General features: G+C 39.0%; 6 protein-coding genes, 1 long non-coding RNA gene, 2 other non-coding genes and 4 pseudogenes across 20 annotated transcripts; 5 read left to right on the top strand and 8 right to left on the bottom strand.

The window, feature by feature from the left end:
* Window positions 1-87,692: 87,692 nt before the first annotated feature.
* LOC115851173 (large ribosomal subunit protein mL48 pseudogene) lies at window positions 87,693-88,427 on the bottom strand (annotated as a pseudogene).
* A 242,521-nt stretch (window positions 88,428-330,948) lies between these two features.
* Window positions 330,949-331,537, top strand: LOC115851362 (ferritin heavy chain pseudogene; annotated as a pseudogene).
* A 439-nt stretch (window positions 331,538-331,976) lies between these two features.
* UTRN (utrophin) lies at window positions 331,977-822,784 on the bottom strand. 4 transcript variants are annotated; one of them, XM_060283969.2, is made up of 74 exons: window positions 822,690-822,784; window positions 732,601-732,662; window positions 717,790-717,882; window positions 716,469-716,546; window positions 716,033-716,125; window positions 713,400-713,572; window positions 710,683-710,798; window positions 709,827-709,987; window positions 704,611-704,814; window positions 703,520-703,701; window positions 702,397-702,547; window positions 701,115-701,234; window positions 698,869-698,970; window positions 695,167-695,274; window positions 694,703-694,882; window positions 692,021-692,190; window positions 687,332-687,455; window positions 675,683-675,770; window positions 670,792-671,033; window positions 670,448-670,628; window positions 668,353-668,498; window positions 667,478-667,690; window positions 658,095-658,208; window positions 656,949-657,104; window positions 653,089-653,259; window positions 651,157-651,336; window positions 647,172-647,306; window positions 645,117-645,266; window positions 643,813-643,974; window positions 643,231-643,359; window positions 642,388-642,561; window positions 640,534-640,689; window positions 635,719-635,889; window positions 631,431-631,610; window positions 629,122-629,250; window positions 626,749-626,919; window positions 624,279-624,440; window positions 623,704-623,841; window positions 617,804-617,992; window positions 616,756-616,928; window positions 608,744-608,894; window positions 607,347-607,522; window positions 603,301-603,436; window positions 601,458-601,607; window positions 598,087-598,162; window positions 591,907-592,121; window positions 589,806-589,923; window positions 586,203-586,408; window positions 583,329-583,483; window positions 567,333-567,522; window positions 484,082-484,254; window positions 471,029-471,185; window positions 448,950-449,079; window positions 434,348-434,616; window positions 427,895-428,041; window positions 425,367-425,445; window positions 421,712-421,772; window positions 406,635-406,696; window positions 404,893-404,967; window positions 396,805-397,006; window positions 390,666-390,751; window positions 386,065-386,222; window positions 384,095-384,261; window positions 383,056-383,167; window positions 366,584-366,720; window positions 361,430-361,468; window positions 361,139-361,204; window positions 359,986-360,051; window positions 353,156-353,314; window positions 352,531-352,771; window positions 349,253-349,361; window positions 347,830-347,922; window positions 336,322-336,344; window positions 331,977-333,978 (listed from the first exon to the last, which is right to left on the bottom strand). In XM_060283969.2, the coding sequence occupies exons 1-74, from the start codon at window positions 822,766-822,768 to the stop codon at window positions 333,970-333,972; spliced, it is 10,299 nt and encodes a 3,432-aa protein (XP_060139952.1). In that variant the 5' UTR covers window positions 822,769-822,784; the 3' UTR covers window positions 331,977-333,969. The 4 variants fall into 4 exon arrangements, with proteins under 4 accessions (XP_060139952.1, XP_060139953.1, XP_060139954.1 ...); XM_060283970.2 differs by lacking the exons at window positions 709,827-709,987; window positions 710,683-710,798; window positions 713,400-713,572; ... (3 more) ...; window positions 732,601-732,662; window positions 822,690-822,784 and adding an exon at window positions 706,386-706,485; XM_060283971.2 differs by lacking the exons at window positions 567,333-567,522; window positions 583,329-583,483; window positions 586,203-586,408; ... (45 more) ...; window positions 732,601-732,662; window positions 822,690-822,784 and adding an exon at window positions 561,566-562,168.
* LOC115851562 (U6 spliceosomal RNA) lies at window positions 744,108-744,214 on the bottom strand. The gene has a single exon (XR_004038840.1). It is a non-coding gene; the product is annotated as a U6 spliceosomal RNA (small nuclear RNA).
* A 25,805-nt stretch (window positions 822,785-848,589) lies between the features above and the next one.
* LOC115850373 (single-stranded DNA-binding protein, mitochondrial pseudogene) lies at window positions 848,590-864,346 on the top strand (annotated as a pseudogene).
* Window positions 864,347-878,499: 14,153 nt separating this feature from the next.
* TRNAL-UAA (transfer RNA leucine (anticodon UAA)) lies at window positions 878,500-878,582 on the bottom strand. The gene has a single exon. It is a non-coding gene; the product is annotated as a tRNA-Leu (tRNA).
* A 52-nt stretch (window positions 878,583-878,634) lies between these two features.
* Window positions 878,635-897,322, top strand: LOC138842313 (uncharacterized). Its single transcript, XR_011376696.1, has 3 exons — window positions 878,635-878,916; window positions 879,061-881,011; window positions 896,460-897,322. It is a non-coding gene; the product is annotated as an uncharacterized lncRNA (long non-coding RNA).
* STX11 (syntaxin 11) lies at window positions 890,070-929,662 on the bottom strand. 2 transcript variants are annotated; one of them, XM_030853269.3, is made up of 2 exons: window positions 929,470-929,662; window positions 890,070-892,382 (listed from the first exon to the last, which is right to left on the bottom strand). In XM_030853269.3, exon 2 carries the CDS (start codon window positions 892,375-892,377, stop codon window positions 891,514-891,516), a length of 864 nt encoding a protein of 287 aa, XP_030709129.1. In that variant the 5' UTR covers window positions 892,378-892,382; window positions 929,470-929,662; the 3' UTR covers window positions 890,070-891,513. The 2 variants fall into 2 exon arrangements, 1 of the variants encoding a protein (XP_030709129.1); XR_011376695.1 differs by lacking the exon at window positions 890,070-892,382 and adding an exon at window positions 894,641-894,773.
* An 8,563-nt stretch (window positions 929,663-938,225) lies between these two features.
* PLAGL1 (PLAG1 like zinc finger 1) lies at window positions 938,226-1,102,863 on the top strand. Of its 8 annotated transcripts, none has more exons than XM_060283274.2 (8): window positions 938,226-938,244; window positions 1,041,392-1,041,461; window positions 1,057,128-1,057,169; window positions 1,072,056-1,072,120; window positions 1,076,210-1,076,241; window positions 1,080,680-1,080,749; window positions 1,096,178-1,096,657; window positions 1,100,445-1,102,862. In XM_060283274.2, exons 7-8 carry the CDS (start codon window positions 1,096,506-1,096,508, stop codon window positions 1,101,682-1,101,684), a joined length of 1,392 nt encoding a protein of 463 aa, XP_060139257.1. In that variant the 5' UTR covers window positions 938,226-938,244; window positions 1,041,392-1,041,461; window positions 1,057,128-1,057,169; window positions 1,072,056-1,072,120; window positions 1,076,210-1,076,241; window positions 1,080,680-1,080,749; window positions 1,096,178-1,096,505; the 3' UTR covers window positions 1,101,685-1,102,862. The 8 variants fall into 8 exon arrangements, with proteins under 8 accessions (XP_060139257.1, XP_060139256.1, XP_060139260.1 ...); XM_060283273.2 differs by lacking the exon at window positions 938,226-938,244 and adding an exon at window positions 1,002,803-1,002,933; XM_070043525.1 differs by lacking the exon at window positions 938,226-938,244 and adding an exon at window positions 1,036,800-1,037,112 and having other exon boundaries at window positions 1,080,680-1,080,745.
* Window positions 961,505-963,062, bottom strand: LOC115851370 (large ribosomal subunit protein uL4-like; annotated as a pseudogene).
* Window positions 971,436-972,195, top strand: SF3B5 (splicing factor 3b subunit 5). Its single transcript, XM_030853276.3, has 2 exons — window positions 971,436-971,849; window positions 971,961-972,195. The coding sequence occupies exon 1, from the start codon at window positions 971,569-971,571 to the stop codon at window positions 971,827-971,829; it is 261 nt and encodes an 86-aa protein (XP_030709136.1). The 5' UTR covers window positions 971,436-971,568; the 3' UTR covers window positions 971,830-971,849; window positions 971,961-972,195.
* ZC2HC1B (zinc finger C2HC-type containing 1B) lies at window positions 1,092,709-1,139,435 on the bottom strand. The gene is given in 11 exon segments (XM_060283525.1): window positions 1,092,709-1,094,112; window positions 1,103,596-1,103,754; window positions 1,104,553-1,104,674; window positions 1,105,127-1,105,209; window positions 1,112,511-1,112,616; window positions 1,116,076-1,116,215; window positions 1,126,512-1,126,650; window positions 1,127,178-1,127,297; window positions 1,129,582-1,129,643; window positions 1,138,829-1,138,931; window positions 1,139,340-1,139,435. Coding segments are annotated over 9 exon segments (906 nt in total). The 3' UTR covers window positions 1,092,709-1,094,112; window positions 1,103,596-1,103,754; window positions 1,104,553-1,104,617.
* LTV1 (LTV1 ribosome biogenesis factor) lies at window positions 1,138,726-1,152,634 on the bottom strand. The gene is made up of 11 exons (XM_030853277.3): window positions 1,152,473-1,152,634; window positions 1,151,340-1,151,471; window positions 1,149,983-1,150,156; window positions 1,145,993-1,146,080; window positions 1,144,366-1,144,507; window positions 1,143,745-1,144,000; window positions 1,141,515-1,141,642; window positions 1,140,461-1,140,600; window positions 1,140,120-1,140,172; window positions 1,139,728-1,139,928; window positions 1,138,726-1,139,605 (listed from the first exon to the last, which is right to left on the bottom strand). The coding sequence occupies exons 1-11, from the start codon at window positions 1,152,473-1,152,475 to the stop codon at window positions 1,139,495-1,139,497; spliced, it is 1,428 nt and encodes a 475-aa protein (XP_030709137.1). The 5' UTR covers window positions 1,152,476-1,152,634; the 3' UTR covers window positions 1,138,726-1,139,494.
* Window positions 1,152,635-1,153,433: the final 799 nt, after the last annotated feature.

The following is a 1,153,433-nucleotide window of genomic DNA, read 5'->3' as shown; positions in this document are numbered from 1 at the left end:
GTGTCTGAGTCTGGGTCTCTTTTCCTTTTTTCATAAGGACACTAGTCATACTGGATTAGGGTCCGCCCTAATGACCTTATCTTAACTTGATTACATCTGCAAAGACTATTTCCAAATAAGGTCACATTCACAGATCCCTGGGGTTAGGATTTCAATGTATCTTTTTAGGGAACACAACCTCTAACAGATAGCAATGATATCAAAGAGCATATTTCATTTAGAATGAAAAAGTAGCAATGGCCTTGTGGCCTCTAGAGCAGACTTTTCAATCCTTACTATAATTGTCGTTTCTTGAACCAATGGACCTTAGAGAGGCCGGGGACAGGTTACTGAAAGAGGGCACTGGAGAGCTGCCAAGCACAGAGGAGGTTATTTCAATGCAAGGTTCAAATCTATCTGGAGCAAATAGTCTTTAGGAATATAATGTACCTTCTTTATGGCATATCCTTTTATTGAAGCATGTTCCCCCTTGAGATAAAGCCCATGAATTCAGGCAACACAAACTTTTGATTATTTTTTAGTTACTACGTTAGGTAAAAAATTACCACATCTGTTTTAAAATAGCTCTTGGGAAGGCTAGTGATCGAATGCTGGTGGCTGTGAGCTCCAGTGATGCAAGAGGAACACGTGGCTGAGCACTCACCTTCACAGCACACAGCTAAATATATCTGCTGATGCAGTCAATAAATTATTCATGCTATTTCTGCCTAAAAGCAACACTGCCATTCAATGCCTATGAGATTCGCTTCCTCCTTACTATATTCTTTTTTCCGCAAACACCTGGGAGAAATCATTATCATGTCTTCCTGAGGTATTGTTAGCAGCTCCATGCTGTCATTTCTCAGGTTACATGACCCAGAAATAAGTTAATTATTAGCTGGAGTGATATAAAATCAGAGATGAATTGTTATCTAGAAAAGCAAAAGTAAACAAGGGAGAAATATATTCATGCCTCCAAGCTTTGGTTTATGTTTATAGAGTATTTCACATTTTATTGTTCAAGCTTATTCCACTAAAGATGCTTTAGGTTTTTATTCCTATAACTCACGGAATAATGCATTTTGAGACTCTTTGTTTATTCACTAACAGTGAGACACAGACCCCTTTCTCTCAAATGCCAGAATCAAAATATCAGAGTATGAAATCACTGCAGACTTATCACACTCTATTGGGAGAAGCCAGTTATTGTTATAAGTTTCATGGTATATCACTATTATTCCATAGACTTTTTCAGACCTCATTAAAGTGAATCCTCTTTCTTTTGTCCAGAAAACACACATGCATTTCTAAAGGACTGGTTTACTTAATGTACATGAACATTGCATACTATACGGTAAAGTTTCAGTCATGCATGCCTTCAACATTAATAGTCACTTTGTGTTCTGTGCATTGGGGAGATTATTTTATCTTGTATTTTCATGTGTCTCTGCGTAGACATCCAAGAGATAGATTAAGAATGTTTTCAATTAAGGAGTAGAGGGAGACATTTTAATCATGTTGAGTTTGAAAAAGGGGGAATAGAGGGGAATCTAATCAATAATAGAGACAATGATACAGTTTCTGGTACTGCCATGACAGGTAAAGATGACAGCATTGACCTTATTCTAGAATGAAATGCCCAACAGACCTCAATTTTTAGACACCATCAAATGTCATATACTGTACTTAACCCATATTACAACTCCTAAATATCTTGGGAATTGTGGTAAAGCATATTTTCTTTTACATTTTACGTCACTTTCCTCTCACAACCTTTTTGTTTTAATATAAACTAATGTGTGAAGAACTGGCTAATTGGTCAGAGTGTCTAGTTAATGTAGTATCAGTGCTTTTCCTTTCTATTGATTTATATTCATATACTTATTCCCCCAAAAGTCTCTTTAACTCCTAGAAACCTTTATGCCAAATAAAATCACCTTAGAAGAACTCTTTGAGAACACCTGTATTGTTCATTTGCCAGCGTAGCAAGTCAGTAATGACCTTGGAAATTTGTTCCAAATGAAGTCACTAAAAAGTAACCTTTTGTGCATTCTGCCAATTCTCTTTAATACTTTATTATGCCCTCTACTAAGGGCTCAATCCCTTGAGCTCTTATTGTATTGACGTCTACTGATAGAGAAGATGAGAGAAGGAATGGGAGGTCTGCAACAGATTACAAAATCATGGGACTTGGTAAGGTGGTGTGATGGATTGAATGTGTCCTCCCAAATTCATATGCTGAAACACTATCCCCAATGTATTTTTCCACCCTCCTTAACCTTATGGAAGAGATTTCATTTGGACATGCTTCATAATGCTACACAGATAATCTTAAGCTTTGTCATCTCTTTATTTTGGTTAAAGTTCTCCTTGCCTGAACCAGAGAAAAATTTTTTCTTTTAAAGCTCAGCTTTTTTTTTTTTGAGATTTTTTTTTTGATGTGGACCATTTTTAAAGTCTGTATTGAGTTTGTCACAACATCGTTTCTGCTTTATGTTTTGGTTTTTTGGCCACGAGGCATGTGGGATCCTAGCTCTCCAATCAGGGATCAAACCTGCACGCCCCATGCTGGAAGGCGAAGTCCCAACTACTGGACCATCAGGGAGGTCCCCCTGAAGCAGAGGACGACTGCTCCATAAGCTGGTGACCCATAAGAGGCCAGATCTCCGTGGAACCTGGTTAGGATACCTATCGTGTGAGTAATAACAATAATAATAATAATAATAATAAATATTAGCAGCCAACATTTTTCCAGGCATTATCCTAAGTAGGTTACACTTATTCTCTCACCTGACCCTTATAACCCCCTGAGTCAGGTATTATAATTGCCCTATTTTAGAGATGAGTAAACTGAGCCATAAGAGGTTAAAACCTAATAAGTAGCAAAACCAGAATTTGAATGTAGACAGTCTGATTCTAGAACATGTTATCTTAAAGCTATTCTGAACTGAGATAACATTCACAGAGGGGCAAAGAAGAGAGGCAGTGAATACAGAAGTACTAGTCCATTTAGTGATGAGGGCCTCAGAGTGTGATGGCCGAACCACTAGGACCACGTAACAGTCCTTGAAGCTGGTGTCTACAGCTGACACGTTTGTCTAACCCATTTCCAGCCACAAGTATCACAAGTATTTACTCCACAGTCATTAATATGTCTACCTTACTTTAACTCAAAAGTACACAAAGCAAGAACAGGTGCCAAGGATGGGAAATTTGGAGAATTGCAAAAATACAGATAAAAATCTAGGAGAGGCAGTAAAAAGAACTAATGTTGGTCCCAACCCAAATTTAGGCTAGAGAATGGTTCTACAGTTTAAGAAATAATTGGACTTTCTTTAGTATAAAACCCACAGAGTAGTGGCTCCTTCCAAGGTGGAGCTAACATCTCCCAAGGCAGGTGGAGGTTCCTTCATGTCTAGGGCTTCACATCATGGCCTTTGGGAACTTAAAGGGCACCTTGCCAATTGTGCAGAAACCAAAGCTATTGCCAAGAAACATAATTTGGTCCAACATTAACCCTTGAGAGTGGTGTCATCATTTGGAAGTCACTGTGAACCAGCATAGCCCAAACCCTTCGCCCCCACTCTGCGAGCTACTCACACCACAGAACTCCCCATCAATAAAAAACAGGAGTATAAGAGACTACGCTGTCCCAGCTTACCCTTCCCCCTCCCCATGACATATGCACGCTACCAAATGTGAAATAGATAGCTAGTGGGAAGGAGCTGCATAGCACAAGGAGATCAGCTCGGTGCTTTGTGACCACCTAGAGGGGTGGGATAGGGAGGGTGGGAGGGAGGGAGCCGCAAGAGGGAGGGGATATGGGGATATATGCATACATATAGCTGATTCACTTTGTTATAAAGCAGAAACTAACACAACAATGTAGAGCAATTATACTACAATAAAGATGTTAAAAAAAAAAGAAAGAGACTACACTGGGAATGACAAAGGTGTGACTTTCACAAAGGAAAAAGAGTCAAAGCCAGTAAGTGTCAAAACATGAAATGCATTTAAGAGAAAAATGAGTCTTCTCTTGAACATTGCTAGAGTGAAAGGTAAGAGATGACCAGGATGATGTCGATGTCACGTGCCATTTGTTGAATATTTAGTGTACTAAACACTACAATAGACACTGATACCTATTGTTAGGGATTATTATCCTCATTCTTAAGATAAGAAAATTAAATTTTAGAGACGCAAAGCAATTTGCCTAAAGTTCCACAGCCATTCTTTCAGTAGCAAGATTTAAACCCATTTTTCTGTTACAACAAGAATTGTACTCTTTGCTGCTGAACTCCACTACCTTTGAGTAGAAAATAAGGATCTAATTCCATGTTTCAGATGATTGTAGACAGAATTCGTCCACAATGCTGCATTTCCTGCTTAACTAGAATGATTTCACAATGCACTAAGGCGCTATCACAGAGAACCACAGGGGCCGTGGTCCTCCTGCAAATGGTCCGGAGTCTAACGGTCTCCCGTCCACCACTCATGAGGCTCCACAGCAGTCCACTCTCCTGGCCAAAGGGATCTGGAAAACATTTACCCAAATTTACTGAAAATCCTTTTTGGTGTATCTTTCCTCAGGGATTAATGAAGTCCCTACTGAGCTCAGACTAAAGAATGAAGACAAGAAGCCCGGCACCTGAGAAATTTCAACAGTTATTAGGACTGGGACAACCATTTTAAGTAAACTGAATTTGAGTCACTTTATAAAATAAACATCAAATCAATGATTAGCTTTCTCTTCTAAAATGTCTTGCAGGCTATTGAAACTAGGCCTTTTATAAATTATGAAGTGGTCGCCTGAGCGGTTTTGGAAAGTGGATTCCCAGGAGCTCTGTGCACAAATGCTGTTGTTGGCTGGCAGGTTGTTAGCAGAATCTCCAGGTACTGCCTCACACAAAGGCCTGACGATTGACACATTTAAAATTACTCCTTTCCCACTTTATTTGTACTTTCTTTATTTCTCTCTTCTCGTTTGTGATAATAAAACCTCGACTTTAACCTAGGAATCTAAGAACCTGAAATTATGCATGCAGCAGGCTTCCAGAACGCCCTGTTTGTGCACAGATTTGTTGATAAGGAATCTCAGAGAGTACATTATTTCTAAATATAGGCAATGCGAGGAATAACCACCTCACGTCAGCTAGGTACATGTCAGACCTGTGCACTTGACCCCTGCAAACCAGAGGAGTGACACAGAAACAAAAACTGTGGTAGGTACAGAGAGGACTGCCCAGATGCCCCATCATGACAGAACTTGCCACACAGAACAGCTTAGGAGTGTGGTCAGTGACCAGCTGCCAGCCGCTGGCTTCTTCACAGTGGCCTCCTACTGTGTACACAGCCACTGCACCCAACGCCACGAGCTTTCCGAGGCAGCCCACGGCTGGTGACTGACAGGTGAAGGTCACACAGAACAAGTCTGTCACGCAGTTATTCACTTGAAAACTCGTCAAGGCCAACGTCTCAGTTGAACTACTTCCTCTGCCAAACCCTGTTCCCTGCTTCCTTTCATAGGTCTTGAACCCCAATAAATGCATTTGAGCCAAATTCCAACTCAGCTTATGTGGCAAACACCCAACAGTTTCTGAGCACTTATGTGCCAGAAAATCCTCTAAGATTCATATGCATTACCTTGTTTTCTTCTGCCAACAATCTTACAAGTTAGATATTATTATTACTCCATTTGCAGGTGAAGAAACAAACTTGGAAGGTACAGATTGAGGATTTAGGCCTGAGCTGCCCAACTCCAAAGCTGGGTATTTAGCCACATTTTATTACCTATACTTGGGGCATATTTCGCGTTTTCTGGTAAGTTGGTATACAGGGTATAGCTAGAGGGCTGAGAATACGAAGGGAAATGATGAGGAAGAAGGTTTGAAATTCAAAAAAGAAATTAATCTGGGGGGTAAAGATTAAATCAGCAAAAGGATCAGAATGAAAAAGTAATCTACTGGAGATGTGTAGAGGGAGAGCAGAGTCGTTGTTAGGACTTCCGAGTGGAAAGTCAGAGGAGAGAGCCACCAGCTCTGTCTCAAGAGCCTACTTGGGAGAGAAGGTTCACAAGGTGCTGTTGGAGACCAAAGGAGAATCTAACTGACTTGGAGTTGAAATTAGATGGAACTAAGAACTGAACGCTTCCCGGACATGGAACTCTACTTATCCTATGCAGAGTCAAGTCGCCTCCCTGTGTCCACTTCGTTAGTCCCAGGATTTCCCCATACTTTTTGGTTGTCAGCGGGATGAGTTGGCGTTCTACTGAGAATCAGAGAAAGGAACTCAGCTTTTGCTGCTGAACTGCTAGAGCAGGTTAATTAAAATATGCAGTCGAGGACTTCCCTGGTGGCGCAGTGGTTGACAGTCCACCTGCCGATGCAGGGGACATGGGTTCGTGCCCCGGTCCGGGAAGATCCCACATGCAGTAGAGCGGCTGGGCCTGTGAGCCATGGCCGCTGAGCCTGCGCATCCGGAGCCTGTGCTCCACAACAGGAGAGGCCACAACAGTGAGAGGCCCGCATACCGAAAAAAAAAAAAAAAATGCAGTCGAGGCTCAAGGAAACCAAAATGGAACTCAGAGAACAGTCTCAACTGAAGCCCGGTTACCACCTGGGAACAGAAGGACAGAGATCCTTAGAGACAGAAATTGAAATCAGGAATAGAATCAGATAAAAGAAAACAGAGACAGAGCACAGAAGACAGGGTTAGGTCAGAGAGCCTATCAGCCAGAGCAGTAGTTCTGCAACCCTAACTGCACATTAGGGTCACTTGGAGAACTTTTAAGTGAAAACATGGAGGCCTGGGTCCCACCTCCGATCAACATAGGACACGGCATCAGTATTTTTCAGGCGATCCTGCTGCATAGTGAGTATTAGGATCTAATGAGCTGGAGCCATGACATGTCAAAAAATAACAGGGTTCATACTTAGGCTAAAAGAAAATTGCCAGGAGAGGCAAATCCCAAGTTGTACCTAATCAAGGGGGAGTCTCAGCTTAACTTTGATTCTATGAATCACCCAATCAGCCTGCTTCATGACAAAGAGCATGAGAGTAGAAAATGGAGCATGGAAGCATTCTCCTCGTTATAGCCCCGAGGCAACTAAGCAGAAGAAAATCACCGCCCCTGGATCCTTTTGTTGATAATGAGGAAAGTAGTGATCCTTGAACATAGGGTACAAGAATTTTATCATAATCGCCATACTCACATATTTCAAAAACAATTTGATAGATCACATAAATTCATACAACTAATTTTTTTTTTTTTTTTTTTTTTTTTTTGCGATAAGCAGGCCTCTCACTGTTGTGGCCTCTCCCGTCGCGGAGCACAGGCTCCGGACGTGCAGGCTCAGAGGCCATGGCTCACGGGCCCAGCCACTCCGCGGCATGTGGGATCTTCCCCGACCGCGGCACGAACCCGCGTCCCCTGCATTGAGAGGCAGGCGGACTCTCAACCACTGCGCCATCAGGAAAGCCCCATACAACTAATTTTTAAAAGAAAAATCAGAGAGGCATAGGAAAGCAAAACTAATTCAGAATAAAGTTACCAAATAAAGGCATATAAAATAAGTTCCTGTATAATAACTAGCAATTCTGTCCCCAAACTACTGTCCTTTGCCCATCCAACAACTTGCTTCTTCCTTAACACCAAATTTTGGGTTTGGTAGCAGACAGAGCTCTCTGATCTCTGAAAAGTTATGTCCTTCCCCAGTTTTCCTTAGAGGAGGAAGAAGAGGAGGTAAGCTGGATTGACTCTGAAACTTTTTTTTTTTCTAGCTAAGAAGACAGAGCCTGTGAAAGGAGTGAATTTTGCCTGTTTCTCCCTTCCGCTAGAGCAGTGGTTCTCAAGCTTTGGTCAATATTAGAATCACCTGAGGAATTTAGTGACCACATAAAAGGCCTAGGCTCCATTCTTCAAGGAGCCTGGGCCTCTGTCTGCTTTATCAGCCCTTTAGATGATTCCAATGCACAGCAACGTTTGAGAACTACAGCTAGAGATGTAGTTCATCCAGTGTCTGAAGGAAATTCAGAGACACTGGTTCCCAGATGAGATGCTGAGCCAATCCCAGCGGTTACTTATTTTCAGGCTTCTTGCTATGTAAAAAGAAAAAGAAAAACCTGTTTAAGCTATTGTAAGTAATTGTGGCTAAAAACATTCTAAGTTGATTCACAGCCAAAGCAAAAAAGGAATCACAACCCATTATAAAATCTCCAATAGGCCATAGAATCAAAATGTTCCAGGTGCTCAGAAAAAATTCAACTTAGGCCCTGAAGCCAAAGAAAAATTACTCCCCTAGGCCTGCATGAAGGAGACACTGCTTGCTGTGGTAAATAATACCTTCAGCAATATTCCTCCTAGAGATAAAAAGAGAACATTTTATACAATCTCACCATGGTGTCTCATTGCAAAATACCAAATCATATTCCAGTAACACTGATTCTGGAATAAGATATAGATTGCAGGGGATCTGAGTTAATCCAAGAGTGAAATTTAAAATATTTGGATGATTAACTGTTGCATAATATGAAAAGGTAAAAATCAAGACGCAAACCTAAGAATTGGTTGGTTTATAAGCATGGGCCTGTAATTTAGTTTGACAATCTTTTCTGACTTCTGATACAAACACAAGCTTCTAATTTATTCACAGATACCCAATATTTACCAAATAGAACATAGTAGCTCTACCTTCCTCAACTTTATCATTAAAGCACAAATTAATTTCAACTCAGCTTGTTCCAGTTGTATTTTATTTTTTCTTTACATTTCTAGGTATGTTCTCAAGCTAAATACTTACCTATCCCTGCAGCCTCTAAAAAGTGTTCAAATACTGCTGCCTTTAAAGAAAAGCAATAGTTGCCTTAGAAGACCATGGTCAGAACTACTCACAGAAAGTCAAAGGAGGACAGGCATAAATGGAGAATGCTGAGCCCGGCCATGCAAGTGCAGGTCAGGGTGGACTTCCCCAGTGCTATCCCAGAAGTACTTCCCAGCTGGTCATTAGGTCTCAGTAGCAAAACTACTGCCTTATGTAGTAATAGAAATTACAGCCTCATGCTGACATGACTTAATTATAATTCACAACAAACTCACAGTTCTACAAGCCAATAATATCTCCTTCTGCCTAGACTGGAGACAACCAAACCCTGAGTGCACTTCCATGAGATTCAGGGGAACGGCCACTTTAATTATCTTCCTCTTTGCCTCTGATTTTCTCTGGGTCAGTTCCTATACTTTCCTCCTTTAGTCCTGTCTCAGAGGAGGAATTACTTTGTCTTTTTATAAAATAATTGTTCCACTTGTTATCTTGATGCCTTTCATCCTTCCGTCCTCTGGGACTTCACTCCATCAATCATCCCTGTTCCTTCATCTTCAATCCTTCACTTTCCTCTTGTTTCTTCCCTTCTAATTACAAACATGTTTCTATATCTCCTACTCTAAAATAAATCCCTCCCTTGATCCTGCTTCTGCATTAAACTACTATCTAATCTCTTCCCTTTAAGAGGGAACTTCTAAAAATAATAGGCTATGCTCAGAGACTTCACTTATAACACTCTCCACCCCCCACTTGAGTTTATTTTCCAGCGCTTTGAAAATAGGACCTTCCCCTAACACTCTACTACATTTTGTTTTTCAGAATGATTTCAACAAGCTAATTATCCAAGTCATTTGCTTTTTTACATTCTTATTTTTCTCTCGATACCATCTGACATGACTGATCACTCTCTGCTTTTGAAATTTTCTTCACCCTTGGTGTCAATAACGACACTGTACTTTTCTGGTTCTTACTGTATAACTTCTACTTTCCTGACAAATTTTAAGTTTTCTTCCTAGGAAAACTTACCGCTTTCCCATCTACTAATATGCACACACACACACACACATACATTCATATACACGTGTGCACAAAGGCTGCCGGGGAAGAATGATGCCACATCCACTCTCATCCTCAACCAAAAATGACTAGTCACCAGTGTCAGGCTAAGTTAGGGGAGCAGAGCGGGGTAAGCAGGACTTGGAGATTTAGCTCCCCTTAGAATATGGATTCTATATTGAGGCAACCTCAATACCCTAACTCTGTTCCTGGACCCTTTTCCATCTCATTGTAACGATTACATTAATCATAACTTCTACCTAAATGACATCCACATTTATTCACATTCAGCCCCAATCCTTCTATTCCAATTCAGGTCAGAATATCTAATTGCCTGCTATTATCATGACTATCCTGACAACCCCTCAAATGCTTTGCATTCAAAGCTAAGCCAAAACACCCAGCACTTAGCACAACACTTTGTTAAATAATAGAACAAACGTCTGTTTAATTGTTTATCTATATTTTAGAAAGTTTACACAATTATATACTATTTTAATAATACTAATTTTTAAAGCATATTGCACATGAAAGTTATGTCCAATGACCAGTGCAATTTTTAAAGCCATGGGGAGGTTTTACCATTGAGACACCTTGAATGACAAAGACTTAGTGTCTTCATGGTTCCTTCCATTATTTTTCAAATACATAATTTTCAGACCCTTTAACAGCAGGGTTAAAGGTTAGAGGTTGTTCCTCTGTGGTCAAAGTCTGTCTTATTAATATGCTTTTTAAAAATATGACTTCTGGAATTGTCAAAATGAATTCAAGACTACTGTATAACTACATAAGTTTTGGAGACACAGCTAAACCTATAACCACTTCGGCTCGCTATGGGCCTGCTTGCTTCACTTTTAAGTAGTAACTAGGGAGCATGGACTTTGTGTGTGTAAGTATATGGATGAAAGAGAAAGTGATGGTGAACAAGGGTTGGGATTTGCTACTTGTATGTAGCTTATCCCACAGTGCCCTTCCATCAGCAAACATAACATTTAAAAATGGATCCATTGTGGGCTCCCCTGGTGGTGCAGTGGTTGAGAGTTCGCCTGCCAATGCAGGGGACACGGGTTCGTGCCCCGGTCTGGGAAGATCCCACATGCCGCGGAGCGGCTGGGCCCGTGAGCCATGGCCGCTGAGCCTGCGCGTCCGGAGCCTGTGCTCCGCAACGGGAGAGGCCACAACAGTGAGAGGCCCGCGTACCGCAAAAAAAAAAAAAAAAAAAAAAAAAATGGATCCATTGTTTTGTGAAACAGATCTAGAATAGAAATAAGTCTTTCTTTTAGCTGTATGGATGCTCCACTATGATCCAATGATTATACTACAGATGGACAAGCACATAAACACTAAGAAATACACGCCAAATTCATGCCCCAGGATTTATTCATGAGCTTATGCAAACTTGAAGACTTATGTGCAGCTATGCATATTTATGAAGCTGAAAAACAAGGTATATTATTATTTCCTAACCTACAGGGCTCTTGATTTTATGTGTGCATAAAATGACTATAATTTTGAGATGAAACATTTTTCACCTGCATCTGTCTTCTTATATGATGTGTGAAAAAGAAGGGCCCCGATATCATATCGATTTATCTAGAGTCATAAAGTTAAAATTGAATTCAAGACCTAGTCTGACTATTAGATACACTCAATTCTTTGCTGTTTGCTTTATTAAATAGTTTAATGACTTTGAGTGGTCCGTTAAGTTCCCACTAAAGGCAGTCAAAGCCAGCATTAGCCATATAAAGAGCCGAGTCCAAGTTTATGCTGCAAAAATTGGGTCTTGTATTATTCGTTACTCGGTGGGGTGAGATAAAAGTGGAACTGATTTCTCATGCTGAACATCCGAAAAAAAAAGCAAGAGTAATTAACAGTTTTGAGTGTTCCTATGCGCCAGGCATGGTGAAAAGCAATTTACCTGTATATTAATTCATTTTAATCTCATCATTAACTGGGTAATGCTATTGTTCCATTATACGAATAGTAAACATGAGCAGAGGAGCGATTTCATTGCTCGTAAATAATGCAGTCAGACTTCAAATTAGGCAAAAAATTTCTAGAGTCAACATTTCACTTTTCTGTTATGTTAGCTGTTTCCCAAATAAATTCAAGTAACATTTTAATTTAGTGGTAATGCTATGCATATTTAATTCTCCCATTATTCACTCAATTATCTATAGAACTCTGTTGAAAACTTCAACAACTAGGCATTCGCTATCCGAAAGTTGAAAGTACAAGATGCCAGTATTTTGGGTTTGCCTGAGACTCCTCTGCCTTATAAAATTTTTCAAGGAAAATACCTCGGAGTTTTTGGGAGCTGCCTCAGTCATCTCAATCTGTAGATCTGAAACTTTGTAGCACGACTCAGTCATCTCAGCCACAGTTTATCCATGGGATGGGTACATGACTTACACTGAGCAAAATGACCCCTGCCTTGGGAATCTGGGGAGGGTCCCTGGGTGCCTCAGTTACGACATATAAAACATGAACACTTTTTGAAAGTAACACTCCCCTATGTGGACTTGGGAGCAGTAAAAGGTTAAAAAAAAAAGTACATTCATGGGGAAAAGCCAGGACAAAAGACACAAAATGAAGGTTTCCCAAGTTTCCCACAAGAGCTCCAATCCTGTGGCCCATTTCTAAAGCCTGGTGGACTTCATGCTTTCCATTGCCATCACATTCTGGGTTTCCATATAAACTTTGGGATATCTTTCTGGTATCCTTTCTCTTTTGGCTTTAGCTGGTTCTAATGATGTTTCTATTACTTGCAACCAAAAGAATTCTAACTAATTTACAGAGAGATACCATTACATTTAGAAAAGTTGTACATATTTTATATATATTTATTATATTTAATTAAATACATTTAGAAAGCACTTCTTAAATTTTTGCTGAAACATTTGCCAAATATTTTTACCAGCTACCTCAATCTGAAGGTTAACCCTTTGACGGGAAAGATGAGAAAGGATAGTTGAATTTTGCTAGGCAAGACTCATCAATAAAACTGAGTCATTTACAGCTCTGCTTCCTCAAGGGCATAGAGTTTTCTTCATGTCTATTATGTAGGGTCATGAAATAAAGCCTCCAGCATGTCAAAAGAATGCTAAATGCACCATATTTCTTTTGACCTCTATTTCAAGGTCCTGAGTCAAAATGTTGCCTGACTTGGGCATCTTTCCAGCCAGGATGTGGGCCTCTCAAGAGCCAGAGGCTCTGGGACATTGGCTATGAGCCAGGTGTTCATGTGGGCAGAGTAATGGAACTTGAAGAATAATGAAAGGCCCTGCCCACCTCCAAGTATTTTCTTCAGATGCCTTTCCCAGTGAGAGTGCTTTAGTGAGGAAAAGGAAAAGAATAAAACCTCAAAACCATTCCACCACTGTCGAATTATTTTGGTCAAATGCCAAGTCAGGAGTAGAGATAGTCATAGAATGAAAGTGCTGTCAATCAAATGAGCAGTGACCAAGATGGTCCATTGACTGGGTAGTAAAAAACTAAGTCAGAGCCAGCTCCGTGGCATTAGTACAGCCTGTATTTTATTTAGCTGAAGAATTCTCAAGTCAGACGGTACAGGAATTATTATTATTATTATTATTATTATTATTATCAGGAATCAGGTGGCTGGGATGTAATACTGGTGTTTCATTTAGTGAGAGTATTTACTCTGTAATAGTTAATGAGTGCTCAGTATTTGAGACAGAAAAAGAATAGGAAAAAATTATCACAGGTAATCTGAGTTAATGTTCAAAAGAAATCACTGCAGTTATAGTTTGGCTGAACAGTAAATGGTTCTCTCAAATATTTGGGAAAAGTCATTGCTGCTTAATTTAATAGGTCCTTCTTATTTTGCTCAGGGCTCCTGGTAGCCATGTCCATACTTGGCTGTACATACAGATTCAGCATATGTAGTCAAAACGACGGCATAAAGGGCAGAGGAATAAAAGTAGCCAGAACCTGGAGGCAAAGGACAAATTCCTGGAGCTGAGGAGTGGTAAGTATTTGCCAAAACAGAGTCACCTAGGTCGAGAGAGCTGTAGGTCAGGGTACCCAGCCGATTCTCTAAAAGCCCAGGAGAGTACTCCCAAGAGAATCAGCTGTCCACTGGCCCCAAGAGCCCCAGGTCTGTCTAAACCAAGTTCAAGCAAGACCTTTTCTATGTACTTACCACTTCTTTCTCCTCAGTTCCCAACAGAGAAGCAACAGAAACTGGGTGGCAGGCCAGGGGAAGGAGGACAATAGCAAAATTAAAAAATAGAAAAGGTATCATTAGAATTACATTTTCCACTGAAGCTTTCAGCCTAAAGCAAGGGCTGGGGAGAAAGTGACATCATGTCAAGTTAAGAACTGTGATTACAATCTGAGACAAGCAATCTAGTTTCTGAATGAGAATACACTCATTTGCAACTTAAAGTGACCCAGGACTCAGTTACCTAAAAACGAACAGAAAAGCCAAGGAGTCTTTGAGAAATTTTAGGCAGGGACCAATGACAAATACATTTTATGAGGCAGCAATGGGAGACAAAAACAAAAAGTTCACTTTAATTATATTTTGAGTTTATCTTGTTCATTAATTTGGTAGAATAACTAAGCCATTATTATTTTTCAGGCAGTGTGCTAAGTGCTTTTCATGTATTATCTCATTTCATTTTAATTCTCACATCAAATATACAAATTAGATATAATTATCTCTATTATGAGGAAAATGTGCCCAAGGTCACACATCTAGTAAATGGAAGAGCTAGGATAATAAATAGGTCTGTCTGATTAATAAGTTCATGTTCTTAACTACTGTACTTTCAACCACTACCATGTACTATTGGCACAAAGAAATCATTCATAATTCAGTAAAAAGGTTTGAGGGAAAGATCTTTTATGAAACAGCAAGTAAAACATCCCAGTTTTATAAGTTAAAAAGTATTCTTCACATGTATTTTTCTGTGCGTATGACTGTGTGAAATATTTTTAAAGTCTGGATAAATACTATGATTTTTCTTTAGTTTGTTGGGGGATTTTCCTTCTATTTGCTTACCTTTGTTTCTAAATTTTTTTTTTACTACTATTGCTTTTGTAAAAGGAAAAAAATCACTTTTTTAAAATTAATTAAAGTATGTCTCTTCTCTGTCTTGTGTTTTATTTCCTTGAGTTTAATTGTGTGACTGGTGTTCATTTATTTTTTAAATTTTATTGGAGTATAGTTGATTTACAATGTTGTGTTAGTTTCAGGTGTACAACAAAATGAATCTGTTATGCATATACATATATCCACTCTTTTTTAGATTCTTTTCCCATATAGGCTATTACAGACTATTGAGTAGAGTTCCCTGTGCTATACAGTAGGTTCTTATTAGTTATCTATTTTATATATAGTAGTGTGTATATGTCAATCCCAGTCTTCCAATTTATCCCTCCCCCCCACTCACCCCCTGGTAACCGTAAGTTTGTTTTCTACATCTGTAACTCTATTTCTATTTTATAGATAAGTTCATTCGTACCCTTTCTTTAGATTCCACATATAAGTGATATCATATATGTCTTTCTCTGTCTGACTTACTTCACTCTGACTGTTTCTTTAAATTGATTTCTATCACTGTTTTAAATTGGTCAATTCTGCCCTCCCGAGTGGCTCAGCTTCTCCTGGTCCCTGTGTTGATTGACAGTGCCTGAAGCTCCCCAAAAGTGCTTCACAGTTAGGGAGACAGCTCGCTTCCTCCTTCAGTCAAAAAGGATTGATCATTTCAGAGCTTATTGCACAAAATCCACACAATAATTATTTTTTATCAAAATATAACTATAAAAAATACGATGAAACTGTAAAGCACCATTTATATAACATTCAGAAAAGGAAAAATGAGAGGAATAGAAAACACATCAGTGGTTTCCAGAGTCTGGGGGAAGAAGGAGGGGTGGACTACACATAGGCAGAGGGTAATTTGGGGGGGTAATAAAACTGTTCTATAAAGTGGTTACACAACTGTATATACCTGTCAAAACTTGTAGAACTGTACACTAAAAATAGTGAGTTTTCAGTAGGTATAGTCTATATTAATTTTTAAAAGTGAGAAGAAATACAGCATAAATCCTGATGTTCCATTGTCGATTTTGCTTTTTAGTCATATGAGAAAAATAATATTCAATAAAAGAGCTTATTGCTCAAGCTCCCTTCTTTTTGCCAACACCACTATGCTTAATTTTTCTTCTCCTCCGGGTCTCTCTTCTCTTCTCATGGTTAACAAGTTCACTAAAGAAAACCCTTACAGCTACACATCATAAAGATATTGTCTCCCACCCTAGCCTCCATATATCCTAGATCAAAGATTAATTTATTTTAATTCTATGTTTTAAATAATTAACTCAATCTTTAAATTCCATTATGAGGAAAAGCCTTTTTCTTTAAGAACAAATGCTTAAGATCATTATTTTATTCATTCTGGAAAGCATCTAGAGCAGTGGCTTTTGATTATGGCCGCACAATGGAATCATTCAGGGAGTTTTGTAAAAATCCCTGGACCTGGGGTCCTACCTCCAGGGATTCAGACATATTGCTGGGATACAGATCAAACACAAGGATTTTAAAATCTTCCCAGATTATTCTAATGTGCAGCCAAAGTTCAGAGCCACAATCTAAAGTTTTCAAAACAGACTTTTTTCTTACAGAAACTACTTCTTTCATAGCTATTCCTAAAGAAGGAAATGCTTAGTTTTAGTAAGAAAAGTGTGTGTATATACAGAAAGCCATCACACTGTGATTTCCTCACCTGATGAACTGATTTGAGATTGTGTTAATGACTAATGATGAGTCATTACATTTCCTTTCCAGGTGACAACTGCAGCTGCACAAAGGTCACAGTAGCACCTCACCTTGGCATTCTGGCTGGTCAATGGAGGCGACAGGGGTGGGGCAGTAGGAGAATCATATCACCTAGTTTCTCAAATTGTACTTGGGTGGCAGCTATCTGCTCCACCTGGGCATAAGAAGTAACATTACGTCACATGAAGATAATTACAACATTGATCATAAAAGGAAAAAACAGAATCAATTCACAAGTGGGAATAAAAATGAAATGTGAACAGCCAAGTCAGCTCAGATTCACAAGAAAAGGGGAAAAGATAGATGATTTCATATGTTTTGTTGATGGTGTCCAGTCCAGAATCATGGCTGGCTTTCCCTGACCAAACCTCCTGAGGGTACAGCAAGCACCCAATCAAAATAGACAAAGATTCTTCTGGAGAAGTAAAGCTGGTAAGAACATGTATACTTTTGATACTTATTGTAAGACCCTACTAGAGATGGTAAAATTCTGTGCTGGCCATCAAAAGGCCTATGTAATCCTTCCACTACAGCTTTCTGGGTGAATTCAATGAGTAGACCATCTTTACCCTCAGTTTTCACATTTAGTAAATGACTGTAAGAAGTACAACCCATGTAGGTGAAAGGATTGATTAGATAATAGAACATTATACAAGTACCATAAGTCAAGGCATTGTCACCTAAATAATAACCTCTTATTTCAATTCACAGAGAGGCTAATAAAGCCTAGGGTCTTCTACATGACTGTATAACCTTCCTGTCTCCTTGCCCCGAAGCCCTCTTGTTCATCACTGGAGCTACTTAGCTTGGTCGATTCTTATCAGACAAGGCTTAAGGAGACTTGGACCAGTGATCCACTATAGAATTAGACTTATTTTAGGTTCTGCACACTGCCCCCAGAACCTCAGCTCTCTAACTGAGCTCTGGCCTTTTCTTCCCATTCCTTAGTCCTTGTTCTCATGTTTTGAACTCTCACCTGGTTCCTTTCAAATGTCTCTACTATCTTGCTCTGTCCAGTTCTCCTGGGTTCTAAAGTCTTGGCCCTAAAAATGTGTGACCAGATTGCCTTGATTTTTGTCTGTCCTACAACTGGAGGTTCCCAGGCTTCCAAGCCAAGTCTTCCTTCACTCTGGGCTGACCTACTTAAGATTTCCCATCTTACCGCCTAGACACTAAGGACAGCTATAGCTCATTAAGATTTTCTGTCAGCCAAGACCTATGCTAAGCACTTTTGAAGGGAGATATTATCATTGGATAGAAGGAAACTGAGGCTTGGAGACCAGTGTTTGTATATGACAATGGCTTGTTGGATGACAATGGCTTGTTGGATGAATATAACTCAAAGGAGCCCAAGAGTTTTATGATATTCCTAACTTACTCCAGTATAATGTCAAATAAAGCATTAAATATGGAATCCAGAATTCAGGTCCCTCCATCAAAGTGAAATCAGCTCTTTCTATTAGTCACACAAAATTATAAGGCAGAATTAAAGAAAACTTTGGGTTATCACAGGATAGTCATCCAACCTCTCTGAATTATTACTGAAGAAGAAATAGTCAAACAAAGCTCAAGAACTCCTGAAACTGACCTCAATATTTTTTAAAGTGTCTTTTATGGAAGACTTTGATGGTATTTAATTATTTTCCATCGTAAAATGGTCTTTCATTTTGACTGAGTTACGGTTGTATTTAGGATGAATGAACTAGCCTTAGTCATTCCTGTGATCCCATGACCCATTCAATTATTCATGTATTTCGTATATATTTATGGAGTGCCTACAACGTGCCATGAATGGTGTTAGGGCTGGATATGCAATAGTGAAGAAAACAGACATGGCTATAACCCTCTTGGCACTTAAATCTAGTAGAGGAGGGAGATAATAAATAAAATAATTTTAGATAATGAAAAATCACTATTAAATAAACAAGGTTCTTTAACAGAGAGAATGTATTGGAGTGTTGCTACACTAGATATGATTAGCAAGGGAGGCATCTCCAAGGAAGAGGCATTTAAACTGAGACCAGAAAAATGGGAATACCCAGTCATGACATGTGAAATGTAGGGGGTGGAGGAAGAGTGATCCCAGCCTGAAGCTCAACAAGTGTAAGAATAATACAGCAGCAAAAAGATCGGTGTGTTTCAGCAACAGTCAGCGCTATGTTTAGAATAGAACAAACAAGTGGGAATTTGGCCCGAGATGAGGCTGGGAAAGTGGAAAGTTCCAGCACCTGTGGAACCTTGTAGGTCATGGAGAGGAGCTGGGGTTTCATTTTAAGCCTGTTGGGAATCTGAAAATGTATTTGTGATGGCTAATTTTATATGTCAGCTTAACTGGGACATGGAGTGTCCAGATATTTGGTTAAACATTATTCTGAGCATTTCTATGTGAGTGTCTTTGGATGATGTTAATATTTAAATCAGTACACTGAGTAAAGTAGATTGCTCTCCCCAATGTGGGTGGGCCTCATCCAATCAGTTGAAGGTCTGCATAGAACTAAAAGGCTGACACTTCCCAAAGTAAGAGAGGATTCTTCCTGCCTGATTGCCTTTGAACTGGGACATCAGCTTTCTTCCCCTGAAACATCAGCTCTTCCTGGGGCTCAAGCCCACTGGCCTCTGATGGGAGCTTCATCATCTGCTCTCCTGGGTCTCCAGCTTGCTGACTCATCCTGCAGATCCTGGCACTTGCCAGCTTCCGTAATCATGTGAGACAGTGCCTTATAGTAAATCTCTTTTACACACACACACACACACACACACACAGACACACACATAGTTGGTTCTGTTTTCCTGGAGAAACATCTCAGTGTTCCTGGAGAACCCTGACCAGTACAGCACTAAAGGTTTTTTGTAAAGCAAATGATTGATACAATCCAATTTTATTTCAAGAACATCTCTGATTAAAGCATGGAGAATAGTGGATTCAAGGGAGGTTGTAGTCAGTCTATTATTGCTTCTAAATATTCTTTGGCCCTCCCTGTGAAAGGATATACCACCTGCCCCTTTGGAATCAGCCTTGGCCCTGTTACTTGTTTTGGCCAATAAAGTATGAGAAGAACTTATGCCACATCAGAGCAGAAGTTCTAAGAGCCACTGTGAAATTTTGTGTTTATTCTTTTTCTCTCAGCCAGGAGGGCAGCATGTCCCATATAAGGGCTTCTCCTTCAGCCTAGATCCTTGAGTAAAGAAGACCCATGAAGCAGAGGCACAATCAATACATAATGTGAGCCAAAAACAAACACCAATGTAGACCACTGAGATTTGAGGATTGCTTGTTACCACAGCATTAGGTGGAGTAAGCTGACTGATACAGAGAAGTCACAAGACTGCTGCATTTGTCCACGGAAGGGAAGCTCGTGACTTAAAAAGAATAGGAGCAATAAAGATAAAGATGAGCAGAGAGGCTTGAGATACACTGCATATTGTGATGATTAATTTTATGTGTCAAATGACTTGGCTGTGGTGGCCAGTTGTTTGGTCCAATACTTGTCTAGCTGTTGCTGTGAAGGTATTGATATCTGTGAATGAGATTAACATCTATAGTCAGTTGACTTTAAGTAAAGCAGGTAAACCTCCAAAGTGTGGGTGAGCCTCATGCAGCTGAAGGTCTGAAGAGCAAATATCTGAGTTTCCCGGAGAAGAAGGAATTCTGCTTTGAGACTTTAAAGTAGAAATTCTGCCTGAGTTTTCAGCCTGCTGATTTAGCCTATGGATTTTGGACTTGCCAGGCTCCATAGTCATGGAAGCCAATTCCTTAAAATAAATCTTAATCTCCCTTTCTTTTTATATATATATAATATTCTCTGTGACTCCATATATATAAATATATATTCCATCTCTTTCCATATATACATATATTTTATATATTATATAATCTCTTTCCACATATATAGAAAATGTTATTACAATAATATATTTATTATATATTTAATATATTATAATAATACATTATTAAATAATAATATACTTCTTGCCTGTGCACCTTGGTGGATGTCTATGAATGGTGGTTGTGTTGGGTAGAAAAAAATTAACCGCTAATCCAAAAAACTCTTGAACATTTTTGTTGCTTAAATTCTTAAACCATGGTTAAGAAAAGTTCAGACAGCCATTGGAATGTCATTGATAAAAATTTAAAAGGCAGCAAAGTATTATTGGTTTATCTGGGCTTTATGGAGAATAAAAAAATCTCTACTGGAACTATGCGCAGCCGTCAAGAAAGCCTAGTGAAATAAAATACTCCCTGAAGCGGGATATTGATCATCCACATGACTTAGTAATGCACAAGGAGAGATATTCACTAGCATCCTAGTCACCTTAAAATGCTACTTTGAAAATCATCAAGGTGGAAGCAAGCTCCCAAGATGTACTGAGTTTCAAAAATCTCATGCAAAACAGTTACGTCCTTCCTTCTTGAGCTCCCCCTCCCCTCACACCATCAGCCAGGCGGGGCCACAGACAGAGAAAGCCAAGACCTGTAATGATGACTTACAGCCAGTGGTGGCTGCAGGAATAAAACATTAAGAATTCCTCCCAGCTCTCCCACTGGGGTGATCCTCCATCACAAACAGAGAGGGTGTAAACCGGCAGCATCTGGGCCACCAGAGTGCACAACGCCACAGGTCTGGTCAGGAGGCCAGACTAAGAGAACACCTGGGGGTTCCTAACAGAAAATGATGGGGCTCAAGAATTGCATCTACCCATGCGCTCCTAGCTAGGAATCTCATTTCTTCTACAATGGAAGACAGAAATTCACATGCACCACCAAGTTGGGTAGTTAGTTCCTTACAGTCTAATGATCACAGGCAAAGGGACCAACACAAATGTTTTCTTGAAAGGTCTACCTATGTTTACAACTCTAATGATAATTAGAGTCTAATTTTCAACTTCACTCCAGGGTTTCCTGCTAATTTCTCCTTTTTGCTTATTGCCTTAAATCTTTTTAAAAGGTAAAGTCCCTTTAGCATCCACCTGAATTTTTTTTTTTAATTGAGCTTCAGTTATGTGTTCTTGTTTGGACTCTTCAGCAGCTACTGGAAACCTTCTCAGTAGAAGAGTGCTAGGATCCTTTTCTTAGAAGTGTATTTGTTTCTGCCAGTGAAAAATGTTATTTATGATTTTAATGAGCAGAGATTTTCATTTTTGACTTCTTTAAAAAATGGAATGTCCAAGGATACAAGGCTTGTTGAAAAAAAAGATAATGTTTCTAGTGGGGACTAGCTGTAGGTTACCGTGGCCTCTCCTTGATCCCCATCTTTCCTCTTTTTTCCCCCATTTTAATTTTGCAGGCACTTTTTTCCCTTCCCCTTGACCTTCATAGTTGGTCCCATAGGACCAGAACTGTGTGCTGACCAATCTCAAAATACTAAAGTCTAAACAGAACAACGATGGCAAGGACAAACCCAAACAGCACCAATTTATCTTTTCCTTCCCCACAGCTTTAAGATTCAATGGAGAACATATATTTAAATCAGCACTTAAACTCCCTACCATCACCCTAACTGCTGAAAATAACTACGAAAGTTCAAAAGCAGAAGCTGTGAATCACTAAGAAAGGACCACATCGGGGACTTTATATTGTGAGGATACAACTTTCCTTGCCTCTGCTGCACCCAGATCCTTCCAGCAATCTCTCTTAGATTCCTGCAAGACTGGACTCAGGCAAATCGCCAGCCAAAGGGACACATTTAAGCTACGCTCGTGCCACTCCACAAAAATCTTCCAGTGTTTTTAGCAGAAAAGCAGAATCCTCAAAACTCTCTATTCTCCAGTGCTTCACCCCCTCCCATGTACCACAGGCACCAGACCCCCAATGCTTACTAAGCTAAGGAGCCCCTTTCCCCTCAGGGGCAGGAACCCCACTGAGAAAGAAGAGGCATAGGTGGAAAGAGAAGGCAACTCCACTGCTCTCATGACCTCCCCTCACCCAGCTGAAGAGTATTCTTACGTTTTCCCTGATCGTTCCCCCACTGAAGGGGTCCTGTATGGGGGAAAATTGTCTTCCAACAGTCCCTATGCCTAACATCATAGGATTAAAGCCCAGCCAAGTAGTTTGGGGTGGGTCAGTTTATATTCCCGTCACGTGACAATCATCTATCTATATTGCCACAGAGACGGTGCTGGCAGGAATAGGTCCTTTCTTTATCTTGCCTCTTTGTCTTGATGTAGGCATGAATTTTGAGAATAAATTTTAAGCAGGAAGCTCAGCCTTCATGAACTTAGAGGTTTCAATCCATTTCCTCTGTTCTAGGGGAAATATTAAATGGATACTATTCTAACCCAGGGCGAGCAGGAAAATAAAATGAGGGTGGGAAGAAAATTACTGAGCATAGATTTACTTTCAATTTTGCCATTCACCTTCCAATATGGTATCTCATTAATCGAAAAACTATCCTGTAAATCAGGTACTATTCTTCCCATTTTTAAAAAATTTGAGTAAATAAGCTAAATGGTTAAGTAACTGTCTAAATGTAACTCAGAGCCATGTAAGTTAGAGAATTTACTCACAGATATCCATTTTTTCCTAATCAAACACACTATCTTTCAAAAACAAGACAAAACGAAGAAGGGTGGGAAATTCACAAAAGAAGGGGAAATTAACAGAATCATTTTCTTGGTAAGTAGGCAACTCTGCAAGCGCTTTCGCTGGCTCTGGCAACGTCCAGATCACAGCCACTGACAAAATCCCTCCATTTTGATATAATCTCTTTAGCTCAAAAATGATTCCTGTTAAAGAAATAACACAGAAAATAGTACATTTTTAACAATTCTTTATCATTTATACTTTTAGCAAAGGAGCTCTCAATCCTTTGGGGAAGAAGAGCCACTTTTAATTTCCCCCACAGCATTGAAAACCCTGAGCATTTGGAACTCCTCTGCCGGAACTGTGTTCAGGGCCAGTTTATCAACCACATAAGGATAACTGTTACATTGCACACATTCACATTTTTTTAACCCAGCTTGTTTATCTGCTTTTTTGGGGGGGGCTCTAAATAACTTACTTATCTCCAAAATGAAATTCAGTATTAAAGGATAAAGTTTGCTACTGCCGAAGACTGTCCAAAAAAATGTACGTTGGATTCTGAAAAGAATTCCAAGGACATTTTGAGCAAAAGCAGAAAAACAAGGGTAAATATATGAATTCCAAGGAGTTAATTTTGCTGGGGCTCAAACTCCTCTGAATGCAAAACTTAGGGTATGTTTGTCATCATTTTCATTACCTTCAGAGCAGCATTTCTACTTACAGCATAAAAATTAAAAAATTTAAACCCCTCCTATTTCCTAGATTTAGGAATCCAGGCAGAGCATTTGACATGAACCTGTATGATTCACCGAGGTTCTCAGAGCCTTGCTTTTTGGCAGTATGATTTTCTGTTGGTGTGAAACTGTTGTAATATAAAGGAATATATATACTCAGGAATCTTGAAGGAGTAGGAGGGAGCAATGCATAATGTGTAAAAAGTCCAAGCATAAAGCACTCAGATGCTGCTAGAATCCCCAATTCCTGAGATCGTCTCAAAAGCACGAGAGTTTGACTCATCAGTTGCAATGGACATTGGCAACAAATAAAAACCGGAGCTAGAATGTTCAGCCAAGTAGTATAGGACTAAGAAAGAAAAAAAGATAGAAAGAGAAAAAGATAGAAAGATTGTCCAGATGTGGCACAGGTTGGAAAACCTGTTCATGATGTTAAGGACAAAACACAGAAGCACAAGATTAAGGCCTCTTTGCCAGGACTGATAAGGAAGGAAGGAAGGAAGGAAGGTAGGAAGGAAGGGAGGGAGGGAGGAAGGAAAGAAGGAAGGAAGGGAGGGAGGCAGGGAGGAAGGAAGGAAAGAAGGAAGGAAGGAAGGGAGGAAGGGAGGAAGGAAGGAAGGAAGGGAGGAAGGAAGGGAGGGAGGGAGGGAGGGAGGGAGGGAGGGAGGGAGGGAAAGAAAGAGAGAAAAGAGAAAGAAAAATAGAGCTTATTGTCTGACAAGAGAACTTTGTGGAAACTGACAGGCAAACAATCTCTTGGGCCAATAATAATCTGAACATTAGAAGCATGTGTACTCAGAACTATTGAAGCAAGTCTCTACCGGGAGACGATTCTCAATAGGTCTCTCATGTTTCTGCTGAAGGCACTGACAGCCTTTTCTTCTGGACTATCTTTTCAAGGGTCTTTGTTAAGCAAATAACTCTGGAAGATAGAAGGAGTGTCTCCCTCGGGGGCAGGGCAGATTTTTTAATTTTTTTTGTTTTTTTTTGTCTACGACAATAAAGATAATCTCTCTCTCTGGGGCAAATGTTGAACATTATTTGCTGACAGTCCCTTTAAAAGAATGTTTCCTCAGCTTTGATTCATTACCTGGGACACAAGACCCCTGTGTGTGTAACATCTACCTGGGCTGCCCTGTAATGTCCCACTTGGGACTAGGGGGCAAGGGAGATAAATGTGAACATGACACCTATAAGGCCCGCTGTGCCAGAAGTAATAAAGTCCTTTGTCTCAGACGCAAGCATCTTGTGTCTTCTGCTAGCATCGTCCAGGAAATTGTGTCAGGCTACCTTTTTTTAATTGCAAGAAGGGTAATACTTTGGATCTTTCACAGTTCTTAGCATTCTGCAAATTCCAGAGAGAGAATCACATATGATGCTTTTTATAATATCTCTCAAAGCAACAACTTTTTATCCTCTAGGAGACAATTAAAGTGACATAGATGTCAATGAGAAAAATACAGGTACAAGTATGAGGAGACAAAAAAAAAACAACCCACCATCAAGCACAGGATGAAAACAATATTTTAAGTGACTTATAAATAAAGATAATGGATAGATATAGATAGATGGATAGATATATAGAGAGATAGGTATAGAGATAGATGATAGATACATAGATAGATAATAGATAGATAGATGATAGATGACAGAGGCAGACAAAGACAGGGACACAGAGACAGAGAATAAAGTGCATATTTGGGGGTGTGAGTGTACATGTGTATCTGTGTTTTCATGTGTGTATACGGATACTTAGCATTAATATGCAAGCTAAGAACACATGCACATAAGAATAAAATGTTTTCAGATTTTGCAGTTTAGAATTTGTATTTTAAAAAATATTTCTCAGACAAGATTTTGAGCCCCCCCATCAATGAGATGAGTAGAGGATGAAGTCAGTTGGTTTTCTCTTTATTTTTCTCTTTGATTTCTATCTCTGGTGAACCTTCAGGAGAAATGATGCTGTATGAAAATTAGGTCTAAAATTGGATCATTCATTTCAATTCTATTGCTTGTTCCCTGAAAGAAAAGTGGAAGAGCAATAAATGATCTCTCACCTCAGTGTTATCAATTTGTATTCACTGTGCTTTATATCTCCCATTCAGACATGGCTGTGTCCTGACCTTCCTTTTCATTTCGTTCCAGCGTATCTTTAGCATTTCTTCTCATGGTCAGTCTCAAAAACTTCTGGAGCATTTCGCAGCTTTCTGAGGTTACATTTCGAAAAGATCTCGACCTGTTACCTTATTTTTTACAATCGTTACTTAAACACAATGAACTCTTTTGTTTCAGAGACCTCAGATAGCCTTGGACTTTGTTTCTTCAGGAAAGTTGGTATATCAGCACTAATCTGGGCAAGAAACATAACTTGAGGCAAAATGTAGCTTTTCTCTAACCCCTGGAAGCCATTTCGGCAGCACACACTAAGTTAGAAAACCTTTAATCTCCCCTAAACCAGAGAACGTGAAAAAGACTTCACTTCATGGAGCAGCTGACATGAGGTCAGAGCCTCAGAGGTGAGCCTCCCAAGTTATAGTCCCCCAAACCTCCAAAATCTATGTCGTGCTCACTTGGGTTTCTGATGCAACTCCTTTTGCTTGCCGTTATTCATTTTTTTCCTATGAACACTAAGTCTAACAACTAGTAAGGGGATTGGGAATCTCTTTATCCTCAAGGTAGTGAGACTCATCCAGTGAGGACCTAATAGCTCCCATCACTTCCTGTCTCACTCTTCCTGCTTAAGGAACACCAAGCTATTTACATTTATTGTTATACCTCCCCTTCCTGACTATAATTTACCTGCACAATAGAGGTTTAATTTCTAAATTATTATTATTATTAATTTTTTTTTTTTGAAGTACGTGAGCCTCTCACTGTTGTGGTCTCTCCCGTTGTGGAGCACAGGCTCTGGACATGCAGGCTCAGCGGCCATGGCTCACAGGCCCAGCCGCTCCGCGGCACGTGGGATCTTCCCGGACCGGGGCACGAACCCGTGTCCCCTGCATCGGCAGGCGGACTCTCAACCACTGCGCCACCAGGGAAGCCCCTCTAAAGTACTTTTTAACCTTGCTTCCATTTCAAATGGATACTTCATCATTCTTAATGTGAGGTCTCTTCAAAGAAGGTTTTTGTCTCTCACTTTTGACCTCATTACTTTTGCTGTAACAGTGGGTATAGTTCTGTTTTCCAGAAGAATATATTTCTATGAAAGTTACTGAAAGAAGAACTCTTTTTGCTGACTTGCTTAATAAGAAATGAAGTTAAAATAAAAACTGTGCACAACAAAGACTCAGCTGGGAGGTTTATTACCCCTGCTGGTCCTGACTCTCTCCCAAGAGTTTGTTATTTCTGTTCCTTAGAGTTGTCAGCTTTGGATGCAAAACAAAACCACGGAGTATCTTTTCCAGACCTCGTTAAGGTCTAGCCAACTGTCACCAGCATCATATCTCCATTTAGAAAGTTTCTAGTCCTCTGCAGCCTTTCTTTGCTTTTAACCCAAACTTTTCTCACTTTGGAATCTCTACTTCTTTTCCCAAGTCCTCGGGATTTGTTTCTGTTCACAGAACATTTGTGGAGCAGTTACACCTAAAGATCCCTGATATTCCTAAAAGATAAAAACTTTCCTTGATCCAGCTGCCAGCTCTGTCACCCTCCTGAGCCCCTCTTAGATGACTTGTCCCTACGTCAGTTTCTTGGGATCTTGTCATTGCAATTCTATGTAGCAGAACTATTTTAAACATACATTAAGAACATGCTTTTGATTCACCACCAAACTGTCTTCTTTAGTTATTCAACAAACGTATCGAGTGTCTATTATGTGCTGGATAAGTTGCTAGGCACATGAGATTCATTAGATATGGTTCCTGCTTTCTTTGAGGTTACAACCTCTCAGAAATATTAACAGGTGTTTTCTTTTGTTGTACATAATCGATCACTAACACTCCAGCTTGGAAATATCAAAGGTATTCATCTCTTTGAATCCCTTTTCAACGCTGTACCAGAACTTTCACTGGGTAATTTACATAAATAAGCAACTCTCCATGGGTAAAACTTTTTTTAAAAGCCTAGATAGAAGGACACAGCCTTTTTACATAGATTTTTACACTATAAGCTATTTAAGGAAGAATTATCTTAAAGTGAAAATGAAAAAGCTCTGAACCAACATTGAGAATGTCTGGGCTCTGTCACAAAAAAAGCTAGATGGCTACAGAAAAGCCACTTAACCTTTTGAATTTCAGTGTCTGCATGTGTTAAATGATGGGTAGGAGTAAATGTTCCCTTAGCTCTCAGATCTAAAATTCAATGAATCTAAATGTAAAAGTATTTCAGTTACGAAACACTGTTCTAAACACATTTCTCATGGAGATTCAGTGAAATGTAAAAATTCAGCCAGCAGACATAGGAGAATTCACTGGATAAACAGATGAGAAGTTGCACTGAAATTCTCTACCACGAGCAGTCTAGGACGATGGTCAGGCCTGCCCAGGGGTCTGAGAGATATTCGGCTCTCAGCCTGCTCCATAGCTCAACTTCCTCTCTCAGCAAAGTCAGGTCCAGCGCCATCAGAAGATTTGGGGTTGGCTATGACTTTTCTTCTATACCTGGTGATGATCTTTCCAAATTTATCAGCACAATTAGATTGAAAAAAAAAGCTATTTGTTATTGGATATGCAGGATGATCAGGTCTTGGTAATCAGATCAAGACAGAGAGAAACCCATATAATAATTATGTATATGTGTTGAAAATGGATCTTTTCTGTGCTGTAGGGATCTGCCAATTCCAATACTGGAGTCTGAAGAGAACCAGAAGATTAAATGTAGTATTGCCTTTCCCGAGGACAACAAAATAGTGGAAACAGCAGACGTTTTCTTCATGCAATTTTAAATATATATAGAGTTAAAGAAAAAAATGTTCATAAAATTTTTATGCAAAATAGTCTCAGAGACGAATACCCACTACTCACTTAATGATTAATTGAAACTCATTTATTGGTTCTGAGGAAAAAGTGTGATTTCTTTTTCCCTTTAAATAATCATTTTTGTTTCTGCTATGGTTTTTGTTAGAGATGTATTTTTCAGACTAGCTCTTCTTAGCCTTTTGTACTGTGTCTGCATACTATGAAACTGTTATTTGGCGTTTTCCTTATTCTATAATGGATGTCATAACTGATATAAGCCCTAGTCTCTACTGGCTTAAGGGACATAAAGTCAATGATGGATCTCCAGTTTTCTGTTTTCATTGACAACAAAAGCCATTCTAAATCAATAAGTTTACCTTCATTAGACCTTGGCCAAATGTGAAATTACATAGCAAATTATCCATAGACATATAAATACTATTATAAAACAATGTCAGTGCAAGAATTACATTCATTTTCTACATTTCCCATGTTATAGTTTGGAAACATACACTATCCATCATTAGAGAAACATGCTTTAGCTCACAGCATCCCAAAACCTGTGCTACCAGAAGGAGATTTCCAATGGCTTTACTATAGATGTATATATAAACACTACTTGTATTTAATATGTGTGTTATCACCCTTTATTGTTGATCAGCCTCTCAGGGGCTGATCGTAATACTTTAAAATGTCTAGAGATGTACAGATTCTATACAATCTGAACAGTAACAGCAATTTTCCTTGATGCTATATAAACTAAGTTAGAGAGTATATTGGATAGAAACAAATTATTTTGTTTTCTTTTTAGTGTTCAAATTTAAAGAGTAGTATCATATATATGTGCAACTGAATCACTTTACTGTACACTTGAAACTAACATAACATAAATTAACTACACTTCAATTAAAAAAAAAAAGAATTGTAAAAAAAAAAAGTAGTATCAGGCCATAGTTATTAGGTGTCTAGAAACCTAGTGTGCCACAGTAAAGTAATCTTAAAAGGTGATAAATGTTTACTGGTGTGTGGGTTAATGGATACGTTTGCATGTTTCCAAATTTTATGTGTTATGCAAACTAACTACAATATTAATTTAGAGTCACTAAAAGTTATCTCAAAATTTTGTTATCTATGATTCTTTTTTCCAAAGCTATCATTTTTCACTCCAAATCTCACCTTCTCATAAACATTCTACCAGAAATTGCTGTGTGCTCACATAACTCATTTTATGGATTGAGGCCGTAAGTATTAACAAATTAACTGCAAGAGAATGTGGCAATTTAAAATTGTATCTATCCTCTTCAGAGCTTGCTGAGTCAGAGTCTATCAAGTGATAAAGATCAGTTCAGTGGATATAAACTAAACTGTAATTCTCATTAAGGGAGAAGCATGTATGAATGTGCAATGTATGTTTGAAGCCAGCGGCTTCTGACACGTATACTTTTCATTCCCACCCATCTCCTCCATCAAAAATGGGGGTACCACTAGCATGTACCTCTCTTTTATAAGCCAACCAAAATGGGAACTCATTTGGAACTTTGAGTGATTTTCTGATAGTGCTGACAAAGTGTCAAAGCACAAAGCATATTTTGTGGTATCAAGTATGCTATAACATAATATGTCCTATAACGTCATATATGTATGTTGTAACGTATAATATGTCAATAACATCTTTTCCAAGAATGTTATTGAATTATTCTGGAGCACACTGGCAGGATAAACCTGGAAGAAGAGTCCATCTTTCTCCATTAGAAAGGAAGATCACTGGAGTAACTTGTTGGCGGGCTTTGTCAGAAATTTGTCTAGATGGTCCTGTTTGAAGACATTCTCTTACTAATCTTTGTCCTTCTATAACTTCAAAAATGCACTGTAGGGCTTCCCTCGTGGCGCAGTGGTTGAGAGTCATCCTGCCGATGCAGGGGACACGGGTTCGTGCCCCGGTCCGGGAGGATCCCACGTGCCGCAGAGCAGCTGGGCCCATGAGCCATGGCCGCTGAGCCTGTGCATCCGGAGCCTGTGCTCCACAACGGGAGAAGCCACAGCAGTGAGAGGCCTGCGTACGGCAAAAAAAAAAAAAAAAAAAAATGCACTGTAATTTTCCCCCTCAGCAAGGCTGGTGAATTTAAGATTTTTTGATTTGGTTACGTGTGTCAAATGAAATAATACATTTTTTAAAAATACAAACAAACACAAGATGTTAATCTAAATTTACTAAATCATTTGATTGAAAGAAAAATTTTATTTAAGTGGAGAAGTCAGAATACCTGAGTTGTTATAAGTTACCTATGAATTACATAAAGTCTATAGATGGAGAAAATTCAAGAAATTATAGGAGTATTATTATTAAACTGAAAAATGGAATTATAGGGGATTAAAGCATGAGATAAAGAGAATCCACAAATGGCACTTTGCATATATTTTAGTGATTCTTCCCCAAGTACCCAACTTCAAATAATTTGACCTATATCAGTAATCTACTTAAATTAAGCTTTCCACTGAAAAGTATCATACCAATTATAAAAGTTCTCTGGGGATTTCTATATATAAAGTATATTAAAATGTGAGCAACATAAATTCAAGCATAATGCTGAAATGACATGTTTTAAAACAGTTTCAATCATTTTTATCCATTCTTCTTTGTGCTTAAAACTTTGATGGGCATTACATTTGTTTTCACATTCTCAGGAACTAAGCTTGACATGTACATTTTCCCTATGCTTTCACATTTCTCAAGCAAGGAACTATGCTTGACATGTACATTATGAAGAAGTGAGTTCTTCATAAACATAGCTGTACTGAAGTTATTTTCCATTGGAGTAATGAGCAACAAGGGAAGTAAGAAGGCAGGTGGGAATGAACTTCTGCTTCACTCTCAAGGGAGATATCTACATATAAATGTATAACATACAATTGTGTCCTTTGTTGAGGGATTCAGACTTATCTTTGGAATTAATATTCATTCTGATTATAAAGATAAGGATGGCAGAGAATTAGCTCTGAAAAAACTGTGAACTTGATTATGCTTTTTTTGTAGGACTCACACTTGTTATTGCATGTATACAATATCTATCCTTTCAAAGACATAAAAGACTTCAGATCACACCCATTTGGGGTAAATTAAACTAGGAATTTTGAACTTATATAATCAATAGGGCAGACTAGAGCTTTTGAATAAAACCTTGTACTTGAAGGATTTTCAACCCAATTGTAGTTGGTGCCTACAGACATGTCTTTTAGATTCTCTGTTAAGCAAGAAGAAGTGCAAAATTATGAATGACAGAAACTTAGAGTAAGTGGGTTCCTAGGCAGGGGACAAATTTCTCTGATTGAGAGAGATAGTTGAGATGTCCAGAACCAAAGGAAAGAATTGAAATGCTCTATAAAAAAGGAACTCCTTGGGTTTTAATTCAAACATCCAACAGGTGTGTTCAGGTGGGTGCACAGTCACTTTTCTATGGAGTTGATCAGCATCTTAAGCCCTTAGTGGTTGAAGTGTTCATTTCACTCAGAGTGATTTTCTGTCATGGGCATCTCTCCAATGGGACAATGAAAAGTTTGTGGAAAACAGACTTCTCTTTTAAAAAATTGCTTCTTGTGTCTATTTTGCAATTCAAGTGATATGGAAATTAATACCAGTGTCGAGGGTTTTCATCAGGCTTGAGTGGATGCAGGACAGAGTGTCTTCCTACAGCACTGCTTTCTTGGAAACTGCAGTGTTAAGATAAATGTGGAATGTTGTATTGGCTTCGTTGTGTTTATGCTTGATCTGCAGAACCACACTTGGGCTGTGGAGCTGAAAGCAGGCCTTGGACCTGTGTGACTAGAAGGGTACAAAAGAGTTGTGGGAAATTTAGCTACTGTCTGCAGCAGCTGCATTGGCTCTGAAGGGGAAGGAGGCAAGAGGATCTGTGTACTTGAGTAGTTGCTGGGTCCCCATGAGGTGATGCTGAAACACCTGCCCTGTAACCTTCTATAAAGCTAAGAAAACGTGGCCCCCAAGCTTACTTACACCTTGTGAGTCTCATTGCCGATTTGCCCCTCCAGCTATGACTATGCTGCTACAATGTCACACGAGGCTTTCCTTCCTGTCTTCATCGCCCCTTCCACTCTGCTTCCCAATCCTGCAGATGTGGGCAATACCAACATATAACACAAAATAAGAATGTGACTCAATGAATATTCATTGAGCACCTGCTATTTGGGAGGAGGAATGGGATTTTCAACAAAATCTCTGGAGAAAGTTATTTTTCTTCATCAAAAGATGCACACACAGCTGCATTCTCACAGACATACACACAGTCTGCGTGTCATCTCTCTGCACCCAGGCATAGTAACATATGGGAGGAAAAGTCATCTATTACTACAGGCTGTGACAATCACTGAGAAAATTTACTGCAGAAAATTAGTCAACAGTATTTCAGCAGAAGGTCCAGAAATGATCTATCAAAGATTCAGAGACTTGAGGCAACCTTTCACCTCATTTATTCAAATGCTTTGGGCAAATAAAATTATGATAAAGCACCTAAGAACCTGTGTGTCCTGTGCATTTTGACAAGCTTACTGTTAACTGATTATTTGGGTCCAGTTCCCACTCCAAGAGAAATCGATTACTATTAATTTTAGTTGATATTTCATATAAAGGCATGTATTTATTTTTATTTTTATGAAACTGAAATTCAATTCTGTAAATCCTCAGGAGGAAACGGAGGGATCACGATTTGGCTCCATCCTGTGGCCTTTAAAAATGCAGCTCAATAACAAAAAACAAACAACCCAATCCAAAAATGGGTAGAAGACCTAAATAGACATTTCTCTAAAGAAGATATACAGACTGCCAACAAACACATGAAAGAATGCTCAACATCATTAATCATTAGAGAAATGCAATCAAAACTACAATGAGATATCATCTCACACCAGTCAGAATGGCCATCATCAAAAAATCTAGAAACAATAAATGCTGGAGAGGGTGTGGAGAAAAGGGAACACTCTTGCACTGCTGGTGGGAATGTGAATTGGTACAGCCACTATGGAGAACAGTATGGAGATTCCTTAAAAAACTACAAATAGAACTACCATATGACCCAGCAATCCTACTACTGGGCATATACCCTGAGAAAACCATAATTCAAAAAGAGTCATGTACCAAAATGTTCATTGCAGCTCTATTTACAATAGCCCGGAGATGGAAACAACCTAAGTGCCCATCATCGGATGAATGGATAAAGAAGATGTGGCACATATATACAATGGAATATTACTCAGCCATCAAAAGAAAGGAAATTGAGCTATTTGTAATGAGGTGGATAGACCTAGAGTCTGTCATACAGCGTGAAGTAAATCAGAAAGAGAAAGACAAATACTGTATGCTAACACATATATATGCTAACACATATATATGGAAAAAAAATGTCATGAAGAACCTAGGGGTAAGACAGGAATAAAGACACAGACCTACTAGAGAATGGACTTGAGGATATGGGGAGGGGGAAGGGTGAGCTGTGACAAAGCGAGAGAGAGGCATGGACACATATACACTACCAAACGTAAGGTAGATCGCTAGTGGGAAGCAGCCGCATAGCACAGGGAGATCAGCTTGGTGCTTTGTGACTGCCTGGAGGGCTGGGATAGGGAGGGTGGGAGGGAGGGAGACGCAAGAGGGAAGAGATATGGGAACATATGTATATGTATAACTGATTCACTTTGTTATAAAGCAGAAACTAACACACCACTGTAAAGCAATTATACCCCAATAAAGATGTTAAAAAAAAAAAAAAAAGCAAGCGACAAAGTAGCCAGCCAATTAACAACACTGGAGAAACGATTGGTCAAGCATTTGTAAAGCACGGATGTTAATACTACACCACTTAAGCAAGCCAATCTAACTTGGCATGGGGAGCATGTTATACAAATAAGAACACAAACCAATTTCCAAATGTGTTCCTCAAGCTTAGTCACTTTCAATTAACCCCCCTTCAGCATCTTAACCCTTCTTGGTCCTAGTAAAACTTGAATACATTTTAGGAGATGTGACAGCCATATGAGCAAAGGGTTTAAAAACCTTCCTACTTGGGATCTGCTTTTAATGCATTGATAAAGCTGTAATTTGGACAACATAAGTACATCAGCTTTAGTCACTAACCAACTGTTGGATTCACCAAACATGTGTTGAAGGTCCTTTGTTAACCCCTGTGCTAGGCTATGTGCAAACAACTCTAAAAAAGAAACAGACTCATCCTCAAGAAATTCAAGTCTACTGAAGGATGCCACATGGCTGAAGAGCTAAGAGCAGTAAAATGTGGTGAGGCCACAACAGAAGTGTGCATAGGCTATGTGGCAGCTCCTAAAACATACGCTAAGCCAGCCTGGTCAGACCAGGTTTCCTAAGCATGGTGACTAGACAGCAGTGTCACTGAACTGCTGAGAATCAGCAAGGCAAGTGAATTTGGAGGTCTTCTAGTTCTAGTACCATGAGTCTCAGTGACAAACTAGGAGTGGGCAGGAACTGTATGAGGAGGCATGTGTACTTTTAGAAAGTGTATAACGGGCTTTCTTAGGCTAGAGAACAGGGGTGGAATTGCACTAGAACTAGAAAAGGCAAAGTACTCCTGATCAGAAGGCCTGCTATCTTTGCAGCCACTTGTGAGCTAAGAAGCTGAGAAACACTGATCTAGTTGGTTGGTTTGGAGGAGAATTAAGGCCTTGTCAGAAGGCATTGTCAGTGAAAATTTATTAAGAGCCTACTATGCACAAAGTGGTGTTTTAAGATTGAAATTAAAATATGTGGTAAAATCGATTCTGTCCAAGGTCAGGAAAAGAAAAAAAAAAGAGCCTTCCTTTTTAAAGGAGGTTAGTGTGGGTGATAATACGAGAAATTAGACAGAGGGAAAGGAAGTTAGGACAGAAAAGTTGATCGGGTCATTTTGTGCAAAGGAGGGAGTCAAAGAAGAGGGAATGTGAAATGATGTCTAAACTGCACCACAGAGAATGTGTGTTCCAGCCATGTGTTTTTGTGCAAGATGGGCTTGGGGACAAACACTGCAAAACTCAACAGACATAAACAGCTGAGACCCAAAGAAGAGAAGTGCTCGTGTTCACATCCTCTACCCAGTCAAGGCCTTCCACCCACCAACTGATTTTTTGTGTCATCAGTTACCTTTGCATATTTTAAGTTTACTTTCAACTGAAGAGTTTTCACCTCATTTAGCATTTATTCCAATAAGAATTTTTTACCTAGCTTCTTGAAAAAAAGGCAAACACTTTAACATCATGAAACGCATCACATTTTCCTTGTAAATGTTTTGTAATAAATGGGAAACTGTACTGCAGTTAGTCCAGTATTACCCAAGCAAGATGAAGCCTCTGAGCAATTACCTTTTTTCCATGGCAACAGCATATCTGCCCATCCTTCAGTGTGATATGGGAAAGCCACTAAATTGGGTCTGTTCAGTAAAACTAAGGAAAGTTCACTGAACTAGGGCAGGCGGAAGGGGGGTTGTAAATCTGATAATAACTGGGTTAACAAACAAATTGCTATTGATATTATTTATCAAGTGGTTCATTTAAGCAGCTCAAAATAATCTGCAAGGAAATTTCCAACTGCAATGTTAGAAAATGGAAATAAAAAGCAAATTTGTTAAAAAAAAAAAAAGAGAAGAGGAAAATGACAACTAGACTTTCTAGTACACTTGCCCACACCTAATCCCTTAGGAGGAGGCCTCTGAAGAATTCCAGGACGTTGAGTGCAGAATGGAAACAAATTTTCATGGACAGTCACCTCAGGACATCTGCCTGGACCTCACTCCACCCAGAGTCTGCCTGGGCCAGAGAGTAAACCTTTTATTTTCAAGCATATTCTGGAAAAGGAGGCCAGCAAGTGCACCTCTGACATTCATGAGAAACCATACTATTATTCTGGCTGTTACAATCCAAGGAACTGCAAGAAAAGAACAAATCAGAAAAATTGTATCGGACACTGAGTTATAACGCAAATAAAAAACAGAGGAAGCTCCTTCAGAACAAGACTCTGCAGTCGACGGCAGCTACCTTTCCTGAGGGGGTTTTATTTTATTTACTTATTTATTTTTAAATTTTATTTATTTTATTTATTTATTTTTGGCTGTTTTGGGTCTTCGTTGCTGCGTGTGGGCTCTCTGTAGTTGCGGCGAGCGGGGTCTACTCTTTGTTGCGGTTCATGGGCTTCTCATTGTGGTGGTTTCTCTTGTTGCGGAGCACGGGCTCTAGGCGCGCGGGCTCAGTAGTTGTGGCTCGCAGGCTCTAGAGCACAGGCTCAGTAGTTGTGGCACATGGGCTTAGTTGCTCTGAGGCATGTGGGATCTTCCCGGCCCAGGGCTCGAACCCGTGTCCCCTGCGTTGGCAGGCTGATTCTTAACCACTGAGCCACCAGGGAAGCCCTTGAGGGGGCTTTAAATAGAGATCTAAGGTTGGAAATTAAAGACATGTTCCTCAGGGGAAAATGGACATTATAACAATGTTGTGTCCCTGTTATCACACTTGATTACAGGTTCTCAAGGGAGCTGCTTCCCAGACAGTTTTAGAAATAAGATGTAATTTAGAGACATTTTCTTGGTGGGGATGATAAGGGAGGCTCTAAGTGGGAGGTGGGAAGAGAATGTGGAAGAGGTACAGGGAGGATGGTAGCAGAACTGTAACCTGATATGCCACACAGTTTGATCAATATGACATGTAATTACATCTAATTACAGACATCTCCTGGAACTTGGACCACAGGGTTGCAGATAAATTTAAATACCTTGGAGAAATACCCTGGCTAATATACTAAAGGACTTTCTTCTATTTAGATGAACAAACCTATTAATGCAGAATCTCTAAATCAAATGATTATACATCTGGGAACTTTGCTTATGGTAAGGAATAAAGAAATATTTTTCTGGGAGACTAAGGGCATAGAGAAACCAAAAAGTGGACCGTAAGAATGTTCAAGGGGGCTTCCCTGGTGGCGCAGTGGTTGAGAGTCCGCCTGCCGATGCAGGGGACACGGGTTTGTGCCCCGGTCCGGGAGGATTCCACGTGCCGCGGAGCAGCTGGGCCCGTGGGCCATGGCCACTGAGCCTGCGCGTCCGAAGCCTGTGCTCCGCAATGGGAGAGACCGCGACAGTGAGAGGCCCACGTACAACAAAAAAAAAAAAAAAAAGAAAAGAAAAAGAATTTTGAAATAACAACTCTGCTGATCTCTTTTCTACATAGGGACTTGGGAACACATTATTTGTATTTTAGGAATTATATGTTTGCATTGCCATATCAAAATTCCTCAAGACTGTCAGCAAAAGTATCCCGGAAGGTAATGTTCAAAGGAAATGTTTTGACAATACCATTTTTTTTTTACTTTTAAAAGCATATATATTGTCATGTTTGGTAATTGAAAATTTTATTGCTTAACTTAATGATACAAGATTTAATTTAATATGTACAATTTAATGTGTACAAAAAACAAATATATTAGCCTATATTAATTAAATATTTAACGTGTTAAATATTTAATATAGAAAAATAAAATTTAAGATCTTTGCCTCAACTCACTACGTTAAAATCACCCACAGATATAGCTGGACCAAACATCAATATTCAGTCTTTCCAAAATTAAGATACTCAGTCCAGATATTTTACCAATATCTAGTACCAGCCTAAGACATAATATCAGCAATAGTAAACGGTAAATAAATGTTTGTTGAATGCATTAGTTAATGGGGAGTCCAAAGAGTCAGTTTTAATTCACCACTGTGTTCATGACATAGTTTGGGATTATAGGCATAACCACAGGTATCTCTAAATTATCCATCATTATTTAAAGTACTCTTTCTCCATCTTATAATGGCATTTTCTCCTCTTCACCCCAAGTTCCTTCTGCAGGTTTCCTTAACTTCCTTGTAATCGTGGAATCCATTTTCATTGTCCTTTTTGTTACCTGCACCTCCATCGTTTTGCCAGTCAAGATAATTACACAAACACAACAGACTTGCTGGACATCACCTCTGTATCCATTGCTACTTGTCACTATGAGGTTTGAGCATGGTCTCTACCCTAATCTATTGGGAGAGGTAAGACATAACACACATAAAGAACAAACCTACAGTGAATTATTAGATTAGGAAACATGGGTGGTACAGAAACAAAATTCTTTAGTGACTTAAAAAGAGCAATGGAATAGAATGGTAGAAACTCAATAGATGGAAAGATACAGGAAAACTAACTATTGAGCAGCTGGTTTCCATCAGGCCCCATGCGAGGGGATTTTACATATAGTATTTCATTTATTTCTCACATTGAAAGTTTGAGATGTACCTTTTCATAATTTTATAAGATATGAAGTGCAGCAGGGTTTCAAACCTTGCCCAGGATTGTATTGCTTGCAGGTCTCTGAGCAGACATTCTAATTCAAGTTGATACTATTTCCATTCCTGGCAGGAGGAACATGAGTTTGCACTAAGGCACCACGGTAACATTATGCACAGGTGTGTTGGACAGATAATGATGGCAGCCATCATCTAGAGCAGAGCATCTAGCGGGGAAGGCACAAGCTTGGAAATAGGTCTGGAGACACTCAGACTTCTATCTCTAGCATTTCTTTCTATTTTTGTTTTCCTTAGGATTTCCATTAGATAACTATTGAAGTAATTAAAGAATGAATGAATGAATGTCTTTTTTTTTATTCCTACATCACCCATCTGTTCTTGCATGTTGTCTACTTTATCCATTAGAGTCCTTAGTATCAATATATTAATCATAGTTGTTTTAAATTCTTGGTCTGCTAATTCCAACATCCCTGCCATATCTGGTTCTGATGCTTGCTCCTTCTTCAAATAGGGTTCATGGTGGAAGTTGGTTGTGGGTTTTTTTGTTTGTTTGTTCTTTGTCTTTTTTTGTAAATTTTTCTTGATAGCCAGATATGATGTACTGAGTAAAAGCAACTGCTATAAATAGACCTTTAGTAATATAGTGGTGAGTTTGGAGGGAGAGGAAGCATTCTATAGTCCTATGATTAAGTCTTAGTCTTCTAGTGAGCCTGTGCCTCTGAACTGTGAACTTCACAAGTGCTTCTGGTTTTTTTCCTCTCCCCATAAGTGGGACAGGATGGTTAAAACTGGCTGGAGGGTTTCCTTTCCCCAGGTCAGTTAGACTCTGTTAATACCCCAGCAGGTTAGGATCCAGTTACACTCAAACTCTTCAACACAGCCTACAAGGCCCTGTGTGACCAGGCCTGGCCTGTCTGTCCTCGTCTGGGCTTCTCACTTCTTTGCTCACATCCCACTCCAGCCACACTGGTCTTCTTTCAGTGCCCCAGGAAGCAAGGAAGCAAGCTCTTCCTAGCTACCAGGCCAGAAGGCCCTTGTCCTCATTTGCTGCCTGGTTGGCCCTTATATCCCGTTTGGTCTCAACTAAAATATTGCCTCCTCAGGGAGGTTCTTCCCTTACTACTAGAAAGTAACCCCCCACCCCATTCTCTCCAACCCTAATATTCAGTTTCAGTGATGCGTACTCTTCCTTTCAATGCGCTTATCATAATCCTAAATTTTATATTTATTTGATTGTCTCCTTGTTTACTATCACTACCTTGCTTGTGCCAGAGCACCTTAAAGACATTAAACATGTCAGTTGCGTTTATCTCAGCTTAACTACAGCCAAGGACTATGCCTGGAATATAAAAGTCAGGCAATAGATAACTGTTGAATTAATTGAAGACTGAATAAATGAATGACTTTTTTTTTCAATTTTAGTCTTAGCATGAATCAATAAAATAACATCTATCACTATTGTTTAATATCTGCTGTTAAATAAATGGTGACTTTTGACAAGTCTATTTAAGGTGATATGTGTTCACTGCCAGAGGGCAACAATAAATGGCTGTTGATAAAACAATAACTGTAATGTGGTGAGAAATCATAATATAAGGAAACAAAGTATTTTGCACGTTAGATGTTGCTGAAATCCTTATTAGCTGAGCAAGTACAGTAGTCCCGGCTTAACCATGGTTTCATTTTCCAATGTTTCAGTTACCTGCAGTCAACTGTGGTCTGAAAATACTAAATGGAAAGTTTCAGAAATTAACAATTCCTAAGTTTTAAACTGAGCACCATTCTGAGTAGTGTGATAAAATCTCTCACCATCCTGCTCCATTCAGCCTGGGAGGTGAATCATCCCTTTGTCCAGCTTATCCCTCCAGTTAGTCACTTAGTAGCAGCCCAGTTATCTGATCCACTGTGGTGGTATCACAGTGCCTGTGTTCAAGTAACCCTTATTTTACTTAATAATGGCCCCAAAATGCAAAAGCGATGATGCTGGCAATAAAGTGCTTCATTTAAGTGAAAAGGTGAAAGTTCTCCGAAGTGAGGGAGTGACATCGACATATATACACTACCAAATGTAAAACAGATAGCTAGGGCTTCCCTGGTGGCGCAGTGGTTGAGAGTCCGCCTGCCGATGCAGGGGACACGGGTTCGGGCCCCGCTCCGGGAAGATCCCACATGCCGCGGAGCGGCTGGGCCTGTGAGCCATGGCCGCTGAGCCTGCGCGTCTGGAGCCTGTGCTCCGCAACGGGAGAGACCACAACAGTGAGAGACCCCAGTACTGAAAAAAAACAAAACAAAACAAAACAAAACAGATAGCTAGTGGGAAGCAGCCGCATAGCACAGGGAGATCAGCTCCGTGTTTTGTGACCACCTAGAGGGAGGGGTGGGATAGGGAGGGTGGGAGGGAGACGCAAGAGGGAGGGGATATGAGGATATATGTATACATATAGCAGATTCACTTTGTTATACAGCAGCAACTAACACAGCATTGTAAAGCAATTATACTCCAATAAAGATGTAAAAAATAAATAATAATAAAATAAAATTAGTGAAAGAAAAAAATAAGGAAAGAAAAAACTCCGATGCTGAGGTTGCTAAGATTTATGGTAAGAACGAATCTTCTATCCATGAAATTGTGAAGAAGGAAAAGAAATCTGTACTAGTTTTGCTGTCGCACCTCACACTGCAAAAGTTATGGTCACGGTTCATGATAATTGCTTAGTTAAGATGGAAAAGGCATTACATTTTTACAATAAGATATTTTGAGACAGAGGACCACATTCACATAACTTTTATTACATGATATTTTATTATTGTTGTTGTTAATCTCCTACTGTGCCTAATATGTAAATTAAACTTTATTATAGGTATGTATATATAGGAAAAACATAGTATGCATAGGGTTTGGTACTATCCATGGTTTCAGGCATCCACTGGGGGTCTTGGAACATACCCCCTCGGATCAGGGGAGTCAACAAAGTTATCATTTGCATTTATAGGCATCATCAACCCTAAGTCTTGGAGTTTTTCAATAGATAAAAAAATGTTTCTGTGTCCCCTTCAGGATTTGACACTAATAGAGGGTCTTACTTTTGTCTTCATCTGGGGCTTTTGTTCAGCCCCAGACTCAGGTTAAACCTTGCAGAACTTTTACATCTGCACTTCTTTCGCACCTATGCTCCTTGCAGACCTAGCGTCAGGGACGCCTCCATTGCTAACAACAACCCTCAACCGTGTGTGCCTAGGAAAGGCTCTCAGGAGAACACTACATACGTCCACAGCGGTTGTCGTTGGATAGTGGGGCTAACAAGCCATTTTTAGATGTTCCTTGCATTTTGTTTTCCAATTGGAAAATAAAGTAAAATAGCTTTGTAATTAAAAAATAGTAATAAATCCAGCATGACCCTTGAGCTCATTTATTGAGAAAATGAGCCACCGTAAGGTCAATTTCTTCACTGTTAAAGCTAATAATAGTGGTGGTGTAAAGGACAGATTTCACACAGTGCTCTCCTGATGATGTTTAAACAACAGTAATAGTAGAAATAATAGAGCTGATTGTCAGTATTATATTGAAACATTTAGTGAGCAATTACTATGTCAGGCACTATGCCAAGTGCTTTACAAAATATTATCTCATTTAATCCTCACAAAAATCATATAAGATACTATTATTAGCCCCATTCTACATTAAGGAGAATAAGGAAGTGAAAAGATTATACTGGCCCAGTGTTCAGTTCAACTCTGAGATATCCATTTCATGTTTTATTTTAAACCATTCTTTCATATTTGTTCAACTACGTGATTAAGGGTAAACTATGTGCCAAGGCCTGTCCTAGTCATTAGAAATACACAGGTATGTACAGAAGTTTCTGCCCTCAAGTACTCAAATCTAGTGGGAGAGATGGCTGTGTAAACAGACAACCGTAATAAAGTGTGCTAAGAGGCAAGTTCAGGGTTCCAGGAGGATACAGGAATGGAGTGCCTAAACTAGACATGGGTAGAAAGGATATATCAGACAGAGTGTCTTGGAGATGGTGACACCAGATCTGAATTTTAAAAAACAGGAAGCACTTAAAAAAAAAAAAATCAGAAAGAAGTGATGTGACTTTTCCTGGGTGACTCGCTAACCGGGAAATGATGGGTGAGAAAGCATTTAATATCAGCAAGCCTGAGGCAAGAGACATCACGGCATAGAAGAGGAGGTGCTGTGAGGAAAGGGGTGATAAGACATGAGATGGAGAGACAGCGAGGATTAAAAGGTAAATTAAATGTCATGCTTATATTATAGAAACATGACTTCAGCACGTACTGAATAATTTGAGAAAGAAAGACTGGAAAGGCTAGAAATCTTGTTGAGAAACTGCTGAAATATAATAGGCAAGTGAGAAAAAGGGCCTTACTTAACTGGGGGTGGTGGTGGCAGAGATGCCGGGAAAAGAGAACATTTATGATTTGTGAAATGTTTAGGAAATAAAACTTGCAACATTGATTTGCAATGAAGAGGTACAGAAAAAATTTAAAAGTAACTCTCAGAATATTAGCATGAAATATTAGGGGAATGGATCCTTGTTCCCTGTGGAGACAGAAAAAGCAAGAGTAGAAGCAGATCTGGGAAGAACTGAATGCAGTTTCAGACAGGCCAAATGGAAGTGACAGTGGGACTCTGGCATGAAATATCCAATATGTTGCTATCCTTAAGATTTTGGAGCTTGTAGAGAGATTTGAGCTGGACAGAGATGTGAGGGTCTTCAGCATATTAGTAGTAGGTGAAAACCAAACGTTTGGGGAGATATCTCTGGGAGAGTAGGAAAGAGAGAATCTTGTACATAAAATATAGGGTTGGACTTTTGAAGGGTAGAAGTAGCAGGATTACGAGGGCAGTGGGCAATGACAGAGCCTTTCCCCAGGGAAAGGGTCAAGGCAGAGGAGCACACCAAACCCATACAGGTCAGGATTGATATTGGAAGTTCACAGAAAACTAAAAGAGGGTGGTCATATGGAAGCCAAGATGAAAGAGATTTAATTAGGTAGGGATCAGCAACAACAGAGGCAGATGAATGGCCCAATTAGATAAAATTATAAAAAACACTCCATCGCATTTGTTAATTGTGTCATCGTTGGCAACTCGGTGAAGTTAGTAGATTGGTGGGGACAGAATGCAAGTTGCAATTGTTAGCTGAGTGAACGGAAGGGAAAGAAGTGAAATCATCAGATGGAGTTACTTTCTAAAAATTTGATAAGAAATGGACAAAAAGATTGGCAAATTGCTAGATGTGGTTCAAAGTCAAGAGTTTTGGAAGGAGATTGTGGTTTTGGTTGGGAAAAGATTACCTGGATCTGAGCAGGTTTATGGTTTAATGCATAGAATCAAGTTGAAAGGAAATGAGGTATAACTGGAGTAGTGAAGCATCAGAAGGAGATGCTTGTGGGTGGAGTTAAGGATGCAGAGGAATGGGTTGACCTTGAAAAGGAAGAGGAGCATCTAATCCACTAAGACTGTTGGAAATGAGGGAAGAATGAATGGGTGTAGATAGATTTGTTAATAGAATCAGTAAGTTGAATAAGATACATTATGCCCAATGACTTCAATATTCTCAGGAAGGTAGAAAGAAAGGTCATCTACTCAATGGCTCATAAACATATCAGGGAATAACAGCCCAGTGGGAACTCTGATAAAAGTTAAAAAAAAAAAAAAAAAGAGTTGCTAGTGCCAGGACTTCTTTTCCAAAGGATGTGGATCTTTAAAGAAACTTGAACAGAATCTGAGGGTTGATATGCCATACAGAATCTTATATTGATATCATGAGTGTGTAGCACCATCAGAATTGGGGCATGAATGCCTATAAATGACCATTCCAAACAAATTCAGGTAAGAGAAAGGAAAGCATCATGTGACATTTAATTCAACATCAAAGCACTTACATCCATCCCTTTATGTCAAACATTAGTAGATGAGATACATATCAAAGTCACAGAGATTTCCATATATACATGTATGAAAGGAACTTTGTTCACCACAATTCCTCTTAGTAGAAGTACTGCAGAGAAATAAGAACTGAAGAAGGAGAAATAAAAGATCAATGGGCAGGTTTAATGATCCACTCAAGTTGAGGGACCACAAATTTGGAGGGGTATTCCTTGGCATGGTTAGGTGTGCTGTTCTGTTTTCCAGAAAAACAGGAATTCTGCTATACAGAATGAGGAAGGTGGATTTACAGCATTTAACACAGGATTGGAATTTCGAAGGATAGAGACAGCAGAAGGATGGAGTGCCAATAAACTGAGAATGGAAATACGAAAAGAACTGAGATGATCGCGTTTGGGTCTGGCCTGAACAGAACTTAAACACATTCCAGAGGAACAGCTGGAATGAGAGAAAGTGGCAGCACCAGCAGCTTGGAGGTCTGTAAGATACCGAAGACAGCTCCGGTAGAGATGAGGCTAGAAAGGTGGCATACTGGACAGGAAGAATGCCTAATGAGGCAGTTTCCCAGTGACGATATGGTCCAGGTTGAGAGTAGCTGATTGGAGAAGAGGTAAAGATCACCTGGGGCAAGTGGACCAGGAATTGTGTTGCTGCATCATTGGATGTTTTGTCTACCTGGGTGTTGAAAACATCTAGAACTAATGTTCAAAAGGTGGGGAGGAGATGCAGACTATGAACTGGGCCCCAAAGGTTTTATTCTTGATGGAGAGGAAGACTGATGTTGAGGGTAGCCTGTGATGGGGTGAGGATGGGGGAGAGAGTCATACAGTCAAACAGCATGAACCCCACAGGTTCTATAAGCTCCAGCTCCAGTCACCTCTGACCTGACCCCTACCACTCCTTCCTGGGGTCACACTTTTCCAGCCATATGGGTCTCATTCTGGGTCCATAAACTCCCCAGGCAAGCTTCACCTCATAGCCTTGGCACTGCCCCTTCCCTCTGCCTCGGAAGCTCTTCCCCTGGTGCTGCAAGTTTCTCTCGGGTCTTTGCTCAAATGTCACCCTCTCAATAAAGTCTACCTGGACCACCCACATGTAAAATAACAATCCTTCATCTATCTTTCTTCTCTGCTTTCTTTTTACCCATAGCACTTACCATCTTCTTAATCTTGTTTCTTAACTGTTTCCATCCACTAGAATAGAAGCCCCTTGAGGACAGGAATATTTTAAATTGTTTTTTAAACTAGTTTTTAAATTGCTGTCTCCCCAGTGCCTAGAACAGTGACTGGTCATAGTAAATACTCAATAAATATTTGTCAAATGGATGATATTAGTTTTTACATACGGTAAATAAGTAGTAGTCTCAAATCAGATGATTTTCCTGGATGTGTACACTCAGACATAAAGTACTTTCAATGTCTCACAGATAAGTGTCTTCTGTTTTGCCAGCTGTTTAATGAGCATCTTCCAGATGCTAAGCACTCTGCTGGCACAGCGGATGGGAAGATGTTCATAAAAGGTTCGTGCTCTCAAGGATTTCATCATCTGGTGGGGATACGAAGATAGCAAAACACCTCACTGCAACTCAAGGCACAAGAAAGTAAGGACAACCAAAGTGCTGCAGGAATCCAGAAAAATCATCGGTTCTTGTTGTTGGTTTCCAAAGTGGTAAGTAAAGAAACAGCTGGCAGCAGGGTGAGTGTGATCCCAGTGGGAACCGAGAGATCACCAGCAACAACATGGAAGTTGACAATGGTGACCAACATGCTCTGTTCTAAGCACATCACACGTGTCCTCCCATGTTAAACTCTCGATGACTGTGCAAGGCAGGTTCTATCATTACTTGTTTCACAGATGAGGAAACTGAGATCCAGAGAAGTAAGATGTAATTTACTCAAGGTCACCAAGTTCATGGCAGAGCTGGCTTTTGAACCCAGGCAGTGTGCCTCCAGAGCTCCTGGAGTTTTTTTGGTGGTTGTTGTTATAGTAACATTTATTCTTTAAATTAATTATTTTTATTGAGGTGTAGTTGATGTACAACACTGTAGAAGTTTTAGGTGTACAACATAGTGATTCACAATTTTTAAAGGTATATTCCATTTATTAGAGCTCCTGTTCCTAACAGCTGCATGTTACTATCTTTCTTGTTTATCATCTGAAGAGGGACCTTGGGTAGCTGAGCATGGCTGCAGCTGGAACAGGGCTGGAACAGGGTTTGCGTGGAGGTAGGTAGTGAGAGATGAGTCTGGATGGAATAGTTCAGAACAAGGCTGTAGAGGACCCCAAACACTTTGCTCTCAGGTTAGGACGTTACTCTGTACAGTCGAGAGCTATTTTAGGGTTTGGGGAAAGGACATAACCTGTCTTGTGTTGCAAAATGAGAGCTAACAGTAGTGTGAAAGAGAGGAAGGGAGATGGTGAGCATGTAAATTTGGCCAAAGGAAATGGAAAAGAGGAACAGAGTTGGGAGACATTTCAGAGGTGTAACCGATAGAACTAGATGATGCCCTGAGAGCTTGAGGCCTGAGTGGTCTGTAAATAGAGAGACAGCACGTAGGAGATAAACAGAGAATTATTAGAACTACACCCATTTTTATATTCACTAGTGTCAAACAATCCTTATTATCCAGCCATAAGGATAAACATTCTAAGTTTAAATAGTTTCCAGAGCAAATATGGAAATTATTCCTCCTTCCAGTCTAACAGATTTTACCACCTATGGATGAATTCAATGTAACAAGTTAATTAAACCATCTGTAGTAAAAGGTGTACATGTGTTTCCCTGAAACACCTTTAATGGGGTTTGGAGTCTTTATGAGAATCTTTACCTGAGTGTAGGATTATAAATTAACTTTTCTATCAACTTTTCCCCTTACATTTGTCCCTCAGACGGGGGAAAAATGACCTTCCAAATAAATTATTTTTAATTTCAACTTATATTAAAACATTTACTATTCTGAATAGGGCTCACTTTTCCTTGAACTCATCAAATCTCAACTTCAGTAACGAGAGCAAGCGTCTGTATATACTTATCAATAAAGGTCAGCAGGGTTCTGACATGGGGGAGTATGGTGAAGACCGCCCTGCAAGGCAAGACAGGTTCTCACATGCTTGTGTAGCAAGAAAACCTCAAAGACATCACCACACTCCCCTGAGCCTGCTTCCTTGATACTCTGTAATACTCATTCATGCTTTCATTCTATCATGCACATATTCAACAAATATACATCCGGGGTCCACCTAGTGCGAGTCCTGGAGAGAGAGGGAGAGAGCTGGATTAGCCACTTCCTGTTCTCAAGGAGTTTTCAGTTTAAGTATGGCAAACTAAACACTTGTGATTTGAAAGATTAATATAATATTAAAATCCACAATGCTATCTCAAGGAAATGATCTATATTTTGGAGCCAAAGTGACCAATCCAGTTAAACACATTCAACACTTTTGATATTTGTTCCCTGGATAATAATTGGACTTTCTAGGCTTTGTAAAAATGACTAGACTCAAAAAAACTAAGGAGAAAATAAAATGGGCTAGATCAAGAGTGCCCTTCTGCCGTCAGTATCATTGCACCACATTTGTACAAAGAGGTCTGACTCCCAAGAACGCCAACAGGGTGCTACCAGGAGATTCCCAATTCTCCTCCTGCCCTGGCTTTTACACTTAAAAAATGAGTTATTTGTCTTCAGGTGTAATATGGGGCAGCCTCTATAACTTTAGAAATATTTGTGCTTCTGACCCCTCATGCCCTCTATTACCCACTGTCTGCAGACACAGAGAAGGCCAGGCCTCCTGTGGGGCGGCCGGCATGTTTTCTAGGGAACAGTGCAGGAAGGTGGCACGGGGGCAGCTCTTGACAGCCTGTCTCGCATGCCTTTTATCTCCACTGGCCACGCACCATTTCTAGAAAAAGTGTGTCGGGGTCCTGCTGCCAAGCACAGGGGTGACCCTGGGAAGCCTTGCTGCTTGTGACAGGAAAGTGTTCACTGTGCCCTCTGGGCCAGCAGGACCACAGCCGTCAGCACTGTTCAGAGAAAAGCCTCCCTCTCCGAGCTTCAGGCATCCGAGCAGAACATCATTCCCGCAAGATAACACACAAACCAGCTCTGCTGTGCTCTGTTTTGCTTACCCAGAAAGAACCAGCATTTTCTCAGCCCTCTTCAGAGGATGAAGGACAGCAGAGAAGCCTGAGCACTCTGGGCTCCTGATTCATTGGAAGCTGAGACCTATCTCTTATTAGCAGCTAGCCCACGGCCTGGATAATGGTAGATGCCCCCCAAAACATGTGTTGAATTAATTAATTACTGATTTAATAATCTAATTAATTTATAGTCCTGTGGCTGGCATGGTATCTGGCACATGGCAAATATCAAATAATAAATATTTGATAAATATTTGATGAGTGAATGAACCAGCTGCACAGTCTGCAACTCAGGTAAGCTCCGGCTCAAGTACCAGGTCCAAGGCCATGACATTATGAGGCAGACGAAGTTGTTCCAGCCTCTCGCATCCTCACTTCCTGCTCCTGTGTACTCTTTCTAGGGCCTCCCTGGTTCACTCCAGACAACCTGTCTGCGTGCAGTGTGGTCCCGGGACCAGCAGCAACAGCATCACCTGGGAATAGGCTAGAAATGCACATCCTCAGGCTCCACCCAGACCTACTAAATCAGAAGCTCTGGGGGTGCGGTGTTGTAACAAGTCCTCCACGCGATTCTGTTGCATACTAACGTTTGAGAACTACTGCTTAGGTTTTTGGTTTTGTTTAGTTCTTAGAAAAAAAAAAAAACCCACATGAGGCTCACCCAGGAGTGTTTGCTGGACAGGTGGTTTGGCCTCTCCCCCAGATCCTAAGAATTTGAATCTCTAGGGCTGCAGCCAGGTGGATCTGCATTTTGAACAAACGATTTTTTTATACAGTAGAACCACTTCCCCAAAGCTTTGCTTTCTTCCCTTCATCTATTAGTTAATCAGTTTCAGCAAAATATTCTAGTCAATTAGATCTATTATATTACCTCAGTAAGGTGATAACCAGAGATATTTTAATACTTAACAGGGAACTAAAGGTCCCTCTGTCCTAAAAGAATAATGTGCCACTAACAATGGAAATTCAGATCCTGTTATAGGCAGTAAAGGATGCTCTGGGTAGGGTGGGAGTTTTCCCCTCAAATTAAAAGGCATCATTGGATTCCTATCTGACACAACGACAGGGGCAAGGGACACATTGGATTATATTGAAGGGTCCTTGACATATTGACTTTCTTTCTAGAATTCTACTTAGCATTTTAATGCGTTTTGTCAAGTTGTAATATTTTTTTCCAAAAAAATTAAATAAGTATTTTATTAGAAACATTTTTCATGTGTTATAATTGAATCACAACATTCACTTCATCTGGTATTCATTCGATTATGAGAATGGCCATTTTTAACCAAGCATATAATAAGACAATACAAATGATAGCTGGTCCACTTAATAGCATTTCCCCACATACCTATCAGAAATATCATACTGTTTACACTATTATTGTATTGTGCATAATGCATTAATAACTAACCTTATAAATTTACGTTATCTATTCCCACTGCAAATAATTTCCCCACCATATATTTCTGGAAGTCCCTAAGCACATGAATTAAATAAGTAAATGTAGCCTCTGCCATTTCCCCCTCTTTTCCTGCTCTGGTGTCTATTTATTGCTTTATATTTATTTCATTAGAAACCTTGGAGTGAGAGGGTTTAAATTTATGGCTCCAATAGCCACTCTGAAGTAGAGGTTAAGGAATAAGGCTTGCTCATGATAGAGTAGGTCGGTTGAAAGATATCATAGCCCTTTCCCACTGCTGACTTCCACAATTCTGTGCTAAGGTAACCATTATTTCCCCAGTGCTCCTATGACGGATCTCCTTTTGCTAAAACAGAAGAAGGCTGTAAAGCAAGAAGAGCACAGAGCCCTGAAACCATCCCCATCCAGGCAGGTCACCATCCACTTTTAACAGGACCTAACTATTCCACTGTCTTCATCACCAGAACTTTACCATTCCAGGAAACCCCTGCCCAGGAACATAAAAGTTGCAGATAACTTCATTGTTTACTTTGGAAACTTCTCCAAAGTCCCATTTCACCTAATATCAGACTGTCCGGCTTTTCGAGAGGTAGCATCAAATGACCGTTTACTCTCCAAGGCTCTTGGAAGCCTCTCCATAAAGCCCTTGCCTTGCTGTACCCACCAATTTTATTTTATTTTCATTTTTAACTTTACTTAGGTACAATTGACAAATAAACTAGTGAGCTACTTAGTGTACAATGTGATGATCTGATATGCATATACGTTTTGAAATGATTCCTTCATCGAGTTGATTAACACATCCATCACCTCACATACTTACCCGCCACTTTTTTTGGTGAGAATATATTTAAGGTCTACTCTCTTAGTAAATTTCAGCTATAGAATACAGTGTTATCAACTACAGTCACCATGTTGTAAGTTAGATCCTCAGAGCTTATTCATCCTATAACTGAAAGCTTGTATCCTTGTATCAACCGTTCCTATCTTTCCCTCTCCCTAGTTCCATCCTGGCAACTAATTTTCTACTCTGTTTCTATCAGTTCAGCTTTTCAAAAAAATTCCATACATCTGATTCCCTGCAGTATTTGTCTTTCTCTGTCTGGCTTGTTTCACTTAGTATAATGCCCTCAAGGTTCCTCCCTATTGTCACAAATGGCAAGATTTTCTTCTTTTTAAGGGCTGAATGATAATCCATTATATATATATACACACATATATATAATAACCCATTTTATACACCCACACACGCACACACACACACACACACACACCACATCTTCTTGATCCATTCATCCACTGACAGACAATTAGATTGTTTCCATACCTTGGATATCTGTACTTTCATGTTCATTACAGCATTATTCACCATCATGTCATGGTTCTTACCCAATCTGAACCCTTATACCAGATGCCAAAGCCTCAAAAATGTCCTGAGTTTTGCCCTCCCTTCTCCTTGACTTTGTGAATAGTAAACTTAGATTTGCCTGATCCTCCAGGCTTTTCAGTGGCATTTTAAGAGAGCCAGCATTCAACACTCCAAAAGACCAGACTCATCAGCCACTCAGTTGGTATGTTTACCAACAATCTGTTTTCCAAACACCCTTCACAAAAGTTTCTGACTCTATTTTAATTCATGAGGTTCTGCCTAGCTGAGACTGGAAATGATCAGTATTGGATTCCAGCTCTGGAGCTGCCTGTGCTGCTCAGCTCCTGGTGAGTTCCATCTCCCGCTCTCATCTGCATGTGAGACAGCATTTTATTTTCCTCGGCTTTGAACTTCTGCTAGAAAAAAGAATTAGCTTAGTCACGGAGTAAGCCTAATTGTGGCCTCATCACACAAATACTTTATCTACACATTACTCACTGTTTTTATTTCCAGAATATAATTGCAAATACAAAGGAACACATCCCTGGGCCCTTGACAGAATCCAATGCTGTGATGTACTGAGCCAGCTTTGGTACATTTACCCCAAGCCAGTTCCCTTCAGAGGGAGCAATCCCTTTATCCTTATGCAAATGTTAAGTGCTTTAAATACATTAAAGATGACTGTAAAAATCATAACTCATTAATTCAAAGTGTTTTTTCAACAAGTACTGTATACATAGCAGAGTATATGTTCAGCCCTGGGTGTACAGTGGGGAAGAGAACCAATGCAGTGTCTCCATCATGGAGATTAGTCTAATTTTGAGCAGTCATGAAACAAATATTTGCAAAATAATTACCTACATTGCAATTGTACAGAGTTCTATGAGGGAAATAAAGAGGGCTGCAAAAGTACATGTCAGGGGAACCTAGCCCAACCTGGGAACTTGTCCTAAGAAAGTGATCTTTAAACTGAGACTTAAAACTATGTGATCTGATCTGCCTTCACTGGGAGATCCTGAATATTATGACACTAATTATAAGAACAAATCTTAAAAAGATGAATATTATTTTTTGCTTAAGATATATTTTATGGTAAAATTTTACAGGATATCTAAGAAAAAAGAAAAGATTTGGCACATTGTAAGTTCACAGGGGAGTTCTTGACACAGATTTCTCTAGTTGAATGTGCCCAGTTATTACTGATGGGTGTCTTTTGGTTTTTGTTTGTTGTTTATCAATATAGGTATTCCCTTGCGCATGAAAGACATATTGTGATAATTCTCAAATTTCAGGTCAAAATTTTGTTCCATCTTTTCGGTATATAAAGTTAAATTAGGAACTAAAACCTCGGTTAGTAATTTCTTCTAATTTTCATTATTTGAAAAATATTTGATTCAATTTTATTTGTAATATTTTTACCCTTCATATACTATTTTTTCTCCTGCTTATATGGGACTGAAAATGTCACAAAATGACAGAGCTATACAAAGTCCTGGAGAGGTTAGACGGATTGTATTATATCTGTTTAGAAAGCATAAATGAGAACTTCATGAATATAAATTAGTGTTTTATTTTTTCTAGTGTCACATACGATAAATCAGTTCTCTGGAAAGTGACAGTGATATGAACAGTAAAACATCTTCTCATCTCTATGCAAAATAGAGGACTTACTAAGATAAATAAAAGGAGAAACTGGGAATGAAAAGAAAAGCATTCTTGTCTTAAAGAGATAAAAATGAGAGATGGGTAACAGAGAAGGAGGAGGGTTTCATAACCAGGTGATTCCCACCTCACCATGGAAATCAGGCAACAATCCTATTCAAGCCTGGCTTAAAGATTTCACAAATATTTTGAAAACCAATATATTAAAATAGTGCATTTTTACAGTCAATCCTCCTATAATTTCCACATACATCCAGAAAGCAATATGATAAGAAGGAAGAAGAGAAGGAAGGGAAAAGGAAGGGAGGGAAGGAGGAAGGAGAAAGTGGACTTCTTTCCTTTGCTACATAGACACACAGACTCGGTGTTTTGTTTTAATAAAGAAAATTGCCCCAAATTAACATTTTAGAGGAGCTAATTCATATCTAATGAAAATGAGGATTTTATTTACAAGTATCCTAAAGAAATTGGGGAAATAATAGAAAAGTCGCTATGTAAATACATAGACATGCAACATCATACATGCTGGAGATTACTGGTTCTTTGAGGGAGAATTCAGAAAGAAAAGACTGAGGCTTTTGTGCTTATATAAGTGTATTTTCAATTGCATTAAGGTACTGGAGTCTTAATGTTATTAAATTATTTCTCAGCTCATCCATTTCCTTCCTCCTGTCGGCTCCGTACATCTATAGCTCTAGAGCCATCCCATGAGATAGGAAGGTAAATTACACTAATTCCAGATTGAGCTATCTTTAATTAAAATTTTTCTGTGCAAGGATTTCCTGATGACGACAGAAACATATGGAACTCAGAAGCCCTAACACCTTAAAGTTGAATCAAATTGATTAAATTCTCCATAAAGTTGTTCATCTTTGTGCAGCATAAGAAAATACTGTTCCCCAGGCCTTATGATGGAAGCACTTCCTAGAGTCAATAGCATGTCTCTCTGCTTAGCCGCTCTCCTTTTCTTTGCTTTCTTTCGATTTCCAGCTCAGGAGCAAGATAATCTCCCCATCAGATACATTACTTCAACTTTGACATCTTCTAGTTTTAATGTCTGAATAACATTTTGCACGTGAATGCTAATAAGGTAATTTATCTGAAGAAAACACTAAATTGGACTCAGAAACTAAAGCGACAATTTCAAAACGCCAAGATAATTCCTTAATCTATCTCTTAAGCTGCAATAGCTTAAAATGAGAGTCAAGCAATTCGATCAAGTGGCAGAGATACTCAACAGGAAAGGCTGAGATACTCAGCTTCTCCAGGATCTCATCAGGCTTCTGGAAAACTTAGCTGAGTATGCTTCAAAATTTTTCACCCTTTGTCAGATTTGCCATAGCTCTTAACGTATGCTTGGAGCTAGAAAGATGGGCATATCAATCTCCTACACTACATAAATGATAATGAACCCCAGCCATATTGCCCTGGAGTTATTTGGTTAGACTCTGATATCCAAGTTCATCACCATTTTTTTTTCTTTTTGCTTTTCTCCTTAAGATCCTACAAAGTTTTTACCATAACAAATGAATTCAATTCGATCATTTGCTCCTGAATGTTTAACTGTGGCTCTGCCACAGAATATAAAGGAATAGAGTTGATCTGTGCTGTCCAATCCAGTAATCACTATCCACATATTGCTATTTAAATTTAAATGCACATTAATTGAAATTAAATACAATTAGAAACTTGGCTCTTCAGCCCATACCTACATTTCAAGTACTCCATAATCATATGTGGCTAGTAGCTATTGAATTGGCCAGTACAGAAATAGAAGTCCCATCTTCACAGAAAGTTATATTGGACAGTGCTGAACTAAATGATTAAGGAAATTAATTAATTCTTTAATTCAACTGGGTTAAGATTTTTTCAGCATGTTTTTTCACTCTCAGCTCCTTCAGAATATAGACATGCTTCTCACAAGCCTATAGTTAGGCTAGTATCCAACTTGATAGGTTAATTCAGGATCCACAGAAGAGTTTATCAGGCTGCATGAGCAGGTACAGAAGGTGCCATGCCAAAAAGAGCCATTTGAACTGGGCTGTCTGTCTGGAGGATGCAGGACTTCAGGAGGTCAATGAAATTCTTTTTTGTGGAGCTGAAGTCATGGAGCAAATCAGAGGACAGAGCATTAGAGCAGGATGCAGATGAGAAGGAAAGCTAAAGCCCAAATGCAGTTGCTGGCAGAAGAGCACAGAAGGGCAAGGGGTTCCCAAGTGGGAGTCAAAGCTTGACGTCAGAGGGAGGTAGGTCCTGTTTAAACAGTGGCAGGTTGTGGTGTCCAGACCATATCAGAGGGCTTACCTCCCTTTGAAATAGCCACTAGGATTGCCAGGTGTGCCACTTCTTGGTTCAAACAGTTGTGCTCATGCAAACCTGAGAATAGCCTACACTTAGTGTGTATATATATATACACACACACATATATATCCCACTCTTCATGAAGAGAAGGGCTCTCTTTCACTTTATCTCTCCTTTAGCTTCTTCCCACTCTCTCCTCACAGACTCTGCTTCTAATCACTAGTTGTGATATTCAGTGTTTCAATTTGTACCTGAGAAAAGCATCAGGGGGAACAAAAAGTGTGTGTGTGTGTGTGTGTGTGTGTGTGTGTGTGTGTGTATAGATTCAATGACCCAGGTAACTGGAGAGTGAGCCTGAACCCACACCATTGGTGAGTGTAGTACTCCACATAGAGAGGAAAAAAACCCAAATTATCCAGTGCTAGAAGGGTTAAGATTTTGGAGATGTTGGGATGGGATGAACGTATTTTGCTCGTGGGAAGGACATGAATTTGGGGGGACCAGAGGTTAGACTGTTATGGATTGAATTGTGTCTCCCCAAAAGATGTGTTGAGTCCTAATACCTGGTACCTGTAAATTTGATCTAATTTGGAAAAAGGGTCTTTGCAGATATAATCAAGTTAATGCGAATGAATTTGGATTACAGTGGGCCCTAATTCAAATACCAATGTTCCTATAAGATAAAGGAAATCTGAACACAGATACACCGACAGGAGAACACCATGTGATGACTGAGGCAGAGATTGGAGTGATGCGTCTACAAGCCCAAAAATGCCAAGGACTGTCAGCAGCACCAGAAGCTAAGAAAAGACAAGGAATGGTGCTTCCCTAGAGGCTTCAGAGGGCATGGCTCTGCCAGTACAGTAAGTCCCCGACATACGAACCTTCAAGGTGCGAACTTACAAAGATGCGAACGTGCATTCACATGTCCAATCATGTAAGTTAGTTCACGTGTCTGGCGTACATTGTCACATGTGTGCATCCTCTACAAGTGGTTGTGCTTTTTGTGCACTTTACTGTACAGTACTGTATAGAGTACAGTAGTACAGTATCTTTATTTCAAGCCCAGGATGTCCAGAAGCAAGAGTAGAAGCAGCAGTGATGTAGTTGGTACTGCTAAGAGGCTCCAAGTGATAACGATGGAAACAATAGTGAAAATAATTGAGAGAGTGGAGCGAGGCGAAAAGATGGTAGACATCACTTGTTTTTATAACATGAATCATTCAACCATAGCACGATTCTAAAGAACAAGGACAAGACTGTGGAACATGTGAGGTCTGCTGCGCTGATGATGTCGACAATAATATCAAAGAAGCGTGGAAAAGTGATGGAGGAGATGGAGAAACTTCTCAGTGTACAGATGCAGGATCAACGTCAGCGCTGAGTCCTGCTCAGCTTAATGCTGATTCAAGAGAAAGCTAAAAGGCTTTGTGAAGACTTGAAGAAGAAACACAGCGAAGAATCAGAGGGCACATCTTTTAATGCCAGCCATGGCTGGTTTCATTAGTTCAAGGTTAGAGCCAACCTTCACAACGTAAAAGTAAGTAGTGAAACAGCAAGTGAAAACACTCCTGGGGATTCAGAAAGGAATTTTATTCTATGGGCATCAGTCTACACCTCCCCATCTACCCACTTCATATACAGAACCAACCTCAATGGTCCTTCTACTGAGATACTTTGTTTTCTCTGACTATCTAGCTCTCTGCAAGATTAGAGACCAGCCCTGAGGGTTCACCTCGCTGGCTTGAAGAGCTGAGGCCTTTAGGTCTTTCTTCTTCCTGCCCACCTCTATCAGAACTCTTCTCACAGTTCTCAGTATCAGCTTGTACCATCCTTACTTATTAAGAACCCGGCAGGCTCCATGTGACCCTGAGAAGACCTCTTCCCCAAAGGATTGGGGACTGTGCAACACCTATGGTCATGATGCCCGAGCAGGGATTCCAGATTGTCACACACTCATTGACTTAGGCTTCTGGTCTTCCCTCTTGGGAATGGAGGAAGCAAGTAGCCTTGCTCTCTACTAGTCGGGTTTCTCCTATCCTGCCCCAACCCACAATTTGGTCCTGTTGTGCTCAGTTCTTCTCTAGAGAATAGTCCATAATGCAGCCCAGGTGGGGCCCCATCATTAGCATAAATAGCAGGGGATCTATTTTATACATGGAAACTATTGTTTATATTAAGCTACAAATTTTGAAGCTATTTTATTACTACAGATATTTCTTTATTGTTTTAGGAACTGAAGTGGCAAAGGCATGCATGATGAAGCATGTCAATCTTCCAGTAGAATAATGTACCACCAAGTAATTAATAGCTTCTTCTATTTAATGTGCTGGAATCTTTAAAAAAAAAAAATAGAGCCACAGTTTTGGCCAGTGAATGTGCCATTCAAACTACAGTGATGACAAAAAAGGATTGCTTGTGCCCTGGTTCACTGGTAGCAGCAAATTATTGGGACATGCTTGAGCAGTTTTTAGTTTTATATTTATTTTTTCTTTTGTGATGTTGTATTAACTTTCTCTATACAAGTCTCCCAACTTCAGGGAGTACTAGTGTAAAACTAGATGCAAATTATTTGAGACATTTGAAATTACCAAAAAGATCTCTGGGTAGGTACCAGAAGAGAACTTCTACAGAAATTCAGTCTTATGCTTAAACTTTGAAGTACAATACACTTTACTTTTGTTCTAACCTACTAGCCAGTTTCCTTAACTCCTTACCTTTTTTTCCTTAGTTTCCAATAGCCAGATACTAATTAAGTTATAAAATATTTCTGTTGTTAGTGTGGTCAAATAGGTAACTTTTATCCTAACAAATACACGTGGCCACCATCACAATAGGGCATATCAAAACTGAACTTATCTGTTGCACAGAGACAGACTATTTATGGCAGAGTCACACCAGAAATTTTGGTTAAACTTAACCACTGTTTCCTGCACAACAAAATCGTAAGTAACACTTCTGAATTCCTATCAACTGTGCTTCCATTTAGACTGACAACAATAATTAATTTGTTCAAAAGTTATTGTCAAAACACTTCCTGGAAGCAATGGCCAGGGAATAGGGAATCACCAATTTTATGTAAGGACCATCTTCAGAATCACGGGAGAAGGTTAAAAGGTTATGCTCAGAAATTGAATCCAACAAAGAACAAGATGAAAGATATGCTATAAATTTCTTCTTAAAAAAATCTTATTTTAACAGGTATTTTATTAAAAGTATTGCTTATGAGAGAGCAGGATGTCATCTAAAATCTACATGCTAGGGGCTTCCCTGGTGGGGCAGTGGTTCAGAGTCCGCCTGCCGATGCAGGGGACACGGGTTCGTGCCCCAGTCCAGGAAGATCCCACATGCCGCGGAGCGGCTGGGCCCGTGAGCCATGGCCGCTGAGCCTGTGCGTCCGGAGCCTGTGCTCCACAACAGGAGAGGCCACAACAGTGAGAGGCCCCCGTACCAAAAATAAATAAATAAATAAATAAGTAAAATCTACATGCTAGGACTTTCATCTAAAATGCAATGGATATAAGGAAAACTAAACTTGACTAGTATTTGAAAGTTGACTGTCATTAGGTAACATTAGACTAGAAAAGTCTTTTGCTAGAATGATGAAAAGAAGGGAAATGGCTTTTTACAAAATTAGTAAATATTTGCTTAGCATCATTCAGTAAAGACTATGAATCATTTAAGCACCAGTAACATGGTGCCCAGTACATAAGGTCAAATTAATTTTACTATCTTTAATGGTCACATAAGAATTCCTCTTAGGGAGGAAATGATCCTCAAAACACTACCTTATATTCTGTTAAGAAAGATGAGAACTTAGCAGAGGGCATAAATCTCAGCAAAGGACATTATAATTGATGTGGCAGAGAGCTATTTTGCCTGAGAAAAGAGTAATTTGTGGGGTTTGTGCCTAAAAGGAAATGGGAAAGACAAATAAAGAGGAATGAGAAGGAAACAGGAAGAGAGGAGTAATGAAATCTCCAGAAATGGGGTAAGTTTACATTATCCTTATTTTCCCCAATGTTATTATGTGAACCTCTTTTCTCACTCATTTCCAAAAACCACTAGTAAAATCTCCCAGGATCATGATCGTGCTCACTTTGTTTGAGAGTATGTGTGTGTGCACGTGCACCCGTGTACAACCTGAAGAGAATGAATGTCATATCTTGGCTGTCACGATGCATAACCAAGGTTACTGATGCAAAGGAAAGAGACAGAGAAACAGAGAGAGGGAGAAGGAGGAAGTGAGGAAGGGAAGGAGGGAAGAAAGAAGAAAGAAAGAAAGAAAGGAAGGAAGGAAGGAAGGAAGGAAGGAAGGAAGGAAGGAAGGATGGAAGGATGGAAGGAAGGAAAGAAAGAAAGAAAGAAAGAAAGGGAAAAAAGGGAGAGAGAGAGAGAGGGAGGGAGGAGACATGGAAGGAGGGAGGGAGGAAGAGAGGAAAGAAGGAGGGAAGAAAGAAGAAAGAAAGAAAGAAAGAAAGAAAGAAAGAAAGAAAGAAAGAAAGAAAGAAAGAAAGAAGGAAGGAAGGAAGGAAAGAAAGAAAGAAAGAAAGAAAGAAAGAAAGAAAGAAGGAAAGAAAGAAGGAAAGAAAGAAAGAGAAAAAAAGGGAGAGAGAGAGAGAGGGAGGGAGGAGACACGGAAGGAGGGAGGGAGGAAGAGAGGAAAGAAGGAGGAAGTATTCCCTTGAAAGTAGAGAAAGGAATTCAGGAAAATCTTGGCGTGCAACTTCCATAGGCCGAGAAATTGGGGAGGGTTCTGGACTAATGTTATTTAGATCTCAACATACAGGTGGCTCCAGCTGATTCCTTACTGGCACTAGGAAGAGATGCTCTTTGTGAGGTTGAGGTACTTTCTAAAACTCCTCTAGGGCCTTATTACTATTCAATCTTTTTATTCTGATAGACCCTACGCTGCCTCCCTGAGTTGATCTTTGACAACTGTGCAAAGTTAGCCATACCAATAGCAGGAAGGATAACAACCGTGTTTCCATTACACAGCAGGAATTGGGATGCAATGTTAGGACTTGGATGGGATGCACCAGGGACTCTCCTCCCCTAATAAGGGATGGCTCAGTGCACAGAATTCCACCTGAAAGTGCCCTGGCTATCCTGCATCATGTTGCCACTCTTCTTCTTTAGTGGGGTCAGACCCTAAAACCAATGCCATTTGATCAGAGCCATGATTTAGTATCTTGACAATTCCATACTCCAGGGTTTTCTACAATGGAGAGGTCCTTCAAAACTGTTTTGGTCCAACCTCCAGATTAAGACTCTTGGTAATGCACCAACCTAACCCACACCTGGACAGCTTTTTTTTGCGGGGGGACCCTGTGTGTTGGATCATCCAGCTGTGATTGCTGGGGTCAGCCTTAGCAGCCTGTTGTGTTTCTCCCCACCAGTGCCCTTTGCCTTTGAGCTGAGTATTCCAGAGCCCAACTAACCATACGATGTAACATCTTTTCTATTATATTTCTGGGAGGAAACTGCAGCTCAGAGCTGTTAAGATGTTGCTCAAGGTCATATAACTAAACTAGGTTCTCAGAAACAGTTTTGTCTAAATCTAGACCATCTGTTCTCTCCACGTTACCACCCAGCCTCCCATTATTTATATTCTGAATCTCTCCAAGAATGATTTAAAGCTTTAAAATTAATAACTGAATTCTGGTTTATAAATCAGCCTCCTGTGCATTTGGGTAGCACGAATAAATTCCAGTGAAATTTAACCTAATGATAAACTGGTCCTCAGTATTGTAGATCCAGAAACTGGACCGACGGTGAGTTTACCAAAGTGAAGACCCCCCATAAGGTGACCTGAAACAAATGCTCTGATCTTCTGCAAGTATTAGAACTACAATGGGAATAGTTTGGCTTCCATGAGTCTCCATGTAACCATAGACACTCTGGATAATGCCACTTAAGAGACTATTATACACTGAGACTAGAGATCAGTTGCAATTATCGTCACCTCTCAATAAGTAGCCTTAACAGCAAATTGAGTTCAACGATTAAACCTTATCTGTAAGCTCAGAATAGCTGCACTGGGGAGTAGAATGAGTCAGTGCTTCCAATACATTCTCGCCTTATCTTGCCACATTGCAGCACCACCCAGCTGCTGGCACAGAGATTCCCTCCATAATTCTCAGCTCTTTCAGCTGTATCTTAATTTTGGAAGCACGATGGGTATTTGATGTGCTTCACTAACACATTTGGACCCACTTCTTTTCAAAGTGATTCTTACTGGATCTCCTTTGAATAGAACTTTGAAGTTTTCTTCCTTCTTAGTGGGCCCATCTCATTGGCTATCTACCTAAAGAGCCAGCAGTCTGACTAATATTACAAATGCTTTTAACATTATGTTAACTCATTTACTATCCAAGCCTCAAAAGCCAATTTTTCAACCTCTAAAAAGAAACGAAGTTTTTCTCAGAATGACAGGGCATTTCTTTTCTTGGTCTGTTCTTTAGCACCACATTGGTTAGGAACAAAATTTCTGGGTTCACAGCTGAGTACAAATGCCAGCACCAGCCCCAGTTATGTGGTCTCGGGCACGTGCCTTAATCTGCCTAAACCTCAGTTTCTGTTTCTGTCAAATAAGACTAACTAACTACCTTTATATACATTGAAAAATGTATATAAGGCACTTAGATGGGACATAATTAGCACACATTAAGTCTTGCTTTATCTTCCTTCCCTTGCCCAACTCAGCTACAGCTCCCTCTGCACTTCTGTGGGTAGGGACTGCTCAATGTCTCCTGAACATAACCAATATTCCCAACTGCCTCCATACCTCACCCTATCGGTCAACCTTCCTTTTCCTTCAAGCTCAACTCAAATGTTAACCCATCTATAATTCTCTGCCTAGTATTCCCATTTGAGGGAGCTCTGTGATTTTTCTAAACAACTCTCTACTCTTGTACAGTTTATTAGACACTTCTGGAATTCTCCAAAAGTTTCATACTTCTTTGGAAATGCTAAGGAGTCCTATTTTAGCCAAAGGTAGTGCCACACGGGAAACGGCCTATTAGGAACCCAACACCCCTCCAAACTTAGGAATTGACTGACGCTTGAACATGTGAAAAAGACTTTGAAGTCTGCCAGACCTGGGTTTGAGTCTCATCTCTGGAATTTAACAATTACTTGGCCACGGGCAATCACTTTACCTTTATGGGAATTGTTTTCCTCTAATAACACTACTAATACCCACTTCTGAGGTTTTGTTCTGAAGATTTGAGGTAATATATGAAAACCCAGAGCCCAGCCAAAAAGGATCTGCTAAGTAAACAGCAAATATAATTATTATTTAGTCAACTGGCAAAACTATTGGCTCTAGTGGTCAATTAGTCAAGCCTGGATCATACCGAAGCCTCATAGGAGTTCACTGAGTTTTTCTAGGGTATAGGAGAGCTGTGTCAGTCAAAGAGTTCAGTTCAGCTATGGCTCAGTGCAAACTCAAGTGATTCCTTGCTTTGAGAGGCCCAGTCAGATTCCTCCTGAAGAATATGAATCATTTTCATGAGTATATTAAACAACAAAGGAAGTCATTTTGACTCAGTGTTACATCCATGTTTCCCTTTGAGAAAGTAGACACTGGAAAACACACTGAGCCTACAGCTTTTAGTGCAGGTATCAGTATTACATCTCCATGTGTAACTAAGAAATATGAGGCCCAGGCATAGATGTGTGCTTGTCCAACATTTCAAACTTATCTAATAATAGAACTAGGTCTGAAACTAGGTTTTCTGACTCCTAAATCAGCATTCCCTATATGAGGTACATGAAAGGGCCTAGCATATCACTAGCATACTCAATAAGTATTCATTTTATTTTCCTTTGTTCTTCTTTTCACCTATTCCAAGTTAAACCTCTATTAATTACAACTGCTCCAAGCTTGTTTCAGTTGGGAAGTTGCTTTTGTTTTGAACAGGAAGAGAAGGAGTCTAAAATGATGGCAATGAAATCCTTTTTCCCATGGTGAAGTTGTATATTGTTCATGCCATGGAATCAATTTGGCTAAAGAATTCAAACTTTAAAGGAAAATCTCCTCTTCACAGTGGGTAAGAAACAAGCATTTCTTTTCTCAGTATGAAGAAAACTGAAGTGCAGATAGATGACAGTTCTGTCTAAAAGATATCAAGACCTGTTTCATTTTGCATCTGGATGTTTTTGACAGTATAGAGAGTCAAAGCAAATTTCTGCAAGTCTTAGAAAATCAGTGTAGAGGAATAAAATCGAAATTTTCTAGGCCTCTCTTTTATCATCACTTTACACATTTGGCAGCAATGCTTCTGTATTCCTCATTGTTTCTAAATATATCTATAGTTTTTCTCAAAATCACAGTTGCTTTTGAAAATGTTTATCATGCTTAAAGTAAATGAATTACTTCACAACCCATTGACTGACAAATTAATTCTTTTTGGAGACAAAGTAAACAATCATGTTAGATTAAAATTCCTCATTGATGAACATTCCAGGATGCCATTTACCAAATATTCATATGTTTGTTTAAAAAAAAAGATAATATTTGATAAATTGGTGTTTATGCAATTTTTTGATGAATTAGCATTTTAAGTAGGCATAACTCAGACATATATTTAAAAGCCTTCAGGAGGGGTAACCTGATCTATGTGTTTCTTAGGAAAAAGAAAACCTTTTTCTTTAGTGTTTTATAGGTCAAGATAAAGAGTATCTGAAGGAATACAATCTTTATACTAGACACAGAGGGGCCGCAGCCATTCCACCACTCAGGAAAACATTCTCTCACTTTTTCTTCAAAATTTACACCAAAGGAAAGCAGAAGTCACCATATAAATAGTTGGATTATTTTCCAGATCTATAAAGATCCAAAACCTAATTAGGTTAAAATTTTGTATACAGGTATAATGTCTTCAGTATGAGACAGGCAGTCAATAAGAGCAGTCCATTAATTGCAAGGAAGAGAACCTGTAACAGACACTTTGTTGCCTATTAACTATCCATTTCCCTTTATTCTACACCATCAGAATCCCAGTTGCTTCTGTGATATCAATGTTTCCTCATTAAAAAAAAAAAAACATTTCCCAGCCTCCCTTGCAGGTATGTATGGCCAGTGACATTCTCCTGGCTAATGAAATGTAAGCAGAAGTCATTATGTGTGGCCTCTCAAAAGGCTCTTTAAAAGCACGTTGACGAAGACCTTTGACTCTGCCCTTTCCATTCTTCCCTCATGGAGCACTGATGTGATGCTAGAGGCATTGCAGCCATGGGTCAACCCTTAGGAGACATGCATGAAGAATCTGAACACAGGCTGAGTGGAAAGAGAAAAAGCCAGGGCCTCAGGCGGCATCATGGAACCATTTTATCAGTCTGGGAGTTCCAACTTCATGCATTCCTTACTCTAGGGGACAAAAAAAAACAAAAACAATTTAAAGAGCTCTAACCGGATAATTCATAATATAGTGAGTTTTCTGTTATGTGCATCAAGTATTTCTTTTTCTCTTAAATATCAGGCTTATTTATCCTTTGAAAAGGAAATTTTTAAATTAACATTTTTTCTTCCTTGTGGAGTCATTTTGTGGTAGAATGGACATTTTATCAGCAGCATAAGGATTTCTATATTGATCATGCTCACCCTGGAAATGTCCACAACTCCAATTATACAGAATGGATTAAAGCATCAAGGAAGATAGGAGGACATATTTTATATGGACCCAAAGCACTCTCTCTTTACTATTTGTACTGCTACTACCACTACTTCTACTCTACTACTATTACTATTAATAATGCATAGAAACACTGAAATGGGAAGAGTAAAAGTTCTCTTTGCAGATATGAATGACTAAAGCAGCTTTTCCCAACTTAATATTTTATTAATTATGAAAATTTTTTAAGAAGCCACTTTTAAATTAAGACATAATTTTCAATAAAATGCACATCTCAAAATTTCAATTCAATGACTTTCATCAAATTTTTTTTTTTTTTTTTTTTTTTCGGTACGCGGGCCTCTCACTGTTGTGGCCTCTCTCGTTGCGGAGCACAGGCTCCGGACGCGCAGGCTCAGTGGCCATGGCTCACGGGCCCAGCCGCTCCAAGGTATATGGGATCTTCCCGGACCGGAGCACGAACCCGTGTCCCCTGCATCGGCAGGTGGACTCTCAACCACTGCGCCACCAGGGAAGCCTGACTTTCATCAATTTTTATCACCCATTTATTGTCAGTCTTTTTAATTTTAGCAATATTAGTGCTATATCATTATGGCTGAAAACTGTTTAATAACTAATGATGTTGAAAATATTTTCATTTGTGTATTTTTGGTGAAGTGTTTGTTTCAACCCTTATTTTTTACTTGGTTATTTACTTTCTTATTGAGTAGTAAGAATTCTTTACATATTCTGAATGCAAAGCTTTCACGTAATATGAGCTTTATAAATATTTTCTCCCAGTCTCTGGTTTTTCTTTTCATTGCTGTAACAGTGTCTTTTGAAGAGTCAAACTTCAAAAATCAGTCTGAAATCAATTTTGTGTTAATTTTTGTAGATGTGAGGTAAGAGCTAAGAACTGAGGTTTAATTTCTTTCCCTTTATTCCTTATTAATTTTTATATATAGTTGTCTGATTGTTTCCACATCATTTGTTGTTATTCATGAACCAAGAAGAGAAATAATGAAGAATACTTGGGAAGAAAGGGACTAGAGGGTGAGGACACACCAATATAAAATTTACATGATTTTGATTTGTTGGAATGTTAAATAGAGCAACCTATAAAACTCAGATGAGCGTAAAAAAACAAAACCCCAAAACCCCAAAAACCTAAATAAGGCCAATCCACAAAGGAATACAAACATTAATACAAAGTGTCAAAAACTAAGAAAATCTAAGATAGAAATTTTTGAGTTTAGGTTTTCCTGACTTTTACCTCCATGTCTAAGCAACCCAATGTGAATTATAATTTTAAGAAATGCCCCCAGTTTGGACAGTAAATTAATAACTTGAAGAAGAGTATAATTAAATACCACTTCTTTTTCTTTGGTTCAGATTAATTTAAGTTTCATGTGGGCTTGGATTAATTTTACACGGCTTCAGTTAAATGAGTATACTGATTCAATGAAGAAATTTTACCTTGTTCAGTATTTTTAATGTTTTAACTAATCTAGTTGCTGTATTTCTTGCCCGTAAAGCGCTCCACCAGATGGCAGTAACTGTACCACCTATTCTTTTAAAAATGGAAACAACCTGCTGAATTAAACCAAATTTATCTTCAAGTATTTGGTAGAGTTCAATTTTCATTGGCGGGAGGAAAAATTTGCAGAAAAAAGTAGGTTGAATTTTTGTATGTTAAATTAGAGGTATTGTCACAAGGCCAGTGACAATGAAAAATTAAGAAGAAGAATCAAAATGAAAAACACTGACCTTTGTAAAAAATGTATAAATTGAGCCAGTAAAAGTGAAAAGGCCAAATCGGCCACATATTGAATACATTTCAGTGAAGTTTTGGTTTTTTATACTTGGTAAATTATGGTGTCTTTGAATTAATTTCATAGATTTCACTTGTAAATATTTTTGTTTGACCATAATCCAACTAAAGTACTTCAAATAGATAACAGAAATCACTGAGTTCTCCAAAAATCAATGTAATTAACATTTATCTTCAATCTCTTTAAATTTACTGAAACCAATCAAGAGAATTAAACTTTAGTTCTATCCAGTATTACAGCAGGACATAGAAGAGCTTTCTTTGACTAAACTTAATCTGGGTCAACAGATTGCAGGACTGGCAAAATGAACCAGTATATACAATCATAGATTGAATTAACAGAAGAACAGCGTTCAGAACAAAGGAGAGGTAGTCTAGTCTACTTACATTGGTTAAAACATAACCTGAGGCATTGGGCTTTGGGGCTGTGTCTTTAAGGTAAATTGAAAAAGTAAAGAGTATCTAAAGAACATGGACCAAAATCTGAGTAAACTGAGTAACAGGGAATGCTAAATCTATGGAAGGAAATAGAATGCCATATCTGCAACTATGTAAAGGACTGTTATGTGGAAACGAAACAAGACTTTTTGGGTGATGTCAGCAGACAGCTGGAAATTGCAGTGAGAAATCTTACAAGAAAGGAAAATCTCCATAGGACAGAAGGAAGAAGAAAATATGGGATTGAAGAAAATATGGGATTAAGACGGGATGAGAAAGAGGACTGTTGTTAGACCCAGAAATTCACCCTAATGGACAATGGCTCTAACACTGAGACAATGATGGAATTTAAGATCTTGGGTTCCAAAAAGGCAGGCAGTTGGAACAGAAACCCCTGCAAAAAGGAGAAACCTGAAAGGGTGTACCCTTGATACAAAGGTGGCTGCAGAAAACTCTGCTTACCAATTCAGAGAGAAGTTTGTCTGTACTATGGTGGAAGGAAACTCTTCCAGAGCCCAGGTTTCCCAGGTTTCCCACTGTAAGAGAGACTTTTCTGCTAACTGACATTTCCCAGAAATTGGATTTACTGCCTCAGGGGCTGGTGAGCTCCGAGCCATTCGTACCATGGAAATAATCAAGCAAACGCTGACTATGGCAGAATCCTGAAGCTCTGCCCAGCATCTGGCAAAGGGGCTCTTTAGGTGAGATCCTTGAAACACACTCATAAATACAAGTTTTAGCTTTTGTGAAATGACACATCCCATAAGATACAGACGTATTCCAAATTATACTGAACCTATACCATTGCCAGAGTCAAAGCCTAGCTTCTAAGAAAAGGAAACAAAGCCTTGAGTCAACTTTCTGGAACATCTGACTGTTTCCTATTCTGAGCCACAGATATTGAAGGAGGAGATACACGGCTTTCAGGAGACTCATCTGCTTTTAACTAAAAGCATTTTGAAGTTATGTCAAACAATGTTTCCTCTTCAGCTATATTTAATTAATTTAAACATACTTATGAAAATAATAATCACAAGAGCTACCAGATATTGTGTCAGAACTCAGTACGTGCCATGAAACAAAGCAGGCACTGTGCTTTTTCTCCAGTTTATCCTCAGAAAAACATCATGAGGAAGGTCTTATGAAGGAGATGAAGAAATCAAAATTTAGGAAGGTTGGAAAGTTCATCCAAGGCCACAAACCATGTAACAGTCACCATGGGACTTAGGTCTTTGCGAAGCCTCAGCTCCTAACTAGGCTCAGTTGCTCACTGTGTATTATTTAGGGATAGGTCAGATGATCTATTCGGGGTCTTGTGGACGTGATGGCAGTGACAGAATGGTCGAAGAGAAGACACCTGGAAACTTCAACATGCAGACTCCATGTCACCATACGGGAGATTCTGATACCGAGCTAGGGTCCAGATGCCTTATTTTATTGACTGGCTCCCTTGGTGATTCTGAAGGACATCTACCTTTGATAACAACTATCAAAGGGAATGTGAATTCATATTTCCCATAATGAGTTGGCATATAATAATCCTGTCTCCTTTCAATTCGAGATTATTTTAATTACGTGAGAAATTATTATGAACCCTTAAACTCAGAGAAGCTGGCCATCCAAAAGGAGGATGAGTTAACAGACCCAAGTTGCCTGCAAAAAGAAAGGATTCCAGGTTTAAAGATCTTTTAAAACATTGCATTTTACACCTTCCTGTGGGAGAATGACAATCTACTGCAGTATGTTAAAGCCTGACAAGTCCTGCAATAAAGAAACCTGTTTAATTCTATTTAATCCAGGATTTCCCCAACATAGTTTACCACTAAGTTTTCTCTTGCAGCACCTCTGAATTCCACAGCAGCACTTAAGGTTCAAGCACAAACATTCAGGGAGCTGTACCAGCAACTACTGTCAGGACGTCCCAGCTCTCTGTCATGTAAATCCTTTGCTTCCCAGACCCTCTCTTCTTTTAGTCTCCTACCCTTCTGCCCTTGCCTGGCTATCTGACTTCACAGTTACCAAGCAGGTCTGCACAGCACACCGCACTCCTGCCTTCCACTTTGCCCTTAACTCGTTGTAAAGTGGATTGGAAACCTCTGAGGTGTTTAAACTTTCTGAGCCAGCATTTCTCAATAGCTGGTGCAAATACTGGAGAAGTCCAGCTGGACGGAGTAATAGGCCAGGAGGTCGATTCTACCCCGATATTATCTTCATGTATTTAAGAAACAGTCCTGTCTTCAAATATTTAAGAAGCAGTCCTGAGACAGAGGAAGACTTGTCCTCCGTTTTTTCGGCGGCCATAACTAGCACTTTTGGGAAAGGACTTTGCACTATACAACACTGGAGTGGAATGCCCCGTCATTCATTAGTGAGTTACCCTTGACATGTTCAAGTGGTGGTTGGATACCACTTTCCAAAGTTATCTTAAAAAGGATACTTGTAGAAGGCTGGGCTAGATAATCTAATTCTAGAAGTCTAGTCTTTTTTAAAAGAGAGTGCACATCCTTTATAGAACATTTGCTATGGGTGAACTGATTAAATCATGGCTCCAGTGGTTTTATTGTAATTAGCAGGGCCGGGCAAACAACTGAAACAATGACATAACCAGCACGGCTGTTTACATTTTCAAAGCCAGACTCAGAGAGGACCCCTGAGGATGGAATAATTGTGTGCTCCACTTAAATATATGCCCCATACTAAAATGAGTTTGCAAGTTTTGATAGTTTAGCCATTTGACTAACTTAGTGAAAAGGCATTATAGGAGAATAACATGCACAAGTTTATACATGGAAAAATGTAAAATATTTAAATTGTTTTAAAAGCAAGTAAAATAAAATGATTGCTAACAGATTACATATTGTGTGGTGGGAGTGGCACTGTCCTGTTTTCTTTCCTTCTGGGAACATATTCCTGTGTATGACAATGGGAATAGGTGATTTGCTATAGGAAATATATCTCATTACATACAAATCAGAGAGATCCCCTGATGTAAAAATGAGGATATCTGATGTTGAGATCTTTTTGCCCATTATCTGCAAATGAATTAGTGCTTGATTAGATTTTTGCAAAATGAAGTTTCTGTATCAGACAATTTAAAAGCAGATAAAAACCATAATAAACCTAGTTGTGCTACTTTGTCAAAAGTGGAAATTTTTTATGGCTGATCTTAGTTTTGGCAAATCTTCAAAGAGCTCTCAGCAGACTTATTAATAGAATTTTGCAGTGGAGGAAACTGATGAGGTTACACAAAGAATTGGTAACAGAATGAGGGGGAAAAAACTTTAAGACTCCAGAGCCTTATTTCTGGTGAAGCACTGCCTATCAGATCCTTGGTAAGTGGTGTCTAAACTCTTTTTTAAAATTCTAGTTAATCTTCAGTTAAGTAGCAAGAAGGCACCAAAATGTCACCAGCAAGAGTCAAGTGTCTTAGTGATGAAAACCAAAGAAAATCAACTGTCATAGCTTGAATCTGTGACTATCTGGGACATTCTAAATGTGCTGGGTAAGTTTCTCTGGAACGACTTGGACAAGGACAGATGACAAACGTAAATGAGCTCTTTGAGGTAGGTCTTACTCAAGTTAATATCTTCATAACCTAGGGAAACAGCAAGCACTAGATAAATGCTATTGAATAAATATTGTTAGATGGATGATTTATTATGCTTTAGAATTTAATTTTAAATATAAGAATAAAAATTTGGACAATATGATTAGTCAACAGTGTAATTCAAGGGTTTATTAATAGAACAGAAACTGAAGGGAAATAGTATAAAACCTGAAAGAGCATTTTTCAACATTGGGAGATCTTAAAAGAGAAAGAGGGTCCATCGTACGGGAAGAGAAGAAAGAGAGAAATCAGTATCCTTATTTTTTCAGGCTATTTAAAGAGCTAGTTCAAAGCTATCACTCCTTTTTTCCTCTCAAATTAGAATAAGCTTAAAAGAACTTAGTCATCTTCTGAGGTAATACAAGTCTATGACTCTTATTACATTAAAATTGGCTTAATTAAAATATATTTCCATTTCCAAATTATTTTCAGAAAAATGAATTCAGTTTCTTCAATAAAGTCTGGTTATTTTGTTCTGTTTTGTTTTAAAATAATTATGCCTACCATTTTTTGAGTCACATAAAACAGATATGAATAAAATAAAATTAGAAAAGGCAATTTATTAAAACTTGATAGATAATGAAAATTTGCAGCATGTCTAGCTTGTTTTTTTCCCTAATTATCTATTCTAATTAGCTATGCTTTTATATAGTATTGATACTGTATCTTAGGCTATATAATAAGAGAAGCGGAGTCTTTGTATAGAAAAGTATACTTTTTCTTTGTGCCATTATCTGATGCCAGTGCTACACTGAGCCAGACCATTCAAGAATTTAGTTAGTGGGCTTCCCTGATGGCACAGTGGTTGAGAGTCCGCCTGCCGATGCAGGGGACAAGGGTTCGTGCCCCGGTCCGGGAAGATCCCACATGCAGCGGAGCGGCTGGGCCCGTGAGCCATGGCCGCTGAGCCTGTGCGTCCGGAGCCTGTGCTCTGCAATGGGAGAGGCCACGGCAGTGAGAGGCCCGCGTACCGCAAAAAAAAAAAAAAAGAATTCAGCTGGTGATAATTCAGCAATGAGAACTTTAACTACTCCAGGGACTGGGGTTAGAAGCATTTGGAATCAGGCAGTGTTACCTATAATAGATTTAAATACGGTTTAGGAAGTACTTCAACTAATCAAACTGAACATTTACTGAATCAAAACCATTTTTAATAGTCACCTATAAAACATGATCTATATGGTTAGCTTGCTTTCTAAATGGAATAGCTCAGATATCTCAAGCTAACACCCTACAGAGTTAGAGATGGACCAGTGAGCTGAACTGGAGCCTGACTCATTCTCTGTGTCTCCTGATCTAAGTAGTTAACACAACACAAACTCACATCTGTACCCTGTCCAATATAACCTACAAATATCACTTCCTCTTTGGTGCAAAAGGAGATTTTTTCCTTTCTCAAATTTTGTTTTAAAAAAAATTAGTCTTCCTTTTTCAGTACTTACTATATGCCAGGCACTGTGCTAAGTGCACTAAATTTATTACCTCTTTGGAGCCTCCTTTCAGCTCTGCTAATAGGTTATTATCCCTGTTTTACAGAGGAAATTGAGGCCTGTTAAGATTGTTATTTAGTCAAGTTATTTTCCAACAGCAGTTTTCCCTCTAAAATAAGTTCTGGGGATTGGTTTGCATCTTGGGAAATGTTCTGTATCTTTTAAAGAGAATTGATTTGGTTACAACAGGAGGGACTCCATTCTTACTACTAAACATGTCAACTATTTGACTTCAATCTAGAATTTTATTTGGCCCTCATTTTACTGCCTGTCTACCCTAGTTTGTCAATTCAAATATGAGTGTATTGTAATAAACTGGGTTCAAGATCTTCAGAATGAATATCAGAAATCTGACTCTGAATGTCACAGGAGATTTCCCACCAGACAGGAGAAGAAAGAAAAGATTCCAGTATTCCTTGCCATCCACAGAATCATAAATGTATCCGAGGTGATCACAGAAAGACAGAGGCAGAGGTCAGAGAAGCAAGAAGAGCTAAACCAACTCTTGTTGTTAGGGCTCAGGGGAAGGTAGGAGCCGAACAAAAATGATGGGCACTGTACAAGTCGATTGTAATGTTTTGTTCACGTGGCAAATATACCTTGGGTTCTAGGTTATCCCTCACTTCTAATTGGTAACACTTCATACTTACCCAGTGTGCCTGCGTCTAGAGTTTAAGGAGACCATATTACAATGGCAGTGTGCACACAATGGGGAATGGGATGGGATGGCTGAGGGGTCAGGTCAGGAGACTTAGGGCCAGCCCAGGTCTGTAACTAGCTAAGGAGATTTTGAACAGATCCCATAATATCTATGGAACTTACTTTCCCATAAATCCAAACACATTACATCATCTTTCGGGTGATTTACAGATTTATGTTTCTAAAACTCCATCGATTTTTTTTTTAATTTCAGTTTCTTTTTCTCAGTTATTAGTTAGTCCACTCCATGCTCACGTGGCTTATATTGTTTCTATCTATACCTGTCACACTGCTAGTATTAGAAATGGTCACATACACGGTACTCACAGACCCTGGACCCATACCAATATAAAATACCAAATTCTGCCTCCTATATGTGTGACTAAATTAGACCATATGGATGTATAAGTTAGTAGTAAGCTAACAACTATTAGCTTTGGAATATTTATTGGTTTGTAAACCATTTCTGATGATTTCCATAATCCTGTGGAATACATATTTTACCATTACCTAAGCTAAGAAACTGAGACTCAGATTACATAAGCATGGCAAGATTAATCAACGGATGACTGTTGCATTAGTTGACCCATGTTATTCTAACTTAACAAATTAATTTTCTTTCACCATATCATGTTTTAAGTGGCACAAACATATTGCACTTGTTGCAATTTAGATTCAAGAGTGAGAGATAGAAGAGTTATGAAAGTTCTATTTCCAGATTAAATGAGGCCAGAAATTTTGTCTGCAGCCAGTGATCAATGAAGGAAGTCTATAGGCTGACATGGTCATCAAGGGGGTTTCCAAAAAAATATTTTCTGAAATAATACACAACCACTACTGGGGAAATTTGGGCTTATTTCCAGCAGAGTCTAAATGATAGATATTTCTTTTTCCTGCTAGAATCCCTAAGCACATAGTGAAAATTAGAAGATCTAAAGCATGTGACGTTAATGACACATTTATTAGGACCTCTTAGATCTCATCATGGCAGTCAGACAAGATGCCAAGGAAGCAGAGGCTCAATGAGGAGTCGACCGGATGAAGAAGATGCTGCCTGCTCAACAACAGAAAAAAACTGGTGCTCAGGGAGAAGCTCATGCTGGGAGGTCAGAAATTCTCATTGCCACGCCAAGGATCTCCCTCCCAGGAGAGACACAAACCAGGCCCGCAGCCTTAAGCCATTTAATATGAAAGCATTTGCTTTCTCCTGCTAATGGCTACAAAGAAAAGTGCCTTGCCAATCTTCCTTAGAACTTTCTTTAAGGGCTACAAAACTTAAAGAGAGAGAGTATCCCTGTGAAATTTCTTTTCTAATGATGGAGTGTGGTTTGAAGCTGTCCAGGAAAGTCTTGTAAAATATTCGAAAAAAGGACGCCCCAAAATGAAGGTGGCCTGGCTACAGCAGACATGTCTATTGGCATCAGCTCAGCACAACCGCACTCTTTTTTCTCGCTGTTTCAGAAAGAATTTTGGCCAGAAGATTAATTTGCCCAGGAAGAGGCAGAAAGACAACAAACTAAGTTAAGATGATACAAGAAAAGCCCTTAAAGGGCTTCATTTATACTAAATTGGTCCTGAGGAAGACGATGTTGCTTTAAAAACCTTGCAAAGAGCCTCTTACCCCCAGGCAAGCTCATGGATGGAGATAATCACCCCCAGCTGACCTATAATTACCTAGTTTGGACTGAATCCACTCCGATTATGTACGGCCAAATGGATTTAACTGAAATTCAGATTTGCTAAAAATAAAACGGCTAACGACCCAGAGCAAGTAACAGTCTCTAGATGATTCATCATAAAGACTAAACTTAGCTGGATTATCATGTCTGCTTGCCAGAGCAGTTGCTGTCTTGTTTTTGTGGATATGAAATTTCATCTTCCTCTAAAATGCTTGAAAATCAGCAATTCTGTTGAAAGCTACATGTATCTGGGAGACTGAGGATGGCTTTCTGAACAAATACTGGCCCTCTAGCCAGAGGCTACTGCCTTGATTACAGCAAGCCCTGCAGGGAGCAGATGTGATAGCTCAGCCATGCTGCACTGAGAAGGAAAAGCACCATTGCACTAATGCACAAACTTTTATTACCCATCAGATGCATGACAGCACTTACTGACTTGCCACTGTGTGCAAAGACTCAATATGCTGGGACGGGAGGTCATACTATTGAAGACACAGCCCGTGCACTGAGGGAGCTCCTCCCATAATTAAAGGGACAAAAGAGTGGCTGTGAAAAGAGAACTATGTGTACCTGGAGGCTCTCTCCTACAATTTACCTGCTGGGTGAATTAGAACAAGCAGTAGAAATGGAATACTATTAGGATAATAATATTATTTTTTTATTAAAAAATTTATTGAGGTATAAGTGAGGTATAACATCCTATTAGTTTCAGGTATACAACATGATTCAGTATTTGTGTGTATTGCAAAATGATCACCACAATAAGTACGGTCAACATCCAACACAGTTATAAATTTTTTTGTAACTATGATGTGATGAAAGAACTTCTATGAATATTTTTCTGTTTAAGAAATTATTCTTAAATGAGATGCTGTTTTGTAAATGGAAAAGCAAACAAATATTAGTTTCCACATATCAGAAAAGATGACAGATATACTTAATTGAGAGCTTTAAGTCTCATGTGTTTGAGTTCCTCTTTACCTCCTTCTTCCTGCCCAATTTGCTTTGCCGGCTCTCCCTCAGCCCAAACAGGGTAGCAGCATCTATCAGGGTGCTCAGCAGAGCGTAGTCACTAAAATAATGTTCATGCTGGAGCTTGATGATAGAAACCTTAGGCAAGCAACATTTTAAAACACTATCACTCACAGAAGTGTTCTTCAAAACCATATACTGTTGATCTTTTGTTACTGGTCCCTCTTGTTAACCTCCCAAAGTAAGGGGAAATGAACAGATTTGATGAGCAGGTGCTTCTACTAGAGATGAGAGGAGACTTCTCAGTTTGGTAGGCTGCCATCCTGTTAAATGAACATAGTACACCCTACCTGTACTCACTGACCCAGACCCTTCTTTCCAAGGATGACCATCCTCCATGGAAAAGTTCTGCTCTGCTGTTCAACCAAGGTTGAGATTGGCCAGCCCCCCAACTAACTTTTACAAGTAGTGAGCTGACATCTACAAAGTGGGGTGAAATACCTCTCTAAGATTCATGAGACAGAAGCCTGGCATGATGGGAAAAACAAAGCAAATGTTTTCTGAAGTTGTTTGTAAAAAAGCCAGGACTATTCATATATTATCACTTCATTGTCAATTTCCATATGTGAAAGATGATGGATACCATTTCAAAAATGCATTGAAATGGCTTTCCAAAGGAAGGGTCCACCTCCTGCTTGGCTTCGGCTGAGAATGTCTGGGGAGATACGTTCTGAATCAGGGCCAATTCTCTTCCATTTTAGACAGACTTGTGTTTGGGATCCTATATAATCAGACTTTTACAAATTAACATTTCAAACCTAGTCATTTAGCAGGTAGTGGAAACCTAACTTAGTGGGGAAACACAGAGCTAGAAGATCAAATTGTATTTTCAGCTCTGCCAGTTACTCTATGACTAACCAATATTTATTGAGCTGACAAATAAAACTAGGACTGACCTTGGGCGAGACTAAGCTCATCTTTCTGAGCCTCAGTTGCCACAGCTGTATGAAGGGGAGAGTAATATTTGCTTCACTATTTTTTGTCTGCTGTGAAGACAAATAGGGGGATATAGGAGAACACAGTGTCCTTCAGAGTAAATGTTCCAACTAAGTTTTTCAGTATTTTTAGTACTGAAAAATGTGCTGCTTAACACAGGTAAAGGAAGCACTTTAGTCCATCCTAGCCCGATTTTTCCAATCTGACATGCTTCTAATGTAGTGAGGGGAAAATGCTGTTCAAAGAGACTGAACCCTTCCCTGAGAGTTCTGAATGATAAACCGAAGGCTATATGACCTTTCAGCCCTTACAAAGCACGAGGAAAGCCCATTTTATAAGGCAGAAGAGACAGTGTCACAAGTATATAAGTAATGATAGAATCCAAGGCCATTTTATTTTCAGTGGCACTGTGTGTTCTCTCTGCTTTAGCAAAGGCTTACCACTTATCAGTCTAATAGAGGAAGTGAATTATTCCCCAAAACTGAACTTTACATTGACATTTCCAGGAGGCTACAAAATGCACAAAGCAGAAAAACAAAAGAAGGAGCCTATTGTCTGAGGTGTTATGTCAACATAATTTACTGGAGGACTTACACCTTACACTCTCGCCATCACCTCGACAATAACCAAGGTACAGAACTATGCATCGGCCCTCTGTAGCTACCACTGTTCCCCGTCCTGTTTGGAAATGCCCGGCACAGTGCTGGGACATAGTAGGTGTTTGATTAAAACTCGTCGATACTGAATCTAATGTGTCATACCGCCCTCATCGACACTCTTCTTGTGTTGAATGTCCATTCTGAAAGATCAAATTTCATTGCTCATTCAAAGACATTTTCACATACTGAAAATCTTCTGAGAATTTAATATGTCCAAAGGGCATGAAACCGATAGACTTGAACATAGACCTTATCTGTGTTATGGAAAGGAGAGCTACAAACTGGATCATACCATCACTCCTATGCATCAACCTCACACGAAGAACTCCTCCCCTGGTCATTCTGAATGACCAGGAAACAATGCAGCTGTCGTCCCTTCTTAGAGCCCAGAGGTCACAGTCCCTGACCATGCAGTACTCAGTGACGACTGAGGATCTACTGTGCTGACAGCCCCAAATAGAGGAGGCAACACCGATATTTACAGCAGCACTACTTACAATAGCCAAGACATGGAAACAACTCAAGTGCCCACCAACAGACCATTGGTTTAAGAAAATGTGGTGTGTGTGTATATATATATATGTATATACCATATATTCATACAACAGAATATTACTCAGCCATAAAAAAGAATGAAATATGCCATTTGCAGCAACATGGATGGACCTAAAGGTTATCATACTAATATGTGATATAAGTCAGAGAAAGACAAATATCAGATGATATCACTTATATGTATATCACTTACATTTCTCACTTAACTGTTCTTTTCCCAAGAAATGCCCATGTCTTTCATTTAGTTTAAAATGTTGGGTTTTTAAACATATACCTTGATTTTATTTTGAGGTTTAGTTGTCTTGATTAGTTGTATTTTAATTAGGTGACTTCTCTTATATTGATGATTTATGAAATGTCCATTCCTGTTTATACTATTGCCTTTTTTATTGGCATATACAGATTTTATTATTTTGAGTTTTGAGACTGATAATTAATATCATAACTAGATCTTCATAGAAAATTCCATGATAAATATCAAGATCTTGATCTTGATGTAAACAGAAGGGAGTGATCCCCCCAAATCCATCAAAACATCATAGATTTTGTGGAGTGAAGTCTGAGAAAACTATTCGAATATTGATAAATAAAGCACCAAGATGCCACTGCACTGCAGCCAACATTCATCTGCAGGGCACTGCGGGCCGAGCTGACATCAGATGGCCTTTCTGACTGGCCATCTACAGCCCATAAGCATTCCTCAAGGTGTCAAATGAAGATTAATAAAAATCACTGAGAAAACAAGAAACAAAACTGACTACCACTTCGCAGTGTTTGCTAGCCTAAATAAATAAGACAATGACACAGGACAATTTTGTTGGTTGTGGATCAGTGCGGGTAAGTGGCACTGAAACTGTAGTTCTCATGAATGTGTGGGCTGAGATGGGAATATGAACAAACCACCGTCAGCGTTTGACAGGGCCGGGTAGTGGGGTCTGGCTTACAAACTCACGCCTTACCTCCAGTACTAGCACTATGTACTTCTATCCTGTTTCTGCAGTTTAGATTTTGATGGGCTTTAGAAAAAGACCACAGAAGATCCCCTCCCCAGGAGACGTGAGAAGAGAGGATGGTGGCTCTGGGGATACTTCACAATTTTAACCTGGAGTCCTGACCAGCCCTCCATGCTTCACCGACCCTTTTTTGTTTTTTCCATTTTTCCCCTTTTGCTTTCCTGCTTATCGTCCTGATCCACTTATCTTATACCCTACTCTTGGGCTCCCTGTCCTTCCCTCCGTTTTGACTAACTGTTTCCTGAGCACCTGCTAGGTGCCAAACCCAGTATTACATTCTGGGGCACAGAAAGGTACAAAAGTCTCTGCCCTCAAAGGAGGCATAGTCAAGGGTAAATGTTATCTCCTTTAATCCTCACAAAACCCTGGGAAGCACTTATTATTTTCCCTTTCATGAAGGAAGGAACTGGAAGTCAGAAAGGTTAGGGGATGTGCCCAGAGTAACTCAGCCAGGGCAAGGCCCCCATGACGCTGATCCAAGGGTCAGCTCCTGTGCTTCTCCACCAGCCCTCAGCCTCCTGGATTTCCCTCCTTACTGCACCCTCGTTCTTCACTTAGTACTTCCCCAGTTCTTCTATTCTAACTTCTAACAATTTCCCTTCTCTGTTCCCTTTGGAGAAGGCAGACAATTATTTTTAATTGATAAAAGTCCACTGGTTTTCAACCCAGTTTTTAAAAGCCCTGTGAAAAGAACAAGACTTGATGTTGGTCCAGCCTTCCACAGATGATCATGAAAACCAGACTTCAAAGGGACTTGGAGAAAATTTTATTGACTCCTTACAGAACTCCTGCCTAGTTCTCCTTTGGCCTGTCTGATCTTTTTGAGGTTTATGGGTATGAGGACTGGACCCTGATTCATAATCCAGTGCCTTCAGGTAGTTTTCCCAACCATTATTAAGAACTGAAATATGTTTCCCAAAGCAGACCTGGCATATAATAGGCCAGGAAAAGAAGCCAGGCAAAGAAAGGAAGGAGGGAGGGAAGGAGAAAGAGAGAGAGAGAGAGAGAGAGAGAGAGAAAGGAGGGAGGGAGACAGGAAGGAAGGGAAGAGGAAAAAAGAAAGAAGGAAAGAAAGTCTACCTTCCAAGTAGAAAGAAGAATAGAATGCCTTCATTCGTATATTGTGAAAGTTTGCTGTTAACCAACCACAAGGTATCATTATTAAAATAACTTTCTAGAATAAAGCAAAGGGAAACAAAAGGAAGACCATGAATTCTTTGATACCAAATTAAAGCAAATAAATAAATATAAATAATAAAGTAAAATAAGATCAAGCTACCATTCCAGAGGAAGAAGATGAGAAATAAATAAATCTCTTCAAACCAAACTGTAGGAAAACAGTCTCGTTGGAAACAAACACGCCTACAACAGAATTGATCACTTAGGACAAGAGAAAAGAGCAGAAACCAGTAAATCAAACAAAGTATGAAACTGAAGTGTAGGGTTAGCATTCACCTAATCAATACCTAACACCGCAGATTAACGAGGCCCTGGCAAGAGAGTCTAACTTTTTCATATCGCCAACATCCAATGCGGGAGGATGTGAATATCAATCAAGACATGATAACAAGGGAAAGGAATCAATCACCTGCTTCTCAGTATTAAATAAAGGTAGCTCACAGAAAGAGCTGGTGCCTGCCTACCACCTTCCTCAGTAAGAAAACAAGAAGGCATTAGTAAGAGTTCATCTGTGAAAACTTTCTGTCAACAGTCACAAACCACACTATAAACAAGACTTTCTACCAGGATGGGAGTCTAGAGGTGTATTAAAAACAAACAACAAAGCTTTACCTCTGATTCAGTCTGCAACTAAATAACGTCATAAATGGGATGCTTTTAATAGCAAACTGCAAAGTTTTCCCCTAATGCATAGTTTTTTAAAAATCATTACTTTTCTGGCAAGCACTCTAATCTGATTACAAATCTTTTAATTTACTTCTATCTGGACTTGTAATTACATATATGAACAAATGCAAATCACTTCATTTCATAGCCATAATTAAACTATTTAAGACTTCAAAATTTTTAATAATTTTGGTTCTGAAATATATACTTGGTTAATAGAATTTGCAGCAAATTATATATAGAGAGGAAGAAAGTACTTTATCTCCATCAAACAATAGAATTACATCCATCTGTTATTTTTTAAATGGTGACAGCAAAATCAATTCTAAGGGCGTGAAAAGAAAATGAGATTCTGAATTTCTCACCATACCTTCTAGTTCCCCTTGACACACTAATTAGTCTCCCACCCTCTTCTCTTATGCCTTACAGCATGTTTGCCTGGAGGAAAAATAAAACTGGCAAAACAGAAGAGAAGCAGTGGCTAATGAAAAGGACAAGAGAGAAGTGACAATTCCTTTGAATGGAGCCATTAGCTACACGCTGCTTTCAGGGCTCCCGGCCTCAATATTCTAACACTTCCAGTTGTTTTCAGAAATTCCTGTGGAGAGTTACAGACTGTACAAAGCTCCATCCTGGATAGTTTGCTATTTGTACAATTAAGAATGGCATGCCCTTTCTGTATCATTTTTCAAGATTATTATTGTTCTTCTCTGAGACTCAAGAGAGGAAGCATAATGAATACTGTCTCGTTACTACCATCATCCGGTCATGAAGTTCAGAAGAAAATCCTTTCAAAGTTTTCAATATCAAATGACAGCAAAAATCTCTGATAGCTTTGAAAAGCAATTATGTACACAGTTTGTGATCAAATTTGATATTTTAAAACTTATATATGCTTTTCAATAAGGGGAACTATTTGAGCACATATTTTTCGGGGATCCTTGATACAGAACAAAATTAGAATAGAGATTTCACTAAAAATTACCCAACCCTGGAAAGCATGTGACTGAATCCAGTGTCATCAACATCTGGCAAGGTACTAACACATAAGCAATGTCTCTGCCATTGTAGTGTTTCAGGCACATTCCTACCCTACCATAACTTTTTATTCAAGTGTCCTGTTATATGCCTGAGGAAAAATAAAGCATATTTAAAAGGAAAAAGCAAAAAACAAACAAGGAAATGTCTTTCAGCTCTTTACTTTTATCTTTAGCTATATCTTCCCAAATTGATATGAGCTAATTGATTATGTTTTTCACTACAGCGTGGTCTAGGGTTATTTATGCCTATTAGAATTCTGAAAAGTTACAAATGGAATTAGCATTACCTAAGATATGATTTTAAAATTTAGAGTAAAATAGCAAATTGACATTTGGGGCCAGTGCTTGGGGAAAATCATCCTGTTGCTGTGGAAATGAGTATAGATGCAGACCTTAAATTTCTCTGTATTCAAAGGCTAATTGTGACTTGAGGTGAATCTTACACACACACACACACACACACACACACACACACACACACACACACACACACACACACACACACACACACACACACACACACACACACACACACACACACACACACACACACACCACTGAACTTGAGGAGACAAAGCACCAGGCTTTACCAAAAGAAAGTAACTTCCTGGCAGTAGACCCTTACCTATTGTTATATTCAAAGATGGTTCCTACTAGTTGGCAAGGTTGGATCTTAGCATCCGATTCATTTGGATCTTAGTTGGAAAGGTTGGATCTTAGCATCCAATTCATTTCCTTAGGGAACACCTGCCTGGGGATAGTTCTGTCCAATTCATGGGCTTCTCCTGGGGTCTCCCCTCTATGGCTTGGTACCTTCTAATATCTGAGTGAATTCGGTGGTTCCAGGGCAAGCAGAGGAAACACCAAGAAAAGACTTGAACTTCTACAAAGACAGCTGATCATGCAACTCTCCTTGTCAGCTTCTGATATTAATGGGCACTTCATCTCTCTCTGCATCTCTGATTTCTGTCTACAAAATTTGAGGAGCATTCTTTCCCTATCAGAATGATGAGTACTTAAAATAAATTTCTGTCATATCTTAGAAACTGTTTGCTAAAATTAATGTCAGTAATAGATATTCAGCAGTTCAGTGAAGGCACCTGAGGCATATGAGCCCTTCAGGTAAAGGGCCCATAAAAGTGTCTTTCAAAGATGCATACATAGAGAATAGACTTGAGGACAAGGCAAGGGGGAAGGGTAAGCTGGGACGAAGTGAGAGAGTGGCATGGACATATATACACTACCAAACGTAAAATAGATAGCTAGTGGGAAGCAGCCGCATAGCACAGGGAGATCAGCTCGGTGCTTTGTGACCACCTGGAGGGGTGGGATAGGGAGGGTGGGAGAGAGACACAAGAGGGAGGAGATATGGAGATATATGTATATGTATAGCTGATTCACTTGGTTATAAAGCAGAAACTAACACACCATGGTAAAGCAATTATACTCCAATACAGATGTTAAAAAAAAGTGTCTTTCAAATGTCCACATGGACTAATTATTATGAATGTGTGGATTTTATTCTGACTTGGAGTGTATAACAGCTATTTGTAGTGACCAAGGGCTCTGGTGTTTAGTGTAAATTACTTCTCTAGAACAAAAGAATTTGGGTTTCGTCTTAACCAGCAAAATCAATCCACAAGTACTACCTTCTTGATAGCTGAAACACCCTGGCTTTCCAAAATGGTAGAAGTAGAAAATCCAATATCAAACTATTTTGATTTAGTTTTATTCTGCTTTTATTCAGTCCTTTCCTCTTTTGAGTCTTGATTAGCCTTTAGTTCCTGTTCTGCCTATCTCTGTCAGGAGAAGAGATAAACAACTAGAATAAAAATTGCTACTAGACTATATATTTAATTTTAACTCAGTATTTTCTTTCTTCATTTACTGACCAGGACTGTGAGAGCAAACGATGGATTAGGATCTTTGTTTTGAGGTTATTTTGTCAAGTGGATGGAGATTTACTTTTTTCTAATTGTCCTTATGACTTGGAAAGCTGTACAGTGAGCAAGAGGTACAGGTTTCAAAGGGAACCATATTTTAATATCCCATTTCCTATTTAATACTAGTTCAGAATATTTCAGATCAAAGGAACAGAACTGATCCAAAGTGCTTTAAGAAAGAAAGAAAATTAAAAAAGATTTGGTCAGAAAAAAATTTTGGTCCCAAGCCAGGTTGTCCAGAGGTTCACCATGTCATCTGAACTTTTGCATTCTTTTTCTGCAATTTTCTCCCATTGGCTCCCCCAGGTAGCTATAGCAGTTGTTAAAGAAAAAAATTATCCTGACACTTGTTACAACAGTAAGGCAGACATAGGACTATTGCAATAGGCTATTGTTATTATAGGGACTATAACAATGAGGTTCTGCAGTAGGGGAGAGAGATTGAGCTCAACTCTGAATACAACAAGGAAAACTAAGGATTGATAGCCAAGAAGCAAGGTGAGGGGGTCAGTGGATGGAAAATTACTAAGAGGAAACATCAGCGGAAAAGGGGATTCTGCCTAAACCTACCTGAGAGTATTCTTGCTTAAGGCAGACCAGGGTGATCACATATCACCTGCGGGATGGTGACAGATGAGAAATTTGGTTAGATATTGAGGGTGATCAAATAGTGAGGGTGAGGGAGTCTCTCTTGATAACCTGAATTTGCAGGATTCTTGCTAAAACTGGGTCTTGAGGAGATGTTCAAGACAGGGTCTAGTTGGGCTCAGAGGAGTCTGTCTAGAGTCTGGTCAAGAAAAGAGTCTTTGTCCCAGTTCCAAACTCCCTGTCCTCAAGGGACACCCAGTCATGGAAGAGAAGGAGCCCAAGTCCCAGCCTTCCCTGTGATGGTCCAGGGCACACTGACTGGACCATCCCAGGGTAAGTACTGCCCCCAGAAAATGAGGACACTCAAGTTAACTGAAAGCAATCAGAGCCCACCTCAAGAACTGGAGTGGGGCCGTTGTCACTCAAACTACACAGGGGATAGGTAAAGAAATTCAGGTAGTATTACAAGAAAGGAAGAGAAAAGATGCTGCTGGTCAGTAAACAACAGAAGTACTTGGCATCTCTCTGAGCACTGATGGCCTCGTAGCTCTCCGTAGGACAGTCAGTAGGACAGTCAGTGGTTAAACACCTATGCATATAAAGTCCCTAACACAGCATTTGGGTTATTTCACAGACACAGGCAAATATTCAATTCCTTTCTATGCCCTTCCGGCAACTCATAAATAATTGTGCATTTTTTAGAACTTTGGTCAAACTTAAACATACTGCCTATAATTTATGGAGCACAGGTTTCTCTGACCCCCAAATGTCCCCAAACTGGTATATTAGCATAATATTAACTGACTGCACTAAGGGACAATGTAAGGCAGAGCACATTCATTCCTTAGGTCTTCCTGACAACCAAATTCCCCTTTTCTCTGTAGCAGTCATGAATGTCTGTAGATGATCATGCTAGGGATGAAACATACCCAAAGGCTGCCCCTCCACAATAGGATCCTGTCGCTTCTGCTTTTCTCAGTCACCTTTCACAAGTCTGCATTGCCCCTGGTCACAGAAAACTTTACTCCTAGAAACTCCCCTAAAGGCTCATAAGCACTAAGGGAACATTGGAAACATAATGGAGGTCATTGCATACTTTTAGCTGCAGCTTGTGACATTGTGAGAAACCCAATACCTGTATTTTGCAGACGGACTAGTTAGTATACAGTGGAGTACCTTAATCTGTTTGCAGTTCACTGGGTTTCCTACCTGTAAGGATTGGTGTCTTTCAACAATTCGGATAAATTTTCATTCACTATCCCTTAGCTATTGCCTCTTCCATTTTGTTTCTCTTACTTATCCCTGAAATTATATATAAGGTATACATTATATGTGTATATGTGTGTGTGTATATATATATATATATATATATATATCTTACCACTCCTATAATCCATAAGCACACATTATATATGTATATATATCACTCTTATCCTCCATAAGCATAGTAGTTATTTTGCTTTTCATAATTTGCTTCATTTTGTCTTTTTGGATCTATATTCTCTCTATTTTTTTTAATTTTATTTATTGATTGATTGATTTTTGGCTGCATTGGGTCTTTGTTTCTGTGTGCAGGCTTTCTCTAGTTGCAGCCAGCGGGGGCCACACTTCACTGCGGTGCGTGGGCTTCTCATTGCTGTGGCTTCCCTTGTTGCGGAGCACAGGCTCTAGGTGCGGGGGCTTCAGTAGTTGCAGCACGTGGGCTCAGTAGTTGTGGCTCACAGGCTCTAGAGCACAGGCTCAGCTGTTGTGGACCACGGGCCCAGATGCTCCACGGCATGTGGGATCTTCCTGGACTAGGGATCGAACCCGTGACCCCTGCATTGGCAGGCAGATTCCTAACCACTGCGCCACCAGGGAAGTCCCTATATTCTCTATTTTTTCAGTTTTTATTTTTTTGTAAATGAATGAGCAGGGCTCTCTTCCAATAAACCTTTATTTACAAAAACAGGCAATGGGGTTTTGGAACTGGATAGAGGTTGCACAACACTGCATATGCATTAAATACCACTGAATTATTCACTTTAAAATGGTTCGTTTTGTGACATGTGAATTTCACCTCAATAAATTCTTTTTAAAAAGCAAATAGGCAGTTATTGGGATTTGGCTCACAAGCAGTAGTTTTCTGACACGTGACCAAGATCAACCTTTAATTCTTTGCTTCAACTCGTTCCAGGCAACCCTAATTTGCAGTTATGTAACATCTACCTGCATACTTATGACAGGTCACTCACTACCCCACAAGGTAATTTTTTTTCACTTATGGACAGACCCTGATCCTACCTGGAGGGTTTTTTCATATACAAAATCTCCCTCCCTATGCCTTCTATCCACAGAGAGTTTACTTATGATTGTCTGCTTCACTAAAGGGACTCCATGCCAGGTTGATTTAAAGGATGAGTTCACTCTAACTGGAGAAATACTGAAGGGGGACATGCTTATATGCTAAAGCACCAGGCAAAGAGAAGTTGAATCCCTTAGTTAAATACACTTGACAGGATGGACTGACTTCTCACATACACACACATCTATCCATCATCAGCAGATTTTTATTAGATGGAAGATACCTAGGGTTGGCTCAAAGGAAAGTGGTGACAGTCGGCAAGCACTCCTCCACAGAGGAGAGGAGGCACCCCTGGCTGTGGAGATGGGTACTTACGATATTGAGAGTCAGGGTCTCCTCCTTAACTTTGGCCACCCAGGAAGCTCTTCCCCTTGCCACTCAGTATCACCAGTGCTGGCCTGAAAGGGTCTGCAGGGAGCTAGTTCAACTTGGCTAGCAGTTCTTCCAGTTCTGGCTGGGCTTTGAACCTTCCCTTGAAGTCCTTCAGTGTGCTCCCTCACTGACAGTTTGACTCCTTCAGGAAGATTGCTTTGGATTATTTCCAGGAAAATCTCTGCAAATGTAGCGCTCCAACCGCTGATCTGAACCACTCGCCCATGGGTGGTAAGAACTGAGTCCAGGAGCATTTTGCTGCCTTGGACCTGCAACTGCAACGCCTCCACGGTTTTGGTGGGCATCACATAACTTTCCTCGACTTTAATGGAGAGATGGTAGCAGAGGTTGTGAACATACCGGGCATAACTCTCTGCCAGGGCCATACATTTGCAGTCAGGTGAATGTTTCAAACCCCATATTCATAATCTGTCCCAGATTAATGGGTCTCACTTCCACTTTTCCCCTCTTCTTCCTGGGCTGAGCAGGAAGCAAAAGAGAAAGAAACTCCTGTGCTTTAACTAGGTGCTTGTATCTTCCAATGCCATGCGTGGGTTGTGACCTATAGTGCCGACTGATGCTCAGGAATGCCACCTGCAGAACAGAGGGGATTCTCTCCTGAGGTTCTGAACCTCAAGAGGGAAAAGGCTTGCTTAAAAATGGTGTCATTCCTCAGACACAGCGCCTTTCCCAGAGCTCCATTCATCCTTTGCTGCTGCGCGGCCTGCAATTGTGCCAGCGGAAGATCGGCCCAAGTTGCCGCGACTGCTGGGCGTCCGAAAACACTCTATTTTTTCAGTTTTATCTTCCAGTTCACAGAGTTTCTTTCTCTTCAGCTCTATCTAACATGACATTTAATCCGTCCATAGGATTTTTAATTTTTTTTGTACATTTTAAATTTCTAAAAGTTCTATTTGATTCTTTTTCCTATTTGTTAGGGAGGTTTTTTTAATAGTCCTGTCTGCTCGAATTTTCAAGCTTATTTTGAATTGATTTAGACATATTCCATTTCATATTCAATTTATGATAATCCCAAAGTCCCTGTGGGTCTGTTAGAGTGTCTCTTGTCCCACCTGTTCTTGTGGGACTGACTTCACATGCTTTGTGATTTTCGACTATCGGCAGCTCACTTTCCTTGGAATTTTTTTCTGTAAAAATGCTTCAAGGGCTGGGTTGAAGTGAAGTTTCTCCGAAGGTAAATTATATTTGCTTGCGTCCCTAGCTTGGGATCACTTCCAAACAAGGAACACTTTAAACATGCTGCTTGAGGTTTTTCAGACCACAGAGATAGAATCAGTCCCGCCCACACATATTCACAAGGGCTGAATTTAGTTACACAGTCTCAGATGAGATTAGTTTTTTTCCTCTACCCCACATCACGGTAAGCATAGTTAAGTTTCTTTGCTTTCCCCTTCTTCACAATGAGGTTTCTTTCCTACTTACCTTATACTAAGAATGTAAAGGATATACTTCTCCAGGGTTCCAGCTTTATTCATAAGTCTCTTGTTAGGTTCTCTGCTTTATCCAGTTCTGAGGACTTGTATCCATCTCCTTTGCCCCCCAACATTCCCATGTAACTTTGGTTTTGCCTCTGCATATTCCTTCCTTTTTATCAGTGTGTTTTAAAAGGTTTTCAAAGTACATTTTATCCCGAATTTTAATTGTTTCAATCACAAGAGTCATTTACGGTATCTAATTTACTACGTTGATAGAAATAGGCATCCCTGGGAATAAAAAGTTTTAGACTTATTTTTGATTCTGTTTTTGTTTTGTTTAATTTCTTAATTTCTGTTATTCAGTTTGGAATAATATAATTTATGAACGTCCTACTCTGGTTTCATTTATGTTGGGTAATGTTTATAAACTTATGCTTGATAAATAATCGCATACAAAGTTAAATATAGCTAACTTGTCTAGGATCCCAGTGTCTACCTTTTAGACAACTGGGGAAAACTGTGTCACTGCTTCTCCATCAATCACAGTGTACCACCAGGGATAAAATAGATTCTATGCATGTCACTTGTTTGTCAGCCACAAATCATGTACAAATTGCTATAGCACTGACTGGCACAAAATAATGTGGGGTAGAGTAATGCACAGCAACAGAAAGTCAAACAATGTTGAGTAGAAAATCAACTATCAATAAATAGTGAGCCTATTTACTTTGGTTTACATTATGTCCTTATATCTTTGGGCATTTATTTTTTATCATTATTTGTGAAATCACACAAATAAATAATCATTCATTTTCACAGGTTTTCTTAATCAATGATCAGTTTGAACTTCAAATTTTTAAGTCTAAGACTTTTCTCATTCTATTCCTAAATATTATTGGTTAAGTAGTTTGCTATTTTTTGTCAGAACTGTTCTTTTTTAATTCATTCTTTAAAGCTAAACTCACTTTGCTCAATGGCTGACAATTGTTAAAAGCTTTCTTTCAAATGTAGATGATAAACTAAAATCAAGAAAGATGTTGCTCTTTTGACATGAAAGAAAATTAACACTCTCTTGATAGAGACAGTGTTACTTGTATGTTTGCTCATAATTTTTGGATGCATCAGTAATCCTAGAAACATATGAACTATTCTGAATAGTCATGAAAATAAAACTCTGGTCTTGTTGACCACCGATTTTATCATCTACAACAAGCCACTGTCAACATTCTAATATTTGCTCTCCACAAGCTTTATTTTGCCTTAAGAAAATCAGTTACCAAATGACACTGGACATCTGGATTTCTTTTAGAAATTAAGCACTAGCTTATATAAATTGACCACAGGTTTCCCACACTGAACTTCAAAACATCAAATAATTTAAAAAAGAAAATAAGCCTATTTATTGGGTGTTATAGGCAAAAAAAAGAAAAATGTGGAAGTGACACCAATCACCAAACTCTTATTCACATACTCTTGGTCTAAGACATTTTGTTCTCAAGGTTTCTTCTACAAATTCCATGTAACCTTTAGCAGATTTGAGGCTGGTGGCTCCTACTAAATCATACTTTGGTAACTGTTGGACCATTTTACTCAGGAATTTTTGCTCTTAGAGCAAACAAGATATGCCACTCAGTTGCCCCATACCTGAGTTAACTATTCATCAGAAACAGGCATGGTCCTGGGTTGTGTATCTTACCTAAGCTGTTGAAAAGTTTATTTCTCACTGATTTATTTTTTTTCTAAAACCCATTCAGAGAATTTGAGTTTTATTAATCATTGATTGAACTGATTTATCATACTTAGGAAAAATCAAAATATTCTTCCAGTTTGTATTATTGACCAGTAAATACTACATTTGATTTATTGTAGTTTTAAACCAAAACACATTCGAAATCTAATCCTAAATGAGGCTGGATTTTGTGACTTTTTCTATAATCTTTATATTCTGTGGAATTCTCCCCTACCAGGTAAGAAAATCACAAACAGAATTAAGAAATCTATTCAGAAGTGAAAAGGGAAGGCAAGAAATCAAGAATGACTTGGAGATCTGGGGCTCAAATGACAAAGAGATTTTTGGGAGCCATTAATAGAAATAAGGAAGTCAAGAGAAGAAAGTGAGTCTAGTGAGAGGTGGAAGAGGACAAATCAATTTTTTTACATATTGATTTTGAGTTAAAAATGTAAAAGTGAAAGGACTCACAAATATAAAAAATGAAACAAGGATTGTAAATAGCACAGGTAATTCAAAATGTAGGAGCAACCTAAAATATTAATAAATATGACAACATAACCGTGAAAACTTTTGAATGACAAGAAACATCAGCAAAGTCCGAAGACAAGTGACAAACTGGATATAACATTTTGGCAACTGATAAATAAAAGGCTAATATTCTTAATGCATGAAGGACTCCTAAAAACTGAGAATTTAAAAACCACGTACAGCAACACAGGAAAAATTAGCAAAAAAATGAATGAGCAGTTCACACAAAAATTAATTCAACTGGACTTTAAGCATGGGAAACAATGATTAGTCTCACTCACATTAAGAGAGATACAAATTTTAACTCACTAAGAAACCACTTTGCACCCATCAAGTAGGCAAAATCCATAGTCTCTTTTGATAAGACTGTGGGGAAACAAGTACTGTAATGCATTGTTGGTGGGACTGCAAAATTATATAACCCACATGGAGAAAATCTGACAAAACACAACCAAATTACATGTATATTTATTTTCCATTGATCTAGCAATCCCACGTCTGCGACTCTATCTCAAAGATACAGTGGGAAAAAATGATATATATGTTTATATGTATCACATGTAATACGAGAGAGAGACTGAAACAGGAAGAAGCTACATTTTAGACTCCATCAGTACACAGAGCTGATGATGATCCTATGACTGAAAAGATAACAAAACGATGCCTAACTTGAGAAGGGACAAAAGAAAGGATGGATATCAATATTAAAACGGGCAAATCTCAGCATCTCCTGAGGCTGGGTCCCTGGGAGGAACTGTTCTAACTCAGCAAAAAAAAAAAAAAAAAAAAATTCATTTTTCCTCTATTTGCAACCAAGAAATAGGCAGCTTCTCAGGCACAGATGCCTGGGTATTGAGAAAATGAAACTAGTTGCATTTGACATGACAAGAAAGGCTGTATCATTGGCATAGAATCCCCTTAATAGAGTGTTTCTCTCTGATGAGCAGATACAGAGTCTATAAAGTCTGCCAGAAGAGAAAGGGTTGATGGTTCTAAGATATCTTGATGAGATGATAATATCCTGCACTGAGAAAACACCATTTCACATTATTCTCTACTATGAGGTCTACAATTAATACCTACTATGCACCCTAATTCTGAGTCTTAAAAACAGTCTTCAGAAACATTGAATTCAATGTTTTTCTTCCAATTCTTGAAGGATTTGGCTTTGGGTACTCCTGGGTATAGGTACTAGAGATATGGAACTGTGGAAGGAATTTTTAAAAATATTTTCTCCTTGATTCATCTAGGTTCTTTCACAGGCAGGCAGCATTTCTCCCAACACATTCCAGTTTTACAATGTCCTTTGTCCAACCTACCAGGAATAAAATTCAGGCTTCTTATTGCTGAAACCTATAAGAAAAATTAATTCCCAGCATATCGTCATGTATAATACATCTGGGAAAGCAAGTTACTCATGGCCTCAGTGAAATTTTGGCAGGATTTTTACTGCCACACTGTTAGGGCCTACAAATGGGGAGAACATATGTATTAACAATTGGAGAAATCTCATATGGGATGACATCATCTGCATACGAGCTGAAGCGTATACTCGTATAAAATAAAACCAAATATTTCTCTGGCAGCAATCTAGCTCATTAAGAATTCTAAATCATGTACCCTGAAAACCTGAAACAAAATTCTGAAAAGTTGGCATACACAGGTGAGCTTCATCAGTTCCCAGGTTTACTCACATCTCCTGTGACACAATATGGTGATGTTTTGATATGCTACGAGGGAGCATGAGTGCCCCTAAAATGTGATTCTTTTCTATATTTTGGGATGTGTTTGGTGGATTAAGTTTAGGGATATTTGGTCAGCCAGCAAAGGTGAAGAAAATCCTACTGATAAAATGTGTCTCAGTAGGTGATAATAATGAACTCAATCAGACGGCTGTTCCAGGGTAGATATTAGACAGGACAAGTTGGTATAACAGAGTGACATGTTTGAATGTTACCAGTCTTCCTAAGTGTTGATCATACACCAAATCTTTGGGTACCACCAACCAGGTAAAAAGAGGATACCCTCAGATCGTACGAGTTCCTCGATTAAAATTCAGTTAATTGATCCAGACCATCACTCAACCAACAAGCAACCTGAGATGTCTGTGCTCCCATGGAGAGGTGGCTAAAGCATATGGGAACACTCAGTTACTCAAAGACCTGAGTGCATGTCCTGGCTCTGCACATAGTAGCTAAATGACCTTGAGCAAGTTAGTGAACTTCTCCTACACCCTTTCCTCCTGCTATAAAATGGGAAAAATAATAACTATCTCATAAGATGAGATTAGTGAATATATGTAAACATTTTCCTCTATTTTAAACTGGCTCTTGAACATCAGGCCTGGAGAGTCCTTGTTTTCCCCCCAAGACGTTGGCATATTTCTGTTCCATTTTATTTCTATTGATTAGCTAATTAACTTGGAAATAGTTTTCTTACCTGCATTTCATATTTTATTAACTCTGCTTGCTTCTGACATTTGCTTAAAAGTTGGTTCTAACTTTTAAAAGGGCCATATTCTTTCTTAGCTTTTTACATATTTAAAAATTTATTTTTAAAGCATCTTTATGATGGTTTTTCATGCCTCTTTTAGAGGATTGGGAATTTAATTAGATCTGTATAGGGCTTAAGCCCAAGCAATGGAAACTAATGGTAGGAATTTAATAGGCTGATGAGTGAATGATTTGAGAACAGGTGGACTTTTCTAGTGACCACACAGTAATTTTATCAAAGTTATAACTGAAAATGCCTCTGAGTATGAAAGGCATGGATACTGAGGTAGCATCTCAAAAGGAAGTTCTCCACAAGGCAGCACTCTAGTGCTGTCAGTAGAACTCTGTGGTGATGGATATTCTCTGTCTGTACTATCCAATACTACAGCCACTAGTCACATCAGGACTACTGAGCACTTGGAATATGGCTAGTGTTACTGAGGAACTGAATTTTTTACTTAATTTTAATTTTAAAATAAACTGGATGAGATTTTTATATACTTCCTTAAAACCAGAAGCCCTCCAACCTTCACTAGTTGTCTTTTTCTGTCTCCTGTGTTTATTGTCAACAAGTCCTACTGATATTTTTTTTCTGATATATATCTGGTAGTCATCTTTCTTTTTCTTTTTCTACCTTGTTTAAGGACCTCCTCAATCCATGCCAGTGAAACCCAACAGCTTCCAATCTTCTTGCTTCTAGGCTCTCCCCTCTCCAATTCAGTTGCCAGAGTATCTTGATAAATTACCAAATTCATTATTGCTTAAAATCCTTCTTTGCCAATAGTATGAAAATTCATGTTCTCAGCCTGGTCTTCAAGACTATAGTATGATCCAACCTTAAGGTCTCTAAATACATTGGCTTCAGAGTTCACTTCCAAACAGGTGATTCATTTATCTTTCAAAAGATGTCATGTCTGGTATCCTCTTATCGCCTGTTCGTTCTGTTCCTATACAACCTTCCCCCTGTCCTATCTATTCACATATTGCTGTATTCCAGGATCCTCTGTGACAGTGGCTTTTAAACTATTGTTTTTACTATAACCTATAAAAAGAAATTATTTAACATGGTTCTATAGCATACACACTGATATTTTCTATTCTGTTGTACTTTTCTATTCTATTTCTTTTTTATGCTTATCTTAAACCACTAAATTGACTTCATGATGATACTATGTCATGGGCTGAATTCTGTTCCCTAAAATTTATATGTTGAAGTTCTAACCCTCATTACCTCAGAATGTGACTGTATTTGGAAACAGGGTTTTTAATGAGGTAACTAAGGTATGATCAGATCATATGGTGGGCCCTAATCCAATGTGACTGTTGTCCTTATAAGAAGAGGAGATTAGGACACAGACCCACATAAAGGGGAGACCATGTGAAGCCACCAAGGGTAGATGGTCATCTATAAGCCAAGAAGAAAGACTTCAGGAGAAAGCAAACTGCTGACACCTTGACGTTGGACTTCTAGCTTCCAGAACTATGAGAAAGTAAATTCTGTTGTTTAAGTTTGCTAGGGTGGCAACACTGGCAAATTAATACAATGCTTTAATGGGCTGAGAGTCACAATTCAAAAACCACTGCTCTATGAGCCTTTCCTCAATTCCCACAGCACATTTTAATCATCTTATCTTGTAGAACTTACTCTCTCTACCAGTCACTTAGGCATGAAATTACATACTACTCTTTAGCTTTGTGTATATGCCTTGCCTCCCTGCCTTTATTTTAAGATCCTTGATAGTACAATATAATCTTGTTTTGTTTTCTGCAAAAAAAATAAGCACATAGTTATTAAATATATTTTTGTTCAGTATGAGATTGTTCTTTTTCTTAAGGCAACTGAGCAAAATCTAACCACTAAACTGTCATCTCTCTTTAAAATCATTTTTTCATACCTGTCTTCCAACATCTCAATCTAAGTCAAGGATAGCAACGTGCTGTCAAACACAGCCTTACAGTCCTTCTCAGCACTGCTCCAAGCAGCTATTTCCAGTCCGTCCATGCTGCCATCTTTGGTCTAAACCAAGAAACCAACATCAGAGCTAGAATTAATGGAGTGGAGATGCAAATACATTCTACATTCTCTTGTCCATAAAAATTATTTTACTTAACTTATTATTTAAAATGAAACTACCTAGTACCATTCTGCCCCCTTCAGCTCCTCCACAGTCAAACATTCCAAAAGATTCTATATTCACCCTGTCTCCACTTTCTCATCTGCCATTCTCTCATCTACCCACACTAATATGGCTTCTTTCCCACTATCCACTCAAAGGACTCTTGCCAAGGTCACCAGGAATCTCCAGCGAACCAAATCCAATAGATGGAGTTCTTCCCTCATCTGTCCTACCTCCCAGCATTACTAAACACAGTTGCTCATTCTCTAATACTTGAAACCTTCTCTCTGGAATTCTGTGACCCCTCTATTTCCAGTTTTCCTTACACTAACACCAGCTACTTCACCGTTCCTCATTTGTAAGACCTCTGAGCGTTGTTGTCCCTCAGTACTTAACCCTGGGTCCTCTTCTCTTCTTTACTCTCACCTTAATGACATGTATTTCAAATATATATATACACATATGTGTGGGTGTGTGTATCTATCTATCTATCTAACTATCTATCTATCTATCTATCTATATACACACACATATACATAAACACATAGTTTACTGGAATTATCAGTTTCACAAAACAAATAGTTTATGAGAATATGATTCTCTCTCATACTTCCTACTCCACTATATATCCTATTCTATTTAATTTTTTAAAAATATTGGTCTTAACCCGCTAAACTGATGTGATAACACTAATGGGTCGTGACTCACAGTTCTAAAAACACTGCTTTCCCGTGACTTTAAATAACATCCATATGCTAAAAATTCCTAAATTTATCTCTCTCGTCTCACTTCCAGGCTTGTAAATCCAACTGCTTATCCATTTGGCCATCTAGTAAGAAAATCGAATGTAACCTCATGAAAACTGACGTCTTTATTTCCCCCACATATCTTTACTTTTCCCAATTAGCAAATGATACTACACTGAACCCTGTTGAGCAAGCCTGAAAACTCCAGGTTGGCCTTGTTTTGCCCTCTCCTTGGCTCCCTTCACGCACACAGAAAGAATGGACGATCAGGTCTTGTCAATGCTACACAGGGTCAGAGAGGATGATCAGGATCATTGCAACAACTGCGTTCTGATGTCAAACTGTGACTTTTTACCTGAAGTTACTCAAGGCCCTCCTCACTTCACTGCTTTGAGACAGCTGTTTAGTACCAGGTCTAGCAGGGCAGGCCAACTCCCTCAAGGGTCATGGGCTCCTTTTTCCATGAAGCCCCGAGTCTGTTTCTGCCTCATCATCTCTGGATGGATGAAGAAGTACAGCTGAGGACTGTACTGACCCACAGTTCTGCAAGCCTGTGAGTTTCACCCATCCCTCCCTTCCCGGTCCCAAAGCCGGCCTGTAAACAGCATCGCAGCTTGGCTGTTATAAGAAAGAGAGGCTACAGTGGACTCCGAGTGTCTCATCCTGAGTCTGCAGCCAAGGAATAGTTCACTGAGAGGCCGCACATTAAAAGATCAAGTCATCAAATGATTAATTTTCCACATTTATGTATTTATCAAAAATAAATTATTTAAATTGTTCATAATGCCTTTAATACTTAATATTGGCTGGATTGGCAGGGTCTACAAGAGTCGTGGGAAGCCAAGGCTCCAGGGTTCTGGATCTTCACACTCCCTCCCTCAGTCTCTTCTCCTCTGCCTCAGTCCCCCCCTTGCCTGGGACTGGCAGCCTCTGTCTTTCTTCCACTAGCAGTAAGTTCCCACCCTTGGCCTGCCAGCAGCTGAGGCAGCAGGGAGTAGGGACAGATGAAAATTAAACATTCTTTTTAAAAGCTGTTATGAAAAGACTGAACCATCCTATGGTATTAGAGGTCATAATAGAAGTCAGATAGAGGCCTGGAGGGTTACGAACTGGAAAGGGGGTGCAGGGAGAGGGCTTTCTGGTACTGGACATGTTCTATATCTGGACCTGGTTATACAGACATATACATATGTTAACATTCATTGAGCTGGGCTTCCCTGGTGGTGCAGTGGTTGAGAGTCCGCCTGCCGATGCAGGGGACACGGGTTCGTGCCCCGGTCCTGGAGGATCCCAAGTGCCGCCGAGTGGCTGGGCCCGTGAGCCATGGCCGCTGGGCCTGCACGTCCGGAGCCTGTGCTCCGCAACGGGAGAGGCCACAACAGTAAGAGGCCCGCGTACCGCAAAAAATAAAAGAAAAAAAAATTCATTGAGCTATATATCCTTACCACTTGTGCATTTTGCTATTTCCGTGTTATACTTCAACACAGAGTAAAAATACTGAAATCCATGAAAATTGTTACAAATATTCCACGCCATACCAATTGTTATGAACCTTCTACATAGAAGAATTATTTTTTTTTCAAAAAAGAAATATTTTTTGATAATTTGGTAAGTTTTGTCATTATTCACACAGCAAAACCTAAATCCTAAAACTGCCAAAACATTTATAGGACAGCAAGTGAATTCAAAAGGATCTGCAAAAGAGGAAAGGTTAAAACTGAAAAATTCAAAGTGAAATGCTGAAATTTGGGAAGTATTCATAAAAATAATGTATTTAATATACTCAAATATATATTGGAACACAGTATAGTGTTTCCTTAAAAATATTAAAAATAGAACTACCCTATGATCCAGCAATCTCATTTCTGGGTATATATCGACAGGAAATGAAAACAGGATATCAAAGAAATTCCTGCACCCCCATGTTCACTGTAGCATTATTTACAATGAAAACAACTTGTGTCCATCAATGGATGAATGGAAAAAGAAGATGTGAAAATGTATATATATATATGCAAAAAGGAATATAATTTAGCCATGAGAAAAAAGGAAATCCTGCTGTTTGTGACAACATGGATAGATCTACAGGGCATTATGTTAAGTGAAATAAGCCAGACTGAAAAGGCAAATACGTACTACATGGTACCACTTATATGTGGAATCTTTTTGAAAAAAAAGTCAAACTCAAAGAAACAGGGAGTAGAAAAGTGCCAGGGGCCAGGGAATGGGGAAATAGGGAGAACAAACTTTTAGTTATAAGATGAATAAGGTCTAAGGATCTAATGAATAACATGGTGACTACAGTTGATAACACTGGGTTCTGTAATTAAAATTTGCTAGGAGAGTAGAAGTTAAATGTTCTCACCAGAAACAAAAAACAAAAAATTAAATCTATGTGGCGCTAGGTGTGTTAATTAACTAGATGAGAGGTTGCAGAGAAAAACAGAAGAAATAAAAGTGAAATATGTGACGAATGTTGGGGGTGGGGGTCACAAGGAGGAGGAGACTCCCACAGAAGCCGGCCTGGACCAAATGGCAGCCTTGCAAGAGACTCCTCAAGACTGAAATTTGGGCTGTAAATGTCAGGTCTCTCCCCTCCCCCACTGTCCTAGGGCTTCAGCTTCTAGCAAATACCTTTTATCAACAGAGAAACTCCTACTGCGGCCAGGCACCCACATGTTCCTACTGCTGCAGGCCTAGGGTTTGGTCTGGTTCTTCCCGCCACAGAGGGGTAAGGAGCCAGGGCCTTCTGAGATTGAAGACCTCTCTCTGTCCCCCAGCCCCACCCCTGCACATCCGTGTCCAATTTCCACTTGTTTTGGCAGTCCCTTGACTTATTTTGTAGTTCGGGTTTCATCTGGAATTTACATTCCTGTTCCAAGTTCTCCTTGTGAGGTTTGTGTGATTTCCAAGAAAAGAAGGGAAAATGACGACTTTTACAATCATTTTCCAATCAGGCGTGGCTATTTGGGAATTTTAATGAATGCATAAAGATCAAGGGAATTGTTTTTATCTAAAATACTTCTTAATTACAATAAAATAGATTTCTGTGAAGAAAAAGCATCCCATTTTAAAGTAGTCAAACACGGTAACAAACAGACTTGTGGTTGCCAAGGGGGCGGAGGGGTGGGGGAGGGATGGAGTGGGAGTTTGGGGTTAGCAGATGCAACTATTATATATAGGATGGATAAACAACAAGGTCCTACGGTAGAGCACAGGGAACTATATTCAATATCCTGTGATAAACCATAATGGAAAAGAATATGAAAAATAATATATATATGTATTACTGAATCACTTTGCTATATAGCAGAAATTAACACAACATTGTAAATCAACTATACTTCAATACAATACAATACAAAAAAATAAAGTGTCAAACAAACAAAAGCCTTTTAAATTTGGAGTGAAGAAGAGCTCCAGGAAGAAAGTCTCTGGATGGAAGGCGAGGTCCCACCAAATCTCTTTAGGAGCCTCTCACTGATACTTCCTCTTCCACCATCAAATCAGGTCCCAAGAGAGCACACTATCTCCCTTTAAAACTCTGCTTCGAAGTGTCCTTCTCTGTTTTCAAACTGGAAGATGGAAGAAGTATAAAGGAGGCTCAGGGAGGAAAGGCTATCTCATCAACCGAGACTGAAGTCCCCCGAAGGATAAACTCTGCACCGGCATACTAAAAAAGGACCCCGCGAGTGAGAACGGGAGGAAAGAGGAGGCCAGAACACGGCACTCTGTGCTATGCCAGAGATTCAACGCAACGTAACTAGACTCATTCAGCCAGTTGTCAGGGCCAGTAGGCTAGAGAGGAGTAGGCTGATGGGTTCAAGCACTCTGGAGATGTGCAGGGATCCATGACCCCAGAAATTTTTCCAAAACCTTTTATGGATTCAGAGCAGGAGTAGACTGATGAAAGTGACATATCATCCCTACAAGGGGACTGGCCTGTGTGTTCAGTGGAAGGTGGGGAGTCTGAAGGCTGGCCAACCTGGAATAAAATCTCACTCTGGGAACACAGGCAGTTTTCTGGAATCCCACACCCCCGTAGCTCAATATTGACTTATCTTACTTTCAACCAGACTTTGTTATGTCCCTTTTTAAAGTTGTGAGGCCCAGCAACTTATCCAATCATCAATCAATCAATAGATAACACTAGTTGAAAAATCAACAACTCAAAATTCTATCTCCTTGTTTCCCTTAGCATAATTGAGACAAGAGTTTTTCCTGTTGTAGCTTTCTTTTAGAAACTAAAGGACCCATAAATAAATTAAATGTATAGAAAAAGAACAAAAAACATAAAACACCATGCTTTTCAGAGTGCAAATTTCAAGTCCTACAGTAGTTAACATCTGTTAAAAATGATTAAAGAAAATAATGTAGGGGATACAAACAAACATTATTTAACACTTCAAGAAGCAGGCAGTCTCTATTCCCAAGGGTCCAGGAGACTCCAAAATGGGGTAGAAGGCGGAGAGCTTTCACAGGGTAAAGAATAAGAGACAAGGAAGAGAATAGAAAATAAAGAAAGAACAAGGAAATAAGTATAGAGCCCAGAGCTGATGTGGCATTTGGGGATTGGCTATAGGATGTACTACATTTCTGGCCAAATGGAGAACTCCCAGGGACTGTAAGTTTCAGTTTGCTGATGTGGCACTGTGGCTCCATCTTGGGCCTAGAAATTTCTTTAAACAGCAGGTAAAGCTGAAATGAGGTTTCAAAATAGACAAACAGGAGAAGGGATTTCCAGGAAGGGGAAATAGCGTGTGCAAAGGACAAACGTGTGAAAGAGTACAATGTTTTGGAAAATTTATATGGCTTTTTTTTTTCTTGGTTTTTTTTTTAACATCTTCATTAGAGTATAATTGCTTTATAATGGTGTGCTAGTTTCTACTTTATAAAAAAGTGAATCAGTTATACATATAAATATGCTCCCACATCTCTTCCCTCTTGCGTCTCCCTCCCTCCCACCCTTCCTATCCCACCCCTCTAGGTGGTCACAAAGCACCGAGCTGATCTCCCTGTGCTATGCGGCTGCTTCCCACTAGCTATCTATTTTACATTTGGTAGTGTATATATGTCCATGCCACTCTCTCACTTCGCCCCAGCTTACCCTTCCCCCTCCCCATATCCTCAAGTCCATTCTCTAGTAGGTCTGTGTCTTTATTCCCATCTTACCCTTAGGTTCTTCATGACCTTTTTTTTTTTTCTTAGATTCCATATATATGTGTTAGCATACGGTATTTTTCTCTTTCTGACCTACTTCACTCTGTATGACAGACTCTAGGTCCATCCACCTCACTATAAATAACTCAATTTCATTTCTTTTTATGGCTGAGTAATACTCCATTGTATATATGCGCCACATCTTCTTTATTCATTCATCTGTTGATGGACACTTAGGTTGCTTCCATGTCCTGGCTATTGTAAATAGAGCTGCAATGAATATATTGGTACATGACTCTTTTTGAATTATGGTTTTCTCGGGGTATATGCCCAGTAGTGGGACTGCTGGGTCGTATGGTAGTTCTATTTGCAGTTTTTTAAGGAACCTCCATACTGTTCTCCATAGTGGCTGTATCAATTTACATTCCCACCAACAGTGCAAGAGGGTTCCCTTCTTTTTTTCTTTCCCCTTTTGCTGAGCTTAAAGTACAAGATTAAGAAAAGAGGCAATGTCATGAGAAGATGGGTCAGTCAATAAGAGGTGAGTTAGAAAAAGGATCTAATAGAATCACAGTAGGAGAGGTTGCTTGACTGTGCCAAATTCTCTTGTGGGATCAAATGAGATAATGACTAAAAAGAGTCCCGTGGATTTAGCCATTTGGAGGTTGCTGATATCCTCAGCAAGGGAAATGGGGAAGGGTTAATGTAGTGTTGAGTGCCTGACAATTAGCTTTTTTGATTGTAATGTAAGTGCCTGCCATTAGGCTTTTGATTGCCGAGGCATCTGTCTCAAAGACATGCATCTCGAATAAGCATATTTCCAGCTACACAGCTTAGAGAGTCACCTCACCCATGAAGTTCCCCCTTATAAAGCTCTGGATAACCTAGATAACTGATCCCTTGTATGACCCCCCTTTTCCCTTCCTGTGCTTTAATTCCTGCTCTTAAAATCACCAGTAAAAGTAAATGTCAAACTCTTTTCCACAGTGTTTTTACCATCAGGACAGGAAGAGAATTCTTATTATTCTACATCCTTGCCAATACTTGCTATTGTGAAACTTATAAAAAGTTCCTAACCTAGTGGGTTGGAAATTATAAACCATTACGGTTTTCACTGACATATTGTTGATTACTAATGAGGTTGACAGATCTGCATATACTAATTGGCTATTTGGATTTCCTCTTCTAGAAAGAACTTGTTTACCTGACTTTTTTTTCAATTAGATTATTTCTTTCCCTTATTGACAGGAAGGAGTTCATTATATATACTAATTACTAGTCCTCTGTCAATTATATATGTTGTAAAGTCTTCTCCTCGTTTATTACTCATCTTTCACTATTTTTCATTAATGAAAAAGAACTGCTTAATTTTAATGTAGGCACATTTATCAGTGTTTTCCATTAGTTTTGTGTTTTGTTTAGAAATTCTTCCCAACCCTGGTTCATAAAGACATTCTCAAATATGCTCTTCCAAAAGTTGAAAATGTTGCCTTTCACATTTAAATCTATACTCCAACTGGAATTGAATTTTGTGCTATTTAAGACGTAAGATCTCAGTTTAATTTTTTTCCATACTGACATCAATTGTTCCCATACAATTTATTGGAAAACATCATTTTTTCCCACCTCTCTTCAATAAAACCTCTGTCATATACCAAAAAAAAAAAAAACCAATCACCAGTAAGGTGTGAACCCATGAAATCCTAGGTACCCCACCCTGGACCCCAGTAAGGGCAGAAGCCCAGGTCTGTGGGGTTCTCCCTCATTGTCTCCCTCTTTCTCTCTTTCTCAATCTCTCTTTCTCTCTCTCTCTACCTACAACCTCACGATATAGCCCTGGGTGTGCCATGTACCCTCCAGGACTTGTGAGTAATAAAGCTTGTTTCTTCAAAGTTCCCTGATGGTTGTTGCTGAGGTGCACCTTGTAATCATAATAAGAACCACAAAAGCTGGCCCAGACACCCCTGACTCCCTCCACGTCTGTGGGGCCCACCACAAGTATGGGCCCCAATGAGTACCCCCAGGCAGTCCTAGTCAATAGCATCACTAAGGATAGGCTGAAGCCAACACAAAACAGTTCATTTCATTGCAAAAATAAAGTCTAAATCCAGTGCCAACTAAAAATTGTCACTTGCCATCTGCTTCTACAAGGATTAAGTCACTAGCCACCATAGTCACTGACCTTCATCACACCCTGGAAGGAGTTCAGGGTGGAGATCAGGAATGAGGCACTCCGTGCTCTGGGAAAAACTGGCAGAACAGCCCTTCAGATAATTAGATATTTTCAGGAGAAGATTTTATGAGCCCAAATTCTTGCATCTTCTCATATCTAGAAAAGCACTAAAATCATAAGGGAGACATCTGCTCCTCGTGACTAGCAGCACCCTTCTCGTGACTAGCGGTAACCTTCTGCCAAAATGTGTGCTTGACTGCACGTATCCGCCTTCGCCAGAGTCACATATATACTGATCTCTCCCCCCAACCTCTTCAGAGCAGCTCCTCAGAGCTCTCTGAGAGGCTGTCTCCTGGGCTATCGATCTCATTTTGCCCCAAATAAAACTTAACTCGCAACTCTCACATTGTACATTTTTTTTCACTCGACGTCAGATTGCAGTGAGTTGAAGCATGGGTGGGAGAAGAGAATACGGAGAAATACAATATAGTTCTTTTTTTACTTCGCTGTAAAAGGAATAAAAATATGACTAAGAATACAAATGTAAAATTAATTCAAATATCAGAAATGCCATAAAGTCATTTTCTACCCCAGAACCTCAAAACTTAACATTGAGTAAAAATTGAAGTAGGCCCAGTTTGGATCCCTAAAGCAACCAAAGTAGCTTGCTAGAAAAGTTTTGTTTATAAGGCAGGTTCCCTGAAGAAGCCCAGATCACTCACTCTCTTACAGACTCCACACATACACTCAGGAACAAGGAGGCACTCTTCATTCATTCAACATTATATGAGTGTACACTGAAGGTCCACAAAAGACCAGGCCCTACACCTGGTGCTGGGGATACAACAGCAAGAAAAATGGACCCAGTCCATGTCCTCTGATTACTTATACAGATTCACAAAAATACAATTCTAAGGGCTGTGAGGGTGAGATCTCTTAATAGAGGGATGTGAGTTAGTCTGAGCAATGGGGGCTGGGTGGGAAAGACATCACCAGGGAAGCAGTGTTGGACGTGAAATCAGAAGGATGAATAGGAGTTAATTAGACTAAAGGGGGAGTGGTTGCTTTGGGGGAGGGGAAGCATTTTCGGTGTAGGCAGGAGAAGGTGAATGAAAGATGAACTGTGGTGGGAGTGCTGAGGCCGATGGGATGGGTGATAATAAATGAGTGAAGAGTCAGGTAGGAGTAAGAGTGTGAAGGGTCTCGTGGCATGTTTCCATGACTTTGGAAAACCATGGAAAGCTTTTAGGCCAAGGAATAACATAACCAGATTTTAATTTTAAAACATTCTAGCTGAAAGAAGACAAATGAATTGAAGGAATGTGGTGGTGATGGTGGAGGTAAAAAAAAAAAAAAAGACAAATTAAATAAATAAAGTTTTAGTGACATTAACAGGGCTTGATAGATTAGTGAAAGAAAAGTCGTAAGGGCTGTGGACTATAACAAGCATAGAAGTCAAGAATATTAGGAATATTGGTTCCATTGGTCCCTTGAAATTCTGAAGAACAGGAAACAGCAAAATGAGACACCAAGGACATACTAAATTTGCAGATTCCCATTTCTGTCCATTTATATGTCATAAGATGATATAAAACCAAGTGCAGCAGCTTGACTGAGTATCTGGCTGGAAGGCAATCGCACAAAGGTACATCTGCAGGGTCTTGGCCAGACTTGATTAGAAATCCTGAAGAAAGTCAGGTCATCACTTGAAAACTATGCTCTAGACTCTTTGTCCTGTGTAGAACTGCTAGCTGCAAATAGCAAGGGAATCTTCTCATATGCTATCTGTAAAACAGAGCTGGGTGTTGTTTGCAGCTAAATTAGAGTAATACATCTAGCAGACCCAAGAACATGAGGGCACATAGCTTTTTCCCCTCCTTGACTGGGTGTACTTACTCTTTAAGACTGTGCCTGTAGGTCAAGTTGTGAGCTGTCTGTCTTCCTTACGTTTAAGGTACACATCCCGAACAAACGGCCTGCTTGACTTGGCTTGACTAGATACTGTAGAGCAATCTAGTCACATGTTGGCAAGATGTGTTAATTCTTTTAGGCAGGTGTAGCACCAATTAGCACTTGGGAGGGGTTATTTGGCCAATTAAGTTCCATTCAATCAACATTTATTGAACATCAGGTACTAATGTACCAGGATATAAAGATCCATAAGAAATAGACATTGTCTTGAGGAATTCATAGTGTAGTGAGGAAGGAAGCATAAGTAATTAATTTAGTTCAAATCACTTCTCTTTATAGAGGACCTACTACATGCCTACTACTCTCATTACCATGTTGACACCCAATAAACCACTGACTCATGAGTTTAAGCACATGAGAATGTATATCTTCCTGAAGGGTGTTTGAACAAGAGAGAACTGAATTGATACCATGTCAGTTTCTAATCAGCCTTATGATGACCAAAGTTCCAAATTTTGGCTCACACCTAAAATTAGCCTTTGATTTCTAGGCCTGCCCTTCATTATTGCTACCCATTTTTATATGAAAAGTTTGCTCTACTCTATTTAAGCCTGACAACAGTAAAAATATATACCACCTCAGTCTTTTACACATAAAATGCAAAAAAAATGACTACAGACTTACAGGGCACAAAGTCATAAACAAGGGCACATGGTAAAGAGACCATTCCATTTCTGTCCTTCAAAGGACACACATGAAGGATGGGTCTTGCTTGAATGTATTGGTACTTATGTGCTTTGGTGCCCATTAACCCGAAACATCATTGGGGAATGAGGCCAGGCCAGAGGGGATATAACTCTCTGAATCTATCTGACACTTGCTGCTGTAAATATTTACTCTGCTAGATTGTTCAGCCACTTTCAGATAGATACAGAAATCTGTGTTGGCTGAGAGGTGTCACAATGTAGTGGTTCTCTATTAACATAGGATACCTTTTTAAAAGCCCATAGCTGATCATGTATCCCTCATGCTTATAAACTTCTGTTGGTTCCATGACAATAAATTCCAAAATCATTTGATAATAAACTTAATTATTTGGCTCCTGTTAACCTCACTAATACTATCTCCTACCACTTCCCTACTCACACTCTGGGTTCCTCAAAGTTCCTGAACTTTGAATCTCTGAACATGTGAGGCCATGTCACATCTCTGTGCCTTTACACAAATTCTTTTGCCTTCCAAGAATGCCTTTCCCCTAATCATGGTTCTAGGCTCACTTTAAATATCCCTTCCTTCTGGAAATCTATATTCAGCAGTATTTCTGATTCTTTTCTCTTTCCAGACACATACAAGACTGCATTTTCCCCACCTGCTTGAACTTAGGTGTGGCCATATGATCTGCTTTGGCCAATGCACTGTGAGAAGTTCATTTGTCCCTTCTATGTGAAAACAATTAAGAGCTTATGCACAACATTCTATATTCTCTCTTCCTTTGACAAACCAACTGAGGAGACCCACTGTTCAAGATTATAGAGCTACTGGATGGTGAATATTACCACAATCCTGGACCATGTCACCACATAAAGACCAGTTGCCTGGGTGAGTGACCTGATCACAGCAGAATTTTTTAAATGTGAGAAACATCTCAAAAAACAAAAACACTAACTCAAAAAGATACATGCACCCTAATGGTCATAGCAGCGTTATTTACAACTGCCAAGATATGGAAGCAACCTAAGTATCCATCAACAGATGAATGGATAAAGAAGATGTGGTATATATATGCAATGGAATATTACTCAGCCATAAAAAATGAAATTTTGCCATTTGCAGCAACATGGATGGACTTGGAGGGCTTTATGCTAAGTGAAATAAGTCAGACAAAGAAGGACAAATATTGTATGATATCACTTATATGTGGAATCTAAAAAATACAACAAACTAGTGAATAAAACAAAAAAGAAGCCGACTCACAGATACAGAGAACAAACCAGTGGTTACCAGTGGGGAGAGGGAAGGGGGAGAGTCAATAGAGGGGTGGGGGGGAAATGAGTTATTATGGGATTATATGAAATCATGTAAAACTTTTGAAAATTGCAAAGCACTATAGAATTTTTTAAAAATACATAATAAAAACAAAAAAGTGAGAAGTAACTCCCTGTTGCATTAAGGTCCTAAGAGTTGTTTGTTCCCAGTTAAAACCTCTCCATCTTGACCAATAACACCCACCTACCTCCTCCAGGAAGATTCACCTGCTAATTCTTCTGTACGCCCACATGTTTCGTTGAAATCTGTTTTCGTGAATACCACATCGTATTACTATTGAATTCTTATACATCTGTTTCTCTCAGTAGCCAGTGACTTCCTGAAGGATGAGGGCCATGTCTAATTAATCTTTATATCCCCTAAACTGAGTGCAGTATCTGGAATACAGATGTTCAATACATATTTATTGAGACCTAGGTTTTATCCCTGGCTCTATTGAGCAATTCATTTAATAACTATGTGCTTTTAGCCTCTTCTTGTGAAAATGTAGATGAGAATGGCCTGTCTCTGCAAGGTCAAACAAGTTAATAAGAGTGAGAACACTTTGAAAACGAACAGGACAGAAACCACCAAATTATTATTGTTATGAGCTATGGCCAGACTGTCAGGAAAGCAGCAGAACTGGAAGTTGTCTACAGAAAATATGGGGAGACTGCTTTTGTATTCCTCTTATTTACATGCAATTCTTCAAGGTTTTTTCATTTCTTTTTGGAAAACACTTTTAAAAATCACTAAGGAAGATGGAAGACAAGAGGAGGAGCAAGTTCCCAGGCCCCAGAATGCTCTGACCAAATTCTCACCCTACATTTCCTGTACTGTTTAGTTAGTGATTCCCCCCACACAGGAAGTGGATCAGGTGCACTGCAGCAGATGCTACTGCTGTCCTGCCCATCTCTCCCCAGCACTCCCCACTTCCAGGAACACTCACAGCTTCTTACTGACAACTTCTAACTTTTTGTTCAAGGGCTTTCTCTGGCTACAAGAGTGTGCTCTGTCTATACGAAACCCAGGCTCAAATTTCTTGGTGCTAATGCCCCTGGCAGCAGCCCTCAACCAATGATGAAGTAGATGTTGGTGGATAAATACTTCAGCTTCCTTCCCTTTTGGATGCGAGGACTCTGAGCCATGCTTTACAAAGTGGCTTAGAGGCCACTGAGGCACTGAGCCCTAGATGCCCAGAGCAGTCCCTGCTCATTGCACGTCTGCAATGGCTTCCTTTTTAAGTCAGTTCTTTTTTCTCCACTTCTTTGTCAGTATTTCCTAGGATCCCCCTGCAAGGAAAATATTTGTATCCAAATCCTTGTCTCTGGCTCTGCCTCTAGAGAATCTAAGGCAAAATAACCCATCTTCCACAAAGTTTTATGTTTTAATATACAATAATTAATAAATATATAGATTTATGAAACAATAAATATAAAAGATATAAAATAAATAATGTGAACATATAAATAAAAACATAGAAACATATATAGGCACACCTCAGAGATATTTCAGGCTCAGTTCCAGACCACCTCAACAAAGCAAATATCACAATAAAGCGAGTCACGTGAAGTTTTTGGTTTCCCAGTGCATATAAAAGTTAGGTTTACACTACACTGTAGTCTACTGAGTGTACAATAGCATTATGTCTAAAAAAGCACATACCTCAATTTAAAAATACTGCTAAAAAATGCCAAAACAATTACAATAGTAACATCAATGATCACTTTATCAAAAATCACAGATCACCATAACAAGTATAATGAAGAAGTGTGAAATATTATGAGAATTACTAAAATGTGACACAGAGACACAAAGTGAGCAAATGTTCCCTGGTGGTGCAGTGGTTGAGAGTCCACCTGCCGATGCAGGGGACACGGGTTCGTGTCCCGGTCCGGGAAGATTCCACATGCTGCGGAGCGGCTGGGCCCGTGAGCCATGGCCGCTGAGCCTGCGCGTCCAGAGCCTGTGATCCACAACGGGAGAGGCCACAACAGTGAGAGGCCCGCGTACCGCAAAAAAAAAAAAAAAAAAAAAAGAAAACAAAAACAAAAACAGAGTGAGCAAATGTTGTTGGAAAATTGGCACCAATAGACTCAGTCTACTCAGAGTTGCCACAAAACTTTGATTTGTAAAAAATGCAGCATCTGCAAAGCACAATAAAGTGAAGTGCAATAAAACGAGGTATGCTTGTAAAATAAATAAAACGATATGAAATTAAAAGTTACTACTTACTCTTGCACAAACAGACCTTCTTTGGATTCATAAACAGTCTTTAGTGCAATGTTGTTTTATCAAAAGAACCAAAGTGCAAAATACGTTACTCCAGACACCGTCATCACAGGAAATTATTTCAAGAGCATCCTTCCAGGGGGGCAGGTGGGCATGAGGTCAATCTACTGTCCCTGGGAGGGTGCGTGATGGTGGCGACCCAGGCTCAGATGTTCAAGAAGACATCAGTCCTTCAGACGTAAGATGAGATTGATCGCAAATGGCCCAACAACCTTCACCCTTAGCACTGGAGCCTCAATCTGTCTCTTTCCTGAGTTTCCTTCCAGTCACTGGGAAGCAAAGTACAGGACAAGTCCCTTGTCTTTTCCTTTCTCCCGATGTTGAAATGGCTGATTAAAATGGAGAGAAACTGTCTTTTATCAGCATTCCGACAGCCATGGCAGAATTATTCCTCAAACCTTATTACCTTTTGATTTCTAGCTTCTTCCCCAATATTGTTTTCAACATTTCAGAATAAATTAGATACAATTTTTACTGTGGCTTGAATATACAGCATGGACGTCAGAGCTGAAGCTTGCCTCTTTACCAGTAAAGCAGGCCCCAGAGAAATAAAAGTCAACCACAGAAATGATTTAGTCCTAGAACTGTGGCAAAGGGAGAAAAAAATGCCATAGAGAGTATGTTAGAAATTCAAAAAAGCATGCTCATTTTACCAAATGGCATGAAATCTTTTACTTTTTTTAAAATTCACATGAAATCTCTCAGGTTATAATAAAGGCCAATTATTAATAACAAAGAAGCTTTGAGAGGCAGGTGGAGAGGGAAAATATACGCAAACTTGGGCTGAACATATGTGTGTGCTCTGGCCATTTCGACCACTTTCCCAATCAGCCCTGATGGCAGAGAGTAAGTCACACTGATTACTGAACAGCTGAAGTGATTATGTCACCTGCTGTGTAACAGTTCAGGCATTTGCGGGTAAGAGTGCATTTGCTGTGCAAAGTGACCCCTGGCAGCCTTTCAGAAACCCTATAGCTAAATTTGAAAATGGGTTTGAGAACAATATCAATTTATGCCAAACCAATTTAATAATTGACCGTACGTGGAGAAACTAGAAGGGAGCCTGTTCTGGAAGCAGAACATTTTCAAATTAGAGGGTTGACTTTCTCAGATCATTTTCATTCTGGGATTCTTTTCCATTTGTGAGTTGTTTATTTTACTGTGTTTCTGCACAATTAATATAGTAAATTGTTCACCAGGCACTTCACATTTCATGTGCTCATTCATTCATTCTATAAATATTTATTGAAGACTTACCATGCTTAGGGCACTATCTAAAATCTACCTAAAGAGAATAACATTATTGAGGATGTGGACTGTGTCATCTATGTGGTCATGGTAAGCGCCAGGCTGACTGAGCTGAAGGTGCTGGCAGGATCTGGCATGCTGTGTGGTCTCTCTTCTCTCTCTCCCTCTCTCTCTCCCTCCCTCCCTCCTTCTCTCTCTCCCTCTCCCTCTCTCTCTCTCTCTCTCTCCCTCTCACACACGCGCACACACACACACACACACACACGCACATTCAGAATCCTGAGCATTTGAGGTCAACATATAAAACTGTAACAGTAGCAAAATACCTCCATGATTTCTGGGAGTTAAGAGAACTGAGGGCTAAGCTAGATTTTGCCAGTGACTTTCAATTTGGCCTTCAGCAAATGAATTCACCTCTCTCCACCTCAATTTCCTATAAAGGTGAAAACTTTCTCTGTTAGTTTTTACTACTTTATCCTCAGCTCCTAGAATAGAGCCTAGTGCTGGTAAAGCTCAATAAATATCTCTTGAATGAATGAATAAAATAGTTTGGTTTCAGATGGCTAGGGTCTGGGCTAGACCACAGAGGAACTAGAAATACTTACTGACTGTCTCTGGCCTGTGGCCTTCACTAAAAGCAGACTTAGTGACCTCTTTGGCCCTTCATTTTAGACCCAAAAACTAATCGGAGTGTTAGTATCTAGTCACTCTGACGATGAGGGCTGCTGAGGCCGAGAAAAGAAAGGGCAAGAGGAGAAATTCACCCCGATGCCTCACACAGAACTGGTCCAGGTGTTGGATGTAGGAAGGGTGGAGTGGGGTAGATGTGGGGAGATGGCTTTGGTGGTGACAGAACACATATGAGTTCAGGTCCATCTAAGCTGTTAAGATGTCATAGGAAAAAAGCACTGAGTCAAAAAGTCCAGTGACATCTTTTCTGATTACTCTGGGCAAACTTCAGTGCTAATTTCTCTGTGATTTCATTGCATCTTGTATGTACCTCTTTTATTGCCAGCACTGTAGGTCACTGTCTGTATCTGTTTGCATAACCACAAGGGTATGCGTTCACGGGGACTAAAATGCTTAGAACACAGCAGATGCTTAATAAATGTTTGTGGGAAGAACACAGTCTTTCTTGGCATGGACATTCACAAATATCAGGTTACTGCCTAAACATTTTAAAAGTTTAGTTTTATACTTGATAAACTTTCTTGCCCATCAGGAAACAAAGATGTTAATGCACCTTCACAAAGTGAAAGACGGAAGCTACTTCTTCACGGCTCTCCTCTGAAACATTTCTCAGCTCACTCCTTCTTCCATGGAAATGATTAATCACTTCCAACAATTGGTGCTTTAGGTTACCCACAAAACTCACATTACAACCTTTTGAAAACCCAAATATAGATGTATCACAAAGGTAAACTGGAGAGCATCTTTTTTCTGTTGTGACAGTATTGTGTTTGCAATACGTAAAATCAGAAGGAAAGAAAACATTGTCTTCATTACAGAGAGTGATTCCCACACAGCCAGGAAGTGGTTTTTACATGGGTTCATCAGGAACTGTCATTAAACAAACTTACTGTAGGCAAGGAAACAAATCTGTAAAGCACTGTTACAATCGTTCATCTGCCTGTTACCACAGAAATAGCCTCTTTGCAGAGTCCTTAAATTCATTCTAAAATAAGTTTCACTTAAATACACTTTAATATGTGACATGGCATTGTAAGTAGGGAAGGGACCCCTGAGAACAACCTGTTTGTTCATTTAGTTGGCAGGGGGCACTGTTGCCAGTTAATAATTGGCTCCAATGTTATAAAACTTGATGCATTCGCTCAAAATTTGATTTCCTACACAGGGATTCTACTTGTTGAGGACCATGGATCTGAGTAAGAAGGCAGAGGCTCTGCTTCCTTGCCAAGCAGGTGGGGTCTCCTAACTCTGTCTGGTTTACTTCAGGTCACTAGGGATTCTCTAACCTAATTTTCTACCTAAGTTCTCTTAACTAGTTCACTCAGGAATTGCTGACTTTCCCGTCTTCACTCCCTGGCATCACCAGAGTAGCTCAGTGGACATGCTTCCTTCACAGGCAGTGACCTCTGTAGAAGGAATGCTGCCAATCTTTGGTCCTAAGGCTTTGCACCGGACTAAAGTGACAGTAAATGAGATTTCTTTCAGGCTGGCATGGTGAGATGACCACTTTCTTACTTTGTTTATGTGAAGCATTTTAGGCTTAGAATGAATGTCTTATTTCACCTTTTTATATGAGTGGGATTCATCAGTTTAATTTGAACGGCCAACTGTTCCAGATCTTAGGTTAAAATATGATAAGAGTCAGGGTGATTTTATTCATTATAAAATTAAATTTCATTTATTGTAAAAAGTTTCTTAGTAAAATTAGTAAAGAAACTTTAATTAAAACATTGGCAGGAAAAAAAAAACAAAAAACATTGGCAGGGGCTTCCCTGGTGGCGCAGTGGTTAAGAATCCACCTGCCAATGCAGGGGACATGGGTTCAAGCCCTGGTCTGGGAAGATCCCACATGCTGCAGAGCAACTAAGCCTGTGCGCCACAACTACTGAGCCTGCGTTCTAGAGCCCGCGAGCCACAACTACTGAAGCCTGTGAGCCACAACTACTGAAGCCCACGCGCCTACAGCCTGTGCTCTGCAGCAAGAGAAGCCACCACAATGAGAAGCCCATGCACCACAACGAAGAGTAGCCCCCGCTTGCCACAACTAGAGAAAGCCCGCGCACAGCAACAAAGACCCAGCACAGCCATAAACAAATAAAGTAAATAAATTAAAAAAAAAAACATTGGCAAACTATTCATTCAACAAATTTGTACTGAAAGCCTATTATGAGCTGAACTGTGGGTTGGTTTCTTTAAATGCAAAGAATCTGCCCTAGATGAACTCACAATCTATTAAAGGAGATTAAGCCAAAAATATATTATAGAATAATAACTACTATGTAAAGTAAAAGTGACAACATTGAGTAAGGACCTTAACGCAATTTCACCTGAGTTTCTATCCTGTATCATGCTCTCCTGGGCATTTTACATTTATTATCTCACTGCTAAAAGACACTGACATAATCAAAGAATCATTGAGGATTAGTAGCTATTTTCAAAACAGTTAAGGCCTTAAAAAAGACATTTTTAAGCACTCATATGAAATATGCATAAATAATTTAGGAATGAGTGACCCGTATAAGAATATATGTTTGATATTTTTCCAAATGCAGAAGGTGGCTAGAGGGAAACAGAAAGCTAGAGACAAAGAATTTGAGAAGTGGGTTCACTGAGAACTCCAGCTAATGTAATAGCTGGAACATTTTCATTTATCCATTTGTTCACTAACCAAGTACAAGTACCTCCCTATACAGAAGTGTTCATTTAAAAATAAAGAGAGACCAGGGCAAGAAGGGACTGGTTAGAAAGAAGAAACCAGGTAAATGTGTCAGGGGAAATAATCTGTTTCCCCTTGTCCTGCCACAGGCTACTATTAATGGGCATCGACTCTGCGCGAGGCACTAAAGCCAGGTGCGCTGAGAACGTCAACTCAACTCCACATCACTGGTACCAACCAGGCATTACTATCCAATCGAACAGATGAGGATGCTGGGCCTCTGAGCATTAAAGGATTTATCTAGACTGACTCTTAGTGGCAGAGCTGGAGTATGAACCCAGATCTGTTGGATTCCACTAGCTATATTCCACCACCACCCCACTTTAGTATTAGATAGTGAGTGCAAAAGAATTTGCAAAAGCCAAGATTAAATACGGAAAATATTTAAGGATGCCCTTGGAAAAAAACAGAACAAAAACATATTCACCTGCATCACAGAGGAGACAGACAATAAATTCCAAGCTGCTCATTTCTGCCTGGCTTGCTTTTGCCTGCTCATTTCTGGGCCTATATTTGGTATTGTAAAAACTGTTAATCCTATAACATAGAATTAATGAGACTGAAACAACAACATTAAAGAGACAGGTTTCATTCAATACTAGCAAGTGAAAATGTATAAAAAAGAAAATAAAGTGGCAGGTTTTGTAAAGCTGAACTTCTGCAATCAGCAAAAGAAAAATATGTTTCGTGTTCTACTGATAGTAGCAAATGTATCCTTTATGGGTCGTCGTGTAAATTTAAAAATCATTCCATTTTTCCCTTCCTTTTCTTATTTTACAATTGCTTATATTGATTTTATTCATAATATCTTCCTAATTGCTGGTTTTCTTTAATTGGCTAGTGAAATAATTAGCAAACTCAGGCTTGCAGTGAAATTCTTTAAAATTAGGAACTCTTGGCAATGATACTATGTCAATTCAGACTTCTGAATTTTTCAGAATTGTTGGCCCAGTAATAATGTTTGCTTTGTAATCTTTGTTAGGAGAGAGTTCTTAACTTTCAATTAAAAAAAAAAAATCTTTGACATACTTCAAAGCATCTCTATAGACCAATTATTTTCTCTGTGGGTTATTTCTAAGATCCCAGCATGGTATACAAATTTTGCTTTCTGTTGTATGTTTTCCCGTTTTTCCATTCAAAATGTAATTTCCTTATAGACAATCAAAAGTCTTGATCTTCAATACTGTAATAACTTGAAGTTATAGTTACACTAACTGTGATGATACGGTGTTAGAAAACAAAACAAAACAAAACAGGAATAGAAATTTGGCTTCTTGTTTCCCAGACTGGGAATTTTCATAACCTCAAGAAAACCCTTTTACTTGTTTGCTAGAATTAATGGCCAGACATTATTTTCAAATACCCATGCCTTCAGATAATATGAACTATCAAGAAGACTTCTAGGACAGGTCCTTCCAGCCTAAATCTGACCTCTCTGTTCTCTCTTGGCTGGACTGATTTCAAGAAGCCTCCTCTTCCCACTGTTCACTCTTAGGAATACTGAGTACACTGTTTGCCAGGTGTGTACCCTTACGAGATTGTTCAATATTCAGCTAAAATTGGGACAGGCTTTGTGCTGTTACTGCTCATGAAAGTCTTAGGTAATAATATCAATGGCTTTTTGGTGCCTGATATTGGGAGAATGGGGCACAAGCAAGACCTCACATCAACCTCCAAGTAATGAGGGCAGAGATCTTTGAAGAAGAAATACCCAACTTCATCGCACCTGGCGGAAAGAACACTAGCTCTACAGTTGCAATTCAGATACAGTGAATGGCTGAACTCACCTACAACGCAGAAGAGCACTGCAGCTCCAAAGGTGATGTGATGTGATATGATGTGATGTGATGTGATGTGATGTGATGTGATGTGATGTGATGTGAAGATGTGACGTGATGTGATACAATATGGACAAACAGTTGGCACACCATGAGATAAACTTCAGGGTACACAAAAATGGTTGAATAGCGAATATTTGGACCATCTTTTTGAGTGAGCATTTCTTGAACCAGTATCTTATTTCAGGAATATCAGGTGCCACTCTTGTGTTCAGGCAGGTGCTTTGTTCTCTAAGAAGAGACTGTGATAATAGCTACACAGGACTGCATAGTGTGATCAACCCCCAGTGACTCTAGTGTAGACCATCATGGCAGCCATGACCACACCTGTCCGGGAAACATCCGGGATGAATAGATCTTCCATTCAAAAGGGGAGAGAGGATTCATCAAGGACTTCGCAATCACTGTGGAAATTTAGGGCCTGTATGTGTATCAGGAATTAACTGGGACAGTATCTCTTGAGATACTAGAACTTTGTAAAAAATTTCTAACCACATGCTTTTATAACACGAAGAATACACACTAAGCAAAGAAGGGATACTTAATCAAAGAACCTAGTCCAAGGTCAGTATGAAGGATAGTATTTGTTGGGAATAAAGGCAACACTTAGCTCTAATTCTCCTGGGAATTAGGAGAAAAAAGATCCATACAGGGTGTCATAACCTTTATGTTAACCACAAAGTAAGGACAATAATAAAGGAAGCTAACAGTTTATCAAACATGCGTGTTTTTCTAACATGTATATCCAGGTATACTTTACTGCATGGCAACTCAAGTAAAATGCTTTGATTTTCATGAATGGCCTTCTAAGATATTAGAGAAATAACTAATTTTTGAGAAACTTCAGTTGATGGGAACAGACGGATTAAGAGACATTTCGTTGAAAATTGGGGGACAGACTATATATTCTTTATCTAATTTCCAGCCACTTAACTTTGCAATTCTAATAAACAAATATAATCAATATATGCTTAATGGCACGATAAAATGAATAATATTCTGATTAATCAACAGTATGTCAGAGACCTGAATTTTAATAATTCAGAGCTCATAATTTCTATGTGAATATTTGTCAATAAATCATATGGAATGTCATTAACCCAAACTTTATATATTGTGATGCTAGGTGTGTGTGTGTGTGTGTGTGTGTGTGTGTTTACTTATATTGGTATGAATCTTGAAAGATGGATAAATGAATTTTTCAAAAGGCAGGTAGGAATAGATAAAGAAAGAGAAGTGATTGAATGAAACAGCACTGCACAACAGCCTGGTTTAACTCCTGATGCTAGTAAATAATATATACTTGAAATACCTGGGAAGCCTGACAGATGAAAAATATTGAACATATTTTTAAGTTTTTTTTTTCTTTTTTTAAAGTTTAGATTGAGACTTACAACAAAACATCCCGATAGAATGGGAAAAAATTCAATCAATCGTATGAATGTTGTATCTCAAGATGCAAAGCATCCAGCCATGGCCGAATGACCAATTTTCACATCTTCTCCCTCTGCAAACATTTCACTCAACATTTGGACTTATGCAGATAAAGCTGAAGTAATAAATCCCATAGGATTGAAACATAATCAGATGAAAGAAGAGATAACATCCCCAAAACCATTTTATAAATTGCAAACAACCACATAAATAGAAGGTATTATTTTTAATTAGTGATCCCCTTAACAGCATTAACTATAAATATTAATAGAAGACAGACGGCAGATTTCTTGAGAGCTTTCAAATAGATTCTGTTCCTTTGTGCTGTCCTTACCTGCTGGCTCCATGAAAATACACATGAGGAAGAAGGCTGAAGACACGCTTGTGAGATTGAGAGGCTATTCCTGCCTTAGAGAACCCCTGAATGTCTTTAACAGCAATTTTGGGGAACGTGTTTCCTCTGTGCTACATTTATTGAACAATTTTTGAGCACAGTGGTTCAAAGCCTGAGGTCTGGCATCAAGCAGAACAGAATTTGCCTCTTATCAGAAGTGAGACCTAGGGCAAGCTGTTTAGCCCCTATAAGCTTATCTCCTCACCTGTAAAATGGGAGGATCAGTCGTTATCGTTTATTCTCTGTAGGGTGCTGTGCTTTCTTACACTAATGCTTACTCTTCAGCATTTAAGCTGTGCTCTACAAAGCCCTTAGCACCTTGACAGCACACAGAGTCCCTTATCCACACAATAATGATCACATTGTTTTTAAAAATAGAGGCAATAACTCTGTTCAACACATCTGCCATTCCTTAAAATATAGCAAATCAAGCAATGTATAACCAATATGCAAGAAAAAGATTCTTGTTCTGTTTTCATGTCCATCTCTCCAACCCATCAGAGCAAATCACGGCACAGTAAAAGGAGTGTGAAGTAAAATGAGCAAATCCACATGTCCGGTCCTTTGAATGCGTTCACCTACAAGACAGAAGACCTCAGTGTCCTGGGGATTCCCTAAGTCTGTCACTGTGCCATGCCTCCCCTCTGCCAGCTGTCTGTTCCATTCCCCAGTGCTCAGGCGCTTGACCTCTCAAACAGTCATCACTCAGGCTGTGCTCTTACCTCGTGCAGATTTACATCAGCTTAAAAACCACACCTCCCCCAACTTTGGTTACTCTCTGGATACCCTTGACGTGCTCTTGGTCCTTGCCTGACTTCTGAAGGTTTCCAGTGGGAGAGAGAGGACCACCTCACTCTACACTCTGTCCTTCACTGTCCCCCCTTCTCTCTGAGAGAAGTTCGTGAGACATAAGGAACAATTCATGATACAGTCTGAGGCATTTACAGTTGAATAACTTCACCCATATCCCAGCTTCTCCAACACTAGTAAGTGACTATTCTCTTGGTAATTATATGACTAGGATGACTGGGCCCCTTCTAAAGAAAGAAGGCATGCTCCAAGATACCTTGCCGTCTTGATCGGCAGCTAAGTTTTGCCGTCAATTTTAATGCAAGTGTTTCAGAAAAGAAAATAGGTAGGTAGGTAGATAGATAGATAGATAGATAGATAGATAGATAGACAGACTAATAGTTATAGACCTAGGTCTATTAGCTGTACAGGTGTACATATAGATCCTAAATATAGTTATGGCTAAAGAAAGAGTTCTAGATTACATCCTGCCTCACCAGTCATGGGCTAGATCAGGGTGAAGAAGGCTTCTGTGCAGATCAAGCAAGGGCCATAAGGGCCTCTTCAACATGGTGTTGGGGTCGTCCTCCACATGTAGCCACAGAAACTTAATTTTTGCAGCCCAAGTACTTCTCTAGACTCACAAGAAACTGGTTTTACTGCTCAGAATGTTAACATATTGCTCTAATTGTAGATAAACTTAGGAATGAGGATAGATTGGCCACATGCAGAGGGCAAATGATCATATAAAAGGTGCATCGTGAGGAAACCACCCAAAGAATACTTGCCACAAAAATTTTTGCCCCAAGCCAAGACAGCCTGGTAATTCACCTCTGTACTCTAAGGATATTTATATCTCAAGAACATCTTGGCCCAATACAGGACAACTCTAATGGGTCATTTCAGCTCCGGACACCCTGTGTGATGAGGTAAGGCTGTGACTGAGGCTTCATCACAGTTCCATATTTTCCTCTACTCCATCTGACTTTTATGTACACTAGAACTAACCCCTATATATTCCATTTGGTTTTAGTGTATACCCATCTGTGATGCTCTATTCAATAACTATCCATTCTTTTCCTCTTTTCTTTAAAGTTTTGTTCACTTTGAAGACTGTCTCTGTTAAAACAAGGAACATCTAAATTCATCATTAAAAAAGTGGATATTTCCACAGGTTTCATCATGGAGTTTTGGAATCGATACTGATTGCACTAGTCATCCTAATTAGTGGAACTATTTTCATTTTACAGATTTGGACTTAGAGCCTCTGGAACTTGGTATATACATCTGAGCAAAAGCATTCGTGTATTCTTCATTTTCGTTAGGAAATGAGAGCACTTGAAGAAAGGCCCATGGTAATGGCTACCATAAAGAAAATAATCCCAATGTTGATGGAACAGAGAGATTCTGAAAACAAAAGGAAGTTAAGATATTTACCCAAGGTCAGGAAGCACATTTGTTGCAGCTCTGAGAATAGAATGCCACCTAACTCCTTGGCCAGCATCTTATTCAATAGCTTCCTCTAGTCAATATTTCTTACCTTGCCATGAAGGGCAGTAAACAAATCTCTTTAATGTAACAAATGTGAGTCCTGGCACCTTGGCTGCCTACTTGAATTTACTTCCATCCTTAAAATCTCCTTTTCAATCCGTTCTCAGGAGTACTTCAGTCCGTTTTTGCTGTTTTTTAAAGGTTATATAAATTTATTGAGTTTAAGGAAATGACAGGTAGCCCTCATTTTACAAATGAGTTACATGTATGAAATTTCATGCAATTTCTATCATAAATCTAAGGCACAGTTCAAATACTGAACAGTTCTTGATATTCTTTCTCCAAAATATCCAAATTAATTATGCTGCCCTCCATAATCCCATAATTCTTATCATATTTATTTGAATTATCTGTGTATTTATCGGGCTTCTTTAAATGCAGGTGATTTTTCTTATTTATATTTGAATCTCTAGTTTTTAGTAGTTTCCTGGTATAAGTGTGATTTAATAAATGCTGAGAGAAAAAATATTTATTTACACTTTTTAATGATATTTCTGTTCTAGCTTCCATTATATTTCCAAGAACTACATACAAGAAAGAAATGGAAACCCAATGATGCAACCCATGAAAAGTATCACACTTAGGGTTTTCCCAGTGTTCACTTTACATGGCATTTTGCTCTTGTAATTGTGCAGCAGGGAAGGAAAAATCTCTTGGCTCTGCCAGTGGTAGGGGAAAGTGGTGGATACAGGGGCAGAGTAGAGGAAGGAAGAAACCTCTATGCCTTGACTATTTCTTTATAACAGATGGGGTAGAATCATTTATTCATTTGCTACCCACTGTCTTCCCTGGGAATGCAAAAAATATTGTAGGGTTCAAAGGAAAAGACGAAAATGGAGAGAGTGCAAAGGCCTTCAGGTGGTTACCAAAATTTCAGGACTGAGACTCTCCAGTAGAGGCAGAATGTGTTTTAACTTTCTGAGATTTAAATGTCTGAACCTTGCAGGGCAAATCCAGAGCCATTTGGACACCACTCACTGGGTGTGTGGTATCTTCTACTTCTGCAGATCTGAGAGGGCTGTTATATGAAGATAAATTGCAACTCATGTCTGATGAGGGAGCTGGAATGGATAGTTTATATCTAGCAGATCTGAGGGGTGAATGCAGAACTGAGGCAGGGGACAAATCAAGAAGTCAAAAGGTTGCCAGCCTGGGTTGTACAGAAGAGAATAATTTGGAACAAAGAACATGAAGGTACATAAAGCTGGATGCATAGCTTATTAAAAATGTGTGGTCTGTGTATCTGTGTGTGTGCAGGTGGGGGTGCAAGTCAGCAGACTTAACATATACACAAGTATCTATGTATATGTGAGTATATACATATATATGCATAATGTGTGTATGTGTTAGGACATGTTGAAAATGATCAAAGAAAATTTAGGTGATACAAACAAACTTAACACTTCATGAAGTGGGGAGTCTTCATTCCCAAGGATTTAGAGAACTGCAAGATGGTGCCAAAGGCAGGAAGCTTTTAGAGGATGCAGAACAAGGAACAAAGAAAAGAAAGATAGAAAATGAATAAGGAGCAAGGAAGTAAGTGTAGAGCCCACTGGCGTTTCGCGATTGCTACTGGATAGACTGCCTTTCTAGTCAAGCGGAGCATCTACAGGTACACGACAGTTATCTAAATTTCTGTTTGCTGATGTGCCCAGCCCCACCCCCGCTGGCAGGAGCAGGTCCATCTCTCGAGCCTAGACAGTTCTTTCAACAGTCTTTAGTGAAGCCTTTCATGACTCCCCAAGCATGTCTTTGCTTCTTCAGCAGGGCTCCCATTGTACTTGTGTATATTCCCCATGACCGTAATTTTCTTACTGTTTGTCTCCCTCTTTCCCATATTCGTCTGTGAGCTGCTTGAGGAAAAACTTGTGTTTTTCATCTTTGTATTTCTAGCTCTAGAAAAATTCCTAATATGTGGTACACGCAGGAACAATGCTTTATAAAATATCAACTGTCAACAGAAGTTTGGCAGTCTGGGTACAGTTGGAGGCTCTATTTTTTCCTTGTATTCAAAATTATGATTCATATAGTTGGGGCATTTGGGAGATCTTATGGGATGAAAATGGTTGTCCCTAAATCTGAAACTGTGGAAAGGAATGAGTAGTCCCAGCTGCCTTGTGTGTATATCTGTGCCCCAGAGCCATATTCTCATGCCGTTTGTACTTTTAAAGGAATCAAGAATTACAGATTCTAGTGCTGGCTCTGCCACTTTGTAATCTGTAGCATTCGACCAGTTACAAAACCTGAATCTCTAAAGTTTTTCCCAGCTCCAAAGTTATTTGTTGAGGAGACTTGTGCCTCTGCTATGACAAAATATCTGGTTCAGATCAGCTTTCCCACTGAGAAGATCTATAAAAACTGAATAACACATTTTGAAAAACAGCTGTTTGAAAAAAATGGGAGAACAACTAAGGCAGCCAGGACCTGAGGGCAAAAGATCCTGGAAAGAAGGAAGGTACATTGTATTGTGAATATTCACCATTTTCCTTCCTAAGTATTTGCTGATCCATAAGTAGTACAACACTCAGGCTGAGCAGAAACTGGTTATTGAAGTTTTTGGCAGCCAGAAGTTCAGAGATAAACATTCAGGACTTGAGAGATCAAGATCCTCAAGAAAAGATAACCTCAAAGAAGTGAGCTTAACATTCTACACCACATTTTTCCTCAAGGTATTTACTTATTTTTGAGCTACAGGGGGCAAGAGTGGATATTAGACAATATGTTAACTGGATGATAATGAAAAATATGACATAACATAGTTCATGTGATGCAGCTAAAGCTATACTTAGAGGAAAACGTATATCCTTAAATGCATATATTAGAAAAGAAGAAAATCTGAAAATTATATAAATATCCATCTCAAGCAGTTAGGAAGGGAATGGCAAATTAACTCTGAAGAAAGTAGGAGAAAATAGTAAGGATAAGAACAGAGTTAACTGAAATAGAAACAACTGTATAATATAATAAAAAAAAATTAACCAAACCTAGAGTTTGTCCTTTAAAAGAATAATAAAATTAGTAAACCCTAGTAAGAAAGATTAAGAAACAAATGAGAAAGTAGCAACAAATCATAAATACTAGTAATAATTACATAATTATTATTTATATTATATAAGTATGTAACATAATTATGACATAATAATTACATAATATATAAATAATATAATTACAAATCTTATATACATTAAAATATGAGAACATACTATTATGACAATACATTTGAAAATGTAGATAAAATTCCTTGAAAAACATAAACACCAAAACTGACACAAGAAGTATATATACTTACAACATATACACATAAAGCCCTTAATTTAAAACATTCCAACAAAGAAAATTCCAGGTTCAGACGGTATAAGTAGTAATTTATTTATCACACAGACAAATAAACCAATTTAGCAGAACTGAATACCGTATATGGAAATTCATTTGTGACAAAGTTGACAGTAAAGTGCAATGGGGGTTGAATGGCCTTTACAATAAATAGTATAGGTTAATTGGATGTCCATAGTGTAAAATTGGAATTTTGAACTCCACCTCATATCACACAAAATGTCGTTTCCAAGTGGCTTGAAGAATGAAATGTGAAAGGTAAAGCAATAAAATTTCTAGAAAATAAACATAGAATATCTTTTTATTTTGAGATAAGCAAATTTTTCTTAAACAGAGCACAAAAAAGTACTAACTATGAAGGAAAAGATTGAAAGTTGATTGTTATTGAAATCAAGGTCTTCTGTTCATCAGAAGATATCATCAATAGGGTGAAATGGCAAGTCACAGAAAGGGAGTAGGTATTTGCAACATGTACACCCTAAAAAGACTTTGTGGGCTTCCCTGGTGGCGCAGTGGTTGAGAGTCCGCTTGCCTATGCAGGGGACAGCGGTTTGTGCCCCGGTCCGGGAGGATCCCGCGTGCCGCGGAGCGGCTGGGCCCGTGAGCCATGGCCGCTGAGCCTGCGCGTCCAGAGCCTGTGCTCTGCAATAGGAGAGGCCACAACAGTGAGAGGCCCGCGTACCGCAAAAAAAAAAAAAAAAGACTTTGTGTCTGAAAATATGTAAGAACTCCTATAGGTAGACAACCTAATTTCAAAAGGGCTGCTGGAACTCTCATACAGTTAATGGAGGTAGAAACTGGGGTAATTACTTTGGAAAACTGGCAATATCTATTAAAGCTGAATAAATAAATATACGTATATGTGTGTATGTGTGTGTGTGTGTGTGTGTGTGTGTGTATATATGTATATAGATATGACTTGGCAATCAACTTTCTCATACTATGTGCTCCAAAAGACCAAAGAGACAAGAACAAGCAGGTTCATAGCAGCATTGGTTGTATCAGCCAACATCTAGAAACTACTCCATTTCCTTCAACAGCAGAATAAATAAATAAAATGTGAAATATTCATATAACGGAATGTTCTACAGCAATGATAATGAATAAATTACTGCCATACAACAATGAATCACCAATACAGCATTAAGTAAATGAAGTCAGACACCAAAAAGTACATACTGTATAATTCCAATTATATAATTTATGGAATGAAGTCAGAGTTGTGGTTTTTCTGGTGGGGACAGGATTACTGGGGATCCAGGGATGATGAGGGAGGCTTCTGGGTATCTGTGATGCTTTATTTATTGATCTGAGTAGTGGTTACATGGGTGTATTTACTTCAAAAAATTCACCGAGGTAGTAAACTTATGATTTTTGCATTTTTATATAACTGTTAAATTTCAATTAAAAATTATATTTAAAAAATGATTTCATACTGTTTTTCTATTTAGTACACGCAATCAAACTCAGAAGTTCTGGACAGAAGGACAAGGGAAGTAAATTGACATTCAACTTCTGAAAGTACCAGAAGGCTCTGGACCTCATTACCTGGCAATACACTTTATGCACGGTTTACACCAATGTGTATTTAAGCAAGTGGAAAGAGAGCAGCCCAGCAGGCCAGCCAGACCAGTCTCCAGTGTGGACAGAGTATGAGGTCATATTGGGGGGTAATTAGAGTTTCACTAACCCCCAGGTCCCACCCTGACAAAACTTACTTCCCAGTAAGCAGTTACAGTCCCTAAAGCTCATACCAGCAGGTCGAGACAGCACTTATAAAAAGCGCGTCTGAGGTTCCCAATAGAATTTTCTAATTTTGTTTGCTCTTTTATTTACATGAAAATCTTTGAACACTCTGTCATTATAAAGATTGATTTCTCTTTTGCAGTGAGAATCCACAATTGAAAAATACTTTCAGAGACTAAGGTTTAATAATTTCTTAAAGTGGTGTATGCGGATCTCTTGAAGTCAGGCTACTTACTCTCCAAGGTCCAGAAGAAATCTTTTTACCCAGGAAAGGACTGTTTCCAGAATGCTGCAGCCAATGTAAAATTAAGCTACCCAAGAAGGCTAATTTTTTAACTATTACTACCTATTATCACATTAGCCTAGATAAAGGGTCAGCAAACTATCGTACATAGACCAAATCCTGGCCAATGCCTGTGGTGGCAAATAGTTTCATTGGAAACCAACCACACCCATTCATTTACATATCATCTGTGGCTACTTTCAAGCCACAGTGACAGAGTTGAGCCGTTGCAGCAGAGACCACTTTAGGCCCACAAAGCCGAATATATTTACCATCTGGTCCTATACAGAACAGATTTGCCAGCCACTGGCCTAGATTTTTGTATTACCTTCCTTATCTCAGGAGAAAGCATGGTCCTATGAGAATAAAACTCAAAATATGTACTTTTTAAAATGCCAGAGTCAGAAAGATCTAGACAGAGCAAACAGCACAGCAAGGGGCACTGCTCATGTGGAGAGTAAGCAAACCCAGCAGCCATTCTTGATTTGGAAGGATGCTGATTCCTTTGTCGATTAAAAAAAGTACTATTAGATAGAATTATTTCCAAAGAGCATGGTTTTATTCTAATGCCTTAAATGATATAGTAAATACGACAACTAAGACTAATGTATGAGCCCCAAGTGGATCTTGGATTAAAGATAAAACATAAAGGATATTACTGTGATTAATGTGGAAATGTTAATATGTGCTATAAATTAGATAATAACATAAAATCAATGTTAAATTTACTAAGTTGATAATTGTAGTTTTATAAGAGAAAGTTCTTGTTCTTAGAGGACTGAAGGTTCATGATTATCTGCAACTGAGATTAAAATGGAACATCAAATAATCAGAGAGAGATTGCAAAGGAAAAAGCAAATGTGGCAAAATGTTAACAATTGGTGAATCTGAGAAATGATATATGGGTGTTGATTGTACTATTCTTGCAAATTTTCTGTAGGTTTGACAGTTTTCAAAATAGACTGTCAGAGGAAAATCTTTTAAAAATAGATATTGAACGTTTTTTTCCTCCAATACTTGCGGAAAGAATGAAAAAGATAAAACCCCATTTTTTTTTTTACTGAGAAGTTAAATTTGTCATTACCAAATTTATTTAGATAGTCACATAAGATTATATTTCCTTCTCTTTTTACCAAGTTTTATCTCAGGCCTCACTGCATCCCTAAACTCTTCATTTGATTTCCTACACACAAGAAAAATTGTGTTAAATATTTTCTCCAGGAACACATTATACATATTACACGAGTATACCTACAGCACACGTTATAAACATATCCCTCAAATAAACATTCCCTCTAGTTAAACCTCTGTTTTAAAATCTTTTAAGGAATTTCTCACATTATGACACAAACAGAAGATAAACAAACCAGATCCAAAGGGATCTCCAACACATGTCCCTCGTCGCTTCTCAGAAATACGGTAGCATGTAACCTCGCAAGACTGACACATTCACAGATGACAGTAGAGAATCACCAAGGGGAATACAACTATGTCTGGCATCATAATTTTATGTTGTTGCCAACTGCTGACAGATATTCCACATGGCGCTTAGCTCCTGTGGCTTCAATATGAATTCTGAATTGTATTTGAGAGCCTACATCTCTGAGAAATAGAGGAGTATTTTTCCCCGTGTCCTTCATGGCAATCCCTAAATGTAAATGTGTCTACCTGCAAAGAGAAGTGTGATTAGCAGTCTCTTGGATGCCAATCATCTTGTTAAAGAAGGGGGCCACTGCCCAGGTAGCTCACACTCGAGTTGTTAAAGATAAAACAGTACGGGTCTCTGGTTCCCAAACCTACATCTGATGTAAAAAATTAGGTTCCTCTGTCTAGGTTCTTAATTTGAATTCAGTCCTTCTTTGCAGAAGACAATTTACTTAACTGACTTGGAGACTGGCTCTTCCTATATTCTAGTTCTTTCACTTTTTAAAAAAATTCCAGGGCTTTTCAGTAGACACCACTAGTCCTCAGAGTCAACAGTTGGAGCAGAGGTACACCACAGCATTATACAGGTGGTCAAGATAAACTGTTAAGTGAGGAAGCAGAGGAACAAGGGCAGAAGAAGCTTTAAGTGGAACTGAGTGCACAGTAAAAGCTCTACATGTATCTAATGAGGCTAAGACTGATAGGTGCTTAAATACGTCAAGTCAGCCAACACATCCAAATGACAAATTCTGCCCTGTCCCATGGTATGCCTGCAACATGGGCAAATGGGGCCACAGAGCTGTAACATTAAACTATCACAATACATACATAACATCAAGAATGCTGTGTTACTTCACAATCCCTGTTCATGTTCTGAATGTGAAATGAGCAACAAACCTAAGGATCCATTTTGATGAGGGGGCCAGCAATGTGTATCCTCTCTGGGTTCAAATACTGAGAGCAGCTGAAGGCAATTTACTTCTTTTCTAAGACAAAGGAAATAATCCTTTATCTTAAACAGGAAGTTTGTGGATTTTTTTTTTTGCGGTACGCGGGCCTCTCACTGTTGTGGCCTCTCCCGTTGCGGAGCACAGGCTCCGGACGTGCAGGTTCAGCGGCCGTGGCTCACGGGCCCAGCCGCTCCGCGGCGTGTGGGATCTTCCCGGACCGGGGCACGAACCCGTGTCCCCTGCATCGGCAGGCGGACTCCCAACCACTGCGCCACCAGGGAAGCCCTGTGGATTTTTTTTACCTCCCAAAATTATCTAGGTAAGATCTAAGTGCTTGTTGTGTTGACAGAGGCAGATAGTCAGGATAACGATAAAAGATGCCATCTAAACTCCTGCTTATTTACCAGTTACACTGTGGGAAGAATAAAACACAATGTTGTTTTCTGGGGGCCCAGAGCTAATTCAAATAAGCCGAAAAGTTACGTGGCTTCTACAAAGTCAACATATATGTCAGAATAGTAGAATATCGCTCTTTTAAAATAAAAGAGAAGACTCAGTAAGTAAGGTCATGGGCACTAATTAGGAGAGAACCATAGATTACAACATTTAAGTTTTCTTCTCGACTTTAGCCATAACGTCTAAGATCAAAACAATCTCTATGTTCCCCACTGCCTACCCCCTTTTTAAGAGCTTCAGTAGATACTGTTTATGACTTATAAGGACAAGAAATGAGATTAGGAAATTAGTCTGAAGGCCTTGGGAAAGCAAAAGAGGCAAGATATAAGTGAAGTCATTATTTGTTTATCTAAAATGAATCCTTGGGAGCAATTACCACCTCATTCAAAGAAATAAATATGAAACAGTAAAACCAGTAAAACCTGCATCAGAAGCCATCCACATCTGATGGAAGACTTTGTCAGCCTCCAATGGAAGAATATACAGACCAAAGTCTCCTTAGAATTGCTTGCAGTGGATAAATCTCTACCACAAGCCAATTGTTCTCATAATTGGAGAGGAAATGAGAACTACTAAACAAAGAAGGTAAGACTCCAGGGTTGGGCTGACTGACTTACTTAACAAAACAGTCTATATTTTGTTTAAAACTGGAGCTTATGACAAAGGTTTGATTTTGATGATATACCACATCAATAGCACTGACCACAGAATTCACCCCATCCACAGTATTCACATCCCATTCACAAGACCCTGTCCTACCTACCTTGGAGCCCTGTACATAGTAGGCGCTCATGAAATATTTAGTGAAATTAAGGAAGGTAAGAGAGAGAGAGTAAATATGTGAGTGAGTGAATGTGTGAGTAAATAGAGAAATAAATGTTGAAGTGATACGAAGTACAAGAAAAATTATTCACATTAACAAATATTAGAACTTCATTATAAGAATCTGTGGACTGTACAGCCTTTTATAGCAGGGAGATTAATTGCTCATGGTATATTAAAAAATACATATATTGTGTCTAGACTTTAGAAGAACAAACTTAGAAAGCTGTGTCTATCATTGCTGTCAGTTCAGAAAGTGCTGAGAGCAAAATTGAATGAGAATTTTCACAAACTCTCATCATGAAAGATTGGGTTTGCATGACTAACTTTGTCTCACCATGTCAGATCGTTGCCTTTGACTTCCAAAGGAGATGCTATGGGCACCAAGCTCTGTATGGGGCAAGGGGGTTGGGGAACGGGTGCTACCGAGATGAGAGAATAACCAGCCACCCTTCCTAAACATTCCTGTTCATTTCGGGTTTTTGTTTTGGGGCTGTTTGTTTGTTTGTTTGTTTTACAGAGCCGTTAGCTCTTTGGGTAGCCTGCCTTCTCATCAGATATGGTACTGATGTTTTTGTCCAAAATATTTTATAACAGTCTCCCATGATACTTTTGTGTAGCAATTTGCATTTCTTAGCCTGAGAGCTGTCTGATTTCTTCTTCTGTGCTTGGTGTTTGCGTTTCTTTTGTTTTACTATCAAAGAAAGAAACTGTACAATCTGGTAAGCCTCTTAAGAAAAGCCACAGAAGCATCGGCAATCTACTTTAGGGAACATATGAGTGATCGAATATGGTTTTCTATACAATTAGGAGTAGCACTGAGAAGATTGAGGAATCCATACCTGAAGCTGCCACCTAATAGCTTTTCAGCATGGATTGATGCCTTAACCTCTCTGATCTCCTTTTCCTTCACTCTAAATGATTGGGGGAGGGAAGGGGAAAGGAGAAGGGTGAAGAATGAGTGGCAGCTTGTTTCCTGTCGTACTCAATTTCAGGGACTACTGTGAAGATCAAATAAACTGAAAGGATTTTGAAACAGAAAAGGGCCTTACCAGCTCACTGGGTTGTTTTAAGTTGTCAGACCTTACTTGCTGCCTCTCATATTCTCCCTAATTATGGTGCCTACTGCTACTCATCCTTTTGATTCTTGGCCTATACAAAAAGGTGAAATTCCTCCAAATCCACACAGTGTCAGGCAGAAGGTCTGTAGCTTCTGAACTGGTCTAGATTCTTACTTGGGAGGATGAATGGGACTAGGGAGAGAGGTGATTTAAATTGGGGCATTTCTGGTAGCCCTTGATTGAGGGTGGTAAGCAGAAACTGGCCTGGATGTTTAGGTGATACCTCTGTGGTAACTTTCCTTCAAGGATGCTCTTGACCTAGGCAGGATGAAGAAATTTCCTTCCTTTCTAGGTATAAGTGGTTAAGAATCTTACCTCATAAATGCCCACAACCATGGGGAAATTATTCTGAGAGAAAGAAGATGACGACAGAGAGAAATCAATGAGAGAAAAGAGTGTCCTGAGATCAGCATTTCCCCTGCTCTTTTTAGTTTGGTTTCATGATTTTTTTTAACTTAATCTAGTTTGAATTGGGTTTCTCTCACTTGCAACCAAGAAAGCTGGCTGATGGGACAAAATTCAAGTTTGCGGCATTTCCGAATAAGAGCGTTTACTGACCCCTCTCCTTCTCCCCCACTCCAGGATGCAGTCCATCAGCAAATTCCATTGGCTCCTTCTTCAGCAGCTATCCAGGATCCCACCACTTCTCACCTCTTCAAGAACTACCATGTTTCTAGTCACCATCACCTTTCCTCTGGATTCTTGCCTTCTATCAGGTCTCCTGTTTCCACCCATTCCCTGCCATACTCTTCTCACATCAGCCAGAGTGATCCTTTGAAAATAATCACTTCTCCGATCAAAACACTTCAATGACTTTTCATCTCACCCAGAGTAAAACCCAAAATTCTTATCACGGCCTCTAAGACCCTCCATGATTTAGTCCCTTCTGCACCCTTTGACCTCATCTCTATTACTCTGGCCCTTGCCCACTGCACTATATCCATACTGGCCTCTTTGATGTCCCTGGAACGTGCCAAACACCCTCCCACCTTAGGGCCTGAGCTAGCTCTGCCGGGAAGGTTCTTCTCCCAGATAGGGCATGTCACCCCCTACTTTTCACACAGGTCTCTGCTCAGATGTCAGCAGAGAGACATTCACTGCCCAACCCAACTAAAATAACATCATTCCAACAGTCCCAGCCCCATTTCAATCTCTATCATCCTTACCCTGCCTCATTTTTTATAACACTTAGCACTATTGTATTAAACATGTACTTATTTATTTTCTTTCTCCCACTGAAAAATTCCTGAGGACTGGAACCTCAGCCGTTTTTCTTACTGCCATCGACACCTAGAACAGCTCCTGGCATCCAGGAGGACCCTGCAACTATGAGTTGCATAATGATGCATGCATGGCTGAGCAAATCCTGTGGTCATTCCAGAAAGAAATCAAACTAAAGGTAACTGGCCTACGAAAGCAAGCAGGTGCAATCAGAACTTCATCAGTTACTGCACACTAATCCCTGGGAGGAGCCCTGGGAAACATGCCACTTTGTGGATAACATGAGTGATGCTGGTCTCAGGACACACTCCTCTCAGTCTCTCCCAGGAGGACAGTGGGCAGTAAGTCATCCAGCCTACCCAGGTGACAGTAATGACAGGAATAACAACAATCATAATCCAAGATCACCTACTTAATGCCAGGCTTTGCTTTTGTTAATTTCTTTTAGGGACCGCAACAACCCCGTGAGAAAGGCCCTGTTATTACACTTATTTAAGATTAGGAAATTATGTCACAAGTGGTCTGAATAATTTGCCCAAAGTCACAAAACTACTTAATTGCATAGCTGAGGTTTGAACCAGTGCACGCTGGTGCACAAATCCAGATTAGCCACACTACCGCTGGACTGCAGATGGACTGCCACACTACCGCTGGACCTACAGTTTGAAATATAGTCCTCGTTGTCTCTTAGCGCGCGCGCGCGCGCGCACACACACACACACACACACACACACACACACACAAACGTATAAATAAAGTAAAAGCTTCACAGAACAATGCTTGCCCGCTAATGGATTATGACCAGCGAGACAAAAAATAAAGCAGAGGGCCCTGTTTGAGGTCCTCTCTACTCTCCATCACACACACCTCCATCTCTAATTCTGCTTTTAAACAGGTTCCAGGGGTGAACTACACTTAAATACCCACTGGCTCAGTGAAGGGACCTTACTGGACAGCTCACTCTATAAGGAAAAGGACACATCTAGGAGGACCCACCTAGAGAGAGAGGGAGAAAATATGACAAAAAGAGCAAGAAGGAGATATTAACTTCTCCTACTACACAATGTTGCCTAAGGCTAGCCCCATCCTGCTTGTTGGAGAATTTCTACAGATCGGAGAGGTGAACCACGGTTGTGTAAATTAAACAGTTGCTTCAACTGAGGCTTATCCATATTCCTCCAGGTCTGAGGAATGTTAGCTCAGCTCCCCTTCTGCCATTCAGAAGGCAGTGTCATTCGTTATACACTGAGGTACCTGCTGGGAGAGGACAGTACGGTCAGCTATTTTGTCTAACTTCAGTTATCTAATTGAGGTTTTATTCTGTTGTTCTTAGCATTACTATTAGATCTTTTAAATACTTTAATTAATTGCCTTTTTATCTTTCATATATGTGCCTTAAAACAGTTTATAGATAAACACTTTCAAAATAGCTAAATAAATGATCAACCTCTGAATAGAATGATTATCAGTCTTTAGAAAACAACCCCTGGTTTTCACTTGTACAGTCACTGTGTTCCCCCGAGGTAGTTTTAAAGTTCTTTTCTAGATGTTCTGGAAAGCACAATATACTTTATTTGAATGGCAGATGTTCGTGAAAATATTGGGATACATTAATAGGCTTTATAACTCACCATCCTAAAGCTTAATCCAAAAAAATCAGCTATGGATGAATTTACTTGGAAAAGTTTTATCTAGTTGTATTCATGGCTCGTTGTATTCATGGCTTTTGACCCATTTTCAGCTGATTTCCTAAACATGGCACAGGGTCTTCAAAGACCTCAAATCCTGATTTGAGGATATAGCCCCTACTATATAGAAATGTCTTTTGTGTTGTTTCTGCTCCTTTTTTTCCCTAATATTTCACCACCCACTTTTAAATTCCCAGGGGCTCCTCTTAGAAAATCAGTTCAGGCTGACCCCCAACTCACAGCTTGCCTCTGAGTTACAATTCCCAATTACAATCACCCCAAGAACCTAGTCCTAAATTTAATTTTTAATCTCCTCTGTGAATATGCAAAGTCCCTTAGAAAGTTTTTTCGGAAGCTCTAGAGTTAGCTGTTAAATTATCCCTCCTTCCAAAATAGATTTTAGAGTACACAGTGAAAACTTTAACCATCTTAGTGGCACTGAACTGAGTAAAAGTGTGTGGTCTTGGAAAGAACACAACTCAAAAGATCAGAGTTCACATCCCAGATCTACTCCTTATGAGCCATGTGAGCTCTGACCAGTTCTTTGGTCTTGGTAAGCTTCTCATTTCTCATCTAGAAAATGGAAGGCAATAATACTTCCTTCACCGCTATGGCAGGTATCAGCAATATTACAGGTGAGGCACCTGGCACACGTACTCAACTAGATGACAGGGCACAAGATAGCCTGGTGCTAAGAGCACAGGTTCTGGAGCAAGTCCGAGTTTGAACACTCCCTCTACTGCCTAATGGTGGTAGAGCCTTGAGCAAGTTATTTAATTTCTTTGTGCCTCCATTTCTTCATCTGTAAAATAAGCATGATAACAATAAAAGCAAATAGATCACATAAGGGTTAAAAACATTTTCAAACATTCAAAACATATCTAACAAATCTTGTCACATAGTAAACAAAATGTTAGCTTTTAGACCCCAAAATGTTAGCTTTTAGACCCTTTTTTCATACATATCCCTTGACGCATTCCAGGGATAACTTGAGGGACTTGGATATTTTCTTCAAAACATAGAAATTGTATATATTTTTCTCCCCAGATAGGCATTAATAAGAGAAACGCTGAAGGAAAATTTTCTCTGCAACTCATTTATATGTTTGTTTCCTGAACATAAGGCCATTAAAATCATTTAAGTTTATAGAACATTAAAACATACATTAGGCCAAGGGAAATGCTGATGCTGAAGACATTTGCTTCCATTTTATTCCTGGTTAAACAAAAGAAGCATTTAATTTGGCCAGTGAAATAGTGCTTCCTCGGGGAACTCGGGGAAGATGAATTACCCAAATGCCCCCGAAAGTTGCTTCTGCATAAATCCAATCTATCCTAGAGCTATAAATGACAGCAGAAAAAAAAAAAAATCTTAGCAAAAGCTGAGCTTAATGTGTACTCTACCTGGTGACGAATAATTTAGCTAGTCTCCCAATTTTTGAGAATCAGGAGAGGAAAAGCTTTATTGTGCATATGACAAGGTGTAAAGAGGAGTGAACGCAAAGAATATTTTCCCTTTTGGAAATAATGGAAATGTCTTAGGTTAACTGATTTAGGACACCTACGGAAAAGTTTCTGGAATTGTACTAGTTCAGCTTCACTTCCATCATCATAGTATACATTCAGGAATTAAAAAAATATTGTCTACTGGTATGTCTTTGAGTCGCAATACATAGTAGAAGGATCAAGCCAAGCTGAGAAGAAAAGCTAATCTCATTAAAAGTATAATTTAAAATGTTGTGTGTTTTCAAATTACATGCTTAATGCCATCAGAGCACAATTACCATAAACTGAAAATGACTAGAAGCAGTATTATAGGCCAATATGTTGTTTCACCTCTGGGTGGGTTTGATATTGCATTTGCTTGGGGTCTATCTGGAGCCTGTTGAATGAACTATAAGATGTTGGAAGTCCCCATCTGGCCTAAGTAGCCATGGCTCTTTTTATATTGAAAGGTTAGAACCTGAAGAAGGACCTCTACATGGATGGTAGTCACTGGACTATCGAGGCCCACGGATATCCTAAGCCCCACTTACCTTAGAAAGCTCTCATCATTTCCCACTGTCTCCACACTGATCTCAGAGAGCCCTGCACTCTTTCAAATAAGCAGCAGAAGCATAGCTCCAACGTGACCTTGTGCACCTGATGGTATAGCTGATGCAAGGCTGAAACATTTGGGTAAGCCTTTCTCAAACTCTCAGCCATAACAAAAGGAAAAAAATACATTCCTAGAGCGAAGAGACTGCAGATACTTCTACTTAACAGATCTCACTTGCTTTCTGGGGCTCACAGTATCTAACTCATCCTCTTTCTGGGTTCATCTCCCCAAGTGGGTACCAGCATAACCTCCAAGTCTGCTGGGAACATGGGACTAGATATATACACTCTTCTGTTTAGAAAAACGAGAAAAGACTGAGCCAGACGAAGACTGTGTTCTCTCCCCTCTACCTAAGACCTACCTTCATAGTCTTTATTTCTTACTTAAGAACCTCCTCTTGCCCTTGTAATTGACATCAGAACAACCATTCCCTTAAGAGAGGCCATAAACTCTCTACAAAAAGAAGTTGCCTATGGACCTCAACTGAACAACCATATCTCAGTACATAATGGCTCCTGAAGAACAAGCATACATATTTTATTTCATCCTTACAGCACCCCCTTGATGTGAATAATTGGCCTCTTCTAACTAGTAGATTTTACCTTCTAGAGGGTAAAGTCTGTATCACTTTGGAAGAACTGAAAAAGTTAGGTGATACCAACCTGGGAAATGAATTTCAAAATCAACTTACTATCAAATAAAACTTTTTACATCATAAATTAACACCATTAAGTCATAGCATTATACATAGAACATTTAATATAAACTAAAAAGGTCAACAGAAAAAATCACCTTATTTTCCCAGGCACATGACAGTATTGCACGTTGATAGGACCTGGCGGGGAGATAACAAATTTCTGCTTTGCCTGTCTCTTCAGTGACTCTATGAAGGCCATATAAGGCAATATCAAAAGAATGAAAGATTGAGCTTCACTATTTACAGTCTAGGTTCCTACAGTATTCAGATTTAAAGGACAAATTAAAGTAATATGGAAGTAAGTTATTTATAACTTATAAATTATGACATGAAAATAAAAATAGTATTCTAATTTTTGTCATTTTTCTGGATTCTATTTCTTAGATTTATTACCCACCACTAAAAATACTTGGGGGTTAAGCTCCAATAGTTAGAGAAACATAACTCAGAGAGATACACTTAACATTAGCTCATGAAACTTGGTATTTTTTCTTTTTAAGATAAAGAAGTTTTCACTCCACGTCTTGGATGTGATGAAATGAAATTACACTGAAAATGCCATATGATTACTTACACCAGAGGGGAAACCTGGAAACAATTCATAAGAAAGAAAGAGAAAGAGAAAGAAAAAAAAAAAGAAATGAATTCGTGAAGTTTCTAAATGTACTTAATTGAGATATATCATTAACTAAATTGTAGTTTGCAGTTGTTCCTTGTTACGGTTTCTGATTCATTTACTTCTGGTTCATTTGCTTGTCATAAATTGTAGAGCCCCAGAGTCACTGCAAATGCATTGCTGAATTGCTTTTTGCCACAGTAACCTTTTCTCTCGCCATCTGAGACATACATTTTTATGATGTGGGTTTATCTGGGATAACACCAAGTAATTCAGACATAGTGCAAGAGGCTCAAATGCAGCCAACAAACTTTGTAGAATTCAGACAACTTCCTACTGCCTTTGGCCCCAATTTTTCCCTAAATCTACCATCTAGTCATTTTCCTTACCACCCTCACTGACCTTCTTTTATCAACACTTATCCCTTGACACCCAAACTCTTTAGAGACAATGAAACTTTACTTAAAATGTTCAACCAGAGAGAGAATCCTTTCTTCCTTCCTCTTCCCCTTCTTTCCATCGATACTTCCTTCTTCTACTTTCAATGAACATGGAGAACCAACAATATGACAGATACTGCCTAACGGATACATATGTAACTGTGACATTGTCTTCATCATAAAAGATTTTACAGTCTGATGGAAAAGACAGACCTTCCAACATATTGGGTTGGCCAAAAAGTTCATATGGGTTTTCCTGTAACATCTTACTGAAAAACCCGAATGAACTTTTTGGCCAACCCAATATTATTACATGGAAGTGGGAAGATGTCTGAACATGTTGCTTTGGGAGCATGGACACAGGTGGTCACGTAACTCTGTTTGGAAACAAGATGGACTGTTTGCAGGGTGCGGGCCATTTGAGCCAGTAGAAGAGTGAAGCTGAAGAGGTAGATAGCAGCAGGATCATGGGGAGATCAACTGTACCAAGGAGAGTAAACTTCATCCTGTGGGCTAGAGGTTGGCAAACATGGCCCTTGGGCCAAATCCCCATCCCACCACCTATTTTTGTAAATAGTTTGGTTGTAATACAGCCACACCCAGTCTATTCAGCATTATCTGTAGCTGCTTTCATGCCACAATGGCAGAGTTTAGTTGAGACAGAGGCCATTTGGCCCCCAAAACCTAATTATTCACTACCTGACCCTTTACAGAAAAAGTCTGCTGACCTCTGCAATAGAGCAATGCCTTCCAACTCTTTCCCCCACCCTGCATCATGGTATGCAAGGAAAATGGTAACATGTGAGCAGGAAGCTGGGTTAAACAGAGATGCTGCTCACACCAGAGGCAACCAGACTGGGGCCCTGAGCTATGCAGAGCCCTGTGTGAACCATCTTAAGCTGGCATGAGTGTTAGTATTTCATCAGGCCAGGACCTATTATTCGTGATGCTGAAAGCTCAGCCTCCGTACACTGGCGCCAAATCCAATCTCAGAGTTTTGGGTGAAGTAGAAAAGCATAGCTTTATTGCTTTGCCTGGCAAACGGGGACACAGTGGGCTCCTGCCTCTCAAAATTGTGCATCCCAACCCGGGAGGATCTGATGAGGAGCTTTACAGCCATAGTTCAAGGGTGGGGCTGTGGCAAGGGTGTGCCAGGGCCTGTACTTCCTTAATCTCATCTCAGGTGGTCTCTTCTCATCTCCTCTGGTCCCTTTAATCTCGCCTCAGGGGGTTTCTTGGCTGCTCCTCCCTTGATTAGCAGCTGTTTGAATCTGCCCTTTGGAACTCAGGGAAGGTCGTGGAGGCTGGAGTCTTGCCTACAAGAAATGGGGGACCGGGCTTCCCTGGTGGTGCAGTGGTTGAGAGTCCGCCTGCCGATGCAGGGGACGCGGGTTCGTGCCCCGGTCCGGGAAGATCCCACATGCCGTGGAGCGGCTGGGCCCGTGAGCCATGGCCGCTGAGCCTGCGCATCTGGAGCCTGTGCCCCTCAACGGGAGAGGCCACAACAGTGAGAGGCCTGCTTACCGGAAAAAAAAAAAAAAAAAAAAGAAATGGGGGACCAAAAGGCTTTCGCGCCCAGGAGCCCCACAGGGTCCTTTTCAGTTTCATTAGCACATGAGTTGGGGGGAAAAAAACACTCTTTGTAATCAGAAGTCACTGGAGAATATTTTAAGCAAGAATGTACGTATGTAATGTTTAGCCAGGAGAAAAAAATGCAATGAAAAATTCAAAAGTAACTTTCCTTAGGGAAATCAGAAGTTCAAGGGTTTATAGTTCTAACCAGCAAGTTGAAATCAATCACGCCAAAAAAAAGTATGTATTTAATAACTTTTATCTGAAAAATATTCTGTTAGGTTCCAACGGGAGACAAAGACATATGCCTGACATCACAGAGCTTGAGTTTTAGACCATGCTTTCCTCAGAGGACTGGAAGAAAGGACACCCCCCGTCTGCCAGTTTACTCAGGAGCTGAGGAATGATGGAAGCCACTTCTTGGCAGCCTTCTGTGACTAGAAGCTCCTGCCTGAGACAGAACCCAGAAGTCTGAGCAATGCCAGGAGTTGCCTTCTGCTCACAAATGACAAGCAGATTTGAGTGTGACTTTATCACCGCTCTGGAAAGCTAGCTGCTCACGTTTGTGGCCCTTGACTGTCACGTTGCCAGAAATTCTGTCGTCAGAAATTCGAAGCTGAAGAATTTCTTATTAAATTGTACACCCTCTCAGCCCCAGAAGTGGCTGAGCTACTTTCATCTAACAGCTTATTGAAGCTTCATTCACTCATGAAAAATTTACTGGGCACCTTCAGTAGTCCAGGGGCTTTGCTAAGCCCCTGGACACAAGTTAAAGTCAATGGCCCCAGCTTAGTTGAGAAATAGCTAGATCAGGCTCTGAAGGAATAAGACCCAGGACAGCTGCAGGAGGGGAGAGAGAGAGAGAGAGAGAGAGAGAGAGAGTGCGCGCGCGCGCGCGTGTGTGTGTGTGTGTGTGTGTGTGTGTGTGTGTGTGCGCGCGCGCGCGCGCGTGTGTGTGTGTGTGTGCGCGCGCGCGCGCGTGTGTGTGTGTGTGTGTGTGTGTGCGCGCGCGTATTGAGGGCATGTTGGAGAAATGGCAAGGTCTTTAGACAAGAGGCAGAAGCAGGTACAGAAAATAAATGTTCCAGAGACAACTTTCAGCTACTTCACACTTTTGCCTCAGGCTGTCTCTGTAAGATAATTTCTTTTTATAACGTGTCACAAGAAGCAGCACCACCCATGGCTCACATGCCTGCATGAGGAGGTATTTACACAGTTTCCTCAGTTTTGTTCTCTGATGCCTGATTACTAATTTCCCACTTAAAAAACCTGACCATTCTGATGGCAAACCAGGAAAGCAACAGAAACAAGAGAAAGATTCTTATCAGAACCAACTGACACACAAAGCCAAACGTGTTTTGATCCATAGCTGCTGAGCAGCTTGGTAACACGACAGCCTTGGAGATGCCATTCTGCATCCCCATGGCCTTCATCATTCCTTTCCATCTTTACACCTGCCCTGCTCCTGGTTTTAGGATGATGAAAATGAACTGGCCAAAAGACTGATTTCTCAACAGGTAATATTTCAATAGCTTTTGAACAATCATTTCAGGGACTTTGAAAATAATGTCATAAATGCTAGGGTGTACTTTACACCCTAGGTCTTTTCAACTTTATCCATTTGTATTCTATCTTCATTGTCCTGAGACACATAAGTTGCATTCTGATTCCCATTTCTTTGCTGGGAGTAAATCCAGTGTCACATTCCTTGCAGGAGTGGACCATTAAGACTAGATTGTCTTCGAGATTATTTACCTGATAAATGACTTCTATCATACTCCAGCAATATAGCCAATCCTTCATATAATTGCATGGTTACAAAGGGAGCAGTTTAGAGTCTTTGCCAGCATAGGTGATCATCCAGTTCAGTGACTAAATTTATTCTATTAATAAGGCACAGAGTGAAGCTTGGAAATGTCATCTGTTGTTAAACCTTAGAAGATATGATCACATCTGATTAATCTGATGTGGTGCTTTGCCCTACACTCAAAAGATAACAGAAAACTGTTGTGGTATTTACCTTTTTCTTGCAAATTGCTCTTGAGATATTGCTACTCCCCAGGGCCACCTCACTAAATACTTGTTTTTCAGAACTTGCTTCTATAACATTCAAGCCAGTATAATCAGTATTCTTGGAGAATCTCCTTTACTGTGTGTGAGGTATTGGGTTAGGTACCAGGAACCCAGCAATGTACAAAATGCTCCTACTTTCTACCCTCAGGAAGCCTGGCAGGAAAGAATGGGAAATCGGTGAAACTGCTATCTACCTGGGCTGCCAAATATTCTCTGTTTGTATCCCCCACTTCAGATCCTATCTCTGCTTTTCCCAGTCCTCTGTGCCCCTGAAGCCTAACCCACACAGATACTGTGATGGTTAATTTCATGGATCAACTTGGGTAAGACATGGTGGCCAGTCTAGATGTTCCTGTGAAGGTATTTTTAAGATGTGATGAGCACTTAAATTAATAGACTTTGAGTAAAGCAGATTATTCTCCATAATGTGGGTGGGCCTCATGCAATAAGTTGAAGACCTAAGAGCAAAGACTGAGGTCCCCTGAGAAGGAAGGAATTCCACCTTTAGACTGTGTTCCTACTCAAGATTGCAGTAGCAACTCTTTTCTTGTTCTCCAGCCAGCCAGGCTGCTCTGCAAATTTCAGACTTTCCAGGCTCTACAGTCAATAATGCGAACTAACTCCTTAAAATAAATCTATCTCTTTCTCTCCCTCTCTCTCTCTTTTTTTATATATATATACATATATATATGGTCCTGTTTCTCTAGAAAACCCTGACTAATATATCCATAGGCTCCCTATTCTCTGGCTTTGGATTTGGATTTGATTTTGTCAATAGGAGGCACAGACAGAAGATCGGAGGGAAGGGGGCTCCCTGGCTCCCTTCCTGTGGGTCCATGTGTGAGCAATGACTATGTCCATCCGGCTGATGGCTGTGGCACCTGTCCAGTGGTCCTTTCCTATCTTAATGTTCTAGGTCTCTCTTTCTCTGGGTTATGATAACCACTCTGTCCTCTCACTTCTTCAGGCCTAGGGGAAGCTACAGTTTCCTATCGCTGTTTACTTGGGGTGTTCACCATACCTTGTTGGTGTCCTTCAATCCCACTTATATCTACGTAAATAGTTATTTCACCTAAATTCTCCTAAATGTGTCCATTCGAGTGTGCCAGCTATTTCCTATTGAGACTGTGACTCTGAGTCACAAACTTTCAACAAAATCTCCTCTCTTCTCATACTTTAATAAAAGATAGTTTTGTAATACATAGTATACTGGGCTCCAATGAGTGGATTACTATTTCATGGTGTTTATGAATTTCTTACAGGTAAATTCTCTTCAGTGTCAGCCTGTTTACAAACAAAGAATTTTGTCCAAAAAGTGTTAGAGCAAGAAGAAAATTGATTAATTGTCCAGTTCAACCATGATCCAACACAATTTTCACACTGAAGAAATTAAATGCAGAGAGCTGAAAAGACCACACAAAATTACACAGTTAGTGTTAGGACTGATTCTAAAAACCATGTTAAACTTTAAATTGTTAAGGAAAATTTTATGTCTTAAAATCTATGATTTCAAAAATATCTTAGATGACAAGATTTGTCCTTAACAGACTGTAGAAGAGCTGATATAAAGTCATTCTGCAGATAAAAGGCGATCTCACTGATGAACTGCTCATCGGATAAGCCAACATTGTGTTTTATTCTCAGTTTGCTCTAGTTACAAGTATTTCATCCCAAAGTATTGGCAGCACACCGTCTTAGCCTAAGTATATATTTGCACAAAGACCTATAACTGCCCAAACACAGAGACCTCCTTCCACTGTGATAAAGTACAGTTAACAGATAATGACATCCATGCCTTGGGTGGCGGTCAAGGTTTGGTGAATTAATAAAATTGCACAACTGGTTTCCATCTTTGCTTATTTCTAATCTTGTTTATCAGTATCAGAGTCCATGGCTCCCTTCTGATAAATTATAATTTATCAGAAATTTATAATTTTTGATAAATTGGGTAAGCTTATCTGTTATGGGCTGAATGTTTGTGTCCCTCCCCCAAAATTCATATGTTGAAATCCTAACTCCAAATGTGATGGTATTAGGAAGTGGGGCCTTTGGGAGGTCATTAGGGTCATAAGGGTGGAGCCCTCATGAATGGGATTAGTGCCTTACAAGGCGCTGAAGAGACCAGAGTTCTCCCCTTCTGACACGTGAGGACACAGGCAAGAACCAGGAAGCAGGACCTCATCAGACACCAAATCTGTTGGTGCCTTGATCTTGGATTTCCCAACCACCAGAACTGTGAGAAATCAATGTCTGTTATTAAACCACCTAGTCTATGGTATTTTTGTCATAGTATCTTGAATGAACTAAGACACCTATCTAAAATAGAAATTGTTTCTGAATATGGATCTTAATACAGCTGTAATAGTTCACATCTGGGCAATTCTCTCTTGTTAATGTTTTCAGGAATTTGGAGTAGACATATGTGAAACTATATCACATATAGTCAGGATCCCAAGGTAGACTTTTTTGGAGGCCTATAGAATATCATTCCAAAAGAACAAAGCAGCTACCCACAATTCTCATTGTCAATTCTCATAACCACTGAACAACTGACAGGCCTCACTGAGATACTCTTAACTGTCTTGCCTGGATCAAAACCACTGAAGCTGAAGCTGTTGTACTACACTTGCTAATCCCTGAACCAGGCAGCCCTCCCTCACTGTAAAAGAGATCTTTTTCTGGCTTCCTGCAGGCTCAAGAGGAAAAGAGTTCATTTAGATTTAGATAAGGCTGAGAATCCGCCTGAGCCCCAAAGCCACAGGAGGCTCTCCCCAGCTGAGGGCTCAGGCGCCTGCATCTCAGTGCCCCTGAGAAAAGGGGTCACAGCTCCAGCTGAGCAGGTAATATTGGCTCCTCTCCTTCTCTCCCTCCTCCAGGGCCTTGCCATTCCTGCCACATACTTTTTCAATATAGATCAAACACTTGTAATTCCATTTTTAGTTAAACTGTATTTTGTCAGCTCCCAGGTGTTTCCTCCCAGACACCAGTGTGGAAGTGAGCTTGTGATTCATCATCCGAGTCCTACACAGGATAACAGGAAAAAAGAGTTTCAGGAGCTGATCTTCTTTAGCGTGGTGCATTAAGGTGTTTTGAGGAAGAAATGCATGATCATTTAATATAAAGGAAATGGCCATTGGCCTTTGCATCTTTAACCTCAGGCTGTGCAGAAATCTGCCTCCACAGGCATGTGATGCCTACATTGTATGAAGCCCAACACATGCTCCAAAAGGCCAAGAACCACACCTGTTTAGTTTCAAATGCTCTAATCAGCTAGGAAGAAAGGAAGGAAGAAAAGAAGATGGGAGAAAGGAAGGAAAAAAGAAAGGAAGGGAAGGAAGGAAAGAGGGAGGAAGGAATGAAAAAGGGAAAGGAGCTCACATTTTCATACAGTTCATTTATCTGACCTTTGTGAAAATAATGGACCACTATGATAGGACCAAGCCAACTTGATACCTCTCCACCCCACTGAAGGGGAAGGAAGCTGACACGCTCTGAGTGCTTGCTGTGTGCTGGATGTCTCACATATTCTCTAATAAAAAGAATAGCTTACATTTATTAAACTCTATGTCAGGCATTACTGGGATGCAATTTATGTACATTCTTTCATTTAATGCTTACAATCTTTCAGGTACTATTTTTATCCCCGTTTATCCCCAAACTAAAATTTGAACACAGAACACTACAAAATCAATCACCTTTAAGTTTAAAAACTCCTCACTGTCTTAAGAATATTTAGTCCTGTTTTAAAACAGAGCTAAACAAGAAAACTGAGATTGGATTTAGTTATCTAACTCAACGAAACTCAGGCTTCCACTGAGTGGTGGGAACAGGATCTGAACCCAGTTCTATATGATGCCCAAAGCCCAAGTTCCATCCGCTGCACCATCTTAACTTCTTGAATTCCGACTGAAATCCATGTGTTTATAATCATCTAAAAAGTGCTGGGTGATGGAGCCTTTGAATTGCAGTGTTCTCATCCCACCCCTCCCCTCCTCTCCCCTCCCATATGGGAGTCTTACAAGGAGTTGAATTTTACCCTCACCTACATGGCCCCCTCATTGCCACCACTCACCCTGCCTGTGTTCTGGCTCTCTGCCTCAAGACCACGACATCCAGGATCCAAGGAAGGAAGGTTCCAACAGTCATTCAGCAGTTTTGCCCTACACTAGATTCCAGACATGTATCAATCCTGGCATTCCTCATGCATTCATTCCATAAACATTTAATGATTATCTCAATATGAACTATGAAAGGTCTTAAGGCTACAGAAATGTGTGTAGTGGAGTGAGAGCTCCTGCCCACAAGAAAACTCAATGTCCACTATAGAAATAGACATGCTAACCAAACATTTATGAATAAATAAATGCCCTGGGGGGTTTAAATCAAGTCTAGATTCTATAAATTAGACCTAAATGGAAGTAGACCAAGAAGAAGTACTGAAGTTGTCTTACGGGAGTCCCAGAGAAGTTAGCAATTGGCCTGTCTTGAAGGAAAAACAAGGGTTTACCAGACCTAAAAGCAGAAGTAGCAGGCAGAAGCCCTAGCATGCACAAAGGCAGAAGTAAAAGAACACATACAATTCTGGAAACGACCATGGTTCCATGATGGGGGTGGGGTGTAGGGAGAGTGGCAGGATCTTGTGCTGTAAACAGGCTTTGACTATATTTTACAGGTCACAGAGTCATTAAACAATCTTAATTCCTGGTTGCAGCTCGAGAGGAATGATTCCATTGCTAGTCCTGCTTGAAGGTGCAACATAGGCTCCAAGAGACTGGGTGTTCCATTGCTGTGTCTGCTTCATTTCCCTCAGATCTGAGCGGATGGAATGGAACCAGCCTTCCCAAGGCCTCTTGTCCCTCCAATATGCTAGAACATCCCAGCCAAAGTGCTTACTGGCCATCACAGTTTCCCTGTCTCAGCTCTCCTCTCTCTCCCTCCTCCTGGCAACATTTTGAATCTAAAATAAAATCAGCTTCTGCCTATAGTGAATAATTACAATAATAATGGTATTTCTAAGAGCTTTTTGTCTCCCTCCCCGCTTCTGTCCTATGGAGACAGAAGCAAACTCAGCAAATTTACGTGATGTGAAAACCAAATCATTTATCCAAAAGCTGCCTAATGAGGTTACTTTGGAAAGGAACACTACTCATAAAACAGAAATCAAAATGCCAAAAGGCAGAGAAAGAAATGTTTCAATAGTTGCATTCCTGACACCCACAGGCAAAGGAAATACAGGACAAGTGATACTTAAAGTTATCAAAAGCCATGATGTTATTTAAGGCAGATCATCACACAGGTGAGAATATAAATAAGAATAACTCTTTACATTTCCAGAGGAGCATAGTTCTTAGCTTTTCCCAAAATGTTTTCACAAATACCATCTCAGTTGAGACACACAGCTGTTTTGTAGAGGTTGCATGCTCAGAGAAACTAGGAGCCAGGTGTTTGAATAATTACCCAACGTCATGTGACCCATAAGTGATAAAGCCCGGATAGAACACACACCTTCTGCCTCATGGTCAGCATTCTTGTGATAAGCTGACTTTGATATCCCCCCCCACCCCGCCCCCTGGAAGAAGCTTCTATTATTCCACAAACATATGTTAGTGCTGATGATGTGCCAGTCAATATTCTAAGTGTTTAGGGATATTGACACATTTTACCCTGATAATAACCCTGAGGCCCAGAGAGATTCAGTAACTTGTCCAAGCTGCCATAGCAGAGCCAGGACTTGAACCCCTGTGGTTGGATCCCAGAAACCATGAGGTTATGCTGCTTCTCTGAGCTCATATTCATAATTTTTAAACAAAGAAAATGGTTCATCTCTAACTTATTATCTAACTTTCTAAAGGCTGACTGACTTTTTAGAGGTTCACTCTTTTATTTTTTTTTAAGTTTATTTATTTTATCTTTGACCACATTGGGTCTTCATTGCTGTGCATGGTCTTTCTCTAGTTGCAGCGAGCGGAGGCTACTCTTCGTTGCAGTACGTGAGCTTCTCATTGCGGTGACTTCTGGTTGTGGAGCATGGACTCTAGGCACGCGGGCTCAGTAGTTGTGGCTAGCAGGCTCAGTTGCTCCGCAGCATGTGGGATCTCCCCAGACCAGGGCTGGAACCTGTGTCCCCTGCACTAGCAGGCGGATTCTTACAGAGCTTCACTCTTGAAAGTTCTTCAAAGTCAGTGCATTTTAATGTCTTAGACCAGGGGTCTCAAAGCCCTTTCATGGGATCTGTGAGGTTAAAATTATTTTTATAATAATACCAAACATTATTTGCCTTTTCACTCTCAATTCTGTAGACAAGTGTACAGTGGAGTGTTCCAGAGGTTACCTAATGTGTGACATTGCAGTAAGTGGCATGCAGAAGCAGATATGATAATGTAACTCTCATCTATTAAGCCAGACATTAAAGTAATCGGTAAAAATGTAAAACAATTCCACTCTTCTCACTAAATTGTCTTACTTAGGAAAACAATGATTTTTCATTAAAAAAAAAATATGGTAACGTGATGGATTTATTATTTTTCAAATAAGTTTATTTAAAATTTTTCATTTTTAATTTTTAATAAGGTAAATATTAAAAGATAACTCACATAAACAAGAACTTTTTGGGGTCCTCAATGATTGAAAAAGTATAAATGGCTCCTGAGACCAAAAAGTGAGAATTCCTGTCCTAGATTATTTAAAATCTACCATCATAGAACCTAGTAATGAAGAGCTTTAAGGTAAAGTTCAAGAGATGTTAAATACTGTAACATTTGGAAGTGACATCTTCAATGTCATATTTACTTCTACTCATTCCTTTATTAATAAGTAAGGAAACCAAGGCCCAAATTGATTAAGGGCTTGTACATTTAGTACAAAACTGGTACTACAAACCACATTTTCATCATAAACTAATTCTTTTGAAACTTTTGTTGAATAATAAGTTTGAAGGCAGAGTGGGAAATTGGAAGATAATAGTAGGTAAAATGAAGCATATGGATAGTATTTTAGAGTTTTCAAAGTGCTTCCATTCTCATACACTCCAGCATACACTCACAATGTGGTTCCTAGGCAGGACAGATAGCCCTAGTTTTGGGTTGATTTTTAATTTTATTTTATTTTTCTCAGATAAAAAAACTTATTTAGGTTTAAAAGTGAAACAGCACTATAAGACCTTCAACTATTAACAGTGGTCCCTGTCTCACCTATTCCTACCCTTCATATCTTGTTCTCTAGAAGCAAATACTTTTATTTCTTTGGGTAGTTTCTTGTCATATTTACAACCATGTGTCTAAACTCTATACTTACACTTCTATTTCTTGGCTAGTTTATACTCTGTTATTTGACTTCCAACTAGAAAATTGAGGATTTAGCCCTTGTTTGGCTCACCTACTGCTTTATTAAAATCTACCCTCAAAACATAAAACCTTAATGCAGTCATCTATTATAATCTCTTCTCACAGTTGTGTGGTTCCACTAGACTCAGGTGGGCTCGTCAGGTGTCTCAGGGTCCTTCATGTGGCTGCAGTCAGACGGTGGCTGAGGCTGGATTCATCCTGAGGGAGTCGTCTTGTGCACTCACGTATCTAATTGTTGCTGCAGTGGCTAACATGGCTGAGGACTGCTCCAGCTGAGGCTTGTGGGCCTCTACATGGTCTCTTCAGCATTGTGGTCTCAGGGTAAGCAGACTTCTTAGATGGCAGATGAAGGTTCTAAAAGCAGGAATTCCAAGAGAACAAGATCAAAGTCATGATCTTTTCTGACCTGGTTTTGGAAGTCACTCAGCATCACTTCCACTGCATTTTGATGGTAACAAATGGGTCATGCGGCCAGAGGGGAATAAAACTCCATCTCTGCATGGGAGATTGGCAAGACCACATAGTAGCAGAGCACATGGATGGCAAGCATTGACAGGGGCTTCTTTGGAAAATGCAATCGGCCACAGCACTCTCATTACAACTTCCACATCCCTCCTTCCCTCCTCCATCTTTTCAACATTCAGTGTTTACATTATTATTTAATCCATGTAAGTATTTTCCACAGCTGAGCCACATAGTATATAATGATTATGTCACTTTTCTTTTACATGATTTTATTTTTCTGGACGTTAACAATTTGTAATTTTTCCTTTTTAAAATTTTTTCTTAATTTCTGTGTTCCTATGACTAATTCTTTCCCAAATCTTCAACAGAACTAAAATTCACCACTCAGTGCAGTCATACACCTCAAGGAATCTAACACGTCCAGTTTTTTTCCTTTTAGAGATTCTTCCTAGAGGCTTGGCCCTTCTGATCCAAGATGTGCTATGTGAGCCAGTCACTCTCTCTCTCCCTGATATGCAGTAGGCTACAAGGGGACTTCCACTAATCACTAACCCCTTTCCTTTCTCCTGTGTTGAATCATCTGTTTCATGGATGATGTGTCTTCTTTGTTGATTTATCGAGTAATTGTTCTATTAACTTGACAAGAAGGGCTGTATGAGAGGTAAAATTTTTGAGAACTTGCCTATATGACAATGAATTTATGTGACATTTACACTAGTTTTTCTGAATATAAAATTCTAGGTCAGAATTTTCACTTGGTGTCTATAAAGTCATTGTTCCATTACCATCTAGCTTCAATGTATTGTTGAAAAGTCCGGTGTCAATCTGCTGCTCAATCCTTTTTGTGAGACCTAGTTTCCTCCTTCTCTTAAGCTGTATTCAGATATCGTATGATGATGGAAGTCCTTTGTTATTCATTGTGCTGGGCGCACAGTGGGTCCTTCCAATGTGAAATCATATTCTGTATTATTTCTTTGACAATCACCCCCAACCACCACTATCATTTTATTTATGATTTATTTTTGAAATTTCTGCTAATCAGATATTGTGCCTTCTTGACAGCTCCTGTAAATTTTTTCTTTCCTTAATTTCCATCTCTATATTTTAGCTCTACTTTCTGGAAGATCTCATCAACTTTTGCATTCCATTTTTCTATGGATCTCTTTGAAATTTCTACCATCATGTTTTTATTTTCTAAAAGCGCTTTCTTGTTTCCATTTTTTTTTAAACAGTATTCTCTTTTCAATTAATGAAAGCAATATCTTCTGTGAAGATTATCAAATACAGGTTTTTAGGTGACAGTAGTTTCCTATTCTTCTGAAATTTCTTTTTGTTTATTTTAGTTTCTTTCATGTTGGAAGCTTTCCTCAAGAGTCTGGTGCACTTGGTGTTTCATTCATATTTAAGAATGGGGTACTACAGATTTAACAACTGCTTTTCTGATTGAGAAGGAATGAGGTGCTTTTCCAGGGGTGCTACCAAAGTGACCATATCTATTGGTCTTTTCTCCACAGCTAGTAAAGAAAAGCTGAAGGTCATAAGTCTGGTAGTCAGCACTTTGGGAACAGGGTAGACAGAAGATAAGATAGAGGAATTAACATCTCTATTGTAGACTTTAATTTTTTTAATTTATTTTTTAAAAAAGGGCTTGTAAATGAACCTTTAATTTGTTAAATAATAAAAATATAATCATCAGTAATGAAACAATTATGAAATTACTATCAAAGTACAAATTCAGCAAGTGAAAAATGTGTTTTAATATCAATCAATAGTTTGATTTTCTTTTACGTTTGAATCAAGATGTATGTCTAGGAGTAATCATTCTTTTTTTTTTTTTAACACTGATACAATAGAGTTTAATATAGAATCCACATTCAAATTTCCACATTTGCCCCCAAATATTCTTTATTTTTTTTTAACATCTTTATTGGAGTATAATTGCTTTACAATGGTGTGTTAGTTTCTGCTTTACAATAAAATGAATCAGTTATATATATACATATGTTCCCATATCTCTTCCCTCTTGCATCTCCCTCCCTCCCACCCTCCCTATCCCACCCCTCCAGGCCGTCACAAAGCACCTGAGCTGATCTCCCTGTGCTATGCGGCTGCTTCCCACTAGCTATCTACCTTACGTTTGGTAGTGTATATATGTCCATGCCTCTCTTGCTTTGTCACACCTTACCCTTCCCCCTCCCCATATCCTCAAGTCCATTCGCTAGTAGGTCTGTGTCTTTATTCCTGTCTTACCCCTAGGTTCTTCATGACCTTTTTTTTTTCCTTAGATTCCATATATATGTGTTAGCATACAGTATTTGTTTTTCTCTTTCTGAATTACTTCACTCTGTATGACAGACTCTAGGTCCATCCACCTCAATACAAATAACTCAATTTCATTTCTTTTTATGGCTGAGTAATATTCCATTGTATATATGTGCCACATGTTCTTTAGCCATTCATCTGTTGATGGACACTTAGGTTGCTTCCATGTCCTGGCTATTGTAAATAGAGCTGCAATGAACATTTTGGTACATGACTCTTTTCAAATTATGGTTTTCTCAGGGTATATGCCCTAGTGGGATTGCTGGCTCTTGTGGGAGTTATATTTTTAGTTTTTTAAGGAACCTCCATACTGTTCCCCATAGTGGCTGTATCAGTTTACATTCCCACCAACAGTGCAAGAGGGTTCCCTTTTCTCTACACCCTCTCCAGCCTTTATTGTTTGTAGATTTTTTGATGATGGCCATTCTGACCGGTGTGAGATGATATCTCATTGTAGTTTTGATTTGCATTTCTCTAATGATTAATGATGTTGAACGTTCATGTAAAAGAATGGAATTAGAACACTCCCTAACACCATACACAAAAATAAACTCAAAATGGATTAAAGACCTAAATATAAGGCCAGACACTATCAAACTCTTAGAGGAAAACATAGGCAGAACACTCTATGACGTAAATCACAGTAAAATCCTTTTTGACCCACCTCCTAGAGAAATGGAAATAAAGACAAAAATAAACAAATGGGACCTAATGAAACTTAAAAGCTTTTGCACAGCAAAGGAAACCATAAACAAGACCAAAAGACAACCCTCAGAATGGGAAAAAATATTTGCAAATGAAGCAACTGACAAAGGACTAATCTCCAAAATTTACAAGCAGCTCACAACAGCTCAATATCAAAAAAACAAACAACCCAATCCAAAGATGGGCAGAAGACGTAAATAGACATTTCTCCAAAGAAGATATACAGATTGCCAACAAACACATGTAGACTTTTATTTAGTCCCTTGTTTTTTAACACTTTACTCCTGATTTTCAGTTTTCCAGGAGCTACATGCTATTGTTTTGTTTAGTTTGGAGTCTTTTTTCTCCTTTGTTTTTATTTGTTTGGTTTTTGGTTTTGCTTTATTTTTTAGATCAAATACATAGCTTGTTTTTTAATGCAACTGGAAAACATTTAAAGTTATGCCAGCTCAATGCACAGTAGTTGTAGAGACAAGAATATGGTTGAATGGACAAATCCACTGATCCTGCACCTGAGTGACGCTCTCATGAATCTATGATGATATCAAATCAAACTAATAAGAAAAATATTTTTCTTGGAAAAAGGTACTTATTGTTTTTCACTATGATTAATGCCACAGAGGAGGAGGTGGATGATATAACATGAAAGGCTTCTGATGGCACTCGTTTTAAGAAATGAGAAATATAGTAGTCACAAGGGATTTTCCCAACAAAGACTTACAACAATCCAGCAGCTGAACTGTGGCTAAAGAGCCAGTTGGCCTTTGGCTCTATTTAATAATGTCTATTTGATAATGCAATTATTTCCTCACTAAGCTGAAAGTATCTAGTTGAGAAGTGGGAGAAAAAAAGAGAGGTACAATCAAATATTATTTTCTCCTCTGAATACTGACTTTATGATGAATTTTTTTTTTATTGTTTGGTTTTGTTTTTGTTTTGGCCACGCCCGGGGTCTTGTGGGAATTTATTTCCCTGACCAAGGATCGAACCGGAGCCCTCAGCAGTGAAAGCGCCAAGCCCTAACCACTGGACCAAGGAATTCCCTTTAAATTTGTTTTATTGCACTAATTAGATTAGACTTAGATTACACTAAGTGTACAACTCAACGAACTTTTCATGTGTGTATACCTGTGCAACCACTATCTAGTCAAGAGAGAGAATATTCCCAGAGCCCAGCAATTTGCCATGTGCCCCTTCCTAGTCACATCTTCACTTAGAGGTAATCACTATGCTGACTTCTAAATCTATAGCTTAGCTTTGCTTACTCTTGGACTTCATAAAAATATAATCACACAGTTTGGACTCTTCTGTTTCTGGCTTCTTTCACTCTTACATTATATCTATGAAATTTATCTATGTTATTATGTGCATCTGGAGTTGCTTATTTTTTTTTTCTTTCTGTCTAGTGTTCCATTATATGAATATTCCACAATTTATTTCCATTCCCATTGAAGGAGATTTTGGTTGTTGTTTCCAGTTAGGTTATTAAGAAAAAAGCAGCTATGAACATTGTTGCACATGTGTTTTTGTGGGTACATGCATTCATTCTCTTGAGCATATCTATAAGAGTAGCATTGCTGAGTCATAGGTTAGGCATATGTTAATTTTGGTAGGTACTGCCAAATCATATTCCAAATGCAACTGCTGTGTCCTTTACTCTCAGCAGCAATGTAAGAGAGTTTCAGGTACTCCACATTTTCTCTAATACCTTTAAAAAATATTTATTTATTCATATGTTCCAAAATTAGTCTATCAATTGATTTTGTCCCATCAAATTTAAATTAAGACCAGTTGACTGAAATGTCCTGCTTTTAATGATTATTATAGGACAAGTCTGCCATAATGGTACCTACCATCCACACTCTGATAGCTAGAGTTGTTTACAATACTTCCTACATGACTTCTGGGGCTTTCCTAGGTCTGGCACTTTCTGCCTCCTCCCATTTTCAATGTTACTGTTAATTCCCTGAAGTGTCCTTGAACACTTTCACTTTGTGCTTTTCATAGAAGAACCTTTTGAGACTGAATCACCATCATTAAATCTAAATCACTATTGCTCAACAAGCAGCTTATTTCTTGGCCACAAGCCAATTTTTTAAGTTGATTCGATACTTGAAAGAATATGGAAGAAATTGTGATCTATTGACCAAATGAGAGAATGTAGTTTGAGTACAAAGAGCCTCATAACATTCAATAGGCTTTTTTTTTTTTTTACAGGAATTATTATTTTTTTTTACAGGAATTATTTTTTTTTTTACAGGAATTATTCCTGTAAAAAGAGTTCAGCAGAGTGAGGATCTGTCCCATTATCTGGGGGAGATTATCTATTCCATGTTCAAATTGACTTCTTTCCATTGTTCCTCTTTTCCACTTTACATGTAAAACTGTAAACCTGAATTTAATTCCAATAAAGAGTCTCTTTATTTTTTTATTTAGGTTGAATGAGCTCATGAAGAAGGGGAAGCTAATTGGATCAAAGTAAATTAAAACATTATTTAGAAAAAACTCTGTTATAGGTGAGCTGCTCTATCTTATAAAAGTATATTTTATTAATATATTTGACATGTCCAAAAAGGGTCACACAGGTTATTCTTGAACCTATATGAATAACTGTAAATATTAAAAGGAAAATCTCATGGCAATATCAAAGTGTCACCAAGAAATGTGCTTGGTTATGTCTTTACAAGAGGTCAACTAACTCAAAAATTATGTAACAATACCCAGTTTGTGATCCTAGCTTTTAAGTTTAGCAATTTGATTTTGTCAGCACAGAGAGAGTAAATTCATCTCTTAGGACTAATTCATACTAAAGCAAGCTCGCAAAAGACTTGTGCAAAAAACAGAATTATAGTTTATGAATTAAAAATGAGAAGCATAACTGTTTTAGTGCTTAGAACACATCAGCATTTTCAGTGCATTTTCTCCCAGTAGACACAAATGATAATCATGAAGCTGTCTCATGAGCAAGGGAGTTATAGTTAAACGTTTCAATGGCATCAGACTCTGGTAAGTCAATGCATACATTTCCACGGGGCGAAGAGTGAAGGATACTTTGTCCAGGGCATCCCCTACTCTAGTTGTGCAAATAAAAATATCTACTCTAGCTAGCGTAGGCAGAAAAGCTATTTATTAAAGAGCATTAGTTAGTTTATGGAATCTTGAAAGGGCCAGAGACTTGGAGGCTATGAGCCAGGGGCAATACCAATCACACCACGCAAAAGCTCTGATGATGTCATGGCTTCTGGCCTCGCTGAGCACAGACACCACTGCTCACACTGCGGACGCTGGGTGTGAGAATCTCACCCACTGATTCCCAAGAAAACAAAACAACTCCACTGCTTCTCACAGCAGAAAATGGAACCTGCTTTTAGCACCTGCTTCGTCATGTTACATTCTTCGGATGCAAACTTTCACGCAGATGCATTTAATTGGTGAAGCCAAGGTCACGTGACTGCTGCAAGGAAGGCTAGGAAAGTGAAACATGGCTTATATCTCAGGTAGATGGGAATCATAATGTGGGACATTCCCAAAGATCAGCAGGTGTTCAAAAGAAGTTGAGTAGCCATAAAGCATGACAAGTAGGGACTTCCCTGGCAGTCCAGTGGTTAAGACTCCATGCTTCCAGTGCAGGGGGCACGGGTTCAATCCCTGGTGGGGCAACTAAGATCCTGCATGCCACACAGTGAGGCCAAAAAATAAATAAAATAAAAAACCATGACAAGTGCCCTGTAGAGGACACAGCCAAAGTCTGTTTAATCCTGTGACTCTTTCCTCTGATATGCCAGAAATGCACCTACTATTGCAGTCAGGGAGGGGGCTATGGATGTGGCTGTATAAACATAAAATTTGCTGAATTTTTGGATTAAGATTGGTGCACTTTATATATGTTATAGCTCAATTTCAAATTATAAATGATAAGCAAGGAAAAATATGCTTTAATATTTAAGGACTGGATATCATTTCACCATGACCCTTTATTAATTTATTCCTTAAGCATTTAATGTTTATTTGCCCATATTTTTCTAATATTATATGAGGAAAGTAAGTTCTGGTACACCTTTGGGCACAAGGCTTATTCCATGGGAGACATTATTAGAAGTGAAATTACTGGTGAGACATAATGAACGTTTTTAAATCTCTTAGTGTATATTGCTGAATTACCAGAAAAGTTGTACTGATATATATGCCCACCATCAGTACCTGGGTGTGATTTGTTCATCCCCCTCAGCAGCTTTATGAGTTACCATCTATCCTATCTTTATAAAATTGATTGACCAAAAAAGTTCTCTCCTTGTTTTAATCTGCACTTCTTTGATAACCAGTGCTGTAAACATCTGTGAATGAATATGAAATATGAATATGAATGTGAAAGTGCTTTCTTTACTGTCAATACATGCCACCCAGAGATACAGCCACACTTAGGTCACTCATTCTATTCTTGTGAGATGGTTTATATAAATCTTAATAAGAGAAAGAGAAGAATGGTATAATCTGTTCTTTAGGCTTCATTGTGTCGTAAAAATTTTCAAGTATGTGCAATTTCATATCACTGTTGGAGGACTGAGGAAACCTAACTCTAGTGCCAAAAAAACCCAACCAACCAAACAAACAAACAAAAAAAGGAAAGTTGTATTTGATGACATCGTTGTTTTTTTTGGTCCCTAAAGAGGGAAGCAGGTTCCTTTGGAAGAGAAGCTGAGACCACAGTTTCACATGAGATGGAGGAATAAATCCCTAGATTTCCTTAGACATTTAATAGAATTCCAGGAAAAAGTTGCCATCAGCAGAGGGCTCTGAAATCGATTCAGGTGATAGTTTATTTTAACTTAATATCATATTGGGGAGAAAATCAAATAACTATCGAATAACCCTTCAAACTGATGTCTGTCTCGTAGCTCTTACACTTTCATCTACTTCCCTGTAAAAAGACTCTATTAATTAGGGGCTTGGCAAGGAAAAGAGACACTCTTTGCTATTTAAACAAAAATAAAAATTCCCGAAACAGTTATTCTCACCTATAAATTTTTCCTAAAACGTTACTTTCATTTGTCAAGTTCAAAAAAAAAAGCTATACGAATTTAAATTGTAGTAGTAATTATAACATTAATTCAAGGATTTATACCTTTAAAATAGTGAGTCCTTCCATCTAGCTAAAAAGCCAATCTTCTTTCATATCTTTCTTCAGCTTTTGTAATTTTCTTCATATGAGGCCTACACATTTCTATTAGTTAATGGGTTTGGGGTGCTAGAGTAAATGGAATTTGTTTTTCCATTATGTTTGCTTACCAGTTGTTGCTGGTATAGAGAAGTATTGACTTTTGTGCATTTCTCCTGATTCAGACGCTTTCTGAACTCCCATTAATTTAAAATCTTTCAGTTGATTCACTTGGATTTTCCAAGAAATTTTCGATGTATTGATGCTGAAGGCAGGCCATTCTACTGCTATAAGATGACTTTGCCTCACCCTGTTCTGAGCCTTTCCATGCTCATTTTTACAACAGTCTCATTTCAAACTTGGTTGCCCCTCGTGCCTACTCACAATGAATGCACATGTGCGTGTACACACACACACACACACACACACACACACGCACACACAATCTTGCCCAAACAATACTGAAGAGATTTATAACATGACATCGTCAGGAATATTCTTTATCCCCATAGGGCCCAGCTTTAGGTAAAGCTTGATCCAATAGCCCTGACACTTTCACCAAGGCCCTAGTTTCTCTGTCTCCCCGCTCTGCATAGTGTCTGGTTTACCCCCCGCACCGAGACACCCACTCCACCTTCCAAGAGCTCCAAGTTTTCTTCCTTCGGCCAAAGCCGAAAGCAAAGTGAAACAAATTAAAATTTAAAAACAAAAAAATACCAATAATAAAAGACACAGTATCAGTTCTGGAACTTACTTTCTTACATTATCCAAAGGAGAGAGAAAGAGAAGGAGTTTCTTTCTTATAGAAACTTCTCCCTCGTGGCTGCCTCAACAAACATCTCACATCTAATTCTGTCCACGGGTATGACATGAACACCCCTGATCCAGTCACTCTACTGAGGGAAAGAGACACACTGGTAGATTCAAGACAGTCAAGACCCATCCCTGGAGTCAGCAGTGAGGTCAAAACCAACCCCTGATGGCTAAGAATGGGGAGTGGCGGCCAATGGAAAAATAAGAGCGAGGACGAATGCTGGGCAGCAGACAACAGATATTCACCACAGATGGTAGGTGCTAGCTACAGGTTCTTTTGGTTCCTATACCCTACAAATCTATACTTACCTAGTGCGTGCTGTCTTAAGGCAGCGTCCCTCGCAAAAATTAAAGCTCCCAGTCAGTGCCCAACCAGCATTGATCCATAGCTCCTATGATTTTACCCTGAACAGAACCACAGTGTCAGGATGTGTGCATGACTTCCCAACTCCTGTCTCCCCTCTTCTGAGGAAGTGAAGACAGGCTTAATAACCAGAGGGTCTTTGTTTTTTTTTGTTTTTGTTTTTGTTTTTGCGGTACGTGGGCCTCTCACTGTTGTGGCCTCTCCTGTTGCGGAGCACAGGCTCCGGACGCGCAGGCTCAGCGGCCATGGTTCACGGGCCCAGCCACTCCGCAGCATGTGGGATACTCCTGGACCGGGGCACGAACCCGTGTCCCCTGCATGGGCAGGCGGATTCTCAACCACTGCGCCACCAGGGAAGCCCACCAGAGGGTCTTTGGATTAGCTCCCTACTAAAGCCTCAGTCTGAAGCACTATCCCTGGTTTGCCACAGTTCCCAAAGAACCCAGGAGGGACAGCACCAATAACTCAATGAAAAGTCACCACCTGCCACTGAAAACCCAACTCACAAACAAATAATCACCCTCTTCCCTGCTCCCCATGGAATACCTTTCATTGTAAAGAATAAATTTGCTCTTAAATAAGAGTGCGGTCTTGCTCATCATACTCATGCTCAATTGCTACCTTTGCCCTGGAAGATGCCACCCATTCATTCCAGAAGCAGCTATTTCCCCTGTGATACAGGACTCCACTCCTCTAGACTCTGCACCTTGCTTTCAGATCTGATCATTTCCCACCAAGTTGCGCAGCTGATTCTAGACAGGCCTTATCTCAGGATGCTTGCCTGATTCGTCTGTCTTCTCTATAATACTTTTGACAATGCTATAAACATTCTATGCACTCAATAAATATCTTTAATGACTTGAGAATTTTATTCCCTTGGAAGAACTATATATCCCTTGAAGTGGAACAAAGCAAGCTGAGACTGTACACATTTCCATGGAATAAAACCCATATTAGTCATTTCTCAGTAAACTTCCTCTTAGATTTTAACATGCAAACTTCATAAAACACATGTATCTTTAAATACCATGTTCTCCTGTCAATAACAATAAAGGAAAAAATGTATGTCACCAAACTTCAGTGCAACATTATTACGAACATATCATGCAGGTAAAAGTCTTAAGTTACATACAAAATACAACATCACACAGAGTATAAAGAGTGTGGGAATATCCCAGCTGTTGCTGGTATAAGAAAGTGGATCCTAAGAGAGGATCATAGCGCCAGGGGTCATGAAGATGCGATGACAAAGATTATGCTGGAACACACTGGCGATATGACAAGAATCTGGTGAAAACCTTTTTAAGAAAAAATTAAGCAAAGTTGCTTGTTTTTAGTGTTTCTGCATCCTAAAGCCTCAACCAGCTCCTTGAAGACTAATCACAGTCTTCTGCTTAGGAGCCTTTAGAAAAGCCTCAGAAATGAGGCGCCCCTCTACAGTTCCTCTCATTCTGATAGTCTGCCTGAGGTTGCCCTTCTTTCACCCAGTCAACGCCAACTCCTTACAGCACCTCCTTTCATCACCCTTGACAAACAATAGCTTCAACCCTTCTCCCCAATTCCATTCTCAACTTTTTTCAACCTGCAGATGACAAAGAATTCATTACAAGAAATGAACTTTTTCTTGTAACTTTTTATTAGCTTTTTCCCTAACAACTATATTTATTGCTGTGTATCCATTTCTATGCCCTATCACAAACATAATATTTAGGACATGGAGTAAAAACTGTACATGTTACTGCATAAAAAGCATGATTAATAGTCTTACTAAGTGTTTGCTGATCAGAAAGGGATGGTTAATTTTTTACTTCCTAACATGGTAGTTACTTCTACCTAGACCTTTTACTGGGTTTTAGTTACATTTAGGAAATTGGCTGGTTGCTTTGTGTTGACATGTAACGGATTATAATTTTTCTCCTTTTAAATGATGAGCAATAGGATTTGGTTAGCGTTTTCATGCAAAATGCCTGATTTTCAAGAACAGATTCTTATAATTACCATTTTGTTATATTAGCCTGGACAAAATAATTTTTCAGCACTTTTGAAGTTTCTACTATACTCAAAGCACTGGGCTGGGTGATACAGAGAAATCAAGGCGATCACTACATGATTCCCCCACCGTCAAACAGCCTCAGAATAGTAGGGGAGATAAACATCTATTCATCAAACTACAATACAGGTCTAATTGTGGAAAGCAACAAAACTGAAGCAGAAACAAAGCTCTGTGTGAGCAGAGAGATGCATTAATTCCAACTGGAACAAAGGATGGAGATTTGACAATGAAGCTTAAAACTATCAAGTTAAAAATGAGAGTTTACAAGCATTAACAAATGTGTTTGTGCATATTAATCACGGCATTAGGGCTCTAAAGAGAATGGCAAATATGTCAAATTCTGACTTATCCCCTCAGTAGTAGGGAGGAGGTACAATTTTGCATTGTTGGTGAAAAGGAAAGTCTATTAAGAAAACAAATAGGGTAAGCAAGAATATGAACAAAACATCTACTTCCTAAGCAAATAAGTGCTTGGATTATTTTAAAATTATACATTAGTCATATGACCTTGAGCAAGAACTTAACTCTGTTGGCTTCATTTTTCTCATATGTAAAACTGGGACATGAATTAAATGATTTCTGAATGTCTCATAAAGTCAAAAATGCTATAATTATATAATTTGCATACAATTCAAATTATTCAGTGCCTGCCATGTATACGATGCCATATGCACTGGAAAGTATTAAATAAACATAATGCACAACCTCTGACTTCAGAAACATCATCTTTTTGGAGAGGTCCATCAGTGTCAGGACCTGTGTGCCCAAGTGCCAAAAGGCAAGCCCCAAATAATAAGCAACTTGGGAACTGAGAGAGCAAGAGGGTCTTGGAGCCAAGGGAAGCAGCCGGCGGGGACAGGGAAGGACTTAAAATATGCCACAAAAGAAGTTTGGATTTGAGGAGAAAATTAAGAGGAAGAAGCCACCAAACTTCTCTACCTACCTCCCACCCCTGACTAAAGGCAACCCCAAAGGGGGTGTACAGGAATCATTAGAGCTCCAGATCACTGTTTGGAAAATACTACTTTATCATTCAGCAGTTAGCTACTAAATGCAAATATCTAGGCCATGCATTAGAGCAATTGGTATCGGCTGGTTTTCAAGGCTTCTATAGTATGTTAACTTACATTTTGTTATTTCTGTGAGTACTGTTCTTAGTTTTATGTGGTCATCAATTCAAACTGTGAAAATAAATCTACAGTCTGAGCAATAGCAGTAATGATGAAAACCGTAATACCTTATTCCTAGTGTTTATTATTAATAACGGTTGGGTCTGGACCTAAATGTAAGGCCAGACACTATAAAACTCTTAGAGAAAAACATGGGCAAAATACTCTATGACATAAGTCACAGAAAAATCCTTTTTGACCCACCTCCTAGAGACATGGAAATAAAAACAAAAATAAACAAATGGGACCTAATGAAACTTAAAAGTTTTTACACAGCAAAGGAAACCATAAACAAGATGAAAAGACAACCCTCAGAATGGGAGAAAATATTTGCAAATGAAGCAACTGACAAAGGATTAATCTCCAAAATTTACAAGCAGCTCATGCAGGTCAATATCAAAAAAACAAAAAACCCAATCCAAAAATGGGCAGAAGACCTAAATAGACATTTCTCCAAAGAAGGCATACAGATTGCCAACAAACACATGAAAGGATGCTCAACATCACTAATCATTAGAGAAATGCAAATCAAAACTACAATGAGGTATCACCTCACACCAGTCAGAATGGCCATCACCAAAAAATCTACAAACAGTAAATGCTGGAGAGGGTGTGGAGAGAAGAGAACCCTCTTGCACTGTTGGTGGGAATGTAAACTGATGCAGCCACTATGGAGAACAGTATGGAGGTTCCTTAAAAAACTAAAAATAGAACTCCCACACGACCCAGCAATCCCACTACTGGACATATACCCTGAGAAAACCATAATTCAAAAAGAGTCATGTACCACAACGTTCATTGCAGCTCTATTTACAATAGTCAGTACATGGAAGTGTTCATCGACAGATGAATGGATAAAGATGTGGCACATATATACAACGGAGTATTACTCAGCCATAAAATGAAACGAAATTGAGTTATTTGTATTGAGGTGGATGGACCTAGAGTCTGTCATACAGAGTGAAGTAAGTCAGAAAGAGAAAAACAAATACCGTATGCTAACACATATATATGGAATCTAAAAAAAAAAAAATGGTTATGAAGAACCTAGGGGCAGGACAGGAATAAAGACGTAGAGAATGGACTTGAGGACAAAGGGAGGTGGAAGGGTAAGGTGTGACAAAGCAAGTGAGAGGCATGGACATATATACACTACCAAACGTAAGGTAGATAGCTAGTGGGAAGCAGCCGCATAGCACAGGGAGATCAGCTCGGTGCTTTGTGACCACCTAGAGGGGTGGGATAGGGAGGGTGGGAGGGAGGGAGACGCAAGAGGGAAGGGATATGGGGATATATGTATATGTATAGCTGATTCAATTTGTTATAAAGCATAAAGTAACACACCATTGTAAAGCAATTATACTCCAATAAAGATGTTTAAAAAAAAAGAAGGAAAATTAGGCACATAGAAAAATATAAGGTGATAATTAACTCAAGGAAAAACCAAAAGCTGTACCACAAAGTAAACTTTATTATAGTATATCTAGCTCTAAAGTGATTGGTATTTAAACAATCATAATGATATAAACACTGATTACTGATTTATCTAAGATCATGATACAACTATTTGAAAGGATGGGAAAGAGGAATCAGGTGGCGGGTGTCCATTAAATCCTTATCTATCATAAAGGGAAGGCAATTAGGACTCAAAGTCACTCATGTGGAATATAAAAAAACTGATAAACAATAAATAAATGAACAAACCAAACAAAACAAACACATAGATACAGAGAACAGAGAAGTGTTTACCAGATGGGGAGGAGCTGGGGTGGAGGAGGAAGAAATGGGTAAAAGGGATCGACTGTATGGTAACAAACAGAAACTAAATCTTTGGTGGCAGCATGTTGTAGGGTATACAGAAGTAGAAATATAATGTTGTACACATGAAACTTATATAATGTTATAAATCAGTGTAACCTCAATAAAATAATTTTTAAACTAAAAAAAATAAAAAATAAAAAAATAATGGTTGCGTCTGTTCAATGATTCATACACCTTCCTCCCTGAGCGCTCAAGGCTGCTATTAGCTCATTATCACAGGTATTGTCACTGGGCATAGTATTCTATGAAGTGTAACGGTGTTCTGATTATTACATTGTGGCATGTGAATAATGCACTCCATCATTTCATAGGCTATCTTGTATAAGGGTAACTTACTATTACTTTAAGCTATCTTAGGAAATGAGAATGAAATTTTAACATCAGAGATGCTTTCAGTTAAACACAGTGACTTGTTCCCAACACAGTAATCATACACATTCATTGTACTTAACAAGTTGGGAAAACTGAAAAAAAAAAGTAAAGTACCTGCATTATTTTTTTCTGTAAAAATGCATTTTAAACCTTCACCAAAAAAAGGAAATCAAATTATGCAAAGGTTCTGTAGCCTTTATACAGTTACAAAGGTAGTCTATTTCATAACATACATACTCAATACTATATTTTTTTAACTAACTGCCTTCATCGCCAGACCCTCTGTCAATCTTCCTCATGTACCATGTGAACTTATGACTAATTAGTTCCTGTCAGTCTGTCTTTTCTTCTAACTTCATAAATCAGCATCATGACAAACACCTCTGGACACTGTAAAATAGGGTAGGTTTTTACCCGTTTAAAAGGGGTCTGAGAGCACTCAGCTGTTCATATCATCAGGCACTGTGTAGATGCAGTGATCAAATTCTACCTTGAGGGAATATGTACCATGAGGACAGGTCTGGCTAATGGCTGGATCACACTAAATATCATGAGTTTCCCTTCGAGCTCTGAATTTTAATCAAGATTTGCTCCTGATTTTTAATCTCCAAACCATAAATCCACCTTCGAAAAGCCAAGTGGAAACGGAAGACCAAGATTTCAAAGGGAGCAACGGCTACGGTCCTATCTGTGACAAAGACATTTAAAACCTCAATACAGCAAGTCCTTGATATCATCCTTTGCCATCACGTCTGAGGAATCTTTGTCTCATAATTTCTAATTTGACAGAAAGCACCAAAATCCCTTTCCCTGGACAAAGGGACAAGCTCAAGGATAGAAAGAAATTTGGGAACAAGGTACCATTTACCTGAAGAGTAGCATTGTCAATTAATGTGTAGCTCCACTGAGGTGCAAGGTGGAGGGACGCCTGAAAATCAAGGGGACCGTGTGCTTTTGTACATTAAAAAGGCCAGGTTCTTTATTTCATGAAAAGTATGACTAAGGTTTGTTGAAAGGAGGAATATGCATGTCTCATGAAAACTAGACTTGGGTGATTTTTGAAAGAAAACAAATTAATTCTCATGGTCACCATATTGTTTATGTCAAAAACTTGACGAGAAAATCAAATCACAGCTCTGCTGTTGGGCAAAGATAGAACAAGAGTTGAAGCACCTTCCATTCTCTCAACCCCAACTCCCTAGGACCAGGGCGCCCCCTTCAGCCATGAGGAGACTTTTAGAGCAGACGAAACTCCACTGACATCCAGCCAAGATAACTGAGGACACAACTGGAAAGGCACATGGTACCGAACAAGGTCTCCCAACACTTTGGTGTGTCCCGAGAGAGAATGTGGAGACCCTGAGTAGGAAAGGGTTAAAGAGAGTTGCATGGGAGGGGTTAGAACATAATAAGTACTGTCAAGGAGAAGGCTTAGCATTATGGAAGTAAGGAGCGTCTCTATGAGTCACCCTCTGATGGAAGACTTACCAAAGGAGCCCCTATGTTATACCAGGACGTAATTCCAAATACTCACACTCTGCTCTGGTTCAGGACACTTACAAAGGAATCAATGAATGGGCAACTCAAACCTCCTTTGGAAACCAGTGTGTATTCATTTGAGGAAAACAGGCAAGGAGGTAGCACCTGGAGGGCTCTGGCCAACTCCAAGAAGTGTGCAAACCTGTATTCATCTACCCAGCCTGGGGGATTTTACCTATGATTTCCCAGACTCTTCACCATTCCCCTGCACAGAGGATCCCTAGGAACCATTTTCCAAATCTCAAAAGCCCTCTGCAGGAACATAAATTTCAGTCTATCTGGTGGTGCTTAAGCAAATCATGTCTTTTAGAATAAATTCACACATGGTAGGAGTTTGAACTGGATAACATCTTTGTTTGCATAACTATTCTATAACTTTACTGGTAGCTATTCCATAACTCACTGGGTAAAATCAGGGTCCTCAAGATCTTATTTTCTATAGGCACAGAGAAGAAGTGGGAGGAGGGAGAGGAACAGAATGACGGGGAGGAGAAGCGAGAGGAAAACACAGCACAACCACATCAGAGTACTTTATTTAGCCTTAAAAATCCCAGTGTTCCAAAGTCTATAAAAATTAGGTTGCTTTCCTTCTCTAGGCAAGATGGTACTTCGACCCTTACTTATCGCACTGGGCTTGAAAACTCAGACCACCATGAGACAGCCAAGAGGGTTCCACTGAACATTTATATCCTAGCAAATGTAGAACCAAGTAATATCCAGAGGGCTTCCCTGGTGGCGCAATGGTTGAGAGTCCGCCTGCCGACGCAGGGGACACGGGTTCGTGCCCCAGTCCAGGAAGATCCCACATGCCACAGAGCGGCTAGGCCCGTGAGCCATGGCCGCTCAGCCTGCGCGTCCGGAGCCTGTGCTCCGCAACGGGAGAGGCCACAACAGTGAGCGGCCCGCGTACCGCAAAAAAAAAAAAAAAAAAAAAAAAAAAAAAAAAAAAAGTTATATCCAGAAATAACTCACTGCTTCCCCCTGCCTGAAGATTGAATTTTCTAATTGTCCAAACCATCTTGAACCCACATAGAGAGATTTTCCAATGAACTACTTGATTCCAGGGATAGCAAAACTGTCAGTAGTTTCTTTCCAGAAACCTTTGCTAAATCCAGCTTGTCCTCTCTCAACTGGCTTTGGTGGCTGGGAGGGGACTGTAGTGGTTCTTTTTTCTTCTCTCAGCCACCCTTCACTGAGGTCCCGGACATTGATGAGTCACTTTTGAAAGAACTGCCACATCTGGGTGCTGATAGGCTTCCAGAAAATGGGAACGATAAGATGTGGAACTGTCTACACCATTGCACCCCCGTCCCATGCATTTGGAAATAATGTCTTTCTTAAGGTAAGTAGCACTGCTACTCAGCTTCCTGTGCATCCCATTGTCTAACACTCTTACATCAATGAATTAAGTGCATGTTTTCGTACTCAAGTCTCCATGCAGTTTTCCTGTGCTGCCTCCCTTTAGGGTCATGATTCTTAACCTTGTTATGAATTTGATTAAATGATCAATCTCTCTGTATAGAAAAAAAAAAACAGATGCACAAATACACAACATTTCAGAGGGTTTCTGGGTTCCCTGAAGCCCATGAGCTGATTACCTAGGGGCCCATGGACATTTAGTTACTAAATCCTATGCAACCACATTGCTTCTGGAAATACTTACATTAAGTTTTCTGCGGTTGTATTTTGAAAAATCAGCAGCTCTAACTCATTTTAAAAGGCTCAGTCACTTACTTTCATTCAAATGTATCTTTAAGATGAGGAGATGACGTTCTCCCAGAGGATGGAGGGAAATTGTCCTAAATGCCAGTAACCAGACTTTAAGCATTACACATAATATCACAAGAAATTGGGCAATAGGACTGCAAAAGGACAGGACACATGTCACAGATACTTGGGAATACATTTAGACAAAGTCTATTGCCTACATTTGGACTGAGACTTTCCATACACTTGACATCATTGGAATACTCAAGAATTACAAATATTTGTCATATTTTATACGTTGCAAATCTGTCTTATTATATAGCCAATGTAGATAAGATCTTGCTAGAACTTTTTCACTTTAGTACTAAATCTCACTTTATAATAAAAACATGCAGCTCAACCCCAATGGCAGAGTTTTAACTAAAATGTTGTGTTAGGTTGACATGAAGCAGCAAAGTCAGTAACAATAGCTTCAGACACCAAAGAGCAAAAATACACACAGTCAGCAGGAAAAGAAAGGACAGTGAGCCCAGAAAGAGCAAAACCCTGGAGGCAGGGAAATGTGAGACTCTAATCCTTTAGACATAAACTCTAATCCTAGAAAAATACAGAAAATAAGACATGAAGGAAGATTTAATATATAGATTTACATAATATAAAAGATAGAAACATTTTAAAGGGAGCATGGACTTATTGCAAAGCTAGGAAGGTATGACATACATACAAGGACAACACCAGCTTAATCCCCTAAAACAAACCTCAAAATCATCATAAAGCACTTAGAATTTTCTTGGAGAATCAATTTAACTTGTAATTTAAGGTGAAGTTTAGAACTGAAGAAAAGCTGACAAACAAAATTCTCTCTGCGTGTTGGTATCAGATTTCACATCTTTCTAATGAAGAAGACCATCTGGCTTTCTTTATTCATGTACGCAGTCTTCTCAGATGTGGCACTATTTGCTTCTGCTTAATTTTGTAATATTCTCTTTTCTTCCTTTACAGCTTTCTTCTCGAGCATGCCTTAGAGAACAACATTCTCTAGAATTCTGCTGAATTGCGTGACTTCTGAGATTCTTAGGGAAACCTTTCATTGTTTTTGCTATGGGAAAAATCTTTGAGGAAAGTTATTAGTATAGTACATTAAAAACAAGAAATATTTATTAGCCCAAGCGAGTAGGAAGCTGGACTAGATTTTTATACAAGAATATTTTATACAAGAATCTATGAGACACAAGAGGGAAGAGATATGGGAACATATGTATATGTATAACTGATTCACTTTGTTATAAAGCAGAAACTAGCACACCATTGTAAAGCAATTATACCCCAATAAAGATGTTAACAAAAAAAAGAATCTATGGCTCTATCGCATGTAGGTTACAAAAGACTGTTCCTGTGCTCAGAGCGCTTGCAATCTAGCTTGCAGACAGAATAAATAGGTATGAAATTTCAGGCACTGGATGATCAGTGTCAAATAAGTGGTACACACAAGTGTGCAGAGAAAGCAGGGGATCATGCAGGGTTGGGGTAATCATGAAGTTTCACGGACCAGTTTCAAGGAACTGGCTGCTCTCCACATGGATGCCTGAACAAGATGGAGCTGCATGAAATATACTGATTACGATTTCAGAGACCTGGAACCTCATTTCTTACTTATTTCCCTAGTCAAACCAGCTTGTACTCTTGGTGGCAAGTTCTACGTATCTACCCAGAGAACCAAATGCTAATAAAATTCCAGGAATTGAGAAATCAAATTTAGATTCAAATCAATCTTACACTTGTTCACTCACTTGGTATAATAAACACCACATGAAAGAAGAAAAAAAATAAAGTGGGAAAAACATAAAGTAGTAAATGGTGTATATTTAACTGTATTCCATTAGCCATTTTTCCCTTCTCAGGTGAAGCCGAAAGTGGTTCTGGGAAGAGAAGATTATAGTGACTTCGGTTTTTTTAAAAGCTTAGTAAATTTGGTGATTTATTAACATGCTATCTTACTATTAGTGTACTAGTATTTTCAGACTCAATGAAAAATGGTTTCACAACTTATTTTATGATAACAGATGCTAGCATTTCAATGCCAATCTTTCTCACACAGTGTTGGATCATCATCTAATAGATGTGTAATAACTAGAAATGACTCTGGATAGAGGAATTTAAGAAAAACCAAAAATGCTCGTGAATACTTGAAGAAGATGATGAATAAATATACACAACTTCTGTGTCCTGCTACTCCCTTTTGAATTTAAGTTCAGTTTGGCGATTTTTGTTTTTGACCCAGATTGAATGGAGCTGGTCTAATGAGTAGAAGAAAATGGATTCAGTAATCTCAGTAAGTCAGGAAGATACATGTAGACTCCTTGTACTGGGTGTATATTCTAGTTAATTTCTAATAGGAAAGTGTTTCGAAAATAAATTTGGTTAAAAGAACATGTAGTTATATACTTAAAATATTTGTCCTAGAAAGGTCTTTTACTATCATCAAGTAAAATTTACCAGGTTTCAAGGGGATGCACAGATAAACTAGAAGCAATAGTGTAAAGTTTAGAGTCTCACTCAGGTTTTCAATGCTGTATCTCCTTTCCTCCTTCTCATCTCCTACCATCTGGCCCTCGGGCAGTAACCCGGCAGTGTAAACCTCAGTTGCCACCATAAACTACAAACTACCTGCTGCTGAGGCATTGAGGCTCCAGTGTCCTGGAATCCACAGGCACCGAATTTATAATCTCTATTCCTAAAATCTGAGGCAAACAGTAGCTCTTCTCACAAAGCTACATCAGTCTGGGAAAAGAACCAAATCACCTTGGCGTCTGATATCCAAAGTCAGTGGGATTCACAGGATACTATTTTCAGCAGGTTAGGATTTAGGGCATTCCCCCAGAGTAGGGATGGGGTGGTGGGCGTTTCCAGCAAGTTCCCAGGTGATGCTACTGCTGCTGCTCCGGAGACCTCACTTTGAAAACCACCGGTCCATCCGTAGACTCCGTTCCTCCCGTCATCCCTACCCACATGGCCGTTTGTTTCCAGGCATGCTGAAATTATGCAGAATGCCAGGGCTTCATGTCTGCAGGGACAGACTCTTAACACGGTGGCACAGCACCTAAAATAACTTGCCATATTTATTTTGATAATATTACAGTATCATTCCTCAAATGTCACTAATTTTTTTCTATGAAGCTTAATTTTTGAAATTAGAGGTGACAAACTGAACAGAATTATAAATTTATTCTTATTAATGATGATATTTCACTCTTGTTTTCTCTCTGCCCCTCACTCCTAATTCTGCCCCTTTGTAAAATGTCTCAGTGGGAATAATGGAGCAGCTTTTCCATTCTCATGGACTTCCCCTTGCTCCAAAGACATCTGAATAAAGAAGAGCAACGTGAATGGTAATTCTGTCCTAGTTCTATCTCATATGCTTGGCCAAGAATTCACACACCGCAATATTGGAATATTCTCTATAGGGCACTGTCTGACTAATACAAATTTCCATTCGTTTCCATTCTGTGCATCTGAAACATTAGCTCAGATTCCTAATTTTGATATTAATTCAAGAACATATGTAAAAACAGTTTTGAAAATTAATGATATTATGTAATGGTTCTGGTCAAGACTCTTGGTTGCAAGGAGAGCAACCAACTCAAGCTAACTCAGGTAGAGCCATTTGTATACATCTGGAGTTTCAGGAGAAGTGGGTCTCTGATTCAGGGGAATGTCAAGGAAGCACAGTTGGGCGCTAATTAACTACAGCTGGGAAATGGTACATAGAGCGGCCAGGGACTCTCTCCACCCTCTTTCTCCCCGCCCCCAACATGACTTCTCTCATAAATGATGCCTTTTCCCTCAATTCTCTAACTCCACAAACTTGATCCCCTCCCCCGTCCCACCCCATTCCAGCCAAACACACACTCTACACGGCCTTTCGTCTTGACTCCCCACACCTTAACTGTTCCAGTTTCTCAAGGTCCAACCCATAACTTTACAGGAGAAAAAAATGGCCCCAGTAATTTCAGCTCCCCCCGCCCCCAGCCTGGATTTTTCTTCCTCAGCAGTGGGGGCTGGTCACCCATAACAAGCCTGTTAGCCTAGGCCTACTCTTTCACAGGAAAAGTGGGAGCAAAACCAATGACGGAGGAGAAAGGAAGCAGGATCGTGTAGAGAGATAAGTAAAACCTGACTCAAGGCTACCAACAGCCTCGGTCAGCTCATGGCAACCATCCAGAGTTGATCCAAGCTGGAGCAAGATCCAGGGCCATTATGCCCCTTCACTGACAGTCACTGGATACGGGCTACCCCTGCAAAGAGGCATGACCTTGGGTGAGTCACTTTACTTCAGCTGAAGCAACTCTCAAAGAGGGCTGACAGCCGAGGACTGTCTTCCAGCAGCACTCCCAGCAGCTGGAGACTGTCCTTCATTCCTGAAAGACATCTGGGCAGCACATCACACCATACACTGCAGCCTACCCTTGCACCATATGAATCCACTTCTTTCTCTAGGTTCTGGGAGCAACTCCTCCAGGATTCTGGTAGACTTCTCTTCCTGGCGGAAGCTTAGAAGACGACTAGTGAGAAGAACCAGATCCTCCTCTGCTGGAGCTGGTCTTAGTGCCACAACTGATGTTCACTGTCTCCCTCCTCTACCACCCGGTATAGATTCCTCTCACCCGCAGCCAACACATCCTCTGGTCACCATTATCTTCCTGATGGTGTAATTCAGAGCCTCCCTGGAATCTCATCACTATGACCTTCTCTGATTGGGGTTGCTGTACTTGTCTATTTACGATCAATGTAGGACAAAGGAGCACCAAGACGTATCCAAGTGAATCACGCCGGTGCCAGATGTGTTCCTCCGTGTTCCCACGTGTTCCAGCAGCCCTACACCCTCCTGATTGGGATCAGTGATCTCTGCCAAAAAGGAAATTCATCTTCTTGCCTCTGTTGTTCTTTGGCACAAGGAGCCCAAAGTACCTAGACAGCAGCTTTAGCTTGTAGTTCAAGGGGAGTTTTGCTGTGTCCCCTGATGAAAGTGATTCCTCTTTGAGAAAAACAATCTCTAAACTCAGAGGAATGGGAAGCACAAATTTCCTGAGTGGGTCGATGGGAGTTATGGCTAGTGGGATCACTCCTGTTTCCCGCACACCTGGTTCCTGAACTATATGTTCCACCTATTGGAGACATAGCACCATTGAAAGGTCTTTGATTTAAGGTAGTTTGCATCCTAGAGGATGGAGTCTCATCCTGGCAAAGTATTATTTTTGAGTTAGCTATTCAGCTGGGCCTTCAACAGTCTGCTCCTTTATTCTATCAAGCTGGCAACTACTGGATGATGCAGTATGCATTACACAGTGAATTCTATGGTCATTGATGCCCACCTGTCCCTCCTGTTCAGGTGTCTGTGTGTCTGTTGGCCTGATGTATAGGGATCCCTGCTTAGGGACTGAACACTCTGTAAGCCCCATGAGAGTGGTGTTGGCTGAAGCCCTCCAGGCAAGAAGAGCAAACCACCCATACCTGGGATATGTGTCCTTCCTGTAAAATTGAATTACTGCTCCTTCCAGGATAGAAGGGCTCAAATGTAGTCAACATGCCTCCAAGTAGACGCTGGTCTTCCCAAGGGATGGTGCTGTATTTGTGGCTCATTCTTTGTCTCTGCCACTGGTATTGTGGACACGAATTGTCAGCTCAATTAGCCTTCTTAAGTGCTGTTGAGCTCATGTAGAACTCCATCTCTGAAATCATGGCTACTCATTTCATGCATGTACGTCAGCACTGGAGTAAATGAAGAGAGAATTTCGCTGGTTTTAACAATCTATTTTGTTGTTCAGTGCCTCTTCCATGGTGGGTATTAATATGCAATAGAAAGACATTCACACTTTGTCTTCATGCTATATGCCCACCCACGTGCCTCTCCCCCAGATCTCCATGTCCCCAATCTTCTAATCTTTCTTCCTCTAGACCAGCCAACCAAGACATTCACTACTGCCCATGTGTTTTATGTTTCATCCTTGAGCCACAAAGTAAAAGACCAGATGCACTGCCTGAAGCTCTACCCATTGGGAGGGCTTTTTTTTTTTGCGTTACGCGGGGCTCTCACTGTTGTGGCCTCTCCCGTTGCGGAGCACAGGCTCTGGACACGCAGGCTCAGCGGCCATGGCTCACGGGCCCAGCCGCTCCGCGGCATGTGGGATCTTCACGGACCGGGGCACGAACTCGCGTCCGCTGCATCAGCAGGCGGACTCTCAACCACTGTGCCACCAGGAAAGCCCCGGGAGGGCTTTTTATCACCACCTTTTTTCAAGAATATGCCTGAATGGTACTATAGTGCAACCACTGTTCATTTTCAGCTACTCCTCTTATTAACAATGCTTAAGATTTTTTCCTCTTCCATCAGCTGTTATAAAGGATGACCCATGTTACCACAGATTCAGACTGAAAGGGAGCCACTAGGACAATAGTGGTAGAGAAAGTGGGTATCTGCCCTACATGGTTCAGATTGCTTGTGCCCCTAGTTCTGTTTATGATCCGAGATGAATATCTTCCATCCTATGAATGGTTAGTTGATGTACCTGACCTTACCATATAGTGGGTCTGATAAAATCCAACTCACAATGGACAGTTCTGCCCAAATGAGCACTTGGTGTCCCATGGTCAGGTGTTCTGTCTCTCCTAAGGCCAGTAATATGCCAGGAGCTATCTTTTAAAAGATGTATAATTCTCTGCTTCAAATGGCATAGTCTTTCTCCAATACCCTGTGGACCTGTGTTGTGGTTTTTCCCAGTAAGGACTTACCATAAATTCCACATGATGCGTTTTTCCACCACAACTATCTATTACACCACTATACGACCTGATAGATCACATACCTCAAGTGGCAAGGCACTCGCACTGCAGCCGGGACTTGCTGAAAGACTTTCTTGCCCTGGGCCTAACTCAAAGCTGTCAGCCTTTTGTGTCACCCAATACATCGGTCAGAGTATTATTCCCAAGTGTGGAATATGCTGCATCTAAAACTTAAAAAGGCCACCAAACATTGGATTTTCTTCTTTATGGTAGAAGTTGCAAAATAAATAATCTGTCGTTTACTTTGGAGGAGATGCACTGATGTGGAGGATGTGAAGAGTCCCTGAATGTTTAGCCCCCATTCTCTACAGCACATGTGCCCTTACCACGTTCTCCAACATACTAGCCATTTCTTGCTTATCCATGCTGTTTTACATGATATTATCAACACAGCAGACCAGTGTAATGTTCTATAGATCTGGTCCATATTAGGACAGCTGAAGAGAGAGTTGACATAACACTGGAAAAAAATGGTAAATACTACTGTCCAAAGTGAATACAAACTTTGTTTTTCTTTTTGAAAAGAGACAGAAAATAATGCTAAGGAAGAATTCCTAAGGAAAACTGATGGCTAAGGGTCATTTTCTGTTAGCCCTTCCATCATCTGGGAATAAGTACTCTAGTTCTAGAGAAGGATTCTGGGCAGGACCACAAGACATGTGTACTACACAAAAAACCAATATTCTAAGAATTAGTATCATTAAAACTAATTTTTAATAAAATAATGTGACTATAGGATACTTTACTATGCGTGAAGTATTTTGAAAAATTACATTTTTCTTTACAACAACTCTGTGAGGTTATCAGGTTGGGTATTATTATCTTTAATTTATACACTGTTAAAACCCTGAGGCTCAGAGAATTTAAATTAATTCCTTATGTTAGAAAAACTATCACTCACTTGATGTTTGATGTTTCCACAAATATCAAACATTTGATATTAGTATAATTATCAAATGATTTAAAAAAACCCCACACAACCTGACATCAGATTAAGAGGCTTTCCACTCTCCCACTGAGGATTTCTGTATGATAAATAAGACCAAAGATTCAATAATAAGAGTATAACATCAAGCTTCCCCTCTAGAATATGTGAGTGAATTTTTAAAAACTTTTCATTACAGCTCTGCTCTTTTACACTGAGAAATAATTATAAGGATTGACACTCAAGAAACAGGTCAATCAGTGAATTAAGAAAAGGATTATTTTTGGGCTTCCCTGGTGGCGCAGTGGTTGAGAGTCCGCCTGCCGATGCAGGGGACACGGGTTCATGCCCCGGTCCGGGAAGATCCCACATGCCACGGAGCGGCTGGGCCCGTGAGCCATGGCCGCTGAGCCTGTGCGTCCGGAGCCTATGCTCCGCAACGGGAGAGGCCACAAAAGTGAGCGGCCCGCGTACCGCAAAAAAAAAAAAAAAAAAAAAAAAAAGGACTATTTTTTAAAGTAAGAGTGCTTGACAGTTCTCGTGGGCTGGAGGGAGGCATCTCTTCAGACTCTGAAATAAAATAAATATCTTCTCTGAGAGTTAAAAAAAAAAGTCAATGCTTAAAGGATTAGAAAAGAATTAAGCAAATTTCATCTTTGAAAGAAAGACTTAGCTAGACCCACAAATTTCAACTATAATCAGAATGAAAATACAGTTAAATCTAAAGAACTATAGTAAGCCATATTAAAGGGGCTTAGTTATCCATGGAGGGAGAGAACGAGTAGCTCCAGTGGCAATACTGGCATTATCCAGTCAACCCTATCCCTATTAGAGTATGTCCAGCCCAAGAACTGATGGCCCAGGCCCAGTGGGAGGCAGATTCAAAAGATGAAGATGGATGTATAAGGCCATCTTCACTTGAACTCACGAAACATCTTTATGAAAATAAACCCTATGCTGATGTTGGCAATGATGGTGTTAAAAACCAAGTGCTAGTAAAATTCCACTACTGTAATTCTACTGTCAGGGCTCCTTGTGCCCATCTTTCCCATCACCCAAAAAAATAAAATAAAAAAAAAAGGTCATCAAGCCTTCATGCCTTTCTTGCATGGCAGCCAGAACATTTGGTGGAAACTCCCCAGCCACTGACATGTTTACTCTCCTAATTTTTCACTCAGTTTGTTCTTGGCACCTAGAGAGGACAAGCAATAACTATCATAAGACACATATGGCAGGAGAAGGCCATTGGCTTCGCACAGACTGATGGATGTGCTTATTCCAGAAAGCTTCAATTTGCAGGAGGAATGACAAGCCAAAATCTGTATGTTTTCTCTTCTGAGGCAGCCAGGATTTCTTCAGCAGTGCCCAACCATCACAAAAACACTATAGTAGCAAGATCATGTGCTCGCCATGGGACTGGACTTAGGAAGAGTATGTTCGCAGAAAAGCCTCTCCCTCAGAAGGTTCTCCTTCCATTGCAGCCCTGCCAATGACGCTCCTAAGTAGCATCATAACCGTACAACATCCTAACTGCACAGTTCCTCCTCGAGCTCGGCCTCCAGTCACAGATCACGCTCTATAATCAGCCAGGGGCTGGCAAGGAGTACTCTCTCTACAAGCAACTTCAGTGTCATGTGGTGATAGACATCCTGGTGGCTATAATGTTCTTTACTGCTTTGTAGATGTAGGCTAAAGAGTATCAGGGGCTGTGCTCCAGAAGCAGCAGCTCCATCTAATGATGATTGAACGCCATCTACATTCCTTGGTTTCCTCAGCTACAACTGAACACAAGTCTCCCAAAGAATCCTCAGGCTACTCCAACTTTCTTCACCAAAAGTGAAGCAAAGTGATACAATAAAATAAGCCACTCAAGGAAAAAAAGGAAATATCTATCACTCCCTTTTTTCTGCATTAGATGGCTTTGCATATATTAGTGTATGATGATTATATGTTTAATACTGTCTCTCCCCACAAGGCTGTGAGTTCCTTGAGGAGCTGTGGAAATAAACAATTCCATCCAAATGAAAAAAAAGCAAAGGTTATATCCATTCAGAGCTCGCTAGAGCAAGGGAGTCAGCAGCCATCACTTGTATTTGGTAGAAACTCAAATGCAGGCAAGGGAAGAGGGAAAGCTTTATGATGCCAAAAATGGAACGGTTCAGGTAGGCTCTGATTGGAACTTGTTGGCATGAGGAAGCAGAGGTGGGCAAAACAGAAGTGGTGCATCTTATGTGATGAGCTTGGAGAACATGTTTGGCTTTCTGGTTGGTCCTGATTTGGAAACAGAGGCAAAACATAGGGACGCTGGCACTCATAGGCTAAGTCCTGACCATTCTTGGCTGATGGTTACAGACCGTGGGCCAGACATCTTTCGTCATATGTAGTCTGATCACTGTTCGTTTGTGTATCAGTCTCTCAGTCTCCCCATTTTATCACTGACTCTCTTGCAGAAAGTTGACCAATTCAGGAAAGGTAGATATCAAGATCTTTACCTTCACTGCCTGAGGATTCTTCAGTTGTCTCCATGGGTCAACAGTATTACAAAATCTCTTTACCTTTTTGTTGTTATATCATCATGACAATCATATGAGTAGGCTGTACAGAAGCATTTAAGACTCTGGATAAATTACAACAAACCAGCATCATAACCACTATGACAAAAACAAGAATAATGAATAGTCCCTGTAAGATGATTCAGAATCAGGAACCCTAGTTGCCTAACCAAGGTCAGGAGAATAAATCCTATACGCTATGAAGATCAGCCTTAGAGAGCCAAGATGTTTCCTTAAGGCTTTTTCCTTAAGCCTGTTCTACCTTCCTTGTACCCATTTCATTGATCCAAATATAGCAAGAAATATTAGCAGTGTCACAGATGCCACCAGAACTAGCCAACAAGAAACAGTAATAGAAACGTGCATCACTACGCATGCCAACTGATCTGTTTTCCATTTAAGGCAGAGGTGGTGGTGTTAATAACATCTGACTATTGGTCTATTTGTCTGGTTTCCACTACTGTGAATACTGCTCTGTTTGCATAAACAATGAGTCAGTAATTCTTCCAGGTAGAGTATTTGAATAATTACGAGTACCGTCATTTAGGAACTCACATCTGATTTATGGAATTGTAAATAATATAAGATTTTATTATTTATAGATTTGTAATAATAATATATCTTCTCTCCAGCCTTGGTGACTTAGAGAATTAAGTTCTCTATGTACAGAAAATTCTCAGAATACCTTTCCTGAGGTAAATGAGATGTTAATGTGAAGCAAACAGGACCAGTGTGTCGGCCACAAAGGAAGTAGTATCCTATAGGGGCACGTGGAGATCCAGGGAAAAAGGAGTCATTTATGACATAAAGTTGGAACCAAGCCATTACATTATCTGGTTACATATTTGGATCTCTATTATTCTTTTCCAAATAATAAGTGTTTGGTCATTGCCCTTCAAAGGTTGTTGAATTAAAATTTAGAATTATCTAGGATCTGATCAAGAGATTATAATAATTGGTCCTTTTCCTGGAAAAAAAGGACACTAGCAAAGTCACAGGTTGATTTTTTTTAAGGTCATCTGTTCATGTAGATGCAAGTGGAAATATCACCAGCTGTAATTCCCTATGGTCTCATTTGATGAGACCAGAATTGCCCAGAGGTTTTTATGATAGGGATCTGGTAATAGCTGGCATTTCTAGCAATCAGAGAGATTGAGGGGAGTGGATAGCATTTAGGATAATCTAAGAATAGCATTAGAGTATACACTGACTAACAACTATTATTATGAAGGAATAAAAAAAGAAAAAGAGCTGCAGGTAGTCAAAAAACAGTGATCTTTAGAAACTGAGAAAAAGAGTGAATATACACAAGCAAATCAAAAACAAAGCAAGAATTAGGCAGGTGTTTTGGTCCAACGTCTTGGGGGAATCTATACATTATCTGAGGTCATCTGTTTGTTTTAAAGTTCTTGAGCTAGTGCCTACTTCTGAAAATAGAGCTGTGCTGAAGGATTTCTGAGAATCCTCAGTTTGAGGTCCCCTATTCGAGTAGTCTTCCAATTATGTGGAATTTTGAATTGCCTCTTTAGTTGTGAAATGTGAGCGCAAAGATTGACTCCCTGGAGGTTCACTGCTGTGTTTATTGTTAAAACTACCAGATAAGGTTACTTCCAGGGAGGTTCAAGGGCAGTTTTTCTTTGATATCTCTTCCAATGTATGAAACCTCCTGGTTGAATATCATACAGAGGCTCTTTGGGAAGATGTTGTAGGAAGGTGGCTTTCATCTGTTGGTGATAGGGAATGGGTATAGTACCTGAGCCCCTTGCAATATTTTGTCCTATCTGCACGCAGTAGGGAAGAGTTTAGTATTGAAGATGAAACCACTAAATGCATGAGACTTCCAGTTAACAATGTGTCCCTCAGGGAGTGGACCGTATGACCATAAGAACTAATGAGAATACTTTGGCCAAGGGAGCTCAAGGGTTTCTAAAGTTTCTCCTAATTTTAATTTAAGGAAGCCTTTTGTTCTTTTAACCTTTCCAGAAGATTATATGTGGTAAGGACAGTAAAGGTTTTGAGAAAGGGGTAACACTTTACAGAGTTCTTTTTTTTTTTTTTTCCCCACATAGTGTGTGCCTTGGCCACTGACATAAAAGTTGATATGCTACAGGCTGGAAACATAAAATCAAGCAGATTTTTAGCAACTGTAGGGGCTATAGTTTTTCAGCAAGGAAATGCTCCAACCTGTTCTGAAAATAGATGTGCAATAACTAAAACATAGTCAAATCCCATAGAGGTGGAAGCAGGATAAAGTGCATTTGCGGGTGTTCAAAAAGCCCTTGAGGCTTTGGTTTCTGGCCATGTCCTACCTTTATAATTTTTCCAGCATTATGTTGTTAACATGTGGCATATGACCCCAAAATAACCTCAGCTGTGTTTTTTAAATTTCCCCACCAACGTTGATTTAAGATAGTAACCAATCTGTCTGTACAATGACGAATAGTTTCAGGCCAATGAATAGTTTCGGCATCTGAGGGAAGCGTGCAACCAGATTTTTCCCATTCTTCCCTTTACAAACCAGGGGCTAAATGTTGGTAATTTATAATGGTCTCTTTGAATCCCTCCAGGACTTATCCTTTCAGGGATTAGACAGGAAAATAACCTGCTTGTTTGACATACTGATCTGCTAGAGCATTTCCTTTAGTTTCCATACTATGTATTTTTGCATAAGCCTCAACTTTTATAGTAGCCATCTCTCTAGGAAAGTAGGAGTGTGTCTGAAAGTTCCTTAACTTGCTTTTCATTTCTAATGGGGGTTCTAGCAGAAGTGAGAGTCTCCTTTTGTTTCCAAAGCACACCAAAGCCATTACTATGTCAAAAGCATATCTGCTATATGTATATATGTATATCTGCTAGATGTATATATGTTTACTCTCTGGTCTTTGGTTAATTGACAAGGTCTAGTAAGTGCAGTAAGTTCTCCATTTAGGCTTATTTTACATACGGTAGAGGACTATATCTACCTATGAAAGAGGACTGTATTCTAAAGGGGAGCTTAAATTAGTGATATCATATCCTGTTTGATAACCTTCAGCTTCTGTTTTGAGGTATGATCCATCAATAAATAATCAGGTCAGAGTTCTCAACGGGAGTCTCCAGGAAACCCGGGCAGAGTACAGTGACGATCATGAGGCTCCCCTTCCAGCAAGAATGGGGGAGTGGGAGGATTCAGAGTATTGCAATGGAGAATAATAATGTGAGAGGGAGAGTGAAAGAATTTCATAAAAAGTTAACTGGCTGGCTGAAAAGTGTTGTGTGTTCTCCGCCAGCAGTAATATCTATACTGCGTGAGAAGCCATGAGGTCAAGCAGGGAACCCAGATCTAGTTCAACAGAAGCACCAACAAGTTTTACGGCAACAGCTGTCATATCAGGAGTAAGGTTATAGTAAGCAAATAGTTTTTGGTGGTTCCCCTGAAATTGAGTTACAACGGCAAAATCTTGTCCGGATGGCACAAATAGACAGAAGGGTTTTGTGTAGTTAGTGGTGTCGAAGTAAGGTTGCTGAAGAGCCCTCTTCAGCTTATGGAAGGCCTGTTAATGCTTGGGCTCTCTGAAGAGAGAGTTTCGTACCGTAGGCTCAGCCAACTCCTAAAAAGGCATCGCAATTTCGGTAAAATTTGGCACCCATTGACTACAGTATCCAGTTAAACTTAGAGATTCTCTTAATAGTTATTTTTTGAAGTGTCTAGGATAAGTCTAGATTGTTTTTAGTCTATCCAGAGAGAGTGCTTTTCCCTCATTTATGTAGGTCATACCCTAAATAATGAACCATATTTTAGCAAAAGTTGTCTTTTGAAACTGTATGTCCCTTTTCTGCTAAGGCTGAGAGAATGTAAACTGAACACTTTTTTATGAGTTTCCTTGTTCTCTGAACAAAGTAGGAGATCATCCACATATTTTTCACAATTGAATCACAAGGGAAATTTAATCTTTAAGTATTGATGTGAGGAAAAAACCCTGTGGTGTGATTGTCCAGGTGTATTGTTGTCTTATTCAGGTAATGGCAACAAGATATTGCCTATTCTGTTCTAAAGCCACACTGAAAAAGACGGAGCAACGATCCAATACAGTAAAGCAAGTGGCTTCAGGCAGAGTTAATGACAGGATGGTATTTACATTAGGTACTATCCGGAACCAAAGGATAACAATTTTGCTGATGGCGCTAAGGTCTGAACAAATTGGTATCTTCCTCTGTCTAGTCTCTTTACTGGCAGGACAGAAGTGTTACAAAGGCTATTGCGTTGTATAAGACCTCTGTATACAAAGCTCTTAACTATAGGTTTGATCCCTTCTTTTGCTTCTGGCTTCAAGAGATACTGAGGAAGTTTGGATAATGGTTTGGTAGGATCCATCTGAATTTTGCTAGGTTCTGCTTCTATTATTTTTCCTATGTCAGCTGAAATTTTAGCTCATAGTGTCAGGTATGATGTAAAGACCTTTAACTGGGCCACGTATCAAATATAATGGAGAAGACAAAGGAGACACAACTTGATTACAAATAAGGGTATCCTCAGGAAATAGTCCTTCTGGTGGGTATTTCATATTACAGTCTCATTTGCAAAGTAAATCCTTCCCTATTAAGTTTGCAGGGGTGGTATCACAGAACAGGAAGGAATGTTTTTAGTTAAGGGCCCAAGGGTTACAGTTAAGGGCTGGGAGACAGGGAACATCTGTGATTATTTGAAATACCTACCATCTGAGTGGTGTGTTTACTCTTGGGAAGAGGTTGAGCAAATATGGCAAAGCCTAATGCAGAAAGAGGATTGTCTGTGTCTACCAGTAATTGATGAGGTTGACCAGCTATATTTATATTTAATTCACCCTGAACGTTTAAACTTAAGGAACATATTGAGCTCTTTTTCCTTCCCTGAAGCATCCCTCATTCATCCGAACTAAAGAATTTTTCTTTGCCTTGGTTTTTCTTTGGTTAGATGGGACTGCCTTTTTTTCCAGCATCATTTCAATTTATAAATATCTACAAGTGTCCTTGTCAATAGGTGGTTAGTTGGGAAGTGTGCCACCTGTTTGATCTATAGGACCTTAAGGTTATTTGGGGTTTCATCTTGGATTTGGTTCTAAAGCCCTTTCAAAATGATCTGTCAGGTGTAATTCAGGTGAAGGAACTATTTACCATTCCAATTTCATCTTTGAATTAGATCTCCAATTTCATGTTTAACTCCATTGTCAAAATGAGAGGAAAGGACTGCCCCTTCTTTAACTCCCAAATAATTTTGGAAGGATTTTCTAATCTTCCTAAAAATCTCTTCTTATTTTATTACTTTTCTGTTTGCGTGATTAAACTATGGTTCAACCAAATTTTAAAATGTTTAAAATTTTTTTTTTAATTTTAAATTGTGGTTAAGAAACACATAACATAAAACTTAATCTCCTTATCATTTTTAAGTGTTCAGTTTAGTAGTGTTAACTACATTCACATTATTATGCAACAGATCTTCAACTGATTTTTATTGGAAATATTTTGGGTATGACTTTTAGGGGACTGCTCTATTGCAGGGGGGTACATTATTTGACTCTCAGGTTTACTGTGGAAGGAAGGATCCTTATAGTTGCCTTTCTGGGTCAGTCCAATCACCTTTTGCAACTCAGAATTTAGCAACTGAGGTTTCAACCAACATGTGTACAACTTAATACAGATCAGGTAACCATGGGTCTAATGCACCCCAAGGAATTTTAAATTCTTCTATGAATATTTGCTGGTCTCTCTGGGTTTAGGGAAATCCTAGTTATAGCTCTTGATTTAATTTGGTTCCAAAGTTTAAATTCTACAGTTGCTTACACACTTGACTCATGGGAGGGATGGATTTTAGAGGAAATTGGAGTTTGGATTCTTAAAAGAATTAGGTGATTTGGACAAGAGCAAGAAAGGGAGGAGTCAAAAGAGGTATAAAAGGAGAGATCAGAAGGGAAAAAGGAAGAACATTTGGTTAGTGGGAGGCAACTGGAGGACAAGGATGGGGAGGATTTACCTGGGAAATGAGTCTTATGTTTTGTTATATGAGTTTGTCAAATTGCTCGTTAGCATTGGCAAAAAAATCTTCTAGTAAAGAAACCGTTGATGAGAATTTTATTTGGAGGCCTCTGCTACCAATAAAAATGCTGCCCAATGGGCCTGAAAAATATTATTCTCTTTCTTTCTAAGGTGTCTCTCAAATGAACAATTGGAGATTGGAGACAAGATGGCGGAGTAGAAGGACCTTGAGCTCACCTCCTCTCATGAGAACACCAAAATCACAACTAACCGCCGCACAACCATCTATAAAAAAGACTGGAAGCTAAGAAAAAATATATTCCACATCCAAAGACATAAAGAAGAAACCCAGCAAGAAAGCAGGAGGGGCACACTTGTGATATAATAAAATCCCAGACGCCCTGGTGGGCAACCCACAAACTGAAGAATAATTATATCGCACAAGTTCTCCCACAGGAGTGAGAGTTCTGAGCCCCATGTCAGGTCCCCCAGCCTGAGGGTCTGGAGGAGGAACCCCCAGAGCATTTGGCTTTGAAGGCCAGTGGAGCTTGATTGCAGGAGTTCCACAGGACTGGGGGAAACAGAGACTCCACTCTTGGAGGGTACATACAAGGTCTCGTGTGCACCAGGACCCAGGGCAAAAGCAATGACTTCATAGGACCTTGGGCCAGACTTACCTGCTGGTCTTGGAGGGTCTTCTGGAGAGGGATGAGGTGGGGGTGTGTGGCTGTGGCTCTCTCTGGGTCATAAAAGTTGGTGGCATAAATATCAAATGAACAATTGTGTTCAAGTCAAATGTTCCCCCAGAGTGGCCACTGAAAGCCAAATCATCTTCAGTGATTATGCCATTAGAAAAATAGGTACAAGACTTGAGAGCACCGAAAAGAAGCGGAAATGTTTCCAACAAAACAAGACGATTTAGTCTTAGACAACCCCATAGCAATGGTCGCTAAAAAAGTGATGATTGTGCACCTCATGCCTTGGGCCTCAACTAATACTTATCTGCCTCCAACCACAGACCGGACAGTCTGCACCTCCAACAGGCAGAAAACTCTCAGAACTTTCAAAGCCAAGCTCTCAAATCAGAAATTAAAGACGGAAGGAGAACCTTATCTAGTTTCGTTGCTGACACACAACAACATTTTTCCAAATGGATACTAGCTTGATGAGAAACCATAAACTCAATGTTCGGTGAAGCTGGCTTTTGAACAACAGGCTTATTATACCCGGTAACGCTCTATGACTATGATCTGTTTGGTGAGTCTCCTTCTGATTACAACACTTTTAGACGCACAACAAAAAATGGAAGCACAAAGAGAACAAAAGAGGATGAAAAGGAATGGCTTGATTCCACCAAGGATGCCAAACAAACGGGCACCAATAACAAAACCCTGGTACCAAACTGAGAATAAATAGCCAAGTTATACAAAAAGAGCCCAGTTTAGGCCTAGTTCTGACTTACCCCAGGGGCAGGGATTCAACAAGCCTCAAGCACCAAAACACAGGGGCCTCCGTTGAGTATCACACGTCTAAGTGACAGGCTGTGCAGAGTGGATCTCAGTGAAACCTCCAGGAGAACTGTGGAAATAAACAAAGACCATCCAAATGAGAACAAACAGGCCCACTTATTCAGAACTTTCTGTAACAAGGGAGTCAGCCACCATCACTTGCGCTTGACAGAAACTCAAAGGCAGACAAGGGAGTGGAAAATTTTACAGTGCAAAGAAGGAAGCCTCCAAGTCTGCTGTGGCTGGAGGTTTGTTGACACGGGGAAGCAGGAGCTAACTGGAAGCAAGATATCTTCCATGATTGCTTTAGGGAGCATATTTGGCTTTCTCTCTCTCATTGGTCCTGAGTTGGAAGCAGGGACAAAAAAACAGAGAAGCTGGCACTCATAGACCAAGTCCTGACTGTTCCTGCCTGATTGCTGCAGAAGTGTTGGTTTGACTTTCCAGGCTGGTTGCTGCAGAAGACGATGGGTCAGAGTTCCACTGTTATATACAGGTAATCCATTGCCCATTTGCATATTTAGTGTCTCAAGGAAAACCCTATGACTTGTTTAAATTTTTCTCAAGGGTTCTAGCCCCAACCCTGGTAAAGAATAGAAGCTCAATAAATATTTGAGAAGAAGAAAGAGAATGAGGGAGAGAAATAAAAGGCCCAAACAGCAGTGAACCCTAATTAAGTATGATAAGCTAAAGGAAGCGTCCATGCGATGAAGCCATTCGAGAGGTCATAGGAGGCATGCCTTCGGGTGGCATTGCTTAGCTGTGACCCACAGGAACAGCAGGACATAACCTTTCAACATGTATGCAACAGTCCAAAAAGATGTCACTTAATCAGAGAAAAGCTATAGGATACCATGCGAAAATGAAAACAGTCACAATGACTCGCAAAAAATATAATCCTCCCAGGCAAAAGGGATGGTCTTTGAGGTAGTGTCTTGTGGGAATACCTATTCAAGTGTCTTTTCAATCACTTGCTTCTGAGGAGTGAGCACTGTCAGAAACTTCTGAAATTTAGTAATAAATAAGAAGTGGCTGTTTACTTCCAGATGAAACTTTATATTGCTCTCATAGGTACCTGAGCTAGACAGGACATTACAGGACATTAGTCCAATGCCTCTTCTTTGCACATACACCTGCATACGTGTACACTGCCCAGCCCCCCACCCCCTCATACACACAAGAGACAGAGAAAATTTAAATAGATTCCAACATTACCTGGAGAAAAATAGTCATGGGCTTTTTAAAAAGGAAGTAAATCAGTGCCTAAGGTGTTTGTGAGAGGCCAAGTTAAGAAGCTGGAAGTAAACCAGGGGAGGTGAGCAAAAAATGAATTGTATGTTAATTTCAAATTAGCATTTACACTGGTTCCAGGCTTCAAAGGGCAAGGATCTGAGAAGTATTCAGAGGAGGAAAATTATTCATCCTAATTGAAAAAGGACAGTCTTGAGGGATTTACACTAGGGAGGCAGGCTCTTGGGATTATTGTAATCTGTCCCCTGTTTTTAGCTGAGCTGTGTGGAGCAAAAAGCCAGCTCCCCTGGGCAAAAAACTGAAAAGCTGGGTAGTCCTTCAAAACAAGTGATGGTCAAGGGCATCAGGAGATATTAGGTTTTAACTCAGAGCTAAAAGAAAAACAAGGAAATTTTAATAGCTTGAATAGCCAAGAGCTATCTTAAGGTGTTGGAGCTACAGAGATAACTATAAAAGTCTAAAATGATACGGGGAGAAGAGGAAAAATAATTTTCCCTCTACTCTTCTAAATTCTTGGCTGAGACCCACTTAATAATAGAGGTTAGCAAGAGAAAAACAAGCAAGTTCATTCATATGCACATCTAATGTATGCATGGGAGATACCCAAGGAAAACTGAGTAACTCAAAAGTGAAGGCTTACGACTCCAGCTGATACATAGCATCTTCAACAAAGAACAATAAATTCATAGAAATGATAAGAGAAAAGAAAGCAGTTTTTGACTTCCGAGGGTGGCAAACTGTGAGAAGGTAGATCTATGGGAGAAAACTAGGAGGAGATAAAGCTTAGTTAGTAAAGTTTGTTATGTAGATTCCTCTGGCGCCTTCTACAGGCTGATAAGGTCTAAAGTTGTTTCTGGGGATTAACTTTTGTCCTTTCTGGTAGACAGGAGAAGAGGGACACATTTACATGCTACAAAATTTATTTAGGCAAATAGGGGGAGGGCAGGGAGCTTTCCTTGTATCTGCTTCTTCTCAGTTGCCTCAGCTCAAAACAATTCTTATGCTAAAGTGGCATATTTGAGGTGGCATATTCGAGGTGGCATATTCTACTACCCTTCTGGGGTGAAGGATTCTTTATGCCTTATACTGGGTTAAATAGTGACCCCCCAAATTCATGTCTACCCAGGACCTTTGAATGTGACCTTATTTGAAAATAGGTTCTTTGCAGATATAATCAAGTTAAGATGAAGTCGTACTGAATAAGGGTGGGCCTTAATACATGACTGGTATCCTACCAAGAAGGAATCTGACACAGACATAGGGGAGTAGGACAGAGGCAGAGAGACTCTCGTGATGCAAGCCAAGGAATAACAAGGATTGCCAGCAAGCACCAGAAGCTAGGAACTCTCTGAGACAGTATGGCCCCCACCAACAACTTGATTTTGGACAGCTAGCCTCCAGAACTATGAGAAAATAATTTTCTGTTGTTTTAAGCCACCCAGTCTGTAGTAACTTGTTACAGCAGCCCTAGAAAACTAACATAGGCCAGAGGAAAAAATTGGATGAAAAGTTCAAAAATGGATGTTACATAAATTCAATACATATTTATTGTGCATTAACTATGCCCCAAATTGCGGCTGTAGAGAATACAAAGATACTTATGAACAGATCCTGCACTGGAGGAGCTTAGCATCGAAACTGCCACTGATTTTCACAGGAAAAAAAAAAGCTTTTCTTTTCCTTTCAGTGACGCTGTCAGGTTAGCAACATAGTGGAAGACTGATATAAGAGAATCAAAGTCATGAGTACTCAGCAGGTGGGCCATATTGTGAAATGGCTTGCAAACCACTACAGAGAAAAAAAATTGTAACTTCAGGACAAAAAGGTACAATGCAAACCAACTGGTTTCTTAAGCAGCTCTGTAGAGAAAAGTAAACTTTCTGAACTACTTTTTCTCCCCCTTCCCCCAGGATTCCTTTCTGGAAGCAAAGTGTTGGTGGGGAGGTAATTACTAATAGCAACATTAGTGCTGACACTTGCTGGAAAAAAAACCTTTGGCATTTTTACCTATAACAAACCTGTCACCAGTGAAGGCACTTAAGAAATGTGCCTTGCTAGTCTTCTGAACACTAGAAAAAGAATTATGGTAATGTAAGGCATTTAACAAACACTTCATGAGTGAAAAAGGAGTGATTCTTCTTTTGCCCAATTTCTTCCCAAATTATTAGTTCATAGGGATAGAAATTGACTTCTCTTTTCCCCCAAATGATCAAATTAGAACAATTCTATCTAGTTTCAATCCCTGAAATTAAAAAAAAATTAATTTATAAAGCCTGGAACTGACTATTCCTGGGGTTAATTCCTCATGTGACCCTCCACGTCTTCTTATGTAGATCTCTTTCCAACGTCATGTGGTTTTGGGATACATCAAAGAAAAATCGCACTGCATGGAGTTAAACAGGTAAGGGGGACTTTATTCAAGACCATCTCAGTAGAGGTCAAGACTACTGCAATAGGGGATGGAGACTGAATGTAACTCTGAATACCACCAATGGCAGCTGGGTATTTGTAGCCAATGGGCAGGGTGAAGGTGTAGATAGAAAGTTATTAAGAGGAACTTGGTTTGGTATCAAGGATAGAGGTAGACTTCTGCTAAACTGGCTTGGCAGGATTCTTGCTCAACTAGACTGGCAGGCCAAGGGTAAGACCTAATAGAGAAGAGGGCTCAGAGCAACCTGACTAATGTTCAGTCAAAGAGCGAGAGCCCTTATCAGATGATACACCCAAGTAGCCTTTGCATCAACAGAGGTGTGTTAGTCCAAGGTCCAAGAAACGGACCAGATTTACCCACATGTTTGATTGTCTTTGTTTTATTTTCTTTTGGTTTATTGGCCAACTATTCAAATAATTTAGAAATCACCCAAGTAATTTTTACTAATTGGTATGTGTGAATTTATAGAATGGCTACAATTCAAATAACTCGTATGCTTATATCAATAAAAACAAAACTATTCAAAATTGCTTTCATGGTAAGTTTCCTTTGTTTCTTATTGTTCAATGGTTGCGACACATAAAGGAGAAAAGGAAGACGAAGAGTAGACATGAATCAGGAACAGGGCCTCACCAGATGCACAGCTACGTCCTGAGGGTCTCCCAATTCCTCCCATTAGGAGAGCTTCAGACCCATTGGCTGACTCGCTCAAAGTCAAATGGAGAAGTCAGGATTTGAAGCCAGATCTGTCTGACTCCAAGATAAGATTCTTTCCATTATACCAGCAGTTCCCAAACGCCAGCTCTTGGACCTGGACCAGCTCAAAATTAAGTTATAAGCTGTCAGAGCAAAATGAAAAATGCAAGGACAATGTAGTGAGCTTTTTTAAAAACAAAATGAATTCAATTTAAAGCATTGTTCTTTTTCTGAGATTACGGCCCACTTCTGGTGTTTAAAATGTTCTTTCTCTTGTGAAACGACAGTGGTTATGATGGCAATTATTTGTTTTTGTTTTTGTTTTTCAATGTCCTTACCAGACAAAATTTAAAATTTGGCCAAGCTATAAATGACACCTGAATGTTTTTGATATTTTGGTCACTCATGGAATTCCAGAACCCAGAAATCAGGACTGCCAAAAGTTCCCATGAAACATAGAGGAAACAGGCAGCTTGACATGTTCATTCAGTGATTTCCTCACCTCCGTGTTCACTTCAACCTCTGAAACTTAGAGAAAAGTCACTCTGATTAGAAGAAAAGTTAACATCTCTAATTGTATTAGAGAACAAGGACAGACACCAAGGCACAGCTAGAGACGATGAGACTCGAGGTGATTCTAAGGAGTAGAAGAAAATCAGCCACTGGAGGGTCTAATGGCAGGAGAAGAAAACAAAAGATATTGCTCAGACTGAGACGAAATAGGCACACTACTGATGCTGCAGGCAGGACACACAGAGCCATTATCCTCTGTGGAGCCATCTTTGTTTTTTTACCTCTCCAGGGTTTCACCCACTGGAGGGATGCTTGCTTTCACCAAAGAGGGTGCATCTTCCTTAGTGAACAGGCAGGAGAAGTACAGGCAGATCAGCATTCCTGTATGTGCAGGAAGGTTTCTCATTTTCAAAGGTTACTATTTTTAAGTGACCATTTTTAAAGATGACCAGACATCTCTGACATAACAGGAGGTGTTCTATTTTTCACTTCTGTCCACTTGCTTACTTGAAGTAATAGGAAAAAAAAAAAAAAAAAAAGAAGAAGAAAAAGGTCTTGTTTCCTACCTAACCAAAAGAGACAGTGTGTCATGTTTAAGAGCCTTACAGTCAAGAAAAACAGGTGTGTAATGGCCCACGTTCAGTGGGTAAATCAGGATGGCTCTCTAAACTTGTGGTGCCTCTGTTTCCTTGCTAATAAAATGTGACTAATAATATTCCCCACTCAATAGAGTTGCTGTGAGAATTTAAAAATGTATGTTCAATACTACGTGTACCTCCAGGTATATACAATAATGTTAGCTAACGTTATGTGGACTATATTTACTGTAAGTAGGATAGCTGAGCATGTCCCAACTCAGAATAAATAATAAGCATATACTACTAAAGAGAGCCTATTGACTAAACTTGAAGTAAAAAATTAAAAATTATTGTTCACTACATCAGCAACGTACCGAGGGCCTGACAAGCACTTCTAGCTGTTGTTCTGACTCTCCCACTGATTGGCAGCTACAGATGACTAGGAAGGATGCCCACCCCACCCCCATTCCTCCTCATTCCAGAGACTCGACCTTTAACATAGTCCCCTAGGTTTCCGGATTGGAATGGGCAGGGTTATCTGTCTGCCTCAAGAACTCTAAGGATGTTGGTCCATTCTAGTCAGTAAAAAGCACTGTCCTAAAGTCAATAACTGTCCTTAGATTGACTCAGACTCTGAGAGAGGCAATACCATGACAGGGCTAGGGCACAGGTATTATTCCTGAGACTGGTTAGCTACTTCAATCCTTGTCCTAAGTTTTGGTTGGACTCTTTTGAGGGAATCCATTTTCCAAAGCTCTTTCAAATTCTGGATAGCTCTTCCAAGTTTATTTCTAAGTATCAGTGTCCTTTCTTATTACTTCTGGATTATCTCATACACAACCTTTATTTTTTTAAGAAGTCATCAGAGTTCATTTTAAGCCAAGATTTCTTTTTCTTATTAATTTTTTTTCTCTCATTGTAAAGTTGATAATCTTTGTGCTAAGAGACTTATGAAACAAAGTTGGATTACTCCTGGAGGCCATCTAAAGCCAGATTCCTGAAGTCAGGGGTCGCTAAAGTACGACCAGCTGGCCAAATGGGCCCACAGCCTGATTTTGTAAATACACTTTTATCGGAACACGGTCACACCCATTCATTTACATATTCTCTATTGCTGCTTTCACGCTACAAGGGCAGAGTTAAATAACTGGGACAGAGATTGTACAGCCTGCAAAGCTGAAAATATTTACCATCTGGCCCTTAACAGAAAGATTTACCATTTCCCTGCCTTATGAAGTCAGAACGCTATAAGAAAAGCTGGTCAACTCTGAGAAAAGTTAGTTGGCTACCATCCTGATAATTAAGTAGCCACTTTTGCCCAAAATTTTCCAAGATCGCAACATGTCATAAGGAGATCTGACACTTGAAAACATTTTCTATTTTGATGGTTCAAAATGGGACCAAAATTACCATCTTACAATGGGAATTATCCAGGTTCCTCTATATGAAGCATCCTCTCCCAGAAACTACTTCCAATTTATTAGAGTTGAATACCTAAAGAGCCACGCTGGGGGTAATTTTGGTGGGAAGATAAGAGGATGGGACAGTCATAAGTCTAGATTACATTTAGTGAATGGGAAAAAAAAACCCTCCAAATTTGAAAATCTTTGGAAGAAAATTTAAAGAACAGTTTAGTTAAAAAATTAGTAAAGTTCCTATCTCTTTTCTCCTCACAAGAAGCCAACTGTACATCACAGGGGCACCAACACCAATATTTCTGAGCCAAATAACAAGCACTGGGTATTAATTTGCATTAATAAAAGAAGCATATTCTTGATGGGTTGCTCCCTTTGCTGAATAAGAGACAAAGTTTGGGAAAATGAGAACATGAGATGGAAGGCCAGAGGAGCTGCTTCTGGCTCCTTATGCAAAGACACGCTTTTAAACTTTAAAATAAGTAAGATATCCTTCAATTAAAGAACAAGAGACAATCATATTCTATTAAAAATGAAGCTAATACAATTTTTAGTTGTTTATTTGGCCACATGTTGCAGGTATTTCTCCTTTTTTGTGTGTGGGCTGTGTACAGCTGGGTCACATGCATTCTGGATGATGTTTAGCTTCACTGACTTTCCTTAATTCAGTCACCAATGAAATCTGCCACCCATTTAAAATTGTCACATCCCTGGTGGAAAGCAATTTGGAAAAACATTTTAAGAGACACAGAATGTTCACAGCCTTTGACCTAGTTATCCCACTGCTTGGAATTTATCTTTAACTAAACAATTGTTTATAATGGCACACACAAAAAAACCTTTACATCCAAAAATAAGAGAATAATTGAATTAAGATACATCAACTAGAAGAACTGTTAGTTACATAGCCATTAAAATAATTATGGAAATCATGTAACAATACAGAAAGTATTTATGGAATAATGTTAAGGGAGAAAAGTAGAATGTAAACTTGTACCTGCATTATGATTACAATATGAAAAATGATGTCTGCATAAGAACTAGGACTGGAAGGAACACAAAAACGATTTTTTGATGAATTGAAATATAGGATTACTTAGGGTGGTGGTATTATTTCTTTAATAAATGTTTATTTTTATGATGCTGTTTATAAGCTTAAAAACAGAGAAGAACATCTCACTTTTCCCCCTTCTCTTTAATATTTGAAATAATTTAAGAACTATATCAGTCATGGTCCAGTTACGAAGAAAAGAAACCATTCCAACTAGATTAAGCCGGATGGCGTTTATTCCCGGATCAAGGCAATGGCTGAGGAAACAGACTCTAGGTTGAGTTTCCAGAAATAATTCTCAAGGCTCTAACTGGGCACCCCCAAGAGCTGCTTCTCCTGCCATGACCAGGAAGCAGCTTGCAAAACTAGAAAGCTCTGTTTACATCTGTTGGCTCCCAGAGAACATTGCCTCTGTACGATCTGCACCAAGGCAACTGAGCTTCACGCTTTCTTCTCTTACTGTGTAACCCAGTTTTGAATTTAAGTTTTGGACAAGTGCAACAGATCGACAATACCTAAATCACATGCAAAATGCTTTACAGCTTCCACAGTACAGTGAGGCACTAAAAGGAGGCACTAAAAGGAGGCACTAAAAGACTAGGTGGTAAACAAGCCAGTTTCTAGTATCTGCCACAAAGAATTGCCAGATAAAATACAAGGCACCCAGTTAAATGAGAACTTCAGATAAACAACAAATAATTCTCAGAATTTCCCAAATATTGCACGGGACAGACTGATACTAAAAATGTATTCATTGCTTACCTGAAATTCAGACTTCTTTGGGCATCCTGCATTTTTATTTTTTAAATATTGCAATCCTACTGTCATGGAAACCAACAGAAATTGAAATCATTCCCAATTCATACAAAGCTTTGGTGATATTTATTCTCAGATACGGATTCTTGCAATAGAGTAGCCACAAATTTCTAATGGAAGCATTTTCTTTTTTTAAACTAATAAACATTCTCTCGATTCTTTATAATTTCTCCAAAAGCAGGGAGCAAAGAGGTGTTTACATGTTGGTTAGACTCTCATAACCAATCAGAAGGTATCAGTGCTGCATGGCCCCCCCTAGAGAGAATGTATTCCTTAGAGGTAATTTTTTCTCTACCGCTTTCTTTTAACAGACAAGAAGTTAAGTTAGAACAGAGTCAGAGTTAGCGCCCAGGACTCCCAGACTTGACTCTTTCAGTCAGGTGCCTCTGAAAAGAATAAACGTCCTTTATCAGTTGTGATATATTCAAACATAAGTGTCTAAGACAAAAACATGGAGTCCTGATTAACCTCTCATAATTACTGAATGCCAGGGAAAGCATGAGTTGCCACTCAAGAACTGTGGTAGGAAAATCTCTGGACCAGGATGGCCTGGATTTTAGCCCTGAATATATTACCACCCTGCTTGGTAAGTTTGAGAATGTGATAATTCTTCTGAGTCACAGTTACTTCATCCTTGAAATGAGGTCATTAATACTTTTCCTGTTTCCTTTACACGTTGTCATAAGGATCAAGTAAGTTCACATCCGTAAAATTTTATGAAATGTAAGAAGTGCCATATAAGAAACTTTACAGTCTCATGATTGAAAATTACTAAAGTTTAAAATATTCAATATCCCAAAGATTATCCATCTGTGGTGGGCTTGTTATATGCAATACTTTCAATTCTTGCTTATTTTACCCTTGAGCAAAGTAGGTTTAAGTAGTGACAGAAGTCCCAAAGTAGAAATGGTCTAAACAAGATAAACAATTATTTCTTGCTGAAGTAAATGAACTCTGAAGGTAAATGGGACTTAATTATTCTTAGGGACTCTGGTTTCTTCTATTTTGTTCTTCTGTCATTCTCATCATACAGATTCCACCTAATTGCCCAAGATGCTGATCAACTCCAGCCATCACATTTGCATTACAGCCATGAGAAGCGGAAAAGTTTTGAAGAAGGCATACACCTTCCCTTTGTGTTGAACATGCTTCCTTGAGTGTAAACACCATTTTCACTTATATTCTGTTGCCATAATTTCATCAAGTGGTCACACCTAATTATAGCAAGCTGTAATTTCAGACAGCCACATGCTCATCTATAAATCAAGACCTCTATAGCTAAGTCAGACAATATTCTTTGCCACTGCAGGTAAAAACCAAATATCTTTCCACATGAATTAGAGAGAGTCTTAGTTTGGGCTGTTATAACAAAGTACCATAGACTGGGTGGTAACAAAAATTTATTTCTCACAGTTCTGGAGGCCAAAGCCCAAGATCAGGGTGCCATCATGGTCTGGTTCTGGTAAGAGTCCTCTTTCAGGTTGCAGACTGCCTTCTTTGTGTTGTATTCTTCCACAATGGAAAGAAACTGAAAGAGTTCTCTGGGGTCCCTTTTATAAGGGCACTAATCCCATTCACGAGGGCTCCACCCTTATGACCTAATTACTTCCCAAAGGCCCCACCTCCTAATGGCACTGCACTGGGAGTTAGGATTTCAACAAATGAATTTGGGTGTTTGGGGTGGGGGTGGGGGGCAGACACTGACATTCAATTCATTGCAGAGAGGAATTCAATTAAAGATTAGAATCTTTTTTTTTTTAATGCACACATAGAGTGGAAAAGCCAAACAACAGTTGCTTTAATCATATAATTAAATTACTGTCTACATTCTATAGTTACCTTGGTATGTATCAATAATAATATTAATGAATTTAACTTTGATACAGGTTGTATTTCTAATGTTCTTTGCTCAGTAGTGATAGACCACGTTTTATTAAATGTCACACTTATTGTTAATGTCTCACAGATTTTTTTTGAGCAGTAGACATGTCAGTGTATTAATATGGATAGATAACCAGTGTGAGAACTAAAGAAATTTTTTCTAACACAAATTGTATGTTATTTAAATTCTCCCTGGTAAAAGAGAGAAGAAATGAGCTGAGACATGGGATCTGTTCACATAGACAAGGTCAGGATAGGGAGCAGGTACAGGGAAGAAATATTTTGGAATCACTAAATGAGTCAACAAATATCAGTACAGAAGTAAGATAATATATCAAATATCAAACAATAAATATCAGTACAGAAGTGAGATTTATCTTTTTGAAAAGTATTGTACTCCAATGAATTTGGTCTTTTCTGCAAGCCTTAAAGTCTCATAACTTTAACACCAGGTTTACACTCAGAATAAATATATGAGCACACAATTTAATTTTGTTTCTTATAATATATGACTTGGGGCATATATTATCTGAGTTTTAATTATCTTGTTTGTAAAGTAGAGATATTATACTACGTTTAACTTAGGATATTCAACCAAATGGCCCTCTTTTACATAATTAAAAACACTATAAAATTATATGTTATATCTGCATACTTCATTATATATAATCATACTGCAGGCACTATATACTGGTGATATTCTCTTTACTATGTATTATTGTATACACAAAATCATGTTTATTATACTTTATGAGCACTTCAAACAATTTTTCTCATATAGTTTTGACTATATACAGTATTTGTCTGATGTGCTGATTCTAGAAATGAATCATCAAGTAATTTTTTATTCCACTGCAATACCTACAACACAGATGGGTTGATATGAACACATCAAAAGAAAAAAATGGTAAAACTGTCAGCATGCAGTCAGTTCTCCATTTTGTTGGCCAAATATGAATTTTTATTCCTGAAGCCTAAGACAAGCATATTTAAATGATATAAACGGTAATAGAGTAATCTCTATAGCAAAGAAAATGACTATGTTAATCACAGTCACATAACTACACTGAAGGCCACCAGAAGATGGCAGTCATTTCTTTAAGGAATAGGATGACTCTGAGACAAATGGTTGGGATATGAGATGACAGATTAGCGTGGAAGATGAAATCGTTCAGGTCACTGCTGGCTACTGCCTGTCGGCGTAATTCCTTCCCCAGGTAAGGCCAATGAACTCTTTCTGCAGGAAGTGCCGGAAACTAAAAAGCCTGACTTTTAATGCTATGGATTACACCACGAACGATTACATAAGGAGAGAAAGAAAGAGTTCACAAGTCATGGGAAACTTTTTCACCACTGTTTTTTTCTCATCTTTCTTGGCATGCTCCTCTTTCATGCTGTGTCAGCACACGTGAATGCTGAGATAAAACCTAGGGTATTCCTCTGATGTTTTCTCTAGACTCATTGATGGAAAGAGAAAACAGATTTACTGTGGTCAGGAAGAGACACTGAGGCCGATTATCTAGTCATATCCACATCCTTCAAAGAAGGTATCCAAACCTGAAATACATCTAAATCCTATATATATATAGATATAGATAGATATAGATATAGATATAGATATAGAGTAATCTCCTTCTCAGCCTCAAGGAATTAGGCATTAAGGCAGCAGATTGGGCCTTCATGCTGTGTGTCTTCAAAAACCCTCTCACTGATTTTTGTGACTTTCCGATGCACCACCATGAACAATAGGCTGAGCACAAAGAAATCAACAATTGTAAATTGAAGTTCTATAATAGTCACCCTGCTGTTTTATTTCCTGCCTTTTTGATAAGTTGCTTCTCCCCAGCCTATGCATATAGAACAGGAACAATTTGGTTTGCCCTTGAAGAATCCCTCCCCCACCAAAAAAGAACACTGGCATTATTCACATTTTCCCAATATGGATTCATGTAATGCCATTTTTTCAGTGCTGTTTTGAAGGCTTGGAGAATGGTGAAAACTCACATTAATAAGCATAACCATTTAATTTCCAAAATTAATGAGGAGAACTCAACAGATTGAGTGCATTGTATTGGAATATCTGATTTCTTTGGAATTGCTCTGAAACTCAGAGAGGGTATGATGACCAAATGGTGCTAGACTAATGATCTTTTCATATTATGATATGAAAAGAGAGAAACAAGTATTGTAGCATGCATAGCAATTTTGTTTCAATTTGTTGATGACAAAACACATTTCATCTCAATTAACAAGTAGACTTTGTTATGAAGTGCTAGCCAGATTGCTAATAATTAAAGACTTAATGTGTCTTCCGTCATTATAATAGGACAGTGATGAGAGGCTGTAAAAAGTGTTTGAATTCTGTTTGCTCTATTTATTTGGGGAAAGGGAAAAAATCCCTATCTTCATAAAGATGAATTAAGAAATAATGCATATGATTATTCTGGGTCTTTGGGAAAAGTTAAGATATCATCTCTCAGTGCTTGCCAATGATGATACCCCAGTATAGAAATGGTCCCCAGAGGATTCCAGGCCAGATACCCTTCCCCAAACAAGTAACTCCCTGGCCCTCGTTCCAAGTTCCTGTCTCCCCCATATCTTTATAATAGACTCACTTTTTAAAAAATTAATAATTGAGAGCTTAATATATGTATGCTTTCCCATACTTGTTATACTCTTGGGTAACTGGCCTAAATGACCAGTTTTAATGTTTGTTTTGATTTGGGCAATCTAATTGTTTTAGCATCTTGTATTGAGATTACGTTAGTCACTCATTTCTTTCTTTTCCTGCAACTTAGGCATGTGGGCATGGTTCCATGCATTCGAATGATCACCAGCATCAATTTTTTAAACCCAAATCAGTTTAAGATGTCTGTTTCCAATATATTTTATGCTGAAGCCAATTGGTAATGATCCTCAGTATTTATTGAGGACCTTCTTCCCCCTAAGATTTTTAAATGATGAGCGTTTGCCCTACAGCAATATTTGCCGCTTCAAAGTCCATGTTGTGGTGTGGCTTCTTCATATCTTCTGAATGGGCTTTTATTCACCATTATCACTGTAACGAAGAAAATGGATCGACCTACACATGTTGCCTACCAGGCCCGGTGCTGTACACAAAAAGTCAACAGAAGTGCTCTTTGGCCCTTCAGGGCTTTCTTTTAGAGATGAATTAGATCTCAAGTAGGATTATGATATGACCATTCCTGACTGAAAAATGCAGACTGAATTTTCTGGCACAAATACTCCTGAAATTTACTCTGTTTCATGCTGATCCAGAGCTCGTTCTCTGATCAAAAAAATGCAGAGATCAGCAACGTTAAGGATACTTTTTTACCAGAGTTAGACAGCCATTGTATTTAATCTTCTTTCACATATACACACTGCATTTCCCATTTAATCCCAAACACACAGAAAATTTGCCCACGTGTGACAAGTACGGCAAGACTGGGTTTTCTATACTCATGCTGGTATTTAATACAATTGGGTAAAGAAACGATTCAGATCATAAAATTTAAAACTATGATAATCACAGTTCAATTCATATGGAGTTTCATTTAAAGGGTCAAAAGTATATTCCTATGTTCTAGTTTATTTATTTTTTCCAATCTCCTAGAATTGTAGAAAGGAAAATGTAATTGATTTTGATTTGCGTCTTTCTCACTGACCTTGTGTGGTGTAATTTAGTTTAGTTGACTTGCAAAGGTCATTCATTCACAACAGAGATTCGATCAATATTTATTGAGCACTTACTTCATGCCAGGGACTGTGCTACATGCTGGGGATAGAACACTAAACAGAACAGTCCCTACTCCTGAGGCGCTTTCAGATACTTTTATAGCCAACTAGAAATAAACTCTAGATATTCAATTCCTTAATTTTCTGATCATTTCTTTATCCAGTAAGATCTGATTACCCAATAGATTTAATTATTGAATATCTGATATTTCCTCGACTCTCAGTAGGGTGTTTAGGCAGAAATTTTTCAGGTATCATTAATTCAGTAGCAAAAATGCTATGAACTATGATCATGTTCTGAAAGTAGAAGTCTTAATCTTAGTTACAGAGCTTTGTGATTTTTTATTGTATCTTAACAAATAAAAATGAGAAAATTTTAATTTTCTTACAGGAAAATTAAGAAACTATCTTTGGCTCAAAAACATTTTTTTAACGTGGAGATAGATGTCTTTTAAGAAATATCTTGCACATTATAGTCAGTTAGTGAATGGCTTTTTGAATGAATGTAAGATCTTTGACAACAGAGACTTTGCCACCTTCCTTTACTTATCTGTTTCCAGCACATAAAACTGAGTGTCTACTATGTGCTGGAAATAAAGAAGTGAATTTATTTATATTTAATGAATGAATGTGGCCTCACTGATAGCAAAAGACTAATTCTTACTATTTAACTGGAAAAGGAAAAAAAAAATCACATGAAATTCCTCAGTGAAGAAAATTGTTGTGATAGCTTTAGTCTACTAAATTTTATTATAAATACTGGCTTATTTGGATTTATTTCAACCAGTTAATTTGAGCTCTCTATTCTGTTTTTAGGTTCCAAGCATTTTTCCCACTTTTATTGTTGTTGAGAAATCTGTTGTCAGTACAAGAGTAGCTTCATTGTAAGTAATCTGTCTTTTCTTTCTGGCAGCTTTTAAGGTCTTTGGTATTCTAACTTTCATTACAATGTGTTTACGTGGGGATTTCTTTTTTTAAAAAAAAATGTATCCTGCTTAGGACTATCTTTATTTTGTAGATTCATATCCCTCCTCAATTCTGGAAAATTCTCACTCATTATCTCATTGAATATTGCTTCTCATTTTTTCTATTTTCTCTATCTGGATGCAAGTTAAATGTATGTGAGAGCTTCTCATTCTCTTCTCCATCTTTTAATCTCCCTCTCAGTTTATCTTTTTATCTCTTTTTGCTGTTTCCTGATGAATTTCACTCTGCCTAGCTTTTAGTTCACAAATTCTTTCTTCACTGTGTCTAATCTACTCTTCAGCCTATTAAATGATTCATCACAACAGTTGTATTTTTCATTATCAGAAATTGTATTTTGGTTCTTTTCTAAACCTGCCTGCTTTATTCTAACAACCTATTATCACATTTTTATTTCATCTCTTCTTTTTATAACAATTTGGAGTACACCTTTAAAGAAAATCATATGAATCTCGATTTCCCATTATTTTAAGCTCTTGGGGGTCCTAAATTTGCTTTGTGTTACTTCCAATGACACTTGCTCTTAGCCTGTGCAGAGAGCATGGTCCTACAGAAAGGATTCACACATTAGTTGAGTGTGTCCGGGGGACTATGCTAATACGCATTATCACTGCAAGTGTTCAAGAGGTAAACGTGATCTTTTCAAAACTGAATGAAATGTGGCCAGACCTAGGTTACGAATTCTCAGTGGTGACATTTTTTTTTTCCTTCTATCCACCACCAAGGCCAACACAGACACTGTCTCTCAAAGTCTACCTCTGCTGATACATATATACTTTTTCTTAACCCATTCTTTCACCAACTGTTAGGATACTGGTTTTATATGAAGTTAAAGTTAATTGATTTCCCATCTTACAGAGCACAAGTCTGTCTCCCACTCCAAGGGGCAATTAAAACCTGGTCACTAAATCCAGCAAGTGCCCCTAAGACAGCTCATCTCCTTGATTTTCACCTTCCTCTCACGGGGGTTTTCTCTTTCTATCTTTAACACTCAGCCATGCAATCAAAATGTCTTGTTAAATTTTGCCTAGCAACACTTTGGGGGTAGTGCAATACCTGGTGGGTCATACTGCTAGAAAGAAAAGTTTTACAAATTATTTTTAACTCTCCTTTGTTATCTTACTTTTGGTCCCGACACACATTAATTGAAAGCGACCATTTTCATCTGCGTCAAAGGTAAAGAAAAGATGATAGGTAAACTTTTCCCAGGTGCTGGGACATCCATACTCCTGCCAGAAAAGATGTCAACTTCCAGACTCCCCTCCTAATGGCACTGCCTGTATTGCAGGGTATGAAGGAAGCGAAGACTGTACGCACATATTGATTAACACTGCTGATCAGTCCTTGTGAATGTTACTGAATCTTTATTTCTTCTCTTGTTAACATTTCTGTCTTCCGTTCTGGTATCCCCTTGACTTGCAATCCTCTTTGAATCGAGGACTTTTCTCTTGAGAAAAAGAATCAGATCTCATCCAATCTGAGTAGCATAGAAACACACATTACAGGACCATCCATACCCACAGACTAGGAGGACAGACTCCTAAGTCATTCAAAGAGAGATAATACGTTCCTGTTTTCAAGCACCTATTTTTCCTCCAACCAATTTCCAGTTAAAGAGCGTGTTTTTGTTGTTTAGAAGGAAGCTATGTGCTTTAAAGATAGGAATAGCAGTGAAAAGTAGAAAAAACAGTCCTTAAAAACATCTTCCTCAATGGAAGGCACTGAGGAAGTCATTCAGTGATCCTGACAAGCTAAATCAGTGGCCTAATTATTTTTGCAGAGGAAAGGCGACTCAGAAAGAATATGAAGAATGCTTACAGGAATCTGCATATTTATCTTCTTAAACATACTCTTTTCAACTCCTACTCTCACATACACGGACAAAGGAAAGGGTGAAAAAAGAATTTAAAAGCTCACATGATGTGCAGGCTGATTAAAAGTGAAAGCCAGATCTGCTGACAATTGACAAAAAATCAGGTAGTCATTTATTTAATTGGACACCAAGTGACAAGAAGGTGAGGTGATTACCAAAGAGATGAACCCTTTGTTCCAGCCTCACGGTTTAAGTCATTTCGAATGGAAAGGGAACTTCTTCAATTTCTCTAGGACACCAGCCTGAGGAGGTTTTTCAATATTAATCCAGGTAATCAGGATCAAGAATACTATTTGCCTCTCTCACAGAAAGAAAAGATTATGAGCCACTGAAACGGACGGGCTAGGAATGCTGCAGGTATTACCTCAGCTGCATGTCAGTGAGATACAGGGAAGTCTGTGCAGTTTGGTTCTTACAGGTTTGTTCAGTGGCATAAAAATATGGTTCAAAAGAGAAACCCCCAACTTCCTCCCTATCTTCAGTGACCTACAGAAGAATTTAATTTCCACTTTACAACTGCTAGAATTCTGACCCAGGAGCATTAAGGTTCTGATACAGAAAAACTGGATACTGGAAGCAAGAATACAAATACATTTTCATCTTCTTTGTACTGGATTTATGAGAGAGAAAAGAATTAAAACTTACTGAGTACCCACTATGTACCCAAGAGGTGCCAAGTAATGTGCAACGCACATTACATATTTTATTACGTTCTCACAATAACCCTACATTAAGAAGAAAATATCCCAATACTTCATAGGGCTAAAAATACTTTGAAAACACTATTATTCATGTCTCCAATACTTTGGGGTTCAATTTAAAGGTAAAAAATAGAGTCAACTCCCACTCAGAGCGATGCAATGGTCTCTGTTTAAAGCTCAAGTACTGGTCACTCTGAGCAAAAACAGCTGCCCTCAAGAGAATGTTGAACATCTACAAGACAGACTGCATCCCCAGCAATTCTTAGCAGCTAAGGGCCACCTTCAGGAAAGGGGAAGCAGTGACCCATACTGTAATCCTCTCATGACAGATGACATGGTAGCATCCCACCATGCCAGATGAATTCATTTCCACAATACAGGGTTGGAATACATCTGGATAGGTTAGATCAGAATGGAAGCAAAAAAGATTTGGAAGAGTGTTGCTACTGTCAAATTAAATTTTAGTTATCAGTAACACATGAATACAGGCCACTCTAGAAAGCTGGGTGAGGATGTTATCATTAGTCTTTGGGAGATAAGAGTAGCATTGCACAGGCTGAATGGAAGTGGCTGGAGCCGGGAAGTCTCCCTTCCATTCACCAGCTCTTCTGTTCCAGATAAACATAGCTCTGGGAAGATATGGGTCCCACAAGGTTAACCCAGGGGACCCATGTCACCAGGAGAGGGGAAATTACTAGATGGTGGCCACAATGAGGCAAAGGCAGGAAGGACCTCTTTTTCCTCTTCTTTATAAGTTGCCTACTGGACCATGTGCAGAAGGAGAGGGTCAGATGACCCTCACCAGAGGTCTGTATCTCTATCACTGCAGAGGGTCTTATGTTTAGACCTATAAAGTGAGATCATCCAGTGGACAGGGACATAAACTCTGAGCATGAATTGTCTAGATGGTGGGAGAACATCTTTCCCTCTTGATCTTAAAATATCTCTTGCTATGCAGTGTATTAATACAGGATTCCTGTAGGGCAGGGATAAGACCAGTAAGCTACTTTCAAGAAAAAAAAAATAGCAAGTGTGGTGTAAGGATTTTTGAGGAGATAAAATTCTCAACAGGCTGAATAGTAAAGAACACAGACAACAGCCTTAGGGGTACAGCATGGGCAACAGCTCAACAAAGATCAGGGTAGGAAGTTGACTGATCATTTCTCTATTCCCTCCCAGGGTGCAGAAGTCTTTGCTGTGACTACGAAGTAGCTTTACATAAAAGTCTACCAGTCCCGGGCTTCCCTGGTGGCGCAGTGGTTGAGAGTCCGCCTGCCGATGCAGGGGACGCGGGTTCATGCCCCGGTCCGGGAAGATCCCACATGCCGCAGAGCGGCTGGGCCCGTGAGCCATGGCCGCTGAGCCTGTGCGTCCGGAGCCTGTGCTCCGCAATGGGAGAGGCCACAACAGTGAGAGGCCCACGTACCGCAAAAAAAAAAAAAAAAGTCTACCAGTCCCAAAAGGATGGAGGCACAACCTATCTAGTCAACTCATGTCCCCGTGTCTTCCTGAGGCCATCTTTGAATCAGACCCAGCCATGTTCACTGCTAAACTAGGTTGCAAAGCTCTGTGATCTGTCACCTAATAGGTCCCAACTCCTAACAGAGTAAGCAAGCATTTCTCAAACTATACTCCATGGAGATACAGATACAGTTATTGATATATAGATATAGATATACTGAGAATTCCAAGGGACTCAGGTTAAGTTTATTTAAGTCAATGATTGCCAAACTTATTCAATCATAGGACTCTTTAAAAAACAACAAATAAATCTCTTGGGACTTCACTGATCATATTTAATAGACTGGTCAAGTGGGTAAGAGTATCATTTATACTCTCTAGGACAACTGGAAATTCAACCTTACCTCATTGTCTTATGAGTTTTGCTCATCCATTTTTCATTGAAAATTTATTCAGAGCAAACTCTATGTCCACATAATAATAGTTGCTACCTAATACACAGGGAAATAAAACAGACATGGGTCCTGTCATTTGGGAATAAAAAACAGGCAATAAAAAATATCAAATGATTAGTAATAGTATCTAGTGCTATGATGAAAATAATCAGGACATAAAGAAATATGGTCAGAAAAGGACTGGAATAGGCCAAATCCTTAAAGAATGAGATGGAGCCAACCATGAGAAAGCTAGGAACAAAGGTATACAGCAAAACAACTAAAACCAGATGAGCCTGAGTGAGATGCTATTTTTATTTTCCATACTGAAATAATACAATTATATTTCTGTATATTGCAAAGAACTTCCATCAATGAAAGAAACTTCCAAATTCTAGAAATTGCCTTCTTGTTATTCTATCATTCTGGAAGTAAAAGTTGGGATATTACCTTTAAGTTTCTTACACTATCTTGTGTTTCTTTTCAAATTAGTCATCAAATTTATTTCTTGTTCCATATCCACCTACCTTGATGGATTCTATGTTAAAGAGAGTAAAGATCATGTCTGTCTTATCACTTGCTATATCATAGATGTTCAAATATCATTTGTTAGGTGGTTAAAACAATTTATTTTTATGAATAAGTATTTTGGTCCTCAGGAGTCTGGGAAAAACACTACAGCATCTGCTACAAATATCGTCTTTTTGGTTGATGTAATCTTCATATCCAGGGTATTTGTTTTACATTGTTTTTAACTATGAACCATTTATATGTCATTGATTTGGGACACATAGGTTAAACAGATACAAACACAATTTTTAAATTATTCAATATCTAACAATATTCTTTAAAACTGAAGTAATAAAGCCCATGGGTATATTCCTTTCTTCAATTAGAAAAATATTTAAAGTGATTAATGTGCCTCAACGATCTTAAGTGTAGGATTATAGTGGCATATGTGTTATGAGCTGTGTTTTCTATAAAAATATATAATTTTTCAAAGAATGACCAATGACTGAATAAACATCACTTACATTTCAGAGTGAAAGGATGGATGACATAAAAATATCCTAAGTCTGGCTGATTTAAAAATTACTATTTCAAGGGAAACTAAGACAAAGACAAAAAAGAACAATAGAGGAGGAAATTTAATAATGATAGATAACTTTAAGCTAGGAGAGCTCCAACTGGACTCTTTGTTCAATGGCTCCCTGTTAGAATAAGTGCTCTGAGCCACGGTCAAACTATGCAGTACCATTGCTGAACAAAACATTTTTAAAGACACATTTGCTTGATCTACAGTTCATAGAGAGTAGTCCTCTCAGATCCTCTGGATAAAAGAAACCTGAGAAAGTCTTTCTGATTCCCTTAAACAGAGTGCCATCTCCCCAGAATGATGTTCTGTAACACAACTGTCGCCTCCAAATCTTCAACAGCCTCCTGGGTGAGACAGCTTTGGGAAAACCAGGCCAACAAGCAATGCATTTAAGGATGGTTCCAACTGGACTCTTAACAGGAGAGGCTGAGGACGTTTGGTGCATTTGGTGTTTTTGTCATTGTTGCCTTCTTTTCAGATTTCCACAAAATTCACTGTAACTCACAAGATAGGAAAGCAAACAGGGATTTGGGGCCATGAATAAAGTATATGCAAACGGCTACACCTAAGCATGAGCAGATGGCAGGATGCGACAGAGACATGGTCAAGGGAGAGGGAAACGACAGTGTTCATGTTGCCTTAAAAACTAAGCTAAGAAATTCACAGCCAATTATTGTGACATTATTTCTCAGCCAAGTAACCAAGTGAATAATAAGAGAATGAATGAACACTTAGGGGGAAAGATTTCTAATAATTAACAAGCCAATCTGCCATATTAGAATTAAACTGTATCAACTGATTAAAAATACTGTCATTTTGTAAAATCAAACAAAAGTAAAGCAAATATATTTGGGATTTTCAAAATTGCCATAAAATAAACAGAAATAATTCTGACGAATATCCTAGGTCTGGAGCTTACTTTTTTGATGATGTGTGTGTGTGCCTGCATGTGAATGCATGTATGTGTACATGAATGTACATATGTGCGTGTGTGTGTACATACATATATACAAACTATATATATGTGTTTTATGTGTATGTGTGTATATATATATATTTTTTTACAATCTCTCAGTTGCTATTGTGGTATTCCATGTGGCCAAATGAACATATGATCTGTATACACTTTTGCCACCACTTTATCCCTTAATCTTATGAGATGCACAGTGTTAGTTAGAATTCAGAGGTGGAATTTCAAATGCATTTATGTCCTGGGAACACAGAAATGCCTGAGTACTTGCTTAACAGTGATGTGTCCTCCCTACATACCTCTTTAGAAGGATATATATAAGAAAATGAATCTGACTCACAGTATGACTCATCCATTCCAGCAGTTAAGTTTAAAACTCCCAGTAGTTGAATAATATCCCCACAGCAAGCTGCCTGTTTAAAACGCTGTGTTGAGCACAAAGCTCAGGCTTGAGGACCAAGTGTGATCTTTTACTCTCTCCAAATGTGACTCTTAAAGATACCAAGTTCATTTATTTCTAGAAAGAGAGAGAATAGCCAGCCTACCCATGGTGACCCTGGCCCTGAACAGTCATCTAACCTCTTGAAGAGAGGAAGCAGGAGGTACAGGCCCTGGAGAGAACCAGAAAACCTTCACGTATTTTTTTAACACATAATCACTCTGATTGCTAGTTAAAAGGTGGTTTAGAATGCTAGCCTTTGGCATACCTAATGCTTTTCTCCATTAGGAAAGATGGTAAAATGCATGTGCTTACACAGAAAAAGAACAGAAAAGATTTACGAATAAAATATTAAAAGTGGTTCTCTCTTGGTGGTGAGAGAACCACTCTCACCACCAAGAACTACATTTCCATTTTATATTTTTTGTGCTCTTCTGTATTTTTCCCAGTGGAACTACATCATTTCTATAATCAGGAAAAAATATTTTTAATTATGCTTTTTCATATTAGCTTTGACTTTTAGTTTATGGTCATGTTAGAATGATATTCTATGCATCTTATGAAAGGCATTATGGCTTTTTAATTGCAGGTTTTATTTTTAACGGGGCAGGGAAACAAAGACATGAATTCTTTAGTTCCATTTTGTTTTTGTTTTTTAAAGTCTCTACTGAATTTGTTACAATATTGCTTCTGTTTTTTTATGTTTTGGTTTTTTGGCTGCAAGGCATGTGGGATCTTAGCTCCCCGCCCAGGGATCGAACCCGCACCCCCTGCATTGGAAGGCAAAGTCTTAGCCACTGGACCACCAGGGAAGTCCCTAATTCCATGTTGTTAATATAAATCTTCCATAGGTGCAGGAGTTCTGATTTTTCAGTATTGTCAGCAGTCTCTGGTTACATTAACCAAAAATAGTCTATTTAAAAAAAATTTATTGGAAAGAAGGAAGAGTATTCAAAATTCATTATTTCATTTATTCCATTATTGAATTCAGTTATTGACTGCTACACACTGGGTTTATAGAAATGAACAAAATATAGCCCCCGACCTCAAGGAATTCACAATCTAGTGGGAGAGGCTAATAAATTGACAATCATAAACAATTATATACATATACATATGCTACTGAAGCAGGTTCATCTTGCCCAACACACAGCAAGCCAAAAGGCTGAGACATCGAGGTTTGTAGCAAAGAGAAGTTTTCTTCGCAATATAGCCAAGCAAGAAGACAGGAGAACAAATCTCAAATCCACCTCCCTGAAGGCAAGGGGCTCAGGATATTTATGTGATGAATAAAGAAGCAGGGCGGTCTGAGGTGTGGGAGGTGTGGGGAGCCTGGGGGAAAATGAGTGGAAAAAGGTGTGCAGGCATAACTAAACTACAGGTCTCTGCACATTGGAAAAGCCACAGAGTGGACCCTTGCACAGGCCCAGTTGAAGGGTAGGTGGCCCCACCCAGTCTTAACCAGCTCAGCTGGAACTAGAAGCTGCTGACTCCAGGTTTCTGGAAAACGACTCAGGCAAACATCTTATTGCTTAGACTGCATGCCACTTGGAGGACATGCAAGTCCTAAGACAACCTTGGTTAGTAAGGCAGGTGAAATGGATTTGACTAATTACCCATGGTTTCATATACAATACACCTATATACATATATAGATGTATATGTATGTGTGTATGTATGTACACACACACACACTATACATACACACACACACACACACACATCTATATAGTTAGGGACAAGCTAAAAGCAACTCTTTCTAGAGAAGATGATGCTTAAGCTGAGCATTAAAGAACTCTAAGAGTTAACTTGGCATTCTAGAAGGGAGTAGAGGGAAAGATCTGTGCAGCAAAAATAACAGTATTTGCAAAGCTATCAATCTATGAAATACTTTGGGGCATTCAGGAAATTTCCACAAATTCAGAATGGTTGAAACAAGGAGCATATGTGAATATGATGGAAGATGAGCCTGGAATTAGATCACAAAGATTTTATAAATCCATTTTGAAGAAATTTGATTAAGCTCTTTGGCAATGGAAGGCCATTAAACACTTTTAAACTTAGAAATCTCTATATCACTTTAAATTCAATGCACTCAAACTCAATACATCTAGTTTGCCTCCAAGACTAGCTCTCATCTGGTATTCCATTTTCCAGTGAAAGTCACCATCATCTGTGCCGTTTCATAAGCCAGAGAAATATGCAGCATCCTTCATACTAAACCTCTTCATCCCCATTTTCATCCTGTCACCAAACCACTACTAAAATGTCTCTCTAATCCATCAATTTATCTCCTCATCCACTGTTGCCACTCTAATCAAAGTTACCACTATCTCTCATCTGGACTATGGTGGTACAGAACTATCCAGTCTCCCCAGTTGATTTTTCTGCAATCTGATACTCACATCAAAGCCAGATCTGTTCAAAATGCAAATCTAATCCCATCTTTACCACGTTTAAAACCTTCATAAAGCTCTTATGATGAAAAGGGCCTATAAGAACCTGCATGGTTAAGCTCTTGCTACCTTTCCCAACTCATCTCACCTCACTCTCTCTGACCTCCAGCCATTCCGGCTTCCCTCAGTTCTTCAAACAGAGCATGTTCCCCCTCCCCCGACTCCTGCTGCAAGCGCTGTTTCCTTGCTCTAGACTAACCTCCTTTTCCTCCTCTCTGCTTCACACGTCTCTCCCTCATCTCAGGATGTCACTCACTTTCCTGACATCCCTGTGTAGGTCATATGTTCTTTAGTGTGATTACTTCATTATATGTCTTTCCCATTGAACTTTTCAGTCAGTATTGTATTTCTGGCATCTAATATAGGGTCTGACAAATAGTCGATGCTCAACAAATCTTTTTTAACAAACGAATGGATAACATTAACAATTTGTGAGTTTAAAGTTTATTCTGATAGCAATACAAAAAAATTTGCATGAATAAGATTAAAGGTAAGGATAGGGTTAAGAAATAAGTTTCATAATCAGACTAGAGATGGTAGTTGTTTGAGCCACACGTGGCAGTGAGAATGGAGATGAGAGGGCAAATTTGAGCCCTATCAGGAAGTTAGCATCATCCTATGTGGCTAAGATTTCACTTTGAAACCAGGAAATACCTGTGAGCTTCCAGGAATTGCTAGATGGCTGTCACAGAAATATTTAGATGCTTCTAGGTCTTTGGATCAGGAATATTTCCTCAAAGCAGAAAGCATGATTCACTATTAATGCATAAATTTCTTTTAACAATGACAAGAATTATCCTAAAGTAAGTTTAAGTTGGTGGTATTTGGGGAGGGATGCAGTGGGGAAAGAAGAGAGATTTCAGAGCATGTGTATTTCAAAGGGTTTCTCATGTGATATTGATATAACCCCGCCCCTACTTGCACTTCTATTTATTGGCCTCTGATAAGCAATTTGGCTTGAATCCATTGGGGGTCAGAGATGACTATTACCAGAATGCTACCTGTAGCTTCACGAACATGTCAACTCTGAGGAACTAGCGTTTTTTTTAATATTGTAAAGAGCTTATTTTAAATGAATAGAATAATATCCTGTTTAATCTATGTTTCAGATGTCTTAGGTAAGACTAAGCCACCATAGTGCAGTCTTAGGCCACAATGGATTCCTGAGAAAACCTGGGACTGTAGTCATCTATTTCAAAGGACTTAGAACAAATCTAAAGACCTGACTGTGACAGCTCCATGTTCTTGCTCTCAACTACTAAAACACAAAATTCAGCCAAGTAAATGTGAACATAGGATTGGCTTCGTTCAGAGATTCATGAATCAGGCAGCATCCCATTCAGCAACTAGAAGGGTGCTCCCAGGGGATGTATTGATACAAATGGGAAGGTTTTTAGGAAGAAGAGTGGAGCAAGGGAGCAATTAGCAAAAGAAAAAAAGGATTATTTTTAGGCCCAGACATCTTTTGGGGTGGGGGGGGTGGGAATGGTAAGGGTTATATCATGCAGATTACCTCTTCTTCCTCTGGAGGAGCAGGGAATGGAGAGGATCCGCATGACATTACTTTATTGGTGCTTACCAGAAAATTCCAGACTAGTTGATTAATATTACATTTCTGGTGAAGGTCAAAACTGCAGTCAGGTCAGTTTTTACACCTAGCTTTGGTATCATGAGCTTTAGCACAAGTGACGTCATTGTGAGCCTGTGGTTTTTTTTTCCCTTAACACAACCAACCACAAGCATCGATTCAGCTCCTATACATACATCTCTAGGAATTTTCAGTGTGCTTTGTAACCCATGAATGTGCCTATTACGAACCATTAGCAGAAATTTCTCTTTCAGTTAGAGTGCTTCTCTGTGAATGGGCTCATCTTCTTAAACATGGAAAAAGATTAAGAGCCATTCAAAGAGATCTGCAAGATGTCTAGTAGGGATGCAAATGTGCAGGATATGGACAAAACGAGTAGCTCCACTTGTGAAACATTTGGATTACGGGAATTTAACTTAGAAAGCACTGCTACTTTCCACTTGAGAAAAGGTTTTTAATTTTCATTTCTTCATATCCTGACTCCATTTCCTCTCTTACAGATGTGGTGATGCATTCAGTTCTTGGCATTCTAATTTTCTTGTTCTACACTGTGTATCTCAGAGCTCTCAATTCACAATTCACTTTCTTAGCCTCACTCTCAACTCTTTCCTTTTGACTTCAAATTTACATCTGCTTCTCAGAGATTTAGTCCAACATCTCCAAACACACACTGGACATTTTCAACTCAAACTTAAGATGTCATGTATACACCAAGCACATCATTTTTCACCTACTCCCATCCAGAGAAACATTTTCTATCAGCGGTAGTAAACTTGGTGTCAGCCTTCACTTAACACTTTCTATGTTGCCTCATTCAGATGGGTAATCAAGTGCTACTGACTTTCCCACCGCATCCTACTACTTCTCAAACCTACCCTATCCACCAGCATTCCCTTAACCTTGCCCACCAATCACTTTCTCTGCTGACACCCTGGTCATGGATTTCTTGCTCCCTAACCTTCATCAGTCTCTCAGAAATGTTTATCAATATCCCACCTCCCTCACTCTCAACAGATGTCCAGGCTGTCTATCACAAGCTCCTTAAGTTTCTCTATTCTCCATCTCCAAATCTGTTTCTCTACCTGAGCAAAAAATAAGTATTTTACATTTTCACTAGTGTATCCACTTCCTTGTGTCCTGAACCTTGTTTTTGCTCACTTTTCTCAGCATTTAATTCTATCATTTATCTTCTGTAGTGCCTTCATTTTCATTCATTCAATGTCCATTGGTATTTTTTCCTTCATTTACAAATTTGCTTAGATTTTAAATTTCCTAAAAAAAAAAAGAAAAACCTATTATACCCCTTCTAGCTACTGTTCTAGTTCTGTCTTTCATTTCTGAAAAAAGTTCTACAATCAAATTATCTCTGTATACTTTAACCTCAATTTTTTCTTCACCTAAATAACCATTTGTCAATACGTGATCAGCCATTACATTACTAATGAAACCACACCTTCAAAATCATTAGTAACCTCCTAATCACCAAATTCAATAAACTTTTTCAGTCTCCCTTTTCCCTGACTACCCTGTATTATGTACCATTTAACTATTTTTTCCTTCTTCATCTCTTTTACCTGGTTTCCATGACATCACTGTCACTGCTAAGCAGATCTTTCCCTAACTTTGACTAATCTTTCTAATCCTTTATTGGTTCCCTAAAGTCTGTCTCCATAGTTACTTAAGTTTTTGTCCATGACCTTTTATTTTCCTTCATCTTCTCCATATTCTCGCTTGGTTTTTTTTTCCCTATTGCTTCTACTTCAGGACTCATTTCTATGGAAACAGATCCCAAGTTTTGTGTACCCAGTCCCAACCCTCTTCCCATACTACAGCCAATGATTCGTTACCACCACATTTTCCCAAATTCTACATGCCTAAACTCAAATTTACTCTCTTCACCAAATGTCTCCATGTTTGTAGTGGACCCAGGATGTTTCCAGTTCCTCATTTACTAAGTGTATTTATTCAACAAACATTTACTAAGCTCATACTCTGTCATTTGAAGATCCAAACAGAAAACCAGAAACCACTCAAAATGTTCTATACAGAGAGAACTTAATACAGAAGATTTGTTACACAAGTGATGGAAGCCAAACAGGGGATGATGAAGTAACGCATAGATTAGCAAAAGCTAATCTTGACTAGAATAATGAGAGGAGGTTTTGGTAGAAGGTTCAAGATTTAAGATCACCCAGAAGAAGCTGCAACCACGGCAGAAGCTACAGCAATAACAACAAAAAAGGTGCAGCTGTTGCCAGAGACGCTGCTCAAGCAGGAAGAGAGTGAGAAATACCCTGGATTCTCACTTTCTTGTCCTCCAGTGTCCACTAGTGCCTCTTTCTGGACAAACCAATCCAGAAGCCAGTGGTCATTATAACCTGGAAAATGCAATCCACAGAAGTTACCCCTCTCCCCACGACTCCAGGGGAGGTTACACAGAGCAGAGTCAAAGAAGAGTGAAGAATGGATCTGAGAGTAAAACAAGCCAATAGATTCAAGCCACGTTGAATCTATTCTTGCCTTTCTCCCATATTGTATTCTCATACACCACCAGCACGCTTCCACCTAATATGGTGCAACTCTTCTTTACAGAAAGTTGTTCTCATGCTCTCCTCACAGAAAGGAGACACAAAGATCCATCAGTCATTATTTTTATCTCAATAATTCATGAACTTCAGGTGATATGCAGTCATTCACATCTATTTCGGATGTGGCTTCTTATTGGTCTAGTGACTTGTGCACTAAATTGTGAAGTTTAGCACCACCAAATTCCCTTTACAAAAAGAGTATAGAAAGGAAAAGGGAAAGGGGAGAGAGGATATCCATAGCTCCTGCAGTCCCCATTTCAGTAACTGGTGCCAAGACCATAGCTGATTTTTTTAAATAGCAGTTTTATTGAGATATAATTCACATATTATACAATTCACCCATTGGAAATGTATAATTAAATGGCTTTTAATATAGTCACAGATAACATGCAACTATCAGCACAATCAATTTTAGAACATTTGCACCCTCCCCCCAAAAGAAACCCTATATTCATTAACAATCACTCCCTATCTCCTCCCACCCCTTGTTGAAGATCCCCCACATTTCTTTGAAGATCAGTTTAAAATCCAGTCACCTCAGCTTTCAGGCCCTACTCCAGACTCTGAAATTGGAAACATTTACTGTCTGGCCTATTCATTTGGATTCCCCATAGTGCTAATCATCTTTTTTATGTATATGCTCTGTTTCCCCAATTAGATTATAAGTCTCTTAAGAACAAGACTCTTGTCTTGATGGAAGAGATGGAAAACATATTGAAATGTAGCTGCCTCACTGAATTGAATCCTCTTTTATTTGTTTTTTGATTAACTCATATTACTGAGAACTTTTCCCCTAAGAGAGATTTTCTTCCTTAATCATTTCCCCCAAGAAAATAATTCAAAACTGATGGAATAGATTTAACCAGCAAATTTAAGGAGTGTGTTAAAACATGAAAATGGAACAGTTAAGAAAAACACATCAGAAATTATTTGTGATTCTCATCTATTGCCAATATGCATTTAAGATGTGCTGGAAATGCTGATGTTTCTTTTGTTCCAGCATTACAGCAGTGTCCCTTCACTGCGGTATATAACAAAGTGTGATACTAACACAAGGCGGGGAATAAAACAGTTTCATTTCCTCTAATATATGTTGAATTTACAACTTAAATATGGTGTTAGATGTAGTACACTTTTAATCAATTCTTTCAAATGTATAAATATTTATATGTGGTTTTAAATATGTAAAGACATCTTTCAGTCTGTTTCCTGAAATGAAACACTTGAATAATTAACACTTTTTTTTAATTTCTTTTTTTTAAAAAATAAATATCAGGGTATTGGATAAGTAAACTTTCCTTTCTATACTTATCTTTTCCTCCTTCCCCTTCCTTCATTCTTTCCTTTTTTTTTTTTTTTTTTTTTTTTTTTGCCACACCGCAAGGCATATGGGATCTTAGTTCCCCAACCTGGGATCAAACGCACACCCCCTGCACTGGAAGCACGGAGGCTTAACCACTGGACCACCAGAGAAGTCCCTTCTCTCGTCTGTTCTTACTTTCCTCTCACTCCTTTCATTCCCCTTAGGAAGACATTAGGACAACTTCTTATATTTGTTAGGAACAATCTTGAAAAGCTAAGAGAATTAAATTAACTGTGGAAGAAGAAGAAAGTTCATATAAAATTAGTGTCAGGTTCTCCCCATCTCTACATCTTACGGTCATCATGAAAATAATAACAGGTCATATATCCTGCTTTATATGAAGCTCTGAAATAAATCCTTACCTTGAACACTATTTTGAAGTATATAATAACTTCCAAATTAGGCAACATCAGGTAATGTTTCTACGGTACTTATTTTGTGGCTAGAATTGTGTAAATGTTGGGGATGTTTCACTGTCTGGTAGAGAAAGAAACATAAATGAAATAATGGCAACACGGTGATAAAAGTGCTGTCTAAAGTACCATGGGAGCACTGAGCACAGTCATTCATTTCACCAGTATTTCTGAATGCCATGTTTGTGCCAGGTACTATTCTAGATGCTGGGAATACAAAGTTATTTTCCCTCAAGCAAATCATGGTTAATACAAAATTACCCTACAGTGTAATAATCAATTGCCAAGTTAAAGCTGAATACAGAATGTCGTGGAAACCAGAGGATGGAACTAGAACAGAGGGGGAGATCTCGGGAATGTCACAAAAACTCTGGAAAAGAGTTCACTGCAGAGTGGAATCTTAAATGATGAGTAGGAGTAGAATGTACTTGATCTCATAAGAAAAAGGGTGTGTGGAAATAGGAAGGATAAGAAAAGACCATGCCATGCAGAAAAGATCTTTATAGAGAAGTAAACAATGTGCTGCCTTAAAGGACCAAAAATTGGCATCTCTGAATTTCAAGGGGCTCCTGAAGAATCTACAAGAGATAAGACTGCAAGCAAGACGGAGAAGCAAGGAAGGATCGGGTCATGAAAACCTTCTGTGCCGTGCTTAAGGACCATAGACTTTATCTTGAAGACAACAGGGCGGCGCTGAAGAATTAAAAGAGGAATAACATGATCAGCTTTATTTTTTAGAAGAATCAGTCTACGTCTGCAGTGACAGGCTGTATTGGTGGATTGATGGTTGTGGAAAGGTAAGGGAGATAGAGGGAGACCCACAAAGAGTCTTTCTTGCCGCTCCCCAGGTGAGAAATGTTAAGTGCCTGAATTAAGGCAGTGACAATGGGTATGGAGAAGAAAGTAAGGCTAGAGCGAATTTAGAAACAATTGTGCTTGTTTCTAATTGTGTAAGAAGGGTATAGAAGAGGGAAAACTTAAGGATAATTAGATGCCTGGCTTGTGCAACATGTAAGGAATTAGGCAGAGGAATAATTGGGGTAGGAGGGAGAGAAATGACTTAAGTTTTTATTTTATATTTTTATATCTTTGGTGGAGTATAACTGCTTTACAATGTTGATAGTTTCTGTTGTACAACAAAGTGAATCAGCTGTAAGTATACATATATCCCCATATCCCCTCCCTCTTGAGCCTCACTCCCACCCTTCCCATCCCATCCCTCTAGGTCGCCACAAAGCATTGAGCTGATCTCCCTGTGCCATGCAGCAGCTTCCCACTAGCTATCCATTTTACATTTGGTGTAAATATGAGTGTATATATGAGAAATGCCTTAAATTTTGCACATACTATGCTTAGCATTAAGAAAGGGGGTTGGTGCTGGATATGTGTGTGATAAGGTATGGATGAGACCACTAAGACCAGCAGAGAGGATCTAGAGAGTAAGAGAAGAGGAGACTTGAACCAAAACAAGAGCCCAAGATTCCTGCAGAGGAAGAAAGAACTGATAAAGGGCAGATAAGCAGTTAGACAGAAAACTAGAGAGAGTGTTAGAGCCACATGAGTAGTCTCAAGAAGAAGTAACTGAACGTGGCAAATTCCACAAGGGAATATGTATTTATTCCTTTTTACTTTTCGGTTTTCTACATTTTTTTCTACCTCCAGCTTATATTTTAATATATAAAAACTGTCATATATAACCACCAGCACTCCATCTTTATCCTATCCTGCAAATTATTTTATTAGAAAAAAATCTATTTTTAAAGCCATGTGGGATGACAAAACTTGTGCTTTAGAAGGTCAGTCTGAGAGCAGTTTGCAGGCTCTAATAATAGTCCCAGAGACGATAGACAGAAGGGAATGGATTCAGTAAATATCATGCTTATTGAATTGATAGAATTTTATATTTAAATTAGAGGTAAATAGAGAAGGAAATGAAAGAGCCACAGATATTTAGAGACATCAGGCTTGAGTATCTGGAATAGTGAGATCTGAGAAACAATGCAGGCATTGGGCTGGGGAGGGGAAAGGCAGACGACAGTGAAAGGCAATCCAGTCTGTTCTCCTAAGTGTATTCTATTTGCTTTTCACCCCAGACACAGTCTGGTAGTAATGGGTGCTATTCATCAACTATTCCTGGCTCTCCACCTCCATGGCATATGGTAGAAATGCGCTTCTTTCCTGTACTTATGGATGAGTGTACCTCGTGATAAGATTTACCCCATCAGTTGTGAGCAAAAGGAACCAGAGCACTTTCTTGCTTCTGTGAGACTCTCCAGAGCTCCTTTCCTTCTCTCACTACAACTGTCCACGTTTGAGTTGGCAACTATTCAGGCAGTCTGAGTACTTGAAAAATAACAATGAGCTTCTAACCACAATAGACACATATCATGAATGAGAACTAAAATTTGTTGCTTAAAGCCACTAAGTCTTGGGGATACCTCAGCATAACCTAGCCTATCCTGACAGACACATACTCCTTGGGTGATTTCATAAACTCCCACATCTTCAGCTGTCACTGTGCACGGATGAAATCCGGTCCACAACTTTAGCTTTCAGTCTGGAAATCCAGACCCTTACTTCTAGCTGCCTGTAGGATGTGACAATCATTTCAAACTGACCATTCTAAAACCGAACTCATTAATAGTGACTATATTTTTTTTCCAAGCACTTACTCTGTCCCAAGTGCTTGCCATTCCTTTTACATAAATTATACCATTTCATTCATATAATAAATCCAAGGGCAACATACCATTATATCCCAGCTTTAGAATATAAATCCTAAGAAGAACAGGAAGTGGTAAAGGAGATGAAGTAGATGCTCTTAGAGCAGTAGAAGAAGAACCAAGAGAGTCAAAAGAAAAGGGAGTGATAACTAACGTGAAATATCACAGATAAGTCAAAGGAGATAGAAATAAAGTGATTCCAATGCTTTGCAATTAGGAACTTACTGGCAACTTTCAAAGGAACACTGAGGTAAGGAGTACAGGAGATACGAGGTGGTGGAGAGAGTGAATACAGAAAACTCAAGAATTTTGATGATATCTAAGGGAACAGAGTAGATAAGGTATCAGCTGGAAAAGGTTGGAAGGTTTAATTTGGGGATTGTTTATAAGAGCTGCAGGCATGTTTACAGGCTAAGATGAAAATTTAAACATATAGGAGAGAGAATGAGAGACTAGTTGATGATGCAAACTTCACGAAGAACTAGACAGAAATGGTACCATGAGCACAGATGAAGAATTTAGAGTTAGGCAGAAAGAGGAATTTCTATTCTTCTGAAGTTAAGTAAGAAAGGGTACAGGCAGGTTTGAGGGGAGGAGTCAGGGTTTAAAACAGTTCATGCTGATGGTCTCCAGAATCCTTGTTAATGTGGCAAGGCCAGCTGCTCAGAGATCCAGGAGGAACGAGCAGAGGGTTCACTTAAAATATTTATTTGAACTTAGAAAAATAATGAAGTTAAAAATAAAACATTAAAGATGTTTTGGAAAACATCTTTAAAAAAATTGGAAAACACTTTTTTAGAAAATAGTAAACCCCATAATGAGTGAAGAGTGAGTGCTGATTCTTTGTTATAACCACCTCCTATTTAATCATTCATGAAGCTATGTATCGCAGGATGATTGGAGCTTACAAGTAATCCTGAACTTCACTGTTGCCAATAGTTTTAATTTCCTCTAGGAATAAGCTTTTTGTTAGAGCTTACTGATTTGTCCCTGATGTGTGGTTTCTCAAAGTGGGAAGAAGACCAGTCAGGTAGAAAGATCATTGAACAGAGACTTAGCAGATCTCACCTCCAAGCCTAGTTCTACCATCAGCTAGTCATCGTCTCCTGAAAACTGACTCACTTCTCCATCCGCAAGACCGTTCCAGGTCTAACTACTTACTTCTACTTTACCACCTCACCTACCCAGCTCCATGTATAGCAAAAGGGCTCTGGACCTTTTAAAAAATATGACTCAAGAGAGCAAAGCATTTCTGGATAAATTCCAAACTGCAACATCGGTCTTTGCTAATCAAGAACTTCTTCTCCTAACTGTAAATAAGCCCTCAATGGTCCAAAGAGGTCATGGACCCAGCGACTTTCTGGCACATGTGCTGGCATAGCACAGAAGTCAAAGAGTTCCCCAATAAAGTGTAAGAAAGTGTGTATGATCCTGTCAGAATGGCTATCATCAAAAAGAACACAAATAACAAATGTGGAGAACACGGAACCCTCGAACACTGTTAGTGTAAATGTAAACTGGTGCAGCCGTTGTGGACAACAGTACGGAGGTTCCTCAAAAAACTAAAAACAGAGCTACCATATGACCCAGCAATTCCACTCCTGGGTATATATCTGAAAAAAACCAAAAACATTAATTCAAAGAGATACATGCACCCCAATGTTCTTAGCAGAATTATTTACAGATGCCAAGATGCGGAAGCGACCTAAGTGTCCATAAACAGATGAATGGATAAAGAAGATGTGGTATATATATATACAATGGAATACTACTCAGCCATAGAAAAGAATGAAATTTTGCCATTTGCAGCAACATGGATAGACTTGGAGGGCATTATGCTAAGTGAAATAAGTCAGACAGAGAAAGACAAATACTGTGATATCGTACAGTGGAATGATATGTGGAATCTAAAAAATACAACAGACTAGTGAATATAGTAAAAAAGAAGTCTCATACATATAGAGAACAAACTAGTAGTTACCAGTGGGGAGAGAGAAGGGTAGAAGGGCAATATAGGGGTAGGGGATTAGGAGGTACAAACTATTAGGTATAAAATAAGCTACAAGGATATATTGTACAACATGGGGAATATAGCCAATATTTTTAATAACTATAAATGGAATATAACATTTATAATAGCTATAAAATTGTGAATCACTATATTATACACCTGTAACTTATATAAAATTGTACAGCAACTATACTTCAATAAAAGAAAAAAGGTAAGTGTGTGTGTATGCGGCTGTCAGTAGTATGTGTTTGTGCATGTGTGTATATGTGATATATACATTAGTATGATACAAAATGCTATAATAAATAAATCCTACTATGTAGTAGTTTAACGTAAAAGTCACTTCTTCTCTCTCATGTAACAACCCAATGCAGGTGTTCCTGGTTGGTGAACATTTTTCCCTTGTGGAGTAGGTGGTCCAGAGACCCTCAGACCTAACATCTTGTGGCTCTACCATACCCTAAGTTCTCAGAGTTCACTGCATCCAGGAAGAAGGGGAAAGAGAGGGTAGAGAAGGCATTTCTTAAATGAGGAATGATACACATCACTTCCTTGCTGAAGTACTGATCATACAGCCTCACCTTGAAGGAAGTGAGGCTGGTAACGGTGGCTCTTAGCAAGGCACCATTTCCCACCAACGATATGCAAGGTGAAGCATAAATATTTATGAACAGTGAGCCATCTCTGCAGAGCCAGTCCCTCTACTACACCCTTCTTCCCACACATAAAACACACTCACTGCCTCCCCAAAGAAGTCAACCCAAAGTCCCATCCAGTCACTGTATCTGGGACAACGTCCGAATCCCTTTATGGTGTATGGTGTTCTCCATCAGGGACAGGTGTGTCTCCTTGTGGGCCGTGACCCACAGTCCAATTAAGGTTTCCTTTGTGTAAAGGGGAGAATGGTGATACTTAGCAGCCATGGTCCACAGCAATAAGGAATCTTTCCAGGAAGAAATAATAAAGACCCTCTGCCTTCGCAAAGGAAGACGTTACATGCTTTGACTCTGCTTCTGCTTTTTCTGAGAAACTTCCTTGTCCATAGATCTCCATAGCCCCTGGTTCTGTTCCCTGGGAGTTTCTTTTTGTCTATTGTCCTCCGTGGTCACCTTTGAACTGGGCATTGGGAAGTGTTCCCTCCTTGGAGGCTATGGCTTCTTCAGCGCATGTCCTGATGGTACCTTCAGGCTGATTTATAAGCACAGGACTTCTTTAGTCCAGGCTTGTAATGACTTTGACATTTCAATTCTCTTAGGCTTCTGATACAATTGTTTCTATTCAGCTCCATGTGCCAAGAGCCTGTGACATTATTACACAACATTGCTTAATTTTATGGTTTTCTTGCTCCCAAGTCTTTCATCTTAATGGTAGTTTCTTTGAGGCCACCTAAAAAATAGACTTGGGTGAGAAAGAAACATCCTTAAGTTCTTTGTTGCAAAAGGAAGGTTTCTGTTTAACTATAAAAATCCTAATATGTCTTCATTCAAACTTCTATTCATTCTTATTACTTAGTGTTTCAAGTCCAAAACCATTAGATTTTCCAATCCTGAAAGTCCCAAATTTTGAGAAACTTCCCTATTATTTCTGCTCAAAGTCTCCAATTCTTGCCTATGCTCATCTTCTAGCTTTTGATGGCTGTGGCATTCCTTAGCTTGTGGCCACAGCACTCCAGTCTCGGTCTCTCTAGTCACGTTGCTTCCTCCTCTACTGTGTGTGTGTGTGTGTGTGTGTGTGCGCGCGCGCGCGTGTGTGTGTGTGCGTGTGTGTGTGTGTGTGTGTGTGTAAGAGTTCTTGTAGCCTCCCCTCAGCATTTCTTTCACTTTCATCATGACAAATATTAGACAACAAAACCCTACCCAATCCAGATTTGGTCACAACTGAAACTCACAACTTAATAAAAGGAGGAGCATATTCAGGGCTTCCAGCTATGAGGCTCTCAATCCCAGAATCCTTATTAATTAAGCACAGTTTCCTATTTTCTTAAGCTGCAGACGAGATCTTTCTACCCCTCCATGCCTCGATGTCTCCTTGAGGGCTTGGGAATTTATCAGATAAAATTGCTCAGCCTGGCTTCCTACTAAGAACTCAGAGTGAGAGGAGTTTTAAGGGCAGAACTCTGAGCCATGTCCTTGAGTGAAACAGTCAATGTCATCTCAACCCTACAGCTGCCTTATTAAGGAGGTAAACAAAGTGAAGGAGTGGGTTGGGGCTCTGAGAGGAGGAGGAATGAAGAGGACACCTGCTTCGTGCTCTGTTGTCTCTGGTAAAACAAACAAAAGTCCAAGATTTTCATATACATGAGGCTCTCTTTGTTGCAATATCTTGTCAAATAAACTGAGTCTTTAATGTGCAGTATGTTTCCTGCCCCCTCCCAAACTTTCACTATCAAGAAGATGCAGTATCAAAGGACTGCACACACTCAATTTCACGAACCAATAAGCACAGCTTTTGCATCAATTGCCATTTCGGCTCCCTGGAAAAGAATGACAGAAGTTATCAGGAAGATGCTCATTACTGCCAGGCTTTATCTGATGGTAATGGAAACCTGGCCAGTCACAAACTGAAGCTTCCCAAATGAGGACCAGCTCTTAACTGAGAGAACAGGACTGGCTGCTCCCGGATAGTTCCTTGCACATTTTATTAGCAAGAACAGCCACAGGTAAAATTTCTCCTTCGTGCAGCTTTCCCTCCATTGGCTTCCTGGCTCAGCAGAATGCCAGTATTTCTGGTTCTGACGCCGATACCCAGTTCAGATATCTTGTGGTCGTGACCATACTCTGTGACCTGTGCCCTGGGCCATCACTGGAAGATCCAGGCAAGGGCTCAATCTTGCCCAGACTGAATCAGTCATTAGGCTCTCCTCTATGCCTAATAGTGAGGCCTGGGGGCTGACATTTACTGGAGCTGAGTTGAGGTTACAGCAAGAGTTGAAGATAGAAAGGACATTAATTTCTGCTTCTGAGACTCCAGAATTGCACTAAGATCTTCTCTTCCAAACTCCAGGATGTTCAACTTTTTCTTTAATTTCATAAGCTTCCCTAATATCTCTCCAATGAATTCCTTTCTTTCTTCAAGCTAGAAAGGATTGGTTTCTGTTTCTTGCAACTTAAAGGAATCAAATTAATATTTCCTTTGGGGTGTAGCTTAGAAACCACAAAGCTCATTATATTTTCAGCATATTGCTGAAAATGAGATCTAAATCCTCCTGGAGAAGGGCCTCAACATTTTCAGTACATATATTACCTTCCTTACTCTCTCCTCACGTCCCCTGAATCTTAAAAACACATTTCAGGAGACTTGAAAATTTATCACTCTTCCTAGAGACTGGACCTGTTCCGTATCAGAGTGCAGTTGGAGTCGGGGATACCCAGCAGAAGACAGAATATTAACTGCAGCACAGGTTTAGAGAGAATCCTGTGTTCTGGATGCTTACCCAGAAACTTCTCCTGACACCCACACCCCACCCCCACGTACCGCCCCAGGCAGCTTCACAACAAATTCCCCTTGAACCGCAGACGGTGGATTTCCAGCAAAAGCCACAAGCACGGCACCACAGTGACCTCTATGCCATCCAGTGAGCCACAGTCATGCCCTCTCCAATGAGGCCTGGATCTCAGTTCTGGTAGGGTCCTTTTCCTGGGGCTCTCAGCCGATCCTTACCTTTACTATTCTTGTACTCTAAGGTTTACTTCCATCCTATTAATCAATCTCTCATTATATCCATCTTCTGTTATAGTTTACAATTTTTATACTAAACTTCTCTTTTAATAATCTCTGTGTAGTTTTTGTCTCCTAGTTGGAAACTGACTGGCTGATATAGTTAATATCATATATTAATATGATGGTTAATATTATGTGTCAACTTGACTGAGCCGCAAGATTCCCAGATATCTAGTTAAACATTATTTCTGAGTGTGTCCACGAGGACGTTTCCAAAAGAGATTAGCTTTTACATTGCTAAACTGATTAAAGCAGATGGTGCTCCCCAGTGTTGGTGGGCACCACCAAATCTGTTGAGGGCTTGAACAAATAAAAAAGGCAAAGGAAGTTTGAATTTACTCTATATCTACCCTTGGCACTCCTGTCTCAGACTTTCAGACTCAAGCTGGAATCTACATCATGCGCTGGTTCTCAGGCCTTCAAACTACACCATCGGATTCCTGGGACTCCAGCTTGTAGATGGCAGACCATGGGACTTACCAGCCTGCATAATCATGTGAGCCAATTCCTCATAATAAATTTCATTATATCTAGATATAGATATAAACCTCTAGCTATCTTAAATAGAGATATATATATATATAATAAATATCATAATAAAAATAAATATATCTGTTGCTTTTGTATCTCGGGAGGACATTGACTAATATACCCCATTTTAGAGAGGAAGAACTGAGGCTCAAATAAGGTAAATAAGACACCTATGGTCACACAACTAATAAGTGGAAGAGACAGAATTAGAATACCAGTTCTGTCTGACTACCAAGGCTGTCCTCCATAACCTGGAAATTCCCACAGCCCACACAATTCTGTACACATCCAGTAATTTAATGGAGCAACTGCAGATAATGCCTTTAGGCTTACTGTCTTCTAAACCGGTGCTCCTCAGGGCTGTTTACGGACCTATGCCAGTTTACAAACTGTTTGCTACCAATGTGCAATGAGATAAGTACAAAAATTGAGTCTAAGCATGTAGAACAAATGTTCTACATACTGCTACAACATCCAAGTCCATTTGTATTGTATTTTACAAAAGTATTAGGTCCACAACAAAGTAATAATTTTAAAAAATAGCTAAGACCTTTCCCGTAGATAGTTTTCTAAACCTTGGGCTCAATATTAAGTCTAAATGTACTTTTGTAGTTGCTGCTGCTCTTTGAATCATATGTTGAAAACCTCTTATCAGGATGGGGATACAAGATGATTATAGCTGGTGTAACTGTTACAGAATATAGATGTGTAATAAAGCACATATGAGATTAATCATCTTTGCACAGTGTTTAAAAGTGGACAGATCTACAGAGGACTTACAGAACTTTTTTTGGACTTCACAATGTTTATCCATATTAGTATAAGCTCCAATGTATTCCCTGACTTCTCTATCAATAATCAGTTCAAGAAATTTCAAGTAAACAGTCTAGATAAAACATTAAGTAGATATATTAAGCCATATTAAATTATTTTGATTCAAGGTGTGGTATAAATATATAAGTATATTCAAATATAATAATCTGAATATTATGTATGCCCCTAATTCTCAATATATTTCCTCTTAAAATTAGATTTTAATATATTAACTGGTCATCATATATTTACTGAGTGACAGCTTATATGCACAGACTGAGCTAGTCTTTGTATTGACACAGAAGTGATATGAGATAGCCTTGTGTAGTTTCTAATCTGACCCAAACTCAGAGAGTAAAATGGAAAAGCAGCAATGGAAGTTAGCAGTTAACAAAGAGATTAAGTTCTGTGGAATAAATGACAAATACTCCAGAAGGTCAGAAAACAAAGGAATCAGTAAATGCTGAGATGATGAGGCCATGGAAAAGGAGGCTTTGAGTTGGTCCCTGACCATATGCTGTGGCTAAAATGACCTGACCTGATTTGAGAAATAGCAAAAGCAGCACAAAGATGCCCAGATGTAGAAATACTGTAAACCCATACAATGTCGCAGAAATTACCATAGGGCAGCTCATGCAGAGTGCAATTTGGAAAATGAATACTAGAGTCCAGTTGATCACCACCCATAGCACAGAGATCTTACCTTTCCTTTAGATTCTAATGGATATCACCATGGAAAGGAGAATGAGTGTTCTAGGTTTTCTTCTGCAGAAAATATGAAAGGCTTATGGCTTCAGTTTGGTAACTTTTTCTCTGGCTGATTCTCCTTGACTACTAAATAGAGGCATGATTTTAAGGGGGCAGGAAAAGATTTTTTTGGAGAGGGTTGGGATAAATTCACTTGTAATTCTACCTCTCTTACAAACATGTTGCATTTAACAGAATTCCCTGGCTGAAGGAATGAACTACCCCTATAATGACAGCTTCCCCTTAAATTTCTTCTTAAACATGCTTAAAAGAAAAAAAATATCTAAACACATTACATATAATCCTGTCGTCTTAATTAAAAGGCATTAGGGCTTCCCTGGTGGCGCAGTGGTTGAGAGTCCGCCTGCCGATGCAGGGGACACCGGTTCGTGCTCCGGTCCGGGAAGATCCCACATGCCGCGGAGCGGCTGGGCCCGTGAGCCATGGCCGCTGGGCCTGCGCGTCCGGAGCCTGTGCTCTGCAACGGGAAAGGCCACAGTGGTGAGAGGCCCGCGTATCGCCAAAAAAAAAAATAAAAAAAATTTTTCATGTTTAGATTTAGAATATTTGCCATTCTTGCTGTCAGGTTCTATTTTTTTTCTTAACTTATAATTAGTGCCTTTGCTTTTGCAACTGCAAGTTCTTTGCCCTTTGTTATTTACTCCTTTTCCACTGAAACAACCTAATAAAAACAAGTAACCAAACACATTAGAATTGTGCCCAGAATAAGGGTAAACAGGTTTTGAATGAAAATTTGAATTACTCCTCAAGAAGTTTAGGTCTTTGACATACATTACTTGACTTTTGATTTGGAAAAACATACTAACACTCTCTCAGAGATTATTAAAAAAGTTATTTTTTATCACAGAAAATTGAAAACATCAAAATAGAAAGTTTAAATGGTCATAATGCCACTTCCTGGAGACAATTTCATTTCTATATCCCAAAGAAGCTGAGCTGGACTTCCGGGGTGGTATCATCATTCAGAGTCTGTCTGTTACTGCTCACCCGAGATAGGCCTTAAGAAGACTCTGATTCCCAGGAAATGTGACTCTTCATTCCTGCCATCTATAATTTGATGTCTTCAAAAAAATTCTACCCCACTCATCAGTCTCCCAACCGCAGAGAGTCCGAGTTTATAAAAACAATCATAAAGTAGAAAGGTACACCCTTTCAATCTGCTGTTCCCATACTGATTTGCTGTCCTTCAAATGCTGGCACTTTTCAAAACTACAAAATCATCCTCATTTTAGATAAATGTATCATATTCTATAAAAAGAAATGTTGTTACTTTCAATCTTAAGAAATCAGGTGGATTTTAGCCACTTTTTGATCAGTGGTTCCTGTAGAAATAAAACCATTAAGACAAAAAATTGTTCAGCCTTCGTGAAAATTAAGAGAAAATGTAGCACCCAATCGTATTTAATAAGCCTTAGGAGAAAGCATCCTGCTGACATAAGTCTATTATAGTTGTGTGTTGGAAAGATAAAGTATAAAAGTTAAAAAAATAGTAACATTCCTTGAAAATAGGATCATAGTGAAAAAAGGGCACTGATAAAAGATGATCCTGGTGAATAAAAGGTCTCTCAATTTATACCCTTACAGGTCCTGTTTCGTTATCTCTACTGAGAGCCAGAAGAGTGCTTCTAAGATATTTAACTGTTAACCATGAAGTTTCTGCTTAAACTCTCAGTAGTATAACCTTCAACCACAAAGCATATAAATATCACAAAGCTCATAAAAAATTCTGATTTATGAAATAAAATTCATTCCCATAATTTACAGAAGAGCACTCCAAGCGTTGTTCTTATTAACGCTTTTTATTTGAATATCGTTCCCTACCTTCTGCTAATCAGATACATCTTTGCATCTAATTTTCTCCGCAGATTCTAATCTAAGTGCACAACCAGAAGGCCGTTTTCTTCCACATTCCTTAAAACTAGTCTGCAGTTTCACTGGTCTGCATATTCATTAAGCAAATAATTATCGAACACCTATTTTGTGCCAGGTAAACACAGTCAGCTCTCTTCCCCAACACTAAATTTATTTAAATTTATAGACTATCTATCCTGATATTATGTTCTTCCTCCTGTTTAGGGATTGAAATATGGTGATACAAAATTAAATTGCCTCTTTTTAACATCCTTACTCGGCAAAATAAAATGCTAACAACCCAGTGCCACTCTCCAAATTTGTATTTGCAATATTATTGCTCCATGAAATCCAAAACAGCTACACAACTGATCTCGCTGCTTCCCATCATCCCCAGACTATGTCAATTTATTGCTATATTTTCAGCATCTAAACCTGTGACTTCCAATTTATGTTTATTGAATACATGATTACTGGATGGAAGGATGGACGTATCCATCTCTTTGAGCCAGACAAATTACTGATTGAAAAGACCCAAAGTTGGACTAAACCAGGGAACCAAGATGTGCCAGATGTGTCTAAATGGACCACCATCCATTAATAATAATAATAATAGTTATCATCATTATTATTAACTGCTTAGCATATGCTGTACTGCTCTCAGTACTTTGTGTATGCTAACTCATTTAGACTCCAAAATGAATCTAAAGAAAATACTTTTATAACCCCATTTCACAGAGAAGAAATTGAATTCAAGGAGAAGATAAGAAACATGTTTAAGTGGGGAGTCCCAGATTCCACTCTTAATGGCTACACTATGCTGCCTCCCTTTAATAAGAAAACAGTAAGAAAATAAAACAGAAAAGAGTACAGAAAATTCACCAGCGACCTCCATCCAGTCCTCATCAAGCTCACTCTCATGTGGCATGAGCTGCAAATTCTAACTCATGGCAATGCTACTCTATATTAATCATAACATCAAGCAGCATTTTTATTTATTTGCAAATGTTATGAGTCATAACATGAAGCAACACTTATTTCCAAATTTTCTGCTGTGTTTTTTTAGATACATCCCTCAGAATCCATTCTATCCTTCACAGGGCCTAGCATTATGTCATATTCATAGTAGGCACTCAAAAATCCTTTTTGGATTTGACTAAATTATTTTGGAGTTGCTAAGGTTCGAATCTCACAGGTGCATTCTGCAAACCCACACAACTGAAGGAATAAGATTAAAGCACAAAGAAGCAGAGGGACAATTCCTGACATAATGGAACAACTTGAGGGATTAAAACAAACATGTATAGAAATCACCTGAGGCTCTGAAAACCTGATTAATTATTTCAGGAAAATACACCAACCCCGACAAAGCTTTGAGCAAAAGCTTCAGTATGCGGTACTTGGCACATTGAAAGTACACCATTAACAGTACTTCTTAACCAACGGCTGCTCAATGTTACATAAATTATTGTCATGACAACTATTCCTTCAACAATAAAACTATGAAAACCACAAGACAGATTAACAAAGCCTTATCATTTGCTATTCACAATGAGTTTAATGTTTACCCCTCAGCAGTCATCACAGACAAGGCATCTGTGTAGCAGTGCAGACGCTCCCCAACTTAGAAACGAGGTGCTCCAAAAGAACACAGGAAGTGGGCTGTTTGAACTCCAGGAGGCTTTGTCCCCTAGAGGCAAACAAATAAATGTGGGCTGGAGTTCTACACGTGTCCACAAACACCTAAATTACTCATGATTTGGTTAAAATGCACAATATTGGGAGAGGGGGAGAAAATATCATGTCTGTATTCCTAAGTAAACAACAGGAAAGGTAATAAGACTGAGGAAAGAAACTCAGTCTGAAAAAGAACCCGTGGACAGTGTCAAGGGCTTCAAGGCCGAACACACTGCTTTCTTACTTCACTCTGTTAATGAACTTCATTTCCAGCCCTCTCTGCTCCTGTCTCACAGACTTTTCTCTCTTCCTCAATCTTTCCAGGCTCCTCTGAGCCCAGGATCTCTGACCTGCTGCTGCTTCTGTCTCTGAAGCTCTTCTCCTCCACCCACCTTCCCCACATCACCTGACTACCCCTCACTCATCTTCAGATCTCAGACTAAGGGGCCATCCAGCTGAGATCTGGCCCTTCTAAGAACACAGCATAGCATCCTGGGCTGAGAATTCATGCATTTAATCTCTATCATAATTATTAGGAATTAGTACAGTTACTTGTTCTGAGTATTTCTTTAACCCTGTCTCCCCAACTAGAGACAAGCTCCATGATATCAGGGACACTGCCTGTCCTTGTCACCTCTATGCCCACATTACATAGCACAGGCCATGCTCAATAAATATTATTTGTTGTGTTCATGCATTTTTTAAAGCAATCTTCCCTTTTCTTGATAAAAATGTAATATTCACATGATTCTTACACCATGATATAGTGTGAGGATTTTGTCTTAGAAATGCAACACAGGAAGAGAAAAGGAATCTTCCTTCAAGGGCTGCAAGGAAGGAAGATTAGATTTTTTTTACAGTGGAATAAACATTGGAGAGAACAGTCAAAAGAAATCAGCTAATATATCCTCTGAATGCTCTCATTTCAGAGAGAGGAAGCAATCGGTAGGGAAGAAATCGTTGCATTATACAGTTTCTAGAACTGACCAGAAGAAGTATCATGCAGATAGGCTAAGGCTGTCTGAATCAGGGAGAGGGTTTACAGGGTAGAATGAAGGCAAGACACATCTGGCAATTCTTGTGTTTAGTACAAACACAAATTAAAGGTTTGTAGCTCAGAAAATGGCTTTTCAGGGAAGTATTCTTTTGACTTGGAAAATATAGTTCAGCTTAACTTTTTTTTAACATCTTTACTGGAGTATAATTTCTTTACATTGTTGTGTTAGTATCTGCTGTATAACAAAGTGAATCAGCTATATGTATACCTATAGCCCCATATCCCCTCCCTCTGCGTCTCCCTCCCACCCTCCTTATCCCACCCCTCTAGGTGGTCACAAAGCACCGAGCTGATCTCCCTGTGCTATGCGGCTGCTTCCCACTAGCTATCTATTTTACATTTGATAGTGTATATATGTCAAGGCTACCCTCTCACTTTGTCCCAGCTTACCCTTCCCCCTCCCCGTGTCCTCAAGTCCATTCTCTATATGTGTCTTTATTCCTGTCCTGCCCCTAGGTTCATCAGAACCTTTTTTTAGATTCCATATATATGTGTTAGCATACGGTATTGGTTTTTCTCCTTCTGACTTACTTCACTCTGTATGACAGACTCTAGGTCCATCCACCTCAACACAAATAACTCAATTTCATTTCTTTTTATGGCTGAGTAATATTCCATTGTATATATGTGCCACATCTTCTTTATCCATTCATCTGTCGATGGACACCTAGGTTGCTTCCATATCCTGTCTATTGTAAATAGTGCTGCAATAAACATTGTGGTACATGACTCCTTTTGAATTATGGTTTTCTCAGGGTATATGCCCAGTAGTGGGATTCCTGGGTCATATAGTAATTCTATTTTGTTTTTTAAGGAACCTCCATACTGTTCTCCATAGTGGCTGTATCAATTTACATTCCCACCAACAGTGCAAGAGGGTTCCCTTTTCTCCACACCCTCTCCAGTCTTTATTGTTTGTAGATATTTTGATGATGGCCATTCTGACCAGTGTGAGGTGATACCTCATTGTAGTTTTGATTTGCATTTGTCTAATGATTAGTGATGTTGAGCATCCTTTCATGTGTTTGTTGGCGATCTGTAAATCTTCTTTGGAGAAACGTCTATTTAGATCTTCTGCCAATTTTTGGATTGGTTTTTTTTTTTGATAGTGAGCTTTAACTTATTTTTTAACTTTTCTTCATTCATTTAATAATTTTTTTTCCCGAGCACCTGCTATATTACCAAATCCTGAGTTAGGTCTCAAAGGTACAAGATTTCGGGCTTCCCTGGTGGCGCAGTGGTTGAGAGTCCGCCTGCCGATGCAGGGGACACGGGTTCGTGCCCCGGTCCGGGAAGATCCCACATGCCGCGGAGTGGCTGGGCCTGTGAGCCATGGCCACTGAGCCTGCCCGTCTGGAGCCTGTGCTCTGCAACGGGAGAGGCCACAACAGTGGGAGCCCCACGTACCACCAAAAAAAAAAAAAAAAAAGGTACAAGATTTCCCTTGCCAGAAAGAAAGGGAAAATGTGAACCGGGTCAAGAGAGCTGCCACTGGGCAGAGGTGACTTTTAAGCTGAGGCTGAGTGAAAGGAGTTTGTCTCTCCAACAGAGAAGGAAAGGTGTTCCTGGATGAGGGAGAGAAGAGCGCGTGCAAGGCACGGAGAGAGCCTTTGGCATGTTTGAGAAAAGAGCAGCGGTTCTCCGTGGCTGGAATAGAGAATGCATATTGTGGGGAAGCAATGAGCTTAGACAAAAAGGGCTAGATCTCGAGGAGTCTTGTAAGTCATGAGCTTAAAATTCCCTCAAGACTAATGATATTCAAAATCCTTCTAAACACAGACATATTCTTTGAGAAAATCTTATACCAAAGTCCAACCTATAAAGTAGAAAAGAACATAGCTGTCCTGGGCTGCTGAGCGGCTACCTGACCCCTCACCTCCAACGTCCACACACAGCCTAAGGTCCTTCCTTGAAGACCCCAGACCTCTGAACACTCCTGCTGTGGACAGTGCAGAGTTGTTTGGGCAGGGCAGGTGCTCAATAAATAAATCAGCTAGAGTCACATGATCAAATGAGGCTTTCACTTGTCACTCTAATTTTTGCTTTTGAGATTACTCTGACTGCAGTGGGAAATGAACTGGAGATGAGAGCCTGGCACAGCAAGGGGCAGGCATGTCAATTAGCAATCCAAGTGTGGCAGGATAAGAGACGGTGGTAGAGTCTTGTTTCAGCCTCACAATATTTTCCCCACCCTCCCTGACATTACCCCTCTCTGTGGGGCTCTAGGGTTGCAAGGGAGAAATATGTGATTGCCCCTACAGCAGAAGTTGCCTTCTGACTTCCTCAGCTAAAGTGTGAACCACAGCTGGTTCCAGGAAGAAGAGAGGTCTGAAGAGGCAGAAAGAAGAGACCTTCCCAAACTGGAAGGAAGCCTAAGATGGGTATAGACCAAAGGTTTCATGGGTCTGAAGCTTAAACAATTGGAGAGATCTTCTAAAAAAATGAAGTTATGAATACAAACTTAGATTTTAAAATAAATTAAGAAGGAGAAATCACATAAATTACAGATTTTAAAGGCATTTAAAAACAGAAAACATCACAAATCCATTAATATAATACTTTTATTGATGAACTGCCCTACACACCCATTTGACACTGTTTTTGCTTACACTTCCCAGCTGCATACTCTTCAATGATTTCTTCATATAACAATTGTGTATTTTCTACAGAAAAGGTAGATAATTCAGCATTTCTTCTAGCATAGTCAGTTGCCTTTTGGTGTATTATTATCTTTGGTTATTTATTTAAATTTTAGAAAATTTTCTTTCCGTTTACTCTTTTTGGTAATATCATGTAAATTTTGAGAATTGTTGTCAAATTCAGGAAACCTCTATCAAGTCTTATGCGTGAGCTGGAAGACTTCAGGTCATTTCAAGGTTTCTTTTGCTGTGACAAATCTTACTCTTTTGATTGATGACACCCAGTGACCAGTTTGTCATGCTGCTGTCTTCATTGTAGTGCTGCATTATGCATTTATAATATGATCAATGAAGTCACTATTTTATGTCAAAACAGCAAGAAATTTAGATTGTTTTCCAGTGTGTTCGTATGAGTCACTCCTCTTCAATAACTGGATTATTAAGCAATCCAAAGGCATATTCATTATCTCTGTGTATCACTTCCTCTCACACAGAGAAAATTTTTGGCTGGCAAAAGAATTAAAAGTTATTCATAGGGTTTCAGTGTGAAGAGTAGCATACATAATAGCCAACCAATAACATTTGGTGAAGACATGACAATAAAGAAGTAATATTTGGCATCTGTTTTACTTACCTAACGCTTCATTTTTACACATTTTCCCATTATTTGATTCTGAGAAAATGATTTGGGATAATTGAGTCACATTTACTTTTTCATTTTGACTTTTTTCAATGTGCTCATACAAAACTGAATCAAATCTAGTGATTTGTTCAATAATTCTCATGATTTCAGTAATTATCATTATTTAAAGAACACCACTTTTCATTGTACCCTCTAAAGAGCAAATCCCATTCACTTAAAAATTAACAGGCATAAGTACTCTTTCAAATGCTTAAAAATAATACTAAACATTGTCAATAAAACGGTTCCCTCTTCTCGGTTCTTCAAGGTGTTCATCTACTGCACTTGTATTTGACTGACGTGTAATTCAAGTACCTTCTTGTCTGTGGAGTCCTCCTGACTTTCAGGAAGTTAAGTCTAACTTATTGGAAACACTTCATAAATTATACAATATATTCAATGTCTTACCTTGGACTCACTAGCTGGAATCTTATAACAGTTGGAATATTGTTCTTTTTGTTGTTGTTGTTCATAATATCTACTTGAAAAATATTTCTAGTGTCTGTTGTATGTTCTGTTTAATTCTCTGTAAATATTACCGGCATCATGATTTTGGGAAAAACAACAACAACAACAGCTTTCTTTTATTAAACAGTGCTATCAGGACAAACATGATACATATCAAAGTCAATGAACTTTCCCAATAAAGATGTTATTGAAAACCCTGCATGCTCCGGTGATCATACAAATTTTTAGTTTCAGTTGCAATAAGAGCGTTTTTGGCGTGCCAAATTTTGTCTTTTTGTGTCAAATTATCTTTTGCCAAAACAGTCCGTTACATTTTTTGGCTTCCACTAGAATACTCTCTTCCCATAGTACCTGAATTTATGTGTAATTAATAATTCTGAGTAACAATGTATTTAATTTACCTGAAATTAAGGCATATAAAAAATTCAAATTTATCTTTAGTCTGCTGCCACACTGTAGGGACCTACGTCGTTGTATAATATTTCTCTAATATAAAATACATTAACATATCAATGAATACGTGTAGGAGCTCTGTCACTGGACCACTTGTTTCCTGAGGATGTTTGGCTATGTTGGTGGCAATTTTGCAAGCCAATTCATCTGCAACCCCCAGATGACTTCAGGGCAACATGCCTCAAATACACTAAGATGTGAGCTAATGTGTTGGGATGAAAACAACGTGATTTCACACGTAGAATACTTAATATTTAAAGTACTGCTATAGATTTATGTTCTACAAATACAGAAATTTTGACAAATAATGTTTTTTATGATTTTCATTTTAAAAAGAAAATGAATCTCACATTTATAATGGTATATAATGTATCAACAAGTATATTTCCTTATGGAGAATTCTAACTAGGCATTAGTAGGAATTGCTCCAACACTAGCATCTGATGACTGGGAGAATTTCCCGTAAAATAACTGCTGGCTCCAAACTTTTCAAACCTCGTTTCTTCTCCACTGCCCACATATTTCCAGTGCCTTAGGATATATTTATATCCCAACCAACCTGTGGTCCTGCACCATTGTTTCACGAAGCTGAATGCGTCCTGGAAGGATTCCTGGAAGCCAGTCCTATACTACACCTACCGCTAGCAATAACATAATCACACAGAGAAGGCCCTAAACATGATCTAAACAAATTAAACATTTCCTCCACTCAACTTCCATATAGTGTGATTTCCAAAATGCCAGTAAACACCAAAGCCACCGAACATGAGATGGAATCAGAGTGGAGACAGTAGTCCTCACTGATCATGGTGAAAATACATGATCATATGAATACACTGCCAGGGTCCTTCTGATAACCTCAGAAGGGCCCCTTGAGAGTGAGGCTCCTTGAAGCAAGTTTTAATTAGCTTTATAGTAAATCCACCTCCTGTCACAGGAATAGAACATCAGGGTCAGAAAGCAAAGGGAGCATGCCCTTGAGCACCTCCAAGGAGAAGGACTAAGAAGTGTTTCTGACGAGGCTGCATTCTTGGCATCAAAACATTCCCTTGTCAAAATGAGACATGGAAGCCACACAGTCACTGACTTTTAAGGACCTCAGAAGCTTGAAGAGCTGCATTCTTACAAAAAACCAGAGGGGACACTTCGAAGTTAGGTTTTTTGCTGTTGTTATTCTTGTCATCTCTATTGCCACTGTTGCTGTTTTCTAATAAACTGGAAACTCCCTAGTCCTCAGTAATGACCAGCTTCTCACCAGACTAACAGGACAGGGGCTCAGAATATACTTTATTTGACAATAAAGAAATATAACACATCTTGCATGCCCAAGTTGAGATTATGGTTGCAAATCCATGCCCATTATTGTCTCATTATTTCATGTGAGATACTTATTATTTCTACCATCTCAGTAATCAGAGAGGTTAAAACAAATGTATATCATTATAGATAGAGGTATGACAGTAGCTGAGGAAAGTATTAAGGCATTATTTTCATTGACAATAATTTCAAAGGACAGTCCATGACACCCTAAAGATATTTATTCATATTCTCATTTTCAGAAGCAGTGTAAAAAGTGACTGCCTTTCAATTCTGTACTTATATATTTTCTTAATTGTTTAGGACAAAAATTAAGGTAAAAATATTTCACTGAAAACAAACAAACAGTGTTCTGCCTTGCACTTGGGTTTTTCCACAATCCCCTGCTGCACGGTAATCAGAGACCCTAATGTGGTCTTGCACCTCCATGAAAATTTCTGGATAGAATCGCCATGTGTACAAAGCTCCCCTGGTTTCCAACCAACATTCAGAAAACAGTGAGCACTGCATGCATGGCTTCTGCAAAGAATACTGTGAACTACTGTTACAGAAACTGATGCCTGACAAATAATCAGTTCCCTGAAAATGACCTAATTTAGTTGAGTTCCTAGCACTGAATAAAATGAGATTATGTGTTTGCTGGCCAATCTGAAATGTAAAATATGTTGAGTTTTTCCAGCGTGTGACATGCAAAATCCTTTCAATCTGTGACTGGTATGATGCTGTGAATGTGTAAGATTGGGTGAGAACTCAGAGAAGGAAAAAGGGGGCGACATAGACACTGCCACTCCAACTTCCTGGAGGGAAAATAAATTGCAAGTGTCAGAATCAAAATAAACTGGGCATAGAACAGGATGTCAGATATGTTTATTTTGAAATATAAGTCCCAGTTCTATTCTGCCACAGGGTACAAATGTGTTGATTCTTCATTCAAATTAAAAGGAATTGAGCACCACTTCTGTGCCAAGTGCTATCCTGGGCACTGGGGATGCAGCAATGGGCAAGAAAGATACAGCCCTCGCTCTCTGTCCTGCCACGAAGAGCCAACTCAGGGCTTGTCTGAGAAGGACAAGCTCTTGACGTGGTGTGTGTTCTTCTCCTAGTCATAGAGAAATCCGCAGGGAGACCAAAACGGCAATCATCAGAAACAAAGCCTCCACCTGAAATTATTTAGAACCAAATAGAGCAAACAGCTCTATGGATTTTTTAACACTGAAACCCATAATTCAAATAAATAAATAAATTCGGCTTCTGAGGTCTTGAGACATTTCTTCAGGAGTCCGCATTACAAGGTAAGGTCCCTGTGTCCACGTACTCCTCTCCCACACACTTCAGAAGCCCCGCTAACATGCGTCAGACCAGGATGCCTTTAAACATCCCGTTCATTAAAACTCCAGATTCAGGGTCCATGCTCTTCATTGTCGCTCACTTTCCCATGAGGCTTCGCTACAGATGGAGAATTCACTCCTCACACAGACCTGAATGTGGCGGGCAGCACAATCAAATGAAATTTCTCATCCCAAATTAATAAATTACCATTTTATTTCTTAAATGTGGACATCACTCCCTCATTCAACAAATTTTACTGAGTTCCTACAATGTACCAGGTGATGCCGTAGATGTTGAAGCTGTGAGAGTGAACAAAGCAGATGAATTTTAAGTCCTCTAACAGCCTACATTTTCAGCTTCAGAAATAGCAGTTTCTTCACTCTTCAAGGCATTATGGGACTCAGACAATGGTATGAAAAAATCCACACTGGAACAATGAATTGTCCTATTTCATCAATTCTAAGATGCACATTTGTTCACCTGTTAACATCTCTGAAACCAAAGTGCATCCTACAGTGAGCAGATTCTCAGCCACTGCCATTATGGTGACATAGTTTGTGAGGGAATAAAAAGATCCCTTGATTATTCTGATAAGATCAAGAAAGCACCAGTACACAAACAATAACTAATAATAATAGCAAGCAAACCTCACATTTCACTGACTAAAGATAATAAAAGATTACTTCTCTCTCAGTGCAATGCTAGCATCCCATTTTGGATAGCTCTCCTCCAAGCACTAATTTAGAAACCAGATTCATAGTGAGCGCTCTCCAGTCCAGGACTCTCAGTGTTTCCCTGTGGGTCTTTACCATCTGGCCGGGCAGAAGGGAAAGAGTATGGAAGACCACATGTGGGAGATCATGTGTGGGCCAGGAAACAGCCTGTGTCACATCTGCCAGTATTCCATTGGGCAGAACCCAATCACATGGACTCGCTAACCTGCCTACTCACTGAGTCGCCTGGGCCCTGATAGAAAGTAAAGCGACCGCGTCCAAGAGCAAAAATCAGACTCAGCCATGGGAATCTACAGATCCTGGATCCTGCTAAGCCCAGGGCAGAAGTACGAAAAACAAGAAGCTCATCAAATATGTTTCACTTGCTTAGAATACTGAGGTTGTAAAAGCTCTTTCGTGTTTTCACTCTCACTCCTCAAAATAAATTTTTGGGATTGGTATTTTTAGGCAAATGAAGGATGAAGACACAAAAGGGTTACTTATTTGCCTGATTCTACATGGTATAAGTAGAGTGAACATATCATTTATCTTTTAAACCAGGACACTTCTGAGAAGGAAAGGGAACACTCTTAATAACTGCACCGGAGAGCAGATATAAATTGGGACAATCCTGGGCAAACTGAGACGTATTGTCCTCTACTTACCAGGGGCAGAGTAAGGACTTAAGCATAGAGCTCCAGACCCTGAGTCTGATGTTCTTTCCTCTACACTCTACCTGGTCTTTCAGTCTAATTGAATCTAAGAAATTCTTATGGAAAACAGTACTTTGTCCATTCTAGGGAACTATGTTATAATTGAGCCTTTAATGATTGCAAATAATATGTTTGCAAGATTTAAAACAAGCCCGAAAGGTGCAGTAAAAGTCACAGGTGTTTAATCCATACAAATTAAACAAACTGGGCTTTAATTGGTTTTACAGTAAAAACCAAGGGGAATATAGATTTAATGGATTCTGTTTTATGCATGACATGGACACAAGATTCCATGCTGTGGCCAGTGATTCACGTGCACAAAGGGAATCTGCCACCAAGTGTACGTGTGTGGTAGAGAGATTTTCCCCTGGACTTGTGAGTAGAGTGATCATATAATTTATCATCCAAGTCACAACACTTTTAAGAGTGAAATGGGATTCTAATAATAATTATGTCAGGGGAACAGACATAAATTTGGGCTGGCCAGGGCAAACCGGGATACATGGTCATCCCGTAAAAGAGGAGGGGGCTTTCTCCTCTCAGGGATTTTCTCCCTCATCCAGCCTGGACAGGCTCTAAATGGGGCTGCAGGGGAGACACTAAAAGTCATTGCTACTTCACTGGTCCACCTTTCTTTTTAGAAAAAAAAATTGTAGTTAATGAGGGTTTCCCCAGAAAATGCAATATTTCCTTTTCCTTAATTAACATACTGACCAGAAGCCTCTCTGATTTCTGTAATTATAGGAAGAACTCTAGATGGTAAGGCAATCACAATTCCTGAAAATGCTTTTGCTTGCAGATAGCGCTTATTTATTGTTTAATGTTTGTTTACTTGTACTATTAATAATATGTCTGCACTAAATTATAACAATGTTACATAAAAATAACTATTTCATCCAATAATGGTGCCTGAATGATTCTTAGGAAATAAGCTACCAAATATTGAGGGAAATGACCAATTGGTGGATTGAACACGTAGGCCTATTTAACCCAAAGATTAATCCAAACAACTTACTTGCATATAACAATGCCCAGATCAGTACCTACTTTCTTTGCCTTTTAGTTCTTAAATAAGTAATATTTCACCCAGAAGCCATTCAATGAAATATCAACAGGAAATTTTATGTAAAAAAGACAATTAATTTTGATATTGATACAACTGCAGAAACTGGGCATTCTTTCCACATTTTTTTTTCAATGTGCAGCTCACTTGGAAGTCTGTAAATAGAAGCCCCCTACGCCCAGAACAATTTTCAGTCATAGCTTGCCTGGGTCTGATCATGCCAGGAACCAGAGCAAGGGTCCTTGGGGTCTTACCAACTGTACTCCTAGCGGCCTCTGGGGAGAAACTAGAGATGTGAGCCATTTGAGCCTGTATTTGATTTGGGCCAGGGTACGATCATCACCTGTGCTTCATGCTGCCACTGGGCACACAGATGCTACTCTGAATTCTTGCAACCATTATGCACCCAAAACACTCATGGACTCAAGTGTAAATAGAATAAGATATAGAAACAGCCCCCAAACACTATGTACCCAAAACACTCAAAGATTCTAATGCAAATAGAATAGGATATGCACTGCAGTGAAAACAGATGTCTAACATCATTATTATAGGGATTACAATAATAATAGGGACCGTCCTTATTCCTCGGTTGTGCTGATGTTGCTTCTATCAACTTTAACTTTAAATGTTAGGCCACTGCTGGTTCCTTAGAAGCTAATGAAAGGACTTGCACTCATGGAACCTCCACTTCTCCAGGAGCCAACGACCTAGGGAACTCTTCCCTCTGAATGCACACAGCAGCGATGTGATAGTGATTTTTGCACGTGCCAGATGCACACTAAAGTTTATGTTTATGTTTGTGGAGATGCTTCTTTGGTATGTGTTCCAGTTATCCTTGCAGTGAAACAGACGGTCATTAATTTAGTAACATAAAACAATGACCATTATATTATGCATACAGATTCTGTAGGTCAAGAATTAGGAAAGGGCACAGTTGGGACAGTTTTTCTCTGCCCAACAATGTCTGGGGACTCAATCTGAAAGACCTGCATGGCTGAAGGGAGGCATCACTGGGGCAGGAGGATGCTTCCAAGGTGGATTCTTCACTCACATGTTTGGTGCCTGGGCTGAGCTGACTTAAAGACTGGTTCAACTAGAACTGTTGAACAGAGCATCTACAAGTCGTTCTCCATATGGTTTGAGCTTCTGGTAGCACGGAGACTGGGTTCTGAGTGGAATTTTCTAGAAAGAGAGAGTTCTAAGCCCAGGCAGAAACTGCACCAGCCTCAGATATCACCACCAAACCTGTAACTGTTGTGATAAATGCACCCAAATTTACATGGAAAGGACCCAGACTACACCTCAGAATTTAGAGACCATGTTTTAAAACTGCAATGTATGATATAGCAAGTGTGTCCCTTTTTCCTTCATTATTATGAGACTTGCATCTGGGGCTAGCCAATAAAACCACCGCAGTAACAGCTACAAATTAAGCTTTATTTTTAAATATTAAGCAAGCTAAGAGATGACTCGTGTAGTAGAAAAAATATTGTTGCCAGTAGTTTGAAGATGGTAAGTAGAGCTGAGTATACACAGAGTCGAGAAAATACTGAATCCAAATCACCCACTCAGGACAATGATGGGGCAGACCCACGCAAGACCTGCCATGGGCCACTGTTAGACGAATGTTTTGCCCACTTTCTCCTGTCTACTCCACTAATAGCAGAAATTCAGTTGCAGCACAGCCCAGTGAGACATGACTCCATAACCAAAGATGGATACCACCACTGCTTCTTAATTAACCCCTACCCCTATCTTCAGTCTGACAGTCTCAGCACTCATTGGCCTCTGTTCTTAGACTAGTTTTGGGGTAAAAATAACGTTCTATGATGACAAATAGTTAAGTGGTAACAGGAGCTTAAAATGAGGGAACTATTATCACAGTCTTCATTCTTGGTGTCTAGGATGCTGGAATTTGATAATCCTTTGGTTATTCATAGTACGTTATTATTACTGGTGGTGGTGATGGTGGTATTTGACCGGGGTTTTAATGGTGACCGAAATAACTGGGTTGGTCCCCTTTTTCATTCTGGTCATAGAAAAGTATTCCAGAGAACAGAGAACAGCACTCTTCCTCTCCTCTCCCTTGCTTTTCATTCCCATCTAACAAGTAAAACACAACCCTGTTCTTCTTGGTCCCAATCCATGGGAAACTGATGGAGAAATTCAAAGGACTGTTAACGTTCGTGATTCAAAGGTTTGTGTTTTCTGTGAGCTCCAGCTCTGCCCTTTACTATCTGTATTACCTTATGCAACTATCTCAACCAGTTTCCCCGTCTGAAAAAACGATGAGAAAAGTAATATGTACTTTATATGGTTGTGGTGAGGTTCTGCATGTAAAGCGCTTAGCATATCATAAATGTGCAGTAACCCAGGCAGTGTAACTGTTCTTAGCTACTATGTCTCTAGTCCCAGCTGGAGCTGATGATTCTGTTTCCTCCTCCAGTCTGCATGATCACAACTTTGAAACTTCATTTCTCTCTAAAACTTTATCATTTCCATGCTTACTCTCAGCTAATTACTTCTGAATGTACAGAGGAAATCTTCCTCCTGGGGGGACCCAGACATTCCCAAAGGCCCAGGCTGCCCTAGAGTTTAGAGTCCTGGGTGGGAGATGCAAATTCCTAACATCTCCCTTTTTCTCTGCCCCGCCTTCCCCACACACACATGTACATGACACGGAGTATGGCAAAGAGACACAGAAGTTGGCCTGGCCCTCGTCAAGAGCTGCCATTCCCCTGCCAAGCTTCCCCTTGAAAAGGGCCAGCTTATGCTAGAGATGCTTTCAGTGATTCAAACTGCCAGGAATGTGGGAACCAGATCAGAACTTACTCTGCTGACAGTTTCCTACACAAACCACAACGTGTCTGAGTTCACACTTACCAGGGACAATGGACAGGCTGCATTCCAGCTCTAATTTCCCATCATTATAATGTTTTAATACTTCTGAGCTGTGGCCAGGGGTGTTTTGGAGCTCACTTATGCCAGCTCACAAGCTCTGATTAATAACTTTTCAGGAATTTTGTGAGCAGTTGTCATACATAGGCATTATTGAAAATTACTTTATGTAAACTTACATATTAAAGGAGTCATATTAAAAATAAAGACAACAAATACTCAAAATGCATCACATCCTAATTATTAAACTACATTTTTCTATTATCTATGCCTTTGAGGTTATTTATGCCTATTCTATCTGTATGTTAGGAAAAATTTATGATGCTGTGCTAGTGCATATCATTTGTAGCTTTAAATTGATCATGGTGGCTACCAATCAGAGCTTGATATTTTTTGGTGTTGCTGATTGTCTTGACATGAGAAGTAATGGAGAAAATGTTAATAATGCAGATTAAACTCATAAGTGTCTGTAGCCATTACAATGTGAGTAGCACAAAAAATTGAGGACTATTGTCCCAGTATTTGGAGCAAAGAAGTTGCTCAATCACTGACACACTAATGAAGTTCTGATAAACAACTTCACTGTTTCACTTTCATTTCAGTCCTACTTATTAATATAAATAAAAATATCATTCATATCAGAACTGTACTCATTCATCAATTACAACCTTAGGTTGGCTATTTACAAATAGAGTTCAGCAAAAATCAACTACAGCATTCCGAATTGGCTATGTGGCATTAACAATAAAGAGTATTTTATATTTTATTATTATTTGTCAATTGTGTGCTACACATCCTTTATATCAGTAAAATTTATAATGTACTTACGTACATATATATGTACAAATATTTTTTTTCCAAAAGACTGTTGTTAAACATTTACTAGCACACTACTGGTGCTGTGACTGTTTCTATTAATTCCTTATAGAAGGGTCAGACAGAGCTCAGAGAATTTGAATCTGTTTTCACATGCCACATGTAGGGGTTTCCAGGATTCTCACAGTATTGATCTTTATTTCTTCAAATATTCAGGATGGCATCTTTGCCTTATTCACAGCATGAGGAACTTTCAAGATGAATGATGTTTTCACATGAGTATGTTTATTATAATTTTATGCCAATAGATTATATAAATATGTAGGCTAATATTGAAACTTTAACTTTCTTTCATAGATTTATTGCATCTGTGATCATATTTTTCCTAGGAAGTTTGCTTGCATAACAGTAACAGAAACTTGCATTTCTCTGCTTTGTATTTCTCATGATAACAAGCTCATCATGTATGATTTCACTAAGTCACTTAACTGGGAGTACAGATTACATTTCACTATAGTTGTTTGAGTTACAGAGTGTTAGGTTTTTACCTACTAACCACACAACTTAATAGGAACACCCTATTTAATGACACTCCAGGGGAATCTGAAAAGGGCATGCCTCTCTCTAAGCTTTTTTTTTGCAAATAGGTCCGTTGTTCCCAAATGGAAATGAGCAAAATGTTTGATGGTTTTTAAATAGTTGGTTATAAATAAGCCTCTTGATTTTAATTTTGAATGTCAAAGTTATCATAAAATTCTTTAGGAAAAGGAGTTCAGTTTGAAAACATTTAAACCTAGGATCTAATTTAAATTAAAGTGAAAGATTTGTCTGATGCTCTGGAATCCTACAAGTGGAAGGCAAAGTAAGAGGAGGCCAGCACTTCCCAGACATCTGTACACCCCAAATTGAAATGTTTGGTGAAATATGGGAATACGGGGAATACAGTTAAGAGTGCTGAATGGATTTCTAGAGCCCAGTCATTTTCCCTCTGTGACATATATCCCAACATCAAAATCGGGGTACTGCCTTTGCTATATAACTAGTCCAAGAGACTCCACACTCTCAGCAGTCCTTATTTAAATGTTTTATTTGGTCCAATCTAAATTTTAGGTGCTACATATATTTTATACTTAATCTTTTGGCTTTACCCATATGAGATATGAAAAGAAAGAAGACACAAATTCCCTTTCACTTACACTTTTCTTCCTATATTTGGAGATCACCAATTTAATCTCTTCTGGAGAGGAAAATCATCTAATTCTTGGCAATTGCATGGGATAAGCCTAATATTCTCAGAGTGTGCACTTCATGACATTTCCATTGGTTTTACAGAGGTCCTAAGGTTTCGCTGCTTGGGGGCTTAATTTAGCACACGTGTAAATACATTATGTCTCTACAGGCTAGAGCTATGGACCATCTGAGAACCAGCCCCCAGACAGCAAATACCAAAATTCTTTTATAACTGTAAGAAACTGAATATCCATCCCCAGGAAATTATCCAACTCATCACAGTAAAATTTTCTCTATGCCCATGTGCATTACCTACACTCGGGCACATGGCCAGGCCAAAGTTTAGCTAGATTAAGAGACCACTGCACATGATCTAAGGTAACGCTTGAAATAAATAGTTCTCCTGAATTCCTGTTCAAAGGAAGATAATGAACTTCTTCATAGTTCCCAATAAGGCATAATAGTACATAAAGTACGATTCTAGCAAGGACCAAGGCCGTGAGCCAAGATCTAAATTGCTCCAAGCTATACTTCCAGTCTCAGAGAGCATTTGTATTTGAAATACTGCCTAACCAAAAGGAGCTCATGAACATCTTGAGCAAATGCTAGCAAAGCTTGTAGTGGGTTTTCAAATCTTTATTGTACAACAATCCCTTCCCACCCAAGTCATTTAGAATCCCTTTTGTTCATTTTAGCTTAATGTGCTAAAGGGAGGCTGGCCACAGGGGCTTCTCATCAGAAGGGAAATAAATCGATGTAGAGTTTTGCCAAACATTTATTGATAGAACATATAACTGATCTACTGAACAAGTCGGGCACAGTAGAGTATGAAGATAAAGAAAGAAATCTTTATTTTTTCTCATGTATACCTTTGCTTTTCTTCTCTGGGCAATTTCTTACACCTCATAGCTTCTCCAGTGCCTTTCAGATAATAATAAACGGTACCATCTTTAGGTATAAAAAAGTCTAGCCCTGTCTAATATCAAGTTTCACTCTCGCAACTGATTTAAAGTTTTTCTGACTCCTCTGACCTGAGCCTAACTCAGGCTCAAAACCGAAGAGCAGGAGCAGGCTCTGCCTGGTCCTTATTTCTTCATCTTCCTCATTCGCTCTTCCTCCCTCTCACTGTTCTGCACTTGATTTGGGGAAGTGCAGTGGCAGAGGGGCTTCAGAAGGGAAAGGGTAAAACGGCTCCTGACTGAGAGTGGCAATCTGTCACCTCAGTCCTTTCTTCTAATGTTGCTTCGTTCTTTCATGGGGCAGCTCTGAAGAACCTTTCTCCCCCTTCCCCACAGAGATTACCCCCGCAAACAGTCCCTTTTCTGGCCTATGAAATCTCTGGCTGGACACTGAGAACCACCCCTCGGTCTCGCCCGCAGTGCTGCTGTCTCTGTTGGGTTCTTTCTGGTGACAGGCAGCCCTCCGGAGTGGGACCCTTTTCAAGATGAAAAGCCTGGCCCTTGCTTCCTGCTTGTTCTGGCTCTCAGCAAAATACTCAGCACCTTTCCCTGCCAAACCTGGAAGTGTAGGTGGCCCTTCCTCTTTGTGTTGCCATCAGGGCAACGTCAGCCAGCTTCTTGCCTTTGGACCTTCCAGCTGAGGACCAGACGCAGTCTCTGAAACTCTAAAGCCTAGGGGGCACAGGTCAAGTTCTCCAAGAACTTTCTGTCCATCTTTGCTCCCATCCAGGGTCGTCCCTCAACGACACGGGACCACAAATTTCCTTAATGTACATGTCACGAGAACGGGATTGAAATGGCAGTCTCCTTCCTGACAGACATCCCTGCCAACTTCGGGTTCTCCTTGATATACTGGAAAGTAATCCTCTCCTCTCCCCAGCAGAAAGAGAAGGCCCCTGCACAGTCATCCATTTATTTACCTCAAGGAAACCCTCATCTTCTGGGAATGATAGAGCATCCTTTTCAGAATGTGGGGAACTTGACACCGACTGTTCTTAGCTCTGAGGCCTCAGCTATGAGTAAAACAGCAAGAATCTTACCTAACATCCTGTTACACACATATGCTCTATTCAGGACCCATTCTATAAAGGTCTCTGTGGGCTTATCTGCCTTCCCTTGTCCAACCCATCCAGGTATCTACTCAGGGTCTGCATTCTTGCAATGCTGCTCACCTAGCTCTACAATTACTTGGACTGAAACTAATACCTCTGAATGCCAGTCTCTCGTGGCTACTGGAAAGACCACGTGTCATACCCAGCCTGCGGCACACCCATCAATCTTTAAAAAGGAGCCCATTACGCTTAGTGTGAAAACAGGGCTTCTTCCCTTGAAAATCTGGAAATATGTCCCAGAGATGCTTAGGCTGCTAGCAGAGGTGAGAAAACAAATTCCCAGCGCATAAAATGGTTGTTAAGACAAATATAATCAGCATTTACCACGGGAAAGTCCACTTTCTGCGGGTGTATATTAAATACAGGAGAGAGACATCGAGAGAGAGCACAATTTCTCGGGGGACTGCGGTGTGGCAGACTGTGTAATGGTGAAATGAGAGGGAGGGAGGTAAAGTGAGGAAGAGTTTGTTTTGGTTCGGTTTGGTTTTGGGGGTTGTTTGTTTTTGAAACTCAGTGGTCTTTAGGATTGACCAGAACAGCTGAGTGAGGAAGGGAGATGTACATCTCCTCAGACGAGGCACTGCTTAGAAAATAATGAGCCAGAATTTTTTTCTGCCACGATTGGAACTCCTCAAAAGTAAAGAGGAAAATAGGGGTTTCCCTGGTGGTCCAGCGGTTAAGACTCCACACTTCCACTTCAGGGGGTGCGGGTTGCATCCCTGGTTGGGGAACTAAGATCCACATGCCGTACGGTGCAGCCAAAAAACTAAATAAAGAGAAAAATGTTTTCTAGACCTTTCCATTTTGGTAAACACATTAACTTTCACATAATTTTATTTAAAAAAATAATAATCTCAATGGCAGAGCAGAACTGGTTGGTAGAGAAGTCACCCAGCACGAATATTACTGGCAAGGGTCCAGCTTCTGGGATGATGTTATTTAAACATTCTCAATAATATCATACTTAGAATTTTAACAGAGATTTTGTTGAATTCCTACTATGTGCAAGGCATAGTGTTGGTAGAAGAGATAATCATATAGAATATATATGCTATGAGCATTCACTCTGGGGGAGCTATAAAGAAGTAACTGCATAAAGAAAACTTACCCTTTACCTTAGTATCTTCAGAAATTTCCACTTTGCCAACTTAAGAGACAAAACTTTACCTCTTGATCACTCTAAATCAAGAGTTTTGAATATAGTTAACACTTTTTTTTTTAAGAGGGTGCTGGAAAGGAAAAGAAGGAAATGTAGAAAAGGAGATCAACAAACAGATTCAATAATTTACCACCAGAAGTTTCCTCAGAGCCACCAGTAAATCTCTTACAGAGTACATGATTAATATTTATGAGTGAGACACTGTAGGGCCTACATCTGCCATTGCTTGGTAATTCACTTAATTTCTCTAAGGTTCCATTTTCTTAGCACTGTGGTAGAATTAACTGACCCCAGTCCCTTGGGCAAGAGGGACTGGGTTTGGTGTGGAAGAAGAAAAAATTTGAAACTTTAGAAAATTAATCAGAGGCGGGTCATCTTTCTTGGATGGCAAAACGCAACAGGTTTGTACCTAGTAGAAGCTCTGGTAACTTGATCCAAGTCCAGGAAAGAGTCAAAGGCCCTCACAATAATGCCAGAGTTTATTGTTCTCAAGAGGCAGGGTGACTGTTTTTTCTGCCTCAGATATTTGACTGTATTATCGCAGAGAAAGTAATCTGGACTGTGATAACATGTGCCAGCATCCCAGGTAAACTTGTGAGGAAATTTACTTGGTTCATCTCTGGTGAGGAGACTGAAGTGATCTGAAGTTCCTATCTCCATCAGCACTGGCAGGACCACGGCCCACAGTCTTGCCTCTGAATAATTCATGACTGTGCAGACAAGAGCCTCTTGAATTAATAATTGCACTAAGGTTTAGGAAGGTCGAAAAGGTGGTGGAGGGTAATGGAGATTCTCAAGGAAAGGTGTAGGAGACTGGAGAAAGGACTGATGTGGGGAGGCAACAGAGATGAAAGAGATCAGGAAAGACAGAGCTTTGCATGGTTCACCCTTCTTTTGAAGGCCAAGTCCTTAGACAGAGATACACTCTCCTCTGTTAGAAATCTTCAACCTCCATGAGAGCTGGGTGTGTGATGGGTTGGAGAAGACGGGTGCGGGTTGCACCAGTCAGGATTGTGGCAAGAAGGAGGGTGATGCCCAGGGGGAAATGACCACCTGCCCCCTCATTTGCAAAGGCTTGATCACAGATAGAACTGAGGAGGAACTCCTCCATCCCCACCCAATCCCACCCACATCCTGGCGTTTTCTAAGCAGGGCCACCAGTGACCCACAGAGTGGAGAGTCCCACGGAACTGCAGCAGCAGAGAAGGTACGATTGGCCCACGTGGCTGCCTGCCACAGTTTAGTAAGGAGCACTCTTCAAGACCAGAATAATAAATTGTTGAAGGTATACTGTGAGTATCAAGTGAGACCATTTAGGTGAAAACGCTTGTCACTCCATAAAGTGCTACACAAAGATATTATTTTCAATTATGTACTAGTCACTCAATCACATACATCTTGCTACAAAGTTACTGGTTTGACCTTCTGTCTCTAATTCCAAAGGAATCTTTTTTAATGCCTACATATTATGATTTTGAGTTGAAAGCCACCTGGATTAGGTACATATTCTTTTTCTTTTCTTCCTTTTTTCTTAGGTATATATTCTTTATTAACCAGTTGGTTTGTGCCCAGGATAGACTAGGACAGACATCTGAAGCCCAGAGCATAAGTAAGAAGGAACTATGTTCCTTTACGGAGCTGTTTTGGAGCATCTACTTTGTCCCAGACAGCGTGAGAAGTACCAGAGACAAAAAAATAAATGAACAATCTGTACTCTCGGGAGACCTCAGTCTGGGGGAGGAGACACAACAATTCTGCTGGGCTTAGGACAGGCTGTGTTAGGACAGAGGATCACTTTTCTTAGGAACAGGCCACAGACAAACACTGTATTCCAAGGAGGTGGCCTGCTTATGTGGACAGCAGGGTCAGCATAACACGCATGCCTATGAAAAGGGAATGAAAACTGGTTGCCTAGTGATTGAGATTGGCAGGTTTGCTGTTGCCAAGAACTAGATTACATAATTAGGAACTCTGGGTTCAAGAAACAGAAACCTTGTGTAGAATACGGTGTGTGGGGAGTGAGCAGCAAAATATTAATAAACATGAGAATAAAGAAAACAAATCTCAACCATGCAGAGTGGTACTGTGTGGTCGATTCGAGTTTGGGCTTTAAATCAGGCCGCCGACATTTGAATTCCAAGTTCTGCTCCTACTCACTGTGTGACGTTGGGCAAGCTATTTAACCTTTCCAGCCTCGCTTTTCTCATGTTTAAAATGGGGTTAACGAAAGTACCTACTTCAAAGAATTGTTTTGTGGATTAAAGAGAAAATCCTTGAAAAAGTTTTAAAACAGTTTGGGCAAAAAGTGGGAGCTCAGTAAATGTTATCATTCATCAGTGTTATGTTTCCATGCTTCAGGGAAAGCTGAATGGTAAGAATTCTTGGGAAGGAAAATCAATCTCAGGCAAGCAGGCCTCATGCAGTTTGGAATATTATGAACCGGTAAGTCACGGAGAACCTGAGTAGTGCTAAAGACCAAGTTACTTTGCTTCCCCCCCACCTAACCCCACCTCAGCTATGGATCTATCTGTTTTCACCCGTCTTCACCACTAACATGACTCAACTTTCCTCCCTGAACCTGCAGCTACTGCTTCTTTCCTTGACTTTATTGCTCCTGCCTTACCAGCTTCTGCTTCTTTATGACGTCCCCATGCTGCTTTCTCTCTGTGTGACACTTCTGCGCCCAATACCCACTCGCAGTTCTCTCTGTATTTTACGTTCAGATTTCCTAAGAGAGGGTCAAATTAGTCACTAATATCCCTGTCAGGCAAGACAGTCCTATGAGCTACTTAATAGGTGTCTGGCAAGTCAAATGGGCTCACGTGAGTTGGGCATATGCTCCTGGTGCATTCAGTAGTGGCCAGGATGAGGGCACTGGGTAGAGCAGAGTATGTTCACCTCAGTATAAGGATACACTTAGGTCTGCTTCCCACTGGACGGCTTATGCCAGAACCTCCCAGAAGTGGGCACTGGCTCCCTTAAGGAATGTGAGGCTGAACTCTAGTTCACCAGTACCTCCAACCACCGTCTGTCAGGAAAAGGTAACCAAACACTTTTTTAAGTGCACAAAACACCAGTATCTTCTGAATTTCAAACACAATAATTAATACGGTTGAAGTCATTCTTAGCCATCATATCTCCTATATTATAGAACCTGTGTCCTCTTTTATCCAAGAATCCAAAACGCTGTTAAATTTTTGTCTAAAGTTTAGTCTCTAAAGGGTGTAATTTTCCTTCTCTGTAAAATGAGATGATTGCACAATATTGATCTTGACAATGACGCTCTGACATTCTATAATCTATGACTCTCTGTAACATGTCCTGCGCTGCAGCCTGCATCTGACATCTGTGGGGTCCAGAGCGAGAGTACAAATGGAATTCCACATGCATAACACAGCGTAATATCATAGCACAAAAGTTCTATAAATAATGGGAAAAAAGCAGCTAAATGAAATATGTTTGATAACATACCTTTAAAAGACCTGGGAGGCTAAATTTGAATTTAGAATTCCTGGACTGCTTAGAGTCCCAGAATGTGGCAGCACTGGGAAAGCCAGCCCCTCCCTGCCCAGGCGCCCAGCTTACAGCCTGTTTCCCAGGCTCTATCCTGCATGATGAGGGGTCTGGTGCACACACGTAGACCCCATTAATCCATATATGCAGCTCCCTCACCCCATCCCCCAAACCACTGCTCCTTGGCCATGCCTGGGGCCTAGAGGTATACACGCTGTCAGTGGTCTGGTTAAAATGGACAGACATGGGGGCTTGGCTCTAGGCCATTTGAGCAGAGAATTTGGGGATCCTAGGGATTTCACATGTAGTATAGAAAGGAGGGTGGGGCCTCTAGGCAGGCACATCCTCTTGGCCTCCCAAACTCCTCTGGCTTAACCAGAGTAGGGCCAGAGCAGGACCCTCTAAAGGATGTCTCCCCAAGCAAGGGCCACTCTTACCTATGTCTCAGAGGGGTACTACACTGCCCACGACTCCCTGGCCCACACTTATCAAATTAAGCTACCAGGTAACTGTTTTGTCCCTAATTCATTTTTCTGACCGTGAAATTCTATGCAACTAACCTAATAAAGGGATAAATAGAAACATTTTAGGGAATAATGGGTTTATTTGGTAAACTTCTGTTTGCATTCTACTGTGTTCCAAGCTGCCAGAAAGAAACTTCGTCTCTACAGTGATAAGGGCTCTTCCCAATTCAATTTCCCTGAAGTGTGACCTTCTAGATTTCATGAGGAATCCTGATTTTATAAATTTCTGAATTACAAATTTCAGAAATTCAGAACAATGAGACAAAAAGAGGTGACATGGTTTGACCACAGTAGTTTGGAAGTGCTCACACAGGATTCAAGCCAACTCTGACCAACTCCAAAGTCCAGATCCATAACTATTCCCAATTCTCATGAGATGAAATATGTTCAAACGAGCCCTGGCCACAGTTCACCTTACCGGCGTAAGTCAGATCATCCGAAAACATTCTGAGTTTGCAAAGTAGTATGTTTTATGCACAACTGAATTCCTGTGTCATGCATGAATGCAAAATGAAAAGAAGTATGTCTTTAAATTCAAATCAGTGGGTTTTCTGCAGTGACAGCAACCAAAACGAGATTACGGAGTAGACTGGACATAAGTAACACACTTCGGGTGTCACTGTCTCCTGTCATCCCCAGATGGGACCATCTAGTTTCAGGAAAACAAGCTCAGGGCTCCCCCTGATTCTGCATTATGGTGAGTTGTATAATTATTTCATTATATATTACAATGTAATAATAAGAGAAATAAAGTTCACAATAAATGTAATGTGCTTGAATCACCCTGAAACCATCCCCCCCCACCAGTTCATGGAAAAATTGTCTTCCATGAAACCAGTCCCTGGTGCCAAAAATGTTGGGGACCACTGTTCTGAGATACTGTGGGTTAGGACTGCAACGTAAGAATTTGAAGAGGTGGAAGACACAATTCAGTCTGACTTGTCTCACTCTTTCTCTCTTTTTTCCTCCTTACATCTCTTCTTTCAAATCTTTTTTTTTTTCTTCATTTCTCACTCCTATTTATTCTCTCTACTAGTTTGCAAATTATACTCTCTATACACTAGGTCTTTTAACATGACTACTCACTACTTTTAAGGTCAAGGTTTTCCGGTTTCCTGGAGAATACCAGGTTCTTTGAACACTTGAACTCTAGTCATCTCTTCCCAATTTATATGTTGTTTCTGTCCAACATTTTAGTTTCATCTTGTTTTATAACCCCAATTAGAAGTTATTAACATTGTTTCTTGAAGTCGGAGTTTGTTAGACTCACTCTATATTTACTACTTTCATGTATAGAGTCAGACCTCCCATCTGGGATTATTTGGTTTCTACCTAAAGTACATCCTTTAGAAATGCCCTCAGTGAAAGTCTACTGTAATTAACACTTTCAATTTTCAACTTGACTGAAAACATCTGTATTACTCCCTTGTTATTGAAAGGTAGTTTCTTTGAGTGTAGAATACTAAGTTTACAGGGTTTGGTTTTTTTATTCTCAGCATGTTGAAGATAATATTCCTCTGTATTTTAACCTTTTTATTGCTATTGAGATATTAACCTTCTGTCTAACTGTTTTCATATGCGGTGATTGATCTTTTCTCTCTCCATGTAGTTAAGAACTAGAGTATCATTGATACTCTCCACTATGATGTGTCTTTTTATTTGCCCCACTGGTAATTATGGATTTGAGGTTTGAGGTCTTTTAACAGTTCTTAAAATTCTCAGTCATCATCCCTTCAAATATTTCTTCTTCTTTATTCCTCTCTATTTATTCCGCTCTATTATCTCCTTCTGGGATTAGGTACATAATAGAAATTCTCACTGTATGTTCCAAATTCATTAACTGCTTTTGTTTTCTCTCTGGGTTGACATATGGAAAATTTCTTCAAGACCACATTCTATTTTCTTGATTCTATCTTTAGCTGTTTCTAAACTTCTAATCAACTCACCAACTCTTTAAGTTCAGTTATAATGTTTTTAATTTGTAGAAATTTGTTGTTTGACAAAATTTTTTAGTCATTTTTATAGTTTCTTGATATTTGCTGATATTTTAAGAGTATATTTTAAATCTTAAATAATGTTAAATATATTTAATTTATATTATCAGTCTGATAATTGCAATACCTGAAATTTCATGTTTGTTCTACTGTTTGTTGCCCTTGTTCTCACTGATGGTGAATTGCTTCTTTGTATATTTTGTGATTTTTTTAAAGTTTATTTACTTATTTATTTTTGTCTAAGGGTCAAATCTAAGACTACTTTAAATAAAATTTTTGGTTTGAGGTTTTCAAACACATCTATGGGCAGACTTGTGATTATGAATTCTCAGGAGGGGGTTATATTTTTTTCTTCACCCTGAATCAAGATTTAGGCAGGCACTTTCCCTTGCTGTTTTATGCCTGAATATACTCAAAATCTAATTATTTTTATGTGATGTGTGATGATTACCATAGGAAGATCATAAATTTGCAGTGTGAGAGATCTGATGTGAATTACCTACTAATTAGGTATGCTGTGACTAGTAACCTAACATCTATGAATGTGGATAATAACATTTACCTCACAAGTCTACTTTAAAGACTGAATGAAGTACATGTGTGTGTAATATCAGGCATAGAGTAGACCCACAATGTTAGCTTCCTTATTTAGGGAATGCTCATGTTTCACACATGTCATTATTTTTGCAAATGTCACCTGCAAACAAATCTTCCTTTGCCAGTTGGGAAACAGGAAAAACAATCTCCGTCCCTCTTCTCTTTTTCAATCTTTATTCATGCAACTTCCCATCTGCTGACAATGCTCTAGTTACAAGCTACAATAGAACAGTTTTATCTTCTTAGAAGTACGATTCCTACATCAGGGTAGGTAGCCAATAAAAGTAAAGTATTACTAAAATAAAAGTTATTCTTCCATAGGGAGCTGTTTGAGATGAGAGAATAACACACACACACACACACACACACACACACACACACACATCTATTTCAACTTGCCTCTCAAACTCTGTAAAAACTCTTGATTCCTAGACATCAAAAAATCAGGTGAATTTAGTTTGGGGGTTTTTGTCTCCTATCTAAGTTTACACCAAACAAACTTCATCTCTGTGGAATACTGTAGGAGACATGGTTAAAGATTTAGAAATTATTACATCTCTTAAATTTATGACAAGTATTCCAACAAATAGAACTCCTCAAATTGGATAACTTACTCAGTTGGAATTTTTTTGGCATTTAACTTTAGAGGGAAGAGAAAATTAACTCATACTAGTAATTAAGGGTACAAAAAAACGAAATTTTCAGATAATGTCCTTGGGTTTGTAAAACTTTATTCCAGTCTTTCACAGTTTTTATATTTGTGACTATAATTCTAGAAAATAAGAACTAATATTCATGGCATAAAGGCATGGGAAAATCCCCCAATGTTTAAATATGTAGAATGTACATGTTCACATTAGAAAGAGCTCACCTAACGTTGATACATTAGCAAACACCAATATGTATATATTTATAAGCATATATCATAATCTGTATCATGTCTCTTCATTCAAACTCAAGTCTAAGAAGACCTATTCTTAAATATTGTAGACGTCCTGAATTCTAAGATGGTAAGAGAGTTCTCTCCCTCTTGATTAAAAGGAACCTTGAATCTCTGAGCAGTGAGATAGCCAAACATCTCTGAGACCTTCTCTTTCTGGAATTGGAACAGTTCTGTCTTTATTGAATTTAGTAACAGATGCTCTTCTACTCAGAATTCTAAAAGGCTAGGCAACAATAGTACTAGCTATGAACCTAAATGAATTAACCTTGCCACAAGCATCCTTCAACTATCAGGAGTACTAGGCCCAAACCTTTGAGAAAGTGGTACCTCTTAGACATTTGTCTTTCATACTGTATTGTGGACACAGAACAGCCCTGCTTTGGGAATATTTTGATGCTCTGCCCTTTGTAGTGTCACTGAGCAATGTACCAGACCACATCCAAGATCATTCAGAGGAAGAAAAGTGAAATCATAAAGAAGTCTGCCAACTGCAATACTCTGATGGATAAGGCAATAGGGAAACATCTTTCAACTTACCCTGAAATGGTGACTGGTTTACTCTCTGAAGCATGAGGACTGAATTCCTTACAATATTATTTCCGCTAGAATTTTGCTGTTGCCTTTTTACATCAAAAAAAAAAAAGTTCCCTTTGTTAAGCTTAAAATATTTGTCTTAAAAGAGTCTTCCAGCAATGCAGGTTCATTATACAAGAATCCCAGCGTGAGGCTAAAATGATTAAGGTCATGGTTATAAATTATTCAATCTTCAGAAAGTATTTCTTGACCACTTACTTTGTGCCAGACCCTGCACAAGGAACTGAATACAGCAGTGTCTGGGGTGGAAACAGCTCCTAACGTCATGGAGTCTGCTGTCTAATAAAGAGGGAGATAGCTGAATAATTACAACTAAAATGATGGTTATAAAAAAACGTATAAGGTTCAATAATAACAAAATCTCAGGCACCATGTCTTTGGAGATATCAGGCAAGATGTTTACTCCCAAAGTGACATTTAAGCTGAAATCTGAAGAAGGAGTGGAAACTGGTCACATGAGTATGCAGGGAGGGGTGTTTCAGGGAGAGAAATTCCAGAAAGAGGAATGACTAGCTTGTGCAATTCAAAGACCATTGAGAAGGTCACTGTGCCTGGAGCACTATGAGCAAAGCGTGGTGGCAGAAAATGACCAGTGAACATAAGCCAGACTCTTTATGACCTTGGAGGCTCTTAAAATGTTGATCATTACTTTAGGGGCACTGTGAAGCTTTGAAGGTTTTAAGCAGGAGAATTAATGACCAGATTTTAAAAGAGTGCTCTGTGTTCAGTCTGAGGTTTGTCCTCAATGTGTAGAAAGAACACACAAGTCTCTTCTCTGGGCAGAAAATGCAGGACAAATGCCAGCCTACGAGGATAGACTGGGCAAATGTGCTTATCGCAGGGCAACCCATCCTCACTATTAGGAACAACATCCAAACACGTTCTTCTATGACCGCACACAGACTCATAGCCTGCCACATCTCAGTTTCTCACAAGAACAGAAATATTACTTGCCCTTCATTGACATTGACCAGCACTATGATATAATAATATTCTCCTTGGAGGTTTTAATGGCCTGTTCTGTAACTCAAGTCATAGCCCAACTTGCAGATAACTTTCTGTCAAAAATCAGACACCAATATATCATCAAAGAGACTGTATTCCTCTGCCTCAATATTTTTGCCTGGAAATCAGTTGATCTTTGGTTTATAGCCCAATCTAGGGTTGCTGATTTCTTCCAACTTCAGAGGTTGGTATTTGGTTCCCGCATTAATTACAAAGTGTATTTGGGAAGATCATGTTGGGCTACTTAGTACACTATCTAAGGAAGGAGATGATATTCTTTTCCTTCCTTTGACCCCCAGCATCCTCTCTCACCCTTTCTTCTGGATTCAGTAGTTTAGGAAACGGTCTCAGGCTATTCCAGGTTTGGTAGCTATCCCCATGCTCAATCACAATCATCAGTCTCAAATGTGTGGCTGTCAATTTACATTGGCCACATTTGAGCATCTTGGATTCCATCTACAACCAACCAGCACATCTTCCAAAACACCTGAGAACAAAGGGCTGTGCTGTGTCTTCAGAAGCATAAACGTCCTAAAAGAGTTGTTCACCAAGCATGAGTTCTATGTGTTCTCTTGGATCCTGAGATCAGGATGATGAGACAGAGGTTGGCTGAGCTCTGAGTTCAAGGAGTCTGCCTCTGTATTATCAAGGCCCATCAGGAGACCAAGTCTAAAGTCTTTTCTTGCTCCAGGATTCAGCTAGCCTCCTACTTAATACATTTTTATGTTATCAGATAAGAGAGAACTTTGAGTGGTTGGTTTTTGAGACATCAGAGCTTCCAAACTGATCTTCATCAGAGTTTCACATGTTTGAACAGTGAGAAGGCCAATGCATGTGAAGAGGAGTGATCATAGAGAAGAACAGTAGGATTTGAAGAGAAATTTAGTGAGAAGCCAGATTATCCAGGCCTTGGAGGCCACTGTAAGGACTTCAGCTATTACTGGAAATACAATAAGGAGTCATTGCAGGCACTTGAGCAAAGGAGGGACATGATCAGGATTATGTTAAAATCTGCCACTTGTGGAGGATAGACTGAAAGGGGCAAAGGAAAGGGGTAAAAACCAATTAGAAACAATTGAAATAATCATGGCGAGAATGGATGGTGACATAGCTCAGAGAAATGGTTGTGAAGGTAATGAGAAATGGCTGATTACTTTTCAGTAATTCTGTGTCTGTCAATCCAGTGTAGCTATTACCTCATGTTAACAAATAATAAAATTATAAAATAAAATAAAACAAAATAAAATAGAATACCAAAAAATTTTCTGATAGCCCTAGGCCATGATGATGTACAAATTCTGGATAACATAGTCAAAGGCTCACTTCAGAGGGTATCTAAGATTCCAAACTCAATAGCGTGATCACCTGACAGATCCTTTGACCCTCTCAGTTGGGGAGGTAAGAGTTTGGGGAGATTGGGCTTGACCTCAAACGGCAACAGAGAAAGAGAGAGACGGATATACAAACAGACAGGCAGGCACAAAGACTGTGGAAATTGTGAGACTTCAGTGCAAGTATGTATATGGCCATTTGCTTCCCACAATTTGATTGTCTTTTGGGCTCACCAGAGCTCTCTTGCTCCACAGTGATGTTATTGCTCTACATGTAAGTCAGAGACAGGGCAAAGGATAGAGACACAATGTAGGTACCATTAATTTGGACCTAGACATCCTCCACATGGGGTCTGGGATCCTGGGAGAAAATGTAAGATTGGGAAAACCCAGCACCTTATTCTACTCCCTAGAAGAGTGCATTCTCTGGCTCCCTAGAAGAGCCAGGCACATTGTTTTTCAATTCTTTCTCCTTAGTATGACAAAGGCCTCTGCTCTCTGTGGAGTCAATTTTCTGTATGCTTCATTTTCCTGGAAAACATAATGCTTTAATCATTCCCCCTTTCAAAATGTCTCTTCTAAAAGTCAAAAGGGTATTTTTCTTGTCTAGCTCAGACAGAGTTTACACACTGCAGCTCTGACAACATGGGAGGACTTTCTCCCATGTGCTGGGTCACCGAACACCCTCCCTGGTGGACTTAATCTAATCCGGTCCACCGAGGCCCCTAAACTGGCCAATTGGTTGTCATCACTAATTAAAGAGAACATTTTAAAGTCATTTCATGAACGATTCACAGACATATCTCAGTGTCCTTTGTATTTGCGATGGCATTCACAGAAGTGAATGTACTTGAAAAATGTCCCACAGCTCCCAGGAACTACTTCAATCAATATTTGCTTTTTTTGCTTGTCCTCGGCCCTATCAGGTCACCTTATCCTTGAATTCTGGAAGATTTTTGCTCTCATTTCTCACAATTTACTTCTAAGTTAATCCTCTCTTCACCAGTTTTTCCCTAAATCCCATGATTTCTGTTCTATTATTTTTATGTTCCTGAGCCCTATGGCACATCATTCTAAACCATTTACCTGAGGTAACCATGTCATAATTCGCCATCATCAATGCCTTTTACAAAATGATCTCCAAAAGTATTTTTAAATTCCCATCACCAACTCTAATGGCAATGAACCAAGCCCATGAGAAGTTATTAAGCAACTGAAGAGACATTCCTGAAAACCATTACCAACTGGGGTCCCACAAATTTTTCAAAGCCATAGTTCAGAAGGCAAAACATTTGGCATCACTTGGCATCAAGGTTAACATTTTATTACCGCACTTTCTCCTAAGGATTGTCTCAAGATTCCAGCTCGCTCATTTTAGATGCTGGAAGACAGTAGCTGTTAGAAAGAAGCTTGCATTGCTTGCTTAGCACGCCTCCCAATAGGCAGCTCTACAATGTGAAGAAGAGTGCCATCAGCTCCTTTTGTGATATTTCCTCTTGACTCACCCCTGCTTGGGCTGACAGAGGGATCAGTGCCTTTTTCACTGACCTGGTTTTCCCTGCTGCTGCAAAGAAACAGCACAGGGCTTTGGCACCCCAACTGTACCTCAAATAAAGGGAAAAATGTGCTTCAAGAATTAAGTCTTTCTGGTTTGCCTCTTGATGTCTGGGGTAGATGCCAAGGCCCAGTACAGAACAGTCCATGCAAGGGAAGCTCAAATACTTTGCTAAGCAGCCGTACCTTATCAGCATCATGTGTGTTGTGGTTATAGAATGTGTGTCTTGACAGTTTCGAAAGCATGGTGGGACAAGCAAGAAAGCAATGAACACATGGAAAGGACTTTACCTTTAGAAGGCTGTTTTATTAATGTGTATTACATACAGAAACTGTCTTGAATTGTCTGTTCTTAAACAGAGTATCTGACATCCCTACTTTAGGTTATACTTACGACAAATGTACAAAGTCAGTAAGACAGAACAGAATAATAATAAATGGCTTTTTCCCTGTGTCAGCCAGGGATTTTCTGTCCCAGAATTAGATCTTTAGAATTCTAGAGCTTTGGGCTATGGCTTTATCAACGACACCAATGAGATTTCCAGGTTCTAAAGAAGGAGCAGGTAGAAAATAAGCCTACTAATAGTTTGTGAAAAATAGGCACCAGATAAAAGGCATGGGTTACAGGAGGACAGCCACTAGAGAAAGAGGCAATGGAGGCAAACAAGTGAAGATGGGAAGAATGCAATTAAGGAAGGCAACTTCTTCTTCCACCACTGAGCCAAGAAGACACTTCAAGTTTATTTAAAAAAAAAAAAAAAAAGAAAATCAATGGATCCTTGTCCACAAGTTACACATCTTTTGGCCTTGCTCACCATTCTGACCAATCCCCTTTTCCTGCACTCTATTTCATGTGGAACTGAAGCCTGTAAACTATTTCTTTATGCTGTGGCACCCCTGGTCTATGGATTACAGTGCACATGTGTCCAGTTAAAGAACGAATCTTTAGGGCAAGAATCAATCATCTCTCCCTCCAAGTGCATTCTACTGCTGAGAAACTTAAGGGGGTTTAGTAATTGGTCCAAGATCACACAGCTGCTAGGCAAAAGGGTGAGATGTAAGACCAGCTCTAGATGGTTGCAAGTCTCAAATGCAGCACCATGTCTCATGTAAAAGGTGATCAGCCAGTATCCTTTGATGGACTGCATGGTTAGAGAGTAAATAAAGTTAAAAAAAGAAAAAAAGAATTTGGGGGGACCTCCCTCGTGGTGCAGTGGATACGAACCCGCCTGCCAATGCAGGGAACACGGGTTTGATCCCTGGTCTGCCAAGATCCCATATGCCACGGAGCAACTAAGCCCATGCGCCACAACTACTGAGCTTGCGCTCTAGAGCCCACAAGCCACAACTACTGAAGCCCACGTGCCTAGAGCCCATCCTCCGCAAGAAGAGAAGTCACCGCAATGAGAAGTCCGCACACGGCAACGAAGAGTAGCCCCCGCTCACCACAACTAGAGAGAGCCCACACACAGCAACAAAGACACAATGCAGCCAAAAAAATTAAAATTAAATTTAAAAATAAAGAATTTAAATCTAAAACACTAGCAATTTGAGAAGAATATTTCCGTAACATCCAATTTCATTTTCTAGTTTCCTTAAAAGGACATAGGAAGGGGTCCAGGACTGGATATAAGAGGAGCATTTCTTTCTAATTCATCAAAAACTTAGAAATCTCCTTTAGTAAGTCATTGAACCGCACATGCTTTTGTTTCTCTGAAAAAAATGAAGATACAATACTAAACATTAGTTTACGTTTCCCAATTAGTTTAGAACCTTAGATGATTACACTGTACCAAACATGAGAATAGTAACTAGAATTTTAGGGCATGTATTCCAAAATTCTTGATTATTTATTTTAAAAATCGACAAATAAATAGGAAAAACAACCATGGGTGTAACCCCTCCCACCTGACCTTACTGCCTTGGGATTCACTGAAGGGTCTCAGCACAAAGATCTAGAGAAAGATCTAAGAGCCCACCTACAGCCTGCTTTTCCCTCAGTTTCCTCAAGAGATGACATCAGGGCTTATTTAAGTGTGAGCTGACAATCCTGACCCCCACACAAAACCTGAAAGACTAAGGCTGGTAAAAGGAAGAAGTGTGTTCTCTGGACACCGGGCAATTTATTATCGTTAAGTCAATTATACTGAAGAAACACTGATTGATTGCCAACTATGTTCCAGGCACTCTGCTCTGTGTTGTGTATACAATCATGAAAACGATGAGGTTCTGTCCTCAAGAACCTTTCAGAAATCCTAACTGAATCCCAAGCTGACACAATGGTGTTTTTATAGAATAGAGTGAGGGCAGAAATAAGGGAGGAATCAATGCTACTAGAGAAAAAGAGAGAGTTCTGAGACTTGAAAGGTGAGTAGCAAGTAGGAAAAAGGCATAGAAGCAGTGGGGAGAGCATGCACAAAAGAACAGTGGCATGAAACACACAGTAGATGTGAATAAGAACAAATAATTTAGGGAAGATAAAAAGAGCTGGGTAGTGCTGGAGAGGAAGGGAACATGGTAGTGTCTGGGAAGGAGGCAGAGGTTATATCATAAGAGACCTATAAACCTGATAAGAAATTTAGGTTTTAATTTGAAAGCTATGGGGATTAAAGAGAGTTAAGCAGGCAAGTGCATTTTAAAACACTTAGACTGGTGGAGCTGTAGAAACAAAGAGAGTATAGGAATAATCCATGAGAGTTTTGAGGGCCTAGACTGAGACTTTAACAGAAGAGGTTGAAAAGTATAGGGTAGATATCACGGTGGCAAAATCTACATGATTTGAAAATCAATTCAATGTTTGTAGATAGGGACTTCCCTGGTGGTCCAGTGGTTAAGACTCTGCACTTCCAAGCAGGGATGCAGGGGACGCAGGTTTGATCCCTGGTCAGGGAATTAAATCCCATGCGGCGTGGCCAAAAAATATATATCTATATGTGTGTGTGTGTGTGTGTGTGTGTGTGTGTGTGTGTGTGTAGACAGAAGTAAATTAAATAGGTGAGAATTTAACTCAGATGTCTCGTTTGGATAGCAAAATGATAGGTGATGCCATTCACCATGGTAGGCAAGACATGTGTGCTGGGATAAGGTTAATAAAATGAGTGTTCCATACGTTAAGTTTATGGTATCTGGGGAATGGAAATCTGAGTGAAGTTGTCCAAGGTCTTGAATAGACAGAGATTCAAACCGGGGATCCAGATTATCATGGGTACACAGTTAAAACTTTGAGATCAGATGTCATCATTTAGGGACAAAAGTATAAAGTAAAAGAATAAGAATCTGAGGACAGAACTCTCAGAAATAGAGAAGGAAAGGGCAGTGGGAATGAAGCATCAGCGAGGAAGGAAGATAACCATGGGAGAGTGATGTCCTAGAAGTCAAGGAAGGAGAGGGATCTGCAGGAGGAGGGGGGGTCATCGACGGTATCAAATCTCACAGGGCAGATGAGAAAATAGCATTATATTTATCAGACAGAAGATATAAATACCCATTTCTAGGAGCAGAGTGAATGGGTTCTGAAAAAGTGAAGATAGAAAATAGAGACTACTTTTCAGTATGCCTGGTTGTAAAGGGTGCCCTGATATAGGGCTCTAAGAAAAGGAATACAAGGGGCTGACAGCGGGGTTAATTTCTAAGTGAGAATAACTTTAGCATGTCTCCAAGTTGTTGAGAAGCTAGTGAAGAGGATAAGTTTAAAAATACAGAAGAGGGGTAAATATAGAAGAGATGAGAGAGGATGAATGAGCTTAAGATCAGCTGTAAATAGAAGCTTCTTTCCGTAAGGCTGGAGGGAAGAAGTGAAGATGTGAGTGAGCATGAAGTTTATCCCACTTCAACTTCAATTATCTTTCGGATGCAGACAGCAGCTTTACCAGCTAGAAGGGAAAAGGGCAAGTGCAGAAAAAGGGGCTTGAGAGTAGTTAAAATCTGTGATAAACATGTGGTGACTGGGAGAGGAAACTGACCAGAGGCAGACAAAAATTTTGATGAGTAGTGTAAATGGTCCATCTGAGGCTGGAGACCATTAAATGATCCTGGTACCAAGAACTCAGACGTGTGATTTTCTCTAAAGGTTAGAATGATTACAAGATTTGTATGATGGAAAAACAGAGGTAATCATTAAACACACGGGGAAGAATTTGGTTAAAGCAGCAAATTGTGGGGTCTGTTCAGAATTGATAAGAATGCTAAATCATAAGAATGAACAGGGAGGAAAAAACTGAAAGGGCTGAGGGACTAGAAATCTCAGTGCTGGTAAAGAACAAGCAAGCGGGGACTTCCCTGGTGGTGCAGTGGTTAAGAATCCACCTGCCAATGCAGGGGACACGGGTTTGAGCCCTGGTCCAGGAAGATCCCACGTGCCACAGAGCAACTAAGCCCGTGCGCCACAACTACTGAGCCCACGTGCCACAACTATTGAAGCCCGTGCATCTAGAGCCTGTGCTCTGCAAAAAGAGAAGCCACCACAATGAGAAGCCCGTGCACCGCAACAAAGAGTAGCCCCTGCTCTTCACAACTAGAGAAAGCCCGCGTGCAGCAACGAAGACCCAAAGCAGACAAAAATAAATAAATTTATATTTAAAAAAAAGAACAAGCAAGTGTACTAGATATTTAACATGCAGGAAGGATGGGATGAATTCATAAAGGAATGTTACTTTTGGCCTCCACTTCTCCTTTAAACCTGTCAGGTAGGGGTATGGGGTAGAATGTCCTCTGCTCCTAGAAAAGCAGGCTCTCAACTCTACTGGCCTCTCTTAGGTAGTGAAAAGTTCTACAGATCCTTTAATTCACAAACATTCCAGTAATCAAAAATGTACATTTCAATATCAATCCACAATTCAATTCTCATTGAAAGATGAGGCTTATCCCCTTCCTCACCTTGAATTAGGGTTAGTTATAGGTGAGCTGTCCACCACTTGGGAAGGTAAGTTTGTGGTTGGCTTCTTCTCTCTTTCTCCCCATGGCTAAGCTATTTCAACTCTTGCCAGAATGGAAGCAGAGCCAGGCTGAGGGCGAGTAAGGGGGACTGGAAAGACCTTATTTGACTATGTCTGTTTAAAGAAAGCTTCATGCTCTCTGAATCCAGCAAGTATTTAAAGCTTATTCTTCTCCCAAGTCATGTTTGTGCCTTCACAGATGTCCCTCCTGGGCCTCCCTGACAGCAATTATCAACATGGACATAATCCTCTCCTTCAGCCAACTACTTCTGATTCCCTCTGAATTTCTGTCCTGGCTTTTTACTGCTTGATGCCTCACCTGGCAAGGCAACATCTTTATAGAAGAAGAGAGGGAGAAATAAATAAATAAATAAATACACACACACACACACACACACACACACACACACACACACACACACAATCTTATATATACTCACATATTTATTTCATTTCTTCCTGTGAATTTAAATTACTATCTGATGTTTTTTCATTTCAACCTGAAGGAGCTCCTTTAGTATTTCTAGCAGGACAGGTCTGCCAGCAACAAATTCCCCCAGTTTTTGTTTATCTGGGAATATCTTTATTTCATCTTCACTTTTGAAAGAGAAGTTCACTGTATATAAGACTCTTGATGAACAGTTATTTCTTTTTTTGTGTGCTTTCTACAAATGTAATTTTTTTAATTTATTAGTTTTTTAATACACAAAATCAGTTGGAATGGTAAATTTTCACAAACTATGTAAATTAATTATAATCGTCAATAATTAAAATAACACAAGTTCACAGACATATACATGGACACTCACACTTGTTCTAGATTGGATTCCTCAATACATAGGGTTCTCCTGAACCCAAACTTTTCTTGCCAAATTCCAGGTTGAGAGTTCACCTTTTCCAATTTCACATTTTCTCAATTCTTCTTGGAATTCTGTGGGTATTATTTTTCCCCTTAGACCAGGATTGTGGGGTCTTTAAAAACTAGAAACCCTAAGAGATTTCTTACTGCTGAAGCACCAGCAGATTGTGTGGTGTGATGTGATGGACACAGAAGAAACCCAGGAGGGTTCTTGATAAAGTAGATAGACTGGAAAAGTTTTTTTAAAAAGATGAGAAATAAGAGACCTGTTTCTTCTCACCTTCCTCCCTGAGTGGAAACCAAGAGCCAGGAATAGGCGCATTTGAGGCTTTTTTAAAATTAATTTTTATTAGAGTATAGTTGATTTACAATGTTGTGTTAGTTTCAGGTATACAGCAAAGTGAATCAGTTATACATATATGTATATCCACTCTTTTTTAGATTGTATTCCCACATAGGTCATTACAGAGTATTGAGTAGAGTTCTCTGTGCTATACAGTAGGTTCTTATTAGTTATCTACTTTATATATAGTAGTATGTATATGTCAATCCCAATCTCCAATTTATCCCTGCTAGCCCCCCCCCCCTTCTCCTTTGGTAACCATAAATTTTTGTTTTCTACACCTGTGACTCTATTTCTGTTTTGTAAATAGGTTCATTTGTACCATTTTTTTAAGATGATGGAGAGTTATTTCTTTCTTTCAACACTTTGAGTATATCATTCCAGTGCCTTCTGGACTCCACTGTTTTGGGTGAGAAGTCAACCATTCATTGTACTGACATTCCCCTATTGTAAATCAGTCACTTTTTTCCTGCTGCCTTCAATATTTTCTCTTTGTTTTTGGATTTCATCAGTTTCACTATGATGGCCTAGAAGGGTGTCTTTTATTTTTATCATAATTGGTGTCTATTGAGCTTCTTGGATTTGTAAATTAATGTTTTCATCAAATTTGGGAATTTTTCAGCCATTATTTTCTTAAGCATTTTTTCTGCCCTTTTTCCTCTTTCCTCTCCTTCTGGGAGTTCCATTACATGTATATTGTTACACTGATGTTATCCCACAGGACTCTGGGACTCTGCTTATTTTTCTTCTATTTTTTTCTCTATGATCTTAAGACTTCTCTAACTTCAAGTTCACTGATTATTTCTTTTACCATCTCAAATCTGTTTTGAGCCCATCTATAGAACTTCTCATTACAGTTTTGGAATTTTTAATTCAAGAATTTTATTTGGTTCTTTCTTAGAGTCTATTCTCTCTTAAGTTTCCCTATTTGTTGAGTCATTGTCATAATATTTTTCTTTACTTTTTTGAACACATTTATAACAGCTACTTTAAGTCTTAGTCTACTAAAGCCTACACTTGAACCTACTCAGACTCAGTTTCTATTAATTGGTTTCTCCCTTGAGTATAGTGTCATACTTTCCTATTTCTGTGCATGTCTCATAATTTTTAGTTGAAAAACTGACATTTTAGATAACTTATTACAGCAACTATGAATTCTGTTTTATTTTTCTGAGAGTTGCTTTCATTTGCCTGGACATAAACTGCAATGCTTATCTGCCCACAATGTGCACTGAACAGAACAGACGTCTCTGTTCAGTTTTCTTATTCTTATTATTATATTACAGTCTGTCTTTTTAGGGGTCATCCTTGTGGCTACATACCTTTGTGGTCAGTCAATAATTTGTGTTGAGACCTTCTGCCTATTGATCTGTACTTACCAGGAAGTACATTCCAAGTTGCAGCAAATTCTCAAGTCTCCCTTGACTTATAATTTATGCTGCAAAAAAAACTGGGATAAATGTAGTTTCCCAGTAGGCCAAGGGTTATGGAGAGCTTATCTACTCAGCCTTTTTAGAGTTCTCTCTTTTCCAGGACCACCTCCTCATTAAATTTCTTGCTAGTCCACTGCTCACCCTAACCAGGACCACAAACTTGGGCAAGCAAAACTACAAGTTTTCCCCATTTATTTCCTACCAAGTTCTTCACTTTTATTTGACAGGATTATAGATTTTTGCCTCCTTACCCAAATTGATTCTGCCCACTCTGACAATAATGCTACTAAATTTTGCAGCCAGCTCTAAGCTGGTAAAACTATACTTCTTTCCAGTTGTGCTGGGGTGGGAGAGAGGCTGAGAGCAGTCTAAGCAAAAAGGTGTTAGACTCCTGCTGTTCTTACCCAAAGCACTCCAGTTTTTTAAAGAATATATGCTTCTCCAAACGTAAGGTAGATAGCTAGTGGGAAGCAGCCGCATAGCACAGGGATATCAGCTCGGTGCTTTGTGACCGTCTGGAGGAGTGGGATAGGGAGGGTGGGAGGGAGGGAGACGCAAGAGGGAAGAGATATGGGAACATATGTATATGTATAACTGATTCACTTTGTTATAAAGCAGAAACTAACACACCATTGTAAAGCAATTATACCCCAATAAAGATGTTAAAAAAAAAAAAAGAAAAGAAAAAAATATTATAGCATTTACAGCAATGGATGTTAGCTAGACTTATTGTGATTACCAATTCACAAATATATGCATATATCAGATTATTATTTTGTACACCTGAAAGTAATATTATATGTCAGTTGTATCTCAATTTTTTAAATAACATAAAGTAAATAAATTATTTTTATTTATAAAATATATATAAATATTATATTTATAAATATTATATTTATTTATTTATAAATATAAATATTTTATTTATAAAATATATATAAATAACAAAATATTATAATTCAGAATCAAAAACTGCTAGTCTATGGCTAACAATAAGAAGAATAAAAGGTAAAGAACTTATGCTTTATAACATGATATTGAATCAATTATGATAAGTAAGGGCAATATAATGGGATGGATAATTCTATACTCTTGCCTCTCAAGAACACTGAAGATTAATGAGATGATAACACAGTGCCATTCGACACAAAAGGTGATGAAGCTTCAACAAAAATGTGTCTTTATTAATGAGGAAACGTGTTTTGTTTGGACATTAAAAATTCTAAGCTTGGAATTCCCAAAAAAAAAAAAAAGAATATATGCTTCTCAAATTGTGGTCTACACAATATGGACTCTGTGGTCCAGAGTCCTGAAATATTTTTTCATTTTTAAATTTTGCCAGTTTGTCAGAAGATTCACCAACTTCTTCATACTACCCTAATGGGTCACTCTAGGCTGGTCTCTTAAAATTACATCAAGCTGACATTACCTGTTTGGTTATGACATTTGTTCCCTACAGTTTATGCCCTGTGCTCTGCAGCTGGAAGGGAGGCAGTACTTTTCCAGATACAGCCCACTTCCATGCCCCAAGATGCTTTAGCTTTCTCAAGCATGAATCAAGCCTCACTAATCTGTGTTCTGTATCTGTAGAGATTCCATAGCAAGCTCTTAATGTGGTCTCATTGGAGTTCCTCTTATTAGACTTGGAATTAGGAAGCTCTTTCCTCCTGTAAATACACACTTCTCTCTTTTGATGGGGTGGACTCAATAGGGTAGCTTTCTCCAAAGAAATCCTCTCCTAATTCTCTTTAGGCCCAACAACTGAATACTTTTTAGACCTTTAATGTGGTTTATGTGTGAATTAAACTATGGTGACTTGACTTAGAATTCACTTTAGAAGGAAGCCTCTACTGTATATGGCCTCAACTAAAGTTGAGATAGGAAGAGTCCCATCTTAACATCCTGTGTCAAGAATAATCTGATGAAAGATTTGCAAATTCATAGGTGAGGTTAGATGGCACAAAAAAATACTGTAACATGGGGGCTTGTGTGTTGAGGGCTTACTCAAAACCCCAAAAGTGATTATTTTTCTAATTTAGGAACCTTCAGTTTAGTCCATCTTTAGAAATGGATGACATTCCCTTTTTTGTGGAAGGAGGCAACTCTCTTCATGTACTGCTCATGCAGACAACTAATTAAATGAAACAAAACGGTCCACAAACACAGAAAGTCTCATCAAGAGGTCCCTGTGGATGGTTCAAGTAATTATGCCTGTCAAGGGAAGATACTGTAGCAAGGATATTATGTTCAGAGAGCACACAGTGTTTTTAGTGTTAAATTTTGGCAGCCTGAGACATGATAGCATCCCTTAATGTATCACTGCCCTTAAGAAGATCAAAGGAGAAGAAACCTCTCTGCCTGCCTTTTTCAGAAGTTAAAAGAGATTTAAGAATGGAAGAGCTCAGTTGTAATGCAGTAAGTTAACAATGGATTACAAGGATCTAATAATTCCTGTCTTACTTTTATTTTACTCAATTAAGTAGGCAAAAGGCAAGAGTCCTATCTCTTAGAAAGCAGTACTTCAATACTGCTAATGTTGGTCCAGAACGATTTGTTGAATGAATGACATCTCCAGCTTCCCTAGGGATATCTTCAATCAGAAAAGAAGACTTCAAATGAACAGTCATCTATATTGGGGGAGTAGGCGGATGTTGAGGATATGGCACGCACATTCATAATAAGCACACTTATTTTACACATAAAGGAATACAGCGCTCTGCTTAGATAGTTTTGGCATCTGCTAAAAACATTAAGCACACTGTTAGACTAATTTTCAGGTCTCAGTTTCTCCATCTGTATAACGAGAGGATTTAACTAAAATCACAGATAGGGAATAAAATTTGTCCACTAAAATTGAGTGGTAGTTGTTATATGATTACCATAAAGAAAAGGATTTTTGAGCTCTACAAAGGCCTAGGGGAAAAGTACACTATGATGGATAAGAAATGTTTTCCACGGTCAAAGGATAGAAGAGTAGTGATTTAAGTTGCAATTCTGCCATCCTTGGAAATATATCTAAGGACTCTTACTTTAACATCCTATGATTTTATAACTGTATGATATAGTCTGTATTATACCTTCTAGAACAAGGCAGTCTGCTTTGTAAACAGAAATAGATCCATTCCACAGAGAATTGAGGATGAAACTGGTTTCATTTGTAGGTAGATCAGTTACTCATTTATCTGATGAGATTTGGGGAAGAAGAGTGGACACAAGTCCTCTTGCATCATTAATTCCAGACATGTTTTTCATGGGTCAAATTTTTCTTTTCTACAGGTTATATGTAATCACCCATAGGAAATTAACTTGCCACACTACAACGTAACTGAATAATACCAATGAACCCATATACTTTAATTGAAATTTTAACTTTATAAAATGCTTTCACATTTATTTTTATCCTGCATCATTGTCACTTCACAGCAATCCTCTAAGACAAATATCCTTACTCTTAATTCAGGGGAGGACTTGATGCCAAGGGAGGTTAAGTGAATTGGTTGCCAAGCCTCCCTGGCTAGAGATGGTAAGTGTTAGAGATGACATATGAATGCAGTGTATTTAACACCATGCCCAGAGATTTTTATACCACAGCTAATCCTTTTCAGAAAGTAGTTTTCAGTAGGAAGATGAGAAATGGCATAAAAGCAGGAGGTACCGAAGAAGGCGGGAAGGGAGGCTGGTGGTGACGGTGGTCAGATGTTTAGGGAAGAAATGGGAAATCAAAATCTCTGAGCCACACATTACTGACTCCCACATTTGTATCTCAACATCCTTTACTATATACCAACTACCACCTCCACATCTCCATGAAGAGAACTCTTGATTTTCAGCCCACCCTTCCACCCCATCAAATCTACTCCTTCCACAGTTTTCTATATACCATTATATGGTGTATTAGCCTGTTCAGGCTGCCATAACAGAATACCAGACTGAGAGGCTTAAACAACAGAGATTTATATGCTTACAGTTCCGGAGGCCAGAGTCATGATCAAGGTGCCAGCAGGGTTGGTTTTGGTGAGAGTTCTCTTCTCAGCTTGCAAACGGTGGCCTCCTTGCTGTGTCTTCACATGGCCTTTCCCCTGTGGGTGCAGAAAGAGATCTCGGGTGAACACCAGTCCTATCAGATTAGGTCCCTGCTTTTATGGCCTCATTTAACTTTAATTACCACCCCAAAGGCACTGTCTCCAAATACAGTCACATTGGGAGTAAGGACTTCAACATATGCATTTTGGGGGAACACAGTTCAGACTATAGCAACAGCATACAACATTTCATCTACTGTTCAAGTCAAAAATACTAGGAGTTATTCTTGATCCCTCTTTTTCTCTCACATCCCACATCCAATCAATGTACCTTTTTCTTAACATCTTTATTGGAGTATAATTGCTTTACATTGTTGTGTTAGTTTCTGCATATAACAAAGTGAATCAGCTATACGTATACATATATCCCCATATCCCCTCCCTCTTCCATCAATCTACCTTTAAAACATACCTCTACATCAGAGACATCTCAACACCTCCACAGCTACTACTGAAGACCAAGCCCCTCGATCTCTCACCTGGACCACTGCAATAGCTTCCTAACTAGTCTCCCTGCAAAGCTGTCCTTTAACCCTATAAATCAGATTATTCCTCTTTCGAAAACTATTAATGCTTCCCATATCACTTAGAATTCAAGCCAACCCCTTCCTTAGTGTTAGGAAGGTCCTCAACAACCTGGCTCCTGACTATATCTCCAAAGTTATTTCCCCCTTGTTCACTAGGCTCCCCAGCCACCCTGGTTCTCTTGCTGGCCCTTGAACACTCAAAATTATTCCCATCCCAGGGCCTTGGCCCTTTCTCTTCCTCCTACCTGGAATGCTCTTTTCCAGAACTGCCAGTGACTCGCCCTTCTTATCAGTCAGGTCTTACTCAACAGTCATCAACTAGGGAGGTCTTCCCTGACCAAACTAACTGAAATACCCCCCAGCCCTCAAACTGTTAAAACCATATAGCTCACTGTTTGCAGTAACAGGACTCCACCATCCTAGGAAACTCTTGCCCAGGAAAATTGATTTGCAGACAATAGTATTGCTTATTTCAGGAACTTCTCAATATTCATTTATCCAAACAACACTAGACTTCATTCAAGTAAATTAGCTGGGCTCATCAAACAGTTTCCTCTTAAATTCCAAATCCAAGCCTCTGGTGTGTTCAACAATCCCAATCTGGACTGACAATGAAAAGCCTGCCTTAAACTAGACTTCCCAAAACTCATCAATATCCCACCTTTTCCCTCCCTATCCAAGGCACATCTAAGACTGTTGTGGCAGTGCTCTTCCTTTCAGCACTGAAATCACAGTAGTGACTCATCTTTGCTTTATCAGCAGGTTATTTTGATGATTCGGGAGAGGAGCTGGCACTTGACTCTGCCCACCTTCCTTCTCCTTATCCTGTTTCATTTGTATTCATATCATTTATTACTAACAGGTACATATACAATCATTTATTTGTTGCTGATTTATTACCTTTTTCCTCGAATAGAACATAAGATCCATAATGGCAGGGATATTTTTTGCCTTATCCTTGGCAAAATTCCTGGAAACTAGGACACTGCCTGGCACATAGTAGGTTCTCATTAAAATTGTTAATAAATGAGTGAGCTCTGTAGGTTGGCAGAGTCAGGATTAAGAAGACAAGGCAGATACAGAAGCCTCTTCATATTCAGTGAGATGAACTGCATTTCTGGTCCCCTGGAAAGATCATAGAGGCTAGAGACTCTCCCTTTGATCCTGCACAGCACTGAATCACCAGGGCACAGATGCCATGGGTTCCATAAGGCTGGTCTCCTGGGGATTCTGTCCATTCTAGTACCCCTGCCCCACCTGAGAAAATACAATCATCACCATTGTTCTGCTCTGCTTTCCTCTATTATCTTTATTCTAACTCCTTCCTTCCATCCAAGGAAAGAGGGACATGACAAAATAGAATATCTAGAAATATTTCTGGTGCTCTTTCTCCTGAAGTTTGAGCCCTATATAAAACCTGGCCAGAGTGAGGCTGTGTAAGAAACATATTTACATATTGGGAGAAGCATATATACGAGGACTGCTGGATAAAATTCAGGATGCCAACTTGATTTTGAATTTCAGGTAAACGATGAATCACATTTTAGCATATGAAAACCAATATTGCATGGGATATACTTACACAAAAAATTAATTTGTTGGACTTCCCTGGTGGCACAGTGGTTAAGAATCCGCCCGCCAATGCAGGGCCCATGGGTTCAAGCCCTGGTCCGGGAAGATCCCACATGCCGCGGAGCAACTAAGCCCGTGCGCCACAACTACTGAGCCTGTGCTCTAGAGCTCGCGAGCCACGTCTACTGAGTCTGCATGCCACAACTACTGAGCCCGCGTGCCCAGAGCCCATGCTCCACCACAAGAGAAGCCACCGCAATGAGAAGCCTGTGCACCACAGCGAAGAGTAGCCCCTGCTTGCCGCAACTAGAGAAAGCCCACGTACAGCAACAAAGACCCAATGCAGCCAAAAATAAATAAATAAATAAATGTATTAGAAAAAAAATTAATTTGTTGTTTATCCGAAATTCAAATTTAACTGGCTGTCCTATGTTTTTGTTTGCTAACTCTGGCAACCCTAATCTATTCACTTATAAATGGGCACAGGTAATAAATATAAGCGGACAATTGAATGCATGTCCCCATATGCTAAGGATGATTGGGGCTTTTGTCAATTATTTTGTAAAATATAAATCCCTAGGAAACAGTGATCTCCCATTAAAATACCATGCAAGTATAGCACTAAGGAACACAGGCCAAGCCAATTAAGGCATGGTCGTCTCTAACCCTTTAGCTTTTCTTGATGTTCATACAGGAATAAATTAAGACACATATATAAATGCTATGGAGAAATAAAGACCACCAAATGAGAACAAGGAAAGCCTATATTCAGAGTTTCTATAGCACAGGAGTCAGCCACCATCACTTACATTTTGGCAGAGACTCAAACGCAGGCAGCGGAGTGGGAAAGCTTTATAGTGGAAGAAAGGGAAGACTTCGGGTATGCCCTGATTGTAGGCTGTTGGCACAAAGAAGCTGTAGGAGGCTAACCAGAAGCCGGGCATCCTACGTGATTCGCTAGGAATATACGTTTGGCTTTCTCCGGTTGGTCCTTAGTTGGAGACAGGGACAAAGGTTAGCGAAGCTGTCAGTTATTAATCAAGTCCTGGCCATTTGAGGCTGAATGTTAGGGGTGATTGTTTGGCTTCCTAGTTGTTACCAGACATAGTAGTCTGGCTTCCTACAAATCTGAGGTATAGTAGGCTGGCCTCCTGGGCTGGTTTCCTGGGCAGCTTACTGCAGGTTGTGGGTTAAGAGTTCTGTTTTTGTGTGTGTGGTATGGCCATTGTCTGTTTGTATATTCAGTCTCTCAGTATGAGGCTGCACTATGCAATATGGCAGCCACTAGCCACATGTGGCTATTTAAATTTAAATTAATTAAAACATAAAATTTTAAATTCAGTTGCTCAGTCACATTAGCTACATTCCAAACTTTCCATAGCATATGTGACTGATGGACTACCAAATTGGACTGTGCAGATATAGAACGTTTCTGTCACTGCAGAAAGTTTAACAGAATAGATGACAAAACACTTTTATAACTTTGTTCATTAGACTTCCAAACCCCTCTAGGAAAATGCAAGCACCATTATCATCCTACTGGAAAATTTCCACCTTCTCCCTTCTCCCTCTGAGTCTCATTTATTCTGGCTTTCCACAATTTCACATTCTCCATTCTGTTTCTTAATTACCAGACTGTGCCTCTGCCCTCTTTTATGCTTTCCCAGTTTGCTGCGTTGATGCTTTCCTTTATTCACAAATCGTTTTGAAAAGTTACTCTAGTGAGTACTTACTGAATTACCTCACTAACTCTACTTTTCTAGAAATTTACCTCCTTCTTCACTAGCCACAAGGTTATTCCAGAAGCTGACATGTTCCTACAGCATGTCACCCCACAGCCATAGCCTCTGGTCTCATTGACTGGATACCTGACACAGCTGGGCAATCAGTCTCTTCCCTGGGAATTGGAAAGCAATTCCCTAGCCAGAGCGAGCAAGAGATCTGTTTTCTACTGGGTTATCAGTCAGCAATAAGTAACTGTGACTTGGGAGCAGGCGGTACCAGCCATCTTCTACCAGGCCATGCAGCTAATAAGAAAACAGTGAGAGACAGTAATGAAACAGATGTACACAGAGAGCGAGGCAGAAAGGAGAGATGGAGAGAGGGCTTTCTGGGTTCCCTGCAGCATGGCAATCTATTGTTCCTAAGGTTCGGCTGCTTCATTGCCCTCAAATTCAATGACACAGTCCATTATCCCTCCAACAAATTTTCTTTTTTGCTTAGAGTAGTCTGGATTGATTTTCTGTTATTTGCAAGCAAAGAGTCCTAATCAATATAAACTGTAATCAAGGGAATTTGGAACTTGCCTATTTAGAGTCTTTTTCCTTCTCAAAGCATCACACATGATCATCAAGCCCTCCTTTACTGCAAGCTGGTACAGGACGTGTATGGCTAATCTCTTGAGAAGAAATAAAGGAACACAGGCCCTAAAGTGCAAAGTAGGATAGGTTTATTTTTAGAATAAAGTAGCTCAATTAACAATGCTCACTTTACAAGTCCTACCAGTAAAAAAATGGAAAAGGGAAGGAAGAGATAGGCATTTTCTATAATTTTATTTAAATCATTAAAATTCCATAATCATTTTTTGAAAATAGAAAGAAATTAAATTCTTACCTTTTATTAATTTATTATTTATTTATTCAATAAATATTTATTGAATATCTTTTACGTAGTGGGTACTATGAATGACACTGGGATTCCTAAAGTATAATTTTCAAAAAGCTAAAGTTCTTACTTTGTATAATTATAAAATGAATGCATGTCAAAGATTTTACTCAACTCATTAATGAAGGAACTGTTGGAAGGCAATCCTTCCTCTATTACTCTGTATTCCTACACAGGGTGTGCCGCTGGAGCACCGAAACTGACTCGCTAGGATGATAGGCAATGTCTCCTTCCCCCCCAGGACCATCTGCTCTTCACATTCAAGGGTATTCCACATGAAGCTGCTTGCCTCCTTCATGGCAGGGGCATCTGCTCCTGTTCAATGATTAATAATATCATTCCTATCTCTCCCAGAACCAAATGTGTACTTTCCAGGGTAGAGATCTTCCCCTCCTTCCAGAGAGGATTTGTTTACATTCTGAGTAAAAAATAATCTCTCTTTCCCTGAAAGGGGGAGGGGCGGGTGTTCCAGCTCCTATGTCAGTTCTGAGATTCATAATCTGGGGCTTCTCTCCTGCGGTACAGCCTCCTATATGCACAGGTGTAACCATCTGGCTCTCATCACATCACCTAGTAAGGTGTTGGGCTTGAGGAACGAGTGCTACACTGTTATTGCCATGAATAATAAAGGTGCAACATCCTATTCAGAGCCTGGTGTTTCTGCAAGCAAAGGAGTATCTCAGATACTTCACAGTTTCTGAATTAATAGGAAGTAGTAAAACGTTAAAAATGGTTCAAAGAAGAATTTGAAGAATGAACATAAATATATATTCATTAGGTATATTATTATTCATTGTATGTATACAATAAGAATCAAGAATGCTGAAATTAATTGACTAATAGATGTAAAACTGGTTAATATCCTATATGGCAATAAAACGTAATGTCTGAGGTATTATCATTTCAATAAGGCATAAGCTATCAGACAAATTCTTTGCATTCCTATAGATGAGAGTCATTTGCATAACTATCAGTCATCTGTAACTTCTACGTACAGAGTTCTAAAACAACTTAGTCAATAGAAAGATGAAGATGTAGACCCTTAGAGAGTCAGATAATCTTTGGAGGGTCCATCTAGACAACAAAAGGACATCCAGCAACCTCTTTGCCCATGTTTAAGTCTTAGACAATTTTCCCGATCGTTTAAAAGAGCAAAAACAGAAATGGTCCTCACTTTCTGAAGCTTAGTCTTGTGAAAGATTGACATTAATCAACTAATGACAAAACAGTTGAATAACTGAAAATTGATGAATAAATTAAAGATATAGAGTGACATGAGAACATATCATGGGGAACCTGAGATGGTTGAGGGTCAGAAAATGGACCTTAGTAAAAAATACTGTCATGGACCAAGGTTTTATAGAAAACAATTACTTTTTAATTGTGGTTAAATTCAGGTGGCACAAATCAAATGTACTGGGGATATAAGATGAAGAATAATTCTCTCTCACTCCTAATCCCCAATCACCCTGTCCCTCTCTGGAAAGAACTAGTGTCAACAGTTTCTGGTGCATTCTTCCACTGTACGCTAAACATATACATATATATAAATGTATGCAAGTATATTTACATACATTTTTACACTAAAAACTATATACCAGATGTTCTGTCTTGCTTTTTTTTACTTAACAATTAAGTTATTTTTTATCAGTACATATAGAGTGTCTTATTCTTTTTAACAACTGTAAAACTGTCCATTGAAAGGCTGCACCATCATTTGTTTAACCAATTGGACAAGTTTTTAGTTGAAGAAAAATATTTATGAGTATGATCATTTTGACTAAAATGTATGCAGTGTAACTCATTTCATATGTAAGTTTCATTTTTTGCCAGGTTTTAATTGCCCACCACGTTTGTGAAAAGATTACTGCGTTCCTTTGAATAGATATCCCCAGTCTTGGCTCTGTTAATTGCTAGGTGCAAGATCTTGGGCAAATTGCTTAAATTCATTTACCCAGAAAATGTGAATTAAACACGCCTGCGCAAAATCTGGTTTGAAGCGTTGAGGTAACAATATGCGCCAGTGGTTCTGAAATTTGACCCTTGCAGCCCTAGAGGGCAGAAATCTTCCTACTCTGAGACACACCTTCCCTCCCACGCCCTCCACCACACATGCGTTAACCAGAGCATCTGAGCCGTTTAATCTGTTTATTTATTTTAAGCTTCTAAGTAAGATTTTATTTGAAGACAGAAGGGAAAAAAATTTTTTTAATTTGAAAAAACCCTGGAAAATTATTAAATATAAAACAATGCATAAACACAAGGTATTATTGTTATTATCTTTTCAGGATTGAAAAGGAATCTTAAAGGAAATGGGCAATGCAATTAGGACACCAGCAAATCCACAGGTGCCGCAGGGATAGGGCAAGTGGTGCAGCAAAACCAGCTCTCCCGCAGTATCCCTCCCTGAGATTAAGTCAGCCTGTCAAAGGCAATCTTCCGAAAATGATAATTTACGGAAGAAAGCAGGAGTAGGAAACTCAATGCTGGCTTGATTACTTGAGAACAAAAGCTTGAGAGCAGAAGGCTCCAAATGAGTAAGTACGCAATTCACGACCAAAGTGTTGAGGGCCTACAGAATCCTGAATGGATGTATTTTCAGTAGCTTGGGGGCCTGATGTTATTTTGAAGTACCACCCTACTCAGCCTTTTCCTGAGAAAAGCGCATTTCATCACAAACATGAACACAGTGTGCTTGGCTTAAAGCTTCTGTAGTCTCTTTTGAGCGCTATAAATTATCTTATTTTTAAGATACAATGTTATTATGTGCTATAAATATTATAATATCAACCTTCCATATATGTTTCCACCACACACACACACCACTTTCAATCTTTAGTGTCAGGTGACCAAGGACATTAAAAAATTATATAAAAACATATACATGGCAAGTCTTTCTCTTCCAAGTGGCAGCCATTCAACACAGAAAGATGTGCTGTGCCCTCTCCTTCATGGTAAACACTGCATTAGGCACCAAAGATACAGAGGTGAATAAGACACAGACCTGAAGGGAGCTCAGTGTTCGGCAGAGTAACCCAGCAGATGACTAGGAAGGGCATTCCAATCAGAAGGATCTTCCGGTGAGAATTATTAGAATTAACAGGACTAAACTGCTTCAAAAGCAAGAATCTAGAACATAGACTAATAGCTAAATAAGTAACTGAAAACATTACAGTGTTTGACTCCACTCTCTTCTGGTTCCACTTTCCTCTTATGGTGAAGTTCATCTTTTTAAATGCTCAGCCTAGCCAATACTTTAGCTCCTGAAAAGGACTTACATATTTTTTATAGTTTTAAAACAGTGTTACTTTTCCTCATACATTTTTCATTTATTAATGGTGTAGTGAAACGTTATTGAATTTTGTATAATGCTGAGCTCTCTTTTAGCCTAACGAGTTTGCCCATTTAGCCTCTCAATCTGTTTAAGAGATGATAATATTCTCAAGCAATGACAGTTCTACCTTTTTCTTTCTGATCTTTATACCTTTCATTTCTTTTTCTTATTAGAAGGACCAGGACCTACACTTTGATGGTAATCAATAGTAGGAAGAGCAGGCATCCTGTTTTATTCATGAATTTAACGGGAAAACATTCTAACAGCTGATCATTAAACATCATGTCTACTTCTGATATATCCTTTACTAAGAAAAGTCCCTTCTGCTCTTAGCTTGCTAAGAGTTTTTATTGCTAAGATTTATCATTAGTTGATGTTGAATTTTATCAAATGATTTTTTTCTGCATATGGTTCTTCTTTATTAATCTCCAAGTAATGTGGAGCTTTATATTCGTAGATATTCTAATGTTGAACTGTCATTTCATCCTGCAATAGACCAACCTGGTTATTATGGCTATTTGTATTATGCTGTTAGATTCAATTTCCTGGCCTACGATTTTATTTTCTTGTACTGTCTTTTTCCAGTTTTTATATCAAGGTAATAAAAATGAGTCAGATAGCTTTAGCTCTTTTTATATTTTCAGATATATTTTTTATAAGATATTGCTTAACTACTCTTAGAAAATTTGCAAAACTTTGCCTATAAACTTGGCCTCGTGTATTTTTTGGTTGAATAGGTAAGAAAAGAATTTTTATTAGAATTTTATTTCTCTAATGGTTATTAGTTTATGCAAGTTTTTTGTTTCTTTTAAGTGTGCTAATTTCTCATTTTCCTTAAAAGATGTCCAGTCATTTCATCTGTTTTCAATTTTTTTCATAAACAACATTCTTCCTCTTGACCATAATAAATCTGATGCTTTCTTAATGTTTTGCTCTCAAGCTCTTAGCAGATATTAAACTTTGACAACTAACCTGTCCAGTTTTCTCCTTGCCTAGGCCCAATATTAATCAGTCTGTGTTTACTGCCCCCCACGGGTGGTATGACACACTGGCTCCTTCCAAGAGTATCAGTGAATGTTGCATGACCCAACTGTTGTCCCGTGACTTGTGACTATAAAACAGAGCTTCTTTAAGGAGATTGTTAGTGTCCCAACTACTTAAAGAAGTAATGCAGCTTCAGCCCAAAGAAAAAATTATTTCTCCCTACTTCAACGTTTTGCATTTACAATGGCTTATTCATTCTTACGAAGCAGGTCAAAGTCACACACTTTACAAATAACAGAAAGATATGCAGCTAGACTATGCCATATATGCCTTATTTTGAATTTCAGTTTGAATTTTATGAAGAACAGGGAGCTCTTAACTACTTTTCAGGAGCTATTTGGGTCACAAGAAGAGCACTCCTTTGTATGACACAGTTAAAAGAATTGTGACCCTAAAGAAAATGTAATCAACAAGGAGACAGTGTAAAAGTTCTAAATGGACCCAGAGAGATGCATTTCATTTATTTATTTTTTAATTGAGGTATAGTTGTTTTACAATGTTGTGTTAGTTTCTACTCTACAGCGAAGTGGAGTACCCTGAGATGCATTTCATTTAGAATGTTTAGTTCATGGAAGCATTCGACCAAGAACAAACAATAAATGTTTGTTGTCTAGATGTTTTCAGGCAACAATTTCTATTTTCTTCTTGGAAACAAAATACAAAACTCCACCTGCTTCCTTGAACTGCATGTCAACTGACTTCAAGATCCTTGATTACTCCCATTTGCTTCAAATATGGTCCCTTAATCATTCTCCCTTACTCACCAATGGCTTCAGCAACTGCTTTGCTGTCTAACTGTCCACCATACGCCCTGACATAATTTATTGTGATTTCAACATCCACTTTTGACACTTCTCAGGTTCTTGATGTTTTTAGCTCCAATTATTCTTAAGCTCTCAACCCCACCTGAGCCATGCAGTTGATGGCCATACCTGTCAAGATGAAAGACTGCACTGAACTACTGAAACAGGAGGGAAGGGGGCAGGACACAACTTTTTTTTTTTTTTTTGCGGTACGCGGGCCTCTCACTGCTGCGGCCTCTCCCGCTGCGGAGCACAGGCTCCAGACGCGCAGGCCCAGCGGCCACGGCTCACGGGCCCAGCCGCTCCACGGTATGTGGGATCTTCCCAGACCGGGGCATGAACCCGCGTCCCCTGCATCAGCAGGCGGACTCCCAACCACTGCGCCACCAGGGAAGCCCCAGGACACAACTTTTGAAAGAATGACATAGCCTGAGGACATGACATAAACTGAGTAGAACCAAATGGGTCCAAGATGGCAGACAACTCAACTTCCACTAGACCTTGAGCTTCAGTATACGCTCACTGTAACACATCAGCAAGATAAATGACACACCCACAGGTGCCATGACAGTTCCAAGACAGACCATAAGGATCAAAAAGTGGGTGGTGGCCCAATTACTGGAAACCCCCCCCCCGCCCCTTCCCAAAATAGCTAGAATACTCCTCCCACTCATTAGCCTACGAAATTACCCACCCCTATAAAAACTGACAACCCCCATACCCTGGGACATTTCTCGCCTTCTGAGACAGCCCACAATCTGTCTGTGGAGTATGTTTCTCTCAAAATAAATCCACTTCTTACCTATCACTTTGTCTCTCACTGAATTCTTTCTGCGATGAGACATCAAGAACCTGAGCTTCATTAAGTCCTGAAACCAGGTATGTGATCTCTGTTGGAAGACCGTGGGTTTTGGCTGGGTTCGAGTCCCAGCTGCGTGGGTTTGAGTCCCAGCCACTTGAGTTCGAGTCACAATCTGAGTTTTGGCTGGGTTCGAAAGTCCCAATCTGGGTTTAGGCTGGGTTCCAGTCCCGGCACGTGGGCTCAAGTCCAAATCTGAGGTGCATGGTTTCACTATCATTTTTTAACTTCCCTCTTTCTGATTCTCAGGTTTTGTGTTCCAGTGTACTCTAAAAACTCCATTCCAGTAATATTCTGACCCTTGCTGAGACCTCCAATAATACTACGTTTTCAGTAAATAATATGACATTAATGTCCTCACTTCTCCTTGTATCTGTTTAGGATTCAATGTAGAGCAAACACTTTTAATGTCCTTTCCTCTCCCTCCCTCCACTGAATTCCTTCAGCAACACCTAACTGGTAGTTCGCCTTACTCCTCACCTGCACCAAATCAGCTGAATGAGCCTGGCGAAAACCACACAGCTGTGCTGAATGGACTCACCTTAATTAGGTGAGTTAATTTAAATTTAAAATAATTTTAAGTTTAATTTAAATAATTAAATTTTGTTTATTTTACTACAATTTACAAGTGGACAATTAATTTGGCAAAATAGTGGTACTATATATCCTTAGTAAACTTTCTCTCCCCAACTTTAAAATAATTAGAAAGACCCTGTGGGGCCTTCCCAGGTACAAATCCTTTCCATGTCTCCCATTTCTTGTTCATAGGAAACAGGCTGCATTTAGCCTCCTTGACCTTCCCTGAGGTCCTAAGGACAGAGTCAAACAGCTGCTTATCAGGGAAGGGAGGGAATGCAGAAACTAAGGAGGAGCAGTCAAGAAACAGTAGTGCAGCAATGGGGCAGGGTCCTGGTTCCTCCTCAAGGAATACACAGAAGCATACTTTTGAGTTCTGTAGAAATTAAGGCCCCACCCAGGTGGAGGATGGTAACTTCAGACTGAGCACAAGATTCCTGGAACACTTCCCTGTTACCTCACCACCAACCAGTCAGAAGAAAGTCTGCACAGAGTGGAAGATAATGAAGACTCTGCCCCCCTCTCCAAATGATTCTCCCTTTGAAGCATTTCATGGTCAAGCAGAATCTTTGCTGTTGGATTTTGGACACAATTCTGACTTCTCCCCAGGTTGCTGGCCTTCCGGCCTCTATTTTGAGAGAATTACTCCTCCTCTAGCTAACACTATCCCTCCACTTAGCATATATACTCACACCTTCTCAGGGATGTCACTTGTCAATTTACTTTTTTCCTTTATTGTTAATATTCAGTATATTCTTCTCCACTGTATCATTCCAATTGACATATAAACACACTTTAATATCACCCAATTTAAAAAAAAAGAAAACCTCCATGACTTGAGGTCCCCCTCCAGCTACTGTTTATCTCTCTGCTCCTCGTCATGGCAAAATTCTCAAAAGGGTTTCTGACCTCAGTTTCCAACTCCGCCTTTTCACTCTTCCATCTACTCCAGCAAAGGCTTCTATCTTCATCACTCTCCTCAAGCAGCCCTTCTTAAAGTCAGCAATGACTTACCTCTTGCCAAAGCCAAGGCAAGGTCTGCACTTTGCTCCCACTGAAGTGTCATCCATCGAAACGTAAATTTCTGTTGTGCATATTATTCTGTTCTGTGGCCAGTTGGGGCTTGCCATAGCAACAATGCATCATCAATATTTACATTTGAAAAATGAAATAGAAATTAGGGAATGAATTTAATGTCCTTTATTAAGAATGGCATATGGAATATTATAAAATTTCTTGAGTGTGATAAAAGTTATGTTACTGAACTGAGGTTTGGCTGCTCACCATTCAAAAGCCAATACTTTAGAGACAAGTGTTGGTTGGAAAGGAAAGTTTGCTTTATTCAGGAGGCCAGCAATCTGGGGAAAAGGTGGACTTGTGTCCAAAACCCAACTGCAAAGATTCTGCTTGATCAAGAAAGTTTTTAAAGGGTGAATCATTTGGAGATGGGGGCAGAGTTTTCTCATCTTCCACTGTGTGCAGACCTTCTTCTGATTGGTTGGTGGTGAGGTTAACAGGGCGGTGTTCCAGGAATCCTGTGCTAAGCCTGAAGTTACCATCCTCCACTTGGGTGGGGGCCTTAGTTCCTGCAGAAGAACTCAAAACTATTGTTTGGTATATTCCTCGAGGAGGAATCAGGACCCTGCTCCACTGCTGCACTGTTGTTTCTTGACTGCTCTTTCTTAGTTTCTGTATTTTTCTCTGATAAGCAGCTGTTTGAATCTGCCCTTAGGAACTCAGGGAAGGTCAAGGAGGCTGAATGAAGCCTATTTCCTGTAAACAAGACACGGAGGACATGGAAAAGACTTGTATCTGGGAGGGCCCCATAGGCTCCTGTTCTGTTTCAGTTATATCAGAGAATATTCCTTTTTTTAGGAGATACGTGCTAAAGTATTTAGAAATTACTTTCAAATAGCTCATTAAAATACACCCTGTGTGTGTGTGTGTGTGTGTGTGTATGTAGGGGAGAGAAAAAAAATCTTTTGCCTCTTCTATGAAATAATAGAAAATAAATATATATGGGTCTCTACCCCAGTTCCTGGCACAAAGGTCCTAAACCTCTTGGAATTTTCGAAGTGGTAAGAGCACCAGGAGCATCTTTTGTCTAAAATTTGGTCTTTGACCCTGGTTCCTGACACAAGCTCCTTAAGTCCCTTGGAATTTCCTGGGTAATAGAGTGTCTTTTGTTCTAATGAGGTGACTCTTGGTGGGCTCCTTGATAAAGGCTGGTCACCAGAAAGACCAAGCCATGATTAGAAGCTTGGAACTTTCAGCCCCACCCCACTCTCCTATTCTCCAGAGAAAAGAGAAGAGCTAGAAAAGGAGTTAATGGTTGATCATGCCCATGTGATGAAGCCTCCATAAGAATCCCAAATACAGGGTTCAGAGAGCTTCTGATAGGGATAGAATAGGATAGTTATACAGGTAGTTGTAGCAGTCCCAGTAGGGGATTATAGATAGAGATGGAAACCCAGGGAACTTTGGGAGACCACTTCAAGTTAATGATCACTCAAGAAACGTGGAATGAAGCAGGCTTGCTTAACTATAAAGCATGAGATATGCCCCAGGTCATTAAGTGAAAGAAAAATGTTACCACCGTTCTGTTGATTTGAATAAGCGCTATGACAGTCCTAGTTTGACCTCATTCGGTCAGACACTGTCCTGCCGATACGAAGGAGAAGTTAGTGATGTAAGCCTGAGGACTACTCAAAGAATGACGTCTTTTCTCTCTCCCCCACTTTCCTTTGATTATAAAAATGTAGCCCACTTAATCCTCAGGGCAGAGCCCCCTTGCCTGCCTGCCTGCATCTCTCACAAGGGTCCTATGTTAATAAATCTACTTCTTGCCTATCACTTTGCCTCTCGCTGAATTCCTTCTGCACTGAGACACAAAGAACCTGAGCCTCAGTAAGTGCAGACACAAGGTGAGTGATTCTAATTAAAAGACCATGGGTTCAAGTTGCAATCTGGGTTTAGGCCGGGTTCGAGTCCAGGCACATGGGTTTAAGTCCCAATCAGAGGTGAGCGGTTTCACTTGCAGGTTGCTGAACATGGGAGATGCTGGGAGAGTGGGGCACCCACAGAGAACGCAGGAGTTCCATGCCCCTTCCCACATACCTTGCCTATACATCTCTTCCATCTGGATGTTCATCTGTACTCTCTATCATATCCTTTCATTTTTATTATTATATAAATTTCAGGTGTACAGCATTATAGTCCAACATCTGTATATATCACATCCTTTTATAATAAATTGGTTCACTGTAAGTAAACTGTTTTCCTGAGTTCTGTGAGCCACTCTAGCAAATTAATTGTATCTGAGAAAGGGGGTTGTGGAACCTCCTATTTATAATCCATTGGTCAGAAGCACAGGTAACAACCTGGACTAACAACTGGCAACTGAAGTGGGGGATTGGAGGCAGTCTTGTGGGACTGAGCCCTTAATCTCTGAGGTCAGAATTGAGTTAAATTGTAGGACATCCAGTGTTGCAGAATTACTTGCTGTTGGAAAAAAACCCTACACATCTAGTGTCAGAAGTGTTGTGACTCCTGTGAGTGTGAGAGTAAAAGAGAAACACACAGGAGAAGTGTAGGTTTTCTTTAAGGTAAGTTTTCTTTAAACCTACCCATCTTGTGTTCTCTGGCTAGGGCCTTGTGAATTAAACTAACAAACTAAAGATTAACAAGAGAAAAACAAACAGAAGTTTATTAACATGTGCATCATCAATGCACATAGGAGCCTTCAGCAATGAGTAACTCAAAGGGGTGGTTAGAACTTGGGCTTATATAGCATCGTAACAAAAGAACAATAAATTTTTTAAAAAATGACGACAAAGGAAAAGGACTCTGGGCTTCTAGCAGTGGCAAATTGTAGGATGGCAAATATATGAGGCAACTAACAGTAGATAAGGGCTATGTGATATTGTGATTTATAATAAGGAATATATATTTGGTCTTTGTCCACCTTTCTGGAAAAGTGCGCCCAAAACCCTTGGAATTTCCTTAGCAATAAGAGCAATGGGAGCATTTTTTGTTATATTGTTTGGTTTCTTGTCCTCAGTTCCTGAAATCACTTCAAAGCCATAAAGGTAAAATGGGTGTCTTGTTATTCATTACAAGTCCCTTCCAAACACAACTCAGTTTATATTAATGAGGTGACTTTTGGAAATTCCCTAAAGATGGAGGTGGGGTTTGGGAAGTGCGGCACAGTTGTGGGGGGGAGAGGGGGGAATGCTGGTTGCCAGGGGAGCCAACCATGTGACTAGAGGGTTGGGACTTTTAGTTTCCCCTCCCAATTCCAGGGAGGGGAAGGGGCTGGAGGTTGAATCAATCGGCAATGGCCAATGATTTAATCAATCCTGGCTATGTAATGAAGCCTCCATAAAAACCCAAAAGAAAAGGTTCAGAAAGCTTTCAGGTTGGTGAACACATGGAGATTGGGGGAGAATGGCATGCTTGAAGATGGCATGGAAGACCTATGCCCTTTCCCCATATCTTACCCTATGCATTTCTTCCATCTGACTGCTCCTGAGTTACATTCTTTTATAATAAGCCAAAGATGTAGTAAGTAAAATGCTTCTCTAAGTTTTGTGAACTGCTCTAACAAATTAATGGAACCCAAAGTGAAGGTGATTGGAATCTTGAATCTATAGCCAGTTGGTCAGAAGTACAGGTGATAACCTGGGCTTGCAAATGGTGTCTGAAGTTGGGGGAGGAGGGGGAGGTCAGCCTTGCAGGGTTGAATCCTTAACCTGTGGGATCTGATGCCATCTCCAGGTAGACAGTGTCAGAATTGAGTTAAATTGTAGGACACCCAGCTAGTGTCTACAGCATTGCTTTGTGGCGCTAGGAAAACCCAGCTCCCCACATGCTGGAATTGGGTACCCAGAACCCTGAGGCTAGTTTAAGAAAGGTTTGTTATGTAGATTCCTCTGATGTTCTCTCTGGACTAATCAGAGTCTAGAATTATCTCCAGTGATTAACTTCTCTCTTTCCTAATAGACAGAGGAGAGGGAACCACCTTTAAAATTTTATGTCTTGCTTGTAGGCAAATAGGAAGAAGGGCAGAAAGCTTTCCTTGAATCTGCTTATTCTCAAATACCTTCAGCTCAAAATAATCCTATGCTAAAGTACAGTATTTGGGGATGACATACTCTGCTACCCATCACTCGTGCATGTATGTGTCTGTGCGTCTGTGTGTGTGCACAAAGGGAAATGTACAGACATCAATATGGCAAAAAGTTAACAAATGTGATTGGAAGATATATATGGTTGCTCACTGAACTATTTCTTTTTACTAGAAGGTTTAAAATTTTTCAGAATAAAAAGTTGGGGGAATATATCATGATCGGTTTAGATGTATCCCAGAAATAAAAATATAGTTCAACTTCAGAAAAACTGTCAACGTGAGTCCCAAAATCCAGAGATTAATGGAGGAAAAAAAATAATGATTTTACCACATGCAGGAAGAGCAAGTAATAAATTCAAATCCATTTATGAGTAAAATCAAAAAACTCTTAAGAAATTGGTGTTAGAAGAGAACTTTCTTCATTTGATTAAAGATCTCTACCTGAAATCTATAGCCAGTATCATTCTGAATATTGAAATTACCAAGACTGAAGGTCCTGGCAAATTAAACAAGGAGAAAAAAAATACATATTCTTAAAAGGAAGAAATAAAATGGTCACTTGATGCAGAATATGACTATCTACATAGAAAACCCAATAGACATATCAGTTTCTGGCAATGCAGTGTGCTACCAATAACTAGAAACACTCTCCTCTTTTAAAAAAAACTAGAAATTCTTGAAAATATAATAAGTGTCTCTCAAGAACTATAAATTCCTAAGGGTCAAAACAAAGAGGAGGGCTTCCCTGGTGGCGCGGTGGTTGAGAGTCCGTCTGCCGATGCAGGGGACGCGGGTTCGTGCCCCGGTCCGGGAGGATCCCACATGCCGTGGAGCGGCTGGGCCCGTGAGCCGTGGCCGCTGAGCCTGCGCGTCCGTAGCCTGTGCTCCGCAACGGGAGGGGCCACAACAGTGAGAGGCCCGCGTACCGCAAAAAAAAAAAAAAAAAAAAACAAAGAGGAGAATTAAAGACAAGCAACAGCAGAAGTTGATGCGGTAGCTGTATAGAGTGGAGGTACATTTCCTGACTATCAAGCAGCTTGGGTTCTAACAGGGAAAAGATTCAAGGCCTTGAGCTCATATGAGGGAAAAGGTTAGAACTAACAACCTTCTCTTACTGAGCTATAACCTCCATAAAAGGGAGAATTAGAAAAACATCATCGATCACCCCAGGGAGATGACAGGTCTCTTGTCTTCCTAAGGCTAGCATCTAGGTGAAAAAATAATTCTCCCCAGAGAGCTCAGGTCTGTGTTCACACAAGTATGGTGTTTGAATTTACACTATCTATGTCATCTGAGAACCACTAGGGTGAGAAACTAACATAAAAATTGTCCCAAGATGGTGGTAGTCCTTACATAAAGAAATGCATATATTGTCTGGAAGAAAATACCTTCTTCAAAATACACAGGGTTCTACAAATCATGCCCCGCCAAACAGGAGCTCACCCACAGGAAAAGAATTCTTCATAAGAAGAAGCAAGCAGGCACAACCAAAATCAAACTTAATGCCCTAAAAACTTGAGATAATAGAATTATCAAATATAGGTTCAAAATTAAAATGATTAAATACTTATAGGAGGAATTTATATTGATTTATAAAATTAAAATCTCAGTTGACAAATTAACAGTAATTAGGCACCAATAAAGAGATCATTAATAAAACAGAAGATTGAGCTCAAGAAATTAACCCAAATTCATCAAAAGAATTAAGTAGTTAGAAAAGAAAGAGAAGTAATGAGACAGAAAAGATAGAACAAGAAGATGCAACATACATCTTTTTCATTTAAACATTGTTTTGAAAGGCAGATCAGAGTGATTGGGAAGAGCTGAGAATTTTCCAGAATTGATAAAAGATATGAGTCACCAGAATATCGATCTTTGGATTCATCAATCCAAGGCAAGATAAGTAAAAAGAAATCCACAACTAGCATAATAAATATGTGGAATACCAAAAACCTTAAAAGAAAACAGAAGGAAAATACTGTGTTTTAACACAGAATTAATTAGAGTAACTACAGATACATCAATGTCAACAATTGAAAGCAGAAAAGAATTGAATAATATCTTCAGATCCAGCAAAAAATGAAGGTGAACAAAAAATCATTCAGATAGACATAATCTAAATGAGTTTACTATTAACACTCCAGGAAAAAATAAATAAAAAGCAAACCTAGGAGCAAGTCTGGATATACACAAAAGAATTATGAGCAAAATCTCAGGGCTTCCCTGGTGGCGCAGTGGTTGAGAGTCCACCTGCCAATGCAGGGGACACGGGTTCGTGCCCCGGTCCGGGAAGATCCCACATGCCGCGGAGTGGCTAGGCCCGTGAGCCTGCGCGTCCGGAGCCTGTGCTCCCTGACGGGAGAGGCCACAACAGTGAGAGGCCTGCGTACCACAAAAAAAAAAAAAAATCTCAGGCAAATGCAGACAAATCTACATAAAGATTAATAACTACATAAACTAATAGTATTAATTATTTTGGCAATGATGAATTTTAATGGTAGACTTAAAATTGTGAAAAATGACATGTAAGACAGAAAAGAAAATTATCAGAATTAAAAAGCTCTATCACTTATAATTCACAGGAGAGTTAATAATATTAACTTTAGACTCAGTAAATATACACATAAAATTTTTGAAGGAAACATCAAAAATAACTTCTAGTAAACCGATTTCTGAAGCACATTTTTTTAATGGTTTTAGCCTAAGAGTGTAATGATGGTTCAACATTAGAAAAAATTATTTTTATAGCTCTCCATCTTAGCAGATTTAAGGAAAACAATGTCATTTCAATAGATGCAAAAAATATTCACTAGCTGCTCATTTATTAAAAAACAGAACAAATTATAAATTTTTAAAAAACAGAACAAATTATACCTTTCAGTAAATTTAGGATTTCCTCAAGCACCTAAAAGGGTAGCTACCAAAAACCTGCATAAACATAATTAATGGTGAGATGACATAAGAATTCTTATTAAAGTCAAGAAAAAAATAAATAATTTCTACTATTACTGCTTCATTCAACATCGGCCTAAAAATTCTTATCAGCTCAGGAAGGCAATTTTTTAAAAAAGCAAATACAGAGTAAAAAGGACACAAAAGTATCATTTATAGATAATGTAAATAAATCTCAAGATAAGGATAATTAAAAGACAGAAAACACAATGAAAGAAAAAGTTAATGAAATAAACACATCAAAATTTAAAACTTTTATACAGTAAAAATGTAAAAGGAAGGAAGGAAGGCAGGAAGGGAGGAAGGGGAAGGGGAAGGGGGAAGGAGGGAGGGAGGAAGGAAAGAAGGAAGAGAGAGAAAGTTAAAAGGCAAGTGGGAGAAGCTTCTTCAAACATATACATCAAATAATTAAGACTCAGAATACATAAATCCTACAACCACTCTACCAATCTAATTTTTAAAATGAGTAACAACTGTGATCAAATTACAATAGAATAATTTCAAACAGATCATAAACAAAAGAAATGATGCTGAATTTCATTAGTAATCAAAGGAATTCAGATGAAAACAGGATTCCGTTTCAGAGTCACCAGAATACAAAATTTCAACAGTCTGACACTTTCAAAGGTGGGAAAGACATGGAGATAAAGGAAATATTTGGAAAGCAACTTACTAGTATGTAATAAAATAGAAAATGAACATAACATGTGATGAGCAATTCTACTTCTGGTATATAATCGGGAGAAACTTTTATGAATGTGCACAAGGATAGCTGCAAGGGTATATAGTATAGAATTGCTTGTACAAGCCAACATCTGAAAACAACACAAATGAGAATGGTGTTGGAACTCCATACAACGGAGAACTATAGAGACACTAATTAGATAGCAATAGACATGTGACATATTCTCACAGATAAATCTCAGAATACTATGTTGAGTAATAAAATCAACATATGGGTCAACACATACCATATTATGGCATTTATCCAAATTAAAATAAAGATTAAATGCTGTTGAAAATATCAGTGACTTGAAAACAGCAATAGAGATTGTGCAAACTAAAGCACAGAGAGAAAAAAGACAAAATAATTTTCAAAGACAGCTTCTTAGTGACTTCTGAGACAATGTCTTAGTCTGATATATTGTAATTGAGGTCCCAGAGGAAGGAAATGGCTACAGAAAAACATATGAATAAATGATGGACAAAAACTTTCCATTTGTAATGGAAATTATAAATTCACAAATTCAAGAAAATTAACAAACCTCAAGAAGAAGAAAGAGAAACTACATCAAGGCACATCATAATAAAACTGCTAAAAGTCAGTGATAAAGAAAAATTTAAAACAACCAGAGAAAAAGGAATTAGTAAAGACCTCATGTCAGAAAAAGGAAGGAAGCTAGAAAATAATGTATAAACTTTTCAATTTCGGAAAGAAAACACTGCCAATCTAGAATACTATATTCAACAAAAATATCCTTCAAAAGTGACGGTGAATTATGTGGGATTTATCTCAGAAATGCAAGAGTGGTTCCGTATACAAAATCAATCAATGTAATACGTTACACATTAACAAAATGAAGGGGGATAAAACCACATGATCATCTCAAGTGATGCACAAAAAGCACTGACACATGATAAAAACACTAAACAAACTGAGAATAAAAGGGAACCTCCTCAACTTGATAAAAGACATCTGGGAAAAACCCATAGGTGACATCACACCCAATGTTGAAAAACTGAAAGCTTTCTTCCTAAGATCAGGAACAGGACAAGCATGCCCACTTTCACCACTTATGTTCAACATTTTACTAGAAGTTTTATAAAACTACAAAAATTTTTGAAAGAAATTAAGGAATACCTAGGTAAATGGAAAGACGTCTGGATTGAAATACTTAATACTGTTAAGATGACAATACTCCCCAAAGCAATCTATAGATTTAATCAGTGCAATCCCCATCAAAATGCCAGTGGCTTTTTTTAGCCATTTTAAGTACAAATCAAAAATACAGTGACATACCACTTCATACTCACTAGAATGGCTATAATTTTTTTTAAAAAAGGAAACAGGTAGCAAGGCTATGGAAAAATTAGAACCCTTCTGCATTCCTAGTGGGAATATAAAATTGTGCAACCACTATGGAAAACAGTTTGGTGGTCCCTCAAAAGATTAAACATAGTATTAGCATACGATCCAGCAATTCACTCATAGGTATATATTCAAAAGAATTGAAAATAGGGACTCAGTCAAATACTTGGACATGAATGTTCATAGCAGCACTATTTACAGTAGCCAAAAGGTGGAAACAACCCAAGTTTCCATCAATGGATGCATGAATAAATAAATTCTGATATATCCATACAATAGAATAGTATTCAGCTATAAAAAAATGATGCACTGATGTTTGCCACAACATGATTAGCCTCAAAAATGTCATGCTAAGTGGAAGAAGTCAAATACAGAAGGTCACATATTATATGATTCCATTTATATGAAGTATCCAGGATAGGTAAGTCTGTGGACACAGACTAGTAGTTGCTAGGGGCTAGGGCAATAGGGAATGAGGAGTTACTGCTTAAAGGGTACAGAGTCTCCTCTGGGGGAGATGAAAATGTTTTGGAACCAGACAGAGGAGATGGTTGGATAACACTGTGACTATACTAAATGCTACTGAACTGTATACTTTTAAACAGTTAATTTTATGTTATGTGAGTTTTACCTCAATAAAGACAAATAAAACTGATTTTCTCCAATTGCAAAAAAAGGTGAGGATTTTATCAAACAAAAGCTGAGAGAATTTATATCATAAAAACTCGAAGTAACTAGTAATGGAAAACCTGCTCAACCTGATGAAGAGTGTGTGTTTGTGTGTGTGTGTGTGTGTCAAAAAACCCTACAACTAGTGTCATACTTAAGAGAAAAAGCTTAAACCCTTTCCACTTAAAATCAGGAATGAAGTAAGGCTTCTACTCTCCCCACTTTTAATTCAACATAGTTCTGAAGGGCCTACTAAGTGGAATAAGATAAAAACAATAAGTATATAAAAGAAATAAAAAGCATATGCATTGGAAAAAGAAACTGTCTTTATTTGCAGATATGTAATCATGTATGTAGAAAATCTTAAAGAAACCACAAGTTACAAAAACTAGTAAGTGAATTGAGGAAGGTCCTAGGATATAGGATAAATCAACTATATTTATAAATACTAACAAACTACAAAAAATTAATTATATTTCTAAATACTAACAAAAAACAACTGGGAAATGAAACTTTTTAAATATCAAAGTTTATTTCAGAAAAGTATCAGTAACATGAAATAGTTGTGAATAAATTTAACCAACTATGTGCAAGTCCTGTACAATAAAATATCAGAACACTGCTGAGAAAAAAATAATGAAAAACAGAGAGATATACCATGCTTATGAATTGGAAGACTCAATATTAAGATATCCATTCCCCCCAAATTAATCTTCAGTATATCACAACCTCATTCAAAACCCCAGCAACCTTTTTGTAGAAATTGAAAAATGTATTCTAAAGTTTTATAGAAGTGTAAAAGGATTAAGCAAAATAATTCTAAAATGTAAGAACAAAGTTATAGGATTTACCCTACTTGGTTTTTAAGACATTGTAATACAAAAGTCAGCAAGACAATATTGGTGTAAGGATAGAAATATAAATCAAAGTAACAGAATAAAGTCCAGAAATAGGCACACATACACAGTCAATCGATTTTTTTAAAATGCCAACTGAGAAAGAAAAGTCTTTACAACAAATGGTGTGTGTGTAGTACCAATTATAATAAGTCTGAGTGTGTGCATAAAATATATAATATACAAATAAAAATTTAAATAAATAAAATATTGAAAAGAAAATCTTTATTCAAAACTGCCCCAAACTGGAAACAACCCAAATATTTATTAACATGTAGATGGGTAAGAAGATGGTGGTAATATACACACATACAATGTACTATTACTCCATAAAAAAAGCAATAAACTTTTGTTATGTATAATATCATGGATGAATCACAAATTTTTAAAAAAATGCTGAGCGAAAGAAACCAGGCACAAGAGTACATGCTGTTTAATTCTACTTACATGAAGTTCTAAAACAGCTAAAACTATAATTACAGAGAGCAGATTAGTTTCTTGAGGCTACTGCTGGGTATGGAGATCAATTACAAAGGCCAAGAAGAAATCTGGGAGATAACGGAAGGACTCCCTAATTTTACTTTCATGAAGGTTACACAGGTCTACACATTTGTTGAAACTCATTAAACTCTTCCCTTAAAATTGTGTATTTTACCTTATGTAAAGTATGCTTCCACAAAGTTGTGTATAGAAAATAAGGAAAACAAAAGGACATACATATTTAACACTATTTATGGAGTTAGGGCCCCCAAGAATGAGCGAGTACTTAACAAAACTGTAGGGGATTTTTTTTTTCCATCCAGTTTTTGCCATTTCAGAAAATCCAGGGCACACTTCCTCCTGACAGACAATCAGGAGCAAGAGGGAGGGAGGCATTCCTTGTCATAAAACCTGACATCATCTGGCTCCCAATTACCTCATGGATTAGGAGGAACTTTCAGGAAACCCCCAAGAGCAGAGATCAAAATCAAATCCAAGAGAAACTCCTAATGCATCATGAAAGAAAACCTCAAAATCGATTTGGCTGTGAACAAAACAAGGTGCACAGGGCCCTACAGCTTTTAATAATCAGACATACTCAGAGTATCTTTTTTGAACATTACAAATCAAAGGCGAGGGCTGTGGCATTTCAGAAAGAAAACCTCTGAATCACCTATGGAAATAAGACTCTTACAACAAGCTTTGACTTTTACCAAGCCTCAGAAACCTCAATGACTGAACCCCAAGGGGCTTAAAGGACACCACTGGGTCAACAGAATCATAACTATATCAGGATAAAAAAAGAATTCCTCCCTTCCACTTCTTCTTGAAGGAGGTGAGGAGTTTTTGTCACCAGAACAATTAGAAATTATTCGGTCACCAATTGACAAATTAGTTGATTTAACAGACTTAGGGTAATGCGCCTACTTATTTAGAGTATGTTTTTTAAGGTCTGATGAAAGTTTTGAGGATTCTAAACAGAGATGCCAGTCATTTCAATTGGTTCCACTCACTGACTGGGGTCCGCATGGGGTGAAAAAGGGCAGGACTGGGCTTGGGTCAGAGGTCAGAATGATGGCTCTGTTGCTGGAGCATGACCTTGAGGGAGGCGCTTGACCTCCTGTATTTCATTTTTCTCATTTGCAAAGCAAGTCTTATTGGACCAGGATCTGTAGAAAAGGAACTAGAACCTGCAGGCCTCAGAATGCACAGCATATAGGAGGGTTGGGTGTGTGGAACCTGAGGTCATGGATGAAAGTTAGAGCTGCAGTGCCCGAGGGGAGAAGTAAGGGGTGTAGCTCAGAAACAAAGTCCATTGCCAGGAAATTTCCATAGACAATCCTGTGAGTAATCTATAGATGGGTGTGGCTGGCTTAAAGGATCTGACCAGGTAGACAATCAATACAACTATTCAAGATCATGGTGGGGATTAAACAAGAGCATAAATGCCTACCACAGTGGCTGGCACAAAAGAGCACTCAGGAAAAAACCTTAGGTGTTTGTTACGGGTTGAACTGTGTCCTTCCACCCTCACTCCCAGAATTGATACGTTGAAGCCCTAACCCTCGTACCTCAGAATATGACTGCTTTTGGCGATTAGGCCTTTAAAGGGGTATTTAAGTTAAAATGAGACCATTAGGGTCTAATTAGGTCTCTAATTCTAATCTGAATGTGTCTTGATAAGAAAAGAGAATTTGGACACACAGAAACACCAAGGATTTGCATCCACAAAGGAAAGGCCACATAAGGACACCAGGAGAAGGCAGCTGTACACAAGCCAAGGAGAGAGGCTTCAGAAGAACCAAACCTGCTGAAACCTTGATCTTGGACTTCTCAGCCTCTAGAACTATGAGAAAGTTAATTTCTTTGTTTAAGCCATCCAGTTTGTGGTATTTTGTTATGAGAGCTCTAGCAAACTAATGCAGTATTCAATACGAATTGAGTCGTAAAAGATGAGCTACATGTTCAAGTAATGGGGAATATGTATTTGGAAGAAATGTGAGGCACCAAAAAAGCCACCTTGTCATTGGCATTGTGGATTCTGTAACAACAACCAAAAAAAAAGAATGCTTGCTGATTTTCCTATCAATAATATGCTAAATGACACATAAAATATCATTCTTTAGAGTGTTTAAAATAATACTTTAAAGTTTGCCTTCTAGGGAGTAGTCTAAGGCACAGAAGTATGGAGGATGAAATCCAAATATTTCTTCATGAAAAACTCATGATGTTCTAGAACTCTCTAGGAGTCAGGGTGCGAGCACATCCCAAGCCAAACCCCTATGTCCCCCCACTGTGCCCCCACTGCTCTGAGCAGGTTTGTCTAGTAGCCCAAAGATACATGCTAGATGGCTTTAGGGGGTAATCTGAATGTCCTTTTCAGCTTAATCAATGGAACAATGAATACAGCCTGTTCTGCCTGACAAATCAAGAAAAAAGAAGGTGGTATCAGAAGAACACAAACCAACGAATGTCCTGCTTTTATTTAGAAGAAAAAGGTGAATTTTGGAATTCAAAAGTGGGTAGATTTCATGTTGGCAGCATCCTAAACAGAATTCTTTCTGCTTTGAATGACAGGCTTTTAAAAGGGAACAGGAAAAGAAAATGGGACAATTAGGCAGAGAAAGACCCCGCTGAGAAAAGTGAAGATAGCCAGCTGGCAGCCTCCTTGCTCCAAGGTTGCAACTCCATCAGGTTTCTCTCCAGGGAGGGTGGGAAGTGGAAAGGACGTCACAGACTGTCCCAGTGCAGTGGCAGTCCTGGGTCGCCTGAGACGGCTCTCCTAGGGGAGAAATGTTCACTTCTCGTGCTCCTGCTCTGACTGTGGCCCGGCTCTCTAATCATGCGCATCAATAGCACAGGCGGAACAGCAAACGCATCTGGCATTTTCCAAACCGAGTGGGGCCAGTGAAGAAGCCACCTATCCATCATCCGTCCAGCCTGCGGGATAACTAATTTCTGTGAACCTGAGGGATGTTCCTTCAGAGTAACGCAGGTGACAGAAGAATACAAATGACCTGTTTACAGATGTCAGTGCCAAGCCGAGCAGCCGGCTCAGTGGACAGCAAGAAACGTTGGCGGATTTTAATATCTTGCTGTCTAGCCATGGGAGTGTGTATGTTGACTCACAGACTCACCCACGACCTTGGAGGGGTATCTTCTTTGTTTCTCAGTCTTTAAACAAAATAAACTTTAGTCTAGCTATGTAGAATAGCATTTATCTATCATTTATTTTTGCATTCTTCCCTTCAATAAATGTTTGTGGACAGGCAACCGTGCCAAGCACTGGGCTAGGTGCAAAGGAGTCAATCATGAATAATTCCAGCTACTCCCCTTACTCTCCCCCTTGAGGTGGCTAAGAAACAAGGCAACATACTTGATGACCATAGGGTCTTAGAGATACAGTAGGAGCATCTTCCCTTGTCTAGGAGGAGAGTGGGGCAGGTTTAATGGATGAGACATTCTAGAAAGGGAGAAACTGTATAATCTTTAAGAATACTACAAAAGTCACATCGTCTGGGAGGAGTAACACATTTCCTTTCATTGTCTTTTCAGCGGGGCAATCCTCAGATTCAAAAACATCCTGTCATTTCTTGTACCTTGTAACGGGCACTGTATTTCCCTTACTGGTAAACCAATGCATCTTTCTTCTCACCTCATCCACCAGAATAGTCCCCGGGCAAGGAGGAGCCCAAGGGCGGGGGATCAGGCTGATATAGGGGGAGGCTCATCATTTCTAGCCCTACAGGACAGCACGGGGACAGTGGTGAAACAGAAGAATGTCCCTGCTCCAGGCTCTGTCCGAGAGAGTAGAAGTTGGTACAGATAAACTGAGGGGAATGATGTGAGCCACAGGCTTTTGCATTGGTTCACATTTGGATTCTGGAACAGACCATTTTGGGGCTGCCCTCACCTCATGGACAGGTAGCAGATATTCCCGCCCCCCCCCCCCCCGCCGCAGCTTTACTGAAGTATAATTGACAAATAAAATTGTATATATTTAAAGTGTAATACATGGTGATTTGACATATATATCTTTTATGAAATGATTGCTACAAGCTGGTTCATTAACACATCTATTACCTCACATAGTTATCTCTATAGGGGAGTGAGAATGCTTAAGATCTACTCTCTTAGAAAATTTGAAGTATACAATATTATTAAATATAGTCACCATGCTGTATTAGATCCCCAGAACTTATTGCTGTCCTCAAGTGGCCTATGAAAATAGCTCAGCTGAGTATCAGTGGGCCTGCCACAGGCAGGGAGCAAGGGAGACAAACAGAGGATATGCCAGAGGCTCAGAGGGGTCCACAGTCCCAGCAGGAGCTGAGGTGAAACCAGTTAAAGCAAGGGCCCCGACCAAACCATGGAAGATGGAGCCATGAATTACATCAGCCTCCAACTTCAAACTACAAATGGCAGCAGAGACTGTGGGCAAAAAATAGTGCTATAGAGACCAGAGGAGCCAGAAATAAAGAGCCTTTCACTCTGCTGGTGGGAAGTTACAGGGAGCCTCTTACCCAGATGCCATCCTGGGAAAGAGGAGGGAAGCGAGGAGATCTGAAAGACCAAGCACTCAACCCAAAGGGACTGCTTAAATTACTGAATCAGCAAAAGGATGGTCACCAACATGTTTAAGGTTGGCAGAATTTCAAGATTTTCCCTTCCTTCTTTACTTTTATATTCTGTTTGGATTTTCTACAATGGGCTTGAATTAATTATCTAATCAGAAAAATGTGCTCTGTTTATCATCCTAAAATTACTGGGCTGGACTAATCAATTCTCTCCCCTCACACATACACACAGCTTATCTCTCCTGCTATCTCAAAATGATCAGTAACACAGGGAGAATAAAAGTTACATTTTCCTTGAAGTTTCAATTTAGGGTGAATAACTTTGCCACCACCGTCTGCATCCCAGAGCCACACCTGGAACTCCAGACCCTGTGCTGTTTCTTTGTTGAGTCACCACACCCCTTGTCCCTCAGAGACAAACTAAAGAGGTGGAGCAAATTAAACAAAGAGGGTCCAATTTAACGGTCTCTCCATAGACGCAATGGCAGTAAGTCAACTCCCTAAATTGAGTGAAATCATCAGGAGAAAGGAACAAAAATTAAATAGATCAAAGAGAGTTCTCAAAGTACAAGTAACAAAAGAAGAAATGGAAGAAAAAGATGAACTTTTCCCCTGGGGAGGTGCAGTGGAGTGGGGGGATTAGCTCCTGAAAGCTAATCTTCATTCTTCAGGCAGACTTCTGAATTATATTTTTGAATTATTTGATGTCTATATCTTCCTATACTATAGAAAACACTATTGTTATCCCTTGTATACCTTCATTTAATTGTGTATTACCTTCCAAAGCAACATTTCCACTGGACTGATTCTTGCACACTAAGACATCCAGCGAGGTGGTGTTAGCACCGTACTTTGAGCTTCAGTTCTGGAGTGACACAAATTTGGATTCAGCATTTTGCCAGTCAATCTCTTCAGTTGTGGTGATAGAAACTCAGACTATCTTAAACCTAAAAAGGGAATTGTCTGGCTTCTTTATTTGGGAAGTCCAAGATTATTACTGGCTTCAGAAATGGCTGGATCTGAGGATTCAAACAATGTCTCCGTTTATTTTCCCTTTCCCTGCTTTCTTCTGTGGACTTTGTTTAAACCAAGACTCTCTTTTCATGTGGCAAAGACGACCCTCCAAACCTCTGCACCAGGCAGTCGTGGTCCATACCTGTGGCCTCTTTGTTCCAGCATCGGAAACACTAGGAAGGTCTCTATTTAGCCTCAGCTGGCAGAGGAGCTGGGTGCTCCGTCATGTCATTCGTTAGGCTTTTCACAATCACATGGAGTGGGGAAAGGGGAACTTAACCAAAGGAAGCATTCGGAAGCAGAGCAAATATTAACAATCCATCCAATTGGATAAGTTTTGACATACATGTCTCTATTTATATTTATACACACACACACACACACACACACACACACACGCACACACACACACACACACACATACAGTGAAACTATCACTACAATCAAGATAATGAATCAAGATAATGAATCAAGATAATGAATCCTTTCTCTCCAAAAAAGTTTCCTGGTGTCCCTTTGTAACCTCCTGTCTCACCTCTTCCCACTTGACTTCATCCCTCTCCCCAGGCAAGAAATAATCAGATCTCTGTCACTATAGCTTAGTTCCCAATTTCTAAATTTTAAATAAATTGAATTATACAGTATGCCTTCTCTTCCGTCTGGCTTCTTTCATTCAGCATAACTATTTTGAAATGCATCCATATCACGGTGTGCATGAATAGTTCATTCCTTTTTATAACTAAGTGGTATCCCACTGTAAGGATATCCTATGATTTGTTTATCCATTCCCTTTTGATAGAAAATTTGTCTTTGTTTTTTTTAGTTTGGGGCTGTAGTGAATTGTGTCCCCGCCAAAGGTGTGCTCAGGTCCTAAGCCCCAGTGCATGTGAATGTGACCTTATTTGGAAATAGGGTCTTTGCAGATGTAATCAAGCTAAGGATTTTGGAATGTCATCTTCCTGAATTTAGAGTGGATCGTAAATCCAATGACTAGTGTCGTTAAGAGAAAAGATATTTGAGATATACAGAAATACAGGGAAGAAGGTCATATAAAGATAGAAGTAGAGAATGGAGTTATGCAGCTACCAGTCAAGGAATGTCAGGAGCCACCAGAAGCTGGAAGAGGCAAGAAAGGATTCTCCTCTAGAGCCTTTAGGGGAAGTGCAGCACTGCTGACACCTTGATTTCAGACTTCTGGCCTCCAGGACTGCGAGATAATGCATTTCCGTTGTTTTTAGCCACGAAGTTTGTTGTAATTTGTTGTGGCAGCCCTAGGAAACTAATATGGGGCTATTACAAAGAAAGCTGCTAAAACTCTTGTACAATTTTTTGTCATTACATGCTTTCATTTCTCTTGGATAAACACCTAGGAGTTGAATGCTAGGCGATATGGTAAGTCTATGTTTAATATTCTAGGAAACGGCCAAGCTCTTTTCCAAAGTGGGTATATCATTCTACATTGTCCTCAACAGCATGTAAGAGTTTCAGTTGCTCCATAGCCCTGAAGATACTTGGTATGGTTAGTCTTAATTTTAGTCATTTGAATAGGTTCATAATGTTATTGTGGTTTTGATTTGCATTGCCCTAATAATTAATGATATCTAGTGTCTTCTCATGGACTTTTATCCATGCCACACTTTTTTTGATGAAGCGCTGTTTCAAATCTGCCCATTTTTATTGGGAGTTTTTATGTTCTTAGGGTTCTTTATATATCTATGTACAAGTCCTTTACCAGATAGGTGACTTACAAATATTGTGTTCCACTTTGTGGCTACTCTTTTTATCCTCCACAGTGTTTATATGAGCAGTAGGTCCTAAATTTGATAAACTTTAAATTCCTAATATTTTCTTTTATGGATTGTGTTATTGGTGTCATGTCTAAAAGAAATTTCCCTAACTCAATGTTGCAAATATTCCTTTCTTGCATGCTTTCTTCTAGAAGTTTTCTAGTTTATGGTTTTAGATTCAGAACTATAACTCATTACGTGCTAATTTTTTCATACAGTTCAGGGTTCATTTGTTTTGCATATGTATATCCAATTTTTCCCACACCAGGTGTTGCAAAGCCTGTCCTTTCACCAGTGAATTTTAAATTGACCACATATGTAGTCGTCTATTTCTAGATTCTATACAGTTTCATTGATCTATTGGTCTATCATTATGTAATATCACACTGTCTTGATTATTATACATTTTAATAAGATTTGGAGTCAAGAAGAAGCTCTCTTTCTTTTTCATAGTGAATTTTACAATAGAATCAGCTTGTCAATTTCTACAGAAAAATTGTGCTGATATTGTGATTGAGATTGCACTGAGCCTATAGATTAATTTAAGGAGGATGGCCACCTAAAATATTTGCATCTTTTGATTCACAAACATGGTATATCTCCCAATTTGTTTAGATCTTCTTTAACTTCTCTCAGTGATGTCTTGTAGTTTCCCATGCACAGATCTTATACAACCTTAGTCAATTTGATCCCTAAGCATTTTATATTTGTTATGCAATGTTGAATGGTAATTTTTAAATTTTAATTTCCAATTTTTTGTTATTTAGTGATAGAAATACAATTGATTTCTGGAAACTGGTCTTAGATTGTACAACCTTGCTAAACTCACTATTTCTAGTAGCTTTTTTGTAGATTTCATATTTTCCTTATAGAAGATCATGCCAGCTGTGAATAAAGACAGTTCTCATCTGGTGGTTCACCTGGGAAAGAATTTGTTTTCAAGCACACTCAGGCTGTTGGAAGAACTCATTTAGAGGTCACCTTCAGCTGCAAGAGATCACTTCTAATTCTTTACTTCATGGGCTTCCTCAACATGGTTTCTCACTTCACCAGTCCCAAAACGAGAACATCTAGAGTGAGTCTTCTTGGAAAAGAGGCTTATATAATGTAACATAACCACAAGAGTGACATCCTGCAACCTCTGTTAAAGTCAAGGAGTTAGAAACAAGTCACAGGTCCTGCCACACTCAGGGGGAGAAGATTACACAAAAATGTAAATACTAGAAAGTGGGGATCATTGAGGATCACTTAGGGTCCATCTACCACAGATTGTGACATGGGGCAGTAGTTTCCTGGCTTCTAAGTGTTTTGTGCTTAGGCATAGGAGCAGGTGTGTGTGTCTGTGTATATTTGTTCCTTTCTTTCTTAAGTATAGGGAGAATGATCAGGCCCTCTGGGCTATAGTCATTTCCTTTACAATTTTCCCCTCCCTGCTTCGTCAGTCAACATATGCAATGGTCAGTTTTATGGGTCAACTTGGCTAGGCTATCATACTCAGTTATTTAATCAAACACTAGTCTCAGTGATGCTGAGAAAGTACTTTGTAGATGTGGTTAACATCTACAAATCAGTTGACTTTAAATAAATGAGATTACCCTCCATAACATGGGTGAACTTCATCCAAGCAGTAGTAGGGCTTGAGAACAAAAACATATTTCCCAAAGGAGAAACTCTGCCTCAAAACGGCAACATCAACTCCTGCCTGATTTGCAGCCTGCTGCTCTTCTCTATAGATTTCAAACCTGCCAGACCCCACAATTACATAAACCAATCTATTAAAATAATCTCTTAATATATACATATATACGCTATTGGTTGTTTCTCTGGAGAACTCTAATACACCATACATTGGTTGACAATTTTCATCTACTGTTAGCTTCCTTTTCATTCTTTTCACTTTTGTGGGTTTGTAACTCCCCTTTAGTAAAAGGGGTTTGTAATACCCCTTTACTATTATTTTAATGGAGTCTTTCAAGGAAAACTATAATACAACTCTGTGCTCAACTTTAAAGTGGATGTCAAGGGCTTCCCTGGTGGCACAGTAATTAAGAATCCACTTGCCAATGCAGGGGACATGGGTTCGAGACCTGGTCCAGGAAGATCCCACATGCCGTGGAGCAACTAAGCCCGTGCACCACAACTACTGAGCCTGCGCTCTAGAGACCACAAGCCACAACTACTGAAGCCCGTGTGGCTAGAGCCCGTGCTCTGCAACAAGAGAAGCCACCACAATGAGAAACCCACATGCCGCAACAAAGAGTAACCCTCGCTCACTGCATCTAGAGAAAGTCTGCACGCAGTAACAAAGACCCAACGTAGCCAAACATAAATAAGTAAAATTAATTTAAAAAATAATAATAATAAATAAAGTGGATGTCAAGATATATTTTACTTCATTAGGTAAGGTTTGAACCTCTAATGCAATATTTCATAAGTCTCTTTAGAATTTTCTTAAAATAATGCTATTTATATGGAAAACGTAAAAGAAAAAGGAAAAGGAAAAGATTCATACAAGATATGGTATTCCAATTTCCAAATAAATTTCTTTAATATTTATGAAGGAAAACTGAGAGAGACACACGTAGTTCTTAGGTACCATACTTCATTCAGAGTGGTCAGCTATAATCAGGCAGAAGCAGATGGCAGCTTTGGTCTGTTCTGAAGGGATGCCCTCAGGAAATTTCATTTTCTTGGCTTTTTATACAAAAAGCCAAGAAATTTGCAGCAGTTCTTCTACATATACAATGCATTCATAAGTGAGCATAAAAGTGTTAAAAAGCAAGGCATCAACTAGACTAGGCAATTCACCCAGCCACTGCTGCTAGTGAGCAAGCCGGGACAGGAAAGCATTTGATGGTCAACATAGAAAAGTGAACATTCCTGAATAATGGCAAGATGACTTTAATATTTTACGCAGGTACGGTTTTTCTCTACCTGTTGAAACATAAAAATTAATATATATAAGCCCTTTCACTGCACTAACACAGAAAAAAGAAAGCTGGGCATGTATAACAGCTGTGACAGGCATGTTTCACGCATAGAAGAAAGTCACACATCTGTCTATTTCAGTATTACATGGATCTGGGTAGTAACCAATAGGAAAAGAAGCAGCTACCTAAGTACATGGGTATACATTCATAAAAACTTAAAGTCTGAAAATCCAGCAATTACTGAGATACTGACAATTTTGAGCAATACTGATAATACTAATATTAAGTTCTTCCAATATAGAAGGCATGGTTCTAAGTGATTTTCATGTACTATCATGGCACCTTATCATCTGTAATCTCTCTTGCTGCAGACTCTTCAGAGCCACGGAGGAGAGCGCAGCAACTGGGCTGCAGAGGGCAAAGCGGAGAGACTCCTGCACAGAGGATCAGTGCCCACCAGCACTCACCAGCCCGAGAGGCTTGTCTCCTCACCCGTTGGGGTGGGTGGAGGCTGGGAGCTGAGGCTCAGGCTTCGGAGGTCAGATCCAAGGGAGAGAACTGGAGTTGGCTGCGTGAACACAGCCTGAAGGGGGCTAGTGCGCCACAGCTAGCCAGGAGGGAGTCTGGGAAAAGGTCTGGACCTGCTTAAGAGGAAGAGACCATTGTTTCAGGGTGCACAAGGAGAGAGGATTCAGAGCACTACCTAAACGACCTCCAGAGATGGGCGCGAGCCGCGACTATCAGCACGGACCCCAGAGACGGGAATGAGATGCTAGGGCTGCTGCTGCAGCCACCAAGAAGCCTGTGTACAAACACAGGTCACTATCGACACCTCCCCTCCCGGGAGCCTGTGCAGCCCGCCACTGCCAGGGTCCCGTGATCCAGGGACAACTTCCGTGGGAGAACACACGGCGTGCCTCAGGCTGGTGCAACGTCACACTGGCCTCTGCCGCCGCAGGCTCACCCTGCATTCCGTACCCCTCCTTCCCCCTGGCCTGAGTGAGCCAGAGCTCCCTAATCAGCTGCTATTACCCCATCCTCTCTGGGCTAAGAACAGATGCCCTCAGGTGACCTACATGCAGAGGCGGGGTCAAATCAGAAGCTGAACCCCAGGAGCTGTGCGAACAAAGAAGAGAAGGGAAATCTCTCCCTGCAGCCTCAGGAGCAGCAGATTAAATCTCCACAATCAACTTGATGTACGCTGCTTCTCTGGAATACCTGAATAGACAACGAATCATCCCAAATTTGAGGCAGTGGACTCTGGGAGCAACTGTAGACTTGGGGTTTGCTTTCTGCATCTAATTTGTTTCTGGTTTTATGTTTGTCTTAGTTTAGTATTTAGAGTTTATTATCACTGGTAGATCTGTTTATTGATTTGGTTGCTCTGTTCCTTTTTTTTTATGTATATAGATATATTTTTTTTTCCATTTTCTCTTTTTGTGAGTGTGTATGTGTATGCTTCTTTCTGTGATTTTGTCTGTATAGCTTTGCGTTTACCATTTGTCCTAGGGTTCTACCAGTCCGTTCTTTTGTTTTTTTGTTTAGTATAGGTTTTAGCACTTGTTATCATTGGTGGATCTGTTTGTTGGTTTGGTTGCTCTCTTCTTTCTTTCTCTTTTTTATGGCTTTTTAATTTTTTCAATTTTAGTAATATTTTATTTTATTTTAATAACTTTATTTTATTGTATTTTATTTTATTTTTCTTTCTTTCTTTCTTTTCTTCCCTTTTCTTCTGAGCTGTGTGACTGACAGGGTCTTGGTGCTCCAGCCTGTGCCTCTGAGGTGGGAGAGGCGATTTCAGGACGTTGGTCCACCAGAGATGTCCCGGCTCCATGCAGTACCAAACAGCGACAGCTCTCCCAGAGATCTCCATCTCAACGCTAAGACCCAGCTCCACTCAACGAACAGCAAGTTACAGTGCTGTACACCTTATGCCAAACAACTAGCAAGACAGGAACATAACCCCACCCATTAGCAGAGAGGCTGCCTAAAATCATAATAAGGTCACAGACACACCAAAACACACCATCAGACACAGTCCTGCCCACCAGAAAGACAAGATTCAGCCTCATCAACCATAACACAGGCACCAGTCCCCTCCACCAGGAAGCCTACAAAACCCACTGAACCAAACTTAGCCACTGGGGGCAGACACCAAAAATAATGGGAACTATGAACCTGCAGCCTGCAAAAAGGAGACCCAAAACACAGTAAGTTAAGCAAAATGAGAAGACAAAAACCCACCAGACCAAATAAGTGAAGAGGAAATAGACCATCTACCTGAAAAAGAATTCAAAGTAATGATAGTAAAGATGATCCAAAATACTGGAAACAAAATGGAGAAAATACAAGAAATGTTTAACAAGGACTAGAAGAACTAAAGAGCAAACAAACGATGAACAACAAAATAAATGAAATTAAAAATTCTCTAGAAGGAATCAATAGGAGAATAACTGAGGCAGAAGAATGGATAAGTGACCTGGAAGATAAAATAGTGGAAATAACTACTACAAAGCAGAATAAAGAAAAAAGAATGAAAAGAATTGAGGACACTCTCAGAGACCTCTGGGACAACATTAAACACACCAACATTCGAATTATAGAGGTCCCAGAAGAAGAAGAGAAAAAGAAAGCGTCTGAAAAAATATTTGAAGGAATTACAGTTGAAAGCTTCCCTGATATGGGAAAGGAAATAGTCAATCAAGTCCTGAAAGCGCAGAGAGTCCCATAGAGGATAAATCTAAGGAGAAAAACGCGAAGGCACATATTAATCAAACTATCAAAAATTAAATTCAAAGAAAAAAATATTAAAAGAAGCAAGGGAAAAGCAACAAATAACATACAAGGGAATCCCCATAAGGTTAACTGCTGATCTTTCAGCAGAAACTCTGCAAACCAGAAGGGAGTGGCAGGACATATTTAAAGTGATGAAAGGGAAAAACCTACAACCAAAATTACTCTACCCAGCAAGGATCTCATTCAGATTCGATGGAGAAATTAAAATATTTATAGAGAAGCAAAAGGTGAGAGAATTCAGCACCACCAAACCAGCTTTACAACAAATGCTAAAGGAACTTCTCTAGGCAGGAAACACAAGAGAAGAAAAAGACCTACAATAACAAACCCAAAACAATTAAGAAAATGGTAATAGGAACATATATATTGATAATTAACTTAAATGTAAATGGATTAAATGCTCCAACCACAAGACACAGACTGGCTGAAGGGATACAAAAACAAGACCTGTACATATTCTGTCTATAAGAGACCCACTTCAGACCTAGGGACACATACAGACACAAAGTGAAGGGATGGAAAAAGATATTCCATGCAAACAGAAATCAAAAGAAAGCTGGAGTAGCAATTCTCATATCAGACAAAATAGACTTTAATATAAAGACTACTATAACAGACAAAGAAGGACACTACATAATGCTCAAGGGATCAATCCAAGAAGATATAACAACTGTGTAAATATTTATCACCCAACATGGGAGCACCTCAATACATAAGGCAAATGCTAACAGCCATAAAAGGGAAAACTGACAGTAACACAATCATACTAAGGGACTTTAACACCCCACTTTCACCAATGGACAGATCATCCAAAATGATAATAAATAAGGAAACACAAGCTTTAAATGATACATTAAACAACAGGGACTTAATTGATATTTATAGGACATTCCATCCAAAAACAACAGAATACACTTTTTTCTCAAGTGCTCATGGAACATTCTCCAGGATAGATCATATCATGGGTCACAAATCAAGCCTTGGTAAATTTAAGAAAACTGAAATCATATCAAGTATTTTTTCCAACCGCAATGCTATGAGACTAGATATCAATTTCAGGGAAAAAACTGTAAAAAATACAAACATATGGAGGCTACACAATACACTACTAAATAACCAAGAGATCACTGAAGAAATCAAAGAGGAAATCAAAAAATACCTAGAAACAAATGACAATGAAAACACGATGATCGAAAAACTTTTGGGACACAGAAGTGGTTCTAAGACGGAAGTTTATAGCAATACAATCCTACCTCAAGAAACAAGAAACATCTCAAATAAACAACCTGACCTTACACCTAAAGCAATTAGAGAAAGAGGAACAAAAGACCCCCAGTTAGCAGAAGGAAAGAAATCATAAAGATTAGATCAGAAATAAATGAAAAAGAAATGAAGGACACAATAGCAAAGATCAATAAAACTAAAAGCTGGTTCTTTGAGAAGATAAGCAAAACTGATAAACCATTAGCCAGACTCATCAAGAAAAAAAGGGAGAAGATTCAAGTCAACAGAATTAGAAATGAAAAAGGAGAAGTAAGAACTGACACTGCAGAAATACAAAGGAACATAAGAGATTACTACAAGCAACTCTATGTCAGTAAAATGGACAACCTGGAAGAAATGGACAAATTCTTAGAAAAGCACAACCTTCTGAGACTGAACCAGGAAGAAATAGAAAATATAAATAGACCAATCACAAGCACTGAAATTGAGAATGGGATTAAAAATCTTCCAAGAAACAAAAGCCCAGGACTAGATGGCTTCACAGGCGAATTCTATCAAACATTTAGAGAAGAGCTAATACCTATCCTTCTCAAACTCTCCCAAAATATAGCAGAGGGAGGAACACTCCCAAACTCATTCTAGGAGGCCACCATCAACCCGATACCACAACCAGACAAGGACGTCACAAAGAAAAATACAGGCCAATATCACTGATGAACATTGATGCAAAAATCCTCAACAAAATACTAGCAAACAGAATCCAACAGCACATTAAACAGATCATACACCATGATCAAGTGGGGTTTATCCCAGGAATACAAGGATTCTTCAACATACACAAATCAATCAATGTGATAAACCATATTAACAAATGGAAGGAGAAAAACCATATGATCATCTCAACAGATGCAGAAAAAGCTTTCGACAAAATTCAACACCGATTTATGATAAAAGCCCTCCAGAAAGTAGGCATAGAGAGAACTTAACTCAACATAATAAAGGCCATATATGACAAACCCACCGCAAACATCATTCTCAATGGTGAAAAACTGAAACCATTTCCTCTAAGATCAGGAACAAGACAAAGTTGTCCATTCTCACCACTATTATTCAACATAGTTTTGGAAGTTTTAGCCACAGCAGTCAGAGAAGAAAAAGAAATAAAAGGAATCCAAATCAGAAAAGAAGAAGTAAAGAGTCACTGTTTGCAGATGACATGATACTATACAAAGAGAATCCTAAAAATGCTACCAAAAACTTCCAGAGCTAATCAATGAACTTGATAAAGTAGCAGGATACAAACTTAATGCACAGAAATCTCATGCATTCTTATACACAATGATGAAAAATCTGAACGAGAAACTAAGAAAACGCTCCCATTTACCACTGCAACAGAAAGAATAAAATACCTAGGAATAAACCTACCTAAGGAGACAAAAGACCTGTATGCAGAAAACTGTAAGACACTGATGAAAGAAATTAAAGATACAAACAGATGGAGAGATATACCATGTTCTTGGATTGGAAGAATCAACCCTGTGAAAATGACTATACTACCCAAAGCAATCTACAGATTCAATGCAATCCCTATCAAACTAACAATAGCATTTTTCACAGAACTAGAACAAAAAATTTCACAATTTGTATGGAAACACAAAAGACCCCGAATAGCCAAAGCAATCTTGAGAAAGAAAAACGGAGCTGGAGGAATCAGGCTCCCTGACTTCAGACTATACTACAAAGCTATAGTAATTAAGAAAATATGGTACTGGCACAAAAACAGAAATATAGATCAGTGGAATAGGATAGAAATCCCAGAGATAAAGCCACACACATACGGTCACCTTATCTTTGACAAAGGAGGCAAGAATATACAATGGAAAAAAGACAGCCTCTTCAATAAGTGGTGTTGGGAAAACTGGACAGCTACATGTAAAAGAATGAAATTACAACACTTCCTAACACCATACACAAAAATAAACTCAAAATGGATTAAAGACCTAAATGTAAGGCCAGACACTATAAAATTCTTAGAGGAAAACATAGGCAGAACACTCTATGACATATATCACAGCAAGATCCTTTTGGACCCCCTCACTAGAGAAATGGAAATAAAAACAAAAATAAACAAATAGGACCTAATGAAACTTAAAAGCTTTTGAGGAAACCATAAACAAGACGAAAAGACAACCCTCAGAATGGGAGAAAATATTTGCAAATGACGCAACTGACAAAGAATTAATCTCCAAAATTTACAAGCAGCTCATGCAGCTCAGTATCAAAAAAACAAACAACCCAATCCAAAAATGGGCAGAAGACCTACATAGATATTTCTCCAAAGAAGATATACAGATTACCAACAAACACATGAAAGGATGCTCAACATCACTAATCATTAGAGAAATGCAAATCAAAACTACAATGAGGTATCACCTCACACCAGTCAGAATGGCCATCATCAAAAAATCTACAAACCTGGTGGTGCAGTGGTTGAGAATCTGTCTGCCAATGCAGGGGACATGGGTTCGATCCCTGGTCCGGGAAGATCCCACATGCCGTGGAGCAAATAAGCCCGTGAGCCACAACTACTAAGCCCACGCGCCTAAAGCCTGTGCTCCGCAATGAGAAACCACTGCAATGAGAAGCCCACACATTGCAACGAAGGGTAGCCCCCGCTCGCCGCAACTAAAGCCCACGTGCAGTAGCAAAGACCCAACACAGCCAAAAATAAATAAATAAATACATTTATTTTTTTAAAAAATCTGCAAACAATAAATGCTGGAGAGGGTGTGGAGAAAAGGGAACCCTCTTGCACTGTTGGTGGGAATGCAAATTGAGACAGCCACTATAGAGAACAGTATGAAGAGTCCTTAAAAAACTAAAAATAGAACTACCATACGACCCAGCAATCCCACTACTGGGCATATACCCTGAGAAAACCATAATTCAAAAAGAGTCATGTACCACAATGTTCACTGCAGCTCTATTTACAATAGCCAGGACATGGAAGCAACCTAAGTGTCCATCGACAGATGAATGGATAAAGAAGATGTGGCACATATATACAATGGAATATTACTCAGCCATAAAAAGAAACAAAATTGAGTTATTTGTATTGAGGTGGATGGACCTAGAGTCTGTCATACAGAGTGAAGTAAGTCAGAAAGAGAAAAACAAATACCGTAGGCTAACACATATATATGGAATGTAAGAAAAAAAAATGGTTCTGAAGAACGTAGGGGCAGGACAGGAATAAAGATGCAGACGTAGAGAATGGACTTGAGGAAACGGGGAGGGGGAAGGGTAAGCTGGGACGAAGTGAGAGAGTGGCATGGACATATATACACTACCAAATGTAAAATAGATAGCTAGTGGGAAGCAGCCACATAGCACAGGGAGATCAGCTCGGTGTTTGGTGACCACCTAGAGGGGTGGGATAGGGAGGGTGGGAGGGAGAGGCAAGAGGGAAGGGATATGGGATATATGTATAGCTGATTCACTTTGTTATAAAGCAGAAACTAACCCACCATTGTAAAGCAATTATACTCCAATAAAGATGTTAAAAAAAATAGATGTTAATAAATAAATAAAAATAATAGCAAACTTCCAGGTAGTTGTAAGGATTGAAAGAAAAAAAAAAAGATTATGACATTCGACTTTTATTTGGACCATAACATCCTTTTCTCTTTTGGTGTTACCACATTTAAGAAAATTTAAATACAGACCTGCTCTTGGAGTTTAAAAGAGAAAGGTGCGATGACTACACTGAATATGGCAATATTCCTGCTCTGTCTCAAGATCTCTGGTGATGGAACCAAAGATAGACCCGGCCTAAGAGCAACCTGGTTGTAGGCTAGGCATGCCCAGGACAGCTGTCAAGAGCAAAAGGTTCTGCCGGGCAGGCCACACAAACTGTCTCTGAATGGAATCTGGACAGGGAAATAAGAAAGAGAGCCAGTGGGTAGGTACTGAACAGAATAGAAATAAAATATAAAAAGACAAGCGGAGGGGCTTCCCTGGTGGCTCAGTGCTTGAGAGTCCGCCTGCCGATGCAGGGGACGCGGGTTCATGCCCCGGTCCAGGAGGATCCCGCATGCCACGGAGGGGCTGGGCCCATGGGCCATGGCCGCTGAGCCTGAGCATCCGGAGCCTGTGCTCCGCGGCAGGAGAGGCCACAGCGGTGAGGGGCCCGCGTACCGCAAAAAAAAAAAAAAAAAAGCGGAGACCAAAATAAGTAGCATAGTCACCGGGGTTAGCTGGGTTATGGAGCGGCTGTGAATCTTCAAGCACAGCTGTTCTGTGGTCCTTGGATAGTTCAATCTCTCTTCACGCCACTGATCTCATCATAGCTCCACTGCTGGAGGTGGCTGTAATATCCTGATCAGCACAGAGCTTACACCAATACACCCGGTCTATTACCATTCATTGTGCTTGACTCTCAGTCTGATAAAAACTTAGAAGCCGAGTGCAGTGCAGTGGATATTGTTAGTCACTACTTGACATCTATTCCCACTTGCAGCCTTCTTTATTTATAGAAAACCAAAATTTGAAAGGAAATTGTCCAGGGAGGCTCCTGAGGAGTTTTCTGGTTCCTAAGAAAAAGCTAAAGGAAAATACACTCTTCTTTTCTTCTGGTTGCTGGCATGTCTGAGAATGAAGTTGACGCTGAGGGAAGTAAAGAGAGCGGGAGGACAGACTGGGTCCCTGGGGACACACCTAAGCCATTAAATCAACGTGAAGCCAACTCTCCTCCTGGACTTGCCAATACTCAAGACAATAAAGTCTTTTATGTTTAAAACCCTTTTGAGTTGGGTTCCTATTACCATATAAAACCTGTAGCTGGAGTTTGGCATTTCTCCTTTTCAGCTGAAGATTTCTTAAAAATAAGATGATGGGAAAATTGAGGGGGGCAGGGAGGGCAACACTGGAGTTTTCCTATGATGGGGGAAAATTTCCAACAGGGACCCTGGCATCCTACCTCTGGGCCTGGCACTTTATTCCCACTGTGCCAAGAAACAAAAGTCAGCTTTCTGGTCCATATCTTGTCCTTTGGCCTGAGGCTCCAGGGCAAGCACCAGAGTTGGAGGCCTAATGCACAGGGACCTCTCAGGGAGGACCAATGTACACCCACATCCCTCCTGGTACCTGGCCATCTACCTAGATCTCCAATCCTGAGACTTACGGTAGGGACCATGTTAAATTCAAATGACATGAGAGCCCAGAGAAAGGGAACATTTCAAGGTCTCTTTGTCATTTACACTTTAGTTTGAATGATTTTGAGATGTCTTCTTTAAATTGAGCTTTCATATGGGAGAGAGAAAAATCAAAAGGGAGAAGGGGAAGGAAACAGTTTCTGATAAAGGGAATGTATTAGTCTACTAGGGCTGCCATAACAAAATACCCAGATTGAGCGGCTTAAACATCTTAAATTTAATTTCTCACAGTTCTAGAGGCCAGAAGTCCAAGATCAAGGTTCTGTCAGGGTTGGTTTCTGGTGAGCCCTCTCTTCCCAGCTTCTCTCTCTATCCTTACATGGCCTCTTCTCTGTGCATGCGTGGGGAAAGAGAGCTCTCTAGTATCTCTTACTCTTCTTATGAGGACAGGAGTCCTAGCGGATTGAAGCCCCACCCTCATGACCTCATTTAATTTTATTATCTTCTTATAGGCCCTATCTCCAAACATAGTCACATTGGAAGTTAGGGCTTCAACATATGAATTTTGAGAGAACACAGTTCCGTCCATAACAGCTTGGAATCAGATTTCTCCTACATGAGGCAACTTCAAAAAGTGGCCTTATCAAAACAGCCACAACTTTTCATAGCACAGATGATTTCTGAGATAAAACCATACATGTGAGCTTTATAGCTTAAAAATGTCTTTAGAATCATTATCTTATTAGGTTCCTAAAACCCTGAGAAAGAGGTAAGTCAGGTAGCCTCATCCTCACTTCGAGCTGAAGGAACAGGCTCGCAGAGAAGAGCTGGCCTTGGAAATGTCTTTGGCAGGCGAGGGGCAGAGTTGGGACTGGAGTCTGCAGTCTCTGCCTTAGTGGTAGGGGGAGTAGAAAGGGGGGTGGATAATGGTGCTAAAAGGGAATAATCAGAGAGATAAAAGCAGGAGAGGGATCTGGCACCAAGCAGGGCAACAGTGTGACTTGAACTAGAGGCTATGATTAGTTCAGCCCTCTGCACCTGTCAAACAAAAGAAAGAAGTGGCTCAAGGCCCAGAATGTCTCTGATGTAAGGGAGATGCGGACAGCACTAGAAACACCCAACCTGGCTTATCTAAGCTATCACCTTGTAATGCACATGAAGGAAAACTTGGAGTTCTACTAAAAAAAAGTTGTCATTCCCAAACCTTACTTCATGACATTCTTTTTTTTTTTGCAGTACGCGGGTCTCTCACTGCTGTGGCCTCTCCTGTTGTGGGGCACAAGCTCCGGACGTGCAGGCTCAGCGGCCATGGCTCACGGGCCCAGCCGCTCTGTGGCATGTGTGTTCCTCCCAGACCGGGTCACGAGCTCGTGTCCCCTGCATCGGCAGGCGGACTCTCAACCACTGTGCCACCAGGGAAGCCCCTTCATGACATTCTTGCCTCACTGGAGGCAAGACCACCCTCTGAAACAGAGATCCCATCTTAAAGAAAAGTTATATGTCTCCGTTGCTACTCTATGCTTCATGTTATATTTCTCGTCCCCTTTTACAGTTACACTTCTTAAATGAGTTAATACAGATCATTTCCGATGATCCCCTTATTCAGTTAGTCATAATTGGATGACCCCCCTGTGATTTGCATATACCTTCAGTACCCTACTAAAAATGTACTCTTAAAGTTTCTAATGATCTCCTAATCAACTGTCACATCTTTTCTTGATCTATAAGTTCTTTAAATGTATTGGATATCTACTCTTTCATATCTATACTTTCTCCTTCAAAAAATCTGTGTACTGGGCTTCCCTGGTGGCGCAGTGGTTGAGAGTCCGCCTGGCGATGTGGGGGACACGGGTTCGTGCCCTGGTCCGGGAAGATCCCACGTGCCGCGGTGCGGCTGGGCCCGTGAGCCATGGCCGCTGAGCCTGCGCGTCCAGAGCCTGTGCTCCGCAACGGGAGAGGCCACAACAGTGAGAGGCCCGCGTACCACACAAAAAATAAATAAATAAATAAATTTGTGTACCCACGTATTTCTCAACTACAAATCCCTAGTCTTAACCTTGTTGCTTTTGCTTCAGTTTGAAATATTCAACTGCATGGTTTTAATATCTTTGGTTCTCTTGTTGATTTAGTGAGTTACATAGAATTTTTGAAATGTGTTCATTTTATTTTTGTATGAGAGTCATGATTTTAACTTTTTAATAAAATTAAAACAATTGTTTTCTAACTCTATGGGCCCTCAGAGAGCTCTAAAAACATCTATAAACTATGACTTGTTAATATTACTATATTTGTTATAATTTGTTACTATAACTCTCACAGCCTCACTTGACTTTACTAAAGAAGTTCCAAGGTAGTATCTGGGTCCCCAAACGTTCAGAAGAAACGTGGTGATGTGTTTCAGTGCAATTTGACTCTCTCCTACAGTAGGGGCTGTCAAACTGGAACCTGTATCAGACTCATTATTAGGGCTTGTTGAAACAAGATTTCCAGGCCCAATCCCAGAGCTTTGAGTCATTAGGTCTGAAGTGGGGCCCAAGAATTTGTGTTCTAACAAGTTCCCAGGGACAGTGATGCTGACGGTCTGGGGACAACACCTGGAGAACCACTATCTGAAAGCAAGCCTAAATTTATTGATTGCATTGCTTAGAAAGAAGATCTAATATTGGTCTAAAGAGTCCACTTAATCAATAATAGCTCTTTTCTTTCCCATAAATTTGACAACCATTTTCTCCTTTAATTAAAGTTTACTGGGACTTCTCTTAAATATCCCACCTGCTTCACTAAAATTTTTTATATCCAAAAGTAAGTCAAACATATTTGTGCATTTTGTTTTTAGTTTGATTTGGTAAAATAAGACTACCCTTCCTACCCCTCACCCCACCTCTCACCCCTGGCAAAATAAATTACCTATTCTGTTCCCTTCCCTTAACATGAGGCTTTCTTGGACTCAAAATATAAAAATCACAGCGTAATTTTCAATAAATGTTTGTATGATGTGTAAGATAAAGATAGAATGAAGATGTTTACTTAAACCCGATGAACTGTATGCTTACTGGTTGATTTTAATATTGATATTGCTAAGTATGCAGTCCATTTTTATCAATAATATGACAATTGCATATGCAATTGGGGTATTGACATTTTGTGTATATGCAATATTCTGAGAAGTATGAAAATATATCTACATAATCTATGCCTGCACAGCTGTTTCTGTTAATGTTATTTTACTGTTAGGCCATCTTCACTAACATAACTTTAGCATTTCACTGTTTTTATCAACATGGTTTTGCTATTCTAAGAATCTCTTGCCCAGGAAGATAAAAGTTGCAAATAACTTCATTGTTTATTCCAGGAACTTCCCAAACACCATTTAAATGAATATCAAACTGTTCAACTCTTCAATAAATAGCATCAAACATCTGTTTACTCCTCACAGCTCTTTAAAACCCTTGCCTAAAAATCCTTTTCTTGCTGGGTCTACAAATCCTAAACTATTATATCATGATATTGATACTTATCCAATCCTAATCAAACACCTGTATTAAAAGATCTACCTTAAACTTGACTCCAAACGCTCATATATATCCCCATCCAAGACTCTATTAAGCAGTGCTCTCTTTCACCATAGTAAAAATAAACTCAGCTTTGTCTTATCAGTAGATTATTTTAGTGTTTGTTTGTTTGTTTTTTCCAGGGAGCCAGTGTTTGATAGTCTTGGAGTTCCTACCAACAGCCATTCTAGATCTCCTTACTGTAGTAGTCCAAGACCCTTGACTAGGGCACTGCTACTCTGAGTCCCCTTGACCTCCTGCCAGGGAAACTTGTTAGAAATGCACATTCTTAACCCTGCCCCACCCCCAAAACTACTCAGTCAAAACACTCTGGTGGTCAGCTTCCAAAATGGTGAGATTAACTTCTAGGAAAAAGGAACCCATTTTAGGAATTCTTTACTGTCTGCTCATACTTGAAAAATATATATATATTCTTGGCGCAAACTGCCTTATTACAACTACTTGTTTCTATCTGTCCTTGTAATTTTGGTTGTACATCTATAAGAGGAAAGTTCATAGAAAAAAGGAGGAACATACGGTATTTGTCTTTCTCTTTCTGACTTACTTCACTCTGTATGACAGACTCTAGGTCCATCCACCTCATTACAAATAGCTCAATTTCGTTTCTTTTTATGGCTGAGTAATATTCCATTGTATATATGTGCCATATATTCTTTATCCATTTAAGAAAAAAAAAATGTCATGAAGAACCTAGGGGTAAGACAGGAATAAAGACACAGACCTACTAGAGAATGGACTTGAGGATATGGGGAGGGGGAAGGGTAAGCTGTGACAAAGTGAGAGAGTGGCATGGACATATATACACTACCAAACATAAAATAGATAGCTAGTGGGAAGCAGCCGCATAGCACAAGGAAATCAGCTCGGTGCTTTGTAACCACCTAGAGGGGTGGGATAGGGAGGGTGGGAGGGAGGGAGACGCAAGAGGGAAGAGATATGGGAACATATGTATAACTGATTCACTTTGTTATAAAGCAGAAACTAACACACCATTGTAAAGCAATTATACTCCAATAAAGATGTAAAAAAAAAGGAGGAACAGAGGTCCCAATAACTCCCTTCATCAAACTGGCCCTAAGAAACTGAGAATTTCAGTGGTTTCTTACCAGAACTCATCCTTTGAACAAAGTGTCCTGGTTCCTTACCAAATCTAGGAGGACTTTCCTCAGTCTTCACTTGTTTTGCCCATGGGAGTCCAGTTTGGGAAAGATTTCTCCAAGCTCTTCCACCCTCTGTGATTAATCAGAGATGGCTGGCCATTAGGCTGTGGGGCTAGAGTCATGAGGTTCACAAACCACCCTCTCTGACTAACCGTTCCCAGACTCCTATGGGTTTATCTCCATCCATATATACAACTGCATTCCCTCTGGGTCAGTTATCTAGTTCTCATATTTTTACCACTACAACTGCAAATCATGAGCTTAGCTTTCTAAATGACATAATTCACCAAGGATAATTTAGAATTACAGTAATCACTCCAGAGAAACTTTCTGATATAATCGAAAGCGTTCATTTGAGAGTCACCTTCGAACCAAAAAGGAACAAAATTTCAAATATCCAATTTTTGCAAATTTTGATTAGCATAAGGAAGTGGTTAAAAGAAATTCAGATCCAAAGTTGTTTCCTTAAAAAAATTCTCCACCAGGGTTTCCCTGGTGGCGCAGTGGTTAAAGAGTCCGCCTGCCGATGCAGGGGACACGGGTTCGTGCCCCAGTCCGGGAGGATCCCACATATCACAGAGTGGCTGGGCCCATGAGCCATGGCCACTGAGCCTGCGCGTCTGGAGCCTGTGCTCCGCAACGGGAGAGGCCACAACAGTGCGAGGCCTGCGTACCGCAAAAAAAAAAAAAAAAAATTCTCCACCAAAGCAAATGTGAAAAACATAAAACTATCTCCCTTTTTGATTCCCTCAAATTACAAAATGAACCTACTAGTCTTCATCCTATGATTCTTTTCTACCATACTATACACCTTCACTTCTCTCTACTCCTGCTCGCTCTCTGGCACTCTCCCCTTCCGGCCTAGCTGGACAGAAACCCCCAAAGCTCAATTAACTCTTTAAACTGCCCTCAGAACAGGAAAAACCTCTTGTGGTTGGTTTTAAGCTAAGGTCTCACTATGAGTTGAAAGCCACTGTCAAATAGTTTCCGAAGTCTATATAAGATAGAACCAAATTTGCAGAGAAATGTAGGATAACTTTAGAAACCAATAATCCAGGGCTTCCAGATATACAACAATTAATTAATACATTATGGAAACTCAGGTGCAGAAAATTAAGAGAATAAGGCAGAATGGGAAGATCACAAGGGTAACTGAATAGAGTTCTAATTAAAAAGGGATCTAGAGAGGTTTAGAAGAGCTTGAAATATTGAACACAGTCTTTTGGTGGCTATCCCCACAGACTTTCCTACGAAAATAGAATGGACTATGATATAGTCTTGTAGCAAAGCACGGATAAGTTCATTTGATATTTCAAGGACAGGCTCTCTACTATTTAAGCAGAATTTAGGAGTAGATCCTGAGGCAGATGTGATCCCAGCTTTCTTCTCACCTTTTATCAATAGTCTTAAGCTACAAAGAGGGAATTTAATATGAAAGCAAAAACTAGAATGGGAAATAGCCTTTTACCAGGCCTCAAATACCTTGCTGAATATTTTGAAAAAGGCTTGAAACAGAAACAGAGTAAGCCTCAGGATACATTTATTCTTTTACAGAAAACAACAAAAAAAAAAAAAACCCAGCTAGATACTTCTGCCTCAGTCATTCTATATGGGAAAAGCCCGTCTTCTGATGAACTCATGAGTAGTTACTGTAAACAAAAATGCATTGGAAAAAAAATTATCTTGTGTTAGCCAAGAAACTACAGGAAGAAAATGAAGTGAAAAGTCAGTAAAGGTGCTCCAAGGGGGAACTGAGCACCCAATTTCCTGCTTTACTTCTAAACTTACAAGTAGAAATTTCTCTAAATATTAAAGGGAAAACTTGCAAAATTTTTATTGATACAGGTAATGCAATATCCACCTGAAATCCTACCACTGTTATACAACCTCACTTCTGGAGTGAACTTTTATAATATATTGAAACGCAGCACAGAACTATTAGAATACTCAGTGGTGGGTGTCTCTAACAATCCTGGCACGCCTTGTGTCCCAGCCATAACCATCACCCTTGGGTCTTTAACCGAGTAACATGTTTTCCTCCTTAATGATCACACACCTGGTAACTGATATGCAGTGGTTTACTGTGCAAATTGAATTGCCAAACTAAATATGCTAATAGTTCCTTTCTTGAAGTCCCTGAGGGCCTTCTATTCATCATAATGGCATAGCTAATTTGGACAGTGACTTACCAATGTCAGTATACCTAAACCAAGCTCACATTGCAAATCTCAGAGGCGCCAGACTTCCCGTGGGCAACATATTCTAGTAAGCTTACCGGGGCTGGGCCCATCAAGGTTAACACTGCCCCACCTAACCGCCAATTCAAATTTTCACAACAGCCTCTGAGAGTTAAAGGCGGACTACAAACAACAGCCAAAATAGAGAAAGGACTCATCTTACCTTGCAGCACACCGAAGAACACTCGTATCGTTCCCGTTAATGATCCACCGGAAACGATACAGGTCCCGCCTAGGCCAGTTCCGCCTAGCTCGGCTCCGCCAAGCGCGGGTTCCGCCTAGCCAAGGTTCCGCCTAGCCCTGGTCAAAAATATTTTGGGGCTTCCCTGGTGGCGCAGCGGTTGGGGGTCCGCCTGCCAATGCGGGGAACGCGGGTTCGTGCCCCGGTCTGGGAGGATCCCACGTGCCGCGGAGTGGCTGGGCCCGTGAGCCATGGCCGCTGAGCCTGAGCGTCCGGAGCCTGTGCTCCGCAGCGGGAGAGGCCGCAACGGTGGGAGGCCCGCGTACCGCAAAAAAATATATATATATATTTTGAAAAAAAAAGTCCATAAAGCTCCAAAATCTGAAACTTGAATTTATCACGTACTGGCAACGATTTATACAGCATTTACATTGCGTTAAGTATTGTCATAATCTAAAGATGATTTAAAGTATACAGGAGTATAGTATTTGCAAGCACTATACCATTTTGTGTAAGACACTCGAGCATCCCTGGATTTTGGTATCCACGGGGTCCCGCAGGATTACCCAGTGACAACTGTACGTACTTGTCCCGGACATGAGGATAGCTATTCCCTGCTTCCCTGTAGTGCCAAGGCCAAATATTATTTTCTTTTTGGTGGCTCCTGAAGCTAAAATTCTACAGTAGTAAATCCGTGTTCTGCTTCTTTCAGTGGTCCTTTAGGTCAAAATAATCAATATTTGTTTACGTTCTCCTGGAAAAATCAAAAATATACTTGGACTACTATGGCCAAAAGTGTTATTGAAGTACCCTCCTATTCTTCATAAGTTTTCAACCACAACCTCAAGGATCTAAACTTCCTTGTGATTCTATTCTTATCTAGTATGTGGATGACCTTTTGTTGTGTTCTTAAGATGGGGCATACACCCTGAGAAAACCATAATTCAAAAAGAGTCATGTACCACAATGTTCATTGCAGCTCTATTTACAATAGCCAGGACATGGAAGCAACCTAAGTGTCCATCGACAGATGAATGGATAAAGAAGATGTGGCACATATATACAATGGAATATTACTCAGCCATAAAAAGAAATGAAATTGAGTTATTTGTAGTGCAGTAGATGGACCTAGAGTCTGCCATACAGAGTGAAGTAAGTCAGAAAGAGAAAAACAAATACGATATGCTAACGCATATATATGGAATCTAAAAAAAGAAAATGGTACTGATGAACCTAATGGCAGGGCAGGAATAAAGACATAGACATAGAGAATGGACTTGAGGACATGGAGAGGGAGGGGGAAGCTGGGGCGAAGTGAGAGAGTGGCATCGACATATATACACTACCAAATGTAAAATGGATAGCTAGTGGGAAACAGCAGCATAGCACAGGGAGATCAGCTCAGTGCTTTGCAAAGACCTAGAGGGGTGGGATAGGGAGGGTGGGAGGGAGGTTCGAGAGGGAGGGGATATGGGGCCATATGTATGCATATGGCTGATTCACTTTGTCATACAACAGAAACTAACAGAGTATTATGATGCAATTATATACCAATAAAGATCCATAAAAAAAAAAAAGATGGGGTGAGCTCTAAGATTGATTCCATCTATCTGCTTAATGTTTTAGCTCAGAGAGGGCACGAGGTCTTCAAGAAGTTACAATTTTGTCAAAGTAACAAACTAGGTTTCATGTAGATAACAAACCTAGAACATGACTTATCCCAAGGAGGTAAATTTCTTTCACTTATCAGATTTAGCTTTTCAAAACTTTATCAGGCCATTAGTTGAGAGACATATAAGAGAATTCCTGGATCTGGCTAGCACTGCAGTTCCTACTTTTTCGCAGTCTCCATGTCACTGTACGACTGTGCTCTACAGCTGGTTCCCACTAGCTATCTCTTTTACACGTGGTAGTGTAGTGTATGTCAATCTCAATCTCCCAATTCACCCCACCTCCCCTCCCCCCACAGTGTCCACACGTCCATTCTCTACGTCTGCATCTCTATTCCTGCCCTGCAAATAGGTTCATCTGTACCATTTTTCTAGATTCCACGTATATGCGTTAATATACAATATTTGTTTTTCTCTTCCTGACTTACTTCACTCTGTATGACAGACTCTAGGTCCATCCACGTCTCTACAAATGACCCAGTTTCGTTCCTTTTATGGTGGAGTAATATTCTATTATATATATGTACCACATCTTCTTTATCCATTCCTCTGTTGATGGACACTTAGGCTGCTTCCATGTCTTGGCTATTGTAAATAGTGCTGCAATGCACATTGGGGTGCATGTATCTTTTTGAATTATGGTTTTCCTCTGGGTTAACTTGTTTTTTAGGGTCTCATTTAAACTTGACAGTCCCTCATGTTGCACATTCTTTGTTTTGAAAACAAAAAGTACCTCTCTGCAAGTAGACTTACCTTCTAGGAAATCCTATATTTTTCTCTCTCACATATTTCTGTACATCACTGTAATGCTTTGAATACCACTACTCTTCTTCCATCATCTTTAAGAAGGAGGCACTTATGACTGTCTAACCTTTGTAAACTATCTAGGCCCTTCAATAGATAGGCTAGAAACTAGTTTACAAAATCAAGACTTAGTTTTGATTGTTGATACTACATATCTTAACACTGAAACAGGAAAATATCAGGTGGTTCAAAATAGAGCTGCCATGTAATATGGTCCTCTAAAAGGAACAGGGGCTAGTTTAGAAAAAGGGTGCTGCAATTACATCTCTCTAGACCTCTCTGGTATCTAAAATATTACTGAGATCCAGTATGCAAAGAAATTATGAATTTGAAGACTTTTGCTAATAACCCCATAGCTAATGCTGCAGGCTCTTCAAATGGGTGATTGTATTTATTCTCTCGGCTTAGTTTGGGTACTTGTGGCTCCTGAGAAGTGGAATGCAAACTCTGATTTGTCTGCGTTGCGGTGTTCAGATCTGTGATCCCCAGAGTTTTGCATACTGTGTGTAGCTGCTGTCACATTTAATGATCCAACAAATGTCTCCAACAAAAAGAACAGGAAAGCCTGACACTCATGGCAGTTGAAAAACCACCCCAGAAACCTGATACTTGATTGTAATAAATTGATGTGAAGTTGTGGCTTGATCATGCTTCCAGATATTAATGGTCTATCCTTCAGCTCAGGCTGAAGAAGCTGAGAACAGAGAGCATATACACTCACTCAACTTTGTCTACAATGTCATGAATTGAGAATTCTATTGTCCTCACTAACATAGCTTTGGTATTCCTCTGTCTTCATCATTACTTTATTATAACTTCATTGTTCCAGAAACTTCCTGAAAAACCCACGTATATGCACATCATACTGTTCAGTTCTTTCTTCAACAGATCGTATCAGACTACTCCCATTCACATTCACAGTGCTCATTTCCAAAAATTGCTATCTACAACTCCTTTGTTTGTTATCAATAGTATGTGGGAAATGAATTTAATAATCAGTACATGTCTCAAAGCACTGAAGAAATAGATTAGAGAATAAGTCAAACAGATTGTGACAATCTAGAACATTGTTTTGCTACTTAAAAAAATATGAATAGGGCTTCCCTGGTGGTGCAGTGGTTGGGAGTCCGCCTGCAGATGCAGAGGACACGGGTTCGTGCCCCGGTCCGGGAGGATCCCACGTGCCGTGGAGCGGCTGGGCCCGTGAGCCATGGCCGCTGAGCCTGCGCGTCCGGAGCCTGTGCTCTGCAACGGGAGAGGCCACAGCAGTGAGAGGCCCGCCTAGCGAAAAAAAAAAAAGAATAGATCCGGAGGAAAATATGACAGAATTTTTACCTGCGTGCAAAAGAGCCAGATTGCAAAAGAAAGGGGCTTTTGGAAGAGAGAAAATATATGGTATTTATAGCTCCATTTAACATGGCAATCATATTGTTTTGTTTGTTTGTTTGTTTTGTTTTTGGTCACGTGGCATGTGGGATCTTAGTTCCCCAACCAGGGATTGAACCCGTGCCCCCTGCAATGGAAGCATGGAGTCTTAACCACTGGACCACCAGGGAAGTCCCAGCAATCATATTATGATTGGATAATGTTTGGGTCAGTTTTAGCAGACACCAGGAATGCCCATTATTAATTAAGCAAAGAAATAAACAAAAAATGGGATCTCAGGAACAATTTTTGGATACCCCAGCCATTCCTAGATCCTGTGGTTTTGTAATACATGCCTGGTTTAGTAATGCCTGCTATGCATGGCTTGTTTAGGAAGACACGGATTTTAGAAATAGAAATTACTTTCCTCTGGAAATATAAATGTTTCCTGAATGGAGAACAGAGGGCAAACTGTCTTGACTCTTACCCATGCTTTAGCATATCTCTTTAACGATAGAAATATATTGGTTGTCACATAAGATTACTTCCTGTTTTAAAATCCTGAATTAATACTGATAATTGTTTTACTTTTCACTTGTCACTTTTCTAGACTTCATGGGCTCACCACCTATATATATTTGCAAGATTAAAACCAATGACTAATTCAGCACCTCAAGTGTACATTACAGAATGTTTACAGGTAAGTGGCAAAAGAGTTCTGTTGCTAAATGCTTTAGAAATGCAGAGTGATACACAGGTAGGTTTTTTCAGGATTTCTCAAAGCTTTTATTATGTTCATGTGCATTGCGAATCTCCAAAGGGCCTTACAACATGCACTGTTTCTCAAAATTATTTAGTCAGGGAATCCTTTTAGTGGCGAAATCCTGCTACATCCATTGCATTTTTAGTGATCATCTTTGGATTCTGACATCACAAACAAGCACATTGAAACATCACAGTGAAATTATTGGGATATGGTTCTATAGGTGGTGGTTAATTCTCACATTTTTTTCCTTGAGCTGTATCCCTATATTTGGATACACATCCTGTGGGGATCTAGAGCACACTACAAGTTCTTTTTTTAATAAATTTATTTATTTGTTTATTTATTTATTTTTGGCTGCATTAGGTCTTCGTTACTGCGCTTGGGCTTTTCTCTAGTTGCAGCGAGCAGCGGCTACTCTTCATTGCGGTACACGGGCTTATTGCTGTGGCTTCTCTTGTTGCAGAGCATGGGCTCTAGGCGGACGGACTTCAGTACTTGAGGCACGTGGGCTCAGTAGTTGTGGCCTGTGGGCTGTAGAGCGCAGGCTCAGTACTTGTGGCGCACAGGCTTAGTTGCTCTGCAGCATGTGGGATCTTCCTGGACCAGGGCTCGAACCCGTGTCTCCTGCATTGGCAGGCAGATTCTTAACCACTGCGCCACCAGGGAAGCCCTACAAGTTCTTATAAGGACCTGCTAATCTTCCTTCCAGCTCCCATTACTATTATCATACCCTCTTGCTTATCATTGTGCTGAACCATTAGATTAGGCAGGTAGGGATTTGTTCCCTAACTAACTCTGTTTTCTGCAACTTGAACAATACCTTGCCTGCCACTTGGATATTTTGTTTCCAATTCAGTTATAGCCACTAAATTTCAAGTCGAGGCAGAATTTTGATCTGTGGTTAACATCCTCCAGTTAATCACAAGATTTCTATTTACTTTAAAAATTTTATTATTTCATTAATAACATTTTGGGGATATAGTATCCAGCATGCGTTTTGTTTTGTACTAAGCAGCCTCTTATATTGGACATCATTACCAATATTAACCTGCATGGTCGGGGTGGGAGTGGAGAGAGAACAGGATACATGAGGATTATTTGGGGAAGGGTTGAGCTTTTGAAACTGCCCTCGCAGACATCCCAAGCAGTATAAATAGTTGTCCTCAGTTTGCTAAGGGGTAAACATGGCTCATGAGATTCATGGAGTGTAATGAACAAGACTATTCTAGATTTTGATACGCTCACTGGGGTCAGATTTATGCTAGAATGACTAAATTCTTTCCAAAAGTTTTATAATGTCATTTTATTTTACTTTATCTAAATTAAAAGAAAAAAATTGATTCGAAGTAAAAATCAGTATTTAAATACTTTCAAAAAAATGTTTCTTAAAGTATTATCAGGAACGAATTGTAATTACATCCCATGGCAGCCTGGGACCTCTTCTCATTTAATTACAAATTCAACATTTGTGGTTTCTGGACTGACAACAGAGCAAGATGTGGGCAAATTGTCAATTAACTTTTTCTAATTACTCACGTACAAAATTCAAAACAGTACCAAAAAAGTAAGCTATCTGTAAAGGAATAGCTGAACCCAAGCATACACTGCAAATATTCCCAAATTATGAAAACTATGTCACCAACTGGAATGCCTTCAAAATGCAAGATTAGTGCCAAGTTGGTAAGTTTAAACAAAGTGCAAATAAATTGCATGTTTCTAGACAAATGCTTGCCAGGGTATGATATCACATGTATCTACTCATTTGGTCAATGTGAAGAACCTCCTGTGTATTGTGTATTCTTCCAGCTAACAATTTAAACAAAACTTCTGAGCAGTTTATAATAATATCCCTTTTATTGTATTTCTCACCTATGCTTTTTTCTTTCTTTATTGTTTTTATTTTTATTGTTTTATTCTAATAATTGTCTTATTTTTTTCTAATTTTAGTACCAGTCCTTTTCTATCAGGAGGTCTTCTGCTTCTCTTAGGATTTGGGGCAAAGACATGCTAAGTTTTCCTACTTGTGTTTCCTTCTGAAATTGGATTGATAACCTGGGGAGGAGGGGCTGACATTCTTGATCTTTGTTTTAAAAGAAGGCCTCGTAAAAAGGCTGCTTCCTTCCCATTCCACTGAGGCAGTGGACATCATGGCCAAGGAAATGGACGTTAGTATTCTGGCCCACGTCCTCTGCTTTGCCTCCCTCTAAGTTTACAAGGTGAAACCTGATGACTTCTCCCCTTAGCTACACCCTTTGTCCTGTGACTCCACAGTCTGTCTCACAAAAGAGGTGGAATCTACTCCCCATTCCTAGCCTTATAACTTGCTTTGACCAACAGAATTCAGTAGAAGTGATGATGCACCAGTTCTCAGCAAAGCCCATCTGCAGTCCCACAAGTCTGTCATTGCACAAAAACACACCCAGTTAGTTGGGTTGCTAGTGGATGAAAGAACCCCGCCTAGGTGCCACAGTCATCTGAGTCTAGCCATCCCAACAGCCGGTCAACTCCAGACATGTGAGCAAGTCCAGCTGGGATCAGAAGAGTCCTGCCCAGATCAGCTGAACCTCACACCCCATGACCTACATAAATGATTACGAGGTTTTATGGCTGCTGTGTCACATTATAGTGGCAATAAATAATACTACAGGTAGTGAATGTAATGTGATTGTGATTGGCTCCTGGCCTCCATCAAAGTCTCACTCTTGTTACTTAATTAACCTCACAAAAACACAAGCTGGTATCATATGTCAATGAACTGTGGGGAGCCTACTTACAGTGTTAGGTGGCGTGGTATTAGTGGTTTCAACAAATTCTCGAGTGAATTAAGAAAGGCCCCTGAAAAAGTTGGTCTACTGAAACAGTTGAATGGTGGCGTTCCAGAGGGGTGGGGGAATATCCAAAAGCAAACTACATTCTTTAAATATATATATATATATACATTCTCAATGATAAAAGTAACAAGCTGAAGGCTTACGCTTAGTATAAAAACAAAACTTTTTCATTTGTTCTCAGCTCCATTTTCAACTACCTACTCAACAGGTTTGCTGGAAACCAACAACTGCTTCTTTAGGAATGCGTAATGTGGATATTACTTTGAGGTAGACAGGATGTTTTAAATGTATGTTTATTGAAATGGGTGGATTTTAAAAAAAATTTTATTTATTTACTTTGGCTGCATTGGGCCTTCGTTGCTGCGCGGGGGTCCTTCTCAAGTTGAGGCCAGAGGGGGTTACTCTTCGTTGCGGTGCACGGGCTTCTCATTGTGGTGGCTTCTTTTGCTGTGCAGCACGGGCTCTAGGCCCGCGGGCTTCAGTAGTCGTGGCGCACAAGCTCAGTAGTTGTGGCTCACGGGCTCTAGAGCACAGGTTTAATAGTTGCAGCGCACAGGTTTAGTTGCTCCGCGGCATGTGGGATCCTTCCGGACCAGGGCTCGAACCCAAGTCCCCTGCATTGGCAGGCGATTCTTAACCACTGCACCACCAGGGAAGCCCGATCGATTTTCTTTAACAAATTATATGTTTGGGGTTTTTTCTGTTTCCCAGATAGCTTTGACTTTTAGAATCAAGTAACATGATTCTCAATGCTATTTCCCCTGGGGTAGCTTCCGAAATGCACTAAATCTCCTACCAGAGTGGTAAAATCCAGTGCATATACAAAAAGTGCATTATTTAAGAGCATGAGGCTAAAAGTGGATTTGGAAGGGTAAGCAACTAAATACCAGTAGCACCTAAGCTATTAAAACAAAAGCTCAGACAGTCCTTGCGGAGAGTCACCGCGGTTTCCTGCTTCAACAGTGCTGGGACGGAAGCAGCGCTCACCCGCCGCTCCGGCCGCCCCAAGGTCCCCGCCGTCTCTCCTCGGCCGCCCGCCATGACGACCGTGTCCCCCTCCCAGGTGCGCCAGCACTACCACCAGGGCTCGGAGGCCGCCATCAGCCGCCAGATCGACCTGGAGCTCTACGCCTCCTGCGTCCACCTGTCCGTGTCACACTATTTGGACCACGATGACGTGGCTTTGAAGAACTTTGCCAAATACTTTCTTCACCAATCTCGTGAGGAGAGGGAACATGCTGAGAAACTGATGAGGCTGCGGAACCAACGGGGTGGCCAAATCTTCCTTCGGGATATCAAGAAGCCAGACCGTGATGACTGGGAGAATGGGCTGAATGCAATGGAATGTGTGCTACACTTGGAAAAAAGTGTGAATCCGTCACTACTGGAACTGCACAAACTGGCCACTGACAAAAATGACCCCTATTTGTGTAACTTCATTGAGACTCATTACCTGAATGAGCAGGTGAAATCCACTAAAGAATTGGGTGGCCATGTAAACCAACTTGCGCAGGATGGGGGCCCCCGAATCTGGCATGGCAGAGTAACTCTTTGACAAGCACACCCTGGGAAACAGTGATACTGAGAGCTAAGCCTTAGGCTGGCTTCCCGTAGCCACAGGGATGACTTCCCTGCATCAAGGCAGTGCACGCGTGTTTGGGTTACCTTTACCTTTTCTATACGTTGTACCAAAATATCTACAAGTTCTTTCCTTAGTACCATTCCTTCAAATAAAGTAATTTGGTACCCCCCCAAAAAATGAAAAACAAAAGCTCAGTAGGTTTCATGTACATGTTTTTAACATCCAACATTATTTATTCCCTATCAATAAGCCTTCTATCTGTAAAGGAAATTGAGAATTATATATATAAGAGGCAAGAGAGGAACACAGAGAAAGAGAGAGACAGTGAGAGTAAGACAGAGAATGTATTAGTGTGTATGAGAGAAACTTCAGGAACACATGTAGATTTATCAGGATATAGGCTCTCCTTATATTTTATTTTCATAAATGTACATTTGAAGTTCAGAGTCTACCAGTGAACACCGCTGAAGAATATCAAAGTCATCTTGTGTTAAAATTACTTTTATTCAGGATGAAAAATACAGATATAACCAGATTAGATGATAGTCTATGATTAGTTCTTTACCACATATTTCAAAAGAACTACATACTTATTTCCCCTTGTTGTTACTGCAATATATTTCTTTATATTTATTATTCCTTAGAAGGCTACAATGTAGTGTTTTATGTAGCTTTTCCTTAATAGCAGATAGAGAACATGTTGCACACAATTACAGGCAGAAAAAAATTAATACGTAACTTTTCAAAGTAAGGACAAGGAAGACACCAAATCTACAACTTGTAGTTCAGAGTTCAGGGAATTTTTTTCTTTAAATAGGTGCTTTTACTGGGTATGATGTGGTCTGATAAAAGCTTTAGATTTTCCACACTGCAGTAGCATAAAGCTATTTCCAACACGATGGATGAAGACGGATCTGAGGTAGAAAGGTGGTCATGGCTCTCCTCTTATATAAAACAATTTTCTTCTTCTCAAAATATCTCTGCTGCAAATAGACACCCTTGCCCCCCAACCCACCCAACCTATTCTAAAAGAGTAGGAATTTCTAACTTTAAGCCTCCTTCTGGCCAGATCCCAGTTAAAGAGAACTCAAAGTTAAAATGTCCTGATGTTTTAAAAGCATATATGCTCGAATCAAAACACATTATTTTCACTTTTTTTGGTTTCTCTACATTTGGTAAATCACATAACATGTTTAAACTGAATCAAATACATGTTAAATCGGAAGCCGAACCAAATACCCAACTGAACGCACTCAAAGGTATAAGCCAGGGTGCCAGCACCTAAGCATTAATTTCATTCTTCTATAGATGCAGTGATGTAGGCTTTTGATGAACATTGTTCCCAAATGTATTAATCAAATGAAGGGTAATTAAATGGCTGTTCATTCACTCAAAAGGTTAAAGTGAGACATTCATTAAACTTGTGTCTGCTTTCAGAAGGAAAATAACCGGGGGCTTCAAGAGTCATAGAGGGTTTGAGTACACATAAACAACCGTAAAACTTTCTTCAAAGGGAACCAAAGACAGCCATGTGTTTTGGTATCACAATTAGGTAAATGTCTGCTGTGTACTGAATGATGAAAACCAAGACCTGGGAACTAGGAAAAGTGGGACCAAGTTTTGTTTCTGCGTCAAAATGAAAATATGCTTAAATGGGCAACCTTTGGTAAAACGATCTTTGAGATTATTATAATCCTGTCATATAGATTGGAACATGAAATAAATAAAGAAATCAAGACCAACTGATACAGAGCAGGGAAATAAAATGCAGGAAAAAAAATCCCAATAGAAATGCCATTTAGGCCCACAGGATTTTTATTGTGGTCATCCAAGTGATTGCTAAAGAAATAAGTGTACGACGTCAAATAAAGTTAAACAGTATACACAGAGCTGTAGTCTAATCCATAATCATATAATATTTGATTGAAATATATGAACTTATTAATTTGGCCATATCATGGAAACAAATAAAGAAAATCTATTTGGTCATGTGGTTGATGAATTATAAATAACCAAAACATAATGGTAAAAGAGTCAAAGAAACAAATGAAGTTATTGTACAAGGTTAATATGAAGGAATGTAAAAATGTAAAATTGTCTTCTAATTCTTATGCAATTTTTATGGTTATTAAAAAGAAGGTGTCATATTAGAAAGCTCCCACCCACTTTCCCAATACTGTATACAGTATACAAATCAGTGACAAGTGTATTACCACTTCCAAATACCACTCTGTTCATTAATTTACAGTTGCATAGAAAGGGAAGAAGAAAACAATAATATACGATTATTATAAAAACAAAATATCCTTTTCTCTTTGGATAGTCAGTGTTTTACTCCTTCAGTAGAACACACAGTCAGCGCTCAACAGCATGATTCAAAGAGCCATGGAGCTTCTGATTAAATGGAACTTGAAATTGGCATTTGCTGAAAAGGGCAATACTGTAAGTTAAGAAATGTTGGTTGGCTAGATGAATACTTCACATTGCCTGTGGGAAGGGAAAACAGCACTGTCAGAACAACATTTACAGAAAACATTACAGGTAGCAGAGATGTCAACTCTTAAAAAAAAAATTAAAGTGCTTTTTTTCAGAACTAGACAAGCCCTAGTTTGCTTTGTTCAATGGGGACTCTTTACTCCCATGTGACTTTTGTTCCTGGGATGAGGTCCTTTGCTCTCATCCTGAAGTTACTTAGTCTGCTTTTTTATCCACTCAGCTGACATAGGGGAAGTCTGGAAGACTTTTATTTTGCCCAGGCTGGAAACCAAGTTAAAATTGAGAAGACTTGTCTTTGTTTTTGCAGGAAGGTACCAATGTTCAGTGAATTAGGCTGGTGTAAGCACCCTGTCTCTCCCTGAGGGTCTGTGGGAGGTCTCCTGCAGAGGCGGTACCCTTGACAATTCTAACTGGTCTCAGTCCCCAGCTGGGGACCAGACAACAAGAACTCAAGACAGGAATTACAGTCCAAGGGTGTGCAGTGGTTCCAGTTAAAGGCTCAGGGCCAACGTACACAGGCAAGGGAGGAGAGAAATCCAGGCCACACTCAGGGTAGTGGCATCAACCTTTCGAAGAGAAGTCAAACAGTTTGGTCCATCATCCTTAAAACCCAGGTCCTCAAATTCTTCTCTGAATGCATCTTTCACTTGCATGCTCTAATGGATATCTGGATCTGCCCTGAAGACACAGCTTCAACCCAGGACTGTTTTTCATCCCTCACACTCCTCAGATACTGGATAGGTCCATACTGTGTTCTCCACAGCACTTTCTCCCTCTCCTCCCTAAAAATACCCAGCTTTGACTCTCTTGTCATCAGACTATACCACCCACTATGCAGTCATCTTCTGGTCCCTTGGTTCACGTCCCCTTACCTCTTGAAGAAAAAATGGCTCACTGTCCACTCACTATTTTTAAATGTTCATGATTTCAGTGCTCACATAGATGATGCTTCCAAAATTCTGGCCTCTTAGTTCCTTGAGCTCCTCTCCTCTGAGAATCCGTCCTCACCCTTCTCAGCCACTCATTCAAAGTTGCAAATCTGGACCATCACCAATACCTGTGTCCCCTCCAACATTTCAATTTCAATCATCCCACTTTCTGACAACCCACCTGTACCTTTCCAGCTGACTTCCACTAGGACCCCAACTTCACCCATCCTTTGGTGCTACAACCCATTGATATTTGGTCTCCCATACCTAACGCATCCTCACTTCTCTTCCTACCAAACTCAGGTGCTTGTTCAATCGTTATCGTCAACCCTTTGCCTCTTCCCTTGAACTGCTGTACTCTCTTGGCCAAACCACAACTTCAACTTTGGTTAAATGCAATACTTGGCCTACTCTGGTACTGTGCTCATGAACTTGAATGTTGCTGAAGGGCCACACATAGCCCTGCAGACAGGCCTCAGGTTAAATTCATGAGTGGTGGCCATTAATGCTGCCTGGCAGTCAGTCTATTTCTCTATCCATGTGCTCTCCTGAGCTCCAAGCAGCGACTACACATCCTCCAGTCTCTCCTCACACCTCTGATGCTTCCTCGCCGTCCGCACTCTCTGCTGAAGCCCCTGCTTCTGACTCACTAAGACAACAGAAGCAGTCAGAAGGCTTTTACTCTCTGGGATGAGGTTCTTCCTTCTCAACGAGCTCTCACACCGCATCCAGTAATCTACTTCATATCCCTTTGTTGTCCCTCCAGTTACTGAAGATGAACCACCTGTGCTTCTCCTTAAGCTCTCAGCCCCTCTTGCCATTAAGGCGGTAACACAATCAGAGGGTTCACTGTTTCGAAAAGATTCATAAACAAGTTCATGAGAGAAAGTGTTCTCCAAAGATTTACTGTGGTCTTGGGACACCTTGTTTCTATGAGCACCTGGTAAAGAACATACTGACAGGCACACGGCTATAGCTGCCAACAGTTCTCAGCAGAATTTTAAATGAAAAATCAAAACCGTTTCCCCTCAAAGTAACAAAACCACCTTTGTGTACCGCTCCAGTCATTGCTTTTAAGTCTGTGATAGCTACCTTAAGTAGATACCTGGGAGAACAATGTCAGTCAAACCTACCCAGGGTAACTTCATATAGTACACATGAGGCCTTTAAAAAGCTGTTTGAATGCAAAAGGTCAAGCACTTGGCATTTTGGGCATTTGGAAGGACTGGCTTGGGAGGGGTCCCCCTCCCTGGACTGACAAACTGTTGTATTCAATCAACGAACATGTCAAGCAAGTTTACTTATTTACATGGGGAATAAAGTAGCACTAAAATCGATGGTAGCTAATCACTTACTCTAGGTTATCATCTCTAACACCTAAACCAATCAACCCATTAACTCTTACCTGTGGCCTGCCGGGGAGATTTGCTGAAAGAGAAAACAAAAGTAATCAACTGAAGTTGGTACTGTGGTTCCCCCTCTCAGGCATGCAAAAGTGTGGACTGTACCATTCCCAGCTGTTAAGTGGATGTTAATAAGAAAAGAAGAACAGGTTTGGGGATTTTTTTTTTTCTTTTTTTGCCTAGATGCTTTAACAGGGCTAGTTTCCCTAGTTAGCTTCTCATATCTCATGTGCTGTAAGATACAAAAATTCCACCCAAATATGCAAAAGATATGCCAGCTCTCTCAAATAAGTACACACTAAAGCATTCAGTGAGTAATTAGTTTTGCAAAAGAAATCTTAAAATTTCCTGCTGAAATCACGCCACATATTTAGTTTATGTATTAGAACAGAGCAAATTCTGTACGTTCTACTGAACAGTACAGGTTCTGACCAAGAGGTCACTGGGGAAATGAAGGCGCGCAAGTCTTTAGTTTCCGCCACCCTTACCCCAAAGGCTAGGAAGATGGTGGCGATGTGTTTGCAGGAAAGGTCTGGCCTAGTCCTCAGCACTCAGATGTCTTCTAGGAACTTGGGCTAATTGTGCCTTCCATGCGCTCAGTTAAGAGCATCAGAGAACTTAGAATATGGTGTCTAATTTGCCTTTGCATCTGAGCAGCTCAATTCCTTCTCGGTTACAGAGGCCATGGGACAGTGTAGCTGATCCGGTGGGACCTGGGAGGGCAGGCACTAGCGAGTCTCTTCTTTAACACCTCTGCTTTTTCATCTCTCCCTTTTACTGTGCCATCTCAAAATTACTGGACTGGTACTCAACCCTGGGGGACAGAGGGAGCTCCACCCCCGGTGATGGTAACATCTTTTCTGGGTCAAATAAGAATTGTCCCTAATCAAACAGCATGTCACTCCTTTCATCTCTCATTTTTCTTTGCTGAGGGAAAAAAAAGACATCTGTGACCACATACTGGGTGCTCTTTGAGAAAGAAAGCAAGAAGGGCAACTTTCTTATGATGCCTGGAGGGAAAGTGTGAGCCCCAGCAGTATTGGGGGGAATGATCAGGTTAAAAAAGCCTAGTCCTACCAGGTATGTAAATTATATCAGGAGAAAAAGAGTGGATCTCCTTACACATATGGGAACTACACCTGTATGGGAACCACACCATCCTGTGGGGAAGCTTAGTGGCATTAGCATGAAGTACGCCATAGGCAGAGATACGCGTCTCTTCTAAGTAACGAATACCCAAATCCAAACAGAAATCAAATCCATTTTGCTCCAAATCAACATTTTAACCCTACAGTCTTATAAATCATACTGAAAAAAATCATACAAGTATATTTTTTAAAGAAATCAGGAAAACATTGCATTGTAGTAGGTCTTCAGATTTTGATGAATATCAGTCAAGCTCAATAAATATAGACAGAAGGAGACCTTCAAGATGGCGGAGGAGTAAGACGTGGAGATCACCTTCCTCCACACAAATACATCAGAAATACCTCTACATGTGGAACAGCTCCTAGAGAACACCTACTGAATGCTGGCAGAAGACCTCACACTTCCCAAAAGGCTTTTTTCTTTTGCCCTACTCTCCACGCACCTGGGTAAGGCAAAAGAGAAGAGATAAAACAAAGACAAAAGAATAGGGACAGGACCTGCACCGCTGGGAGGGAGCTGTGAAGGAGGAAAAGTTTCAACACACTAGGAAGCCCCTTCACTGGCAGAGAACGGGGTGGGAAGCTTCAGAGCCATGGAGGAGAGCACAGCAACAGGGGTACGGAGGGCAAAGTGGAGAGATTCCCGCACAGAGGATCAGTGCCAACCAGCACTCACCAGCCCGAGAGGCTTGTCTGCTCACCCGCCGGGGTGTGCGGGGGCTGGGAGCTGAGGCTCGGGCTTTGGAGGTCGGATCTCCCGGAGAGGACTGGGGTTGGCTGTGTGAACACAGCTTGAAGGGGGCTAGGGCGCCACAGCCAGCCGGGAGGGAGTCCGGGGAAAAGTCTGGAGCTGCCAAAGAGGCAAGAGACCTTCGTTTCAGGGTGTGCGAGGAGAGGGGATTCCTTCCCAGTGTGCCCACAGAAGACAGAGCACTGCCTAAGTGAGCTCCAGAGACGGGTGCGAGCCACGGCTATCAGCTCGGAACACAGAGACGGGCATGAACGGCTAATGCTGCTGCCGCTGCCACCAAGAATCCTGTGTGCAAGCACAGGTCACTATCCACACCTCCCCTCCCGGAAGCCGGTGCAGCCCACCACTGCCAGGGTCCTGTGATCCAAGGACAACTTCCCCGGGAGGACACACGGCGCGCCTCAGGCTGGTGCAACGTCACACTGGCCTCTGCTGCTGCAGGCTCGCCCTGCATTCCAGTTATGACTATCATACCCCCCCTCACCCCACCCCCCCGCCCCGGCCTGAGTATGGAAGAGAGCCCTAATCAGCTGCTGCTTTAACCCCCTCCTGTCTGGGCAGGTAACAGACTCCTGAGGGCAGTCTACACACAGAGGCGGGGCCAAAAGCAAAGCTGAACCCTAGGAGCTGTGGGAACAAGAAAAGAAAGGAAAATTTCTCTGTGCAGTCTCAGGAGCAGCTGATTAAATCCTCACAGTCAACTTGATGTACCCTGCAACTGTGGAATACCTGAAGAGACAACAAGTGTTCCCAAAATTGAGGCGGTGGACTTTGGGAGCAACTATAGACTTGGGGTTGGTTTTCTGTGTCTGATTTGATGTTTATCTTAGTTTAGTATTTACTGCTTATTATCATTGGTGGATTTGATTATTGGTTTGGTTGCTCTCTTCCTTTTATATATATATATATATATATAAAATATATATATTTTTTCCTTTTTCTCTTTTTGTGAGTGTGTATGTCTATGCTTCTTTGTGTGATTTTCTCTGTATAGGTTTGCTTTTACCATTTGTCCTGGGGTTCTGTCTGTTGGTTTTTTTATTTTTGTTTCTGCTTTTCTCTCTTCCTTTTCTTCTGAGCCGTGTGGCTGACAGGGTCATGGTGCTCCGGCCGGGTGTCAGGCCTGAGCCTCCGAGATGGGAGGGCCGAGGCCAGGACACTGGACTACCAGAAACCTCCCAGCCGTACTTAAGAGATCTCCCAGAGATCTTCGTCTCAACCCAGTTCCACCTAACGGCCAGCATGCTCCAGTGCAGCACACCCCATGCCAAATGACTAGCAAGACAGGAACACAACCCCATCCATTAGCAGAGAGGCTGCCTAAAGTCATACTAAGTTCGCAGACACTCCAAAACACACCACCAGACACGGCCCTGCCCACCAGAAGGACAAGATACAGCCCCACCTACCAGAATACAGGCACCAGTCCCTGCCACCAGGAGGCCTACACAAGCCACTGAAACAACTGCACCCACTGGGGGCAGACACCAAAAAAACCCGGGAACTACGAACCTGCAGCCTGCAAAAAGGAGACCCCAAACACAGTAAGTTAAAAAAAATGAGAAGACAGAGAAATATGCAGCAGATGAAAGAGCAAGGTAAAAACCCACCAGACCAAACAAATGAAGAGGAAATAGGCAGTCTACCTGAAAAAGAATGCAGAGTAATGATAGTAAAGATGTTTCAAAGTCTCGGAAATAGAATGGAGAAAATACAAGAAATGTTTAACAAGGACCTAGAAGAACTAAAGAGCAAACAAACAATGATGAACAACACAATAAATGAAATTAAAAATATTCTAGAAGGAATCAATAGCAGAATAACTGAGGCAGGAGAACAGACAAGTGACCTGGAATATAAAATAGTGGAAATGACTACCACAGAGCAGAATAAAGAAAAAAGAATGAAAAGAATTGAGGACACTCTCAGAGACCTCTGGGACAGCATTAAATTCATCAACATTCGAATTATAGGGGTCCCAGGAGAAGAAGAGAAAAAGAAGAGTCTGAGAAAATATGTGAAGAGATTATAGTTGAAAACTTCTATAACATGGGAAAGGAGATAGTTAATAAAGTCCAGGAAGCACAGAGAGTCCCATACATTATTTACAGGATAAATCTAAGTAGAAACACTCCAAGACACATATTAATCAAACTATCAAAAATTAAATACAAAGAAAAAATATTAAAAGCAGCAAGGGAAAAACAACAAATAACATACAAAGGAATCCCCATTAGGTTAGCAGCTGATCTTTCAGCAGAAACTCTGCAAGCCAGAAGGGACTGGCAGGACATATTTAAAGTGATGAAAGGGAAAAACCTACAACCAAAATTACTCTACCCAGTAAGGATCTCATCTAGATTTGACAGAGAAATTAAAACCTTTACAGACAAGCAAAAGGTAAGAGAATTCAGCACCACCAAACCAGCTTTACAACAAATGCTAAAGGAACTTCTCTAGGCAGGAAACACAAGAGAAGGAAAAGACCTACAATAACAAACCCAAAACAATTAATAAAATGGTAATAGGAATGTACATATGGTTAATTACCTTAAAAGTAAATGGATTAAATGCTCCAACCAAAAGACACAGACTGGCTGAAGGGATACAAAGACAAGACCCATACATATGCTGTCTACAAGAGACCCACTTCAGACCTAGGGACATATACAGACACAAAGTGAGGGGATGGAAAAAGATATTCCATGCAAATGGAAATCAAAAGAAAGCTGGATTAGCAATACTCCTATCAGAAAAAATAGACTTTAAAATAAAGACTATTAGAAGAGACAAAGAATGACACTACATAATGATCAAGGGATCAATCCAAGAAGAAGATATAACAATTGTAATTATTTATGCACCCAACATAGGAGTACCTCAATATATAAGACAAATGCTAACAGCTATAAAAGGGGAAATCAATGGTAACACAATCATAGTAGGGGGCTTTTACACCCCACTTTCACCAATGCACAGATCATCCAAAAAGAAAATAAATAAGGAAACACAAGCTTTAAAAGACACATTAGACCAGACAGACTTAATTGATATTTATAGAACATTCCATCCAAAAATAACAGAATACACTTTCTTCTCAAGTGCTCATGGAACATTCTCCAGGATAGATCATATCTTGGGTCACAAATCAAGCCTCGGTAAGTTTAAGAAAACTGAAATCATATCAAGTATCTTTTCCAACCACAATGCTATGAGACTAGATATCAATTACAGGAAAAAAAATGTAAAAAATACAAACACATGGAGGCTAAACAATATGCTACTAAATGACCAAGAGATCACTGAAGAAATCAAAGACAAAATCAAAAAACACCTAGAAACAAATGACAGTGAAAACACGATGACCCAAAACCTATGGGATGCAGCAAAAACAGTTCTAAGAGGGAAGTTTACTGCCATACAATCCTACCTCAAGAAACAAGAAACATCTCAAATAAACAACCTAACCTTGTACCTAAAGCAATTAGAGAAAGAAAAACAAAGGAACCTCCAAGGTTAGCAGAACCATAAAGATCAGATCAAAAATAAATGAAACTGAAAGAGAAATTGAGGAAGCAATCCCACTTACCATAGCAACAAAAAGAATAAAATACCTAGGAGTAAAGCTTCCTAAGGAGACAAAAGACCTGTATGCAGAAGACTATAAGACACTGATGAAAGAAATTAAAGATGACACAAACAGATGGAGAGATATAACATGTCCTTGAATTGGAAGAATCAACATTGTGAAAATAACTATACTACCCAAAGCAATCTACAGATTCAATGCAATCCCTATCAAATTATCAAAGGCATTTTTTACAGAACTAGAATGAAAAATTTTACAATTTGTATGGAAACGCAAAGACCCTGAATAGCCAAAGCAACCTTGAGAAAGAAAAATGGAGTTGGAGGAATCAGGATCCCAGACTTCAGACTATACTACAAAGCTACAGTAATCAAGACAATATGGTACTGGCACAAAAACAGAAATATAGATCAATGGAACAGGATAGAAAGCCCAGAGATAAACCCATGCACATATGGTCACCTTATCTTTGACAAAGGAGGCAAGAATATACAATGGAGAAAAGGCAGCCTCTTCAATAAGTTGTGCTGGGAAACTGGACAGCTACATGTAAAAGAACGAAATTAGGGGCTTCCCTGGTGGTGCTGTGGTTGAGAGTGAACCTGCTGATGCAAGTAACACGGGTTCGTGCCCCAGTCCGGGAAGATCCCACATGCCGCGGAGCGGCTGGGCCCGTGAGCCATGGCTGCTGAGCCTGTGCGTCCGGAGCCTGTGCTCCGCAACAGGAGAGGCCACAACAGTGAGAGGCCCACGTATCGCAAAAAAAAAAAAAAAAAAAAAGAACGAAATTAGAACATTTCTTAATACCATACACAAAAATAAACTCAAAATGCATTAAAGACCTAAATGTAAGGCCAGACACTATAAAACTCTTAGAGGAAAACATAGGCAGAACACTCTATGACATAAATCACAGCACTATCCTTTTTGACCCACCTCCCAGAGGAATGGAAAAAAAACCAAAAATAAACAAATGGGACCTAATGAAGTTTAAACGCTTTTGCACACCAAAGGAAACCATAAACAAGACAAAAAGACAACCCTCAGAATGGGAGAAAATATTTGCAAATGAAGAAACTGACAAAGCATTAATCTCCAAAACATACAAACAGCTCATGCAGCTCAATATCAAAAAAACAATGGGCAAAAAAACAATCTGCCAATCCAAAAATGGGCAGAAGACCTAAATAGACATTTCTCCAAAGAAGACATACAGATGGCCAAGAGGCACATGAAAAGTTGTTCAACATCACTAATTGTTAGAGAAATGCAAATCAAAACTACCATGAGGTATCACCTCACACCAGTTAGAATGGGCATCATCAGAAAATCTACAAACAACAAATCCTGGAGAGGGTGTGGAGAAAAGGGAACCTCTTGCACTGTTGGTGGGAATGTAAATTGATACAGCCACTATGGAGAACAGTATGGAGGTTCCTTAAAAAACTAAAACTAGAGCTACCACATGACCCAGCAATCCCACTACTGGGTATATACTGTGCGAAAACCATAATTCAAAAAGAGTCATGTACCACAATGTTCATTGCAGCACTATTTACAATAGCCAGGACATGGAAGCAGCCTAAGTGTCCGTCGACAGTTGAATAGATAAAGAAGACGTGGCACATATATATAATGGAATATTACACAGCCATAAAAAGAAAGGAAATTGAGTTATTTGTGGTGAGGTGGATGGACCTAGAGTCTGTCATACAGAGTGAAGTAAGTCAGAAAGAGAAAAACAAATATTGTATATTAACGCATATATGTAGAATCTAAAAAAAATAAATAAATGGTTATGAAGAACCTAGGTGCAGGACAGGAATAAAGATGCAGACGTAGAGAATGGACTTGAGGACACAGGGTGGGAGAAGGGTAAGCTGGGACGAAGTGAGAGAGTGGCATGGACATATATACACTACCAAACGTAAAATAGATAGCTAGTGGGAAGCAGCCACATAGCACAGGGAGATAAGCTTGGTGCTTTGTGACCAGCTAGAGGGGTGGGATAGGGAGGGTGAGAGGGAGGGAGAGACAAGAGGGAGGGGATATGGGGATATATGTATACATATAGCTTATTCACTTTGTTATACAGCAGAAACTAACACAACATGGTAAAGCAATTATACTCCAAAAAAGATGTTAAAAATAAATAAAAATTAAAAAAATAAAAACCATTAAGCACTATAAAAAAAACCCATAGCTAGTGGGAAGCAGCTGCATAGCACAGGGAGATCAGCTCGGTGCTTTGTGACCACCTCAAGGGGTGGCATAGGGAGGTTGGGAGGGAGGCACAAGAGGAAGTGAATATGGGGATATATGTATACATATAGCTGATTCACTTTGTTATACAGCAGAAACTAACACAACATGGTAAAGCAATTATACTCTAATGAAGATGTTATAAATAAATAAATAAATATAGGCAATTCACAGTGAAAGTATGCTTGTAGATAAAAAAAGTGAAAAAGCATTTATTGGTCTATTAGTAAAAAAAAATATTCAGCTTACTACTAGTATCATATATATTTGGATGATACAAATGAAAAAAACCAACAAAAGATTTTACACTAAAAAAATTAGTTACAGCAGTCAGTGGAAATTTTAGAATGTTGGATATAGGCAACAGAATTAAATTCCCTTCATTAACTCCTTGCCAGGAAGAGACGGAAATGCTTGCCTCTCTGCTCTGAAATTCAATGTAAATATTTAAAAGAAAAATTTAAAAGGCCATAATTCAAGGATGCTATCAGGACCAAGTGGGATATTAATCCAAGACAGAGGAATTCTAAAGTGTTATGTGCAACAATATACAGACACAGTAAGAAAGAAAAAGTCATGTTTAAGTAGGCAATTCATGCAATTAGGATTTAAGAATACAATTTCATTTTAATTCCTAGACTTCCAGGAGTGGAAATTCACTTGTGACCATGCTAATTTTTAATTCACAAAGGATCAAAAGTCAAGGTTAACATGCAGATCTCAATTCATTGTATGCTGGTGACAAGCAATTTTAAAGTTCTTGTTAGTTACAGGGGCTCAAGGGATTGGTTTGCCATTAGGAGGATGCCAATCTGATTTGCTTTCAAAAAATCCTCCAAGGGTGGTCAGTAAGTTTCAGGAATGCGAAGCCTTATTAAAATATTTGCTAGCTTGAGCAACTTAAAAGGGGCAACAAAGCTAAGGAATCCTACAGAATCTTCTAAGTACTATCTGGGGGAAACTTCAACAACTAAACCTTCCTTCCCAGTGGGAATATGTAATCATTCATTCATTCACTCATTCCATTCAGAAATGTATTGAGCACCAAATCTATGGCAGGTGCTTATTTCTATTCTGCATCCATTGTCTTAAAGAGTTTAATAACTTTAGGCAGAACTTTAAAAATATATATCAATTTTACCAATAAATCAGTTACACCTTTATTTTTCTGGAAAGCTGTCCCTATCTTGGAGATTTTTATATTATCAAAGCAAAGTACAATATATAAATACCAAGAAGAGCAATCTAAACCCAAATTAATAGAAGAACCTCGGAAACAAAAAATAATAAGACCTAAATTTAAAAGGATTTATAAAATAATACTATCGTCATTTCCTATATGGGATGTACTTGAACTCTTCAAAATAACATATGACTAGTAATACTCATCCACAGAAAACTACAAATATTACAAATATTTGTGAATGTGCAAACTTTGACTGTAAGAATACAGAGCCACATCCTGTTAAGGAATCTTGGGTTTCTGCAACTCACCCTCACAATAGAGAATTGCACAGGTGAGAAGGCACCAATGCAAAGTGGGAGTTTAACCTGTCATGTGGATCCCATTGAAGATATATACTGTTCTCAGGAACCCATAATAACAATTAATGGCTAATAAGATACCAACCAATGGGAATTTTACACTTGCCTTTACGGGAAGCCAAAAAATGAAATGAATGCACCCCTCTCTTAAGATTTATTTTTGCCCTATAGTTATGTTACTATTTATTTTTAATTATATTCTCTTGTAAAATATGACATAGATCAGCCTTATACAATATCTCCATATAAGAATATACTGTGAAAAAGATTTAAGAGTAACTGCTTAAAAAAAATTAAACTTTTAAAACATATCATGAATTCTTGTATAAAAATTTTAATATGGAAATTATACATTTTATATCCACTAGAAAGAATATATTTAAATATATTTCCCATGCTAGCTCTCACTGCCAATTGACTTTTAACTTGAAAATATCCATTATGATAGTTGAATAAAAACTTCTAAACAGGTTTGACTTACAGAATTTGTTCTTAACTAATTATTAACGTATTTGGATTTAAGCTGAACTAAAAAGTAATTTAATTTTGAAACTCTGGCTTATAAAGACTATGATGAGGTTTCATGTAGCCATTAAGTAAAATATAATGTGGAACCAACATCTCTATTAAATTTAACCTTGAATTATAATTAATACAAAGATTTAATCTGTTCACCTATTATGGCTGTTATAGAGCCTAGCAAATAAGTAACAATCTGATAGCATATGGGCTTCACCTGACCCTCTGAAGCTTCTGTGATACTCTACAGGGCCAAAAACCTCTGCATGTGTGTGTGTGTGTGTGTCTGTGTGTGTGTGTGTGTGTGTGTGTGTGTATGTGTGTGTGTGTATGCACATGCCTTTTGGGGGGGGAGCACGAAGATTGATATATGGTACATAGGATTCTGCAAACTTTGAGAAATGAAATTACAAATAATAACCTGGGAAATTATATGCTCCCAAGTATAAATATATTTATGGACTTGTGGAAACTGCCATATGTCCTTTAGGCAATTACTTCTGAAAATTCAGAGGAGATTATATTTCAAATAGCTGTTTCCACTTCCCACTAAGGCTGGCATTTTGTAAACTGTAGAGAGGTATAAATTGAAGCATACTTTTTAAACGAAGTCAATATATCATGTTTACCTACACTCCTGATAATGTCTTTTCCCTCATTTAAAATGATATTTTCTGAGAGGATGGAAAAGGGTGCGATGAGAAGCTGTTTTATATATATATATATATATATATATATACACTACCTATACAGGATATATGATATATAACAGTATATGTATATACTAAAATCTTAGTCTAATAGCTGACTAGATTTAATCACCCTGAAAATTATAAATGTATTTATAAATAATCATATTTATTTAAAAGATTATTTAAAATATAATTGTAGCACTATATACTATGTATATACAGTAAACTGTTTGAAACAGCAGAAATGTTTTCTGTGAGAGCTCGGCAGAAACTGCAAGGCGGCAAGGTACTGAAAACAAAATGTTTGGGAAAAAAATCAATAAATAGCAATCATTATATAATTTCCTCTGGGATTTGAACTGTTTTTATTTGGTTATTTTCTGGCTCTTAGTTTTCATATGGAAAATTCACAGGGTCATAATCTGTGATGCCTTAAATAGTTTGGCCTTTATACAGTGACTATTTTATTCCATGAGAAAAGAACTCCAAAACCAAAAAAAACCCCAAACCAAAACAAAAAAAAAAAGGAAAATTTGAAAATAATCCCTTTCTACACCTGAATTTGATGACATCAGAAGACAAGGTCTGAAGAGAAGAGAGGGAATTACATTAGAAAAAGCCATTTTCAGACCTTGCTTGGTATGTCACTAAAAGCTCTCTTTTGAAGTAATACATATTTCTTACTATAGCCTGCATTGAAGAGGATAATTTCTCCTTAAAGAGAGGCTTGTTTTATTTGCCTCATGTTATCACTCAGAAGGAAGACCAAAGAATCCCAAAGAGCAGTTCTCACTGGCCCTGCACCCAGGGATGTGATGGTATCTAGGCTGGGTTTCATTTGCTTTGCCGACATACGGAATGTTTGATTTGTCTTCAAATAATTTACAGTCTTGTTTCTAATATTGGTTTTTGTTATCTTACCAAAGAAGACAAAGGGCCCCACTCAGGAAAAAAGAAATGGAAGGAAAAAGCGTAGCAGTCGCGTTATGATCTTTCATACTCACAGCAGCAAGATGGAAATGTACTGTTGATCTGCTCCATAACCTCTGTGAGGTCTGTGCTGGTGTCATGAGGTGGGGCCAGCAGGTCCTCTGCCGCTGTGACAGCAGATAGAAAGAACAAGAGACACTCTGAAATTAATGTCTGGTCTTCCACCAAAACACAACTTCAGGGAGAAAATACTAGCACTGCCTCTAAATATCAAGGTGAAAATAGTTCTCCTTATAAAGGATAATTTTAGGGGAAAATTCCAAAACATTTTTGTATTTTTTTGTGGTAACAGAATTTTACATAATTAAAACTTATTAGATGTTTCTAAAGGAAGAATCCACATGTCAGGGGAAAATTCACGAGTGACAAATAATAGTCATATTATTGCAATTTATTAGTCAGAATTCCATTATTGGGCATTACAAGTAGTTTTTCATATGAGAAAGATATTCCATTAATTTCTTTTTCCTTCCTTCCTTTTGGAGACGTCAGCATAGGCTAGCTTACACTGCCACAAAACTACAGGTAGTTTTTTTTTTTGGCCATGCTGCGGGGCATGTGGGATCTTAGTTCCCCGACCAGGGATTGAACCCATGCCCGCTGCAGTGGAAGTGCAGAGTCCTAACCACTGGACCGCCAGGGAACTCCCACTAGAGGTATTTTATAAGATACTTTTTACTTTGATGTTTTTTAGTCTGTAATCGATAGCAAAATAGTCCTCTTATTTAAAAATTAAAATAATATTAATATTTTAGGTTTTCTACAGATTAATGCAGCAAAAGATAAACAAATTAATTTGCTTAAAGTATGTGGTCCTCAGTAGAATTTTAGAACTTAATTTCATCAGTAACAAAGTCATTTCACTATGCCTGGTTGACAGGGCCCTTCCTAGCAGCAGTGACAGGTCCCCATTGTGACCAGTGACAGGCTGGGTGGGACTCCAGCCTCAGATGGGGGTGGGAGGGGCGGAAATGTCTGTAGGAGCTAGGATGGAGAAAGCAGAACGCTGAGTCTCCAGCCCTAGGCAAAGAAAACTGTGTTTGGTGTAATATTCTTTAGTATTTTATTCTGAATGTGTACAAGTATGAAATTTTAGAGATGGGAAATTTACTGAAAAAAAGAATTGTTCCTAAGGCAAAGAAAAAAAATAAATTGTGCTCATCCCAAAAGGAAAGAGCTCCTTTTCATCTTTCATCAGAATTCAGTCCACTACTACACCTTATATAAACAAGCGCATTATAGTTCACTATTCTAAAATGTTTGCTTTTTTGGTATAGTTAAAATGGCTTTGTACTCAGCTGAGACCACAGAGGATACAAATTCCTTTATGCCCTAAGGCACCCATGTATGAGAATGTTATTTAAAATGAAAAGCAAACAAATGGCAAAGCCCAGAGTAGACCAGGGGAGGGAGTAGCCAAGTCTTGGGGACACGGACCTGCTTGATGGAACTGTGGGCCGGGGTCCGGATCCAGCGAGTAGTTCAGTGCGGATTGCTGAGGTGAAGCCCAGGGGGAGACGCCATTGATTTGGGAATCAGATTCAGGCTGGAATCACATTCAGAGGTTAGAACGGAGGAAAGATTCAAATAACGATTAAAGAAAACATTTCTGTTTCTAACTTCCCCTCCCCAATGACAGATAATTAAATCACATAACATTCTTCACCCTCAGTCATTTTCAAATACATTTCAGCATCAGTTGGTGGGCTCACCAGTATCCACCTGAGGACCAAGTGGTCCTTCCCTTTTGATTTGGGCACCTTGAAGAACTCACTTGGTTATATGGCAAGATTTACCTATCACTGTCAGTGTCATTCCTCAATTGTTCCATTATTTTTATGTCAACCAAGTGAATTTGGAAACATGTTTCATTCATCTTTTAAAAAATTAACACTGTTTCTCACACAGTAAATTTATCTAATTTCAAAATTAGCTCATTTTTTATTCAATCAACATTTAACAGCAATATTGGAGAGTGGTGAAGAGCACGATTTTGGATTTAGCTGCTTGGATACAAACTCAGTCACTCAGAGTAATTCTGAGGAAATTTTTTTTTCTTTTTTTTTTTTGTGGCTGCACTGCACTGTGGCATGTGGGATCTTTGTTCCCCAACTAGGGATAGAACCCACACCCCAAGCAGTGGAAGCATGGAGTCTTCCCCACCAGGGAAGTCCCTCTGAGGAAATTTTATAATTGTCTGCTTTTTATTTATAAAAATTGGATTTTTTATTTATAAACTAGTGGTAAGAGTGCCTGTGTCAAGAGGGTTTTGTGAAGGAGGTGATCAATTAGTATTTCTAAAGCGATTAGAACAGAATCTGACACCTAATAAATACTTCACAAAGGCAGAAAGTTTGAAATTGACAAGTACATGGTCAAACTAGAAAAGTGTGATCCACTGTAAAGGGAATGCAGAAGTTACAATGTTTTTGTTTTGTTTTTTTAAAATATATTTTTAATAAATTTATTTATTCATTTATTTATGGCTGCATAGGGTCTTCATCGTTGGGTCTTCATTGCTGTGTGCGGGCTCTCTCTAGTTGTGGTGAGCAGGGGCTACTCTTCGCTGCGGTGCGTGGGCTTCTCATTGCAGTGGCTTCTCTTGTTTCAGAGCTCAGGCTCTAGGCACGTGGGCTTCAGTACTTGCGGCACACGGGCTCAGTAGTTGTGGCTTGCGGGCTCTAGAGCACAAGCTCAGTAGTTGTGGCACACAGGCTTAGTTGCTCCGTGGCATGTGGGATCTTCCTGGACCAGGGCTCAAACCCATGTCCCCTGCATTGGCAGGCAGATTCTCAACCACTGAGCCACCAGGGAAGTCCCAGTTACAGGGTTTTTGATGCTGATTTTTCCATTACATCTATATAAGCTGAAGTCTGGTAGTTTCGCTAGTTTTTACTATCAGAGTTGAATTTTCCATCAACTTCTGGCATTCATGCTAAGTCATTAAGAAGGGATGAAAGCTCCACAGTCTGGAATATGCAGAGCCATTTAGATATCCGATTTCTCGAAAAGCATTACTGTGCAATTCTGAAGGCTCATGAGCCATTAGGCAGCTCTGTCTAACAGGAGGAAGCTAGTAGGGGGAGGTGAAGGTGAGCAGAAGAGCCTTCGGCTCTCTTAAGAGCATCAACAGACTACAGCAAACAAAGCTTTCAAGCACAGCTTCCTTCCACAACAATTCTACCTATGCAGTAAGTCCTTAATACTCACACTTCATATTCTAAAAGAGTTCCAGAGAAAAGTCATCCCTTACCCAGGCACCATTCAGAAACATCAATTCACATTACTAAAAATGTAGCTTTTCCAATGTACAGGAGTGGCACCAAGATAAGCTTCAAACATCTCAAAGTACTTAGAGAAAACCAGCCAGGCCTTGGGGAAGGTCTAATGATGCACAATTCCAAAGTAAACCTTCCCCCAAGCAGTCTCACAAAAAGTCTGGAACAGTGACAGACATTCAGAAAGTATAAGGGGTATTCTGTGGCCCACTGTGCAGGTAATGCAAAAATTACACTGTTTTGAATGATTCTGACATGTTAAAAGATACTGATAGCAACTGTGAAAAGATGGTTTTCTAAAACTTGAGAAAATCACTGGAGAGAGAATTGTTTCTGCCTTTGACTCAATAAATCATTTCTGGAGAAAGTCATTCCTATTCACTGTGTAGGGGCCCCATACTGCATAGGCCAGAGAAAGAGGCAAAAGATGACATGAATTCTCATGTCAGGGATTCTTCAAGAGAGAAAAGTTCCAGGTCCATTTGCTGGGATTCTATACAACAGACACCTGCTGCAAAGATATCTTCACTACCAGTTCTGTGACATGATGCCTATGCTTTAACTGCTAGATGTAATCAGGTACTTAATTCTCTATAGTGTGTTGTGTCTTTATAGATGATACTGCCTTATATATAATACTATTTTGTTATGGTCTCTAACAAGATTGAAGGCAAAAAGGCAGAAGCTGTATCTGATGCTTCTTTTATATCCCAAAGAACAGTGTTTTTCAAAATTGCAGGCTATTACCCGTTGATGAGTTATAAAACCAGCACTAAGAAAGAAAGACAGAAGAAAAATAAGAGGGAGGGAGGGAGGGAGGAAGGAAGGAAGGGAAGAAGGAAAGAAGGAAGGAAAAAAATAGCAAGTAAGAGCATTTTTTAGTAACAGCAATTAGCATTCTGTATTCATCATACATGCATGCATTCATCATAATGCAAGTTGTATTTTTTATTGTCAAGAAAGTCTGCAAACAACCGCCATAAAACGCGTTATGGCGGGAAATAGTGGCTATGTTAGGAAATAAAAACTGCAAATTAATAAACATGTTACCTAATTTCTTGACAATAGCTCATTGGAAGGAGGTTTTACCATGAAGAGTTCCTTTCCCTTAATGCCCACAGATGTTTCTTTCCCAAATGTAATTTATGCAGATATATGTTATAGGATCTTTTGCCTTAAACTATTCAGAGCTGAGACAGATTTCAGTGTTAAAGAAGAACGGGCAATTCCATCTTAAGCTGGGAAAACGCATTTTTTAGTGCCAGTGAGCCCTTAATGCTTATGTTTGAAGAGGGATTTCTAAGCCAGTCTAAATCCACTATGGAGAGGAGAAACCGGAAGTGAACCTCTCTACCAACTCTGGGACTGAGTCCCGTGGGACATGGGACTGGGGCAGATGGGGTGGGGACAGGTGACATCAAGTTCCGCACACTCTACCTGCTCTAGCAGCTGCCGAAGTCGGTGGAGCTGAGACTCCAGCTGCTTGTTGTGATTTTCCAAAATTTGCATCCTAGCCTCCAGCCGACCTTTATGCTGCCTGAGGAGTTTTGCTTCTGCTATAAGTTCTGAATCCTCCGACGTGTGATGAGGAGACACAACAGAGTCTGGAGGGGAGCCAACAGGGAGGCCCCTTCTCAAGTGTTGCTCCTTCAGCTGCTCGTATTCCACTTGCAGATTTCTAGTGCAGAGAAGGGAAAATTGGCATTAGTATTGTGTGCCTCACCTTCTCACCAAAATCGTCTATGAGCTCGTGCCCGTGCTACTTACTTCCTCATAGGTAAAAACACGTACAACCATGATATAAGCAAGCATGAATAAAACTGTGCTTTTAAATAAACAGGTGCTCTAACAGACACCATCCCTGAACCCTGAAATGCAGCTGCAATCTGCAGCCAGCTGCCCAGTGTGTTAATGTCCTCTTAAAAGTTTGCCTCCACTGTACTTCCTCGACAATAGTCCTGAAAAAAGAATGGGTAAGGGTCATGTTGAAGTGAACATGAAAGAATTCCCCATCAGAAGTTTTCCCAGGGTGACACATCTTCTCCTCCTAGGTCTAGCACACCTTTGTTCTTCCTCAAGGTCAGCAATGATCCGCTCCAGTTCTCCGCGTTCTTCCCTCTCTACCGACTTCAGGATCTGAGCGGGACTCTGGGGCTGGCTCACAGGGGACTCCCCTCCGAGCGTCTGGCAGTACTGCTGGATGAGGGCATGCTCGTCCTCCCTATGGAGACAAAGGAGACACACACAAAGGCTCACAGCTGGACATGGATGTCTCTGGAGGTAAAGGAAGGAGAAACGACGATGGTCAGGATGGCTACTGACCCATGGCTGCCTTAAAGCTCAGTGTCCCAATGACCTCATTTTAAAACTCTGGGAAGATATTTTACCTAATAGTGTATGTACACTATACACACACACCAACATTCCATGCTTTGCCTTTGGTCTAACATGTATATCTCACAAACCGTAGAAGAGATATTTTACTCAGCAGAGGATATAAAGTGCAACACTTAAATAGTTAATGTAAAAGACTTTACAGGGAAAATCAATAACTGAATGCCAAAAGAGTAGGTTAAAAGACTGCTAATTAAAAATAAACTGTTATAGACTGTTTCCCCTCCCCGAAATTACGTTGAAACCTAATCCCCAGTGTAAAGGTGTGTGGCGGTAGGGTCTTTGGGAGGTGATTAGGTCATGAGGGTGGGGCCTCTAAGATTAGGATTAGTATCCTTATGAAAGAGACCCCAGAGAACTCCCTTCCTGCTTCTGCCATGTGAGGGAACTACAAAATGACAGCTATGAACCAGGAAGGGGGTCCTCATCAGGTACTAAGTCCGCTGGCTCCTTGATCTTGGACTTCCCCGTCTCCAGAACTATGAGAAAAAAATGTTAGTCATTTATAAGCCACCCAGTTTGTAGTCTTTTGCTGTAGCAGTCCCAATCAATTAGTTGATTTCACTGTCTTTAGCATGTGGTTAAAAGCAATTTTATAATGCTTTGTAACCCAAAGCGTGGGAGAAGCAAATCCCTATATTCTTTCATTTAAATAACTTAGCATAAATTATAATTGTAGATATTTATAAAATAGCTACAGATATCTTCTTTGATATTATCAGCATGTCACTTCTAGGATCGATCATTCTGCATTAAACAAGGAACTCCATTTAACTGACTTGGGTTCTCCCACTTTTCTAACTACTTGTCTAATGAACTAGACATATTAATAATGTGGTCAAATCTAATGATTGACAGAAACAGAAGTATAACAAAGTAGACAAAGTTGATATGTTTATGTGAAGGAAATGCTTATCAGCAAGACTGGAATCCTTCCCTTCTTTTACCAGAGATCCAGTCAGATCTCCTTGTAAATGTGCGAATGACAGACTTCCTGGCGAATACTAGCAGGAGAGTCCTGCTATAGAATACCTTTGGCAGATTGTACCTGATCTGTTTTGATGGCTTTTGGTAAACAAATCCTGGAATCTATGGATTTATAGGATAGGGCTTCAGAAAAACATCTTGCAAGTTATGTAGCTATCAGAGTATAAAATGGAGCTATTCCATGACTGAACCAGCTCCCTACTGTGTAAGTGATGTGACTGCAAATATCCCTTAAAGACGTCATCTGTTACCCTGCGGTCAGAGCACATCCTAACGCAGCCAGAAGTAACCTGGTGAGTGGCACGGGCAGTCCTGGACCTTTTGCTTATGAGTACTGCTTGATACTAGGTGAGATCTTTGATTCTGTGAGTCTAATTTGAAAATCCAACCCTGTGTTATCACACTTTACTCTGATAAAGAAGGGACATGAAATTGCATCTGAGGTAGTGAGTTCTTAGAAAAGGTATCTCCTGAGCACTGAGATCAGAGCGATATAAAGAAGGAACTGAAAATAATGACTGTTAGGCCTGCAAAACAGCCAAAGCACAGGTTCAGATGAGTCACTTGCTGATTTACTTTGCTTCCTTTATCAGTAAACCTCTCTAATGTCACCACCTTTCTACTATCAAATGAATGAAAAAGGAGTGGGGGGCTTCCCTGGTGGCGCAGTGGTTGAGAGTCCGCCTGCCGATGCGGGGGATGCGGGTTCATCCCCCGGTCTGGGAAGATTCCACATGCCGCGAAGTGGCTGGGCCCGTGAGCCATGGCCGCTGAGCCTGCGTGTCCGGAGCCTGTGCTCCGTGACCGGAGAGGCCACAGCAGTGAGAGGCCCGCGTACCGCAAAAAAAAAAAAAGGAGTGGGACTCTTTCAACACAGTTAGAAACTGGAAATAAGAAACATAGATGGGAAGGACTGAAATAAGCTATGGCATCGTCCTTTGATTACCTGTCCTGCGAAAACACCATATGGCTGTGAAATAAATAAGGGAGCCTCTCAGAAGAATCTCATGCTTGCTTCTAAATTTAGAAGGGTGACGATAAGACGAGAGAATGGGTTCTGCACCAGTGCAGAGCAGCAGTGTTTGAAAGCAGAATCCAGGGACTTCCCTGGAGGTGCAGTGGTTAAGACTCCGTACTTGCACTGCAGGGGGCATGGGTTTGATCCCTGGTCGGGGAACTAAGATCCCACAAGCTATGCAGTGAGGTCAAAAAAATAAATGAAAAAAGAAAGAAAGAAAGCAGAACCCAAAGCTCCTAGGAGGCCCATGTAGCAAAATCAAACAGAAACCTGGCAAGGAGGTATGTGCGTGTATGTTTGGAGGTGGGGGAGGGTATTTTCCTGAGAGGCAGTAAATGGGTAATTTATTATTATACCCTAAACATAACTGTATTATGAAGGAGCAGAGAAGGCTGTGAGGCTAATGTATCAACACCACAGGGATACCAATTAGCTGCTAAGGATAACAAGACTCTAAGTCAGTGATGCTTGGAGGCACTCCACTCAATTTAAGTGAAGAGAGAGGCCATAAGAGAGGATTAAAAAGTACAGATCTAATAAATGGACAGGACAAATGGACAAAGCATAAAAATACAGTGCATATAAACTAAATAATAAAATGAAATAATAAAGCAATAAAAAAGTAAGAGTAGAGGAGAACATTTGTAAATATTTCTCAGGCGAAAAAGAGTATAGAAACTAAAAAGACTGAGTATGCAAAAAAGAAATAATAATAAAAGAAAAATGATCATATATATCCCAGTGAAAATGTTATCTATTCAGGATAAAGCATCTCAAGAAATCAGCCAGAAATCAAAACAAAACAGGAAATCATTTGTAAAGAAAGAAAAATGTTTAGCTTCCAACTCTCATAATATTCAATGTCCAAAGTCAATGGACAAGGTCTAGAGTCCTAACCTAGCCATTCATATGACCAACCAGGTCAAGTAAATGTACAGCAAAGCGCTTTGTCCGCAATTTCCTTCCTTTAAAGATTTTTTCTGTTCCAGGCTTCAGAGTTGCAAACAGCAATGCCAGTGCCAATCAGGCCAGCCCCCCAATTTGATCCTTCCACATACAACAGTGTCGCTCAAGGGCAGATGGCAGATGGAGTGAGACATCCTGATGGCAACGGCCTAAGGAGATGTCCTTAAGTTCCAGCTACTCAGATTCCCCAGGACTATCCTGTCCTGTCTCTTTTTGAGACACGGTTGCTCAATTCCTCCTTGAAAGAAAATTAGGATCCTTAAAATTAATGCCTTTAAATTGTCCACAGTCAGACTTTCAGGAGAAAAGGGAATATTGGGAATTGGGTTTATGTGGGCCCACATAAACCACGAGATTGATTCAGGTCTAGGCTGGGGAGGTAGCAACCCATGATGCATGGAGGTACAACGACTAATTAACCAGCTTCATAGAAGATGAACATTGTTAGGAGCCAGGGAGCTGGTTTCATTGACCAGTTTGAAGGACAGAGAAAGGCTCAAACTGCAGATACAAATGACTAAAGGGCCTTGGGTAACTTAGAGAGAATTACAAGTTCAAGTCTCAAAACTCACATCTCAAAGGCATAGGGCTTTCTTTTATTGCCTATGGCTGAGATCACCCAAAACCAAATTTGGGAGATTGGGCCCAGCAGATGTTGAATTACAAATTTATTATTGTAATACTTATTCATCTTGTCAAGTCAATAGTACTGATTGGGGCTTCCCTGGTGGCGCAGCGGTTGAGAGTCCGTCTGCCGATGCAGGGGACACGGGTTCGTGCCCCAGTCCGGGAGGATCCCACGTGCTGCAGAGCGGCTGGGCCCGTGGGCCATGGCTGCTGAGCCTGCGCATCCGGAGCCTGTGCTCCGCAACGGGAGAGGCCACAACAGTGAGAGGCCCGTGTACCGCCAAAAAAAAAAAAGAAGTACTGATTAAAATGAAAATATTTTAAAGGTAAATATTATACATTTAAGGGAGAAAGAATGACCATTCTATGTCAAACCACTGGATTTTAGGTCCAGAGTAGAGTTTCGAGGGTTAAGTCCTTGTTAGCGTTCTCACTTGATGGAACCCCTGCATGTTCACAGGAAAAGAACCCCAGAATACTCAGTAGTTCAAACTGTGAAGGAGCAAAGAAATTCCAGATTGGCTTTATCAAAGTAAGATTTATTAACATATTCATTAAGAAAATATTAATGTACCAGTAACTGGAAAACAATTTCTCTTTAGTGATTTATACATTCTTACACTATTAATCTCCCATAGAAGGGAGAATTTGGTTCCTTGCCTTTTCCAGCACCTCGAGGCCACCACATTCCTCCATTTTCAAAGCCAGCAGTGTAGCACCTGTAAAATCTCTGTATCTTACCTCTGCTTCTACGGTTACCTCCCCTTCCCTAACTGACTCTCCTCCATCTTTCAAAGACCCCTGCAACTACACTGGACCCACCTAGATAATCCAGGATAATCTCCCCATCTCAAGATCCTTAATTTAATCACTTGTGCAAAGTCCCTTTTGCCATGTAAAGTGACACATTCATAGGTTTCAGGGATTAGGATGTCGACTTCTTTGGGGGCCCATTATTTTGTCTACTTCAAATGCCCTCACCATGTTCCTCCCCTGTGGGAACACTTATCCATCTCCCCTCTAGTCTGTAAGATTCCTGAAGACAGATCGACCTTTATCTATACAGTATTGGACACATGGCAGTGGTGTGCTGCTAAGCGTTTACCAGCAGGTTCTCTACAAGATAAATATATAAAAAGGCCCTGATTTGTAGCATTTTTAATTCTATGGTTTAAATACCTTCCTCACGGCCAATTTAAGCTAATGACTTCACAGAATGTAGAGCTGCGAAAAGATACACAGTTGCAGCACACCACCTGACACCCCAAGAGCATAGATAATAGTAAAGTGAAGTAAAATAATTAGGATGTGATGAGTTTTGAGTATTACTTTTGTTTTTATTTTAACTGAATCTATTGAACTGCAGGTGTATACAAATGAACTTGAATAACGGCTCTGGTTAACAAGAAGCTTACAAACTTCTTGAAAATTTAACAACCAGCTCTCACAATTGCCTCCAGCACGCTACTGCAAGGTAGGGTTACAATAAGTATTTGCTGGATGGAAGAATGAGTTAAGATATCTGCTGATGGTATATTAAAATGTATTCAGCTGTTAGTCATCTGATTACTGTCTTTTCTCAGGCACTGGTGCTAAATTTAAAAATAAATAGTGCTTATTCTAATTTGAAAATAGGAGAAACTAAATTTGAGCATTGCCTTTACTCTGTTCACAAGATGCAAAAAACACATTTTAAAGAATTTAAGTTTGGTTTTAATTATTTTGGTTTTAATGATTATTTTTAAATTTTGTTTAATTCTTTAGCTATCTGTCAAACGTGGTGGAAGTCATGTGGATTTAGGATATTCAAGATACTAACCACTTTATAAGAAATACACACTAGGAGGTTAAACATGAAACAAGCATTATGAATATGCTATTATCTTGCTTTGGGAATTGTTCCAAACTCACAGTACATTAATAATAAGGTAAATCACGACTGCATTATTATACAGTATTAACTTGCTAATCTTTGAAATTTAAAATTGAACAATCTCCTGAGAGCTTTTATTTATAAGCTTAATGACAGTAAAACAATTTTTTAAAAATACTGACAAGAAGACATTCCATGTTAAGAGTGCCCCAAGGTATTTCACCTTGGCTCTCTCCATGATCTTTTTAGTATAAAACACCTAAGAACCATGTTCTACAACTTTCCTGGTTACCTTACAGCTTCCCACCAGATCCAGACCACAATGAATCTGTGCGAGTCAAGTAGACTTGACACTCTTGAAATCTTTTAGATATCACTCAGAATTTAAAATGTTAATTCCAAGGTGGTGGAGGGCGGGAAAAGTTCTAAAAGCAAGATGGCACACAACAGTGGGATAATCAGAGGGAAAATATCTGTCTAGAAAGGTTTTTGAAAAGTATTCTTAAGTTAAGGAGGCTTTTCCTAGTTGCTAATAAAATCAGATATTGGCAGAGGAGTTAACACTTCTCAATGAAGAGTGGGGAAGAGATGTCCAAGCCTGTGTGGGTTATAATTATTAAATGGCAGAGACTATGGAGAAAATGTGAGCACACAGAAGGAAGAGAATTTTGCAGAATAGCACATATTCTGTAGAATTACATTTGTTAAATTAACAAGAAATATCAGACAAATGGAATGAATATCTATACCTGTATTTATAAATAAAACAATCTGATTTTCCTGAGACAGATGAGTGGCCAAATGTAGGATTTTTTTCAGCAACTTATACGAAACTAACTAAATAAACATATCCAATTTATACTATCATGGCTTGAAAGCATAAAATCTATGTCGACATTTTTATAACCACACTTATCAATTTTGACTGGGATCAAAATTCAGGGCTGTAATCAATGACGATTATATCCGACAGCCATAATACAAGAACTAGCTTTCCCAGGCAGCACTAATTTCATGATTTACTTACACACTTCCTGTGGTAGAGCTGCTATCAGTGAGGAAAGACCCATTAGTCCTTTCCATCTGGGCCAGTCTGAAAAATGAAAATAAGGAGGTTAGAGAATGTGGCCATATAGGGCATAGTCGACTGGTACATCCTCAGTGTTCCTTAAACTGTCCTAATTCTCACAAAATACAGAACGGCCCAAATCCCCCAGCAAGACTTTGAAATTAAAACATCTAATGTTGAGCTATATTTCTATCACCACTGCCTTAAGGCCTGGAGACCTTTATTTTATACCATGTTACTTAGTCTCCTAATAGACCTAGTCTCAGAATTGACCTCCGAGACCCTTAGGTCAGTCTTCATTCTCACACAAATCTGATTATGTTCCTCTCGTGTTTAAAGACTCTCCATGACTCCCCTTTACCAAAGGACAGAATCCTACTCCTTAGCAGGTGGGCCCCCCATTATTGGACTTCAGCTTCTGTTCCTTCATTCCTTCTCATCCTTTCCCCTTTCTCTACCTGCAATCCTTTAAATAAACCATGTTCTTTCTTAGCTCAATGCTTTTGAGTATGTCTTTCCAATGGTCCAAGCCTGACTTTCTACCTAAATTTCTACTTGGCCTAGACTCAGTTCAAATGTTACTATTTTATGGTGCTTGAACTAACCTTTTAAGGCATAGGGAGTAACTAGCACTGCCGATGCTTAGTGTATATTTCTTTCCTGAAAGTTTGTACATACCATCAAGACCAGCCTATACTCTATATTGTTTGGGGACTCTAAAATAAACCCCTATAATAAAGCTTTAGCATACATTTAATTACATATTTTAATTCATATGTGCACCCTCTCCTGAGAACACTTTCAATCCCTACTTTCATTCACTGAAAACTGGGTTACATTATCTAAACCCTGCTTGTACGGTGTTTGGATTCTCATGAGCTCAGTAATCACATCCCATGGAGATTTAGTCCACAGAATGTATAGCAGGTGTTTGGTAAAGTGCAAATTACAACATGGAGAGATGAAAGCCCAGCTTTCAAATATAATGGAATCACGACTTCTGCCAAACTACCTCCCTTAAATCAAGGCACGTTAATGATATAAGATTAATACAGAAAGAGATACATTCTGGGTGGCAGTGCAGTGGAGGGCTCCTATCAGAGTTTCTTACCGTGTAGCATACTGTTCTATTCTTGAATGGGTATCATCATGAAACAGCTGAGGAGACTGTGAAGGGCTATAAGAGAGAAAGCAAATAAACAGTTTTACACACAAATGTTGACAGATGTTACTTTAGGAATGTTAGCTTAGTTAAGTGATGAATTTGACATGCAAACAAACCACTAGGATTGTTACCCAGGGGGCAGAAGTATTATTTTAGAACAAGAGCTTAGTAATCACCCCATGCTGAGAAAGCTGATCAGAACATCAGTCTTGTGCATATGGAGCTGTGAATACTCACTCATAGTGCTCTGGCCACATACTGATGAGTGTGATAGGACTGCAAAGAGGGCAGAGGGAGACAAAAGTCATAGAACAAACACTTTAGAGCAATTTAAGACAAAAGCAGTGGGCATAGGGGTGGGGGACATTCTCAATTGTCTTCCACTCCCATGTTTGGTTGCCCTGAGGTCCACTGTGACAAAATCAAAACTAACAGAAATGACTGTTTATTCTAGAAAAGATACTGTGTATTCAAGTGCCTGCAGGGGCCTTTTCACAGATATTACAGGATATTTGTTATAGACAGCAAACACATCTTTAAGTAATCTGACTGAAAAAAGAAACAGAACGCTCTAAAATACCTCAAAGTTATGTCAACAATAACGTTCCATAACATACCGAAGGGAGATGCAATCATATTTTTGTTTTTCCTGGAGAAGAAACTTGATCAGAATGGTAAAGTTAAATACCAAAGACTACATTGTATATTGATGGCAGAGTTGCGATAAGATGAGAATGTTCTGAATCTTTGCTCAATTTTAAACGTAAAAATCCAAATCCAGGTGTACACAAAGTATCTCAACCTCACAGATTCACTGAAAAAAGATGCGACGCTTTCCTCTACACCCGGCCAAAAGTCTCAATTATCCATACAACTGAAAGCAACTTTTCTAGATCATGATACACTCACTGTCTTCAAACAAAATTTTATCCAGAAGTTCTATCTAAGAAACTGACAAAAGGAACATTGCTTGAATCAGGGCTTGAGACTTGGAACTTGATCATTCAGTATCCCTCCTAGCCCCGGGGGTACACTCCAACCTCCCAGCACTGCCTAGAAATCCCGAAGTCTCCATGTATCCTTTGAAAACAAATGATCCTAATTAAAAGCTAGTTCAAACCCTAACCTTTTTTACTGGAGGGGAAGGAAGAGGAGGGAATACTGATGAATGTGGAAATTTAAAATTCTAAAGAAAATTAGTTTTCTAATTAAGTAAAATCTCCTGCAAAAGCTAATGCTGACTGAAACAAAGAGGAAGGAAAGTTTAAATTATTCTAGATCTACTTGATTCTCCTATTTCTATTACAGATACATACTCAAGAAAAAGTTAATGATCTCATTATCTCCTACTGGGAAGCAAAAGTTGATGTCTGCATAGCAAAGGTTAAAAGAAGATGGAAGGTCATCTTATTGGGATGGAAAACTGAGACTCTTTGGACCTACTTTCAAAAACAGGCATTTATTCAGTGTTTGTCAGAACATCTATACTGTAAATAGACTTAATTACCCATGTATAAAATAGATACAACAACCATGAAACAAAACAGTATTATTCAATAGTCTTTTTACATCACTTTTCATTAACTCTGAAATATGTGTGGTAAGTGTCAGGTAAATGATTTGCTATACACTTTCTAAAAAATAGGCACTGCTTGAGAGACCGTTTCTAAAATTCAAGTGTACTACAACATTCGCTGTGAGCTTTAAATGTAAGAAACATATGTACTTTTTATCTTAATTGAACTCAGAAAAGCTTTGTGAAACTGCTTGACTGGTTCCTGTAAGGTTAATTCAGTTAGCACAATAGTGATTCACTGAACTAAGATAAGAATGGCAGAGGCAGAAAGCTGAATTGAAGTTTCTCAAGAGAAAGTTTTTTATATATTGTGAAAATTTCTAAGAAAATAAATAAAGATTACAAAAACCCAAAAGTTTAGGCTTTATTGACTTCAAAGTACCTTGATTTGCAGAAAAAAATGTTAAGTGATAAGCTTTTTCATTTAATTCTAGAAGAGGAAAACTGGGCAATATTCTCCCTGCATTGTTAGAATCTATGATTAAAGGGGGTTAAAAATAAGACCAATCTATGTGTTAGCCAAGACTTCATAATGCGGCCTATCCCTGCTTTCGAGAGTAGTGTTTGAACAGAGTTTGGTTAATCACACACTAATATGGAAGGAATCTGACTCTACTAATGTTATATGAAATGTAAATCAGACTTTCTTTGAAGAACTTCGTGACTCCTTTGGTGCCTTAAATTCTCAGCAGACTGTTCCTCATGCTTCCAACATTTTTGCCTTCTGAAGTCCATTTCTCCCCAGGCAGAGTAAGTGCAGTCCCAGTGTGCTCTAACATACAAATCTTCAATGGCTCCCCACGGCTCTCAAGTAACCTACAAACACCGTGGCATGGCCTACAAGGTCCTTCATTATCTGGTTCTTGCTTTTCTCTCCATTTTCATTACTTCCCATCCCAGTTTCTGAAACAATCTTGTCTTCAGGCTTTTGAAAATGTTTGCCTTGGCTTGAAACTCTCCCTCTCCTCCCCAGGCACCAAACACTGAGCGTTTGGCCCTATTACTCTTTCAGTTCTCCAGGTTAGCTGTCACTTCCTGCCAGTGCAATGCCCCCACAACCATAATTCTACTTACTATGAATTGGTTCTTGCTACAGTAAGAACTTAAAAAAACATGAAACTCATCTACTCCACCTTAACCAATACCAGGGAGAGGTGTCTATTTTACTCCTTTTAATCTTCAGGGAAACCTTTTTGGCCAGTAAATCTCACTCAATTCTCAAATTTCTTTGTCACTCTTTGAGCCTGTTTCTCAGGTTTATTTTCAACGGTAACTCTTTCATCAAGCTCTACTCATTTATTTTGATTTATTTTTTGAAAAAAAAATCTTGCATAGTTATAAAATTAATCGAATAAGCCTAATCATGGATTTGTTTACCTTCTTTTACTAATTTTCCCATAAATCCCCTCCACGCACGCATGTATAATTACTGGATAGGGGATAAGACCTTACATTTTGCAGAGATGAAAGAGAAAGCAGCAAAAGAAAATTCTAATCAGCTTCATATATAACTTCAACACATTTACCACTTTGCTGGTTTTTCTCCAATGTTCTCTTCCCACAAATAGGAGAATAAATGAAATCAAATTTTTTACTACCCACTCATGTAAATTGTTACACCAGAAGATTAAGTGGCCCTGTACTGGAAAGGGCTCAGTAGAAAAATGAACTATACTGACTCCAAGAAGGCATCCTAGGAGTGAAAAAAGAAGAAAAACTGCCCAATGTATCCAGTAGCTCATAAATCTTTTTCAAAAACGATCTTGTGACATCTGACTTAATCTTACACTCCTCCTTTTCTTTCTCTTGTTTTCCTCTCACTGACAATGCTGGTAAATTTATGTTAGCTAAAATGAAGCATCTTCAGAGTTACAGCCAAAAATCATAGCACAAAATTATTTGGCACACTTTTCTGTTCTTTTTTACTTTCACTGAGTCACCCAGAATAGAATGATTGATGTCAGTGATTACTTTGACAGTGAAAGGCAAATTATCAAAATTGCTTAAAAGGAGTTTAAAAGATCTATCTATCTGTATGATTCATATGAAGGATGCAGATATCTGGGACATAAATGGTCCCAAATGGTTTATCCAAAGAGTGAAAGGCACATCACTATTTCAAACCTATCAAAGTATCCTATAAATAAAAGCACTGTGTGATAATTCTATGCTTCAGGCAACTACTCCAAAGGTTATTTAGATCTGATACCAAGATAAGTAAAATTTTGTCTTTATTAGAAGGTGTTCAGCATAGTTAAGCTATATATTGGATACTAAAAAAATAAGAATGTATTATCATACACTTCTGAAAAAAATCTACCCACAAAACAGAGGACCAAAAATATACCTTTCCTTATGGATTTTAAGTATTTTTTTTTTTTTTTTTTTTTGCTGTACGCGGGCCTCTCACTGCTGTGGCCTCTCCCGTTGCGGAGCACAGGCTCCGGACGCGCAGGCTCAGCGGCCATGGCTCACGGGCCCAGCCGCTCCGCGGCACGTGGGATCTTCCCAGACCAAGGCACGAACCCGCGTCCCCTGCATCGGCAGGCGGAGTCTCAACCACTGCGCCACCAGGGAAGTCCCGGATTTTAAGTATTTGAGTAGTGTCCTTTAAATTGAAATTGTTTCAATAAAATTTCTTCTAAAATGTACTGTGGAAAAAATGACTGGGCGGCATATATCCTAATTGTACAGAATCTGAAATCAAGCAAGGTTATCAAAAAGTTTGAATTTCTTGGTATGCTTTAAATGAGTATGTGGTATTTTTATCTACATACACAGCTGCTTTGTATTTCTTTCTGCTGCACACCCATAATGTTACCTATAGAGGGATAAAAATACCTACTATGCTTTGGTTGTGGTCTTTCTTCTACTTCTTAGCAGTTCAACGAACTAAAAAAAAAAAAACTGCACATAAATGTAGCAAAGCCCCTGGTCTATAGGGTTTTATATGGAAAAAAAAATTGGACTAAATAGTCTATCCCTCTATTTTGACATCTTTGAGACATGGACTGTCATAATACACTGGACGATTACTATTCTCTGATTATCTCTCATATACACAATAAAATGAATTATGAGTTTTGAAGGTTAAATGTCAACACATTTTTATACTTCTTATTACAATTTTCTCTACTATATAATGTAGGAAACTCCATACTTCACACTTCGGAGCTTCTCTTCTGTAGTTATTTGAGAGGGCATATTTCTGTAACTAGAACTTCACTATTCTTTACGACTAGGCACTCTGCTATGATTAGCAATAAAAGTTAATTCCCCCCAAGATTCAAGCACAAGAAAATTGCCTTGGCAGGCATATTTATGCTGATATTTTTAAAAAGTGATTCAAAGATTTAAAATCATATTTATTTTGATCTTGATGTATAATTGTTTAGTAATTTAAAATTTGCTCTTGCATTTCTTCTGGCTCACTTTAAAATTTCTTTTTCTTTTCATTTCAGGCTATAAATTGCTATTCTCTGCTTTATAATCCCAACGTAATTTTGTTACTTGAAGCTTTGTTTCATTTATGTTTGTAAACTCAAATTATACACTTTTAAGAAATTTTGTCTATTTCATGTTTAGGAACACAGGCAAAATTAAACCTGGAAGTTTTGCTGTATCATCAAAAGCAAACAGTCAAAATTCATGTTGTGAAGACTGATTCCAAGTTTATTTTACCTCTTTTAAAATGAAACATTTTACCAAAACACAAATTCTTTTTGGGTATCAGATTTCTCTTTTGTCACTAACATAAAAGTAGCAGATATAAGAGCATATACAAATACAAGTTTTACTAGTAAAATTAAACTTACGTCTCTAAGTTGTCACCTTCAAGAACTGTCTGGACAGGCAGGTAGCCAAGCCGAGGATGTTTGGCAAAGTATTTCTTCGATCTGAACTTATTCTTCAGCACCTTTGTGAAGTCCCGTACATCTTCCCCAGATGTTGTCTATGAGGTTGAAAAAAATCACACTTTTCTCATTAAAATGGAAGGAAGGAGACAACTATCTACCATCAAATTAGAGTAGATGTAAACTGATGCAATTACATGACCACAGTATCAGTAGCTTTATGTATTTTTGGAATAGCGCACAAGGTCATAACACATGGCACTCAGGACTCATCATTAAATATATCCAGCAATTAGTTTACAATTTTAAATTTTCTGTTGAGCATAAACCATAAGTAGATAATTTCCCCAATATGTTAAAAATCGGGCCTAAAAGTAAAATTAGTTTTGACAATCTTATTGGTTGATTCCTTTCACTAAAAAAGCTGCAATATGTTACTAAACATTTGGTGATGATGAAGTATTCTGGATATTATATGGTTTAAACTAAGGTGGATAAATCAGGCTGAGCTATATATACAGTCTGTACAAGTCAACATACATTGTAATCTAGAAAAGAGAAATACACAAGAGAGAAAGTGCAGGGCCACACTGGTTCTCTGTATTGCAAGAAATACTGTCAGATTCTTGTTCTTTTCCAACCATACAAATATATAATTATTCGACATGGACTAAATTACTAATGGCCATATAAAATGTGACTTTTTAAAGAAGCATTTCAAGATGACTAGTTACTAATCATTTAGGGTGAGGTGGGCTGAAATCTACCCCAACAGCCAAGCCCTCATCCACTCAATGAACTGTTCTCTGAGCCCCAGTTTTCTACTCTGTATCATCAACTCTAGTTTTTTTTTTGGAATATGTTAAACAGACATCAACTTTAGTCCTTCTGAAAGTGTATTTAAAATATTGATGTGTGCAGAACTGAACTGAAACCTTGGTCATCTGACTCCTAGCTGGCTATCCCTTCTACAGCTAGACAGACCTCACGCCAACCTCTTTACAAAGCGAAACCAGAGGACTTTTCTATGATAACAAACTGAGTACTAAATATATTGACTTACCTGCCACCTGCTTCCCTCCAGGCCTTGCACCCTCCCCAGTCTGTCTTTTCCCTCATGACAAGCATGCCCAAGACTCATGCAAACTTGTTTCGCAAACAGAAGTTTAACAAAATGTAATTATTTTTTAAAACAACTGAATTGAGTCAACGCTTATGTGGTTTTGTTACTTTCTATTTGCTCCCATTCCACCTAAATATGTCTTCTTCTAGTAAACAGTTAAGGAAACTTTTGATTCTCTAAGCTTGCAGAGCAGAGAGAAAACATAAATCAGCCCAAGCTATTTATACATCAATCTTTGCTTTATTTAAAAGGATATGTATAGCAAGCAAAGCCCACATTATCAGTAGGCCTTGCTATCAGACCCACAATGTCAAATCTTTTCCTGAATAACAAAGAAAAAACTATATAATGCCTGCAGTTATATAGATACAGACCCTCCCAAATATAAAGTGTAGAAAATGAGCTAGTAACGGGGGAAAAAAAAAATCCAAGGCACTCTGTAGAGGAAAAAGGGTTGCTATAAGAGGATGGTTTGGGGGTATTAAAATCTAACCAGGCAGAACAGGAGAAAGAAGCAGAACACAGTTGGGAGTAAAGAAGGCAATATTTAGAGACACAATGCCTGCTACAGAGAATAAAGCCAAAAGGATATATCACTACTATAAAGGACATTTGGGCTTTTAGCAATGGGTATCACAACCACAGATCATTAAGTTTATACATATGTTTATCCTGAATGTTTTGGTAAAGAGACAAAAAAAGGAAGAAGCTTTCCATGATAGAAATACAAAAAGAAGGCCCCATGCAATAATAAGCATTTATGACCCAATTTATTTCTATGTCTGTCCTTAACACACTGTTAATATACAAGGAGATAAAGAAGTAACGGCCTCCAGCTTTTACTTGGTCCATTTCCATCTGGCAATAAGAAGGTTTTTATTGCTCTGGCCAGTGATTTTCAAGCCATATCCAGGTCTTTAACTCAGGCAGCCCTGAGTGGGGTGGGTGGGAGAAAAGGCCAGGTGGGCAAGGCACCGGGCCACTTCCCCAGTCTGCCTCAGCCAGGACAGCGTACAATACAGTGGCCTTTAGTATATTCATGGCGTTGTGCAACCATCACCAGAATCTAATTCTAGAACATCATCATCACCTCAAAAAGAAAGAAAGCCTGTACCGATTAGCAATCATTCCCACCCCTCTCCCCACCCCCATCTCCTCCCCTCAGCCTCTGGCAACCACTAATCTACTTTCTGTTTCTGTGGATTTGTCCATTCTGGACATTTCTTATAAATGGAATCAAATAACATGTGGTCTTTTGTGACTGGCTTCTTTTACTTAGTATAATGTTCTTCTAGCTTATCTCTATTTTGGTTTCAATGTGAACTCTTGCTTGGGAAAAAAATGACACATCATTAAAAGTACAAGTCCAATTCTGCATCACACATTCTTTAGCTAAATACATTCAGGACATGGAAGAACAAAGCAAAACCAACCGACCAACAAAAAACAAACAAAAAACACCTACCTGCCTCCCAAAAAGTTATAGCAGGGGTTTCAGATAATGCTCAAATTTGATATTTAGAAAAAATGAGTGCATTCTCATATACAGTGCTAATGAGGAAAAAAAACTACCACCAGCAGTTGTAATCTAAGGGCACTAAATTCACTAATGCCATAAACTTTATGCAATATTAAAAGGAAAAGTGAAAAGTAATTCATCCCACAGGAATGTGATTCTTTAGCTGGGATAGAGCCAAGAAAGTGAATTATGCCTATTTTCTCACCAAAAAAGGTTAAAATAGGGTATTCCCTGGCAGTTCAGCGGTGAGGACACTGCACCTCCAATGTTGGAGGTGCAGGTTCAATCCCTGGTCAGGGAACTAAGATCCTGCATGCCGCGTGGCGTGGCCAAAATAAAAGGCTTAAATATATTTGTACATATTTGATCTAATTTCCTATCTAATAACAGTACCTAATATTTCTCTGTTTGAAGGTGCTAGAGCAACAGTTTGGTAAAAAGCTAAACAGAGGACCACCCACCTAGCATAATGAATATCATCAAACTCAACTCTGTCTCCATGCTAGTATGGAGACAGAGTTATTCTTGTTCTTTTTAAAGCAAACAACTATTGATATTATGATATGAAGATGAAATCGAAAGGATCATTCATTACTACAAAAATTATCCAGCATGTTAAGTTATCCATGCATTTCTCAAAAGACTAGGTTTTCACTTATTGCTGTAAGAAAAGAAATAAAAAGAACAAAAGACTTTGTAGATCTCATTAGATGTAACGAGGGTAATATATTAGCACAGAAGTCTCACCTTATAAATAGCTTTCCTTCAATCTTTTTTTTTTTACTATCAAGGGCAGTGAGAGTACCATCACTATTTTGACCCAAAAGGAAACTGACACTAAGGCTTTCAGGGATTCAGATTGACAAGGTCAGTAAGGCAAGAGCTGCTCTTGCAAACCTGGGTCTTTTCACCATACCAGAGCTATATACCTCTCCATGAAAAATGGAACAGTCTTAAGTTTTGTAAGAAAAAGAAGCCATAGCCATTGACTAAACTATTATTATAGTCTGAATTTTGCCTTTATTTTAAATAAAGTACTACTAAGATACCCTGTGGCTGAGTTTTACAAAATTTATATTGAAATGTCATTTTATAACTTTCAAATTGCATATATAAGAAATGTTCAGTGCAAGTACAATTAGAAAAAAAAATACACATGGAAGAGAAAGAGGAGAAAAATTAAAATTGCCAGCTCTTCTGTCACCCAGAGATAACCACTCTTCAAATGGTTGTAATTGGACTGTTTTATTTTTTAATCCTTTTTATTGCAAAATAAAACAGATATATAAAACTATATACAACAGGCACCTGGTTTAATAAAATAAATTATATGGTGAATACCATCCAGTCAGGAAATTGAACTTTTTTTTTTGTGGTACGCGGGCCTCTCACTGCTGTGGCCTCTCCCGTTGCGGAGCACAGGCTCCGGACACGCAGGCTCAGCGGCCATGGCTCATGGGTCCAGCCACTCTGCGGCATGTGGGATCTTCCCGGACCGGGGCACGAACCCATGTCCCCTGCATCGGCAGGCAGACTCCCAACCACTGTACCACCAGGGAAGCCCAGGAAATTGAACTTTGTTGGACATTTGAGAAGCCTCATTCCAGTCATAACTGCTTCCCACCTCTCTAAAACCAGCATCCTCATTTTTACAATAACTTCCTTGTGTTTTAAAAATAGTTTCATCACTCCAATGTTTGTCTCTAGATAGTATAGTTTAGTCTAGCTCATTTTTAAAAACCTGATATATTTTAAGTCACTTTTAGTCTACCAGATTTCTTCTTCATACTTGCCATTTCATTACAATTTTTCTGTTGGAAACTCAGGCAATTCAACCTGTGAAGTTTTCAAGAGTAGAATTTTGCTGGTTGCACATTTTTGGTGCAGTTTAGCATGTTCCTTTGGATATCCTGCAAATTGGCAGCTGGATCCAGAGAATGCATGAGACTCAGTGAGACTCACGTTTGCTCTTCTGGCAAGATTATCAGTGGTGTTTGGTAGGATTATAGGAGACACATGATGTGTGGTCATCTCTCTTACATAATCCTAGTAGCTTTCATGCTAAATGCCTATATCCATCCAATGAGGGCTTTAAAATGGTGATATTCTAATTCTACCATTCATTTTTAGTTGAAAAAAATTTTTAAGGACATCCCCCTCATCCATTTAGTCACTCAATAGTAAAGTTGATTCAGGAAAGGCAGGATTACATGTTTGATTTTTCACTTTTATTGACCAATTTTCCCTGTAATGAATTGGTTTCCTACCATCTTCCAAAGAAGACCAATTTTAAATTATTTTAAAATATCATTATGAATTCATACATTAACATATTTGATGAGTTTTGATCTATTGCAATTACTGTTGACCCTTGAACAACACGGGTTTGAATGACGCGGGTCCACTCATACACAGATTGTTTTCACTAAATATGTACTATAGCACTACACAAACCGTGGATGTGGAGGGCCCACTGTAAAGGTTACGTGGATTTTCCACTCTCCAGGAGGTTGTTGCGTTCAAGGGTCAACTATATTATCATTATTGAAGCTCAAACTGTCCCATCTTTGGCCAGTAGGAGCCTCTTCCTTGTTGTCCCATTTAGTTTAAGTTCTACTGGTAACAATATAGTTAATGCTCTCCGTCAGTCAGTCCTCCAACATCTCCAACATCAGTCCGTAGGATGTTATGCTCTCCGTCAGTCAGTCCTCCAACATCTCCAACATCAGTCCGTTGGATGTTATGTCTCTAGTTACTTTGGTCTCTAACAAATTCCCCAAGAAGTGCTCATAGGACCAATATTACCTGAGCTCTTACATGTTGATGATGTATTTCCTGTGTCCTTTGCTAGTTACTAGAAAGTTGGTTTTTCTGGACATGAAATCCTTAGCTCATATATTTTTCCCTTGAGTTTCTTAAGTATGTTCCTCCATTTTCTTTTGGTATAAAGTATTGCAGTTGAAAAGTCTGATGGTTATTTAATTTTCTTTCCTTTTTAAGTCATTTTTTCCTTTTGTTTAAATGACCAAAGGATTTTTTTAAATTTTAAAGTCCATTAATTTTACCAGAATATGTCATAGTGCTGATCATTCTGAGTTAGTGTTCTCAGGCATAATATACTCTTTCAGTATACAGATTCACTTTTTCTTGTTCTTCTGGGTTTTTTTTTTTTTTTGAGGGAGGAAAGATTTTCTTCAAAAAGATTTTTTTGGAAGTAGAATTGATTAGTTTTCCTTCTTTTTAAATTTTATTTTATTGTTTTATTTTTTATCTTTGGCCCCCCCATGAGGCATGCAGGATCTTAGTTCCCCAATCAGAGATCAAACCCACGCCCCCTGCAGTGGAAGCATGGAGTCTTAGCCACTGGACCGCCAGGGAAATCCCTTTAATTTTTATTTTTAGTATTTGTTCTACCTTATCTTGGGTTTCTTCTTCAGGGACTCATATTATCCATACTTCCAGTCCTTTTTTTTTTGGCCTGTCTTCAGTATTTGTCATTTTCTCTTGAATCCCTTATATTGCTTTCTTCACTTCTTTTTAAGTTTTAAGGTTTGCCTCTTATTCACCTTCTATTTCTTTTATGGTATTTATCTGCTCTGTTTATTAAGACTAAAATTAATTAGTCTTAATTTCTGAAATTATTTTTCTTTTATTTCTAACTCTTTCCTATGTTCTGTTACCCCAAAATATGCCAAAGGGGGCGTATTGATTAGTTTAAATTAATTGAGAAACAGCCAGGGCAAGAACAGTCTGACCCTACGCTTTGTCCCCCTGAAAGCAGGAAATAATCTCCCACGTAAAAGGTACCCTCCCTGCGCCACGACACAGAGAAACATCCTTATGGCTAGAAATAGGGAATTCAAGGCTGAGAAACCTGTGGGAACCACAGGCCCCAAACCTGTGGGATTCTTCTGTAATTGGTAGCCAAGCCTAAGTTTCTTTGTCTTGTCAGTTCTTCACAAAGTTATTGGGTTTTTTTGCCTAAAAGGTACAAAACTGCCTGCTTTAGTCACTTCTTTGAGTCTCTCATATGCACAAAATTAAACTTTGATTTTTCTCTTGTTAGTCTGTCTCACGTCAATTTAATTATTAGACCAGTCAGAAGAACCTAGACGGGTAGAGGTAAATTTTTTCCTCCCCAACAATATGTAGCAAATTTTGTGACTGGTGGTGGTTTGTTACCATCTAGATTTATTTGGGGGATATCCCATTACCTAGTTTTGTTGTAAATATTATCCAGAGGTTTGGTTTTGCTGTCTAGATCTCTGTCTCTTTTTATGTAACTACTTTACATATGGGAAGAAAATGGCAAAGGCAAAAGAGATTGAAAACTCTGAAGCCACTGCTACCACCATCTCCCCCAAATCCTTCTGGACTCATTTTTAACAAGCACATAAGAACTCTCATATCCAAATGAGGACTGTCCTTCAAATTGTCATTTTTGGAAATCTAATGAAGGTGACTCACTGTGAAAAACATTTAAAAACTGAACCTACACAGACAAGTGGGTATGTGAATACTTTAAAATATACTTTCCTCTGTTATGCTGCTATTAAGAAGCAGTGAGATAATAAAGAAAACTTATCTGGATAATGCTAAGTAGTTAGTTCTTGACTGGCTCCCCACCAACTTAGTACAAATCAATCATTTAAAAAGTGTTGCTGAATTATAAAATGTAGCCTGGCGTAAGTCTGTCCATGTAACTCTCTACCCAAATCCCAAAAAATCCTGTGTAAGCTGGTATGAGATGATTTTTCACTCTTGAGTTCTATTTTGCCAACCAAAGCTGGGGGTATTTTAAATTTTCCTCTGTTTTACTCCTTGATTGGGAACAAATACAGACTTCATATAGAGCAAAATTTAGAGTTAGAGGACTACAAATAAAAAAACAAAACAAAACCATATTCATTTTAAATCTCCTCAAAATCTCCTCAAAATTTCTTTGTTTCTCCCAACATTAGAGTTTTAACTTAACTACAAGTATGCATAAATTATAGACAGAGGAAAACAAGGAAGAACAAGGAGGAAAACCAAGATTACATAAGAAACAACACAGTCTTTGGCACATGAGCAGAATAATTATTATTTGTATCATGCACAAATACAAAAATCACTGTTGAACAATACCCTCATTAGCAGGAATTACGTCTTACATATAGAAGTCAATAGTCCCAAATGATAGATGCATACTTCTAAAAGAACATTTCATTATCACAGGGCTTATCTTAAAGACGTTCCAATAGTTTTTTAAAAATTGCAAAACAACCTCTCAGTTTTGCTTTAAGTTTCCTAGATTTCAACAAGTTGAAATTCAGACACACTGAATTCTATAGGTAGGATGAAATTAGTAAGATAAGCTCAGAGTCTTACCAGTTCTAATGGAAAAATATGAAACTAAAAAATTAGCATTAACAGAATCATCAAAGGGTCAAGAATAAGTAGTGAGTCATCCAAAGTAAAATGGATTTTGCTCAAATGTCACCTTAAAAGCTAACAACAGGGTTTCCCTGGTGGCACAGTGGTTAAGAATCCACCTGCCAATGCCGGGGACACGGGTTCGAGCCCTGGTCTGGGAAGATCCCGCATGCCACAGAGCAACTAGGCCCGTGCACCACAACTACTGAGCCTGCACTCTAGAGCCCGTGAGCCACGACTACTGAGCCTGTGTGCCACAACTACTAAAGCCCGCGTGCCCAGAGCCCATGCTCCACAACAAGAGAAGCCACCGCAATGAGAAGCCTGCGCACCGCAATGAAGAGTAGCCCCCACTCGCCGCAACCAGAGGAAAAAGACCCCGTGCAGCATCGAAGACCCAATACAGCCAAAAATAATAAAATAAAATAAAAAGATTTAAAAAAAAGCTAACAACAATGTAAATGCACTCAACTTACTGGGAAAATAATGTAAGTGGGCAAGAACCGAAAACCCACCTTAGGATGCTGAGATCAGAGAAAGAGCAATGAGGTTGCGCTTTCAGCATACTGGCAAACATCTCAAGTCTCATCTGAAGAAGTAAGACTGCCAGAAACAAACTACACTAACTCAATGGAGAGCTTTCCAAAGAATGAATCAGCATTTTCTATATTTGATGTTTATAGTCTTATTAATACATTGATGTTGGCAGGAGTGGAGAGGGGTGGACAAAACAACTATTTCTAGTATTTTCTTTTTGTTTTTGTTTGTTTCTTGCCAACCATATACAGTTGTAAAGAAGTTATTTCACTTTTAACTTTAAAAAGAAAACTTTTTCTATTTTTCCAGTAGAAAAATGATTTTCTACATTTTCTAAAAATACTGAAAGTATTAAATCTTGGGGTTTTTCTATTTTATTTCTTTTTTTATACAGCAGGTTCTTATTCGTTATCTACTTTACACATATTAGTGGATATATACCAATCCCAATCTCCCAATTCATCCTACCACCCCCCGCCCCGGCTTTCCCCCATTGGTGTCCATATGTTTGTTCTCTACAACTGTGTCTCTCTCTCTGCGTTACAAACCGGTTCATCTGTACCATTTTTCTAAATTCCACATACATGCTTTAATGTACGACATTTGTTTTTCTCTTTCTGGCTTACTTCACTCTGTGTGACAGTCTCTAGGTCCATCCACATCTCTGCAAATGACCTAATTTCGTTCCTTTTTATGGCTGAGTAATATTCCATTGGGTATATGTATGTATGTATGTGTGTGTGTATATATATATACACACAACCCACATCTTCTTTATCCATTTGTCTCTCGATAGGCATTTAGGTTGCTTCCATGACCTGGCTATTGTAAATAGTGCTGCAATGAACATTGGGGTACATGTGTCTTTGAATTATGGTTTTCTCAGGGTATACACCCAATAGTGGGATTGCTGGGTCATGCGGTAATTCTATTTTTAGTTTTTTAAGGAACCTCCATACTGTTCTCCATAGTGGCTGTATCAATTTACATTCCCACCAACAGTGCAAGAGGGTTCCCTTTTCTCCACACCCTCTCCAGGATTTGTTGTTTGTAGATTTTCTGATGATGCCCATTCTAGCCTGTGTGAGGTGATACCTCATTGTAGTTTTGATTTCTCTAATGATTAGTGATGTTGAGCAGCTTTTCAGGTGCCTCTTGGCCATCTGTAAGTCTTCTTTGCAGAAATGTCTGTTTAGGTCTTCTGCCCATTTTTTGATTGGGTTGTTTGTTTTTAAAATATTAAGCTGCATGAGTTGTTTATATATTTTGGAGATTAATCCTTTGTCCATTGATTCCTTTGCAAATATTTTCTCCCATTCTGAGGGTTGTATTTTCATCTTGTTTATAGTTTCCTCTGTTGTGCAAAAGCTTTTAAGTTTCATTAGGTCTCATTTGTTTATTTTTGTTTTTATTTCCATTACTCTAGGAGGTGGCTCAGAAAAGATCTTGCTGTGATTTATGTCACAGAGTGTTCTTCCTATGTTTTCCTCTAAGAGTTTTATAGTGTCTGGCCTTACATTTAGGTCTTTAATACATTTTGAGTTTACTTTTGTGTATGGTGTAGGGAGTGTTCTAATTTCATTCTTTTACATGTAGCTGCCCAGTTTTCCCAGCACCACTTATTGAAGAGACTGTCTTTTCTCCATATATCCTCTCCTCCTTTGTCATAGATTAGTTGACCATAGGTGTGTGGGTTTATCTCTGGGCTTTCTATCCTGTTCCATTGATCTATATTTCTGTGTTTGTGCCAGTACCATATTGTCTTGATTATTGTAGCTTTGTAGTATAGTCTGAAGTCAGGGAGTTTGACTCCTCCAGCTCCATTTTTTTCCCTCAAGATTGTTTTGGCTATTCGGGGTCTTTTGTGTCTCCATACAAATTTTAAGATTTTTTGTTCTAGTTCTGTAAAAAATGCCTTTGGTAATTTGATAGGGATTGCATTGAATCTGTAGATTGCTTTGGGTAGTATAGCCATTTTCACAATATTGATTGTTCCAATCCAAGAGCATGGTATATCCCCCCATCTGTTTGTGTTGTCTTTGATTTCTTTCATCCGTGTCTTATAGTTTTCTGGTCTTTTACCTCCTTAGGTAGGTTTATTCCTAGGTATTTTATTCTTTTTGTTGCCGTGGTGAATGGGATTGTTTCCTTAATTTCTCCTTCTGATCTATCGTTGTTAGTGTAGAGGAATGCAAGAGATTTCTGTGCATTAACTCTGTATCCTGCAACTTTACCAAATTCACTGATTAGCTCTAGTAGTTTTCTGGTGGCATCTTTAGGATTATCTATGTATAGTATCATGTCATCCACAAACAGTGAGTTTTACTTCTTCTTTTCCAATCTGTATTCCTTTTATCTCTTTTCCTTCTCTTATTGCTGTGGCTAGGACTTCCAAAACTATGTTGAATAATAGTGGTGAGAGTGGACACCCTTGTTGTGTTCCTGATCTTAGAGGAAATGCTTTCAGTTTTTCACCACTGAGAATGTTGTTTGCTGTGGTTTGTCATATATGGCCTTTATTATGTTGAGGTAGGTTCCCTCTATGCCCACTTTCTGGAGAGTTTTTATCATAAGTCAGTGTTGAATTTTGTCAAAAGACTTTTCTGCATCTATTGAGATGATCATATGGTTTTTATTCTTTAATTTGTTAATATGGTGTATCACATTGATTGACTTGTATATATTCAAGAATCCTTGCATCCCTGGGATAAATCCCACTTGATCATGGTGTATGATCCTTTCAATGTGTTTGCTAATATTTTCTTGAGGATTTTTGCATCTATATTCATTAGTGATATTGGTCTGTAATTTTCCTTTTTTGTAGTATCTTTGGTTCTGTATCAGGGTGATTGTAACCTCGTAGAATGAGTTTGGGAGTGTTCCTTCCTCTGCAATTTTTGGGAAGAGTTTGAGAAGGATGGGTGTTAGCTCTTCTCTAAATGTTTGATAGAATTCAACTGTGAAGCCATCTGGTCCTGGACTCTTGTTTGTTGGAAGATATTTAATCAGTTTCAATTTCATTACTTGTGATTGGTCTGTTCATATTTTCTATTTCTTCCTGGTTCAGTCTTGGAAGGTTATACCTTTCTAAGAATTCGTCCATTTCTTCCAGGTTGTCCATTTTTTTGGCACAGAGTTGCTTGTAGTAGCCTCTTATGATGCTTTGTATTTCTGCGGTATCCATTGTAACTTCTCCTTTTTCATTTTTAATTTTAGTTTTATTGCTCTTTGCTATTGTTTTCTTTGTTTCTGTTTCATTTATTTCTGCTCTGATCTTTATGATTTCTTTCCTTCTACTATGGGTTTTGTTTATTCTTCTTTCTCTAGTTCCTTTAGGTGTAAGGTTAGATTGTTTGAGATTTTTCTTGCTTCTTGAGGGAGGATTGTATTGCTATAAACCTCCCTCCTAAAACTGCTTTTGCTGCATCCCATAGGTTTTGGATTATCGTGTTTCTGTTGTCATTTGTCTGTAGGTATTTTCTGATTTCCTTTTTGATTTCTTCAGTGATCTCTTGGTTATTTAGTAACGTATTGCTTAGCCTCCATGTGTTTATGTTTTTTACTTTTTTTTCCTTGTAATTGATTTCTAATCTCATGTTGTGGTCAGAAAAGATGCTTGATATGATTTCAATTTTCTTAAATTTACTGAGGCTTGATTTGTGACCCAAGGTGTGATCTATCCTGGAGAGTGTTCCACGTGCACTTGAGAAGAAAGTGTAATCTCCTGTTTTAGGATGGAATGCCCTACAAATATCAATTAAATCTATCTGGTCTATTGTGTCATTTAAAGTTTGTGTTTCCTTATTAATTTCCTGTCTGGATGATCTGTCCATTGGTGTAACTGAGGTGTTAAAGTCTCCCACTATTATTGTGTTACTGTCGATTTTCTCTTTTATAGCTGTTAGCAGTTGCCTTATGTATTGAGGTGCTCCTATGTTGGGTGCACGTATGTTTATAATCGTTATATCTCCTTCTAGAATTGACCCCTTGATCATTATGTAGTGTCCTTCCTTGTCTCTTGTAACATTCTTTATTTTAAAGTCTATTTTATCTGATATGAGTATTGCTACTCCAGCTTTCTTTTGATTTCCATTTGCATGGAATATCTTTTTCCATCCCCTCACTTTCAGTCTGTATGTGTCCCTAGGTCTGAAGTGGGGCTCTTGTAGACAGCATATATATGGGTGTTGTTTTTGTATCCATTCAGCAAGCCTGTGTCTTTTGGATGGAGCATTTAATCCATTTACATTTAAGGTAATTACCAATATGTATGTTCCTATTACCATTTTCTTAATTGTTTTGGGTTTGTTATTGTAGGTCTTTTCCTTCTCTTGTGTTTCCTGCCTAGGGAAGTTCCTTTAGCATTTGTAAAGCTGGTTTGGTGGTGCTGAATCCTCTTAGCTTTTGCTTGTCTCTAAAGGTTTTAATTTCTCCATTGAATCTCAGTGAGATCCTTGCTGGGTAGAGTAATCTTGGTTGTAGGTTTTTCCGTTTCATCATTTTAAATATGTCTTGCCACTCCCTTCTGGCTTGCAGAGTTTCTGCTGAAAGATCAGCTGTTAACCTTATGGGGATTCTCTTGTATGTTATTTGTTGTTTTTCCCTTACTGCTTTTAATATTTTTTCTTTGTATTTAATTTTTGATAGTTTGATTAATATGTGTCTTGGCGTATTTCTCCTTGGATTTATCCTGCCTGGGACTCTCTGCGTTTCCTGGACTTGGATGGCTATTTCCTTTCCCATGTTAAGGAAGTTTTCGACTATAATCTCTTCAAGTATTTTCTTGGGTCCTTTCTCTCTCTCTTCTCCTTCTGGGACCCCTATAATGCGAATGTTTATGCATTTAATTTCCCAGAAGTTGAAATTTTGTTTTATATCCCTATATATTAACCAATATTGACAAGAAGATACTTGAACCTGATACTTTAAAAGTAACATGTGGGCTTCCCTGGTGGTGCAGTGGTTGGGGGTCCGCCTGCCGATGCAGGGCGCACGGCTTCGTGCCCCAGTCCGGGAGGATCCCACATGCCGCGGAGCGGCTGGGCCCGTGAGCCATGGCCGCTGAGCCTGCGCGTCCGGAGCCTGTGCTCCACAACGGAAGAGGCCACAGCAGTGAGAGGCCCGCATACCGCAAAAAAAAAAAAAAAAAAAGTAACATGCACTTGTTTAAAAACTGCAAAAATGCAATACAAACTGTTTTAAGTGTTGTTAACTTTTAATAAGCTTTTCCCGTCCTCCTCTCTTCTCACCAAAATCTCAACGAAACTCTCAGAACAAACTAGTCCTGTCCAAACTCAGTTCATAAGCAGAGAATTTTGCAATGATTCCATCCCTAACAATGTGAATGCTGGGAGTAGCTGACGTTGCTGACCTTTCTAGCAATAAAATTTTACAAATATCTCATCCCTTCTACCTGAGCTAACATGACTCTCAAACCATCTTCTTATCTGGGCTAATGCTTCAGTTCCTGATAGCTATATTTACCAATGGGTAAGTATTCTCTCTATTGACTTTCCCCACTTCCCCACTTTTCCTACATGTATTGGGCCACTGCCCCTCAGCAGATGCATACAGCCTCTAATTACTTTTCTTTCCTGTTAGCTGTTAGCATGACTCTGTGTCTACTTATGAACACATTCCCCTACATGTTGTTCATAACTGCAATTTCATATTGCAGTTATGAACGAGATGAGTACTGTTGCTCCCATGATAACACTATCTCCCCTACAATCCTCTCCATCATGGGCTGTAAAATCAAAGGCCAAGAATAAAAGAGGTTTACACTATTTCCCCCTTAGCCTCAGCTTTAACATCTACTAAAATCGATATGCCTATCCGTTCCCCTTTGACAGCACTTGGCCAGACGCCGCTATCATCTGTCACTTCTAAAGACAAACTGATGATCTTCTAAACACCATCTCATCTCCAAAACCTCCTATGTCCCACTTCTATCACATACTGGGGTCTGCCCACACATCAGGCTTCATCATAACATCTTTCATCATCTTAACATCTCAAAACATCTTTCAATCTCAAATCTTTAACTTGGAAAAAACTTTCACTAACTCAAACCTTCTGCCTCTTACTCCTAATTCTTGCCCCCATCATCTTGATCTCTAGCCCCTCAACCCCCTTTGGTTTCTTCAACATGAGGATAGCCCAAATAAATCCCAGTACCATTAACACCTTTGAATCGTGAAGCCCGTGGCCTTCAATCGTACCTGCCATCTTTTAATTTCAAAGCCATTGAGCAATGATGGAGTCACGGACTGCAAATCCTTGCCAACCAACCTCAGCTGCACTCTTGTGGCAATGGAGCAGTCAATTTACTCACCTCTTGGTGACTCATGCCTCCCCTCAGTAGCATTCCCTTTTCATTCATATTTAACCCTATCCAGCTCTCTCTCACTGTCAGCAATTGCATGAACTCTTGTAAGTCATATGTGAAATTCATCACCCTCCCTCTCTAATTTAAAGAACTATCTACTTTATGCCCTACCATATAAAAACGCTTCTAATTTGAATTAAATTTGGTTATTTAAAACAGAGAATATGGACTTAAAAAAGATCCAATTATGGTAATTTTCACTGTGAAATTAAATGATCATAAACTCTTATTCCAATAAAAAAGAAACTTAAAATTTGAATATCTTTAATATAAAATGTAACTATTTTTAGAATAAATGTTAATCCCAGAATTCAAACATACAGTGCACAGGTAACAAGAAAAAAATTTAAATATTATCTTGCTCCATAAGCTTACTTATTCTTCAAAAAAAATATATAGTCCTGTTGAATCTGTCCACATAAAGACCTCTTTTTCTCTTTCATTATATGTTTTCTGTATCTCTAGTCCCCAGCAAAATGCCTGGTATATAACAGGTACTCAACAAATATAATATTCCAGCAAGCATACAGAAAATTCCCCAAATGGAGTTAAACCGCTAAATCCAAGCCACTAACTTTGAACAAATCCTTACCTTCTCTAAGACTTAGCCTTTTTTAAAAAAAATAAGGATGAGTTAATTTCTTAGATTCTTTCCAGCTTTAATATTCTATAAATAGTATTTATAATGTCAGATATGAGCACATTATGTACCAGAATTAACTAAGCATAGTAAGAAAAGTATGAGTCATCCTTGTCCCAAGGAATTAAAAAGATAGTTGAGGAGGCAAAAACACCAACACAGAAAACAATACAAGATAACACGGAATCAAATACTAACTGGTAAAGTAGGGGCTACTGTTAGAGGCCACAGAATGATGTGTTTTGGTGAGGGGAAGCTAGAAGAATTTGGGAAGATTTCACACACAAAGTAAGAGTTAAGCTGTTTTTGTGAAAAAGTGGGATTTGGGGCTTCCCTGGCGGCGCAGTGGTTAAGCGTCCGCCTGCCGATGCAGGGGACGCGGGTTCGTGCCCCGGTCCGGGAAGATCCCACATGCCGCGGAGCGGCTGGGTCCGTGAGCCACGGCCACTGAGCCTGCGCGTCTGGAGCCTGTGCTCCGCAACGGGAGAGGCCACGACAGTGAGAGGCCCACGTACCACAAGAGTTTGCTACCAAGAATGCTACGTTTAATATTAAAACACAGATGTAAATAAAATTTAATAAATTAATTTTTCTGAAAAAAGTATAGTTGTTCTGTGCTAACAAATTCAACATAATGTATTTGCTTAAAAGAAAACAAAGCAACAAAAAATATATGGTTAAGTGATCTTGAAAGGGATTTTTTTCCAAATAAAGTTAAGTCTAAATAAACTGAATACTTTTAGACACTAGCTAATTCAAAAGCAATATGTTAAAGCAAAACCAAATAAACAAACACTGGCTCAGTACTCACAGGTATACAATATTCCACCATTGGGTAATGTAATTTGTGACCTTTTGCTGTTCGACCCGAAAAAAAGCAACTCTGGCAGACATCATAGTTAAAATGCTTTAGGCTTCTATACCTAGAGAGAAGAAAGGAAAATTCATTGGCTTGAAAGCCTATTATATAGTCCAAAACACTCACTTGTGGTAAGGAATTTCATTCATCCAAATCAGCATCAAAATAAAAGTTATATTGGCTACAAATGTGGAATTTGCTTATTTAGTATTTTAGCTCCAAATTAGAACAAATAGAATCTTAAATTTCACAAAGGAAATTAAGGAAACCATCTTCCAAGTGAGAAAAAAAGCAAATTTTTGTAGTTGAAGTCTCTAAAACATGTTTTCATCTGTTTCAACATAATGAGAAGACAAATATCCATGTTAGAAGATTTTCTGTAATGTTTGAATGTGAATGCAAAATGAAAGAAGAAAAAAGTTATGTTTATTAGCTTGACATCAAAATTTAAATTTTGATGTCAAAATTTAAAATATCACTTATACCATCAATAAAAAATGAGTTTCAAAATTCCCTGACAAAGGCTTCTTGTGTGAAAGTCGGGTTAATGTACTTCACGCCAAACTTGGCCGAAGAAACATGAAGTCATTTGATTACTTCTCAGTTAGTATTTAAATGCTAAACTCCTGCTTACCAAGTTTGACCCCAAAGTCTTAGAAAATCACCAAATTCCATCAGGGTCATATATGTATAATGAGTCATGCAATTATTATGCATGAACACTTCTGTAACCTATGTAAATAGAAACTCAGAAAGATCTCTGGTTCTGGAGCAAAACAGTATAAATAACAATAATAAAATAAGCTTCACGTATTGGCTTTTTGAGGGAATGCCACTTTCAGATGGACTGAATATGCTAAAAGCATCCCATTTCTTCAGGAGGCAAACCCCCAAATGGGTGTAAGTGGGAAGGAATGATGGGCATACACTGAAACTATACAAACAGAAGAGAAAATAGCCTCCTACCACCACTGGTAGTAAATCAGCCTACCTGAATCCAACAATTGGACATTCTTTACAGATGTTGCATTTGGCCTGATGTTTTGCAGTCTCAGCTGCTGCCACTCGATGTAGAACCGGCAGCCAAACCATGGACTGTGGTTCCAGATGCATCCAGTCTACAAACTCTTTCACACTTATCTCTGGCTTGTTGTTATTCTGGTGAAGAAACAAAAATGTTAAAAGTGAAGAAAATGTCTTCATTTAAATTGCAACAGGTGTTGTTGCTTCAAAATCTTCTGAAAATCTGTATAAAAGTAAAAACAGAGTTTATATAACTCTTTCTAGGTCAGTTAAATCACTAAATATTTAAGGTTCTTCAAGGGAAAAAAAATTCTAAAATTTAAAAAGAGAAAAAGAAGAAATTGTCATTACGAAGAAGAAAAAAAATCCCAATACCTTAATAGACTTAGATTTAAAAAACAAAACCAAAACCCACACAGCTCTAGGTACTCTTCACATAGATATTTTAAAACTATAAAACTCATTCATCTAAAACAGTAAACATTTGAGAAAGTAAAGACTCACTAAAAAAAAAAAAAAAAAGACTCACTGATAACTTCCTAAACTTGAAGGCCATTATAAATGCCAATAAAAACTGTTATCTCTTTGTCCTGCTCCAGTCCTGTTACATCCTAGCAGGAGCACATTACGATGAATATACTTTGCAGGATTTCCAAATGTATCAACGATAAATTGTATGAAATGTCTTGGTCTCTCTTTAAATCTTAATACTAAGTAATTTTCACTTGTGCAAAGTTAAATTCATACCAATGTCCTTCTCCTGCTGTTGTCAAGGTCATTCTATGAACCAGAACATATGAGAATCATATTTAGAATTTTCACTTGGTATTTTTTGTATCTCTAAAACAAGAAAAAGGGCCATTATAAAATGTAATAAACCATAACATCAATTCTTCTTAAAGAGATGGTGTGTGTGAGCATTTTTCTCCTCAGCAATGATAAATCACTAGACATGCCTTGGCAAAATATCTGTAGGCTTGTACTTTATGCATACTTATAACATCGGTAGAAGCATTTCTAAAATGCTTTTCTATACGGTAAGCATCAAAAAAGAGACTAACGTGCTTTTCCAGTTTAATATCACTAACTTAGATCAGTATAAAACTTGTGTACATCATTCTCCTTTTGTACATATGTTCTCAAAGAAAAGAGTACAATTTCAATAACATCTTTAACTTACATTTTAAAAAAATCTTGCCTACAGGGAGGTCAGGGCATTTTTATTCATTTATTTAGCAAACATCCATTAAGTAGCTATGATGTCCAAGGCACTGTACATAGGGATACAACAGTAAAAAGAAAGAAACAGCCCTTGTTCATGGAGCTTAGGTTTATATAAAAGAAAAAAACCACTAAACAAGTAATTATATAATTCAGTATGTTTTTATTATCAATTTTAATGAGCATGATAAGAAGGCAGAGGAGATTCAGGTGAATATAGTAGGGACACATAACCTCATCTGAAGGAGTCAGTGAAGGATTTTCAGCGGATGTGAGATTTAAGGGAAGATCTAAAGAATGAATAAGGATTAGCAATGTCAAGGGAGTTTGTGGGTGGAGGGTAAGAAAGAACATTCTAAACAGAGGGCACATGTCCAAAGGCACTAGGGCCGGAATGAAGGAACAGCACGGCTGGAAAGCTCAAGGGGACCAGTGGTACAAGATGAGGCTGCGGCAAAAGTAGGGCCAAATCATAGCAATCTAATGGCACATATTAAAGATTTGAGGTTTTAACCCTTGAGGAACAGTAAGTCTCCTTGAGGTGGCTGCTGTTCCTTGAATCAAATGTGCCTTAAGAAATAAAATAAACTTACTGGGATGGTACCAGCGTCTTCCACCACCTGGTTCCAGCCCAAGTCCCCTGTTCCATTTCTCAGAATATCCTCAATACCATTCCCCACACATTCTATACACCAGTGATCCTTCATGAACGTTTACCTGTTGGAAGCAGCTGCGAACACTGGGTTCAATATTACTGCCCCCAAAAGCTGCTACTTCCCCCAGTTGCCGAGGGATCTGGATGGCATCATGAAGTAACAGGCCAAGCTGTCTCTGGTCACACATTTCTGTGGGCCCAGCCACTTCCTGAAAGAGATCTACAAGGAGGAGAGGCAAGAGGTTAACCTCCATCTGCCTATTCTGGAATTTTAAGTAAAATATACCTTTGGTTATGTGGAATGAACGACGTAGATTTAAAAAAAAACTTATGGGGACGTGAATTACATTAGTTGTCGCCTGAATTCCGACAACCTTAACATTCTGCATATTTGTAATCAGGAGCTGGTTAACTACATGTTTCCTAAAACGATCTACTGCAGTATGTAAATACATATAAACAGACCAATAAATACAAATTTCCTTTTTAAATGGTCCAGTGTATGCATGTGGGTTCATTCAGTGGTCTCTATAAGGTTTCCCTTCTGATTGAAAAAGACAGACAGCTAAAAAGAAGCTTTCTTTATGACTTGTTAAAGGAATGAATGTATCTTAAGTAGCAAATTTTAAAAGATTTGTTTATCAATTTTTTGTATTCACTCCTAAATTCAATATTCATTGAATATATATATTTTAATTTCTTTTAAAGATTTCTATACTCAAATCTATTTTGCATAAGAAACATTAAACAGTATAAGGAGGTGTCTTTAATTTTAGGGGTTATTTTTTTAGGCCCAATCAGTCTCTCGTTCCTTATTAGCGATAAAAATTATTTTTTTACATCATTTCATGTAATAAAATACATTAATTCAAATGTAAAGGACTTAATGAAAACTCATGCATACTTTCACACAGTTCTTAGGCTTTTCTATTCATTAAAAAAAAGATGTTTTAAAAGTTTTTTGATTCAGTAAAATAAAAACTCTTTTCTTCCTTCTAGAATTGGCTTATCTTCTTTTCATCACTTGCAGTATTTTGAAGATGAAAATTATTACCATATTTCCAGCAACAAAGCTAATATATTCAAATAAGTTACTTTTGGAGTAGGGAGAAATTTCATGTAAAAACAATTCACTTCATTATAGAAACTAATACTTTTTGGAAAGAAATTTCCAAGTTCTAAAAATTCAAAATCACACAAATTCTACATGGTTTTCATGTGAAGTTTTCCAAGAAAAAAAGAATGGGGAGTAAATATTTATTGGATCCTAAAAACCATTTTCAAACAATACCTGATAAATGAATATCAGATCAAAAGGTATCATTCCCTTTTTTTTAAGGAAATAAGGCTAGATCTAACACTGTCAACTTTCAAACGACTAAACCAAGCTCAGTGATACTGACACAGTAATTATAATGAAATATGACTTTAATTATAAGCATACATTGGGAAAGCAAATTCAATAAAAATACATTTAATTTTTATTATCATCTGTTCTCTAAGATGGTTAGAGTTCTACTTGCTTCTTTTCATTTGTCAAAAATAAGACTATCATAGCCAGAAAGTATTTATCCAGGATTCTTATTATGATTCTCATTGTAAACCCGTTCCTGAGAAGAGGCCTCCTAAGTCAATACAAAGTTGATGCATATGAATAATAATAATCTGTAGAGAGAAGCGCACATATTCAGCAACATCAAGCATGCCCAGCTTTCCTCTTTTGAGGAAGATAGCTATACTATTATGCCACTATTTACGTAAAACTACACACGAAACATAAGAGAAAAGACTCCTTAACATTCTGACATATTTCTGAATTCTTCTGAAAGTTCACATGTTGATGTTACAGTCAGATACGAAAAGGAGTATCATGATGTGTGGATGGATCAGAGGAATGTTCCAATCTAAAACCCAAGTTCCAATAAGTAATCACAGAAGAGATGCAAAAGGCCATTCAAAAGGATCTTTGTAAATGTGTTGCTGATGAGGCAAGGAAGCCACTGAGTTACCAGCAGGAAGGCCAGCGTGTTGTTAGAACCTAATCAAGGGACATTCTCAAAAAGGCACGAAGAGAAAAGAAGGTGTCACCGGGGTAAAGACACTGACAAGCCATTGCAAAATCAGCGTTCAGCTGGATACCAACTGACCCAGAATAGCACCTCTGCCATTGAGTTTGGAGAGCAAAGTGTCTTGAATATTAATTCCGACAAAGAAAGTAATAATGAGGAAGTGTTCTGATACCATTAGGGAAATCAAAACTGGAATCAGAGTTGCTAAGGACCTCAAAGTAAAAAGAAAAACAAAACCCCAGAATATTTCCAGAGTCTCAGTACTCTGAGGAAAGATTTAAAGATTTCAACCCAAAGATTTCTTATTTAATTAAGTTCTAAATGGCATACTTCATGGATTAAATTAAATATCAGAAATTTTCATTGCAGGGCTTCTGCTTCCCCTGCTATAATCTGAAAGTTCAATGTGGAATTATACAGAGTATTGTTTCCCGACATTTGTAGAAAGAGTGTCCACTGTAGTACGAGTGTATGAGTACATGTATGCTGAAATACCTCTTCATTTGAAAAATTATATGCTTCAGAAATACGTGTGAAGGTATGTGTGTAGATAAAAGACATTTTTTTGTATATTGCATAGAATTTGGTTTTTGCTCTAAAACTATAGCCATCATGTTGTAACTCTTTCTTCTGGCCTCAGATTACTCCAATAATCAGCTTGAAAAACACAGGCAGGAGGCATCGTTGATCTAGAAAAACAGATCACCCTTGCATTTTAATAAGATTCATGATAAACTTTGAGGCTGGATTTGCACTCTTTTCAGAGTAAGCTGAGCAGCGTAACATAATTGTTACTTTCAGAGAACCCTAAATTCTTTTAGGAACACATGAAAACCCCAAATCACAGTTGATTTTTTTTAAAGTCCTTTTCTAATTTGAAACACTGATGTTTTCATTAACATTTTTCTTTCCCACTCATTATAGAAATAACTTTTTTGCTTTGAAAATTGTATCTTTTGACAATTATAATGCTGAAGACAATTTAAATTCTAGATAAAGTGCCACCAGGCAGAAGCCTGTGCAAAGCTTTTTTCTGCATATGGCTTACTAGGTTCTGACTCCATCAAGGCACCTCGCCTTCTGATCCTACAATCAGCTTTTCGTTTCATTTTCGCTGACATTCTTGTCAAACTATCTAAAAAAAACAAGCCGCCACGATCTAGCCCTGGAATTCAAAAACAAATTGCTTCACAGTCATCCCAGAAAATAAAAGTATTTTAAAATGTATGTATGTTCACAGAAGATGAAGAACCTAAAATTTATAGGACCTGGGATCAAATATTTTCCTGGTTTTGGTATCTCTCTATTCATGAAATATCCCTCTCCCTCTCCCTCGAAGGTATGGATATATCTGTACAGAATCATATGAGGCTATGCATGGCAGGATCAATTTACTCACATTTTATGGATAAAATTAAATCAAAAAAATTTACAGTGGGGCTTCCCTGGTGGCGCAGTGGTTGGGAGTCCGCCTGCGGATGCAGGGGACGCGGGTTCGTGCCCCGGTGCGGGAGGATCCCACGTGCTGCCGAGCGGCTTGGCCCGTGAGCCATGGCTGCTGAGCCTGCGCGTCCGGAGCCGGTGCTCCGCAGGGAGAGAGGCCACAGCAGTGAGGGGCCCGCGTATCGCAAAAAAAAAAAAAAAAAAAGATAAAAAAAAAATTTACAGTAATTAAGAGTTTGGAGACATAGCAGCAATTGCTACCATTTATTCAACAACTGCTATCTCTAGGTATTTTTCACATATGATCTCTAGTTGCTTTCAAAGCAAGAATTAGTAGCTTCATTCTTCGTTGAAGAAAATTCACTAAATTTCAGCTCCCTGGAATGTGAAATGGGAATCTTATTACTACCTCTTAGCTGTCGGTATTTAGTGGAATCGTGTAACCTGCCCAGAGTCTTCCAGCAGCCACTAAGTGGTAGAGCTGAGATTCGAAGGCAGGTCTCCCTGGCTCCCGAACCTGTCCCTTTCCAAATGTCAAGATGCCCTTCATTAACTGACAGCTAAAAGGTCACCACTGATTTATTTGGTGAATAAGAACAAATATAACGAGACTAAAAAATATATCACTTTATTTTCTTATACTATAAAATATAATTATTTGTCTCACTGTGACTATAACAGTTCTAGTCCATGCTGATTTTCTTAAGCATTGGAAATATACGGAAATAGAAAAGGTTTGGGCTTTAGAGTCAGAAATATCTACGATCTAATTCTAGCCCCACGATTCACTGTCTCTACAGCCTTGACGAGATTTCTAACCTATCCCAAGAATTATTTTTTTCAGCTGGAAAATGGAAATCACAATGCCTACATTATGGGGCAATTATGAATTAAATGAGATACAATCTGCAGTCAGTTCTTACTCCATCAATGCACCTCACATCTTGATCCTATAATCAGCTTTCCATTTCACACAAATTCACATCACTTTGCACTGACACCCTTTGTCTAGCCTCGTACATGTATGATCGAGGTTAAAAAAAAAAAGGAGCTATTATTACTAGCAAATCATAGAAAGTAAGTCTCTAATAAGTTGTTATTATCATTATTATTACTAAAAACATTATTGGTATAAGAAAGGTCTTACATACATCTGTATTTTTCTTCTAAGAGACCTTTGGAGAGAGAGATCAACCCAATCTTCAGACTCTGCACTCTTATTTTTCCAGTCCGACCCCTGAAATTATAAGAATCTCAGTGTGTTAGATGCATTTAAAACTGTATACAGTATGCTAATTATTTCTGAATATCTATTTCCTTGAGGCTAAATGGAAAAAAAATTGCATCTTAAAAATGCAACTTTCTTTTCACTTTTATTAATTAATGTTAAACCCATACTGTAAGTTCATGACATATTTTAATAGTATATTTGACTTAGTCTGGAAGAATATACAGCCTGAAGTCACTTTATGTACAACATATGAACTTGGAAGAACAAAAGAAAGTAAAATGAAAATGCTAATTATAAAGCTAAAATATTTCATTTTTATAAACACTATGAATTAAAATCTGTTAATAATTATAAATGCAAGATTCAAACTAATAGCTAGAGATATATATAATATGCATGTGACAATACAGCAAGAAAGGTATAATGATACATCTAAAAACAGATGTAAGAAAACTGACTGGAAAATTAACTATATGTTGAGGGCTATAACTTGTTGAATACTTAAAAACTTCTCGTCTTCATTGATTTTGATCTCTGTCAATGCAGTTTCTATAAATTACTACTGCAATTATAATACTCAATGATCTTAAATGCACAGGTGTGCGATATTTATTTGGGGAAGTATCAAATTATAATTAAATACAAAATTTATTAATTAATTAACACTAGAAAATAGCTTCATATTATGCCAATGAGAGACCATTTCAATTTCACTTATAATTTGACTGGAAGAATAATTTTATCTTTAAAAGCATAGAGTTATATTTACTCTGTCTTTTATCAAAGAATAGATGAGTTGTTTACCAAATGTCACACTGTACTAGATCCTGGGGCTGGGGAAAGGGAAATGCAGAAGCTACAAAAATTAATCCATGATCCTTGCTATGAAATAACACAGTCCAGAAAAAAGTCAAGATATAAAGATTTCTATCTTTATTATTTCATATAAACAGGATCAGTTTTCAGTTTGTTTTTACTGTTAATTTTCTTATGATATGTTTTCAATACACACAAGTACAACACATTCAAAACCTATAACTAAATGTTTACATAATTACATGAATACTTAAAATTTAGTAATTCATACTATTTAAAAACATATAAATATTTGTACCATGTAACTTTAATTTTAAGCATCCTTATTGTCAAACTGTATTTAAGTCTGGCTCGTTGATATTTTTACTATTACTACTAATTGATATCTTTCATTCTCAAATTATAAATACTCAAGTTTCTGTAAACATACAATGACATATAAAGTATGAAATAAATAAAAAAGGAAAACATGCTTAGGGATTGGTAAAATGTATTTTCAAAATAGTCCCTCAGGGCTTCCCTGGTGGCGCAGTGGTTGACAATCCGCCTGCCGATGCAGGGGACGCGGGTTCGTGCCCCGGTCCGGGAAGATCCCACATGCCGCGGAGCGGCTGGGCCCGTGAGCCATGGCCGCTGAGCCTGCGCGTCCAGAGCCTGTGCTCCGCAACGGGAGAGGCCACAACAGTGAGAGGCCCGCGTACCGCAAAAAAAAAAAAAAAAAAGTCCCTCAATAGCCTGGAGTTTATAATCTATACTAAATCATACCCAACAAACATACTGAACCCTTGCTATGTATGTGTACAACATTCAGAATTGACCTATAAAATAACTAATACTTAAATTTTAAAATAAATATAGCCATTATAAGCAGAAACCATTTCAGTTTCCCACAATTATAGAAATACTAGTTCCAAATTAACCTTAAACTGAGCCATGCTATGAAGTGTGTTTCTATTTCATATTTTTTAGGTGTTTCCTAATTATCACATGAAAATAGACTATGTCTGTTTTCTTCCCTCCAAAAATCAGGAAATTTTATTCTCTGTACACAATCAGACAATAGACTTGAAGAAAATAACAAAAGGCTGTGCAAATAGACTGGTACATGACTGTGGCTAAGGACAAAGTAATCCCTTAAGGGAAAAAAAGATCAAACTGGTACGTTTTGGAGGCTGATCTCCAGTCTTTGGTGACAACACCAGAAGGGAACATCATCAGGAAGACTACTGAAAATGTCAACCGTCCATTCAGGGCACCACCAACGATGATAAAGGCTTACTGTGATCCCAGCATTGTTCTATGTTCCACAGGACCAAGAGAAAAGTGTTAGGACATGATTCCTACCCATGACTAGCTGGAGAGGTGAGACAAGGAAACAACTAGAGAATCATAAGAAAATATTAGACCAATCTTATGCATGGAAATAAACGAGATAATTGTGGCTGACTAGTCATTAATGATTGGTGGTTCATCTGAGTAGTTATTAGTCTCACAACATTTGATAGAGAAGGTAAGTCTAAAATCAGACACTGAAGGCACGACACAGCTGGACTGTCCTGACGAGGAGAAAGTAGATTATCATAGGAAAAGCCCGGACAAGGGGACAGAGGAAGCGGATGTGAGCACCAGAGGCAGGATTCATCAGGTACAGCGAGAACTTGCATCAAGAGTAAACGGTTGATAAAGTTGTCCAGGTTATATGGAGCCAGAGGATAGAGGGCTTTGACGTTAAATAAGATATCAGAATTTGAAAGGTAACAGGGAGTCAATGAAATTTACTGTGAGTGACATAACACAATATTTAAGTATTTGATTCCCTGATAGTTTTCATAAGTAACTCCTGAAATTAATTCAACCAGAAAGATAGGTACCTTATAAATAAAATTATATCCGCCTTGGAATAGTGGGAAGAATGACTTAACACTGCATCAAATGAGGTTAATATTCTCTACAGGGACAAAAATATTTAAACCAAGAAATCCAGACTACTGATTTAAATCTTGATTTAAACAAATTTAATTTCCACTAAATTTAGAAGGAAGATTGTGGAATTAAGACTTTTTAGCCCAGGAAGATGAAGACTGAGAGAGGTTGTGAACTCATAAATGGAATCAGTTTTATCTTTATAGTTTATAAAGTCCTTTCTATATATATATTAGTTCATTTGCCCTTCACAATCACTTGTGTACGTGAAGCAGAGCAGATATTTTTATCTCAATTTTTCAGATGAGAAATTGAGATGCCAAAAGTTAAGCAGCTGTCCAGTTTTAAAGCAAACCAGAACCAAAAATTTGGATTCTTGTCCTCTACAACAGAAGAAAATAGACTCTTTTTTCAGACAATTCAGAATATTAGGAGTTGGGTACATGTTAAAAGCTGAAAGAAACAGTAAACAATATAATTTATAAAGTACTATCTTTCTTAGATATGGCAGTATGGTAGGAATAATCAAGTGATTATCAAAAAAGCTGAATATAGTTCCATATCTACTACTAATATGCAGTAGGTGGCTATGGATAAACTGTCTTATCTCACTTGGTCAGTTTCTCAATCAGTAAAACGAGGAGGGCAGAATGGAAGATCCTCAAAGTCCTTCTGCTTCTAGAATTCTAGGATCTCTTGTGTGTGCATCACTCATTATTTCAAGAGCTGGCTGAATATATTTCAAGGGCTGAAAATACCAGGTCTGGCTGCAACCAAAGCAGTGTAGTAAAAAATACTGCACAAAGCAACGCAGTAAAAAATATATGGTTAATAGATGAATGTCAGATTAACTGAATGAATGGATGGGTTAGATCATGGTACCATTTCCAAGGTTCAGAGACTTCTTAGGGGTCCATAACGTCCTGGTGCATTGGATGGAGTAGATCAAAATTCCATCAGATTCTCAAAGGAAACTAATGACTTGAAAACAGTTAATAACTCTTGTTTGGATAAAGGAATAAGTCTTAGTTGCTAGAGAAATTTAGGTAATCAACTCTGGCCATCTGAGACTACCATCATATGAGTAACTATACTTTTTCCTTAGGTTAATTCATGATATTCCTCTCCAAGGTGGAAAACTCGACTGAATGGACACTGTTCTAACCTAGCATGGTCTTTGCTATATTTCTTTGGCATGGAAGGGAGATAAATCCTAAAAGCTTTTTGTCCTTTGAAAACGAAAATTTCAAGATACTGTCTTCCTAAAAATAAGAAACAATATCTCTGTGTTGGGTTTCTCATGTGTTCACATTTGACGGTAGAAAGTGAAAATATGCCAACATTTAACTCCCTAGAATATGACTTACGATGTTTCACATACTGCTTCCTTCCCAACTAAGTGGCACTATCCCCTTTGGGCTGTCCAGTGAAAACAGCATATATATGCATTATGGGCTGAGTTACATCCACCTAAAATTCATGTGTTGAAGTCCTAACTCCCAGTACCTCAGGATGCAACTATATGTGGAGAAAGTCTTTAAATAGGTAATTAAGTTGAAATGAAGTCATGAGGGTGGCGACTAATCCAATATGACTGGTGTTCTTATAGAACATTAGGACACAGACACACACAGAAGAAAGACCATGTGGGAACACAGGGAGAGGACAGCCATCTATAAGCCAAGGAGAGAGGCCTCAGAAGAAACCAACCCTGCTGACATCTTGACTTTGGACTTCCAGTCTCCAGGACTATGAGAAATAAATTTCTGTTGTTTAAGTCAACTAGTCTGTGATACTTTGTTAAGGCAGCCCAAGTAGAGTGTTAGAGCCACAGATAATGCCGAAGCAGGGTGATTTAACATCTTCTCCAGTTCTTCCCTAAAACATGTCTCAAAATACACACCTCTGGCTCTACCATGCTCCATAGAGCTTAATGAAGTCCTTGACTAAGTATCCCATGACTTTAGCATTCTTCCTGGGACATAAAATTAAGTTATAGGCTTTGTAGTTAAAACACCTAATTGACTAGTTATTTTAGTGAATTTACTATAGAAAATGTCTCTTAGAGGTTTAAAAAATTGAAGATCAACTTAACAGTGAATTAATGTTAACAGTCATATTTTACCCTAGGAGTATAAAAATTTGCGTTAAAATGAAATGTACTGAGAGATATCACACAGGGAGGTAGTAAAGCCCACATTCATCATGGTAACAGAGATTCATGCTATCTGTTCTTCAGTGAGTTTATTAAGAGCCTCAAGCACACAATGGCTATTTGATTATTTTTAAAAAAGACATTGTTATGATATTTGTCAGTATTAAAAGATAAAAGATTTTTCTAATCAAAAGAATAAATTAAATTTTAATTAACTGAAAGCTCTTGAAAGTTCTTGCATCTATCATTTACTTCTTATACAGAATCAATCAGCTGCTAAACCATACGTGCATTTATGAACTATCATCTATCTTCTTTCTCTTTAAATCAAATAAAAAACTGATAAGCACAAATTTTCATACAGCTAATTAACAGAAAATAAAATTTAGAGTTCTAATTTTCTTATTTCATCTTTGCATACTTTAACCCCCTACCAGAAGAATGAATAATTCTTAATGTTTCAGAAATATCAGCCCACAGCAGGTCTTTCTAGAATTGATTATTTTACAAACGCATTGTCACATTTCAAAAAGCCAAATTAATGGCAAATGAGTTATGCTGAAAGCTGGGAGTGCTCTTTATGTAACAGTGAGCATCTAATTAAATTACAGATATTGCAGTGTCCTACAGTATAAATTATTTAAAACACCATATATACACATAACCACCACTGCAATAAAAAAAGCTAATACCAAAAGAGAAATTAAATCCTTTTAATTGCCAAATTGCTCTTAAGCTGTCATACAAGAAATGCAGAGTGGATTATTATGAGCCAACAAATTTTAAAGTTCATAACAATAACTACAAAATTTTGTCTTTTGAAAAAAGAAATACTATAAAACATTATGGAGGAAGGAAATCGGACTTCTTTCCATTAGGTTTCCCCTAGCATGGTGACTAAAAAGGCTACAAATTTGACAGCCTTTATAAACTGAAGCAAAATCTTAAAAATCATAGATGGACACTCTTTTTTGTTCTATTGTTGGTTAAGAGCTCAATTTTTGGAAAGTCGTTCCTTTTCAACAATTAACATAAATATTTCCACTGGGAAAAGGACTTTGAAAGAAAGTATTTTCTTAAAAATTCACTTAAAAAATGTAGACATTTTGCACTATCAACATATTTCACCCAATGACTGTATTTTAATGGGAAAAAATGCACTTACGTATCATATACATTGAGTAGCCAGTTGAGACACATATCCACACAGAGAGGAACGTTGACCAGATTTTTATGCATTTGTTCAAGGCCATCATAAATTGTTGTCAGACAGTTGATGACATCTGGAACACTAAGAAGCTGATCGTTTTGGTTCAGCTTGTGCTGTTTGAAAACTTCATTTGTTGTATTCAACTCTAAGAGATCCACTAATCAGGTGAGAAAAAGGAATATGCACAGTCATTACATTATAGAACAACACTGAAACAAAACCACTGCCAGTCTTGAGTTTTTAGCTTGATTCTTCAATTTAAGAATCTATCCTTTTTAGCTAATTTCAATTTTTAAAGAAATAAACAGCATTTCCATTCTTACATCTCTAAACTCTTCTTTTATCCACATCTCTTATGTTTATGCTTTTGAATCTAAACTCTGCCACTTTTCAATATGACCTCGCTTTTCACTCTTTGGAATGTAAATTTTTCCACCTTTACTTTTGTGGCTTTCCTCTCTTCAGCTTCTTTGTACTTTTAAATGTAGGAAAGCATAAATCTCTAAGTCTAATCCTAACGGTAGAACAGCTAAAATACGACACTGCTTTTTCTCCTCACTTTTGAGAACAGCCAGCTCACCTCTCATTCATCCTTTATATCACTGTGTAACTCATCATTCTTAAACAGTTTCTCCACATGCACATCATGAGATACAAAGTTCACTGAAGATATTCTGTTAATAAAACAGGTTTGGAGAAAAATAATAGTTCTCCGCCACCTACTGAATCAAGCCTGATCTGTAAGGCCCTCAAAATCTGGCTCTAACCTGGGTTGCTTCCCATGATCCTTTGGCACATAGGCAACTTGTAGCTAGGTAGGATTAGAGGAGGTTCACAGTACAGGTCCACCCGTCCACGGCTCTTCATGTATTTGCTCCCATTCCTTGCCCTTCATGGACAGAACCTCTACAATGGGCATAGGGTGGGCACATAAGGATAAAGTGGAGCCCTGCTCTCGAAGATGGCCAGTCTGAGAAGGAGGATAAGCACACTGATAACTTCACTAAAAGGGGTGGAAATGCCCTAAAAGAAGAAGACGTAAGTTTCTATGAGAGCTATTACCACTAGGGGAGTGGAAGCAGCCTAGAAAAAGCTCCCTGGAAAGGTGGGATTTGAAATGGACCTTAAAAAATAGCTAAGATAGGGCTTCCCTGGTGGCGCAGTGGTTGAGAGTCCACCTGCTGATGCAGGGGACATGGGTTCGTGCCCCAGTCCGGGAAGATCCCACATGCCGTGGAGCGGCTGGGCCTGTGAGCCATGGCCGCTGAGCCTGCGCGTCCGGAGCCTGTGCTCCGCAACCGGAGAGGCCACAGCAGCGAGAGGCCCGCGTACCACAAAAAAAAAAAAGCTAATATACAAGAGAGATCCATATAAAGCAAGGAAAGAATTCCAGGAAGAGAGAACTGCTCGAAAAAAGACAAGAATTCAAGGAAGTCTGGGCAGCTCTGGGAACCGATGATGGCAGTGTGGATGGTGTGTGGTCACACATGGGTGGCACATAGCTACCGTGAGATAGACACACCGAGCTCAGGGGGCAGGCCATGCTGGCCTAGGGGGCGCCCTCGAAGGCCAGGAGGAAGAGGTTAGACAAAGAGAAGAACAATACATAATCTTTCCCTTCAATCAACTTTGAGTCATTCATTAGCTAACTGAAAACAGGAAAACATACTAGATTATCAAACTGCCATGTATCTATACATTTACTGAGTGTGGAGATGACTCTTCTAAATCTAAACACGTAGGTTTGGAAAATTACAGAACCACATGAACTTTAGGTCTGCTCATGGAAATTACTGCTTTATAAAATTCTTCCCCATCTTCATACTTAACTTTTTAACGTTAAAAAAATAAACTTGGGAAAACATTTTTTATATATAAACAACTACTTTCCCTTTGCATGATACACAAATGTTCCCTCAAAAGCATGACATATTTTGACAGTTAAGTAAAATGAACAAACAGTTTCCTTTGTATTTTTCTATTTTTAACCATTGAATAACCACTAATTTTGAATTTTTTAAAAAAATAAATTTATTTATTTATTTTTGGCTGCATTGGGTCTTTGTTGTGTGCGGGCTTTCTCTAGTTGCAGTGCGCGGGCTTCTCATTGCAGTGGCTTCTCTTGTTGAGGAGCATGGGCTCTAGTCGTGTGCGCTTCAGTAGTTGTGGCACGCAGGCTCAGTAGTTGTGGCTCGCGGGCTCTAGAGCGCAGGCTCAGTAGTTGTGGTGCACGGGCTTAGTTGCTCCGTGGCATGTGGGATATTCCCGGACCAGGGCTTGAACCTGTGTCCCTTGCATTGGCAGGCAGATTCTTAACCACTGTGCCACCAGGGAAGCCCTAATTTTGAATTTTTTAAAGACATTTATGAAATGTGTCTACTCTAGCTGCTTAAATACCATAAAATGATTTTTTTCCCCAAATTATCTACAATGGAAAAGAACTGCTTTAAAATTATGCAGATTAAAATTATTTTTAAAACAACTCAACAGAGAGGTCATTTTTTTTAAAAGAGAGAAAGACACAAATATAGAACACACACGTCTGGACAAAAGATCAGTCCGTTTCCTCTAGATGTCAAATACATCACTGGTAAAATTTCAGCTAATTACAAAAGTAACCTGTGTACGCTTCACATGAGTTCGAGATGGTGTCAGAAAAAAAAAAAAAAGAACCATCTGGAATTTTCATTGTCATTTTTACCTCATTTCTTGGCACTGTACACTATTTTCAATTATAAACTTCCAGAGGGCAGGAGTAAAATTCAAATTCATTCTTCACAGTACTTGACAAAGAGAAGTGCTTAATAAATGACAGTGGCCACAGAGCTATAATTCCTCACAGATATAAAGAAACATATTCAAATACTGCCAAAATGCTCTAAGTTTTCTGAATTTCAACACTAATTATGCCAGCAACACAGCACTGCTATTACATCCCTACATGGCCTAAAGGTGACAAAAGACCAAATTCCAAAAAGACCACTTCCTGAATCAGGCTGTCCTTGTATTTCTTCTGGAAAAGCCTCCTTTGTGATACACTTTGTAGCTGTGACAGTAATTTGCCACATCCCACAGACTATTATGTCTTCAATTTTTAGTGATTTACTCTGACACTTTGCCTTCGTGCTTAAGCCAGGAATACATCTCCCTGAAGTGTGTCACATTTAGGTACCTTTAAAGACTGACTACATTTAAGTCACAGAAAATTATGATTATCTCTTTTCAAAGGGAGACAAATGACAGCTCAGTCATGCAGCAAATGAAACAAATAGCAGAATCACTTTCTACCAACTTTCAGGCTTTTCTTTAAGCCCACAATGAGGCAAAGGGGGTTGAATGGAATTGGATCTTCATTCTCCTGTTCTGCAAAAACACACACTGTTTAGCATCCGACCTTGGGCTTCTATGACTCTCCTCCTCTCTGTTTTGACTGTCCCTTCTTAGCACCTTTCCTATCTCCTCTTCCTCGGACAGCTCAGAAATGTCAGTGGCACTCAAGGTCTCATGTCTGCCCTTTCCCTCTATAAACCTGATGCTCTCATTCACTTTCATTACTACAGTTATTACTTCTCTCTGGATGACTACAGGTTCTGTTTTCTCATCCTGATCTCCTGCTTGAATACCTGATCCACATTCCCGCTGCTTTGTTCCCAACCAGAGCTATAGTATCGTCTTCCAGGAATCTCCACCTTAATATGTACAAATAAAGGTCTTACCTTTTTGTTATGCAGAAATCCAGTAATGCTGTTACTACACAGACCATTAGTCTACAAATCCCAAGATATCCTACCACTCTCCTTCTTGCACACTCTGCAATCTATCAAGTACCAAATCCTCCCAATTATTAGCTCTCCTTCCTCCTTACAAATCCATGCCCTCATCTCCCCTCCTATGCTCAGCCTCCATCACCTTTCACCTGAACTCTACTTGTCCTCTCTTCCCTTGGTCCTTTGATCTTAGATATTGTCTAATGCATTACATCCACGACTGGCCCTATGTCCTAACTTACACAAAACAGAAAACTGTTCTATAGCACCCCAATCTGTAAAGAAAATATCCAAACATTAAACACAACATTGTGAGAGCTTGAGGAACAAAAAACTAAGAGAATCAGAGAAGATTTCGTTAAAAATGACCTTGAAACTGGACCTAAACTGATTTTAAGGACATTTCAGAATACTGGACAAACTAGCTCATAAGCTACTCCATTTAGACTCCATTATTACATGATGTTCCCTGAACTCCATCCAAGCCTTTGATTCTTATGAATATAACTCCCTTCCTTCTTACCCTTGATTACAGCCATGTGCCTAAATCCTGTGCCTAAATCCTATGTGGCTTTTAGATCCTGGCTGATATACTTCCTACTCAAGGAAGCTTTGCCTTACTCTTCACAATGAAGGGAATCTCTGTCAGTATTTCCCTTTGGCTTCTCTGTTGCTGCCTAGCACATAAAGTTTTTAAATCAAAACACAAAAGAATATGTATAATATATATGTGTGGTCTAAACAAAAATAATAGAACAGGCTCCCATTAATTCATTACACAGCTATAGAAATAGGCTATCACTGTATGTTGGAAGCTCGTTGGAAAAATCTCCTTAATTACATCCCCTCACAATCACAGGGAGAACCACTAATCATTGTATTTCACTTTAAATTTCTGAAAGTATATATGTGTCCCTAAATAACAGAGCACTTAGTTCTGCCTGGTTTTGAACTATATAAATAAATGGAATCAAACTGTACAAATTTCTTCTGCTACTTGATTTTTTTCACGCAACTTTATAATTCTAAGATTCCACCATGTTGATGCTGATTACTAGTTTATTTTTGCTGCTGTATATCATATTTATGAATATGCCAAAATGAAACAAATGTTACTATTAATAAGTGCTGCTATAAATCCTATACATATTTCCTGGAGTACTCCGATAATTTTCAAACTCAAAGCATTCACCCATGGGGACTTCCCTGGTGGCGCAGTGGTTAAGAATCCGCCTGCCAATGCAGGGGACGTGGGTTTGATCCCTGGTCCAGAAGGATCCCACATGCTGCAGGGCAACTAAGCCCGTGAGCCACAACTACTGAGCCTGTGCTCTAAAGGCCGCGAGCCACAACTACTGAGCCTGCGTGCCACAACTACTGAAGCCCGTGAGCCTAGAGCCCGTGCTCCACAACAAAGAGAAGCCACCGTAATGAGAAGCCCGTGCACTGCAACAAAGAGTAGCCCCCACTTGCTGCAACTAGAAAGAGCCCGCGCGTAGCAACGAGACCCAACGCAGCCAAAAAATAAATAAATGAATAAATAAATTTATAAAAAAAAAATCATTCACTTGTGTCCTAGGAGACTGCTCTGTGCCAGAGATTGTATGAGGCCTGAAGTGGAGAAGAAAGCAGACTCACTCCTCACATAAAAGATTAGTTCATTTGGAGAGACAGACAGTAAGTAAGTAAATACATAGAATATCAAATATCATGACAAGTGCCACATAAGAAAAGAACGGAACCTATGACATGGAAAATCAGGAGTGACCTAGTTTGGAGTAGAGTAGCCAAGAAAGACTCATTAGAGACAGGTGAGTTAAACTAGGACCTAAAAAGGAAAAGAACGCACCAGCCACAAAGAGCTAAGACAGGAGCTCTTCAGGCAAGAGGAACAAAATACAGAGGTCACCATTTCAATGTCCACTAGAACTGTGAGAGCCCGCCGTGGGCCGTGGTGAATGGAGAGACCGGCCAAGGCAAAGGCCGTTCTGTGCTGAGGGCAGCAGGATCTGTTGTAAGCAGGGAGGTTGTGTCCACGTGTAACGTGCTATCTCCAAATTTACGTTCCTTGAGTGTGGGAACCAAGTCTTTTTATGTTGTTTTATCTCTTGCACAGTCTTGGAGTCCGATAAATGAATGAACAATGACAGTAACAACAGTGTGCCCTCTTTGTTAGGACACTGTGCTGGGTGGAGAGTCACGTGAAATGAGAGGCAACCGTTGACCTAAAGCAGGTGTCGACACAGATGGGGCAATTTTCCTCACATTATCTGTCACACAAAGTCACGCAAGAGGTGCTGATGGGAGAAAAAGTCATTACAGGCCATCATAAAGTTCTGAAAAAACTGGAGGCAGGTGGGATTAGCTTGTAAATGTTTCCAAAAGAAGTAAATTTTTAACAGAATTTGGGAGGACTAAAGGGTTACAGACGATTGCAGAGGAAGAAGGGTCATGGCATTTCGAGTAAACAGAAAGGATGGGAGAGGAAGAAGCAGATTAATCATAAACAGGTAGCTGGGTCAGTGGTGCCAAGGCCCCACTAGGAGAGCACTGGGGTCAGGAGGCAGCGGGGAAAGTGGCAGCCAGGTGGCCCTAAGGACATCACCTCGAACGTTTACAATCGAACACAACCCAGCATGTTTCTAAGTGTGCGTTACTATATGTCGTTTAGTTTAGAGGTGGGAGGCATCTCTCTTCTGCTCCTCTCTGGTTTGGAGGGATGAGCTGAAGGATGGAGTTTTTTCTTTAGGACTCAGAAGAACCCACAGAAGAAAACAGCAAATGCGTTAATATGTTTATCTGCCCAGAAGTATTACTAAAAACTGGGCCCATGTTCACAGTGATACAAAGCAGTCTCCCATCAATGGAGATTTTGTGGCTCAGTCATTTGTCCTCATTTTATAGCTCATCAGGCCTGAGAAGCCCTTCCAGGTCTGTCAGCTAGATTCTGGACATGCAGCTGAGCCTCTTTCAAAACTGCTGTCACCCTGGCCCGACTGAGCTCACTGAAATCCCTTCTGAGTGCTCCTAATTCACTTCCTATTCCCTTACGGCTCAACGTACAGACCACGAGCCAGAGTGTGCTGGCTTTGTATTTTGAGACTGGTCATTCCGCCATACTTGCTGTGACCACTACAACCTGCCAATGATTTCTGGGGCTCCAAGGATTACGGGCTTCCACGCCATCTCAGCCTCTTGTCCATCGCCTCATCTGGAGGTGTTTTTCAGCCCTTCAGACAGCTCTTCCACACGTAGCTTGTTTCTCTTATTCTAAAGCTTTGCGTTCCTATATTTTCTCGGAATGATTCTACGCTTCTCTTTCCTCAGCTCTCTTCATGTAACCAGCTTAAAATGTATTTCTAATTTCTACTGACTTACAGAGCAGGTTTTTAACCTTAATATATCATTTTTCTAAGGGTATTCTGCAAAGCTTCACTGAAGAGCCTAGACGTACAACAACTGTTAACAAGAGGCAGCAAACAGGACTATTTGGAATTATTCAAATGATGCTGTTGTAAACGTATAGGCAAATGTTACTTTCCATATTAACTACTGACAAAGCCTAAACGTTCTTTGAGTAGACTCAATCATTAAAACTGCAAGCACAAATAGAATCCAGACAGCTGAAATCTATACTCTATTACAAGCATTCATATATATACTTAAATTTAGGTTATGGGGAAAGGAATAATCCTTTAGTAAAACTATCACAGACTATCACTCTGAACATACTCTCTACAGGTTAAAGTTCATGTTGATAACATTCAATGTCTCAAGACATGTTTAAATGAACACAGAGCCCTTTATCTACTATTCTAGGTACCAGTTCAAATTTGGGTCAGGAATGCCATTTTTCAGTGTTCCTTTATTATATGATTGCACTGAATCGAACTGTTTGGAATCCTACACTTGCAAATGAATCCAAAGTACTAAAAAGGCAATGATCTACTACTTTGATTCCTTGATTTAATCCTTTTAAATTGGGCGGCAGCATAATTTTTGAAAAAGCTTTTCATGTGACTCCTGTATTTTGGTTAATTTCGTTCTCCAACTGAGAATGGCATCTGCTCATTGGTTTTACTACTGCACGCATGCTGCTGGTGCGAATAATGAAGCATTCACAGAAACACAGCCAAGTCCTTGAGCGAGGTACACTGAAAAGCAGATTAACTCCACACACACATCACCCTCTTCATTTATCTTGGTCTTAAAACAAAACAAAACAAGAAAGGCAATCCAAATAACAGAGTGATTAACTTCGGCAGGATAAACTCACAACATAGTGCTTTTTGTAGTCTTCGGATTTTGATGGCTGTACGGTAGGCAGAGAAACGTACATTATTCAGGTCAGCTGAAATGGGAAACAGAACACATTCAAAACATGCTTATGATTTAACTTACATTGAATGGCAAGAATATATTTGTTTACTTCAGTGATGGAAAAGTATTATGTCTGTTCACATGAAAAGGTCTATTCCTAAAATCTACAACATTGAAGAAAATAATTAAATGTTCATGAGCACCAGGGTGAGATACTTTCCAAAGCAGTGCTACACAGATTTCAAGAGAGCATTTTCAAAAAGGAAATGGAGGGAAATGAGGAAAAGGAAACACAGCCTGTTGACTTTCCATGGCCTAATAAATACATCCCACTGTAGGCCGAGGGCCCTGCCTTCTCTACTGCTAAGAGGGATCCTCCTGCAGGGCATCTTCCCCAAGGACAATCAGTTTTCTGTCAACTAGGCTGTCCATCTCACTGCTCACAAAGCTAGTCTTATTTCTATGCTCCTTCTGTCCTGATAGATTTGCTTCCTCTGCCCTTTTATCAATCTGGTTAAAATTATACTATAATCAATACTCAAATCTTTAGAAACAATAGATTAACTCCAGTTAATAATATTGTATTGTATATATAAAAGTTGCTAAAAGAGTAGATCTTAAAAGTTCTCATCACAAGAAAAAAAACTATGTAACTATGTTTGATGATGGATGTTAATTAGACTTAACTGTGGTGATCATTTCACATATATACAAATATCGAATAATTACGTTGTACACCTGAAACTAATATATTGTTATAGGTCAATTTTATCCTAATTTTTAAAAAATCTTAAAGATTTAGCATCAAGTTGAGAAAGAGAAGACACTGGAATTTCTTTCTCTGTCCCTTAAAGACAGAGTATCCGTATGAGAGCCTAGAAGAGTTAGAAGAAAACTCAGAAATCATCAACATTGGCCTCTTCGTTTTACGAACTAAACAATCCAGTGGCTTTTCTCTTGCTTGATCAACCTTTGCAGCTGTCCTCACCTACCCAAACAGAAGCTCACACAGAAGCCTGATATTTAAAGAGATAAAAAGGAGTGCCCCCTCCTTGCTGAAATGGGAGTGGGCATGAGAGCTTTGGGGTGCCACTCTCCCTCTCCAGCAGCACCTTAGCTCCCCCCAAAAGAAAACTCTTTCAAAGCCACTCTAATGACCTAAAAGAAGCAGCTAAATAATCAGTTCAAAGTCACATTCCACTAGAAATCTACAAGGTCATAATTCTCATCTCACGTGTTTTCATGCATTTTTATATTAAAATGAATTTAGCTTTTAATGACAACTTAGACAAAATGAAACTAGGCAAGCTAATTTAATAATATTTACTAAATAAAAAGTGAGTGAAAAGCAAATTTAAAGCACTGGATTAGAGGCTGCTGTACTCTAATTGTTTTTGTTTTCACTCAAAGCTGAAGTTTAAGATGACTCAATATGAGAGACGTAAAACAAATTACACTCCTTTTAAAATCAACCTTCTTTGGCTCACACCATTTCAAACCCTGCATTCTCTTAAGAAGAAAGGTAAAATCTGTTTATTGCATTGTCCTTAGAAATTCAACGGCTTTCACATGCCCATGACATGATCCTTTAAACATAACATGCCATGTAAGGAAAGATGGTGACTAGTGTCCATTTAAGAATATACAACTCTCAGTTGTTTAGGTTAATTCATTACTATTAACTAAAATAACACTCACCAAGAGATTGAAAGAGTTCAGTCATTTTAGGATGATCCCAAGAGGTTGTCTGTGTTTGATGACTGGAAAAAAATAGTAATATATTTAAATAAAAGAATGTATAAAACAATAACTGTCACACAGAAAATATGCAAATAGGATTTTTATTCAAATTTTTAAGAATACATGCAAAATTATCCCCCGATGGATCACTCAGAAACCTGATGCCCAGTTATTACTTAATATATAAAACAGATTTTTATTTGAGCAATTATATCATGAAACTATGCATGAAATAATTTGCTTTATCTATTTCAAAAAGCATTACAACTAAAGAGTAAAACCTAGATATAAAATGTGACTGTCATGGACCCTGGCGCCTCAGCCTTGATGTAGCCAGATCAGCGTAGGCTCCAGAATAATTCTACTCAAGTTCGGTAGATACAGATTCTCATTCAGAATAAATCCTGAGAGCAGAAGTGCTCTGAAGACTTGCTAAACTTTAGAAGTCCTAATCAGATTTCTAAAGAACAGAGAAATAGTTTAACTGTGAGTAACGTCTCCACCTCACAATCTACTGAGTCTTCCCCCTCTTTAACCTTGAGTCCTTCTCTCTTCAGTGTAAATGTGCCCTTTTTCCCTGTGGGGACTCACTCAGAAACCTAGAGTTGGTACAAAGCTTATCTTAAGTGAGTCAACAAATGCAGAAAGAAGCCTTGTCAGAGCTTCCTTTATCTGACTTAAAAGTAGCATCTTCTTGGAAATGAGGCTACCATAAAAATCCCCTCAGGAGAGTTTCAGGGCTATGAAGAAGACAAAAAACCACTAGCACCTGCACAAACAAACATTATCACAAACTTTCTTATCTCATGTTTGCTCTCCTAAAGAAACACATATCTTTCCTAAAGAAACCTACTGGTTCTTCTCATAGGAGCCTTTTCTCCCCAATTCCTTTCCCCTACTACACTGAATATATAAGCCCCAAATTCCAACCTCCTTTTTGAGTTACTCATCACTGTATGCAGATTGCACCCATAAATAAACTCTTTTCTCTTGCTAATTTGCCTTTTGTCAGTTTAATTCAGAGGTCACCAGAAATTGAACCTAAGAGGGTAGAGAAAAAAAATTGTTTCTCCTCCCTGACATGCTCTTCATGAGTTTCTGGATTCTCCACTCCCCTTACATATGTGTTTCTCTTTTGTCATTTTAACTTCACACTCCTCTCTCAGCTCTCAGACTCCCCTGGTTAACCAGTATTCTTTATTGGTATTGGAACAGTTTTCTTCATGATCCTTATTCTTCACTTTAGAAGCAAGATTTTATACTTTCTCTTTTTCTGTAAATTCCAAAACTAATTAGAAGTTCTGGGGAATAAGGTAAGGGTAATAATACAGATGAATGTAGTGCTTACATTAGGTTCCTTCTCTCTGTGTGTGTGTGTGTGTGTGTGTGTGTGTGTGTGTGTGAACAGCTCTTCAGTGGGTCAGTGGCCTTAGTTAAAAATAGTTTACTGTCCATTATCTAGGTCAGAATAGAGTAATAACACTTAATAGTACTCCAAAGACTTCTTGGATGACACTCAGTTTTTATAAAACTGTTTAGTAAGCTAAGTGAAATTGCACAGTACACAAGAGACAGTGATATTAAAATATTCATACAAGCAAATTTCAGGGAAATTAATGTTTAAAACCTATGCAATATATCAAGAAGTGGGGCATGTAACTGCGAAAAGAACATAATCGATGTTATTGTACACAGGTAACAGAACCCCCAAACAACTCATAATTTGCTTTGAAAAATACTTCAAGTTTAGATTTGAAATTAGGTATGTAAAATGTCCTGGAAATTCCAAAATCTCAAACAAAATAACATATGGTCAATGTGAAGGTCTGTCTCTGCAAGAGTTGGAAAGTTGTCTGATTCCTCTACCGGGTTCCTGACACCAATGGGAAGGCAAATATTTCCAAATATTTTGCTACCAAACACCAACCAAATCATCATTCTACCCTTTGACTAAATATCTAAATTGCTCCAAAGACCACAGAGAAAGCACCAAAGCTGTGTGCCCTGATATTTTTACTGTTCATAGTGTGGCCCAAAGCTTGACAGAAATGCAGAATCTCAGACCCCTAACTGTATGGAACCAGAATCTTCATCTCATCAAAATCTCAAGTGATTCATATGCACATTCAAGTTTGAGAAGTACTGACGTAAAGGGCTCCTAATACATGAACGAAAGTACAAAATAAAAATAGAAAAGACATCTCCAAATTCTGCTAATAAAACAACCTCCTCCCTACTATTAATAAGAATTAAAGAAGAAAAAAAAAGAATTAAAGAAGGATTTGCTGAAAATACAGTATAATCGAAAGAAATTCATCACAGGCTCCCAGTTTTAAGAGAGCCTACCAGTATTCACTTGATCTCTTGTCTCTTCTCTGGAGTAATTTCAATCCCCATAGCAACACTACTGCTCAGAGATGGACATCCCATCGTGAAGGACCAAACCAGGCTCGAGGACCAAACCAAGGCTCAAGAACCAAACTAAAACTAGGAGTAATGCAGAGCCAACTTTATACTGAAACAACAAATATAAGTACACTTTCTCTAGAATCGCAAGTGTTGTGCTTTGGCAAACAACCTCTATGGTACCACAAGGGACAAACACCACGAAGCAGTCAGACAGAGGATTGAGAATTCACTGAGAACACCCGCTTGCTAATGGCTCTTTTTACTGAAACCACCACTAGGAGCTGAGAGAACACACACATTTGGCAAACAGATGGAAGGAGGGAAACGGCACCTCCCTTTGTGAATTCAATACCAGTTGATTCATTAGGCAGAACTGCCAACGCTGAAAATAAACACAGCCTCTCGTTACGAAAGTACAACTGCAGCTTACCAAACAGCAGTTAAAAAGAAAAAAAAAGTAGTAGATGCAGTTGGCAGTTGGATTTTCTTTCTTTCATTCTTTCTCTTTTGTAAGTTGCGGGGAGGGTTTTAAAGCAAAATCCACACTCAAGCCAAAGGCTCAAAGTATTTGAACAGCTGCAGATCGGTCAGCTCATCCTGCCAAAATGCTTCCACTCCTCCCAGAGGAGGCAACCAAAACAGAATAAAAGAAGCATTTTCCCCCCAAAATAACAACAGGTTAGGTTCTGGCCAATCTCAAATATACTCAAAGAGGGGTAGAACTTAATACTGTACAGCTTGATAAGCTATAAAGTAAAGTTGCAATTTTGTTCCTAAAGATCCTCTTTGTAAGAGGGAACAGACACAGGAATCTGTCCAAGAATAAAACGAAAAATTAAAAATCTAACCAAGCATCAATTAGGAGTTAAGTCCAAATCATATGAGGCAAACAACAGAGAGAATATGTAACATATAACTAACTAGGGTGCCCAGCCAGACCAGTTTTGCTTGCGTGGGGAAAAATGGTGACGCCTTTGATGTGGGCCAGAAATTAGTGAGTGATACACCTGTGTAGCTGAGATTATCTTTGGGCTATTTTAAACTCTGCAAAATGAAGAAAACTGATAGTAATGCAAATGGTATTTTGTCCACAAAAAATGCAAATTGTGTCCACTCAAATGCAACTGATTATTGTCCTGATGGATACTGACCAATTTGTCAGCTTTGCATCCATCCTTAATTCATTTTAGCATCCCTAACTTGACTATGAAGACTAGTACTTAGTATTCTCCTTGGAACCTGTTACAACTTCTTACCCATACCCTTATTAATTAGTGAGTTGAATGAAATCTTTGACACATGCTCTTTTTATATTTGTACAAGTCAAGATTTTACCTACTTTAAATTTTATTAAAATTTAAAAAAATTTTATTTTTAATTGAGATACAATTGGCATATAACATTGTGTAAGTTTAAGGCGTACAACATGTTGGTTTGATATATTTGTATATTGCAATACGATCACTACTGCAGCATTAGCTAACACCTCTGTCACATCACATAATCATCATTTCCTTTTTTGTGGTAAGAACATTTAAGGTCTAGTCTCTTAGCAACTTTGAAGTTTATCATACAGCACTGGTGTCTATAAATCACTGTGCTGCTGTGCATTAGATCTCCATTACCTAATTTTTAAAATTATCCTTCAACACCTAGGACAGTTCTGGTTTATACCTGCTGTCACATATGATTATTAAAGTGCCCCTGTACTCTTAACTGTCCCAGTTGGGATAACACATGACCCTAGAGTGTATGGACTTCGAGGAAATATTAAACCAGTAAGGTTAGTAAGTAGCATATGCTTCTACCTATTATTATTCATAATGTATTCTCACAAGCCACAGAAAGTTAAACACAAATAAGATTGTACACCAATGAATAGAACACAAAGAATGTTGTGTCACAACACTGCCCAGTCTATAAGACAATGAGCCAACAGCAATTTACATGTAACGTTGATAAGATACTAATGTCTGGGCAAAGACTGCTCTGGGGAGGTACTTTTTAAACGCATTTGTTCTCATTAGAGTGGTCTCATTTTTTCCATTAAAAGATTTTGAGATGGGATCCTCGTTATCCAAAAACGGACACTTTGCCAAACACACTTACTTGTTACTTATCGATCCAATTTTATGTTTGAAACTGGATTTTGTGGGTTTTCCCATTTATCATTCCATTCCAATTTTAAAGGTGTATAAGAGAAAAAAATTGTAGGTGAGTGAGTTAATTAAAAATACAGGTGTGAGAAAAAGAATAGGTATAATGCTCTGGATAAGACAATCACAGAAAGAGAAATATTTCTTCTTTGCTGTACATAGTGAAAGAGAACACACTAGGTGAGGATGTATAACATTAATTACAGTAATAGTCTATTATTTGAGTGCTCGATTTGCACCAGGTACTCTTCTAAACTCTTTCCATGTGTAACCTCAAATCCAAACAATAATTCTGAGTTTGGTGCCAATATTATCCCCACTTTACAAATGAAGGAAACTAGGACACACTTAGACAACCTGCTCAAGGTCACAGTTAGTAAACAGTGGAAATGGAATCTGAACACAGATGGTCTGATTTAAAGCCTGAGTTCTTAATATGGAAGTGTACTTGCACGATTGGGGTTTTAAAATATTTCTCATCAATCTGTCTAAATTTGAGTCTGAGGTCCATCATTATAATCATTACAAACAACCTCATCTCTCTTGCTTCTCTCACTCATGGCAAAACCCAAGCATGGATCAGCTCAATTACTTGCCTTCTCTGGACGGGAGCAGCTGTGCATGAATACAGCTGGAGAAAATCACTCAACAGACAGACTGATTCTACTTTAAGTATTTGACTTCAAACCTCAAATGTCCAAGTGCTGGCAAATGAACTACATTCCCTAATAAATGTGCCTCTAGAGACCAAAACAACAATCTACTACAGCCATTTCTTTCCCCAAACCTAAGTATGTTTCCCGGCCTGCCTAAGTATCATTTAACTGGATCTCACACTTCATTGTAAAAACTAAAAACCATCAGACTAGAATTCCTTCATCTTCCCACCACTAAATCAATAAACTTCCCTCCATCTGCCAGATTGTCTTTTTTCCCCCTTTTTAAAATGAGGAGTGATCCCCTCTCCTATGAAAGGTTCTTCCCAAAGATTTCTAAACAACTCTTGTGCAGTTAATCCACTAGTCTCAATAAGACTAGTCTCAGAATGTAAATGTTGAAGGGTCTGCCATCCTTAATATCTCTCTCTCTCTCTCTCTCTCTCCACCCCCCGACAACAACATACCCCCTGTCTTGCATCTATATTTCCTGCTAGCTAGCACCCCTTTTCTCTTCTTTGCAGACAAAATTCTCAAATGAAGAGTCCACAGCCTCATGTCCCATTTAGGACTCAACCCACTTCTATTTGATTTCTAACCTCATTCCTCCACCCAAACTGGTCCTGTCAAAATTATCAGTAAACTCCATGTTGTCAAGTGGAATGCCTGCTTTTCTGTCTTCAGCTCGCTAGACCTCTCCTCACAAGTCGGGGGGAATAAGGAAGAGACAATAAACTTCACAAGTAAGTTACACAGTATAGTAGAAGCTGAGAGGTGCTGTGTAAAAAACAGAATCTCTGGAATGAAGTTGACACTGGCGAAATGTAGGCTCTTCGAACACCCTCTTTACATATACTTATACAAGTTATATATAGGAATCAAGCAGGGCTCCCAAGTAATCAAATTTGCATTCAGGTGACTAAAGCATAAAGACAGAAAACACATTCTGGCAACCTGATGTGATGTCATTTATCTGAGTAATATCTTTTTAAAGACCTAAGGGGTAACATTTTGGAATTTTTAATCCCCTCGATCTTGGTTTCATCATGCATGAATATACGAAGAATATGGAATACTCCTATCAGTAATATTGATTCTTTCTCTGTGTGTGTGCTTGTGTGTTTGTGTGTGCTTGTGCGTGTGACCAGGGTTGAGGGGCCTCTGGGGAGGGGACGGGGTAGCACATGAGAATGCTGTGTGAGGGTAAACGTGTATGTTCCTCAGGTTTTATGTAACTTCTTGAACCCTCGCAAACACTTCCTACCATTCTCTAGTCTTTTAAAGGCAGAAAATTCAAGGTTATACTTTTGGAAACATAAGAATAAATCTAAGGGAAAACTTAAAGTTTGACTGTCAACACTTCAAGAAAAAAAAAAACCCTTCTGTTCAAGATCCAAATAAGATAGATGATCCCACTTGGCAACGGATATCATAAAAGCACAGCAGCTTCCTTAAGAAAATGCCATTGGTTTGTCATCAAAATGAAGACACAAATCAGGAAGACTAAATTGTAAACAATGGATAATTCCAAATCTGTTGGATTCAATTATAAAACTGCTGTTAAAAAGAAACAATAAGCCCAAAATGGAGTCACTTGTGCTACACCCCACCTAGACTTAATACCTAACCTCACTGCAGTTTCAGCCTCTCCCAGGAGTGGAATAAACCAATCAGTCAGGAATGTCCTGGTCAGCACTAGTGAGGGAATCTATATAATAAGACTATTGTATTCCCTTTCCCACAAAAGAAGATGTCCTGGCCTGAACCAGTCCTTTCTTTTATTTTGCTAATAACTTTCTTGTTATCAGCCTCAGCCCCCCAGTTTCTACAAGAGCCTTCCATTTTGTACAATTCCTTGAAGCTCCTTGCTCTTTACTAGATGAGCTTCTGTCCTATTCATAGATCGTTGAATAAAGCCAATGAGATCTTTAAATCTACTCAGTTGAATTTTGCTTTTTAACAATGTGCTTAAAAGTATTTCACATGTAGGATACAAAATAGAAATTGTATCTATTTCAAAGATACAATCATGTAAAGGGCTATAAAGAAACACAGGCTACAGCACACCCCAAAATACAAGTGTCAATACCCCAGGCATGAACGATAGAACAAGACAAGGTTTGTTTGAGTTTGTTTTTAAGTCGAGTAGTAGGATTAACGACCAAAATGGATATGCCTGGGTGTGAGAGGAGATTCAGGTGACACTTGTTTTGAAGGCACTGGAAGACTGTCTGGAAGAATAAACACTTAATAAATGCTGGGGAGCCTCTCATCTGGTAATATCTCTACATGGACCCAGAACTCAGAGGGAGTCCCAATCCCACCCAACTCTACCCTCCTGTCTCTTTAAACCCTCAAACTAGGGAGAATCAGACCATCAACCAACACTCCTGCAGGTCGTCTGTTGTTGCACTGGGGAGCCCTGTACACTCCTGCTTGCGGGTGTTAACCGCAGAATTATGTTTCCACCAGAGTTCAGTTTATCATTGTATCCTTAGAGTTTGTTTTCAAAGCTGAATTTATATCATTTAGTTTTTTTAAATTTAACTACTTTATCTCTTTCACATATATTTTTAAATGAGAAATTAATTCTAATTTTTTCTATAGAGTTGTATTGAATCTTCTACTGTATCATTTCAGCTAATAATCAGTACAGAAAAAGATATTCTATTTATTTCACAATTTTCATATTATTACTTCTGTACTGTTGCTAATTGTAATGACTATTTAAAAATTTAATCAGTACAAATTCAAGTACAGATATCTTTTATTTTTCCTTCCCTTAATGACCCCTCAGTGATCTTGCCTGTACCGTATCGTAGACCTTTATTAATTGCATCCCTGACTCTAAAAATCACACTGTGTAGTAAGGCTGATGGTGCTGTTATAATTCAATGTAACTGAGTAATCTAGAAGATTTCAAGCCAAAACTGCACTTCATAGTTATAATAACTCCGGCACCAGCAACGTATGGATGAATGGCAGGAAAGATGGTATCTTCTTAAGTCCTGAACTAGTCAATGTATTTCTAAGACAGTGTCAACTCCACCTAAATTACCTCAACAAACTAGGACACTGGTAGATAATCTAGTAGTTGCCCATTTGGGGGGCTGCTGCGCAGCAGGCGGTCTCCTGCTTAGTTTTCTAGTTAGCCAAGGTATGCTCCTCGTTTGTCTGAAGCTGCCTCCAGCTCCAGAAGGTTGAGCGATCCCAAGGTGCTTACATTCTTTCATAAAGCAATTTTATTCTTACCTCCTCATCAGCGGAGTTGGCCCAGTGAGGGTTTTTTTTTGCAGTATGCGGGCCTCTCACTGTTGTGGCCTCTCCTGTTGCGGAGGAGCACAGGCTCCGGACGCACAGGCTCAGCGGCCACAGCTCACGGGCCCAGCCGCTCCACAGTATGTGGGATCTTCCTGGACCGGGGAACGAACCCGTGTCCCCTGCATTGGCAGGTGGACTCTCAACCACTGCGCCACCAGGCGAAGCCCAAGGCCCAGTGAGTTTTAAACATTTATTTTCAAGAAAAATAGTCACAGACCATTTCTTGGAAAAACAGACTCTCCAGTACATTCTCTTATATTTCTATTTCATTTATTTATTTATCACTAAAACCAAAAACACAAGCCCCATTTCTGGAAAGAGACTCAAAGTGTGTCCCAAGACTTCTCCACTTAAAATTCTGGAACCTAAAAAGATGCCCTCTCCCATCATGATTAAGGAAGAGGAGAGGGATGAAGGCTGCTCTAGGAAGCCTTTCAGAGAGAACTAGCTTCCATTATTAGAAATATCTTTGTTATGGATTTATTTTGTTCTGGGATGAGTTTCCTTAACATTTAAAGATAAAATGCTTTATGTTAATTTCTCTTTTTCTGTTGTTATACCTATACATTTGTTAGCTTTGATTTTCCAGTGAGGCTGGATATTTGAATTTCCCATTGCTGCCACTCCTCTCTGCTCTTATTTAGGGAAGAAATATTTCACCTACATCATCTAAGCAGGGTTCGCAATTCCTCTAAAGAAATAAGCATTAATTCTCTCCTTTAGACTGTGCATACATGAGACAAGTATACGCAGTTTATGCAAATAAATTGCATGACTGCTATAAAGAACAACTACTTGCTCTCCAAGATTTCATCTGTAACTATAAACGACATTTTTTTTTCTAGCAACTGATGGATTAGGGCAATAGAGGGTACCCTTGGGAGGCAAGACAGGGGTCTAAAACAGTGCTGCAGGATTGTCCACGATGAACACAGGGACAGAAAAGGAAATATAAGAGAGATGTGACAAATTGAGGGAAATCTTGATTTAGACCTATTCATAAGGGGGAGTTAGAACAAGGTAGAGACTGCAAGGTAGCGGTATTTGTAGATACAGATTAGTTTATTCTGGTTAATACATTATAATATTGAGGAATGTCAGTTGTAGAGAATGTGAGAGGTATTATCTATATAATCAGAGATGACGAAAGTGTTCATGCTAAAGCTGGGTGTGTGTGACTGCATTATAAAGAATTAAGCTTTGTACTTCAGATTCTAGTGGGAAAAACAAAGCTATAGAACTGGTGAGCTGTGAGCGAGACCAGAATCATCATTTGTACCAAGACAAAGTCACGCACTTGGGGTTTAGAGGAGACGCTGTAGAGGGAGAGAGGAAAACCATATTTCCTCATTATCCTTTACTAAATTCTATGAAGCAGGATGGCTTACTAACAGGCTGAATAAGGTAGAGAGTCACCTATGCTAAAAGCCCCTATAAGGGGACCTGTAAGAAAGCTTTGTTGGCCAGGCTCCTCTCAGATGGAAATCTCCCCAGTGCCAGAAAACTCCAGACCTTGTGAATGAGCAAAGGTAGAGGAGGACCAGACCGTTTGCTCTCCCACCCCAGAACGCCTGTCATGATCCCACTGGCAGGACTGTGGAGAATGACATTTGCTATCGATAGAAAAGCACCTTTGTCCATCATCAGACCACAGTGTGAACCTTCCTTAATCATATGTTTGGCCTACAGGAATTAGCTTATCGTGAATCCTACAGAAAAGGCAGTGTGCAGCGTTGGAGAAAGCATGGTCTTGCTCTTAGACAGCTCTGCACTTAAGTGTTGGCACATAGCAGATGCACAGTAAATGGTAACCAGTCTAGAGTGTGAAAGAAAGGATGTCTGCTCATACTTTCTCCACCTGACTGCACTTCCCTAAATATAATCCTTTACCCCACCCAAATTTTCCATGGGACTAAAAATTTCTGTCCTCTCCCTCCTCTAACACAGAGAACAGGAGGCAGCAGGTGCATAGTGGTCAAGGGCTCAGGCACTGGAGTCGGTCCCTGGGTTTGAATGCCAGCTCTTAGATTTCCTGGCTGTGTAATCTCAAGCAAGCTGTGTGTGTTCTTATTACCTAAGCCTTGCCTATAAATGGGGGTAATGATAGTACCTATACTTCACTGGGCTACTGTGAGAATTAAAAGAGATAACCCCTGCACAGGATTAGCACAGTGGCTGGCAAATGAATATTCAAAACATATAATTTATGACAATGACCATTATTATCACCCACTATGACTATTTATTAGTATTTTTTATTATTATTATTTTTGGATCAAAAAGAGAAGCAATGAGTTTTATATGACTAATATGACATGTTAAGAAAATTCAGCCCGACTTCCCTGGTGGCACAGCGGTTAAGAATCCACCTGCCAATGCAGGGGACACGGGTTCAAGCCCTGGTCCGGGAAGATCCCACATGCCGCGGAGCAACTAAGCCTGTGAGCCACAACTACTGAGCCTGTGCTCTAGAGCCCGCGTGCCACAACCACTGACCTGCGCTCTAGAGCCCGTGTGCCACAACTACTGCAGCCCACGCGCCTAGAGCCTGTGCTCCACAACAAGAGAAGCCACCGCAATGAGAAACCCACGCACCACAACAAAGAGTAGCCCCCGCTCGCCGCAACTAGAAAGCCCGCGCGCAGCAATGAAGACCCACACAGCCAAAAAATAAATGAAATTTAAAAAAAAGAAAAGAAAAGAAAAGAAAATTCAACCCAAGGCTTTTACTCATCATACCCTTTACACCTGAAACTCGCTGGATGTTAAGTTTTAGTTGAGGAAACGAACAACCTGTAGAAAGCACAACGCATGACCCAAAATGTACAGAGAAAGAGATCGTGCTTTTACGGTAGATCTTTGTACATTGTGAGGGCAGCAAGAGCCATTTCAAATTTTCTTAAATTGATGGAACAATGAGCTGTTATTAGACTATACTAGAAAAGAAAAATAATTAGATCAGCTTTGGAAAGTCTACCTTAGACGCAGCAAATATCATTTAAGGATATGAGTTTCAACTTAAGATATTAACATAGAGGGATTTACACTACATAGACCCTTAACGGTTCAGAGCTATATTGTATCATTTTCTAGAAACAAATGAGTCATGGAGCCACGGCTGTACACCTCAAAATATTAATAATGAATTACCTAGAGACAAAGAAGTACATTGGGGAGCCATCCAAGTATGTCTTAACTATCCTATAAAATTAAAATACAAAATAAAAACAATTTGTCCTTCCCATTCTCTGCCATCTTTCTTGCTATATTCTGGCATTAGAGTATATAAAACTATACACTTAAATATTGAAAATATCTAATATTTCTACCTGAAGATTATTTTTTTGTTGGCCAAATTAATACATCCTAATATGCTCCAGGAAACTCTAGTTGCATGACAATCATGCGGTATTTGTTTCTAACATTTTTCTTCTACTTACTTGTGCAGCCATGCAAAGGGAAGTGTATATTAAAAGCCTTTTCATTCATCATTTACTTGCTTATTATTTGGGAATTAAATTTTGTTTTCATAATGATTTTTCATCTGGAAATACTGGTCTGTATAATCTTATCTCTAGTGACTGATGTTCCTTCTTTATAAGGAAATAAACTGTTAGGTTATACAACAGAGCAAATAATGAAAGAATCTGGTTAAACAAGTTTTCTAAAAATAAGAGAATTCACTCTATATACATGGGCAGATTTCTAGATATTTGACAATCCTAAGGCACTTAACACTAAAATTTTAGAATATTTAAGAAAATCCAATCTTTCACTAATGATGCTGAAAATATTTCAGGATGCTACAATCCTATAGGTCACATTAACAATATTGGTCATCAATGTATTATATATATTTTGAAATGCTGATTATAGTGCTCTAGCCAGTAAGATGCCCGATAAACCAGCTTTCACTCTACCTGTCTGCCCCATAAGAACCTTGTAGACTGAGCAAGGATACAATTCTGCTAGATCCTCTCAAAATTATAAAAACACTGAATTAGTGAAATTCGAACTTAGACAATGTAATTCTCAGTCACGTATAACCGACCTGGACATACAGAAATTCCTTTTAATAGTAATGTTGAAATGACAAATGGATTTTTTAAAGTGCCAAATCAAATAGATAACCATTGCATTAACATAAACAAGCAACAGATATGAAATTTGTTTTTCTTTTATTTTGGCCGTACCACACAGCTTGTGGGATTTTAGTTCCCCAACCAGGGATCAAACCCACACCCTCCACAGTGATGGCAAGGAGTCCTAAGCACTGGAACGCCAGAGAATTCCCGAATTTAGTATTTTCTTTACCTAGTAAGGACAAAAATATGCCTCCTGGATCCAATTTACATTTTTTAAAAATCAGATGATACAGAAGTCTAGGTCAATTCAGTAAATTAATTAACTTGATTAATTTGCATGGACTTCTAGATTTTGTATAATACATATATCAGTTTTCTATTGCTGCTGTAACAAATTACCACAAAATAAATGTCTCCCTGAGCTAAAAACAATTTGCTCTGTTGTGTAACCTAACAGTTTATTTCCTTATAAAGAAGGAACATCAGTCACTAGATCTAAGATTATACAGGCCAGTATTTCCAGATGAAAAATCATTATGAAAACAAAATTTAATTCCCAAATAATAAGCAAGTAAATGATGAACAAGGTTTTCAAGGGCTGTGTTTCTTTCTGGAGATTCCAAGAGCACATCCCTTTTCCTTGCTTTCTCCAGCTTCTAGAGGCTGTCTGCATTCCCTGGCTCATATCCCCGCCTACGACTTCATATAACCTAACCTATCCATATCCAAGGGTCAGGATATGGGCATCTTTGTATGGCCAGATTCTGCCCATTGCAGCACATCAGATTTATACTAAAACCTGTAATATTCAAGTCAATATTCACCCAGCAAATTGAAACTCTCTAATACTATAAATATTATTATTATGTAGAATATAAAGTAGAATGTTTTAAATTTGGATCAGATGATCGCATCTTTTCTTAATAAAGACGTCAATTTGCTGAGCCTTTGACTTCTTTCCCTTCATGCCTGCACGAATTTGATACTAATCAACTGCTTTCCTACCTTATACCTAAATTTATCACAACTCAGTACATGGTAGATTATACACTGATAAAAGTATTAAATTCTCTTAAGACAATGTAACATATATTGCTTATTATATTTATTATGTATTATGGAAAAATTATTATTATTTTTTTAATCTGAGGATACATTTCAGACCACAATAAAACCTTCATAGGAAAATACTATTTCTAAACATTTTGATTTCACACACAAAGAGGGATACTGGAAGAGCAGATTATTAGTGTTGGCATGGATTTTGTAGATACCACATGCCATTTTAGGAAGGACATAAAGGAAACTTGGCCCAGAGATCTTCACTTGACTCGTGTGAGGTCACAGGACTAATCTGAAACAGCGCTGACTCCTCATAACAGCGAACATTCTTCTCATAACTAGGCCACCGTTCAACTTATACATAAAATAGATCCAACTACAACTCTTATCACCTTTATCACATTGTAAATCAATAATTTATATCTTGGGCTTCCCTGGTGGCACAGTGGTTGAGAGTCCGCCTGCCGATGCAGGGGACTCGGGTTCGTGCCCCGGTCCGGGAAGATCCCACATGCCGCGGAGCGGCTGGGCCCGTGAGCCATGGCCGCTGAGCCTGCGCGTCCGGAGCCTGTGCTCCGCAACGGGAGAGGCCACAACAGTGAGAGGCCCGCGTACCGCAAAAAAAAAAAAAAAAAAATTTACATCTCAAGGGATTTCACAAGATGAATTTTATCATTCTGCCAGCGACAACACACAGACTAAGCCAAGGATCAAATCCTACGCAGACCTTATGTAAATTATACAAAATTTATAAAATGTTACATAATAGGGAGAAACTTACTATGTAAAAAAGGAGAAACTATCAAGTTGACAACAAAAATGCTGGATAATAAACCTAATGTTGCAGGTAATTTCCATAAGTCTAAAAGAAGTTGAAAATATTGAACTTTTTAATGATAAAATACTTTCTTTTTGGTGAAATAAAATGAGAAGAGTCCAAGTACTTTTTAAATGCATTTTCTGGGAGACACAAAAATGGCTTAGAATCGATACAGCTTGATAAACATCATTATGTCAAGAATATTTAGGAATTTTGTCATTTTCCCCAAATATTTTAATACCTGCTTTATAAAAATAGCAGCTAAATATACCTATAGCCTCATCTAATGAATTACAAATATCACTCAGAGTTTTAAACTAATTTCTTTCAAATATTAAATATATATTCTTTATATCTTTATAAACATAGATATATAATTTCCTTCATATAATAGGACTGAAATCCATTTTTTAAAGTTACTTCATAACTTAGATACTTAACAACTGTTGATAACTTAAAGCCTCTTAAGTTATCAACATAACTTTATTTTCTTGGTTATCGTAAAGGAGAATGAAAATCAACTTACTTTATGTAATAGGGCACTTTATTTTGTGAAATGGATCTTTGCCATGGCAGCTGGACTGAAGCTGAAGAAACAAAGGGAGGTTATTGGAAACACTGCTAACCCAAAAGCCTTATGCCTTAATGCAAAACAACTGAACACTTTTTGCAGCAAATTCAATGAGAACTGCTGGATTCCTATAATTATGAAATCTGCTAGGCCAAACAAAGAGTGGCTTTAAAGATTCATTTGAAGCAAGGAAAGAAACAATACAGTCTCAATTTCTAATGTCAACTCTAATTGAACCTGTTGATACAAATATTTTTAAATATCAAGTTTTATTGTTTACAACAATCAAAAATTAAAATTTAGTGCTATCTGGAAACTGTACTCTGTATATACTTTGATTAAACTAAAACCAAAATTAATTTTACCTGGTATACCCAGATTGTAAACTAGATTTCTTAAGACTGAATTTTCCAGATCATTAATAGCACTCTTCACTTTGCTTCATAGTCACAGGAATAACTATTTAGGACAAACAGCATTTAAAGAAACTCAATTATATGAATTTTAAAAAGGGAAAATTAAAATAAATATAGCCAAAGCACTGTAAAGAACCAAGGCAATTATCTAGATAGAAGAATTCCAAATATTTATTTTCACCTGAAATGCACAGAAAATATAGTTCCCTACTTTTACACTAGACATCACTATGATTGAGATTTTATGTTTTGTTTTATTGAGGTACTAACTTTCTACAAATCCATTTACTCCTTTTTTATAAAAATATTCTTTTCCTACATTAAACCAATTATTCTAAGACTTATTAAGAAGAATTGTACATATGTATCTAGAACTATTAAGGAATTTTGGTAAATGAAATAATAAACAAGCAGATTCAAATAAAACTTTGCAAATATCACTAGATTCCCATGTAACCAGTTGTCACCAATTTTTCTTTTCTGAATATGGTATCATTATACTATCTTACTAATGTGTAGCATTCTAAACTTTGCAAAGCATCTTCAAATACATCTATTGATAAGGAAGTCAACTATGAGGAACTAAATATTAGAGGTGAAATTACTTGCCCAATAAATAAATGGCTGAGCCAGGACATGATTTCAGGATTTCTGAGCACTAGTTCAGCAATATTTCTATTCAACAATTCTTCCTCTCTTTATAAAGTATGAGCATTCCCTTCTCCAACTATGTCCATGAAAGTATAAAAGACGGATGAAAATGGGGAACTAGGTATATTAAATTTCTCATTAGAGCCAACCTCGTTTCAGCACTGGCACCAGGCTAATAGGTCAGTTTTTATTTTGTGCCTAACTAAACAGCCTCCTTTTATAACCATGGCTAAAATCCAAGAAATATAATAAAGCCAAAGATTCTGAGCAGCAATGGATAACAATTATTAATTGGGATTTTGTTTACACTTCTCCATTCATTTTAATAATTGTTTTGATTTGAATAACTTTGACCTTCTTGGACTGCCAGTGCTAGGCAATGAAAGGCAATGTGCTTGAGTTTCACAATTTTTACAACTTTCATTTCCTAATGAACAAGAGTTTGATTTTTATTATGAAAGAATGGTTGTTAGGTGAAAGTGTTCAGTTTCATCAATACTAATAAATACATATGCCTCAGAACTATAGAATCTCAATTATTTGTTAAATTTCTCTTTAATTTGGTCCTAGCACATAGCTTTACATTCTATAAAATTAAGTGTAAGCAGTCTGGAGTTAATTCATACCTAATGAGTATTCTGCAAGCCCATTTATTTCATCAACATTGATAGTATCCAAATGGAAATGCATCCTGGCACCCAGGTAGACAGTACATTCCAGGAAGGACTAAACATCACTCAAAGATAGGCTACCTAAGAGCTCAGGGTTGTGAAACAGGTCTGTGTGTGTGTGTGTGTGTGAGCGGGATGGGGTTGGGGGGGCGCGGGTGGGGTGGCAGGTGGAGTAAGGGAGGGTGGAGGGGAGAGAGAGACAGAGAGACAGAGAGAGAGAGAAACACTAACGGGAGCTAGTTTGAGCACTAGAGAGGCATAGGACAGAAAAGTCAGGAAATGACTGATTAGGCTTCTTGAAATTGTGAGAGTAAGAAAAGCCTGACCTTGAATTGAGGGAAAGCAGATTACCAACCATGACAAAGGTTAAGAGAAAATATAAATGTAAGCAATTTAGTTAGAAGACACGATATTATTACTTCAGTTTTCTCTATGGCTATAGATACAAAGGTACCTAATTGGAAAAATAAGCTTTGAATTAAGTTTCAACCTTCACTTAAATTGAATTAAACAAAGTGCTTGCTTACATATGTTTGCCAGAGAAAAGGAAAGGAAAGGAATTAACATTTAGTGAAAGCATTTGTGCGAAGAACTGTGTTAGGTGCTTTGTGTAACTTGATCTGTTTTCTTATTTAAACCTCAAGGCAATCAGAGAAAATAAGTATTATTATAGTAATTTTAAGATAAAGAAATTAACTTTCAGGGATTCACAGGCCTGGTAAAAGGCAGAATTAATATTTTAATCTTGGGCTTCCCTGGTGGCGCAGTGATTGAGAGTCCGCCTGCCGATGCAGGGGACACGGGTTCGTGCCCTGCTCCAGGAAGATCCCACATGCCGCAGAGAGGCTGGGCCCGTGAGCCACGGCCACTGAGCCTGCGCGTCCAGAGCCTGTGCTCCGCCACGGGAGAGGCCACAGCAGTCAGAGGCCCGCGTACCACAAAAAAAAAAAAAAAAAACCAGCAATATTTAAATCTCAATCTGGGTGACTCTGAATTTTATATTCTTTAGTTTCCTTAGCAGTGAGTGATAAACAAAGTAGGAGCTCAAATTACTTACTTAGGATCTCATGAACAGTCCATAAAATGAAACATTTCAGTTGGAGACTACTGCCTAAAGCTCTACATATGTGGGTTTGGCTAAATCTGCAATACCTATAGCCAGAAGAAAGGCCAAGTATGACTGCAGTGAGCCTGATAAACCAAAATCTTCTCAAAGATTTGTGGGAAGTAATTTTTTTTTTTTTTTTTTTTTTTTACTTTTTAAAGCTCCAGGTGCATTTTAAACAAATATGCACTTTTTAAGGAGGAAAATTAATTTTAAAATATAAAAATGATTTCTTTACTGTGAAAAAGTTCATAATCTTTGCATATGGCATAGCAATGATATGATACTATATTAGTTATTATAACAGATGGTCCAGTGAAAAACCCTAGCTAAGATGAGTTAATTTTTTTTTTTTTTCTTGCGGTACACGGGCCTCTCACTGCTGTGGCCTCTCCCGTTGCGGAGCACAGGCTCCGGACGCGCAGGCTCAGCGGCCATGGCTCACGGGCCCAGCCGCTCCGCGGCATGTGGGATCCTCCCGGACCGGGGCACGAACCCGCGTCCCTTGCATTGGCAGGCGGACTCCCAACCACTGTGCCACCAGGGAAGCCCAGATGAGTTAATTTTTGCTTCACTTCAAAGACTTACCACGACCAGATTACAGAAACAATAACCAATAAGCAATCTTGTCATTGATGTTGATATCTTCTTTTATATACTCATCTGATAAATATATTTATAGCAAAGAATATAGCTTCTTGAGTGAGAGTGAAATAATATGCTGATTCATTCAATTAATGAGATCAGTCAAATTTATTGGTACTTACTAGAGAGAAAATGCTGGGAGGATGGTCCAAAATCCCTATGGGCTTCCTGAAGCTGTTTAAGGCGATCGTCCACAGAAACCTGCACATACACACACAAGAAATAATTTGATTTCAAAACAATAACCTTAATAACATCATTGATTTAAGTATTATAATAAATGATGCTACTACCCAAGATATGATTGCTGGTACAGACTCCTTTGTTATCTGGAATCAAAATATTGTATGAAAATAGACTCCTTCTGACATCAAGTAACAGTAAATAGTGCCAGGTACTCTTCCAAGTAGTTTAAATGAATTAATTCTTTTAACCCTCACAAAAATCATATTGGGTATTACTCATTATTATCATTGTTTTATAGATGAAGATATTGAGATAGAAAGAGGTGTCCAAGGACATAAAGTTAGTATGTGGCAATGCTAGTATTCATACCCAGCCCATCTGATGCCAGAATCCATGCCTTAGTCAAGGCATAGGTTGTTATTAGTCAAGGCAAGTTAAGTTATTCTACACTTAACTCAAAAGCAGTAACATTCTAAAGTATCTCAAGTCAGGATGTGGTCATGGGGTCAGTGGCTACTCACCTCTCTTTTGTAAGGAAGGTGGTAAAAAAGGGTTATGGGGAGCAAATGAAAAAGAAGTCTAAAATATTCCAAGGGAGAAAACAGACAGATGAATAGATAGATGATGATGAAGATAGACAGATAGATAGATAGATAGATACATAGATAGAGATGGAAAGTGAAAGGACATATGAATATGGAATGTCTTATTTTCCTCCAAATTCACGTCCATCATCTTGATTTGGAAGTATTCAAGGAGATACCAGCTGAATAATATACTCTATATATTTTTTAACCACATTCTTAGCTCTCTATATTTTGAAAATGCAGAGTTGGTACCCTGAGAAACTAATTGCAAATCAATAACAATTGCACACAGCCTTACTGACATTTCCGTTTCCTTTTCCTGGTCTCTGTCTAGTAATGCTAGTCAGGTGTTTCACTTAGATTGTCAATCTTATTTTCAGCTGCCTTTAAAGGGAACGTGTGTCTCTGGCTCACTGGCCACCTCTAGTTTCTCCTGGTTAGCTATTTAAATTACATTAGCAGGTACTTTGTTTGTTATGGCCAAAAAGCATTCAAACACCACACTTTTACATTCCAGAGGAGAACACAAGATGCTGCTCTTGAAATTTAACACTGCTGTCTGCCAGCATAAATTGTGCTCCTCTTGTTCAATCAGCAGCTAACATCTGAGCTCCAGTGGTTACCAGGCTCAGAGATCAGGATGAAAGAATACACATCCTTTTTCATGCATAACGTATTCCCTGACTTCCAATCTTTGCAGATAGTAGTAACGGAAGCAGAGTGGGAAGGGAATCAAGATGGACCACAGGAATACGTACATGAAGATAATGAATTAGAGAAAGGGAGCAGAAGAAATAAGGAGTACAAATCAAATGCTTTTGTGTTCTACTCACTAGAAAAGCATGTATGAGTTTAACAGATCCTGCTTTACTAATCCCAGATTATTAATATTCTTTTCAAAGACAGAAAAGACTGTCTAATACCATACACTCATTTATTACCTCTTCAATTTCATGAAGAAAATATATAAACCATTGGGTGGTTCAACATTTGAATTAATTCAGGACCTGTCAGGCTATAAAATATTATACCTTTAAAATAAAATGATTTTATGTGCTACCTCAAAATTACATATTTATCTTGTTATATATCACATCATTTTAGGTACAAAATATAGAGAAAGATTAGTAAGAATTATTTTTTGAATCTTCCACTTAAACTATCCCACTACTTTTCAGGGGGAGAAAATTATTATTATGACTCCTAGAAACTGGCCACTAAGTGTGACAAAGCTCCACAAAGACTGAGCCAAAAACTACTGACTGGCACATGTGGTGACTTGCAAATGCTGATACTTAGTAACACTCAGGAGGACTCTTCTTGGTTTGGCTTTTTTAAAATCTGAGATGCACAAGTCAGGCCTAGTCATCAGAACAACTGCATTAGAGAAACTAAGATCTAAGGGCTAAAGGAAAATACCCCTACAGTAAAGTATGCTAGCTGGAAAAAATGAGCAAGATACCTAAATAGCAGGCAGAGGAAGAAGGAGGATGGGGACTTCCTTAACTTTTCAAAAGAAAAAAAAAAAAAAACATGATTAAAGTAAGAAAAATGACTCCTTTATGAGCCATTATGGAAAAAATGTTTCTGTGACCTACTATAGGTTTCAATTACTGTGATTTAGTTGACCTTTTGCAATTTTCTAAAAATATCATATGAAGAGAACATCATAAAATTACATTAAAGTCTATATTCATAAATAAATGAGGCCTTTGGGTTCAAGATACTGAAAGACAACTGATGTCATCACAGGCTAGAAATCCATTATCAAATACAACCCATAAAGAAAGAGAAAAGGATCACAGGTGGTAGAACAGAGAGGTAGGGCTTAAAGACCAAAGTGTAAGCCTGCATTATGAAGAGGAATCAGCTGACACCTGCAAAAGTTTCCATCTCATATTAAGGTCATCCAACTGGCGAGACATCTTTAGAGATGGGTGCAGGTCAAGTGGAGACAACTGACTGGATAAATCATTCACTGTTTTAACTTTTAAGTTGATTGGTGCAATTTCTTCTCTAAATGCCTGGAAGAAAAGGACAGGAATAATGTCATCAGAAAAGAATATAACAAAAGCTAGTATTCCATATTTCCTTAAAAAAAAAACAAAAAACCCCAAGACCAGCTAAGAGGCCATCAACTATAGCTGCCCACTCAAGACTCAACTCAGGTCTTGAGGAACCAGGATCACCAGCCAAAGAATCACCCTTTATAAGCTAGAGAATCTAAATAGATGCACGAAGAGAAAAATTACAATGCCAACTCATTTAAATGATTATGTATTTCCTTCAAATTTTTCATGATATGCAATTTAATCTGGAAAAATGTATGCCACTTTTATCCATTTTACTAATTTCTAGTCTTGATTTTATCTTTAATTTTCTATTTTCCTTTTTTAATATGGATACCTTAATATTTTTTCACCTGATGCAACAACTTGATTTGAACTCTTTCCATTTAAAATTAAGTTAGAAAGTGGCCAGTAAAACAAACCTTTCCTAACCACAAAATCTATGCACATTATATACTCATAGATTTATATATTTATATATCTCTTTCAAAGTCATTTATGACCTCTCTTTGCAGTTAAAGGTAGGCCAGGAAGAGCAGGGTCTATCAGAAAAGAGGTAAAGGAAGCTTAGAACTGACAAATTATGGTTCTGAACACAGTAAGAGAGCTGTTGTAAGTGGGGATTGAAGGGGTATATGCGAAGAGGGGGAAAAAAAACAAAAAATATTTCAGGTCAATGACAGTGATATGACCTGTGAGAATGAACAACAAAATAATGAAAACACTAAGTTTTCTCCTTTCTCCACATAATTCCAACCCCCTCTATTTTCATGTATCCTTTTCCCCACAAAGTCTTTGCTTAGATCCGACCCATCCCTTAAAAAACTCACTGGAGTGCCCGACCCATTGGGAAGATTTCCCAGAGGTCTTTCCCTCCCCAGCCCTAGCTGCAGGCCCCGCCCATGTGCTCCCCAGCATTCTATCTGCCATCTCCAACCTAGCCAGGATTTCCAGGCTGCACATCTCTGGACACACAAATCAGGTTTTACGGTGGGAGACATTCTTGATTGTTTGGTGCCATATGAACCACTTGTTATAGATTTTAAACATCATTTCTTATCAGAGCTCTTAGTTCTTGGTATTGTAAGCATTCATATTTTAATGCCCCCCCACCCCCCATAGAATGAAAGCTTCTTGAGAATGGACAGTCTCCAGTACTAAGCACAAAGTTTGCAATACAAGAGGGGCAGAGTTCATTTCTAATGATGAAGGCTCAAAAAATGGTACTTGAGGCAAGATTAAGCCAATATGGAATTGGGAATAGAACTGGGATATTAAAAGAGAACAGCATAGTTTTAACTCTTTGGTGTGTCAAAAATTAATCATGTACCATACTTACAGGTATTAGGTGTTATCAACATACTATTAGGATCAGCTCTCAAATTTCATCATTTCTATAATCTCCACCCCTTAAGAGACTAGGCCTATGTCTATGAGCTCCCTTTCTTCTCCTCTTTCATCACTCCAAGTTTAGCTAATGAATAATAGGTATCAAAGTGTTTTGAAGGCTATAAAGTTTCATTAAAACACTACAATATTAATTTGACTTCCTCCTTATGCTTATAAAAAGAAAACCTCTCTAACCACTTCCCAGTTCCCCCTTTTATAACATGTAAAGGCTAGAAATAATCATTATGGTTGGTAAACATCAAAATAATATTAAGAATATGACCTTATTTTTAAAAAGAAAATTAATTTTAGGTAAATCTGAGAATACGTTTCAGCATTTCAAAATTCTTGAATATGTCCAAAAACCACGAGGAAGGTCAAGCTGGAGAGTCAGAAGAACAGATCTGGAGCCCAGGGACAGAGTGAAAGATACGGACTTTGAGGGTAACTGTGTAAATGACACCCAAAACAGTGAGCATGGAAGTCAATGTACAGAAAGAAATATCACTAGAACCCTGAAGACAGCGGCATTTCAAAGTCAGGCCTGGAGATGGACATTTGGGATTCAGCTGTAAATAAATGATGCCTGAGGTTGCAGGGTTAGGTAAATGACTCTGTAATATAGCATAAAGAAAAAAGAAATTAAGAATCAGGTAGAAGAAGGGAAGCCCATGAAGACGTGAAAATTGCTGCAGCATGGAAGGAATTCAGAGCTGTGATAGTTTTTCTCCATGACTGCAGATGCTGGTCTTTCATGGATGACAGAATGTGTACAAATAAACGGATTCACAAATACAGTTCAATGAGAAAAGCAGATATATGATAACAGAGACATTATAGGTCTAAAGAATTCATAATTAATATAGAAGCATGGGACAGAGAGAGGGGTGGGAGAAGAGAATTTTTCAGTCTGGACTTTGAAAAGACCTGAATGCCCTCAGATTCAGTTTGAGAACAATTACAGAACTCAAATCTTTCAAGGTTTCTTCAGTTATGACTTTACATCATACACTAATAATCAGCTTTTAAAATCAATATCTTTGTATTTTGAAGGTATTAACGATTAAAAATGAAATGCTAGGGGTTTCCCTGGTGGCGCAGTGGTTGAGAGTCCACCTGCTGATGCAGGGGACATGGGTTCATGCCCTGGTCTGGGAAGATCCCACATGCCGCGGAGCGGCTGGGCCCATGAGCCATGGCTGCTGAGCCTGCGCGTCTGGAGCCTGTGCTCCGCAACGGGAGACGCCACAACAGTGAGAGACCCGTGTACCGCAAAATTAAATAAATTTTAAAAAATGAAATGCTAGAAAATATTCTCAGATTTATATAATTTTAAATAATAACCAGTTTTATTTCAAAATATGGTGACAGTTTTTTAAAAATTATAACTTCAAGACAGATTTTTTTTTTAATCTTATAGAAGAAACTTTTTTTTCCCTCTATAAAAATAATACTTTTTCTCTTACAAGCCACAGGTAAAACCATTAAACGTCCTTAGACAGGGCTTCCCTGGTGGTTCAGTGGTTAGGAATCTGCCTGCCAATGCAGGGGACACGGGATAGAGCCCTGGTCCGGGAAGATCCCACATGCCGCGGAGCAACTAAGCCCGTGTGCCACAACTACTGAGCCTGTGCTCTAGAGCTCAAGAGCCACAACTACTGAAGCCCGCACGCCCAGCACCCATGCTCCGCAACAAGAGAAGCCACCACCATGAGAAGCCCACGCACGGCAACGAAGAGCAGCCCTCGCTCACTGCAACCAGAGAAAAGCCCATGCGCAGCAACGAAGACCCAACGCAGGCAAAAATAAAATAAATAATAAAATAAAAGTCCTTAGACAAACAATGCATTTTAGGTTTAATTTTGTTTTTGTGGTCCAGTGTTTTATGGTAACAAGGAATCTTTCTATGAAGAAAGTTTATCTTTTGGTTTTTAAGAGCTCCAAATTAAGGGGCTTTCTAAAATAAAGCAAATTTTTAAATGGTTTCAGATCTGCTGTATGTTCTTCTATAAAGAACCAATTTATCATGTTTTGGCTGTACTTTCCTATAAGAGAATAAAAATATACGTGGTTTTCTTTGCTATAGAAACAGAAGCATCTGTTAGTGTTAAAGGTGCTGACTGGCAGCCCGTTGGCAGATGTGAATCCCAGCCCTTCTCCTGTCAGACGTGTGTATTCTGCAAATAAGAATGATTAAGGATAATTTTAGGAAGTTAAAATTATTCGATTACCCTAAAAGATTTTGTTTTCCAGTTGCTTTGGCATATTTAATGATATTTGGCAATAATCAGAACTTATTTTTACCTGCCTATAGCTTCACTGGGATTGGGGTATGCTTTAGAGCACATGCAAAACACCCCGGACTTTGCATCAATTTTACTTGGTTTAAAGAGACTTGGGTTTTATTTTCTTTTTTCCTAATAAGATGTTAAAATATCTTAAGCCACAGTTTATCATTTTGTCTTAAATATTGGCTGTGTTTTTCCTAGCTTTCCCACATAACCAGAAATTTAAACAGAAGGATTTGGATGCAGAGAGGGGTAATTTCTTCAATCAAATGGGATTAACAACTCTCAAAGTTTTAGTCCAGATATAACTTCATTTTTCCCTCAACACTAGTCATCCTGTATTAAAAACTGATGCTTTCAAATTGAAATGGGTAAATTCTTGCTCCAACCAAGAGGTTTTGCAAACCAATAGAACATACTTTTTGTAAACCATTGGCTTAAAGATTTTCAGTGTTTAAAAATCATCTTTTAAAATACAAGAAGTGTGCAACTTCCAAAGAACCTATCCTAAAAGGTTTTATTTTTAGTTTGTTATTTTAACTCAGATTCAATTATGGAAAAGTGTTTTGGATACTACAGTCAAGGAGGAAGCCTACTTCATTCACAGGGTCATTGGAAACATGTATATTTGCAGTGAAAGATGGCACCCCAATACTCTTTCAGTAATAAAAATTTTGGGTTGAAAATTTAATACGTAGTTTTTAGAGATTCAACTTCAAGTAGTTGATCAAAGTTAAGCTTAATTGCATTATTATGAATGAGGTCTCTACAATGAAAGAGAAGAGCAAGAAAGAAATCAAGAAAACACCACCACTTCCTAGCTGTGTGGGCTTGAGCAATATCTGCAATGTCATCATTTGTAAAATGGACATAATAATACTTATCTTGTTCTCGGCACATAGTAAGCATCAGTAAATGCTACCTATTATTACTATTCCTATGTCTACACATATATTTACTCATGTAATTTGCCTGAGTAGGATTCAGTTAATTTCCTAGACCTTGCTTCTCTTTCCTATTCAGCCACATGCGAAACAAAGGGATAGTATTATCCAATATATGTGCACAAAAGATGTATATCTTTTGCAATAAAAATTCCATTCATGATATTGTCAGTCTGATTTTTCATCCGTTTATCCTTTGATTTGATTGATGACTACCTAGTACATAGTTTACTATGCTACTAAAAACCTAATACACTCTAAATCTGTTATTCGTGTCTTTTATTGCCTAAATTCCATTAACTGCTTTTCTGGATATGTTCTACAATACGGGAGCCAAAGGGAATCTAGACCAGAGGTCTAACATCCTTAACTTTGGGCAGTACCTGATTACAAACAGAATTTAGAGCTAAATGAATTCTTCATTACATACTCAGACAATAAGATATAATTAGTAGATAAGAACTCCCAGGAAAACAGTATACTTTTGATTAAACTTCAAATCCAACCACCGATTTAAAAAGGAGCCTGCTAGACTACACCATGTGGATGCCATTCTGTAAGATCCAGACTGTGAGAAACACTGTCAAAGAAACAATTCAGTTTCTTCAACAAATACATTGCAAAGAAAACAAACAAAAGATAAATGGGAAATCTGGAGATTAAAAGGGACTTTAAAATATTCTTACAGGGACTTCCCTGGCGGCGCAGTGATTAAGAATCTGCCTGCCAGGGCTTCCCTGGTGGCGCAGTGGTTGAGAGTCCGCCTGCCGATGCAGGGGACACAGGTTCATGACCCGGTCTGGGAAGATCCCACATGCCGCGGAGCGGCTGGGCCCGTGAGCCATGGCCGCTGAGCCTGCATGTCCAGAGCCTGTGCTCCGCAACGGGAGAGGCCACAACAGTGAGAGGCCCGCGTACCGCAAAAAAAAAAAAAAAAAAAAAAAGAAAAGTGAAGAATCTGCCTGCCAATGCAGGGGACACGGGTTCAAGCCCTGGTCCAGAAGATCCCACATGCCGCGGAGCAACTAAGTCCCTGTGCAACAACTACTGGGCCTGCGTTCTAGAGCCCACGAGCCACAACTACTGAGCCCATGCGCCCCACCTACTGAAGCCCACGCTCTCAGAGCCCGTGCTCCGCAGCAAGAGAATCCATTGCAACGAGAAGTACGCGCACCCCAAGGAAGAGTAGCCCCCCCTTGCCACAACTAGAGAAAGCCCGCGAGCAGCAACAAAAAAACCAATGCAGCCAAAAAAAAAAAAAAAAAAAGACCCAACCTCAGTAATATAATTAAAGGTCCTCTGCTGTATTATTAAAAAAACAAAAAATACTCAACAAAAACAGGTAAAACTAACCTATATTGCTTAGGGATGCACAGCTGGGTGAAAACGTATAAAGAAAAGTAAAAGTAAATTATTGTAAAAGTCACCTTAGTCATTATTTTGGCAGGGAGGGGGGTTCTGATGGTGAGGGGCATATGGAAAACATCTATTATGTCTGGAAAAGTTCTATATTCTAATGCCAACAGTGTTGACATTATAACAATCCCTCATAACAGTTTATATATGTGGCTCTCCTTATTTGTGTTATATTTATCAATAAAGTATTTCTTAAATCCTTTATCTGAGGCAGGGATGCTGACCATGGTTTTCTCAATGTGGTCTTGCAGTGAATCGATGAGCAAGTCTCCCACAGGCTTCCAGCCATTCCGCACGGCCTCCGCCTCCTTCAGGTCAGCATCCAGGTCATCCATCGCTCCCTGCAGGTCTCTGAGCTTCTCCAACGCCTTGTCCACTTGCTTTTGCCAATTGCTAGTAACAGCGTTTAGACTTTCCCACTTCTCTTTGACTTCAGAAGACTGCTTACGCATGGCTTTGGCAATCTTTTGGGCTCTCTCCTCAGGAGTCAGTTCTGTGATTTAAAAAAAAAGAAAGAATATTTGGATGCTTGATCAACTCTACATTATTAGAGCCAAGTGTGACTCACCTTTGGAAGGGTTGCTACCAGCGTACACTAGCCAGGGTAAGGAAAACTGTTTCCATACTTCCTCCACTAATCCCTAACTACTTCTCCAAAGAAGAAAAGAGCTACTCAGAGTAAAAGTAGCCCAGTGGTTTTGGTGACTTCTGAATTTTAATGTATTTGCAAACCTTGAAATGTAACAAGATAACTCAAGAAATAAAACAATTTTTCTTTAACATAAATTAATTACATAAAATCCAAAGACAGCTTTTCATTAGTTTTTCTTTGTCCTCAGAGAAATGGGAATGATAATTGGGAGAGAAATAGCTTTAAGTCGTGAGGAAAAACTCTGAAAAAGTAAGATTAATTTATCGTGTCAAAAAAAAATACAACTGAAGACAAATAACATATCTTAGATACTTCATCATCGCTGAATCTTTAATACAAGGCATTCTTTGTAGCCCATAAGTGTAGCACATCCACAAATATTTCAACAAGAAGACAGCAAGGCTTCAAAGACCACCCTAAATATTTAATAGAGCAAGACGGCTTCCAGAATGTCTGAAATAAGGTAGACTTTTCAGACAGGAAAGGGCAGGTATAATGCAAGATGCTGCCACAGCACAGGGGCAGGAAGAAAGAGTAAGAGTCTAGAAAACAAGCAAAGGGAACAGTCAGAAGTCAAAGTCAAGTTGAAAGCCAAGGGTCAGAAATATAGTGATGAGAAGCTGGCAAGTCAAGGGCAGGGGAACTTGATGGTCACAGAGCAGACACTCTCAAAACAGCTTAAATGGATCCCCAGCGAAATACTCCTGGGCCTCACTACCCTCAACACCCCAGGATGCCTCCTTTCCTCTCTAGCTGGTTTGATAGTTGTCCTAAGTGTCCCCTGGACAACAGAGAGGCAACTCAGAAACATACAATCGAGGTAAACTGTACATTAATTTAAGATAGAAGTGCATATTCTTCTTTGAGATAACATCCCATCTTTCAGTATCAATCACATTAGCAACATCCACTTCCCCTCAAAATATTCCAAACCATTCATAAAATGCACTGAAGTTCATCAAACCTCTGGTAAGATGCACCGAAGCAAGCTCTCCTAAGCTGTAACTTTCCTACGCAACATAAATTTGTCTGCCTGTCTTTATTTAAATATTATTTAACAGTCAAAGGGACAGAACATTTATTTTTATCTAAGTTTCCAGAAATTTCGAGACCTCAATATTTAGATGAAAGCAGCTATAATAAATCCCTGGGAACTACACGGATGATGAAGAGTTTAGCAACCACAGAACTCTGAGTGTGCTGCTCAAAGGCTGTGAGGCTACACAGAAACATGACCAGTCTCCTGTCAGCTGAACTGATTACAAGAAGAGACAATGTTACGATAAGTAGATAGGTTGAGCATACCAGTAAAAGATAAATAAGGAAAATAAGTGAGTTAGAGACCCAGGTTCAAGGAATGTTTAGGCTCAGATACAGTCCAGTACAACGGTGATGGGAGGCAGTCGGGAATCCTGGAAAAAAGCCCTAAAACTTATAATATGTCAGGATTTCAAGTTTAGGAAACTTAGAAAAAGCTTTGTAAGGAAAGGGACATCATCAAAAGGGCAACTTTATTTAAATCCTTAAGCCTTCAAGGTATTTTTATAAAATGAAAAATATGTAATATTAATACGATCCATATTTTATATACATATACCATGCTCTGTGTAAGGTGAAAAAAATCATTCTTAACTTGATGAGAAAGGGAGTTGATAATTTTTATGACGGTAACACCTGTGTTTGTTAATAAGTCACTTCGGCTTTTTCAAAGATATATTTTGAGCACTCATGTTTTACTGACTTCTGTAAAAAAAAAATACAGTGCCAATTTCAGAAGAGACAACTTAATTATGATGATTTTCCTCTGGATAAAGTAAAAATTGTTTCTAAGTCAGACCTGGCAGGGAGACATACGGCTTCTTTGTCCTGTGATAAAATACCCAACACTGGCTGTGACTTTTTGTCTTCACTTAATGTAAAATCTTTTGATTGAGCAGTCTTTTTGTACTATTTATAATATAATCCCCACTCAAGCAGCTACTCAGAAGAAAAGTTCTACGTTCAATTCGCCATCTGTTTGCCAGAAAGGAAGCATATTAACTAATCACTGAGTCAGAATAAAAGTGCTTCCTGTTGCAGCAGCAATCTCAGTTTAATGCATACTTTAAACCAAGAACAGAGTGAAGTAAAAAGCCAAACAAAAACTTTCCAGGATGTTTGTGAAACAGGTAATAAGAAGCAACATGTGAAATCCCAAGTTATGACAGTTTGGGGTAAGAAAATAGAAAAAACAAATTAAAACAGCAAGACAGCATGAAAGATGAAAATAATAAAGGGATATCCCAACATTAAAAAAAAAATCCTCGTGTTACTTGAAAATCAAAGGACAAAGTTTGCTTCAAATTTTCTGAATGGACACTTTGCAGTAAATTTTAAGACCCTCATGCAAGAGTGGAGAATCTTCTGGACCAGTGGTTCTGAATTCTGGTGACATAATAGAAACCACCTTGACAGTTTGTCTGTTTGCTTGCTTGTTTGTTTTTAAACGCTGATCCCCAAGGACGAAGTATTAAAAGATTCTGATTTAGTTAGTCAAGCGTGAAGGGCGGCATGGATCAATTTTAAAAAGCTCCCCAGGTGACTGTAACGTGTTGCCAGAACAGAACACCGTCAGCCTACTGGCTTATAAATTGATTTCTCTGGTCACTGCTGTTGAAGCTGTACAGAGTGTTTCCAATCCAGTGAGCTGCTCTGTCATTCTCACGCAGAGCAGGGCACTAACTACTGAAGGTGGGAGAGCAAACGAAGCTCAGTGATAATCTAATTTGCATTTGAAAAGGCAGTAATAGAGGCTAATCAGGAGACAGAGGAAACAGCAGGATAAAACCAAGTAAATTTAGTGACAGTTCACAGACCAGAAGCACTTTTCCTAGGTCACTTTCCTACTCCCTGGGTGTGTGTGTGTGTGTGTGTGCGTGTGTGTCTGGGGATGTTTTTGAGAGAGAGTACTTTGTTTCACTCTTCTCCCATTCTTCTCCCTTCACACCTTCTCATTTATCTGGACAAAATCTGAGGATGGAATTGTATTTAATTTTTATATTTATATTTATATTACATAGTATATATAGTATAATGTGATATGATGTATTATAAATATTAACATATTTACTTTATATTTATATAATTAAAATAGCAATTGTTTTATTGTGTTACAAAACATTTAAGGAAGAGTAGATAATTATCTTTAGGAAGAAGGAAGAAGAGAGAGGAAAAAGGAATGACCAATCCTGAAGTTTTCTTTCTTGTCCAGTGGTTTTTATTCTTCAAATATGCAAATTAACTGCATGGCATTTACACCACTCTCTCCTTTCTACCCTGGGGAGAAAGACTCACATGCTTCACTGGAATACAGGTGGAACACGAACCTGGACCAGAAGCAGAGACTAAGACTTGCAATCCGCACTGCTCCCATCCTGCCCTTGGCTCCTAGGTGAGCTAGATGACCTGCTCATCCCAGCTTTATCAAGTGGGAACCCTATTTTCTCATCTGGGGAAACATTTTACACTAAGGGCCTCTTTTACCTCTGAAATTCAATTATATAAGAAAGGCAAAGCCGCTGTATGTCTCCAAGAAATCTTACAGTAGAGGAAAAAAAAAAACCCTCCTTTTGTGTGCCTATAATTTTTTTTACATTTAAAAACGTTAAAGTATATGTTCCTCCGATGAAATAATGTACAAATCGATTTTGAATCAGCCCAGTTATTTTAAATAAAGATTTTCCATATTTATCGTATTTCCTTTATCAATTACAGAATAGACACATAATCTCCATACTGACTTCTTAGCGTCTAAAGCCTTATGTCATGCATGTTTGTTCTTTTCATCTTGGTTTTGCAGTACTCAGTCTAGAGACTAGTATGTCCTCAATATATATAATTACTGAATTGAAATTTTCAATTTCCTGAATGGAATTTCCAGCTTTAATCTTTATTGAGAATATTCAACTTCATAATTGTAAGTGGAAATCTTCCCACTTATTTTTTCTTCCTCCTTCCCAAACCCATGACAGCATTTATATTTAAAAAAAAGAAAAAAAAAAACAACCATTTTTTTTTTTTTTACTGTGAAAGAAAAGGATAAACCTTACAAAGTCATTTCAAGTATGGTAATTCCATCTTATTTGTACTGTTTGCTTATTTTTTACATGCATCTATAATCTTATTGTATTTCACCAAGAGAGGAAGAGGAGATATTAAGACAAACAAGTATAGGAAAAAATTCTCCAGAGTAGCATTTTCACCCCATGGACAACTTGGTGCAAGGAAAGGTTTGTTCATAGGCCAATTTCAATACTAACTAATTATATAATCATAGATATATTGCTTATCTCCTTGAACTTCAGTTAATACCTATAAAGCTACCGATACATGCCTGGCACACAGAAAAGCTTCAACAGAGGTTAAGTTCTTTCATTTTTAAAATGATTTTGTTACTAAGTCTGGGAGGTTTAGATATCTCTAGAGATTTTCACATAAGCAAACCAAGTTGATTAGCCAACAAGAATTCACAGAAAAAAACAAAGCATTCCTGTAGATCTAGAGACTAGACCTGACTTACTCTCACTCTTCGTCTTCATCCCCACTCCATTTTTCTCTCTCTTCTTCATGACCAAAAGATGCTCCTGATTCAGATAATGCAAAACATATTCTCCTCAAATTTTCTGATTACATGGTTAAGATCAACTTAATCTGTCTGAAATGATCAGTGTTGAAGAGGACCCTGCCCACTTCCTATACTGTATGATAACTGGTGACAATTCATTAGGAACCAGATTAAAAGTACACCATCAAGTGCCATCAGCTGATTACTACAATATTTCTAATTATTTTCATCTAATAAATTATAAAGATGACAATAGTAACAGGCTACCCAAAGTACATTAACCTGATAATGTGTAGCCTAAATCTTTCAGTGGGAATATGATAAAGACGGTAAGGATCCAGCCATGCTGCCAACGAACTTGTCAAACCCTTAAGGGAAAAAAAAAGATCGTGGACAGATACATTTAGGGAAAAGCAAGAACTCTAAAGTAAAGAGATTTAGGGAACATATTCCACAAATACCAAAATATAAGGTATTAATGGGGGTTATGGGTGGAGGTGGGATGGATGGAGAGAACAGGAATATACACCACACCATGGACAGAGATAACCAGCACTTCTGACCAGAAGTCAATCAAGGTTGAGCTAGAGTCTGAATCCTTTAATGTTTTACTCTTCCTATAAAGTGGGCCAAAGTAAAAAACCCCAGCATTGAGCTAAGGATGAAGCATGAAGAGACCATTAAGAAGGTCAACCTCCAAGGAAAAAGGGAGGAACAGCAGAAAGGCCATGGAACAGAACTAGCTAAGCCACATGAGATCCATTTTCTGTAATGGAATATTCCCTGAATTTCCTCACACTAATGGCAGTTTTATAATTTATTCAAGTCAGTTTTGAGTGCTGGACAGCAGCAGACAGGTCACTGGTGGTTCTGAGAGGGGAGAATAGAAGTTGGGAATGTAAGTGCCAGGTGGGCAAGGATATGTTTTGTTCACTGCTGTCTCCCCATATCTAGAATACTACCTGGCACATGGTAGGCATTCAATAAGTACTGGTCAAATGAATAAATAGATCTATGTTCAATATCTTTGTTTTGATAAAAAAAAAATCACCTTTAAGATCAAAGGACAGAGCTCTTCAATTAAAAGTCTCACATTTCTGGCCACACCACTGCCCATCCCTCCCCAGGCTGCTTCCCTGAGGAACATAGCCGCTAATGATCCATCAACGTACAAAAGAAGTCCTGGGGGCTTCCCTGGTGGCGCAGTGGTTGAGAGTCCGCCTGCCGATGCAGGGGACACGGGTTCGTGCCCCGGTCCGGGAAGGTCCCACATGCCGCGGAGCGGCTGTGCCCGTGAGCCATGGCCGCTGAGCCTGCGCGTCCGGAGCCTGTGCTCCGCAACGAGAGAGGCCACAACAGTGAGAGGCCCGCGTACCACAAAAAAAAAAAAAAAAAAAGAAGTCCTGGGCTTTCTATTCAAGCTTAGCCATTCTCATGAAAGAAGTTAGGCATGTCTTAGGTTTATGTACTGCCAAAATAAGTGAGAAGTTTAAAGTGGAGAATTTATGCCTTGGCTAGGATTATACTTTTTAAAAGATAGCAAACCCTCCAATTCACTCGTGAAGACTCCAGCTCTCAAGAGGAAAAGTAACAACAGGAAAAGAGGAACACATCACACTGAAAGCGTTTAGTCTCCTCCTGTGCTTTATGTTTAAATCAGAGTGACACTCCAGATGTTGATTTCAATAAAATACATACATGTAAATTATTGTCATCTTTTCTTACGAGGCACATGTGATTTATGGATGGCTGTAATGGTGATTAGAGACCGTAACAGATGGTAAACAATTAATTTAAAATGCTGTGTCCATCAAACTAACTTTTATTATCATATAATTCTTCATCAAGAATGTTGATTTATTTAAATTGAATTTCACTATGATGGTATTCATTAGCATGCAAACAAGTTTTTGAAATTTTTATCCAATCAATACGCTTACTCAGCCGGCTCATTATATTTTAGGAAAGTTGAAGACTGGATTCATTACATCCATTCATACATTATGGAGCCTTAAAATGGGAAGGATCACACTGGATCTCTGTAGTTAACACTGGAAATGAAAGTAACATATTTTTCTGTGTCTTTTCATGCATTATAACTTTACTAATCTAATTTGGACTTACGAAGCTAATTAAATTATTGCCTTGGTCTATAGGCCTGAAAGCAATTATTATTCCTTCAAGTATTTTTATGAAAATTAAAAAGACAAAGTCTAACATTGCCTAAACACCTTCTCCCTTGGTGCTAGGAAATCAGTGAACTGGTATGTCATTCTATTAAGCGGCCTAATATTTCAGAAGAGGAAAAGTAAGAATGAAGGGAAAAGCATATTAATTACTGCATGGAATTTTTATAAGTAGAAGAATATAGAAAGCAAAATCCTATTTTTACTGATTATCTAGAAGTTTTTTGATTATTGGGGTAGTTAAGATAGTATGCTATGATGGTTCAGGGCATCAAGGGTTGTGACAAGCCTGAGTTGGTGTTTCAGCTCTGTCACATGGGTGACAGTAGGCATCCAAACATCTCAAAGTCTCAGTTTCTTCATCTGTCAAATGGGTGGTAACAGTACTCATAACTCAAAGAGTTGTTATGAGAATTAAAGGAAACGGTGCCTGGAACACTGTAGGACCCTGATAAATGTTGATTTGTTGTGAACATCTATGTTGACTAACATTTCTCTCTTCTCCCTTCCTTTTTGGGCATTGATTCCTCCTCCATCTAACATGATGCTTATAAAGGGGGTCTGCCAATCCCAGAAGACCCTGAGCTCCATGTTACTCAAGCTGAGTGAGTTGTTGCTCTCTTTTGGAATGTGCTGGATCTAAAGAAGGGTTTTCCCTCCCTGGTATGTGGTTGTGAGGTATAAGGTCATAGGAAAGCAAAGAAAATGAAAACTTGTGGAGAGAGGCAGAAAGGAAGACATGGAGAAAGTCTCTGACTGCCATTTAGATTCCTGTGGCCAGCTGTGTCCTTGCCCTCACTGTAATTTGGCTATGGGCGCCAATACATTCGCCCATGTGCCTACACTTACGGAAGCTGGCTGTCTGTCATTTACAATGAATGGGGTTCTAATTAATAAAGCAGTTATTAGGAAAACAAAAAATGCCCTGGGGAAAAACACCCATGAGTTTTACTACCTAATTACTTAGGTTAGGTTATGTGTAATTTGGCCTCATTTTATGAGATGCAAGGAAATAATTATTGCCATCTTTTTTATGTAACCTTACGTTATACTGAGAATCAATATAAAAGTAATTTCTAAAGTCTATGATAATTTCACCTTTTCACTCATTTAATGATCATGAAGTTTTATTTGCACAAGTTTGCTAATACTGCCACAAAATGGACTGACATAGTAGACTGAAAAATGTCATTTATCACTTCTTTGTTGTATCATAAAATATATGAGGTTTCACATAGGTGAAAAATACTACCTGGCTTTCTAAAATATTATGAAGCATTTAATAATTAAAAGAAAACAGCATATTCTGAGTTAAAATATTAACTACTACTAAATACACACACAGCTGTCAAAGACCAAAGAGGAAGAACACTAATCCATACATACTTTTTTATTTGAAATGTTTATTATTAGCCATTAATCACAGGTACAATCGTATACAACCATAAAAAGCTGTGTATGAATAAACAATACACATACACAACTATAGACACTACACACAACTATGAACACACTAAAGCGATAGCTGCTTTATTTTTCCTCTGTCATTTAAATGAAACAAAATAAATTAAGTAACTTCACCAGGCTGAAAAAGAAATAATGTTCAGACAGTCTGCAGTAAAATAATAGTTGTAGTAATAGTAATGCCTTGACTGGAATAAATTTTAAAGAAGACTCAAGAGGAAATTTATGAGCAAAAAAATGCAATCTTTTTTTGTCTTAAAATTAAAACCTGAGCAGAGGAAAATAGCTTTTCTATACCCACATATACAATGATTTGTATAATTTTCTAAACACTGTTAGAGGTGAAATGTCTTATTAAAGTGTTAATTTAGTAATCGATACCATAGCCTCAACTCATAAAATGTGTGTGTGCATGCACATCTGCATACACACCTGCCTGCATCTGTGTGTGTAGTAGAGAGGGGGACGTAGACATAAAGCTCTAACTCCCCCGTGCAATTTTGACTTTTAACCTAAGCTGCAGGTAACGAACATGTGAGAAGGCACATGTATTCCCTGACTACCTCAAGACGTGTTCGGGCTGTCTTGCACATCTACTTTCACTATGCAGCTGTGTGGTTTTCAAAGGAATTCATATCTGGGACTGAGAACAGCAGGGAGGTTGGGTGAACAAGGAAGAAGCCAAGAAACATTTGTGCAGGGTTAAGAGGCTCTAGACACTGAAAGTCAAGAAGGAGCTAGGAGGTCAGTGGCCAGTGAGCAGAGAGAAAGAGAGAGGAGATAAAAATGAAGGGATGAGTTGAAAGCCAGCCAAAAAACCAGGGGTTAAGGAGAGTCACCACCATAGAAGCTTAGTGCTCTGTCCCTTGATCTACCCTACATTAGCTGATAACCTTGGTCGGCACCACAATATTTTCTTAGCCTTTGTATTTTTATTTCAATTTTTTTTAAAAAGGCACACTGTATGATCTGCTCAACTCATTGAGATAGTTAGGAGAACACAAAAGTGGTTTGAGAAGTACAAATACAAAGAACAACGTGAATAATGATGAGACATTTGTTGTTCCACTATTCTACTTCTTAACAGATATAAACCACGTGGTTAAAATCAAATGAGAAACAATTCAACTTCACTAAGAGGAAAATTTTTTTTTTTTTGCGGTACGCGGGCCTCTCACTGTTGTGGCCTCTCCCGTTGAGGAGCACAGGCTCCGGACGCGCAGGCTCAGCGGCCATGGCTCACGGGCCCAGCCGCTCCGCGGCATGTGGGATCTTCCCAGACTGGGGCACGAACCCGTGTCCCCTGCATCGGCAGGCGGACTCTCAACAACTGCGCCACCAGGGAAGCCCAAGAGGAAATATTATACACTGACTTGACACAACTGAAATCCAATTAAGGAGTTCCATATCACTCAAGATAAGGGAACTACTGACAAAGTTGTGAACTTTGTAAAATTTCTGTAATGATTCAGGTAATTTTAGTCCGATTAAAAATTATACTGACTTAATAACCATTTATAAGCAGAGTGAGTAATTCTGGGTAGCTGAGTGGTCCAGACAGCTACATTTATTCATTTAACCTGATTTTTTTTTTTTTTACGGTTGCCATTTTGGAAGGGAATTCACTAAAATATAGTATAAACTCCTACGCCTTCTCTTAACTGAATTATATTCTGTCTTCAAAAACAAACAAACCACAATTCATAGCTTCAGCTTTTCTTTTATTGTAAAAGGCCCCAAAGACTATTCTGTTTTATTTTAGAATCTCCAAGTATCCTTTTTATAATTTTCTTTCTCCTCATTGCTGTCAGACTTCTTGAAGTCATTTCTCACTGTCATCCTTTTCCCGTGTCCTGGCATTTCCATCTTGCTACATACCCATAATTCACTGGAAAACAAGTTAAACTACTTACAACAGTATCTAAAGTAAGAGTTAATACCTCGGAGAGGGTGGTTTTTCTAAGAGCTAATAAGATCTTCACTATATTTTCTACATAATATCTATCTTGGCTGCTCAGATAATTGTTCACATTCTTTCAGATTCTCAGTAACTGAGAAAGGTCAGTAAGCAAGGGCAGGGCTGAGCTTCAGATACAGAAATTAATAATATAGTCAGAGAGATGACAGGGTACCAGGGAGGCAAGGAGGAGAGCTGGGAGAGGAATCGGTCCAGGAAGAAACAAAGCCTGCAGTGAGTGGGACAGAATGAGCAGGGGCTGGGCAGGCAAAGGAGGAAGGAGTTGGAGATCAGGTAGGAGGGACCTATGGGCAGAAAAAAACCAGAAAAGACAACAGAATAAAGTTAAGAAGACCATTACCTGCAGAACATCACGAGAAGCTGGTGGGTGTCAAACGGACATTAGTTTGGAGCAGAGAGAAGCATGAGATGCTGCCGCACTGGAAAGCTGAGGCCAAAGCACTGTGCAGCCTTGTATGGCAGGTAAAGGAGCTCAGATCCCATTTCAGTGACTACCCGTGGTTTTCAGATGCCAGTTTTGTGTTTTAGATGTATCACTGTAGCATCTATTTATGTTGATGCAGGGACACCAATTAAGAAAGTACTGCGAAGCAACCTAAATACCCATCGACAGATGAATGGATAAAGAAGATGTGGCACATATATGCAATGGAATATTACTCAGCCATAACAAGGAATGAAATTGGGTCATTTGTAGAGACGTGGATGGATCTAGAGACTGTCATACAGAGTGAAGTAAGTCAGAAAGAGAAAAACAAATATCGTATATTAACGCCTATATGTGGAATCTAAAAAGATGGTACAGATGAACCGGTTTGCAGGGCAGAAATAGAGACACAGATGTAGAGAACAAACGTATGGACACCAAGGGGGGAAAGTCGGGGGGATGAATTGGGAGATTGGGATTGGGATTGTAAAATGGATAACTAATAACCTGCTGTATAAAAAAATAAAATTAAATTAAATTTAAAAAGATGTACACACACACACACACACACACACACACACACACACACAAAAGTACTGAGGGAATTCCCTGACGGTCCAGTGGTTAGGACTCCACACTTTCACTGCCAAGGGCGTGAGTTCAATCATTAGTCAGGGAACTAAGACCCCACGAGTCACACGGAGCGGCCAAAAAAAAAAAAAAAAGTACTGTAAAGTCCTAGCAAAAGATGGTAAGGGGCTGAAATAGGGCAGTTAATATTAGTAATGATTTTTAAATGTTTAAAATATACATACTTGAAAGTTGCTAGGAGAGTAGATCTTAAAAGTTCTCATCACAAGGGAAAAAAATTGTAATTATGTGAGGTGATAGATGTTAACTAGACTTACTGTGGTGATCATTTCACAATATATACAAATATCAAATTATTATGTTGTACACCTTAAACTTGTACAATATTATGTCAATTATATCTCAATAAAACTGGGGGGAAAAAAGAAAATATCTAGCAGAGCATACCTGATAAAATTCTTTGTCAGCAACTGATCACTTGGTTGCAATAATTAGTTTGCTTGTTTTCAACAGCATTTATCAATTAAAAGATGCCTGAGAGCAACTCATCCTGTGCTATGCAGTAATAAAATAAAACTCCATAAGCTATCATAAAATGCATGTATACACATATGACACTATAAGATAATTGATAACAGAAAAAAAAAGGAGCCAGGAGAAAAGGCTTTGGGAGAGAAAAATCATGGCAAGAAGTATTTTCTGGAACAGTTACTTAAAAACAAAGATGGATTCACCTTGGTGTGTCCTTTGGCACATTACGCATAGCATACTCAATAAATGCTTATTAAATAGAACCAAAAAATCATTATACAATTTCTCCCTGCTCTAGTCCCTCCAACATTGAGTACTTTGAGTAGCATCACACAAGATAACTAATGTTCAAACACTATTTCTGATAGCAGTTGTTCGTAAGTCATGGTAAACAACAAAGTATAAAAGCTATTACGGATAATTTTCTTTTATTTACTTTCAACAACAGCTAAAGTCAGCCAACATTACACAAAATAATATCAGGAAAGGAGAAAGTGTGAAAATGGCTAATTGTAAAAAAACAAACAAACAAAAAACACTCTAAAACAAAAAAATCATAAAGTTAAACTGACGTGACTTTTTTTCTTGCCTCACAAATATAGTATGTGAAAATAGGTCTTAAAAATGTCCTGATGTAACAGCAAAATAAGGACTCAAAAGCCATATGTTTTTACCCCTTAAACTGACTAACCACTAAGGAAGAAAATTTATAGCAAAGTGAAACTCTAGTGATATAACACTTTTTTACTGCTATGAAATAGCTTACGTTTCCTCTATTCTCTGAAAAGCAAGGACATGAGACAAGCAGATTTAAAGTAGACTTTAAATTGGATAAGGCGAGACAAGTGAACTTCTTATTTTTCTTCCAAGCTTAAAAGAAAAAAAACCCAGTGAAATAGCGCCTTTTTCTTGCTGTATTTAAGTCGAAATGCTCTGTCCAACTTTCCAGGGCCTTGTAATCTGCACCAGACAGCGCGTACAAGTCCCTCACTCCTACCCCCTGTCCAGGCACAGCCCCTGCCCCCACCTCCCCTGCCCCCAGCTCTGCTGACTTCCCCTGACACACAGCCGTTCTGCCCCTCTCTCTGGGCTGCTGCTTCCAGTGATCCTGTCCCAGCTAATGACCTCCTACCCACACCCGAGTGTGCTCAGCGTACAAGTCATTCAACAACCTACTATGTAGCTGTGTGCATGTTGTGTGCATACGTATGTCCGTGTGTGTATATAATACATGTATAATTCAGGAGGCATAAGTCTCCAAAGATAGAAGTAACAATCATGAGTGATTTGCAGACTGAGAGAGGCGGAGACTCAACAGTGACTTAGGTCCCCCGAAGGCTGACTAGAAAAACAGTGATACTGCCAGCAGAAAATAAAAACCAACGCTGGAAGAGATGATAAGTATGCTGTGTCTCTGTATACACACACACACACACACAAAGGGTCAAGAAAATCATGATCCTGATGGGAAATTGACTCCGATTGAAGTAGAGCTTCCCTGAGAAAGGCTGAGGAGGAAAACGGCTACTTTCCAAATGTCTGATCCAGTTCCAGCTGCAGTCAAAGCATTTTCCAACCGTACTTCCCTTACAAGTAATAAATGCTCATGAATTACACTGCTGGACATAGCATGAGGCAGTCTTTCAGGTCTGGTTTTACTATGGAAAGTGAATGATGAGAAAATATTTTGAATGGCATGTTTATTTTTAAAAATGCATCAGAATGCTTTTATGCCATAAGTGAAAAATCAAAATAAAGATATATGTTGGCCCCCAAATTCATCTCTTAAATCTACTATGTGATTTATTGCTATCTGCTAGTAAGGTAGATACTGTTTCAGCTTTAAGCCAAAGTACATAAATATTATAGGTTGTTATGTTTAAATTAAAGAAATTCTGTTGTCTGCTTGTAAAAGAAAGGGGCTTTGGTGTCTTATTTTAAAAAGTAATCTTGAAAAAGAGAAGTTAAATAATCTTACCTTCTAGATATTTAAATAATTTATGTTTACTCTTGTATTTTAAATATCATTCTTCTACTTACAATTATTTATCATGTAGTTTAAATATAAGAAATATAAATTTTTATTTCTTAAAGAAATTATTTTTAGTTACACTATGCTTTTTAACCAAGTATTTTTCTGCAGTTAATTCCCCTTTAAAGTAATGATACTGAAGTATACAGCCATTTTATTTTTTAATTTAAGAATCTAAATATTTGTTCAAATATTTGACTAAAGTAATAATTAGAAGAAAAATTTTAATACTAGATCCTGAAATTCTGTAAGACATATTAAAATATCAGGTCCTGATATGCTGTAAGAAAATTCTCTTGTCGATTCTGGTGTTTTGTTCTCCTCACATGTGTTTTTATGATGTAGAAAGAAATCAGTCTCACCTGTTTTTGATTGTAGGTTTCTTCTTGGTTCTTCAGGGGCCTCAATTGGTTGATCAGCCAGGAAAACTCGAGCTTGGTCTATAGCATTCAGGACAGAATACTCTTTCTCCTTTAACTCACGTCTCAGTGCCTTTGCAAAGAGAAGCAAAAGTTGAATTTGTAACCTAATGTGTTCAAGTCATGGAACATCTTCAGTAAGACCACTTCTGATCACATTTGTCAAGGGAATGTCTCATCACCAGCATGTTAGCGAGGTTAGCAGTAAAAATGTAAATTTTACACGTATGAATGATGAAACATGAATAAAAGCAAAAAGATGATTCCTGTAGAACTTATATGGAAAAAAAACATCAGAACCTCCAAAATTTACAATATTCACCTGAGGGAAATTGCCACAGTATATTTGATCTTACACAAAATGTACTTTTAGGGTTATCACTACCGTCAGACTGCTAAATCTAAGATACTTTTTTCTTATAAGACTGACCAAAAAAATTACATCCAGTGGTAGAGCTAGAGGCGATTTCACAAGTAGTAATGAGATTCTCAGAAGTGTTTTACATTCTTTGGAATATATTAAGAAAAAAATTAAGAGATAGAAACAAATTAAAGTACATGAAATCAAAACTAAACCAAAGAGAACACTTAAAAGACAGTCTCCAATTATCTTAAAATATATTCCATCTCTCATGCTGAGGCAATTACAGTTCTCCCCTTGTGACTTTTTCATGCAAATCTATAAGTCTCAGAATAGTTTGTCTTTAGTACTTCTGTGGTTTTAAGTAGGGTCAAACTTTCACCTCTGCTCCTATAAAATGTTTGGTGATTAAGACTTAATTGACTAGGGTTTAAAAACAACAAAACTCGTCTAGTGACTACTGCAAGGTAAGAGTAAATGAAGACTTTCTCATGTGCTATTTTAATACTGTAGCTAAATCAGAATTGCTCTTAATATTGTTACCTCTTAAATTATGTACATAAACACCTACTGGCTCTAATATTTTGCTTTTAATACAGTTCCTCGGCAATGCATTATGAAAACTCAACTTTTCATTTTCTAAAATATTACACTCTGATAGTATTTTAGAATCAACAAAGTCCTTCTGAGCATAAGTACTTTTTTAACAGCATTTGATATATGTTGGGATGACGGGGTATTTGGAGGCTATATCTCATCTTCCACAGTAAATAAAAAGCAAAAATTTTTAATTTCTAGAAATATCAGAATAATCTTACATAAAAAAACTAAAACTGAACAACAGAAAAACACTGGTAATGAAGTTGAAAGAGACCATCACAGGTGGGGAGGGATGAGAAGAGCAGGCAAGGAGTAGAGAGAAATGGCATGACAGTGACTGTGTCCTGCGCACCTGAGACTTAACAAATACTGGGTGCTGGAAAGTCACTGAAGAGCTGGACGAGACGGTGGTGATGGGGGCTGTCAGACATATATTTTTGTTTGTTTATAGTATCATTGTCAGGTCTCTGATAGTCATTAAAAAACAAGTCTGGGGACTTCCCCAGCGGTCCACTGACTGGAACTCAGAGTGTCCACTGCAGGGGTCACGGGTTCGAACCCTGGTCAGGGAACTAAGATCCTGCATGCCACGTGGCATGGCCACAAAAAAAGTCTGAGTCTGAGAGAAAGCCCCACAGGTCTGGAGAACCTATTTTCCATCCTGACCACACTGAACCCCAGCGCTTCATAAAACAATCCTCTCTGCACAGCGTGTTGGCGGGGGAATGTCTCCTAAACTCCTTGGAGACGCTGAGGTAGGGAAGTAGAGGAGGCAAGTGTGGGCAGGTGGGAACTACGCAGAGGAAGTAAAAATATGGGGCTCGAGCTCTAATGCCAACTCACCACCCAAATATCGCAGAGGACAGCATACATTTAATATCTGTTCATACTCTACTTTGCAAATTTAATTTTGTTATTCAATTTGTTCTATTTCAATTATATTTAATTGCATGTCAGAAATGGGTTTAACTTTCAACAGCACTACACATATAATCATTTCACTGTCCTTTACCTCTCAATTAGATATAAAAGAAAATCAGCATTTCCTAACCACCTGGTGAACATTAATGATAAGATAATTAGACTCCAACAGAGTTGTTTTGTACACAGAGCTACAAAGTGTCATTCAGATTTAGGTTCTAATATCACATGACTTATATTTGGGCGGTCTTAAATGAGTATAACATGATCTAATTGGAATTTTTTCTATTTTAGTGACTTCATATTTTCATTCAAAACAATTCTGTTCTCAGGCAATAACGAGTATTGGCAAGGATGTGAAGAAGTTGGAACCTTCATACACCGTTGTTGGAATGCTTAAAATGGTGCATCCACTTTGAAAAACAATTTGGAAATGCCTAAAAATGTTAAACATAGTTATCACATTACCCAGCAATACCACTCTTAGGTATATACCTAAGAGAACTAAAAGCATATGTTCACATAAAAACTTGTACATGAATGTTCATAGCAATATTATTCATAACAGCCAAAATGTGGACACAACCCAAACACATCCATCAGCTGGTCAATGGGGACTTCCCTGGTGGTCCAGTGGTTAAGACTCCACGCTTCCGTTGCTGGGGGCATGGGTTCCATCCCTGATCAGGGAACTAAGATCCCGCATGCCACACGGTGCGGCCAAAAAAAAAAAAGTCACTATCAACTGGTGAATGGATAAACAAAATGTTGTATATCCACACAATGGGATCTTACTCAGCAACAAAAATGAATGAAATAGTGATACATGTTACAACATGGTTGAATCTTGAAAACATTATGCTAAGTGAAAGAAGCCACACACAAAAACCCACTACTATGAAATGTCCAAATAGGTGAGTGTCTAGAGACAGAAAGTAGATTGGTGACTGCTCAGGGATGGGAGGTTGAGGGAAGAATGGGTACATGCTCATGGGTCAGGCTTCTCTGGGGGGTAATGAAAATGTTCCAAAACTATCATAGATAGTGATGATGGTGGTACAACTCTGAATATACTAAAAGCCCCTGGACTGATCACTTTAATATAGTGAATTTCATGTTATGTGAATAATATCTCAATAAAGTTATTAAAATAAAATAATTCTGCTCTTTTTCCCAAAAATGTCCTCTAGGCACTCTGTTTATTTACTAACCTCTATCCCCCCTCACCTGCAAGGTAAAAGCTCATCTTGTATATTTAGTATGTTCCCACCTCAGTGTTCCCAGAGCACATCCTATTTCTTTAACATAGCTCATCCTAATATATTTTGAGACCATGCCTCTGTCCCTTCCATTATACTGTCAGTTCTTCCAGGGGAGGCTCACCTCTTAATCATTCAAAATTCTCAGTGCCTGTCTAGACATATACAGAAAGTACTCAATAAACGCTTGACGAACAGTGAATAAAAGAAGACATGCTTTCAGAATTAAATACTATTTATGATTTTAAATTATAAGCAAGCAAAATATACCAAAGTCCCTCAAATCTGATTATCCTAAAATGGAATAATTATTGGATTCCAGTTAGCTCTGGATTATTTGAACTAGTTTGAAAATTACTGGTAAATAATTTTTGATGCAAAGTTAATTTTCTCCTATCATCTAATTCAGCTAGTAAGTACTAAGTATTTCAGTTTGCTGTGGGTCATTATTTTATTAATAGCAAATATCCTTTTCTCTCCCTAAACAAGGAACTGATCTCACTGAAAGGGGTGATACTTCATCTTCCCTCGTTTTTCCATATCCTAATTCATGAAGTAACTGCATAGGGCATAGTTTCAAAATGAATGCAGTCATTAGATTGAAGGTGGTAACTGTTATTACTATTGTGTCAAATCCATCTAAAACATATTGGCTTAAAACAATGACAATTTATTTTCCATGATTCTGTGGCCTGGCAATTTGACCAGCTCTTCTGCCACTGCCATGGGGGATTACTCCTAAGGCTGTAATCATCTGTGACTTGAATGGGAATAGAAGTCCAAGATGGTCTCACTCACATGTCTGGAAATTACTGCTGGCTATTAGCTAGAGCACCTCGGTTTCCCTCTATATGGTCTCAAATTGTCCTATAGGCTGGACTGGGCTTCTTCAACATGATGATTGGTGTTCTCAGAGGGCAGAGTGAAAACTGCAAGATCTTTTAAGGCATTAGCTCTACAACAGCTCTGTCCAAAAAAACCTTTCTAACGATGGAAATGTTCTACAACTATGCAGGTCAATATGGCAACACTAGTTGTGTGTGACTATTTGGTATGTACCTGAAATATGACTGGTACAACTAAGGAACTGAATTTTAAATTTTATCTAATTGTAACTGATTAAGTAGAAATGGTCACATGTGGCAAGGGTTCCTGTATTAGACAGCACAGCTCTAGAATCTGCACATCACTTCCATCACATTCCATCATTTGAAGCAAGTCATAAGGCCAGCACAGATTCAAGAGAATGGAAAAATATAGTTCATCTCTTGATGAAGGGAACCACAATGTCCCTTTGCATGGAGTTTTGGACATAGAGAGCAAGTTTCATTATTTTAGCAATCGGCCACACAGGATACGTGGGAAAGGGAGGGTTGGGTGGGTAATATTGCCCCATGGACTTAGTAATATTTTAGATAAGTTCTCATGAAGGCATCTCAAAACAGTGATCTTTGAAGAAAGATCTGAAGGAAGTGAGGGAGCCAGCCATAAGAGGGAGGGTGGCAAAAGAGCATGTCCAGGCAAAGGGAGCTATAATTGCAAAGGTCCTGACGGAAGTGTTTGCCAGGCTTAGCAGGCTGGCACTGTCAGAGCTGAATGAGTGGATGACAAGGGTAACTACTTCTGTAAAAATATTTTATATCATGAAAGTCAGAGGGGAAAAAACGCTTTATGGTTGTTAGGAGAGGTACCTGGTAACCACATACTTCTTCATATAGCAGATATCTGGCTACCTTGCTGACTCAAGCTTGGCCATCAATCTAAAAGTTCTCCGTGTGGCAACCTGTCACAAAGCTTATGCACTTTCTATTCTACTACATAGGTGGAAAGATCCTAATGCCCCTCCCAGACAAACACACATAAATGAAGCTTGGGCCTAAAAGACCCACGATCAGCTGTAACAAGAAACAGATACAGAATAATTTCAAAAAATAAAATTGAAAATTGTATTTTAAAAGTTGCGTGCTCTAAGGTGTTTAATATAAAGGGACAGAGACTCAGCTACCTTAAGAGTTAAGAATAATAAATGGAGGGAACAATGACTGTCCCATGGCCATAATATTCGACTTCCGTGCCATCCCAAGGTGGCATGAGAGTGTATAATAGAATTTTCCAACAAACGTTTCCACCAAAATAAGAATTTCAAAACTCATATTAAATCCATACAGTCTATAAAGAAATACGCCAGGCACAAGAGAAGACAGCAATTAATAAGCCTATGATTCGAACTCTTAAGGAACTTATAAAGAGAGAGAATAGTGCTAGTGAGAACGTGGTAATGCCACCCGTCTTTGAGAGCCGTATAAATAGGGCACTGAGGAAACACACAGAGGAGGGAGGGAGGTGGAGGGGACAGCAAGCAACCCTCTCAAAAATGTGTAAAGTGTGTTTTGAAAAAGAACTTGGAATCAGATTAAAGGTAATTAGGGGAAGAGCAATTCAAGAAAACAGAATAACAGGTAAGGTAATTGAGTCCCTCATTGTTTTCCCTATTAGGTAGCTTCTGCATGCTCCTTTTCTTTTTTGGCGGTACGCGGGCCTCTCACTGTTGTGGCCTCTCCTGTTGCGGAGCACAGGCTCTGGATGCGCAGGCTCCGGACGCACAGGCTCGGCGGCCATGGCTCACGGGCCCAGCCGCTCTGCGGCATGTGGGATCCTCCCGGACCGGGGCACGAACCCATGTCCCCCGCATCGGCAGGTGGACTCTGAACCACTGCGCCACCAGGGAAGCCCTGCATGCTCATTTAAATGAAATGAAGCCCCGGAATGTCAGACTGATGAAGACCTGATGTGCATATCAGAATTTAACTAGTAAAATCACAGAGTTCTCATTCTCAATCGTTTCTAGGAACCCAACAAGCCCTTCAGCAGAGCCCGCCTTTCCTCCACTTCTCTTCAGTGGCTCCTGATTTCCCATGAGTGCCAGGCAGCAGAGTAAACTGCTTCTTAGTCAACTTCAAATGCCTAAAGGGAGATTCTCAATGATCCTCCTGAACGGTCGGGGAACATTTCTCCCCACCCGCTATTAGTTCACGGGAAGGCAGGGGATTAAGGGATGAGGCGGTATAAAGAAGTGACCGGCATGGCTTAAGTAAGGAAGTCTTACAAGTCAATCAGCTCCCCTTCATCTGCATCATGAACGTGACGTCGCTCACTGTGACGGCTGAATTGCTGCCAAGGAGACAGCAGGACGACTGGCTGCTCCTCGCAGCACTGACATGGAGACGCACAGGATCCTGCAAGCCCCTTAGCATGAACACAGGGTCTGAGAGAACCTGGAGGGAGCGGGGGAATCCCTGCCGTCCCCTCTGTCCTCAGCTGGAAACCTGTCACACTGGACTGAGATAGGGGGAGAAGAACGACCAACACGTGGGTGTGCACTAAATCCCGGTGTCATCCCCTCTTCTTTAAATCACAACTGTCCCCTCTCCTCTCTTTAATCTAAAGCCATTATCCGCATTGTCTGTACATCAAGTGGCAAAGGTCAGTGGGATGCACTTTTCTTTAAACTTTCTAGATCATATTAAAATTATATGATCTTTTTGTTAAATTAGATCTTTTTGCTCTTCTGCTAAAAACCCTCCAATGGCTTCCTGCTGCACTTAGAAAAAATTCTCAACTTCCTACCAAGATCCAGAGCTTCCCTACTCTCTGAACCTCAACTACTAATACACCCTAATTTCCAGTCTCAAAGTCTTTATTTCTTTTCCTAGAATTTGTCAAGCTTTTCCTGCCTCGTGGCCTTTGCAATCCAGAAAGCTTTTGCTTCACATCTCCAAAGACTGGCTCCTTCTCATTATTTAGTCTCCGCATTTGGTATGTCTGTTGGGTGAATGAATAAAGAAATGAGTAAACTGACATGAAAGAAAGTGTGGGATTCAAGGAAGGGAAACTCCTGGGAAATGGGAGTAGCGCATACAAAGTTGGTCTGCAGAAATAAAAAGCAGAGCAGTGGGGGAGGAAAGCAGTCATCTCCTTAGAGCTCTTCACAGAAAAAGTTATTTCTCAAGACATAATATCTGTGGGCTTTCTTAGCAATCTCACTGATCCTCACCGGTCAAAGTCAAAGAGATCCACAAGGGTCACCCTCCCTGACCCTTTAGGGACCCAGCTCTAATACCAAACTCACCATCAGTATAAGCATCGCCTGCCCAGCAGAGCCAGCCCACTTTCTTCTTTGCCACTACAGCGCTTGGCATCCACTTTGCTGGAGCGTTCACCATGCATTTCTGTCCTGACTTCTTTGCAGACCTGACTTCTACACCAGAATGTTCTGAAGGTTCACATCTATGTCCCAGAGGACAGAGTAGAAACTCAATGAATTTGTGTATGAAAGAATCAGGAGGCATTTTTAAAAAGTGTTTTGTGGTGTAGTAAAACCAGATAGAGATTTGCAGCCAACAGCCTTGTGTCAACAGTCCAGTGCACACCATCTAGGCACACCTTTACCCACCACAAGCCCTTGAATTTGTCCCGTAACTTCTCTGCAGGTTAATAACAAAATCATTCTACTAACTTCACAGGTGAGATACTGAATGCAAACATACCTTGAAACTATTCAGTGCTGTAGAATAACTAGTTACTACAAAAATGATGCTAATCAAAAGTCTTACCATCAGTCTCAGCTCTTCTCCGAGACCGAGTTTCTTTCCTCGGACTTTATTCACTGTTATTTGTGGGGGAAAGTTCTAGCTGTTTTATCTACAGCTTTGGATGAACAAAACCAGTACCCAAACCTCCATTAGCAGGAACAATTGAATTTAACTTTTCTAAGGGGTAAATTATTTAATTATGAGCAAAGCAGAATTATGCGGTCCTCCAAGATTAAGTCAAAATGTTTGGTAAGCATAAAACTGTGTTGTAAGACTATTAAGTCACTTCAGATTCTTAGAAGGCAAACAAATAAATGTAGTGTCTTTTCGTGAACCACTTTGTTCCAGAATAAAACGTCAATGTAAACCTCTGTGGTGGCAAAAATGGTTAGCCAGATTACATCACTCACAGTAATTTGGTATAAATATCAAATTTCTTCAACTGATCAGTCCAACAAACAGTGGACTTTTTTCCAATCCTTCTAGGCACAACTAAATCAAACACAGCCACCCGTTTTCCCTCTTTCTTCTTTTTGGGAGAGAACTTAAACTGGGCATCCTAAAACTGTTTTCTAAACTCCCATGCTGACATGGAATACTGGCATTTTAATGCTAACAATACAAGGTCCACAGGAAAAAGGGACAAAAATGAGAAATCGTAAGCAAGGTTGCAGTGAAACTTTACTTTCATGCGTTGGTGGAAGCAGAAAACTGGTTCAATCATTTGGGAAAGTAAATTGGCAATATACCAAGAATCATTACTATGTTCATATTGTGTGAAACAAGAATTTCGCCTTTGGGATTATGTCCTAAGAAAGTGATCCAAAAAGAGCTACAAACACAAAAGTTTTCATTATAACATTACTTATGATTAAAAAAAATGAAAGCAACTTAAACATCTAACACCTGGAAAATATTTAGGTTCACTACAATATAGTTACACTAGGGATCATTAAATAACCTTGAAAAATTATTGTGAAAATGACTGCATAGCAACATGAAGAAATAGATATGACATGTATCTAAGTGGAAAAGACAGGAAAAAAACTATGTACCCTATTAAAACTGTGTGAAAGGTGAATATGCAAAAAGAAAATAACCCAAAATGAAAATGGATGTTTTAGAGTGGTAAAATTATGGCTAATATTTTGCTCTTTATTTTATAAAATCTGTAATAAATTATGTTCACAATTAAAAATTATGCTTTTAAGAAAAGAATGCCAAATGGAATCAAGTTCATTTATAATTGAACAAGTTACTACTTTTAAAGAACAGCATTATTAAGAATTACAAATGTGTTTTAGAAGCATGCTTTTTATAACAATCATAAAACTCTTGCATTATGTTTTACTTCAATGACCTCTCTGAAGTTAGATTTATTTATAAATGTAATACATGACAACGTAGTTACTAAATGAGAGACTCCATATGTTTAAGTCACTCCCTAGGTTTGTTAGGGATCTTAACTCATCTAGCTTTTAAGGTGTCAAATTTAGACACAAGAGGGAATCTCAAACACTGGGAGAATCTGGTGATACTCAGCACAAGAGGGTAAAATAATAAGCTATATTTTAAAACCTACCTCAACAATAAAAAATATGCCAATTCTTTTCCCCCATAAAAAAATCCTTCCAACTCTAGTTTTGAATAATTTAGGCAGTATTAAGACAGGAAAAAGGTAACCTCTTGGGTAACCTCTTACCTGACTACAATATTAAGGCATAAAGTATAATGGTGTTGATAAATTTTCTTACAACTTCAAGTACGTTATTTCTAGCTCTTGGGGAAAGATTGTTGCTTACATTTCTGCCAGCTATTATCTTTATTAAAGATTCAGCTATTTAAAAGTAGAAATATTTTCAAAATGTAATATGTTTTCGTACAAATAAAAAAGGATTATAGAGAGACAAAGAGGAAAAAGGAACATTCATACGAAAGGACCTGTTATTTCTGGGTATATTTCATTCACTCAATGTTCAACAAATATTAACTGAGCATCTAGAATGCCAGAAGTAGACAAAGATACGATAGAAAATAATTATCTTAGATGATGATAAATGCTATGGAAGAAAGAGAACAGCAGAAGAAAATAAGAGAGCTTAGGAGTACTGGGATGGGAATTACAATTCAAGTAGAGAAGTCTAGGTAGGCTTCACTAGGAAGGTATCACAGAGCAAACATTTGAAAGCAATGGATAGTCATCCATGTGGATACCAGGGAAAGAGCATTCCAGGCATAGAAGACAGCATGGTACTGTGACTGAAGGCACAGTGTGGCTGAAACCAGCATATAAGAGAGAAAATAGTAAGAATAAGATGAGCAAGGTGTCAGTGGGAGGTAGGTCACATGATGTAGGTTTTGCAGACCCTTGTGAGAACTGTAACCTCTATTCTGAATTACACAGGAAGTCAGTACAGGCTTCTGATTTATCTGAATAGGAACACTCTGGCTGTTGTGCCGAGAATAACAGAGATGTAATTGTAGCTCTGAACATCTGGTAAGAGGTAGACAGATTCAAATTCTATGTTCTGAATGTAGAACCAACAAGATTTCCTAAGAGACTGAATACGCGAGAAAGACAAGAGTGAAGGTGATTATCTTTTACCCAGCAATCAGAATAGGATTCTATCAGTTGAAATGAGAGAGACTGGGGAGAACAAGTTTTGAGGGGCAGGTTCAGGAATTTAGTTCAGACGTATACTAAGCTGGAGATTCCCAGGTGGAGATGGTATGTAAACATATAAATTTGGGAGTGATTGACATTTAGATGACATGTAAAACTCATCAGGAGGTCAGATGAGTTCAGGAAGGAATAAGTACAATATAGAGAATTTGGCATGGCCTGACCCCTGAGGCATCCCAATTTCAGGAGGCTGAGGACAGAAGGAGGAACTAACAAAGGAAACCGAGAAGGAGCTACCAGTGAGGTGAGAAGAAAATTGGGATGGAGCAGTATCCCAGAAGTCAGGTAAAAAGACAGAGCAGAAGTACACTTAGTGAGTCAACAGGAAAGGGAGGACAAATAATGGTCACAACTCAGCCAACATCAACAAACAGAGACATGACAAGTTACAATGAGGGACATATAACTCAGAGTGGGGACTCAGGACAGCTTACTTACTTGAGGAGAAAAGAGATGCTTGCAGTAAGTTTTAAGAGGCTTTTGCTATTGTAAAAGTGTTGCTTTATGTATGTCAAAACATATACTAATGTTTTTCTTTTTGATGCAAGCAGCTCTGGCTATATAATTTGCAGAACGCTGTGCAAAGTGAAATTGCAGGGCCCCTTGTCCAAATATTACTAAGAATTTCAAGATGGCGGCAGTAGAGCATTAAATCAAGTGCAGGGCCCTTCAAAGAACAGAACCTTGTGTGATCGTGACTGCATGGGACGCACACCCATTATGCAAGGATCTGAACTGTGACAAATAGGTATTGCTGGTACGGCAGAATTTCTTAGCTTCTGGTTTCAAAAAGGCACTTATCTGATTATTGGAGAATGCAAGCAGAAAAAAGAATGATACAAACATAAGGGGAATATGTCAGAATGTAATTTACTTTTTTCCCCAACTTGCCTGTAAGGCTAAATCAGCATATACAGATCTGAAGTCATTACAGTATGACAGCAAAAAAGGGCAGCAGAGTCGTTAAATTTGATAGCACTAATAAAGCTACATGTAAAAAGGGAAAGAAAACAGGCTTACTTTTCATTGGTATGCAGACAAAATTTTTTAAATCTCCATAGTGTTTTAAAAGTTTTGGTTAATGCCCCTGAATGAACATTTAATATATAAATTCATTTTGGTTCCACCCCATTGACATAAAAAATGATGCCTGAATCAGAATACTAAGTATGAATGCTAAAACTAAGATAGGAATCCTCTAGCTTCTCACAGTAATAAAATGGTATTCTTCCCTACACTTTAAAAAATATGTGCACACACAAATGTATTCCTGCATCTAGCAAATATATTCAGTGTTTACTATCATCAGGCACTGTATTAGCTCCTGAACTTGTATTTTCTTTCTCTTTCAGCCTTGTTCTACATATAAACAAAGAGGGAGGGAAGAAACATCTCTTGCTCTACTGCATACTCCAAGTCACGCCATGGCTAATTTGGAGTATTTTCCCTCCAGGAGTTTTTGCGGTACGCGGGCCTCTCACTGTTGTGGCCTCTCCCATTGCGGAGCACAGGCTCCGGAGGCGAAGGCTCAGCGGCCATGGCTCACGGGCCCAGCCGCTCCGCAGCATGTGGGATCCTCCCGGACCGGGGCACGAACCCGTGTTCCCTGCATCGGCAGGCGGGCTCTCAACCACTGCGCCACCAGGGAAGCCCCCTCCAGGAGTTTTGATAACACTCTTTAGTCAATTCTTATCCCAAGGTCTCTTCCCAGCTAGAAGGCTACATACTTGCACTTATGGAGCTTTTCTAACCTTCCCAAGTACAAACAATCATGATTTATCTGTGTCTCCCTGGCTGTGTGTTCATACTCACATTACAGTGCTTTTGATATCTACTTTAGTCACTTGTTTTCGAGCCTGTCTCTGCCATTAGATGGTGAAATCTGTGACAACAAAAACAATCTTAGGAACTGATGTATGCTCAGCCCCTAGGAAAGTATGTAGCAAACATCAGGTGCAACTCAAAAGTTTCCTGAATGAATAAATGAACTATTAGATAAATGAAACTGTCTCTGGGCTAAATATGTCCAGAGGCAGTTCATTAGCAAGGGGCTGTATTGCTTGGTTTTACAGACCTCTACTTGCCTATATCTGTTGTCTACTCTTTAATTTCACCACTAGGGACCAACAATTATTAGAATGCCTTGCCTCTCCCTCTAAACTCGGATATTCTATGACCCTTTGGGGTGAGGTTCCAGTTACCCACATCAGGCTTGGGAGACAAATGCAGTTAACTGAATGAGGTGTGGCAGGTAGGTGCAGGCTCACATAGAGAACTGCTGTTTCAGGTCTTCACACAGACTTTGCTAACAGACCTTAGGGGGCTCTGCTTTTTAGTAAGAAGGCAGTCAACATAGGTGGCAGAGGCTGAAGGGGAACTTGGGAAATAATTTAATCAATTTTAGAAGAAGGCCAATTTTTCATTAGGTAATTTCATAACACAGCAAGACACTGAAATTTCAGGTTTGCAGACAGAGTGTCAGATTACTTTAGTAGGGAGAAAACACACACACACACACACACACATACACACACACACACAGAAACTAAATTTAATGGTGGAGTGTTGCTGTTTTAAAGACAATGTTATTCTAATGAGTAAGCTTGCAAATGTATCTTGGCAATTCAGTTTAAGGCCCAAATGTCCTGATTCTTATATAATGAGGTTTGAATATAGGAATTAAATTGGGTTTAATTTAAAGCAAAGGACAGAATAGCCCTGAAGGAATGGAAAAGCCCCTAAGATATTGTACCTGAATCATACACTTTCAATTATTCTTGGTGATTTCCTTTTCTAAAGTCAAACATGTATTATACAGCAGAAAGGGTGTTAAGAGCTCTGATAACTGCTCCTACCTAAGTTAATAGGTACATTGTTATGAAAATGAAGTGCAAATTGAATAGCAAAAACTGAATCTGCAATTTTATCCAATGTACAAGTATCTGACAAGTAAATTCATAACATTACAAATGAACGCTACATGCATTATAGGTGCTTTCTAAGTAATCGTTGATTGAATGATAATCTCACACTTTTGAAAGTGAAGCTACATATAAGTGACCTCACTTTCCAAAACACTTTTTAAATGATACTACAAATTTAAGTCATTAAGTGGGAAAATTCAACTATCAATTTATTCTAGAAGTCATTAGAAATATTATATATTTTAAAGTAGTAATTTATTTTGACATTTGACGGGATGAAATTTGTACCTACGTGAGAAAAAAAAATATGATTGTGTTGTTTACCAGATACCTAAAAAGTTTGGAATGTGATTCCTGTTTAATTTAACAGGTTGACCCTAGATTGTAATGGGGGGGCTAGTTTTGCTGGACAGTAAATAGCACACATTAATATGGTTTTGTTTAATTAAAACAACCCATATAGCCTAGACAGTTTTAAACAAAACAAAAATGATCAAAACTTCAAGACAAATTCTCAGCAATTATGTGAGATGAGATTAGCCACCATTTACTGAGTATTTGTGGACCAGGTCTCACGCCAAACAACCCTCAAGGCACTTTGACTTATGATTATGATTATGTTTTAACAAGTCTGCCTATGTGATGGGTTGTTAAAACATTGAACAAAGTATTCATTATGGTTGTTGCTGAAAATCTATTAATGTTCTGAGTCACTGGTTTAAACATCCAAGAAAGTAGAGGTATTTAATTAAGGGTCCAAAACATATTGATGTTTCATAATATCAGTTCCTGGAACATTTACATAACAGAAGGGAAAGATGCCAATCCGTGAGTCACCCACTTCACTGTATGAGGTGGATTTTTGAGCTGAGCCTTTGCTGTGGGGCTTTCTGCATGCTCATTGCCTAGGACTGCTACATTTTTCAAGAAGCATCAACCCTACTAACTACTTAGCTTTTCTGATTTGTTTCTGGTCTATGGAATGTTTGTTGTATTTTGGAGCCCAATTTTGCCATGCTTGATTTTCTGTTTTTTACATTTTATCTATAATTCTTAGGTGTTTGAGCAGATGAGGTGCTTTGAAGTATGACCTTACAGTACCTCTGACCTTGAAGTCTCAGAGCCATCACCTAAACATTTAAATATATAATATTCCTTCTAGATAGAGTCACAAGCATAGAGCGTTTAGGTATAGGAATGACTAAAATACGTCACTGGAGTGGAGGCTGTGCCTTATTGCCCTCTGTATATTCAGCATCAATGCAACATATACGTCATTCCATGAATAGTGGGGGTGGACGGATGGATGGATGATGAAGTGACTTGTACTGCCATTATCAAAGAAAGGTTGTGAAAAGTGTCATTAAATCACTGATGTACATATAAAGGACTAGAGTATAGAAATATATGTGGGACTCAGAAAACTTTGAGAATATATGAATTCCCATAAACCAACCCCTTTGTATCTGAGGTGACTGAACACCGATATCTGAGATACCAGAGTCTCTTAACCATCTGCAGATGGTGCAAGCAGACTGGATCCAGGGTAAAGAGATGCAAATGTAAGATAATATATACTATTTGTGTTCTTTTACTTATAAACACTCAAATATTGCCTTTCAAGGTAATTAGATTCATGGTTAAACATATATAATTTGCCTATTAGCCATTAATAAGTTAACTAAAGGCAGTGCATGCAGAAGTGTCTCATGGGTTTGGCCTTTCCATGATAAGCTGTTTTCTTTTATTAAGAACAAGAAATAAATCACCTTCCAGTCTCTAGGCTCATATCTTATCCCATATAAATTCTCAAAAATATTGTTGCTTCAATGGCTTCATCCAATTATTTGAGGAGTCTTAAGTTTTTTTAAGGCACCAATAGGCTAACACAATAAGTGTATGTTATGATGTCAAAACTTATAGTGCCCAAACATAGTGAATCTAAGGAAAAATACAAAATGCAGACACAGAGCAACTAAAATTTAAAATATACTATAAAATAAGTCCTAGTTTAAAGAATAACCCCAAATAGCTATTGCTTATTGAACACTTACTATTTGTACTCTGCTAAGTGGTTTATACATAGTGATGGTCAGAAACAGGATAGCAGAGATTGGAGAATATGCCCCAACACCTAGTTTATAGGGCTAGTGTGTGGAGGCGGGGTGGGAATTGAAATCAGATCTACCTAAGCCCATGTGCTAGGTTCAATCACTCTGTACAGACAAGGCCAACATAAGGTGCCTAGAATAGAGAATAATACACCACTATCCAAGTGAGAAGAGCCAAAGAAAAGTTTTCAGTGAACTTGAAAACAAACACTGCTGAGGATATGCGTTAAGTAGTCAGATATCTACTTATAATTATTTTCTTCATATGACTCCTTGACAACAGACTTTGATATCACTGGAAGCGACTTTTGAGTCGCCTAACAGTTTTCCAGCATGTAGTAACCCCACATCCACCTAAGCTTCTGAGACATAGACTTGTTTTTTAGTTTGTATATAACAACATCACTGAAAATTTTAATGTAAAACTTAAGTGTTAATTAAGCGTAACATCAGCACAGGTGGTTTTCAGATGTATCTGGCAGATGTGTATTTGTCTTGTCCATAGCAGAAGAACATATGGTATCTCTTTCTAAATTGATCTTTACAAGACTTGTGTACAACGATATTCAAGACTTGCATTTATGTGATCATATCTCCTGGAATAATTAACAAATCAGAGTTAAACTTCTTTGCCTCGTATTTAAAAAGAAATCCATCTAGTAATCTCAAGATATTCTAATTGAGCTTGGAGAGATTATGTCAAATTAATTCAACTTCCTTAAACAGTAGTGTGTGGTTCAAAATAAAGTAAGTCAGATAGCCACCTGTAAAATGAGAGAATGAGTTTGAAATCAAATACAAGGTCCCCTCTTTCTATGGGAAAATTTTAGAGAACAAAATATCTTGCCTAATATCAGTATCAAACCACCTAAGGGTTGATTTTGATTGTTCTAACTACGTATATACTTTGAAGTCATAAGGCAAGCGTTCTTTGAAGTTAAAAAGATTTTTTAAAATTTATTGTGACAGAGACTTAAATACCAAGAAGTCAGAAAAAAATTACAAAGTTTGTAATAAAAGAAAAAATGAAAAGAAAAAGACTAAATGCTACATTTAATGCTAAACATATCTGTGAAAAAATTAGTTTAAAATTATTTTATGTTCTGTTTAAAGCTACAACATAATGTTATAACTGAAGAGAATTCTACAATCCCTTAAGGAAAAAAGATTGGTAATAAATGTGCACACGAACTGAAAACATGCCTGAATTATAACCAAGGGACCAAAGTAGGGGATTAGAGAAATGGGTGGTTAGGCAGACAACCAGAGATTTGGGACAGCAATGTGCAGTTCACAGCTCAGCCACAAACCTTGCTGGCAATGATTCCTCATAGCACAGAGAAGACACAGGAACTGTAAGTTTGAGAGCTACAAACATAGGCTCTCCCTGACTGGAAGCTCCATGCGGACAGGGACTGTGTCTGTTTTCTGTACCTGTGTCCTTCTGGTGTCTTAGAAACTGCCAGACACTAAGTAAATGATAAGTATTTGCTGGAAGTGAAGGAAGGAGGAAGGAAAACTCAGATATCATTAAATCATATGCCTCTCATTTGCTTCCACTATAAATAAGGGGATTGGACTGAATTATTTCTTGGGTTCCTTTCAATCCTAATAATTGACAATTCTAAGTTGTACACACTCATTTGCACACACACAGACACACATAAGATTTTCCCTGATAAAAAAAATCAGAAGACCAGGGGAAAAGATATCTCTAAGGACATGGGAAAGAAAAATCTTGCCTGAAACATAGAGCTACCACATGTACACCCAAATGGATTTTGATTTTAAGAAAAGATTGAGGATAAATTAGAGAATTAGGTTAGAACATGAGCAAGGCTGAGGTTCCACTACAGTTAGACTATACAATGCCTATAGCTGGCAAAGTTCAGTAAGAAAGGTAAACTACTACAGGTAGGTGTCACATCTTTAAATATTACCCTGATTGATTGTACTAACTATAGTGATTTGCCCTCCTTGTAATAATTTATAGCAATTAGAAACATTACTCTTGGCAGTTGGGAAAGAAGGTTACTTATGACAGAATGTGACTGTATTTGGAGATAGGGTTTTTCAAGAGGTAATCAAGTTAAAAGGAGGACATTCATTAGGGTGGGCCCTAATCCGATATGACTGGGGTCCTAATAAAAAGAGGGTATTTTGAGCAGTTTTAAGACTTCACCATGTGAAGACTCAGGGAGAAGACGGCCATCTACAAGCCAAGGAGAGGGCCCTTATAGGAAACCAGCTCTGCTTACATCTTGATTTCAAACTTCTAGCCTCCAGAATTATGAGAAAATAAATTTCTGTTGTTTGAACCACCTGTTTATGAGCTTTATTATGGTGGCCTTAGGAAACTAACACACGTCTCCACAAACTTACTCTGAACACTATTCCATAATTTATATCTCCTAGCATCTTAGCCTGCTTAGTTCTCAGAGTTAAATATGAAGCTTTTGACAAACGTTAATAATATATAATATTAAGAACACTTATAGTTTTGGATCATTGATAAATTGGAAGGCAGACTATGATAAAATATTTTCTAGAATCTAGAATCAACACAAACCTCTACAAAGGACTATTTCCAGTGAGGATATAACAGTGAGTGAGAACACATACTCAGAAAATCTGGGCTATTCCTATAAATCATCTAATACATAACTCAGAAAGTTAAAGAAGTACAGACTGTTAAATGGAAACTCTTGACTTACTGATAAGAAAAATCCCTCAACGGTAGTCTGGATCATGCACAATGTGCTAAATGATAGCTATTGTGATAAAGAAGTAACCTGAGAAAGTCTAGAACGAGGCGCCAAGAAATCTAGAAAGCAGGGACAATCTATATCCAACTTACACTACTCCCCTCCTCCATCCCCAACCAAGGGGATTTTGAGTAGTTTTAAGACTCAAAGGATTAATGGAATATGAAAACATCATCTTTATATTAGAATTCTAAACTATATCACCATTACCCTTCCTTCTTTCATCATCATTTTGACATCTGGCTCTCTCTCATGGTCCTGGTGATTTTATTATCCACACAGACAATCCTTCCACTACCCAGCCTCTCAGCTCCTCAACCTGCTCTCCTCTAAGACCTTATTCTCCACCCAACTCGCACAGCTCATTTTAGCAAAAAGACACTGGATGTTGTCATAAACCATAAATGCACCCCTCCATAAATTCGACTTTAGCGTCCCTTCTCTGACCACTACCTGTTTTCTTTATAGAACGTGCTCCCAGTTTCCCAATTTGAACAATTCTTCAGCCCCCCGAAGCGCTGACTTTGAACACTGCTTTACTGCCCCTCACATCTCCCATATCCTCACATCTCCCCTTAGCCAGCCTCAATCCCACGAGCACCCATTATACAACTCCCTTGTATTTCTGTAACTCCCTGGCCCCTCTCTTACTCCATCACAGTTGCTTGTTCCAGTTCAGCTCTCCAATTAATTCCTCACCTTCACTGGAGCAACTAAACATGGATGAAGAAAAACATTCACACTGGCTGTTCTCACCTTAAGTTCATGAGCACTGACTCCAGGTCGGCCTGTTACGCTGCCCTGCGGTCTTGGTATATTTCCTAGTTTATTGATGCACCCACTTTTACACTACATTTTCTACCTCCCCTCTCCTCAGATGTCCACATCTTCTTCCCTCTTCTTATTATATTCAGTTGTTGACCTTTCATCTTATTTCACTGAGAAAACAGAGACAATAGAAAGAGAACATCTATATGTTCCCACACCCACATGTACCAATCTACCTTCATCTGTACCCATATATTCCACATTTCTTCCTGTTAGACTGGATGAGCTCTTCTACCTAATACAAATGGTTCCACTTGTGCACTAGATCCCACCCTATTACTGCTCCTATGTGGTACCCTCCCTCCTGCGTCACTGATTTTTCCTGCTTTACAGGATCATTCCCATCATCATAGAAACATGTTGAATTATTCTCCATCTTTACAAAACCATTACTTGACCTCATTTCTTTGTTTTCATTTCTTTGTTTCCTTTGTTGTAAAAATCCTTGAAAGGGCTCTCTATACTCCTTCTGCTCATATTCTGTCTTGAATCTACACCAATCAGGTTTCCAACTTCACCACACCATTGAAATGACTCTTGTCAAGGTCAACAAGACTGTCTACAGATGGTCACTTTTCTGTTCTCATCTTATTCTGCCTCTCAGCAATCTTTGATCCCCGTGATTACACCCTCCTTTATGAAACACTTTCTGCCTCTGATGTCCTAGACTCTGTTCTCTCTTGACTCTTCTACCCTCTGGCTCTGCCTTCTCAGTCTCCTCATCTTCCCAACCTTTAAAGGCAGGGTGTCTCAGGGATCATGTCTTGGAATTCTTGACTCCCTGGATCATCTCATCCATTTCCACGGCTAATATATATGCCGATAATTTTGATTTGTTGACCTTTCCCTCAATATCAGACTTGTATATCTAACTGCCTAATAAGCATCTTAAGCTTAAAATGTCAAAAAACAAACTCTTAAACTTCCTCCCCAGACTGCTCATCCAGCAGTTTCCCACATCTCTCTGAATGATACTTCCATTCTTCCATTTGCTTTGTCCAAAAATCTTTGACTCCTGACACTACATCTCTTCTCTTTTTCTCCCAGCCCATGCATCTAATCCATAAGCAAATCCTGTTGTTATTTCCAAATATATTCAGGAACCAGTTACTTCTTACTATCTCCACTGGGATATCCTTGTCCAAGTCATTGCCATCCCCCACTTGGATTACTGAACTACATTCCTGAACTCCTGAACTTCAGGTCTCTATTTGAAAATCACCCCACTCACGGCACTTTCCTAAGCTTCTCCACATAAAGTAACACTTCTGCTGCCTATACTATCCCCTCCTGCTCTCTCTCCTTGACCTTGCTTTACTTTTTTCATGGCACTTACTACCATGGGATATATTATATATTTATTGCTTATTGGTTGGATGTCTGTATCGCTCAGAACCAGGCAAGAACTTATGTTCATTTGTTGATTCACCAGTGCCTAGAATAGTGCCTGATGCATATTAGGCACTCAGATACTTGCTGAATGAACGAACTGACATTATCATCAGCATCATTATCAATATTATCTTTATTATCTAACTGCCTGGGTCCAGAGGGTTGAAGCAGAGCAACTGCACCCTAAGACAGAACAAAACACAATCTAAAACAGGGTAACCTTGGTGGGAGCAGGAGTTAGAACATGGCCAGCAAATGTCAATGCGCACTTCTCTTGTTAAAGCTAGAAGTGGACGATCATTTCCTACCTCAAGATTTCAGTTTTAATCAAAATGGTAGCATATGGTCACAAGCACATTTTATTCCTTAACAAAGCACTTCTATTAGAAGAGCTTTGCATTATTCTACTTCATCACTAATACCTGAATCCTCAAAAAGGGTATATAATAATTAATAGAAGGGAAAACTGTAAAAAGTAAGGAGAAATTGACTTTCTTAAATCAGTAATTTTAAATCTTCTATCATCATTATTATTTTTTGCATATTACATACCAATAGTGTCTTCCTTTTTTATTTTAATCTTAGAGCTATTTCTCTATCATATTCTCTTTTCAAGTACAAAGAGAAAATTTACCCAAATGGTAACTTGAATAACCTGGTCACAAGCCTTAAAAATAAGATAAATTTCAAGGTCTTATCATTCTGTATTGAAGGAACTTATAATATAGAGGATGTCTTCCTTTAGAAGAAGCATGTGTTAGCATTTGCCATTTTTTAAATGAGAACAGAGTTCTAACAACACATTAAAATGTACAGATTTAGAATAAGAACTTGCGTTGCATGTGAAGAGGAAAAAATATAACAAAATAAGGTGATATATGAGAAAATGGGTATGAAGATATATTATATAAATGAATGCAAAGTTAATGAGGCAAAGAATTTAAATAATACAAGGTTATAAGAATTAACATGTTAGTTGATAACTTCAGTATATCTGCTTTTCAGAGTAAAAGTACAAATTTGCATAGAGATAGATATTTGAGCAGAATAAAAATGTGACAAAAAGGGTCTAAGTTCAGACAAAAACCCCGCAAAACCCATAGAATGATCTTAAATACAACGGTCTTCATTTGCTTTCAGATTAATATCTATTCTATTTTCTTACTACTACAAGTCCTTATTTTTTCTACTTTCATTTAATAAAACAAGATAGTATATAATTCTTTATGACTCTATAACTTCTGAATTTAAGATTAACTTACAGTAAAATTTCCCCCAATATATTATTTTAAAATCTATTAGAAATAGATAAATTTCATGATCAGCTAAAAGCAATATAGTGCTTTAGATACCTGCAACGTTTGAAAAAACCTTCAGTTAAATATGAAGAGAAAACTTAATTTGAATAAAAAGGGAGCGATGCATGCAATTTGAATAAAATGCCTAAATACTGATAATTAGGAACAGAGGAGGAAAAAAACCTGTCATAATTGGTTCCACTCACATATTTATTTTATTTTGAGTACTTACTTCACCAAAATCAAAATGAATGAAAAAAAGGAACCCACCGTATGTGATCAACTTACTTTACAATGATCATACTGGAGTTGTAAGGCTGGGACATCCCCTCCAATAGGCATTTGTTTTCTAAGCTCTTCATCTTTCATATTCAGCCATTTGATCAGTTCTTCTAAAGACGTTAGCAACCTGTTCCACTTCTCAGCACTGGCCTCCAAATGAGCCCTGTGAAAAGATAATGCTGACCACATTTAGACATTTGAAACGGATCCAAAAAACTATGTACCTTCCTTTAGCCTAATAATCATGTACAACCAACTAATGCTCACGTCTAAGAAGGAGGCTGAAACTTTGTAAAAAGAATATATACTTCCTGTAAGAAACAGTTATTTCGAATAAGCTAGAATATTAAGGATATGTTGGTAATATCTGTCAAAAGTTAAAACATACACCTCCACACCACAAAGGCATCAATATGAGGCTCTCAAGAAGAATGTCCATGATATAATGCAAAATTATTTAAGCAAGTTTCAGTAGTTTATGTATAGTATATATGCACATTCAAATGTAACTTTTTTCTCATTTCATCTATATATACAAAGAGACGGATAGAGAAGAAATCATACGCATATAAAATTTTTAGAAAGATACACACCAGATGCAGTTACTACTGAGAACACCATAAACGCTTAATTTTTATATATTTTTGTACTAATTGAGTATATGCAACAGGCTCGTATGATTTTTCCTTCCAAAAAAGCTAATTTGAGGGGGGAAAATTACTAATGTCTTGATTTCTCTTGTATTCAAATAAATTACTGAAAGCAGAACATCACCAACATTTATCTCAAAAAGTTGAAAAACAATAAAGGATTACTTGGACAGAACACTATTTGGCTTATGGCTGACTGATGTCCAGTGACAAATGTTATGAATAGAAAACAACTGAGCAGAAATCACTGCAGTACTTTATACTCGGATTCAAAGATGAGGTCTTTGTTTCAATAATAATTTCTGTTTTTAGCACAGAAAAGTATCTTCAGGTTTTTAAATTATGAACTTCATAATTAGGGAACTATCTTTAGGAAAAATATTTTTTATGTGATGAAGCCTTCAATAAGAATAAAGCCTTTGAAAATAGAAAAGTAAATAAGAAACAAGTTTGCTAGTTGCTCCTGCTAGATCCTTGGAGAAAGCCCAAAGCCATGGAGAAAGCCCTGCCTCAAGCCCACACCACATGAGTTGGATTTAAAAAGATAAGTAAGTCAAAAACAACTCGAGAGACTCAAGGAATCAGTGTTTCCTCAATCTTGCATCACCCCAGTGGACAGACCATAAATGTGGACTTACATGCTAAACTGCATGAAATGGAATTGTCTTGACTGTCCATAACCTTTCAGAATGAAAGGGGCAAGGCTGATGGAGACAGACATAAGCCTTGTTACACAACAGCTTCCAAAGACTAAAGATTTATGATAGCAAAAGATGACTCATTTGGGGCAACCCCAGGTACAAGAAATCTCTGTTGACCATGTTTCACATCCTCTCATACCACAACGTTCACCTTAACATTGGCTTATGATCCCCACTTCCACAAAATTGCTCCTTTATTGAGTGATATGAAACAAATCAACCAAGCACAGCAACTACTGCCCCTCAGACCTATCAGGAATTTCCTTTTTGGACATCTGACCTACTTGAGTCTTTGTCTCAAAGCTAATAGCTCTGCTATAGTTCATTCAAACAAATATTTCCCCACTGATCACATTAGGTGGTATTCCCAGCAGTGGATATTCAACAATATCATAAGTCTTGTTTAAAAGTTCATAATGTTTCCCAGAAGAACAACTATGTATCTCTGATCTTTAGTTCATCTCTAATTCCTAAAACAATGACCATAGTCTATCAGCCAATATTCCTGGCTAAAAGAAAAAAATGGGAGTTCTGCATATCTCTAAAATACCATGTGGGCTTCCTGGTGGCGCGGTGGTTGAGAGTCTGCCTGCCGATGCAGGGGTTACGGGTTCGTGCCCTGGTTCGGGAAGATCCCACATGCTGTGGAGTGGCTAGGCCCGTGAGCCATGGCCGCTGAGCCTGAGCGTCCGGAGCCTGTGCTCCGCAACAGGAGAGGCCACAACAGTGAGAGGCCCGCGTACCGCAAATAAAAAAAGTTAGGAGTACAGGGGCTTTCCTGGTGGCGCAGTGGTTGAGAGTCTGCCTGCCGATGCAGGGAACGCGGGTCCGTGCCCCGGTCCGGAAAGATCCCACGTGCCGCGGAGCGGCTGGGCCCGTGAGCCTTGGCCGCTGAGCCTGCGCGTCCGGAGCCTGTGCTCCGCAACGGGAGAAGCCACAACAGTGAGAGGCCCGCGTACCACAAAAAAAGAAAAGAAAAAAAAAAAAGGAGTACAGAAAAAAGTTTGAGGTATCATAATTATAATTTGAAATTCTATTTTATTCTCTTGTACTTACGGTCTTTTCTGTTCATTCTACAGGTGCTATGATTAACCTCACATTACAAATGCTTTAATGAGATCCTGATTCTGTTTGAGGGCCAGCTTTTCTGTGTTCATACTGATTAATTTTAGGCCAAATATGTCCCTGATAAACAATACTTTTACTTGGCAAAGAACAGAACTAAATAATTTCAAGTATATTAACTGAAAATTCTCTCTTCCAGTTACAAAGCATTTTGTCCTCAGTATATTTGAATGAGTTGGTGCAATTTCTTTCCAGTATTTTTAAATCCAAAAAATAAATACTGGACTTCCCAGGTGGCGCAGTGGTTAAGAATCCACCTGCCAATGCAGGGGTCATGGGTTCGACCCCTGGTCTGGGAAGATCCCACATGCCGTGCAGCAACTAAGCCTGTGCACCACAACTACTGAGCCTGCGGTCTAGAGCCCGCGAGCACAACTACTGAGCCCGTGCGCCACAACTACTGAAGCCTGCACCCCTAGAGCCTGTGCTCTGCAACAAGAGAAGCCACCACAATGAAAAGCCTGCACACCGCAATGAAGAGTAGACCCCACTCGCCGCAACTAGAGAAAAGTACACGCGCAGCAACAAAGACCCAACGCAGCCAATAAATAAATAAATAAAATATTTAAAAATAATGAATATTGATAAATAAATAACAGCTAGAAATCAGAAGTCTTTAGTCAATCAAGAAGTGCTTGAGTGTCTTTGTGTGCAAAACACTTATGCACACACCCTGACCTCTTATTTCAGATTATTTGATCCTGCATCTTCAATGTCTATAGTTTAACTCTTTAATCAATAACCAAACCAGACATTACATTCCTATGACATCTATTTACACACTCATTGTACTGAAGAACATGATAATGTCTTTTCCAATGCAGTTTACTTTTTGACTGCACAGAAATAATGAAATTGATCATTGAAATCTATGGCATTCAGCATTGAAGAGCTATTTATAAAGATGAAGGCAATACTCTTTTCAGCGAGATACTAAAGGGACTTCGAAATAAAAAAGATAACATTGGTCTATGTGCTTCTCTATATCTTTCTTTTTCCATAGTAAAAAGCAAACTGATGTGACAGAATCTCTGCCGGGAAAATCTGTTCTGGTTATTCTCTGATAGATTATAAATATGTGTTTGGTGGATTACTACCATATGCCCAAATAAAAGCATGCTTCTGTAGTAGCCTTCAGTGTCCTAGTTTCAATTTAATTCTTTCATCTTTCAAGATGAAAGCCTTTTCTTGGGCACGGGGTTGAATGCTTTGCAAAAAGAAACCTTACATTTGTGTTTGGTATAGTTGTACTTTTTCAGTTTTACTTGAAACATTCTGAGGCTTATATTTCCCCAAGATTACAGTTAAGCAGTCATCAATCATGCTTTCAGAATCTTCACTTAAAACGTTTCTTTATCTAACACATATCTGTGGGCACTCACATTTTGGATAAGAGACTTTATTATCCTCTCATTTGCTTCAGTTCATTCTTTGGGTACCTGACATGTGCAAAGCAATAGATACTTTCACTGCATGTGTTAGCAACTCAGGGTGATGTCTACTTCAGAAAATGCTTCACCCAAGTTAATTCTTTTTAGATTAAGTCATCTATTTTACAACTCTCTAAACATTTTTAAATGACCAGTTATTTTTAAAACTATAATATGAAAACTTTTTGAACATAAACATCCATAAAAATGGCACCTCATCATTTAAATATTGTAGAAAAGCAACTATGGAGAAAACTATGTATTAATATTAATATCTATTTTAAATCACCAAAAGCCTCTACCTTTCATGTTTCTTCAAAGAAGTTTTTAATCCCTTCTCCCGAAGTACAGATCCAAAAAGAGAGCAAACAGTGTGAATGAGTAAGAGGAGCACTTATTAAAATAAAATACAGTTTTTCAGTTTTTCAATAAAGTCAAACATCGATGGAGCACCCACTCTGATGTCAGGCACTACACTGGTTCAGAAATAGAAGGCTCTAGGGTCAAGTTAGGGGGAAGACAAGTAAACCAAATATACTCTGAGATAGGAAACCTCCCAACAACTCTCTGAGGCAACTACAGCTCAGAGAAGGAAGAACTTGCTCAGGAAGCCATGGTGAGAATCTGGAATCCACACTAAATTCTAATCTCTTTCCACTATGTTGCTCTCATCATGGACAGCACTTAAGAGGGCAGATAGAAACTGCCAAGGTATATTTGTAGACAAGTAAAGATACATTTGAAAAGTGGTAGGCCTGCCAAAGAATTTGATGACTCAAATTAAGAGGAGTAAAGATATACTATCCCCTATGGTGCAAGGAAGAAATGCACAGAATTAAATACCCACGTTGGCATTCTTACTACAAAGAAACTTTTATTTTATGGTAATACCCATAGGTTACAAATTGAGTTATAGTGAAAGAAAATACCTCCATTAGTGCAAGAATAACCAGTAACATTAAAAGGGGATTATTTCTGCTCCCAGAAAAGGAATTAAGACTGACTAGGAGAAAAAAGTAGAGTCCTCAGAATTCAGTCTGTTCTGAAAAGAACACCAAAGCTGTGCTTCCAATATTGTAGCCACCAGCAATATGTGCCTATTTCAATTTAAAGCTTCAGTTAACTAAAATAAGTAAAATAGGAAATTCAGTTCACCAGTTGCACTAGCCACATTTCAACTGCTCAACATGCCACATATGGCTAGTGGTTACTGTACCGAACAGTGCAGATACAGAACATTTCCATCATTGTAGAAAGTTCTACCGAAAAGCACTGAGCCAGAGGAAAACAAGAAGGAAAGCTGCAGAATTTTCCTCTATGAGATCTGAGAAAAAAAATTTTAGAAGTTTTACAATATGGTTAGCAAAATCAACTACCTAAAGTTAAAAGTGGTGTCAATGACATTGTAAAAGTGTGATAACGTTAGATGTAACGATGATGTTAAAGGTTAATCTCCTCTAAGGGCCTCTAAAAAGGTGCTCTGAATCTTTCAGAGGCTCATAAAAGAAAGGGAAGATAGAATTTTATCTTTGAACCCTGTTTTCATTAGATTTGAGAATTTCACTGGCCTTTGAAACCGTAAGTTAATAAGGATCCATATTAAACATTAACATATTCAACATTAAGCTGATAAGTAGATATTTAATTAACATAATCCTAAATTATACAAATTTAACATATAAGTTTAAGCCATGGCCTTCACATTACTGAATTTATTAGTAATTTCCAATTCACATTTTTCCAGGGAGTAAAAAACATTGTTAACAGTTCCTAAGAGCCTATCTTCTAGCTCAGGTTTCAAATCACTATCTTTGCTTATATCGATCTAAGTGGAATACAGACTTGTATGTATTGTTTTTTGATTGCAAAAGAATAGTTGGTAAATTAGATTTCCGTATTTTAAAAGTGTGATCAAAGTTATCCAAAAAGGGACTTCCCTGGTGGTCCAGCAGTAAAGAATCGGCCTTCCAATGCAGGGGACACAGGTTCGATCCCTGGTCAGGGAACTGGGATCCCACATGCCGCGGGGCAACTAAGCCCGTGCGCCACAGCTACTGAGCTCACGCACCTTAACGAGACAGCCTGTGTGCTCTGGAACCCTTGCGCCACAACTACAGAGCCTGCACGCCACAACTAGAGAGAAGCCCACGTGCCACAGCGAAAGATCCCACAAGCCTCAACGAAAATCCTGCGTGCTGCAACTAAGACCCAACACACCCCAAAATATAGATAAATAAAAAATAAAAAAGTTAACCGAAAAGACTGGAAAATAGTACTTAAGATATTAACCCAAGGCTCTGAGTCACATGTAATTCCGTAGTTCCAATGATCACGCCGTGGTCAATGGAGGTAACGTCAAGCATTTCACATAGACACAGTGAATGTTCAATAAATATTGGCTGTTATTATGATCTTTGACAGATAGTCTCTTTTCTAAAAATGATGATAAATTGCAGCAAATATTCCCGGCCATGACAATACTGATTTTAGCACAATGAAAGCACAATTTGAAATACAGAATGCACAGAAGGGACATCTATCTGATGGCCTTATTCTCAGAAAAGAATGAAGCAAGGCTGCACGCAGAGAGGGAGATTTTGAGAGGTTTTGGGAGCCAATGAGGAATCGAAATCTTTAAAAATTAGGGATAGTGGTGATTATGATAGAAAATCATTCAGAATTGCAATAGCAATTCTAAGTAGAAACTGTCAAGTCTCAGTTGAAGAAATGTTATCATTTTTCACTTTCCAGTGCAACACTAGGAAGCCCAGAATTTAGATCAGGGGATAGGGAGGGTATGATTATCAGAGCATCAGCGATTGGAAAAGCAGACAGGAATTTCAAGGGGGAGAGGAATTTCAAGGTCCTGACATTACTGAAATGGTTTATAATGAAATCGAAGCTGGGTAGATGGGGTTGATGAAGTCTGAAAAGTGGAAGGGTTTAAGCAACTAAAGATAAGGAGAAAGGTGTGTAGGTTTGGGAAGATGAAGGAAAAATAAAAAGAAAGCTAGGAATTCCTCAGTTGAAAATATTAGAGGATGTGCATTTTTAAACAATCTAGTTAGAATATTGTAGACAAATTATATATACAGAATAAAACTGCAAAGTTGGGGGATAGCATATAGGTGGTCCTGGTACATATGAAGCTAATGAAAGAAGGTCCTCTTCATAAAATACATAACTCTAATGTGAAGGAGAGTTGTTTTACTGATGATGTTCTAAACAATCCTGATTTGCTAAAACAGGGGGCTCTTCTCCAACTAACATGGCAAAATCAATGGCACTCAGATGTGCATGGCCAGGTGGGATGTAAAAAAATAAAATGTGTGCTCTGAAAACAATTTGCCCCTGGTCTCCTGAGATTGCTCATCCCAGAGATGCCAAGATAACATGGGATGTCAACTAAGTCCTAGGCCTGGGCAGATCTATCGGGCTTAGAAACAAAATAGGGATAAAAGCATTTAGAGATAAAGTAAGAAGAAACTGAGAAGTCAAAATATACAGAGTTATCAGTAGAGATGTCGACACCAAGGATGATAAGTGAGGAAAAGATGCAGAGTAAAAAGGAAGTCAGAAGCTCAAATCAATGAGTAAAGTAGAAGAGTGTCCTATACATCAGGAGGAAGCAGGAATAAGATGATGAGAGGGTAAAATAATAGATGTATCCACTTCTAACGACAAGCTGTTGAGAGATGGAGAAGCAATGCTTAAGAAATAGCAGTGAGGCTGCCAACTTTCCCTCTTATCCCTGTGCGCAGGGCTGCTGTTCAGCCAGTGTCTGCTGGCGCCATACTGGGAGTTTATGGCTAGCATTCTACTTGGTGTCCATAGTAGTTGTTAAATATTCAGAATGTTCCTGTTGACTGCCAGGTGAGGAAAATGGGAAAACTGAACTCTATTAAAGAGTGTTTCAAGTAAAGCAGGCAATTAAGGGGACAGTCAACTTTCAATTATAGAGAAGAGTGATGGGAGAGTTTAAACAAATATTAAAGACATAGGAGAAGTTGTTCACAATAGAAGCCAGTGCAAGTGTAGATTATACTTTAAAGGAATGAGAGGAAAGAACAGAGGAACAGGAATTCATAGTGCACTCAGCAAGCAACATTTTCAGTAAGGACTGAAGGAGGCAGCTGGCTGTGGGGGAAGTTACTTCACGTTTTTGTTAATGAGAACACCTCCACACCCCAGCTCCTTGGGAAGGGGTTTTCTCACTAAGTACATTCCTGGCCTCTTCTCCACCCTTTCACTCTCTCTGTCCCTGTAGAGGTAGAGTGAGGAATCTGATTTGTAGATTTGGGGAATAACTTGATCTACTTACCTCAGCTCACTCTTGCCTTTTGAGAACAAGTCTGCAGAGACTGAGTTCTTTTCTACTCTTCCATGCAGGGTTTCCCACATGGGAGGCCACATTGTCCAGTGACTGCTGGGAATTCTGCCTACTTCTGGAGTCCGGTTAAGAGCCCCATTTAGCTCTTACTCTAAGCACCTCCTCCAGCCTAGCCTCTGTCAGTAATTAACATGACACTGTTGTTCTCACTTGTCCTTACTTTTGTTTCCTATTTCTTCTGAATCCAGCCAAGAAAGAGGGATGCTACTTGTTGGGGACCTTCTCAGAAATTCCCAATATTAGTGACTAAGAAACAAGACGGGGCAGGGAGAATTTCTATGTCTTCTGAACTAATTAGTTCCAAACATAATGGTAATCAATGAGAGTAATAATAATAGTTAACAATTATTTAGTGCTTACCATGTGCCACTGTTTTAGGTACTTTATAAAGGCTAATTAAATCAACTATTCATGATGACTCTATGAGGAAGTTACTCCTATTATCCCTATTTTGCACAGGAGGAAATACATATTGGCCAAGTAAACTCCCCGCAGTGTCACAGCTGCCAAGGAACAAAACTAGTGTTTAAACTTACTAGGCAGTCTAGCTCCAGAGTATTAAATGCATCCTGTACCACTTCTCTCTGAGGTGTGCTTACTATATGAGGGCCCATTACTAAGAATAATAAACCATTTTATCATTTTTTTAATTGTGATATGATTGACATATAACATTAGTGTCAGGTGTACAACATAGTAATTCAATATTTTTATTGATTACACTCCATACAGTTATTATAAAATACTGACTATATTCCCTGTTCTGTACATTGCATCCTTGAAACTTATTTGTTTTATACCTTAATTCCCTTCACCTATGTTGCCCCTCCCCCACTCCCCTCTGGTAACCGCTAGTTTGTTCTCTGTATCTGTGAGTCTGTTTCTGTTTTGTTATATTTGTTTAATTGTTTAATTTTCTAGATTCCACATGTAAGTGAAAACATACAGTATTTGTCTTTGTCTTACTTATTTCAGTAAGTATAATACCCTCCAGGTCCATCCATGCTGTCACAAATGGTAAAATGTCATTCTTTTTTTTATGGCTAATATTCCATTATATATATATATATATATATATATATACACATATATATATATGTATATACACACACATATATATACACATATATATGCATATATATAAATATTCCATTGTATGTGTGTGTGTGTGTATATACATATATATATATATAAAATCTTCTTTATGCATTCAACTGTTGATGAACAGTTGCAGACTGTTTCCATGTCATGGCTATTGTAAATAATGGTGCTATGAACACTGGGGTGCATATATCTTTTCAAAGCAGTGTTTTCATTTTCTTTGTCTCAATACCCAAAGTGACTGTAATCAAAATAGTATGGTACTGGCACAGAAACAGAAGCATAGATCAATGGAACAGAATAGACAGCCCAGAAATAAGCCCATGCACATATGGTCAATTAAATCTACAACAAAAGAGGGAAGACTACACAATGGGGAAAAGACAGTCTCTTCAATAAGTAGTGTTGGGAAAACTGGACAGCTACAAGTGAAAAAATGAAACTAGACCATTTTCTCACACCGTATGCAAAAATAAACTCAAAATGGATTAAAGACTTAAATGTAAGACCTGAAAACATAAAACTCCTAGAAGAAAACATCTATGCAGTACACTCTTTGTTGGTCTTAGCAATATATATATATATATATATATATATATATATATATATATATATATATATATATATATATATAGCATTTGTCTCCTTAGGCAAAGGCAACAAAAGCAAAAATAAAGGAATGGGATCTAATCAAACTAAAAAATTTTTGCACAGAGAAGGAAACCATCAACAAAATGGAAAGGTAATCTACCGAATGGGAAAAGATATTTGCCTATGATATGTCCCATAAGGGGTTAATACCCCAAATATATAAAGAACTCACACAACTCAATACAAAAACAAACAATCTGATTTAAAAATAGGCAGAGAACCTGATAGGCATTTTTTGAAAGAAGACATACAGATGTCCAACAGACACATGGAAATATGCTCAACATAGAGGAAAATCATCAGGAAAATGCAAATCAAATCCACAATGAGATATCACCTCACAACTTTCAGAATAGCTATGGTCAAAAAGACAAGAAATAACAAGTGTTGGTGAGGACATGGAGAAAAGGGAACCCTTGTGCACTGTTGGTGGGAATGTAAAATGGTGCAGCAACTATGGGAAACAGTTTAACGGTACCTCAAAAAATTAAAAATAGAACTATCATACGATCCAGCAATTCCACTCTTGGGTATTTCTCTGAAAGGGTCTCTTCACAGCTCTCCTTGTCTTTAGAACTTTTCTCATCTAATAATGCACTCTCCATAATTGTGTGGGAGGGATATTTCCAAAGCTTAAGTCTAATCATGCCACCTAAAACTTTTCAAATTCCATTACCAGTGGAATGGAGCATGGTACACACAGGTGTTCCATGATTTGTGTCTTACCTCCCTCCTCACCTTTTTCTCTAGTCACAGTCTTTCCCCTCTACATCATCAGCAAATTCTATTCTCAGTCAGACTGAACTTCTTAACTGCTCCATGAACACACAGTGTTATTTCTGGCCTCCTGCTTAGATATCTTTCTCCAATCCTCATCCAGTCCATCTGGGGAAAACTATACACCTTTCAAGGCTCAGCTTAGTTATCATCTCTTTCATGAAGCCTTTGATGATCATCTGAAGTGAAAGTTACCACTTCCTCCTTTGGACCCATCTTAGCCTGAAGAGAACTGTGAACCCCCTAGGGGTAGGGGCCATATCTTATTTATGATTCACAATGCCTTAAACCTAGAAGTAAGTTCTTATTAAATGCTTGAATCTCCAGAAATGAGTAATGAGGCTACAAATTATTTTAATTTGTTATCACATTACTAACACATTTTACTGGAATGTATGATTTGTCTTGATCCAGAAGCCCATTGGCAAAAGCTTATTCCCCCATCTTCTAAAAATAACATTATTTATTAGATAATATTCCAACTATAGCTTATGAGTTCTTTCTTTCCAGGTTAGAAAAAAAAAATGTGACTTGACAGGCTTAGGCAATAAAGGCCAGGAAAGGTCAAAGATTTTTTTTGTCTTCATTAAATTCTCCTTCCTGAAGAACTCATCCTCCAGACTCTCAAAATTCCAGCACCATGTACACAGTCTTCACCAGGGCCAGGCCTGTGGCTTTTAGCTTGTTACACTAGTTGGGTTTGTTAGAACCTCAGTGAATGTTTTCTACTATGTTAACACTTTAAATCTTTTTATCTATTTATATTTATGGGGAACAGAAAGGTGAAACCCAATGGGGTCTGGCCAATTGAAAATTCAATTTTAAGCAATCACAAGTATATTCTCTCACTATACAATACTCCCTAATTTTCCTCTCTAACTAAAAAAGAGTAGTTGCTTGATAATGTCCAACAGGATCTTTACACAGAGGTTTCCATAGTCATGCTACATTACCCCCTTCTTTACGTGTAAAAAGAAGTGCAAATATCCCTTTATGAGCCCCAGAAGAATAAAAGCCTTTCAGGATTTCTCTTCAGAAGGAAAATTTTTTTAACATTCATTCACAGTAAATAATCCGCAAAAGATTTCTGCTCTCCATGAAGTAGTCTATAAAATGCAGAAACCAGTTGAAGCAGATCCACTGAACCCCTTTATGTAAGATAAAATAAACTAGATGCTACATTAGACAGAAATTACATAGACTAAGGAACTATCAGATTACCCCATTCAATCTTCACAGCAATCATGTGGGTTAAATATTTATATTTTGATTTTGTAAATGAGAAAACCAAGGCTCAGAGAGACTAAGTGACTTGCCCAAGTCAAATTCAAGTCAAATTCAAGACCATTTGGTTTAAGGCTGTACATTTTTCAATACATCATACAGTTTCTGAACTTTAAGATTTAAGAAACTGACCTAGGTGCAAGATCCAAGTCTTTCTACCAACATTCATGTTCTTAGTCAGTTTCCACTAAACTCATATCCATTACATATTATCCACCATCTAGTAAACATAATTCTAAAATGTTCTTAACTCCCACTAATAATATTAATAGCTGTCACAGTAGGTCTTTTTTCAATGTCCTTTCTTAGTCAAATTCTGGTCCTCAAATTCATCCTTATTTACTTTTTACTTTCTCCAAATGGAGACATGAGTCATCAGTTATCCATTTTAGTGTCCATAAGTGATATCTAATTTCTAAAAGTACATCTTCAAATTGGACATACAAATTGCTTGACGAAGCAAAACATGTTCATTGCCAAGAGTCAGAAAGATCTAGATTCAAATCCTTGTGTGGCACTTGTTAGCTCAATATCTTGTCAAGTTCTTTATATTCATTAAGCCTCTGTCACCTCACGTAAGAAAGGATTTTACTATTCACCTCACTAGGATTTTTTGAATACTAAATAAAGAAATGTTTGTAGAGATCCTAACACAATACTTGGTTAAGGTAAACACTCAACAACTAGCAGGTATTGGTAAAATCATTAGTATTATTAGGTTTAAAATATGATATGCAAATTTGTGACTAGTCAGGAACAGTTGACAGAGGGCACTGCATATAAATGGAGCTAAAACTGTAACTTTAAAAAAAAGTATCTTTGCATTTAAATCTTAAACTATTTCTGAAGAAGTAGCATGCTGGTAAGGCTTCCTGTTCTCTTCCTGATATACAAAAATCATGAAAATCCTCCTCCCCCATTATTTTTATTTTGATACTGACAATGCTGACCTGATACTGGCAGATTTTGCTTTTAAGTCGTTCCATCTTTGGTTCATATCATCCAGTCGATGCTGAAGCATAGTAGCCTCTTCAGAATTTCCCAAAGCTTTTACCATCTTCTGCCTGTTTCCATCAAGGCTTTTAAATATGTCACTGTGGGCATCAATTTCTGCCTGGATGTCCTGAACGGAAAAAGGCAAAGAGATAACGCAAATATTAGGTATTAGTGTCAACATTACTTGGGATTGCTATACAAACTTTGCTTTTTTCATATTCCACAAATGAGTTTTTTAAAAGCAAAATAGTTAATTTTAGCTTAAATGATAACAAATTTAAGTGTTTTCACAATTTCTACATTGAAAATAATAGTTTTTAAATCTTTAATAAGACACTGATTTCCCCCATTCTTAAAAACAGAATGTATCAATATTATAATCTAAATTTCATGTATCAGCCAGTTAGATGTTCAAATTCAATGAGAAATTTTTGAAATTTTGTACGACTGTGGCTGCCAGATCACTCAACTTTGCTTAATACCCAAATATATCCTTTCTCCCCTTTCCACATAGGCAAAACTTCCCTCAAAATATGAAGTTTTACAGAGGTCACTAAGATATTACATAATTAAACTTTCTTTTTACATTTAGACAAACTTACTAATAGTTCGGCCTTTTAATCTAATAAAATTTATTTCTAAAATTTAAAAAAGCATTCTCATAAAAATGTTTATCCTCATTAACAAATAAAAAATAATGACAAAATAATATTTCTCCTGTTGAAAAGGAAAATATTTTGTTCACTTCTATAAAGTAAATTTGAGGGCTTCCCTGGCGGCACAGTGGTTGAGAGTCCGCCTGTCGATGCAGGGCACACGGGTTCGTGCCCTGGTCCGGGAAGATCCCACATGGCGCGGAGCAGCTGGGCCCGTGAGCCATGGCTGCTGAGCCTGCGCGTCTGGAGTCTGTGCTCCGCAACGGGAGAGGTCACAACAGTGAGAGGCCCGTGTACCGCAAAAAAAAAAAGTAAATTTGAGTGTAGTTTAAGTAAAATAAGAATTATTATAAATTAATAATAAAAATTGGTTCAGACTCTGAGGAAGCATTTTGGCAATTTGTATCAAAAGCCTTAAAACTGTTGAAATTACCTATCCCACGAAGATTTATGTATAAACACATTTATCACATTGATTGTTTTTAAAATAAAAAAGTAAAAACTTTCGTAACATACATTAATGTTAGCTTATTATTAGGTTTTAAAATGGAGGATAAAAAACTATATATTGTGATGTTAATTTAATTTTTAAAGTAGGTGTTTAAATTAGCCTATGTATTTGTAAATCATTGCACACACATACATTAGAAGACTATAAGAAATAAATCAAAATAGTGCGATCTCCGTATAAGAGGATTAAAGGTGATTTTAGTTTTCTTCTTTACACTTCTCTGAGTTTCCAAGTTTCTATAAAAAACACGGTCTCTTTTTGTAATTAAACAAATACAACAAATTTAAACTTTAAAATACAGAGGGTCTTATCAATTGTTTAGTTCTCTCCTGTTATAAGGTTGTCAACACAATTTTCTATATTAATTTGGCAATCACCTTTTCATGAATAAATGGGATGTGTAGCTAACTCTAGTGTGACAGCCACTATCATCCAACAACTGAGTATGAACTTACAAACAGAAAAGCAGACACCAGAAGGGGCCATGAAGGTGTCGGGTGAGTCTCCATGGCATTAATTGGTAAGGAATATTAAGGCAACATATTGCAGAAATAAAAATTATATTTCTGGTAATGAATCAGAATTAGTAAAAGAAGAGCAAACCCAAACACTATAATTTTGTTACACTTCTCATCTTCAATTTTCCTTTATAATCATCATTCTTCTTTAGTTTCTCCAACTCTAAATGGGCAGGGTAAAAATTTTAACAGAAATTCTTCGAATACTCAGAATGCTATTATTAATTTAGAACTTACTCCTGATAAGCAATCCATGTATTCCATTAAGAACCAAGGCTTAGTGGCCAGCGTTGAAGTGACTGTTCTTCAAGTATCTACAGACCTACACAAACCACGACACATGGAAAAGCCTTGTACAACTCACTACTCCAACCAGCATGGTAAAAAGGTATCACACGAGGTTATGGGGCAGAACTGCTGTATTATAATTTCTGGGAAGATTTGTGACATCTAAGATGACATTAATAGGGTCATATTTGAGAGATGGGAGAGGTGAACACAAAGTCTGATGGACGGCTTCTGCAAAATTTATGCTCTAAATTTGCAAGCCCATTGGTCTCTGGGTTATCTAACAACAAAGCCAAATCAGGTCTCCCTGCAAAGTGTAATCTGAGTACACCCAGAATTAGGGTTAACCACTGAACAAAAACTCAACATTGTTGACTCTTCTGCACTTTACTAGCACCTCCATCTCAGAGAGTACACAGCAGACACTGATGGGGAAGCAGGGAAACACAGCCAGATACCAATTCAAGGTTCTCAGGCTGGGCAACAGTAGGCATGTAAATGGCAATCTGGTTATAAATTGAACTTGCGAGGTTTCAAATAGAAATTCTCAGTAAAAAAGAAAAAGAAAAGGAAACTTCTGCTGAAAGATTCTTTGATGACATCTCCTGAACAACACAGTCCTATTCTTTAGAATAGAACTGTTTTATTTTTGTGTCCTGAGATGCATTTTAAGACCTCCAAAGACATATATCAAAAGCCCAGTTTTAAACTTCGGCTGTAAAGATGTATGATAGCCATCTTTCTCAAAAAGCTCAGTGACAGAGTAAATAAGCAAGGCCTCCCTTTGCTCTGTATTGTCAAGGAGAATTTGGCCTCTAATTTCCTGTGCAGGTTCCTAAACATCATTACCAGTGGACCACACCTAAAATCACAAGGCAACTTCAAACCACAACTTCCTGTAGCAGCCTGACGTATTTGCTTCTTTTCATATCCAAGAGACACAGAAAGACAGAAGCACATCAAGATTCATAAATAGTTTCCTCAGTTTCACAGGAGCATTCCACAGCATGAAGAAATTTGGATACCAAAAGCACGAAGCAAATTTGCCTCTTCACTTCAGATCAGGTGATGCCTGTTCCAATCCGGCCACAATGACAGATGGAGTAAAACAGAACTGCATCACTGGCCCAGTCAATGATCGTAAGTACTTCCATAACATTTTGGTTAAGAGCACCACCAGGGATCATATATTCATGTTGCAACGTAAGTTTCAATATGTGGAAAACCCTTCCACACAGGAGCCTCATCAAAAATTAGGAAGAAAATCAACAACCAGAAAACGATCAAAGAAAAGGAAATCAGCGTACATTGTTCTTTTAATTTAACATTTGGTGGCATATTTATTTGGCCAAATATATCAAGAGCTCCTAAAGACAGAAAATCATCTTAATATTTCTTCTGTATCCTTCAGAGTCTCTGTTACACAGAGTAAGTCTAATGAAAAATAGATGTATACGGATAGACAGATACATAGATAGATAGATGGATGCAAAATTGCATAAATGAGTGTATGAATAAGTTCATCTTGACACACTGGCATATTAGCCACTGTAATGCCAAGAGAAATCAGACAAATAATTAGAAGGAAATGTAGTAATCATTTTGTTTAATCTCTTTGTTCAAAAAATTTAACAGGGAGAAATTATTATTTAGAAGCCTGCACTGCAAAGCCTTGCCTAAGCTCTTTGCTGGAAATTTAGAATTACCCGCAGTTAATGAATCATGCTCCTTCATAGATCCCTGTGGAATGACGCACTGGTTTTAAAATCAAGATGCCAGCATGGAAGTCTGTCAGATCCTGACTCTGATGTAACATCAAATGCTAAAATAAATTAAAGTTCTATGAAAGAGGGTTAACTCCCATTGCACAGCTGGGAGACTTGCCCTACTAATGCTTACCTCTGTCACCTGGAAGCCTTTCTGACCATTAAATAAACATTAAAGCACAAAACGGTTATTGATAATTAGTTATGGGAATGTAATCCATCTAGAAGCACAAAGCAATGCTCTTCCAACCATTTAACATAAGGCAGTCATGTACAAAGAGGGATCCCAGCAAAGTACTCAAGCAGCTAAACTAACATTTGAAAACAGAAGAAATACTTTAAGAATTCACTCGAAAGCCTTGCAGTGTACTTTCAAACAATGTAAGCATAATGTAGAAGGTTAAGAAAAGCTAGGGGTTAGAATAAAGAGACTACGTATTTTTCTCTAAGTAAAATACCATCAAAAGTCTAAGATGCACACTTTCAGAAGAACCTTGCAGAAGACAGCTACAAAAGCTCACAGAGGTTCACTGATCAACAATTAGTCTTTTTTTATACAACACCCACTACCCAGGTCAAAATTAAGTGCACAAATAAAGCAAAACATTTATTCATTTACTAATTTAATAATTGATATTTTAATACCAGTTTTGCCCTAACTGGACATTTCTTCAATGATATAACCCATAGAGATACTATATGCCAACGCTTTATAATGTAAATCACATACATTTTATTTCTTTATAATGTTCTATAATCAAGTAGTGGCTGCAGCTGTGTAAGCAAAAATATTTCCTTAGGGCTTCCCTGGTGGCGCAGTGGTTGAGAGTCCGCCTGCCGATGCAGGGGACACGGGTTCGTGCCCCGGTCCAGGAGGATCCCACATGCCGCGGAGCAGCTGGGCCCGTGAGCCATGGCCGCTGAGCCTGCGCGTCCGGAGCCTGTGCTCCGCAACGGGAGAGGCCACAACAGTGAGAGGCCCGCGAACCACCCCCCGCAAAAAAAATTTCCTTAGATTATTATAAACAGAACTGTTTGAACCCTCCTATAAGAAACAGAGATTTAGAATAGTACCACTAAGAAGTCTTCAACAACTAAGTTGGTATTAGAATAGATTCCTCCTCTTTGGGCCTTGCTGACATCATTTTGGTTTATTTTTGCACGGCATATTTACCTAACCCTACATGGCCACAGAAGTGTTTTCTCTGAAGGAATCCTGACCCCTTTTCTGAAGGTGAAGAAGTGAGGTTAGCAACAACTTCCCAACTATATCCCAAGGCTCAGGCTAAATCAACAAAGTTAACCATTAGGGGAAAAGAAATCCACTGTTCCTTTCAAAAGTGAGACCGGAATTCAGAGACAGTTTAGGATTGATTGTCAAGAGCTCAGTAGGATCACTGCCTGAGTTTCAGGTTTAGAAAATGAGGGATCATACCTTTTAAAAAATAGTTAGGTATCACCTAAAAAAAATACAACCTAATAATATCCTCAAAGGTCATTACGTGCTATGTAAATATGCTTTGAGACAGTTTGTGAGGCTTCTGGGACAGTGAGTGATTGCAATTAACTAATCAATTATTACAATTAACTTGCTGATGTCAACAAATTATTCAATTAATTGTTTATAAATTATATTTTCTTTCAACAACTAATCTCATAAATTTTAACCACTCTATTAATAATTATGGAATCACATTTTGACAGATAAAAGAGTGGTATCACCTGGTCGACAGCAGCATTTAAAAAGTAAGAAATCAGACTTCCCTGGTGGTGCAGTGGTTAAGAATTCTCCTGCCAATGCAGGGAACACGGGTTCGGGCCCTGGTCCGGGAAGATCCCACATGCTCCAGAGTAACTAAGCCCGTGCGCCACAACTACTGATTCTGCGCTCTAGAGCCCACGAGCCACAACTACTGAGCCCGCGTGCCACAACTACTGAAGCTCATGTGCCTAGAGCCCGTGCTCTGCAACAAGAGAAGCCACTGCAATGAGAAGCCCGCGTACCGCAACGAAGAGTAGCCCCCGCTCGCTGCAACTAGAGAAAGCCCGTGCGCAGCGACCAAGACTCAACGCAGCCAAAAAAAAAAAACCAAAAAACAAAAAAAAGTAAGAAATCAATGCCAGTAATGTTCTTTTCCCATTATCTGTGATTATAAATATATGTTAGACAGTAGAGTAGAAAAAAAGTTAAATTACTAAGTGGAACAAATTTACAATTAACTGCACTTTCAAGATAATTTGAACAAGCCAACTTGAAATGATAAAAAATAAAGAAACAAAGTACATTTTAAATTCCAACATAGCAAACACTGCTATTAAGAAAAATATTTTTCACAACAAAGTAAAATGTTCAAAATCCTTGACTCTATACCAATTGTTACTAAAACATACTAACATCCTAGTGAGTTAAAATACAGTGGCTTTCCTTCTGAGGTGCACTTTATATAAGCAGGTTTGGTCTGCACATGAACATGAGTTTAAGAACAGTTATTAACAAATATTTTCAAGTTATCAAACTATTGCCCCACCCTAATTCCTAAAATCAGATTGTATAAATGAAACTGAACAAGTTTGAAAACCCAGTCAAAGGTTTTTGTATTTTAAATGTTTTAAACAACAGTTCTGGGGCACCCAACTCTTCAACTTCTGACCTGTGAAAAAGCAGTTCCTATTGCCCAGAAAGCTCTCATTTTCTTCCCCAACGCACATCTCCCACATGTAAGCCCACAATCTCAGTTCCTTCCTTAATTTTAAAGTCATCTTAAGTCCCAGTTTAAATATCATTTCTCCAGGAGAAACTTCACTGCACTCAGGTTAGATTATGTCTACCTGTCGCTCTTACAGCTACCTCCTTTTGCTCAGTCACAGGCTTACAGAATACAGACTTGTTTAAGGTCTGTATCCTCCTACTAGGCTGTAAACTCAAAGAGTGGAGGTCTACCCTGTTATCCACGCCATCCTTGAATTCAGCCCAGTGTCTGGTACATACTGTGTACTTCATAAATATTTACTAAATATTAGAGCAAGAGTAGACCTTGAAATTGGAAGTTGACTGTGTCTTTCCAGGATAAAATTTTTAAAAATTAGATATTGCAAATTGAGCAGCAAAATATAGCTTCAAATTATAATTTTAAATATTGGTCATCCTAAAGGATGTCAATATCATAAAGGAAATTTAGCATTGAGCGGTTTCTCTCTGTGTTGTCACTATGGGAAGCATCTTTCCCAAAGGATTCACCAAGAGAGTGGTGCTACTCAGACTCCGTCTTTCTCTCTCTCTCTCTGTCTCTCTGTCTCTCTGTCTCTCTCTCACACACACACACACACACACACACACACACACCCTTAGAGAACTACCATTACCATTAATCATCTAGTAGCAGAACTGCATAAATTAATAAAAGGCAACAGTCACTCAAAATGTCACTAAGCTAAAATTGTCCATTATTCTATCCTCCGTGACTACTAAATAAATGGAACAGACAGTACACAGTGCAGATGGCCAAGTATACCAATATATTAACAGCCACTGAGTCCATCAGATACTTCCACTATGAAGTACTTTCAAGGAGAAAATCAATTCATTAAAATCAAGGTGGCATTAAAACCAACTCATAGGCTGCATTTCAGAAAGGCATTTTGGTGGCAGCTTTCTGTGTTAAGTCAACTGTGAGTCTGAAGACCGCTCTCCCCTCATCACCTGGTCGGGTAACTAGGATCTGCTTGCTGCCTGGCACCTTTTGCCATAAGGTCATCCTCTCTTGGCGAGAAGTTCCTGTTTCAATCTCCTCTTTAAGACCACTCTGGGGAACACGTGGTTCCCTTCAATCAGGGCTTCCTGACCCTTGGTGAGCTGTCACCTTGAGGAAACAGTAGAGAATGTTTCCGGCCCCCTGGATCCCCAGGAACTCTGAGTCCCAGGTGCAATTTGCCCATCCTGCTAATGCTGGAAAACCACAACTCTAGCATCACACATGTTGGGACTAGATAACCAGATTACAGACCCCAACGATATGCCAAACATCCCTGTACGAACAGATACCCAAATATAAGTCACAAACCACTAGACTTCTTTAAAATTCAAAAACTATCAACTAGATATCCCCTTTCAATTTATCTCACAAACAAACTGCTGTCTTGAAGTTATGCTGAAGGTCTGCTGTCATCTGGAAATTTCAGTTATCTGACCAGTCTTCAACTTTTCAGATTAACATTATTGGAAGACCCACGACTATCCCAACCTTGTACTCTAGTTTTCTTAAAGCCTGAAATGGTTTCAGTAATCCAGCAAAACACCTTTTGCTCTGGGAACTTAAACATCAGCTTGAACTATTATAATTACTGATAAGAAAAGTGTTAAATCACCAAGTGTTAAATCACCGTGTGATCTGCTCTAGAAGCAGATCCCTAATATTGAGGAAAAGATAAGACTAAGGAAACTGAAGATAAAGGGACTATGGGAAGACCGTTAGCTTCCAAATGTATCATGTGGCTTTTGCATTGGAGCAGTAAGCCTTGGTCATTCCCTGGAACCGGCATTTTTGCTTTCAGAGTTGGGGGAAGGTAGTTGTATTTGAGGTGTGAGGTAGTGGTACCTTTCCATAATACAGTTTTCCTGGCAATGAATCAATGTAGCATAGGCTAAATATATGAGACAGCTTTTGTGAAAATACACAAAGGATTTTTTTTTAAATTGAGTTGGAGAAAAATACATTCATGTATGACAACTTCCTACAAATGAAATATGGCAAGGAGATTAACTTTCACATTGATTTTTATAAAGGCGTCTAACACAAAAATAAACATGTATGGAGAACTTCAGACTGTGAATGGCAGCAAGATTGTTTCTCTGAATTTGCCCTTTGTCTCAAAAAAAAAAAATCCCAAATCAAGCTTTTGACAGGACTAGGCCTGTAGGCTTCTTTTACTGTCAATTTAACTACTAAAAGAAAAAATAAGAAATATGCTGATACTAAGGTTTAGGAAATAAAGGAGGAAACTAATATGACCAGAACTGGTAACTTCGTCAAGAAAATAGCCAAAAAGCTGAGGCAGGTTACTAACCTCTGGTATCTGACCTAGGCTTTCAAGACTAATAGCAGCAATTACAATACAAAAGGCCAGCTATTGACCACAATTACGGCCTCTCAGGGGGTCTAAGTAATGAATTATTCATGTAACGTATGCCCTATATACCTTTTTAGGAAGAAACAGACAAATCTATACAAACCAAGCTAACAGACCGGTCATAAAGTTTGTCACCTGCTGTTACCAGCTGCCATAAAGAAAGTTTCTCTAACCTCCTCCACCCCTTCTAAACGGTGAGCAAGTTGACCAGGAACCACCCTTTACCCTCAGGAATGTAGGTGCTTAATAACATATTAAAGGGAGAGGTCAAAGTGAACCCTGTGTTACAGTCCTTACTATGACAGTTGGGGTGCGGGGAGAGAACCGGGTAGGAGGGAGCATTCAACCAGGAGAAGCGAATTCTTCTTTCTCCACCCTCTTCCCACTGCACTGTTTCTACCATCAGGAGGCAAGCAATGACTGCAATTGTTTTGGAAAAGCTTTCAAACTTTTCAAGTGACACGGTTTACGCCTTTTTCCCCGGGCAATTGTGGTTTTGTAAGAAAAAGCGCATTATTCTGTAAATGACTCAGTACAGTCTTGCTTATATTTATACTTGCAATGAACCACAGGGTATTCGTGGTGACAGCCACAGAGTACATCTTTAACAATAATGATAAGTAACTGATTTATGCACAGAGAGTACTTCATCCCTTTCCTTTTCTTTAAAGATGGGAAGTTGAAAGAATATAGGTGTTTGGCTTCCAAAGGCTATGGAAGGCAGAAGCCCATGAGCAGCACATGGAGGTTTTGTTTTGTTTAACTGTAAATGTTAGGTAGCCTTTGGCGGGCTAGACTCAGTCCTGGAGTGTGCCAAGAACTTTCCCATGGAAAAAAGAACTAAATGCAAAAATAATGATCCAAGCATTAAAGCTCTACAGTGCACACAAGCACTCTACATCTAAGACAGACAGAACCAGAAAGAAAGAGGAGAAGTCTGAGGTCAGATGTGCCATTGTCACTATGAGGCATCCTCTCCTGACTCTCAGAACTGAATCTTCAGAAAGGAGGCTGGGAGAGTCAGTGCTCGGCCACTGCAGGGAGATAAACCTGAGGGGTATGGAAAACAGAACCCAGGCCTGATGAAGTCAGACTTTGGCATTAAAACCCAGTGTTGTTGCTGGTTGTTTTTATGTTTTTTGTTTTTTTCCAAAATAACTTTCAATTAAATTACCAGCCGGGTTGAGTACAAAGGATCTCTTCTGATGTGAAATTCTAAAACTGACAGGCATCATGAGAAGCCCTCCTGACCAAAGGAAAGATTGCTAACTTGATCTTTAGTTGAAACAAAATTTTTTTAAGAGGATATCAAATCAAATGCCTTAGAAGTTATATTAAATAATCAGAATCAATAGACTATCTGCCATCTAAATGCATAGTAAAAAAAAAAAAAAAGACAAGAAAAGGAAGAAAGAAAAAAGTACATTGATGAAGTCTGCTTTCTGCATACCTTTTCAAATTTTGTCAGCAATTCCCGTAAGCTGAAGTTCAGACCAATCATCGTCCAGTAGCCCTTGAAGCCTACATCTTTCCGGCAAACTTCCTTCAGACAACAGCGTTTAACTTCTAAAAACCGTATCTTTTCTGGCTATACTTTAAAATCCTTTGTAAAATCCTTTACAAGCCTTGCCCTTGAGCTATGGTCCATGAGCAGCAGCAGCTTGTGCTGGGACATTTTAGCCACCCCACCGTGGGTCCAGGATTTCATGGACTTCAGAGTTCGCAAGGAATAGACCTGCTTGTATGTTCTCTGGTAGCCGCGTTCCACGAGGCTGGCATGGTCTCCTTTTTCTCTGGAAAGCCCAGGATTCCCTTCTGTTCACCTCACTAATGACCTGCAGCCCACAACTGTTCTCTCCTGGGCCCCAAGCTTAGAGTTTGTTCTCAATTACACAAAGCAAAAAAGAAGCTATATCCTGGAAACTTGCATGAGAGAAGGCAAAAAAAGAAAAAAAGAAAAAAAAAGAGCCAAGTATTACCAACTTCCTCCATTCAGACTAGTTTCAAGAAGAAAAAGAAAAAAAAAATCCTGGGTAAGGAGCCAGTTTTCAAAAAGCATGACTTATGTAGAGTTCGAACAGCAAGGAGGGCACTCTTGTCTGAAGAAACACCCAAACATGGGACAAGAGACCACCGGCTTGCACTCTCCCAGACACTGGCAGCCTGCGTTGCTATGGTAACCACCAAGCTAGTTTCAATCCATTTCCCTAAATCAAGCTATGCCTGAGGGATGCTGTGTCAGTGCAACAGAGCTAAGTTATTTCAAAAGCTGTTCTAGCCACCGGGAGAAAAGTTTAAGCAGCAGGTCTCATGGTCCCCTTTGCAGAGTTTGCGGCAGGGAGGGCGCCTCATCAGCTTTGGCTCGCCGATCTGACAGGAGTGTGGTAATCCACTTCTCTTTCCAGCAGTTGTTTATTATTTTAATCAGCATCCTCCCTTCCACCACCCCTCACACACAGTTTAAAGTGAAGCTCACTCCCACTTCCTGGAGGCCTCCCCGCCCCAAACTGCAGTACAGTATCTCTCAAATTATCTCAATCCTGAATGATCACAGGATCCATATTCCACTTTGGAGCCCACCCAAGAAAATAAAAAGGGCTGGGTCCACAGAACAATACAAATCATCAAACAAAACATGTGTGGTCAATTGTATTATTTCTAAAAAGGTTTTGACAGTAAAGTGGATGGGGAAAATCCTTTTAAAGGAAAGTTGCTTTTTTCTTAATCTCATTGACTGTTTTCATGTGGGGAATATACTTGTTTCCAAAATAAAACTTAATAAGAGAAACTACTCAAAATGTGAGTAATAACCAGTTATTTTTAAATGTGCCCTCCATTTTGATATTAAATTATTACTGGCACCGAGAGAAACACTATATTCTACAAAGTGTTAAGAGCTTAAATGCTTTCAAAGAAAATGTTGAATCCACTGCTATTATGGACATTTGCACTGCTACTATGGACATCATTCCAAGGCAAAAATGTGATTTTCTTTTTGCATTATATAGTTATTTAGTATAACAATAAAAGTATGACAGATATGTTCATATGAAACATATTTCTCTAGTTGTGTGCAGAATTTCATCATAAATATGTAATGCTCATAAAAGTGACACTCTCACAAATGGAATGATGTTAATCTTAATATAACTAAGTTGTTTTTTGCATCAGGGCATAGAGGAAAGGAAAAAATAACCCTGATATTAGAATGTGTATCTCCTAAAAGGCTATTTGAATTACTTAAATATCAAAATTGTTAGCACTCATAAGGAGAAAGAGATTCTATTAACAACAGAAAAAAACAAAATGCTAGCAGGTAACAGTATACAATGTAGTTACTATTTTTTGGATTTGCAAACCATTTTTCTTTCCATGTCATTCTCAACTTATTCATATCAGTATTTAAATAGCATGTGTTTTACATATGCGGATCTGTACAAAATTTAACAAGCTTTCATAAATATTTTCATCATTTATTCATAAAAACCAAGATGTCTCCAGAGGCAAGCTGGCTTTATGAGATTTTTACCAGAATGTGTTTCACCTCTAAGTGCCCAATTCAGATTTATAGACAGACACTACTAATTTCAAAAACAAGTTTGGTAAACTGATTGTCTAGAAATTTATAAATAAAATTAATCTGTGCAGTTTGTATCCAGAAAGAAAGCACTGACATCAGCATGACGACGAATCATCAGAAACAGAGAGAAGAAACTATACAGAAATTGACCAGGCCAACCCAGATCTGTGAAGGCTCTGGGGCCACATGCTGAGATCTTTCAGCAGCAACAAATAAACTTTTTACATAAATACAAGACAAAAGGAACCACCAGCACCAATACCACCTCCAGCACCACCATCACAAAAAAATAAATAAAGGAGAGAGAGAAAAAGAACAATCTTTCTCAGCTGGGCAAACTTCCAACTACCACCCAGGGTGCTGGATGACTGTGATCAGAGACATGTGCAAACATGCAACCCCCCCATGCACATATCAGAAGAGTGAATTAAATAAAAACTCTCTGTAACAACAGAGAATACCACAGTCTTTCTCTTAAAAACAGTCTTATGTTTAGAGGGTTTTTATACCAAGACAAGAAGGGTATCATTAGAGCCCCGAATATCTTGTATCCTTAGACAAGGCGAATCTATCAGAGAAAAGAAGCAGTGTATTAGGGAATCTTCCCAAAAGACAAGAGCAGGGGAAACTTTATCAGCATGATTGGCACTTCAGTCTTAGAAGAGATCAAGACAGCATAAGGAAAGAGAGGAAAAGCATGTTCTCACATGAATTCTAGAGTGGAGTGTCCAGAAGCCAGAGCCTCTGCCAGCCACTCGCCTCCCTGCAAATGCTCGATACCCATTCTCAGAACTGACATCCTCTGCTTGGGGAGAAAAGGGAATACTTAAATAAAGCTCCCTACTCACAGTTATAAAATATCAAACACTAGGAAGATACAGATGAACCTAGCTATGATGATGCCCTTTTCAGGAGGAAAATACTCAGTGGATCCACATGGAACCATTCCAAAGAAAAAATTTTTAAATGCTCACCTAATTTTAATAAGAGGGTAACTATATCCTCACTAAAACACTGGAAAGCAACTAAAAGTGTTATTTTTCAAAATTGAGGTATAACTGACATTAACAATAGACAACTTATTTATGTAAAAGTCCAAAGATATTCCATAAAATTCAAATAGCTAAACATTTAATGTATTATTCAAAAGTACTGTGCTCTTTGATAACTGAGTGACACATTAGAAGAAAGACTTGTAAAATGTAAATGTGAATTGTTTTGATAACTGTGAGCACATTTTATTATGTATTTGTGTTTGCTATCTATAAATAGGAATACTTTCTCAGTTTAAACTCTGTATACAAAATAACCTCTTGGTAATATTCCTTACATCTCCATAGCCCTTTCTTTTTCTTAAACCAAGTACCTCTTCGATAAATTATCTCCTGTAATCCTGTAATCATTAAAACAAAAAATACAGGCCCCCAATGAAAGCAGTGCTTCACTAGAGAGACTTAGTAAATTGGATGATGAAATTTGAAGTAGTTGACATTTTGCCAGTCTAAACTAGTGTGCAAATAAATTGTGCACTAAACCTTCGAGAAGTGGAATAAACATAATATAATACTATCAATCTGTTTGTAGCAGATCAACAAACACTGACTATCCTAAGATTCTCCAGTTAAATAAGCCATGCCTCAAACATAGACAACACAGTTCCATGAGAAAGAGGTTACCGAACCAGAGAGAAGCACAGGAAAACTCAATAAAGGAATCAGTAAAATCTAAACCTAAATTACTTAATAAAAACCACATTCCACTGCCAAAATGAAGAGACCTAAATGTACATACGGCTTTGGCAAAAACTTTCAAAGGCTAGGCTAATTTAAAATCTTTTTACACTTAAAAACTATATTTCATTTAATTTGTTAAAAGATGACTTACTATTTAGCAATTTCATCAAGGCAAGAAGACATTCTTTAGGGTTCAGTCAAATATAAGCAAAAAGAGAAGTCTAAATGCTTTGCTGGAAAACAATTTATGCCTCACCCATATAGTGGATCCTAAAGTACCCCTCTCACTAAACATAAACTTCACAGTTATAAACACTGTAACGGCAAAGTATGCTTTCTATGCAAAACCTAACAGGTTTCTCTTTATATTGGTCAAGATAAAGAACAAAAAGAAAAGAAAAGAAAGGCTTCTTGGGAGCCTCTAAAACAAAGCATATGGAGGTCAATAGGTGACTACAAATAAATCAGTACATCATGGCTTCATTCAAAATGAAGAGCTTCAGGCATGGGTAGAAAAGTTTACTTATTATAAACCCATTCAGACTTAAGGAAAGATCCAGATTATAATGGCTTTGAAAGGAATATACACAATTATCTTTTTCATAACTTTCCTAACTTGGGGTTTATTTTCAAACCAACGTAGACTCTACACCCCAATCATGATCTGAGATTTCGATTCATTGTCTACTGCCACTGTGGTTCTATTAAGGGGAGACTACATTACAGCTTTCTAGTTAACATCAGCCAGCAAACAAGTCTGTCAGCTGGTAGCTATTTAAAGTAATATACAGCCCTAAAGGGCAGAAGGTTCCATCTAAAATGGAGGCCTGAGCCCCCTGATGAAAGGCGGAACTCTCCTTTTATCCCAGGAAGTTCAGGCAATATGCTTTGTACCCAAGGAGTTATTTTTAATGTTCATCTCTTCAATAATGTCATCTCTTCTGATAATTATGCAGGTAGCAATTGGGAAATAAAAATTATAACTCATAAGAAAAAGATTCCATAAGTATTTCCATAACCTACAGCCAGAAGACTCTACTAGACATTTTTAAAGGCACAAAGAGCTTTTTTTTCTTAAGGGGAGTGGATGGGCGTAGTGGGGATTGAGGAAGAAAAATGCCAGCTGATCTGCTTCTGAATTAGCCAAGCAGGTGCAGGGGTCAGCCTTGAGCAACCTTCTAAATATTTAATGATTCAGACAGCACTTTATTAGGTGACTAAAAATAATGCCAAGATATGTTAATGTTTCAAAACCATATCCTTCCTAAAAATATGCAGCATCAGACAAGACTGAAACCATCTCACACAGCCGAACCTCACAATTCCAGATGTGTACTGACAGCACAAGCCTGTGGGATACGCAACCAAATTGCACAGGGCTTTGGAGAACGTCCTTAAAGATTTTCTAAGGGTTTTCCAACTTTCCTCAGCTCCCCAGATTGAGAAAATTAAAGCCAAAATTGAAATACAAATTTTATTAATAACAACGAATGTGTCAAGATAAATCAAAATTGAAGGTGCTGTTTTCACTCCTAAGTAACACATTGGTACTCTTCCCAGGAGGGAGTGTTTCTACAATCTGAATATGTATTTAAAAAACTGGACATTCACTGAACCCCGAAGAAGTTCAGACTTACTCAGTGAGGTCAGCTATGCTCATGTGTATAATAAAAGAAGCAGGGCTTTTGTGATGCTTGCAGGCCAATCCATTCAGAGCTGAGTTACTGCTTCAACTCTGATCCATGTTCCTGCCATCTTCCCTCTTAGCATCCCATTTGGAATTCTCTGCAAAATCACACCCCAAACCTACTTCGACTCCTTAACCATGATTCACCCTCACTAGTCTCAACAATAACCAGTCAATACACTTATCACATGAACCATTTATACTTACAAATATGGCTCCCCTCAAAGTCATAGAGTATAATCATCCTTTGTTCCCCCCCGAGAAGCTTTAATTTTATTTACTTTCTGTACCTTTATCTCCATTCCCTCATATATTTATACTAAGCAACAGAGTTCTCCATTATGTCTTTGTTTCTGTCCCAAAAAGTTTCAAAAAAGTACTCTATAGAGAGTGAACCCAGACAATGCATTATGCAGCTCATAATAAAATCTGTAGGCTGACTAGAGAATGAGGAATTCCTATGTTTGATAGTATTAACTTAAGCCATTACATTTCCTGGAGATTATTAACAGCAGCAGAGTTGACTTTTAAAAATCCGCCTAACTTGGGGCTGGGGATCATTTAGCAATATTCATCACACAGTAAAATGCATATAAACTTTGAGTCAGAAATTCTATCTCTAGGAATTTAATTTGCAAGCATGCGTACACACATATGTACAAGGATGCTCAGTATGTCATATCTGACGTAGCAAAAAGTTGAAAACAATCTAAATGTCCATCGGTAGGTAACCATGTAAATAAATTATGATGGAGTCCCACAAAGGAATGCTGTACAGCTATGGGAAAGAGGGTGATGGCAGTTATGTGCTGATAAGAAGTAATCTCTAATATATATGTGTGTGTGTGTGTGTGTGTGTATACATATATATATATTGAGATTGATGTAGTTATGTAAAGGTACAATATATGACATACAGACAGTATTTCTGGACTGAGATAAGAAAATAGCAATGACGGTTGCCTCTGAGAGAAGGATTGGAAATACCAGTGCCTAGAATGGGACCCTTTCTTTTGTCTTTTCTACTGTGTGAACATTTTACCATGGGTACATGGTACGTTTTCCACACAAAAATAAGTCAAGAAATAGACGGAAAATTCCCAAGGAAAACACATTTATCTTTCTAGGTAGATAGCTATTAAAAAATGGTGGCCTCATTAGATCGGAAAGTAAATGCCACCGGAGACAATCATTTTTGTCTCTGAAAGCTTCAGAAGCTTTGAGGTGCCAGATGGTCTGACATTCTAGCAAATCAGCCCTCAATAGAAACAAGCCTTCAGCAGCAGTGGGCTGGTCAATGGTAAACTTTTCTAAAAGAGACAGAGACAAAGCCTTTTTGTTCTCATAAGTTACTCTATAACTAGTAACTCCAGCTTATTTAAGTAATAACTTTGTGTCTAAATAAGCATTATACAATTCAAGCTATTCTCTTCCTAAGGAAACCAGTACTCCTATTGTCATCTAATACTGTGATATTCTAATGGTACAAAAAATTGGGGAAGGCTTATAAAACCCATTGATATACACCCAAAAAAGATCTAGCCTGATTTGTTCAAGGCAATTGAAGTATGGCTTCATCTTTCAAACTGGGCTAAGTGATCCTACCTAGTAGGTTGGCAGAGAGATTTGAGTATCAGGGTTCACTAATGGTTTAAGAGATGCTGCAACTACAAACAGCAATTTCTTTCATGGATCTAAGTCACAGTAGTGAGAGAGAAAAGACCGTGGACCCTGCCCTGCTTATTGTGTCTGGAGAAGGCAACCTTGATGTTCTAACAAAATACTGCAGGAAATGGACCAGTACAGGTGAAGCAACATTGGGATACCAAGATCTGGCAACTTCTTGTTTAAGGCTATATCAAATAGTTGAAGGAGGTTTATAATCTCTAGCTCCATATTAAATATTGTCAAACCAAGGGTTTAGAGCACAATTTAAACCCAAAATTTGATCTGGCAGGTGTTTTAACTTTAAAATAAAACTACGAGACGATTGTAGTAATAGAACCTTTGAAAGCACAACACCGAATCAAGTATTTATGCTTATAAAAGGAGTCCTGGCATCAAAATTATAACCTTGGGAGGCTAAACAAATACCCAAGTGATGTTGCTACTGCACAAAACCTTTTTGGAATATTGCTTCCGAGATGCCTTTATAATTAACAAGAAAGCCAAATAATAAAATTGATCTCATTTTTTAAAAACATACTGCCACTTTTACCAAAAGTTCTTGATACTATCGTATCAGCCCTTCTACCTTTATTTAATGGCTCTCCAAATCCCAACCCCAAAATATCTAAACTGTAATGTAGCCCTGTTCAATAGAACTTTCTGCAATGGTGGAAATATTCTCTATCTTTGATGTCCAAAAGAGTAGTATGGCTATCGAGTACTTGAAATGTGGCTAGTGTGACTGAGGAACTACATTTTGATTTTGTTTAATTTTAGTTAATTTTGATTTAACTGTAAATAGTCACATGTGGCTAGTGGCCTTGCTATACATTCCAAGTGTTATTTCCTCACAATATTCTCAAGGATGTGCTTTTCTAACTTTCTCTAATACATACTTGCCTTTTTCTCTGTTGATAGGATTCTTTTCTCTTAAATAATAGCCTCCTTTTTTTCTATCTGTCCAAATTTTATTCAGCCATCAAGTTCCAATTCAATTTCCACCCTCTACTCAAAGGCCTGTACTATAGTTTTAACTCAGTAACTTCCTTTCCACATTGGCTATCTCCATTATGCTGCACTATTATCCTGTACTTTACTTACACATAACTTGTTTTGTTTAGAGGTTATTTTGTGAATTTGTTTTACCTTTCCTTTCACCTCATTAGGGAGTAAGCTCTTTGAGAGAAGGAGAAAAAGTTAATTTGTGCCTCAAGTGACCTGTAGACTGCTTAACATACCGCCATTGTTCAATAAATAGTTTTTAATTGACAAGAGTAAAACAATTAGAATCTACTAAAATGATACACCCTTAATGTGATTTTATAATTGAAGAGAAAGTCATGATCTTGGTAGACTCTTATACAATTACAAAGTTACTAAAGGAGTTCATCTAATTCAACTTTCAAGTAAAAAATTCTAGAGGTTGCTTTAATCCCTCTTTCCATTTTCAGAAAGGATCCGAAGTTACTCCAAAATTCTGTACTTATCTGACTCATAAATTTCCCCAAAAAAAGAGAGGTGCTAGTCCTTCCGTAAACCACTCAAGTTTAACTTCAAGATAGAAAAAGTTAATTTGACTTTATTTCTTAAGTCATACTTTAAATTTTAAAAGAAAGTGCTGCCCTCTTGTGAAATGAGGTAGAAGATTTATCATTTTACTGACAGTTGAGTAAATACTGCAAAGGGATAAAAAGTTAAATTTTAACATTAAAACAAAATAGAACTTATCTCTAAATTGTATGTATTTGCCCCTCTGAAGTCTCTCCCTCCTGGTCTTGGTGAATTTTCCAAACAAATGAGGAATGGATCGTCATAGTGAACTACTTATACTTGTACTATAACTGCAAAATAATGAATGAATGAATGACTAGTATAGTTTCACAATAATTAGAATAAAAGACTGTAGTTTTTTAATTTGTATTACTGAGGGGAGAATGGGAGGAAGAGGCAGTGAATGGTACATGAGTCAATGACAACATGGCAAGTCTAAAGTCAACTCACTGTATGACACTGGGCAACAGTTGTCTTCAAGTCCACTTATTTCCATATAAGGTGAGTATTCTAATAATAACCCAACTGCATAGATTTGTGTTGAGATTAAGTGAAACAGCAGAGGTAAAATAAAGTCTAACAACTGCAATATATTTTGTCCTTTATTCAGGCAACTATCATGTGGTACTAGGTACAAGGTACCAGGTACAGGTAATAGGTACCATTAAAAAAAAATCCATGAAAGTATGACTTTGAAGGAGCTCACATTCAGAGCTATCCATGAAAATACATGGAAAATCCTTCTACAATTTCACGAAAAACAAATGTGAGCAGATTCACAATTCACAGAAATGACTGCTATGAATCCTATGGGCTTTAAGGATCCAATTAAATAGATCAATTTACTAAAAACTTCCTTGAGTGACAAAAATAGATTATTTCAATCTAAGGGTACTAAGAACTAGAATAGGAAGAAAAAAAAATCAAATTTAGTGTTATTTAATAGTCTCCTCTCTTTCCACAGAGTATGCTTCTTAGAGTGAGATTTCACTTCCCATCCCACCCACTCCTCTGGGAGTGAGATGAAAGGATGAGAGGTTAGCTGCACAAAGAGTAAAATAGTATATAGCAGGAGTAGACTAAACCATCTTGACTATTTTTCCAACATTAGCAATTCACCAGTTTTCACTTACCCCTCACACTGGGACACACATGTAAATAGCTTCCATTTACGCATGAATATTAGGAACAGGTGTGCCCATAAAAGAACATGTTTAAAACTTGGAACGTTCTTTGATTTGATTCTCAGCACTCCAAGGGAGTTGTCTATTTAACGTAATCTTCAGGAAATTCTTTTGTAATGTAGAAGATCTTCTGTCAAATTAAAAGCCACTCCCTGATATATTTGTTTTAGCAGTTTGAATTTTTATGCATGAGTTTTTTTTTTTAACTTGGTAAAACAACTGACTTCTTGACTCGTATTATGATAGAGAATGAAGGAGTGTCTGGATAACGAGGTGAAAAAGTGCCTTAAGGAAGAGTATGGATCTTATATTTAGTAATGTAATACATTTTTGGCACAGATTCCTTTAAAAAATCCCTTTAAAAAAACCTATAAAAATGCAGGAATGACAATCATGCTGTTCTATTATTCTAATTAGTTGCCTCTCTGTTCAAATACCAGAGAGCCACAGAGGAACCTAGAAACATTTTGGTGAGCTAACTGAGAAAAAAGATCTCCAGTTAAATGTTAAGAAGAGAACATTAACATGCACATGATTTATAACATTTTAAATTAAATAATGCTTTGATTTTACTGGACTTAGGCCAAAAAAAAAATTGTTGACTCATCATACACTTCAGGGAATGCTTCTAACAAATAAATGATGGTTAAGAAGGTGGGAAAATATATGCCTCAGTAACTTTTCAAGCTGAATAAATTACATTTCACTAATTTTCTTAATCTTGTAGAGGGGGTAGAAATTTGACAAAGTGAACTGTTAAGTATGTACGGTAAAACAGAAGTGGACCTAAGTCTTGTTACCATTTATTTAATCAGGTAAAACAGAATCTGTTCAATGAGCCATATTAAAGATCAACAAGAAAAGGTTTTCAAGTTCAAAGAATAAGAGAAATGTGCCCCCCTAGCGTGTGCTAAATAATGTTTTCAATAAAGGTGTGTTGATTCAATGTGATGGACCAATGAACACCAGTTTGACATACATTTTTTTAAAGAGGTGCTTTCTCCCTCCTCCCCTCTCTAGCAGTCAACCTATGGGCATCTCCCACTTGCTGCCAGTCGGGACCATGCTCCCAGCAGCTCAGAACACTGACCAACACAGCTTTCTACATGTCTCCCTCCCCCCCATTTTCTTTCCCCTTAATCCCCAACATCCCCTCTATTCAGCACGAATTTGTTAATTACCAATTTTAAGGCTGCTTTCTCTGGTTCATTTTATTTTATTTTCTTCAGATTCATACTTATTTGCTCTAACCCTTAATATTTTGTCTCCTGTTATTAATCAAAGAGCGAGGGTCAACCTACCTTGTTGACTTGTATTAACTACCTTGTTAACACCGCCAAGCACCATCTACCACGTGGATCATATTTGCGTCATGTACATAAATCCTCGTGTTTTCTCTATTTTCAAATTGAACTAGGTGCAAGGTCTAAGTTGGAATACAAAAGTTGTCTTTGGAGCCATTAAATTTAAACACATCTTCAAACCAAATGCTTTATAATTAAACAGTATCTAAGTTCTATAACTACTTATTTAAGTTAAACTACAATTCTATTGCACTAGATGAACAAAATTATGCATAATAATTAGGACAAACAAAATGATTCTTTATAGTGTCCTCAAGAAAAAAAATACATGAGAATAAGAATTCAGTTTAATCACTGGTATGGATATATTTCCAAGACTTCAGAGAATCTATGCCAACTAGATTTGAATTCATTATCACTATTTACTAGAAATGAGATAAAACTGTTTTGTCTGATAAACTAAGAGTTATGAAACGCTAGTTATTTTTTTAAAAAACACTATGGAAAAATATAACTAAAAAACTGCTAGGGAAAAAAATAAATTAGGTCTCTAAAAATAAATGTATGATCAAATATATAATTAAACATATACCTCGCTATCATAATTTTCTTTATTTTAAAGCTCTTAGAATTATTATTAGGATATTAACAGTTTATAAAACTAAATCATATCACATGTGTTATGAATTTTCTTCTTTTAATTCTTAATCACTCAGATGAGCGGTCATTATACCCTGAATACTCTGGTATTTTATACCAAAAGCCTAATTCAGTTTAGAACATTATTGTACCTATGTATGAAACTCTGTATTTTGGATCTCTGGATCGAAAATGACATAAACATCAGCCATTGGAACTAGTCAGAGAGACTTTTTCAATACTAATTTTAGAGTTCATTTAAAACAGCATAAGAGGATGATAGAGATAATACGTCTATTGGGACCCACAAAATGGAGGCCACTCCAGTGGCCCTACCCAGGTCACAAATCTGAACCTAAGTCAGCCTGCACTTATGGGAAACACCTCATGTAAAGGAAACAGCATACACCAATCACCATCAGCCACAGCTAGCTTACCTTACTCTAGAAAACGGGACCTTTTAGCCTTATAAGAAAATCCCGACCTCCTAGCTAACCATGCCCTTGCTTCCACACTGCCTCTTCTAAATGCAATACAACTCACTTTTGCCACAAATCCCTGAGGAAGAGCGCCCCATTGCTTGTGAGGCACTGTACTCCCCTAATCCATGGACTGCTTCCCTTGAATACAGGACATCAAACTTACTAAATGGTGTTATTTTTGTCATTTGACAAGGATGAAGATTAGGAATCTTTTCTTAATAAACGCTGAGCTTTGTACATGGTTCTATAGGGTTTTGCTTTTCCTACATGGGACTGATTTACTTCAGCAATTATGGAGCCGTGCATTTATTCACATATATCCCTCTTATGCAAATGTAAAAGTAAATTACAGTCATATGTGACACCATATTAAAGAGAAAAGTTTCCTACTGATTTTTCTCTTTTCAGGAAGATGATGAAAATAATTAACTAAACCACAAACACGGCAAGCCATAGATACTAGAAACTCAATGGGACATGCAAAACGTAATTTTGAAAAGTATACACATGCATGTATGTATAAGTATACAGTAGTACAATTTCTGATCCAGTCTCAGGACAGCTTCAGCAAAATTAACATAAATCTTTAATAAAACCCAGTTATTTATACAATAAATGGAAACTTGTATATTTCCAAGAAAACTATCCAATTCAACCTACTCGTCACTGGACAAAGTTAAACTCATTTTCTTCCTGTTTTTCCTGCATGCAATACTTTAACTTGAACCTAGACCTTGGGTAGTTCCCTTAAAACACATTATTTTCCAGTTCTTTCTGATAAATCAAAATTTAAACTTCCACTTTTAAAGTCCCCTCCCCATTTCTTCCATGAAACTCTCTAACTCTAAAATGGTGACAACTCATTTTACTTTCTAGACCTCATCATTCTCTGAGAGAAACAAGAGTCTTTGATGACACAGTACCTTTAACTTCTGCCTTATACTTTGCCTCCATGCATCAACAAATTTTCCAGGACAATGTGCTATGATCTTCACTAAAGCTGTATGATTATGTTGGATGGAAGAGCTACTGAAAAAGAGTGCTTTGGGTTCTGACAGACTCCATGGGGAAATCAAAAGTTAGTCTATGTAAATTGAGGAGCAAAAATTATCAAATTAGGCTCAGAGTCAAAATTTTCTTGATTATAGAACATCTATTTAAGAAGCACATCCCATAATACATCACACAGTTGTCAATGTAATTTATGCAGGGAAGTCAGTATCATAAAATCATACCAATATTTATTCCCCTAATTCTAAAGGTGACTACCCTTTATACTCAGAATAAACAACTGCCCTATTAGAAAAAGATCTCCTTCTTTATGGGTTGGGGATATTGTATCAGTGTCTTTAAATTTTTCTAAAAACAAAGAAATAATTTCCAGTTAAAAGATAAGAAAATGGGAAGTTCTGGAGTTCCTTGAGAGGGTGGAAGAAATGGGTAGATTTGTGACATTTTATCTCTAAACTGACCTTCTGTCACTACTTCATAAAACAGTTGGGATTGAGCCATAAGCACTGCAACTTGTCTGAGAGGGAGGAAAGCAAACACAGAACACAGAAATTTAAAACCATTCCTCCCAAATACCTCAAAATATATTTTACCTCCTGGGATTAGGGTTAAAAAAACAAAAGATCGCATGAAAAAAAGAAATTGATTATGGCGAAAATGATATCAGATTAGCAGGAAGTTAAAGAGAAATGACTAGAAGGAAGCTCTAAACATGACTAGGCCAACTAAGAAAAAAAAGAACTGAAGCTTTATACAATATTTAAACCTCTGTGAACCCACACTACAAATTAAATCCACACCTGTGAAATTTCCTGTCTCCTAATACAGGGTATTTGTACAAGTAGTATAAATTTAAAGGAAAATTAGCTGTGATTAAAAAAGAAGTTCAAACCATGCTTTTGCAGGTTTTTAACTAAGTCAAAATTGGCTAACCCACACACAGACACTCATTAAGAAAATATCATCTTTTCAAAAAGGGACATACACTCTATGCCTTGTTTGAGATCTCATTAACTTGGAATAAGTTCCAGTCAAAGGCAAACAGGTTTTACATACCGTACTAGATTTTAATTACAGCTAAGTACAGTAGCTAATTTTGTATTCATGTAAACACCTGCATTGCCTGTGTCAAGATTCCTGAGCAATAAGATTTCTGTGAACCTAAAAGCATAAAATGGACCAATCACAAATTAATTACCTTATTCATGGAAATATTATTCAGATCTTGAGTATTTTTTCCTTATGAACTGAGTTCTGCTTAACTGAATTTACTGAAGGCAAGACAAACTCAAACTCTAAAATTAGTATTTTGTTATATCACTTAGTATAATATCCAGAAGCTAGGACTACCTTAGGACCAAAGAATAATTTCAATAATGCGTTATTATCATTGGTGAGAATGTGTTAGGATCACTAAGATACTAACATTTAAGGATGTAATTTTTATTAATTCACCCTCCTCTGTTCCAGAAAAAAAATTCTCTTATTTTACTTTACTTACTTATTAGTCTGAAATAGAAAGTCTTTGTCCAAGAACTTTTGGTCTTTAAATAAAAAAGGGAAAAAAAACCTGGCAATACAAACGACTTCAACTGCATTAAATGAAAATAACTCCAGTACATTTTGGACTGCAAAAACAACAAAGATCACAGTTGAGAAGCAGCTCTTTTAAAAACATTTTGATCTATAATATAAATATTGGGACCATGTTGGCAGACTTTCATACAAACCCCTAATAATAACAGTTGTTAAAACAAGTATTCATATAGCAATTTTCATGAGACCAGAGCTTTGAACAAATAAATATAAACTGTGCTATTGATTATATGTCTCCCTGCCTCAAATCTGGATGTTGCAAGATGCTCTTTAAGGAATATAAAAATAAAGTAAGTCATTCTTTTTCTGGCAATTTCTCAGGAAATCGTAAGCTAATCATCTTAGTTGAGAATAAATATATAAACTTCATTTATGATACCTGTTCAGAAAATAGGTGTAAAAGAAAGTTTAGACTTTGTCTATTAAGTAGTCTATTCTTGCAAATACTTTCAAGCTTAACGGTAAACCATAAAGTTTCTGAGGTTCTTTAGTAATATAGCAAAGGATGTTTGCAGGGAACTTCAGAGGGCTCTCTCATCTACGTTTATATAATGATTCAGTTAATACAATGATTTACCATAATTATATTATTAGTAGTGTGATCGTTATAATAATCAGTATTATGATTCCACCTAAAATAAACTTGATAAGTATTTCCCAATTTCTATACGAACCTCTGACACAATGAAGAACTGCCTCTCAATGCGTCAGATTCCAAAATTTCTTCTTTACATTAAAGAGGGGGAAAAAAGGTGCCTTGTGATATGTCTTACCTTCCCCTTCTGCTGATATCACAGAACAGACTCACATTTTCAAAAGATGATCCTTCCTCTGAATGTAATGATCATGACTCTTTTAGTTTTCTCTTCTTTTTTTTTAACCTAAAATAGTTTCTTTGCTAAACCGCTTTTCCTAAACTCCTTTTTAGTGTTAGATTTTATAGCTTTATCTTAATGTTGCCCACATAATTTCTGGCTCATGCTGGAGTCTTTCCTGGAAATAGCCCCTCTTTCTCATTCCCCTGATAATGTCTCATGCCACTTTGGCCAGGTTAATGCCAACACATTTTTCTTTCTACAGATGGTAACTTCTAGAAAGTATGCTTTGACATCTCAAGACTTGGTTAAGTGCCCCCTACCTCTACCTAGCAACTCCCATAGCGGCTTACTGCAGACAGCCCTAATACAACACCAGCCACCATACCTTGCCTGTTTATATGGCTTTGTGATTCAAGAAATACTGGCAGTAAAAGCAATAAGACAAGAAAAAAAAAGTAAGAAGCAATAGGACTTGGTATTGGATTGCCTGCATGTGGCAAATGATGGAGAGGAAGTCTTCAAGAAGGATGCCTAAATTTCTGTCTTGGGTAACCGGGCAAGATTAAGCAAACAAAGGAATACAGTAAGAGACATGCATCTGGGTTTTTAAAGGGTCTGTGAAATTACCAACTGAAATATCTAGTAAGCAGTTAGACATAAGAATTTAGAGCTAAAGAAAGACAAATGCTGGAGATAAAGATTTGGGAGTCATCAGCAAACAGACAGTTATAGAGGCCAGGGAAGAGTGCATCAAGTGAAAATGAAGTAAGTTTGAGGACAGAACTCTGAAAAATTAGCTCAATACTGAACAAAGGAAAGAAAGCCAGCAAAGATTAAAGAGAAGAGACAGCCAAATACAGTAATAAAATTAAGAATATGTGATATGGGGGCTTCCCTGGTGGCACAGGGGTTGAGAGTCCGCCTGCCGATGCAGGGGACATGGGTTCGTGCCCCGGTCTGGGAGGATCCCACATGCCGCGGAGCAGCTGAGCCCATGAGCCATGGCCGCTGGGCCTGCACTCTGCAACGGGAGAGGCCACAGCAGTGAGAGGCCCGTGTACCGCAAAAAAAAAAAAAAAAAAAAAAAAAAAGAATATGTGATACGCCAAGAGATGAGAACACTTGGAGACTACTGTCAGTATAAAATGGTACAGAAAGACAAAATTAGGTAAGACCTGGGAAGATGTAAGCAAAAAAGTCATTGATGATCCTGGCAATGGCAACACTGTGCTTGAAGTGAAAGCTAGATTGCATTATATTGAGGGCAAATGGAAATGAAGATGTCAAAACAATGTGAGTCAAAACTGTTTTAAGATGTCTGTGAAAGAAATGATGAATGAATGAATGTTACAGAACAGCTTACCCTGACGATTCATTAAACACTGAAAAACAAGGTTGGCTGAACTAACCACTAACAGATGCAAGAATGTATGAAGAGTAATAAGTCTAGTCCTAGTTCTTTTAATTAAATAACTGGAATCCTAGCACTAAAGTCACTTGATAGTGATTGTCCAGTTCATCTTGCTGCCCTCTAGAAAAGGATCACAACCAACAGCCACAGTTTAATACATGGACATTCAGTCAGACAAGAAAAAGACAATAAACAACATACACACAACTTCCAAAAATAATTTTTAATACTATTGTTAATCCGAAGCATGAATTAGTAACTCTGATTAATTGAAAATCAATTATAATCTAATTTTCCAAACATATATCCTAGGCCTAATTTCCTTGCTAAGAAAATGGATACTGTGTTACTAAGAATTCTACATACAAAGGCAAACAAGGATAGCCCTATGTGAAATGACTTCTCTTATTGCTAAGCAAAAATTCTAGTGATTTACCACCTGTGAATCCATGCTCAAGGGCAGCATCTAGGGTCCACAGATAAGTAGTCCCAAAGGGTATAAAATCAATATTTACCACATTCAAAATATAACACTGCAGACTCAGAGAAAAGCAAAAATCCATGAAATATATTTTCTATTTAAATATGTTGCCAAAGGATAAAAACAGTGTAACTATATCAACAAGGATGATAACAGATGCACAAGAGCTTATCTTAAGCTTTCATGTGAAGGATGAAATGGTCACTACGTTTAAAAAAAATTACCCTGCATTTCAAATTTGTTTAAAATGTTTCAACTAGAAAATCATTAGTGTTTTTAAAATAGTGCTCTCATTTGATGAAAAGCTTTCCTGAGTTTGTGAACGACATTAACCATGTGGAGTACTTCAGCACCAACATCTATATTAAAAAAGCAATTTCCTGAATGTTTTCTTGATGCTTAGAGCTTCCAAAGTCCTAAAATTATACAGAGTGGCATCTAACAATAACTGGTGCATAAGGTCAAATAGATCTCTTTTATTAATAATAATTGTCCAAATATCCTAATTTACTAAAGTTGTTTAAATGGCTCATGTAAAGAAGACATAATAACTCTCTCCCCTCAAAAAAAGATTTTAAAAAGAGAGAAGACAAATTAAACCAGAAAACTGGGGCTATAGTAGGCAACTGTACTTGAACAGAGGGCTCCTGGCAATTGTAAGTGAGTCCAGAGCTCCCTGACTGCCAAGGCAAACATAAGAGCAGAGATCAGTTATATCACTCCCCAATATGAATTATAGATGGGGGGGGGGAAGCAAGATGTTGAAACATATGTAATGTATAGAATAACACCATTTCTTTTTCAGAGAAACATGTATGTGAATATAAGTGCGTGTATGTATATTAACATTTTCTAGAAGGCCACGTACAAACCTGGTTGTTCTGGTTTTGTAGTACTTGGGAGATAAAAAATCACAGTGTGGGAGATATTTATAATTTATATGCTACTATATTCATGTTTTTCTTAAAAGAAATGCATTATTTTATAATTTCAAAATCTAATATAAATAAGTGCAAAATAATAAAGAAGATAGTGGATATCAGTATAACCTAAGGACCAAATGACTGCTTTAGATTCTAAACATGAGAATATGATAAAAATAAAGAAGCATGATTTCAACCACATGATTACAAAACAATTACCATTAAAAAACTCAGTGTTATCCTATTACAGTGTGGAATCAAATTTAAAGATAGCTCAAAGCAGAAATCCAATCATGTTATTTCACAAGACCAGTGAGAGATGGAGTGCAAGGGAGTATGAGAGAGGAGAGAATGAATGAGGAGAGAGAGAATGAATAAATAGAAAAAAAAGCAAGGAAGAGTTATTCTCAGAATGACTCACAAGAAAAAAATAAAAATTCAGATACATAAAATTCTATACTGTAGAGGGCTTCGCTGGTGGCGCAGTGGTTGAGAGTCCACCTGCCGATGCAGGGGACACTGGTTCGTGCCCCGGTCCGGGAAGATCCCACATACTGTGGAGCGGCTGGGCCCATGAGCCATGGCCGCTGAGCCTGCGTGTCCAGAGCCTGTGCTCCACAACGGAAGAGGCCACGACAGTGAGAGGCCCACATACCACAAAAAAAAAAAAAAAAATTCTATACTGTAAACAACTATAATCCCAAGTTATGGTCCTGGAGTAAACTATAAAGATGACTATGAAAATGTCTGGAAAAACTGAGAAAAGAATATTTCTGTTGCTCTAGTCTATCTTTATTGTCCTCATCATTAAAGGAAAACTTTGCTGGAGAATCCAGTTAAAAATGACTAATCTCATTACAAGCATAATGAAGTCACAAATCAGATCGTGAAAATTTCCATTTCAATGCAAGGGAACTATTGATTAACAACTTGCAACGTATTATATCTTAGAATTTTCTATTTTAAAAATACCATCATACATATATTATAAGTTTTAAGATACTTAAAATTCATACATGTAAATTATAAGCAAGAACCCCTATATGGTGCCAAAAGTCATCACATTCTTATAACAAAGTAACAAAATAATTGTCTAAGAGATCACAAGCCAAAGAAATTGAGAATAAGCTTAAATAGTTTAAAAATTTGGATAGAAAAGAAGGGCTGGCTACTGTCAATTCAGAAAACACGACTGTACTAAAAGGAAAATATAAAAAGCTTTTCAATGGCAACCACGAATAACTGGAGGTTTTATGTTGTTGATAAAACATTTCACACTAGCTTATAATGGGCCCAAATACATATAAAAAATTAAAAACGTATTAAGCAGACTAGCAATTCTACTCATACATGGAATGCTCAAAATAAATTAAAACATATGTTCACACACAAAAAATAGTGCAGGAATGTTCACAGCAGCATTGTCCATAATAACCAAAAAGAGGAAATAATGCAAATATCCATCAACTGATTAATGAATGAATAAGATGTGGTATATGCATACATTGGAATATTATTTCGCAATAAAAAGGAAAATACCGATAATAGCTACACCATGGACAATTCTTGAAAATATGATGCTTAGTGGAAAAAAGCCAGTTGTAAAGTTTCACAAATTGTATGATTCCATTTATATGAAATATGCAGAATGGCAAATCTATAGAAATGGAAAGTAGATTTGAGATTGCCAGGGGCTGGTGAAATGTGGAGATTAGAAAATACTGGCAAGGGGGTATGGGATTTCCTTTTGGAGTGATAAAAATGGTTTAAAATAGACTGTGGTGATGGGTGTGCAACTTCATGACTACACTAAATACCATTGAATTGCATAATTTAAAAGGGTTAAGTTACATTGTATGAGAATTACATCTCAATAAAGGTGTTAAAATTTTTTTTTAAAAACCTCCCCCATTGTATTCATTGATCTCAACCGTATAAACCCTATTTCTGAGACAACCCTGCCAGAGGCAGAAAGAATCTAAACCATCCCTGCCATGCATCTGTGCAGAATTACTGTAAAGCCTTCTAGTTGTCACCCACGTGGTAGCTCTAACCAAGGATGACCAGCAGACTCCTTCAACGGACACTCAGAAATTGAAAGCACCTGTTATCAGGCTCCCAACGTATAACAGGACTTCTATGCCCAAATCCCTCAAACTTCCTGGTGCCCTAGCTGTCAGGATTTTTCTAAACCCTAGTTCTCACGGCCTATTTACCCTACTTAAGAGCTCTAAATTCCAGAGTTCTTGACCACTGGAAAGACGACACATCCACAAATCCCATGCCTGGATCTGTCCTCCTTGTGCTTCACTCACCAGCTTGCACACTGGGCTACTGGAGCATGATCCTATCTGGATGTGGCTGACAGTGAGAATTCCCTTGTGCAGCCTGATCTGACTGCCAGGTTGTACAGCTGGACATCTATGGCTAACAGAATACCTATCACTGCTCATCAAACCCCAGAACCTTACACCTCCTAAGCAGGTACTATACAGACAACATGTAAGATTACAAGGAAGTCAAGGAATGATGAAACGTTTTCTGAGAAAGTGCAAAATAAGATTTTTTTCATTTATTTTCACATTCCTGGGGTTGAATAAAACCATTTGGAAAGAATGTATCATACTGAAGGGAAGAAAAAGAGTGAAAATTATCCTAACAGATCACTAAAAATATCGTCTATTTCTCAAACGGAACTCAATAGAATATTTGTGTAGTACAGCACATTAAATGGTATGGCTTTTCCTTTTGATAATTATTCCGGTGACTATCTGAAAGAAATTGTGTGTTCACTGAGATAATGTCCTCACTACAAAACAATGGATAATTCAATACCACACTTCTGAGGAAAAAATATTTTTGTTTTCAAAATGGAGAACCAGGAGATTGTATTTCAAGTTTCTTTACTCCTTAAGAAATACATTATCTGACTGAATAGGCGGAAGAATTATAAATATACACTCCCAATTCATTCTGTCAAATGCCTCTTTTTTTTTTTACATCTTTATTGGAGTAAAATTGCTTTATAAGGTTGTGTTACTTTCTGCTTATAACAAAGTGAATCAGCTATACGTATACATATATCCCCATATTCCCTCCCTCTTGCATATCCCTCCCTCCCTCCCTATCCCACCCCTCCAGGCGGTCACAAAGCACCGAGCTGATCTCCCTGTGCTACGTGGCTGCTTCCCACTAGCTATCTATTTTATATTTGGTAGTATATAGATGTCCATGCCACTCTCTCACTTTGTCCCAGCTTACCCTTCTCCCTCCCCATGTGCTCAAGTCCATTCTCTATGTCTGCGTCTTTATTCCTGTCCTGCCACTAGGTTCTTCAGAACCATTTTTTTTTTTAACATTCCATATATATGTGTTAGCATATGGTATTTGTTTTTCCCTTTCTGACATACTTCACTCTGTATGACAGACTCTGGGTCCATCCAACTCAATACAAATAACTCAATTTCGTTTCTTTTTATGGCTCAGTAATATTGCATTGTATATATGTGCCACATCTTCTTTATTCATTCATCTGTCGACAGACACTTAGGTTGCTTCCATATACTGGCTATTGTAAATAGTGCTGCAATGAACATTGTGGTACATGACTCGTCTTGAATTATGGTTTTCTCCAGGTATATGCCCAGTAGTGGGATTGCTAGGTCGTATGGTAGTTCTATTTTTAGTTTTTTAAGGAATCTCCATACTGTTCTCCATAATGGCTGTATCAATTTACATTCCCACCAACAGTGCAAGAGGGTTCCCTTTTCTCCACACCCTCTCCAGCACTTATTGTATGTAGACATTTAATGATGGCCATTCTGAACAGTGTGAGGTGATAGCTCATTGTAGTTTTGATTTGCATTTCTCTAATGATCAGTGATCTTGAGTTTCCTTCCATGTGGTTGTTGGCAATCTGTATATATTCTTTGGAGAAACGTGAATTTAGGTCTTCTGCCCATGTTTGGATTGGGTCGTTTGGTTTTTTGATATTGAGCTGCATGAGCTGCTTGTATATTTTGCAGATTAATCTTCTGTCAGTTGCTTTGTTTGCAAATATCTTCTCCCATTTCAGAGCGTTGTCTTTTCATCTTGTTTATGGTTTCCTTTGCTATGCAAAAGCTTTTAAGTTTCATTAGGTCTCATTTGTTTGTTTTTGTTTTTATTTCCATTTCTCTAGGAGGTGGGTCGAAAAGGATCTTGCTATGATTTATGTCATGGAGTGTTCTGCCTATGTTTTCCTCTAAGAGTTTTCTAGTGTCCGGTCTTATATTTAGGTCTTTAATGCATTTTGAGTTTACGTTTGTGTATGGTGTTAGGGAGTGTTCTAATTTAATTCTTTTACATGTAGCTGTCCAGTTTTCCCAGCACAACTTATTGAAGAGGCTGTCTTTTCTCCATTGTACATTCTTGCCTCCTTTATAGAAGATGAGGTGACTATATGTGCATGGGTTTATCTCTGGACTTTCTATCCTGTTCCATTGATCTATATTTATGTTTTTGTGCTAGGACTATAGTCTCTTGATTACTGTAGCTTTGTAGTATAGTCTGAAGTCAGGGAGCCTGATTCCTCCAGCTCTGTTTTTCTTTCTCAAGACTGCTTTGGCTATATGGGGTCTTTTGTGTTTCTGTACAAATTGTAAAATTTTTTGTTTTAGTCTGTGAAAAATGCTATTGGTAGTTTGACAGAGATTGCACTGAATCTGTAGATTGCTTTGGGTAGTAGAGTCATTTTCACAATGTTGATTCTTCCAATCCAAGAATATGGTATATCTCTCCAACTGTTTGTATCATCTTTAATTTCTTTCAGCAGTGTCTTATAGTTTTTTGCATACAGATCTTTTGTCTCCTTAGGTAGGCTTACTCCTAGGTATTTTATTCTTTTTGTTGCAATGGTAAGTGCAAGTGTTTCCTTAATTTCACTTTCAGATTTTTCATCATTAGTGAATAGAAATGCAAGAGATTCCTTTGCATTAATTTTGTACCCTGCTACTTTACCAAATTCACTGATTAGCTCTAGAAGTTTTCTGGTAGCATCTTTAGGATTCTCTATGTAGAGTATCATGTCATCTGCAAACAGTGACAGTTTTACTTCTTCTTTTCCAAGTTGGATTCCTTTTATTTCTTTTTCTTCTCTTATTGCTGTGGCTAAAACTTCCAAAAATATGCTGAATAATAGTGGTGAGAGGGGGAAACCTTGTCTTTTTCCTGATCTTAGTGGAAATGGTTTCAGTTTTTCACTATTGAAAACGATGTTGGCTGTGGGTTTGTCATATATGGCCTTTATTATGTTGAGGTAAGTTTCCTCTATGCCTACTTTCTGGAGGGTTTTTATCATAAATGGGTGTTGAATTCTGTTAAAAGCTTTTTCTGAATGCATTGAGATGATCATATGGTCTTTCTGCTTCAATTTGTTAATATGATTTATCACATTGATTGATTTGCGTATATTGAAGAACGCTTGCATTCCTGGGATAAACCCCACTTGATCATGGTGTATGATCTGTTTAATGTGCTGTTGGAGTCTATCTGCTAGTATTTTGTTGAGGATTTTTTCATCTATGTTCATCACTAATACTGGCCGGTAGTTTTCTGTTTTTGTGACATCTTTGTCTGGTTTTGGTATCACGGTGATGGTGGCCTCATAGAATGAGCTTGGGAGTGTTCTTCCCTCTGCTATATTTTGGAAGAATTTGAGGATAGGTGTTAGCTCTTCTCTAAATGTTTGATAGAATTCGCCTGTGAAGCCATCTGGTACTGGGCTTTTGTTTGTTGGAAGATTTTTAATCACAGTTTCAATTTCAGCGCTTGTGATTGGTCTGTTTATATTTTCTGTTTCTTCCTGGTTCAGTCTCAGAAGGTTGTGCTTTTCTAAGAATTCGTCCATTTCTTCCAGGTTGTCCATTTTATTGGCATAGAGTTGCTTGTAGTAATATCTCATGATCCTTTGTATTTCTGCAGTGTCAGTTGTTACTTTTCCTTTTGCATTTCTAATTCTATTGATTTGAGTCTTTTCCCTTTTTTTCTTGATGAGTCTGGCTAATGGTTTATCTATTTTGTTTATCTTCTCAAAGAACCAGCTTTTAGTTTTATTGATCTTTGCTATTGTGTCCTTCATTTCTTTTTCATTTATTTCTGATCTGATTTTTATGATTTCTTTCCTTCTGCTAACTTTGTGTTTTTTTTGTTCTTCTTTCTCTAATTGCTTTAGGTGCAAGGTTACGTTGTTTATTTGAGATTTTTCTTGTTTCTTGACGTAAGATTGTATTGCTATAAACTTCCCTCTTAGAACTGTTTTTGCTGCATCCCACAGGTTTTGCGTTGTCAGGTTTTCATTGTCATTTGTTTCTAGGTATTTTTTGATTTCCTCTTTGAGTTCTTAAGTGATCTCTTGGTTATTTAGTAGTGTATTGTTTATCCTACCTGTGCTTGGATTTTTTTACAGTTTTTTTCCCTGTAATTGATATCTAGTCTCATAGCACTGTGGTCAGAAAAGATACTTGATACGATTTCAGTTTTCTTAAATTTACCAAGGCTTGATTTGTGACCCAAGATATGATCTATCCTGGAGAATGTTCCATGAGCACTTGAGAAGAAAGTGTATTCTGTTGTTTTTGGATGGAATGTCCTATAAATATAAACTAATCTATCTTGTTTAATGTGTCATTTATAGCTTGTGTTTCCTTATTTATTTTCATTTTGGATGATCTGTCCATTGGTAAAAGTGAGGTGTTAAAATTCCCTACTATGACTGTATTACTGTCAATTTTCCCTTTTAGGGCTGTTAGCATTTGCCTTATGTATTGAGGTGCTCCTATGTTGGGTGCATAAATATTTACAATTGTTATATCTTCTTCTTGGATTGATCCCTTGATCATTATGTAGTGTCCTTCTGTGCCTCTTGTAATAGTCTTATTTTAAAGTCTGTTTTGTCTGATATAAGAATTGCTACTCCAGGGCTTCCCTGGTGTCACAGTGGTTGAGAGTCCACCTGCTGATGCAGGGGACATGGGTTCGTGCCCCGGTCCTGGAAGATCCCACATGCCGCAGAGCGGCTGGGCCCGTGAGCCATGGCCGCTGAGCCTGTGTGTCCAGAGCCTGTGCTCCACAACGGGAGAGGCCACAACAGTGAGAGGCCCGTGTACTGCAAAAAAAAAAAAAAGAAGGAAAGAAAGAATTGCTACTCCAGCTTTCTTTTGATTTCCATTTGCATGGAATATCTTTTTCCATCCCCTTGCTTTCAGTCTGTATGTGTCCCTAGGTCTGAAGTGGGTCTCCTGTATACAGCATATATATGGGTCTTGTTTTTGTATCCATTTAGCAAGCCTGTGTCTTTTGGTTGGAGCACTTAATCCATTTACATTTAAGGTAATTATCCATATGTCCATTCCTATTACCATTTTATTAATTGTTTTGGGTTTGTTATTGTAGGTCTTTTCCTTCTCTTGTGTTTCCTGCCTAGAGAAGTTCCTTTAGCATTTGTTGTAAAGCTTGTTTGGTGGTTTGGAATTCTCTTAACTTTTGCTTGTCTGTAAAGGTTTTAATTTTTCTGTCAAATCTGAATGAGATTCTTGCTGGGTACAGTAATCGTGGTTGTAGGTTCTTCCCTTTCATCACTTTAAATATGTCTTGGCACACCCTTCTGCCTTGCAGCGTTTCTGCTGAAAGATCACCTGTTAACCTTATGGGGATTCCCTTGTATGTTATTTGTTGCTTTTCCTTTGCTGCTTTTAATATTTTTTCTTTGTATTTAATTCTTGATAGTTTGATTGATATGTGTCTTGGTGTGTTTCTCCTTGGATTTATCCTGTATGCGACTCTCTGTGCTTCCTGGACTCGATTGACTATTTCCTTTCCCATATTAGGGAAGTTTTCAACTATAATCTCTTCAAATATTTCCTCAGTCCCTTTCTTTTTCTCTTCTTCTTCTGGGACCCCTATAATTTGAATGTTGGTGCGTTTAATGTTGTCCCAGAGGTCTCTGAGACTGTCCTCAATTCTTTTCTTTCTTTTTTCTTTATTCTGCTCTGCAGTAGTTATTTCCACTATTTTATCTCCCAGGTCACTTATCCGTTCCTCTGCCTCAGTTATTCTGCTATTGATTCCTTCTAGAGAATTTTTAATTTCATGTATTGTGTTGTTTGTCATTGTTTGTTTGCTCTTTAATTCTTCTAGGTCCTTGTTAAATGTTTCTTGTATTTTCTTCAATCCATTTCCAAGATTTTGGATCATCTTTACCATCATTACTCTGAATTCTTTTTCAGGTAGACTGCCTATTTCCTCTTCATTTGTTTGGTCCTGTGGGTTTTTACCTTGCTCCTTCATCTGCTGTGTATTTCTATGTCTTCTCATTTTGCTTAATTTACTGTGTTTGGGGTCTCCTTTTCACAGGCTGCAGGTTCATAGTTCCTGTTGTTTTTGGTGTCTACCCCCAGTGGGTAAGGTCGGTTCAGTGGATTGTGGAGGCTTCCTGGTGGAGGCGACTGGTGCCTGTGTTCTGGTGGATGAGGCTGGATTTTGTCTTTCCGGTGGGCAGGACCGCGTCTGGTGGTATATTTTGGAGTGTCCGTGAACTTATGATTTTAGGCAGCCTCTCTGCTAATGGGTGGGGCTGTGTTCCTGTCTTGCTAGTTGTTTGGCATGGGGTTTCCAGCACTGGAGCTTGCTGGTCATTGAGTGGAGCTGGGTCTTAGTGTTGAGATGGAGATCTCTGGGAAAGCTCTCACTGATTGATATTACGAGGGGCCGAAAGGTCTCTCGTGGACCAATGTCCTGAACTCGGCTCTCCCACCTCAGAGGCTCAGGCCTGACACCCGGCCGGAGCACCAAGACCCTGTCAGCCACACGGCTTTGTTAGAGGGCTTCCTTGGCAGCAGTTGGATGAGGGAGGCTCATGGTGAGAGGAGAAGCAGGAGAAGCGATAAGAAGGCACTTTCAGCAGTTCCCAGAGAAGCGACGGATGCGTGTTCTACGGTAAAGGCAATGGCTCCAATGGCATAGCTGCTTAGAAATGAGCTTTAAAGGAATTCGTCTTTGAATCTCCAGGCTACCCGACGATCCAGAACTCTGAGTGCATGGTAGCCCATTGTCATCATCATTGGGATCCGTGTTTGGCTATCTCAAATGCCTCTTTGCAAATATGCAATGAAGTATTGACAAAGTACTATATTATGCCATATATTGTCTAAAAGCACACTGTAAAACGGAAAAGTTTAGAATATAAAATGATGTATATTCTTATACAGCATCTCAAACATTTGTGAAAGCTAATCATTGGTATGTTCTCATTATTATAGGGTGAAAATAAACACGTAAATCCAAATATTAGCTACCATTAGAGAAGTGCGTTTCTGTGGCTCAATACTGAAAACAATATTTTATAAAACTGCATATCCCTGCTGTTAAGAAAGACCATTTAAAGGTCGGAGGACATGGAAGCCATGTTTTCTATTATTTCAGTCCTCATATTTCTGGAATTTCCCAGGGAAAAAGTAGTTAAGATAAAAACCATACCTTAAACTGTCTATAAGTTTCTCTTACAGTCAGCCCTCCATATCTGTGGGTTCTGCATCCTCAGATTCAACCAACCTCAAATCAAAAATACTAAAAAAAAAAAAAAATTCCACAAAGCATTTACATGGTATTAGGTATTATAAGTAATCTAGAGTTGACTTAATGTATACAGGAGGATGTGCATAGGTCATATGCAAATACTAAGCTATTTTATATATAAGCATCCTTGGGTTTTGGTATTTACAGGAAGTCCTGGAGACAGTCCTCTGCAGACACCTAGGGACAACTGTACTTCCTGGATCTTATATTTGGGGAGATGTCCATCTCTTACTGAGACTCTGTAACTGTATCCATAAATGTTTCTCAACTCGATTTCCCTTTCTGTTTCAGTATATTTAGAAAAGATTTCTTTAACTGATGGATACAGCTGTCATGTAGAATACAGACAGCATGAATAACCAAAAAACCAAATTTAAAAGAAAAAAAGATTTTTCATATCCTTTAGAGAGGCTGAGACTTAAGTTTTCTGACAGGACTGAGTTAAGAGGAAATTGAATTTTCTCACTACAACTTTCTCTCTCAAGATACTCTGACGGCTGGATGATCCTCAGGGAACTCAGAAAGCTTACAAAGATACAGGTTCTAATAAATTTATTTTCGTTTTGATGTACCCTGTAGCTTCCTCAGGTCCCTCAGAAGCCAAGGCATCTGAAAGACTTTTCCTTTAACATCTGAATGTCAGTCCTCCAGGATTACTCAGAAAAGTTCAGAATTACTTCACCATGGAAAATTTAGCTTTTGTTCCTTCTAAATTCTTTTCCTTCCTTTTCTTTCTTTTCGAAGTATTAGTATGCCATAGTGAAGCACAAGACATTATTGCCTTCCCAATGACAACTGGAATATAATTTTCAACAAAATAAATGACTTTTTTATAAAAGGAAAAAAGATAGAGCTCAAAGCTCTCACCAACAAGAAATGGGAGAGGAAGCAAACTGGAGAACTGACCCACAGTCGACAAAATGAAAGAAAATATTCTATATTTCCTTGAAATCATTACAAGCACTGTTCTCAACATCTCTGATTACCTGCTAAATTACCATGGATTTCCAATACCTACGCCAAGCTCTCTGTTCTGCCTGCTCCTCCTTTCCATCACAAAACCTTTTTTTTCCTTAATTACTTGTTTCCACAAATTACCCTGTCATTTCTGAAACTTAAAGAATGACGAATCGTGAACCATGAATATTTTACAAGTTCTGTGAAAGGAAAGTTTTTTACAAGCTTCCTCTCTTTGCTCCAACCTTTGGAATATGAGCTGTGTGGTAAAATATCCAAGGATCAGCATAGCTGGAGTTTGCCACGTGAAATGAGTTAATTCTAAACAGGAAGTTACTCAGGAATAGTTCCTGGACATCTTAAAATGAATAGTTATAAATGCACAAATACACTTTGGTTTTTACTTCTAGTAAAGCAATCTTGAAAACGTGCCCTAGGGCTTCCCGGGTGGCGCAGTGGTTGAGAGTCCGCCTGCCGATGCAGGGGACACGGGTTCGTGCCTCGGTCCGGGAAGATCCCACATGCCGCGGAGCGTCTGGGCCCGTGGGCCATGGCCGCTGAGCCTGCGCGTCTGGAGCCTGTGCTCCGCAACAGGAGAGCCACAGCAGTGAGAGGCCCGCGTACCGCAAAACAAAACAAAAAAGTGCCCTACATTCTCATCTTGGGAGAGGGTGTTAGTTATCAGGCTCAGCAACAGACCAGGATTGAGAAGAGTCTTTTCAGTGTAGCTGATCTGACAGCCTCTGCTCCATCACAACCAGTGTCAGGGGACATCACTGCTAATACAACTACGAAGGGAAGAGAGAACCAAAGTTGAAATAATAAAAGTATCTTCTTTTCTTCTTTCTTTTCTCACTCAGATCAAAAGAAACCTGAAAATTCTCCTTAGGATGCTTATTGTAAAAGATGGGGAGCTGAGCAAGGGACAAGGAAGGGTGACAACTGCAGCACAGGACAGAGTCAGGTAGATAAATACTGACCTCGAGCCATCAAACCGAGGAAGAAGTATTAGTGGAATGCAGAAAGACTTAGGAATACATACGACAGATGAACAGTTCAGGTCAGTACTATTCAATAAACATTTATTAATAAGCTGTTATGTATAAGCACCCTGAAGGTCATCAAAATGAACAAGACTCAGCTCTCTTTTTGAATGTTAATCCTTCCCACAATACAAATTTACTAATTCCTGGATGTCATTTTTGAATACTCTAAAATTTTAAAAATTATCTTCCATTTCCCAAATCTCCATTCTGCATTAGCCGGTGTGCAATATGCCTAAAATAACGTGAATATATTAAATCTTGAAGTGCTCTTATAGGTGGAATTACTTTTCAAATATCTAAATCGTCACGGCTAAAGGAACAGCAGAGTTTCAGCTCAGATGAGGAACACTGTGATTACATGGAAACATCTGCAATTTAGTTTAAAAATATGATGAAGAATTCATCAGTGCTTTAAAGACTCAGTCTCTACATTTAAATGATGTATGTAACAAGGGCATTTATGATTCAGTGTCCCTGCTTCCTTGCTGGACACAGAGAATGGTTATCATGAAAGTCAGAATTATGGTTACTTCTTGAGAGAAGAGAGGAGGGTCCAACCAGGGAGGCACACAGACAGCTTTGAAGAACCAGCAACAACTTTTTCCTAAGGGCTTTTATTCTAATTCTTTATACTGTACATATATGTTTTATATACCATTCTGTATATATGCTGTATTGTACAATAAAAGGACTACATCAAGTATCCCTAGAACACACTAGAACACACAAGAAATGGGAGGAAAATGTTCACTACACATCCTTTCCACTTTTTAAAAAAACTAAATATATGCAACACTTTTTGAAAAATTAGTAAAAGCCAACAAATAAGTAAATATGTTAAAACTTCACCTATACAGGGCTTCCCTGGTGGCGCAGTTGTTGAGAGTCCGCCTGCCGATGCAGGGGACACGGGTTCATGCCCCGGTCCGGGAAGATCCCACATGCCGCGGAGCAGCTGGGCCCGTGAGCCATGGCCACAGAGCCTGCGCATCCAGAGCCTGTGCTCCGCAACGGGAGAGGCCACAACAGTGAGAGGCCCGTGTACCGCAAAAAAACCAAAAAAAAACCCAAAACCAAAAATACTTCACCTATACATCATAATAAAATTGAGAGTAGGTAATGAAGATTTGCCCTCACAGTTAAAGGGAAAGATCTCAAATATAGGAGTAAGTGTTCCTAGTGCCCACACTCAGCATAAAAGAAAATTTCAAAAAAAAAAAAAGAGCTGCAAATGTAGTAACCAATTTTCGATACACATGGTAATCATTCATCAAATTTAACAGTTGTAGAGCCTTATTTCTACAGCCCCAAAATTCATGGTATATTACAGGTACAGGTTCAGTGGCCTGATTAGTTAAACCAGTCTTACCCCAGATCCTCCTGTCTCCCAGGGCAGGTTGCTCTTCTCTACAATGACAGCTGATGTATCCCAAGAAGGTAAGTGTTGTGAATTATCCAATCTATAACCCTTGGCCTCAGAGTGCTCAAAGTGGGAAATTAGATTCATAGAATTAGAAACCCTCTGTCTCAACACACCAACAAAAAAAAAATCAACTGAATGTTTCCATGTCCTCTAATTAGATGACTCAATTTAGATAATGAGTAAGCTAGAAAATCCAGTTCAGACAGCAATCAATAAATGAATGAGCTTAACCTAAGGAACATCTACTAGAGAAAAAGTCAAAGAAAAGCTACAAATATTAGAAGTTCTACAGAAGCATGGTTTCAGCAGAGCTTCCAAAGAGCAGAGCTTCAGTGCAATTCTTGTGGGATAGGAATCAATGGTTTCAGATGGAAGTTTCAAGCACTGGAGTTCTGTACACATTTCAAAGAAAGGGGCTACCACACGCCTCCCAGGAATACAATAATGAAAGAATAGTATATGCATTTAGATATCAACGGAAATATACATTGGGACAAGAACTATGAGAGATGAATAAAATGCCTGATTAAAAAGTCATGTTTATATATACCCAAAAGAATTGAAAATAGGGACTCAAGTACTGTACACCCATGTTCACAGCAGCATTATTCATAAAACCAAATGCTGGAAGCAACCCAAGTGTTGACCACCAGAAAAATGGATAAGCAAAATGTGTTATCCAACATACAATGGAATAGGATTCACCCTTAAAGAGGAAGGAAACTCTGACACATGCTACAGCATGGATGAATCTTGAGGACATTATGCTAAGCAAAATAAGTCAGTCATCAAAATAAATATACAGTATGATTCTACTTTTATGAGGAACCCAGAATATTCAAAATCAGAGACACAAAGCAGAACAGTGGTTGCCAGGGTCTGAGGGAAAGAGGGACTGAAAGTTATTGCCTAATAGGTAGAGTTTCAGTTTTGCAAAAAGGAAAAGAGTTCTGGAGATGGACGGCGATTATGATTGCACAACAATGGAAATGTACTTAACATTGAACTGTATACTTAAAAACCGTTAAGATGGTATTACATGTATTATACCACAACTTTTAAAAAAGAAAAAAATCAGTCAATATGGTGCCAAGACAATTATTGTATAGCATACCTGTTACTAAAATTATATCTATATATAATTTCATACATTTATATACATATAAAATCTATAATGGTTCAAAATAGGCTTATTTTCTCTGGTGGCTATGTGCAAAATAAATATTAATATATACTGTGTGGGCTTCCCTGGTGGCGCAGTGGTTGGGAGTCTGCCTGCCGATGCGGGGGACACGGGTTCGTGCCCTGGTCCGGGAGGATCCCGCATGCCACGGAGCGGCTGGGCCCGTGAGCCATGGCCGCTGCGCCTGTGTGGGCCGGAGCCTGTGCTCCGCGATGGGAGAGGCCACGGCGGTGAGAGGCCCGCGTACCGCAAAAAAAAAAAAAATATATATATATATATATATATATATACTGTGTTTATGTAAAACAAGGAATGAAATTTTGATGCATGATAAAACATTGATGAGCCTTGAAAACGTTATGCTAAGTGAAATAAGTCAGATGCAGAGACAAGCATTGTATAATTCCATTTATAGGAGCTGTCTAGAGAGTCAAATTCACAGAGACAAAAGTAGAACTATCAGGGTGCAGGGAATGGGGAGTTACTGATTCATGGCACAGAGATTCAGCTTGAGATAGTGCAAGGGTTCTGGAGATGGATAATGGTGATGGTTGCACGACATTGTGAATGTACTTAATGCTAGTGAGCTGTACAGTTGAAAATGGTTAAAATGGTTACCAAAAGAGGCCTGATCTGCTCAGACATAAGCTATTCACCAGAGCTGCAAACTGAAATACAGGTACCATAAATGCACGAAGTGAACTGTGTGTAAGGAAAATGATGGCACAAACTTGACGTCAGACAGGTGACAACCTCAACGTTGGAGAAAACCACAGCGGCGGTAGGGCTACTGGGTAGAAACAGAGCAGGGGAGCATCTGCTCACTTCCAGACAGTTGCTGTCTTGTACAAGTCCACTGCTATCACAACGACCAATTCTCCAAGAGAAATTATTTTGAACTAATGGAAATGAAGCTTCTCATAAATTATAGCTCTGGGATTGTGTCTTGAAGGTGGAGTAGAATTGTAAAATGAGAGCCAATGACATGTTTGAGGGGAAACCATATCAGGTATTTATAAAACCTGGTCCTTAACCTAGTAGAAGATCTAGCGTTCGAAAAAAGGTACTTTAAACTCACTGTGCAATTTTTGCAACTTGTCTGTAAGTCTAAAATCATCTCAAAATAAAAAGTTTTTTTAAATTTTAAAAGAAAAGGAAAGGAAAAGAGGTACTTTGTGAACAGAAAATCTGCAGATGTTTCTGAAAGCCACGCTAAGAATTATGGACTGTTTATTACTGATGCATAAGCAAGAGTTTTTCAGATTTATTGAAATAATTTTTGTAGTAACATGGAAAACAAATGGAAAAGGCGAGAGATAATGGGAAGACTGGTTTAAAAATGTAAACCAGGGGTCTCACTAATTCTCTAAATAAACACCCGTCACTTAACATATTTTTTTTCATTGAGGTATAGCTGATTTACAACATTGTACTAGTTTCAGGTGTACAGCATACTAATTTCTTTTTGGTTTTTTGCAGATTATATTCCACAGTCGGTTATTATAAGATATTGGATCTAATCCCCTGTGCTATACAGTAAATTCTTGTTGCTTATCTACATATATTTTAATCAAGATCTTTCCAAATCCGCATTTGCAGAGACAAAAGTAGAACTATCAGGGTGCAGGGAATGAATTATTTGCTGGCCACTGTCAGGCTTTAATATCTGTGAAGCAGCTACTGAAATATTGTCTCAAAAGAAAACTATTTACTTGACCCAGGGTCAACAGAAAGATTTTTAGCTGGAAATTGATTTTTTTCCCCGTTTCAGTTTCAGAACTAAGCTTTATAAGTCTCTAATTTTGTTTCTACTTTCAAAATAATTAAGCATCATTCAATGTTTCCCAATCATTTTTGTCATATATACATGCATAAAAGGAAGGTGAAATATATTCAACTGATCCAAAGAAATAATTTATGTTTTGTTCCATGTTGCATAGAATTGATTCTAGTAAGTAACAGAAGACTAAAGGGCTCTAGGGAAAATATTCAGAGTAAATCATTTCATAAGCACTTTTATTATTACATTTCCTCATAAATTTGGTAGCTTTTGACTGAACAAAGTACACCAATTTTTTCTCTTGAATCCTCAAGCTTTTCAACCACCTCCTTTGAAAAATCTAAGTGAATCCTAATGATAGTGACTTTATGTCAGGTATTATTTACAAGCCAAAAATAGACAAAATGCTTTCATAACAAAATTCAAGTTTTTAATTCTGAAAACTAACGAAGTTGATAAGTCACAGGTATCAAATATACACAGGAATTAAATATACAAATAAACACCAACAAATGATCCTATCAAATTTCTCCATGGAAAGCAAACACCATAAAAACACAACTCAAAATGGGTAAGAACATAGTTTTTCATACTCCAGGTAGCCTGTATGGGTATCAAATATTTGATGAAAGCAGAAGAGAAATTTTGGTAAGAAATCTATCCGGTATTAATTAATTCATCGTTGACCTAGTATTATGGAAGTTCACTGTGTCTGCTCTGCATCTGAAACTCAGTCTGCTTGTGTGCTCAAGCTGAGTTATATGCACTGGCTTCTTTCCAGTAGCATCTCATCAATTCTTCCATGTTTATCATCTAACTGCATACAAACCTCTCAGCCCCATTACTCCCTCAACCTAACTGATGGCATTTGGCTTATTTCCACTGCCAAAAAAATAACTATACTCATTGTCTCATGAAGCATATACTTCTAACCTAAGTTCCTAGAGCTACTTACTCAAATGCTTTCCTAAAGGTCTGACTTCCTACAGTAAATTAGTACTGTATGGCCAGCAGCCTGCTGGACATCTCTAGCTGGAGAGCTGAAATGTATGTCAAAATCTCAATGAATTTAGAGCCTAACTCTTCATCCCTTCCCATTGTCCCCTCTGCCCAGCCTCAATCAACCTTAGCCTCACTTCATTCTTCCTGGTAATGGTCCTACCAACCACGCCTTCTGGTCCTCTCAGCTGAAATCTTGGGAAACATCTCCAACTCTCCTCTCCCTCTCTCATACACCCCTGATAACCAGATACTGGTGACTACTTCCTACTAAATCTAACTGCCCAAATCAACTATTGTTTGTTGATTTTCACTGACATTTCTATTCTTCAGTTGTTATTGTTTTGCTAAAGTATTAATAACATCAACATACCCAGTTCTCCCCTTTCCTTCCATCTATTACCTCTCTATGTTATACACTGTAGCCAGATTAATCTTTCTAACACAAACTGATGCACTCCCTTGTTCAAAAACCTTTAATAACTTCCTTGAATCTAGAAAGCATCAAGTTCAAAATTTTTACAAGAAATCCAAATTCTCTGTAATCTGACCTAATTCTACCTTTCTCCTTTTAGTAAGTACTACTTGGTAATACTGGCTTAATCCCATTCCCAAACTGCTACTCAAACTGTCTCTTCTGCCCCCAGGGCCCTTGTCCCCTTTTCCACCACTCTCACCTTGAGAAACATTGACCAGTTTGCCAGTTTTCCCAACTAGAAGTAATGTCTCCCAAGTCTGAATTACTGTAACACTTTGTGCCTCTCTTTCAACAATAACTTCATTCTACTTGTTTTCTTTTATTGCTACAGTGATATAGTTTTATCTGCCCTCCAAAATTCCAGAGTTTTTTCTTTAAAGGCATCGCTATCTTTCATCTTTATATCTTGCCTTCCCCTACCAGTGTAGGTTAATTTCCCTAAGATGTGCACTGTAACCAGTTGTTGAATGAAGGGAACAAATTTCATAAATATTCATTAAAAAAGAGAAAAGGCTTGAAATCTGTAAAGCACTGACATAGCAAAGAATGAATTGGGAATATTGAAGCAAATATATTTCCTGTTTCTATAGCTTGCAGGGCCCTAGGACCTTTTACACCAAGAATTTCAAACACCTGACTTAGTAATCTACCCCAAAGGGGGCTATCCTTTTTCTTCACTAAATTCTGTGTGCCATAATGAAATTAAAAGAAAACTTCCCCAGTGTCCTAAACGGGATCCATTTCCATTTATGAATGAAATAAAAATACAACACTCTGTAAGGAATTTCAAAGGTGCATTTTATATCTAAGTTCCTTAAATGACTGAAATGACTTCATAGGCTCAAGCTTTACTGATGTCACTAGTGTTTCTATTAAGATTGATAAAATGTAGTGCTAAGTCAGTTATTTCAACCCTTCTCATCTTACAGACAAAGAAACAGAAGGTCAGAGAATTTAAATGACTCAACTCATGCCGCTAATAAAGTTGCAGAGTCAGGACCCACACTGCGTTCAGACCTCAAGTCAACAGAGCTACTCCTTTGAGTGATAAAATACGACCAGTAAGAAAGTAAGTTTATATGAGAGATTCTTCTATAATTTTCTGGGAAAAAAAACCTGGTCGACTGGGAGCACTGTCATGGCATTTCTTTATAATGTCTCTCATACAGTCAGCTCTCTGCAGCCACAGTTTCCATATCCACTGATTCAACCAACCTCAGATCAAAAGTATTCAAGAAAAAGAAAATTCCAGAAAGTTCCAAAAAGCAAAACTTGAATTTGCCACACACCCAACAATTATTTACATAGCATTTACACTGTATTTACAATGACTTACATAGTATTTACATTGTATTAGGTATTATAATTAATCTAGAGATGATTTAAAGTATACTGGAGGATGCGCATCGGTTACTATATGCAAATACTAAGCCATTTTATATGGGACTTGAGCAGCTTCAGATTTTGGTATCCTGGGGGGGGGGGGCGGGGGAGGACAGATTTGAAACCCATCCCCCATGGATACCAGGGGACAACTCTTACTTTGTGTTCCAAACATAACTCACCAGTACTGTCTTTATACTAGTATTTATGAAGTTGCTAATAATCTCACCCTTATATTAATTAGTCTTCTCTAATTTTTAAACAGAAGTGATTCAGAATGAAATAGATATCATTTGCAACAATCATTCACCCAATATGAGAAGAAAAGGCACTTTCCAAAGCAGATGGGAGTTTCTACAATCCTTTCCTGTTTTCTAGAGTGAAATTTCCTCTTTGTGAGGAAACATATTTAAAAGATGCATTTATAAATAAAATCCTATAAATGTTCATGCTTTATTTCCCCTTGGATTAGATGATACAGCATTATAATACAGATGATTTCTAAAATAACTGTAAAGATATCAGAACAAAACACCTATTATTAATCCATTTAAGAATAATAAACCAGTATATCTCTCTTATCAGCTGATCCCACAAATTTGTAGATGGCTATTGTTCTTAAATTTGGTGTCATAATTGTACTATTTTTTTTCTTAATTATAGAACACCACCTGTTGTAAGATAAAACAATTAACAGATTGGGGGTGGATATTGTGTTTATATAAATAGTTTATACACAGAAAATATTCAACTGGTTATTAATTAAAATTTCATGAAAATGTGATAAAATACTTCATAAATATGATGAAAATCTATTCATACCAAGACTAAGTAAATCTCTAAATGGAGGAGCAAAAATAAACAGGAGCTTTAAATAAATTAACTGTACCCATAAAAAGAAGTAGGGGTAAAGAAGGACGAGGAAAAAGGGGGAAAAAGAAAAGAAGATGGAAACGGAGAAAAGGAGGAGGAAGAAACAAAATGAACATTTCTTTTCCATAACCATCCAGATCAGCTTACCAGTTCCCTTGAGCATTTCCTGGGAAATGAAGCAGATGTTTATTACACTCTCAAAATGGGATCTCATATGCAGGGTAAAAGGCATGGCAGTGTCTCAGGTATGAAGAGACCTTCACACAGGTATGAAGTGTTACCTGTGAACACTAGAAGACTCTTATATCTTTCCTAATCAAGTAGCAGTGACATCCACCTGTTTCATATACACAGACTGTACATGTTGATTATTAAAATTATTAAAATTATAAGACTGCATTTTCCAGTAAGAAGGGAACACACAAATGTACGAAGATAGCCTCATTATAATAAGTGCCATATTAAAGATATTAAATTTATAGGCACCATGGGAGCCCCTGGGAGGAGGTAAACTAATTCTCCCTGAAGGCATTCAGAGAGAATTCCCTGAGAAGATGGCATCTGAGATGAGCCCTGAATGATCAGTAAATGTTTCTAGAAAGAAGGCACTGCAGACAAAAGGAGAGGCACAAAATCAGAAAAATGCATGATTCCTTTGAAGACCCATGAAAAATTTGATGTACAGTATGGTCTATCCATATTTGCAATAAAAAAAACTATTTCTCTCTAAAATGGAACTCAGATTGCTATTCCCACTCCTACTACTAATAATTATTAAATAAGACTATTACAATTAAATAAGCATTTTCTATGCACTTTGTCTATAATAGCTCATTTAATCCTTACAACAACCCTGAGAGGAAAACACTACTATTACTATCCCCATTTTACAGATGAAGATACTGAGGCCCAGAGAGGTTAACTAATTTGCTCAAAGCCACACAGTATGACTTCAGGATGACCTTAGAGCCATGCTCTAACCCATGTACTGAAACATCAACCCTAATTATAATGCACCACGGCAGCCCTAACTATACAAGCGTCTCGTCAGGCCGGTCTCATTTAATATACTCTGTACAAAAAGCAGGGCGATCCCAGACCTCAGACTCACCTCCTGCCTCTAGTTAGAATCCTTTTCCACTCCTCTCCTCTTCCTTCTTTCCTCTCCTTGCTTCAGACCGCAAAACTGCCATTTCACTCTCTGTGAATCCCTTATTCCCTCTTCATTCTCATGGTAATGTCACCAACAGGGCAGTAGGATTAAAAGAAGAGTACAGAGTCTGTGTGAGACAGACAGGGAAATCCCCAGAGCTGTTTGTCCCCAGCTCACCAAGCCTCTACTAGAGAAGGCAGATTTTCATGAAATACAGAAACAAGGATGCACAATGGATGAAAAAAAGTAGTGAAAAAAAATAGGGAAATATTGTTTTGGATGCAATTTCTCATTCATTACAATTCAGCAGATCAACAGCAGAAATTGAATATCTCCCAAATATTACATTTCAAAGTGTCATGGTTCTTCTTGCCCTTTACAAACTATGCTTTTTCAAGTCGATTTTTAAAATAAGAAAGGGCAAAAAAAAAAAAAAATAAGAAAGGGCTATATGTCTACCAACTAAGCAGATAGTACCTTTATTAGAACAAGAACAGAAGTTAAAAGGGCAACAGCACAGACACCCAGATTAATTTACCTACATATAAGAGTTAAAGGAACCCAAATTGGACCAAAAACATATTAGCCAATAAAATTCAAATGGGGAGTTTAGCAGCACAGGTGGGTACTTAAAAATGATTTAAATGAACTGGCACGTACGTAGTAGTGACATTTTCCATTCTGCAGTCATGGCCATCACAATGTGTTATGATCTCATTAAATTCATAAGCTAACCCCAAATAAGCCAGGCTCAAGAGAAGCAGACGGTAAGCAAAGTAAACTAATGATACAAAAGGAATACAATATATTACATCCCTTTTGCCTTCTCAGCAAAAAGGAGAAAGAAAGGGAGACAGATAGACAAGACGCATTCTTATGTGCATACAGGATATCTGGCTTGGGGTGCTGGCTCAAGAGAAGTCCACACTTAAACAATACATATTGTGAGATATTCCAGGGTTAAAGACTTTTTTTTTGTTTGTTTTAAGACACCAAGTGCCCTTTCTGGGTCGTCTAGGCTTTAATCACCCACATGGTTTTAAAATACTTATTACTAACTCAATTGTAATATAAACATTAATTCACAAAAATCACACGCTCAGAATTGGGAGAGATATTAAGAGGTCACTTAAATTCTCTTCTTTCCTATGGAGTCAGTCTAACTTTGTCTTCTCCTGATTATGTGCTACAAGTCATAGAGGTAGGATACTTTATGTTTTCGGTACACTGACAAACTCAACCAAATTCCAGGGCAACTTCACACAGATTAAAGGAACTCTCCAGAAATAAATCATGTAGAACAACAAATGTATTCACCATCGTGTACTTCTTGAAAAATTTCACGAGGCACATTAACACCTTCTTCCATGCAGACACCAAAAGGTTTTAAGAGTAAACTAGACTTCTTTCATATTCGGGTTTAAGAGGTTGTAAAGCTGTATTCTGCTTCATTAGCTAATTATTCTACTTCATCCCATAATGGGTTGCATTTCTAGACTGGCCAAATTGATAGGCAGAGTTCTCAAATGATAACAGCATCATTTAAATTAGAAAGCACTGCTTAAGTGCCAAATATTCCTAATGGCTTAAAAAGCAGTTGTGCTTGACTAATGAATATGAAATAGTGGTCATACTTCTACTTACTGATTGAAAAAATTAATAATAACTTAAAAGCCAACTAGTCTACGGGCACAATAATAAAACATGTATTGACCAATTTGATATGAATTTGCTGTGCTCATTTAGTCACACAGATAGCAAATTCATAATATGCTACTAAAACTTTGAGGGGTCATTTATGATTTTAAACTTACTATGAGCACAAAGCAATTATATCTAATATAATGGGCTATTTGCTAAGTGTCACAATGAAATGGTTCCGTTTTAAAAGACTAAATAGTTTAATTTCATCAAGAATTACATGTGGTCAACTTAATTCTCCTCTTACAAATAGTTCTTTGAAAAAATACAAATTCTGATGGAACATGAAACTTATTAAACATTTCATCCAAATATGTCCTATTACATCTTTGAGTACAAATAAAACATATTTGGTGCATCCTGACTGTTTTTGGCTGTTATTATTGTGTTTGGTGACACAGCATCATGCAGAGCTCTAACTAATAAAGCATGTAACCATAAAGTATCTTAACCTCCAAAAATTAATTATGACAAAGAAAAAGAAGTGAGCAAATGTTTTCATAGTGCCAGGTACATAGTAAGCACAAATAAATATTTGTCAAACAAATGAATGAATAGCTGGACAGATAAATAAAATTGGAATGGACTTCATTTTTTAAAATTTCATGGTTAACTACTGAGTACTAAAATTATTTGAAGCAAATACATTTTGAAAATCAACTCTAACATTTTTGAGTCTGTAACTAAAATGAAGTTATCAACTTCCTATTTTGTACTTACCTAATTTATACTGAGGTATAAATTCAAATTTCAAATAGAAGATTGCCTGTGGCAGAGTATTCATATAAATTGAAGAAATATTTATTAAGGAATATCATATTCAAGAAGACATTGTGCCCAGGAGCATCAAGAATTAAAAAATAAGTGTAAATTAAAAAGAAATTTAACCAAATATATTTTCAAATTTTGAAGTAGTGTGACATTACAGAGAAGGGGGGAGGAGCTCAAATTTATGCCCCAACACTTCTTTTCCAACATATGACAGTGACATTAAAATTATTATCCTAATTATAACTTTCAAATAGTGACAGATGACTTCTCTGAATGGTTGCTATACCTTTTAATTTAGTTTGCAAAAAAATCCATCTTCTGAATTACAACGTAAGTGCATTAACACTCACGTGTATTCTCTTTTTAAAACACCAAGGTGCAACTTAATCAAAGCAAGCTTTTAGAGAACCAACACAATACAAAGTAAGGGACTTCCCAAAGGCCTGCTAAATCTGGGGATAGATTTTGATGATCTGGAGGAATGACTGGACAGCATATTTCAGGTAATCCTTCCTAAATTCTCAGGCAAGTGCTGAATGATACTGAGTGGGTGGCAATAAATTTGAGATTATGCTCCCTGCAAGTATACTTCCCAGTAGAATAGTAACTCTATCTATGTAGCTTATTAAATGCAAAGTTATTATGCTTCAACAATCTGGCCATGTAGAGCAGGGCTGATGGACATTTATAAGGAGCCAAATAAAAAGAACACATTTCTAAAGAGAAGTCCAACTCAACTCTCCTAAGATGACCTGAAGAAATGCAGGGGGCTAAGATCACTCTAATGCAAACCCAAGGGCAATCAACTCCTACAGTTCATCCCCAGAGAATGGTCACAGTGACTTTAAACTGGAGTATGTTCAAAGCAAATATTACTCAACACTCACAGCCTTAGCCTTCATAAACATAACTTCAGCAGGTCTAGCTTTAAAACATGTGCTCTCCTGATGCTGTTAGAAGGAATTAGTTGCCAAATACAAGCCTGGGTACCATATTGATGCAACTTGCTTTTTCAGACTTCCAATCATACTATTTTAAATTCAGGGAATATCAAATGAGAACACAATGATGGTTTTAGAATAATGACCTGATGGAAAGGATTAGATAGCTGAATCAATGGGTGATTTAAAATATTCTTAGTTCCTGTTACTAAACACGTTATCTGCATTCTAGAGAATGCTTCTCTTTCTATTCACCAGAGTAAGGTTGTAGTGAATCTAACTCATCCAAAACTGGTATTAAATCATTAAGAACTTAAAATGTAAAAAAATAAAAAATAAAAAAAAAATAAAAAAAAAAAAAGAACTTAAAATGTGTGGACAGATGGAAGACAAGAACACGCTCCTAATATCAATGAAAACTGCCCTCTGATTTCTCAAGAGATCATTTCTATTGACCCTGAATGTAACCAACAGCATAACAATATTATGACACTAGTTTTGCTTGAAAATCAATAATGCAGGGTCTGAACTGAATTCATGGTGCTTTATTCAATAGTGGATTTCTGCTCACAGATTCAAAGGCAAAGGAATAGTCAATAAAAGTCACAAACAGTCCTCTAATACTCCTGACAGATTTCTTCACCAGGTGGTAGAGTGCCATGGCAGGTTGCCTGTGTTGCAGCCCACCTGCGCCTGGAGCACAACCTGGCACAAAAAATGAAGGCTCGCAATTCACAAGAGAACTGGCACAGATTTCAGAGAGACCATCCAATGAACCAGTGGGTGTATGATTTGGGGAGACGAAAGAATTCTTTTCAAACACTGGAAAAACATTCTGGGTCTTTTTAGAAAATACTAAGTAACTGTAGTAATATAGAAGAAAAGCAGTGTTTAAAGTCTATCAAAGATGTTCACTTTGGTCAATTTTATGTTATGTAAAATTCACCTCAATTTTTCAAATCCAAAAATAAAAAGGCTATCAAAGAAAAATCTGTTAGAGAAAATGCAAAGTTCCAAAGCAACCACTGATCCATGACTGAATAAAAACAAATACAACTGATTCACAATTGTGATCAGTATCACAAGGCTTGCTCCTGCAAATTATTATGGCTTGTGGTTTAATCCAAAGAGATTTGCTAACAGCTATTTCCTCTCATCTGTGTGAGTCACTTTTATTATTTGAAGATAACTAATAAATTCTCTTCAAATTCCAACCACAAGCCTCGCTTTATTAAGTAGTTCTTAAGTAACAAGGCTAATTATAGTTAACTGTGAGAATTATTTAAGTGATAGTCCAGAGTCAGTAATTTCTTAAATGGTTCAAGATTTCACCTTGATATGCTGTATGGTCCACTATTTATCTATTTCAGAATAACTGAATGAAACACAGGATTAAATGGTGTATATCCTTAGGGCCAAATGCTGCTACTAATGAGGAATTACCACATGGAGATCCATGAAAACTGTTGCAGGATAGGGGAACAGTGGTGCAAAGGTCTTGTGGTAGGAATGAGTTTGGTGTGCAAGAAAAGAGGTCAATGTGGCTCAAATGTATTGGGTTGGCCAGGGGGACAGGAGTGATTTTTTTAAAAAAAATAATAAGGCCAGAAAGACAAATGGAAGCCTGATCATGCAGGACCTCGTAGGGCAGGTTAAAGGGTTTGAATTTTACTCCAAGTGTGATGGGTAGCCTTTAGTGTTTTAAGCAGAGACCTGACATGACTTGATTTATATTGCTAAAAGATCACTGGGGCTGCTTATGTCACTGCAGGAGAGTATGACAGAAGCAGAAAGAACACTTAGATGGCCACTACGTTCGTCCAGTTAAAATGGCGTGGCTTTGACTGATTAACTGCGAAGATGGAGAGAAATGGTCTGATTGAGAATATGCTTTGGAGACAGACAAATGTGCTCCCCGATGTGGACCAGATAGGGATGGAGCATGAGACAGGTGAAAAATGAGCAATTAAGCATTATTTACAGGGTTTTATTTTGAGCTAAAAAATTCAGAAACTAATCAGGATGAAGATAACAAGGTGGGAAAGGGTACCACATGAGTACAGAGAAACTCCTAGGCCAGGTGTCTGAAAGGGGAAGCAGTCGGATGGGCTTTCCAGAAGTAATATCTGATTCAACACCGGAAGGAATTCAACACCGGAAGGAAGAAGTAATATCTGATTCAACACCGGAAGGAATATCTGATTCAACACTGGAAGGAGACTCCTAAAGAGAATACGCTACATAGTCAGAAAGAATAATACTTATGAAGGCTCAGAATGAAAAGATTAGGTCCATACATTTCAGAAACTGAATAACAGACCAATAATAAAGGAAAGGACTTTTGGAAGTGAGCCGTTGAGAAGTGTGCAATTTTATATGATATACATACTGATTCTGCCCTGAAACTATAGATATACCAGTTTGGGACATTGTGTCGATGAAAGTATTTCTGAACAATCATAAGTTTTTCATACACTAAAACACTATGATCGATTTGTAACAATATTTTAAACAATGTAGTACATTTTTTCTGATCTTCAATTCTCTATCAATATTTTAACACCCTGTAAATGAACACCAGGAAAGAGGCACCTCCTATGTATACTACCCAAGGTGAAGCTTCTGATAAAGGAAATGAAGTGCTCTAATTTGGAACGCCTTTGGAATACTTAGGGTTTCTTAGAGACTCATACATAGAAAGATAGAAGTCATTTTTGTTTAATATCAGAATTGCTTCTAAACTCTTGTAATTATCATGTAAATTCGTCACCGGGAAGGAAACAATTTAGCAAAAGGTTATATTTCTAACCTCATACAGAATCCATAGCTCAAAGTATGAAAGGAATTTATCCTTCCTCACATTTCACACCACTGTGCACAACATTCAACTACTTCTTTTACAAGTTAAATGTAACTAACTAACTAACCTGCTGCTGGTAACGGAAGCACCACAGGTCAAAGGAAGCTGATGACCAGGCTCCTTTTAGTCAGTCATTTGTTCATTCTGCTTGCAGAATATGCAACTGACAGAGAATTCATATTATATATCTGAGAAAATAATATAATGTTTCTTACGTAATTTGTATTTTTTCACTCATTCTTCTCCTTCAGCTGCTCTTCCTAGAATCTGCTGAATCTTTCCTCCATGCTTTACTGTTTTTGTTTTAAGGTAACATTTGAATTTATGTTCTTGTTTACCACCAAGAATCTCACTCGACACATTTGAAAACAGCACGTTTTGGAAGCAGGTAGAAAGTATTAAACACCAGCATTGTACTGCATAATCTATTATATATATTCTATTCCATTAAAAAATTAATGATGGACAAACCAGATTGCCGAGAGCACTTCTAGTGCTAAGAAGTTATTGAAAATTCGGAAAAAAAGAAAAAGGCTATGGTTCCTAATAAGAGAATCCATCCATTCCTTCCTACAGTAACAAGGTGAGGGAAAGGCAGGAGAAGCTAGTAACAGGCTGACAGATGCTTTTAATAGCAGTGGTCAGAATATAGAAAACAGTATTTTTTAAAAATATATATGTATGTATATACATACATTTTAATATGTATGTATGTATATATATTTTATATTTTACAAAATATAGTTAAATCTTAGCACAATTTTTTAAAGTTCCTTTCTCAGTTTTCTGCCTCTTATGCTCCATCAAGGACCCCAAAGCTCATAAGTAACCCACAAACTCAAACGCACTATCATATCAACATATACAACGTTTAGGCGAAAAAACATAGCTATGTTTAACTGTGGAAAATATGTTATCCTCATTTATTCTTTAAACATTTCAAAAGTGTCACTAATGGTGGTGTTACTCTGTTATTTTTTTTAGCTTAAATTTACTCTCTATGCTTTCCATAGAGACCTTTCAATCCATTTACTGCCCACTAGGGAAAATGATAGTATATAAAGCAGAAGGAAGTCAATCTTGGTACTATTTTGACTACGAAAATGTCATTTCTAAACATTCAAGACTGCCCTCACAACTTTAAAGGAGCTCTCATCTTATGAATTATTTTGTAAGGTTCCAATGATACTTTGATGAAAATTCTCTTCAAACCTACATCCTTTATTCAGTATTCATAATACATGGGAAACTGATGTGGCTGTAGCCCATATGGAGGGCAAAGATAGTTCCCAAAACAGTTGTTGCTCTTTTTGCAAACATAGCTGAGGTTAACCAGAATGAACTAATGGTGAACAACGCAAGAATGAAAGATCTGTCCTCCCAGGACTCATGAATGGAGCTCCCCTGCCCATCACAGCCCTAACTTCCCCACTAGAATGTGAGGACCAGAAGGGCAGGTTGAATTGTCCATTGCCATATCCCCAGCCACAAAACGTTGCCTGCCCATAGCAGGTACCTGATTGATGGTTTGTGAATGAGTCTGGGAATGGATGAATAAATAATTGAAAGAAAAAATGCATCTGCCACCCTCATGCGGATCAACCCAGAGGCACCTTAATAGATTAGGGCTGTTTACTAATATTAACTTTTCAAAACCATTTTTATTTTCTTTTCCTACAAATAATCCAGCCTAATTGCCCTGCAGTGTTGTTATGAAACACAAAAGAGAGTCATGTCAAGGGCCACCCTAGTAACATCATTCTCAAGTTCTTCTCTCCCTCAAAAAATGTGTATATGTCTGTCTGTTTACCGACCTGTCTTTCCTAGAGGGCGAGGAAACCCAAATTTTGACCTTTAGAAACACAGTAATATTCCTCTCCTTGGATGTGGGGAGGGAAGAGAAAAGGATGAGGCTCCACTGAAAAGGCAGCATCGTCTTCATTTCCCCTCAATAAAGCCAAAATAGAAAAAGTTAAATATTTTCTCAAAACTTCTGTATTACAGTATGTTCTATGGTCATTTCAATTTCAAATGAAATGACCAACAATGAATGAGTTTCTACTATCCCATAATTCTGCACTTCATTTTTTTTTTAAAGAGTGCAGGAATTTACTTAAATCTTTGCTGACCTGAATCTCATTGGGATTGAATAAGATTTGGAATTCCAGCAGACCACTGCTATCTTTGACTGTTGTCTTCCGCATGCAATGTAATTGCCCTTTTCAGCTTCATGTCCTTCGGAACTGAAATAGCTTGGATATTTGGGCTTATTAGTTACAAAAGAAAAAGAGATCTTTAAGCAAAAAAATAATGAGTTCAATTACAAGATGGCTTGGATTCTGACAAAGAAAATATTTGAGAGTAAAACTGATTAAACACCAGGACAGGATGTCAAACAGAGCTGCAGAATCATTCCCCCTGAACATTGTTTTAAAAAAAACAAAATAAAACTTTAAAAGTTACTGTCTTCCTTCTTTGTGAGATCCTGACCGTGTAGGATGTCTCCTAAAGCTAGAGTCTATAACAACATTATTGAGTATCATGACGGATAACAATTAAACATCACAAATCCTTCTCTGTAGGCAAAATCTGGTTACTTTCACTGTTGTGGACTTTCAGTATTAAAAAACTGGTACACATTTGTGACAAAAGAGATTGTTCCCAGGAAAACTGCCCTCAAAGTAAAATTAATTAAATTGGTACCGTAATAAGAAGAAAGTGAGTTCCTGTCCTTGGGTCTGGTGGAAGTGAGGGTAGCTTAATCAAGTTTACTAATATGTCTAAGAAAACAAAATGTCTCAAGAAAAAAATGGTGGACAACATAGAAAAGCACAGAGCAGAAGAACAAAATCTGGTAATGTAACAAATCCTTAACAAGGTTCTCCAGAAAAAATAGAAATATATATACACACATCGAGAGAGAGAGATGATTGAGAGGCTTAGCAAGTCAAAAATCCACAGGGTAGGGCTTCCCTGGTGGCGCAGTGGTTGGGAGTCCGCCTGCCAATGCGGGGGACGCGGGTTCGTGCCCCGGTCTGGGAGGATCCCCCATGCCGCGGAGAGGCTGGACCCGCGAGCCATGGCCGCTGGGCTTGCGCGTCTGGAGCCTGTGGTCTGCAATGGGGGAGGCTGCAACAGTGAGAGGCCCGCGTACCGCAAAAAAAATAAAATAAAAAATAAATTAAAAAATCCACAGGGTAAGCCATCAGGCTGGAACCCAGGGAAGTGTTGCTGTTCAAGTCTGAAAGCAGTCTGCTGGCCTTCAACTGATTAAATGAGGCCCATCCACATTATGGAAGGTAATCTGCTTTACTAAAAGTCTACTGTTAAATGGTATTCTCATTTTAAAAAGAATACTTCATAGAAACATATAGAATAACGTTTGACCAAATATCTGGGCACTATGGCCTAGCCAAGTTGACACATAAAATTAACCATCACAACTTGTGAGAGAAGAGAAAAATGAACTGTGGGGAAAACAAGAAGCCACTGCAAATGTGTTTTGGGCTACAAATCATCCTTGTTTGTCAGGGACTGACAGGTATATCGGGCAAACAGACTTCAGTGCTAAAACTGGGAAAGTCCAGAGCAAGACCAGACAAGGTCATCCTACAGGGAAAGATATTTCATCAGCCTTTATCCTCATCTAAATCTTACCAATAATTCTTCCAGGCTCTGACCTTCTACGTTACATTTATATAGGTTCATGGGCGCACCAGTCCTTGGAAAAGACTTCCTCCAATATAAATAAATAAATTCATTGTGGTTTATACAGCTGCTTCTTGTGAATTTTGATATTGAGTATTCATCTCTAAGTGTATGGATAAAATCCAGGAGCCAATCCAGCCATGAAAATGTTATCAGAATCACAAACAGCCAGAAAGCCTGTTATAAGTCAGACAACCAGTCTTTACCTAGAAGCCCTTTCTGCAACCTTCAACAAACATGAATGGCAGTGAAACTTTGGAATGACTGAAACAGTATTTCCTAAACTGGTTTCCATGATAAGAACTGGCTCAAGGGGGGAAAAAATGTTTGAAAAACACTGAGATGAACAAAATAAAATATGTTCTTTACTACAGGACTTTTCATTGCCTTGAACATATAATGTGCATTGCATGGCACCAAAGGAAGACATAATTTGCAGAATTTTCCAAAGTAATTGGACCACAGAAAGCACGTTCATGGTAGACATTTTAATATCTTCCAGAACAGGGTTTAACAGATAGTTTGTTAAACACAGGCCTAACAAGATATATCAATACATGGGAAACACTTCAGTACATCAAAATATTTCCAGAAACATAACTTCTGGGTGTTCTTCTGCTTATTAATGCTCATAAGCAATTACGTAGACTCCAAATTTGTTTTGTATCTTAGTATATGATTCAAATGTTGATTCACTGATGAGTTTCACCTTTAAAGAGAGCATAGATTACTTTTCTTTTTTCACTTTGCCATACTCCCAAACCAGCAAACAAGTATTCAGCAAAGACTGTACAAGGAGATCAAGGACACCATGTGCTGCAGCAGAAGCCCCTCACTTTCTGCTTCCTTAAGGGGCTCACCTGAGGCTTGGTGGGCAACACATCCCTCTACCAGTCAAAATTCACAGGTTGGGAGTCAATGGGATACGTGTCAAATTAATCTGATTGACTTAATCAGCTCCACTAAATTTTTAAAGTTTATATTGACACTTAAACCTCAAATAGGAAGGAACTGAAGGATGAAGTATCAAGGTAAGAGAATAAGATTTGGGGGAAATTGTGTGTTGCAGGTTTGCGGGGGGGATTTCTAACTGGGAGGGGATCCAAATCGAGTAGGATCAAACACACAGAGGTCGAATTCAAGGATGCTGGATAACGTATGTTTATGACAATTTGGATCGATGCTAGTTTGACCCACTGGATATACAAGCTTTAGCACCAGATCAATTTGGAGAGAAGGTCTGAAGACTACTTTAAATATAATACAAGGTATTCATACAAACTCAAAAACACATATTTACTGAAATGAGAAAATAGAAAACTAGTAAAAATATTGAAAATGTCACTACATTGCATGGCACTTAAATTGAGCATTAGCTAATTTTAAATGATTGCTTTCTCCTCCAATGCTGCCAATATTGCCAGCAACAGATGTTGTTACTGCAAATGCTAATTATTATATGCCCTAGCCACCATCTAGCTCTTGCGCGCGCTCTCTCTCTCTCTCTCTCTTTTGGTTTGTATTAGCAACTACATCTGTGCATGTATAAACTGCATATGATTTGAAATTGTGTTTTGTGTAGGATGATGTCACCATACCAAAATAACAAAGAGATCACTTATTTTATTCCCCAATGTTAAACACTGTTTTATAAATAGTACTGAATAAAATGAAGTTCATCTATGATCTCTGACCATTGTCACATTTCAGCTTGATGGGGTACAATCAGAATTTATTTCCGTTAGGTTCTAATAAACAAATACCCTCAAAATAAAATGTTAAGACATGGAGAAAAGTCACAGAATATATTCCATGTTAACTTTCCAAGAAAGAGTCACTGCAGTGTGAACTTAAATACTATTAAAACAGGTATACAACTTGAAAATTATTCCTTTTAGCAACTCACAAAGGTAAACATTTACAAAGAAAAGGGAGATCCAAAAGGAGAACAGAAAGCTGTCTGAAATCCTCAAAATAATTTCTTCTGATTAATTTCTAAATATCCTAGATATCAGAAAACTTACTTTACCTCCATTTATACTAATGAAATCTGAAAATAAAAATTTATTACTTCATACCTACTATTAAGTTCAGTTGTCAGATATAGAAGATGAAGGTTAAAAAAAAATGGTGCACACACTAAAGTTAAAGAATTCTGAGATTAGTTGCAAGAAACATGGGCCTATAGCCTTTTAAAGTAGACGTGACACAATAAATAGAATATTCATTTCTAAGTAACTTTCTACAAGTAATTGACAGGTCATCTCTTGCCGAAGTTATGCTAAGGCAAAAGTTATTCAGTCATAATGAAAGAAGAGTGGGAACAGATCTGGAATTGAAGTTTAACAATGAAATTGCAGGGGAAGTTCTATTATTAATGCCCTGCCTAGCAACTGATATTCTATCCTAATTCATTTCATCAAATGCTTTTGAACATCTGTTATGTGTCAATGTTGGATATCAAGGCTGTGATTTTCATTATATAGCAAACCTTTGACAGATGTGATACAGAATTTTGACACATAGAAAAATCTATTTTTGTTACAAATTTTGTACCTTGCTGTTTTGAATATAACTGTCAGAAATAAGTGATGAATTGAGTAGGTCCTGTGAGGTGGTACAAAGGCAATACAATCAAGTCTAAGACCCAAGAGGTAATATCAAGCTAGTGCCAGAGAGAGATCTTGTGTTCACTGGGAACCTGGAAAAACTTTTTCAGGGCAGTAGAATTTTACTCAATAGCAACAGAGCTGTAGGGGAGCCAAGGATAGACAACGATGAGTGTATCCTTCCATAAACGCTATAAGAGACTAGGCTCAGATCAAATATTGGCAGACTTTTTTTTTTTTTTTTTTTGCTGCACTGCGCGGCTTGTGGGATCTTAGTTTCCTGAGCAGCGACTGAACCTGGGCCCTCAGCAGTGAAAGCACGGAGTCCTAACCACTGGATCTCCAGGGAATTCCCCAGTTTTCATTTTTTAAAGACTTCAAACATCCTACCAAACTGCAATATTTAGAATCAAGCAACAATTACAAAATGTCCTATCCCTTATACTAAGGAGACAGATGATGGAAGAAGGACGGGTCCTTATAAAGAACCTATCTTTAGTGGAATAATAAGAAGTCACTTGTAATACAGTATGATCTCACTTATCTGTGGAATCTAAAAATACTGAGCTCTTAGAAACAGAAAGCACAGTGGTGGTTGCCAGGGGCTAAGGAGTACGGGTATGGGGAGATGTTGGTCAGAGGGTATAAGCTTTCAGTTACAAGAGGAATAAATTCCAGGATCTACGGTACAGCACAGTGACTAAAGTTAACAATACCTTATTAATGTTATGTCAATCATACCTGTACATCAGCCTATAATTTTATGAAGTGTTAAAATAACATTCAATTTTTAATTATTTAAATCTTAAAATCAGGTCATTGATTTCTTAAGACTAGATCATTCATAATTAGGTAGAAGTTACACCTACTTCCCAGTCTTTTCTTCTCTCATAATCCCGTTTGGCCTTTCTGAAGACCATTAGAGGAGGTACAGCTACAACATTTTTGGGAGAGGTGCTACATTTGTGTGTTATGTAGGTCCTTGCCATGCAGAGTCTGTCTCATGGACAACTCTCAGAGATATGAATTACCACAACTACCACATAGATGTGGAAACAGAGTTCATACAGCTTGAAAGTGACAAAACAGTGTGATCAAAAATCAAAGGCTCTGGAATTATATGGAAACAGAACTAGAGATAAAGATGCAGGGGTAGACATAATTCATATTCTGGAAGGTCTTACATTTCAACTATATCTAAAATCATTTAATTCAAACATGTTATTTATTTAAATCTTAGGAGAATATGAATATTGATACACTACTCCTGTGTCAGGAGTGGACTAGACCCTTTTAGAATTAATTAAAAATATATGTGGGGCTTCCCTGGTGGCGCAGTGGTTGAGAGTCCGCCTGCCGATGCAGGGGACACGGGTTCGTGCCCCGGTCCGGGAAGATCCCACATGCCGCGGAGTGGCTGGGCCCGTGAGCCATGGCCGCTGGGCCTGCGCGTCCGGAGCCTGTGCTCCACAATGGGAGAGGCCACAGTGGTGAGAGGCCTGCGTACCGCAAAGAAAAAAAAAAAAAAAAAAATATATATATATATATATGTGAATTCCCAAGAAAATATTAATTGTTTAAATAATGCTACCACTATGCTCACAACTTCTACTTTTATTTTGAGGACTAACAGATATATCTGTGAATCCACATCTTTTAGAAATCACTGGAATATCTGATTTTTTTCATAAGATGTCAGAACCTTTTACTGTAGGAACTGAGATTTGCTATTTTGCCCTCAAATACTTAGGAAACTATTTACTTCATAACTTCAATGATGGAACTGCTTCCTAAGAAACTTGAATTCTGTAACATCAAATAGATGTTGACCAAGTGTGGAAATATCAAACAGTTGTAAAACAGCTCAAAGGAAATTGAAATTTTGTCATAGACAAAGGGCCAATAAATATAAGGAAAAATTGTTACAAGTAATCAGTGATTGCAGTGTAAAACTATTTATCAAATTGGCAAATATTTAAAAATTATAAAAGTCTTGGCTAACAACAGTATGATGAAACCAATATTCTCATACACTATAGGAGTATATTTGGGGACAGCCACCTGACAGTGTACAGCTTTTGATCCAGCAGAGCCACTTATGTGAACTCATCCTAACAAAAAAATCACAATCCATTACAGTCAAAAGGTTTATACAGAAAGAATCCATTGCAGCATTGTAAGGTCAAAATTAGAAAAAAGTCATTTGTCCAGTTCACATAGTACAATGGAATATCTAACACTACCATAAAAAAAAATCATGATTTTTCAATATAAAGAAATATAAAAATGCTTATAAAATACTATTATGAAAGGAAAAATCAATATTCAAAAAGGCAAAAGCCATGATATAATTATGATTCCAAATTTGTATAAATATGCTTTATACAAATACATTTATACAAAGAAAAGAAAAGTAAAATGAAATAGAGGAAGATGTTAATAACATTCCCTCCTGAGCAGCTGAATTAACTGGTAAGTTTTATTTTCTTCCTCCTTTCTTTCTGCATTTTACAAGAAGAGCACTTTCTTTTTAATATATCCAGGAGTAAAAATATAAATGCTATCTTTAAAACTAATGAAATCTTCTTCAATTTGCCAAACAAAATTAAAGGTGGTTTGCTATACGTGCACATGCATGTTTAAAAGCTGACTATCATTACTATCTTTGACAACAGTATAATTCACAGCTTTTTCTAAAAAACAATTTTTATATCAACTTCAAGATGAAAAACCAAGGCTCAGCAAGGTAAGTGACATACCCATTTCATTCAATACAGCTTTTATGTACAGAAAGATAACTCCCTCACTCCCCCTCCAGGGTTCCCTCCACTATCCCTCACTGTTTCAGAAGTAAAGTCGTTGCTCAGTACCGGGCGGGTGATTGGTTCCAGGACCATCTGAGATAGCAAAATCCATGGATGCTCAAGTCCCTTATATAAAATAGCATAGTATTTGCATATAACCTATGCACATTCTCCCATCGTCCCGCATACTTCAAATCATCTCTAGATTACTTATAATATCTAATACCATGTAAATGCTACGTAAATACTTGTAAATACACTCTAAGTACTATGTCAATAGTTGCTGCGTGCACCACAAATTCAAGTTTTGCTTTCTGGAAACTTCTGGAATTTCTCTTTTCAAAGATTTTTGAGCTTTGGCTACATGGATACAGAACCCGTGGGTAATGAGGGTCAACTATATCTTAATTCTTTATTTAATCTCCCAAAAGATAATATAACATGGAGAAATATTTAAATGAGTCCCCTTCCTCAATTCCTTCCAGCCCTAGCCTACCACCCCATTTCCTGATACACACTTGTCCTGCATAGGTATATATCAGGAAATGGGGTGGTGGCTTCCCAGTCTTCAATTCTTGGCTTTTATTAAAGGAAACATTCTACTGTTTTACACAGTGCTTTGAGCCTCAAATGAGGTTTCTCCCAGATTGCAATAAATATTTGTTAATTTTGATTTAATTTAAAGAGCAGGGAGGTTAATCAAGAGCAATTAAGAGCACAAACATGTTATAAATAAATAAATACATTTTGAAATCTCCCAACTCTTCCATTTAGTCTCAGAATATGCCATTCCAATTCAGACTTACAACACAGTATAAAATGTGTTCCACACAATTTTCAGTAAATAAGGAGCAACTCTAGGTTTCAAATATTACAATTTCTATCATTCTTTCACCAGATGAGAAACTTCAGTTATCTGGCAATGGGAAAAGTGTTATGTATATTGACGTATCAAAGACAAAACGCTTAAAGATAATAGCGTGTGTCCTGAAAGAACCACACCACGTGTGATTAAGTCAAATTATAAAGCAGCACCTTTAAACAGCAACTCAGAAGAAAGGCGAAAATTAAAACAAAAAGATGCAAATATGAATGGTCTTTGTAATAACCTGTTAGGAGTAAATCGCTTTTGTGATAAAAGTTTATGCGTCTTTCCCGAGCAGGATTAAGAAATTAAGAATTTCGTCTTCATAAACTTCTACCAACCTCGACAAATGTGAAAGTCAAAGACATTATGTCAACACCCAAAATGAAAAGGCCCCATTCATTTCAACAAAAGTTACCAGTTCCAAATAGGATTTGGAAAATCTTGTTAAGTAGGGGTGCAAACCAAACTCTCCTATTAGACTGAATTTTAAAGAATGAATGCTTTCATAGAGGACAATTTTCTTTCTAATCTCTACAGGAATTAGTAAACTGTAAAAAATGAGGGTATCAAGACTACATATTTCCCGCCTTGTGAAGTCACAAACTTTTGCAGTAGGCATGTGCAGCTTTTGTAAAAGGAAAAATGAGTTTTAAAATGCCTTTCGTTCAAATTGAAATGAGCTAAAAGAATGAAAAGCTACAGAGCAAATATTTATCATCAGGTAAATCAAGACACTTTTAAGCTATTTTGTATTTGTCACAGTCTTAAGTTAACAAAATGTGAAAAATGCACAAAGAGCAATTGATTTTTTTAAAAGCTCAACAGTTAAGTCTGCAGAGCTTCAAGTAATCTTTTCAACCATTATCATAGTAGAGCTGCTGCTGCTTTTGAAACATTTTATCATGATATATTAAAGCACAGATGACAGTTGAAAGAACAGTAAGTAAAATAAACACTCATATACTGACTACCAGATTTAATAACTGGTTAGGTGTTACCATAAGTGTTTTACCTAAAGAGATATATTTTTATTTATTTATTTATTGGGAATCATCTTCAGGTAAATCATTCATACCAGCTACTTGATTCATTTGCTGTCAGTCCATCTCAAGAACCTATAAAATATACTTTTATAATATAGGCCCATAAAATCCAAAAATAGAATATACCCTTATCAAAACAATTCAACCATCGCCACTATTAACAGGTCCTAAGACAAATCACTTAACCTCTCTAAGCCTGTCTTCTCACCTTTAAAAAATGAGGGCACTCAACTTGAAAATATCCACTGTCACCATTGGTTACAAGGCTTTATCATTTCAATACCCACAAGAAAACTTCTCTCACTGGCTTATTCAATCTGCATATGAAATTCAGAGAACCCTTAAAACCCCTAAAAGGTGCAAGACAACTGGTCAGAAGCAGCCCTCTACCCCAACGCTCAGTCCTAAGGATGCACTTCTAGAAATCACTCCAAATTTAAAGCGAGGGTGACATTTGGCACAAGTAAATTATTGAACTATTTAATTGTCATAAAGTGTTGATCCTCAACCACATGAGACTTCCTGAGATTTTGGTTTACATTATAATTTCTCCAATCTTTCAACAGCTTCCTATTAAGATTTGCTGCTCAGCTTTTATAAATAAGCATAATAGGTCATTAGGCTTCCATTAGAAACAATTACTTCAAAAAGAGCAAATGTTGCCCTTTGTTTACCACCACACCACGTTTCTCCCACAATGACAGGCTATGTAATGAAGCAATCCAGGATTTGCTTCAAATATTAATGCAAAATAGCACTCAGTCATTACAGTCATTACTTCAAGTTATTCAGTACCTATCAAAACCTCACTCTCAAAACAGAGATTAGGCAAAAATCATCTGAGAATCATCAGAAAGTTTAATTATTGAAATTCAAGAAAGATCTTCCTCAAGCCTCCCCAAATCTTCCCTGTGTCCATCAGCATCTGAGATAATGTGTAGATTATAAAAATTATGGCTGTCCTAATTCTGGATTAAATAGAAATTTCAGAATATTTCTTATGACTAGATAACTACTGCCTCAGGGGCCACTAGGCCTGCTCAGAAGACATGGCCCCTTTCATGTAGCTCCAATGTGAATCTAAGTTGTTTGGAAATTGTATGATTTTGCTGGCAGAGAATGTATCTTAATATGGAAGCTGGCTTGGTGCCCTAGAAAGGAAGAAGAATGAAACGACCCTGCAGTGCAGAAAGATACGTGGTGGTTGGTATTCAACATTCTGCCACCTGAGTTGAGACTAATGGAAGCTTTTTTTTTTTTTTACATGTTACCAAGATTTTATGTAATGCAGAAAAGTACAAAAATGAAAGTGAAAAACAATCATCAGATTCTTTCATTAAGAAATAATGCAGTAGTAAACATTACTTAAAACATTTTTCAGTTAAAATAAGGAGGAAGAGTGAAAGATAAACTTCTCTACAAGTGAGGTAATATAACCCTATTTCTAAATACAATTTTTTTAACATCTTAATTGGAATAAAATTGCTTTACAATGGTGTGTTAGTTTCTGCTCTATAGCAAAGCGAATCAGTTATACATATACATATGTTCCCATATCTCTTCCCTCTTGCATCTCCCTCCCTCCCATCCTCCCTATCCCACCCCTCTAGGTGGTCACAAAGCACCGAGCTGATCTCCCTGTGCTATGCGGCTGCTTCCCACTAGCTATCTATTCTACGTTTGGTAGTGTATATATGTCCACGCGACTCTCTCACTTTGTCACAGCTTACCCTTCCTCCTCCCCACATCCTTAAGTCCATTCTCTAGTAGGTCTGTGTCTTTATTCCCGTCTTACTCCTAGGTTCTTCATGACCTTTTTTTTTTTTCTTAGATTCCATATATATGTGTTAGCATACGGTATTTGTTTTTCTCTTTCTGACTTACTTCACCCTGTATGACAGACTCTAGGTTCATCCACCTCACTACAAATATCTCAATTTCGTTTCTTTTTATGAGTGAGTAATATTCCATTGTATATATGTGCCACATCTTCTTTATCCATTCATCCGATGATGGACACTTAGGTTGCTTCCATGTCCTGACTATTGTAAATAGAGCTGCAATGAACATTTTGGTACTTGACTCTTTTTGAATTATGGTTTTCTCAGGGTATATGCCCAGTAGTGGGATTGCTGGGTCATTTGGTAGTTCTATTTGTAGTTTTTCAAGGAACCTCCATACTGTTCTCCATAGTGGCTGTATCAATTTACATTCCCACCAACAGTGCAAGAGTGTTCCCTTTTCTCCACACCCTCTCCAGCATTTATTGTTTCCAGATTTTTTGATGATGGCCATTCTGAACAGTGTGAGGTGATAGCTCATTGTAGTTTTGATTTGCATTTCTCTAATGATTAATGATGTTGAGCATCCTTTCATGTGTTCATTGGCAATCTGTATATCTTCTTTGGAGAAATGTCTATTTAGGTCTTCTGCCCATTTTTGGATTGGGTTGTTTGTTTATTTGTTATTGAGCTGCATGAGCTGCTTGTAAATCTTGGAGATTAATCCTTTGTCAGTTGCTTCATTAGCAAATGTTTTCTCCCATTCTGAGGGTTGTCTTTTGGTCTTGTTTATGGTTACCTTTGCTGTGCAAAAGCTTTTAAGTTTCATTAGGTCCCATTTGTTTTTATTTCCATTTCTCTAGAAGGTGGGTCAAAAAGGATCTTGCTGTGATTTATGTCATAGAATGTTCTGCCTATGTTTTCTTCTAAGAGTTTGATAGTGTCTGGCCTTACATTTAGGTCTTTAATCCATTTTGAGTTTATTTTTGTGTATGGTGTTAGGGAGTGTTCTAATTTCATACTTTTACATGTACCTGTCCAGTTTTCCCAGCATCACTTATTAAAGAGGCTGTCTTTTCTCCACTGTATATTCTTGCCTCCCTTATCAAAGATAAGGTGACCATATGTGCGTGGGTTTATCTCTGGGCTTTCTATCCTGTTCCATTGATCTATATTTCTGTTTTTGTGCCAGTACCATACTGCCTTGATTACTGTAGCTTTGTAGTATAGTCTGAAGTCAGGGAGCGTGATTCCTCCAGCTCCATTTTTCGTTCTCAAGATTGCTCTGGCTATTCGGGGTCTTTTGTGTTTCCATACAAATTGTAAAATTTTTTGTTCTAGTTCTGTGAAAAATGCCAGTGGTAATTTGATAAGGATTGCATTGAACCTGTAGATTGCTTTGGGTAGTAGAGTCATTTTCACAATGTTGATTTTTCCAATCCAAGATCTTGGTGTATCTCTCCATCTATTTGTATCATCTTTAATTTCTTTCTTCAGTGTCTTATAATTTTCTGCATACAGGTCTTTTGTCTCCTTAGGTAGGTTTATTCCTAGATATTTTATTCTTTTTGTTGCAGTGGTAAATGGGAGTGTTTTCTTAATTTCACTTTCACATTTTTCTTCATTAGTGTATAGGAATTCCAGAGATTTCTGTGCATGAATTTTGTATCCTGCTACGTTACCAAATTCATTGATTAGCTCTAGTAGTTTTCTGGCAGCATCTATAGGATTCTCTATGTAGAGTATCATGTCATCTGCAAACAGTGACAGATTTACTTCTTCTTTTCTGATTTGGATTCCTTTTATTTCTTTTTCTTCTCTGATTGCTGTAGCTAAAATTTGCAAAACTATGTTGAATAACAGTGGTAAGAGTGGGCAACCTTGTTTTGTTCCTGATCTTAGTGGAAATGCTTTCAGTTTTTCACCATTGAGGATGATGTTGGCTGTGGGTTTGTCATATATGGTCTTTATTCGAGGAAAGTTCCCTCTATGCCTACTTTCTGCAGGGTTTTTATCATAAATGGGTGTTGAATTTTGTCAAAAGCTTTCTCTGCATCTATTGAGATGATCATATGGTTTTTCTCCTTCAATTTGTTAATATGGTGTATCATGTTGATTGATTTGCGTATATTGAAGAATCCTTGCATTGCTGGAATAAAACCCACTTGATCATGGTGTATGATCCTTTTAATGTGCTGTTGGATTCTGTTTGCTAGTATTTTGTTCAGGATTTTTGCATCTATTTTCATCAGTGATATTGGCCTGTAGTTTTCTTTCTTTGTGACATCTTTGTCTGCTTTTGGTATCAGGGTGATGGTGGCCTCATAGAATGAGTTTGCGAGTGTTCCTCCCTCTGCTATATTTTGGAAGAGTTTCAGAAGGATAGGTGTTAGCTCTTCTCTGTTTCATAGAAATCACCTGTGAAGCCATCTGGTCCTGGGCTTTTGTTTGTTGGAAGATTTTTAATCACAGTTTCAATTTCAGTGCTTGTGATTGGTCTGTTCATATTTTCTATTTCTTCCTGGTTCAGTCTCGGCAGGTTGTGCATTTCTAAGAATTTGTCCATTTCTTCCAGGTTGTCCATTTTATTGGCATAGAGTTGTTTGTAGTAATCTATCATGATCCTTTGTATTTCTGCAGTGTCAGTTGTTACTTCTCCTTTTTCATTTCTAATTTTATTGATTTGAGTCTTCTCCCTTTTTTTCTTGATGAGTCTGGCTAATGGTTTATCTATTTTGTTTATCTTCTCAAGAACCGGATTTTAGTTTTATTGATCTTTACTATCATTTCCTTCATTTCTTTTTCATTTATTTCTGATCTGATCTTTATAATTTCTTTGCTTCTGCTAACTTTGGGGTTTTTTGTTTTTCTTTCTCTAATTGCTTTAGGTGCAAGGTCAGGATGTTTATTTGAGATGTTTCCTGTTTCTTAAGGTAGGATTGTATTGCTATAAACTTCCCTCTTAGAACTGCTTTTGCTGCATCCCAGTGGTTTTGGGTCGTCATGTCTCCATTGCCATTTGTTTCTAGGTATTTTTTGATTTCCTCTTTGATTTCTTCAGTGAGCACTTGCTAATTAAGTAGTGTATTGTTTAGCCTCCATGTGTTTGTATTTTTTACAGACCTTCTCCTGTAATTGATATCTAGTCTCATAGCATTGTGGTTGGAAAAGATAGTTGATATGATTTCAATTTTCTTAAATTTACCAAGGCTTGATTTGTGACCCAAGATATGATCTATCCTGGAGAATGTTCCATCAGCACTTGAGAAAAATGTGTATTCTGTTGTTCTTGGATGGAATGTCCTATAAATATCAATTAAGTCCATCTTGTTTAATGTATCATTTAAAGCTTGTGTTTCCTTATTTATTTTCATTTTGGATGATCTGTCCATTGGTGAAAGTGGGGTGTTAAAGTCCCCTACTATGGGAGCTTCCCTGGTGGTGCAGTGGTTGAGAGTCTGCCTGCTGATGCAGGGGACACAGGTTCGTGCCCTGGTCTGGGAAGATCCCACATGCCGTGGAGCGGCTGGGCCCATAAGCCATGGCCGCTGAGCCTGCGCGTCCAGAGCCTGTGCTCTGCAACGGGAGAGGCCACAACAGTGAGAGGCCCGTGTACCGCAAAAAAAAAAAAAAGAAAAAGAAAAAGAAAAAAATAGCTATTTAAAATGCAATCCTGTAGAATGGTTTCAATTTTTTTTAGTTAATTGGAAAACCATTATATCATATCTGATGATACTGCTTTTAGCTAAAAGTCATTGATAGCGTAAGTTTTCTGATTAACAAAATGTTAATTTGATAACTTTTAAAAAATAATTTTAAGATACACATTGACTTGGGGAGCTGTGGCAAAACAGAGATCAGGGAGTCATGTAAAGAGTGGTGCTGCTTTTGGAAGCCACAGGAAAACATCTGATGACAAGTAGGGATGTAGGTACTGTCTCTCTTGACCTGCCTCACTTTCAGCTGTAATCTCAACCCGTTGAAAAAGCACAGAAACAGAGCGAAAGTAAGGGAAGTAATCTGCCCAGGTGTCCATACAGCACTGAGGCAACATACCCAGGACATCGATGGAGGTGGATGAGATGTAGGCAAATCCTTCCACATTTGGCACTTTTATCCCTAAATACCTCAGGCTTCACAAATGTTTTGAACTAACCAAACCGTGTTTCTCACACAACCGAGAAGAGACAGTGCTCATGTGATCAACTGGAGTTCTACCTCCAGGCGAGAGACCTCTGACCTTTCCTATGGTTCAAACAAAATGTGTGTGATTTGAGTACGGAAAGAAACTGAGGGAATCTGAGAGTTGACCTTCAAATATATATATCTCAATACTCAGAACATGACAAAGTAAAGTTCCATTGCCCTAGAACACTCGAGGATTGAATTATTCAAGGAATGCAGAATTTTCCAAGAAAAAAAAAAGGGAGGGAAAGGCAGGGAGGAAGCATAAAATTTAACTATATGGGGTATAAATCATTTGAAGAACACCATTCCACTCTGTGTCTTCTTTAAAAACACATAATCATCCTTAACTACCTCTAAATAAAGGGGACCCCCACACGTAGATGAAAAGTGGTATGTAAACATACTTCTTCAGTGAATCTGAAAATCTGTTCAGAGATGATTTGCCTTTGTCATCATATACCTTTGCTTTTCGGCACCATAAGCCTCCACATAGCTCTCTGTTGTCTACATGCGAACACGAACACACACACACACACACACACACACACACACACACACAGCAAGACTTTTGTAGACATCACCCATCAATCAGATTGCTAGGTAGAATCTTCTGGTCTCTGTTCACAGAGTGCTCAGAGGCAGCTGCTCTGATACCACAGGAGACATGGTTTTTCGGGGATGACTTTGAGATCAGCACTGCTCTGAAAGCCTGAGTGCTCCAGAAGACTAGGTTAAGAATAGTCAGAGTTTCACTGTACGGATGAATCAGTAGCACCAAAATGTGTGTATATACCACATAGAGAGAAAAAGACTACCAACTAGGGTGCAAGAAGAGAACAGCAGAAAATAAGAACAAAATTACACTTTACTAATATTTAACGTGGAATCTTACCATGGCATATACGTATAATTTTTATATGAATATATATATAATATATATATATATATATACACACACACACACACATATATTTAAAGTATTTTTACTGATAGGACTACTTGATCAAAAGGTTTGGAGGTGATCAAAACCATGTAAGCTAAAGTGAGTTATGTATATATATATATATATATATATGCAGGCAAATAGAAGTTATATTACTTAAATCAAAAATTTTTAAATGCTTAAATAATGAGGAATTCAATTTATAACACTAGTTTTATATTTTTCTTATTTTTCTATAATGGCTCATATCTCAATCTACTCTACAAAAAGCTGCTTTTACCACATCCTCAATTAATAAATATTTTATGAAAACTGGCACTAAGGAAAAGAATGGTACTTATAAAACAAATTTATTCAGCTTTTACTGCAAAGATTTAGTGATGAAATATCCCAAAATAATCAGATAACAGTGAAAACAAATTAAAAGTCAACTTTATTTTTTAATCATTTACATTCACCTTTGCTTTTACTGTGCTCTAGAAGAAAAATTATTTTTATAGAATTAATATTTTAAAGGAACTAAGCAATCAACACCATATCTGGAAAAATTAGCATCCAACATAAGGTGATTTTAGGTCATCAGGGCAATTTCAATGCTGCTAATTATATCTTCAAGTAAGCAGGACTTATGTTTCAGTACCCTGTCAAATTTTATGGGATGTATGACCAGGAAGAAATAGTTTTAAATGTAAAAAATACAAGTGAAAGTGTAAATAGGTTAAGAGAAGGGGAAAAGGATATTTTAACTCCAAGAGCTATAAATTCCAAGTGTCTCTTTTCATTCCTCCCTAATCTTCAAAACGTACAGGAAAAAAACACAAAATGAGAATATTCAACACAAATTTCTAAATGTGTCATACATAAGCTATTTTCCTATAGACGAAAGATGCATGAACATAAGCAAAGAAAGATAAGGTATCACAGAGGAAAAAGTCTGATGAAAGACTGAATTTCCATATAATATGTAAAAGCAGAGATCCTATAAGAGGAATAAAAAAGGGGATAAAATATTAACAGACACTGGATTTCAAAACACAAATATGAATTTAAAATACTCACGTCTCCTAACACTTTTCCCCATTCATTTCAGTCTGTAAATGTATTTACAATAGACTGCCTCTACCTTTTTATGAAGAAACACTGAACCTTTAGCATTTCCTTTCTAAGAAACTAAATTTAGAGAATGTAGAAGGTATAGGAAGAGATAGTCATGATAGCATTTAAAATTTAAGGGGAAAAGAATTTATAGTGTCTTAAAGTAAATGAATAGCAAACTTATCTAAACTTTTAAGTATTACACATAGACTACTGATAATTAAAATACAGTTAAATACTTTCAGTTGGTATACTTTACCCATGTCAGTATTTGAGATGGCAACTGTTAATTAATATGCAATTCTGCAACTAAAACTTTTATTCCTGTTATATGACCTAATATAGTTCAGTAATTAAGATCAGTTTTCAAAATATAACCAATGAAATAAAATATATTTATTTCATAGTAATTTTGCCACTTCCTATTTTAAATTTCTGGTTCTTGAGCCAAATTTCATGTATCACTGCCTTATATTGACACCTGCTGGAAAGTACTGGAATTGTAGATCTCTCATTTCGTTATCTGTGTAGTTGTAAATCTTGCTTTTGAGAAAAGAAATGTGAAAGATAACATCTTAACTGAGAATAATACAAATTTTAATATTCTAAGAAAAAAAAGTAACACTTAATTCCAAACATTTAAATTTAATGGTTTCTGTAGAAAATTATAAATCTCAAGATGTCTGCCCAAAGAGTATTTCTTTTGGGAATTAACTTATCCAATGACTTCATTAACTTAACTTGTGCTAATTTGGGGTATGATTATGAAACTAATTAAGCAACCTTCTCCAGTATTTGAACTTCCACTTTTCACCTTAAACTATCTTAATACCTTGGTCACATGACTTGAGGAAAATACCTAATTTTGTGAAAGTATGCATACAAATGGATCAGAAAAATGATCCAGCTAATAAAACAATATTCATATCTGTAGATTAAAAGGATAAAATAACATGCATTAGTGAATGAGCTTTCTCCTCTATTTTCAAAACTGCTTGTTCATGAACTACATAAACATTTTACCAGAATAAATTTATTCTCTGAAGTGCACCAAAACACAACATATTAAAATAAATAATTTATGAATTCTTACAAATGAATAAATTAAGTTGTATTAAGTTTTAATTAACTTCTTATGCAAATGAAAACACTTCTAAGTATCTCTGCAAAGAATGCTCACTACCTTAATCTGTCTCCTAAAACTTTTCAGAAAAAAAAAAGATTCCAGACAGAAATACATTTAATTGACCAAACTGTTAGAAATAAGAATATATCATAGAGTTAATAAAATTCTGCTTTTCCCCTCTAATCCACTACCATATAATAAGCAGGATCTAGGTGCTCAGACATGTCCTATTTTATAACATCAGAAAAATAACATTGTCCTAGAGACAGTTGTTACAATTACAAATGAGTTTGGGCAGCTAATAGGGCAACAAGATACATTCTTGCGAATGGCACTAAGAACATGAAATAAAGGAAGAATATTGTACTGCAGTGCTGGATAAATTGCTTTAGCATTCCGGTTATAATTCCTCCCTTCCTTTCTTAAATCACTCCAATTTCTGACAAAGTAATGAGCTAGTATGAACCTAGTTTAAATAAAACAAAACAATGATCAAAAATATAATAGCTAACTTTTTAAAAAAATATAGGAGCTCATTCAATGTTTTATGTTTAGGATGACGTAGTATTTGAAATTTGAAACTGTCAAACAAGTTGCCTTCTGAAAGTGTACTTAATCCACCTGTCCAAATAAAATTCAGTTCTTCACGTTTAACTATAGTATATGAAGATTCAAGAATATGGGGAATAAATATTTTACCATAAGATGAAGTCCAGTAGTTCCTAAAATGTGTTTTATTTTTTTAAAATTGATAAACAATTAACTATAGAGAGAGGAACAGTTTTTAAGTAACCTACTCAAAGATTATTTTAAACTTTTTAAAAATTTACTGACATTTACTTAAGATTAATTTGCCATTTACTATTAAGACCATAAGTATCTCAGAGGTAACAGGTCTTAATGAATGTAGTTTTGCTGTATTTTCTCTAAACAGTTCACTAGCCCTTCTCAAAAAAACAAGATTTTGTCAATTGCAAAATAAAATATGCACTAAAATAGTACTTGTTCCTGATTCTTGAACAAAATTTAATTAAGCAATTCACTTTAATGGCTTTCACAGTCAGTCACTAAGAAAAGGAATCTTTCCCTGATAAGAACCCTGAAAGATTAGATTTTAGATCCTGAGAAGCAGTAGAATTGTCTGACACCAGAGATCCTCATTTTCAATCACTCAGTTACCTTACAGAGCTTCTGATATCGAGGAGAAGAAACTGCCATCCTTTGTAAACGATGTAACAAAACCACAACTTTCTGCAGAGACGTTCTCACCACAGCCATCATTTTAAGTTTACCACACTTCTGCAGACACCTCACAATTTGCATTATAAATGAAGAGCAATGATCATTTCCTCCCGGTCACTGGACAATGATTTGCCAGTTCTCTGAGCATGCTCGTTTCCAGGAAAGCATTTGAAAAATACAGGGGACTTAGGTGCTAGGCAAATGAAGGCTGGTATTCCTTCAACTTCTTCTCAATTTAAAAAACATACACAAACGCCACCCAGAAAGCCCCCAGTAGATGCTCACAGCCAGTACTTGCTCAGCCCGGCACGGCCAGACAATGAAGCAAGTTGTTGGGCAGCCAAAACGCTGCCTGCTGCGGGCGAGGAGTGTGCTCAGTAGCCAAAAAGGATATTAAGTGAAACATTAAAGCTGCAGATACAAAGCAGACATCCCCTGGGAGCAGAGATTCAACACATCACCAAGATGCATGCCTTGTAGCGGGCTTATATTAAGCGATCGAGTGGCATTCACTCTCTCTAAAGAGGGATGCGTTCGCTCCCCGACTAAATGCAGCTCTGGCTGTGTTCTGTGGGATGAGTGAATAGAGCCCATTACAAATCTTGAGCAGAACAGAAGGGTACTGGACTCTAATATCAGCCCAGATGCTGAGTGCTAATAAATCACCTCCACACAGGTCTCAGAACAAGATCATGTAAAACAAAACAAAAAATACCTGCAGGGGGCATGTGGCTTTACCTAAGATACCCTAAAAGCAGAGTCATCTACAAGCTCTCAGATGCTTGCTTAGGAGGAAAGCCATCAGAAATCGAATTTCCAATGTTAGGTTAAGACTCCTCTAATTAAACAGTAAGGTTAAAAAAAATCAACAAAGTCTGTAATTGACTACTAACATTCCAAATTATCACATTTCCCCTTAGACAGAATCTTCATCTCATTTTATTTGCCATAAAGCTGTTTTACTTTTATGAGTAAGAAATATAAGACAGTATACATACATATATATATATATATAGAGAGAGAGAGAGAGAGCGAGCGCGAGAGAGAGGGAGATAGATATAGATATATAGATATATATCATATAGATAGAAAAACGCAGTACAGAATTTTGGGGTTTTCTGTTTATATGTATACATTTCAGATAATATTTTCTACTTCAGCTTGAATACCATTATAAATATCAATTGGGGTAAAGCACTGTTAGGAAATAAGCAAAATAACCCAGAATGATTAAATGACTGGGCCAAAGGGCACAGCCAGAAATAGAACCCAGAGGTTTCCCATTATCAGTGTCCTGCTCAAATTAATAACCTGGGTAAGTCTGCATTTTCACCTTTCTCTACTATTGTCATGATTCTTTAAAAGAAATGCAGCATTTAAAAATATTTGTTTCTCTTCTTTACTTTTCCTGCCTTCTCAGTCCTTCAATTTTAGAATGACTTAAAGCCCTAAATTGGGTCTTACAGGGTTGTGTTTATCAAACAGTGTTTTTGTGGGCTTCTGCTTGTCTACTTTTTCCCTGAAGCTCTATACTGAGAACCTATACTGCCTCCCTCTGGATAGGCTAACGATGTCAAAATATCTACATAAAGCCAAAATCGGAAGAGGTCATCAACGAATGATGTAATTAAAAATAGCAATTTATTCGGCAAATGTATAGAAACAGGAAGTAGATCAGTGATTATTTAGGGGTTGGAGAACTGGCAATAGGGGACTGATAGCCAAGAGGTACAGGGTTTCTTTTTGAGGTGACAAAAATGTTCTAATTTGATTATGGTGATGGTTGCACTACTTTGAGAATACAGTAAAAACAACTCAATTGTACAACTTAAATGGATGGATTGTATGGTATGAGAAATTCCAATAAAGCTGTTATCAAAAAAAAAAAAAAAAAGAAGAAGTTGTAATTCCTGTCCCTAAACCAGCAGGTGAAGTTTCCACAGTACAGGTAGTACCCCCCAAACACTATGCTGGGTATGGAGCTGGGTATGGGGGAAAATCTGAAACGATCTAAATAATTAAAGTCTGCACCTATGGAAAAGAGGATAAAAATTAGGCTGAAAGAGAACACAGGAGATGAAAACACAATAATCCCAAAGCAGAGAGCAAAAACACCAACCCCAGAAAGGCAACAGGGCAACAGAATTTTACCCAGGAAAGAATCGAAGTATGTTAATTAACTGGCACTGATAAAATGTAAAGCTTGTATTTTGAAATATAATTAAAATGATAATAATATCTTAGAATATGGGCATGAAAATTCAGAATAAATGCATTTGAATTAATAGATAAACTGACCGGGAAGTCAATAATAGACTTTCATTCAAAAGCAAAAAAAAAAAAAAAAAAAAAATGTTTCTGCATCTTTGGCCAAATTCTCTCATCTGAATCAGATCCACAGTGACAACTGCATAGCAGGCATCTCCTCCTGGATGTTACTCAGATGCCTCATTTCATCATAGTCAAAATGGAATTTACCATCACATCACACTCCGCACTAACTTGCACTGCTGCCCTGACTTCTTTCCCTATATTCCCAATGTCAGATTCTAACACCACCTGGCAATCTTCTTTGTTAGTACCCCTTCCCCCGCCCTTAGTCTACCCATACTATCAAGTCATTAGGTGTATTCTCCCTGTCACTGCCTCATTTCTAGTCATTATCACCTCTGACCAGATGGCTAGAGTATGCTAACGGACTGCTCGGCTGTCAGTCTTGCCCAGTTCAAACCCAATCTCCATAAAGCCGTTGGCTAGACTCCTATAAAATACAAATCCCCCTGCAACACTCCCTTGCTTAATATGCTTTAAGGACTTTTCCCCATTGTCACCAGGTTAAAATATGAAATACTTAGCAAGTCATACAAGATCCTCTATGATCTGGACCGCTCAGCTCTCCAGGAGCTTTTGTCTCCAAAAGATCAGGTTTTCTCTTGCCAATAGTCCTCTGCTGAGGAGAAAAATCTAACTGCCTTGCAGCAGGGCAGTGAAACATAAATCCGTAAATCCAAGCGATCATCCATTCTTACCAGAAATGGCATGTATCATAGCATACTCTCAGAAATTCATCTTCATCTTCCATTGTGCTTCCAAACTATGCTTTATCAAAATGTACCCAAATTCACCTTAAACCAAATACAGAATAAACTTCTTCACCTTCATGAAATATTACCACGGCCCTGCATCCAGCTGTGTTGAGACACAAAGCAAGTACAACCAGAGAACGTGTCGTGTAAGCAGCTCTACATACACCCCTTGCACACAGAGCACATACTTGCCAGGGTCCTTATTCCATCGTTCTTACGCACACATGTCTACCACCACCGCCATGCCACCAGAACATTTATTTTATAATTGCAGGTGCTTTTCCACATTCATTTTCTTCAACAAATATCTTTCCATTTCCAAATAACTTTTCATTTTAACTGTCCACTCACACAAAAGGAGAGTCATTAATACAAAAACCCAAAGGAAAATTAAAATTCTTTTGCCTCAGAAATACTCAGCAAATGGTACTAAGTCTCTAAAAATCATCTACCTATATGGTCCCCAAAACAAAGCCACGGATTTTTTTTTAACAAAGCGAAGAGAACGTTTTAAAATTAACAGCATGTAACAAAGGAGCAAGGGAGTGAAAAATCATGCGAGCTACCATGTGAAACATCCAAAACATAAACAAATGCATGTGTTTATCTTTAGATAGATTTTAATAGGCTCTTAATAAATGCCCTCTTTAATATTTCTTATGGACAAAATGGATTATTTTAGCAACGTTAAATTAGTTCTGAGAAGCATTTATCATTCGTGTTATAATGTATTTTAGTCAGCAACCTTTCTTTCTTGATGCTGGTTGCCATAAGACAAGTAATCCTGTGCTTAGTTATTTTTATTCAGAAAGATTTTAAACATCTCTATGTACATGTATTTCTTCCACAATTTGAATATTCATTAAATATTGAGAAGAGTTTTTTGGCTATGTAAGAATATATCCCAGAATAAAATGTATTGGAAGACATTATCAAACTCTAAAACAGGTCTGTTTTAGACCTGCTAAAACAAGGCTCATTTCAAGCCTCCTTTGCTCTTTGTCTAAAACTGTTACCTTCTCGAGTGCATAGCCTGGGTATGTTTTGAGTTTAACATCATTACATAAATTGAGTATCTGTGAGCATTAATAGGTCAGGCTTATCGTTGTTTAAGTCATAAAAAATAATATATTCTAGCACATACCCACATTTAGAACCCTCTATAGCCCTCTAAAAATGAGATGATAGCTAAATATTTTATCAATTAACATTTATGGTGACCTCATAAGACGCCAGAGGGTAAGAGAAAAAAGACAAAAAAGAGCAGATTTATCTTTGATACCTGCCTGCTCGCTCTCATTATCAAGTCACAAGTGTATTATGCAATGAATCAATGAATAAGAAATAAGAAGTAATGTATAAGTAAACATAGATTTTTGTTAAATTAATCTTGAGAATTCAACCATAAAACACCCTAATAGTCTTTATGCATGGGAATAAATTATTAATAAGTCTATTCCAAAAGGGTCTTTCTTTAAAATTCGTAACTTTTTAAGGATAATAATTTCAAACTTAAGAGAAAATTTGTAAGAATAATTCCAAGAAAGCTTCTGTACCCTTCAACCAGACCCACACACACATTTGTGAACATTCTGATGTTTCAAGGGAAAAGATTTCCTAAGAAAGGATTCAGAAAAGGTCATCATACTGAATTTCATAATGGTGAAGTTTTAGGGTCCAAGGGCAGTGGTCTGTATTTATTTAGAATTTCCACACAGAGCTCTGCGTAGGCAACAACATGGAATAATGCAATCTCTGCCCTTGAAGAACCATGTGATCAACTAGAGGAGGAGACAGGCATCAGATGACAATGGATCATGAGTTCACAAGCATATCAGAAATAATAACTGTCAAAATGCTGTGAGAATGGCACAGCATAAAGAAGTAACCAGATGTAAAACTGTGGTAAACAAGGAGTCTTCTCCATTGAAATAGGTTTAAAACCAAGTTCTAAGTGAGAAGGCCTGTGATGGGCAAGAGTAGGTTATTCTGCACAAAGAAAATGGGAAATTCAAGGGCACCGAAGCAGGTGTACTTGGGGACAGAAAAAAGATTCAGATATGCTTCATTAGATTCCTCAAATTTTTTTTTAAAGGAAAGATTTCGTGTTATCACATTTCATGTAGAAGAAAATGTGAACCTCAGACTGCATTCACAATCATAGCTATCAAGCTAAAGACACAGAAGTAACACCCTCAAGCTTAATATTCTTGGTTGTATACTAAGCCACAGAGCCTTTGCAGCTTTTATATTAAGTATTTATAATAAATGGAGAAAGAAATAACTTCCTGTTAAGAGGAAATGCCCTTATCGTTCAGGCTTCAATAAGGCTAACTGTAATAGGGCTTAAAATGACAGAAAAATACAATAGTTATGAGCCTGTAAGTCTAAATAAAAAACTATTACTCCCATAAAACAAGGTGTTTTTTTCCTCCATTATTAAGTAAAAGTACTTTACAGATCTTATTTCCAGAAACCAATTATTCATAGGGGAGCATGGATTTCATAGCAAAATAAGGCGACAACCTCACCTTTGAACGGTAATAAATTTTGCATGTAGATGGATCAAAAGAGCACAGCAAAAATTAAATACAAGGCGCAGTTTCCCGTGCACTTGCCTGCATCTGCTGTGTGAGTTCCCTGGCCAGGACGGTGTCCTGAAGAGCATTCTCCCGCTGAGAGGCATCTGCAAGCACATTAACTGTGGTTTCTGCTTCTTGTATCCACTTTAGGAAGTTCTCCAGATCCCTGCGAGAGGCCTGCACTGTCCTCAGCTCACCCTCCAAGGCACTCTGTCTGTCAGCAATGCTGCAAGGAACAACACGACAGGCACGTCTCCATTACTTACAGTGTGACAGTCCACATCATGCACGCCCTAAAGAAAAATTAACAGATGGCCTCCAAGCAACCTTTATTTATTTAAGTACCTAATGTAACTGGGAGATTTGTTTATATGTGTGTCTTGAATAATCCTTAATGGAGGGGTAATGTGAATTTTGAGAAGGAGAGGGAGAGAGATATAAATATTAACATAATCACATCCATATCATAAAATAACTATAACATTTTACAGTTCGTAATTGTATGCTGTTATTCCCCATACATTTTATTTCAGTACCTTAGTATCATTCCTGACACTCAAAAGGCAATATCAATAAATATTCATACAAGTGACTAAATGAATTCTAGGAAGACGTAAAATCTGAAGAAGTGTTTAAGATACAATCAAAGAATTTAAAGGACTTACTTTATATATTTTAAACACTTCAGATCAATGCAAACTGGTTCTTCAAGCTGATATAATAATATTATATTCGGAAGACACTGGACAATCAAGTTTTTATAAAGCTTTCATTAAATCTACATCAAAATTAAAGCATATAACTACCCTGGAGTTGCATGATTTAACAGACACACACACCTGTAAATCCAACCTTTCAAATTTCATGTATCTCAAAGCTCCATATAAAGAAAACAAACAACTTAATTTGCGAATGGGCACCAACAATTTCACTCCTAGGTATTTAAACCCAAGAGAACTAAAAACATATGTCCACACAAAAACTTATACAAAAATGTTTATAGCAGCATTATTTAGAAGAGCCAAACAGCAGAATCACCCCAAATATCCATCAATTGGGAGGGGAATTACTAAACAACATGTAGTATATTCACCCACGAAATATTACTCAGCCATAAAAAGGAATGAAGTACTGATACATGCTCAGCATGGATGGACCTTGAAAACATCACGCCAAGTGAAAGAAACCAGACACAAAAGGTGTGTGATTCCATTTATATGAACTACTTAAGAGAAGTAAATCCACAGAAGGAGAAAGTAGATTAGCTGCTGACTAGGACTGGAAGGTAGAGGGAAATGGGGATGGACTGCTAATGGGTGGTGGGTTTCTTTTCAGGGTGATAAACTGTTCTGAAATTAAGAGTATGGTAATGGCTGCACAACAGAGAAAATATACTAAAAACCATTAAGTTGTACACTTTCAAAGGGTGAATTTCATGGTATATGAACTGTTATCACAATTTAAAAATCAACACATGTAATATGATCTTATTTACATATTTTTTCTATCTGCCCATCCACTCATCCATCCATTTATCATCATCCATCCGTCTTTCTATCTGTATATACAGATAAAGGGGGAAATGTCTGGAACACTAACCTAATATTAAAATAGTTCCAGGTGCTGGGATGTGATGTGGTTTACTTTCCTATTTGTACTTTTCTGCATTCTTTGAATTTATAATAAACAAGTATCTTTTTTACATATCAATAAACACATTCCTTTTAAAAAATGGGTAAAAGATGTAAACAGACATATCATCATAGAACATGTATGGATAGCAAGAAGCACATGAAAAGCTACTCAACATCAGTAACTATCAGAAAAATGTAAATCCAATCCACAATGAGATATCACTACATATTAGCATGGCTTTAAGAAAATGACCAAACCAAGTGCTGATAAGAATGTAAAGTAATTGCAACTTTCATACACTGCAGGTAGGAGTGTAAAATGGTATGGCCATATTGAAAAACAGTTTGGCAGTTTTTTATAAAGTTAACCATGCACTTAAGATACAAGCCAGCAATCCTATTCCTAAGTATTTACCCAAGAGAAATGAAAACATATGTCTACACAAAACCTGTACGCAAATGATCATAGCAGCTTTATTCATAATGGTCCAAAACTCATAATAACCCAAATGTCATCAACTAGTAAATAGATAAACTGGGGTACATGCATATAATGGAATACTACTGAGCAATAAAAATCCAAAAACTAATGATGGATACATCAACATGAATGGAACCTCAAATGCATTTTGCTAAGTGAAAGAAGCCAGACACAAAAGCTACATACTACGATCCCATTTATACGACATTCTGGAATGTCATCAACTTCAACTCAGCATTTACTTACTGAAAAACCGCCAACAGTGTTTGCCTGCCTACAGAACAAATTCAAATTGCTTCTGCTGGAACTCAATGTCCTCCATAATCTATCACTAACTTACTTTTCCAGCTTTACGCCCCTAGTTATTTTAAATAGTTCAGATCAAAGTGGTATGTTCATTTTTCTCTAGAATATTCTTAATACCATGTCTACATAATTTTATACCCACATAAAAAATGTCCTTCTGACAATCTTCACCTATCAAAGTCCTTCCAATCCTTTAAGGGTTAAAGCTACCTCCTTCAGAACATCTCAGCCCAATTAGGTTTCCTTGTCCTGAGTTCATAAAAGGTCAAAACTCTTCTTCATTCAGAAAGTCATGATATGTATCCTGGAAAAGCCCTTAGATTGTGATCTTTTTTCACCCTTAAATTTTACTTTATCTATATCATAGAGATTTCTTGTCTGTCTCCCTGTTCCAGAAACTCACTATGGGCAGAAGCAGTCTTTTGTATCTCCATATTCCTCAGAGTCTTTATTATAGCATTATGATAGTTTTATAGAATAATGAAAATCTTTTTACAATATGCCTTTAAAATTACCTCCCAAACTCCACTTTTCAAGAAGCTACTGACAGAAGTCCTCTACAATTCCTAGTTCGTAAATCCAGAAAGAAGACAATATAAAAAGCTGAAAAACAAGAAATCCAACAGGCTCTCATGCTAATGGTGAAAGGAGATCTCAGAAAAGAGGGCAATGCACCAAACTGGATCAGATGAGGGCTGTCTTCACCATTCCAGCTGTTATGTTTCTTGTTTTCATTTGACAAAATTAACAAAGGAGACACTCTGACAAAACAATAACTCAAAAGAGGACAAAAACAAACAAACTCCATGAGATCCTAGGAGGAAAGCACAGAAAATCCCCAGGATAATGGCTGTGCAGCAGGCCTGGAAAGCTGTCTCCAGAAGAAATGTCTACAAGAAAAAAATCTTAGAAGTGATAGACTGCTTAATGTGATTGACCTTGTCAATCACTGACAGGCCACTGGAAAATGTGGGAAGAATTAGCAATAGGTGCAAAGAAAACTAAGCGTATAAAAACAAGGCAATTATTAATTTCAGGTAAAATAAACAGAGAAGCAGCAAAATCATGGTAAACTTTAGTGCCTGGCTATTAATGATGTTTAGACAGGCATAATAATGTCAACACTGAATATCTGCTTCTCTAAAAATTCAATGATAAGATGGTACAGCCACTATGGAAAACAATATGGCAGTTCCTCAAAAACATAAAAATAGAACTAACATGATCAAGCAAGGGGAAGAAAAAAGCTGCCGCTAGGGAGAGGGACTGTAGTGAGTAGTGAGAGTACCACTATACTCTATTATAAATCTTACAGTATTTTAAATATTTTTGTAATCATGTTCATATATTTAATTTTTTATATTTAGAAGTTATCCACCAGAATTTGGGTGGTTGGTGGTGATGGTGTTTCATCTTCCACCTAACCCTGCCCATATTTTCAACTATTAAAATATCAACTGAAGAAAATATTAAGAATAGCCAGGGCTTCCCTGGTGGTGCAGTGGTTGAGAGTCCGCCTGCTGATGCAGGGGACAGGGGTTCGTGCCCCGGTCCGGGAAGATCCCACATGCCACGGAGCGGCTAGGCTCGTGAGCTATGGCCGCTGAGCCTGCGCGTCCGGAGCCTGTGCTCCGCAATGGGAGAGACCACAACAGTGAGAGGCCCGCGTACAGCAAAAAAAAAAAAAAAAAAAACCCAAATAAAGATTGTGCCAAAAAAGTACTAGAATTAAAGGAGTATACAGGCACAATTAATCAACCATGAACAGACGATTCTAATTTTAAGAACACTCATATAAAATTTAGTAATTATAAAATTTAGTAGACTATTCTTATTTTAAGAACACATATAACATTTAGTAATTATAAAATTTAGCAAAGTCAAACACGTTCAGCTTACATAATCAATATCCTTTATTCTTAAGAATATTCACACGTACATAACAGGTTATGTGGCAAACAGCTAATGTAGAAACACATCATTATGAATTAGCTGTATTAAACCCTAAGAATGCCCAGACTAGGGAAAAGGATGCAAATGTCTAAGAACCTCATTGGTGAAGGCAGAGATTCCCTCTATTTGAGAGACACTTACTTACAAACTTAACAAGCATGAAGGAAGGACCAGGCTAGCAGGGGAGGTGGAAAGCCTAAAGTGGTGCTTCAGAGGAAAAGGGAGCTAAGAGAATCATGAGCGCTTGACCTTAGACATTGTTGGTTCCACTGGGTTGGATAATACCAGCAGCATATTTTGGTGACCAGTGGAACATTCTGAATCCAGAAGCTAGGGCATTTATTGTAAAACTGTCAAATCATCTACTAGTCATCAATGGGAAAACAGATTCTCCTTTAAAAGTATTCACTTTGCAGGAAGCTGCTAAAAAATAACTTTTAGACAATGGTTAAGAGATGTCTACTTTATTGGTTACTAAAGCAAAAGAATACAGGTTTTGGATCAAGGCAGACATGGCTCCACCACTGACTAGCTGTGAAACCTGGGGCAGTTGCCCACCTCCTCATGCATCATTTTCATCAGCCACTTGCCACACAAGGTTCTCCATGGTCTGAGTCTTGCTTACCTTTCCAAGTACCATCTCATTACTCCAAGCCTCATGCTACCTACAAAAACGAACCAATTACTAACCCTCAAAGTGGTCACTGTTTCACATCCAGAGCTTTACTTTTTATTTCTTTTACTTTAAATATCCTTCCTCACCCCTCCATCCCCCCACTAAACTTTTCCCTTTCCACCTGGTTAATTTCTACTTACCCTACAGAACTTGGTGCAGATACTTTCCAAACCTATAGTATCTCATTCCATAGCATCCCATAATTTCTCTTATGGTGCCTATTAGCAGGCCATTATTGCTGTAACAACAAATTACCACAAACATATTGGCTTATAACATTTTTCCCTAACCTTGTATATGAATTTGGTGAAATACTGGGAAAGTAATTTTATTTATAGGATGCAAATGTGCAATTTAATAATAAATGTCCTAGGGAATTTTTTAAAATTCACAAATATCTGGTGTCATAGTTTTTTTATCATGATCATAATCAACAACTAAAAATAATGAACATACTGAAAACTAAACTCTATTTACAGCAGTCTGAATTGTCTTCATGTTATTATAATAAATATACATTTTAAAATGTATAACCATAGTATTTATACTTATAATCTGATTTTTGAAATTAATATAATTTCATATGAAATCTGTAACAGAATCTAGCTAAAAGGTATCAGCTCTCCACATCACTCATTTTATTCTTTTTTTAAAAGGCTAGAGTATGGTATACTGGACATGACAAGACACTACAAGAATCTTTTATTTATTTTCAAGGAATTTCACATGATTTATCATAATACCGTAAGGCAAAAAAATCACTAAAATTAGATGCTCAGAAGTATGTACACACACTTTATGACACAGGCTAATAAGTTACTTTTAATGCCATTCATACGCTGCTCTCAGAAGGAAGCCACCTAATTTTACCACCTCTGCCGTTTACTAGCTGTATGCCTTGCGGTAAACCACTTCAAATCTCCAATTTTCTTTTTCCATCTTTAAAATAAAGAGCTTGGACTAGCTGAGTAAAGGGCCCGTGTCAGAATCTCTAGGGGTCCTTTTAAAACTACATATTCCATCATAGAGATTATAAGACCTACTGGAAGAGTTCCTCCATTCTCACTCCATCCCTAGTTTCAAATTCAGCTTCATTAAGAATCACTGCATGTAGGGACTTGCCTCGTGGTCCAGTGGGTAAGACTCTGCGCTCCCAATGCAGGGGGTCCAAGTTCAATCCCTGGCTAGGGAACTAGATCCCGCATCCATGCCGCAACTAAAGTCTGCATGCCGCAGCTAAGAAGTACACATGCCACAGTAAAGATCCTGCATGCCGCAGGATTTTAAGTTCAGGAAATTATGGCTACTAGACAAAGGCAGAGAAGATTTTTTTCTTTTAAATCTTATAAAACCCACAAATCATAAAGAATAAAGATAGGCTGAAAACCTAAAAGAAGTTTTGAAGTTTAGAAGGATAATTTTAGCAAAAAATTTTTTTTACTTCAAACAGAAGTAGCAGACTATATAATTCTTTAATGCAAGAAATGGTGCAGACTGAAAGTATAAATAACTTCTCATAAAAGATTTAAAGAATGTATGTGTGGCAGATTTATAATAGTTTACATTAAAGGGAACTTGGATTTTTTAAATGTAAACTCAGCTTTTAAAGAGATTTCTGTTATAAAAGCAACTATGATAGGCTACAAAATAGCTTATAGTCATTTTGTAGCATTACAAAACATGTCCACCCATATAACTGAATTTTTTAAATGTTATTTTAAATGTTAAATAATGCTTCATTTTTAAGCTACAAGATATAATATTGTTTAATCAAATGTGCATGTGCATATAATTGGTCAAAAGAGTGTCTGAACACAAGTAGATATGTCTTTTTTTTTTAAGACTTCAATGGAAAAGAGTGTCTTAGCAAACCCACAGATATGTGTTGCTAAATTTCGGTATACTTTAAAGGTGACGTTTACAGTTACATGAGATTTAAATATATTTACCTCTTCTAGAGTGGAAAATAGTAGCATCACTAGTTTGAGTGGCATGTAAAAAACTTACAATGAAACAATTCTTTAAGCTTCCCATTGAGTACCTTCACAAGGTAATTTGTCCTTTGGTGTATAAAGTATCATTTAGCTAGGAAATATATTAAAGTACACTTTAATGCAGTGGATTTAATGAAGAATTAGTCACTGGAGATATCCCCAACCATCTATGGTACTTTGTGACCAGTCTCTGTTGCATAGAGATTGGGTCATCATCAGGCACTTAAAAATTCACTCCATGGAACTCAAGGAGACTGTTCTAAGCTGCTAATACCACACCACCTGGGAAGCTTAAGAGAGGTACCCGCAACCCCGCTATTCAAGTCAGAACTTGTGTGAGGATTTACCACACCACATCCTATTTCCCTTTTAACTAAGTCACTACCAGATATTTGGTCTTAGCCAACCAATACCAGACCATAACCCCAATACTGCTCCATACCTTTCCCAATCTACCCCCAAAACCCTTCTTCCATTAAGCCTGGAAACCTATTCTACGATTGGGAGATTCCTCAGATCCTTTTACCCTGTCTTAAGTGAAATTGGTTTCCCTAGTGCCATCAATTTGTCTGCAGACTTCTAACGAAGTCTTTTTCTTTTTTCTCTCAGACCCTATATGCCTCGTGATGCACAACTGTTGGAATGAGGGTCCGCCTCCTTCGAATTGCTACTTCCAAGCCGCTGTTCTCCCATCTTCCAGGCAAAATCCTACTCCTTCAAAGCAGAAGACATTTTCCATTATGCTCATATACTGACCTCCAGGTCCACGGTAACTGCACATAGGCTGCTCACTGCCTCAACAGGTAAGTGGAGTCTGAAATCCAACTCAAGATCTACTTGCCAAGCCATAGGCTCCAGTGAGGGACTGCACCTCCCAGGGAAAGGGACATGATAGACACCATTATGCACTAGTGCATCCCGGTCTCCACTACCTTACAAATACCTTCCTCTCCCCTGCTCCCTCTCCGTCTGACTTTTCATCTGCATTCTTTCTACTTGCCTCCGAGTAGATACACATTGCTAAAGAACACCACAACAGGGTTATCTTTCCTTTACATTATTATAATAAATCACAAATAGGCACCCATCACTGCCCAGCACTAAAGTTCCCCTAGGAAGCTCTCTGTCCCACCCACCTAGATTCTACAACTGATCCTCTTTCTTCAAACTTCTCTCAGTCACACTTCCAGCCTCACTGAGAGCACGCCTCATGGATCATAAAGAAAGCAGAAGTCATTGCACTGAGAATATGTCATCTTCCCCCTACTAAGGCTCCAATCCACATGCATCTATACTCGTCTTCTCACTGTCCTTCCTGTCATAATGGACAAAGCAGCCCAGCTCTTACCAAACTCAATTCTACAGATCTCACCTTATCAACAGAAGGACTTCTTTCCTCTTCCTTTGTCACCTCAGTCTGACATCACTCTACTAGATCATTCCCATGAGCATACACACATGCTTTATTTCTCATGTCCCATTTTAAAGAAAAGTCATTCACCTCTCTTTAACCTTCATTGCTTTCCAGGTACTACCTAATCTCTCTGCCTCTGTTTACAACAAACTTCTCTGGTGATCTTTCCACAAATCATTTCTATTTCCCCAACTTGATCTCATTCTCTACTTTCTACCCCATTACTCCCTTGAAATTGCTCTTTTCAAAATCACCAAAATCTCCAAAATGTGGAATTCCAGGAATGGTGTTGTGTCATCTTTTCGAATTTCTCAGCCTAATTAAACACAATGGATCATTCCCTCTTAGAAATATTACCCTCTCTCCATTCCCTCTTAAAAATATTTTCTTCCCTATATTTCTGAACACCTGGATTTTGTTTCTACTTCATTCGAAGATTTTTCTGAGCCTTTTCTGTTCTCTTTTCCTTTTTTTGCTCCATCACCAAACCCTAGACTCTATGGACTCAATCCATCTCCTTCTTCTCCATCTTTATTCTTTTCCCAGTGATCTTATCCAGTCCCACAGATTTAACCTCCACTGTAGATGCTAAGAACTTCCCAATTCCTATCTGAGCTCTGAAATGTTTGAGTTCCAGATTCACATATCCAATTATCTATTTGACCTATACACTTGGATATCTAATAGGCATCTCAAATGAGCATGTCAACATCCAGTTCTTGAATTTTTTCTCCCAGAAACTCCCACTGCCTTTTCCAGTGAACGGTACTACCACTCATCCTTTCACAAAGTGCCATCTTAGATTGCTTCCACTCCCCCAAATTACATATCTAATCCATCAAACATCTTTTCTACTTCTGAAGTACATCTCAAAGCCATGACCTTCTTTCCACCATTGCTGGTACACAATATCCCAGGATACCCACCATCTCTCACCTGGACCACAATAATCACTTCTTTACTGGCTGTCCCAATTATTCTCTTACACCCCTAAAATATATTCTCCTCATAAGACTAAGCAAGATTCGATTGAATATTATAAATTAGATAGTGTCATCCCTTGCTTACTGATTCCAATAGCTTTCCATTGTACTTAATATCCAAACCCTTTCCCATGTCTTATAAAGTTCAGCATGATGTTGCCTCTGCCTCCCTCTTCTACCACTTCTTAAGCCCCCTTATTCATTTTATTTCAACCACATTCTATGCTGTTTCCTGCCTCATGACTTTTACCTTTGCTGTTGACCCTAGAATTTTTTTCAGATGGTTCTTCTTAACCTGAATCAGCTCAAATGCTGCCTTCTGCATTATGCTTTCTAAATTTAGCCAAGCTAAATAATTCCCTCTCTTACGTAGCACCTCTTTAGTTTCTTACGTAGCACCTCTTTAGTTTCTTTTGCCTCCCAAATCATCATCTATAATTATGTATTATTTTCTTTTTACTACCTGGATCTTCCTATGAAAGGTAAGCTTCCTGGGGGGTAGGCACAGAGCACTGTTTATGGCTGAAGCTTCAGGGCTGATCACAGAGCTTGACAAAGATAAGGTTAAATAAATAAACATTTAATGAACTAACTCATGGGAAAAAAGAACAAATGAAAGCAAAGACAAAGGCTACAGGCACTGGTCCTTTAGGTTGTTTATTATGGAGTTAAATGCATTAAGAAAATAACTGCTTGCTTGAGCTTGTTATATACAAAATGAAAACATTAGTATTGTTAGGTTTGTACCACAAAGACATTATTGGTAAATTTTTTTCAAAGGCAATAAAACAGTAATTGAAATATTAAAACAATATAACAAAAAAGGAAAATAAAGAAGAGTATAATTTTTACACTTTTCTTCTTTACCAGTTTCCTTCCCAGCTCAGAAGGGAAAACTAGAAACGAAATGCTAGCAATGAAAATAAAAGAAACAGGTTGGAAAATAAAGGTAACATTCAGGGAAAGAAGCAAGCTTCGGAGAGGATAAATCAAATTGACTGACCCAAATCTCATACCAGCATACAGGCTCAAAGGATATGGCTACCAGTACTTTTCACCTAAGCGCATTAATTTGGGAGTGACAGCTGCTACAACACTCATTTTAAGAGTGCAAAGGATGGGCCAGGTTGATGTCAGGCCATAGGACACAATCCCCATATGAGTATCTCCACTGACCACAGTTCAAAGAAACTGGCCAAATCAAACAATGAATAAATGCTGAACAAGAACGTTTCATTTTTATTAGTCAGCTGGGACAATAAACAATCACTGCTGAAAAAGTAATAACAGAAATAATGAAAGTTTCAAAATATACAATAAAAATAACTGGGAAAGCAATCAAAGGCAAATTCAAATTTTTGGAATGTAATGTTTTCAAAATAATCAAGGGCTTCACAAATTCAGTCTTTAGTATACACAGTATTTATATAACCCCTTGTAAACTACGTGCATTCCACATGTCCAGCAGGACGTTAATAACAAGTTAATGAACATTAATTAGAAAGACAGTGTCATTTCTAAAGAAGAAAGTTCCTTCACTAGATAAATCTGTATTTGTGGCTCTCACATGAAATAAACTTTAAAAAATACTACACCCTTTCTTTCCAGGACGGTTACACTTCTGCTTAGGCAGAAAACACTTAAATGCAATGTAAAATCAGCAACTGTGACGATTTTACTAACTGCTGTGGTCTGAATGTATCTGTCCTCCTCAAATTCCTATGTTGAAATCTTAATGCCCAATGCGATGGTATTAGGAGGTCGGTCGGCCTTTGGGAGATGATTAGGTCTTGAGGGCAAAGCCACCATGAATGAGGTTAATGACCTTATAAAAGAAGCCTGAGAAAGCTCTCTTATCCCTTCTGCCACATAGGGAAAGGAGAAGTCTGCTACCCGGAAAAGGGTCTTCACCCGACCATGCTGGCACCCTGATCTTGGACTTCCAGCCTCCAGAAATTTGAGAAGTACATTTCTGTAGTTTCTAAGCCACCCAGTCTGTGCAGTTTGTTACAGAAGACTGAACAGACTAAGACACTAACAAGAAAATTGCATTTTCTAAAAGTTTCACCTGGTAATAAACATTTAGAATATCTATACCGCACTCAGTAAATCAGATAACCATTTATTTTCTCATTAATGTAAATCGAGACTATTCAAAATGACTACAGGCAAACAACTGACGATGACTAAACCTTCCGCTAATTTAACCACAGACAGTACTGTACAACAGACCAAAGGGCAACGGACTTATAAGGAACACATAATATGACAGAGCAGATGACGATAATTTGGGGTAAGCTTTTGTTGAGCACATACCATGTATGAGGAACTTTTATACCTAATTCTTGACCCTAACAATAATCTTACCCATTAGATATGTTCTCTGCTTTACAACCAAGAAATTGAGATTCAGTGAGTTGAAATAACTTGGTCAAAGTTCACACAGATGGTAAGTGAATAAGCTGGGATGTTAATCAAGGATTGCCAGATACCACAGCCAGTGTGCTTTTCGTCCTGCCTGTACAAACCGAGAAATGCCTTAAAGCAGGCAGCAAAAGATGGCTTCCGGGGGATGGAGGGCAAAGAGAAAAATACATAACAATTAATGATCTATAGGATATTCCTTATAACATAAAGTTATATTGTCTCGTTTCCTTCATAATGTTTCAGCATAAATAACTATGTGTGTATATGTATGTGTGCAAGTATGTGTGTATGTGTACATACATACACATATACATGAACATATGCACTCCAGGGTTAAAATAACATTTCAGACCCACATGAGGCATCTACACTCTGAAAGTTACTATAAGCCCATTTCAATTATCGTTATCTCAATTTGCACTACAAAATTTGTTAACTGGCATTAAGAGATGTAAGGAAAAAATTTCACCAGCAAAAAGAATAGTGGTCAAGATATGTCAATTAGTTTAAAATGTTAGAGACAGACCTGTTGTTTACAGAATCCAAAATATCGGGAGCCAGTTATGTTTAAGAATTAATAATTTTTTGTACATTAGAAAACTATTATTATGAATGTATCTAAACGACATGTTAGACCCAACTACGCCCTGAGGGAGCAAACACATTAATATTTCTGCAGCTAGGAACAAGGCTATTCACACTAAGCGGGATAAATAAAGACCATAATAAATAGCCTCACGTCAATTCAAAGCTTTCTGTTATCAGTGAGCATTGGATTTCGGGTGGTAGATAAGGGATCGTGAATGGCCAAATGACTTAGTCCAATTGCAATTCAGACAAAACATTTCCTTTGAATGCTGATATTAAATTTCATATATTATACCGCAATAACAGTGTTCCATGTGCAATATAATAACCCTTCACCCCTCCAGAATTTGGCTGACTACAATGTACATTCAGAACACAGCTGGGAGATGAGAGAAAAGCCATAGTGTAAAGGTGCTCCAGGGCCACTACAGCAGGCACAATGGCCATGTACTAGAGAGAGTTACATATATTTGTAGCAGAGGCCCCCATATCTTTAATCAGATCTGGTTTCTAAACTCAACACAGATAAGAACCAGTAAGTAGAATCACAAAGGTCTGAGAGGTGGGTACTCAGAACCGTCATCAGCAATAGCTGAAGTTCTGACAGCAAAGAAGAAAAATAAAGCGATTTTTTAAGAAAGATAAAAGCCCAACTGCACAGTCAAAAAAGGCTTGGATTCCAATCTCAGCTCTGCCCGTAGGAGCTCTGTGATCTCCGGTATTCCTTAACTTCTCTCTACTTCAGTTTGTTCATCGATATAATGTTGATGAAAATTTTTCCTATCTCCTATGGGTATTCAGAGGATTAAATAAAATAATGCAAGTGAAGAGCTTAGCACAGAGCCCGACAATTAGGAGATGCCCAATAAAATTTATACACTAAAAACGAAGCACAAAATCTCACAAAGCACAGCAGCCTGAAAGTATTCACCACCAATTCTTCAGAGCGTGGAGAGCATTGTCATAATTTAATAAAGAAAAATATCATCTTGGCTCTGCCATGTACCTTTGAACGTGTCATTTAACTTGTCTGAGGGAGCATTAGAGTAAGCATTCTCGATGGAAGAAAGTATGGTTCTTGGTGGTGCAAGGTGGCGGAGGGGAGTGGGAAAGATCTACTCTTTTTACGTATAAAGCATAACTATAAAGTACAGAAACAGATACACAGGATACCCACAGTATTAAAATGTCCTGTGGGCAAGTATCTGAAAAGGCTCCTTAGGCGGGGTGGATAATGTAAAAAAGGTTGAGAAACACTTGTTTAAATGAACTGTCAGGTCAGGTACAGCTCTTATAGTTCCTTAATTCTCTCTTCATAACAATAATGCCAAGAATTCAAAGAATGTTTAATATAGGTTCATGTATTTTGCTAAAGAAGGCAAGGAAAGATTTGTATATTTCAGGAAGATCTTCAATTAAACAGTTAGAAATTGTAAATATCATTGTGTTTAAAAGAGAAAATCCTGGCAATGCATAGAAAACCCAGCTATCACTATGATGGGATCCCGTGAGCCACAATTTTGTTGTATTTCCTCTGCTTTATAGATAATAACATACCTAAACCATATCTAAATATTAACATGTTTACTTATTTCCCCTAAAACGCAGAAAGAAAATAGAATAAAGACAATGACTTGTAACTACCATAAAACTGGAACACTGTGGTTGTCTTAGCTATCATAAATGAAAGATCACCCTGGAATATAATTCATCTTTAATTGCCTCTTCCATCTAATCTAACCACTGCTGTAGGCTGTCTTAAAATATTTACAAAGTAAAAGCAAAAAAAGAACTGGAGTTGCTAAATAAAGCTGGCCACACATTCCTAAGTGATCAATTTTTCTGGTATTGTTTACAATAAAAACAAAGTCATAATTCTTACAGTAGACGGAATTTGTGGAAACACACAGATAAAGTATGCTTAAGGATGATCTCTCTTAATGTTAAGGCTGGGTTTTTTAACTGAGATATAATTGACATACAACACTATTAGCCTTAGGTGTACAACAATGATTTGATATATGTATATATTGCAAAATGATTAGCACAGTAAATTTAGTTAACATCCATCACTACACATGGTTACACATTTTTCTTGTGATAACTTTTAAGATTTAGTGACTTTCAAATACACAATACAGTACTGTTAACTATAATCACCATGCTGTATCTTACATCCCCAGAAATTATCTTGTAACTAGAAATGTGTACTTTAAAGCTGTTTTTAATTCCTCCTCTTCCCTGCCTTAGTTTTGGGATTCTTACTATATCCAAATTACCTGTTACAACAAGAGAAAAGCAGTTGTACTAAAATGCTAGAAAGACCAGTATTATAACTATATTCTGCTTTAAACACTTTGAAGTTTTGTATTTGCTATCCTTGTCTTTATATTCTCCAGAATCCTAGGGATATGCAGCAACACATTCATGTTCACATACTGACTCATAATTCTTTTCTTTGAGTTTCCCCAAATTTACATTAGAGACTCTAACTAAAAATGACATTCTAAAAATGTACAAAATACCTCCATATCAAACCATTACTACATGCTTGTCCATACTTTATTAAAGTGTTCTGATATTATCCGTTTTATTCACTGCAAAATAAATGTGGTTTTGATATCAAGTTAGCTTTCAGGCAGTTGCATCTGAATATTCACGATGTGTGAAACCATAATTTCATTCAGACACAGGTATTCACGGTACTATGCAGGAAGCAAACAGTGTTTTACGGATGATGAATATAAATATGCAGTCTTAAAGGATGCTAACCATTGTTTACAGTGCCTCAAACTCTAGATGCTCAAGTGAAAGGAAAATTTCTCTTATAAACACGTATGCTATTTTAGACTGTTCCAAATATACTGACAAGATAGAGTAATGAAAAGAAAAGATAATAAGTTAGTTGAAGCCCAACATACACTTAGTATACTTCAGGAGCTAGTGTGGATCCATGTGTTCTCAGACAAAACCGAGGATGACCTGCCCAAATAGCACACTGCTTTAATTACCGTTAGGGATAACATTACCCTGCTGCCTCTGTAATACCTAAGTGTTCCTTACCATCAGAGTACTACAAAATGTACTCAAGAGGCATAAGAAAATCAGAACACATAAAATGATCACGGGCAAGGTTTAGACTCATTCAAGGAAAAATTCCATTGCAGAAATTCAAGTACCCAATGTATAAATATACACTCTGTACTAAGTGTGATAATACTAACTCAGTACAGCATGAAAATTTAAAAATAATAATAAAATATGTGACCTGTTCCACACGCTTCCATGAGAAAGCCAGAGCAATCAAACTCTCAGCTTGGGCTTCCCTGGTGGCGCAGTGGTTGAGAGTCCGCCTGCCGATGCAGGGGACACTGGTTCATGCCCCGGTCTGGGAAGATGCCACATGCCGCGGAGCGGCTGGACCCGTGAGCCACGGCCGCTGGGCCTGCGCGTCCGGAGCCTGTGCTCCGCAACGGGAGAGGCTACAACAGTGAGAGGCCCACATACCGCAAAAAAAAAAAAAAATTATCAACTTGACAACATACATACATACAGCTGCCAGGGCCTTAGCATTACCTTTGTTTTAGATTGATCCATGATGTTTTTAAGTACTCCGTGGTTTCTTTCACATTCCTCGTGTCATCACTGCCATATTCCTCCAGCAGTTTCTGCAGGACATTATCGAATGCCATTACGATACCAGCACCGGGAGCCAGTTCTTGAAGCAACATCTAAGGTGTAATTTCAGATGTAATTGTTAGACCGGATCACTCAATAACAAGTATGACCAAAACACTGGTCCTTCCAGTAGGTTTTAATATGTTTTAGACACAGATATCAAAAGAAGGAAGCAAATTATAAAACAAACTCTTGCATGTAAGCTCAAACAAAAATAATTCTGGAAGTGTAAGTGATCAGGTACATAGCAGATAACATTAAAAGATTACTGTCTTTTCTCCTTTGATATGTTTTACTTCCTCAAACCAGTTGTCTTCTTTCATTCCTACTGCTATATCTGATCCTTAGAGGAATATGTATCTTATAGGAATGAGCTTACTATAGAGTTAGTTCCTCTATATGTGCTTGAAGATATGGAAAGGGCAACAACATGGAAGTCTTCTTGTCCCTGGATCACTGTGTATCACTGTTTACAAAGTTAACTGCTTGGCTGGATCCAGTAGCTAAGCAAGGTTTACTGAGAGTTGCTTGAATAAACTAAATTGATGCTGTATGTCCATAGGCATTGGTTCCTTGATAAATTTTTTTCCACCTCTGAGAGCTCTTGTATCAAGATACTCCCCATGAAATCTAAATGACAAATGAATGTTCTTAAAATGATTTTTGTAGCAACTAGCAGAAAAATCCACCCTAAAGTTCCAGAATAGAACTATACTGCTGATTAGAAAAGAATATTCTTTTTTGAATTATGGTTTTCTCCAGGTATATGCCCAGTAATGGGATTGCTGGGTCATATGGTAGCTCTATTTTTAGTTTTTTAAGGAACCTCCATACTGTTCTCCATAGTGGTTGTTATCAATTTACATTCCCACCAACAGTGCAGGAGGGTTCCCTTTTCACCACACCCTTTCCAGCATTTGTTTCTAGATTTTTTGATAATGGCCATTCTGACCCGTGTGAGGTGATACCTCAGATGAATGGATAAAGAAAATGTGACACATATATACAATGGAATATTACTCATCCATAGAAAGAAATGAGATTGAGTTATTTGTAGTGAGGTGGATGGACCTAGAGTCTGTCATACAGAGTGAAGTAAGTCAGAAAGAGAAAAACAAATACCGTATGCTAATGCATACATATGAAATCTAAAAAAAAAGGTACAGGGCTTCCCTGGTGGCGCAGTGGTTAAGATTCCGCCTGCCAATGCAGGAGACATGGGTTCGAGCCCTGGTCCGGGAAGATCCAACATGCCACGGAGCAACTAAGCCGGTGCGCCACAACTACTGAGCCTGCGCTCTAGAGCCCTTGAGCCACAACTACTGAAGCCCGTGCGCCTAGAGCCCGTGCTCTGCAACAAGAGAAGCCACCGCAATGAGAAGCCCACACACCGCAATGAAGAGTAGCCCCCGCTCACCGCAACTAGAGAAAGCACGCGCGCAGCAATGAAGACCCAACGCAGCCCGAAGTTAATTAATTAATTATTTTTTAAAAATGGTACTGATGAACCTAGTGGCAGGGCAGGAATAAAGACGCAGACATAGAGAATGGACTTGAGGACACGGAGGGGGAGGGGGAAGCTGGGGTGAAGTAAGAGTATCATCGACATGTATACACTACCAAGTGTAAAATAGACAGCTAGTGGAAAGCAGCCGCATAGCGCAGGGAGATCAGCTCGGTGCTTTGCGATGACCTAGAGGGGTGGGATAGGGAGGGTGTGAGGGAGGCTCAAGAGGGAGGGGATATGGGGATATATGTATACATATAGCTGATTCACTTTGTTATACAGCAGAAACTAACACAGTATGGGGAAGCAATTATACTCCAATTAGGATGTATTAAAAAAAAAGAAAAGAATATTCTGAATATGATGATTGAAACACTGATATCACTTTTAACTGTATTCCTCTGGTTAAGTGTCCAGGAGCTTTGCTGATTATTACTTTTGAGTCTTTTGGTGAAGACAATTCAGCAGACAGCATAAACACAGAGAATGATCCAGGAAACCAGGATACCTGGCCACTTGCTTTTTAAGTTGTGACCATGGAAAGCCTACATGTCTGAAGAATAAAAACATACTCTCATGTCTGAGATTTTTCCCATACATCCTTTATTATATTCTTCACAAGCGTACACTTTCATTTAGGCTATCTAAAGGGTAAATAAATGTTACACAAAAGTATAACCTAACAGCCATAACATCCAACTCAAGAATATTTTCTATGACTGTAGAGATTTAAAATAGCACTTTAAAAATACCATAAGTGTTCAATATCATCAACTCTATAATCCAACTAATCACAAAAAAGGTACCTGCTATGATGATATTGATAAAACGGTTTGGTTATAAAGGTATTAGAAGAAACTAAACTTACTTAATACTTGATTTGTTCACTACAGTAGCCCTCAAATGAAAGTCTCAGGAGATTTCATAAATAAAAAAATACCTTCAGGGTAGATATGGAAGGGAACAAAAGGAGGGTTCCTGGGATCCTGAAGATGTTTTCTTTCTAGATGCTGGCTCATGGGTAAGTTCCATTTGCAAAGAGTCAGTGAGCTATAAATCTAGGATACACGTACATTTCTATTTGTTATGCCTCCAGAAATTTTTCAAAAACCTTCCTGGTCAAATTCTTTATATAAATTTCAGTGTACATTCTAAGCCCTTGGGAAAACATTATGACATGGGTCCTAAAAATTACAGTTAGCAACAGAACAAAAAAAGCACATCCCACAAATTGATAATGCCAGAAAGTATCTAATGAGTCTTACTTGATTATCAGAAATTTGTTTGATAAGTGGATCCCTTCGAGCTTGTTGAAGAATATAGAGGCGAGCCTCATACTTTCTCATGAGCTCCTCCGTCTCTTCCCTGTGGTCATCCCACTGAAGGCTGTCAATAATCATGTCCTCCAGCTGCTGCTGTCTTAACTCCACACCATGCTGGGTGCTATCCCACTGGTTCTTGACCTTTTCCACTGGAGGAGGCATTATATATATTTTTAAAAATCCCAGAAAGTAACAATCAGGAAAGGGAAAAAATACCTGATACCAAATTCATCACAATAAGTTTATATATAGAAAAGAGAAAGGAGGCAAAATGGTACATACATTTTAAAGGAATTTTATTATGTCTGCCACACTGTATGACTGATACATTTCTGAAACCATCCTTGAAAAAAAATCTTGAATTAAACTCTATTTTAAATGCATTAAAATATCTCACAATAAAGATACTGACTATTATAAACTGACAAACTAAAAATTATAAAGAAAATAAATTCCTACCTAATTTATATTTACAGAACCTGGTTTGAAGAAGGCAGATTTTAACAGTACATTATGATAGAACTTTATGACCAAAGATATAGTCATTTGTCATCCTCTAAGGAAGTATTGATTTTAAAAGAAAATAAAATACTTAAGAATACTTTTCACATTTGTTTTACTATAGCATGAAACCTCTCTAAAAGGAAGTGTTTTTATATATTCAAGAGAAGTGCTAAAAGTAAATTAAATTCAAGTTCTAGGTACCCAGCAGTTTTTTATTATAAAAAAATCCATATTGGCTCTTTTCCTCTCTCTTTTTTATTGTTTCTATTTCTCTTTCTTTCATTCTCTCTTTCTGTCTCTTTCTCTTTTCCTTTTCTCTCCCCTACTTTCTTTCCTCTTGTATTTTTAACATGTGTCAAGGAAAAAGAAATCTAAGGAAACTTAAACTTTTGATTAATTACTTCAGGGGCAATTCATGATTTGAAATGAAGTACGAGTAAGCAATAACTTTAAATATCTTCAACAACCCATTCATAATAAGTAGGTAGAAAGTTAGAAACAAATTTCTAGAAGATGCCTTGTATGCCAGAAAGACTGAAGGGCTATAGTTAAGTACCAGGCCAAGAAGAACTTAACTAAAAAATAACATTGCAGGGCTTCCCTGGTGGCACAGTGGTTGAGAGTCCGCCTTCTGATGCAGGGGACGCGGGTTCGTGTCCCGGTCCGGGAGGATCCCACATGCCGCAGACCGGTTGGGCCCGTGAGCCATGGCCGCTGAGCCTGCGCGTCCGGAGCCTGTGCTCCGCAACGGGAGAGGCCACAGCAGTGAGAGGCCCGCGTACCGCAAAAACAAAAAAAACATTGCAGCTAGGTCATAATGAGACCTTTCGGTAAAATTCTTCAAACAATACTGGGTTATAGTAAACCATAAGAGCTATCAGTTTAAGACTGTTCAGAAAAATGTAAATTATACTTATGTATAGTAATTCTAAAAAATTGTTCAGTGAGATTATTTTATGCTGTCTTATCCAACAGTTTAAATAAATTGCTTACGTTTTAACTTAGGGAGAGGGAAAATTTATTGTAATGGTTTACTTGTCAGTTACAAAGTTACATAAAGTACTATAACTAACAGAATCCTTTAATACTGAACAAATAAAACTAAAGATATCAAGTGACAGTAAGTATCAGAGGTTTACCATAAAAGATAAGCAAATTATCCTATTCATTGGAAATAAGTGCAAAAAGCAAGTTACTATTAGTAGTACCCTCTGGCTGAGGGTGGTTTTTCATATAATGAATAATGATATGGACCATGGAGCCTCTATACCAGAAAAAATTGAGAGGAAAAAAAAAAGAGGGAGTTAAATTGAAAAAGGAAGATATTCGGGAGAAGAAAACCTTAAAGCAAACTTTGGACAGAGAGGAGGGGTGGAGGAAAAAACAAAAGATGATAGAAAAAGCAAAGTGGAGAAGCCTTTGTAAATAGTTTGGTGTCACCAAAGCTGAGAAGCTCCTTTGCCATGTGATGGGAAACAGGGTCACTCCAAAGTTCGATAGGCAGAAGCAATCCACCAGTTAATAAAAAAATAAAAATTAAATAAAAATTTACAAAACGGGGGAAAGAAAGAAAATGGCTTACTTAGTAAAAATAAACCAATATTGTGACACACTAAAAGTTCTCTGCTAACTCATCTCTTATAATAACCTTGTTGCTGCAACATTTATTTTGAAATCAAAACAGTTTTTTTTTTTTTTTTTTTTTTTGCGGTACGCGGGCCTCTCACTGTTGTGGCCTCTCCCGTTGCGGAGCACAGGCTCCGGACGCGCAGGCTCAGCGGCCATGGCTCACGGGCCTAGCCGCTCCGCGGCATGTGGGATCTTCCCGGACCGGGGCACGAACCTGTGTCCCCTGCATCGGCAGGCGGACTCTCAACCACTGCGCCACCGGGGAAGCCCCAAAACAGTTTTTATACGGGGAACAGTTGACTTTCCTTCAGAAATATTAGACTAGGTAATAAAATACCTTCCAGTTTATATTCTGCCACAAATAAATATTTATTAAGGAACTAATTGGTACTGGGCCCTAGGGGAGGCCTCAGGGCCAAAAAGGGGAGTATTTACAGTCTATGGAGGGGAGAGAGAATTAACTGTGAGATCTACAACGAAATTATGGGGGAAAAGGTCACAGCAGGAACTAAAGACAGAAAATATAGTTCACCAGAGACTAAAAGAGGGTGGGGAGACTTCACAAAGGAGGTGATATTTTAGCTGCTTAGTAGAATTTCACCTGGGGAGAGGCCAAGAAGAAAAAAATGTGAATAAAGGTAAGGAGACTAAGAAATGTCAGGGCATTTTAAAGAATATATACAATACAGAACAGTTACAGACAGTGCTGAGGGCTAAAGAGAGAAAGGGAGTGATGAAAGCAGACAGTGATTGCCCCTATGTGTCATTCTTGAGAATTTTGACTTTGTTTGGTATGTCATACAGATTTAACGGATGCTTTTAAGCCAGCAAGCAAATTTGAAACAGAGAACTTTGTTGTTGCTGTTTTGTATTTACTTTTTGTTTTGTTTTACTTTGTATTTAACTAAAGTATTCCCAACTTCGTGCCAGGCACACAGGTGTATAGTAACTGCTCAATGAATATTTTTGGAATGACTTTTGAGAAGATGAGTTAAGAGACACAGTAAGATTTGGTTTCAGTGAATATAACAGAAGAATTGATTTGCATTCCTATGGGTTTCTCTAACTTTTGTTTTTTTTGGTTCCTTTAAAAGAAATTCTAACTTAAAAGAAAAAAGCTTCAATGTATCAGTAATTACTTAAAAGTAATGATATTAATACTTTAAGGAATTCATAAGGGAATTATGACAATGTTCCCAAAAAATAAAAAACAAGGGAAAGCTATTTTATTAATAGAGTATCAAATATCAAATTATCAAATAATATTAATTTCTGGTTGAATAATCTTCAAAAATGTATGTGTGTGTGGGTATGTGTTACCATTTTCAGGGAAGGTGAATGATGATATAATGATATAATTGATGATATAATGATATAATGATATATAATGATATAATTTTTTTAAAAACCTACATTTTTCTGTGATTGCTGTTCTCACATCTGAACTGGAAGCTTTATTTTTCAAATTCTGTGCCAATGTAAAAACGTAATCAAGCTGAGGATGGCGCTGTTCTAAGTCAGCCTTTGTGATCTGTTAAGACAAAATGATTGTTAAAATAGATTAATAAGCCATATGATAAAATAGTAACAAAGCAAAATTGGTGTGTTGACATCAAACTTGTTGTTTTCCTCCTATAAGAGACAGTGATGCATCAGTGATGTAGTGGAGAAAGTGCAGGAATTGAAGTCAGAGGTCCTAGGTTCAAGTCTCAGCTCTCCCACTTATCGCCTGGATCACCAGGCAAGGCACTTTACCTCTCTGTGTTTTTATTTTCACAAAAAGAAACAATAAAATGCCTGCAGTTCAGCTATATCAACTCTGAGGAAATTAAACGAAGAAAATCTCTTTGAAAACTAATAAGTGCTTTCAAAACATCAGTAGTGATTTCTGCAGCTGATGCTTTGCGTATCTGTCCTACATCAGATATGAACATAAATTAATGGCATCTACAGGGATGGAGGTAAAGTATTAGAAAAATCCTAATTGGAATAACTGCAAATTAAATAATCTTAGACATGAAAAACTGCTGCTCTAGAAAGTTTGTGTCTCTTAGTACTAATAAATATGGGAGAAAAGTTAGCAATATCAGAAAAATGGTGTGTTTTAAGTATAGAACTAATAGCCTTAAAGATTAGAAAGCACAATTTCCAAAGATTCTCTCCCAGCTCTTCCTCTGTGAATTCACGAATTTTTCAGATTCACAACTTCTAATCCTGAATCGCAAAGAGACAGTTCAATGAATGCTGATCATTTCCTTCTAAGTGGCAAAAGGGCCTCTCAACACAACATATTTGAAACTAAATCAATCAAACCCTCATCCACATTCCATTTCTTCTGTTCCTGATTTCTGCTAATTGCAATAGCATCATCTCAGCCCCTCAGCAAAGGCTTTTCTCCTTGTTTTAAGCGTCTCTTGCACAGTTCCCAGTCTTCTTACTCAAGCAGAGCATTGTTATCATCCGTCTCCAGCCACAATTTAAAAAAGAAAAAGGGAAAAACAAGATGCCTGGCAACTGCTTACAGACTAAACGTCCAAAGAGCTTTGCGTGGTCTACAAGCTCCTTCACAATGTGAACTTGAGCTGCCTTTGCTCTCTTACTTCCTACTACACCTCCTTCCTGCACAATTCTTGACCCAATATCCTTCATGCTCACCACCTCATGTCTTTATTCACCCTGGTCCCTATACCAGGAATGCCATTTATTTTGTCTCTAAATGTCAAAATCCCATGCAGTCTGCCTTCGTTCACTGTGGATGTAATCCCCTTCCTCATTCTGGCTCCCCCTTACAGGTGGCGTGTACCTGTCCCGCAGCTTTTAGTAGACTGTGCCTGGCCACACATGTTTTTAATATGGGAATAAAACTGATACCTACCTCACAAGATTATTAAAGTGAATGAAATAATACATGTAAAATACTCAGAAAAATACCTAGCATACATTAAGCACTTAATAAGAGTTTAGCAAGAGCTGTTATTATTTCATGGTTCATTCCCAGTTTCTATCTGGTATATTCTTTTCAATATCCTTAGACAGCACACAGCCCAGTACCAAAAACACACTGAATGTGGAAAAAAGAACTTTACAAATTGATATTAGATGGCATATGTATAGAAATAAAACTATAGTCAGGAGATTCTCACTTAACGATGTCAGCAATTAAACAAATAAGCTCATTATGAAATATAAGTTGAAAAGGCGCTTCAACAAATTATTCTCCATGACACTAGGCATTAAATGTAACACCAGTTTACATTTACAGTGATGTGGCTGGATTTATGATACCAGTTTTAGATCATAAAAATACAGTGACTCTACAGCTCACATTGTTAAACCTGTTCTTACAAAAACAGCACAAATGCAAGAAAAGCTTTACTCATCAGAGCTAGCCCAGGATGGCTGTTTGACAGGTCAAGAATTTTTTAAAGCTCATTCTCCCAGAGTTTAAGATAAACAAAAGTGATCCAAACAGATCTTGGTGTTTCCATGACAAGCCTTTACACTAGGCACCTACTTTCATTCGGGAGATTGTCTTATTGATCTCTTCTACATCTCCGACAGTGACAATGTTGGACTTCAGCATCTGGTCGATCAACACCAGCCAGTCGGCCAGTTCTGTTATCGTTTTATCCAGATCAGCAGGAACTGAAATTTCTGAAGTACGAGGAGACTGAACAGGAATATCTGATGCAGATGATGCTAGCACCACCTTTTGGACACTGGGATGAGCTGAAATAAAAAACGTAGCAAAGTATCAATAACACAGCAGGATAATCTGACTGTGGTGATGTAATGGTGACATGTATGTGTATTTATGTAAAATTTAGTTTAAGTAAAACAACTGAAAGAGGTTTTTATTTTATTTTTTTTTTTGCGGTACGCGGGCCTCTCACCGCTGCAGCCTCTCCCGTTGCGGAGCACAGGCTCCGGACACGCAGGCCCAGCGGCCATGGCTCACGGGCCCAGCCGCTCCGCGGCACGAGGGATCCTCCCGGACCGGGGCACGAACCCGTGTCCCCTGCATCTGCAGGTGGACTCTCAACCACCAGGTGGACTCAATGCACCACCAGGGAAGCCCGGTTTTTATTTTTTAATACTGACATGGCAATGGCAATGGCATTTCCTGAATTATCTATATGTTTTTGGTTGTTTTTGTTTGCCATAATGGCAATTAAACACACCGTCTCACCATATTCTAGGGCAGCAATAACTCAAAAGTAACTAATGCTGATATCAAGAGAAAATAAAATAAAAACTACATCAACCATGAGAAAATTAGGAATGTTATTTTATTTTGTCAAGATGTTTTTGCTTTAATTGTAAAGCCATCTTATTTGTAATTTTCTGTTCTTTTTCACTTCCCTTTACAACATGAGCATTTGTCCCTTTTAATAAACATCACTGTGAATACCTATGTAACAATCTATGTATATAGTCTCTAACTTTTAGTTACCTCTTTTCCTACAGCTGGATACTTAGACTACTCCTGAACTTTTTTACTTTAAAAAAGAGCTTTCATATATGGTCAACTAATATTTGACAAGAATATACAATGGAGAAAAGATAGTCTTTTCAGTAAATGGTGCTAAGATAATTGAACATTCACACATGAAACAGTAAATTTGGACCCATGTCTTACACCACTCGCAAAAAACTAACTCAAAATGGATTAAAGACTTAAATGTAAGACCCGAGACCATGAAACTCCTAGAGGAAAACAGGAATAAAGCTCCTTGACCTGGGTCATGGTGTTGACTCTTTGAATACGCAACAAAATCAAAACTGAACAAGTGGGACTACATCAAACTAAAAAGCTGCTACACAGCAAAAGAAGCCATCAACACAACAAAGTGAAAAGACAACCTACACAGAATGGGGGAAAAAATATGTGTAAACCGTATATCTGATAAGGGGTTAGTATTGAAATGTATACATATAATTCAGACATAAGAAATGAGAAAATCCTATCATTTTAGACACCATGGATGGACCTTGAAGGCATTATGCTAAGTAAAGTAAGTCAGACAGAGAAAGACAAATACGTATGATCTCATATATGGTATCTAAAAAGAAAAAAAATTCATAGGAAAAGAGGTCAATCAGACCTGTGGTTACCAGAGGTGAAGGGTGGGGGGAGAGGAAATTGGAGAAAGGTGGTCAAAAGGTACGAACTTCCAGTTACAAGATAAACAAGTACCAAGGATGTAATGTACAACATGAAGACTACAGTTACCACTGCTGTATGATATATAGGACAGTTGTTGAGAGTAAATCCTATGAGTTCTCATCATAAGGAGAATTTTTTTTTCCTTTTATCTTTTTTTAACTTTATCTATATGAGAAGATGATCCATTTATGGTAATCACTTCCCAATACATGTAAATCAAACCATCATGCTGTTTGCCTTAAACTTATACAGTGATGTATGTCAATTATTTCTCAATAAAACTGGAAAAAAACTGGGTGTAAAGAAGCATAGAACTTAACACAGGTGCAGCTATAGCCATCTGTCAAGGATATTTAAATTCCTATCACAACACTGCATCAGAGAACATGAAGAATAATATTAAGGAAATTCAACAAAAGTGTTTTTGCTCTTAGGCTTTGCCTACTTATCATCTTCTAAATGAGGTCTCTTGATATTCTTTTTAAAATTTCAATATCCTCTCAGCACACCTGATTTCCTCATGTGCTCCACAGCCAACCTCAGTGGTACAGTCTCTCTTACACTTCCTCTATTTTTCTTCCAATATAGATGTATTTCACTTATTTATTACGTGTATTTACTGATGAATCCCTGACACCTAGAACTACACCTGGCACATAGTAGGTGCTCAATAAATATTTGTTGAATTAAAAAAAAAAACTTGCAAAAAAAAAACTCAACAAAAACCAGAAAAAAAAAGATCTTGCAAGAAGTATCTTTTTGTATATTCTTTACAGTTCTGATTGCCACCTTCGTAGAAATTTCCCAAAACAGAATTACTAGGTTAAAAAATATGAAAAAATTTAATGTATCTACTACTGATTGCCAAATTGTTTTCCTTAAAAGTTGGAAATTTAGACTTCCGGCAGTGTGTGGAACTTATGAGCATCCTGCATCCACACAAAATTCTATCTCTACGGATAAACACACATCTTTCACCATTGCTTCATTTCACGTCCTTTTGGTTACCAGTGAGGATAAATATTCTTCATGTTTGGTAATCAAATATGGTATAATTTATAACTGTATGTGTTCTTTACCTGCTTCCTTATCAATTTGGATGAACTCCTTTTGCAAGAAAGATAAACCCCGTCACATTGCTGAAAACAATCTTTCTATTTTAGGATTTAATTTGTTTTCTTTTTATCATATAGATGTTAACGAAGTTCAGTTGAGCAAATCCATACATCTGTCTTGGGGGACTGTTTCCTCAGAAATTACTCTTGTCTTCTCCAAAGATTTGATATATATTTTCTCTATATTTTTTGTTTGTATGTTTTTGTCTTATTTTGAACAGTGGGAGACTGGTAATTGTTTTTCTTTAGTTTTTATACAAGAGGTGGTTGAATTCATTATTAGATCTATCTAGACCCACTTTAGCATAAGGTATATTAAATGAGGTTTAAATAATTTTCTAAAAAATGTAGTCAATCTGTAAATTCAGCACAATATAAAAAAAAATCCTAACAGGTTTGTGTGTAACTTGACCAAATTATACATTCAAATTTTGATTTTAAAATTAACACAGGAAAGAAAAGGGCCAAGAACAGTCAAAACATTTTATTTTTGATAGAGGGTCATGCCTTACCAGATATTTAGTTGTATTACTCAGCTAATGATGAATGATTAACCTCATGTATTACAGACCCAGACATTCAAACAGACCACTAGAAGAGAAGAGCCACAGTGCGTAGGTGGCAGAGAAGCCTGACCTTGGCAGAGACTACATTATAGATCAACGAGGAGGAATTTACTGGTCAATAAATGATGCTGAGAAAAGTGGTGACCCATGGCTGCAGCGGGAAGATGATGGGACAGATTTTGACCTCACATGCACCTTAGGAAAATTAATTTTCAGTGGAATTAAGAACCTGCATATGAAAACTAAAATTGTAAAATATAGAAGAATATCTTTATGACTTCAGAGCAATAGAGGATTTCTAAAATAAAGCACAAAAAGGAAAGCTATTAATAGATTATTAATGTTTAAGAATTCTGAAAATAGTACCACAAATAAAAATTTTAAGAGCCACAGATTAAGGGAGAAGATATTTGCAATGCACATTCCAGACAAGGAATTAGTAACAAAGTAGTTTTTTCAAACTCAAAAAAACCCATCAACCAGGCTTCCCTGGTGGCGCAGTGGTTGAGAATTTGCCTGCCAATGCAGGGGACATGGGTTCGAGCCCTGGTCTGGGAAGATCCCACATGCCACGGAGCAACTAGGCCCGTGAGCCACAACTACTGAGCCTGCGCGTCTGGAGCCTGTGCCCTGCAACAAGAGAAGCCGCGACAGTGAAAGGCCCGAGCACCGCGATGAAGAGTGGCCCACCCCTGCCGCAACTAGAGAGAGCCCTTGCACAGAAACGAAGACCCATCCCTGGTGGCGCAGTGGTTGGGAGTCCGCCTGCCGATGCAGGGGACACGGGTTCGTGCCCCGGTCCAGGAAGATCCCACATGCCGCAGAGCGGCTGGGCCCGTGAGCCATGGCCGCTGAGCCTGCGCGTCCGGAGCCTGTGCCCCGCAACGGGAGAGGCCACACAGTGAGAGGCCCGCGTATCGCAAAAAGAAGAAGACCCAACACAGCCAAAAATAAATAAATAAATAAAAAGCAGTTTCTTTAAAAAAAAAAAAATCAACCAACAATCCACAGAAGAGGAAATAAGAAAGACAATAAACATATTTTTAAAAGGCTCAAGCACACAGGTAATTGAGGAAACGCAAATTAAAATGAAGTGTCCTATCTCCACAGGTCACAGTTTCCAAATGTGATGTCTGGGGAGCTCTGGGTCCCTAGAGACCCTTCCAAAGGGTGTGGATGCCAAAACTACGATCATCATCATAATAAGTTATTTGCCTCTTCCTGCTCATTCCTTCTCAAATGTAGAGTGGCGTTTTACTCAAGGCTACATGGCATACGATATCACAATAGAGCAAATGAAGAAGCAGATACAAGAATCCAGGTGTCTTCTCTTATGGCAGAAATTTAAAGATTTTCAAAAATGTAATGTCATATCACTTTTCTAATTTTTTTTTGTTTTGGAAAATATACTTTCTTATGTTAATATCTTATAAAATATATTTTATTAACAGAATGTTTTTATTATTGTTATTTTAACAAGTTAACAAACAAATAACTTTTGAAATTTCTCGGTTTTACTTTCTAATTAGGTAAATATTGATAGACATAACTCACACACACAAAAGGTCTTTGGGGGTAATCAATAATTTTAAAAAGCATACAGCGGTCCTGGGAATAAAATGTTGGCGTGCTGGAAACAACGCAGAACAACAAGAAGCCTCACATTCAGCTGGTGGAAGGGTAACCTGGAACAACTAGTCTAGGCAGCAGCTAGCAAAGCAAAGTTGCCCGTATTCACCACGATCACCCCAGGGATTCACCACCACATACCCTAGAGAACAGCTCATACATCATTCTGCCCAATCCTCACTGTCACTTTTTGTGCTTTTAAAACATTGAAAACAACCTACATATTCATTCACTGTTTCATCAAATATCTATTAAGAACCTACAATGTGCAAGGCACTTGACTAGATGCTACAGGTATGGGAATGTGTAAGACAAAGGCCTTGACCTCGCAGAGTTTGCATTCTGGTGGGCGTGAATGGATATACGCCACGAAGTAAAACCAATGCAAGAAGTTGGAGAGAAACAGCATGTATCTTGGAGAGAGACAGAATGTATCTGACATAGCGTGGTCAGGTCAAGAAAGGCCCATCTAAAAAGGGAATATTTGAGAAGAGAACAAACGAAGTGAGTGTGTGAAACATGCAATACCTGAGGGAAGGACATTTGGGTAAGAAAGAAAGAAGAAACAGCAAGCACAAAGACCATAAATGGAAATGTTCTTGGCATGTTAGAAACAGCAAGAAGACCAGTGTGTTTGAGGCAGAATGAACAAAGGAAAAAGTGATAAGAAATGGGATTACAGAGACAGGGAGCAGACAGATCATACATGGTCTTCTGGACCATGGTAAGACTGTAGAACTCACTTATGTATGATGGAAGTGATTAAAAGATTGAAATCAAAGGAGTGACATCAAACCTGTTTCTAAAGCATCACTTAGCTGCTATCAGAAGAACAGATTATCGAGGAGTGGTAAGATAAGAACAGAATCAGGACAGCGAGTTAGGAGAATTGTTCACTTCAAAATGTCCCCAGAAAACTATTTTCCAGTGTCCTCACCTTGCCTCTTCCCTTGCCTCCAGCAGCATCTGGTTCTACTCTGGTCCCAGGAAAGGCTAAAAGTCTCACCTCCCATGAGAGGGAATGCCTTGCACACACTGGGCAGTGAAATATGCCTTGTGTTTAGAGAAGATGTTCTTTTCAAATGATTGAAAGCAGAATAAGAAATCACAAGTGCATTGTGTTTTTAAATAAGTTTTTCTAATTCATATACAATGCTCGTAATCATAAAATTTTGTTATGTATAAAAAATTTTGTAAAGAAATAAACTGTATCTTACCAGCAATTCTTGTCTGAGCAACAGAACAGGGTTCCTGGATGCGTTCCTTCAGCGCACTAGGCACTTCTCTGCATATCTAGAGCATCAGGCCAAACAGAAAGAGAAGGATAGTATATAAATAAAGACGATTATATATTCTGAAGAGGAAGCGTTCTTCTAAATGATAATGCCGCCGCTTTCCTCCCCCTCAGTGCCTAAGCTTCTGTGTCCACTTTCACTAACCACTATCCACTGCAGTCTTGCTTGACCCCCAGCTCCACCAGCATCAAGAATGTCATCTAGTCCTTAACTGCCTTGCCCCTTTGCAACATTTAATGCTGCCACTCCCTCTCCCTTGAATTTTGTTAGTATTCTACAATCTTGATTTTACTCCCACCTCTCTGACTGATCTTCTAAGTGTCCTTCCCCAGCTCATTTTCCTCTGCCCTTCCACCAAATACCAACATTCTACAGGGTAGGATTTTTGGTCTTCTAACCCTCGATACTGGCCTCTCTCCCTGGGTCTTGGTTTCTACTGGTTTCACTTATCACGCGGAGTTTTAAGAGGCTGAAGACTCCCCAAAACCTATCTTCAGTCCAGCTTTCCCTGTCAACTGTACATTCAGACGTGTCCAAATATGGATTCATCACCTGCCTCCTTGACACTCTCTTCACAAAGTTGTCTAATGACTCTAACTATTTTTCCAGATCAGTTACCCTGATCTGGATGGTGGGCTTTGCTCAGAGGAGTTACTTGATGTCCTGATGTCCTAAGCATAGCCACCCTTGGGTTCGCTCCATCCATCTCTGTGGTGCAGCTATAGTGATCTTTCAAAATGTAACTTGTTTAAAACCTATCAACAGTTTCCCACTGCTTTCAAGGTGGTGAAATAGCTTCAAGACGGAACTTGAATTCCTTGTGATGCATGGTGAGGCCCCTAGGTCTCTGCAAGCATCTCTTGTCCTTCCAATTCATATTGAGCTACTTCCAGGACCCAGATTCACTCTCTGTCCCCTCTAGACCCTTTCACTTACTGCTGCTTTTCCCTGCAAGGCCTTTTCCTCCATCGTCCATCTGACCAATACTCATTCATCTTTTATCATCTTAGCTTGGATATGATCTCCACAAAATCTTCCACGGTTATCACCCAAAGCCAGGTAGGTGCCCTACCTTTATGTCCCCATGGATACCTCTTTGTTATAATTGTTTATCTACTTGTCTCACCTACAATAAGCTCTTTGGGTTAGAAGCATTTTCATGCTCTTTACTGTATTCCTAGCTCTTAAAATGGTGCCTGGCATAAAATGAGAGTCTGGTAAAAACCTATTAAGTGAATGAATAAAAGCATGAATGAATGAAATATCTCAGATTAGTATTTCTTAAAATGTGTTTGTTGAAATTCTCTACAGAGTAAGCATTGCTTCGTCTTAGACATTCGTAATTCACATAATTAGTGTAAAATCTATGTGAAGTCCTGTGATAAAGGAAGGTTTGGCTCTATCTAACATCATGCTCCCAAAGTGACCACCATACCCTATTCTACACAATACCCATTGACATCCTCTGTGTTAAATAAATACATGTGCTCTGATTGAATATGCACACGCTGAGTCTGGCATGTTTGACACGGGGCCAACAAGTCTGGAAAGCAGCACAGGGAGAGAGAGTAGCAGATGAAGTCAGAGAGATAACAGGAAGCCAGAACATGATGAACCTAGTAAGTCACAGTGAGGACTTCGGCCTTTACTCTGAATGTGATGGATACCATTAGTGGGCTCTGTTCAGGGGAGTTACTTAAACTGAGTTATGGGGGGTTTTTTGGGTTTTTTTTTTTTGCGGTACGCGGGCCTCTCACTGTTGTGGCCTCTCCCGTTGCGGAGCACAGGCTCAGTGGCCATGGCTCACAGGCCCAGCCGCTCCGCGGCACATGGGATCTTCCCAGACCGGGGCACGAACCTGCGTCCCCTGCATCAGCAGGCGGACTCCCAACCACTGTGCCACCAGGGAAGCCCCTGAGTTATGTTTTAACAAATACTTTGGCTGCTTTCTTGAGAAGAGACTGACAAAGGGAAAAGGAGGAAACAGGAAGAGTAGTGAAGTGGCCATTGTAGGAATCATACAACAAGAGATGACGGTGGCTTGAAACAACTTAGTGGCCACGGGGTCGTGAGAAATGGTCAAATTTATGAAATTTCGCAAACCTAAGAAAAGCCGAAAGAATTGCCCAGGGAACACCCATGTGCCACTCAATATGTACAACTGTTAAAATTTTGCTGTATTTGCCTTATCATGTATCTAGTCATCTAGCCATCCATTCAAACCGTCCATCAAAGAGACAGGTATTTTGAAGGAGAAGCTGATGATAGTGACTCCAAGGTTTATGTGTTTGTTTGTTTTTAATTGAGATATAATTCACATGTCATAAGACTGAGTCCAGGGTTTTTGGCATAAAACACAGTAAGGATGTAATTACCAGTAACTGAGGTGGGAGAAGTATACTAAGGCACAGGAGGGAGGTGGAGATCAGGAGTTTGACTTTGTATGTTAGTCTGAGATACCTATTAGACACTGAAGTGGAGATGCTGAGCAGGCAGCTGTGATGAAGTCTAGAGTAATGAGAGAGTCCAGGCCAGAGATACAGATGTGTGAGTCATCAGTAACAGTAACTCATCAAGACGGTAAGTCTCAAGCAGAGAGGCTAGATCAATAAAGCACCTAAACCATTAGATATAGAATGAGTGCTGTCATTTTAAAAGGATAGAGAGGGAGGAAAATGACTGATATGGGACCTAGCCAAACCAGGGCAGAAACATATCCATTCAATGTCCCAGACAGACCTCACACTCTGTTATGGTATGTACCCAAGCCAAAATATATAGAAATCTATTACTTTATCTACCTCTGCTTCAACTGCAAAAAAAGTAACAGTATGAGAGAAAGGACTTTATCTTAGTCATATTTGTAGCCACATACCATTACATCCCACGTGGAACCTAGTAAATACATGTTGAATGAATAAAATCATTAAAAATAAATCTACGTATGTGAAAAGTCACATGCAACATCACAAAGTTATTTTAATGCTTTCATTTTCAGAGTATAATTATTAGCACTTTATTGCCTAATTCTAATATATACTCATTATTTAATATAGTATATAATGTATAAATCTCCTAGGCCAAAAAAATTCCATGTAAAATAAGTATTCTTTGAGAACATATGCTTCCATCCATGACAGATGAAAAAAATATAATTATCAATATTAGTAAGCATTAATAAAATGTGCCCATATTTGGGTATACTTAAAAGTAAAACAGTTGCCTGGTTCCACTTCTTTAACAACAAAATCAGTAAACATGAGGAAGGTGTCGCAGTAATTCTTAACACACACCTTATTCCACGTCGAATTTACAGTTCTCAAGCTTTCTGAAATTTTTTCTCTTTCATGTAAACTCAGACTTTTATCTGAAAGCATTTCTAATTCAGTTCTATTCAGCCATTTGAGTTTTTCAGCTTGATCATCCATCTCCTGGATTAAGTCCTAAAGGAGTCAGAAGCGGGGTATGGTTAAAAGGTTGTCATACCAGGAAAAGATCAAGAACTGTATTAGGAATCTCTTTGGGAAATACAGCAAGTTCCCTACATATGAACCTTCAAGTTGTGAACTTTCAAAGATGCGAACATGCGTGCCAGCCCCTGTATGCCAGCTGTTGTACTGTACTACTGTACTTTTCAAGGTACTGTACTATAAAGATTAAAAATGTTTTCTTTATTTTTTTGTGTTTGTTTTTTATGTACATATTATCTGTGTGAAAAGTATTATAAACCTATTTCAGTACAATATTATATAGCCAATTGTGTTAGTTGGGTACCTAGGCTAACTTTGTTGGACTTACAAACAAATTGGACTTACAAATGAGCTCTCGGAACAGAACTCCTTCGTATGTCAGCAACTTATTGTACTCCTATAAATGTGGACCTTTAATTTCTTAAATGGAAATAAACTTCTAAGAAGCCTAAACTTATCTTAACAAACTGTAACTAATTTGGGAATGACCTCCCACCTTCAGTGTGCATTGTGTGTACATGAACTACTACCCCTGACCCCCTGTCTCTTAACAGGGTCATATTATATCATATTTACATCGACAACTTAACATTCTGTTCTTTGCTAATAAAATTATATCTATTCTAATGAAAGGCCAAAAAAAAACCCAGAAACAACAGGAGCATTTTATGCATGCATCTCTATCTTATCTCTACCTACCCTAATATACTGTCCCATCCCCTGTGACTGTCCCCAAATTGTTTACAAAAGGCATATTCCAAGAAAACTATTGAAATTTTTAGATAAGACAGGAGCAAGTTTGTTAGATATTTGTCACATTTTGAAAAGAAAACTTAATAATTGTTTGCCATGTATTTTTCATCAGTATTAAAAGTTTCTTTCCCACAATACCTCAGTCATACTCCTTTAGAAAAAAATCTCTTATCAGATTAGTGGGTATCCTTTTAGGTATACTTTGTTGCACACAGATGTGTGTATCCACACTCACACACAATTTCTTTTTGTTTAGTAAAAATGTGAGCACATTATGCTTATTGTTCTACTACAAGTACTTTAATTCTTAGCACAAAAATATAAAATTTTTGGATATAAAAATGTATGGATATTTGGGTATATTAACATATCTATATATTTTTATGTATTTCTATATGTTGTATACCTATACAACTATAAACAATTCTTGTTGGTTGCAGATCAACAAAGAAAATTTGATTAATACAACCGTGATGCTAAGTCCATAGTAAGCTGCAGTGAGTTACTCTCAACTCACTTTGAGTCTTCTTGTAGGACTCAGTTTTATAGATAGTAATCAGTAATTATCTTCTAAGTCCCAAAGCAAAAACCTATACTTCCCAGCATTATTATATTCTAAAATGATGACGTCTGTTTAAAATATTCCAAAAAACCTTTGGTCCATTACTGAGACCACATGACTTATTACTTTTATGTGTGTGAAGCCTTACCACTGCAAGAATAAAATGACAGCTGCTCTTTAAAATTAAAATTAAAAAAAAAAAAGATATTCCTCTTTAAAGTTCACCACATTTACCACAAAGGACAAAGTTTCTTCCCCTTTTCTTCTTCAGTCATGCAGTATCTTATTTGCAGTGAAAATATTCATGCATCAAAAAGCACTGGCAAATATAGAGACAAATAAACCACTTACTGTTAATTCTTGCAGGTTTTCTTCCAGCTCAGTGGTTGATCTTTTTTGCACAGCATTCTCGGCCTTTGTTAACCAACAGATAATCTCATCTAGTCTTTTTCTATAATCCATCACCTGCTTACTTTCTCCTTTTAACCTAAAAGATTATATTATTGAAAAATACTGAGAAAAAATATCCAGTTAACTAGAACATTATATATTTGCATTAGATATTCTGACTAAATATGTCATACACACAAAATAATTATTTTAAAATGTATTATTTTAATATGTATTCGTAAATGAGTGTTAATAGTAATACATATGTTCCGCAATACCAAAGATTATTTGCAAACATAAGAATAAGATTTCCTCCTTCATTAAATTAAAAAACATTAAAACTAAATAATGTTGTCTTCTCTCATAGTGAAAACCTATATAGAAATTTAATACAAAGGACTTATTTTAAGCTAGATACCACTGTACAACATAATGGAGGTTTTAAAAAGAAAACATGAAAAATGTCTTTATCTAAAATAATTAAAGAAAAATACATAATTCTTTATGAGTACTCCATGGATATAGAAAAGTATCATTATATGACATATTATTCACGTTAGGTTGCAACTATTACTCTACTTTATTCATAGGAAAGAAAGAACAAGAACAAGGCAAGATACTGAGAATGGGAAATTTTTACAAATTTTCTTTTCTTTTACAAGAAAGACAAGAAAAAACAGAAATTTGATTAGCTCATTAAAATAAGTATTATATTTGAATAAAGCACCAAGTTCTAAAAAAAAAATCTAGAAAAAACAAAGTCAAAGTTTTAAAGGCTATAAGGAAACAAATAGTCATATGAATATTAAAAAAAACTGCCTCAATTACATCTTTTTAATGTTATAAGAATAACATTTATAATTATATAAACCATCTGTCAAAAGATGAGAATGTGACTACAACTCATATGACAAACAAGATTATGTATTTTTAAGAAAGATTTTGAAAGCTATTTAGAGCTTGGTGGTGGTATCATTTTTATAGCTGCTGCTATTAGCTGCTGGTTTAAAAATAGAAAGCAATTTTTTAAATGAATTACATTATGTCATCCCTAATAAGAATTTACATTTTTTATGGCTATGACTTTTTCTTTTTAATCACAAATAAACTATTTTAATGTTTAAAAAACTGATAAGGGAAAGGGGGGAGGAATAAATTAGGAGTTTGGGATTAACATATACACAATACTATATACAAAATAGATAACCAACAAGGACCTATTGTATAGCACAGGGAACTATGCTCAATATTTTGTAATAACCTATAAGGGAAAAGAATCTATCGATAAAAAAGAATATATATATATATATATATATATATAAACTGAGTCACTTTGTGGCACACCTGAGACTCATACAATACAACATTATAAATAAACTATTCTTCAATTAAAAAAAAATTAATGACAATCACTACAAAATCACAAGTTTTCATTTTTAAGTATCCATCAGGAGAGAACACTGCTTCAAGATTTAAAAAAATAAATAAATAAAGCAATAGTACAAATTGTTTAGACTACCAGTACCAAAACAGGTAATTTACCCTCTGTATGGAAGAGTCTTTAAATAACAACTTTGGAAACAACTCAAATACTACTATAGACCTTGTGTTTCAAAAAAAAAAGTTGTAATTTAAATTTCCAATGTTTCATAATCATGACTAATTTAGTATTTTGAAAATATATCTATGAAGAAAACTAACATTACCAAGTAATTTCAATAAGACATATTTGAGTCACACAAAATTTTCATCTGCAAACTAGCTAAATATAATCTACATTTTAAATGTTATCACTAAGTAAAAACAAGTTATAAATTCATGCTCAAACAGTAGGTAACAATTGCTCATTAAGGAATAACACCATAAGTTGCTGAACTGTGTAAATATTTAATGACTGGCACTCAAAACAAAAATAAATTGAGCTGTGTGTTGTTCCTCAATGACTGATAACAGTACACATAATAAGCCCATAAAATTGCAAGGTGGCCCCAAGTTGAGATAAATTACAACCTGAAGTAAAGTTAAACATGAATTTATGAAAACAAATATTGTTTTAGTTAAAATACAAGATGCTGGAGAAGAGATTCATTATTCTTTTCTCTTCCAAAAATTGAGCAAAACATGTATTAGCTTCACCTTGTTAGTCCCAGGAGCAATAATTACCACATTCCACAGAGAGCCATTTGAAACTGATTAAGGGAATTCCTGCAGTTATTGTTAATACTATGCCAGCAGGTACATCTTTTTCCTTAAGACCTGAGAGATAGATCATTTTCAAGCTAGAAGGACTCTCCCTGCTGACTCACTACCATGGCACATAAATCGTATGGGACCTCAGCTTCCAATCCTGCCCCTGGTCCCCTGAAGCCTCCTCACCATCCAACCTTCACAGATTTCATACCTGGCCAGACTATTTAATGCCTCCCACCTTGTCTGTTCTGTGCCTTTTCCCTACAAGACCATCCGTAAGGGGAATTTATGGAAATTTGCTGTAAATGCTTCAAAACCAGCTTCAGGATCCCTCCCCTGCGATGCCTCAGTTCCACAATCCATCACCCCTGTGTCTGTGACAACACTCTATCTTCTTAATAATGTGTCATTTAATCACATCAGATCATTTTTTCCTTTAAACATTTTCTTCATCTTAGTCTCTCTGAGTTCCTTAGTCGTTCGTGTTTACTACAAATAGTCAGAGAATAATACTTTTTACAAACACCGTCTCCTTTAGTCTTCATGACACTCCTCTAAGAAGATATCCTAGTTTTCATTCACAGGGGAGGAAACTTGGTCAGCGAACTCTGAGGTCTTCCCAAGTTTTACAGGCAAAGTATTTAAGAGCATAAGTTAGCACTGTCACTAATTTTCTGTGAGACCCTAGACAAGTTACTTAACCTCTCCTCTCTGAGCCTCAGTTTCCAAAGCTGTACAATGGGTCTAAACAGTCCCCTCAGAGAGTAGTTGTGACGATTAAATGAGGCCAAACCCTGTCTCTTCCACATGGCAACCTCTCAACCAAGACACACAAACTATGATTTGACTCCTACCAAAACACACAAAATAACAGATGATGTTATTTTATAAAAAGCAGCCATAAGCCAAATATTCAAAGTTCAATATTTTATGTCATACTATATACTTGATAAAGTATTAGATTAGCCTTTAACATAACAATAGCTTATCACTAAAATAATACGTCATCTACAGAGTTAAAATTAGCAGGAAAAAAATTACCTGGGACTTTTTAACCTGAAACTATCATTAACCCGCTCCCCCCAAAAAAGGCCATTAATGAGATGAAATGTATTAAGTAGGAATCATCCATTAAAAATTGATTGTCTCAAAACATAACTTCAAATAACTGTACAGTAATATATAAAATAATATGTGTAATGTTGAGTATTATATTCACTGGTAATCAAACATGTTTGTAATCAGAAGACACCCTAATAAAATCTGGGACATTGTAACATAATCTGACATAAAAATGCACAATAATACATTATATTTATTATGTCACATAAATGAGGAACTGTACTATGTACTCAGCACTGACATATAAGGATATAGGACACCCTTAGACACCAAGAACTACCGAGTGAGAGGGATTACTCATGAAGACCCGGAGGCCTAGTCAGGAAACGAGTGAGGGAGAGGCCTGACCCTGAATCCAGATCTTCAGACTGGGAGTCCAGAGTGTTCCTCCACCTACTTCAAGTTTCTGCCACATAGTCACCATGTCATAATAAACAGGAAAAAGAGAAATAAAGATTTTTTTGATATGCATGATATCTGAGTAGAAAAGTAAGACTACAGACAGCCTAAAGACACAGAAAGAGACAATGTCCTAAAAATACAGAACATGGACATTGGAGGTCTTAAATGTCAATAAAACTCCTATTGTATTAACATCAGACAATAAAAGAACCTGGAACTCATTGGGTCGTATCTCAAAAGGCTCTGCCCAAATACCTTCACCCCGTGCCCTCAAATTATCACGGCTAAATCACCTTGGCCGCCGATCCTTCACTTCTGCAGCGATCGCACCCCAGCGTTGGTTTAAACCTGCCAGCTTGTCCTTCAAGAAGCTTCCATCTGTTGCGGAGAGTTTCTGTACAATCCCATCCCCAGTTCTGTTTAGTGCTGCAAAACTGGGCTGGTGGCTGCCGATGCCCTCCTCGAGCTCCTGTGATAGAGAACAACTCAAGATTAACTCCACTTCTAAACTAAACTGTTCTGAGGTAATGAATCCACCCAGGAACCATTGGTGTGGTGTCAATTTAAGTGTTAGAGAAACAAAGCCCTGGAAGGATATTTTACATATATGAAAAAGGCATTTTTAACACTTCAATTACATTTCATTGAACACATTAAATGAAATCTATTTTGAAATCTAACCCACTCTCATGAATGTCATCAGGCAAAATAGAGTGGAAGAGGACAGCCTAATAACATAAATCACTGCTGTTTACATTGACGCATAAGCATCAATCATGTTTGATTGAAGTGAATTGCCTATCTTCTATACACGTGCTGGAAAGTGTCTCTTAAAAAAATTTTAAACCCTCTACCCCTATATACCATTACGTCCTACCATATATAAGTAACCCTCAATGTGCATTTTACTGAGACATTGCTTCACTGGTCTGTAAATTTTTAAGCAACGGATTAAGAAAGGATATTTTAAAGTCAATTTAAGCACTTCTCTATAACTCTAAAAATAAGAAAAAATGCATTAACATATTTATGAGAAAAATAAAAGCATTTTCTAACTCCTCAGAAGCCTTCTACATAAAATATATTTTAAAAATTTAATAAAAGAGAAAATATTTTCAACAATGGTAAATTGAAATGTTGCTTGCTTTCAACCATTATTTTTAACGACCCATTATTATCAGCAGAACTGATTTAGTTATTGTGTTATATTTTCCCAAGACTGAATTAGACTTACATGAGCAGCTGTCCTGATATAGCTCAAGAATAATTTACTTTTATCACAATGATCAATGATACAAAGAAACATAAGATGCCTAAGTGTTTAAGTATAGAAAATAGAGGTGAGGTATGCAGATATCGTTCTGGCCTTGATGCAGTCTTGAGTACAAAATTTTACAAGTGTTATTCTAAATATAAAATTTTAAAAATAAAATTGTTTTTCACATATTCCACTAAAGAGTATTTTTTTATTTAATTTCTTTAAAATCCTAATTAAAAATTGAAATAACCATTTTTCTTAAACCTTTAAAACTGGAAACTAGAACTGGAACAAAAATTACAGATTGTCTATATACTCCCGAAAAATTAATATAGTGAGCCCCTACTTTCGAAATCTGTCTTAAATGGCGTATACTAAATAAATATGCCACCTTTTTTAGCAGATCCTCATCCTCTGACAGAAAGCACTCACCTGCTGATGTATCCTGGCTTTCTCTAAGTCCAGGCCACCATCTGGAGCAAAAGTATCAGCCAGCAACTCTTCAGCTTCCGTTATCCACTGTGTGAGGTCATTGAGGTCACAATGGAACTGTCTCCATTCTTCCACAGCCCTATCGAAATAACTAGAGAACAACAAACAAAATAAAATAGGTTTCCCAACTTTCCAGGACCGTCTAGAAGCAATTTTCTAAAATGAAAATTCAAACCTCATTTAAACTGAAAGCCTCAAAATGAGTGAATTCACAGCTCACTGCTCTTTAAGACCAGTTTCCGTAGTGGATTACAGTTAATGATTCCTCTTAGAGAAACATGCATCATACCAAGAGCAAAGCAATCTGCATACACCACCCCGCCCCCCATATTCATGCACACATACACATACACTAGGCAGCATTTTAACTGAAAAGACAGCCTTCTCTGGCTTGGAAAATCAAGATAGATTAGCTGCAGGCACGTTAACCCACCCAACTTTAAACACTTAACATTTCAAACACCATGAAGTGTAAAATATGATTAATTACTCTATTCTCTTAGGAAAAAAATAGCGTGTTTTACTTCCAGAACACTTAGTTCCCAGCTAGAACAAAACCCAAAAGGCCAAAACACTTCAAAATTTCCTTGCAGTATACTGTTGGTGGGAATGTAAATTGATACAGCCACTATGGAGAACAGTATGGAGGGTCCTTAAAAAACTAAAAATAGAACTACCATATGACCCAGCAATCCCACTACTGGGCATATACCTGGAGAAAACCATAATTCAAAAAGTCATGTACCACTATGTTCATTGCAGCTCTATTTACAATAGCCAGGACATGGAAGCAACCTAAGTGTCCATTGACAGATGAATGGATAAAGAAGATGTGGCACATATATACAATGGAATATTATTCAGCCATAAAAAATTGAGTTATTTGTAGTGAGGTGGATGGACCTAGAGTCTGTCACACAGAGTGAAGTAAGTCAGAAAGAGAAAAATACCATATGCTAACACATATACATGGAATCTAAAAAAAAAAAACAAAAGGTTCTGAAGAACCTAGGGGCAGAACAGGAATAAAGATGCAGACGTAGAGAATGGACTTGAGGATACAGGGAGGGGGAAGGGTAAGCTGGGACGAAGTGAGAGAGTGGCACTGACATATATACACTACCAAATGTAAAATAGCTAGCTAGTGGGAAGCAGCCGCATAGCACAGGGATATCAGCTTGGTGCTTTGTGACCACCTAGAGGGGTGGGATAGGGAGGGTGGGAGGGAGGGAGATGCAAGAGGGAAGGGATATGGGGATATATATATATGTATAGCTGATTCACTTTGTTATAAAGCAGAAACTAACACACCATTGTAAAGCAATTTTATTCCAATAAAGATGTTAAAAAAAAAATTTCCTTGCAGTCTATTAGCTCTGTGTTATGGACTGAATTCCATCCCCCCTGATTCATATGTTGAAGCCCTAACCCCCAACATGACTATATTGGAGACAGGGTGTTTAGGGAGGTAATTAAGGTTAAATGAGGTCAGGTGGGTCATTAATCCCATAGGACTGCTGTCCTAATAAGAGGGAGAGACACCAGAGATATCTCTCTCTATGTCTGCCTCTTTCTGCCTCTCTGTCTCTCTCTCTCTTTGCAAGAGCACAGAGGAAAGGCCATGTAAGGTAAGGATACAGTGAGAAGGTGGCCATCTGCAAGCCAGTAAGAGAAGCCTCACCGAAAACTAACTCTTCTGGTACCAGCCTCCAGAACTGACAGAAAATAAACGTCTGTTGTTTAAGCCACCTTGTCTGTGGTATCTTATTATGGTTGCCCTAGCAGACTAATGTACTCCGTGCAGGGACTAATTCAGTGTGTCCCATTAACCTGAACACAGCACAGGATAGGAGTGCCTGCAAAGCTCAGGTTAGGCAATGAAACAAAGACTATCAAGACTTCTATTCAAACATAACTCCTTTAGAAATGAGATAAAGCCAAACTCTAGTGCTTGTCATATTTGGAACATATAAGTGTAAAAAAGAAAAGCTCTGTTGGATTGGGATCCTAAAGAATTTCCCTGTGCCTCTTTGTTTAGAGTAGTGGTACCAGGAGAAGTTTAGAAGAGATCTCTGAAATTTTAATGGTTCTACTAAAATGTTTATATAATAAAAAGGTAATATTATTATTTTAAAAAATAATAAAATGGTCCCTGACATCGCTAACTCCTAAATAATCTTTATGTTTCCTTCTTCCATGAACATCACTGAATAAAAATTCCATTAATATTTGTTGAGTGCCCACAGGGAAGCAATGTTCTATTGGGCATAATGAAAATAAGAGCACTTCAAACAAAACACTAAGAGAATATATTAAGACAATCTTCATTAGTCAGCACTCAATAAATATTCATTAAATGAATGGTTCACGGATAGATAGGTATAGGTATACATAGGTAGGTGGATGGGTGAAGTCTTCTATGATGAAACTGAGTTTTAAACACTTTTTAAATGATGGAAAAAGAATGACTGATTAAATTAAGAAGGAAAACTATTCCTGGTAAAAGATGGAATTCTGAGTAAGAATCAGAAAGCTAGGAAGGTAAAGAAGTAAAGGAAATTTTAATCAAGTTTATGTGAAATGAGTGAAGAAAACTTGTTTTTGAGCAGTACGTATAAGGTATTAGAAATTAGGCCAACTGGAGAACACTGTTAAAAAGCTTCTAAGGTCAAGATAAGAAGTCTGAACTTTGTCCACACAGCAGTGAGAGGCACAAAGAAGATACAGAGGATAAATATCTGGGAAGACATTCTTAGGAGAGAAGATACACAAAGATCCAAGGATCTAAGATGAGAAGGAAGACATAACTGGCTTATTTCTCCACTGTTCCACTGTTCGTCTAAGATGGTTCTAAAATTACTTAAGGAAAAATATCAAAGCTAATGCCATGAACCATTACAAAGGAGGCATAAGGGACTTCTCAAAGAAAGATACCTGTTTATTTTCATGGTATTTATCTTTTACCACAGGCCAACAATCCTTTAAAAATTTTATAAGCAAAACAGCACAGAGACCTGGCATAGACAAATGACTTGGTGGTCACCCAGGTGTCATTATGACCGATAACAGTTATGAAAGCACAGGATATTTGCCATTGCCTCGATGTTCTATGAAAAGAAAAGAATAGAAAGGAGTGCTCACTTGTTGCTTGTAAAAGTGGGCACATAGGAATGAGGAAAAATAAACATTTTAGGATAGGTTACCAAGGTTGGAAGAGAAAAACTAAATAAAAATTAGGAATAAGAATAAGAACATAATCAACTAATACATCCAAGTACAGGGCTAAAGAAAATAAGAGAGACAACCTCCTAGCAAATGAAATCTAGTAAACACAGAAAACAAAATAATAAAATAAAAATGTGATAGAGAAGACTTTTCTAACATAAGAGAATACTGCTCTGTGCTCAATTAAAAAAAACTATGGAATAAAGTATTTTCTAAAAAGTTAAAATTTTTATAATCAAGTAAATGGCATGAATATCTGCAATCAACATTACTAATCATAACGTTCTTGAAATTCTGCCACATTAGCCAGATGCATATATGCAAATAGGATAATTGAAAAAAAGAAGAAAAGTTATCATTATATACAAATGATGTGTCAGTATACTAAGAAAGGCCAAGAAAATCAAATTTATACTCATACTCACAGGCATACACTCACACGCACACGCGCACACACACACACACACACACACGCACAAACACATGCAGTGCAGAAAATGCAGAAATAAGCTACCATACATCAACTCTACACTAACCAACAATAAGAAAAGCACAAAACTACCAAGTAATAGTCCTGGGGAGAAAGATGCAGACAAATCTTCAAAACCTTACTGAGGACACAGAAAAGGACCCAAATAAGTGAAAGACCACATTTCAAATTCATCATTTTTTCAAAAATTGATTGAGATGACTAAAATTTTACTGGAATAATAAATACAGAAAAAGAATATGAATTTTAATGTTAGAATAATGAGAGAAAATTTACTGTGCTGAATGAAAAAATTAATAATGCTTTAAAAATGAAAATGTTACGGTATTAGACTAAAACTAATGGTGTGAGAAGGCAGAATTAGCAAAATTAAATAAATATGAAGTTGAAATGCCTTTAAGTTTATGGTAAAGAAGTATCACCAACAATAATGGAGAGTTAAATTGTTCAGCAAAAAATATAGAGAAAATTGGTTGTTTATTTAAGAAAAACACAGCAAAATAGAACAGATTAGTGTTTCTTAACTCAGGCTGCATAAAAAAGTGAGCTAGGGAGTGTTTAAAAAGTAGGGATGCGTGGCCCCTACTCTTCCTACTAAAGAGTTGCTATTTACAGACATAGAGAACAGACTTGTGGTTGTCAAGGGGGAGGCGGGGAGGCACGGACTGAGAGTTTGGGATTAGCAAATGCAAACAATTATATATAGAATTAATAAACAACAAGGTACTACTTTATAGCACAGGGAACTATATTGCTAATGGAAAAGAATTTTTAAAAAAGAGTTGGTGTATAGACCCACCAAACTGGAGACTTAAAACAAAATACATATCAAAATAAAATTCAGATGGTTTAGTTTTTACATGTAAATTTTAAATCAAGCAAAATTGTTTTAAATATATATAAATATTTAATTACTCTCACAATGAAAAGGTAATTTATATGCATATAAACAAAATGAAATTACAAAGGAAAAGACATGATATAATTATAGAAAATTAAAATTTCTATATGTCAAAAAACACCATTAACAAAGATAAAGGGTACATGGAAATCTGTGAGTAATTAAGCAATGAACAAAGAATATGAATGGTTAATATTAATATAGAAAAAAGCTTTTGCAAATTAAGAAGTAAATAATAATACTATGATAGAAAAATAAGCACAGAACATGACCTACCCATTAACAGAAGAAATAACACTGGTGCCAATAAACATATGTAAAAATATTGAAATTTTGCTGATAATCAAAGAAACGAAAATCATATTGAGATGCAATCCATCACTACACAACTGGCAAAGGTCTAAAAAAAATCTTTCAGTGTTAACAAGGGTTCAGTAAGAAGGAAACTTTCACATATGCTGTTGGCAGAGTTATAACGACCAATACTGTGATGCAATCTAGAGCCTTAAAATGTTATTATTTTTTAACAAATTAGTCTTCATCTAATAATCAAGCCTAATTAAAGTCAGAAGTATGCATAAAGCTGTATGTAAGAGGATATTCTCTAAATGTACAGAGAAGTTTTTAAAAATCCATACAAAGAAATACACCAAAAGATTATTAAATGTTACGTTTCCAAGGATTGTATAATCACGTGAAATATGTAAGCTAAAACGAAAAAAAGAAGATGAAGAGCACCATGCCTATTTTTGTGTGTATGTCTCTAAGGTTTTCCGGTATATTTTTCTGTGTTAACATTACTCTTACACTGTAATCTATATTGAGCTATTTCACATCATACTTGACTTTCCATACATTCACAGCTACCATCAAAAGTCTTACCAATTTTTGTTTCTACCTGTTAATAGGCCTGGTCAAAAACTAGAAAGAAGGAGGCTCAAAAACATTCTATTAAACAGAAGGTTATTTTTTTTAAAAAGGCTTTGGGGTTATATATGGATTCCAGTTATCTGTAGCTGTCTCTGCTCTTCACTCACATTAATCATCAAGTGTGTGGAGAAACTGAACATTACTGAAAATCCTTTTCAAGATTTTTAAAGAAAATGGACACTATTCAGATACTAAAAATTAAAGGTGCTTCCTTCTCTCCATTGTATATGTTTGCTTTCTTTGTCGTAGATTAATTGTATGTGCGTGGGTTTACTTCTGGGCTCTCTATTCCATACCATTGATCTAAATGTCTTTTTCTGCCAGTACCATACTGTAATGATTACTATAGCTTTGTAATATGGTTTGAAGTCAGAGCCCATGATACCTCCAGCTTTGTTCTTCTTTCACAAGACTGCTTTGGCTATTCGGGGTCTTTTGTGGTTCCATATAAATATTAGCATTATGTGTTCTAGTTCTTTGAAAAATAACATGGGTGTTTTGACAGTGATTGCACCGAATCTGTAGATTGCTATGGGTAGTATGGACATTTAACAGTATTAATTCTTCCAATCCATGAACACAGTATATCTTTCCAGTTATTTGTGTTGTCTTCACTTTCTTTTATCAATGTCATATAGTTTCCAGAGTACAGGTCTTTCACCTCCTTGATTAAATTTATTCTTAGGTATTTCATTCTTTTAGATGCAAAAGGATTGCAAATGGGATTTTTTTCTTAAAGTTCTCTTTCTGATAGTTTGTTATTAGGGTATAGAAATGCAACCGATTTCTGTACATTAATTTTGTATACTGCAACTTTATTAAATTCATTTATTCTAGTAGTTTTTGGTGGAGTCTTTAGAATTTTCTATATATACTATCAATCTCTTCAATAAGCACTGTTGTGGAAACTGGCCAGGTACATGTAAAAAAATGAAGCTAGACCATTTTCTCACACCATATATGAAAGTAAATTCAAAATGGATTAAAGACTTAAGTGTAAGACCTGAAGCCATAAAACTCCTAGAAGAAAATACAAGCAGTATGCTTTTTGACATAGGTCTTAGCAATATTTTGGGGGATATATCTCCTCAGGCAAGGGCAACAAAAGCAAAAATATACAAATGGGACTACATCAAACTAAGAAGCTTTTGCACAGCAAAGGAAACCATCAATAAAATAAAAAGGCAACCTACCAAATGGGCGGAGATACTTGCAAACAATATGTCTGACAAGGGGTTAATATCAAAAAATATATAAAGAACTCACACAACTCAATATCAAAAAATCAAATAATCCAATTAAAAAATGGGCAGAGGACCTGAAAAGACATTTCTCCAAAGAAGGTATACGAAAGGCCAATGGGCACATGAAAAGAGGCTCAACATCACTAGTCATTAGGGAAATGCAAATTAAAACCACAATGAAACATTACCTCGTACCTGTTAAAATGACCATCATCAAAAAGACAAGAGATAACAAGTGCTGGTGTGGATGTGGAGAAAAGGGAACCCTTGTACACTGCTGGGGGAGAATGTAAATTGGTATTACCACTACGGAAAACAGTATAAAAGATCCTCAAAAAATTAAAAATATAACTACCCTCTGATCCAATAATTCCACCTCTGGGAATAGATCCAAAGGAAACAAAAACACTAACTTGAAAAGATATCTGCACCCTCATTTTCACAGCAGCTTTCTTTACAATAGCCAAGATATGGAAGCAACTTAAATGTCCATTGACACATGAATGGATAAAGAAGATATATATAAGAATATTACTCAGGCATAAAAAGAATGAAACCTTGCCATGTGCAACAGCATGGATAGACCAAGCGGGTATATGCTAAGTGAAAAAGTCAGACAGAGAAAGACAAATACTGTATGTTTTCACTTATATGCAGAGCCTAAAAAACAAAAGAAACAAATATAACAAAACAGAAAAATACTCACAGATACAGAGAACAAACTAGTGATTGCCAGAGGGGAGGCGGTAGGGGGAATGGGCGACATATGTGAAGAAGGATTAAGGGGTACAAACTACTTGTATATAATAAATATGTCACAGGGTTGTAACGTACAGCACAGGGAATATAGTCAATAATATTGTAATAACTGCGTATGGTGCCTAAAATGTAAAAATATTGAATCACTATACTGTTTACCTGAAACCAATATTGTAAGTCAACTATACTTCAATAAAAACAAATAAATAAAAGTGCTTCCTTAATTGTTAAAATATTATATATTACATTGCAAATGATCATGTATATGTGAGCTGATTCTTTTTTAAGGAACTACATCACAATTTATTAAACAGGGCCTATTACAAGGATTTGAAACATATCCTCACTAATCTTAGTGAACTTATAGACCTTTTGAAAAAATTAAATATTCATTTAAACATACCCTTTACGATCATTGTACATTCTATTAATTCTGTCCCATTTTGCATTCAACTGAGTAAGTGTATCCCGGATCTGAATGGCTTCAGGTCCAGAAGCTTCGAGGATAACATCTGGTTGTTTTTCATGAATGATTGCAATCTGCTCTCCAAGTTTGTCCAGTTGGTCTTTGATAGTCTATGAATATATTGTCATTCATTAACAAAATCCAGCAAAGAGATAAAAGAATGGATTCACAGGAGGCCAAAAATTTATATTGAATAAGTTACTTAAAAATAATGAGACATCATAATTGTTGCTTATCAAAACTGGAAACTTTTTAAAAAAATAATACCCTGTATTGGCCAAAGCATGAGGAATGTTACATAATATCCTAATGGTGGGAAAAAAATCCTCACAGATGTTCAAAGTGGCATTTGTACAGGACATATAAAAAGCTTCAATAACATTCTGTAAAGGTAATGAAGTGTTTGAAGCTAGAAATTATTTATATTTTCAAATACCTAATAATACTAATTTAAATGACAGAAATGAGCTATCAAACCTATCAACTCTATCAGCAATTTTATTGTGACTTGATACATAAATGCAATCAAATTATATGAAAGTCTTGATATTAGTTTTGTCAATTAACTGAAAACTTTCAGATCCCTAGTTAACTTACAATCAACATGTCATTCCATACCCAACCACTAGCCAATCTTAAATCGTTATAGGTGGCAAGATAAATGTCAACATTTTACATCAAATGACAATCAAGTTTACGAGAAAGGAATATGGTTTGTGCACGTGTTTGATTTTAAAAAGTCTCTGATGTTGTAAAGCGTTAATAACTGTGCACGCTTAAAAATCCATATCTACTTTTAATAAATTAAAATTTTTGACAGTATTTCACTGGTGGATACAGGAAAAATTTATTTTTCATACATATTATTAATTCCTTGGCACAAATGTAAAAGGTTATGGATAATCTTAAGTAGGCACAACGACAAATTCCTTGCTTTATTTCTACATCAACTGCAGCTATTCAAATGCAGTGTCTGGATATTTACCTTCAGAGAATCTTCCTGAAAAGAGAAGTCTTCATAGACAACAGAGCTTAGTTCTGCAGTATTAAGTGATAATTCAACATCATCCATGGAAACTAAAACTTTGTTAATTTCAACCAGATAATCTGTGGGGAGAGGTGGTGAGCTAATTCCAGAAGCGAGCTGACCTGTTCTCTGTTGAATAGGGATTGCCTGTAAAGACATGAATAATAATAACACACATCTTTTAAATTATTCCCCCAATGAATCGTAGCAAATTGAAAACACAAAAAACAAAGAAAAAAATACTATTTTGTGGAGAAATTCAATACCATGAGCAAAAATTTAAAAACTTGTTTTAATTTTTTAAAATTTGCCCTGCACTGCTATAGAAACCATTAACAATCTCTATTTTAATTTTCATCTGTAGCCTGTTGTTAAAAGGCTTAAATAAGCTGTTAATGCTTGAAAGGTTTTTTTTTAAGACTTAAGCCACCTAAATTCATTTAGCAAACAGGAAAACATAACGACTCCTTTCCTAAATTACTGAAGAAATGAGAATATGCTGCAAATCATAAAATTCTGTATGAAATAAAAATTTTAATACCATTATTATTACACCTTTTTAAAAAAATCTCACAATTAGATTAAACACTTCTGGGCCGCACTGGTGAAAAAGTAAATAAGTGAAACATGTATTTGTAATGTAACATAACAAATGCAGTAGGGGGTTTAATTAAAATAATATCCAGGCAATTCAGTATATAATCTTAACCTTTGAGAACAACATTACAAAACATGAATATCCTACATAAGATGATAGATTCTACCATGCTAAATTCAGGCAGATTCTAAACTGAGTGGATAACTTATTTACCCTAGCATAGTATCTCCTGTATCCTCTAATCAGAGCTTTCTAAACAATAAAGTGCTCTCTGGGATAGGCCACTCATCCCTGGGTTCACGTCCTTTACGCCTTGATGGCTACCATTTAATAATTGCTGCCTACTGCTTGCAAATGGCCAAAGTACATCCACTCATGAATTAAGTGGATTTCCTTGACACTTCCACCATATTCCTATATTGAACCTTTGAAAAATGATATTCCTCTGTAAACTCAGATGACAGTGAAAATGATCACAAGTACATGTTCACTGAGTTAGTGATCCTGAAAATGGTTACAATTCCTAAATGAAACCAATACCCAAGATTAACAACACTGAGTGAATAATATGTTGTTGAATCTTGAGGTTTGCATTTCTTTGTCTCCTAGAATTTGATAAACTATGACTTTCACCAAATGATGGGCAGTCCTGGATAGCCAGGTGAGAAGCAAGCCTATTGATTTCCTGACTTTATCCACAGGCTTGTTTATACTTGACACTAAAAATAATTATATTATCCTAATGCCACACATTCAAATTTTAGTCAGAAAACATTTATAGGTATTTGACTATACATCTAAGAAGGCAAACTATGCTATATTTTAAGCAAATATAAAAGGATGCTGAAATAAATAATGTGTTCACCCAGAAACCAGTTTTAATAAAAAGATATGAAGTATTCCTTAATAAAAAAATTTTTTTTATTTTTTCAGATTTTAATTTTAAATAGCCCAATTTTTTGGCAGATCACAAAGGGAAGCTCAATTGTTCCTCTTCTTAACTTTAAGGAAAAAGAAAAAGACACAAAGTATTTACAGGTTGAGAATTCATGTCAAAGGAGTAAAAGAACTGGGACCTATTCTGCTATTTGGCTTTCTCATCTATCAGCCAGGGTCTTGCTCAGACAGCCTCTGTTTTTCCAAGACCAAAAAGGACTCTAGGCCTCCAGCTATTTGATATGTGCCTGTAGGACATTCAACTTTATAGCACTTTCCTCATTAGCATCACTAAACATCATACACCAGGTTTGTTTTTTTTTAATCTGCTCTGCCTGCTTACTAGTGAGAGCCACTTCTATACCATAACAACCACTACAAGGCCAGGAGTTTTGTGCTGCTTCTTCAGTTACACAACAGAGTGTCATTCTGCAAGGTCACATGTATCTGAGTCTTTAGGGTGAACTGGGGAGGTCAGTAGGTATTGTAAGTAGAAAGTTCCGATGTTTTTTCTAAAAAAATCACGTTCATTAATACTGTATTTTTCTATTAATACTATACACATAATCTAGGCTTCCTGAGCCTCCATACTCTTGCTGAAGCAGCAAGTCCATTCAAGATTCAAATATGTGCTTTCTATATTCCCAAAATAGATTTTATCCCAAGACAGTGATCAATCAAAATGCCCTAGGAGAAAAAAAAAAAAAAGTCCTCAAGATCTGACCCAGACTTTACTTCTGGATAATTTTATTTTTAAAGAATTCAGCTAGGACACAAAGATACAGATACACTACAAGGTAGCATTAAATGGTACATGATGCACCTCATGTCATACAGCAACCTAAATTCCAGATAGATTAAAAAATTGATTTTAAATGACACTTTACAAAAATGTTCTAAGTTTTGTTTTTATCAAACCATAGGGAAAACTTGGAACAAAACTGAGTTGAACATCGCCAACTCTCAGGAGGATGAGGACTTTTTAAGAAAATCACAAAGGAAAAACCTAGCCATATGTGGCTAAACAAAAATTTTAAATGGCTGTACATTAAAGGTAAAATAATTAGAAGATAAAAATCAATAAGATGATACTTTTTATAGCAAATATGACAAGAGATTAATATCTTTATTTATGAAGAGCTTGCGCATATTTTAAAATAGTAATACCCTAGTAAACAAATGAGAAAGGGTCATTCAATATATATTTCAAACAAGACAGAGTCCTTTTTTTAGTTTAAATAAATTCATAATTTTTAAAAAGCCACCTATATCACTTTGTAGGCGAAACCATGTGAAAGGCAGTCAATGAAAAGGAAAATGATATGCATGAGCCCCTCTGTACCCTCAGGGGAGGCTCTGGAGGTACTTGACCTGAGGAACTATTTACATCAGCGGTCCACAACCTTTTTGGCACCAGGGACCAGTTTCATGGAAGACAATTTTTCCACGGAATCGGGGGTGGGTGGGGATGGTTCAGGCGGTAACGCGAGTGATGGGGAGCGATGGGGAGCGGCAGATGAAGCTTTGCTCACTCGCCCGACGCTCACCTCCTGCCGTGCGGCCCGGTTCCTAACAGGCCAAGGACCACTACAGGTCTGCAGCCTGGAGGTTGGGGACCCCTGATTTACATGATAAATATAGGACTGAAGAGAAGGAGGCACTGAGGATGGATGTGATTTTGACTGAAACAAATTTAACGTCCCTGCCCTAACATAAACTAGGGACTTTATGATGTGCCCATGTAGGCTCATCAGTTGTAACAAATATATCTCTCTGGTGCAGGGCACTGATATCATGGAGGAGGCTATGTGTGTATTGGGGGTGAGGGGACAAGGGGTACGTGGGAACTCTTTGCTGTGAACCTAAAGCTGCTCTAAAAAATAAAGTCTGTTTTTAAAGAACAAAAACAAACAAGAAATTTCATGTTCCTTCTCAACAGTCTTCAGTTACCCACTGCCTGTCACCACCTTCTATTTTCTCTCTCTTCACCAGTCTCCACCATTTCTCCTCTCTCACTCCTTTTCTCATTTCCAACCTGAATTCATAAGGACGTTAATCCAAATGAAAACTAACTGAGGGGCTTGTGAAAGAATTTTTTCAGCTAAAAACCTTCTCATGCTTTTTGTCAGTGCACACACCACCCAATCCTTCCTATGCCCTTCCCCATCTCCTCCCGGACACATAAATTTTCTCAAATCATTCAACAGGGATAAAATATTGCTCATAGCATGCAGTAACTCATTGCTCACCTAAAAGAGAAGAAAAGAAAGGGAAGGGAAGGGAAGGGAAGGGAAGGGAGGGGAGGGGAGGGGAGGGGAGGGGAGGGGAGGGAAGGAGTTCCATAAACTGCTGGTCCTCAATGCTGACCGCACATTAGAATCTTCAAAGTTTTTTTTTTCAAGCGCCCACACCTAGGCACAACCTGAGAGATTTTGATTTAACTGGTTTGAGGCTCGATTTCTTTTTAAGCTCTTCAAGGGATTCTAATGTTCACAGTTTAAAAAACTACAGATTTGAAAAAGTATATGTGTTAATGAAATAAGGACAAAAAAATTTTTAATGTTTTAAAATAATTTTAATTACAATAACTAATGCTAGTGAAACCCAAATGAAACAAGTCTATAATAGTATATGTTAGTACTTTTGAAAAACAAATTTATCTATTAAAAATTTAAAAATTATTTCTATTTTGGGACCATTAATGATTTCTGACTTGGGACCCAAAGATAAAGAAGTTCCAGAGAAGATAGATACTTTTAAAAGTAATAATTAAACAAAGAACTGTAATACAATCTGAAAGATGTTAGAAAGAAAAATGGAACCCAGTCTTAAAAGACAACACATTTTTCAGGTAAAATAAGAAGATAAAATCCACACCAGGGAATTAGCAAGATTCCAGAGGTGCTAAGGCACCAGTATGCTGGCATAAGGTAGAGAAAACCAGTATAGCTATACTGCATGGTGAATGACAGTGAATCAAAGAGGTAGCCAGAGGTCAAACCAAAGCCTCTATATACCGTAATTGTGACAAACCTCGCACTTAAAGCTTTTCCTGCATTTTGCAATCTTTTCCTAAACAAGTTCTTAGGGAAAGGAATCATATGATCAGCCATGACTTTTGGGGGAATAATGCTGGGAAAAACATGCTGAGAAGATGGGCCAGAGTTAAGAAAAACTGGACTTAAAAACCAACTTGGGGGCTTCCCTGGTGGCGCAGTTGTTGAGAGTCCGCCTGCCGATGCAGAGGACACAGGTTCGTGCCCCGGTCCGGGAAGATCCCATATGCCGCAGAGCGGCTGGGCCCGTGAGCCATGGCCGCTGAGCCTGCGCGTCCGGAGCCTGTGCTCCACAACGGGAGAGGCCACAACAGTGAGAGGCCCGCGTACCGCAAAAAAAAAAAAAAAAAAAAAAAACCAACTTGGGGAATAACTAATGGGTGAAAATCATAAGAGTCTGAATTATGGAAATGTTAGTAGACTGAGGAAGTTAAGTTACTCTCTCAGGGTCATATACAAGTAACTGGTAGAGCCGTATCTAACTTCAGGTTCAGACCTGTATCTACTTCATTCGGACCTAATGGTTCTAATCTTTCCTCAGTGTGGTGTGAGGAACAAGGTGTGAGGAACAGGAAATGACTGATAAGATTGTGAAGTTTCTACCTTGAGAACTGGGTAGTTTTTATAAGTAATAACTAAGATAGGGAATAAAGCAGGAAACAGGTTGGAGGAGGGGAGAGAGGGCTAGTTCAGCTTGGGACCTGTTACAAGGCTGCAGTACAAACAGAGACAGCCAACAGGCACCAAGCAGAGAAACCTGAATCTTCTAGTAGATTCCAACATCATCAACTGAAACTGGTTCTAGAAGGATTACCTAAGTACAGACCTCTGGGGAACACCAGCATATTTACAATGCAGCTGCAAAGATGGCTATTGAAAAGGGAGCTGGTGGTGAATCTTTTCCTAGAATATAAATCATATTTTATCAACTTCACAAATTTAGTTATTTGTAAACTAGAAATTTTTTTTAATGTGGTCAACACCTCCACACATAAAATACAGAACTGAAGGAGAAAGTCACTCCCCAAAGGTTTAAAACATTATCAGAAATCCAAAAGAGATGTCAATAATAAGGTTTTATGTTTCTATTTTCTGTGAGTCTTGCCTCATCCAAAAATATAAACATATCTAGCAATACACACGAGAAACGAGGAGATACCATTCCAACTGGTTTGTTTTGAGGTATCATTGAATGCAACATCACATTTCTCAATGGCAAGAGCTGAAAAAGTTATTTAAGTGGAACAGAGACTCCCCCATGACAATACCTTAGTTTTGTTGTATCTTGTGTGCAAAAGTAGTAACTGCAAACGGATCTTTTCTTTTTTATTATCCTCCATAGGTTGATGTAACATTTGTTCTCCTCTTTGTAGAACTTCCTCAATCTGGGCTCTCTCCTCATCCATCTGAATGTTTAAAAGATAAAAATTACTCAAAAGAAAAATGCACAGGGTCACTTACTATCAGTTCCCAAGCAGGAGAACTAACTTACAAAGTATAGTATAAGTCAACATATGTTTATCTGAATGATATACAACAAAAGTTTATGTTTTTCTTAAAATATTTCATATATGAAGTTAAAATAACTCATAAAGAATGCTAGTTTAGCAGAAGTTAAATAGAACTAAGATAACACTACCTTTATAGTCAGAAAGTATGTCTTTTTTTTAAGCATTATGTAAACCACGTGACAAACCTTACACTGACACTCACCAGAAAGTCACATTTAAATCTGTTCTATCATGTTTGGCAGATATGTGGGTAAACATCATTAATGTAAAAATATAATTAACAGATAAGAAAAGTGAGAACACCACGGTTTTGAAAATCTGCTTGAGCCAACCTTTTCATCTTCATCACTGGATTCCAAGCGCTTTTCTGTAACTTTTAACATATTTTCTATATCATTTTCTAATTTTTCCAAGTCAGAGAAAGGCACACCAGCTTCAAACGCTTCAGTGGTGACCAGATATTGGTATGATAATGGTTCCTGGCCAATCAGCAACTGTAGAAGGAAAAATGTTCTTTGAAAAGATATTCTTGTTTGTAGATTTTTGCTGGAAAGGGTGTGGAGAAAAGGGAACCCTCTTGCACTGTTGGTGGGAATTTAAATTGATACAGCCACTGTGGAGAACAGTATGGAGGTTCCTTAAAAAACTAAAAATAGAACTACCATACGACCCAGCAATCCCACTACTGAGCATATACCCTGAGAAAACCATAACTCAAAAAGAGTCATGTACCACAATGTTCATTGCAGCACTAGTTACAATAGCCAGGACATGGAAGCAACCTACGTGTCCATCGACAGATGAATGGATAAAGAAGAGTGGCACATATATACAATGGAATATTACTCAGCCATAAAAAGAAACAAAATTGAGTTATTTGTATTGAGGTGGATGGACCTAGAGTCTGTCATACAGAGTGAAGTAAGTCAGGAAGAGAAAAACAAATACCGTATGCTAACACATATATATGGAATCCAAAAAATGCTTCTGAAGAACCTAGGGGCAGGACAGGAATAAAGACGCAGATGTACAGAATGGACTTGAGGACACAGGGAGGGGGAAGGGTAAGCTGGGACAAAGTAAGAGAGTGGCATGGACATATATATACACTACCAAATATAAAATAGATAGCCAGTGGGAAGCAGCCACATGGCACAAGGAGATCAGCTCGGTGCTTTGTGACCACCTAGAGGGGTGGGATAGGGAGGGTGGGAGGGAGACACAAGAGGGAGGAGATATGGGGATATATGTATGCATATAGCTGATTCACTTTGTTACAAAGCAGCAACTAACACACCATTGTAAAGCAATTATACTCCAATAAAGATGTTTAAAAAAAAGAAAAGATATTCTTAACTTGACCTTTCACCAATTAATCAGTGTCAAGAAAGAACTCACATTTATTTGAATTGACTTTAATTTCATTCATTCCCATGGCAAAAATTTTACCAACTTGGGCTTCTCTGATTACCCATGTTTTCCGAATTCCAGCGAGGGATGCAAACTGGTGTGCAAGTGAGCGTGGCTGCCTGGAGTGGGAGGAGGGTTCCGGGACCGCAGGCGAGCACAGCAGGAAACAGTGCCATGATCCGGAAGCCATCCCTGCCATGGCCACAGAGAGGAAGAAAGGCCACTACCCAGTATAGGGACATCCCAAAGAATGCCTCCCAGTTAACTTTCCCCAGTACAATGCCCCTTTGATTTTGATACCGAAACTTCAAAAAAGTACATGTTTCTCAATGCAGTATTTTCAGACAGTATCTATATAGAAAGCCTTTACATCAATATTTATGTGCCTAAAATCAATGTAACAAATTCAGTAAAACTAAAGGCAGGAAAATAACATGCAGTGTTGGCTGAGCATGGGGAAGCTAGCAATCTCACATTCTGGTTATGAATGTATAAACTGACACAAACTTACGGTAGGAATCTTTGGAAAAATCTATTTAACAGCATTTATAGGTACAACTTTCACAACAATATCAAGGAATTCTAAGAAGTGATCCTAAGGGCATACTAAGAAATGAACAAAAAGACATGCATAAAAGAATTTTAACAATACAATATTTACAAAAGCACAATAAAAATGGAAATTTGACTTTGAATATTGTAACAGATCATTTAATTGAATAGCTGTTAAAAACCTTGTCTGAAGAGAATATACAAAACAATATAAAATTTTTGATATTTTAATATCACATACACATGAGTAAGAGTGGATATGTATGCCAAAACATTAACAGAAATTATTTATGGGGACAACAATAATTTTCTTTGCACTTTCTCTCACTCCATCTCCTATGTTTCCTGCATTACTTTTTAACATATGTAGGAAAAATCTCCCATAGATCTATTGAAAAGAATAAGTGAGCTTAGGTCAGAAGGTAAGGAAGTAGGGTCAAGGCTAAGGAAGACAAAAGTTAAAGCAAGATTTTTGTTGTTTTCTTTAAGTTGCAAATAATCTAAGTATATTCGTAGGCTATGAAAGATTGTTTGGCCTATTATATCAAGTATTTCAAAACAAAGCAAAGTTAGAAAATATTTACTTCCTGCAAAAAAGATGATCCTTCCTCTCATAATTTCAATACTTTGAAACCTTTTCTCTAATGGGTTATTTTCTTTAATACTAATTTCTTATATTCTCTCCTTCATATGCATAATCAACATAAATAAGAACAAATGCTCCAAAGTGATAAAATCATTTTAATTAAAAAACTCTTGATATATATACCATATAATTATCTATCACGTAGCTACATATCTATAAGAAAAATAGTTTTATATACAAACATAATTGCTTACTTTGGCACTTTTGATGTGTTGAGAAACCTTTTCAAAGTTTCTATTCAATTCAGCTAATTTTGGTTCTACAAGCTCCTTGCTTGAGCCTCCACGTGCATTCATCAAAACAACAGCTTGATCACGGACATTTTCTACTTGGAGGTTAGCATCATCCAGCTCAGACAGTAAACGCTAATTGTAAGAAAAACAAAATTAGCACGTGGGAAAAATCAAAACCAAACATGGGTGTAATGCTAACTCGAAAGTAAAGGTAGTTTAAATAAATGTCTGAGATTCCTAGTAAGAGATTTCAGCACCATCAATTTGAATAAGAGCTTTTCGTACATTAGGACTCATTCATGTTACATGGGAAGCATTTTCGATCACTACCAGATTGGATAAAACTTTATTTAATGATTGAATAGTCTATAAGATTTATGGTGTCATTTCTTCAACCGTTTTATTCTAAGAGTTGCAAAGCCTCTTGAGGCTGGATAAAGGAATAAGTGGCAAGGAATAGACTGACTTCTTTTCCCCCTAGAAATACTATTTACCACCATCCGCCTTTCCTTGGTGAAGGTGAACTCATTTGGAAATTAGTCGAATATTATCATTTAGTTTTTAACTAAAATATGCAACAACATTATGCAGTTTCCTCAAGCTAATTTCACAACTGTCATTAAATTCCTTCTCAGGGCTAAGAAAGGAATGCACATACCTGCCTCAATTTCTACTTCATTGGTAAGTTTTTGAAGAGGGTTGGAATTCTCTCAAGAGTATGTATGGCTGTAAGTAGATTTTGAATGAAGTCTTAAAAATAAGCTAGCTAATCTGTACGCATCTATAAATTCTGCAGATGTTTTCTTGGTGATTTACGAGAATGAATGATCCAGCAATGCACACAATCAGCTAATACATGGAGCTTAACCCACTGTTGTGAAGAATTTGTGCTTACTTGTTATGGTGGCTGACAGAAAATAAGTAGTTTGAGGAACTGTTTTTAAATCAGTGTATATAGATAGAAACAGGAGAACATCAGCTTAACTATGGAATTTTTAGAACATGTTCTCTCACATCTAAATCTGATTGTAATGAGAAAAAAAAACAGCCATTGCTTGTCTCAAATTTTGCTATCTGTATAGTGATCCTTGAAATTCTCTTTAAGAAAAATCAAGTGGAAAGAAATAAACACTTTGTAAATAAGGCTTGGCTTTCATGAAAAATTGTTTAAAGGTTATGTTAAAAGGATTTAATAAGTTCACTAAAAGTGTAATCGTGGAAATGTGGAAAATGTGGTGAGTAAAGGAAACTACCTCATTCTTCGAAGGTTTTATAGAAGCACAATTAAACACTCTAAAATGGCTCTGTTACATATGAACCATCTGCTGTGAAGGAACTCTATTTGTAACGTCTAAAGGACCTGGAATAATTGTATTTTGCTGGCAACAGACACATGCTTTATTGTTTGCAGGTTCCTCATCAAATCTTTAATTATGCACTATTTCTGTCATCAATAAACAACTTAAAGGGAAAAAAAAAGATTCATTCAAGGATGTCTGCAGAATGTTGAGAAAGTACATTTGTAACCTAGAATTCAATTGTTCATCCATGCCTGACATGACAAAGGGTTCAAAGGAAGGACTGGTGGGGCCTGAGTGGTAAAAAGAAAAGATTCTCGAAGAGGAATTCTTAAAAGCTACGTTTGACCTTCAACTTTGAAACTAAATGTAGAAACATAGGAATGAATAAGGGGTACTCTGGGCACTTTTCTGAGACTCTGGAGCCCCCGAGACAACAATTTCTTCTTTGCTTAACACCACTGAGTAAGGGTATCAAGAGGCTGAGCAAAGTGAAGAGAGAAGTCTGCCAGACTTTGTGCTTCTGAAAAAGTATACTATCTTTTTCATACAGCTGATTCGTCTGCAAAGCTGGGTCAGGGGGCAATATGCAGCAAAAAGTGAAAGCCAAATACTCATTGTGAAGTCAGTTTTGCTTTGACTTTCTATACTGCCACCAAATTTTGCAAGTCATTAAAAAAATAACTAAGAATGACCTTTTGTGGTGAACGAATGACCCAGCATTCAACTACCTTGTATGACAAAATGGAGTTTTTTTTATAGCTTATTAAATTGCAATGGAAAAATTTTATTAACAATCACATAATGTGGTATTTTTAGTGCTAATTCTTACAAGAAAGGAACGGAACAAAAAATAAGCTAAGACAAAATACAAAGAACAAACAAGAAAGACTCGGTTTATCCCACCAACATAAAAGCTAATGAATCCACTGCATGGGAAGATGTGTGCACAAGTAACTTGGAGCACTCCTCGAGAGAAAGAGAACAGCAAAACCTTCCATTCCCAGAAGTGTTACTGGTCCTCTACATTTGCTACCTTCACAATTTCTTCCCGTTTACTTGCTGGCTTTTTTTCTATCTCATCCAATAGCGCTTCAGCTTGATAAAGCCAGGTGCTTATGTGAGCAACATTTCCATCAAATATTTCCAACTGGTTTTGGTGGTTCTAGAAAGGAATTAATAAAATGCTGATACAATCATATGCAATATTTAAGACAATGATCTTAGAAGACATTTAAAAGACCTTCAAAGTGCTAACTGTACGCTGAATTTCAAGAAGAATTTCCACCTTCCTACAAAGCTCTTCCCCAATGGATAAATCTCATTCCTAAAAATGCACACTGTGACTGAGCACTTTTTAATTTTAATTTAGATCTCAATACGATGAAAAGTTGAAGAAGAATAAAAGGTGAGAGTTTCTTTTTTAATTGCATTTTGTTTTAATCCCTATCCGTCATTCTTATATTACAAATAATCTCACCGGCCCCTCCTTGATCATATTTGTTAAAAACTCATTTAAGGAAGTAATAATATTAAAAAATGATTCAAATTTTGCCTGCTCAATGGACTGTAAGTACTTAGAGGCAGGGCCCCTGTTGTTTCACCTCAGTACCGACAGCACTTACCATTACACCTGGAACAGATCTCAGTGATACTTCCTGAAGCAAGGTATAACGTGATTGAGAGAATCCATTTGAAAACAGTTAAGTCAGTTAAAACTAGGCAAAACTGCTGAGGCTAAGGCAAGAATGTAGAACTTGATGAAAAAGAGTGGGGGAGCCTTATGATGAAACCAAAAACTTTTAGGAATTGGATTTTATAGGATGAAGGAAACTAAGAAGAAACTTCGAAGAAAAGTGTTTAAAAACAAGGAAACAAATTATTAATCTGTAATATGGAAAAATCACTGAAAAAATAAAATGAGAACCAATAAATCATATGAGCAAAGTGTTGACAGTGGTCTGGATTCTAAGTAAGAAGAATTTATAAACACCAGATTTATTTACCTTGATAAGAGCAGATAAATCAAATGTTCTAATAGGTGTAGAAAGATATTATTTGAAAGGAGAATTTAGAAGGTACAGACTGCATAAGGCAGAAGTAAGGGCCATGAGCATGTGGAATAAAACTAGTTATAATAAAAATGAATATATAAAATATTTAATGAACATATTTTATGAGCTAAGAATTTCACATTTGTTATTCAACATTTAACAACTCTGTTAGATATGTTCTTTTAATCCCATTTTACATATAGGGAAATTAAAGCTAAGTGACATTAAGTAATTTACCCAAGGTTATGAAGGTAGTAAGTCGCAGATGAACTCTGACAGATCAAGATGTAAACCCACCAGCTTCAATGCCCTACACATTCTGGTTGATTTCAATAAATATCCAAACACACAATAATTTATTTTTCTCTGTTCATATCCATTACCCAGTAATCCTATGAATTTGGAAAGAGTCTTATCTCAGATATGTCAGAACAAATAATAATTTATAGATGAGAACTTTTTTTAAGGGAAGAGAAGGTCCGGTTGCCATATATTCATTGTTATTATAAAAGGGACAGAAAAACACTATGAAATTAAATGGTCACGATTTCCATGAAATACTGGTTAACAGCGTAGTAGTGTTGTTATAACCAAAGACTAAAAACATATAGCATTTAACAATTACCATAATCATCATAACAATATCTAAAATTGGTTGTTTTAAATATAGTTTTATAAGAGCCCTACATGTTTTACGTCATAATCGCAAAAACTGTATGAGGTAGAAATTATAATAATGTCCATTTTACAAATGAGAAACCTGAGACTTAGAGAGCATTTAAGTATTGAGTTGGCCAAAAAAGTTTGTTTGGGTTTTTCCGTAAGATGTTATGGAAAAACCCAAACTAACTTTTTTGGCCAACCCATAACTTGACCAATGTCAATCAGTTTGTAGTCAAAACTTTAACTTAGGCCATCAGACACTAGAACTGGTGCCCTTAACTAGTACACCAATATTAGAACATTACAAATATTATACATATAGTTTATAATAGTATGAAAATTAAATACAATATTGTCATTAAAATGTAGCAAATAAGGTGTATTTACTAAGATATTAATTTCTATGTATATCACAAATGGTTTATTACTTAATAGAGACATGTGAACTCTTTCTAGTTATTATCTTTTCAAAGGAAAAGATAAAATGTAGTCTAATGAAATTAATTCACAAGCAAAACATTATTGTGACAAACAGAAAATAGGATTTGGAATCCTAATCAAAACAGTATTCGTTTATACATAATTAAAGGAGAGAAGATTTCACCATGAAATTCTTCCTGAAACATACCAACAAGGTGTTGCACCAATCCTCGGTCCAGGTGCGAACCCGGCTCCACCCGGCATTAAGGACACAGAGCTTCTCTTCTAAAACAGGCTCACTGCCCTCAATCAAGTTCTGCAGGGCAGCACTACTCTCTGTGATGGTATTTAAATCAGCTTTTCTCTTTTCCAGATCTTTCAGAATATTCTAGAAAATAAAAGTTCCCAGACCTACTTGATCTTTCAGAACATTATAAAAGTTTATACAACCTTCATTTTTAAAAAACTTTTTTTTCACGTATACATGACTCCCTAGATAACTTACACATGTCAAAGGTTCACAAGATTCCACAACTTACTAACATGATGAGAGTTTTAAAGTTTCAAATAAAAATTAAATATTTAATTATGCAAACACCAAAGAATGTAACAAATTTAGATGTGGAAAGGTAATTATTTCATTTATTTTAAGTATAAATTCCATTCCTTACACAACAACAATTATCTTCATCAAAACTCTAGAAATAATGAATCAGCTCCATTTTCAGTAACTACAAGTGGGCAAAGCAGGACTATCCCAGAACTCAAAATTCTAAGATGACTTAACATATTGTTTGTTTATAAGCATTACAAAAAACATTTCATCTTGTACTATACATCATAGGAGAACTAGCACGTCTAAGCTTTGGTTTTACACTTGTCTTAATATGTAAAGCTAATACTCTAGATGGTATTATGATTACTTGATTTTCACATTCATAAGTTTGACCAGGCAAGGTGTGCAGTCAGAGAATTATAAAGAGAATGTTGGGTTCCAAAATTAAAACTACAAAATTCTTTCAATCAAAAAGTAACATGCATATATCTACCCTACTTCTGTTGTACCTTTTTAGAAAAATATTTAAACGAATCATTTCAAGAAGTTCAAATCTACATTTAATCTCACATCATTAAATCACATTTTGAAAGGCATAAAAACTACAAATTCGCAAGTGAGTCAAGGTATAAGGACTCATTTGGCCACATCAATTACTGGTATTTTTATAAAGACACTGAAATATTTCTCTCAAGTGTTCTCCAGCAGGGAGGGGAAAAAACAAAAACAAAACAGAATACCCACAGCCATGCTCTCTGCAGTTAACAAGTTTCTGCATTCCTTCAGTGGCTATGCACTGATTGACTACAGTAGTCTTTAAAAACTATAAGAAATAATTAACTACAAGCAATTAAATGTAAACAGTACACACACTATGTTAATAGATTTTATTGTAAAGAAAATGGCTACGTTGAAAATAATGATTTTTAAGCTATGGAATAAAAACACTAAGTTCTAGAATGCAGATGCTATTTAAATTTTGCATTGAAAATAATTTTACGTAATATTATAGTGGAAATTCATTAAAATATTTTGAAATATGCATGTTTCTTAAATCTGACAACACAACATTGAAAAAATGGGTGATTATGTTACATACTAATGTTTCATTTGGTTTACTCTAGTGAAGAGAATGTGCTATGAATTCATGATTTGTATATACCATCTTCATTATTTCAAATCTGAAATAAGATTAAATGGGAATTTAAGAGTGAATAGTTCCAGAAGAAACAAACTTATCATATTTACTGTCTTTACCTTAAAAATGATGAGAATCAACTGAAAAACTAATTGAATTTATGTGAGTGCACAGATTGATGATTAAAAATTAAATATGCAAAAATTGGTATCGCTTATGTACCAACCATAAGAAATTAGTAAAAAAAAAAAAAAGAAAGAAAAGCATACTTCATACATACCAATAAAATAAATATGTAGGTATAAACTTTTTTGCATACATGATAAAGTTTACAAAGAAAAAAACCAAAGCATTATGTAGAGATGTAAGGGAATTTGGAGGGGGAAATGAGACATTCCATGTTACTAAAAAGACAAATATAACAAAGATGTCAATTCCCCTCAAAACAAATTTATAAATTCAAGGCAATTCAAATCGAAATTTCTAACAATTTTTCTAAGAATTTGAGAGTAATAATTCTAAAATTCATATGAGTATATACAAAAGAAGAAGCATAAAGTTAGGAAATCCTGTCTTTAACTACATGTTAAAATATAAAGCCACGTAGTTAAACAGTTGAAGAACATTTCAGAGGGTCAGATCAGTGAAGCAGAAAACAAAGCAAAGTAACAGGTAAAAAGAATATATGAATTGAGCTTGTCAAATCAGTGGGGAAAGGATAATTACACAATAAATAGTGCTGAGATAACTGGTAAACTATTTGGAATAAAAGGTTAGAGCCTTACCTCATTATATACACCAAACTAAATTCCAGAAGGATTTAAAGCATTAAAGGTAAAAAGATGAAACTATAAAAGAGCTAGAAGAAAATATAAGTAAATAATTATATAACTTTTGAGTAGAGTTGGCCTTTCTAAGCACTAAAGGCAGAAATAATTTTTTTAAAAAGCATTGTATTATTTAAAAAATATATAATAAGTTTAAAAAAAACATACAAAACAGAAAGGAAACTACAGTGGCAAAGAACAAAATAATTTTGTACCAATACACAACACGCTAAGCATTAAGAACTGTAACAGGTAAAGAGCTCTAAATTAAAAGACCAAGCTGTGATAGAAGCTACAAATGGCCTATAAACTAATGGAAAATGTTCTAATTAAATAATCAAAACATGTTATTTGCCTACCGTTGTCAAAAGTGTAGTTAAAACAAGTAAGTAGGAATTCTCACTCATAGCTGCTGGGTACATTTCTGAAGGACAATTTCATAACAGGTATAAGATGTTAAAATGGATATATCCCTTGACCCAATATTTTTAGAGGGAATTTATCCTCAGGAAGTAATTAAGAATGTATGCTATAATTCAGCCACAAGTATTTTTATTCATCACAGCACTTTTTACAATAGTGAAAATTGGTAATAATTCAAATGGACATGAATGGAGGAATGGGACAATAAAAAATAAAATATACAATGAAATACTATTCCTATCTCCAATGTGTGACACAAAAACACTTGTAGGTAAAGGAAAATGTTAAAGATGTAAGGCTTTTCAAGAAGGTCATGAAACACTAGATACAATTCTGTTTTAAATATATGCTTGTGCCTGCATGTCTATATGTGCCTATAAAAAACTGAAATGATAACAGGGTATTCTTTGATTAGAGAAGATTTTTGCTCCTGTCTTTTTTTTTGTACTACACTATGCAAATGTTATTCAATTTGCTTATGTGACTTATGGTGCTATAAGAAAATAATGGCTTTCAAAGTGTATTGTAGAAAGAAGATAATATTTCCTTGAAAAATTTAACAAAAATAAAGTTTGGTGCCTTTGGTTGGCATTCATCCACCATAACTCATGAATTCCAGTGTTTTCCACTTCCTTTATACATTTCTTTTCGCTTCACACAGCCCATGGCAATTACACTTTTCCTGAGCTATTTTCTAAACTGAGAACATTCTTCCTAGTGACTAATATCTTGACTTTCTTACAACAATTATCTCCAAAGAAGCATTCAAATTAAGGAGCTGTATTATCCCACGACCTCATAGCACCTCCTATTCACTCCCCATAAACTGACACCTGTAGAGAATGTTAAAACTGATACCTGCAGCTTTATATAAAGTTCTGTCACAGGATTAATCATTTATTTTCAACACTTATCTCTAGTATACGTGCTTCTTTCTTAGAAAATAAATTCAGGAAAAGAATGCTTCAGTAAAAAGAAAAACTATCAATATTTTGTGCTTCATTCAAGTCTTTTTCCACGTCAAAAGATAGAACTAGCAAATCAACTCTCTGATCTCTGTGATTTCTAAGTAACTACAGGGCTAGAGAAAACTCTTGGATCTTTTATTGATTTTTTTGAAAATTCCATTGCTATGCTCTTTACACCAGTTAGTTTGCAATAGAAGGATTAGTTACTGGTACAAAAGTTACTATAGAAGAATTAATAAATGAATTCAGCACAGTACTTTGTGAAGAATGAATACTCAAAAAATGTCACTGCTTTTGAAGGTGATAATTATAGTATTTTCAAGTACCACCTAAGCATAATGACTACAAAGCCCTCGGTGATGAGCCATGTGAGGTTAACGCTTTCAGAATCAAGATAAAAATATCTTCTGAAGATAGTTGTTTTTAAAATATTCTTATTCATTCTTAGGACAGAGACATGGAAAAAAGATAAGACTATATTTTATATGAAATGGAGAGAAATGACATCTACCCAGATTTCCCTGATCAAAATGCCACAAATTACATGGGCATAATATTGGTGGTTCACCTGAACTACAACTTACTTTAGCCCAGGAAATTTCTGTATCCAAGTCACCAAGCAAACTTTCTGAAGTGGATTTCTGTACCAATTCAGTTTCAGTAACAGAAAGCCATTCAGAGAGAGAAGCAGCCTCTTTCTTCATTTTCCGAGCCAACTGTGATGCTCTTTCTAGATCCTGTTTTCCCTCTGTCACCTTAGGAAAAAAAAAAAGAGCACAAGAGAGATCAACGTAGTGGGAATGAATCAGAGCACTAACTAAAGACCCAAACAGATTCATATTTAACCCCCAAGACAGACCTAACCTTTATCTCTGGCACCTAGAATCACACTATTCTTACTTTTCTGCAGGGGGGACAATATACTGTAGTAGTTACATGTCAGGCAGCCCTGAGTTTTCACCTTAGCTCTCCACTTACTTCCTAAGAGACCTTGGTGGAGGTTCAGCCCTCAAAAGGTTGCTATGAGTTTTCAGTGAAAAAAAATACATACATGAAGGGCTTGACCCAGTCCCTGCAGCAAAGTTAAGAAATCAATGAATAGTTCCTTTTATTATTTTGAACAGAAGATGCCTTAAAATCCTCTCAATGAGGGATTCTGTTTAAAAAACACACTTAGAAACACACAGATATTCTAGCAATGTGAGGGGGAAATAGCAAGGTTTTTTACAATCATATGTTTTACAATTAACCACTTAACGTAAAATACAGTAAATGGCTATGCAACATAAACTTTTATTATTATTTTGCTCTTACTGCTGTTGACGGAAAGCAAAATGAACTGAACTGACACTTACCAGGCTCTTGATACAGCTCTCGTACTGTGCTAACAAATCTACACGTTATACAATAAAACCCTGTGAAAGGCACTATGTTTTCCATTTAACAGAACAGGACAGTGAAGCTTAAAAAGGTTAAGGCCATAACCAGGGTGGCATGACCATCAGATTGAGGCTGGTCTGACCCTTTGCATTACATGATGGTACTCTCAAACTAAAGTCATTCACAACCTAACACTGAGTTGACACTTTAAAGGATGTCACAACACAGTACATACAAAAAACATGTTCTCCCTTTCATGTGCACAGATGTATAGGTGATAACATTACCTAAGCAGTACAGTGATAGGTCATGTTTGGGAAGAAATTTTTTTAGATGATACAAAATTTCTTAGATATAAAAACCAAATTTTCTTAATAAGTAAAATGGGATTACATTTCTTTTTTACTGGTCCCATAGGTTCAGTTTTACTCTTTGATGTCTCAAGGATTGATTATTTTATTAAATTCCTTCTTAAAAGTGAAATATTTTTCTATGGAGTTTAATTAAAATTCATGACTCTAAATTAATAGTACTTCAATGCAGACTTCAGGAGACAAATACTTGAATTCTTTTAAAAGATGATATGATACTTATCTGACTTTGACATGCCCAGGCAGCTACACAATTACCATAAAACAATGCTACCAAAGATTTCTGTAAACCAGGAAGAAGATAAATTAAGTTTCAACTTATAACAATTTACACTCTTCTCAGCCTAATCAATACATTTTAAGATGTACTGCATATTGAATTAGGCCATATCAAGTTGTAAATCTTTTTTTTTTTTTTTTTTTTTGGCCACAGGGCATGTGGGATCCTAGCTTCCTGATCAGGAATCAGGGATCAAACCCATGCCCCCTGCAGTGGAAGTGCAGTCTTAACCTCTGGACCACCATGGAAGTCCCTCCAGTTGTAAATCTTCTACATAACCATTTATCCCTTCTCCCTCTTGAATATGCAACCATTCCCTCTCAAAAGGATCATTCCCACCAGGTCTGAAACATACTCAAATGTCTGTCTCTCCGTTTCTCTCTCTCTCTCTCTCTCACACACACTCACACACACACACACACACATATTTCCTACTTTGGTCCCACCTCCCCTAACGACTTCCCTCTCTCCTACCTTCCCCATACAAGTTCTCAAAACCATCTCTCACCTCCCACACATACTTCAAGCCATGACATTCTGGCTTCTATCCCCATCACTCCACAGAAATTGTCTTTCCTAAGTTCAGTAATGATCCCAATGGCAACAGATCTAATGGACATTTTTAAGTGGATGTCATATTTAACTTTCAATAATATTCAAAACGGCAGCCTACACTCATTCTCATAATGCCCTCCTTCCTTCGGCGTCCCAGACCTAGCACTTTCCTGGTGTGCTGCCACTTCTTGCTACTTACTGTGGTTCTGTATATATATAAAATATATGGTCGCACAATGTGAATTTTTAAGGTGCATAATATGATAATTTGATACACATACATTGTGAAATGAGCACCACAGTCAAGTTAATTAACACATCCGCCATCTCACAGAGTTATCTCTTTTTTTGTGGTGAGAACACTTAAGATCTACTTTCTTAGCAGATGTCAAGTTTACGATTACGGAAAACAGCATGGCGGCCCCTCAAAAAAATTAATAAAGAACTACCAAATGATCCAGCAATTCTACTTCTGGGTATAAAACAAAGGAAATGAAATCATTATTTTAAGAGATAACTGCACTCCCATATTCGTTGCAGCATTATTCACAATAGCCATTGATAAATGAATGGATAAAGAAAATGTGGTACACATATGTATATAAATATATATGTGTGTGTGTATACACACACACACACACACACACACACACATATACACACACATACATATATACTTTAGTTTCTTTTACAAGCTCATCTTCCTCAAATTCCCTTCTAAATGAGGTAAACCCTCAAGACTGAATTCAGGCCCTTTTCTTTTTTCACTATATCCTCTCCCTAAACAATTTCATCATCACTGAAAACTTAACCACCTCTATGCAGATGACTCATAAAATTTATATCTTCAGCGAGCCCAGATATATTCTCCAGACTTGAATAACTTTGTGAATATCTGACATATGCAATTAACTCTCTCAAAGGCACTTAAAATGTCAACATGTCCAGTACTTGCTTATGATTTCTCCACACGTCTGCCTTTCCTTCCAGTGCCCCGTCCCAGTGATGGCACCATGATTTTCCACATGATCAAGCCAGAAACCCACGAGTCATCCTTCATCTCTCGCTCCTGCATCCCCACATCAAATCCTTTACCAAGTCCTGCTCATTTCACTTCCTAAATATGTCTTTAAAAAATCGGCTCATACCATCTCCACTGCTCCAAACTAGTTCAAACACCATCATCTCTCACAAAGAGCGTAACATTGACTTCCAAACTGGTCTTCTCACATCCATTCTTGCCTCTCTGCAATCCACCCTCCAAACTGCAGTGGGTGATCTTTTAAAAAACATATATCTGAGCATGTTTTCTCCCTGCTAAAACCCTGCCATAATTGCTCATTGCTCTTAACACAGAGATTAAAACCTTTACCACAAATTCTAAGACACTGGTCGGATCTGGTCTCATCCCATCTCTCCAACACCATGTTCCCACACTTGCTGTCTCTGCTTTAACCACACAAAAGTACCATGCTGCCTCCTGCCACAGGGCCTTTACACATGCTGTTCCATCAGCCTCAGAAGCTTCTCCACTGGTTTCACCCAGGCTACTCCTATTCATCCTTCGGATCTCAGCTCATGCACCACTTCCTCCAACCCAGACTGGACCAAATCCCCCTTTACATATACTCCTAAAGCACTACATACATTCCTTCATTACACTTCGGGCTGATAATCTGACATTACTTTGCATGGCTACTTGATTAAAGTTTTCTTCTTTTATTTCTCTCAGTTCCATTAGGCAGAGAGATAATATGTTTTTGCTTATCACTGTATCTCTAACTGCCTGTATAACTCCTCACACACAGTAAAGTCCCAATTGTGTTGAATGAGAAAATGACTTAACTCCAAAACCATAATTACAGTTAGAGATCTGTTGTAAAACCAACCACACCATTCCCATTTATAAAATGCCCAATTAATAAATACAATAATATTTCACAAATAACTTCAGTTGTGTAATATACAAAGAAGTTCTAACATACGTGTTTCAGATGTGCAGTGTATCAAAATGATACACAATGTATCACACCAGTAATCTAGTCTTGCAGAAGTGTGGTCCAAATTGCCCAGGAAATGTAGGCCTGTTCTTTCTTACTAATCTGAAAGTGATCACAAAATTTCAGCTAGTATTCGCTGGGCTTATGTAGAAACTTCGTTAATATTTAATAACCAAAGAAGGGTCTAATGTATTACCTAATACAGCTTTTCAATATTGATGAGAAGGTTTCACTTCCACACATTTTTTATTTGTTTCTTTTTTTGTTTTATTTTGTTTTTGCTTCTCTGGTTTCAGGGCAGAGAGTCTCAATAAGAGAAGATGTTAAGCCTATTGGATCCAGTTGGTCACTCACAGTAAAGGGCCTAACAACTTCCCCATGAATTCACTAAAATGCCCGAATTATAGATGTTTCTTGAAAGGATTTTAAATCCTGATAGATTAATGTGAACTTCCTATCACTATTTATTAAGAGTCCTAATGTTTTTAACATTTCTCAGTAGATTATTCAATCTAGAAATCCAAGGACCAATAACTTGAGTTTATACAGAGACTATTATTTGTAGAGTTTCCTTAGAAGAACTTATGAAAAGTCAGTAGCCATTGAAAACACAGAAATTAACCTGGATTAAATATTAAAAATACATTGCTGTGTAACTATTCATCATTGTAATAGTAACACATACATTTAAAGAAATATAATAAAAATTATTGTCATAAATGAAAACATATATTATTAATGCCATAAAATTCAAATATGCTTTCTCCCAGAAGTGAAATGTTAAGAGGCGGGCAGTGCACCTGCTCTGCTCACCTGGGCACCCAGGTCATTGTAGAGAACCTTCAGAGAAGTCAGCTGCTCATCCATCCCCCTGGGGTTGTCAGTTTGCTGCTTCTGGACAATGTGCCTTCCTGTTTTGATTACAGTCTCCACTTCAAGCTTGACTTCACTCAAAATTTTATAGAGTTTCTTAAAAATAAAGATGACAAATTTTACATATTAGTGAAAACATGCCAGCTGAAACCATTTCAGAACATGGCTTACAAAGACTGACAGCTAAGAACTAACTATGGAGATCAAAGGGCTTTATCTTTCCCAGATCTGGTTCAAAGGATGAGTAAAATGAAATCAAGGCTGTAATGACTTTTTAAAATCAGATAAGAAAACACACTCACAGAGGTTATACTTGTTTTATTAAAAAAGAAAAAAACTCAAACATGTATCTTAAAGGTTTATGAAAGTACTTGATAATACGAACATATTTCCTACATAAAATGGGAAAATGTTAGGACTAAAACCTGAATGTCTAACACTTTTTAAATTACATTTTTTTAAATCCTAAATGCTATTACAAGAAAAAAGGCAACACTGGCTATTTCTGGCTGTTGGCATTTGGAAGTATTAAGATTCATTTTTTTTCTTACAATTCTCTGAAGTACCAAGTCTACCACAATGAGTACATATTGATTATACAATGAAAAGACATATAAAAACAAAATACATCAAGATGTATATAACCACAGGAAGTCGAAGTTATGTAGGTCAAATTCAGAGCTGCCCTCATCCTTGTTACTTTAAAACTAAAAAGCTGTATTCTGGGCAGGTTCTCTTATCTCTATGCATCATAATCTTGACGTGAAACACCTCATGTGGCACTGTCACATAATAACAGACGATTGGACTAAGTTACACAAAGTCAAGGACAGTGCTTGCTCTGTTGATCTCTATATCTCAGTAAATAAATATTTACATTCATACGTGCACGTGCGCACGTATTATATATAAAAATTCATCCTATTTTTTCATTCTTCCACCCATTCAAGCTTTCAAGTAATCAAACAACCTTCCGTATGCAACAGACATGTGGAGACTGCAATTTTGAAAAGCACAAAGAACTCTTCCCAGAATTTTCTTAGCTTAACTTGTGTCATGTTCAGTTTTTTCATGATTCTTTCCAAGCAGAACACTAGTTCTACGATTGAACATGCTTGGCCACATTATTTTTAAATTTCTATGCAACTGAATTTTAAAGTTCAAGACTGAAACAGTAATAAGGCCTTTTAAATAATTTCTTCTTTTACATTCTAGGTTTAAACTTTGATTTAAAATTTTATTTTCCTAGAGAATGGTTTTTTATGCTATAATATTCCTGACATCCATTCTAAGTATAATTTCTTCTTTCACACTTTAGGTTTAAACTTTATAATTTAAAATTTTACTTTCCTTGCGAACACATTTGTCGTACATTGCAATATTCCTGACATCCATTCTAAGTATGGTTCGTCTAGCTAACTCAAATCTATCCTTTAAAATTTAGCTTATTAGTCACATTCTGCCAAAGCCCTCCCTAACTTCATCCTGTGATTAAGATGTATTTTCTTCATTTTTTTGTAGCCATGTTATACATTTGTTTATTCTAGTTTCCTTATCATTACACTGTACTAATTGATTTTACTCTCTGCAGGCTATCTCTCTCCTATCTCTGCTAAATTCCTGGGAGGAAAGGACCACACTTCTAGTTTTTTAACCTGTTTTTCATCATTTATTCCTATTCTTAGCACACTTTAGACTGACAATTATTGAACAAACCATGTACATAAGCGCTAGATGAAGCCATATCACTGACGGGAAAACCCACTGGACACATTAACCACCCAACGGCCTCACCATACACTTGTCCAGATGGGTCTGTATGACATCAGGGTCCACATCCTTCACATCCAGAACATGAAGTTCTGCTTTCACACCATCCAACACACGCTTGCAGTCAAGCATGCGCTGTTCAAAGTTAGCAGGTTTCTGGAAAAGCTGGAACTTTGTGGACACCTCTCGAAGTTTCCTCTGTTTGCAGAAATGAAAATAATAAGCAATTCACATCAGAATGATAATCTTTCTCAGCAGACAATATTAGCATAACACATACTGCTAGAAGGCTGTAAAATAAAGTAACAATAAAAACATTCTTTAAAGGAACTTAGTGAGGTTGCCCAGTCACCTTGGGGGACTGCACAGCCCAGTGTCCTGAATTACTTGACACTCAGTGTCTCAGTCTGAGATAAAATGAAAGGCTAAGCTAGCCTTGCTGGAATTAAAACTGCATTAATTTTCTTACCTGTTTTTAAAACACAATTCAAGAACCTAGAACTCACAATGCCCTTCATCACAAGGTCAGAGTGAAGGTCAGTCTGCATCCCCCATTGAGGGGCTAAGTGGTACTGCATCCCATGCACTCAGCCTGCCCAGTGTACCAGCCATACCAGTACAGATGGAGGCTCTGCGTCAAGGGAAAAACCTATACAAAGCAAACATCTAAATCTAGATTGCTCTCTCTTCTCAACTCAACTAGAAAACTCAGATCCAATAGTTTCCAGTGCACCTTCAACACATCACTCCCATCCAACTCTTTACATCACAGAGAAGACCAAAGGCATCCAAGTCGTAAGCTCTTTCTCATTTTCTTTTTATGCCCAAAAGGGTGAAAAGTAAAAGGAAGCTGCCCTCCCCCTTCACCTGCAGCACATCCATCTGACTTCCTCCTCTGGCAGTCCGGCCTTCTGGGGAGGTCGGAGGCTGAGAACGTGTGTTTCTTCTCAGCTCCTCTAGGGTTAGCTCGTGGGCTGAGATCTCCGCTTGGATTTTCTACAAAGAGATTAGAAAAGGGAGAGAATCTCTGTTTGTTTGTTTTTTTTAAGTTTCATAGAGTCATACAACAGATAAGAATATATTGACCCCTATCCATGCTTTAATAAGTGTGCGTATAATAATAATATGGGCCACCTGTATCGCAGGACTGCTGTGTGCTGTGCACAAAGGTCTTTGTATTTGTCACTTCAAATGTTCGCCACTTATTTATAAAGAGGGAATTTCCCCAGTTTCATAGCTAAGAAAATTATAATTTTTAAATGGTGATCATTTGCCATTATCTCACATAAAAACCCTGAGAACCCCCAAACCCACATGCTGCCCTGTAAGTAAGGCCGGCCTTTCTCACTGCCGGTTGGGATGGCAGAAGGAGCTGGTGCCCTTGCAGGTGAGGAAACGATTACATATGCTCTCTTTACGACCTTATTGCCCTCACATCCATGGCAATACCTGGGCTTCCTGAGGAACTTGGAAGGCATCTATCCTGTCGGTCAAGTACGTTGTGAGCTGCTTGTCCAACTCCCCTAAGCTCTCCTGCAAGACCTGAAGCATGTGGTTAGTTTCACGCAGGACCTGGAGTTGCTTTTCCAAAGAAATCTGCTTGCTCTCTGCCTACAGGGGGAAAAATTTACCCATTAGTCGCTCAGCACAAATATAAACAGCTGAATATAAGAAAACCCTTATGTTCTAACCACCAAGAAAAGCAACATACTATAAGAGCACTACTTTAAGACTTTGTCCTGCATTATCAATAAATAATAATTAGCAATGATAAAAGTGAAAAGGTCCTTCTAGTATCTTACGCATCTTGCAGGAAATTACTAATTTTTACTTCTTTCTATATAAAATGACAAAATACAAAAATACCCTTAAGGGCACTATTTTAAGTGAAATAAGAGAGAAGGACAAATGCTGTATGACCTCACTTATATGTGGAATCTAAAAAAAAAAATCACAAAAACAAAATGTTATATTACATATAATATAATGTTATATTTCAATTATACTTCAATAAAAAGGGAAAAATGTAAAGATTTCCTATGTACCATATTAAAATAAAGGAGAGAATAAAAAAGATGCCATTTATTACAAATTTAGGGTATTTTTAGGACTCAGCAATAAACCTATAAACAAGAATATGAAATATAACAGAAACATCTATGAGTAGAGTGAACATGGAAATCTCTCTTTTTGCAAAGTTTAAAGAAGTTCTACAGATGTGCATAGTGTTGAGCCACTATTGATTGAACTTTTGGGCTAAGTTTGATGCTATTCATGATCTAAACATCAACAGTTATTTTTTAATATGTGTTTGAAAGCTTCTAATATCCACCCAACTCTCCTATAAAAACAGTCTCCTTTCTCTACTTACTGATATGGACATGCATGTTGTGATACATTCTGAGTATGTATCTAAGAGACTATGGTATTTTATAATAGCAGCTTATATCAAACTCTGATGGCTCTAATATTTACTAGGATAATATGAGTCATTATTCTTATATACACCTATAATATGTTCCTTAAAGGAAATTAAATAGTTCATAAGTAGAAACCATCTCAAAGACAAATTTTTAAATCATCGAGTTCTGCCTGCATTATAATATAAGTGTAAGGTCTGCTCTTCCCCACCTAGTATTTCAATGCCCTCAACACCCCTGTTGGTTACCAACTTTTCCCCTCGGTATAAGTTCCTGAGGTCCGCTCCATATCATAAATATCTAATCGACACTCACACATGGCCCGGTTCTTACCAGGTGACTCAGCTCTTCATATCGACTGTTGAACACCTCCAGTTTCTCACTGATGATATCATCGAGGATCCCTCCATCAATCAGAGTCTGGCCAAGTTCCCGAATCTGGGTGCGATTGTCCGCTGGATGTCGCAAAACAGATTCTAGAGACTGAACAGGGACAGGGGCAAAAAATAATGCATTTACCAAGGCAAAGTGAATCAAGGATTCTAAAAATGTGCGTTTTATTTAAAACCAGTAATTCCATTTTCTAGAAATCTACTTAAGGAACAAGATTAAAAATGATTAATTCAGGGACTTCCCTTGGTGGCGCAGTGGTTAAGAATCCGCCTGCCAATGCAGGGGACACAGGTTCGAGCCCTGGTCCAGGAAGATCCCACATGCCGCAGAGCAACTAAGCCTGTGCACCACAACTACTGAGCCCTCGTGCCACAACTACTGAAGCCCGCGTGCCTAGAGCCCATGCTCTGCAACAAGAGAAGCCACCACAATGAGAAGCCCACGCACTGCAACGAAGAGTAGCTCCACTCGCTGCAACTAGAGAAAGCCCGCACACAGCAACGAAGACCCAACACAGCCAATAAATAAATAAATAAAATAAAATAAATTTATTTTAAAAAAGATTATTTCACAAAAATGTCCCTCATGGTATTAATAAACACACAAAGTTGAGAACTCAGCATGAATGATAATATATGAAATTCCATAAAAATAATTTCAATAATTATTAATTACATGGGAAAATGTTCATGGTATGATACAAAGTTTAAAAGCAAAAAACAATACTATACAAATAAAAGAATTTCAAACTGTTATTGATTATATTACTAAAAAGTTTCTATAGCATATATAAAATTCAAGGCACTGTTTTATATACACACTTTATATATACATAAATTTAACCATATGGCTACATATTATTCCCATATTACAGATAGGAAAACTGAAGCTCAGAGAAGGTAAGTAATTTGCCAACACACACACAGTAAAAAGAAGAGCTAAGATTCTAACTTGGCTCCAAAGACTTGGTGATTCCAAAGCCTTTGATCCAGTTACTATAAAGTACTACCTCCCAGCATATATACATAAAAATAGTAATTCGGAAGAAGAACAATAAAATGTTTTAAAGTGTTATCTTACACTTTATACTTTTCTCCATTTTCCATATTTCTAGAATGTACATGTATTAACTCTCATGTTAGGAAAGTATGTGTTTTTAAAATAATCTTTCAAAACATTTTTTAATACTCTGAATCTCTCACTCTGCTATTTTATTTGAGAAATGACATCTTTTCTCCAGAAGAGCATCTGGCTCCTGGAATTTAGGTACCACATTTGACTTATTTCTGACCTTTAATCCAGTCATCTACTTAGTTACTACATCCTATTCTTACAAGTTTTAAAAGCACAGCTACCATCTTCCTCTTCTTTTTTTTTTTTAAGAAAATCTATTCTTTTCACACTTTAATCCACTTAAGAAACAGTTATTAAGTTATCATGTGCCACAGGCTGTGCTGGGGAACTAACTAGGGAACAACAAAAAATTCAGGCACATTTCTTGGCCTCAAGGAACTCAAGTTCAGGCTTGGGGACAGGATTCCAGGCCTCCAACACTGCCTTCTCCAGCCTGTCCTCCAATTTTCACATCTGAAGACAACAGAATAGAAGCCACTGTAAACACAGTCGTTGCCGTGTCTAATGAGCAAAAGTAACTTTATGAAGAAACAAGAGAGCACTGTCCTAAAAACATAAGGCAGAGTTTTATACAGGGACTGGTAAAAACAATCTGGAAAATCACTAGAGCGCTTTATGAAGTCTAAAATGTACTAATTAGCAAACAACTAACCACCTCATAAGGCTGAGTTTAGTGGGTCACCAATAACCCAAATATACATGATGTTATAAATACTTCAGGCAATGGAAGAAAACACAAGTTATGCTGAAAACTACCAACGAAGCGAAAGTATTTGCTGGCATAAGGCATTATGTTCCTTGTTTGAATACTCATTCAGCCTCATTGCAACAAAAATAACCACCCAGAACGCGGGCTCCCACCTCCAGGGCTTCGCTGACAGCATCTGTCTTCTCAGGCAGGGCCTCTGTGCTCTTCATCCGCTCTTCCAAAGTGTTTAGCCAGGTAGTCTCAAGATCCAAATAGTGAAGCAGTTCAATCCAACAAGACCAGACCTCCTAAACAGGCAGGGAACAGTTAGACAAGATAAGAAGCCATTTAGAGACACAATGCATCTCTACTGCTGCACATTCTGTCTAGTCAAGAATAATTTCGTTTAGGTACAGGTATAAATGGGCTTTTAGAAACTGATGAAGCTAGTATTTCAAATACGTGAAATCAAATCGAATTCTTCGATTAACTGTATTAGGCCAACTGGAGGGAGGTAGCAGACTGCTTCACCAAGATAAATTCCAAGGCTCTGTTTAAATGCCGAAAATAAAACTATATAATTAGTAGAAGAAACCAGGAGGGAAACATTATTCGTTTGTTTTTAAATAGAAAGGTTAAAAAAATACTCAGACTTGCAACGGTTTTTAACAGCTATATACGAAATTGGTTCCCTGGGTCCACCCTATTCCAGCTCAGAGCTAATGGGTGTAACCATTTGATGCAGACTCTTTCCAACTTTTTTCTAAATTCATATGAACACGTCTATATACGAACAGAGCAACTTTTTACCCAAATTGGAATTTTACTATAATTGCTGCATTAGTTGTAGTCACTTATTTCTCATTCCTGTGGGGAGTTGGGGGGCTGGGGTATGATTCATCCTCCAATTCCTAAGAGCAAAATTATGGGAGAAACAAACGCCATGGGAGGAGCCTATTTGACGGATAAATTTAGAAGACAGAGTTCAGCATGGAGCCTACTGGGTTGGTCCTCTTTCAGATCCACTGACTCAGAGGACACATTCTAGTAGCATACACCCCATGTGAGGAATACTTACCAGGTCAGGGGTCAGCAATTTTTTCTATAAAAGGCCAGAGAGTAAATATTTTAGGTTTTACAGGCCACATCTGGTCTCTGTCACAGATTCTTCTTTATTTTTTCTGTGTGTGTGTGTGTGTGTGTGTGTGTGTTGCTTTGTTTTTAACAACTCTTTAAAAATTAAAAATATACAAACAATTTTTAGCTCCTGGGCCATACAGAAACAGGCCACAAAACAGATTTGACCCACAGGCTATAATTTGCCGACCCCTGGCTAAGACTAAAAGGGAAAAGAGGTGTCTGGTCCCCCAAATTTCTATAGGCAGAAAGCAGGCTGAGAAATCTACTCAGCTGCAAGCAGAGCTCTATTTCTTACGGGAAGGAAGGGATGGCTTACAGAGAAGCTCTCACAAGAAGCAGGACTGGCCCCTAATCAAGCAACAGTCCCTGGCCCGAGAGTAGGAGCCCTGACTACACGTGTCTGGCTAGATTTCAGAACTACTAGCATTAGATTTCAGAGTCACTAATGCCAGTGCCTGCTCTTTTTACTTTCCACTGCCCCAACTTTTTTGAATGGGAGTGTCCACTGAGGTTTTCCTGTACCTATCTCACCACTGTGTTGGGTATATGAGATTCAGATAACTTATCTTTTTAGTGCCCAGGTCGCCAGATGGAGAGGTGTCACACCCACACACCTGCACCTGAAGAAGACTGTTCCAAGGAACCACATTTGCATTTGCACCTGATGTGGATCACATGATACTGGATTTTGAGCTTGATGCTGTACTGAATAAGACCTTAGGAGTCCCTGGGAGAGTGTAAGAGTATTTTGCATGTGGAAGGACTCTAACTAAGTTATGACCAGAGAGTGAACTATGCTGGGATTAACAATAGCCACAAATTTATTACAGCTACTCCCGTGAAGTGGTGAAATTGTCTTCTCCTCCCCTGAATGTGGGCTGGCCTTGTGACTTGCTTAGAGCAAAAGAAGGCTACAGAGATGATGCTGTGTCAAAGTGCAGACCTAGCCTTTAAGAGAACTGGCAGCTTCTGCTTTCTCCCTCTTAAAAGCCAGCTGCCATGCTGTAGAGAAGCCATAAACCTGACAGGCCACGTGGAAGGGGACCTGGTGGATGAGAGTGGACCTGAGTGGAATATCCATAAACCACACGGAGCAGAAGAGCCATGCAGCTAAGCCAAATCAACCCACAGAATCATGAAAAATAATAAATGGTTGTTTTTGTAAGCCATTACATTTCGGCAAGGTTTGTTACACAGCAATTAATAACTGAAACATAAGTGTATATGTTAAAAATATACAAACATGTTTGGGAAGATTATACATCACTTTCTAGATAATGATTACTTTAAGAGAGGGATCAAGAGATGGTATGAGATGGGGAAAAAGGGAACGGGTTCCGTAATGCCAATTAATTTTATTTGAAAAAAGAAGATCTGGAAAAATATGGCAAAATGTAACATTAGTTATAGCTGAGGGATATGTATATGGGTGTTAGTAATATCATCTGTACTCTTCTATAAGTTTTAAATATTTCATGATTTTAAACATTTTAAAGGAATCTAGAAATAATCAAGGTAATAAAGTTGGACTCTTTGGAAGAAAGGCATCCTTACTCTAATTTAGAAATTTGGACTGTTTCTACCCAAGATCTCTTGGTAATCCCTCACATAATTTTAAGAATGCTTCCATTGTGAAATCTTTTTTCTTCTTATCACTTCCCCTTTCAAAGGCATCAAGGTGTCATATTTTCTCTTTTATCTACTTTGTTTTCTTACACTTTTCCTTTTCTTCTCTCAAACTAGTTCCAAGATAATTCTAAAAGTAATTCTGCAAGCAATACTAAAACCTTGAAATATTTCATTCCTCATTCTCAAACTGTCACCTCTGGGTCATAAAGACAGTGTGAAGAAATGACACAGAATTCATGGTGGTCTCTTGTTAGCTTGGGATAACCTGGAGACTCCATTATTTAAACATATTGTGAGTAGTTACTTTGGCTAATAATAGACAGGAAAATAAACAAACCAAAAAAACAGCAAAATCATGGGTGATTAAGGCAGAGAAGAAAACATGGACAAGACTGTAGTAGAATTCAATTCCAGGATCATCTACTGGGACTTAAGATTAGCCATACATAATGTTACATATTATGTTCACAGAATGTTAAATTCGCAAATGAGTAACCTCAGGTGTTTTAAGTTAGGCAATATCTTAATATTAAAGAATGAGGCTTTGTTGACTTGTGGCTTTCTTATTAACTAATCCAAATTACACTTATTTTATAGATTCAGAACAAATGAGTAATGAGTGAATTTAGTTTAAATATTGCAGTTGTGATTACCATTTTAGGATTCATCACAATGCCATCATTTGTTTTAGGTTGAACTAAATTTAAATTGCTATCAACTGAAGGGCTTCTTAAGTCTTTTCAATAAGATGTGACAAATGTCACACTAATATAAAAGCAAACAATCAAAAACTTAATTTTATTTAAAAAAAAACTCATAGAATCATCTACATCTTAAATCCTATGGCCAGGGTAGGGGAAATGGTCCAGCAAAATACCAGCAAATTCAAGTTAGTCTTTCTTTCACTCTAAATAAAACCTATAATTTTAGACAGCGCTCTAAAACAGAAACCTCAATTCATCTCTGTGCACTAACCAGGCAAAAAAAAAAAAAAAAAAGGAGGTACTCACAGTATATGTCTTAGAATTTTAGGACTGGAACAGACTCTACAGATCATCTGTAATATAAAAACCCTGAAAACCTTGATTTCACGCGTAATAAATGTCTAAAGCTAAGAAACTACTTTTCCAAGAAAGTTCCACTAACTGAAGGCAGATCTTGCTCTCCAGTTTTCTTTTCTCTGTTTCATTTTTATCAACCTATTACCTAAATTATTATCTAATAATTACTACTACTGTTATTATTATTATCTCAACCATGAAAGAACTACTTTTCTTTTATGATCTAGTATTTGAAAAGAAAAATGGAGGTTTTTTCCCAAGATATGGAAGCAGTCAGTACATTACAGAGTGTGAACCTCAGAAATGCATCAGTGAAAAAACACCATACCTCCAGCGTGTGGCACTTTCCGCGAATTCTATTACAGAGAAGTTGGTAATTCTCCAGCACAACATTCAGCTCAGACGTCAATTCCTGGCCACCAGAGGGCACTTTTGCAGCTAATAACTTGATGTTGTCCTTGAGAATCTTCACTCTCACCTCCTTCTGCAACACATCCTCTTTCGCCCTCTGTTCCAAGACAGAATGAACTTGAAAACTGGCTCCCTGTCTCAGGAACCAATTTCTTTCTTTTTCAAAAAATAACTGAGCCAAAATTAAAACATCCAGATGATTCTAACTACCTAATCTGAACATTATGAGGTTATCCCTACGGAGAGTGCTTGCGAAATAAGAATGCTAACTACAAAATTTCACTCATTATATATCCCAATGTACACAGTCCCCATGCAGACATTTTCATTTAATAACAGCACTGTTAACACCTAAGTTATCCCAAATTATGTTTACTGACAGGAGGTACTTTCAAAGTCTGGGTCCATAATAAGAATTAAGTGAATTAATTTTAATTGATCACTGGAAGTCAAGCAAAAATGGAAGTGCACCATGGTAGAAGTATTCTTTAAAAATAATATAAACATATTTTCTTCTGATAATTAACAGCATTTCAAAGATGACAAAGTTATACTGGGAAGATCTGATCTAAAAGTAGCTTCCTGCCTGACTCTCCTTCCGTGCTTGATGAAGTCTCATACTCAGGAAAATCAACCTCAAACAGCCTTTCACTTTCTCTTGTAGCTTTCTTTACTACTTAATGATTTTAAATTTCTCTAGGTTGGGATAAAATAATTAAGTGTAGTGGTTTTCTTAAAATCCTAATGGTTGTTTGGCAGAATAAAAATAAAATGTAGCCCAATCAAGAGTTTTAATCTCGTTTTTCTTAATTCTCATTCCTAGTGACCTTAAAAAAAAAACCAAGAACAACAACAAAAAACCCCCACAGAACTACAATGTCAATAGTGCAAATAAGATGGTTCTTAACATGGTAGGCTACCTTTAAAATACCTTATATACTGAATAGTTTTAAAGTTTCAAGGAAAGCTACACTAAAACAAAGTGTTTCTGTGAAAATACTACAATAAAAGTCCTTTTTATTTATTTTGACTCATACACAATAATGTATTGGTGAAAAACAATCCTTTTAAAAAATATCTGCACAGATGTTTGCTTTTGTTATACTTGTAGGCAAGTTGCAACTCTTATTTTTTTAAAAGTAGCTTTTAAGACACTATCTCCTTTGGCTTCGACACTGAAGGACACTTGAAGCAGTGTTGGAAAAGTGGGAATGATGTCCAGTTCTTTTATTATATAAAAAAAGAGAGTGTGCAAGACTACTGACACAGAAATATAAGTTTACAGCAAATACATCCTGTGGACCGAACTGATATTAAATCCCTTGACGACATTCCTAATGTTCCTCTCACCTGCTCCAACAAAATTTTGGTATTCATGTGTGCCCCATGTATTAGCTGGAAGACTACAGCTGGTGAAATAAAGATAAACCCCAACCTAATTGGGAAGTCTCTCTTGTTCTTTACAAAAAATAATTCTTCCTGAAAATTTCTGGAAGTAGATAGTGGTGATGGTTGCACAACATTGTGAATATAATTGCTGCCACAAAATTTCTGAGTCATTCACTGTGGCTCACCAAGGTCCTAATGTAAGACGTTTTCGCAGGGGCCCTCAAGACTCAACTCATGGGCCAGGTTAGCACGTGGACTCTCAGCGTCCTAGCCCTACTAAAATCATGGCAGTTGACCCTCCTTTTTTTGTTGTTGTTTTTTTTGTAACTTGAAATCTTACTGTGAGAGATTATTTGTACATTATCAGGCCTTACAGCTAGGTAGATGATTGACTGATGGATTGATTTTAAAGGGAGGAGGGGAGATAGAAAGTCTCTTGACCCTGACTGTCCAGCCTCACCTTCATTTCCTCCACAGCACTCCCAAGTTCTTCTGGTGACTTGTACTCAAAATCCCTCTCCAGGTAGTCTTCTTCTGCTTGGGCCATCCATTCCTGCATCTCTGCCAAGTCTTTTTTCAGGTTCACCACTTTTTCCTGACTTTCAGACAACCTATTTTTTTGAATAGTAATCTAGGAAGGAAAAGCCATTCACTCGAATAAACAAATCCTGATATGTTAAATGTCAGCTTCTAGTTTCTAATATCAAAAGACACAGTAATAACTTTCCACAAAGAGTCTTAAGGTTTAAAATTCAGATGAAACTCTGTATACATTTTGTGCTGATGCTGTGGAATATAAGCAATAATGAAAACAATAATTATAACTGGGACTTGGTATCACATTTTGGACATTAATCTGGAAATACCTATTATAATTCTGAAAATGCATAACTGTTGACAGAGTAATACTCAACTGAAAGACTCTAACCTACATCCATAAAAGCATATATTTCAAGGAAATCTACTATAACCTTATTTATGGGGGAAAAAACCCTGAAGCAACCAAAATGTCCATTTTTTCCTTTTTAACAGGATTCCCCATTAAGACTGCACTTTTTAAAAGCAGAGAAGAGTAGATTGCTATCAAAGATGTTGATACAACACTGCCTTACAAAATTTTGGTTTTGATAATCTACTGTACTTGTATATTCCATACAGATACAAAAAAGTTACATTAGAAAATAAGTATTTGTCTGAATCTGGTTCAATAGCTTTTTTAACTATTTTAAGAAGCCTAAAAATATCTTTCAGAAAGATCCCTCTAACCACACACTGACTTCTGTGGGAGAAGATATCATACCACACAGATCATCCAGGGCTCACTTCACTATTCAACCTCCCACTCAAATGAGATCTCGCAGTAGTAGTCACCCTGCCAGGGCTTGCTTGGCTGTGACACTGATGGTGACAAAAGCGCAGTTCAGGAATAGGATGGCTCTCTCGAGAGTAAGGGGGAATACTTAGTGGCCCTCCTGTTTCACTCTCCAAACAGGATCACAGTCATAAAAATAGACAGGCACTAAATAAATAGGAGCTTGGATTTCAGTGCCCCACATGGCACTCAGAGAGTCTACTGCCAGCAATATACACAGCCCTGCTTCCCAAGTCTTGCTGATCTAGTGGATTTTTTAAAAAAATACAGATTTCAGGGCCCCACTTCCCCAAAATTCTTTTTACTAGTAGTTTCCAAACACTAGTCAGTTATATAATATTCATGGATCCACAGAGAAGTGAGAAGAATAAAGACACTGTAGCAAACTTTTCAAAAAAAGAAAAGCTGAAAATTATCATTAATTATCTGAGATTATATACTTTCTACATTTTGGCATTAAGATGTTTTTCCTTTCATGATATCATGCATATAATAGACTGTTTTTATTTGTTGATTTTATATATCTATCCTTTCTTAGAAAAATAAAAATTTGGCAACACTATGTTTGTCCAAAATTTCTTCAACCTTTTACTACTCAATGATATACAATAGTCTAGAACTGCTTTAGATAATTACATAGCAGGTGGCTGCCTCCTTGCTGAAGGCACTTAAAAATTCCCCATGTATTTATTCCCATACTTTGAAACAATAATAATCCAAAATTAATTCTATGTTGTCATATGTGTATGTATGTATATATGTAGATAAACAGATACACAGATCTAAATATCTACATGTACCTAAGCATCTATCTACCCATCTAGCTATTGTCTTTCTTGCTCTTCACTGTGACTTCCAAACCAGTTTCCTTATTTACTTCCTAAAAAAACCCCAGCTCCTTCAAGCACATGTCATCAAATTATAGCACACTTAAAAGAGTTTGAATTTGGCTAGAATGTAAGATGACATTATGAAAGTATTTTCTTAAGTGTGACAATGATACTGCAGTTTTGTAGAAGATTGTCCTCATTCATGGAAGAAGCAAGCTGAAGTATTTAGGAGTGAAATGTCATAATATTTTCGACTTCCTATCAAAACTACATATATAACAAAAAAAAAAGGTATGCGTGTGTGTGCCTGTGTGTGTGTGTATGTATGTAAAGAGAGAAGGAGGAGAGAGAGAAAAGGCAAATGGGGCAAAACATTAACAACTGGCAAATTTAGGAATGGCTTATGGCCGTTCTCTCAACCATTATTTCAACTTTTCTTTAAATTTGAACTTGTTCAAAATAAGGAATTTGGGGGCAAACAAAATAAAATACTCGGGGATGCAAATATAAAATTTTCGTGTATCAACATTAAACAAAAAACATTGTATTAAGAGCTATGTACTATCTACACAACTGTCTGTGGGGTATTCCTGCATTTCACATTTTCTCCTCTTGTTTTTTACCCCTTTCTCACTCACTTCAGCTGTATGCAACCTCACTATTACTTCACTAACAAAACAAAAGCAATCAGAAGACAACTACGTCATATTCCCACTGTACACATAGTTGCCTTCCCTTCATTACCACAGAGGGACTACCTAATAGCAATTCTTTCACTTAGAGGGTGGACCTCATCCCCTCTTGCCTAATCATAGACTTTGCTTCAGCAATTATCTTCTCTCAATCTCTTCTGCATCATTTTCTCTTTCTAAGTGAAGTCCTTTTCGGCATGCAAACTTCCAGTAATACCCCTTATTTTTAAAAATTACAAAAACAGCTCTTTGGATCCCCATGTTCCTTCCAGCACCTACCCCATTTCTCGGCTCCCTTGAATAGAGAAATTCTCAAGGTTGGTTACACTTGCCCCAGTACTTCATTTGCTTTCCTCTCCTCAACATTCTCCAATGTGACTTTCTTTCCCACCACTCCACTGGAACCACTTTTCTCAAAGTCCATAAAAGCGATCATCTTGTCAAGTCTAAAGCTTGCTTTCCAGTTCTGATTAGTCTCAGCAGTCCTCGGCATTGAGCACTGTGAAAAGCTCTCTCCACTTGGCCACTGGGGCCTCACGCTCTCCTGGCATTTCCCCTCTGGCTGACCTTTCCTTCTTAGCATCCTTGGCCAGCGGTAAGTGCTAGAGACCCCATTTGCATGTCTCGTAATCTTGAATTTAATCCTTCCAGTATGGAAAGCATCACTTCACCTGCTCCCACAAAAGCCTCTCCTTGAGTCTTCACCATTTCAGTAAACAGCACCACAATTCACACAAAGTGGAAGCTTTGCAAAAGTCCTGAGCTGTCATTAACTATTCACTTTTCCTCATATCACATATCTAATCCATTACTAGACTCCCAGCTCCACTTTCAAAATATAGTGCAACCCAACATTTCTCATGACTTCCACCACTATCTCCCTAGTCCAAGGGGCCATCCTCTCTCTCCAAGGCTGCAATAACCTTTAAGTATTCTCCCCATTTTTATTCTTGCTTTCCCAGAGCAAATTATCCACATGGAAGCCAGGGTGATCTTAAAAGATCTATCATGTATCAATTCCTTGCTCAAATCACTCTGCCTTCTATGTAAAATCATACTTGAAATAAAAGTCAAAATCTATGCTTCAAAGGCCATACACAGTCCATCTCTACCTACCTTCTGACCTCGAATCTTCCCATTCTCCAACCTGCTAACTCCTTCCTTCATTCTATTCCAGCTACAACAACTTTCTTTGTTCTTTATTGAATATGTCAAGCTCATTCCCACCCAGGGGCCAAAGGTACAAGAGCACCCTCCCTTCATTAAAAAAACATGACCCAATTCTGGCCCCAGCCTGCCACCCATGCTGTAGTTATTCTAGACCACAGTTTTTCAAACTGGATGGGCTATAACATCAGTTTACTCTGTCAAGAGAAGCCACTATCTACCTCTTGAAAACCACAGGCAGTGAAGTTTAAAAACTCACCTCTTTGCTACATTTCTCCAGTTGTGTTTGGTAGTCAGCTAGTTTTGTTTGCATCCAGGTTTTGATTCCAGCAACTGGAGAGCTTCGAAGGTTAGCTTCTATTTCTTTCATGTCTTTCAGAGATGATTCAATTGTTTCTATTTCATTAACAAATGCCTGAAAACATAACATAAGCCCTTGTTGGGTTCAAGCCTATATAAGTAGATGCCATTATTACAGTTTGTCTGCCTGTATCCCTGCAAATATTTTAAGAACAGACTGCTTGGGAGTCAGGACTTTTAACTACTTAAGAAACATTGTCTTAAGAAATTCATTTCACCTGGATGTTTCATATAGTCATCTACCAAATTAGGTTGGAAATACTTCACTCTCAGCAGGGAATAGTGCTTTTAATTAATTTAGAGAAGCCTAATGATTTCAACAAATATAAAATGCAGGAAGTATTACTGGCAAACTTCATTTGTAAAATATGTTTTTCTTAAAGCCTCACCATGTGGCACAATAAGAGCGATATACAACTGGTAATTATGACACTAAGATTGTCACCGTACATAAAACAGCAGCTACTGGGCCTCCCTGGTGGCGCAGTGGTTGAGAGTCTCCCTGCCGATTCAGGAGACACGGGTTTGTGCCCCGGTCTGGGAAGATCCCACGTGCCGCGGAGCGGCTGGGCCATGGCCGCTGAGCCTGCGCGTCCGGAGCCTGTGCTCCGCAAGGGGAGAGGCCATAACAGTGAGAGGCCCACATGCCGCAAAAGAAAAAAAAAAACAGCAGCTACTAATGAACTAAAATTGCTCTTATGTTCTACACCCAAAATTTAATGTGAAAAAGAACAGATACATGTATATGTATAACTGAATCGCTTTGATGTACACCTGAAACTAACACAATATTGTTAATCAACTATGCTCCAATATGAAATAAAAATTTTTTTAAATCCTATAACCATGGCCAAAAACAGAAATATGAAAAGTCAGTCATTTGTTGACTAGCTATAAAGTCAAAAAAAAGTTTATGATGAAAGATATTTTATCTAGGTTTATTGTCATGTCATATTCTTACAATTTTAATAAGAGCAGCAAATAATAAAGAAGAAGAAGAAAATGTTATTTAGTACAGCAGGTTCCCTAGATCAGCAGAACTCACAGAGCACTCGTCAAGCTGTCTTTGTAGCCCTTCGGCATCTCCTTGGACAGCCTGCTCTTTCATTAAGAAGTCTTTCACACCATCCATCCACTTCTCAATGACTTTTGAATCAGCCTAAATGAAACACAATAACAAAGGGGGATATTACTCAGTGGCATTCAACCTACTACATCTCAAGATCTATTGCTACTGGGAAAAAGGCAACTTTTCAAAACTCTGATAGCATCATTTTCATTTATTTTATTTCCTTCTTTTTTAAACTTCCAACATTGAAAATAATTATTTTCTTCATTGTTGCCTAAAATCCTCATGAGATGATATCTTGCTGATCATTCTAAAAATTTCAAAACACTCTCCAGTGAACAAAGTTATTTTGCTTAACGTGAGCAATATCTATGATTAAAAATTCAAATTAAAGGTAAAAAATGCTTTTCTGGGTATAATCAGCTTAACAATCTTTCATTCTCATATAATTTAGAACAATTCTCTCCTTAAGTTGGCTACTCAAAGCAGGAGTCAATAAATAGCACAGTGGAGGGAATACAATAGATTTTTCTTAGTTCTGCGGTTCGATGCCTTGTTATCTAAGAACCCAGTATGGTCCACCACCCAGCTCCATTCTTTCATTCAACATTTACTAAGCACCCACTGTAATCCAGTTACTGTGCGTGGTACTGGGGGGAATGAGAAAGGGAACATTTTGCAGAAAGAATGAGACTTCAGACAGGTAGTAACACTGGAACTGGACCTTGAAGAATGCAAATAATTAGGTCCAACTTGAGCTCCAAAACTAGAGTAAAGTGATGGTCATTTCTTTCCAAGGTCCCCCATCCATCACTGGTTAGTCTGATTTGTTATTTTCCCTTGCATTGAGCTGAATTTGTTTCCTTGTATTTTCCTCAATTATTTGCTTCTCATTCCTCCCTAGAAATGGAAATAAATTAACTATCTTATTCAAAAATAACCTTCAGATTGGAAGGCAGCCACTATGTCTTCCCTTAGTCTTTTAGTGATTAAACACTCCCAATTCTTTCCATGATGCTCTAGTACATGATACCCAGATACTGCAATCAACACTGATCAACATGCTCTGAAAATTACATCAACTTTTTAATGTACTTAAAATATGCCACCGAGAACCAAGTACTCTTATCCTTAAAATGTTGCAATGAATGACGAAGATGGAACCTAACTGGTATTTCACATATCGATATTACATTCAGAAAATGCCATCTAAATTTTTTTCAGTTTTATTTTTCTTATTGTAGAGTTGGGTTTTGTTTCCTTCATTTTTTTAAATTTGTTTAGATATATATTATTCATAATATTATGGTTAGCTAAAACTCCAAAATTCACACAACTACCTCAAAAGTACATTTTCCCTATCCCATATTGTTTAACTGACATCTGTAATAAATTCAGAACTTGATATTTATAAATATTAAATTTTGCCTTGTTATGTTAACGATACTAGTTAACACTACAATAAAAAGCCAACAGAATGATTTGAATTTTTAGTCTCTCCACTTTCTTATCAGCTGTGCCTCCCAGCTTTCTCTTATCTGCAAATCTGACAGTGAGCTATCCTTTTTCTGTTGGGTTTTTTTGGGTTGGGTTTTGGGTTTTTTTCCAGATGAAAAATAAGGCCAATTACAGTGCCTATCTGAGCATTCCCCCATGAGGACACCATCTCATTCATTAACCAACAAACTTTTAGCTTCGTTTTCAAAACATGGGAATCAACATAATTCTAGCATCTAAGTAGCTTTCCACTTCCTTCTGATAAGGTTATAAGAGATTTTCTCAAATACTTTGCTGATATCAAGATTTACCCAAAATGATAGTTTGTCAGCATTATTTGAACTAAATGAGCACACATGAAATGTGAGACTATGAATCTGTATTATCTAATAATCTAGTAACCCTCCTCCAAAAAATAGATAAAAGCAAGCAGTACTTAGGAAATGAGTTCGGACAAGGCTTTTGAGTGGTATCCATGCTGACTCCTGGTGACCACCACATTCTTTCCTAAGCACATGGAAGATCTCTGGTTGATCATTCATTTACAGCGTTGCCAGGAACTGACATCAAGCTTACTTCAGGTCTTTAGCTTCTAGAAAATAATGTTCCCCCTTATTTAGGACATTCACCCATCTCCATTTTTTTCTAGTAATTTCCTCACAAGTTGCATAATCGGACCTTGAGATCATGGGTAAAATCCCACGCTACTCAGGATGTAGACTTAGGCATCTGAAGGACTGCGTCGTTTTTCCATCTAACTCATAATTCAGGCTCTAATGCACCCTCAATAATGACCATTCTCCACTTTCTAATTTGCAGGGTCATTCTCTGATGAACATGGGAAGCAAAAAGTGTATGTAAAATACACTTGGGTTGGGTTTTGTTTCCTTCATTTTTTTAAATTTGTTTAGATATATATTATTCATAATATTATGAATGTATTCATAAAATGAATGTAGCTGGGCCTTTCTGTCTACTCTTTTCATGTTATACCACCCTGTGCAAGCACTTCCTCGTTCCCATTCTCCCAAGCAAGCTTTGAAAGCCCTTTCAGTCACACTGTGCACTTTCCCCAAGCTTCCTTTCCCTCTGTTCTTCAGCTTGTCTGTCACTATTCTCACACACCCACACTACTCTTATATATTTTCAACTGGTGACATATCTCTTCTTCTGGGTTTGCTCCAGCATTCTCAGATCTTATCCTAGAAGACTGCTTAGGAAGACATGATCAGGGCAGGGTGGAGTGGGGTGTGTAAAAGATAAAAGTGCAAAAACAGAGAAAGTACGAATGTATCTGTAGAGTTCATAAAGGGCCTTTTTAACTGTCCATTTAACTTGTTACCACTTCGTGCACTGTTAATCTCCAGCCTGAACTTTTTAAGAATGCAAGGCAGCATTACTGCCGTGTAACTGGGCAATTCATTAAATCTAGTTTGGAATAAGGAAAATGGATAGTCTGCTGGGCCAAGAATTTTTGAAGTTTATATGGAAGCATTATATTCCAAGAAGGTTTTAACCACAATCAGCCTTGACTGAAGCAAGAAGCCTCAGTGAGCCCCATCACTGGCACAGGAGAGGAAATTTTATGGCATCAATCCCCTTCCTCCCTCCTTCAGACACATACAGACCCTTGTGAGCACACACAATTCACACACACCTGCCCCTCCTCTTACAGTGAAGCATGAGAAGAAAGAAAGAGGGAAGCAACAGACACAAACCACGTAGACCAACTGATCATCTCAATAGGAACAAAGGGGACAGAGAGGAGTAAGAAAAGCGTTTTCATGACTAAAAATCCTGCAGGTAATCCTGACCACACTGAGTTCTAAGGCAGGCAGTGTGCTCCGTGAAAAGAAAGACCAAGGTCTGAATACGCAGTCCAGCACCTTACCGGCCATGAGGGCTTGAGAAACTAATTTCTCAATTTCTCTTCAGGGAGCTTCCATAGCTCACCTACAAAACAGGAATAATAACAACTGCCTCGCCTGATTGTTTTGAAAAACAGAGATGGTACAGAGCAGGTATGCAGTAAATGGTAGCTAGTATTACTCAGACCTACAAAATCAAGTTAATCTTGGTAGTATACCAAGATTAACCCCGTGAAAGAATTACCACTTCAGGTTCTGGTGTCTATTCCTAACAGACACTTCATAGGAATGAGTAGCCAGGGTGAGTACATATTTGCATAAGCATCCGTTTAATGTGTTTAAATGCTGCCAACATTAATGCTTGTTCCATCACATAACTGTTCAAAAGTGGCTGTTTGAGAGAACTACTGCTTATGACAGTTCTGACTAGACCCGGCTAAATTCAGCTCAGCAGAAGGAAGCCAAGTACATGAGGAAAGGCCCAAACTCTAGAAATGCCTGATAACAGAAGCTTCACAAGGCATCCCTACCCTGTGGCTACAGAGCGCGGGAAAGGTTTTTAGATCACTAAGATCACTACTAGCAGCCATTTGTGTGCAGGTAAATGCAGGAGACAGACAGCTCTGCCCTGCCCTCTAGTATCTCCTCTTTCCCTAGAAGGAAAATATTATCTCAATCCACTTGCAGCAGATGTTTCCTGTGCTTTTTAAAAAAACAGAATCTGCTCATCTTTAGGTCAATTGTACAGCAAGGAGGTTACAAAGAAAGTGAAGGTGCTCACATGAAGAGCGTTCCTCTGCCCATTTAAAACCCACTCAGCTGATGCACTTAGGAGGCTCCAATGCACAATAATGAGTATTTAATTTTTTTCACCATCTACATCAACTTGCAGAATGAATACAGGAATAGAGATATATGGAGATATTTAAACTGGGTAATTTCTAACTTTCTATCTTCTCTGGGGAGACTTCAGTTCTTTTAGAGCAATACGAAAAACTTTAAAATACTAGTAAATTTCTAAAATAAATGTCTCTTATTATTTCACATGCAACAACAAACTGTAAGTACTAATCTAGGGTAAGCATTTCTCACTCCTATTTATACTCATAAATTCTCAAAGAAATATAAAATGACTAATATGGTAGTTTTGAAAACCAAAGTATGGAACACTCTTGTTTGGAGGGGTCAAAATGCTACATTGACCATCACTGCTCAAAAGCGCTGATTTCTAAGCACTTTGGATGAGCAACACCTGCTGCTGGGTCACAGAAAAGGAATGTGAGGTCATTAAAACAATTCCTTTAACCCCACACACCCCATCTCCTAGCCCCCAGCCCCTGAGCCAGGGATAGAGGAAATCTGAAGCCTGGTAACTCTGGATTCAATACAATAAGATTCCAAGGTACACAACTTCCTCCCAGGATTTTATTTACAGCTAAATTCTTGGCATTTTATTTTGCTCCTCCCCCATCTGTTGGAATGTCCACAGCTTTTTAAGCAGCCAATATCTAACCCAAGATATAGGCAAACGAATTAAAACAGTATTTTAAGGCAGTAGGGTTTTCTGTTTGTTTTATAATGTTCATTAACCTCAAAACACTCTAAAAAGTGTTCCCTTGCTTAGTAAGGAAGGCCAACAGTGACTTTGCTACTACATTTATTTAGCAGAAACCACCAGAGTTCTTAAATTTAAGGTTCAGAAAGCACCAATATTCCCTTTATTAAAGTAAAATGCATTCAGAATGAGAAAAAAAAACTCTTATGAGATCATTCTATCAGTTACATGTTACCTAGAAAGAATTAAATCAGCTATACTGCATATTTTTGTTAGAAAATATTTACCATTGGGTTTTTACCCTGAAATGTGTTCCAAAGTAATTTCTACACCTGGTTCTGCATGTCTCAGAGCTCCAGCATGTCCCCTTCCCCACTCTGCGTGAGAACACAGAGTGTTCAGTGTGTGTCTTTGCTCAGCAACCGAAGGAAGAGGTATGACTACATGGGTGTCCTGCCAAGGACAACTGGGCATTTAGATTTTATAGGTCCAACCTCATTAGACACGACGCGTGTGTATGATGTCTGTAGGCACCTGCAAGGCAGAGCCTTTCACATCCGCTCACCTGCAGTACACCAGACAAGGTTCCTGTGCTCAAAGAGCTCATGCCCTGGGGGAGGACAGACAGGCAGGTCTCACCATAATAAAAGCTGGCCTGAGACGGGGTTCTTGGGAAGGTGTAAACAACGTGTAGAAGAAAAGGGAATAATTAGCTGCAGGTGTGATGGTGAGTAAGACCAAAGACTGCTTGTAGAAGCAGCTAACACTTAAAGGATGAGCCGAGGAGGCTGTGAATTCCTAGCAAGTAAATGACATTTCCGGAGAAAGGCAATTGTCCAATGTATTCTTTGTGACCCACCACACTGTCTCCCCACCCGAAGCAGTGCACAGGAGAAGATGCGGACAGGGCTCCAGGGCGAGGAAAGGGCAGGAGCTATGAGATGTTCATGAGAGCACTTTGTACTATTATGGCAAAGACAACCAGATCCTTTCCAGAAATACAACTGGCATCAGTGTAGACAGTGAATGCAAGAGAGGAGAGGTTGCAAGCAGGAGTCAGATTTAAAGGGTAATGGGATTATCAGGGCAAGAGATGACACGAAAGTCTGCAAACAGAAGAAGGGGCTAAAGAGGCGATCCAAAGAGGAGGGAGCATTGGTAAATACCAATATAAGGGAGTTTTGTGCGAGCCTTGAGGACAGTTTCACAATTTCATGGTTATACGACCCTGCAGGGGACACTGAACACAGGAAAGGAAATAATATGAAATACCCTACCCTTGCAGCCCCTGAATTCAAAAATATTATTGCTGGTGATAAATAGCGTCTTAGAATTTTATAATATTTAATCCCCATAATTCATAAGAAAGTAATGTCAGTAAAATCAACAGTGAAAATATTACCTTTTTTGTGTATTTTTAAATATTTTGCTTCCTGGAAGGAGTGGTAGGTCTTTCCATGAGAGTTTTTAAAAGCACCAATTAACATTTTAATTCTTAAGTACAGGAAGTGAGGTCATTAATTTGGCATGGAATAGATAAAAAAAGAAGAATTTAAGAACATATTTGAGCATGACACTGTGAATAACAATGCTGGCCCAACCTCTACCTGTACAAAAGAAATCAGCCATGTAGATAAAGGCAATGCAGGCACATAAGGAAAACACTATTTGTCAACAAATAACAGAAAACTAAAACTTGCACATAAACAGATAACAAGATAACCGGACAAATATTGTAGGATGGTAGGAAAAAAGTAACTGCATAGCTATGAAAATACTTTCAAAGTTTAAATGTGCTGTGTCAATGAAAAGCATTATTATTTTGAGCAGTGGGATTGATACTCCAATCCATACTCATGCATTTGTGTACCGTCTATTTACATATCCCTCATGGAGTTCCAGTATCATCTGGTTCTGTCAGTGTGGAAAAAATGATTCGAATTAGTAATACTCAGGAACTTTTCTTCCTGACTTTGAGTATGTTAACCTCGGCAAGGACCACTGTTAATGTTAGCTGCCTCCAGGAAAGGAAATGGTATTGGGGAGGAAAGGGAACTCTAAATGCTCACTCTCAATACTTCTCGATTATTCAACGTCTTCAGTGAGCAGTATTTATGTATTTCTTATATAATTTAAAATGTACTTTAAAAATAAACTTTGTTCCTAAGAAGCATCATCATAAATTGGCACTGAATCAAAAACCTACTGTACTTCATGCCTTAAAGACAAGTAGAACTTGAATGCCTAAAAAAAAAAGATACCAGGTCGTTGAAAAGGGAAAAACAATTTTAACCTGTAAATGAATATTTACTGCAATTATCTCTAGGGGAAAAAGTAAAAGTTTTTCTAAGTGAATTGTGAGTAATTAAGTAACAAGCAATTCCTTCAAAGCAAATAAAGGAGCAAAAATGTTCTTTAGAAATAACTATTTCAATAAAGAAGTTGAATTAGGGAATACTGACATCATCAACAATCTTGTAGTTAGGAAACAAAAAATAAATTAAAAATTTGTAATTTACATTCCAAATCTGTTACTGTAATAAAAGCAATCAAAAAAAAAAAACTAAATATCCAGACACAGGTGCTTAAAGTGAGATATTTTTAATGGAAATAAATGTGGCATATGCTCCAACTGGCCACTTTAAGTGCCTGGATTTGCTACATTAGTAACAACCCAGTAAAGCCTAAATCTGGATTACTATCACCACAGGACTCTATTTTGTGTTTTGGAGGAATGTTTGTTCTCTTTAATTTCCATATTAAAATATTGGCATGCATTTAGCTAACGCTAAAATAAATACACTTTTAAGAGTCAAAGGAGATTAACCATTAGATTAATCTTCACCTGTAAATTTCCCGAACCACATTTCAGATTTAAATATGAAAACAAAGCAATGATCTTTGAATCTGATCAAAAAAGAACTGTGAAAAACTCATGAAAAAAGAATAAGTATAATCCAAAAAGTCACAGCTACATGAGCTGTGTGGGAAATACTTAATCCAGCATTGCTCAACCTTGGCACTACTGACATTTGGGCCAGAAAATTCCTCCATTGTGGCAGTTTTCCTGTGCATTCGCTGTAACCTTGGCCTCTACCCACTAAGGTGCCAATAGCACCCTCCCTTCCCCACAGGTATGACAACCAAAAATGTCTCCAAACATTAATAAATGTCCTTCTGGGAGGAAAATGACCCCTGGTTGAGAACCACTGACAATCCAATGCTTGGATCATAACCAAAAATTTTAAATTATGAATAAGGGTAATTTGGGTTTTTAAAGTTGGAAAGAATTTCAGTTGAAGACAGACAAGGGGAAGTGGATCCACTCACAAAATTAAATGAGCCAAAAATACTGAACCACAAAAAAAACCCTCCTCTTCAAAATTAATGGTTTGTTCTAATGAGATCTCACTGTAAAACTGCAGCTTAAACTTAGAGAAAACCACTTCCTTCCACTACCACCACACACACACACACACACACACACACACACACACACACACAGAGCTCTTGCCATCTTTATTCTCCTGGTCATGAACTGGAATTGCCCATTGACTCCTGTGTCAAAGAGCTTCCCTCCAAGTTCAGTGATCACCACACTTGCTGGTCTTTCTGGATCTCTTCACACTGATCTGTATAGTCTACCAGCTTCTACCACATGTTCTCTGATTTTGATTTTTAAAACATAATTTTCATAAATTTTGTCTCATACATATTCATAAATTTAATCTCATATATATTCTCTTGGGATCTAAATCCAAATATATATATATATATGTAAATCTTCAAATCCAAATATATAATATATACATATACACACACATATATATATCCCCAAATCTAAATCTCCTATTACTAACCTCATTTTACTCACTGAAAAATATTATTGAGTGCCTTCTCTGTGCCAGGCACTGTACGAGAAGTATACCCTGGGATACATCTAGTGGAGGAAAAAAACCCACAAAAGACCAAGGTAAAAGGCACTGGGGGGGGGGGGCGGTAGGGAAGAGGGTGCGATTGGTTCATTCTTCATCCAGACCTTTTCTATTAGAAAACCAGGTGATTTGGAAACTTCACTACTTCACTTCTCCATCTTCCTCACAGGTGAAATGTTAAAATTCTGACTATCCCATCTGACGTGGACTTTGACCACTTTCTCCTACATCCTCACATTTATCCTTTCCTCTGGAACTCTCCATCCAGTTGACCTCTACCAAGAAGCCTTTGTGCAAGGCCAAAGGAGATAAATGTGTTCCACAGCACATTACAAGTATGTCTTTGGTTGGGATTTACACATGCCAACTTAAGTACGAAATAAACTTAAGTTTATTTATAAATGGGGCCAGAAAGAATGCAAAATACTCAAATAATAGTTAGTTACTGATAGTTACTATTTTACTCTGTAATTAACTTAAACTCCTAAACACCTTTAGATTTACCTCAAAAGTTCTGAGTTTGGGGGTAATTTCTTCAAGCAAATGCAGATCTTTGGAAACCTTGACCTTTAGTCTGTTCCACTTTCCTTGAACATCATCAAATTCTTGCTTATACAGTTCTTCTACATCTGGAGAAACATTTTTCTCCAAAGCCTTTGTTTCTTCTGCAAGTTTATGCAGTATAGGTTTTTGATTCTCTAGGATTTCATCAACGGCCTGGAAAACAGTTTTCAAGATTAAAAATACACACAATAATTTGTCTGTGCAGATGTAATAATACTGGCTATAAACAGTCAAAGTCACTTTTTTAAAAGAATTTGATCAAAAAAGGATTGTGAAAAACTCATGAAAAAAGAATAAGTGTAATCAAAAAAGTCACAGCTACATGAGTTGTGTGTCGTTTAGACACAATGTATCCTCTGCACTAAAAACCAGCAGAACAACAGGCCCAGTGAGGGCCCAGTGTGCTGGGCTCCATGGTGGATCTGTTGCATCTGACGAAATAGTGCAGAGGCACATATCTTAAATGACCAGGGAAGCATTTTCATTCAATACAGTAAAAGAACAACACAATCGATTGTCTTCATTTCATTAAGGATACTTTATATGGTTGAGAATTTTAAGCTAGTCACAACAGAAGGAGAAAAGATGCTTTTATTCTATTAAAAATATTTAATAACTATCTTTTAGCTGCGGTCCAACATTAGTGATTAACCTTCAAATTATAAGAAATATAAGAAATGTTTGACTAATTTTGACCAAAACTGATATATTTTTTAAATAGCTGAAAAAATATTTCAAAATATGTGATACGAGATATTAGAAATGAGCCTAAACTTCTTAGGTCTATAGGTCTTAGGACCTATAATATATATTACCTTTTCTTCCTGCAGGGCCTTCTCCACCTTTACAAGATCATTCAAGACATTCAAAGACATCTGGGCCTTATTTTCGGAATCATTTAGCAGATCTGTCAGCGTTTTCAATGTTTCCAAATACACACGTCCAGGTCGGCTCTTCAGTTCTGTTTATTGAAAAATACTTACTTTGAGAAAATAATGGCAGGAAACTAATATTGTTATACATACTGTTAATCTTCCTATTTAATAAGTGAATTCTAATACATAAGAAGTTAAACTCTGTAATTAAGATTAAAAAGGGTCTCTGTTAGAGACACAATAAATCACTGCATTGGCATTTCTGAGAGTCATATACTGACTTCATTCCTGCGGATGTTGATGTTTGAAATATTAAGTAACCCACCATCATTTTTCTTCATTTCATCATGATGAAATGACTCTCTGCAGATGGTACTACAATGTTCCTTTTGTCTCATATAATCTCCTTTTCCCCAGCAGCTACACAAAGAATAAAAGGAGACAAAGATCCCCTCAACCAGTCTTCCTCTAAGTTCAGGCGTGTAGACAAACTGCTACCCACAGAGGGGTGGACGTTACGCTGAACACCACAGCCAGGTCGCACAGGTACCCTGAGAAATAACGGCTGCACAAGGCAGCTGGAGTGATGTCTACTTCAGCCACTGATGTCAAATTTACAGACAAGCAACACTTGTGTGGAGAGGAAGCCAGCTCATTTGAAGCACAAAGAGGTGAAACCAAGTAGCAGCAAAAGTCACAACAGCCAAAGGGTGGAAACAACCCAAATGCCCATCTACAAATGAATGGACAAACAAAATATGGTGTATACATACAATGGAATACTACTCAGCCTTAAAAAGGAAGGAAATTCTGACACATGCAACCCACACAAAAGAACTTTGAGGATAAGTGAAAAAAGCCAGTCACAAAAAAACAAAAAATTTTATGATCCCACTTAGGTGAGGTATACAGACTAGTCAAACTCATAGAAACAGAAAGTAGAATGGTGGTTGCCAGGGGCTGGAGGGAGGAAGGAATGAAGAGCTGCTGTTTAACGGGTACAGAGTTTCGGTTTTACAAGACAAAAAAGTTCTGGGGATGGGTTGTACAACGATATGAATATATTTTCCACTACTGAACTCTACACTTTAAAATGGTTAAAATGGTAAATTTTATGTTATGTATATTTTACCACAATTAAAAACAAAAATAAATAAATTTACCAATTGTTTTAAAGTTAAGAAACTGAACATTTAAACTGCTTTGTCAAAAATGAAAGCATGTTTTGTAACAGCAAATTGAAAAGGAGGTACTCTCAAACGCTTCACAGTCTAAGTTAACTGAATTCAATAAACAAAGAGTATGGTGGCCAAATGCCTTTTCAGAAGAAAGGAAACATGATACATTTGCTTACCATGCACATACAGAGTCTTACAAGTCATTACATAACCTACGATTGCTGCAAGGAAGGGTATGGTTAAGTGTGTAGCTGTTTAGCATGTAGTCCCCATAATGTTACATAATACAGCACAATTCCTGACTTAAAAGCCAAGGAGAAAAAAATATAATATATGAGGGATGAGCTTTCAAAACCTTGAACAGTTAACTTTCCCAAACCAGGCTTATTTCAGAAGTAAAAACTCTTGAAAATTTTTCAGACTTTGAAAGAGGAACACGATTTCTTTGAAAAGAGGAGATGGCATTGCTAAAACTTTAACCATTTTGAGCAAACAGAAGCAAGTGATCATTCTTTTTAGGCCTGCTAGTAATGATTATCAGCTGGCCTCCTTCAGTGAAAAGGAGAAACAACATCCCTAAAAAAACTCTTTAAAAATCATCATGTTCTATTAACCCAATTTTAACAGCACATGAAAGCTGTCTGCATTTTTACAAACAAGGGTGAATCTAGGAAACAGTCTGAGCGTACTTTAAGAACTGGAACAGGACCAGGCACAGAGGAAAACAGAGTGAGGCTGGTGCAAAACAAGCAAGTGTACTGAAGGTCTAAATATTGGGAGTAATTTTTAAGCTAAGGCAAACTGAGAAAGGAGATGGTGGACTTGTCTAATAAAAAAACGCAACAGAATGGGTCTACCATTCTCGAGCTGTTGGTGACGCTCCTCTAAATCCTGTTGCACAGCTTGGTAACGGCCCACAAAGCTCTCAAAATCCCGCTGCACAAAATCCGGGGCAGAAGGCTGAGACTTCAGGGCTGAGCAGCTTGCACGCAGCATTTCAATTTTGGGGTGGTGGCTACGGAGGTCTGTTAATTCTTGCTATGAAGAGAAAATATGACCACATGATTCGCTGAAGATGAACATCCTCACAGAAAGTTAATCAGAGCAGAATTAACCTAAAGTTCATGATACAAGGAGCATCTTCTTTAAATACAGGACTGGACATAGAAATCTGTCATGTTCTGGATGGTTGTGTCTTTACCTGACAGGAATCCTTCAAGCTTGGCAAGGACTGCTGGGGAGATTCTGAAAAGGGCGTGTGTTTTACCCACTCCTCTTTTGTCTTTATGGTCTTTTCAAGCTCATCAAGGTGCTTAAAAAAAGCATTTATATCTTCCTGTAGCCGAATCTTTCTTGCTAGATCTTCCAAATGCTGGGATATATTCTTCCATTCTGATAATATCTTCTCCAGAACGTTTTTTATATCTTCAGTAGGAAGACCTTCTACGCAGACATGAAAAATAAGCAGACACTTCATAAATTATTACAAAACTTGTTTTGGATTTATTACAAACATTCTAACCTATTCAAAATAATGAGGCAACGTCATACATAGTGATCACTCCCTCAAGTCCCTTTTAACACAACAACATTGTAATGATGCACTTAAAAATAACTACGTTTAATTCCTTGATAAAAACGGGAGAGGGGGAGCTTAAAATAGCAGGTCAGGAGGGGGATGGCCAACACAAAAAGCACATCAGTCGAGTGTCAGCCACTGCCTTTTCTACAGAACGTGTGTCTCCATACTTGGCAACCGACTGTTCTACTAGTTTCCAGTCTGAGCACGAGAAATAAAATGAACTGTCTGGACTTGTCTGGGGCTCTGACGTCAGAAGGTAGACCCTCTGTCATCAAGAAAAACAGCTTGGCTAGAAAAAGGAGGAGGCAGCTTGAGACCTGTGATCAAACCACAGGTCATAGGAATTGCAAAACGAATGGCTGGAACTCCTAGTGCTGGGAGCAATCTGGTGAGTGCAGGAATACTACACCAGTAGCTAGGCCCAAGAAGAATCAGCAAGCCTACTGGGAATGCTACACACAGACCAGTAAATGCCAAAAGATCAATGCAGTGCTAAGATTACCTACTTTAGAAACACACCAGGAAGCAAAATGCCATTATGTTTATTACTGTCATCTCATAATTTTGTCTCATATTTTTGAGAGGCAGAGAATGTTCATAGAAATAAGTTACATATAATAATAGGTTTTATCATAGTCCTTCTCTTAATATAAAATACCATTGAATCATTGAAAATTACTATGAAAAGGTATGGGAAATCTACAAAGGAATCGATGTCCTGAGGAAAGCATGCACGTTGAAAAAATGGGTTTAACATCTTTATTATTAGAGCAGAAGCAATAAAACTTTGTAAATATATGTAATCAAAATCCAGGGTAACGAGAGCTCTAAAGGGAAAAAAAAGGCATGTAAAACAAAAGGTCACTTAGGATCCACAGATGATGCAAATTTTGAAAATTTCTGTAACACACTGTATCCACTGAAAATTAGAAATGCAAACGTGACATTACATAATCTGAATATATCACCCATGTCAATTGCTGAAGTAAACTGTCCACCATCACACAAGTAATAGAATATTACACCTAGGCAAAACATTCACACCACAGTCCAAGTTCAATTATCCCTGTTAATGGAGATCATAAACTAACTAAATTACCACTTTCCTTTTTTTTTTTAATTAACTAATTTATTTATTTATTTATTTTTGGCTGCGTTGGGTCTTTGTTGCTGCGCATGGGCTTTCTCTAGTTGTGGCGGGCGGGGGCTACTCTTCCTTGCAGTGTGCAGGCTTCTCATTGCGGTGGCTTCTCTTGTTGCACAGCACGGGCTCTAGACGCGTGGGCTTCAGTAGTTGTGGCACGTAGGCTCAGTAGTTGTGGTGCACGGGCTCTAGAGCACAGGCTCAGTAGTTGCGGCGCCTGGGCTTAGTTGCTCCGCAGCATGGGGGATCTTCCCGGACCAGGGCTCGAACCCGTGTCCCCTGCATTGGCAGGCAGATTCTTAAGCACTGCACCACCAGGGAAGTCCTAAATTACCACTTTTCTGTCAATCTGAGCAATGGAGATCTAGGCTGTGCGCCTGCCAGGTCATTTCTATTTTAAGTGGGCAAAGGAATAGTGTCAGCCACTTCATTTACATGGCAGGACAATTTATGATTAACAAGAAAGAAAATTAAGCTGGCAAATAAAATTTTGAGATGGAAAATTATCACCACTAATCCAGGAAATCGGTAAGAGGTACTCATTTTAGGTACTAGGGAAGCTGAAGAAACTTCTTCCATAGTTTTTTTTAATTCACTGACAATATTTCAGTATCCATTTACCCTTTCAAACCAATTCTCAAAATTTAAATCTCCCTCCTCTAAGCTTGATATAGTTTGGACCAGTGGCAAGTAATAAATAAAGCACAATTTACATCTTCAAAAAGGAAAACTGTATATTGTCTTTTAAAATAATTGTTTTATTCCCAGAGATCCAAAGTTGTAGCTGTTTCTACAGGACATCCAACTCTTAGATGACTAATCAAAAGCCAAAATCAATATCCCATCCTTTTATTAATTTTCTAGAAGGGATAACGTATAACATATTCCTGTCACTCTCACTTGACTTTAGCTTTTCAATCTATCACTATTAAAATCAAGGGAAATGTTTACAAAACATAGGATCATCATCAAATTCCATAGGCTTATATGTTGATATACTGGGAATTCTTTTTGGAGGGAGGTGGTAAAAGAAAATTTTACTTCGGCAGCATTGGGGAAATGTAGTTACCTTAAGGTAAATTCATTGAGATTATTTGAATTTTTTTTTTTTTTTTTGCGGTACGCGGGCCTCTCACTGTTGTGGCCTCTCCCCTTGCGGAGCACAGGCTCCGGACGTGCAGGCTCAGCGGCCATGGCTAACAGGCCCAGCCGCTCCGCGGCATGTGGGATCTTCCCGGACCGGGGCACGAACCCGTGTCCCCTGAATCGGCAGGCGGACTCTCAACCACTGCGCCACCAGGAAAGCCCGATAAGGTGTTATTTATATTTGAAATTTTTACCTGCATTAAAGAACTTTTTTTCCCCCACAGACCCAGTGGCTCAGGGGAATGTAAAGATTAATATTTTTGCCAAGCAGTTTTACATATGATTCTTTTTCTCACCTTGCTTTGAAAGGCTTTTCTTATAAACCCTATTCCTTACTCCAACAATAAGTGCTTTGGAGGTCTGCTGAAACTCTCCTTGACAAAAGCCACAGACACCCACGGCAGAATTAGGAATATTAGTTTGACGAGAATCTTCTAAAATGTAGCTTTTAATCTTTATATTTTTTGACTTTTTATTATAGAAAATGGAAATATATACAAATAAATAGAACAGTAGAATGAACGTCCTGTACCAATTACCCAGCTTCAGTAATTAATGACATTCTACCATTCTTGAATTATCTATATACCCTACTCACTCCTCACCCATTTAATCATTATTATTATTTTCACATTTCTTAAAGTAAAATTTACTTACATTGAAATACATGAACTGTGCTGTTCTGAGAAACCTACACACACTTATCAATACATAGAATATTTCCACCTCTCCAGAAAGTTTCCTAGAGTCCCTAATGGATCAATCACCCTCCTCCGACCCAGAAAACCACATTTTAAAAAAAGCTTGGATTATTTTTCCCTCTGCCTTTTGAAAAATATGTTGATTTATTTTGTGTATATACTGAGGTCACACACACACACATACACAAAAGTATGTATATGCCCAGTATATGTTCATTTATTTAGAAATTATGGAAATGTACCACTGTCATAGATCAATGTACCACTGTCATAGATCATTTGTACAGCTTAATTTCTTCCTTCCCTCCTCCCTCTCTCCCTCCCACCCTTTCTTCCCTTCCTCCTTCTTTCCTTCCAAACAGAATAGTATTTTCATTCCAACTCCATCCTAGCTAGGTGTCTTACTACTGGGTGTGGACACCCCATTTGGAGATTACTTTTTCAAGTATTTATTTGAAGGGACCTAGAGACAGAGCGAGAATATGATTTCCCTTGAGATACTTCAATAATTACAATAAATTGTGTGTTAAATTTATGTTAGTTACAATCATAGATTCTTCACTTCTACATCGACACTGTAGCTTGGAAACCAGACTTTATCTGGGTGATGTGGGGTAATTTCATGAGTCTATGAACTGAATTAAATTCATGTCTGTGTCAGCTTTTAGTGGGTGTGGCAGAATCAGAGTGCAGAGATTCATTTATTTAAAAAAATCTGTTATTAAAAATTTTTAGGATGGGGTGGGAAGCTTAGAATTGGGGACACTGGTCTGAATAGGGTCTGTATGTTCAGTTTAATTTTCTCATTTTGGGGGAGTGTCTGCCTTTTGTTAATGAGAGTAAAAGTGGTTTTTAACATTTCCCACTGTCATTCCACTTTATCCATTATTCTAATTTTACAGTACTGTATTTTACTTCTCTACATGTGGTTAGCAGTAATCCTACTGCTGCTTTAAAACCAGAAATGTTGAACCGAAATGAAAGCACAACTGGGTGATTCTCCCGGCCTTTCCTTCTTTTCAATACATTTGAAATAAATCCTAGGCCATGGATAATTAATGTAGAAGAAGTTTCTTTACACAGTGTAATTTGCCCAGAGTCTGCTTATGTAAGGATGCAGATATATGATTCAGTTCAGTTAGAAAAGCACATCAAATTCTTCAGTAAAACAGATGTTTGAATAATTACATCACTGGTTTTCTCAAACTAGTTTCATCAAAAAATTCCAGCACGGTGAAGTCTGGTAGGACCTTTCTACCTAATGCATGAGAATTAAGTTCTGTGAGTTCTGTTGTAGCACAGAAATGTTTATAAAAAATGAACTTATCTGTTTTCATTTGACTTTCACGACTGCTGTACCAAACCTGGTTTCCTTGGTTTAGCTTATTTTGTTCCTAAAGATCATCAACTACTATAACAGAGTAATGGGTCACTTGGATGATGTAGCTTTAAGAATTGACTCCCACATGTCTGGCAAAGTATTGATATAAAAAAAAAAAAAAAAAATCAAGGTTCTCACCTTTTCCCATTTGCTCCAAAAGGATTTGTCCGGTTTGGTTTAATTCATCGAGTCTGGAACTTCTTTCCATCTGTTCCTTTTCTAATCCCTGAAAATAAAGTCCCAATATAAGAATAGTACAGACTTTCTTCTCAATATAGTATTAATGCTTACTGAAGTTTTTATATTTAATGTCCCTCCCACACTCTCTTAGGTGGGAGTTACAAAGTTTACCTAAGAAAATACCAAGATAAAGCTATGCCATTTCAAGCTACCCTCCAGAACGCTAGAGATGATTAAATTTCAAAAGGTAAATTCAAACAAACAATATAAAATTTTGGTTTCCTTAAAAATGCTCTACATCAAAACAAAAATCTTTAAAAGTCTTTACTGAATTTGTTACAATACCGCCCCTGTTTTATGTTTCGGTTTTTTGGCCGCAAGGCATGTGGGATCTTAGCTCCCCGACCAGGGATCGAACCCACACCTTCTGCATTGGAAGGCGAAGTCCTAACCACTGGACTGCCAGGGAAGTCCCTGGTTTCTTTTATAAGAAGAAAAAATTTTACACTACATACATGAGTTCCTATCAGGAGGAGGTAATTAAAATTAGTATTTTAGATCCAGAATATTTATTCACATACATGGCCTCACTATACTCCACACCATAAAAATAACAGTTTGACTGAAATGAACTGAATGAACTATGAAGACAGAGATCACCAAACAAAAATAAATTAATTAATACGAAAGACAGAAATAATTTGAGCCCAATATCATTTGTTGGTGTTACACTAAGCATAGGGTCTAACACAAACTTCAACTACCAGCATAATTCATACATAAATTTTTAACAATAACAATATGCTTTAGGACCCAAAGCAAAGTATTTTATCCTTTATATTCAAAGAATGGCTCTTAATTTTAATATTTATGTCTCTAAGATTTTATATTCTCAATGTCCCTATATCTGAGAGACAGGGGAAGACAAGATCTTCCAGAATTAGTTAGAAAGGGCTGAGCAAAACCATGGACACACATACACACATATGTGTTGTATACACAGTCACTATTTGAAATTTCTGCATTTGATAATTATCTAGCCACTCAAATAGTGTCCAAAATAGCACAATCAAAGCATCCAGGCAACCCACATTACTTCAACCAGACAACCTAGAGAAGAATCCCACTTCTAGGGTCTACGAATGTAAGCACTATCAAATAAATTTAACTCTCCTATTTTGATCCACACAAACCCTAATGTGACCAAGTAAAACAACCATTTTTATAGTCAAAGATCAAGAAAGAACAAGAGATTCTACGAAACACCACTAATCTTTGTTAAACTAACTATCAATGTAAAAAGTCACTGTCAAACTGGAGAAAAATTATTACCTGTTTTTTGCAATTAATACAAACTGATTTTTGGCTACTTTTTTTATGATGGTGGTCGATTAGACTACGGATTCTCCACCCAGGTATTGCATCAGTTGGAACAAGTTATTCTTTCACTAAAATAAAATTAAGTTGATACTTCCCAAATTTGCAAGAAAAATTAGCGATTAAAGCAATGGTTAAATTTTCTTTATTGTACATTTTTCTCAGATCTTTGGCATCTACTACTTCTTGTCTAAAACAACAAAATAAACGAACTTATAAATAAAGGTAAAACACAGGAACTGCCAATCATGCCTTACATAAACATACACAATTGTTACTTTTATCCCCTCAAATATTATAGTAACAATTTCTGGAAGTAAAATTGTTCCTAGATCACAGGATGGAATTTAATTTATCAGTGTTTTGTGGGACTTGTTCCATAAAGATCACTGTAGCTTCCAAATTCTCTGCCACTTTACTGCCTTTGAGAATTGGGTTGTTGAATGATCATTAATATCATCTACCAGTCTTTCAGAAGGATATGAAATGATAGAACATAGTCCTCATGCCTGGCTCTCTTGATCCCCTGGGCAGGGGGCTCTGATAACAGTGCTTCCACATTCCCCCTGTCCAGAGTCATCATGGTCTCCTTCCATAAACCAAGAACTTTATAGAGTGCTGAAAATACAGGTTTCAAGGGAAAATCGTCCACACTTTCTAAGCAGTGGCAGCAGGCATATAAACAAATAATGACATAAATGCAATAAGGGCTTTCACAGAGGTATGGCCAAAGCAATATGGAATCTGCCTAATGAGGCTAAAGGAGGCTTTCTGAAGTAGGAGGCATTTCAGCCACACAGCAAAGGCTTAATAAAGGGCTATTCGGAGCCCGGAAAGCCACACGTGGGGAAGGCAGGATATTGAGAAAAGCGTAGGAGTCAGGAGGGCTGGAGCTCTGACGAGTGAATGAGAGGTGCTGAGTTTCTGCTTAGAGGTAGGGAAGAGAGCTGTCTGGAAGTGCCTTGTAAGGGCACTGTGGCCTTTACATTTTATCCCCACAGCAATGGCAAGTCATTAATTAATTGCAAGCGCTGGAGCTGTATAATCAAATTTATATCTTAGAACTCATCAAGAGTGAGATGATATTATTAGTAACAATAACATTAAATAATAACAGTAATTTCATAAATGTGTGTTTTAATGAGAATTATTTTAATTGTTCACCGTTAAGTAAAATGTTGGCTGATGGTTTGAACTGGACATCTTAAAGCTATGTTAAGAAGATGTACTACTATTGAGATGATTATCTTTTAAAATTTATTTGATTTGAATTTAAACCTACTGATGCTGTATATTAATAGATTTTCTAATTTTAGACTATTTGTGGATTCCTATAAAAAAACATACTGTTTGGTTATAGGTAAACGATTGCCTTTTCCTATATTATTGAGTTCTAGTTGCTAGCATTTTAATTTTAAAACAATATCCTTTTTAAATGACATGTAAAAAGGGAAGGTAAACAGTGGCAAATGCTGCAAAGAAAGGAAGTCTGATGAGAATAGAAATCTATCCTTTGGATTTTGAAAGCAGTCGTCAATGGTGACGCCTAAATAAGAACAGTTACAGTGGAATGATAAGGCAAACATCAGTCTCAGCTTCTCACCCAAACATTCAAAGTCGGCCAGGGTCTGGTCCTAAACCACCTCTCCAGCCTTAACTCTCTACTGCTTTTACACATACGCCTAGCACAAAGCAAAACGAATTATTTGTTCCAAGAATCACAACACGCTTGCCCCCCTCTGAGCCTCTGCTCATGGGCGCCACCTGCCTGGTGTGCCCTTCTGACCAGCTCCAAGCCCCCTCCTTCAGTGTCACTTTGCCTTCTGGACTTCACCAGTGTATAGAGACAGCTGCAAGCCTGGCCTCCTCTCAATTCCCTCAGTACCTACCACTTTCTAACTCACATCACTGATATCTACACATACGTCTTATTTTTAAACATTCTCCAAACTCTTTATAAACGCCATTGCTGATGTAGATGGTGATACAGACTTGCTCTAGGTGCCTAAATAATTCATGCAAGGATGTACAGAGACTTAATGAACCCCAAAGACATAAATCACTGCAATCTCCTGTTGCAATTTACAGTAACACACATGCGGTACAAAGTAGCAGAGCTACAATCCCATACATTTTATAGTGTTTATTTGTTTTAAATACGTCTCTCCTCTAAAAAGAATGTTTATAGAAGAAATCTTGGGATTTGAAACAGTTTCTTGCATTCGGAAGGCAAAACATTTTCAGCATACACACATGTACTATTAGGTACCAGATTAAGATAGATCTAATGAAGCTAAAATTAGTAATGACAACTGGATCACCTTAGCAAGTGTCCCTTCCTGCACATCTCAATTAACCGGTTAAGGAAGGAGGAAAAAAAACTTCTCCTCAACGGACGACGGGAAGATGGCGGAAGAGTAAGACGCGGAGATCACCTTCCTCCCCACAGATACACCAGAAATACATCTACACGTGTAACAACTCCTACAGAACACCGACTGAACGCTGGCAGAAGACCTCAGACCACCCAAAAGGCAAGAAACCCCCCACGTACCTGGGTAGGGCAAAAGAAAAATAGAAAGAACAGCGACAAAAGGATAGGGACAGGACCTGCACCAGTGGGAGGGAGCTGTGAAGGAGGAAAGGCTTCCACACACTGGGAAGCCCCTTCGCGGGCGGAGACTGCGGGTGGCGGAGGGGGGGAGCTTCGGAGCCGCGGAGGAGAGCGCAGCAACAGGCGTGCGGAAGGCAAAGCAGAGAGATTCCAGCACAGAGGATCAGTGCCGACCGGCACTCACCAGCCCAAGAGGCTTGTCTGCTAACCCGCTCGGGCGGGCGGGGCTGGGAGCTGAGGCTCGGGCTTCGGTTGGAGCGCAGGGAGAGGACTGGGGTTGGCGGCGTGAACACAGCCTGCAGGGGGTTAGTGCACCACGGCTGGCCGGAAGGGAATCCGGGGAAAAGTCTGGACCCGCCGAAAAGGCAAGAGGCTTTTTCTTCCCTCTTTTTTTCCTGGTGCGCAAGGAGAGGGGATTAAGAGCGCCGCTTAAAGGAGCTCCAGAGACGGGCGCGAACCGCGGCTAAAAGCGCGGACCCCAGAGACGGGCATGAGACGCTAAGGCTGCTGCTGCCGCCACCAAGAAGCCTGTGTGCGAGCACAGGTCACTATCCACACCGCCCCTCCTGGTAGGCTGTGCAGCCCGCCACTGCCAGGGTCCCGGGATCTAGGGACAACTTCCCCGGGAGAACGCACGGCGCGCCTCAGGCTGGTGCAACGTCACGCCGGCCTCTGCCGCTGCAGGCCCGCCCCGCATCCGTGCCCCTCCCTCCCCCCCCCCCCCCCGCCCCGGCCTGAGTGAGCCACAGCCCCCGAAGCACCGATTCCTTTAACCCCGTCCTGTCTGAGCGAAGAACAGACGCCTTTGGCAGAGGCGGGGCCAAATCCAAAGCTGAGCCCGGGGAGCTGTGAGAACAAAGAAGAGAAAGGGAAATCCCTCCCAGCAGCCTCAGAAGCAGCGGATTAAAGCTCTACAATCAACTTGATGTACCTGTATTTGTGGAATACATGAAAAGACAACAAATTATCCCAAACTGAGGAAGTAGACTTTGGAGAGCAAGGTTTATGATTTTATTCCCCTTTTCCTCTTTTTGTGAGTGTGTATGTGTATGCTTCTGTGTGAGATTTTGTCCGTATAGCTTTGCTTCCACCATTTGTCCTAGGGTTCTATCCGTCCGTTTTTTTGGTTGGTTTTTTCTTTTTTAAAAAAATTTTTTTTCTTAATAATTATTTTTTATTTTAATAACTATTTTATTTTATCTTACTTTATTTTATCTTCTTTCCTTCCTTCCCTCCTTCCTTCCTTCCTCCCTCCCTCCCTCCCACCCTCCCTCCTTTCTTTCTTTCTTTCTTTCTTTCTTTCTTTCTTTCTTTCTTTCTTTCTTTCTTTCTTTCTTTCTTTCTTTCTTTCTTTCTTTCTTTCTTTCCTACTTCTTCTCCCTTTTATTCTGAGCCGTATGGATGAAAGGCTCTTGGTGCTACAGCCAGGAGTCAATGCTGTGCCTCTGAGGTGGGAGAGCCAACTTCAGGACACTGGTCCACAAGAGACCTCCCAGCTCCACATAATATCAAACAGCAAAAATCTCCTACAGATCTCCATCTCAACACCAGCACCCAGCTTCACTCAACGACCAGCAAGCTACACGGCTGGACATCCTATGCCAAACAACTAGCAATACAGGAACACAACCCCACCCATTAGCAGAGAGGCTACCTAAAATCATAATAAGTCCACAGATACCCAAAAACACACCACCAGACGTGGACCTACCCACCAGAAAGACAAGATCCACCCTCATCCACCAGAACACAGGCACTAGTTGCCTCCACCAGGAAGCCTACACAACCCACTGAAACAACTTCAGCTACTGGGGACAGACACCAAAAACAATGGGAACTACGAACCTGCAGCCTGCAAAAAGGAGACCCCAAACACAGTAAGATAAGCAAAATGAGAAGACAGAAAAACACACAGCAGATGAAGGAGCAAGATAAAAACCCACCAGACCTAACAAATGAAGAGGAAATAGGCAGTCTACCTGAAAAAGAATTCAGAATAATGAGAGTAAAGATGATCCAAAATCTTGGAAATAGAACAGACAAAATGCAAGAAACATTTAACAAGGACCTAGAAGAACTAAAGATGAAACAAGCAACGATGAACAACACAATAAATGAAATTAAAAATACTCCAGATGGGATCAATGGCAGAATAACTGAGGGAGAAGAACGGATAAGTGACCTGGAAGATAAAATAGTGGAAATAACTACTGCAGAGCAGAGTAAAGAAAAAAGAATGAAAAGAACTGAGGACAGTCTCAGAGACCTCCGGGACAACATTAAATGCACCAACATTCGAATTATACGGGTTCCAGAAGAGAAAGAGAAAAAGAAAGGGACTGAGAAAATATTTGAAGAGATTATAGTTGAAAACTTCCCTAATATGGGAAAGGAGATAGTCAATCAAGTCCAGGAAGCACAGAGAGTCCCATATAGGATAAATCCAAGGAGAAATACGCCAAAACACATATTAATCAAACTGTCAAAAATGAAATACAAAGAAAACATATTAAAAGCAGCAAGGGAAAAACAACAAATAACACACAAGGGAATCCCCATTAGGTTAACAGCTGATCTTTCAGCAGAAACTCTGCAAGCCAGAAGGGACTGGCAAGACATATTTAAAGTGATGAAGGAGAAAAACCTGCAACCAAGATTACTCTACCCAGCAAGAATCTCATTCAGATTTGACGGAGAAATTAAAACCTTTACAGACAAGCAAAAGCTGAGACAGTTCAGCACCACCAAACCAGCTTTACATCAATGCTAAAGGAACTTCTCTAGGCAAGAAACACAAGAGAAGGAAAGGCCTACAATAACGAACCCAAAACAATTAAGAAAAAGGGAATAGGAACATACATATCGATAATTACCTTAAATGTAAATGGACTAAGTGCTCCCACCAAAAGACACAGATTGGCTGAATGGATACAAAAAAAAGACCCATATATATGCTGTCTACAAGAGACCCACTTCAGACCTAGAGACACATACAGACTGAAAGTGAGGGGATGGAAAAGGATATTCCATGCAAATGGAAACCAAAAGAAAGCTGGAGTAGCAATTCTCATATCAGACAAAATAGACTTTAAAATAAAGACTATTAGAAGAGACAAAGAAGGACACTACATAATGATCAAGGGATCAATCCAAGAAGAAGATATAACAACTGTAAATATTTATGCACCCAACATAGGAGCACCTCAATACATAAGGCAAATACTAACAGCCATAAAAGGGGAAATCGACAGTAACACAATCATAGTAGGGGACTTTAACACCCCACTTTCACCAATGGACAGATCATACAAAATGAAAATAAATAAGGAAACACAAGCTTTAAATGATACATTAAACAAGATGGACTTAATTGATATTTAGGACATTCCACCCAAAAACAACAGAATACACATTTGTCTCAAGTGCTGATGGAACATTCTCCAGGATGGATCATGTCTTGGGTCACAAATCAAGCCTTGGTAAATTTAAGAAAATTGAAATTGTATCAAGTATCTTTTCCGACCACAACGCTATGAGACTAGATATCAATTACAGGAAAAGAGCTGTAAAAAATACAAACACATGGAGGCTAAACAATACACTGCTTAATAACGAAGTGATCACTGAAGAAATAAAAGAGGAAATTAAAAAATACCTAGAAACAAATGACAATGGAGACACGATGACCCAAAACCAATGGGATGCAGAAAAAGCAGTCCTAAGAGGGAAGTTTATAGCAATACAATCCTACCTTAAGAAACAGGAAACATCTCGAATAAACAACCTAACCTTGCACCTAAAGCAATTAGAGAAAGAACAAAAAAACCCCAAAGTTAGCAGAAGGAAAGAAATCATAAAAATCAGATCAGAAATAAATGAAAAAGAAATGAAGGAAATGATAGCAAAGATCAATAAAACTAAAACCTGGTTCTTTGAGAAGATAAACAAAATTGATAAACCATTAGCCAGACTCATCAAGAAAAAAAGGGAGAAGACTCAAATCAATAGAATTAGAAATGAAAAAGGAGAAGTAACAACTGACACTGCAGAAATACAAAAGATCATGAGAGATTACTACAAGCAACTCTATGCCAATAAAATAGACAACCTGGAAGAAATGGACAAATTCTTAGAAATGGACAACGTGCCAAGACTGAATCAGGAAGAAATGGAAAATATGAACAGACCAATCACAAGCACTGAAATTGAAACTGTGATTAAAAATCTTTCAACAAACAAAAGCCCAGGACCAGATGGCTTCACAGGCGACTTCTATCAAACATTTAGAGAAGAGCTAACACCTATCCTTCTCAAACTCTTCTAAAATATAGCAGAGGGAGGAACACTCCCAAACTCATTCTACGAGGCCACCATCACCTTGATACCAAAAGCAGACAAGGATGTCACAAAGAAAGAAAACTACAGGCCAATATCACTGATGAACATAGATGCAAAAATCCTCAACAAAATACTAGCAAACAGAATCCAACAGCACATTAAAAGGATCATACAAATAATCAAGTGGGGTTTATTCCAGGAATGCAAGGATTCTTTAATATATGCAAATCAATCAATGTGATAAACCATATTAACAAATTGAAGGAGAAAAACCATATGATCATCTCAATAGATGCAGAGAAAGCTTTTGACAAAATTCAACACCCATTTATGATAAAAACCCTGCAGAAAGTAGGCACAGAGGGAACTTTCCTCAACATAATAAAGGCCATATATGACAAACCCACAGCCAACGTCGTCCTTAATGGTGAAAAACCGAAAGCATTTCCACTAAGATCCAGAACAAGACAACGTTGCCCACTCTCACCACTCTTATTCAACATAGTTTTGGAAGTTTTAGCCACAGCAATCAGAGAAGAAAAGGAAATAAAAGGAATCCAAATCGGAAAAGAAGAAGTAAAGCTGTCACTGTTTGCAGATGACATGATACTATACATAGAGAATCCTAAAGATGCTACCAGAAAACTACTAGAGCTAATCAATGAATTTAGTAAAGTAGCAGGATACAAAATTAATGCACAGAAATCTCTGGCATTCCTACACACTAATGATGAAACATCTGAAAGTGAAATCAAGAAAACACTCCCATTTACCATTGCAAAAAAAAGAATAAAATACCTAGGAATAAACCTACCTAAGGAGACAAAAGACCTGTATGCAGAAAATTATAAGACACTGATGAAAGAAATTAAAGATGATACAAACAGATGGAGAGGTATACCATGTTCTTGTATTGGAAGAATCAACATTACGAAAATGACTCTACTACCCAAAGCAATCTACAGATTCAATGCAATCCCTATCAAACAACTACTGGCATTTTTCACAGAACTAGAACAAAAAATTTCACAATTTGTATGGAAACACAAAAGGCCCCGAATAGCCAAAGCAATCTTGAGAACGAAAAACGGAGCTGGAGGAATCAGGCTCCCTGACTTCAGACTATACTACAAAGCTACAGTAATCAAGACAGTATGGTACTGGAACAAAAACAGAAATATAGATCAATGCAACAGGATAGAAAGCCCAGAGATAAACCCATGCACATATGGTCACCATATCTTTGATAAAGGAGGCAGGAATGTACAATGGAGAAAGGACAGCCTCTTCAGTAAGTGGTGCTGGGAAAACTGGACAGGCACATGTAAAAGTATGAGATTAGATCACTCCCTAACACCACACACAAAAATAAGCTCAAAATGGATTAAAGACCTAAATGTAAGGCCGAAACTATCAAACTCTTAGAGGAAAACATAGGCAGAACACTCTACGACATAAATCACAGCAAGATACTTTTTGACCCACCTCCTAGAGAAATGGAAATAAGAACAAAAACAAATGGGACCTAATGAAACTTCAAAGCTTTTGGACAGCAAAGGAAAACATAAACAAGACCAAAAGACAACCCTCAGAATGAGAGAAAATATTTGCAAATGAAGCAACTGACAAAGGATTAATCTCCAAAATTTATAAGCAGTTCACACAGCTCAATAACAAAAAAACAAACAACGCAATCCAAAAATGGGCAGAAGACCTAAATAGACATTTCTCCAAAGAAGATATACAGACTGCCAACAAACACATGAAAGAATGCTCAACATCACTAATCATTAGAGAAATTCAAATCAAAACTACAATGAGATACCATCTCACACCAGTCAGAATGGTCATCATCAAAAAATCTAGAAACAATAAATGCTGGAGAGGGTGTGGAGAAAAGGGAACACTCTTGCACTGCTGGTAGGAATGTGAATTGGTACAGCCACTATGGAGAACAGTATGGAGGTTCCTTAAAAAACTACAAATAGAACAACCATATGACCCAGCAATCCCACTACTGGGCATATACTCTGAGAAAACCATCATTCAAAAAGAGTCATGTACCAAAATGTTCATTGCAGCTCTATTTACAATAGCCTGGAGATGGAAGCAACCTAAGTGTCCATCATCGGATGAATGGATAAAGAAGATGTGGCACATATGTACAATGGAATAATACTCAGCCATCAAAAGAAAGGAAATTGAGCTATTTGTAATGAGGTGGATGGACCTAGAGTCTGTCATATAGAGTGAAGTAAGTCAGAAAGAGAAAGACAAATACTGTATGCTAACACATATATATGGAATTTAAGAATAGAAAAATGTCATGAAGAACCTAGGGGTAAGACAGCAGTATAGACACAGACCTACTAGAGAATGGACTTGAGGATATGGCGAGGGGGAAGGGTAAGCTGTGACAAAGCGAGAGAGTGGCGTGTACACATATACACTACCAAACGTAAAATAGATAGCTAGTGGGAAGCAGCCGCATAGCACAGGGAGATCAGCTCGGTGCTTTGTGACCACCTAGAGGGGTGGGATAGGGAGGGTGGGAGGGAGGGAGATGCAAGAGGGAAGAGATATGGGAACATATGTATATGTATGACTGATTCACTTTGTTATAAAGCAGAAACTAACACACCATTGTAAAGCAATTATACTCCAATAAAGATGTAAAAAAAAAAAAAAGATTTAAGCTACAAGGATATATTGGACAGCAGAGGGAAGTATAGCCATTATTTTATAACAACTTTAAATAGAGTATAATCTATAAAAATATTGAATCACGATGCTGTACACCTGTAACTAATAAAATATTGTATATCAACTATCCTTCAAATTAAAAAAACAAAAACAAAACTCCTCCTCCACACAGGGATCTGATGCCAGCCAGCTTGCATAGATTCAAAATGTACTACGGGCTTTCCTGGTGGCGTAGTGGTTGAGAGTCCGCCTGCCGATGCATGAGACATGGGTTAATGCGCCGGTCCAAGAAGATCCCACATGCCGCAGAGCAGCTAGGCCCGTGAGCCATGGCCACTGAGCCTGCGTGTCCGGAGCCTGTGCTCCGCAACGGGAGAGGCCACAACGGTGAGAGGCCCGTGTACCGCAAAAAAAAAACCAAAACAGAAAAATAACAAAATGTACTACAGCATTCTAAAAGGTATCTTACGGCTACATTTTGGAAGACTTTGGATCCCATCACATCTTTATGCCAACAGCAAATCCATCCTGATGAAATATTTTATTCACTGCAATATTTTTGTTTTATGTTTTACCTTCAACTTCTTTTTCATTTCTGATGTTTCTTGCATCTTCTTATACTCTTTTATCTCTGTGGCCTGAATGGCAGTCTTTGATTTCAAGATCCAGTTCAACAGCTCAGCACTTATAGCATCAAACCTGATTTGAAATTCAGATGTTACCAAATGTCAGTCATTTTCTTCTATTGTTTCACTTGGCTCAAGAAAGAGGTATGTGTTTTTAAGCACTCATCAAAAATAAAGGCAACCGAGAAATACAGTAACTATACAAAATAAGATCATACATTTACAATTAAAAGTATGAAAAACAGGAACAAAATCGTAGTGTCAATGAATAAAGAAAATAATTAAATAAAAATTTTAAACATTATAAGAAACCACTTATACTTTCGTAAACCCTTTGTAGATCATGAAAAACATATTTGGTTAGATAACAGCAGAAAAGAACAAGTACAGACATTCCTAAGTTAATGCCTTGTTTAATTCAACATGTAGTTACTGAGTCTCCTATATGCCAGGCACTGGACTGGGCTCTTAATATGAAGGTAAACCAACACAATCCCAGGAATTCACAGGATGCCTCCTAAGCCAATGGGGAGGGAATGGCTTCCTGGGGAACAACAGCATTGTGCCCGGGAGTTTTCCGCATAAAAGGAGAACAAAGAAAGGGAGGAACACACTTTGCACACTATAAGTAGTTAGGTGTGGCTGGAATAGCAAGCACTAGTCGGGGGGAACAATTGACAGTGTGGCAGGGAGCCACAGGGACCAGTGACTGGAAAGCCCTGCAGGATAGATTAAGGAGTTGGACCTTACCCAAAAGACAGCTGAGAGCCAGTGAGGGGCTTAAAGCATGGGACGGACATGATTATATTTACCCTTTTGTGTTCACTGAGGAGAAAGAATAAAGAGAGGCAAGTCCAGAGAACAGGCTGTGGTAGTACTGGAAGCCGAACCAAATGACAGTGGAAAGGAGAAAAGGGGACAGACTTTAGAGGTGCTGAGAAAGTCGGTCAAAACCAGTGAGGAGGAACAAGAAGAGGAACAGTCAGTGGTTGCTGGCCATATGCCAGGCCCTTCTCTAAATGGTTTATGTGCATTATTAAGTCAAGGAAGCCTCACAACAACCCTGTGAGTATACACTGTTATTATCCTTTCTAGTGATGCAGGAATTGAGCTCGCAGAGGTTTCAAATAACTACTCCAGGCAGCAAAGCTAACAAAAGGTAGAGCTGGGATTCAAGCTGAGGCGTCTGTCCTCTTATCCAGGGCTTTGCCCCAGGGTTTCTCAAAGCAAGATCTGGGTATTTTCAGAGACTTTCAGGTAAGCACAGGTTGTCCTTGCTGATTCTTTTGGGAAACTTGGCTCAACGTGTTTCTAGTGAATTACGAATATTTGTCTTCGCATCAAGATAAATTTTTCTGGTACTTTGAATGGGATGTTGTGACACTGTAGGTAAATAACCAGGGGTCACAGTATCACTCCAACAATGGTGCACGCCTCCTGTCATCTCAAGAGCCGGTTTCTATTTAATCTTTCAGAGAAGAGGAGCAGAAACCAGATCATATGTTTTAAATGGCCTTTTGGAGACTTACTCCACCTCTGCCCTCAGTATGAGAAGGCGCAATGTGAACTCCTTGGAGGCCCAGTGATCTCAGCTCATGTTAACAGAAATGTATCTAGATTATAGGAAATGACTGTCCCTGTGGTGACTGAAAAAACAACAAAAAAAAACCAGCCACTAGCAGCACCAGGAGAAGAGAAGGGGAAATAAACCATCATTTTTGAGGCATGTATTATAAGCTGTGCTAAGCAGTTATTCAAGTTCACATCTGCTCGGACAGCCCATTTTAAGACAAGCTAATAGTGGTTTCTCCATCAGACTAAAAACATTAAAGGATCTGGAAACCATGTCACATTAGGATGCTTAAGAATACTTAGACTTTAGGACAATGTAAATTAGAATATGAAACCTATCCTTAAATTCTGAAGAGGTACCATATTGAAGGGGGGTGATGTAGCTCTATATCACTCCAAGATGCAAAACTAGCACACATGAATAGACTTAGAGGGGCAAACTTTGGGCAAAATTTCTAATAATGAAACTTCACTGCCGTCTATTATAAGGAACTGGATGTACTCAAGCCTCCATTGGTCCAGGAATGAACTGAAGGCATTTCTGCATCAATCAAATCATGGATAAAAGACTGTGGAATTCACAACTAGTTGCCCACCCAACAGACACCTCCCTCCCCACACTTCTTCCTTGCTGCCCCAGTACCCCAGAACACAACCATAGAGACTGAAAAGGCAGGACAGTTTCAACCTCCCAGGAACCCAGGGTGTGGGCAAGTGACTGAGTCCTGGCCACTGAGACCAGGGTGCGGGAGTTAGCTGATATCTTCCAGGAAAGGTTTTTCTCCAAATAAGGAAAAACTGCTCTACCTGCCTATAAAGCAGTTTATACAAGGATGTTATGCCCAGTGCTACAGCAGCATCTTGGGACCATGAGAAAACAAGGGAAAAGCCAACATGCTGAGGAGGGCAGAGACAAGGTGCCAGGATGCTGACCCACACCATCCCATTAAAACTGCCCCACCTCCGGACTTCTTGTAACATGAGATAATCAGTGACCTCATCGTTTAAGTCACTTTGGGTACAGTATTCTGTTTCTTGCAGCAGAATTCACCCTATATAACATGGTCGTGTTTAAGATCTTATAGTTATGCACTGTGATATTGTAATTTAGAGTAAGAAATGTATACTTGGTCTTTGTCCGTATTTCTGGCATCGTGTTCCCCAAACCCTTGGAATTTCCAGTGATGAGAGCAACAAAGGTGTCCTTTGTTATGTTAGTGAGATGACTTTGGGATCCCACCTAAAAAGGTGGGCTGGTTGTCAGGAGACCCAACCCTGTGATTAGAGGGTTGGAACTTTCGGTCTCACCCCCCTGACTTCAGGGGAGAGGAGAGGGGATGGAGGTTGAATCAATCACCAAAGGTCAATGATTTAATCAATCATGACTATGTAACGAAGCCTCCCTAAAAACCCAAAAGGATGGGGTCCAGAGAGCTTCGGGTTGGTGAACACATGGATATTCAGAGAGAGTGGGGCACCTGGAGAGGGCACGGGAGCTCCGCACCCTTTCCCTATGACTTGCCCTGTGCATCTCTTCAGTCTGGCTGTTCCTGGGTGGCATTCCTTTTATAATAAACAGATAATCTATTAAGTAAAATGCTTCTCTGAGTTCTATAAGCTGCTCTAGCAAATTAACTGAACCAGAGGAGGTGGTGTTAGAAACCTCTGAATTATAACCAGTTGGTCAGAATATAGGTAACAACCTGGATTTGCGACTAGCGTCTCAAGTCCAAGGAGGAGGCCGTGGAAACCTCCAACCTGTAGCCAGTAGGTAAGAAACAGGGAAGAGAAGGGGAATTTTATGCCTTGTTTAATTCAACATGTAACCTGGTAACCTGGGCTTGTAAGTGGCATCTGGTCTGGGGCAGGGGAGGAGGAAGAGAAAGCAGTCTTGTAGGACTAAACCTGTGAGTCAGAATTGGTACCAGAACCTATTTATGCGCCCTAGTCTTTTACAACCTTCCCAGCTTCCAATGCACAGTCAGCACTGGAGAGACACCCTGCCAGATACACTGACAGAATATAAACACTCAGGAAATGAAAGGTCTATGGTGATATCAACATCAGAAGCATCTCCCTCATCTGCTACCTTGGCTCCAGAAGTCAAAGTTCCACAGCCGCTGCTTGCAACTCAGAGGTCCAGTGGTCCTGCAAGGAGATGCTCTTAGGAGGCAGGAACACAGCCTTATTATCAAAATGAAGGTCATCAGATAAAATTACAATCCTGCTTTGTCTAACAAAAGCTAAACTGGGGAAATCATATCATTTTTATTCAGGCAAAAATAACAGCCCATTCACCCAAGCACTGGGATTCTACTGTCAAAGGGCAAGAATGATAGCACTACTCAAGGGCTGCTCTGAGACTACCTGCTCCAGTGCCTGTGAGGAACAGTACCTCGCCCACAGGAGAGCTCTACAGAGGATCTGACACTAGTAAAAGTTCACTATACACCAGCCATGGTTATTCCTCCTATAAGGATCCTGCATTTCTTTTGAGTCAGAAATGAAAAGATATTTTACCAAAGATGGATTTTAAAGCAAAACACGAAGAATCTATTAATAAATATGACAAAGGAATTAACAAAGAAAGAAGACATGAAAAAAGAAAAGAAGGGGGAAAAGGAAGAAAAGGAGACTAAAAATGAATTACTTCCCTGAAGTACGTTTTTTTAAAGGTGAGAAGAGAAGGAGAGTCACAAAGAATAAGGAGATGGATCTAAAGCAAAACTGTAGGAACTGTGATAGAGAAAGAAAGAATAAATGAGGGATCATGGACAATCATATCCACCCAAGATAACTGATGGGAAAGGAAGAAGGGTTCTGTCACACAGTTCTCCCAATTGAACCCAAGATAAATAAAATCATCCAGATGATTTAGATGCTTAGCAGTGTAAAGTGAAATACTCAGAAGACTCAGAGGTAGTGAGTGGTTCGGTAGTTGAATTTCCATTACAATAATTATGTCTAAATTTGCATATGATTAGTGATCAGTACAAAATAAGTTCTGAGTACAAAATACATTATGTGCGGGATTGGGTTTGGAAAATAGTCTCTATCTGTTCTCACCTTTTCTTAGTTTCCAGATCCACAGGGATCTGTCTCTTCTTTGGGGGAGGAGGAGGAGGCAGCTCTTGCTTAGACCTTTTTGTAGTTACTTGTTCTCTTAGGCGAACCGTCTCCAAAAGATCCTTCTGAGGAATCTGGGACATTCCCAGCTTTGCGACAGCCTGAGTCACCTGAAATAAAAATCATCCAGTTTTAATGTTTTATAACAGCTTTATTGGGATATAATTCACATGCCATAAAATTCTCCCCTGGGAAATGTACGGTCCAATGGTTATTAATATATTCAGAGTTGTGCAACCATGCCCACTTTCTAATTCCAGAATAGTTTTATCATTTCAAAACGAAACCCTAAAGTCTCTGTCACAATTACTCAACTCTGTTATTGTGGCAGGAAAAAAGCCATAGATGATATGTATTGATAAATTAATGGGCATGACTGTGTTCCAATAAAACTTTATTCACAAATACAAGGAGCTGATTAGATTTAGTCCACAAGACCTGTAGTTTGCACACCCCTGCTCCAGACCTCAGGAACAACTACTTATCAATAACGTACAGCAATGTATTCAAATGTATATACTGATCTTGTATCCTGCAAGCTTGTTGCATGTTTATCAGTCTAATAGTTGTGTGTGTGTGTGTGTGTGTGTGTGTGTGTATGGATTCCTTAGGATTTTCTACATAAAAGGTTATATCATGTGAGTACAGAGATAGTTTTATTTTTTTCCAATTCACATGAGTTTTATTTATTTTTAATGCCTAATCATCCTGTCTAGAAACTCTAGTACAAGGACATCTTTGTCCTGTTCCTTGCATGAGGGAGAAAGTATTCAGTCTTTCATCACTGAGTGTGACGTTGGTCTTTGGTTTTTATGTAGAAGCTCTTTATTAGGTTGAGAAAGCTCCCATCTATTTCCAGTTTGGTGTGTGTTTTTATCATAAAAGGGTGTTGAATTCTGTCAAATGCCTTTTTTATATTTAGATGATCACGTTTTTGTCTTTTATTCTATTGATATGGTGTAATGCATGGATTGATATTTCAATCTTCCCTTCTAGGGATAACTCCCACTTGGTCACAACATATTCTTTTTATATGTTATTGGATTTGATTTTCTAGTATTTACTTGGGAATTTTCACATCTATGTTCATAAGAGATATTTATACAAAATTTTCTTTGCTTGTGATATCTTTGTTTTGGCATAGGAGAATACACATTTCCTAAAATTATTTGGGAAACGTCCTCCCCACCTCTACTTTCTGGAAAAATATGTAAAAGATGATGGTGATGATGACAATGATTTTATTCCAATAAGGTTGGTAGTGATATCATCTCATATTTCTGATTTGAGAAATTTGAGTCCTCTCTTTTGTGCTTAGTTGGTGTGGCTAAAGTTTTGTCAATTTTGTTAATTTTTCCAATGAATCAAATTTTGGTTTTATTTAATTTCTCAATTGTTTTTCCATTCTCTTCGTTAGATATTTGTACTCTAATATTTGTTATTCTCTTTCTTCTACTTGGTTTAATTTACTCTTTTTTCTAGTTCTTAATAGAGAAGTTTAGGATGTTGATATAACTTTTTTAACATAGGCATGTAAAGCTATCAATTTCATTCTGAACACTACTTTCACTGAATTCATGAGTTTTGGTATGTTTTGGTTTTGTTTTTATTAATCTCAAATAATTTTCTAATTGTCCTTTTGATTTCTTCTTTTACTTCTTGGTTCTTTATAAGTGTGGTTCCTAAATCTCCTACCTTTTTTTTTTTTTTTTGTGGTACGCGGGCTTCTCACTGCTGTGGCCTCTCCCGTTGTGGAGCACAGGCTCCGGACACGCAGGCTCAGTGGCCATGGCTCACGGTCCCAGCCGCTCCGCGGCATGTGGGATCTTCCCGGACCGGGGCACGAACCCGTGTCCCCTGCATCAGCAGGCGGACTCTCAACCACCGTGCCACCAGGGAAGCCCTCTAAATCCCCTTCCTTTATTGATATCTAAATAAATTATATTATCTTCAGAGAACAAAAAAAAAAGAAACCCTGTGCCCAAAACAGTCACTCCCCATCTTCCTCTCCCTCTTGGCCCCTGTCTCTCTGGGTTTGCCTGTTCTGGATACTTCATATAGATAGAATTATAGTGCATTAAGCCTGTGACTGGCTACTTTTACTCAGCACAGTGTTTTCAGGGTTCATCCATGTTGTATCATGTATCAGTACTTCATTTTATTATTGCCTAATAATTGCATGGATATACCACATTTTGTTTATCCATCCATCTATTGATGGATATTATCAGTTGTTTCACTTTTTAGCTATTATGAATAATGCTGCTATGAACATTCATGTACAAACCGAAGTGTTAATTTTGTTCAATTTGTTAAAATATTCTTTAAATGAATAAGATTATTTAAGATTGAAAGATCATTTAATGGATTCATGTCTAAGTGTTATCAGTTACTAAGGGTTGAATGACTGGGTCTCAGTAAGTTTTTTGAAGGTCTACTAAAATTTACTTTAGAAAACTAAAGAAGACATTCACATGTCAATTTTTCAATTTTATAGTAAACCAGGTATAAAAAAACCAACTTTTTAGTTTAGCTACTACTTTTATTTCACAAAAACTAAAACAAACCTGAACATATAATTTCCACTTAATGGCACAACACATTACCCAAAGTAAAAGGTACCTGGTTGGAGGAATCTTCTAGTCTCTGAACCAAGGAATCCCATCTCTGAGTCAGTTCCTCTGAGTCACTGTTGATCTTCTTGGATGCCTTAGGATTATCAAGTAACTGACCCACATCCTGGCCAATCTCACTCAGTTGATCCAACGCTTGACGCTTCATTTCCATGTCTTCCTTCAAAATCTAGTATTTCAGATACTTATTAGATGACTCCCTTTTAACAGGACTTTATCTTCCTGTTCCCCAGTCAGGAAATGTAAACATGTATATTTTATTATAAAATTCACCTGCCTTGCAATTAATTCCCTAAAGCTAAAAAAAAGATAAGACTCCTGGTTCTAGATCATTACATGGCAGCATTCCAGAGTTAGGTAATGAGTCTATTGACTAAATTGTATTAACCGTCGATATAAAACAGTAAGATAGCACAGGCCTAAAAGACAGATGCTGACAGTGACATCACTTACAGCCAGTCGTCGAACGCTGACACTGAGTTCCTTTTGGTCTTTGAAGTTGCTCGTCTGGACTTTATTTAAAGCCTCTCCTTTTTCAGTTAACCATGCTTTCAACAAGCACTACAAAGAATAATAAAAGTTAGAAATATATTTAGGGAATCATTTGGTAATTCAATTCAATCAAGTTCCAGAATCTCCAATCTTTATGTTACTAGAAGCTTATCCACATCTGGGATAAGAAGGACTTCAAACACCTAAGCCTGAGGCATAAATGACCCAGGAAGGCATCTTTAAGATATTACCCTTCTCAGATTTGCAACAGATCGACCTGAAATTAGCCCCACTCCTGGATAACTAAACCTAATTCTCAGGGAAGTAGGTGGGTCTAAAAGGCTAAATCCAGCTATCCAAGTCTCCAAAAGAATCACTTTATAACTCTCTAGATGCAGAGGGAAGGTCAGAGATTTTCTTGTCTCAGCCCCTCATTTTAAGGAAGAAACAGAGAGAAGCCAAATTATATGTCCAAGATCTCTTGGCTTGTTAACTGCAGAGACAGGTTCAAAGACCCACACTGCGAAGCCAATGGTTTTTTCATGCATCTTGCAGGACAACCACACTAATGCTCCAGATTTGACAGCAATTATGACTAGAGGACGAAGTTTGAGGACAGTCCAAAGTCAATATAAAGATCTTTAAACTTCATTGGCCAGTGATGCATGTCTTTTAGGCAGAAGATATTTAGTAAAGTAGGGAGATAAACATGAAGGAGGAGTCAAAACAACAAAAATGGCTGCATTGGGATAATTTTTCCCAAAATGTAGTATTTACCACAGAAACCTTTTTCTAGAGTTGAGGGGGGAAATTCTTGGTTCTGTGTTTGGAATCAACTCTTTCTCTAGTTGTTTTATTTATCAGTTTATTTAACAACCATTCTCTGCCTTTATATTCCACCAAAAAAAGGAGAAAGATTAGAAAATACAAGACAAACATGGATCCTGTCCTCAATGTAGTAAGAGTGATAAGATACGCACAAAAATAACTGTGCCACCAGTTAGAAAGTGCAGACACCACAAAGGGATTGCTTACAGTTCTGAAACAGTGGGGAGGGAAGGGAGTTTATAGGGGACTTCATGGTCCTAGATGGATAAGTCACTGGCAAAGCCCACTGGGATACCGGGAAAAATAAGGCAGAATCTAGGTGGTAAGTTCTCACCTCCTCTTTTGTGCTTAGTCTAGTTTCACTTGCCTGTAGGCAGCCATGTGCAGAGTCCTTGCACCTAACAAGGTGGACTGGTTCCCAGAGGAGACCCACCATGCCCAACATCTCAGCTCGGCAGCCGGTGTGCAGGAGTGCCGGGCATGACACCTCAGTCCAAGATGGCGGCAGCAGGCCATGTGCAGAGAGGCTGCGCCCGGCACTGTAATCTGGAGCCATGAGCAACACACCTGCACCAGACCCGCGAGAACTCCACCCCCTCCCCGCCAAGAAGAACCCTCTAAAGAAGCCCCGCCGATGACTGCTGGGGAGAGCGTGGACTCTAGGGCGCAAGCTCACTCCTCTCCATTCTTTCCTCGAAGAATAAAACTTTCGGACTTCCCTGGTGGCGCTGTGGTTAAGAATCCGCCTGCCAATGCAGGGGCCACGGGTTCGAGCCCTGGTCCGGGAAGACCCCACATGCCGTGGAGCAGCTAAGCCCGTGCGCCACAACTACTGAGCCTGCGCTCTAGAGCCCACGAGCCACAACTATGGAGACCACGTGCCATAACTACTGAAGCCCGCATGTCTAGAGCCCGTGCCCCGCAACAAGAGAAGCCACTGCAATGAGAAGCCTGCGCACTGCAACAAAGAGTAGCCCCTGCTCGCCGCAACTAGAGAAAGCCTGCATGCAGTAACGAAGACCCAACGCAGCCAAAAATAAATAAAATTAAAAAAAAAAAAAGAATAAAACTTTCCTTTGCTTCTGAACCAAACCAGGTTTCATTCTATTGGCTCGAGCATCACTGGGCAAGAGGGCCCTTGTAGGAGCCGGACTCGAAAGGGTTGGTAACAGGTGGGGAGAACTTAAAACTAAAGAGATGGGTAAAAAGGCATTCCGAGGAAGATGCCACACTTAAAAACACAGAGGCTAGAAAACCAGTTCGCTCTTCCAAAACCATGAAAACAATACAACACAACCCATAAGCAACCTATCATGCACCATATGCACTGGGAATAGAGAAGTGAAAAAGAACCAGCTCTACTCTCGTGGCCTTGACAGTCTAGGAATGGGCTACAAACTGGGAATTCAGGATTTGAGCACTGGGTACATGGAAGGACTGAGGGAAAGTTAAGTTTGGAAAGGTAGGTTAAAGTCAATCACAGAATACCTTGCTTGCCACACACTTGGCTTATGCTGCAGAAATTTTGAACTAATTCTCAGAGCCCATTTCTATCTTAAAGCCTCTGCAACTGAGTGAACAATAATCCCTTGAAAGATTTTCTAATTCAGACACAGTTGATTGGTCTCATTCTCTTTAACAGCAAATTATCAATTAAGTACCAGTGTTGGCTTCAGTCCAGCCACCCTCTATTTTTAAATACTTTTAATTACCAAATTTTGATTCTTTCCAAATTTTAAATTATTTTACTTAGATGAGTAACACAGTGTTCCCTAGCAATCAATGTCTCCCACAATCATTAATGAAGTAAAATTTTAATTATTCTACGTGACTCATTGGCCTGAATAAAAGGGACTAAGTAAATTTAAATCTTTGTAAAGTGAAATGTAAATATTTCAGAAATCAGAATCGGGTCCATTATGTGATTCTTAATAGGACAATTCTGGTCTTGGGGGCAGGTGGCAGTAACTTACAACTTCACTGGGACAAATTCTGCAACCTGCTTTTTAAGATGTTCTCTCTGCCACCATATTTAGTAAATCACAAAACATCATACATCTGTTTTTATTCCGTGAAAAGAATATAGCCGCTTTTTGTGGATGGAAATGAAATGCATTTAAAAGACTCACAATGGACACTGAGAAGTGGGAACAGAGTATCTGCTTATTTTCTACACCACAATTCTTTGGCACTTTGAGGAAAAGTCTTGCTTATTTGTATTCTGTTTTGACGGTTGCTTTTCTGGAAGGATGAAGATGGGCAAAGGGCCACCACTCAGACTGAAAACTTGAAGTGGCAGCTTTGCTCAAAAGGTTCATTTTCTATGTTTATCCTTACTGAAAAAAAAATTAACTAAGTGTTCAATCAATGGTGTTGCTAAATAATATTTTCTTATTAATTTCAGTAGTTATCCTGATTAAAAATCACGAAAAATTCTTGTGGTTTAAAGTTCACAAAGTACTGAATGGATTCATTTATCATTATGTACTGAGCACAAACCATACGCTAGGCTGTATGGATACAAGTTCAAATACATTACCCAACACGAATGCAGTAAAAATTATGTCAAGCAAATCCTAAAAGTAGCATATCTAAATACTAATATTCTCAGTAATGAACAAAGTCAAATTATTATTACAATGGAGCTAATATATAATGCAATCTCTATGAATAAACTGCATGATAAAATGGATACAAAGCTGACTTTTAACATAATAAACATTTATAAATTTTCCTTTTGAAGAAAAATAAACAAGACTTTATTCTAATGCCATAATTAATGATGGGTTTACTTTTCACCACTTATTTTGCCCATTATGGATAACAGCTTCATACCTGTTCTTCCAGTAATTCCTGCCACAGAATGTTGATTTCCTGTAACCTGTTCCAACGTTCTTCAGTCCATCGGCACACGGCTGTCCAACGTTCACCAAGTTTCTAGAAAAGGAAGAAACCATCCTTTGTCAACAAAGCCTTAAGAGATAATTAACACAATCCTTAAAGAAATTCTTGACATCCGTCGTTCTCCATTACGAAGTAGCAATTTATGAAAAATATTTTTATGAAAGTTGCTTTAAGTAATACAGATGAATCCTATAAATTTATAGATGAGAAAAACTAATTTCCATAGAATTTAATTATTTCACACTACAGAGCTAGAAAGTGGCACAATTAGAACTCCATCCTGTAACTTTTGACCCCAAATTCCCGCTCTTTTCCATTTTATTGTGGTTTTTATATGAGAGTTTGACAGTTTCACATATACCTTCGAAATAAAGCAAACATCTATTTTCGGTGCTTCCATTTTCTTCAGGCTATAATTATCTTTAAGACAAAATTCAGTGCATCAATTGTTTCTTAACCACCTTTTACATGCCAAGACAATTTTCATCTGTAGTACCAAAATTATGAAAAAAAAATTTAATTTATAAAAACTATGTTTTGAATGAGAGAATTTCTGTGAAAAAATACTTAATTGATTTGTTCTGTTTACATTGCATGATCCATAGAAAATTCCACAAAACTTAGCAACAGAATATTACAAGTATTAGCAAAACTAACTAAATAAATTTGATTAGTTTAAAAAAATCGATTTTCATGATGACTTTCCCAAAAAATTATTTTATTACCGCTTTATAAATAATGATTAACAAACTGTAAATTTTATTTCTTCATTACTTCTTGGGAGCAATAATTATTTAATTAATATTATCTTATTTCAATACTTAATACCAGAGTAAGCTTTGCATAGCTCAAAGGGTAGAGAACGCAGAGCCAGAAGACAGGTCTGTTGTCTCAGCATGAAAATTCATTGCCTACTTAAACCTCTGAATTTCCTCACTATTAAATAGGCAAGACATAAATGCCTACCTCTCAGATTACTATAATAACTAAATACTACTGCACCAAAGGCTCAAAACCACTGGCTAATTTTAAATGATACAAAAGAAAAAGAATTTCATATGATAATTTATAGTCTGAAAGTTACTGAAAATCATCAGCTGGCAACATTATATCAGATAATCCAAGTATTGTTTAAGTAAAATACCCTTGAACAACAGGGGTTTGAGCTGCGGGTCCACTCATACGTGGATTGTTTTCAATAAATACACTGGAAAAAATTTTGGAGATTTGTGACAATTTGAAATAAAGACAAAGCACATAACCTAGGGATATCGAAAAAATTAAGAAAAAGTTAGGTATTCATGAATGCATAAAACATCTGTAGATATGCATATAACACAAAATATTGGGTTGGCCGAAAAGTTCGTTCGGTTGATAAATACGTTGTTCAATAAAGTTCTTGGTGAAAATGAAAAGTGTGTCTTTTATTTTTCCTTAAAACTGAACGAACTTTTTGGCCAACCCAAATATGTCCTAATGGACTGTTTGTTACCAGTAACACCTCCAGTCAACAATAGGCTATTGGTAGTTAAGTTTTGGGGAAGTAAAAAGTTATACTTGGATTTTCAACCGCTTGAGAGGTCAGTGCCCCTAACCCCAAGTTTTCAAGGGTTAACTGTCAACCAAAAACTCTCTTTATAAAGACTTGGAAAGATACACTATAGTCACTGAGCAAAAAGAAGCAAGGTTCGCAGAACTGGGGTTGACATTCACACATTGATCTACCAAAGAAACAGGGATATTAAATCCCACATGGCTGAAATTCTCAAACTTTGCATTTCTTTACATATTCACTGGGCCCCACTCCCAGGGACTTAGGTCTGCGTAGAGCCCAGAAATATGCATCTTAACAAGTTCGTCAAGTGATTCTGAGCAAGAAGTCTGGGGACCATTTGTTGAGATCAGTTCTTATGCTTCCACAACTTATTCATATGCCCAAGGCAGCTGTGGACCACAAGCGGCCCCAACCATTCCCCAAGGGCTGAAGTAAAGGAATGATACCTAGGTTCTCCTGTAAACCCGCATGCTGTGGAATCCCAACTGGGAAGTACAACCTAAAGAAGATTGTTCTACGATTCTAAATAAACAGTGAGACTGAACAGGAAGAATAGGGGCAATGTGCAACTGGGGCTCAGACCACAGGTCCCTTGGGACGATCCTACTTTACAGGGTCTTACCTGTAATTGATCTTCCAGAATAGCTGTAGCACTCTCGCCACTGTTTTCATCAACAATCACCACCATGTGAGTTAGGGAATTTACCTTCACCTGTTCAGCCTCAAGATCATTTTGCAAACTCTAGAGAAAAAATTAAGATAAACCATTATGTCTACTCTTTCCCATTTACCTATTTAAAATCCACTCAGTTGTCAATAGTAATTAAGGACATTTAATGAGGCACTGTGTTTAAATCTCCAATCATTAGCCTAAGTGTTCTACTAATGAAACAAACCCATTATACATCTTTACATTTCATTATGAACCAAAGCAGTTTGAAAATGCAATGTCATAACAGATTGCAAATGGGATGTCATCACTTTTATTATTTTTATTCCAAGTTTTGGCCAAAAGAAAAAAGGTGTCCCATAAACAAGTTAAGCGCCTATAGTAGGAATTAAGAATATAGAATCATTAAGTCAATAAAGTCCCAAACTTGAATACACATAGTCAGATATCATTTTATCTAGTGCAACATGGTATAAAGTGACAGATAAGTCGAATACTATTTGATAGTCAGAAGCTGTTCTGTTACCCAGGAAAGCAATTAGGGGTATACAGACAATTTCTCTTCCCACTTCTCCCATGGGAAGAGCATTGCAGGTCACAACACATATGTATATAGGTAATTTATTCAAACACTACCAATAGTGTCGTCAGATGCCTTGAGTTTTTGTGTTTAATGTATCCCTAAAGCTTTATTTATCAGTTATCTAGATATTTCATTGAAAAATAAAATTCTTCAGTTCACAGAGAGCCTATTTTACTCTACCTTTCCTTGACTATGAAAAGTTATCTCTTAAATTTGTGACCAAATTAAATCTCCCACCAAATTTTGAATCTTCACCTAGGAGAAGAAGCAATAGCTTTCCTGAAAGGATTAGGTACAGATCCATCTGAGGGTTTCCTTATTTCCCCACACACTGCATTCATGCAACACCCTAGGGTTCTTAACCACTCATAGGTCCAAAAAAAAAAAAAACAAACCCTGAGAATCTTATGAACACTATGTACTTTCATAAGAAAACTACACATACCCACATAAAATTTTACCTGTGCTTTCATCCCTGGCTCAGAAAAGTCACATCCCCATGCACTCTACCCTACAGGCTGCTGAATAAAAGAGCACACTGAAGAAGTGTCCCATCTCCGCACTAATGATAGAAGCCATCGGCTCCTGAGAATGCTAAGTGCTGCTTTTTCATATTTGATAAGGTATAAAAGAAATATGAGCCAGATTTACTTTATGATCTTCTAGCAGCTTCTGTAGGGATGTTAAGTCATCATCTAGGGGGCAAGTTTCCATTTTCTGAATGCGTTCTTCTGTGAGTGTTAACCAGGCGGAGAGCTGCTGTAGTTGCTTCCTCTGCAGTTCCATGAGCACATCGTGCAGCCTGTCCAAGGGGAACACAGCATTATTCCCACTCCTTCTGCCCTTTGCAACAGCAAACACACACTCCAGGCAGCCAAGAAATGGGGCAGGGAACGCATTCTTGTCTAACCGTTAAAAGTAGCATTTGGTCTTTAAATACAGAAACCAGCAAAAAAAAAAAAAAAAAAATTATTTTCTTCCTAAATGGAGTCAATTAAATGCAGCCAAAGAATGCAAGTAACAGCACCCTCTATTTGTATCAGAATCATTGTTTCTTCAATCAGGAATTCCTGCCTATTAAATAGGTGGAAATTGCCATGGAATGCAGTTCGCTCCTTAACCCACAATACACGCAACAAAACGAACCATGGGGAAAAAAAATATTTTAAAAAATGTTGCATGGCACGAAGTGAGAGAGTGGCATGGACATATATACACTACCAAATGTAAAATAGCTAGCTAGTGGGAAGCAGCCACATAGCACAGGGAGATCAGCTCAGTGCTTTGTGACCACCTAGAGGGGTGGGATAGGGAGGGTGGGAGGGAGACACAAGAGGGAAGAGATATGGGGATATATGTATATGTATAACTGATTCACTTTGTTATAAAGCAGAAACTAACCCGCCATTGTAAAGCAATTATACTCCAATAAAGATGTTAAAAAAAAAGTTACAAAATAGAACTGGGGATAAATATAACATAGTCCTGTCTTCACATCAGAATTAATGGTTAGCCAATTTTAATACTGCGAAGTCCATATTAAATGTCTTTGCTAATTTCTGTATTGCAACTTTTACCTTTTCATTTGGTTAACATATCAAAGGGGACATAAAGATCATACAAAATTCCAGCAACACTACATGAAGAAAAGAGTCAAAATTTTACAAGGCAAGTTCTCTGGTTATCTTGTTCTCACAGACATGCAGACTTTTCCTTGTGCTAAACTGGGCAACGCAGTCTATGGAATAGGGTTTCTTTCTGAGCTTCCACTCACCGGGACTGTCTGTCCATACTTGCCACCCTTAGTGCCTCCCATCTGGCATTCAGCAGGGTCATTTGTTCCTGAATCTCAAACTCCTCTTCATCTGACAGAGTTCCTTGTGTTATCAGCTGGTGTCCTGCCTGCAGGACATTGCCCACACTGCTCTGGTGCGCCGTCAGCTCCATCATAAAAGCCTGAGAAGGTATATCATTATGATTTGGGAGCTGCTCATTGAAGAAGAAAAATCTTAATAAATTGTTAATGTCTAAATGTTAATGCCGTGAGAAAAAGCAACCATGTAGAGTGCAAACAAATAAGACTTTGATCCAATTTTTTCAGCTCTGAATATAGGGAATAAGCAGCTGCCTGAAGCAAAAAGAATAGATCAAAGAGGACAATGTTACACGTGATGACACCAGCTATTTTTAAGTAAATGCTGATTATGCTACTGTTAGGTCGTGAACATGGAATTATGAGAAGATATACTGAATAAACCACCATGCTCGCCCAAGAGAAACTGCTTAAAGAAAATGACCATTTCTGTTACTTTGAAACCAAAACAGCAAATCAGACCTGCCAACTAATATATCAACACCAAGAAACTACTTAATCAAAAGAATTCTTCACATAATCCAATCACTCCACTGCAATATATCCCTGAAATAGTAGGAAATTTTCAATATATAAAATTACACAGGAATAGTGGATATGAGTTTTCTTAATCATACAATAAATAAAAATAATCACTTCCTGGGGAACATTCAAATCTAAAGATTTGGTGTATTAATTAGCCATTTTGTGTTTTGACTATAACAATACACTTCAGAAACGAGCTGTACTAGGCACTGATTTTTTCGTCAGTGGCTTCGCAGAATCTACAAATTACGGTAAGATTAAAATCCGGAATCTAATTCCAGTGCACAGTTAAATCACCCACACCAATTCTGTAACAAAGCCCTATTTAAATATCACAAGTCTTAAAATATGCCATGACCTTTCTGTGGAGCAGAATTCAGTAAACAACAAGCATCAGGGTTCAGCCCCTGATTGAGGCACAGGCACCATGGCACATATATCCTGCTCATCAGCTAGAGATTATTTACTTCGTGGGTTGCAAACTGGTCTTTGACTTCTTCAACATCATCGGAAATGTCATCCTGCTCCTGGAAAGTGTCCTCGGCAGAAAGCAACCAGGTCAGCACTTCCTCCAGTGCGATCTGATAGCTGTCCAGATCCATGTCAACCTCGGTGACAGTGCTGGGGGTTTCAGCTCGGGGACCTTCTTGCTCCTCCTCTGGCGCTGAGCTCTATAAAAACAAAGCCAAGAAAACTCACAAACGCTGTGAAGACCAGAAGGTGTTCCACAAAGACACACTGGATGGAGAAACCAAGGTAGGCACCACTGTGTCTTAGGCATCCACCTGCTTCTCAGGAGCTGGGTGAGCAACGCCGTGACATAGAATGCATTTTTAAATGCTAGGATGGCAAAGAGTACAGAAGCTGCATCACTCATGGATTCTGTACTCAGGGACATTCTAATATAGCTGGGAAGAGACAAATAACCCACATGAATCACTTCTGAACAAAAATAAAAAGGCTATTAACAAAGTTATAAATTCCACGGGTGCAACAAGGAATGCTATTTGAATTCGCCGAGAGCTAAAATAGGAAAGTTTCATAGAGGATCTGGAACCTGCTGGGCCTTGAAGGATGGATGTCATTTAAAGAGACAGAGATTAGAATCCTGCTTTGACCCTAGTTAAATTGCTTTTACTGAATTGCATTTTAGCATTGCATTTTAGACACTGAAAGACAGACACACATATAGGTTGTCGTACTGGTGATATTTTTTTGAGGCAGCTGCCCTCTAGGTTACTAGCTGGTCTTTTTTCGAAGAGCCCACGGAATAAGTTATTCCAAGCTCCTTCTAGGCAGTGGAGTATTTTCTTATATACTTTAGTCATATATCCAAACCTACCACCTCTCTCATTCATTTGTTCCCTTCCAGAGCAAAAATTCTTTAAAATTTGCCTACAGCCTGTCTCTACTTTATCACCTCTCATCCACAGTTTTTATGTACTATCTCAAACATACACAAACGTATAGAGAACAATATAAGAAATGCTCATATGTTTAACAGCTACATTTGTTAACACTCCCTTTCATGCTGATTAGGCACTGGTCCCCACCACACACCTGGAAAAGCTTTTGCCAGTGTTACCAATAACCTTCTCATTGACAAATCCACTTTTCTAGCATCATCTTTAGGATGGCCATGTAATTAACAAAAAAACCAACATTTTTGATAATCAACAGTACTAGAACAACACACATAAACCAGAACTGTTCCAAGCAAACCCGGAGGTCCGGTCACCTTATGTTCCTTAAGCTTTCAGTGGCATTCCCTACCTCTGACCAGTCCCCACCCTCCTGAAGCTCTCCTTTCCCTGCTTCAATAACACCATCTTGGCTTTCCTCCTAGTTCAACAGCATTTGCCAACATGCAAGTAATGAAGCTCCTCAAAATTAAGTCCAGGGCCCTTTTTTCTTCTATGTACTCTGCCTGCATGGTTCCATCCATTCCCATTGGATTTAAAGAACCATCTACATCCTGCAAACATTTACCTTTGTATTTCTGGCCCCAAACTCCAAACTCCTATGTCCTACTTCCTTAACATCTCCACTTCAATGTCTCATAGGCATATCAAACATTGTCAGTATTTAAACCCTAGTTTTTCCCCCCAAAGCTCTTCAAGCTTCCCATTTCAGTAAATGCCTCCTCCATGCACTTGACCCCTCCAGCTAAAAATCAGGGAGCCAGCCTTGGTCTCTAGCTTTTACCACCCACATTTAATACGTACGTATAAGCAATTCCTACCTTCAAAATTCATCTCAAATCCATCCAGGCCTTTCCATCTTCACAACAACCGTTTGTCCTCAGCACTGCAACAGCCTGCTACCAGTGTCTCTGCTTCCCCGCTGCTCCCCAGACTGCTACGTCCACCACCCACTTCTCACAGAGCAGCCAGAATGATGTTTGGAAAATGTAACCACATCATAAGACTTCCCTGCTTAAAATCTTTCACTGCTTTCTCAATGCTCTTAAGATACAATTTAAAATTCTTAACATAGTTTACAAAAATACTGTGACAGCAAGAAACAGAGTGAGTGTGTGAGTGTGTGTGTGTGTGTGTGTGTGTGTGTGTGTGTGTGTAGGGTTGGATTTCAATTAGGTTAATCAGGGAAGTCTTCTCTGAAAAAGTTCCATTGAAATTGAGGAAAGATGAGAAGCTTGCCATGCAAACAGTGGGTAGAGAAGCGTTTCACAGAGAGCAACCCACACGTACAAGAATCTTGGGGAAGGAGAGGAGGAAGTCCACCACGACTGGCGTGCAGTGGCCTGAGATGAGTTGGGGCGGTGGGCTGGGCCTTGTAAACCACAAGAGGAGATGAGGTGTTTAATTAGTATGAGGGCTGGAACAGGAAGAAAACACACACCAAAGATATTCTGGAGGAAGAATCCAAATGGACCTGGTAAACAACATGCAGGAGTTAAAAACAATGAATCAGTGAGTCCACGATGAAATGACGGATGATTAGGAGAGGGATGGTGCCAAAGACAAAGAAGGGAAAATGAGTTAAGTTCCGGACCTAAAACCCCAAAACTGGAAAGCCACAATAATCCTGGAGGTCATTTAGTATCAAACCTCGATATTCTAATGAGGAATTCTGAGAACTAGGAAAGTTAGTGACCAGCCAAAGGTCATTTAGACAGGCACTAGGATCTATGAGGTGGGAAGTGGAAGGAACACCTCTAAATGCAGGTGTTCAGAAGGTATTCATTCACATACAAGAGGAGACCTTCAACTGAGAGATTAAAGAGAAATTCAGGAATTATTTGCTGACCACCTAATGCTCTACAGCACATGTTTGTAGAAACAGCAAGAGAGGAAGTCGGGCTATTAGTGTTCTCAGGAAAGTAGAGGATGGCAAGATATGTCAAACAGTAGATGATTACAACTTGACCATGTTTCCTCTCTCCAATTAACTTAATTCAACCTCTAAGGCATTCATGAAAGCATTAATGAAAAGGTTAATATTATTACACCTGCTCTTTTCTTTTTTTAATAAATGTATTTATTTATTTATTTTTGGCTGTGTTGGGTCTTCGTTGCTGCACGCGGGCCTTCTTTAGTTGTGGTGCGCAGGCTTCTCATTACGGTGGCCTCCCTTGGTGCAGAGCACAGGCCCCAGGCGCACAGGCTTCAGTAGTTGTGGCATGCGGGCTCAGTAGTTGTGGCTCATGGGCTCCAAAGTGCAGGCTCAGTAGTGGTGGCACACAGGGCTTAGGTGCTCTGCAGCATGTGGGATCTTCCCGGACCAGGGCTCGAACCCGCATCCCCTGCATTGGCTGGCAGATTCCCACCCGCTGTGCCACCAGGCAAGTCCCAATACACTTGCTCTTAATCAAACAGCAAATGGCTTCTGCAATTCTTATCATGTCACCCCGAGCCCTAAACAGAAGTGATTATTTTATCTACACACCGTGAATGGCAAATGAAATCTCCCTTCTTTTTAAAAGAGAATAGCCTTCACTATAAGAGTAGCATATTCCATCTTTCTAACAAAAGGAACCCCGATCCAATGAAGAAATGATTCTAAAACCAAAAGGCAAACTCCGAAGATTATTTGAGCCCTGAAAAGGATGCGTCATTAATGCAGTATAATAACTATACTACTAGAGACAAATGCTTCTCAGCAAACATTCAATGATAAAACATTAGGGCTTTTCCTCAATATCACTTGATCCTCAAAACTACTAAAAAGAGCCCTTGGTTCACAATCTGGCCCCATCTCTTGCCTTCTTTTCCTCTAAGCTTTTTTCTTTTTCTGTAAATCATAGTTTGTTGAAATGGAGAAAATAAAAGAAGTGGTACCTACTACCCAAAGAAAACCTGAAATAATAATTCCTTTGAACCTTGGAGAAGAAAAAAAAAAAATGCTATGCCAATTCAAGACCATTATCATTATCACTAACATTTGAAAAAAAATCTTGTTGAATAAAAATGAATGATAATACCTAAACAAAATGAGAAGGAAAAATTATAATATCTGCTGCTTGCTGAGTGCTTATTAACATCATTTTAGATACTTCAAACTTATTAACTTTATAAAGTGGGTGGTTTTACCCAGATTTTGCAGTAAAACTGAGGATGAGAGGGTAAGTAACCAACCCAAAACAAGAAGTAACAGGGATGAAATTTAAGCTTCAAAGCCCATGCTTTCCGCCTCTCTAAAATGTATTTCTTATCACTTTGAAATCCATGTGTATCTTTTGATTGTTTTGTTGATAAATGTTAGACCAAATACCTTTTAAGGTCTCATCCCACTGTTAAGATTCTCTCATTTTATGAATTATGAGAACTGGTTAGACTAAAACAGAATAAGGTAAAATATGGATTGATTCAAGGCAGAATTATTCAGGAAGAAAATTTCATGACTTTATATCTCCTGAAAAAAAAGGATCCTCATTTATATCCTGATGAATAAAACCACTGTCAGCCCTTAAGTGAAAAACTCACCAAGTAACATATTATCAATTATTCCTCCTAGGGCTTCCCTGGTGGCGCAGCGGTTGAGAGTCCGCCTACCGATGCAGGGGACACGGGTTCGTGCCCCGGTCCGGGAAGATCCCACATGCCGCCGAGTGGCTGGGCCCATGAGCCATGGCCACTGAGCCTGCGCGTCCAGAGCCTGTGCTCCGCAACGGGAGAGGTCACAACAGTGAGAGGCCCGCGTACCACAAAAAAAAAAAAAAAAAAAAAAAAAATTATTCCTCCTAAAAGAAAGGGAAAAGCTTACATTTTGATGGCCCTTGTGAGAATATAATGGTACAAATCCATTTTTTAATGGCAAAAAAAGAAAAAAACTTAGTACTTTGAACAGAACTAAGCTGACATGAGAAAAACCACCTTCAGTACAGGACAAGAGTGATAAAAGATGACCAGATGATAGAAGAACATAGGTCCTTAAGCATGTTATGCAGAAGCATGATCACAATCCTAGACTCTATAACTCTAGCCTTGCTGTATGAAATAATATATTTTCCTTCTTAAAAAGTAAAATCAGTAAAGTTATGGTTCTCCATTACATGCATGTGATGTGTAACAGCATGCCAACCGATAAACTGAACTTCTGATGCTGAGAAACCAAGACATTCTCAGTCAACAAAAAAAAATGCTCTGAAAGTGTTTTTATCTAGTACCTAAGAGAAAACAAATATGGCAAGTCAAACACATTAATAAAAATTTACCTGTACCTGTATGTTAATTTCTCCTTCTTCACATTCTTTCTTATATTTCCTTGGAAGTGTCTCTACTTCACGGATGGCATCTATAGTGACTTGCTGAGGTAGCACCTCAAACAAAGATGTTAAATACATAATTATGGATTTCTTGTCAGGAAGCTGAACAGCAACATCTAAAAGTAGAAGAAAATAAGAACTAGCTTAAATTAGATGTCCAAAGTATGTGAATTGCTCAATATCGGATATGAAATAACTGTCTTAGTACCCATAAACAATGCTAGTATATTATCTTTGCAATACCACAGCTCAGTAAATTTCTATTTCATATAATATATGAGCCAAAGGTAAAGATGATTACCTACTTTTTTTTGTTCCATATCCCATTTCTTAAAAATCTTCCCTAAAAGCTTCCCCCATAAGGCTCAAAGATAAGCTATCATCTAAGATAACATCATAGATTTCATTCATAGTATGAAAATAAGTCTAGAATTCAATCCTGCAACATTTGTAACTGAAGTTTTCACATCATATACAAGCTCATACAAAAACACATTTTAATGAAATAAATAAAATACTAAATTGTTTACCTAATAATTCTGTTTTCCTAAAACTTTAAATCTTACGCTCGTATTGATTAACTATTCTACAGTGATGTAATTAAATTTCCTCCTGAAGGATCCTAGAAACTGTTAAGCACAGAAGTATCATGTCTGTAATAAAATGGCTTGTACCACATTTCAAAAGGAAAAACACCTCCTCAATTTTCACAATTCTTTCAAAAAAGTGGGGGGGTGGGGGGAAGCACTGCTTTTCAATTATTCAAAACTGTAAAGAAAAATCAAGGTTGTAATTAAACACTGAACAATACCTTCAGGATCTAACAGCTTCTCAATTCCTAAGTAAGTTTGAGCCTTGCTGAAGGCATGTTCAAGTCTCTCAATTGGGGACATTTTGACAACTCTATCCCAGCTGAAGAGATCGGGTCTGAAATCAGGATGCAAATAAAATTCAGTGAAGATGAAATATGTGGAAACAAAGCTGTTATTGTTATAATCGAATACATTTCAGTTTTAGATTTTTTTAATTTGTGAATATAAATTTAAAAGTTTATCTTTTATATCCCAAAGTCTTGTCAAATATATAATATTTTAAGGTAATCTATAAATATGAAAACAGCAGGTAAGACATTCTAAGGTTTTTGTATTGGTTAAACATGCCTGTTAAAATTCTGGAGTAGCCACTGAAAGACTAGAAATGGTATATTTCCCAAATAGTGAAAGGAAAAAAAGGGAAGAAGAACCTACCAGTATAAAACAAGAAAGAAAAGAAGATACAGAAAAAAGTAAGAAAAATGAAAAGCTCAAAACAAGCGGTAAGAATGAACTTAAATACATCAATTATCGCAATAATGTTAATGGACTAAATTCTCCAATTAAAGACCAACTTTAGCAGAATAGAAAATCCAGCTCTAATCTCTTCACAGGACACTCCTAAAGAAAAGACCCTGAGAGAATTTCCGTCCACCCCTCTCCATATAGCTACTGTCTAGTATTTCATTTCTATCTTGATTTTCATTTAATCCCACAAACTGGACATTATTGTTGCTCTGACTTACTCAAAAGTTGATCATTTTCTCTGCGCTCTATCTGCTCTTGCATCTTGGACCCACCTACACTTCTGGGATTTGCCTCTCTCGTCCCCACCCGCCCAGTTCCCTCTCTGACTCCACCTCTTATTATTCCCCTTATTCACACCACTGCACCCAGTGGCCTCCCACATGCCAGGTACCTCCTCCCCTCTTGCCTGACATATTTTTCTTCAGCAATATTTACCATTTCTATATGCTACACAACTAACATTTTCATTTTTAAAAAACTGTCTGCCTCCCTCTATATGAACATTAATTCCAAGAAGGAGGACTGGGAATTTTGCTTGTTTTGTTCTCTGCTCTACATCCTGTGTTCAGCACATAGAAGGCACGCCACACACACTTGTTAAATCAATTAAGTAACAGATGGAAAAATGTTTAAGCTAAAATTCAAGTTTTCGGGCTTCCCTGGTGGCACAGTGGTTGAGAGTCCGCCTGCCGATGCAGGGGATACGGGTTCGTGCCCTGGTCCGGGAAGATACCACATGCCGCGGAGCGGCTAGGCCCGTGAGCCATGGCCACTGAGCCTGCGCGTCCAGAGCCTGTGCTCTGCAACAGGAGAGGCCGCAGCAGTGAGAGGCCCGCGTACCGCAAAAAAAAAAAAAAAATTCAAGTTTTATGATAGTGTCTCTTAACTGACTAGAAACAGTGGGCAACCTGCTTAAACTGATAAAGGAGAAGTAGAAGAAGATGGGGTGTGTGGGGGTTTTTTTTAACCAGATAAAAGGTATATGAAAAAAAAAGCTAAAGCAAATAGCAGTCTTATGGTAAAACGTTAAAACCACTCCCTTTTTTACCAAGAACAAAACATTCTGCTCACTACCACCAATGCAAACTGATATTGTATTGAAGGACAAGGCACAAATGAAGGGGAAAGGGGAGAGGAGAGGAGGGAAAGGGAGGGGAGGGGAGGGAAGGGGAGGAAAAAAACTATTATAATTCATGGTCATCTATCAAAAAAAAAAAAAACTTTCAGTAACAAATTTCGATAAGAATTTAACAAGTTTCCAGATATAAGATGTAGAAAAGTCAACTGCATTTTCATATATCAGCAAAGAACATATAGGAAATAAAACTTGAGACAATAAATAATTTACAAGAAGAATAAAACACATAACAAATTTTGCCTTTCACATTTAAACCTTTGATGCATCTGGAGTTTATTCAGGGTATGGTGAGGCAGGGATCCAATTCACTCATTTCCATTTGTTCCAACCATCTATTAATCTGCAACATCGGCTCAGTTGTAGATCAGGATGGAGCTATTTCTGAGCTCTTTATCCCATAGGTTGAACTATATGAAACTGCCATTTATATCAAAAACAGTCAAATATTGGCAATGTCATATGCTTCAGCCTATTATTATATTAGTGTTTTCTTTATAGTACTATATAGTCTCAATTAATATAGCTTCATAATTAGTTTTGGTTTCTGTTTATGAAGTACTTCAGCCTGTCTCTTCTTCAGAAGAGTAGTGGCTCTTTTTGGTCCTTTGGTATTTTATTATATAATTAGAATCTGTTCAGAAGTTTCATAAAAAGAATCATTGATCTATTTTTAATTGGGAGTTTTATAGAGTTTTCCTATAAAACTAAAGTAGGAGGCTGAAAACTGTCACAATTCTTTGTGTACATTACTGGTTAGTGCTGAATGAGTTAGTTCACATTGAACTATGTGAATTATTTTACATTTTTTAACTTACAAATATGTAGAAGAAACCATGGACACTGCACTGTGGCATTTAAGTCCTATGGAAACAAAGATGTGATGGGTAGTTTTTTTTCCATGATATTTCTATTCTTTATGTTTTCTTAGAGCATGTACAGAGGAGAGAGGCGATAGTGGGAAGGGCCTTTAGGGAGTAGTAAGTAAGGGAGGGACAGAGAGGAGGTACAAATCTGTACAAATCTGCACATCCAAGAAGAGTCACATCTCACTTATGTCGGTGGAGCACGGCATTGAAGGCAAGCCCATCTGTCCAGCTGGTGGTGAAGTTGAGGACGTTGACCTGGCTGTACGGCCTGGTGGACTGGCGCACCCAGCTCAGCAGGATCTTCTCACTGTTGGTCTGCTGCAGGTCTGACATGATATCCTTCATGACATCTTTCACCTGTTCAAAAGAAACCATGGCTGCCAATAACCTCAAGTAGTCATTGGAATCCAGTCCTTGAATAAGGAATATTATATTCATGAACCATTGGATCAGGCCACTGGTATTCATTTTATTTCAAAACTTTCCTTTAAACGCTGGAAGGATAAACACATTTTAACAGTAATGATTTCAATTTAGAGGTGATTTTAACCTCACCTTTATATATTATGGCATTTTCTATATCTTAGCAATACTTATATTACACTTGGCTACAGTGAACATTACTTTCATAGCCACAAAAAGTAATATTTTAAAACTATACTTTAAACATCTTTTAATAGGAAGAAAATGCAATTTTTATTTTCTACACAAATGTGGAAGAAGGTAAGAACTTTTGGCTGACTATAAAATCCAAGAATGAAGTGCATTTCCTGATGGCAATAACAATTATAATCTAGAACTAATATTTTATATTATTATTCTAAATCAGTACATATATTTTAAGGAAGTGTTCAAAGAATGATGTGGACATATCAAAAAAAACCCCACAAGAGCCAACTTAAGGGGGCTTGAGAAATAATTAACAATAGTGAAAGATCAGAACCTATTAAATAAGTAAAAATCCATAAAATAAGTAAAAATCCACACAGATATATAAATGAGTGGATAGATAGATAGATAGATAGATAGATAGATAGATAGATAGAATAGATAGATAGATACAGAGAAACAAGAGACAAGGAAAAGCTCTTCCTCATAAGTGGAAAGACAATTAACAAATGTAGAAGAAATGATGAAATTAGAAAATCACTTTGCCACGCATTATATTAATAACTGATCAGGTAAGAACTAAGAATGGATCTTAAAATTAACAGATAAAAGTTTAATAAGTAGCTGAATATTTATACAGTCTCAAAGTATATCTCCACAAGATACTTTTTAATAACAAAGGGCAGTCACATTACAGTGGGGACACCTGCAGGTTCCACCCCACCCAAATGATGAGAGTTAATACTGCCAGAAAAAAACTAATGGACAGCATATGCTTCCTGATGTGGTGTATTAAGAAAAACTCAATATTGGGACTTCCCTGGTGGCACAGTGGTTAAGATTCCGCACTCCCAATGCAGGGGGCCCGGGTTCCATCCCTGGCCAGGGAACTAAATCCCACCTGCATGACACACTAAGAGTTTGCATGCCACAACGGAGGAGCCCTTGAGCCGTAACTAAGGAGCACACCTGCTGCAACCAAGACCCAGAGCAACCAAATAAATATGTTTTTAAAAAAAGAAAAACTCAACATCATTTTTCTGACATTCCTCCCAAAAATGAATAACCTGAATCCAATCATGAGAAAATATTAGCCAAATCCACATGGAAGAACATTCTACAAAATAACTATTCAGTACTATTCAAAAATGACAATATCATGAAATACAAAGACAGACTCAGAAATTATGCCAGATTAAAAGATGACTAAAAAAACAGGACAAATGAATGTAATAAATGATCTTGTATTTTCTTTTTCTGTAAAGGATATTATTGGGGCAATTGACAAAATCTCCATAAGAGCTATAGATTACATAACTGTGTTGTTTCAATATTATTTTCCTGATTTTAATAATTACATGCTAATTGCTAGTACATGATATAATAATTACCATATGTATAATAATTAATACTAGCATTGTAAATATTAATATTATGTATTAAACATTTTGTATTATATTAACATAATAATAATATTGTAGTTATGTAAGAGAACTCCTTGTTTTTAGAAAAATGATTTGTTTTTACAAAATACTCACAGATCTATTTAGTCAAAGAGAACAGAGGGGGAGAGAAAACACAGAAATACAGACAGCTGTTAACATTTGGAGAATCTGAGGGAAAGGTATCCAGGAATTCTTCGGGATATTTTTACAATTTTTTTATAAGTATGATATTTTTTAAATCTAATGTTTTAAAAACATACTTTTTTTTTCTATGCCAGGAAAATAGAGCAGTTTGTCAGGCTCTTTCACTCCAAATTATTATAAGTTGAATTGTGTCCCCTCCCCAAATTCATAGGTTGAAGTGCTAACCCCCAGCACCTCATAATATGAATATATTTAGAAATAGGGTCCTTAAAGAAGTAGTTTAGGTAAAATGAGATCATATGGGTTGGCCCTAATCCAATATGACTGGTGTCTTGGAATAAGCAAAGGAGATTAGGACACAAACACACACACACACACACACACACACACACAAGACCACGTGAGGACACAGGAAGAAGGCAGCCATCTACAAACAAAGGAGAAGAAACCAACCTTGCTGACACCTCGATCTCAGATTTCCAGCCTCCAAAATTGTTAGCAAATAAATTTCTATTGTTGAAGCCACTCAGTTTGTGGTACTCTGTGGCAGCTCTAAGAAACTAACACACAAATGATACATTTCTAATTCCTATTAAGAAGTGATTGAAAATTTTCCCACCTGCCAGTGCAAAATGATGCTCCAAAGTAATCCTAAAGTCAGTTTGTGATTTCCATCTACAATGTCCGTTCCTCCTATATTCACTAAATCCACCTAGTAAAAGGAAAAAAATAACTTTTAAGACAATTTTTCTATGGAAACCCAGGTTTTTGTTTTAGCTCGTTTGGACAGCAATATAAGTAAATGACAAGAAAAATTTCACTTTAGAGAATCAGGTGAACCTAAATCTCAAAAATATATTACTTATACAATAGATCAATAAAGTAATCACAAAAAGCACAACTACTGCTTCACTCATAGAACAGGTTCCATACGTCTCGTAAGAAAAATATTTCTAAAAATCAGTTGATGCCAATGTCCAGAGCAGGTGGTTGGTTTCAAAATAAATCATCCCGATGGCATCAAAGGACCCCCCAACGTCATATTACAAACTTACATTGTTCTGATGTAAAACCTGCAGCACTCTGTTAACATTATTTAAAGCGTGTAACCTTGTGGAGCCACGTTCCTTCGGCTGGAAAACAGAACACAAAATCGAATGAGACAGAGAGTCCCTCCATGTTGCTGTCAAACACTGACATTGAGATGCACGTGGAACAGCAGCTCAGCACACAAGAGCCCCTCTGTACCAGGAGCTCTGGCTGGGTTGATTCTCAAGCCACCATGAAGGCTGGTGTTGACAGAATGCAAATTCTCCCACTAACAGCACCTTAAGATAGTAGTTCCTTAGCTTGCCTGAACACTGGAATCTCCTAGGGAGCTTCCAAGAATACCAGTGCCTGTGTTCAACAAGGACTGTGACTTAATGAGTCTGGAGTATAGTCTGGGTTTGGAATTTATAAAAGATTTCCCTGGTGATTCTAAGACGCAAACAAGTTTGGGAACCAATGCTCCACCAGGGACAAAGCTTCTTCTATCTTAGTTGGGCAGAATGAAGAAAGATTTAGAAGATATGTCCCCTCCACCCTGCACTAGTGTAGACAGAGCAGAGAGGATTCAGAGGTGCTATCCCAGGTTCCAGGTAGGATTACAAGGGCCCACTGGGAAGACTGGAATTGCCACCCAGGGAAAGGTGATCTGGGAGGCTTCTTTCTGCCTCATTGGCCAGGGAATCTTATCTGACAAAGGGATCAATCTCTCCAGTAGGTGCCTACCCACCATCTGGAAGGCAAAAGGTAGACTGTAACACGGCACACTTCGGCAAGAAAGAAATTCATCTTCAGGAGTGCATCTCTCTATACCTTTTATAGTCATTCTACCTCTTGTGTTAAAGGTTGTACCCATAAAATACATCGTCTTCATTGGCAGAGTTATTTCTGTGTGAGTATTGGGTACCTCACACATAAAGCAATAGAGTTGGATTTGATGACGGAACAAACATGAAGATAATACTGAAAATCTGAATAAAAATAAATGCCATCAGTTTTCGTAACTTTTTTTTTTACTATTTGTTAAATAACATTTAAATGTATTTGTCTCTACTTTCTACTCTTCAAAACATTATGCCCTCTTTACATATCCGCTCTTCTTTGTAATTCTCTACTGTCTGAGAGCAATAAACACATAAAGTATTTTTCTGATAAAAATAGAGCCCTCAATAAAGCCTAAATATCACTCAATCAAAAAATTCATTTAAACCCCTTTTTAACGTTCCTATTTCAGCCTTCACATTGTAAGGACCCCCAAGAGGGTCTTCAAGTATCAGTAATGATGAGAGATATGCCGTTAGCCTGGTTCTTGAACATGGCATCCCTCACCAGTGAGGTTCCTGTGAGGCCTTCTAGAAGATCCAGTAGCTTCCTTCCATCTTTGAGGTCTGTGAACATATCACTGATGGGTGGTTTTCCACTCTATAGAAGAAAAAGTACAATTTCAGCAGCAGAAATTTCATACGTAAGTGGAAAATAAATGAATAGTTTCATTTCTTCCAGCTAAAAGTCTGGGTGATCAGCAGACTATACAAGTTTGCCTTGTATGGAAAGAAGTACAAAGAACTTTGAAATCTATAACAAATGTTTTGAGCTGAAATAGATAAATTGCATTATTTCTTAGAAAGGGAGCAAATAAAACTGTGATTAATGTCAATATGCCTTGTATGTACAGTTGACCCTTGAACAACATGGGTTTGAATTGTGCAGGTCCACTTACAGATGGATTTTTTTTCAGTAGTAAACACTAGGGTATTACATGATCCATGGTTGGTTGAAACCGCTGAGGTGGAACTGGGATAGGAGGGAGCTGACTAAATTATTCATAGATTTTCAGTTCTACAGAGTCAGCACCCCTAATCCCCCGTGTTGTTCGAGGGTCTATTGTATTCCTGAGAGAGAAGATGTGTTAAAAATATACATGAGCATACAGCACCTGGAGGCCAAAGAGGCCTCCAGAGGCCAAAGAAAAGTGTGCAGATTCTTATTCCAGCTCTGCACTTTACATTCACAGGATAAGCATGGCTTTTGGTATTTCCATTATGGAAGCAGGTCACGTCATCATCAATTTCAGCTCTCCACTTCAATTTCAGCTCTCAGGCACTAGGTCTGTATTTCTAGGTCCCAATTTCTGAATGATTAGGACACTTTTGGCTGTGTGTCTAAATCCAGTATCCATGCTGTATTTTGAATGACAAAACCTATAGAATTTCTAAACTCTTGCTTCTGACTAATAAACAGCATCAACTTCCCCTGATAAACATATTCTAGCATCCATGCCAGAAAATCCTACCCCATTCACAGGTAGACCTTGCCTGTCTGTGTGTGATATCATGGTTGTATGCAAAGGACAATTACTGCACAGAAAATCAGGACGCCTCAGTTTTAATCTGTCTGACCGTTAACTAACTGGTGAACCTAAATCAGCTACTTACTACTGTTTACCTTTTTCTAAATCACAGGTATTGTAAAGATCAAATAAAGAATATTATGTGAAAATGTCCAGATAGCTATAAAGCACAGTGTAATAAATGTTGTACGATTATGTTGAATCAGATTATTCCCTTCTAGTATGAAATGCCCAGAAATTAACAGTTTTACTTCCTGTCAATAATAAAGATATTTTATAACCAATAATTATTGTATATTCTTTATTCTTCACTTTAAAGCATATATATAAAGTCACACGAAACCAAATTTTACTCTGAGCTTGAAATGGGTGAGAGGGAGGAAGGAAGCCATCCTAAAGTTTCCTAAAACTTGGCATTTTCCCTTTTTTCCTCTCTTCCTGATTTCTTACATTTTAAATTATGTGTAATGTATAGTAAACTAGTGATTTCTATCATGTGGCTTTTCCATAGTTCATATACTCTAAATGAGAGGAAGTATGGTAAAGTCTTCACCTTAGAATCAGTAAAGAATAAACTATGACTTATTTATATCTGAAACAAAGCTGCTTTTCTATTTCCAGCTGCCATTATGTGAGCAGTGACGATGTCAGAGATACATGGATTATCTCCATCGATCACAATGATAAACAGATTTGAGTGATGCAGGAGACCAGATCCACAGGCAATACTTCAAGAGGCAGAGCAGGCAAGTTTTTTGCACATTAAAGATTTCCTACCTGCTCTCAGTAAAAGCAAAGGGCAGAAGTAGCCCTGGTCATCTGCTACCTCTTACCTTCCTCCTCTCAAAACCCACCCAAGTACACTTCAGCAAACTAGCCACCAAATACCCAGATTCCCTTTCAGGAAGACGTGAACAACTCTGATCTCAGAGCAAAGAGACAACAACATAGGTAAAGTTCATGGGAGAAACAAATAGGGATATCTAGGCACAGAAAGGACCTTAGGAATTACTGATGACAAGGGCAGCTAAATAATGTCTGGGCAGCATTTAACCCTTCTCAAATCCACTACAGTATCCGTTTTCCAAAAAAGAAACAAAGTAACACAAATCAGCATAGACTAAAATAAAGTAAATATAAATATTAGTCCATCTTACAAATAGTTATGAACGCCCACTGATGACCTCATTGTAGACAAGCCTCCTACCAGCCGTGTAACTTTAGAAAAGTGGCCTTTCTACATCTATTGGCTCATCTGTTAAACACTAAGATGACAGATGTTCAGTAAATGGCTGATATTATCACTCAGTACATTATCATATCATTACAGTAGTAATGTTTCCTACTGTCATAAAAGTGCCATAAAATTTCAACAGTAGATGAAAGAATGGGTAAAACAAATAAGCACTTCATCTTAGGCAGGAACGTAAAAGCAGATTCTGAACCTGAGTACATGTAAGCGTCACTTCATAGAGAAAGTTCTTCCAAGTCCCGAATTCACTAATATGATGACCTGGAGGGATATATCCCATTCGAAACTAATGAACATGATGATACAAGAGCACACCTGTGCTTTAGGCATGCCCTGTGAGACCAACATAACTCAACAGTAAACCCAATGGATTCTTCCCTAGGCTCCACTGCTGCTCAGTGGTAAAGTGGGAGGCGTTCATTTAAGAGGCAGCATTAATTTTTCCACATGAGACACTCTTTTCCTCTCTCTTGTCCGGGTCATTCATTTGTTTATTGAGGAACAAATCTTGAGAAAGACTCCTTGTGAAGCATTCTCTTGAAACAAAGGTAACTGAGACACAGTTCTGTCCTTCTAGAAGTCAATCACTTATACTAGGGAAACCAATGCCTTTATATTCTTTAAAAAAAAAAAAAAAAAAGACAGTAACAGCAATGCAATTTCTTTATTCTTTTTCCAAATTTCAGATAAATATTGATGGCGATCAGTAAGAAATAAGTTTTGTGCTGTGTGCCTATTCTCCTAACACTCCGCCACCCCACCCCCAGTGATGGCATGGTTGGCGTGTACTCCCATCTGGTACCTTCAGAAGAGCCACGTACACCTGCAGGAGGGAATATACAGCCCATGGATCTCTTCACTGGACAATGAAGGAAGGTACCAGGGCTCTTACAAATCCAAAACTGTGGTTCAAAACTTACATATAAAACACACACCCACACTCGCCACACACATAGCCAATCACTACAAAATACTACCTATTCCTGACAAATGCAATTTAGGAACGTCCCATAGGCAGATGGAAAGAACCAAACTATACCAAAGAGCCCGTTCCACCTACCACCTAGGAGAGTAACACCTATAAGTATGGTGATTCAGTGCTTTGTGCCTTACAACGGAGGTCAGAAAATGTCTTTCGTAAAGTTCCAGATAGTACTTAGTTTAGGCTTTGCTGGCCAGGTGGTCTCTATCGAAACTTCTCAACCCTATTGTCAAGATGTGAAAGCAGCCCAGACAATGTATAAACGGATGAGCCGACGGGAATGGTGACTGTGTTCCAACAAAACATGATTTGTAGACGTGGAAATCTGAATTTCATATAATGTCCACATGTCATGAAATATTCTTCTTCTTTTGACTTTTTGCAACCACCTAAAAATGTGAAAACCATTCTTAGCTCGTGGGCCATACAAAAACAGACAACGGAAACATGAAATGTCCCTAGACATAATAATAGCATGACTTACTATGTATCAGATATGCTCTAAGAGATTTAGATGCATTCTTTGTTTCTTTATGATAGAACTTTAAGGTAAGAAAACTGAGACACAGAGGTGACATGACGAGCGAGAGGCAGAACTAGGATGTGATACCACAAGATCTGACTCCAAATCCAGGTTCTCAAAGTCCACACTAAACTGCTACTAAAATTATGAGGTCACAGGGTCATGACATATAGGGAAGGAAACAGTTAATCAGTGGTGTGGCAGAGGAGGTATATTTAATGACTTCCCAAAGAGGGCAGCAAGATATATACCACATTTAAATGAACTCAGAATGAAGTTTTTTTCCAAGCTTATGGCTTTAAAGCATCTCTGGTACTTCTGAATCACAGGCTCTAAACATAGGATCCACCCTGGGAAACAGTTGGGAAATGTCAGAAGTCATCGTTTAATAAAAATAAGACCTGATTCAGCCTGACGGTTAAAGTCTTATTTAGATTTTTGATTCTTTGTGAAGACTTATTTGCAGAAACTTCTCTGACGGACAGAATACAGTTTAATAATTCAACTGGACAAATATTTGGTGAATACCTCCTTTGTGCCTGGCCCTGCAGAAACACCAAGTTCAGGTCACCCTCCCCATTTACAAGCAAGGGTTTCCACAATTTTCCAATAAACACAAAATAGTACAAATGAATAATCTTGAACTTGGAAGACAGATAAGCCTTGCGTCGCATTTAACCTTAAAAAAAAATTTCAAAGGCCACATGATAGGAATCCAAACGACAGATGTCACAGGTGACTCGCTTTGGCTGCCTCCTCTCATCCCCTGGTCCCCTGTACTTCTTTGAACTCTCTTAACACCAGTTCTAACACCATTTTGACTCCAACAGGGACCAGCGTTAATACAGCTGAGACACTGAAGCTCCTGAATCGAAAATGTCAGAGGACAGAAGCAAACTGTCATCACAATGCAGGAGGGATAAGCCGGGGTCTGAGGGAAGGCAAGGGCTGCAGATACAGTCATGGATACGTGATGGTTCAGTTGAATGCGGCCAACCTGATGGGTCCATCAGACCTGGTGAATCAGCCAGCCCTAAAGGCTGAAAGAGCCAGTGCTCAGTTTCAGCCAGCAGTGGCCATTTGAGAATCCCAGCCCACTGTTGGTAGGACTTCTGGTTTCTCAAAAGAGCTGGAAATCTGAATTTATGTGTATAATCTCCTGATATTTGTAATGTCCTAAAACACTGTGCCGGATCAACAAATCTTGTCTACAGGCATACTGGATCCTAGGATGACTGGTAATCTCTCTCATAGGGCGTAACTACATACAGGGAAATACAAGATCAGTCAACAGTGAGTCCTCTGAGGAACTGAGAAACTCTGTGGAAAGGACGGACACACACCACCACCACCACCCCCCACAGACTAGGGAATACGATTGATTGCAAAATACCAGCAGAGTCATTATACTTGCGCAGTCCGAAAAAACAAAGGAGTCACACCAGATTCTTCTCCTTTCACTCATTCCTCATGTCTAATCCATACCAACCCTGTCATTTCTACCTCCGAAAACACATTCCGAAGGTGACCACTACTCCTTAGTGGCCCCACTCTCATGCACATCTCCAATACCAGGCCAACCAACCTCTTTACTTCTGCATAAGAGTCAGAATAACTCTAATTTCAAGGTGCAGATCACATCGTGTCATGTCTCTGCTTTAACCTAATGGACTCCCATCACGGGGAAATACAATTCAAACTCCAAATAAGAGATCCCATGTGATCTGCTCTCCGCCCTCTCTCTAATCTAATAATCTAATACTGAATTATTCTCCCCTTTCTTCAATACTCGCAAATCATAATTATTTCCATCGTAGGTCAAGTTTTTCAGCAGCAGTAGTAGTAGTAATGGAAAAAAAAAGTCCATGAAAGATTGAATAAGAAAGCAAAATTTAGGAAGTGCAGTTCGCAGTCCTTAAAAGGGTGAAATGTTAATGCTTTGTAGGGACAACAAACAAACCAGAAGTAGAAGTGGGGCTTGGATTCTGGGTTCAGAAGACGGCCTCCTTTATGTGGTGTGCCCTGCTGACACTAACCAAGTGAGGGAGGACAAGCGCAGTCTGTGCCTTCGTGGCACTCAGAATCTAAACAGAGTAAACAAAATCTGTACCAACAAGCATGGGGAGCAGAGCAAAAGGGATTTATGAGCTACCTTGATTCTGCCAAATTTGCACCAAATAAGAAATATAGTACAGAGTCTATCCTGTGATTTACCTAATCCCATTATAAATAATGAAGTTATTAACTGTGTATAATATGGAGAAGAGTGAAAAGATAACAGTTTTTAGATGCTTTCACCACTACCATGTCTGATGATGGTACCTTACAAATAATAAATTTGAGCCCTTTCACACTGTTTGATTACTCTGTCATTTATTTATACTCTTCCTATTTTCAAAACAGGATTTGAGGCAGTCTATTCAATTCAGTTAATATCCCCACTGTTTACAGCATGTGTGGGTATGTATGTGTCTGTGTGTGTGTCTAATTCTGTATCATACACATGGATTTATATGGCATACATATATATATATACACATACATAGTGTTTATACCATAATGTTTTTGCATTCTTCTCAAGTCAATCTGACACCCCAATCAATTTTAAAATGATGCTCCAGCATGTGATAACATATTGTAAGTTTTATAGTCTCTCTTTTTTTTTGATTGATTTTTTTTTGCAAGGAGTTGGTTATTTTAAAAACTCAAAAAGAAGTGAATGATTTAATTTAATATTTCTTTTAATATTTTAAAAACCAGAATCTTTAATTTATGAATCCCAAATCTCAGCACTAATAAAAATGTAGCTCTTGTAATTTTTCATTTTCTTAAAAACCAATAATGTATCAGTGAGCACTAGGTACAATGTCATTTCGGTTATGTTTATGTGTAAATGGATTTCTTTTAAGTATTTTACAACAGAAATGTACTTTTTCTCTTGATGATGGAATTACAAGTGGTTTTAAAAAATCTCTTTGGGGCTTCCCTGGTGGCGCAGTGGTCGAGAGTCCGCCTGCTGATGGACGGGACATGGGTTCGTGCCCCGGTCCGGGAAGATCCCACATGCCGCGGAGCGGCTGGGCTTGTGAGCCATGGCCGCTGAGCCTGGGCGTCCAGAGCCTGTGCTCCGCAACGGGAGAGGCCACAACAATGAGAGGCCCGCGTACCGCAAAAAAAAAAAAAAAAAAAAGTCTCTTTGGATTTCTTCTATTATCTAATTTTTGTAATGTGTATTACTATATAAAATAAATATAGATTGTTTAAAAAGTGGTATCTCTAGTTAAAATTAAGCAAACTGATGAAATTAGGTTCATCACAGTTACGACACATATAGCTTAATGGATGAAATGAAGAATGCATAATCTTCAATGTCTACTTTATGATTCAGCCCCATGGTGAAAGAGTGAAAGCAGCATTGCTGTCGACTGAAAAGCAAAATGAGTGCAATAAAATGCCCAAGGAGGTCGTTAAGCACCTTGACAAACGAAAACCAGCAAAATGTGCCACAGTCGCTTAAAGAATTCGTAAGTGCATGGCTCTCAGCCGTTCTCTTTATGAATTCATGGTGCTCAGCACAAGTTCTTAAGAACCGAACAAGATTCCGCTTAGAAGCTTGTTTGGAAAGAGGGGGGAAAAGAAGAAAAGGGAGAGAGAGACTGGAGAAACAGATGGCTCAGGTAATCCTACTCGTGTCATAGTAACTACACAGCAGGGATTTATGCAGTGCTTACAATGGAATCAAAGCAACGAAGGTGCATTTACCTTAGAAATTACAAAAAACTATAAGACACAAGCTAAATCAAATATCTTTCAGAGAATCAGAAGTCAAACAGCATGTAACAGAATTTTTACCTTGATTTTGGTAAGCAAAGTAACCGAGATAGTGCTGAGAAAACTGGGATGATAAGGAACCACGTGTGGGCTCCCACGCCTGGCGGCCAGGGGCAGGGCCACTTGCACACTCCATGGGCAAATAACCAGGCGAGGCCTGCAGGCTGAATAAACCCCAACTCCATATGTCCATCAGGCAAGGTCTGCAGGCCGACTCAACAAACAATACAGCTCATTCCATATATGTACAACTGGCAAAGCACTGGAAATGTTTGAAGAATGCAGCTCCTCAAAAGATAGGCTTCCATGGGACCAGGGTGTGGCACTAGTTAGGGCATTGATAATGATAATGTAAAGGAAGAGAGAACATTTCCTTTGTTTAATAAAGGAGAGGCAGCTGCCTTGTCCCTTCTTTCTCCTTAGGGTGTCTCCTTAAAAACATAATAGGCCCAATTTTTTGGTCAGGAAGTAGATAAACCCATCTCCAACTTTCCAAAACAAAATAACAAAGATCTCAAAATTAACTCAAAAGTCTCTCTGGAGGTTGACAGGAGACCAGCACAAGGACAATCCATTTGTCTCTCCAGGAGGTACACACTTGTTCTTTTTTTTTTTGCGGTACGCGGGCCTCTCACCATTGTGGCCTCTCCCGTTGCAGAGCACAGGCTCCGGACGCGCAGGCTCAGCAGCCACAGCTCACGGGCCCAGCCGCTCCGCGGCATGTGGGATCTTCCCGGACCGGGGCACGAACCCGTGTCCCCTGCATCGGCAGGTGGACTTTCAACCACTGTGCCACCAGGGAAGCCCCCTCTCGTTGTTCTTTATTCTACTTTACTGTATGTTTGTGTGAAATTCTGTCCAGACTTTCTGGTCTTCTACCAACTGCCTGCATGCACCTCATCTGATATGAGTATTCAATAACAAAGTGTTTTCTCTGTATTCTACGTTGCATAAAGATCTTTTGTGAGAGGATTTTTTTATTTTCCCAACAGATTATAAAAATAAAAATAACAGTGTCAGATACCTCCACTTCCCACCCAGTCTGGCTCCCCTCATGATTAGCCATGCTTGGAGAGTGCCTACCAGTAGCCCTTGGAGCTAAAAGCTTCCTAAGGCAAAAGTACAGTTGAAAATGGTCCTAGGGTCTCCTAGTCCTCTTTAACAGAAAGAGCTTCTTTCCCCCAAAACCACCACCTCTTCAACAATCCTCTCTTTATAACTCACTGGCTCACGGTGACCTAGACCTACTCATCCACGCACCAATCAGAGCCCACCTCTGAAGGTGGAGATGGTGGGGTCACATGGGCTGAATGCAAAAGCACAAGGTAGGTGGCTCTGCTCTCCCCTCTCTAGGTGAAGGGTGAAAAGGAATTTCTTCTCAGCAGATCAATACCAAAATTGATCATCAATTACAAAGACACAGCATATACTACCAAATTTCCAAATTTGTTTTAACGATTACAAATACTAATAGGCTCAATCAAAATCATTTATTAAGTCCTCAATATGTACAAACACAGCATGTTAAATAATATTTATGTATAGTTTCTTTAATTTAACCACAGTAACTAGGTGAAAGTCACTCTACAAGTATAATGTTTGGAAGCAAAACAATCAAACTGAATGAAAACAAACAACAGCAAAAAAAAACCCAAACATATTTACATAATATAGCTAAAACATGTCTGGAAGCTGTTTAGGAATATGAAATGCATTTTATTCTTTGCTTTAGGGGCACCGGTGAACAGACATAAACTGAAACTTAAGGAACCACTTGAATATTTATGGCCCCCTAAAACAATGAGTTGAGTCGTCATACACATATTCATGAAAATAAATCAATGGTAGACCCAGTGTGTAACTCCAGCTCAAATCTCTACTATAGATGTTATTTATCATCACACAAGGAAGCCTGTACAGTCTCCTTCACGATACTAAAAAGAGGACTAAACATCTACAGACTGCTTTTGTTGCACCCACCTACACATCCTTTCCCACGTCTATTTTTGTGGCCAACCACTTCCCACGTGAACAAAGTTGCAAACAACCGGACACTGAAAGCAATGTCCCACTGTCTCAAATGGAACACACTGGAATCGTTCTTCACGCCGAAACGTGTAAAACATGCTTCACAGATGTCCTCTTAAGTCCTATCAATTTAAAGTTCAAGTGTGGAATAGTAACTAAATGAAAACTTGGCTCATCTTTGTCTTCGAAAAAGAAAAAGCAGAAATCTGCCCAAAGTGAAGTTCAGCATTTTTAAGTTGGCCTGTTCTCTACCTAACCTTTATTTTCAAACTTCCTTTGAGAACCACCTCAGCAAACTGATAAAAGTGCTTCTGCAATGTGTACGTCTCTGCTCTGACAGATGAGCAGCTCTGCAAGTCAGCCAGAGAAAATGCAGGCTCAAAGTCAGAACAAATTTCCCAACGCTGGGACCGTGAGGCCTTCACTGCCTCCCTCGGGAAAACAGCTCACTAACAAATGAGGCTCTTAGACTCAGAGTGAACAGAACCCTCAACCTTTACCCACCAGACAGTGGAATAAAGTGGGCTTAATGAGCCAATGCTTTTTTCTGCTTCTGGTTTAAAATATATGAATAGCAACGGATCAGGGATTACCACAAGTTTGGGAGGGGGTGGTCCCTGATAGAGTTTTAATTTAGCATTCCTAAGTAATTATAATCTCCTATAATGTTTCACAATAATGCCTCAATATTTCTTAGCAACATGAGGCAAGCTATTATGCTCAAGTGTGTTTTATAGCTAAAGGAATAAAAATCAAGTGACCTGAAAAAAATCGGCTAGTAATTTGCCCAAGGTCACAAATAAATGAGCAGCATATCCAGGAATAAGTATTTAATTTCCTAATTCTGATCTCCTTTAGATAATCATTTTCTCCCGAGCTCTTCATAACTTCTCAAAACCCAACAATCATAAGTTATTCTACACTGTGTTACTTCTCAGGATACCCAGACTCCACAGTGGTGTGTATTCTGTGACATAGTAACAAGGACTTGCAGCAAAAAAGAATGTATATTTATAGTGAATGCTATCTTAGCTATCAAAATATTATTCAGTATTCTCAAGCTGTTTACCAAATCCCTTATCGAGAAATGAATTGAGCTGGTTTTAAATCTCATTTTTCATCACCATGAATTTAGTAGATGGAACCTATTCGAAGAATCCTATCCCATAAATAAGAGAATCATATGTATTAAATCCAAATGATGATTTAACAATCTCTCCAGCACATCTCCAAGACACCAGGTAAATGCAGAAACTTTGCATCGCTGGATTTGTTTTTGTGAATAAATGGAGCAAAAGCCCCGATGCATTCGTTTCCATGAAATAACACAATTTATGCCATTTTGCACTCAATTCTACACTCTACTCCCATCTAATTCCAATACAACCACTTCCAACCGGTCTATGGATATATACAGTATTAGGTATTTAAATGTATGTTTCTGTCACTGCCATTCATTTATTTATTAAGCCTACAAACACTCATTGGGTGCTTACTAAATGCCAGAAGCCCTGCACCCATGGAGCATACCACTGTCTAGGAAAGGAGAGACAAATATTTTGAGATGCAATTATTTAAAGGACAATTATGATAAGTGCTTCAAAAGCTAACACTTTAAGAATATAGAGCATCGGGCTTCCCTGGTAGCACAGTGGTTGACAGTCTGCCTGCCAATGCAGGGGACATGGGTTCATGCCCTGGTCCGGGAGGATCCCACATGCTGCAGAGCGGCTGGGCCCGTGAGCCATGGCCGCTGAGCCTGCGCGTCCGGAGCCTGTGCCCCGCAACGGGAGAGGCCACAACAGTGAGAGGCCCACGTACTGCCAAAAAAAACAAAAAACAAACAAAAAACACATGTTTGTATGCAATAAAGGAAAGTTGAAATAAATTTACAACAGATGCAAAAACAAGTCTATCCAAGGGGAAATAATCAATTGCATTCCAGCTACTTTGCATTTTTATGGATAAAGAATCATTTGCATTACTATCTTTTTCTACAACTCACTGAGTTGTACAGTACCTCAAAGATGATGGAAAGCAGATAACCCAGATGGCTGAGCTGACAGGACTCCCACTAATTTTTCTGCTCATTGTAAAGTCTTTCGCAGTTATTCCTAACTCAGATAATAATGACTTGGCAAAGGGGGGTGTCAGAAAAGATGGAGAAAAATGGACAGTGTTAATGTTGAATGTATATGGCTCTAGAATCAACAAGATTTGGCACTTGAGACTTTGGCTGGGGGCAGGGGGGTGGGGGGTGGGGTGCCTCAAGGAGATGTCCAGGGGAGGAATTTAAAACAAATTCCTAAATGGCAGAAGATGCCATCAGGGGCTGTTTGGATTTCTCAGCACAGGGGCACTATTGCTCTGTAGAGGGACTCATACTGCACAGAATAAGCGGACGCAGTTAATAATTATATTTTAAAGTCCATCAAAATATACCAAAGGCCATGGATAAAAAAGAAATGAAATAAAATCTGTTCCCCTCAATAGGATTTTTTTTTCTCTTGCTAGCCTCTGGATTACTTACTGACACCATGCCCAAATACAACCTTATCCCAACTCAGGAAGAGTCTGTGGGGAGTTTATGGAAATCTCCCAGTTTTAGAACTATTATTCCCTTTCCCAATCACCAGCATGGAAACAGCCAGACTTACGGAATTAAAACAGCCAGAGGAAAGGAAAAAAAGTGGCTGAAGTTTAGTGTGACTGCTATGAGCTCTCCTTTTTTTATATATCCAAATAGTCCTAATTCCTTTGATAAATGTGTTCTAGACCCATCCTAATTTCCTTCTAGACTTTGATTTCTTACTAGAAGTAATCTGAAAGGAAATGTTTCCAGGGTCAGCTCTACTTTGACATTTTTCTCCAAACAAAACAAGCTTTTAACAGTGGCCTTAATAAAAAATTGTTCTTGAAAAAAAATCTAATAGAGGCCTTAATAAAAATTGTTCTTGAAAAACAACAACAACAACAAGCTTTTAGTTTCCATGTCAGTTTACATAACTGGACCTACTAAAAATGATAACATTACCTGGTCTTTTCATTGTCTTGGTAATAATTACAAGCTTCCTGGGGCAAAGAATTTACATGGGACTTAAAGACCTCATTTAATATTACAAAATAACATATACATTATAAATGTATAAATTTAAATATCAAGTTCACTAAATAAACTATTCTAGTACTACTGGACTTTGTGTTCAGGTCTTTTTAAAGATATCAATGACCCGTGACAAATATTGAGATACTTCTTGAGAGAATTTGGTTGGGTACAGGACCCAAATGGTCAACAGATACTGAGAACCGTTCGGTGGAAAAGAAGTCACAGGACAATAACTGCAGTGAGGGTATTTTTAAAGCTCAGAGTGAAGGAGCACCTGGGCAGCACTGAGTTCAGGGTTCTAACTTTGCATGTATCAATAATGGCTGTGGACCTGGAAATGACATGGATCTGCTGGGCGATGCCCCAGTTCAAAAGTCTATCACATGCTGTCAAGGTAATGTCTTGTCTGAGCCAAATTCATGGCAATAATGATAAGGTTAAACATTTTCAATTATTCTTTCTCAATTGTCTAAAATCTCAATTGTCTAAAAATCTCTATTCTCCTACTTTTCCCCTTTTTGTGTCCTATCATACTGTCTACCTCTCTCTTGTCTCACAGAACAGGAACAAAAGTAATTCACCTAGTTTCAAATGTTCCCTAAATGTAGGTCTACCAAGACTATGAAGCTTTCAAATCGGTCTTCAAAATCAGTTCTAAGGTAATTCTTCCCCAATGACTCAAATAAGCTCTAAAAACTAGGTCTGCTTAACTTGCTCTACCTAGAAAATGACCATATTATCCTCAGTAATAGTCAGGATGGATAATCTTACACAACTGAGCACTCATGAAACCCTTGGGATAAAATATCTCATGTCCAGACCCTTTTAGTTCCTAAAATTATGTTGCCCATAATCTGGTCACACGAAGACAGATACTTCAAAAGTTTTCAATAATGTTGAATCTAAAGTACCCAGATGTTACCTGTGCCTCTTGAACAAAACAAATAAAAATTTACCAAAAAACACCTATGTCTGCTTTGGAATAATCCCACACATAAAACCACCAATTAAGAGAGTAATTCTTCTTCTTGACCCTCTGTCAAAGTCAGGCAGTTTTCACATTCCTTACATTCTCAGAAGCAAGATAAAATAGCCCTCAACAAAAACTTGCAAAACCTAAAAATACATTGCAATCAGATAACCAATTGTAAATAGTGGGATGTGGAACAATTTTTAAACTGCACTGTTACTCAAAGCAATCCTAAAACATTCTCATTTTGCCTCAAAGAAATACCAATGTTTATTTTCCTGGCCTTTGCAACCTTCTCAAATAGAAAAATATGAAATGTTTGAATTTAAAGCCCCAAAATGGGTCTCTCTTTATTTTATCTTGCTATAGTGTAGTTCTATAATCCATTAACCTGAAAATTCTCCTCCCGTCTCAGATTTAGAGGACAAAATTCCAACTCCAATAACCAGTGGATAACTATATTAGAACAAGTTTAAAAATAGCACTATCAATTTCTCTCTTCAGGATTCTCTGTCCCTAAAAAAATATTGATCAAAACATTGATTATGTTCCAGGTGGGTTAGAAATGCTGAGATAGAACAGATTTGGGGGAAATAAGTGAGGAAGTTCACAAAAAAAGAAACACAGGGCAGATAAGCATTATGAGCCATAACCATGAGTATGACAATCCCTAAACATTTCTACATGAGGTAGAAAGGCCACCTGAATGATACCAACTTGCTTTTAACCAGGCACAAATGAAATCATCATCTTTTTAGCTAAGTTAACACGAAATTTCCCCCATGAGATATTATTTCCTAAATGTACCAAGAATTCACAGAGTCCAAAGCAGCACACTGTCACCTTGGTATCTAGAGAATGGTAGGTAAAAATAAAGAGCTGTTTACACCATGAATGTTTGTACCATGAACTGTTTACACCAGAATTTCCATGTAAACATATTATAGAGAGAATAAAGGAAAAATAAATGTATCTGCACACTCAGGAGATTTCTGTTAGGTCAACATTTCATGGGGAAAACTCACTGCACCTCCAACCAAACTCCATCAACCAGAATGAGACATCTGAATCATCAAAGTTTTTGAAATACTCTGTTACCTTTGAAAATCGAGCATTTATCCATTTGGTAAAAGTTTTCTTCTGCACGTCATTGTGTTCATCTGTGGGAGGGAAAAGGAGAGAGAGGGAAACGTATGAGAGCTTGTACCTTTACTCAGGGTGCTAAATAAGATTATCTCCATCCTGGAGAGTTTTAAATTGTCTATTAGTAGAGTTCATGAGGCACAATGATCCACAGCTAATGAAGAAGGGATGGCTGACGAGTTCAGCATGTATGGAGCCTGCTAACGAATGCCTGTAGCAGAGGGAGACCCGGGCACCTTCCCAGGAAGCTGGCCTTCTCACTCCACACCTCGGCATATTACCACCGGCCATTAAACCCACATCCATGAGGAAAGAATCAGGACTTCAGTTTCAAAGTATTATACGCGATACTTTCTGTTGCATTTTGTTTAAGTGCAGTTTCAGCATGATAAAAATGCTGTAGAACATTCAACACAAAAATCAAAGCTATCCTTTAGCAACTAAGAAACTCATGACTTCCCTCCTTTTCATACAAGTCCTACACCCTCCAAAACAAACACTACTATAAGGTTTATAGCCAATTCCATAACCCGTTTTCCTGTAGTAAGACTGACAGGACAAAGTTTTAACGATCTATAAAAGCAATCTACACGTTTTACAAGCCGAGAAATCAGAGTAGTTTTTTTTTTAAAAAATGACCAACTTTGGTCTGGATTACAAATTCATTTTCCAGGCCACACAAATAAAAACTGACCTTACGAAACTAAAGCATCCTGAACTTCTTGGAGATGGGCAGAGTGACTTAGTTAGGTATAAGGAAGCCATGTAAAATGGGAATGAGTAACACTTACAAGGGCATTGCGGGGATTTGCGGATGTAAGTGGAAAACACTTGGGAAGGAGCTGGCATTGAGCTCTTTGTTGTTGTTCTAATCATAATTATTATTATAGTATATATGTGAACAAGGCAGATAAATACCCATATTACCCTTTCTGTTACTTCTAATCATATCCTCTTCAACTGCTCCCCAATTCTCTGTTAAAACTAGCAGAGTCATTGTTGGCTTAAATCCTACAAAGCAGCATGTTAACAGTCCCTGAGTAGTTCTGAAAGCTACGTAAGGCATATTTGGAACGGCGCAGAAAGCTGTGGTTCTGTCTGTATATATACACGCTGCTTGTTCCACTACCGTGCATACTGCCAAGCTGCTTCCCACGTGATAACAGCAAAATAATAAGAGAGAAGGCTCAAGTGTGTTCTGCCCTCAACGCATCAGTTTCAAAGGGCTGCCTTCAACCCAGACCTCCTCACTCATCCCTAATAGCATGATTAGACGTTGACCCACTACTTCACTAAGTTAGTGGTATCTTTGGGCCTTACTCTGTTCGGGAAGGAGAGTTTGTAATTAAAAGGTCACTCCTGGAATAAATATAGCAGCAGCGTCAGAAAAGAGTGCACTTCTACAGATCCATAAAGGTAACTGGAGACTGACTCTGAGACACAAAGGGGGCAAGTGGATGAAAAACAAAACGGCTCTCTAAGAAAATTCCGAGAGAGACAGAGCTGAGATTATACGTAGTATATAAAGCAGGAAGACACATCAACCTGCAGAGTGCTACAGTAGCCCCACCAATATGAATTTAATATTAAATATCAGTCTTCAGAGTACTTGGAAAATCCGATAATTCTGCTATGAACAAAAATATATATAAAGGTCATAAATATTAAATTCTCTTAATTCTGTAAAATTCATACAATTTAGTAAGTTTTACCATAAAATGGGGGAAATTTTGAAAAATAAATTTTATTTTACATTTTATATTCATTTTTCTACATTTCTGCATTTTATTTTTTCTTAACCTCTTTTCCAAGCATTTAACCTTCTTATTTTCAAAAACATATTAAAATATCTAATACTGGGTTCCTCTCTAGAGATAGTGTGAACCAAGAAATGAGTACCTGTCACCTTAGCAAATGATAACTAAGAACCTTCAATTGTATCACATATAGAATGAGATCAAATTTTAAAAATAGGTTCCCATCATACAGAGATGTTTATAAAAATTAAAAGGTAATGTTTCTATGATAGTCTTTATCTTAGGGTCAAAGTCTGAATATGAGTCTAAGTAAATGATATGAAATAAAGTGTTGGCTTGTAAAAGATAAATTGTCTTGCATTCAAACTTTTCAAAAGTACTCCAAAATATATAAACACTCTGCTTTATTCATTTGCCTGGTACAGTTAAAGGGGGGAAAAGGGATTTATATCTCAATAAGCCTTTAGTTCACATTTCCCTTTTCTCAGACAGACAGACAGACACACACACACACACACACACACACACACACACACACACCTCCTATCTTCTACCAGACAGGAATTCAGTAAAAGACAGGAATTAGCCTGCAGCTTTTCAATTATGAGATTTTTAAAATGTAACAAATCTGAACACTTACTGGTATAGAACTGCCCTCCACACCACAAAAAATTATGCTAACAACCTTGATCCAGGTCTCTGTTTCAGGGAGGTAAAAATTTGCTAGCAAAGTGATAGCAGGACTTAAAATCCTAAATCCCACTATTCTGATTGATCATTTTGCCCTCCTAGAAATTTATACCAAATTTCAAGTCTCAAATTTGTTCAACTCTCCATTATCAAATCAATTAGTTATTTTGATGTTTCCAAAATAAAAATGTGTAAGCAGACAACACAAATTTATATAGAACTGGATTATTTATATATGCATTAAGTAAGTGTAATTTACATGCTAAATATATTCTTTCAGGATTCCAAACAAGTGTTTTCTTTAGATTTGGATTTTTTAAAAAAAACATTTCGTTTCTCAAAGCCTTTCTCGGCTTAGTAAATCTTACCCATAACTGACCTTTCTCTATTAGGGGGACAAACACGGGACTGAACTAGGAGAAGAAAAATGTGTTAAATCCCTTAAGGCTGATTTTCCAAATTCTTCCTCTAAATATTTTGCTCTTCTTAAAACGCTTCTGACAAGCTCACACAGATCCAAGGGCCGCTGCCCAGCTTGGAATTTTATTTCTGTGATGGGTAAGAGAAGTGAAGCAAGAAACATCAACAATACCGCCTGATAAAATCTTCAAGGAAACTAGTTTAAATTGTTTTTTCACTTCACCAGCTCAAATGCACATCAAAAATTCTTTTAGCAGAACCTAGCAACAAATGTCAATTTAAATCTTAATCTGGAAATGTGGCAGGGAAATTAGGAGTCGTTTCCCCTATGAAAACACACAAGTCTCAGGAACATGTATACCACCATTAAAACTCTACTACAGGGCTTCCCTGGTGGCACAGTGGTTGAGAGTCTGCCTGCCAATGCAGGGGACACGGGTTCGTGCCCTGGTCTGGGAAGATCCCACATGCCGCGGAACGGCTGGGCCCATAAGCCACGGCCGCTGAGCCTGCGCATCCCGAGCCTGTGCTCCGCAACGGGAGAGGCCACAACAGTGAGAGGCCCGCGTACCGCAAAAAAAAAAAAAAAAAAAAAAGATGTAACTCCCAGCACATTGTTAAGCAGCTGCAAATCTAGATCATTCGATTAATAGAAAATGTCTCCTCTATTCCCTAAATGGCAAAACTAGTCCTCACTGTCAAACTAATCAGCTAAATTAGACATAATTTCTGACACGGGAAGTCTGACTTTAGTTTTCTATTTAAAAACCGAGTTCAGATTTTAAATATTCCATAATAAAGAAACTACAATTTAAAAAACTAAAATAAAATAAAAACCACGTTCAGGGAATTCCCTGGCGGTCCAGTGGTTAGGAGGTTAGGGCTCGGCACTTTCACTGCCAAGGCCCAGGTTCAATCCCTAGTCAGGGAACTATGATCCTGCAAGCAGCAAGGTACAGCCAAATAAATAAATTAATTAAAATTTTAAAAATTAAAAAAAATTAAAACCACATTCATATGTACTCCAGGGCAAAAGCTCACTTTAGAATTCTCATTCTAAGGTAGGTGGGTGGATAGATGGTTGAATGGATGGTCGGACGGAACGGGGACACAAAGTCTTGCCTCAGATGTAGTAAGGCACTGACTTTTTTTTTTTTTTTTTTTTTTTTTGCGGTACATAGGCCTCTCATTGCTGTGGCCTCTCCCATTGCGGAGCACAGGCTCCGGACGTGCAGGCTCGGCGGCCATGGCTCACGGGCCCAGCCGCTCCGCATCATGTGGGATCTTCCCGGACTGGGGCACGAACCCGTGTCCTCTGCATTGGCAGGTGGACTCTCAACCACTGTGCCACCAGGGAAGCCCCGGCACTGACTATTTTAATAATTCTTACGGAAGTGTTCTTTGCTTTACATTTTGAAACTGCCCCCTTGTTTGGTGCCTCAAAGTAATGCAGCACAGTAAGATTTGGGGAGGGTGAGAGGTGTGTCTTTCTCTTGTAAACTGCAGGAGGGGAATCCTGAAAGGAAAGGTGGGAAAGCAGAAGGCCGGTACCTAAGATGCCTCCTCAAGTTGCTTAAACAACCTGGAAAAGCTGGCCACAAGGGGACACACATATTCCAGTGTGCAAACCACTCTAGGGGCTCATAGTTGTCCCAACCCAAGAAAACACTCCAGAGATGGTGAGCTGTAATTTAATTAGAAAGGCTAAACTCCAGAGGTGGCCACTAAAAAGGCATCAATTATCTGTGCCGCCATTAACACCAGAGCCTTTGCTAATTAATTTAATGAATGTGAGAAATGTGCTTTTACTGAGGCTTGAGAACTGGCATAATTAGAAGATTAGAAACAATCTCCCACTGGTGAATTTAGTGTTATTCAATGCATCTACATTGGCCAAAATATTTTATAGACATGTCCCCACATCGATTAAACAATAAAATCTAGCAAGTCTAGGAGGCTAGATCCCTTAAGGCCCTGTGTTCAGCCATTAGCTGGGAGGATTCTAGTTACCCGATGCTGTCTATAAGTCTAACTAAATCTTTTCTCTAAAACAGCATTGTCCAATAGAAATATAGATAATTTTAAATTTTCTCGTAGCCACTTTAAAATAAGAGGTAAAAATAATTTTAGTAATATTTAACCCAATACATCAAAATATTGCCATTTCAACATATACTCAATTTACTTTAAACTACTGATACCTTACATTCTTTTTTTCTGTCTTTGAAATTCAGTGTGTATTTCACACTTATAGCACATCTTAGCTTGGACTAGTCACAGCAGCCTTCACACTGCATTGTACAGCTCTAGAATATTGCTGCATTTCCTGCAACTAAAACCTTCATGTCCTTCAAAAGGACAGAGAGCCTTGGCTTTCCAAGCTCATGAAACAGGCTGCATGAAATTTTTTTTCAGCCTGCTTGCTAATATACACAGCAGGTTTGGTCCGAAAGTTGCCTTCATTATAACCCTGATAGTAGGACAATGGATACCCTTCACACCCCACTTTTAAGCACAGGGGGCTAATATTACTGAGCAAAACTATAGCAAAAATTAATGGTTGTGCATAACCAAATTGGTTTTGTCCATTTTATAAGACTTTCGCCTGGAGGGGTGGGATAGGGAGGGTGGGAGGGAGGGAGACGCAAGAGGGAAGAGATATGGGAACATATGTATATGTATAACTGATTCACTTTGTTTTAAAGCAGAAACTAACACACCATTGTAAAGCAATTATACCCCAATAAAGATGTTAAAAAAAATTTAAAAAATTTTAAAAAAAGAATAGGAAATATTTCTAAGTCTTTCTTATATTCATCATTTAAAATTTTATATTTCCTACTCTTTTAATGAAAATTAGTTGTTCACCTATTTTGTAGAAAACACTGTGCAAAGAAACAGATGGTGACATTTACTGAGCATCAGACCAACTATATTGGTCCCAAAAGAGATCCAAGTGCTGCCTTCAGAAAGCTATCAAGGGGAGGTGTGTGAAGAGTTTTGGGAGAAGGGTGTGAGACAAGTACATAAATAACAGATGGACAACTATAGCTAATATATTAGGTACAGCTACACTTATAAATTCAGAGGAAAAATGTTTCTTCTCGATGGAAGTGAAGAGGAAGTCAGAGAAGAATTCAAGGAATAAATTGCATTTGAATTAGGCCTTGAATTGATATGTTAAAGCCATATAAAAATTGTTAAAAGGGGCATTTATGGAAGAGAACAGCTGAAGCAGAGTCCTAAAGGCATGAAAAGAACAGGACAGGCAGACAAAAATGTGAGTTGTTTCTCTGGCTGGATGGCTTTAGACCAGAGTTGCAATGCCACTGAATTTTGGAAATAGACTGCAGCTAGACTGTGGAGGATTTTGAATATCAAGCTGAGGGTTTAAACAAGCAAGCAATGTTGGCCACTGACTTTTACTGAGCCAAGGAGTGACACAATCAGAAGTGTCCTGTAGTTGAGTTTAACATGAAAACTAGATTTAGTAGGAAAGGAGACTGGGAGAAAGGAAGCTAGTTTGAGGTATATTATAATCTCCCATACTAGATATCTGAAAGCCTGAAGTAGTGGAGTAGCAATGAGATTAGAAAAAAAGGAATGGATGCAAGAAGTACAGAGTTTTAGAGGTAAGGTTGCCAGGACTTGACTACCAAATTAGCACAAGGGTAATGAAGGAGAAAGAGAGTCCAAAAAATTCCCAGGCTTTTAGGTTAACTTGAAGGATGACAGTGCTTCTCTACTTAAAAAAAAAACAAAAAAAAACAAAAGAACAGCACAGGAAAAGAAATGGATTAGGAAAGGAAGTTCTCCTTTGCACCTAATGAATTAGAGATTAGCAGGATATTTGGGTGAAGACACCAAGCAGAACCAGAGCAAATGAGAGAAGGTCTTCACGTGGAGGAGACCACCCCAGAAGCTCAAGTTTTCAGAAGAAAGACATAGTCCACAGCGTTAAAGCAAGCTACCGGAGGATCTGGGGGAAAATGAGACCTGAAAATAGAAAAGTGAACTTAACCCCTAAGACCCAGATGGCATGCGATGTTGTGAGGGAACAGGGAAGCTGGCTTTGGGCTGGCAGCCATGTAAATTATTACAAGTTTCCTGGGACAATATAACTACACTGATATTAACATACTTTTAAATTTTATAACCATTGACCCAGAAATTCTGGAAATTTATCTTAAGGAAATCATTAGATACACAAATATTTAGATATCTTTAAAAGGATGTTCTTCAAAGCACACTTGATAATTGAAAAAAATTGTTAATCTAAATGTCCATCCTTGGGGATTATTTAGAAGCATATTTTCATACATAAATACAGCCATCAAAAATGATACTAGAGAAGAAAATAAAGATATGGAAGGATTTTTCATAATATATTAAGGAATAAAAATGCAGGTCATCAAAGCACATGGTGCTTCATTTATACAATGTATACATATATGACCAGAAAGGTAAGAGCCAAAATATTAGCACTGTTTATTTCTCAGAAGGTCCTGAGAGATTCTTATATTCTATTTTTATTAGCTATATTTGCTAATATCTGAAATGAGTGTATAACACTCTGTACCATTCTTTTCTTTAAAGCACCCATCCTGCAAAAGTTGTAGTTTTCTCCACTTTAATGTGGACAAGTAGGAAGGTTAGAGAATTTGGCAGCTATAAAAATAAACTGAGCTGAGAGGAGGTCTGTCTGCCTGTCTTGTCTGCCTCGGAGCGGGATGGTGAGAATAGGAGACTTCCATGTATCTGTAATTACATGCAGACAGGAAGGATCTAGGAGGGAGGGAGAGATGTTAGATGCCAACACTGAGTACCCAAGAAGGGCTCCCTTATGGAGCCAAACCCCAGAGGATGAGTGAGAGAAATGTATCAGGATCCATACTCCTAAATTAGATGCAGTTAAGAGCACGTATTTCTAAAAATGAAACTCTCCAGGTTAAGCTGCTTTTACTTATATCTGTCTTTCCAGTGAATTTTCCACTTCAGCCTGAAGAGATAATTGGCTATATGTAAAATAACTGTGCCAAGTCGGCCGATCTCTCCCCGTCTTCTAGTCCATTCACTATGGAAACACTGGTGAAGAGGGAATTGCATCACTTAAAATACACCTTTTGCAATAAAGTATTCCTAGGCAAAATGATCAGCGCACTGATCAGCTATTAAGACGAGAAGACAGAAGAGAAGATTAATGCAAAACATAAAGTTATTCACAGATTACACAAGCTACCTAGACTTTCTCAAAACCTCGTATTTTACTGACTTTCAGAAAAAGAACACATATCTGGGAGAAAAATGAGGAGTATTTGTCCTTTGTTCATATACTTTAATAACATGCCATATAAATGCAATTTTTAAATAAGAAAAATAGAGTATTTCAGAAGTAGTTTTTTAAACTTTTTTCTCTATTTTAGAATGTTTTAACATTGAGCCACAACAAGTTAAAACCAAGACGTAAGATAATTTTTTAAAAATGAAGTCATTTTAATAAATTTTCAAAATTGCAAGTCCATTAAAATGCAATCCTTTGCCCAAGATATTTATAATAAGCAGGAAGAACATGACAGAAAGGAACACTGTTTCCCCTTAAAAACTCAGGGGTAGGACTTCTCTGGTGGCGCAGTGGTTAGGAATCTGCCTGCCAATGCAGGGGACACAGGTTCAATCCCTGGTCCGGGAAGATCCCACATGCCGCAGAGCAACTGAGCCCGTGCACCACAACTACTGAGCCTGTGCTCTAGAGTCCGTGAGCCACAACTACTGAGCCCGCATGCCACAACTACTGAAGCCCGGGCACCTAGAGCCCATGCTCTGCAACAAGAGGAGCCACCGCAGTAAGAAGCTCACACACTGCAACAAAGACTAGCCCCCACTTGCCGCAACTAGAGAAAGCCCACACGCAGCAACGAAGATCTAATGCAGCCAAAAATAAATAAATAAAGAGTAAATTTATAAAACAAAAAACTCAGGGGTAAAGATTTTTCCCACAAAACTCACAGTTAAGAAATCAGCCCATGGGGCTTCCCTGGTGGCATAGTGGTTAAGAATCCGCCTGCCAATTCAGGGGACACGGGTTCAAGCCCTAGTCCGGGAAGATTCCACATGCCGCGAAGCAACTAAGCCCGTACACCACAACTATTGGGCCTGCGCTCTAGAGCCCGCGAGCCACAACTACTGAGCCTGCGTGCCACAACTACTGAAGCCCGCGTACCTAGAGCCTGTGCTCCACAACAAGAGAGGCCACTGCGATGAGAAGCCCAGGCACTGCAACGAAGAGTAGCCCCCACTTCCTGCAACTAGAGAAAGCCCGCGCGTAGCAACAAAGACTCAACACAGCCAAAAATAAATTAATTAATTAAAAAAAGAAAAGAAGAAATCAGCCCATGAAGCACAGCACTGTTTGCTTCAAAGTGTACAAACTGAAAGTTAATGAGTAAAATAATTTAAATATAGCCTTATATTGAAAAATGCATACTCCCTCATTTTCAACTTACATAACTATATAAAAAGTTCACAAGAGTTATTAATAATTTTTATTGAAAAGCTTATTCAGGTAGGGTTGGATAAGGGAGATAAAAGATGAAATCCACAGCATGAACAAAAATGCAAGAAACCACTCCCCCAGCACACTAATGTTATCCTCTATGATCATTTATCCTCTAAGTCACTTTTTTTTTTTTTAATTTTTGGCCACACAGTGCAGGATGTGGGATCTTAGTTCCCCGACCAGGGATCAAACTCGCGCCCCCTGCATTGGAAGCACAGAGACTTAACCACTGGACCGCCTGGAAAGTCCCTATATCACTGTTGAAAATTAGGATCCTGCCTCAAATCAGCACTATCTTTATTTAATAGTCTCTACTGTGGGTCTGATATTTACTTGTCTTTTTTTTGAAAATTTGTAAATTCAACCTATACCATCCCTGGGAATAGCGAAACTTGGTAATTCTTTTCTATATATAATAGATCTTCCTTTCCTTCGTCTTAAATGTACCTCATTAAAGCATCAAAAAGTCTAGATTAATTAAACTTAGTTGAAGATTAATTAATTCAGTTGAAGATTAGAAGAACAATTCTTGTTTGCTCTTCTGAAACAAATGATTTTATAGCCAGTGATTACATCTTCTCTCCACTTTCATGATTTTAGACTGTTAGTCAGTTTTATAAAAACACCAAAAGCATTTGCTCCACGACTTAGGTTTCCTTACTAGACTTCGCTCACTGTAAAATCATTTCTGAAGTAGGAGACTAGAATCTTAGAGAGTAATCCATGTGCACAGTCAACACAGCTTTGCATAGAAAGGATATGTTCTCTGTTTTGTTTCATATTTCCTTTCTAATGACACCCTATAAACTAGAGTTCTTTTACATTGCAGCAACCCAATGGCCAGTGTCTTCTGAGAAACTACAGTTGCCCCTTCTCTTCCATCATCCTAGACATAAAATATAATTCATGATGACAAAGTTTTCTTGAAGTGAGCAAGAGAGTGAATCAAACAAAAAGATTTGGACAGGGCTTCCCTGGTGGCGCAGTGGTTGAGAGTCCGCCTGCTGATGCAGGGGACATGGGTTCGTGCCCCGGACCGGGAAGATCCCACAGGCTGCGGAGCGGCTAGGCCCATGAGCCATGGCCGCTGAGCCTGCGCGTCCGGAGCCTGTGCTCCGCAACGGGAGAGGCCACAAGAGTGAGAGGCCCGCGTACCGCAAAAAAAAAAAAAAAGATTTGGACAGATAATCTTTCTTCAAAGCATTAGCACTTCCCTCAGGACAAGGGTAAACTAGCAAACCTGACTGAAACTGAGTTAAAAGCACACGCAATAATATGCCTCAAAGAATTGAAAGCAGGATCTTAAAGAAACATCTGCACACCCATATTCATAGCAGTATTATTCACAAGAGCTAAAAAGTGGAAGCAACCCCAGTGTCCACCTATGGATGAATGGACAAAATATGGCATATACTGACAATGGAATAATATTAGCCTTTTAAAACGGAAGAAAATTCTGATACACTGTACAACATGGATAAACCTTGAGGACATTTTGCCAAATGAAATAAGCCAATCACAAAAAGAGAAATACTGCATGATTCCATTTATATGAGGTGCCTACAGTAGTCAGATTTATAAAGACAGAAAGTAGAATGGTGGTTTCCAGAAACTGGGGGGAGACTGGGATTGGGAGTCATTGTTTAATAGGTACAGACTTTCCATTCTGCAAGATAAAATGAGTTATGGAGGTAGATGGTGGTCATAGCTACACAACAATGTAAATGTACTTAATACCACTGTTTACTTAGAAATGGTTACAATGGTAAATTTTATGTTATATGTATTGCACCACAAAAAAAAAAAATTAGGGATAAAAAGCACATGCAATAAACATTTTTCGTTTCTGTTTCAACCCGATTTTCAAAGAAGAAATATTTAGTATGTCTCAACTCATACATTCCCCAATAAGACGAATGAGGAAATTTCACTTGGTTCCAATTTCATCTTTTTTTTTTAACAACTTTATTGGAGTATAAATGCTCTACAATGGTGTGTTAGTTTCTGCTTTAAAACAAAGTGAATCAGCCATACATATAAAAACTATGGAACGCTTCATGAATTTGCATGTCATCCTTGCACAGGGGCCGTGCTAGTCTTCTCTGTATCATTCCAATTTTAGTATATGTGCTGACAAAGTGAGGACCCAATTTCATCTTTTTTTTTTTTTTTTTTTGCGGTACGCGGGCCTCTCACTGTTGTGGCCTCTCCCGTTGAGGAGCACAGGCTCCGGACACGCAGGCTCAGCGGCCATGGCTCACGGGCCCAGCCGCTCCGCGGCATGTGGGATCTTCCCGGTCCGGGGCACAAACCCATGTCCCCTGCATCGGCAGGCGAACTCTCAACCACTGCACCACCAGGGAAGCCCTAAAACTCATATTTTTAACATATTCCTTTGGAATATAAAGTCAGATATTCTGAATTCTAGAATCAGAATTTTCACTATGACCATGCCTCTGGTTATCTCACTCCAGAGGAAAGCATTTGTTCAAACTCACTGTGGTAGATACTGCGGTTTACCTACTCAATCATCCTTTTCCCCTTTCTTGCTTACAAATCTAACCTCATTTTTTTTTCCCCCTTGAAGCAAGATAGCCAGTTATAATACTCACCTCCTCTTGAAACTAAGGATAACCATATGGCCCAGTTGGGGCCGATGGTGAGCCAAAGCCATGTGCATAACTCATTCTGGGATCAGATCCTCCAGCCTCAGTCAAGCCTGCAGCCCTGGTCAACAACTTGACTGCAGCCTCATGAGAGTCCCTTGGCCAGAATCACCTGGCAAAGCCACTCCCAAACTCCTGACCCAGAAAACCTCATGAGACAGTAAATATTTGTTGTTTTAAGCTGCTAAAGCTTGGGGTAATTTGTTATACAGCAATGGATAACTAATACAGATCTGATGCTAAGTTTCAGAGCAATTTGTTATTCAGCAAGAGATAAATAACACAGCACGTATCCAACCGTCAATCTGACACCTGCACTGAGATATCTCACAGACTCATTTCAAACTTAACACATCTGAAACTGAACTGTTGGTCTTCTCTCAAATCAATTCTGTCTCCAGTCTTTCTTAACTCAGTACACAACACCGTAAACTACCCTCTTGTTCATGCCAGGACCCTGAAACCAGTCCTTAGCATTCCACAATCTATCTACTACCACAATCTATCACCAATTTCTGTTGGTCCCAAATTCCTAAATATACTTTAACTCCGCCCACAACTCTTCATCTCCCAGTCATCCCCCAGTCTGAGCTACTGTTATCTCCTGCTTGGAATCCACTAACGTAATGCCAATAACCTGACACCATCTCCTAATGTCTGCTCTTGTTCCTTTTCAATCCACTTTCTAAATGCTGGCCAGCTTGACAATGAACTCTGGAACAATTAAATTAACACGGTTTACAAAGCTCTGAATCATCTGACCCCTACCTATGCCAAGTCTAATCTTGCAATACTCTCCCCTCCTCTCAGTAGCTCCAGCCACACTGGCCTTTGTGTTACTCAGATGCACCCAGCCCTTTCCTGCCCCAGGATATTTGCTCATGCTGCTCTGCCTGCTTATAGCCCATTGTCAACCTGCTTAACTCCTATGGCTATTTCAGATCTAATTTTAAACATCTTTTCTTCTGGACCTCCCCAGTCTCTCAAAGTACCCTGTTTTCTTTTCCTTTGCACCCTATACCTATCTCAATTTGATTACCTATTGATTTGTGTAAGTCCATGAGGGCAAGAAAAGTCTACTTTGATTGCCATAGTATATGCAGCTCCCAATACACGTTGTCGATTTTAAAAATTATTGAATGAATGTATTTAATATGTTCATTAAGTCCAAACAAACTGTATATTGACTATAATTCAATCTAGACTTATAAATTGTCCACTTCAATAAAAGAACATGATTCTATTATATCTATGGCCTTTTCATCCCTCTGCAAAATTCTAAAACCACGATCACTGAGATAACCCAGATTTTCTTTCTCATTTCCTCTTTTCCACGTGTCTAAAGATCATTTTATTATGAGCAGAGAGTGAAAATGTGACTTCTAGAAACACTGAAAAGAAGAAAAGCCATAATTAAAAGAGTGCCTAAAGGCAGACAAGAAAAGCAATTCTAAAGCTCATTAGAAAATTAAATTGACCCCTGATTCATCTAAATAAGAACATTTTATCCCCCTGTTTAGAGTTTTGATGAACAATCACTTCCCTTTCCAAAGCCTGGCTGATTTGTAAAGGCAGGAGGATCATGACTGCACAAGATTGTTTTTTGATGAAGAAATCAGAGACCTGCTGATGGGAGAACCAAGAAATACTAATAAGGGCAAGCTGGAGCACACGTAAAGCAACCATACCCACTTACTCTCTTCCAGTAAATATTATACTACGCTGACTTGCAACCGGAGAAGAAGTAGGTCTGGAAGCAGACAGCGTGGGTTCTGAGGCCAAGCCACACGCAGGGAGCAGCCCTACAATCATGTCGGCAGCAGCTAACCAGAAAAGAAACTGTGCAGGGCCCTCACGGTGGAAAGAAATAGAAACCACACACGAGTCGTTCTCCCTACATTCATACACACAGACCGTCAGCCCAGCCCCAAGACTACATTCCAAGATCACATGGGTTTACGTACAAACACATAATTGTGCCAAACTTTGATAAACGGCACATATTTTAACTTAACAGATTTATGTGAATACATACTAGTAAACTACAATCTCAATTATAAATACATGTTATAATATATTACACACATGTACACAGAAATTACGGTAAGTTTTTTACTTCACTAAAAGTGCAATTTTAATAAAAGAATTTAACCAAAGACACCTATGGCAGTTGTACACATAATTCCTTAATGTATAAATTACCAGAACTCACCGTTTATTTTTTTTCTAAATAAGAATATAAATAATATAAATATTTAGGACACAATTACTATAGAAATTTTCAAATCAAAACAGTAACCATATATAATGTATTCATATATACATAAATAAGATTTTAGTATTAATACTCATGTTAAACATACAATTTTAAAAAAGGCTGCTACCCCTTGTGTGGCAAGAAAAAAAAGTCATGCCATAAAACTGCCATGCAGAAGGTGGCAACTGTCAGAGACAAGCCTGTGCTCTAGAACAGAAAAGAGGTACCGCACACAGCACCCCGGCAGGAACTAGGAAACAAGAATACCAGTTTTTTTTTCTCCTCTCCTTTTTTTTTTTAACATCTTTATTGGAGTATAATTGCTTTACAATGCTGTGTTAGTTGCTGCTGTATAACAAAGTGAATCAGCTATACATATACATATATCCCCATATCTCCTCCCTCTTGCGTCTCCCTCCCACCCTCCCTATCCCAGCCCTCTAGGTGGTCACAAAGCACTGAGCTGATCTCCCTGTGCTATGTGGCTGCTTCCCACTAGCTATCTATTTTACGTTTGGTAGTGTATATATGTCCATGCCACTCTCTCACTTCTCCCCAGCTTACCCTTTCCCCTCCCTGTGTCCTCAAGTCCATTCTCTATGTCTGCGTCTTTATTCCTGTCCTGCCCCTAGGTTCTTCAGAACTTTTTTTTTTTTTTAAGATTCCATATATATGTGTTAGCATACAAAGAATACCAGCTTTAAGGCCATCAAGGGACACACTCCAACCAGCAAGCAAGACCAAAGCATCTAATTGGCAGGGCAACCAGGTGGGTCCCCACTAGGAAAGAGTCAGTGTAACAGCTTTATCAAAGGTCAAAGTGAAGTAGTAAAGCAACAGCCAGGCAAATCAGACTAAGTAGAGATATATAATAATCAAAGACAAGCCAAACAAGGTCACACATTCAAAGAAAGAGCCTGGCCAAAAAAAAAAGTCACCATGACACCCAGCTACAAGGAAACTGAAATGATCTTCTGTTGATATTGATAGTAACAAAATCAGAACAGCCTTTAAGCTTGAGGGAGTAAATCTAGAAACACAGCTCAGATCAATTTTAGATCCTCAAATAGGCAGATAATGTGCAATTCCCTAGCCATAATCAAATATTCTAACATGTTATAAACCAGAATGTACTAAAGTTTGTATACTTGCATAAATACCATTTAATCCTGAAAACCATGAAATGCTCCCAAGTCTCATCTATTAATAGTTCTAAAAGGATCAGTGTAGAGAATACCATAGACATATTTAGCAAAGTCCAAATGTTATTCCAGATAACTGACTACGTAAAGACTCGATTTTGACATATATTTTAGATAAAATGTTGTCAAAAAACATCCAAGTGTGTTTATGTTAACATGTTGTACTACTGTAAGTCCCATACTATGTAGCTATTGCCCAGAAGGAGAAAAATTACTAGTTTAACAGTGGGAAGAAAAATATTAAAAGGAGATTTCATCAAGATTGAGGAATTCCTCTAGATTATCCTATTCTTGGTTTCTCTGCTTTCTCTTCATCATAAGAGTTGAGTGTGGCCAATCAGATAAATCAAATGAAAGAAAGTAAAAAGAAAAAAAAAATCTATAAATGCCATATGACCTGCCAAGAAGTACTTTATTTTATACTAAGAAGATGCAGTGCAAGCAAATGGAAAAAACACACTCACAATAATTCAAAGGCTTTCCATCACAGAACCTGTTCACAACTGCAGATCTTGAAAAACATTTTACAAGCACCAAACTGCTAACATTTGCGTAATTTGAAGAAAAGAACTAGAAATAATATAAGCACATTACAAGAAATTATCCTTTTATAATAATAATGAAAATAATGATAGCAGTAGAAGTAGTTAATAGGTGCAGAGTTCTTACCATATGAAGGCATGGTACCACTCCCCCTGCATTATCTCATTTTTTTGTCAACTGAGATATAGTTCACATGCCACAAAATCCATACATTTGAAGTGTACAATTCAGCAGTTTTTAGTATATTTGCAAAGTTATGCAACAATCATCACTATCTAATTCCAGAACATTTTCATTATCCCCCATACCCTGTACCCATTATCAGTCATTCCCCATTCCCTCCCCTCCCCGAGCCCTAGGCAACCACTCATCTACTTTCTACGGATTTTCCTATTCTAGACATTTCACATAAATAGATTATATGATATGTGGCCTTTTGTGCCAGGCTTCCTTCACTTAGCATTATGTTTCCAAGGTTCGTGCTTGTATCAATACTACATTGCTTTTTATGGCTAAGTAATGTTCCCTTGTATGGAGAGACCACATTTTGTTGATCCATTCGTCAGCTGATGGGCATTCTGGTTGTTTCCACCTTTTGCCTATTACGAAGAATGCTGCTATGAACATCTGTGAACAAGTTTTTGCGTGGACATATGTTTTCAATTCTCTTGGGGATGTAACTTAGAGTGGAATTGCTGAGTTAGATAATGCAACACTTAACTTTTTGAGGAACCAGCAGTTTTCCAAAGATACTGTACCCATTCGACATTTCCACCAGCAGTGCATGAGGGTCCACATCCTCATCAACACTTCTTTCCCATATTTTTTATTATACTCATCCTAGTAGAATCTCATTGTGATTTTGATTTGCCTTTCCCTAAAGACTAATGATGTTGAACATATTTTTCACAAGCTTATTGGCCACTTGTATATCTTTGGAGAAATGTCTATTCAAAAATTAGCCCACTTTTCTGCTGGGCTATTTGTCTTTTTATTGTTGAGTTATAAGAATTCTTTATATATTCTGGATCCTAGATCCTTATCAGAAATACAATTTGCAAATATTTTCTCCCATTCCCTGGATTGTCTTTTCACTTGCGTTATCTTATTTAATCCTCGTAACAACCATGAGTTTGTCCTATGAGTATCCCCCATTTTATTGATGAGGAAACAGTTACTAAACTTACCCGAGGCTTCATAGCTAATAAGAGTTGAAGAAGAGATTCCAACCCAGGCAGTCTGCCTCCACTCATTAGTAGGATGTACTGTCACAAACACTGAGCTCATTAGGTGCTATAGCGTTAGGCACTAAATAAATAAGCAGGATTAAAAATAATTAAATTAAAAAGAAACAGTATTACTGATGCTTTGCATAGAAATTACCAGAGGGCCCTCCTCTTGTTTATACCAGTCTTCTTGAGAAGAAAGAGTAGCTTAAAATAAAGCACATTCAGCCTTACAAGGCAAAACTTGGCCTCTAAACAGTGCCTATTCTTTTCAATTGTAGGAAACTTTCTTATTGAGTTATGTAGTTGAAACAAAGGAATTCAGAATACAAGTGGTATTTTTGCTGAGACTGAAAACACTGTAAATCATCACAGTGGGTATTGTGTTAGGGGGAGGCCTATTTCTTGGCCAACAACCTCCTCTGTTCAAAATGTATGCCTTCTCCAGCTCTACACAACCACTCTGTGAGAAGATGAACAAAGCAGAGTTTGAGCAACGACGATGTCATTCCGACCAGTCGCTCCTTCTCTCCTCTTATTTCTGCCACCAACCATGTTCAATATAAAAGTCAATCTACAAATAATTTTAGTATGTCTGTAGAATTATGCTCATGCTAAATAAAGGGTGAAGTAGTGCTTTTAAAGGAATATGCTAGATCTACCAATACTGGCATAGAAAGGGATTCAATACGTATAGCTAAAGCAGAAACAAAAAACAAAACAAAAACAGCTGTAAAACAATGTGATTTTATATTTATTAAAAATAGGCATTATGACTATATATTATAATACATCTGCTAGCATATGCACACAAACCAAAAAAAAAAAAAATCATCTAATGATGGAGATTTCCCTCCCTGGGAGTAGGGCATAATTTTTATGTGATGAAATGGTTGACTTTTTAAACATATATACATAATATTTTGTTTTTTAAAAAAAGGTAGCATTCTCTCCAAAAATCCTACAAACCTTAAAAGCCATGGAAATGAATGAACACATATGAATAAAATGAACAAATGAACAAAAGGTTATATTTTGTTCTATATCTGAAGAAGTTTTAGTGACTTTACAAACTTCTTAAAGTTGTGAGAAAAACTGTGTACTTGCAAATGTGATTTGGAGTGGTGGCAGAAATTCCATAGCTCCTAACAATTTTTAAATGACTCCCTGACGCAGAAAAAAGTTTAAGAACTTTATCTCAAAAGATTATTATAAGGTCTCATTTTATAAAAGGTCAAGACAGATAACAAATCTTTGTTTTATCAGATAACAAAGCAAAGTCCCTTAAGCCAAATACAGTAGAGACATCTTCTAAATCATGAAAAAATAGTCACTAGATCTCTCTTAGGTCCTCCTCTGTAATTCTTAGGATGACCCTAAGCCAATTGTATTTTTAAGCTTATAATTTACAGTTCTTTCTAAATGCTAAAAAAATGTGTCTCTTTCCTTTGGATACAACAGAAACACCTTTCCCAAAGCAAAAAGAGAGGGAGGGAGAGACAGAGAGAAAGTCCACCCTATGAAAACTAACTTTAACCACATATACAAACAAATTATTTGGTTCCTTCCTTTAAATATTGTTTATTGAGCATCTACTACAAGTCAGACCCACTGTTCTCTAGTTAATGTCATTCTTATTTGTTATAGCCCAAGGTTTTTCCTTCTTTCTTCTACTTGATGCAAAATACAAAAACTGAAGGAATGAATGTCCAGCACCAGGCCATCTTAAATGTCCATGTGATCATTCTGAACTGCCTGTACAAAGGCTCTTTATGGGAAATGAAAAGGAAGAGCAGTGATAAACTTACAGGACTTCAATCCTTAGATCACTAAGGATTATCAGTAATAAAATAAACACAAACTTCCTCTTATAAGGGGGCTTAACATTCCTAGACTTCTTCTCTTGGCCTTCATCCAGCAAATAATTATCTCCTTGAAGATAAGTTTCTCCTTCTAAGTAAAGGGTAATCAAATTTATCATAGGAAAACAAAAGACTTAGGCAGTGTCTAAGCTAGTAGGTTATTAAACTGACATCTACTTGTCTACGACAAAACCCTTCTTCCATTCTAACAGTAAACTGAGTATTTCTGAAATGTATACTTTCTAAAAATTATTGTAAATATTATTATTCTAAAAGTTCTAAATATTATTCAATGACAATTGCCTTATCTATATAATGATGACTGGGATGGAGGTCAGAAAAAAATCATATGTATAAAATTATCAAGGAAAGGGCTTCCCTGGTGGCGCAGTGGTTGAGAGTCCGCCTGCTGATGCAGAGGACACGGGTTCGTGCCCCGGTCCGGGAAGATCCCACATGCCGCGGAGCGGCTGGGCCCGTGAGCCATGGCCACTGAGCCTGCGCGTCCGGAGCCTCTGCTCCGCAACGGGAGAGGCCACAACAGTGAGAGGTCCACATACCAAAACAAAACAAAAAAAATTATCAAGGAAGAAGTGATGTGTCTAAGTGACATCTATTATTGTCTTGGAAGTATTTTCTTAATAAATTCTTGACTCATACGTAAGTCCTTAAGAACATAAGTAGAGATTTCTTGGAAGTGATATCTCCCATAGGTATGTTCCTTAGTTCAAACTAAATTAACATAAATTTTACTACTATAGCACATCAACTTTTATATTCATATGATAATTATAATGTCCAAGTTCTTATGCCAACAGTAGAATACAATGAACATAAAATCTCTAGCACCTGCCTTAATAAAACTGATTGACCTAAAATAAATTTCTCCCAAAGGTCAAACTATCACTGGATTCGCAGATGAACAAAGAAGCACCCTGTTAACTAACCTCTGACCTTCTTCCCTTTTCATAAAATGAGTCATTTAATTTGGCTACTCGTTTTGTTCCCAAATACACTTCAACATCATGTTTCTCCTTAGTAACATCCTGCCAAATGACACTTTGAGAGAAAACCATTAAATCACATTAACTGAAGTATATGGCTTCAGAATAAAGTGTAAAAAGTGGAGAATCATGAGTGGTTTACATGTTTTTGTCACAGCGAAGTTAAGTCTACTCTTTATGATCCATTCCAGAACTGCAATCCCATGCTGTCTTTCCAGCTGAAAGCACATGGGTCATTCCCTCCCTTTTCCCCATCATCAGATAAACATACAGATCATAATATCACACACACACACACACACACACACTTCTTTCAGCATTTTTAAAAATTAATTATAAGTCAGCTGCCAAAAGAAAGTGACATTTATTTCGGATAAGCAGGAATGACTGGGGAATTAACCACCACGCCAAATTCTTTGCGCAGGTCCTTTTTTTTTTTAGGTCCTCCTCTGTAATTCTTAGGATGACCCTAAGCCAATCGTATTTTTAAGCTTATAATTTACAGTTCTTTCTAAACGCTAGAAAGAACTGTGAAAAAAAAAAAGAAAAGAAAATGCAAATCAAGAGTTATCCACCACAACGTGAGAAGGACTTGACCCACCATTGCTAGTTTTGAAGACGGAAGGAGACTGTGAGCCAGGGAACATGGGCAGCCTCTTGTAGCTGGAAAAGACAAGGAAACTGATTCTCCCCTAGGGCTTCCAGGAGGAATACAGGCCTGCCAACACCCTGATTTTGGTACAGTGAGACCAGTGTCTAACTTCTGACCTCCAGAGCTGTAAGATAATAAATTTGTATTGGTTTAAGCCATCAAATTCATACTAATTTGCTACAGCAGCAATAGGAAACAAACACACCCACTCATCTGCAATATTTCTCAGTCATTCACCCTTGCCTGTGAATCACAAACTTGGAAATATAAAATCAGAAGTAGTACCACAAAGCAGGGAGAGCAAAGCTGTAGATATCCAAGCTTCTATACAGATCAGCACCTACTGACAAAGCCTACACAGGGTGTAATCCCACATGAGCTAAACCAAAAGAATGAAATTTGGCCTAAGAGCCTCCTTTTATCTTTCAAGGGAAAAATAACTAGGAAAAAAACCCACAAAACAGACAGCAAGGGAGACGCAGGTCACAATCAGAAGCAATTTCTGCAGGTATCAGCTGAGTTCCGAAACTAGAAACCGACACTGCAAATGCAACAACAGGGAAGAATCATTCACACACAGGTTCTCTCAATCATAGCTACACCCAGGGAGAAGAGTTAGCTCAGCTTTTGGCAGCAGAATCCTAAATATTGAAAACCATGAAGTGAGCTTTGCCATAACTCAAGTTAATTCTTCAACAGAACCAAGATATTCCCAAGCTACCAACCCCAATGACCAGGTCCTCAATCCTTCCCTTGATGTACTACAATAACCTTCTATACTATCCACCCTCCTATTTGCATCCTAAAGACCTTTGAAAGATTAACTTCTTATGATCACAAAGTTCTGCATGCACAAAATCTCCAAACATCCCCCAATGCCTTCAAAATCATGTATAACTATCTATATGATACAGCGTGAAGTAACCTACTTAGAATGGCATTCAGCACGCTTTCCTATAGTCATCCCCTACTAATCTGTGCCCTCTGCCTGGAATTCTCTTCCAGCCCCAATACCCCCATCAGTTTCCATATCAAATGGTACCCTCTCTTTCAAGAAGTCTTTAGATAGATGTACTCCCCCGATCCAACTCTAAATACCCACTCCACCCCCAACTTTTAAATTCACATCATGTTTTGTTCCTTACTTATAACAAAATATTTGGGGGATATTTAAAGTTAATAATATTGTATCAGTATGTCTCCATGCCCATGTTGATCTCCCCTCCTAATGAGATTCTTAATTCCCTGAAGGAAGAAACTGTCTTACTCCTTGGCCTCTTTCACATAGTTCCTTACACACCGTAAGTATACAATAAATATTTCCTGAATTACCAAAGGAATAACCCAACATACCCTTAGGGAAAAGAGAAAAATCCTGATCGTTACGAAGAAATTAAGAGTTAGCCATGTAAGAAAACTTCTTTAACAGGGGTAACTCAACTCCAACAAAATTATGTTTGGGGCGGGGGGGGGGGGTGTTTTGTTTTGTTTTGTTTGCTTGCTTTAAGCAGGGGGAAATTGTTACGGGAACTGTTGAGTAAGTAGTTTCTGTCTCTCCCCACCTGCAGTTATTCCTACAACACAAAATCAAATTCCTACCAGCTGACTTAGGGCCTAGAAGCTGTCCTGAAAGAGGAGATTTAAGACCCAGCTGGAAAGCAAGCAAGTAACAACAGGAGGAACAAGATGCAACCAAGTCCACTCACCTCTCAACCATTTTACATCACACCAGTCCTGGGAAAACCAGGCTCTCAGTGCATTGCTTTCTAAACGAATCTATCCTTAGAATATAAGTTATAGCTACTAGAACTTGTGGCAATTCACCATACCAATGGACATGTGTACATAAATATATAACTAGGAGCTGGGGCACTTCCATCTCCAATGGGACAAGTAAAGATGGGCAGACTAGAAGTCAATCTTTTCCTAACTTCTGACTCAGAAGCCTAGAAAACACATAGAAAAGAACAAAAGCACAAAATATAGTTCTGGAAGATACTGGGTTTCATATCATAATATTTTGTCTCTCTCTTTGTCTCTCTGTTTTTAAATTTAAGTAGTAAATTATTATGTGCTACTCTTAAATCATTATGTGTTATTCTTAAATTCTTCTGAAAACATGAAATTCAAAGTGCTAAGTACTAAGAAACTTAATTCAACAGCATATTTCAAATAGCAAACCAATACGATATCAAACTTAAAAATCAAGCTATTAACAAAGTAGACATACCTATAACTAACTCTTCACCACATTTCTATTCTGGACAAAGATCCTCAAATACACCTTTATTTGAAAGTGTTACTCACAGTGCAAACTCAGCCTCATAGGTCATCATTTATCCTGAGGATCCAATGATCATTTCACCCAATTGAACTCAACACTCACATCATATAAAGAATGACATTTAATGTTTTTTTCCTTTTTGCTCTGCCTTGCTTCAACAACTATCCAGGTGTTAATGCAGACCTCTTCTCCGTATCTTGGCAAAGTTTACTTTGAACAGGCAGTTTCTCATGACCTTCAAGTCTGTGTTCAACAATGAAATCATTTGGCCCTATATCCTATTCAGCAATTAATCACAAACAACAAAGGAAGAACTTTCACACGAAAAATGTAAAACCTATGTGGGCCAGCATTCACTGTGGGTCACTCTGGGTCATGTTCACAGCTAACGTCATTGAGGCTCTTGGACTGACCTCCGCTTTTTAGAACCTACATTTAACATTGTGCTGGCGAGGAAACATCACAGCTCTGTGACTTTTAGATAAGTGCTCCTGGAGGTTTGTACTCAGAAGAGGGTATACTGACAGACAGCAGCTGGGTGATGGGGAGATGGGAGGGTGTCGGGAGGAGCAGGGATACAGGTGCCTCTGTATGTGCTGATCACCTCCCTTCCTTGGGTGGGCTCTTTCAGTGAGTGCCTCAGGGGGAAATTTCTACCCTGTCTAGGGTGACCACACCAGGACCTCAGCATTTTGACTCCACCCATTTAAAGAAATGTAGCTGTTACATTCTAGCCAAATTTTACTTTTTAAAAATCAGCTCCAATGAGTTGATTTTTTTAAGTAGCAAGGCAAATAGTTTACTCATTTTCTTTGTCTCCATTACTATTATTATAACTATTATTAATGTGGCCTTTGTTTTTATTCTTTAAATTTTAGTAAGGCAGTGGCAGCATAATGAAAAAAATCGCTGGAATCAACGTGTGTCTCTAATTTAAAAGGCACTTCTTTCCTCATCAGCCATCCCTTTTAGGATCCAGAAATAAACCCATCTTGTCCCCCCCTCAATTCCTGGATGCTTTAAACTCAAACACAGCCTTCTAGACTAAGCCCAAAATTGAAATATTTTACAATATTATAAGTAGCTTATTTTGGAGGTGATCCCAGGAAACACGGGTGGGGAGTGAAACATTGAGACAGGAAAGAAAAGGTAGCCAGCAAAAGGGTCATTTTCAGTTAATTTATCACTGAATCTTAATTCAACAGGGAACTTGGGAGAACCAGTGTAAAATGCTCATCTCGAAGGTATCTTACCTGAGATGCAAGAGAGCTGGGGATTTATACTATAGCAGTCACTGGCAGTGGGTTGCCGGGGGCTGGTACTTCCTGCCAAGCCTGGGTGTGAGCTTTTCCAGCCAAGCAAAAGAATGCAGGAGCCTGAATTGGCAGTCTCCATGCACCGAAGCGCTCAAAGCAGGGGTTACAGTTAGGGCACCAACAGCCTTTGCTACAGCTAGGATCGGGATTATTTCCAAAAGGATAAACCAGAAGCAACCACGTTAGATGACACATATAACAGAATACAGGGTTGAGTGCTTTTCCACAAAAATATCCTTCAAAAAAAGAGGATGCCACCTTATATTTAAATCCTGAAAGGTTTAATATTATGGGGCACTGTCAATTACTGTGTCTTAATCTGAAACAGCAAAGGAGTGTTTGCGGAAAACCCAGTAATCTGAAAGGACCTCAACCATGTTCAACTTGGATGCTATTAAAGGTCAAGCAAAGAGATTTAATACAGACTTGGTTACTGAGGGTATGACTTTTCAAATTCAACTGGTAGATGGCACAGCAACTCAAAAAAAAAGTGTGTGGGAGGTGGATAAGCCAGAATCCTCAGATATGACAATACAAATAAAGAAACATAGGAAATGCTTGTCTTGACTAGTAATTATGGGGAGTGAAACTAAAACAACATGTGGTACTCACAATTGGATACTGGCTGGAGCTCAGAGATATTGACCTATTTACATACAACTGATGGCATTAAACTTAACACAGTCCTTCTGGAGAACATTTAGTCATACATTAAAGAAACCCTAAAACTAAACCCCTTGTCCCAGAAATTCTATTTCTAGGAACATATCAGAAATAAGTAACTGAAATGAAGAATGGTAGCAAACATCAATAATAGTAATAACAAATATTTATATAGCACACACTAGAGCAGTGCCTGGCTGCTCTAAATGTTTTATATCAGGGTTCCCGACTGAGAGCGAGTCTGACTTCTAGGAGACACTTGGCGATGTCTGGAGACATTTTTGTATACCAAAACTGGTGGGCAGCGAGGGATGCTGTTAAACGTCTACAATGTATAGGACAGCTCCCCCAGCAAAGATTTATCTAGCCCAAAATGGCAACAGTGTCATGGTTGAGAAGCCCTGCTTTACATCCATTCACTTAAATAATCCTTGACAAACCTATGGTATTTTTATTATCTCCATTTTACAGATCAATAAAGATAATTTTTCCATGCACTGTTATACATAATTTTGAAAAACTAGGAATAAACTAAATACCAAAAAACAAGGAGTTAATAAATTATATAAAGCTACCCAATGGAAGCATGAAAATTACTTATTTGAAATATAATAAAACTAAAATACCAGAACAAAGAATTGTAAGTTTTATATAATTACAATTATTTTAAGATATGAATATAAAGACTAAATGGGAAAATAAGACATGAAAGTTACTATTCTGTTAAGATGACAGAAATTGTAACGGATATTTTTTCCTTTCTAACATTCATATTACTGTGATTTTTAAAAGAAAAAACACTCAACAATGGAGATAAGAAATTTGGAATTTTCCTTAAAGAATGAAAGTTCTTATGAAATAAGGAATATCTTATTTTAACAACACAAGAGTTAACAAGCTAAGAAGACAGTTAATATCAAGACATTTAGGAAGAAGGATTTCCATGGAATAGCACCAAATGTTAGTGTTTTAAATTCTGAAGTCATAGTATTCCTGTTCAGGGTAAGAATGAATTAGCTAGATTCTATATCTACTTCTCTATCGTTTACTTATTTCATGGTTCACTATCACCTAAAGATAATGGGCAAAAAGAATCAAATTTCAATTCAGTTAAGTTTGATTCACAATAGCATCTCTATTACATAAGGTAATTTAAACTGTTATTTTAAATGTATTAATAATAGTAATAATATCAGTATTAGTAACATTATTATTGTTGCTATTATTAGCAACATGTATTGAATGCTTCCTACCTGGCTACTGTGTAATCTAATCCCCACAACATCCATATGAGGTAAATGCTTTTATGGACCCCATTTACCAGCAAAGCTCACAGACATTTAAAATTAAGGAATTTGGGGCTTCCCTGGTGGCTCAGTGGTTAAGAATCAGACTGCCAATGCAGGGGACATGGGTTCAAGCCCTGGTCCGGGATGATCCCACATGCTGTGGGGCAACTAAGCCCGTGCGCCACAACTACAGAGCCTGCGCTCTAGAGCCAGCGAGCCACAACTACCGAGCCTGCACTCTAGAGCCTGCGAGCCACAACTACTGAGCCCGCGTGCCACAACTAATGAAGCCCGCGCACCTAGAGCCCGTGCTCCGCAACAAGAGAAGCCACCACAATGAGAAGCCCGTGCACCGCAACGAAGAGTAGCTCTCGCTCCCCACAACTAGAGAAAGCCCGTGCACAGCAACGAAGACCCAATGCAGTCAAAAATAAATAATTTTTTTAAAAAATACATAATTAAATTAAGGAATTTGTCAAGGGTGTACAGTAAATGGAGGCACCTGCGTTGAAATTCGGGCAGTCTGACTCCAAAGCCCAACTGCCCCAATCAAAATACACGTGTGCTGGGGACAAGGTGGGGTGAGGGGAAGACAGCCTCTGTCCTTGCTCCTCTCCCTACAGCAATGAACTGACAGCATCTGATATGTAGGATGTAAAACCTGCCTTTTGAAATATGTTTCCTAATTTTTCTGAGTAGACCTAACAATGAATTAACCAACAGGATCTCATATTTTAAATAATTTTAAATTACTAAAATTAATTTTTATTATTTCAGATTTAAATATTATAAATAATTATTTTAATAATCAATCAATATTGACAAATAAATACTTGCCAAAAACAGCTGAGTGAATTCAAAGGAGAAAAAAAATAAGGCTGTCAAGAGTTTCCACACGAAGTCCTACAATCTATGATTCTAACATGAGGGGATTTCGTCCGATCCTCATATCCTATTGGATATTCTGTTCTCATAGATCTGAGGATTAAAAAATTAAGATTCTGTTCTCATAGATCTGAGGATTAAAAAAATAAGTCTGGGCTTCCAGTCTGGTGGCGCAGTGGTTGAGAGTCTGCCTGCCGATGCAGGGGACACGGGTTTGTGCCCTGGTCCGGGAAGATCCCACATGCCGCGGAGTGGCTGGGCCCGTGAGCCATGGCCGCTGAGCCTGCGCATCCGGAGCCTGTGCTCCGCAATGGGAAAGGCCACGGCAGTGAGAGGCCCGCGTACCGCAAAAAAAATTAAAATAAAAAAAAATTTAAAAATAAGTCTATCTCCTGTCAATAGGAAAATGGATACCTAAGACTAAGGAATAGGGGGCTGTCTGTTTAAACAATTTAAGCATCTGTTTCTAGAATGCTGAAGAGGATCGAACAGGAAGGTTAAATATAAAAACACTATTTGTAGATATCACATTATCGGGCTTACATGTCTCTAGTCTAGTCTCACCTCCCCAGAGTATATATTACGAAATGAAGTCACTAAAAACAAAATGCTGTGATCTTCTGAGATCCCTGAAGCAAAGATTAACTTAACAAATAACAGGGATCAGGACACGAATAACATATCATCATGCAGAAAGGAGGGGAATTTGGCATGAACCAAAGTACAAGCTCCTACCCAGGCTGAGCCACTATCAGCTCAAAGCAGGCTACAGGCTGGTGTGAGGGGGAGAGAGGAACAACTGGTCTCCACATTCCACACCTACAAAAACCTCCAAACTCCACACCTGTGAGCTGTCTCAGTCATGGGCTACAAGGTCAGAAAGGAAGATGGCAGGTAAGGAAAGTGGAAAACCTCCTTTGTGCATGGAGCTTAGATTTCTTCCCACCATATATATGTATGTGTCCGACAAACTGTGAGTAAATCTTATCAAAAATACAGCCCTCTTTATATGTGGAGATTTCAATGTATAAAGAATCCAGGTGTGTCTTTCTTAGCTGTATGTTTTTAAACACCAGCAATAACTGAAATGAAGGAAGATACCAACAAGAACAACAATAGCAAATATTTATACAGCACTTACAAAAGCAGTAATAGGCTGATCGAAATGCTTTCTATCAGGGGTTTTCGACCAAGAGCAATTGTGCCCCTGAGGAGACATTTGACAATGTCAGGAGATATTTTTAGGGGATTTTAGACATTAGTAGGACTGACAGACACATTCACCACCATTATCCCTTCTGATTATTTGAACATCAATCTGATTGGTGGGGTCCCGTGCCATACCAGTTGTTAAGGATTTTTAATAGTATACCTCTGCCTGAATATACTATAAATAGTTAAAACAAATATCATACCTAACAACACCTGAGATGTCAACAAATATTTTCAATAATATGGAGTACTTCAGATATATTAACCAAATGTCAGCCTTTGAAAATAACTTTCCCCTTTTCCAGGTCCCAGAAGGCCAATGACACCTGAAAAATCTTTTCCTTAATCTAGTTGTCACAGGAATTGGCACACTTGCTTTGTGAATATACTTGCAACTGTGACTGCGTGTAAGAATTCAAATGCAAAGCCCTAACTTAAAGAAAAACTTGGTACAAGTTATAAATATTATTTCATCTGTAAATCTACAAACTTTTAACAATAACGCTTAAGGAGGTCTTTGGTTAATGTTATTAATAATAACTTAATGAATAATAATGTTATCAGTGTTGGTTCATTAATTGTGACATAGTAAATGTCACATAGTAATGTAAGACATCAACAACAGGGGGAAGGGGATGCAATAAATGTCACATAGTAATGTAAGACATCAACAACAGAGGGAAAGGGACGCAGTGAGGGGTATATGGGAACTCCCTGTACCATTTATGCATTTAATTTCTATAAATGTATAACTATCCTAAAATAAAAGTTCCTTCACACAAGGTAAAAATACACATAATAAAATTACAGTATATTTTTCTGTACAAGAAAATAAGAAAAGCTAATTCTGGTTCATACATATTACATTTTCAGTCTCACACACTGTTGACTTACAAAACAATAAAGAAAAATGGTCAAGAATCATCCAGGTGACTTTTGACTGTGCTGCTGGATTCCACATGCACGCCTGCTTTCCATACTTTTCTGACTGGAATTCTATCTCATTCACAGAACAAAAAAAAAGACAACTGAGCAACTAAAATGTGCCAGGAGCTGGGGTAGGTCTGAGGATTCAACGACAAGAATGGGCCCTGTCTCCAAGCTCACAGACTACAGCTCAGTTTCTCAAACAGGCAAAATGACCACTTGGGGAGATTGTTAAAATGCAGCAATAGACCACACTTTCAAAAACACTGATCTATAACACCTATCATAAATGCTGGGACAGATGAACGCTTCTAGGGACCACTGCCTTTGATCCTGGCAGGGAAGCTATGGGAGGAGCAGAGGAGAGGGCACCCAACCCCCACCTGGAAGGCAGGGAAGAATTCCTAGAAAAGGTTTACTTGACCAACCATTGGAGTGAGTTGGTTTTAATCCAATAGTAGAATGAACTTGAGGACACATCCTGCTTAGAGTGGGGAAGGCTCAGTACCAAGAACATTGACAGCTTCCGAAAGTAACTGAACACTGGGTACCAAGTACCAACCCCAGCAGCTGGAAACCAGCAGCACAGATGAGTCTAACTTGGGCCACTCCAGGACAGAGAAGGGGGCTTTGTTCATTGGAATTCAGTTACTGACGAAATATGCAAACAGGATTCTAGGCCTGATTGTATGCTGCAGGAAGCCATCCGGCCTCTGCTCACTCGCATAGTCATCTCCCTGGAAGAGCTTTTTCATGTGCTAATGGGTTTCTCAATTTTTGCCTACTTCAGTAGCAAAATATCATGTCATATTGATTCAGGTTGTTTGGCTTTGAGATTTCTTTGCTCTTTATGTTTTTGTCTCCTCTACATTCAGCCTGCCAAGAGGTGCATCTCATGATTAAGGAAACAGTCACTAAAATGAGGGCCTAAGGCACTTCACTGATGTCCCCACACTGCACACATGTGCAAACGTCCCTTGTCATCTATGTGCAGCCTGCAGACCACAGAGTGGTCCTGAGCTGCTGGTGACCAGAATCATTTAGTTTAAAACCTGATTGAAAACACCCCAGCAACTACAACAGGACCCAGAAAATAGCAGGTATTCTCTGAATCATTTATTTTGGGCTCTTTTTTTTTCTTACTTCTCATTCTTAACCATGTGTGGCTGGGTTGAGGTTGACAGAAAACTGACCACTACTCCATGTAAGAAACAAAGATGAGAAATTTTAGAAAATTACAGGGAAATCAATGCCTACTTTCTTCCTAATGCAAACCCAATAGGATAAGAATGGTTCGTCGTAAAACACCAGGCAAATATTACCTACTGGGTGACTTCCAAATTATGGGAAGTAAATGTCAATCCTTTATTACAGTAATCAAGAGGGAGATTTACCTTCGGCACCATTCATTTTTATTTAGATTTTGTTACTTAGAGAAATTCTGCAGCATAAGGCTTAGCAACAAATTCAGTAAATACACAGAGTGCAAATCTCAAGCACTTTTTAAAAATGGTGCTCTGTTCATTTAGCCACAGACAAATTCTCATCATAAAACATAGGATTCTTCTTGTAACAGCAAAAGAAGTGGGTAGGAAGGAGGTGGATGGATAAGGATCTAGTGAGAAAATGAGAACTGCTTCCTCAACCCATTTGCAAAATATCCGTAATTTCCCAGCTTAAAAATCCATCACTATGAAATCCACCATGATTTTTTAAATGCATAGGAGCAAAGATAGAATGTAATCATTATTTTAAAGAATTCACATGGTCAGAGATAAAACATAGTAAGAATTTCATTTCATGATTTCTTTTCTCCTCCAAACGTCCCATAAATCACGGCCCCGCAAAAACTCACAAACTATACTTTTCCTTTGCCTGCTGTAACACTAGTTATTCAGAGTTGGACAATAAATATTTGTTAACAACTAACTAAACAGTTCTCAGAGTACTGTCAGATACCAGACTGCACGGGTGGGTCGGAGTTATGTAGGGAGAAAATGCATCTGCTGGGAAAAACTGTCAAATTTCTTCTGTCAAACACAGTCCAGGCGCTTCTAACACCATAAAGGGAGTTCTTGCCTAAGAGTTGAAGCAGAAGGTAAACGCACAGAATCCAGGAGTCGAACAAGAAAACAGGCCAGGTCAAAAGCCTGGAGATTCATTCTGGCAGCAGGTTCCTAGCTAGGGGCGGGCTGGCTGGGACAGAAGAAAAGGGTCAGTGTTGGTATGACAGGAGGAGCTGTTTCTCAGAAGGCCAAGTACATGGCTATCAGATGAGGCATTCCCATTGACGATATGCAAGTGACCTAGAAGAATCTGTGCAAGATGCCTATCTTACAACTGCTGTGTAGCCCAGCCTCTAACAGTATCTGGATCAATGGCGTTAAACTGAAATCTATCGTGTTTCCAGACCATTATGACGGTTTTCCTCTATTTGGAGAAATAGTCCTCTCTGCAGACTAAATAAAGCTTTTTACATAAGGCACCAAAAGGCAAACAGGTCACACAGTACAGAATCATATGGGAGGCTGTGTGCCCTTTCCCTTTGCTTGCTTTGCTTGCTTGCAAACAATAAAAACCTTTCTGAACAAATGAAAGTGAACTTTGAAACCAGCAAAACATTTCAGGCACCCTGCCACAAAGATATTCTCCAAACAACTGCAGCCTGTATAGCTCTAAATTTCTTGCCACTTACAGGATGTGTGGTTAAATGAGCCCAGCAGAGAATTACAGCTTTGATGCTTTGATGTCAAAAATCACTAACAGATCTCGATCAAAGGGTGAGAAAAAACTGGCAAATTTTCGCTATGATGGTGCACGTGGGGCCTCATTCAAGCCAATGTTTTATCTTCATTTAATATCTACACTGTATTTTTTTTTCTGTTATTAACTTAAAAACTCTTCTAACAGAAACAGCCAGCATTTATTGTAATCCTTCCTGCAATCTGCCAAGCACTGCGCAAGGGATTTTACACCTTTAAAGACTTAGAACAGCCCCATTATCTCCATTTTACAAGAGAGGAAACTGAGACTCAGGACGCAGAAGAGCTGGGACTCCACCGTGTAAGTCTAAGTCCAGAGCCTTTCTGCTAACGCTAACATGTTCCACAAATTACACAGAAAATGGGTTACTCTAAAAATAATACTGGGGGGGGGGAGGAGCTTTCCTGGTGGCGCGGTGGTTGAGAGTTTGCCTGCCGATGCAGGGGACATGGGTTCGTGCCCCGGTCCGGGAAGATCCCACATGCCACGGAGCGGCTGGGCCCGTGAGCCATGGCCGCTGAGCCTGCGTGTCCGGAGCTTGTGCTCCGGGAGAGGCCACAACAGTGAGAGTCCTGCGTACCACAAAAAATAATAAAAATAATAATAATAATACTGGGGGACTTCCCTGGTGGCGCACTGGTTAAGAATCCGCCTGCCAATGCAGGCAACACAGGTTCGAGCCCTGGTCCGGGCAGATTCCACGGGAGCAACTAAGCCCGTGTGCCACATCTACTGAGCCCGTGCTCTGGACCCCGTAAGCCACAACCAGTGAGCCCACGCGCCTAGAGCCCGTGCTCCTCCACAAGAGAAGCCACCGCAATGAGAAGCCCGTGCAACGCAACGAAGAGTAGCCCCCGCTCGCGGCAACTAGAGAAGCCCGTGTGCAGAAACGAAGACCCAACGCAGCCATAAATAAATAAATATTTTAAAAACCAATACTGGGAATCACCATCCCTATGAACATAAGTTATCGGGACATGAAAATGTAATAAAACAGTGAGGGCACCTAAGTAATTACCTGTCTTGAGGGCACCTAAATAATTACCAGCCTCAGCACAGTTTGGGATGATGACAGCTTCCACAGCCAAAAGAGAAAGTGAACACATAGAGTCCAAATCCAAAGACTCAACCTTCTGTCCCAGAGATCCAGAAATCAGGCCTATCTTTTAAGTTGGAAGTTAACCATCTTAAAACTCAAAATTCAAGTAAGTCATTCAAAATCTGCCATTTTGCATGAATTCCCTTCAGAATCAGTAGGGGTTTACAAGTCAGAGATCCAAACAACAGGGGGGAAAAGAAAAAAGGGCAATGTATGAAAAGGCAATCTATTGAAGAATTTGTCCAAAAGCCAAAAAACATATGCAGAGAAGTTCAATTTCACACACACACATACAAAAATGCAAGTTCAGACAATTATTTACTACTTTTCATCTCTCTGCCCTTTGTGGATAGCAGTTTAACAGTAAAAACATATTGGCCCCAGAAGTTACCCAAATTAACTAAAATATATGTACACAGGTCATTATTTTTAATATTTTTTAAATGGGATGCACTATGACAGGATGGTTTCATCTTTAGTTTAAAAAGGAAAACTGTGCATGTGGGAATTTAGATGTAAAGCTGTACATTTATATATTCATAGAAGAAAGTATGGCAGGACAAACAAAACTAGTAACAATGATCATAGAGGGGGAGAGGAACTGACAATTTGCCGCTTTGTATAATTTTAATTTTGCATTAAAATTTTTAAGAAGGAGGCTGATTATTTAAATATATTACTCAAAATTTAGCATCAAAATGTAATGCAATAAAATGCTTCATTAACTTGAGAACAACCCCACAGAGAGGGCCCCACTAATTCCCACCTAGCTCACAATCCAAGTTTCAATACTTTGTGGTTTAGACAGAAAGTTTTTGACCTGGGTTCCTTTAGCCCTGGCCTAAAATTTCACTTTGTCACAATGGTAGGACTGGGCTATGACTCATCTTCCTCTGCCAAACAATTAAAGTTCTAGTTCAGCGGGAAAAAAACGACTCGAGCTGCCAGTTCACTGAACTGTTCAAATCAAGGTCAAAATATTGGGGCAGGGGCAAAGGGAGTCACTGAGTCCAGATCCTATCTCATTCTCACACCAGTCCTTTCGGTGGCCCTCCAACCAAACCCTGAATTTGCAAATGATCAGAATAGAAAGCACCTGGTGCCCTCTAACTAGGGTCAAAGAACCCAAGTGAAACATGAAACCAAGATCCGTGTCACAATCATACCTTTCAAGTAATGCCAAGGAAAAACACAAGTAAAAAGATGACAGAGTGCACAGCTTCAGTTTAAATATATTTTAAGTACCACACAAACATAATATTTAATTACCCATTCCTACACTGCAGGTAGCAGGCAAAGCTCTTTATCAACTGACTATATTTTTATAATTTTTACAGAACTTATTATTCCTTTTATTTACCTGGAACTCTTACTATTGCTTGCAAGGTGCTTTAAAATATGTTACATCATTAATCCTGACCACAATCCCCTCAGGGGTACGACTGGTTGGGAGACCAGTCTCAGAAGTTCAGTGTCTTACACAGTCGATAGTAGGGGGAACTGGGACCCAGGTCCCCCCCACCCAAACACTTCTTCAGTACCATGTTAATCACACTTCTCATTTCCCTCGCCCAAAATTCTTGTTTCAAACAAGTCACTCTGTCTACCCTTCGCCCGACTGAACAATTTTTTTTTTCTCTCAAGCCTCTGCAAATTACATTCCACCTGGTCTGCCTAAGCACCAACTCATTTTCTTTATAAACATTAAGATCAGCTAAAAATTCACAAGCCCTGAGAAATTCTCCCAGACAAACCTCCCTGCACTCTGATACTCTAAATGACGTGTTCCTTTATTCTCATACAGTCAACAAACAGGCGGGTGAGACAGCCACTAATATCTGGCAAAGATAATCACACCCCTTCCTTTCAAACTAACTTTGGCACCAAGAACCTTTGGAGCAACCTCTCTGTAGTGTCCCCAACTGACCCCACCTCCACATTCACACACACAGACACCTCAGCCCCTGATGAAATTCTTATTCCGACGTTCTCCACCTGCCTTGCTTCATGAAGACGCCAGCAACCAGGAGCCCCGTCTCTTCAGAGAGGTCTGCTCAGCGTGCCCTGAGCCAGCCTACTCCCCTGTGATCCCTTCCAAGAGCTTCTTCCTGATGACAGCTCATCTTCAGACGGGCCACCGTCTCATATAACGCACGCCCCTCCGGCAGCGCAAACCGGAAACGAGCAGGTCCAGCCCTCATCCAGCCTCGTGCTGCTCAGAGGAACCTGTTCGTCCAACCATTCCGCAAGCGGAGACGGAGACTCCGCTGCTAACAGGCGTATGGGTTCGGTGCTGATGTACAGCACTGCCAAAGCTTCCTTCTTGCCCCTCTCCTGGAGCTTTCGGTCTGGTAGGGAACCAATAACTCTCCCCTGTGCACCTCCATCTTGAATCCATGTCACAATCACTTGGATAGTTTCTTTAACAGCTACAAAGTCAAGGCCTCGGTTTATTTATGTCAGGCTTCTGAGTGTGGGGCCCCAGCACACTGGTGATGCTAACGTGGAACCAAGGTTGAGAATATTTGAACCCGTTTATCTAAAAAGGAAACGGCTGCCACAGAGTCTTGTCAGCCCGACAAGAAAGCAGGAAAGATGACAAGAAAAGCAAGGCCTCCCAGATGTGGCTTCCTGAGCAGGGCAATTTCTAGACCTAAATCATCTGTGCATTAGTAGATGCCTACAACTCCAAATAATTTTTTATTTCAAACTTGCAAGCCTTTTTTTTTTTTTAAACTTTGTTCTCCTTCAATTCGATTATTGTAACATTTGGTCATTTGTACACAGATATCAAGATTAAGTAAAGGAAAAGTAAATATTTTAAAATATAAAGATTCTATATCAAAGATAGATAGATATAGATACTCAGATTTCAGCTTACTCAGTTTTCCCTTGTTATATCTCAACGGATAGCTGAGAGGCAAATGTGCTAAATTAGAGTTCCACATTTTAGAAGACAGCAAAGAGCAAAAGGATGGTCAATTTCAAAAAATAACACTGAAAGGCTAATTTTGAACAAATATGTACTTTAATTTATTCCATTTTATTACTTGTTGTAGTATTCCCCTTAGGTTCTGCAACAGTCATTTGAAACATCAACCCCTGTATGGTCAAGAGTTTAATGCAAAACACTTATGGTTTCACTCTTTCCAGCTTACTTGAGGTGTGTAAATAAAGGATTCACCCCAAAGTTTAATCTACTATGGAGACTGCTTTGAAGACCAAAAAAGGCCACTGTTGTAATGGAATATGCCATCCATAAAATGTGTACTCTTTTTTATATCTTTATAACAAGATCACTAAAGAGAGCTACCCTGCAGATACAAGAAAATAGTAAATTATTAACAGCCAATAAGAAGAGCGTCTAGGCCCTTGTAGAATCTGAAATCATGTAATACTGATTTTCTATTTTTATTAAAATGGAATGCCCTGAAATATTTATTTTTTTAAAAAATGCTTTCTATTTTCTTAAAGACTTTGGACTGATCACAGGGCAGGAAAGAATGCTATCTGAATGAACCAGAATTCATATTTAAAGCTGCAGTCTACTCATTTAAAAGTTTGCTTAATATTTAAAGGTTTGTTTGTTTGTTTTTCTTCTAATTATCTTCTGATTTCAACCACTATAGTTACCTGAGACCCTCTGTAGCAGGACAGTAACACGCAGACTAGCAGACGAAGAAGACAAGACTATTCATGCCGGGGAAAGAAAGAGGATTGAGAGTCAAGAGATACCTTTGAAAGGCCACAGGCTGCAATGCTACTCCTGCACGTGGGGTTTTAATTCAGTTCCTGATAGGTATTTTAATTCTCTGTTGAGACCACACTGATCTTTAAATAAGAGAGAAAAGTAACAGCCAAAAAAGAGAATTATAGCACACTGATTTCCTATTACACTTGGCCAAGAAACCAGATTTGCTAAGAAAATATGGGCTGCTCCAAGCATTCTAGTTGAAATGTGCTCCAGAGAGAGGATGCCTACCAGCATTTACCACATCATTCATATGGAGTTAGGAAGGAAAACATTAAGAGGGAAAGAGTAATTCCAAAGGAAAGAAAACCATTTTTAAAAAATTCTAACCAGCCTAAAAGTTGTCGCATAGTAACAATATTCAAGCATGATACGTAAGGTGAAATATTACACATCACTTGAGTTTTTTTTTTCTTCAGAAAACTTACGTGACCAGTACACAAATATACAGATTAAACAAGATATGGACATCTGAACCCATTAGAAAAACTAGGTCACCCTGGAAGTAAACTCCAGTGACAGTGACCAATCCAACGTGAAGTTCTGTGTCTGCACTTCTTCTGAACAAGACTGCCTTAAAGCAAAACTCCTCCATTTACAGCCCCCTCAAAAGAACAAATGTCTGATCCTCCCCTTAATGAGCTCCGAACTATTTTTAAAAGTAAAATACATTTTTAGTCAGCACAGTAAGTCAAGCATAGTAAGCTATCATCATACAACAGCATAAAGGAAACTCTCTCTACAGGACAGTAAACAGTCAATACATAATAAACTAGTTTGAAAATACATGAAGTACATTTATCTCAACAAAGGTATGGCCCTTGAGTGCTTTTTCCTAAGAAGCCAAGAACTGGAAAACAATCGCATGCTGAAGCGAAGGATGAAACCCACAGCGCTGGTCTCGACTATTCAGAGTCTACAACAGATGTGGCGTCAGGAAGGACAGGCCGGGCTGTTCCCATCACCGGCTGGCCGTTACTTAACACACTGGGTTCAGTAAGTGACTGAGAGAGCCCTGTCTTTGCTGATATCCTCTTTTCATAACCTCACGGGCGGGAGGGCTGGGAGTCATGCAAGTTGACAAACTTACCTGGAAAATGTTTGCTGGCCTGGCGAGCTACTTGCCATGGCAAATCAAATCTGCACTTTTTCCAACGAAATGCGGTGGCCGCCGGGCCACTCATCACCTACATTTGCTTAAGTGAGGAGGAAAAAGATGCAGAGGAAGTGGATTTTAACAAAAGCAGCCTGCGAACTGCACACTGGGATGTCCTGTTTTGGGGTGGCTTTTATTTTTCCCATGAGAGGATCTGACTAAACCTAACTGAATGTCCTCTAAATACCAGACAGGAAGTCACACTTCGCAGTTAGTGAAAATTCCTTACATCATTTTTTGTTGTTGTTTTTTTAATTGTCACAGCTAAGAGCCTTTGAATGTTTCTGATCTACTACAAAGAGATTATAACTTTGCTTCCTGTTTTTGACAGTGTCAGCTGGTAAAGGGCACCTCCACCCACCTCCTTACCCCACTATGAATATAAACAGAGGCGTTTGCCCTGAGTATACAACTGGGCTGAAGAGTTTCGTTACATATTAACTACACTTCAAAGAATAAATCAGACTTGTTATTTCACTTTAATATGCATATATACCTTGGGAAAAGTGAAACTCAAAAGGATTTCTTCTTCATTCCTTAGAGATTGCTATTATGGAAAAAATAAACTCAACCACACAGAATACTAAGATGAGAGGTAACAGTTTTGATTCATATTTTCCAGCCTATTCTATCTTGTGTATTTGCCTTGCTCTTTTGCTATATCATTTATGCAGATGTCATCCACACAGCTACATAGCACAGGGAGATCGGCTCGGTGCTTTGTGACCACCTAGAGGGGCGGGATAGGGAGGGTGGAAGGGAGATGCAAGAGGGTGGGGATATGGGGATATATGTATATGCATAGCTGATTCACTTTGTTATACAGCAGAAACTAACACACCAGTTTAAAGCAATTATACTCCAATAAAGACATTAAAAAAGAAAAATAACTTTTTCCCTTATTTTTCAATATAAGGCCTGAGGCCTTACAAGATGTATTAATAATGATCATTCATCTTCTAAGAAATTTTCCATGTCCCAAGGCTGCACTGTATAATCCATTGTTTTCGTTATTTCTTGGCATACAGCTGACTATGAAACTGACCGCTGAACCTTCCTATGTCAAAGAGAACTTTCCACTGTGGGAAATTTCTAAAACATTCATATTAAGCTAAGTGGAAATGTCATCATAGTTCAGGAGCAAATATGGTCTGTATCACCCAGTACAATTTCTAAACTAGATTCTACACAGGAAAGGCAAACCACGGAACAAAAACAAGTACCAAGCCTACAATGGAGTTTCTGCAAACACTGGACTTGAAGAAAATCAGAAGCAACAATCAGTTTATCAAAGTTATCTGAAAGTTCTTCCAAAAAGATCTAAAAGAAGCGCACTTTTAAAAACTACTCTGTAACGTCTATCCACTGACCCCTTCTTCTGCTAGATTACACGGTGGCCTCATTTCTAGTTCTTGTGAAATCAATAGACCATTTAAGTTGCAAGTATCTGTCTAGGGTATGCACTTTCTTATTCAATCTGGTGTTGACAGCAGTAATCAAATTTTGTACATACCACTAGCTCTATTATAGCTCAACAGCAACTGGCTGCCAGCCTAGGTTTACTCTCATCCAAAAGGAAAGAAAGGAGTGGACTGCAGAATTACAGAACAAATCAGCTGAAACTACAGGAGGTGGTGTGGAAGTGAGCAAGTGAAGCAGAGGCAGTCAAGACTAATCCTCCTTCCACTGGGGAGACATACACCGGGCACATCAGCACGGCCAAGCCCAGGTCAGCCAACCTTGACCATTAAAGGCAGACATTTTCTTCATTCCCTCTATTATCTGCAAACCCTCTGGGCTTTGAACATCTTATTACAACTGTCCGTCCTAACTACTGAACCTACACCTAAACCTGCAGAGCAGCAGACAAAAGCCAGAGATAAACCACACCCTCCAACACCAGAGAAACCAAATGTGAGGGAATACAAGTTACAACACTTCCCATGAACTGTCCAGACACAACTGGCTTCATGTTGTAACTCTTCTGTATGCACATAAGCTAGGATCAAGCCTTTTTCTCGGATCAAAATGTTCTCAATTCATCTTCTGTAAAAACAAGGTCGGCCTTAAAAAAAATTGGGAAGGGGGTAGAGACCTGACTTTGAAAGTCTACTCAACTTGCATTTTTAGAGTTCAAAATCTCTAAGAAAACCATATTCCTGCTAACAGATATTCTCTACTTAAAGGGAGCATGGATGATACCATTTCTTGGTTTGACAAGCAACTTTCTCCCTCATTTTTTAAAACTTGAAATAATTTTAGATTTACCCAAGAAGTTGTAAAAGTAGTACACAGAGTTTTCATATTCCCTTCACCCAGCTTCCCCAAATGTTATCATCTTACATAACCGGAAACCAAAAAATTAGCACTGATGCAGTACAATGAACTACTCTAGAGATCTTATTCAAATTTCTCCAATTGTTCCCTTTTTCTGGTTCATGATTCAGTCTCAGATCCTGCACACAAGCAACACTTCAAAAATGCATCCTTTCATTCACTATCTAATGCATGTTTCTGATCCCCCCCAAAAGACCTGTTTTCTTTCATGTTGATGAGGTAGTTTCATCATCAACCATTGAGTCTTCCAGGCGATAAATGTTTATTTCCTCCACAATGCTCTTCATACCTAATCTGTGAGTCTTATCTTGTAAGCACAGGTCAAATAGAGTTTCACAGTCCCTTGTCCAAAACCCTTAGACCAGATGTGTTGCCAAATCAGAACTTTTCCCATTTGAGAAAAGTTACACTGCACATAGGCTATACATTACATTAAAACAAAAACAGCGAGATCCAGGGCAATTTCCCCTAGTCAAACACACTAATACTTCTGCAGTAAATATGTGTATTTTATGAGGTAAGTGGGATAAGTAAAGATTTTAAAAGCATCCCAACACTCCAGGTCCAATTTTGCCACCAAATGAGCTCAGGTCAAGCTCGGGTTTTACTATCAAATGAATTACAAAGAAAATACCTTTCAGTTTTTACAGCTCTTTTTAGCTATTACAACTGCAAATGAGGGAGTGTAGACCTGTACCTATAAAATCCGTGGCCTCATGCATCTCCCACCCACCTTCACACCACATCCGCTTTCACCTCCAATGTTGCCTCTGCCTCCAGGCTCTCTTTACTCCAATTCACCCTCCCACAGAGCCTCCAGATAGATCTTTCTAAAGTACTTGCAACTCTCTAGCTTCAAAATCCTTAAAGATTTCCCATGCAAGGAAGGAGGTTGGAGTCTAATCTTCTTCATGAAGTTCACAAGGCTTCCACCAACTGAGCCAACTCCTCTGACTGTAACAGTGCTACACCCAAGAAGAATAAAAAATGAAAAAGGCATAGTCTCTGTCCTCAAGAAGCTGCCATTTAATTCAATCTCTTGAATATTTTCACCTAAGTAAAAATATAGAATATAGCTTCTCCAATCATCCAAGAACGTATTGGGATTTTTTTTTAACTCATTCTTTTCTAGCTAAGAAATTCTACCTTAGTTCTTGATCACATTAAAGATTACTAACAAAATCCAACATGTTGGCATGAAAAAGATTTTTCACATGATTCTAACAACACATGTCTAAAAATACTTGCTATGCTACTGTTGCAATTACAAAGAGCAAAAGCCAGGAAAACTTTTCTAAAAACAAGCAAACCCAAAAAAGTAACATCAAAGATGTTATTTAATGGGCTGAATGATTTCTCATGAGATTGTTTTTCCAAAGCACAAAGATATAAATAAAGTCTGAAACCATGCCTTTGTTTCCATATTAGTATACTAATGGAATCGAATGACATTATAACCAAGAAAATTATGTTAGAGAGAGCTACACAAAAATCCCCACCATCAAAGAGTTTAGAATTTATCCCAACCACACAAAGGCTGATCTCCAATGCAGACATTAAGGAACATGCCAGTGAAAGAGGAAAGAAATCATATTTTCAGTATTTTAGTTTTGTTTTCTAAGGTGCAAAGACACTTACTTGGAATGATGAATTAAAAGAAAAGTTCCTAGACATTGTATTTCAAGATAAAATTATAACCTTTCTTACAATTATCTCAGGAAAAGTGCACAAAAGCAGTGAGAGTAAGAGTTAAAGAACACCACCACCAAATCCCATAATGAGGGGGGTAGAGAGGGGTAGTAGGTATACCCGTGCTCTTCCTACACCAAGAGAGGGGAGGAGGGTTCCCTCCCAGGGTGGCTCTCCTCTCACAACAGAGTGTGTGAGTGTGTGTGTGTGTGTGTGTGTGTGCGCGCGTGCACACATGGCAGGTTTCTCACTGGCAGTGTTGCTTCCAAACAGAAGTGACAACTGCCTGGAACCGACAGAGATGAGGTATCCGGTGGCGGACAGCAATCGTGGTAGAACAGGCCAACACTGCACGGATGCCGAGTGATGCCACTGCTCTGTAAAGCCAGGATCCAATCTGCCAGGGGCCTGGAACCCTGCAGTGCCGACTGCTTAAGACAGGGGTCCCTGGGACAGCCACTCAGGTAGCAAACACCTCACTCTAGCAGAAGGAAGGAAGGTTATCACCATGGTTCTTCAGGGAGCAGGAATAGTTGTTTAAGGAGACATCAAAAGAGATGAATAAAATTCAGATGCTTTACAAAGAAAGAGAATTTTTAAAACATTACGAAAAAGGAAAGAGAAAGGGAGTAATTTTCCTGAATTTTCTAAATGTTCTGTTTTTATCAATCAGGTGAAAAATAAGTGTTGTCATTTCTCATTTACCTTTGTATTGTCATCCTTTAGCATGGAGCCTGGAACATTGTAAGGACTTAATGAGCATTTACTGAAAGAAGAGACACGAGCTGATGTGGAAGACATCAGAGTGAAAGTAAGAGTGGACCAGGACAGTGAGAGGAACCCTGGGCGTCTCTCACACCCAAAGAGCTTACACAAGTCCGCCTGATGCAGAAAGGAGGTGCCACGGTCTACGTTACAAGCAAAATCAAAACTAGCAGCTCTGGGGGCTTCCCTGGTGGCGCAGTGGTTAAGAATGCAGGGGACACGGGTTCAAGCCCTGGTCTGGGAAGGTCCCACATGCCGCGGAGCAACTAAGCCTACGTGCCACAACTACTGAGCCTGCGCTCTAGAGCCCAAGAGCCACAACTACTGAAGCCCATGCACCTAGAGCCCGTGCTCCGCAACAAAGAGCAGCCACTGCAATGAGAAGCCCAAGCACCGCAATGAAGAGTAGCCCGTGCTCGCCACAACTAGAGAAAGCCCACGCGCAGCAACAAAAACCCAGCGCAGCCAAAAATAAATAAATTAATTAGATTAAAAAATAGGAATTCTGGGGCAGACCGCAGCATTGCAGAAAAGGACTAGAGAGCTGTGACCAAGCGAGAAGGGTGCTTGTGGGAATGTAAAAGAAGGATTAATTTGGAAATGGAAGTGCTGTAGAAGTAGAGGCAATCTCATTGGCAAACTGCAGGGCTGTGGAGCAAAGATCAGCCAGTGAGTTTTCTTGAAGTACATCTGCTGCCATTGTGAGAGAAACTTCTCTGGTTCCTAGAAGGTTCCAGAACACTCAAGCTTCATGGGAAGGTGTGAAGAAAAGAAACATGGGGACTATTCTTTGCTGTTAGCAGTAAAAACATCTAGTGGGAGCACTGACCTAAGAGTCCCATAGGGCACAACAGCCTATGAATCCAGATGTGCCATCCATAACACTTCGTTCCTGGGTCCCCGGCAGTGACAATCTCAATTCAATGTTTCCTGTGGAGCTCTTAAGCCCTTATGCAAATCTGAAGATGTTGGCCACTCATTAGATACGGGTATTAACTTGCATGAGTCATCTGTATATTCAGCCTGCAGCTGAAACTACACAAAGATGGTCCTGCCTACTAACGGGCACACCCACCCCACTCCCACGTGTCATATCTCTGGCCATGGGAGTGAGACATAATCATCTACTTGTGACAGCTGAGGGCTGGGAATGGGGAGAAAATGAAGGATCCAGGCAATAATGAGGCAGAACCAATGCCAAGGAGATGACCTCGAGTATTTCAGTTCCAGGATTTCTAGGATGAAACAGTTTCCAAGCAATAACCAGGTGAGGAACAGAGAATGCAAGTAAGGGTTATCGGTCAAGAATTTATGAGCCATGCAACTTAGGAACAAGATTCCTGGGCTTTGGGTCTGTGGGAGCCAGTCAGCTAACTGATCTGTTTACTGAGCACCTACTCTGTTCCATGCAGTGCAGACGAGAACCAGTTCCCAGGCCAGCAGAGTGTGGCAACACCAGTGCTGCAGAGGGTGTGTGTGGTGCTCAATGTCACTGCCTCGGGGATCAGCCCCTGAGATAGGCCGGGGCCTGCAAAAGGGGAAAGGAGGGGGCAGCGGCTACCAAACAAGGGGGGACCGAACACCGCAAAGGCAAGAAATGCACAAACAGCCTGTTATTAACATATTCTAAGAAGTGACAGAGAACAGGGAGGAAGATGGGAGGGTGGAACTTGGAAACAGTACCAGAAGGTACAAAAGTGGAAACCACGGTAATCCAGAAAGAAGAGGAGAAGAAAGCCAGGCCCTTATTCCAGGGCCGTCCCCGATGGTAAGCAAGCTATTCCACAGTTCGCAGGTCGGGACCATTTATGTACCATTTCACACAAAGCTCCGCTTTCCATAAAATCTTTCTCCTCCAGAGAACGTCCATGAGTAAATCTGTCTATCTATAAAAGATTTATAAACAGAGCCAATAGAACAAACTTGGTTTTAAATTAGGAATACTGCACTAAAAATGACTTCCCAGAGGTTGCCAAGTTCCAGCAGAGGGCTGGAACTACCAGTGTTTCTATTGGAACCTCAGTCTGTAATTTGGTCAGTAAAAACTGACCAATTTTAGGGACCTCTGAACTTTAAAGTTCTTTCACATTTATTTTCATGGATGCCTGCAAAAGTCTTACAAGTTAAGCTGTGTCAATACCTCAAGTCCTGTTTGAAACATGAGGTAACTAAGGACTCATGACACCGAGTAAAACACCATATTCATGCCATGGGTGTTCTGAACCTCTGAACCAACTCCCTGCCCCAAAGTCTTTCCTCCCATCCCCTTGTGGGCCTTCTAGAAGCAGCTTGCTGGCTGTCAACAGCACTGCCTGAACCAACGTGAAGCCCAGAGGTTTCAAAGTTATTTTTCTGAGAGAAAACAACACTATATAATACTTCCTCTCTTCCTCAAAGTCATAGCCAAAAACCATATGAAAGCAAGAGGAAGTACATGTTCCTCAACAGCAATCAGCTTCCAGGTATCAAGTAGCCATAGCAGCTGCACCCCACCCCAGTCCCAACCTCTGGCACAAACACAAGCGTCAGGATCTTGAGGCCACTCAGATATGTCTTTCCACAACAGAATGACAAAAGGCCCTGACACTTCCACTCCCGAGGGCACTAAAACCATAGCCCCGAAGGAACAAGGTGGTTACTTTTCATATGAGTTACTAAACTGAGCCCCTCTACGCCGGAAAGAGGGGGCAGGAAAAGGAAATGAAAGCAAGTGACTCTAGGTTCTGGATTTCATATGCAAGACTAGCCAGCAACAGGTGCAGCGTTCCGGTGAAATTAAGACTCCCCAAACGCCTCTCGCCTCCGCAGCACAAAGGGCGCAAGCACAGCAAGCCAACATTAGCAGTGCTGTAAGAAGTGGAAGCCATCATCATTTCCTAGCCAGCAGCAATTCTGAAAAAAAAAAGAAATTTACCAGACAGTACACAAAATATTTCTCTGCTGACATGAGACTTCTTTCACACTGTCCTTTCCTTAAAACACTTTACTCGAAAATAATTTAAATGTTGGTCATAATAAAATATTTTTTAGGCTAGTGACTAGCATAGTGCCTCGTATGGAGTAGGTGGGCAATAAACATTTATTGGATGAATGAATGAAACAAGCAGGTAAATTAAAAGTTGCCTTCACAAATAAAGATAACCAAAATCTTACCCTCAAAAGAGTATGTAGGTATATTTTTCCCCGTTTCTCCAAGAAGGGAACAAAAGGCTGGAATCAGAAGCCAAGAGCAAGAGATATCGCAAATAGAAACATATCAGGATTGTGAAAACGACTATACTACCCAAAGCAATCTACAGTTTCAATGCAATCCCTATCAAATTACCAAAGGCATTTTTTTACAGAACTAGAACAAAAAATCTTAAAATTTGTATGGAGACACAAAGGATCCCGAATAGCCAAAGCAGTCTTGAGGGAAAAAAACGGAGCTGGAGGAATCAGACTCCCTGACTTCAGATTATACTACAAAGCTACAGTAATCAAGACAATATGGTATTGGCACAAAAACAGAAATATAGATCAATGGAAGAGGATAGAAAGCCCAGAGATAAACCCACCCACCTATGGTCAACTAATCTATGACAAAGGAGGCAAGGATATACAATGGAGAAAAGACAGTCTCTTCAATAAGTGGTGCTGGGAAAACTGGACAGCTACAGGAAAAGGAATGAAATTAGAACACTCCCTAACACCATACACAAAAATAAACTCAAAATGGATTAAACGCCTAAATATAAGGCCAAACACTACAAAACTCTTAGAGGAAAACACAGGTAGAACTCTGTATGACATAAATCACAACAAGATTCTTTTTGACTCACCTCCTAGAGAAATGAAAATTTAAAACAAAAATTAACAAATGGGACCTAATGAAACTTAAAAGCTTTTGCACAGCAAAGGAAACTACAAACAAAACAAAAAAACAACCCTCAGAATGGGAGAAAATATTTGCAAACAAATCAACAGACAAAGGATTAATCTCCAAAATATATAAACAGTTCATGCAGCTCAATATTAAAAAAAGCAAGCAACCCAATCCAAAAATGGGCAGAAGACCTAGACGGACATTTCTCCAAAGAAGACATGCAGATGGCCAAGAAGCACATGAAAAGCTGCTCAACATCACTAATTATTAGAGAAATGCAAATCAAAACTACAATGAGGTATCACCTCACATCAGTTAGAATGGGCATCATCAGAAAATCTACAAACAACAAATGCTGGAGAGGGTGTGGAGAAAAGGGAACCCTCTTGCACTGTTGGTGGGAATGTAAACTGATACAGCCACTATGGTGAACAGTATGGAGGTCCCTTAAAAAACTAAAAATAGAATTACCATATGACCCAGCAATCCCACTACTGGGCATAACCCCAGAGAAAACCATAATTCAGAAAGACACATGCACCGCAATGTTCAGTGCAGCACTATTTACAATAGCCAGGTCATGGAAGCAACCTAAATGCCCACCGACAGATGAATGGATAAAGATGTGGTACATGTATACAGAAAGGAACGAAATTGGGTCATTTGTAGAGACACGGATGGACCGAGAGACTGTCATACAGAGTGAAGTAAGTCAGAAAGAGAAAAACAAATATCATATATTAACGCATATATGTGGAACCTAGAAAAATGGTACAGATAAACCGGTTTGCAGGGCAGAAATAGAGACACAGATGTAGAGAACAAATGTATGGACACCAGGGGGGAAAGTGGTGGCGGGTGTTGGTGGTGGTGTGATGAACTGGGAGATTGGGATTGACATGTATATACTAATATGTAAAAAACAGATAACTAGTAAGAACCTGCTGTATAAAAAATAAATTTTAAAAAAAAAGAAAGAAACATATCAGGAAGTGCCAACCACCTATCCCCTGGCTAAAGCTGAGAAACCCTGTCTGCCATCCCTTGGAATTAACAGATCTATGCAGGGAATTCTCATTTGGAGAAGACCAAACGGGAAAAACAATCATAATCATTTGAGCAATCAACTTTTGGATTTTCCTTTCATTGAATATGCCATTTCACCTAACAGTTTCCACCTGCCATCACTACAGAATTTACAAAATAAATTTTGTTGTATAATGTTTCAACACGATGAAAATAATCTGCTGACAATATGTTATTGAAAATATCTTGTGCTATATGTGACCTGTATAAGAAAAATATGAATGTGGGTAAGATGAACCAGAAGTGAAGCCATTTTATGAGCCATAAAAACTGACAAGGGCTTCCCTGGTGGCGCAGTGGTTGAGAGTCCGCCTGCCGATGCAGGGGACACGGGTTCGTGCCCCAGTCTGGGAAGATCCCACATGCTGCGGAGTGGCTAGGCCCGTGAGCCATGGCCGCTGAGCCTGCGCGTCCAGAGCCTGTGCTCCGCAACAGGAGAGACCACAACAGTGAGAGGCCCGCGTACCGCAAAAAAAAAAAACAAAAAAAAACTGACAGAAAATGTAGAGGAAAATGGCAATGAAATTGAGTCCAAGATGGAGAACATTATATGAATACTGTATTAAATATAAAGAATAATTATCAGTATAAAAACATCACTGATTTATATAAGGGGCTTAAACAATGATAATGATATTAATTATAAAAATAAGGTTTCAGAGAACAGATAAGAATAAATCATCAAAATTATCAGGACATATCAGAGAACAAAGCAATACAAATAAAAATGTAGTGTAATAAATAATTTTATAAAATGACTATAAAGTATGACTTGATTTAATGACACATTCAATTTTCTTTAAATTCATGAATTTCTCTTTTGTTTACAGCTTAAGTATTCTGAGCAGAATTTCTCTCATCCCTGTATATTCAATTTAAAGAATCCTTAGATTTTTCAAGTCACTCCTTCCAAGATCCAGAGTAAACTCCCGTTTTCTTTTACCTCAAGGTAACAAACACCCAAAGGTCTTGAATGAAATTCTTCGCTGAGATCCTAAGTGCCTAGTTAAGAATTACCTCAAACTTAAGGAATAAACTGGAATAGGAAGTCCATTACAAATATCATTGGTTTTCAAGTGAGGCCTTTTCAGTCATTCATTCATCCATTCATTCATCTGCAAGGATCTATCATCCCTAGAGGTCAGGTGTTGTGCAAAGCACTATGGGCACACTGGTGAAAATCTTGGTCCCTGCCCTGAGTCTGGGGACCTCTTAGCAACAAATTAAACAAAGCAATTAGCATTGTAACAAGTGTGCTGAAGCAAGCAACAGGACGGCTGGTAGGAATAACAGGATGAATCTACTTCAAATTGGTAGTCAGGGCAGACACCTCAGAAGATGTGCAATTTAATCCGATGCCCAATTATAGTAGACGGGGCTAGCCAAGAGCTAGGGGAGGTATTCCAGGCAGAGGAAGAGTCTGTGAAGAGGTGGTCTGCGGAGCAGCACGCTGGCCACTGCCGAGGCGATGGGCAGCGATAGAGGAGGCTAATTTATAAACACGGAAGCGAAGCGGCATCTCACCAAGCAATTCGCCCAACATGCCTTTTCCCTGACACACACTTTCCCCTCGGCCTGGAATTCCTCCCTTCCACACTCTCCTCTGCCATCTGGCAGGTTCCTCCTCTGGGAAACATCCCTTGACTCTCCAGGGAAGAATAAAACTCCAGAAACGAATCCCTCCTAATCCGTGATCCCACCGCACCTAGTACTTGCCACTATTACACCCCCTAACACCCGGCACTGAATCACTTGTTCAAAAGCCGCTAAGCAGAGGTCTTGCTTTATTTGTCTCTGTTTCCCAATAGTCTATCCCGGAATTCGGCACCAGCAGACATGCAATAAATAACAAGTGAGTGAGGGAACAAACCGAGACAGAAATGGACAAATGAACGCAGAAGGGCCACCAATGCCAACTCATTACTCAGCCTAGGAGGTTTGGAACAGCACCACAGTTACAGCTGATTAACCCATTTATAGTCTGGGGGGGGAGGGCAAGATGATTTCTATCCCCATATGATTTCCATACAACAAACGCTTTGGGACAAATCTTCTGGCATCACAGAGAAGTGATGGAATAATTTTCAGAGTGCCATTAGATATGGGCCCCAATCCATTCACAACCTACAAGCATGCGTGAAGTGCCAGGCCAGGTATTAGGCTCAAAGGCTGACAGTGGCTCTGTCCTGTTCCGGAAGACCTACAACTAGCAAGCAGAGCAGATCCTATTTCCAAAATATCGCTAATGACTCACATTGTAAGATTCTTAATACGGAACTAACTTCTTTCATAATATTTTTACAAGAAAATGTTTTGTTAAAAAATTCCAAGGTCACCCATAGGACAAAATTATTTAGAATCTGCTGCTCAGTAATTTTCACACTAATTCTTGGCTCACTGAGTCATTCCGAGGTTTCCTTTCTACGACCAATGCACAAAAGTTTAAGGAACCATAACATTCTAAGTGAGCCTTCTTTACCTGCCTGTGACCCTTTGCCGTCCCCATGTGTAGACATGGTAGTCACTTCCATTTCTTGCTGGCTCAGCACATCCTCCAAAGGTAGTTCAGGTTCACAAACCAACCATGCATGCCTTCTGAAGTCGCAAAGATATGTGTACCCCTCGGCTGGACAGTGTGCTTTGCTGGAGTCAAATTTTAAAACAGGGCCAAACAGTGTGGGAATCATGGGGAGAGGAGTCCCTCCCCAACTGGCCTGACCAGAATGGTTGCATTCCTGCCCCGTAACACAGCCCAATCCCCTTCTGAGCCTCTGCCAGGCTGTGGAGCCTGTCGCCTTAAAATCCAGACGTGCGAGGACACTTACCTACTTAGGAATAGCCAGGTAAGGAAGGTATATGTATTTCTACAAACACAGAAGAGCCTAGCGCTTCCTCAGTTCTCCTTAGTTTTTACTTACATTTGTGCCAAATGAAAACGTGGGTGAGGAATAATGTTTAGGAATTAAACGATAAAAAATGTTCTTAAGTGTCCAGCTCTTGCAAGAGAGCTTGTTCTCATAAATTTTACAATTTTTCAACCTATATACTCTAAACTAATCTCTAAAGCTTTTAGAGATCTAGCCATTAATACACTAAATAATACATGCTGTCAAGCTAAAAGGTAAACTCTGCCTCTTCAATCAGGAGTAAAAACACTACCGAGTGAAATACAAACTGCGTCTTTTTGCCAACCTCAACGCACAGCCCTCTGCTCATTTCATTCGCAATCACTGCCCTCATTCAGGTTTTCCGTGGGCCAAGCTCCACCCTCAGCCAACACCCGAGCGTTGACTTAAATCTGGCTTCCTTAAGGAGACCTTCCCTCACCACTCGAGCCCAGCCCAGGCCCCGTGAAGCCCCCTCATGACGCACTATCACAGCACTGCAGGACATTTATCCCCTAAGCTATGAAACAACTCTTTGTATATTCTGAAGTTTGGTATCTGTTTCTTCTACGAGTCTACACACTGCAGAGGCCGGCCACCAACACTGAGTGTTCATCAGTTTTGTTGACCATGCCCACTACAGTGCCTGGCCTGGGGGGGGGGGGGCGGGGGGCACGCAACAAAGAGTTATTTCCACTTCATGTTGTCATCTCTGTAAAATTACTCTTAACACAAATATCATATCATATCACTTATATGTGGAATCTAAAAAAATTGTACAAATGAACTTATTTACAAAACAGAAACAGAGTCACAGATGTAGAAAACAAACTTATGGTTACCGGGGGGGAAATAGGGGACGGAATAAACTGGGAGACTGGGATTGATATATACTCACTATTATATATAAAATAGATAACTAATAAGGACCTACTGTATAGCATAGGGAACTCCTCTGAATACTCTGTAATGGCCTATATAGGAAAAGAATCTAAAAAAGAGTGGATATATGTATATGTATAACTGATTTACTTTGCTGTACACCTGAAACTAACACAACATTGTAAATCAACTATATTCCAATAGCGACTTCCCTGATGGTGCAGTGGTTAAGAATCCACCTGCCAATGCAGGGGACACAGGTTCGAGCCCTGGTCCAGGAAGATCCCACATGTCGCGGAGCAACTAAGCCCAATGCACAACTACTGGGCCTGCACTCTAGAGCCCGCGAGCCACAACTACTGAGCCCACGTGTGGCAACTACTGAAGCCCACGGGCCTAGAGCTCGTGCTCCGCGACAAAGAGAAGCCACCGCAATGAGAAGCCCACGCACCACAAAGAGTAGCCCCCGCTCGCCGCAACTAGAGAAAGCCCGCGCGTAGCAATGAAGACCCAACGCAGCCAAAAATTAATTAATTAATTAATTTAAAAAAGAAATATAACGTGAAACCCATATGTGCTTTAAAAAGGAAAAAAACTACACTCCAATAAAAAAAATTCCCAAAATTAAAAAAAAACAAAAACTAAAAAAAAAAATTTGTCTGGGTTCACCAAACTACCAAAGGGGGTCCATGGGCAAAAAAGGAAGGGATGTGATGATAAAGAATAAAAACCCTAATCTACACCCTCATCATAAGATATAAACATTTCATGAATCGAGGAACACTTATATTCTGTTTTTAATGAGTTGAACTTATCTTTACTCACTAGGAAAATAAATAAAACACTTCTAAAGGAGAGATGATTTAAAATAAACAGAATTGGGCTTCCCTGGTGGCGCAGTGGTTGAGAGTCCACCTGCCGATGCAGGGGACACGGCTTCGTGCCGCGGTCTGGGAAGATCCCACATGCCGCGGAGCGGCTGGGCCCGTGAGCCATGGCCGCTGAGCCTGCGCGTCCGGAGCCTGTGCTCCGCAATGGGAGAGGCCACAACAGTGAGAGGCCCGCGTACCGCAAAAAAAATGATAATAATAAAATATAAAAAACAAACAGAATTATTAAATTACAAAGTTGTTTTTTATAATAAATAAAAATATGTATTTCAGTAGTTTTAGTATAAAACAACTTTTAAAGAAGAAATTCTCAAGGGACGTTCACAAGTTTAATAGTTACTGTACAGTTCAACTAACAGATATCCTTGACATATTCTTTTTTTGAGATATAATCGACATATAACATTACAGTAGTTTTAAGTGTACAGCACAAATAATTGATATATGTATGTACTACAAAATGATTACCACAATAAAAAGTTCAGTTACCATCCATCACCACACACACTTACAATTATTTTTCTTGTGATAAGAATTTCAAGATCTACTCTCTTATCAACTTTCAAATACACAATACAGTATTGTTAACTAGAGTCACCATGCTGTGCGTTAAATCTCCAGGATTTATTTTTGTAGCTTTTGACCACCTTCATCCATCTACCCCACCCCCAACACCCTGCCCCTATAATTACCAATCTGTTCTCTGTATCTTTGAGTTCAGGTGGGGTTTTTTTTCTTTTTTTTTTAGATTCCACATATAAGTGAGATCACACAGTATTTGTCCCCCTCTGTCTGACTTATTTCAGTTAGCATAATGCCCTCAAGGTTTACCCATGTTGTCACAAATGGCAGGATTTCCTTCCTTTTTATGGCTGAATAATATTCATATATATATATATATATATATATAATCTCCCATCTTCTTTATTTATGTGTCAGTAGACATTTAGGTTGTTTCTGTGTCCTGGCTATTGTCAAAACTGCTACAGGGCTTCCCTGGTGGCACAGTGGTTGAGAGTCCGCCTGCCAATGCAGAGGACACGGGTTCGTGCCCTGGTCCGGGAAGATTCCACATGCCGTGGAGCGGCTGGGCCCATGAGCCATGGCCGTTGGGCCTGCACGTCCGGAGCCTGTGCTCCGCAATAGGAGAGGCCACAACAGTGAGAGGCCCGCGTATCGCAAAAAAAAAAAAAAATGCTACAAAGAACATGGGGGTGCAGATATCTCTTGGAGATACTGATTTCATTTCCTTTGGATGTATTCTCATGCGTGGAATTGCTAGATCATATGGCAGTTCTGTTTTTAATTGTGGGGGGAACCTCCATACTGTTTTCCATAGTGGCTGCATCAATTTACATTCCCACCAACAGTAGACAAGGGTTCTCTTTTCTCCACATCGTCACCAACAGTTATTATTTCTTGTCTTTATGATAACAGCCATTCTAACAGGTTTGAGATGATATCTTACTGTGGTTCTGATCTGCATTTCCCTGATAATTAGTGATGTTGAGCACCATTTCAACGTATTCTTGATAATGATGAAACTTCTCCAACTTTCTTCCAGAAAGACTCATCTTGGAGCCACTAAGCCCCTGGGGTTTGCAAAGTAAGGACACTAGGCAGGTAGGATTACAAAACATATCGCTCTCCAACTTCTACCAGATATTTCCATAGTTACAACCTACCGGTTGAAGGTTCACCTCCTCTTATTTCTATAACAGCTCTGTGAGAATATGCACATACCCTCCAGAAGAAGTAACAGAGTAATCATTAACAGACTTATGGTGAGTTGCTTTAATCAGCCAACCATTAATACCCACAACACTCCAATCAAAAAAGGATTTCTGGGAAAGGGCAGGCCTGGATGGAGTCAGAAGGCCCGTGAACAACATCTAAGGGCTGGGTCAGTGGAAAAAGGTTCAGAGAAGGTACAGAAGTCCAATTTTGGATGAACCTTAATGGTAGCCAGCAGGTCCCAGCTGCACTGTAAAGATTGCTCCGGAAGACTGAACACCACAGCTTTTCTTTCACACAAATTACTTCTCAGTCTCCTCCACCAAAAGGAAAATAATGGGAAAGAACCGTCCTTGCACCCCTGCTCTGTTGTTCCTTCTCCTGTTTCCCCTCTCTCTCACCCTCTCCCTGTTTAGGCTAAAACTGAAGACTTCAAGCCCAAGATCTGCCTGTTTTAATCCACAAGCACATGTCACATCTCTTTCAGGAAATTAACAAAACCCCCTAACACAGTAAATATAAACCTAAAATCCTTCAGGAAGTCCACACACCCCACCCTGCCCACCAGAATATTTCCTGGAAACCTGTCTCTTTTCAGACACAAATCCATCAGACAACCATCAACAACGAAATGAGATTTGAAGGAAAGTGAGTAAGACATTTCCCTGAAGTCCAGGTAGCCCAGAGAAGCAGAAAGAACACTGTGTCTGGGGCCATTGTGTAATCCTGGGAAAGTCATTTCCCACCCCCCACTCCTTGAATGAATTTTGTCAATTATCAGGCAACAGAAGTGGACTAGATGGTCCCTCAAAGCATCTTCCAGCTCTAAAATTCTGTAAAGGTCCATGTTACCACAACAGCCATCCACTGTTATAAGGGAGAGGGAAGGGCCGAAGGAGGCCACTTACCTCTAAAAATGATTTCTAAGTCAGGACATGCTGCAAAGAGACCATTTCAGCTTGAAGGTCTGCATGCTCTTAGTGTTCATTTAAAACGTCCCGTTCCTTACATTTGTGTTCCGTTACAACCACAACCTGTGCAATGTCTAACAGAAAATCTTCCCATAATCACTAGCAACATGGAAAGTATGTGGTTGTAATGTGAGGAGTTTGTCTCAAAATAATCTGGATATTTGCAATGCACGATAAATGATTTCGAAAGCCACGAAGCTTGTCAGGCCTGGCAGAAGCTATAGAAAATGTTAGGATAATCATACCTAACTGCAGCAAGAAATCAGGTGCTGAGAAAAGACAGCTACTAAAAAAATTTAGGGGACCATACTACTTCTGGGATTGCCAAAGAGTAATATTGTGTCGCATCTTCTATCCTGTCAATAAATTTTTTCAACAAAATGATTTCCAAAGTAAATCTCTCGTTACGTACTTACCAATTTTTACCAAAGTAATAAATGCACATTGTTTTTTAAATCAGACAGGAGTACAACAAAATGCAGGAGTCCTGCTTCAGTCTTGCTTTCAAGAGGCTGTCCCCTTTCAACTGTTATCTATGTATTCTGACATTCATTTATACATTTCTAAATACTAAGTTTACAGTGCTCTTTTCTGATTGTCAGACATTATTTACAGAATGTTTATTATAGTGAATAAGGACTTAACTCTCTTATATTCAATCTCTCAGTTTCTGATATCATACTTTTAATTTCCAAGATGATCTCTTATTCTCTGAATCTGATTTTTTATAGCATTTTCTTGTTTCAAAGATGCAATTATTTTCCCACATCTCTGATAGATATAATATTATGTATCATTTTTCTCTGTTTCCCCTAAGTTCCTTTTTCCTGTTGTTTGGGTGTGGCTTTAATGACAGAGGCTCTCCCCTAACATCTGACTCCTGGCAGCCCCTCACATTTCAAAATGAGGCAGTCAAATACTCAAGTTCTATGAGCTTGGGTATCTATCACCTGCCAACTGCTGAACTCAAAGTAGGTCATCAAATTCCGTGCTGTGACTATATTATACGCCCAAGAAAAGCATCCTCTAACTGGGGCTGGGGTAAGCTTCAGGAATTCTGATGTCCCTTCATCTTCCTGCTGTCAAACCAGAACCTCACCATCCTCCCTGGGACAGGGATCCCAAGGCAGAGTTCAATTTGTCCAGAGAATGTATACATCTCTGTTCTCCTGTGCAGGAGGGGATGAAGGGGAAAGATCTGGGAGTCAAAGTACACAGTTTACAGTTTTTAGCTCCAAACTTATTCCACTTCCCCTGACCCAACCTCAGACAGTGCTGGTGACTCTAAGTCAGGCTGCTTTCCAAGCCTGGTAGGTGCATCAGGAGGCCTCTGGCTGCCACCCCCTGCTCTGGTCCCCTCAGCAGTCACCACTCTACCATCATCCTCCAACATGTGATGTCTCAACCACACACAGCTACCTTGTCTCCACTTCCCCTTGGCCACGTAAGTTTATTCATTTTTTGTCTTTTGTGGTAACTCTAGTGCTATTACTGCAGTAGCAATGATAAATACATATGTACTCTTTCACTTCTAACTACAAGTTCTGCTCTCTTCAATTTATCCTTAGGAAGACTCCTAAAATGGTCTTGTTACCATGAGCTGGGCACTGGTTGCACATGGCAGTAGGGTGCAGGAAAGACCTGTCTCTTGCAATCTCGAATTCCAAAATACAATCTTGCTAAATATTTTAAAGTCAAACCACACTTTGTACAGTAGTATCTGTAACATCAGATGTAACTGTCAGTTAATTATTCTCTTCATGACTGGGCCCAATTTGGAATTGGAATTCAATATTTACAATACAATACAGTAACTTCATATGTAATGAAATTTTATAGTTATAGTATAAAATTACTTTTTACTTAATCTTCAAATGTGAAATTTTACATTACACATAGTAATTCAATCCAGCCAGATTACAGCTGCTATTTGGGGACCTCAGTGCAGACTGACTGTATGTATTGAAAATACTAAATTGCCTTAAAACTTCTTTTAAAATTCAAATGAGGGCGTCTCTGGTGGCGCAGTGGTTGAGAGTCCGCCTGCCAATGCAGGGGATGTGGGTCCGTGCCCTGGTCCGGGAAGATCCCACATGCCGCGGAGCGGCTGGGCTCATGAGCCATGGCCACTGAGTCTGCGCGTCCAGAGCCTGTGCTCTGCAACGGGAGAGGCCACAACAGTGAGAGGCCCACGTACAGCAAAAAAAAAAAAAAAAAAAAAAAAAACCTCAAATGAATCTCTGAAAATGTATGCTAAAATAAACACAGAAACTCAAAGTTCATATTTATTAAAGAAAAAAATCTATAACTGTACTAAGTATATCATTAATTATGAAAGAAAAAACACCCAATGTAGATGTTCCTATAACCCAAATGCTCAGGGCCTCACAGAACTGCAAATATGCTTTAAAACACAGAAGGCAATTCCCATAATGGTAACATGCTGAAATACAGAAATAAGTACTCAGTACTTTGCTTTGGACTAGAAAGAACTTCTCAGCCGGATGTCGATATTTCCCTACAAAACCCAGTGAAACTGACTGTGGCTACCTAAGGAGGATAGAAACTTCTCAAGCTAAGAAAGGTAAGGTTTTCCAGCATATTCATAAAATTGCAAACTTTTGCCTAAAACACTTGGTTTAGAAGCTCATGTACAGCCAGTCTGATTAAGCCACTGGAAGTCACAGAAGCTCGTAGAAAGTATTTTACGAACGTTGTGAAATATCTCTGATGTATCACAAAAAGATACTAAGTGATGAAAGAAAGCAAGAAATGTAATAACATGTTCTTTCCTTTATTTCCTTTAAACCTTTATGTTTCTGAGATAGCAGAAGTTAAAAATTAAAGTAACTGTTATTGACTTCAAACTTTAAAGCAAAGTAAGTATTAATGTTGTGCTCCATGGATTCTGATCCAGGAATATTTAATAGCCCCTAACATTCAAAACACTGTATCTCAAAAATGTATTTCCTTGTTCTTTTCTATCACATCATTAGAGTGGGAGGATCTTTCTGCTCTCATTCAAACGATAATAATTGTGTCAATTATAATAATCAACTACTCTTGATAAGAGGAATGGAGGTGAATGATACTAAAATATTTACAAATAATATTTACAGTATTTAATCCACAATTTACCTGGTGGTTATGACAATTTAATGGTCTACTGAAGTAAGTATAATCAACCTAATCACCAAATTTAAAAATTACTAAGGTTCCTTCTTTCCATCTTTGTTCTGTAAATGTAGGAATTAGTCCTTGAGCTCCTAGGCAAGCCAAAATAAGTGCCACTCTCTACATCTTAGCAGAATTTACCTTCTAAAAAAGTCAAAATCAAATACTCCCTACACATTTTCCTACATCCTAAACCTCAGGTATTCTACTTGTTAATCCTTTATACGGGTATTCAGTCCCTATGTGTCAAGCATCCTTCAAGGCAGTGACGTAAAATGGTCCATGAAATCCTGTTTCTTTTTCTCCAGCACCAAGATATCAGTCTCATTTAGTGAGTTCCTGTGTGGAAAACATTTCCAAGTTAGTTTCTTTAATTTCCAAAAGCGAATAAGGAAAGATAAAAGCCCTACATGATGAGTCACAGCCATGAGTTTGGTGGTTGAAATAAATTCCTGGACCACAAAGTTACTTGCAGGGCCACTGTGAAAGGCCACAGTGGGGGATTCGCTGATACAGGTTCCCAGATGAGGAACAGTAAATGCAGTGGACACACTTGCTGGATGCTCACTAATGCAGGACGAAATGCAGGGAGTCACAAAGATGTTTGTCACATAAACATCCAGACAACTAAACTCTCTACTTAACAAACAGAAACGGTCAGATCCCAAACAAAGGCCCATATATGCTATGAAACACAAACCAGGCTCCATTTTTTAAAGTACAGGTGACCCCTGAGCAAGGTAGGGGTTAATCCAAGTATAATTTATAGCTGCCCTGCCATGTCCGTGGTTCCTCCGCATCTGGGGAGTCAACCAACCACCAAGTCATGTAGCATTGCAGTATTTTCTATTACAGATATCCATGTATAAGTAACCCCACGCAGTTCAAACCAGTACTGTCCAAATGTCAACTGTATATTGTTCTTAGATTTTCTTGTAATAAGATAATTTTGGACTTCTTTACTATGATTATCATTTGTTTGGCGTTAAGGACTAAGCACTGAGAAGTACTACGGAGTAGTGATCTAGACTGTGGCACAGCTACTTGGGTTTAGATTCTAGCTCTGCCACTCACTACCTGTGCTATGTTGGGTAAATTACTTATCCTCTCTGTGCCTTGGTTTCCTCACTGTAAAATGGGAATGATAACAGAAGTGCCACTTTCATAGTGCTGTTTTGAGAATTAAATAAATTCATGTGTGTGTGTCCATAAGTATATACACATATGTGTGTACAAACACATACACACACATATGGGTGTTTGCGTAAATAAATAATATTAAAACAGTTAAACAGTAGCTGGCATAGGAAGCAGGCAAAAACCATTACGCTACTCTCCTTGTTACTGCAATGCTTCTTACACACGAAACTTTTTCACATGGTATTTCAGATTAAAGTTAGGCAAACACTAAACATGTGCAAATGGATTCAATACGACGAGACAGAGATTATTTAAAATTATCAGCTGACTCCAAACATCTGTGCCCATACAGCCGTCCATACACGGTAAGCTTATCTGAGTGCTTTCAACCAGCACCTTCCCCCGCTTCACCCGCATCAGCAGAAAAAGGCCATAAGAGAATACGGTAAACAAAGCACAAGGAGCATCTCGGAGTTGAGAAAGTACTCAACAGATTTTAAAAAGCTGACTCGGGTGAATGTTCCAAGTAGTAAATGAGGCTTATGCGAGTCCATCATCAATCTCAATGCTAATGTTTCACACCCGGACTGAAAGGAAGGGCTGAAAAACAGAGTGAGTGGCACTAATTGTTTTGATTAATGTTTTTACACTAACTCGTTTTGATTAACATTTTTGTCTCAGTAATCCTACCTATGAGAAACTGTCCTTGGCTCCAGAAAGCCCCCTCTCGCCTTAGTTTATATACTTCCTTGCCCTGCTTCTCCCCTTACTGCCTACATTGTGAAACCCAACCAGAATGTCACACTGTGTGAGCATCAGGCATGTGCCAACCAACATAGCGGCACTATAGCAGCCGGAAACTTGGGTGGGAGTCCATTCAGCCAGACCTGGTAACTTGGACCAAGAGAGGTAGCTGCTGTCTCACTCAACAGCCTGCAGCACATCAAGAGCATCGATGCAAAGGTGAAAAGGAGGATGGGAATGAAGGCAGAAAATAACAAGTATAATAATCACAACAGGAAAAGCAAGAGCCTCCAACAGTATTCACTGAACACCCTTAACTCATTTAATCCTCACGGCAACTCTACAAATCGATTAAAATGTAGTAGAATCATTCTCTCCCTTCTACTTAGTCCCCAGATTTCACATTTTTTAAATGTAAAATTTTACATAACTTGGGACAAAAATTGAAGGCAAATACAATGCCTCAAATAAATCTCATGGAAAATAAAATTCTACAGAAAAACCTACCAGACTCCCTTATTTACAGAAATGATGACGAGAAAACAGGAAGCAGACGGGTACTAGGGACCCAAGTTACTCTTGAGAACAATCATCTTAATCTCAAGGACCAAGTGAATGTCTCATAAAACAAACAACTGAAAGCATTTTATCAACAAATCCTTAAGTATCAAGGAAGAGAACACGTAGGTACAGAAACTCTGGCATACCCAAAACCAGCACTCCCAAGGAAAAGACCTTATGGACAGAAACACTACCTTGGGCCATGACATTATATGGGTGAAAGGCATGTGGCTTAATTTAGAAAACTACAAAAGAATAATGAGAAAAAAAAGCCTAATTAAATATTATACAAATCCACTTTAATTCAAAAAACTATCAAGCAAGTTTGTCTTTTTTACTATTTTTTCAATAGAGGTGATACAGGAATTAAGCTGAGCCACCATGTAGTTCTTGCTATCTTCTAAATAACCCTAAAGGAGTAAGAAAGAAGGAATACACTGAAGGAAGATTATTCCTCAAAGAACTGGGAGTGCGCGCCACAGAAGTCCAGGGCACAGCACCATTAGCAGAATTATCGTGCAGCCTCACGACAGTTGCCAAGCATTTTCAGTATATATCACAGAGTAATAAAATTCTAAAAGCAGAGCACCTAAGCCAAAAATGAAACTTAGGAAAAAAGATAATAGGTCAAAAAAATGGTAAAACGTAAGGACTTGAGGTTTGGGGGGAAAAAAAAAATTCCCATCTGGAAGCTATTTCCAGGAAAGGAAGAAAGAACAAAACCCAGAAAGAAAGCTTATGTTAAGAATTACTGACTTTCAGAGCAGAAATGTACACATAACTATGGGAAAAGTACCATGAGATATGATCAAATATCACAGGGCTTCTTGACGGGAAAGTTTGAGGACCACTTTTTTAAAAATTAATTTACAAAAAGAAAGGTAAGAGTAGGTGTTATCCTCATATTACAATTTGATAACTGACCAAGACAACAGGATCTTGTACATTTGTTGCTGATTTAAGGCAAATCACCAGAGAACTTCTTCCCATATCTATTTTTTTAAATGACTTTATAAATCTGTACCTGGTTTACAATAATAAAGGATGTCACAAGTCAGAGCCTATTAGTCTAGATACCACAAAAAGCTGAGGAGATAGCTTTCTCCGTATCATTCAGTGTCCCATTATAAGGTACTGGGGAAAACGTTTTTGGGGGCTCAGGGCTATGGAAGAAAACTGTTTCACACTAGTAAATGTCTTCTTGAAAATTTATGGGTAATATCAACTAACCATTTCTCCTTTTGCATTGCCTAATAGACACTCAAACAAATGTGCATCCGAAGTTTAATAATGGGACAGGGCATTTTATGTAAAGCAGGTAGAATGCCTGTGTACTAACTCCTCTTGGCCTTAGCTTACTAATCAACTCATTTGTTCTCCTCTCTGCACTTTTATTGATTTCTTTTTTTCCAAATTCTACTTCATATGTGACTTTCTGTAGGAATCTGGAATCAGATGGGGTATACGTCTTTTAAATATTACATAAAACTTACTGTAAGACCCAACTAATAACTCAGATGTATCCCGGTCTACAAAACAAACAATTACATCTTCCCCACAGAATCAATGCAGGGAGCAAATGAAATAATGTATGTGAAAAGTCCCAGCACATAAGCTGACCTCTCTGCCTCCTTCTCTCTTAGGAAACACTTTCTCAACTTAAAATTAATTTTCCTCATGTTCTCTGGATTTAGCAAGCAATCAATTAGGTCACACATTGCTAGCTTTTACGGTGTAACTAACCAGTTACAATTCTAAAAGGTTAATGTATATCCAGATACTTCCCGTAAAAAAAAAAATGACTTTGGCTAAGACTCCTGGACCCATACATTACATGAAGTAAAAGTTTAACAAATTAGGTGGAATTTTAAATGAGGGTTGTGTAAATGAAGACACTGTAACAAAGGGATCAGTATATTAATATATTTTTGCAGACCTTCTAATTTTTGACGTTTTCTTTTAACATAACTGCATTTCCCCACTCGGTGGCACACCAATGAGCCCACTGTAACCCAATCTACAGGAGTGAGAGCTATGAGGTCGGTCAAAGCCAACAATTGACACTTTCTCCAAATAATAATCGATGTCGGTCTACCGTTTTTAATACAATAATGAAAGAGTAACGAAAGATGAACACTGGGGAAAACAGATGCTGTAATCCCAAAGCTGCATCTTCCATTTGGGAGGAGGGAGTGGGCAGAAAATAACCCTGGCCAGGATGCCAGGGAGCCAGGAGTCACAAACTCGTAAGCAGCGCCCAGGGACACGGCACTCTCATCTGTCAAGTGGTAGTCGCATCTGTTCTCCGGATCATCATAAAACAATGGACAACGTGCTAGGATTCTAACATGGACAAAGTGCTTTTCAGGCAGATCCCTACTAATGCCAAGCTGCCACATTCAGGTATGAAGTCTGTACACTGCATGAAGACCCCGGGCCAGTGGGCAGAGAGGCTGAAACCCAGCCAGCACAGGGATTCTGAGAAGGAACACCGTTTTCTTTGCGCAAAGGCACAGCCCACTAAGTAAGTGTGTCCAGAAGACCGTGTGCATCTCTCCAGAGGGGATGCCTTTGTCCGGCTGCCCACCTAGAGGGGCTGCTCTGACCTAACATTCATAAAGACAAAACATCGCCAAGCAGCAGCGCTAACAGACCCACAGAACTCACCGCCTCTCCAATACCTCCTTCTGTAGCGCCCATGGCAACCGCTATGGGAACAGGAACAAGAGTCTGGATCTGGGCCCTGACCAAGTAGTGTCAATCTCAGCCCACTTCCCCTTCCCTGACCTCTTCTATCACACCAAACACCCAAACCCTCCCCTCTCTGCCCTGCATTTTACCCACGTCCCGCCCACACTCCCATCAGCCCTGGAAGAGTGCCCTGACCCACTGCCCCTGCCAGGCTTGGAGAAGGAGCCATGACGATCAGCTACAGACAAGCCCAGTCCCCCGACCCTGCTCCCTGCCCTGCTGGGTGAACTAAGAGGCATTTTATCAAGAAACAATGTTATAAAGGATGATTGCCTCTAATGGCACTGTTAGTGCTGTCCTGTCTTTCAGCTACCCTTAAATGTGACATAAGATTCTGCGGGCCAACTTGTCGTTTAGAGTTTCAAACAAGCAAATCAGAAACTTTTCACAGCACAGTAAGTGCCCAGACCAGGGATCCGAGCCCCTCCTCTTGATCTCAAGCAAGTCACTCAGCCTCACTAAACCTCAGTTTCCTTATCTGTAAAAAGAAAGAAAGAATGAGAGACGGAGACAGAGGAAGGAGGGAGGGGGCAGGGGAAAGAAAGAGAGAGAGAGAGGGAGAAAGAGAAAGAAGAAAGGCTAATAAAATACCTTCCTCCCAGCTCTGTTGTGAGCACTACAAAACGCAATACGTGGGAGTGTCTGACACAGAGTAAACACAGAAAATAGTGACCATCAGAGGTGCCCAATCCCTCACCCACGAGGCCAGCAGCCAAAACGTTCTGAAAACCAAAGGTTTTCTCATAACCCATCTGGCAGCAAAACACAACCTGAACTGACCTGAGGCTATTTACAACCTTGTTTGTGTTCCATCTGTGTGAATATTCATACATGTTAATGCAGAAATATTTTATTTAATTTTATTTTATTTATAATATATTTATATAATATTTATATAATTACAGGGTGCTGTCCCAAACTCCACCAGAGACGTTACATCATATATGGTATATGTCCCAGAAGCTCTCTGAAACCAAAAAAAATCATTAATTCTGAAACACATCCGGTTCCAAGGCTTTTGGATAAGGGATCGAGGGTGTATCATAACCCATCCCCAAACGGAAGGAGATGGTGCTTTGTTGAATCAACCCAAGAGCAGTTTCATATGCTGGATTTCAACTACATTTCCCATCAGCAAGTTGTCACGCTGTCAGCACAGCAGGGGCTCAGCCCTGGGGCAGGGCAGGATCCATGTCCTGGGTCTAAGCTGGCCAGGCACAGGGTCAGAGGCTGAAAAGTTGAAGGGGTGAGCAGAGAGGGGATTTGGAAATCAAACCTGCTGCAGTACCTCACTTGCTCTCAGAGGACACAAGCCATCAAGCACATTCTTATAACTTGTTTAGTCACTTTTTTTTCTAAATTTTCAAAGTGAATCTAGTTTTCATTCCCAACACTGGCTCCCTCGAGTCTGGGCAAACTGCCACGGAATCACAAGGGCCACTCAAAGGGGTTTTTTTTAAGCTGTTGAAAACATTAAGCTAAATAAGTGAATATTCTCCAGCCTCCTTCACTGGGTCCTTCCCTGCACTTACCATCCATTAAAATGACACTCCATTCATTCCAAAGATACTCCACTCTTAGTGGATTAAATATATAATATGCATACTATAAATGATAAATACGAGTAAAATGAAGCATAAAAATGAGCAGTAGACGGGGAAAGTGGAGAACTTTACGCACGAAATCAAGTTAATGTTTCCCTTTATGGTACCGCCCTCTGACCTAGACAAGAAGGCCCTGCCGTCAACACTGCCCTTTGCGGGGGCTCTATTCTGGCCTCTTCCTGCCCCATTCCTCCCCATGGGATGGAGAGAGCACAGGGCCAAGGGGACATGTGCACCCAGAGCCCATGCAACCTCTTCTGCCCACTTCCCAGGGGTGAGCCACACCACAGTTTGCAAGTGGGAGAGAGACCATGCAGGTCTGGCCAGGGTGACCACCAAGGTGTGCACAAGGCCCTTCTCAGTGCAGAATGGAACAGACATGGGAAAACAGGGGGAAAGGCCAGCTCTCCCGGCCACCACGTTCTGGCATAGAACTCTTAGGAGGTAGAGAACTCTAAATTCAAAACTAGCCCACCAAGTTGTTATAAAAGTATACTTGGGGCTTCCCTGGTGGCGCAGTGGTTGAGGGTCCGCCTCCCGATGCAGAGGACATGGGTTCGTGCCCCGGTCCGGGAGGATCCCACGTGCCACAGAGCGGCCGGGCCCGTGAGCCATGGCCGCTGAGCCTGCGCGTCCGGAGCCTGTGCTCCGCAACGGGAGAGGCCACAACAGTGAGAAGCCCGCGTACCGCAAAAAAAAAAAAAAAAGAAAGACAGTATACTTGGCATTACCCAATTCTCCCCTTCTTCTTTATGATATCAGACACCCAGCCCTCTCCCTGTTCTCCTGCAATTTTTAGCTCAGCACGTGGCCATCCACCACAAATCACACTTGTCAACCTCCCCTACCACTGGAAGAGACCACATGACCAAGCTGCAGCCAACAGGACAGCAAAAGGAATCTTGGATGTGATCTCGGGGTCACATCCTTCAAAAAGGAAATTGCTTATTTTTTACTCCTTCTCTTTCCCCTTTCCTTGGACTAGAACTTGGACAGAGTGTTGAGGGGCAGCCACAACCAAGAAGATGAGGCAGCACTGCAGGATGACAGAACAACAAGAAAGAAGGAACCAGGATCCCTGAGAGACCAAATGGAGCAGAGCCACCAAGGCACCTACCAACTCTGAGCTGTAAGGTGAGGGGGAAAAAAGCTTTGCTCTTGTTTCAGCCACTGAATTTGGGGTTTCTTTGGTTTAGCCTCTTTCTAAGTAACATATCTGCAAATGATCTAAATAAACTGGTTATAAATTAGAGACTTGTCAGTATGCTAAGGCATTCAATATAAGTCAACTATAGTGATCCCAGACAAGAGACTACAGGACCAAGCCTTAGCAAGAAAAAAAAAAAAATGCAGAAAGGGAGGAGGGATTTTGTATACATGCAGAATTATTTTTTTCAAAAATCCTACCAGAAAAATGTATAAAATATAAAGTTAAACACACAAGAAAAAATAAATAAAAGAGCTCCAAATGAGAATTAATCATAGCACATCAAAAAGTCTATAGAATGACCTGAAAATGCTCAGTCTATCCTAGAATGTTTTCTTATTGAATATAAAAAAGCAAAATTTTAGATATACTTAAAAAATAAAGACACAGATTTTGCTCACGTGATATGATTAAAGCTATTGTTACATGCTTATTTAAAAAGATTGGAAAGAATACAACCACAACTATAATAAGTACTCGTATGGTAGTAATAACTAACATTTATTGAGTGCTTCTATGTACCAAAGTACTTTTACATATATTAATTTAATTTTTACAACAAAAGGAGGAAGGATACTATGCCCACTTTTTTGATAAGGAAACTGAGGCACAGAGCAGCTAAGCAATTTGTCCAGGTTTACACAGCCAATGGGTGGCCATGTTTAGATTCAAAACCATATCTTCTGATATGGTTTTGAACCACTCCCTATAGTATCACTACAAGAGAGTGCTGATAAAATGTTTAAATACTGTAGGATTTTCTTATTCTGCTTTTCAAATATTGTACAAAATAATATCATGCTATACTTGATCCCTAACCCAATTGAGAGATAAAATGCTTATCCCAAATCCTATCATATAATCCTTTCTATAATCCTAACAACAATATTGCTTGTACGAATCTACGTGTATAGAATATTTGGGACAGTCACAAGATCAATGCAAACAAAACTGAAATTATAGCAATGAGGAAGAAGGTAACAAAACACAACCCTTCCCTAACACAGCTTTGACAATTAAATGCTAACAATCTGGTTCTCTGGAGCTTCTAAAGCCATCAGGCTTAGATCATCTAGCCCACACGCCTTACCCTACAAACAAATCAATTAACTGCACAGAGAAACTAATTATTTCAAGGTCACAAACCTGGTTATTTGAAGAACAAAAATAGAACCTAACTCTCTGAGACTAAGGTAAGTTCTTTCTTTTTAATAGGGTGTCCAGGTTTTCTATAATTGATCAACTAAAGCAGTGATTTTAATTTAGGTTCCAAAAACCATGAAGGACCCTCCGGGGCCTGAGGTGGGCTTCCTGCCGCTCCCATCCCTTAAAACCTACCCCATTTGTCAGCCTGTATTAAGGAGAACAGCAATGCATTGTCACATTCCTAAAACAGGCCTCCAGCGAAGACTTGTTTTCAGAAAGACTTCTAAGGCAAAAGAAAGGAAAGAAGGAATGAAGAAAGAAAAGAAAGAAGAAGGGAGGGAGGGAAGGAGGAAGAAAAGCAGGGAGGAAGGAAAGAAAGGGAAGGAGGAAGGAAGGGAGAGAGGGAGGAAAGACAGCAAAGCAAAGTATTAGCATCCTTACTGTCAAGAACCCTATACCTGGGTCCTTTTGGAGTGCTTCATCTAAAGATAGCTTCCTACTGCCAGAATTCATCTCATAGAAGAATTATCACCATCATTTCATTAAATGGTCATTTTTGTGCCAAATAAAAAGATAACATAGTCTCTGAATAAAGGACAATCTTGGAAAACGAAAGGCAGTTGACAACCTTACACTGACATGTATCTACATTATATTGACCTTAGTCTTCTCATTTCATGTCTGAGTGTTGAAAAGATCAAGTGGTCTGTCAACCAGCATTTGGGAAACGGTGATAGGCTAACACGGAGCTAATCGATCAGTACAATAAAGATGTAATAAAGATGAAACTGGTATTTGTTTCAGGGATTATACGTTTATTGAAAGGAAAAAACATATATTTATTGAACACATACCATGTGCCAGGTACTGTTCTAGATACCAGCAATTCAATTCATACAAAAGACCTGCCCTCATGGAGTTTACATTCTAGTGGAAAGAGGCAAACGTCAGCAACCAAAGAAGTAAACTGTAGAGTATGCTAGTGGGTGAGAGATGTTATGGGAGAAAATTAAGCCCGGTAAAGTGGGTGGAGAGTACTGAAGAAAGGAGGGTTTACACTTTTAATCAGGTGGTCACCCGTACGATTACCTGAGGGAAGAGTGCTCTAGGCAGGGGCCACCAGGGCAAAGGCCCTGAACTGGGAGGGAGGGCTGGCTGTGTACAAGGAGCAATAGGGCAAGGGGAGATAAAGCCAGACCACCCAGGGCCTGTGGGCCACTGTCAGGTCTTTAGTTTCTACTATAAGTAAAATGGGAAGCGGCTGCAGAACTGTGGACCTAGAATGACAAAATCTACTTCTGTTTTTAATAGGCTCACTCTGCTGCTGGTTCAGACCAGCCTTAGTGGGACAAGGCAGAAAGTGGGGAGACCAGTGAGGAGGGACTGCAGAAATTCAGGCAAGTGTATGGTGGCCTAGACCACGGCAGTGGCAGTGGAGATGGCAAAATACGGCAAGATTCTGTATAAACAGTATTTGGAAAATAGAGCCAACAGGATTTGCTGAGGGACTGGATGTGGTTATAAGAGAAAGAAAGCACTACAAGGATGACTCCAAATTTTTCATCCTTAACCTGAGCAACTGGAAGAATCAGACTGCCTTTAGGAGAGATGGGCAAGACTGTGGGATCAGGTTTGGCCTAGCGGGGGAGATCAGGAGTTCAGATTTTAACATACAAGTAGAGATGCCAAGCGGGCAGTTGGATATACAAGTATGCAGCTCAGGGGGAGAGGTGTGGGCCAGAGATAGAAATGTGAGTGCTGTGTTCAGATGGCACTTAAGACCATGAAACTGGGGAGATGACAAAGAGAGCAAGTGTTGATAACTAAGAGGTCCAAGGACTATACCCTGGATCCTCCAATGTTGGGAAGAAGAATCAGCAAAGAAGAATGAGAGGGAAACTGGGAGAGTGTAGTATATCCCGGAAGCCAAGTGAAGGAAGTGTTTCATGGAGGTATGAATGATGGACTGTGTTGATACTACTGAGAGATCAAGCAAAATGAGGAGTGGGAACTGACCCCTGGATTTAACAACAGGGAAGTCTCTAGTAACTTTGCTAAGAGCAGTTTTAGTTGAATGGTAGGGGCTATGCCCTTAAGTGCCATTAAAATGGTTTCAAGAGAGAATGAAAGGAGAGGAATTTCAACTATGTATATAAAACTCTTCTGAGGAAGTCTTTCAAAAAGGGGAACAAAGAAATGAGGTGACATTTGGAAAGAGGTGGGAGAATAAAAATAATAGTTGGTATGCTGATGGAAAAAATCCACTAGAGAAGAAAATAGTAGGGATGCAGAAGGGAGAGGGAAGATGTCCTCGAGTGAGCAAGAGAGAACGGGATACCATGACATGGTTGGGGTGGCCTTGGGTGGGTGCTGGTTAGAGGCAGATGTGGTGTCAGACCTTGTGGATTCCTCTTCAGTTGACTTCAATTTTCTTAGGACAAGAGAAGGCAAAGTCATGAGCTAAGAGTCAGAATAGGGAGGAAGCGGTGAATGTTTCAGGAAAGAGAAGATGGTATGAAATAATCATGTAGAACAGTGGGAGATGGTCACCAAGTAGCATTAAGGTCTCACATGCGATCATAAATTACACTGAGGCAAGGAAGGAAGGATGTGTTTTTCTCCAGTCATGTTCCTCTGCATAGGGGCTGGTACAGAATAGGTGTAGAGTTAGATTTAACCAGGGGTGGAGTCTGACAGAGATGTGATGAAGCAAGGACAGCAAGGGAATTGAAGGCATGAGAAAGGAGTGATTTCGATAGACCATGTAATCTCAGTAAAGGGCAGAGAGAGGACACGAAGGGATGGGCAAGAGCATAATGGTAAGGGGATTGACAGATTACAGGCCCTGCTGGAGCAGAGACTGCTAAACTTATGATAACAGAGAGAGTGAGCTAGGGAATTCCCTAGTGGTCCAGTGGTTAGGACTCTGCGCTTCCACTGCAGGGGTCCTGGGTTCAATCCCTGGTCCGGGAACTAAGATGCTACAAGCCATGTGGCACAGCAAAAAAAAAAAGAGGGAGTGAGCTAGAAATATAAGATGCTTTGGGCAGAAAGTGTGACACTTGAAATCCAGATTATGGAGGAGTTACAGTCCTAAATGATGATATGGTTTGTCCAGGACATAGGCACTGAAGTGGACGACAAGATCACTAGAAAGAGAAGCTCAAAAACTGGGAGAGTAGAGTGTTGGAAGAATCATCTATGTTTACATTGAAATCACTAAAACAAGAGTAACTTTTTTTTAACTGAAGTATAGTTGATTTACAATATCGTGTTAGTTTCAGGTATACAGCACAGTGATTCACTTATACGTGTGTGTGTGTGTGTCTCTGTGTGTGTATATACACACACACACATATATATATATTCTTTTTCTGGTTCTTTTCCCTTACAGGTTATTACAAAATATTGCGTATAGTTCCCTGTGCTACATAGTAGGTCCTTGTTGGTCATCTATTTTATATATAGTAGTGTATATATGTTAATCCTAACCTTCTAATTTATCCCTCTCCCCCTCCCCCTTTGGTAACCAAAAGCTCGTGGGTTTTTTTGTTTTGTTTTTGGTTTTTTTGCGGTACGCGGGCCTCTCACTGCTGTGGCCTCTCCCATTGCGGAGCACAGGCTCCGGACGCGCAGGCTCAGCGTCCATGGCTCACAGGCCCAGCCGCTCCGCGGCATGTGGGATCTTCCCGGACCGGGGCACGAACCCGTGTCCCCTGCATCGGCAGGCGGACTCTCAACCACTGCGCCACCAGGGAAGCCCTAAAAGTTTGTTTTAAAAGAGTAACTTTTAAAGAGAGTGACAGTGAATCAAGATCTAAAATCACCGAGAAATGAGAGGGAGTGATGGGTGCCCTCCCAACAATGAGCTTTAGTGGGTGATGCAATTCAATGACATGAGACTTAAGCTGGGAGGTCTGGTCAGGATGTGACATGGAAGCAAAGGGAACATGACCTGACCTCTCCAGGAATAAGAGAGGGTGGGAGAAAGGAGGTACCAGAAAGATCATCAGGAAGTGGGGTCCCCTGGTGAGGACCGCTACTCTTACTCCATGATTGGGAGAGACTGTTTGGCTTGTTTTCAAATGACAAATGTATCAACATTTTTGAAAAATGTTTGATGTTAGAAAAAATAAAGCACTGTGATCCCACTCCACCTGAGCTTGAGTAAGCACAAGTTTCACTGATTAAAAAAAAAATTCTGAACCAGATAATTAGTCATTTATGTCTGATTATTTGCCACTTTTAGCAACAAAAGGGAAAGATTCATCAACAAATACAAATTCATTATATGCAACACTGGGTCAAACATTATCAGAAATTTTGCCCTTCAAACTTTGTGTCTACTCACCCTAATTCTGACAATCAGGTCTTTTGTTTGAATGGCTCTGAGACAACAGAAGCAATGTAAGGCCCAGAATTTGAGCTGTGGCAATCGTGTGGGTCCCCAAACTCATGCCAGAATGTCAGATCACCGATTTAATTCCCATCAGAAAAGACTGAAACCCCACAAGAGGAAACTCTAATAAGATGCAACTTTTTGGTGACTCGTAGGCCTCCTTTGAGAAAAAAATGAAAACTGTGGTAATTTTTCCCTGAAAATGTGCAGAGGCACATTTATAAAAATTTTGTACACATTACAAGCATTTCTTAATAACCCTTTCCACTCCCTCCCCAAGCTAACCAAGTCAGCTAGAATAACATCTGCAAGTCAGTTTCCTATGACTCTGGGAGATAAATGCAGTCAATTCCCAAGGGGTAAACTACCAATATCTGCTAAAAATATTAAAAATAAAAAACCACTTCTTATTCCTCAACTTCCACTGCCATAATCTACCATCTCTTGAATTTCCCTTTCTCCAGATGCTCATTCTAGGGTCAGTCAAAAATCTCAGAAAACACAGGGTTAGCCAAAAAGTTCTTTTGGGTTTTTCTGTAAAAAACCCGAACGAACTTTTTGGCCAATCCAATATGAAGAGAAATAAAACAGTTCTTGATGAAATTTTGAGAAATTTTAAGGATATATTTACGAGAGTTCTACAGATACTGAAGAAAACGGTCAAGATTCCAGCTGCCAGTTTTCAAGGATGTGATCCCAGTCCAGGCCACTCTCTTGGGAGATACAGATAACAGGTAGGTAGGTAGGTAGGTAGATACATGATAGATAGACAGACAGACAGATAGACAGATAGATATAAAGAAAGAATACATCCCCTTACTCATCTCCGTCCCCCCAAAACCTTAACTGAAAGGCTTCACCTGCCAGGTGTTGAAGGCACACAGCAGAGTTCTTCCCTACCACTCTGTCCCATCAAGGCTCTCTCCTACCTAAAGCTTTCCAACTCTCCCCTCTTCTCCATCCCAACCACCACTCCTTAGTTCAGGCCAAGAATACCCCTCCCACTTCAACTGTGATGGTCACACCGTGGTCCTCCAGGCCTCTAGCTTTGCCCCATCCACTGCCCCAACCCAAGTCATCTGTCCTCCTAAAGAGTGAATCTGATCAGATCAGCCATCTGTTTAAAACCTCTCAGAGGCAAAACCTTCTAAAACCAGGAGTGAGAGAGAGGAGGGCATCTCCAATTGCCAGAGAAAAACAAATAGTAAGTATGTGACCAGATATTTGAATTGGGGTTTATGTTATGGGGTGTGTGTGTGTGTGTGTGTGTGTGTCTGTGTGTGTGTGCATGCGTGTGTGTGTGCTGGAGGAGTAGTTTGAGAAGTACCTAGAAATTGGAGGATTTTTTTTTTAATGCTGAGGTTTGAAAAATTATGAAATATTTCAAACCTGCAAACAGACAATAGTAAGATGGCACAACGTATATCATTGTAAGGGATTCTACGGTGCACTACATAGAAGGCAATGCATACACTCGTTCCGCCAGCAGCTGAAAATGCTGGCAGCTGAGGGCTCATAGCTGCGCATCACTCCAGGAATGGCAATTGGCTGAAGGTAGTTGGCTTGGCCAAACTTTCACCTCATCTCCTTCCCAGGGTCAGCCTAAAGTCAGTATACAGGTCAAAACATGAGTCCCAAGACCGAACACCATGGTCTCACTTGGGGAAACCTCTGAAGAACCATCCCAGCTCCAGGGCTCCCTATGAAATCAGATGGTGCCCCTGTTGTAACTGACCTGCAGTTCAGTTTATCCTTCCACCCAAACCTTCTTCCCTTGTTTCTTTTAGGAAATGTTCTCAAGGGCACACAAATCTCTGTCTCAAATTTTACTTCCAAGCAACTGAAATTAAGGCAATCATCACTCAGCTTTACAAATTAGCATTATTGCATATTTGCTTCAGATATTATTTTTATTTTCATTGAGGAATTACAGACACAATTGAAGACCCTCCTCTCCCATTATCTCTAGAGAAGTCCACAATCTTTAATTCAATGTATAATTTCCATGAACATTTTTGAAAGTATTTATGAATACATAAACATTATATCATAATTTCTGAGGATATTTGGACTTTATATATGGTACCATTCAATACATTCTGCAACTTGTTTATACTTAAAATTATTTTTAAGATTTATCAATGTTGATATAATTAGGTCCTTAACATATGCTCTAAAGCAAATGTGTCAAAATAATAGCTGACACATTTCAAATGAGGGCACACATATCTGGTATATCATTTTCTCTACGTCAATATTTACTTATATTGACTGCTTCAATATGTTTTTAAATAATGTTAAATTTTAAATTAAAAAAAATCCTTTCAGGGTTACTTTTAGAATACAATCCAAACTCCTAACCGTGGCTCACAAGACTCTTCATTAATTGGTCTTAGCTTAACTTTCCAGCCTTTATCTTTGCTTCTCACATCCCACTTCAGCCACACTGAGCGATTTGCAGTTCTTACCTCCAAACCTCTGACATGTCATTGATTCCCTCGATCTTAATAGCCCTCCTCACCTCCACCTCCCAATTTCTTCTCTCACTTGTATTCATTCTTCTGATCTTAGTTTAGATATCCATTCTCCCTAGGTGGCTCTCCTGAGGCCCATAGACATCAGCTAACCCTCCCAGCAGCTCGCACAGCATCCTGTGCTGTTTCACTTTTTAAAATTCTAACTGCCTGTTCAGTCTGTTTACTTAAAAGCTTGTGCAACTGCCCTCTCTAGGTGAAAGATAACTGACCCCTGGAACTGTGTCTTAGTCACCCTGTGCCAGTCCAAGTGCTTGCCATATAGTAGGAGCAAGGCAACAACATACTATTCAAAATGTCTTTTACGGATAGGATGCATGGATGGACGGATGGATGGATGGATGGATGGATGGATAGACAGACAGACAGATACATAGGTAGATACAGACAAATAAGTCCTTCCCTAACAATCTCCATAACATAAAATAAAGCTGAATCTTAAAGCCATATTCACAGCCTAGAGAGACAATTAAATTGGCCAAATCAAAACCTTAGGAACCACAATGCACAACCCAACAATGCAGAATTTTCAAATAAGCCCTTCTGTTTTTCCTTAAAGGTCAAGGGAACCACCATTCTGAAATACCAGCTTCTATATTGGAATTTAAAGTTAGCCCACTGAATACAGTAAGTCCCTACATACGAACAAGTTCCGTTCCGAGGGTGCATTCGTAAGTCCAATTTGTTTGTAAGTCCAACAAAGTTAGGCTAGGTACCCAACTAACACAATCGGCTACACGGTACTGTACTGTAATAGGTTTATAATACTTTTCACACAAATAATACATAAAAAACAAACAAAAAATATAGAAAACATTTTAAATCTTACTGTACAGTACCTTGAAAAGTACCATAGTACAGTACAACAGCTGGCATACAGGGGCTGGCATCAAGTGAATCTCCTGGGCTTGAAATAAAGATACTGTACTACTGTACTCTATACAGTACTGTACAGTAAAGTACACAAAAGCACAACCACTTGTAGAGGATGCACACATGTGACAATGTACACCAGGCACGTGAACTAACTTACATGATTGGACATGTGAACACACATTCGCATCTTTGAAAGTTCACAACTTGAAGGTTCGTATGTAGGGGACTTACTGTATTAGGCTTTGAAAGATAGAAATCAAAAGAAAAACAACATGACAATAATAACCTCTTCTTTTTTCTACTCCTCAAACCTCCACGGCAGAGCGTCACATTAAGAAAAGCATTTGTTACCTGAATAATATGATTTCTGAGCGTCTCAGCTTTATTGACTGAACTCCAATCACCTTTCCACCACTTAATTATTCCCTAAATGGAAGGTATTTCTCAACATCTGTTCTTAATTTATTTTCAATTTGCATTTACTCTATCCTATCTGTTGAAGCTGAAATTAGTATTACAGGATGACATTATCCTCGCATGAAACATCCTATTCTTCAATTAAAGTTCCTCTGAAATAGTTTTCCAGGCTCTTTTCACATGTAGATTTTCTTTTAGCTGTCCAAGATTATTATTTTCCCTTTAAGATGAGATTAATATTACCTTTCTTTGCTACCTTTTCAAAGAACTTTTATATTATACTAAATAAATATGAATAAACTTTTTTCTCATTTTAATTAACCTACTTTTTCTCTGCAGCATGACCTTTCTTTCAGAATATACATATGGAAAAAATTACAAATGCTATTGAAACAAGTCAATTCAGTTACCTAAATAAACTGACCAAGAGGCAATACTTTAGGAAAACAGCAGTAGTCAATGTAACTAAGGAGTAAAAAACTACCTTTAAAATGTAGAAATTAATCAAGTCAAGAATATTAATTCTGGGGACTTCCCTAGATTTCCAGTGGTTAAGACTCCATGCTCCCAATGCAGGGGGCATGGGTTCGATCCCTAGTCAGCGAACTAAGATCCTGCATGCTGCACAGTGCGGCAAAAAAAAGAAAAGAATATTAATTCTGGAGGAAGAGCTAATACCGAAAGGGCTATAACATGACTTATAATTTTTTTTTTTTTACGGTAACAGTGAGGCCACAACACTGAGACGCCCGCGTACCGCCAAAAAAAAAGCTTTCAAAATCTGGTCCCATCATCTGAGACACGTGTCCCACCCAGCCACACTCACCTACCAGCTGCAGACTTAAAATGCATTGTTCTTATCCATCAGCTTGGAACGATGCCCTTCCTCCATGATCCACACGGCTACTTCCTATGCATCCTTCAAGGCACACCTCAACTGCTTTCCTCTTAAGGCTGTCTCTTTCCAGCCCCACCCTCCTTCCCAACAAGGTAAGACTTTGTCCTTCCTCCTCCCATTGTTCCCACAGCCTTGTGTACATGGCGCCGGGTTTTGTGCAGGGATGTCTCTTTACGCCTCTCTTCCCAGCCAGCCTGAGAGCACCTGAAGAAGAGAGACACGTCTTGCTCACCTCTGGGATCATCATCTAGCAACACGGATTGAACAACAAGCATTTGCTGAATGAATAAGGTATGTATATAAGTAAGTCTGATTCATTAAACCATTAAAATGCACAGTAAGCTTTTACTGAGCACTTACTGTGTGTGGCAACTAAGCTAAGGGCTGGCTATCAGAAAGTCAAATTAGGAAATCATGTACCCAAACAAGAAGAGCCGTAAATAGAAATAAAGAGTGAACAAGAGGGAAGGACATGGATTGTGGCTCTGTGATCCATTGAAGAATAGAATGCTTTGTGGCATTTATGCCGATGTTTGAAGATGGGGGTTTCAAAACTAAGGGGTGGGGAGGGAGGAACAATCAAGCACAGAAAACAAAACAAGCCATGTCCCAAAGGCAAGAAAAGGACGACTGGCCTCCCTCACAGGGTATTTTGCAGGCCTTGTGGGGTTGGGGGCGGCTAGAAATATAGGTCAGCATCAGACTTCCCTAAATGTTTCATTGAAACATACATGCAAATGAGTTCCCCTCTCTGAGCAATGTGCCTTGATGCCAGGTCCCTAGAATCAGATCTGTGCTACACCAAATTCTCAGTAAGGCCAGCCCCAGACAGAGGGCAAGCATGTGTATGCATTCTCCAAATACCAACACTCTTCTAACAGGCTACATCTCTAGAAAAAGCACACGTAAGTTAAAATAATTCAAGTCACTCTGATAATTTTTTACAGACAAAGCATTAAAATGGGATTTAACATATGAGGAAGGGTCTGTTATATTATAGAACTGGCCACTGATACCACATGTAAAACTACAAAAATAAATATCTTTACATCCTTCAGTATAACATTTTCTGAACACCTATGAAGGGACTATATACGGTAACAAAGTAAACTAGAGCATACGTGGCGTTTTATCTCAGAGCCCCCCTCCTCCAACGCCCAGAAGGTGGCTTTTGGATAAGGCCAGGAGCCTTCAACACCAAATTAGATGCAGATTCACTCTCCCAGCTCTGAGTCATACTTGTACTTTAAATTTTAGAAGACAGTATAATGCAAATCATATACCTGATAAGGGGTCATGTTGGTTGCAACCTTTAGAGCTCCCTGAGTAAAATCTGAAACTGGCCCCCATACACAAAGGGCAAGGAGAGATGGAAGAAAGAGGCAGACCACTCCTCATTGGTAGGTGACAGGTTTAATAAGCAAGGGAACTTACATATGAGGCTTGTCTTTGGTGACAGCAAGACGAGTAGATCTCTGCCTGGCCAAATTCTTAAGAGTTTATAGAGAGTCCTTAAGGGATTTAGTAATATATATGATCCAGATGGTCTCAATAACACATTACTCTCTCAAGGCTACATCCCTGAAGTAGCTCCTAGTGTAGGAAGAGTGAGTGGAACATATATTCCAAGGATGAGGAGGGGGTGAGGAGCCTCTGATTGCCTGGATCCTCCCTGCAGGTCAACCAGCAGCCACATCCCCTCGATGACCTCCTCCAACAGGTTAATATCCAAAATATATAAAGAACTAATACAATTCAATAGCAAAAACAAACAATCTAATTAAAAAATGGGCAAGGGGCTTCCCTGGTGGTGCAGTGGTTGAGAGTCTGCCTGCCGATGCAGGGGACATGGGTTCGTGCCCCGGTCTGGGAGGATCCCACATGCCGCGGAGCGGCTGGGCCCATGAGCCATGGCTGCTGAGCCTGCGCGTCCGGAGCCTGTGCTCCACAACGGGAGAGGCCACGACAGTGAGAGGCCCGCGGCCGCAAAAAAAAAAAAAAAAAAAAAAAGACAAAACCACAAAGAGGTATCACCAGACACCTGTTAGAATAGCTGTTATCAAAAAGACAAGAAATAACAAGTGTTGGTGAGGGTACAGAAAAAGGTAATTCTTGTGCACTGTTGGTGGGATTATAAATTGGTGTAGCCACTGTGGAAAACAGTATAGAAGTTCCCCCCCAAAATAAAAACAGAACTACCATATGATCCAGGAATTCTACTTGTGGGTATTTACACAAAGAAAATGAAAACACTAAGTCGAAAAGATTTATGCCCCCCCAGGTTCACTGCACCATTATTTACAATAGCCAAGATACGGAAGTAACCTAAGTGTCCATCAACGGATGAATAAAGAAAATGTACATTGGAATATTTTTCAACCATAACAAAGATAGAATTCTTGCCCCTTGCAACAACATGAATAAACCTTGAGGGCATTATGCTAAGTGAAATAAGTCAACAGAAAAAGACAAATAACCTCATGATCTCACTTATAGGTGGAATCTTAAAAAAAACATCTCAAAGACACAGAGAACAGATTGATGGTTACCAGAGGCAGGGGTTGGGGATGGGCATGAGTGAGGAGGGGGTCAAAAGGTACAAACCTCCAGTTATAAAATAAATAAGTCCTGGGGCTATAAAATACAGCATGGTGACTATAGTTAATAATACTGTACTGCATATTTAAAAGTTGTTAAGAGTAGATTTTAAAAGCTCTCATCACAAGAAAATAAAATGCTACAACTATGGTGCTAGAACATATGTTAACTAGACTCATTGTGGTGAGTCTGTTTCACAATATACACAAATATTGAATCATTATGTTGTATACTTGAGGCTCATATAATATTATTTGTCAATTATATCTCAATTTTAAAAAGTATAATTTTTAAACTGGCAATATAACATTTCACTTTGAGAAATGGATCATTTACGACCTAGAACCAAATTTGGTTTTTAAGTCTATCTGTTTTGGGGTGGATTTTGGTTTTATTTTGTGGTCTGTTTGTTTCAAATGTATCTGAAAAGCCGTCCTCCTAAGGATGACAGGGGCCAGTGGCTGAGGGAGGGGGAAGAGGAGTTAGTATTTAATGAGGACAGAGTTTGTTTGGGAAGACGAAAAAATTCTGGAAATGGATGGTGATGATGACTGCACAACAATATGAATGTACCTTAATGCCACTGAACTGTATACTTGAGAATGTTTTAAAAGGTAAATTTTGTGTTATGTATATTTTGCCATAAAAAAAATTATCCAAAAAAAAAAATCACACACAAAAAATTTACCCACACTTTAGTCAAAAAGGACAAACTTCCAGTTACAAGATAAAGTACTAGGGATGTAATGTACAACATGATAAATGTAATTAACAGTGCTGTATGTTATATATGAGAGTTGTAAAGAGAGTGAATCCTGAGTTCTCAGAATAGAAAAAAAATATTTTTCTACTTTTTAAATTCTGATTTTATATGAGATGACGTATGTTCACTAAACTTACTATGATAATCATTTCATGGTGTATGTAAGTCAAATCATTATCCCTTAGGTATATACTGGATGCTTTAAACTTACACAGTGCTGTATGTCAATTATATCTCAGTAAAACTGAAGGAAAAAATATTTATTCACACTTGCACAAAAGTCTCTGTTCAAATAGAAATCATCAATCCCACTCAGGCCTCACCAGGTAGTCTCATTGTAAGCCTCAATCTTAAAACTGCCTCAGGAATAGATCTCATCAAATTCTGAGACTGATCTCAAATTCCACACAATGACTTACAGAAGAGCAATTATGTATCTCAAACCACCCTGGAGGTTATTTAATCAATGAAGAAATGAATATTCCCTTCTGTATTTTCAAAGAGGTTAAAGATTAGAGCTCAAAGACTTTACTGCAAATAACTCAAGGACTATAAGAGATTGGGGGTTTGGTGTTTGGTTAGGTTTGGTTAAATGAATATAACAACATCCCAAGACCTCTGGGGTGTGTTTATAGATCCTTAGGGAACTTGCTGTGGTGGTCCATACATCACTTAACTCCTAATTCATCACTGACAAAAAAATCATTATTCATCTTTTAAAATTCACTCATTTTTAAATTACTTTATAGCAAAAAGAAAGTATAGTTATATTAAATGTAAGTACTAGATTTCACCTATTTAAAATTACAAAAACAAGGAGGCAAATACATATGTAACACCTTAATCTTAAAGATAAAACTAGCATGGGCTTCCCTGGTGGCACAGTGGTTGAGAGTCCACCTGCCGATGCAAGGGACACGGGTTCGTGCCCCGGTCCGGGAAGATCCCACATGCCGCGGAGCAGCTGGGCCCGTGAGCCATGGCCGCTGAGCCTGCGCGTCCAGAGCCTGTGCTCCGCAACGGGAGAGGCCACAGCAGTGAGAGGTCCGCGTACCACAAAAAAAAAAAAAAAAAGATAAAACTAGCATAATGTTATTATGTTTTTACACTTTGTACCATATCTTAGAAATCATCCCATATCAATACAGAATGTGTGATTTTTCATTGCAAATCATTCCATTGTAATGAATAAATTATAACTTAACTAAAAAGAAAAAAAACGAAAGAAAACCAACATAGAGGATGGATGTGAGGATTTTTCCTCACGAGTCAAAACCACATGTGTCTTGGAAATTTTTGTTAGAAAAGATAGACAGTAAATTTTTATGATAAGTTCAGATGACTCCACAAAAGAACTCAGGATTCGACATTAAGCTTGCAGCAGGAAGAGGTTCAATGCACCAAGTTGAAGACCAAGGTGCTCCATGAAGAAATATTTCAGGGCTGAATATTTGGGTACGATCCTCTGGTTCAACAGACCACAATAAGAAATGCACCAAGTTTCATCACTCTCCTGACTCACTTTACACAGTTTTACCTTTGCTCAACACGACCAAAACCCTTCAGAATACAAGGCAAAAGAAAAAAATGTCCAATGCCAAGAAATCCATTACCTCTTAAAATTATTTAAAAAGAAGATTTTGTAAGTAGAAATAATCTTCAACATTTGACTATAGTTCTCCCTGCTCCTTTGAAATGCACAGACCACTTTCACTTTGGTTCCAAGAGTCTTAAGCCTGCCTCCTTTGTCCATAAATCAATGGCACTAAACAGAACGAGAACCCGCCGAGCTTGTTAAAACTCCAGATGCCGGGACCCCACCCCACTAACTGAATCAGAATCCCCAGGGGTCAATCTGACATGCAGCCTGAGTTAGGAAGCGGATAGAGGCTGAACCCAAAACCGGACTTTCAAAATAAAAGCATATGTTTACATCTATGTAATTACTGAACTAATATTAAATCACAAGACTCACATAGCTGATGAGTAGCAAGAGAAGCAATCAATCAGTATTAACCTCAAAATGCTATTCTCCATCCCCAGGTCTTCTTCACGAAAACGTCCTACACCAAAATCTTAATTAGAACATGGCATGGAAGAAATGTGCAAATATTAAAACTATGGAATTAGAGAAGATGATCTAAGCAGAGATTTTTTCAACCACGGCATTTTTCAAAGTTGTGCCACTTTCGAGACATAGTCATATTTTTTGTTGGATTTCTCTGCTACATCAGAAATGCCATTATGTGCTTTCTTCTCCTCTTTGGAAAAAAAAATGTTACATAATTCAATGCTAAGATTATTGAACTGGACAGAAATCATAATTAGCCAACCACTCACCTACCAAAAAAAGTTCATTTGAAAATATCCACCTATGAAACGTTATTCTCCTGCTCTATATCACGAGCTCAATGGCTGTGCCAAAACTGATTTTTTTTTTTTTTTTAGTAAATTGAGTTTTCAAAACCAATGTGAGGTTGTACCACTCCAAACCTTAATCTTAGCTGCCAGATGAGCCCACACACAAACAGTTCCCCTTATTAGCTAGGCTAGGAGACCAAGCTTCTGACAGAGAAGGCCCACGGAATATAAAGAAATCTCAGGTGTTTGGTTGTGAAAAGGCATCAGCACCAAGGCCGGAGAGCTACGGGGGAGCCGGGCCCACCTGCCTCCCACGCTTGACAGGTGTTAATCGAGGAGCAGAGGAAAGAAAAGTGAAAGGACTAGATCTGGCTTAGATTCTTCAGTCCACAGCCATCATTTTGAAGGTAAATATATATTAAAAACTCACACTGACTCACCTTTCAAATACTAAACTGACTGTATTCATTATTAAACACTTACGGCATACAAAAAAACAGAGAGAGTAATACAGGAAACACCTCTGCCTCCACAGAAACAACTTAAGGAGAAAAAAAAATCTAACCAATACATGTGAAAGCCCCTGAGTAATCTTTCGCAATAAAATTTTAAGTAATTTTTACAACCATCAACGATATTGCATGTTCCCTTGTTCCCAGAAAATCAACGATCTTGCATGTTCCCTTGTTCCCAGAAAATCATCCTATTGGCATCTAGCTCAAATCTGGACTCAAATAAGGCTCAATAAAACTGAGTTTTCCGTTCTGTCTATATAATAAAGTACTTCCACTGTTTAGAACATTCTCCACAATTCATGTTTTTCTCTCAAGAACAGATCACCGACACAGATTTCACAGCCCTAGTAACAGGTCATGAGAATCACATGAATACAGGAATCTTTTCTATGATGGCAGTACTTCAGCATAATGAGGTACGAACACAGAGAATATTTTTATGCGCATGACAAGAATAGCTGCTCTCCTCTGCCGGAGTTGAATTTCCACCAGGGTCACTGTCCCTCAACACAAATCCCCAGGGCTCATGGAAAAAAACCAAATCTGCTCAAAGACTCCCTTCAAAGCACAGGTATTCCAGCCAAGTAAAGCTTCAGAAAAAAAAAAAAGAAGAAGAAGAACAAGAACAAGAACAAGAACTATTTTTCACAGTCCCTTAAACTCTTTAGGAAAATCCCCTCACAGATATTTCTTTAAATGAAAGAGAAAGAGGTAGACCAATGGGAAATACAACGTAACCACTGTCTTTCCTAAAGAAAGGCCTCTAAAAGATAAACAAATAAGGTAACTTTCCTCATAGTTTCATAAAACCCCACCTTGTTAAGCAAGTTTACTTTATTGCAAACATAGCATCTTTTTAGGCCTGCTATAAATGTAACCTGGTATATACAATATTCCATATTAAATAATTTATTTTATTTTTATTTCACTGGCCTCTCTTTTCTTCTCTCTCCCTCCCCCTACCCCTACCAGCTCTTTCAACGCCAGATACCCATCTGGGCATCAGACCAGGACTTAAAACTGTGCCATATCGCAGTGCATCTGAAATCCACTACCTTTTTTTCACCAGTCAGTTAAAAGCCTTGAGCAGCAGGCAGGGGAAAAGAGAAAAAGGAATTCATGTCAGAAACAGATTATCAATTTTTCTACCTTCCACCCAGAGGACTGCTAACTCTTATTTTCCCCTTTGCTAACTCTTAACAGAGAACGACAGACACAATCATCAGGGCCGGGAGCAGCACGCTGTCTCCTGCAATCGGCCCTCCTTTAGCAGGGCTGTGATGCCAGCCGGAGGCCTGGAGCAGCTCTGTCTCACAGCCCAGGGTCCCAATCTTGTAACTACGAAGGAAGAGGATATATAAATACAATTGATACTCTGCAAATTTTCTAAGAGATAGATTTAGGTACAAAATAAAAAAGAACATTCCGGCAGCCACAGAATAAACTACCTGGTAAATTAGGAAACTGGGCACTCTACAGAGGTCAAATGAGGGTTTCTAGAGTCGGATCACCTGAGTTCTCACCCCAGCTCTGGTACTTTCTAGTTCTGTAGCCTTTTTCATTGAATAGACATTCACTGCTCACCTACTGTGAGCCAGACACTGGGCTTGGTCCCAGGGATATATGGGTCCCTACTCTTGTAGAATTAAATTTTAGTAGGAAGGACATTAACAAGCACAAAAAACAAGAAAAGTACCAGATAGTGATAGAGCATATGGGGAACTTAAAAATAGTGATACAGTCAAGAATGACTGGGAGAGCTACTTTCTAAAGTCAGCAGGGAAGTCCTCTCAGAGGTGACACCGAAGCCCAGCTCTAAATGACAAGAAAGAGCCCATCAGGCAAAGGCAGGGGAAGAGGGGTGTGCAAAGGCCCTGAGGTAGGCATGACTGGGCCTTTGGAGAAATAGAAAGAAGGCCAGTGTGGCAAATTATTATACTTCTGTGTGGCTCATGTCTGTCATCTGTGAAGCAGTGGTTGTGAGGATTAAACTCTGAGCACCACATCTGCACACTGTATGTGTTCCGTAAATGTAAGTTGCTAGAATTATCATCATTATCATCATCATCATCAGTGAGATCCCATCACTGGAGGTGTGCAAGCAGAGGTTGGGTAACCACCGCACAGGCATGGCCAGGTGTTGGGCCTCTAAGGTTCCCTCGACAATTAGATCCCAGGATTACACAAGAATAGAAAAGGTGAAGAAAGAAATGATAACACTGTTCCACTCAGGCTTCCTGCCTAAAGGCCTTGAAAGAATGCTTTCAATCATACAACGATGTGGAGTTTACCGACTAATTCATTCAACAAATGTTCCCATCTGAGCATCTCTGCTTCTAATCCCTAAACAGTCAAAATCCCCACTTGGAGCTAGTTGGCACAGTCTTTAGCCCTGAAGCCTACCCTCTTTAGGGGGCTTTGAGCTAAAACTTACCACACCAGCACTGAGAAGAACAGAAAAGGTTGACTTATTCTATGTTACTGGCATTAGTGTCAGCTACTGACAGAATAAAATAGCGGAGAGGATAGTCTTTGATTTTATACATATCTCAAACCATTTTATTATTTCATGTTTAAAATGTTCCAAGCAGAAGTTTATGCATCACAGACTCCACTGACAACATATTTCACTTAAAAACAATTCTTACTCTTGGCCTACTCTCAAAATACTTAATAAATTGTTAAACTTTCTGAAGCCCACTAATTCAGGCTATCAAAGATGCACTCGACGGATGAATTTGACTTGCGTGTTTTAAGTTAGGGAAAGATCTACTTTTACCCAAGCCCAGGCCCTGAATAATTAAAGGTCATATTCTTTCAAGTTCTTTTCTAAAAGTCACTCAAATCCAAGGCAAATGTATTACAACCATAAAGAAATGTATGACTTTTATATTCATGAAACTATTTCCTCACCTACTCTTGATAGTTCAGATTTCTGCTTAGATGGTGAAAATGACTTTAAAAAATTATTAAACCTCATACACTGCATAAAGCAAATTAATATTGAATATGGTCAATATAAACAATCCTAATACCTTAACATAAAATGCACCAATATTTTTATGATGCCAGGCTTTTAGACTGTCCAAACTCAAGGATTTGGAGAGGAAGAGGAATCGTCATAAACCAAGAGATAAATTTACCAGTATAATCTCAACATCACTTCTCTTTTCCACCCTAATCTCTATGCCCTCCTCCATAGCTAGTCCCTCAAAAGGAAGAAACATATAGGAACAGATTTGAATCAAAATTCTCCTGTAGGACAACATTCCCTTAAAAAAATGAAAAAGCAAAAATTCAGCATAGAACATATCCAAGGAGGATCTTTAAAAATATGCATTATAGGGCTTCCCTGGTGGCGCAGTGGTTGAGAGTCCGCCTGCCAATGCAGGGGACACGGGTTCGTGCCCCGGTCCGGGAAGATCCCACATACCTCAGAGCGGCTGGGCCTGTGAGCCATGGCCGCTGAGCCTGCGCGTCCGGAGCCTGTGCTCCACAACGGGAGAGGCCACAACAGTGAGAGGCCCGCGTACCAAAAAAAAAAAAAAAATGCATTATAGCTGAGTAATATTCCATTGTATATATGTGCCACATCTTCTTTATCCATTCATCTGTCGATGGACACTTAGGTTGCTTCCATGTCCTGGCTATTGTAAATAGTGCTGCAATGAACATTGTGGTACATGACTCTTTTTGAATTATGGAATGGACCTAGAGTCTGTCATACAGAGTGAAGTAAGTCAGAAAGAGAAGAACAAATACTGTATGCTAACACATATATATGGAATCTAAAAAAATAAAATGATGAACCTAGGCACAGGACAGGAATAAAGACACAGATGTACAGAATGGACTTGAGGACACAGGGAGGGGGAAGGGTAAGCTGGGACAAAGTGAGAGAGTAGCACTGACACATATACACTACCAAACGTAAAATAGATAGCTAGTGGGAAGCAGCTGCATGGCACAGGGAGATCAGCTTGGTGCTTTGCGACCACCTAGAGGGGTGGGATAAGGAGGGTGGGAGGGAGACACAAGAGGGAGGGGATATGGGGATATACGTATGCATATAGCTGATTCAATCTGTTGTACAAGAGAAACTAGTACAACACTGTAAAGCAATTATACTCCAATAAAGATGTTAAAAAAATATATGCATCATATGTAGATGAGTCCTTTGACTTAATCTGAACTGAAGATCCCTGTTCAACATGTAAATTTTAGAGTACCATGAGAACTGACCACTGAGTTAATATTTACCTTAAAAGAATCAAAAAAGTGCCTTCCAGAAAGCAAGGTTGGAACTAATAGGCCCATTCATATCCAAATTTATCTACTGCTTTTTGCAACATAATCCAGCCAAAAGAATGTGATTCAGATCTCAGCTATGCAACTGCTAACTTTTCAATGTTTTTTGAAGTAGGAGCCATCAAGAAAAAAAAAAAAAGTAATAGTCATCACCTTGGCATTAAAACACTCGAAGCAATTTGAGATTTTTAAGAATACTTTAAAAATACTTTAAAGATATAAGAAGTAATACAGGCTCATTGAAAAGCTTTAGAAAGTACATATGAGCAAAAAGAGAAAAATTATAATCCCCAAACGCCAAGATGACCACTATTAACATTTTAGTATACACTCTGCTAAACTTTTTTGAAAAAAAAATATTTTTCACATAAATGACTTCATATTGCACATATTTTTTATGTAACATCAAGAACATATTTCTATGGTCATATACATACACACACATTTTTATGAATGTATAATCTTCTACTTTATGAATACATGCTAATTTAATTAGCTCCACTGAGTTTCTATATGATTTATTCAAGTGCCCTACACTAAAAGGAACAGAGTAGGTTAACCATTGTTTCCTAAAATTATTTTGCCTATGACATCCTTATTTGAATTACACATTAGAACTTACGCTGCTTTCAAAATACTTTGGGAAATTATGATCTCACCAATCCTCAATATTGGATTTTTATGGTGTTTATCATTTTTTTCTGTGATCAAATTTTTACTTGTATATTTCTGTGTGTTCCCTAGGAACAAAACTCCAAAAATGGAGTTACTGGGCCAACTGGTATGCATATGTTAAAAACATGTAATAGGGCTTCCCTGGTGGCGCACTGGTTGGGAGTCCGCCTGCCAATGCAGGGGACATGGGTTCGAGCCCTGGTCCGGGAAGATCCCACATGCCATGGAGCAACAAAGCCTGTGTGCCACAACTACTGAGCCTGCACTCTAGAGCCCACGAGCCACAACTACTGAAGCCCAGGCACCTAGAGCCCATGCTCTGCAACAAGAGAAGCCACTGCAATGAGAAGCCCACGCACCACCACAAAGAGTAGCCCCCGCTCGCCACAACTAGAGAAAACCCGTGTGCAGCAGTGAAGACCCAATGCAGCTAAAAAATTAAATAAATGAATAAATAAAATTTTTTTAAAAAAACGGAATAATTTTTGCCCAACTATCTCCCAATAGTGTATGAGAATAGTCAGTCTTTTGAAATAATCATTTTTTTTTGAAATAATCATTTTTAATTTAAAGAATAGTTTGAAAGTTATGGGTACTCATCATATATACCCAGTATTTTTAAACTTATATAATTACTTTTTTATGAACATGGCTAAAGTACATAGTTATAAATATCAAAGGTCTTACTGTAATGGAGGTCAGGAAACTATTTAAGAACATAACATAACTCCTCACAATTTATAGAACATGACAAGCATGGATACATTAAATTGTCTCATGTTCATTTTCCTCCTTGTTACATTTATATATTTCTGGATATACATTCTATACTCTTTAAGAAGATATTAGTAATCCCTTATATCAACATAGTACTCTATACTACTAAAGCATTTAAATCAAAAATAATGTGGGGGCAATAAAACATTCTCAGAGCATACTTTAAAATAAGATATTAAGCTGTACCCCCCAAAATATCCTCCAAGCTACACAATAGCACCTACATATTTAGAGCCAAGACTGTAATACCCAAAATCTTTACCAATCAACCAACAATAGTGTCATAGAGGGAAATGTATCTTAAATGTACATCTCTATTAATTTGGAGCTTATTTTCAGGGCACATTTCTCCAGATTCATACAATAAGAAGTAACTTCCTAACATAATAAAGACGGTGCACACAGCAAAAACAGACTTTAGGTTCCTTTTATGGTTTTAAAGTGACTCTGGATGTAAGTTTATAGCCCAAAGTAACTCTCAAAGTTACTTAAGTATAGTGTTCACACCCAGGGTGGAGTTCTGTGCAATTTTCAAAACTCAGAAAGGTCCTGCCTGCTCAAAAATATCTCCCCATAGAGTCTCGCTCAGAATTGTATTTGAAGCTTTTTAAAAATACATAAATTTTTATTCAATAGTTCTGTAGTGGAGACAATGCATCTGCATTTTTTTTTAAAAAAACTCCCCAGTTGATTCATTTGTACAGCCAGAGTCAAAAAGCACTCGGTTATATAAAAAAAATTGGGGGAGGGAGTGGTATCCTTAAGTCCCCAATTTAAATGTTCACAGAAAACCATTAATCTGTCTTAGTCTAGTTTATTATATTACCTAAGTGGAAACTGTGCCTCGAGAAGGTTCATAAGAAGTTTCAAAATGGGAAGAACAGGTAGGAAGACACCTGTTGGCCTAGAAGTGGTCACCAAATGGGACGGAGGAAAGGCAGTATGGAAGCAAAATTCAAGAGGCTCCATCCCAGCAGAAACCACAGTACTTCTTACTTTAAGCATCATTTTTTTTAAGCTGCATTTTGTGTTCAAGGGGTTTCTTATCAATGAACAGCAATCCACTAACAGGTGGCAGTTTCACCAAGCAATGTCAAGCAACATACCAGGAGACCAAGTTGGGTTGAGAAATTAAGATAGGATACAGAGATATTATATTACCATTTACAATGTAATAGTCATTTGTCAGAATTATGTTTCTCAAAAGAAGTTTGTCTCACAAGAATAGTACAAAACAAGCCAATAAAAACCTGTGTCTTCTAAGTAGTTTATGCATAAAAATCATTCATTTTCTTAAGCTTCCATTACTTACCAGATCTGGACTTAATGATGTCACTGAACTCGTTCTGCCCATCGTCAGCCCTGGCCTCGTGTTCTCCATACTTGGCCATCTTAGCTGAGTTTCAATATAATCCAAAGACTTTACAAGGTCCTCTTTTTAAGACTTTCAGTTTTCTATAATGATCAACATCAATACCTAAAGAGAAATGGGAAAGTATTGATTTGAAATATATATATATGACTATAACATATATGTTGACATATATATTAACATATAGAACATATCACATATATTGCTATAATATACAACTATAATATGTATAATGACTATATAATATATATGACTATAAATATCAAACTATACATATACATTATATATATAGTCATATACAGTTATATAAAGTTATATATAGTAACCATTCATTCGGCAAATATTCAATCAGACTGTGTAAGGCACTGATCTGGGCAATGGAAATATGACTATCAAAAAGAGACACAGCCTGTACTATCTTGAAATTCATAGACACCAAGCAATTAATTATATAATGAATTATTTCATTATAATACTAACATGTTACGAATGTATAAACGAGAAGCATAGAGTAGTATGAGCATACAGAAGAAGAATCTGATTTGCTCTGGGCAAGTAAAGAAGGCTTTCTTGAAGAGGTGACATTTGAGCCAAGCCTTCAAGGATGAGATGAATTTAATTAGCCAAAAAGAGAGGTGGGAAGAGAATTTCCCATGTTAAGTGGCAGGAAGAATCATGGAGCATTCATGAACCTGAGCAAAGGCCAGTGCTTTTGGAGAGAACAGCCAAGAGGAGAGAGACCTGTTGAACTAGGTGAGGTAGATAGGACCAGGGACAGGGCCTTAGAGACCATGTCAAGGCTTTCCTAAAGAGCAGTGGGGGGACTTTCCCGGTGGCACAGTAGTTAAGAATCCGCCTGCCACTGCAGGGGAACACAGGTTCGATTCCTGGTCCAGGAAGATCCCACATGCTGTGGAACAACTAAGCCTGTGCACCATAACTACTGAAGCCCGCGCGCCCTAAAGCCCATGCTCCGCAACAAGAGAAGCCACTGCAATGAGAAGCCCACGCACCGCAATGAAGAGTAGAAGAGCAGACCCTGCTCTCGGCAACTAGAGAAGGCCTGCGCGCAGCAACGAAGACCCAACGCAGCCAAAAAAAAAAAAGAGCAGTGGGAATCCCGTAAATGGTTTTAAGCTGGGAAGCAACATGATTGTGGCCTAAATAAGGGCACATGGAAAGAAGTGCGTGGACTTGTGGTATATTAGATATTAAGTAAAGGTCAATAGGATTTGGAAACTGATTGGATATGAGACGCTCAGGATACTAAGGTGCAAAATGACTGCCCAATTTTGGCTTGGGCGATTGAGTCATTCACTGAGCTGGGGAACACTGGAGGATGAGCCTCTAAAGGAAGAAATAATGAGTGTGATTTGGATTTACTGAGTTTGAGATGCCTCTGAGATATACAAGTGGAGATAACAAAAAAGTCTGATCTCAGGAATGGTCTGGATTATATATAAATCTGAACGGTTACACGTTATATCCATTGACACAGATTTTATTCTGGAAAATACATCATGAAAATTCTGCTGAGAATACATATCACTCAAAATAATTTTAATCTTTAGCAATTAATTAGTCAGAGGCACCTTTAAAATTTAAAGAATTGAGGATTCTATCCTTCAGTACCACTTTTCTTTAAGAATGTCAATAATAATAGCCCTAGTACTTTCTGGAACACAATGCCCAAACAATCCACACAGAATCAGAATTCAAGTTTAAGTTCAGCAACTTGGCTATATCCTAACATCCCCTATGAGCACCCCAAATGCTAGTTAAATAAATTAATCATTTAATTGGGAATATAACACTCAACACATCCAAATATTAATCTACAAGCAACAGACATTAATTCACATATTACAATAGGTATCACAAGCAGAGTTTATGGCTAACTAGGATAGACAACTCAGTTCTTTATTTCAAGGCTACACCATGTGGCATTATTATTTTGTAATAGATTTCATTTCACATATTTATGAAATAATTAGAAGTTTTACATATTACAATGTTTTATGACATTCAAGGAAACACCGTATTATTTTATAATATATAAATATATAAAATATATTATTTTTTTCCTTACCAGTTAGGAAAAAGGTGTGTTCTAATAATAAAGAGATCAAAATTACCTTAGAAAAATGTTTTAAGTGTTAAAGTGTTTGACGCACATGAAAACTGTGGTGGATTGCTAAAGCTTTAGGAACAATTTCCTCTCTAGTAGGGAGGAATACATGGATTGTATCATCAGCCTGCCAGATTTTGTGAGGGTATAAAAAACATTTTTCATTTTTTATATCGTCCACTACTGTTACGCTTTATGGATTATTATGTAATTAAGTTCTTTTTGGGAGGTACATAACTGCAGAAGATTTGCTGAATTCTTAAGTGTATTTTATTATATTCAAGAACCAAAACTTTGTTCAGAAGAATGCACATAAAATTTCATTATGGAAAATCAGTTTTGCCCCCCAAAAATTCTCTTTACTAGAAATGAACTAATTATTCCCTTTGAAAGATATTTCTAATGCTCTCCTTCATAAGTGATCTTAGCCAAGGGTCTTCTTCAACACTTTCCAAAGACTTTTCCCAGTCCCTAAAAGATAAGTAAACTGTTCACACAGAACTTTATTTCATTGGCACATTAATATTCCTTCATCATAATATTTTATTTTGCCACTACTTAAGATAAACTCTCAAATTTTCTCTTCTTTATATGCTACGAAGATACAGCAGTAAGGGGGATCAGAGGACAAGAATGGGAAGGTGGGAGAAGCACATAAGACCATTTTAACAGTAACAGATACCCACTGACTGACACTTGGTGCCACTAATGGGCAGGGGTCTCCAAGCTGAGTAACACATGGCAGCAATTCATTATTGGTTGTCAGAAGACAGATCAAACTTTCATCACCAACAATGTGCCTCCGTGTGAGCCTCCACTTCTACATCAATAGTATGGAAGCAAGGCCATTTTCCACACCAAGCTAGGCGAGAAACAGAATAAATGAATGGGATATCGCTTTACAAGCTTTAAGCCCTCTGCAGTTGTAATTTATTGTTACCTCTGCTCTAAGTTCTGTTGCCTCGTAATGATGTTCTGCACAGTTTAGCCAGCTCTGTCTCACTGAAACCAGTACACTCTATACTCACCAGCCTTCTTCAGAACATCTCTGGCTGTCTTATGGACCAGAAGCCATGAGTATGTGGCAATAAACCCGGGTTGAAAGTATGGGGTTGGCCTTATGGGCAAATCTACTGTTTTAATTTTTTTTTAATTTGGAAATTACAAAATGTAAGAATACAAACATGTTTAACAATGTGCAGTTATGATGGAAATATGGTGTGGGTCCTTAGGCAAAAACTATTCATTCATTTCCACCGGGAACCAAAACCTAAGAATGCTAGAGAGAGTGGAAAAGGAAGCCCAGAGGGCCAGAGTTTGTGGCTCCGCTTGAAACTTGGTAAAAGACACCGCCCAGTGCCAAGAACTGCCATTCATTCTCGGAAGCGCTCCAAGGGAAGGTTCCTACTGTTGTGGTTAATGCTGTTTACAGGGGCAATCAATTTTAGGTAAACACCTTAAGGAGAGTTAAAGAGCTGTCTCCTCGGTCCCATAAATGCGGGTCCAGGAGGCGGGAATGACTCCGCGTAAACCTTGGCCCTCGCCGCCTGGCCCTCTGGAAGCCAATGCACCCAGGAGCTTCGCATTCCGGCAGCTCTCGCCTGACTCGCGGCGCTATCGGCAGGCTGCGTGCCCCGGGCCCACCAGCAACCAGCCCGGAGGGGCCCACGCGACTTCCTGAGGCCCATGCAAGTTACAAAGGAATGGATGAGGCTACTGCCGGTGGTCCCTGAGGCCGCGAGCTCCCGCCCGAACCCCGGGAATCGAGGCTTCCCCGAACTCGGTTCACGCCCGCTACGGCAACTGACCGTCCCAAGGGGAGTTCCATGAAGAACCGACCCGCGAGGCCCTGGTGACCTGGAGGTTGGTAAAGAGGAGGCTCTCCCCGGGGCATCCCTGTGAGAGAGGCTGTTAAACCCAGGTTAGACCCGGGCTCCCCAGTTAAGCGTAAAACAAAGTGAGAGCTCCCTGGCTCTTGGAAGTCGGACACGTTTTCTCCTCCCCTTGAAACAACCCGGGCACGAGCCCCTTTGGTAATCTGGGGCTTGGCGAAAAAATTCACTTTTAACAGCGTGCCTTCTAAAAGTTGCACAGCCTAAAATTAGTGCTGTCTTGGTTTTTAAAGAGGCCTTGGGCAACCAGAGCCTCGGACCCGGAGCCACAAAGGGACATGAATTACCTTACCACTTGCAGCAAGAGATGCCAAGGGTCCGGGAAACCAGAAGAGGCGACCGCGCTGGACTACGCACCGACCGAGCGCCCCTCGTCACCTCTCCAAAGCCCCACCCTCGGGAGCAGCAACGGCCCGGAGGTCGAGCACGTTTCCTGCCAGGCGGATAGCTGGGAACCTCTCCCCTCCCTGTCCTTGCGGACACCTCCGGGGCCCCGCCTTCCCGGGGCTGGGGTATGTGTGACAGGCCCTCTAGGAAGCCACGTCCCCTCTTGGAGATCACTGGCCCGGCGCGCACGGAGGCGCGACCCTCTCACCCTAGCCGGGAGGAAGACTGGGGGAGTCAAGACGGAGTCCGGAACCAGTCGGAGGAGTTTGGGTCGTCGCTACTACACGGATTCCGAGGACCTTCTCGCCCGAACTCTCTCCACGTTTCTGGCATTCTCTGTCCCGCCGCGGGGAGCTGAACTGGGGTTCCAAGGAAAGTGCAAGCAAAAGTTGGTTACGTCTTAGGCTCAGCCTTGAGAAGGAGCTCGGGACGCTGATCCTGGGCGCGTGAGCCGCAGGAAAGTCCATCCTTCCCGCAGCCTACGCCCTGTTTCCCCGGGGCTGTGGTCACATAACCCGGCCCGAGGCTCAATAATGCATGGGCTTACCTGCTCCCGTGACCCGCGGGCCCGCCTTGCCTGCCCGCCGCCGCCGCGTCCCGAGCGGGCCGAGGGCTCCTCTGCTGTGTTTGAGGCGTAGTAATCGCGGGGGTGTGTGCGAACGTGAGCTCTGTGATGCGGTGGTTTTTCAAAAGGAACTATGGAAAACCAGACAAGATCCGAAAGAAAAAAAAAATTTTTTTTGACACCCGACTGAAAACGCCCCTAACTTGTGCAATCTTCCTGCCTCGTAGTTCCGCCAAAAACAAAAACAAAACAGTCCAAGTGCAAACCTGGAACGGGCGCGCAGGCACCAAGTTTGCCAAACACTAGAGAGTTTTCCGTCTGCTGAAATGACCCGCAAGGAGGGAGGCACCGCTCCCCGAGATTCCCCAATCGGCTTCGGGAGCCGGAGGCTCCTCCTCGCCCCTCGGCGGGAGAAAGCCCGCTGCAGGCTGCGGCTGCCCGCTCCCCTCCTCTGAGGAAAGGCGACTCCACAACTTTGTGCGCGAGCGGCTCGCTCCTCCGGCTCCGCCTCCTCCCTCCCCCCCCACCCCCGCGGGCCTGCCCCTTTGTTGGCGAAGGGAGAGGAGCGCCGGAGGCCCAGGAGGCAGGGGAGGGCACAGGACCGCCGGGGTGCGCGTGGCCGCCCTCCTGGGAACTGGCTCTTGTCCGGTCACTCGGGGTTCGCTCTCCCGAGGAGGAGGGGGCCGAGCAGGTCCGGCCAGCCGCTCCCCTCCCCCTCGGCTCTCCAGCCCCACTGCCGCAGGGCCGGCAACTTTGTTCCGGGAGATCGGCTCCTCTCGGCTCCGGGTTCGGCCCCGGCCCGGCGCAGGCGGCCACCGCAGGCTGGGCTCCGGGAACGTGGCGCCCGGGGTCACCTGACCGCGCGCCCCGTCAATCAGCGCCCGCCGCGCGCGCCCTCCCGGGCTGCAGCAGCCGGACTGGCGCTCGGCTGGCCTGGGGCGGCGCACCCGGAGTGGACTGTGAGTGCCGAGAGCCCAGAGCTAGCATGGATGCCTCGTGCTGACACGATCCCCTTTATTCAGATTATCCGAAAATGTGAGTCACACCCACCCCACGCAAACCTGGTCTTTGGTCAGGGTGGTTTTCTTTCTCCCATCTCAGTGTGCTGATGTTGCTGAATTTGGGGTCCTAGTTCCAAGGGTATATTTATTTTATATAGTTTTCTTGGTGTCATTTTTAATGTTAAGAAAAACTTGAAATTTTGTTTTACATTCGTTCATACGTACAAATACTGTTTGCGCTGACCTTGTTTTTCTATTTTTCCAATATACATACGCACAAACATCTATTACAGAGCCTGTTGCAAGGCTGAGGTGACGGCATAATATGAGTTTGTGCTGTGTGTGAATTTTTCTTACTTACATATGTCATTCCCAATGTGTTCCTCTGATTCTTTTACATGATCATCACACTTGGGAGGGGGAGAAAAAAACAGCAACCTAAATTCCTAGTTGGTATAAACAATGAGGAAAGGATGATTGATAAGGGAGCTCTGGTTTATTGCTGGTTTAATATTTGAGAGTTAACAATTTACGAGGTAGTAAAGATAAACCACTAGGGGCCTTAAACAAATTTTTCAGAAAGAACTCACTAGTCTTTTATTAGTTATAAAGTACAAGTTTCCTCAGTCCATTGGGGGGGTGGGGGGAGGTTCTGAAAGATAGTATTCCTTATAAAGTCTCTAGCTTAGCCTCCTTCCTTTGGGGGGATTTTCTTCACATAAGCCAAATAAAATCCAGAAGATTAATAGGAAGTGGGTATAATTTATTCATCCACTTTCATTCATTCATTCATTTTACAAACACCAGTTTGTGGCCTTCCAGTTCCACTGGCACTGTGAATAATGCAAAGATAAATCTGAGATGTTGCCTTAAAGAACTTCAAATCTAGTAAGTGAGATAAGGCAAGTAAGTAAGTAAGGAAATGCAAGATCGGCGATAAGTGCTGTAAGAAAAGGACAGATCAAGTGCTTTTTGAGTCTGGCTGTATCAAGGGAGACGGAGGTTTCTTTTAACTGATAATTCTACAGACCCTTAAAGCTGCTCATCATGCTCTGTATCCCGGTGGAGTTAATGGAAACTCAGATTGCTTCCTTTAAAATAAAACCACGTTGGAGCGTCTGAGGAGTTCATTACTGAAAATTATGTAAGTGAAGAGCACTTTGTAAATTGCAAAGTGATACACAAATATTTATTTAACCCAAAATTTTGGAAAAACACAGTCGTTTGGGGACAGAGAATTTCTGAGAATTTCTGAGTTTTCAAGCTCTGAGGGGATGTTTAGCTAAGCTTCCTGGAAAACCCTAAGGAAAGGGACACGTGGGACAACAGCCTCCGTCTCTATGATACTGACTGCAGCCACGCCCAGCTTCAGGGGCTTATGGGTGCCTTACCTGGGAACCTGTGCCTTACCTGTTTCTAGCCCTTCTCCGCTCACTCAGAGACTGATATACCCTGTAGACCATGAGCAAAAGGAGCCAAAGAACTTCCTACTGGTGGGACAACCAAGCGTCCCACTCGTCCTGCTCCCTGTTTGCTTTGTAAGTAAGGAAACAACACTTAATGGGAGATTTTGACTTCAGAGGACTACGTTTCCATAGAACAGACAGTGCGACCTTCCTTCACAGCCTGAGAATGGAGCTCAGGGGAAAGTGGAGACAGGCCATGAGGATGTGCGTAGCAGTTACTGCCCCTGCGACCAACATTCCAGCTGCAGTCCATGTGCCTGTGATGAGGTTTTGTCTGCCCACCCCGAAGATGGATGTAGAACATTCAGAGAAAGTGATAGGAATGTGGCCAGGATCTGCCATTAATCCAAACTCTGAATTGCCTCACAGTCACCAGAGAACAGTGAAAATTCAAGAAAACTGAACTGATAATCTCTGGGATAAAGCCCTTGACATAGGAGAAAATATGATGATATGAGTATAGATTTCTATATAAAGGTGTAGCCATGTGTAGGTATATATAATATACAGAGACGTGATTCCACATAGATATGGTTCGTATACAGGAAACTGCATCCTAACATAAGAGCCAAAAAGAAAACTTTGCGACTAAACTTTTATGCAAAATTATAAAAACAGTTTCTCTCTAAACGATAGAAAAATGGGGAAATGCACAATGTATAAAAAGCAAGGCGCTTCCTCAGCTTTACCATTGGTGTTGACTGTGAATAAATACCCCACATGGAAGCATTTAAAAGAGGGACATAAACTGGAGAATTTACCTCATCTTTTTCAGGTCAAGAAGGTATAGCTCTGTGGCTTATATATAATAAAACTATAATATTTGCTGAATATTGTTGCTAAATTCTTCAGTCAAATGTCTAATACTTGTGCAAGTTGAAGAAACCTATAAATAAAATTCATTGATATAATTAAAGAATCAAAGAGATAATAATATATGAAATTTTTAGAGGATAATTAGCACAAAGGCAGAGTTTCTTACAATTTAGTGAACTTAAGAATCACCAAGGAGCATATTTTAAATTCAGATTGCCTGCCAGCTCCAAGAAATTCTGATTTACTGGGTCTGGTGAGGCCCAGGAAGCTGCAGTTTTAACAAGCAACCCCCGAGGTTAGATCAGGATGGTTGGGGAATTGCACTTTGAGCCACTGTTCCCTAAGGGGCTGGCCTCAAATAGGCCACTTTGGTTGATTGGATGGGTCTAGAAATTGCCCTAGGAGAAAAAAAAATCCATACTGGATCCATCATACTTTCAAAATACCCACGATTAGCCTTAGCTCTTTGCATTCAAGTGTTTCATTCAGTTGTGGATCGCCCTTGAGATTACCAGAGGTCATTCACATCTCACGAGCCTTCTGGGCAATTCAGCCTGCTCAGTACAAAGCTCGCCCGGATGCTCTGCAGGGAAGGTCTGATGGCAGGAGGCCAAGGAGGAGAGGACTGTGGAGGGTATGGGAGCTGAAATGCAGGGTCCAGAGAAGCTAAGGACAAAGCACAAGGACTAAGCTGTTGGGGAGAAAAGAGCAACTGATACAAAAGGATACAATAAAGGAGGCTCTGAAACAGAAGAACAAGGAGCAGAGAGTAGAGGGTGTAAACACAGAACAACTCCTTCAGGTGTGCCTGCCCACTGGCAACCAGAAAACTGGCGTTAGCATCCGTGTTACTTTTACTTGGTTTCATTTACTTTGCATAATTTTATCATGTTGGCACTCGCAGGGATTTTACAGAGTCTCTCCTTCAACCCTCTAATTTTGTGGGTAAAGAAACAAATGAAAGATGCAAAACTGACTAAGGAGTGCATTTAGGTAAAAAACAACCTATTGGCAGAAAATGTCCAAATTACTAAGAAGGGAAAAGAGCATCGCTGTGCTATGTAAGTTCATTCTTAACCTGAAGAAGGAGGAGGGCAGAAGATAATGTAGCTGAAAGATAACAGGCTGGATTTAAGTTACCTAAGTGCTAATTATTATATTGATGGTTCTCAGCTATATGACCTTGTGGACCTTAACCTTTAACTTCCTGTCTGTGAAACAGAAAGAATATCTCCCTCGAATGCTGTTGTGAAAATCAAATGAATTACTTAATAAAAACTATTTATCACAGAGTTTCGTACTTTTAAACTTTTATTTTGTTCCTATCTCTTTCTCTTAATTTAAGAGGATTTGGTGCCATTTGTAATCATCTTCATTTCTTATTTTTTTTGAAAACATTCCTGGAGCTCCCATTATCTGCTGAGGGGCTGGGTGTACCAATGGGAATAAGCCACAGTAGCTCTCTTCAGAAAGCTCCTGTCTAGTGAGAGAGACCAACACTTAGATGGACAACTATAAATTAATATGGGTGCACCAGTATAGCCAAGATGTAACATGAGCCTGGAGAGGAACATGTAACCCAATAGGAGGAGACAGGGACAGAGGGGTATCAAGAAGTGACACCTGAGCTGAGCCTTAAGAGATCACAGGGATCATAAAGGACATCTACTGTCTTGCCTCTGCCTAGCATCTTTTCTATTCTTTTGGAAGGAATGTTACCTCTTCCTTTAGGTAATTGCTCTTCTCCTGCGCCAATCCAGTTTTGTGGGGCTGTCAATCACTTCTCCATCTGGCCTTGGGGTGGGCTTATGACTTGGAAACAGCCATTCATAGACCTCAACCCCAGTGATAGTGATTAACCGGAAGAGAGGATGGGAGATGCAGGCTAGGCCCATCTGAGTCCTTCCAGAGGAGTTTTCACAGTGACACAGAAAGGGAAACTTCTCTTTTTTCTCTTTGGATTAGTGAACTGGAGTAGCATAAGATGGAATCCCTCCACACCCATCTCCTGCTCCTACGGCTAGCTAGAGTTCTATACCTACAGAGGAGAAAATGAAAGCGTCACACCAGGAGCTGAATAAATACGGAAAAAGAGACTTGAGGATGTAAGAGTCCCTGGAAGGCAGTGCCCTTTTTATAGCTCCCTTTTTTCTGAATGTTAACCTGTGTTGGAATTCTATCACTTATGACTGAACGAGCCCAGTGTAATATAAAAATTAACCAGGTAGGGCTTCCCTGGTGGCGCAGTGGTTGAGAATCTGCCTGCCAATGCAGGGGACACGGGTTCGAGCCCTGGTCTGGGAAGATCCCACGTGCCGCAGAGCAACTAGGCCCGTGAGCCACAACTACTGAGCCTGCGCGTCTGGAGCCTGTGCTCCGCAACAAGAGAGGCCGCGATAGTGAGAGGCCCGCATACCGCGATGAAGAGTGGCCCCCGCTTGCCACAACTAGAGAAAGCCCTCGCACAGAAACGAAGACCCAACACAGCAAAAATTAATTAATTAATTAATAAACTCCTACCCCCAACATCTTCTTTAAAAAAAAAAAAAAGGGGGCTTCCCTGGTGGCGCAGTGGTTGAGAGTCCGCCTGCCGGTGCAGGGAACACAGGTTCGTGCCCCCGTCCGGGAGGATCCCCCATGCCGCGGAACGGCTGGGCCCGTGAGCCATGGCCGCTGAGCCTGCGCGTCCGGAGCCTGTGCTCCGCAACGGGAGAAGCCACAACAGTGAGAGACCCGCGTACCACAAAAAAAAAAAAAACAAAATTTAACCAGGTAAAGAGGAGACCTAAGTGAAGGCCTGAGGGTAAGAAAGCGTAGGATGTGTGTGTGTGGTGGTAGGTTGCAGGAGGAACGCTTCCTTTTGTTGAAGTCCTCCTTAACCCCCTCAGTTGTCTGTGGACAACGCTAGACATGCCAAACCAGATACATCCACTGCCTTAGCCTGGTAAGGATGGGGATCACCATCTAGATTTCCAGGCCGTGGTCATACATTTTATATGCCTACGTTGTGCATTTGTTCCCCCACCTTAAACTCCAGTTGTATATTGCAGCTGGAATGTGTCCTAAATCAGCCTGTCTGGCAAGAGCCGTAACCCTCAGCCTAGCTCTGCCTGCTTCCTTGCCCAGGGCCAGAGTTCAGGTTCCTGGATGTACCCTTGGGTCCACTTACAAATAGATACACCCCTCTGGCATTGAGAATCCAGCCTGGGCTGTGCTCCTCCGGTTCCAACGCAACAGGAAGGCTTGATGAGGTGAGGTCCGTGTTCCTGATGCCCCTCTCGGGGGCAAACGTTGAAGTGCACAGCTGACTGATTCAAAAGGGACCTGCTTTACAGCCCAAGCTGTCTCCACGGCCCTTCTTTCCAAGACTCCTCCCTCTGGGCAACGGCCTCTCTGTATTGTGGGAAGACTTAAACCCGAGCCTGACCAAGTTATGATGTTAACCAACTGGCCCTCCTTTAGTAACCATTTTTTTGCATCTTGAAAACTCTCTTAAAGTTTTCAAGCGGTTACCAAATTCTTCCGTGTTCTCACCCTGCTTTTAAGAGACATATTACTGCATCAGTTTCCCCATCCTGTGTTGTGTGTGCCCGGAAGTCAGCGGACTTCTCCCTCTGGAGAACCAGCAGGGGCCGCAGATGCACAGGTCAGTGCCTCCTTGGTGATTGTTGTGCATTTCCGGCCATGTGGACCTGAAGAAGGACTCAAAGATCCAATCACTGTAACAGGGTAAAATATTTGGGCAGTTTATTGGTAATGTGCAGACAATTTTAAGTATTGATTATTTTAATAAACTATTTTACAAAATTAGGACAAACTGGTTTTTAGTGTAGTTACAGTCACCACAGATCTCAAACTAGTGGCTGCCTGCACTAGAATGAAATTATGTCACCGCATCAACTGTATCTGTCCTCCAATAAGCATCTTTATTCATGTGTCTGTTCTTTGCAAAGAAAAGCAATTCTACTCAGGTACGCACTGTGCCCCAGCTTTGACACAGTAGTCACCTCCACCAAGGAGGCATCCCAGAGATCTAAGGACCTCAAGGGGTCATTGGTCAACTCACATGTGCAGGCAGAGCCTTCTTTAGAGAATGCTTCTAAATTAAAATAAGGGCCAAGTTTTTGTTCACATTTATGATCCACTTGGCATCATGAAGTACTATTTTATTTGTTAGAGACTAATATAAAAAGAACAGATGCAGGCTCAATAGGTCAAGGTTACATTCTTGCTAAATGATGCCTATATGATAACGAATCTTGCTATGTGAAAAAAAGGTTTCCCTGTACTTCAAATTAAGAGAAATGGGCAAATTTGTTTCTCACACAATACATGGTAGTATGTGGATGGTGGACATAGAGATAAGTACCGTATTTATATTTAGAGTTGCAATTTATTTCCACTAAAATGACCTTACATTACATTTATGTCGTTAATTTGAATTAAATATGTGACTTTCTTGTATTAAGTTAGGGGTGGTGTTTTTTGTTTGTTTGTTTGTTTTTGCTTAAATAAATGCACAAGAGCTGTAAGCATAAATTGTCTATATTTACATTTAAATACACATTTAAGTAATATTATAATTAAAATAGTGTAACTCAGTGAGAGTCTATAGATTGTATTTTTACTTAAATAGGGTTAGAACATTACTCAAGTTTGAAAAACTCTGGGCTAACACATAATTGTGTTGACTGCTAAGTACAATCGTAGATGTTGTTTTTTTTTTTTTTCTGCGGTACGCAGACCTCTCACTGTTGTGGCCTCTCCCGTTGCGGAGCACAGGCTCCGGATGTGCAGGCTCAGCAGCCATGGCTCACGGGCCCAGCCACTCCGCAGCGGGCACGAACCCACGTCCCCTCCATCAGCAGGCGGACTCTCAACCACTGCGCCACCAGGGAAGCCCTAATCATAGATCTTTATAAAGTATTATCAGAAACATCATATGTCACTGTGTTTGTATAATGCTGAATACTTCAATCTCTATATAGTCAAAAACTCAGTTTCAGTGGCTTCCAGATAAAGATGGAGATTAAAAACATCATCTAATTTTGCTTCTTCCAAAACTCAACTGAAACTAAACCTAAGAGACATATTTTAAGGCATAAGACTACAAGATAGGGCTTCCCTGGTGGCGCAGTGGTTGAAAGTCCGCCTGCCGATGCAGGGGACACGGGTTCGTGCCCCTGTCTGGGAAGATCCCACATGCCGCGGAGCAGCTGAGCCCGTGAGCCATGGCCGCTAAGCCTGCGCATCCGGAGCCTGTGTTCCGCAACGGGAGAGGCCACAACAGTGAGAGGCCATCGTACCGCAAAAAAAAAAAAAAAGACTACAAGATAAAGATGACTATGACGACAACAATTTTGAAGCAAGAAAGTAGATGGTCAAGTGGAAACTGACTTTGCAGGCCTGAAAAAGACTAATTAAGTCAGCATGGAGGGAGGCTGAGAATAAATCTAATTTCCACTGAAATGTCAGCCCCACACCCAGGAAGTGATGGCACCAGGAACCCTAAAAGAGGAGAGTGATGGGGGAGAAAATAAAAAGGATTGGTTGCAGGAAAAAGTTAGATCCCTCAGTTCCTCAGCCCTCCCTAAACAGCTGGGCAACTGCCTCTCCCCAACCCCAGCAGAAGATCAGAATGTTTTCTCTGGATCAGGGAAACCAAGCCAAAGGTAAGGGAACTATACTCAACGAAGGGAGGATTGAGTATGCATATTCGAGGCTTATATTTCCAGCCTCTGCTCCCAGTGCAGCTCTCAGAATACAGGCAGTGGGTCTGTATTCTCCACATGGGGATATAGATAATGTAAGTACATTCAATGGGGAATCTGAACACCCAAGAAGAATCACTTAAAAGCAGACAATAGAAGTTCCAAAACAAACAGATGACCCACATCACCTACCCACAGAAAAAAATGAAAGTCATCCATGAACTGGGAGTTTCACTCAGCTTTTTATTAGAACACCCTTAATCATGTACTAACAAACAATTTAGAATTGTCAGACATCTGAGGATAACCTCTCACATAAATATCGGAATAAAATATATAAATAGATAAAGGCAACTTGAAGTAAACAATGATTAGGCTGGCAAGGAAAAAAAATTTTTTATTACTATTAATATCTACAGAAGAGAGTAGAAGCTTCTGAATTAACGAAACAAGAATAGGAAGCTCCAAAAAAACAGAGTTGCAGAGAACAACAACAAAAAAATGTAAACATTGTTCTAAAAATGAAAACTCAATAGGTATATTGGAATAGAATATAGAAGAAATCTTGCAATAAGAAAACAAAAATTAAAAAAACTTGAAAAATAGGAGGGAAAACATAAGCAAATTAAAGGACAAGTCCAGAAGTTCCTTGAAGAGAGACTAGAGAAAACAATTATTTCATCAATGAAATAATTTAAGGTTTCTGAAAATTGCTGGATATATATTTCTAGGGTGAAAGGGCTTACTGAGTGTCCAGCAATGAAAATAGGCCCCCACCAAGATACATCATAGAGATATTTCAGAGCACAGAAGACAGAGAGAAGATCCTACAAGTTTCCAGAGAGAAGGGAGTGGGGGCAAGGTCACATACAAAGTAACAGGAACCAAAATGACTCTGAACTTCTCAACAGCAACACAGGAAGTTAGAAGAAAATGGAGCAATGCATTCCAAATTCCGAAGGGAAATGATTTTTAGCTAATATTAAATGACTGGCCAGCTTTACAACTAAGTTGTAAGGAGAAAAATCTTTCACTGAAAAACTTTACCTTCATTCCACACACGCATACTTTTTCTCAGAGAGTTACTGAAGGATATGTACAACCCAAACAATGGAGTAGATCAAGAAAAAAGAAGACATGCTTTTCAGAATAAATGAGATCCAACACAGGATGAATGCAAAGGAATTCTCATATTTGCCCAGAATCATGCACCAAGCATGGGGGCAACCCATCTGGACTCATACAAGCCCAAATGCTCCAGAAGAAACTTAAGAAAATAAAATTGATATAATACTCAACCCAAAGAAATATACTGAGAAGATATTTAAACATCTGGTAGACAAGTATACCAAGAAATGGTAAGCATGTACCTAGAAAACTAGGTAAATGAGAAAACAACAGTTCTTAACTGAGGGAAAACTACAAGTTGTGCAGTAAAGGAAAAGTAATCAGAGATGTTTACTAGATGACTCAATACCGAATAGCCTCCAGAGTCATAATAAGGTTAACCCTGAACATTGAGTGAATTAAAATTACAGTATATCTCAATCAGGAAGATGAACAGTAGAGAAGTGTTTACGACTGGGTTCGGGAAGAGGGGAGGAGACAAGATATTTAAGTCTTCATCTTCATGACAGGAAGTCCATAGATAATATCTAAACCTGAAAAAAACAAGAAGGAATATTACAAGTGTGTGACAGAGATTTGGAGGTAATATCAGAAGAGTAGCTTTAAAAGTTCAAAGTAGATACTTCTGAGAAAGGGGATATGGAGAAAAGCAGTTGGAGACTGACATCTGTCTTTGCAAACTTTGTAGAACTGATTCTTTAAATTATGGACATATTTAACTTTAATAAAAAGAAAATAACAGGCTGACAGAATTCATAAGTACGTGCAGAATAGTATGAAAAGCAGTGGTTTATGGTTAGATCAGAGACCCAGATCTAAGTACGGCAGGCAGGCCACAGTATGATTTTCGTGGGCCCTAGGCACTTTTGACTTTGTGGGCCCCTTCCACTATAATATCAATATTTTAAGTTATTTTCGATGTAATTTATATACTTTGACTTTTTTCTTTCTTAGACAAAATTTAATAAAATTTCATGAGCTTTTTACAAATATCATGGGCCCTAAGCCCTGCGCCTACTGGTTAAATCCACCCTGCAGAAGAAAGAAAGGAGAAAAATACAGGTTTCTGTTTACTCTGTAGTTAGCAATGCTCTCTGTGCTAGGGATCAAAATTTCTAGGTCAGAATGATGGCAAATTAAATAATTTTATAAACAATAAAAACTTTTTTTGCTCTGATCCAAGCACTGTTAGTACAAAACTGTTTTACACAGTATTTTCTCTTGATTTTTCTAAATTTATTTCACAGCAGTAACATCATGTTGAAATGCTTGAACCTAGCTGCTTAATGTAAACCAATATTAAAGTTTTTGGATGTATTTTCAATTTTCCATAGGGTTATTCTCAACTGAATACAATATTAAAAGGCTTTTCTGTCTCCAGTTCTTTCTCAATTATTATAAAGTGAACCTGACATTTGCTGTTACAGTCTTTACACGTCTGTATGAAGATTATATCATACATTGTGATCAGCTTAATCATTCCCATTTCAGTTGTTTAAGTTGAAGAGATCAAGACTTTGTGCCCAAAGATGCAGGTGAAAATTTAAAGAATTTCTTTAAAATTTGTTTGAATAATAGTACCTTGCAAGTGTGCAACTCTATACATTTGTCTCAGTACTTTCTCTTTTCTACTTGGATGTCTTTCTATTGTTTCCATTTCAGCATATCTAAAACTGAACTTCCCTTTAAGGTTATCTCCCTCTCTTGACTTACTCAATCCATTCAATTGGTAACACAATTCTGGTCACTCTAGCTTGAACCTAGGATTCTTGCCTCTCATCCCCATGTTCAATATCTAACTGATTAACAAGCTCTGTTGATTCTTCCTTCGCAATATTTCACATATCTATGGTACCAGATCCCAACCTTACCACTCCTTCTCTTCTCTGTACTTGAACTTTTTTAATGGCCTCCTAATTGGCCTCACTCATCCAGCTGTTTCTCCTTCAGTCTATCCTACGCTTTTCATTACATAGTGCTGTTATGATCATGTTGTTCAAGAGTCTTCAACGGCTCCCAATTGCCTCCTGGATAAAATTGGCCATTTGAGTCTGGTAGCAAACTACTCTTTTGCTATTCTCAGATCTTTTAATTCACTTTTCGTCAAAAAATCTTTTACAGCACACCCCCATACCTTTGGTCCCTCTGTTCTTTCTTCTGGAGTGTCTCCTTGTGACTTCTCCCTTTTTATTAATATGGCTCAAGTCCATCTTCTCTTTGAAGCTTTTCTTGACTACTCATCCCATAATGATTCGGGTTCTTTGGATTCTAAACTCTTATTGTCAGTACCATTCATTTAAAATGTATCATAATGCCTTTTGGAGTTCCCTGGTGGTCTAGTGGTTAGGATTCAGCACTTTCACTGCCATGGCCTGGGTTCAATTCCTGGTCAGGAGACTGAGATCCCACAATATATGCAGCCAAAAAAAAAAAAGCATCACACTGCCTTTTATGTTTAGTTATAGCCTCTTATTTATGCATCTTGTTGCCTAAATAAATTTTAAGCTCCTGAGGACCCAGAGTGTGTGTGATACTAACATGGTATTCGTCACATAGTATGTGTCCATTCAATAATTGATTGATAAAGGAAAAATATTTTTGACTGAGCTTTTCCATTTCCATGTAGATACCTGGCATTATAAATATATATATGAATGTGAATGTACTTAATACCATTGAACTGTACACTTAAAAATGGTTAAGATAAAAATTTTGTTATTTATATTTTATGACAATTAAAATTATTATATATATACTATACCAAAGTCCATGTTTTATATATCTTCAAATTATATCTGACAATTTTGATGTATTGATACTATCTACTTGGTTTATCAAATACGAATGAGTTGGAAGAAAACACTGGGTTCGAGTCCTTGCTCTATCAGAGAACAACTATATGATGACCTTGGACAAATTGCTTAACATTTTGCACCTCCACTGCCCGTTCTGTAAAGTGAGTGGACGGATTCACTGGATGATCTCCAAAGGCCCAGTTGTATGAGTCTGAAACTTCGCGTCTCTGGAGAGCACACATCATCTCCAGCATCATGGGAGAAAGCTCTTATCTGGCTCCCTTCCCAGATTTGCAAACCAAACCGTACTGAGCATAACTATTCCACTCCCAGCCCTGTGGATTCTAAAAACTGTTTGGGAAACTGACAGCAGCTATGAATTTGGAGACCTATGCTTCTGCCCCACCCTGGCTGTGCCTCTTTTTTGGGAATTCCAGCCAGGCTTGCACTCAACCGGCATGCTGTCCCAGTAGCACTCATTGTACCCAGGCCCACTGGGAAGGGATAAACCCCTCCCTTTGGTGGCCTCTCACCAGGCCTCTTGCTCCAGCTCAGGGTGTGGGAGGGGTGGGGAAAGGCACTTCTTCTTCCCTCAACTACAACAGGAAGCTCTCGGGAAACAGGTCTCATCATTAGTTTAGCAAGATTTCTGGAGTTTATTAACCTCACATTTTAAATTTATTTATTTATTTAGGCTGCGTTGGGTCTTTGTTGCTGCGCGCGGGCTTTCTCTAGTTGTGGCGAGCGGGGGCTACTCTTCATTGTGGTGCATGGGCTTCTCCCTGCGGTGGCTTCTCTTGTTGCGGAGCATGGGCTCTAGGTACGCAGGCTTCAGTAGTTGTGGCACACGGGCTCTAGAGCACAGGCTCAGTAGTTGTGGCGCACGGGCTTAGTTGCTCTGCAGCATCGGGTATCTTCCCAGACCAGGGCTCAAACCCGTGTCCCCTGCATTGGCAGGCGGATTCTTAATCACTGGGCCACCAGGGAAGCCCTCACCTCACATTTTAAGCGGAGGGACTTTTGTCTGTTTTGCGGTTGCAAAATCCTTTAAAATACATATATTTTAAAATTTCCCACTTTGGGGGAAAGAATATTGTTCTGATGGTTGTCCTTTGAAAGTAATTATGGAAACTGAGTTGTTTGCTTTTTTTTTTTCAGAATACTACTAGGTTTTGTTTGAATTTGCACAAATCTCTACTTCATCTTTTGGCTCAATTAGTTACAGTAACTACAAATCCGTCAACCAAAAAGGCAGTTACATTAACAGTTTTTTAGAGTGCTGGCACGTTGTAAAATCCCAAAGGTTCAGTTCCTACATGCAAAGCGTGGGGCAAAAGAGGAGGGAGGGGGAATTGTCATCTTAATTGTAGATCAATAGCGCACCCCAGCTTTCCAGGAGTCCTGAACAAAGGGTAAAGCCAAATACTTTAGGTCTGAGACCACTGGACTCTCAAACAATTTTTGTTTAAAAACGAGAGGAGAGTGGGCTTCCCTGGTGGCGCAGTGGTTGAGAGTCTGCCTGCCGATGCAGGGGGACACGGGTTCGTGCCCCGGTCCGGGAAGATCCCACATGCCGCGGAGCGGCTGGGCCCGTGAGCCATGGCCGCTGAGGCTGTGCGTCCGGAGCCTGTGCTCCACAACGGGAGAGGCCACAACAGTGAGAGGCCCGCATAACGCAAGAAAAAAAAAAAAAAAAGAGAGGAGAGAGAGAGAGAAATTTCTTGCTGTCATTGTCTTAATAAGTATTTAATTAATTAGTGATCTGCTGATTCTCCATGGAATTTAAGGTTATTTATATAACGATTAAATAAAATTGAAACTAAAGGGCCAAGGAAAGCTGGACCAAATTAAAGTTATAAATTGGAAAGATAAGATAAGGTCAGGAGCAAGGTTAAGACACAAAACCACATGGATACATTTTTGATTACTTCTTGGTGTTGTGCCACAATTATTGTGAATAACAATGCTTGTTTAATTATCACAAAATGTTAATACCAGGCCATTACTCGTGGACCCTTCTCCAAGAGCTATTCCCTTAAGTGGCTCAGTGCAGCTGTGCCAGAGCCCTACATATTTTGCTTATCTCCCTTCAGATAATGGTATGGTCTGTCCAATATTAACTTGAGGGGTCGTTCCATCAACAGAGCCAGGATTCCTGGGGTTAACTTCTTTAAATTCTAGAGTCTTATTGTTCATTTTTCTGTCTTTGTGATTGATTAACTGTCTTGCGCCGTCTGGATGAATAGTGTGGTTTCTCTGTGGCACCTCCTTGGACTTGACCTCCAGCCTCTCCAGTGGTTACCTTAAGTAGCCGGGTGTTTGGATTCTGTCAAATACAGATTCAGTGGTTATATCCATTTTTCCGGTTATGTTGGAAAAGAGGCTTTTCCGTCAGTACTTTTGTTTCTAATACCAGTTGTGTGGTTTTGTGATTACAATGCAGTTTCTTCAGAAACTTTCAATACTATATATTTTTTTCCAAAACTTTCACAACCAACACATTTTAAAAATATTAAAATAATACCGCTTTCTTTTTTTAATCCAGAAAATCTTTCCTAAAAAGGAAACTCAATCCCAGTTTGTTTATCATCTCCTCTGAAAACGAAGCTTTTCTATCTTTAACCGAGATGTTCAGCCTACAGGCTGGGCTGGAGGTGAAAAGGTCACAGAAGAATTATTCCAAAGGAGAGAGTATTAATGTTTCTGCACTCCACTGGTGAATCAGAAACAGAGAACTAAGGGCTGGATGACAGCTCATACACTAAAGAATTCTAGAGCTAGAAAAGAATGTTGCCCTTAGGCTAATGATTTCAGAGCTATATTTTCTCCCTTTGAAGTTGGCCTTGGTAATAGATGTCAAGAGTAGAGTGTGGGACAGGGGCAAAGCAGAGACTATGGCCCCCAAGTTCTTTTTTAGCCATTTTGCTCCACTGTAAGATCATGTCTCTTGATTGGGGAGGGGCGGGGGGAGGTACGATTGACACACAAAAAAGCTGTACATATTTAATGCACACATTTTTGTGAGTTTGAAATAAAGTGTATACACATGAGACTGTCGCCATAAACAATGCCAAAACCATAACCATCACCTCTGAGCTTCCTTCCTCCCTCTTTTTTTTTTAAAGAACATTTAACATAAGATCTCCTCTCTTAACAAAGTTTTAAGTACATAGTATATTATTATCACCTATATGCACTATAGTGTGCAATAGATCTCTAGGATATACTCATCTTGTGAAACTGAAACTGTGTATTCTTTGACCAATATCTCCCTGACTCCCCCTCCCCATGTATCCTGATTTTCAGTCTGCAAGTGAGGTCATCATAAAGAAGAAAGAACTGAATTCTCTCCTTCTGAGGCTCATTGTAAACATTTCTTGTAACCTCAGAACTCTTAGGTCCTAAAAATATCCATTTAGATTTATTTCACGAAAATTTTAAATAAGGAATTTCACATATTTCTGTCTAAACAGAAGAGGCACTCAGAGCACACCCTGTGGTTACATTCCCCGCTCTGCCACTCATGAGCTGTGACTTCAGGAAAATGTTTTACCTCTCAGTTTCTTCATCTATAAAATAGTGATAATAACACTTACCTCATAAGGGTGTTATGAAGGATTCAATGAGTACACTGCATAAATGCAGTTTAGAAAACATGGTATACAATAAATGGTAATTACTCTCTAGATTTTAGTCAACAGAGCCTGATACGTAGTCAATAAAATTTTTGAAAGTTTTACTTTGGTTTTATGATGAGAGTGAGCTATGGCCTTATAAAAATTTATTTCATTTTATTTTCAAACCTTACAAATAGCTGTGATATATATTTTGCAGATTAAAAAATTTGAAACTTCGTGCTATGGACTGAATGTTGTGTCTTCTCAAAGTCCTATGTTGAAGCTTTAACCCCCAATGTGATAGTATTTGAAGGGGGTACTTTTGGGAGATAATTAGGTTTGGATGAAGTCATGAGGGTGGAGCCCCCATGATGGGATTAGTGCCCATATAAGAAGAGGGAAAGACCAGAGCCCTCTCTCTCTGAGCCATGTGAGGGTACAGCAAGAAGATGGCCTTCTGCAAACCAGGAAGAGGCCTCTCAAATTGGCTGGCACCTTGATCTCAGATTTCCCAGTCTTTAGATCTGTGAGAAATAAATGTCTGTTGTTTAAGCCACCCAGCCTATGGTATTTTAGTGCCTATGGTATTTTAGTAAGGTCACTCGAGACCACACAAGCAATGAGTAATTGCACCAGAATTTGAATAAGTGCTTGACACCAAAGCCTTGGCTTTTTCCATAAAACCATGCTGCCCCCAAATGTTACAGGGAAGCTACTTGGGTTTCTTCAGACAGAAAGTTCCTCTGAGCCAGCCTGAATCCAACTGGTCCATTTTGCTATCTGTGTTACCATAAGTAAGTTACTTGACTTCTCTGTGCCTTGGCTTCTTCAGTTGTCAAATGGGGATAATAGTAATACTCTATCTCACAGGGTTGTTGAGATAATTGTATGAAGACCTATGAAGTATTTAGGACAGTGTCTGGCATGCAATAAGTTTTAATATTACTATTACTCTTATTGTTACTACTACTACTACTACTACTTATAACTTTGGGGTCAACTCAGATTAGTCTTTGTGAGATGGGAGGAAAGAGCACCAAATATTGTCTTTCAGCACAGACTGTAATACTTTACATAGTACAATACTAGTGTGTTCCTTGTGGAATATTAACTTTGTGGTTTTCTGAAATCATCCCTGAAAAATTTACAACAGAATTTGACTGGCCACCCAGCAGAATTACCAGCAGAGTTTTTAGAAAACAGATTTCAATCCACACTCCCATCCCTAGCCCAACTGCTATCTCCCACCCCCATCCTCATGCCAGACCACTTATCAGAATCTGCAAGGATGGGCCAGAAATACCTACATTTAACAAGTATCCCGAGTGAGTCAGATGTGCAGGCTTCTAATCTAGCCCATTTTAAAACAAGGAGAAAATGAGACCCAGAGAGGTTACGTGATTTTCCCAAGGTTCAGGGCTCTTTCCACCATAAGGTGCTAATATTCACGCAGATGTGCTGCCTGATTATTCTAGGTCTATTGCCAGCACAGTTTTTTGTCCTTGTCAGCCAGAAGAATTATAGACTCAATCAAAATGCTGAACTAGTCTCACAGACCCACCCCTGCGCACCAGGGACGTTAGGAAGCTGAGGGCTGGGGGAAGACTTGAGTGGCAGGTGCCCAAACTCCTCTCCCCTCCTCTGTGAACTGGGATGTGGGGTGACAAACATGGAGAGAAAGCAACTCACTTAAGCAGGCCTGGACTCTGGGTCTGCATGAATACGATAGGGCTCTGCATGCAAACATGTAATTTATCTTCTATTTGGTTTAGCCCTGGTTGAAAGATGATCCTAGGTTAGCCTTTTTGAAAAGCATCTTATCTCTCTTTTGTATTTTTAACCAGGTGTGACTCTCTTTTTCTGTTGTTTCGGCTGCTGTTGACATTGGGGTTGAATTTGGACCCACTGATCTTTCAGAAGATGCCTAAGTTGTTCATTTACTTACTCTCTGACAAGCTTACCTGTGCTTGTAGAGCCACCAAATGGTTTTCATAGCAAAAATATTTCTGAGCTGTTGACTTGTAAACATAGCCTTAAAGTCAATAAAGTCTTTTCTCTGAGAGCTCCCAGGTATGTCAAGAAATCTAAGACAAAAGAAAACAAAAACTCTCCTTAAGGCTCTCATGAAACCAATTTGTAGATATGGTCTAACAACTCTCTGAACTATTGTTTAAAAACATCGGAACGGGATCTTTTGTTGAGGGTGTTTCTAGGTATCTCCCAGACAGGGATAGCTTATAAAATATGGGGGACAGCTGTAGCCACCAAGAGAAAACTAGGAGAATTGTTATAAATACCTAGTCTTGCTCAGCCAGCAGCTAAGCCGGAAGAATGCCTCTTGTTAGGAAGCATGCTTCTACTTTCCTAAAAAGGAAAAAAAAAAATTAGTCATAGGGGCTTGTTTCTACTTCTTGACACGATATTCCCTATGTGGAATCTTTCCTGTGGGTTGCCAGGAGCAGGGAGTTGGAAGGAATACATGCTCATTTTTAACCTAGTGGTTTTGCCCCCTGAAGCCCAAAGGAAAAAGGAATGTTCCCATAGCAAACATTCTGTACTTCCTTTATAGTTACACTCATTAATCTTATAATTGCTTGTTCAATATCTGTCTTCCAATTAGACTATAAATTCCATGAGAGTGATTATGTTTTTCCTTATTCACTACCATGTATCTGGTATAGAGCCCTGGCATGTAGTTTGATGTTCAATAAATACCTTTTGAATAAAATGCTGAATAAATTACGTTGAAGCCATAGTCTTCAACAGGGATGATTGGAGCCAGTAGATTTAAATTGGAGATGAAACCACTAGGTGAATTTGGAGTTGCTGTAGGTGTACAAGGTGGTGGAGTATATAATGAAATCAATTAGACGAAAAAGTGGGAATTTCTAGTTTTGAAGGCAAAAACAGGGAAGAATCTTGTGATTACATTGAACCTGGTATGATTACGTTGGTAATAATTAAGAATCAAAGAGAAAAATGTCAAATTGCCCATAGGTCTGCCTGTCGTAAAACATCTTTCATATATTATAGAGCACATATTAGTATTTTAGGTTCAGTTGCTTTAACAAAGAGGGGTTGTAGATTTTTCAAAGTACTAGTGTAAAAGTAGTCACATCTGTGACAAACTGTACAATTTCAGCAACACAGCATCTTAAAGCCATCTGGGGTAGTGTAACATCATTGCTGGCTTTATTGTTGATAAATAAAGCTCTTGAAAAATAAATCTCCTAAGTTAAACATATGAAGTGTCTGCAATAGTGTCATAAACACTATCTGCTTTTAAAAATTAAGAGAAAAAGATCATTTCATAGATACAAGCTTCTTTGATGGAATGAATATCTATCTGAAAATATGATGATGAAAGAGTCTAATTGAAAAATGGTTGCGAGCATGTCTCTGTTGAACTTCAGTCCCTTGTAGTGCTGCCTCTACCAAAGGAAACTGAGAGTGACGGGCTCAGAATTGAATAGCAGATCAGGATCAAAACTGGAGAACCAGGAACACACAAAGTGCAAGAGACAAATACTATCAAATATTGACTTTTAAGTGAAGGAATTTTGAATAGATTACACTTAGAAAAAACATCATTTGGAATAACGTATGCCCGCAAATTTAAATATTTGACTTGTTTTTAGAAATCTGCAACTTGATAGCTTTATTAAGGTATAATTACATACAATAAACTATACATATGTAAAATGTACAATTTGATGAGTTTTGACATATGTTTATATTTGTGAAACCATCACCACAATCAAGAAAATCGATCAATCTCCAAAAGTTTTCTCAGGACCCTTCTCCTCACTCTTGTTCCTTCCCCTAGGGAAATCCATCTCTTCTTTAAAAAATGTTTAAAATTTTTAAAATTATGATAAAAAACATAACATAAAATTACTATCTTATGGATATAACAAAGATTAGAGCAGAAATTAATGAAATTGAGACTAGAAAAAAATAGAAAAAGTCAATAAAGCTAAGGGTTGCTTTTTTTTTAAAGATCAGTAAAATTCAGAAACGCTTAGTTAAAGAAAAAATATAACTAAAGTCAGAAATGATTTCAACCAATGCTACTGAAATAAAAAGGATTATGAAAGAATAGTATGAACAATTGTATGCCAACAAATTGGGTAACCTAGAAGAAATGGAAAAATTCCTAGAAACACACAACCTGCCAAAACTAAATCACGAAGAAAAGGAAAATCTGAACAGACCAATAACCAGTAAGGAGATTGAATCAGTAAACAAAAACCTCCCAACAGATCTCCCAGCTCTCTGATGTTAGGTCTAGAGCATCAGGAAAGACTAAAGATTGTAAGAAAAAAATAGAAGCCATGTTTCAAAAACCTGTATTACAGGTATTTCATCAGTTTAAGATGAGTCTCAAATAGCTAGCAGTTTGGTTCTCAAAAGATCTCTGAATTGTGTTCCCTTACTAGGGCAAGTGGGTCAGGACTCTGTCATGAGACAGGTGGAAAGGAAAAATCCAGCAACAGTATTTTCTCTAGCAGTAAATGAGATGTGGTGATCAGGGGAAAGTAAGGTATACCAAATGGGCAATGTCAGTCAAGACAACATGGCACAGAATATCTGTATTCTGGCCAGGTCACAGAGACTTGGCATAATAGTATGTGAAAAAAGGGTCTCGAATTTATATGGAAGGGAAAGTAGATGCAAGGAAATGCACAAGTAAAAAATAATTTGAAGAGACAAGCAACAAACACTATAGCCAATAATATATCAAAAAATCTACAAACAATACATTCTGGAGAGGGTGTGGAGAAAAGGGAACCCTCTTGCACTGTTGGTGGGAATGTAAATTGATACAGCCACTATGGAGAACAGTATGGACGTTCCTTAAAAAACTAAAAATAGAACTACCATATGACCCAGCAATCCCACTACTGGGCATATACCCTGAGAAAACCATAATTCAAAAAGAGTCACGTACCAAAATGTTCATTGCAGCTCTGTTTACAATAGCCAGGACATGGAAGCAACCTAAGTGTCCATCAACAGATGAATGGATAAAGAAGATGTGGCACATATATACAATGGGATATTACTCAGCCATAAAAAGAAATGAAATTGAGTTATTTGTAGTGAGGTGGATGGACCTAGAGTGTGTCATACAGAGTGAAGTAAGTCAGAAAGAGAAAAACAAATACCGTATGCTAACACATATATATGGAATCTAAAAAAAAAAAAAAGGTCATGAAGGACCTAGGGGCAAGACTGGAATAAATACGCAGAGCTACTAGAGAATAGACTTGAAGATATGGGGAGGGGGAAGGGTAAACTGGGACAAAATGAGAGAGTGTCATGGACATATATACACTACCAAACGTAAAATAGATAGCTAGTGGGAAGCAGCCGCATGGCACAGGGAGATCAGCTCGGTGCTTTGTGTCCACCTAGAGGTGTGGGATAGGGAGGGTGGGAGGGAGGGAAACCCAAGAGTGAAGAGATATGGGGACATATGTATATGTATAACTGATTCACTTTGTTATAAGGCAGAAACTAACACACCATTGTAAAGCAATTATACTCCAATAAAGATGTTAAAAAAATTTTTTTAAAAAGAGAAGGCATAAAATGGATGATTCTTCTTTGGCCATTGTTTGGTACAGTCTGATTTCCAAATCATGTATATTCTTTATAGTTTCTAATGACAAGGAGATATATACAGAGAGAGATAGATGGATATATCTCTCCTAACAAAGAAAAGCTCAAGACCAGCTGATATTACTGAAGTCTGCCAAACATTTAAAGAAGAATTAACTCTTATTCTTCTCAAACTCTTGCCTAAAGTTGAGCAGGAGGGAACACATCCAAATTCATTCTATGAGGATAGCATTACCCTGATACCAAAGCCAAATAAAGACACTATAAGAAAACTACAGACTAATATCCCTGATGACTATTAATGCAAAAATCCTCAACAAAATGATAGCAAACTAAATTCGACAGCACATTCAAAGGATTATACATCATGACCAAGCCAGATTTATTTCTGGAAGGCAAGTATGTTTCAACATATGAAAATCAATCAATATAATAGACCAAATTCACAGACTGAAGGACAAAAAGCACATAATCATCTCAACTGATGCAGAAAAAGTATTTGACAAGATCTAACACACTTTAATGTAAAAACACTTAACCAAATAGGAACTGAAGGAAATTACCTTCATAATAAACCACCAACATAATAAAGCCAATATACAAAAAGCCTATAGCTAATACCATACTCAATGGTGAAAGACTGAAAACTTTTCCTCTAAGATCAAGAATAAGATAAGGATGCCCACTTTCACCACTTCTATTCAACATAGTATTGTCAGTACTACCCAGTGCAATCAAGCAAGAAAAAGAAGGAATAAAAGCCATCCAAGTTGGAAGAGAAAAAGTAAAATTATCTGTTTGCAGATGACGTGATCTTTTATGTAGAAAACCCTAAAGATTACACATGCGCACACACACAAACCTGTTAGAACTAATAAATTCAGCAAAGTTGCAGGATATAAAATCAACTCACCAAAATCAGTTGCATTTCTATATACTAACAATTACCAATTGGAAAAGGAAATTAAGAAAACAATTGCATTTGCAATAACATCAAAAAGTACTTAGGAATATACTTAAGGAAATGAAATGCAAGTACACTGAAAGCTATAGAACATTGTTGAAAGAAATTTAAAAAGAAACAAATAAATGGAAATACATTTCATGTTTGTGGATTGGAAGACTTAATAATGCTAAAATGTCCATACCACCCAAAGTGATCTACAGATTCAACGCAATCCCTATCAAAATCTCAATGGAGGGCTTCCCGGGTGGCGCAGTGGTTGAGAGTCCGCCTGCCGATGCAGGGGACACGGGTTTGTGCCCCGGGCCAGGAAGATCCCACATGCCGCGGAGCGGCTGGGCCCGTGAGCCATGGCCACCGGGCCTGTGCGTCTGGAGCCTGTGCTCGCAACAGGATAGGCCACAACAGTGAGAGGCCCGTGTACCGCAAAAAAAAAAAAAAAAAAAATCTCAATGGAAGTTTTTGCAGAAATAGAAAAAAATCATCCTAAAATTCATATGGAATCACAAAGGACCCTGAATAGCCAAAATAATTTTGAAAAATAACAAAGTTGGAGGACTCACACTTACTGCCTTAAAAACATATTATGAAATGGTAATCAAAACAGTGTTGATAGGCCAATGAAATAGAACAGGGAGCCTGGAAATAAACCCTTGAGTATGTGCTCAAATGATCTTTGACAAGTGTGACAAGACCACTCAATGGTAAAAGGGCAGTTTCTTCAACAAATAGTGCCAGGAAACCTGGATATTCACATACAAATAATGAAGTTGGGCGCTTATTTGGCTCATAATGGAATAAAGACCTAAACATAAGACTTAAAACTGCAAAACTCCTAGGAGAAAATATAGGGGGAAATTTTTCATGCATTAAATTTGGTAATCAGTTCTTGTATATGAAACCAAAAGCACAGGCAACAAAAGCAAAAAGTAGACAAATGGGACTACATCAAACTTAAAGACATTTTTAATCAAAAGACATGATCAATAGAGTGAAAAGGCAACTTATGGGATGCAAGAAAATATTTGAAAATTTTATATCTAATAAGGTATTAATATCCTGAATATATAAAGAACTCCTACAATTCAACAACAAAAAAATCAGTTAACTCAATTTTAAAAATGGACAAAGGACTTGAATAGATATTTCTGCAAAGACAACTGACCAACAAGTGTATGAAAAAATGCTCAACATCACTAATCATCAAAGAAATGCAAATCAAAACCACAATGAGATAACCTCATATTCATTGAGAAGGCTACTGTGAAATAAAGAAAGAGAGAAAGAAAGACAAAAAGAAAGAAATGAACAAGTGCTGACAGCGATGTGGAGAAGTTGATGCATTGTTGGTGGTATTTTTAAATGGTGCAAGCACCTCGGAAAACAGTTTGGCAGCTCTTCATACTATTTTTGATTGCTACTTTAATTAATTAATTACCTTAAATTAATTACTAATTTAATTACTCATACAATTTTAATTTAAATAGAACTACTATATAATCCAGAAATCTTACTTCTGGATATGTATCCAAAAAAATTGAAAGCATAGTCTAGGAGATGTTTGCACATCCATGTGCATAGCAGCACTATTCACAATAGCCAAAAGGTAGAAGCAACAAAAATGTCCATCAACAGATGAATGGACAAACAAAATGAATATACATACAATGGAATACTATGCCACCTTAAAAAGCAGGGAAATCTTGTCACATGCTACAACATGGATGAATCTTGAGGACATTAGGTTATGTGAAATTATCCAGTCACAAAAGGACAAATGCTGTATGATTTCACTTATATGAGGTATCTAAAGTAGTCAAATTCATAGAGACAGAAAGTAGAACAGTTGTTGCTAAGGGCTGGGGAGAAGGGGCAAAGGGGAGTCATTTAATGGGTATAGATTTTCAGTTCGGCAAGATTAAAAGGTTCTGAAGATGTTTCACAACAATGTAAATATACTTAACACTAATGAACTGTATGCTAAAAAATAGTTAAGATGGTCAATTCATGATTTTTTACTACACACACACACAAATTCTATAAATAAATAAATAAATAAATAAAACTGACATACGAAGTGTTGATAAGAATGTAGAGGAACTGGAACTCTCATACACTGCTAGTGGGAATATCAAATGGTACAACCACGTTGGAAAACACTTTGTCAATTTCATAAAAACTAAGACTATATCTCCTCTTCCACTCTAGGAATTTACCCAAGAGAAATTAAAGCATAAGTCCATACAAAGACTTGTATAAGAATGTTCCTAGTAGCTTTATTTGTAATAGTCAATAGTAACAACCCAAATATATATCAACAGTGAATAAACAAGTTGTGTAAATTCATACAATGACATATTACTCACAAAATAAGTATACTTTGTAGATATCATTTATTGAGTTTTTATTATGTACCAAGAACTGTGTTAAATGCTTTAAACATGAAATCACAACTCTATGAGGTAGAAATAATTAGCCTTATCTTACAGATGATGAAACTGAGTTTGGAAAAGTTGGTAGCACAATATGCCAAAGCCAAAATTTGAACCTAGGTATAGAGTGATGCCAGAGGTGGAATGCATAATCCCTACAGTGTATTTCTTGAGCTCAGCAGGAGCAATACACTGGTAATCTGACAGCAAACCTCTCAGTTGAAGAATTCCTTAGGGAAAAGGAAGCTCTGGATCTCTGGCTATTCACCAGTGTTTTTAACTGACATACAGCACAATGCTGAGAATGTGGACTGTAATGGTTTTTGTTTTTGTTTCTTTTTTAATAAATTTATTTATTTTTGGCTGTGCTGGGTCTTCATTGCTGCACGCGGGCTTTCTCTAGTTGCGACAAGCAGAGGCTACTGTTCGTTGCGGTGTGCAGGCTTCTCATTGCGGTGGCTTCTCTTGTTGTGAAGCACGGGCTCTAGGCACTCAGGATCAGTAGTTGTGGCACACGGGCTTAGTTGCTCTGCCGCATGTGGGCTCTTCCCAGACCAGGGCTCGAACCTGTGTCTCCTGCATTGGCAGGTGGATTCTTAACCACTGAGCCACCAGGGAAGCCCTGTAATGGTTTTAAATGTAAACTCCCTAGGTGTGAATTCCCACAGTTATTATTCGCTAGTTGTGTGAGCTACTTAATCTCTCTGTTCCTTTATCTTTAGGATGGAGATGAGAGTCTACTCCAGTCTCTGTAGTTAGAACAGTTCCTGGCAAGTGGAGTTTTACTTTTTTTACTTCTTAAATTTAACTTTGAATTCTTCCTATCTCTGTTAAGGAGATAAGCCACATTTTTAAAAACTTCATTTAATTTAATGTATCAAAATCTGTTCTGTGCAATGCCCTGAGCTAGGCATTGTTGGGGATCAAAGCTGAGTCAGATGACAGAATCTCTCTCCTCAGGAATTCTGTAGTCTATTAAGCAAAATGCCCTATTGGCCTAGTCAGTATTGTTAACATTTACATGCCCTGTGCTTTGTGATTGATTGGACTTTAAAAATTTGACTTTGCAACATTCTAACCTATTTTGCATTATGACGTACTGTGTATAGGCTATTTCCCATTTAGGGCTTCCTAAATTACCAGCAGCACTTCTTTCTTGATTAGCAATATTTCTTGATATTAATATTGTTACTGAATGCAAGTTTGTGTGCCTGACACACAGTGAGACCAAACAAACTAAAACGTCAGAGTTTGGAGCAGAGAAAGGTTTACTGCCGGGCCAAGCAAGGAAAACAGGTGGTTTGTGCTCAGAAACCCTGAACTCCCCAGTGGTTTGGGGGAAGAATTTTTATTTTTTTATTTTTTAGATATTTACTTATTTATTTATTAGCTGCATTGGATCACAGCTGCAGCACCTGGGATCCTTCATTGTAGCATGCAGGCTCTTCGTTGTGGCATGCGGACTTCTCTCTAGTGGCACGCAGGCTTCTCTCTAGTTGCAGTGTGTGGGCTTCTCTCTAGTTTTGGTGTGCAGGCTTGGTTGCCCTGTGGCACGTGAGATCTTAGTTCCCCAACCAGGGATCAAACCTGCATCCCCTGCATTGGAAGGCGGATTCTTAACCACTGGACCACCAGGGAAGTCCCCTTTGGGAGAGAAGTTTTTAATAAGCAAAATTTGGTGTGAGGGCTAAGAGTGTGTGACTTTCTTCTGATTGGTTGGTGGTGAGGTAACAGGGCTGTGTTCCAGGAATCTTGAGCTCAACCTGCAGTTACTGTCCTCTACCTGGGCAGGGGCTTTAGTTCGTATAGAAGAACTCGAAGATAATACTATGTATATCCCTTGAGGAGGAACCAGGACCCTGCTTTATAGCTGCACTATCGTTTCTTGACAGCTCTTCTTTTGTTTCTGCATTACTTCTCCTCCCTATTTAGTAACTGTTTGAATCTGCTCTTTGGAACTTAGGGAAGGTCTAGGAGGATGAAGCTTTTTTCCTACTGACAAGAAATGAGGGACACGAAAAGGTTTATGCCCAGTTTAACTTACTAAGTTAAACCGATTTTGAAATAAAGGTTTAAGTATTTTAAGCATCGTCAAACATAACTGCTAGATATTGTAATGTTATACACAGAAATCAACACACCCCTTTAGTGAGGAGCAGAAGGAATCACAAGTTATCACAGCTTAAGGCAGACCAACTTTTTGGTGTTATGTAGGTGACCTCTTTTGCTTATGTGAAAACTCAATAACATTGGAGCTGGAGTGACTGTAGGACAACTACATCTATTAGAGATCGAAGCTAGAAATCGGTTCAATTTTGGCACAGTGAAACTTGTCTAAATTGATCATTTGACCCCTCTGCAGTGTTGGCTTTGGGAAAGGACAAATAGGAGAACTACATCAGGTTCTCTAGGTTAGGGATCAGCATTAAAGCTATGAAGTAGAAACGTGTTATGGGTTGTGTTGACCTAAAAAACTTCACAACCTAAAAGTTGAGAATTATGTTTTATTCAGCAGGCATACTGAGGACTTAAGCCTGGCAGGCACCCTCTCAGATAGCTCTAAGGGACTGTTCGGAAGAGGTAAGGGAGGAATCAGGATATATAGGAGTTTTTGCAAAAAGAAAAAAAAAAAGCCCACATAGTTGGAACATCAAAAGATTACTGTTAATTAAAGAAAACACAGACATCTCAAGTTAATGAATTTAGCACTTTTCTATGTATAGGAAGATGCAAGAGTCTGGGCTCATTGAAATCATTCCTTTGATATGCACCTTATCTATCTAGGGCCAGTGTCCAGTTTTCTTTATCCCGAATCCCTCAGTGTGCACTGCAGAGGAGTGGCTGCAGTGGCTGATGCCTTGATGACAAGGCAGGCAGTGACACTTCATCCACAGTTGAACTGTATTCCCTAAAAGTTCATATATGAAGTCTTAACCCATAGTAGCTCAGAATGTGACCTTATTTGGAAATGGGATTTTTACATACATAATTAGTTAAGTTAAGGTGAGGTCAGTAGGATGGGCTCCTAATCCAATGTGACTGGTGTCCTCATAAAAAGGGAGAAAAAAAAAAAAGGGAAATTTGGGCACAGAGATTCACACATGGGAGAACACCATGGAAGAGCAGAGTTATGCTGCCTTAAACCAAGGAACTACCAGAAACCAGGAGGGAGACCCAGAACAATACTTCCCTGCACCTTCAGAAGGAGTATGGTCCTGCTGACACCTTGATCTCAGACTTTTAGCCTCTAGGGCTGTGAGACAATAAATTTCTCTTGTTCACCCTGAGAATGAGAGAAAATACTTGCAAATGAAGCAACTGACAGAGGATTAATCTCCAAAATATACAAGCAGCTCATGCAGCTCAATATCAAAAAAACAAACAACCCAATCCAAAAATGGGCAGAAGACCTAAATAGACATTTCTCCAAAGAAGATATACAGATCGCCAACAAACACATGAAAGGATGCTCAACATCACTAATCATTAGAGAAAGGCAAATCAAAACTACAATGAGGTATCACCTCACACCAGTCAGAACGGCCATCATCAAAAAATCTACAAACAGTAAATGCTGGAGAGGGTGTGGAGAAAAGGGAACCCTCTTGCACTGTTGGTGGGAATGCAAATTGATACAGCCACTATGGAGAACAGTATGGAGGGTCCTTAAGAAACTAAAAATAGAACTCCCATACGACCCAGCAATCCCACTACTGGGCATATACCCTGAGAAAACCATAATTCAAAAAGAGTCATGTACCACAATGTTCATTGCAGCTCTATTTACAATAGCCAGGACATGGAAGCAACCTAAGTGTCCATCAACAGGTGAATGGATAAAGAAGATGTGGCACATATATACAATGGAATATTACTCAGCCATAAAAAGAAATGAAATTGAGTTATTTGTCATGAGGTGGATGGACCATTGAGGTGGATGGAGGCTGGAAAGTCTAAGATCACGGCACCAGCAAATTTGATGTCTGGTTTATAAACAGTTGTCTTTTGGCTGTGTCTTCACAGGGCAGAAGGGGAAGGGAGTTCTCTGGGGTCTTTGTTATAAGGGCACTAATCCCATTCATAAGGGCTCCACCCTCATGACCTAATTAACTCCCAATGACCCCACCTCCAAATACCATCACACTGGGGATTAGGTTTCAACCTATGAATTTGGGGGGACATAAAACATTCAGTCTCTAGGTGTCCATTTATTGCTTTGCATCTTCCAGGCCTGAGAAGAGAATTGGGCTAAATGTACTTTGAAGTAGTGGGACTCTTATCGCAGAAATCAGAGGTATAAATATTCCCACTCTATTAGGTGCCTGTAGATAGATCTCAGCCTCAATCATAAGAGTTCCTTAAAACTGCAATACACAAGTAAAGTCTTTTAAACAGCAGTTATTCCGGGACATTCCAGTCTGAAGCCAAAAATGATCTCCCACCCAAGAAGGGAACTCAAAAGAAAAATATCAGTGACAGTAAGCCACCACAATTAGAAAAAAAAAAAGACAATGCAAAAACAAAACAAAACAAAACCCCACACAAATATACTCAGAGAAATAATCTGTCCATTTAGGAAAATGCTGAAGTCTGTTTGTGGGGAAATATTTAGGATAAAGACAGGGGACTAAAGGAGTAGAAACAGACCAAAATCCTTTAGTGAATCATGGAATCTGTAAACTGGTATCAGATGTTCGCCAGTCATAGAGCCACAGGGAGCCTTAGCAATATTTCAAATTCTTCCAAATAAGGTAACCCCAGCCAAAAGCTATGCTCTTAAAGACAGCGATTTCCTCTTACCTGCTCATCTACTTGGTTTAGAATGAACCAATTGTTTTCAGAACTATAGTGCATTTATACATGTAAGATTAGCAGGATTGTAAAAAAGGTTTCTTTACACACTCACACCACATTTTTACTGAGTCAGACTTTCCAAGGTATCAGTTGGAGAAAAGGATTTATAATCCTATTTATAGCCCAAGAAGAGAAGCTGTCTGTGGTTTCATTTGGTGGTTAGGGAGTAAGGAGGATTTGTTTTCCCATTGTAACATAGCAACTTGATTTCACTGCTGCTCCTCTGTCATATGTACAAAGGGAGATGCCAAATCCTCCAAGAGAGAATATTCCAGAAGGTGCAGAGATGGGCTGTAGTCAGCCTATGAGTTCACAGACATACATACAAAAAGTAACTACTTCAAGCTGAAGGTCTGAATTCCAGAAACTTAGAGAGTGAGTTGTATAGAATTATAGGCTTCTAGCAAAAACTCTTAATAGAATGTTAACTGGAAGAAGTAGCTGTGTGTCAATATATCCATCTTCTCTGCCCCAGGTGGGCTGGGAGTGGGGTGCTGCCTGGGCTGGAGTCTGCTCCCTTGGGCCCATTGTCTCTGCCAAGCGATAAGCAGCCGCCTTCGTCTACCCCAGTGTGCCACACAGTAGCGTTCTCTGTGTGTGACAAGTTGTAAAAAGATTGGGAAACACTGGTATGAATTACACCCACGCTGTAGGCTTTCCAAACGTGTGAATACATTCATGATTTTAAGTGGCACACAGGTATGACATTAAAAACACTGAATTGCTTAGTGAGAAAAAAATTTTCCCATTCAATTTTCTTTCAATCTTTCTAACAGGAGGAAGAGAAATGATCAGTTGGGTGTTACCATTATCTCCAACCAATTAATTTTCCTTTTAACAAACAGAGACCAGATCACAGGCACAGAGCTTTTTTCTTTTGTAGTGATTTAAAGTTTCATTTAAAAATAAACGTATTTAGGGCTTCCCTGGTGGCACAGTGGTTGAGAGTCCACCTGCCGATGCAAGGGACACGGGTTCGTGCCCCAGTCCGGGAAGATCCCACATGCCGCGGAGCGGCTGGGCCCGTGAGCCATGGCCGCTGGGCCTGCGCGTCCAGAGCCTGTGCTCCACAACGGGAGAGGCCGCAACAGTGAGAGACCCGCATACCGCAAAAAAAAAAAAAAAAAAAAATTAAAAAAAAATGTATTTAGACAAAAAAGGAGTTGATGCAAAGAAAACATTGAGCAAAAAATGGTACAAATTGCACCTTCCCATATGGCAAAATTGTGAAGACTATATTCAAATGACTGAAGTTCAGAAAACACCATCTATTGAATTTACTCCACAATATCTCTGATAAGTGATTTAAAATGCTTCTAGACTTAGCAAGCATGTTATCAACTCAATTTATTTAATTTTCAGACACATTAAATTGTTAACACTTGGCATCGAAATTTGTTTCCCAGGTTCTTCCTATCATGAATTCTAATTAAATATTTGAAGATATTTCTCTTTCTTTAGTATCCTCTCCCGTACTTTTAACATCCTTCTGTTCCTGGGACACATACACACCAGGCCATCTTTCCTCAAGCCAAACTCTCTTCGGTTTCTCCCCCTTTGACTTGGTTCCGGTCACACTCACCCCCCTGGCAATTCTTCTCTGGGCTTAGTCTAATTTATCAGTGTCTCTCTCTTTTTTTTTTTCCTGCTGTACGCGGGCCTCTTACTGCTGTGGCCTCTCCCGTTGCGGAGCACAGACTCCGGACGCGCAGGCTCAGCGGCCATGGCTCACAGGCCCACCCGCTCCGCGGCACGTGGTATCCTCCCAGACCGGGGCACGAACCCGTGTCCCTTGCATCGGCAGGCGGACTCCCAACCACTGCGCCACTAGGGAAGGCCTATCAGTATCTCTTTTAAAATGAATTAGTAAGAACTATTTTGGTTGCATATGGCAGAAAACCCAGTTTAACCTATAGCTTAGGCAAAAAGGAGATTTTACTGGCTCACATAATTTAAAACTCCAGAATAAGTTTCATTAAAGACATGGTTTGAAACAGAGGCTCATAGAAGATCCCCAGAATAAGGATTCGCTGCTTCTCTCATCTCCCAGCTCCATTTCTCTAAGAAAAAAATTCTATCAGGCTTTTCCCTCAGGATAGCAAGAAGGTTAAAGAATTCCAGTCTTACCTTCTTACAATCTCACATCTAGTAGAGAAGAGTGGGAATCTTTCAGGAATTCCAGAAAAAGTCTCCTTGCATATTAATAGCTATGAATGTGTCGAATGTTTTCCCTTGAGCTAAGCCCTGTCACCAAAAGAATGCAATATGCTGACTGGTCATGAGTTAGGAATAAAGACATCTTTATTGGAAATGCATGGCCTCAGGTGGGGAAACAGTTGGTCCCCAGAGGGAAAGCAAGCTGTGTTTACTAGAAGAGCTTGTGATGTCCAGATATGAACTCAGTATCCTGGGTGAGGTAAGACCAGAGAATACAGCAGGACTATCACCTCCTTTATAATGAACTTTATATATCAATATAGGAGTGATTGAAAGCATGTTCTCCATTCTGAAACTATACCAGGGGTTGTTATTTTTCCAGTCCTCTCTCTATGTTGGTAACTCATGCATGATGTGAGAAATAGAAAGCATTACATCAACATAAGACAGTGTTCTTTGGTTTCCAGACCTAAGGATATGATTAAGATGAGCTGGTGGGGCTTCCCCGGTGGCGCAGTGGTTGAGAGTCCGCCTGCCGATGCAGGGGACACGGGTTCGTGCCCCGGTCCGGGAGGATCCCACATGCCGCGGAGCGGCTGGGCCCGTGAGCCATGGCCGCTGAGCCTGCGCGTCCGGAGCCTGTACTCCGCAACGGGAGAGGCCACGGCAGTGAGAGGCCCACGTACCGCAAAAAAAAAAAAAAAAAAAAAAAACTGGGATGTGTAAAGTGCAGAGCCCAAGATGTAAGAACAATTGCACGGCACCTCCCAACGCAAACTCATCTGCTCTGTGCTATGTTGTTGGAATCGCGGTATGACCAACCATCTGTCTCTCAGAGTTTTCAAAAGATAACTAAATGTTTACCCTTAGCCCTCTTTGATTCTAAACCAGAAGCTGCTACTAAAAGGACTCCTTGAAACCAGGGAAATCATGCTCATTCTCCATACTCCCTATAGGGCCTGGCATTGCTCTCAGAATACAATAGGAATGCAATGCATGTTTGTAAAGCACAACTAAGATGAGCTGGTGAAAAAAAGAAGGAAGAAGAGGAGGAGGAGGAAGAGGAGAAGAGGGAGAAGGAGAAGAAAAGAAAAAGGGGGTCCTAGTATTGGATACCCTGATAGCAACCGGGTATGGGAACTGATAGCAAGAAAGGAAATAGAAAAAACATACCAAATGGTGACTACTGTTCAAAAAGCAGAGTAGAACTGCCAAAAAGAAAAACAAAGTTACCAGTTTCAAAACTCCATATAAAACTACAGCAATCAAGACAGGGTGGTATTGATATTCAAGAAAAAAAACATATAAATCAATAGAACAGCATTTGTAGCTCAGAAGCATTTATGGTCATTGGATTTTTGAAAAGGGGGCCAAGACAATTCAATGTGACTTGTCTTTTCAACAAGTGATATTAGAATAATTAAATACCCACATGCACAAAGATGAATTTAGATCCTTATCTCATATTATACTCCAGAAAAATTCAAAATAGATCGTAGAGCAAGGTATAAATCATGCTAAATTAGACTTCATCAAAATTAAAACATTTTGTGCTTCAAAGGACACCATCAAGAAAATGAAAAGATAAGTTGTAGAAAAAGAAAAAAATTTACAAATTATATGTCTGATTAATGACTAGTATCTAGAATATATAAAGAATTCTTTCAAATCAATAATAAGAAAACAACTGGATTTTAGAAATAGACAAAAGGCTTGATGCCCATGTCACCAAAGACTATATACAAGTGGCTAATAAGCACATGAAATCATGTCCAACATCACTAGTTATTAGGAAAATGCAAGTTAAAACCATAATGAGATACTGCTTCACACCCACTAGAATAACTACAACCAAAAAATCAGGCAGTACCAAGTGTTGGCAATGATATGAAAAAACTGGAAACTTCATACATGGCTGGCCAGAATTTAAAACGGTGCAACCACTTTAGAAAAGAGTTTGACAGTTTCTTAAAATGTTAAACATAAATTTACCACATAGTGCAGCAATTTCACTTCTAGGTATCTACCCAAGAGGAAGGAAAACATTAAGTCCACATCAAGACTCACATATAAATCTTCACAGCATCATTATCTATAATAGCCAAAAAGTGGAAACCATCCAAACTTCTATCAAGTAGTGAATGGTTAAATAAGATGTGCTATAAACATAATGGAAGACTATTCTGCAATAAAAAAAAGGAACAGTACATGCTACAACATGGATGAACCTCAAAAATATTACGCTAAGTGGAAGAGGCCCGTAACAAAAGATCAAATATTATATGACCCATTGCTATGAAATGTCCAGATAGGCAAATCTATAGACGGAAGTGGATTAGTGGTTGCTGGAGCTGGAGGTATGAATGGGGCTCCAGCAATTGGGCATGAGGGATCAATTCGAGCAGATGGAAATGTTCTAAAGTTGGATCGTGATGGTGGTCGCACAGCTCCATATATTTACTAACAATCATTGAACTGTACACTTAAAATGAGTGAATTTTATATGTAAATTTTATATCAATAGAGCTGTTTTTTTTAAAAAAAGAATACTCACAGTAATGCAGAAACAAACTTTGTAAGTAAAAAAAAAAAATTATGTTTCAACCAGATGGTGGAATTATGAGTTATTTTTATATACTTCTGAATTTTCCAATGAAAAGTGCATTTTTAAATCAGAAGAAAACAATAAAGATAATTTTTAAAAATTATCCTCTGAGAGTCAAAATAAAATCACTACGTGATGGACCAGAGGAGAGTTAGGTAAAGTCACCTTGATAAAGAGACAGAGTGGCTCTCAGGCCTGCAAGGTTTGACAGTAACCTGACTAAAGTTAACAACACATTTAAAGAAAGAAGAATCAATCAGCAGAGAACACTGATCAATAAAGAAAGCAAAGAAAAGGGACAGTCATAGAGGCAAGTATTGCAGGGCCTTACCTGTGCCACGCAGAGAGCCTGAAGGCTGGTCACAGAGCAGGTGTGCACAGCCCCATGGTAGAGATGGATACCGTACATCTCATAGAGCTTTGGGCCATTAGGCACTCTAAATACACTGCCTGCTCACCATAAAACATTTTTCTAAGCTTTTTTTCCCAAGCAGCTTTATGTATAGAGAAATCCTAGTCATATTGTTGTATTAGGAGTTAACACATATTCTGGTTTATATACTTCAGACATCTGATGTTTACACAGTGTGAGTTGGCTTGTCCAAGTTGGATCAACTCTACAGTGGTGGCAAGATGGAAATTATGCATCTGGACAGCTAAGAGAGACTGTGGAATGTGATAAATGCATTAAGGTAAATGTCTCCCTGTGAGACCACTTGGAAGCCAGCCAGTCAGTTCACCTTTCTCAGTGACAACCCAACCTTGACAAGAGCTTCTCATTCAGACTTCAAATATCAAGAAATCCAAGACACCAAGACATATTGAAATGATCGTATGCTCAGCATACTTTTTTTTTCTGGCCACGTGGCGCGACATGCAGGAGCTTTGATCCCTGAAGCATACTTTTTTAAGAAGCCACTTATGGGAAGGATTTTAATTATTTAAATCGTGTACTTACTGACTCTCGATCCATCCAGCCATAGCAATGATAACTCCATCACGTGCTAGTTCAATTCCACCCTAGTCATAAAATGAGTTCTGTTTAAATGGAGAGCTTCCTTCCAGTAACTTCTGGGGATGGTGATGTTGGAAAGTGCCTGTGGTTTTTTACCGTCTTCCTCTGGGGACGATGGAGCTCATTTTTTTGAGCACTAAGCTACAACCTATGGGCACTTTGCAACACTGACCTTTTGTCCCGGTTCATAATATGTACTCTCATTCCCATAAGGGACTTTAAGGCCAAGCCCTTGTATCTCATTCCTGCCTGCCCTCTACCTCCTTCCATACTCACACTCTCATCCTAGTTGGACCCTGATAGTGCCCCTGCCTTGACCTGGATGGACGATTTGATTCTGGCACTCAATGCTCTGAACCGCCATTTCCTGGAAGAGTGGTTCTCAGCGTGGTTGCCGCCATACTACAGTTCAGTTCTGATGTTAAGCACCTATAGTTAGCATGGACTCTGTAGGTTTAAGGGAAGTCCCCAACAAGCCTGCCTTTACTTCAGGCACCAGCTGCAAGTCTGGGGGTCTCCAGGCTACCTGCCCTTCTGATCAACTGGTTGCAAATTTCGGGAGTTTCTACTACCCCTTCAGGTTTGTTAATTTGCTAGAATGACTTAGAGAAGTCAGGAAAGTGCTATACTTATGATTACAGTTTTATTGTAAAGGATACAAATCCTTTGTATCCAAAGACCAGCCAAATGAAGAATACATAGGGGGAGATCTGGGAGGGTCTACATGCCTTCTTGCCATGGAATCAGGACACGTCCCCCTCCCAGCACATCAATGTGTTCACTGACCAGGAAGCTCCCCCAAGCCTCAGTGTCCAGAGTTTAATTGAGGTTTCACTATATAGGCATAATTGATTGAATCACTGGCCACATGACTGAACTCAATCTCCAGCCCTCCTCCCTTCCTGGAGGTTGAAAGCGTGTACTAATATCATTGTGCCTCAAAGACTCAACTCCCTGACCCTATGGTTGGCCTTTTGGGCCTGAGCAGCCCCCATTCTGAGTCATCTCCTGAGTATGAACAGAGGTGTGGGGTCTTCTCTGGCAGTCCAGTGATTAAGACTCCCCATTTCCACTGCAGGGGACATGGGTTCGATCCCTGGTCGGGGAACTAAGATCCCGCATGCCACGCGGTACAGCCAAAAAAATAAATAAATAAATAATAACCAACCGCTTCTTAAAAAACAAAAGCAAACAACAACAAAAAAAAACACAGGTGTGATCCAAGGGCCGACCATGAATAACAAAGACACTCCTGTCACTGGGGGAATTCCAAGAATTTAGAGTGTCCCCTCCAGGAACTAGGGACAGATGCCAGTCAAATTCTTTACTATACAACAGTTGCATATTGCAATTGCCTAATAACCTTTTTGAAAATTGTCCATTCCTGGATCCCACCAAGAGATTCTCATTTAATTGGTCTGGGGTACAACCTGGATATAAGCATTTAAAAAATCTCTGCCAGACGATTCTATCATATGCTACAAGTTGTGCTAATGGCCCTGCTTTATCCCCTTAGTTTGAACTTCTAGGACATGTATGCTCCTCCAAATTAGACTGGAGTTGCTGGTTTGTTTAATGGAGCTCCCAACATGCCACTTGGCTGGGACCAGACCACTTAGGATCTAGCTCAGATCTGGAGTCTCCGTGTTCCACAACTCTAAGTGGCCCCATTCATTTCATAGCCTATGTGAATTGTGCCCTGGATTTATGCAGTGTACACACCACACAGGGTGGCCGTGTCTTGATCTAGTCACCACACATCGAGTTTTCATCAAAATTTGCCAAATGACCAACTTATCAGGTTTATTGATTTTACATATTTATCAGCTTGAATAGGACTATGTTCACATTTCTAACAGCTTTAACTTTTAATTTCAAATGTAAAACTGTCTAAAATAAATCAGAATTTATCTAAAACAAACTTGTATATTAAGAAAAAAGTAAGAGGGCTTCCCTGGTAGCGCAGTGGTTGAGAATCTGCCTGCTAATGCAGGGGACACGGGTTCGAGCCCTGGTCTGGGAGGATCCCACATGCTGCGGAGCGACTAGGCCCGTGAGCCACAACTACTGAGCCTGCGCGTCTGGAGCCTGTGCTCCGCAACAAGAGAGGCCGCGATAGTGAGAGGCCCGCGCACCGCGATGAAGAGCGGCCCCCCCTTGCCACAACTAGAGAAAGCCCTCGCACGGAAACGAAGACGCAACACAGCAAAAATAAATTAATTAATTTAGAAAAAAAGAAAAAAGTAAGAGCTGAAAGATTCCCATATGAAATGCTGACATTTTGCTAAATTGAACATTCTGTAAAAGAAAATAGTGAATTTTGTAAATTCATATAAATTTGACATGTTAGTCTACAGATTAGCTTCTAAAAAACTGACCTTCAATGAATTGGAAGCTGCATATTATTTTCTTGGCTTCTGCTATGACTAGCTTTCATCATCTAAAAAATTTGCTTATATGAAAATGGGTTAAACCCATTTTCCACCAAGATTTCTTTGGGCAGCATGTGATTAAGAGATTACATTTTTAAAGTGTTTAAAATAAAAAGGCAAGAGTAGGGAAAAGGAAAACATGAACCACTTCTGACCCACCACGGTTTTTCCCAAAGGCCTGGCAAGTACTCTTCAGCAATGAACCAAGAAATTTTTGCAGCAGAAATTTATATTTTTTTAAGCAGCACTTGGCAACTGTGTTGGGATAAGAGGTTGTATTTGACATTAAGGCCCTGACACTGGTACATTTCCTGAAGAAAACAGTGATCACCTTTATGCATGGTATCCTTACAAAGCTAGTTCAAGGTACTTATGTGGGCCATTTTTCTGACCATCCATCTAAAGAAAAAATTGTCCAGAAAACTTCTCTTTCTGCCTCAGACTGGAACAGGAAATAATTTTTAATAAACTTCTTTTTCTGCCACCAGGAAGGGAAGGGGATCCGAGTTGGTGATTATGATTGCATTTTAAGTTACCTAAGAAAATGGCTACTGAGAAAAAAAATTGCCTTCTAAAAAATAAACAAAGCAACCAAAGAAAAACTTCCCTAGTCCTAGCTTTGAAAGCTCATCCTGAATTCCAGACCTCTAGTTTTCAGTTTATTTCTGCGTTTTTGATGAATTTACCAGCCCTAACAGCTGACACTGTAGGACTCAGTAAAAATCCTGATAAATATGTAGCTGTGGTTGGTAGTCTTTGAAAAAGAAGTAAAACTTCCCAACTTGTTCCACAAACCTCAATTATCTCAGACTGTTAGAGCATCTGGAACTAGGGAGCCAAAAGTTAAGGGTTCAGAGCAATTGGGTTCCAGAGCTTCATTTGGGTGGGTAAAGGTGCATATTAGTTTCGCTTTTCCACCTTCTGCTCCTTCTCAAGAGAATAAATAATTACAGTGATTTATCTTTGAAATGTGCAGCTTGGAGTTGGATGTGGAGAAGTCACATATGGTGTCAGCACTTCAGCCCGAAGTAAATAAAATGGTGAAATATATTTAGCACACGATAAGTCTAGGCACTGAGAAAGAGAGATAAAAAGAAGAAACATGATTAGAGAACTTTACAAAATACCAAGCTTTTGCAAAAAGAAAATAATTATAAAAAAATACAAACAGTGGGAAAAAAGACAGAAAGTCTTCCAAGTTCCAAATTTCCATCCTAATTCTAGCTCCCAAAAGGCCAGTCAGTTTCTCAGGCTCTCGGCCTGGCTTCTTCTCTTCCAGGTTTCAGCCTCCCTCCCTGTGTTAACTGCCCGATTTTGGGTACAGCGGAGCAGTTGCTCAGATCTCTAATGCCTTTCAAGGCTGATGTGAAGATTCAACCTAGTGGTGGCCCTTAGTGCTTCCCTGCCTTTCCCAGAAGCCCCAACCAGGCACTTTGGCAGCACTGTGGTGCCTGCCATAAAAAAGATCTGCCCTCCAGAAAAGCTGCCTTCCAGTTCTCTTTTTCCTCCAACAAAGGTTGAGTCTGCACACAAATTTTAATTTGCTTTCAAGTACTTGAAAAGTCCAATAAATCAAGCAACTGACTGGGACTTCCCTGGTGGTCCAGCGGTTAAGACTCCATGCTCCCAATGCAGGGGGCCCAGGTTCCATCCCTGGTCAGGGAACTAGATAGATCCCACATGCTGCAACTGAAGATCCCACGTGCCGCAACTAAGACCTGGCACAGCCAAATAAGTAAATATTTTTTTAAAAAATCAAACAACTGACTTTGCCATTGAGCACAATAGTTTGTGTGTTGGATGTAGCCTTGGATATGTCTATGCACCGAATCTCATCCCCCTCCTGCCTGAACCTCTCTCCACCCCCATTCCCGCCACCTGAAACTGCTCTTTCCATCAGTCCTCACTGATGCCCTCCTAGTTGCTACATCCAAGTAACCATCTATCCATTCATATCTTATTTCCCAGATCACAAGAAGCTGACACTGTTCACCAGTTAATCAACAAAAGACATGGATAATGTCCTTTCTGTTTTGTTTGTTTTTCCTTCAGAATCTCTGACCACTTCTTCACGGTCTTCATTGTAGCGTTCCCTTTCTCTACCCATTACTTAAATGTGAACTTTCTGCAGAACTTCATCAGAGACCCTCTTTTCACTTATCTCTTTATTCTTGAATAATTGGATTCAGCCCTTTGCTTTCATTGTCACCTATATGTTGATGACTCTCATCTAATATCTCTAGCCTGCCTCTCTCCTGAGTTCTGATCTCATATGTCTGAGGGTCCTTGGGGAGGCAGAGAATGGGAGGATCCAGAGAGGAGGGACACATTAATGGGACCAGAGCTTTCACTTTCAGAGACTCTTCTACTCCTTTAGTGTCCTAAAGAAACTTAAAATATGCAAAGGATGCCGTCTGCTTTGCCTGGCACCTTAATATTAGCATATCGTAATTTTACTTAGAAGTAAAAAAAAAAATTAAGCATGTATTTCTCTTCTAAGTCAATACTCAGGTAGACAAGTTGAAAATTTAACAATTCCTTTAGACCGTATGTCATTATTTCAGAACAGGATTAAGAGGAGATGTGATAAGAAGAAAAAGCTAGAGTGTTATTATGGGGAGATGGTCAGTAACGTCTTTCTTATATTTCTTATACTAATATTAATATTTATACTAATCTGTACTAATACCAGGTAGGACTAGCATTGGCTACAGATGAAAGAAACCTTCTCCAAATAACAGCTTATGTCAGTCTTCATGGATGTCTGAAGTTTCGTAGTCCAGAGTTGGGAAGGAGACTCTACTAAGCCTTCAGGAAAAAAGCTCTAGCTGACTTCTCTTCCAATCCTGGGCTGTGACCTCCATCTTCATGGTCCAATATGATGGTTGAAGTATCAAATTAATGTTCCCAGGAGCAGGCAGAGGGCATGCTTACACGATCTTTTAAGTATGTTTTCCTGGAAGCTTTCCAGTAACACTTCTAATTGTAAGTCACTGGCCAATTATTCACATTGCTGCTTGCAGTTAAGAGAGAAGCTAGACAATGTGGTCTTTATTCCAGGCAGTTCTGTTTCCATCAAACACTGCGCTTCAATTACTGTGGATGATGTGAAGAATATGTGTGGGGAGGGGTACAACAAGCGGCGTCAGCAATATTGTTTGCTGAACAGTGAATAAAACCTTGAGAAAATACCTAGATTTATTAGATCATGACAGGGAATGGAAATGTTCCTTTGTATAAAGATTTTGTGTAGAAAAAAGATATTTGTACGGATAAAATCAATGAGCTCATAGGACTCTTTTCAAGGGTCCTCATGCTGGCTCAGTTTCAGGTGCAACACAGCATTGTGAGAATCCCTTGCACTAGAAGGACTTAGGGGCCCACAGGCCATTTTCCTGAGAGGCAGTAGGCAGGGACCCATTACACAGAAGCTGAGAGAGCCATAGAGCCTTAAGTGCCTCTGGTCCTGGTGGGTAGACTTGTCTGAGAAGCTGCCAGCTTGGGATGGTTCCCCACAGAAGGGTCTCTGTTATTTTGTGCAGTTCATCTCTGAGTATCCCGGTGAGGACTCCCACCATTTCTCTTGAATTTACAGACTGCACTGTGGGGATTTTTCTCCCCGCTAGTCAAGTTAAATCTTCCTTTGTTCAGAATCCTTCCTCCTCCTCTGTTCTTACCCCTTCAACACAACCACAACCTCAAGAATGTGATCTTTGCACACAACATTCTACCATATCCAGCAAAAAGCCTCAATAGATCACTCCTAGTACTTAAGGAGATTTTTGTTTGTTACTCTTTTCTTATTTTGTCAGGCAAAGCCACCTTCTTCAAGTACATGGGTAGGGGTATGTCTGTGGCTTTTGTGGCATTTCTAAGCTGTAGTGAGCCTTTCTAAGCTGTGAGCCTTAGATTAAAGGTGTTATAAAGGAAGTAAACAACAACCAAAAAATTCTTAACTTTCTTGAACTAAAAAGCTACATAGAGACCTATATTTGAAATACTGATATTCTGAGAGATAAAATAATGTCAAGTAAATATTTCACATGTACAAATAATTCAGTTTCACAACTGTGTTTAGAAATGCTTGGCTTTTAATCAAAGAGACATACACCTGCTTTTCTAAGTTAGGTTTCAATCTATACATCAAATGGGAAGTTCAGTAGGACATCTTGGGAAGGGATTCAAAAAACTGGAAATAATAGCTGCCTGTATACTTACCAGGGACCTGAGACAGTGGTAACTCCTGGGTCCTACGTTAACCCTTGTCTTGCCACTGGGCATGCCTATGGGCCAAGACTTGTACCCTGGCAATCTCATTAAAGTAGCATAATGTACATGCACCCAACAGCGGAGGCCAACATATATAAAGCAAATATTAATGGACTTAAAGGGAAAAAATGAAAGCAATACAACAAAGGTATGTAACTTTAACACTCCACTTACATCAATGGATAGTTCAACCAGATAGAAAATCAATAAGGAAAGCTCAGACTTAAATAACACATTAGATCAGAAGAACTTAATAGATATGTACAGAACATTCCATCCGAAAGCAGCAGATATACATTCTTCTCAAGTGCATGTGGAACATTCTCCAGGATAGATCATATGTTAGGTCAAAAAATAAATCTCAGTAAATTCAAGAAGACTGAAATCATATCAAGCATCTTCTCCAACCACTATGGTACAAAAGTAGAAGTCAATCACAAGAAAAAAATGGGAAAAACCATGAAAACATGGATATTAAACAACATGCTACTGAACATCTAATGGGTCATTGAAGAAATCAAAGGAGAAATTAAAAAATACCTGGAGACAAATGAAAACAGAAAAATGACATACCAAAATCTATAGGATGCAGCAAAAACAGTTCTAAAAGGGAAGTTCATAGCAATATAGGCTTATCTCAAGAAACAATAAAAACTCCAAATAAACAATCTAACTTTACACCTAAAGAAACTAGAAAAAGAAGAACAAACAAAGCCCAAAATTAGTAGAAGGAAGGAAATAGTAAAGATGAGAGCGGAAATAAATTAGAGACTAAGAAAACAACAGGAAAGATCAATGAAACTGAGAGGTAGTTCTTTGAAAAGATAAACAAAATTGACAAACCTTTAGCTAGACTTACCAAGAAAGAAAGAGAGGACTCAGATAAATAAAATCAGAAATGAAAGAGAAGTTACAATTGATACAACAGAAATACAAAGGATCATAAGAGACTGCTATGAACAACTCTACAGCAGCAAACTGAACAACCTAGAAGACGTGGATAAATTCCTAGAAATATACAATCTTCCAAGACTGAATTATGAAGAAATAGAAAATCTGAAGCGACCAATTACTAGTAAGGAGAATGAAACAGTAATAAAACATCTGGATCCGATTCCAAAGGCAAGGGAATCAAAAGCAAAAATAAACAGATGGGACTACATCAAACTAAAATGCTTCTGCACAGCAAAGGAAACCATTATCAAAAAGAAAAGGCAACCTACTGAATGGGAGAAAGTATTTGCAAATCATAGATCCAGTAAGGGGTTAATATCCAAAATATATAAAGAACTCACATAACTCAACAACAACAACAACAACAAAAACCTTGATTTTAAAATGGGCAGAGGATCTGAATAGACATTTTTCCCAAAGAAGACATACAGATGGCCAACAGGCACATGAAAAGATGCTCAACATCACTAATTGCTAGGGAAATGAAAATCAAAACCACATTGAGAAATCACCTCACACCTGTTAGAATGGCTATAATAGAAAAGATAAGAAATAGCAAATGTTGGAGAGGATGTGGAGAAAAGAGAACCCTCGTACACTGTTGGTGGAACTGTAAATTGCTTCAGGCACTATGGAAAACAGCATGGAGATTCCTCAAAAAATTAAAAATAGAACTATCATATGACCCAACAATTCCACATCTGGGTATTTATCCAAAGAACACAAAAACACTAATTCAAAAAGATATATGCAAAAAAAAAAAAGAAAAAGATATATGCAACTGTATGTTCATTGCAGCAATTTTTACAATAGCCAAGATATGGAAACAACCTAAGTTTCCAATGATGGATGAATTAAAATCTATGGTATCTATATCTTTATCTACATCTATATATACAATGGAATATTATTCAGCCATTAAAAAAGAACAAAATTCTACCCTTTGCAACAACATGGATGGACCTTGGAGGCATTATGCTAAATGAAATGTCAGAAGAAAGACAAATACTGTATGATTTCACATATATGTGGAATCAAAAAACAAAACAAACAAAATAAAACAAAGACAAACTCATAGATACAGAGATCAGATTAGGGTTACCAGAGAGGAAGGGGCATGGCGGGTGGTGGGCAAAACGGATGAAGGGGGTCAACTGTATGGTGATGGATGGTAACTACATATGTGGTGGGGATCACTTCATAGTGCATACATATGTCAAATTACAATGGTGTACGCCTGAAACTTATATATTAAGAAAAAAACACTTGGGCCATCTGACTCCTAATCGCAGTTCTATGTTGCCACTTAGGACCTACACTGCATATTTTACAAATACACATACTCCTATGTTTATATTTAAAGGAGATTGTGGAACTGAGATGAATAGGCAACACTCTTTTTAGTAATCCATCTTTCCAATGCAATTTTAAAAGTTAACCTTATTCAGAACTGCTAGCCTCATTACACTATAGTAATGAATAAAATGACGGAAAATACAACCTAAACCAAAAGATAAATTTGAGACTTGAATTGCACAGGTATATTATATAGTTTATCCAGATAGACGTGATTCAAAAACTACTTAAGTGTTTGTCTCTTTGGGCTTCTGAATCTTGATTCTCCTAATGAGTAAGGTCTACCTTAGCTGAAGAAGGAGGAAGAGAAGGGAAAAAAAAGTGTGAGCATGCCTGAACCCATACCATACTAACTATACTTTCTGACTTTCTGTATTCTTGATGCTCTGACATCTGGGGCCTTGCTGACCAGGGAGGGACTGCTTCTCCCAGGGTTAGATAATTCCTAGGAATACCAGAATACTCAGGGCAGCCCCTACACTCCAGAGCCCGCTGAAATTATCCAAAGTAGCCAATCCTAAGACTGTTTACCCTGCTTTGCCCATTCCTTCCTGTGAAAACCACAATAAAAGTTCTTGCCCATGCTTTCTCCTTGCTCCCTCTGCCCCCTGACTGACCCTAGTTCTTCCCTATGTGGCCCTGCATGGTGTGCCATGGCTCTTGTTTCCAGGGAATCTGTGAGTATAAAAAAATTCTTCCTTCATGACAGTCATTTCTGTATCTGAGTGTCTTACCATACCTGATTAAAACAAATCCTGAGTACATTTTAAAACACATATCCTAAATGAAGATTAACGTGTGTACAATAAATAGAATGAACTGTGAAATATACTCAGTGGACTTCAACGTTGTTCATTTATTCAACAAGTATTTATATAGTGCATACAATATATAGAGACACTCTGCTAGGCAGTTTCCATCTCACTTCAGTAAGGACCCAGTGCAATCATTGCTTCTCTGCCAAGCACTCTGATAAGTTGTTCAGAGACATCAAAACCTTTGTGGGTAAAAATGAAACCAGGTGGTTCACAAATGAACTGGGTGGTTCACAATGCATCTCTATCCAGTAATAGAGTGGATGCAAGGGACCTGGAATTATGTCCCTGATTCTTACGTGGCATCTTTGTAACTGAACACACTCATTAAAACTTGGGGCATTATCATTTATATCATTTGAACAATTAGCAAATGTGTGACATGCAATTAATTTGTTCATTAAATAGCTGCAATTGTATTTAAAAGCAAAATGTGAAACAAAGGGAATAATTAAGATCCCCAAATTCCAACTTGCTACTAAGGACAAAGAAAGCTTCTTGTTCAAGATTTCTAAAATTGGACATGACTTCTGTAAAGCTGATGACTAATCCAAATCCCTATTTCTCTTCAACTTCAGAGTGAGTTTTGGAGTTTGAATAAACTATATTATATTGAAAGAAACAAAGATGATGGCTATGAGATAAAAGCCCTATGCATACAATTAAAATAACAGCTCACGCAAGTGCTGTCAGTGATTTGAGATTCTTTTCAATGGCAGGTTTATCATTAATGACTGAAAGAGAGAAAACAAAGGTCAATTTACTGGCTGGATTACACATAGCCTTAATGTGCTCCTAAACACAGTAACTGTGGAAGAGCCATCAGGATTTTACAGTCAGAATAAGGCAGACAGAATTTAGCAAACAAATTTGCCTCAATTTAACCAGTAGGTGTCACTATTTATATGTATTGGCAATACTTTTCCTACAGAGTTCGGCATGAAATCCAACAGAAAAAATCCATTTTGAATAACTTAAAATAAGCTTATAAATCCACACTCTTATTTATAGATCAATTTAGGGACTTAATTTATTATTGTTAAAATAATCATTGGAAAATCATTCTAAGCTTAGTGGTGGTATACCTACAAATGATTCAAATTTAAATTCAAAATATTTTAAGAATGAAAAAAAAAGGGTCTAATATAACAGGTCTACTTCTCAAGGAAAAGAAAAAATTCTGCTACATTTTAGGACAGGGTTTCCATTTTTAAGAACTACTGATATCCTCTAGCTCTATCTATGTAATTTTGGATGAAAGAAAACATTACTCTTTAAATTTATTAAGGAAAATTGTGCCTAATTGTATCTACCACCTAGGTACAATGGGTTTGGGTGTATGATATTGTCTGTCAAAGGAGGATACGAATGTATAAATGTTTTGGAAAACTGCAAAGTGGTCTATACATGCAAGGTAAGATTTCTTCCTACTTGCACAGTGTAGTTCTACTGTACTTCCCACAAACGACGGCTCCTGAAAAGGGAAGCAAACTCAGTTACGAAACACTCACCTTTGTGAGAAGAGTATTACAGCCTCACAACCACTTTGTGGAAGTAAATTTTATTTTCCTATTTGCAAATGAAGAAAGAAGGCTGATAACCTGGGAAAGTTGATAAGTCTGTCTGACCCCAAAGCCTGGGTTCTTCCTACTGAGTGACCTTGTGATATGTACTTTGTAAACTGAATCATATTCTTAAAGTTTGCTGCACTAAATTGAAATTAACTTACAGAATCCTGCTAGTCAGAGGAAATCAATGATAGAACATTTTATAGAGTAGGATATAGTAAAGCAAAAGATTCCATCTAAATTGGCATGTGAAGATTGCAGTTAAATAGTCCATACATATTGATCAATCAAAAACTTGTGATTCAGTGCCCTAGGATCCATCTGATAGATTTTCTTGTTTCCAGACCAGCAGCTTTCAGACATCATTTCACCCCTCTTTGTGGCATCTCAGTGATCTGTGTGTCAGAATTTTAACAAGCACAAGAATATTAGCTGGTCTTTTACCATTTCTGTTATAGCACAGTAGCTGGTTATTACTGACTAGAAGCTTGATTTACAATATAGTTTTAAAGGAACAAAGTAAAAATCTAACTACTCTGCCTATTCTTGGAAGTATTGTTCTGTATTTGCACTTGAACATATTAATACAAATAAATTAGCAAGAGTCCCTGCGTTCAGACTGGGAAAGCTTCAATGTTGTTGAAATCAATGTTGTTCTTGTATTGGCAATATTTTTCCTACAGAGTTCTGCATGAAGTCCAGCAGAAAAAATCCATTTTGAATAACTTAAAACATGCTTATAAATCCACACTCTTATTTATAGATCAATTTAGGGACTTAATTTATTATTGTTAAGTCAATATTGTTCTTCCCCTTGCTCAGCTTTTAAGGAGGAAGAGAGACACAGACTGTGCTCAGTCTAACTGGCTGTTGACTGAATTAAATAATTTTCCCCTAAAAAATATTTTCTGCCAATTCAACATGCCCCCCTGTCCTGAGCATATATGGACCGACCGAGTTTCTACATCAATAGATATACTTTCAAATGTAACACTAATCACGTTGCTTCTTGTTTTGGATCCTTCAGTGGACTCCAGGCACCATACTTAGCATGGTTTCAAGATGTTTTCCCCCACCTGTATCCCTCTCCCTCTCTTCCCTGCCTCTCCCTGAACCCTACCCCTCTTCCTTCAGTTCTCAACTAAAGCTGACTCTCTGGGAAAGAGTTAGGGCTTTTGGAACTTCTCCTTTAGCACCTTGGGCATAATTTATATTTCCTCATTATAAATGTGGTTTACTAAAATCTCTGTCTCTCACCATCTAAGCTCCTTGAAGGAGAGGCTGGCTTATTTATCTGCACATCTCAAATGTCTAACAGCGACTGACGCATAGCCAGTTCTCAGTGCTGGCAGGATGCTTATTTCTAAACGGTTTAGACACTCTCTCTTTTCCTCTTCCCTTCTTCTTGAACAATTTAATTCTAAATCCATTAGATGGACCCAAGCAAGGTAGATGTTACACTGGGGCAGGGGATGGGGGCAATTTTGAGAATTACAAATACGGATAGAAAAACTAGAACAAAATTTACAGTGTTGGATCAGAATTAGAGTATTGGTAGGAACTCCCAAATCTAAATAGATACATATATATAGATAAATATAGGTGTGGACACACACACAGACACATATACTCCCTGATTCTCTCTACTGAGAGGGCCTGGGAACAGTAACACATCAAAAGCAATGAGCACACCTACTACTGAGATCTTGCTTCCTAACTAGCATTCTCCACTAAAGGAAACTGGGGTTCTTTTCAAAATGTCTGATTCTACATTGTCTGGGTCAGGAGGCGTACAAGGTAAGCATGGAATATCTTGGACTAGGAAGTAAGGAGTGCTAAAAAATGATGAAGACATGTCAAAGGTCAGCCTTGAATAGACTCCCACTGACCGAATCTGGGACACTTTCAGCATGAAAAGTAATAATTATAAAATGGATTGTAACCATTAATTAAAATAGGACACCATAGGTGCATACTTACATGCCTTATTCCATAATAATTGAATAAAATGGAAAGTTTGATGAGGAATGGTATATTTACATAACTTCAGAGCACTTCCCCTCAAAATATGTATTAATCACAAAGGGTGAACTATAGTGGAGAAAACTGGCAGAAAAGCCTTATCAAGTGAACTAAGTTAAGATCAGTAACAGGACAGACCAAAACCATGCCACCTGAGAGACTACAATGCAAACACAGTGTCACTTCCAGGATAGCCCTGCTTTATTTATAAGCATAACCTGAATCTAATCAAGAGGAAACATTAGACAAACCCAAACTGACAAACAGATGTTCTACAAAAAGACGAGCCTGTCATCTTCAGAAGTTTCAAGATCATGAAAGTCAGGAGAGACTGAGGAATCGTGCTAGATCGCAGAAGCTTAAGGCAATGTGACAAGTCAATGCAATGCATTATTCTGAACAGGAGACTTTTACTTTAAAGGACCGCTGGTGATTAAATGGGGCCTGGGGATTAGATGGTAGTAAATTATCAACCTTAATTCCCTGATTTTAACGGTTGTACTGGAGTATCTATTTGGTACCTTACTCTCAAATGATTTGAAAAAAAATTTTTTTCCACTGTACTTGCAACGTCCCCCCCCCCCTAGATTTTAGATTACTTTCACTTTTTAAAAGTATTTAAAAAACAAAAAGCAGACCGCGCCATTCGTATTTTAAAATTCTTAGCCGATTACCAATTAGAGTCCATTTTGTAGCTATGATGCATACTGTCTTCGCCTTCATGGATTTAACGGAAGAATTGTGTGCATACAATTAATTTTGGCGAAAAACTAGGAAAAGGTAGAGATGAATTTTTGACTTTTCTGCACAGGCACTTTTCTAACTATGATGCTGTATCACAAGCGCCCTTCCTGCCCAGCTGGCTGCCTCCCTGCAAGCGAGAGAACTGATCCCCGCGGCGCGGGCTGCCGCCGGAGTCCCAACCCCACCTGAGCCCCGCGAAGCCGTTGACCGGCAGCGACGCCCACCCCACCGCCCGTCCTGGCCCGGGGAACAGCGCCCGCGCCCCCGCACGCTGAGTCGCCTCTGGTCTGTGGAACGCGGGGCCGCGTCTTGTCGGGCTTCCGCCTCTCTCAGCCAGGAGACAGAATTCCTGAGTACAAGACATGGTTTGCTCGGTGAAATTTACATTTTAAAAATAAATTAATTTTTTAATGAGAGAAGAGGAAAACTATCTACCAGGAGTGGGGTTCGAACCCACGCGGACATATGTCCATTGGATCTTAAGTCCAACGCCTTAACCACTCGGCCATCCTGGTGCAGGCGCACGATCCTCTCTTCGCTCTCCCTACAAGTCGTACTGCACCGTCCTCCTCGCGCCCGCCCTTAAGAAGGCCGGGGGCCCTTCGCCGCCGCTCCCTTAGTTTTCCCAGCCCGAAATGGAGCTGCCTGCCAGCCGGAGCCTCCTTTTGACGCCGCCGCAGCTCACTGTTGCCCCTGGCCCGCCGCGGCCGCCAGGGCAACTGCAGCCGAGCTCAGCGCGCTTTCGGCGGCGGCGGCGGCGGCGGCGGCGGCGACGACGACGACGACGACGACGACCCTCCGGTCGCTTAGGCGGAACTCGGGCCCAGCCGCTCTACTTTCGGTTTTGAGGTGCGCGGGCGCGGGAAACAAACACGCTCGTAAACCTCTGGATTCCTAGCAGCACGTTTTAGGAGGCGCCCGGGAGTGGTGGCGGTGCTGGGACGGAGCCCAGAGAGTGGCGTTTAGTTTGTTTTTTGGTTTGTTTCATTCCAGGTAGAATAAACTTCAAGGAATGAGTTGCATGGGCAGCAGCAGAGTCCTTGGACGCCCGTCCCTATGGGCCGCTTTTCTTCTCAACAAGTCACACGGGCAGGGAGTGTTGTAGCGACCCGTGTCTATACTGCGGCGCCACGTGCAGGGAGCGCGGCACAATTCGCCCTCCCGACTGGCTTCGGGCACGCTTCAGACGCAGGGCCGGGGACCTCCTCTCTGTTCCCAGACCCTCCCTTGCACCTTGATGTTTATGTTCTCGTATCTTAACTGTTCTGCAGCGCCCTCCTTCCTGCCTGTGCACAAGAGATTTCAGTTCGTCCTCTCAGTTGACTTCCTTTTCCAGGGCTTTCGCTCCAGTCTCCACCACACAGGACCCGGAAGCCACCACAGAGCCAAGGCTTCTGTGTTCTGGAGCGTCAGGGAGCCTGGGGACTGAGGCACCGTCCGGCAGCCACGCCCTTGTTGAGACAGTGCAGGCAGCTTTGACGGAGAATTTACGTCATCCAGGAGACTGTACGCATTCACGTCACCAACTGGCTCCTCACCCACTGGGTCACACTGTGAGAAACCCATTGCCCTGCCACCTCCTGGACGCCTGTGATCCCTGGGAGCACTGCCCTGACCTGTGGAGGCCTTCGCCCAGCCTGCTGCCCTGGTTCTCTGAGTTCCAGCCAAGAACATGACCGCCCCTGAGGGAGCTCCCCCGGACAGTAGTGGATGGAATTGTCCCCTACCCGCTTTGCCACTTAACATAGTGAGGGAACAGTGGCCTGCATCTACATCCCGGCCTCAACACTATCCCTCCTGCTGAACATGAGGCCTGGCCCTCCAGGAGCGTGCGGTCAAGAACAGTGATCGAGCATTTCCTCCGGCCTGGCCCTGCCCTGCTGAGAGAAGAAGGGGAACTTGGACTCTTGCCAGGCTCTAGAGACATTGGTGTGATGATGACACAGGATCACCACCCACTAACTCACCATCTCCATCTCGGAGGCTAAGTTCTGGCTTGTGCCTTAGGAAGCAGGCCTCAAAATGGAGGAAATTCCCCAAACGTCAGAAGAGTGTTCAAAAGACGCTGGCAACTGCAAGGCATGACAAATATCCACTTGAATGTTAGAACAAAATGTGAAGGGCAGGGTGCAATGACACTTGTAATAACTGACAATATTAGAGAGCAAATGACAATATTAAGATAGATTTTATAACATTGGAATTTCAGGAAATCGCATTTGACATCTTCTTATGGGGAAATGTTTCTCTCTACTTAAACTATTTTTCACTGTGTGTGTGTTTATTTAAGCCATGATATTCTTTATGCATTCTATAGTGGTTTAAAAAATAGGTCTAGGGCTTCCCTGGTGGCACAGTGGTTGAGAGTCTGCCTGCCGATGCAGGGGACACGGGTTTGTGCCCCGGTCCGGGAAGATCCCACATGCCACGGAGCGGCTAGGCCCGTGAGCCATGGCCGCTGAGCCTGTGCGTCCGGAGCCTGTGCTCCGCAACGGGAGAGGCCACAACAAGTGAGAGGCCCGCGTACCACAAAAAAAAAAAAAAAAAAATTCTAGAACTGCTTTGATACTCCTCCCTTCAAGACATAGAGCCTAATTCCCTTCTCCTTCAGTGTGGGCTGGATCTTGTTTCTAAAGAGTAGAATAAAACAGAAGAGACAGTATGCAACCTCGGAGAGTAGGTCATCAAAAGACACTGCTGCTATCAACTTGGTTTCTCTCTGTTGGATGATTCCCTCTGGAGGAAACCAGCTGCCATGTCCGGAGCAACCTTTTGAGAGGCCCATGTGGGGAAGAGCAGCCAGCAAGGAACTGAGGCCTCAGCCCAGTCAAGCCTTCGGATGACTATGGCCCTGGCCAATATCTTGACTACAACCTCTTGAGAGACCCTGAATCAGAACCACCTAGCGAAACCTTGATTTCCTGACCCTCAGAAACTACATAAGGTAAATATTTGTGTGTTATTTTTATGCAGCTATAGATAACTAATAGACAAACTAGCCAGAGGTGGTAACTCTAGCTTTGACAATGTATTCACAGGCATATATTTTGTTTCCATACATGTATCTTAAAAGACCCTGCTGATGGCAACACCAATTGCCTAAGATAATGGGGGACAAACTAGATCACTTTTACATGATTGGTAGGAGTATAAAATGGTATGACCACTCTGCACAAAATTTGGCATTTCTTAAAAGAAACAAACATACAACTACCATAGGACCCAGCAATTGCACTCATGAGCATTTATCCCAGAGAAATGAAAACTTACATACACACACACACACACACACACGAGATATTTGTTGCACTTTAATCAATTAATGATAGCCCAAAACAAAGACCCTGCTGACCCTTTTGCTAACATTGAACTTTCCTTCTTCGATTTGTTTCCAAACTCTTGAATGGAGTTGCCCAAACTTTCCAAGTCCACTCATTTACTTTCACTTTTTCCCAGAATCCTCTGCTGTGTGGCTTCTACTTTTCTCTCTCTTTATCTTTTCACAATGAAAATATCTTTACTAAAAGACATTCAAACTGTGAAAGTTGTATGAAGTTCAAACAATATAGAAGTGAATGAGGTAGAATGCATAACCCCTTTCCAAAACCCCTGTCATTCCAGTTATACTGAATTGGGACCCCTTGTCCCTTAGAGATGCTAAGCCATTTTCTGTCTCTCTCCTCCTGGTTCTTTCTGCCCAACTCTCCTCCAAGGCCCAGCATAAACCCTACCTTCCCACCACACATAGAATTGTAAAGTGAAATGAGTATTAAGTTACACTTACCTGCAAATAGGAGTGTACAAAACTTAGGAAGGGGCTTCCCTGGTGGCGCAGTGGTTGAGAGTCCGCCTGACGATGCAGGGGACGCGGGTTCGTGCCCCGATCCCACGTGCCGCGGAGCGGCTGGGCCCGTGAGCCATGGCCGCTGAGCCTGCGCATCCGGAGCCTGTGCTCCACAGCCGGAGGGGCCACAACAGTGAGGGGCCTGCGCACCAAAAAAAAAAAAAAAAAAAAAAGTCTTGGGAAGTGCAAGCTTGTGCTATTCCTTCCCTTTGTCTTCCTGCCTTCAATGAGCTGGTGTGAAATGAAGTTCCTGGAGCTGTGTTAGCATCCTGTGACTACAGGGGGACAAGCCAATGGATAAGGAGCTAACACCCAAAGATGCCAGAAGGATGGGCTTGAAGGAAACTGCCCTTACAGACCATTATGAGCCAGAGCTAGCCAGAGACTATCTACCTCCCATCTGCCTGAGGTATGGGATAATTAACACATCTTGAAATATATACCAGTGGTTCTCAAAGCATCCGGATCACCTGGGAACTTGTTGGAAATGCAAATTCTCAGGCCCTACCCCAACTTCCTGAATGTGTGTCTCAGAACTGGGTGATGGTGAGACATGCTCGGGTTTTAATGGCCCTGTTTTCACGGTAGGTTTCTGAGGAAACGTTTCCTAAGGGCTCAGACGGTATGTGTAGAGTGGGTGAAGGGTTCTACAGTATTCCACAAAGGTTGCTTCCTTGACTGAGTCCCCATTACTGGCTTGATTTCTTATCATTTACCTTTTTTTCCCCTAAGTGAGCTTATCTCCTGAGGGTGCACTTGCTGTCTTTCTGTATTTAAATAAATATACAAATGATTGCGTGGAACCCTGAAGCTGCCTTCTCTTCAGGTGTGTCTCGTCTTTGATAGACTCTTCACTTTCACTTTACTAGAAATCTCTCACTTGCTAATTTCATCCTAACACCCTTTTATTTCAACATCAGTTAAACCCTTCAACTTCCAGGTTACTTTTAAACCCCCTCCTTATCTCAACAGTGAAGAAATATGGCCGTATCATAGATTTTCAGAGTATCATTGAGACAGGCTGGCACCTGGGACCTGGGACCCTTTGCTGCAGTGGTTGCACCTGGACAAACATCTCCTTGAGGAACAGGATACAAAGAAACTATAAGGGACTTAAAATAACTGCGTACATGCGCAGCTGGGGCAAATTATGGACAAGAAGATACGAAAAGACCAAAAACCCAGCTGCCACTTCTGAGGTGTCAGGAGCAAAAGCAGGGTATTGCGCATGATCCCTGCACGCAGCACCGCCAAGGGGGTGGGCAGACCACCTAAGTCACCCCTCCACCTAACCGCGGGGCCCACCCCTATCCTGCCATATAAGGAACCAGCTTACCACGCCCCCTCAGCGAGTGAGCAAGGGAAACTGTTACTTGTTTTCTCTCCCTCCTGCTGCAGCATGAGTCCCAGTAAAGCCTTGCCTGAATTTCTTGTCTGGCCTCTGATCAATTTCTATTGATTAAAGAGTCCAAGGTCAGTAACATTATCACTAAGCAGCATCAACACTAGGACATATTTTCTCATCTGAAGGTGAAAACGAGAAGCATCCTGTTGCTTACATTGGGGATTACGAAATACTTTCCAGGCACTTTCAGATGCCTGAGTGTGCAATTCTTCTGGGTTCCAAAGAACAGTTGATGGCTGAGCGAGTGTGAGGTCAACCAACCCTGACTCTGCTGAAATTGTGGTGAGGCTCTTTCAGACAGCTCTGGGCCGGAGATACCACAAAGGGAAGCAGGGTTGCTGGGACATGGGACAAGGGTCGGGCGACGGAGGTTTGTATTGCCTGGTGCCTTCCATCTCCCAGCAATTCAGGGCTCAACTACAGAGAAGTCCAGTGGGAATTTTGCAAAGGACTCCTAGCCTGCTTTCAAAAGGGCTCTTTACTCTCTCCTCCCTTCCCCCTCATCTTTTGTTTTCCAATTTCACTAAAGACAAATTTTGTTTTATAGAGCAGTGTGTTAGCATCACTTTACCGTGAGAAGCACTTTACATGTTACCTCATTTTACCTAATTTTCCCCATTTCTGTTTTAGTTCTTTATTCTTAATTTTTTTATAATTGCTTTACAATGGTGTGCTAGTTTCTGCTTTATAACAGAGTGAATCAGCTATACATATACATATATCCCCATATCTCCTCCCTCTTGCGTCTCCCTCCCACCCTCCCTATCCCACCCCTCCAGGCCGTCACAAAGCACCGAGCTGATCTCCCTGTGCTATGCGGCTGCTTCCCACTAGCGATCTACCTTACGTTTGGTAGTGTATATGTGTCCATGTCTCTCGCTTTGTCACAGCTTACCCTTCCTCCTCCCCATATCCTCAAGTCCATTCTCTAGTAGGTCTGTGTCTTTATTCCTGTCTTACCCCTATAGTTCTTTATTCTTTAAGTGTTCTGCCTCTATCTTATTGTCCTTACTTTGTCTTTATTTGCATTGCCTTTAAAAGTATTATTACATAACATCCAACTGAAGTTATATTTATTCCTTGTCAAGTTTAGATTTTTTCTTAATCTGTGTGTTTTGATTTTATTTTACATATTGTCGCTTTTAATTTCTATTTTATAATTAAATCTGGTTATTTTATCTTGTAATAGTTCACTTTTCATGACATTTCTATTTTAACCCTTATATTTAAATTTTAACCGTTTAGTTTTTCTTAATTTTCTCTCTTCCGTGTGTTATTATACTTAATTCTTTTTCAGGGATATTTATTTTACTTTGGGTTTTTTTGTTTGTTTGTTTGTTTTTTTGCGTTATGCGGGCCTCTCACTGTTGTGGCCTCTCCCATTGCGGAGCACAGGCTCCGGATGTGCAGGCTCAGCGGCCCAGCCGCTCCCCTACTGATGAGTCCCAGCATTGGAAGAACAGGCACTTTCTTTCATTTCCCAGACAGATTTACCTTCTCCTGGGTCTGTGCATGTTTTAACATCTTGCCACTCAGTAACATTTCTTGTTTGACAGGTTTCTTCCATGAACCAGGTTACCAAGTGCGATGAAGATCGTGAAGAGAGGCTGTTGCCTCATCTATGCCCTTTTAAGGGTGCTTTAGACCAGGGAAAACCACAGGGCAGGGCAAAAGAATAAACTAGTTAAACGTTCCTAGCCGCAAAAGAAATTCCTGTTTCGTCACATGCAGGCTAAATAATTTCTTTTTATCTAAGGGTGACATTCCTTGTATGTCCTCTCTACCCCCTGGAGATTCTCTTCTTGATTTGGTCCAAAACCGTCTTTTGAAAGACTTGGTGCACCAGCTGCTGGCAGCTGGGAGGCACATAACAGTAGGTCTGCCAGGATGGCTTCAACAGGGAGAGAGTGAGGCCTTGCAGCCCAGCCGAGCTCAGAGCTCAAAGAAAGGGCAGTTTGGGGTCCTCCAATCTCTCCTTGATCTTCAACTCCTGCAGCAGAAGGAATGGCCTTGCCAGTTATTTCTCTGCACAGGATACCTGCAGTTGAACACTTTTTTTTTTTTTTTTTTTGCCATACGCGGGCCTCTCACTGTTGTGGCCTCTCCCGTTGTGGGGCACAGGCTCCGGACGCGCAGGCTCAGCGGCCATGGCTCACGGGCCCAGCCGCTCCGCGACACGTGGGATCCTCCCGGACCGGGGCACGAACCCGTGTCCCCTGCATCGGCAGGCGGACTCTCAACCACTGCGCCACCAGGGAAGCCCAGTTGAACATTTTTGTATTGAGTGAGTATTATGGATCCCTAAGGAGTCTGTGTGTGTGTGTGTGTGTGTGTGTGTGTGTGTGTGTGTGTGTGTGTGAGATGAGGGAATGCCCCGACCTACTCTGGAAAATGGACTGAGGCATCTCAGGGGAGCCTCATAAAAAAAGACCTCAGTGATTGAGGACAGTTTAGGACCGTTGCTCAAAGCCAGCACCCTGGAACACAGCCTTTTATGACTAGAAGCAGGGAGCTAAGTATTTTGCATAAATTACCCCACTAGATGCCGCGTGAGAGAGGAATACGTACAGCTGAAACCCAAGCCAACACATTTTGTCCACAATTTTTAAAATAATCTGTTTTATTTGAATGGAAGAATAAAAAGGAAAAAAAATCCCTTCTTAAAAAGTTTTACAACTTTCTTTGCATCCCACCTTGGTCTGTACCTTTAATAAGGTACAGAGTCTTCCTGGCCCTACCTCGGGGCAGCCAATCCTGGTCTCGATTTGCCTCCAGTTCTGCCCACTTCAGTCCCTATGACTCAGATCTTCATTCTCTCTCTGTGCAACCTTTTCAGACTGACCATTCCCTTGGATGATCTGCTTCTCCCCAAGTAGCTTTTTCTCCAATCCCAGTTCTCTTCCTCTCACCAAGACGTTACCCTGCTCCCAGGACGCTGCCCCCTACTCTGGGCCCAGCACCCAGCACAGCACTGCATTCTTAGCTTCCACTTCTTAGAAAAAATAAGATGGTAATATTACTTCACAGAATTGTCCTAAAAATATGAAATCAAAGCATCTTGTAGGGGAGTTCCCTGGTGGGCTAGTGGTTAGGATTCCAGGCTTTCACTGCCAGGGCCGGGTTCGATCCCTGGTCGGGGAACTGAGATCCCACCAGCTGGTGGCGAGGCCAAAAAAAAAGAAAAGTGTTATGCCAACAGGTATTGTTATGTTGGTTGAACATGTTTGCTGTGGGAAGACTATTGAGCAAAGTGTGGTCAGATCCAGATTGGTGCCCACACAGTAAACAAACAAAGAAACAGAGGGGGCATGAATGTAGAACAGATATGAGGTATCTATCTCCAAGAAAACTTAGAAAACTGAGGCACTGCTCAGTGTCAGCCAGTGAGCTTTGGTACGTGTGGATGTGTATTCGTTCCCTCTTTCATTCTTTTCCTACCTTGTTCCATAATAGATTTATGGTGGCTTAGAACAAATCTCCAAGTGTGGGTACCCTACAGGTAAAAGGGGCATATAAGTGGAGACCACATCGATGGGGAAGTATAAAGATCCTGACATAGAAACACATTCAGTCCATGCATGTTCCTGTTAAATGGCTTTAGGTGCATCTCTGTTTGGGATAGCGAGACTGAGCACATGCAAATAGCTGGGCCTATCTGAAAATAGAGAGATAAGGATATATATTATTAATATATATACATGTGTTTATATATATGTATGTATATGTGTAATTTGCATGCTTTGTTCTTTTTACCCACTGTAGAATGTTATGGGATGCTGGGAAACTGAGAGAGGGTTATGTCTAAAGAGTTTGCTATAGGACCATGAAAATGTATCTATATATCTATAGATTAGGAAAAACAGAAAAGGTCCAAGAAGTGGCTAGGGATGTTGCAATTAAATTGGGGTATAAAATACTTAAAAAATAAATATCAAGAATTAAAAAATGACAGTTTTGGGGACTTGTCTCTCACTTCTCATTTTTTAGGATATCACTAGTATTAAAGCATCCTATGCAGTCCCACTCAGATCATCCGTTTGGAAAGTCTTCTTTCTCACCAGTATATATATATATATATATATATATATATATATATATATATATATATATATATATATATATATATATATATAATCTTTACAACAAAGCTGCTAGTGTATGAGGACATCTTGTCCATTCTTTATAACACATGTAGATAATAAAGATGCTCAATATTTATATGAGGGTGAAGTTATTACACTCTAGATCCAGTTCATTTTCCATTTCTAATAGTCCTATTTTATTAATTCCAGTGATTTTCAATTCTGCTATCAAAAGCAAGTCAACTGTTACTCTGATTACAAATGGATGTTTCAAACTATTACAAATGAGTGACTTGCATGCTGCAGTTCGAGAAACCTTGCATATTTTGAAGAGGAGTCTGATGGTAGAAAACAGAATGGCAGGATTTATACAGAGAATCCAAGACTACCATTACCCTATTTTATTATTTTTAAGCTATGCATAATATTCAGTAGTTTCCTGTCAAGATAGGAAGTTTATACTTGTAGAGCCTGACAAATATTTGCATATGACATTTAATTATAAAGCATTGGTACAAGAAGGACCCTGTTCTCTTTACAAGTTGTTATCTTGAAAGGCCACAAACTTACTCTTGTGATGTCACAGTTCAAACATTTTCATATTATTGATCGGCTTTTTATTTATTTATTTATGGCTGAGTTGGGTCTGTTGCTTGCGCGGGCTTTCCCTAGTTGCAGTGAGCAGGGGCCACTCTTCATTGTGGTGCGCGGGCTTCTCATCGCGGTGGCTTCTCTTGTTGCGGAGCACGGGCTCTAGGCGCATGGGCTTCAGTAGCTGTGGCACGTGGGCTCAGTAGTTGTGGCTCGTGGGCTCTAGAGAGCAGGCTCAGTAGTTGTGGCACATGGGCGTAGTTGCTCCGCGCGGCCTGTGGGATCTTCCTGGCCCAGGGCTCGAACCCGGGTCCCCTGCATTGGCAGGCGGATTCTTAACCACTGCGCCCATGGAAGTCCCCGATCAACTTTTTATAAATTCTAACTCTTATTATCCTGGATAACAATGCATCCTAGGTGAGCATCTTTCCTATTTTGGATATTTCTGGAGTTGTCACCACCTGTAGTCTGCGGCTGTGACTGCAGGGGTTGGCATTTGGCTAGTTAGGAGTCACTGCATATGTTAAAATAGCTTTAAAAGATTTCCACCTTCAGCCCCTGAAGGATCTATTGTTCTCTGTGATTGGTTCTTTCATTTTGTACATAAGTGTATGAAATTTGCACATTTGCCACAGTCTTCTTACCCAGAGTCAACTTGCAGAGTTTGCCAAATGAGCGTCACAGGATCAGGTGAACCCAACTCTACAACGCCTCTTGGTGGCACTGGAGCACCCTTTCCTAAGGAAAAAGCCAGCATTTCACCCGCTTCTTGGCACCACAGTCAGAGCTAGGAAGGGCTTCTGGGAAACAGGGCAGGATATGGGAAAAGCCAACTGATCCCTTTCCTTTAGTCTATTGTGACCTGGCCTCCACAGCTGAACTTCTTCTGGGACTTTTTGACTCATAGCTTAGAAAGAATTAGGGGAAAACACTTGCCAAATTGAGCAGAACAGCTGCTTCCTGATTAACTATTTTTTGAGTGGAACATCCAATTTCATCTTCATAACATGCTTGGATATAAGGAATGAAATGCCACTGTGAAAACAATTCTTTCATTGTAAAAAAATTTTAAAACCCTAATATTCAAAGAAGATAGGGTCTTGGGTTTTTTAATTCTATTTTATTAAAGACTATTAACAGAAGAATATTTACTTTTCCTCAGAAGTTAATAACTATTAATTTAATTACTAGCAGCTCTCTCAGTCTACAAGAAAGTTATGCAATAATGAACATAGCACTTAGCATGTGCCAGGCACTGTCCTAAGTGCTTTTACATATTTAGTCATTTACTTCTTCCAACAACTCTATGAGGTAGGTCCTATTATATCCATTTTACAGATGAGGAAACTGAGGCACAGGGAGGTTAAGTAACGTGCCCAAATTATATAGTTGGTATATGGCAAAGTCATGTTTTGAACCCAGAGAGTAGGGTCCTGAATCTGTGTTCTTAACCACTGTGCCACACCCAGACAATTACTAAAAACCAGGAAGAAAAATTCTTGCCTTTTCAATAAGCAACAGTACACTAATCTCTTAGTATACTAAAGTGAAGTTTTTACCTAATTCTCCAATGTGAAATGTGGGGAATTAAAAAAATACATAGAGCCAGCAAACTCCTTGACTTTTATGAATGATTCCAAACGAAGAAACTGCTTTATGGGTTGAATTCATGAACTATTCTCTCTTACGGAAACTAGCTGGTGGCCTGTATTTCCAATATCTCTTCCCTACCATGAAAGACATAGCAATGGAGCTGTGTGAAGACTTTTTTTTTTAGCGAAAGTTAATTAGGTCATAGGTGAAACCTATCCCTGGAGTTAGCTGAGAAAGAATTGGGAGAAATCTGAGAAGAGCCCAGTGGGACTTGGTTTCCACGATTCTCATATTTAACCATGAAATTAAAATTAGGAGCAGGGCTAGATGTCATGGTCATAAGCAGATTAGTCAGTGAGTTCCAAAGAGTTCACATACTCTTCTTTTTACTCCTTTTAAAAGTTCACTGTCTGAAGGACGCGAGAATAATGACCACTGAATAAACTCTCTCTTTTATTAAATAAGTAGAAAGAGTTAATAGTTGACTCAAAAGAAAGACAGGAAACATGGTAAGTGCGGGTAAGGGCATTACAAAGCTTGCAAATGAAACCAGATCTCCAAAACATGATGATTTTGCTAAACTATTATAAATAACTCAGGAGAGAAAGCAACATACCCCATGTGAATTATTTTTCACTCCCCGCCATTCAGAGTTCCATCCAGTTGTTGAAGCCTCAAGTAGGTAGAAAAATTTTTAAAAGAGTAATTGAAAACGCAGACTAAGATTTAAATGGTCAACACACAAATGCATAAACGGGATGTTTATAATGTAATGTATATTAAACTAACGTGACCAGAATTATTTTATTTTAAATTACTACATTGCCATGCATGAAAAGAATGGGCCACAGTAAAACAAAAGTAATTATTTCTAAGACCGTTTTTTAATATTTCTAGTTCCGTATGCATTTTCAGCATTTGACACCTGTTCTTTACCATTGTAACCAACACAGAGTTGTTCAAAATAAAGTTTTGACCCAAACTGGACTATGGAGATGCAGATCAGAGTGAGATAAACTCATAACAAGCAAACCAACACCAACAACCAGTAAAAATGTCTCATGGATGTTTATACACCATATTTACAAAAGTAAAGTTAAACCAACTGGTCATTATGTACATGCATTAGTAAATATTGGTAGTTTACATTTACATATATGTGCATTGGTAATAATCAAGTACAAAGATAACTTTTAAATTATTTTTATTTATGAAAAATATATATAATGTGACAAACATACTTCAATTTGAGTGCCTGTTCAATACTCAGTGCTTAAAAATCTTTGGAAAAAAAAAATCCCAAATTACATTCTGATGGAAGATATTAAAAGTAAGAGGTAAGGAAATAATAGTAAGTGTTAAATGTAGTTTTAATAAGTAGAGGAGGTGAGCAGAAAGAAGATATACATCCAGGCGGGAATCACATAGCGTAAACCAGATGAAGAATCAGAAATGGCAGATGTGCAGTTTTTCCCAAGATCGGTTCACTCAAAAATGAACACAACAGAGGTACTTTCAGGATAGGGTAAATGAAGCCTTGATAAGGAGTTCATACTGTGAGCCGATGCAGGACTGACTTCCTCCTAGAGGTCCATGTACAAACATGCCTTGGACATCTACCGTAGAGTACGTTGCCACGTCAGTTCCTTATTTGGCTTCCTTTAAGAGGCAAGGGTGCTATGTGCCATACAATGACCTCACAAAACTTCAGTAGGCATCTGTCCTTACAGATGAAACAGCAGGTGGGATCAACTCTCTTTCCAAGTACGAGCTGGACTGGAATTCTGGGACCGAGTTTTTTCCTTCTCTAAAGACTGAGGTCCCTAGGGATTAGGGCAACTCACCCCAGTGCAGACAGCCTCAAAATCTTTCCCAGTGTGCTTCCCCTCCCATTCCTGCCGGGGATGGGGTGTGGCGGCCTGGGCCTTCTGCTAGTTGAGGCAGGGGCAGCAGAAGCAGCAGACGGTCCGGCAGGGGTTCTTCTTCTTGTACTGCACGGCCTTGCTCACCTGCACCTTGGCCTGGCCGGTGTAGTCGAGGGTCTTCTGCACGTTGAACTCGATGACGTCCAGGGTGTCAGCCTGCTGCTCCACCAGCATGGCCATCTGCAGGAAGAGGTCGTGCAGGTCGCGGATGCGGCTCTCCAGCCGCAGCATCTCGCGGTGGCGGCTCTCGATCTCGTTGAGGGCCGCCCGCGCGCCCTTCACGTCAGCCAGCAGGTTCTCTGAGAACACGTCCCACTTGCCTTGTTCGAACATGTCCTCGATCTGGTCGCCCGACACGTCCTTGCCCATGATCTCCAGCTGGCGCTGGATGCGGATCTTGCAGTTTTCGCGCTGCTTCATCTCGGCCTGGTTGTACTCGAGCATGGCGGCCTGGAACGGGAGGGTGAGAGCGCTGTACTGTGCGCGCGCGATGCGCGCCACGGCCGAGTGCGCGCCGTGCTGGGCCTCTGCGACCTCGCTCAGCGCCTTCATGGCGCTCAGCTTGCGGTGGATGCTCTCGCCCCGGGCCTTGATGTCCTTGGCAATCGAGTTGGTGTCCCGCTTGATGCTGCTGAGGCGCCTCATGGACGTGAGGAAGCGGGTGTTCTGCTTTCCCAGCCGCTTCACGTCGTAAGTTAGCTGCTGGTTTTCATCCTGAAGGTCCTGGATGTCTCGGTACAAGGATTCCAGGATGTGGTCCGTCTCGAACACGATATCCTCGGGGGGCGAGTCAAATTCATTGTCCTTGTCTGGGAACTGCTGTTCATACCGCTTGGTTAACTCCACAAGTTCTACTAGCCGGTCCTTCATTATGCCTGTAAATAGAGATACTGAGGTTAAATTCCTCAGAACTTAATTGAGAGTCAGATATTTGCATTGAGGGAATTAAAGATTGAAATAAAGAAACCTTCTGCTCACTGCTCAGCACTCCCAATTCTTTACTCCTGGGTGTAGGTAAGAAATGCACTAAAGGAGCTAAATGTTTCATAACATTTTGCTTATGAGTAAAGGACTAATATGACTGAGAGTCACGAACACACTTGTATTTTATAGCTTGTAGTATCTCAGTGCAATAGCGGAGGTGCCCGGAACTCAATCAGCAATTTCAAATTTTAGATTGCATTGGGAATCCATCTCTTTTTCTTGCTTTACAGTTCTCCAATAATCACAAATCAAAGCACACTAGAGAAAAGAAAAATAAGAAAAGACTTGCAAGGATAATGATTGTTAATTAAGGCCAGTCAAGGCTTTGGGGCCAACTCTAAGTGTTGTCTATCCTGTGTCTATTTCAGCAGTGGTGAGCATCCTGTACATCATAAGACTTTTTTTTTTTTTTTTTTTTGCGGTACGCGGGCCTCTCACTGCTATGGCCTCTCCCGTTGCGGAGCACACGCTCTGGATGCGCAGGCTCAACGGCCATGGCTCACGGGCCCAGCCGCCCCGCGGCATGTAGGATCTTCCCGGACCGGGGTGTGAACCCGTGTTCCCTGCATCGGCAGGCGGACTCTCAACCACTGTGCCACCAGGGAAGCCCAAGAATATTTTTTTAATGATAGAAATCATGGTTTAATTTTTTATCTTAAAAATGTTATAAGAATAAAACATGCTTAAAGTAAAACAACAACAAAATGAACAAAGACAAAAATCTAAAAAGGAAGTATAAAATTTGGTGGAAGCTGAAATCTCCTTGCTCTTCTGCCTAATATCACCTGTACATACTTCAGAGTTTGAATGTCTGTTTGATACTCAGTGCTTAAAAATATTTGGGGGAAAACCCCCAAAATATATTCTACTGGAAGGTATTAAGAGTAAAAGAGATCGAGAAATAGTTAAGTGTTTTATGTGATTTTAGCAAGTAGGAGAGGTGAGCAGAAAGAAGATATTTATCTAGGTGGGAATCACATAGCACAAGTCAGATGAAGAATCAGAAGTGAAAGATGTTCAGCTTTTCCCGAGGTCCCTAGTGGTGTATCATTAACAAAACTTAAAAAAAGTTTTATATGGAAAATTTCAATCGTACACAAGCCCTGTAGCAGTAATATAACTCCCATTTATCCATCACAGAGCAGCAATATTTGCCCACTTTTAATGGCTTCTTGAAACAAGTTGGCAGCTCAAACAGAATTTCCATGTTTTTGTAAGAGTGGTTCTGATCAGTTCCCTGCTTAGCAAGGCACAACCGTGTTCTCTATGTCCATATTTTTTCCAATGAAGTAAAAACTTTCATTTTTAATAGCATGTATAGATGCCAAAATAATAAACATTTTGCCCTTTTATATAAGATTTCGTGGCTAGAAAGATTTCTTTCTACTATATAATTTGCAGAAAAGAGAGGGAAAATGTCAATAGCAGCATTTAATGGCTACTCAATCTATCAGGGATCTTGCTCTCAAATTAGAAGCTTCTCTCAAGTTGAAGTAATTAATTTTACCGCCCCACTAATGGAATGCTGACAAGTTGGATTTAGTGATAAATGGAAAATGGTGAAATACTAACCACAGGTTCTTGTCTGCCATGGTCATTACTTACATAAATTAAGCAAGGTTTTATACCATAGTGGTGTTTTTGAATACAAGTTATCCTGCTTAAAATGCCATTTCTGCTTTCTAGTGACAAAAATCAATACTGGACTTTCTCAGTGATGGGGAAGGTGACTCCTAGAAGCACAACTGAGAGGCAGAAAAAAGACCCAGGCTGGACCAAAACTATGCCTTCCCTGGCCTGAACTGCCTGATACCCAAATATTTCCTCATTTCGAACAAAATTTGAAGACACACCACAAGTTGGGGGGGGATTTCAATATATGGCACATAATGGGTTAACTTACTTAATGTATCAATATTAAAAACTCCTGCCTCCCCAAAACAAAAAAACCACTTGCCCAAACAAAGACGATGAAAAGGCAATTCATATAAGAAGAACTATAAATGCCAGTGAACACAGGGATAGTTAATATGTATCAGGTACTTACTGTAATGCCAGTAAACATGTTCTAAGCCCTTTTCATGTGCTACCCTCTTTAGTCTTCATACGGACTTCATGAAGTAGGTGTTGTCATCATCAGAGTTGGTAAGTGAGTTTAAGGAGGTTAAGGAACGTACCCAAGGTCCCCGGTAAGTGAAGAGTCCGGCTCTAGAGTAGCCCCACTTAACCACTACAGTCAACTATCTCCAGCAGGTGTATAAAGGTGAGCATGAGGGACTTCACTATCAAAACAAGGAAATGCAAATTAAACCACTGAGATTTCTTTTTGCCCCCTAAGCTGGCAGGAATTTTTTTAGATAATGATTTAAAAGAGAATTCTGTGAACGCTGAAAAAAATGCTTATAGGAGGGCAAATTGATAGAACCTTTTTGAGGGCAGCTTAATAGTATGTATAAAAGCTTTTAAAATGTGTATTTGTTTTGTCTTAAGTACATTTATTCTAAGGATATATGCAGGGGTATGTGAAGCTCACTGCTGTAAATATTTTCATCACCACAGTTTTCACAGAAATTCAAAAATGATTTAAAGGCGCAAAAATGAGGTATTGACTGCCACATAATCACAGAGTTTAGAAGGCTATAATGGGATGAAAAGTGTAAATACCATTTTGGGTAGAAAAACTATGTAAAGGGAAGAGAATGAGCAGTGCTACCGTGCATACATCCTGAAATAAAGACTTGAATAATACACATCAAGATGTAGTTTTCTTCAAATTGTGGAATTATAAATGGTTTTAATTACTTCCTTGTGCTTTTCTGTATTTTCCAACATTTTTATAATTTCCATGTAGATTTATTAATTAAATGAAGCCCCAGAAAACTATATTTGTCTAAAGGACTAACTTCTTTTTTTATTGAAAAATGTGAAAGTGAAATATTTGTTGCATTATTTTTTTAACATCATTATTGGAGTGTAATTGCTTTACAATGTTGTGTTAGTTTCTGCTGTATAACAAAGTGAATCAGCTATACATGTACATATATCCCCATATCCCCTCCCTCTTGCGTCTCCCTCCCACCCTCCCTATCCCACCCCTCTAGGTGGTCACAAAGCACCAAGCTGACCTCCCTGTGCTATGCGGCTGCTTCCCACTAGCTATCTATTCTACATTTGGTAGTGTATATATGTAAAGGACTAACTTTTTAAAGTCCTTCTTTAAGGTGCATGCATTGCAATCAGGTTATCACCTTATATGACATGGGGAAAGTACATTAGTTGACTAGCATCAAGTTGAGCTGTATTTATCTGCTTATGTTAGTATCCAATATATTCTACTCTGAAACAAGTGGATAGGACAGAGAATGGATAAATTTTGATGAACAAGGCAAGAAACGGTGATGGATGCAAGGAAGGCTTAGGAGGAACTATCATGGAAGGTAAGGGTGGTTAAGGGGCAGCATCACACACCAGAACATTAGGAGCCTGCTTGTTGGTCTCCCACTACTCCTAGACAGGTCCCAGGCTCTGTATTACTCTCCTAAAGCACTGAAAAAGCTATTTGGGAGAATCATTTCATTCATAATATGAAGAGCAAAGTGCACTGCAATCATATAGAAAATGGCCTTGGAAGAATACAGTCAGAGGCAGTCACTCCTTCTCAAGACCTAACAACATGAAGCCATGGGTCCTAAATCAGGTGAAGGTCTAAGCTCACTTGAAGGCTCAAGTCCATAATCTGGTAAGGAGAGAGTCAGGAAGGGTGTGGGGAACTCAAGATTCTCTCTGCAGGTGTAGACAAGAAAGTAGCCTTTACCTTGCCTTCCGGCCCACCTTTTCTGGCCCAGCCCAGCCCCAAATGAGTTGGTCCCACTGATCTAGAAGGTTTCCTGGTTGCCAAGGAGGAAACATTAGGAAAACTACAACAGAAAAAAGTCAACCAAGAGGCTTCTAAAAATGTTCCCCAAAAGGTTAAAATGGGGGAGACCTTCAAGATGGCAGAGGAGTAAGACGTGGAGATCACCTTCCTCCCCACAAATACATCAGAAATACACCTACACGTGGAACAACTCCTACAGAACACCTACTGAACGCTGGCAGAAGACCTCAGACCTCCCAAAAGGTAAGAAATCCCCCACGTACCTGGGTAGGGGAAAAGAAAAAAGGAAAAACAGAGACAAAAGAATAGGGATGGGACCTGCACCAGGGGGAGGGAGCTGTGAAGGAGGAAAGGTGTCCACACACTAGGAAGACCCTTCGCGGGCAGAGACTGAGGGTGGCGGAGGGAGGGAAGCTTCGGAGCCGCGGAGAACAGCGCAGCAACAGGGCTGTGGAGGGCAAAGCGGAGAGATTCCCTCACAGAGGATCAGGGCCAACCGGCACTCACCAGCCCGAGAGGCTTGTCTGCTCACCCGCCGAGGCGGGCGGGGGCGCGAGCTGAGGCTCGGGCTTTGGTCGGAGCGCAGGGAGAGGACTGGGGTTGGCGGCGTGAACACAGCCTGCAGGGTTTAGTGCACCACGGCTGGCCGGGAGGGAGTCCGGGAGAAAGTCTGGACCTGCTGAAGAGGCAAGAGACCATTGTTTTGGGGTGAGCGAGGAGAGGGGATTCAGAGCACCACCTAAACGAGCTCCAGGGACGGGCGCGAGCCGTGGCTATCAGCACGGACCCCAGAGACGGGCATGAGACGCTAAGGCCGCTGCTGCCGGCACCAAGAAGCTTGTGTGCGAGCACAGGTCACTCTCCACACCTCCCCTCCCGGAAGATTGTGCAGCCCGCCACTGCCAAGGTCCCGTGATCCAGGGACAACTTCCCCAGGAGAACGCACGGCGCACCTCGGGCTGGTGCAACGTCACGCCGGCCTCTGCCGCTGCAGGTGCGCCCCGCCTCCGTACCCCTCCCTCCCCCCGGCCTGAGTGAGCCAGAGCCCCCGAATCAGCGGCTCCTTTAACCCCGTCCTGTCTGAGCGAAGAACAGATGCCCTCAGGCGACCTACACGCAGAGGCGGGTCCAAATCCAAAGCTGAACCCCGGGAGCTGTGCGAACGAAGAAGAGAAAGGGAAATCTCTCCCAGCAGCCTCAGGAGCAGCAGATTAAATCTCCACAATCAACTTGATGTACCCTGCATCTGTGGAATACCTGAATAGACAACGAATCATTGCAAAATTGGGGCGATGGACTTTGGGAGCAACTGTAGACTTGGGGTTTGCTGTATGCAACTGACTGGTTTTTGGGTTTATGTTTATCTTAGTTTAATATTTAGAGTTTATTATCATTGGTAGATTTGTTTATTGATTTGGTTGCTGTCTTCCTTTTTCTTTCATATATGTATATATATTTTTTCTTTTTCTCTTTTTGTGAGTGTGTATGTGTATGCTTCTTTGTGTGATTTTGTCTGTATAGCTTTTTTTTTTTTTTTTTTTTGCGGTACGCGGGCCTCTCACTGTTGTGGCCTCTCCCATTTCACTGCAGAGCAAGGCTCCGGACGCGCAGGCTCAGCGGCCATGGCTCACGGGCCCAGCCCCTCCACGGCATGCGGGATCCTCCTGGTCCGGGGCACGAACCCGTGTCCCCTGCATCGGCAGGCGGACTCTCAACCACTGCGCCACCAGGGAAGCCCTGTCTGTATAGCTTTGCTTTTACCATTTGTCCTAGGGTTCTGTCTGTCCATTATTATTTTGTTTTTTTTTTTAATATAGTTTTTAGCACTTGTTATCATTGATGGATCTGTTTCTTGGTTTGGTTGCCCTCTTCTTCCTTTTTTCTTTTTTTTTTACTTTAAAATTTTTTTTATTTTTAATAATTAAAATTTTTTTTATTTTAAAAACTTTATTTCTTTATATTTTCTCTTTTCTTTACTTTTTTCTCCCTTTTCTTCTGAGCCATGTGGCTGACAGGGTCTTGGTGCTCCAGCCGGGTGTCAGGCCTGCACCTCTGAGGTGGGAGAGCCGAGTTCAGGACACTGGTCCACCAGAGACCTCCCGGCTCCATGTAATATCAATTGGCGAAAGCTCTCCCAGAGATCTCCATCTCAACGCTAAGACCCAGCTCAACTCAACGACCAGCAAGCTACAGTGCTGGACACCCTATGCCAAACAACTGGCAAGACAGGAACAGAACCCCACCCATTAGCAGAGAGGCTGCCTAAAATCATAAGAAGGTCACAGACACCCTGAAACACACCACCGTATGCGGTCCTGCCCACCAGAAAGACAAGATCCAGCCTCATCCACCAGAACACAGGCACTAGTTGCCTCCACCAGGAAGCCTACACAACCCACTGAACCAACTTTAGATACTGTGGGCAGACACCAAAAACAACGGGAACTACGAACCTGCAACCTGCGAAAAGGAGACCCCAAACACAGTAAGTTAAGCAAAATGAGAACACAGAGAAACACAGAGCAGATGAAGAAGCAAGGTAAAAACCCACCAGACCAAACAAATGAAGAGGAAATAGGCAGTCTACCTGAAAAAGAATTCAGAGTAATGACAGTAAAGATGATCCAAAATCTTGGAAATAGAATGGAGAAAATACAAGAAACGTTTCACAAGGACCTAGAAGAACTAAAGAGCAAACAAACAATGATGAACAACACAGTAAATGAAATTAAAAGTTCTCTAGAAGGAATCAATAGCAGAATAACTGAGGCAGAAGAACGGATAAGTGACCTGGAAGATAAAATAGTGGAAATAACCACTTCAGAGCAGAATACAGAAAAAAAGAATGAGAAGAATTGAGGAACGTCTCAGAGACCTCTGGGACAACATTAAATGCACCAACATTCGAATTATAGGGGTCCCAGAAGAAGAGAAAAAGAAAGGGACTGAGAAAATATTTGAAGAGATTATAGTTGAAAACTTCCCTAATATGGGAAAGGAGATAGTCAATCAAGTCCAGGAAGCACAGAGAGTCCCATATAGGATAAATCCAAGGAGAAATACGCCAAGACACATACTAATCAAACTATCAAAAATTAAATACAAAGAAAAAATATTAAAAGCAGTAAGGGAAAAACAACAAATAACATACAAGAGAATCCCCATAAGGTTAACAGCTGATCTTTCAGCAGAAACTCTGCAAGCCAGAAGGGAGTGGCAAGACATATTTAAAATGATGAAACAGAAAAACCTACAACCAAGATTACTCTACCCAGCAAGGATCTCACTGAGATTCAATGGAGAAATTAAAACCTTTAGAGACAAGCAAAAGCTAAGAGAATTCAGCACCACCAAACCAGCTTTACAAATGCTAAAGGAACTTCCCTAGGCAGGAAACACAAGAGAAGGAAAAGACCTACAATAACAAACCCAAAACAATTAAGAAAATGGTAATAGGAACATACATATCGGTAATTACCTTAAATGTAAATGGATTAAATGCTCCCACCAAAAGACACAGACTGGCTCAATGGATACAAAGACAAGACCCGTATATATGCTGTCTACCAGAGACCCACTTCAGACCTAGGGATACACACAGACTGAAAGTGAGGGGACGTAAAGAGGTATTCCATGCAAATGGAAATCAAAAGAAAGCTGGAGTAGCAATTCTCATATCAGACAAAATAGACTTTAAAATAAAGACTATTACAAGAGACAAAGAAGGACACTACATAATGATGAAGGGATCAATCCAAGAAGAAGCTATAACAGTTATAAATATTTATGCACCCAACACAGGAGCACCTCAATACATAAGGCAAATGCTAACAGCCATAAAAGGGGAAATCGACAGAGAATCATAGTAGGGGACTTTAACACACCCCACGTTCACCAACGGACAGATCATCCAAAATGAAAATACATAAGGAAACACAAGCTTTAAATGATACATTAAACAAGATGGACTTAATTGATATTTATAGGACATTCTATCCAAAAGCGACAGAATACACTTTCTTCTCAAGTTCTCATGGAACATTCTCCAGGATAGATCATATCTTGGGTCACAAATCAAGCCTTGGTAAATTTAAGAAAATTGAAATCGTATCAAGTATCTTTTCCGACAACAACGCTATGAGACTAGATATCAATTACAGGAAAAAAATCTGTAAAAAATACAAACACATGGAGGCTAAATAATACACTACTAAATAACCAAAAGCTCACTGAAGAAATCAAAGAGGAAATCAAAAAATACCTACAAACAAATGACAATGAAAACACAATGACCCAAAACCTATGGGATGCAGAAAAAGCAGTCCTAAGAGGGAATTTTATAGCAATACAATCCTACTTCAAGAAACCAGAAACATGTCAAATAAACAACCTAAACTTACACCTAAAGCAATTAGAGAAAGAAGAACAAAAAAAACCCAAAGTTAGCAGAAGGAAAGAAATCATAAAGATCAGAGCAGAAATAAATGAAAAAGAAATGAAGGAAATGATAGCCAAGATCAGTAAAACTAATAGCTGGTTCTTTGAGAAGATAAACAAAATTGATAAACCATTAGCCAGACTCACCAAGAAAAAAAGGGAGAAGCCTCAAATCAGTAGAATTAGAAATGAAAAAGAAGTAACAACTGACACTGCAGAAATACGAAGGATCATGAGAGATTACTACAGGCAACTATATGCCAATAAAATGGACAACCTGAAAAAAATGGACAAATTCTTAGAAAAGCAGAACTTCTCAAGACTGAACCAGGAAGAAATAGAAAACATAAACAGACCAAGCACAAGCACTGAAATTGAGACTGTGATTAAAAATCTTCCAAGAAACAAAAGCCCAGAACCAGATGGCTTCACAGGTGAATTCTACCAAACATTTAGAGAAGAGCTAACACCTATGCTTCTCAAACTTTTCCAAAATATAGCAGAGGGAGGAACACACCCAAACTCACTCTACGAGGCCACCATCACCCTGATACCAAAACCAGACAAAGATGTCACAAAGAAAGAAAACTACAGGCCAATATCACTGATGAACATAGATGCAAAAATCCTCAGCAAAATACTAGCAAACAGAATCCAACAGCACATTAAAAGGATCATACACCATGATCAAGTGGGGTTTAAGTGGGGTTTATCCCAGGAATGCAAGGATTCTTTAATATATGTAAATCAATCAATGTGATAAACCATATTAACAAATTGAAGGAGAAAAACCATATGATCATCTCAATAGACGAAGAAAAAGCTTTTGACAAAATTCAACACCCATTTATGGTAAAAACCCTCCAGAAAGTAGGCATAGAGGGAACTTACCTCCACATAATAAAGGCCATATATGACAAATCCACAGCCAACATCGTTCTCAATGGTGAAAAACTGAAACCATTTCCTCTAAGATCAGGAACAAGACAAGGTTGTCCACTCTCACCACTATTACTCAACATAGTTTTGGAATTTTTAGCCACAGCAGTCAGAGAAAAAAAAGAAATAAAAGGAATCCAAATCGGAAAAGAAGTAAAGCTGTCACTGTTTGCATATGACATGATACTATACATAGAGAATCCTAAAGATACTACCAGAAAACTACTAGAGCTAATCAATGAATTGGGTAAAGTAGCAGGATACAAAATTAATGCACAGAAATCTCTTGCATTCCTATACACTAATGCTGAAAAATCTGAAAGAAAAATTAAGGAAACACTCCCATTTACCACTGTGACAAAAAGAATAAAATACCTAAGAATAAACCTACCTAAGGAGACAAAAGACCTGTATGCAGAAAACTATAAGACACTGCTGAAAGAAATTAAAGATGATACAAACGGAGAGATATATCATGTTCATGCATCAGAAGAATCAACATTGTAAAAATGACTCTACTACCCAAAGCAATCTACAGATTCAATGCAATTCCTATCAAATCACCAATGGCATTTTTCACAGAACTAGAAAAAAAAATTCACAATTTGTATGGAAACACAAAAGACCCCGAATAGCCAAAGCAATCTTGAGAACGAAAAACGGAGCTGGAGGAATCAGGCTCCCCGATTTCAGACTATACTACAATGCTACAGTAATCAAGACAGTATGGTACTGGCACAAAAACAGAAATATAGATCAATGGAACAGGATAGAAAACCCAGAGATAAGCCCATGCACATATGGTCACCTTATTTTTGATAAAGGAGGCAAGAATATACAATGGAGAAAAGACAGCCTCTTCAATAAGTGGTGCTGGGAAAACTGGACAGCTACATGTGAAAGAATGAAATTAGAACACTCCGTAACACCATACACAAAAATAAACTCAAAATGGATTAAAGACCTAAATGTAAGGTCAGACACTATCAAACTCTTAGAGGAAAACATAGGCAGAACACTCTATGACATAAATCACAGCAAGATACATTTTGACCCACCTCCTAGAGAAATGGAAATAAAAACAAAAATAAACAAATGGGACCTAATGAAACTTAAAAGCTTTTGCACAGCAAAGAAAACCATAAAGAAGACCAAACGTCCACCCTCAGAATGGGAGAAAATATTTGCAAATGAAGCAATTGACAAAGGATTAATCTCCAAAATTTACAAGCAGCTCATGCAGCTCAATAACAAAAAAAACAAACAACGCAATCCAAAAATGGGCAGAAGACCTAAATAGACATTTCTCCAAAGAAGATATACAGACTGCCAACAAACACATGAAAGAATGCTCAACATCATTAATCATTAGAGAAATGCAAATCAAAACTGTAATGAGGTATCACCTCACACCAGTCAGAATGGCCATCAAAAAATCTAGAAACAAAAAATGCTGGAGAGGGTGTGGAGAAAAGGGAACCCTCTTGCACTGTTGGTGGGAATGTAAATTGATACAGCCACTATGGAGAATAGTATGGAGGTTCTTTAAAAAACTAAAAATAGAACTCCCATACCGACCCAGCAATCCCACTACTGGGCATATCCCTGAGAAAACCATAGTTCAAAAAGAGTCGTGTACCACAATGTTCATTGCAGTTCTATTTACAGTAGCCAGGACATGGAAGCAACCTAAGTGTTCATCAACTGATGAAAGGATAAAGAAGATGTGGCACATATATACAATGGAATATTACTCAGCCATAAAAGGAAACAAAATTGAGTTATTTGTAGTGAGGTGGATGGCCCTAGAGACTTTCACATAAAGTGAAATAAGTCAGAAGGAGAAAAATAAACACTGTATGCTAACATATACATATGGAATCTAAAAAAAAAAAATGGTTATGAAGAACCTAGGGGCAGGACAGGAATAAAGACGCAGACATAGAGAATGGACTTGAGGACACGGGGAGGGGGAAGGGTCAGCTGGGACGAAGTGAGAGAGCAGCATTGACATATATACACTACCAAAGGTAAAACAGATAGCTAGTGGGAAGCAGCCACATAGCACAGGGAGATCAGCTCGGTGCTTTGTGACCACCTAGTGAGGTGGGATACGGAGGGTGGGAGGGAGATGCAAGAGGGAGGAGATATGGGGATATATGTATATGTATAGCTGAATCACTTTGTTATAAAGCAGAAACTAACACACCATTGTAAAGCAATTATACTCCAATAAAGATGTTAAAACAAAAAGAAGGTTAAAATGTACTCCTTACTGTAGTTATACCAAAATATAGAAGTAGGCATAGAAAGAACATCAAAATAAGCTACACACTCAAGAGCCTAGTTCTATACGGTGATATCTGAATAAGGGAACTATGGCAAATGAGAAAGAAAAGTCAAACAATTCTGTTGACTTTCCTATCTCATTATGATAAAGGATAATGTAATAAACTTTGGTAAATTGTATTCATAAAGTTGTTAAAATAAACCCTGCTTTGATTCACATGGAGATGAAGAACTTAAAAGAAAATTTACAACCAGCTACCAGAAATCTGCTTCTGTTTTCTAATTTTCTTTTCAGGCACGCATGTCATCTGTCCTGAGACCTGAATCCCATAGGGAAATTGGGGAAATTATGTACGCCTTCTTTCGTTGGGCAATATGATTTGATGTAAGAGAAAATAAAGACAGATGATGGTAGCTCAGTGACTCTCAGACTTAAGGAGGCAACAGCAACTTTTGGAGAGCCACAAACATTACAGATGCCTGAGACCATGGAGGTTCTGATTCAGAGGGTCTAGAATGACCTATGGGTGATTTTAATGCACATTCAAATTTGTGACCCATTCCATAGATACTTACCATAGCAGCTTTTTATTCATAAACATCATGCAATACTGAATGATAATAGTCCCCAGGTTGGGGCAGTTTTGATAAGCAAACAACTGATATGGAAGGATTCAGAAAGATAGGGAAACGAAGATTCAGAAAATAGGTTTCTACCTACCTCAGAAGATCAATGAGTGGGAGTTATGACTACCTAAACAAGGCAACATGCTGGGTGCTACAAGGAATAACCAATGAAAGCATTATTCCTTACTTGCTTCTAAGGGAACCAGTTATAAACAACAACACATAGTCATATCTCTGATCATAAAAGAGAGGCTTTGTGCTGACTTATTTTAAGGAGAACAAGAAAAAAACTGTTCGTACATAGTTTCGGGCTAAGTTGCCCCAAGCCCCCTCCTGTCCACCAGAAATTCATATGTTGAAGCCCTAATCCCAGTACTTCAGAATATAATTCTATTTGGAGATAAGGTCTTTAAAGAGAGAATTAAGTTTAAAAGAGATCGTTATATAATACATACATTATAATACCTTAAGCAATACCTATACTGAGTAAATTTTGCCTACTACCAGGAAAAAATAAAAACCTATCCCTGTTTCGCAGCAATATGTGAGAAACTTCAGACACAGGGAGATACAATGCGGAGCAGCAGATATACAAATCATATGAGGTTTATTATGGAGATCAACTTATAGATTACAGGAGGGGAAGGAATCCAAAAGCATGGAAGAGCTTTCCTTTCTGTATTTACAATGAAGAGATGTTTTAGAGACTACTCGTATGTAATGTGAGTCCAGAAAGTTTAGGATTCTTGTTTCAACAGAAACTAAAGTACACATTTAGACACACAGATACACACACATATAAACACACAGAGGATTCAATTACAGGTAAAACTAAAAAGATCCTGCCCCCAGACATATGCTCCAAATGAGCACTTTCAAGCAGTGACTTGAAACATAGCACCCAGGGACTTCCCTGGCGGTCCAGTGATTAAGGCTCCGTGCTTCCCCTGCAGGGGGCACAGGTTCAATCCCTGGTCGGGGAACTAAGATCCTGCGTGCCTCAGGGTGTGGCCAAAAAAAAAAAAAAAAAATCCCCCACACACAAAAAAATGTAGCACCCACATTTTGATTTTCAGATTTTATAATCTCTATCTCCTATATCCTGATTTTATACGAATTTTTAAAATCTTGTTAAAAGAAAATGATGACTACAAATCAGAATGTGTCTATATGCCTAGGTCCACCACTGGTCCATATGGTGCCTTGATGAGCCCTTGTGTAGGGACCATATGACATCTGCCATATGACATCTCCGGGTGGATGCAGCCCTGCTCCAGGGCACAGGAACTGATAATCTGGGTATGGGACAGGTTTCCAGCCCCCCTCATCCCTGTGCTGAACACAACTTGCACAGCCCTATGGGATCACCCTGAAAACACCTTTCTCGACCACCTTGCCCAGTCCCTCCTACCCATCACCACCAAAGACCCGCAGTAGGGGCCAGGAAATCCCATAGGTCCTGTGTCACAGTAATTTAGCGGTTACTTTTTAGGACACACCATAGTAACACGACCCTTAAAGGGCAAGGAGTGTACTTTCCCAGCCAGGTTGATTCAGATCCATAAATAATAATTTCACTCAAATAAGTAAAACCTGGTGTTTTAAGCAACTTGCCTAAAGTCACACCATTAATAAATATGGAACTGAGATCTGAATCCAGAAAATCTGACTTGAGAGATTCTGTAAACCACAAAGCTACACTAGCGTCTTTTTCCTGAGCCTCGCCCTAAAAAGGTTTCTGAAATCGTTAATCTTATAGGGAACTTACTCCCTGTCTTAGTCCATCTGAGTTGCTGTAACAACATACTACATACTGGATGGCTTATAAGCAACAAAAATTTGCTTATAAACAACGGAAATTTATTTCTCACAGTTCTGGAGGCTGGAAGTCTGAAATCAGGGTGCCAGCATGGTCAGGGTCTGTGTCTGGTAAAGGCCTGCTTCCTCGTTCATAAAGGCCTGCTTCCTCGGCCTTCTTCTCACGGTAACCTCACATGGCAGAAGTGGCAAGCAAGCTCTCTGGGGTCTCTTTTATGGGGCCACTAATTCCATTCATGAGGGCTCCACCCTCATGACCTAGTCACTTCCCAAAGACCTCACCTCCCAATACCATCACCTTGGGGGTTAGGATTTCAACACATCAATTTTGGGGGGAACACAAGCATCCAGATCGTAGCATTCCCTAATTAAGGTTTTATATTTGGAGCAATTATTAGCTTCTAATAACATAGATCTGGATGAACACATGAAAACCTTTTCACTATTATAACCATTACCTTCTCTCCCACAATAATCTCTTCATATCAGTTTCCCCAACACTGTAATGTTTCAGTTATTAGAGCACTCAATCAGGTAGTCACTCATCACAACTGTCCAAAAGCCCACAAAATTATTAGCAATCACAGATAATTCTCTTCTAACAAAGATTCACTGTGGTTATGACTGACCCAAGACTTTTGAAATACCAAAGCACTGATACTTGGAGGTAGAAGTTTTACAGTCAGGGGCATAGAATTGACAATTGAGGGAATGCTAGCAGATGGCCTTGCTAAGGGAGAAAGTAAAGAGAGGAGCGCTCCAGGTTCAAGGGTCAAATCATCCATACGAGTTTTTCTACTGTTATCTGTATCAGCATTTACAAACAAACACAGTTGTTGCTGTATCTTACATCTGATTTGGCTTTGGCCTTGGAAACTTTTGTCTGGAAAATACAGAGGAAAATACAGAGGAAATCTATGTAGAAAGAAAAAATGATGGGGAATAAATCATTGAGTCTAGTTTAATTAAACTTTATATTTCATAAAAATATAAAGTTTTTTTATGGAGTATTTTAAAAAAGAGAAGTCAAGAGTTTTCAGGATCATTAATGACTTTTTTTTCCAACTCATAATACTAGCTAAGGACAATCCCACAGAATTTTTACATTTCTTTTTCTGTTCCTCTTCCTCTTAAAGTCCTATAAGCCACTGATCCTAATCCTGTTGGCTGGTTACTCCTCTTTAATCCTCCAAGGAAACAAATTATTATTTTCAGCTGGCATTTTTTACACGACTGCAGAAAAATCTCAGTTATCCAACATCATCAGTGCATGAGGTTTTCTTGTGTAAGCGACTTTTACCTAACCAAAGTTTCTCCCTTCAAACTTGAAAAGTATTCACTCCTTTTTGTTGGAAATCCTCTTCTAAACTGCATTGACATATTTCATTGCTTCCTTAGAGAGAACATTGGACACAATTTATTGGTGACTCAGATTATCATTACTAACATCTTTGAACTGTGTGATGATACACTTTTATTTTGAAATGTTTCTCTTTCCTCATGGTTACAAGGTCAAACCTTACCACAGTCATCTCCATATACTGCTGTTGACATTCCTCTCTCTCCCCATACAGGTTGTATCAGACCAAGAAATTATATAAAAACCAAGCATTTAACAATGGTAAGCTATAAGTGGGTCAGCAACACTCTAGAGTCGAAACTAAGTAAAGCAAGGAAAGAAAAACTAACTCAGTCAGTGGCAAACTGAGTGTCCAATGTGAGCCTGCCTTTTTACTGGACAACTGATATATAACCAACCCATCAACAATCTTCACAATAACTATGAAAGAACCAAATTGTTAGATTATTTCCATGATGTGATGACTATCAATTCATAACCTACTTTCTTGACCTGACTTCCTACGTGGCCCATTCTTCCCCCCCACCAAATATGTACATACTCTTTGTGAACAGTTGAAAAAAAATTTTCAACCAACATTCTTTCCATGTCCTCCAATCAAGAGGTTTAGACTATTTCTCAACTTCTTGAATTTGGAGTGTGGCCATTAGACTGGAACTTGCTTTGGCTAATGAGATGTTAGTAAATATAATGCAAGCAGAGGCTTGAAAAGCACTTGTGCAAAAGAGCTTATTACTCTTGTAACAGACCCCTGATACAACCATATGAAGAAGCCTGGGCTAGCCTGCAGGAGGAAGAGACCCAGGGGTTTTAGTAATCCCAGCTGAACCCAGCCCACAGCTAACCCACCGACTGACTGTAGCCACATGAATGAGCCAGGAGACAGTAACAGAAGATGGATCAACCAATCGAAAGAACTGTGAGAAATAATTAATCATTGCTGTTGAAGCCATTAAGATTTGTAGCAGTTTCTTAAGCCACAAAAACTAACATACAGAAATTGGTACCTAGAAGTAGCATGTTGCCATAACAAAAACCTAAAATATTCAGTATCAGCTTTGGGACCAGACAGCAGCTGAAAAGTAGTGAGATAACTATTAGCAAAACCCAGAAAAATAGCATGCAAACTGTTTGTGGAGACTGGAGAAGCGATGAGGAAACTGTACAGCAGTCAGGGAAAAAGGCAACCCACATTCTGCTGCAGCAAAACAACTGGCAAAAGTGATGTCTGTGGCAGCATGAAAGATACACAATGAACTTTGAAGTTAGCTGCAAAGATCTCCAGGAAGAATGTTGCAAGAGTTCACTGAGTGTTTCTAGCCGCATATAAGGTTCTGCAAAAGAGGGATGAGCTGAAAAATGAATTATCTGGTTAATAAGCATTATTTAGAGAAAATAGAGAAGAACCAGAACTCACGTGACTGGAAAAGAAAATCTTTTCTCTCTCCATTCTCTTCAGCTAGAGGACAAGAATTTTAGAGCAAGAAATGGCCTCAGAGTGAAGACCTTTGTAAAATTTAACGTGGTGCCTCATAGCGCTTCTCAGCTGGACAAAAGGGCCTCTAAGACTCCCTGAGGCACTGTCTCATAGCAGCTTGATGCTCAACCCACAGGAGAGACAGATATGTCTGACCAGAAAAAAAATTCTGGCTGTGGGTTTCAGGGGCCTGAACCCTACGGGATTCTTAGGAAATGCACAACGTTTTTAAGAGAGTTTTACTGACAAGCACAGAAGTATGACCTAAAACAGACAGAGACCATTCAAAGAAAAAGAGGCCTCTGGATGCTCGAGTTTTTACAGTAAGAACTAGGCTAAGGAAGTTATTAAGAAGCAAAAACAAGCCATTTCTTATGGAAAAGGAAGAATGTTTCAGAGGGTAGAGCCAAGAGCAGTAGAGAAATAGACACCAGTGACCTGTTCCCGAGGAAGAGAACTGGGTCCTAATCAAGGAACCTCCCCTTGCTCAGGAGTGGGGGGACACCTAGCAGCACGGACCTGGATAGAGCTGCTGTGGAGTGCTGATGCTGTTTATATTGTTTCTGTAGTTTTGGGGAGGTTATCGTTTCCCTATTTCACCATGATATGTTGGGTGTGTATGGGGAAGTAACTTGTTTATGATAACTAAAAACTATGATAACTAGATAACTAAAATATATGATAGTTATAGAGTATATCATCTGAAGGGCTGTATCTGAGGGGTCTCATCTGTATCCAGAAGTGATGCAGATCATGGATAAGCCTCTGGACTCAGAGGCTGATGCCTTAATGGGATGAGGCTTCTGAAAATCCTACGATGGGGGGAGCGTTTCTTTCTTGCAGGAGAAACGTGAGTCATTTTTACCAAAGGCAGACTATATTTGATTGCCAAAAACCAAACAAACAAACCAGCCACAAATTCTTAGCAGTACCCCTGATCAACAAGTGGTGTTGATGGAAAAGACATGCCCTGTTAATAAAAGCTCTTAACCTTGGGCATTTTGGGAGAGTGAGGCGAAGCTTCATTGGCAGTAATCTGCTGCCTTCTTAGCAGTCAGTGTGTGGCAACTCACAGGGAGGGCAAAGGGCTAGGAAAGTCAGAGCCCTGGAAATAAGTGGGGTACCCCTAGAAGAGAAGGTGCAACAGAACCTGGGGAGCACATGGAAGAAAAGGAGACCAGCCTGTGTTGAGCAGTGGTCAACATATTAACTGGTTCTGTCTGGCAAAGTATTTTTTGTTGTTGTTTTTCTTTTTCGGTACACGGGCCTCTCACTGTTGTGGCCTCTCCCGTTGTAGAGCACAGGCTCCGGACGCGCAGGCTCGGCGGCCATGGCTCATGGGCCCAGCCGCTCCGTGGCATGTGGGATCCTCCCGGACCGGGGCACGAACCCATGTCCCCTGCATCGGCAGGCGGACTCTCAACCACTGTGCCACCAGGGAAGCCCTGGCAAAGTGTTTTTAATAGTTCTTTAGTTGAGGGGGAAAAGCTAACTGTCAATCTATATACTTATATGAATGCATGCTTACATTATTTGTATTAAAACAAAAAGTATAATTCTCAAAAAAAAAAAAGTAGCATCAATTTCTCTACTCTTCCAGTCTGGGTTTGGCCGTGAGACTTTCTTTGACCGAGAGGACAACAGAAAACATGCTGCAAGCAGAGGCTTGAATAGCACTAGCATATTGGGGCTTGTCCCCTCTTACTACTAAGAGCACTGAAAGCTCTATGTGTGGAAGCTCAGGCTAGCCTCCTGGAGGATGATGATCACATGGAAAGAGAGGCCAGCCCCCAGGTGACCCACTGCTCCATCCGCATGACTGAGCCCAAGTGAGGCCACTGGAAGAAGCACTCAGTATTTACTTTCTGCCAGCTACTGTTGTAGAAGTTTTACATAGATTATCTCATTTAACCCTCACAATCATAAGAGATAACAAATCGAGATTTGGTGATGGTTTGTTACCCTGGCAAAGCTAACTGATACACCCCTCTTTAGGTTTCTCTATACCCCAAGATGTGTGTTCTTCTTAAACAGGACCTAGGAGGACGACGAGACTGATGGATCAATCGTAATTTTTGGAAAGTAAATGCTGTTGCATTCATTGCAATGAACAGAGTTCACTGCTACAATTAAAAAACACAAACATAATAATTGTCCTGTTGATATATGACACCTACTTGATGATCATGGCCTAAGTACACACCTGGATTTGGATTCAGTATACATTTACAATTTTCTATTCATATTGTATACAAACGTTAATGTAAAGCATACACATAAAAGGAGCATGTGTTTCTTAACACGTCTGAGGACAGTCTTCCTTTCCTTTTGAGGAATATGGTCATAAGCATGGTGAGGAGAAAAAAAAATGATGCTAAAAAAAGATTATCTCATACACAAGCAGCCTCCACAAGCAAGATTCTGCAGAAGCTGTTTGATAATGCAGTATGCTAAATCGGGGTTCTTGAGCAGTGGGGGCAGGACAGCACAGAGATACTAGGCAGTTCTAACCTTGGCTGAGTTTCAGTGTGATAAGAGGTTCTGAAAACTTGAAAAGCCAGTTTTGAAATGGAGGTAGATAGTTAAGTGTATCACAAGTCTATTGTTCAGATCACTAAAGTAAAGAACACCAGTTAGGCAAAATACAACTTCCAAACACGACTCTCCTGCCATATTCCAAACCTCCCTTTGTCATCCAAGACTGAACCAGAGACAATTCTTGCTAACAAATGAAAAAGAATAAAAATTAGTGTAATGTGTACCACGTTCCTAAGGAACATTAGAAGTGGATTAAGACCCTACTAGTCTTTCAGAGTGTTTAAGGTAATCAGGATACTGCTTCTCAGTTGTAGAACCTGGTTAGAATTCCACATCCACTCAGGGCAGTGGAAGAGAGTGGCTAAGTGTCCAGCCTGAGAAGATAAACTCTGCCACCCCTGGGACTAACCTGGGCTCTCTCACTGGTTTCAGGGTTCCCAGCAGTAAGAGAGGGCGATTCCTAATAGATAAGTGCTTTTCAAATGTCTGCTGATGTCACATTTCCTTGCAGTCACCTTCTCTCTGCCTTATCTTCCACATGTATAAATACCAACTGCGTAAGATGAGGAAGAGAATTAAATGAGATAATCCAGGTAAAGCTCTTAGAAGAGTGCCCAGCAGACAGTAAGCACTCTGTATATGCGCCCGATTATCGTCTATTCTGTGATTTTAATTTACTCAAAAAATGAATGCAGATTCAGTAACTATTAGTATAAATAGTGCATTTGTTGATATACTGCTAACAGTTTATTACTAACAGTTTGTTACTCATCTCATAATCGTAAGTGAACACTAATATCTGTGGGTCACCAGATTGTTTAAGGTTTTCAATAACTTTTTCTTCCAACTCTTTTTTTGTAAAAATTTCTTTTTTTCTGAGTATGAATGCAACCCTTGCTCTTTGAAAAGAAGAAATAATCCAATGACACAATTGTTTTACATGGAAAGTAAACATGTCTCATCGTTTAATACCACTATATATAATGACTATAAAATAACCAATGATAAAAGGCTAATACATATTCTTCCAGACTCTTTTCTAATCTAGAAAGTTGTGAATTCTTAAGAGACAGTATCCAGAAGAACTGACCCTGATACTGTGAACTATGGAACATTTTCCTCGTAAACTGCAAGAGTTCTCTGGGTTTCCTCCTGCCAGGGAACCCCTCAGGGATGCAGGGCTATAGGGCAGGTACCACCATACTTTTCACCACCAACATTTTCGTGCAGGTGGTAGCAGGTAAAAAGGAACACCGAGGGCAACCTGGAAAGGGAAAGGAAATTCTTTAAAAAAGAGAGAGAATCCTCATGTTTTACTTTCACACTTAAGAATCCCAAAGCGGTTACTCCAATTCCACACACTTGGGAGACTGAGTCTTGAAGTGCCTAAGCCAGTCTGAGGACTGCTATGTTCAGGACTCGGGGTTTGTAAAGTCAGTGGCTAGGTTTTCTTGTGGGAACAGATGAACAATTTTAATTCAGTAAACATCCTTCGAACATCTCCCTCATAAACGTCTCACAGAGGTAAGCCCCATTCCCCACCCCATGAGGTTTTGTTGCTCATGGGGGAGCGGTGTTTGTTTTGCTTTCCAGGAACATACTGGGAAGAAGTCTTGCTCATCAGCTAACTGGCTTGAGTCCTGAAAACAAATGTGGCGCGTGCGAGAAAAAGCACTCCCCTGGGTGTCAGAGGACTGCTCCCCGTTTCCTTCTCTAGCTGTATAAAGTAGAGCGAGACATTTCATATCTCTGAGTGTCAGTTTCTCCATCTGTAAATTGGCAATGACACTATCTCATAAGGGTTTCTTTTTTGATCAGTAAATGAGGTAGATAATGTATATAAAAGCACTCTGTAAATTTAAACGTCGTTTACAAACATGGTGTTAGGAGTTATTATTTTGCACAGTTGCCACTCATAATCAGTTTATTTCACCAGGTAGTTCATTTAAAATACTACAAGTACTACTCCTTAAGAAACATGTGCAGACCAAGTGATTTTAAATGATACTGTAAAACCCAACAACTATTCTAATATCAGTTTCTATATTATTCCTAACTCAAGTGACAGAATATTAATGCCCTATATTCACTCAGAACCTCAGCAAAGTATGAGTTAAATGCCTTGCATTTACTGTATACAAGATGTCCAAGGAAACAAACTCATTTATCATAATGAAATTTGAAGGGAATATCTCACATTACACTTATCAAAGAAGACAAATAACAACTTTTTGAAAACAAAACTGACAAACTAAAAAGCAGAAGCTGACCAAATTTCTTATACATTTACCCCAATATAAACTGTTCCACATAGCAGTTGTGTTGCTTATTACTAATATAGACTCAACACCAAAAATATAATCTTACAGATTTTTTAATATTAACAGAATTTTAAATTTCCCTTATATCTGAGCTTCTATTTTGTATTAAAGAGATGCTGCATCTTTGCAGTGGTAATTGGTAACTTTCATAATTGGAATCAGGGGATAACCTCCTATCCCACCAAAACTGCAGAAAATTCTATAGCTAAAGAATAACTTTATTTGTTCTCTCATGAAGAAACTATCAATATCCATGTAGAATAATTATCAGCAACCATGAAACACATACAACTTTTTTTTTTTTTTTTTTTTTTTTTTGCGGTACGCGGGCCTCTGTCGTGGCCTCTCCTGTTGCAGAGCACAGGCTCCAGACGCGCAGGCTCAGCAGCCATGGCTCACAGGCCCAGCCGCTCCGCGGCATGTGGGATCCTCCCGGACTGGGGCACGAAGCCGTGTCCCCTGCATCGGCAGGTGGACTCCCAACCACTGCGCCACCAGGGAAGCCCAACACATACAATTTTAAATATCATACCTTTCACTTTTCTGTTGAGCATTCATTATACTGTAATAAGATTTTAACATTATATTTTTTAAAAATCTCAATTGTATTAACTAAAATATATTCAAGAGTGTAAAAATCATGGCATCTTGTTAGCTAAACCAAGTTGGGCACTGTGTTAACTAGCTTCTAAGTAATATTCATGAAATAGACTATGTGATTTAATGTTCTTGTGCACATCTTCAGGACACATATGCCTGCACAAGCTACTGGGACAGACACTTTCATGTGTTTATTCAACAGGTATTTTGTATCTATTGTACTATGTGCCAGGAAATAAGAGGGGATGAGGTTAACTCAGTGGGCAAAAGAGTCATGGTCTCAGTCCTTTAAAAATATATATTTTAGGGCTTCCCTGGTGACGCAGTGGTTGAGCGTCCGCCTGCCGATGCAGGGGACACGGGTTCGTGCCCTGGTCCGGGAAGATCCCACATGCCGCGGAGCAGCTGGGCCCATGAGCCATGGCCGCTGAGCCTGTGCGTCCAGAGCCTGTGCTCCGCAACGGGACAGGCCACAAGAGTGAGAGGTCTACATACCGCAAAAAAAAAAAAAAAAAAATATATATATATATATTTTAGATAAGCAAAAAATGTTTATAGAAAGCTTTTTTTTTAAAATTTATTTATTAATGGCTGTGTTGGGTCTTCGTTTCTGTGTGAGGGCTTTCTCCTGTTGTGGCAAGCGGGGGCCACTCTTCATCACGGTGTGCGGGCCTCTCACTATCGCGGCCTCTCTTGTTGCGGAGCACAGGCTCCAGACGCGCAGGCTCAGTAGTTGTGGCTCACGGGCCTAGTTGCTCCGCGGCATGTGGGATCTTCCCAGACCAGGGCTCGAACCCGTGTCCCCTGCATTGGCAAGCAGATTCTCAACCACTGCACCACCAGGGAAGCCCAGAAAGCATTTTTAAAGACATAAATGAAAATTTCAAAAATGTGAAATAAGACTTTTGAAATATTTAAAATACAGGTATAGCTGAAACTAAACTTATGCAACTTGCTCATTCTCAACAATTTAAAGACATAACTATGAAGACAATGAGGGAAATACATCTTCAGTTGTCTGTGTAATTACAAAATTTTTCTGAATTTCAATAACTGGTGTCATCTATGACATGAAGATATAACAGCTTAGAATTTAAATCATGCTGCAAAGTCGAATAAACCTGTAGTGGATTCCCAGCTCTCAGCAAATTGGAAAAACACTATCCATCTCCAGGGGTGCTCAGTAAGGTGCCTGAGACACAGTGAGTGGGTTCTCAACAAAGGCAAGTATTTTCTCACATGATACTTATGGTTTTACTCATGTTGGTAAACATACACACTCTCCCTAACTATCAACAGGAAAATCTGTAAATGAGAGCTACTCACTTTTAACTTCACTGCCCTTAGTCTGTCCTGGCCCAAAGAAACTCCACTATGGCCACGTCATCCTGCCCTGCAACCAGAGATATCTCACCCCTCCCAATCCCTGTCCAAATTCAAAACTTGCCTGCTTAGGGACTTCCCTGGTGGTCCAGTGGCTCAGAATCCAAGCTCCCAATGCAGGGCACCCAGGTTCGATCCCTGGTCAGGGAACTAGATCCTGCATGCCGCAACTAAAAGATTCCTCATGCTGCAACTAAGACCCAGCGCAGCCAAATAAATAAATACATATTAAAAAAAAAAAAAGACAAAAAACTTGGGACTTCCCTGGTGGCGCAGTGGTTAAGAATCCACCTGCCAGTGCAGGGGACAGAGGCTCGAGCCCTGGTCCGGGAAGATCTCACATGCTGCAGAGTAACTAAGCCCACGAGCCACAACTACTGAGCCTGCACTCCGCAACAAGAGAAGCCACTGTAATGAGAAGCCCACATACCACGACGAACAGTAGCCCCTGCTTGACACAACTAGAGAAAGCCTGTGCGCAGCAATGAAGACCTAACACAGCCAAAAAATTAATTAATTAAAAAAAAAAAGAAAAAGCTTGCCCACTTAAACATCCCAATCCTATGTTCCATCCTCTACTTTTTTAAGGCAGTAAATAGCTATTTTGATGAATGTAACTGTTCTTATGTGCTAGTAGCTTAACATACTACTCAATCCAGAAAACACACTTGTATGTTTAAAGAAGACCTATATTCTGGGTAAAATGGCAAATTAAACATTACTTTTGTTCCCTTCCAAAATTCCACTAAAGGAACTTTTGAAAAGGCATACACCAATGAGGTAAAAAACAAGATAGAAGAGAGCAGCAACAAAATTTTGGAAGCCGTAAAGCAAATGGGCAGTGACAACTAGCCCAGCAGATACAAGGAAGTTGAATCCTAAGCAAAGAGTGGAGAAGGCCAAGAAATGATTACACCATAAATAAGTACTCAAAGGTTCAGGAACCAGAATTGAAGGCAGAGTACTTACGGAAAACGAGGTGATGGTGGCGGGGTAACAACAAATATGTTTGGTTAGAAGCCTTTTTAACAAGTGAGTGTATCCACCATCCCCTGTCCTACCCCGGCAGGAGAGGAGCAAGGCTAGCCTCTGAATGTAGACTGGGTTAGAGATACCCACCTGGAGAGAGGAGGATTAAGTGAATGTTTTTATAGGGAATGTTGGACCTCCAAGCCCTCTGTTCACCTACCATCCAGCACACTGACCTATGTCCTATAGGCAGAAGAATGGAAGACCATTTTCCATAAAGTAGAAAGAAAGAAAAAGAAGTAAAAAATAACAGAAAAGATGAGGAATTTAGGGGTCCAATCCTTTAAGTTCAAATTCCAAATAATAGGAATTGCAGAGAGAGGACATTATACAAGGAGAGAGAAAGAGACAGAGAGAAACAGATCACCTACAAAACATTAAAGGTCAAAACACTTAAAACTAATGGAACATGGGACTTCCCTTGTTGCACTGTGGTTAAGAATCCGCCTGCCAATTCAGGGCACACAGGTTCGAGCCCCGGTCCGGGAGGATCCCACATGCCACGGAGCAGCTGGGCCCGTGTGCCACAACTACTGAGCCTGCACTCTAGAACCCACAAGTCACAGCTGCTGAGCCTGCGAGCCACAACTACTGAAGCCTGCATGCCTAGAGCCCGTGCTCCGCAACAAGAGAAGCCACTGCAACAAGTCCACGCACCATGACGAAGAGTAGCCCCCGCTTGCCGCAACTAGAGAAAGCCCGCGCTCAGCAATGAAGACCCAACACAGCCAAAAACAAAAATAAATAAAAATTTATTTTAAAAAAAGCTAATGGAACAATGCCTTTTAAACTTTTGAGGAAGATGTATTTTCAACCCAGAATTCAATCAAACCATCAATCAAATGTGAGAGTAGAATAAAGACATTCTCAGATTTACAAAGTCTCAAAATTTTTTATATCCTATGTTCTCTTTCTCAGGAAATAAGGAAATGAAGCAGAAAATATACAAAATAAAGAATCCTAACGTGAGTTCTAACAGAGGAAAGAGGCAAAGGCATTCCAGGATGATGGCAAACGGAAACTCTAAGATAATAACTATGAACCTGGCTGAAAAGATATCTGTCTAGATTAGGTGAGTAGGCGGCAGGAGAGATTTCTTCAGAAAAATGAAACTGATAGAATGCCTTATGGGTCAAAATTGCTGGAGCAGAGATTTAGACAATTTGGGGTTGAGTAGGTTGTGAGTGTAAATGAAACTAACAACAATAAAAACCAATTAACTTCCAGAAAAAACATTATGTAGTTGCAGGAAAGTAATCATGATATAATACATGGCTCAGCTGTGACTAGCATTTTCATAATCATAAAAATAAAATCATGGAATACTGATCTAACAAGTTAGAATGGAATTGTGTTGGGAGGATGGGAGGAGGGGACAGAAAGGGTGCGTGTCTGGGGAAAAGGTGTGAAAATGAGCTAAAACACCATCTTCCATACAGAGCAGTCAATAGGTCATGCCTAAAACAAAACAAAAAACAATCAAGAAATAGTAACAGAAGAGTGTTATTTAGAGACATGAATATAAATACTAAAAGAAAGAGCAAAAATAGTCGAAAGTAGTTGCCTTTCGGAAGGGGGAAATTAAACAGACTTTTTGTCATTAGACTTTTATTTTTCATTAAATGTTTTATGGAACTAGTTGACTCTAATTATGTATGAGTAAGTTGGATGAAACTAAAAACTAGAGAGAGAAAGAGGAAAGAAGGAGGGCAGGAAGGGACGCAGAAAAGAAGGGTGGGAGGGAAGAAAGCAGGAAGGAAGAAAAAAGGCTTTCTAGATATCCAAAACACTAATCCAAAGGGCAATGGTGTGAATTTATGAGTTTGGCTTGGCGCTAAGCAGGAACTCTTTAGGAATCCTCCGTCTTGTCTGCTCACTTCTTTCTCTCTCTCTTTCTCATGTAAACATCTCTTTACAGGTTCTGCTTTAGACTGAACACTTATACACATTTATAAGTGGAATCTGAAACTCTCCTCAAGTTAATATTTTGACTGAACTAAATCCAAAATTCCTGCCAGGGTTAAAAAAAAATCTGAAAAAGAAAGTGATCCTAAAATAAAGCTCAAATAATAAATAATTAATTTTTTTAGAAATTGAAAAGAACACAGCACTGGTGAAGCGGGGGAAGCCCTAGCAGATATTAACACCTATTATAAGACAATAATTAAAAGCGTGATACTTTTGCCAACCTGAAAATTAGATAAATGGACACAAATAAAACATGGAGAAATATACCAATTATATATAAAATATTAGTTTATGAAGAAGCAGCCATCAAAAAATAATAGGGGAGGAAAAAATTTAAGCAACTAGATGATGTAATTGACTAGCAAGAATGTATTTCTCTCTAATCCTTACCAAAGACCCCATAATATACCTCAAGAACATCAAAGAATTAAAAATGCAAACATCAGTAACAGAAGTATTACTAGAAAATAAAGTGGAATATTTATCAGTACTCTGGGATAATAACTTTCTATGGGATTTGAGGTTGTGGAAGAACTCTCAAAGAAAAAGACAACCAAATCTGATTATATAAAATTTGAAATCTCTATGCAACAAGAAAGAATGATAAATACTAAAAATTAAAGCAAGAGATTGGAAGAAAATATTTGCACAAAACATAATAGACATTAGGTAGGTACACAAAATTATGTGAATAGACAACCTCAACTGATAAGACGATATACAGAAAGACAATCACAGGAGATAAAATATTCTCAATAAAAATATGAAATGATAGTATCTGCTCTTTAGCAAATAAATACAAATTAAAAATAAGATACTAATTTAGACTTATTAACGTAGACAAAAATGAGGGGGGGAAATCACAATACAATGTTTATCGATGCTTTAGTTACTAGATGGAAAGAATAAAATTGAAAATACTATTGTGTATTTATGCTGCTGTCAGTGGTAGGTGTAGGTATCTAGATGTCAACAGAAAGGAGAAAATGTTCGTGGCACTCTAAGTTTCAGCAAAGGGCAATTAATACCTTGAGACGTTTTCTAATTAAACAACAACAAAATTATGCTGACTACATGGAATTTTCTTCTACAAACTGTTAAGCTTTTCAGATGAGTTGACACTACTATAGTTTTGACTCTTTAAGGGATAAGCTTCATCCTCTAAAGAGTTCTACATTTCCAAAAGGAGAAAAATATTACAGTTCACCACCATAGCTTTTTATTAAAAAATTCTCATTCTCAATGAAAACATAAAAGTTGACATAATTTACAAAAGTATTCAATTGGATTCACAGTGGTTAAACTCGTCACCCACCTACACTGCAGCAATAAACCAAGCTCGAACTATGCAAAATAGAAAATGTAAGAACAAATGTTTAGAATTATTTCCTCACCATTCATATACTCCCTATATACAATATTTATAGTAAAAGCAAGAAAAAAATTAGAACATATATTGAGTATTACTTGCAATACCAAGGAATATGCCAAAGCATGGAAGTAAAGATGTGAGAAAACATTGCAGATGGTCATCATAGGACATCACATGTCCATTCACTTAAAAATCACACTTCCAGTCTGAGTTATATTTCACTTGCACTATAGTCTTTAATTCCAGTTTTTAGTATCAACGTTGTTTTGAGATGCTGGATAGTGTAGATATGTTTATGTTGACTTAAATGAGATACAGCAGAGCATTCTACACCTCCATCTACATCTAGTAAACGCTGCCCCATGATGACTTAATCCTCCCTTCTCTGCGATCAGCCAAATGGATGGTATCCTTTTTTTCTTTTTTTGAACCAGGGACTGAACCTGGGCTTTGGCAGTGAACGTGCCAAGTCCTAACCACTGGAATGCCAGGGAATTCCCCAATGGATGGTATTAGCATCCATTGGGGAATTAGCATGAGTTGAGCTGCTAAACCAGGTAGAGGCTACCAACTGCAATACAAGTGCTGCATCCCCTCTCAGCAGAGCTGAGAAAGTGAAGTGGAAAGATGAGAAGTCAGAGCAGACACTGACCTCTAAGCAAAGGTTCTGCAACCTTGGTCTATAATAAGACCCAAAGGCAAATCTGTCAAGCGCTCTCCTAGGCCATAATCATCAGATTCTTAAAATTAACTCTTAAAAAGCTGTAATATAATCTCATGATTTTCAGAGCTTTAAGTTTACATCATTTTACTGTATATTACATATTAAAATATTAACAAATTAGCTTCTAGCAATGGCACATTGAAAGAGACACACAGAAACTTCCTTCCCTGTTCCTCAGCATCTATTTTATTCAATAAATGAAGGAGTCATTTTCTTGTTCTCTCTTTGCCAGTGTGTGCACTCACATACTATAAACACACACCACGCACACACACACACATGCATGTGAAGGATGGGTCAGTTTTGAACTACAGAGACCAAAAGATCTTCCTTTGTTTAAAAAGAGGTCCCTTGTCTTATAACCAAAGCCAGGCTCATAGCTTCTATTTTTATATAAATTGTGTTTCATAAGAGTGGGACACTTTCTCTGACCTTAGATTAAGCTGCGTTCCTGATTCCATGATCTCACACTTTCTTATACCTCCTCTTTCCTAATATTCATCATATTCCATTGTTAATTGTTTCATTGCTTGTCTTCTTTGCTTGCCAATAAGCTCCATGGGGTCAAGGGCTGTACTTACTGTGTTTGCCATGCACCCCAAAATGTCCAGCTAATAGAAGAGGCTCAATAAATATCTGTTGAATAACTATGCTTGCTAGACTGATTATGTCTTTCAATCCTTTTTGATGAGGCTAGGTGTCCTGTACACCAAGATGAAGAAGACAGTCATTGCCCTCAAGGTGCTCACAGGTTGGTAGGGAGGATAATGATAAAAAAATGTAATAATAGGGGGACATATGGGTTTACTTTCTGAGCTCAGTAGAAAATGGTGAACTCAACTGGATAAGGGGAAGGGAAGGCTTCCTAGAGAAGGTGATGTCTGAGCTGATTCTAAACGGTTTAACAGGGGTTAGCGGGCAAGGAGAAGGGGAAGGGACCAGGCAGAGACAACCTGAGCAAAGGCATAAAGCATTGAAGGTATAGGAACTAGAGCAATTTGGTACTGCAGGAGTGAACCAAACATATCAATATGTGCTAGGAGTTTTACCAGATTATTCTTTAGGTGACTAACATTTCCGACAATGACCTGACTCAAATTCAGTGTTTTTCCTTTTGAAGAAAAATAATTATTCCCCATTTCAATGAATCAGATAATATATTTTCCTGACACAGTTAATCTGTCTCATCCTATTAGACAGTCATTTAAAGCTTTAAGACAGCACCTCAAAGTTTCATCTGGCATAAGATTTTTCTGGAAAATCTTACTCTCCTAGGAAGTTTACTGATTCTTATAAATTCACTGATTCCCACCCCCCCCCCGGCTTTTATCTACAACTATTCCAGGAATTTGGCATCTCTCCCCCAGTTATCAAGATAGTAAAAAGCCAAGCCAGAAACATCTGCCTCTCTCCAGCAATCCTGGTCAGAAGCCAGCCAAGGAATTTGGGCCAGGCTCCCCATTGGCCACACCAGGAATATGCTATGAAAGACAAGGGGTGAATATTACTATATCAAGCCTGCTGGGATTAAGGCTCAGGTGCTCCTCTGTTCCACAGTTCCCATGGCTTCTTGCTAATCTGAAAAATTCCAATAGGCTTGGTCACCCTCAAGGGCATAATGGTTCAGGGCAACGGGTCTTAAACCATAGCATGGATCAAAATCATCTGGGGAAAATGTGTTGAAAATGTCGATTCATGGGCTCCACTTTTAAAGATTCTGTTCTAGTAGATCTTGAAAGTTGGCCTGGACTTCCCTTTCTGTTTTCTTTTTGTTGTTGTTCCTTGGTTCATAGAGGATGTTTTAAAATATCTCAGGCAATTCTGATCTTATAACCTACAGGCTACATACTGAGATTCACTGGAACAGTCTGGGGCCTGTCAAAGGCTTATAAAAAAGGGAAAGGGGAGGATGGAGAGAAGAGAGAGAAAATGTAGCTTAATATCACAAAATTGTTTACCATTTAACAAGGGTAAAGCCTTGAATTGCAGCAAAGACCAGCACTTCTGTCGGTGGTCTGGACAGCCTGGGTGTTTGGTTAGCTTTCTCTACTGTGCACCCCACTCCACTCATCCTAGCCAAGCCTCACCTGGCTCTTCTGCGACTAATCTTCCCAGGATGAAGGCTACTGTCTTCTTGCTCTCTGGTTGGCTATTTGAAATCCTTAAGGGCCTTAATGCCAGCTTTCTGGGCTTCACTCATCAGGGCAATGATCTGGGTTAGAAAGAAACGGCAAGGCCCTCGCAGAGAACGCTGTCTTCCAGAGAAATGTAGTGGATGATGTGATACTCAGATCCCTTCACGACCAAGGCCCCTGTTCCCCCGGCTGCCAGGAACATTGGCTGCGGAAGGTTCACAGCTCCAGGAATTGCCCTTGACTAGAGGGAGTTGCTTTGTCCAAGATTACACTTTCTGCCTGAATGCAGGCCACGTGATGTTGGCGATACAGTGACCAGCTCCCTTGCTTCATGGTGGCAGAATGATTCTGAAGGGCCATCCCACCTCCAAAGCTCCCCACTGTTGAGACCACCATTGTACGTGCGCTGCAGTTAATTCTTCCCTCTGCGTAATCCTGCTGCCCTCCCTCCCTGCCAAGTGTTATTCCCAGGGCACCTCCTCATAAATTTCTTGTGTGCAAATCTCAGAGTTTGTTTCCAGGAAACCTGACCTAAGGTACTGGACTTGCCTCTTTTAGTCAAGTAGTGAGAGCACAGCATACTGGGCCTCTGCACCTTACTTCTTGGGTAACGTTGGGTGGTCCCCTAATCTCTCCCAGGGTCTCTTTCCTCATCTATAGAATTCGAATACAGACAACAATAGTAATAATACTTATTATATCTGTTTTGCCAGGCTTTTATGAGAATTAAAGGAGAAAATATCCATGAGAGTACTTTGTAAGTAATGAAGAACTGTACAGTCTTGTCAGCTGACATCACTATATGTTGGTTTACCATGTGATAATCAGGAAAGAGGAGAGGAAGAAGTGGGATATCTACTAATATTATACAATTCATCTTACACACTGTGCCTGACTTTATCTGAAATTAAAAGATTTGTGTCACTAGTCAATACACCCAGGCACATAATAGAAAATTTAAAAAAAAAACAACCCAGGAGGTGAGACATGCATTGCTGCAACCCTGAAACTGAAACAGAAGTGACAACAATCCTTGTTCACTCTTTTTCCATATGAAGATAGCAGGAGAGTTATTTCCACTACTCTGAAAAGTCAGAATTCACATGATTACCCAAAAGGTTATGCAATGAGCAATGAAATGTCATTTTATATCTCTGAACAGAGAAACAAGTAAAACAACTGGGTATACAAAATGGGGAACACTTTTCTAAGCAACTTGTTATTTCTGGATTACCTTGATACCGTATCCACTAAAAAGAAAAAAAAAAGTACATTAACTGAAAACATTTAATTAGCTCAAGAAAGATAACTGGAAATTACCAATCCTAAAACGTCTCCCTACTAAAAATTACCAAATTATTGAGTCTTACAAAGAACTTGAATGAGATGCACAGATAATGTCTGGTATCCACAGACTCAGAAGGAGTGACCAGCAAATGACTTACCCTGACAGGCGGTTTCATTATCAGCAAAAGTCACAGAATGGTTAGCACTCGGAGGCTTAGAGACCTACCAGAGCCCCTAACTCTCGCAATGCTCCGCTCTCAGGGAAACCACAGTCAAAATGAGGAGGCCAGACAAACCCACATGAAATATTAACCAAAACCCTTCCCTGTATTGTTCTCTGAGCACTGAATGAATTACAGGCAGGCATAGAGGAATTTAGACCAAGGGGTAAACATGTGGGCTGGATCACCCCGGAAGGCTTCATGTCAAGTCTCATATAATGAGAAACTATAAATATCTAGATTTCCTGGTAAAGCTAAAGAAATGCTGAATGAAACATTTTGTTTGTACGTAGAGAAAACATTTCAAAACTTCTAGTTTTAGATATTTGAACATTTTCAAACTTCCAGTGAGTTTGCTGATTCATTTAGGTACAACATTAATTCAACGTCTATAATCCTTACATGGTCCAAAGTAGAGGCCCCTGAGGAAAAAGAGAATTAGACCGTGTTTGCTGAAGAAAACTCAGAGAATTATTCAATGCCAAGGTAGGCCGAATCATGAAATGATGAGAATAGTGAAGAGTTGGGGTCAGATTTTTTTTTTGGGGGGGGGGGAGGTGGGGTTGTTAGTCAAAAATATCTTTGTCGGGACCAAAGGAATCGACCTGAAAATAGAAATGAGGGCCCGAACCAGGAAACCTGAATCATTTTGCTCAGCAAAAATCAAGAAAACAGGGGACACAGCAGGGCCAGCTTCACTTACCAAGATTCTGGAAGTTAGAAGCAGGAGGGGCTGGTAAGTACCTGCTTTGGGGTGAAACCAGAACAAAATGGTCCCAGAAGGCAGATTCTAAACCAGGAGTATAAGATCTGGAGCTGTTATGGACCTGCCTGCATCTGTTAGTAAATCTTCTACCACCAGACTCTGCTCTGTAGATTAATACCCCCTGGCCAGCCTTTCTGCTTCCCCGTGGGAGCGATACTACAGATCTTAGCAACAAAATATTGAGTGCATCTAAGAAACACGAGGTGCTAAACTGAGGCACTGGGAGGACAGTTGTGTGGAAGCTGTGGGAACCTTCGGTCACTCCATTAAAATGTTTTAAATTCCCAGGAGAGATGTTCTGATTATTCTAGGTTTATTCCTAGACCAAACAGGTATTTCTTGGGGTGAAGGTGGGGGGAGGGAGGGGTGCCACAGCACAACAGGACCAGAGGGAGCCCCATCTCATGTATTGGTTGGGCTATTCCTGGTTGAGGGAGAATTGTCAGGATCAGGAGAGTGACTCTACTTTGAGTTCACCACAGTGTCTAAAACATCATTCATTCATTCATTCATTCATTCATTCACTCGTTCATTCATAAAGACACCATATCAGAGCAGAGTGGTTAAGAATGCAAGATCTGCAAAGGGGAAAGGTGAGGAGGAAGGATAAATTGGGAGTTTGGGATTAACATATACACACTACTATATATAAAATAGATAATCAACAAGGACCTACTGTATAGTACAGGGAACTCTACTCAATATTATGTAATAACCTATGTGGGAAAAGAATCTGAAAAAGAATCGATATATGTATATGTATAACTGAATCACTCTGCTGTACACCTGAAACTAACACAAAATTGTAAATCAACTCTAATATAAAATAAAAATCATATCAAAAAAAATTTTTAAAAGCAAGCAAGGTCTGGAACCTGACGCTTGGGATCAATTTCCTGGCTCTGACAATTACTAACACTGCACTTCCTTCACCAGTGAAAAGTAGTTAACTATAGTACCTACCTCACAGAATTGCAATAAGGAGTAAAAGACTTGATTCACGTAATGAGCCTAGAATAGTGCCTAGAACATAATACACACTCAATAAACTTGAGCTATTGTTAGTATTCATTCAAAAATGTTTCACGAGTACTGACTATATGCCAAACGCTGTGTGAGATCCTCATCATCCTTGAAACCAAACCAACTCTTCCATTTATGTTCCTACCTTAGTCATTAACTAGAAACGCGGGAGTCATCCTAACCTCCTCCTTCTCCCTCATTGCCCACTTCTGGGTTCTGTGGCCAGGTTCCACCTACTGAACATCTGTCAGCTCCTTCCCTCTTTTCCATTCCTCACTGTCACTACTTGACTCGAGCCTTCTTTAATTTCTCATCTTGAATATTACAACAATCTCCTCTGTGTCTCCCTAAGGCCAGTGCCACTCTCATCCAATCTATTCTCTCTCTTGATTCTAAGTTGTCTTTTTAAAACAGGTATCTGACAATATCATTCGATTGACTAAAGTCCTTTACAGGATAAACTCTGAGCTCTTACATGACACACGGACCTTCATGACCTGGCCCAGCCTGTCTCTCCAGGCCCCTCCCCAGCTGGTGTCCACCCCCAAACAGGCTGATCCTTCTGCTGGGTGGTCTAGTCCTCCATCCGCTGATGACTCCTCCTCTTACATTAAGGTTCATTATTTAATGAATACTTACTGCCTAACACTTATCATGACTGAAGCCTGTGCCAAGTTCAGGGAGTACAATGATGAAGATCACACTCAACCCCTTCTCATAGAAAAAGTAATTTTGACGCTCTTGAGAGAGAAATAAAGTATGGAAATTAAGGTAAAGTTGTCTCCAATTTACCACTGTTTCCGTCACTAGTTGGATATCTTACGGAATTGGAGAAGCTGAATATATTCTGGTATCAGGTCCAAAAGCACCTCAGCATGATTCCAGTCCCAACAGTGGATTTACTCATTTTGAGTCATACAGCTATAATGCGTTAGAAAAGGTTGATTTGAACTATAAAAAACAGTGATCAGAAAGTTGCTTCAATATAGAGTTATAACGTTTTTATGCCATTAATCAGTCACTTAAAAATGCCTGTGACTGTCTAGGGGTAATAACAGGCTAGACTTATTTTTACATGGTTATTAGATAACATGAAATATAGTCAATTCAGAATCTCTAAAAATCATGCCTTTCTAATTAATATATTTTTAAATCACTTATTGAAAGAAACACTGACGAATAAGCTCAACAGGCTGCCTACAAAGACAAGTAGATGATTAAACCCAAAACCTTCCTCGTTCTTCCAGAAATGATGACGCACTTCATTGAAAATTCCAGATCTGCAAGAACTTCAGTCATATTGGGACAGAGGCTCTACTGTGGGCATAGATCTGTCATTGCACTCACCTCCTTCTATTAGATTTTGCAGTGGATTTGCCAGGCTTCTACACCAGTCTTTAGGGCTCTTGTCAGCAAGATCTTGTCTTATTCTCAACTGTATAACCAGAGCTCAGTAAAGAAACTGGCACAGAGAAGGTGCCCAATGACTGTCTGCTGGGCTGAATTCAGCTCAACTCAGCTCCAACAGTGATGCTGTCCACTTCTCTATTGTGCCCCTTCCTAAGAGCTGCTAACCTGCTGCAACAGACCTATCAGCTTCAACATTTTAATTTCTTAGCTCCAATTGGTATCCACCATCTTCACAACTTTTCATGTGGCACTAACTTACTAAAGACAAACTGTCCAAAATATCTTGATTCAGAGTGACATACAATCACCAGGTAATGTGACATACTTCTACAACACCATCCCAATGAAAGTAATAACAAACCAGTTATTGAAGAGTGAAATTAATTTTCTCTTGGGCCTCTGTGGCAAAGCGCATGATTTTAATGGTTATCTTACATCAGTCTAGTGACCCTAGCTGGTATGCTGTACCATCAGGTGCTCTTGGAAACAAAACTTTAAACTGTTACTTCCTATACCACCAGCCCCAGTTTAGCAGCGCCTGCATTTCACATCTTAATTTTATTTTAAATACAGCCAGAGCAAACCTCACTTTTCAAAAGTTCATTAACAAAGTCTCACAATTAAGAGAGTAGCGCTATGACTCATTTTTGGATACCCGTGTGGAAATAACAACTCCTCCCTTTGCTGAGAAACGGCTTAAACAAGTGCATGAGAACCACAGGAAGTAATACAGATCTTGGCTACTATGAGCCGAGTCTAGATAGAATTCCCTCTCGGGACGGTGTGGTGCTTCTACGCGCTGCCACTACCTGTTGTCCCCATTCTTCTAAAAAGAAAACAGTCTTATGTGGGCTTGGAAGGAACTATTTCAAGGCAGTATCAACTTCTCCGTATTTCTTGGCTCCTGAGTCATACTGCCAAGTTCAAGTCAAGAAGTCTCCATTCTGGTATTTTTGAGAAAGTGCAACCTAATAGGAAGTGAAGAGATGATCAAACCGAAGTAATGCCTCAACTAATTTTTTTTTTTTAAAAAATCAGCCTTTCGACTCAAAAACAAAAGTAGTCTTGGGTGGATACTGTATAAGGGAAGCCTACAACAGGTTACCTCTGAAATCATTTCTATGAAGCCCTAAATGCGCAGTCCCTTGTCCACTGGGAGAAAAAGCAATCACTCCGCTCGGTATTAGGAACCCAAATGCCGTGTTCCCCGACGTGCCGAGAGGCGGCAAGAGACCCGACATCCCCCCAAAGGCATCCCTCGTGTCCCCGACCAAGCGAGTCGCCCCACAGCTCTCAGCGCACAGCCTAGCGGGGCGCGTCCTCGCTCCTAGGGGCGGTGAACGAGAGAAAAAGAGACCCAAGGGGAGAAACACAAACCAGGAACGGGACCGCGCGTGCGAACCGAGAAGCCCTCTCCAGTGGGCGCCCGTGCCACGCTGGGCGCCGGGCGGGGATGGAAACCCGTGGCGCGACTCCTGGCGGATGGGCTCCCGGCGCCTCCAGCAGCTCCACTGCGACCGCCCCAGCTCCGCGCCACTGCCACCGCCGCATCTGGGCGCCAGCCCGTCACCCCGGGCGTCGGAAGTTGCCACAGTACGGGACCAGGCCCCGCCCCCGGACGGCGGCGCCGGATCCCCGCGCGCCCCGCCCCGCCCCGCCCCACCCTGCCCTACCCCGCCCCGCCAGCAGCCAGGGTGCTCCGAACCGCTGGGACCCCTCCCGCTCTCGCTTCCGCTTCCTCCCACTCCTGTGCGCCCCGGATGCTCTGGGCGGAGGAGCTGAGAGCCGCGGAGTGCGCCGCCCGAGGCACGTAACCCCTTTTCCTAGCCACCTCCTCCTTGGCCGCCCCCCAGCGCCGGGGGCGTGGCCCAAAGGCGCGGGACTTTCCGCCGGGATCCCCCTGCGCTGGTGACGTTTGCTGGCCGTGCCGGTGCGTTTCCCGCGCGGTTGTGAGTGCTGGGGTGACTGAGAGGGGCTGCGGCCGGCTCTGCACCTGCCGCGCGACCCTGTCGGCGGGTCCCCCCGAGGCTGAGCACCGCCTTCCCAGAACCCACCCGGATTCAGCCCTTTCCAGTGAGCTTTAAACGCCAGCCCGGTTCATTCATTCATTCGTTCGTTCGATACTAACCTAGCGTCCACACAAGTGCTGAGGATACTGCGTGGCCAAAAGCACCGCCAAGACATTGCCCTCAAGGACCCGGCATTCCAGTGAGGAAAGATGAACAGATAAAGTGTTTATCATGTGAGGTTAGTGGTATCTTGAAAAATAAGGCTGAGGCTTAAAAAGTTAGAAAGTGCTCGAAAAGGGGGGTGAAAAAAAGACCTACATTGATGGGGAATGTCAAAGAAATGCAGGAGCCAACAGAAAGAGCTCCCAAAGCCAAAGGAGGAGCAGCTTAAACAACAAAATGAAGTAGTATTAGATTACAACCTGAAGTAAGAACAAACAAAAAACCCCAAAACAACCTCCCCCGCCATGAGTCCATAGCAATAAATGGTTGGATAGGGAAGTGGTGAAGAGATAGGCTCTCCTTCAGAAGAATTCCTAGTAACTTGTGTGGATACTCCACCTTCAAGGAGTAGAAGCCTAACTTCCCACTCCTTAAGTACAAGGGGCTCATAGTGACTTTCTCCCCAGAAGTACAATATGGAAAAGGCGGGAAAAGAGTAGCTTTACAATGGGGACATCTGAAAAACACTACCTCAGCCAGGTGATCAAGGGGGACGTTAACAGTCATAAATCATATTGATAGTATGTGCTCCTGATATGATGTGATGAAAGTGGCACTTTACCTCTGTGATCTTCCTCCCAGAAACCCATAACCCCAGTCTTGTCATAAGAAAAACAGGCAAATTCCAGTAGTGGGACATCCTACAAAATACCTGACCAATATTTCTCAAAGCTGTGAATGTCATAACAAAACAAGGAAGGTCTGAAAAACTGCCACAGCCTAGAGGATCCTAAGGAAACCTGACAACTAAATGTATGTGGTGTCCTGGATGGGATCCTGGGACAGAAACAGGCCTCTAAGTAAAAACTAAGGAAATCTCAATAAAGTATGGGCTTTCGTTCGTAATTAAGTATCAAGACTGGTTCATGAGTTGTGATGATGTACCATACTAATTGTACAATGGTGGTAATAGGGAAAAATGGGAATGAGGATTATGGAAACTCCCTATATTATCTAAAACCGTTCTAAAAAAATAAAGTTTAGTTTCAAAGTAAAGCAAAGTAAGAGAGGTGAAGGGGTACTATAATAAACTGAAGAAAACAGGTTTATTGCAAAGGCCTCTAAGATAAAACCGTTGAGGGGGGAAGCAGTGTGGATATTTGGGTTAAGACCATTTCAAGCCAAGGGATCTGCAGATGTAAAGGCCTTGAGGCAGGAGCATGCTTGGCTTCTTGGAGTAATATCAGTGTGGGTGGAACAGAATGAATGAGGGAAGAGTGATAGGTGGTGGAACTGGGGTGGGGAAATAGAGCATGTAAGGCCTTGGTGGTCATGATAGTTTTTAAATTTTACTTTTATTGAGAAGGGAAGACATTGAAAAAATTTTAACAGAGGTATGACCTGATGTGGCTTTTTTTTTTCAACCCACTGTTGTGTTGAGGATAGATTAAGGGACAAGAATGGAAGTAGGCCAGCCAGTTAGGAAGCTGTGATGGTTAATTTTACATGTCACCTTGACTAGGCCTGGGTTGCCCAGGTATTTGGTTAAACATTATTCTGGGTATGTTTGTGAGGGTGTTTCTAGATGAGATTAGCATTTGAATCCATAGACTGAGTAAAGCAGATTGTCCTCCCCTGTGTGGGTGGGCCTCATGTCATCTGTTGAAGGCCTGAATAGAACAAAAGGCAGGATAAGGGGAAATTTGTTCTCCCTAGGCCTGACTGTCTTCGAGCTAGGACATCAGTTTTCTCCTGACTTCAGACTTGACCTCAAACTGGAACTCAGGCCATTCACTCTCCTGCTTCTCAGGCCCTCAGACTCAGGCTGGACTTATACCACCACCTTTTCTGGGTCTCCAGCTTGCCACCTGCAGACCCTGGGACTTCTCAGACTCCATAATTACATGAGCCAGTTCCGTATAATACAGTCTAATCTCTCAGTATAGATATAGATATATCCCCTATTTGTTCTCTTTCTCTGGGAAACCCTGACTGACACAATGCCATGGCAGTGGAGCTGGTGAGAATGGGCAGGCTCCGGATCTGTTCCCAAGGAGGGGCTGACAGGACTGGCTGACTAATTGGGTGGGGTGAGAGAGGAGTCAAGGATGAGTCCAGGTTTTTCCTTGGAGCAACGAGAAGAAAAGAGGTTCTTTATGCAGAGGTGGGGAAGACTGCCTGGGAAGTAAGTTGTGGAGGTTGAGGGAGGGGAGGGGAGGTTTGTGAAAAACTAAAGAGTTCCATTTTGGGGCTTCCCTGGTGGCGCAGTGGTTGAGAGTCTGCCTGCCGATGCAGGGGACACGGGTTCGTGCCCCGGTCCGGGAAGATCCCACATGCCGCGGAGCGGCTGGGCCCGTGAGCCATGGCCACCGAACCTGTGCATCTGGAGCCTGTGCTCCGCAACCGGAGAGGCCACAGCAGTGAGAGGCCCGCGTACCGCAAAAAAAAAAAAAAAAAAAAAAGAGTTCCATTTTGGACACTTGAAGTTTGGAGTTGTTAAGCTGTCAAGAAGGCAGTTGGATCGGTGATTTTGGGATGATGGGTTCAATCTGGAAGTCTTCAGCACAAACATGATGTGCAGACAGAATTTAGATGTCTGAAGTCTGAGTCCTGGGGCACTCCAAAGTTCAGAGGCCAGGAAGATGAAGAACAAGAAAGGAGAATGAGAAGGTATAATCAGTGAGATAAGAGGTAAACTGACAAAGAATGTTCCGAAGCCAAATGAAAAAATGTTTCAAGAATGGTCAAGTCTATCAAATGGTGCTAAAATGCGTAAAACTAGGATCAAAAACTAAATACGGAGGTCAGTGGTGAACTTGATGAGAAGGGTTTGGTGGTGTGTGGTGACCAAAGACTCCTTGGAGCCCAGAGAAAATAAAAGGAGAGTAAGTGGAGACAGAGGAATGAGGCAGTAGCTGGAAGGAAATGTACAGTCAAGGGAGAATTTTTTTTTTTTAATTAGAAGATATACATACTTGTATGCTCATGGGTGTGAGCCAGAAAAGGGAAGGGAAAAGTGACAATGCAGAAGAGAAAAGAGATAATTGCCAGAGCAATGCTCTTGAGTAGATGAGCAGATGGGATCCAGTGCACAGATGGAAAGCTGGGGTTTATTGGGGAAGATAGGGTTCTTCCCTGATGGCAGAGGGGGAGGCAGAATGTATGGGCACAGAAGCTGGTAAATGTGGAGACAGGAATATGTATCATCAATGAAGAAGCAAGACCATCGGCTGAGAGTGAAGAGTAAGAGGAAGTTTGAGAAGAGAGGAGAAAGTAGGAAGTAGCATCTCGGGACAGGGAGAGAGTAAATGGACTTTGAAAATGTAGTCAGATTGTTGAATAGTACTAAGGGTTCATTTGAAGTCCGGGATCATGACTATAAAGGGAGGCCAGTTGGTATAGTTGTGTGTTTTCACGAGCCTCATTTGCCTGCTTGGGCGCATAAAACTAGACAGAGACATAACCAGATATAACCAGAGTTTGGAGCTGCCAGGTGAATATGATAGAGGAGACAGGGACAAGAGTGTTGAGTGTCTATGCAAGGGAATGATTATAATGAAGGACCGTGGCATCTAAACTGACTGACGAGAGAAGAGAGGACATGAATGATAGTGATGAGGCCAAATAAAAAGATATTAGGTTAATGGATTGGAAGTTCCAAGGTGTCAAGAAATTGCGGCAGTTAGCAGGTTAGAGAGATTCAGTTGGAAAAAATACACGTTGGGTTTGAGACAGTGGACTACGCAGGGGTGCAGATATGGATAATGGCGCATTCTAGGGGTTCTCTGCAATTGACCTGACCACCCAGCCAGGCCCCCCGCTAGGTCTTCTGTGTTTCAGATATTTTTCTGGAGATGTTGGCTCTCACCTCCAGTCTAGATTTTTTGAGTCGTGAGTACTTTAGGGCAAAGCCCAGATAAAGCAGGGCCAGCGCTTGAAGAGGGACATAGCTGCCACATAAAGGCTCATCCCCTGTATACTGTGGACATCATCTTGTGTACTACTGCCATCCCTCATTTGAAGGGCTTATAAACGCATTGAATCTTGGGGTTGGAAGGTCATCTGTAAAGAGTCATTTTATATCCCTACACCATGTGTTCATCACCAACTGCCATTTCTCTTTTCTGTGCTAGTTTTCAAATTACTTGAGGATCTGTGTTTAACCTATCTTTTAAAAATTGTGATTAAAATACATGCGACATAAAATTTACCATTGTAGCCAATTTAAAATGTGAAGTTCAGTTGCGTTAAGTACATTCACATCGTTGTGCAACCGTCACCATCCATTTCCAGAACTTTTTCATCTTCCCAACTGACAATTCTGTACCCATTAAACACTAACTCCTCATTCCCTCTCTTCCCAGCCCCTGGCAACCACCATTCTACTTTCTGTCTCTGTAAATTTGACTACTCTAGATAGCTCAAATAAGTAGAGTCATACAATATTTGTCCATTTATAACTGGCTTACTTCCCTCAGCCTAATGGCTTCAAAGTTTATTCATGTTATAGCATGTGTCAGAATCTTCTTCCTTTTTAAGACCAAATAATAGTCCTATTTCAGTGTCTGCTCTCCTTTTCCTGGGGTGTATACCCAGAGATGGAATTGCCGGATTGTATGGTAATTCTATTTTTTTTGTGGGATCGTTATACTATTTTTCACAGCAGCTGCGCTGCTTTACATTCATACAGCAATGCACAGGGGTTCCAAATTTTCCACTTCTTTGTTAACACTTGCTATTTTCATATAAGCTCTTTTTTATTCCCTCTCTATTTGATACCCTGCTGGGCACATGATGCTGTATGAGTCAATAAAGAACTGTTATTAACCCTGTAGAAAAGGGAAATGAGATTAAACGAATCAACTTGTACTCAGCAAGCCCCACCTCACACACCTTGTTGTCTTACCGTACCCACATGTGGCTAATTAAATTTAAATTAATTAAAATTAAGCACATTTTTAAATTCGGCTCATCAGCTCATTAGTGACATTTCACCATAATAACTAGTGCTTATTAGTATCCAATATATTGGACAGTGCAGAATAGAACATTTCCATTATTGCAGACAGTTCTTTGGCTACTATATTGGACAACACTTCCTTTTTTTTTTTTCTTTTTGGACAGCACTTTCTAGATCCTGGTAGCCACTTCTTTGTCTCACAAATCATATTTGGATAAGCTTTTCCAGAACTGGACAGCAAAATTTAAGATAAAAATCCTTCTTTTAGAAGGGAGGAAATATGCTGCCTAAAATGTCTGTGGCTCTTTGGCACATAAATGACTGCTCTGTGAATTCTCAAAAGTTTTATGTTTGAATATTAACTTGGACTTTTAGTGATCATGTGTTTCTGTTGCACTTGATAATTACCTTTATGAACACAGACTTATAAACTATTTAAATCTTTCTTTACGTCCTTTGAAACACTTACCTACTAAACCATAAGTTTTGAAAAACATTCTCAGAATCACAGTGGAGGCTGTGTCTATTCTACTTACTACTGTTTACTCAAAGCCTAGCACAATACCTCAGACATTGGAGACTCTCAATAAATATTTGTTAGATGATGAGTGAGTGAATGACCAAAGTAAGCCCCGAGCAGAACTTGGGGAAGCTCAGGGTACTGAGAGAGCATTTTTAGAGGGTGGCAGGCAGGCATAACAAAATTTAGGAATATGTCTCTAGTATTGATATAGCTTAAAAAGACTTTCTTTTTTTAAACAGAACATGGAATTTAAGTTATGTTCTTTTATCCCACTGTTGAAAAAGTAGCTTTAAAATTCCTATAAGGTTCTTGTCTATTGCATGTTTATAAAACTTCAACTCTATTTTATGAATACTTGCCACCAATGAATATAACAAGAAAAAATGAATTCTAGATTTTATAATGTCAGCATGTGTGCAGATATCTTCTGTTTGCCCCTTCAGATCCACTTTCTACTACCCTCTATCCTGCTCTCAACCCTGGGAGGTTGATCTGAAAGGATTATTCTAACAGGCTCTTGCGCTCTTTGCTTCCCTTGGGTTTGGCTAATAGGAAACTCTTGCAGGAGAGCAGAAGCAGGGGATGAGGTCAGGGAATTTATTCGAAACAGAAGGGATCTCTGTGTCCCTCAGCATAAGCTCACCGTTCCTCTAAGGTGATCTGTTCTATGTGATTCCCTCTCCCTTCGTTCCAGATACCACTCTCTACTCAGGATTCTCAGGGCTGGGTTATGACAGCCCAGAGGTCCCTACAGTTCCCACTGTGCCTACACCTTTATAATAGTACCTTTATTTATAAACCTTCCTTGAATTGCGGGCTTCTCACTGTTGTGGCCTCTTTCGTTGCGGAGCACAGGCTCCGGACGCACAGGCTCAGCGGCCATGGCTCATGGGCCCAGCCGCTCTGCGGCATGTGGGATCCTCCCGGACCGGGGCACGAACCCATGTCCCCTGCATCGGCAGGCGGACTCTCAACCTCTGCGCCACCAGGGAAGCCCCGATACAGCATTCTTAAATGGTAGCTAGAACGTAGTGTCCAAATCCCTGCTTTGTTATGTTTATACCTACAGTCTACGAAAATGTTCCCTGATGATATTTTCATCTTCTTATTTAAATCCACTGGTTAGCTTTTTGAAGAAACAATGTTGTATGTCATATGATATAAATTTTTCTCTAGTACACTCAGACTAGAAAAATATTCTCAGATTCACAGACAAATCTTTTTGCATATAGCTTCTCTACATAAAATGTAATTTATGAAAATATAGAAATAAGATTTTATAAAGTAAATAGGTAAATTTTTAACATTTCAGATATCCCAATATCTAATAAGCTCTTTAAAGGTATGTGAGGAAATCATACCTCAGTACTTCAAACAAGCCATCATTACTCAATATACACAGCTTACCAGAGAACAGTTTCTAACCCTTTCTATACACTGAATGTTTCCCTGAAATTCATATGTTAAAACCTAATCCCAATGTGATGGTGTTGGGAGGTGGAGCCTTGGGAGGTGATTCAGTCATGAAGATGGAGCCCCCAAGAATGGGATTCGTGCCCTCATAAAAGAGGCCCCAGAGAGCTCTCTCGCCCCTTCTGCTGTGTGAGGACATAGAAAGAAGATAGCCGTCTATGCACCAGGAAGTGGGCTCTCACCAAATACCAAATTTGTCGGTACCGTGATCTTAGACTTCCCAGCCTCCAAAACTGTGAGAAATAAATTTCTGTTGCTTTCAAGCCACCTAGTCTATTTTTGTATAGCATGTAGCCCGAACAGATTGACACCTTCTTTTTTTTTTTTTTTTCAGTACGCGGGCTTCTCACTGTTGTGGCCTCTCCCGTTGCGGAGCACAGGCTCCGGAAGCGCAGGCTCAGTGGCCATGGCTCACGGGCCCAGCCGCTCCACGGCATGTGGGATCTTCCCGGACCGGGGCACGAACCCGTGTCCCCTGCATCGGCAGGCGGAGTCTCAACCACTGAGCCACCAGGGAAGCCCCTAGATTGACACCTTTGAAGCTCGAGATTTAAATGTACAATTAATTATTAGCAAATAACAGATCATTAAAAATAATAAACCCCATAATGCTAATACCTATATCAAAGATAACCAACACTTATCATCTGCATCACAAATGTATGAGGTACGCACAACTCAACCCCATTTGACAGGGGAGGAAATGAGCCTTCAAATCTGCTGTCCAGGGCTTCCCTGGTGGCACAGTAGTTAAGAATTCGCCTGCCAATGCAGGGGACACGGGTTCGCGCCCTGGTCTGGGAAGATCCCACACGCCACAAAGCAACTAAGCCCGTGCGCCACAACTACTGAGCCTGCGCTCTAGAGCCCACGAGCCACAACTACTGAAGCCCACGTGCCTAGAGACTGTGCTCCGCAACAAGAGGAGCCACCGCGATAAGGCCGTGCACCACAACGAAGAGTAGACTCGGCTCGCCACAAGTAGAGAAAACCCACGCAGCAATGAAGACCCAACGCAGCCAAAAGTAAGTAAATAAATGTATATGTATGTATATATATATATATTAAAAAAAAGGACTCTCCTGTCCACTGTCGCAGCACCAGCAAGCAAAGGACCCTAGATTCAAATCCTAGTGTCCAACACAAAAGTCTATGTTTACTGCCGCGGCCTCTCCCATTGCGGAGCACAGGCTCCGGACGTGCAGGCTCAGCGGCCATGGCTCACGGGCCCAGCCGCTCCGCGGCATGTGGGACCCTCGCGGATCGGGGCATGAACCCGTGTCCCCTGCATCCGCAGGCGGACTCTCAACCACTGCGCCACCAGGGAAGCCCAAGTCTATGTTCTTAACTACCAGTAAAGCATCCAAGAGCAACTCAAAGACCACAGAAAAAACAAAAAATAAGAACTTTCCAAAGCACATAATTTATTTCATCGTGTCTCCTGCATTCAAAGAGCAATGTCAAAATCTAAGTAAGCTTAGAGAAATTACTAAAAAAAAAAAAAAGAAAAGAAAAAAAAATGCAACAGGTAGCTCTCATAGAAAAGCAAATCTCTTGTTTAGTAAAGCTTGTTTTTCTGTGCATGGTACACAAGAGGGGATAGAAAATGAGGGTGGAAATTGTACTGTTTTGGTATTAGTTAAATTTTACAGTTCCTGAAATGACACCATTGTATTTTTATTTTAATGCAAATTAAATGAAAACTTTCCTCTGCTATATTGGCATACTTGTTGTAAGAGGCCTGACATTTAGCATGTATTGGCTACTCTATGCATACAAATAGAACATTCTCTGTGAAAGAGAACGGGCTAAACAAATCTCGACTACAGATAGCATAATTGATCTGTTTAATAGCTCAATAATTTTTCTGCAACTGATTTTGCATAACAACTTGCAAAAGTATTTTAAGATGAGACTGTTGCTCAATACTCACTTCTGGTAAACCCTCTTTTGCACCATAGTCCTGTCTGCAGAACTGATAAGAGTGAAACAAAAAAAGCGTAAGCAGAATGTAACAAACAAGCCATGCCTTTTACAGATAATATTTAGTCATAAGCCTTTAAATACTGGTTTTGAATTTGAGTAATTAAATTAGTTCTCAAAAGTGTGGCTTTCACAGACTAAGTGTTTTTACATCCATATTTTGTTCATTTAGGAGAATTTGTGCTATCCATTTAGAAACTATGTTTCTACAGCAAAAAGCCGTACTTAAGTTGTGCTATCCATTTAGAAACTACATGTTTCTACAGCAAAAATATGTGGTTTTCTTCTCTTTTTCCTCTTCATCCATTTTGTCCCCTTGCTGCAGCTCCATGTCTTTATTTGTCTTATTTTTCCCTTTAACACACTCTTCAGATGGACTGATTCTTTCCTCAAAGATGGTTTATAATTTCTGTGAGTTCATGGACCACAACCAGCATTCTTTCATGACCCTAAAGAAAATGTAAAAATACAATATTGGTACCACAAAAAAAAAAGTGTTTCAAAAGATGAGTATTTTTAAGATGAACTTAGTAAAAAGTGATACAGTGAAAATACCTTGAAGTCTGAGAAGTGAACTCATAGATTGAATGCATAGTCTTTCCTTGAGGATACCTGCTCTTGGGATGATGATCTTGTTGAGAAGACTTTGGAGAAGCTGACCGATGTTCCCCTCAGGTCCACAGCTCCTTACCTTACTTACGTGTCCCAGTGTGAGCAGGAATCCTTGGTAGGAGCTGACCTGGTCCTGCATCACTAGCTCTGGGTGTTGAAAGCAGGCCACTCCATCTGACTTCTTGAAACCCTATTTTCTATAAGTTGATGGTGGCAAAGGTCAATTATGAAACAGGAACTTTTGACACAACTCAACATCCCTAGTCACAAAGAAACATTTAAAACACATGCCCCCGTGCAAATCAAAATTCGTAATTGATTACAATGCAGATATGAGTGCTGAACATAATCTATTCACGCCTTATTTCTTTCATGGTCATAGTATATCATTTCTCCAGCCTAAGTAATGAGTACACTCCTCTTCAAGGAAGAATATATGGCACCCAGTGTTGACAAATTACCCAAACATAATATAAATGCAAGGTAACATATAAACATGGTACAAATTCCTTATGACTACAGACTCTTTAAAAAAACTATAAAACCCAAACCAACCCACACATTACAAGTATAAAGTTAATAATATTAAAATAAACAGCATTGATTTAATGTACTTTTTTGTATTTTTTTAAATATTTGGCTGCGTTGGGTCTTCGTTGCTGCTCATGGGCTTTCTCTAGTTGCTGCAAGCGGGGGCTGCTCTTCATTGCGGTGCACGGGCTTCTCATTGCGGTGGCTTCTCTTGTTGCAGAGCACGGGCTCTAGGCACACGGGCTTCAGTAGTTGTGGCACGTGTGCTCAGTAGTTGTGGCTCGCGGGTTCTAGAGTGCAGGCTCAGTTGTTGTGGTGTACAGGCTCAGCCACTCTGCGGCCTGAGGGATCTTCCCAGACCAGGGCTCAAACCTGTGTCCACTGCATTGGCAGGCAGATTGTTAACCACTGTGCCACCAGGGAAGCCCTTGATGTTTTTTTTTGATGAAGCAAAACCACAAATGTTTGTTCCAAAAGTAGAAAAGGGCATTGGGGTTTTTTGTATTTCACTTATCTATATGGCTGTCTTTATTTTGAAGACAATGCTCATTTGAATGATCCTCCTTATCATGGCTATTATTTTTCCTTTTATTTCATTTTTTTAATATTTATTTATTTGGCTGTGCTGGGTCTTAGTTGCAGCATGCAGGATATTCGTTGCCGCGTTCGGGTCTTGCAGCATGTGGGCTCCTTTAGTTGCGGTATGTGCGATCTAGTTCCTGACCAGGGATGGAACCCAGGCCCCCTGCATTGGGAGTGCAGTCTTAACCACTGAACCACCAGGGAAGTCCCTGATTTTTCCTTTTAAACTATACATTCATCTTGAATCATTAAGCCAGCTTGATGATTTTTTTCAGCTTTATTGAGGTATAATTGACAAATAAAATTGTAAGCAATTTAAAGTATACATGGTGGTGATTTGATATATGTATACATTGTGAAAGGATTCCCACCATCTAGTTAATTAACACATCCATCACCTCACATATTTATCCTTTTTTTTTTTTGGTGAGAACATTTAAATTCTATTCTCTTAGCAAATTTCAATTATATAATGCAGTTGACCCTTGAAAAATATGGTGGCTAGGGGTGTCAACCTCCCACACAGTAGAAAATCGGAGTATAACTTTATAGTCAGGCTTCTGTAACCGCAGTTTCACATCCAAGTATTCAACAAACCACAGACCGTGTAGTATGCATTTAATTGAAAAAAAAATATGTGTGTAAGTGGAACCATGCAGTTCAAACCCATGCTGTACAAGGGTCAACTGTACAGTGTTATCAGCTATGGTCACCACGTTTTACATTAAATCCTCAGACCTTATTCATCTCATAGCTGAAAGTCTGTAACCTTTTACCAAACTTTCCTTATTTCCCCCAGCCTGCAGATTCTGACAACCACTTTTCTAATCTCTGTTTCTATGTTCGACTTTTCTTTTTTTAAATTAAAAAAAATTTATTTTGGCTGTGCTGGATCTTAGTTGCTGTGCATGGGCTTTCTCTAGTTGCAGTGAGTGGGGGCTACTCTTCGTTGTGGTGCGCAGGCTTCTCATTGCGGTGGCTTCTCCTGTTGCGGAGCACGGGCTCTAGGCGTACAGGTTTCAGTAGTTGCAGCACACGGGCTCAGTAGTTGCGGCGCGGGCTCTAGGGTACGCAGGCTGCAGTAGTTGTGGCACACAGGCTCAGTTGCTCCGCAGCATGTGGGATCTTCCCAGACCAGGGATAGAACCCGTGTCCCTTGCATTGGCAGGTGGATTCTTAACCACTGTGCCACCAGGGAAGTCCCATATGTTTGATTTATTTTAAAGATTCCACATATAAGTGATATGATGAAGTAATTGCCTTTCTGTGTCTGGCTTACTTCACTTAGCATAATGCCCTCAAGATCCATCCATGTTGTTGCAAATGGCAGGATTTCTTTCTTTCTCATGGCTAAATCATATTACATATGTACTTTATGTATTGTTTATATTTATTATATAAATATAGATAGGTAGGTAGATAGATAGGTGTTTATGTATAACATATATTCCTTACCCATTTATCTGTTGATGGGCACTTAGGTTGTTTCCATATCCTGATCATTGTGAATAATACTGCAGTGAACATGGGAGTGAAGATATAGATATATCTTTGATATCTTGTTTTCATTTCCTTTGGATTTATATCCAGAATTGGGATTGCTGGGTCATACAGTAGTTCTGTTTAATTTGAGATGGAACTTCCATACTGTCTTCCATAGTGGCTGCACCAATTTACATTCCCACCAACAGTGCACAAAAGTACTCTTTTCTCCTCATTCTCACCAACAGTTTTTATCTCTTGTCTTTTTGATGATAGCCTTTCTAACAGGTGAGGTGATAACTCATTTTGTTTTTGATTTGCATTTCCCTGATGATTAGTGATGTTGAGCACTTTTTCATGTACTGTTGACCATTTGTATGTCTTCTTTGGAGAAATGTCTATTCAGTTCCTCTGCCCATTTAAAAATCTGATTGGTTTTTTGCTTTTGAGTTATATGAGTCCTTTACATATTTTGGACATTAACCCCTTATCAAGATATATGATTTGCAAATATATTCTCTCATTCGGTAAATTAACTTTTCATTTTGATGATGGGTTCCTTTGCTGTGCAGAAACTTTTTATTTGATGTAGTCTCATTGGTTTATTTCTGCCTTTGTTGCCTTTGCTTTGGTGTCCAATCCAAAAAATCATTGCCAGTGTCAAGGAGTTTACCCCTATGTTTTCTTCTAGGACTCGTATGGTTTCAGGTCTTATGATCAAATGTTTAATCCATTTTGAGTTGATTTTTGTGTATGGTGTAGGATAGAGGTCTAGTTTCATTATTTTGCATTTGGCTGTCCAGTTTTCCTAACACCATTTATTAAGGAGACTGTCCTTTTCCCATTGTATATTCTTGGCTCCTTTGTGGAAAATTAATTGACCCTATATGCATGAGTTTATTTCTGGGCTCTCTATTCTATTCCATTGATCTATGTGTCTGTATTTATGTCCAATACCATACTGTTTCTGTGAAAATGCCGTTGGAATTTTGATAGAGATTGCATTGAATACCTATCAAACTGCTTTGGGTGTATGGATATTTTAACAACATTGATTCTTCTAGTTCATGAGCACAGAATATCTTTTCATTTATTTATGTCTTCTTCAATTTCTTTCAATTTTCAATTGATTGAAAATCAATCAGTCAGAATGGGCAAAAGTGTTAGGATTGGCCGACAAGTATATTCACCTCCTTGGTTAAATTTTTTCCTAGGTATATTATTCTTTTTGATGCAATTGTAAATAGGATTATTTTCCTAATTTCTCTTTTTAATAGTTTGTTCCTAGTGTATAGGAACACAACTGATTTTTGTATATTAATTTTGTATCCTCTACCTTTACTGAATTCATTTGTTAGCTCTAACAGTTTTTTTTGTTGGAGTATTTAGAGTTTTCTATTTATAACGTATCATCCACAAGTAGAGAAAATTTTTCTTCTTCCTTTCTGATTTGGATGACTTTTATTTCTTTTTCTTGCCCAGTTTCTCTGGCTAGGGCTTCCAGTAGTATATCAAATAAAAGTGACAAGAGTGGGCATCTTTGTCCTGTTCCTGATCTTAGAGGAAGAGCTTTCAGCTTTTCACCATTGAGCATGATGTCAGCTGCCGGCTTGTTGTATGTGGTTTTTATTATGTTGAGGTACATTTCCTCTATACCCAGTTTGTTGAGAGATTTTATCATGAATGGATGTTGAATTTTGTCAAATGCTTTTTCTGCATCTACTGAAATGATTATATGATTTTTATCCTTCATTTTGTTATTGTGATGTATCGCATTGATTGATTTACAGATGTTGAACGATCCTTGCATCCCTGGAATAAATCCCACTTGATTGTGTACGATCCTTTTACTGTATTAGTGAATTTGGTTTGCTAATATTTGTTGAGGATTTTTGCATCTATGTTTATCAGGAATATTGGCCTGTAATTTTCTTTTCTTGTAGTGCTCTTGCCTGTATTTCGTATTAGGGTAATGCTGGCCTCGTAAGGTGAGTTTGGAAGTGTTCCTTCCTCTTCTAGTTTTTGGAAGAGTTAGAGAGGATTGGTATTAATTCTTCTTTAAATATTTGGTAGAACTCACCGGTGAAGCCATCTGGGCCTGGGCTTTTGTTTGTTGGGAGGTTTTTAAATTACTGATCCAATCTCCTTATTAGTAATGGAACAGTTCAGATTTTCTATTTCTTCATGATTCAGTCTTAGTAAGTTGTATGTTTCTAGGAATTTTCCATTTCTCCTAGGTTGTCCAATTTGTTCATATATAATAGTTCCTAGTGACCTCTTATAACCTTTTGTATTTCTATGGTATCAGTTGTAATGTCTCCTCTTTCAATTCTAATTTTATTTATTTGCGTCCTCTCTCTTTTTTTTTTTTCTCGGTGGGTTTAGATAAAAGTTTGTCAGTTTTGTTTCTCTTTATTAAAAAAGAAAAAAAACCAGCTCTTAGATTCACTGATTTTTTTCTACTGTCATTATTCTCTATTTCTTTTATTTCCATTCTGATATTTCATATTTCCTTCTGGTAACTTTGGACTTATTTTATTCTTCTTTTTCTAGTTCCTTGATGTGTAGAGGAAGATTGTTTATTTGAGTCTTTATTTATTCTTAATATAGTCATTTATTGCTGTGGACTTCCCTGTTAGAACTGCTTTGCTGTATTATATATGTTTGGGGATGTTGTGCTTCCATTTTCATTTATCTCAAGATATTTTAAATTTTCTCTTTTGACTTCTTCTTTGACCCATTAGTTGTTCAGTGGCATTGTTCAATCTCCACATATTTGTGGATTTTCCAGTTTTCTTCTTGTAGTCAATTTCTAGTTTCATACCATTGTAGTAAAAAAATATGCTTGATATGATCTCAATCTTCTTAAATTTATTAAGGGGTGTTTTGTGGCCTAATATATGATCTATCCTGGAGAAATTTCCATGTGTACTGGAGAAAGGGTTTATTCTGCTGTTGAATGGAATGTTCTATAAATATCTGTTAAGCCCATCTGGTCTAACATGCAGACTAACTCCAATTTTTCCTTATTGATTTTCTGCCTGGGTGAATCTATTCATTGTTGAAAGTGTCAAAGGAAGCTCTGCTTTGCATTTATAGTCATCTGGAAGAGAAGAATATGTAGGTTTATAACAAACACTGTATAAAGCTCCATTTTGGATTAGAAATAAATGTTTCAAGATAGTTCTGTTTGATATTACCTATTTTATTGCTGCTGCTGCCATAAAGAATCAAGATGCTTATCAGATGGAGTGGAAAAAATGTTGATAGAGACTGCCTTTACAATCTGCTTCTAGTCACACCAGTTTTCATCCTCTGACAGCTCCTCATTGAAAGCCCGCCATCTTGTCTCAATCTGGGTCTTACCTCTGTCTAAATGTGACCCAAGATGTGGGGAGGAAAAAAATCCCCCCTGAGAATTTGCATAAAGTTGATAGTCATAGAAATTTGAAGTCTGAATTCACATTACCTGTGTGGGACAAAGAGCCTCAAGGAGACAGTTTAATTTATAGTGGAATTGGTTTGGTTATGCCACCAGACTGGCTGAAGCAAAGTCACACCCTCTCTGAAATTTTATGCCATTTTAGCTTCCCTAGTGCAGTCTTGAGACTGTCATCCTCTCTCCTCTTCCTTCAGACTCCTCCAGCGGCTTCCAATTCTTTATGCAGCAATCCCTCCAGCCTGCCATTTAAAACATTCAACAAACTAGCCTCAACTTACCTGATCATACCTCCCCCTGCATTCCCCTCGTGCAGCCCAAGACTAAGTCGCTGCCAGTTTATGCAACTTGCTGTTCTCTGAATGCATCTTCAGGCTTTCCAAGTTCTTTATGTAATTTCCAATTTCTTTATATAATTATTTATATAACTGTCCACCTAAATTCCCTTTTCTTTATCTTTGCTTATTGAAATTCAAGACTCCTTGATGTAACCTGTTCTTCTTACTCCACCTACTCTAAAAGAATCCTTCTTTTTCTGACCTTTCTGAAACCCTGTTTGTATATTCTTTCACCCTTCTTTCCTTCCTTCCTTCCTACCTTCCTTCCTTCCTGTCATTCATCAATCACTCAATAAATTTTGCCGAGCGTTTATAGTACTGAGCACTCTACTAGAACAGATGGCTCCTGTTCTGGAAGACGGTCACAGGTGGATGGGAGTACATCTAAGTGGGACCTGATGAAGGCCTGGGCTGGAGGGCAGTAAGATGCAGAGTATAAGAGTCAGACCACCTGGGCTCTGCCAGTACTAGCTGGACCAAGTTACTCACATCCCTCTGCTTGCTTCTTTATTTGTAAAATCAAGATTATAAGGGCACCTACCTCACAGGATCTATATGATGATTAAGTGAGTTTACTATGTAAAGATCTGAGAAGAATGTTTGGCAAGAAGTAAGTACTCAATAAATACTATTAGTATTATATTGTGAATGGAGAGAAAGTGGTGAATGAGAGTAGATTTTCCAGAAAATAAGTGTCTGAGAAACCCTACCCTCTACCCTGCATTCTCCACTACTTGTTGAAGATTAAATAGACAAACAGACTTTTGGCAAGACACCTCTTTCGGGTTGATTTAGGAGCTGGTTATGTATGTTTCAGGTGCATTTGATGACTTCTGTTCCTATAGCGAAGTTATTATCTCTTGACCTAGAGTGGCTTTTAAAGGTCACTATTCACGCTTGAATTTTTTTAAGAAAGTCACTGTAGAACTGATAAATTTACAAAGAGGTTTAAAAAAATTTTTTTTAAGCTTTTCTGTGAGGCTATATTAACACAGCCCTCTAGCAAAGCAGGGCGATCATAAGAGTGAAGCTAGAAGACTGATTTTTAAGATGACAGGTCACAGAAAGTATAGGTTACAGAGTCAGCAGGCAGGTAAATGGTGTTTTAAAATATTACAAAGTATTTTAATTAAAGTAGGGAATTTTGGAAGCAGCTTATCTGCTTTCAATTTTGGGTTGTACCTTCCCTAGCGAGATACAGTGGGCAAGTTATTCAAAGTTCCTGGGCTTCAGTTTTATCATCTACATTATGGGATAATACCTCTATTCGGATTAAATAAGACAGTGTACATAAAAGTGCTTGAAAATAGAGACAGAAGGGAAGAGAGGGAAGGAGGGAAGAAAGGAGGAAGGGAGGAAGGAAGAAAGGGTGAGTGCCAATTATATTCCAAAGAAAGAGCCAGAGAGTAATGCTTGACTTTTTAAACTTATACTCAAGGTTAGAGTGTACTTGAGAGGTGTTTTGTTACGGCATTGACTTTATGAGTTAAATCCACCACTTTTCAAACTAAGTGCATAGAGTGCTTTGACTTTATTGAGCTGCTTGCTTTCTTATGTTATTACTTGAATGATGTATTAACCCATCATACACTTTCATCTTTGTAATAGTTGAATTACATTTCAATGCCTGACCATGAGTTACTGTGGCTCAGAACACTTAAGAAAGTTGACTGCATGGAGAAAATTTGAGTAGCCGAGTGAGAACATGGCAGATTTCCATAAATCACTTTTATTGAGAGTTGAGTCCATCTTTCCTATGAAAATTATTTTTAGGGCAATGTTCCATTTGAGGGAAAATGAAAATTAATGGCATTTGTCAAGATGATGATGAATATGTTTCAACACCAGTGGAAAAGAACAAGTTTCACAGAAAATGTAAACTCTGTACTATGTATTTACCATTATAACTATTTCAGGCTCTTTGGTAAAATGTTAGGAAGTTTGGCTGAATTAGATATCGTTCACTGTGCTAGCTATTCTCTGTGTGTCCTCCCAGGTTCATTTTCAGCCATTCTATCTGCTTCTTTGATCCCCAGGAGTTCCAAAGGCAGGATGAGACTAGACAGAATAGTTCTTCTCGACTCCCTTCCAGGTGACACCGAGGTTCTGGCAGTGTCCCTGATCACTGTGGCTCCCGTGGAGCCTGGGGCCTGCTTGCAGCTCCGGAGAAGGAAAGCCTTCCTGCCGGTTCTGGATGCCTCAAGTTTCCTTCCTGGTTGTCTTCACCTGTCTTCACTTATGTAAACTTAATAGATTCTCATCTAAATCCTGCCTGGAAGGAAATTGTTTTTTGCTGGGGCCTAGCCGGATATATTCTCCATTAAACAAAGTGTTTAAAACCCTTCTGGGGTACTTGCTCTTACTCTCCCTCACTTTATGCCCATATTCCTTTCCTGTCTGCCTATCTGGACTTCAGGCTCCAGTATCAGCCTTGCAGAGTCTGCTTAACCAGCAATCCAACTGTGTAAGGTCGACCCCCTGTGTGTATATGTATACACACATATTCATATATATATTCATGAAATTAAAATATCAATAATTCCTTTTGTACCTTCTCTTTCAGCACTTTAATGTCTATATTTAATGTACGTTTTTTCTAATTTCCTTTTAAGGTTTTCCTCTATATCACTAACTTTCAATAGGTTGATTATTATGTGCTTTTTGTTTTTGTGTATTCTTTGGAGCAGGGCTAGCTAGGCAAGTTCTTAGACATAACACCAGAAGTATGATCATTAAGGAGGACATTAATAAATTTCCAGAATTTAAAACTTTTGGGGCTTCCCTGGGCACAGTGGTTGAGAATCTGCCTGCCAATGCAGGGTACAAGGGTTCGATCCCTGGTCCGGGAAGATCCCACATGCCGCAGAGCAACTAAGCCCATGCGCCACAACTACTGAGCCTGTGCTTTAGAGCCTACAAGCCACAACTACTGAGCCTGCGTGCTGCGACTACTGAAGCCCGTGCGCCTAGAGCCCGTGCTTCGCAACAAGAGAAGCCACCACAGTAAGAAGCCGCACACCGCAACGAAGAGTAGCTCCGCTCGCCACAATTAGAGAAAGCCCGTGTGCAGCAACGAAGACCAAACACAGCCAAAAATAAAATAAATAAATTAAAAAAAAAGAGAAAAACTTCTGTGCTATGGAAGACCTTGCAAAGAGGATGAAAAGACAAACTGCAAACTTGGAGAGGATTTGCAAGCCATATACAGTATCTAACAAAGGCCTTATACCTAGAATATCTAAAAAACTCTCAAAACTCAATAGTAAATAATCCAGTTATAGAGCAAACAAAAGGCATGAAAAAAATATTTCACCAAAAAGAAATAAGGATGGCCGATAAGCACGTGAAAAGATGTTCAACATCATTAACCATTAAGGAAATACAAATTAAAACTACAATTAGATAACACTACACACCTATTAGAACTACTAAAATTAAAAATAGTGTTACCACAAAAGACCACATATTGATTCCATTTATATGAAGTGTCTAGAATAGGCAAGTCTATAGAGACACAAAGTAGACTGGTGGTTGCCAGGGGCTGGGGGGAGGGGTGGGGAGTGAGTAATAACTGCTAATGGGCACAGGGGTTCTTTCAGGTATGATTAAAATGTTCTGGCATTAGATAGTGGTGATGGTGCATATGTGAAAACCCACTGAATTGTATGCTTTAAAAGGGTGATTTTTATGGTATGTGAATTGTATCACAATTTTTCAAAAAACGGAAAAAATAGTGATAATGCTAAATGCTAGCAAGGATACAGAGAAGCTGACTTTCTCATACATTGCTGGTGGGAATGTAAAATGGTATAGGTACTCTGGAAAAGCATTTGGCAATGTTTTACAAAACAAAATATGCACTTACCATATAATCGAGCAGTCACACTCTTTTATCCCAGAGAAATGAAAACTTATAGTCATACAGAAATCTATATGTGGGTGTTCATAGCACCTTTATTCATAATATAACAAAATACTACAAACCACCCAACTGTTCTTCAACGGATGAATGGTTGAACAAACTTACATCCATACAATGTAATACTACTTGGTAATAAAAAGAAATGAACTGTTGATACAGGCAGCCACCTGTATAGACCTCAAGGGCATTATGCTCAGTGGAAAATGGGACTGCTAAAAAGTTACATACAGTGTGATTCCATTTATAAGGCATTCTCAAAACGATAAGATGATAGAGATGGAGACATTAGTGGTTGCTAGGGGACAGGGATGAGAATGGTGGGGTGGGGGAAGGTGAGAGGTGGGTGCAAATACCAAGAGTTTGTTCATGGAATCACTCTGTATCTTGATTGTGGTGGTGGTAGCATGAATCTATATATGAAATAAAATTGCATAGAACTATAGACACACACATATCAACAGTGCCTGAAATTTTTTTAAATGGTGAAAACTCAAATAAGTATAGTTAACAGCAAGTTACCAACATCAATTTCCTGGTGTTGATGTTGTGCAGTTATGTAAGATGTCACCAAAGTGGGGAGGGTACATGGAACCCTGTGCTATCTGTGCAACTTCCTGTGAGTCTATAATTATTTCAAAACAAAAAGCTAAAAGAAAAACACAATTACAAGGTCATCCCCAGGAATAAATACTAAATTTGAGTGTGCAAAGTCCAGATAAACACACACATATATGAAATTCTTTTACGAGGAATTTTTTTAATGTGCTATTTCAGATCAGAGAGGGAAATATATACCTCAGCAAGTGGTATTAGAATAACTGACTAGTCTATGGTAAAATAATATGAAATTAAACTGTGTTGTTTTTTATTTCCTTCACCAAAATAAACTGTAGAATATAAATTCCAAAGTAGGTACTCAATAAATGTTGAGTCACTGGATCAGTGGGCATAGAGTTTATTTGTTGTTGAGGAATTGTAGCTAATACAGAAAGCAGAAGACAATAGGTGTTGACCACTCTGACATTCTCTTTTCTGGGAGCTTCCATCTCTAGGGACAGCCATCTCCCCAGAGGCCTCCTGAAAAGCTCCAGGGCAGAAACAACACATCCCCTTGTGTATGTAGGATAACCAGGAGAGAGAGGTTGCTTTGCGGGGAATCTTGGAGTGTTCTTAGAGACAGGCTATTCTACTCATAGAGATGTACTGAGGATTCACTGAGATCATGCATATAAAGGGCTTAATACACTGCCTGGCACATAGTAAATACTCCATGATTGCTAGCTCCTGGAGAGCCTTGTCTGCAAGGCAAAGGAGTTTCAACAAGAAAGAGTTTGAAAGAGCACTATTAGCATGAACAAATAAATAAGCAGGCAAACTTTTATGGAAAAACAAAACTCTACTTGAGAATGTTGAAGACAATGTCATGGGACTAGGTCTTGAAGGTGAAGTCTTTCTAATCCGAAGGCATAGCAAGAGCAAAAATGTGGGAGCTGTGAGAGGGCTGTGGGTATATTCAGGGAATGACATCACATTTAGCCTTTCATTCCCGCTAACCCACTGCTGTCCAGGTCCATCTCAAACCAGATTTGCTGACGTAGCCTTCCAAGGTGTGTCTCTGCCCGGAGTTTTTCATCTCTCCAGTTCTTTCAAGATATGGTGAGCAACCTTCTACAGTAGATTATATTCATAATTTCATTCCTCTGCTTAAAACTTTTTGTGGCTCTTCACAGCTCATGGATGGGGTGCTGTATTTAGGATTATGGCCAGCTATGAATGACAGAAAGCCCCAATAACGATGGCTAAAACAAGACAGAAGTTTATTTCTCTCATATGAAGTTCTAGAGATAAGCATTCCAGTTCTCATATGTAGAGCCAGGATGTCAGGGACTCGGGTTCCTTCTATCTTGTTGCTCTACCATGCTTGGCTTCCATGTTTGAGCTTACCTCATGGCCCAAGAGCATGACTGCTCCAGTTCTAGTCATTATGTTCCTATGTCTTATTCTGTTCAGGCTGCTATAACAAAAGTACCATAGGGCTTCCCTGGTGGTGCAGTGGTTGAGAGTCCGCCTGCCGATGCAGGGGACACGGGTTCGTGCCCCGGTCCGGGAAGATCCCACATGCCGCGGAGCAGCAAGGCCCGTGAGCCATGGCCGCTGAGCCTGTGCGTCTGGAGCCTGTGCTCTGCGGCGGGAGAGGCCGCAGCAAGTGAGAGGCCCGCGTACCGCAAGAAAAAATTAAAAAATAAAACAAAGATTTAATTAAATTATTATCTTGTCCCATAATCTTCAGTGGGTCCCTATTACTTACATATTAGGTCCAAACGCTTTTACTGAACACAGTATTAAAATCCTTCATAATACCATTTCAACTTGTTCTCCCTCTTCTTCCCTACCCTACTTTATCCCTTTCAACTGGCCATTCTCTGAATATACCATGACCTTTCCATTCTCCATGGTTTTTCCCATGACAGACCTTCCACCAGAATGATCTCCTAAAAGCCCAGCACCAACTTTTGAAATGCTGAACAGACATCCAAACCTCTTCCAAATTATATTTCTTTATAAAGTCATTTTTCACCACTTCTACTAAAAATAACCTACCAGTTATCTGAATAGTTGCTGTTTTTATGCTGCATTCCTTTATAATAAATTGTAAAATGTTCATATTCATAGCAACAATTATATTGTAAATTACATAGTACCCACTACATGTTCCTCACCTTTGTAGTACTGGGAACACCTAATCTCTGAATTTTTACCTAAGAGCTGCATAATACATATTCATTAAATGAGATTGGTATATAAGCACTAAATTTATAGAAAGAAGGAGAAAAACCTCAAGCCAGCTCACTTTGGATGAGGCACTCATTCAAATTGGATTAAAGGCTTTATCAACAATCTAGTATTAATTCTGTCTAAATCTATATGTGCTCATTTGGAATTGTTTTGAGTGATTTGTGTTAATAATACAAAGCTGAATATGGATTTGCATCGGGAAGAACAACTAGTAAGAGCTATTTTCAGCTCTAACAGGGAAGTGACAGTTTTTCAATTTTTAGCATAAGTGTTATAACTTATCTCAGTCAAACACTTGCTAGGTCATTTAGTAGGTCACTTATGTTACTTAACTTTCTATTTTAATCTCTCAGGCCTATTAAGAAATAGGAAGAAAAGAAAATTATAGTTTTGAGTGCTACTAATTTTTTTGTGACAGAGAGTTGAAATGAAAATAGTTTCAACGTTGAATTGTCTGTATGTTAAAATAGGACTACAAATTCTATTTCATATTAATCATTTGGCCATGTTGGCCATGTTGGCTCTTTAATAGGTTAAGACAGGAAAAATATGGCTATATTTGTTAAAATAAACAAACTCCAAATTTAAGATTAATAAATTATTTGAAAATAAACCCCACATTGGCTTTATAAGGACACCTCTTCCTAAGAAATGGGATTTCATATTAACCCTTTTGTAATTTTATGTTATTTGTCCCTCTGTCTATCCCACATCTGACTTCTTTTTGTGGCCATAGTTCTTGTTTCTGATCTGATTAAAACTATTTCATGCACTTGTATTACCTTGGTTTTAAGGGAGGACTGGGACACCCGTCAGAGCTCAGGATTACACATCTCCAGCAGAATCCTAAGCTAGAAAAGAAGGCTTAGGTAAGTATATGGATGGAATGAAAATAAACCATAAGGCTGATATTTTTAGCTCTAATTCTATCCAATGTTGAGTCATTTTTTGATACAAGGAAAGTCAGTTATCTTTCTAGGGCAGGGGAAAACAAAAGAAAAGACAAATCATTCAGCCAGTGACTCATGGAATCATCTAGGTACAAAACAAAGCATAACAAAAACAACAAACCAGTATCTTTTTGCAAAGGTTAGTTTTGAACACTAGATACTCTAGGGTTTTGGTTCCTCTACTCACTTTGAATAAATAGTTGCCATTTTGGAATTTAATTTAAAAAAAAACGATTTTGACAGAGAGTTTATCATTAAATGAAAGAATTTGGGAGGGTGTGTCTGGGAGCTAGAGTGTTCCTTAAACTGACAGTAATTAAAATGTGTATTTAGGGTGCCTCCTTGGTGACATAGGGGCTCGAGTTTACGACACTGAATTGGGGAGGATGAATGGAATAATGGGTGGAATAATGGGAGTAAAGCTTTGCACACCCAGCTGAATGTTCTCGACAGGCTAGAGCTGTAACAAAGCTTCCCCAGGCTTCATCAACCTGAAGCTGAGGAGGGGGCCTGGAGAATTTCTGAGAGTTCCCAGAGGGTTCACACATGTACTCACGCATGTGCACACCTGTCACCTGCTGCCACAGTCCTGCAGAGTCACAGTGCTATCTATTGACAAGTCTTCCCAGCACAGCTGTCTACCATCACACTGGAGGCAGTGAAGCCCTTAAGATGACAAAGCTGTTGATGTTCTGCTGTGAAGTGGGAAGTAGCTGCCCTGATCCCCACCCCCATTCACATGCAAGACTTTGTTAGATGAGTCCCTAAGTTGTGCTCCTTGTTTCCAGTATATTAGAGATTTTAGTAAAATACCCATTTGTTTTTCCTTATTGCCCCCAGTCTTTGCAGGTCTCCGACTTGGGCAGGCTCATCATGCCTGATTCATGTCCCAGGGCTTCTCAGCTCCAAGACAGAGAGGAAAGGACTTCCAATAGGTCACCTCCCCAACTTCCACACATTTAAACCAGTCAGAACATCCACAGCCTAGCAGAGTGCTGACACGTGAATGAAGAGCCCTAAATGTTTGTCAGGGAGTAAATGACCAAATGAATCTTAATAACAATCACAATTTGAATCTTCTCCCACAATGCTTTTTAATCTACATGCAAACAGGCTACTGGCAGACTTTGTCAACCCTTTTCCCCAGACATCTTGGCTTGTCCAAATTCCACTTAGATTCAAGCTGCCTATCATTTAATTTCATTTTATTTCCCAAATAAATCCGTGAACTAAGTATTGATATCCCTATTTTATAGATAAAGGAAACTAACGCGCAGAAGTTTCAGGATCTGCCCCCCCCCAGATCACTTTTATCACATCCTTGTATCCATCCCCCAGCTGCTCTAGGCATTGGCTGCTATCAACTTTTGAAGAAGTGCTTTCTTCTCCAGGGAATTGCCCCATATTGAATAGGAGCCGCCTTGCCCTTGGTGCAGACCACAGCTAGTGACTAACACTGGGATACTAAATACTGAGCTCCTTGTCTCAAGAAGGGACCAACTCTGAGGTGCAGTTAATGCTCCAGAGTTCCCACTGAATCAATGTCATTAAGAAGTTCAGTGGTGGCTCTCTTCTGTAGGCTGGAATTGATGAAAGATTCTGTTATAGAACTAGGATCCCTAATAGCCATGGAGATGATAGGATTCCCAGAAGAGAAGAAGCCATATGGTAGCCCTTTACCACCAAAATCAACATGGGTATAATGTTCTTAATCGGCAGCAAGTTTGGAATGGAGTGGAGAGGGGTCTGATCTCTAGGAATCTATGGAGATATTTAATAGAAGAAGGTGTTCTAAGGAGTGAGATAGATGTGCATCCACCAAGGATACTGCTTAAGAGACCAAGAATAGATGAGCAGAAGCCTATGATCAGCTGCCTCAATGGAAAGTCATGATCCCTTGCCCATTTTTCAAGCCTAAGCCAATTTTCAAACCCACCAGAGATCGTCTCCATTGTCTGAAAAAGAGGCTAGATCCACATGAAGAAGGACCCTGCAACACCGTGGCAAGTGTATATAGTACTCATTCTCCCAGTTCTTCCCCAAAGGGTCTTATGGCTGTGCACTAGGGTAGCCATGCACTAGAGACAGGGGAATACATGGCTCTTTTAAGGACTATTAGATACAGAGTCTGAGTTGATGTTAATATCCAGAGACCCAAAGCACCTTCTGACACCCTTGTTAGAGTAGGAGTATGTGAGGGTCAAGGTATTAATAGAGACCTAGCCAGGTATACATGTCTACTCATCCACAGATCTACAAAGAGATCATTTCCCCAGTGTTTGAAAGTATAATTGGAACAGACATTAGGATTTTACAGAACCTTCATATTAGTTCCTTGACTTGTAGAATAAGAGTTATTGTACTAGGAAAGGCAAGTAGAAGTCCCTGAAACTACACCCTCACCTCTCAGCCAAGACTGTAAATCAAAAACAATATTAGGTCTTCCCTGGTGGTGCAGTGGTTGAGACTCCGCCTGCCGATGCAGGGGACACAGGTTCGTGCCCCGGTCTGGGAAGATCCCACATGCCGCGGAGCGGCTGGGCCCGTAAGCCATGGCCGCTGAGCCTGCGCATCCGGATCCTGTGCTCCGCAACGGGAGAGGCCACAACAGTGAGAGGCCCGCGTAACGCAAAAAACAAACAAACAAAAAAAAACAAAAAACAAAAAAAAACAATATTACATGTCAGGAGTGGAGTGGCAGAGTTTAGTGTCACCCTCAAGAATTCAAAGGATGCAGGGGGGATGGGTCTCATTATATCCTCCATTGAATTCATCATTCTGCCCGAACTAAACCAGGTGAATTGTCTTTTTTCTCTGTATATGACCTTGATTTTTAATAATAAAATAAAGGCTCTCATGTATGAATAAACTTCAAATGCTCCTACTTTACCCCCTCCCATTGAATTCATCATTCTGCCCGAACTAAACCAGGTGAATTGTCTTTTTTCTCTGTATATGACCTTGATTTTTAATAATAAAATAAAGGCTCTCATGTATGAATAAACTTCAAATGCTCCTACTTTGCCCCCTCAATGACATTTCTGCATTCCTTCTCTAGTCTTCAACAAAGGAGCACCTCTTTTCTCCTCAAATAACACCCTCCCATTTAGATTTTATCTGACCTTCAACTTATTCCATCAAATTATTCTCCTTTCTTTTAACTTCATCTTTTCCCTTGACTTGTTCTCAATCCTCAGTATATGAAGATGCTTCAGTTAGTCCGAAGTTAAAAATGAATTTACCATTCTACTAGTAATGGACATTTGGGTTGTTTCCATTTGGGAATCTGCTATAAACTTTCCGATTATGTGTTGTTCTGTATACATGTACAGAATAATCTCTAAGTCAGTGGTGCTCAAATTTAGTTTTCATCAGAATCATCTAGAGGACATGTTAAAACAGATTTCTGGGCCCCATTTCCCAAGTTTTTGATTCAGTAGATCTGATTAGGGCCCAAGAATTTGCATTGCTAACATGTTCCCAGGTGATGCTGATGCTGCTTGATCCAGGGACCCTACTTTGAAAACCACTTCTATACATCCAGTAGTGGAACTGCTTGAACATAGGGTATGGATAGCCTCAATTTAGATAATACCAAACTGTTTTCCAAAGTGGCTGTACAATTTACAGTACATTTCCACCAAAAATTAGAATTCCTCACCAATATGTTGTATTATAAAACTTTTGATACTTTGCTAATAATGATGGGCATATAGTGGTATCTCATTGTTCTAATTAACATATCTCTGTTTACTAATTATGTTAAAAACACTTTTTAATGTTTATTATCCATTTGAATTTCCTCTATTGTGTATTGCATAATCAAATGATTCATTTTTCTATTGGATTTTCTACCTTTTTAAAAAATCAAATTGTAGGGCTTCCCTGGTGGCGCAGTGGTTGAGAGTCCACCTACCGATGCAGGGGACACGGGTTCGTGCCCCAGTTCAGGAGGATCCCACATGCCGCGGAGCGGCTGGGCCCGTGAGCCATGGCCGCTGAGCCTGCGCATCCGGAGCCTGTGCTCCGTAACGGGAGAGGCCACAACAGTGAGAGGCCCGCATACTGCAAAAAAAAAAAAAAAAAAAATCAAATTGTAAAAGTTCTTTATATATTTGGAAACAAATTTTTTATTGTTGTTATTGATTGGTTACATAGGCTGCAAATACCTTCTCCCAGTCTATGGCTTGTATTTTTATTTTTTAATGGTATATTTTGTTAAGCAGAAGTGCTTTCTTTTAATGTAATTAATGTACTAATCTTTGCTTTAAAAAAAAATACATGATTGCTAAGTTTAATTTAACTGCTCTACCCAATCCTGCCTTATGAAAATAACAAAATGTTCCTATCAAAATTACATTGCGGGCTTCCCTGGTGGCGCAGTGATTAAGAATCCACCTGCCAATACAGGGGACATGGGTTTGAGCCCTAGTCCGGGAAGATCCCACATCCCGCGGAGCAACAAAGGCCGTGTGCCACAACTACTGAAGCCCGCGCGCCTAGAGCCCATGCTCTGTAACAAGAGAAGCCACTGCAATGAGAAGCCCGCGCACTGCAACGAAGAGTAGCCCCCGCTGGCCGCAACTAGAGGAAGCCCACGCACAGCAACGAAGACCCAATACAGCCAAAAATAAATAAAATAAATAAATAAAATTACATTGCAATGTTAGTACAGGTTTGATGTTTTGTTTTTGATACAACTCTACTAAAGTTTGGCACCAAATACACTTTTAGAAAGTTTTAAGGCTTAATAGAGACTAATAATTTCTCAATGCAGCCTAGAAGTTGAGAAAAGAATACTAAGAATTCTTGAATCTTCCAAATACAGGCAGTCCCCAATGCATAGAATTTCTTCTAAATACAAATGACCACCCCCATCAGGCTCACATGTATAGAAACGCCTCTTCTGCTTCTCCCAGTGACCAGACTACCCAGGCATTGTAAACCCATGCTGACGGCCTCACAGAGGAAAAGAAGGGGGGAAAGATGAGAAGAAAGTAAGGCAGAGAGCTCTGTCACTGCCGCCAAGAGGCTTTTGCTATAGTTCACGTTTTACTCTTTCCCCCGGGCCTATATTCCCACCTCCTGTTTCCCCCATCTCCACTCCAGAAATCCCTGCCTTTGGGTAGAGCTAAGAGATTTTCCTATCATTTGGCCGACAGCAGTGTGTGGCTTGAGAGGAGTGGACCACAAGGGCCAGCGCTGCAACTTCAGGTTTCTTCTTGACAGTCCAATTTGGAATTCACAAACAATTTTCTTCTGTATTAAAAACAAAAACAAAACCACAGTTATAAATGGTAGCTCATTTCTACAACTAGAACATTACACTCTAAGTTAAACAAGTTAGTATGTTTGGGCTTAAAAAGCTAATCACCATTTATGACATTTTTTTAATGGGAGAAAAAATGCTCTGAATTCCAAACAACTTTCTTATAATGACTTTCGAATCACAAGCCACTTAAAGGATGGAGACAGGAAGTACTCAATAGAGTCACATGGAATGAGTTTCTTGGCTCCAAAGTCAGCGGGGCAATTGAAAGAGGGAAAACTATCTGGTTGACAAAGCCGCATGCAAATCCCTGCAACGTGCCAAGTGTAAGAAGTGGAGTTTGGCAGGTAGCTCTTGCAGGCACTTAAGCAGCTAGACTGATGGGAATATGACTAAATACAGTTACTGCTTTCCTAAATTTTTATAATGATGAAGGTATTTCTAGCACCTGGCCTCAGCTTTGTAGGCACTCATACCAATAGCTCTACCACCCTCTCTCCTTTGTTAACAGTTGGTCCAACAGGAGTGAAGGGTGGGAATTGAGACTGTAGCCCTTTAGGCACTCACTGGGAGAAACTTTTCACCTGACAGATTAAAGCAACATGACTCTTGCCATTACCTTTGGGCAAATATCATGGATTTGGCAGGCTGAAACTTTGCTGCCAAACTGCTTAACTTCCTGGCCTAAGGTCTCCAAGTCTCTTCTGGAAATTGTTTGTAAATATGGTCCAGAGGTTCTGCAAAACTTTATAAAGTGGTCTAAGCGAAATTTTCTTCCCCTTTGGTGTACCTGAAGAGCTGACTTTTTTCTGGAAAAGTATCAGAAACAGACCAGAGTCAGTAGTCATTTATGTGAAGCATAAATTGCTTTTTAGATATTATTAAAGAATTCAAATCTCAGAGCCCAAGGTTCTTGAGCATCTTCTTCCCACCATTAACAGGAAGAAAGACCTATGAAGGTTTTAAATAACCCATTGCCTGAATATATCTGGATAGATTTAAAGTCTTGCAGAAGTCAGTGGGCCCAGAGAGAGGAAGAACGGTAGCTTTGGAAGGGAAATGTCCATGTCATTGGGAAAGAATAAAGGCCAAGACTTAAGGCTGGTGAGAGAATCAAAGGAACAATTCACAAGCAAAACCGCCTGTAAAGAGACCAAAATCAGTCCCTTGTGAACGAAAGGAAGGCATTCCTATGTAAGACCTGGGGAAGGTTTTCCATGGCAAAAATAGGGCACCTCAGAAGATCAGGGTACAAAATCTTTCCATAATGCATAAGACCAAGAGCAACTTTTTGGTTTTTCTTGACAGCTACCGAGGAAAAGCAATCAAGATGTTCCAAGAAAAGACCGCAGAACAATAGGCGGGGATAAAATAGAAAGGATGCGTTGGGGTTTAGCAGTGGCAGTCTCAGGAGTGGAGACAGAATGGCATTCGGACTTAAATGCAGTATCCAGAGACTCCTCACAACCTTTAGTGTTACTGCTTATACCTACCTTCTCTATCCCACAGCAATGGACAGATTGTTTCTTTGTTTTTTTTCAATGGCTTTAAACTCCGCTACTATTTTAGTCATTTCTAGATACCCAGTTAGCTGACAGATCGCTGGTGCAACAAGGATGCGGAAGGTCCCACTTCATCAAGCCTCACTGTGGCCTTGCACCCTACACCCCCCTCCCCAGCCCTTCTTACACTTCCCCTCGTAGGGAATTACAAATGAGCATTGCTAGGGAGTCACGCTGGGCAGTCTGGAAGGCAAAGCCCTCTGTGCAGCTCTCAGGAGACTTCAAATACACAAGCCCTCTTCCCACCCCACTCCTTTGGGCTAAGAGACACATTCATATTTGACAGCCTATCCCTCGAGTTTCTTGCTTGGCTACGGGGAAGCAAGTTGCTTCTCTTAATGGAAGGCGTTGAGGCCCGTACTGCAAAAATACAAAAAAACAAAACAAAACAAATAAATCAATTACATGTTTTAAATAAATAGAACCGTATTTATCTATCATATAGTCTAAAAGGCAAAAGTCTCTTAAGTATTACAAATACTTTTTTTTGTTTTGTTTTGTTTTTTTGGCGGTACGCGGGCCTCTCACTGTTGTGGCCTCTCCCGTTGCGGAGCACAGGCTCCGGAGGCACAGGCTTAGCGGCCATGGCTCACGGGCCCAGCCGCTCCGCGGCATGTGGGATCCTCCTGGACCGGGGCACGAACCCGCGTCCCCTGCATCGGCAGGCGGACTCCCAACCACTGCGCCACCAGGGAAGCCCACAAATACTTTTTTTATTATTATTTTTTTTAACGTTTCTCACTGCCTCTTTGATCAGGTCTTTATTCAAAATTAGCTGTCCAAAATGATTTGACCTTTACTGAATAAACAAATTTAAGCTTATGCAGCAGCCTTCTTTTCCTCTGTGCTGGGTTTCTTTTCTGTGGGCTTCTTTTTTAGCAGGCTTCTTTTCAGCTGCTGGTTTCTTGGTCACTGCAGCCTTTTTTTCCACCAAAGCCTTCTTTGGCTTCTTCAGCTTCTTAACGCAGACAGTCTCCTTTCCCTTCCTTCCCACCACAGGCTTCTTGCCTGGAATCCCCTTCTCATCTGATCTGGCTTCTAGTGCTGCTGCTGCCCTATCCATCCGGATTTTGTGGTTCTTGGCCTGGCGAAGAATGGTGTTCTGGCGCATGGTCTTTGCATATGGGTTTAGCTTCAACATGATTCTCGGGTTTTTCAGTGGATTCTTCTTCAAGACGGTGATGAATCTTCTTGCGTGGTGCTCGGAGGGCTCTTTGGATCTCTGGGCTTTTCAAGATTCTGCTAAGGTCGGGCTTCCCTGGTGGTGCAGTGGTTGAGAGTCCGCCTGCCGATGCAGGGGACGCGGGTTCGTGCCCCGGTCCGGGAAGATCCCACATGCCGGCGGAGCGGCTGGGCCCGTGAGCCATGGCCGCTGAGCCTGCGCGTCCGGAGCCTGTGCTCCTCAACGGGAGAGGCCACAGCAGTGAGAGGCCCGCGTACCACAAAAAAAAAAAAAAAAAAAAAAGATTCTGCTAAGGTCTGTATTGAGCATCTTGTGCGTGGGGAGGTTGTAGTTACTCTTGAGGGAGGCAGCTTTACGCCAAGTGTCATGCAGCTCCTCTAACTTGCGGAAAAGCACTTTCGGTCCAAATGCAGAAACGTCCCACTTGCCCCCCAGAAGCAAATTTAAAAATGTTCAGTTTGCTTATATTAAGCAGAGTAATTCCAGGGATGTTTCTGAAGGCCTTGATGATACCGTTGTCCTCATTACAGATGATGCAGGGTCCCCTGCGCTGGATACGGTGACAGTTTCTCATTTTGCCTTTGCCAGCTCTCATTCACTGTGAGGCGTAGACCTTTTTGATATCATTCCAGGCCTTAAGTTTCTTCAAAAGCAAAACAGCCTCCTTGGTCTTCTTGTAGCCTTCAACTTTATCTTCAACCACCAAAGGAAGTTCAGGAACTTCCCCTATACGATGACCTTTAGACATGACCGGCGCTGGTAAAGCCGAGGCAGCCAACGCACAGCAGATGGCATATCGCTTCTGCGTTGTATTCACTCTGTGGTGCCAACATCGCCAGGTCTTGGTTGGCGCAAACATGAGGGCCCCATGACACATAATTCCAAAAGCATCCTGACCAGAACAGTGAGTGCCGCCACCTCGAACCCTGGGAATTCGAGCCACAGCTCTGCCAGTTCCCCAAGACTCAGCACTGGTTTGATGACCTGCTAATCCACTGACAGCATAGGGCTGTCTGTCGTTTTTGCTCAAGTTGGCGTGCACAAAGTTCACAATATCTGGTCGAATGGGAGACCTGAACACAGCAGGCAAAGTGACATTTTTGCCAGATGACTCCCCCTTTTCAGAGTACACTGATATCAGTGGACGAGCACACGCCATGGCGGGAGAGGAGAAGGCCACGCTCCCCTCAACCCGGCGGCTACCACAGGAAAAGGTACAAATACTTTAAATAACATACATAAACAGATTATTCCTAAACCTAACATGAAAGTATTAATACTAATGGTATGATTTAATTTATCACCTTTGCATTTAATTATAAAATCTTCCTCTGGTTAAAAAGTCATTCATCTACTAAATGAAGCAGCAGTTTTAACATTGAAGATGATCAGAGAGGTTCTGTTTCAGAACTGAGGTTACCACCTGGAGCAAGTCATTTTTACTAATTATGCAATTTATAACCAGAAGATTACTTACCAGTAAGAAATTTGAGACTGGGAAGAGGACCTGAGGGAAATTTAGGTACAGGATAATCTTTTCTGAACTACAGGTGGACACGTGGGTCCTAAAAACCATCTCTAAGAGTGGCTTCCAAGCCCAAACCCCTTAAGTGGAATTTCTCAACCTGCCTCTTTGAGTTCATAAAGTAAATAACCCAGCCGATAGCCATTCCTTGAGCCCTCCGCAGGCCCAGGGGTGTGCACACCAGCAGCAAGTGAGCCTTTGGGAGGACAGGCCAGGGAAGAAGACTGCATAAGCCCTGTGATTCTTGGAATTTGTGTTTCGAAGCTTGGTCTGTGTGTGTTTGAGCCAGGGGTTAAGGGAGTATCAGAAAGGATTGGGTACATCCCCTTGACCCATGGACTTTTCAGCTCATGGGAGGGTGCAGCTAGAGAGGAGCCATAGCAGGACCTTCTAAAGTGATGGGGGCCCAACACCAGGTCCACTCTTGCCTTGATCTAGGGGCAGAACTGCACCTAAACTAGGACGAAACTTCAGGTGCTTTTCTGACTTTTTAAAGTAAAGCTATTAAGCCAAATATAAAGATTATCCTAACAAATCAAGGGACTCAAAAGCAGAGACGAAAGCCTATACCAACAGTGTTTTGCTCTCTCGAGGGCCCCATAGAATAAGATGGTGACTGGACATATTTTTGTATTTCTATAGAACAAATCAGTTCCTCAGACAACTGAAACTGTTAACTCACTAAAACTTTATTACTAGAGCAGTCCTCAGGAGCTGTAATGCAAGAATTCCTTTATAAGAGAGGGTTAGAGGCAGATACCTAGTTGGAAGTGGGGAGACTTGAAACTGCATTTGCAGAGTGGTTTACATAAGCTGAAGAAAATGTGAAAGGAACAGGTGGGGAAAGGGCACCATTGGTACTTTGCCATGACTGTGTGTGCCAGTCTGTTCCATCCCCCAAATTCCTTTTTGACTTTAAGCTACCATAAATAAATTAACAGCATTAAAAGTATTGGGCTTGCTTCTGTGTCATCTTTTTGGGCCACTGTACACAGCATATTAACACAGATCCTTTGGGGAATGCTAAGTTAAACACTCATAGGTGACAAATGAAGGAGAAACAATACAAATGAATAAAATCACAAAAATACACATACAGATTTTGAACTATGTTTCTGTTTTATGAAAATAAGTGGAACTTGTGAAAAGTGAAATAAACCATACGTTGATAAGCCCAAAGGCTTCTCTTCTATGCACATAACTTGTTCTAAAAATTCAAGATGAAACAACTTCCCTGTGTTGAATCAAAACTACCAGGCATTAAACCTCCCCTAGGAACTAGACAAATCTTATACTTTCTCAATTCAAATCAGAAGAAAGGTATAAACTCAGCTCCTATCCTCCAGGTTAACTTGTGACTTTTACTCTATGTAGACCATAATGAATCACATGTTTAATTGGATACCTGAAATGTTGCATAGAAGATCATTCCTATCCAATTCACTTTTTTTTAACAGTAGGTCCTTGTTGGTTATCTATGTTAATATAGCAGTGTATACAGGTCAATCCCCAATTCCCAATCTATCCCTCCTCCCCAATCCATTTCACTTCTTGTTCTCAGATTCCGTATGCTAATTTTTGATTAGCGATGTTCAAGGACCTCAGCTGAACTGACTCAGCTATGAAAAATTATTCCTTGTACTCTATATAGATAACCGATTGAAGCAACTCTAAAACAGTTAAAATTTAATATATTCATAATTTTGTAAAGCCTTGTCATGGGTCTTTTTTACTGACATTAACTCCATAGAAAAAGTTGTTCCCCCCAAATCCACATATTTTAGGCTTAAAGTAAAGGATGGTCATGACTTTGAGGTGGATAGTCCCAACTTCTGGGGAATGCTTTGAGATTTGGGGGCATATCCATGCTTAATCCAGTGTGTTAATCGAATTCAATGAGTATTTATTGAGTGCCGACAATGGGTAAATCACTATGCTAATATAATGGAGAAAAGAGTTACGTATTTCAAAGGAACTTATGTTCAAATGAGATATGCCAGTTTACAGCATGATTTGTGTAACTATTCCTTTACTGTTGTCACCAAAATTGTTTCCAATCTTTTGTTGTCATTTAAGATGCTATCGTGAACATTCATCATTCATTCATTTTTTCACTGAATATTGATTCAGTACCTATGTCAATCATTAATCTTAGTGCTGCAAGATTTCATATTACTGCAACAAATGGAACATGTACCTAATACTTCAAAGTTCCTTTGTGAAATTTTTCCTGTGAGAAATTTTTGTTCAGAAATTACACCAGCTTGTGATTGAATGTTATCACTAAACAGAGAAGGACCAGCCTATAAAATCTCAAGTGAAAAGTTATTGAATACATGCCCATGGCAATCATATCTGCTCTAGGAGAATTTTAAAAGTACAGAACACTTTATTCTTTTGAAGTATATGCCCAATTAGAGATAAAACCCTCCAAAAATTGAGGGTTCTAGGTCTGCTCAGATATATGAAACCCATGGTAGCTGGCAAAAGAAAAGCTGAAGCTAAAGACATTTTTGACCACAGCAAAATAGGATCATGTCCAGCAAACTTCTTTTTAAAAATTCCCTAGATTCCATATCACCTAAATTCCACATCATCACTTAATCCAGCTAAACATAAAACCCCAAAGTAAAATACGTATGATGATAAGGGAAAGATTGCTTGCTTTTCTCCTAAATTATCAGTATAGTTGCCTTTGAAAACATAGCACAAAGTTTTGTCTTCAGCATTTCAGTCACAATGTAACTTTCCTCCTTACCATGGTTGAGAAGCTCAAGGTTCCTAATTATAAAATGTTCTCTGTCACTGGTCTGTTTGTTGGCCTTAAATACTGTTTTGGCGACCCCTAGTGTGAAACATGATATCAACACCTGTACGTACAGAAAATCCTTTTATAACTTTAAAACTTGCTTACAGAAAAAGTGTATATAAAATAATTTTTCACCAAATGAGATGTGATTTTTGTTCAATTTGAACTTTGTATTTTTCTGCAATAGTAATAAAATTTAAATATAATTTCTGGATACACAGATCTTTGACAATCAATAAGAGGGTAGTTATTTAGAGTATAATACACCCATACAGTGGAATAGTATGCAGCTTTCAAACAAGACAAAAAAACCAAAAAGAATAAGGAAGATTTTTATGTACTCATATGAGATGATCACCATGATATGTCAAAGAAAATAAAACAAAAAGCAAAGAAAAAAGTCAAAGTAGAGAACTATGTTGAGTATTTTGCTACCATCTAAATTTTAAAAGGGGTACAATATCATATATATCTGCATATACTTAAATAAATATATCATATATAATTGTGTTTTCATTTTAAAAATCTCCGGAAGGATAAATAAGATATGCATGGCAATGGTTACTTACTGAGGATGGGCATGGGAAGTGAGCACATGTTGGGAACTGCATTCCTTTGTATACATTTTTGGTTTTGAACAATGCCTTGACCATTCAAAATATTAAGTGACTTTAAAAAAATTTTAAAGCCCACAGCTTTAAAGACAGACCAAGAAAAGATGAAAAGAGAAGACTGTTACCTCACATTTACAGACTTAAAAAATAGACTAGACAAAATGTAATTTTCTATCTAAAAACATATATTTTTTCTTTTCCTTATACATTCTTTTATTCTATATCCTTTCCACTGGCATCTTGTTTTGCTTATTTTCCTTACTCAAATGCCAAATTGTACGATGGCATTTGATAGTTACATTGAAGCAACCTAACAGGCAGGATCCACTTGAGGTAGTATCTTGGGACTGGAAATAGTAACAGCTCTCCTGGCATGTCTTGCCAACAAGGCCACTGGTTCCAAACCAAAAGTCTTTATTTACAAGAAGTGTAAGAAAATGTGATATTCTTTACTAGGTGACAATTTAAGACTCATAAGGAACATCTTTAAATATATATAGCAGATACCCAGGAATAAATCTAATAGACGATGTGAAAGATCCATATGGAGAAAATTATATAAGCTTTATTTAAAGTCAAAAAAGTAGACTTACATAAATGGAAATATTTACTATGTGCATAGATGAGAAAACTCAATATAGTTAAGATGACAATTCTCCCCAAATAAATCTATAAATTCAATGTAACTACAATTAAATGTGAAGCAGGGTTTCTGTGTTATCTGTAAGCTGATCTTGATACATGGAAGGGTTTTTTTTGATGTCTTTGAGAGTCATTTGGGGCACTAAGAGTACAAAATACAATTCAGAGATTTATTTAGATTTTAAAAGTTAATGTTCAATTTATTAAAGTTATAAATTGAAAATCTCTTTCCTTAAGCATTTAAGCTCAGCAAAAAATCCTAAACTATTTATTAGCTTAGTAAATTTTCACAATCACTTTTAAGAGGCTTTTGGATAAAATTTAGTTTCACTCCAAATTTTTACTCTTAAACATTTTATACCATACCTTTTAATGTAATATTTCAATTTTCCTTTCAAGTATTGCAATTGTCTGACCTAACAAATCAAACCTTCTCATGTACTTAAATTATTTTCACAAATCTAATTAATTAAATTTACAAATATGTTTTTTAAAGTTCTCATATATTCCACATCACTGTATAAAACAGTGATGAATTGTGCCCCAGCCCCGCCAAATGGTGGGGTTAAAGTCCCCAACAAACATTTAACTGCTAACCCCTAGTAACTCAGAATGTGACTGCATTTGGAGATAGGACCTTAATGTGAAATGAGGTCATATGGGTGGACTCTAATCCAATATGACTTGTGTCTTTCTAAGAAGAGGAGATTAGAACACAGACACACAGAGGGAAAACCCTGTGAAGACACAAAGAGAAGATGGCCATCTGCAAGACAAGGAGACAGTCCTCAGAATGAAACCAAGCCTGCCAACACCTTGATCTTGGACTTCTAGCCCCCAGAACTGTGAGGAAATAATTTTTTATTATTTAAGACACTCAGTTCTTGGTACTTTGTTTTGGCAGCCCTAGGTAACTAATATACCTTGGCCTTAATTAATACATGTAAATGTATTTCCCATCTAGCTCCAAAGGTCTTTGAATTTGAGGTTTTTCCTCTCATATCCTTAGAATCATTCTTAATGATATAGAAATAATATTAATTTTCAGGACTTTATTTGATTACTCAATCACAATTTCCATGAGGATTTTACTGACAATTCTAAATTCATGTGGAAGAGCAAAGGATCAAGAATAGTTAAGACAGGGCTTCCCTGGTGGCGCAGTGGTTGAGAGTCCGCCTGCCGATGCAGGGGACACGGGTTCGTGCCCCGGTCCGGGAGGATCCCACGTGCCGCCCCGTGAGCCATGGCCGCTGGGCCTGCGCGTCCGGACCCTGTGCTCCGCAGCGGGAGAGGCCACAACAGTGAGAGGCCCGCGTACCGCAAAAGGAAAAAAAAACAAAGAATAGTTAAGACATTTATGAAAGAAGGTACAGGATTTTACCCTGTCCGATATCAAGACTTACTGTAAGGCTACAATAATTAAGATCTTGTGTTACTGGTATGGGTACAGACAAAGAGCCTAATAGAATAGAATGCCCAGAAACAGACCTACACATGTACAACAGAAGCATTAAAGATGAGTAGGGAAAGAATGTATAATGAGTGATTGGTTATCACTGGGAACTAGTTAGCCATATATAGATCCGTAAAGCAAAACAAAACAAAAAATTCCAGGTGGATTAAGTCTCTAAACGTGAAAAAGCAAAATTCTAAAACTTTTTAAAGAAAATGAAGGAAACTATTTTTTATGGTCCCAGAGTAGAAGAGAGTTTTGTTTATTTTCATTTTTTTAAACCCAGTGCAAAAAGCACAAACCATAAAGGAAGGCTGATACATCTGACTACTTTAAACTTAACTTCAGTGTAACAAGAGATACCCTCTCTTTCCATAAAGAAAGGGTAAAGATGAGCCCCAGACTGGAAAAAAAATATTTTCATTGCAAATAACTGGCAAGCAAAGTATCCTGATTATTTAAAGATCTCCTTAAAAATTAGTAAGACAAACATCCCAATAAGAAAATGAGCAAAGGATATGAATATGCAATTCACAGAAGCAGGAATATAACAGGCCAATAAACATTTTTTAAAAAGCTAGATAAAACACATAGCTAAGGCTACATATATCAACAGGGATACTGACGAGGAAAAAAACAACTTTAATAACAATACATACATAGTGTCGTTTATATGATGCTTTTAAACATGCATAACAAAAACATCTATTGTTTATGGATATACAAACTTTCAACAATCAAAAACACAGGATCAGGATAATTAATTCTAGATTCAAGACAGGATCCTGACGTGAATAAATTAGGGAGGGGAATACAAAGAAATTTTCAAGTTCATTTGTACAGTTTTATTTCTTTAAAAAACAAAACCAAAAAAAAGAAAAAAACAAAACCAAAACAAAATAACAAAGTTGGGAACAAAAATGGCAAAATGGCAAGGTTTGGTATATCTGGATGGTAAATCCACAGGCATGCCTTATAATAGTCTCTACGTTTTAGGAACGATACATTTGTTATAACAGAGTTTAAACTGAAGGGGCAATTTTTTTTTTCATTTTTGATACTAGTATTTATCTGATCCCATAAGGAATATTTTTGTAATTTAAAAAAATTTAAAAAAAAATAAAGTTGAGGGCTTCCCTGGTGGCGCAGTGGTTGAAGGTCCGCCTGCCGATGCAGGGGACACGGGTTCGTGCCCCGATCTGGGAAGATCCCACATGCCGCGGGGCGTCTGGGCCCGTGATCTATGGCCACTGAGCCTGCGCGTCGGGAGCCTGTGTTCCACAAGAGAGGCCACAGCAGTGAGAGGCCCGTGTACCGCAAAAACAAAAAGCAAACAAAAAAATAAAGTTGAATGTATTTAAATCATCATGCTGTACATTAGATCTCTAGACTTACTGGTCCAACATAACTGCAACTTTGTACCAGAATAAAAATATTTTAAAGTTATCTTTCACCTAGTAAAGAGTTCTATTTGGCTGTCATGCAGTTGTTTATCCATTCATCAAACGTTTTTTGAGAAACAATCTCTGCCAGGCTATGAGGATATCATAAAAGAAGCTTATGATACAAGACATCATCGAAGAAAGTAAACAATTTTTCAAGTAGTTTGTATTCGCGTGAGGAAGTTCTTAAACCAAATATTGGTTATAAAGTGATAATAACAAAGAGACGTACAGGATAAAAAGAGGAAGAATTTACATCTGTCTGGAGTAGCCAAAGGCAATTTCAAGGAGATACTTTCGAGCTGACTTAAAGGGAGAAATGTTTGCCAGGGGAACAAAAGCATTCCAAGCGGTGGGAACAGTTCCTACGGAGAAATGGAGAGGCGAGCCGCCCGGAAAGATGAGAAGGAAGTATAGGCTGAGGGCGTGTAGGGTGGGGTGAGAAGTTGGAGGGAGGATATCAAAATTAGAAGCTTAAGAGGAAGGAGGGGCTTGACGTGGGCGCCGGAACGTGTCGGAACTGGTGTACTTTTGTCACCAGGCAGGAAACGGCGGCCCTGCAAGCGTTGAAATAACTTTCCACACAACTTGTAAGATACTTGGTTGGCACCAGAACTCGCGTCTCCTGACTTCAGCGTGGTCCACCCCTGGCTGTGAAGGGGCTACTGTGCCTCGTTAGCTTCGAAAGCGGAATTACAGCAAGAGTTCATTTGCCCAGGTGCTTATAGCCCTGTCCTATTAGAGTTTCTCATTTCCACTCAGCCCCAAACCGCCGGAGGATGCTTCACACCTCCCAGACACCGTGCTCCCTTAGGCCGCCCACCGTCTTTTAAACATCCCTCAGGCGTCCCAAGAAGCCTGCGCTCACCACCTCTCGGAGACCACAAGTCCCAGCATGCAAAGCTCCTGTTAGAAAAGGGCCACTAACTAGACCAGGATGCAACGCTCTGCGAAGGGGGCGGGGCTCTCTATAGGGGCGGCCCAGTGGTAGCGTCGCCTGGGCAACCCCAATTCGGTGACAGAATACACTTCCGCTTCCGCCTCTGAGTCCTGGGACCGGGAGTTTGCACTACTTCGTAGATGTGACGCCATCCGTCTGCGACAGCGCGGCTCCGGAGGTTACGCCGGGTGGCCCCTCTCCGGTTTGAAGCCCCAGAGCAGTTTCTTGTCGTCTGCGGCCTCTGACCTGGGAGCAAAGGGAAGAGCGGCGAGATGACGGACCGCTACACCATCCACAGCCAGCTAGAGCATCTGCAGTCCAAGTACATCGGCACCGGCCACGCCGACACCACCAAGTGGGAGTGGCTGGTGAACCAGCACCGCGACTCCTACTGCTCCTACATGGGCCACTTCGACCTTCTCAACTACTTCGCCATTGCCGAGAATGAGAGCAAAGCGCGAGTCCGCTTCAACTTGATGGAGAAGATGCTGCAGCCTTGCGGCCCGCCAGCCGACAAGCCGGAGGAGAACTGAGACCCCGCCGTGTCACCGCTGTACGTGAGCACCTCTCCCTGAGTTCCGCCGGTTTGCCGTCGTTCCCGCGTGTTCCTTCCCTAAGGGGACTGATTTTCCATGCCTCTGCTTCTCGTGTTTTACTTGTGCAGAGGTGCTTACTGGGGGCGTCCCGCCTGACCTGCCTTCCTGTGGACCCTGTTTTCTTGTGGAACACAGCGTTGGGAGACCGTCAGGACCCCTGAAAACTGTTACCGGACGGTGGAGAGAGTCTAAAGCCAGCAAACGTTAGAGAAGACGGCACTGGAGTGAGACGGGATTTAGAGGCTTGTTTTCGGCTAGTTGATTGTCGTTGTTGTTTTTTCCATAAAATTTGGAAATGTTTCAGTCTCTTGGTGTGGACTACTTGTGTTTTGGTGGAGGGGTCCAGGGGCGGCTCTGGAACTGTGGTTTCAGGGGAGGCGGGAGGATGGTGGGGGGATAAATAAGGGGAGGGTTACGGAGGGGTTGGGCGGTAGTGCAGGACCAACGTTCATTGCCGGACACTTAAATGCGTCCTGCACAACCTTTAGAATGTTCCCCAACCCCGACTTTTCCCAAGAGCTTTTTTCAGGCCCATAACGCTTTCAGTATTGAGGTTTGTGATCATTGTATCCCTTCTTTTTCTTTCATTCAAAAATATCTTTGCTGGCATTGCCCTCTCTCTGTAAATTGCATCCTCTCTTTCTTTTGGGACTTTGTGGACGTGTCTCGAGAATTGACAAGCTGTCAAAACGAGTTCTTTCATTAATTCACCATTCAACAAATATCTGTTGAGCGCTATGTGGCAGGCATTTCCCAAGCTTTAGGGGCTTGTATTACACTAGTTGGGGGAGCAGGAGGCCCCACGAACTGTAGACATAAGTAAGCAAATGTTAGAAGGTGCTGTGGAGAATGGGAGTAGCAGTAGGGTTGCAGTTTTAAACAGGACGCTCATGTTAGACTATTGAGAAGGTGACATTTGAGCAGAAACTTTAAGGAAGTGAGGGAAATAGCCATGCAAAAACTAGGGATATTACTTTCCAGGCAGAGGGAACTTCAGTGCAACGTTCCTAACACAGGATTGTGTCTGACTTGTTGGAGGAACAGCAGAGAAACAAGTATGGCTGAAGGGAGTGAGCAAGGGAAAGAGTACAGGGATAGATTATGGAGAGGAAACAGATAAGAGTAGAGCCCGGTAGTCCAGTGTAGACTTGTGGCTTTTACCCTGAAAAGGTCGGGAGCCATTGGAAGATTATTAAATGATACGATCTGACATATTTCAGATAAGTGGGTCTCAAACATTTTGGCCTTGGAACACCATTACATTCTTAAAAATTCTCGAAGACCCCACAGAGCTTTTGTTTTAGAAGGTTATAGCTGTTGCTGGTCACCAAATTAGAAATCAAAACTGAGAAAAATTTTAAATACCTGTAATTCATTTTTAAATAATAATAAAACCATTACATGTTAACAAAAACATTTTTTATGAAAAATAACTATTTTCCAAAACAAATAATTTCGTGAGAAAAATGGTGCTTTTTTTTTTTTTAAACAATTTTGCAGATGTCTTCAATGTCTGGCTTAGGATAAGACAGCTGGATTCTTGTATCTGCTTCTGCATTCAAACTATTGGGATATGAAGTTTTGGTTGAAGTATTTTAAAAAAGCCACTTCACGTAAATATATAGTAAGGGAGAAATCTTTTTTTAATTTATTTATTTATTTTTGGCTGCGTTGGGTCTTTGTTGCTGCATGTGGGCTTTTCTCTAGTTGCAGAGAGCGGAGGTTACTCTTCATTGTGGCGTGCAGGCTTCTCATTGCAGTGGCTTCTCTTGTCGTGGAGCATGGGCTCTGGTGTGTGGGCTTCAGTAGTTGTGGCACGTGGGCTCAGTAGTTGTGGCAGTCTCAGTAATATCTTCGAGGGATGTGGGATCTTCCCGGATCAGGGCTCAAGCCCGGATCCCCTACACTGGCAGGCGGATTCTTAACCACTGCGCCACCAGGGAAGCCCCAGGGAGAAATATTTTAATAGCCTTTTCAAATAATTGTGGATATTCTTTGACACTCTAGCAAAACCCAACAAGTGGTAATTTCTTAGAAATTAGTTACAACATGGGGTCCGGTCAATCAACTTTTCATTCTCTATTACATTAAAATTCATTAATCTATCTTGAACTTTGTGGATCTTTTACCCATACGTGATTTTGAAATATCTTGCATTGCTCATTTGGAAAGTGTTGGCTCACTGAGTTACACAGGCCCTCTAAGTGTTGACACATGTCATTGTGTCAACATATCACAGTATGTACTTCGTACATATTATTAGTATCACCACTGATCTCATCAGGAAAGTCTTATAGTATTTGAAAGCTGAAAAACTAACAGCGGTGGTATAAGTTTTCCACAATTTGGAGTTTTTGCTTGATAGCTTAAATTTGGTCACTGATAGCAAATACTGTCTGCCGTTTTCCTTGAAGTGACAGGCCCATTTGGTTCATTTTCAAGAAAATATCTGTCAAATACCCAGAGTAACTGCAGTTCGTCAATCTTTCAAGTAAAACTGATGTTCCTAAAGGAAAAAAAGCCAGTTGAGTTTGTAACTCAATAGCAAGTGCTTTTTCTTGAGAAAACTGTTGTGCTTTGGTGGCAGCAGAAATGCTTTATGCATACTACCAGTTTTGTCATGAGAAATATTTAAAAAGATGTGTCCTCATGGGCTAAGAGTTCATAAAATCAGTACGTTTTATTGCTTCATCAAGGACATTCTGAAGTGAAACTGAGTTGATTTTTTTATTTTGTTTTTATTGAGAGTACATGGCAGTGGAGAATACAATGACTTCCAGTAGTTCGGTGCCACTATCTTGATGGATGCTAAGTGCTGGTAGTTTTACTCACTGTTGCTTTTGTACCATCTGTACAAATATTAACACAGTGAAAATGGCGAATAAAATCTTAGTATTATTAAGAAAATAGTGTTGACTTCACAGATCTCTGAAGTTCCTTTCCTACCATTTTCACTTGAAAATAAAACTGAGAGACTGACAGATTAAACTATAGTTATTTACACTTGAGTATTTAGCAGATATTTTCTCCATAAATGAATGAGATGGGCCATCACTTCAAGGAAAACAACTGAACTGCTGTTTCAGAGGATCTTTCTGGCTGCTGTGTTGAGAACAGATATAGGTAATGTAATAGAGAACAGATTGTAATTGTCAGCAATTAAATAAAAGTATCAGTATAAATGCTTTTCCCCCCATAAAGAGTAGGAGAGAGTCAAACTGTAAATCCCCATCCTTACAAAATTGGCATGAGAGTGAGCCCTTGTCCCTCATTGGAGTCTGTAGCAGTAGACCAAGAGAGATGACAACCTGAATTGGAAGTAGAGAAGAAGGCACTGGATATTTAGTATGGGGTAGCTTATATAAAGAATCAAATGAGGACTTCCCTGGTGGCACAGTGGTTAAGAATCCGCCTGCCAATGCAGGGGACACGGGTTCGATCCCTGGTCCAGGAAGATCCCACATGCCATGGAGCAGCTAAGCCCGTGGGCCGCAACTACTGAGCCTGCATTCCAGAATCCACGAGCCACACTACTGAACCCACGAGCTGCAACTACTGAAGCCTACGTGCCTAGAGCCCGCGCTCTGCAACAAGAGAAGCCGCTGCAACGAGAAGCCCGCGCACCACGAGGAGTAGCCCCTGCTCGCTGCAACTAGAGAGAGCCTGTGCACAGCAACGAAGACCCAATGCAGCCAAAAATAAATAAGAATCAAATGAGTAATGTGGAAAATAAAGAACTGCAAGAATTTAGAAGAAAGTTAGTAACCTAAAGACCACCATGAACTGGCTTGGTTTATATTGTTAGGATTCATAGGGACAAGGATTTTGGTCTGTTTTATTACCTGATATAGCTCAAGTGTGTAGAATTGTGCCGGCACATCACAAGTGTTCAATAAATGTTGAGTGTTGAATGTGGAAAGATAGGGCTTAATCTAGACAATACTCTAATTTATGTTTTAGGCAGTCTTCAAGTTCACCAGAGTAGGTCAGACCAAAGAAAAGAGTATTTGAAAACATGCTTCTTAGATAGTAATAATAGCTAACATATTGATAGCTTTTATGGTGTACTAAGTGTTCTATCTTATGTGATCTCTGGGAGGTATTATCTTTGTTTTACAGATGAAACAGCTTCAGAAAAGCTATTTGCCCAAGGTCACACAATTACTATGTGGCTAAGCCAGGATTTAAACCAAGTCTTTCTAGTTGCAAAGTACAAAGTCTTAAATATACTGTTGCCCAAGCAGGTCTAGTATATGAAAATCATATTAGAATAATTTGAAATAAGTTACTGTCTCAGATGAAAAATGGAAATATTAAAAGTTTAGTAGGTTCTAATGAAGGAATATCAGACCAGTGTGCAAGTTCTTATATAACTCTAAGTAAAAAAATGTAATTTGAAATATATTGCATAAAGATAATTTTAATGGGTATAATAATTTATGTGGAAAAACTCCATTGGAAAATTTGAAAGTAAACAAAATGCAGTTCATAAATTTACTTGAACCTGTTACTCTTTTTCTGTACTGGTATAGAATAATATTTGTATCAAACACAGGAGGGCAGCAGATGATACTCTGGTAGAAATTGCTTTTGGAAAGAGCTCTAAACTTGTAGATTTCTGCTAATGGGAGAAAATCAATTCTTTTTATATTTATTTTCAGTGATGTCATTAGAAAGCCACTTTATGAACTATAAAGTGATAAACATGTTTATCTTTGACAAATATGTAGTGAATACTACAGATCACGGTATTATACTTACAAGGATGGGACAAGGTAAGGACCCTACCCTTAAAAGGATACTAGTTAGGGAAATGAATACAGCACCACATAAATAACTCTGATCTGTAATGGCAAGAGGTGAGTGCTAAAGAAAGATATAGAAAAAAGGTGGTAGAGTTTACAAGAAGAATTTTTGAACTGCCTGTGCGGGAGTGAGTGGATGAAGACATTGTTGAGAAAGAGGCTTTTAATTTTTAAGCAGGACCTTGAGTGATAAGTAAGATTTATTTTATTTTTTTATAAATTTATTCATTTTATTTTTGGCTGCTTTCAGTCTTTGTTGCTGCATGCAGGCTTTCTCTAGTTGTGGCGAGCGGGGGCTACTCTTCGTTGCAGTGTGCGGGCTTCTCATTGCAGTGGCTTCTCCTGTTTTGGAGCACGGACTTCAGTAGTTGGGGCACACGGGTTCAGTAGTTGTGGCTCACGGGGCTCAGTTGCTCTGTGGCATGTGGGATCCTCCTGGACCAGGGCTCGAACTCATGTCCCCTGCATTGGCAGGTGGACTCCCAACAACTGCACCACCAGGGAAGTCCCGATAAGTAGGATTTATATTTGCCAAAATAAGGGCAAGGCATGAGGAGCCTCTGGAGATATGACCAAGCTGCCCTAGCAAGGCCAGGAGAATTCAAACTGCTTATTCCTATTTAAAACCCTTCCATTACTTCCAATAACTTACGGCTTATAGGGCCCTTCACTCTTTGGTTCCCGCTCTCTTCAGAAGGCTGGAAAAGCAAGTTAAGGTCTAAATCCTAGGATAACAATGTTATCTCAATTAATCTTCACAACAACGCTGGAAAGGTTATTATCCCATTCTACAATAAGCAAACAGAAATAGGAAAAATTAAGTTGTTTGCATAATATCACTCAGTTAGTAAGCAGTTGATCAGGGACTTACACCCAGGTCTGATTTTCATAGGGTAGGTCAAGGTTTTCAAACTATGTCTCACAGAATTCTAATTGCATGAAAAGTTATAGATGGTTTTTTTTTCTTGGGGGAGGGCGGGTGGATAAGGAGAAGGGAGTATTTTGGTTAAATAAGTTTCAGAATTGTTCCACACGATGGAGGTTCATGCTTCAGATTAATTTTTTAAAGTTCTGCAGTTAGAAATTTTGTTTATCATTTCCTAAAATTTGAACTTGGAGTTCCTTTTCTTAAGAAATACCAAGATAATTTTGAGCAATTTTTGGGAGGGATACTGCTTTTGTCAATGAAAGAAATTTGAATAGAGAAATGATGTATTCAACCCTGGGCTTGAGAAAAATGAATTTGCTGGCAGTGTGTGGGTGGAACTCATAACCACAGATAACTTTCCTTTCCTTCTTAGATTATTCTAATTCCTTCAGCTGAAAATAAGTACATTTGTGAGTGAAGAGTTCTTTGTTCTCAGCTCTGATGCTTTTCATGTCTCCAAAACTAGTAACTTAAAGACATTAGAAACAAAAAAGACTTAATTATATTGCACAAATTAGTTATGAAGCTATCTAGGGTCCATTCTTTTCCATGGCAAGGATGTGAAAAAAGCAATGTTATTGAGGAATTTGGACATTTTTGTTTACTCATTTTATTAGTGTCTGGAAGATGTATACTGAACAAAGCATCGGCAGTGAATGATCTAACAGCCAACAGTTGGTCTACTTCAGAGTGATGACAATTTGTTCTTATTTTTTTAATTTATTTATTTTATTATTTTTTAAATTTATTTTTGGCTGCATTGGGTCTTTGCTGTGCATAGGCTTTGTCTAGTTGCGGCGAGCAGGGACTACTCTTTGTTGCAGTGTGCGCGGGCTTCTTATTGCAGTGGCTTCTCTTGTTGTGGAGCACAGGCTCTAGGTGCGCAGGCTTCAGTAGTTGTGGCACGCAGGCTCAGTAGTTGTGGCTCGCGGGCTCTAGAGCGCAGGCTCAGTAGTTGTGGCGCATAGGCTTAGCTGCTCTGTGGCATGTGGGATCTTCCTGGACCAGGACTCGAACCCATGTCGCCTGCATTGGCAGGCAGATTCTTAATCACTGCACCACCAGGGAAGTCTGACAATTTGTTCTTAATTTAACTGGCTTTTTATCTCACATCCCACATTCCTTCCAGGCTCCCCATGTCCTTCATTTTCCTTACCTGCAATACACACATCACACATACCTGCCCACTCAATCACTTAGCACGGAAATAGTGATTAATTAATAGTGATTAATAGTGGGAAGGGGTAAGAGGTGCTAGGAGGAAATCAAGACATGGAAGAATCCATCTCATCTTTCACTGGGTGCAAATGGCCTGCTACAAATGGCCATTTACCTCCAGATCCTCCCTTTCCTCCACTTCCCTCATTTCCTATCCACTGTTCTCAGTTGTTATCTTGTCCCCCAGCCTTGCCTCTCATCACTCTATCCTCCTGCTTTAGTGAACCTTATCCTTTCTTCCTCCATGTTGCCTCACGAAAGCAGTAGACTTCAAAACAGAAATGTCTTCTTACCATTAAAAATGGGGAACAAATGAAGTAGGCAATTTTAGGGGTTGTGGCACACAGCATTGAAGTGTGTTCACCTTCTCAGCCTCCCTTTCCAATCCAAGCCCTCTACTAAGCAGACCAGAGCACTAGTCCTGGTTCTGGTCTACCACTGTCTATTTCAGAATTCTACCCTTTATAATGAGGATAATATCATGGTCCTATCTCCTTCACCAATTTTGATATGGATCCAGTGATATTGTACTTTTTAGAAAAATTTGTCTTTTCCTAATTAATAAGAAAGGTATAAAGAACAGTATAACATGGATATACCTTCTTCCTCAAATTGACAACTGTTGATGTTCTGTCAAATTTACTTCTCTCTTTCCTATTTTTAAAATAATTTTGCAAATAATGTATGTAAATGTGGCCCTTCTAAAAAATGAAAGGAAGCACTACAGATAAAACTAATGTTTTCTTTGACCACTCCTAGCCTAGTTTTTTCTCTCTCCTCATATCAATCCCTACCACCAAAATGATCTCTATGAGTATATTTTCAGTATATCCATTAGACCAAACATATGTCTCTATCTATCTATCTGGTATAGAAGTATTTTGTGTTTTAAAAAATACACAAATGAAACTATTTGTCAGTTCCTTAAAAAAGCTAAACATATAATTACCATACAATTCAGCAACTCCATTCCTAGATACATACCCAAAGAAATTGAAAGCAAGGACTCGAACAGTTATTTGCATGCCAATGTTCAGTGCAGCATTATAGCCAAAAGTGGAAACAAGCCAAGTGCCCATCAACAGATGAATGAATAAACAAAATATGGTATATACATATAATAGAATATCATTCAGCCATAAAAAGTATTGAAGTTCTGATACAAGATTCATAGATGAATCTGGAAGACATTATATTACATGAAATAAGCAAGACACAAAAAGACAGATATTGTATGATTCTATTTATATGAGGTACATAGAATAGGTAAAGTCACAGAGACTGGAAGTTGCTTAGTGATTATTAGGGGTTGTGGGGAGGCACAGGGGTAATTATTACTTAATAGTTATAGAATTTTTGTTTAGGGAGCAAAAAAGTTTTGGAAAAGATAGTGGTGATGGGTGCACATTTTGAAAATAATTAATGGCATTGAATTTTGTAATAACCTATATGGGAAATGAATCTGAAAAGGAATGGATATATATATGTATGTGTTTAACTGAATCACTTTGCCCTACACCTGAAACTAACACAACATTGTAAATCAACTATACCCCAATATAAAATAATAAGTTAAATTAAAAATAATTAATGCCATTGAATTTTACACTTAAAAATTATTAAAATGGTAAATTTTATGTTACATGTATTTTACCACAATTCTTTAAAATTAATAAGATAATATATCAAAACCATTAAATAGTATACTTTAAATGAATTGTATGGTGTGTGAATTGTCTCAATAAAGCTGTGTTTATATATATATTATATATAGTATATTGTACATGTAATTCTATGCTTTTTCACATATTATATATATATTATTGAATTATAATTGACATACAATATTATATTAATTTCAGGTGTTCAACATAGTGATTCCATATTTTTATACATTACGAAATGATCACACACATTATATTTTTAAGATCTATCCTGTTTGAGAGATATGGACATGTAGTTTCTTTCTTTTAATGCTACACCGTGAGACTATACCACAATTTATATATCCATTCCCTAATTAAGGGCACAGAGATTGCTCCCAACATTTCACTGTTTCAAACAGCGATGTACTGAACAGCCTCGTACATGTCTCCTTAGGTGTGGGCAAGGTGTTCTATCAGGATACAGATGCGTATCGTGTTTTGAAAGGAGTAAAGCATTGTATAAATGTAGGGTTCTTACTTTCAGAACCTTTACTCTTGGCCGTTCATTTAATGAATGTTTATTGAACCTGCACCAAGGCAAACAGGGTCACGGGCTTTGTGGATCTACAGTCTGTGGGGAAGAAGACGAGTAATCAATTGATTAGAATCAGAGGTGACAAACTCGTGAACACTTCGGTCTCTCCAAGGCAGTTCCTTCTGCTCTGTAGTTTTCATCTGGACCCACCTCAGCTTCTCACTCTTCCTTCCCTCCACTTGCCCCCTTTCCCTCCCACTGTTTCCATTTGTTATTTAACCCCCTAGGCAGCATTTTAATCATCCCAACCTCTTTTCCAAGAGTCCTTCCTTTATCCTTACTTACTTGCAAAACAAGTAGAAGCCTTGGAAGAAATTTTTCAGAAAATGAGTTTAAAAGGGCACACTGGACATTTTCCCATGAAATTTAGGGCTTAAACATTTCTTATCTTGTCTTTCTGCTAGGTTAACTCTAGCATTAGATGGTAAAGAATTATTAAGCAACGACAATGATTTTAGCTGATACTATTCATCATGTAGCTTAGCATTCAACACACCACAGATGCTTTAAAAATATTTATTGACCAACAACACTAGTAGATTCTGTTATCAGACCATGTAAAGCACAGTCCTAGGCACTGAAGAGATACAAAGATGATAAAAATAAGGAAATAGTTAATGGGGAAAACAGTACACAAATGCATCTCCTGATTCTAGAATAGTGGACACTCATTAACTTCATTTGTTGAATTGTGAATAAGTGAATGAACAAATGAATAAACAAATACATAAGAAGCAATGGGAATTGGGTAAAGTTGAGATGGGTATTGAAAATGCTGAACATAGGGGCTTCCCTGGTGGCGCAGTGGTTAAGAATCTGCCTGCCAATGCAGGGGGCACAGGTTCAAGCCCTGATGCGGGAAGATCCCACATTGCCACGGAGCAACTAAGCCCGTGCGCCACAACTACTGAGCCTGCGCTGTAGAGCCCGCGAGCCACAACTACTGAAGCCCACGTGCCACAACTACGGAAGTCTGCGCACCTAGAGCCCATGCTCCGCAACAAGGGAAGCCACTGCAATGAGAAGCCTGCACACTGCAACGAAGAGTAGCCCCTGCTCACTGCAACTAGAGAAAGCCTGCATGCAGTGACTAAGACCCACGCAGCCAAAAAATAAATGAGATTTTTAAAAAAAAGAAAGAAAAGAAAATACTGAACATAGATTGCCTATCACTTGGCATATGAATAAGCAATGTGAAAAATATCAAATACCCAAACAACTTGACAACTGCACATAAATGAAAACCTTAAGCTAACTAAATCTCAAAATATATTTTTGATTTAATAAGCAATTTCACAATATCCATTTTTATAGGATCACATGAGAATTCTTTTTCTTAATTTCTTGGGGAAAGGATATTTTGCTGAACACAGACATCTCCCATAGGTGGTAGAAAATAATTATCAATTTATGGAAAATAAAATCTGGGATACATACATCTCAGTAAGGACCCACTTTGGGGATGATGAGTATAATATGGCAGCACAGGACTAAATATGCACCTTGTTTTCCAGTTAATTTAAATGGACCTGTAATTATTAGGGTCTGAATTGTGAAAATATATTTATACTCGTAAGGTTGTCAGCTGATTTGGCATTCATTTTTTTCTCTGCTTTTAGTATTCCCTCTGGTTTTTGTTTTATCTCCCTCCTCACTTATCTCCTCTTGATTCTCGTTGTTCTGTCATAAGAAACTTAACAGATAAGTAGTAATGGTACCAATACATCTTTAACCTTTTCTCTCAGCCCTAAAACTTCTTTAGGATTCATATATTAAGACGTGCAGTGCTAACTAATTTCACATACTCTGAAGTTCATGTCATAGAGACATGAAATTCTAAGGTAGCAAATAAGACATATTTGTGTGAAAGATTCCGTAGTTTGTTAGCACACATTTATTTTTATAAATGAGCATTGTTAATGGGAGATTGAATGCTAAATAATACTTATATATCTTTAAGAGTGGGTACAGTAGAAGGAAGTTGTCAGGGTTATTCATTTGTATTAGGAGCACTTGAGTATGCTTAATGTACTAATTATATTTGAGCTGGTTGTTCATGCTTCTGTATCAAACCTCTTTAAAAAATTTAAGGGTGATGAATTTAACAGAAGTATTTTTGAATAAGACCATAAATGTGGGTTTATTCACTATTTAAGCCAATAGTTTTGCTCACTACAAACTCTATGATGAGATAAAATCTACAACCCTACCTAGGCCAGGACTCTTGGAAATGTTTCTAGTGAGAAGGTAGAGGAAGCTGCCTGGATGCTGTTACCTGAGAGCCAACCAAAGGACATGTCTTGCCCAGAGCGTCATGTGTGCTGTAAAAGGCCAGGGTTGCCTCCTAATAGTGCTCTTTAAAGAGACAGAGTTTGGACAGTGGTTATTGATTTTGTATTCATGGAAGGATTATTTTAATTTTTAGAAAAAAATATATGTATTTCTAGATATATAGAAAGAAATAGATATAGATATATAGAAATAGATATCACCATACAGAAAATTTCTTTGATATTCAAAGCCTGTAAAATTACTCATACTTGTTCTTTGTCAGATTAGGGCTGCCTCATGCCTTTATGAAAATCATATTTGTATGTATTCAATTGACTCTTCCTCTATAAATGAGGAGTTTGCCCTACATCTAGGTAATTTTACAGATCATTAAGGTCCCTATCCATTCTAATGTATCATTACTAATTTATATGAAAGCCCACTTTTGCCTCTGACACAAGGTCCGGGCAATTAACAGGGTAAAATTTGGCTCTCACTGTGTGTGATGTCCTTTTTTTAAGTTTTAGATAATAATGTCATACATGTACAGATTTCTACTGAAACCCTGTGTTTACGCTTAGCCTTTGATTTTTAAAATTCCAATTAGTATTAATAATAACTGGCTCATTTTTTCGAGTATGCATGTAATAAAACTGATTTTTATGAGCTTTATGACTAGGTCTAATTTGCTGAAATCTTTCATTGTCAGACTATTTGTGGGAATGCTAAAGTGCACTTTTATATGCCCAGCATGTTAATAGTCAGCATCAGTTGGCTTATCTGTCATATTAAGCATTGAAGTGAAGACGGCATTGATTTGTACACCACGTACTGCACCCAGGATGGCACCTCTTTTCTTTGTTCTTCTGCCTAATCTGCCGAATATTTTCTGTTCCAGATTTCCACCAAGTAACTGAACCTTAAATATCAGAAGTGCACAGCACATAAACCTAAAAAGGATTGAATTCAAGCGACCCTCTAATTTCTATGTGGTGTATTTAGTAACAGCTTCCTTGAAAGAGCACTGCTGCTTTTAAGAGATAATGTTAAATCTACGTTCTAAATTGGTGTCATGGCTTAATTTTTTGTAATGAGAGATTATGGTTTTCTAAAAGGATAGAGTTTACCACAAATATGTGGTTAATAAAAGTCCAAACTGTATCCGTTATACTACTACTTCTAGAAATTCCTCCCAATGCAGCCACTTACATGAAGTTTGTATTTATCCCGTTCAGGGTGTATAGAGGAGTTGAGGTAGAATGCCAAACTGACCTGGGAAAATCTGGTGAAGGATTTGTCCTTTCTACCTAAAAGGAACTTGAATGGAGAGACAATTTTAATCATTTTTATATACTCATTAACTATATACAGTGCTGGGATATAGTGGGCACACAATAAATATTTGTTGAATGTGTCTTTATGCCTAGGGATTTGTCTTCTCTATTCTAAATCAGGATTATTTTAGTTGCAAAAAAGAGTATTGAGAGCCACACTGCCTGAAGTAAAAAGGGAACTTAGGGGCTCATGTTACTAACCAGTCCAAGTGCTTCTGTCCTGGTGCATCATGATGCAGGATTCAAACATATTACATGGTCAGAACTTTGTTTTTCTCTGTCTTAATTTCTTATTTCTGATTCCTCAGTGCTGCCTCCATTTCCTGAAAGTTGCCAGTAGCTCCAGGGACTATATACTTCCAGGTTCAAGCCCCAGACTTTTCCTGAACCAATCATTTTGGTCAGGGGTATTAATATATTGACTAATTTAGCCTTGGGCATGTGTTCCACCCCTGGATTCCAAGTGGAGTCAGTGCCTCCAGAGGTGCCTGACCCCACAGTAGGCAAGGGTGTAGACCCATTGAGAGAAATAGGGCAACAGTTATCAGAAGAAGATTGAATGGACACTAGAAAAAAATAAACTATAGTTGTCCTCTGTAAATACTTACACTTTGTCAAATATTTAGTAGTCAGCTACATGCTACATATTTCATTTCACTTATTTGAAAATGCATATTCCCCCCCCCATTTTTATATCTCTGAAATTGGGTTGCATCGTGTAAGCAGGGACTCTCTTCTGAAAGAAGTGGGTATTGAACTTGGCATTTTATCAATAGTAGGCATGTGACTCAGATAAACAAAAATGAAGATGAGAGAGGTGTTCTAGAAGGAATAGAACAGATGGTAAGAAAAAAGTGGAGGTACAAATATGTACCTTGGGAAGAAAGATGCCCCTGGCCAGCATGAGTGGTTCAGGGAAAGTCAGGAGTGGAAGGTTTTTAAGGAAATCTATGTTGGAGGCCAGATTGTGAAAGATCTCCAAATGCCCAATGAAGGAGAATGAAGGAGTCTGGACTCAATGTTATGAGTCTTGGGGTAATGGGGATATCCAAGCAGAAATTTACTTGTTCAAAATTATGCTGTTAGAAGATTAACCTGGAATCAATATGAAGAAAGTATTAGAGACGGAAGAGTGAAGGAGGTAGAAGGGGCAGGGTACAGAATGGAGAAGAAGAAAGTTCTGTCATCTGTCACTGAAGAATGAAGGCAGAGCAAATAATCTGAGAAAGAAATAGAAATGAAAATAATAGAAGGCGAGCAGATCCATTCTAATATGCGATTCAGGAGGGTTCCGAGCTCGTGGCCTCCCACAGACACAGCAAATCTACAGCTACATATGGAACAGTTTCCTCTGGAAAAAACCCAGAAACTAGCTGAGCAACTCCTGCAGATTGGGTGAATGAGAAAAAAGCCACATTGAAGCAGGTAGGAGAGGCTGAGAATCAATTTTACCATTAACCCCAACCCCAATGCACCAACCACAATAAGAAGGAAACTCAGACCCCATGGCTTCTCTTTGAGGAGTGAAGGATTTGGCCCATATCTGGTACCCCGACTTTTAAGGCCTGCCCCGGAGAGTGAGCCCCCAAAACATCTAGCTTTGAAAGCCAATGGGGCTTGCATTCGTGAGATCCATAAGACTATAGTGAACTGATAAACAGTTCTTGAAGGGCTCTCACAGACTCACCCAGGCCGGGGCTCAGCACAGAAGCAGCGGAATGAAAAGCAGCCAGACTTTCTCTGAGAGAGGCTTATTTGCTTATCTTAAAGCACCCGCCTGAGGCGGAGGCATCTAATCGAACACACATCTAGGGTTCCACTGAAATACTCTTCAAAGATGGAGGCCAGTGAGTGCCATCTTTCTCTGCCTCACTGCAACTCACTGGTATCTACTAAAAACAAGCTTATGTACTCATCTGGTACCCTGATTTTTGCAGCTGTCTCCCCGAAGATACCTCTAGCTCGCTGGGCTCTAGTGGCGGGCAGGGTTTATGCTCACAGATCCCCCAGGACTGTAAAAAAAAACTGAGAAAGAGTTCTTAGCTACCAACCCTAGGACACAGCAGAGGCAACAGACGTAGGTACCCAGTCTTTCTGTGAAAGAAGCCCATTAACTTATCTTCATAGCTGTGGCCTGAAGGGCAGGCTTCTAATTCAGCCCACACCTAGTACTGATTACAATCCAATCCAGAGAACAGGGAGGCTGGTGGGGGCCATCATCATGCTATCTGTCTGCTGCTCCAGGTCATTGTTGTCCCAAAGAAAGAGCTTGTACACATCCAGCACCCTGAGTTTTGTGTCTGCCACCCAGAGGACGCATCCCGTGATATCCTGGCTCTGGTGCAAGTGGGACTTGTGATCAGTAGCAAAGAAAGAAACACTTCTTAACTGGCTGTTACCCCAGGGCTCAGTGCAGAGGGAGCAGGCAGAAACACTATTCTCCCAGTCTTCCCCTGAAAGATGAATATTCACATACTTTAAAAGCTGCTGGCTGAGGGTCCGGATTCCAGTCATCCTGAATCTACGTACTGAGTGAGATCCTCACTTTTGAAACACTGACAGTTCTTGGCATGCCCTTAACTACTGGGAACCACTAAAAAATAAAGTAGGCTGCTTCAACAATCACAAAGATTTGAAAGACAACCAAGATCTAGGGCAGGGTTAAATGAAAAGTTTCAACTCCTACATGAGGCCACTCCTTCAAGACTGTGAAAGGTGGCTGCTTTATCTAACGCATAGAAACCAAGAAATAGAGTCAAAGAAAATGAAGAAACAGAGGAACATGTTCCAAATGAAAGAGCAAGATAAAACTCCAGAAAAAAACCTGATAGTTCAAATAACAGTCATAAACACGTTCACCAAGCTAAGGAGAAGAGCGGATGAACAAAGTGAGAATTTCAACAAAGAGATAGAAAATATAAGAAAGTACCAAATAGAAGTCACAGATTTGAAGAATATAATAACTGAACTGAAAAAATACAATAGAGGGAATCAACATTCTTCAAGTGGAAGAAACAATTAGTAAACTCAAAGATAGAACAGTGGAACTCACCCAATCAGAGCAGCAAAATGAAAAAAGAATGAAAGACAGTGAAGATAGCTTCAGCAACTTACGGGATAACATCAAGCAGACCAACATTCTCATTATAGGGGTGCCAGAAAGAGAAGAAAGAGGGGGGCAAGCCGAAAATTTATTTAAAGAAATAATGGCTGAGAACTTCCCTAATCTGGGGAAGGAAACAGACATCCAGATCTAGGAAATCCAGAGAGTTCTATAAGATGAACCCAAAGAGACTCACACCAAGGCACATTATAATTAACGTGTCAAAATTTAAAGACAAGGAGAGAATCTCAAAAGCAGCAAGAGAAAAACAACTTGTTTTGTACAGGGGAACCTTCATAAGACCAACAGCAGACTTTTCACCACAAATGTTGCTGGCCAGAAGGAAGTGGCATGATGCATTCAAAGTGCTGATAAGAAAAACAAAACAAAAAACAAACAAACAAAAGAAACCCTGCCAAACAAAAATAATCTATCTGGCAAAGTTGTCATTCAAACTGAAGGAGAGATAGAGAGTTTTCCAGACAAGTAAAAGCTAAAGGAGTTCATCACCACTAGATTGGCCTCACAAGAAATGTTAAAGGGACTTCTATATGCTGAAATGAAAGGACAGTGATTAATAAGAGGAAAAGATGAATTATAAATCTCACTGGTAAAAGTAAATATACAGTAAAATTCAGAATAATCTCATTTTGTAAAGGTGGTGGGCTAATCACTTATAAAGCTAGTATGAAGGTTAAAAGACAATTGTTTTAAAAAAACCTATAACTACAATAATTTGTTAAGGGATACACAAGATAAAAATATATAAATCATGACATCAGAAACATAAAACATGGGGGAGGGAATGAAAATATAAAGCTTTAGAACATATTCAAACTTAAGTTGTTATCAACTTTTTAAAAACTGTTATAAATATAAGTTGTTTTATGTAAGCTTCATGGTGACCACAAAGCAAAAGCCTGTAGTAGATATACAAAAGGGAAAGCAAAAGGAATCTAAGCAGACTACTACAGAAAATCATCAAAACACAAAAGAAGAGAGCAAGAGAGAAAAATCAACAAAGGAATTACAAACAGCCAGAAAACAATTAACAACCTGGCAATAAGCACACACCAGTCAATAATAGCTTTATGGAAATTGACTAAATTCTCCAATTAAAAGACATAGAGTGGCTGAATGGGTAAAAAAATAAAAAGACACTCTATTTGCTGCCTATAAGAGACTCACTTCAGCTTTAAGGACACACACAGACCGCAAGTGAAGGGATGGAAAAAGATATTCCAAGCAAATGGAAGCTAAAACAAAGTTGGGGTAGTTATATCAGACAAAATAGACTTTAAAACAAAGACTGTAATAAGAGACAAATAAGGTCATTATATAATACTAATAGCATCAATCCAACAAGAGTATATAATATATGTGAATAGGAACACCTAAATATGTAAAGCAAATATTAACAGATCTAAAGAAAGAAATAGAAAGCAATACAATAGTGGTAGAGGTTCTATCAACAGACAGATCATTGAGACAGAAAATCAATAAGGAAATATTGAAAAAATAATAAGGAAACATTGGCCTTAAATGAAATATTAGACAAGATGGACTCAAGAGACATATGCAGAACATTCCAACCAAAAGCAACAGGATACTCATTTTTCTCAAGTGCGTAAGGAACATTCTCCAGGATAGATCATATGTTAAGCTACAAAACAAGTTTTAATAAATTTAAGAAGATTGAATCATATCAAGCATCTTCTCTAACCACAATGGTATGACACTAGAAATCAATTACAAGAAGAAAACTGTGAAATTCACAAATATGTGGAGATTAAACAATGCTACTGAACAATCAGTGAGTCAAAAAATAAATCAAAAGAGAGATTTTAAAAAATATCTTGAGATAAATGAAAATGGAAGCACAACATCCCCAAATGTACGTAGTACAGCAAAAGCAGTTCTAAGAGGGAATTCCATAGCAATAAATGCCTACAGTAAGAAAAAAGAAAGACTCAAAACACAACATTACTCTACACCTCAAAGGACCAGAAAAAAAAAAAAAAGAGCAAATGAAGTGTAAAGTTAGTAAGAGGAAGGAAATAACAAAAATCAGAGAGAAAATGAATGTCACAGAGACTAAAAAGACAATAGAAAAGATAAGTGAAACTAAGAGCTGATTTTTTTTGGGGGGTGGGGGCTGTATCACAGCATGTGGGATCTTAGTTCACTGACCAGGGATTGAACCCATGCCCACTGCAGTGGAAGCATGGATTCCTAACTACTGAACCACCAGGGAATTCCCAGGAGCTGATTTTTGTTTTTGAAAAAAATAAACAAGAATTGACAAACCTTTAGCTATACTTACCAAGAAAAAAGAGTATATGAAATCAAACATATGAAATCAAAAGTGAAAGAGGAGACATTATAACTGATACCACAGAAGTGCAAAGGAGCGTAAGAAACTACGATGAATAATTATACACCAAAAAAGTTGAACAACCTAGAAGAAATGGAAAATTCCTAGAAACATACAACCTACCAAGACTGACTCATGAAGAAACAGAAAATCTGAACAGAGCAACTATTACTAAGGAGATTGAATCCATAATTAAAAACTTCCCAACAACAACAAAAAAGTCTAGGACCAGATGGCTTCACTGGTGGATTCTACCAAACATTTAAAGAAGAATTAATACCAATCCTTCTCAAATTCTTCCAAAAAATAGAAGAGGAGGGAACGCTTCCAAAATCATTTTATGATGCCAGCATTGCCCTCATACCAAATCCAGACAAGGACATGACAAGAAAAGAAAATTTCAGACCAATATATCTGATGAATATAGATGGCAATATCCTCAATGAAATATTAGCTGGTGGAATTCAAAAATAAATTAGAAGGATCATTTACCATGATCAAGTGGGATTTATTCCAGGGATACAAAGATGGTTCAGCATCTGCAAGCTAGTCAATGTGATTCATCAACAAAATGAAGGATAAAAGTCATATGATCAACTTAATGATGCGGAAAAAGCATTTGACAAAATTCAATATTTGTTTTTGATAAACACTCTCAAAAAAGTGGGTATAGAGAGAACATGCCTCAACATAATAAAGACCATATATGAGGCTTCCCTGGTGGTGCAGTGGTTGAGAGTCCGCCTGCCGATGCAGGGGACACAGGTTCGTGCCCCGGTCCGGGAAGACCCCACATGCTGCGGAGCAGCTGGGTCTGTGAGCCATGGCCGCTGAGCCTGCGCGTCCAGAGCCTGTGCTCCACAGGGGGAGAGGCCACGACAGTGAGAGGCCCGCGTACCGCCAAAAAAAAAAAAAAAAGGCCATATATGACAATCCCACAGCTAACATCACACTCAACAGTAAAAAGCTGAAAGTTTTTTCCTCTAAGATCAGAAACAAGACAATGATCGCCACTTTTATCAACATAGTATTGGAAGTCCTACCCACAGCAATTAGGCAAGGAATAGAAAGAAAATATGTGTACAAGTTAAAAAGGAAGAAGTAAAACTGTCACTATTTGCAGATGACATGATATTTTATATCTAGAAAACCCTAAAGACTCTACCAGAAACTGTTAGAATATATGAAGTCAGTAAATTGTTGGTTACAAAATCAATATACAAAAATCTGTTGCATTTTTATACACTAATAACGAACTACCAGAATGAGAAATTAAGAAAATAATGCCATTTCCAACTGCATCAAAAAGAATAAAATACCTAGGAATAAATTTGACCAAAGAAGTGAAAGCTGTATGACATTGATGAGAGAAATTGAAGACTCAAATAAATAGAAAGCTATTCCATGCTCATGGATTGGAAGAATTAATATTGTTAAAATGTCCATATTATCCAAAGCAATCTACAGATTCAATGCAATCCCTATCAAAATCCCAATGGCATTTTTCACAGAAATAGAACAAACAATTCTAAAATTTTTATGAACCATAATAAACCGCAAACAGCCAAAGTAATCTTGAGAAAGAAGAAAGGTGGTGCTATCGCAATTCCTGATTTCCAACCACACTACAAAACTTTAGTAATCAAAACAGTATGGTATTAACATAAAAACAGACACATAGGTCAATAAACCAGAATGGAGAGCCCAGGGATAAATCCACATGGATATAGTCAGCTAATTTATGATAAAGGAGCCAAAAAAATACAATGGAAAAAGAACAGTCTCTTCAAAAACTGATGTTGGGGAAACTGAACAGCCACATGCAAAAGAATAAAACTGGACCACTATCTTATACCTTACACATGGATTAAAGACTTGAACATAAGACCTGAAACCATAAAATTCAAAATCCTAGAAGAAAACATAGGTGGTAAGCTCCTTGACATTTGTCTTTTCAAGGACTTTTTCAATTTGACACCAAGGCAAAGGCAACAAAAGCAAAAATAAACTAGTGAGACTATATCAAATAAAAAGCTTCTGCACAGCAAAGTAAGCCATCGACAAAATGAAAAGGCAACCTGCAGAATGGGAGAAAAGATTTGCAAATCATATATATGATACAGGATTAATATTCAAAATATATAAAGAACTCATAAAACTCAATAGCAAAAAACCAAGCAATCTGTTTTAAACATGGGCAGAGGGTCTAAATAGACATTTCTCCAAAGACATACAGATAGCAAGCAGGTACATGAAAAAATGGTCAACATCATTAATCATCAGGGAAATGCAAATCACAATCACAATAAAATACCTCACACCTGTTAGAACAGCTGTTATCAAGAAGACAAGAAATAAGAAGTGTTGGTAAGGATGTGGAGAAAAGAGAACGCTTGTGCCTTGTTGGTGGGAATGTAAATTTGTACAGCCACTATGGAAAACATTATGGCAATTCTTCAAAAAATTAAGAATAGAAAAATTTTTGTTGTGTAAGCTACCCAGTTTGTGGTACTTTGTTACAGCAGCCCTAAGAAACGAATACATATAGTTTTGACAGCAATTTTCCAGGTGATACAATTAGTTTCAGATACACAGAGGGGTTTTTACAATAAAACAAAACAAAGCCCAATCAGACCAATTGCAACCTTAACACAATGTCTTTTGATTGTAGACAGGCTTTCTTTGCAGTAGTCTTTGAAGATCTAAAGTCAAGTATTCAGCATGAAGGATAAAAAGGCATGTGTGACAAGCAACTTGTCACCAAGTCAGTTCCCTCAGAACTAACCTTCAAAACGAAAACTCCACTGTCTGTCCTCAGTGTTCTTGGAAGGCATGGTGGGTCTAGGCAATGCGGCCTTACACAGACTAGATCCACACTCCTCCAAAGGCACTTACATCCACTTCTTTCCTGACCTGCTGCAGTCTCTATAAACTAACTTTGACTAGTTCTGTCAGAAGAGACAGGAAAGGAAATAGCTAGATTCTTAGAGGTCTCTCAATGGCTGGGGCTTTCCACTGCTCTTCAGCACTATTCTCAGATCCATCCCACACTGCCTTATTTGGATGGGGATTCCCTGAATCCCCTTTGAAACTGGAGAAGTCCCCTGGAGCCACGGGGGAAGTGGGCACTGGCCTGCACAGGCTGAGAACTAATTAGTGACTTCCGCCTGCCTCCCTGCTTAGACCACTTTAATACAGGCTTTGCATAGCATAGAAATTAAGGATCTAAGGCTCAGGATCAGGCCTCTAAGGATCAGGGGGTTAAGCTGCCTAGATTCAAATCTTGTCTCTGCTACTTACCGGCTGTAAGAAAAAACGTGGAACCTAATTGGTTTGTGACTCTAATTCCTCACCCATTAAATAGGAATAATTCTAGAACCTATTTTTAGGTATGTTACGAAGTTTAAATTCTTTATTACATATAAAGAGTGTAAACTAATACCTGCAACATTGTAGGTACCTAATAAATGTAAGTAATTATAATTGTGCCATATCCTTTATGAAATTTCCATAACATTGAGAAATTATCAAGTCCAAAGAAAATATTTAGAAACTACATCCTTATGAGAAATTTATATATATATGATAAAATATATAACTATAATATCTATATATACTTGGGAAAGACACTTCATCTTATCAAGTTCCAGTTTTTAACCTGTAAACACAAGATTCTGCACGTACACTGCCAAGAATAGCGTGTCTGCACACACATAAGCTAAATCCCTCTAGTTATTTAAAAATAATTGCCTCTATACATATAAAAGCTTCAAAATCCAGCCCTCATAATCAAGAAAGGTAATTGGTGTGTGGGAGTATTTTATTTCTTTTTAAATGGGTAAATTTTTAAAGAGAGAATATTCTTACAGTAGAGCATACTGAATCAAAGAACATAGTCATATAAAACAATGATAATCATTTCCTGAATTTCTTCTAGAATAATTTTGACTCATGTTTATGTGTCTTCAGATCCTACACTATGTCATCATTCTACTCTTAGGGAAACCATTAGAATATGACTAATTCATTACAATTGGTACCTATTAAAAGATTAAGAACCAACTGAGATGAATTCAGGAAAAAAAAGGCATCACTGAAAGACATGTTTTTATGAGTGACTCATCAGGTAGAGGAAAAAAAACAAAATGTAAAAAAAAAAACAAGTAGCATAAGTTTACAGGAAATATGGGGCTAGAGAAACAAGTACCACAGGAATGAAGTAAACAGACAAATGCAGAATATGGGACATTAAGACATTATGGACCTGGTTTCTTTCATAAATCAATGGCATAGAAAATAAAAAAAACATTAAAAAGAACTTAGGAGACATAGCAATCAAATGCACTGGGAGGAACTAGTGTGGATCTTGATTGAAACAAAACAAAACAATACAAAAAACAGTTGTACAAACACACTTTTAGACAATTGAGAGTTTGAATATGGACTAGGTTTTATACAATTCCAAGTTATTGTTAATTTTGTTAGTGTGATAATGGCTTTGATGTTGTATAAGAGGTACAGCGTGAAGGAGGGGTGAAATAAGCTGATGTCTGGGGTTTGCTTTAAATACTTCAGCAAAGGAAGAAAAAATATATATACATGTGGCAAAATCTTGGTATAGTTGTCCCTCAGTATCCATAGGGGGTTTGTTCTAGGACCCCTCAGATACCAAAATCCGTGGATGCTCAAAAACCTTATATGAAATGGCATAATATTTGCATATAACCTACGTATATCCTCCCATATCCTTTAAATCATCTCTAAGTTACTTATAATACCTAATACAATGTAAATGGTATGTAAATAGTTGTGAGTACAATGTAAATGGTATGTAAATAGCTGTCCACACTTGGCAAATTTCAAGTTTTGCTTTTTGGAACTTTCTGGAATTTAAAAAATGTATATTTTTTCAAACCAAGGATACAGAACCTGCAGATATGGAGGGTCGATTGTAATTATTAAATTTGAGCAGTGGTTATATAGGGGCTCATTTTACTATTTTTTCTTCTTTGTATATTTAGATTTTTCATAATGTATCAGTCTGCTAGTGCTGCCATAACAAAAAAATCACAGACAGGGTCGCTTAAACAACAGAAATTTATTTTCTCACTGTTCTGGAGGCTGGCAATCTAAGATCAAGGTGTCAACAGGATGGTTTTCTGGTGAGGATCTCTTCCTGGCTTGCAGATGGTTGCTTCTTCCCTTCCCTGTGTCATCACATGGCCTTTTCTCTGTGCATGTGCATCTCTGGTATCTCTTCCTCTTCTTATAAGGACACCACCCATATTGGGTTAGGGCCCCATCCTTATTACTTCATTTTACTTTACTTACTTTTTTAAAGGCCCTGTCTCCAAATACAGTCATTTTGAGGGTTAAGGCCTCAGCATGTGAATGTGGGGGGAACGTAATTCCATCCATAACACATAATAAAATTAAATTACTTTTGCAAAATGTATAGTTTTAAAATATTACTAGTTTTTTCTAATAGGTAAAAATATCACTGCATGTAATTTTAGCCTATTAAAATTTAAAGGTAGAGGTTGAGTTTTACATCTCATCCTTGCCATAAATAACATTTTTACAGAGTGAATAATAATATTAAGTATCTAAATAGAACTATTTAAATTTCCTTTACAGATTTTTTTCTCTTAACATTGTCACATATTGTAATTCAAGACAAGGTAAGACAGGTATCATAAGAATATACATGCCAAGCATATTCCCAGCACACTTGTGATAAAATTTGGGAAGTAGTATATGGGAGAAAAGGGACAGAAAAAAAAACCCAAAAAGGCACTAAGTTTTCAAGTTGTGTGTCTAGGAGAATGACAGAGCTGGTGGAATTATGTAAACTGAAATACGAAGCTAGTTATAGTGACAAGATACTGAGTTCAGGCTGGAATATTGAGTTAATAGGTCAGGTAGGAAGCCCAGGGGAAAATGACTCACAATCTCTCAGGGCTAGAGATTCACAAGTTGTGTGCCTGCAAGTGATTCAGAATAAGCTTATTAAGGACATGAGTAGAGAGGAGAATGAGAGAAGACAGAAGAGGGAGAAGGTTTGAAGCTGGAACACTGAAGAACCACCCACATTTAGGAAAGGGGAAGAGGAAAGTATGGGGATAGAAAGCGCTTGAGTGTTGTAAGAACCAGGAGATACAGAGTCACAGAAGCTAAGTGAGGAATTGTTTGCTGCCAGAGCTGACATTATTTCCTCAATTCAGAGATAATAGCTTTGAATGGACAGATAATTTCATGTAGGATTTCCTTTAGCTTCTTGATAATTGCTTTGCCTCTGCTTAGAGATGTTAGATATTTCCTTGAGGCTCTTTCCAATCCTTTCTCCCTCTCCCCAGCAAGTGTACAGGTAGAAAATATTGAAAGACTATATAAAATGTAGGTATGTGAAATCTACATAATTTTGGATTATTGATGTATGACATGGGATGCCCGGGAATCTGGCTTGTTTTGAAGTGTTCAACCTGATGGATTACCAAAGGAACTTCTAATTAGGGTACTATCAGGTAGACGTCATGTAGCCAATTTTTAAAAATCCATTAATTTTCCTTTAAAAAAAGAAAAAGCCCTGGGAGGAGAGTGCGAAGGAGGGGCAGGTCAACCTGGTAAATGGTTCAGAGAAGTCAACGATGCTGAAGACTGAGCCCAGTGTATCAGCAATTAGGACATGAGTATTGATTGCGAAGGAAGGAGGTAAACTAGAATGGTGGGGAAGCCCAGATTCCAAAGGGGTGGATTCTAAGATGCTCTGCAGAGAGTAAGGGCCAGAATTTGAGGCAATGGCGATAGATACTGACAAAGTTTGATGGTAAAGGAACATTAGGTATAGGTAAATAGTTGGAGGGAATGGCAGAGCTGTTAGACAATTTTATATTAATATTAATAATTTTTTATTTAAAGAATAATAGAGGCCTTAGCTTGAAGGTAGAAACCCAAGAGCCAACAAAGGGGAGGACTTTGAAAACACAAATAAGAGGTGACAATTGATAGAGTCTAATCCTGGAGCAGTTGGAGGTTTGAGGTTTAAGGCACAAGGATTAGCTTTTGCTGGGAGGAGCAGTTTCTCAGAGAGGAGAAGGAAGAAAGATAGATAATGGGAAGATGAAAAGATATTTGTGGAAACTCCAGGGGGAAGGAAGTACTTCTACTGGAAGTAGAAGGCACCTCCATCCATTGAGAGTGAGGAGGGGCATCAGAGGAGGCCTTGGATGGAAAAGGTTTAGAACTGTGGAGATAGAACATGCAATGGAGAGAGGATGAAAAGGATACTAAAAAGTGGTAAATGCTCTTCTGAGATTATATGAATTCACAGTGGATCCAATTAACATATTCCTCTGGTGTTCCAGCAACACGAAACAATTTGGGAAAGTAACAGTAAAAGTGGATGGGGGGAGATTCCTGACCCCGACTGGAGGGAGGTCTAGGGAATGAAGAGTTTCATGGTGGTAAGGAAATACGTGCATTAGGAAAAAAAAAAAAAAAAAACCTATACTGGGTAGGGAGATAAGGGAAGTCAGAATGGAGGTAATGGACTGAGAAAATAGGAAGGAGTTCTAGGGATTAAAGGTCATAGAGACATTTTTTTTAGAATAGGAAGCAAGACAAACCAGGGCAGAACGAGAGGCTGCCGTGTGAGATGAGAATTCTGTAATCTTGGAGTAATATATTCACTAAGTCAGTCCCTTACATGGGTAACTAATGAGTTCCTGGAAATGTGTTCAAAAGGCAAATGTATAAGGAAAGAAAACCCATAAATGTTATAAATGGTTCTCATTACTACAACAAAGAAATGATTACAAAATTCCTCATTATGGTTTCTGCCAGCTCTGGCTCCTTCAGGCTTGAGCCAACTGGGGAGCAAGTAAGAGTTATAGCCTCCCTGCCCCCACCCTTGAACCCCAAGCAGGAAGATAGACAGTGGCTGGCATCAAGCCACCCCTGACCCAGGCACTTAGAGAGATTAAACCTGGCTTCCAGGGTCAGGCCAGGCTGTCTAGTTGGAACAGGGGAGGGGACAGGGATTGAAGCTGTCATTAAGGGGTAGAGGCTGTCTGCCAGAACCATCATGAACTACCCCACCACCCACTGGGTGGAGCACGGTCTAGACTCTGGGACGTGACCCCCCCAGCCTCCTTCCAGATGCCATCTGTGGGGCAGCAGAGGTTGAAGAACACTGTCATTCGGTCTGGAGCACTGGGTATTGGGGCCATAAGCCACCAGCACTACTCAGGCTCCCCTAGGAGCCTGACCTGTTGGTGAGCAGCTGATAGCAGCACTCATTACTCAGCAGCTCGTGTCATCTCTCAGCAGATGATGACCCAGGTGGAATTTGGTGTATGAAAGGTAGCTGGGCTATGGGGGTGGGTATTAATGTAGAGTGTACAACTGTACAGTCTGTTCACAACTAAGATACTGCATTTGCAAGTTGAGGTCCGCTGGATTTGCCAGTGAAATTTGTATATGAGGGTTGTCCTAACTAGATATGTAACTAAGGAGAACTGTATTCTCAATCTGGGATTGGGGGATGAATTTGCTTTATTTTATTTTTATATATGTCTGGTAGATCAAGCTTGTTATTTATGTTTTTCAAACTTCCTATATCCTTACTATTTTTGTCTGCTGAACCCAACAGTAATGTAGAGAGATTCTGTTGAAATCTCCTGCTATAGTAGTTTTGGTTCTTAAACTGGCTCCTGTACACAGAGGGCAAGGACAGACTTAAGAGGTAGACCACTCCAGATTGGTAGGTGGCAGGTTTAATAAGCAAGGGAACTTACACATGAGGCTTGTCTGGGGCGGCTAAAAGGTGAGTAGAACTCTGCACCTACCAATCTTAAAAGTTTATATAGAGGCCTTAACTGGGTTCAGTCACGTACACAGTCCAGATGGTCTCAGCAACACCTTTCTCTCTCAAGGCTATGTCCTTGAACATGGCTTGCACTGTGGGAAGGGTGGGTAGAGCAAATATTCCAAGGACGGGGGTGTGGTGGGGGGTTAAGGACCTCTGATTGCCCAGGTCCAGCTCTCAAGTCTACCAGTGGTCACGTCCTCTCGATGACCTCCTCCAACAAGTGGATTTGTCAACGTTTCCTTGCATTTCCACCATTTTTTGCATTTTATATTTTGATGTAATTTTAATAGAGTTGTTCCATAGCTTTGCTGCAACAAAACAGTTATAATACTTCAGGATATACTGTCTTATAACCTTACTCTTGAAATCTGTGAGTAGAGACAAGTATCCGTTTTAATCATTGTATATTTTTTTATTGGTAATACATTTATTGTTTGGTCTTGTTAGAGAATTATACCATAAGTGATTTGCTATTCATCTATTAAAAATACAGAAGGGGGGCTTCCCTGGTGGCGCAGTGGTTCAGAGTCCGCCTGCCGATGCAGGGGACGCGGGTTCGTGCCCCGGTCCGGGAAGATCCCACGTGCCGCGGAGCGGCTGGGCCCGTGAGCCATGGCCGCTGAGCCTGCGCATCCGGAGCCTGTGCTCCGCAACGGGACAGGCCATAACAGTGAGAGGCCCGCGTACTGCAAAAAAAAAAAAAAAAAAAAAAAATTGAAAAAATTATATTTCATTTGCTGAGCATCAAAGCTGACCTTGTGCGCAATGAAAAAATGCAGAGTGGAAGTTATTTTCTCTCAATATGCTTAACTTAATGTTTATTCGTTCATGAGCTATATGTATACATTGTGATAAAAAAAATACAAGGCTAAAAATACTAAATATTTATTGAATGAAAGTTGAATGAGTAAAGTCAATTGTGTGTTCTTGTTTTTTGTAAGAGGTGACTCAGATTGCAGTTTGGCCAACATATTCATTCATTTAACACATGTGTTTTTGTTTTTGACCTTTTGATCCCCTTCACCCATTTCTTTAAACTTTGCTTTAAATTTAGGCTCAAGAACCTCACATCTTCTGCAGGTCATTTAAGAAAGCACCTAGAGTTCCTTTCCCCCTCCTTTTCTACTCTCCAGCCTGCTGTATCTACATCAGATGGTCTAACGTGCTCTACTTGGAAGTGCTTAACTGCATGGGCTAAAGAGCACGGACTCTGAGTCAGCTTGCCTGGGTAAACATTAAAATGTTCACTGTGATTCCCTTCATTAGAGCCACCATTTCATCCCCTCCTCAGAATTTCTGAAAAATCACCTATTCCTTGAAAGTTGCATGTATGCCCCCTCTCTCACTTCCTTTATTGAATTTGTTTTTGAAAGTCTTTGAAAGTTCACTTCCTGCATGAATGCTTCCCTGCCTGAGGGAGAGGTAGTGAACTTGCCTTTTTTATCTAAACCTGTACCTCCCATCCCCCAGCCCATCCAAAGCCACAAGGTGACTGACTAGTTGGGGGGGGGGGGAGGCACCAACGGATTGCTTAGAGGCAGGTATTTTATTTTCTGTCTTAACAAAATATTGTGGGTTTTTTTGCACAAATACAATAAAAACAAAACTATGGCTTCGACCTCACAATTTACAGGATTTGACGTCCTTTTGAATTTTTTTCCCATATTTCTTAGATATAAAATCTTTTCCCTCTGAGAAACAGGCAAGAAAAAGGATGTCCCTCCTCATTCTTCCCCCACTCTTGCTTATGGTCCTTTTATTCTTTGTTCTCTCCTTTTTCCTTTTGCTCCCTCTTAATTTGATTTGCACATTTTATTGGCCAATAGTGACTCAAGAGTGGAGACAGCGAGAAAAAATAGAGGGGAAAGAAAAAGCTCTTTGCTATGGTGTCATTTTACAAGAATCAACACCCATTGACTTAATAAGCACCACTGAGCTTCCCTGGTGGCGCAGTGGTTGAGAGTCCACCTGCCGGTGCAGGGGACACGGGTTCGTGCCCCGGTCCGGGAAGATCCCACATGCGGCGGAGCGGCTGGGCCCGTGAGCCCTGGCCACTGAGCCTGCGCTCCGCAACGGGAGAGGCCACAACAGTGAGAAGCCCGCATACCGCAAAAAAAAAAAAAAAAAAAAAAAAAACCACCACCAAGTACCACTTCATTAATTCTTTTATGAATTCATTCATTCAACAAATATACTGTTATGTGCCTGGCACTACACTAGGCACTTTTTCTCGTTCTACAAAAGCAAGTTGTGGGTCTAAGCTTTACGTTTTGTTCTTCTGCTATAGAAACTTAAGAAAATAACTACTAGAATTGATATCTTCTTTTCTCCCACTTTGCAAGACATGTGACTTTGTGTATTTTTGTTAGTTTCTTCTCTTCTCACTGAAGTGTAGGAAAAAGAGCCAAGGTTTAGAATTCAAGCAAAACTGGGTTCAAATCCCAGCTATCTGTGTGAAAAGAGACATTTACACAGTTTTGAGATTTCAGCTGTTAATGGAGGGTAACTACAACTAGAAACAAAGAGATGTAGAGATTCAGAGAGATTCAAAAGTATGTAATTTTTTATACTCTAAGTGCCTTATGCAAGGAGACTTCCTTTCATTATGCTATTGTTTGTCTTAGTTTATAAGCCCTTTGGGCATAGTTTATAAACCCATTAATCTGAATTGCAGTAGTATTAATAATCGATAGAAAAAGTAAACACATAATGCTAGCCGAGCAAGCAAATGTGTGACCTGAACACATTTAAGTAAAGCCATTTATCGATTTTGCAGCAGGGTACTTCACACGCAGGCCGTGTAGTTTCAAGGGCAATCCATTTGCTGCTGTACTTAGCTGGGGAAATTCTGCAGTGAAAATTCAGAAATACAGGTATTGCTGAGGCACTTCGTTCCCTCATGGGGGGAATTTCTTCTTTTCTTGCTCAAACAATAAAGTTATAGTGATATATTTACACATCAACATTTGTGAGGTGGAACTGTGGAAAAACCGGGTAGTTGCAATGTGACAGAATTGGGTTGTGTGTGACCATGGGCCGCGAGCAAGTTACATGGCTTCTCTACGCCTGAGATTTTTGAGCTGTAAAATTGGCGTAACGTTTGTGCATGAATTATGTGTACTTAAAACATCTGTCACATAATTGACAATCAGTGTCATTTCCTCCCCTCTCAGGTCCACCTGACCGGTTACAGGGAAATCATCCCGATAAACAACACCTGTTGAGTGTGCCAGGCCCCATTCCAGACGTTTCTCGCCGTTCGCCTCATTTAATTCTCGCAACAACCTGACGGAGAGCATTTGACACATAAAGCTAATGAGGCTTCAGCAGCAGGCCCCCTTACTTACACGAGTCCCCCCCGAAGTCCTGCATCTAATTTCCTATCTTCCCTTGAAGAACACCCCTCCCCCCATTGTTTACGTTTCAGGCCCCACAAAATCTCAATTCGTCCCGGATGGGTACTATTCTTGTTCTAATTTTGCAAAGACGGGTGAAGTAAATTGCGTAATATAACACACTTGTTAAGCAGTGGAGCAAGATTTGAACCGAAGCAGCCTGACCCCAGAGCCCGAACTCTTGGCAGCTGGAGGTGATGCCAACGGTGTCGCTGGGAGAGAGGCAGAGCGGCCAACGCCGGGGCGGAAAACCAGCGCACGAGTCCCCCGGAGCAGCTACGGCGGGCAGGCTGGGGTCGGAGGGGATCACCCCGCCGAGGCTCCCCGCCCCTTCCTCCCCTTCCCCTTCTCCTTTTCCGCGCCGCCGAGCCGGAGCCGCGCCGCTCGCCCCGCGGCCGCCCGGCCCGGCCGCTTCCCTCCGACTGCCGGCGCCAGGCCGCGGGGTCCGGCTCTGGAACTTTGCAGGGAAGAGAAACTCGGCGGCGAGTCGGAAGGACGAGAAAGTGAGGCGCGCGGCGGGGCGGGGCGGGGCGGCCGCCGGAGCCGGGCGCGGGGGGCGCGGCGCTCAGGTGGGCGCGAGGGGCCGGGTGGGCGCGCAGGCGGCCGCGGGGCGGCAGGTGCCCCGTGCGCGGCGGCCGCAGGGTGCAGGCCGCCCGGCGAGGCCGCTCGGGCGTGCTGCGGGGCGTCCGGGCCGCGGGCGGCCGCCTTTGTGCGGCTCTGGGCGTGCTTCCCCTTTCTCTCCAGCCCGCGGCTGCTCGCTCCTGCGCGGGGCGGGGCGGGTGACGGTGACGAGGGAGTGGAGGCGCTGCCACCTCCCGCTCGCCCCGCCGTCTCCCGCGGGGGGCGTGTTTTGCCTGATCCAAGTTCAGGGCGCACAGAGGCTGAGGGGGCTGGAGGTCTGCGTTACCAAAGGGTAATCATTTCTGAACCACCCCAAACGTGAGAATCTCAAGTTCAAGCGTAGCTCGTCCCCAGAGAGACTGAGTTGATGGGAAGAAAATGACAGAGTGGAGGCGAGGGAAGTCCCCATAGACTTAAGGAGAAAAGGGACCGGGGGCCGTGGCACCCCGGGCACCCTAGGCGACGCACAGCAGAATGACGGGGGCAGGGTGTCCTTGTTGGGTGAAGGTAGTCGGGGTAGCGTTTGCAGGTGCGCAGCTGTGTTGTTTTGGTATCAGCGAAGGCGCCCGTGCGTGTGTGTGTGCGTGTTGGTGGGGGAGGGTTGCCGAGGGAAAACGACCCCCGGTACTAGTTTCATTTACCAAGTGTGAGGAGGTCCACAGGAGCCCCTTGTTCTATTGAGAAAAATGAGTCAAGTGACAACTATTGTAGCTACCTCAATATCGTAGTCTTGAGCATCTTTGAAAGAAAGAAGAAATGACTCCGAAGTGTTCATGGAGTACATAATGACACACAAGATTTATGTTGTCTGGTGCGGGGCTGCCTAACCTGAGGCACCTCTCGTAAGCACCTGGAGAGTTTTTCAAATTAGCCCTATTGGGGCCACCCCAAAGGTCCTGAATCACAGATGGTGGGGCTGAAACCCTGACCTGGGCATTTTTGTAAAAGTTTCCCTGGGGATTTTGCTGGGGGTTGCCTGGTTAGGAAGCAGGAGGTAGGAGAACTTGGATTCTACTGCGTGGCATTGAGCAAATTTTAAGCACAGTGTTTCCTCATCTGTAAAGTGGCCCCTAAGAATTTGTTCTCAAGATAAGATAGTATGGGATGTGTGGTAGTGTGCTGAAAAGGGAGAAATCGGAATAATAATACAAAATTCTGGTGCAGTGGCAACAAAGGACGCATGCATTTGTTCTGCAAGTGATGTGTAGACTAAGGGGAGGGGAGAGGAAGAATCACCATGCCTGGAAAGGAAAGCAGGGGGGTTGTTTTCAGGTGATCAGATCTGTAACAGTGTTGGTGTAAACTGTAACTCAGAAAATCAGTCTCGTCCAGATGAAAAGCGGGCAAGCTCCAGCCTGCCCCATCTGCGGATGGCGGTTCAAAAAATGCACCGTGTATATTTCCTCTTCCCCAAAACCAAAGGCTTTATATTATTTTCATTTAGGCACATCAAGAGCCAGTAATCACCAATGTGTCCTGCCTTGTGATAACCCCAGTCTGTCTGAGGTTGCGTGTTTTTCTACTGCATGTGAGGTTTTGTTCCATTTATTCAACAAATTTGTGCCGAGGACCTTGATTGTAAGCATGCTCAAAATACAAAGATAAGGAAAATGCTGGTTTTTGCCCTAGCCATGTCTGTCTAGTGGAGGCGACTGATGTGAAGATGCCAGTCAGAACCCGGTTATGATGATAATACAGGTAGAGGATGAACAAAGTGCTGTGTGGCCCAGAGGAAAGAGAAGCTCCATCAGCTTTGGGGGAAGGGCATCAATCAGAGGCAGCACTGGAATGGGAAAATAACGCCCTTCTGCAAAAGCTCTGAGAATTTAGGATTCTGTGTGTAGTCAAATCTGTGTTATTTTTCAATTTGATGACATTCTCGTGTACTTATATGCTGACAGTCTAAAGTAGAAATGACTTTGGTTTCATGATGACTCTTTTAAAAATTTACTAGGCTTTCTGTCATTTTACCTTTGTAAAAGTCTCAGCTCTGTCTAAAGTTAATCCAAGAAAGGTTGTTAAGCAAACAGAAAGAAAAAATGTAAATGTGTCCTACATTCTTTTTTTTCCTACATTCTTCCTAAATATTTAGTTCCACTTAATATTTAGGTAAATTCTTTTAATTACATGCACTTTTAAAGGTTATACTTTTTTGGGGTGGTTCTCATAGTGTTAATTAGGAAAGCTTAAAATGATTTAATAGAGGAGAGGGACATAAAAGGAAAACTGTAAGAGGAATACAAAGGGAATAACTAGAAGAAAGAGTTCAGGAGGAGAAAGGAGTTTGACAAAATTGGTGGAAGAAAAAAAAAATTGGTGGAAGGGGCGGAAGTAAGCACGTACTGGGAAAAGAGTCAAAAAGAAATGGGTGAATCAAATATGGCTGCCAGCTTCTTTGGGGATCTGTTGTCTTACATTTTGATTGAACATGTTTATAGACTCTTAGTTTTCAATTTTATTTCAAAAACGGAGAGAGGCAGTATAATGTGGTACTTAAAGCATAGGCTAAAGAGCCCCTGAGTTTGAATAATTTACTAGCTAGTGACCTTGGGCAAGGGCCTTAACTAGCTGTGTCTGCTCATTTGTAAAATGAAGATGTTAATGTGAGCTACAGGAGGCTTGTGAGGATTAACAGCTATGATGCTGTAATTCTGGACACCTGGCTGTGATAAAGCCTCAATCAGGAGTGGCCTCTGCTCTTGTTTTTCTTCTCTAACCTAACTGGATCCCAGTGGAAGCACTGGTAAACTGGGCAGATAGCATTGTTCTTCCTTCCAGCTGAAGAAACTGGAATTGGGAGAGGCTGACTTGCTAAACGTTAGCAGCTAAAGTCATATAAGCTAATGGGTAGATGAACTGAAGTGAGAAGCTTTGTCTTCTGCAATTTAGCCCTGTGCCTTTCTCCTGCTTCATGCTGTTGCTGATTCGACCATGGCTGAGGTTGACTCTCCCTGGAGTTTAAAGGCGCAGAGTCTGTAATCATGGGCATCTGTTACAACTGTCTACACACACTGTCACCCAGTGACTTTCCACTTATTGTTGATTTCTACATAAATTACATTTTTCTTTGAGGTTTATTAGGTGGGAGTCAGTTCCTACAGGGAGTAGGGGAAGACTGGGGGAGCCATAAGGAAGTCACACATGGAAGAGCTTTCAAAGGGGGAACCCCTCTCTCCAACTTCCAGTAATGTGTTGTAATATTACTAGAAAAAATCGTCAGCTTTATTGCTCAGCGACTTAACTGCTTTCATCTGCAGCTGGTGGTTCTGGTGCAGAAATAATATTTCCTAGCATATCCCCTTTCACATACATGTGTCTGGTCCCCGAAGAGGTGGGGGGCGAAGGGATCATGGCTCCGTACAGAGAGCTCCTAGATGTGGGTCAGATTTTAATTAGGATGTTAATTGGTAATTTGCAGTGGAAAAGTATGACCAAGAATCTCTTTATTGTACAAGATACAGAAATGTATAAAGGAAGAATGTTTTTGAGTAGCCCCTCATCGTTGGTTCATTTTTTCTCATGAAGAAGTATACTTAATCTTCATAGATGACCTTTCTACTTTCAGGTGCAGATGGCCCCCAATTTCATATCTTTCAATTCATCATTTTTGACCTTCTCAATCAAACAATTAAAAATGTATGTGCCCAGGATAGTGTTGGATGCTATAGGTGATACTGGAAGGTAGAAAGTCAGCATTTAGCCTAGGGTGCAATTAATGTAAATGCTAAATAGGTGTGGCACGGTCTCCTGAAAAGAAGAGATCAGAGGGCTCTCAAGGAGTTTGAGAAAGCTTCCTGGAGGGGGAGAAGGGATGTGTCCTTGCTGCAGGGTTAGAATGGCCTTTCAAATCCCCATCACCTGGGGATGCAGGAACAGTGGGTGGCATTAGGGATAGAGAGATGAAAGAGTAAAGGTACAAATAACTGAGGCCTCGAGGCTGATGCCCCAGAACCACCCCAGGTATCCCCAAAGACTAAAGCATGTTTACTTTCTGGGAAGCCTTCAGGATGGAAGAATATTAGTGGCAAGACAAAGCTTCCTCTGACGGGCTCCCGGAAATTCACAAGACATGAGAGAAGATTTCTTGAGTGACTATGATAGGCAGAATCTATTTGTTGAATACATTTGCTAAATATATTAAAAATATCTGGGAAACTTAGGGTTAGAATTAGGGCTAGGGGTGTGAACAGTTTTGTCAAAGTATAAGTGATTCTTCTTTATTATTGGGAACAGGGGTTAGAGATGAGGAAATCACAGGATCTCTGGGAAAGGGAACTGGAGGGGAGGTATTGGGAGAGGACTTTGATTGGGACCTTCATTGTTAGACACAAAGGCTCTTGAGTCTCGCCCAGATGTTGGATGCACTTTAGCAGGACCTGTGGGTTTGGGTCGCACTAAGTTAACTCATAAGAATCTAACGCATCCCATTTTCAGATTATTAAGTTATATCTGAAAGATGAAAGTGCCTAGCAGACCCATTTACTTTTTCTCAGCCAGGTTTAGGCATTTTCCTCACGGCAGGGGTAACCAGTTAAAGGCTGGAGGGCTACTTGCTGAGAAAAGAGAACAAAAGAGTTGACTGATTCAGTGCCAGTGTCGCAAAGCCATGGACGCCTATGATATGCCCTTCACCTGTTCATGAACAAGGACTTCTTTGCTGGCGGGCTGGCCGGCCAGCCTCCCCCTTGCACGTTATTGCACGTGGTAGAGACTCCTCGCCGGATGAAACGCTCTTCTTCAAGTCTCCTTTCCTAGACTCCCAGATATCACCACCAGCCTTTACTTATATTTGTCAGCCACATGTCAGATGTTTATGATTTTGATTTATTTAGTTATGATCATCTCGCCCAAATTGGAGGTCATTTCTCTTTGGAGAAAGTCTAGTACTTTTGAGTACTATTTTGGCAACTGCACCAATTTTAGCTTCAGTAGAGGTGTGTGAACTTGGAGTCACTCTTATCAGAGATAATCAAATATTGGCTCGGCCTCAACTTGGATCAACATCTGGCTGAAGGTCCAACTGCAATAATAATAGGTTCCTCAAGCATCAATTTGTGTGAGTCCACGAACCTGAGGACTTTGAGCTGAGGAAGAGAGAAGAAGCATCTAGAGGTAAGAGAGATGGAGGGGAGTGGTGTGTGTGGGGGGATGGGATAGGATGGTATTTGGTAACTGCCCAGCCCTAACAACCCCTTACCCCAGGAGCACAATTACCTAGCCTGGGATTTTGGGGAGAGGGACTAAAAGCATGAGCTGATAAGGCTAATTTTTTGTGGGGTGTTTTTAGAGGAGGATCAAAGGGCATATAGTGTCTTTAGCAGTTTGAAGGTTTGGAATTTTGGGGGTGTGTGGGAGATGGCACCTGAGGCACAGAAGGGTACGGTTCTCTGAGCAGCATGCCTGAGCAGCTGGTGCTGGGGCATGCCCTCCTCCTGCCATGGATGGAATAGTCCTTGGCCAGGGGTACATGTGGGGTGCATTTGTGATCAGAAAAAAATGGCTTTTAATATACATATTATCCAATACAAAAGAAGGTATTTATAAATAGTTCGTTAATGTTTGGGGAAAATAAGAGCATGAAGTTTTTAGCCACCAGATAAATAGAACACTTTCCATTATTGTCAATTTACAGTGTTTTCACACACGTCATTTACCCTGTCTTATATAGGTGTTGACATTGCTTAATAAAGGTGAATATGTCAAAATATATAAAGTAATGGTTCTCAAACTTGTTCTCTGGAACTGTAGATTCCTCAGGAGTGCTCAAAGGTGGGTGTGGATTGGGAGAAGAGACGAGGGAAAAGTAAAGCAAATCGTATTTTACCTTGTTGCTCCTTCAACTCATCTGTTGAATTTTTATCTGTTTTCTATGTTGAGCTTCTGATGTGATATCGTTATGAAAAAGGGTGTATCTGTTTTCAAAAGTAAGAGCGCCACTATTATGTGAGCTTTCAAAGGTTAAATTCTATCCCGAATTATAGGGCTGCCCCGTATTTGGAAAGTAAATCTCCCTGTGAATATCGTACTCGCGTCAGGACGTTGGCTGTGTAATTGTTTGTGGGGATCAGATTCTCTCTCCCAGGCCTGGTTATCATTAATAATAGAAATGTACCTTTGGCTTTCCTAAAACCACCTTGACTTACGATTTATCTCTCTGACAGTTGTGGCTCCCAATCTGGAGATGAGCACATCCACATTTCCCATTTTTGAGCCTCCAGACTTTGCTAAGGATGAATGTAGGGCAGGGTTCTGGGCAGAGGGGAGATGAACCGACGGGAGGGTTGCTAATGGAAGAGAGTGGAGAATCCAGCTTGGAGCAGAGGAGAAAGAATTGCAGGCTTGGGGGTGGCTAGGGGTCCTGAGATAGAGGCATCCAGGATGCTAAGAAGTGAGATTTGGAAACAAAGGCAATTGTGTTTAAACCATACATATATTTTAAGAAAAGCCTCATCTGTATAATACAATTCCTCACGTTAAAGAATGCCGAGGCAGCACGGTTTTGTACAGCAAGCACAGCAAGAGACCGTGGGTTGCGGTTCTGGTGCTGCCTCTGTTCTTGGCTTTGTGACCTTTGAGTCTGCTTCCTTATATATAAAATGAAAGTGTTAAAGTAAGCGCTCAGCAAGCTTCCTTCTCTGCTGAACAACCTGTGCTTTAGGGCAAGTGTTTTCATGAATATCTATGGATGTGCCTCTCCGTGCACATTTCTCATGTTTCACATTTCTCATATAAACACAAATTAGATATTTCTTTTTCAATCTATGTGGTACCACCATCTGTTCAGGATGTTTTTCAATCGAAAGTTCCATTTTTTTGAGCTTTAACAAGATTTGGGTGGAATCTTTCATTATGAAATATGAAACATGTATTTGGAACATCTTTCATGTTGAAAAAGCACCGGGTTAATGCATTTTTCCCGTGTTTCATTTTGACACTAAGCTATGTTAGATATAAAATAAAATGGCATTACAATAAAATTAAATGGCTTTAAAATTTGCATTATCAGTCATCTATTATTTAAATACTGTATTTCATTTACAAATTTTAAATTTGCCAGAAATATTTTGGTAAACTAGTATAGCTCACACATGAATACACACACACACACATTTTATTTTTCCTTTAGTAAATATAAAAGAAGTTTGAAGGATATATACCAAACTTAACTGTGGCCACCTCTGGGGAATGGACTATTAGAAGGGCCAGTAAACTTGGAATTTTCTATTTTACGTGCTTTTGTATTGTTTGTTACAGTGAACACATTAGTTTTTATAATTTCATTCATGTGATTTGTTATGGAATGAGCCTTTATGATAAAGTATTTTGTTGGATTTATAGATACAGTCACCATTTGACATAAGTAATTTAAGACCTAAAGTAAACTAGTATCATTTTGTTAGACCATGTAGAGAAATGAATACCTCTTCTTTGATGGATTTAGGAGTTGATGGTGTTCTTTTGGGTGTGTACTTGGACAGGGTTCATGTGTTAGATAATGTAAGCAAAGACTTTTCTCCAACCCTTACAAGGCTTGAGCCCAGAGATGAAAAATAAATTTCATCATACTTGATTGTGGCTAGAGTGGTGTGTTGAGAAAGATTCTGAGATCATATCTAAGTTCCAATAACTGGCCTGACATGGATAGTAGAGGATGAAGAAAATGGCTAATCATTTGCCATTTTTGGCCGTCCCTGAAGTCAGGACTTTTAGGTGATAAGTTTCTTTACGAAGGTAAACATTTCTTTCTGTCCAAATCTCTTAAGGACTCTAGTATATAGATTATACTTAATCAGATAATATTTTATGTAGTTAGTGGACAGTTTCATGATAAATCATGTTAAGACTGCAAGGACTGGCATCTTTTGTATTCCTCATAGAAGCTGGCATGATACTGTACTTAAAAGAACTCAAGAATTAATGACTAATGAAATAAATGACTGATTTGTTTGGGCAATGTGAGGTTATCGATAATAAGGATAATCCAATCTGATTGAGCATCAATTAAAATAAATAATTTCATCCTCCTTTATAGAAATATTTACCAGATTGATGTTAAGTTGAAAAAGTGAGTACTGTGCCTTATAATTTCTTTCTGTGACCCTCCTCAATCATCTCAATTTTTGACACCAAGAGAGAGTTAAATGGCTTACATGCATGAAGGTGGGCAGCTCAATTTTTACATTTGTGGTTTAAAAGGGCACCAATGTTACACATATACTGGATGTAGAGAGAGGGTTACTCATACTGTTTACATTCATAAGGAGTAGCTGGTGGAGAAGGAAAAATACAGAAAGAAAGTCCTGTCCCCCCCAACCCACCCCCACCTTTTTTTCTTGGAAAAAAAAGAAGAAAGCACTTAATCAATCACAGAGTAATGTGAAGCTGCCAGCATACTGTTTCTCCAGTTATTTCAGACTGAATTTTAGAAACAAAATCCCATATTTGGATGACATCCTGCTTACAACCATATGAACAAGATACTTACTCATCCATCCATTCATTTAACAATATCTATTGAGCACCTACTACCTGGCCAAGCACTGTTCTAGACTCTGGGAATAGAGTCGTGGGCACAAGACTGCATCGCTGCTCCATGTTATTCATTACAGATGAGAAAATTGAAGCTCTCCAAAGTGTCTGGCCCAACGTGGTAGAATTGGGACTCGATCCTCAGTTCAGTGTTCTAACCTCTACACCACACCATCTCACGTAATTTTGGAGGATGCTGGTTGATCAGCAGGACGGTTCTGTCTGCCTTTTCTTTACTCTCCCCTTGTTTGTGGTCCACTCTTTTCCATCCTATGCAGAATTGTATGGTTGCAGAGAGATACGCTGTCTGTGAGAGTGTCCTAGGGCAAATCATATTCAGTTTCTGAATAGTAACCTAAGATCATGCTATTAAAAATGATATGTGAGTAAAATAAAGAAATTGGAACAGTATTTTTCCAAAATCTTGAGTTTTAATTTGGTAGAGAGGAACCAGCATTTTAAAAAAAAAAAAAGAATTTAAAAAATCTTAGAATGCATCAAAGCTAGTAAGGTAAATATTATGTAACACTTTTATTCCATGATTATATGTTTATATTAGGTTGCAACATGAAATTTCTTCTTTACTATTGGTCGTGATCAAAAACATTTGAAACACATTGTTTTAAAGGGCATCAGGTAAGATAGTGTTTGTGACAAAAATAGAGGTGTATGATTATCCTTAGCTATCATTTGAGTGTGTGTGTTGTTTACCTAAAGCATTCGTAGCAATAAAGTAGAATTTGTGTAATGAATACTGGTAGAAGTTATCTGGCGTCTGAATATACGCCTGAACAGATTTTTTTTCTTTAAACACACACGTTGCAGTTACTGGTTTCCCTGTGTCCTATACTTTTATTGCGGTTTCCTGTATTGAGTGGTTTCGTTATTTTTTGAAACATATTTATTTTGTAATTTAATTGCATGGCATATAGAGAAACTTGGGGAAATAAAGTAACTAATTGAGGCAATGTCCTATACATTATCTGATTATGATAAAGTCTACAGCTGATTATAATAGAGTTGTTAAATATTACATACTAACTTATTTTAAAACTGATTTAATATTTTTCTCAATTTCTAAATGTTAGTGGATTTTGCCTGAAGATATTTATATTAAAAAGAGTAATAGATACAGTTCCCTAAATTGGGGTTTTTCATAAATTATAGGAAAAATCACTAATTTGGAATTTGTGATAATTTGGGCAGGGATTGGACTGACTGATACTTCAGAAAGATAAGAGCTTGATGCTTAAAAAAACTGTGTAAATAGATTTTTAGAGTTTTAAATATGTGCCTAAATACATCTTTGGAAGCACATAAGGAAAAAAATCTACTTTTCTATGTTGTGATTTATTTCAGAGATACTTGTAGAGTGTCAATTATTGAGATGACCAGGACAGAGATGTATTTAAATATTATGTGCTTATTCTTTGTAAGGCATGAACTTATTCCCTAGAGTAAGCCTATAATCTAATTATGGAGACAGAAACGTAGAAGAAATGCTAACCTTAAAAGGGTGTAGAGATGTTTTTCTCTCCTCAGGCAGAGGACAGGAGAACAACATACAAAAGAAAATTTCCTTGAGAAGGGTCTGGGCAGGAAAGCTGACTGAGCTCTGGTTGCTGGTATCAGATACCTTCCAGTGGGATTGCATTATGGGCACGTTTACTGTACTTGAGTTCAACTAGTCAAGGTCAAGAGAAAGAAGGAGAAGAACTAACTAATAATTAGTGCAGGAGGTTATACCTAGCATTTCACACAATGGGTTTATATTCTGGAATAGTATATCATGGGGATGTGAATCTCTTCATCCTTTAGATGGTCTTAATTCTGTTCAGCTCTTACCAGATACATAAATATTTTTAGTTCAGCACAACTGTACCCCACTTACTCTCAGCAAACAACCTGACATCCTACCTCATTTAAAAAAAAAAGAGGCTATAAATTGTGAACTGCTTCCTTCCCATTCATCCTTCCCCACCCCTGCTGTTTACTGTTCTCTTCTCCAGCCTCAGATGTATCTCTCTTAGTTAAGACCGTCTTCTCTCCTCCAGGACTTTGCTCCCTCAGTTATACCCTCTCCTTCATAATCAAAGGCTGAACATACAGAGGTTAAAAATCCTGGCTCTGGAGCCAAAGTATGCCAGGTTGGAATACGGTTTTGTACTTTCTAAATGTGTGACCATGGGCATATTGCTTAACCTCTTTGTGCGTCAATTTTTCCATTTGAAAAATGGGACTAGAAATAGTGCTTACCTTATAGTGCTGTGAGCACACCGTGAGCTAAGGCAGGCTAAGGGGCTTGGAACAGTCTCTAGCACAAGCTCTCAGTGAATTGTTTCCACCATTCCTCTTCCTCCTACCACCGTTATATAAAAACGGTGGTAATCTCTAAATCTCTATGGTTTTCACCCCTTAGCCCATGTTTGCTGAACCATTTCCTATTCTGGAAAAGAATAAGGCCAAACATTCTCTTGACCCCGGTCCCTTTTTAACTACTATATTCTCTTTCCTCTTCCTTCCCAAGCGTTTTACAGACTATTCAAGGTTAGCTGTCTCTACTTCTCCCTCTTTTATTAGATTTTATTTTCTTTGTAGAGATTGTTTTTTAAAATGGAATATTGACTAAATACAAACATTATAAACTATTTTCTGTTTTGACTACTCTGAAACCCTATGTATTTAGTACTTTTAACTTGAGTTCCCTGGGTCCCTCCCTAAATCCTTCCTTCCCCATTTCTGAGTGTTTTACTTTCTTCATAGACTTACTTAATATTTGTGCATATTTATGAATACTTTTGTATATTGTTGAACTTTATAAGTGGAGTTATGCAATATAAATTATCCTGAGGCTTTTTTTTTGAACAAAACTATAATTTCATCTATTTTTATTGGCATAAAGAATGTCATACGCCAAAATTTATTCATTTTCCTGTTGATGGACATTTGGACCTTTTGCTCTTCTAAATGGGTTTGCTACGAACACTCTTGTATGTGTATCCTGGCGTACATATACACAAGTTTTTCTAGGATTCATACCTAGGAATGGAATTTCTGGGACATTTAGTATATACCTCTTTGTATCATTGAATATTACAAATTGTTGGTAAAGTGGTTATGCTATTTGATAAACCCATCACAAGTGTAAACATTCTTGTTAGACTTTTAAATTTGGGGATGTGAAATGGTATCTGACATTTGATTTGATTTGATTTCTGTTTATTTATTGGTGCTGCACAGCTTGTGGGACCTTAATTCCCTGACCAGGAATTGAACCTGGGCCACCACAGTGAAAGCACTGAGTCCTAATCACTGGACCACCGGGGAATTCCCAGCATCTGATATTTTAAGTTACGTTATCAGATTACTGATGAAGTCAACCATCTTTTCATTTGTTTCTTGACCATTCTGGTTTATTTCTCAGTGAAATGCCCATTTAATGTTTTGCCCAGTTTTCTTTTGGGTTGTTTATCTCATTTATTTATAGTAGTCCTTTATAATTCTGAGATAATAAGCCTATCTCCAAATTTGTGGTTTGTCTTTTCACTTTCTTTATGTCCTTTCCTCCTCCTCTAGCTGCTTTTGAAAAATTTTTGTCACTGATTTCCAGCAATTTGATTATGATGTGTCTTAATGTGGTTTTCTTTTTCTCTTTTTTTTAAAAAAATAACTTAGATATAATTTATATGCCGTACAATTCACTCATTTAAGGGGTACATTTTTCGACTTTCAGTATTTTCATAGGGTTGTACATCTATCACCATAATCAATTCTAAAACATTTCAGTACCTAAAAAAGAAACCTCATACCCCTTAGTCATCACCTTCAACCCTTCCATCCCCCGGCCCTAGGCAATTACTAATCTGCTTTCTGTCTCTCTATACTTGCCTATTCTAGGAATTTCATATAAATGGAGCCATCCAAGATGTAGGTTTTGTGACTGATTTTTTTTCACACAGCATAATGTTTTCAAAGGTCATCCATGCTGTAGCATGTATCAGTACTTCATTTTTTTATTGCCAAATAAAATTTCTTTGTATGGGTATATTATATTTTATTTATCCATTTGTTGAAAAGACTCATTTTTTCCCCATTGAATTGAATTGGCACTCTTGTAACAAATCAACTGGCCATAGACATATGGGTTTATTTTTGGACCTTCAGTTCTGTTCCGTTGATCTGTATCTAGTCTTCTGCAAGTACCACATTTTCTTGATTACTGTAGCTTTATAGTAAGTTTTGAAATTGGGAAGGGTGAGCCCTCCAACTTTGATCTTGTTTTGCAAGATTGTTTTGATAATTCTGGTTCCCTGGAATTTCCATATGAATTTTAGGAACTGCTTCTCAGTTTCTACATAGAAGTTAGCTGGGATTTTGATAGATTGTGTTGTACTTATAGATCAATTTCAGGTGTTGCTTTCTTTATTTCTAGTAACGTGTTCCTCATTTCCTTCCGAGTCCTCACTGGTAGCACCATTAATGCCCATGTTCTTACTAACAGTCTAAGGCTATCTAGGCTTTTTCTATCATGTTTCTCCAAATTCTTCCAGCTTCCACCCACTGCCCGATTCCAGGGCTATTCCATATTTCTAGGTATTTGATGTAACAGCGTACCACGTCCAGGCACAAAAGTCTATATTAGTTTTCTATTGCTGCCATAACAAATTCACATAAACCTAGTGGCTTAAAACATTTATTACCTCACAGTTCTATAGGTCACAAGTCTGGGCTGACCCTTCAATAGCTCTTTAGCATTATCTCTCACCAGTCTTTGTGTATTTTAGGCTTTAGTGATAACAAGCTGCTGGTAGTTCCCTGTAGATATCATGTCATTTACATATCTCTGCACTTCTTATGGTGTTCCCTTTACCTAATGTATTAGTGTGGGCTGTTGTAACAGATTACCATAGACTGGGTGGCTTAAACAGTAAACAGTTATTTTTCACAGTTCTGGAGGCTGGAGGTCCAAGGTCAAAGTGCCAGCATGGTTGTGTTTTTGATGAGGACCCTCTTGTTGGTTATGTCCTCACATAGCCTCTCCTTAGTATTTGTACCCAGAGTGTGAGTTGTGGTCTCATTATCCCCTTATAATTTTTTGATAATCCCATCATAAGTACTCTACCCTCATGACCCCATTGAAACCTAATTATCTCCCCAAAACCCCACCTCCAAATATCACATTTGGGGGTTAGGCCTTCAACATACGAATTTTGGGAGGACACAGACATTCAGTCCATAGCATTCTGCCCCTACCCACCTCAAATTCGTATCCTTCTCACATGCAAAATACATTTATTCAATCCCAACAGCTTCAAAAGTCTTAACCTATTTTAGCATCAACTCTAAAGTCCAGAATCTCATCTAAATATCACCTAGATCAGCTATGGGTGAGACCTGAAGTATGATTCAGCCTGAGGCAAAATTCTTTTCCAGCTATGAGCCGATGAAACCAACTAGTTATGTGCCCCCAAACTACCATGGTGGGACAGATATAAGATATACTTTTCTATCCCAAAAGGGAGAAGTAAGAAAGAAGGAAGGAATGGTGGGTCTCAAGTAAGTCCATAACCTAGCGAAGCATACACCATTAGACCTTAAGGTTTGAGAATAATCTTCTTTGGCTGGATCTTGTTATCTTCTGGACCTACGGGGGCAATAGTCCTGACTCTGCAGCTGTGCCAGGCTGGGGTCGTATCCCTACCACTCTGGGTGGGCCTCACCCACACAGCTCTCTTAGGCAGTGGTCCCACCCTTTGAACCCTAGGTTGGGGCAGCCTTGCCCTCTCTGGGCCCATGTACTCTGGGTCTGTGGTGGGAGTGGCAGCCTGATAATCCCTGAATCTTCTTGAAGTGTCGTTCTTTCTCTTGTCTTGAAGAATAGTGTATGATCACAACCGAATAACTCTATGGTCAGGTCCCGTAGGATCTGAGAAGTCTGACAGCCTGCCTTCATCTTGTCCCATCTCTTCCCCCTTCAGTTCAAACTGGCAGTGTTCCTGCTGGGGTGGCTGATTAGGTCAGGTCCATGGTTCACACCCATACTAATCTCCTTATCAAACAGTCAGTCAGCCACAGTGTTCTCTCTAAACATATTTCTCATTTTTTTGCAATATGGATAAGCTGAGACTCTTCCCAATCTTTAAGTTCTTGGTTCCTTTTTGCTTAACAATTTTTTCTTCAATTCCTTTTTCTCTTTTCACGTTTTACTATAAGCCATCAGGAGTAACGAATCAGCTCCTTCAAAACTTTGCTTAGAAATCTTTTCAGCTAAATATCCAGTTTCATCACTTGCAAATTCTACCTTCTGCAAAACACAGAAACATGAACACAATTCAGCCAAGTTCTTTGTCACTTTATAACAAGGATTGCCTTTTTCCATGGCCCAATAGTGAGTTCTTCATCTGCATCTGAGATCTCATCAGAAAGGCTTTTACCATCTATATTTCTACCAGCATCCGTACATGATTACTTATGTGTTTTCTAAGAAGCTAGATGCTTTCTCTACAGCTCTTCTCTTTGCTTTCTGAGTTCTCACCAGAATCTTCTTTAAAAGTCTCTTCACAGCAAGCAATGTTGGCTTTTTCTAGCATGCACCTCAGAACTTTTCCAGCCTCTGTCCATTACCCAGTTCCAAAGCCCCTTCCATATTTTTAGGTATTTGTTATAACAGCACCCCACTTCTCGGTACCAGTTTCCATCTTAGCTGGTTTGGGCTGCTTTTACAGATTACTATAGACTGGGTGGCCTAAACAACAAACAGTTGTTTCTCACAGTTCTGGAGACTGGAAGTCTAAGATCAGGGTGCCAGAATGGTTGGCTTATTGGTGAGGGCCCTCTTCCTGGTTTTATCCTCACATAGCCTTTCCTTAGTGTGTGCATGCAGAGAGAGCGAGCTCTGGTCTCACCATCCTCTTATAAGAGCCCATCACTGGGAGGTCTTCCTTCATGACCTCATCTAAACCTAATTCTGTCCCCAAAGCCCCACCTCCAAATACCATCATATTGGGGGTTAGGACTTCAACGTGTGAATTTGGGGTGGGGGCACAAACATTCAGTCCATAGCACCTATCATGCTCATCCCACTGTATTAGCTGATGTCTTTATTTTCTACGTTAATCTATAGAGTAATCTCTTCTAGAAAATTGGATTCTGCTGCTGAATGGAGCTAAGTGGCTCAACCCTGTGTTCCCGTAATAGCATGAGGTTCTTCAGCTTCACTTACTATGTTGTATCAGAATTGTCTTTCACATGTTGGTCATTCATGGATGTGTGGGAATTTATATCTTGTATTATCGGACTTTTGCTATTGTAAACATTGCTTTATTGCCTAACCTTGTTCGTATGTCATATAGCACATTAGTCCAGCTGCAGGATATATTCTTAAAACTGGAATTGTGAGATCAAAGGGTACACACATTTATACTTTTGATAGATATTGTCCAGTTGCTGGGATATACCAATTTATACTCTCACCAGCAATACACGAGGAATGACAGTGCCTTTCTCCAAACCCTTGACAACACCGTATGTGTTAAAAATCTTGGAATCTTTACCAATCTGATAAGTGAAAAATCTCAGCATAGTTTTAATTTACATTTCTCTTGTGATGAGCATCTTTTAATAGATTTAAGAGCTACTCTGTATTCTTCGCTAAATGAACTGTGTCTGTTCATATGTTTTGCTCATTTTTCTATTGAGTTGTTGGTCTTTTCCTTACTGATCTGTAGAAACTCTCTCTATATTAAGGAAATCAGCCCTTTGTCATGAGTCACAGAACCCTCCCTCCCCCCACACCCCGCTCCAGCTTGTTGTCTTTTAACTCTGCTTATAGTGTGTTTTGTCATGCAGAAAATTTGATTTTGTTACATGGTTGAATTTATCAATTTCTTTTTCATGGCTTTAGGAGTTTGTGTCACACTTAGGAAGGCTTTCCTTACCACAGGAAGTAATTTCAAGTATGTTGAAAGCTTACATTTATTGCATTCTTTGTAATTTAAAAAGTTGATAACAATATAGAAGTTCAATAACTGGAGAATGATTGCTTTAATTGTGATATCGCTATATAATGGATTATTATGCAACCTGTATAAATAAGGTTTAGAGGAAGTTGCTCACATGTTTACAAATGAATGTCATGGGAGGACGTTTGTGTTCAGGTTGAGACCAGAATCAAGACCGTTTCTATTCCAGATCATCTCCATGACATAAAAAAAATGGGAAGGAATAAGTGGAAGGCACATTAATAATTGTAATTGGGTGGTGAGATTATTTTATTATTATTATTTAAAATGTCTTCTGGTTCTTTGTCAGCTTCTCAAAGAGCGTGTCTTTTTATAGTGAGGAAAAATACCACATGGATGGCCCTGCAGTTCTGTGTGCATCGTATACTGTGTGCTTTGTAGGATCCACTTGCTTCAGCTACTTGACATTCTCCACACCCTCAGCAGCCCAGCAATGGGACAAAGAAAACCGATAATTGTTTGTCCAGAATAGAGCTAGTTTATCCAGATTTTCTTCTTTTCTTTTTCTATTGTCAGATATCAGGATCTCAGGGAACATTCTCCTTTATGTATTTCACTGTAGAATAAGTGCAGCTCAAATTACAATGGTACCCTGAAGTCAGTGTGTAATAGTGATTTTTTAAAAAAATTCTCTTTGAAATTCTTAATAGTAGTCTGTCTTTTAAAATTAAGCCTTTTTTCCCCTTTTTTGCTCTCTACACCCTCATAATACTTGGTAGAGTGTTTCTTCTGGGCTCTGTTGAGTTATAATTTCCAAACAATGAAATGCAGCCAATCTCAGTGCTTGAATTTTGACAAATGTGTTTATCCTTAGAGCTGCCACCACAATTAAGATAGAACATTTGCATCAGGAGACTACAGAGGCCTGACTTTAAAATAGATATAATTTAAAAGATATAATTATTTTATACTAATATACTCTGGAACACCTACAAGGGTGACAGTTAGTTTTAGGTAGAGTTTTCAAAAGAGGTATAAATGTTTGAAAAGTTAATGGCTTATACAGTAACTGTATATAGTTAAATAATTAACTTCACAAAGGAACTCTGCTTTGGTTATAGCATAAAATTGTAATAAGTAAACACGATAAAGAGCCATATGAGCCATTAGTTGAATTCTTTGAGGTGCTGAGACTTCAAAGGGACAGTCATGCATTTTGGGTGTTTTGATTTCTTTACATTTCCTAGTCATCTTTTTTTCTTAATCCTGCAAGGCATTTGTTTATGCTCATATCAAAATGAATGATACTCTGAGGCAACTGGGGAGCATTAGCAAAATCCCTTCTTTAGGATCTTATATGTGAGTCTGTAAACATATTAGCAAGACTGGAGAAATTGAGATAATTAGGATAGATATATAATAGCAAGTTTGGCAAACATGATTAAGATTTCCCCACAGAGCAGAGTGTTTCCCGGTAAAGAGATTATTTTAAATATCAAACCTCATTTCAAAAGAGAAACACTTAAAGAAGCTTTCATCTGTTGGAGCAAGAGCCTATGTTTGTGTAAATCAAACCATTGCACAATCTCAGAATCTGAATGTGGAAATTTCATAGATTCTTTTCAGTGTGGTACAGTTAATGCTGGAGGTGGGTGGGAGTGGGGATCAGTGCTGTTATTTTGGCTGTTTTGGTTTTATTCCCTCACATTTGAGGGCTTGGGCACCCTCCTGTTCATTCTGCCCATCAGCTACTTCTCCCCTACTCTTCTTTTGTCCTGTTTTCTCTTCCTCCTTAGCCTCTTTTCTTGGAATTGTAAAAGAAACAAAAAGAAGGCTCTCACTTGCAATTTCACTTTTTATTCTGACTACTACAGATTTAACTTCTTAAAAACTGTGTACTTCAGATAAAACAATGTAAATACTAAGTTTTATTAATATGCTCTGCATTTAAGAACCCTCAGGTGAATTGATCCAACCTGGAAATCTAAATTGAAAGTTAGTTTTTCAGTCTTTAGATACTTTCTTTCCATCTGTTTACCAGTAGTTACAACGGTTTGCAGGGCATCCAAAGGATTAAATACTAATTTATCTTAAGCATCGTTGTGTGCTTATGGAATTGATCTAGAGATTAGAAATGAATGTATATCCCAACTCAAAATAACAGCTAAATAGATTTAGTAAACAATTCAGAGGCTTGGATAATGTTATTGGAAAATCATGGCTATAAGGATTTCTATAAAAATATACTATCAGAAATTTGTTGGGCCATTTATCGAGAAAATTTGTACAGCAAATGAGTGCCGGGTCTCTAAGTTTCATAGCCTGGCTGACTATCTTAGCTAGTTAGCTGCCTTAAATTCCTTTGGGGGTATAGTAGTGTATTTGTCTGCTAGGGCTGCCCTAAGAAAATACCACAGACTGGGTGGCTTAAGCAACAGAGATTTATTTTCTCATAATTCTGGAGGCTAGACGTCCAAGATCAAGGTGCCATCAGGGTTAACGTCTGGTGAGACCCCTTTTCTTGGTTCATAGACGGTTGACTTCTCTGTCTTCACATGGCCTCTTCTCTGTGGGTGTGGAGAGAGAGATCTCCAGTGTCTCTTCCTCTTCCTATAAGGATACCAGATCTATCAGATTTGAGTCCCACCATAGGACGTCATTTAACCATAATTACCTCTCTAAAGGCCCTATTTCCAAATATAGTCATATTTAGGATTAAGGCTTCAACATATGAATTTGGATGGGGGGGCATAATTCAGTCTTTAACAGGTAGAATAAATTATAAGTAAATAATTATAAGTATGCAGTGATACTACTTGGGCTAAGATTATGTGAACTAGTTAACGTTGTACCATTTTTTTTTGTATGAATCATAGAAAATAGTTCATTATGTTATAGTTAAATTTTTTTTTTTCTTCAAGATTTACTTGGTTCTCTTCTCCTGCTAAACTTAAGCTCCTTGAGGCCAGGGACATACCTTATTGCAGTAGCTTTCAAGTTCTTTTGCCTTTAATCTAAATTAAATGCATTTTACATCATAATACAGGACAAACACACACATACTCAAAATAATTTCTCAAAGCAAAACCTTATTATGGAAATTGTGATTTTTTTTTTATCTTTTCATTTCAATAGGGAAAAAATGCTGGTTGTGACCCACTAGATTGATTTCATGACCCACTAGTAATTTGTGACCCACTGTTTCGAAAACGGTGGCTTATTAGGTTTTGGTTGATAATACTTTACAGAGCTCCTGGCACATAGTAGGCCTTCTGTAAATGTTTATCAGTATATGAATGATTGAATTGAATGAGTAATAAGGAGCTAGAGTAAACTAGAGAAATTCTTTAGAGGCAGATTTGTCCATTACTTGTTGTCCTTTATTACTTAGTATTCCTGTTGGCTTCTATTCGTGGCAGTGTTCCCAGACTGACTGAATTCAAATCTCTTTAGGTGGCAAGTGGTGTTTTCTTTTTTTAATACTTTTTATTTTAGAGTAGTTTTAGATTTACAACAAAAGTTGCAAATGTAGTCAAGAGAGCTCCCAGATACCCAGCACCCAGTTTCCCCCATTATTAACGTCTTTCATTTCTATGGTATATTTGTCATGATTTGTGAAGTGAGCCAATAATGAGATGCTATTATTAACTGAACTCCATACTTTATTCAGATTTCATTAGTTTTTCCCTAATGTCCTGTTTCTGTCCCAGGATTGCATCCAGGATAGCACATACATTCAGTCCTCTTATCTCCCTAGGGACCTCTTGGTGGGGACAGTACCTCACATTTTCCTCTTTTGATGACTTTTCAGAAGTACTGGTCAGGAATTTTGTGCAAAGTCCCTCAATTTGGGTTTGCCTGGGTTTGTTTTCTTCACAGTTAACTGGGGTTTTGGGGAAGGAGACCATAAAGGTAAAGGAAGAGGATACGTGCTGTGAATATGACTTACTACTGTCAATGTTGACCTTGATCACCTGGCTGGGATGGTGTTTTTGTCAGGTTTCTCCACTGCAGTGTTCCCTTCTTCCCCTTTCCATACTGTACGTTTTGGAAGGGAGTCACTGTGTGCAGCTCACCCAGGCAGTGGGGGTTACACTACCTCCTCGAGGGCAGAATGGCTACACAAATTATTAGGACTTCTCCTACACAGGATTTGTCTATTCTCCCTCCCTTATTTATTTATTTATTTATTTATATCAGTGTGGGCTCATACTGATATAAATGGATGTTTTATTTTATACTTTGGATTGTAATTCAACTCTGCATGAATTATTTTGTTGCTCAAATAGTTCCAGTTTTGGTCATTGGGAACTCTTTCAGGTTGGTTCCTGTGTCCCTTTGAGATACTGCCATCATCATTTTGTTTTTGAGCACTTCCCTGCTTACTGGCTTTACAAGATGCTCTAGGTTTATCTTGTGTACTCCATGTCCCAGCCGTAGAATCAGCAGTTTCTCCAAGGGGGCCAATTTCTTTTATCGGAGGATGTTATTAGAAAGAAAGATCTGAGCACTGGGTGTGCTCTTTGCTATGGTATGTCATTGCATCTGGGTCTTCTCAGACAGAGATAGGAAATATGAACCTGTGTATTACACATATCTCTAACTATTTCTATATCCATCTGTATCTTCGTTAGCTAAACATGAGCTCATAATGATATCTCTGACTCTAATCCAGTATGACATGGCTTATTCTAGCCTTCCGCTCTTTATCATCTGTAACCTTCCTCTCCAACAGTGAGAGAAACTTGGCTCTCAGCATCCACCATCTATTTACTAATTTTTCATTCCAGTATGTGGTTTCAGAACTGTTAATTTGTACCCCCATGGGAAACAACTTTACCAGCTAGAGTGCAGCCCTTATGTACAGTTCCTCTTGTCTTTAGTCCTTTCCAAAGTTACGTAGATCGTCACCCTTTTTCTTCAACCCACTTCAGTGAATTTATGCCATACATTAGCAGTGGATTCTTTTATCACAATCTGCATTTCATTCTGGGATCCCTTGACCTCCTGGTTGATTTTTCTTAAGTTTGCATACATTAAGGTTTACTTTTTATGCTGTATAATTCTGTGGGTTTTGTCAAATGCATGGTGTTATGTGTCCATTACTACATTACCATACAGAGTAGCTTCACTGTCCTAAAACATCTCCTGTGCTTCACCTAGTCAGTACTCTTCCCTACCCAACCTCCTGGTGAGTTCAATCTGGTTTTCATCTTTACAGTGTTCCCTTTTCTAAAATGTTACATGAATGGAAACGTACAGTACGTAGTCTTTTGAAACTGGATCCTTTTACTTAGCAATACGATTTAAGATTCTTCCATGTCATTGCATGAATTAGTAGCTCATTCCTTTTGATTGCTGAATAATATTCTGTCGTATGGATGTGTCATAGTTTGTTGATCCATTCATCTGCTGAAGGATATCTTGCTTGCTACCAGTTTTTGGTGATTATGAATGAAGTTGCTGTAAACTTTCATGTACATGTTTTTTGGGCAGATCTAAGTTTTCCAATCAGTTGAGTAAATACCAAGGAGGGTGGTGGCTGGATGGTGTGGTATGTTTACGTTTAGCTTTGTAATAAACTGTCAAGCTGTCTTCCAGAGTGGCTCTACCATCTTGCATTCCCACCAGCATGGTGGGTTGTTGCTCTGCATACTTGGCAGAATTTGGTGTTGTTGGAGTTTTTGATTTTAGCTGTTCTAATAAATGTGTACTTGTGTCTTGTCTTAATTTGCATTTCCCTAATGACAAATGATGTTGAGCATCTTTTCATATGCTTTTAGGTCACCTGTATATCTCCTTCAGTGAAGGGTCTATTCAGATCTTTTGCCCATCTTTTTAATTGACTCGTGCTCTTATTGTTTACTTTTAAGTACCCTTTGTATATGTGCTTATAAGTCCTTTATCAGATACGTGATTTGCAAATATTTTCTCCCAGTCTGTGTCTGGTCATGGGCATGTGGGTTTTAAAAAAGTTTTTTGGGTGATTCTGAACTTCTAGTTCAAAGTCCCAGACCTGATTGAAATAGGAGACTTGGATCACCTCTTCAGCTACCTTCTCCACTCCCTTTCCATTTCTTACTAGTTAGCCTCTCTGGGTCTTGATGGCCTCATCTGTAAAATGAGGAATATTAATTTACCTTCCGGAGAGCGGGTATCTTTCAATTTTCAGTTCTATGATTCCGTGACCACTTGACCTTTTGAAACCCTCCTGGAATGCTACCAGTATACAGTTAAATCTCCTTACCTTTCTAATTGCTTTCACAAAGGAAAAGAACTGCATGATCCCGACATCGAGAGCCTTTTATTTCTTTGTGGAATTTTATTACTCCCACTGCCTAAAACTCAACTGTTATGATGGCATGCCAGAGTGAAATAAATCTGTCAGTATCTTTAAAATGACAGTAGGACAGAAATCTACTGGATCATGTCTCAGAGGTACTGCTCATAGAAATGAACTCCATGTTTACCATGTATTATAAACTTTGTACACTTGTGGGTAGGTGAGAAAACAATTTGGCAGTTTAGAATTTCTCTCTATCCTTCCTCTATGTAGTTACTCCATCATTAAAAAGCAGATTCCATTTCTGTAAAACTCGGGGTTTTTTTCCCTGCAAAAATGTCCCCTAAAGGGCAGAACAGGAAAACTACAAGTTATTAGACTCACAGAGAGTAAGGGTAGAGTACCTTGAAGGTTATCTACAGATGGAATAATTTTAGATATTAATTAAACCTTAGAACAGTAACACAAAAGGTACAAAAATAATTGCTAAAATTTCCTGATGAAATTGAACTTGTGGAGGCTCTTACACCATCCCGTGGTGTTATCAAATAAATGCGGGACGTGGAGACCCTTTTCAACTTCAATTTTAGTGCAATGCATTATAAACTCAAACCTCATAGTCAGAAAGTCCTATTACCCATTTAGTTTCTGTTTCTGGCTTCTGCCATTATGCCCATGTTGTCTTATCTTAATGATTTTGTGGGAGTAGCATAGCACAGATTCTGGAATCAGAAAGAGAGAGTTTAGAACTTCATTACTTATTAGCTGAGAGATTTTTGGCAAGTTCCTTAACCTCCCTAAACTTTGTTTCCTCATGTGTACCATGTAGATAATGATAGTACCTACTTGGATTGCTGTGTCAAAGAAACTAATATAACTTAAAGGGTGCTTGGTGCAGTGCCTGGCATAAATTTGTTGCTGCTGCTGCTACTACTGCTGGTTTAGATGAGGTCACCTAGGTGTTGTATTTTGAGTGAGAATATCAGAGGACCAAAGACATTTCAGGAGCCTATGAAAGAGACTATTGTTGAAATTCCCTGGCAAAATCGTCCTTGTAGAAACTCTTACCCTTCCCAAGAGGCTCAGAAATAATGGTCAGAGAAGTAAGAGAAAAACCCAGAGAGAAGGGTACCATTGACACTGAGAGAGGGTTATTCCAAGCAGGAAGGAGTGGGGAATAGCACCAGAGGCTGCAGAGAGACCCCAGACAAAAGACTTTCCATTGGCTTACCGAGTACAGAAGGGCATCCATGGAGTAGTGATGGAGACAGGATAGCTGACAGCTGGGGGTTCAAGACTGAGGCATGAAGGATGCTGAAAAAGTAGAAAGCCCAAGTGGAGGTTACTCTCAAGAAGCTTGGAGGGGAAGCAGGATTATAAAATGTAGCTGGAGGTGATCTGGGATTTGGGTTTTAATTTTTTTTTTTAATTTGGGAGAAACTTTAATATGTTTGTTTATAGAGGAGGAAGAGCCAATGGAGAGTTAAAGATGGGAGTTTGAGGAGATACATGGGTGCTGACTGATGGAATAAGGCTTTTGAAGAGGTGGGAGGGCATGAGAATTTACAGGACACACGGAGGAAGGAGCTCTGGACAAAAGAAGGGGCAGGATGGGTGATATAGACAAGCTCATAGGTAGTAGGAAGGTGGTGAGAGTTTGTTCTCAATAACCTCAGCTTTCCAGGAAGTAGAAAGGTGGTGAGGGTGTTGGAGATAGTTTGAAGAGAGGGATGAAAGTTTAGAAAAGCTACCCATCAAATAGGATTGAGCTGACCTGGCGATATCAGGCAATATCCGTCTTCATGAATGTCTTCATTTGTGGGAGTTTTCCCAGTGTTTCTCAACAGAATATGGGAGCATCATAATCAGATGGTTAAATCTGACCTTGTGTTTTTAATAATTTTTTGTGGTTTTGAAGCTTTTCAAGATAAAAAAAAAGGAAAGAATGAGCTCCCCTGTACCCTTGGCGTGGATTCACCAATTGTTAACATTTTGCCACGTTTGCCTTATAACACTTTCATATATAATAATTATGTTGTTGAACTGTTTGAGAGTAAGTCAGACTTTATGATTGTTTAATCTTCAATACCCCAGCATTTATCTCCTAGGAACAATGACATTCTTCATAACCACATCACAATGATAATACTCAAGACATTTAACATGGTCACGATACAATTATTACATGGAGAGTCCATATTCAAGTTTCTCCAGATGCCTTTATAGCTTGAAAAACAATCCATGATTTTTAGAATCAAGCATTGCATTTCAGTGTAGTGTTTTTCATCTCATTTAATCTAGAAGAGTTTTTAAGCCTTACTTTGTCTTTCATAACACTGATGTTTTTGAAGCATACAGTCTAGTCATTTTTTGTGAAGATCCATCAGTTTCGGTTTGTCCGTTTCCTCGTTGTAAAACTTGGATTTTGGGTTTTTAGCAGGACGACTACAGACGTTATGTTGTATTCTTATCAGTGTGTTGCATCGAGGCGCACTCGATTTGTTCCATCATTGGCGATACTAGATTTGATAACTTGGCTGAGGTGGTATCTGGTAGGTTTCTTTACTGTAAAGTTACTGTTTTCACCTTTGAAATTAAGAAGTAATTTGTGGGGAGATAGATGCTTGGGAACTATGTAGACTGTGTAAATATCCTATTCTTCCATTTTTACCCTCTAGGGTAAAGGTGTAGGAGTTTATGTGTTAAAGCAAAAGCTTAAGAGTCACTGGGGACATTTTGGGAGGAGGAGGAAAATATATCTTCTGATAATCACGTGTAATTATTGGTGAAGTTCATGGACTAAGAGTTCAAGCTATCAGCCTGCTAACTCCGAAAAGGAAAGGAAAATTTTAAATAAGATGAACAGTAAAGAATAGGATGAAGCAGTTATGTAATTAGTGCAAGGCAGTTCATTGTTGTTTTAATTTTTAAGTGTTTTTTAAAAAGTTTTAATGAAAAGTGTATGATAGATTGAAAGCAAAATAATATATGGTGCCCCCGTTCAGTCTTTAGATGTTCAGTAATTCTCCTCTTTTAATCCTCTTCCTTTATGGCTCTCGGAGTCGGCATCTTTCTCAGTTCAGTTTATCCAGATAAGAACTCTCTGGTTTCCTCTGGGGGTCGGGGTGGCATGTTTACCTGACTACAGGAGGGACCCGGTCACCCAGTTGTTCTGTATGCAAAGTAAAAACTTGCAACCAATGCTTTTCTGACAGCCTCATACCTCGACTTCTTTCTCTCTGGCACTGCTGAGTGTCCAGCCCCTGGCGAGGCGGGGGGAGGCCTCTTCTCCATTCCTAAGTCAGTTACTGCTCTTGCATTTGCTTTTCGTCTTTCAAAATTCATTGAACTCTCTCCAAGACAGCTCATGTCTCTCCTCTGATGTCCTTGTTTTGGCGGAGGTCTGGAAGAGAGATAAGATAAATAGATACAGTCAGCCTCCCATATCCTTTTACTTTAAAATGAGTGGCTAGTACTCCTAAGTTATGAACAGCCTCTACCACCTTCCCTATTTCTTGTATCATCTTGCTTATTGCAGTTGAATTTTATGATGAAATTTTAATTATAGTAGAGAGAAAACTAGAATAACTATCAATATTTGGCATTTGTGTACTGCTTTTATTTCTTTGCTCCAAAGGCCAGCCTTTGGTCAATCATTGTCAGCTTAGTTTTTTTCATGCCACATGAAACAGGAATGAAAATTGATGCCATTGATTCTATTTTAAATCACTTCTGACTGGTCCTGGTTGCTTATTAATAAAAGGTGAAAGTTTGGGGTTGTTTTTTTCACTTTTAATGTGGTATTTTCATTTCAAGCTAGACACTGAATTTTCCTACTTAAAACTTGAAAATTCATATCCACACTTTGTATAATTTGAATCACATCAGTACATTTTACTATAGAAACAGAAAACACATAGCTGCTTAAATCAGTGGGCCAGCCTTACTAACTTCTTTGAGAGCCACAAGTGGCTGTGTTCTTCCATCTCATGTACCATCCCGGTCTTTGATATATGGCTAAGCAACATGATTATTTTGTTGCACTTTCCAACATGCATGTAACAGAAAATCTTTGCCACATAGTGTAAAAAATGTTGACATATATCAAACGTCACCTGGTGAGCTTACTGCGTTCACCAAATATCAGTCGGTTGAAGAAAGAAATGGACGTTAGTCAGTGTTGCTTTGGGAAATATAAAAAGATGTTCTCATGGAGGGCTGTTTGAGGAAGTGATGCCTGGCCGAAGAAGTCACTGCAAACAGCGACAAGAGCAGGGAACGGGGAAGAAATCCCGTGAGCCGAGAGTTACAGTCTCTCAAAAAGGAGAAGTGACTTGAAGGTTGAGAGGCTAGCCTATGGCCAGTGAGAGGTAGTTTGGCCAGAAGCCACGGGCCTTAGAAGAACTGTACGTTTATACGTATTTGAAAGTGTTATGTTTCGGTTGGAGAAAATTAAATCTAGAGGCACCTATTGAATATTTATTGAGCTGAGTTTACTAGAAGATAAAGTTGTTATGGTTTAAATCTGTTAAACATAATGCACACTGTGTAATGAAAGAACACTGGATTAGGAGTCAGAGGATTTGTGTTTCATCTCTGCCGCCTAAATCCTCCAGGTGAGAAAATGAATTGATAAAGTACAAGGCAGTACTAATGAAAAAGTCAACAAAAAGCAGAAGGTGTTTCTAATTCAAACTGCTGTGGATGAAGAGAAAAACAGTCTCCCGTAATTTCTTTCTCCCCATTCCATGCAAGGAAGAATAGAAAATTTTTAATAAACTTCATTGACGTTTAATGTCCATAAATAACAAGAGGCACCTATTTTAAGTGTATCATTCAGGGAGGTATAACATATATATATATGTGTATCTCCATGTAATCATCTCACTGATCAAGATATAGAACATTTCTGTTACCCTGCAAGGTTCCCTCATGCTCCCCTCCACCCACCCTGGGAAACCATTGATCTGCTTTTTGTCACTCTGTAGATTAGATTCCCCCCCCAAATTTCATATATGGAATCACATAGTACATATGTCTTCTTTTATGTGTAGCTTTTTTTACTCAGCATGTTTGTTAGATTTATCTATGAGATGATCATCAGTTTGCTCATTTTATCACTGCCCTTGGGGTTGTTTTCAGTTTGGGGCTAATAGGAATATTTGTGTATAAGTCTTTTTTTTTCATACATTTATTTTATTTATTTATTTTTGGCTGTGTTGGGTCTTTGTTGCTGCGCGTGGGCTTTCTCTGGTTGCCGCGAGCTGGGGGCTTCTCTTCATTGCAGTGCACGGGCTTCTCACTGCGGTGGCTTCTCTTGGTGTGGAGCACGGGCTCTAGGCGTGCGGGTTTCAGTAGTTGTGGCACATGGGCTCAGTAGTTGTGGCTCGCAGTCTCTAGAGCGTGGGTTCCGTAGTTGTGGCGCAAGGGCTTCGTTGCTCTGCGGCATGTGGGATCTTCCCGTACCAGGGCTCGAACCCATGTCCTCTGCATTGGCAGGTGGGTTCTCAACCACTGCCCCTCCAGAGGAGTCCATGTATAAGTCTTTGTGTAGACGTGTTATTCTCTTGGATGAATACCTAGGAGTAGAATTGCAGGGTCATGCAGTAAGTGTATGTTTAACGTTATATGAAGCTTTCAATCAGTCTTCCGGAGTGGTTGTACTGTGTTATGTTCCCACCAACAGTGTCTGAGAGTTCTCGTTTTCTCCCTTGTTGGCAACACTTGGAATTGTCAGTCTTTTAAGCTTTAGTCATTCCAGTTGGTATGGATGGTATTTCACTATAATTTTAATTTCTGTTAGTCATTGAGGAAATGATGTTGAGAGTCATTTATGTGCTTATCAGCCGTAGATATGTCTTCTTTGGTGAAGTGTCTTTTCCAGTCTTTACACATTTTCATTGCGTTGTTTATCATTGAGTTGTATGAGTTCTTCAAATACTCTAACAAGTTCTATGTTAATACTTTTTTTTAAAAGATTTTTTTTTGATGTGGACCATTTTTAAAGTCTTTATTGAATTTGTTACAGTATGCTTCTGTTTTATGTTTTGGTTTTTTGGCCATGAGGCATGTGGGGTCTTAGCTCCCCGACCAGGGATCAAACCCACACCCCCTGCATTGGAAAGTGAAGTCTCAACCACTGGACCGCCAGGGAAGTCCCACAAGTTCTATGTTAGAGATATCCATTGTGAATATTTTTCTCCCAGTATGTGGCTTGACTTTTCAATTCCTTAATGCTTTCTTTTGAAGAACAGAAGGTTTTATTTTTGGTAAAATCCAATTACCAATTTATTCTTTTGTGGTCATTGCTTTTTGCATCCTAACCAAACAATCTTTGCCTGTTCCTATGTTTTCTTCTGGAATGGTGCTGTCAAACAGAAATTATGTGAGCCACACATGTAACTTTTTCTAGTAGCCACATTAGAAAACTAAAAAACAATTGGAGTTAATTTAAATCATATATTCTATTGAAACCAGTACGTCCAAAATACTTTCATTTCAACATGTAATCAGTATAAAAATTATTAATGAAATATTTTACATTCTTTTTTATCCTAAGTCTTTGAAAGCTGGAGTATAGTTTATCCTTACAGCACATTTCAGTTTGGACCAGCCACATTTCAAGTGCTCAATAATATGGCTAGTGGCTACCATATTGGACAGGGCAGTAATATAAGCTCCTGCATATTTTTTTAGGTCTGTGATCTAATTTTTGTGTATGATGTTAAGTGTAAGTTTTTTTTTTTTCTCCATACAGATAACCAGTTCCCATATGATTTATCTTTTTCCCATGGAATTATGTTGTTTCTTTGCCCAAAATCAATAGATCATGTTTGTGGGTCTATTTCTGGACTTAATATATGTTTCCATTTATCCTTAAGCCAGTATGATCCAGACTTGATTATTGTAGCTTTGTAGTAGGCCTTAAAATCAGTTAGTGTAAGTCTTCCAACTTTGTTTCTCTTTTTCATTTTTACTCTTCTACGTTCTTTTCATCTCCATGTAAAGTTTAAAGTCAGCTTGTCAATTTCCACAACAAAGCTGACTGTGAATTTGCCTATTATAAGAGGGTTGAAAGATGGATCCCCAAGAGATACATCCAAATACTAATCCCTGAAACTGTGAATGTTACCTTATTTAGAAAAAAGGGGTCTTTGCATATGTAATTAAGTTAAAGATCTTGAGATGAAGAGAGATCATCCTGAGTTATTCAGGTGCATCCTAAATCCAATGACAAGTATCCTTATAAGATAGATGCACATGGGAGAAAACACACGACACTCATAGAGGAGAAGGCGATGTGAAAATAGAAGAAGGCAGTGTGAAAATAGAGGCAGAGATTGGAGTGATGTGGCCAGAAGCCAAGGAAGCCAAGGAAGCCAAAGAATGCCAACAGCCACCGAAAGCTGGAAGAGGCGAGGAAGGATTCACCTCTAGAGCCACTAGAGGGAGTGAAGCCTCGCTGACACCTTGATTTCGGACTTCTGGCCTCCAGGACTGTGAGAGAATACATTTCTCGTTTTAGCCACAAATTTATGGTAGTTTATTGTAGCAACCATAGGAAACAAATACATCCAGTATCAGGTTGAGGAAGTTCCATTCTTTTCCTAGGGTTGTTTTTTTTTTTTTTCCAAGAATGGGTGTTGGATTTTGTCAAATGCCTTTTCTGCATCAACTGAAAAATCTTTTTTCCTGCTATTTTGTTAACATGGTCATAATCTATATAGACTCTCTGCTTTCATTGTATTAATTTTAGTATGATCATAGCTGTTACTCCAGTGACACCTGTTTGTGAAAGTGTTGGGTCCTGACACATTGTTTCAAATGGTAAATATGTCAGCATGGATCTTCTTGCTTTATATTTGCTAAAGACATTTTAGGAAGTCATTGAAGAGTCGGGAGAACAAAACTGTATCTCAGAATACTTGGAAGAGAAAAACCATGATCGTAAAATTTATCCTGAATGGTTCTCTATAACAGGGACCACACTGGTAACTCACTGGTCCAATTTGGCCTTGAGAGATACTTCAGTTGGCTTCCATAGTGCTTCCAAAATTAAGGAATTTTATATTGAAACACTATATACCATGCTTTTCCTGAAAATTATATACACTTGGCAATGCTGGCCTGAGCTGTATAGAATCTGCCCCTTACACAAAGAATGATCTTTTCACTTTACTATAATCCTGCTCTTTTTTGTTTTAAACTCCATAGAGCTTTGAGTTTACAACCTTTGCTCTAGAACCTTTGTTGGGGCACATTGTAATGCCAAGGCATGTGTCACTGAGGGAAGGCCTGGAGAAAAGGAGGGTGTCACAGTTGCCTGGTCAAAATATTCATGTTCCAAGAGAACTTTGTGGAAATAACCTAAAGGTCGAAAAGGATTTTCATATAATTCATTACCAACAGGAGAGACAGTCTGACTGATGACTTGTGGATAAACATGGGACAAAGAAGCACTAAAAAAAAAAAATCAAAATCAAAACCCTAAACCACACAGAGAAAACAGCAAAAAACTAACAAACAAAATCCTCACCTACCGCAACCAAAGAAGTACAACCTTATGATGTAAAATGTGAGAAGTGATGGCAAAGCAAAGGTGCCAAAGAGTCTGCAGGTGTGTGGTGTCTATGTTCCTCCACCCCGCTGCAAGACATACTGAGGAAAAAGATGATCAGACCAAATCCTGAGAATTTTCACAGATGTCCTCCAACTGGGAAAGAAGTCAGTGACATCCTTGTGAAACATCAGGGAACCTTTACATACCACTGTTGGATCTTGACCAAAGCAAGACAGTTTGCCACCTTCTGGGGTACTGTGCTGAACTGGGCAAATGAACTGAAGCTTATAGGCATGGAATATTCCCTTGGCTGGCTTGAAGGTGGACTGGTGAGGACTTAAAGGAACCTCAGAAGTGATGGCTGATTTTCCCCAGCAAGCTCTGTATTCAGCTTCAATCAGAGTTCTGCAATCCCCCATCTACCTAAAACCCTCAGGTCACAGAAAAGGTAGATAGAAACAACACTCAGCCCTAAAACTGAAGCTCTGGATAGGGAAGACAAACACATCTCAGGTGAAGAGGAAAGTGCACCGGGAATTCACTCTCAGTATGTTAGTGCAAAAACAAGGTCTGTTGTTAACGTTTAAGGATAAGCAAGATAAAAGGTATGTCACAGCTGTTGTATAAACATGTTATAACATGGGAGATGGGGGTGAGAAGCAAGGAAAATAGCATGCAGAAGACAGATGAAGAACCAAGTCTGGAAGAAAACCCAACAAAGGAACAGAAATTTATATTCCTTTTATGTGTTTGACTCAACAGAAAAAATAGTATGATTTCACAAAGTAGTTCAAGGACAATATGAGAATGTGATGAAAAAGGAAATTGCATAGCTGAGAAAATCGATTTTCAAAAGAACATAATTTTAATCCAATAAGCTAGAAAAACCAATGAACAGAATTTTTTAGAGAATCACAGTGAATGCAAATCAAAAGAAGATGGATACGGAAAATAAAGATCAAGTATAAGAACAACTGGTGACTGTGAAGTAGAAAAGCCAACCAATGAAAGATAAAGTTATTCAGATATATAATATGAATGGGATACTATACTAAGAAGAATGGAATCTGTAAGTTAAAATATCATACTGTATACTCGGGGGAAAAAAACTGATACAGAATAATTGACACTGAGACATAGCCCAGTTAAGGATATACAGGGTACTTTAATGATAAAGAATTCTTCAGGCATCCAAGCAGAAAAATCAAATCACCTCCCAGGGAAAATCACATAGGATTCAGTTCTCTCCACAGAAATCTATGATGTCAAAAATCAGTGAAGCAGCTACCTTCTTTTTCTGTTAGGTGTTGAAGGAAGGTGTGAATCCAAAATATTTGCCTCGCTCCGTTTTTTTTTGTTGTTGTTGTTTTTTAATGTGTAGAGATAAAAAGCAGATAAAACATTATAAGCGCGCCTTAAGAAAACAACTTGCAAAAGAGCAGTCCATCAAGCAATGAATAAAAATAATTCAGGAACGGATATGTTATGATGAACACTGAATTCATTTAAGTATAGAATTAAGACTGACCATCTTGGAGAATAAGGTGGTGGAGCAGTTGTAAATGTACTAAGCACTGGTAAGCCAGAAGTAATACAAGCGATGGAAATCCGGAGATAGCGGTGAAGATTGATAGAAGTGTGAGATGTTCTTACATCATATTTCAGAGCTATGGGACTGTCTGAAACCTGTAGTGAACTCCATGTTACATTAAGGCCTAGAAACATTTAAGTCTTTTTACTTAGTGTTTACAGGCCTCTTTTAGGGACGTGTTCCTTGTAGGGAAGAAAGCAACCGCTGGAGATTTGCTTGTTTCTTTTTCTTAAATCCAAAGAACATTTTAAAATTACTTAAAGCATACGCAGAATGATTCCACAGCTATAAAATAATTTCCGTCTAATCTTTCTGCGCCTTAGTCTCTGCAGCTCTAAGACCGGGAGGAGCAGTTTTGCTCACTAGGTGGTCGTGAGGATTACGTTTATTTACCTGTGAAGTGCTTAGCACAGTGCCTGGCTCACATTCAGTGGGCACATTTAGGCTGCCATGATTTCCACGCGGCACGAATAGGAGAATAGGAGGTAAGTTTGGCCTATTGCAGTGTTCTCCTAGCATCTGTCGTGTTTCTCGTTTATGATTTGGCTCTGGGCGGTTCATCCTGGTGGTGACTTAAGTGAACAGCCCCCGATACGGTACGGGGCTTCGGGCTGGTTCGGGTCTACCTGCGCCAGCTCTGCACCTGGGCGACCTTGGCTTAGCCCACACGGATGACTCAATCGGCCAGGCGTCTGGGCGCCTGTCCTCTTCCTCCGCCCAGGCCGCCGACCCCCTGGCTCCCCAGCGGGGCCTCCTCCTGCCACGTGACGCCCCCGCCAGGGGCCCCAGCGCCCTCCTCGCGGACGCGCCGTTCCGGCTCCCGGGCTCCGCCTGTGCGCGGCCTCCTCGGCGCAGCCATCCTCGCGGCTGCCGAGGGCGGCAAAGCCCACGGCATCTGCCATTTGTCATTCAGCCCGTCGGTACCGCCCCGAGCCTTGATTTAGACACGTCTGGGGCGGATTCTGGCCCCACTCTCCTGGCGGACAGACGGACGGACGGACGGGGCGGCTCTCCTCCCAGCCCGGCGGACCGCGGGCCTTGGCGCGCGGGGCGCTTCCCCGGGTCGCCGTCATGGCCGCGGAGGCGGCGCGCCCGAGCTGCCGCGCCTGAGTTCCGGGGGGCTCCGGACCCCGCAGGGTAGGTGTAGGGGGCTCGCGGCCGCGCTCGGGGGCCGTGGGGCCGCGGCCGGCCTGGGGACGGCGGGGTGGCGGCGTTGCCGCGGAGCGAGGACCGCGCTGGGCTCTGTGCCGCGCTCGGGAGGGTGTGCCGGTGCCGACGCGCCGTGTACGTGACGGGGTCCGGGGCTCCTCGGGACGAAGTGTGAAACTCTGACGAATTGTCACCGGGTAAGCCAAGTCGGCTCGAACAACAAATTCTTTCGCCTGGTCGTTTTTAATGCCACTTTTTGAAGCGCTCGTGTATAGTTGGTATGCGGTAAATAGACCTCGGTTTTTGAAACCTGGCAATCTAACCTTGCTAAAAGGCCAGGAAAAAAGTCTGTGAAAAGTAATAATGTGACTAAACATGAAATGTTTGCGTTTACATTCATTATGGAAAATGTGACTCGCTTTATGCTTTAGTATTAGGGACCCTATCAGGTATGCTCTTAAGACTGTTTTAAAATGTGGGCTCTTAAAATTTTCCTAGGATAACTGATAATGCAACTTTGGTTATTTAGTCTCAGCATCAAACTTTAGGGGCAGTGCTGGGGTTTTTTTACTTCTTAATAAACATACTCCTGTAATTTTGACTTTTTTTTCCCCCCAACAAATGTGTTACTTTTATGTTTTAGGAAACCAATAAAAATTAAAAATAGAAACACTCAGCTTAGGTCCTCCTTCTTCCAGGAATCCTTCTCTAACCCCTCCCTCCCCAGGCAGGATCGGAGGCCCCTCCTGTGAGCTTTCTGGGGCCTCACTGAGGTCCTGGTCCCTTATGTCCTCCCCCCCGCCCCCCCCCCCCCACTGTGTATTAACCCATCAGTCTCGCTCGGAGCCCAGTGGATACTTAGCACATGGTAAGTGATTAATACTGTTTAACGACCAAAGGAAAAGATAAAACGAGCTGATGTTTCACAGTTTTTAGCTCTGAAGTTATAGAGTGGTAAATTAGATAAGAACATTTACTTAAAGTTAAGGATCTAGAAAAGTTGACAACATCCGACGTCCGTGCTGCACGTCCTAGCAGTTCCACTCCTGGGTATTTATCCTGTAGCATGATGTTTTTCAAAGCTTGAAGCCCATTTAGTGGGTCGTGAAATCAGTTAAGTGGATAAGGATCAGAATTTGTAAAACACGAACTAACAGAATAGAAAATATCAGAATGTGTCTCAGGTCATAGGGTATTTGCTTCATGAAACTTTTCTTTTTTCTTTTTTTCTCTCAGTTTTATACACACACAGATGTGTGTCATGATGTAAAACGTCATTCCTCAGTATGAGTCATGGTCAAAAAAGTTTGAAAGCCACTGCCCTAGATAAATTTTCATACATATACAAAAGCAGACGTGTACAAGAGGGTTTACTATAGTGTTATTTGTAAAACCCCAAAGCTGGAAGCGACCTTCATGTCCATCTGAAGGAGGAAGATAAATTATACTGCAGTCATAAAATGGAACCCACCCAGTTCAGTGGTGAATGAAGTAGTTTTGTGTCTTAACACAAATGCGTCTCAATAATGTTGAGCCAAAAAAAAAAAAAAACAACAAGTTGCTGAAGACTACCATCTATGTGAAATTCAGAACCTGGTGAAATAAAGCTGTTGTTAGGGGTGCATGTGTAGGCATTAAAAATAGTAAAGAAAAATTGTAAAGAAATTAATACCATAAAAATCAAGTTAGTGGTCACCTCCTGGGGATGAAGAGGGGGAATATGAATGTGAAGGGACACGCTGCAAGGTTCTGGGATGCTGAAAATGCCTTTATCTCCTGACCTGGGCAGTGGTGACATGGGTGTTTGCTTTATAACTCTCTGTTAAATGCTACATATAATGTCTGTATATTAAATTTCCCCCAAAGTATATTAAAATATGGGTGTCACAAAATGAAGAAACCTGAAGCTGTCCAGCTTTTCTTTAAAAAAAAAAAGAAAAGTCATGATCAGGAAGAGGTACCTAGGGAATTTAAATAATATCAAAACTCTGTTGTGGATGCATCAGTGTTCATTAAATTTTTTTTTAAATCTTTAATAATTTTTTTAATATTTAGAAGAAAATAAAAATCACTCACAGATAATACTGTGAACATTTTACTGTGCTTGCTTTCTGAAAAGCGACTTTTACGTATTTTTTACAAAATTGAAATTGTTTCATATAGAATATAAGCTAAAATCAAATTCTTTATAAAAAATTAATTACTGAAAAGTATATGAAAACATAACAGACCTTCATTGACCTTCATCAAGGAGTTTAAAATGCTAACCTAACATGCTGTTATATTTACTTCAACAATTTCAGTTCCTCAGTCACTCTAGGCCACATTTCAAGTGCTCAGTAGCTGCATGTGACTAGTGGCTCTTATATTTTATTATGCTGTATTATTTTATATTGTGCTATATTATATAACAATATTTGCATCATTGCAGAAATTTCTATCAGAAAACATTGTTCAAGATACAAACCCTTTGATGGTTATATAAACTGCAGACAATATTTTCTTTGTGCTTTTGTGTCTTAAGATGTTCTTTACTATTAAGGAAATATATTTTGAAAACGTTTTCTAAAAGTTTTAAAGTTTGCATTTTTTACATTTAGTTCTTTAATTTGCCTGACATGTATATGTATATATAGGTGAACATATTTTATTTATGCAATGAGATCAAGATTAATGTGTTTGCTTTTTCCCATGTGGTAATTGTCCCAGTACCAGAGATTTGCAGTGCCACCTCTGTCATATACATATTCCCAGAAATGCTTGGGCTCATTTCTGGATTCTGTACTCTGGTCATTGATTTGTCTCTTTCTGCAAATACTACCAGTTTTTATTTTCTTTTGTTTTATATGTAGTATGTTTTTCAGTTCTAAGAGTTAAAAAATTTTTTCATTATAATTTTTTTTCTTATCCTCTGAGATTTTTAGAAGTATTTTCTAGTTCCAAATGTGGAAAGTTTTATGAGTTATCCTTTTGTTATTGATTTTTTAACTTGCAGTGTAGTCAGCAAATGAGGGTTCTATGCTACCGATTCTTTGAAATTTAAGAATTGCTTTACGGCCTCATGCTTAGCTTTTCAACTGCTCCTTGAATGATTGAGAAGAATATATATTCACAGACTTTTGGGGCAAGGTAGGTATATGTCTTAGATGAAGCATAAATACTGTGAGGTTCAAATCTTTTTTAACCTTACCAATTTTTTGGTTTCTTTGATCTGTCAATTACTGAGATTGGTGTAATAAAAATATCACAGTAAAATAATGAATTTTCTCAATTTCTTCTTATAGTTCTGTCAACTTTGCTTTATAAAAGTTGAAAGTACATACAAGTTTGGAATTGCTCTTTCTTCTCTGTGCATTGGACCTTTTGTCATTCTATAGTGACGCCTCCTCACCCAAATGCCTGTTAACCTTAAAATCCATTTTGTTTTATAATCTCCTAGTCACACCTTTCCCTTAGTTAGCATTTGCTTAGAATATTTCTTTCAAATAGGTAAAACCTCATAGTTTTTTCTAATCCACTCTGACAATTTGTCCTTTAACTGGGTCTATCAGTCCAATTAAGTTTAGTGTAATTACTGATATATTTAGGATGAAAGTTAGCATTACCTTTTAGGGTTGTTTTTATCCTGTCTTACTGGTTTTTTCCTCTTCTTTGCCACCTTTTGGTTTTTTTCTTATTCCATTTTCCTTCCTCTTGACTAGTATGAAGGTTACAAATTTATTTCTTTTAGTGGTTTCTTTCAAAATTTTAATATACTAACTTAATATAAAGTTTATTAATTCTTGTTTTTTTTAAAATTCTTGTTTTGAATAATTCAAGAAGCATGAGTTGCCTTGACACCAGTTAATCTCCCAGCTTAAATGTTGTTGTCTTCCAGAGTTTAGTTCCATTTTGATTTTTTTTCCTATAAATTTGACATCACTGTTTTTTCTTTTCATGAATTCTTTGTCATTCCTCCTTGCATCTCAGATCTTTCTTTTCTTCTTCCTCAAATATATATTTTACAAGCTTGTTTATTAAGGGACTGTTGATGGCAAATGTTATCTGAAAATGTCTTTATTTTGCATTCATTCTTGAATGATGGTTTTGTTAGACATATAGTTCCAGGTTGGCAGTATCTTTCTCAGCCCTTTGGAGGTGACATTCCATTGACTTCTACTTTCAATGTTAGAATTAGTTCAAATAACTGTTATTGGTTGGTAATTTGTCTTTTTTTTTTTTTTTTTGGCCTGATTTTAAGATCTTCTCTTTCTTTTGTTTTCTACAGTTTTATGACAGAGCGTGTCTAGATGTGGACATTTCATTTATCCTGGATTTATTGTGTTCCTGTCTCTAAGGTTTGTTTTTCATCAGTTCTCGAAAGTTTTATCTTTTATGTCTTTCAATGTTGCTTGTCCTCCATTTTTCCCATTCTTTCCTTTAAGAACTCTGATTAGACTTCTGTTAGACTTTGTCATTCTGTCGTCCATGTCTTTTAATCTCGCTTTTATATATTATACATATTTTTGATCTTGTTGAATTGTAGATAATTTCTTCAGATCTGTATTCTGATCTTTGTCTAATTTTTGTTTTCTTCTTCACATTGAACTATAATTTTAAAACAATGAAGACATAAGAATAAAATGTATGGCTTGATGAAATTTACATATGTATATGCCTGTGTGATCACCACCCAGATAAAGAAACAGAACATTTTCATCCCTGCAAAAGTTCCCTCCTGTCTCTATCCATAGAGCCATTCCTCTCCCCTAGTCAACTATTCTCCTCACTTCTATCACCATAGATTATTTTCACGGGTTCTTGAACTTCATATAAATGGAATCATATAGTTTATTCTTTCTATATTTCTTTTCTTTTGTTCATGCACATTGCATGTATAAGTTGCAAGGGATGACAAACTGTGGGCCAATTCCAGCCCATAACATATTTTCATATATGAAATTTTATTGTATATAGCCATGTCCATTCAGCAGAGTTGGGTAGTTATAACAGAGACCATATGGCCCATAAAGCCTGAACTATATATTATATGACCCTTTACAGAAAAAGTTGAGTGATGTATCTTCTATAGTATTGCATTATAAGGATATACCACAATTTATCCTTTTTTCTTGTTGATAAGCATGGGAGTTGTTTTCAGGTTTTGGCCATTATAAATAAAATTGCTATGTATGTTCTTGAAACTGCCATTGGTGAATGTATATACTCATATCTCTTGGATATATACCGAGGAGCTGAATTGATGGTCTTTGGGTAAGTTGATTGCATTTCCATGAATATTAATAATGTTGAACATCCTTTTATATCTTTTATGGCCATTCAGATTTCTCTTATGAAGTGCCTGTGTAAATCTTTTGGCCACTTTTTTAAATTAGGCTATCTTTTTGTTAGTGATTTTTAGTTCCTTATGTATTTTGAATAGGAAACCTTTATCAGATACATGTTTGCAAGTATTTTCTACCTGTCTGAATTTGCCTACTTAGTCTATTAATAATGCCTTTGGATGAACAGATTTGTTTTTATGAAGTCCAGTCTATCAGTGTTTTTTTTGGGGGGGCGGGGGTGGGTGGAGGGTGGAAGGTTAGTGCTTTTTTGTACCCTGACCACAGAATTCTCTTCCACCTTCGTTGTTGCCCTCCATCAAGGTCCTGAAGACATTTGCTTATTGTTTTCCATCAGAAGCCTTATAGTTTTAGTCCTCACAGTTGGGTCTTTGATTTATCTACAGTTGATTTTGTGAGGCAGGGGTCAGTATTTATTTTCCAGGTGGTCATCTAGCTACTCTACACATTTATTGAAAAGATTTTACTTTTTCCATTGAATTGCAGTGGGACCTTTGTTAAAAATGGATGATCACATATTTGGGTCTGTTCTGGACTCTAATCTGTTCCACTTAAACTATTTATCAATTCTTTCATCAGTACTGCACTTTCTTAATTACCATAGTTTATACTAAGTCTTGACATATAGTACTGTAAACCCTCCAGTTTTGGTCTTCTTAAGGATTGTTTTAGCTATTTAAGTGCTGTGCATTTCCATGCACATTTTAGAATGAGCTTGTCAACATCTATTTAAAGAAAAAGTCTACCAGACTTTTGATTGGGATTGCATTGACTCTGTAGAACAACTTTAGGAGAATGGACATCTTAATAGAATCTTCCAATTTATGAACATGGTAAATCTCTTAATTGAGTAAGTTCTTCAGTTATTCTTAGCACTGTTTTATGTTTTTCACTGTGGAGGACTTACACACTATTAAATTTATTTCTAGCCACTTGAGTTTTTTGATACTATTATAAATGGTATCTTTTTTTCAATTTTATTTTCCAACCATCTTGCTAGTATAGAAATGTAATTGATTTTTGTATATTGAGCTTGTACTTAGTGACTGTGCTAAATTCACTTTTCAGTTCTGGTAGTTTGTAGATCTTTCTAAAGCTACAATCATGTCATCTGTTAAAAAAAAAATTTGTCTTTCTAATTTCTATTCATTTTTTTTCTTGCCTTATTGCACTGGCTGGAAACACTGGAACAGTATTTCACAGAAGTGTTAAAATGGACATCCTTACTTTTTCCTGATCTTAAGGGAGAATATTTCACTTTTAAGGACGATGTTTACTGTACATTTTTTGTAGATGCTCTTTACCAGATTGAGAAATTTTTCTATTTCTGGTTTACTGAAATTTGTTTTCACAAGTGTGTACCAAAATTTAAAACTTTTAATTATGAAATAATTTTAAATTTACAAGAGAGTTGCAAAGGTAGTATAGAGTGTTCCTATATATGCTTCACCTAGTTTCCTCTAATGTTAACATTTTACATAACCATGGTGCATTTGTCAGAATTAAGAAATTAACATTGGCACAATGCTATTAACTATAGACTTTATTCAGATTTCCCCAGTTTTCCCACCAATGTTCTTTTTCTGTTCCAGGACATAATCCATATACCACATTACATTTCCTTGTCACGTAATCTGCTCTAATCCGTGACAGTTTTTAAGTCTTTTCTTGTTTTTCGATACCTTGCCACTTTTGAAGAGTAATGGCCATGTATTTTATACAGTGTCCCTCAATTTGGGTTTGTCTGATGTTTTCTCACAATTAGACTGAGGTTATGGACTTTGAAGGAAGAATACCACAGAGATGTTGTGTCATTGCATCATATCTGGGGGCACATGATATCCATATCAACACATTAACCTTGATTACACAGTTTAGGTAGTGTCTGCCAGACTTATCCATTGTAACAGTTCTGTTTTTCTTTTTTCACATTCAAGGGAAGGAGAGGGAAAAATATCAAATGATTTGTGAGTATATATTAAAACTACCATAATAGTTAATAAATATTCTGAGGGATTTATTTTGAGGTTGTGCAAATGTCCTGTTTCTCCTTAAAGTTTTGCTCATTAATTTTAGCATTCAACTGACCTTGCCTGTAGCAGTTATTATTGTGGTATTCTAGTGGTGATTTCCATTTCTTTTATTCTTTCTATGTTTATTAACTGGAATTCTGACTCGGGAACCAGCCTGCCTGAGTTCAGCTCCTAGTTCTGCCCCTTCCTTGCTACAGTGTAATATTGGACAATTACTTAACTTCCCTATATTTCAAATTTCTCATCTATAAAATGTAGATAACAAGTGTCTACCATAGAAGGTTGCTGAGAGGATTAAAAGAACTAATATGTAGAAAGGGCTAAGAATTGTGCTTAGTGCCTAGGAAGTACTCATTGTTTTCTTTATTTCTTAATGTGGTAAGTTATTTTGATTATTTTAATAATTATACAAGTTATCTTATTATGAAATCATCTTGTACTCTTGGATAAAACTTACATATATGACCTGGATTTAATTTACTCTTTAATTTTTTTCATGTAATATTCATGAGTCATACAGCAGGTGTTCTTTTGCCACAGCAAAGGACACAATGAATGATAGATTCCTAAAAATATATATATAAATTACACAAGGGCTTAGCAACTGAGGTGGCAACATTCCTAACTTTCTAGAGCAATTTCTATCTGACTCTTTTGGTAAAGCTAGAGATAGAGATAGCTTTTGCAAATGAATCTTTTAAAATATTAAATTGAGCAAATTCAAAACTTGGCGTATATTGTGAAAAATGGCCACTCAGCAGGAAGGAAAAATGATTTTTAACTTTCCTACATGTTTTACCTTGAACATTGTATTATCGTAGAGGTTTCAATGTTTGGAATATTTAAAAGGATTCATTTGCCAACAGTATGTATTGAGCACTTTCAATGTGCTAGGCAATGTATTTTTCTAGTTTGGGATATGGTTTTTGCTCTTGGGGGAGCTTATGGGACAGTCAAGATCATTTTAAAAGTTGAAGTTAGGCCTACTTGAATCATTCAGGGAAACTCAATTTCTGTTACTTTTTAAGTAGTTGATAAAATTGAATTCTAATATCTTTGTTTTTTCCACTCCTCTCAGCATCTTGGATTAGGTCCTTATCATTCTATGCTATTTCCACCCATATTGAGATTTTCCTTCCCTTCCTATCATGTGTAATGACCACTGGAAAGAATCCTTCAGTGACATCCCAGGATTTGAGAAAACAGGTCCTTGACTTCTTAACCTGACAGTGGTCATTTTTCTATTTAGTCCCAAGTGGCTTTACTAGCCTTATAGTCTTACTCCTCAGAATTAGTCCAGCGGCACAAGTGGTCTTAACTACTCATTAGAACCTGAAGTCAGTGCACTGTTTTTGAGGCTATGCTTTTTCTTGCCAGGAAATGCTCTTGGCAGGCTATGCTTGTTCATGCCATTTCCTCTGTCTTAAGTGAATGTCCCAAAAATCTTCTAGGCTCTGTTCAGAGAATACTCACTCCACAGTCCTACTAGCTAGATAGGAACCCTGTAATTTGTAATCTATAGCCCTTGTTAAAATATTTCCTTCATCACCAATCTTTATATCTAAATGTCACTTCCAGTTGGTCAGGTTCTTAGAGATGGGGTTCCAGTACTTGCCATGATACTTTGCATACAAAGAGCTATTGCTAAATAGCTACCACTCTTAAATACCTGCTGTAATCGTGCTACAGTTTTGCAAAGTGTTATTGTCTCTCTTTTAAGTTGTGAAGAAACTCAGTATCAAAGAGATTAAGAAACTTGCCCAACACCAGTGTAGTTAGTAAGTGGCAAAACTGGTCTGTCTGATTCAAAAGCTCTTGCGATTTCTTGTATGTCATCCCACCTTGGTACTAAAAATAAATAGTTAAATAAAATTATTAAACAGATGTATTTTTGGTGAAACACATCATTGAAATTGCTTCACTTACATTACTAATATGCTACTTGGAGTCATCGTTTCAGTGACTAAGTTAGTTGCTGTGGACTAACCGATGTACTCCTATTTTCTTTGGATTTTCCTTCCAAGTTTCCATTGATACTAATGAATAAGGTTTGATAATCTAATTTTAGCTTATTTTGGGGGTAAGTGAAATAGAAACTTAAGCACAATTTGTTTTATTTTGAAGAAGAATATTTTGCATTTGCTTAATAACTTTTACTAGGTAAAAATAGTCTGCTTGTCTTTTGTGAAGTACTTTTTCTATTGAGATGTAAAATACATGAGTGTGGGGCGAGCATATAAAGTGTGCCAATCTTAAATAAACAGCTTGATGATTTTTCTAAAAACATACTACCTGTATAATTACTGCATGAAGATAGACAATATTACATCCATCTAGAAAAAGCAAATTCTCTCACGCACCTCCTAGCCAGCACCTCCCCAGAAGTAACACCCTTTTGATTCCCATCACTCTAGATTAGTTTTGTCTCTTCTTGAACTTTAAGGGTAACCAAGTAGTATGTACTTCTTCGTGTCTGACTTCTTTCATTCAGCATAGTTGTTTTGAAATTTATCCATGCTGATGCATGTATAGTTTATTCTTTCTTTCTCATATATATTTTTTCTGATTAGCATTCCATTCTATCAATATACCACAATTTGTTTATTCATTCTGTTAATAGATGTGTGGGTGTGTTCTGATTTTGGCTATTATAAATAAAGCTGCTATGAATAGTCATACACAGATGTTTTGGTGGACATTTGTAGTATTTCGCTTGGGAGCATATGTAAGACTAGAATTAAGTCACAGAACAGCCGTGTATTTAGTTTCAGTGAATTCTGCCGAACAGTTTACCAACAGTGAATGAATAAATGGACACTCCTGGTAGCAGTGAGAGTTACAACTGTAGTTCCACATTTTCGCCAGCACTTGATATTATTATTTTTCATATTAAGCCCTCTGGTGGATGTGAGATGCTGTCTCATGGTTTTCATTTGCATTTCCTTCATTATTAATAATGTTGAGCACCTTTTCACGTGTATCTTGGCTAATTTGGTAAGGTAAAAACAGATATATTTTTTGGAGCAGTACTTGTTTAAGTCTTTCACACATTTTTATTGGGTTGTTTGTCATCTTATTGATTTGTAGGAATTCTTTGTATTCTGGAAAATGTCCTTTGTTGGATGTGTATATTGCAAATAGCTTCTCAGTCTGACTTTTCTGTTTTCTCTTTTAGTGATGTTTTTTCAGGAACGGTTCTTAATCAAATCCAGTTTATCAATTTTTTAAATAGTTACTGTGTTTTGTATCCTGCTTTAGAAATCTTTGTCTGTTCCACAGTCATGAAGGTATTCATTTTCCATTCACATTTAGGTCTGTGATCCATTCTATGATCTATCTCAGATTTTTGTTTTGATGTGAGATAAGGGTCAAGGTTCACTTTTTTCAGTATAGCTGCCCTTTTAAAATTCAGAGATTATATTACAAAGGAATAAGGGAAGAACGGATATCGGGGAGAATTGGCTGTCGTTGCCATAGCTTCTATTTGTATGCACTTTGTAAGTGCTTGATATTTGATTAACTCTCAGCTACCTCTAATGGCAGCCTCATAATCAGACATATAGGCCTGTGATAGAAGACTTTCCCAGATCTACTTAACAGGAAGAGTACCAAGTAGTGACGGGGTTAGCTACTTCTTAGTGAGACCAATGTTCGAACCTTTAGTTAAAATTCCTCTCAAATTACCAGTGTTTCTTCTTTATATGGCACTGTTGCCATCATAGCAGTTGGGAGGTAATGAAATCCTAAATCAAGAAAATCTAAAGAAAGACGTGGCTCCCCAGGTCTTACAATAGAGTGGACTATGGTGGGAGGGAGACCAAATGAAACATCTTTTCGTCTTGGTTAGCTCCTAAACATCTCTCATCCTTTATATTTTGGAAAAGAGACTGGAGGTCTAGATTCCAGGTAATTTTTTTTTAATACATTTATTTATTTATTTATTTATTTATTTTTGGCTGTGTTGGGTCTTCGTTTCTGTGCGTTTCTCTAGTTGCGGCGAGCGGGGGCCACTCTTCATCGTGGTGCGCGGGCCTCTCACTATCGCGGCCTCTCTTGTTGCGGGGCACAGGCTCCAGACGTGCCAGCTCAGTAGTTGTGGCTCATGGGCCCAGTTGCTCTGCGACATGTGGGATCTTCCCAGACCAGGGCTCGAACCCGTATCCCCTGCATTGGCAGGCAGACTCTCAACCACTGTGCCACCAGGGAAGCCCCCTAGATTCCAGGTAATTTTACTGTTGGTTACCACTAATGCAGTTAGTAGATGCAGATTTTTCATTTCATAGGAAGTATTTAGTATTGCTAGACCTTGAAACAAAAGGTCTCTGTTTGATAATTAAGGCTTGGACCCACCCAGTGTTGAGTGTCCTTCCTTTTTTCATTCCTGGGGGAAAATACTCTGAAATATCCTAGAAGGGTAGATGTATTAGTTTGCTTGGGCTGCCATAACAAAATACTACAGGTTGGGTGGCTTAAACAACATAAATGTACTCACAGTTCTGGAGTCTGGAAGTCCAAGATCAAGGTGCTAGCAAATTTGGTTTCTGATGAGGCTCTCTTCCTGACTTGCAGGTGGCTGCCTTCTTGCTGTGTCTTCACATGGCCTTTCCTCTATGCACTGAGTGTGTGCATGGAGAGAGAGTGGTCTCTGGTGTCTCTTTGTCTTCTACTAAGGTCACCAGTGCTATTGGATTAAGGCTTCATCCTCAACCTCATTTAACCTTAATTATCTTTCTAAAGGCTCTATCTTCAAATACAGTCACATTGGGGGCTTCAACGTAGGAATATTGGGGGTCACAATTCAGTCCATAACAATGGGTTTTCTAGAAATGCATGCAGCAGTAAAATATTGGGACTGAATATAAACTGCTTTAGTGTTCATGCTGCTTTCACTCTCTGCCATATATTTCATAAGAATAACCAGAGTTTTCATAATGCAATTAGTTTAGTTTAGCTCCTGCTGGAGATTTTGAGAGCTTGTGTGAAGTAGAGCTGTTGTGTTAAATCTGTCTGTACTTCTGTGAAGCGTGAAGTCAGTGTCATATGTTTTAGGGATAATACCGTGTCACATCAAAGAGATGTTTAAAACTGCAATCTAGAGAATTGTTTTTAAACATCTGGGGAAAGATGTTCATATTCTCAGAGGATGTGATGTAGAGCATCATTCACTGTGACATTTTAAAAATCTATAGTATATAGGAAAATTGTTGATTTTTCTGATACCTTTCTGGGATTATTAAGATAATACAGATCCGTCTTTGGATGTTGCAGATTATAAATTTTGCCAGTACACTTTAGGAATTTTTGTTTTGTTTTGTTTTGTAGTGACTTAACCTGTTTCAGTTAATCCCAGTTTTTTTTTCCCCACATTGTCGAAGGAGTAGATGATGGAAAGCATTCTAGTTTTAAAGCGTAAACATGTTACTCAGATTTTTAAAAATTAGAGTAGATGGTATCTTGTGTGTGTGTAAAAGAAGGAACGTTTGATTTCCTCTATTAGGTTGGCAATTCAAAATATCTTATAATCACCTAAATTCCTTGCCCCCTCTTATGCTTGCTTCAGTTAAAATAAGAAAGAGGAAGAAGAAACTTGTTGGTCCATGAGGTTGCAAGATTTTGAAGAGGAAGATTGATCAAAGGTTGTATATGTTGAAGTCCATGTTTATTCCGTGAATCTTATGTTGGAAGCTCTCAGCTGTTTAGAAGCCAGTATCCCTATTCCTGTAATTGTTTTTACAGGTAGAGAAAGTGATGTAGTCTTTTCCATATCTTGCCTGGGAAGATATGGAATTACCTGAATTACATATGTGTTGTTTTTAAATTGGAAACGTCAGACTTCACTGGCCAAATAGGACCCGAGACTACATAAAATCTTTGTGGAAGATTTAGGAACAGCTAATGTAGAGCTAATTCTAGTAAAGACAGCATCTGACCTCCCTTTTTGGCGCATGGACAGATGTATAATGGTTCCTCCTGAACTGTCACTTTCAGATCCCCGTTTTTAAGTAGGAAATGAAGTGAAATAAATAGAAAAGTTTTCCAAATGAATAGGAGATCGTAAATCTGTTAAAAGCAGGTGACTGTGGTAAAAACACAGACAGTATATAGTGGCAATAGTGAGGCATCCTAGAACTAGTAGAAAATCAACATAATAGAAGGAATTTGATACGAGCAGAAATCTAAAGCACAAGAGCACAATCTCTTTTTAGATCAGAAAGGAAGAACAGGATTTGATAGCTATAGCTTATAAATGCTATTTACATAATTAAAGAAAGAATGTATCTACTGGATATGTTTTTTTCCACAAGAGATTTGGTGGCATTTTTAACATGACCAAGTGAGAAAGATTTGATGACAGAAAAGACTGTTGGGTCCCCCAACATCTACATTGAGATGTAGAGTATGGTAAAGTTGGTTCCTCTGATTGGCAGCATTTGATACCACTGTCCATTAAAATCATTTAACTAACTTACCTTGTTTGGATTACACTAAGGAGCCTTGTGTATCACTCAGGAGAGGCTAGGTTATGCTATAGAACAAATGACTCCAAAAGCTCAATGGTTTAACACAATGAAAAGTATTAGTTTATTGTTTGCCTATGCCACATATCCAAAGTAGATTGGAAAAGGGAAACCTGGAAGACACACTGGAGTCACTGGTCCATAGCAATTTTGAAATCCCTCATGACAGGTATCATGACATGTAGGGGGACAAATATTTCTTAATTAGGGCCTGATTTCTACCTTCTCGTTCATTGTTTTAAGAGGCCTGGATCTTCCCTTTGGAGGGTTCTTTCTTTTCTTTTCTCTCCCTTAGCCACATATGAAGTGGAGAGTAAAGAATTTGCTGAACTTGGGAACTGAGCAACTCTTTCTGCCCACTTCCTCCAAATAGAAGGTTGGGAACCAAAGTATCATTTTAAGACTTCAATTGATAAGCTGGTTCTTTGGCAGCATAATTCTCTCCAAAATCTAGAATTTTTCTTATCTGTTTCCAACGATTTCTATGTGCTAGTAAATACATCCCTAGTTTTTTCTTTTGTTTTGAGATATGGTTCTTAGATTTGCTGCCTTGATTTGCTTTCTCATTCCTGTAGCTCTCTTTCTTGACCCAAAGAAAGTTACTTTGGGACTGGCTTGCTTCTTTTGGAAATCTTTACCCTTAATCTCATCTTCTTCCTCAGTCTTTTTATCCATATAAATGACTTAGTGGATACATTATCTATCATTGCCCTGAGGCAATTTAATTAAAAAAAAAGATTTTCCTAGGCTTATGACCTTCAAAGTCTTTAAACTGTTAGTATGGGAGTTGAGAAGTATTTAGTTCTTTTTTGTTTGCGATATGTGGGCCTCTCACCGCCGCGGCCTCTCCTGTTGCGGAGCACAGGCTCCAGATGCACAGACTCAGTGGCCATGGCTCACGGGCCCAGCTGCTCTGCTGCATGTGGGATCCTCCCGGACCGGGGCACGAACCCGTGTCCCCAGCATAAGCAGGTGGACTCCCAACCACTGTGCCACCAGGGAAGCCCTAGTTAGTTCTTTTAATACTGCAAATCTGAAATGTCTGATCCTCTATTCCTCCACTTCTTGAAAACTGGATAGTCCTTTTTGGAGCTCATCTCTTTCTTGAATACCTTGCCAAATGCAGCCAATAACCAGTGCACTCTTCCAGTGTTTTGTTTTGTTACCTCTTCTAGGGCTGCAGTTTCATTAGGTAGGTGATCTGCCTCCCAAGGCACCAGAAGCAAATGCTTTACCAAATACATCACTGTATAAAATACGCCACTATCTTTCCAGCTCTTAAGGTAATTTTTCTCACTGCTTCCTGACCACAAAACCATGGTCATGTGTTTTAGGTTTTTGCTAGAGAAGCATCCTACTTCTGGTACCGATTTCTATATAGTCAGGATGGGCTAAAGTTATCTGTGCTAATGAGCCATCCCCAAACCTCAGTGGCTTCACAGAAGAACAGTTTATTTTCTTGTTCACACTGAACATCCATTGTGGATTTGTGGGAGGCTCTACTCCATCCACACTGTCAGACTTAGGCCTGTGAGGCATCACCGTCCTGAGCTGTATGCTTTCTGAAATACTTGGTCTTCTCGATTTACGTGGTAAGGAAAGATAATATTAAATGGTCTTGTGCCAGTAATTAACTGTTTGTTGGCAGCCCAGAGCTAGTCACATGGCCCTGCCTAACTATAAGCAGGTAGAGAAGTCCAAGCAGGAATATAAACAGAAGGACTGGTACTGTGACTCAAAACAGTTAAAAGTTTTAAGACAGTAAACTAACTACAAAAATATACTCTATCATTCCTTGACAAATTGATCTCAAATGACCTGGAAAACCAGGTTTGAATGTGGAATTCTTAGTCTTGAGATTTCTGCACCTTTAGAACATGACAGTGTAGGGAGAGCTGGCCCATCTTCTCTTTTCTTCACATCCTTGGCCCAATTCTGCACTATGAAGGGCACACATTTGGTTATGTCCACACCCCTACAAACAGCCACCCCTTGGCCACCTCTTGAGCCTAGTGTGGCACATAGAGTGGCATGATCTGTCCTAAAAAGTAACAGGTTTAGGTGAAAGGATTGTGCAGTCCCTGGTGGCAGGCTTGAAGCTCTTTGAACAAGAATTCCGTGGTTCCAGGATCCTGGAGCATAGTCTAGGAGGGGAGTCTGGGCCTGGGTGGGTATGTCCTCTTAGACACTTGGACTTTTCACTGTGGAGGGAAGGGTTTGCTGTGAACCACTCTTGCCCATGTTTAAGGACAGTGCTGAGCAAGTGTAATATCTGTGTTGCCTAGAAAATGAGAGTAAGATATGAATGAGCACGTAAATCTATACCATTCTCGTGCTTACTAATTTAGCTTCCTAGATAGAGCTAGAAGGGGAAAATGCCCTGATCACCAAAGTTGAGTTGAATGTCTTGACAATTATTACTTTTATTATAAAGTCCTCATTATAATATATAAATCAGTTTCTTATGTTTTTGCTCGTAGCAAATTTATATCAATCCTAGGTTTTCTGACCTTATGGAGGTATTGGGACTATGTCATATCTCTCTTAGTGATGCCCTTACCCTGTTACCATGTAATGGGAACAACTAAGAAACTGTGACATCTAACCATCATGAAAGGCAGTCAGCCTGGGGAGCAGAATCTGGGTGATCAGATCAAATGTTAGCTCTACTACTTCATAACTGTCCAATATTAGGAAGGTATTTTTTCTTTCTGAGCCAAAATTTTCTTATTTGTATAAAGGGGATAAACCCACCTATTCTCAGGTTGTCGTGATCAATATAATATACACCAAGTGGCCTACGCAGAAAATATTCATAGGTCAAGCAAAGGTTTTTTCTCAATTAAAATAATGAAAAGTAATGAGGTATTTTAAGAAGTAAATCTGAGATTTAGTACAGGGAGGTTGACATAAGGAAGGAAAGAGGTGGGGGTCCGTGGAAGATAAAGTGCTTAGTTTAATATCCTGAAAAGAGTGCTTTGGGGCAGCCTTAGGCTCTTGCTTATCTCCAAGGGAAGGTATGTATCTTTACTATCTCAACCTAATAATTTCTCTTGAGCTTCAGTGTCCTGATTTGTTAAATGAAGATAATAGGAATTGCTTTGATGACCTTGATAAGGATCCTTTGATAGAGTGGTGGAGATAAGAGCCAAGGGAATGGGTTGGAAAGTGAATAGGAGGTCAGGAAATGGGGATTATCTGTTTTCAATTCTTTTCTGTGAAGTTAATCTGAGAAAGTTAGTCTGTGAAACATAGTGGGAACTGGAGGGCAATGCGAGGTCAGTGAAGGTTTTGTTTATTAAAGGTTGGGAAATACCAGAGCATGATTGTGTGTTGGGGAGAAGTACCTCTAGTAGAAAGGGAGAGGATGATAATGGAGAGAAAACTTTGGATGGCGAGGTGGGGTTGACCTTTGGTGCTAGGAAGAGAAATTTGTAGGTTTAGCATTGGGAAGATGAGATGCTCCACCCAGTAGCGCTCTCTCGCGCGGCGCGCTCTCTCTCTCTCTCTCTCTGCCCCCTTCCCTCCCCCTCCCTTTCTCTCTCAGTGAAGCATGAAGTAGGGATGTTAGCAAAGAGATGTATGTACAACTGTGGGGAGTGGGAGGTCATTTGGAAGATAGTAGAGAAAATGGGAAATTAATAAGAGTGAGGGAATATTCTGGAGTTGTGCAGGCTCTGGAACCCAGCTGAGTCTGAGTTGACAGGGTTAGAGTGAAGTCTCTCTCCCCAGCTGTGAGACCCCATCTCTGAACCCTTTGTCGTCATTTCTCCTGCAGTAGCCTTTCCATTCTATTGTTTTTGAGCATTTTTGATATTACCTGAGTCACTCTTCAGTTACACTGAGCTGCCTGCTGGGGCTGTCCAAGTTAAGGTCAAGGTACCCGTTATTATTTGGTTAGCTCTCTGATTACAGAATTGTATAGGTTTTGAGTAGTCTACCCAGCTTTTCCCCCAGCTTGTGCTATTATTGGTGTGAGATTTTGTAGAGAGTGAGGTGGTTCAGAAATGACTAAATTGTCTTTATCTCTATATAAGGTCATTACAATGGACTGAATGTTTATGTCCACACGAAATTTACATGTTGAAATACTAATGCCAAATGTGATGATATTTGAAGGTGGGGCTTCAGGAGGTAATTAGATCATGAGGGTGGAGCCTTCATGAATGAGATTAGTGCCCTTATGAGAAGAGGCCAGAGAACTAGCCAGCTGTTTTTCCTGACACGTGAGAGTACAATGAGAAGTCAGCAGTCTTCAACATTGAAGAGGGTTCTTACCTGAACCCAAGCATACTGGCATTCTTCTCAAACTCACTTGGAACATTCATCAAGGTAGACCACATAAAACTCACTTGGAACATTCATCAAGGTAGACCACATAAAACACATCTTAACAAAGTTAAAAGGGTAGAAATCATATGATATCTGCTCTCAGACCACAATGGAATTAGAGTCAATAATAGAAGGACAACTGGAAAATTCTCAAAATACATGGAGATTAAACAGCATACTTACAAATAATACATAGGTCAGAAAAAATCTTGGGAAATTTAAAAATATTTTGAACTAAATAAAAATGAAAACACAACTTATCAAAATATGTTGGATGCAGAGAAAGCAGTGCTTAGAAGGAAATGTATAGCATTGAATGCATATGCTAGGAAGGAAGAATCAATCTGTTTTCATCTTAGGAAACTAGATAAAGAAAAGCAAACTAAATCTAAGGTATGGAGAAGAAAAGAAGTAATAAGAATTAGACCAGAAATCAATGAAATTGAGAATAGGAAATCAATAGAGAAAAGCAAGGACACAAAAATTGGTTTTATTGAAGAGAGCAATAAAATTGATAAGCCTCTAATGAGGCTAACTAAGAAGAGAAGAGGGAGGATACAAATTACTCATATCAGAAATGAAGGGACATCACTTCAGATCCCTTGGACATTAAAAGGATAATAAAGGAATACAATGAACTAAGTGCCCACAAATTTGATAACCTGGATGAAATGGATCAACTCTTTAAAAGACAATCTGCTAAAACACAGAAGAAGAAATAGACAATTGAAGAGGATTTCTCAATTAAAGAATTCAGGTAAATAATTACCTTCCAAAATAGAAAGCACCAGGCCCAGATGGTTTTACTGGTGAATTCTGCCAAACATCTAAGGAAGAAATTATGCCGGTTCTCTATAATCACTTTCAAAGGATAGAAGCAGAGGGAATACGTTTTAACTCATTCAATGAGGCTAGCCTTACCTCAGTAGCAAAACCAATAAGCAATTACAGCAGCATTGTAGGATACAAGTTCATTATACAAAAGTCGGTTGCTTTCCTATATATGCTTTCCTTATTTCCAATGAACAAGTGGAATTTGAAATTAAGAACACCTTCCTGGGACTTCCCTGGTGGTCCAGTGCATAAGACTCTTGTCTCTCAGTGCAGGGGGCCTGGGTTCGATCCCTGGTCGGGGAACTAGATCCTGCATGCATGCTGCAACTAAGAAGTCCGCGTACTGCAACTAAAGATCCTGCATGCTGCAACTAAGACCCCGCGCAGCCAAAGTAAATTAAAAAAAAAACAGCAACGAGAAAACCACCTTCCCATCATTTTTACTGTGAACCTAAAACTGCTCTAAAGAATAAAATATTTTAAAATAAATATTAAAAATATGAAATCTATGAGTTCGGTCACTACTTTAGCTTACCTTTTACCTTTTGATTTTTGAAGTGAGTAGTCTATGTTAAGGTAACGAGGAACAAACATCTTTTCAGAGAATTTGTTCCTTAAACTGAAACTTACTCTTTAATGCAGAAAAACAGAATTCCTTATTCATGATTTGACATTCAACTACACAGTAGACTCTTAACACACAGTGAGTAAGATACTTATTGTTGACAAATGGATGTTATTTTAGTGTTAAAAATAGATATACAAGGGGTTAGGGACAGAAGGAGGTTGTGGGGAAGGAGGTGGGTGTACTTATGAAAGGATGACATGAGGAATCTCTCTTAAAACTTCATGTGAATCTGCAATTATCTCAATGAAGTTACAATTAAAAATGCACACACAACTACTATATAAAACTAATATATAGTTTTTATTTTTGTTTTTAGGTTTTTCCCGCCTGATTGACAACATAGTCATCATTGGCTTTTGTAAGTTGATATTTTAATTTCTTTATCCTTCACCTCCAACCTTGTATATTTTCTAATTACATGAGAATATTTTTCTAGGGAATCTGAACAAGAATTAGAGCAAAACCTTTTTTTTATTTGGTTCTTATATTATTTTAAAGATAGTCTCACTTTTTCTCATACCATTAGGTGATAGTTATTTTGAGAAGGTTTGAATTACACATCTTGGGCTGGGGCCATCTGTTTCTTTGGAGTGACTTCCCATCAGGGTTATGATTAGCAGGAGCAAAGTGCCATCTGTGGAGCTGAGGTGGCACATCCATCCATCCCGTTGGACATCACAGTCTTCACCTAGAACATCCTTGTGGCAGATGGTAAGAGGGACACAACATCCTGGGAGAAAGCCACTAATGGGAATGGTTTGCCTAATGAGGTATAACAAATTCTGTTTCGTTTATCTGTGAAAATCTGGCAATGAGATGAAATGAAGGGAGAATTGCAGATTGGGAGAATTTAGCTTTATTCTCATTTTATCATTTGGAGTAGCTATATGTCTGTTCAGTAACTTTTTCTTGTAGCATATTGAAGAAAAATTTAGATCTCCTGTTTCATGGTAGTTTTTTTTAATTCAGTGAAATCTAAACATTTGAAATAGATTTGAACAAACATTTTTAACCTGGGAAATGAATTATCCCCTCTATCACTGAAAACATTTACAGTATTAAATGGCTAATCCTCTCCACTCCAACCAAACTTTCTTCTTCCTTAGTCTTCCTCATCTCAGTAAATGGCAACTACATTCCTCCAGTTGCTCAGATAGTCTCTGTGGCACCATCATCCTCTCTTCTTTCTGTCATCCCCTATACACCCAGCTGTCAGGAAATACTGTCAGCTCTGCCTTAAATATATCTAGGAGATGACTGCTTTTCACCATGTATTCCACTACCATACTGGTCAAAGCCTTCATCTTTTTATTAAAATAGCCTCCTAACTTGTTTCCCTGCTTTTACACTTTCTCCACTATAACCCATTCTCCAAATGGCAGCCAGATAAATTATTTAAAACTCTTAAGTCTGATCATGTTACTTTTCTGCTCCAGTGACTCCGGTGCCTCTCTTCACAGAGGCTTATCAACTTCTACATGATATGGGCCCCCATTACCTCTGATCTAACCTAACCTTTTACTGCTCCCCCTCACTCACTGCTTTAGCCATACCAATATTCTTGTTCCTACGTTGGGGTTTTGCAATTACTGTTCCCACAAATAGCCACATGACTCACTTCCTTACCTCCTTTAAATCTTTGCAAAATTGTCATCTCCGTATCCAGGCCTTCCCTGACTACCTTATTTCAAATTACCACTGTTTCTCCCTGCCTTACACTCCCAGCACTTCCTATCACTACAGTACTTTATTTATTTATTATTATTTTTAAAATAAATTTATTTGTTTTTATTTATTTTTTGGCTGCGTTGGGTCTTCGTTGCTGCATGCAGGCTTTCTGTAGTTGCAGCGAGCAGGGGCTACTCTTCGTTGTGGTGCGCAGGCTTCTCCTTGCAGTGGCTTCTCATTGCAGAGCACAGGCTCTAGGCATGCAGGCTTCAATAGTGGCACGTGGGTTCAGTAGTTGTGGCTCGCGGGCTCTAGAGCGCAGGGTCAGTAGTTGTGGCGCATGGGCTTAGTTGCTCCGCAGCATGTGGGATCTTCTCGGACCAGGGCTCGAACCCGTGTCCCCTGCATTGGCAGGCAGATTCTTAACCACTGCACCACCAGGGAAGTCCCAGTATTTTATTTTTTTAACCACCTTCTGTTATATATTTTACTTATCTGTCTCCCTTTCACTTGAAGATGAACTCTACGAGAGTAATAATTTTTGTGTGTTTTGTTTACAAAGATGGGAAAGTGGGATAGGGAAAATGGATTGTATAGCGGTTACTGACTTTGCCTAATACAACCTTCTCTTGTTGCCTCGTGACCACAGAGATAGGTAAGTGAAAAAAGCAACTAAAATCTCAATCATCTATGTATTTCTAGGATTACTGGGAGAAAAACTAGGTTTGAAATTTCTTCTAAGAATATACTTCATTTTCTTTTCAGTGCTTGTTTGATTAGAAGTTCTTTGGTAAAAATGAGTAGATACTGATATTTTTAGTAAATGATTCCTAATGCCATTTTGTTACTGAAGATTTAGAGTGTTCTATCAGAATTTAGTTCCAGAAGTGTGCTTTTTAAGAGCTATAAATTAAGAGCAGACAGAATGGTGGATAGCACAAGTTTTAGAACCAAGTGTAGCCTGGCTTGAATTCTGGCTGTGATTCCAATAAGTACACTATAAGCAAGTTAATGAGGCTTTCTTAGCCACAGTTTGTCTTTTATAAAATTGAAATAATAATAGTTGTGAGGCTTATGAGGATTAATTGAGGTGATAGACTTGGCCATTAGCAACATTCAGTAACTATTAATCCTTTAATCTGATATTGCTCAGTTTTATAAGCTTGAGATACTAGTAATAAATTATTTTACAGTGTACTTTGTAGAGAAGACAGTCTTTTATAATTTATGTCATTACATATAGTAAATTTTGAAAAAATTATGTATATTTTATGGAAGAGAAAATGACTAGGAGACATGAGCTGCTCTGTAATGTGACCCCAGAAAATTTTTTGCATTTTTTGTGATCTCTACACTTTAGCAATGTGGAGAGGATGAAATGAGATAGTGTAGATTTGTCAGTACTTATTTTAAAATATAAAACATTAATGCAAATGTAAGGAATTGGAATATCATACTGAGGGGACTTCTACCATGACTTCCAGTCATGATGTAGTAACAGGAACTGGATTTATTATCCTGCCTTAGCAAAACAAACAAACAAAACCCCATAAAATGTATGAAACAAAGGTTTTCAAACATTGGGTGACAAGTGGCATAAGACAGTTAACCTTGAGATAAAGGAAACAAATGATGTGCCCAAGGCCACAGTGTAAGGGGGAACCCAGACACAGCTTAGTAGTCACCCTGAATTGAGGTGATTAAGCTGGCAATTCAGGGAGGTTGAAGCAGCTAGAATTTGCAGGACAGAGGACCAGAGAGAAGAGAGCTCTGGAGATCTTCAGAGGGTTCCCTTGGAGTCTTCAGCTGAGTGCTGATTAGTGCGTGCTTACGAGAGAACTACCCAAGGCTTGGAGAAAAACCACTGGGAAGGGAAAGTTAGCTCATGTAGGGCTGGGAAGTGTGCATCCCCACCATTCAGAGTAGAAAAACTTTGTAATACAAGTGGCATTAGATGGAGTGCTCAGAAGGGTATTGCCTCCGTGGTGAGGCAAAATTAGCCCTAGACTAAAGGCTGCCCTGATCCTACCTAAAAAATCTTAAAAGTGGGAATTCCCTTGTGGTCCAGTGACTAGGACACAGATTTTCATTGCTGTGGACCTGGGCTCGATCCCTGATTGGGGAACTGAGATCCCACAAGCTGCACTGTGCGGCCAAAAAAAACAAAACAAAACAAATCTTAAAAGTAAGCCATTAAAGAGGAATCACAACACTTTTTTAGTAAAGGGCCAGATGGAAAATACTTTAGGCTTTACAGGCAATATGACCTCTGCTGCAACTACTTAGCTCTGCCATTGTAATGTTAAAGCAGTCATAGACAAGATGTAAATGAATGGGGGTGGCTGTATTCTAATAAAACTTTATTTACATAAATAGACTCTGGGCCAAATTTGGCTTGTGCACCATAATTTGCAGACTTTTGGTTTACAGGGTTGCACTGTGGGACTTCCTTGGCAGTCCAGTGGTTAAGACGCCACGGTTCCATTGCAGGGTGCACGGGTTAGACCCCACATGCCGCATGGCGCGGACAAAAAATTAAAATAGAAAAGAAAAGGGTCAAATTGTTTCTAGTCGCTTAACTCCAACTCAGAACAAAGCTCAAGAATATATAAAGAAACACAAAATATCCAGCACCTAACAAGGTAAAGTACACAATGTCTAGCATTCAATCAAAATTTACCAGATATGCAAAGAAACAGGAAAATTCAGTAGTAAGAGAAAATTCAATCAATAAAAATAGACTCAGAAATGAAACAGATTTAATAAACAAAGATATTAATAAAGTTAATAAACATTTTATTTGAGTAATTTAATAAGATTTTAATAACATATTCACTAAATGAATATATTAAAAACATTAGTATAACTAAGTTTTGTATGTTCAATAGAGGAAGCATAAATTTGTTAAGAAAAGACATGAAAGCTATAAAACGACCCAAATTGATCTTCTAGAGACAACATAAACATCTGAGATGAAAAATACACTGGATAGGATTAATAGCGGACTAGACACTGCAGAAAGAAAGATTGCATGAACTTGAAGACACAGCAATAGAAATTACACAAAATAAAACACACAAAAATCCTGGGAAAAAAAGCCCATCAGTGAGCTTTGGGATAACTTTAAACAGCCAAAAATATTGTGTAATTAGAGTCTCCAAAGGAGGGAGGGAACAGAAAAAAAATTTTTTTAAATAATGGCTGAAAATTTGCTAGATTTAATGAAAACCATAAGCCCACAAATCTCAGAAGCTCAATGAAAAGCTAGCAATTACCAAAAAAAAAAAAAAGAGAGAAAAAAAATGAAGAAAATTACATCAAGGCACAACATTAATCAGATAATTTAAAACCAGTAATAACGAGAAAGATTTTAAAGTAGAGAATGAAGAAACTATAAATTTAGAGGAACAAAGAACGACAGCAGACTTTTCATCAAAAGCAAAGCAAGCCAGAAGACAGTGGAGCAATGTCTTTAAAGTAATGGAAGAAAAAACTGTTAACCTAGAAATCTATAGCTAATGAAAATATTTTTCAAAAAAGGTAGTGAAATAAAGACATTTTCAGACATTCAAAACCTTAAAGAGTTAGTCACCGTTAGACCCACACTACAAGAAATGCTAAGTCCTCAGGAAGAAAGAAAATAATACCAAGTGGAAATAAAGAGCACCAGAAATGGTAAACACCTGGGTAAATGTATAAGGTTTTGCTTTTTTAAATTTAAAGCTTTTTAAAAAGGTAATCATTTAAACAAAATAGTAATAGTGGAGTTGGGGTTTATAACATATAAAAGGTGTGACAATAATTGCACAAAGAACAGGAGGGGAAAAATTGAAATATAATATTAAAGTTTTTTTTACTATATGTGAAGAAGTACAATATCCCTTAAAGGGATATTGTAATAAGTTAAGGATATAGCCATAAACCCTAAATCAACACTAAAGCATAAAAAATAGTCATAAGACAAAGGAGATAAATCAGAAAAAGAAATAGTTCAAAAGAAGGCAGGGAAAAAGGGAAAAGGGAATGGAGAACAGATGGGACAAATACAAAAAAGAAAGCAAGGTGCTACATTTCAACCTAACCATATCAATAATCACATTAAGTATAAATGGTCTAAATACTCTCATTAAAAGGCAAAGAATATCAGATCAGGTTCAAAAAGAAAAAAACAAACAAGGATTATGCTGCCTGCAGAAAAAGTGCACAACATATATAGAGAGATAAAAAGATTACAAGCTAAAGGATGGAAAATAATATACACTTAAGCACTAATTTTTTAAAAAGCCTGCGGACTTCCATGGTGACTCAGTGGTTAAGAATCTACCTGCCAGTGCAGGGGACACAGGTTCGATCCCTGGTCTGGGAAAATCCCACATGCCGTGGAGCAACTAATCCTGTGCGCCACTACTACTGAGCCTGAGCTCTAGAGCCTGTGTGCTGCAACTACTGAAGCCTGCACACCTAGAGCTCGTGCTCCACAACAAGAGAAGCCACTGCAAAGAGAAGCCCATGTACTGCAATGAAGAGTAGCTCCCACTCGCTGCAACTAGAGAAAGCCTGGGCACAGCAACGAAGACCCAACACAGCCAAAAAAAAAAAAAAAAAGCCTGGAGTGGGGACTTCCTTGGTGGTCCAGTGGTAAAGAACCTGCCATGCAATGCAGGGGATGTGGGTTCAATCCCTGTTTGGGGAACTAAGATCCCACATGCCAGGGGCAACTAAGCCCATGCACCACAACTACTGAGCTCGCGTGCCTCAGTGAGAGAGTCCATGTGCTGTGGACCCTGCGTATCACAACTACAGAGCCCATGTGCCCTGGAAGCCCGCGTGCCACAGCGAAAGATCCCTTATGCCTCAACAAAGATCCTGCATGCCACAACTAAGACCCAATGCAGCCAAAAAAAAAATAGAAGAAAATAAATAAGTTTTTTAAAAAAAAGCCTGGAGTGGCTATATTAATATCAGCCAAAGTAGAAATTAGAGCAAAGAATATTGCCAGGGAGAAAGAGGGTTCTTTCATGATAAAGTGGTAAATTCATCAAAAAAAAATCCTCTTAAATGTTTATGCACCTAATAGCAGGGTTTCAGTATATACAAGGAGAAATAGACACATCCACAAATGTAGTCAGATTTCAGTACCCTCTCTGAACAGATACATCAAGTAGATAACAAACCAATAAAGATATAGAAGGCTAAAACACCACTATCAACCAGCTTGACCTAATTGACAGTTATAGAACACTCTACCCAACAAAAGCAGAATACACATTCTTTTCAAGCATGCCTAGAACTTTATCAAGATAGATCATATTCTGGGTAAAAAAAACAAGACAATTAATTTAAAAGGTTTTAAATCATACAAAGATTAAATCAGAACAGAAAGGTATCTGGAAAAGTATCTTATAACCGAACAACACACTTCTAAATAACCCAGGGGCACATTCTAGGCCATACAGAACATGTTACATTTCAAAGAATGCCAGTCATACGAAATACATTCTCAGACAACAGTGGAAATGAAGTTAATAACAAAAAGTTAGTGTAAAAATTCTCAAATATTTGGAAATTAACACAGTTCTAAATAATGCCTGCTGCATCAAAGAAGTCTCATGAAATATTTAAAAATACTTTAAAATAAAGTGAAAATATAGTCTATAAAAATGTGTGGGATGCAGCTGAAATAGTGCTTGGAAGGAAATTTATAGCATTAAATGTTTATATTAGAAAAAAACCTAAAATCAATAACTGAAGTTTCCACCTTATGAAACTAGAGAAGAGCAAATTAAACTTAAAGCAAGCAGAAGAAAGTAAATAATAAAAATTAGAGAAGTCAACAAAATTGAAAATAAGAAAATGATAAAAACCAACAAAACGGAAAGCTGGTTTCTTTGAACAAGATTAATAAAATGATAAACATATAGCGAGGCTAACCAAGGATAAAAGAGAGAAGACATAAATTACCAGTATCAGGAAGGAAAGAGGAGCCACGACTACTGACCTCATGGATTTTACAGGGCTAATGAGAGAATACTACAATCTCTGCCCACAAATTTGAGAACTTAGATGAAATGGACCAAATCCTAGAAAGATACGAACTACCAAAACTCCCTCAGGGAGAAATAGATTACCTGAACAGCTCTATATCTATTAAAGACATCAAATTAATAGTATATATTAAAAACAAACAAACAATACCACCACCACCACCACCACCAAAAACCTTCCAAAAAAGAAACCCAGGCCCAAATGGTCACACTGGTGAATTTTACCAAATAACCCATGTGACATAAATGAAAAGGGTAATTGGGAAGTATTTTCAACTGAATGGAAATGAAACATATTTCCAAATAATTAGGATGCAACTATAGCGGTACTTAGAGGGAAATTTATAGCACTAATAATCTGTATTAGGAAAGAACAGTCTCAAATTAATGGCTCAAGGTAAGGGATTGTTAAAATTGCCTTCAAATATCTGAATGTCTTTTGTTAAAAAATATGTTTGTTTCATATTGTTGGAGAAGACAATTAGAGGTGGTTATAAAAAGGCAATTCTTAGCCCTTCATGAGAAAGAAATAACCATCAAACTTCCACAGCTATGGACTGAGTTTCTTTAGTGAGACATGCTTCCTTAGACATTCTTAAGGGTTCTTCCCAACTATTAATTTCTGAGATAAATGGTAGTGAAGGAAAAAAAAATTTCTCAGTGTTAATAGGCTATAGATAAACAAGCACATTTAAACTGATGTGTTATATAGTAGGTAATGCAATGTAAGAATGAGCAGTAATTTTTAAAAATCACAGAAATATAGAATTAGAAGGAGCCTTAAGTGGTGTTGAGTCAAACAACAGTGGCCTCAATTCCCTGCCTTTTTAAATATCAAAGCACTGGATAAAAAAAATTTTTAAAGGGGGAACCATTGATGTTTGCAGATCAGCAAAAGCAGTGAAGGACAACTAAATCACTGAATGACATATTCAGAATTCAGAGAAAATCCCATGAAGCTCAAGAACAACCAAGAATATTCTAGACGTGCTTGTGTACTAGGTAAAAGTTGGATAAATGCCATCTACTTTCCAAAGCCTTTTCTGGCTCTCCGAGACTTACTGGCCTGTCTCTGTCTTCCCATAGTATTTTGTACGCTCTGCACTGTAGCATCTGCATACCATCATCTATCAATAAGGGGTCATGAAAAATGAGACAAGGAGTTAAAAAGTAAGGTTTGCCTTTTATCACTGGCAGTCTTTTCTTGTGCTAGAAAGTTAATCCATGTTCTCCTAGTGAGTAGCATGAGGGTCAAATGAAGTAAGACATGTATTCTTTGAAAACTTTAACGCACTAGCTACATAAAACAAGTATTCCTATTAGGTATTTTTCTCTTCATGTGGCAATAGTCTGTGAATTTCTGCCTAACACCAATACATTTCTACTTAAAATGGTTAAATGGCAAGAAGTAGAACTGATTGTACAGAAAAACAACATTGCTGCTTTATAGCAACCATGAACTTGCCTCAGTTTTTTTTTTTTAAGACCAATTAGTGTTTCTATTTTGTATAGTAGCTTATCTTTTATGACAGTTTGATCTTGGTTTATTACTTGGCCCCATAAAATCCTAGACTTGAGTGCTAAATTTTTAGTGCTAGAGGGAACCATGTAATCTAGAGGCTGAAAGTTAAATTTTGTGTCTTTTTATTGAAAAGGAAGCATTTTCCCCCTTTTAACAAGTTTTATATTGGTTTGATTTTCAACATCAATGATAATAGCTACCATTGTTGAGCATCTCTTATATGCTAACACTGTCTAGGTGCTTTACACAGGTTATCTGATTCTATCCTTTGCAAGCCCTATGAAAGAAGGTATTATTCCTCTTTTACAGATGAGGAAACCGAGGTTCTGGAAATACTGTTAAATTGCTTAATTTACAAAACTACTAAAAGGTGACACTAAAATTTGAATGTGAACCTGACACCAGAGTCCATACTCTTAAACACTGCCTCCTTGAATGAGCGGTACAATGCATTGGCTTAGAAATAGATTCTTATTACTTATTAAATACAGTTACGGAGAACGTCAGTGAATAATTACATGCAGAGGTGGTAGCTAGGGGCAAAGGAAACAGCATGGGATTTAGAAACAATATTTAAAGTTGTGACTCATATACTTATTTGTTCTGTGACTTTGGCAAATCAATTTATTACCTCTCTTGAGGCTTTTTTCCTCATTCAAAAATAGAAATTCATAAAACCACCTATCTCAGATGGTTATGGTGAAGATCAAATTGATGTTTCTAAGTGCTTTTGAAAAGTATATAAGTGAATTGATGAGTATATGTCGTCATTAGCCATAGCCTTTCTTCGAGTAGTAAATTCTCTGACTGCTTTTAAAAAATGATTTGATTTATAGAAACGTAGCGAGTTTCCAAAGCAGCTCTATTCAATTAGAGTGATCTATTATAGAAGGAGGTTATACTCCTAAGACCAGCTTTCTTCGATGAAGTACATCGTTTTTGAGGAACGATTATTTCACAATCCTTCGTAAAGGAATTCTTCACGGATGTTTCTGTCTCCATTTTGGAAGAGTAGGGAGACACAGAGGCCAAAGTGAATCAGTGCCAGAGTCAGCTTTGAGGTTCCTAATATAACTGTCACACTGAGCCTACCAAGAATTCCACTACCTTTCCTGTGCAGTTGGGAGTTCTGTATTTTCTAAGTTCATTTCTGTCCCAGTTTGAGAAAAGTGAAAGTCTTTACCTTGAGGACTGTTCAGTACCCTATACAAAATGGCATCTTTGGCAGTCAAATGAATAATCAATGAATGGACCCCCCAGGTCAGTCCCGAAGCTCCTAAGATGGGCACGTGGGAAGGCCGTGTTGTGTGTCATGGAGTGAGTTCTCCATACCTTTCATTCCAGTATTGTTTATTTTCTTTTTGGTTTAGGAATTTTGAAACTTAACCCATCTATTCCCATGTTTACTCAGGATTAGCAGCAGAAATGGAGTGGAGCACAATAAAATGAACGCATTTTGTTACGGGCTCTCGTGAGCGTGGTGTCAAAGTAGCAGTTCGGAATTCAGTGGAGACTTTGGAAATCGTTAAATTCTGTGTGTTCAGTGTAGGTAACGAATCAGGATAATCCACTTTCTTCCCTAGTCCCTCTGGTTCTCCCCTCCCCCCTCGCTAACCCTCTACACACACACACACACACACACACACACACACACACACACACACACACACACACACACACACACACACACACACACACACACACACACACACACACACACACACACACACACACACACACACACACACACACACACACACACACACCCTCATTCACCCACAGACTGTCATTTAAGAGCTTGGATTACCAGTTTCGGTGATTACCTAGCTCACATCAAAAAGCTAACTGTTCTATCTCTGTTGTGTTTGTGTTTTGCAAACAGAATTTATGCAAACGGAGTCTCTCTTTAGGTCGCGTGGCCTTCTCTGGAGATGAGGCCTGAGGGAAGCCCCAGGAGTTACAGCTCTCAGTTCATCCTACGGTAGTAGTTTACTGGGTGTGAACCAAGAAGGGCAGTGCGTGTAGCAGACCTCCTATCATCAGCAGAACCATTAGGTTGAGAATAGAGTGTCCCAGTGGTGTAGGTATGGTGACACGAAAGAAATTGCAGATTAAGTGAGACCATCGCTTGTGGGATTGCAGGGTGGAGAAAGAAAGGGAGAGTGAGCGGGCCTAGTTTATTTATGGAATGTCGGGGGGCCGTCGTGGCTCAGCGGGCCCTAGAAGCGGAGGACTTCCCTCAGCGCTTGTTTTCTCCCTCTGACCTTGGATGAACTAGCGAGCAGTATATTATGCCGGGTGATTGTGCTGGTCTGTCATGGTTAGCATTCTGGACTGTCACTGGAATGTAGGAAACGGATGAATTTGAATTGAACCATGAGGTGGTCTGCCGGCCCTCTCCTTGTCTCGAGGAAACCTGTCGCTGTTTGTCTGGGCCTGGCCTAATGAAAGCAGTGGAGGGAAAGAGAGGTGGGCCTTTGATCTCTTTGTTGCAGCTGCTCCCTGGGAACTCACTGAAATCAATGCCCTGTTTTCCTGAAGGAATGAATGGCTCTGCCTAACTAGCTTTGTGAAGCCGTGGGGGAATTCACTGCCTCTGTTTATTGACAGCTGAAAAGGAGCACATGGGGTGGAATGGACCTTCTTGTGAAAACCAGGCACAGGGAAAATGAGACCTCAGTTTAACACAGAGGAATTTGGAAATTCACCCCAAAGGAGACGTGGTTTCTCATGCTTACATTAGAATTACTCAAGTTTGGGGCTAGTGTGTAATGGACAATGGAGGTTCTGTCACAACTGTGTTATAAGTAGGAATATGATATGCATAATAAATGATGTTAAGTAGAAGTTGATTCAATACCCTCCTTATTTTTTTTAAACACAGAAGTAGAGAAAGACAAATATTAACCATGATATAATCAGGTGATTCTTTTATTTTTGCTTTAAGAAGAAGAGAAAAAAATTGATACTTATTTTAGGCATTGTTAATATGATATCACTAAGTCTCTAGAATGTGTCTTTCATTCATTTATGTTTCAAAACATCTCTGAACTTTGTATCTGTTTCATTCACATAGGTGTTTGTGCTGTTCTGGATTGTGTGTTGGGTGGAAATACTACAAATCACGTTTAGTTTTGAAATGTTTATTCTTGGGATATTATAACTGGAAGTCTGTGTCAAACATAAATGAAACTGGCTTGTAGACCAATTTAGCACTTGCGATGAGAACGGTTCACAAATCCTAAAATTACTGTCTTACGTTTGACAACACAGTAAAGAAAAAGTCGAGTTTCATCACAAGGAAACATCACCATACCTTCTTTTATCTCTCCCCTCACTTGCTTGATTTCCCAGAAAGAATTTATTGCTTTTTCCTTTGGCCCTCAGCCCTTTGTGCACACCTCTATTATAACACTTAACACATTGCCCTGTAGCTCTTTGTTTAGGTATATTCTTTTAGCTGGAAGTAAAGCAGCTGTGTCGTATTCATTTTTATATCTCCAAACCCAGCAAAGCTCTTGGCTCAGTGAATGTGTGCTGAATGAATGGGGATTGATAGCTCCCTGTACATTACTTTGAATGTAATTACTTATCCAGGCTTCAACTGCAAATACTACATTTAGGGAAACCTGATTGATCTATTGTTACCTGATTGGTGCCATAGCTTTTTAAAATCTTTCCTTTATGGAGGATTATTAAACAGTTTTTCAATGTGGCAATGGGCAGTCCGTCAGCCTCTGAACAGGAGGCATAGAAAGTGTATGGCATTGTCCTTTTCAAATCCAAGCTCTCTTCTTTAATATTCTTTTTAAAAAATAAGTCTCAGCACAGTGTTTAGGTATTTTCAGTAAGAAGATGAAAAAACTTTTAATTTAGAGTTTTGTAGACTTTCACCTGACCAGCTTTAGTGATTGAGATGGATAGACTTCCATTTTCAGGTTTTAATTCTATGATGTAATGTGAAATAATGCAAAACAAAACCTTTGACAGTTTCTTTAACCAGCTTCACCACCACTGTATGTTATGAACCTCTTGTCAAAGGGAGCAAGCACCTTTACTTCTAAGTGAAAAGTGTGTAGGGGAAATGTTGATTCTAGAGTACTAACTCCTGTGATTTCACAGGACCCTAGGACAAGCCCAGTTCCTGAGTTATTCTCACGTTAAACCCGATTTCTTTTTAAACCAGAGCTTTAAGTGGGAAATAGTTGTCAACATTCTTTGGGAAAAATAACATCTTAAAATCACAATGGAAAACTTTAGAAAAGGTGAGGGCAGGGGAGAGGTAAGTAAGCACCCAGGTACAGAAACTGGCTAATATTTTATTCTCCATGTTATTTTTGTTTTTACCACAAAGATTACGTTAAAAGCAATCTGTTTGGTTTTCTGTCTTGATTAAAAGTAGGGATGAAGTTTAAAATACAGGTTTCCAAATTTACGAGTCGTGGTAGCCAGTCTTGTAGAGGGATAGGTGCGTGTATGGGTCGTACAAATGGGGTCAATTCGGCAGATTGTGACTCTGCTGAGATTTTAGATTTCTTACAAAACAGGAAAATTACCACGGCCTTGATCATTGATAGACTCTCGCCCCTGTAAGTATTAACTTGTAGATAAGAAAGCTGTAAGCCTCTTACTTAGGTTTTATAACTTGGCTGCTCAATCCTCCCAGTTTCTGGAAGTAATTTCGTGTGACATCATACCAAAGTCGGGAGGGGTAGAGGGTGGAAGGAGAAGTAGGAAATCAAACGACACTTTTCCGTTTGATGTTTCAGCTTAAAAGCGGTGAGGCATATCTTGTCTACATTGATAGAACTACATACAGGCCCCAGGGAGTGACTGTAGTTAAAAGTTGTGTTCTTGCTGTGTTTATAGAACCAGATAACGTCAACTACATGATCCTCCATAAAAGAGTCCTTTTCTCGGGCCTGAAGACTGTTGTCGTATACAAGAAGAATTTCAAGTAATTTAAGAGTCAGACCCTCAAAATACGTTTGGGGATCAACATATATTAGATCTTTGTATTTATGTGTGTGTTTATCTCCATAGACAAACTTCCTAGCAGAAAGATACTTCCCTCTTAGACAGCTTCCCATCCATCCAAATGAAGCGGGCCTAATACAGGCTGATCTAGTCATTGAAAGGGAAACATCCTCCTTACGGGTTAGGTTGAATTACAAGAAAGACGGGTATGCTTACTGTCAACAAGTTCTGCCCTTCAGGCCTCTCCTCTGAGTAATAAGCTTGTCTTTGAAAAAAAAAATTGCAGTTAAGCAAAGGTTCCTTTTGGTTTTGGGTTTGTTTGTTTGTTTGGTTTGGTTTTTGTTTGCCTGTTTGTTTGGTTTGGGCCTTTTAATGGTCTTTCCTTGCTCTTTGTCATCTTTTTCCCTCTCTTCCCCAGTGCACCCTCAGCCCTGCTTGGGTACCTGCTTCCTTGTCCTAAAGGATAACGTTCTTAGTTGACCCTTTTACAAAAGGTTCTGATTATCATCTGATTTCTTCCTGAGGCTCTGAGAAATTTGCACGTGAATTGGGGTCTCTGGAAAAGAATTGCGAATACAGGAGTACACCTTGCTTCCCGGGTGCCGTGTCCAGCACTGCACTCACGTTAACTCATTTAATCCTCAAAAGGCTTTTAGGCTATAGGTATGGTTATCATCTCCATTTTACAGGCGAGAAGCTGAGGCAGAGAGCTGTTCAGCAAGTGGTGTGAGGTTTCTGAGTGGCTCCAGGTGACACCTGGATCTGAATGTAGGCATTCTGGCACCATGGCCCCAGCTCGTCACCACGTCACCACATTGTCTCTCTCAAACTAAAAATCCTGTAAGAACTTAGAGGTGTGTCTCTGGAAGGTTGGAATATAACACGATGGCATATTGACGGAAAGAAGTTTTTGATCCTGGCATTCCTGAACTCACATTCTGTATGTAAATGTCTCCTAACGCAGTATCGGTGTGGTTTTTCTCAATGCCTTTTTTTTTTTCTTTAACCTTTTGACATTTTTTTCCTCTTCTAGGATTGCTCTCACATCTGATGTTTCATGTCACATCTGAAACTCCTCTGTACCTCAAACTTAGAAAGGTAAGTGTGTCTCCGCTACACCCTCTGACTTCTGCCCAGGCTGCTCTCTGTGGCCAGCTGTGAGTCTGTGTTCTCATTCTCCTACGTTAGAGCACACGCCAAAGCTTCCCGCTCTCCACGGTAGAGGGGGTTATGTTCCAGAAAACACTTGCTCTCCGAGAATTTTCATTTGAGGAACTGCAGACCTTGAGGGAAAAATTACGGCTGGGGAATATGAAAGCCTATTTTTTCCTCTTTAGAAAAATCAAGAGAACATGCTAAGAACTGTCATTGATACTCATATAACTTTAGAAATAAGGGGCACTATACAGATGCCTTTTATCTATCATGACTTGTTTCCTAGAAACTTGTGATCTCCCTCCCTGACACTTAAAAAGACGTTTTCAAAGAAAAACAAATTAATGCTAGGGGAAAATTGGGGGTATTAGACTCCATTTAGAATCGTATTTAGTATGTTGCATCCATGACAATTCAGTCTCTAAATCATGCTCCTAAAGTCATAATGTGAGGTGATTCTCAATTTGCATATATTCTGTCCAAATTTCCTAAAATTATGAAATAAGTATGCCACTAAATCCAGTGGAGGTAACCTAAATTTGCCCCTAAATTTGAGGGAACTCGTGGTCGACAGGATCCCCAATATTTATCAGAAGTTTTGATTTTTATTTTTCTCCATCATACATATAGAGATGATGATTTGTTTTAAACGCCTGTTTCAAAATAGTGACACCTAGTCATTAAATTTCATATCCAGCATTTGGGTTGTTTTTCTCCTGTGACGTGTATTCGTTCTGTGTTTAAGCCCATTGCCTTCTTCACCCCAAAGGAACCCTCCCCCTACTTTGCAGCTTTAGTGCTAACAGTGTTGCTTAACCATAACTTTTGGCCTCTCTCCACATAGTTTTTTGCAAAATGTCCTTGACTGCAATATGCCGTATTTTTTTATTCCAGTCTTCTTTGTAAGTTTTCTTATATCCCATTGTACACTTGAGTTTTTTTGGTTTTTTTTTTTTTTCTCCTAAACTAGATGAACCACTTCCAAATTTATTTTGCTCTTGGACTGACTTCTAGAAAGGCTGTCCACAGCTGCTCCAGGTGAAGGGCCAAAGTGAAATATTAGATGTGTGTGTTTAAATTCCTGTTCTCCAAATGGTTCTAATTGAAATTAATCCACTTCCCCACTCATACATTCAAAAGAAAGATTCTAGCAACATCCAAATGTGCCAGAATCACTTCTGTATATCATTTGGGTGACTTCATGATACCTGTAAGACCAATTCATGCCAGGCCTATTTGTAATTGTTTCCTCTAGTTAAATGTGACATTGCCATTAAAAGCACAGCTAATAATATTATACTGCTTAAGAATTTAAAAATCTTTCAAATACATGACATACAAAGTTTTGAAGCAGGCAGGAAATAATTAGAAACTTCTTTTACAAGTATGTGTTAGAGAATGGAATTGTGTCATGATCCAAATTAAAGAAAGATTATTGAAGTGAACCAATAATTCATACTTTCTGTTATATGTATTGTATTCTGAAACAGGTTATGAATATTTCCTAGTTGTGAACTTACCCAGTGTATAAAATCATTCTTGATACTTACTAAACAGGCCACATCTACTTTGTACATAAACTTCAGACTCTGCCCCAGTCATTGTGCCCCCGTATGGACATACGTAATGCATAATCTTACAACAGCTCTGCCAGGTAGAGAGATGTAAGCATGAAGAGAAGTTAGGGAACTTGCTTAAGGTTACCTACCTGGCAAGTAGCAGAGCAGTGTTCCGACCTAGAGCCATGTGACTCCAAAGCCGCTGCTCTTTGCACTCCACCAGCCCATCTTTCTTGGACTTCCTCCAGCAGAATAGTATCATTTGGTTAACGTTTTTTAACTAACGGTAGGAACACAACCTAGTATTAAGTAGAGTATGCTTCTAGTAAAAGAATAAGGGAGAGTAAAACACATTATCATACCACTTTGAGGTAAGGAAAGTTACTATCCAAGAAATAGCATTAATTTTTTTTTTTTTTTTTTTTTTTTACTTCCTTGACTCCCTGAACAAACAAAAAGTTAAAGTGAAGGCCGTTGGGGATGAAGGGCATTGGGGGGGTCATCATATAGGAGGGTGTTAACTATTGTGGTACAATTAATAAATAAAGCACATATCTCTATCAATGTGTTTAAAATAGTGTTAGGAGTTATGCGTGTTTATACTATGACAAAGTGTACTTTATTTGGGGAGTAACTTAATTGATCCATTATGTGGCATTTACCAAGGTAATTCTTCCCTTTTTGTTTGAGCACAGGAATTAAAAGTGATTCATAAAACAGACGCGCACACACACACAGTCAACGTGCAAATTAGAACCACAGTAGGGTGATCATCATTTTTTGTTGTTTCCCTAAAATGGTTCCCGTTTGCTAGTTCCGATTCGGGAGATTTAGAGCTCCCTGTCAACGCTCAGCTTTACAGAGAAACTTCAGTGTTCAGTTATTGCTGTTAGTCTTTTTTGTGCACAGCTTTAAAAAATTGTTTTCTGTGTTTTTTCCTATGGAATTACTGATTTTAATGTATAGAATGGATAAACGCAGGAGCATTATCTGTCTGCCTGCTGTCTGAGGTCTCTTTCTATAACGCGAGCCCTTAGCATATCGCTCTTCTGATTAAAAACTTGCAGTGGATCAGTCAGGACTCTTGGTTGCAACTGACGGAAATTAATGGGACCATTGAAGAATTCCAAACAGCCAAGTGACGGGAGCGTATTTGCATGTTAGAAGAATCACTCTGACAGTGGCATTGTTAGAATGAAGGGATGAAGGGGAGCCAGTCTGAGAACAGAGAGGCTGAGGAACCAGTAGGGATCTCGGTGTCCAGTGCGTAGAAATGTCCCTTTACTGATAAGCTCTTTACTTGCCAGGCTAGTAGTAGTTTGAAGGAAGCCACGTGAAAATTGAGTTCTTGGCCAGTAGGGTGGGCCGGTCCCCATCGTCCAGCACACCCTCCACCGCCACTAAGTTTTGGGGCACCACAGGTCGGAAGGTAGCCTCCGGCACGTGGTTGCCCCTGTCGGATGGTGAGGGTTGGGGCTGAGCCCTGTGAGTGCTCATTGACTGCCCCCTCCTCTCTTCCATCTGGGCTCCCCCATCTGGTGTGAGAAGGGAAGCAGGTGTCAGCAGAGGCCAGACCCTTAGGAGAGGAGAGCGGCCCTGCACTCTGGTTTTCCGAGCCTCTGTCTGCTTGCTCAACGCACCCTAACTTCCAAGTTCCCTGTCTGGGGGTTTTCTTCTTGGGCACCGTTTAACACCAAATGCTCATTTTCCTAATAACCGAAGCAGAGAGGGGGGCACTGTCTTGGCCCGCCCTGCCTCTGTGATGGGGCACTTGCTCCCCAGATATCTCCTCCTCTCCCGGGTCTGTCTTCCCTGTGGATGCGCCCCACATGCCGGGCAGACTTAGTGGGTGCTAGTGCAGCAGGAAAATGGGGTCCCCTATTTGCTGATTCTTGTATGTCTGAAATGCTTCCAACCAGAACTCCCTGTTCCAAAAGTTCTAATCTCGGCATACTGGCTGATACATCTTGGCTTATCTAGAATCCTCTCTGGTTTTCATCAGTGCCTTCATAAGCCTCATCCGAAGTCTCAGATATTCAGCCACAGAATTTAAATGGAATTTGTTTTGAGGACATGACTGACCCCAGAGTCCAAATCCCTGTAGACATTTGGTGTCACAAGGACCTACCGTTACTGCAACATCTCTGAATCAACAAATTTGTCACATTTATATCGTTTCTCCTCCCTGACACCACCCCAGTTTCCAGCACACTCTTATTTCCATCTTCTGGAAACCAACAGTTTCCAGAACTGTTGGAAACAGTTGGTTTCCAAACTGATGGAAACTCTGTCCGGGCAGCTGGTCTGGGAGGCACGTCCAGGCTCAGAAGCGGCGGTGTCCTGGGCCTCAAGATTCTAGCAGCACTGGCCTCTCTTTTCTCTTCCTAGTAGACTTCTGTTTTTTCCTTTGGTTTTTAAGCAATTCAGAGTTTAAGATAAAGGCCTTAAACTTTCTCTGTCTCTCCCTTTCTAGGTATTTGCATAGGAATCAGAGGCGTTAATCTTGTGAGTAAACTCTCGACATCTGTACTTGTTTCCTTCCTTCCTTCCTTCTCTACCTGCCCCCGGGACTAAAGCACAGGACAGCTGCCAGGTCCCCAGCACCTTTGCAGAGTCCACACTCCTCTCTACAAGAGGAGGGGTGGTGGCATTTTTTGAAAAATAATCTGGCTCCCATTGTGGCAGTTGAAGCTAGTCTATAGCACAGATGCACACAAGTCTGTGATTCTTTGCACCTTACTCAGGCGCCCCTCACAGGTCTGAATCTCATTCCACGGTGTCAAGTATGCAGGAAGTACTCACTTTTGTATTCCCCATGCCGTCAACCTAGAGAGAAATTTCATTGCAGTCATTTTTAGGTGTCTCCCTTTCCCCCGTGGAGTGTGTGTCCTAGAATCTGGAGACTTCCCTGGCACCCGGTAGGTGAGGGCTGGTCTTTGGTATATGACAGTGGGGTAGTGGTCTCTTGAAGCCCTGCCACTCTTGCCCCAGGCCTGGCCTCCCTGAGCACACCCACAGCTGTCCTCTAGAGGGTTCTGCCCTGCCTTGGGGACAGAGCTGTGCCAGGGCCCCTTTTCCTTTCCAGCCCCGGGAGCTGGGGGTGGAGGGGACAGTGTCTTTTTCTCTCCCTCTTACCGCTCTCTCCTTCTCTCGACCCTGAAATTGGGCAGAGTCTCCTCACTGGGTTTAGATGTTAAGAAAGACAGACTGCTTCTGCCGTCATCTGGGCTAAAATACAAGGAATTACAAAGCTGCACCTGTTTTAAATGAGCTAGAAAGGATGTTGGGAGGACAAACGAAGTAACATTCCAGAGTTGTCCTGCTGCACTGATTTGGAGGCTGTAATGAAGGCAAAACATCACCCAAACACTGGTAACTATGGAAATGAAGAGAAGGAAACAGATTTGAGAGACAATAAGCTCGAAGAATCTGTATAGCTTAGTCAGTGAGTAAAATCTCGTATGCCTCCAGAGTTTCTAACTTTGGAGCAGCTGGGAAGCAACACGGTGAAGAGACTGACTATTAATAATGTGGACTCTCAAATCCCACACTCTGGATGCAGAGCCCGGCCCAGCTGCTTGCTGACTGTGTGACCGTGGGCAAACTGGCGTCACTCCTAAGCCTCAGTTTCCCCATAAGTAAGATGAGGTTAATGCTTCCTCCGCATACGGTTGGTTGTTTGGAGCATTAAGTAAAGTGATTAAAACAACGGCCATGACCTGGTGAGCATCCAACAGACGTTAACTCTTATCCCATAGTGGTGCCAGTGGCTAAAATCGCTGGTGGCGGAGGAGCAGGCCTGGCGGGTTAGCCGTGCGGAGCCCCTGCTCTAGGGTAGGTGACCTTCAGGGGCACTGACGATATCTAAGCTGAGAGGTGCAGGAGGAAGGTAGATGGATTCGCCTGAAATATGAAAGAAGTTCAGGATTGAAGATAGAGATTTGGGAGGTCTGTGACCCCAAGGAGTAGTTGAAACCCTGGGTGGTGACTGAAGTCCCCCAGGGATTGTGTGAGAGAAGGTAGAGGGCCAGGTGCCAGGCTCACAGATCTGTTCAAACTCTGAGCAACCCTTTCACAACATGCTCCTGTCGTCTTCAAAACGACTCCATTGCTGTGAAATGAATAATGAATGTCCTGTTTACGGTCTCCACTTCAGAGGTATAATCTCAGTCGCGGTGATCCAGCTCCCCGAAGTAAGACTTAGCTGCCTGTGATCTGCCAAATCGGGTGGGCTCCTTTCCGTCTGGAATCACAGTCCTTAGAAAATAAAAAACTTATCTGGGAGGCTTTTCGAAAACAGGCCCTGCACATCCTCAACCCAGAGGAGTCTTTTGCTGGAAGCCGAGGCAGGCCTCCCTGTGTCCAGGCTCGCCCAGTTCTTTCCCACTCAAATCATTTGAAATAAAAAAGTCAGTTTGAAGAATTTACTTAAGCAAAATCAGGAGTAGCTCCAAGTGAATGAGCTGAAACTGGAGGGAAATCCCTTTGTTCAATTCGGGTTTCAGTGAGCGCTCAGCAGGCAGCTAAACCAGTTCATTAACAGAGAAAAAGACGCGTTTCTCAAAGCGGCTCAGAAGCTAATGCTTAGAAAAACAGATTGTGACAGCAGAAATGCGTTCTAGAAATCGTAACGCTCTAGATTCAGGAAACTTTAGTTTTTGTCATCACTGACTAAACAAATCACTTCCCCCTAAATATCTCCCCTTTATTTAAGACAATTCCCTCTAACTGATCTGTTTACCGTGCACCAATCCTCGTTCCTAGAAAAATGTGATTTTTCTTCCTACTCTGAAGCTCAGAAACAAGTATATCTAGAAATGTTTAATGTTATTGGGTCATTTAAAAAAAAAACGTATTCTTTACAAAAAAAATAGTAGAATTGACATATTGAAACCTTTTCTCTGTGATTTCTGAAATCCAAATTCTGACCTGAAAAACCATTGTCTGCAAGTAGCATCCCGTCACGCGCAGACGTGCTGTTCTTCCTAACTGCCTCTGCGCTGCTTTAGCAAACTGTTGTACACTGCGCATGATTTTTCCCCTGGGGCCACGCATGCTTTCAGGTTCTCTGTTGCATTGTTAACTATTTAAGCATTAAACTGGGGCTGAGATGGCAGGTGGGAAAGGCCGAGGGACTTGATCTCCTCCCTGCCAGAGTTCTCCGCTTTCACTAGTGCTGCTTACATTGAACGGCTTAAGAATAAGCTCCTGTGTGAGCCCTCGGAGGCCAAGGAGTATTGTTGAATTCAGAAAGGAATCTCTTTCTTTTAGTGATAATTTGAATATTTTGACAATGAAGCTAAGCTACTCCACTGCCTGGTTTGCGTACTTCATGTCATGTGCGCCCTTTCTAGTGAAGCAGAAGAGAGCCTCTGCCTCTCTTCATAAATTCATAAATTGGTATTGTCCATTGATGAGATGGGTAGGAGCAATGGAGGAATCATCCAGAAGAATTGTACTCTCTTGCTTTAATGTTTTTTACAGCTCTTAAAAAAAATTAATATAGGCCTTTGGAGACCACCCAATTAAACCACCACGATAAAGGTTGAGTATTTTGAGAAGAGAGCTTGACCATGAGGATAATTTGTGAAGTGTTTATGCATCTGCAAAGCAAGGAGTACGTTTAAAACAAATACTCTGGGTGATTCAGAGAACCTACTCACCTCCAGTATTTCCCCTAAATTGTGGTGGATTATTTTAAAACTTTAGTTGTCTGAAAATGGCCTTAATTTTCCTGTTTTTAACTTAATTTTCCTGTTTAATAACTTATATTATTCAAAATAAATGGACATAGCCTTTTTGAGCAAATTAAGAGAAGAAAACAGGCAACCAAGTGAATAAATCGCTTAGGTGAGATATAATTGGCTGTTACATAATAGATTTACCTTTGTACCAGTAAAGAGAATCCCGAAAAGCTTCCCCCCTAAGAGGATTGACTGGTTAGAATAGTCTTAGTTGGAAGAAGCCAACTTTTATAATTGATTGGTGAACAGAGATACCCGTTTCCAAATGCTCACCAGGGATCAGTGGTGGGAAGCTGGCTGTAGACCTTTCTGGAGACTTGGTGAAAACGTAAGTTCCCAGGGCCCCAGCGACGCTGTCAGTCAGTGTTAGTTTGTACTGTGGCCTAGGAATCAGTATTTTTAAAAGATTGCCCTGGTAATTCTAACGTATAGCCAGGTTTGGTAACCGTGGAACTGTATATGCAAATTGGAGACTTCACCTTTTCACCCTGCACGGTTGATAAATCTATATGAAGATATGAAGCTTTTTATGTGAGGCTTTTGTTGAAAATGAATGTCTACTGTTTATTGCTGATTTTTTTCAATTCATAATTTGTTTTAGGTTCTGTTATTACATAGACTTGCATACCCGTTTTATGGTATTCTAATACTGTTGATTTTTTAAAAATGCCATTTCCTCTGAGTTCTATTTTGAATATTTTATGTAAGCAATTTCATGGTTGTTGTTTTTTTTTTCTACTTGCAGAAAGCAGGGGAAAACATCAGGGTTTTTCTAATCCAGTTGCAAGTAGGACAAAGGATATAATATAAATACTTAAAGATCTTCCTGGGCAAGATTACATGAGACGTTGAAAACCTTTTAAGTTACAACATTATGAACTTCAGCACACCTTTTAAATATATCAGATGATCTAAATGTTACAGACTTTTGCCATATGGTGTATCTGAGACATTTAAAAATTAAGGGTGGTGGGTCTACTGACGTATTATACTGTAGGATTTTAACATCTGAACTTGATCTATCGTCTATTAAAATGCCTAAAAAGCAGGAGAAAATCTCCTCCACACATTAGCAGTTGTGTATGTGTTTGTGCTCTTGAAGTAAGCAAGCTCAAGCTGCCACGTAAGCGGGGGTGGGGGGCAGGGGGAGTGTTTTTCTAGCTTCGTTCACTTAAGGTGTGCAAGATCTCTTCTTACAGGTTTGAAGCCTCAAACTTCTGAGAGGTCTCCCTGACTGCCTTCGAGCTGATGTTTCCTGTCGCCGAGTAGGTACGCAAGCAATGATCGCTTTTAAAAATTACTTCTGTCTGAGCATGTTTATTAGTAATTGCTTGTAAACACATAGTAAAAGAGGTCAAGGACATGCAGGAGGTTCAAGGCACTTCAAAAAGCCTCTGGTAGAGAAGAGCTGCGTTTCCCCCTCAAACTGTGAAATACCTTAGAACAGAATTCTTTTGACCTTCTCTTTTTAAAAAGCAAATTAGTATCCTCTGTGTTTCGGGGAATCAGATCCTGCAGTTAACAACTTCTCATATCCTCTGCCTTCCCCACACACAGCCCCTGTAATATCTGCAGATCTCTGGAATTTTCTGCTGACAACGCCATCAGTTCAAAAGCTTTAAAGCTGCCCTATCTTCACTCCTCACTCGTGTACATAAGAAGATGTGTAAAGGTTGCCTCCCATTTGTGGAAGATGTTGACTGATAAGCCTAAGGAAGATGCTGGTCACGTACCAGTTGCACTAGGGAGTCCAGCTACAGCTTCCAAGGCTTTGAAAACACTGCGGTAAAAGCTACTGCTGAAGTCCGCTGCTGTGTAGACAGCTTAGCCGGGGAGGATGGCAAGGTGGGAGTGGAGAGTGCTTGGTTTAGCTCAGAACATCCGGGTTTGGCCTCTGGTCACCATCGTCGTCATCAGTCATGACATTAATGGGAGTTAACACTCTTAGAAGTTAACGCTGTGCATTAGGCTTTGCGTAGTACAGTGTATTGCCTGCAGTATCTTTGTATTAGTGAGTGCCTGTGGGCAAAGGACTGAGGTGTCTGGGCCTCAGTTTCCTCATCTGTTAGATGGGGTTAAAGATGCCTTTCTAGCCCATCTCACAGGGCTGTCAGATGGGCATTAGTAGACAAAGTAGCATGAGAGGACTTTATGAGTTCAACTGAAATGTAATATTGTTTTACTGAAGGTTCTTTTGGCTCCATTTGAAATAGAATATTCTTACTAAATAATATCATGATTTCTTGGCCAGAAATTGAAATTCATCCCAGCGTGGCCAGCATGTCTACTAGGAACTGAGAAAGGCACTGGCAGTTCTCATTAGGGGTGTGTGGGGGGGTGGTGGTGGGAGTGTCTTGCCCTTGTATCTTCCGGTCACTGTATGATTGACACTGGAAGACGGTGCGTGACAACCAGTAAGATCCTGGAATGTGACTGCCAAGTATTGGGTGGTGAGTCTGTGGGCTGAAGACAGGTAGGGGGTGGCGAACACCCCAGGCCCTGTGTGTCTCTGGAGCTTAGCGGGACAAGCTCAGGCAAAATGGACAGGGCAGTCGCCAGCCAAGCCGGGAAGGAAGAACAACGTGAGGCATCGCTATAGGCTACTGGGAAGGAGCAGGAAGCATGCGGCAGCGGGAAATTGGGGCTTATTGTAAGCAAGGTGCCTGGCCTCCAGGGCGACAGGAGCACAGGACGGCACAGTGAAGCCCCTGCGGATGGGCTGCGGATGGACCACACATGTGGATTGCGAGGACAGCTACTTAGAGAGGTTCACATTCCTCCCCATTGAACTGGGTATGATTGTAATGGTTTGTTAAACAAACAAAGAACCTAAAGCTGTGAATGAGGGAGAGAAAAGACTTAAGGTGAAAAGGAGAGGAGGCCCTGCTTGCTGGTGTTCCACTCTTTTTAAGCTCCCTGCCCCCTTCCTTGACATTCCTTTCTCCCTTTCAGAGAAGACAGTGCAGTAACTTGGAAAAGTTGCCTTGTCTCTCCAGTGCCATTTCCTTTTAAACTGGAAACAGGATGAAATAAAATGTCACCTTACCAAGACAAAAATGAAAAACTGGGGTCCTCTTAAAGGACTAGTGATAAATATTTTTATATTTCTAACCAAGTATGTCTGGGTGAACAGTTTGCTTGGCATCCTTTGAATTTATTGGATGTGCCGTGGAAAGGCCAAGAGAAGATTCTCAAGTCAAGCGCTGGATAGTAGCTTTGTCCCGTAAATAACACATGTGGCCGCAGAGGTGGGCAGACCTCTGCTTCTGGAGGAAGGGGTGTGAGCTTTGGAGTGGGCACAGCAATTTCACTTTTCTCTCTGAACTGTGTACACAGTTTATAGTCAAGTGAGTTCCGGATGTTCATCCATTGAAAAAGCTTGGAAAAAAAAAAGTGTAAATTGTTTTTTGAAACTGCCAATTACATCTGTGTCCATTCAGTTAATCAGATTAGGTCTCAGGCCCTCCTTGTGGGAAAAAAAGGAACCATTTAGAGGTTTCAGAACAGTACTTTTAAATCTGCTGTCCCCGCAGGGTAATGAAGTTATTCACGGGGGAGGGATTAGTGATTACGTGTAACTTTTTTCTTGTGGACGGCAGTCTGTTGATACAGCGCCCTCACTTTCCCTGGCTCCCAGATCCCCCCGCCTGGCGCGTTGGAGCCCTTGTGTTCAGGGCACTGCCTTCTTTGCAGGCCCATCGCCTGCTCCCCCGCCTCTGCTCACACCTGCCTTCCAGCCAAACTAGAGCACATGATCCGTGCTGCCCCGTGTGGCTTCATGCCTCTGTGCTTTTACATGGTCTCCCCTCTGCCTGAGATGGACCTACTCCCTTTCGTCCACCTGGTTGGCTCCTCAACTCAGCCCAAGTAGTCATTACAAAAATTTAGACAGGACGGATACTCAAAGAGGAAAAACAAAGAAAGTCATCTCTAATTCAGCCCCCGGCGACCCTTTGCTGACATACTGTTATCTGCACTTTCAGCCCTTTTTCTATTTATTTAGAGAGCTGGCTTTTTTAAGGATGAAACGGTCCTCCCAAGTCTTGAGCATCCTTTCCCGATCTCATGTAGCTTTTAAGGTTCCGTCAAGAGATTTTAACTCGGGCGTCTGGCTTCCCGTCATCCATGTGACTAGTGAGCTTTTCTTATTTCTTTTCTCAGTGTGAGCCTTTGCCCTCACACACTTCCTGGGAAGGAATCAGGCTTTTCTTTTCCCTAGAATGGTAACCGTATTAGGACAATAGGCCCTGCCGATAATTAGGTAAGTTTTGGTTCCTCTGTGCCCTGCTCTTAGAGTTCCAGGAAAAGAGATCACCGCTGTCAGCTATAGAAACACATCGTAAAGGGCATAAAGGCGAGTAGCCGAGGATTTGTTGGGAGGGGGGAGGGGGATATATTTCCAGCTGTCACAAAGGAGTAGTCCCTGCCGCTGACTTTAATGACTAGGAAATCTTCTCCTCACACCAAAGGCTCTTGTCTGGATTTCGGGTCCGTGCTCCACCCCACCCCCTGCCATGCTACCTAGCGTTCATTAACAGTCTCCCTGACACATTCCGTCCCATCTCAGCTTGAGAACCAGTCCCGGGCCTCACACTTGCCTCTCCGGATGCACTTACCTATTTTGCTTGCTTGTAGACCTTTGTCTGTTTCTTCCTAAATGTTAATATTTAAGAGCACCGTGTATGAGGTGGGGCGAGGAGGAGTGGGGAGCATTTAAGAACCTGTAGAGATGTTTCCTTCCCTCCTCTCTGCCTGATGGATATTATGCCGAGCGGCCGGTCCCGTAGAGGTGCTTCGGCCCTGTCTGGGGAGTCCCGAGCTGTGTAAGGTCCCTGCTTCCGCTCCGTGTGGGTGCGGGAGGGAGTGGCATCATAACGGGATGGTTTCAGATGACGCCTCTGTGGTGATGGAGCCTGGCTCCTGGTCGGCGGCGGTCCTCTTTTGCCGTCGGCAGTTTGCTTTCTCTCAGTCTTCTTTGGCTCATCAAGGCTCATATTCCTGGGCTTCTGCCTGTTCCAGTGCTTCCTCCCATCCCAGGCAAGACAGAGTTCTATGGGCATCTCTATCTGCTTCTACCTCTTTCTTCTCTCCCCACCTCCATGTAGGCCTGGAGTGGCCAGTCTTGACAAAATCAGTTACATGTTATCTTCGATGTGCTAAACACAGTATAATAATAAAAGGCTCCCATCTGTTAAAAAAAAAAAAAGCCCACCTCTTCTCGTAGAGTGGGCAACCAAACAGGATTTTTGAGCTATTAGGGTCTCGTTTTGTATTTTCACCATCTAGAAATTATTTGGAACATCTTATCAAGTTTTTTTAAAATGCAAACTTAATTCTCATTTTGCTTATTTTTATCACCACAGACTTGTCACTACACTACCTTACCTAAGAGGAACTGAGGCAGAAGGCTTCTTCTGTCCTTGGAGCCTCCAAGAGGGACATGCCACCACACGCCCACTTCCATCTGGCTCCACAGGGCAGAGTAGGTCCCCTAAGGGAGGACCAGTCTAGCTGCGGCCTGCTGTAAAGAAAACAAATCCCTGCCCAGCCCAGGCCACCCCACTGTACCAGCCCACTTGGGGAGCGCAGACACTGGTGACCAAGGCTGATCATGTGCCCTTACTGACGATCTGAAGCCACCCACATACACAGAGCCCAGAGTAATTTATAAAGTCACTTACAGAAGTCAGATTCAGAATGGTATCCACTTTCCTGCAGGCAAGGGTATTATTCGCTATTATTTAGCCTGGGAGACGACCTCAGGGCCTCCTCCATGTGGAAGTCTCCTGGCTGGTCTGAATGCCCCTTAGGCACCATTAAATTCAATACCTCTGAAACTGAACTCCGAACTCCTGTGTTCTGCTAGGTTTTTCTTCTGGGGCTTGACATTTCTTTCCCTCTCCACCGTCACTGTCCCCTGTTTCCTCTACCATTTTCTAAGTCCTAATTTAACTACAGTAGTCCCTCCTTATCTGAGATTTCACTTTCCATGGTTTCAGTTACCCACGGTGCAAAAATATTAAATGGAAAATTCCAGAAATAATTCACAAATTTTAAATCGTGCACCATTCTGAGTAGCATGATGAAATCTCATGCCGGCCCGTTCCATCCCACTCGGGACGTGAGTCATCCCTTCATCCAGCATATCCTGCCTGTTGGTCACTTAGTAGCTGGCTCAGTTATCAGACCCACTGTCGGTATCACAGTGCATGTGTTCAAATAACCCTTATTTTACTTAATAAGCACAAGAGTGGTGATGCCGTCAATTTGGATGAGCCAAAGAGCAGCCGTAAAGTGCTTCCTTTAAGGGAAAAGATGAAACTTATCAACTTAATAAGGAGAAAAATCATATGTCGAGGTTGCTAAGATCTACAGTAAGAAGGAATCTTCTATCTGTGAAATTGGGCAGAAGGAAAGAGAAATTTGTGCTAGTTTTGCTGTCTCACCTGAAACCGCAAATGTTACGGCCACGGTTCGCGATAAGCGCTTAGTTGAGGCGCAGAAAAGGCATTAAATTTGTACAATAAGATATTTTGGAAAAAAAAGATATTTTGAGAGAGAAACCACATTCATATAACTTTTGTTACAGTGTTTGTAATAATTGTTCTATTTTGTTCTTGTTGTTAATCTAATTAATCTAATTTCTAAATTAAACTTTATCCTAAGTACGCATGTATAAGAAAAGACATAGCATATGTACAGTTTGGTAATATCTGTGGTTTCAGGCATCCACTGGGGGTCTTGGAACATATTCGCTGTGGATAAGGGGCGCCTACTGTAGTGGGTTCCTGTTGCCTGGCTCCCCTGGTCACTGGTCCTGGGATCCCTGCCCCTTGTACTTTGCCTCCTCTTGGTCTTCTGTGGCTTCTTTGAGGCTTAGATTCCTGTGCTTGTTATGCCTTTTCCATCACTCAGCAGGAATGCCTCCTACTCCTGTTGAGACAGTGTTTTGTTGGCATCTTTCTACCTGTTTCTACTTCTCTCCCCACCTCACTCTACCTCCACATAAACCCAGAGTTAGTGGCTACCCTTGACTAAATATGTTAGTCAGCCTGCTAAAATATTACAACAAAAAGGCCACCTTCTCCTAGTGCAGTAGAGCAGTACATCACTGGCGCTTTACGATTTGGTCTGTCTCTCTCCAGCCTGTTTGTCCATGGTACCCCCATGTTTACATCCATATCCAGTCATACTGAAGTACTTATTTTCTAGTACCCTGTGTTGATTCATTCCCCTGGCCTGCAGTAGACCACCTCCCCCTCGAACACCAGGTAAACTTGCTGGCTCAGCTTAAACTTTGGCTTCTCCGTGAAACTTCTCCTGATCTCCCAAGCAAGAGATAGTTATTCCTTCGACAACCATATATCTTATCCATCTTGAGTTTCAATGATTGTTTTCACTTTTTTTCATGCATAAGTCTTTATAGAGCAATTTAATTGCATCATATCTTAGTTCTTAAGGAGGAGCATCTTAGAATGTACACGTCCTGACTCCAGGCTTGTATACTACCTCTTTCCCTTCCACTGGGCATTACTTGGTTTTGCCTGACTTTCTAATTTTTGCCAATCTAGTTGGGGAGGGGGGTGTTAAGAAATAAAACAAAAAGTGTCAGATGTAAATGCATGACACAAGGAAAAAAAAAAAAAGAGGCAGGGAATGGAGGCATAAGGAGTGCCAGGGAATAGGGGTGGGGATTAAATAAATTAACCAGGATTGAAGTTTTGCCAGTCAAGAAGGGGGAAGGCCCACAGAGTAAAATGTACATGGGAAGTGATTTTAATGGTGGAGCAAGAGATCTAACCTGGATAAAACTGTACATATTTTCATTTGTTTATTGGCTACATGGGTTTCCCCTTCTGTGAAATACTTTTTAAGTTTTTCGTTCTTGCCTAAAGGTTTAAAGGTTTTAAAGGTGTAAAGTTTTGTTTTAAACATTAAGCCTGTAATCTGTCTGGAATTAATTTCCTATATGATGTATGGTAGGAATCCAGTTTCCTTATTTTCCATATGGATAGCCAATTATTAAGTAGTCCATTCTTTCCCCAATGATTGCAGTGCCAGCCCTGTCGTATATTAAGTTTCCATACAAAAGTGGGTCTGTTTCTCGGCTATTCATTCTACTCCATTGGTCCACTAGTCTAATCCTGTGCCTATATCATACTGCCGTAATTACTGTATTTTTTTTTTTTTTTTTTTTTTTTTGCGGTACGCGGGCCTCTCACTGTTGTGGCCTCTCCCGTTGCGGAGCACAGGCTCCGGACGCGCAGGCTCAGTGGCCATGGCTCACGGGCCCAGCCGCTCCGGGGCATGTGGGATCTTCCCGGACCGCGGCATGAACCCGTGTCCCCTGCATCGGCAGGCGGACTCTCAACCACTGCGCCACCAGGGAAGCCCTGTACCTTTTTTTTATAAAAGTTTTTATCTGTTATCTTTTGCCTTTTCTTCTTTGGTCTGTTTGTATGATGATGAGAATGAGCCAGCTGAGTGGAGAAAGTCTTGGCTATTCTTGACTTTTCCTCTTCCATATAAAATTTTAGAATGATCTTGTCAAGTTCCAACAAAGAACCTTGTTGAATTTTTATTAGAACTTCAGTGAATCAGTATATCAATATGAAGAGAACTGCCAATATTACAGTAATTCTATCTGTATTTCCCTATTCATGAACATGGTATATTTCTCCATTTATTTAGGTTTTCTTTTGTCTTTCGGTATAGTTTTATAGTTTCTCCATAAATATCTTGTTTGTCTTTGGTTAGATTTATTCCTAGCTATCTTTGCTTTGTGGCTAATTAATTTTAAATTATATTTCTGTTTGCTGGCATTTAAAAATGCAGTCGATTTTGTATTTTGATTTTTGTAACCAAATACCTTGTCAGACTTTCTAATTCTCATATTCTATGTGTGGATTCTTTGGAGTTTTCTATATAGTCATCTGTGAATGGCAAAAGATTTATTCCATTCCAATTTTAAGTCTTTTTATTGCTTTATTGTTTCGACCACAACTTCTAGTACAAATGTTTAATAAGAAAGTGATAATAGGCACCTTTTTCATATGACAAAGATAGTAAACTGTCTTATTAACTTAAAAATTAAATTAAAAAAATTTAAATTAAAAATTTAATTTAAAAAATTAAATTCCTGTTTCTTAGTCTAATGATGCACATTTTAACAATTTGACCTATGGATGGTCTACTGTTAATTAGTCTCTGGGTCATAAAAGGTTGCTTCATGGTGCTAATCACTAGTGAGCATTAGGACTAACAAAGATGTAAAAATAGCAGTACCCTCAAAAGAAGCCACATTGGCAAACATAAAGGTGCCTAAGAGTCATCAGGGGAGTTTATTAAAATTGCAGATTCTCAGATGCTCCCCCAGCAAGTTTGACTCAAATGCCTGCGCCTGGGGTCTTGCACTTGTCACTGTCCTTGTTGTAGTTTGTTGTTTTCTTTTTTAAAACTCCAGTTCCTTTGGGGATATCTCTGTTCTCTCTAGGATATTAATGACAGTTGTTTCTGAAGTTTTCTCCATAGTCTTTTTTCTTCTTCATTAGCCTAGCTGCCTTTTTCTGTTTGTTCTGTGTCGGTTTTTCCTAATAGATGCTTGCTTCTGATTTCTGGTGATCCTTGGAGGCCTGCTGACTCGTGAGTGGAGCCATAGAAAAGCTGATGGAAGCTTTGTGTACTTAGATAGGGCTTGTCAACAAGGGCTTCGTTGTAGGGGAATATGGGTAAACCCTTCAGGACTGCCATTTGTCCTTGTCGTTAGCTCTTTTCTCTTGGGCTAGTCAGCTTTCCCAGAGAAGACTCTTTCAGTCTCCTGTCCTGGAGAGTATAATAGGCCTGGTCGCCTTTGTTCTGATAGGCGAATAGGGGAAGTATGCAAACTTCTACTTAATTCACCCTGTTTCAGCATAGGACCCCTTCTCATACCCTCTTTCGGGAGGGGGTCAGAGGGCTGAACGCACTGACAGACTTTCAACCACTCTCTCTGTTTCTATACCCACTCTTATCCCCACTTCCAGAAGTACCTAGTGCCCAACTTTGAGACTTGATGGGTTCTGCGGGGTGAATCAGGTTGCTTCATAGCTTTTCATTACTGGCTTAGAATACCGCTTTCTTAGGACGGCTAAGTCAGTTACTGCTTGTTTACCTGCTTTCCAGCTTCCAAAAGTTTGTTGCAGTTTTCTCCTTTCCTGTTATCTTAGGTTGTGTTTTTGAAAAAATCTCATTAATATTGTTTTAGTAGAGTTTCAGGAGAGACTGGGGCTACATACTTTTATTCAGTGTACCATCTTTAACTAGATATAACTCATACTGTTTGTGAAGAGAAGGTTAGCACCCCGTCCTTTTTCGTTTTTTCTAAGTCTAATGCATAGATTTGATGTTCTAAAGCTGTGGTGTAATTTTCTCTCTAGGTATTAGGTAAACAGTTCACTTCAGCTTTCTTATCTTCAGCCTTGTTTCTAAGAAAATAAGAGCTTAGTCACTGGGTTAACACAATAAAACCTCTCAAGGTGACAGTTTAAAAGAGTCAGTAGGCTGCAAACCTGACTGCTTGGCAGGCTGGGGAGGCAGGGGCTTGCTGTGCATGGCGCCCTCCAGAGCAGAACCGGGGGCGGGCAGCCGATGCTTCCCACCACTGAAAGCAAATTGTTTCAAACATATTAAAGTGGAGATGTCTACCCGGTGTTGAATAAATAGTTTTGGAGGGCACACAGAAGAACCCTTTGTGGAAGCAGTTTCTCACCAAACCAATCTTCCCTTGCTAACTGAGCCGTGGTTTTCAGTGCTCTGTTTTATCTCCACCACGACCACCTTAGCCCAAGCCCCTGCAGGCTCACCTGGACCGTTCCAGTCGCTTTCTTGGTGGGCTCCCCGTTTCACCATCTCACCAGGTGGAAAAGGAGCTCATTCCTCTGCCTGGGAGTGACAAGGAAAGTAGGAGTTGGCCAGGTAGACAAGGGGTGGCGAGATAGTCCAGGAAGGAGCATAGCATAGTGTGGAAAACACAGAAGCGTGAGAGAAGGTGGCACGTTAAGGAAATACCAAGTAGATGGATCTGCAGCTGTGGTTGCCTTTGGGCCACTGTGGGAGAGAGGTCTGCAGACAGAGTGGGGTGACAGGCTTTGGGGATCCAGCCTGAGAGTTCATCCTAGGCAAGAGCCTTCTTCCAAGTGGTATGTCAGCTCAGGTGTTACGGATTTTAATGATAGTATCTTAGTACTTTATTCAGGACACACACACACACACACACACACACACACACACACACACACACACACACACACACACACACACACACACACACACACACACACACACACACACACACACACACACACACACACACACACACACACACTTTAATAAAAGATTTTTAAAGATGCTGACAAATGAATCCCTATGATTTTGAGGGCAACCTTCCCTCTAGTCAAAAGGTAGCCCTGTTTTAGATGATAGAATCTATTAATTATCATCATTACCCACGTTTGAAACGAAATTTGTAGAAGTTGTTTATTGCTTGAATTTCCAAAGAAAATTATTATAGACCCCCGCTCCCCCCCCCCCTTTTTTTTACTTTAACCTGATAAAATGCAGTGACTGAGGCACCAAATATATGGTCCATCGCTTAGGAAATATCAGTGACTTTGTGAAAAGTGAAACTGAATTGATAGCACCAAGAGGGATTTTCCCTTTTTTCATCTAAGTCAGTGTCCTTTAACCTGTTTAAATCTAGAGCTCCTTAGAAAATCTGAAGAAAGCTATGGTCCCTCTCCTCTTAAGAACTCTAATACACATGCCTCCTAATTTTGCACAGAATTTTTGAGAATTCTCAGCCATGGGCCCCACTTACGAACCCCTGTTCTCAGTTAAGGTTGAAAACCCAGCCACAGCCATCTGGTAGGGTACTCGTCAAGCTTCACATCTGTAATCCTCAACCAGGTTACTAATCCAGCCCCAAGAGCTCCTCTTTCGCTGATGAGACATATAATGAGCCCCAACTCTTCTAACACCATGCTTGCTCAGATACAACACCTAACAAGTTTTACAATGCATGCGCATAATGAAAAACAAGAAGTAGCAACCACCTGGAGGTTCTGAGTAGCTTCTTCCTCCAGCTGATGTTTCTGGATGGTTTTTTCATAGATGATAGAGACTTGCTATCAGAGTCCTTCAAATATTGAGGGGAGCGCCCTCTCTAGGAGCCTCCTGGAGCCAAATAAACAATGCATTTCCACCTGCCCTGCTCCATGATTGGCTCTTTCATATTTTGTGAGTGTAAGAAGAAACAGCTTATTAGAGGCCCTTTTAAAACTGGCCTTAATACATGTCTATGAAAGCAATCCCAGATTTCAGGACTAGGAGAGAGAAAAGTCCGGAGTAGAACCTTCTTGTCCACAAGGAGTGATGAATGGAGTCAAGAAAAGAACTTAAGAGTTCCCATGTTGCGAGACTAAAAATGGAAATTCAGTTTCCTCTCAGAAATGGGCCTTGCATCGTGTCACTGGGGACAATGGAAATAGAAGCCAGAAGTCATAGTTTATTTTGAGAATGTTGTAAAACATTTGTCTCCCATTAGCTGATTGTGTTACGCAGCACTGGGGACGTCCTGGAACTACACTTGTGCCCTGACCTCTCCCTCCGCCGTCATATACCATCAGCCCTCAGGGAACACAGTCCTTCCTGGCTGTTGCCATATATATATGTTCTTATTCCAATCTGATGCTCTCTCATCCCCAAAATAATCAGCATGAACAGAATGAAGCAGATGGCACAAGCCTTCTTTGGCATACTGGCAGATCTGTATCACTCACTCAGTATTTTTAGAATCAAGGGGATTGAAAATTATGTCCTGAGATGTTTTGGGGGAAGACTTACTATCTTTCCAGGGTGACAGGTGTTGAACTATTACCGTATTTAAGACTCAAATGCAATCTGCATGTCAAGTTACAGAGCGGACTATCATCAGGACCATCCCTTTGTTAGTTCTCCGTTAGGACTGTTGGAGGTTTGCCAAATAATAGAAAGTTAATCACAAGTCTGTTTGAAGGGCGTGGTGGCCAGAGAGCTCATCAGGTTTCAACCAAAGATTGGAATCAGCAGCAGCCAGCCAGTACTGGTCAAGTACATGGTGATGGGAGATGCTGTAGTATCCACACAGTTTATTTTTTAAAAATAGCTGGGCTTTGATCCTCAGCCACGATGAATTTATAATCTGTTGGGAAGACTGTGTTTATAATAGTTTGTGATTGTATCATGAAAACAGTGCAAATATTTATATTTGAAGATCCATATTAATGAAATACAGAGTTATGGTGAATGAAATGTTATAACTAGTTGTGAATTTGAGTTCATCATTAAAGAAAGCCTTCCTGAAGAAACTGAGGAATGTTTACTATTATAAATTCATTCAGTTCAACATCTGAGGACCAATTTTGCACTTAGGGTTGGACTAGGTGTATTTAACACAGAGACCAAAACTCAGAAAGATAACAGTCTTGGCAAAGGCATTAATGCAATAAGTTTAATAAGTACAAAAATGCTTAAGTGACTTAATGTTTTGTTGTTGTTCTTTGCAAGTTTAATGGGGAAAGAGTTGGAGGAAATGTCTCACATTTAAATACAGTATGGCCATGTCTAAAACGCCTTGATTATATACCCACCGTCTTTGAAGGCCCGAGAGGGAAAGGTAATGAGGTCTACAGCTTGTTGGACTTCTGAATCTAGGGAAGTGGCTGGAAAGTGCATCTGGGAAAACTTCATTCAGTGCTAAAGGCAGGTACTTTTTTCTTGAATAAATCTTGTTTTTCCTTTGTATGCTTGGTGCGTTGGTGAGCAATCAAAGTTGGTATCTGTTGAGAAACAATGAGCTCGGGCCAGTTTTTACTTGCAACCTCGTATGTCCTGTGTGTGTTGAGCATGTGTATTATCCAGGCTACTGGGTCCTCCCACTATGAAGCATACATAGGAGAGAACGTGTGTCTCTTTTCTGTTATATCCATAGCTCAGTGGTTAGAACCATGTGCCAGTTTGCAGCTGATGGTTTCTGCTTTTAATCCCAGTGTTTATAAATGCTACCGTGTATTTGTGTGGTGTTTTTAGATTACAGGGTACTTTCAGATCCATCTTGTTTCAGTTGGTTGTCCCTACCAGCTCATTTACATGCATCAGATAGATAACACAAACTGAAACTCAGGACAGCTAACAAAGGGGTGAGCTGGAATTTGAAGTAGGGAATCTTTCTACTGTATTCATAAAACAAATGACTGGATCTACATAAATACCTTTTGTGCTTCAGGGAAACGCCTGAGGGCAAATGAGCGGCATAGCTGTGCCTGAAGGAAAGGGTAGCCTTGCCTTCGTCTCTTTTGACAGTGAAACTGAGAATGCCTGTGTCTTCCAGTACAGCAGCCACTAGCCTCCTGTGGCTACTTAAATAAGAAAATTTTGTTTCTCGGTATCACATTTTGATAGCCATCCATTTCCGTCAGAGAAAGTTCTGTTGGACACTGGTCATCTCTCATAAAGCAGCAGCTGGGGAGAATGCGTTTAAAGCATACATGCAGGGGATCGGTGTAGGTGAGAAGCCAGACCAGCTCCTTCTGAGTGACTAGCGCTATTCTGAGTTCAGCTATAAAGAGAACAAGAAAAAAATGAATTTCAAACTTCATATTGTGTGTACATTTTAATCTCTTAAAATAGACCTGGAAAAAACACAGCAATTTCCAGTGAATGAGTATATTTAATGATGATGATAAATTCTATGCCTTTATAGCTGGGCCAGTATTATAGCCAGACTTAGGCTGGATGAGAAGTAGGACACACCATGAGTCCTGGCAGCAAAAACTCGGCCACACAGGGTAGAATTCCTGGAAGGAATTACTTTGTGGCCAGGGTGGTAGAGATGCCTCGAGGCCGGGCAGCGAGGTGAGCTGGCAGACGCTGCAGGAGCAAGGAGCTGGGGGAGAGGGGTTTGGACAGAGCTGGGACAGGGGCTCAGTTCAAGTCACATTTGGTCACAGAGGAATAACACACCCATTTGTGTGTGTCGCCATCAGAAGGGAGGTTTGGTGCCAAGATGCTAGCTGAGAACGCCGGTGTCCCCGGCTTTGGATCAGTGCTTGAAGCTTCAGGTCAAAGTGCACACGTCAGCTCTGAAGGTTCCAAGCAGGTGGGGCAGGATGGTGAGGGGTGTCTGCCTGGTGCTGGCTCCTTGTGAACTCTGACCAGACACTAAAAAAACCCGAGCTAGCTGATGAGGAACACAAGAAGTTTCCTGCACTTTTTGCCTCTTAAAAAAGGAATGTGTTTGTCTATGTTGCATGTGCTAGGTGCTGATACGTTTAAAGATGCTTGAACTATTATAATAGTAAAATTCCATCTAGCTAGACTCCAACTTTCTGATCTGAAAGTAACTACAAAGGTAAGTAAAAATTAACTTTTAACAGTAAAGAGCAGCTCTAAAGGAGTTGGCAATAAATGAATGACTGCAGGGAATAGACGCCTTGAAGACCTGCTGGGATTGGTTGCCATGAGTGCCCTGCTCACTTGACAAAGTTCAGAAAAAGCTGGCCTGGGTACAAAAGCTACTCCAGTGTGTTTAATGTAAGCATACAGTATGCTATCTTTTTTTTTTTTTTTTTTTAAATATTGGCACTTGAAAGGTTAATGTCCATTGCCTGAGGATTAACTCTGTCTAGAATAGCACAGGATTCTAGGTAGCCAGGCCTTTACTGTGTTGTTCATGATGCTGCTTTGGACTCTTAAGGCTTCCAAATGATGGTCTGTTGGTAGAAGAAGAGCCTGGATTTGGGTGATCTGCCTGGGTTGGAAGGGTGCTAATAACTGGGATTTGAGGCAGGTTGAGGCGGCAAGCCCACCTCCTAGGAGTGGCCTTCCAACAGGTAGCTGGTCCCCCAGGCTGGGGCTGGGGAATGAGGAAATGTCCCCATAAACGAAAGGGGAAAAGAAGAGTAGAACAGTTTCCTGGAGGATGGTGCCTGCACATCTAATGTGCTCTGAGCTCTGCCCGAGCTGTCCCTTTGTCTCTGTGGGAATCTCTCGTCTCCCCTCTGAAGGTACCGCATCAGTGAACTAAACTAGCTTTATTCCCACTTTGTTTACATCGTAGACTTGAGTCCTGCACAGGAACCTCACAAACAAATTAACTTATATGTATACAGATTATTTCGGCTCATCCCTGGAGGTTTAAACAGGTGTGATAAACAACTTATGTTCTGCCAACAGTGAGTGAAGAGGACTGGCCCATGGTTTGAATAAGCAGGGATGATTTTTTTTTTTTTTTTTCTGTACCAGTAAAACACTTGAACACACTGGGGAGGTTTTTTTGTTTTTTCTTTGAATTGGCAGACTGAACTTCGCAATGACCCGAAATCATGGTTTGAAGTCGATAATACCGACTCTATGGAAATAGCCGTCTCTATCACAAGGGAAAGTGCGCTTCATCTACCGTCAAAACACTGTGCGCTTGACTCCTGCTACCCAGGAGAAGCACAGACAGGTGGACTTATATGCAGAAGGACCTCTTAAAGCACACAGGAGGATGCAGAGTTGTGCTGCGTTCAAGCCATTTAAAGGAACACGTTGATTCTGGGGAGTTGATGCTGAACTGGTGGGGGAGGAGCAGCATTGTTTTCAGATGAAATGCAAGGAAACTGTTCCCCTTCTCTCCACAGACAGTTTGGTGGTCCAGGACGTGCCCCAGCTCTAGTGATGCCGATTGCCTTTCCGCTCTGGAACCTCATCCATGCCTCAGACTTGCTCCTCTCAACCTGAGACTGCGTGGAAACTGGGATGTGGGAAGCAGGAAGCAGAGATAGTGGTAACTGAGAGGCCCATGTCTGGGTAGAACCAGGTCCGGGACCACAACGCTGCCTCCCCCCTGGCCTGGCGGTCAGCTGCTGTGGCTCTGCTGATGTGCTCAGCACCGTCCTTCTATTTGTACTTAAATGGCACAGCATTTGGTCAGCGCATCTGAAAAGGAAGGTGTGAGAGACAAAGCCCATGGCCACCTACCCCTGCCAATTATGTGGCAAGACGTTCCTCACCCTGGAGAAGTTCACTATCCACAATTATTCCCACTCCAGGGAGCGACCTTACAAGTGCTTGCAGCCAGACTGTGGCAAAGCCTTCATTTCCAGATATAAATTAATGAGGTGAGAGGCTTTAGAAAAGGTATGTACTTTTACACATACCTTTAAAAGGCTTTGCTAGCCCTCAGACCAAACACTGCAGGGGAAAAGGGATGCAGAATGTGGATGCATTTTAGCCTTTATGGCTGTACCTCCAGTGATTACTATAGTTTTTGTATGACAGTTGTGCTTTGCAGTGTCCAGTTCACTTTTTCAACAAATATTTCTTGTGTTCCTGCAATAAGCCAGGCCTAAGGACAGAAAGATGAGAAGACACATGGCTGGGGAGATAGTCATGCAAACACCATTAAAATGTGATCTAAGGGCTTTGACAGAGCTATGCAGGTGGCGGAAGTTGTTCTCCACTGCTTGATGAGACCTGGGGAGGCTCCTCAGAAAGGTACAGTCTTTAGCTGTGATCTAAAGAATGAATGGGAGGCAGACAGTGAGGAAGGAGGTTCTGGGAAAGCCCTAAGCCTTGTCCTTGAAGCACACGTGCACAGAGGGTAGCGGCGGATGAGAATGGAGGTGAGGCCCAAAGTGTAGGGGAGAAGGAAGCAGCTCAAAACAGGCCTTGTCTGCTGTCCTAAAGGGTTTGTTTTCTTCTGGTAAGTCTAAGAACTGAAAAACATGATTTGGTCAGGGTGTTAGAAAGATGGCTATGGTAGTAATCTGGAGAAGAGGGAAGAGGCCTGTAGACTGATTTGCAGTCTGTTGTTAACAGTCCAGGTATGAAATACGGAGAGCTTGTCTAGGTTCTGAGAGTAAGCATGGAGGGGGGCGGGTTCCTCTCCGAGCGTTGGCTTTTGGAGCAGTTTCTCAACTTGGCTCTAAAAGCCACCCTAACAAGTGGAATTCTGTTGGGTATACAGATGTTAAGTATGTGCATTTAATCAGATTTTCAAAGGTATCCATGATATGACAGAGGGTAAAAACTACTCTTTTAGGAGATAGGTCCTTTTTTAGATATAGTACATTTAGTCTGAATTATCAGTATTTCTTGAGTGCCTATTAGGTACTCACTTCCCTGAGGGAAATGAATATGAGATGTAGTTTTCTGCCTGTAAAGGATTTTTATATTATATTTGCGTATAATATATACTCAAAATCAGTAAGTCACACAGTAGGCTGATTGACAATAAATGCTGTGTGTGTTATGTATTGAATATATGGTACCTTCAGAGCTATACACACAGAACTGCCACTAATCTGTGCCTCTTGATACCTGGTTAAGGGAAATGCATCGTTTGCCTCTAATTTTCATGAAATGAACTTTCACTTTCAGACGAACATATAAATGCATAGGTAAGAGTCAGAATTTAGCAGGAGAGAGTTTCCATCTGAGTGGTATGAACACGAACCACATTATAATTAGATCTGGGAATGCCCCTGGAGGAAGGCACTTGAAAGAATTAAGAGAGATATAAATTATGGCTCTTAAGAATAACACTGTTACAGATGATGTAATATAATAAGCTGATTTGTTAAAATAAGCCTATACACGCCTAAAATTCAAATGTGTTCTATACGTCGGCTGATCTCTAGTTGCCATAAGTGTGTTGAGTGCCTACTGTATGCACCAATTTTGTTGCAAAGGCTTCCTGTTTTGCAACCCGCTTCTTATGTGTACACAGTAATTATCCTTACCCAAACACCAAAAGCAGTGTTAGCTGCAGTTAAGCCACAGTGAGGATATTATAACCATGGATAAAGACCAAAACACATATAGGAGATAAATATTTGGAAAAGACAGTGGCGCTAACAGATTACTGGAATGACAGGAATTAGGTGGGATTACTGTGGTAAACCGCACTGAAGAAGATGTCTTAAGCAATATTTAGGAGGTAGGTGGTGGTGGTGCTGAGGAAGGGAAACGACTTGTTCAGCTAAGGGTGTGAAGAGAAGCAGAAGAGGGAAGCAGTGTACTTCATGCAAGGACGGCCTTCCCTGCCGCAGTCCCCGACATTTCTTGCCTCTCTGGCCTGAAGCAGCGATCCAATAAAGGGATAGAAGAGTGGCGAGAGGGCAGGATGCTTTAGGTTTTGCTTTTTTTTTTTTAAAAAAGGGCAGCATTCCTTCCTGTGTCCCTCAGTTGTAACATAAGATCCATTTTATAAGCAGAGGTTGAAGAAGAAACTAACTGACTTGCTTAACTAGAAAAGAGAACATGGGACTTACTTAATACAGCGAAGGATGAAAGCAGTTAGATGGAGATAGCAAAGGGCAGGAACGGTGATTTGGCAAGGCAGACGAAGTCCCAGTGTAAGCAGTTAACCCCGGAGGAATTCTAAGATCATTGATGTGGTCCAGGTGACGCCCAAAGACGGTGGTACTTGGTGACTGTAGGACAGACTGAAACTGGTGGTTTCTTGGGTTGTGAGGTAAGAGGAGAAGTTAGGGAGGGAAACAAAATGTGAAAGTAATTTCAGCCATAAGATGATCATGTTCTAGATTGGAACTGTTGCATGAGCAGGTGAAGGGGGAAATTAAAGGAAGAATTGGATGCCAGGCAGAGGAAAGAGTCAAAAAAGAGGGGTGGTAGCTGGTAGAATGTGAAAAGTGTCATTGCTCAGGTAAGAGTTGTGTCCCCCCGAGCCTTTCTCATAGGTAGGACAGCAGTAGGACAGCAAAGTGTGGGTAGGAAATACCAGGTCCAGAGTTGTTAACTGGGTACTGATCTAACACAGGGGTGATAAATGAAATTTAATCAGATAAAAATCCTTCACAAAGGAAAAAGGGGAGAGGGACAAGATCCAGAACAGAGCTTTAGGGTTCCTAAACATTAGTGCTGGACCAAATAGAAAGAAAACTGTTTAAATATCAAGTTTGTTATTTGCCCTCCAGCAACCTCGAAAAATCCTTTCGACAACCTAGGAATGTATTTAAATATGCATGTGAAACTTGGAGAGACCAGCCTCACTTCAGGTCCCCCAAATACCTGTTGCATTGTCCCCGTTCCTCAACACTGTTTGTACCTGTCTCACAGAACCTGCCGCAGTCAGTGTATGTTTCCCTCTACTGTCTTAGTCCTTCTAGAAAAAGTCCTTTTGAACTTTGCCGAAGGAATTACCAGTGACCTTTAGGAAGTGAGCTGAAGGTGTCTAAGAGGGATCCTGAAGAAATGGAGACGGGCTGCACGCATGTGACGTGATAGCCAATAGGAAAGTATTAAACGGCAGAAACTAAGACTTCAGCGTAAAGGTCTCATGGGAGGCAGGAGGCGGACGCTCCGAGAACAGGTGGTGGGGGTGGCATTCTGGGTCCAGTTAGACACTTTCTCTGAGGTTAAAGATGATAGACTTTTTAGTTTTATGTCTAAGGCCTGAACTTTTTGTCTCAATAAAGACCAAGCAGAAATTGTATTGGAAACCATAAAAATAACAACACTGGGGGACAGGGGTATGGGGTTATGTGTAGAAGGCAAATTGGATCACTTCTGGAAATTCAGAAATTTTAAGAGTATAGAATAGTCATTTAAACCCCTTCCTGAAAAATATTTCTTCATGATCATATATCTTAAAATGCTTGTATACTTGTATTTGTTTAGAAATCTCTTTGTGTACATTAGGAAAATGTGTTCTCAAAGCATATTCTTTACACGTGTGAAAACGGCATCACGTAGTACCTGTTTTTTTTATTATAACGTTTATGTGTAGAATCTGGAAAATACAGAAAAGTATTTTAAAACTAAAACACATATGCCACCACCTAGAGAAAACTACTATCAACATTTTAATACTGTTTGTTTCTCTACGTTTCTCCAGCTCTTAAACCACTGGGTCTATTGTGAACTTCTTCCTTCTGCTCCTAGGCACATGGCTACCCACTCGCCCCAGAAATCCCACCAGTGCGCTCATTGTGAGAAGACTTTCAACCGCAAAGACCACCTGAAAAACCACCTCCAGACGCACGACCCCAACAAAATGGCCTTTGGGTGCGAGGAGTGTGGGAAGAAGTACAACACCATGCTGGGCTACAAGAGGCACCTGGCCCTGCACGCGGCCAGCAGTGGCGACCTCACCTGCGGGGTCTGTGCCCTGGAGCTAGGGAGCACGGAGGTGCTGCTGGACCACCTCAAGGCCCACGCGGAAGAGAAGCCCCCGAGTGGAGCCAAGGAGAAGAAGCACCAGTGCGACCACTGCGAAAGATGCTTCTACACCCGGAAAGACGTGCGGCGCCACCTGGTGGTCCACACAGGCTGCAAGGACTTCCTGTGTCAGTTCTGTGCCCAGAGGTTTGGGCGCAAAGACCACCTCACGCGACACACCAAGAAGACACACTCACAGGAGCTGATGAAAGAGAGTCTGCAGTCCGGAGACCTTCTGAACACCTTCCACTCCCTCTCTCCGCAGTTCCAGCTGAAGGCCGCCCCACTGCCTCCTTTCCCTTTAGGGGCTCCTGCACAGAACGGGCTTGCAAGCGGCCTGCCAGCTGAGGTACACAGCCACACCCACGGCCCCTCGGAGCAAACCTCCCAGCCTGTGCCAGCGCTGCCAGAGCTCCTGGCCCCGCTTCACCCCGTAGCATCCCCCAGCTCTCCTCCCCCACCCCTCCAGAATCACAAGTACAACACCAGTTCTACCTCATACTCCCCACTTGCAAGCCTGCCCCTCAAAGCGGATACTAAAGGATTTTGCAATACCAATTTGCTTGAGGACTTGCCTCTGCAAGAGCCTCAGTCACCTCACAAGCTCAACCCAGGTTTTGATCTGGCCAAGGGAGGTGCTGGTAAAGTAAACCTGCCCAAGGAGCTACCTGCAGACGCTGTGAACCTAACAATACCTGCCTCTTTGGACCTTTCCCCTCTGTTGGGCTTCTGGCAGCTGCCCCCTCCTGCTACCCAAAATGCCTTTGGGAATAGCAGTCTCACCCTGGGGCCTGGGGAATCTCTGCCCCACAGGTTAAGCTGTCTGGGGCAGCAGCAACAAGACCCCTCACTCGCCATGAGCACTATGAGCCTGGGCCAGCTCCCCCTGCCCCCCATCCCCCATGTTTTCCCAGCTGGCACTGGTTCAGCTATCCTGCCTCATTTCCACCATGCATTCAGATGACTGGTTTTTAAAGCGTACCGTTCTTATTCTGGAAGATGTTTTAAGAAGCATTTTAAACATCAGTTATGATACAAGGAAAGAGTTAGAAAGCAGGACTGGAATATGGCTTATTCAGTGATGACTGGCTTGAGAGAAGAGAGTTCTCGAACTGCATGTATTGTGCCAATCTGTCCTGAGTATTCATGCTTTGTACCAAATTTAATAAGCAAGTATTCTTTAATGGAACTGCAACCATTGTCATAACCGACATCCATACGAGGGCTGCTATATATAGGTGTTTGTCAAATTGAACTTAATCGTAAGCCATGATCATAATAATGTTAACTAAATAACTTTATGTGGCACTGCCTAGTAAGGGAACTATGGAAAGGTTTGGATTTCTCCAAAATGGGAGAATTTTTAAAATAAGAAAATAACCTTTATATTGCATATTATGACTAGGCTGTGTATTTCTTTTCAGGGATTTTTCTACCTTCAGGGTTGGATGTAGTTTAGTTACTATTGCCATAGCCAACCTATAGTTTTACAGAAACAATTTCTTGTGGAATAATAGATGTCTCCATTTTGAAAAAGCATTTTAAATGTAGTTTGAATATTTTCCACAGGATGCTACAATGTGAGTTATCACTTCATTTATCTTAAAGACTAAACTGATTGTCAGTTACATCTGACAGAAAAAAAAAAAATCACTGTGTAACCAGGTTAAGCGGTAAAATAATCCAGGCGTCAGTCAAAAAAGGCATTTTACTGACTTTAATATTGATTATATTTTTAACAGGAATTTAAGAATATTACTGGAATTAAAAAAAAATATATATATATATATATTAAACAAGAATTTCCTTTGCTCTGTCTGGCTTAAAATACTACTCTGCTTAAGTATTTTTAATCACCAATAAGTAAATGCATTTTAAAATTCATCATTTAAGTCAATATTAGTTTTATTCAAAAAAGATAACGTTTTACAATGTAACTATAATCTATCTCTTGAATTTGGTATCTAATGAGTTTTTAAAATATAAAACCTAACCTTTTTTTAAAGCTCCTTTGTCTTTTGTGTTTAGAGGCTTTCTATATGAAGATATATCTTACGTATAATAAACTCTACAAATTCTGCACGTGGCTCGATTAATTTTTATATACAACCACACCGCGGAACTATCCACACTGAGATAGAAAACAGTTCCAGTTCCTTGGCCGGCTCCCTCATGCCCCCTCCTGGCCATTACATCCCCTACAGAAACTACTATTCTGACCTCTAGTCAGCATCTATTAGAAACTAACCCCCCCCCCTTTTTTTTTGAGTAAAATAATTATGATTTAAGGTACGAGCTTATATGCTTCATTAAATTCACAGTGCTAAGAACTTAGTTCTAAAAATTACTGTATAACATTCTGAATCCTTCCAGAATGCTATGTAATTTATTTCTGATATATAAGGTCAGAATACTAGCTACTAAAGTTTTGTCTAGGCTAGGCTACCATGATCCCGTTTTACAATCGTGTTTACTGTTAATTTCTAGTACAAATTAGAAATTATTTCATATTGGGATTTCTTCAGAAAGTATTCCCCCATAATACTGTTTATTTTTGCTTGTTTTACCTCGAAATAGGGTGGGGGTGGGTAGAGAAAGGGAAACCTTGAGTTCGTTCGCCCATTAAAGCAGCATATTAGCCAAATGTGAGAAACTGGTTCACAGTCCTTAAAGGTGATACTGATGACCATAAAGGGTGGGAGGCATTGTAGATAAGCTACCTGGGGCCGGGCTGTTGCATGTGTGGAACTGACATGGTGGGTCCTTAAACTACGGTTTCACTTGCGGGGAAGAAAATGAGACAGAGAGGGACACAGGTTACCTCGTCAGTAGGAATCTACTGCTCTGGGATGTCTCAGTTCACAAATCCACTTACCTCTCCAAGGGAAGGCAGTCTCTCAGAGCAAGCGGAGAGTGGTAGAGTGGCAGCTCCCCTCAGCTCAAGCTTCCCAAATTCCATTTACAGAAGGTTCCATAAATACTTTTATGTGGCTTACGAGTCTCCAGTCAATTCCAGGACACATACCTGATTTACCTGAGCATAAAACATAGCATTTAGTTCCCAAAATACAGATTGTAAGACTTTCAGATGTCATGTTTGCTGTACCACAGGTGGGAGTAGGTCGGTATTCTCCTAATTAGAAAAAGATGGCTTACTCCTAAATAAAATTCCCTGAGTTTAATAAAAGATAAAAAATTCTTAGATTAAAAAGCAAGAGTTAAGTATAAATGACTCTACAAAAAGAGTTTACTAACCCTTAAGATGACCAAGGGAAAAAAATAGTTGGGACACCACCTCCCAACAGAGCTACATAAACCAGTGGTGAAATGAACAGTTGACTTCCAAGTTGGCCACGATAAATAAATGGCCTGAGGCCACTTAGAGCATCCTCTCCACAGGGTGGGAAGGTTACTGTAACCTGTTCCTTCCACTGTAGTGTTCCCCCAAAATCAACTGTGTACACTGGTGTGAGACAATTATACATGGTATACAGATGGACATTTAAAATAGGAATGGTTACTAATTATAGTTTAATGTTCATTAGAAGCAAATAACAAAGCTGACATTTCACAGCTATTATATAGAATAAAGTTAGGTAAAAAATGATTTTCCTAGAAAGCAATAGTGTTAGTACACCGAAGACTGTTTCACTAAAAGTTTCTAATATCAAAGCAACATTTTCTTTAAAAGCTTATTAAATGTCCACTTAAAAAAAAAAGCTTCAAATGAATCTTTAAATCAAGCATTATCATACAGGTTGATGTGCTGTTTAACGATTTGGGGGGAAAATTTTGAAGGGAGTAGATAAGAAAATTTGAAGCTAGTTTTTACTTGTTCTACATGATGTCTCAAGAGAAATCATGGGCATGTAAACAGATGCCTCCCCATCCTTCCCCTTAGGTGGCTTTCCTGGGTACACAGCCATCCAGGCTGAGGACTTTTAGGGAGCCAGTCTGAAAGCAGAAAGAAAAGGCATTTACTTTAGAACTTCGTTGTTTCCACATTGAGAATGTTAAGTAATATACGCCTCTTAAAATTTTAATTGTTTTAACAATTCACATATCAAAAAGTCTCCAACTTCATAGCAGTCCTATTCAGTGTCAATCTCAGGGAACTGTCCTTGTTTGGAAAAAGGGATAGGGCAGTAACCTTCCAGGTCAAAATGAAAAATCGTTCCCCTTTCCTGTTAAATCCAAGAAGCAAAAACTGAACGTCATTTCAAACTATATGTTTAACAAAAGAGTAAATTTCAAGAACATACATTTTAGTAACACAAATCAGGATCTGCCCAAATTCCTCTCTGACTGGCCTGCTATGGATTCATTCTCTTAAAGGCTCAGTAACTGTCTTGCCCATTGGATGATCGGCAACACCTGGATTAGAGGTTAATTTTTTTTTTTCTTACCTGGCCTCTAGGAGTTAATCTTTTTTTAGGTTTAGTAAATCCTTGTCTGAGTTTTGCTCCAGAAGCAGGGTCCACTGCTAATCCTTTGCAGACATAAACAGATTTGTTATTATGTAAAAGCAAACATTAGCAACAACAGAAAAAAAGGAATGATTACGAAATCCTCACACTGGATTCAAAAATCTCTATTCTTCTTTTGTTTTGTTTAGTTTTGTAGCTATAGACAAGTTCTCAGTCCCCATCCTGGGCCAAATAATAAGGAAAACAGAAACTGTCTCAGGAGCCCTCTCTCCTCCACCCCTAGGCCTTCACTTGCCTATGGATGGGCCCTCTGGACCACCACCTCAGTTGGCCACCATTTATACAAGCTGACCCTTGGGCTTCCCTGGTGGCGCAGTGGTTGAGAATCTGCCTGCTAATGCAGGGGACACGGGTTCGAGCCCTGGTCTGGGAGGATCCCCCATGCGGCAGAGCAGCTGGGCCCGTGAGCCACAACTATTGAGCCTGCGCGTCTGGAGCCTGTGCTCCGCAACAAGAGAGGCCGCGATAGTGAGGCTCGCGCACCGCGATGAAGAGTGGCCCCCGCTTGCCACAACTAGAGAAAGCCCTCGCACAGAAACTCAGACCCAACACAGCAAAAATAAATAAATTATACAAGCTGACCCTCAACACCTCTCCCCACTACTGCCCTGGCTTTCAAAATATATCCTGAGTATTTCATGTCTTCACAATCCTTTGCCTGCTTTCATGCTAGAAAGGGTTTGATAAGCCTTATGGAAGCATGAGATGCCTTCCCTCCCAGGCGTTATTTACACAGTGATGGACTCAATCCCCAAACAGGACTCTTTTCCTTCGTGTCCAGCAGCACTGCTACGTATGGAGATGTAGGAGTTTATGGATATAGGCATACCATACCATAGTCTGTTTTAAAGGACCACATGGTATGGGACGGGATTCTCAAGGAAATCATTTAAAAAAAAAAAAAAAAGAATTAGTGCTCTCTGTCCTAGAGGCCTCCTTTCTATCTAATCAGTGTTTTACAAAGGGGGAATAACCAAACAACCCAAGGAAATTGTGAATCAATATCAAAGAACATAGGATAGAAAGAACTCAGTGTTCGTATTACCCAAAGATCTCCAAGTCTTATTTTTTCCAAGGAATCAGCAACTGACCCTTCAAAACTCATTACATTTGCTATGCAATTAGGTTAGGTAAGGAGGGGAGGCTAGTGCAGGGAAGATGCTTAACCTGATCAAATCCACTGGCTCCAGAAACCAAAGCAGAACCTACACCAACAAAACTTTATAGGCAATTCACTAAATATATGAAGCAATGCAGCTCTAGAACCCAGAACTACATTTTCACAGTGATCTTAGTCTCTCTGTATAAAGGTGCTGGAGAAGCTGCTGCCCAGAGGTACCTTCCCTGTAAATCTGTCACTCTTATATCAAAACCCTTCAGAAAATAGCCATGTAGATACTTGCTGACTAGGCTATAAACTCAGTTCCCATCTGAACATCAGAATCTTCGTGAGAATGAAGGAAGAGCCACACCATTTTTCTAAAACAATTTCCTAACATATATCTACTAAATAATATATACCTACTAAGTAATATATAATAGTATATAATATGTACTAAATAATGTAATATATAATAATATATAAATATATTTATATAATTATCTCCTTAATCTTTATATTTTTTGACCCAGTTTTCCCAAAGTAGATAAAGATTTGCTTGGCTCTACCATTTCCTATTAAAAATTACTTGTGCAAGTTGCTTTTCCTCACCTGTAAACTAGGGATATGAATAATATGTCTACTTCCCTGTGTTACTTTGAGGATTAAATGAGGATTAATGAAGATTAATATATGAAGAGCTTAGAAGAGTGTACAATTAAGCACGGGCTACTGTCCATGAAGAAGGGATATTCAGTACAGCAAAAAAGTAGAAACAACCTACCTATTCAAGTCAGGAAAACAGATAAACAAGTTACATTGTATTTCTGTGATATGATACCATGTTTTTAAAGAAACTCTTTGCCATAGGGAAATGTTCAAAGTTTGTTAGTGAAAAAAAGTCAGGAAGTGTACACAGACTATGATCCTAGCTTTGATAAAAGGAAAACAAAAAAGGAGTATAAAGAGAAAAAATGAAAAGAGATATCAATGTTAACAGGGTGTGGAATTATGGACATCTTTTATTTTCTTTACACCATTTATACCATTTCTTTATACCATTTTCCAATATCTTCTACAGTAAGCATTAATTTCTTACATGGCAATTAAAAAAAAATGCTCTTTCTCAAGAGACATTTTTGCAGACTAACTTAAAGTGTCTAGAACCAAGAAGTTTCTAAGTCATCATAATAGTCTAACTTACATAAATGCGCGTGCCTGGGGATGTGACACCAGCATCGGTGTTAATCACATATAGTCTGGACGTCTCGCCAAGCATTTACGGCCCTCCTTGCTCTAGTGTCAGCCTTCCATTCTACTTTAACCCCAGTTCTTCTCCGTGCTTTGGCCAAATGGGCCATTTGTTTCCAGAGTATGTCCTCTGCATTCTTATTTCCATATCTTTGTTAATTGCTTCTGCAACTTTTCTCCATTGGTCAAAATCTAGCTCATCCTGGGACTTCCCTGGTGGTGAAATGGATAAGACTCCATGCTCCCATAAACGGATAAAGAAGATGTGGCACATATATACAATGGAATATTACTCAGCCATAAAAAGAAACAAAATTGTTATTTGTAGTGAGGTGGATGGACCTAGAGTCTGTCATACAGAGTGAAGTAAGTCAGAAAGGGAAAAATAAATACTGTACGCTAACACATATATATGGAATCTAAAGAAAAAAAAATGGTTCTGAAGAACCTAGGGGCAGGACAGGAATAAAGATGCAGACGTAGAGAATGGACTTGAGGACACGGGGAGGGGGAAGGGTAAGCCGGGACGAAGTCAGAGAGTGGCAAGGACTTATATATACTACCAAATGTAAAACAGATAGCTAGTGGGAAGCAGCCGCATAGCACAGGGAGATCAGTTCAGTGCTTTGTGACCACCTAGAGGGGTGGGATAGGGAGGGTGGGAGGGAGACGCAAGAGGGAGGAGATATGGGGATATATGTATATCTATAGCTGATTCACTTTGTTATACAGCAGAAACTAACACACCATTGTAAAGCAATTATACTCCAATAAAGATGTTAAAAAAAATAGTAAGAAAAAAAAAAAAAGACTGTGCTCCCAATGCAAGGGGCCTGGGTTCAATCCCTGGTCAGGGAACTAGATCCCACATGCATGCTGCACTGAGAAGCCCACGTCCCTCACCTAAGGAGCCAGCGAGCCGCAACTAAGGAGCCTGCCTGCTGCAACTAAGGAGCTGGCAAGCCACAACTAAGGAGCCCGCCTGCCGCAACTAAGACCCAGCACAACTAAATAAATTAAAAAAAAAACAAAACAAAGAAACTGAGGCTGAGTTAAAAAAAAAAAAAAAGTAGCTCATCCTAAAAGCTCATCCCAAATGCCTCTACCTCTATGAAGCTTCCTCTCTCTGACTGTCACCTCCTCCATAAAGCCTCCTCAGCAAAGTTGATCTCTTGATTCCCTTAGGACTTTTATATCCCACTGTTAAATATTAGATATTAATAATTACTGACTGCCTCTCCCCCTAGACTTTTTAAAGAATCCATGGGTGTAAGAAACAACCATACACAATAACTAGGGGCTGAGTGAATGAATCCTTTTAAACACCCATGGCAGCTGTGTATCAACTTCATGTAACGTCACATGTTCTCTTGGGCAGAGATTTTCCTGTACATACAAAACTTCTTAGAAGACTCTGGGATGGATAAGGACTGTGCCTGACACGCATTTCCCCTGACTGTGAATTCAGAACAAAATGTTATTAAATGAGAGATTCTAAATGCTTATTTTACTCAAGAGAGTTGAAGAATGATAGCCAGAGTTTTAGAGGGCTAACTACCAGCTAGATGAAGACAGTAAAGAATTTATGTGGAAGGCAAGGGACACCAAGTAGCCTAATTATCGACTGTCAATGTAGAAATAGCAAGACCAACAACAATTTTTAAAAGGCCCTCATATTACAAATAGATTAATACTGACCAGAACAAAAACAATGGCCAGCAGATGTGAATCTGATTCACACAAGGGCCTGTTTACATTAGCGAAAGGGACTCAGTGCTTTTCTCCAAGCTTTGAAGAATTTTGAAAATTAACCTCCCCTCAGTACACTTCTGCTTCCTCCCCAGAATGGCTCCGAATGAAATGTGCCTAATTTAAAGGCACACTAACGCTGACAATTTTAATTTTAAATGTAAACAGATGAGGCCGCAGGAAAGAATAGAAATTAAATTGAAAAAGCATCTTAAGCCTGAAATAAAACAAAAAGCTACCTCTTAAAGCTAATTAACAGGACAATTCTATCATATGCCAGTAATCTAAGTGAGAAATTATAGACTCAAGATACCCACTTTGCTCCAACATATTTTATTCAAAAGTATTTACTGAGCACTTCATAACTGCCGTGAACAATTCTAACAGCTAGGGATACAGCAGCACAATACAAAATAGACCAGACAGATCCCTGCTTTCTTGAAACTTACATCCCTTTATCTAGGGGTGGGGGGACAAGAAGGAGATAAACAAACCTGTAATGAAATCAGATGATGATAAATGCCATTTTGAAAAACTACAAAGAGAATTATGGAGGCCTCGATCACTTCTAAATACAGAGGCTGGGGGTGAGGTACACGGGGAAGAGGACACTCAGCAGAGAACTGGAGGGAGGGAGAGAGGGAGGGAGGGAGGGAGAGAGACAGCAGTGCAGATCAGTGAGGGAAGGCTTTGGCTTTCAGCAGAGAGGGCAGCCAGTGCAAAGGCCCTGAGCCGGAAGTGAGCAGGAGCAACACAGGCCGCTGCAGCTGGACTGAGAGACAGTGGACGGCGAGGTCAGGTGGTGGTACAGAACCTAGTGAGGGCCCTGCTGGACTCTGCCTTTTACTTGGCAACATCACAGTAGTTATAACCACGGCTAACTAGTCAAGAACAAATGTAATACCGTTTTGCTTAGATCTGCTGGCCTACTCCTCTGTTTCCTAGTGTATCAAATTGGTGTCTTTGTAGAGTCCCGCTTAATGCCACATACTGGGACACGGGACTGCTAAGCCCTAATTCAGGACCGTTCCACTGATGCCTTGCTGCTGCTTTAAAGAAATTCTTTAGTTCACAGAAGGAAACTCTTCCCCTATTTTCAACACTACGCCTGCCTCCCCCGATTCCCAGTCTCTTTCCAGGTTTACTAGAGTGGGGAATGAAAGTCCTGGACTCCGAGGCTGTACTCAGATTTGACTTGGCACACTGTCAGAGTTGTCTAATCCCGATGAATTAAGAAATATTCCCTCTTGGCAAATAAGCTTCAACCTCAAAATCAAAAGGATGTTTTTCACTGGAAGGGAAGCATTATAATATATTCGTTGAAAAAATAAGAAAAGAAGCTATAGTAGAAAGAAATTGTCTTTTCTGAAGGACACTAATTGTTACACTTTAGAAAAAAGCTTGTTAGTGGAAGTTTTACCAAAAGAACACATATATAATTTGAATTATCTTTTTTCTAAGTGAAAACTAAAACCTACCCCATTGTTAAGTTTCTGCAGATCAGGAAAAAACGAATGATTTGAGTTTAGATGGCTGTGGGGAAATTTTTAAAATATCAATTCAATTTTTAAGCCCATGATAAGCAACTCATGAGGAATTTAAAAACTAATGATAAAAATTTCTAGCGCTATTATTACTTTGACTGTGAAATTGGCACTTCTTATTCTGGTTCTGATAATACCTTCAAAATAAGACTTGTGACCAGATGGGCCAATATGATCATGAATTAATTCATATTGCCTTCATAGTACATGCTGATCATAAAGAATGCGCATTATTACTAATGCAGCTCAATGAAGAGAGAAAGCACAGTAGATATCTAATCCAGCTCTGCTGTTTACCAGTTGTGTGCCTCAGTTTCCCTTTCCATAGATTAAAACATTTGGAGGATTATTGCGAAGATGAAATGAAATGGGTCAAGCATATAGTAAGTACTATAATGGTGGTCATACCTTTTCAGTTATGTGAAGAAATTATTTCATTCTAGGAAGGAAATTCTTCCCTTTTTTCTTTTTTTCCAGCCTTACTGAGATCTAATTGAATATAATGTATAAGTTTAAGGTGTACAATATGATGACTGATACACGTATATATTGCAAAATGATTACCACAATAAGATTAGTTAACACACCCATCACCTCACATAGTTGCTTTTGTGTGTATGTGGTGAGAACATTTAAGATCTACTCTCTTAGCAGTTTTTAAGTATATAATACAGTACTGTTAACTAGAGTCACCACGCTGTACTTTAGATCCTCAGAACTTATTCATCTTATTACTGGAAGTTTGTACCCTTTGACCAACATCTATCTCCCCATTTCTCCCACCCTACACTCCACCTATGGCAACCACCATTCTATTCTCTGTTTTTACGAGTTTAACTTTTTAAGGTTCCACACATAAGTGAGGGCATATAGTATTTGTCCTCCTTCTCTCTGACTTATTTCACTTAGCATAATGCCCTCCAGGTTTATCCATGTTGTCGAAAATGGAAGGATTTCCTTTTCTCTCTTTTTTTTTTTTTTTTTGTGGTACGCAGGCCTCCCACCACTGCGGCCCCTTCCATCACGGAGCACAGGCTCCGGACGCGCAGGCCCAGCGCCCATGGCCCACGGGCCCAGCCGCTCCGCGGTATGTGGGATCCTCCTGGACCGGGGCACGAACCCGCGTCCCCTGCATTGGCAGGCGGACCCCCAACCACTGCGCCACCAGGGAAGCCCTTCCTTTTCTTTTTATTGCTGAATAATATATACCCCATCTTTATGCATTCATCCATCAACGGACACGTCAGTTGTTTCTATATCTTGGCTATTTGAAAAATGCTGTAATGAACATGGGAGTATGGATATCTCTCTGAGACAGTGATTTCATTTTCTTCCCTTATTTTCAACACAAAACCTGGCACACTGCCATCTCCTAACTTTAATCTCTTTTTAATTTTACCAGACCAGAGAACATTGGTTCTAGACCCCGCTGTTGTAATCAGATCTAACTTTGTACATTTTCAGAGTTGTCTAATCCTGGTAAATTAGGAAATATCCTTTCTTGGCAAATAAGTTTTAACCTCAAACAAACCCACATATCTTTATATCCCAAAGCAACTTTAGATGTCATAGCTTTTGCTGACTGCCAGCAAATCCCAAAGCCAACAGTGGCCCCCTCTGACTCTGTCATTCGATAGTTGAGATGCTCACTCCAACTCACCTGGCCTGGTTGGGACCACACTGGCCTCCAGGGCCCTGTTCTGCAGCAGAGCTCCCACGGCACTGGTTACAGTCGTTCCTCTTTTTGGACTCATCTGAACCCTACCCTACAGAGAGAGAGAGAGAGAGACAGAAAGACAGAGAGACAGAGAAAGAGACAGAAAGACATAGAGACAGAGAGAGAGAGAGAGACAGAGACAGACAAAGACAGAGAGAGAGGGGGCAGAGGGGAAGAGTTCTGTAACCTCAGGTAGCACACAGGATGTAAAGCTGTCTCCCCTTCACCAGCAGCAGGATGGAGTCATGTCTGGGACCTGCGACACCCAGGGGAGGGGGACACGCACACCCTGTACCTTAGTAGCCTCATTCCTGTCCTCCCTGCTGGGGCTCAAAACCATGTCTCGGGTTTTAGAGCTTTCATTCCATAATCAAGCCCTTGGTGGAGTGGTGATATGTTAATCCTGTAAAATTAGTTGTATGGAGACATAAGAAATCACTTAATGTCAATAAGGATAGTTATGGAACATTTTAGTTTTTCATTACACTTGAAGATGATTTTGTTTTTAAATACATGAACAGAGAAGAAAAACAGACACTGGCAGGCAGCTAGTGTTTTAAACATGGAATTCCAACATCTCCATGCCACTCCCCTCCCTGCTGAGCAGCAGTAGCAGAACAGTCACAGTAATACAGAAGAAGGACCAAAAGGTTCCTTGGGAGCTCCTTTGTATACTCCTTTTTACCTCGCTACTGATCCCTCAACATCTCCATGGCAACTCTAGTATAAAGATAACCTGTTCCTCCAAGTGAGAATCCTCACTTGGGCAAGGAGAGCTAGGAGGCTAGAGCAGGCAGCTCATCCCCAGCCAAACAAAGAAAGCTATTTTCAGAGGCCCACACTGGTCTCTTTTGGTTAAGGGTATAACACATTTTTATACTTGATTATGTTTAAAATAGAAACACATTTCAGCTGTGCTGTTAACAGCCCTTCAAAACTGAAACAACACCTCCCTTTTTGTTCTCCTTCTCAATAAGCTCCACTATTAGGCAGGGCCCCAGAGTGGTGAAGCTGGCATAAGGGAAACAGCGCTGCTGTTCAAATACACTCTACAGCGAGTTTACTCAGAAAGCAAGCAATTCAGAAAGCAAGCAATTTTTCTTCTGTGTTCCCAATCACCACTTAGCTCTGGAAAACAAGGAGAGGAACAGGGCCAAGTCACTGGCTGCACTCAGGACAGCCAGCTGGCCTTCTTCAGGAATAAAAAGCACTTCCGTCCGCTGCTTCCCTCTGCTCCCCTTGGGCCCACTGACGCCCACTAACTTTGTGGACTGGTTAGAAGAATCGTTCGAAGAAACATAATGCACCCTTTACTGCTTTAGGAAGTATGGAGTTGTCCTTTTTCCAAAACTAAGTTGAAGTCAAGCCCAAAGCAGTCATATTCCCCACCAAATTGTGGGGCCTATCCCACTATAGGAAAAGACCATGAGAGGGGAAGGAGGGCAGGGCAATGTGGAAAGAGGAAAAGGCCAGGGCACCCTGTGTGCAAGGCACTGTACTGGTATTACCTATAATCCTCCCAACAGCTCGGCAAGACACACGTTAAAGTGAGCCTCAAAGAATTGAAGTAACTTTTCCAAGTTTACCTGTAGATAATATAAAACTGAAAGTCAAACCCTGACTACTGACTGAAAAATCTGGGCTCTTTCTACATTGCACTGCTTCCCATGATATTTCAGGTGTAAAGATTGAATCTCTACAACTACATTTATCATAACCACCTTGCCTGCCCCACCAACACACCTATCTCCTGCCTCCTGTGTTCCTTTATCTAGATGTGTCGTATTATCTGCCAGGCTCTGGAGCTAAAAACCTTTCTGCCAACACTGATCCTCTTTTACCTTATACTCGATCAGCTTCTCCATCCCAACAATTATTTCTTAAATCTACCCGCTCCTCCACACTCACACTCACACTCACACACACACACACACACCCCATTAGTCTTCTTACTCTGAGCCCTCATTTTCTTTTCCTGTTGCTGTGGCTTCTAACTGGTCTCTCGCCAAACCATCTTGAACACTAACTGCAAGGGTGATCTTTCTAAAAAACCAATTCCATGTCACTCCAATCTGCACTATGTGACCAGTTTACACTGCATATAGAATGACACATGAGGCCAGTGATGGATGGCTGGACAGAAAAGCTGAGGTGGTCAGTCTGCAGGGAGAAGAAAAAGCAGCAGCAGAGCAGGAAGAAGAGACAAGATGGAAAGATGGACAGGAGGACTTCCTGGGTTCCAGGGAACTTTCAATTCCTGCTTCCAGGCCCTCAGGCTGGTTGGCCTCAGATTTAGGGCACCTATTCACTTAATCCCCTTTTTCCTCCTCTCTGAGCCAGCCTGGCTTAAAGCCCTTGTGGCTCTGACGCTCACCTGGACTGTCCCATCCCGTCACTCAGCCACAGGCACTCTAGGCTTCGCTCCACGTTGCGGGCTCCTCAGGCCACGAGCTGGACACTTTGTGCACAGTGTCCTTCCCAACTTCAAATCTAGACTGGTAAACCCATCTGTATTTTGCAGAAAGTATCTGCTTCTCTTTGAAGCCTCTGCTGAATCACAAGTGGCCTCTGCCTCCATCTCGCTCCTGTATATGCCAACCACTACACCTTCCTACTGCACTGTTTCCAAGGCCACCTCCTCCTCCGAATCACAAATCCTTGGTCAACCAGCACTTGGCACAGTGGCTGCTTCAGCACAGATATTCAGTAACTGTCTAGTATATGCTGAGCTAGAGCTCAGGTCCATAGTCCGTGGGGTGTGCTATCGTTAGAGAGGGTCCCATCCCTATTACATATTGGATATCATGGAAATCTTTCTAAACATGCTTCATACTGTTAAGTATTGAGAACAATTTAATCTTTTCTTGGTATCTAAGCCATGTTTATGAAACTAATGGTTCTCATGGTATGCTGTAAGCTATGTCCCCGGCACCTTTGATGTGTATGGAGCTGTCTGCTCTCCCCAGTGTTGTCTTTATAAATCTATTGTCTTCCTGGTCCAGTGTTATTTTACTTATTTGTACCTATTTATAACAGCTGTTTTATCCATTTACCTTCAATTGCTGACTCTGGCTTTGAATAGGGTGAAGACCCCTCTCCACAGAGCAAACACATGACCTGTAGAACAAGACCTCCCTTGTGACGGCTTCCCCCACTTAGGCCAGTTTCACCTCAGGTTCAAGAGTCTTTTTGAGGTGGTTAAGGCTGATAACCACCATTGGTTAGAATTTTACCGTAATACTATAGAAGCACTACTTATACATCTAAGGCTTCAACCTAAGAAGCTTCAAACACTGTAGAAAATTTTTTTCTACAACACCCAAAGGTGCTGTTAGCTGGGAAGCACCCCTCAAAAAGAAGCCAAGTCCCATGAAGATGAGTGACAGTAATTGGCTATCTCGATCCTCACACTTCTCAGGATGGGTAATTTAGGTTCCCTAGCAAATTCTACCTGCTTTCCCTAGGCATGTAAGGGCACAAGAGCCAGCACTTGGGGAGAGATATTCACCTGTGCCCTGGTTGCCAATTTGGCTGCTGTCTGGGCTGGATAAAAGACTCGGCGAGAAGACTGATCCTTGCAGAAATTAATGTGTTGAGTGGCTGCGGTTTCATTAAATCTCCTCATACAATATGGACACCGAATATAATCTGAATGTAAAGATAACAATGAAAAAGCAATTAACATTTCAAAAACAACTCTGGAAGGGACTATATGAAATGAAGTAAATAGAATATGAACTCTGCTCCAACATGAAAGAGAGGTACCAAACTCTGGTTTGAGACAGGCTATTCCAGAGGGGGAGACATGCAAGGGCTCAAATAAAGGACAAGGTTTGGTAAATTTTTTCTACCTATGCACTTATTTCAGTTAAAAGTGTTCCCTTAAAATGTTTACATGCTATGTTGCTTTCTTAGAAAATAGATTAATTATATATACTTCGGAACTTCCCAATTAAATGAATTATTTAGTGAACGATTATGTAAAGAAAGGAGTCCTAGAATCACAGAATATTGATATTGATGACTGAAGGGCACAGAAGATTCAAAAGCCCCAGCTGTGGTACTGAGTGGGACAAAAGTTTATACAAAAGTTATGGAGCTACAGAGGGAGTAAGATGTTTCAAAATGTGGGTTTGGGGGATGGCATTTGAAACCAATGTCACAGTCCTTCTGCAGTGGCCAGATTTTCCCACTGAACTCCTAAGTGAGGAGGCAATTGATATGTTCAGAAAGGGGGTTAGGAAAAGGGAGCAGGTGAGGGTTCAAAAACAGAAAAGGGAAGAGCTTCCTGTGTTAGAACCTCTCTGGCAGCCCTGAGGGCACGGGGTCCTCTGAGGTTCTGGGGAATACCCATTGGTCTCAATTTGTCTCATTTGCAATTACTAGACAGTGGGAAAAAGGAGAAGTGAGAAAGATCTAAGGTCTTCTCAGAACGTGGAGATGCTCACATGTTCCAAAACCAGGTTGGAGCCTCCTCCTCCAAAGCAAGGGGGACCATGGGGGTCGTGTTGTTTTGTTTTGCTTTAGGCGCCTGGAAGGATGACAAAGTGGACATGTGCAACGTAAGAGAATAACTACCTCTTTCCTCAGGAAGGGCCTGAGATAGCACCACCTTAAACTCTGTGTGGAAGTTTGGTTTAGCACAGAGTCAAAATTCCTACACGTGTGAATGGGTATTTAAGGCAGTGAGGTCTTCAAAGTTAAGAGTTTTTTGAAGACATCTTTTAAAGCAGTTTGGGGAGTTTTCTACTTGAACAAATCATTTCCTAAAATGAATACTCATAAAATGAAAGAATTGGAATATGTAAGGAATTGGAATGAAAGAAATGGTTAGCACTTAACCTAACAGTTTATTGCACACTCTGGAAGGCATTACTTCATCATTAATTCCATACTTACTGAACACCTATTATGCTCCAAGCAACTTGGGGATACAATGTCTCTGTAATCAAGGACTAAGCATTCTAATACAGAAACAAAATTTTCCCATAGTGACAAATTCCTTGAACAAAATAGAACAGGACAAAGTAAAATAGAACAAAATAAAATAAAATAGAAATGGTGAAGGCTATGCAGCCTGCCTGACTGGTTCTGAGCCTGAGCTCTTCACCTATGTGTGTGAACTTGGGCATGTTTCTGAACCTCCTTAAGCTTCAATTTCCCCAGTACCTACATATCACCTGTATCATTGAGTTGTTATGAAAGTTAACTATGATAATCCACAGTAGGGCCTGGTACAGTGGGTGGGGAGAACATGCTGTAACTATAAGGAAACAGGCCCAGCCAGGTTGTGTTCCAACTATCAAACAGGAAAGAAACTGCTTATGAAAACTAAAATAGGAAGTGCCATTATCATGCAGGACTCATTTACGATGGTGCAGAAAAACATCTAGAACGGGGTTCGTGGTTCAGGGGTTATTTCTTTAGTTTTACCGGCTGAAAAGTCAAGGTTTATATCAGAAATGCTGCTACCATAAACCAGACTCAGTTTGGGCAAAGACAGTGATTATGGCAGTGACTGTGTTGCTTCCTTAATCCCACTTGTTCATTCATTCATTGTGCCCTTCTGTGTGTTTGGCACTATATGCACTGTGGAGGAAACCAAGTTGAAGCGTAGTATTTCCCTGCTGACAAAGATCTTAGAGACGACTAGAGACCTAGGTAAAGAAGCAGACAATTACCACTCCGGGGAATAAGCTTTGAAAGGAGGAAGCACTAGGTCCTCCAGGAGTCCACAGGAGGAACACGAAGCCCAGACTTTAGGGGCAGAGGAAGAGAACATCAAATATACTGAGAATGCAAAAACTCTTTTCTTGCAACAATAATTTGAACACAGCATGGCTGAGCTACACGTTCGACCCTCGTCTCAATCTGAGTCACCTCTTCCTCTATCAATAATGATGTCATAAAAATCACTATGTGCTATCTATTTCAATAGATAATGATTTATAACTAATTAATTTATTAATTAATTTATTTTTTGCCACACCGTGCAGCATGCAGGATCCTAGTTCCCTGACCAGGGATAGAACCCGTGCCCCCTGCAGTGGAAGCTTGGAGTCTTAACCACTGGACCCCCAGGGGATTCCTGATAATGATTTTTAATGTCTTATTCCGTATCTCATAAAAGATTAAAGTAGAAAAACAAGCATCATTTAAAAATGCAAGCACTTTGTTGAGTACCCATGTCTACATAGCCCTGTGAAACGTGGACCAAATGTCCCAGGACCACTGAAAATCCCAATTGTAAATATTCTATATCACTGCCTTCATAAACTGTCACACAATCCTGGAAAGTTGAATGATTGGCAAACTTACTTAAGTCAGTAAGAATTAGAATAAATACATGCACGTCACAAAAACTGAGCCATGAAATAAGGAATCATGCTGGAAAAAAAATGGAAGCTCATACCTACTAGGCCATATGATTAATAATACTAGTAATATCTGTATAAATTTTCTAAGTATTTAAGCTGGAGAATATATGGGCTAATATAAAATCCCTGCACAATCAAAATAATTGAATAGTAATGAAAATGTGCTATTGGAGGTAATCATTTTGCTTGGTGCATAAAATTATAATAAGGGCATAGGGAAGAATTTAATTATAAAACTGTATTTTAGCATAAAAATGTAAAGGGCAGAAAAATAAACTGTACACTTGATGAGGCCTGTACACAAAGGGAATTATTTATTTTAAAGAAACAATAATCCCCACATTTTAAATCCAATGTGGAAATTAGAGAAATTCACACAGCAGACCATCTGACATGGTTTCACTATTCAACTAAAGAACTAGAAGGTAGCCATCAACCCTGCAGCTTCTGCTATTAAAATGAAGTAGTTCTCATAAAAGATGCTTTTATTATACAAAGCTTCTTGCTAAAGTATTATCAAAATCACAGCCATAGATCTTTCTATGGAACATCTTAAGACAACACATGATTTCAAGTTAATTTTCATAAGCACCTAGCAAAAATGAAGCAATTATTAAGAGTATTTTCTGGTACTGAAGTTCAGATGATTTATTTTACGGATGATTTTTATAGTATTACACTTTGGTTTTGTTTGTTTTACTTTTTATTTTATTTATTTATTTTTTGGCTGTAACACTTGGCTTGCGGGATCTCAGATCTTAGTTCCCCAACTAGGGATTGAACCCGCGCCCCCGATAGTTTAAGTGTGGAGTCCTAACCACTGGAACACCAGAGAATTCCCTTTTTATACTTTTTAGAATGAACTTTGAGGAATAAGTTATGTGCATTAAAATGCACCTATTTTAAGTGTACAGTTTGAAAAGTTTTGACAAATACATACATTTGTGTAACCACCCCAATTAAAATATGAAACAAGTCGATTACCTCCAAAAGTTCCTTCATGCCCCTTTTCAGTCAATAATTCCCCCAAACCCAGACTCAAGCAACCAAAGATCTATCTTCCTGTCACTAAAGATAAGTTTTACCTCTTCTATATCTTACTACAAGACAGCATCCATGGTGTGCTACATGTATAGTTGCACTTTCTTCTTACTGTTCAGTTGTATTCCATTTTGTAAATATTCCACAGTTTATCCATCCACTTGTTGATGGTCATGTTCAGTTTATGCTACTTAAATGGAGCTGCTATAAACATTAATATGTAAGTCTTTTTTAAGGACATGTTTTCCATTTTTTGCACAAACAGCTAGGAGTGGAATCACTGTATAGGTAAGTGTATGTTTAACTTAAGAAAATACCAAAGTGGCTGTACTATTTTAGACTCCCAGCAGCAGCAGCAGCAGCAGCAGCGTATGAGCGTTCCAGTTGTTCCATATCTTAACCATCACTTGTATTGTCAGTTTTTTATTTTAGCCATTCAAGTGGGTGTGTAGTGGTATCTCACTGTGGTTTTTTTTTTTTTTGCGGTACGCGGGCCTCTCGCTGTTGTGGCCTCTCCCGTTGCGGAGCACAGGCTCTGGACGCGCAGGCTCAGCGGCCACGGCTCACGGGCCCAGCCGCTCCGCGGCATGTGGGATCTTCCCGGACCGGGGCACGAACCCATGTCCCCTGCATCGGCAGGCGGACTCTCAACCACTGTGCCACCAGGGAAGTCCTCTCACTGTGGTTTTAATTTACATTTCCCTGATAAAAATGATGCTGAGTATCTTTTCACATGCTTAATGACCATTATTTTGTGATGTTCTGTTCAAATACATCTCTTGCCTTTTCCTTATTGGGTTGACTTACTATTGAGTTATAAGACTTCTTTATATATTCTTGATATTTGACTTTCATCAGATACATGTATTATAAATATTTTCTTATCCTGTACCTTGCCTTTGCATTTTCCTAATGGTGTCTCTCAAAACTAATGTTTTTAATTTTGGTGAAGCCCAATTTATCAACTTCCTTTTTAAAAACCTGTTGCTGCATTTTGTGTCCTGCTTAAAAAATCTTTGTTGACTCTTAGATAAAAGATGTTTGGTTTTTCTAGAAATCTTATAGTTGTTGCACTTTATAGGTCAATGATTCATTTTGAATTAATTTTTGTGTATAGTATAAGACTATCCTTTCCCATGTTGAATTACTTTTGTTAAAAATCAACTGCCCATAGATTGGGGGGAGATCTATATTTAGATTCTCTTTTCTGTTCAATTGATATATTAATACCAAATTTCCATGATTACTGTAACATTATAGTAAGTCTTGACATCAGGTAGTGTAAGTCCTCCAATTTTATTCTTTTTTCAAAACTATCCTGGCTATTCAAGATCCTTTGAATTTCTGTGTAATTTTAGAATCAGCTGGTCAATCCCTACTTGGCAAAGAAAACTTGCAGGGATCTTCACTGGAACTACATTGAGTCCATAGATCAATCTGGGGAGAACTGACATCATAACACAATGCATGAGTCTTCCAAACCATGAAAATGGTAAATCTCTCCATCTATTTTAGTCCTCTTTAATTCCTCTAAGCAATGTGTTGTGGTTTTCATTTTAAAAGTCTTACACATATTTTGTTAAATATATGCCTAAGTATTTCATGTTTTTTACATGATTGTAATGGCATTTTTCATTTCATTTTTTCAGTTGTTTATGCCTAGTGTATAGAAATACAATTCACTTGTGTATATTGACCTTATAACCTGAAAGCTTGTTAAAGGAACTTTTAATTTCAGTAGCTTTTTTTGTAGTTTCATAAGATTTTCTACATTTACTCATTCATGATCATGTTGTCTGTGAATAAGGATAGTTTTACTTCCTCCTCTCCAATCTTTAAATTTATGTGTATGTATGTATGTGTGTATAAAATATATAATTTTTTCTTATTACACTGGGTACTATGTCCAGTATAGTGTTAACCAGAAGTGGTCAGAAAGGACATCCTTGCTTTTTTCTTAAATTCAGTGGGAAACTGTTCAGCTTTTCACCGTTAAGTGTGATATTAGCTGTAGATTTTTCAGAGATGTCCTTTATTAAAAGGAAGTTCCCTTCTATTTCTACCTTTCTAAGAGTTTTCTTTTTTAAACATGTATGGGTATTACATTTTCTCACAGGCTTTTTTCCTGTAGCTACTGAGATGATCACATGCTTTAAAAAATATTTTGTTAATATGATGAATTACGTTTACTATTTTCTTCCTTCTACTTAATTTAGGTGTAATTTGTTCTTTTTTTTAACTTTTTTTAAAAAATAAATTTATTTATTTATTTTTGGCTGTATTGGGTCTTCGTTGCTGCGCGCGGGCTTTCTCTAGTTGTCGTGAGTGGGGGCTACTCTGTGTCGTGGTGCGCGGGCTTCTCGTTGCGGTGGCTTCTCTTGTTGTGGAGCATGGGCTCTTCAGTAGTTGTAGCACACGGGCTCTAGAGCATAAGCTCAGTAGCCGTGGCACACAGGCCCAGTTGCTCCACTGCATGTGGGATCTTCCCGGACCAGGGCTTGAACCCGTGTCCCCTGCATTGGCAGGCAGATTCTTAACCACTGCACCACCAGGGAAGCCCTTTTTCTAACTTTTTAAAGAGGAAGTTTAAGGCAATTGATTTAAACCTTTTTTCTTTTCTAATATAAGCATTTAAAGCTATAAACTTCCCTCTAAGCACTGCTTTAGCTGAATCCCACAAATTTTGGTATGTTTTCATTACCATTCAGTTCAAAATATTTTCTAATTTTTCTTGTTCTTTCTTCTTAGATCCATGGGGTATTTAGAAATGATTTATTTCCAAATATTCAGGAGTTTTCTAGATATATTTTCATCATTAATTTCTAATTTAATTCTGTTGTGGTCAAATAACATAGTCTGTATGATTTCAGTCCTTTTAGATTTATTAAGACCCACTTTGTGGTCCTGCACGTGGCCTATCTTGATTGAACGTTACATGTGTACTTGATAACAATTATACTCTGCTGTTGCTGTGTATCACACTATAGCTATAGATGTTAATTGGGTCAAAATGTTACAAGCATTTCAGACTGATAGGTCTTCTTGATGAATATATCTTTTTAATTATTATCTCTGTTAATAATACTTGCCCTGAAGTTTACTTTTCCTGATATTAGTATTAGCTACTCCAGTTTTATGATTATTATTTGAATGCATATCTATCTTTTCCTGTGCTTAACATGTCAATCTACAATTGTTCAGACACTGCTGGTATTTCTCTTTTTATCCAGAGGAAAAGCACAAATCATAAGTGTATGGCTCCATGAAATGCTCACAAACTGTGCACACCCGTGAAACCAGCCCAGATCAAGACACAGAGAGTTCCCACCAATCCCCCTTGAGTTGCCTCCTAGTTGTCCCCACCCCTCCAAGTAAAATGACCTCCTGACTTCTAATCTCAGAGACTGAAACCTGAAGCTTCTAAAAAATTGAGTTTCTGATATTTATAAATAAGGAAGTCTGCATTCCTGCCATCCTTTGAGAAATCAGACCCAGCAACCTTGGGTGTGCGTTCCTTTGAGGCAGCTGTGTGCTGAGGCAGGAGCAGCTGTCCCTTAGGGAGGGTGTAGCCTCTCTAGGCCCACCTGGCTCACCTCATTTTGTCACCTGCCTGGCTTGCTTATTTGTGTCTTTATATTTAAGGTGTGTTTCTGTGGAAAGCATATAATTGGACCTTGCTTTATTATTCAGTGTGACAATCTCTGCACTTTATCCTAAGTGTTTAGGTCATTTATATGCAATTGTCCATATGGTTAGGTTTAAATCTATCATCTTGCTATTTGTTTTTATCCTACCAGGTCTTTGTTCCTTTTTTCCTCTTTTCCTGTCTTTTTTTAGATTGAATTTTTTTCCATGTATTGTCTTATTAGCTATACATCAATATTTTTGAATGTTTACTCTAGGGCTTATTAATAGGGATCTTTATGATATAATACTCTATCTTCAAACAATGCTATACCGGGCTTCCCTGGTGGCGCAGTGGTTGAGAGTCCGCCTGCCGATGCAGGTGACGCGGGTTCGTGCCCCGGTCTGGGAAGATCCCACATGCCGCGGAGTGGCTGGGCCCGTGGGCCATGGCCGCTGAGCCTGCGCGGCCGGAGCCTGTGCTCCGCAACGGGAGAGGCCACAGCAGTGAGAGGCCCGCATACCGCAAAAAAATAAATAACTAAATAATAAATAAATAAATAAAATAAAATGCCTATTATAAAAAAAAAAAACAACAATGCTATACCTATTCATGTATACCATAAGAACCTTTCAACAATATACATTCATTTTCCTCACTCAACCTTATCCTATTATTTTCATACATATCACTTCCAAATGTTATAATACCCATGTTATTACTTACACTTTAAAAAGTCATTTATAACCCTCAGCTGACATTATACTCAATGGAAAGCAAGACAAGGATGTCTGCTTTCACCAGTGCTATTTAACATGATATTGGAAGTTCTAGCCAGAAGGTTTAGACACAAAAAAGAAATAAAAGGCATACAAATAGGAGAGGAATAGGTAAAATTATCTCTGTTCACAAATGACATAATCAAATATGTAGAAAACCCTTAAGATTCCACACCAGAAACCAACTGTTAGAGCTAATAAGCAAAATTCAGCAAAATTGCAGGACAAAATCAACTCACAAAAATTGCCTGTACGTCTATACACTAACAATCTGAAAAGAAAGTCAACAATTCCATTTACAATAACATCAAAAGAATAAAGTACTTAGAAATAAATTTAACCAAAGAGGCAAAAGACTCATACACTGAAAACTACAAAGCACTGCTGAAAGAAATTAAAGAGGACGTAAATGAATGGAAAGACATTCCATGTTCATGGACTAGAAGACAATATTGTTAAGATGACAACTACGCCCAAAGTGATGTACAGATTTAATGCAATCCCTATCAAAACTCAATGACATTTTCAGAAATAGAAAAATAAACCCATCCTAAAAATTCATATGGAATCTCAAAGTTTCTAAATAGCCAAAATAATCTTAAAATACTCTCCACTTCCTGATTTCAAAACATACTACAAAGCTATAGTAATCAAAGCAGTGTGGTACTGGTATAAAGATAGACATATAGAAAAATGGAATAGAATAAAGAGCCTAGAAATAAGCCTTCATATATATAGTCAATTGACTTTTGATAAGTGTGCCAAGACCTTTCAATGGGGAAGGTACAGTCTTTTCAACAAATAGTGCTGAGAAAGGTACCACATGTAAAACTAGATATCCAACTTCCAATGATCTTACTTTATACCACATTCAAAAATTACTTGGATCAAAGATCTAAATATAAGAGCTAAAACTATAAAAACTGTTAGAATAAAAAACACAGGGGAGAGACTTCAAGATACTGGAGTATTTGACATCAAAAGCTAGGCAACAAACAAAAAAATAGGTAAATTGGACTTCATCAAATTACTTTTGGGCATCAAAGGTACCATCAAGAGAGTGAAAAGACAGTCCACAGAATGAGAGAAAATATCTGAAAATCCTATACCTGATAAGGGATTCGTGTTAACATTAATCTAATCATGCCTCTGGACCTAATTTCTAATTTACAAAAAAACAGGGGATGGAGAAACAAGTTAAATGTTAATTAATGTGACTTAAAAAGCAGACAAATCCAGAACATGAGACATTCTAAAAGATAAGTGGCCTGGCAGGGGTATTTTGCAGGATTAAAAGGGACTAAAGAGACAACAAAAGACAATGCATGAACCTCGACTGAATCCTGGATTGTGGCTGAGTGGTGAGGAGAGAGCTTCAAAAGACATTCTTAAGATAACTGGGAAAATATGACTTCATATATTTAGTGTGATAATAGTATTGTGGTTATGCAGAAAAATGTACTTAAGAAATGCATGGTGAAATAGTTATGGGTAAAGTGTGATGATGTTTAAAACTTACTTTTAAATATTTATGCCCCCTCACAAAAAAAAGAGAAAGAGATAAAAAATATGACAATAATGTCCAAATTGTCAAATTTAAGTGGAAGGTATATGAGTGATCATTGTACTATTCCTTCCTCTTTTCTGTGTATTTGAAAATGTTCAAAATAAAAAGCTGAGGGTAAAAAAGCTGTGGGCCACTAACTGTACAACTTGAAATGGTTAAAATGGTGATTTTATATTTTTATCTCAAAAAATTAAAACAGCTGTGGGTATTTGATGCTATGGAGCTATTACAGAACTGCTTAAACTGCTCTGCCCAGCTCCATTCTCATAAACCAGGATGTGAGGGGCATCCCCTGGAGTTCTGTAATGCCATGACACTGGGTACAGTGGTGCACTCATGTTGAGGTAGAGTTAGAAGGAAACACAGAATCTTTACACAGAATTGAAAAAAATAGGATAATATAAATTTTATGATAAATTTACTTTTATATAATTTAATTACTATTGTTAATTTTAGAGTTTATAGGAGGAAGGCATAATGACTAGGCCAAAAATCAAGCATAGCCTCAATTGGTTAAGAGTAAAATGTCAAAAGCAAACCAAACTGGACACACACCTAGGTTGATGGACGGAGGGGGTGGAGGTGGGAGAGGCTGGCCTTCTTTAATGGCTAGTGTACACTGCTTTGCTGATCAAATCGCAGTAATGAAGTCTTCATGTTGTTGTCTCCAGTTAGATTTTCTCATGGATTGAGGCTATAAAAAAATAAAACGTATACTAACCTAGACTATGTATCTCACCATTATAATTTTTTTTAAAGCTAGGATTTGAACTTACAAGAAACAGAACTGTGAAATTTGGAGAAAAAAGAGAATTTGTTTTCCAAAGGTACCAAAAGAGGTTTGGAAAATACAGTAATAAAATTTGCAAGTCACAATAGTGAGGGAAAACACAAAATAACAATCAGGAAAACAAAGAAATTACAAAACTTTAAAGGAAGACTTAAATGTAAGATTAAAAATGACTGTCTTCCAAGTTAATTGCTGGATTTAATGCTACTCTAATGAAAATATAAACGAGATTTTTTTGCCACATCTGGAAAGTATCTGAAATACATTTGGAAATCTAAGTGAGCATGATTAAAAAGAAAACAGTAAAGGTGGATTATACTTACATGACATTACACTGCATTATCAAGCAAAAATGAAACCAGAGAGCCAGAAAAAGGCTTTAATGTACTGAAGGAGATAATCAAGAACAGCAAGGAAGATATCGATAGTACCTTGGATTGAGGAGCCTTCCACACAGTGGGAATGTCAGTGCCCTGTAATCTTTGTTTTAAGGAATTGAAAGGTTTACGCTTTTTGTTGAACAGTTTTCTATGTATTGGTCCATGCCTTTCCTAGAAAAGAAGGAGTGGGGATTAACATTTTTAACATGTACAATCACAAAGTTCGTAATGCCTCAGTGTACTCAAGCAGCCCCTGCTGCAGTGACTGGGTTGCACCTTCAGAGCCAAGTTCATTCTCTAACTCTCAAATCACAGCAGAGCAAATCCATCTGGCTCTCTTCACCCATGTTACACATAACGAGATATTGTGTTTGGGCAAGGTCAATAAAAGGCCTCTTCAGCTAAAGAAACTTACTTAAAATTTGGTCTTACATATTTAACTCTATCACTTGGGCTCAATGAATAGTTCCAAGCATTAAATAATGTTGAAAAGGCAAACTTTCTAGTTTAAGTTGAAATAAATTATTTCTGATATTCGGCTAGGTACTCACTGAAGCCAAGGAACTTTACTTATTTCTTCTATTCTGTTTCCTGCCTTCACTGCTCTTAAATTCCAAAAGCACGTCATCCAGGAATTGAGTCCCAATAACCTTAACATTGTTTTCCCATCATTTTGAAGGAACTCTTTGCATACAGCAAGGGGAAACTTAGCTTCTTACCAGTGGAACCTTCTCAGAAAAGCTCTTCTTACCACTCAACATTTCAAAATTGAGTTTAACTGGGTTACTTTTCTACACACAGCAAATCAAACCACTTAACTCCTGAAAAGGAGTGGAGAGGTTTCAAAGAAATATTTGAGAACATCTGCAAGAAACAACTGGGACAACCATACCACGAATGAAAAATACACCAATTCCATTTAAGTTATGAAGACATTTTCCCTTAGTGTGTCCAAACATTTCACATTCATGAAGTCATTTATTTTAGAGCAAATCTAAGCTTATAATATTAAATTTTAAAATATTACAATACTTATAAGACAATCGGCAGAGAAAACTACTCCAGGCAGTAGACCTGTAAGTACTCAGCATTTCTGGTAAAAAAAAAAACAGGGAGCCAGCATGCAGAGCTTTGCCTGTGTACCATTTTTATAAAGTCTGCACTGCACCACTATGGGATTATGCCAGGATCTTTGCCTTCCACTCTTAAGTCCTCTTCCTTGGTGGTCATGTAGCTCACAACAGCTATCACTTAGACAGTTGCTTTGTCCAGACCCAAAAAATACAGGCTCCATGAAAAATCACTGCACCTGGCTACGAACAAGCCATACCACTTTAAACTGAAGGAGAGAGAGAGAGAGCAGACCACTTGATCAAATGCTCTTTGTAGCCTAGAAATGGGTCAATGAAGTAAAACTCAAGAGGACCCAAGAATACTTGGCATTTAGTGATCCCTCTTCAAACGGTACCTTCTAGGTCTCAAATCCATTCTCATGGGGTGCAGTCCTGGGTTAGCAAAGGCAGCTCCCTAGTGGATTGTTGGGATACAACAGGCCCTGTGAGTTCCCCTTCTAGATCCAGCAAACTCTAGCTGCGGTTAACTAGAACAGATATTTCACTTTTAAATTCCCCACAGAAATAAAACCTACAACCTCATTTGGTAGTCTTTTGCCCCAAATGCAGTCAGGTTTATAGTCCAAATTCTTTTAAGTTCAAAACAAGTCTCTTTGACCTAAATGTCCCAACAGTTCATTATCATCTTAGATTTTTGTTTTAAATCGTTTTTCTTGGGAACTCCTTCATAATATGGGGGGCCTACTACCTGTCTGTTTCCCTAATTTTGAAATAAATCAAGCTTTTATTCAACTTTATAGGCATCAATCCGGGGACCTGACATGCAGTTAGCTTGAATCTAATTAACAATTAGGTCTTGGAACAAGCCTTACATCCATTTTGTTCAAATTACATAAAACCCCTGAAACTAGAGAGTTCTGTCTTTATACGTGGCAAAGCAGGAAACAGAGGGAGGTTAAAGGACTTGTCAGAATTAGTGACAAATTTGAGGCTAAAAGCCAAGTTTCCAGATGCTCCAAATTCAATGTTCATTCCTCTTGACTAGCTAATTTCCCTGGTGCTTTGGCCTTAAAATTTGAATTTTTGATGCTTATAGAAAAGGCAAAAGAGCCAAAACCTCTCAAGAGACAATCAGCTGTGCCAAGATACTTTCATCTGGCTTCCTTTTAGTAAGAGGACCATGTTTAATAAGTTCCCTTTTGAATGGGGCAGCACTGATCTGCTTAAGTGTCCTCTGGGCCTGCCAGCCATAGGTTATGTACTTTTCTCCCCTTGCTTTCCCTCCACATCTGTCTTTAATCTTTGCCACTGTGGCCTCCTCACTGACTTGACAGTTCATTTAACTCCAATGAAACACATCTACAAAATGTCTTTATGTTTACCAGAACATCTGCTGCAAAGCGTCTTCCACAGACTTCACAGGGAAATAATTCCTGATTGCCATCTGTATAGGATCCAAGAGCACATTATGTTAATTTCACAGAATTGCCTGCCCGAGAAGAAATGATTAACTGGAGGAGACCTCAATAGCTTGATATCCTCACTCTCTTTTCCCCTCTCCAACTACTTCCTTCTATTAGGAAGATCCTTTGTAAAACTCACCCGTTTTCCTCTCCTAACCTAGACTTCTCACTTCACTGAACAGATAAAGTCCATATGCTTCAGGCAACTAGAGTATAATTATTTAATATTTAATATATTCTTAAACTAACTGCCTGATAGCTTAGCTTTAGACATAAGTACAAAGTTGATACCCTAGTATGAAGTCATAAATAATCCAATGGTAACATCTTTTAAGACTGCTACTAGAATGTAAGGCCATGTATGTGCTAAATGAAGGCATGCCATTTTATCATGGACAGTATGAAAAGGGTTGCCTAGTCATTGAATTTACGGTAAACTTTCCTGAGAATGGCTTTCTCTCTCTTGATAAATCTCTTTGCCGGAAAAACTCCTACCTGAGAGGAAGGAAGTAGAAGAGGATGAAAGGGACCAAGTAGAATTGGTGGGCTTTGCTCCAAATCAGGAAAGACAGAGCCAATACAATGGAGAAGCACATGAGGATGATGAACACCATCCCAAGGGTGGTGCTTAGTGCAGGATCTCTTTATGGGGCCTGTGAAGAACATTCACTGCTGATGTTTTATATGCAGTAGAGAATGAGTGAAGGCCTACAATCATAATATGCTCACTACTTGCTACTGACTTTTTTAAAATATTCAATTATTGTAGTGTTTTCCAAGTTAAATGAAGAATAAACTCAAATTAAAAAAAAAAACTGACTGACTGTGCCCACTATATCCCAATGCCTCAAAGTACCTGACCCACAGTAAGGTTCTCAATAATTACTTGTTACATGTATGGGTCAAACAAGAATTGAGTTTCTACCATAGGACCAATCATTCAATAAATAATTAAACGCCTGCCATATGTAACTCTGTGGGAATACTGAGAGAAACCATACATGGGTCCAGCATAGAAAAGGCAAGTATGCCCATAAATTACTTTAAATGAAGTTAGAAAAGCAAATCATTGTGGAATTCTGAAAAATAAAAGTTTTGTTTCATATTACTGCCTTTCAGTCCATCTGGAGTTGAGTATATAAGATTAAAAAAGCAGTTTGATCATGCAGAAGATTTTGTATTAGACTAACCATTTGGGCTCTATTCTACAAACAAGGCGAGCAATCAAGGACACTGAGTAGGAAGAACCTGAACAGAGCTGTGGAAGATTTATGTGACAAAGCTGAGGAGGGATGAATGGATGGTGGTGAGGATGGAAAGTGGGATATTAGTTAAAAGGCAGAAGATGTAGGCCTGAAATGGAAAGGAAAGAGGAAATGGGAAAAACTGTGGTCAAAGAATCAATAAGATGACTAGATGTGGGGGGAGTTGGGAGGTGACAGAGAGAAGAATGCTGAGGGACTGAGAAGACGGTAGAACTACGGATAGAAATAAAGAATTCGAAAAGAAGGGCCATCTTGTAAGAAAAATGACCTCAGCTTTGGAAATACTGAGTTTGAGATAGAGTCATCCAGCCAGCAGGATGGAAATGAGGGAGGTCAGGGCTAGAGACACAGATGTAGGCTTTGTTTGGAGAGTGATGTAAAGGCATGATATTGCCAGGGAAGAGGTCATGGAAAGAGAAGTACAGGGATGATCCCCAGGGAACTCCATATTTAAGGGCCAAGAAGATGATGATGATAAGCCAGAAGGAGAAGCAGGAGAGAACAGGGTCATGGAAACCATGGGAAGACGGTTTGAAAAAGGAAGGCCTGATTAACAGGAATCAGATGGTAGCTCATTACAGACACTGTTGATTTAAATGATTTCTTCTCACATCTGCCAGATGGTATTATATTTGCAGCACAGGTCATCCATTACAGCATACAGAAATACCACTCTTCCTCTCTGTTCTTCTGGCCTTCTAACTTTATAAGAACTGGGTCTTAATTTTCTTTTTTTTTTTTTCCAGCAAGGATATCCCACCTCTCCACATACTTACTCATTAATAAAAGCTACTCATCCTAATTACAAAACTGCTACTTTTTTCTAAAATACTAATGAAGGATGATTTACTTTTATGACTATTACTGTAACATTTGTAGGGTGATTTCCTGTTCCCCAAACACTTTTCCTATGTAATCTCATTTAACTCCTCACAGCAATCCTATGAAATAGGGTTGATACTTTTTTTTTTAACAGATAAGAAAATGAAGGTTCAAGGTTAGGTGACTTCTTGAGGACAACAGGTAGTAAGTAGTAACAATGAGACTCAAACTTGAGTCTCTGTCTCTACAAGTATTAAGACTATTTACTCAATGATCACCATAAATAGAAAGACACTGTATCACTACTAACCTGCAAAGCAAATGGAAGCCCCTGGAGGATCAATGACCTTTGGTTTAAATCAGTGAGTTTTTAATTCAATGCGTTTGAAATAATGACAGATACAATAAGACTCAATTGAACACCTGAGACAGATGGACCACCACATTCTGAACCACATTCAACTTGGAAGCTTGACAGTGAGGAAGAAAGGGAACATGGAGAACCAAACACAGAGATCAACAGAACCTTAAAAGAATCTTTTGAAACAACCAAGATGCCCTTCAATAGGTGAATGGTTAAACAAGCTGTGCTATATCCATACCCTGGAACACAGCTCAGCAATAGAAAGGAACACTACCAATACATGCCACAAACTGACTCAATCTCATTGCTGAGTGAAAAAAGTTAATCTCAAAAAGTCACATAGTGTATGATTCCATTTGTAAAATATTCTCAAAATGACAAGTTTGAGGGGGAAAAGAGATTAGTGACTGCTAAGAGGTAGGGATGGTCAGGGAGGGAGGTGGCTGTGACTATACAGAGGTGGAATGAGGAAGACCTCTGGGTGACGGGACAGTTCTGTATCTTTACTGTGGTGGTGGTTATGCCTGTAATAACATGGTATGGAACTATAAACACTCCTTATACCAATGCAAACTTTCTGGTATTTACACTGTACTGTAGTGAAGATGTAACTTGGGGGAAACTGGATAAAGAGTGCAGGAATCTCTCTGTAATATTTTGCAACTTTTCATGAATTATGTCAAAATTAAAAGTTTACATATCTAGGGGTTGGCAAATTGTGGCCAGTGGGCCCAATCAGAGGCTGCATGATCTTGTAAATAAAGTTGTAATGGTACACCGCCAGGCCCATTTGTTTGTTTATAAAATATCTACTGTCGTTTTCGTGCTACAACAGCAGAGTTGAGTAGTTTTAACAGAGACCTTATGACCTGCAAAGCCAAAAATTATACTTTCTGGCCTTTACGAAGTAGGTTGCCAATGAGTGAATGAGAATGTAGTAATTAAAAATGATTTGTGGGAGAATAACATGGAAAATTTTATTTACAAATAAAGACTGGAAGGATATATATACATATATGGTACACACACTACACATTTAATATATAGTAATTACCTCTGAGTGGTAAGAAAAAAGGTGACTATTTCTTTAGGTTCCTAAATTTTCCATTTTTCTATAAAGATTATGCATTGCTGTTAAAAAATAAAAGAATGACATTAAAAAAACCCTTTTGATAGAAAAGATTCTAAAACAATGTGTATTAACTTAGCTATTTCTAACTTTACTCTCTCTAATTGGAGTCTCAGTAGACTATTAAAGTGGCTATTGTTTTTATACATTGGTTCATAATCTTAAGACAATTTTTAAAATGAGGAAAGTGATCTGGAAGTGATCAACAGTTTTGTTTAGTATGTTAACAATGAAAAAATAAGCATTACAAAGATCTCAGTTCAAAAATTTTATAAGAAACCTGGAGAGGATTACGGCTGTAATGAAATTGGAAGAAATTCTACTTGAGACTAGACATTCTCTTTCTGAGCTGGAAGTTAAGAATGCTTTGTAGAGATACCTACCAATCCATATTTCCTTATAAAGGCATTACAGAGAACGAAAAAGGAAGACATTTTCTCATTTAGCTGTCAGTGAGTCAAGAAACTCTTTTTAAGTCCTTTGCAGTCCAGGACATGCAAATATTAGCAATATTGACATCTTCCAGGGCCTTATGGCAAAGGGGGTGGCATACTAGCTGAAATTTATTATCTCAGGAACATGACTTATAAAAAAAGGAACTGAGACTAATGAGTTAGGATGGCAAAGAGAACATTCCATCTTATTTTTGCTTTCCCCCAAAACACTACAGTAAAGGGATGTAGAAACATGGAGGACCAGGACAGGGAGGAAAGAGGACAAGAATAAAAAAACTGGAATCTGGAAAGCTGATGGACCATGGTAGCCAACCTGGAGGACATAAAACTACATCAAAATCCACTTCCCAGGCTGATGGTAGAAAAAACTGAGAACCTTCCAGATTTACACTGCAGAGTCCTTCAAATTCACAGAAACCCCTGGAGCAGCACATACCTCTGACACAGGGACAGGATACGTGAAGAGGAGGAAGAAGAGATTGCTAAAATATCAGGGAGAAAGTTTTCTAAAAAGAAGTGAAGATTCCTAGAAAGCCCCCCTTCATCCCACAGCCCCTGGGTGATTGTCTTTCTCCAATTCTAGCAGAAGTCTACTCTCCAGAAAGGATGAGAGGAGGTCTGTGCATGAGTCAACATGAGGCACAGCTGAAGGCATGGGTAGGCAGATACAGATGTATATACACGTATACATGGTTGAGTCTCATTATTTGTGCTAGTTACATTCCATAAATCCCTGCAAGCACTAAATGAACAAATACTGACTCATTCATTACTCTCAAATAATGCACTATACAAATGGATTTGTATATCAACACACAATCTTGTTTTATGAATTTGTTTAAAGATACCTTATTTAAATATATACATTGTTGATTCAGTAATATTGAATTCACGGCCAACCACACTATAATGCATGCTTGCATGAAGATTATCTAATAGACATATTTTCTCCATAAGGCATATCACAGCCTTCCTGCACTTAGAAGCATTAGATAGCCCTTCAACACTATGCTTGGGAGCCTTTTAAACAGTGAAATCACCAAGAAAAAGTGCAAAATTATGAAAAGCATGGCACGAAGCAGACCATAAAAAGGACACTTGTTTATAGGACAGCTGAAACAAGAAGGCAGAGCATCACCTTGCTCTACCTTAGCTGGGAACATGTGTGTTGGTTGACTCAACTTTTTAACGGGTATGTGTCATATCTGTGAATGGCCATGAAAGCACCATGAATATTGATTTAGGGTTACAAATTTTAGTGAGGAGGTGAATTTGCAAATAGAGATTCCATGATTAATGAGGATTAACTGTATATGTATACACATATATACATACACACACACAAAAGTGTGTGTATATGTATATAATCTAGTGATTAATCTCATGATCAGTGATGCTGGAAGCAGAGAATATCCCACACCCACCTTCCTCTACTTGGCTCACAGAATTCTGCCTGCCAGACCCTTACTCTCAAGGCAGAATGGAAGCTTCCCTGGGAATATAATCATTCCATGGAGAAAGAGCTAAAGATACCGACATTGGGAAGATTCCCAAACAGCTCACCCAGACCACCCTACAAAAAAAAAGCTAAAAATCAACCAATGTTACCCATCCAGAGTTCCTAGTGTTCTCGTCCTCCAATCTTAATCATGAACAAACAGACAGGAATTTCCAAAGATCTGAGGAAAACCTCTAGCATGTAAGCCCAAAGTAAACAAAAGAGAAATTTAAAGGAATATTAAAGCTCTTAGAATTTAAAAACTCAACAGATAGAATTAGGGAAATCTCCCAGAAAGTAGAGTGAAATGGCATAGAAATGGAGAGAAACATAAGCAAATTAGGAGGTCCAGGAGATCCTACTCCAAATAGGAGTTCAGAAGACAAAAGGTGAAAATGCAAGGAAGAAAATAAAAATAATTTTAAACTATTTCCAGAAGTGAAAGGACATGAGCCTCCTATTTGAGAGGACACCCACACAAATGAAAATATGTCTAGAACAATAAATATCATTGTAAAATTTCAGAACACTGAAGACAGAGATCCTACTTAGAGGAAAAAAAAGTAACATACAAAGTATAAGGAGTGAGAATGGCTTCAGATTTACAAATAGTAAAAATGGAAATAAATGGGGAAAAATTCTCTAAACTTCTGAGGGAAAATTATTTACAACCCACAGTTTTATACCCAGCCAAGCTATCAATCAAATATGGGGGTAGAACACATTTCCAGACATGCAAGCTTTCAAAAAGTTTACATCCCATGTACTCTGTCTCAAGAATTACTGGAGGATATACTCCACAACAAGGTGAGTAAAAGATACAGCAAATAGCCATTCAGTAGAGGAGGGAGAGAAGGGGATTCCCAGGATAACAGCTGGGCACCAGAACTAGAGAAGCAACCAGTTCAGACTGGAGGAGTGGGACTAAAGACACAGACATGCTGAAGGCTGTCATAACCTAGATATTCACTGCCTTTGTAATCTGAGGATAGCATGTCCTATATATATCTGGCTCTCATTCTGTTCTATACTTGGCTTGCTTGACGAAATCCCAGCGAAGTGCCTTCTCACCCTTCATACTCACATGTCTAGATAAGCTGAGGATACTCATTTCACTCCACAGGAAAGTTCTGCACTCATCTCTTCAGAGACAGAGAGAGGTCATAAGTATGGAAGCATAAAATATAAAATGAGCATACAATTGCTAAGCCTAGTTTGGCAGGAGATTCAGGATGCTTCAACTATGGTCACTTGTGTTCCCAGGACTCACTCATCACCTGGCTCACTGACATCACCACACATGGGGCTCTTGTAAACTCTAAGAGCTGAAGTCAGACTCAGAAACTATTCAGCTCATCTTCTCAAGGATGCCTTGATCAAACAGTAGCAATTACTTCCCTCATTGAGCTAGATTTGTGCTTCTCAGTTGCTCAAAACAAGATACTGTGTTTATAGGGATGCCAAGCAGGTGATGATTAATATAAAAGTCCAGATAATTCATAAAAGTTACCCAAGGAAAGAAAAAACTGAATAAATTGAGGATTTATTCAAGCCACCTATAGGTGGCTTCTGTGTTCTATTTCTTAACTTGAATAACTTGTTCTACTTCTTAACTTGAATAGCGGGTATGTTTGTTTTATTATACATTCTCCATAAGGCCATTAGAAGTTTTACCTTCTTCTGACCTTTAACTGGAACAAACAAGCTGGATAAAACATACTAATGTCAGCACACAGAAGCAACATAAAAGTACTGATAATCTAACAGTAAAGTTACAAGATAGCTAAAGTTCTGTCCTTCACCTGAGGTGATTTGATGACATCACAACGGAGATGTGGATACATCACTGGTAATAATCACAAATAGTAAGAACTTTTGATACTTAGTTTGACTTGTAAAATAAGTTCCAAAGTATCTGAAAAAGTGACTTTATACCAATCACAGACAGTGCTTAAACAAAATAGGTCCTTAAGATACAGCAGGCAAATTCTTCACGATTTTGCCAACTGTCTGGGATGCCTGAGGTCTTCCTTCTGGCTAACACTGAGGCTACGTCTTTTTGTTCCAAGTTTAAGCAATTCTTTTCTCCTCTAGCTTAAGCAATTCTTTTCTGAATTGTCTATCCCAACTATCCATTCATTTTTATATTTCTTAGTGACCATTTACCAAATGCCAGGCTCTGTTCTAGACCCTGGGGATAAAGTAGTAAACAAAAATACCCTGCCCTCAGTTTGTTCTAGTGAGATGAGACTGAAAAAGAAGATAAAATGAGATGCCAGTAGATGTTAAGGAGAATATAAAGCAGGCAAGGAGCATAAGGAATGCAGAGGAGGGATGTTTGTGCTATTTTTAAATACACAGTCAGGGAAAAGTTTATAGGGGAGGTGACAATTGAGCACCATCCTTAAGGATGATTTATTTACAGCCAGAGCACTTCAGGGGGAACAGCAAGTACCAAGATCCTCATTTCAAGTGGCACTTATCACAGTGACTTGGCATTAGTTATATTTTGCTGCACACACCCTGCCTCCTCAGACAATGCAGTCCTTGAAGGCAAAACCCCCTTATTGCTTTGGTCACCTAACATTTAACATGGAGCTTGTGTTAAGTTCCCAACCACTGTTTATATAACTGACATCGTAAATATTCCAAAATGTTATGAAATAATACAAAATATCATGTAAGAACTTTTTTCCAGAATAAAATCAAGATCTTTAAATTTGGAGGATAATCAGTCTAAATCACAATATGCTTCACCAAGACTAGTGGCTTATAGGCACATTCTCTTAATTGCAAAACATACAATGTGTTAATTTAAACCATTTGGGTCAGGTGTGGTGAAATTAAAAGCTCCGAAGATGGAATCTGAAGAGCACCAAGTCAAAGTAACATTCTAGAGTCTTGCTAGTTTTAAGAACCTTCAAATGAGATGGCTACCAAAATAAATGGTCAATCTCTTTAGGATTTAGTACATTCCTGATACTAACATAAACCATCAACTGGCCCTTTGCTTCTGCAGGTTGGCATTTAAATACACACTCTCCAGTATTCTACTTCTGTAATGACAAGCTCTTCACCCAAGTTTTTTCTATCAGTGTTGGTAGAGTACCTAATGCTATTGTTTTTCACAACTCTTTTAAAAATTCTACAATGATTAGATTTAGAACTGATAACGTATAGAACAAGATAACACCTCCCAGCTGAGGAAAAGCCATAATCAAATTATAGACGAAGACACTTTCTAATAACTTAGATATCAAATGCAGCTCACCTGCTAAGAATGGTTCTGCCTCAGCCATTCTGTACCCAACTCAGACCAACAGTGTCCACAGATTTTTTTTCAGAACAGTCCAGATAACAACATATTAGCCATGGACACATGAACATGGGTCACTAACAACTTGTCTGTTCCAAGAAAGTCACAGTTTACCAAATAATTAACAATTGTGATGTGTCATTGCTCGAACCTTGAAAAAGTTGAGAAGTTAAAAAATCTCATCAAAAAACAGGGAAAGTTTTCAACTATGTATTTTAATCAAGTATGAATGGTTCCAAGCATTAAATAACGTTGAAAAGACAAGCTTTCTAGTTTAAACTGAAGTCAATATTTCTGATGTTGAGCCAGGTACTCACTGAAGCCAAGGAAGTTTTCTTGATTGTTTCTTCTATTCTGTTTCCTGTCTTCACTCTTCCTAAATTCCAAAAACAAGTCAGCCAGTAACTGAGTCCCAATAACCTCAATATTGTTTTACCATCCTTTTGAAATAACCCTTTGCATACAGCAAGGGGAAACTTAGATTCCTACCAGTGGAACCTTCTCAGGGAAGCTCTTCTTGCCATTCCATTTCAAATGAGTTCTTAACTGGGTTACTTTTCTACATACAGGAAATCAAACCACTTAAGTACTGAAAAGGAGTGGAGAGATTTCAAAGAAATATTTGAGAACATCTGCAAAAGGCAACTGGAACAACCACACAAACAAATGAAGAACAAATCAATTCCATTTAAGTTATGAAGACATTTTCCTTTAATTTATCCAAACATTTCATGTTCATGAAGTCATTTATTTAAGCAAATTTAAGCCTATAATATTAAATTTAAAAATATTACAATATTTACAAGACAGCTGGCAGAGAAAACTTACTGGTATAAACACAAATATTGTACTGTTTTCTTTTGAATACCTGCCAGTAAAAACTGCAGAGCATACAGTTTTATCTCTTTGACGATCCTCGTTCATTATTGTACATAACAAAGAGCCCGTAATGGGGAATGCACCTTATCTGAAATGTTCCACTGTCATAGTTTTAGACCTTCAACATTCTTCTTCAAGTTCAGCAGCTCTCTTTCCTGCCTTCTTTTCTCCAGTTTGAAGGCTGATTTGTTAGCTTTCTTCTCCACTCTCCGTTCCTGTGCAAGAATATGCTGTTATTCAGATCTTCACACTGATGCAGACTAACTTTACAGAAGAAAATTCCCGTGACCACCCCCACCCCAGCTTTCTAAATCTCACATCTGAAAAAATACTTTACCTTGCGCTCTTCTTTTATAGCTTGCTTTCTTGCTCTTTTATCTTCTTTGCTTTCATTTTTAGAACGTGGTTGGGTTGACACCTTAGGCAGATCACTGTCATTAATCATCTGCATTTGTTCAACTTGCTTTGCTGTGAGTCCTTTCTTAGGCAAGACATTGAGAGGTATTCCTGTTTTAGAAGATAGTCGGATTTCTTTGGGCTGGAAGAAAGATCAAATGGCATTGTGTTTTTTTCCACTCCTATTAAAAAACAGCTCACTAATGGCACATTTTTGTTGCTTTTTATAATGGTGTTGCAAGCCACAAAGGGGCTACTGTGAGAAAATAATTTGTACACTCCATTTCCTGCACTGCATATTTCGAATAGCTCAGGACACTAGGACTTACTTACCTTTGGTTGATACTTGATAAGCTGTGGATGGTTATATAAATTTGAGTATGTACCTTAAAAAAACACACACACACAAAAATCATGTATCAATAAGTATACTTTCAGTTCAGCCAAACATTACTGAGTTCCTCCTATATTCCTGACTTTAGTGTTTTCATAGTTCAAAATAACAATGGAGTCTCTCTTATGTTTTTAAATGTTTCAATTACAACTCAATTACTGAAATATTATTTTTCAAAATCATTTTCACAAATATGTACTTTTCCAAAGAAGTTGATGTACCCAATACTTTAAAATTACTATGATACTTTTAGCAGTAAAATGGACACTAAGATACTTACTACAAATAGATTCACAATCCCACTTCTCTTTGGCTTCTTCAAGAACTACAGTAACAATCTCTTCCTCCTCAGACCCACTGAGCTCATTCACTGGCAGGTCCTGATCCTCGAAGGGTTCAAGAGTATTCAGTTTTACACAACTTTTGGTTGAGTTTTCAAAAATGAAGATAGAGGAGGGGAAAAAAATACCACCCATTATTACACTGTTACGTTACTGAAACTGCACTTAAAGAGCTTAGGGAACTACAACATTTTTTAAAATCCACAAACTCATTTGCCCCATCTGTCACTTCCTGTCAAAATCAGCTCTACTCAGGCTTGCCTCTCTTCTACAGCAGGTTTTGGACATACATTCTGCTGATAGGAAGGAAAATTCTATCTGTGTCTTTGCAAGGTTTTAACACATTAAACAAGATGGCATCTTTCCTATATAACATGATCTTTTTTAAAGCCTTGAAAAGCATCAGCCCATCTGCCTCTTCAAAGTATTCAAATAACTCAAAGAATATAGCCCTTGTCCTGCTCTGGGATGTACATATGATAGTGATCAGGGAACATCAGACCTTTCTAGCAGATGTAAACACTTCATTAGTTTCTCTCAGAGAAATCACCTTGATGTGGATGATGATTTACCAAATATTTGGATAGGAAGTTATGCTAATCAGGCTGCAGAGACAAACTGATCTACTTCTCAGAACACCTTTTTCAGGAAGATGAAGAGTGTATATACTTAGAAGTCAGAATAATTCTTCAGCCAAAGAGGCTAGAAGCACCATCTCCTTCTCCAGGTGGAACATGACCTTGTACTCTAACCCTCAGCTATTCCATCATGACTCTCAGGTCAAAGCTATAGAGAAAGTGGTTCTCAGTATGTTTCCACCCACTGTTATATTCAGCTTCAGAACTCTTAATAGCAAAATGGGAGCCAAAGGTTAAGGAAAACATAATTTTCTAAACATGGATCTTGACTGGGTGATGTTCTAGATTCAGCTGTGCGATTACAGACTTTATTTGAAACGAAAAAAAGGAAGTAATCAAGGAAAAGTCACCGTACTTCTCCGCCTTCTCTTTATAGTAGTCATTCAAAACATCCTCTAAGCGATTGCTGTCTACTTGAATGGAACCTTCCAATTCAGCATTATCCAGAGCTCCAATTTCATCATCATCATACTGCTCATAAAACTTGAATATAAAGAAAAAGGATAAGATGAAAAATGAATGTATTCTTTAAGACTATAGCATTTAAATGGTATTTTTACATTACTTTTACTCCCGTACAATATTTAAGCCCTAGGAGGATCACAACTACCATTTAAGTGTTAGCAGGGATTTAGCACCATAACAGTATGGTATGGAAGACATTCTACTCAGCCCTCTAAGACTGACATCTAGTCTGAATACAGGCTGCCATTTAATATGAAAATGACCACTGACAAATCAAAAAGACAACCTACAGAATGGGAGAAAACTTTTGCAAATGATGTGACCAGTAAGGGATTAATATCCAACATATATAAACAGCTCATGTAACTCAACATCAGAAACACAAAAACCAAGCAACCTAATTAAAAAATGGGTAGAAAACCTGAAGAGACATTTTTCCAAAGTGGAAAAGCAAATGGCCAACAGGCACATAAGATGTTCAACATCGCTAATCATCAGGGTAACCCAAACCAAAACAATGAGATATCACCTCACACCTGACAGAATGGCTATCACCAAAAAGAATTCAAATAACAAATGTTGGTGAGGATGTGGAGAAAAGGGAACCTTGTACATTGTTGGTAGGAATGTAAATTGGTGCAGCCACTGTGGAAAACAGTACGGAAGCTCCTCAAAAAACTAAAAATAGAACTACCATATGACCCAGCAATTCCACACCAGAGTATATATCTGAAACAAAAACACGAACTTGAAAAGATATGTGCACCCCAGTGTTCACAGAAGCATTACTTATGATTGCCAAGATATGAAGTATCCATCAACAGATGAATGGATACAGATGTGGTGTGTGTGTCTGTACACACACACACACACACACACACACACACACACACACACACACACACACACACAATGGAATACTACTCAGCCATAAAAAAGAATGGAATTTTGCCATTTACAAAAACATGGATGGACTTGGGAGGGTATTATACTAAGTGAAATAAGTTAGACAGGGAAAGACAGATACAGTATGATATCACTTATAGGTGGAATCTAAAAAATATAACTAGTGAACGTAAATAAAAAGAAACAGACTCAAAGATATAGAGAACGAACTAGTGGTTACCAGTGGAGAGGGAAGGGAGGAGGGGCAATATAGGGGCAGGGGATTAAGAGGTACAAACTATTAGGTATAAAATAAGGATATATTGTGCAAGCACAGGGAATATAGCCAATAGTTTATAATAACTATAAATGGAATATAACCTTCAAAAATTGTGAATCCCTATATTGTACACCTCTGACTTACATAATATTGTACATCAACTATACTTCAATTTTAAAAATGAAAATGAAAGGCAGTTATTCTGTTCAGCTTGGTGAACAAAATGCTAGGCAGAAATCTTTACCTCGTAGTATTTCACAGATGTTTTCAAATTCACTGATTATGCAAGCTAAAAGACCATGCAACTAAAGAGCCTCCTGTTTACGTACGAATCTCATTCTGGTTCAGATGATGCTTACTGCATTATTCCAATGCTGTTAACTCCGCTGGGCTTTGTAAAAGAATAAGCAGGGGGTGATACAACTCCTGAAGAGTGAGGTTATTACTAATAGTTTGCCTGTTGCTTGGAGAGAAGAGGGAAATGAGTACTTAGAGAAAAGGCAGCAAAGTCAGAGCCTTTACCTTAGATTCACCTTGAAGGAATTTACTCATCATTTACTTAACAGTCTGAATCCCTGCCATATGCCAGATACCACTTTAGGCCCTGGGATATTAACAGTAAGAAAATCACTCAAAAAAAAAAAAAAAAAAAGGAAAGCAATGGAATTTTGTTTATGCTCAGGCCAATGCTTGAGAAAGACAGCATAATCTTAGGGATTGGGATCAGAGAGGTTCAGAATCGAAGTATCAGATTCTAAGAGGAAGTCAGGAGGTTTGATCAGTCACCTTTTGACTTATACACATTCTTTCCGGAATTAAAACTGGGGTGGTTTTATGCACTCTTTTAATAAAAGACATAGTCTGTTTCTAACGCTGAAAGTTCTAGCTTTGGGTTCCAATGTCATAAAATGTACTAGGAACTAGTATTAAAAGGCCCCTTATTTGGAGAGTTTACCTTCTCAAATCTCTCATCATGTAGGGTCAGCTGTTCATTTCTCCTCATGACCGAAGACGTCAAAGAATACTCAGTAAAGCGACTTTTCGTTTCTTCTTCCCAGAACAAGTTATTTTCTACAGCCCCAAGAGGTTTTCCAGGGTAAGACATATCCTCATCTGATGAGCCTGCAGGGTCATATTTATCATCATCACTACCTCCTTCCTTCTCATCATCCACATCTTCCCACTCACTGTCATCTTCAGCCTCAGATTTCCTAAAGTCAGAGCCATAAATTAAATGTCAAAACAACTTGAAAAACAACAGAACCAAATGACTTTGCACAAGTAAAATTTGAGGGTATTTCAGAGGCAGGATTCTTGTTTAGGCAGGAACAGCTGTGCTGCTTGACCCGTCTGGTTTGGCTGGAAAAGTAATGAACTAGCAATCAAGCAACTTGGACTTTAGCCCCATCTATCGATGGTTTGTAAAGACCTCAAGTCTCACATTTTCTGCTCTAAAATCAGAAGTCTCAGATTAAATGCCCTCGAAGGCCTCTTCCAGCTATAACACCTAATGGTTACTATCCTACAGAAGAAGCAACAGTCAGGTCATTCCTGCTTCAAAACAAACCACACATACTGTATCTCCATTCCCTCTTCCTTTTCTGTTGGCTTATTGGCCCGAAGAATAAAATCATCTTCAAGTAGATTATCCGGATTATCAAAATCAAAATCATCATCAAGAGCCGCGACAATGTCAGGATCAAAATCCAGCCGAGGTCCTAGAAGGAAAACAAAAATTGAGCAATAATTTCCAAGAAAGCATGATTCCTTCACTTAACATAATCTGAGTGGCTATTACATGCCAGATTCTGCCTATGTATTGAGGATAAAACAATGATTAAAAACTTTAAAAAGTTCAGTTCAGGAATAGACACAGAGATAGAGAACTCCAAGAAAATTTAAAAAAGAAAAAAATCCCTCTGGTTTCAATACCCACTAGTAAAAACTTTCATTATAGATCTACAATGTTAAGCTGTGTCTATTTAGCAAAATCCAAAGCTTTTACCCACAGGAAAACTGGGCTTTAAATTCACCTGTTAGAAGAAATAAATTTAGTATTTGTAGCCTGTGAAACTTTGTCTTTTCAGACTATGAGATTTTTAAAAATCCCAACCTGTTTCTTCAGCTGTTTGCTTCTATATGTATTAATAAAAATACTACAGAGTCCTAGAAAAACTTTCAAGTTCAAACCTGTAAACTGACATGGCTTCCAACACCCTTCACAAAATGGCCACTGTCTGACTCTACAGCCTCATTTCATATTAATCTTTACCCTTCATTCCAGGCATGCTAAAAGGTGTGCAGGTTCCTCTATCTGTGTTCTCTTGTTTTTGCACATAGTTTCCTCTGTCTGGAATATCCTCTCCTCCCCACCCCACTCTCCTTCATTCACCCGCCTAAGTCCTACCTGAGAAATCAACCTTGCCTCATGTCCTCTAGTACACCATGCCCAACTTCCCCAGGCTGGGTTTGGTGCCTCACCACTATTTATTCATTTGCACTATAATCGTAATTTCCCATTTACTGTCTATCTTTCCCAACTGATGGTAAATTCCTTGAGGTCAGGGATTATGCTTTTATTCTGATTTAACCCAAACATGGTCATAGTGGCAATTCAGAAATCTGTAGAATGAATTAAGGAATGAATGCCACATGGCAAATGTTAGTCAATAACTAAGGTAATTTAGCAGGAAATATCAAACACCACTTCTGTGAACTTCCGTGTTTGTTCTAAAATACAGTATTGGTACTGCAAAAAAAACAAACATTATAATTTTTGGTGTATCTGGAACAGACAGTAAAATGGACTTCTATAAAATACACACTTGGGAGAAACTCTGAAAGCTAACAGATTAAGTATTTTCAAGATTGCACTATATGAATGTAAGGCTTATTGAATATCATTGTTTCCTTTGTAAGAGGTTAGGCTAGGCTAAAATTCCCCTACTAGATCACCTAAAATAATTTTCCCACTTTCCTCTCCAAATAGGAACTTTAAAGACTAAGAATTTGATGGCAATAAAAGAAAAGGATGAAGATCACAGTCATCCCTTCCTAATTTACTGATCTCTAATCTGAATTCAAACACATCTCAATTCTTTAAGCTCTTTACCAGGGACAGAAAAACCCTATATCATTACTATACGTTTCTTTTTGTAAAACACAGCTCTATCCACTTGAAAAGTTAAAGAAATTATACACACCTGAAACAGGAGCTGCTTTATTTAACAATCCAACATCTTCTTCAAACTCTGATGCGAACACTGAGGAAGGCAATTTAATTCCAGTGGTCTTGAAAAAGAAGTTACACAATGGTTAGGTTTATTTAGAAATACTTTTGAACTACGAAGAGTTGAAATGCCCCCCAAAATTCATGTCCACCCAGGAGTTCAGAACATGACGTCATTTGGAAACAGATTCCTTACAGATGTAACCAGTTAAGATGAGGTACACTGGGCGATGGGGGGGCCTAATCCACTGACCGGTGTGTCCTCATAACGAAGCCATGTGAAGACAAGACACACAGGGAGAACGCATGTGAACGCATGGAGGCAGACTAGAGCGCTGCACCTACAAGCCACGGAAAACTAAGGACTGCTGGTAACCACCAGAAGCTAGGAGACAGGCATGAACAGATTCTGCCTGTGAGGCCCCGAGAAGAAATAACCCTGTTGAAAGCTTACTTTCAGACTTCCGGCCTCCAGAACTGTGACAGAATAATTTTCTGTTGTTTTAAGCCACCCAGTGGTAATTTGTGGTAATTTGTTACAGCAATCCTACTAATACAACTACATTCTGCATTGTCTCTCACTTGTGCTCCAGTTACATATTTTAAACATGTATATTCCATCATTATCTCAAAAGCAACCTCCCTGCCATACTTCACAAAGCTTTCTCCAGTATTTTATCCCGCTTAATCCTTACAACCCCGTGAATTATCAGCATGCTTCAGTGAAACACAAGCTAAGAAAGGTTAAGTGGCATGCCTGCCTGAGACTAGTTAAGTGGGGTTTTGAGATTCAAATCCAGGTCTCGTAACTCCACTCTCCTCAAATTTCAAAACAAAATTAATCTTTTCCTGTTTAAACCAGAGATAACGTCCTAATCTCTAGTACTGGCACAGCTTTTCTCCAAACTGGCTGCTTAAATCCTAGGGTGGTCGTAAATCATTTCTAACCACTTATCCCTTTGAACTCCCTTGTATACAGTTACTTCACACCTGTCTTCTGGGCACCATCTTACTCATGGTTAACCAGGACACAGATGACCACAGCTGCTGCTTAGTCTACATCTAGTCCAATCTTCATATTACTGCCAGGTTAAGACTCCTTAAAATTTTATAATATGACCGTCCCGAACTTTTAACAGGTTTTTTCACTCCTGATTTTCAAGGCACTATAAACTCAAGGTCTACTCTATGTATCCTGTTACTCAATAATGCAACCTCCATGTAAATCAAGTCCAGTTCCTCACATCATGGAATAATTCAAAGTAACTTACGGAGCACACATGTGCTGGACATGATGACCCACAACACTACCTCATGTCCCTTCTTTCTGACTGGAACGGTCCTTCTTCTCTCTTTAGAACCCACCCATTTTTTTTCTTTTTTTCTTTTTTTCTTTTGGCTGCACCAAACAGCTTGTGGGATCTTAGTTCCCCCACCCGGGATCAAACTTGGGTCCATGGCAGTGAAAGCCCTAGTCTTAACCACTGGACCGCCAGGGAATTCCCAAAGCCACCCTTTTAGGGACCAGCTCAGTTCCCTCCTTCACCATGAAGCCCTTCTTGATTACTGTTCTGGAACCTTCCTTCATGTGAACTCCCCTCATTCTGCAAACCATCCAATCTACTTCAACATGTACTGGCACATACTTTCTGACCGGTCCTTATGCTTTCGTTTCATCCCTACAACCACTTAGTTAATAATGTGAGCGTCACCACCAGGTGTTCTCTGTCTGTGGACCTGCCCACCATACCGTCCTCAGTCTAGCAGCAGGCAGGAAGCTGAGGCACACATTCTCACTGGCTCACAGACAGAGCCTGCTGAAATGGAAGCCTCTGAGGAGCATCAGTGTGTACCTAGTAAGCTGTTATGGCTTCCAGAGTTTTTCGGTAGCATAAACATGGACAAAGAAAGATCTGGCTTTCTGCTGTAGAATCCTATTTAAAAAAAGCTTTACTGAGATATAGTTCACATACTACACAATCCAGCCACTTAAAGTGCATAATTTAATGATTTTTGGTGCATATTATATTAATTTTTTTAAAATTGTGGTAAAATATATTTAAGATGCTCTTTGTGATTATCTATCCTTGGAAACCAGGGTTTAAAAAAAAAGGGAGGATCAGCTTGCGCTTAATGAATTACCTTTGGAAATATTTTTCAAATCATGAAAAACAGTCACAGAATCATATACATAATTAAAGTGTAGATAGTGATTACATTTTTTAAAAAAGGGAACTGTAATTTGTTTTAGTGATTGCAGTGGTTCCGAACTACAGGAGGTTTGCCCAACTGCCTTCCACTGTGGCAGCACCTGCTTTCCTTCAAGTGAAAATTAGGGGCTAATCAAGCATTACTAATTTCTCCACTGTCTTTCTGCACTGCTTTTGTTTTTAGGGCATATTCAATATTGCTGGTTTACTCAATTTTGGTGGTTTCTTACAAATTACTTTAAAGTTGAAGAAACACATGGGACTTACCCATATTTTTGCATCATGCTACAGAAAACCAATGGCACTTGTTTTCAAACATAATTCACTCGTCCTTATAAACATCACTGATGTGTCCAGTAAAGAGTCTTATTCTGGGGAATTCCCTGGTGATCCAATGGTTAGGACTCTGCACTTCCACTGCAGGGGGCATGGGTTCGATCCCTGGTCGGGGAACTAAGATCCCATATGCCATGCTGCACGTGGCATGGCAAAAAGAAAAGAAAGAGTCTTACTCTGTTAGAAAAGCCAATTCGATAGTGGTTACTTTTACCCAAAATGAATTAAGAATTAAAAACTAATCTTTTACTGGCCAACACAATTCAGCCAGAAGAATGTTAGGACTTTATTAAAACTTTTCTTACTACATAAGATAAAGATGTTAAGTCACTACTGGACCACCTCCCCTCCCTCAGTTGGTGGTAGAAGGAAATGAGTCAGTAAGATATATATCCTATTACTGATACAACAGCCTTGGGGAAGAAGGTATAGAGAAGTAGCTTCTGTTAAAGATGTGGCAGTGGGGTGTGAGGCCTCACAAGAGAGCTATGACCTAGTGAGTGAATGAACAGGTGCAGTTATTACCTCTTTTTTGGTATGATACCCTGAAACCTAACCCTTCTGACTCTCTTTAAGCAATAAGTATGGACTGGAGGGGTTATGATCACATCTTCCCCAAGGAAAAGAATGTCTAGACCATGATAGGACTGGAGAATGAGAAGCAGGGGAAACTGGTGCCCTCTGTATCTCTTCTTTTTGTCAATAAACACAGTACATTAGTATCTTCTTTTTTTTTAAGTGCCAAGTGATATAAAAGTTTCACAGGGAAATTTATACTAATACTAAATTAAAAATGAGATAACAAAGGCATGCAACATGGGCATCCTTAACATAAGCAGGGAGAAGAAAACAGAACTTAAATTAGGAGCACTAATTTCATATAAACATGTTCTCTCATATGTACTTAAAAGATAAAGTATTAAAGTTGACTGCATTTTTGTTGAGAAGAGCAACAGAAACTTCGTTACAATCTATTGCCTCCATTCTCTTACGGTTAGCCTGCAGCTTCTACAAGCGTTAAAGATCTGAACATTCTGCAAAAGTTCCACAAAAGTTAAGTCTATCTTAGAGCAGTTTACGATGCTGAAACAGTTAAGCTGTTAACATACAGAACATCAGCAGCTTTTTCTTCTACTGAAAAGTGCTACCTAGCATGACCATAATTATTAATCAAAAGTTCCAACCTTGTCAAAAACCGTTACTTTCAACAACCCGAGAACAGGAGACCTGCTCCCTCCTGATGGTATGTATGTGCATACACATATACAATTTTAAGCGAAGGCATGGCTTATCTTTGTGCTCTTCAGACTGACACCGTTTCTTGCCCCAAACAGTTATCGTGATTTAAAAAATGGTGGTTCTTCACTCATGGCTCCTCACACACTCTCTCTCACATTTGAATTGCTAAAAAGTCTTACTGAAGTTGCTAAAGGTTCTTCTTTCTCATCTTCCCTGTAAGGTACACCAAAAGTATTTGTGGGAATGAGCTCTGAGGGCCCAGATGGTTCCTTCAGGTGCTGCAGGTAGTCATAATCATCATCAAAGAACACTCCATACTTCCTCTGTTCTGCTCGCCTTTCTTCATCTTTTATCTAGGATAATAAACAAAACGGAATTAGTACCTGTTCCAAGGATAAGGCTCAGGAACCTTCCAATGAGCACAGCTTTCAGAACAGGGGACAAATGGCCCATGAACATTTTGGCTGAAAGGAATGAGACAAAGAATTCTTGACAAACTCGGGAAACACAAAATGCCACATAAAATTAAAATGGAATAAAAAAATTCCTCCTTCCACTAGACATTTCTGGGCAACAATTTAAGCCAAGAAACACACACACACACACACACACACACACACACACACACACTTTGTTTTATCATGTATGTGGAGAATTAGAAGACTAGGGGGCACTGAAAGGTAACTACAATTTCTTGTATTTATATGCAAAGAAACTTCTCAATGCACAATACCCACTGGCTTTACTAAAAAGCTACATATGCCAGTGTTCCCCAACACTTCCTTTCACATTACCCACACTTAACAAGTATACTCTGACTGATAATTACCAAATCAACTTCTTAAAGGCTCCCTGGTATTTTCTAAAGCTAATTCATGAGTTTTATATTTCATGAGATGACCAGGAGGCAAAAGGCAGTCTGTGGTTACGAAACGCCAAGATCTTATGGAAAGCAGAGACTAAGCATACTGTTGTGCCCTAAATAACACCATGCAGCCTTGTTGCTGATGGTTTAGTAAATATTTTCCACTACTCTACAAGACTGCTCATTTAAACATCTCCAATAAAGATAAATTATCCAACAAAATAAAGATGCACAATATAAAAATGAACATATTGGGTTTCTCTGGTGGCGCGGTGGTTGGGAATCCACCTGCCAACGCAGGGGACACGGGTTCGAGCCCTGGTCCAGGGAAGATCCCACATGCTGTGGAGCAACTAAGCCCGTGCGCCATAACTACTGAGGCCCGCGTGCCTAGAGCCCGTGCTCTGCAACAAAAGAGGCCACCACAATGAGAAGCCCGCGCGCTCCAACGAGGAGTAGCCCCCACTGGCCGCAACTAGAGAAAGCCTGCGTGCAGCAATGAAGACCCAACGTAGCCAAAAAAAAAAAGAATATTATTTACTGAAAATTAAATCAGAGATTTTGTTTTCCAGAAGATCACAGTTATCTGAAAATAGCAGTTGGCTCACATAATTTATTAAAAACTATCAACAATCTACCTACAAACTTATTAGCTATAGAACAGGACCCACTTTCTGTGTAGGCAACAGAACCCTCTGGGGTGCAGTCTCATCTGCTGCTAAAGGATCTCGTTGGCTCCGGTGGACCAGATGAAAAGACACAGCTTTCTTCTTCTCTATAAAGGGCTTTTTCTTCCTGTGAGGCTTCAAAGAAACAGAATCAGAATAATAAAGTAAATCAGAACAACAACAACGAAACAGTGAATAATATCATAGTCCACATAGGCATCTTCAATAAGTTATGTTATGATCAACAGATTTTTAAAACCTGCACTTCCAAGGCAAGAAACATCAACTATGTTCAATACAATGTATACTACCTTCCTTCAACAAACGTTTGTTGGCACCTACTATGTGCCAGACTTTGTTGTAGGCACTGGAATACAGCAATAGGTAAGTCAAAGTTCCTGTTCTCCGCAAGCAAATCATCAAAAACATGATTTCAGGTAAAGACAATAAAAACAAAACACAGCGATGTGCAAATAACTCAAGAGTTACTTTAGAATGAGTGCTCAGAGAAGATCCCTGACAGTCTGAACCAGAATGACAGGAGCCTGCCACAGGAAAATCTGAGGAAGACAGTTCCTCTATCAACTATTAAAACCATGACACAACCGCTTAAGTTTAATAACACTCATCATCCTTCTGCGTTTTTATTTTACTACACAACCTTAATTTTCTGAACTGAGAAAGCATCATTCCAGTTGAGTAAGCCGCCTTGCTTCGGGCCCAACCTTAGACCCTCCTTCACCCCAGAGCAAACAGATGGGGCAGACACCTGCCATTCCAATGTCTGGAGAGACTAGCAACTCCCTCTCTGCTCGACCCCATGAAGCACTGGGTGGAGCGTCTGTTTCCCATGTCACAGGTTTTTAGGCCTCTCGGGACGGCGGGATGGTAAAGAGTAGGCCATTCTCTTCTCTCTACTCCCCAGGAAGGCTTGGCCGCGGGAGACCCACTCTAAACTGCAAACTATGCCCGGGGTGGTGAGGGTAACCCAAACCGGGGCACTGGGCCACAAGCCGCCTGTCTTCACCTTCGGACCAGCCCTCCCAGTTCCAGGCCGCAGTAGCCACTGGCGCCAGAGGAACCCGGTCTCTGCCAAACCAGAGCGCCCCACCCCCGAGAAAGCGAGGCTTGCTCACCATGCTTGTAGCCGCGCGGCGCTCACCCCAAAGAGGGGCGACGGCTCTCTCCTAGTCGGACGGAAGGTGACACGGTAGCTCCCGAACGCCACTGAGGACCAGCTCGTAGCCGCGTCTTCACGCCGCTCCACACGTGCCGCCCCAGGAACCGGCCGGGAAGTCACGCAGCAGGTCGTGGATACGGACCAATCGCCGAAAGGCTGAAGGGTCACGACCGGAAGTTACGCAAAGCTCACGCCGTCTCAAGGATCGCGAGAAGCTATTGGCAGGTGGGGCTGTTCTCATCCCCGGGGGGGCGGGGCTTTTCTGGCCAAAATTAAATCAGCTGCGGAAGAGAGTTGCGGGCGTCTGTGCTGCGACGAGGCGAGAAACGGGGTGTTGGTGTTTGTGGGCGAACTGCTTTTATATATAGCGCCCTCTACCGAGAACAGAAGCCACGAATCTAGCATCCCCATCGACAGTTGTATTCCCTGCCTATTCCCAACCGTAAACAAAAAAAACAACACACAAGTAAACTGTGTACACAGAAGGAAGGTGGGCACCCTCCCGGGTCACTGAGGTTTCAGGTTCCCTCTCCTTTGGGCCGGCGCGGAGCTGGTTGCCTTAGCAACGGAAGATCCTAGGGCCTTGCTATTTTAGGCTGCACCAGGCTTAATCAGGTCTTTATTTTATTTTTAACCAACTGCGTTCAAACATCCAGTTAACAAAACCCCCCTAGACTCTGTTGACAGCAGAGGAATTTGGACTAATAAAATATATTCAGAATCTCTTTGGTGTTTGCATACCTTATCTTGGAAGGTGGAAACTAATGCTTATTCTTTCTCAAGCCATTCCTCAAACGTTTGAAAGTAGTTTAAACAAATAAGCTATAAGCACACCTGCTTAAGATTTCAGGTAGGTGCTGGCGCGCTTTCATGGCTTTTCTTGGGCAAAAGAGGATAGTAATGCATTCAAAGTTCTA

This window comes from Globicephala melas, chromosome 14, assembly GCF_963455315.2.
Source record: "Globicephala melas chromosome 14, mGloMel1.2, whole genome shotgun sequence".
In the NCBI taxonomy this organism is placed as follows: Eukaryota; Metazoa; Chordata; class Mammalia; order Artiodactyla; family Delphinidae; genus Globicephala; species Globicephala melas.
The sequence above is the reverse complement of the archived record's forward strand: the minus strand, read 5'-3'. Positions and strand labels throughout refer to the sequence as shown.

What these genes read in the sequence shown, in the direction of transcription:
- UTRN (XM_060283969.2), bottom strand. Translation starts at nt 822,768, where the DNA reads ATGGCCAAGTATGGAGAACACGAGGCCAGGGCTGACGATGGGCAGAAC. An exon ending in AGTATGGACAGACAGTCCCG is followed by an intron (nt 702,548 to 703,519) that starts GTGAGTGGAAGC and finishes CCCCTTGGACAG; the next exon opens with GCTGCACGATGTGCTCATGG. An exon ending in TGGTGGAATATTGTATACCT is followed by an intron (nt 366,721 to 383,055) that starts GTGAGTACTGAG and finishes TCAACCTCATAG; the next exon opens with ACAACATCTGGGGAAGATGT.
- LTV1 (XM_030853277.3), bottom strand. An exon ending in TTCTGTTGCCTACACAGAAA is followed by an intron (nt 1,150,157 to 1,151,339) that starts GTGGGTCCTGTT and finishes TTATTATCCTAG; the next exon opens with ATAAAAGATGAAGAAAGGCG. An exon ending in ATGATGAGAGATTTGAGAAG is followed by an intron (nt 1,141,643 to 1,143,744) that starts GTAAACTCTCCA and finishes TTTATATTCAAG; the next exon opens with TTTTATGAGCAGTATGATGA.
- PLAGL1 (XM_060283274.2), top strand. Translation starts at nt 1,096,506, where the DNA reads ATGGCCACCTACCCCTGCCAATTATGTGGCAAGACGTTCCTCACCCTG. An exon ending in TCCAGATATAAATTAATGAG is followed by an intron (nt 1,096,658 to 1,100,444) that starts GTGAGAGGCTTT and finishes TTCTGCTCCTAG; the next exon opens with GCACATGGCTACCCACTCGC.
- SF3B5 (XM_030853276.3), top strand. Translation starts at nt 971,569, where the DNA reads ATGACGGACCGCTACACCATCCACAGCCAGCTAGAGCATCTGCAGTCC.
- STX11 (XM_030853269.3), bottom strand. Translation starts at nt 892,377, where the DNA reads ATGAAGGACCGGCTAGTAGAACTTGTGGAGTTAACCAAGCGGTATGAA.